This window comes from Panulirus ornatus, chromosome 66 (assembly GCF_036320965.1).
Source record: "Panulirus ornatus isolate Po-2019 chromosome 66, ASM3632096v1, whole genome shotgun sequence".
NCBI classification, from domain to species: Eukaryota; Metazoa; Arthropoda; class Malacostraca; order Decapoda; family Palinuridae; genus Panulirus; species Panulirus ornatus.
Genome location: NC_092289.1, coordinates 7,398,947 through 8,403,946, shown reverse-complemented (window position 1 = coordinate 8,403,946; position 1,005,000 = coordinate 7,398,947). Strand labels below are relative to the sequence as shown.

Sequence of the window (1,005,000 nt, the reverse complement as noted above, 5' to 3'; positions counted from 1 at the left end):
TTAAGTGTCTGCGTTTCTTTAGAATATGTTGATGATTATAATTATGTGATAATTACTTACGGACGGTAACAAACACCATCCAGAGAGCTTTTCTGTGTGTGTGTGTGTGTGTGTGTGTGTGTGTGTGTGGTGTGTGTGTGTGTGTGTGTGTGGTGTGTGTGTGGTGTGTGTGTGTGTGTGTGTGTGTGTGGTGTGTGTGGTGTGTGTGTGTGTGTGTGGTGTGTGTGTGTGTGGTGTGTGTGGTGTGTGTGTGTGTGTGTGGTGTGTGTGGTGTGTGTGTGTGTGTGTGTGGTGTGTGTTGTGTGTGTGTGGTGTGTGTGGTGTGTGTGTGTGTGTGTGGTGTGTGTGGTGTGTGTGTGTGTGTGTGTGTGTGGTGTGTGTGTGTGTGGTGTGTGTGTGTGTGTGTGTGGTGTGTGTGTGTGTGTGTGTGTGGTGTGTGTGTGTGTGTGTGTGTGTGTGTGTGTGTGTGTGTGTGTGTGTGTGTGGTGTGTGTGTGTGTGTGTGTGTGTGTGTGTGTGTGTGTGTGTGTGTGTGTGGTGTGTGTGTGTGTGTGTGTGTGTGTGTGGTGTGTGTGTGTGTGTGTGTGTGTGTGTGTGTGTGTGTGTGTGTGTGTGTGGTGTGTGTGTGTGTGTGTGTGGTGTGTGTGTGGTGTGTGTGTGTGGTGTGTGTGGTGTGTGTGGTGTGTGTGTGTGTGGTGTGTGTGTGGTGTGTGTGTGGTGTGTGTGTGTGTGTGTGGTGTGTGTGGTGTGTGTGTGTGTGTGTGTGGTGTGTGTGTGTGTGGTGTGTGTGGTGTGTGTGTGGTGTGTGTGGTGTGTGTGGTGTGTGTGTGTGTGTGTGGTGTGTGTTGTGTGTGTGTGGTGTGTGTGGTGTGTGTGTGTGTGTGTGGTGTGTGTGGTGTGTGTGTGTGTGGTGTGTGTGGTGTGTGTGGTGTGTGTGTGGTGTGTGTGGTGTGTGTGGTGTGTGTGTGTGTGTGTGGTGTGTGTTGTGTGTGTGTGGTGTGTGTGGTGTGTGTGGTGTGTGTGGTGTGTGTGTGTGATGTGTGTGTGATGTGTGTGTGTGTGTGTGTAATAACAAAACCCCATGTGTAAGAGCTCATTGACAGCCTACTAAATCATACAGTACCCAAATCATCCAGGTGCGGCCCATCCTTCGTGAACATATCAGGTCGTGTGTGTGTACAAGTTTACGCACTTCAGTCCCTCCTCAAACAAAGGTCAACACATTGATTCCCTGATGATGAACGCTTAACCAAAGGTGTTCCATTTGTGATGAAATCAAATTGTTTGTATTGTCTCTGACAATACAAGCTTCTTCGATCGTTCTAAACTATGTTGTTGGTACGTGACATGACAACAACACAAGTGTTACTGTCGGCCACCATCACATTTGTCCCTTACCACGTAAGCTAAATAGTCTTCCCAGAAAAGAACTTAAGAACAAATGGAGATAAGATGATAATAATTAACAATCAGATTCCTTACGGTGTCTTTTGCTGTTTTCAGCAATTTCACGATAAGTTCCCAAGTGCACTTTCGTGTAATAATCACATCATCAGGGGAAATGCGAGAAAGAAATATAACGGTCAGTTGATATATAACGAAGAGATGTGGCTAGGACGCCATTTGGTAAACAAGTGACTACCGGAATGGAGGTCGGGTGCGTTCAAGTATGGCAAGATGCGTATCATGAATCTATTATGTGGACGAGAAGGGGAATTGTTTACGAATTTTATCAATGATAAAGCTATCCATTTTGTTTAGACCTTCACTAATATTGATGTTACAGTTGTTTGTGTATTCAGTGATAGAAGATTCACTGATATTTCTCGTGGTACAGGAGTTAGAGCTAATAACTGAGATGGCATTACTCCAGTCAATACGATGATCATAATTTCTGATATGATTAAACAAGGCATTTGATTCTTCTTGTGTCCTTATGCTACATTTATATTGCTCAAGTCTAACAGAAAAATCCTTACCAGTCTGCCCAACATAAGGCATCACAACTTCTACATGGCACTTTATAGATGCATCTGGGAGAATTTTCTGGTGAGTTCCTGATTAAGATATTCTTTATAGTAATGCTGTTGCTTAAGGTTTTAAGCAACTTGGGAAGTAAAGTAAAATTAGAGTTAAAAGGGAGAACTAGTAGTTGAGATCTTTTTTTTATTCAAGATGTTAAGACTTTTTCTTCTCACTGAGAAAAAATATGACAGAACACAGACCACATGTGATATCCCATATGTAACGTACCCACGTTCGAGCCTCAGTGAAGCTTCGAAGCTTTGGATACTAGGGATTATGCTAGATTGAACAGCACATCCCTTAACTAACGCCACGTATTACATTTATGTAAGGCTCCATATTTCCCTGCCCCGGGGTAGGCTGCCCCAGGACACGTCCCCCTCTGCCCCGGGGTACGTTGCTCCCGTGTAAGTCTCCCTCTGCCCCTGGGTAGGCCGTTCCAGGACACGTTTCCCTCTGCCCCGAGGTAGGCCGTTCCAGGACACGTCTCCCTCCGCCCTGGGGTAGGCCGTTCCAGGACACGTCTCCCTCTGCCCCGGGATAGACCGTTCTAGGACACGTCCCCCTCTGCCCCAGGGTAGGCCGTTCCAGGACACGTCTCCCTCTGCCCCAGGGTAGGCCGTTGCAGGACACGTCTCCCTATGCCCCGGGGTAGGCCGTTCCAGGACACGTCTCCCTCTGCCCCGGGGTAGGCCGTTCCAGGACACGTCTCCCTCTGCCCCGGGGTAGGCCGTTCCAGGACACGTCTCCCTCTGCCCCGGGGTAGGCCGTTCCAGGACACGGTTCCAGGACACGTCTCCCTCTGCCCCAGGGTAGGCCGTTCCAGGACACGTCTCCCTCTGCCCCGAGGTAGGCCGTTCCAGGGGACACGTCTCCCTCTGCCCCGAGGTAGGCCATTCCAGGACACGTCTCCCTCTGCCCCGGGATAGACCGTTCCAGGACATGTCTCCCTCTGCCCCAGGGTAGGCCCTTCCAGGACACGTCTCCCTCTCCCCCGGGGTAGGCCGTCCCAGGACACGTCTCCTGCTTCTTCTCTCTCCACTTCGCCGACCGTGACCGGCCTCGCCAGCCAAGAACTTGTAATTTGGCTCCAGTTTCCCAGAGGAGGCCATGTCCAGGGACATGGCCCTCATTGACAGGCCTAGTGACCCTACCAGGAGGGGTCTCCGCTGGTCATTTCCCATAGGCTCATAACCAGCAGATAGCCTTTTACAGACCTAACTGTACAACACGCAGGTATATATATAAGAACAGAGTGCATTGGCGCGCACTTTCATAGAACATACAAAACTCCAACAGCCAGGTTCGAACCCGGGACCCCTGCGTGGCAGGCGGGAGTGCTGCTCCTATTTAGAGGCGATCATAGCTTAAGAGTAGCACTCCCGCCTACCACGCAGGGGTCCCGGGTTCGAACCTGGCTGTTGGAGGTTTCTATGTTATATGAAAGTGCGTGCCTATGCACTTTGTTCGTATATATATATATATATATATATATATATATATATATATATATATATATATATATATATATATATATATATATATTCCTATGAGTCCACGGGAAAAATGAAACACGATAAGTTCCCAAGTGCACTTTCGTGTAATAATCACATTATCAGGGGAGACACAAGAGAGAAATATAACAGTCAGTTGATATACAACGAAGAGACGAAGCTAGGACGCCATTTGGTAAACATGTGATTGTCCAAGACAATATATATATATATATATATATATATATATATATATATATATATATATATATATATATATTTATTTTTTATTTTTTTTTATTATACTTTGTCGCTGTCTCCCGCGTTTGCGAGGTAGCGCAAGGAAACAGACGAAAGAAATGGCCCAACCCCCCCCATACACATGTATATACATACATCCACACACGCAAATATACATACCTACACAGCTTTCCATGGTTTACCCCAGACGCTTCACATGCCTTGATTCAATCCACTGACAGCACGTCAACCCCGGTATACCACATCGCTCCAATTCACTCTATTCCTTGCCCTCCTTTCACCCTCCTGCGTATTCAGGCCCCGATCACACAAAATCTTTTTCACTCCATCTTTCCACCTCCAATTTGGTCTCCCTCTTCTCCTCGTTCCCTCCACCTCCGACACATATATCCTCTTGGTCAATCTTTCCTCACTCATTCTCTCCATGTGCCCAAACCACTTCAAAACACCCTCTTCTGCTCTCTCAACCACGCTCTTTTTATTTCCACACATCTCTCTTACCCTTACGTTACTCACTCGATCAAACCACCTCACACCACACATTGTCCTCAAACATCTCATTTCCAGCACATCCATCCTCCTGCGCACAACTCTATCCATAGTCCACGCCTCGCAACCATACAACATTGTTGGAACCACTATTCCTTCAAACATACCCATTTTTGCTTTCCGAGATAATGTTCTCGACTTCCACACATTCTTCATATATATATATATATATATATATATATATATATATATATATATATATATATATATATAGATAGGTAGATAGATTGATAGATAGATAGATAGATAGATAGATAGATAGATAGATATTGTGAGGGCATCCTTCGGTCACCGACCGTCACATGGAGATCCATCAGAACGTAACACGACCATTAACCTCCTTAACAAACCTCAGTCGAGCCAAACTTTAAAGTTTGAAGAAGGTGGAGAGACGAGCCGTTGTCTTGCACCAAGGGCACCTCCCTCCCGAGCCGCATTTTTCTGTCTACCTGTTACACCACGGTCTCGACTGCCGGCCAAGAACGGTTGCCGCTGCCGGCAGTCAGCGGGAACCTCTTACGTGAGCCTCGCTGACGTAAAAAAAAAGTCTAGCTCGGAGAGCGGCACGAGCAGCGTCTCTCCTGCTGGAGGCGGTGAAGGAGGTGGTGTTAGCAGATGCTCACATCACTGTACATTGTTCCCTTCCTCTTCCTCTCTGTCTGTGAGAGATTCATGATATGTTCACTGTGTTCAGTGATACATATGTGTATGTATGTGTGTGTGTGTGTGAGTATCAGAGTGGAGGAGTGTGTGTGTAAGATATGAGAGTGTACATGTGCAGTGTAATGGGTATTTGTGGGCAGTGTTAGTTGGGGTTGTGTGCGAGTTGTGGTAAGTACGTCGCCTCCACCAATGTTGGTGGGGGTTGTGTGGGAGATATGGTGTGTGTACGACACCTCCACCAGTGTTGGTGGTGGGTGTGGTGTGTGTACGTCACCTCCACCAGTGTTGGTGGGGGATGTGGTGTGTGTACGTCACCTCCACCAGTGTTGGTGGGAGATGTGGTGTGTACACGTCACCTCCACCAGTGTTGGTGGTGAGTGTGGTGTGTGTACGTCACCTCCACCAGTGTTGAGGTGGGGGATGTGGTATGTGTACGTCACCTCCACCAGTGTTGGGGGGTATGTGGTGTGTGTACGTCACCTCTACCAGTATTGGGGTGGGGGATGTGGTGTGAACGTCAACTCCACCAGTGTTGGGGTGGGGGATGTGGTGTGTGTACGTCACTTCCACCAGTGTTGGTGGGGGATGTGGTGTGTGTACGTCACCTCCACCAGTGTTGGTGGGGGATGTGGTGTGTGTACGTCACCTCCACCAGTGTTGGTGGGGGATGTGGTGTGTGTACGTCACCTCCACCAGTGTTGGTGGGGGATGTGGTGTGTGTACGTCACCTCCACCATTGTTGGTGGGGGATGTGGTATGTGTACGTCACTTCCACCAGTGTTGGTGGGAGATGTGGTGTGTGCACGTCACCTCCACCATTGTTGGTGGGGGATGTGGTATGTGTACGTCACTTCCACCAGTGTTGGTGAGGGATGTGGTATGTGTACGTCACCTCCACTATTGTTGGTGGGGGATGTGGTATGTGTACGTCACTTCCACCAGTGTTGGTGGGGGATGTGGTGTGTGTACGTCACCTCCACCATTGTTGGTGGGGGATGTGGTATGTGTACGTCACTTCCACCAGTGTTGGTGGGAGATGTGGTGTGTGCACGTCACTTCCACCAGTGTTGGTGGGGGATGTGGTATGTGTACGTCACCTCCACCAGTGTTGGTGGTGGGTGTGGTGTGTGTACGTCACCTCCACCAGTGTTGGTGGGGGATGTGGTGTGTGTACGTCACCTCCACCAGTGTTGGTGGGGGATGTGGTGTGTGTACGTCATCTCCACCAGTGTTGGTGGGAGATGTGGTGTGTGCACGTCACCTCCACCATTGTTGGTGGGGTATGTGGTATGTGTACGTCACCTCCACCATTGTTGGTGGGGGATGTGGTGTGTGTACGTCACTTCCACCAGTGTTGGTGTGGGGGATGTGGTGTGTGTACGTCACCTCCACCAGTGTTGGGGGGATGTGGTGTGTGTACGTCACTTCCACCAGTGTTGGGGTGGGGGATGTGGTGTGTGTACGTCACCTCCACCAGTGTTGGGGGGATGTGGTGTGTGTACGTCACCTCCACCAGTGTTGGTGGGGGATGTGGTGTGAACGAGGCACAGTGTTTCAGGAAGGCCTCCTGCTGGTGTGGTATGAGGTCCTTCCTTACGTGTTAACTCCACCAGACTCATTGTTTTCCTAATGGCACGACCTTATATAGACCCTGTTAGTTGGTACTTCTTGATGATATACTTCACACTCATATATATATATATATATATATAATGTGTGTGTGTGTATATGTGTGTGTGTGTGTGTGTGTGTGTGTGTGTGTGTGTGTGTGTGTGTGTGTGTGTGTGTGTGTGTATGTGTGTGTCTAAAGCAAAAGCAAAGATAAACTATTTTCGTGTTACTTGGAATGATGACACAGCTGGTCAGGTGCAGCCTATCCCGGAGCCGTTGTGTGCCTGGCGACCTGCCTGCTGTACCAGGTAATGTGAAGACAATCGAAGTCACTTGACGTGTTTGTATGAAGACCATGTACAGTGTGGCGCCCTGGTGGGCGGCGTGAGTGATGGGTGGGCCAGCCCACGCCCTCACTGGCCCTCTGGGCGGACCAGCAAGCACCCTCCCTCACGGGCCCTCTGGACGGACCAGCACCCTCCCTCACTGGCCCTCTGGACTGACCAGCACCCTCCCTCACTGGCCTTCTGGACGGACCAGCACCCTCCCTCACTGGCCCTCTGGACGGACCAGCACCCTCCCTCACTGGCCCTTCTGGACGGACCAGCACCCTCCCTCACTGGCCCTCTGGACGGACCAGCACCCTCCCTCACTGGCCCTCTGGACGGACCAGCACCCTCCCTCACTGGCCTTCTGGACGGACCAGCACCCTCCCTCACTGGCCCTCTGGACGGACCAGCACCCTCCCTCACTGCCTCTTTGGACGAGCCATCCTGCTCCCTCTACTGCCCTCCTCCCACCGCACGGAGGAGCCCGCTTGCTCCCTCCTCCCCAGACTTTACTATAACCAGACACGTTGTGGTGTTTGCCTCCAGCGACGTGTGATCTTTCGTCAAGTTGTTTTCATGTATTTCTTTGTACCGATTTAGCACAAAGTTGTTATACTTCCAGTAACTGCAGAATGACTTAATAGGTCTTTAATTACTTTACCATGAAGGAGTTTAGGGACTGTCTTCTTGATCATCGTCACTGTGTGAAGCACCTGATGGTGATGCATCATTAAGTTTTTTCTGCTTCGTAACCTTCTCACTTAGCACATGTCCTCGCTTACAACGTACAACAATGCGTTTGATGAACACATTAGCGTCACCACCATATTCTGGTATTCTAACGACCTGTTGGTTTGCATCAAACAATTCATTCAACATCTGAATTTCCTCACATTGCACATCCCTCCCTCAGGGTATAGCATGATAACAACACAGTGTTTTGTTATACACGTATGTGTCTATATGTGGGCAGTGTGTGTGGGTGGGTGTGGACATGATAGCCTTGGAGTTGGGGCCCTTCGAGTGTATGTTTGACTGACACCGCTACCCTCACAGATATCATGTAGTCGAGTTATACCAAATGCTGTTCATGCTTCCGTCATCATCTGGTTTCCTTGGACACTTCATATTGGCTCTTGATCATACGTGGACGGTGAAGGGGGAGTAGTCTGCTGTGTGTGTCCCTCGGTTGGGTGGGACTTGTGTCAGTGGCCAAGGTTTTTCGCAGCCACTAGTGTCCAGGGCTGACCCATCAGTGGGGCTAGGGTAGCCCTATTTCCACTCTGCAGCCACTAGTGTCTAGGGCTGACCCATCAGTGGGGCTAGGGTAGCCCTATCTCCACTCTCACGAAAAAACGAAGTTATGATAAAGAAATAAAGTTATAGATAAGCAAGTATGGCAACATATCAGTTATAGTTATATATATATATATATATATATATATATATATATATATATATATATATATATATATATATATATATATATATATATATATTTTTCTTTCTTTCAAACTATTCGCCATTTCCCGCATTAGCGAGGTAGCGTTAAGAACAGAGAACTGGGCCTTTGAGGGAATATCCTCACCTGGCCCCCTTCTCTGTTCCTTCTTTTGGAAAATTAAAAAAAATAATGAGAGGGGAGGAATTCCAGCCCCCCGCTCCCGTATATATATATATATATATATATATATATATATATATATATATATATATATATATATATATATATATATATGATAGTGGATAAAGAGCAGAACATGGGAAAAGGAAAAAGGTTAGCTATTTGATCAGGACAAAAAACAAGAGGAATTGAAGAGAACACAAAGAACACAAGTGAGGAAATGATTTTAATCCCACAGAAGTGAACTGAGAATAAATGAAGATCGAACTGTACAAAGCAAAGATACGAACCCAAGGTCATCATTCCCGTCCGTAGGGGAATAAACAAGAAATGACACATCAGTCATCAGACACATTGCAGAGATAACCCACAAGGATATATGCAAGTTGCTTAACGAACAATACAAATCAGACATTCAGCTCGAATTGCATAGAGAAATTAGGTCAATTGATTAATCAACGTGATGGGAGTGCTTAATAAAGTGATTAATGAAGTTAGAGGGAAGTCAGCGCCGGGATCAGACGAAATTCCTGCCATCTTTGTAAACAGGACGTAAATACCAATTGCAAGTCCACTGATACTCATACATGAGGCTCAGTGTGACCACAGGCATGATACCAGACGGTCACACTATGCTCATATCACACCACTAGACAAAGGAGGATCGAAGATCATACATACACAACATAGACCAGAGTCAGGTTTGACTTTACGCGTCATATATACGTCTTTGAAAGAGGAATGGAAGGACACACATCAGGGCGTCTGGTCATAAACACCTTGATGGACGAAGGTCAACACAGATCAGGCATCAGGCAGACCTCAGGTGTCTTCATCATAATGATCATCATAATGATAGGATCAGAAGCTCATCTAGAAGAGATGTAGAAAGACGTAATCTACAAATGAATTCGAACGTAATGGATTTCAGTGAGGAGGAAGTCGAACACTTGTGTCATGGAGCAATTGACAATACACTGTTGACAGTTAAAATGGCCCAGCAGGGACTGTGACACAAAAGCGAAATATACATCACAGATCAAGCAGTCATCACAAGATGGGATTGAAAGAACATATTGACAAGATAGTCTTACAAAACCACGAATGGTATGATAAAGAGAACTTTCACAAGAAGAGACAGACACTGATGATGGAAATGTTTAATGTATACATATAAAAGCCAGACTGAATATCGGTGTGTCACCATATCAGACAAATGGAAACGAAGAAGTTCAAGGTAATTCGTAAGCATTTTACGAGACAGATGAAAGAGTAGCTGAGACAGCTGAACTTTGCAGGCTAATAAGAAATTGATACATGATAATGTAAGCTTGCAGACGAACTGGAGGGATGAAGGGAAATGATATGAATTCAAAATCCTCTCAAAAAGGGAGAAACAGAATGAAACCTAAAACAAGACCATAGAATACAGGGGGAAAAAGATATGAAACAAAACCATATGACATCCCCGCACGGAAAATGGGCTATTCTTTGCACTACCAGAGGAAACCAGGAACACGCATGGAACAACTACAGAAACATTTAAAAGAAAACTTGTTATGGTGTTCAAGTCATTCCCGGATGAATCCAGGATTGGCATTGACGAGTGTAGCGGCTGAGAGGGACACTTCCAGCATCATTCATCAGTGACATTAAACGTCTCCTGTGTGTATAACACTGTCATGATACTGTGGCGAAATCACTCTCATGGTCAGCATTCGTCCATTGTTATTATCCCAATAAGCATCTGAGATTCAACTCGTATGGCCCTCTGAGACTTAAGTCATAAGTCAGGTACCGAGCAGGTACAAGTCCCCGACCTGTAAAGAAGGAGGGAGTTCCCTATTATCGCCCAGGTGTCCATGTGTAATAATTAAGCGACCACGCTCACACAATCAACATTATTGACGTGGCTGACCTGACTGGCACTATGTGCCATACATCAGCGTAGTCAGTCAGTCGGTCAGCCAGTCAACTTGCCGTAGACCAAAGGACATGTGTAGTATCGTTCGGGGATGACGCTACATTGCTACCCTTCTCAGCTTTCCTTTGTGAAAGACACCTACACGTCCGGGCGTCCATTGCTGTCGATTGAGGGAGCGGGTGAAGGACAGGTCAGGTCAGGGGTGTCCACGGTGCAGATGGCAGTAATCGAACATCGGCGGAGGTTGCTGCATCATCAGACAAGTTACAACACCCAGCGGGTGAAGTGTTGCCTGTGGAAAACGACAAGAGGTTAGAGAGGCAAGTGTCTGATGCAGGTGGGCGAGGGGGACAGAGGCGTAATGAGGAAGGCTGGATGATGACATCAAAGGCAGGTATGGTCGAGCCGAGGACGGAAGGCTGACAATCAGCAGTGTGTGTGTGAACGCGTCCGATCGCCTCTCTCATTCGCTCCAGGGCCATTACCAGTCTATAGCGGGCGACTCGTGGTGCCAAAGTCTTATTCCAATGGCTGGGGTGTGAGAGATGGGTTTGGATCACTCGTGATGTTTGATACAAACTCGAGGACACACGATGTACTTCGAAGGAGGCGAAGTCTTCTTTCTTGAGCAGGATTGTTCATGAATTTAAATGCTTCACCGACTGGAAGTTGATGGAAGTGGCGTAATGGATTAGCTTACTGACAAGACTTGACAAAGACATCCTTTGCAGGTCCATGGCTGAAGTTATTTGCGCGTATTAAGTTACCATGGCATCAATGATCACATTACTTGTTACTGCATAGAAACGTCACATGCAAAATCTCTTCGACCAACAGATGACTTCACCATTTCAACCTATAATTCCATCTGTGAAATAAATGCAAAGATAAATTCTTGGAGAGTACGTAGGAGTAGAACTCATTGAAAAATCACAGGAGAAAAGGTTTCTGATATTTGAACAGTAGACCTAGAGAGATGGAGAGAAAACAGAATGTGAATACGAATCTCCATCTCCAAGATTTTTCCCATGAATCACAGGAGAGAGAAAAGTTTTAAACCGATCATAGAATTATTACTTTTGGTCGAATCACAGAACTAAAACTTTCAGATGAGTCGAGTCTCTTCACTCCTGCTCTTGTCACACTCGCCTCTGTTTCTGATATCATGCAGCTAATGCAACAGGCCTGGGGAAGACCCACAGCCTTCCTGCTGCTGCTCTTCGTTGTGCTTCGTATTTGTACCGTCAATCACCAGAGACGCTGAGCGGTAGTACACGTCGCGCAGGACGAGCGGTAAAGCGCTACGGGCCAGCCATGCCTTCTGGCAACACTTCGTCGAGGGTACTTGTAAGACTCTCTCTCTCTCTCTCTCTCTCTCTCTCTCTCTCTCTCTCTCTCTCTCTCTCTCTCTCTCTCTCTCTCTCTCTCTCTCTCTCTCTCTCTCTCTCTCTCTCTCTCTCTCTCTCTCTCTCTCTCTCTCTCTCTCTCTCTCTCTCTCTCTCTCTCTCTCTCTCTCATACATCAGCCTAATGCTTCATTCATTTTCAGTCTTATGTAGGTAGATAAACAAGAGTATATGTATATATATATATGTATATATATATATATATATATATATATATATATATATACGAACAAAGTGTTTAGGAACGCGCACCTTCATAGAACATACAAACCTCCAACAGCCAGGATCGAACCCGGGACCCCTGTGTCACAGGCGGGAATGCTAACCGCTAGGCTATGGGCCTGGCTAATAGGAAATAACTATTCGAATACTATGTACTCGAATGCCCTTCGTCTCACGTTGGTGAGCAACGGGGTCTACACCGGTCATTTCCCAACAGGCGCACATAGCCAGCAGATAGCATAGTATTCGGATAGTTATTTCTTATTAGCCAGACCCGTAGCCTAGCGGTAGCATTCCCGCCTGGTGCACAGGGGTCCCGGGTTCGATCCTGGCTGTTGGAGTTTTGTATGTTATATATATATATATATATATATATATATATATATATATATATATATATATATATATATATATATATATATATATGAATCATGACGAGTTCGTGTGAAAGAATGAAACATATACACCAACACACCAACTCGAGACTGCGTCACGCATGCCTCATGCACAGCAACTGTGCAAGGACGACTACGCCATGCATGTCTCATGCACAAGAATAATAGAATTAATGTTTCATTTTTGTTAACTTAGTGTTGATAACAGAGCCATGCTTGTGTTCCGTAACGGCTTGAGTCACTCCATTTCCATGATGGTTCATAACATTCGAAACACTGTTGTTGTCATAGACAGAGGGACGCTCAGTGAACCAGTGTTGCTTCGTCTCTGGGACGCTCAGTGAACAGGTGCTGCTTCGTCTCTGGGACGCTCAGTGAACCGGTACTGCCTAGTTTCTGGGACGCTCAGCGAACCGGTACTGCTTCGTCTCTGGGATGCTCAGTGAACCGGTACTGCCTAGTTTCTGGGAAGCTCACTGAACCGGTACTGCTTCGTTTCTGGGACGCTCAGCGAACCGGTACTGCTTCGTTTCTGGGACGCTCAGCGAACCGGTACTGCTTCGTTTCTGGGACGCTCAGCGAACCGGTGCTGCTTCGTCTCTGGGACGCTCAGTGAACAGGTGCTGCTTCGTCTCTCTGCTTCAGCAGATGACTCGATGAGCAAGTAGATAACAAAGAGGAGGAACAGAGGAAGGTGATGGAGGAGGTGTGAGTTAACCAGTGCTTCGAAGTACCAACTCCAACAGCCAGTAATCAGTAAGTGTTTCGATTTGCCATTTGAACTAGTAAACCAGTGTTTCGACCTCCCACACGAACGACCAGTAAGCCAGTGTTTCGACCTCCCACACGAACAACCAGTAAACCAGTGTTTCGACCTCCCACACGAACGACCAGTAAGCCAGTGTTTCGACCTACCACACGAACAACCAGTAAACCAGTGTTTCGACCTCCCACACGAACGACCAGTAAGCCAGTGTTTCGACCTACCACACGAACAACCAGTAAACCAGTGTTTCGACCTCCCACACGAACGACCAGTAAGCCAGTGTTTCGACCTACCACACGAACAACCAGTAAACCAGTGTTTCGACCTCCCACACGAACCACCAGTAAACCAGTGTTTCGACCTCCCACACGAACAACCAGTAAACCAGTGTTTCTACCTTCCACACGAACAACCAGTAAACCAGTGTTTCGACCTCCCACACGAACCACCAGTAAACCAGTGTTTCGACCTCCCACACGAACGACCAGTAAACCAGTGTTTCGACCTCCCACACGAACCACCAGTAAACCAGTGTTTCGACCTCCCACACGAACAACCAGTAAACCAGTGTTTCGACCTCCCACACGAACGACCAGTAAACCAGTGTTTCGACCTCCCACACGAACCACCAGTAAACCAGTGTTTCGACCTCCCACACGAACAACCAGTAAACCAGTGTTTCTACCTTCCACACGAACAACCAGTAAACCAGTGTTTCGACCTCCCACACGAACCACCAGTAAACCAGTGTTTCGACCTCCCACACAAACCACCAGTAAACCAGTGTTTCGACCCCCCCACACGAACGACCAGTAAACCAGTGTTTCGACCTCCCACACGAACAACCAGTAAACCAGTGTTTCGACCTCCCACACGAACAACCAGTAAACCAATGTTTCGACCTCCCACACGAACCACCAGTAAACCAGTGTTTCGACCTCCCACACGAACAACCAGTAAACCAGTGTTTCTACCTTCCACACGAACAACCAGTAAACCAGTGTTTCGACCTCCCACACGAACGACCAGTAAACCAGTGTTTCGACCTCCCACACGAACGACCAGTAAACCAGTGTTTCGACCTCCCACACGAACCACCAGTAAACCAGTGTTTCGACCTCCCACACAAACCACCAGTAAACCAGTGTTTCGACCCCCCACACGAACGACCAGTAAACCAGTGTTTCGACCTACCACACGAACAACCAGTAAGCCAGTGTTTCGACCTCAAACACAAACCACCAGTAAACCAGTGTTTCGACCTACCACACGAACAACCAGTAAGCCAGTGTTTCGACCTCCCACACGAACGACCAGTAAACCAGTGTTTCGACCTCCCACACGAACGACCAGTAAACCAGTGTTTCGACCTCCCACACGAACGACCAGTAAACCAGTGTTTCGACCTCAAACACAAACCACCAGTAAACCAGTGTTTCGACCTCCCACACGAACGACCAGTAAACCAGTGTTTCGACCTCCCACACGAACGACCAGTAAACCAGTGTTTCGACCTCCCACACGAACGACCAGTAAACCAGTGTTTCGACCTCCCACACGAACGACCAGTAAACCAGTGTTTCGACCTCCCACACAAACCACCAGTAAACCAGTGTTTCTACCTCCCACACAAACCACCAGTAAACCAGTGTTTCGACCTCCCACACAAACAACCAGTAAACCAGTGTTTCGACCTCCCACACAAACCACCAGTAAACCAGTGTTTCGACCCCCCACACAAACCACCAGTAAACCAGTGTTTCTACCTCCCACACGAACGACCAGTAAACCAGTGTTTCGACCTCCCACACAAACCACCAGTAAACCAGTGTTTCGACCTCCCACACGAACCACCAGTAAACCAGTGTTTCGACCTCCCACACGAACCACCAGTAAACCAGTGTTTCGACCTACCACACGAACAACCAGTAAACCAGTGTTTCGACCTACCACACGAACAACCAGTAAACCAGTGTTTCGACCCATCAGTCTCGCGGGAGACTCCCTTGGTCTGCTGCGCCTGCGCAGAACTCACGGTACACACGTCGACTTGCGCGTGTTGTTCAACCTGACGAAAGTCTTCCTCGTTTTCCGAGGTTATGCCTTCAGCAGCAGCGCTGCTATGTTATGCACTCAGTAACAGCACTGCTATGTTGTGCCCTCAATAACAGCACTGCTATGTTGTGCCCTCAATAACAGCACTGCTATGTTGTGCCGTCAGTAACAGCACTGCTATGTTATGCACTCAGTAACAGCACTGCTATGTTGTGCCGTCAGTAACAGCACTGCTATGTTATGCACTCAGTAACAGCACTGCTATGTTATGCACTCAGTAACAGCACTGCTATGTTGTGCCGTCAGTAACAGCACTGCTATGTTATGCACTCAGTAACAGCACTGCTATGTTGTGCCCTCAATAACAGCACTGCTATGTTGTGCCGTCAGTAACAGCACTGCTATGTTATGCACTCAGTAACAGCACTGCTATGTTGTGCCCTCAATAACAGCACTGCTATGTTGTGCCGTCAGTAACAGCACTGCTATGTTATGCACTCAGTAACAGCACTGCTATGTTATGCACTCAATAACAGCACTGCTATGTTGTGCCGTCAGTAACAGCACTGCTATGTTATGCACTCAGCAGCAGCACTGCTATGTTGTGCCCTCAATAACAGCACTGCTATGTTGTGCCGTCAGTAACAGCACTGCTATGTTATGCACTCAGCAGCAGCACTGCTATGTCATGCCCTCAGTAACAGCACTGCTATGTTATGCCCTCAGTAACAGCACTGCTATGTTATGCACTCAGCAGCAGCACTGCTATGTCATGCCCTCAGTGACAGCACTGCTATGTTGTGCCGTCAGTAACAGCACTGCTATGTTATGCACTCAGCAGCAGCACTGCTATGTTATGCCCTCAGTAACAGCACTGCTATGTTGTGCCGTCAGTAACAGCACTGCTATGTTATGCACTCAGCAGCAGCACTGCTATGTCATGCCCTCAGTAACAGCACTGCTATGTTGTGCCGTCAGTAACAGCACTGCTATGTTATGCACTCAGCAGCAGCACTGCTGTGTTATGCACTCAGCAACAGCACTGCTGTGTTATGCACTCAGCAACAGCACTGTTGTTATGCACTCAGCAGTAACACTGCTATGTTATACATTCAGCAGCAGCACTGCTATGTTATGCACTCAGCAGCAGCACTGCTATGTCATGCCCTCAGTAACAGCACTGCTATGTTATGCACTCAGCAGCAGCACTGCTATGCTATGCACTCAGCAACAGGACTTTTATTTCATGTACTCAGCAGCCCTGCTATGTTATGCACTCAGCAACAGGACTGTTATTTCATGCACTAAGCAGGAGCACTGCTATGTTATGCACTCAGCAGCAGCACTGTTATTCCATGCACTCAGCAGCCGCCCTGCTATGTTATGCACTCAGCAACAGGACTGTTATTCCATGCACTCAGCATGGTGGTGTATCGGTCAGCGCTCCTGACCGCGACGCATTCACAGGCAGCCCAGGATCGAGCGCATGGGCTCGAATTCTTTTTGTGACAGTCGGTCCACAGTCAACCCAGCTGTTCATCCACCCATAAGGGGGGTTGGTCGATAAAATGAGTACCAAGCACAGGGTAGGGTATATATATATATATATATATATATATATATATATATATATATATATGTGTGTGTGTGTGGATGTAACCAAGATGTGAAAAAAGGAGAGATAGGTAGTATGTTTGAGGAAAGGAACCTGGATGTTTTGGCTCTGAGTGAAACGAAGCTCAAGGGTAAAGGGGAAGAGTGGTTTGGGAATGTCTTGGGAGTAAAGTCAGGGGTTAGTGAGAGGACAAGAGCAAGGGAAGGAGTAGCAGTACTCCTGAAACAGGAGTTGTGGAAGTATGTGATAGAATGTAAGAAAGTAAATTCTCGATTAATATGGGTAAAACTGAAAGTTGATGGAGAGAGATGGGTGATTATTGGTGCATATGCACCTGGGCATGAGAAGAAAGATCATGAGAGGCAAGTGTTTTGGGAGCAGCTGAATGAGTGTGTTAGTGGTTTTGATGCACGAGACCGGGTTATAGTGTTGGGTGATTTGAATGCAAAGGTGAGTAAGGTGGCAGTTGAGGGAATAATTGGTATACATGGGGTGTTCAGAGTTGTAAATGGAAATGGTGAAGAGCTTGTAGATTTATGTGCTGAAAAAGGACTGATGATTGGGAATACCTGGTTTAAAAAGCGAGATATACATAAGTATACTTATGTAAGTAGGAGAGATGGCCAGAGAGCGTTATTGGATTACGTGTTAATTGACAGGCGCGCGAAAGAGAGACTTTTGGATGTTAATGTGCTGAGAGGTGCAACTGGAGGGATGTCTGATCATTATCTTGTGGAGGCTAAGGTGAAGATTTGTATGGGTTTCCAGAAAAGAAGAGTGAATTTTGGGGTGAAGAGGGTGGTGAGAGTAAGTGAGCTTGGAAAGGAGACTTGTGTGAGGAAGTACCAGGAGAGACTGAGTACAGAATGGAAAAAGGTGAGAACAATGGAAGTAAGGGGAGTGGGGGAAGGAATGGGATGTATTTAGGGAATCAGTGATGGATTGCGCAAAAGATGCTTGTGGCATGAGAAGAGTGGGAGGTGGGTTGATTAGAAAGGGTAGTGAGTGGTGGGATGAAGAAGTAAGAGTATTAGTGAAAGAGAAGAGAGAGGCATTTGGACGATTTTTGCAGGGAAAAAATGAAATTGAGTGGGAGACGTATAAAAGAAAGAGACAGGAGGTCAAGAGAAAGGTGCAAGAGGTGAAAAAAAGGGCAAATGAGAGTTGGGGTGAGAGAGTATCATTAAATTTTAGGGAGAATAAAAAGATGTTCTGGAAGGAGGTAAATAAAGTGCGTAAGACAAGGGAGCAAATGGGAACTTCAGTGAAGGGCGCAAATGGGGAGGTGATAACAAGTAGTGGTGATGTGAGAAGGAGATGGAGTGAGTATTTTGAAGGTTTGTTGAATGTGTTTGATGATAGAGTGGCAGATATAGGGTGTTTTGGTCGAGGTGGTGTGCAAAGTGAGAGGGTTAGGGAAAATGATTTGGTAAACAGAGAAGAGGTAGTAAAAGCTTTGCCGAAGATGGAAGCCGGCAAGGCAGCAGGTTTGGATGGTATTGCAGTGGAAGTTATTAAAAAAGGGGGTGACTGTATTGTTGACTGGTTGGTAAGGTTATTTAATGTATGTATGACTCATGGTGAGGTGCCTGAGGATTGGCGGAATGCGTGCATAGTGCCATTGTACAAAGGCAAAGGGGATAAGAGTGAGTGCTCAAATTACAGAGGTATAAGTTTGTTGAGTATTCCTGACAAATCGTATGGGAGGGTATTGATTGAGAGGGTGAAGGCATGTACAGAGCATCAGATTGGGGAAGAGCAGTGTGATTTCAGAAGTGGTAGAGGATGTGTGGATCAGGTGTTTGCTTTGAAGAATGTATGTGAGAAATACTTAGAAAAGCAAATGGATTTGTATGTAGCATTTATGGATCTGGAGAAGGCATATGATAGAGTTGATAGAGATGCTCTGTGGAAGGTATTAAGAATATATGGTGTGGGAGGCAAGTTGTTAGAAGCAGTGAAAAGTTTTTATCGAGGATGTAAGGCATGTGTACGTCAATTGGGAGGTGAGTTTGAATGGAGAAAAACTGGAGGAAGTGAAGTGTTTTAGATATCTGGGAGTGGATCTGGCAGCGGATGGAAACATGGAAGCGGAAGTGGATCATAGGGTGGGGGAGGGGGCGAAAATTCTGGGGTCCTTGAAGAATGTGTGGAAGTCGAGAACATTATCTCGGAAAGCAAAAATGGGTATGTTTGAAGGAATAGTGGTTCCAACAATGTTGTATGGTTGCGAGGCGTGGACTATGGATAGAGTTGTGCGCAGGAGGATGGATGTGCTGGAAATGAGATGTTTGAGGACAATGTGTGGTGTGAGATGGTTTGATCGAGTAAGTAACGTAAGGGTAAGAGAGATGTGTGGAAATAAAAAGAGCGTGGTTGAGAGAGCAGAAGAGGGTGTTTTGAAATGGTTTGCTCACATGGAGAGAATGAGTGAGGAAAGATTGACCAAGAGGATATATGTGTCGGAGGTGGAGGGAACGAGGAGAAGAGGGACACCAAATTGGAGGTGGAAAGATGGAGTGAAAAAGATTTTGTGTGATCGGGGCCTGAACATGCAGGAGGGTGAAAGGAGGGCAAGGAATAGAGTGAATTGGAGCGATGTGGTATACCGGGGTTGACGTGCTGTCAGTGGATTGAATCAAGGCATGTGAAGCGTCTGGGGTAAACCATGGAAAGCTGTGTAGGTATGTATATTTGCGTGTGTGGACGTATGTATATACATGTGTATGGGGGTGGGTTGGGCCATTTCTTTCGTCTGTTTCCTTGCGCTACCTCGCAAACGCGGGAGACAGCGGCAAAAAAAAAAAAAAAAAAAAAAAATATATATATATATATATATATATATATATATATATATATATATATATATATATATATATATATATATATATATATATATATATATATCTTTTTGTCCAAGGGGAAATGAAACACGATAAGTTCCCAAGTGCAGTTTCGTGTAATAATCACACCATCAGGGTAGATACAAGAAGGAGATATAATAGTCAGTTGATATACAACGAAGAGACGCAGGAAAGACGCCATTTGGTTAACGCATGGCCTTGATCAGGGGCCCGAGCCGTCTCCACTAACATAAAAAAAGGAAAAAAAAAACCATCGAGGAGACGAGGGGCAGAAGGAGCTGACGAGACGTGGCCAGAGAGACGACTGCGCCTTAAACTCTCATTGGTGCTCCTCCTAGAGGGGAAGTGCTCTATCTCTCTCTCTCTCTCTCTCTCTCTCTCTCTCTCTCTCTCTCTCTCTCTCTCTCTCTCTCTCTCTCTCTCTCTCTCTCTCTCTCTCTCCCTCATGACAGTCCCCCCCCCCCTCCTCCTCCTCCTCGTCCCCACAGCAACTTGGGTTCTTAATATTCTGTGTGTGTGTGTGTGTGTGTGTGTGTGTGTGTGTGTGTGTGTGTGATGTCCTATGTTACGTGTTTACATCTATCTTTCCCACTCTATTATCTTTTCAAGAGATTTTTTTATTTTTTCATCTTATATCAAGAATCTTAATACAAAAACACGTGTCCTGCAGGGGTCACGGGTCCTGCAGGGGTCACGGGTCCTGCAGGGGTCACAGGCCCTGCAGAGGTCACGGGTCCTGCAGAGGTCACGGGTCCTGGAGGGGTCACGGGTCCTGCAGGGGTCACGGGTCCTGCAGGGGTCACGGGTCCTGCAGGGGGCACGGGTCCTGTAGGGGTCACGGGTCCTGCAGGGGTCACGGGTCCTGCAGGGGTCACGGGTCCTGCAGGGGTCACGGGTTCTGCAGGGGTCACAGGCCCTGCAGAGGTCACGGGTCCTGGAGGGGTCACGGGTCCTGCAGGGGTCACGGGTCCTGCAGGGGTCACGGGTCCTGCAGGGGGCACGGGTCCTGTAGGGGTCACGGGTCCTGCAGGGGTCACGGGTCCTGCAGGGGTCACGGGTTCTGCAGGGGTCACAGGCCCTGCAGAGGTCACGGGTCCTGCAGGGGGCACGGGTCCTGCAGGGGCCACGGGTCCTGCAGGGGTCACGGGTCCTGCAGGGGTCTCAGGTCCAGCAGAGGTCACGGGTCCTGCAGGGGTCACGGGTCCTGCAGGGGTCACGGGTCCTGCAGGGGTCACGGGTCCTGCAGGAGGTCTCAGGTCCAGCAGAGGTCACGGGTCCTGCAGGGGTCACGGGTCGGTCCTGCAGGGGTCACGGGTCCAGCAGAGGTCACGGGTCCTGCAGGGGTCACGGGTCGGTCCTGCAGGGGTCACGGGTCCAGCAGAGGTCACGGGTCCAGGAGAGGTCACGGGTCCTGCAGGGGTCACGGGTCCTGCAGGGGTCACGGGTCCTGCAGGGGTCACGGGTCCAGCAGGGGTCACGGGTCCTGCAGGGGTCACGGGTCCTGCAGGGGTCACGGGTCCTGCAGGGGTCACGGGTCCTGCAGGGATCTCAGGTCCAGCAGAGGTCACGGGTCCCTGCAGGGGTCACGGGTCCTGCAGGGGGTCACGGGTCCTGCAGGGGTCACGGGTCCTGCAGGGGTCTCAGGTCCAGCAGAGGTCACGGGTCCTGCAGGGGTCACGGGTCCTGCAGGGGTCACGGGTCCTGCAGGGGTCACGGGTCCTGCAGGGGTCTCAGGTCCAGCAGAGGTCACGGGTCCTGCAGGGGTCACGGGTCCTGCAGGGGTCACGGGTCCTGCAGGGGTCTCAGGTCCAGCAGAGGTCACGGGTCCTGCAGGGGTCACGGGTCCTGCAGGGGTCACGGGTCCAGCAGGGGTCACGGGTCCTGCAGGGGTCACGGGTCCTGCCTGCAGGGGGTCACGGGTCCTGCAGGGGTCACGGGTCCTGCAGGGGGCACGAATCCTGCAGGGGTCACGGGTCCTGCAGGGGTCACGGGTCCTGCAGGGGTCACGGGTCCTGCAGGGGTCTCAGGTCCAGCAGAGGTCACGGGTCCTGCAGGGGTCACGGGTCCTGCAGGGGTCACGGGTCCTGCAGGGGTCACGGGTCCTGCAGGGGTCTCAGGTCCAGCAGAGGTCACGGGTCCTGCAGGGGTCACGGGTCCTGCAGGGGTCACGGGTCCAGCAGGGGTCACGGGTCCTGCAGGGGTCACGGGTCCTGCAGGGGTCACGGGTCCTGCAGTACGACAACTTGTCTGTGGTGGCCAGGAACAGCTGGCCTCCCGTGCACCGCTGGCCGAGGTGGCCAGGAACAGCTGGCCTCCCGTGCACCGCTGGCCGAGGTGGCCAGGAACAGCTGGCCTTCCGTGCACCGCTGGCCGAGGTGGCCAGGAACAGCTGGCCTCCCGTGCACCGCTGGCCGAGGTGGCCAGGAACAGCTGGCCTCCCGTGCACCGCTGGCCGAGGTGGCCAGGAACAGCTGGCCTCCCGTGCACCGCTGGCCGAGGTGGCCAGGAACAGCTGGCCTCCCGTGCACCGCTGGCCGAGGTGGCCAGGAACAGCTGGCCTTCCGTGCACCGCTGGCCGAGGTGGCCAGGAACAGCTGGCCTTCCGTGCACCGCTGGCCGAGGTGGCCAGGAACAGCTGGCCTCCCGTGCACCGCTGGCCGAGGTGGCCAGGAACAGGTGGCCTCCCGTGCACCGCTGGCCGAGGTAGCTTTTCTCGAGAATTGATGACGAAATTTTGTTGGGGATACAAAAGGTGACCGCTGGAGTGTTGGAGGCTGGTGGATGATGGTGATGGTGATGATGTCGTGGTGGATGATGATGTCATGGTGGATGATGGTGATGATGTCATGGTGGATGATGGTGATGATGTCATGGTGGATGATGGTGATGGTGTCATGGTGGATGATGGTGATGGTGTCATGGTGGATGATGGTGATGGTGTCATGGTGGATGATGGTGATGATGTCATGGTGGATGATGGTGATGATGTCATGGTGGATGATGGTGATGGTGTCATAGTGGATGATGGTGATGATGTCATGGTGGATGATGGTGATGGTGTCATGGTGGATGATGGTGATGGTGTCATGGTGGATGATGGTGATGGTGTCATGGTGGATGATGGTGATGGTGTCATGGTGGATGATGGTGATGGTGTCATGGTGGATGATGGTGATGGTGTCATGGTGGATGATGGTGATGGTGTCATGGTGGATGATGGTGATGGTGTCATGGTGGATGATGGTGATGATGATGTCATGGTGGATGATGGTGATGGTGTCATGGAGGATGATGGTGGTGATGATGTCATGGTGGATGATGATGATGGTGTCATGGTGGATGATGGTGATGATGATGTCATGGTGGATGATGGTGATGGTGTCATGGTGGATGATGGTGATGATGATGTCATGGTGGATGATGGTGATGGTGTCATGGAGGATGATGGTGGTGATGATGTCATGGTGGATGATGGTGATGGTGTCATGGTGGATGATGGTGGTGATGATGTCATGGTGGATGATGGTGATGGTGTCATGGTGATGATGGTGATGGTGTCATGGTGGATGATGGTGGTGATGATGTCATGGTGGATGATGGTGATGGTGTCATGGTGGATGATGGTGGTGATGATGTCATGGTGGATGATGGTGATGGTGTCATGGTGGATGATGGTGATGATGTCATGGTGGATGATGGTGATGATGTCATGGTGGATGATGGTGATGATGTCATGGTGGATGGTGGTGATGGTGTCATGGTGGATGATGGTGATGGTAAGGATGTCGTGGTGGAAGATGGTGATGGTGTCATGGTGGATGATGGTGATGGTGTCATGGTGGATGATGGTGATGGTGTGATGGTGGATGATGGTGATGGTGTCATGGTGGATGATGGTGATGGTGTCATGGAGGATGATGGTGGTGATGATGTCATGGTGGATGATGGTGATGGTGTCATGGTGGATGATGGTGATGGTGTCATGGTGGATGATGGTGATGATGTCATGGTGGATGATGGTGATGGTGTCATGGTGGATGATGGTGATGGTGTCATGGTGGATGATGGTGATGGTGTCATGGTGACCACACTTGCTCCCCCCACTCCACCGTGGCCTTCCCTCACCTCTCTCTCTCTCTCTCTCTCTCTCTCTCTCTCTCTCTCTCTCTCTCTCTCTCTCTCTCTCTCTCGACCCAAGAGTTAGTAAATAACTTACTGCCGGCAACCTGCGTACCGACCGGTACCGGCATAATAACAGGCGGAGGAGGTCGACCGGTGCCGGCATGATAACAGGCGGAGGAGGTCGACCGGTACCGGCATGATAACAGGCGGAGGAGGTCGACCGGTGCCGGCATGATAACAGGCGGAGGAGGTCGACCGGTGCCGGCATGATAACAGGCGGAGGAGGTCGACCGGTGCCGGCATGATAACAGGCGGAGGAGGTCGACCGGTACCGGCATGATAACAGGCGGGGGTGGTCGACCGGTGCCGGCATGATAACAGGCGGAGGAGGTCGACCGGTGCCGGCATGATAACAGGCGGAGGAGGTCGACCGGTACCGGCATGATAACAGGCGGAGGAGGTCGACCGGTGCCGGCATGATAACAGGCGGAGGAGGTCGACCGGTGCCGGCATGATAACAGGCGGAGGAGGTCGACCGGTACCGGCATGATAACAGGCGGGGGTGGTCGACCGGTGCCGGCATGATAACAGGCGGAGGAGGTCGACCGGTGCCGGCATGATAACAGGCGGAGGAGGTCGACCGGTACCGGCATGATAACAGGCGGAGGAGGTCGACCGGTGCCGGCATGATAACAGGCGGAGGAGGTCGACCGGTGCCGGCATGATAACAGGCGGAGGAGGTCGACCGGTACCGGCATGATAACAGGCGGAGGAGGTCGACCGGTACCGGCATGATAACAGGCGGAGGAGGTCGACCGGTGCCGGCATGATAACAGGCGGAGGAGGTCGACCGGTGCCGGCATGATAACAGGCGGAGGAGGTCGACCGGTACCGGCATGATAACAGGCGGAGGAGGTCGACCGGTCGTCACTGCCCTGATGTGCAGGTCACCGCGACCGGCAGCCGTTAGCTGACACACTTGGTCATGTGGTTGTCACAGGCTGTCACGGTTACCTTAACCTGGTGTCAGGGTTACCTTAACCTGGTGTCAGGGTTACCTTAACCTAGTGTCAGGGTTACCTTAACCTGGTATCAGGATTACCTTAACCTGGTGTCAGGGTTACCTTAACCTGGTGTCAGGTTTACCTTAACCTGGTGTCAGGGGTTGTCACGGTTACCTTAACCTGGTGTCAGGGGTTGTCACGGTTACCTTAACCTGGTGTCAGGGGTTGTCACGGTTACCTTAACCTGGTGTCAGGGGTTGTCACGGTTACCTTAACCTGGTTGTCACAGGTTGTCACGGTTACCTTAACCTGGTGTCAGGGATTGTCACGGTTACCTTAACCTGGTGTCAGGGTTACCTTAACCTGATGTCAGGGTTACCTTAACCTGGTGTCAGGGGTTGTCACGGTTACCTTAACCTGGTGTCAGGGTTACCTTAACCTGGTGTCAGGGGTTGTCACGGTTACCTTAACCTGGTGTCAGGGGTTGTCACGGTTACCTTAACCTGGTTGTCACAGGTTGTCACGGTTACCTTAACCTGATGTCAGGGGTTGTCACGGTTACCTTAACCTGGTGTCGGGTTGTCACGGTTACCTTAACCTGGTGTCGGGTTGTCAGGGTTACCTTAACCTGATGTCAGGATTACCTTAACCTGGTGTCAGGGGTTGTCACAGTTACCTTAACCTGGTGTCAGGGGTTGTCACGGTTACCCTAACCTGGTGTCAGGGGTTGTCTCAGTTACCTTAACCTGGTGTCAGGGGTTGTCAGGGTTACCTTAACCTGGTGTCAGTGGTTGTCAGGGTTACCTTAACCTGGTGTCAGGGGTTGTCACGGTTACCTTAACCTGGTGTCAGGGGTTGTCTCAGTTACCTTAACCTGGTGTCAGGGGTTGTCAGGGTTACCTTAACCTGGTGTCAGTGGTTGTCAGGGTTACCTTAACCTGGTGTCAGTGGTTGTCAGGGTTACCTTAACCTGGTGTCAGGGGTTGTCACGGTTACCTTAACCTGGTGTCAGGGGTCGTCACGGTTACCTTAACATGGTGTTAGGGGTTGTCAGGATTACCTTAACCTGGTGTCAGGGGTTGTCACGGTTACCTTAACCTGGTGTCAGGGGTTGTCACGGTTACCTTAACCTGGTGTCAGGGGTTGTCAGGGTTACCTTAACCTGGTGTCAGGGTTACCTTAACCTGGTGTCAGGATTACCTTAACCTGGTGTCAGGGGTATTATGGATTACCTTCTACTAAGTTAATAGATCACATTAACAGAGGATATAGGTGTGACGCATGGCGCTTGGAAAATGTGACGGGAGTGTACTGTGACGGAAGACATGTCTGGTATGTGACCCAGGTGGGTGTACTGTGACGGAAGACATGTCTGGTATGTGACCCAGGTGGGTGCACTGTGACGCAGGACATGTCTGGTATGTGGCCCAGGTGGATGTACTGTGACGGAAGACATGTCTGGTATGTGACCCAGGTGGGTGCACTGTGACGGAGGGCATGTCTGGTATGTGACCCAGGTGGGTGTACTGTGACGGAAGACATGTCTGGTATGTGACCCAGGTGGATGTACTGTGACGGAAGACATGTCTGGTATGTGACCCAGGTGGGTGTACTGTGACGGAAGATGTGTCTGGTATGTGACCCAGGTGGATGTACTGTGACGGACGACACGTCTGGTATGTGACCCAGGTGGATGTACTGTGACGGAAGACATGTCTGGTATGTGACCCAGGTGGATGTACTGTGACGGAAGACATGTCTGGTATGTGACCCAGGTGGGTGCACTGTTACGGAGGACATGTCTGGTATGTGACCCAGGTGGGTGTACTGTGACGGAAGACATGTCTGGTATGTGACCCAGGTGGATGTACTGTGACGGAAGACGTGTCTGGTATGTGACCCAGGTGGATGTACTGTGACGGAGGACATGTCTGGTATGTGACCCAGGTGGATGTACTGTGACGGAAGACATGTCTGGTATGTGACCCAGGTGGGTGTACTGTGACGAAAGACATGTCTGGTATGTGACCCAGGTGGGTGCACTGTGACGGAAGACATGTCTGGTATGTGACCCAGGTGGATGTACTGTGACGGAAGACATGTCTAGTATGTGACCCAGGTGGGTGCACTGTGACGGAAGACATGTCTGGTATGTGACCCAGGTGGATGTACTGTGACGGAAGACATGTCTGGTATGTGACCTAGGTGGGTGCACTGTGACGGAAGCCATGTCTGGTATGTGACCCAGGTGGGTGCACTGTGACGGAAGACATGTCTGGTATGTGACCCAGGTGGATGTACTGTGACGGAAGACATGTCTGGTATGTGACCCAGGTGGGTGTACTGTGACGGAAGACATGTCTGGTATGTGACCCAGGTGGATGTACTGTGACGGAAGACATGTCTGGTATGTGACCCAGGTGGATGTACTGTGACGGAAGACATGTCTGGTATGTGACCCAGGTGGATGTACTGTGACGGACGACATGTCTGGTATGTGACCCAGGTGGGTGTACTGTGACGGAGGACATGTCTGGTATGTGACCCAGGTGGATGTACTGTGACGGACGACATGTCTGGTATGTGACCCAGGTGGGTGTACTGTGACGGAAGATGTGTCTGGTATGTGACCCAGGTGGGTGCACTGTGACGGAAGACATGTCTGGTATGTGACCCAGGTGGATGTACTGTGACGGAGGACATGTCTGGTATGTGACCCAGGTGGATGTACTGTGACGGAAGACATGTCTGGTATGTGACCCAGGTGGGTGTACTGTGACGGAAGACATGTCTGGTATGTGACCCAGGTGGGTGCACTGTGACGGAAGACATGTCTGGTATGTGACCCAGGTGGGTGTACTGTGACGGAAGACATGTCTGGTATGTGACCCAGGTGGATGTACTGTGACGGAAGACATGTCTGGTATGTGACCCAGGTGGGTGTACTGTGACGGAAGACATGTCTGGTATGTGACCCAGGTGGATGTACTGTGACGGAAGACATGTCTGGTATGTGACCCAGGTGGATGTACTGTGACGGAAGACATGTCTGGTATGTGACCCAGGTGGGTGTACTGTGACGGAAGACATGTCTGGTATGTGACCCAGGTGGGTGTACTGTGACGGAAGACATGTCTGGTATGTGACCCAGGTGGATGCACTGTGACGGAAGACATGTCTGGTATGTGACCCAGGTGGGTGTACTGTGACGGAAGACATGTCTGGTATGTGACCCAGGTGGATGTACTGTGACGGAAGACATGTCTGGTATGTGACCCAGGTGGATGTACTGTGACGGAAGACATGTCTGGTATGTGACCCAGGTGGGTGTACTGTGACGGAAGACATGTCTGGTATGTGACCCAGGTGGGTGTACTGTGACGGAAGACATGTCTGGTATGTGACCCAGGTGGGTGTACTGTGACGGAAGACATGTCTGGTATGTGACCCAGGTGGATGTACTGTGACGGAAGACATGTCTGGTATGTGACCCAGGTGGATGTACTGTGACGGAAGACATGTCTGGTATGTGACCCAGGTGGATGTACTGTGACGGAAGACATGTCTGGTATGTGACCCAGGTGGATGTACTGTGACGGAAGACATGTCTGGTATGTGACCCAGGTGGGTGTACTGTGACGGAAGACATGTCTGGTATGTGACCCAGGTGGGTGTACTGTGACGGAAGACATGTCTGGTATGTGACCCAGGTGGATGTACTGTGACGGAAGACATGTCTGGTATGTGACCCAGGTGGGTGCACTGTGACGGAAGACATGTCTGGTATGTGACCCAGGTGGATGTACTGTGACGGAAGACATGTCTGGTATGTGACCCAGGTGGATGTACTGTGACGGAAGACATGTCTGGTATGTGACCCAGGTGGGTGTACTGTGACGGAAGACATGTCTGGTATGTGACCCAGGTGGATGTACTGTGACGGAAGACATGTCTGGTATGTGACCCAGGTGGGTGTACTGTGACGGAAGACATGTCTGGTATGTGACCCAGGTGGGTGTACTGTGACGGAAGACATGTCTGGTATGTGACCCAGGTGGATGTACTGTGACGGAAGACATGTCTGGTATGTGACCCAGGTGGATGTACTGTGACGGAAGACATGTCTGGTATGTGACCCAGGTGGATGTACTGTGACGGAAGACATGTCTGGTATGTGACCCAGGTGGATGTACTGTGACGGAAGACATGTCTGGTATGTGACCCAGGTGGGTGTACTGTGACGGAAGACATGTCTGGTATGTGACCCAGGTGGGTGCACTGTGACGGAAGACATGTCTGGTATGTGACCCAGGTGGATGCACTGTGACGGAAGACGTGTCTGGTATGTGACCCAGGTGGATGTACTGTGACGGAAGACATGTCTGGTATGTGACCCAGGTGGATGTACTGTGACGGAAGACATGTCTGGTATGTGACCCAGGTGGATGTACTGTGACGGAAGACATGTCTGGTATGTGACCCAGGTGGGTGCACTGTGACGGAAGACGTGTCTGGTATGTGACCCAGGTGGGTGTGTTGCGACGGAAGACATGTCTGGTATGTGACCCAGGTGGGTGTACTGTGACGGACGACACGTCTGGTATGTGACCCAGGTTGATGTACTGTGACGGAAGACGTGACCCAGGTGGATGTACTGTGACGGAAGACATGTCTGGTATGTGACCCAGGTGGATGTACTGTGACGGAGGACATGTCTGGTATGTGACCCAGGTGGATGTACTGTGACGGAAGACATGTCTGGTATGTGACCCAGGTGGGTGTACTGTGACGGAAGACATGTCTGGTATGTGACCCAGGTGGGTGTACTGTAACGGAAGACATGTCTGGTATGTGACCCAGGTGGATGTACTGTGACGGAAGACATGTCTGGTATGTGACCCAGGTGGGTGCACTGTGACGGAAGACATGTCTGGTATGTGACCCAGGTGGATGTACTGTGACGGAAGACATGTCTGGTATGTGACCCAGGTGGGTGTACTGTGACGGAAGACATGTCTGGTATGTGACCCAGGTGGGTGTACTGTGACGGAAGACATGTCTGGTATGTGACCCAGGTGGGTGTACTGTGACGGAAGACATGTCTGGTATGTGACCCAGGTGGGATGTACTGTGACGGAAGACATGTCTGGTATGTGACCCAGGTGGATGTACTGTGACGGAAGACATGTCTGGTATGTGACCCAGGTGGGTGTACTGTGACGGAGGACATGTCTGGTATGTGACCCAGGTGGATGTACTGTGACGGACGACATGTCTGGTATGTGACCCAGGTGGGTGTACTGTGACGGAAGACGTGTCTGGTATGTGACCCAGGTGGGTGCACTGTGACGGAAGACATGTCTGGTATGTGACCCAGGTGGATGTACTGTGACGGAGGACATGTCTGGTATGTGACCCAGGTGGATGTACTGTGACGGAAGACATGTCTGGTATGTGACCCAGGTGGGTGTACTGTGACGGACGGACATGTCTGGTATGTGACCCAGGTGGATGTACTGTGACGGACGACATGTCTGGTATGTGACCCAGGTGGGTGTACTGTGACGGAAGACATGTCTGGTATGTGACCCAGGTGGGTGTACTGTGACGGAAGACATGTCTGGTATGTGACCCAGGTGGATGTACTGTGACGGAAGACATGTCTGGTATGTGACCCAGGTGGATGTACTGTGACGGAGGACATGTCTGGTATGTGACCCAGGTGGATGTACTGTGACGGACGACATGTCTGGTATGTGACCCAGGTGGGTGTACTGTGACGGAAGACATGTCTGGTATGTGACCCAGGTGGGTGTACTGTGACGGAAGACATGTCTGGTATGTGACCCAGGTGGATGCACTGTGACGGAAGACATGTCTGGTATGTGACCCAGGTGGGTGCACTGTGACGGAAGACATGTCTGGTATGTGACCCAGGTGGATGTACTGTGACGGAAGACATGTCTGGTATGTGACCCAGGTGGATGTACTGTGACGGAAGACATGTCTGGTATGTGACCCAGGTGGGTGTACTGTGACGGACGACACGTCTGGTATGTGACCCAGGTGGATGTACTGTGACGGAAGACGTGTCTGGTATGTGACCCAGGTGGGTGTACTTTGACGGAAGACGTGTCTGGTATGTGACCCAGGTGGGTGCACTGTGACGGAAGACATGTCTGGTATGTGACCCAGGTGAGTGTGTTGTGACGGAAGACATGTCTGGTATGTGACCCAGGTGGGTGTACTGTGACGGACGACACGTCTGGTATGTGACCCAGGTGGATGTACTGGGACGGACGACATGTCTGGTATGTGACCCAGGTGGGTGCACTGTGACGGAAGACATGTCTGGTATGTGACCCAGGTGGGTGTACTGTGACGGACGACACGTCTGGTATGTGACCCAGGTGGATGTACTGTGACGGACGACATGTCTGGTATGTGACCCAGGTGGGTGTGTTGTGACGGAAGACATGTCTGGTATGTGACCCATGTGGGATACTGTGACGGAAGACATGTCTGGTATGTGACGGGGATGTACTGTAACAGAACACACGTCTGGTATGTGACGGGGGTATACTGTGACGGAAGATACTGTGACGAACCACACGTTAGACGCTGTTCCATGTGACGCTAAGGTACGTTTTCTGTGACGTAAGACCAGGCAATAGTATTGTAGGCCCGTGGTGTACCGTAAGGTACGTTGGTGCGTTGTGAAGTGTACCGTGTGACGCAGGATCTAGATGTGACGCACGTGTGTGTGTGTGTGTGTGTGTGTGTGTGTGTGTGTGTGTGTGTGTGTGTGTGTGTGTGTGTGTGTGTGTGTGTGTGTGTGTGTGTGTGTGTGTGTGTGTGTGTGTGTGTGTGTGTGTGTGTGTGTGTGTGTGTGTGTGTGTGTGTGTGTGTGTGTGTGTGTGTGTGTGAGTGTGGTGTGTGTGTGTGGTGTGTGTGTGTGGTGTGTGTGTGTGTGTGTGTGTGTGTGTGAGGGTAGAAGGACCGGTCAGACAAGTACACAGTGTGACTGGGTTGTTTTGGCGTGGCGGAGGCTTTGCTGCGTGACGCGGTGATTTCTGTGTGACGCAGGCGTTTGGATGTGACGCGGGCATGGTTACGGAGTCTTAGGGGGGCAGCCCCAGCGAGGCGGCCCTTGAGGTCTGAGGGGCGTGACCCCGGGAGAGGGCTACAGGAGGGAGGTAAGGGAGGGCTGGTGAAGGGTCGCTCATCCTCAAATCCCAGGGCGTCCCATTGCAGGAGGCTGGCATGTCCCAGTCAGAGCCTGCGTCTGTGCCTCCCACACACACACACACACCACACACACACACACACACACACACACACCCAGTGTGAACCGGTGTGGCGCAAGCCGAGGCCGCCCACTGCAGGTCACACTAAGGTTGTCTGTCAGGCGAAGGACTGACTGCTGCCCCGCCAGCAGGAGCAGGATCAGGTGTTGATGGATGTTGCCAGGTCAAGCAGGACGATCAGGTGTTGTTGGTTGTTGCCAGGTCAAGCAAGAAATCAGGAGTTGCTGGATTGTTGACCAGGTCAAAGCAAGAGACATGATTGCTGGTTGTTTGCCAGTGTCAAGCAGAAGATCAGTGTATGTTGGTATGGATTGCCAGGTCAACAAGAATGATCCACAGCAGTTTGCTGGTTGTAGCCATGTCAAGCAAGATGATCAGGTGTTGTTGTTGTTGCCAGGTCAAGCAAGATGATCAGAGTTTGGCTTGGTTGTTGCCAGGTCAAGCCAAGAGGAAAAATCAGGTGTTTTTGGTTGTTGCAGTCAAGCAAGATGATCAGCAGTTCGTGGATGTGTGCCAGGTCCAAGCAAGATGATCAGGAGTTTCTGGTTGTTTGCCAGGTCAAGCAAGAAATCAGGAGTTGCTGGTATGTTGCCAGTCAAGCAAGAGATCAGGTGTTGTTGGTTGTTTGCCATGTCAAGCAAGATGAACAGGCAGTTGCTGGTTCGTTAGCCAGGTCAAGCAAGAGATCAGGTGTTGTAGCTTGTTGCCAGGTCAAGCAAGAGGAACAGGTTTTTGTTGGTTGTTGCGAGGTCAAGCAAGATGATCAGGAGTTGCAGGATGTTGCAGGTCAAGCAAGATGAACATGAGATCGCTGCGTTGTTTGCCAGGTCAAGCAAGAAGATCAGGATTGCAGGTTGTTGCCAGGTCAAGCAAGATGATCAGGATTGCTGTGTTGTTGCCAGGTCAAGCAAGATGATAGATGCTGGTTGTTGCAGGTCAGAAGATGGTGTTGCTGGTTGTTGCCAGGTCAAGCAAGGATCAGAGTGATGGTGTGCAGGTCAGGAGTTGTGTGGTTGTTGCCAGGTCAAGCAGATGATCAGGTGTTGCTGGTTGTTGCCAGGTCAAGCAAGATGATCAGGTTGCTGTTGTTGCCAGTAAGGTATAGGTGTTGTGTTGTTGCCAGGTCAAGCAAGATGATCAGGTGTTGCTGGTTGTTGCGGTAAGCAGATGATCAGGGTTGATGGTTGTTGCCAGGTCAAGCAAGATGATCAGGTGTTGTTGGTTGTTGCCAGGTCAAGCAAGATGATCAGGAGTTGCTGGTTGTTGCCAGGTCAAGCAAGATGATCAGGATTGTGGTTGTTGCAGTGAAGAGGATCGGTGTTGGTTGTGCCAGGTCAAGCAAGATGATCAGGAGTTGCTGGTTGTTGCCAGGTCAAGCAAGATGATCAGGTGTTGTTGGTTGTTGCCAGGTCAAGCAAGGGATCAGTGTTGTGGTTGTGCAGGTCAAGAAGATGATAGGTGTGCCAGGTCAAGCAAGATGATCAGGAGTTGCTGGTTGTTGCCAGGTCAAGCAAGATGATCAGGAGTTGCTGGTTGTTGCCAGGTCAAGCAAGATGATCAGGTGTTGTTGGTTGTTGCCAGGTCAAGCAAGAGGATCAGGTGTTGTTGGTTGTTGCCAGGTCAAGCAAGATGATCAGGAGTTGCTGGTTGTTGCCAGGTCAAGCAAGAGGATCAGGTGTTGTTGGTTGTTGCCAGGTCAAGCAAGATGATCAGGTGTTGTTGGTTGTTGCCAGGTCAAGCAAGAGGATCAGGTGTTGTTGGTTGTTGCCAGGTCAAGCAAGATGATCAGGTGTTGCTGGTTGTTGCCAGGTCAAAGAGAGGGGTCAGTGTTGCTGGTTTTTCCTTGGTAAAGTAGGAAATTCAGGTGTTGCTGGTTCTTGCCAGGTCAAGCAAGAGGATCAGGTGTCGCTAATTGTTGCCAGGTCAAGCAGGAGGATCAGGAGTTAATGGTTTTTGCCAGGTCAAGCTGGAGGATCAGGAGTTGATGGTTTTTGCCAGGTTAAGCAGGAGGATCAGGAGTTGATGGTTTTTGCCAGGTCAAGCAGGAGGATCAGGAGTTGATGGTTTTTGCCAGGTCAAGCAGGAGGATCAGGAGTTGATGGTTTTTACCAGGTCAAGCTGGAGGATCAGGAGTTGATGGTTTTTGCCAGGTCAAGCAGGAGGATCAGAAGTTGATGGTTTTTGCCAGGTCAAGCTGGAGGATCAGGTATCCCTGTCTGTTGCCATCTCAGCAGGAGGATCAGGCTTTGCTGGCGGTTGCCAGGTCAAGCAGGAGGATCAGATGTTGCTGGTTGTTGCCAGGTCATGTAGGAGGGTCAGATGTTGCTGGTTGTTGCCAGGTCAAGCAGGAGGAGCAGGTGTTGCTGGTTGTTGCCAGGTCATGTAGGAGGGTCAGATGTTGCTGGTTGTTGCCAGGTCATGTAGGAGGGTCAGATGTTGCTGGTTGTTGCCAGGTCAAGCAGGAGGAGCAGGTGTTGCTGGTTGTTGCCAGGTCATGTAGGAGGGTCAGATGTTGCTGGTTGTTGCCAGGTCAAACAAGAGCGTCAGATGTTCATTAGTTGTTCCAAGGTCAATAAGATGATTAAGTGTTCCTGGTTGTTGCCAGGTCAACTAGAAGGATCAAATGTTGCAGGCTGTTCCAGGTCAAGCAGGAAGATCAGGTGTTGCTGAGTGTTGCCAGTCAAGCAGGAAGATCAGGTGTTGCTGAGTGTTGCCAGTCAAGCAGGAAGATCAGGTGTTGCTGAGTGTTGCCAGTCAAGCAGGAAGATCAGGTGTTGCTGAGTGTTGTCAATCAAGCAGGAAGATCAGGTGTTGCTGAGTGTTGTCTGTTAAGGAGGAAGATCAGGTGTTGCTGAGTGTTGCCAGGTCAAGCAGGAAGATCAGGTGTTGCTGAGTGTTGCCAGTCAAGCAGGAAGATCAGGTGTTGCTGAGTGTTGCCAGTCAAGCAGGAAGATCAGGTGTTGCTGAGTGTTGCCAGGTCAAGCAGGAAGATCAGGTGTTGATGAGTGTTGCCAGGTCAAGAATGAGCGTCAGGTGTTGTTGGTTTTTGCCGTGCCAAACAAGAGGGTCAGGTGTTATTGGTTGTTGCCAGGTCAGCAGGAGAATCAGGTGTTGCTGAGTGTTGCTAGGTCAGACAAGAGGGTCAGGTGTTAGTGGTTGTTGCCAGGTCAAACACGAGAATCGGGTGTTGCTGGTTGTCGTCAGGTCAATCAGATGGGTCAGGTGTTGCTGGTTATTGCCAGATCAAGCAGTAGGAGCAGGTGTTACTGGTTGTTGCCAGGTCAAGCAGGAGCATTAGGCGTTGCTGGCTGTTGCCAGGTCAAGCAGGAGGGTCAGGTGTTGTTAGTTGTTGCCAGGTCAAGTAGGAGGATCAGGTATTGCTCATTGTTGCCAGTTCAAGCACGGGGATCAGGTGTTGTTAGCTGTTGCCAGGTCATGCAGGTGGTTCAGGCGTCGCTGGTTGTTACCAGGTCAAGAAGGAGGTTCAGGTGTTGCTGGTCGCTGCCAGGTCAAACAAGAGGGTCAGACGTTCATAGTAGTTCCAAGGTCAACAGGAGGATTAATTGTTCCTGTTTGTTGCCAGGTCAACCAGAAGGGTCAGGTATTGCAAGTTGTAGCCAGGTCAGCAGGTGGGTCAGGTGTTGCTGAGTGTTGCTAGGTCAAGCAGGAGGATGAGGTGTTGTTGGTTGTTTCCAGGTCAGATTAGAGGGTCAGGTGTTATTGGTTGTTGCTACGTCAAGGAGGAGGATCAGGTGTTGCTGGTTGTTGCCAGGTCAAGGAGGAGGATCAGGTGTTGCTGGTTGTTGCCAGGTCAAGGAGGAGGATCAGGTGTTGCTGGTTGTTGCCAGGTCAAGGAGGAGGATCAGTTGTTGCTGGTTGTTGCCAGGTCAAGTAGGAGGGTCAGTTGTTGCTGGTTGTTGCCAGGTCAAGCAGGAGGGTCAGGTGTTGCTGGCTGTTGCCAGGTCAAGCAGGAGGATCAGATGTTGCTAGTTGTTGCCAGGTCAGCAGGAGGGTCAGGTAATCCTGGGACAGCATTTAGCTTTAAGTATGAGGAAACATTCAGCCAGCTGCTCACATCTCCTCCACAAGTAATCCAGTGCACTCATACACTGACGACTCAGCACTGCATTCATCCACATCCTTCAACTCTGCCTCCTTCCTCTCTTCTCTCACTCGATCTGTATCTCGTCTTGCCACAGCTTCCTCACTAAACTCAGACTTGGGCTGGATAACTTAGTGCGGTAAACAGAATCTTGTTAAGTTTAATGCCTCCAAAACCCGGTTTCTACCCATCTCTCTATCAAAAACTCCTCAACTCTCGTTTCTCTTTTGACGGTTCTGTAACATCCACTCTTTCTTGGAAACCCTACATTACAGGAATAGCTAAGTCTGCCTCTAAGAAACTGGGTGTCCTGTTTAGATGTCGAAACTTCTCTTCTAAACAGTTGCTCTGTTTATACAAGGGATTGATTCGGCCTTGTATGGAGTACTGCTCTCACATCTGGGGTGGTTTTAGCTCTGCATCCTTACTGGACAAAATCGAAAGCGGTCCGACTTATAAACTCTCCCTGGCTAACTTCCAAACTTGACCCCTTGCCCTACGCCGCAATGGTGGTTCACTTTCTCTCTTCTAAAGGTATTATTTTGGTTTTTGCTCCCGAGAGCTGGTTGCTTGTGTGCCTACACTGCTATCTAGATCACACAATACACGGCAAGCTACTGCATCACATGATGATTGTGTGGCCATGAGCAACTCAAGTGTGGGCCATTTTGATATCTGCTTCTTTCCCTACACGTCGAAGTTTGGAACTCTCTACAATCTCATGTCTTTCCCAGTGATTATGACCTGGCACATTTCAAAAGACAGGTCTTCCACTTTCTCGAAAAATCATATATATTTTCCCTTGTCTTATCTTTCTCTGTTTCATAATTCTCTCTTAATCAGGTTAAGGCCCGGCCTCTATGTCTACTTATGTCCGTGACTGGAGCCTCCAACATAAAACAAAAGATATATTTTTTTTTTTTTTTTTTTTTATACTTTGTCGCTGTCTCCCGCGTTTGCGAGGTAGCGCAAGGAAACAGACGAAAGAAATGGCCCAACCCCCCCCATACACATGTATATACATACGTCCACACACGCAAATATACATACCTACACAGCTTTCCATGGTTTACCCCAGACGCATCACATGCCTTGATTCAATCCACTGACAGCACGTCAACCCCGGTATACCACATCGCTCCAATTCACTCTATTCCTTGCCCTCCTTTCACCCTCCTGCATGTTCAGGCCCCGATCACACAAAATCTTTTTCACTCCATCTTTCCACCTCCAATTTGGTCTCCCTCTTCTCCTCTTTCCCTCCACCTCCGACACATATATCCTCTTGGTCAATCTTTCCTCACTCATCCTCTCCATGTGCCCAAACCACTTCAAAACACCCTCTTCTGCTCTCTCAACCACGCTCTTTTTATTTCCACACATCTCTCTTACCCTTACGTTACTCACTCGATCAAACCACCTCACACCACACATTGTCCTCAAACATCTCATTTCCAGCACATTGATCCTCCTGCGCACAACTCTATCAATAGCCCACGCCTCGCAACCATACAACATTGTTGGAACCACTATTCCTTCAAACATACCCATTTTTGCTTTCCGAGATGATGTTCACGACTTCCACACATTCTTCAAGGCCCCCAGAATTTTCGCCCCCTCCCCCACCCTATGATCCACTTCTGCTTCCATGGTTCCATCCGCTGCCAGATCCACTCCCAGATATCTAAAACACTTCACTTCCTCCAGTTTTTCTCCATTCAAACTCACCTCCCAATTGACTTGACCCTCAACCCTACTGTACCTAATAACCTTGCTCTTATTCACATTTACTCTTAACTTTCTTCTTCCACACACTTTACCAAACTCAGTCACCAGCTTCTGCAGTTTCTCACATGAATCCGCCACCAGCGCTGTATCATCAGCGAACAACAACTGACTCACTTCCCAAGCTCTCTCATCCCCAACAGACTTCATACTTGCCCCTCTTTCCAAAACTCTTGCATTTACCTCCCTAACAACCCCATCCATAAACAAATTAAACAACCATGGAGACATCACACACCCCTGCCGCAAACCTACATTCACTGAGAACCAATCACTTTCCTCTCTTCCTACACGTACACATGCCTTACATCCTCGATAAAAACTTTTCACTGCTTCTAGCAACTTTCCTCCCACACCATATATTCTTAATACCTTCCACAGAGCATCTCTATCAACTCTATCATATGCCTTCTCCAGATCCATAAATGCTACATACAAATCCATTTGCTTTTCTAAGTATTTCTCACATACATTCTTCAAAGCAAACACCTGATCCACACATCCTCTACCACTTCTGAAACCACACTGCTCTTCCCCAATCTGATGCTCTGTACATGCCTTCACCCTCTCAATCAATACCCTCCCATATAATTTACCAGGAATACTCAACAAACTTATACCTCTGTAATTTGAGCACTCACTCTTATCCCCTTTGCCTTTGTACAATGGCACTATGCACGCATTCCGCCAATCCTCAGGCACCTCACCATGAGTCATACATACATTAAATAACCTTACCAACCAGTCAACAATACAGTCACCCCCTTTTTTAATAAATTCCACTGCAATACCATCCAAACCTGCTGCCTTGCCGGCTTTCATCTTCCGCAAAGCTTTCACTACCTCTTCTCTGTTTTTTTTTTTTTTTTTTTTTTTTTTTTTTTTTTTTTATATAAATATATATATATATATTTATTTTTTATTTATATAAATATATATATATATATTTATATATATCCTACATCAGACCAAAACTAGAATATACATCTCAGGTTTGTGTACCGCACCTAAAGAGCAAATAGAGAAGGTACAGAGGAGGGCAAGAAAGACAGCACAAAATTTAAGAAATCTGAGTTACTAGCAGGAGATAAGAGGAAGGGATGACTCAAACACAACATTTAAGTTTCTGAGCCAGCAGTTTGGTGACGTTATCTGTGAACAGTTCTTGTTAAAAAACGCCACCACAGAACAGCCAGAGGCCATGACTTGAAATCATGCAAGAAACTTGTCAAGATGTGATGAAGAAATCTTATCGTATAAAATTGGTGGATAAAAGTGTTGAAAATGTGTTTGCCGACGTCATGCGAGAGTTTAAAACGTTGTATGAATGTTAAGAAAGTTCAAGATATGGGAATGCCCACGAGTGTAGAACTCCTTCCTCATACCATATATGATACGACGGGGTCCCTGCGAGGGTAGAACTCCCTCCTCCATACCATATATGATACGACGGGGTCCCCACGAGTGTAGAACTCCCTCCTCCGTACCATATATGATACGACGACGTCCCCACGAGTGTAGAACTCCCTCCTCCATACCATATATGATACGACGGGGTCCCCACGAGTGTAGAACTCCCTCCTCCGTACCATATATGATACGACGACGTCCCCACGAGTGTAGAACTCCCTCCTCCATACCATATATGATACGACGGGGTCCCCACGAGTGTAGAACTCCCTCCTCCGTACCATATATGATACGACGACGTCCCCACGAGTGTAGAACTCCCTCCTCCATACCATATATGATACGACGGGGTCCCCACGAGTGTAGAACTCCCTCCTCCGTACCGTACTGAGATGCAAATATACATACTGCATGGCCTGGCATGTGAACAGACGCAAACAGGACAGAGAACAACGTCCCGTCATTAAAGTGTGTGTGTGTATGGGGGGAGGGGGGTAGTTTCTGGGGGTCATGGGTGCATATGAGCGGTGGTGGGACGTCTGTGTTCACAGAGTGCAGATGGACGGGAAAAAGATGCTGGTCTGGTTTCCGGCCTTTGTGAGGGTCGCCGGTCATTTGGCGTGGGAGGGCGCTATCCGCTCCTCAAATGTAGACTGAGCTTAGTGCTTGTTGTGTGGCGACCTGAAGGCTGTTGGCGACTGTGAATTGTAGTTGACTGTGGACTGGGTATAGACTGTGTACTGGATAGAGACTGGATTTGGTAGGGACTGTGGAATGGGTAGGGATTGTGGAGTGGGTAGGAGGAGCTGTGGACTGGGTGGGACTGTAGACTGTGTATGGAATATAGACTGGGTAGGAGCTATAGACTGGCTAGATACTATGGACTGGGTTGGCTCTGTGGTCTGGGTGGGGACTGTGGACTGGATATGGACTGAGGACTGTGTAAGAGAACGTGGCATTACCCTGGGGGAAATTATGGTTGTGGAACTACAGGTCTTGCCCTGGGGGACGGGTAGGTTTGAACCCCTTTGTTCGAAACGTCAGAACATAATCATTCGAAACATGGTTCGCTCTTCTTGACTCCCTCTGATTGCCATAACTCTACCACCGTAATATACCAAGACGCATTGAGGAACGAAGCTTCGTGTCTTGGTGATGCTGGGTAAGGGCTTCTCACAGATGGAACGCAAAATTACACTGATTATATCTAATGATGAGAGACATACTCAGGTGCGATGATGAACCTGAATACAACTTATAATCCTGTGAAACAATTTTTCTTTGAAATCATGTTTATGTCTTTGATAAAAGAAATATATTGAGTGTTTGGTACATTCCCTGCGTGTCGTAGAAGGCAACTAAAAGGGGAGGGAGCGGGTGGCTGGGAATCCTCCCCTCTTTTTTTTTTTTTTTAATTTTCCAAAAGAAGGAATAGAGAAGGGGGCCAGGTGAGGATATTCTCTCAAAGGCCCAGTCCTCTTCCTCTGTTCTTAACGCTACCTCGCTAACGCGGGAAATGGCTAATAGTATGAAAGAAAGAAAGAATATATATATATATATATATATATATATATATATATATATATATATATATATATATTATACTTAGTCGCTGTCTCCTGCGTTAGTGAGGTAGCGCAAGGAAATAGACAAAAGAATGGCCCAACCCACCCACATACACATGTGTATACATAAACGCCTACACACGCACATATACATACCTATACATTTCAACCTATACATACATATACATACACAAACATATACATATATACATAGGTACATATCCATACTTGCTGCCTTCATCTATTCCCGTCGCCACACCACTACACATGAAAATGATACCCCTTTACCCCACGCTCGCGCGAGTTAGCGCTAGGAAAAGACAACAAAGGCCACATTCGTTCACATTCAGTCTCTAGCTGTCATGTGTAAAGCACCGAAACCACAGCTTCCTTTCCACATCCAGGCCCCACAAAACTTTCCATGATTTACCCCAGACGCTTCACAATCCATTGACAGCACGTCGACCCCGGTATACCACATCATTCCAATTCACTCTATTCCTTGTATGCCATTCATCCTCCTGTATGTTCAGGCCCCGATCGCTCAAAATATTTTTCACTCAATCCTTCCACCTCCAATTTGGTCTCCCACTTCTCGTTCCCTCCACCTCTGACACATACATCCTCTTTGTCAATCTTTCCTTACTCATTCTCTCCATGTGACCTTACCATTTCAATGCACCTTCTTCTGCTCTCTCAACCACACTCTTTTTGATACCACATATCTCTCTTACCCTTTCATCTCTTACTCGATCAAACTACCTCACACCATATATTGTCCTCAAACATTTCATTTCCAACACATGCACCCTCCTCCGCATAACCCTATCTATAGCCCACGCCTCGCAGCCATATAACATTGTTGGAACCACTATTCCTTCAAACATACCCATTTTTCCTGCCCGAGATAATGTTCTCGCCTTCCACACATTCTTCAACGCTCCTGAACCTTCGCCCCCTCCCCCACCCTGGGACTCACTTCCGCTTCCATGGTTCCAGCCACTGCTAAATCCACTCCCAGATATCTAAAACACTTCACTTCCTCCAGTTTTTCTCCATTCAAAACTTACCTCCTCATTAACCTGCCCCTCAACCTTATGAGCCTAATAACCTTGCTCTTATTCACATTTATTTTCAGCTTTCTTTTTTCACACACTTTACCAAACTCAGTCACCAACTTCTGCAGTTTCTCACCTAAATCAGCCACCAGCGCTGTATCATCAGCGAACAACAACTGACTCACTTCCCAAGTCCTGTCATCTACAACAGACTGCATACTTGCCCTTCTCTCCAAAACTTGCATCCACCTCCCTAACAACCCTATCCATAGAAAAATTAAACAGCCATGGAGACATCACACACCCCTGCCGCAAACCGTCATTCGCTGGGAACCAATCACCTTCCTCTCTTCCTACTCGTACACATGCCTTACATCCTTGATAAAAACTTTTCACTGCTTCTAGCAACTTACCTCCCACACCATATACTCTTAATACCTTCCGCAAAGCATCTCTATCAACTCTATCATATGCCTTCTCCAGATCCATAAATGCTACATACAGATCCATCTGTTTTTCTAAGTACTTCTCATATACATTCTTCAAAGCAAACACCTAACCACACATCCTCCACCACTTCTGAAACCACACTGCTCTTCCCCAATCTGATGCTCTGTACATGCTTTCACCCTTTCAATCAATACCCTCTCATATAATTTCCCAGGAATACTCAACAAACCTATACCTCTGTAATATGAACACACATTTATCCCCTTTACCTTTGTACAATGGCATTATGCATGCATTCCGCCAAATCCTCAGGCACTTCACCATGAACCATACATATATTGAATATCCTTACCAACCAGTCAACAACACAGTCACCCCTTTTTTAATAAATTCCACTGCAGTACCATCCAAAACCCGCTGCCTTGCCGGCTTTCATCTTCTGCAAAGCTTTTACTACCTCTTCTCAGTTTATCAAATCATTCTCCCTAACCCTCTCACTTTGCACACCACCTCGACCAAGACACTCTATATCTGCCACTCTATCATCTATCACATTCAAAAAACCTTCAAAATACTGACTTCATTTCTTCACATCACCTCTCTTTGTTATCACCTCCCCATTAGCACCCTTCACTGACGTTCCCATTTGTTCCCTTGTCTTAAGCACTTTGTTTACCTCCTTCCAAAACATATTTTTATTCTCCCGAAAATTTAATGATCCTCTCTCACCCTAACTCTCATTTGCCCTCTTTTTCACCTCTTGCACCTTTCTCTTGACCTCCTGCCTCTTTCTTTTATACATCTCCCGGTCATTTGCACTGTTTCCCAGCAAACTCGTCCAAATGCCTCTCTCTTCTCTTTCACTAATAATCTTACTTCTTCATCCCACTACTCACTACCCTTTTTAATCTGCTCACCTCCCACGCTTCTCATGCCACAGGCATCTTTTGCACAAGCCATCACTTCTTCCTTAAATACATCCCATTCCTACCCCACTCCCCTTACGTCCTTTGCTCTCATCTTTTTCCATTCTGCACTCAGTTTCTTCTGATACTTCCTCACACAAATCTCCTTCCCAAGCTCACTTACTTTCACCACTCTCTTCACACCAACATTCTCTCTTCTTTTCTGAAAACCTCTACAATTCTTCACCTTCGCCTCCACAAGATAATTATCAGACATCCCTCCAGTTGCATCTTTCAGCACATTAACGTCCAAAAGTCTCTCTTTCGCGCGCCTATCAATTAACACGTAATCCGGTAACGCCATCTCTCCTACTTACATACGTATACTTATGTATATCTCTTTTTTTAAACCAGGTATTCCCAGTCACCAGTCCTTTTTCAGCACACAAATCTACAAGCTCTTCACCATTTCCATTTACAACACTGAACACCCCATGTACACCAATTATTCCCTCAACTGCCACATTACTCACCTTTGCATTCAAATCACCCATCACTATAACCCGGTCTCGTGCATCAAAACTACTAACACACTCACTTAGCTGCTCCCAAAACACTTGCCTCTCGTGATCTTTCTTCTCATGCCCAGGTGCATATGCACCAATAATCACCCATCTCTCTCCATCCACTTTCAGTTTTACCCATATCAATATAGAGTTTACTTTCTTACACTCTATCACATACTCCCACAACTCCTGTTTCAGGAGTAGTGCTACTCGTACTACTGAAATGCGATATATATATCGCATTTCAGTATGAGTTCATACAATTTTACTTAACATCTAATTTTTCCATACATGGGGCACAACATGTTTCATGGAGACAGTCCACCTCATTAGGTGCCAGTACTTAACAAAGTTATCTAAATCCCAACGCCACACTTCATTTTCACCGTCCAACACCAACACCAAGCACTGTCTGCTTTGTCTGGTCGTAACTGTTGTAAGAGAGAGTGATTAAGAGGGGTCAAGTGGCGGTGGTTGACCTGGGTGGCAGGGTGTCTTGAACAATTCTTTATATATATATATATATATATATATATATATATATATATATATATATATATATATATATATATATATATATATATATATATTCGTGTTTTGTCAATTCTCTCATAATTATTTGGTTAATGATAGGATGGGCTTTAAAATCGCCTGGGAACAAATTAAAGTCCATATTATTAGCAAAAAACACAGATTCAATGATGTTGCGTGTGGCATAATCAGCATAGGGGTATAAGATAACGGGTATTTCAAGATCAATGGGGTGATAATTTTCACGACGATGTTTAGCGATCGCATTTTTGTGGTCATCCCTCCTCCGCACAACCCTATCTACAGTATAGCCCACGCCTCGCACTATTCCTTCAAACATACCCATTTTTGCTTTCCGAGATAATGTTCTCGATTTCCACACATTCTTCAACGCTCCCTGAACCTTCGCCCCCTCCCCCACCCTGTGACTCACTTTCGCTTCCATAGTTCCACTCACTGCTAAGCTCACTCCCAGATATCTAAAACACTTCACTTCCTCCAGCTTTTCTCTATTCAAACTTACCTCCAAATCAACTTGTCCCTCAACCCTACTGAACCTAATAATCTTGCTCTTATTAACATTTACTCTCAACTTTCTTCTTTCACACATTTTACCAAACTCAGTCGCCAACTTCTGCAGTTTCTCACCCGAATCAGCCACCAGCGTTGTATCATCAGCGAACAACAATTGACTCACTTCCCAGGCCCTCTCATCCACAACAGACTGCATACTTGCCCCTCTCTCCAAAACTCTTGCATTCACCTTCCTAACAACCCCATCCATAAACAAATTAAACAACTATGGAAACATCACACCCCTGCCGCAAACCTACATTCACTGAGAACCAACCACTTTCCTCTCTTCCTACACGTACACATGCCTTACATCCTCGATAAAAACTTTTCACTGATTCTAACAACTTGCCTCCCACACCATATATTCTTAATACCTTCCACAGAGCATCTCTGTCAATTCTATCATATGCCTTCTCCAGATCCATAAATACTACATACAAATCCATTTGCTTTTCTAAGTATTTCTCACATACATTCTTCAAAGCAAACACCTGATCCACACATCCTCTACCACTTCTGAAACCACACTGCTCTTCCCCAATCTGATGCTCTGTACATGCCTTCACCCTCTCAATCAATACCCTCCCATATGATTTACCAGGAATACTCAACAAACTTATATGTATATATACATAGAGAGAGAGAGAGAGAGAGAGAGAGAGAGAGAGAGAGGTTGGAATAAAAGAGAAAAAGAAAAGAGTACAAGTGATACAACATACTTTATCATTACTAGTAGTACTTACTGTTGTTACGTTATCATTACTAGTAGTACTAACTGTTGTTACGTTATTATTACTAGTGGTACTTACTGTTGTTACGTTATTATTACTAGTGGTACTTACTGTTGTTACGTTATTATTACTAGTAGTACTTACTGTTGTTACGTTATTATTACTAGTGGTACTTACTGTTGTTACGTTATTATTACTAGTGGTACTTACTGTTGTTACGTTATTATTACTAGTAGTACTTACTGTTGTTACGTTATTATTACTAGTGGTACTTACTGTTGTTACGTTATTATTACTAGTAGTACTTACTGTTGTTACGTTATTATTACTAGTGGTACTTACTGTTGTTACGTTATTATTACTAGTAGTACTTACTGTTGTTACGTTATTATTACTAGTGGTACTTACTGTTGTTACGTTATTATTACTAGTGGTACTTACTGTTGTTACGTTATTATTACTAGTGGTACTTACTGTTGTTACGTTATTATTACTAGTGGTACTTACTGTTGTTACGTTATTATTACTAGTGGTACTTACTGTTGTTACGTTATTATTACTAGTAGTACTTACTGTTGTTACGTTATTATTACTAGTGGTACTTACTGTTGTTACGTTATTATTACTAGTGGTACTTACTGTTGTTACGTTATTATTACTAGTAGTACTTACTGTTGTTACGTTATTATTACTAGTGGTACTTACTGTTGTTACGTTATTATTACTAGTAGTACTTACTGTTGTTACGTTATTATTACTAGTAGTACTTACTGTTGTTACGTTATTATTACTAGTAGTACTTACTGTTGTTACGTTATTATTACCAGTAGTACTTACTGGAGATTATTATTTGATGGTTGATAATGCTCAAGTGAGATTACCATGGGGGGGCCATAGCCATGGTTTAAGCAAGACCTCCTGATTAACACGTTAATAACCCAACTAGGCCAATGGACTGCCACGCATACTTTGACTACTCACTTTCCTGTGGGCTAAGGAAAAAGCCAATAACCTTCTTCCATTTAATACTTAAATAGAACAGCATGAGTCTACATAACATGACAATCTCAACATGTCACTGGTTACAACACTGCTAACATGATCCGTCACCATGAATGGCTCCGGACATTATTCCATTAAAACATCTAAGGCTACTCACAGTATCAGAAGTAATGTGGCATCCATCTTAACACAAGTGCACACGGTAACTAAACATACTAATTCACAATAGCAAGGGACGTCTTGTTCTCTGATGCTAACAGTTCCCTTTAGTGGTTCACTCTGCAACACATGTTCTCAGCTGGATTATTTTTTTTTGGAGTCGCTGGACTGCAGCAGCCAGGTCTCTGGGCGTGTGTGTGTCTGTGGCCAAGGGATGGATCCTCCTCCTCCTCCACGTCAGGTCGGTGCGTGGCTCACGTTCCACGCAACGCTGCACCGTACCGTGCCCGCTGGGGCAAGCTCGCCACAAACACGTCTTGAAGACTCTTCCTCCCAACTGGGACCCTGGCTGGTGCCCTACAGATGCTTGACCCAAACGGGTGCTCGGGCTAAACACCTGCTCGGGCCAAACACCTGCTCGGGCCAAACAGATGCTCGGGCCAAACACCTGCTCGGGCCAAACACCTGCTCGGGGCAAACTCCTGTTCGGGCCAAAAAGGTGCCCTGTTGGAACTGAAGTTACAAGTGTCTCTTCTAGATATATTATTGGCTCGTTACGCCTCACAGGGGAACGAGCCTTGCACACTGTATAAAGACACCTTTTGGAACGCATCGAGATGTGGCTCAGCGGGATTTCCTAGTGGATCTTGAATGCTAGCGCCCCCCACCGGGCTGTGTAACTGTCTCCAAGAAGACTGGATACTCACCGACACTATGACTCGTCTGTCTACTGTGTGACCCGGAATCATGTTAGGTTTCCAAGACGATCATTTCAATTTCCCTGATTAATTACTTCACTACGTCACTTTGTCACCTTTCCACACTCGATACATTTTCGTGGTGTCATTATTTCAAACTGTATAACTATGTAGTCTTATCTGAGCGACGTAAATAGTAAACTTTTGCACTTGGCTTAATCCTGTATGAGACCTGCTATGGACGAGGACATGGCCCTTATGAGTTTAACAATTTAATTTCTTATAATTAACCTACAGCTATACTCACGATACATGCCACGGGTTAGTTCACGCAATAATTCCTTACCTTATCCTTACAATATGATAATTTGCTCCTTATTAGCTAAATGATATTACAAGCCCATAACTGGCATAATTCTTCCCTCCCGCAGGAGGGATGTGGCTGCGGGTTTGAGAGGGGAGTGTGTCAGCCTCCCGCATCACCTCACAGTCCCCCATCACTCGTGACCCTGCGAGGTTGCCACAGTTCGTAGCCATCCCTCCATACTGTACCTCTAGTGATATTGTATATCATATACTTACTTGCAAGTTATAACATTACCAATATATATCAAGTCACAACTATACGTCACTATTATTAAACTATCATACAGGTTAGATAAATGTGACAACACTGGAGACCATCTGGTTCCTTGTTCCGTCGGGGTTTGTTCTAACCGACGGAGGCGTGACCGCGCGATGACTTTATGCACACAGTCGGATCTGTCCCTGTCAACCGCGTCTACCCTTTTACTTTATATATATATATATATATATATATATATATATATATATATATATATATATATATATATATATATATATATATATATATTTAATTTTCCAAAAGAAGGAACAGAGAAGGGGGGCCAGGTGAGGATATTCCCTCAAAGGCCCAGTCCTCTGTTCTTAACGCTACCTCGCTATAGCGGGAAATGGCGAATAGTATGAAAAAAAAAAAAAAAAAAAAATATATATATATATATATGTGTGTGTGTGTGTGTGTGTGTGTGTGTGTATGTGTGTGTGTAATTGTACTTCAATTTCTAATAGGGAAAACAGGAGTCATGCGGGGAGTGCTCATACTCCTCGAAGGCTCAGATTGGGGTGTCTGAATCTGTGTGAGTGTAACCAAGATGATAAGAAAGGAGAGATAGGTAGTATGTTTGAGGAAAGAAACCTGGATGTTCTGACCCTGAGTGAAACAAAGCTCAAGGGTAAAGGGGAAGAATGGTTTGGAAAAGTCTTGGAAGTAAAGTCAGGGGTTGGTGAGAGGACTAGAGCTAAGGAAGGAGTAACACTACTCCTGAAGCAAGGGTTGTGGGAGTGTGTGATGGAGTGTAAGAAAGTAAATTCTAGATTGATGTGGGTAAAACTGAAAGTGGATGGCGAGAGATGGGTGATTATTGTGGCCTATTCACCTGGTCATGAGAAGAAAGATCATGAGAGGCAAGTGTTTTGGGGGCAGCTAAATGAGTGTGTCAGCAGCTTTGGTGCACGAGACCGGGTATTAGTGGTGGGTGATTTAAATGCGAAGGTGAGTAATGCGGCAGTTAAGGGTATAATTGGCGTACATGGGTATTCTGTGTTTTCAGTGGAAATGGTGAGGAGCTTGTGGATTTGTGTGCTGAAAAAAAGACTGGTGATTAGAAATACCTGGTTTAAGAAGAGAGATATAGAAAAGTATACATATGTGAGTAGGAGAGATGGGCAAAGGGCGTTATTGAATAACGTGTAAATTGATAGGCGTTTGAAAGAGAAACTTTTGAATGTCAGTGTGCTGAGAGAGGCAGCTGGGGGGATGTCTGATCACTATCTTGAGGCGATGGTGAAGATTTGAAGAGGTTTCAAAAAAAAAAGAGAGAATGTTGGGGAGAAGAGAGTAGTGAGATTATGTGAGCTTGGAAAGGACACTTGAGTGAGGAAGTGTCAGGAGAGCGTGAGTGCAGAATGGCAAAAGGTGAGACCAAATGTCGTGACGGGAGCGGGTGAGGAATGGGATGTATTTAGGGAAGCAGTGATGGCATGTACAAAAGATGCCTGTGGCATGAGAAAGGTGGGAGGTGGGCAGAGTAGAAAGGGTAGTGAGTGGTCGTATGAAGCAGTAAACTTGTTATTGAAAGAGAAAAGAGAGGCATTTGGACAATACTTACAATACACACTTTTCCAAACTCCGCCACCAACTTCTGCCGTTTCTCACTCTAATCAGACACTAAAGCTGTATCATCGACGAACTACAATTGACTCACTTCCCAGGCCTTCTCATCCCCAACAGAGTGCATACTTGCCCCTCTCTCCAAAACTTTGCATTTACCTCCCTAACCACCCCATCCATAAACAAATTAAACAACCATGGGGCCACCACATACACCTGCCGTGGACCGACATTCACTGGGAACGAATCACTCCCCTCTCTTCCTACTCGTACACACGCCTTACATCCTTGGTAATAACTTTCCACTGCTTCTAGCAACTTACCTCCCACACCATACAATCTTAGAACCTTCCTCAAAGCATCCCTATCAAATCTATCATATGTCTTCTCCAGATCCATAAATGCTATATACAAATCCATCTTTTTATCCAAGTATTTCTCACACACATTCTTCAAAGCAAACAGATGATCCACACATCCTCTACCACTTCTGAAACCATATATATATATATATGTGTGTGTGTGTGTGTGTGTGTGTGTGTGTGTAGGAAAATAATAGCTTTTACTAATAATGTTCTATATCAAATGGTCCACGTTGGATTTCGCACTGCCCTCAAGGCCGAGTGCTGCCACATTAAGACGTGTGGTCACCTCTGAGTAGCGAGAGTCCCATGTAGCGACGCTGAGCCTTGAGCAGCGGGGCGGCCTCTTGTTGGCTAGGCTTAGGCTTACCCTTGGGTCCAGAGCCTTTGATCATAAGGGACCTACGTTATAACCTGAGGCGTCTATTTCGAGCCAGTGTGGTTAGATCAGTGTCGTTTATAGGGATGGGCTGGCCATTGGTGGCCTCGGTGTGATTTTCAGGGTTAACGCGCGGACCATAAATTCTTGGACAGATAATGAAGTGCCTCCACAAAATTTTTTGGGGGGGTTTCTTGATGCCATGGTTCGGCCCTGAAAATGTATATACAAGCGAAAAATAATTATATATATATATATATATATATATATATATATATATATATATATATATATATATATATATATATTTATATATATTCTTTCTTTTTTCTTTTAAACTATTCGCCATTTCCCGCGTTAGCGAGGTAGCGTTAAGAACAGAGGACTGGGCCTTTGAGGGAATATCCTCACGTGGCCCCCTTCTCTGTTCCTTCTTTTGGAAAATTGAAAAAAAATAATGAGAGGGGAGGATTTCCAGCCCCCCGCTCCCTCCCTTTTAGTCGCCTTCTACGACACGCAGGGAATACGTGGGAAGTATTCTTTCTCCCCTATCCCCAGGGATAATATATATATATATATATATATATATATATATATATATATATATATATATATATATATATATATATATATATTCCCTTTTTTAATTGAGAAAAAAGAAATCATAGGCCTAAATGGAAGAGGTGATCAGGTATGTGCATAAAACCGACATATTCAAATCTGGTAACGGCCTTTTGTTTTCGCCTTCAAGATAGTGTTACAAGTGATGTCACCCCTATTGTAGAAGTGCAGAGGGGTGAAGGTTCCCCCCTCCTTCTGTCCCGCTCCACTAGGGTGTTTCTCCCTGCAGGAGGTGGCTGGGGGAGCAGGCTGCCTTGGCGCCCCTCTGTCAACAAAGATCAGCTGATGCGGTGGTGTGTGTCGGCCGCCTACGTCACCCGAGGCGCCCCGGGGGCCACGTGTGGCGGCGGGAGTCGACCCTCGCCAGGGTAACACCTCATATTCACATCCATGACGTGGGTCAGCAGTAATGTGGCCAGCCAGGTGTCCACGACAGATGGAATAAACCTCTGAAATGAACAGTTTAAGGTAGAATGAAGTTTATCTGAAATGAATCTTTGAAATATACAGTTTACGTCAGAATAAAGTTATATTTGAAACAAACTTTTGAAATATACAGTTTACGGCAGAATAAAGTTATATTTGAAACAAACTTTTGAAATATACAGTTTACGTCAGAATAAAGTTATCTTTGAAATAAACCTTTGAAATATACAGTTTACGTCAGAATAAAGTTATCTTTGAAATAAACCTTTGAAATATACAGTTTACGTCAGAATGAAGTTTATCTGAAATGAATCTTTGAAATATACAGTTTACGTCAGAATAAAGTTATCTTTGAAATAAACAGTTTACGTGAGAATAAAGTTATCTTTGAAATAAACCTTTGAAATATACAGTTTACGTCAGAATGAAGTTATATTTGAAACAAACTTTTGAAATATACAGTTTACGGCAGAATAAAGTTATCTTTGAAATAAACCTCTGAAACGAACAGTTTAGGGCAGAATAAAGATATCTTTGAAATATACAGTTTACGTCAGAATAAAGTTATCTTTGAAATAAACCTCTGAAACAAACAGTTTACGTCAGAATAAAGTTATCTTTGAAATATACAGTTTACGTCAGAATAAAGTTATCTTTGAAATAAACCTTTGAAATATACAGTTTACGAAAGAATAAAATTATTTTTTTTCAAGAAGGATAAAGGACTTTAGGGATGAGATGAAGAGAAAGAAAAAATGATAATGAGTAAATGTCAATTTACTTTTGTTTAAATTCTTTTAAGGAAAGTTTTTTTTTGTTTGTTATTGTTTATGGAGGAATACGCCTCCAGTACCGTGGGAGTCCTAGAGGCCCTACGCCGGTGCGTGGCTACACCAAGCATCTGCTTGTGTCCAGGACTTGGTTATCCCAAAGACTTGGTCATACCAAAGACTTGGTTATACTAAGGACTTGGTCATGCCAAGGACTTGGTCATACCAAAGACTTGGTTATACTAAGGACTTGGTCATACCAAGGACTTGGTCATACCAAAGACTTGGTTATACTAAGGACTTGGTCATACCAAGGACTTGGTCATACCAAAGTCTTGGTTATATCAAAGACTTGGTCATACCAAGGACTTGGTCATACCAAAGTCTTGGTTATATCAAAGACTTGGTCATACCAAGGACTTGGTCATACCAAAGACTTGGTTTTACCAAGGACTTGGTCATACCAAAGACTTGGTCATACCAAAGACTTGGTCATACCAAAGACTTGGTCATACCAAAGACTTGGTCATACCAAGGACTTGGTCATACCAAAGACTTGGTCATACCAAGGACTTGGTCATACCAGTTATTTGGTTATACCAAGGACTTGGTCATATATTACAAACGTCTAAATCTTGCCTTGAAAGATATAGTTTGTATTGAAAGATAAAGTTTATATTGATAGATATAGATTGTATCAGTATAAGTCAGAAAACTATTTTGAGAAGTATATTGTGACCCCTGCCTCTGTGGTCATGTTCAGGGTCACCGTACTGTGGTGTGAGCCTGAAGCTTCCGGCCCTCAGCCATCCCTCAGCCTTCACTGACAGGCCCTCAGCCCTCACTGACAGGCCCTCAGCCTTCCCTCAGCCCTCACTGACAGACCCTCAGCCTTCCCTCAGCCCTCCCTCAGTCCTTAATGACAGGCCCTCAGCCCTCACTGACAAACCCTCAGCCCTCACTGACAGGCCCTCAGCCCTCCCTCAGCCCTCACTGACAGGCCCTCAGCCTTCCCTCAGCCCTCCCTCAGTCCTTAATGACAGGCCCTCAGCCCTCACTGACAAACCCTCAGCCCTTCCTCGGCCCTCACTGACAGGCCCTCAGCCTTCCCTCAGCCCTCACTGACAGGCCCTCAGCCTTCCCTCAGCCCTCACTGACAGGCCCTCAGCCCTCCCTCAGCCCTCACTGACAGGCCCTCAGCCCTCACTGACAGGCCCTCAGCCCTCCCTCAGCCCTCACTGACAGGCCCTCAGCCCTCACTGACAGGCCCTCAGCCCTCCCTCAGCCCTCACTGACAGGCCCTCAGCCCTCACTGACAGGCCCTCAGCCCTCACTGACGTCCTTTCCCTGACTGTGTACAATTACTGTAAAACCCAAGGCAGTCTTCAACACATGACTGGACGTTGTCCTGGTGGTTCCCACTGGCGTTATGGCTCTCATGACCAGGTGAAGCATCTAACACAGGTGACGGGGAAAGGGTAGGCCTCACCCATCTAACACAGGTGACGGGGGAAGGGTAGGCCTCACCCATCTAACACAGGTGACGGGGAAGGGTAGGGCTCACCCATCTAACACAGGTGACGGGGGAAGGGTAGGCCTCACCCATCTAACACAGGTGACGGGGAAAGGGTAGGCCTCACCCATCTAACACAGGTGACGGGGGAAGGGTAGGCCTCACCCATCTAACACAGGTGACGGGGAAGGGTAGGCCTCACCCATCTAACACAGGTGACGGGGGAAGGGTAGGCCTCACCCATCTAACACAGGTGACGGGGGAAGGGTAGGCCTCACCCATCTAACACAGGTGACGGGGGAAGGGTAGGCCTCACCCATCTAACACAGGTGACGGGGGAAGGGTAGGCCTCACCCATCTAACACAGGTGACGGGGAAGGGTAGGCCTCACCCATCTAACACAGGTGACGGGGGACGGATAGGGCTTACCCATCTAACACAGGTGACGGGGAAAGGGTAGGGCTTACCCATCTAACACAGGTGACGGGGGAAGGGTAGGCCTCACCCATCTAACACAGGTGACGGGGGAAGGGTAGTCCTCACCCATCTAACACAGGTGACGGGGGACGGATAGGCCTCACCCATCTAACACAGGTGACGGGGGAAGGATAGGCCTCACCCATCTAACACAGGTGACGGGGGAAGGGTAGGGCTTACCCATCTAACACAGGTGACCGGGGAAAGGGTAGGGCTTACCCATCTAACACAGGTGACGGGGGAAGGATAGGGCTTACCCATCTAACACAGGTGACGGGGGAAGGGTGGGGCTTACCCATCTAACACAGGTGACGGGGGAAGGGTAGGGCTCACCCATCTAACACAGGTGACGGGCGAAGGGTAGGGCTCACCCATCTAACACAGGTGACGGGGGACGGATAGGGCTCACCCATCTAACACAGGTGACGGGGAAAGGGTAGGCCTCACCCATCTAACACAGGTGACGGGGGAAGGGTAGGCCTCACCCATCTAACACAGGTGACGGGGGAAGGGTAGGGCTCACCCATCTAACACAGGTGACGGGGGAAGGGTAGGGCTTACCCATCTAACACAGGTGACGGGGGAAGGGTAGGGCTCTCCCATCTAACACAGGTGACGGGGGAAGGGTAGGCCTCACCCATCTAACACAGGTGACGGGGGAAGGGTAGGCCTCACCCATCTAACACAGGTGACGGGGGAAGGGTAGGCCTCACCCATCTAACAGAGGTGACGGGGAAAGGGTAGGCCTCACCCATCTAACACAGGTGACGGGGAAAGGGTAGGCCTCACCCATCTAACACAGGTGACGGGGAAAGGGTAGGCCTCACCCATCTAACACAGGTGACGGGGGAAGGGTAGGGCTCACCCATCTAACACAGGTGACGGGGGACGGATAGGGCTAACCCATCTAACACAGGTGACGGGGGAAGGATAGGGTTCACCCATCTAACACAGGTGACGGGGGAAGGGTAGGCCTCACCCATCTAACACAGGTGACGGGGGAAGGGTGGGGTTCACCCATCTAACACAGGTGATGGGGGACGGATTACATAGATAAGGAAGGATTGACTGGCCTCTGATGCTATCTATGCCACAACTCTATCACCACAGAGAGAGTCCTTCTGTGTTCCCCCACAGGTCACCCACACACACACACAGACGTAAAGGCCAATAATACAGTTCTTTATAACCACAAACTCTAGTGCCATATGGGGAAGTAGGACCAGGGGAAGAGGGTGAGAGAAGTGACATAGGTCGACGGTGACATAGGAAATGATTATTCTGGTGAGGTGGGTGACCTCGAGACGTGCGCGTCACGGCTCGTACTTCGTCCTCCTCCCTGACGTGGTCTTCTATCCTCGGTGTCGTCGTTCAACCTTCGAACTCGTAAAAAAAACACATTGACTATCTGACAGTGAGCGACGATAGATGGCTTCCACCTCCTCATAACAAACTCGGTCATGATGAATGGAAATTAGTTCACCGAACAGAATACGTATCCGACCTCAGACCTACGCTATCCTACGCTACTGAAGACGTATACAACCTCAGCTATAGACGCACCGACCAATAACCAAACCTTGTTGTGTGCCAGCTGATAAACACTCCTCTGACCTCCAGTGATGATGAGCAGGTTCCACAATAATGTTGATGGCCAGTAGGTTCCCCCAGCAGTGTTGATGGCCAGGCCACCAGGTTCCCCAGCAGTGTTGATGGCCAGCAGGTTCCCCAGCAGTGTTGATGGCCAGCAGGTTCCCCAGCAGTGTTGATGGCCATCAGGTTCCCCAGCAGAGTTGATGGCCAGCAGGTTCCCCAGCAGTGTTGATGGCCATCAGGTTCCCCAGCAGTGTTGATGGCCAGCAGGTTCCCCAGCAGTGTTGATGGCCAGCAGGTTCCCAAAAGTGTTGATGACCACCAGGTTCCGTAGCAGTGTTGATGGCCAGTAGGTTCCCAAAAGTGTTGATGGCCACCAGGTTCCCCAGCAGTGTTGATGGCCAGTAGGTTCCCCAGCAGTGTTGATGGCCACCAGGTTCCCCAGCAGTGTTGATGGCCAGTAGGTTCCCCAGCAGTGTTGATGGCCAGCAGGTTCCCCAGCAGTGTTGATGGCCAGTAGGTTTCCCCAGCAGTGTTGATGGCCAGTAGGTTCCCAAGCAGTGTTAATGGCCAGCAGGTTCCCCAGCAGTGTTGATGGCCAGTAGGTTCCCCAGCAGTGTGATGGCCATAGGTTCCCCAGCAGTGTTGATGGCCAGCTAGGTTTCCCCAGCAGTGTTGATGGCCCAGCTGGTTCCCCCTAGCAGTGTTGATGGCCAGGCCAGCAGGTTCCCCAGCAGTGTTGATGGCCACCAGGTTCCCCAGCAGTGTTGATGGCCAGCAGGTTCCCCAGCAGTGTTGATGGCCAGGCCAGCAGGTTCCCCAGCAGTGTTGATGGCCAGGCCATCAGGTTCCCCAGCAGTGTTGATGGCCAGGCCAGCAGGTTCCCCAGCAGTGTTGATGGCCAGCAGGTTCCCCAGCAGTGTTGATGGCCATGCCAGCAGGTTCCCCAGCAGTGTTGATGGCCACCAGGTTCCCCAGCAGTGTTGATGGCCAGCAGGTTCCCCAGCAGTGTTGATGGCCAGGCCAGCAGGTTCCCCAGCAGTGTTGATGGCCACCAGGTTCCCCAGCAGTGTTGATGGCCAGCAGGTTCCCCAGCAGTGTTGATGGCCAGGCCAGCAGGTTCCCCAGCAGTGTTGATGGCCAGCAGGTTCCCCAGCAGTGTTGATGGCCAGCAGGTTCCCCAGCAGTGTTGATGGCCACCAGGTTCCCCAGCAGTGTTGATGGCCAGCAGGTTCCCCAGCAGTGTTGATGGCCAGGCCAGCAGGTTCCCCAGCAGTGTTGATGGCCAGCAGGTTCCCCAGCAGTGTTGATGGCCAGCAGGTTCCCCAGCAGTGTTGATGGCCAGCAGGTTCCCCAGCAGTGTTGATGGCCAGGCCACCAGGTTCCCCAGCAGTGTTGATGGCCAGGCCAGCAGGTTCCCCAGCAGTGTTGATGGCCAGTAGGTTCCCCAGCAGTGTTGATGGCCAGCAGGTTCCCCAGCAGTGTTGATGGCCACCAGGTTCCCCAGCAGTGTCGATGGCCACCAGGTTCCCCAGCAGTGTCGATGGCCACCAGGTTCCCCAGCAGTGTTGATGGCCACCAGTTCCCCAGCAGTGTTGATGGCCAGGCCAGCAGGTTCCCCAGCAGTGTTGATGGCCAGCAGGTTCCCCAGCAGTGTTGATGGCCGGGCCAGCAGGTTCCCCAGCAGTGTTGATGGCCACCAGGTTCCCCAGCAGTGTTGATGGCCGGGCCAGCAGGTTCCCAGCAGTGTTGATGGCCAGGCCACCAGGTTCCCCAGCAGTGTTGGTGGCCACCAGGTTCCCCAGCAGTGTTGATGGCCAGGCCACCAGGTTCCCCAGCAGTGTTGATGGCCAGCAGGTTCCCCAGCAGTGTTGATGGCCAGCAGGTTCCCCAGCAGTGTTGATGGCCACCAGTTCCCCAGCAGTGTTGATGGCCAGGCCAGCAGGTTCCCCAGCAGTGTCGATGGCCACCAGGTTCCCCAGCAGTGTTGATGGCCAGCAGGTTCCCCAGGAGTGTTGATGGCCAGGCCACCAGGTTCCCCAGGAGTGTTGATGGCCAGGCCACCAGGTTCCCCAGCAGTGTTGATGGCCAGGCCACCAGGTTCCCCAGCAGTGTTGATGGCCAGCAGGTTCCCCAGCAGTGTTGATGGCCACCAGGTTCCCCAGCAGTGTTGATGGCCAGCAGGTTCCCCAGCAGTGTTGATGGCCAGGCCAGTAGGTTCCCCAGCAGTGATGATGGCCAGCAGGTTCCCCAGCAGTGTTGATGGCCAGGCCAGCAGGTTCCCCAGCAGTGTCGATGGCCACCAGGTTCCCCAGCAGTGTTGATGGCCACCAGGTTCCCCAGCAGTGTTGATGGCCAGGCCAGCAGGTTCCCCAGCAGTGTTGATGGCCACCAGGTTCCCCAGCAGTGTTGATGGCCAGGCCAGCAGGTTCCCCAGCAGTGTTGATGGCCACCAGGTTCCCCAGCAGTGTTGATGGCCAGGCCAGCAGGTTCCCCAGCAGTGTTGATGGCCAGCAGGTTCCCCAGCAGTGTTGATGGCCAGCAGGTTCCCCAGCAGTGTTGATGGCCAGCAGGTTCCCCAGCAGTGTTGATGGCCAGGCCAGCAGGTTCCCCAGCAGTGTTGATGGCCAGGCCAGCAGGTTCCCCAGCAGTGTTGATGGCCACCAGGTTCCCCAGCAGTGTTGATGGCCAGCAGGTTCCCCAGCAGTGTTGATGGCCAGCAGGTTCCCCAGCAGTGTTGATGGCCAGCAGGTTCCCCAGCAGTGTTGATGGCCACAGGTTCCCCAGCAGTGTTGATGGCCAGTAGGTTCCCCAGCAGTGTTGATGGCCAGCAGGTTCCCCAGCAGTGTTGATGGCCAGCAGGTTCCCCAGCAGTGTTGATGGCCAGCAGGTTCCCCAGCAGTGTTGATGGCCAGCAGGTTCCCCAGCAGTGTTGATGGCCAGCAGGTTCCCCAGCAGTGTTGATGGCCAGCAGGTTCCCCAGCAGTGTTGATGGCCAGTAGGTTCCCCAGCAGTGTTGATGGCCAGTAGGTTCCCCAGCAGTGTTGATGGCCAGCAGGTTCCCCAGCAGTGTTGATGGCCAGCAGGTTCCCCAGCAGTGTTGATGGCCAGGCCAGTAGGTTCCCCAGCAGTGTTGATGGCCAGGCCAGGTTCCCCAGCAGTGTTGATGGCCACCAGGTTCCCCAGCAGTGTTGATGGCCAGCAGGTTCCCCAGCAGTGTTGATGGCCAGCAGGTTCCCCAGCAGTGTTGATGGCCAGCAGGTTCCCCAGCAGTGTTGATGGCCAGGCCAGCAGGTTCCCCAGCAGTGTTGATGGCCAGTCCAGCAGGTTCCCCAGCAGTGTTGATGGCCATCAGGTTCCCCAGCAGTGTTGATGGCCAGCAGGTTCCCCAGCAGTGATGATGGCCAGCAGGTTCCCCAGCAGTGTTGATGGCCAGCAGGTTCCCCAGCAGTGTTGATGGCCAGTAGGTTCCCAAGCAGTGTTGATGGCCAGCAGGTTCCCCAGCAGTGTTGATGGCCAGCAGGTTCCCCAGCAGTGATGATGGCCAGCAGGTTCCCCAGCAGTGTTGATGGCCATCAGGTTCCCCAGCAGTGTTGATGGCCAGCAGGTTCCCCAGCAGTGATGATGGCCAGTAGGTTCCCCAGCAGTGTTGATGGCCAGCAGGTTCCCCAGCAGTGTTGATGGCCAGTAGGTTCCCAAGCAGTGTTGATGGCCAGCAGGTTCCCCAGCAGTGTTGATGGCCAGCAGGTTCCCCAGCAGTGATGATGGCCAGCAGGTTCCCCAGCAGTGTTGATGGCCAGCAGGTTCCCCAGCAGTGTTGATGGCCAGCAGGTTCCCCAGCAGTGATGATGGCCAGTAGGTTCCCCAGCAGTGTTGATGGCCATCAGTTTCCCCAGCAGTGTTGATGGCCAGCAGGTTCCCCAGCAGTGTTGATGGCCAGCAGGTTCCCCAGCAGTGTTGATGGCCAGCAGGTTCCCCAGCAGTGTTGATGGCCAGCAGGTTCCCCAGCAGTGTTGATGGCCAGCAGGTTCCCCAGCAGTGATGATGGCCAGTAGGTTCCCCAGCAGTGTTGATGGCCATCAGGTTCCCCAGCAGTGTTGATGGCCATCAGGTTCCCCAGCAGTGTTGATGGCCAGCAGGTTCCCCAGCAGTGATGATGGCCAGTAGGTTCCCCAGCAGTGTTGATGGCCAGCAGGTTCCCCAGCAGTGTTGATGGCCAGCAGGTTCCCCAGCAGTGTTGATGGCCAGCAGGTTCCCCAGCAGTGATGATGGCCAGTAGGTTCCCCAGCAGTGTTGATGGCCAGCAGGTTCCCCAGCAGTGTTGATGGCCAGCAGGTTCCCCAGCAGTGATGATGGCCAGTAGGTTCCCCAGCAGTGTTGATGGCCAGCAGGTTCCCCAGCAGTGTTGATGGCCAGCAGGTTCCCCAGCAGTGTTGATGGCCAGCAGGTTCCCCAGCAGTGTTGATGGCCACCAGGTTCCCCAGCAGTGTTGATGGCCAGCAGGTTCCCCAGCAGTGTTGATGGCCATCAGGTTCCCCAGCAGTGATGATGGCCAGTAGGTTCCCCAGCAGTGATGATGGCCAGTAGGTTCCCCAGCAGTGTTGATGGCCAGCAGGTTCCCCAGCAGTGTTGATGGCCAGTAGGTTCCCCGGGTGACCTTGACTGGGGCCTGTGGCAACCGTGCCTGTTTTGGTAGTCGTGTTCCTGATGAAGGAGCCGCTGTGCCCACGGCTGACGTACGTCTCACAATTAATGTTCAAGGAAGAGACGTTGTCTCCTTCATGCTGGCATACTGGCTCTTTATCTTAGCGGATATATATATATATATATATATATATATATATATATATATATATATATATATATATATATATATATATATATATATATGTATATATTGTCACGAACTCAATACTTATTCAGGCCAGGTCGCCAGTAACATATCTGTTACAAATACTACTGACCCTTGTCTTGCAAGGGCGTTATAGATTTGTTGTTTCTCAACTCAGGATGACACAATGATAAAGTTATGGGATTGAATTAAAGACCAGCATTACATTAAATCTACTTATAATGAAAGAATTCAAGTGTACAAAGATAGGTACATAAATCAAGCATGAAACATTACGTTAACACTGAACATAAGATTTCAAGCCAGGAGATCTCTTTCTTGTGACAGTTACGCTTGACGTGACACAAATAACTTCATCGTTACACTTATCTAAACCTGATGTAACACAGTAAACACTTATAGCACAACAATCGGGTAACGGGCTTATAGCAGTAACGGCTTTATAGCACAGCACTCGGGTAACGGGCTTATAACACAGCAGGGCTTACAGGGTTACAGGGTTACGGGTTTACAGGCTACAGCAGGGGACACCAGCCACCTCGCTGGGCTAGAAGAGAGGAATCAAGTCTCAGCGGGTGTTGTGGGTACAAGAAGACAAGCGATCACCCTTGCTGCTATACAACCTTACATTTCGATTGGCTATAGAAATATAGGAGAAATTCTCATTGGTTAGAGGGTCCCAGAGTCTCGGCTAGTTACACTCTCGTAAAATGCTGGGTGGACAGAAACTCCGAGCCAGCCTCTGGCATCACTCCTCGCCCTGATAAGAAATAGATAACAACACACACGTCTTCTTAACAATATATATATATATATATATATATATATATATATATATATATATATATATATATATATATATATATATATATATATGAGAGAGAGAGAGGGTTGAACAGCTATGTCGTGTTGGCGAGGTGTTCGAGCTGGGGTGAGCGACGGCGACTTGATGATCCGAACCGAAGCGTCTCCTGCCTTCCTCGTGTCCAGCCTTGCCAGCCACTCCTACTCCACCATCCTCCCCGACCCACATCCTGGTCCACCATCCTCCCCGACCGACACCCTGCTCCACCATCCTCCCCGACCCACATCCTGGTCCACCATCCTCCCCGACCGACACCCTGGTCCACCATCCTCCCCGACCGACACCCTGCTCCACCATCCTCCCCGACCGACATCCTGGTCCACCATCCTCCCCGCCTGACACCCTGGTCCACCATCCTCCCCGACCGACACCCTGCTCCACCATCCTCCCCGACCGACACCCTGGTCCACCATCCTCCCCGACCGACATCCTGGTCCACCATCCTTCGCGCCAGTCTCCCCGGTCCATCACCCTCCCTGCTTGCCACTCCAGTCCATCACCTCCCTGCTCGTTAACCCGGTCCATAACCTTCCTGCTCGTTAACCCGGTCCATCACCTCCTTGCTCGTTAACCCGGTCCATAACCTCCCTGCTCGTTAACCCGGTCCATAACCTCCCTGCTCGTTAACCCGGTCCAACATCCTACCCAAGGCATGGGGAGTGAGGGGAGCCACAGGGCACATACAGCCACGCATTATGCTCTGTACTCCATTTGATGGACAGCCGACAGACGAGCTAATTGTCTCATGCAGACTTACGTGATGATAATACAAGTTACAGTGGTATGCTGAGGTGGCCCCATATATTCAGGACGTAGGTATAAGCATAGTATAGGATGAGTAAGCGCTCGTGTACACAGAGTTGAGTAATATATGAATTGGTTTACGATGGTGTGAGTTCAGGGTCCTCCGATGTGTCTCCATTGCCTGTGTCATGAGCCAAGTGTTGGATGATGAAAGGGGATTCACAGCGCTATACATGACCACTGGAATCATAGGCATTGAACAACCCACAGTAACCTAATGTGACCTACTCTCACTTCTCTGGTCAGAGATCAGCAAGTGAACATTTCCGACCATAACGTTAGGCAGAAGGCCTGCCACATCTGCCTTCCCAACAATGAACGAGCATGTATAGATCTCCCGGGGCCATGGCCATTGTATGGGAGCGACTTCGTTAAGACATTACCAAGGGTATAAAGTAACCAGTTCTGGGTTAGCGGACATTTACATAGATGATAAGACGGTGCCTGTAACACAGTGGTTAATGTTGTGACGTTCACGAACTTTGCAGGGCTGGAGATGTTAGCGTTAATGAAGTATTTATAGAACTCACAAATCGTGAGACCTGGAGGCCTAAAATCGATGATAGGAAGGCTCTCTCTCTTATGTATTGCTACAGTGTGTGTGTGTGTGTGTGTGTGTGTGTGTGTGTGTGTGTACGTATGTGATACTCCACAATAACTTACACCGAGTTGTATCTACACTCGGATCACGTTCTGCCTGCCAGATATATTTGTAACCCGACCCTAACCCTGACTGCTACACTGACACTGTGTCTCTAGTTCTGGTCTGGTGCTTACGACAGCAGTGTATCGGGCTACAGTAACTACATGTCATTGTATGTGATGCTTAGAGCTGCCTAGTCTCTCTGAGCATCTCTGAGTACAGAGTACGAAGTTGTCACCAATTGGTGCGACTCTACTTGTATTATTGAGGTGCTGATTTGACTTCGGAGGAGAGGAAAACCAAGGGAACCAAATCTCAAGTTCTCTGTCTCTGAAGAATGCTCAGTAAGATTTGTATGCGGTGGACAGTAACGTTACAAATTGGCTTAAAACGGTATAGAAAGCTGAGAGCTGCTCTGGAATCACAGATGAGGAGGCCATGATACGAGTCGTTGATTAGGTACCCCAGTGCCTTGTGGATCTCCACCAACTCACTTCGTGTTTGTGTTCTCCGCTAGTGGATACAACCACCTCCTCTCTTGCTTGCGACACACTTGCTCCTCTGTCTGAAGACGGAGTCCACTAGCCTCCCTGTCTGGAGACAGAGTCGATAGCCGGCCCTTCCAGTATCATGTAAGAAAACTTTAGCAAACACTAGGTCTCGAGTTAGGGACAAGTCATCTAACAAGGTGTTCATGGTTTCTTAATTCATGCTCGCATGCTATTGAGGATTCAACAGATCCTTTTTGAATACCTGAACTTGGTACATCTAAGTTTTAGTGGTCTTCCTGAGTTCAGTTTGAATGTAGGCAGGATCTGCAGGTGTGAGAAAGCTAGCGCCACCCAAGTTAAGATCCGAGAGGTGTATGGCATGGCAATCGATCACAGATCTGATGTACAGGTTATAGAATGTCATAACAACAGTGGTTATTATAACTCCACAGCCTTTTAAGGTACAAGAGCTTTGAGATATATACGGTAGTGTCGCAGGTGTTATTTCAGGTTATTAACACACATGGGATCTGGCGCCACACCTAAACTGCCTTCAACTGTAACACTTCACCTCCATCATTGTGGCTTTAGAAGAGGTTACATACAGTGTTAATCTTTTCACTGTTTGTGAGCATCTGAGGCTTACACGTCGAGATGACATGTCCTCACCGTAGTGAGGACTCAGCAAACTGTGTGAGGAAGTGTTACAGCAGGTGTGCTTCCAAGAGAGACATCATCTGCATAACTGATAACTGCTTCCTCGTCTGTGGTCGTCGGACATTACGTCAGTTTAAGGATCGTAACGTGAAAGAGAGGGCTGGGTATTCCGCCCTGTGAAGTACTAAGATCAAAGTATCTGGTGTCACACGTTGCTCCCCTAAACAAAGCTCCAGATCGTCTCTTACAGAGGGAGACTTGTATCCAGATGAGGAGCTTCCAAATGGCTCCAAGGGAGGTTAGGTGTTCATGTATGATGTCTCGGTTACCAACACCAGATGCATCTTTAACGACTACGAAGACAGTACAGCTGTGTACAGGGTACTCACTAAACTGCTGGGTTCTTCTGCCTAGGACATAACGACTGAAGTTTGAGAACGAGTAATTTCGAATGTGACACCTAAGTCTTGTAAGATATGACCAAAGCACAAAAGAAATTTGGCTGACATTGAAGATACAGTGCATCCGGTCACACCCATGGAGGTTAAGGTCTTAGCGCGTTATGAGCGTGTGAAAGGGAAGGTCAGTGGCTGTAAGGACATGTTTGAAGGGGCAGTAGTCCCAACAGTGTTCTCTGGTTGCCTCGGGTCTTGAATGCGAAGGAAAGGGAGAGAGTGATTGTAGAAGTAATGACACCTGAGGGCGAGAGGCGGGATGAGGGAGTTGATATTGTCAGAGAGAGGTGTGGTGAGCTATGCCTTACTGAGAGGGTCAACTAAGGTGTGCTGAAATGGTTCTGGCGTTTAGAGAGGATGAGTGAAGAGGGGCCGACGTAGAGGATGAACGTGTCGAAAGCGCAAGAGACGGACACTGAGTTGGAGATGGAGCACTATAGAGAAAGATGACGTGGGGTATCGGGGCCTGAATATTGTGGAAAACAAAAGGCGTGTGCTGATCTGAGGTATCGGGGCTTATATACTGTAGGGAGCGAGAGGCGTGCCTTGACTAAGAACAATTGGAACAAAGTAGCACATGGGAGGGTAGGAGCGGGGAAACTTGCTGTTCATGGCCTGGACCAGTGTGCAGGAAGTGACCAAGGTATACCACAGAGTCGTTTGTGGGCCATGACTGTGGCTGGTATGTACTCGTCACTGTTTATTATACGTGGCAAGTACAGACTGGAGGTGAGGCCGTTGCTCTTTTGTTTCTGACTACTTCGCTGGGTTGGGAAAGGCGATCATATATTAAGAATAAATATTATTATTATTATTATTATTATTGTCGTCCTGTTGTTCCATCGGTCCGCCACCCTCCTCCCACTTTCACCTGCCTATTGTGGCTGACGGAAGCGACTGCACTAAATAGTAAGGCGTGGCGACGTGTGTGCAGGCATACTTTCTTTTCCAAATGGTTTTGAAAACACAAGGTGTTGTGCACCATCCTCCTGGACACATGGTACGGAAACGCTACCAGATTGTGTAAGACACGGATGAACGGTACGTGAAACGGAACAAGTACGTCGAGCTGGTAAACAGGCTTCACACATCCTTACAGATGTAATCCATGGTATCATTCTTATGTATTCATTACTTCAATTCTACTGATGATGTTCTCTGGCTGTAAGTGGACAACAAACCAATTGTTTCTGGCAGGGAGAACGTTACTTTTAGGTCTGGCAGCGCGGCGCTCAGTGTTGGCATCAACAATCTACCCCTGCAAATGTAAACAATGGCTGGGCAGCTGAGTTAAAACAGCTGGAAATGTAAAGTTACACTATATCCACGCTCAGAAATAGTTTGCTTTAATCATCGTTTAAGATTAGGTCACAATGCCACAACTACGCTTTACTTGACTGTCAATGCACAACAAAGTCATGACGTAATGTTTGTTGGAGTCAACGTCGTATTCGTTCTCGGAAGGGCTGGGTCGCCCAGGACTACGGTGACATCTGGTTCACATGTAAATAAGTGGCTTTCAAACTGTCGCTACAGCAGCGGCCAAACGCATGGTGGGTAAGATGGACCAAAGTTTGTTCAACACTACTACTAATGATAATAATTATAATAATAATAATAATAATGATAATAATAATGATAATAACTCCAGGGGTATAAGTTTATTTAGTGTGCGTGAGTAGTTGCTTACGAAAGTGGTGGGTGATTAGGAGGGTTGTGACATGCACGGGGTGATCATCAGACTAGGGGGAGGGAACAATGTGGTGCCAGGAGTGGTAGAGGGTGTGGTGATCACGTGCTTGAAGAATGCGAGTGAAAAATCGTATAGAGAAACAAAAGGATTTGTTTATGGCATTTATGGATCTAGGAATAGCACGCGACGAGATTGACAGAGATGCCTTGTAGAAGGTCTTACAAACATATGGTATGGGTGGAAAGCTACTAAAAGCAGTGAGATATTTTTACCAAGAAGGTAAGGCGTGGTGTGTGCCAGTGGTAAAGGAGTACGCGCGTTAGGAGTGAGAGATGTCCCCATGAGTATTTAGTTTGTTAATGGATGAGGTGAAGAAGGTAAAAGTGAATGTTTGGGGGAGAGAGGAACAGGTCTACAGTCTGTCGGTGTTGGTGTGTGTGTGTGTTTACCACTTGTGTGTTACGGGGAGAGAGTTATGCTATCGTGTTGCCCCGCCATCTGAGCCGTGTATATGTGTACCATGTGTTTTACTCCTGCAGTGGGAATGTGTTTGTCTCCTTGTAACTTCCCTGGACGAAAAACAGAGCATTTCAAGTCAGTAGCGAGGATGTTTCTTCATTGGTCTGAAATAAGGGATAGAAGTCATCTTGGATTTCCCTTAATATGGAAGGTAACTCTGGAACTGTGGTGGTTGTCGCACCACTCGAGAAGGATTTAGTTATTTCTATAATGACGGCAGAATCGCTGGAGGTTGCTTGAGTATCCTGGAGTGGCAACCAAAGGTATTCAATTCCGTACGATCTCCATGGTTCGCCCTCCACCATATCATACGAGATACCGTTACATTCCTTTTGATGATCAAAACAGTTAGTTTTGCTATAGCTTTGTTTCAGTTGATTATGAAGGATTGGTTCTCTTGTGTTAGCAATGAGTAAGATAAAGGATGACCGGTCCTCTGAAAGGTTAGTCGTTCTAGTTAAAGTTATTTTTAGTCTTACTAAACTGTAGCGTCTCTCCAGCGACCAGTTTCTCCTGGAAAGGCCACGACTGTGACGCCCAGGGTCCCCGAATGAGGATCGAACATGCGCTATCGCAATTATAACTCTCTAGCTCTGTCTTCCTCAAAGAGTCGAAATGATAATGATATGAAGCCGTAGAGCATTCTGTGGAGGAATCCACCCCTCGCAGGATTCCAGAGGACTCACCTCGAACTTTGGACAGGAAAGGAAGCTTAGACTGACAAGAGATATCTTGCTGCTGACTCTGCAAGGAAATGGGTCTCAAGCATAAAATAGATCTGAAAGCGCTTGGCTGGGGTACATATTGAGGTATCTGCCAACCCCCACCTGAATGGCGCAAAAGGAGTTGTCGTCAATAGAAAATTACTCCGATGAGACACAAGGGGTAAAACTTGCCAGGAAAACAATAACAGAGGTGCAGCGTATGGCTGGATGCCCTGGTGCCAACACCGCCAGAGAGGTATTTCCTTAATGGGATCATGGCAGTATGGTAGGCGACAGACGGCCATCATGACATACCATCTCCAAAACGCTGCTTCACATGCCAAGAATTTGGACATAAGGAAATTCTGTCACAGGCAGGAAGAGATGTGCATCACTTGTGCTGTAATAAAGACTAAATTTCATGAGTGTTACGAGGTCTAGGCTGCCAACTTTACTGTAAAGACGAGCATTTAGCTTCCGACGAAGAGATTACAATAACACACAGTTGAGGAAGGGAAAGGTAACAACCAAAACCAAAGGAGAGTTTTCTTTCCAAGTGAGAATTGTTCATCTTTCAAGATACGTAAGAAACCCTGAGGGACTAGGCTTCGGAAAAGTTGTTAAAAGAGACGCTGCCACAACAACATAAACAACATTCAAATAATAGTGCAGAGTCCCCACAGATTGCTCAAGACGACCAGAGAAAGAACTAGGAGAAACATTTGGTGGAAAATAAGTTTGTAGACAACAGCCGCCTTAGGAACTGCCACTGACCTATCTGAGGGATGTTGAAGTGATGCCTAGTGTCATGCTAAGTTGCTGACCACTGCAAAAATAGAATGACTCCGCCGCCGTAACTTCTCACGTTGTCAACATGATCTAGTGCGAAATGTCTGAGCATTTGAGAATATATGGTCCCCCCCCCCCCGCCCCTTACATTCTCCTTCCATGCCTGATGACTTAAACTGTAATGATATTTGGCTTAAAACTAAAAGATTAGACAACATGGAAGCATAGAAGAGAGAAGAAGGATTGTTGACAAATGTAATACAAGAGAGTATGGAGGCACTTGCTTCCTGGATGTTTCAAGGTCTCAAAACAAAATTCTTTCTCACAGAAAAATCACCCTGAGAAAACAGTTCAATCTGCTTAAAATGTAATTAATTAAAAAAAAAAAACTGAGATTAGACAACATGGAAACAAAGACGGGATAGGAAACTATATCGTACTGAACATACAATAGTAAGAGTTACTGGCATCTGTTGTGGACCACCACACAGTGTGGCGGCCGACGTCACCCTTCTGCCCTTGCCAAATTATGACATGCTGGGCAGCGCACATCCTTCATGCGCAGCTCGTACGCATGCGTACTTGTTCCGTAGCCATTTATTCTGCATGTCAGGCATTTCTCTTGACAGCGGAACCATCTTACACGTCAGGAATGCAGACCCTATTAGGTTCGGTTTCATATCTTCCCTTATACTCTCTCTCATGTGCTGTCTTCTTTTTCATTTTGATATAGACTTATACAGTCTTTCTTTGACCTACATTTCTCATTCAAGACCTGGCCTCGATAAAAGGCGCCCATGAGAATCACCCGAAGTTATGCTGAGACATCACTACATTTGTTTTGAAAATGGCTGATCAGCATTGGTAGTATAGCATGCTGATCAGCATTGGTAGTAGAGCATGTTGATCAGCATTGGTAGTATAGCATGCTGATCAGCATTGGTAGTATAGCATGCTGATCAGCATTGGTAGTATAGCATGCTGATCAGCATTGGTAGTATAGCATGCTGATCAGCATTGGTAGTAGAGCATGCTGATCAGCATTGGTAGTATAGCACGCTGATCAGCATGAAACGTACGCTCATTCCTGGAGAAGTGAGCCTGGTGGTTGGCAGCAAGACACACGCTGGAACCTGAGCCACAGGAAGACATTCCGTTGAGAGAAATAGAAAAAGAATAAGAAATAAAGAGACAGAAATGTGGTGTAACATATGGCTGACCTGAGGGTGAGGAGGCCTACACCATTGTGGTGGGAGGAGGTGGTGGCAGTTGGGACAGGCACAGTGCCAGTACCTGTGTGGGGGAGGTACTTCAGGTAACCACTGCCAACCACTGCCAACCACTGCCACCACCACCCTCCAGCAGCAGCCAAGGTCGGTCACCCTTCCCTCTCCTGGTAGACCCATCCACCATCACGTCATCAAGACTTGTTTACACATATTATCATTAAAAAGATGCGGTACCCAAGTACCACATGCGCCCAGACCAAGCCATCATTGCCAGCACATTCTGGGTAACAACCACATGCATGGGGTTCACATGGGTGGTGAGGTAACAGCCTGGTGCATGGGGTTCACATGGGTGGTGAGGTAGCAGCCTGGAGCATGGGGTTCACATGGGTGGTGAGGTAGCAGCCTGGTGCATGGGGTTCACATGGGTGGTGAGGTAGCAGCCTGGTGCATGGGGTTCACATGGGTGGTGAGGTAGCAGCCTGGTGCATGGGGTTCACATGGGTGGTGAGGTAGCAGCCTGGAGCATGGGGTTCACATGGGTGGTGAGGTAGCAGCCTGGAGCATGGGGTTCACATGGGTGGTGAGGTAGCAGCCTGGTGCATGGGGTTCACATGGGTGGTGAGGTAGCAGCCTGGAGCATGGGGTTCACATGGGTGGTGAGGTAACACCCTGGTGCATGGGGTTCACATGGGTGGTGGAGTAGCAGCCTGGAGCATGGGGTTCACATGGGTGGTGAGGTAACAGCCCTGGTGCATGGGGTTCACATGGGTGGTGGAGTAGCAGCCTGGAGCATGGGGTTCACATGGGTGGTGAGGTAGCAGCCTGGAGCATGGGGTTCACGTGGGTGGTGAAGTCTATACTATATAAAGTTGCCTGACGCACGATGACTAACCCCTATTAACGCAGCAGTGGCCAATAATAATTCATCCACTTCTTTAGCAAGATAGAAGAAATTCATGGTCGCTGGGGTGATATATTCTCGGGAAAATATGTTGCTGTTGAGCGGGATGGTGTTGCCGGCAACATATTAGGTATGAAGAGGAAAAAAAGTGGTGGGAATGAGTGGTTGTACCACTGAAAAGTACCATTCCACCGTTCTCCACAGGAATGAGCAGACGAGGTCTAAAGAGGTCTGAATCTGCTAGTAATCTTTGACAAGTCAACATAGAATGGTGAAAATGTTTGAGTGAGTGAGTCATCTTCAGCATCTGGTGTAGTAGTAGTAACGTGCACGGTGTGAGGCAAATGGTGAGGAACATCATGTTACAGTCGTCATGTACCATAAGGCAAAAAACCCTCACATGAAAGCAACAAAGATAAGGAGGTTGTGGGATTAAACGTACCAGAGTCGGACTCTTGGAGAAGTTGGACTAGAGCCTCAGCTTTCACGTGCTCCCCCTCTCCCCCATTCTTCGCTTGTCCCCTCCCCTTTCCCCTCCTCTTCCCCCCCTCCTCCCCCTTCGCTTGTCTCTTCCCCTCCCCTCCTCCTCCTCTTCCCCTCCCCACATCTTCCCTGTTTCACCCTGTGTTGTGTACCACAAAGAAACTGGGCCACTGTACGCTTTGTCCTGGTCTTGGGTGTTCATTTATACGAGATCATCACAGCTTTTTAAGTACTTGTCCTAGATTTTCGGTTCCATTCAGTCGAACACCAAACTCTGTGAGCACCAGACCCTCTCAGATGGAGTTTTCTTTTTATCATTAACGTCTCCGGTAGCTTTCCATCTCGCTCAAGACGAGAGTGTGGGGCGCGACGTCTCTAGTTATGCGAGCGAGGCCCCGTCGAGAGAGGCCACCGAGCCTGGCTAGGCTGTACGAACTCGACGGATGAACACCTGAGTCTTGCCTTGCATACCTTCCCTCTGGTCTCCCCCGACGGATGAACACCTGAGTCTTGCCTTGCACACCTTCTCTCCCCCGACGGATGAACACCTGAGTCTTGCCTTGCATACCTTCCCTCTGGTCTCCCTCACCCACAGACGGGATATCTAGCGACCCCAGACAGACTCGTATGAAAAGATGGTAATCATGGAAAAGAATTATTATTATTATGCCCAAGGAAACAATCTATTCTAGTAGTCGAGAAATTATAGTAATGTGTGGGGCCAATATGTGTGTTTAGATAATCTTTAATGTTATAACATTGTCTCTTGAATAAGGGAATGAGGAACACTCTTGTCTTGCCTGAGGGACTGAGGAACAAGGATCGTGTACTGCGCCTCACCCCAGGTGGGTCAGTAGGTGTCACGTGTGTCCGGGACAAGCGATGGATGATGAACACTGCTGAGGGCTCTCGTGTCGGAGGCGGGTGTGGACGACCATGGTACGAGAGAGAGAGAGAGAGAGAGAGAGAGAGAGAGAGAGAGAGAGAGAGAGAGAGAGAGAGAGAGCATGGCCTGCGTCACGCGGGGGAGATGTAACCCTATGGTCACGGACTGATTACGACAGTGTCACACACACAGCACACCTCCCACCATCCCCCGCTTCCCACCTCCCGCCCACCTCACATCTCACACCTTCTCGCTCACCTCACACCTCCCTGCCTGTCTCAAACCTCACACCTGCCGCCCACCTCACCTCTACCGCCCACCTCACACCTACCGCCCACCTCACGCCTGGCCGCCCACCTCACACCTCACACGTTTGTAATCATCATCTCATTTACCTTTGTTAGTATCCTTGGGCACATGAGTGACGGGTTCCACCGAAATATGTCCAGCACGGCAGGGGTGCCGCTTGCATACATCACCGTCCAGCACGGCAGGGGTGCCGCTTGCATACATCACCGACCAGCACGGCAGGGTTGCCGCTTGCATACATCACCGTCCAGCACGGCAGGGGTACCGCTTGCATACATCACCGTCCAGCACGGCAGGGGTGCCGCTTGCATACATCACCGTCCAGCACGGCAGGGTTGCCGCTTGCATACATCACCGTCCAGCACGGCAGGGGTGCCGCTTGCATACATCACCATCCAGCACGGCAGGGGTGCCGCTTGCATACATCACCATCCAGCACGGCAGGGGTACCGCTTGTATACATCACCGACCAGCACGGCAGGGGTGCCGCTTGCCTACATCACCGACCAGCACGGCAGGGGTGCCGCTTGCATACGTCACCGACCAGCACGGCAGGGGTACCGCTTGCATACATCACCGACCAGCACGGCAGGGGTGCCGCTTGCATACATCACCGTCCAGCACGGCAGGGGTACCGCTTGCATACATCACCGACCAGCACGGCAGGGGTGCCGCTTGCATACATCACCGTCCAGCACGGCAGGGGTGCCGCTTGCATACATCACCGACCAGCACGGCAGGGGTGTCAGTTGCCGCTTGGGTCTTTTCTGGATGTCCTAGAGTCTGTGGAGCTAAAGAAACTATGTCCATAGCGCTGAGTAGAACACTACTGAGAACAGTGTTGTGGAAGGAGGAGGAGGAGCAGGAGCAGGAGCGATGTCCGAGGCTGTAGAACACGCTCAGAGCACGAAGACTGAGGCAGAGCAACAGATACGTGGTACATTGTGGCGGCGAGAGGACGAAACAGCCCAGCCAGTACATCACTGTGGACACGAATGCTAAGTGAGGGAAAACAGGAAACTGAAAGTAAATATATACAAATGCAGATGGACCAGTTGTACGTGGTGAAGAGTTTGAATTCAAGGATCGAATTAGGGAAAGTGTGAACACTTATTCTGTCCAGAGGAATACATGACTGCAAGGAGGAATAAAGAAGAGAGAGGAGAGATTCTTAAATGTAAAGCAGTACTGGTAGATGACCCATTCAGTATCTAATCCAAAGAGAAGCTATAGAGCAGAAGTGTATAGCGGTAAGGATGATATAATATCTTCTAAAAGAAATAATTAATGAAACCATAATTATTTGATACTAAAGAAACCATCGAGATGGTTCATGATGCGGTGAAACATGTACTTCTCAGTGATGGTCAAGTGTTTATAGTGGTGGATTCCATTCAAATAATTTCGAGTCTCGTGGTGACGGGGGAGTCAAGGGGACACCAGATCTGAAACTGTATACACGAGATAATCTCTATGCCAGCTTGTCACTGACCACATTGTGATCAGAGGGACGGATATACCATCATCGCTGGGTCTTCTCGTCACACATAGTTATTAAGAATGTCATGTATGATACACCAACTGGGAAAAAAAGTGATCATATCATGCAGCTAGAGTTCGATGATATATGGTAAATGAGGACAAGAGCAGCGGTGAAACACCCTGACCCAAAGTGGAGACACGATTGCGGTAACGAAACCGAACGCGACAACTTCTGTGTCAACACGCACAGGAAATTGAGTTAAGTTGCCAGGAACCACGACATGGTGTTGGATGGCTCAGTGAAACTTACGAGGAAGGAAGAAAAAAAAGATGTGCCTCGGTAAATGACGTCAAAAAGTGAGGATGGACTGTGACAGACGACACCCCAGCTAGTCAACACTTGTAAGGTATAAGGTTGAAGAGAGCGGGAGAGAAATATAAACAGATGAGAAAGGAAGAAACAAAGAAACCTTGAAAAGAGTATTGTGGACAAGACATGAGATAATCCTAAACTTTTTCACGAATTCATCTGGATTAAAGTGTCAGATAAAGAACAGAGAATCGGGTTGTGGGACCTACAGGCAACAGCTGTCAAGGATGGTGTAATGATATGCCAGGAACGACATGATGAGTTTTAAAGTGGATGATAGTAACAGCCCAACGCCTGTGCCATGGAATGGAAGGGAGGTCCTGGTGAACACTGGAACCTCTTGAAAAGACATCAAAGAAAATACTGAAGGATTTTGACCCATACAGAGTTCATGGCCTTGATAAGAGTTCACCCTTTGTGAAACCACTTTGAAATATTGTTCAAGATGTCCTTTGAGAACAGTCAAGATGTCGCAGGAGAACGATAAAATGATTAGGGAATGGGAAAGGGCAAAAGGGCAAAACCCAGACCTATTTTTAAAAAAGGAGACGAGAAGGATGCAGATATATTCAGGTAGGCCATGACCAGGGTCTCTGAAGCTCTGGAAAACATAATAACAAAGTATACAAATGGCTTCTTGCAAAGGAGAAGCTATCCAAGCATGAGACAGTAAGGTTTTAGAGAGAGGAGATCTTTGGTGGCAATCCTCTTTGATTTCTACGAGAGAGTGAGCTCAGATTTAGACAAAAGGGAAAACTGGGTGGCTTATCTTTATCTGAATCGCTAGAAAGCATTTTGTTACCACATCGGAAGTTCATAAAAAAAGCTGGATGCTCAGATAGGAATAAAAGATGATGCTGATTTGATAGAGAGAAGGGAACAAATGACACATGTCAGAGGAGCCTTCTCGAAATACACTGAGGCACTACTGGTGTGCCACTACTTTTCTTCATCTTCAAAAATGACTCGCCAGAGGGGCTGAACTTCTACCTGAATATGTTTGCTGATGATACCAAAGTCATGAGGGAAGCTAAAACCGAAGAGGATTGCAACAGCCTACAAGGGGACCTCGACAAACTCCAAAGTCGATCTGTTACATGGCTGATAAAATTCAGGCCAGAATAGATGCGACGTAATGTGGATGGGATACACCAGAAGAAGGCTTCGATATGAATATTACATAGCAGGAAATAAGCTGCAGAAATCTGCTTTTGAGAGAGACATGGGAGTTGACATTGCTCCTAACCTGTCGCCAGAACCCCACATTAAGAAAACAATACAGGCGACGAACTGAGCCTGGCAAATGTTAGAATAGCATTCAAATATCTGGATAGGGCAATATTCAGCAAGCTATTCTCATCCTACATTAGAGGACAAAACTAGAACATACTCCTTATGTTTGGTCAACGCACTGAAGAACGAACACAGAAGGTCCATGGGAGAGGCAACAAAGATGGCAACAGAATTAAGAGAGTAGAGTTAAAGGTTAGAAGCCATACAGTTGTCTACCATGAAAGGAAGGACAACAGAGGTGACCTGATTACAACCTTGAAGTTTTTACGCCGAATTGATGTCAATAGCAAGTTGTTCTTCGAGAGATGTAAGGATAGAATAGCCAGAGCCAGGTGATATGAAAGTATGCGGGAAATCAGTTAGGAAAGAGGTAGAAAAATGCATTTTCTTGTAAGGGTTATAAACGAATGGACCAACCGAATGATGGCTACGTAAATGTGGACAGCATACATTATGAACATATCATTAAAGTTATGACTGTGATGAATGTGCAGAGCAGCGGCTGTGTTGGGTGTACACACCAGCGGCTGTGTTGGGTGTACACATCAGCGACTGTGTTGGGTGTACACACCAGTGACTGTGTTGGGTGTACACATCAGCGACTGTGTTGGGTGTACACATCAGCGACTGTGTTAGGTGTACACATCAGCGGCTGTGTTGGGTATACACATCAGCGACTGTGTTGGGTGTACACATCAGCGGCTGTGTTGGGTGTACACATCAGCGGCTGTGTTGGGTGTACACACCAGCGGCTGTGTTGGGTGTACACACCAGCGGCTGTGTTGGGTGTACACACCAGTGACTGTGTTGGGTGTACACACCAGCGGCTGTGTTGGGTGTACACACCAGCGACTGTGTTGGGTGTACACAGCAGCGGCTGTGTTGGGTGTACACATCAGCGACTGTGTTGGGTGTACACATCAGCGGCTGTGTTGGGTGTACACACCAGCGGCTGTGTTGGGTGTACACACCAGCGGCTGTGTTGGGTGTACACACCAGCCACTGCAAGAAGCACCAAACGAGACAGCTAGTGGGCAGCCGTGAGCCAAGCCCAGGCCACTCCCACATCACGGTTAAGTGAGACAAACCTCACGTTATGTTTACTTATGTTCCTCTCTCTGGTGTGAGGAGGTGGGTCCTCCAGGGTACTGGACGTCCCTCCTGCTGGAGGAGAGGTCTTCACATCGCCTCTGCCTCCTGTTCCTGCTGCAGGATGGTACGTAATGTTGGCCAGACTAAGACGTTGTTGGTTCATTCGTGTTTATTGAGAAAAATAATTTCGGATTTAATTGCCCCCCCTTTTTTTTTCTAGATGGAGGAGGAGAAGGAGGTATTGTTGTGGTGTGAGGGCTGACACGTGGCGTCAGGAGGCGCCCTGCCCACGCGCCCATGCCACCCGGGGCCGCTCCACCAGCTGACGTCTTCCCCCAGATGTTTATAACCCGCCCAGCATGTCATCTCTGATGTTTCTTCTTCTCGCTCACAATAGCCACACCTCAGGTAAACGTACAGGTTACGAAAATCAACTAATGATTTCCGCAAAAAAAATTATTCATTGAAAAAAAAGGTGACAAGTTACCAAAGAAGAGCACAAAAATGACAGTATCTTCATATACATACACATACATACATACATACATACATACATACATACATACATACATACATACATGCATACATACATACATACATACATACATACATACATACATACATACATACATGCATACATACATACATACATACATACATACATACATGCATGCATACATACATAAATACATACATACATAGAGATGCATTTGCTGGTAACTACGAGGAAAAATGAAGCACAATAAGCCAGGTGCACTTTCGTGTGTGATCACATCGTCAGGGGAGACACCAGAATGAGATCATTCTTGTGTTTCTCCTGACGGTGATTATACATGAAAATGCACCTGACTTGTGCTTCATTTTAACTTGTGGTTGCATCATTGCAACCTTCGAGGAGGAAGAGAGGAGAGTGTAGCAGGGGTGTGTAATGTCCCCATGGTTGTTTGATTTGGTTATGGATGGGTTGGTTAGGGAGGTAGATGCAAGAGTTTTGGAGAGAGGGGCAAGTATGCAGTCTGTTGTGGATGAGAGGGCATGAGAAGTGAGGCAGTTGCTGTTCGCCGATGATAGCGCACTGGTGGCTGATTCGAGTGAGAAACTGCAGAAGTTGGTGACTGAGTTTGGAAAAGTGTGTGAAAGGAGAAAGTTGAGAGAAACTCTGAATAAGAACAAGGTTATTAGGTTCAGCAGGGGTGAGGGACAAGTTAATTGGGAGGTAAGTTTGAATGGAGAAAAATTGGAGGAACTGAAGTGTTTTAGATATCTGGGAGTGGACTTAGCAACGAATGGAACCGTGGAAGTGGAAGTAAGCCATAGGGGTGGGAGAGGCGGCGAAGGTTCTAGGAGCGGTGAAGAATGTATGAAAAGAGAGAAAATGTTATCACCGGAGAACAAAAATGGGTATGTTTGAAGGAATAGTAGTTCCCAATAGCGTCCTAGCTACGTCTTTTCGTTGTATATCAACTGTTATATTTCTTTCTTGTGTCTCCCCTGATGGTGTGATCATTACTCGAAAGTGCACTTGGGAACTTATTGTGTTTTATTTCCCCGTAGACAAAAAAGGAATACATATATATATATATATATATATATATATATATATTATCCCTGGGGATAGGGCAGAAAGAATACTTCTTACGTATTCCCTGCGTGTCGTAGAAGGCGACTAAAAGGGGAGGGAGCGGGGGGCTGGAAATCCTCCCCTCTCATTATTTTTTTTTTTAATTTTCCAAAAGAGGGAACAGAGAAGGGGGCCAGGTGAGGATATTCCCTCAAAGGCCCAGTCCTCTGTTCTTAACGCTACCTCGCTAACGCGGGAAATGGCAAATAGTTTAAAAAAAAAATTTATATATATATATATATATATATATATATATATATATATATATATATATATATATATATATATATATATATGTTTCTATGAGTCCACGGGCAAAATGAAACGCGATAAGTTCCCAAGTGCACTTTCGAGTAACAATCACATCATCAGGGGAGACATGAGAGAAATATAACCGTCAGTTGATATACAACGAAGAGACATAGCTAGGACGCCATTTGGTGTGTGTGTGTGTATATATATATATATATATATATATATATATATATATATATATATATATATATATATATATATATATATATACACACACACTTGTTCGCATTCCCGTTTTAGCTAGGTAGCGCCTAGTAAAGTCGAAAAAGCCACATCCGTCCTCATCCATTGTCTAGCAGTCAAGTATACCGAAACCAAAGCTCCATATACACAGCTAAGACCAATTTCCAGATTATATGTAATATCTCTCATATGATTAATTGTGGTATTGTATTATATTTGTATTAAAATTTGAAGAGGTAAATTGCAAGTATCTTCATGCACTTTGAAATACCATAGCCGCTCCAGTTGTGAACGTTAAGGCAAGTCCAAAAAAAGATTTAAACATTGGTTATGATATACTGATGTATTTACGACAGTAACGCCATCTCATCGTCGCTCTTCCCAACTAAATTGATGCCAAATGTCGCCTTTCAGGACCCCGCAACATGCCTGAGTGTACCTTCCTAGCTAAGATGTTCCTGAGCTGTGACGTAGTCTGTCGAGAGCGATTACATCGCTCTTATTTTTTTACTTCTCCCTCGGTAAGTTAAGATCCTTTATGTCTTTTTCATGGTATTTTTTTTTTTTTTACAATTCTTTCAAGATTTTCTTTTCCATTTAATGAGAAATTGTTTTTTTTTTATGCTTTGACTTACTTCATCACTGTTAAAGATGTACGTACGAGCGGTGTTTGGGAAGGTAAAATATTTGGTTTAGAAACACACACACACACACACACACGTATATATATATATATATATATATATATATATATATATATATATATATATATATATATATATATATGAGGATTCAGTAGCCAGCAACCATGTCGTACGTAGAATGAAGAGAGACTATGAATGAGATGCCATGAAAGTTACAGTATTATGATTTTCTCATATATTTTTGTAATATATAACACTTTACCTTATAAGGCATTTTAAAAAATAGAGAAAACTCTTTAATTCGAAACTTATTTGAGTCGAAGTTTGAGATATTAATTATTCATATTCATAATATTCATTGACATATGGATAATACGTCAAGGAGGATATGCAAATATGTTTGCCCAGTCTCTGAGCAATAACATTGTTTAATTTGTTTTATATATTTATCATTATGTAATTATCCTATTTTGTTATTAGATCTTTTTTTTTAGCAGGTTTGTCAATGAAATTTACTTCCAGCAATGTTACTGCATTTCTGCTTACCTGTTCCTTATCATGTCTGATTACATTAACACATGTGTGTGTTTAAACTTATAATAATTTTGTATTTAATTGTGGTTGGACCAAGATTATATTTTTAACAATGGTTGTGGGAAGTTATAAGATGTTAAAAATGTTGTCGTAGTGCAGTTTAACATAGTTTAAGACCTACTGTTATTTTCTGATATATATATATATATATATATATATATATATATATATATATATATATATATATATATATATATATATATATATTATTATACTTTGTCGCTGTCTCCCGCGTTTGCGAGGTAGCGCAAGGAAACAGACGAAAGAAATGGCCCAACCCACCCCCATACACATGTATATACATACGTCCACACACGCAAATATACATACCTGCACAGCTTTCCATGGTTTACCCCAGACGCTTCACATGCCTTGATTCAATCCACTGACAGCACGTCAACCCCGGTATACCACATCGATCCAATTCACTCTATTCCTTGCCCTCCTTTCACCCTCCTGCATGTTATAGTATTAGTGTCTGAGGTCACACACACACAAAATGCTAACCTAACTCCCACAAAGACCAGTTATTATTAAACTCAAAAACCCTTCTGTGATATGTGAAAGCCCTGACTGGAATTCACTACATTATGTATAACTTTTCTGATCCAGCTTAAAATGAAATTAAATATAACTTAAGCCTAATCTACATACCTTGCTAATAAAGAAACAGCCTATGTATTTCTGGTTGTCTAGATTTTTGTTAGGTTAGGTTTTGCTTAATTAAGTTGGATAAGTTTTCTCCACTTTTTCGTTCAGAAAGAGACTCAAAAATTTTATAACTTTTGCAAAATTATAATTCTTCATAATATAATTAATGAATGAGATTATATAGCAGTACTATGCGCTGCTTCATAATTTTCCCCATTACCAATACAGAAGTAATTTTAAATGTTTCTTTGTACCTATGGTACTTAATATCTTCATAGAGAAGATATTTTACTTTTGATTTACTAGGTTATAGGAATAGCAATAATTCTTTAATTTAAATTACATTTGATAGCACAACAGTAGCAATATAACTGGAGGCAGTGCAGAAAAGTCATGTACTGTAAGAATACCTGTAGTTTTGTCAAATGATTTTAAGAGCATTACTTATATGTGATCCCATAAGTCTGGTAGGCGAATGCAGTTATATATGACATATCTTCAGGCAGTTATGTTATCGTAAGTGGTTTGTGAATGAGGCTAACTGGAAAGCTAGGAAGACATTTTATGCATCTAGTAACAAAAATGTGGAAAATGATGATAGGTTTAGTGTTGCCCTCTTTTCCTAACTTAGCTAATGTAAGACAAGTACTGTAAAGCAGTGCTTTTAATGTTGCATTCCGGTATATTAATGCTATCAGTAAGACTTTATTCAAAAGTAGGCCAAATTATCAGAAAATTGGGAGTGTATACACCATCAAATGTAAGGCATGTAAAGATGTAATATATTGGCCATACCAGTAAAACAATAACTGAGAGATGCTATTGGCACTGTCATTCATTATGCAAAGATAACTGCAAAAATGCAATTACTAAACACTAACATGAAAAGGATCACCTGGTAGACCTTAATCATCCACTCACATTGTACACCTTTTCTGGTTATGCTAACCATAACGTCATTGAATCTGTCTTAATTCCTAATATTAAGAACTTTAATTTGTCCCCAGGTAACTTTAAAGCACATCCTATTATCAAGCAGGTCATTATAAAGAATTATCATGAAACGATAACAGAAGGAAAAGAGTTGAAGACACATCTTGTTACCCAGGCCAACCCCCTGCTCACAACCACCCCTTAACCACAAGGCACCACCCACTTTCCCTTTAATAGTCAGGCCAGTGTGTAGTTGAGAATAGCAGAAGAGAGATGGAATTTTTGTGGTATTTTGGCTTTTAAAAGACTTTATGAATTGTTTGCACCTGATGAAGTGGAATGCCTCCCTGAAACATGGATTGAAAGATTACATGTTTGATAAAATTGTCACCTTACACAACAATCATCTCAGACTAGTTTGATCAACATATCAAGAAAATGTATACATATGTATTATTTATTTTACTTGATTGCCATTGTGTCAGCAAGGTAGCGCCAGGAAACAGACGAAGAACGGCCCATCTACTCATATACACACACACACACACACACACACACATATATATATATATATATATATATATATATATATATATATATATATATATATATATATATATATATATATATATATATATTATCCCTGGGGATAGGGGAGAAAGAATACTTCCCACGTATTCCCTGCGTGTCGTAGAAGGCGACTAAAAGGGGAGGGAGCGGGGGGCTGGAAATCCTCCCCTCTCGTTTTTTTTTTTTTTTTTTTCCAAAAGAAGGAACAGAGAATTGGGCCAGGTGAGGGTATTCCCTCAAAGGCCCAGTCCTCTGTTCTTAACGCTACCTCGCTAATGCGGGAAATGGCGAATAGTTTGAAAGAAAAAGAAAGATATATATATATATATATATATATATATATATATATATATATATATATATATATATATATATACATGAATGCCCATACACATACATATATACATAAATGCCCATACACATACATATATACATAAATGCCCATACACGTACATATATACATAAATGCCCATACATATACAGATACATCTCAACATGTACACATAACATATACATACACATACACAGAGTTATACATATTTAAACATGTACATATTCACACTTGTTTGCCCTCATCCATTCCCACCGCCATCTTGCCCCACAGGAAACAGCGTCACTAACTCCTGCTTCAGTGAGGTAGCACCTAGAAAACAGACAAAGAAAGGCCACATTCATTCACACTTAGTCTTTAGCTGTCGTATGTAGAGCACTGAAACCACAACTCCCTATCCACATCCAGGCCCCACAGACCTTACCATGGTAGACCCCAGACATTTCACATGCCCTGGTTCAGTCCATGTCAACCCTAGTATACCAGATCATTCCAATTCACTCTATTCCTTGCATGACTCTCACCCTCCTGCATGTTCAGGCCCGAGTCGCACAAAATCTTTTTCACTCCATCCTCCCACCTCCAGTTTGGTCTCCTGCTTCTCCTTGTTCCCTCCATCTCTGACACATATATTCTCTTTGTCAACATTTTCTCACTCATTCTCTCCATTTATCCGAACCATTTCAACACACCCTCTTCTGATCTCTCTCAACCACACTCTTTTTATTACCACACCAATCTTGCCCTTTCATTGCTTACTCAATCAAACCACCTCACACCACATACTGTCCTCAAACATTTCATTTCCATCACATCCACCCTCCTTCGTAGAACCCTATCCATAGCCCATGCCTCACAGCCATATAATATTGTTGGAACTACTATTCCTTAAAGCATGCGCATTTTTGCTCTTTGAGATAATATTCTCTCTTTAAACACATTCTTCATTGCTCCCAGATCCTTCACCCTCTCCCCCACCCTGTGACTCACTTCTCCTTCCATGGTTCCATTTGCTGCTAAGTCCACTCCCAGATATCTGAAACAGTTCACTTCCTCTAATTTTCTCCATTCAATTTTGCATCCCAACTAACTTTTTCTCAATCCTACTGAACCTAAAAACCTTGCTGTTATTCATGTTTACTCTCAACTTTCTGCTTTCGCACACTTTTCCAAACTCAGTCACCAGCTTCTGCAGTTTCTCACACAAATCAGCCACTAGAGCTACATCATCAGCGAGCAACAACTGACTCACTTCCCAGGCCCTATCATCCACAATGGACTGCATACTTGCCCCTCTCTCCAAAACTCTTGCATTCACCTCCTTAACAACCCCATCCATACACAAATTAAACAACCATGGAGACATCATGCACCCCTGCCTCAAACCAACATTCACAGGGAACCAGTCACTTTCCTCTCTTCCTACAGGTACACATGCCTTACATCCTTAGTAAAAACTTTTCACTGCTTCTATCAACTTGCCTCCCACACCATATACTCTTAATACCATCCGCAAAGCATCTCTATCAACCCTATCATATGCCTTCTCCAGATCCATAAATGCTACATACAAATCCATCTGTTTTTCTAAGAATTTCTCACTTACATTCTTCAAAGCAAACACCTGATCCACACATCCTCTACCACTTCTGAAACCACACTGCTCTTCCCCAATCTGATGCTCTGTACATGCCTTCACCCTCTCAATCAATACCCTTCCATTAATTTCCCAGGAATACTCAACAAACTTATACCTCTGTAATTTGAACTCTCACCTTTATCCCCTTTGCCTTTGTATAGTGGCACTATGCATGCATTCCGCCAATCATCAGGTACTTCACCATGAACCAGGCACACACTGAATATCCTTACCAACCAATCAACAACACAGTCACCCACTTTTTTAGTAAATTCCACTGCAGTATCATCCAAACCCACCGCCTTGCCGGCTTTCATCTTCAGCAAAGCTTTCACTACCTCTTCTCTGATTACCAAAGCATTCTCCCTGACCCTCTCACTTTGCAGACCAAAAGACCCTATATCTCCCACTCTGTCATCAAACACATTCAACAAACCTTCAAAATACTCACTCCTTCTCACTTCACCACTACTTGTTGTTACCTTCCCATTAGCCCCCTTCACTGATGTTCCCATTTGTTCTCTTGTCTCACGCACTTTATTTACCTCCTTCCAAAACATCTTTTTATTCTCCCTAAAATGTAATGACACTCTCTCACCCCAGCTCTCATTTGCCTTCTTTTTGACCTCTTGCACACTTCTCTTGACCTCCTGCCTCTTTCTTTTATACATCTCCCACTCATTTTCACTACTTCCCTGCAAAAATTGTCCAAACGCCTCTCTCTTCTCTTTCAGTAACAATCATTCTTCTTCATCCCACCACTCACTACCTTTTCTAATCTGTCCACCTCCCACCTTTCTCATGCCACAAGCATCTTTTGCGCAAGCCATCACTGCTTCCCCAAATACATCCCATTCCTCCCCCACTCCCCTTCAGTCATTTGCTCTCACCTTTTGCCATTCTGCTCTCAGTCTCTCCTGGTATTTCCTCACACAAATCTCCTTTCCAAGCTCACTTACTCTCACCACTTTCTTCACACCAACATTCTCTATTCTTTTCTGAAAACTACATATCTTCACCTTCTCCTCTACAAGATAATGATCAGACATCCCACCAGTTGCCCCTCTCAGCACAATGACTTCCAAAAGTCTCTATTTCCTGCACCTGTCAATTAACACATAATTCAATAATGCTCTCTGGCCTTCTCTCCTACTTATATAAATATACTTATGTATATCTCCCCATTTAAACCAGGAATTCCCAGTCACCAGTCCTTTTTCAGCACACAAATCTACAAGCTCTTCACCATTTCCATTTACAACACTGAACACCCCTTGTACACCAATTGTACCCTCAACTGCCACATTACTCACCTTTGCATTCAAATCACCTATCACTTTAGCCCGGTCTCGTGCATCAGAGCTGCTAACACACTCACTCAGCTGCTCCCAAAACACTTGCCTCGTGATCTTTCTTCTCATGACCAGGCGCATAGGCACCAATAATCACCCAACTCTCTCCATCCACTTTCAGTTTTACTCATATCAATCTAGCTAAAGTTTACTGTCTTACTCTCTATCACATACTCTCACAACTCATGCTTCAGGAGTAGTGCTACCCCTTCCTTTGCTAATGTCCTCTCACCAACCCCTGACTATACTCCCAAGACATTCCCAAATCACTCTTCTCCTTTACCCTTGAGCTTTGTTTCACTCAGAGCCAAAACATCCTGGTTCCTTTCCTCAAACATACTACCTATCTATCCTTTTTTCTCTCATCTTGGTTACATCCACACACATTTAGACACCCAGATCTGAGCCTTCGAGGAGGGTGAGCACTCCCCCCATGGCTCCTTCTTCAGTTTCCCCTTTTAGAAAGTTGAATATAAGGAGGGGAGGGTTTTTAGACCCCCAGTTCCTGCCCCCTTTAGTCGCCTTCTACAACACGTGGGGAATATGTGGGAAGGTGGGAAGTATTCTTTCTCCCCTATTCCCAGGGATATATATATATCGGGGGGCTATATATATCCCCAGGGATATATATAACAGGGGGCTAGAAACCCTCCCCTCCTTGTATTTTAACTTTCCAAAAGAGGAAACAGAAGGAGTCATGCAGGGAGTGCTCATCCTCCTCGAAGGCTCAGATTGGGGTGTCTTACATGTGTGTGGATGTAACCAAGATGAGAGAAAAAAGGAAAGATAGGTTGTATGTTTGAGGAAAGAAACCTGGATGTTTTTGCTCTGAGTGAAATAAAGCTCAAGGGTAAAGGAGAAGAGTGGTTTGGGAATGTCTTGGGAGTAAAGTCAGGGGTTGGTGAGAGGACAAGAGCAAAGGAATAAGTAGCACTACTCCTGAAATAGGAGTTGTGGAGTATGTGATAGTGTGTAAGAAAGTAAAGTCTAGATTGATATGTGTAAAACTGAAAGTGGATGGAGAGACATGGATGATTATTTGTGCCTATGCACCTGGTCATGAGAATAAAGATCATGAGAGGCAAGTGTTTTGGGAACAGCTGAGAGAGTGTGTTACCAGTTTTGATACACGAGACTGGGTTATAGTGATGGGTGATTTGAATGCAGAGGTGAGTAATGTGGCAGTTGAGGGAATAATTGGTGTACATGGGGTGTTCAGTGTTGTAAATGGAAATGGTGAAGAGCTTGTAGATTTGTGTGCTGAAAAAGGAATGGTGATTGGGAATACCTGGTATAAAAAGAGAGATATACATAAGTATATGTATGTAAGTAGGAGAGATGGCCAGAGAGCATCATTGGATTACGTGTTAATTGATAGCCACATGAGAGAGAGACTTTGGGATGTTAATGTGCTGAGAGGGGCAACTGAAGGGATGTCTGATCATTATCTTGTGGAGGCGAAGGTGAGGATTTGTAGAGGTTTTCAGAAGAGAAAATGTTGGGGTGAAGAGAGTGGGCTTGGGAAGGAGATTTGTGTGAGGAAGTACCAGGAGAGATTGAGTGCAAAATGGAAAAAGGTGAGAGCAAATGACATAAGGGGATTGGGGGAGGAATGGAATGTATTTAGGGAAGCAGTGATGGTTTGCAAACAAGATGCCTGTGGCATGAGAAAGGTGGAAGATGTGTAGATTAGAAAGGGTAGTGAGTGGTGGGATAAAGAAGTAAGATTGTTAGTGAAAAAGAAGAGAGAGGCATTTCGACGATTTTTTCAGGGAAATAGTGCAAATGACTGGGAAATTTATAAAAGAAAGAGGCAAGAGGTCAAGAGAAAGGTGCAAGAGGTGAGAAAGAGGGAATGAGAGTTGGGGTGAGAGAGTATCATTAAATTTTAGGGAGAATAAAAAGATGTTTTGGAAGGAGGTAAAGGAAGTGCACAAGAGAAGAGAACGAATGGGAACATCAGTGAAGGGGGCAAATGGGGAGGTAATGATAAGTAGTGGTGAAGTGAGAGGGAGATGGAGTATTTTGAAGGTTTGTTGAATGTGTTAAATGATAGAGTGGCAGATATGGGGTGTTTTGGTTGAGGTGGTGTGCAAAGTGAGAGGGTCAGGGAGAACGATTTGGTAAACACAGAAGAAGTAGTGAAAGCTTTCCGGAAGATGAAAGCCGGCAAGGCGGCTGGTTTGGATGGTATTGCAGTTGACTTTATTAAAAAAGGGGGTGACTGTATTGTTGACTGGCTGGTGAGGATATTCAATGTGTGTATGGTTCATGGTGAAGTGCCAGGATTTTCGGAATGCATGCATATTGCCATTGTACAAAGGCAAAGGGGATATAGTTGAGTGCTCAAATTACAGAGGTATAAGTTTCTTAAGTATTCCTGGGAAATTATATGAAAGGGTATTGATTGAGAGGGGGAAGACATGTACAGAGCATCAGATAGGGGAAGAGCAGTGTGGTTTAAGAAGTGGTAGAGGATGTGTGGATCAGGTGTTTGCTTTGAAGAATGTATGTGAGAAATACTTACAAAAACAAATGAATTTGTATAAAGCATTTATGGATCTGGAGAAGGCATATGATAGATATGATAAAGTTGATAGAGATGCTCTGTGGAAGGTATTAAGAGTATATGGTGTAGGACGTAAGTTTCTAGAAGCAGTGAAGAGTTTTTACTGAGGATGTAAGGCATGTCTACGAGTAGGAAGAGAGGAAAGTGATTGGCTCCCAGTGAATGTTGGTTTGAGGCAGGGAGCATGATGTCTCCATGGTTGTTTAATTTGTTTATGGATGGGGTTGTTAGGGAGGTGAATGCAAGAATTTTGGAGAGAGGGGCAAGTATGCAATCTGTTGTAGATGAAAGGGCTTGGGAAGTGAGTCAGTTGTTGTTCGCTGATGATACAGCACTGGTGGCTGATTCGGGTGAGAAACTGCATAATTTGGTGACTGAATTTGGTCAAGTGTGTGAAAGAAAAAAACTGAGAGTAAATGTGAATAAGAGCAAGGTTATTAGGTCCAGTAGGGTTAAGGGACAAGTAAATTGGGAGGTAAGTTTGAATGGAGAAAAATTGGAGGAAGTGAAGTGCTTTAGATATCTGGGAGTGGATTTGGCAGTGGATGGAGCCATGGAAGCGGAAGTGAGTCACAGGGTGGGGGAGGGGGCAAAGGCTCTGGGAGCATTGAAAAATGTGTGGAAGGCAAGAATGTTATCTCGGAAAGCAAAAATGGGTATGTTTGAAGGAATAATGGTTCCGACAATGTTATATGGTTGTGAGGCATGGGCTGTGGACAGGCTTGTGCAGAGGAGGGTGGATGTGTTGGAAATGAGATGTTTGAGGACAATATGTGGTGTGAGGTGGTTTGATTGAGTAATGAAAGGGTAAGAGAGATGTATGGTAGCAAAAAGAGTGTGGTTGAGAGAGCAGAAGAGTGTGTGTTGAAATGATTTGGTCACAAGGAGAGAATGAGTAAGGAAAGACTGACAAAGAGATTATATGTGTCTGGGGTGGAGGGAATGAGGAGAAGTGGGCGACCAAACTGGAGGTGGAAGGATGGAGTGAAAAAGATTTTGAGTGATCGGGGCCTGAACATGCAGGAGGGTGAAAGGCGTGCAAGGAATAGAGTGAATTGGAATGATGTGGTATACCGGGGTTGATGTGCTGTAAATGGATTGAACCAGGGCATGTAAAGCATTTGGGGTAAACCATGAAAAGTCTTGTGGGGCCTAGATGTCGAAAGGGAGCGGTGGTTTCAGTGCATTACACATTACAGTTAGAGAATGAGTGTGAATGAATGTGGCCTTTGTTGTCTTTTCCTAGCGTTACTTCACGTGCACGCGGGGGAGGGTGTGCCATTTCATGTGTGCTGGGGTGGCAGAGGGAATGGATAAAAGCAGCATGTATGAATATGTACATGTGTATGTATGTGAGTCTGTGTATGTATATGTATGTATACGTTGAAATGTATAGGTGAATATATGTGCATGTGTGGACGTTTATTTATATACTTGTATATGTGGGTAGGTTGGGCCATTCTTTCGTCTGTTTCCTTGCACTACCTTGTATTTTAACTTTCTGAAAGGGAAAACAGAAGAAGGAGTCACGCGGGGAGTGCTCATCCTCCTCGAAGGCTTAGATTGGGGTGTCTAAATGTGTGTGGATGTAACCGAGATGAGAAACAGGAGAGATAGGTAGTAAGTTTGAGGAAAGGAACCTGGATGTTTTGGCTCTGAGTGAAATGAAGCTCAAGGGTAAAGGGGAAGAATGGTTGGGAATGTCATGAGAGTAAAGTCAGGGGTTAGTGAGAGGACAAGAGCAAGGGAAGGAGAAGCACTATTCCTGAAACAGGAGTGATGGGAGTATGTGATAGAGTGTAAGAAAGTAAACTCTAGATTGATATGGGTAAAACTGAAAGTGGATGGAGAGAGATGGTGATTATTGATGTATACACACCTGGGCATGAGAAGAAAGATCATGAGAGGCAAGTGTTTTGGGAGCAGCTGAGTGAGTGTGTTAGTAGTTTTGATGCACGAGACCGGGTTATAGGGATGGGTGATTTGAATGCAAAGGTGAGTAATGTGGCAGTTGAGGGAATAATTGGTGTACATGGGGTGTTCAGTGTTGTAAATGGAAATATTGAAGAGCTTGTAGATTTATGTGCTGAAAAAGGACTTGTGATTGGGAATACCTGGTTTAAAAAGAGAGATATACATAAATATACATAAGTAGGAGAGATGGCCAGAGAGCGTTATTGGATCATGTGTTAATTGATAGGCGCGCGAAAGAAAGACTTTTGGATGTTAATGTGCTGAGAGGTGCAACTGGAGGGATGTCTGATCATTTTCTTGTGGAGGCGAAGGTGAAGATTTGTAGAGGTTTTCAGAAAAGAAGAGAGAAGGTTGGGGTGAAGAGAGTGGTGAGAGTAAGTGAGCTTGGGAAGGAGACTTGTGTGAGGAAGTACCAGGAGAGACAGAGTACAGAATGGAAAAAGGTGAGAACAAAGGGCGTAAGAGGAGTGGTGGAGGAATGGGATGTATTTACAGAAGCAGTGACGGCTTGTGCAAAAGATACTTGTGGCATGAGAAGTGTGGGAGGTGGGCAGATTAGAAAGGGTAGTGAGTGGTGGGATGAAGAAGTAAGAAAAGTGAAAGAGAAGAGAGAGGCATTTGGACGATTATTGCAGGGAAATAATGCAAATGACTGGGAGATATATAAAAGAAAGAGGCAGGAGGTCAAGAGAAAGGTGCAAGAGGTGAAAAAGAGGGTAAATGAGAGTTGGGGTGAGAGAGTATGATTGAATTTTAGGGAAAATAAAAAGATGTTTTGGAAGGAGGTAAATACAGTGCAGAAGATAAGGGAACAAATGGGAATATCAGTGAAGGGGGCTAATGGGGAGGTGATAACAAGTAGTGGTGATGTGAGGAGGTGGAGTGAGTATTTTGAAGATTTGTTGAATGTGTTTGATGATATAGAGTGGCAGATATAGGGTGTTTTGGTCGAGATGGCTTGCAATGATAGAGTGGCAGATGTAGGGTGTTTTGGTCGAGGTGGTGTGCAAAGTGAGAGGGTTAGGGAGAATGTTTTGGTAAACAGAGAAGAGGTAGTAAAAGCTTTGCGGAAGATGAAAGCCGGCAATGCAGCTGGTTTGGATGGTATTGCAGTGGAATTTATTAATAAAGGGGGTGACTGTATTGTTGACTGGTTGGTAAGGTTATTCAATGCATGTATGACTCATGGTGAGGTGCTTGAGGATTGGCGGAATGCTTGCATAGTGCCATTGTACAAAGGCAAAGGGGATAAAAGTGAGTGCTCAAATTACAGAGGTATAAGTTTGTTGAGTATTCCTGGTAAATTATATGGGAGGGTATTGACTGAGAGGGTGAAGGCATGTACAGAGCATCAGATTGGGGAAGAGCATTGTGGTTTCAGAAGTGGTAAAGGATGTGTGGATCAGGTGTTTGCTTTGAAGAATGTATGTGAGAAATACCTAGAAAAGCAAATGGATTTGTATGTAGCTTTTATGGATCTGAAGAAGGCATATGATAAGAGTTAATAGAGATGCTCTGTGGAAGGTATTAAGAATATATGGTGTGGGAGGCAAGTTGTTAGAAGCAGTGAAAAGTTTTTATCGAGGATGTGAGGCATGTGTACGTGTAGGAAGAGAGGAAAGTGATTGGTTCTCAGTGAATGGTGGTTTGCAACGGGGGTGCGTGTTGTCTCCATGGTTGTTTAATTTGTTTATGGATGGGGTTGTTAGGGAGGTGAATGCAAGAGTTTTGGAAAGAGAGGCTAGTATGCAGTCTGTTGTGGATGAGAGAGCTTGGGAAGTGAGTCAGTTGTTGTTCGCTGATGATACAGCGCTAGTGGCTGATTCGGGTGAGAAACTGCAGAAGCTGGTGACTGAATTTGGTATAAAGTGTGTGAAAGAAGAAGGCTGGGAGTAAATGTGAATAAGAGCAAGGTTATTAGGTTCAGTAGGGTTGAGGGACAAATCAGTTGGGAGGTAAGTTTGAATGGAGAAAAACTTGAGGAAGTGAAGTGTTTTAGATATCTGGGAGTGGATTTGGCAGCAGATGGAGCCATGGAAGCGGAAGTGAATCATAGGGTGGGGGAGGGAACGAAAGTTCGTGGAGCGTTGAAGAATGTGTGGAAGTCGAGAGCATTATCTTGGAAAGCAAAAATGGGTATGTTTGAAGGAATAGTGGTTCCACCAATGTTATATGGTTGCGTGGCATGGGCTATAAATAGAGTTGTGCAGAGGAGGGTGGATGTGCTGGAAATGAGATGTTTGAGGACATTATGGCATGTGAGGTGGTTTGATCGAGTAAGTAATAATAGGGTAAGAGAGATGTGTGGTAATAAAGAGAGCATGGTTGAGAGAGCAGAAGAGGGTGTTTTGAAATGGTTTGGTCACAAGGAGAGAATGAGTGAGGAAAGATTGACAAAGATGATATATGTGTCAGAGGTGGAGGGAACGAGGAGAAGTGGGAGACCAAATTGAAGGTGGAAACATGGAGTGAAAAAGATTTTGAGTGATCGGGGCCTGAACATGCAGGAGGGTGAAAGGTGTGCAAGGAATAAAGTGAATTAGAACGATGTGGTATATAGGGGTCGACGTGCTGTCATTGGATTGAACCAGGGAATTTGAAGCGTTTGGGATAAACCATGGAAAGTTTTGTGGGGCCTGGCTGTGGAAAGGGAGCTGTGGTTTCGGTGCATTATACGTGACAGCTGAGTGTGAACGAATGTGGCTTTTGTTGTCTTTTCATAGTGCTACCTCGTGCACATGCGGGGGGAGGGGGTTGTTATTTCATGTGTGGCGGGATGGCGATGGGAATGAATAAGGGCAGACTATGAATTATATACATGTGTTTATATGTATATGTCTGTATGTGTCTATATATGTATACGTTGAGATGTATAGGTATGTATATGTGCGTATGTGGGCGTGTATGTATATACATGTGTATGTGGGTGGGTTGGGCCATTCTTTTGTCTGTTTCCTTGCGCTAGTGCAGGAGACAGCGACAAAGTATAATAGATAAATAAATATATAATGGTGAAGAGCTTGTAGATTTATGTGCTGAAAAAGGACTGGTGATTGGGAATACCTGGTTTAAAAAGAGAGTATACATAAGTATACATATGTAAGTAGGAGAGATGGCCAGAGAGTGTTATTGGATTACGTGTTAATTGATAGGTACACGAAAGAGAGACTTTTGGATGTTAATGTGCTGAGAGGTGCAACTGGAGGGATGTCTGATCATTATCTTGTGAGATGGCCAGAGTGTTATTGGATTATGTGTTAATTGATAGGCACACGAAAGAGAGACTTTTGGATGTTAATGTGCTCAGAGGTGCAACTGGAGGGATGTATGATCATCATCTTGTAGAGGCGAAGGTGAAGATTTGTAGAGGTGTTCAGAAAAGAAGAGAGAATGTTGGGGTGAAGAGGGTGGTGAGAGTTAGTGAGCTTGGAAGGAGACTTGTGTGAGGAAGTACCAGGAGAGACTGAATACAGAATAGAAAAATGTGAGAACAAAGGACGTAAGGGAAGTGGGGGAGGAATGAGATGTATTCAGGGAAGCAGTGATGGCTTGTGCAAAAGATGCTTGTGGCATGAGAAACTTGGGAGATGGGCAGATTAGAAAGGGTAGTGAGTGTTGGGATAAAGAAGTAAGATTATCAGTGAAAAAGAAGAGAGAGGCATTTGGATGATTTTTGCAGGGAAATAATGCAAATGAGTGGGAGATGTATAAAAGAAAGAGGCAGGAGGTCAAGAGAAAAGTGCAAGAGGTGAAAAAGAGGGCAAATGAGAGTTGGGGTGAGAGAGTATCATTAAATGTTAGGGAGAATAAAAAGATGTTTTGGAAGGAGGTAAATAAAGTGCGTAAGACAAGGGAACAAATGGGAACATCAGTGAAGGGGCTAATGGGGAGGTGAGAACAAGTAGTGGTGATGTGAGAAGGAGATGGAGTGAGTATTTTGAAGGTTTGTTGAATGTGTTTGATGATAGAGTGGCAGATATAGGGTGTTTTCATTGAGGTGGTGTGCAAAGTGAGAGGGTTAGGGAGAATGATTTGGTAAACAGAGAAGAGGTAGTAAAAGCTTTGCCGAAGATGAAAGCCAGCAAGGCGGCGGGTTTGGGTGGTATTGTAGTGGAATTTATTAAAAAAACGTGGTGACTGTATTGTTGATTGGTTGGTAAGGTTATTCAATGTATGTATGACTCATGGTGAAGTGCCTGATGATTGGTGGAATGCTTGCATAGTGCCACTGTACAAAGGCAAAGGGGATAAAAGTGAGTGCTCAAATTACAGAGGTATAAGTTTGTTGAGTATTCCTGGGAAATTATATGGGAGGGTATTGATTGAGAGGGTGAAAGCATGTACATAGCATCAGATTGGGGAAGAGCAGTATGGTTTCAGAAGTGGTAGAGGATGTGTGGATCAGGTGTTTGCTTTGAAGAATGTATGTGAGAAATACTTAGAAAAGTAAATGGATTTGTATGTAGCATTCATGGATCTGGGATGGCATATGCTAGAGTTGATAGAGATTCTCTGTGGAAGGTATTAAGAATATATGGTGTGGGAGGCAAGTTGTTAGAAGCAGTGAAAAGTTTTTATCGAGGATGTAAGGCATGTGTACGTGTAGGAAGAGAGGAAAGTGATTGGTTTTCAGTGAATGTTGGTTTGCAGCAGGGGTGCGTGATGTCTCCATGGTTGTTTAATTTGTTTATGGATGGGGTTGTTAGGGAGGTGAATGCAAGAGTTTTGGAAAGAGGGGCAAGTATGAAGTCTGTTGTGGATGAAAGAGCTTGGGAAGTGAGTCAGTTGTTGTTCGCTGATGATACAACACTGGTGGCTGATTTGGGTGAGAAACTGCAGAAGCTGGTGACTGAGTTTGGTAAAGTGTGTGAAAGAAGAAAGTTGAGAGTAAATGTGAATAAGAGCAAGGTTATTAGGTACAGTAGGGTTGAGGGACAAGTCAATTGGGAGGTAAGTTTGAATGGAGAAAAACTTGAGGAAGTGAAGTGTTTTAGATATCTGGGAGTGGATTTGGCAGCGGATGGAACCATGGAAGCGGAAGTGAATCATAGGGTGAGTTCTGGGAGCGTTGAAGAATGTATGGAAGTCGAGAACATTATCTTGAAAAGCAAGAATATAGGTATGTTTGAAGGAATAGTAGTTCCGTCAATGGTATATGGTTGCGAGACGTGGGCTATAGATAGAGTTGTGCGGAGGGTGGATGTGTTGGAAATGAGATGTTTGAGGACAACATTTGGTGTGAAGTGGTTTGATCGAGTAAGCAATGAAAGGGTAAAAGAGATGTGTGGTAATATGGTCACATGGAGAAAATGAGTGAGGAAAGACCAACAAAGAGGATATATGTGTCAGAGGTGGAGGGAATAAGGAGAAGTGAGAGACCAAATTGGAGATGGAAAGATGGAGTGAAAAAGATTTTGAGTGATCAGGGCCTGAACATGCAGGAGAGTGAAATGTGTGTAAGGAATAAAGTGAATTGGAACGATGTGGTATACCAGGGTCGACGTGCTGTCAATGGATTGAACCAGGGCACGTGAAGCATTTGGAGTAAACCATGGAAAGTTCTGTGGGGCCTGGATGTGGAAAGGGAGCTGTGGTTTTGGTGCATTATACATGTGTGGCGGGGTGGCGACGGGAATGAATAAGGGCAGACAATATGAATTATGTACATGTGTTTATATGTATATGTCTGTGTGTGTATATATATGCATACGTTGAATTGTATAGGTATGTATATGTGCGTGTGTGGACACGTGTATATACATGTGTATGTGGGTGGGTTGGGCCATTCTTTCTTCTGTTTCCTTGCACTACCTTGCTGACACTGGAGATGGCGACAGAGTATAATATAATAATAATGAATAAATATACATATATATTTATATTTATATATACCTACATATGCATGTATAAACATACTTACATATACATATGCATACACATAAATATATGTACCTACGTACATATTCACACTTGTTTGCCTTCATCCATTCCCGATGACCCCCCACCCCTCAGAAAACAGCGCAAATGCATGAGCGAAAAAAAAAAGGTAACATAAACATTCTCTTTTCTTCACCTACACCCAATCACCACCCTTTGTATGAGCTTAGTAGCGCCAGGAAACAGATAAAGAAAGGCTACATTCACTCACATCCATACACATGCTGTTATGTGTAATGCATTGAAACCACAGCTCCCTATCCACATCCAAGTACGACAGACTTTCCCATGGTTTAACACTGACATTTTACACGCCCTAGTTCAGTCCATGGATGGCTCATTGACCCCATTGTACCACATCATTCCAATTCACTCTATTTTATGTATGCCTTTCACCCTCCTGCATGTTCAGGTCCAGATTGCTCAAAATATTTTTCACTCCATTCTTGCATCTCCAGTTTGGTCTCCCGGTTCTCCTTGTTCCCTCCAGTTCTGACACATATATCTGTTTTGTAAACTTTTCCTCCTTCATTCTCTCCATTTGTCCAAACCAATTCAACATCCCCTCTTCTGCTTTCTCAGCTTCACTGTTTTTATCTTGACACATTTTTCGTACCCTTTCATTACTTACTTGATCAAACCACCTCACACCACATATGGTCCTCAAACATTTCATTTCCAACACATCCACCCTCCTCCTCACAACCCTATCTGTCTATAGCCCATACCTTAAAACCATATAGTATTGTTGGAACTACTATTCCTTCAAACATACCTATTTTTGCCCCCTGAGGTAGCATTTTCTCGTTTCACACATTCTTTAGCATGCCCAGAACCTTCACCCCCTCCCCACCCTATGATTCCCTTCCACTTCTATGATTCCATTTGCTGTCAAGTCCACTTCCAGATAGCTAAAACACTTCACTTCTGCAAATTTTTCGTCCCAACTAACTTGCCCCTTAACCCTGCTGAACCTAATAACCTTGCTTTTATTCACTTCTACTTGCAGCTTTCTCCTTTTACACACTCTTCCACACTCAGTCACCAACTTTTGCAGTTTCTTACTCGAAGCAGCCACCAGGGCTGTATCATCAGCGAACAACAACTGACTCACTTCCTAGGCCCTCTCATCCCCAACAGACTGCATACTCACCCCTCTCTCCAAGTCTCTTTCATTTACTTCCCTAACCACTGGGAACCATTCACTCTCCTCTCTTTCTACTCATACAAACACTTTACATCCATGATAAAAACTTCTCTGTTACTAGCAATGTGACTCCCATACCATATATTCTTAAGACCTTCCACAAAGCATCTCTATCAACCCTACCATATTCCTTCCTCAGATCTGTAAATTCTACATACATATACATTTGTTTTTCTAAGTAGTTCTCACACATTCTTCAAAGCAAACACCTGATCTTCACATTCTCTTCCACTTCTGGAACCACACTGCTTCTCCATAGTCGGATGCTTGGTAAATGCCTTCGCCTTTCCATACAACTTACCAGGTATACTCAACTAACTTATACCTTTGTAGTTTGAATACTTGCCTTTATCCTGTTTGTCTTTATGAAATGGCACTATATATGCAGTCTGCCATTCTTCAGGCACTACAACATGATCCATATGTACAATAAATATCCTTACCAGTCAATCAACAATACAGTCACCCGTTCTCTTGATAAGTTTAACTGCAATACCATCCACTCCAGCCTCCTTGCTGCATTTCATCTTCCACAAGGCTTTCACCAACTCTTTTCTCTTCACTAAAACACTTTCCATGATTCTCTCAATTTGCATACCTCCCCAACCAAAACACCCGACATCTTCCACTCTCATCATCAAACACAATTAACAGTCCTTCAAAATCCTCACTCCATCTCCTCCTTGCTTCATCACTACCTGTTATCACTTCCCTTTTTGTCCCGTTCACCGATATTCCCATTTGCTCACTTGTCTTTCGCATATTATTTACCTCCTTCCAAATATTCTTTTTAGTCTTCCTATAGTTTACAGATACTCTTTAGCCCTAAATCTCCTTTGCCTCTTTTTCAACCCCTACACCTTCCTTTTGGCCATCTACCGCTTTCTCTTATACATCTCCCAATTATTTCCACTCCTTCCCTGTAATTACTGCCTAAACGACTTTCTTTTCTCTTTCACTAGCAACTTCTTCATCACACCAACCACTCCCCTTTTTAATCTGCCCACCTCCCACCTTTTGCATGCCACACGCATCTTTTGCTTATGCCATCATTGCTTCCCTAAATACCTCCACTCCCCTTACTTCATTTGTTCTCACCTTTTGCCACTCTTCTCTCAATTTATCCTAGTATTTCTTCACACAAGTCTCCTTTCCAAGCTCACTAACTCTCACCACTTCCTTCTCCCTGACATTGTTTCTTCTTTTGCAAAAACCTCTACAATTCTTCAACCTCACCTTCAGAAGATAGTGATCAGACATCCCACCAGCTGTCCCTCTCAGTGCAATTACATCCAAAAGTCTCTTTTTACACATCTATCAGTTAATATGATTTAATAATGCCCATTTACCATCTCTCCTACTAACATACATATATTTGTGTATATCTCTCTTTTTAAACCAGGTATTCCCAATCGCCAGTATTTTTCAGCACACAACTCCACAAGCTCTTCACCATTTCCATTCATAACACCAAATACCCCATGTGAACCAATTATACCCTCAACTGCAATACATACCTTTGCATTTAAATCACCCATCACTAATACCTGATCTTGTGCACCAAAACTGATGATGAAATCACTCAGCTGCTCACAAAACACCGCAACTGATGGTCTCTCTTCTCAAGGCCAAGTGCATAAGCATTAATAATCACTCATCTCTTGCTATCCACTTTCAGTTTTACCTTCATCAGTCTAGAATTTACATCCTCACACTTTATCAAACACTCCCATAGCTCCTACTTCAGGAGTAGTGCTACTCCTTCCTTAGCTCTTGTCCTCTCATAAACCCCTGACTTTACTCCTGTGACATTTCCAAACCAAACCATTCTTCCCTTATACCCTTGAGGTTCATTTCACTCAGAGCCAGAACTTCCAGAATCTTTTCTCAAACATACTACCTATCTCTGTTCTCTTTTCATCTTGGTTACATCAACACACATTCAGACACTCCAGTCTGAGCCTTCAAGGAGGATGAACACCACTTGCCTGGCTCCTTCTGCTTCTTTCTTTAGAAATTTAGATACAAGAAGGGATGAGTTTTCAGCTCCCCACTCCTGCCCCCTTTTGTTGCCTTCTATAACATGCAGAGAATATGGACATTATTGCTAATACTATAAACTTTAATTTATCCACAGATAACTTTAAAGCATATCCTGTTATCAACCAAATCATTATGAAAGAATTATCAGGAAATGAAAACATAGAAATAGTTGACCACACATCTTGTTAGTCAGGCCAACCTCCCTAAACCACAAGGCACCCCCAACTTTCCCTCAAACAGTAAGCCTAGTGTGTAGCCAAGAATGGCAGAGGAGAGAGAATTTTTGTGGTGGTGTTAGGACTTAATAAACTTTGAATGGTTCACACCTGAGAGGCAGATTGTCTCCGCAAAACATGTTGTGCTGCATGTATAGAAAAATTATATTCATAGCTATCATCACGAACTAGTGTGATCAACATAACACACACACACAAACTTATGTGGTTGCGAGGCATGGGCTATAGATAGAGTTGTACAGAGGAAGGTGGATGTGTTGGAAATGAAAAGTTTAAGGACAATATGTAGTGTGAGGTGGTTTGATCGAGTAAGAGAGATGTGTGGAAATAAAAAGACTATGGTTGAGAGAGCAGAAGAGGGTGTGTTGAAATGGTTTAGATATAGTGAGAGAATGAGTGAGGAAAGATTAACAAAGAGGATATATGTGTCAAAGGGGGAGGGAACAAGGAGAAGTGGGCGACCAAATTGGAGGTGGATGGATGGACTGCTATCAGTTGACTGAACCAGGGCATGTGAAACATCTGGGGTAAACCATGGAAAGGTCTGTGGCCTGGATGTGGATAGGGAGCTGTGGTTTCGGTGCATTACACATGACTGCTTGAGACTGAGTCTGAATGAATATGGCCTTTTTTGTCTGTTTCCTAGCACTACCTCACAGAAGCAGGGGATAGCGATGCTGTTACCTGTGGGGCGGGGTAGTGCCAGGAATGGATGAAGGCAAGCAAGTATGAATGTGTACATGTGTATATATGTATATGTCTGTGTATGTATATGTGAATGAATATGGTGAGCAGTTTGTGGAGTTGTGTATTGAAAAAGGACTGGTGATTTGAAGTACCTCACTTGAAAAGAGAAACCTTTGGAGGCATACATGATTGAGTTGGAGTAATGGAAGTGGATTACTGGATTATGTACCGTACCATTTGATAGGCATGCTAAGGAGAGATTCTTGGATGACAACGTGCAGTGAGGGGCAGCTAGTGGGATACCTATCATTACTTGAGAGGGACTTGTATAAAAATCTGTAAAACCTTTAGGAAAAGAGAAAATAATATAGGTGGACAGAGGTTGATGCAGGTGAGCTTGGAAAAGGGGTTGTGTTAAGAGATACCATGAGAGACTGAGTGTAGGATGGCAAAAGGTGAGAGTAAATGAAGCTAAGGGAGGGGGTGAGGAATGATAGGTACTTAGAGGTGAACTTGCATATGCAAAAGAAATGTGTCTGTTTCCTGGCACTACCTCACAGAAGCAGGGGATAGCGATGCTGTTTCCTGTGGGGCAGGGTAGTGCCAGGAATGGATAAAGGCAAGCATGAATATGTATTTGTGTATATATGTATATGTGGAACCATGGAAGCGGAAGTGGATCATAGGGTGGGGGAGGGGGCGAAAATTTTGGGAGCCTTGAAAAATGTGTGGAAGTCGAGAACATTATCCCGGAAAGCAAAAATGGGTATGTTTGAAGGAATAGTAGTTCCAACAATGTTGTATGGTTGCGAGGCGTGGGCTATGGATAGAGTTGTGCGTAGGAGGATGGATGTGCTGGAAATGAGATGTTTGAGGACAATGTGTGGTGTGAGGTGTTTTGATCGAGTAAGTAACGTAAGGGTAAGAGAGATGTGTGGAAATAAAAAGAGCGTGGTTGAGAGAGCAGAAGAGGGTGTTTTGAAGTGGTTTGGGCACATGGAGAGAATGAGTGAGGAAAGATTGACCAAGAGGATATATGTGTCGGAGGGTGGAGGGAACGAGGAGAAGAGGGAGACCAAATTGGAGGTGGAAAGATGGAGTGAAAAGGATTTTGTGTGATCGGGGCCTGAACATGCAGGAGGGTGAAAGGAGGGCAAGGATATGTCTGTATATGTATATGTGAATGAATATGGTGAGCAGTTTGTGGAGTTGTGTATTGAAAAAGGACTGGTGATTTGAAGTACCTCACTTGAAAAGAGAAACCTTTGGAGGCATACATGATTGAGTAGGTGTAATGGAAGGTGGATCACTGGATTATGTACTATTTGATAGGCATGCTAAGGAGAGATTCTTGGAGGACAATGTGCAGAGAGTGGCAGCTGGTGGGATACCTATCAATACTTGAGAGGGACGTTTATAAAAATCTGTAAAACCTTTAGGAAAAGAGAAAATGATATAGGTGGACAGAGGTTGGTGCAGGTGAGCTTGGAAAAGGGGTTGTGTTAAGAGATACCATGAGAGATTGAGTGTAGGATGGCAAAAGGTGAAAGTAAAGGAAGCTAAGGGAGGGGGTGAGGAATGATAGGTACTTAGGGGTGAACTTGCATATGCAAAAGAAATGTGTGATATGTGGAAGGTGGGAGGTGAACAGGTGAGGACAAATAGTAAGTGGTGAGATAATGAAGATGAGTTGCTAGTAAAGAGAAAAATTGGGTGTGTGGTGTACTTTTTCCTGGAAAGAGTACAGTTGATTGGGAGATGCATAAGAGAAGGTGTTACAAAGTCAAGAGAAAGGTGCACAGGCTAAAAAATACATCAAATGAGAGTTATGGTGAGCAAGTATTAGCAAAGTTCAGAGGTATAGGAAAATGTTGTAGGAGGTTAATAATGTGAGGAAAAACAAGAGAACAAATGGGAACATCACTGAAGGGAAAAATGGAGAAAAGGTATTAGGCAGACATGAAGTGAAGAGATGGAGTGAGTATTTTGAAGAAATGTTAAATGTGTTTGATGATAGGGTAGCAAATGTGGAATGTTTAGGTCGAGGATGTATGCAAAGTGAGAGAGTCTTGGCAAGTGGTTTGATGAAATGAAAAGTATGAAAGCCTCAAGTTAGATGAAATATACCAAGACAGCTGGTACTATAGTTAGATATCTTTGGAGAGGGGATAACTAGGTCAATGATTGCTTACTTAGTATTTTCAAAATATGTTTGGATCACTGTGAAATGCCAGAGGATTGGTAGAAGGCCTCTTTTGTGCCACTGTATAAAGGCAAGCAGGACTAGGGGAAATGTTCGAAGTACAAAGGAATAAGTTTGTTGACTGTACGTGGTAAGTTGTGGGAGAGTGGTGATTGAGAGGGTGATCGCTTGCACATAGCATCAGATTGTGTGTGTGTGTGTGTGTGTGTGTGTGTGTGTGTGGTGGGGGGGGGGGGGACAAAATTGTTTCACATGTGATAGATTATGTTTGGATCAGCTGTTTGCTCTGAAGAATGTATGAGAGAAATACTTAGAAAAACAGGTTTTGTATGTGGCATTTATGAGTCTCGAGAAAGCATATCATGTGATTGATAGAAATGCCTTGTGGAAGATGTTATGAATAAGTGATATAGAAGGAAAACTATAAGAAGCAGTGGGTAGTTTTTATAAACACAGTAAAGCATGATAACGAGTAGGTAGGAAGGCAGAAGGTGGGTTGTTCCAGGTGAAGGCGAGTCCACAATACGGGACTGTGTATGGTTGGGGTGGTGAGAGAGGTGAATGCATGGATTTTGGGTAGAGGGAAAGGTCTTCACACTGCCAGGAGTTGAGGTTTGGCTTGGAAGCAAAGTCAGTTACTGTTTGCTGATGACACAAAGCTGGTACCAGATTCGAATGAGAAACTAGAAGTTGGTATCTGAGCCAGGAAGACTAGTAAAGGAAAAAATTGAGATAAATGTAAATGAAAATTATGTTGTTACTAGAGCCCAGATCTTAGGCACTAAAAATCCTTTAAAAAGCAGGCAAATAGGCAAGAAAAATAGCCAAAATAGACTCAAATATATGACATAACACTCAAAAAGGGATCAATCAGTTCACTTCAAAAGTTATTTTATTATATATATATTTATTATACATTGTCGCTGTCTCCCGCGTTAGCAAGGTACAGCAAGGAAACAGACGAAAGAATGGCCCAACTTACCCACATACACATGTATATACATACATGTCCACACACAGACATATACATACCTATACATTCCAACATTTTTTTTTTTTTTCATACCATTCGCCATTTCCCGCGTTTGCGAGGTAGCGTTAAGAACAGAGGACTGGGCCTTAGAGGGAAAATCCTCACCTGGCCCCCTTCTCTGTTCCTTCTTTTGGAAAATCAAAAAAAAAACGAGAGGGGAGGATTTCCAGCCACCCGCTCCCTCCCCTTTTAGTCGCCTTCTACGACACGCAGGGAATACGTGGGAAGTATTCTTTCTCCCCTATCCCCAGGGAAATCATATACATATATGATATACATATATCATATACATATAAATACATACACAGACATATACATATATACACATGTACATAATTCATACTTGCTTCCTTTGTCCATTCCCGTCGCTCCCCCACCACACATGAAATGACAACCCTCTTCCACCGTATGTGCATGAGGTAGCGCTAGGAAAAGACAACAAAGGCCACATTTGTTCACACTCAGTCTCTAGCTGTCATGTATAATGCACCAAAACCACAACTCCCTTTCCTCATCCAGGCCCCACAAAACTTTTCATGGTTTACCCCAGACGCTTCACATGCCCTGGCTCAATCCATTGACAGCATGTTGACCCCGGTATACCATATCGTTCCAATTCACTCTATTCCTTGCACACCTTTCACCCTCCTGCATGTTCAGGCCCCGATTGCTCAAAATCTTTTTCACTCTATCTTTCCACCTCCAGTTTGGTCTCCCACTTCTCCTAGTTCCCTCCACCTCTGACAAATATATCTGCTTTGTCAATCTTTCCTCACTCATTCTCTCCATGTGACCAAACCGTTTCAAAATACCCTCTTCTGCTCTCAACCACACTCTTTTTATTACCACACATCTCTCCTACCCTTTCATTACTTACTCGATCAAACCACCTCACACCACATATTGTCCTCAAACATCTCATTTCCAACACATCCACCCTCCTGCGCACAACTCTATCTATAGCCCATGCCTCGCAACCATATAACATTTTTAGAACCACTATTCCTTCAAACATACCCATTTTTGCTTTCCGAAATAATGTTCTCGCCTTCCACACATTTTTCATTGCTCCCACAACTTTTGCCCCCTCCCGATCCTGTAACTCACTTCCACTTCCATCTGCTGCTAAATCCACTCCCAGATATCTAAAACACTTCAATTCCTCCAGTTTTTCTCCATTCAAGCTTCCCTCCCAATTCACTTGTCCCTCAGCCCTACTGTACCTAAAAACCTTACTCTTATTCACATTTACTCTCAGCTTTCTTCTTTCACACACTCTACCAAACTCAGTCACCAGCTTCTGCAGTTTCTCACTCGAATCAGCCTATAGCGCTTATCATCAGCGAACAACAACTGACTCACTTCCCAAGCTCTCTCATCCACAACAGACTGCATACTTGCCCCTATCCAAAACTCTTGCATTCACCTCCCTAACAACCCCATCCGTAAACAAATTAAACAACCATGGAGACATCACACACCCCTGCCGCAAACCGACATTCACTGAGAACTAATCACTTTCCTTTCTTCTTACTCGTTCACATGCCTTACATCCTTGATAAAAAACTTTTCACTGCTTCTAACAACTTGCCTCCCTCACCATATATTCTTAATACCTTCCACAGAGCATCTCTATCAACTCTATCATATGCCTTCTCCAGATCCATAAATGCTACATATAAATCCATTTGCTTTTCTAAGTATTTCTCACATACATTTTTCAAAACAAACACCTGATCCACAGATCCTCTACCACTTTTGAAACCACCCTGCTCTTCCCTGATCTGATGCTCTGTACATGCCTTCACCCTCTCAATCAATACCCTCCCATACAGTTTCCCAGGAATACTCAACAAACTTATACCTCTGTAATTTAAGCACTCACCTTTATCCCCTTTACCTTTGTACAATGGCACTATGCATGCATTCCACCTCACCATGGCACCTCACCATGAATCATTTATATTTATTTATTTATTATACTTTGTCGCAGTCTCCCGCATTAGCGAGGTAGCACAAGGAAACAGACGAAAGAATGGCCCAACTCACCCACATACACATGTATATACATACACGTCCACACCCGCACATATACATACCTATACATCTCAACGTATACATATAAGTACACACACAGACATATACATATATACACACATGTACATAGTTCATAGTCTGCCCTTATTCATTCCCATCTCCACCCTGCCACACATGAAATGAAAACCCCCTCCCCTCCCCCGCATGTGCATGAGGTAGCGCTAGGAAAGACAACAAAGGGCACATTCGTTCACACTCAGTCTCTAGCTGTCATGTATAATGCACCAAAACTACAGCTTCTTTCCACATCCAGGTCCCACAAAACTTTCCATGGTTTACCCCAGACGATTCACATGCCCTGGTTCAATCCATTGACAGCACATCGACCCCGGTATACCTCATCATTCCAATTCACTCTATTCCTTGTACGCCTTTCACCCTCCTGCATGTTTAGGCCCCGATCACTCAAAATCTTATGCACTCCATCTTTCCACCTCCAATTTGGTCTCCCACTTCTCCTCGTTCCCTCCACCTCTGACACATATATCCTCTTTGTCAATCTTTCCGCACTCATTCTCTCCATATGACCAAACCATTTCAAAATACCCTCTTCTGCTCTCTCAACCACACTCTTTTTATTACCACACATCTCTCCTACCCTTTCATTACTTACTCGATCAAACCACCTCACACCACATATTGTCCTCAAACATCTCATTTACAGCACATCCAATCTCCTCCATACAACTCTATCTATAGCCCACGCCTCACAACCATATAACATTGTTGGAACCACTATTCCTTCAAACATACCCATTTGTGCTTTCCAAGATAACATTCTCGAGTTCCACACATTTTTCAATGCTCCCAAAACTTTCGCCCCCTCCCCCACCCTATGATTCACTTCCGCTTCCATGGTTCCATCCACTGCCAAATCCACTCCCAGATATTTAAAACACTTCACTTCCTCCAGTTTTTCTCCATTCAAACTTACCTTGCAATTGACTTGTCCCTCAACCCTACTGTACCTAATAACCTTACTCTTATTCACATTTACTCTCAGCTTTCTTCTTTCACACACTCTACCAAACTCAGTCACCAGCTTCTCCAGTTTCTCACCCAAATCAGCCAGCAGCGCTGTATCATCAGCGAACAACAACTGACTCACTTCCCAAGCTCTCTCATCCACAACAGACTGCATACTTGCCCCTCATTCCAAGACTCTTGCATTCACCTCCCTAACAACCCCATCCATAAACAAATTAAACAACCATGGAGACATCACGCACCCTTGCCGCAAACCAACATTCACTGAGAACCAGTCACTTTCCTCTCTTCCTACACATACACATGCCTTACGTCCTCAATAAAAACTTTTCACTGCTTCTAACAACTTACCTCCCATACCATATATTCTTAATACCTTCCACAGAGCATCTCTATCAACTCTATCATATTCCTTCTCCAGATCCATAAATGCTACATACAAATCCATTTGCTTTTCTAAATATTTCTCACATACATTTTTCAAAGCAAACACCTGATCCACACATCTTCTACCACTTCTGAAACCATACTGCTCTTCCCCAATCTGATGCTTTGTACATGCCTTCACCCTCTCAATCAATACCCTTCCATTAATTTCCCAGGAATACTCGACAAACTTATAAGTCTGTAATTTTAGCACTCACTCTTATCCCCTTTGCCTTTGTACAGTGGCACTATGCAGGCATTCCGCCAGTCCTCAGGCACCTCACCATGAGTCATACATGCATTAAATAACCTTACCAACCAGTCAACAATACAGTCATTTCCCTGTTAGGGGTAGTCATAGCATACTGGTTAGCATTCGCAATGACCATGCAAAGATCCTGGGTTTGGGTCCTGCTGTTGGAGGAATTTATTTGATCTATGAAAGAGCACATTCATATGCACTATATTCATGTTTGATGGTAAGGTTCTGGTAATGTGAACCTGATGAGATTTGACGGTTTAAAGCCCGTTGTTGCTCATAGATGTGAGATGAAGGATATTTAATTGTAATAAAATAGTCAATTCCCTATTGGGGCAATAAGCTGAGAGGTTAGCATTCCCAATTACCATGCAAACGTCCCAGGTTTGAGTCCTTGCTGTTAGAGGTTATCATGTCTTCTTTGAAAGTGCACGTTCATATCCACTCTGGGGATAGGGGAGAAAGAATACTTCCCACGTATCCCCTGCGTGTCGTAGAAGGCGACTAAAAGGGTTGGGAGCGGGGGGCTGGAAATCCTCCCCTCTCATTATTTTTTTTTTTAATTTTCCAAAAGAAGGAACAGAGAAGGGGGCCAGGTGAGGATATTCCCTCAAAGGTCCAGTTCTCTGTTCTTAACGCTACCTCGCTAACGCGGGAAATGGCGAATAGTTTGAAAGAAAAGAAAGAAATACATATATATATATATATATATATATATATATATATATATATATATATATATATATATATATATATATATATATTTTTTGCTTTGTTGCTGTCTCCCGCATTTGCGAGGTAGCGCAAGGAAACAGATGAAAGAAATGGCCCAACCCACCCCCACACACATGTATATACACACGTCCACACACGCAAATATACATACCTACACAGCTTTCCATGGTTTACCCCAGACGCTTCACATGCCCTGATTCAATCCACTGACAGCACGTCAACCCCGGTATACCACATCGATCCAATTCACTCTATTCCTTGCCCTCCTTTCACCCTCCTGCATGTTCAGGCCCCGATCACTCAAAATCTTTTTCACTCGCATCTTTCCATCTCCAATTTGGTCTCCCACTTCTCCTCGTTCCCTCCACCTCCGACACATATATCCTCTTGGTCAATCTTTCCTCACTCATTCTCTCCATGTGCCCAAACCATTTCAAAACACCCTCTTCTGCTCTCTCAACAACGCTCTTTTTATTTCCACACATCTCTCTTACCCTTACGTTACTTACTCGATCAAACCACCTCACACCACACATTGTCCTCAAACATCTCATTTCCAGCACATCCATCCTCCTGCGCACAACGCTATCCATAGCCCACGCCTCGCAACCATACAACATTGTTGGAACCACTATTCCTTCAAACATACCCATTTTTGCTTTCCGAGATAATGTTCTCGACTTCCACACATTCTTCAAGGCCCCCAGGATTTTCGCCCCCTCCCCCACCCTATGATCCACTTCCGCTTCCATGGTTCCATCCGCTGCCAGATCCACTCCCAGATATCTAAAACACTTTACTTCCTCCAGTTTTTCTCCATTCAAACTTACCTCCCAATTGACTTGACCCTCAACCCTACTGTACCTAATAACCTTGCTCTTATTCACATTTACTCTTAACTTTCATCTTTCACACACTTTACCAAACTCAGTCACCAGCTTCTCCAATTTCTCACATGAATCAGCCACCAGCGCTGTATCATCAACGAACAACAACTGACTCACTTCCCAAGCTCTCGCATCCACAACAGACTTCATACTTGCCCCTCTTTCCAAAACTCTTGCATTCACCTCCCTAACAACCCCATCCATAAACAAATTAAACAACCATGGAGACATCACACACCCCTGCCGCAAACCTACATTCACTGAGAACCAATCACTTTCCTCTCTTCCTACACGTACACATGCCTTACATCCTCGATAAAAACTTTTCACTGCTTCTAACAACTTACCTCCCATACAATATATTCTTAATAACTTCCACAGAGCACTCTATCAACTCTATCATATGCCGTCTCAGATCCATAAATGCTACATACTAATCCATTTGCTTTTCTAAATATTTCTCACATACATTTTCAAGCAAACACATGATCCACAACATCTTCTACCACTTCTGAAACCATACCTGCTCTTGTTCCTATACCCCAAGCTCTGAATGCTTTGTACATGCCATCACCCTCTCAATCATACCCATCCATAATTTCCCAGGAATACTCGACATAACCATATAAGTTCTAAAATTTTAGCACTCTCTCTTATCCCCTTTGCTTTGTACAGGCACATGCAGGCATTCCGCCAGTCCTCAGGCACCTCACCATGAGTCATACATGCATTAAATAACCTTACCAACCAGACAACACTACATTTCATTTTCCCCCTGTTAGGGTGTCATAGCATACTGTTTAGCTTCCCGCAATGACCATGCAAATATCCTTGGTTTGTGGTCCTGCGTTGGAGGATTTATTTGATCTATGAAAGAGCACATCATATGCACTATATTCATGTTTGATGGTAATGTTCTGTAATGTGAACCTGAATGAGATTTGACGGTTTAAAAGCCCCATTGTTGCACTCATGAGATGTGAGATGAAGGATATTTAATTGTAAGAAAAATAGTCAATTCCCTATTTGGGCAATAACTGAGAGGTTAGCATTCCCATTACCATGCAAAGGTCCCAGGTTTGAGTCCTTGCTCTGGTTAGTGGTTATCATGTCTTCTTTGTAAGTGCACGTTCATATCCACTCTTGGGGAATAGGGTGAGAAAGTATACTTTCCCAGCTATTCCCCTGCGTGTCGTAGGAAGGCGACTACCTAAAAAGCGGTTGGGAGCGGGGGGGCTGGAAATCCTCCCCTTCATTATTTTTTTTTTTTAATTTTCCAAAAGAAGGAACAAGAAGGGGGCCAGGTGAGGATATTCAAAAAAGGCCCATCCTCGTTCTTAACGCTACCGTCGCTAACTGGGCGGCAAATGGCATATGTTTAAAAGAAAAATATATATAGAATAATATTATAATCATATAGTATAGTATTGGATTACGTGTTAATTTGTATAGGCGCACGAAAGATAGACTTTTCGATGTTAATGTGCTGAAAGGTGCAACTGGAGGATGTCAGACATTATCTTATCGTGGGCGAAAGGTGAAGATTTGGTAGGGTTTTTCGAATAAAGAAAGAGAATGTTGGGGTGAAGAGGGATGGGTGAGAGTAAGTGAGCTTGGAAGGGAGACTTGTGTAAGGATGTACCAGGAGAGCCAGGTACAAATGGAAAAAGGTGAGAACAAAATGGAAGTAAGGGAGTGGGGGCCGGAAATGCGATGTATTTAGGGAAGCAGTGATGGCTTGCGCAAATTACGCCTGTGCATGAGAAGCGTGGGAGGTGGGTTGATTATAAAGGGTAGTGAGTGGTGTGATGAAGATGTAATGATTATTAGTGAAAGGAAGAGGAGAGGCACCCTGGACGAATTTTTGTAAGGAATAAGTGCAAAAGAAGTGGAGATGTATAAAAGAGAAGAGGCCAGGAAGTCAGAGAAAGGTGCAAGAGGTGAAAAAGAGGCAAATGGAGAGTTTGGGGGACAGGGTATCAATAAAATTTTAGAGAGAATAAAAAGATATTTTGGAAGGAGGTAAATAAAGTTTGTAAGACAAGGGAGCAAATGGGAACTTCAGTGAAGGGCTATGGGGAGGTGATAACAAGTAGTGGTGATGTGAGATAGGAGAGAGTAGTATTTGAAAGTTTGTTTTGAATTGTTTTGATGATAGAGTGGCAGATATTGGTGTTTTTTTGGTCGAGTGAGCCAAAGTGAGAGGTTATTAAATGATATTGTAAACAAGAAGAGGTAGTAAAATGTTGCGGAAGATGAAAGTCCGGCAATGCAGCAGGTTTGGATGGTATTGCTGTAAGAATGTATTAAAAAAGGGGTGACCTGTATTGTTGATCTTGTTGGTAAGGTATTTAAATGTATTGTTTATGATTCATGGTGAGGTGCCTGAGAATTGGGCGGAATGCTTGCATAGTGCCATTGTACAAAGCAAAGGGGATAAGAGTGGAGTGCTCAAAAATTACAGAGTATAAGTTTCTTGGAGAATTCCTGGAAATTATATGGGAGGGTATTGATTGAGAGTGTGTAATGGCAGGCACAGAGCATCAGATTGGGAAGAGCAGTGTGGTGTTTCAGAGTGTTAGAAAGAATGTATGTGCGAAAATACTTAAAAAGCAAATGGATTTGTATGTAGCATTTATGGATCTGGATAAGGCATGTGATAGAGTTTGTAGAGATGCTCTGTGGAAGGTATATAAGAATATTTGTGTGGGAGTTAAGGTTTTAGAAGCATGGTGGAAAAGTTTTTATCGCGGATGTAAAGGCGATGTGTGACGTGTAGGAAGAGAGGAAAGTGATGGTTCTCAGTGAATGTAGGTGTTACGCAGGGGTGATGATGTCTCCCATGGGTTGGTATTTTGTTTGTTTATGATGGGGTTGTTTGGGAGGTAAATGCAGAGTTTTGGAAAAGGGCAAGTATGCAGCCTGTTGTTGATGAGAGAGCTTAGGAAGTGAGTCAGTTGTTGTTCGCCGTCATGATACAGTGCTGGTGGCTTATTCATGTGGAGAAACATGAGCAGAAGCTGGCAACTAAGGTTTGGTTAAAGTGTATGAAAAGATGGAAATTTAAGAGTAAATGTGAATAAGAGCAAGGTTAGCTTAGGTACAGTAAGGTTTAGGGTCAATTCGAATTGGGAGGTAGGTTTTGTATGGAGAAAGAACTGGAGGAGTGAAGTGTTTTAGATATCTGGGAGTGGAATCTGGCAGCGGAATGGAACCATGGAAGCCGGAAGTGGAATCATAGGGTTGGGGAGGGGGTGAAAATCCTGGGAGCTTGAAGAAATGTTGGAAGTCAGAACATATCTCGGATACGACAAAAACGGTATGTTTGAAGGAATAGTGGTTCCAACAATGTTTATGGCTGCGAGGCATGGCTATGGATAGAGTTGTGTGTAGGAGGTGTATGTTGCTGGAAATGAGATGTTTGAGGACAATATGGGTGAGGTGGTTGGATGAAAGTTAAGTAATGTAAAGGTAAGAGAGATTGTGGAAATAAAAAGAGTGTGGTTTGAGCCAGCAGAAGAGTGGTTTTGAATGGTTTTGGTCACATGAGAGAAAGAGGTGAGGAAATGGTTGGCCAAGAGGTATATTTGTTGGTCAGAGGTGGAGGGAACATGAGAAGGTGGGAGACCAAATTGGAGATGGAAAGATGCGAGTGAAAAAAAAAAAGATTTTGAGTGATCGGTGGCCTGAACATGCAGGAGGTGAAAGGGCGTGCAAGGAATAGAGGAATTCGAACCGATGTGGTATACCGGGGTCAACGCGCTGTCAATAGGATTGGAACCAGCATGTGAAGCGTCTGGGGTATACCAAGAAAGTTTGTGTAGGGCCTGATGTGGAAAGGGAGCTGTGTTTCGGTGCATGTATGTAAAGGACACGCTAGAGACAGAGTGTGAATGAATGGGGCTTTGTTGTCTTTTCCTAGCGCTACCTCGCACACATGAGGTGGGAGGGGTTGTTATTCCATGTGTGGGCGTGGTGGGATGGATTAAAATAAAGGCTGACAGTATGAATATGTACATGTGGCGGATATATTTATGCTGTGTGTGTATACAAATATACATTGAGATGTATAGGATGTATATTTGTTGTGTGGAAACGTGTATGTATAGTACATGTTAATGTGGGTGGGTTGGGCCATTCTTGCGTCTGTTTCCTGCGCTAATAATAAATGAACCTCGCTACGCGGGAGACGGCGACAAAGCAAAAGAATATAATAATATATAAATATATGGTATATATAATATATATATATAATATATATATAATATAGTAGTATATTATAAGATATATAGTATATTATTATATGGGTAAGTGAGAAGGAATATGGTTCCAACAATGTTGTATGGTTGCGAGGCTGGGCGCTGATGGATAGAGTAGTGCGCAGGAGGATGGTGTGCTGGAAATGGAATGTTTGAGACAATTTGTGGTGTGAGGTGGTTTGATCGAGTAAGTAACTAATGGTAAGAGAGATGTGTGGAAGTAAAAAGAGCGTGGTTTAGAGAGCAGAAGAGGGTGGTTTTGAAATTGGTTTGGGCACATGGAGATAATGAGTGAGGAAAGATTGACCAAGAGATATATGTGCAGGTGGAGGGAACGAGGAGAAGTGGGAGACTCAAATTGGAGTGGAAAGATGAGTGAAAAAGATTTCGTGTGATCGTGGCTTGAACATGCAGGAGGGTGAAAGGAGTGGCAAGGAATAGAGTGAATTGGATCGATGTCATAGCATACCGGGGTTGACGGCTGTCAGTGGGTTGAATCAGGGCATGTGAACGTCTGGGGTAAACAAGGAAAGCAGTGTAGTATGTAATTTGCGTTGTGGACTAGGTATATACAGTTATGGGGGTGGGGTTGGGCCATTTCTTTCGTCTGTTTCCTTGCGCTATTCTCGCAAATGCGGGAACAGTCACAAAGCAAAAAAAAGAGAGAAAAAAAATATATATATATAATATATATAGTATATATATATTATATATATATAGTTTATAAATAAATATAATATATATTATCGCTGGGGAATAGGGGGAAAGAATACTTCCCCCACGTATTCCCTGCGAGCTAGAAGAGACTAAAAGGGGAGGGAGCGGGGGCTTGGGAAATCCTCCCTCAAGTCGTTTTTTTTCAATTTTCCAAAAGAAGGAACAGAGAATTGGGCCAGGTGAGTGATTCCCTCAAGGCCCAGCCTCTGTCTTAACCTAGACGCTGAATGCGGGAGGCGTCGCTAATGCGGAAATGGCGAATAGTTTGAAAGAAAAGTAAGAAATACATATATAAATATATATATATATATATATATATATATAATATATAATATATATATATATATATATAATATATTTTTTGCTTTGTTGCTGTCTCCCGCATTTGCGAGGTAGCGCAAGGAAACAGATGAAAGAAATGGCCCAACCCACCCCCACACACATGTATATACACACGTCCACACACGCAAATATACATACCTACACAGCTTTCCATGGTTTACCCCAGACGCTTCACATGCCCTGATTCAATCCACTGACAGCACGTCAACCCCGGTATACCACATCGATCCAATTCACTCTATTCCTTGCCCTCCTTTCACCCTCCTGCATGTTCAGGCCCCGATCACTCAAAATCTTTTTCACTCGCATCTTTCCATCTCCAATTTGGTCTCCCACTTCTCCTCGTTCCCTCCACCTCCGACACATATATCCTCTTGGTCAATCTTTCCTCACTCATTCTCTCCATGTGCCCAAACCATTTCAAAACACCCTCTTCTGCTCTCTCAACAACGCTCTTTTTATTTCCACACATCTCTCTTACCCTTACGTTACTTACTCGATCAAACCACCTCACACCACACATTGTCCTCAAACATCTCATTTCCAGCACATCCATCCTCCTGCGCACAACGCTATCCATAGCCCACGCCTCGCAACCATACAACATTGTTGGAACCACTATTCCTTCAAACATACCCATTTTTGCTTTCCGAGATAATGTTCTCGACTTCCACACATTCTTCAAGGCCCCCAGGATTTTCGCCCCCTCCCCCACCCTATGATCCACTTCCGCTTCCATGGTTCCATCCGCTGCCAGATCCACTCCCAGATATCTAAAACACTTTACTTCCTCCAGTTTTTCTCCATTCAAACTTACCTCCCAATTGACTTGACCCTCAACCCTACTGTACCTAATAACCTTGCTCTTATTCACATTTACTCTTAACTTTCATCTTTCACACACTTTACCAAACTCAGTCACCAGCTTCTCCAATTTCTCACATGAATCAGCCACCAGCGCTGTATCATCAACGAACAACAACTGACTCACTTCCCAAGCTCTCGCATCCACAACAGACTTCATACTTGCCCCTCTTTCCAAAACTCTTGCATTCACCTCCCTAACAACCCCATCCATAAACAAATTAAACAACCATGGAGACATCACACACCCCTGCCGCAAACCTACATTCACTGAGAACCAATCACTTTCCTCTCTTCCTACACGTACACATGCCTTACATCCTCGATAAAAACTTTTCACTGCTTCTAACAACTTGCCTCCCACACCATATATTCTTAATACCTTCCACAGAGCATCTCTATCAACTCTATCATATGCCTTCTCCAGATCCATAAATGCTACATACAAATCCATTTGCTTTTCTAAGTATTTCTCACATACATTCTTCAAAGCAAACACCTGATCCACACATCCTCTACCACTTCTGAAACCACACTGCTCTTCCCCAATCTGGTGCTCTGTACATGCCTTCACCCTCTCAATCAATACCCTCCCATATAATTTACCAGGAATACTCAACAAACTTATACCTCTGTAATTTGAGCACTCACTCTTATCCCCTTTGCCTTTGTACAATGGCACTATGCACGCATTCTGCCAATCCTCAGGCACCTCACCATGAATCATACATACATTAAATAACCTTACCAACCAGTCAATAATACAGTCACCCCCTTTTTTAATAAATTCCACTGCAATACCATCCAAACCTGCTGCCTTGCCGGCTTTCATCTTCCGCAAAGCTTTCACTACCTCTTCTGTGTTTACCAAATCTTTTTCCCTAACCCTCTCACTTTGCACACCACCTCGACCAAAACACCCTATATCTGCCACTCTATCATCAAACACATTCAACAAACCTTCAAAATACTCACTCCATCTCCTTCTCACATCACCACTACTTGTTATCACCTCCCCATTTGTGCCCTTCACTGAAGTTCCCATTTGCTCCCTTGTCTTACGCACTTTATTTACCTCCTTCCAGAACATCTTTTTATTCTCCCTAAAATTTAATGATACTCTCTCACCCCAACTCTCATTTGCCCTCTTTTTCACCTCTTGCACCTTTCTCTTGACCTCCTGTCTCTTTCTTTTATACATCTCCCACTCAATTGCATTTTTTCCCTGCAAAAATCGTCCAAATGCCTCTCTCTTCTCTTTCACTAATAATCTTACTTCTTCATCCCACCACTCACTACCCTTTCTAATCAACCCACCTCCCACTCTTCTCGTGCCACAAGCATCTTTTGCGCAATCCATCACTGATTCCCTAAATACATCCCATTCCTCCCCCACTCCCCTTACTTCCATTGTTCTCACCTTTTTCCATTCTGTACTCAGTCTCTCCTGGTACTTCCTCACACAAGTCTCCTTCCCAAGCTCACTTACTCTCACCACCCTCTTCACCCCAACATTCACTCCTCTTTTCTGAAAACCCATACAAATCTTCACCTTAGCCTCCACAAGATGATGATCAGACATCCCTCCTGTTGCACCTCTCAGCACATTAACATCCAAAAGTCTCTCTTTCGCGCGCCTGTCAATTAACACGTAATCCAATAATGCTCTCTGGCCATCTCCCCTACTTACATACGTATACTTATGTATATCTCGCTTTTTAAACCAGGTATTCCCAATCACCAGTCCTTTTTCAGCACATAAATCTACAAGCTCTTCACCATTTCCATTTACAACACTGAACACCCCATGTATACCAATTATTCCCTCAACTGCCACATTACTCACCTTTGCATTCAAATCACCCATCACTATAACCCGGTCTCGTGCATCAAAACCACTAACACACTCATTCAGCTGCTCCCAAAACACTTGCCTCTCATGATCTTTCTTCTCATGCCCAGGTGCATATGCACCAATAATCACCCATCTCTCTCCATCAACTTTCGGTTTTACCCATATTAATCGAGAATTTACTTTCTTACATTCTATCACATACTCCCACAACTCCTGTTTCAGGAGTACTGCTACTCCTTCCCTTGCTCTTGTCCTCTCACTAACCCCTGACTTTACTCCCAAGACATTCCCAAACCACTCTTCCCCTTTACCCTTGAGCTTTACCTCAGAGCCAAAACATCCAGGTTCCTTTCCTCAAACATACTACCTATCTCTCCTTTTTTCACATCTTGGTTACATCCACACACATTTAGACACCCCAGTCTGAGCCTTCGAGGAGGATGAGCACTCCCCACGTGACTCCTTCTTCTGTTTCCCATTTTAGAAAGTTAAGAAAATACAAGGAGGGGAGGATTTCTGGCCCCCCGCTCCCGTCCCCTCTAGTCGCCTTCTACGACACGCGAGGAATGCATAGGAAGTGTATATATATATATATATATATATATATATATATATATATATATATATATATATTATCCCTGGGGATAGGGGATTAAGAATACTTCCCACGTATTCCCTGCGCGTTGTAAAAGGCGACTAAAAGGGGAGGGAGTGGGGGGGCTGGAAATCCTCCCCTCTTGTTTTTTTTTTTAATTTTCCAAAAGAAGGAACAGAGGGGGCCAGGTGAGGATATTCCAAAAAAGGCCCAGTCCTCTGTTCTTAACGCTACCTCGCTAACGCGGGAAATGGCAAATAGTTTAAAAGAAAAATATATATATATATATATATATATATTGGATTACGTGTTAATTGATAGGCGCACGAAAGAGAGACTTTTCGATGTTAATGTGCTGAGAGGTGCAACTGGAGGGATGTTTGATCATTATCTTATCGAGGCGAAGGTGAAGATTTGTAGGGGTTTTCAGAAAAGAAGAGAGAATGTTGGGGTGAAGAGAGTGGTGAGAGTAAGTGAGCTTGGGAAGGAGACTTGTGTAAGGAAGTACCAGGAGAGACTGAGTACAGAATGGAAAAAGGTGAGAACAATGGAAGTAAGGGGAGTGGGGGAGGAATGCGATGTATTTAGGGAAGCAGTGATGGCTTGCGCAAAATACGCCTGTGGCATGAGAAGCGTGGGAGGTGGGTTGATTAGAAAGGGTAGTGAGTGGTGGGATGAAGATGTAAGATTATTAGTGAAAGAGAAGAGAGAGGCACCTGGACGATTTTTGTAAGGAAATAATGCAAATGAGTGGGAGATGTATAAAAGAAAGAGGCAGGAAGTCAAGAGAAAGGTGCAAGAGGTGAAAAAGAGGGCAAATGAGAGTTGGGGTGACAGGGTATCATTAAATTTTAGAGAGAATAAAAAGATATTTTGGAAGGAGGTAAATAAAGTGCGTAAGACAAGGGAGCAAATGGGAACTTCAGTGAAGGGGGCTAATGGGGAGGTGATAACAAGTAGTGGTGATGTGAGAAGGAGAGGAGTGAGTATTTTGAAGGTTTGTTGAATGTGTTTGATGATAGAGTGGCAGATATAGGGTGTTTTGGTCGAGGTGGTGTGCAAAGTGAGAGGGTTAGGGAAAATGATTTGGTAAACAGAGAAGAGGTAGTAAAAGTGTTGCGGAAGATGAAAACCGGCAATGCAGCAGGTTTGGATGGTATTGCTGTAGAATGTATTAAAAAAGGGGGTGACTGTATTGTTGACTGGTTGGTAAGGTTATTTAATGTATGTATGATTCATGGTGAGGTGCCTGAGAATTGGCGGAATGCTTGCATAGTGCCATTGTACAAAGGCAAAGGGGATAAGAGTGAGTGCTCAAATTACAGACGTATAAGTTTCTTGAGTATTCCTGGGAAATTATATGGGAGGGTATTGATTGAGAGTGTGAAGGCAGGCACAGAGCATCAGATTGGGGAAGAGCAGTGTGGTTTCAGAAGCGGTAGAAGAATGTATGTGAGAAATACTTAGAAAAGCAAATGGATTTGTATGTAGCATTTATGGATCTGGAGAAGGCATGTGATAGAGTTGGTAGAGATGCTCTGTGGAAGGTATTAAGAATATATGGTGTGGGAGTTAAGTTTTTAGAAGCAGTGAAAAGTTTTTATCGAGGATGTAAGGCATGTGTACGTGTAGGAAGAGAGGAAAGTGATTGGTTCTCAGTGAATGTAGGTTTACGGCAGGGGTGAGTGATGTCTCCATGGTTGTTTGATTTGTTTATGGATGGGGTTGTTAGGGAGGTGAATGCAAGAGTTTTGGAAAGATGGGCAAGTATGCAGCCTGTTGTTGATGAGAGAGCTTAGGAAGTGAGTCAGTTGTTGTTCGCTCATGATACAGTGCTGGTGGCTGATTCATGTGAGAAACTGCAGAAGCTGGCAACTAAGTTTGGTAAAGTGTATGAAAGAAGAAAGTTAAGAGTAAATGTGAATAAGAGCAAGGTTATTAGGTACAGTAGGGTTGAGGGTCAAGTCAATTGGGAGGTAGGTTTGAATGGAGAAAAACTGGAGGAAGTGAAGTGTTTTAGATATCTGGGAGTGGATCTGGCAGCGAATGGAACCATGGAAGCGGAAGTGAATCATAGGGTGGGGGAGGGGGTGAAAATCCTGGGAGCCTTGAAGAATGTTTGGAAGTCGAGAACATTATCTTGGAAAGCAAAAATGGGTATGTTTGAAGGAATAGTGGTTCCAACAATGTTGTATGGCTGCGAGGCATGGGCTATGGATAGAGTTGTGTGTAGGAGGGTGGATGTGCTGGAAATGAGATGTTTGAGGACAATATGTGGTGTGAGGTGGTTTGATGAAGTAAGTAATGTAAGGGTAAGAGAGATGTGTGGAAATAAAAAGAGTGTGGTTGAGACAGCAGAAGAGGGTGTTTTGAAATGGTTTGGTCACATGGAGAGAATGAGTGAGGAAAGGTTGGCCAAGAGGATATATGTGTCAGAGGTGGAGGGAACGAGGAGAAGTGGGAGACCAAATTGGAGATGGAAAGATGCGAGTGAAAAAGATTTTGAGTGATCGGGGCCTGAACATGCAGGAGGGTGAAAGGCGTGCAAGGAATAGAGTGAATTCGAACGATGTGGTATACCGGGGTCAACGCGCTGTCAATGGATTGAACCAGGGCATGTGAAGCGTCTGGGGTAAACCATGGAAAGTTGTGTAGGGCCTGGATGTGGAAAGGGAGCTGTGGTTTCGGTGCATTATTACATGACAGCTAGAGACTGAGTGTGAATGAATGGGGCCTTTGTTGTCTTTTCCTAGCGCTACCTCGCACACATGAGGGGGGAGGGGGTTGTTATTCCATGTGTGGCGAGGTGGGGATGGGAATAAATAAAGGCTGACAGTATGAATTATGTACATGTGCATATATGTATATGTCTGTGTGTGTATACATATATACATTGAGATGTATAGGTATGTATATTTGTGTGTGGACGTGTATGTATATACATGTGTATGTGGGTGGGTTGGGCCATTCTTTCGTCTGTTTCCTCGCGCTACCTCGCTAACGCGGGAGACGGCGACAAAGCAAAATAAAATAATAATATATATATATGTATATATATATATATATATATATATATATATATATATATATATATGGGTATGTTTGAAGGAATAGTGGTTCCAACAATGTTGTATGGTTGCGAGGCGTGGGCTATGGATAGAGTTGTGCGCAGGAGGATGGATGTGCTGGAAATGAGATGTTTGAGGACAATGTGTGGTGTGAGGTGGTTTGATCGAGTAAGTAACGTAATGGTAAGAGAGATGTGTGGAAGTAAAAAGAGCGTGGTTGAGAGAGCAGAAGAGGGTGTTTTGAAATGGTTTGGGCACATGGAGAGAATGAGTGAGGAAAGATTGACCAAGAGGATATATGTGTCGGAGGTGGAGGGAATGAGGAGAAGTGGGAGACCAAATTGGAGGTGGAAAGATGGAGTGAAAAAGATTTCGTGTGATCGGGGCCTGAACATGCAGGAGGGTGAAAGGAGGGCAAGGAATAGAGTGAATTGGATCGATGTCATATACCGGGGTTGACGTGCTGTCAGTGGGTTGAATCAGGGCATGTGAAACGTCTGGGGTAAACCATGGAAAGCTGTGTAGGTATGTATATTTGCGTGTGTGGACGTATGTATATACATGTGTATGGGGGTGGGTTGGGCCATTTCTTTCGTCTGTTTCCTTGCGCTACCTCGCAAATGCGGGAGACAGCGACAAAGCAAAAAAAAGAGAGGAAAAAAAATATATAATATATATATATATATATATATATATATATATATATATATATATATATATATATATATATATATTATCCCTGGGGATAGGGGAGAAAGAATACTTCCCACGTATTCCCTGCGTGTCGTAGAAGGTGACTAAAAGGGGAGGGAGCGGGGGGCTGTAATCCTCCCCTCTCGTTTTTTTTTCAATTTTCCAAAAGAAGGAACAGAGAATTGGGCCAGGTGAGGGTATTCCCTCAAGGCCCAGCCCTCTGTTCTTAACGCTACCTCGCTAATGCGGGAAATGGCGAATAGTTTGAAAGAAAAGAAAAGAAAGATATATATATATATATATATATATATATATATATATATATATATATTTTTTTCTTTTTTTTAAATTATTCGCCATTTCCCGCGTTAGCGAGGTAGCGTTAGGAACAGAGGACTGGGCCTTTTTTGGAATATCCTCACCTGGCCCCCTCTGTTCCTTCTTTTGGAAAATTAGAAAAAAAAAAAAACGAGAGGGGAGGATTTCCAGCCCCCCGCTCCCTCCCCTTTTAATCGCCTTCTACGACACGCAGGGAATACGTGGGAAGTAATCTTAATCCCCTATCCCCAGGGATAATATATATATATATATATATATTAGGTTAGGGAAAATGATTTGGTAAACAGAGAAGAGGTAGTAAAAGCTTTGCGGAAGATGAAAGCCGGCAAGGCAGCAGGTTTGGATGGTATTGCAGTGGAATTTATTAAAAAAGGGGGTGACTGTATTGTTGACTGGTTGGTAAGGTTATTTAATGTATGTATGACTCATGGTGAGGTGCCTGAGGATTGGCGGAATGCTTGCATAGTGCCATTGTACAAAGGCAAAGGGGATAAGAGTGAGTGCTCAAATTACAGAGGTATAAGTTTGTTGAGTATTCCTGGTAAATTATATGGGAGGGTATTGATTGAGAGGGTGAAGGCATGTACAGAGCATCAGATTGGGGAAGAGCAGTGTGGTTTCAGAAGTGGTAGAGGATGTGTGGATCAGGTGTTTGCTTTGAAGAATGTATGTGAGAAATACTTAGAAAAGCAAATGGATTTGTATGTAGCATTTATGGATCTGGAGAAGGCATATGATAGAGTTGATAGAGATGCTCTGTGGAAGGTATTAAGAATATATGGTGTGGGAGGAAAGTTGTTAGAAGCAGTGAAAAGTTTTTATCGAGGATGTAAGGCATGTGTACGTGTAGGAAGAGAGGAAAGTGATTGGTTCTCAGTGAATGTAGGTTTGCGGCAGGGGTGTGTGATGTCTCCATGGTTGTTTAATTTGTTTATGGATGGGGTTGTTAGGGAGGTAAATGCAAGAGTTTTGGAAAGAGGGGCAAGTATGAAGTCTGTTGGGGATGAGAGAGCTTGGGAAGTGAGTCAGTTGTTGTTCGCTGATGATACAGCGCTGGTGGCGGATTCATGTGAGAAACTGCAGAAGCTGGTGACGGAGTTTGGTAAAGTGTGTGGAAGAAGAAAGTTAAGAGTAAATGTCAATAAGAGCAAGGTTATTAGGTACAGTAGGGTTGAGGGTCAAGTCAATTGGGAGGTGAGTTTGAATGGTGAGAGGCTGGAGGAAGTGAAGTGTTTTAGATATCTGGGAGTGGATCTGTCAGCGGATGGAACCATGGAAGCGGAAGTGGATCATAGGGTGGGGGAGGGGGCGAAAATTTTGGGAGCCTTGAAAAATGTGTGGAAGTCGAGAACATTATCCCGGAAAGCAAAAATGGGTATGTTTGAAGGAATAGTAGTTCCAACAATGTTGTATGGTTGCGAGGCGTGGGCTATGGATAGAGTTGTGCGTAGGAGGATGGATGTGCTGGAAATGAGATGTTTGAGGACAATGTGTGGTGTGAGGTGGTTTGATCGAGTAAGTAACGTAAGGGTAAGAGAGATGTGTGGAAATAAAAAGAGCGTGGTTGAGAGAGCAGAAGAGGGTGTTTTGAAGTGGTTTGGGCACATGGAGAGAATGAGTGAGGAAAGATTGACCAAGAGGATATATGTGTCGGAGGTGGAGGGAACGAGGAGAAGAGGGAGACCAAATTGGAGGTGGAAAGATGGAGTGAAAAGGATTTTGTGTGATCGGGGCCTGAACATGCAGGAGGGTGAAAGGAGGGCAAGGAATAGAGTGAATTGGAGCGATGTGGTATACAGGGGTTGACGTGCTGTCAGTGGATTGAATCAAGGCATGTGAAGCGTCTGGGGTAAACCATGGAAAGCTGTGTAGGTATGAATATTTGCGTGTGTGGACGTGTGTATGTACATGTGTATGGGGGGGGGGGGGTTGGGCCATTTCTTTCGTCTGTTTCCTTGCGCTACCTCGCAAACGCGGGAGACAGCGACAAAGTATAAAAAAAAAAAAAAAAAAAAAAAAAAAATATATATATATATATATATATATATATATTCCTGGGAAATTATATGGGAGGGTATTGATTGAGAGGGTGAAGGCATGTACAGAGCATCAGATTAGGGAAGAGCAGTGTGGTTTTAGAAGTGATAGAGGATGTGAGGATCAAGTGTTTGCTTTGAAGAATGTATGTGAGAAATACTTAGAAAAACAAATGGATTTGTATGTAGCATTTATGGATCTGGAGAAGGCATATGATACAGTTGATAGAGATGCTCTGTGGAAGATATTAAGAGTATATGTTGTAGGAGGCAAGTTGCTAGAAGCAGTGAAAAGTTTTTATCGAGGATGAAAGGCATGTGCACGAGTAGGAAGAGAGGGGAGTGATTGGTTCTAAGTGAATGTTGGTTTGGGCAGGGGTGCGTCATGTCTCCATGGTTGTTTGATTTGTTAATGGATGGGGTGGTTAGGGATGTGAATGCAAGAATTTTGGAGATAGGGGCAAGTATGCAGTCTGTAGTGGATGAGAGGGCTTGGGAAGTGAGTCAGTTGTTCGCTGATGATACAGCACTGGTGGCTGATTCAGGCGAGGAACTGCAGAAGCTGGTGACTGAGTTTGGTAAAGTGTGTGAAAGAAGAAATGTGAATAAGAGCAAGGTTATTAGGTACAGTAGGGTTGAGAGACAAGTAAATTGGGAGAAAAGTTTGAATGGAGAAAAACTGGAAGAAGTGAAGTATTTTAGACATCTGGGAGAGGATTTGGCAGTGGATGGAACCATGGAAGCAGAAGTGAGTCACAGGGTGGGCAATGGGGTGAAAGTTCTTGGAGCGTTGAAAAATGTGTGGAAGGTGAGAACATTATCTTGGAAAACAAAAATGGGTATGTTTCAAGGAATAGTGGTTCCAACAATGTTATATGGTTGCGAGGCATGGGCTATAGATAGAATTGTGCTGAGGAGGGTGGATGTGTTGGAAATGAAATTTTAGAGGAGAATATGTGGTGTGAGGTGGTTTGAGTGAGTAAGTAATGAAAGGGTAAGAGAGATGTGTGGTAATAAAAAGTGTGGTTGACAGAGCAGAAGAGGGTGTTTTGAAATGGTTTGGTCACATGGAGAGAATGAGTGAGGAAAGATTGACCAAGAGGATATATGGGTCAGAGGTGGAGGGAACGAGGAGAAGTGGGAGACCAAATTGGAGGTGGAAGGATGGAGTGAAAAAGATTTTGAGTGGTCGGGACCTGAACATGCAGGAGCGTGAAAGGCATGCAAGGACTAGAGTGAATTAGAACAATGTGTTATACCGGGGTCGACATGCTGTCAGTGGATTGAACCAGGGCATGTGAAGCATCTGGGGCAAGCCATGGAAAGTTTTGTGGGGCCTGGATGTGGAAAGCTAGCTGTGGTTTCAGTGCATTGTACATGACAGCTAGAGACAGCGTGTACAAATGTGGCCTTTGCTAGAGATAGTGTGAACGAATGTGGCCTTTGTTGTCTTTTCCTTGCGCTACCTCGCTCGCATGGGGGGGGGGAGGGGGTTGTCATTTCATGTGTGGCGGGGTGGCGACTGGAGTGAATAAAGAGCAGCAAGTATGAATTATGTGAATATATATATATATATATATATATATATATATATATATATATATATATATATCCATGGTTGTTTAATTTGTTTATGGATGGGGTTGTTAGGGAGGTGAATGCAAGAGTTTTGGAAAGAGGGGCAAGTATGAAGTCTGTTGGGGATGAGAGAGCTTGGGAAGTGAGTCAGTTGTTGTTCGCTGATGATACAGTGCTGGTGGCTGATTCATGTGAGAAACTGCAGAAGCTGGTGACTGAGTTTGGTAAAGTGTGTGAAAGAAGAAAGTTAAGAGTAAATGTGAATAAGAGCAAGGTTATTAGGTACAGTAGGGTTGAGGGTCAATTCAATTGGGAGGTGAGTTTGAATGGAGAAAAACTGGAGGAAGTGAAGTGTTTTAGATATCTGGGAGTGGATCTGGCAGCGGATGGAACCATGGAAGCGGAAGTGGATCATAGGGTGGGGGAGGGGGCGAAAATTCTGGGAGCCTTGAAGAATGTGTGGAAGTCGAGAACATTATCTCGGAAAGCAAAAATGGGTATGTTTGAAGGAATAGTGGTTCCAACAATGTTGTATGGTTGCGAGGCGTGGACTATGGATAGAGTTGTGCGCAGGAGGATGGATGTGCTGGAAATGAGATGTTTGAGGACAATGTGTGGTGTGAGATGGTTTGATCGAGTAAGTAACGTAAGGGTAAGAGAGATGTGTGGAAATAAAAAGAGCATGGTTGAAGAGAGCAGAAGAGGATGTTTTGAAATGGTTTGGTCACATGGAGAGAATGAGTGAGGAAAGATTGACCAAGAGGATATATGTGTCGGAGGTGGAGGGAACGAGGAGAAGAGGGAGACCAAATTGGAGGTGGAAAGATGGAGTGAAAAAGATTTTGTGTGATCGGGGCCTGAACATGCAGGAGGGTGAAAGGAGGGCAAAGAATAGAGTGAATTGGAGCGATGTGGTATACCGGGGTTGATGTGCTGTCAGTGGATTGAATCAAGGCATGTGTATGGGGTGGGTTGGGCCATTTCTTTTGTCTGTTTCCTTGCGCTACCTCGCAAACGCGGGAGACAGCGACAAAGCAAAAAAGAAGAAAAAAAAAAAAAAAAAAATATATATATATATATATATATATATATATATATATATATATATATATATATATATATATATATATATATATATGTATGTGGGTGGATTGGGCTATTCGCCCAACCCACCAACATACACATGTATACACATAAATGCCCACACACACACATATACATACCTATACATTTTAGTGTATACATACACAGACATATACATATATACACATGTACATATTCATACAAGCTGCCTTCATCCATTCCCACTGCCACCCCGCCACACATGAAATGGCACCCCCTCCCCCCGCATACACGCGAGGTAGTGCTAGGAAAAGATAACAAAGGCCACATTCGTTCACACTCAGTTTCTAGCTGTCATGTATAATACACCGAAACCACATCTCCCTTTCCACATCCAGGCCCCACAAAACTTTTCATGGTTTAGCCCAGACGCTTCATATGCCCTGGTTCAATCCAATGACAGCATGTCGACCCCGGTATACCACATCATTCCAATTCACTCTGTTCCTTGCATGCCTTTCACCCTTCTGTATGTTCAGGCCCCGATTGCTCAAACTCTTTTTCACTCCATCCTTCTACCTCCAATTTGGTCCTCAATCTTTCCTTACCCATTCTTTCCATGTGACCAAACCAGTTCAATAAACCCTCTTCTGTTCTTGCCACCATACTCTTTTTATTACCAAACGTCTCTCTTACCCTTTCATTACTTACTCAATCAAACCACCTCACTCCACATATTGTCCTCAAACATTTCATTTCCAACACATCCACCCTCCTCCGTACTTAGACATTTCAATGTATACATACATATACATACACAGACATATACATATATACATACGCACACATCCACTTTTGCTACCTTCATCCATGCCAATCGCCACATATGAAATGGCACCCACTCCCCCCACGTGCGCGCGCAAGGTAGTACTAGGAAAAGACAACAAAGGCCACATTCATTCACAATCAGTCTCTAGGTGTCATGTTTAATGCACTGAAACCACAGCTCCCTTTCCACATCCAGGCCCCACAAAACTTTCCATGGTTTACCCCAGAAGCTTCACATGCCCTGCTTCAATCCACTGACAACATGTTAACCCCAGTATAAAACATCGTTCCAATTCACTCTGTTCCTTGCATACCTTTTACCCTCTGTATGTTCAGGCCACGATCACTCAAAATCTTTTTCACTCCATCCTCTCCACTCCAATTTGTCTCCACTTCTCCTCATTCCTCCACCATCTAACACATATACCCTCCTTTGTCAAACTATCCTCACTCATTCTCTCCATGCCGACCAAAACATTTCATAACGCCCTGTTCTGCTCTCACACCACACTCCTTTTTATACCACATATCTCTCTTGCCCTTTCATTACTTACTTGATGAAACGATCATATTAGTCCCTCAAACAATCATTTCCAACACATCTACCCTCCTCCCACAAACGGACTTGGTCTATAGCCAAGCCTTTAACATATAACATTGTTTGAACCACTAATCCTTCAAACAAAAATACCAGTTTTGCTCTTCGAGATAACGTTTCTCAACCTTCACATATTCTTCAATGCTCCCAGAACCTTCGCCCCCTCCCCCCATCACCCCTTCCCCCACCCTGAGAACTCACTTCTGCTTCCAGATTCCATCTGCTGCAATCCACTCCCCAAAATCTAAAACACTTCGAGCTTCCTCCAGTTTTTCTCTATTCAAACTTACCTCCCACTTAACTATCCTCAACTCCTCTGAACCTAATAACCTGCTCTTATTCACATGTACTCTCAAACTTTCTTCTTCACACAACCTTTACCAAACACAGTCACCAACTTTTGCAGTTTCTCACCCGAATCAGCCACCACCTGTGTCATCAGCAAACTACAACTGACTCACTCCAAGCCCTCTCATCCACAACGAGAGTGCATACTTGCCCCTCTCTCCGCAAAACCTCTTGCATTCACCTCCCTAACCACCCCATCCATAAATTAATTAAATCAACCATGGAGACATCACGAATCCTGCTGCAAATCGCAATTCACTGGGAACCAATCACTTTCCTCTCTTCCTACACGTACACATGCCTTACATCCTTGGTAAAAACTTTTCACTGCTTATAACAACTTACCTTCCACACCATATACTTAAAACCTTCCACAAAGCATCTCTATCCACCCTATCATATACCTTCTCCAGACCCATAAATGCTACATACAAATCCATCTGTTTTTCGAGGTATTTCTCACATACATTCTTCAAAGCAAACACCTGATCCACACATCATCTACCACTTCTGAAACCACACTGCTTTTCCCCAATCTAATGCTCTGTACATGCCTTTACCCTCTCAATTAATACCCTCCCATATGATTTCCTAGGGATACTAAACAAACATATGTCTCTGTAATCTAAACACTCACCTTTGTCCACTTTGCCTTTCCACAGTGGCACTATGCATGCATTCTGCCAATCTTCAGACACTTCACCATGATCCATACATACACTGAATATCCTTACCAACCAATCAACACCAGAGTCACCCCCTTTTTTTTTTATAAATTCCACTGCAATACCATCCAAACCCGCCGCCTTGCTGGCTTTCATCTTCCGCAAAGCTTTCACTACCTGTTCTCTGTTTACCAAACCAATCTCCCTGACCCTCTCACTTCGCACACCACCCCGACCAAAACACCCTATATCTGCCACTATCATCAAACCCAATCAACAAACCTTCAAAATATTCACTCCTCACTTCATCACTACTTGTTATTACCTCCCCATATATTTATTTTTTTTATTATACTCTGTTGCTGTCTCTCGCGTTAGTGAGGTAGCGCAATGAAATCAAAGAAACAATGGCCCAACTCGCCGACATACACATGTATATACATCCACGTCCACACACGTACCTATACATACCTATACATCTCAACGTATACATATATATATACACACACAGACATATACATATATACACATGTACATAATCATACTGTCTGCCCTTATTCATTCCCGTCGCCACCCTACCACACTTGAAATGACAACCCCATCCCCCCAAATGTGCACGAGGTAGCGCTAGGAAAAGACAACAAAGGCCACATTCATGCACACTCAGTCTCTAGCTGTTATGTATAATGCACCGAAACCACAGCTCCCTTTCCACATCCAGGCCCCACAAAACTTTCCATGGTTTACCCAGATGCTTCACATGCCCTGGTTCAATCCATTGAAAGCATGTCAACCCTGGTATACCACATCGTTCCAATTCACTCTGTTCCTTGCATACCTTTTACCCTCTGTATGTTCAGGCCACGATCACTCAAAATCTTTTTCACTCCATCCTTCCACCTCCAATTTGGTCTCCCACTTCTCCTCATTCTCTCCACCTCTAACACATATACCCTCTTTGTCAATCTTTCCTCACTCATTCTCTCCATGCGACCAAAACATTTCAATACGCCCTGTTCTGCTCTCACCACCACACTCCTTTTATTACCACATATCTCTCTTGCCCTTTCATTACTTACTTGATGAAACGACATATTGTCCTCAAACAATTCATTTCCAACACATCTACCCTCCTCCCCACAACCTTGTCTATAGCCCATGCCTTTGAAGCATATAACATTGTTGGAACCACTATTCCTTCAAACATACCCAGTTTTGCTCTTCGAGATAACGTTCTCACCTTCCACATATTCTTCAATGCTCCCAGAACCTTTGCCCCCTCCCCCACCCTGTGACTCACTTCTGCTTCCATGGTTCCATCTGCTGCTAAATCCACTCCCAAATATCTAAAACACTTCACTTCCTCCAGTTTTTCTCTATTCAAACTTACCTCCCACTTAACTTATCCCTCAACCCTCCTGAACCTAATAACCTTGCTCTTATTCACATGTACTCTCAACTTTCTTCTTTCACACACTTTACCAAACTCAGTCACCAACTTTTGCAGTTTCTCACCCGAATCAGCCACCAACGCTGTGTCATCAGCAAACTACAACTGACTCACTTCCCAAGCCCTCTCATCCACAACAGAGTGCATACTTGCCCCTCTCTCCAAAACTCTTGCATTCACCTCCCTAACCACCCCATCCATAAATTAATTAAACAACCATGGAGACATCACGAATCCCTGCTGCAAATCGCAATTCACTGGGAACCAATCACTTTCCTCTCTTCCTACACGTACACATGCCTTACATCCTTGGTAAAAACTTTTCACTGCTTATAACAACTTACCTTCCACACCATATACTTAAAACCTTCCACAAAGCATCTCTATCCACCCTATCATATACCTTCTCCAGACCCATAAATGCTACATACAAATCCATCTGTTTTTCGAGGTATTTCTCACATACATTCTTCAAAGCAAACACCTGATCCACACATCATCTACCACTTCTGAAACCACACTGCTTTTCCCCAATCTAATGCTCTGTACATGCCTTTACCCTCTCAATTAATACCCTCCCATATGATTTCCTAGGGATACTAAACAAACATATGTCTCTGTAATCTAAACACTCACCTTTGTCCACTTTGCCTTTCCACAGTGGCACTATGCATGCATTCTGCCAATCTTCAGACACTTCACCATGATCCATACATACACTGAATATCCTTACCAACCAATCAACACCAGAGTCACCCCCTTTTTTTTTTATAAATTCCACTGCAATACCATCCAAACCCGCCGCCTTGCTGGCTTTCATCTTCCGCAAAGCTTTCACTACCTGTTCTCTGTTTACCAAACCAATCTCCCTGACCCTCTCACTTCGCACACCACCCCGACCAAAACACCCTATATCTGCCACTATCATCAAACCCAATCAACAAACCTTCAAAATATTCACTCCTCACTTCATCACTACTTGTTATTACCTCCCCATATATTTATTTTTTTTATTATACTCTGTTGCTGTCTCTCGCGTTAGTGAGGTAGCGCAATGAAATCAAAGAAACAATGGCCCAACTCGCCGACATACACATGTATATACATCCACGTCCACACACGTACCTATACATACCTATACATCTCAACGTATACATATATATATACACACACAGACATATACATATATACACATGTACATAATTCATACTGTCTGCCCTTATTCATTCCCGTCGCCACCCTACCACACTTGAAATGACAACCCCATCCCCCCAAATGTGCACGAGGTAGCGCTAGGAAAAGACAACAAAGGCCACATTCGTGCACACTCAGTCTCTAGCTGTTATGTATAATGCACCGAAACCACAGCTCCCTTTCCACATCCAGGCCCCACAAAACTTTCCATGGTTTACCCCAGATGCTTCACATGCCCTGGTTCAATCCATTGAAAGCATGTCAACCCTGGTATACCACATCGTTCCCATTCACTTTATTCCTTGTACGCCTTTCACCCTCCTGCATGTTCAGGCCTCGATCACTCAAAATCTTTTTCACCCCATCTTTCCACCTCCAATTTGGTCTCCCACTTCTTCTCGTTCCCTCCACCTCTGACACATATATCCCCTTTGTCAATCTTTCCTCACTCATTCTCTCCATGTGACCAAACCATTTCAAAACCCTCTTCTGCTTTCTCAACCACACTCTTTTTATTACCACACATCTCTCTTACCCTTTCATTACTTACTCGATCGAACTACCTCACACCACACATTTTCCTCAAACATTTCATTTCCAGCGCATTCACCCTCCTCCGCACAACTCTATCTATAGCCCACACCTCGCAACCATATAACATTGTTGGAACCACTATTCCTTCAAACATACCCATTTTTGCTTTCCAAGATAACATTCTTGACTTCCACACATTTTTCAACGCTCCCAGAACTTTTACCCCCTCCTCCACCCTATGATTCACTTCCGCTTCCATGGTTCCATCCGCTGCCAAATCCACTGCCAGATATCTAAAACACCTCACTTCCTCCTGTTTTTCTCCATTCAAACTTACCTCCCAAATGACTTGTCTCTCAACCCTACTGTACCTAATAACCTTGCTCTTATTCACATGAATAAAAGCAAGGTTATTAGGTTCAGTAGGGTTGAGGGACAAGTTAAATGGGAGGTAAATTTGAATGGAGAAAAACTGGGAGTGTTGAAGAATGTGTGGAAGGCGAGACCATTATCTCAGAGAGCAAAAATGGATATGTTTGAAGGAATAGTGGGTCCAACTATATTATATGGTTGCAAGGCATGGGCTATAGATATGGTTGTGCCCCAGACATTTCACATGCTCTTGTTCAATCCATTGATTGCACGTCAACCCTGGTATACCACATCGTTCCAATTCACTCTATTCCTTGCACGCCTCTCACCCTCTTGTATGTTCAGGCCATGATTGCTCAAAATCTTTTTCACTCCATCTTTCCACTTCCAATTTGGTCTCCTGCTTCTCCATGTTCCTCCACCTCTGACACTTGTATCCTCTTTGTTAATTTCTCCTTACTCATTCTCTCCAGATGTCAAGCATTTTCAACATACCCTCTTCTGCTCTCTCAACTACACTCTTTTTGTTACCACACATCTCTCTTACCCTTTCATTACTTACTCTATCAAATCATCTCACACCACATACTGTCCTCAAACATTTGATTTCTAACACATCCACCCTCCTCTGTACAACCCTATCTATAGCCCATATCTCACAACCATATATCATTGTTGGAACTACTATTCCATCAAACATACCCATTTTTGCTCTGAGATAATGTTCTCTCCTTCAACACAGTCTTCATTGCTCCCAGAACCTTCGCCCCTTCCCTCACCCTGTGACTCACTTTTGTTTCCATGGTTCCATTCACTGCTAAGTCCACTCCCAGATATCTAAAACACTTTACTTCCTCCAATTTTTCTCTAGTCAATCTTATATCCCAATTAACTTGTCCCTCAACCCTAATGAACCTAATAGCCTTGCTCTTATTCACATTTACTCTCAACTTTCTCTTTTCACACACTTTTCCAAACACAGTCACCAACTTCTGCAGTTTTCATTCGAATCAGCTGCTAGAACTGTATCTTCTGCAAACAACTGACTCACTTCCAAGGCCTTCTCATCCCCAACAAACTGCATACTCACCCCTCTCTTCAAAACTCTTGCATTAACCTCACTAACCACCCCATCCATAAACAAATTACCTTGGGGACATCACACACCACTGCCATAAACTGACATTCACTGAGAACCAATCACTCTCCTCTCTTCCTCCTCGTACACACGCCTTACATCCTTGGTAAAAAGTTTTCACTGCCTCTAGCAGCTTACCTCCCACACCACATACTCTGAAGATTTTCTACAAAGCATCTCTATTAACCCATCATATGCCTTCTCCAGATCCATAAATGCTACATACAAATCCATCTGTTTTTCTAAGTATTTCTAACACACATTCTTCAAAGTAAACACCTGATCCACACAACCTCTACCACTTATGAAACCACACTGGTCTTCCCCAGTCTGATGCTATGTACATGCCTTCACCCTATCAATCAATACCCTCCCATATAATTTCCCAGGAATACTAAAAAAAAATTTACGCCTCTGTAGTTTGAACACTCACCTTTATCCCCTTTGCCTTTGTACAATGGCACTATGCATACATTCCACCAATCCTCTGGCACTTCACCATGATCCATACATAATAAAATGAATATCTTACCAATCAATCAACAACAAAGTAACCCCCTTTCTTAATAAATTCTGCTACAGTACCATCCAAACCTGCCACTCTGTTGGAATTCATCTTCCACAAAGCTTTCACTACCTCTTCTCTCTTAAGTAAATGATTCTCCCTGACCCTTTCTTTGCACACCACCCCAATCAGAACACCCTACATCTGCCACTCTAACATCAAACACATTGCAGACACCTTCATAATACTCACATCTCCTCACTTCATCACCGCCTGTATTTACTTCCCAGCTGGTTCATTATTTCTTGCATTAGCAAGGTTGCACCAGGAAAAGACAAAGACATGGCCTCATCCACTCATATCCACTCTCTGGCTGTCAAGCACCACGCATCAAAATCAGAGCCTACAACCCATAACCAGGCCCCATAGACCTTTCTTTGCTTTTCTGATTGCTTCCTATGTCCTCATTCAGCTAAAGCTCCAATTTAAACTACATCAGTCCAATTCCCTCTGTCCCTTGCATGCCTCGAACCTTCAAGGCATCTTTCACTCCACCCTTCCAGCTCCTTCTTTGGTTTCCCCCCATTTCCTTTTTCCTTCCACTTCTGATATGAAGACCCTCTTACTCATCCACCCCATATGTCCAAACCATTTCAGCACACCTCTTCAGGTTTTTCATGCATATACTCTCATATTTGCACACTACTCTCTTGCCCTATCATTTCTTATTCAATCACTCCTCCTAACACAACATATTGTCCTCAAACACTTAATTTCCAACACATCCAACTTCTGGTAAACATTTTTGCCTAAGGACCACACCTCACATCCATACAGACCCAACTATACTGTCAAATACACCTATCTTTATCCTTAAAGACAGTGAACTCTTTTTCTACATCTTCTCCAGTGCACCACTGTCTTCATTAGAAACACTGTTTCAATGCATTCCAAAGACCTTTATGCTCATGATGCAATTACCATAAAGAAGAAACTGGGTACTTATTACTTAATTACCCTGCACTTATTGCTCAAAGACACACATAATATTACAACCTTTATGACATACGGTCCTGATTCACAGACATGGCTACCTTCCTGGGTGCTGAGGAAGCATCATAGGGATAGAAGGGACTCCTGGGGCAGGGAGGTAAGGTGCACCCACAACCTTTGCTCACTCATCAGCCCTATGAATTAACCTCTGCTCCCATGGTTCCATTCATTACCATATCCACTCCCAGGTATCCATGGTTGCATTCATTACCATATCCACTCCCGGGTATCTAATGTATCTGTACACTGTTTTGGATACCATTTCTCCCAAGTTCTCTCATTTCTAACTTTCATTCCAAATGACGTGTCTCTTTTTTCTAAACTTAATAGCCTTGCTTTTACTTGCATTTATTCTCAACTTGCCCCTTTTATGTATTCTCATGAAATTCAGCTGCAATACAATCCACTCTATCTGCTTTGCAACATGTCACCGTACGTATGGCTTTCACTACCTCTTTCCTTTTCACCAAACCACCTTCCATGACATTGTCACTTTGCATAACTCCACATCTGAAACATCCTTCATCTGCATCCCTATCATTGAACACATTTAAGTCTTCAAAATACTCACTCCATCTGTCCTTTACCACTTTTCCATTTGCTCCTTTCAACGATGTATCCTATCATTATTTTGTTTTTCTATTAACTTACTTCCCACCTCCCAACTTCTGCATGCCACATCCTTCTCTTACTTATGAAAGCACTGTTTCGGTGTTTTCCCTAAACACCTCCCATGCCTCATCCACTCTCCTAGTTTCATTTACTCTCTCCTTTTGCCATTCAACACTCACTCTCTCCTGGTATCTCTTTTCATAAGGCTCTTTTCCAAGCTCACACACTTTCATAACCTTCTACTATACTTCAAACATATTCAAGTTTAACCTTCCAAATAACAACCTTGATGCTCCCAGAACCTTCACCCGTTCACCCACCCACCCTTCCAACCTCAGCCACCATCACATGCTTTCTCCATATCCATAAATGCTATATACAAATCCTCTTCTTTAAGTATTTTTCATACACATTCTTCCAAGCAAACAACTGTTCCACAAATCCTTTACTACTTCTGAAATCATATTGTTCCACCCCACTTTGATGATCTGTACATGCCTTCACCTCTCAGTTATTCCTCTCCCAAGCAACTTACCTGGTACACTCAACAAACATACTTCTAGATTGAACACATCAGCCCTTAAACAAGGGCACTATACATGCATTATACCAATCCTCAGACACCTTACCATGATCCAAGCATAAACAGAAGATTCTGACTAATGAATCAACAACACAGTCACCCTCTTTCATAAATTCCATAGCAGTACCATCAACTCCAGCGCCCTTTCCATATTTCATCTTACACAAGGCTTTAACTACTTCTCTCTTTACCAAACCACTTGCCATGCCTCTCACTTTGCATATCACCCCAGATCAAACATCCTACATCTGCCACCCTATCAGTTACATTTTTTAGTCACTCATTCTCCTCACTTCATCACTACCTTTTACCACTTCCCCATTTGTTCCCTTCACCAATGTTTCCATATGTTTTCTTATTTTTTTTTTTGCACACAGTTAACCTCCTTCCAGAATATTATATTCTCCCTGAAGTTTACTAATACTCACTCCTCTTATTTGCCCTTTTTCAACCTCTGCATCTTCCACTTGACCTATCATTTTCTTTTATACATATCCCATTCATTTGCACACCTTCCTATAAATATGACACAAATACCTCTCTTTTCACTTTCGCTAGCTTCTTCACTTCATCATCTTACCATTCACTACCCTTTCTAACCTACCCAACTCTCCAAAATGGTTTCCTCAGACAGCACTTGATGGGCAGTTAGTTTCATGGAATGATCAGAGCAGAAGAGTAGAAATTGCACCAGTTGTAACTGAGCAAGCACTGGTCGAATAAAGCAGTTGGCTAGAGGAGGCACTCTCTCAGCCTCACTTGCACTTGCCAGCACTGCTTCCCTAAGTACGACTCATCCTCACCTACTGCATTGGCTTTGTTTACTCTCATTTTTTGTCATTCTTGCCTTATTCTTTCCTGGTGTTTTTTCACTCTTACATAATTTCACTATTCTCTTCTCACCCATACCATTATCATTTCCAAATTCTTTACCCTTGCCTCTACAAGGTAATGATCGGACGTCCTGATCACAGCAGGAGCCTCATAAATATAGAAGCGACTCCTGGGATGGGAAGTAATTATGTAACTATCAGTAATTTAGACTAGTCACTAATGAAATAATCTTGTCAGGTTCAGTACCTCCAAAAAACTGATACAAATTTATAATAAAACTTGCTCTACCTTTAATAATCATACTAATTGGTTTCATCAAACAAAACTAACTTTATTATTGCTGTCAATAGTTTTACATCAAATATCATGAAATGAACTTTCATAAAATGCTTCTTTTACTCATAGTAAACTTGCTTCTATACAATAGCCATATTCTTGAGAATTTGACAAATACTAGTGGTTGGATGTAACATCAAAATAACTCAAGAGCACCAAGTTCCAGGGATACGTTGTGTTCATGTATACCACACTTTTTTGAGCTTTTCATCATTGTCTTAATGATTTTGTAAAAATTTTTTCTCCCTTGACCATAGCCAAATCTTGGATAAGCACCTGGCCCATGGGACCAAGATGCTACAACTTCACCCTTGCCTTTTTTAGGCATTTCATTTCCACCACATCCACTTGCTTTCATTTCCTTTGCATTCAAGGCCCATAAACACTGCTGCAATTGTAATACCTTTTACACATACTCATCCATGTTCTTTTAGAAACTTACCTCTCTTCCATATGCTCCATAAAACATCCAGATTCTTAGCCTTTCTCTCTCTCTCTCTTTCTTGCTCTATGACACTTTGGTTACCACTGTTTCATCCATTGCGAGAACCATTCCTCAGTACCTAAAGCTATCCACTTCCTCAAGGTCCTTCCCATTAATATTCATACTCAGATCATCTCTCTGCTACATCCCATTTCCTTAACTTTGCCTGCATTTACTTTCAACAATTTTGTTTTACTTGTTTTCTTAAATATCTCATTCCCAACCTTCCTGAGTGTAGCTTGTCTGAAGAATTTGTGGCCCACACTTTGGCCACCCTCTTGAGGAAGTTCCCGTTGGGGACAGACATCAGAGATGCAGGTGGATAGATAGACAGTTTTTTTAAAATTGCACTAAACCTGCAAAAGTTGAATTTGGAAATAACTACAGTTCATAAGGTTATCAGTTAATGTCCTTTGCTTACTCTGTCTGTTACACCATTAAGGAGCAAAGTAGCCAAATTGACTTTTGGAAGTATCAAGGGAGCAGGAAATATTGGATAATAAAGTGGTTTTTGGGCACAAACAAGTTTTACTGAAGCATAAAGAGAGAGGTCAACAGCCTGATGGCAAAAGGAATGAACAGTTAGGAACTTAGTAAATCATACTTAAGATTTATTTAAAGTGTCAAAAATACTTCTTGGTAAATATATAAAAGCTGTTGCAGAAAATGGTAGTAGAGTACGATACACATAATCAACTTTCACACAAGGGAGCTGTACAACATAATATATACATATATGTTTCAACAGTGTGAAGAGTTACCAATGAAATACAAGTACCATGTGCATGAGCTTACCATTAGAGGGGGGGAAATGATCTTTGGAATGTAGTCTCAATGTGTATTTCTGATGTCTTATATAAAGTTATTGAATGTAAATTTATACATTGTAAATGTTGGCAAAGGTGAAATACACTTTTTGGTACTTTCTACATGAGTGCTATAGAGAAAGCCAGATCAAGTGCCATCACCATACTGAAATTATAACACGACAGGTACTGAATGGTCTTCAGCACGACTCGATATGTGTTGTCTAGAATATTTATGCTGGTAATCATTGGATGCAATATGTGTCAAAAACTTTTATATATTCAGTAGACCCCATTTTGGATCTGGAGGTGTTTATCCTGGGTTTGTAAGCACATGTTATGGTTTGATGAGTGTATCAACCTCAAATATGCATTATCTGGCCAAATCATGTCTTGAGTCTTGAGTTCAGTGGAGTTCCTTCCCTTGCACCAGTACAAGTAACGTGATCCCGCATGCAGAAGTACACATCATGTGATGTTATGCAATGAATGTGTATTTGACGGTGCATATGTAATTTGAATATTATAGATTGAGCATGGAGGAGAGGATGTAAAGATAAATTTTCTACATTGCCAAAATGTGCTAAAATAGCAGTCAAGCATTTGTAAATGTTTACAACAATGAAAAATTGTGATGCTGTTTTTATTCTTAAATTATTTTAACACACATTTGAGTGTGAATAATTGTTTTTCTGCTTTTAATACGCTCACCAAACAGTAAATACCATACTAACATCACTTTTACAAAGTAAGTTTGTTGCTTGCCACTATAAAATGTATATACCAGCAATCTACTAACTCATTTCATGCTGGTGAGGTTGATATAAGATTTACTAATTGCTGTGTGTAATGTTATAGAGCAATCAGTTATGAGCAAACACACAGAAAAACAATGTACAACCAAAAGCAACATAAATCAAAAATTATAAAACATTTACACTCGAGTGGAAGTATGTATCTCAACAAATGATGTAATGTTGGTATAAGACATAAGATTTTTTAATTGTTGTGTGTAATGTTGTAGAGCAATCAGTTATGAGCAAACGCACAGAAAATCAATGTACAACCAAAAGCAACATAAATTGAAAATTATAAAACATTTACACACAAGTGGAAGTATGTGTCTCAACAAATGATGTAATGTTGGTATAAGATTTCCTATTTGGTGTACACAGTATCATAAGGCAATCTTTTACAAACAAATGCTTGTAAAAAGACACAATGCAAGACCAAGACAAGCATTACAAACCTATAATGAGAATCTACACAAGGTTGTCTGTTAGCTGCCCATGTCTCATTTACCTTATTTATGCGGAAAACAAAAAATGCAGAAGAGAGAATCAGGTACATTGACTGAGCAAGTGAATACTTAAGGTGTTCCACCTGAGCTTACTTAGGGAATGACTGCTGATTATGTGTACTGACTTTTTTAAAAAGGTTTGCCATCATTATTGTGTAAGGTGCTTGTTCACACAATATTTAAGTATGAAAAAAAATAAGGGGATATGAAATGCAGAGTACAAGCAGCTATGATGAAGGTACTTTGTTTGATAATCAAAGTGCCCTTTAATCCTTAAATTGCAATATACATTATTTGTCTATACACAATCAACTGCAGCCTACATCACTCGAGATTTCTGCATCTCTATTTTAAACTGACCACTAAATATAGGATTTATAAATGTATGCATAAAGTTCAGCACTCCACCAAGGCATAAGAAAGGAGGATAAAGTGTTTTCTTTAATTATTTTTCATATTTCTATATGCATATCTTTAATTTTATGGAAACAATTTGTTTCTGATCTCTTGTAAGTTGTGTGCAGTGTTCAATTCTTCAAGAATCTACCATAGCAAAATAAAGGCATGTAATGGATCTTTTTTTCTCATATTTCATTTGTCTCCATCCAGATCTTTTAATCAATTTTTTTCACATATAGTGACATCCAGATTTTCCAGAAGCCTAAGTTTAACAGGTAAATAACACAGAATATTGCCTAAATGAGATGGTGTAGCCATGTCATAAGCAAGCTTCTGCACATCCTACAAAAAGATGAATAGGGAACATAATGTGCCTATGCCTCTTCCTATAATCTCTTTTCGGACTATCAGAAAAGCACTCTTTCTTTGGACACAAGCAAGACTTATGGTCCTGATGGCATCCCCCATGTATTGAAAGAATGTGCCTCTCAACTTGCACCTGTGCTTTCTTGTCTGTTTGTTTCTGTTTAAAAACTAAAACTTTTCCTTCTCCTTGGAAACATGCATTGATACACCCCATCCCTATGAAGGATGACCGTTTTGACCCCTCTAACTATCATCCTATTACTTTGACATCTAACATTTCCAAAGTCTTTGAATCCCTCCTGAACTTCCATCCACACCCTTAAGCACCTTGAAAATCACAGTCTTCTCTCTGATCACCAGCATGGCTTCTTTAACTCGAGATCCACAGGTGATATTGTTTCCTATCTTAATAATGTCTGGTCATTATCCCTGAAAGATTTTGGGAGTCATGTGTGGTTGCCCTTGACATAGCTAAGGCTTTTGACAGGATGTGGCATTAACGGTCTCATATCTAAACTCCTTCACTTTGATCCTTCATGTCTAGCTTCCTTTCCAGTCAATCTATCTCTGTGGTTGTTGATGGATCAGCCAACCTTCTTTTCTATATCAACAGCGGTTCCCTCAGGGTTCTGTCCTGTCCCCTACACTTTTTCTCCTTTTTTCAACGATTTTCTCTCCTCCACAAATAATCCAGTGCACTCATACACTGACGACCCAGCACTTCATTCATCCACATCCTTCAATTCTGCTCTCACTCGATTGATCTGCGTCTTGTCTTGACACAACTTCCTCAGTAAACTTAGACTTGGACAGGATATCTCAGTGGGGTAAACTAAATCTTGTGAAGATTAATGCCTCCAAAATCCAATTTCTTCTCATCTGTCTATCAAAAACTCCTCACAACTCTCCTCTTTCCTGTGCCAGTTCTGTAATTTCACCTCTTCACTCAATGAACATACTTGGTATTACTGTAACATCCACGCTTTCTTGGACATCTCACATTACAGGAATAGCTAAGACTGCCTCCAAGAAACAGAACAGGACTTAGAACAGGACTTGTGTATAATTTCCAAAGAATCTGTACTACAAAAATGGTAAATATAAACGTTTTTAGAAAATATGTAAATTATAAAAAAAAGTTTAATTATGCTTTCATGCTGTGGGTGAAAGGTTTTACATCATATAATTAATACACACACATGCATTGGCTGCATAGGAATCTTTATCTGTAATAATTATGGTTATTTTTCAAGGACAAATACTTAGATTCATGTCAATTTTATGATGAAACATTATGACTGACTTTTAAGTATATCTGAAAATGTTATGATTACAATATGTGATAGCATTTTATTTATTTGCAGTAAATTTAGTTGTACTTTTCCAAATAAGTTCATCAAGGAGCTCAAAAAATAGCATCAAGGTATTACTTTGATATAGGATCAGCATCTAATTGCCATTATTTACAATTTCCACTTCAGATTAACCTTTTCTAACTGATGGCAGTCTTCATATACTTACAACACTTACAGCCTCCAACACGAACTGTATAGCTTGTTATTGAAAGGAGTAACTTTGAGTTCAAGGGTTATAAAATGAAATTATGAAAATCTTTGTCCATACTCTGCTCTTTTCAAAATAAAATGTCTTCAAAGATCACTTGTTTTTGTCAAAACTACTTTCCATAATGCATTTACTTTTATACATGACCCACCCCTAAGATATATATATATATATATATATATATATATATATATATGTACAGGGACAGGGGAGAAAAAAATACTTCCCAAGTATTCCCCATGTGTCATAGAAGGCAACTGGGGGGGGGGACTGGAAACCCTCCCCTCCTTGTATTTCAATTTCTAGAAAGGGAAACAGGAGGAGTCAAGCAGGGAGTGCTCATCCTCCTCGAAGGCTCAGATTGGGTGTCTGAATGTGAGTGGACATAACCAAGATAAGAAAGGAGAGACAGGTAGTATGTTTGAGGAAAGAAACCTGGATGTTCTGGCTCTTGAGTGAAACGAAGCTCAAGGGTGAAGGGGAAGAGTGGTTTGGGAAATACTTGGGAGTAAAGTCAGGGGTTGGTGAGAGGACAAGAGCTACAGAAGGAGTAGCACTACTCATGAAGCAGGAGTAGTGGGAATATGTGATAGAAGATGAGAAAGGAAATTCTAGTTTGTTGTGAGTAAAACTGAAAGTGGATGGAGAGAGATGGGTGATTATTGGTGCTTATGCACCTGGTCATGAGAAGAAAGATCATGAGAGGCAAGTGTTTTGGGAGCAGCTCAGTGAGTGTGTCAGCAGCTTTGATGCATAAGACCAGATTATAGAGATAGGTGATTTAAATGCGAAGTTGAGTACTGTGGCTTCTGAGGGTATGATTGGTGTAAAAAGGGTATTCAGTGTTGTGACTGGAAATGGTGTAGAGCTTGTGGATTTGTGCTGAAAAACGACTGGTAATTGGGAATACCTGGTTCAAAACGAGAGATATACGTAAGTATATTTATGTGAGTAGGCGAGATGATCAAAGGGCGTTATTGGATTACATATTGATTGATAGGCATGTAAAAGAGAGACTTTTGGATGTTAATGTGCTGAGGGGCAGCTGGAGGGATGTCTGATCACTATCTTGTGGAGGCAAAAGTGAAGATTTGTAAATGTTTTCAAAAAAGAAGAGTGAATGTTGGGGAGAAGAGAATGGAGAGGGTGAGTGAGTTTGGAAAGGAGACTTGTGTGACGAATTACCTGGAGAGATTGAGTGTAGAACGGCAAAAGGTGAAAGCAAATGACATGAGGGGAATGGGTGAGGAATGGGATGTATTTAGGGAAGCAGTGTTGGCTTGTGCAAAAGATGCATGTGGCATGAGAAAGGTGGGAGGTGGGCAGATTAGAAAGGGTAGTGAGTGGTGGGATGAGGAAGTAAAGTTGTTAGTGAAAGAGAAAAGAGAGGCATTTGGATGATACTTGCAAGGAAGGAGAGCAGATGACTGGCAGATGTATAAAAGAAAGCAGCAGGAGGTCAAGAGAAAGGTGCAAGGGTTGAAAAAGTGGGCAAATGAAAGTTGGGGGTGAGATAGTATCATTGAACTTTAGGGAGAATAAAAAGATGTTTTGGAATGAGGTAAATAACGTGTGTAAGGCAAGAGAACAAATGGAAACATTGGTGAAGGAGGCAAGTGGGGAAGTAACAACAGGTAGTGATGAACTGAGGAGATGGAGTGAGTATTTTGAAAGTTTCTTGGGTGTGCTTGATGACAGAGTGGCAGATGTAGGGTGATTTGGTTGGGGTGGTGTGCGAAGTGAGAGGGTCAGGGAGAATGCTTTAGTTAACAGAGGAGATAGTGAATGCTTTGCGGAAGATGAAATCCGGCAAGGCGGCAGGTTTGGATGGTATTGCAGTCGAGTTTATTAAAAAGGGAGGACTCTGTTGTTGACTGGTTGGTAAGGATATTCACTGCATTATGTATGGATCACAGTGAAGTGCCTGAGGATTGGTAGAATGCTTGCATAGTGCCATTTTACAAAGGCAGAGGGGATAAAGGTGTGTTCAAACTACAGAGGCATAAGTTTTTGAGTATTCCTGGGAAATCATATGGGAGGGTATTGATTGAGAGGGTGAAGACATGTACACAGCATCAGATTGGGTAAGAGCATTCTGGATTCAGAAGTGGTAGAGGAAGTGTGGATCAGTTGTTTTCTTTGAAGAATGTGTGAGAGAAATAATTAGAAAAACAGATGAATTTGTATGTAGCATTTATGGATCTGGAGAAGGCATATGATAGGGTTGATACAGAAACTTTGTGGAAGGCCTAAGAGTATATATTGTGGGAGGTAAGCTGCTAGAAGCAGTGAAAAGCTTTTACAAGAATGTAAGGCATGTGTACACGTAGGAAGAGAGGGGAGTGATTGGTTCCCAATGAATATCGGTCTGCAGCAGGGGTATGTGATATCCCCACACTTGTTTAATTTGTTTATGGATAGGGTGGTTAGGGAGGTAAATGCAAGAATTGTGGAGAGAGGGGAGAGTAAGAAGTCTGTTGGGGATAAGAGGGTCTGGGAAGTGAGTCAGTTGGTTTTTGCTAATGATACAGCTCTAGTGGCTGATTTCAGTGAGAAACTCCATAAGTTGGTGACTGAATTTGGAAAAGTGTGTGAAAGGAGATAATTGAAGATAAATGTGAATAAGAGCACGGTTATTTGGTTCAGTTGGGTTAAGGGATAAGTTAACTGGGATGTAAGTTTGAATGGAGAAAAACTGGAGGAAGTGAAGTGTTTTAGATATCTGGGAGTGGACTTAGCAGCAAATGGAACCATGGAAGTGGAAGTGAGTCACAGGGTAGGGGAGAAGGCAAAAGTTCTGGGAGTGATGAAGAATGTGTGGAAAGAGAGAGTGTTATCTCAGAGCAAAAATAGGTATGTTTGAAGGAACAGTAGTTCCAACAATGCCACATGGTTGCATGGCATGGGCTATAGATAGGGTTGTACGTAGGAGGGTGGATGTGTTGGAAATGAAATGTTTAGGACAATATGTGGTGTGAGGTGGTTTGATCGAGTAAGTAATCAAAGGGTAAGAGAGATATGTGGAACTAGAGAGAGTGTGGTTGAGAGAGTAGAAGAGGGTGTGTTTAAATGGTTTGGACATATGGACAGAATGAGTGAGGAAAGATTGACAAAGAGGATGTATGGATGTATGAATTGGAAGGATGAAGTGAAAAAGATTTTGAGCGTTCAGGGCCTAAACATACAGGAAGGTTAGAGGCATGCAAGGAATAGAGTGAGTTGGAAAGATATGGTATACCGGGGTTGATGTGCTGTCAATGGACTGAACCAGGGCATGTGAAACGTCTGCAGTACACCATGGAAAGATCTGTGGTGCTTGGACGTGGATAGGGAGCAGTGGTTTTAATAAATTACATGACATCTAGAGAATGAGAGTGAATAAATGTGGCTTTTTTTGTCTGTCTTCCTGGCACTACCTAGCTGAAGCTGGGGGTAGCAATGCTGTTTCCTGAGGGGCGGGGTAGCACCAGGAATGGCAGAAGGCAAGCAAGTATGAAAATGTACGTGTGAATATATGTATATGTCTGTGCATGTCAATGTATATGTATGTATTTGTGCATGTATGGGCATTTAAGTATATGTGTATATGAGTGGATAAGCCATTCTTCATCTGTTTCCTGGTGCTACCTCGCTGATATGGGAAACAGCAATTAAGTATAATGAATACATAAATATTTATATTTTTTTCACATATATTCACCATTTCCCACATTAGCGAAGTAGGCTCTTCTTCATCTGTTTCCTGGTGCTACCTTGCTGATATGGGAAACAGCAATTAAGTATAATGAACACATAAATATTTATATTTTTTTCACATATATTCACCATTTCCCACATTAGCGAAGTAGGCACTTCATCTGTTTCCTGGTGCTACCTCACTGACATGGGAAACAGCAATTAAGTATAATGAACACATATTTATATTTTTTTCATATATATTCACCATTTCCCTCATTAGCGAAGTAGCACTAAGAACAGATAATTGAGCCTTGGTGGGAATATCCACTCTTGGCCTTCCAACAGCAAGAACTCGAAACCGGGACCTGTACTTAGTAGTTTGGAAAGCTAACTGCTTGGCTATGATCTAGACCCCACTGCTCATGGATGTGAGATGAGGGGTATTCGATTACTTGTAATCAAAGTCATTTCCCTATTAGGGGTGATCATAGCTGAGCAGTTAGCGTTCCCAACTACCATGCAAAGGGCCCAGGTTTGAGTCCTTACTGTTGGAGGGCATTGTGTATTCAATGAAAGTATGCATTCATATGCATTATATTCGTGTGTATATACATAAGGATAAAATAATACAACTGTATCTTGATCCCATTAAAAAATAATGAAGCGAAGAATTGTTCAATACTAACCTGTACTCAGAACACCAGCACATATCTGATTGTAATTAGGATTTATGCAAGGTGTCTTTTCAATGCTTGATCTCAAAGTAAGTGATGCAGTTCTTTCTGCAAGCACATTTAAAAAATTTTCTTACAACATTCAAAAATAAATAACTAAATAGGAAAATGGTAGACCACAGAAGAGATGGACAGATGCAGTGAGCCTGAGATATTTCATACGAACATACCACATGAGTAAACAGGTGCATTCTTACTGTTTTGTATGTCTAGTTGGTGTGACTGTGGACTAGCCTCATGATTAATTAGTTTGGAATACGAAGTTAAAATGTAGAAAGTGCTCATATTAGTATGAATGTCCTTGTTTAACTTCAGCATGTTGGTCATAGGTTAAGGATCTGCATTGGGAGAACAGGGGCTGTACATACCTTACCAATCTCAACAAGTTGAAATACAGCAGAGAAATGATTGCCAAGTACTATTACTAAATTCAACCTGTCAAAGTACATACATAAAATGCCCCTTACATTTTTTTTATCAGTCTAAGCCAGTGTTCATCTCAGCTGACCTCATTTGTAACTTCCTTAAGGGTTTATCTTGGAACTGAAATATCTGATGTGGTAATATTATTTTTCTTATTTGTCAAATTAATGGCCATTTCTGTCTTAGGATATGGTATAGAATGGAGAACAGGATTCTATGAGGCACTTACAAAACTAGTTCTGAATACACTAGTACCAAATAAGATCAATTAGCCATGTCTTTCAGTATTTTAGAATTGATTACTACTACTACTACTACTACTACTACTACTACTACTACTACTACTACTACTACTAATAATAATAATAATAATAATAATAATAATAATAATGAGTAAATGTTAATAAGAGCAAGGTAATTAGGTACAGTAGGGTTGAGGGTCAAGTCAATTGGGAGGTAAGTTTGAATGGAGAAAAACTGGAGGAAGTGAAGTGTTTTAGATATCTGGGAGTGGATCTGGCAGCGGATGGAACCATGGAAGCGGAAGTAGATCATAGGGTGGGGGAGGGGGTGAAAATCCTGGGAGCCTTGAAGAACGAGTGGAAGTCGAGAACATTATCTCGGAAAGCAAAAATGGGTATGTTTGAAGGAATAGTGGTTCCAACAATGTTGTATGGTTGCGAGGCATGGGCTATGGATAGAGTTGTGCGCAGGAGGATGGATGTGCTGGAAATGAGATGTTTGAGGACAATGTGTGGTGTGAGGTGGTTTGATCGAGTAAGTAACGTAAGGGTAAGAGAGATGTGTGGAAATAAAAAGAGCATGGTTGAGAGAGCAGAAGAGGGTGTTTTGAAATGGTTTGGGCACATGGAGAGAATGAGTGAGGAAAGATTGACCAAGAGGATATATGTGTCAAAGGTGGAGGGAACGAGGAGAGGTGGGAGACCAAATTGGAGGTGGAAAGATGGAGTGAAAAAGATTTTGTGTGATCGGGGCCTGAACATGCAGGAGGGTGAAAGGAGGGCAAGGAATAGAGTGAATTGGATCGATGTGGTATACCGGGGTTGACGTGCTGTCAGTGGATTGAATCAGGGCATGTGAAGCGTCTGGGGTAAACCATGGAAAGCTGTGTAGGTATGTATATTTGCATGGGTGGACGTATGTATATACATGTGTATGGGGGTGGGTTGGGCCATTTCTTTCGTCTGTTTCCTTGCGCTACCTCGCAAACGCGGGAGACAAAAAAAAAAAAAAAAAAAAAATAATAATAATAATAATAATAATAATGACTGATTGAGAGGGTGAAGGCATGTATTGAGGAGGAGCAGTGTGGTTTCATAAGTGAAAGAGGAGGTGTGGATCAGGCATTTGTTTTAAAAGGATGTGTGAGAAATACTTAGAAAAACAGATGGATTTGTATGAGGCATTTATGGATCTGGAGAAGGCATATGATAGAGTTGACAAGAGATGCTTTGTGGAAGGTCTTAAGAATATATGGTGTGGGAGGTAAGCTGCTAGAAACAGAGAAGTTTTTATCTAGAGTGTAAGGCATATGCATGAGTTGGAAGAGATGAGAGTGAAGGTTGGTTTGCGGCAGGTGTGTGTGATGTCACCATGGTCCTTTAATTATTTATGGATGGGATGGTGAGGGAAGTTAATGCAACAATCTTGGAGGCAAAAGGGGCAAGTATGCATTCTGTGGGGGATGAGAGGGCCTAGGAAGTGTCAGTTGTTGTTTCCTGATGATACAGCACTGGTGGCTGATTTGAATGAGAAACTGCATTAGTTGGAATGAAGATTAAATGGGGAAAAATTGGAGGAAGTGAAGCGTTTTAGATATCTGGGAGTGGTCATGTAGCAAATGGAACCATGGAAGTGCAAGGAAAATGGGGGAGGCGACAAAGGTTCTGGGAGTGCAACAGAATGTGGAAAAAGAGAATCTGATCTGGGAGGGCAAAAATGGGTTTATTTGATGAAACAGTAGTCCAGTAATATTACATGGTTGCAAGGCATGGGTTACAGGTAGGGTTGTGCAAAGGATACTGGATGAGTTGCAAATGAAATGTACGAGAAGAATAAGTGGTGTGATCAAATAATGAAAGGGAATGAGAGATGTGTGGTAATAAAAACAGTATGGTTGAGAGAGCAGGTGTGCTGAAATGGTTTGAACATATGGAGAGAATGAGTGAGGAAAGGTTGACAAAGAGGACATACGTATCAGAAGTGGAGGGCACCTGGAGAGTGGAGAAACCAAATCAGAGATGGAAAGATGTTGTGGAAAAGATTTTGAGTGATCAGGGCCTGAATATGCACGAGGGTGAAAAGCAAGCATGTAATAGAGTGAATTGGAACAATGTAGTATATTGGGGCCAATGTGCTGGCAATGGACTAAACCAAGGCATGTGAAACATCCAAGGTAAACCAGAGAAAGGTCTGTGGGGCTTGGATGTGAACAGAGAGCTGTGGTTTTGTTGCATTACACATGACAGCTCAAGTATGTATACAAGTGGATGTGGCCTTTCTTCTGTTTCCCAGGGCTACTTCGCTTATACAGGGGTGAGAAGGGAATGTATATGTGATCATTTTTTTCCTTTACTTGGGGCATTTATGCAGTTAACTGTTTGGCTGGGAGGCATTACAATTGGATGACAACAAACAAGCACATGTATATATACATGTGTATATGCATGTGTGTGTATTTGTATGTGTACATTATATATATAAATATTTATTCTATTCATTATACTTAATTCTTTTGTTGTGTATCTGAATGTGTACATTATATATATAAAAATATTTATTCTATTCATTATACTTAATTCCTTTGTCTGTTTCCTTACGCGTTATTCCTTGCGCTACCTCGCTAACGCGGGAGACAGCGACAAAGTATAATAAATAAAATATATATGTATGTGTGTGGACGTGTACATATATGCATGTGTATGTGGGTGGGTTGGGCCATTCTTTCGTCTGTTTCCTTGCAGTACCTCACTAATGCGGGAGACAGCGACAAAGTATAATAATAATGGAATAAAACTTAATTGCCGTCTCCTGCATTAGCGAGGTAGCACAAGGAAACAGACGAGGAAAGGCCCAACCCATCCACATACACATGTATATACATAAACACCCACACACACAAACATTTCAATGTATACATACATATATATACACAGATATATACATATAAACACATGTACATATTCATACTTGCTGCCTTCATCCATTCCCGTCACCACACCGCCACACATGAAATAGCATCCCCCTCCAGCGAGGGCACCATGAAAAGACAAAAAAGGCCACATTCATTCACACTCAGTCTCTAGCTGTCATGCGTAATGCACCGAAACCACAGCTCCCTTTCCACATCCAGGTGCCACAAAACTTTCCATGCATTACCCCAGATGCTTCACATGCCATGGTTCAATCCACTGACAGCATGTCAACCCCAGTATACCACATCATTCCAATGCACTCTGTTCCTTGCACGCCTTTCACCCTCCTGTACGTTCGGCCCTAATCGCTCAAAATATTTTTCACTCAATCCTTCCACCTCCAATTTGGTCTCCTGCTTCTCCTTCTTCCCTCCACCTCTGACACATATATCCTCTTTGTCAATCTTTCCTCACTCATTCTCTCCATGTGTCCAAACCATATCAACACACCCTCTTCTGCTCTCAACCAAACTCTTTTTATTATCACACATCTCTCTTACCCTTTCATTACTTACTCGATCAAATCACTTCATACCACATACTGTCCTAAAACATTTCATTTCCAACAAATCCACCCTCCTCCATGCAACCCTATCTATAGCCCATGCCTCGCAAACATATAACATTTTTGGAACCACTATTCCTTCAAAAATAACCCATTTTTGCTCTCCGAGATAAGGTTCTCGCCTTCCACACATTCTTCAATGTTCCCAAAACCATCCCCCCTCCCCCACCCTGTGACTCACTTCCACATGGTTCCATCGGCTGCTAAGTCTAGTCCCGGATATTTAAACACTTCACTTCCTCCAGTTTTTCTCCATTCAAACTTACCTCCCAATTTACTTGTACCGCAACCCTACTGAACATAATAACCTTGCTCTTATTCACATTTACTCTAAACTTCCTTCTTTCACACACTTTACCAAACTTAGTCACCAACTTTTGCAGTTTCTCAGCTGAAACATCCACCAATGCTGTATCATCAGCGAACAAAAACTGACTCACTTCCCATGACATCTCATCCAGAACAGACTGCATACTTGCCCCTCTCTCCAAAACTCTTGCATTCAACTCCCTAATCACCCCATCCATAAACAAATTAAACAAGCATATATATATATATATATATATATATATATATATATATATATATATATAGTGAATGTAGGTTTGCGGCAGGGGTGTGTGATGTCTCCATGGTTGTTTAATTTGTTTATGGATGGGGTTGTTAGGGAGGTGAATGCAAGAGTTTTGGAAAGAGGGGCAAGTATGAAGTCTGTTGGGGATGAGAGAGCTTGGGAAGTGAGTCAGTTGTTGTTCGCTGATGATACAGCGCTGGTGGCTGATTCATGTGAGAAACTGCAGAAGCTGGTGACTGAGTTTGGTAAAATGTGTGAAAGAAGAAAGTTAAGAGTAAATGTGAATAAGAGCAAGGTAATTAGGTACAGTAGGGGTGAGGGTCAAGTCAATTGGGAGGTAAGTTTGAATGGAGAAAAACTGGAGGAAGTAAAGTGTTTTAGATATCTGGGAGTGGATCTGGCAGCGGATGGAACCATGGAAGCGGAAGTAAATCATAAGGAGGGGGAGGGGGCGAAAATCCTGGGAGCCTTGAAGAATGTGTGGAAGTCGAGAACATTATCTCGGAAAGCAAAAATGGGTATGTTTGAAGGAATAGTGGTTCCAACAATGTTGTATGGTTGCGAGGCGTGGGCTATGGATAGAGTTGTGCGCAGGAGGATGGATGTGCTGGAAATGAGATGTTTGAGGACAATGTGTGGTGTGAGGTGGTTTGATCGAGTAAGTAACGTAAGGGTAAGAGAGATGTGTGGAAATAAAAAGAGCGTGGTTGAGAGAGCAGAAGAGGGTGTTTTGAAATGGTTTGGGCACATGGAGCGAATGAGTGAGGAAAGATTGACCAAGAGGATATATGCGTCGGAGGTGGAGGGAACGAGGAGAAGTGGGAGACCAAATTGGAGGTGGAAAGATGGAGTGAAAAAGATTTTGTGTGATCGAGGCCTGAACATGCAGGAGGGTGAAAGGAGGGCAAGGAATAGAGTGAATTGGATTGATGTGGTATACTGGGGTTGACGTGCTGTCAGTGGATTGAATCAGGGCATGTGAAGCATCTGCGGTAAACCATGGAAAGCTGTGTATGTATGTATATTTGCGTATGTGGACGTATGTATATACATGTGTATGGGGGTGGGTTTGGCCGTTTCTTTCGTCTGTTTCCTTGCGCTACCTCGCAAACGCGGGAGACAGCGAAAAAAAAAAATATATATATATATACATATATATATATATATATATATATATATATATATATATATATATATATATATATAGGGCTTCACATGCCCTGATTCAATCCACTGACAGCACGTCAACCCCAGTATACCACATCAATCCAATTCACTCTATTCCTTGCCCTCCTTTCACCCTCCTGCATGTTCAGGCCTCGATCACACAAAATCTTTTTCACTCCATCTTTCCACCTCCAATTTGGTCTCCCACTTCTCCTTGTTCCCTCCACCTCCGACACATATATCCTCTTGAACAATCTTTCCTCAATCATTCTCTCCATGTGCCCAAACCATTTCAAAACACCCTCTTCTGCTCTCTCAACCACGCTCTTTTTATTTCCACACATCTCTCTTACCCTTACATTACTTACTCGATCAAACCACCTCACACCACACATTGAAGTCTGTTGGGGATGAGAGAGCTTGGGAAGTGAGTCAGTTGTTGTTCGCTGATGATACAGCGCTGGTGGCTGATTCATGTGAGAAACTGCAGAAGCTGGTGACTGAGTTTGGTAAAGTGTGTGGAAGAAGAAAGTTAAGAGTAAATGTGAATAAGAGCAAAGTTATTAGGTACAGTAGGGTTGAGGGTCAAGTCAATTGGGAGGTGAGTTTGAATGGAGAAAAACTGGAGGAAGTGAAGTGTTTTAGATATCTGGGAGTGGATCTGGCAGCGGATGGAACCATGGAAGCGGAAGTGGATCATAGGGTGGGGGAGGGGGCGAAAATTCTGGGGGCCTTGAAGAATGTGTGGAAGTCGAGAACATTATCTCGGAAAGCAAAAATGGGTATGTTTGAAGGAATAGTGGTTCCAACAATGATGTATGGTTGTGAGGCGTGGGCTATGGATAGAGCTATGCGCAGGAGGATGGATGTGCTGGAAATGAGATGTTTGAGGGCAATGTGTGATGTGAGGTGGTTTGATCGAGTGAGTAACGTAAGGGTGAGAGAGATGTGTGGAAATAAAAAGAGCGTGGTTGAGAGAGCAGAAGAGGGTGTTTTGAAGTGGTTTGGGCACATGGAGAGAATGAGTGAGGAAAGATTGACCAAGAGGATATATGTGTCGGAGGTGGAGGGAACGAGGAGAAGAGGGAGACCAAATTGGAGGTGGAAAGATGGAGTGAAAAAGATTTTGTGTGATCGGGGCCTGAACATGCAGGAGGGTGAAAGGAGGGCAAGGAATAGAGTGAATTGGAGCGATGTGGTATACCGGGGTTGACGTGCTGTCAGTGGATTGAATCAAGGCATGTGAAGCGTCTGGGGTAAACCATGGAAATCTGTGTAGGTATGTATATTTGCGTGTGTGGACGTATGTATATACATGTGTATGGGGGGGGGGTTGGGCCATTTCTTTCGTCTGTTTCCTTGCGCTACCTCACATGAATCAGCCACCAGTGCAGTATCATCAGCGAACAACAACTGACTCTTTTCCCAAGCTCTCTCATCCCCAACAGACTTCATACTTGCCCCTCTTTCCAAAACTCTTGCATTCACCTCCCTAACAACCCTATCCATAAACAAATTAAACAACCATGGAGACATCACACACCCCTGCCACAAACCTACATTCACTGAGAACCAATCACTTTCCTCTCTTCCTACACGTACACATGCCTTACATCCTCGATAAAAACTTTTCACTGCTTCTAACAACTTGCCTCCCACACTATATATTCTTAATACCATATATATATATATATATATATATATATATATATATATATATATATATATATCTTTTCTTTCATACTATTCACCATTTCCCTGGGGATAGGTATCCCTGGGGATAGGGGAGAAAGAATACTTCCCATGTATTCCCTGCGTGTCGTAGAAGGCGACTAAAAGTGGAGGAAGCGTGGGGCTGGAAATCCTCCCCCGTTTGTTTTTTTTCAATTTTCCAAAAGAAGGAACAGAGAAGGGGGTCAGGTGAGGATATTCCCTCAAAGACCCAGTTCTCTGCTCTTAACACTACCTCGCTAACTCAGGAAATGGTGACTAGTTTGAAAGAGAAAGAAAAAAAGATATATATATATATATATATATATATATATATATATATATATATATATATATATATATATATATATATATATCATTTTGCTTTGTCGCTGTCTCCCGCGTTAGCGAGGTAGCACAAGGAAACAGACGAAAGAATGGCCCAACCCACCCACATATACATGTATATACATACACGTCCACACACGCACATATACATGCCTATACATCTCAATGTACACATATATATATATACACACACATACATATATACATATGTACATAATTCGTACTGTCTGCCTTTATTCATTCCCATCGCCAACCCGCCACACATGAAATAATAACCCCCTCCCCCCTCATGTGTGTGAACATTCGTTCACAAGGGGAAACAGAAAAAGGAGTCACGCAGGGCATGCTCATTCTCCTCGAACGCTCAGATTGGGGTGTCTAAATGTATGTGGATGTAACCAAGATGAGAAAAAAGGAGAGATAGGTAGTATGTTTGAGGAAACGAACCTGGACGTTTTAGCTCTAACTGAAACGAAGCTCAAGGGTAAAGGGGAAGAGTGGTTTGGGAATGTTTTGGGAGTAAAGTCAGGGGTTGATAAGAGGTCAAGAGCAAGTGAAGAAGTAGCACTACTCCTGAAACAGGAGTGGTGAGAGTATGTGATAGAGTGTAAGAAAGTAAACTCTAGAGTGATATGGTTAAAAATGAAAGTGGATGGAAAGAGATAGGTCATTATTGGTGCCTATGCACCTGGGCATGAGAAGAAAGATCATGACAGGCAAGTGTTTTGGGAGCATCAGAGCGAGTGTGTTAGTAGTTTTGATGCACAAAATCGGGTTATAGTGATGGGTGACTTGAATGCAAAGGTGAGCAATGTGGCAGTTGAGGAAATGAATGGAGTACATGGGGTGTTCAGTGTTGTACATGGAAATGGTGAAGAGCTTGTAGATTTGTGTGCTGAAAAAGGACTGGTGATTGGGAATACTTGGTTAAAAAAGAAAGATGTGCATAAGTATACGTATGTAAGGAGGAGAGATGGCCAAAGAGTGTTATTGGATTACGTGTTAATTGATAAGCGTGTGAAAGAGAGACTTTTGGATGTTAATGTGCTGAGAGGTGCAACTGGAGGGATGTCTGATCATTATCTTGTGGAGGCGAAGGTGAAGGAAAGCAGTGATGGCTTGCGCAAAACATGCTTGTGCCATGAGAAGCGTGGGAGGTGGGCAGATTAGAAAGGATAGTGAGTGGTGGGATGAAGAAGTAAGATTATTAGTGAAAGAGAAGAGAGATGCATTTCAACGGTTTTTGCAGGGAAATACTACAAAGGATTGGGAGATGTATAAAATAAAGAGTCTGGAGGTCAAGAGAAAGGTGCAAGAGTTGAAAAAGAGGGCAAATGAGAGTTGGGGTGAGAGAGTATCATTAAATTTTAGGGAGAATAAATAAGATGTTTTGGAAGGAGGTAAATAAAGTGCAAAAGACAAGAGAAGAAATGGGAACATCAGTGAAGGGGGCTAATGGGGAGGTGATAACAAGTAGTGGTGATGTGAGAAGGAGATGGAGTGAGTATTTTGAAGGTTTCTTGAATGTGTTAGATGACAGAGTGGCAGATATAGGGTGTTTTGGTCGAGGTGGGGTGTGAAGTGAGAGGGTTTGGGAGAATGATTTGGTAAACAGAGAAGAGGTATCAAAAGCTTTGCAGAAGATGAAAGCTGGCAAGGCAGTGGGTTTGGATGGTATTGCAGTGGAATTGGTAAGGATGTTCAGTGTATATATAACTCATGGTGAGGTGCCTGAGGATTGGCAGAATGCATGCATAGTGCCATTGTACAAAGGCAAAGGGGATAAAGGTGAGTTCTCAAATTACAGAGGTATAAGTTTGTTGAGTATTCCTGGGAAATCATATGGTAGGGTATTGACTGAGAGGATGAAAGCATGTACAGAGCATCAGATTGGGGAAGAGCAGTGTGGTTTCAGAAGTGGTAGAGGATGTGTGGATCAGGTGTTTGCCTTGAGGAGTGTATGTGAGAAATACTAAGAAAAGCAAATGGATTTGTATGTAGCATTTATGGATTTGGAGAAGGCATATGATAAAGTTGATAGAGATGCTCTGTGGAAGGTATTAAGAATATACGGTGTAGGAGGAAAGTTGCTAGAAGCAGTCAAAAGTTTTTATCGAGGATGTAAGGCATGTGTACAAGTAGGAAGAGAGGAGTGATTGGTTCTCAGTGAATGTCAGTTTGCAGCAGGAGTGTATGGTATCTCTATGGTTGTTTAATTCACTTATGGATGGGGTTGTTAGGGAGGTGAATGCAAGAGTTTTGGAGAGAGGGGCAAATATGGAGTCTGTTGTGGATGAGAGGGCTTAGGAAGTGAGTCAGTTGCTGTTCGCTGATGATACAGCGCTGGTGGCTGATTCATGTGAGAAACTGCAGAAGCTGGTGACTGAGTTTGGTAAAGTGTGTGAAAGAGGAAAGCTGAGAGTAAATGTGAATAAGAGCAAGGTTATTAGGTACAGTAGGGTTGAGGGACAAGTCAATTGGGAGGTGAGTTTGAATGGAGAAAAACTGGAGGAAGTGAAGTTTTAGATATCTGGGAGTGGATTTGGCAGTGGATGGAATCATGGAAGCGGAAGCGAGTCACAGGTTGGGGGAAGGGGCGAAAGTACTAAGAGCGTTGAAAAATGTGTGGATGACGAGAACATAATCTTGGAAAGCAAAAATGGGTATGTTTGAAGGTATGGTAGTTCCAACAATGATACATGGTTGCGAAGTGTGGGCTATACATAGAGTTGTCCTGAAGAGGGTGGATGTGTTGGAAATGAGATGTTTGGGGACAATATGTGGAGTGAGGTGGTTTAATCGAGTAAGAAATGAAAAGGTAATAAAGATGTGTGGTAGTAAAAAGAGTGTGGTTGAGAGAGCAGAAGAGGGTGTTTTGAAATGGTTTGGTCACACGGAGAGAATGAGTGAGGAAAGACTGAAAAAGAGGATATATGTGTCGAAGGTGAAGGAAACGAGAAGTGGGAGACCAAATTGGAGGTGGAAGGATGGAGTGAAAAAGATTTTGAGTGATTGAGGCCTGAACATGCAGGAGGGTGAAAGGCATGCAAGGAATAGAGTGAATTGGAATGATGTGGTATACCATGGTCAACGTGCTGTCATTGGATTCAACCAGGGCATGTGAAGCGTCTGGGGTAAACCATGGAAAGAGAGAATGTTGGAGTGAAGAGACTGGTGAGAGTACGTGAGCTTGGGAAGAAGACTTGTGTGAGGAAATACCAGGAGAGACTGAGTACAGAATGGAAAAAGGTGAGAACAAAGGACGTAAGGGGAGTGGGAGAGGAATGGGATATATTTAGGGAAGCAGTGATGGCTTGTGCAAAAGATGCTTGTGGCATGAGAAGCATGGGAGGTGGGTTGATTAGAAAGGGTAGCGAGTGGTGGGATGAAGAAGTAAGATTATTAGTGAAAGAGAAGAGAGAGGCATTTGGACAATTTTTGCAGGGAAATAATGCAAATGACTGGGAGATGTATAAAAGAAAGAGGCAGGAGGTCAAGAGAAAGGTGCAAGAGGTGAAAAAAAGGGCATATGAGAGTTGGGGTGAGAGAGTATCATTAAATTTTAGGGAGACTAAAAAGATGTTTTGGAAGGAGGTAAATAAAGTGTGTAAGACAAGGGAACAAATGGGAACATCAGTGAAGGGGGCTAATGGGGAGGTGATAACAAGTAGTGGTGATGTGAGATGGAGATGGAGTGAGTATTTTGAAGGTTTTTTAAATGTATTTGAGGATACAGTGGCAGATATAGATAGGGTGCTTTGGTCGAGGTGGTGTGCAAAGTGAGAGGGTTAGGGAGAATGATTTGGTAAACAGAGAAGAGGTAGTAAAAGCTTTGCAAAAGATGAAAACTGGCAAGGCTGCGGGTTTGGATGGTATTCCAGTGGAATTTATTAAAAAAGTTGGTGACTGTATTGTTGACTGGTTGGTAAGGTTATCAAATGTATGTATGACTCATGGTGAGGTGCCTGAGGACTGGCGGAATGCTTACATAGTGCCATTGTACAAAAGCAAAGGGGATAACAGTGAGTGCTCAAATTACAGATGTATAGTTTGTTGAGTATTCCTGGGAAATGATATGGGAGGGTATTGATTGAGTGGGAAAGAGCAGTGTGGTTTCAGAAGTGGTAAAGGATGTGCGGACCAGGTGTTTGCTTTCAAGAATGTATGTGAGAAATACTTAGAAAAGCAAATGGATTTGTATGTAGCATTTATGGATCTGGAGAAGGCATATGATAGAGTTGACAGAGATGCTCTGTGGAAGGTATTAAGAATATATGGGGTGGGAGGTAAGTTGTTAGAAGCTATGAAAAGTTTTTATCGAGGATGTAAGCCATGTATACGTGTAGGAAGAGAGGAAAGTGATTAGTTCTCAGTGAATGTTGGTTTGCAGCAGGGGTGCATGATGTCTCCATGGTTGTTTAATTTGTTTATGGATGGGGTTGTTAGGGAGGTGAATGCAAGAGTTTTGGAAAGAGGGGCAAGTATGCAGTCTGTTGTGGATGAGAGAGCTTGAGAAGTGAGACAGTTGTTGTTCACTGATGATACACTGGTGGCTGATTCGTGTGAGAAATTGCAGAAGCTGATGACTGAGTTGGGTAAAGTGTGTGAAAGAAGAAAGCTGAAAGTAAATGTGAATAAGGGCAAGGTTATTAGGTACAGTAGGGTTGAGGGACAAGTCACTTAGGAGGTAAGTTTGAATGGCAAAAAACTGGAGGAAGTGAAGTGTTTTAGATATCTGGGAGTGGATTTGGCAGTGGATGGAACCATGGAAGTGGAAGTGAATCATAGGGTGGGGGAGGGAGCGAAATTTCTCGGAGCGTTGAAAAATGTGTGAAAGTCAAGAACGTTATCTTGGAAAGCAAAAATGGGTATGTTTGAAGGAATAGTGGTTCCAACAATGTTATATGGTTGCGAGGCGTGGGCTATAGACAGAGTTGTGCAGAGGAAGGTGGATGTGCTGGAAATGAGATGTTTGGGACAATATGTGTTGTGAGGTGGTTTGATCGAGTAAGTAATGAAAGGGTAAGAGAGACGTGTGATAATAAAAAGAGTGTGGTTGAGAGAGCAGAAGAGGGTGTTTTGAAATGGTTTGGTCACATGGAGAGAATGAGTGAAGAAAGATTGACAAAGAGGATACATGTGTCAGAGGTGGAGGGAACTAGGAGAAGTGGGAGACCAAATTGGAGGTAGAAACATGGAGTGAAAAAGATTTTGAGTGATCGGGCCCTGAACATGCAGGAGGGTGAAATGCGTGCAAGGAATAGAATGAATTGGAACGATGTGGTATACCGGATTCGACGTGCTGTGGACGGATTGAACCAGGGCATGTGAAGCATCTGGGTTAAACCATGGAAAGTTTTGTGGGGCCTGGATGTGGAAAGGGACCTGTGGTTTCGGTCCATTATACATGACAGCTAGAGCTTGAGTGTGAACGAATGTGGCCTTTGTTGTCTTTTCCTAGCACCGTCTCGTGCACATGCAGCAGGAGGGGGTTTTCATCTCGTGTGGCAGGGTGGCGATGGGAATGAATAAGGGCAGACAGTATAAATTATGTACATGTGTATATATGTATATGTCTGTGTGTGTATATATATGTATACGTTGAGATGTATAGGTATGTATATATGCGTGTGTGGATGTGTATGTATATACATGTGTATATGGGTGGGTTGGGCCATTCTTTTTTCTGCTTCCTTGCGCTACCTTGCTAACGCGGGAGAGAGCAACAAAGTATAATAAATATAAATAAATACATATATATATATAAATATATATATTTATTTGCTTACTCACTGTCTCCCACATTAGCGAGATAGCGCAAGGAAACAGACGAAAGAATGGTCCAACCCAATCAAATACTCTTTTATATACATACATGTCCACACACGCAAATATACATACCTATACAACTCAACATATACATATATATACACACACAGACATATACATATATACACATGTACATAATTCATACTGTCTGCCCTTATTCATTCCCATCGCCACCCCGCCACACATGAAATAACAACCTCCTCCCTCCGCATGTGTACAAGGTAGCGCTAGAAAAAGACACAAGGGCCACATCCGTTCAAACTCAGTCTCTAGCTCTCATGTATAATGCAATGAAACCACAACTCTCTTTCCACATCCTGGCCCCACAGAACTTTCCATGGTTTACCCCAGATGCTTCACACACCCTGGTTCAATCCATTGATGGCACGTCGACCCCGGTATATCACATCGTTCCAATTCACTCTATTCCTTCCAAGCCTTTCACCCTCCTGCATGTTCAGGCCCCGATCACTCAAAATCTTTTTCAATCCATCTTTCCACCTCCATTTGGTCTCCCACTTCTCCTCGTTCCCTCTACCTCTGACACATATATCTTCTTGGTCAATCGTTCCTCACTCATTCTCTCCATGTGACCAAACCATTTCAAAACGCCCTCTTCTGCTCTCTCAACCACACTCTTTTTATTACCACACATCTCTCTTACCATCTTATTACTTACTCGATCAAACCACCTCACACCACATATTGTCCTCAAACATCTCATTTCCAACACATTCACCCTCCTGCGCACAAGTCTATCTATAGCCCATGCCTCGCAACCATATAACATTGATGGAACCACTATTCCTTCAAACATACCCATTTTTGCTTTCCGAGATAATGTTTTCGACTTCCACACATTCTTCACCACTCCCAGAACTTTCGCCCCCTCCCCCACCCTATGATTCACTTTCGCTTCCATGGATCCGTCCACTGCCAAATCCACTCCCAGATATCTAAAACACTTCACTTCCTCCAGTTTTTCTCCACTCAAACATAACTCTCAATTGACTTGTCCCTCAACCCTACTGTACCTAATAACCTTGCTCTTATTTACATTTACTCTCAGCTTTCTTCTTTCACACACTTTACCAAACTCAGTCACCAGCTTCTGCAGTTTCTCACACAAATCACCCACTAGCACTGTATCATCAGTGAACAACAACTGACTCACTTCCCAAGCTCTCTCATCCCCAACAGACTGCATACTTGCCCCTCTTTCCAAAACTCTTGCATTCACCTCCCTAACAACCCCATCCATAAACAAATTAAACAACCATGGAGACATCACACACCCCTGCCGCAAACTAATATTCACTGAGAACCAATCACTTTCCTCGCTTCCTACACGTACACATGCCTTACATCCTCAATAAAAACTTTCCACTGCTTCTAAAAACTTGCCCCCCACACCATATATTCTTAATACCTTCTACAGAGCATCTCTATCAACTCTGTCATATGCCTTCTCCAGATCCATAAATGCTACATACAAATCCATTTGCTTTTCTAAGTATTTTTCACATACATTCTTCAAAGCAAACACCTGATCCACACATCCTCTACCACTTCTGAAACCACACTGCTCTTCCCCAGTCTGATGCTCTGTACATGCCTTCACCCTCTCAATCAATACCCTCCCATATAATTTCCCAAGGAAACTCAACAAACTTATACCTCTGTAATTTGAGCACTCAGTTTTATCCCCTTTGCCTGTGTACAATGGCACTATGCAAGCATTCCGCCAATCCTCAGGCACCTCACCATGAGTCATTGAATAACCTTACCAACCAGTCAACAATACATTCACCCCCTTTTTTAATAAATTCCACTGCAATACCATCCAAACCTGCTGCCTTGCCAGCTTTCATCTTCTGCAAAGCTTTTACTACCTCTTCTCTATTTACCAAATCATTCTCCCTAACCCTCTCACTTAGCACACCACCTCGACCAAAACACCCTATATCTGCCACTATATCATCAAACACATTCAAAAAACCTTCAAAATACTCATTCCATCTCCTTCTCACATCACCACTACTTGTTATCACCTCCCCACTAGCCCCCTTCACTAAAGTTCCCATTTGTTCCCTTGTCTTACGCTCTTTATTTACCTCCTTCCAAAACATCTTTTTACTCTCCCTAAAATTTAATCATACTCTCTCACCCCAACTCTCATTTGTAAGAAAGAGAGCTTGGGAAGTGAGTCATTTGTTGTTCGCTGATGATACAGCGCTGGTGGCTGATTCATGTGAGAAACTGCAGAAGCTGGTGACTGAGTTTGGTAAAGTGTGTGAAAGAAGAAGTTAAGAGTAAATGTGAGTAAGAGCAAGGTTATTAGGTACAGTAGGGTTGAGGGTCAAGTCAATTGGGAGGTAAGTTTGAATGGAGAAAAACTGGAGGAAGTAAAGTGTTTTAGATATCTGGGAGTGGATGGAACCAAGGAAGCGGAAGTGAATCATAGGGTGGGGGAGGGGGCAAAAATCCTGGGAGCCTTGAAGAATGTGTGGAAGTCAAGAACATTATCTCCGAAAGCAAAAATGGCTATGTTTGAAGGAATAGTGGTTCCAACAATGTTGTATGGTTGCGAGGCGTGAGCTATGGATAGAGATGTGCGCAGGAGGGTGGATGTGCCGGAAATGAGATGTTTGAGGACAATATGTGGTGTGAGGTGGTTTGATCGAGTAAGTAATGTAAGGGTAAGAGAGATGTGTGGAAATAAAAAGAGCATGGTTGAGAGAGCAGAAGAGGGTGTTTTGAAATAGTTTGGGCACATGGAGAGAATGAGTGAGGAAAGATTGACAAAGAGGATATATGTGTCGGAGGTGGAGGGAACGAGGAGAAGTGGGACACCAAATTGGAAGTGGAAAGATGGAGTGAAAAAGATTTTGAGTGATTGGGCCCTGAACATGCAGGAGGGTGAAAGGCGGGCAAGGAATAGAGTGAATTGGATCAATGTGGTATATCGGGGTTGACGTGCTGGCAATGGATTGAATCAGGGCATGTGAAGCGTCTGGGGTAAACCATGGAAAGTTCTGTGGGGCCTGGATGTGGAAAGGGAGCTGTGGTTTCGGGCATTATTGCATGACAGCTAGAGACTGAGTGTGAACGAATGGGGCCTTTGTTGTCTTTTCCTAGCGCTACCTCGCACACATGAGGGGGGAAGGGGATGTTATTCCATGTGTGGCGAGGTGGCGGTGGGAATGAATAAAGGCAGACAGTGTGAACTGTGTGCATGTGTATATATGTATGTGTCTGTGTGTGTATATATATGTATACATTGAGATGTATGGATATGTATATTTGCGTGTGTGGACATGTATGTATATACATATGTATGGGGGTGGGTTGGGCCATTTCTTTCGTCTCTTCCCTTGTGCTACCTCACGAACGCGGGAGACAGTGACAAAGAAAAATAAAAAAAAATATATATATATATATTTTTTTTTTTTTTTGCTTTGTCGCTGTCTCCCGCGTTTGCGAGGTAGCACAAGGAAACAGACGAAAGAAATGGCCCAACCCACCCCATACACATGTATATACATACATTTCCACACACGCAAATATACATACCTACACAGCTTTCCATGGTTTACCCCAGACGCTTCACATGCCCTGATTCAATCCACTGACAGCACGTCAACCCCGGTATACCACATCATTCCAATTCACTCTATTCCTTGCCCTCCTTTCACCCTCCTGCATGTTCAGGCCCCGATCACACAAAATCTTTTTCACTCCATCTTTCCACCTCCAATTTGGTGTCCCACTTCTCTTCGTTCCCTCCACCTCCGACACATATATCCTCTTGGTCAATCTTTCCTCACTCATTCTCTCCATGTGCCCAAACCATTTCAAAACACCCTCTTCTGCTCTCTCATCCACGCTCTTTTTATTTCCACACATCTCTCTTACCCTTACGTTACTTACTCGATCAAACCACCTCACACCACACATTGTCCTCAAACATCTCATTTCTAGCACATCCACCCTCCTGCGCACAACTCTATCCATAGCCCACGCCTCGCAACCATACAAAATTGTTGGAACCACTATTCCTTCAAACATACTCATTTTTGCTTTCCGAGATAATGTTCTCGACTTCCACACATTCTTCAAGGCTCCCAGGATTTTCGCCCCCTCCCCCACCCTATGATCCACTTCCGCTTTCATGGTTCCATCCACTGCCAGATCCACTCCCAGATATCTAAAACACTTTACTTCCTCCAGTTTTTCTCCATTCAAACTTACCTCCCAATTGACTTGACCCTCAACCCTACTGTATCTAATAACCTTGCTCTTATTCACATTTACTCTTAACTTTCTTCTTTCACACACTTTACCAAACTCAGTCACCAGTTTCTGCAGTTTCTGACATGAATCAGCCACCAGTGCTGTATCATCAGCGAACAACAACTGACTCACTTCCCAAGCTCTCTCATCCACAACAGACTTCATACTTGCCCCTCTTTCCAAAACTCTTGCATTCACCTCCCTAACAACCCCATCCATAAACAAATTAAACAACCATGGAGACATCACACACCACTGCCGCAAACCTACATTCACTGAGAACCAATCACTTTCCTCTCTTCCTACACGTACACATGCCTTACATCCTCAATAAAAACTTTTCACTGCTTCTAACAACTTGCCTCCCACACCATATATTCTTAATACCTTCCACAGAGCATCTCTATCAACTCTATCATATGCCTTCTCTAGATCCATAAATGCTACATACAAATCCATTTGCTTTTCTAAGTATTTCTCACATACATTCTTCAAAGCAAACACCTGATCCACACATCCTCTACCACTTCTGAAACCACACTGCTCTTCCCCAATCTGATGCTCTGTACATGCCTTCACCCTCTCAATCAATACCCTCCCATATAATTTACCAGGAATACTCAACAAACTTATACCTCTGAAATTTGAGCACTCACTCTTATCCCCTTTGCCTTTGTACAATGGCACTATGCACGCATTCCGCCAATCCTCAGGCACTTCACCATGAGTCATACATACATTAAATAACCTTACAAACCAGTCAATAATACAGTCACCCCCTTTTTTAATAAATTCCACTGCAATACCATCCAAACCTGCTGCCTCGCCGGCTTTCATCTTCCGCAAAGATATATATATATATATCCCTCGGGATAGGGGAGAAAGAATACTTCCCACGTATTCCCCGCGTGTAGTAGAAGGCGACTAAAAGGGGAGGGAGCGGGAGGCTGGAAATCCTCCCCTCTCTTTTTTTTTTTCCAAAAGAAGAAACAGAGAAGGGGGCCAGGTGAGGATATTCCCTCAAAGGCTCAGTCCTCATCCTCTGTTCTTAACGCTACCTCGCTAATGCGGGAAATGGCGATTAGTATAAAAAAGAAAAAAAAAAAAAAAATATATATATATATATATGAATTGGAGTCATGTGGTATACAGGGGTTGACGTGCTGTCAGTGGATTGAAGCAAGGCATGTGAAGCGTCTGGGGTAAACCATGGAAAGCTGTGTAGGTATGTATATTTGCGTGTGTGGACGTGTGTATGTACATGTGTATGGGGGGGGGGGGTTTGGGCCATTTCTTTCGTCTGTTTCCTTGCGCTACCTCGCAAACGCGGGAGACAGCGACAAAGTATAAAAAAAAAAAAAAAAAAAAAAAAAAAAAAAAATATATATATATATATATATATATATATATATATATATAATATATATATATATATATATACATATATATTTTTATTCATTTTATTCATTTATTTATCCCCTTACGTCCTTTGCTTTCACCTTTTTTCCATTCTGCACTCAGTCTCTCCTAGTACTCCTAGTACTTCCTCACACAAGTCTCCTTCCCAAGCTCACTTACTCTCACCACTCTCTTCATCCCAACATTCTCTCTTCTTTTCTGAAAACCTCTACATATCTTCACCTTCACCTCCACAAGATGATAATCAGGCATCCCTCCTGTTGCACTTCTCAGCATATTAACATCCAAAACTCTCTCTTTCACGTGCCTATCAATTAACACGTAATCCAATAATGCTCTCTGGCCATCTCTGCTACTTACATACATATACTTATGTATACTTCGCTTTTTAAACCAGGTATTCCCAACCACCAGTCATTTTTCAGCACAAAAATCTACAACCTCTTCACATTTCCATTTACAACAGTGAACACACCATGTACACCAATTATTCCCTAAACTACCACATTACTCACCTTTGCATTCAAATCACCCATCACTATAACTCGGTCTCGTCCATCAAAACTGCTAACACACTCACTCAGCTGCTCCCAAAACACTTGCCTCATGATCTTTCTACGCATGCCCAGATGCATAGACACCAATAATCACCCATCTCTCTCCATCCACTTTCAGTTTTACCCATATCAATTTAGACTTTACTTTCTTACACTCTATCACATACTCCCACAACTCCCGTTTCAGGAGTAGTGGTACTCCTTCCTTTGCTCTTGTCCTCTCACTAACCCCTGACTTTACTCCCAAAACATTCCCAAACCACTCTTCACCTTTCCCCTTGAGCTTCGTTTTAATCAGAGCCAAGAAATCCAGGTTCCTATCCTCAAACATACTACCTATCTCTCCTTTTTTCTCATCTTGGTTACATCCACACACATTTAGACACCACAATCTAAGACTTCAAGGAGGATGAGCACTCCCCGCATGACTCCTTCTTATGCTTCCCCTTTTAGAAAGTTAAAATACAAGAAGGGGAGGGTTTCTAGCCCTCTGCCCCCATCTCCTGTATAAAAGAAAGAGACAGGAGCTCAAGAAAAAGATTCAAGAGGTGAAAAAGAGGGCTAATGAAAGTTGGGGTGAGAGAGTATTATTAAATTTTAGGGAGAATAAAAAGATATTTTGGAACAAGGTAAATAAAGTGCGTAAGACAAGAGAACAAATGGGAACATTGGTGAAGGGGACTCATGGGGAGGTAATAACAAGTAGTGGTGATGTAAGAGGGAGATGGAGTGAGTATTTTGAAGGTTTGTTGAATTTGTTAGATGATAAGACTGGCAGATATAGGGTGTTTTAGTCGAGGGAGAATGATTTGGTAAACAGAGAAGAGGAAGTGAAAGCTTTGCTTAAGATGAAAGCTGGCAATGTGGCGGATTTGCATGGTATTACAGTGGAATTTATTAAAAAAGGGGGTGACTGTGTTGTTGACTGGTTGGTAAGGATATTTAATGTACGTATGACTCATGGTGAGGTACCTGAAGATTGGCAGAATGCATGCATAGTGCCATTGTACAAAGGCAAAGAGGATATAGGTGAGTGCTCAAATTACAGAGGTACAAGTTTGTTGAGTATTTCTGGGATATTGATGGGAGGGTATTGATTGAGAGGGTGAAAGCATGTACAAAGCATGAGATTGGGGAAGAGCAGCATGGTTTCAGAAGTGGTAGAGGAAAAGTGGTTCAGGTGTTTGCTTCAAAGAATGTACATGAAAAATACTTAGAAAAGCAAATGGATTTGTATGTAGCATTTATGGATCTGGAGAAGGCATATGATAAGAGTTGATAGAGATGCTCTGTGGAAGGTATTAAGAATATATGGTGAGGGAGGCAAGTTGCTAGAAGCAGTGAAATGTTTTTATCAAGGATGTAAGGCATGTGTATGAGTAGGAAGAGAGGAAGGTGATTGGTTCTCAATGAATGTCAGTTTGCATCTGGAGTGTTTGATATCTCCATGTTGATTAATTTATTTATGGATGGGGTTGTTAGGGAGGTGAATGCAAGAGTTTTGGAGAGAGGGGCAAGTATGGAGTCTATTGTGGATGAGAGGGCTTGCGAAAAGAATCAGTTGTTGTTCGCTAATGATACAGCGCTGGTGGCTGATTCGGGTGAGAAACTGCAGAAGTTGGTGACTGAGTTTGGTAAAGTGTGTGAAAGAAGAAAGCTGAGAGTAAATGTGAATAAGAGCAAGGTTATTATGTAAAGTAGGGTTGAGGGACAAGTCAATTGGGAGGTAAGTTTGAGTGGAGAAAAACTGGAGGAAGTGAAGTGTTTTAGATATCTGGGAGTGGATTTCGCAGCGGATGAAACCATGGGAGCAGAAGTGAGTCACAGGGTGGGGGAGAGGGCGAGAGTTCTGGGAGCATTGAAAAATGTGTGGAAGGCAACATTATCTCAGAAAGCAAAAATGGGTAAGTTTGAAGGAATAGTGGTTCCAACAATGATATATGGTTGCGAGGCGTGGGCTATACATAGAGTTATGCGGAGGAGGGTGGATGTGTTGGAAATGAGATGTTTGAGGACATTATGTGGTGTGAAGTGGTTTGATCGAGTAAGTAGTGAAAGGGTAGGAGAGATGTGTGGTAATTGAAACGGTGTGGTTGAGAGAGTAAAAGAGGGTGTTTTGAAATGGTTTGGTCAAATGGAGAGAATGAGTGAGGAAAGATTGACAAAGAGGATATATGTGTCAGAGGTGGGGGGAACGAGGAGAAGTGGGAGACCAAATTGGAGGTGGAAAGATGGAGTGAAAAAGATTTTGAGCGATCGGCGCCTGAACATGCAGGAGGGTGAAAGGCGTGCATGGAAAAGAGTGAATTGGAACGATGTGGTATACCGGGGTCGATGTGCTGTCAATGGATTGAACCAGGGCATGTGAAGCATCTGGGGTTAACCATGGAAATTTTGTGGGGCCTGGATGTGGAAAGGGAGCTGTGGTTTCAGTGTATCATATATGACAGCTAGAGACTGAGTGTGAACGAATGTGGCCTTTGTTGTCTTTTCCTAGCACTACCTCACACGCATGTAGGGGGAGGGGGTTGTCATTTCATGTGTGGCAGGGTGGCAACAGGAATGAATAAGGGCAGCAATTATGAATTATGTACATGCGTATATATGTATATGTCTGTGTATGTATATGTATGTATACAATGCAATGTATAGGTATGTATATGTGCATGTGTGGACGTGTATGTATATACATATGTATGTGGGTGGGTTGGGGCATTCTTTCGTCTGTTTCCTTGCGCTGCCTCACTAACGCAGGAGACAGCAACAAAGTATAATAATAATATATATTATTTATTTATATTTATTTTGCTTTGTCGCTGTCTCCTGCGTTAGCAAGGTACCGCAAGGAAACAGACGAAAGAATGGCCCAAACCACCCACATACACATGTATATACATACACGTCCGCACACGCAAACATACATACCTATACATCTCAACGTATACATATATATATACACACACAGACATATACATATATACACATGTACATAATTCATACTGTCTGCCTTTATTCATTCCCATCGCCACCTCGCCACACATGAAATAACATGTATATTTATTATACACAATCGCTGTTTCCCGCATGAGTGAGGTAGGGCCAGGAAACAGATGAAGAATGGCCCATCCACTTATATACCTACCTATATATGTACATAAATGCCCACATATGCACATATATATATATATATATATATATATATAGGGTTGAGGGACAAGTTAACTGGGAGGTAAGTTTGATTGGAGACAAATTGGAGGAAGTAAAGTGTTTTAGATACCTAGGAGTGAATTTGGCAGTGGGTGGAACCATGGAAGCAGAAGTGAGTCACAGGGTGGGAGAAGGGGTGAAGGTGCAGGGAGTGTTGAAGAATGTGTGGAAGGCGAGAACTTTATCTCAGAAAGCAAAAATGGGTGTGTTTGAAGGTATAGTGGTTCCAACAATGTTATATGGTTGCAAGGAGGAGGGCGGATGTGTTGGAAATTAAATGTTTGAGGACAATATTTGGTGTTAGGTGGTTTGATCGAGTAGATACTGAAAGGGTAAGAGAGATGTGTGGTAATAGAAAGAGTGTGGTGGTGAGAGCAGAAAAGGGTAGGGTATATTGAAATGGTTTGGTCACATGGAGAGAATGAGTGAGGAAAGATTGACAAAGAGGATATATGTGTCAAAGGTGGAGGGAACAAGAAGTATGAGACCACATTGAAGATAGATGGACGAAGTGAAAAAAATTTTGAGCAATCGGGGCCTGAACATACAGGAGGGTGAAAGGCGTGCAAGGAATAGAGTGAGTTGGAAGGATGTGGTATACCGGGGTAGACTTACTGTCAGTGAACTGAACATGGGTATGTGAAGCAACTAGGGTAAACCATGGAAAGTTTTGTGGGGCCTGGATGTGGAAAGGGAGCAGTGGTTTTGGTGCACTACACATGACAGCTACAGACTAAGTGTGAACAAATGTGGCGTTTGTTTTCTTTTCCTAGCACTACCTCGTATGCATGAGGGGGGAAGGGGGTGCAATTTCATGTGACGAGGTGGCAACGGAAATGGATGAAGGCAGGAAGTGTGGATGTGTACATGTATATATGTCTATGTCTGTGTATGTATATGTATGTATATGTTGAAATGTATAAGTACGTATAAGTGCGCGTGTGGGCTTTTATGTATGTAAATGTGTATGTAGGTGGATTGGGCCATTCTTTTGTCTGTTTCCTCTGAGATAATATTCTCCCCTTCCATAAATTCCTCAACGCTCCCAGAACCTTCGCACCCTCCCCCAACCTGTGACTCACTTCTGCTTCCATGGTTCCATCCACTGCTAAGTCCACTCCCAGATATCTAAAACACTTCACTTCCCCCAGTATTTCTCCATTTAAACTTACCTCCCAATTAACTTGTATCTCAACCCTTCTGAACCTAATAACCTTGCTCTTATTCACATTTACTCTCACCTTTCTTGTTTCACACACTTTACCAAACTCAGTGTGTGTGTGTGTGTGTGAGGCATGGAAGGAATAGAGTGAATTGGAATGATGTGTGTATACCAGGGTGAACGTGCTGTCAATGGACTGACCCAGGGTATATGAGATGTCTGGGGGTAAACCATGGAAAGGTCTGTGGGCCCTGGATGTGGAGAGGGAGTTGTGGTTTCGGTACATTACACATGAACTGAAACCACATTACACATGACAGCTGGAGACTGAGTGTGAACAAATGTGGCCTTTTTTCTGTTTTCCTGGCTCTGTCTTACTGATGCAGGGAGTGGCGATGCTGTTTCCTGTGAGGCGCGGTGGTGCAGGGAATGGATAAGGGCAAGCAAGTGTGAATATGTACATGGGTATATATGTGGCTGTGTATGTGTATGCGAGAAACAACAATTAAGTATAAATGAATAAATAATATATATACATTATTATTTTATTAATATACTTGATCACCTTTTCCCACATTAGTGAGGTAGCGCCAGGAAACAGACAGAATGGCCCATCCACTCATATACACATAAACCTACTTAAACGACCATACACACCTATATACATACCTTTTTTTTTTTTTTATACTTATTATACTCCATTACCGTCTCCCATGCAGCAAGGTAGCATAAGGAAACAGACAAAAGAATGGCCCAACACACCCACATACATAGTATATATATATATATATATATATATATATATATATATATATATATATATATATATATATACACGCATATATACATACCTATACGTTTCAACGTATACATACATATACATACACAGACAAATACATATATACACATGTACACATTAATACTTGCTACCTTCATCCATTCCTGTCGCCACCCCGCCACACATGAAATGGCACTCCCCGTGCGCGCACACGAGGTAGCGCAAGGAAAAGACAACAAAGGCCATATTCGTTCACACTCAGTCTCAAGCTGTCATGTTTAATGCACCAAAACCACAGCTCCCTTTCCACATCCAGGCCCCAAAAACTTTCCATGGTTTACCCCAGATGCTTCACATACCATAATTCAATAAACTGACAGCATGTCGACCCTGGTATACCACATCGTTCAAATTCACTCTATTCCTTGCATGCCTTTCACCATCCTGTATGTTCAAGCCCCAATCGCTCAAAATCTTTTTCACGCCATCCTTTCATCTCCAATGTGGTCTCCCACTTCTCTTCACTCCCTCCACCTCTTTGTCAATCTTTCCTCACTCATTCTCTCCATGTGACCAAACCATTTCAATACACCCTCTTCTACTCTCTAAACCACACTCTTTTTATTACCACACATCTCTCTTACCCTTTCATTGCTTACTCGATCAAACCACCTCACACCACATATTGTCCTCAATCATCTCAAATCCAACACATCCACCCTCCTCTACACAACCATATAATATAGTTAGAACCACTATCCCTTCAAACATGCCCATTTTTGCTCTCTTAGATAACCTTCTCGCCTTCCAAACATTCATCAACACTCCCAGAACCTTCGCCATCTCCCCCACCCTGTGACTCATTTTCGCTTCCATGGTTCCATCCGCTGCTAAATCCACTCGCAGATATCTAAAACACTTAACTTCCTCCAGTTTTTTCCAGTCAAACTTACCTCCCAATTGAATTGTTCCTCAACCCTACTGAACCTAAACCTTCCTCTTATTCACATTTACTCTCAGCTTTCATCTTTCAGACACTTTATCAAACTCAGTCACCAGCTTCTGCAGTTTCTCACCCGAATCAGCCACCAGCACTGTATCCTCAGTGAACAACAACTGACTAACTTCCCAAGCCCTCTCATCCACAACAGACTCCATACTTGCCCCTCTCTCCAAAACTCTTGCATTCGTCTCCCTAACAACCCCATCCATAAACAAATTAAACAACCATGGAAACATCACGCACCCCTGCCACAAACCAACTTTCATTGAGAACCAATCACTTTCCTCTCTTCCTACTCATATACATGCCTTACATCCTCAATAAAAACTTTTCACTGATTCTAGCAACTTACCTCCCACACCACATACTCTTAATACCTACCACAAAGCTTCTCTGTCAACTCTATCATATGCCTTCTCCAGATCCATAAATGCTACATACAGAACCATTTGTTTTTCTAATTATTTCTCACAAACATTCTTCAAAGCAAACACATGATCAACACATCCTCTACCACTTCTGAAACCACACTGCTCTTCTCCAATCTGATGCTCTGTACATGCCTTCACCCTATCAATCAATACCCTCCCATGTAATTTCCCCAGGAATACTCAACATACCTATACCCCTGTAATTTGAACACTCACCTTTATCCCCTTTCCCTTTGTACAATGGCACTATGCACGCATTCTGCGAATCCTCAGGCACTTCACCATGAACCATACATTGAATATCCTCACCAACCAGTCAACAACACAGTCACCCCCTTTTATAATAAAATTTCCACGGCAATACCATCTAAACTCAGTGCCCGCCGGCTTTCATCTTCCACAAAGCTTTCACTACCTCTTTTCTGTTTTCCAAATCATTCTGCCTGATGCTCTCTCTTCACACACCAGCTCGACCAAAATATCCTATATCTGCCACTCTATCATCAAACACATTCAACAAACCTTCAAAATACTCACTCCATCTCACTTCACCACTACTTGTTATTACCTACCTTCACTGATGTTCCCATTTATTCTCTTGTCTTTGTGCACTTTATTTACCTCCTTCCAAAACATCTTTTTATTCTCCTTTAAATTTAATGATACACTCTCACCCAAATCTCATTTGCCCTCTTTTCCACCTCTAGTACCTTTCTCTTGACCTCCTGCATCTTTCTTTTATACATCTCCCAGTAATTTGCACTACTTCCCTACAAAAATCATCTAAATGCCTCTTGCTTTTCTTTCTCTAACAACATTCAGTAACAATCTTACTTTTATATATATATGGCAAATAGTTTAAAAGAAAAAGAAAATATATATATATATATATATATATATATATATATATATATATATATATATATATATATATATATATATATAGTGAGTGTGTTACTAGTTTTGATGCACGAGACCAGGTTATAGTGATGGGTGATTTGAATGCAAAGGTGAATAATGTGGCAGTTGAGGGAACAATTGGTGGACATGGGGTGTTCAGTGTTGTAAATGGAAGAGCTTGTAGATTTATGTGCTGAAAAAGGACTGATGATTGGGAATACCTAGTTTAAAAAGAGAGATATACATATGTATACATATGTAAGTAGGAGAGATGGACAGAGAGCATTACTGGATTACATGTTAATTGATAGGCACGTGAAAGAGAGACTTTTGCATGTAAATGTGCTGAGAGGTGCATCTGCAGGGATGTCTGATCATCATCTTGTGGAGGCGAAAGTGAAGATTTGTAGAGGTTTTCAGAAAAGAAGAGAGAATGTTCAGGTGAAAAGAGTGGTGAGAGTAAGTGAGCTTGGGAAGGAGTCTTGTGTGAGGACGTACCAGGAGATACTGAGTACAGAATGGAAAAAGGTGAGAACTAAGGACGTAAGGGAAGTGGGAGAGGAATGGGATGTATTTAGGGAAGCAGTGATGGCTTGCACAAAAGATGCTTGTGGCATGAGAAACGTGGGAGGTGGGTTGATTAGAAAGGGTAGTGAGTGGTGGGATGAAGAAGTAAGATTATTAGTGAAAGAGAAGAGAGAGTCACTTGGACAATTCTTGCAGGGGAATAATGCAAATGACTGGGAGATGTATAAAAGAAAGAGGAAGGAGGTCAAGAGAAAGGTGCAAGTGGTGAAAAAGAGGGCAAATGAGAGTTGGGGTGAAAGCGTATCATTAAATTTTAGGGAGAATAAAAAGATGTTTTGGAAGGAGGTAAATAAAGAGCGTAATACAAGGGAACAAATGGGAGCTTCAGTGAAGAGGGCTAATGGGGAGGTGATAAGTAGTGGTGATGTGAAAAGGAGATAGAGTGAGTATTTTGAAGGTTTGTTGAATGTGTTTGATGATAGAGTGGCAGATATAGGGTGTTTTGGTTGAGGTGGTGTGCAAAGTGAGAGGGTTAGGGAAAATGATTTGGTAAACAGAGAAGAGGTAGTAAAAGCTTTGCGGAAGATGAAATCCGGCAAGGCAGCAGGTTTGGATGGTATTGCAGTGGAAGTTATTAAAAAAGGGGGAGACTGTACTGTTGACTGGTTGGTAAGGTTATGTAATGTATGTATGACTCATGGTGAGGTGCCTGAGGATTGGCGGAATGCTTGCATAGTGCCATTCTACAAAGGCAAAGGGGATAAAAGTGAGTGCTCAAATTACAGAGGTATAAGTTTGTTGAGTATTTCTGGGAAATTATATGGGAGGGTATTGATTCAGAGGGTGAAGGAATGTACAGAGCATCAGATTGGGGAAGAGCAGTGTGGTTTCAGAAGTGGTAGAGGATGTGTGGATCAGGTGTTTGCTTTGAAGAATATATGTGAGAAATACTTAGAAAAGCAAATGGATTTGTATATAGCATTTATGGATCTGGAGAAGGCATATGATAGAGTTGATAGAGATGCTCTGTGGAAGGAATTAAGAATATACAGTGTGGGAGGCAAGTTGTTAGAAGCGGTGAAAAGTTTTTATCAAGGATGTAAGGCATGTGTACGTGTAGGAAGAGAGGAAAGTGATTGGTTCTCAGTGAATGCTGGTTTGCTGGCAGGGGTGTGTGATGTCTTCATGGTTGTTTAATTTGTTTATGGATGGGGTTGTTAGGGAGATGAATGCAAGAGTTTTGGAAAAAAGGGCAAATATGCAATCTGTTGTGGATGAGAGAGCTTGGGAAGTGTGTCAGTTGTTGTTCGCTGATGATACAGCGCTGGTGTCTGATTCAGGTGAGAAACTGCAGAAGCTGGTGACTGAGTTTGGTAAAGTGTGTGAAAGAAGAAAGCTGAGAGTAAATGTGAATAAGAGCAAGGTTATTAGGTACAGTAGGGTTGAGGGACAAGTCAATTGGGAGGTAAGATTGAATGGTGAAAAACTGGAGGAAGTGAGTTTTTGATATCTGGGAGTGGATTTCGCAGCAGATGGAACCATGGAAGCGGAAATGAATCATAGGGTGGGGGAGAGGGAGGGGGCAAAATTTCTGGGAGCGTTGAAGAATGTGTGGAAGTCGAGAACATTATCTCGGAAAGCAAAAAAGGGTATCTTTGAAGGAATAGTGGTTCCAACAATGTTATATGGTTGTGAGGCGTGGGCTATGGATAGAGTTGTGCGGAGGAGGGTGGATGTGCTGGAAATGAGATGCTTGAGGACAATATGTGGTGTGAGATGGTTTGATCGAGTGAGGAATAATAGGGTAAGAGAGATGTGTGGTAATAAAAAGAGTGTGGTTGAGACAGCAGAAGAGGGTGTTTTGAAATGGTTTGTTCACATGGAGAGAATGAGTGAGGAAAGATTGACCAAGAGGATATATGTGTTAGAGGTCGAGGGAATGAGAAGTGGGAGACCCAATTGGAGGTGGAAAGATGGCGTGAAAAAGATTTTGAGTGATCGGGGCCTGAACAAGCAGGAGAGTGAAAGGAGTGCAAGGAATAGAGTGAATTGGAATGATGTGGCATACCGGGGTCGACGTGCTGTCAATGGATTGAACCAGGGCATGTGAAGCATCTTGGGTAAACCATGGAAAGTTCTGTAGGGCCTGGATGTTTAAAGGGAGCTGTGGTTTCGGTGCATTATTACTTGACAGCTAGAGACTGAGTGTGAACGAATGTGGCCTTTGTTGTCTTTTCCTAGCGCTACCTCGTGCACATGAGGGGGGAGGGGGTTGTTATTTCATGTGTGGCAGGGTGGCAATGGGAGTGAATAAAGGCAGACAGTATGAATTATGTACATGTGTATATATGTATATGTCTGTGTGAGTATATGTATGTGTACATTGAGATGTATAGGTATGTATATTTGCGTGTGTGGACGTGTATGTGTATACATGTGTATATGGGTGGGTTGTGCCATTTTCTTTTGTCTGTCTCCTTGCGCTACCTCACTAACGTGGGAGACAGCGACAAAGCAAAATAAATAAATAAAATATATATACACTTTCTTTTCTTTCTATTATACTTTGTCGGTCTCCCACAGTAGCGAACTAGCGCAACAAAATAGATGAAAGAATGGCCCAACCCACCCACATACACGCCTACACACGCACATATACATACCTATACGTTTCAACATTTACATACATACACAGACACAGACATATACATATATACACATGTGGACATTCATACTTGTTGCCTTCATCCACTTCCATCGCCACCCCGCCACACATAAAATGTCACCCAGTTCCCACATGCGTGCACGAAGTAGCAATAGGAAAAGACAACAAAGGCTACAATCGTTTACACTCATGGTTTACCCCACACATTTCACATGTCCTGGTTCACACACACACACACACACACAGCGCTGATGATACAGCGCTGGTGGCTGATTCATGTGAGAAACTGCAGAAGCTGGTGACTGAGTTTGGTAAAGTGTGTGAAAGAAGAAAGTTAAGAGTAAATGTGAATAAGAGCAAGGTAATTAGGTACAGTAGGGTTGAGGGTCAAGTCAATTGGGAGGTAAGTTTGAATGGAGAAAAACTGGAGGAAGTAAAGTGTTTTAGATATCTGGGAGTGGATCTGGCAGCGGATGGAACCATGGAAGCGGAAGTGGATCATAGGGTGGGGGAGGGGGCGAAAATCCTGGGAGCCTTGATGAATGTGTGGAAGTCGAGAACATTATCTCGGAAAGCAAAAATGGGTATGTTTGAAGGAATAGTGGTTCCAACAATGTTGTATGGTTGCGAGGCGTGGGCTATGGATAGAGTGGTGCGCAGGAGGATGGATGTGCTGGAAATGAGATGTTTGAGGACAATGTGTGGTGTGAGGTGGTTTGATCGAGTAAGTAACGTAAGGGTAAGAGAGATGTGTGGAAATAAAAAGAGCGTGGTTGAGAGAGCAGAAGAGGGTGTTTTGAAATGGTTTGGGCACATGGAGAGGATGAGTGAGGAAAGATTGACCAAGAGGATATATGTGTCAGAGGTGGAGGGAACGAGGAGAAGTGAGAGACCAAATTGGAGGTGGAAAGATGGAGTGAAAAAGATTTTGTGTGATCGGGGCCTGAACATGCAGGAGGGTGAAAGGAGGGCAAGGAATAGAGTGAATTGGATCGATGTGGTATACCGGGGTTGACGTGCTGTCAGTGGATTGAAGCAGGGCATGTGAAGCGTCTGGGGTAAACCATGGAAAGCTGTGTAGGTATGTATATTTGCGTGTGTGGACGTATGTATATACATGTGTATGGGGGGGGGGTTGGGCCATTTCTTTCGTCTGTTTCCTTGCGCTACCTCGCAAACGCGGGAGACAGCGACAAAGTATGATAAAAAAAAAATAAATATATATATATATATATATATATATATATATATATATATATATATATATATATATATATATATATATATATTATTTATTAATTTATTTTCCTTTGTCGCTGTCTCCCACGTTAGCAAGACAGTGCAAGGAAACAGACAAAAGAATGGCCCAACCCGCCCACATACACATGTATATACATACATGTCCACACACGCAAATATACATACCTATACATCACAACGTATACAAATATATACACACACAGACACATACATAGATACACATGTACATAATTCATAGTCTGCCTTTACTCATTCCCATCTCCACCTCGCCACACATGAAATAACAACCCCCTCCCCCCTCATGTGTGCGAGGTAGCGCTAGGAAAAGACAACAAAGGCCACATTCGTTCACACTCAGTCTCTAGCTGTCATGTAATAATGCACCGAAACCACAGCTCCCTTTCCACATCCAGGCCCCACAGAACTTTCCATGGTTTACCCCAGACGCTTCACATGCCCTGGTTCAATCCATTGACAGCACGTTGACCCCTGTATACCACATCGTTCCAATTCACTCTATTCCTTGCACGCCTTTCACCCTCCTACATGTTCAGGCCCCAATCACTCAAAATCTTTTTCACTAGATCTTTCCATCTCCAATTTGGTCTCCCACTTCTCCTCGTTCCCTCCACCTCTGACACATACATCCTCTTTGTCAGTCTTTCCTCACTCATTCTCTCCATGTGACCAAACCATTTCAAAACACCCTCTTCTGCTCTCTCAACCACACTCTATTTATTACCACACATCTCTCTTACCCTTACATTACTTACTCGATCAAACCATCTCACACCACATTTTGTCCTCAAACATCTCATTTCCATTACATCCACCCTCCTGCACAAAACTCTATCCATAGCCCACACCTCACAACCATACAACATTGTTGGAACCACTATTCCCTCAAACATACCCATTTTTGCTTTCCAAGATAATGTTCTCGACTTCCACACATTCTTCAATGCTCCCAGAATTTTCACCCCCTCCCACCCTATGATTCACTTCCGCTTCCATGGTTCCATCCGCTGCCAAATCCACTCCCAGATATCTAAAACACTTCACTTCCTCCAGTTTTTCTCCAATCAAACTTACCTCCCAATTGACTTGACCCTCAACCCTACTGTACCTAATAACCTTGCTCTTATTCACAGTTACTCTCAACTTTCTTCTTTCACACACTTTACCAAACTCAGTCACCAGCTTCTGCAGTTTCTCACATGAATCAGCCACCAGCACTGTATCATCAGCGAACAACAACTGAGTCACTTCCCAAGCTCTCTCATCCACAACAGACCGCATACTTGGCCCTCTTACCAAAACTCTTTCATTCACCTCCCTAACAACCCCATCCATAAACAACTTAAACAACCATGGAGACATCACACACCCCTGCCGCAAACCTACATTCACTGAGAACCAATCACTTTCCTCTCTTCCTACACGTACACATGCCTTACATCCTCGATAAAACTTTTCTCTGCTTCTAACAACTTGCCTCCCACACCATATATTCTTAATACCTTCCGCAGAGCATCTCTATCAACTCTATCATATGCCTTCTCCAGATCCATAAATGCTACATACAAATCCATTTGCTGTTCTAAGTATTTCTCACATACATTCTTCAAAGCAAACACCTGATCCACACATCCTCTACCACTTCTGAAACCACACTGCTCTTCCCCAATCTGATGCTCTGTACATGCCTTCACCCTCTGAATCAATACCCTCCCATATAATTTACCAGGAATACTCAACAGACTTATACCTCTGTAATTTGAGCACTCACCTTTGTCCCCTTTGCCTTTGTACAATGGCACTATGCAAGCATTCCGCCAATCCTCAGGCACCTCACCATGAATCATACATACATAACATAACCTTACCAACCAGTCAACATTACAGCCACCCCCTTTTTCAATAAATTCCACTGCAATACCATCCAAACTCGATGCCTTGCTGGCTTTCATCTTCCGCAAAGCTTTTACTACCTCTTCTCTGTTTACCAAATCATTTTCCCTAACCCTCTCACTTTGCACACCACCTCGACCAAAACACCCTATATCTGCCACTCCATCATCAAACACATTCAACAAACCTTCAAAATACTCACTCCATCTCCTTCTCACATCACCACTACTTATTATCACCTCCCCATTAGCCCCCTTCACTGAAGTTCCCATTGTCTTACGCACTTTATTTACCTCCTTCCAAAATATCTTTTTATTCTCCCTAAAATTTAATGATACTCTCTCACCCAAACTCTCATTTGCCCTCTTTTTCACCTTTTGCACCTTTCTCTTGACCTCCTGCTTCTTTCTTTTATACATCTCCCACTAATATGCATTATTTCCCTGCAAAAATCGTCCAAATGCCTCTCTCTTCTCTTTCACTAATAATCTTACTTCTTCATCCCACCACTCACTACCCTTTCTAATTTGCCCACCTCCCACGCTTCTCATGCCACAAGCATCTTTTGTGCAAGCCATCACTGCTTCCCTAAATACATCCCATTCCTCCCCCACTCCCCTTACCTCCTTTGTTCTCACCTTTTTCCATTCTGTACTCAGTCTCTCCTGGTACTTCCTCACAAAAGTCTCCTTCCCAAGCTCACTTACTCTCACCACTCTCTTCACCCAAACATTCTCTCTTCTTTTCAGAAAACCTATACAAATCTTCACCTTCGCCTCCCTAAGATAATGATCAGACATTCCTCCAGTTGCAACTCTCAGCACATTAACATCCAAAAGTCTCTCTTTCGTGCACCTATCAATTGACACGTAATCCAATAACACCCTTATGTCCATCTCTCCTACTTACATACATATACTTATGTATATCTCTCTTTTTAAACCAGGTATTCCCAATCACCAGTCCTTTTTCAGCACATAAATCTACAAGCTCTTCACCATTTCCATTTACAACACTTGAACACCCCATGTATACCAATTATTCCCTCAACTGCCACATTACTCACCTTTGCATTCAAATCACCCATTACTATAACCCGGTCTCGTGTATCAAAACCACTAACACACTCATTCAGCTGCTCCCAAAACACTTGCCTCTCATGATCTTTCTTCTCATGCCCAGGTGCATATGCACCAATAATCACCTATCTCTCTCCATCAACTTTCAGTTTTACCCATATCAATCTAGAGTTTACTTTCTTACACTCTATCACATACTCCCACAACTCCTGTTTCTGGAGTAGTGCTACTCCTTCCCTTGCTCTAGTCCTCTCACTAACCCCTGACTTTACTCCCAAGACATTCCCAAACCACTCTTCCCCTTTACCCTTGAGCTTCATTTCACTCAGAGCCAAAACATCCAGGTTCCTATCCTCAAACATACTATCTCTCCTTTTTTTCTCATCTTGGTTACATCCACACACATTTAGACACCCCAATCTGAGCCTCTGAGGAGGATGAGGGCTCCCCGCGTGACTCCATCTTTTGTTTCCCCTTTTAGAAAGTTAAAATACAAGGAGGGGAGGGTTTCTAGCCCCCCGCTCCCGTCCCCTTCAGTCGCCTTCTACGACACATGAAGAATGCGTGGGAAGTATTCTTTCTCCCCTATCCTCTATATATACCTAGGGATAGGGGATTAAGAATACTTCCCACGTATTCCCTGCGTGTCGTAGAAGGCGACTAAAAGGGGAGGGAGCGGGGGGCTGGAAATCCTCCCCTCTCGTTTTTTTTTTTCTTTTAATTTCCCAAAAGAAGGAACAGAGTGGGGCCAGGTGAGGATATTCCAAAAAAGGCCCAGTCCTCTGTTCTTAACGCTACCTCGCTAACGCGGGAAATGGTGAATAGTTTGAAAGAAAAAAAGAGATATATATATATATATATATATATATATATATATATATATATATATATATATATATATATATATATATATCAAGGATGTAAGGCATGTGTACGTGTAGGAAGAGAGGAAAGTGATTGGTTCTCAGTGAATGTAGGTTTGCAGCAGGGGTGTGTGATGTCTCCATGGTTGTTTAAGTTGTTTATGGATGGGGTTGTTAGGGAGGTAAATGCAAGAGTTTTGGAAAGAGGGGCAAGTATGAAGTCTGTTGGGGATGAGAGAGCTTGGGAAGTGAGTCAGTTGTTGTTCGCTGATGATACAGCACTGGTGGCTGATTCATGTGAGAAACTGCAGAAGCTGGTGACTGAGTTTGGTAAAGTGTGTGGAAGAAGAAAGTTAAGAGTAAATGTGAATAAGAGCAAGGTTATTAGGTACAGTAGGGTTGAGGGTCAAGTCAATTGGGAGGTGAGTTTGAATGGAGAAAAACTGGAGGAAGTGAAGTGTTTTAGATATCTGGGAGTGGATCTGGCAGCGGATGGAACCATGGAAGCGGAAGTGGATCATAGGGTGGGGGAGGGGGCGAAAATTCTGGGGGCCTTGAAGAATGTGTGGAAGTCGAGAACATTATCTCGGAAAGCAAAAATGGGTATGTTTGAAGGAATAGTGGTTCCAACAATGTTGTATGGTTGCGAGGCGTGGGCTATGGATAGAGTTGTGCGCAGGAGGATGGATGTGCTGGAAATGAGATGTTTGAGGACAATGTGTGGTGTGAGGTGGTTTGATCGAGTGAGTAACGTAAGGGTAAGAGAGATGTGTGGAAATAAAAAGAGCGTGGTTGAGAGAGCAGAAGAGGGTGTTTTGAAGTGGTTTGGGCACATGGAGAGAATGAGTGAGGAAAGATTGACCAAGAGGATATATGTGTCGGAGGTGGAGGGAACGAGGAGAAGAGGGAGACCAAATTGGAGGTGGAAAGATGGAGTGAAAAAGATTTTGTGTGATCGGGGCCTGAACATGCAGGAGGGTGAAAGGAGGGCAAGGAATAGAGTGAATTGGAGCGATGTGGTATACCGGGGTTGACGTGCCGTCAGTGGATTGAATCAAGGCATGTGAAGCGTCTGGGGTAAACCATGGAAAGCTGTGTAGGTATGTATATTTGCGTGTGTGGACGTATGTATATACATGTGTATGGGGGGGGGTTGGGCCATTTCTTTCGTCTGTTTCCTTGCGCTACCTCGCAAACGCGGGAGACAGCGACAAAGTATAATAAAAAAAGATAATATATATATATATATATATATATATATATATATATATATATATATATATATATATATATATATATACATATATACATATATATATCTTTTATTTAGTATACTTTGTTGCTGTCTCCCGCGTTAGTGAGGTAGCACAAGAAGACAGACGAAAGAATGGCCCAACCTACCCAATAAACATGTATATACATACACGTTCACACACACACATATACATACCTATACATTTCAACATATACATATATATACATATACAAACATATACATATATACACACTTTCTGCCTTTATTCATTCCTGTCGCCACCCATCCACACATGAAATGACAACCTACCCCCGCATGTGCACGAGGTAGCCCTAGGAAAAGACAACAAAGGTCACATTTGTTCACACTCAATCTTTAGCTGTCATGTATAATGCACTGAAACCACAGCTCCCTTTCCACATCTAGGCCCCATAAAACTTTCCATGGTTTACCTCGGACACTTCACATGCCCTGGTTCAATCCACTGACAGCACATCAACCCTGGTATACCACATTGTTCCAGTTCACTCTAGTCCTTGCACGCTTTTCACCCTACTGCATGTTCAGGCCCTGATCAATCAAAATCTTTTTCACTCCATCCTTCCACCTCCAATTTGGTCTCTCACTTCTCGTTCCCTCCACCTCTGACACATATATCCTCATTGTCAATCTTTCCTCGCTCATTCTCTCCATGTGACCAAACCATTTCAATACACCCTCTTCTGCCCTATCAACCACACTCTTTTTATTACCACACATCTCTCTTACCCTTTCATTATTTACTCGATCAAACCACTCACACCACATATTGTTCTCAAACATCTCATCGCCGACACATCCACCCTCCTCCACACAACTCTATCTATAGCCCACGCCTTGCAACCATATAACATTCTTGGAACCACATTTCCTTCAAACTACCCATTTTGCTTTCTGAGATAATGTTCTCACCTTCCACACATTCTTCAATGCTCCCATAACCTTCGGCCCCTCCGCCACCCTATGACTCACTTCCGCTTCCATGGTTCCATCCGCTGCCAGATCCATTCCAGATATCTAAAACACTTCACTTCCTCCAGTTTTTCTTCATTCAAACTTACATCTCAATTGACTTGTCTCTCAACTCTACTGTACCTAATAACCTTGCTCTTATTCACATTTACTCAGTTTTCTTCTTTCACACACTTTTCCAAACTCAAGTCACCAGCTTCTGCAGTTTCTCACCTGAATCAACCAACAGTGCTGTATCATCAGCGAACAACAAGTGACACTTTCCAAGCCCTCTCATCCACAACAGACTGCATACTTGCTCCTCTACCCAAAACTCTTGCATTCACCTCCTAACAACCCCATCCATAAACAAATTAAACAACCATGGATACATCATGGACCCCTGCTGCAATTCAACATTCACTCATAACCAATTTATTTCCTCTCTTCCTACTTGTACACATGCCTTACATCCTTGATAAAAACTTTTCACTGCTTCTAGCAACTTGCCTCCCATACCATATACTCTTAATACCTTCCATAGTGCATCTCTATCAACTCTATCATATGCCTTCTCCAGATCCATGTGCTACATACAAATCCATTTGTTTTTCCAAGTACTTCTCGCATACATTCTTCAAAGCAAACACTTGATCCACACATTCTCTACCACTTCTGATACAACATTGCTCTTCCCCCAATCTGATGCTCTGTACATGCCTTTACCCTCTCAATCAATACCCTCCCATATAAATTCCCAAGAATACTCAACAAACATATACCTCTGTAATTTGAAAACTCACCTTTACCTTTGTATAATGGCACTATGCATGCATCCCACTAATCCTCAGGCACTTTACCATGAGCTATACATATAATGAATATCCTCACCAGTCAACAACGGAGTCACCCCTTTTTTAATAAATTCCACTGCAATACCATCAAAACCCCTCTGCCTTGCCGGCTTTCATCTTCCGCAAAGCTTTCATTACCTCTTCTCTGTTTACTAAACCATTCTCCCTAACCCTCTCACTTCGCACACCACCTCGACCAAAACACCCTATATCTGCCACTCTATCATCTAACACATTCAACAAACCTTCAAAATGCTCACTTCATCTCCTTCTCACATCACCACAACTTGTTATTACCTTCCCATTAGACCCCTTCACTGATGTTCAGATGTGTTCTCTTGTCTTATGCACTTTATTTACCTCCTTCCAAAACATCTTTGTATTCTCCCTAAAATCTATTGATACTCTCTCACCCCAACTCTCATTCGCCCTCTTTTTCACCTCTTGCACCTTTCTCTTGACCTCTTTCTTTTATACATTTCCCACTCATTTGCACTATTTCCCTGCAAAAATTGTCTAAATGCCTCTCTTCTCTTTGATTAATAATTTTACTTCATCCCACCACTCACTACCTTTTCTAATCTGCCCACCTCCCACACTTCTCAGGCCACAAGCATCTTTTACGCAATCCATCACTGCTTCCCTAAATACATCCCATTCCTCCCCCACTCCCCTTATGTCCTTTTCTCTCACCTTTTTCCATTCTACACTCAGTCTCTCCTGATACTTCCTCACACAAGTCTCCTTCCCAAGCTCACATACTCTCTTCACCCCAATATTTTCTCTTCTTTTCTGAAAACCTCTACAAATCTTCCCCTTCGCCTCTACAAGATAATGATCAGACATCCCTCCAGTTGCACCTCTCAGCACATTAACATCCAAAAGTCTCTCACATGCCTATCAATTAACATAATCCAATAATGCTCTCTGGCCATCTCTCCTACTTACATGCGTATACTTATGTATATCTCTCTTTTTAAACCAGGTATTCCCAATCACCAGTCCTTTTTCAACACACAAATCTACAAGCTCTTCACTAATTCCATTTACAACACTGAATACCCCATGTACACCAATTATTCCCTAAACTGCCACATTACTCTCCTTTGCATTCAAATCACCCATCACTATAATGCGGTCTCGTGCATCAAAACTGCTAACACACTCACTCAGCTGCTCCCAAATCACTTACCTCTCATGATCAGGTGCATAGGCACCAATGATCGCCCATCTTTCTCCATCCACCATCCACTTTCAGTTTTACCAATAACAATCTAGAGTTTACTTTCTTACACTCTATCACATACTCCCACAACTTCTGTTTCAGTAGTGCTACTCCTTCCTTTATATATATTTGGCATCCTAGCTACGTCTCTTCGTTGTATATCAAGTGACTGTTATATTTCTCTCTTGTGTCTCCCCTGATGATGTGATTATTACACGAAAGTGCACTTGGGAACTTTTCGTGTTTCATTTTCCCTGTGGACTCTTGAGATATATATATATATATATATATATATATATATATATATATATATATATATATATATATATATATATATATATATTTTCGCCATTTCCCGCATTAGCAAGGTAGCATCAAAAACAGAGGATTGAGCCTTGGTGGGAACATCCACACTTGGCCTTCCAACAGCAAGGACTCAAACACAGGACCTGTGTGTGGTAGTTGGGAACACTAAACGCTCGGCTATGATCTGGGCCACATTGCTCATGGATTTGAGATGAAGGGTGTTCGATTACTTGTAACTTAAGTCGTTTCCCTATTAGGGGTGATCAAAGCTAATCGTTAGTGTTCCCAACTACCATGGAAAGGTCCTGGGTTCGAGTCTTTGCTGTTGGAGGGCATTATGTATTCTATGAATAATAAATACGTTATGAAATGAATTGTTCAGTACTAACCTGTACTCAGAACACCTGCACATATCTTATTATAACTAGGATTTATGCAAGGTGTCTTTTCAATGCTTGATCTCAAAGTAAAAGATGTAGTTCTTCCTGCAAGCACATTAAAAAAACTTGCTTAAAACATTCAAATATGAATAAGTGAATAGAAAAATGGGAGACCACAGAAGAGATGCAGCAAGCTTGGGATATTTCATATGGACATGCCACAAGTAAACATGTGCATTCTTACTGCTTTGTATGTCTAGTTGATACGACTGGGGACTAATTTCATGATTAATCAATTTGAAGTACAAAGTTAAAATGTAGAAAGTGTTCATGTTAGTATGAATGTCCTTGTTTAACTTCAGCATGTTGGTCATGGGTTAAGAAAAAGCATTGGGAGAACAGGGGCTGTACATACCTTACCAATCCCAACAAGTTGAAATACAACAGAAATTATTGTCAAGTACTGTTGCTAAATTCATTGTGTCAGAGTACATACATAAAATGCCCCTTACTTTTTTTTCAGTAGTAGAAAATATCCTGTTAACACTTAAACCCAATGATCACCTCAGCTGACCTCATTTATAATTTCCTTAAAGGGTTTATCTTGGAACTGAAATATCTGATGTGATAATAGTATCTTTCTCATTTGCCAAATTAATGGTTATTTCTGTCTTAGAGTAAGGTATAGAATGGAGAACAGGATTCTATGAGGCACTTACAAAACTAGTTATGAATACACTCATACCATAGACAAACTGGCCATGTATTTCAACATAATAGATTTTTTTTTTTTTTTTTTTTGCTGTCTCCCGCGTTTGCGAGGTAACGCAAGGAAACAGACGAAAGAAATGGCCCAACCCACCCCCATACACATGTATATACATACGTCCACACACGCAAATATACATACCTACACAGCTTTCCATGGTTTACCCCAGACGCTTCACATGCCTTGATTCAATCCACTGACAGCACGTCAACCCCGGTATACCACATCGCTCCAATTCACTCTATTCCTTGCCCTCCTTTCACCCTCCTGCATGCTCAGGCCCCGATCACACAAAATCTTTTTCACTCCATCTTTCCACCTCCAATTTGGTCTCCCTCTTCTCCTCGTTCCCTCCACCTCCGACACATATATCCTCTTGGTCAATCTTTCCTTACTCATTCTCTCCATGTGCCCGAACCATTTCAAAACACCCTCTTCTGCTCTCTCAACCACGCTCTTTTTATTTCCACACATCTCTCTTACCCTTACGTTACTCACTCGATCAAACCACCTCACACCACACATTGTCCTCAAACATCTCATTTCCAGCACATACATCCTCCTGCGCACAACTCTATCCATAGCCCACGCCTCGCAACCATACAACATTGTTGGAACCACTATTCCTTCAAATATACCCATTTTTGCTTTCCGAGATAATGTTCTCGACTTCCACACATTCTTCAAGGCTCCCAGAATTTTCGCCCCCTCCCCCACCCTATGATCCACTTCCGCTTCCATGGTTCCATCCGCTGCCAGATCCACTCCCAGATATCTAAAACACTTCACTTCCTCCAGTTTTTCTCCATTCAAACTCACCTCCCAATTGACTTGACCCTCAACCCTACTGTACCTAATAACCTTGCTCTTATTCACATTTACTCTTAACTTTCTTCTTTCACACACTTTACCAAACTCAGTCACCAGCTTCTGCAGTTTCTCACATGAATCAGCCACTAGTGCTGTATCATCAGCGAACAACAACTGACTCACTTCCCAAGCTCTCTCATCCCCAACAGACTTCATACTTGCCCCTCTTTCCAAAACTCTTGCATTCACCTCCCTAACAACCCCATCCATAAACAAATTAAACAACCATGGAGACATCACACACCCCTGCCGCAAACCTACATTCACTGAGAACCAATCACTTTCCTCTCTTCCTACACGTACACATGCCTTACATCCTCGATAAAAACTTTTCACTGCTTCTAACAACTTGCCTCCCACACCATATATTCTTACTACCTTCCACAGAGCATCTCTATCAACTCTATCATATGCCTTCTCCAGATCCATAAATGCTACATACAAATCCATTTGCTTTTCTAGGTATTTCTCACATACATTCTTCAAAGCAAACACCTGATCCACACATCCTCTACCACTTCTGAAACCACACTGCTCTTCCCCAATCTGATGCTCTGTACATGCCTTCACCCTCTCAATCAATATCCTCCCATATAATTTACCAGGAATACTCAACAAACTTATACCTCTGTAATTTGAGCACTCACTCTTATCCCCTTTGCCTTTGTACAATGGCACTATGCACGCATTCCGCCAATCCTCAGGCACCTCACCATGAGTCATACATACATTAAATAACCTTACCAACCAGTCAACAATACATTCACCCCCTTTTTTAATAAATTCCACTGCAATACCATCCAAACCTGCTGCCTTGCCGGCTTTCATCTTCAATAATAATATCAATAATAATATCAATAATAATAATAACAGATGGATTTGTACATGGCATTTATGGATATGGAGAAGGCATACGATAGAGTTGACAAGAGATGCATTGTGGAAGGTCTTAAAGAATAAATGGTATGGGAGGTACACTGCTAGAAGCAGCGAGAAGTTTTCATCTAGGGTGTAAGGCATGTGTGCGAGTTGGAAGAGAGGTGAGTGAAGGTTGGTCTGCGGCAGGGGTGTGTTATGACACCATGGTTGTTTATTTGTTTATGAATGGGATGGTGACAGAGGTAAATGCAACAACCTTGGAGAAAGGGGCAAGTATGCATTCTGTGGGAGATGAAAGGGCCTGGGAAGTGGCTGATTTGAATGAGAAACTGCATTAGTTGGTGACTGAGTTTGGAAGTGTGTGTGAAAGTGGAAAGTTGAGAGTGAATGCTAATAAAAGCAAGGTTATTAGGTTCAGAAGGGTTGAGGAACAAGTTAGTTGGAATTAAGTTTGAATGGAGAAAAATTGGAGGAAGTGAGGCATTTCAGATATCTGGAAGTGGACATGTGGTAGCAAATGGTAACATGGAAGTGCAAGCAAAATGGGGGAGGCGACAAAGGCTCTGAGAGTGCAATAGAGCATGTGGAAAAGGATAATGTGATCTGGGAGGGCAAAAATGGGTATGTTTAAAGGAATAGTAATCCATTTATTACATGGTTGCAAGGCATGCACTTACAGGTAGGACTGTGCAAAGGATAGTAGACGAGTTGAAAACAAAATGTTTGAGGACGATAAGTGGTGTGATCAAGTATGTAATGGAGGAAAGAGAGATGTGTGGTAATAAAAAGTGTGTGGTGTAGAGAGCAGAAGGTGTGTTGAAATGGATTGGACATATGGAGAGAATGAGTGAGGAAAGGTTAACAAAGACAATATATGTTTCAGAAGTGAAGGGCACCAGGAGAGTGGAGAAACCAAATCAGAGATGGAAAGATGGAGTGAAAAAGATTTTGAGTGATCAGGGCCTGAACACGCAGGAAGGTGAAAAGCACATGTGGAACATCGGATGTAAACCACAGAAAAGTCTGTGGGGCTCGGATGTGATCAGAGAGCTGTGATATGGGTGCATTATACATGATAGCTCAAGTATGTAAGCGAGTGGATATGGCTTTGCTTCTGTTTCTGAGGGCTTCTTCACTAATGCAGGGGGTGGCAATCAGGAGTGGGTGAGGAGAAGGGAATGTATATGTGATCATTTCTTTTTCTTTTCTTACTGCATTTATGCTGTTAACTGTGGGGTGGGGTGGCATTGGAAATGGATGACAGCAAACAAGTACATGTATATGTACATGTATGCGTTGAAGAATGTGAGGAAGAAGAGAATGTTATCTCGAAGAGCAAAAATGAGTATGTTTGAAGGTATAGTGGTTCCAACAATGTTATATGCTTGCGAGGTATGGGCTATAGATAGGGTTGTGCAAAGGAGGGTGGGTGTTTTGAAAATGAGATGTTTGAGGACAATATGTGGTGTGAGGTGGTTTGATCGAGTAAGTAATGAAAGGGTAAGAGAGATGTGTGGCTATAAAAAGTGTGTGGTTGAGAGAGAGAGAGATGGTGTGTTGAAATGGTTTGGACACATGGAGAGAATGAGTGAGGAAATATTGACAAAGAGGATATATGTATCAGAGGTGGAGGAAAGGAGAAGCAGGAGACCAAAGTGGAGGTGAAAGGATGGAGTGAAAAAGATTTTGAGTGATCGGGGCCTGAACATACAGGAGGGTGAAAGGCGTGCAAGAAATAGAGTGAATTGGAACAATGTAGTATACCGGAATGGACATGCTATCAATGGATTGAAGCAGGGCATGTGAAGCATCTGGGGTAAACAATGGAAACTTTTGTGGGGCCTGGATGTGGATAGGGAGCTGTGGTTTCGGTGCATTACACATGACAGCTAGAGACTGAGTGTGAACGAATGTGGCCTTTTTTGTCTTTTCCTAGCACCACCTCGCTGGAGGGGTGTTTGCTATTCCTGTGTGGCGGGGTGGCAACTGGAAAGGATGAAGGCAGCAAGTATGAATATGTACATGTGTACATATGTATATGTCGAAATGTATAGGTTTGTATATGTGCATGTGGGCGTTTATGTATATGCATGTGTATGTGGGTGGGTTGGGCCATTCCTCATCTGTTTCCTTGTGTTACCTTGCTGATGCGGGAGACAACGGTTAAGTATAATAAAAAAATAATAATGAAATCCATACATATTTACGCTACCTGGGCCAACGCGGGAGATGGCGAATAATATGGAAAAAAATTTATATATATATATATATATATATATATATATATATATATATATATATATATATATATATATATATTTTCTATCCCTGGGGATAGGGGAGAAAGAATACTTCCCACGTATTCCCTGCGTGTCGTAGAAGGCGACTAAAAGGGAAGGGAGCGGGGGGGCTGGAAATCCTCCCCTCTCAATTTTTTTTTTTCTTTTTTATTTTCCAAAAGAATGAACAGAGAAGGGGGCCTGGTGAGGATATTCCCTAAAAGGCCCAGTCCTCTGTTCTTAACGCTACCTCGCTAATGCGGGAAATGGCGAATAGTATGAAAGAAAGAAAAATATATATTTTATCTTATTTTGCTTTGTCGCTGTCTCCCGCGTTTGTGAGGTAGCGCAAGGAAACAGATGAAAGAATGGCCCAACCCACCCACATACACATGTATATGCATACACTTCCACACACACAAATATACATACCTATACATCTCAATGTATATATATATATACACAAAGACACATGTACATGATTCATAGTCTGCCTTTATTCAATCCCATCACCACCTCGCCACACATGGAATAACAACCCCCTCCCCCCCTCATGTGTGCGAGGTAGCGCTAGGGAAATACAACAAAGGCCCCATTCGTTCACACTCAGTCTCTAGCTGTCATGTAAAAATGCACCGAAACCACAGCTCCCTTTCCACATCCAGGCCCCACAGAACTTTCCATGGTTTATTCCAGACGCTTCACATGCCCTGGTTCAATCCACTGACACCACGTCGACCCCGGTATACCACATTGTTCCAATTCACTCTATTCCTTGCACGCCTTTCACCCTCCTGCATGTTCAGGCCCCGACCACTCAAAATCTTTTTCACTCCATCTTTCCACCTCCAATTTGGTCTCCCACTTCTCCTTGTTCCCTCCACCTCCGACACATATATCCTCTTGGTCAATCTTTCCTCACTCATTACCTCCAAGTGACCAAACCATTTCAATACACCCTCTTCTTTCTCAACCACACTCTTTTTATTACCACACATCTCTCTTCCCCTTTCATTACTTACTCGATCAAACCACCTCACACCACATATTGTCCTCAAACATCTCATTTTCAACACGTCCATCCTCCTCCGCACAACCCGTGCCTCACAACCATATAACACTGTTGGAACCACTATTCCTCCAAACATACCCATTTTTGCTCTCTGAGATAATGTTCTTGCCTTCCACACATTCTTCAATGCTCCCAGAACCTTTACCCACTCCCCCACCCTGTGACCCACTTCTGCTTCCATGGTTCCATCCACTGCCAAATCCACTCCCAGATATCTAAAACACTTCACTACCTCCAGTTTTTCTGCATTCAAACTTTCCTCCCAATTTACTTGTCCCTCATCCCTACTGAACCTAATAACCTTGCTCTTATTCACATTTACTCTCAGCTTTCTTCTATCATACACTACCAAACTGAGTCACCATATATATATATATATATATATATATATATATATATATATATATATATATATATATATATATATATATATATTTTTTCTTTTTTATACTTTGTCGCTGTCTCCCGTGTTTGCGAGGTAGCGCAAGGAAACAGACGAAAGAAATGGCCCAACCCCCCCATACACATGTACATACACACGTCCACACACGCAAATATACATACCTACACAGCTTTCCATGGTTTACCCCGGACGCTTCACATGCCTTGATTCAATCCACTGACAGCACGTCAACCCCTGTATACCACATCACTCCAATTCGCTCTATTTCTTGCCCTCCTTTCACCCTCCTGCATGTTCAGGCCCCGATCACACAAAATCCTTTTCACTCCATCTTTCCACCTCCAATTTGGTCTCCCTCTTCTCCTCGTTCCCTCCACCTCCGACACATATATCCTCTTGGTCAATCTTTCCTCACTCATTCTCTCCATGTGCCCAAACCATTTCAAAACACCCTCTTCTGCTCTCTCAACCACGCTCTTTTTATTTCCACACATCTCTCTTACCCTTACGTTACTTACTCGATCAAACCACCTCACACCACACATTGTCCTCAAACATCTCATTTCCAGCACATCCATCCTCCTGCGCACAACTCTATCCATAGCCCACGCCTCGCAACCATACAACATTGTTGGAACCACTATTCCTTCAAACATACCCATTTTTGCTTTCCGGGATAATGTTCTCGACTTCCACACATTTTTCAAGGCTCCCAAAATTTTCGCCCCCTCCCCCACCCTATGATCCACTTCCGCTTCCATGGTTCCATCCGCTGACAGATCCACTCCCAGATATCTAAAACACTACACTTCCTCCAGTTTTTCTCCATTCAAACTCACCTCCCAATTGACTTGACCCTCAACCCTACTGTACCTAATAACCTTGCTCTTATTCACATTTACTCTTAACTTTCTTCTTCCACACACTTTACCAAACTCCGTCACCAGCTTCTGCAGTTTCTCACATGAATCCGCCACCAGCGCTGTATCATCAGCGAACAAAAACTGACTCACTTCCCAAGCTCTCTCATCCCCAACAGACTTCATACTTGCCCCTCTTTCCAAAACTCTTGCATTTACCTCCCTAACAACCCCATCCATAAACAAATTAAACAACCATGGAGACATCACACACCCCTGCCGCAAACCTACATTCACTGAGAACCAATCACTTTCCTCTCTTCCTACACGTACACATGCCTTACATCCTCGATAAAAACTTTTCACTGCTTCTAACAACTTGCCTCCCACACCATATATTCTTAATACCTTCCACAGAGCATCTCTATCAACTCTATCATATGCCTTCTCCAGATCCATAAATGCTACATACAAATCCATTTGCTTTTCTAAGTATTTCTCACATACATTCTTCAAAGCAAACACCTGATCCACACATCCTCTACCACTTCTGAAACCACACTGCTCTTCCCCAATCTGATGCTCTGTACATGCCTTCACCCTCTCAATCAGTACCCTCCCATATAATTTACCAGGAATACTCAACAAACTTATACCTCTGTAATTTGAGCACTCACTCTTATCCCCTTTGCCTTTGTACAATGGCACTATGCACGCATTCCGCCAATCCTCAGGCACCTCACCATGAGTCATACATACATTAAATAACCTTACCAACCAGTCAACAATACAGTCACCCCCTTTTTAAATAAATTCCACTGCAATACCATCCAAACCTGCTGCCTTGCCGGCTTTCATCTTCCGCAAAGCTTTTACTACCTCTTCTCTGTTTACCAAATCATTTTCCCTAACCCTCTCACTTTGCACACCACCTCGACCCAACCACCCTGTATCTGCCTATATCTGGTGAATGGGGGCAGACAGTGTGAATTGTGTGCATGGGTATATATGTATGTGTCTGTGTATGTATATATATGTGTACACTGAGATGTATAGGTATGCATATTTGCGTGTGTGGACGTGTGTGTGTATACATTGTGTATGGGGGTGGGTTGGGCCATTTCTTTCGTCTGTTTCCTTGCGCTACCTCGCAAACGCGGGAGACAGCGACAAAAAAAAAAAAAAAAAATATATATATATATATATATATATATAGGGATAGGGGATTAAGAATACTTCCCATGTATTCCCTGCGTGTCGTAGAAGGCGACTAAAAGGGGAGGGAGCGGGGGGCTGGAAATCCTCCCCTCTCGTTTTTTTTTTTTTAATTTTCCAAAAGAAGGAACAGAGGGGGCCAGGGGAGGATATTCCAAAAAAGGCCCAGTCCTCTGTTCTTAACCCTACCTCGCTAACGCAGGAAATGGCAAATAGTTTAAAAGAAAGAAAGATATATATATATAAATTATTTTTCATAAACATTTGCCATTTTCCGCATTAGCAAGGTAGAGGAGGAAGAGGAATATCCTCACTTGGCCCCTTCTCTGTTCCTTCTTTTGGAAAAATTAAAACTGCTCTCTCCCTTTTTAGTTGCCTTTTACGATACGCAGGGAATACGTGGGAAGTATTCTTTCTCCCCTACCCCAAGGGATAATATATATATATATACATTTTCTTTCTTTCAAACTATTCGCCATTTCCCGCGTTAGCGAGGTAGCGTTAAGAACAGAGGACTGGGCCTTTGAGGGAATATCCTCACCTGGCCCCCTTCTCTGTTCCTTCTTTTGGAAAATTGAAAAAAAAAAAAAAAAAGAGGGGAGGATTTCCATCCCCCCGCTCCCTCCCCTTTTAGTTGCCTTCTACGACATGCAGGGAATACATGGGAAGTATCTTTCTCCCCTATCCCCAGTGATTGGTTCTCAGTGAAAGTAAGTTTGCGGCAGGGGTGTATGACGTCTCCATGGTTGTTTAATTTGTTTATGGATGGGGTTGTTACGGAGGTGAATGCAAGAGTTTTGGAAAGAGGGGCAAGTATGCAGTCTGTTGTGGATGAGAGAGCTTGGGAGGTGAGTAAGTTGTTGTTCGCTGATGATACAGCGCTGGTGGCTGATTCATGTGAGAAACTGCAGAAGCTGGTGACTGAGTTTGGTAAAGTGTGTGAAAGAAGAAAGTTAAGAGTAAATGTGAATAAGAGCAAGGTTATTAGGCACAGTAGGGTTGAGGGTCTAAGTCAATTGGGAGGTAAATTTAAATGGAGAAAAACTGGAGTAAGTGAAGTGTTTTAGATATCTGGGAGTGGATCTGGCAGCGGATGGAACCATGGAAGCGGAAGTGGATCATAGGGTGGGGGAGGGGGCGAAAATCCTGGGAGCCTTGAAGAATGTGTAGAAGTCGAGAACATTATCTCGGAAAGCAAAAACGGGTATGTTTGAAGGAATAGTGGTTCCAACAATGTTGTATGGTTGCAAGGCGTGGGCTATGGATAGAGTTGTGCGCAGGAGGATGGATGTGCTGGAAATTAGATGTTTGAGGACAATGTGTGGTATGAGGTGGTTTGATCGAGTAAGTAACGTAAGGGTAAGAGAGATGTGTGGAAATAAAAAGAGCGTGGTTGAGAAAGCAGAAAAGGGTGTTTTGAAATGGTTTGGGCACATGGAGAGAATGAGTGAGGAAAGATTGACCAAGAGGATATATGTGTCGGAGGTGGAGGGAATGAGGAGAAGTGGGAGACCAAATTGGAGGTGGAAAGATGGAGTGAAAAAGATTTTGTGTGATCGGGGCCTGAACATGCAGGAGGGTGAAAGGAGGGCAAGGAATAATAGAGTGAATTGGATCGATGTGGTATACTGAGGTTGACGTGCTGTCAGTGGATTGAATCAGGGCATGTGAAGCGTCTGGGGTAAACCATGGAAAGCTGTGCAGGTATGTATATTTGTGTGTGTGGACGTATGTATATACATGTGTATGGGGGTGGGTTGGGCCATTTCTTTCGTCTGTTTCCTTGCGCTACCTCGCAAACGTGGGAGACAGCGACAAAAAAAAAAAAAAAAACTCTTACCCTATTACTACTCGATCAAACCACCTCACACCACATAATGTCCTCAAACATCTCATTTCCAGCACATACACCCTCCTCCGCACAACTCTATCTATAGCCCACGCTTCGCAATCATGTAACATTGTTGGAACCACTATTCCTTCAAACATACCCAATTTTGCTTTCCGAGATAACGTTCTTGACATCCACACATTCTTCAACGCTCCCAGAACTTTCGCCCCCTCCACCACCCTATGATTCACTTCCACTTCCATGGTTCCATCCGCTGCCAAATCCACTCCCAGATATCTAAAACACTTCACTTCCTCCAGTTTTTCTCCATTCAAACTTACCTCGCAATTGACTTGTCCCTCAACCCTACTGTACCTAATAAGCTTGCTCTTATTAACATTTACATATATATATATATATATATATATATATATATATATATATTTTTTTTTTCATACTATTAGCTATTTCCCGCGATAGCGAGGTAGCGTTAAGAACAGAGGACCGGGCCTCTGAGGAAACATCCCCACCTGGACCTTTTCTCTGTTCCTTCCTTTGAGGGGAAAAAAAAAAAAAAAAAAAAATCAAGAGGGGAGGATTTTCAGCCCCCCACTCCCTTCCCTTTTAGTCGCCTTCTACGACACGCAGGGAATACGTGGGAAGTATTCTTTCTCCCCTATCCCCAGGGAAATATATATATATATATATATATATATATATATATATATATACATATATATATATATATATATATATATATATTTTTTTTTTTTTTTTTATACTTTGTCGCTGTCTCCCGCGTTTGCGAGGTAGCACAAGGAAACAGACGAAAGAAATGGCCCAACCCCCCCCATACACATGTATATACATACGTCCACACACGCAAATATACATACCTACACAGCTTTCCATGGTTTACCCCAGACGCTTCACATGCCTTGATTCAATCCACTGACAGCACGTCAACCCCGGTATACCACATCGCTCCAATTCACTCTATTCCTTGCCCTCCTTTCACCCTCCTGCATGTTCAGGCCCCGATCACACAAAATCTTTTTCACTCCATCTTTCCACCTCCAATTTGGTCTCCCTCTTCTCCTCGTTCCCTCCACCTCCGACACATATATCCTCTTGGTCAATCTTTCCTCACTCATCCTCTCCATGTGCCCAAACCACTTCAAAACACCCTCTTCTGCTCTCTCAACCACGCTCTTTTTATTTCCACACATCTCTCTTACCCTTACGTTACTCACTCGATCAAACCACCTCACACCACACATTGTCCTCAAACATCTCATTTCCAGCACATCCATCCTCCTGCGCACAACTCTATCCATAGCCCACGCCTCGCAACCATACAACATTGTTGGAACCACTATTCCTTCAAACATACCCATTTTTGCTTTCCGAGATAATGTTCTCGACTTCCACACATTCTTCAAGGCCCCCAGAATTTTTGCCCCCTCCCCCACCCTATGATCCACTTCCGCTTCCATGGTTCCATCCGCTGCCAGATCCACTCCCAGATATCTAAAACACTTCACTTCCTCCAGCTTTTCTCCATTCAAACTCACCTCCCAATTGACTTGACCCTCAACCCTACTGTACCTAATAACCTTGCTCTTATTCACATTTACTCTTAACTTTCTTCTTCCACACACTTTACCAAACTCAGTCACCAGCTTCTGCAGTTTCTCACATGAATCAGCCACCAGCGCTGTATCATCAGCGAACAACAACTGACTCACTTCCCAAGCTCTCTCATCCCCAACAGACTTCACACTTGCCCCTCTTTCCAAAACTCTTGCATTCACCTCCCTAACAACCCCATCCATAAACAAATTAAACAACCATGGAGACATCACACACCCCTGCCGCAAACCTACATTCACTGAGAACCAATCACTTTCCTCTCTTCCTACACGTACACATGCCTTACATCCTCGATAAAAACTTTTCACTGCTTCTAACAACTTTCCTCCCACACCATATATTCTTAATACCTTCCACAGAGCATCTCTATCAACTCTATCATATGCCTTCTCCAGATCCATAAATGCTACATACAAATCCATTTGCTTTTCTAAGTATTTCTCACATACATTCTTCAAAGCAAACACCTGATCCACACATCCTCTACCACTTCTGAAACCACACTGCTCTTCCCCAATCTGATGCTCTGTACATGCCTTCACCCTCTCAATCAGTACCCTCCCATATAATTTACCAGGAATACTCAACAAACTTATACCTCTGTAATTTGAGCACTCACTCTTATCCCCTTTGCCTTTGTACAATGGCACTATGCACGCATTCCGCCAATCCTCAGGCACCTCACCATGAGTCATACATACATTAAATAACCTTACCAACCAGTCAACAATACAGTCACCCCCTTTTTAAATAAATTCCACTGCAATACCATCCAAACCTGCTGCCTTGCCGGCTTTCATCTTCCGCAAAGCTTTTACTACCTCTTCTCTGTTTACCAAATCATTTTCCCTAACCCTCTCACTTTGCACACCACCTCGACCCAACCACCCTGTATCTGCCTATATCTGGTGAATGGGGGCAGACAGTGTGAATTGTGTGCATGGGTATATATGTATGTGTCTGTGTATGTATATATATGTGTACACTGAGATGTATAGGTATGCATATTTGCGTGTGTGGACGTGTGTGTGTATACATTGTGTATGGGGGTGGGTTGGGCCATTTCTTTCGTCTGTTTCCTTGCGCTACCTCGCAAACGCGGGAGACAGCGACAAAAAAAAAAAAAAAAAATATATATATATATATATATATATATAGGGATAGGGGATTAAGAATACTTCCCATGTATTCCCTGCGTGTCGTAGAAGGCGACTAAAAGGGGAGGGAGCGGGGGGCTGGAAATCCTCCCCTCTCGTTTTTTTTTTTTTAATTTTCCAAAAGAAGGAACAGAGGGGGCCAGGGGAGGATATTCCAAAAAAGGCCCAGTCCTCTGTTCTTAACCCTACCTCGCTAACGCAGGAAATGGCAAATAGTTTAAAAGAAAGAAAGATATATATATATAAATTATTTTTCATAAACATTTGCCATTTTCCGCATTAGCAAGGTAGAGGAGGAAGAGGAATATCCTCACTTGGCCCCTTCTCTGTTCCTTCTTTTGGAAAAATTAAAACTGCTCTCTCCCTTTTTAGTTGCCTTTTACGATACGCAGGGAATACGTGGGAAGTATTCTTTCTCCCCTACCCCAAGGGATAATATATATATATATACATTTTCTTTCTTTCAAACTATTCGCCATTTCCCGCGTTAGCGAGGTAGCGTTAAGAACAGAGGACTGGGCCTTTGAGGGAATATCCTCACCTGGCCCCCTTCTCTGTTCCTTCTTTTGGAAAATTGAAAAAAAAAAAAAAAAGAGGGGAGGATTTCCATCCCCCCGCTCCCTCCCCTTTTAGTTGCCTTCTACGACATGCAGGGAATACATGGGAAGTATCTTTCTCCCCTATCCCCAGTGATTGGTTCTCAGTGAAAGTAAGTTTGCGGCAGGGGTGTATGACGTCTCCATGGTTGTTTAATTTGTTTATGGATGGGGTTGTTACGGAGGTGAATGCAAGAGTTTTGGAAAGAGGGGCAAGTATGCAGTCTGTTGTGGATGAGAGAGCTTGGGAGGTGAGTAAGTTGTTGTTCGCTGATGATACAGCGCTGGTGGCTGATTCATGTGAGAAACTGCAGAAGCTGGTGACTGAGTTTGGTAAAGTGTGTGAAAGAAGAAAGTTAAGAGTAAATGTGAATAAGAGCAAGGTTATTAGGCACAGTAGGGTTGAGGGTCTAAGTCAATTGGGAGGTAAATTTAAATGGAGAAAAACTGGAGTAAGTGAAGTGTTTTAGATATCTGGGAGTGGATCTGGCAGCGGATGGAACCATGGAAGCGGAAGTGGATCATAGGGTGGGGGAGGGGGCGAAAATCCTGGGAGCCTTGAAGAATGTGTAGAAGTCGAGAACATTATCTCGGAAAGCAAAAACGGGTATGTTTGAAGGAATAGTGGTTCCAACAATGTTGTATGGTTGCAAGGCGTGGGCTATGGATAGAGTTGTGCGCAGGAGGATGGATGTGCTGGAAATTAGATGTTTGAGGACAATGTGTGGTATGAGGTGGTTTGATCGAGTAAGTAACGTAAGGGTAAGAGAGATGTGTGGAAATAAAAAGAGCGTGGTTGAGAAAGCAGAAAAGGGTGTTTTGAAATGGTTTGGGCACATGGAGAGAATGAGTGAGGAAAGATTGACCAAGAGGATATATGTGTCGGAGGTGGAGGGAATGAGGAGAAGTGGGAGACCAAATTGGAGGTGGAAAGATGGAGTGAAAAAGATTTTGTGTGATCGGGGCCTGAACATGCAGGAGGGTGAAAGGAGGGCAAGGAATAATAGAGTGAATTGGATCGATGTGGTATACTGAGGTTGACGTGCTGTCAGTGGATTGAATCAGGGCATGTGAAGCGTCTGGGGTAAACCATGGAAAGCTGTGCAGGTATGTATATTTGTGTGTGTGGACGTATGTATATACATGTGTATGGGGGTGGGTTGGGCCATTTCTTTCGTCTGTTTCCTTGCGCTACCTCGCAAACGTGGGAGACAGCGACAAAAAAAAAAAAAAAAACTCTTACCCTATTACTACTCGATCAAACCACCTCACACCACATAATGTCCTCAAACATCTCATTTCCAGCACATACACCCTCCTCCGCACAACTCTATCTATAGCCCACGCTTCGCAATCATGTAACATTGTTGGAACCACTATTCCTTCAAACATACCCAATTTTGCTTTCCGAGATAACGTTCTTGACATCCACACATTCTTCAACGCTCCCAGAACTTTCGCCCCCTCCACCACCCTATGATTCACTTCCACTTCCATGGTTCCATCCGCTGCCAAATCCACTCCCAGATATCTAAAACACTTCACTTCCTCCAGTTTTTCTCCATTCAAACTTACCTCGCAATTGACTTGTCCCTCAACCCTACTGTACCTAATAAGCTTGCTCTTATTAACATTTACATATATATATATATATATATATTTTTTTTTTCATACTATTAGCTATTTCCCGCGATAGCGAGGTAGCGTTAAGAACAGAGGACCGGGCCTCTGAGGAAACATCCCCACCTGGACCTTTTCTCTGTTCCTTCCTTTGAGGAAAAAAAAATCAAGAGGGGAGGATTTTCAGCCCCCCACTCCCTTCCCTTTTAGTCGCCTTCTACGACACGCAGGGAATACGTGGGAAGTATTCTTTCTCCCCTATCCCCAGGGAAATATATATATATATATATATATATATATATATATATATATATATATATATATATATATATATATATATATATATATATATATATATTTTTTTTTTTTTTTTTTTATACTTTGTCGCTGTCTCCCGCGTTTGCGAGGTAGCACAAGGAAACAGACGAAAGAAATGGCCCAACCCCCCCCATACACATGTATATACATACGTCCACACACGCAAATATACATACCTACACAGCTTTCCATGGTTTACCCCAGACGCTTCACATGCCTTGATTCAATCCACTGACAGCACGTCAACCCCGGTATACCACATCGCTCCAATTCACTCTATTCCTTGCCCTCCTTTCACCCTCCTGCATGTTCAGGCCCCGATCACACAAAATCTTTTTCACTCCATCTTTCCACCTCCAATTTGGTCTCCCTCTTCTCCTCGTTCCCTCCACCTCCGACACATATATCCTCTTGGTCAATCTTTCCTCACTCATCCTCTCCATGTGCCCAAACCACTTCAAAACACCCTCTTCTGCTCTCTCAACCACGCTCTTTTTATTTCCACACATCTCTCTTACCCTTACGTTACTCACTCGATCAAACCACCTCACACCACACATTGTCCTCAAACATCTCATTTCCAGCACATCCATCCTCCTGCGCACAACTCTATCCATAGCCCACGCCTCGCAACCATACAACATTGTTGGAACCACTATTCCTTCAAACATACCCATTTTTGCTTTCCGAGATAATGTTCTCGACTTCCACACATTCTTCAAGGCCCCCAGAATTTTTGCCCCCTCCCCCACCCTATGATCCACTTCCGCTTCCATGGTTCCATCCGCTGCCAGATCCACTCCCAGATATCTAAAACACTTCACTTCCTCCAGCTTTTCTCCATTCAAACTCACCTCCCAATTGACTTGACCCTCAACCCTACTGTACCTAATAACCTTGCTCTTATTCACATTTACTCTTAACTTTCTTCTTCCACACACTTTACCAAACTCAGTCACCAGCTTCTGCAGTTTCTCACATGAATCAGCCACCAGCGCTGTATCATCAGCGAACAACAACTGACTCACTTCCCAAGCTCTCTCATCCCCAACAGACTTCACACTTGCCCCTCTTTCCAAAACTCTTGCATTCACCTCCCTAACAACCCCATCCATAAACAAATTAAACAACCATGGAGACATCACACACCCCTGCCGCAAACCTACATTCACTGAGAACCAATCACTTTCCTCTCTTCCTACACGTACACATGCCTTACATCCTCGATAAAAACTTTTCACTGCTTCTAACAACTTTCCTCCCACACCATATATTCTTAATACCTTCCACAGAGCATCTCTATCAACTCTATCATATGCCTTCTCCAGATCCATAAATGCTACATACAAATCCATTTGCTTTTCTAAGTATTTCTCACATACATTCTTCAAAGCAAACACCTGATCCACACATCCTCTACCACTTCTGAAACCACACTGCTCTTCCCCAATCTGATGCTCTGTACATGCCTTCACCCTCTCAATCAATACCCTCCCATATAATTTACCAGGAATACTCAACAAGCTTATACCTCTGTAATTTGAGCACTCACTCTTATCCCCTTTGCCTTTGTACAATGGCACTATGCACGCATTCCGCCAATCCTCAGGCACCTCACCATGAGTCATACATACATTAAATAACCTTACCAACCAGTCAACAATACAGTCACCCCCTTTTTTAATAAATTCCACTGCAATACGATCCAAACCTGCTGCCTTGCCGGCTTTCATCTTCTGCAAAGCTTTCACTACCTCTTCTCTGTTTACCAAATCATTTTCCCTAACCCTCTCACTTTGCACACCACCTCGACCAAGACATTATATATATATATATATATATATATATATATATATATATATATATATATATATATATAAACTGGAGGAAGTGAAGTGTTTTAGATATCTGGGAGTGGATCTGGCAGCGGATGGAACCATGGAAGCGGAAGTTGATCATAGGGTGGGGGAGGGGGCGAAAATTCTGGGAGCCTTGAAGAATGTGTGGAAGTCGAGAACATTATCTCGGAAAGCAAAAATGGGTATATTTGAAGGAATAGTGGTTCCAACAATGTTGTATGGTTGCGAGGCGTGGGCTATGGATAGAGTTGTGCGCAGGAGGATGGATGTGCTGGAAATGAGATGTTTGAGGACAATGTGTGGTGTGAGGTGGTTTGATCGAGTAAGTAACGTAAGGGTAAGAGAGATGTGCGGAAATAAAAAGAGCGTGGTTGAGAGAGCAGAAGAGGGTGTTTTGAAATGGTTCGGGCACATGGAGAGAATGAGTGAGGAAAGATTGACCAAGAGGATATATGTGTCGGAGGTGGAGGGAACGAGGAGAAGAGGGAGACCAAATTGGAGGTGGAAAGATGGAGTGAAAAAGATTTTGTGTGATCGGGGCCTGAACATGCAGGAGGGTGAAAGGAGGGCAAGGAATAGAGTGAATTGGAGCGATGTGGTATACCGGGGTTGACGTGCTGTCAGTGGATTGAATCAAGGCATGTGAAGCGTCTGGGGTAAACCATGGAAAGCTGTGTAGGTATGTATATTTGCGTGTGTGGACGTATGTATATACATGTGTATGGGGGTGGGTTGGGCCATTTCTTTCGTCTGTTTCCTTGCGCTACCTCGCAAACGCGGGAGACAGCGACAAAAAAAAAAATATATATATATATATATATATATATATATATATATATATATATATATATATATCTTTTCTTTCAAACTATTTGCCATTTCCCGCGTTAGTGAGGTAGCATTAAGAACAGAGGACTGGGCCTCTGAGGGAATATCCTCACCTGGCCCCCTTCTCTGTTCCTTCTTTTGGAAAATCAAAAAAAAAATAAGAGGGGAGGATTTCCAGCCCCACGCTCCCTCCCCTTTTAGTCGCCTTGTACGACACGCAGGGAATACGTGGGAAGTATTCTTTCATCCCTAACCCCAGGGATAATATATATATATATATATATATATATATATATATATATATATATATATATATATATATATATATATATATATCTTTCTTTCTTTCAAACTATTCGCCATTTCCCGCATTAGCGAGGTAGCGTTAAGAACAGAGGACTGGGCCTTTGAGGGAATACCCTCACCTGGCCGAATTCTCTGTTCCTTCTTTTGGGAAAAAAAAAAAAAAAAAAAAAAAAAAAAAACGAGAGGGGAGGATTTCCAGCCCCCCGCTCCCTCCCCTTTTAGTCGCCTTCTACGACACGCAGGGAATACGTGGGAAGTATTCTTTCTCCCCTATCCCCAGGGATAATATATATATATATATATATATATATATATATATATATATATATATATATATATATATATATGAGCACTTCCCGCATGACTCCTTCTTCTGTTTCCCATTTTAGAAAGTTAAAAAATACAAGGATGGGAGGATTTCTGGCCGGGACGGGAGCGGGGGGCTGGAAATCCTCCCCTCCTCATATTTTTTAACTTTCTAAAATGGGAAACAGAAGAAGGAGTCACGCGGGGAGTGCTCATCCTCCTCGAAGGCTCAGATTGAGGTGTCTAAATGTGTGTGGATGTAACCAAGATGTGAAAAAAGGAGAGATAGGTAGTATGTTTGAGGAAAGGAACCTGGATGTTTTGGCTCTGAGCGAAACGAAGCTCAAGGGTAAAGGGGAAGAGTGGTTTGGGAATGTCTTGGGAGTTAAGTCAGGGGTTAGTGAGAGGACAAGAGCAAGGGAAGGAGTAGCAGTACTCCTGAAACAGGAGTTGTGGGAGTATGTGATAGAATGTAAGAAAGTAAATTCTCGATTAATATGGGTAAAACTGAAAGTTGATGGAGAGAGATGGGTGATTATTGGTGCATATGCACCTGGGTATGAGAAGAAAGATCATGAGAGGCAAGTGTTTTGGGAGCAGCTGAATGAGTGTGTTAGTGGTTTTGATGCACAAGACCGGGTTATAGTGATGGGTGATTTGAATGCAAAGGTGAGTAATGTGGCAGTTGAGGGAATAATTGGTATACATGGAGTGTTCATTGTTGTAACTGGAAATGGTGAAGAGCTTGTAGATTTATGTGCTGAAAAAGGACTGGTGATTGGGAATACCTGGTTTAAAAAGCGAGATATACATAAGTATACGTATGTAAATAGGAGAGATGGCCAGAGAGCGTTATTAGATTATGTGTTAATTGACAGGCGTGCGAAAGAGAGACTTTTGGATGTTAATGTGCTGAGAGGTGCAACTGGAGGGATGTCTGATCATTATCTTGTGGAGGCTAAGGTGAAGATATGTATGGGTTTTCAGAAAAGAAGAGTGAATGTTGGGGTGAAAAGGGTGGTGAGAGTAAGTGAGCTTGGGAAGGAGACTTGTGTGAGGAAGTACTAGGAGAGACTGAGTACAGAATGGAAAAAGGTGAGAACAATGGAAGTAAGGGGAGTCGGGGAGGAATGGGATGTATTTAGGGAATCAGTGATGGATTGCGCAAAAGATGCTTGTGGCATGAGAAGAGTGGGTGGTGGGTTGATTAGAAAGGGTAGTGAGTGGTGGGATGAAGAAGTAAGATTATTAGTGAAAGAGAAGAGAGAGGCATTTGGACGATTTTTGCAGGGAAAAAATGCAATTGAGTGGGTGATGTATAAAAGAAAGAGACAGGAGGTCAAGAGAAAGGTGCAAGAGGTGAAAAAGAGGGCAAATGAGAGTTGGGGTGAGAGAGTATCATTAAATTTTAGGGAGAATAAAAAGATGTTCTGGAAGGAGGTAAATAAAGTGCGTAAGACAAGGGAGCAAATGGGAACTTCAGTGAAGGGCGCACATGGGGAGGTGATAACAAGTAGTGGTGATGTTAGAAGGAGATGGAGTGAGTATTTTGAAGGTTTGTTGAATGTGTTTGATGATAGAGTGGCAGATATAGGGTGTTTTGGTCGAGGTGGTGTGCAAAGTGAGAGGGTTAGGGAAAATAATTTGGTAAACAGAGAAGAGGTAGTAAAAGCTTTGCGGAAGATGAAAGCCAGCAAGGCAGCAGGTTTGGATGGTATTGCAGTGGAATTTATTCAAAAAGGGGGTGACTGTATTGTTGACTGGTTGGTAAGGTTATTTAATGTATGTATGACTCATGGTGAGGTGCCTGAGGATTGGCGGAATGCGTGCATAGTGTCATTGTACAAAGGCAAAGGGGATAAGAGTGAGTGCTCAAATTACAGAGGTATAAGCTTGTTGAGTATTCCTGGTAAATTATATGGGAGGGTATTGATTGAGAGGGTGAAGGCATGTACAGAGCATCAGATTAGGGAAGAGCAGTGTGGTTTCAGAAGTGGTAGAGGATGTGTGGATCAGGTGTTTGCTTTGAAGAATGTATGTGAGAAATACTTAGAAAAACAAATGGATTTGTATGTAACATTTATGGATCTGGAGAAGGCATATGATAGAGTTGATAGAGATGCTCTGTGGAAGGTATTAAGAATATATGTTGTGGGAGGCAAGTTGTTAGAAGCAGTGAAAAGTTTTTATCGAGGATGTAAGGCATGTGTACGTGTAGGAAGAGAGGAAAGTGATTGGTTCTCAGTGAATGTAGGTTTGTGGCAGGGGTGTGTGATGTCTCCATGGTTGTTTAATTTGTTTATGTATGGGGTTGTTAGGGAGGTGAATGCAAGAGTTATGGAAAGAGGGGCAAGTATGAAGTCTGTTGTGGATGAGAGAGCTTGGGAAGTGAGTCAGTTGTTGTTCGCTGATGATACAGCGCTGGTGGCTGATTCATGTGAGAAACTGCAGAAGCTGGTGACTGGTAAAGTGTGTGAAAGAAGAAAGTTAAGAGTAAATGTGAATAAGAGCAAGGTTATTAGGTACAGTAGGGTTGAGGGTCAAGTTAATTGGGAGGTAAGTTTGAATGGAGAAAAACTGGAGGAAGTAAAGTGTTTTAGATATCTGGGAGTGGATCTGGCAGCGGATGGAACCATGGAAGCGGAAGTGGATCATAGGGTGGGGGAGGGGGCGAAAATCCTGGGAGCCTTGAAGAATGTGTGGAAGTCGAGAACATTATCTCGGAAAGCAAAAATGGGTATGTTTGAAGGAATAGTGGTTCCAACAATGTTGTATGGTTGTGAGGCGTGGGCTATGGATAGAGTTGTGCGCAGGAGGGTGGATGTGCTGGAAATGAGATGTTTGAGGACAATGTGTGGTGTGAGGTGGTTTGATCGAGTAAGTAACGTAAGGGTAAGAGAGATGTGTGGAAATAAAAAGAGCGTGGGTGAGAGAGCAGAAGAGGGTGTTTTGAAATGGTTTGGGCACATGGAGAGAATGAGTGAGGAAAGATTGACCAAGAGGATATATGTGTCGGAGGTGGAGGGAACGAGGAGAAGTGGGAGACCAAATTGGAGGTGGAAAGATGGAGTGAAAAAGATTTTGCGTGATCAGGGCCTGAACATGCAGGAGGGTGAAAGGAGGGCAAGGAATAGAGTGAATTGGATCGATGTGGTATACCGGGGTTGACGTGCTGTCAGTGGATTGAATCAGGGCATGTGAAGCATCTGAGGGTAAACTATGGAAAGCTGTGTAGGTATGTATATTTGCGTGTGTGGACGTGTATGTATATACATGTGTATGGGGGTGGGTTTGGCCATTTCTTTCATCTGTTTCCTTGCGCTACCTCGCAAACGCAGGAGACAGCGACAAAGCAAAAAAAAAAAAAAAGTGTATGTATGTATGTATGTATATGTGCGTGTGTGGATGTGTATGTATATACATGTGTATGTGGGTGGGTTGGACCATTCTTTCGTCTGTTTCCTTGTGCTACCTCACTAACACGGGAGATAGCAACAAAGTATAATAAACAAATAAAAATATAAGCAGGAGGGTGAAAGGTGTGAATTGGAACGATGTGGTATACCGGGGTTGATGTGCTATCAATGGATTAAACCAGGGTATGTGAAGCAACTGGGGTAAACCATGGAAAGTTTTGTGGGGCCTGGATGTGAAAAGGGAGCAGTGGTTTTGGTACATTATGCATAACAGCTAGAGACTAAGTGTGAACGAATGTGGCCTTTGTTGTCTTTTCCTAGAGCTACCTCGCGCACATGCGGGGGGAGGGGGATGTCATTTCATGTGTGGCGGGGTGGCGACCGGAATGAATGAGGGCAGACAGTATGAATTATGTACATGTCTATATATGTATGTCTGTGAGTATATATATGTATACGTTGAGATGTATAGGTATGTATGTGTGTGTGTGTGGATGTGTATGTATATACATGTGTATATGGGTGGGTTGGGCCATTCTTTCATCTGTTTCCTTGCACTACCTCGCAAACGCGGGAGACAGCAACAAAGTATAATGAATATATATAAATGTATATATTTCCACACTATTCTCCATTTCCTACGTTAAGAACAGAGGACTGAGCCTTTGAGGGAAATCTTCACTTGGCCCCCTTCCCTGTTCCTTTTTCTGGAAAATTAAAAACAAGAGGGGAGGATTTCCAGCCCCCTACTCCCTCCCCTTTTAGTCGCCTTCTATGATACGCAGGGAATACGTGGTTAGAATTCTTTCTCCCCTATATATATATATATATATATATATATATATATATATATATATTTATATATATATATATATATATTTTTTTTTTCTTTGTCGCTGTCTCCCACGTTTGTGAGGTAGCGCAAGGAAACAGACGAAAGAAATGGCCCAACCCACCCCAATACACATGTATATACATACACGTCCACACACACAAATATACATACCTACACAGCTTTCCATGGTTTACCCCAGACACTTCACATGCCCTGATTCAATCCACTGACAGCATGTCAACCCCGGTATACCACATCGATCCAATTCACTCTATTCCTTGCCCTCCTTTCACCCTCCTGCATGTTCAGGCCCCGATCACACAAAATCTTTTTCACTCCATCTTTCCACCTCCAATTTGGTCTCCCACTTCTCCTCGTTCCCTCCACCTCCGACACATATATCCTCTTGGTCAATCTTTCCTCACTCATTCTCTCCATGTGCCCAAACCATTTCAAAACACCCTCTTCTGCTCTCTCAACCACGCTCTTTTTATTTCCACACATCTCTCTTACCCTTCGTTACTTACTCGATCAAACCACCTCGCACCACACATTGTCTTCAAACATCTCATTTCCAGAACATCCACCCTCCTGCTCACAACTCTATCAATAGTCCACGCCTCGCAACCATACAACATTGTTGGAACCACTATTCCTTCAAACATACCCATTTTTGCTTTCCGAGATAATGTTCTCGACTTCCACACATTTTTCTAGGCTCCCAGGATTTTCGCCCCCTCCCCCACCCTATGATTCACTTCCGCTTCCATGGTTCCATCCACTGCCAGATCCACTCCCAGATATCTAAAACACTTTACTTCCTTCAGATTTTCTCCATTCAAACTTACCTCCCAATTGACTTGACCCTCAACCCTACTGTACCTAATAACCTTGCTCTTATTCACATTTACTCTTAACTTTCTTCTTTCACACACTTTACTAAACTCAGTCACCAGCTTCTGCAGTTTCTCACATGAATCAGCCACCAGCGCTGTATCATCAGCGAACAACAACTGACTCACTTCCCAAGCTCTCTCATCCACAACAGACTTCATACTTGCCCCTCTTTCCAAAACTCTTGCATTCACCTCCCTAACAACCCATCCATAAACAAATTAAACAACCATGGAGACATCACACACCCCTGCCGCAAACCTGAGAACCAATCACTTTCCTCTCTTCCTACACGTACACATGCCTTACATCCTCGATAAAAACTTTTCAATGCTTCTAACAACTTGCCTCCCACACCATATATTCTTAATACCTTCCACAGGGCATCTCTATCAACTCTATCATATGCCTTCTCCAGATCCATAAATGCTACATACAAATCCATTTGCTTTTCTAAGTATTTCTCACATACACTCTCCAAAGCAAACACCTGATCCACACATCCTCTACCACTTCTGAAACCACACTGCTCTTCCCCAATCTGATGCTCTGTACATGCCTTCACCCTCTCAATCAATACCCTCCCATATAATTTACCAGGAATACTCAACAAACTTATACCTCTGAAATTTGAGCACTCACTCTTATCCCCTTTGCCTTTGTACAATGGCACTATGCACGCATTCCGCCAATCCTCAGGCACCTCACCATGAGTCATACATACATTAAATAATATATATATATATATATATGTGTGTGTGTGTGTGTCTGTGTGCGCGCGTGCAAGGAATAAAGTGAATTGGAACAATGTGGTATACTGGGGTCAATGTGCTGTTAGTGGACTGAACTAGATTATACGAGACGTCTGGGGCAAACCAATGGAAAGGTCTGTGGGGTCCGGTTGTGGATAGGGCTTTGTGGTTTCAGTACATTACACATGACAGCTGTAGACTGAGAATGAACAACTGATTTTTTTTTTTTTTTTTCCACTACCTCCCTGACAGGGTGGTGCCAGAAATTGATAAAAGCATGTGAGTACATGTGGCTGTGTATGTTGATATATGTACATGTGTGTATATGAGTGGATAGGTCTTTCTTTGTCTGTTCCCTGGTGCTACTTCGCTGACATGGGTAATGGCGATCAAGTATAAAATAAATATATAAATAAATAACCCTGTGTGTCGTAGAAGGAGATTAAAATGGTGGGAGAGGGGCGCTGGAAATCCTCCCCTCCAGTTTCTACTTTTCCCAAGGACGAAACAGAGAAGGGGGCCAAGTGAGGATTTTTCCTCTCTGGCTCATTCCTCTGTTCTTTTTTTAAAACCAGGTATTCTGTATCATCACTCCTTTTTCTGCACACAACTCCACAATCTGTTCTCCATTCTTATTCAGAAAACCAGGTAAACCATACCTTATTATACCCTTAACTCCCAAATTTAACACTATCACATTCAAAGTGACTCACCACCAGTACTTGATCCCTTAAATCATAACTTCAGGCGCAATCACTCAGCTTTTACCAGAACACTTGCCTCTTTCCTGTAGTCCACTAATTTTTAGGTGCATTAGCACTACAGTAACATTGATTTATTTCTTGTAATCCACTTTCATTTTTACGCACATCAGTTGGGGGACTCACTTCATTACACTCTTCCACACATTCTCACAACATCTTTAGCAGTAGTGATGTCAATCCTCAGCTCTCGCCCTCACCCTAACCCCTGATTTTACCCCCGAGAAATTCCTATTCATTCCTACCTTTTCCCCTTTAGTTCTGTTTAGCTCAGAGCTAGAACATTCAGGTTCTCTCCACAAACATACAATTTATCTCAGCCTGAGCAATCAAGGAAGATGAGCAAAGCTCACTTGACTTCCTTTGTTTCATTTTATAAAAATAAAAAATTCACGAGAGAGGGTTTCACCCCTCCCCCTTTAATTTACTTCTAAGACACACAGAGAATAATCAAGAAGTTTTCTTTCTTATCTCCTGGGATCCTGCTCCCTTTAGTTGCCTTGTACAATACACACACAATATATGAAAAATATTTTTTCTTTCCTATCCCCAGAAACAGCCATGCAGTGATAGGGTTTCTTTCCCATCCTCTGGGTGACACATGCAAAGGGGGTCTCGTGAATGTGTTGAGAGGGGCAGCTGGTGGGATGTCTGATCATTACTTGGCAAAAATGAGGGTCTGTAAAGGTTTAAGAAAAAAGGGCTTGGGAAAAATAGATACCAGGAACGGTTGAGTGTAAAATGGCAAAGGTGAGATTAAATGAAGCAGGAAAGTGGGTGAAGAATAGATGTTTAGGTAGGCACTGCTTGCGTGAGTGAGAGAAGTGTGTGGCATGCAGAGGGTGGGAGGACGATGGATGTGAAAGGGTGGTGAGTGGAGGGATGAGTATGAAAAAGTGATGAGTGGTGGGATGAGGAAACTGCTAGTGAAAGAATTCAAGAATGATAAAAGGATGTAATTTGCAGGGAAAGAGTAAGAAAATGGGTAAATGGGTATAAGGGAAAGTGGTTGGGGCTGAAAAGAGAGCAAATGAGAGCTTGAGTTAGTATCAACAAACCAGAAACAATAACATATTTTGGGAGGTGAACATTGTAAGAAAAACATGAGAACAGATGGGAACAGTGTATGTATGACTCATGCTGAGGTGCCTGATGAATGCCAGTATAGTGCCACTGTGTAATGGCAAAAGTGAATGTTCAGGTGACAGAGGTAAAAGTTTGGTGAGTGTACCTGGTAAGTTCTATAGAGGAGCAGTGATAATGATGGTGGTGGCATGAACAGAGTTTCAGACTGGGGAGGAACACTTTAGCCTCAGCAGTTGTAGACTTTGTATGGATCAGATTTTTTCTGTGAAGAACGTGTGCGAAATAATTAGAGAAAGAAATGCACTTGTATGTGGCATTTACAGATCTGGAGAAAGTGTATGACACAGTTGATAAAGATCATCTGTGGAAGGTATTGTGAATATATGGCAAGGGAGGAAAGCTACTACAAGCATAGTTTTTATTATCATGAGAGTATGTAAAATAATAGGTGAAAGTTTTCCAGTACAGGTGGGTTTGTGGCAGGAGTATGTGATGTCTCTATCTCTGATGCCCATTCCCTTTGGGAACTACCCCGAGGAGGTGGCCATGGCAAAAGAATCTCCGTAACTGTTGGACTCCAGTGCCACTTCTTAGCCTTTTGTGCCTCACTCTTTAACAGGCCACAGAAGGACAATTCTAGTGCAGTTTTCAGAGGCTCCTACTAAATACTACCACTAATGTCCCTGTCAAATGTTCTAACCTATTACTACTACCTAATGTGATGTCATTATGCTGTTTAATTTGATGGATGGAGTAGTGAGGGAGGTGAATACAAGGGTCTAGGAGAGGAAAGTCTAATGGGAGTCAATTATTATTTGCTGATGACATGGCACTATTGGAGTTGTGTCAGAAACTGTAGAAGCTGTTGTCAGAGTTTGAGTGTGTAAAGGAAAATTGAGAATAATCTGAATAAAAGTAAGTTTATTAGGTTAAGCAGTGTAAAGGAGAGATACTGAGGGAGTGAGTATGAAAGGAGAATAACACGGTGATTGTTTAAGATACCTGGGAATGAATATGACAAAGAATGGAAGCACAGGAGCTGAAGGAGATTGGGAGGATGAGGGGGTAAAGCTTCTAAGCACACTGAGAATTGTGTGGAAAGAAAGGACAGTTCTTTAAGGGTAAAGATGGGTATGTTTGATGGTAAAGTAGTCCCATCAATGATGTATGAATCCAAGGCATGGACCTTAGACAAAAATATAAAGAAGAGGGTGGTTGCATTCGAAATGTGGTGTTACATAGGTTGATAAAAAACAAACTGATAGGGAAGAGAAGTATGGTAGTAAGAGGAGTATGTATGAGACAGCTAAAGAGGGTATGCTGAAATATGAAGAGCAAGGTGAAGAGAGGATGGCTAAAAGTATATACATGTCAGAAGTGGAGGGAACCAGGAAAAGGGGGAAATCAAAGAGGTGGATGGATGGAGACAAAGTTGCTTTGAAGGTTCAAAGCCAAAACATGTAGGAAGATGTGAGACAAGACATGCAGGGGATGGGTAACAATGGGCTAAAATAAGGGAAATTAAGATGCTGAGGGTGTGGATAGGGAGCTTTGGTTTCATGACAGACAGAGAATGGATGTAGGTGAGGCCATGTCATCATTTGATCCTGGCACTACCTTACTAATGAGGGATATGGTAAACATATAAAAAAAAATAATAAAAATTCAATAAATAATAATAATTACAATAATAAATGATAATTTGTCAAGGACAGTATCTTTAAAAAGCTTCAGCCATGAAAGCAAAATGCAGGCAGAGAAAATGGCAAGATCAGCTCAACTTAAAAACTTCACAAGTTGTCTGCTAATGGCATATATCAATAAAGAATGAATTGCAAAAATCAACAAAAACTTTGATCATAAACTAGGGTCCAAAAAATAACTAATGTGCAGTGAATATTAACTTACAGTTTATAGAGAAAAATTAGTTAATTTAAGAACTAGAAATCAGTTTGTAAGTGTTGAGAAAATGGTTCCCATAACAAATAAGGGTAAGAGAATTATCCAGTAGGTTGTATGAAACAAAACTTCTGTCAAATACTAACAACAAAGTTATTCCAGGTTGATAATCAACCACTGTTTGTAACTAATGTTGCGGGTAAAAGGTTGAAAACAAAAAACAAAAAACCAATGGAAATCTCCTTTACTTCCATTCAATCACTGGGTACAGTCGAGTCTTGGACTCCCAAGCTCCAGCTTGTGGTACAACCTAACCTTCGGTCCTCTTGGCTAAGGCAACCACCTCTTGAACATACCAACCGTTACAGTGCACAGTACAGGTATACATCACCAGTACCTCCTGATAAACTCTTTAACAATTCTTTGTGGACGTTGTGTGATCGACGGTATGGTAGATAAAATAAAAATGAAAGTGTTCTACCAAATAGTCAAGTATTGTTAAAACTGGCTAAACAAAAATTGCTTGGGCAAATTGTCTTTCTTGTCCAAAAATTAAAACACTACTGCAGATAATGTACTTTCTATAACTACAATGGTCAAAATCAAATCTTGACAATTTGCTGATAACCATTATCAGTTATCATAAAACACTCTGCAAAGCTACTACTGCTTGATGGCAGATGAATATTAAAAGGGTTAATTAAAAATTAATGATGAGTTAAGATCTTCCTTATGACAGAATGCACTTTCAAAATCTGATGATGTCCCAGAATACTACTACAACAATATATCAGAATTTTAACTATATTCTTTAGAATATATCACTATATTATTGAATATTTACTATACTCTTTGGAATATATAATTTTTCTTTTACTATACACTTTAGAAAATATAATTATCATAAAATGAAGCTCAGTGTTGTCCACAGCTACAAGAGTTAGGCAATGGAAACATTTTCCTAATATCTGACAGATCTGACATATCTTTACACTTTTTGCATTACATTTTTAGTTAGCATTACCCACTCACTATGTAGGAAAACACTTAAAACAATGACTAATGCCCAGGTATGAAGAATCCAAAAAAAGCAATGATATGATCATTATAACATGCAATATCCACTCCCCAACTGCTGACAGATATGGTGAGCTACTCCTGCAGGCCACATGGTCACACCATCACTTTATTTTTTTTTTATTTTTTTTATTTTTTTTTTTACCTTGCATGTAGCTGACACCACAACTGGCAAATCCAATTTACATATCTGGCACTGCTAAAAATACATCTAATTTCCACTAAATTCATCTTCAACTCATAAGACATAAGTGAGCCAGTTATATCTCATTCATGTGCCAATTCTCAGTATGTAGTATATTTGGTCTGGTCCAAGGTCATCACAATTCTAGAAACTTGAGGATCCAATTAAATGTACTGCAGCCATAACTTCATTATATCTGTACTTATGCAAATGCAGCCATACAGAATAAATTTAACTGTTTTGCTAGTTAATAAGCCAATTAAATTAGAATATAAAGATCAAGGTAACTGTTTAGGAATACATATTTTTTGCCTATTAGAACTTATATTAATAAATTCGAAAACCTTGTAATAACAGTTTTAAAAGAACATAAGGCCTAAAAAGAAGCCTATCAAAATACATTATTAACTTTTGCACAACTTATACAAGAGTGCAGTCCAATTATCATATAATCTACGAAACTTCAGAAAAAAGGAGTATCTATTAACTACCTCTGGTTTACTTATCACAAGAAATTCTTACAACTATGAATACAACAATTCATTATCAGGAACCACAATCTGTCCCAAAGGACTTGAGAGCCTGGAATACAGAAAATCATTTTCAGATCCCAGACATTCTCAATTTGACAGCCCCTAGATAACACACACGATAAACTCTACATCTCAAATCTTCGCAAATTAGTCACAGCCAGTTGGTCCAATCTCCACCAAAGATAACTGCTTTGTCATCCAAACACACCAAATCTTTCCCTGTGACTGGCAATGTGTGTCTCAAACACTAGTCACCCTTCCACAGATCGCATGAGTAACATTTGCATCCAGATATGTACAATTCCAAACAAATTTAATTTCAAACCAATCAATCTACAACAATCACCTCAAATCAGTCTACATCATTGAATATGGATCGTTCTAATTAGTACATAAGAAAATCCATAGAAATCATGCTTAAATTCACAAATACTGCAATATCTATATGGGTTAAATCTTAAATTATTGGGTTCCATTGAATTGGTTTCTGACAACATTCCAATATGTTCACGAGCATTGAATCAATCTTGCACTGAGCATCTGCTTAATGCCAACTAAGAACTACAAATCAAGTAGCAAGGTTCAAGAGTTATTCAGTGGACACAGCATTTAGGGATACCAAAAGAAAATAGTGTGGTCACTGAAATGTGCATGCAGGACCGCCTTTTGGGGAAAAAAATATGTATAAACAGTGTAATATGGGGCAAACTGGATGGAAGGATCTGATGCTGATGCTGCTATCACTTTGATAAGTTGGCTTATAAATGCTAATAAACAAGAAAATTCCACTGGCAATTTCCCCTTTTATGAATGACCTTGTATCATACTTTATGAAGAACAGGAAGGCAAAATCTTTATTGATGGACACACCTGAATATTAGGAAATGGTACTGCTGTTGTAGCAATGACATTGATTCTAATACAGGAATTTGGGCAGCTATTTTCCACTAACCATTTCCAGTGAATTGATTAGTCTCCAGAACTAGGGGGGCAAACTGCTGGACATATTAGAGGTTTGTAATGGGAACTATTCTTTTAGATTTTATTGAAAGACAAGAAGATTGCATGTGAAACACAAAGTAAGCGGGAATAAAACAGCCTGCTCATTAAAACCACTTGGACTGAAATTTTATGAACACAGTTTGGCTTTTTTTCATCCTAGTGGTTAACAGTGATTAAATTTAGAGCAGCACTCTTGTGAGACTTCCTCCTACTAGATTTAGTTATGTTTTATTACCCAACTGACCTGGTGGGTTTGGGTATGGTGGAGATGTTTTTCAGGTACATGTCTCACTGGTGGGGTGGTCTGCGGCCCCTCATCCCAGCCGAACAAAAGTACGACCAGGAATTGGCAGCCGACCCTTTCCAGGCCCCACTGACGCAGCACTGGTGGGGCGGCCATCATCCATGGGCCCTGTATCTGATGCTGGCACCGATACTTCTCCCATACACTCAAGTGGCAGGAATGTCCTACTGTGCCTGAAAACAGGCTTGCCTGGACAGACCAGCATACTGTACTTGGTGGAGTTGTGCCCCGCCATGCCCCCGCCCCACCCTCTACACCTGGTGCTGGCGGCCCACCCGCTTACACCTCAGCTCCACGACTGTGGATAGCTGTCGTGGTACCATTGCTGGTCCCCGCCTGCCCCGCCGTACTTGCTGCCGTTGGCCCCACTGTATGAGCTCAGCGGCTGCTGTGGGATAGGCTGGTTCCCCCAGCTAGCACCGGTGTTCTGGAACCGTCTCTTTGAGTCCCCCTCGTTCTGGTGCCCGCCATCCAACTTTCTTTTACCTGTAATGGATCAAGCTTCATCTCACTTATCTGACTGATCTCTACAATGGAAGAATTATATGCATCACAGGCTTTCCCCTGGCCTATTTCTCAACTGATGGCACACTTATGGAACATGATCTTTAGTGTTGGTGGTGTAGGCACAAGATACAAGGGAGTGACGGCTCAAGACTCACCTGCTAGATTTGCCCCCCTGGCGGACCCTCTGAACCCCTGCCCCGCGCGCGGCGGCCGAGTCATACGCCCCCCCATGGCCCCCCCTCGGGGCACCATACCCCGCCCCCCACGGGGGGAGGGGACAGCGCCGCGGCCACGGTTCGCCATACCATACCCACGGCCAGCCTGAAAGCACAAGGCAACCCACATCAGTGGTCAACCTCCCTCAACAATGAAGTAGTGTTCAAGATAAAGCTGGGACTTCCATAATGAGGTAAGCATTATGACAGCATGTATGCAGCAAGCTTCAAAAGGCTCTATAGATACTAAAGCAAAGTACGAGTCACCATCCCTGAGCCAGAGGTGTGGTGCATGATGGGGTTCTAGGGATCACTGGGGACAAGTTAGCACCAGGAATGGTACGGCACGGGGCACAGTACCAAGTAGTGATTGTTGCTGGGCTGCTCAGTCTGCAGTGCTATTAAATAATTATCTATTACCATACAATTATTATCATGAGAATCGTTAATCTTCTTCCCGGCCATGTTTTAGCCACCATAGCACCGAGCTGCTGGAATGCTGGCTCAGGCATGGGACCCGATAAAACGTGGCCTCACACTTCCACAGCTCCCAAATGCTTGAACCACCTAATTCCTTTCATTCACTTTATCACCATCACCAATGGATAGTCAAGAGCCATCCACATACACCAGTTGGGGAAGATTTGAGTATGTTTGGATAAAATCATAGAAACTACTTGCATAGTGTAGCCCACTACCTCAAAACAGTAGCAATGTGAATAGTTTTGCTTCTTTGTTTTTCACTTTTGCAATTTAGAAACAAGTACTGCCAAGAAAGGAAATTCATGTGTTTAAGCATGAACCTGTAGTGAAACTTATCACTTTAAAAACATTTCAGTATTATCACTTAATAAGGCAAATTCAAGATAAACATGCTCTTTCAACTTTTCACAAATGAATATGAAATCAATTTTCATGCAGCCAAAAGAAAGGCGATTTTGGAATTTAATTCTGACCCACTAGACAGGCCTCAACATCCAGGCACTGTATGGAGTGTGAGGCCACGCCATTTAATGACAATTCAATACTACAATAACTGAGAATGGACACTGGGACCCACCGGCACTGATTTGGTGCGACCACGCCCCATAGGATACGGGGAGTAATCGTAATAGTAATCTTCATAACGGTAATAGTCGTCGTAATACGGGTCACTGTAGCCACCTTGATAATCGCCATAACCATAATAGTCGTAATCATAATCTAGAAATAATACCAAATGTTGTTGTTGATAGCTAGTAATAGTAAAATTTAATTTCTTATAAACATCAAATATACTGTATATACTAAAGAGGGCATGCCGGGAAGAACTAATCAATAAAAAAATTATTTGTTTAGGTGATTTACAAGACAAGTGTTTGTACACATTATACTTGGAACTAAAGAAGGCAACGAATAAGCCAGAGTATCAAGAGACAACTGCACAAACTGCATCTTCAAAGGACCACTACCAGGTACCTCTGAAAAGCAATTGGGGCCAGGAAGTTTGAAGGGAAGAAGAGCAAGTCAATTCCATGACAACTAGTTTATTCTTATATATTATGATACAGGGAAGTCTTCAAATTTAGTTAACATAACATTTCATACACAACTACTTTTAGCAAGTATTGCCAATATAACGTAAAAAGTACAAACAAAACAAGCCAATCCATGCATGTACAGTTAAATATTTAAGAGCAATATTAAGCTCAATTTGCCTATTTCATTAATACAGGGGCCTGTCCCTGTACCTTAATGTCTAGTCTATCACTTTGTCCAAAAAATAAAGTTCTTAAGTAGAGCTTGTCAACAGTGGCTATAAACAGGAGTAAATGACACTCCCAAAAAGGAGTGAGATCATTAGGCTTGTAATTCAAAATGGCAATATAAACAAGCACAGCATTATCACTGGGACAGTCATATATACAACTCTCAGCACCATTGTTTGAAAATTATAATTACAGTACTTGATGTTCTTGGTCCCATATTGATGAGCAACTCAATAGTACCAACTGTAGTTATTCCAGTAATAGTTGTATCCTGTGTTCTTTTGTGGTCTTGGACCCCAGTAATAGTTGTAATAGTTCCACCACTTACCATAGTCACTGCGACCGCCCCCTCGACCCCCTCCCCGCCCACCACGCAGCATGGCCGGGGGCACAGGCATCCTGCAAAATGTAACAAAACTTAAAAAAAAATTTTATCTATAAAAACCCCTAGCAAAAATGATAAATGAATGAACAGCATTATAAGACTGCTCACTTTTAATTATAATAAATCAACAATGGATTTTTTCATAACACAGGAAGTTAAGTTAAAGTGGGAATACATGGTTACTGTCATGAAAGCTCACATCACTAAACTGTTCACTGGCATAGGGAAATGCAATCAAAATGTTACTTCACATTTTCTGTAATAATTTTCTTTGGTATAAAAATATATATGTTCGAATTTTCATTTGAAACTTTCGTGCCATTTCCCACATAGTAAGGTAGCACCAAGAACAGACAAAGAATGGCCTCATTTGCTTATGTCCACTCTCAAGCTGTCATGTGCAATGCACCAAAACCACTGCCCCTTATCTACTTCATATGCCCTCATTCAGACCATTAACGGCATGTCCATCCCTGCTTACCACATCACTTCAATTTGCTCCATCCCATGCTTGCCTCACACTTTCCAGCATGTTCAGGTCCCAATTACTGGAAGCATCTTTCAATCCATCCCTAAAATTGCCTCATTCTCTTTGTTCCCTCCACTCTGATAAGTACATACTCTTAATCAGCCTCTCCTCTCTCATCCTCTCCAATGTACAAACCATCTCAACACACTGTCTTTAGCTCTCTATGACCTAATCTCCTTACTATCTCACTTCTCTCCTACCCTACCATTTCTTATTCAATCAACCCTCTTCACACCACATACTGCCCTCAAACACTGCATTTCCAACACATCCACCCTCCTCCATACTTTTTCATCTGGGGCAAATGCCTCAGATCCATTCAACACCTTTACGATTACTATCAAATATAACCCACTTTGCCCTCACAGACATACTCTGTACACTTCTCAATGCATTCAGGACCTTAACCCCCTTACCAATCCTATGTCTTACTTCACCTCCCATGATTCCATCCACAGTCACATACACTCCTAAGTATACCAAACATTTCACTTCCTTGAGGTTCTCACCAATGAAACTCACACTCCAACCAACTTGTCTCTCTCCAAAGCTACACCTAATAACCTTGTTTGTATTCATAAACCCCCTCAGTTTCTTTCATACATACTCCCAAATTCAGAAACAAGCTTCTGTAGTTTCTCATTTGAATCTAACAGTAACTGGCTAACCTGCCTGGTATTCCACATTCCCAACAAACTACAAACCTTCCACTTTCTTTAAGACCCTCATATTCACTTCTATCAATACCCCATTCATAAATAACTTAAAGAACCATGGTGATATCACATACCTTTGCTGCAGGTCCACATTCATCTAGAACCACTCACCCTCCTTTCTTCCTTCTTATACAAACCCCTTACTTTCTTGATAAAAACTCTACACTGCTTTAGGTAGTTTCCATTCCACACCATATATTTGTAAACAAAGCATTACTATCGACACATCATATGCTTTATCCTGATCAGTAAATGCCATAAATGCCACACACAAATTCTTCTATTTCTCTATATATTTTTTACATTCATTCTTTACAGTAAACACGTTCCAAACATCCTCTACAATGCCACTCTCTCATAACACTTACCAGGTGCAATCAACAAACTTGTACCTCTGTAAGTCAACATTCACTTTTTTATGCCTTTGAAGTATACAATGGCACTATAATATATAAGCTTTCCCATCAATCCTCAGGCACTTACCTTTAGCCATACATACAATAAAAATCCTGACTAATTAATAAATAATAATGTCATCCCATTTCTTGGGAAATTTGGCTTCAATACCATCAGCTCTTGCCAATTTGGTACTCTTCATCTCACAAAAGGCATACACCACCTTACTCTTCACCAGACCATTTGCTATGACTCTTGCTTCACATACTTTCACATCCTAAATACCTTTTATCTGCTACCATATCATATGAAACATTCAAAAGTTATTCAAAACGTTCATTCCATACCCTCTTCATAAAATTTTCCCACTTCTCATCTGCTCCCTTCACTGATGCTCCCAACTGCAATGAGCTGAAATTATTCACCTCCTTGTAAAACAATTCATTTTCCCTTAAGTTTCCTGACACTCTCACACACCAACTCTCATCTGTCCTTTATAGCCCTAGCATCTTCCTTCTGTACACAAGCTAATCACTTACAATCGTTCTCTGCAAGTAAATCCCCACATACCTCTTTTCTCTTTCACTCGCAACTCGAATTCCTTATCCCATCACTTGCCACCCTTTCTCAAATGCCTGCATCCTACATCCTTCTCTTGCAAAAGTATGCACTGCTTCCCTAATACCTCACACAAGTGTTCCTGGAGTCAAACAGCTTTAAGTTACACAGCAAGGGAAACATCACCATTGGCAAGGTTATATCATTATGAGTGCTGTCTGGTCAAAGACCTGTTCACTCCAAAGCAAAAGCAGAGCCTTGCAATGCAGGAGCCTTTACATTGATCCTGGGTAAGACCAATAGTTTCATTGAAACTGGTCCTTCAGTATTCTTAAATAAAAAGATGAATTACTCATCCACTTCTCTAGTTTCATTTACTCTTGCCCTCTGCCACTCCTTATCCAATCTCTCCTGATATCTCCTCACACAAGCTGCTCCTCCAAGCTCACTCACTTACACCAAACTCTTGCCACCAATACCATTCCCTCTTTTCCTAAAAACCTTAAACATTAACCCATGCTTCCATTATTTTGCCTGAAGCCTTAACAAACATGCCTCCATTACAAAATTGTCATTCCACCATCTGCCCATCTCAGCACATTTACTTAATCCAAAAGTCTCCCTTTAGCACATATATCAGTTTAAACACAATCCAATAATCCCCACTTACCATCAATCTCACTCACCCAAGTATACTTAGGTATACATAGGTCCCTCATCAACTGCAGGGTTATGTACCTGGAAAACCCCATGGTTGGCAAAAACCATGATTGATGAGGTACTAGCCTTACAAAAATAGGGGGTTAGGGGAAGTGACCCTTGAAAGACATACCATCTGTTCTATTATTAGTTGGTACTTTAAAAGTAAAAACTTTTTTTACCCAAGAAACAACAATTTTAATCCACAAAAGCAAAAAGACAAGATGCATAAAACTGAACAGAAATTAAATTAGTATGATGTTTAAAACGATGGCAGTACATCAGCCCTGATGCTCTAAGCTTGACCGTTCTACTCTACATAGCAGGCAGCCAGTTATGCTGCACGAAAGTCCACCTAACTTCTCTTTCTGATTCACACTGTTAACTCACTAACACCAAAATGCCTCCTAAATCAACGATGCAAAATCAATAGGTGTAAGGCAATCAAATAAATTCATATTTTGCTCTAAGGACTCTCATTGGGGTGGAACAACTTGTCACTAGCTTTATAATTAGAGCCATAACCAAAGGTAATTTACAATAATTCCTCAATTAAGTTACATTCATTTAGCAAGATTTCCTTGTCCCCCTTGGTGTTGCAGTTAGAATTTCTGACCGTGATACATTCATGGGCCAAATCCTGGTTGTGGTAGCCAGTCCACAGTCAACCTAGCTGTTCATCCATACTTAGAAGTTTATCAATAAAATGGATATCCAGCTCTGGCTAGGGTGTGTGTGGCGTCCTAGCTATGTCTCTTCGTTGTATGTCAACTTGTGTCTCCCCTGATGATGTGATTATCCCACGAAAGTGCACTTGGGAACTTGTTTCATTTTTCAAGTGGACTCATAGGAATATATAAATACATATATGAGCGTGTGTGGACGTGTATGTGGGTGGCTTGGGCCATTCTTTCGTCTGTTTCCTTGTGCTACCTCGCTAACGCGGGAGACAGCAACAAAGTATAATAAATAAATAAATATGATAAATATAATATATATATATATATATATATATATATATATATATATATATATATATATATATATATATATATATACATATATATATTTTTATTCTATTTTATTTTGCTTTGTCGCTGCACCTAATAACCTTAATCTTATTCACATTTACTCTCAACTTTCTTCTTTCACACACTTTACCAAACTCAGTCACATATATAGATAGATATATGTGTGTGTGAGTGTGTATGAAGGTGAAATCACACTTCAGGAAGAGTTCAGATAATTTTATTTAACATGTAATCATTTTATACATGACGCAGAATATGTTTCATGGAGAAAATCTGCCTCATCAGGTGCAAACAATTCACAAATTTTTTTAAATTCCTGCACCACCACAAAAATACTGTCTTCCTTCTGCCATTTAGAACCAACATAATGGCCTAACCGACAGTGACCATTAGAGAGAGAGAGAGAGAGAGAGAGAGAGAGAGAGAGAGAGAGAGAGAGAGAGAGAGAGAGGAAGGGGGGGGATGTGGTTAAGGGGATGTTTGTCAGATCATTTTTCTTATGTTTTCGTTTCTTGCTAATTCTTTCATAATGATTTGGTTGATAACAGGATGGGCTTTATTGTTGTCTGAGGACGAATTAAAGCTCTCAAGCATTAGCAATTAAGACAGATTCAGTGATGTGTTACGGTTAGCATAGTCAGAAGAGGGGTACAATGTGACGATTGTTAAGGTCTATAAGGTGATCCTTTTCATGGCAGTGTTTAGCAATTGCATTTTTGTAGTCATCCCTCCATAATGAGTGATGGGACCCATAGCATCTCTCGGTTACAGTTTTACCGGTCTGGCCAATGTATACATCCTTACACTTGATGGCATAAACACTCCTAATTGTTGGATGATTTGGCTTACTTTCAATTAAAGTCTTACTGATACTGTTATTGTACTGAAGGCAATGTTAAAAGCACTGTTTTTCAGTACCTGCCTTATGTTACGTAAGTTAGGAGAATAGGGCAACACTAAAAATTTAGACCTATCATCATTTTTCACATTTTTGTTAAAAAAATGCATAAAATATCTTCTTAGCTTTAGAGTAAGCCTTATTCACAAACTACTTAGGATAACATAAATGCCTAAGATATGTCATAAAACTACATTCGTCTACCAAATTTATGGGATCACATATCTGTAGTGCTCTTAAAAACAAAGACATAACTACAGACATTTATACAGAAGAATCATGTACTGAAAAAAAATGAATATAGCTCTCAGAGTTGGTAAGCTTCTTGAAGATCTTAAAGGACAAATGATCACATTCCCTAGTTATCAACACATCAAGAAACAGCAGTCGGCCTTCTTTTCCCATTCGATCTTGAATCTGATGGTGGGGAGGATATTATTTAATTCATTAAAGAAAACACTGCAATCTTGGGAAGATGGCAATAAGGACCATACATCATCAATGTATTTAAACCAGACTTTTGGATGACTACTGATTGAAGTTAGGATTTCTAAAAGTTTTCCATGAATAAGTAACTGAGGATAGGAAGAAGTGCATTTCCCACGGCAAGACCAAATCTCTGTCTATAAAAATTACCCTCAACTTGGAAAACATTATTGGAAACACAAAGCTCTACTAAGTCAATGGAAGTACTTATGGGCAGAGGTAAGGCAAGACTGAGATCAGGCAATTTCCTGCTTAGGTATGTAATGAGTTTATGATCAGGCAAAATTAGTGTTCCTAGCGTTGTTTACAAAATCTAGACTATTCATAACATGCATTGGGGATATTTTTCCTTGATCACTGCTAAGATGTTTTGCTAACCATTTAGATAATTAATAACCAGAGGAATTAACAAAGGAGATAACTGGTCTAAGCGTACCTCCATCTTTGTGAGTTTTAGGGAGACCATATAAAGAAGAAAGGATTAACCATCCCTACTGACTTCAGAAAGTTCTGGTTCTTATTTAACAATTGGTTGAGTCTAAGAGTTGAAGGTCTTTACTTTATTAATAAGGGGATTGGATGTTAATCTCTCATGTTTCACTATCATTAAAAAGATCCTGAAGTTTACATCTAAAGTCCACTGTATTCAAAATCACAAACTGGCCAGTCTTATCTGATTTTATGATGTGAATATCTATATTTTTCTTAAGATTTGCAATAACTCTCTGGAATCAATGTGGCATGTCACAACACTTGGAAATACTTTCACAGGCCAAGGCCATGAAAATTGAGCCAGATAAGAAATCAAATTCTTGGTTGGCATTATTAGTGGATTTCATGATGGACACTAGATATTTCACACTAAAAGTATTAGAGTGATTTGAAAGAAAAAAAGTCCAAATCCCAGAGCAAGTGTTTTGTCTTGGGTTAAAGAATAGGATGAAAGACTGATGATGTTCTTATCTGTATTTGAGGCTTTTGCCCATAAAATGTTGTAAAATATCTTTTCAATTTTCCATTCCAGGATGGTTCTTTCTGATGATCTGGCTTTTTGCTTCTCTTCTTGCTTCACTCATATGGTTGGCAGCAACCATATGAGAGTTCTCTTCTAGCATTTCTGAGGTTGGAGAAAGCCTGGTCGGAGTCAGTTTTTGCATTGTCTATGTGCTGTAGAATAATTTCATGCTCTATTCGGCCAAATGGAGTTTATTTCTTCTTATGGAAGGCATTTGGGGTTAGGGTACATGGTGTTATTTTGTTCCTAAGGCATTCTTGTAGGAATTTATGTAGTAACTTCTTGGTGATGGCAAAGAGATAGGCACAGCGGTACTTACTGAGAAGTCTGGCGGGTGTGGGGAAGTCCTGGGTGTTGTCAGGTGGGAACTCCAATGCGACCCTTAACTGTTGGTATGTTGATCACACTATTCCGTGATGAAAGTTATGAATTCGCAATTCAGTAGGAGTTCGTATTATTTCAATCAAAACGTAATTTTCATAAACATGGCAAAACACGTTTCATGCTGATGATCAGCCTCATCAAGTGCCAATAATTTATAAAGTTTTTTCAGTCCTAGCACCACCATAAAAATGCCATCTTCTTTAACAGTTACTGATGGTCAGGCAAAAACCAAAATAATACCTACAGAAGGAGGAAAGTGAACCAACATAGCAGCATAGGGTAAGGAAGTCAAGTTTGGCAGTTGGTCTGGGACAGTTTATAAGGTGGACCACTCTTAACTCTGTCTAGTAAGGATGCAGAGCTAAAACCAAACCAAACGTGACAGCATTACTCCACACAAGGACAAATCAATCTCATGTATAAATGGAGCATCTATTCAGAAGAGAAGTAGTTTCGACATCTAAACTAGACACCCAGTTTCGTAGAGGCAGATGTACCTATTCCTGTAAAGTGGAGTTTCAAAGAAAGGGTAAATTTTACAGTAATATCAAATATGTTCATTGAGTCAAAAGGTGGAATTACAAAACCTTCAAAGGAGATATGAGAGGTGTGAGGAGTTTTCAATAGAGAGATAGGTAGAAAATGGGTCTTGAAGGCATTAAACTTAACAAGATGCATATCCCAATGAGATATCCCATCCAAGTCTGAGTTAATGACGAGATACAGATCAAGTAAGAGAAGAGAGAGAGCAGAGTTGAAGGATGTGGATGAATGCAGTGTTGAGTCACCAGCTTATGAGTGCACTGGATTATTTGTGGAGAGGAAATTGTTGAAAATAGGAGAAAAAGTGCAAGGGACGGGACAGGACAGAACCTTGAAGAACAACGCTGTTGATGGAGAAGGGGGGGGGGGGGTGATCCAACAACCACAAGAGAGGAAGCTAGATATGAAGGAGCAAAGTGAAGGATGGAAGCCAAAAGAAGGGAGCTTAAAGATGAGACCCCAATACCACACACTGTCAAAAGCATTAGATATGTCAAGGAGAACTACACATGACTCCCCATAATCTTTCAGGAATAATGACCAGCCATTAGTAAGATAGGAAACAATATCACCAATAGATCTCGCCTTACGAAAGCCGTACTGGTGATCAGAGAGAAGAATGTGATTCTCGATGTGTTTAAGGATATAAAAGTTGAAGAGGGATTCAAAGACCTTGGAAATGGTAGATGCTATAACAATAGGATGATAGTTCATGGGGTCAGAATAGTCGCCCTTCTTAGGGATGGGATGTATCAATGCATGCTTCTAAAGACAATAAAGAGTTTTGGTTTTTAAACAGAAATCAAATAGACAAGCAAGCACAGGTGCAAGTTCAGAGGCACGGTAGTACATGAAGATGGATGCCATCAGGACCATAAGCCTTGCTTGTGTCCAGAGAAAGAAGCCCTTTTCAGACATTCCAAAAAGAGATTATGGGAAGGGGCATAGGATTAGTAAGAGGAGCATCAGGGGTGAAGGAATGTTACAGTCATCCAAGGTGGTGTTAGAGGAGAAACAGGAACCAAAGAGAGTTGCTTTGTCTATGGGAGAGAGCTATAGTACTGTCACAGCGGAAAAAGAGAAGGGAAGGTAGAGCGACAGAAGTTGTTAGTAGAGATTAGCTTCACAGTGGAAAAAGAGAAGAGAAGGTAGAGCGACAGAAGTTGTTAGTAGAGATGCCCTTAGCTAAAGACCAGAATGACCTATCAATGGATGAGGAGGAGAGGTTACCGGACTTCCTTTGAATTAAGGAACACTGCACCTCACAGATAACATGCTTGCAGCGATTACAGGCTGTAACAAAAGCTAAATGGGGGAGACTGAGGAAGGAGAGTCTTTCCAAGCCCAATATGCCTGATCCCTTGCCTGAACAATAGATTGGATGAAGAGACTGCCTTGGAGGAAGAGGGAGTAAATGCTTCCATTCCTGCAAGAATGACCTCTACTATGTGTTTATTGGAGACAGAAGCATCAACAAATGAGAAGCAGAAATTTACCCAAGGAAAGTCAGAAAAGAAGTTGCACAACTTATTCCAGTCAGCTTTGTTGAGGTGCCAGTATTAACGCTAAAATAGATGCATCTCCGAGTGTGATCAGACAAACCAATTGGGGGAGAGACAGTGCATTTACAGAGGGATGAACTAGAGGTGAAAAACAAATCCAGAATATTAAATGGTCACAGTGGTCAGGAATATGGGTAGGGTGCAAGATAATTTGCTCTAAATCACTGAGAATGAAGAACATGAGGGGTTCAATCCCTCCACCATCTATATGGGAGGAATTCAACCATTCTTTATGGTGAACATTGTAATCCCCAAGGTAGAGAATCTCAGCTTGCTGGTGAGAGGATGTCAAAGTCTCATGGCAGGAGTTTAAATACTCAAAGAAGGAAAAAAATTCATGCAATTAGGAGAGCAGTGGGTGAAAAAGAGGAAAAGTGTGGAAGTAGGGAGACGGGGCTTCAGACATATAACATCTAAGTGTGGAGACTCAAGGTCCTTGAGGCATGCAACAGAAGTGTTGATGTTGGAACAAGCATAAACACCACCTGTGAGCCGAATTGTGAGTGGAGGTTATAGTTAGATATGAAAAAGTGACTTGTGAGAACATCATTAGACAACTGGTCTCAGACAGATGTAAGATATTAGGAAAGGTACTAGACAGATGGTATTCAACCGAGGAGAGGATACTTGAGAGATCATGAATGTTGGTATAGGGAATAGAAAAAGAGGAAGGTTTAACAGAGAGGGAAAGGTCGTGGGAAGGGGCCAATATTACTACTACCAGAGCCCTTCATCTGTCCAAGTTTATACCTTTAGCTAAGGCTGTCACTGGAGTACAGTCTCATTAAAGAACTCACTCCAAAGGAGTCTACATTTCCCTACTACTGGAAGCAGAACAGCCCTGGGATGCAGGAGACTTTAGAAAGGTCCTTGGTAACACCATGACTTTTACATAAACTAGTCCATGGGTAATAATAAACAAATAAATACAATACACAAAAGAGTGGTGGCAATAAAGCAGGATATGACACGTGCCTAAATTACCTCTTTTTCATTATAACATGAGCTGTTGTGATATAATGCAAATCAGAAAGATGTGGGCTACTGATGTTGTGCATGCCACACTGCCCACCATGTCAGTTTGAAGCATCCAGCAAGGACTCCTACTACAGGTGAGCATGTTCAAGATAATGAATTTCTTTCTTATGTTAGCTGAGATAGTATGGGCAACTGAGGCCCTAATTAAGTCCATCCCATTAATGCTGTGTATGTGTATATATATATATATATATATATATATATATATATATATATATATATATATATATATATTTTTTTTTTTGCTTTGTCGCTGTCTCCCGCGTTTGCGAGGTAGCGCAAGGAAACAGACGAAAGAAATGGCCCAACCCACCCCCATACACATGCCTTGATTCAATCCACTGACAGCACGTCAACCCCGGTATACCACATCGCTCCAATTCACTCAATTCTTTGCCCTCCTTTCACCCTCCTGCATGTTCAGGCCCCGATCACACAAAATCTTTTTCACTCCATCTTTCCACCTCCAATTTGGTCTCCCTCTTCTCCTCGTTCCCTCCACCTCTGACACATATATCCTCTTGGTCAATCTTTCCTCACTCATTCTCTCCATGTGACCAAACCATTTCAAAACACCCTCTTCTGCTCTCTCAACCACGCTCTTTTTATTTCCACACATCTCTCTTACCCTTACATTACTTACTCGATCAAACCACCTCACACCACACATTGTCCTCAAACATCTCATTTCCAGCACATCCATCCTCCTGCGCACAACTCTATCCATAGTCCACGCCTCGCAACCATACAACATTGTTGGAACCACTATTCCTTCAAACATACCCATTTTTGCTTTCCGAGATAATGTTCTCGACTTCCACACATTCTTCAAGGCTCCCAGAATTTTCGCCCCCTCCCCCACCCTATGATCCACTTCCGCTTCCATGGTTCCATCCGCTGCCAGATCCACTCCCAGATATCTAAAACACTTCACTTCCTCCAGTTTTTCTCCATTCAAACTCACCTCCCAATTGAATTGACCCTCAACCCTACTGTACCTAATAACCTTGCTCTTATTCACATTTACTCTTAACTTTCTTTACTACCTCTTCTCTGTTTACCAACTCATTTTCCCTAACCCTTGCACTTTGCACACCACCTCGACCAAAACACCCTATATCTGCCACTCTATCATCAAACACATTCAACAAACCTTCAAAATACTCACTCCATCTCCTTCTCACATCACCACTACTTGTTATCACCTCCCCATTTGCGCCCTTCACTGAAGTTCCCATTTGCTCCCTTGTCTTACGCACTTTATTTACCTCCTTCCAGAACATCTTTTCATTCTCCCTAAAATTTAATGATACTCTCTCACCCCAACTCTCATTTGCCCTTTTTTTCACCTCTTGCACCTTTCTCTTGACCTCCTGTCTCTTTCTTTTATACGTCTCCCACTCAATTTCATTTTTTCCCTGCAAAAATCGTCCAAATGCCTCTCTCTTCTCTTTCACTAATACTCTTACTTCTTCATCCCACCACTCACTACCCTTTCTAATCAACCCACCTCCCACTCTTCTCATGCCACAAGCATCTTTTGCGCAATCCATCACTGATTCCCTAAATACATCCCATTCCTCCCCCACTCCCCTTACTTCCATTGTTCTCACCTTTTTCCATTCTGTACTCAGTCTCTCCTGGTACTTCCTCACACAAGTCTCCTTCCCAAGCTCACTTACTCTCACCACCCTCTTCACCCCAACATTCACTCTTCTTTTCTGAAAACCCATACAAATCTTCACCTTAGCCTCCACAAGATAATGATCAGACATCCCTCCAGTTGCACCTCTCAGCACATTAACATCCAAAAGTCTCTCTTTCACGCGCCTGTCAATTAACACGTAATCCAATAACGCTCTCTGGCCATCTCTCCTACTTACATAAGTATACTTATGTATATCTCGCTTTTTAAACCAGGTATTCCCAATCATCAGTCCTTTTTCAGCACATACATCTACAAGCTCTTCACCATTTCCATTTACAACTCTGAACACCCCATGTATACCAATTATTCCCTCAACTGCCACATTACTCACCTTTGCATTCAAATCACCCAACACTATAACCCGGTCTCGTGCATCAAAACCACTAACACACTCATTCAGCTGCTCCCAAAACACTTGCCTCTCATGATCTTTCTTCTCATGCCCAGGTGCATATGCACCAATAATCACCCATCTCTCTCCATCAACTTTCAGTTTTACCCATATCAATCGAGAATTTACTTTCTTACATTCTATCACATACTTCCACAACTCCTGTTTCAGGAGTACTGCAACTCCTTCCCTTGCTCTTGTCCTCTCACTAACCCCTGACTTTACTCCCAAGACATTCCCAAACCACTCTTCCCCTTTACCCTTGAGCTTCGTTTCACTCAGAGCCAAAACATCCAGGTTCCTTTCCTCAAACATACTACCTATCTCTCCTTTTTTCACATCTTGGTTACATCCACACACATTTAGGCACCCCAATCTGAGCCTTCGAGGAGGATGAGCACTCCCCGCGTGACTCCTTCTTCTGTTTCCCATTTTAGAAAGTTAAAAAATACGAGGGGAGGATTTCTGGCCCCCCCGCTCCCGTCCCCTCTAGTCGCTTTCTACGACACGCGAGGAATGCGTGGGAAGTATATATACATACATACATACATATATATATATATATATATATATATATATATATATATATATATATACACGAATCATAAAAAAGTACAAACCCATTCAAGACCTGGTATGTTCAGAAGTGTTCACTTCAGAAGAAGAAATACTTATGACATTACAAAGATGGTTACAGATATCCTATCTAAGGTTTATATACAAGAATCAATATTGCACTATACAAGTCCTTTAATTATGTCATGAGGTATCATCAGATCAAAACACTAAACAAATCTCAATTTAAATGAATCAAAGTCTATTATTTTTGCAGGTCCACTTTCATCATCATCAGGTACAAAGTCACTTATCTCTTCACTAGGAGGGTACTGTGCACCATAATAGTCACCCATTTGTGAACTGTCATCCAAACTAAACATTGAATCCTCTCCAACCAAGTAACCAGGGTATGACAGAGAATCTGAGGGCAAGCTTAGGTGCGAGTGCCCATGTGTTAATTCTGAGCCCTGCATTGAATTTTGTCCAGCCGATCCAGTGCTAGGTCTCCGTCTCACTTTCACTGAATTATTCTTGCTCTTCTTTTGTTTTGAAGCACTTTTTGATCCTGATTTGGCAGCCTGTATCTGTGCTTTTAATGCTGCAGTCCAGCTGAGATTTACTTTATTCTTCTTGTTAGCTTGCATTGTACATTTGTTTAAAGTCTTTTTAACTTGCTTCACATTCTGAGGAGGTGTTTCATCCGGTGAAACACTCACTTCAGCCGAGGTAACATCTGGTTGAGATATCTTATCACCAGTTTTGTTCTTCATAATTCTTTCTGATTTTTGTTCATATATTTTTCCAGTTTTTCTAACAATTTCCTCAACTACACTTTTTTCAAATGCATTATTCAACCTTGTTCTTTTGTCTGGTTCATGATTTTCAGCATCCAAAACTACGTTACTATCATCAATACTTCTTTTATCAACTGCTTTTTTTTTTTTTTTTTTTTTTGCTGTCTCCCGCGTTTGCGAGGTAGCACAAGGAAACAGACGAAAGAAATGGCCCAACCCACCCCCATACACATGTATATACATACGTCCACACACGCAAATATACATACCTACACAGCTTTCCATGGTTTACCCCAGACGCTTCACATGCCCTGATTCAATCCACTGACAGCACGTCAACCCCGGTATACCACATTGCTCTAATTCACTCTATTCCTTGCCCTCCTTTCACCCTCCTGCATGTTCAGGCCCCGATCACACAAAATCTTTTTCACTCCATCTTTCCACCTCCAATTTGGTCCCCCACTTCTCCTCGTTCCCTCCACCTCCGACACATATATCCTCTTGGTCAGTCTTTCCTCACTCATTCTCTCCATGTGCCCAAACGATTTCAAAACACCCTCTTCTGCTCTCTCAACCACGCTCATTTTATTTCCACACATCTCTCTTACCCTTACATTACTTACTCGATCAAACCACCTCACACCACCTATTGTCCTCAAACATCTCATTTCCAGCACATCCACCCTCCTGCGCACAACTCTATCCATAGCCCATGCCTCGCAACCATACAACATTGTTGGAACCACTAATCCTTCAAACATACCCATTTTTGCTTTCCGAGATAACGTTCTCGACTTCCACACATTCTTCAAGGCTTCCAGGATTTTTGCCCCCTCCCCACCCTATGATTCACTTACGCTTCCATGGTTCCATCCGCTGCCAGATCCACTCCCAGATATCTAAAACACTTTACTTCCTCCAGTTTTTCTACATTCAAACTTACCTCCCAATTGACTTGACCCTCAACCCTACTGTACTATTCTAATAACCTTGCTCTTATTCACATTTACTCTCAACTTTCTTCTTTCACACACTTTACCAAACTCAGTCACCAGCTTCTGCAGTTTCTCACATGAATCAGCTACCAGTGCTGTATCATCAGCGAACAACAACTGACTCACTTCCCAAGCTCTCTCATCCCCAACAGACTTCATACTTGCCCCTCTTTCCAAAACTCTTGCATTCACCTCCCTAACAACCCCATCCATAAACAAATTAAACAACCATGGAGACATCACACACCCCTGCCGCAAACCTACATTCACTGACAACCAATCACTTTCCTCTCTTCCTACACGTACACATGCCTTACATCCTCGATAAAAACTTTTCACTGCTTCTAACAACTTGCCTCCCACACCATATATTCTTAATACCTTCCACAGAGCATCTCTATCAACTCTATCATATGCCTTCTCCAGATCCATAAATGCTACATACAAATCCATTTGCTTTTCTAAGTATTTCTCACATACATTCTTCAAAGCAAACACCTGATCCACACATCCTCTACCACTTCTGAAACCACACTGCTCTTCCCCAATCTGATGCTCTGTACATGCCTTCACCCTCTCAATCAATACCCTCCCATATAATTTGCCAGGAATACTCAACAAACTTATACCTCTGTAATTTGAGCACTCACTCTTATCCCCTTTGCCTTTGTACAATGGCACTATGCATGCATTCCGCCAATCCTCAGGCACCTCACCATGAGTCATACATACATTAAATAACCTTATCAACCAGTCAAAAATACAGTCACCCCCTTTTTTAATAAATTCTACTGCAATACCATCCAAACCTGCTGCCTTGCCGGCTTTCATCTTCCGCAAAGCTTTTACTACCTCCTCTCTGTTTACCAAATCATTCTCCCTAACCCTCTCACTTTGCACACCACCTCGACCAAAATACCCTATATCTGTCACTCTATCTTCAAACGCATTCAACAAACCTTCAAAATACTCACTCCATCTCCTTCTCACATCACCACTACTTGTTATCACCTCCCCATTAGCCCCCTTCACTGATGTTCCCATTTATCCCCTTGTCTTACGCATTTTATATACCTCCTTTCAAAACATCTTTTTATTCTCCCTAAAATTTAATGATATGCCCTGGTTCAACCCATTGACAGCACACTGACCCCACTATACCACATCGTTCCAATTCCCTCTATTCCTTGCACGCCTTTCACCCTCGTGTATGTTCAGGCCCCGATCACTCAAAATCTTTTTCACTCCATCATTCCACTTCTAATTTGGTCTCCCACTTCTACTTGTTCCCTCCATCTCTGACACATATATCCTGTTTGTCAATCTTTCCTCACTCATTCTCTCCATGTGACCAAACCATTTCAATACACCCTCCTCTGCTCTCTCAACTACACTCTTTTAATTACCACACATCTCTCTTACCCTTTCATTACTTACTCGATCAAACCACCTCACACCACATATTGTCCTCAACCCATCGATCCTCCTCTGCACAACACTACCTATAACCCACGCCTCGCAACCATATAACATTGCTGGAACCACTATTACTTCAAACATACCAATTTTTGCTCTCCGAGATAACGATCTCGCCTTCCACACATTCTTCAATGCTCCCAGAACCTTCGCCCCCTACCCCACCCTGTGACTCACTTCTGCTTCCATGGTTCCATCTGCTGCTAAATCCACTCCCAGATATCTTAAACACTTCACTTCATCCAGTTTTTTCTCCATTCAAACATACCTCCCAGTTGACTAGTCCCTCAACCCTACTGAACCTAATAACCTTGCTCTTATTCACATTTACTCTCAGCTTTCATCTTTCACACCCTTTACCAAACGCAGTCACCAGCTTCTGCATTTCTCAGACGAATCAGCCACCAGCGCTGTACCATCAGCAAACAACAACTGACTCACTTCCCAAGCTCTCTCATCCCCAACAGGCTTCATATTTGCCCCTCTTTCCAAAACTCTTGCATTCACCTCCATAACAACCTCATCCATAAACAAATTAAACAACCATGGAGACATCACACACCCCTGCCACATACCGACATTCACTGGGAACCAATCACTTTCCTCTCTTCCTACTCGTACACATACCTTACATCCTTGATAAAAACTTTTCAATGCTTCTAGCAACTTACCTCCCACACCATATACTCTTAATACCTTCCACTCTATCAAATGCCTTCTCCAGATCCATAAATGCTACATACAAATCCATTTGTTTTTCTAAGTATTTCTCACATACATTCTTCAAAGCAAACACCTGATCCACACACCCTCTACCACTTCTGAAACCACACTGCTCTTCCCCAATCTGATGCTCTGTACATGCCTTGACCCTCTTGATCAATACCCTCCCATATAATTTACCAGGAATACTCAACAAACTTTTACCTCTGTAATTTGAACATTCACCTTTATCCCCTTTGCCTTTGTACAATGACACTATGCATGCATTCTGCCAATCCTCAGGCACTTCATCTTGAACCATACATACATTGAATATCTTCACCAATCAGTCAACAAGTCACCCCTTTTTCAATGAATTCCACTGCAATACTATCCAAACCCTCCGCCTTGCTGGCTTTCATCTTCCGCAAAGCTTTCACTACCTCTTCTCTGGTTACCAAACCATTCTTCCTGCCTCTCACTTTGCACACGACCTTGACCAAAACACCCTATATCTGCCACTCTATCATCAAACACATTCAACAAACCTTCAAAATACTCACTCCACTTCCTTCTTACTTCACCACTACTTTGTTATTACCTCCCTATTAGCCCCCTTCACCGATGTTCCCATTTGTTCACTTGTCTTACGCACTTTATTTACCTCCTTCCTAAACATCTTTTTATTCTCACTAAAACTTAACAATACTCTCTCACCCCAACTCTCATTTGCCCACTTTTTCACTTTTCTCTTGACCTCCTGCCTCTTTCTTTTATACATCTCTCATATTGTAATTCATATTGTTACATTTCTTTGTGTATTCAATAATAGAAGATTCAATGATACTTCTCGTGGTAAAGGAATTGCAATTAAGAACTGAATCAGCACAAGTCTAACAAAGATCCTTACCAGTCTGTCCAACATAAAACATATTACAGTTTCTGTAAGGGATTCTGTAAGCACTGCCCACAGAATTTTCTGGCGAGTTTTTGATAAAGATATTCTTTTAGTATTGTTATTGCTGAAGGTTACATTTACATCAAATGAACATGGAAAATAATGTAAAATTATCACTAAAAGGGAGAAAGTATAAAAGATTCTTGGTATCAAGGGGAGGTTTAGGTTTAACTCTATAAAATTATTTCTTTGCCAATTTAAGAGATATATAAATGAAAGATTTAGGTTACTTTAACTTGGATCCAAACGAATATAACTTCTCATACTTATCATCAATGAATTTCTAACAGCATATACAAAGGAACATCGACTAGAATGATGATAGTTTAACTGTCATGTTGTGCTGAGTAATAATGAATATAACAACAGACATTGGTGGGTTTTCTGTATATGCTAAACTTAAACATGTTTCTATCCCTATGAATCATGCAATCTAAAAATGGTAACAGACAATTATTTTCCACTTCCATGGTAAAATTGATAGAAGACACTAAATTTTTAAATAAAGGGAGAAATGTTTGTAAAATTTCATTTGTTGGCCAAACACAAAGAATGTCACCTACATACCTAAACCATACTGCCTTAAAGGGTATGATATCCTTCAGAAATTTTGTATAAAAGTATTTCATGTAAAGATTACCAAATTTCTGAGCATAATATTCTCCATTAAATTGAAATACACAGTCTTTTATACACATGTTGTGAATAAATTAAATTAAATTTACAAGATTTCTCCCTTTGCTGAACAATTTAGTACCTTCTATCAACTTTACTATGGAAGTGGAAAATAATTGTATGTTACCATTTTTTGACTGCATGATCCATTGAGATAGAAACATGTTTAAGTTTACCACATACAGAAAACCTACTAATGTTTTTTTCTTATATTCATTATTACTCAGCACAACATGACAGAGTTAAACTATCATCATTCCAGTCAACGTTCCTAAGAGCATTACATATATGCAGCTTGCAATTTAGTGATGATGAGTTTGAGAAGATATATTTGATTGTATTCAAGTTGAAGTAACCAAGATCTTTCACTGACTAATCCCTCAAGTTGGCAAGAAATCATTTTACAGAATTAAACCCATACCTCCCCTTAGTACTAGGAATCTTTTAGTTCTTCCTTTCAGTGAGCATCTTAATCAAAAACTCACCAGAAAATTCTGCAGGCTGTGTTAACAGAATCCCTTGTAAATACTGTGATTATTAATGTTTAATGCTAGGCAGACTGTTTAGGATTTTTTGTTAGACTTAAGCAACATAAATATAGTGTAAGAACAGGACAAAAATCACATGCTTTGTTTAATTATGTTTAAAATTATGACCATCGTATTGAGTGGAACAACGCTAATTCAGTACTTTACCGTAATTCCTTTACCATGAGAAATGGCACTGAACTTTCTCTTATTAAATACACAAATAATTGTAATTGTAACTTTAATATTAGAAGACCATTAGAAACTGGATAGCTTTGCTGTAAACAGTTCCCTTTCCTGTATACATAATAAAAATTTTATGACAGGCGTGATGCCAAACCCAAACACCACCATCTGGTAATGCTTGTTTACCAATGGCATCTTAACTATGTCTCTTCCTTGCATATCAACTGACTGTTCTATGTCTTCTATCTCATTCTTGTATCTCCCGACGACGTGATCATTACACGAAAGTGCAATAGGGAACTTGTCATGTTTCAATGTCCTTGGGATTATCTATATATATATATATATATCCCCTGGGGATAGGGGAGAAAGAATACTTCCCACGTATTCCCTGCATGTCGTAGAAGGCGACTAAAAGGGGAGGGAGCGGGGGGCTGGAAATCCTCCCCTCTCAATTTTTTTTAATTTTCCAAAAGAAGGAACAGAGAAGGGGGCCAGGTGAGGATATTCCCTCAATGGCCCAGTCCTCTGTTCTTAACGCTACCTCGCTAACGCGGGAAATGGCGAATAGTTTGAAAAAAAATATATAAAAATATATATATATATATATATATACATATATATATATATATATACATATATATATATATATATATATATATATATATATAAGAAAGTTAAGAGTAAATGTGAAAAAGAGCAAGGTTATTAGGTACAGTAGGGTTGAGGATCAAGTCAATTGGGAGGTGAGTTTGAATGGAGAAAAACTGGAGGAAGTGAAGTGTTTTAGATATCTGGGAGTGGATCTGGCAGCGGATGGAAACATGGAAGTGGAAGTGGATCATAGGGTGGGGGAGGGGGCGAAAATTCTGGGGGCCTTGAAAAATGTGTGGAAGTCGAGAACATTATCTCGGAAAGCAAAAATGGGTATGTTTGAAGGAATAGTGGTTCCAACAATGTTGTATGGTTGCGAGGCGTGGGCTATGGATAGAGTTGTGCGCAGGAGGATGGATGTGCTGGAAATGAGATGTTTGAGGACAATGTGTGGTGTGAGGTGGTTTGATCGAGTGAGTAACGTAAGGGTAAGAGAGATGTGTGGAAATAAAAAGAGCGTGGTTGAGAGAGCAGAAGAGGGTGTTTTGAAGTGGTTTGGGCACATGGAGAGAATGAGTGAGGAAAGATTGACCAAGAGGATATATGTGTTGGAGGTGGAGGGAACGAGGAGAAGAGGGAGACCAAATTGGAGGTGGAAAGATGGAGTGAAAAAGATTTTGTGTGATCGGGGCCTGAACATGCAGGAGGGTGAAAGGAGGGCAAGGAATAGAGTAAATTGGAGCGATGTGGTATACCGGGGTTGACGTGCTGTCAGTGGATTGAATCAAGGCATGTGAAGCGTCTGGGGTAAACCATGGAAAGCTATGTAGGTGTGTATATTTGCGTGTGTGGACGTATGTATATACATGTGTATGGGGGGGGTTGGGCCATTTCTTTCGTCTGTTTCCTTGCGCTACCTCGCAAACGCGGGAGACAGCGACAAAGTATAATAAAAGAAATATAAAAAAAATATATATATATATATATATATATATATATATATATATATATATATATATATATATATATATAGATAATCCCCAAGGACAATGAAACATGACAAGTTCCCTGGTGTGGGAGGCAAGTTGTTAGAAGCAGTGAAAAGTTTTTATCGAGGATGTAAGGCATGTGTACATGTAGAAAAAGAGGAAAGTGATTAATTCTCAGTGAATGTAGGTTTGCGACAGGGGTGTGTGATGTCTCCATGGTTGTTTAATTTGTTTATGGATGGGGTTGTTAGGGAGGTGAATGCAAGAGTTTTGGAAAGAGGGGCAAGTATGAAGTCTGTTGTGGATGAGAGAGCTTGGGAAGTGAGTCAGTTGTTGTTCGCTGATGATACAGCGCTGGTGGCTGATTCATGTGAGAAACTGCAGAAGCTGGTGACAGAGTTTGGTAAAGTGTGTGAAAGAAGAAAGTTAAGAGTAAATGTGAATAAGAGCAAGGTTATTAGGTACAGTAGGGTTGAGGGTCAAGTCAATTGGGAGGTGAGTTTGAATGGAGAAAAACTGGAGAAAGTGAAGTGTTATAGATATCTGGGAGTGGATCTAGCAGCGGATGGAACCATGGAAGCGGAAGTGGATCATAGGGTGGGGGAGGGGGCGAAAATTTTGGGAGCCTTGAAGAATGTGTGGAAGTCGAGAACATTATCTCGGAAAGCAAAAATGGGTATGTTTGAAGGAATAGTGGTTCCAACAATGTTGTATGGTTGCGAGGCGTGGGCTATGGATAGAGTGGTGCGCAGGAGGATGGATGTGCTGGAAATGAGATGTTTGAGGACAATGTGTGGTGTGAGGTGGTTTGATCGAGTAAGTAACGTAAGGGTAAGAGAGATGTGTGGAAATAAAAAGAGCGTGGTTGAGAGAGCAGAAGAGGGTATTTTGAAATGGTTTGGGCACATGGAGAGAATGAGTGAGGAAAGATTGACCAAGAGGATATATGTGTCGGAGGTGGAGGGAACGAGGAGAAGAGGGAGACCAAATTGGAGGTGGAAAGATGGAGTGAAAAAGATATTGTGTGATTGGGGCCTGAACATGCAGGAGGGTGAAAGGAGGGCAAGGAATAGAGTGAATTGGAGCGATGTGGTATACCGGGGTTGACATGCTGTCAGTGGATTGAATCAGGGCATGTGAAGCGTCTGGGGTAAACCATGGAAAGCTGTGTAGGTATGTATATTTGCGTGTGTGGACGTATGTATATACATGTGTATGGGGGTGGGTTGGGCCATTTCTTTCGTCTGTCTCCTTGCGCTACCTCGAAAACGCGGGAGACAGCGACAAAGCACAAGAAAAAAAAAAAAAAAATTTTTGCTTTGTCGGTCTCCCGCGTTTGCGAAGTAGCGCAAGGAAACAGACGAAAGAAATGGCCCAACCCACCCCCATACACATGTATATACATACGTCCACACACGCAAATATACATACCTACACAGCTTTCCATGGTTTACCCCACACGCTTCACATGCCCTGATTCAATCCACTGACACCACGTCAACCCCGGTATACCACATCGATCCAATTCACTCTATTCCTTGCCCTCCTTTCACCCTCCTGCATGTTCAGGCCCCGATCACACAAAATCTTTTTCACTCCATCTTTCCACCTCCAATTTGGTCTCCCTCTTCTCCTCGTTCCCTCCACCTCCGACACATATATCCTCTTGGTCAATCTTTCCTCACTCATTCTCTCCATGTGCCTAAACCATTTCAAAACACCCTCTTCTGCTCTCTCAACCACGCCCTTTTTATTTCCACACATCTCTCTTACCCTTACGTTACTTACTCGATCAAACCACCTCACACCACACATTGTCCTCAAACATCTCATTTCCAGCACATCCATCCTCCTGCGCACAACTCTATCCATAGCCCACGCCTCGCAACCATACAACATTGTTGGAACCACTATTCCTTCAAACATACCCATTTTTGCTTTCCGAGATAATGCTCTCGACTTCCACACATTCTTCAAGGCTCCCAGAATTTTCGCCCCCTCCCCCACCCTATGATCCACTTCCGCTTCCATGGTTCCATCCGCTGCCAGATCCACTCCCAGATATCTAAAACACTTTACTTCCTCCAGTTTTTCTACATTCAAACTTACCTCCCAATTGACTTGACCCTCAACCCTACTGTACCTAATAACCTTGCTCTTATTCACATTTACTCTTAACTTTCTTCTTTCACACACTTTACCAAACTCAAGCACCAGCTTCTGCTGTTTCTCACATGAATCAGCCACCAGCGCTGTATCATCAGCAAACAACAACTGACTCACTTCCCAAGCTCTCTCATCCACAACAGACTTCATACTTGCCACTCTTTCCAAAACTCTTGCATTCACCTCCCTAACAACCCCATCCATAAACAAATTAAACAACCATGGAGACATCACACACCCCTGCCACAAACCTACATTCACTGAGAACCAATCACTTTCCTCTCTTCCTACACGTACACATGCCTTACATCCTCGATAAGAACTTTTCACTGCTTCTAAAAACTTGCCTCCCACACCATATATTCTTAATACCTTCCACAGAGCATCTCTATCAACTCTATCATATGCCTTCTCCAGATCCATAAATGCTACATACAAATCCATTTGCTTTTCTAAGTATTTCTCACATACATTCTTCAAAGCAAACACCTGATCCACACATCCTCTACTACTTCTGAAACCACACTGCTCTTCCCCAATCTGGTGCTCTGTACATGCCTTCACCCTCTCAATCAATACCCTCCCATATAATTTACCAGGAATACTCAACAAACTTATACCTCTGTAATTTGAGCACTCACTCTATCCCCTTTGCCTTTGTACAATGGCACTATGAACGCATTCCGCCAATCCTCAGGCACCTCACCATGAGTCATACATACATTAAATAACCTTACCAACCAGTCAATAATACAGTCACCCCCCTTTTTTAATAAATTCCACTGCAATACCATCCAAACCTGCTGCCTTGCTGGCTTTCATCTTCCGCAAAGCTTTTACTACCTCTTCTCTGTTTACCAAATCATTTCCCTAACCCTCTCACTTTTCACACCACCTCGACCAAAACACCCTATATCTGCCACTCTATCATCAAACTCATTCAACAAACCTTCAAAATACTCACTCCATCTCCTTCTCATATCACCACTACTTGTTATCACCTCCCCATTTGCGCCCTTCACTGAAATTCCCATTTGCTCCCTTGTCTTACGCACTTTATTTACCTCCTTCCAGAACATCTTTTTATTCTCCCTAAAATTTAATGAAACTCTCTCACCCCAACTCTCATTTGCCCTCTTTTTCACCTCTTGCACCTTTCTCTTGACCTCCTGTCTCTTTCTTTTATACATCTCCCACTCAATTGCATTTTTTCCCTGCAAAAATCGTCCAAATGCCTCTCTCTTCTCTTTCACTAATAATATTTTTTAACTTTCTAAAATGGGAAACAGAATATATATATATATACATATATATATATCCATCCCTGGGGATAGGGGAGAAAGAATACTTCCCAAGTATTCCCTGCGTGTCGTATAAGGCAACTATAAGGGAAGGGAGTGGGGGGCTGGAAATCCTCCCCTCTCAGTTTTTTTTTTAATTTTCCAAAGGAAGGAAGGAACAGAGCAGGGGGCCAGGTGAGGATGTTCCCTCAAAGGCCCAGTCCTCTGTTCTTGACGCTACCTCGCTAACGCGGGAAATGGCGAATAGTTTGAAAAAAGAAAAAAAAAAAGAATATATATATATATATATATATATATATATATATATATATATATATATATATATATATATATCGCTATCGCGGGAAATGGCGAATAGTATGAAAAAAAAAAAAAAAAAAAAAAAAAAAAAAAAATATATATATATATATCCCTGGGGATAGGGGAGAAAGAATACTTCCCACGTATTCCCTGCGTGTCGTAGAAGGCGACTAAAAGGGGAGGGAGCGGGAGGCTGGAAATCCTCCCCTCTCGTTTTTTTTTTTTTTTCTTTTTTTTAATTTTCCAAAAGAAGGAACAGAGGGGGGCCAGGTGAGGATATTCCACAAAGGCCCAGTCCTCTGTTCTTAACGCTACCTCGCTAATGCGGGAAATGGCGGATAGTTTAAACGAAAGAAAAGAATATATATTTCTTTTTTTTTTTTTGCTTTGTCGCTGTCTCCCGTGTTTGCGAGGTAGCGCAAGGAAACAGACGAAAGAAATGGCCCAACCCACCCCCATACACATGTATATACATACGTCCACACACGCAAATATACATACCTACACAGCTTTCCATGGTTTACCCCACACGCTTCACATGCCCTGATTCAATCCACTGACACCACGTCAACCCCGGTATACCACATCGATCCAATTCACTCTATTCCTTGCCCTCCTTTCACCCTCCTGCATGTTCAGGCCCCGATCACACAAAATCTTTTTCACTCCATCTTTCCACCTCCAATTTGGTCTCCCACTTCTCCTCATTCCCTCCACCTCCAACACATATATCCTCTTGGTCAATCTTTCCTCACTCATTCTCTCCATGTGCCCAAACCATTTCAAAACATCCTCTTCTGCTCTCTCAACCACGCTCTTTTTATTTCCACACATCTCTCTTACCCTTACGTTACTTACTCGATCAAACCACCTCACATCACACATTGTCCTCAAACATCTCATTTCCAGCACATCCATCCTCCTGCGCACCACTCTATCCATAGCCCACACCTCGCAACCATACAACATTGTTGGAACCACTATTCCTTCAAACATACCCATTTTTGCTTTCCGAGATAATGTTCTCGACTTCCACACATTCTTCAAGGCTCCCAGGATTTTCGCCCCCTCCCCCACCCTATGATCCACTTCCGCTTCCATGGTTCCATCCGCTGCCAAATCCACTCCCAGATATCTAAAACACTTTACTCCCTCCAGTTTTTCTCCATTCAAACTTACCTCCCAATTGACTTGACCCTCAACCCTACTGTACCTAATAACCTTGCTCTTATTCACATTTACTCTTAACTTTCTTCTTTCACACACTTTACCAAACTCAGTCACCAGCTTCTGCAGTTTCTCACATGAATCAGCCACCAGCGCTGTATCATCAGCGAACAACAACTGACTTACTTCCCAAGCTCTCTCATCCCCAACAGGCTTCATACTTGCCCCTCTTTCCAAAACTCTTGCATTCACCTCCCTAACAACCTCATCCATAAACAAATTAAACAACCATGGAGACATCACACACCCCTGCCGCAATCCTACATTCACTGAGAACCAATCACTTTCCTCTCTTTCTACACGTACACATGCCTCACAGAGCATCTCTATCAACTCTATCATATGCCTTCTCCAGATCCATAAATGCTACATATATATATATATATATATATATATATATATATATATATATATATATATATATATATATACCCTATCCTGAGCCAGTTACCCATTTCACTGACCAACCCATAAGGGTAGACAAACAGCTGGGGTGACCATTTATTGACTGCAAGAACCACGAACCTATGCATTTGACCCTGGGCAGTCCAAGAATGCATCACAGTCACGAACATTAACTGCTACATCACGGAGGTCCACTAAAACTTCAGTATGGGTCTTGTATTTCAGAAGGTGTTTGCAAATATGTTCTTAATGACTGCAGCAACTACACCTTAAAGGGCAAGCTGAGGGGGCCTTGTTCCTCTGGTATAGGGGGTAGAATTGAAGTCTTGTTCCTCAGGTACTGATGAGGGAGTTGAGGAGCCTTGTTCCTCAGGTACTGGTGGGGGAGGCATTGAGCCTTATTCCACAGGTATTGGTGGGGCAAGGAGTCTTGTTCCTCCGGTATGGGTAGAGGAGACAAAAGCCTTGTTCCTCAAGTACTATAGGGGTTGATGAGGAGCCTTATTCCTCAGGTACTGTTGGAGTTAATGAGGAGCATTGTTCCTCACCTACTGGTTGGGAGGGTGAAGGGCCCTATTCCAAACATACTGGTGGGGGAGGCTAAGAGCCTTGCTCCTAATATAATGGTACAGTAAGAAAGGAACACTGTTCTTCAAATAGTGACTGGGGAGGATAGGAGCCTTGTTTCTCAAAACACTGTTCTTCAAACAGCGATGGGGGAGGAGAGGAGCCTTGTTCCTCAGTTACAAGTGGGGAAGATGTGGAGCCTTGTTCCTCAGGTACTGGTAGGGGAGGCAAGGGGCCATCTTCCTCAGAAACTTGTAAGGGAGCAAGTAAGAAGCACTATTCTATCCTCAGATATTGAAGATGAAGGTGAAGAACACTGTTCCTAAGGTACTGGTGGGAAGGGGATTTAATAGATCTCTGTGATGTCTAGAGCAATGCACAATCTGTTACATGAGGAATCAAGAAATAATTTCACTGAATAAAATAAGTTATTCAAGGTCATTTACAACGTACTGGCTATTAAAAGGAAGATGTTTTCACATCCTGTATGTCATATGATAGTGCATGAAATTCAGGCTAACACTAGTGCTACAGTCATTCTGGATCTGGCCTTCAATTACAAGATGCAGAGATGCTACAAAATGTAGTACATATAAAGAAAAATCATACAAATATATTTCATTTATACTCTACAGGTATTTTTTTTTCTATACATAGTTCTTCGATAGGTTTTTACCCAATACAAGAATGAAAACAGTTATCCATGTATTCTGAAAGCTTATACAGCAAATACCTAGAATTTTCTGTATCAATTGTAAATTTCCATTACATGGATACTGTTTTGAGTGCCATTTGGTACATTACTTCCATTATGTGCATTATGCTTTAAGTGCATTTAATGTGTTTTTGACTCGCTGTACATTTCACAAACTTTTCACCACAAATCCCTGGTTCTTGACTGATGAATCCCATTTCCCAACCTATGTTACCACTGAAATTATTGAAGTTTGTATAGGTTCCAAGATAACATCTCTTCATGTCCCTTTATGTCCTGCCTCACCTCTGCTTTTTTAATATCCCTGTTTACCACACAGTCAAACCTAAGCAACAAAGTCTTCATTTTATCAACAATACACCAAAATAACATCTGCAGTCATTATTCTTACCAATGAAAGCCATTCTATAACAATGTTTAGTGTAAGAATTGACACTGTCAGGAGCACATCTCCATAGGCACCATATTATGACTTCCCATTTTAGCAGATTTTCACTTTTAGTTAATTGGACATTTCTCAAAAATGCATCTTGTTCATTACAAGAGGTTTCTATGTACATAAGATGACAAGACCTTGCAGTGATGGTACTTCAGTCCCTCACATCCATGTGCGCTCGATGACATGATGGTAAATGATATTTACCATCATACCATGATTTACCATGATATTTACCAGCATACACCCTAGAAAACTTGTCTCCATGATTCCCTATCACCATGATAATCCAAATATACCCCAGTCTATTTTCTTATATATGAAATCCCCCTTCATCAACACTTAATCATCTAAAAGAAGTGCGTGTTTCACTGCTTCATGTACCATCTAAAATCTTTTGTCTTCATGATTCCCTATCACCATGAGAATCAAAATTACCCCAGTCTACTTCTTTATTAATGAAATCCCCTATCATCAGCACTTAAACCATCTTACAGAAGTGAGTGTCTCAGAGTTTCATGTAGCATCCTGATTGTTCCTTCACTGTTATCACAGTATATTTGTTCCAGATTGTAGCAATGCTTAGGGGGGTTATATAATAACAACAGTATTCTACTCTTCCCTACAGTAACTCTTTCCATTAAGTGTTGTCTGAATGGGCTATCTTCCACTAGTTTTATAAATTTCAGGTTTTCTTTGATGTACAGTTAATCCTCCCCCTACTTTGCCTTCCTTTCTTACTATTATGCACTGCTCCATGCAGAATTTCAGGAGACACTCACAGTAGAGGGCAGCCCACTGCACCCTTCCTGAATAGCAGATCAGGTATCTCTTGGTATCTCTAATTTTCTCAATATCTCTCTTTTAGCAAGGAGGCACTGCTCCAGTATGCTCTGTACTTTTTGAAAACTTCAATCAGCTAGCCCACAAACTTCCCTGATTACAAGAAGGCACTGCTCCTGTATGCTCTGTACTTTTTGAAAACTTCAATCAGCTAGCCCACAAACTTCCCTGATTACTTCATCACTAAAAGTTCTTCACTCGGTTTCTTGCATACTTCTGACTGTCATCCCAGATCTATGGCCCTCTCCATCACTCTTCATACTCAGCATCTGCTAATCAGCTGCCAGATTTGCTCCTTCTAAACTTCCCTGTTCTCTACTATCAACTCTGTGTATGTTATTTCTTTTCTCCATCTGAACAGATGTCGACACTGGTTCTGTCTATATATTCAACAGATTCTGTGGGTACTTTTCTGAATCTGAATGGCTACCAATATTCTATGGCAATTCCCTGCCCAAATTGTTATTTATAGATTTTGTATGCATTTTAGCCCTTACCTCTAATTGAACAGCCTCTAGTAAACCCAAACAAAACCCATCAAACTTTGCTTGCATTTCAATGGCTTAATCTTTTGTCCTCTACTTTTGTGACTTTGCAACAGCTTCATCTTTTGTCCTCTAGTTATAAATCCCCTCCAAGAAATTGTATTTTTGTTCAAACTCATAAACTATGTATCCCAGACTTCTAAATTCCTCATTAATCTCATGACTTGATATGCTTCCTTAGTTTCTTGAACTCTAGTTGTGTTACCCTCTGATATTGCTCCTCAACAAGTTCCCACAACATCCCTAAGCATTTACTCTAGTGTTTTCATCTCTAGAATCCAATATTTGAGTCCATAATAGCCACTGCTAACTAAGGCAGTGCAGGTGTGTGTGTGATTACCTAATTGTAATTACCTACTTGTACCATAGGTAGTTTTACACTCATGGGGACCAATCTCTTCAGCATCCTCTATCATATAAATTCTTAAATTTACATATGCTGTTTGCATTAACTGCATCAACCAAGTCCTCATTCATATGTTCCATTTATCCATCACTCATATCCTATAAATATATTTCTTTAAATAGCTTTTTACAAGTCTTAGATTACTTTCATGTACTTTCTTCTTGTTTCTGTATCATTACACCTCTTGATGAACTGTTAATGGTCCACATCAGAGATCATAATTAATAAAATAAGATGTGAACAGGTCACCCTTCACTGTTACCTTTTCCAAACTGGGTAAATGTACAACCTTTAGCCTTTCCCTGTAGCTTATCTTGCTAATTCTGGAACCACCTTTACTGGCCTACACTGGGCTTTCTCTACTGTGCTTGTTTGGTGTGAGTGTGTGTGTGTGTATGTAATTACCCATTTGTACAAAACATGGAGGGAATTTTAACTCAAGGAGCCCTGTTTCTTGAACGTTTTCTGTCATCATACATCCTGTTAAATTCATGTTTGGTGTCTGAATTAACCATGCCCTCAGTTATTCTATTTCACTCGTCCTCTTATACAATAAAATCATTTCTTCTTAACAAGTCTCTTACTTAATTTCAATTATGTTCTCCAGTTACTCTATATCTCTCAAAGGACTGATTAACATGCACATCATCAATCCGTTAACTTACTTAAAGGTTGTGATCAGAGGTTGCCCCCTCTTCTCTTTTCCATGGTGTCAAATTTAAAGCTTTTAGCCTTTCCAAATACTGGTACCAGCTTAGCTTTCTGTGCTTCTTTAGGTACACTGACCAAAACCTGAGAAGCATATTCTTGTTTTGGCCTAATGTAGGATATGAACAGCTTGCTAAATATTTCCTTATCCATATACTTGAAAGCTATTCTGATATTTGCCAGCAGCCAACTTGTCTCTTCAGCTAGTCCATGATGTTACTCTGACGACAGGTTGGGAATAATGTCCAATCCCAAATCCTTCTCACAGAGAATCCTACCTAAGGTTTATTTTATGCTGCATAATATTCATATTCAGACCTTCTTTCTCTGTCCCAACCACAATACTTTACATTTGCTTAGGTTGAACTTCATCAACCATGTACCAGACCAACTTTGGACTCTGTTTAGGTCCCCTTGTAAAGTGAAGCATGTTCTTTTACATTGCTGGAGAAAAATTATAACAAAAACAATTTGAAACATTTATCATTTACTGCATATATGGTGTTTAGGCAATCATTCACCTGGTAGCAAAGACACCCTTACTATGCCCTTGTTGACAGACACGAATAGGCTGCAAGCACGTTCATCATGATGTTAGCTGTTTAGGGCTCACAGAAGAATTCTCTCTTGAAAGGTAAGAAAAGAAATTGAATAAGAACACTTTAAATTTTTCATAAACTTTCCATTTTGAGGTTCTAATTCATGTTTTTGTATTATTTAGTAAAGGAGATATTTATGAATGCTTTTCTCATTCTTCATACTTTTTCACTCTGTCTTGTGTTAGCAAGGTAGTGCCAGGAACAGACAAAGAAAAGGGTTCATTCACTCACACTCATTCTCTAAACTGCCATGTGCAATGCACCAAAACCACAGCCCCTATCCACAACCAGGCCAAAAAGACCTTTCCATGGTTTCCTCTGGTTATTTCATGTGCCCCAACTCAGTCCACTGACAGCACATCTCCCCTTGTATTTTACATCACCCCAATTCACTCTGTCCCACTGATCCGAGCAATCAATTTGGTCTCCCTTTTCTTGTACTCTCAACTTCTAACATGTTTAGTATATCCTATTAGTCAACCCCTCCTACTCATTCTCTCCATGTGTCCAAACCATTTCAGCACACCCACTTCAGCTCTCCCAACCATAGTCTTACTAGGTCAATATACAATAACTTACAAATCACGGAACCACTTAAATATGAATTTTTTCTCATTTAATGTTACTTAATATGATGTATTATGAACTATATTCACATCAGAACCTATATACATTATTACATTCAGGTAGAGGCATTTACCCTAATTTTTTTTTTTTTTTTTTTTTTTTTTAATACTTTGTCGCTGTCTCCCGCGTTTGCGAGGTAGCGCAAGGAAACAGACGAAAGAAATGGCCCAACCCCCCCCCCATACACATGTACATACACACGTCCACACACGCAAATATACATACCTACACAGCTTTCCATGGTTTACCCCAGACGCTTCACATGCCTTGATTCAATCCACTGACAGCACGTCAACCCTTGTATACCACATGACTCCAATTCACTCTATTCCTTGCCCTCCTTTCACCCTCCTGCATGTTCAGGCCCCGATCACACAAAATCTTTTTCACTCCATCTTTCCACCTCCAATTTGGTCTCCCTCTTCTCCTCGTTCCCTCCACCTCCGACACATATATCCTCTTGGTCAATCTCTCCTCACTCATTCTCTCCATGTGCCCAAACCATTTCAAAACACCCTCTTCTGCTCTCTCAACCACGCTCTTTTTATTTCCACACATCTCTCTTACCCTTACGTTACTTACTCGATCAAACCACCTCACACCACACATTGTCCTCAAACATCTCATTTCCAGCACATCCATCCTCCTGCGCACATCTCTATCCATAGCCCACGCCTCGCAACCATACAACATTGTTGGAACCACTATTCCCTCAAACATACCCATTTTCGCTTTCCGAGATAATGTTCTCGACTTCCACACATTTTTCAAGGCTCCCAAAATTTTCGCCCCCTCCCCCACCCTATGATCCACTTCCGCTTCCATGGTTCCATCCGCTGACAGATCCACTCCCAGATATCTAAAACACTTCACTTCCTCCAGCTTTTCTCCATTCAAACTCACCTCCCAATTGACTTGACCCTCACCCCTACTGTACCTAATAACCTTGCTCTTATTCACATTTACTCTCAACTTTCTTCTTCCACACACTTTACCAAACTCAGTCACCAGCTTCTGCAGTTTCTCACATGAATCAGCCACCAGCGCTGTATCATCAGCGAACAACAACTGACTCACTTCCCAAGCTCTCTCATCCCCAACAGACTTCATACTTGCCCCTCTTTCCAGGACTCTTGCATTTACCTCCCTAACAACCCCATCCATAAACAAATTAAACAACCATGGAGACATCACACACCCCTGCCGCAAACCTACATTCACTGAGAACCAATCACTTTCCTCTCTTCCTACACGTACACATGCCTTACATCCTCGATAAAAACTTTTCACTGCTTCTAACAACTTGCCTCCCACACCATATATTCTTAATACCTTCCACAGAGCATCTCTATCAACTCTATCATATGCCTTCTCCAGATCCATAAATGCTACATACAAATCCATTTGCTTTTCTAAGTATTTCTCACATACATTCTTCAAAGCAAACACCTGATCCACACATCCTCTACCACTTCTGAAACCGCACTGCTCTTCCCCAATCTGATGCTCTGTACATGCCTTCACCCTCTCGATCAATACCCTCCCATATAATTTACCAGGAATACTCAACAAACTTATACCTCTGTAATTTGAGCACTCACTCTTATCCCCTTTGCCTTTGTACAATGGCACTATGCACGCATTCCGCCAATCCTCAGGCACCTCACCATGGGTCATACATACATTAAATAACCTTACCAACCAGTCAACAATACAGTCACCCCCTTTTTTAATAAATTCCACTGCAATACCATCCAAACCTGCTGCCTTGCCGGCTTTCATCTTCCGCAAAGCTTTTACTACCTCTTCTCTGTTTACCAAATCATTTTCCCTAACCCTCTCACTTTGCACACCACCTCGACCAAAACACCCTATATCTGCCACTCTGTCATCAGACACATTCAACAAACCTTCAAAATACTCATTCCATCTCCTTCTCACATCACCGCTACTTGTTATCACCTCCCCATTTACGCCCTTCACTGAAGTTCCCATTTGCTCCCTTGTCTTACGCACCCTATTTACCTCCTTCCAGAACATCTTTTTATTCTCCCTAAAATTTAATGATACTCTCTCACCCCAACTCTCATTTGCCCTTTTTTTCACCTCTTGCACCTTTCTCTTGACCTCCTGTAATTATCAAAATTTGTTTTCATATGTTAAGGTTTCCTGGTAGTTAGTTTTTCTCTTATAATTCACAGAAACATCATGTATTCAGCACCACAGAGGTCCTGTTGGTGCAGGTTTATGTTTAGTATACTGTAATTTGAAAAATATGCAATTTTCACATTACAGATTTACAAAATAAGCAATGGGCTCTACAACAAATCAGCTTTTACAAGGGTATCCCTGTAAAGGAAATTTTCCTATATAAACTCTAAAAACTTGTCTCCATCACCATAATTTTCAAGATTCCCCAGGGAGTATCTTTATAACTGAAATCCCTCTTTATTAGCACTTTACCACACCTGAGGTTTGCATGTTTTACCGATTCAAGTACCATCCTGATGATTACTTCATTGTTCTCATTGTGTGTTTGTTTTGGAGCACTACATTTTTTGGATTACACAAAATCCACACGAACATGCTACCCACTATTCAGCTAAATCCTTCGATGATGAGTTGTAAACCTCCATGTCTTTGACTTTCTCTAAAATCTCCATTTCAGCTTATAAGCCCTGATTCTATATGCTCTGCACTTCTCTAAATCCTTCATGACTGTGTGTGTGTACCTATCTGCCTGAGGGCACCTATGACAAGGTTTTACCAAGAGACAAGTCGTAGAATCTAGCACACCACATCCCTTAGCCAATTAACATAATGTTTTCTCTACTACCATGCACAGTACACATATATCAATCATGGATTCATCTGTAAGTGATTTTAGCCATGTATCCAGGCATCTTTTAAAGGTTTCAACACTTATTACAAGTCTCTCTCTCTCTCTCTCTCTCTCTCTCTCTCTCTCTCTCTCTCTCTCTCTCTCTCTCTCTCTCTCTGAGTACATAAAACAATCTCCATCTTTTTTATTGAGCTCTCATATAATTCAGCTTCATATTTTCTTGATGTATTCCAGGGGCTTACTGCATACTTGATCAGATTGTCTTTCCTTATTGACACACTTTTAGTTTAAGCACATTTTCTTTACCAACTCTCAACTAGTTGCCATGCATATCTAATGACACACCTTTTTTTTCTACGCTATAATACAAGTGTTGCATGCCTCAAGGACCAAGAGTCTCCAAACTTTGATGCTTTGTCGCTGAGATCCTCTACCTCGGCAATTTCAACGTTCAACATAGGGAATGGCTGAATTCCTCCCATACAGATGGTGGAGGGACTGAAGCCCTCATGTTCGACAATTTCAAAGATTTAGAGAAAATTATCTCCCATCCTATCCATATTCCTAACCAATGTGACCACTCTCCAAATATTCTGGATTTGTTTTACACTTCTAGTCCTGCCTGCTGTAAATACACAGCCTCGCCCCCAGTTGCTTCATCTGGTAACACTCATAATATCTATTCTAATGACAACTCCCCCTCAAGCAGCCCCTTCTAAGTGTAAATGCTGACACTTCAACAAAGCTGACTGGAATAATTTAAGTAACTTCTTTTCTGACTTTCCTTGGGTAAATTATTGTCTCTTCTGTGATGATGCTTGTCTCCACCAAATGCAGAGCAGAGGTTATTCTTGCAGGAATGGAAGCAATGGTCCCCTCTTCCTCCAAGATGACCTCTTCATTCAATACATGTTTCAAACTTTCCTGTTCAGAGGCCATTCAGGCAAGGGATCAGGCATATCAGGCTTGGAAAAACTCTTCCTCCTCTGGCTCCCATTCACCTTTAATCACTGCCCGTACTTGCAGTAAGCATATCATCCATAAGGCAAAGTATTCCTTTATTCAAAGGAACTATGATAACCTCTCCTTCAATTATGTCACTGGTATTAAAAATGATTATCATTCCTTCTTTCTACAGTCTCATTATTATGTCATCAATTACAGTACATTTTACGCACCTATGCCTTAGGTGGGGAATGTAGCTAGCCACATTCTGCCCTGGGAGGCGTTTGGAGTATAGTGCCAAGAACAAAGGAAATAAAATGGCCTCATTCACACACATCCACCCTCTAGCTGTAATGTACAGTGCATGAAAACCAAAGCCCCAATCTACAATCAGGCCCAACAAATCTAGAATTTCTATGGTTTCTACCAACCACTTCAAATGCTCTGGTTCAAGCCCATCACTAGCATATCATCACTCTAGCTCAGTCTCTCGTGCACACAACACACCCTCATACTTGTTCAGACCCTAAGCCCTTACAGAATCTTTTAATCCCTGGGCCTCCTTCAATGAAAAAGTCCTGATGTAACCCAAGCCATCTTTTTAAAGGTTCTTGCAGCCCAAGCCTTCACTATTTCCAGTAGTAGGGAAATGTGAACTCTTTTTGAAGTGAAAAGTTCTTTGATGAGACTGCAGTCCCAATGATTAGACCTCAACAAAGAAGACTTCACTCAGGGTATTACCATGAACAGGTGACAGGTGGAGCCTGGCAACACCTCATTATATACCTCCCTGTATCAATACAGGAATAAATTCTATTTACAGGCTTAACTACCTTTAATTCATCAGCCTATTACAAGTAAACGTGTGTGTATTAGATAACAGAGAGAACAGATATATGAATGGACACAAATACAAAAAACAAAGTAAGCATGGATGAATAACCCAGATGGCAACATGGGGAAATGTTAACTAATGATGCCAACCATGCATCACCAGAAATTTCAATACAAAGTTCCATATGTTGTTACACATGAAATATCTACACAGTTTATAGTCCTATAAATGAACAAAGTACTTTGTAACTAAAAGTGCAGCAATAGGAAACAAACAAACAATACATAGGGTGGTTTCTTGTATGTCAGTTTGAAGTCTGTCCTCAGCCCTTTAGCATTGATCAAGCACACCAAACTTTTACATAATCTCAAGAGGAGGTTTGTAGCTGAATTGTACTCTTACACAATTTTTCTTGATATTGTAATATTGCCTAACTTTGTTTTATGTGAGGCTTTCACTACTTTCTCTTTTCACTAAACCATTCACTAAGACAAAACACTTTGTCCTTAACACATAACAACTATTTGATCACTTAATGTATTCAATAATCTTAAAATTACTCATCATCTCTTTTCCACCTTTAATTTGCCTGTTACAACTTCCCCATCTACTCCTCTTCCTGTTGCTCCTATCAACTCTTTTGCTTTCAATCTATATATCTGCTACCAAAACGTTTTCTAATTTTTCCTGAAGTTTAACAATAATCTCCCAATGCACTACCAACATGCTCTCCTTTTCAGTTCCTGTACTTTTCTCTTTATCTGCCACTGTTTTTTCTAGTCCTTGCATACATGTCTCCTTTCTTTTTCACTGGCAATCTAACTTCCTCATCCCAAAACTCACAACCCTTTCTCACACCCCTACAACCCACCTTCGGCATACAGTGCACTTCACCTGCAAATACAAGTAATGCTTCCCTAAATTCCTTCCACTCACCACCTCTTGTATGTCTATCACTAGCCCTCTTTTCCAAACTTACTCACTTTCTTTACTTCATGAATTGAGAACAGGCAATGGGGCCCCACAGGTGTAAAAGTCCCTCCTCGTACAGCAAAAAGGGGGAATTACAAATAATTACACGATTTCCTCTTTTCCTAACACCACTGCAAACTTTCCTACTTTTCTGTACTATGTACCAGCAAATCCCCTTCTTGACCCATTTACATCCTTTAAACACCTGTCAATACATAATCCAGTAATGCTCAGTGACTACCTACCCCATTGATCCACGTACACCAATGTATACACATTTTTTTTTTTTCAAGTTATCCCAACCACCAATCCTTTATCAGTACATAATTTGCACCCATATTATTCCCTCAACTGACACATCATTCATGCATTTTGATCTACCACCTGGATCTAGTCCCTTATATTAAAATTCCTGAAGCACTCACTTGGCTCCTAAAATGCACCCTTTCTCCTTCACTCCTCGTTTCCCACCTCTCACGGTCTACTTTAAGCCTCATCCACATCAACCCTGACTCAGTTCCTCACACTCTATCGTAGTCCCACAGTTCCCTTGGCTCTTCAACGCACACTAACCTTCATCTTTTAAGATAAAACCTAAATTTATTTCTGGTACAAATGTGTTTATCGTTACTAGTTTGTCTTGTCTGAAGTAAAAATCTAGGTAATTCAAGCTTCCATTAATTTTGTCTAAATCATACCATTCTACTTATGTTATTAGAGAGAAGGTTGTATTCACTTTTGAAATACTATGGCTGATATGCCTGTTTTATTCACTTTAATTTAGTGGTCAAAAAATCCATGTTATTTGCTAAGAATTTATGTGATTAACTATTTATAATGTAAGGGGAAGAAGTTTTAAAATAGTGGGTTCTCAAATCTTGAACATTCTCCGCAACTGTACAACCTTTCAAACTTCAGTATGCTATCTACATTGTTGCATCCTCTTTCAGTTAATTCCCATCATCTATTGGTAAGAATTTATGTGATTAACTATTTATAATGTATGGGGAAGAAGTTTTAAAAAAGTGGGTTCTCAAATCTTGAACATTCTCCGCAACTGTACAACCTTTCAAACTTCAGTATGCTACCTACATTGTTACATCCTCTTTCAGTTAATTCCCATCATCTACCACTCTCATATTGTAAAACACTACTCCATTTAGCCATCACTCAAACTAACTATAAAAGTACTCCTTTATATACTTTTTTTATCAAGTTTCTTGCTTAGTTTTGTGATATGTCCTCTAGTTGTCCTTTCCCATCATTTTTCAAAAAAACTGTTCCTTGCCTATGCCAACAATGTGGTTTTTAAATCTAAAGGTTATGATATAGTCACCCATCATTCTTCTTCCAGGTTGGACGAATCTAAGGTTTCTAGCCTTTCCCTTCCCTGCAACTTGGCTCTTTTATTCTACAACAATCTTTGTAACCCTCCTCTTGACTTTCTTAATTTGTTCTTTATGCTTCTTTAGCTGAGGTGCTAAAATTAAGAACCATATTCTTGTTTTGGTCTTATACAGGATAAAAACAGCTTGCTAAATCTATTTGTCTGCAGACAATTTGCTTCTGGCCAAAGGTTAGGAATAATGTTAACTCCTTAGTTTCTCTTACAGACAGAATCCTGAAACTTAATTCCTGCTAGATAACAATCACATTGATGCCTTTTCTCACTCTGTCCCTCCCTTACTATTTTAAATTTGTTATGTCTGATTTTCATCAACCATGTATCAGACCAACTTCGGAGTCAGTCTAGGTCACCTTGTACGATGAAGGAATCTGGTCCACTTTTAACTTCTCTCATGACCTATGCATCATTTGCAAACATATTTAGGAAGAACACCAAACCTTCTGGCAAGTCATTCATATATATCAAGAAAAGTAACAGTTCCATAACAGAACCCATGGCATTCCACTAGGGACCTCCATCCCTTAGGAGAAGGCACTTCTGACATGTGTTCCTTTGCTCTACTCCACTAAGATGATAATCCATCCTTCAAAGGTACCTCCCATTATTCCTGCCTGATGATCCAGTCCAGTTACAAACAAATCACCCAATCTTCCCTTCTCTTTCTGACAGAGCTCACTCTCTTGTCAAAATCTAAGAGGTTTGTTACACATGATTTCCTTTGCCTAAAATGGTCTTGCCTCTATCTAACTGATTCTCATTTCCAGTGTTTTACTAACAGCTAAGAAATTTGACCTTTTCCACTTTGCCTTTCTCCAGCAACATCATGGTGTAGCAACATCTTGAACAATATTTCACTTTTTTTCCTTAAATGGAGGCTCCAGCCATGGACAAAAGGCACATCAAGGCCAGGTCTTTTTTTAAAATATAAAGAGGTTAATTACATGGGAAAAGAAGAAACAAGGAAAAGTATTTTAAGTTTCAGAGACAAGGAAAAGTATTTTGAATTTTAGAGAAGTAAAAACCTGTCTTTTACAAGTGCTAGGTCACTGTTATTGGGAAAGACATGAGAGGGTAGACAGTTCCAAAGCTTCAAGGGGTAAGGAGAGAAACAGTTATTATCATGGCCAACCCTTGAATTGCCAATGGCCACATAGTGATCATGAGACAAAGTAACTTGAAAGCACTGCATGGTCTAGATCAGTGATTCTTGAGAGAGAGAGAGAGAGAGAGAGAGAGAGAGAGAGAGAGAGAGAGAGAGAGAGAGAGGAGAGAGAGAGAGAGAGAGAGGAGAGAGAGAGAGAGAGAGAGAGAGAGAGAGAGAGAGAGAGAGAGAGAGAGAGAGAGAGAGAGAGAGAGAGAGAGAGAGAGAGAGGGGGGGGGGGGGGGGAGAGGGGAGAGAGAGAGGAGAGAGAGAGAGAGGGGGGGGGGGGGGCAGGTAGAGAGGAAAAAGTTCGGTCGTGATAATGAATTTCATCACTATTATCCTAACATCAGTGACAGGAACCCCTTTTCCATGGAAGTTGAGGATGTTTCTGAAGCTATGCAAGAATAATTTCTTGAACTGAAATTTAATTCTGTAGCAAAGGATGATTTCACATGTCTTGGTCTAAAGAAGTTTTGAGTGAAGAATATCTCAGTTTACCATAAAATAAGCCCATCAATCATAAAAGTCATCATCCCATTTTCACCTAAGTGAAGTAGGTTTTTCAGCGTTCATTAATATAAAAACAAAGCAAAGAAACAAGCTTGATTTAGAGGGTAATCTCCAATATGCCCTTAGCAACCAGACACCAAATATTAATAAACTAGTCAGTTAGAAGAGCCAGCACCATCCATATCTGTGATGAGTACTTCCTAGCCACCAAAGTCAACATATGGATTTACAGTCTAGTTTTAAGAATGTTGATTTAAGCAGTACCGGTGGGAAAGGTGTGTGAAAGTTTGGTTTTATTGTACTTACATTCTTCTGCTGCCCAATGACTTTTCATTTAATTGCATCAGGATTATCAATAATATAAGCAAAATATGCATAAAAATCCTCTTGTACTAATGCACTCAATAACTGTCTTAAAGTAAGAAAATTTTTGGTTTCAGTGTCATGAATAATTTCTGATTTCTATGAATTACTGCTTTGGAAATAAGAGTAATTTTTTTTATTGAAGTGTAGTTACTACTTCCAGTAATATTATAAGTTTCTTTGAAACTAGGTGCATAAATAAAATAAAAATAAAGCAGAAAAACTTCTTTATTCATCTAAAAACTCAAAACTCAAGTAAGCAATAAAGATCCACTGCAGTAATCCCACTTAAGCAATTAGATACTGTATACTGATATAAAAATGGTTGATTATTGTTTGGGTAGAGGGGGGAACAATATCCAGGACTATGATGAGAGAGGGCGTGAGACCAAAAAGTTGAAGAACCACTGGTCTAGGTAGTGGTGGAGGCACACATGCAGCTAGCTCTTGGGAGCAAAAAACCATAGAAATACTAACAGAAGAGGGAAAGTAAACGTATCTTGCAGCATTGGGCAAGTGGGTCAAGTTTTGAAGTTAACCTGGGAGAGTTGATAGGTCGGGCTGCATTCGACTCAGTCAAGTGTAGTTGCAGAGCTAGAACTACCATAGATATGACAGCAGTTACTCCATACAAGGTCAGATCAATCCTTTGTATAAATGGAGCAACTGTTCATAAGAAAAAAAATTTTGAGGTCCAAACAGGACTTCTAATTTTTTAGAGGGAGGCTTCGCTATTTCTGTAATGCAAAGTTTCCATAACAGTGTAGATGTTACAGTAATACTAAGTAAGTTCATTGAGTCAAGAGGTGGAATTAGTATCCATCAAAGAAGAAAGCTGTCAGGAATTTTTGATGGAGATGGGTAGAAACTGGGTCTTAAAGACATTAAACTTAATCAGATTACATTATCCCACTGTGATATCCTATCACGTCGAGTTTCCTGAGGCAGTTGAGTTGAGACAAGATGCAGATCAAGTCAGAGAAGGAGGAGCAGATTTTAAGGATGGGGGGAATTGTAGTGTTGAGTCATCAGAAAATGAATACATTTGGTTGTTTCTAAAAGAAAGGAAATAATTCACAAAAAAAAGAGACAGGAAAGAACCTTGAGGGATATTGCTGTTGATGGAGGAAGGTAGAGAGGCTAATCCATCACAACCACAGAGATAAACTGGCCAGAGAGGATGCTACATACGAGAAAGAAAAGCCATAAGAGGGGAGCTTAGAGATATGACCACAATGTATCTCGTCAAATCTTCAACATGTAGGGTGATATTTCATTAGGACCATGAGCTTTGAATGGGTCAAGACCCTTTAGCATTATGTTAATATCTTTCACAGACATCTCACTGTTTTCTAAAACCCCCACCCCACTCGCATCACACTAGTGCTAAGGCTACAAGTATTCCAATGTAAAAATACTCTGTAACATGTCATTCAATTCCTCCACATATCCTTACATCATACAGTACAATTCTTCCATCTGAATCACTTTATCTTATTAGCCGCTGAATCACTTTATCTTATTAGCTGCTCTTTAACTTACAATTTACTCCCGATGAATCTATGGAAAAGTTTTTTTCTTGCCATGTCCAAAAGATTCTTTTCAAAGTTTCTTGTTTCTCCTTTCTTGTCCTGCTATACTCATTCCTAGTTCTCTTACACTCTGCATAAGCTGGCTGCTTGGAGTGCCACCTACATCTTCGCCATTGATGATCTTAAGAGCACCCTTGCTTTTTGATATCTTTGATTAAACCATTCTTATACTCCTTCACAGTAAATTTCAAAGAAACTTTTGATGTTTATATAGTCTCCTTATTTCTTTTCTTTCAAACTATTCGCCATTTCCCGTGTTCGCAAGGTAGCGTTAAGAACAGAGGACTGGGCCTCTGAGGGAAATCCTCACCTGGCCCTTTTCTCTGTTCCTTCTTTTGGAAAATTAAAAAAAAAAAAAAAAGAGGGGAGGATTTCCAGCCCCCCTGCTCCCTCCCCTTTTAGTTGCCTTCTACGACACCCAGGAATACGTGGGAAGTATTCTTTCTCCCCTATCCCCAAGGATAAATAAAGTCTCCTTATATCTCCTCTTAAAGTCCTGTCTTAACTTTGCTATTTGAAGCCCTTAAAATCAGTAAATTTAGTGTTATGTTCACATCATGACGACAGCAACCATAATTTTATAAGTTGCCTCTCTCCACCCTTACATACAATCAAAGAGGTACTTTCTAGGTATTTCCAGATACCTTGTATCAATGCAACTATATCTCTGCATTAGGAAATAATCCTACTACATCAGATACCTATATAACTCCAAAGGAGAAGGTACAGCCTTGGCCCTGCAAATTAATGTTCATCTCTGGGGCACTAATAATACTTATATTAAGTGGATGGTGAACGTGATTTTGATCATACTAGGAAAGTGACCTCGGTTGTGAATAGTGATACATTGAACATATCATTAGAATGTTCTAGAACATACATATGCAGATGGTCATTGGGCAGTGAACAACAATGCTGTGTATAACACTGTAACTAATGTATGTATCTAAAAATTATGAAAATAAAAAGTAATAAATGTGACACATTTGAAAATTATATAAATGATCCATACATAACACCCCATGGTGCATAGAGAACATTTAATAATCATTACCTATAATTTGTTGGGTATATCATGTTACAAAAAGTGTCCAAAAGTCTGATGTTTTTTTGTTTTTTTTTTTCATACTACTTGCCATTTCCCGCATTAGCGAGGTAGTGTCAAGAACAGAGGACTGGGCCTTAAAAGGAATATCCTCAGTTGGCCCCCTTCTCTGTTCCTTCTTTTGGAAAACAGATGAAAGAATCGCCCAACCCACCCACATACACATGTATATACATGCACATCCACACACAGCACATATACATACCAATACATCTCAATGTATACATATATATACACACACACAGACGTATACATATATACACATGTACATAATTCATACTGTCTGCCCTGATGTATGTTACCATAATAAAATGAAAATAAATAAGAGCAAGGTTATTAGGTACAGTAGGGTTGAGGGTCAAGTCAATTGGGAGGTGAGTTTGAATGGAGAAAAACTGGAGGAAGTGAAGTGTTTTAGATATCTGGGAGTGGATCTGGCAGCGGATGGAACCATGGAAGCGGAAGTGGATCATAGGGTGGGGGAGGGGGCGAAAATTCTGGGAGCCTTGAAGAATGTGTGGAAGTCGAGAACATTATCTCGGAAAGCAAAAATGGGTATGTTTGAAGGAATAGTGGTTCCAACAATGTTGTATGGTTGCGAGGCATGGGCTATGGATAGAGTTGTGCGCAGGAGGATGGATGTGCTGGAAATGAGATGTCTGAGGACAATGTGTGGTGTGAGGTGGTTTGATCGAGTAAGTAACGTAAGGGTAAGAGAGATGTGTGGAAATAAAAAGAGCGTGGTTGAGAGAGCAGAAGAGGGTGTTTTGAAATGGTTTGGGCACATGGAGAGAATGAGTGAGGAAAGATTGACCAAGAGGATATATGTGTGGGAGGTGGAGGGAACGAGTAGAAGAGGGAGACCAAATTGGAGGTGGAAAGATGGAGTGAAAAAGATTTTGTGTGATCAGGGCCTGAACATGCAGGAGGGTGAAAGGAGGGTAAGGAATAGAGTGAATTGGAGCGATGTGGTATACCGGGGTTGACGTGCTGTCAGTGGATTGAATCAAGGCATGTGAAGCGTCTGGGGTAAACCATGGAAAGCTGTGTAGGTATGTATATTTGCGTGTGTTGACGTATGTATATACATGTGTATGGGGGTGGGTTGGGCCATTTCTTTCGTCTGTTTCCTTGTGCTACCTCGCAAACGCGGGAGACAGCGATAAAAAAAAAAAAAATAAATAAATAAAAAAAAAAAAAGTGTTATTCAAACTAAGTATGCTTTTTTTTCTGGAGCTGTGATGATAAATTAATCTCATGTTAACAGTGATAACGAAACCATCACAGAATCACCATGCATACAAAATTCAAATGTCTGTACAGCACTAAATATGATCAACATGCTAAATTTTTAAAATCTCGGCATTTCTTTACATATCCTACTGCTTGATAACATATTTTTCTTTCATATTTGTCCACCATTTTCACATTAGCAGGGAAGCACCAAGAACAGATGAAGGCCTCATTTGTTCACATCCATTCATCAAATGTCATGATTAATGCACTGAAGATGCTCATCCTGCAAAGCAAACCTGATTACCACTCCTGACACCATATTGTTCCTCCCCAATCTGATGCTCTATGCATAAAGCTAGCCTCTCAATCACCACTCTCCCATAAAACTTACCAGGTACACTCAACAAATTTAAACCTCTGTAACTTGAAGGCTCACCTCTGTTCCCCAACCTTTACATGCTGCCACTACATAAGCATTCTACCAGTCCTCAAGCACCTCACTATGATCTATACATACAGGGAAAAGCCAGACTAACCAATCAATAATTCATGTCACATTATTTCACCATGCCACATTTGCTTTTAAAATTTTTCTAAAACATCCCACAAGGGGCATCCCTAAACTTTTGGAGTTCTTTTGTTTAAGGGTTTACTTCCTCATACATGAAATCATAAAACTTAAGCATCATATGGTCCTTTTATCCCACTGGTGTATTGTCTATGGGTTATATATGACATTTCCAATATATGATCTATTATGTGTGAAGATAAAATCTTTAAATGATGATGTACATATCTCTCACATCCTTTCCTGTTCAATGACATGGTGGTATAGTATATTTTCCTGTACACAATCTTAAGAACATGCCTCAATGATTTCCTGTACCCAAGAGAATCTGAATTTGGCTATTCTCTTTACAAACGAAATCTATGATATCAGTACTTTACCCTCTCAGAGAAGCACATTTTACTGTTCCATATACCATCCAAATGCTCTTTCGCTGTTGTCACTGTAAATTTTCTCTGGACTGTTAAATTCTTTGGAGGGTTATACAACATACATACCACTGTGCATGTGGTAATCTTTCAATTATGTACTACTATCTCTTGTTAGGAAAGCAAATCCTCCTCCTCCTTTGTCCTCCCTTTCCCTCCTTACTTCTATGCCCCTCTGGTCAAAAAAGTTAGATTTTATCCCTTCAATAAGCTTTGTTTCTACAACTCCAACAATACTAATTGCATCTTCCCTTTGACAATCCTTACATTGCAGCTCTTTATTACTTACAACAAATCTATTTGCATTTATATATAATACTTTCAGTCTAACATTACCATCACCAAACATTCACATGTCCCTGGTGTCTTCAGCCTTTCAATTGTTCTTTGTTTTTGTTTTTTCCTTTCAACTGTTTAATCACACAGGGTAAGTACTCCCAGTGAATTCCACCTTGTTTTTAAGTTCCTTAGCCTGCTAACGTACCTCTTGAGAGATGATTCCAAATCATGCATAACCATAATTTGTAACCACTTCATAAAGCCTTAAAAATCAATAACTCTTCTTCTTTCCCTAAACACAAAATTTCCATCTGGTAATTTTATTTTTTCCTCCCATAAATCTTTAATGAGTAGTTCTTTCTGTCCACATTCCTCTTTATCTAGTGTGTGTCCTTCATTCAGTCCAAAATTAATAAAAGATTTACACCACCTGAGTTCCTGGTTAATTTAGGTGCCATCCACCTTATAGTTAACTCCATCAGTTTTGATTCTCAACACACTGTGCATCTGTTTTCCTCCATAATCTCCATTTTTAATAAAAAGTATTGATCCTGTATGCTTTGCATATTTCTAAAAGTTTCATTTACTGGACCATAAATTTTCCTGATTGTGCTATACCTTTCTATCTACAACCCCACTCAAAGCCCTGGGCACCTCTGTTTCAGTGTCTCCAGGTGTCCTTATGCATTAGTCTGCATGCTCTGAGTCTGTTAACCAACCCCAGTAAATGCAGCTGTCTGCCCATATTTTCAGTTATTTTCTCTACTTTGAATTATGGGTGTTTCCTCTTTTTCAACAGCTTCTATGACATCTAGAACAGCCTCTTCTGATCCATTCTGGTCTTTAATAATTTTCTCTTCTCTCCTCTGGTTATGTAGTTCATCAACCCCTCAAATGATGCAGAAACCTATTCATGATCATTTATTCCAATTTCTAATTCTATGAGTTCCTCTTAAATCTCATGACACCTCTCGTGATATTTTTATTGATTCTTTAGTTTCATCACTTCCATCTCTTATTGCATAAATTTCTGAAACTGATTTTTAATCATTTCAACCTACTTCTCCAAACTTTTGTTCTCTGGTGATACACATTTTATATCTTCCTATTGCTCTCTCTTTGGGTATCTAGTCATAACTGCCTGGTCCTGAAATTCTCCTTTATCTAGACATTTTTTTTTTTTTTTGTGTGTGTGTGTGTGTGAGTGTGTGTTATGTGTGTGATGATGATGAGTTAACTTTACCCAAGAAGTCTGCTGTCTGGAATAAATTGAACCAATTATCCTGCTTTCTTTTACTGTACTCTTATTGGTTCTGGCAGTGCTAAAAAGGTCTTAAATTGCTCCCCAAGAAATGTAATTTGTCATCATAAATATATGAAAGATCTAAGAATAATTCTGAATAAAAAGCTTTCAGTTTCGCTTATTGGTTGTAAATGATTTACTATCTAATTTGTCCTCACAGTGACAGTCCTTGACATTAATTCTTAGTCAAACTTGCTCACTCGCCCCACCCCAAGTCAGCCACTCACAATGTTTCTTTCCTGGATATCCTATAAATGCACAACACGTCCTCAAAGCAGAAAGGTTTTCATTAAAAGTGTAAGGCATATGTACATGTAAGAAGAGAAGAGAGCGAGTGGTTCCAAGTGAAAGTTTATCTGCAATAGGGGTGTATGATGTCACCATGACTGTTTTAATTGGTTTTGGATGGGGTTGTGAAGGAGGTAAATGTGAGAGTCTTTGAGAGAGGGGCAGGTGTGCAGACAGTAAGGGATGAGAAGGCCTACGAAGTAAGTTGCTGTTTGCTGGTGATCCCTTATTGGTAGCAGATTTGAATGAGAAACTGCAGAAACAGGTGACTGAGACTGGAAGAGTGCATGGGAGGAGGAAGTAATGAATAAATATGAGGAAGAGGAAGGTTATCAGGCTCAGCTGGGTTAAGAGTTTCTTCGAGGCAGATTTAGCTATTCCAGTAATGTGGGGTCTCCAAGAAAGAGTGGATGTTAAAGTAATACCAAATATGTCCACTGAGTCAATAGGTGGATTTACATAATCATCAGAGGAGAGACGAGAGCTGTGAGGGGTTTTCAAGGGAGATGGGTACAAATTGGGTCGTGGAGGCATTAAACTTAAAATGATTTTTGTGTACCCCACTGAGATACCCTATCCAAGCCTGAGTTATTTGAGGAAGCTGTGTCAAGACAAGACGGAGATCGAGTAAGAGAAGAGGGAGCAGAATTGAAGCATGTGTATGAGTGCAGTGTTGAGTCATCATCATACGAGTGCATTGGATTATTTGTGGTGGAGAGGAAATCATTGAAAAAAAGGAGAAAAAGTGCAAGGGACAGGACAGAACCTCAAGGGACGCCACTGTTGATGAAGAAAAGGGGGGGAGGCTAATCTATCAACAATCACAGTGATAGATTGGCTGGGAAGGAAGATAGATATCAAGGAGCAAAATGAAGGAGAGATGCCGAAAGAGGGGAGCTTAGATATGAGACCCTAATGCCACATCTTGACAGAAGCCTTAGATATGTCAAGGGCAACTATATATGACTCCCCAAAATCCTTCATGGATGATGATCAGACATAAATAAGAAAAAAAATGTCACCAGTGGATCTTGCCTTATGGAAGCCAAACTGGCGAAAAGAAAGAAGGCTGTGATTTCTGAGGTGTTTAAAGATATGGGAGTTGATGAAGGACTCAAAGACTTTGGAAATGGGAGATGTCAAAGCAATAGGATGATAGCCAGATGGGTCAGAACAGTTACCCTTCTTTGGGGTAAGATGTATCAACGCTTGCTTCCAAGGAGAAGGAAAAGTTTTGGTTTTTAAACAGAAGCAGAACAGACAAGCAAGCACAAGGGCAAGTTCAGAAGTATACTCTTTCAGTGCATGGGGATGGATGCCATCAGGACCATAAGCCTTGCTTGTGTTCAGAGAAAGAAGCCCTTTTCAGACAGTCCAAAAAGAGATTACAGGAAGGGGCATAGGATTAGTAAGAGGAGTATCAGGGGATAAAGGAATGCTACAGTAATCCAAGGAGAAACCAAGGAGAGTTACTTTATCAACTGGAGAGACAGCTGTAGTACCGTCAGAATGGAAAAGTAAGGGAAAGGTAGAGCAACAGAAGTTGTCTGAGATGCCCTTAGCTAAAGACCTGAAAGACCTATCAGTGGATAACGAGGACAGGCTATCACATTTCATTTGAATAAAGGAACACTTCACCTCATGGATGACATGCTTGCAGTGATTATGGGCAGTGATGAAAGCCAAATGGGAGCTAGAGGAAGGAGAGTTTTTCCAATCCCAATGGATTGGATGAAAATAGTCTTGGAGGAAGAAGGGATAAACACTTCCATTCCCACAAGAATAATCTCTGCCATGCTTAGTAGCATGAGATTAATTTGTATGAAACAACGTCTCCACAAATCTAAGCCATCCCCAAAACTTTCCATGTAAAGAAATTCTCAGTGCTAAACCAGCTGCAAATTGGCAAGGTGTACATTTCAAACAGCATATCTCCTTGGTCCTATAGGTATGTGCCTCTGAGCTCATTCTGATTTTTGCCCACCTATTTCATCTCTGTTTAAAACTAATCCAAACTTTTCATTCTTGAATGCAAGTCGATGTAACTCTCACTAAAGAAAGATCTTTCTAACCCTTCTAACTAATTCCCCAATGCTCTCTATTCTACCATCACCAGTCATCTAAACTTTCAACTCAGCCTTAAAACATTTTGAATCTCATTCCCATTTTTTCAGACTACCCATGTGGATTTTGACAATGCAAGGGCCACTGGTGATTTATCATGGGAATCATCTTTGGTCCTACCCCCACAAGGGTAAGTATTTTGTCTTGGTTCTCAACATTTCCAAAATATCTAACAGGATGAGGCATAAATCTCTTTCTTTACTTCCTTTTTTTTTTTTTTAGCTTCTCTACTTCTTTCTATTCTCTGATTCAGAGCTTCATTTCTGGTCATTCCACTACAACAGTTAATGATGGAGCAACATCTCCCTCTTTTCTTATCAAAACTAGTGTTCTTTGGGTTTCTGTCCTATTACCTACCTTCTTTGTTCTCTCCATAGAACATTCTTCTTTCTCTGGCCCCAAACCTTATTCACTTTTAAACCAACTATTCCACTCATTTACCATCCCTTTCTGACTCCATTACCCTTTCTTTTTTCAAACTATATATATATATATATATATATATATATATTCATTTATTTCATATTCACTATACTTAATCACCATCTCCCACATCAGCGAGATAGTGCAAGAAAACAAACAAGGTGTGGCCCAACCCACCCATGTACACATGTATACACATAAACACCCATACTCTCATATACACATACATATACATTTCAATGTATACATAAATACATATACAGACATATACATATATACACATGTACATATTCATACTTCAAGCCTTCATCTATTCCCATCGCCACCCCGCCAAACATGAAATAACATCCCCCCCACCAACAAGGTAGTGCAGGGAAAAGACAATAAAAAAGGACACATTCGTTTACACTCAGTCTCTGGCTTTCAAGTGTAATGCACTGAAACCACAGCTCCCTTTCCACATTCCAGGCCCCACTGACCTTTCCATGGATTACTACAGATGCTTCACATGCCCTGATTCACTTCATTGACAGCACGTTGACCCTGGTATACCACATCATTACAATTCACTCTATTCCTTCCACGCTTTTCACCCTCCTGTATGTTCAGGCCCTAATTGCTCAAAATCTTTTTCACTCCATCCTTCCACCACAAATATAGTCTCACGCTTCTCCTTCTTCCCTCCACCTCAGAAACATATATCCTCTTTGTCAATCTTTCCTCACTCATTCTCTCCATGTGTCCAAACCATTTCAACGAACCCTCTTCTGCTCTCTCAACCACACTCTTTTTATTACCACACATCTCTCTCACCCTTTCATTACTTACTCGATCAAACCACCTCACACCACATATTGTCCTCAAACATATCATTTCCAACGCAGCCACCCTTCTCTGCACAACCCTATCTATAACCCGTGCCTCACAACCATATAACACTGTTGGAATCACCATTCCTTCAAACATATCCATTTTTGCTCTCCGAGGTAATGTTATCACCTTCCACACATTTTTCAACGCTCCCAGAACCTTTGCCCCCTCCCCACCCTGTGACTCACTTAAGCTTCCATAGTTCCAACCGCTACTAAATCCACTCCCAGATATCTAAAACAATTTACTTCCGCCAGTTTTTCTCCATTCAAACTTACCTCCCAATTAACTTGTCCCTCTACCCTACTGAACCTAATACTAATAACCTTGCTCTTATTCACATTTCCTCTCAACTTTCTTCTTTCCCACACTTTACTAAAGTCAGTCACCAACTTGTACAGTTTCTCACCCAAATCAGCAACCAGCACTGCACCATCAGCGAACAACAATTGACTCACTACCCAAGCTCTCTCATTCCCAACAGACTTCATACTTGCTCCTCTCTCCAAAACTCTTGCATTCACCTCCCTAACACCCCCATCCATAAACAAATTAAACAACTATGGAAACATCACATACCACTGCTGCAAACTGACATTCAATGGCAACCAATCACTTTCCTCTCTTCCCACTCATACACATGCCTTACATCCTAGGTAAAAACCTTTCACTGCTTCTAGCAACTTACCTCCCATGCCATATACTCTCAAAACCTTCCACAAAGCATCTCTATTAACACTATCATATCCCTTCTCCTGATCTATGATCTATAAATGCTACATACAAGTCCATCTGTTTTTCTATGCATTTCTCACATACATTCTTCAAAGCAAACACCTGATCCACACATCCTCTACCACTTCTGAAACCACACTGCTCTTCCTAAATCTGATGCTCTGTATATGCTTTTACCAACTCAATCAATACCCTCCCATCTAATTTACCAGGAATACTCAACAGATTTATACCTCTGTAATTTGAACACTCACCTTTATCCCCTTTGCCTTTGTACAATGGCACTATGCATGAATTCTGCCAATCCTCAAGCACTTCAGCAAGATCCATATATATATATTGAATATCCTTACCAACTAACAACAATACAGTCACCCACTTTTACGATAAATTCAACTGGAATACCATCCAAACCCACTGCCTTGCTGGCTTTCATCTTCTGCAAAGCTTTAAGTACTTGTTCCAAGCTGCTTACCAAATCATTCTCCCTGACCCTCTTCCTTCGTACACCATCCTGACCAAAACACCCAACATCTGCCACTTTATCATCAAACACATTCAGCAAACCTTTAAATACTCAATCTCCTTCCCACTTCATCATCGGTGAAGGGGGCTAGTGGGGAGGTAATAACAAGTAGCGATTTGAGAAGGAGATGGAGTGAGTATTCTGAAGGTTTGTTCAAAATGTTAGATGATCGAGTATCAGATATAGGAAGTTTTGGTTGAGGTGGTGTGCAAAGTGAGAGTGTTAGGGAGAATGATTTGGTAAACAGAGAAGAGGTAGTGAAACCTTTGCGGAAGATGAAAGCCAGTAAGACGGCAGGTTTGGATGGTACTGCAAGGGAATTTATCAAAAAAGGGGGTGACTGTGTTATTGACTGGTTGGTAAGGATATTTAATGTATGTATGGCTCACAGTGAAGTGCCTGAGGATTAGCAGAATGCATGCATAGTGCCATAGTACAAAGGCAAAGGGGATAAAGGCGAGCGTTCAAATTACAGAGGTATAAGTTTGTTGAGTATTCCTGAGAAATCATATGGGAGGGTATTGATTGAGAGGAAGGCATGTACAGAGCATCAAATTGGGGAAGAGCAGTAAGGTATCAGAAGTGGTGGAGGATATGTAGATCAGGTGTTTGCTTTGAAGAATGAGAGATTTACTTTGAAAAACAAATGAATTGGAATGTAGCGTTTATGGATCTGGAGCAGGCATATGATAGAATTGATAGAGATGCTCTGTGAAAGGTATTAAAATATATGGTGAGGGAGGCAAGTTGCCATTAGCAGTGAAAAGTTTTTATCCAGGATGTAATGCATTTGTATGAGTAGGAAGAGAGGAAAGTAATTGGTTCTCAGTGAATCTCAGTTTGCGGCAGGGGTGCATGGTCTCCTTGGCTGTTTAATTTGTTTATGGATGGGGTTGTTAGGGAGGTGAATGCAAGAGTTTTGGAGAGAGGGGCAAGTAAGCAGTCTGTTGTGGAGAGGGCTTGGGAAGTGAGTCAGTTGTTGTTCGCTGATGATACAGCGCTGGTGGCTGATTCGGGTGAGAAACTGCAGAAGCTGGTGACTGAGTTTGGTAGAGTGAGTGAAAGAAGAAAGCCGAGAGTAAACGTGAATATGAGCAAGATTATTAGGTACAGTAGGGGTGAGGGTCAAGTCAATTGGGAGGTAAGTTTGAATGGAGAAAAACTAGAGGATGTGAAGTGTTTTAGATATCTGGGAGTGGATTCTGGCAGTGGATGGAACCATGGAAGCGGAAGAGAGTCACAGGGTGGGGAAGGGGGTGAAACTTCTGGGAGCGTTGAAAAATGTGTGGAAGGCGAGAACATGATCTTGGAAAGCAAAAAATAGGTATGTTTAAAAGAATAGTGGTCCCAAAAATGTTATATGTTTGCGAGGAGTGGGCTAAAGATAGGGTTGTGCGAAGGAGGGTGAATGTGCTGGAAATGAGATGTTTGAGGACAATATGTGGTGTGAGGTGGTTTGACCGAGTAACTAATGAAAGGGTAAGACAGATGTGTGGTAAATAAAAAGAGTGTAGTTGAGAGACCAGAAGAGGGTGTTTTGAAATGGTTTGGTCACAAGGGAGAGAATGAGTGAGGAAAGATTGATAAAGAGGATATGTGTGTCAGAGGTGGAGGGAACGAGGAGAAGTGGGAGAATTGGAGGTGGAAAGATGGAGTGAACAAGATTTTGAGTGATTGGGGCCTGAACATGCAAGAGTGTGAAAGGCATTCAAAGAATAGAGTGAATTGGAACAATGTGGTATACAGGGGTAGACCTGCTGTCAAAGGATTGAACCAGGGCATGTGAAGCGTCTGGGGTAAACCATGGAAAGTTCTGTGGGGCCTGGATGTAGAAAGGGAGCTATGGTTTCAGTGCATTATTACATGACAGCTAGAGACTGAGTGTGAGCGAATGTGGCCTTTGTTGTCTTTTCCTAGCGCTAGCTCGCACACATGAGGGGGAGGGTTTTTTATTTCATGTGTGGCAGGGTGGCGATGGGAATGAATAAAGGCAGCCAATATGAATTATGTACATGTGTATATATGTATATGTCTGTGCGTGTATATATATGTATACATTGAAATGTATAGGTATGTATATTTGCATAAGTGGACATACACATGTATGTATATACATGTGTATGTGGGTGGGTTGGGCCATTCTTTCGTCTGTTTCCTTGCGCTACCTCGCTAACGCGGGAGACAGCGACAAAGCTAAATAAATAACATTTCAACGTATAAATACATAAACATACACAGACATATATACATAATTCATACTTGCTGCCTTTATTCATTCCCGTCGCCACCACGCCACACATGAAATAAAAACCTCCTCCCCCCCTCATGTGTGCGAGGTAGCACTAGGAAAAGACAACAAAGGCCACATTCGCTCACACTCAGTCTCTAGCTGTCATGTAATGATGCACTGAAACCACAGCTCCCTTTCCACATCCAGGCCCCACAGCCAACACACTCACTGACTCACTGACCCAAGCCCTCTCATCCACAACAGACTGCATACTTACCCCTCTCCCCAAAACTCTTGCATTCACCTCCCTAACAACCGCATCCATAAACAAATTAAACAACCATGGAGACATCATGCACCACTGCCACAAACTGACATTCATTGGGAACCAATCACTTTCCTCTCTTCCTACTCGTACACATGCCTTACATCCTTGATCAAAACTTTTCACTGCTTCTAGCAACTTACCTCCCACACCATATACTCTTAATACCTTCCACAGAGCATCTCTATCAACTCTATCATATGCCTTCTCCACATCCATAAATGCTTCCTACAAATCCATCTGTTTTTCAAAGCATTTCTTACATACATTCTTCAAAGCAAACACCTGATCCACACATACTCTACCACTTCTGAAACCACACTGCTCTTCCCCAATCTGATGCTTTGTACATGCCTTCACCCTCTCAATCAATACCCTCCCATATAATTTCCCAGGAATACTCAACAAACTTATACCTATGTAATCTGAACACTCACCTTTATCCCCTATGCCTTTGCACAATGGCACTATGCATGCATTCAGCCTATCCTCAGACACTTCACCATGAACCATACATGCACTGAATATCCTTACCAACCAGTCAACAACACAGTCACCCCCTTCTTTAATAAATTCCACTGCAATACCATCCAAACCTGCTGCCTTGCCAGCTTTCATCTTCCGCAAAGTTTTCACTACCTCTTATCTGTTTACCAAATCATTCTCCCTTGCCCTCTCACTTTGCACACCACCTCAACCAAAACACCCTATATCTCCCACTCTATCATCAAACACATTCAACAAACCTTCAAAATACTCACTTCATTTCCCTCTCACTTCACCAATACTTGTTATTACCTCCCCATTTGGCCCCTTCACCAATGTTCCCATTTGTTCTCGTCTTACGCACTTTATTTACCTCCTTCCAAATCATCTTTTTACTCTCCCCAAAATCTAATGATACTCTCTCATCCCAACTCTACTTTGCCCTCTTTTTCACCTCTTGCACTTTTCTCTTGACCTCTTGCCTCTTTCTTTTATATATCTCCCAATCATGTGCACTATTTCCTTGCAAAAATCATCCAAAATCCTCTCTCTTTTCTTTCACTAACAATCTTATTTCTTCATCCCACCACTCACTACCCTTTCTAATCTACCCATCTCCCACCTTTCTCATGCCACAGGCATCTTTTGTGCAAGCCATCACTGCTTCACTCTCACCACTCTCTTCACCCCAACATTCTTCTTTTCTGAAAACCTCTACATATCTTCACCTTTGCCTCCACAAGATAATGATCAGACATCCCTCCAGTTGCCCCTCTCAGCACATTAACATCCAAAAGTCTCTCTTTTGTGCGCCTATCAATTAACACATAATCCAATAACACTCTCTGGACGTCTCTCCTACTTACATACGTATACTTATGTATATCTCTCTTTTTCAACCAGGTATTCCCAATCACCAGTCGATTTTCAGCACACAAATCTACAAGTTCTTCACCATTTCCATTTAAAAAACTGAACACCTCATGTACACCAATTATACCCTCAACTGCCACATTACTCACCTTTGTATCCAAATCATCCATCACTATAACCCAGTCTCATGCATCAAAGCTGCCAACACACTCTCTCAGCTGCTCCCAAAACACTTGCCTCTCATGATCTTTCTTCTCATGACCAGGTGCATAGGCACCAGTAATCATGTTATGAATATATGGTGTGGGAGGAAAGCTAACAAAAGTATAGGAGTTTATATCAAGAGAGTAAGGCACATCTGTACGTTGGCCTATCCTTTGCAAGCCTCACATCTTCCTGTATTTTTTTCCCCCAAATCTTAAAGTACCTTTCAGTCTATCTTCCCTCCTCCTCCTTGGTTTTCCCTTATTCCTTGTTCCTTCCAATTCAGACATGTACACCCAATGAGCCCCTCTCCTCATTCATTCTCTCCATATATCCAAATAATTTCAGTACACCCTCTTCAGCTCTCATACATAATCCTTGTACTACCATATCTCTCTTTTCTTATTCATTCAACCCTCCTCACAGAAGAAATAGCTCTCAAACATTAAATTTCCAAAAACATTCACTCTCTTCTTTACATTTCAGTTTCAGATACATGCCTTACATCCATACAGCTACAGCACCAATGGAACCACTTTACCACTTGATAACACTTACCTCACACAGCACATTCTTTGAAGCTTACCACTTAACAACACTTAACTCACACAGCTCATTCTTTGTTATTAGATTTTCCTCTGGTGAGCGCTATGTGCTAGCCATGCCTTTTGGCAAAATAGTATATCTATATTATTTATTTTGCTTTGTCGGTCTCCCGCGTTTGCGAGGTAGCGCAAGGAAACAGACGAAAGAAAATGGCCCAACCCATCCCCATACACGTCCACACACGCAAATATACATACCTATACATCTCAATGTACACATATATATACACACACAGACACATACATATATACCCATGCACACAATTCACACTGTCTGCCTTTATTCATTCCCATCGCCACCTCGCCACACATGGAATACCATCCCCCTCCCCCCCTCATGAGTGCAAGGTAGCGCTAGGAAAAGACAACAAAGGCCCCATTCGTTCACACTCGGTCTCTAGCTGACATGCAATAATGCCCGAAACCAAAATAGTAAGCAAAATAGTAGGAGCAATACATAGTAGCACTAGGTAGGAACTTTTAAGTAGGAACATTATGTAGAAAAAGTATGTGGGAACATTATGGAGGAGCATTATGTAGAAGTATTCCGCAGGATCATTTGGTAGGAGCCTGTGCAAATACTGAAGTAGCTTGCCCCATGCCAATGGCCTGTTAGGGTGAGGCACTATATTCTGTTCACTCAGATCTGAAAGCTGGAGCCTAGAAATGTTTGAATTAAGAGTGCTGACTGGTTAATGCAACACTAAGAAGTGTGGTAAATCTACAGCTCTCCTTATTTAAACACACATATATCTATAAGTAAAACTGCTTGCAATATAAGCAGCCAGTTTCAATATGAAAATAGCATAAAAGTTTACCGTTATCAAAGAAAATCATAGTTGATTATAAAGTCTTATAAAATGATGAGTGGCGTTTGAAGTAAATGCTGGCATGTAGGTGTTTTCAATCAGCAAGGTTACGTATTTGTCTCATAAGGCAATGGTGCCACAAACTGTATCGACTTGTACTGTAAATATAGGTAAGCTGCCACTTTTCATTATTCTGTAGATAATCATCATTTGCCAGCTTATGTAATTTTTTTTTTTAATAATTTATGTCTGGCTTAATTTTACTTGACTCAAAGAAAAATAGGCAAATTCAAAATTAGAAGTTCAACTTTAGGGCTTATGTCTGGCACCAGCGCATTACATGCACTTTCAGATTGTGTTTAATATTTTCATATTCATTTCCCAAGATGCGTTTTGCACTGGTCACTATATTTCGGGAGATACAAGATCAATCAAATACTGTTCCTGAAATGTTAAAGCACCTCTTACTTCGCTTTATTTGTGGCTGAGGAAATATATGAAAATGAAGAAATGGCGGGAAACTAATGTGGCTCATGCCAAAGCATGCCGACACTGCAACTTAATCGCATAATTAAAAGATTTTTGGTCGTTTATTTCACACCTTACTGTAATGTGATGATATTCTATTTAACCTTTCACTATAGTATGCTGTAATAGACATGACAGATGTCATGGACAGGTAAGGTATACAAAGCAGGCAGGTGAGCCTGAGAAGTGTTATAACAACCAGCAGTAATTACATCTGATATTCCTAAAATATCAACAACTATTTTTGATATATCCTAATTAATGCAGTTCCTTGATCTATCTAACTATAAGTAAACAACTGATGGCAATAAAAAGTAGGCTAGGCTATTTCAGCACCCTGACTGGTGCCAGAGTGCCACCCTCTGGCCGTAGATGTTCCTGCAGCAGCTAGTCATTGTTGTCTGGTAACCAAAGTGACTCAGTACTCCATGTACACCCTTCACCTGTTTTGTGTCCACCCAATAGCAGCTAAGGTTTGTGTCAACCCAGCTATCAGATCTGAGTGAATAGGGTATAAAGGCTAAGAAGCAGCACTTGAGTTCAATAGTTATGGAGACTATTACCATGGTCACCTCCTTGAGAGAATTCTAGAAGGGAAAATGCATCAGAGATACTGATAGATAGTTAGTACCTTGGTCTTCTGCCTCCTCATACACCTTATATCTCACTTCAGTTCCTATGGTTCTGTTTGCAGCTATATCCTCCAACAAGTATCTACAACACCCCACTTCCCCCACGTTCTGTCCATTCAAGCTTATCCTTCAGTTAATGTCTCCCTTCACTGCTAAACCTATTAATCTTGTTTTGATCCACATTTACACAACTTTCTCCTTTCACAAAAACTCCCAAACTCAGACACCAACTACTGCAATTTCTCACTCATATCTACACTACCACTGTCATATCTTTTTTTTTTCAATACACCCCAGTTCTGGGAACCCCCTAAATTTACAAATATTCATCCTATATGGAATAACTTTCTTTTGCACTTTCATTTTCTTTTCTTGTTGGGACCTAATACAAAACAAAGGATTAAAAAGAAATACTGGGTTCCTTCAAGCCTGTTTGTGACAGAAGAGATATAAAACTCAGTGTGGTAAGAACAGAAATATACATATTCAAATTCAAAAAATATAAACTTTTAATGTAACTATAGAGGCATAAAGAATGTCAGTTGGGGATCTGAAGCAAAATATCTATCGTCATTCTTAAATTCTAATTGATAAATCATTCCGTATGTTAAAACTCCTTTTGGAGAAAAAGTAATTTAACTCATTCAAGTGAAAACGTTTGCCCATGATTTTGTAACCATTATCATATGTGAAATCAGATTAACCTATCCCAATGGAATTTGTTAGGTTGTATCAGATCATTTATAGCTTTTCGAAACTAAATAGATTCAAGTCATTTAGTCAGCTCTCATAGGATTTGTTTCCCAGTTCATGAATCATCTTGGTGACTCATCTCTGTACTCTGTCCATTCTGCCTATTTCTTTCCTCAGGTTGTATGATCAACACTAAACAATATTCAAGATGGGGATGCAGAAGTTACTTGTAAAATGCAAGGTTAATTTCCTTGGACTTAAGTTCGACATCTCTACATAAAAATCCAAAAATTTTGTTCACCTTTTTAGCTGCTTCTGTGCACTTTTGATTGGCTTTATATCACCATATACTGTTTCACCTTAAATCTGATATTCCTACATGAAAATTGAAAAATTTTATTCACCTTTTTAGTTGCTGCTGTGCACTAATTAATTATTACACTCAAGTCTTTTTCCTCACTTACCTTTTGCAGTTCAACAGAATTGATACCATAGCCTGCCTTTTCATTTATGCAACCAATATGTAAAGCTTTGCACTTATCAATACTAAAAGTTATTTGCTGCCTGTAACCCCTGTACATCAGACTGTCTATGTCCATTTGGAGCTGAAGACATTTCATTTCTGTTGTAGGTTTATTTCCCAACCCAAGAATTGTCTGCAATTTTCAATATCTTCCAATCCACCCAATTCTCATTAATATACACGAGAAAGAGAACTGGTTCTTAAACTGATCCTATTGGAACACCACCTATAACAATTCTGAGGGTTGACCATTACTCACAACTCTTTATTTATGGCTAGTTAAAAAATTTCCTAACCACCTTAGTATAACCCTAAGCTATACCATGTGGCTTAACTTCATTTAATAACATCTGACATGGAACATTATCAAATGCCTTTTTGAAAATCTAAGCAGATAACATTAACTGCTTTACTTTCATAATAATGTTGATGATACCTTTCATAATAATGTTGATGATACCAATGAAGAAATAATGAAGATCTGACAAACATGAACAATTTTGTCGAAAATTACGCCGAGTCATATATTACATGGTGGTACTCTAAACAGTTTACAATTCTATCCCAAATGATGGTTTCCATAAGTTTACAAACTACAGAAGTTAAGCTGATCAGACAATAATTTCTGGGCAGCAACTTACTACGTTTTTTGAAAACGGGTGTTACATTAGCAAGTCTCCATTTCTCTGGAACTTTCCCTGTAACAGGTGACTTACTAAAGGGAGCAGTCCAGGGTTTAGCTATCTCATTTTTCACCACTTTCATTGTCCTTGGATAAAATTTATTTGAGCCAACTGTTTTATCCATTTTCATTCTATTCAGCACTGATATAATATCTTCAGCTTTCATGATCATACACTGCAAAATGTTTTCCTGTCTTAGCACTGGAACTCAACTCAGAACTTGAGCTGTATCTTAAATTGTAAAGGCAGATGTAAAAAAATTATTCAAAATCTTTGCCATGTCTTCATTGTTGTGAACCAAATCATGATTTTCAGTTATTAAAGGACCAATTGACTGAGTAATGATTCACTTGCTTTTAACATATCCATAAAAATAATCTTTTTTTCTTTCCGCAACACATTCTTCTAAATGATGTTTACTTTGGCATATTTGACTCTTTATAAATTTCTCTATGCAAAATTACATAATTTGCTCCATCATGCTGGTTACTGGTCTTGAGATTCTTATGTACTGCTTTCTTAGACTGAAAATATCTATTTATGGCAGCATTCCCCCCACTTTGGCTTCACACTGGAAAAAGACCATCTACTACGCACTGGCACAAATGTTCCCTCAAATGCTTTGAGCATTCTACTGAAAATCTCCCAAGCTACATCCATAATGCTTTCATTTACAACATCATCCCAAGTTTGCCTGTCCAGAGTAATGCAAAGATCTTTAAAACTTTGTAGACTAAAGCTTTTTTTATCAACTCTCATGTTCCCAGGCATTACAAGTAATGTTGAAATTCAATTCAAAAGTAATTCGACAGTGATAACTTGTACAAACTTTGACTTCAACATTGTTAACAAAGTCCTCATTTAGAACTATCTCTAACAAATCAGCTAGAACTAAGTCTACTAGTTCATTAACTAATATTAGAGCATTATCAAGCAGATTTAGGTAAATCCCAACCCTTGAGCTACTTGAAAGGGAATCTCCCCATTTAGATATTGGTACATTTTCATTACAAATTTCTGAAATTTGACCATAAAGTCTGTTATCTACCTCTGGTATCTAAGCTGGGGGCCTATAAGCTATTCCTACCATTATTTTCTTATGAAATTTATCTTTGCTTTCTACTAAAATGAAATCAATTTCATCAACAGCAACAACATTTTCAGCGGAGGATTCATATAAACTTTAACAAAGAGCAAGACACCACCACCTACTTTATTTCTCCTCTATCAGTTAAATACAGCATACCAAGGAGCATATCTGGTGAGGAAATCTCTATTTCTAATATCTAACCAAGATTCTGAAATACCAATTACATCTCACTTTCCTTCCAACACAGTTGTCTCAGACTCTGAAAATTTTTTGTATGCTCCATTCATTAATATAGAATATTCTAAGACATGACTGAAACTTTTTTTCTTGGTATGTATATGAGCAGCAGTGGCAATGGGGAGCCCACCTATTTGAACCTAGTCTGTAACCTCGACTTGAACTGTCCTATCCTGCTCGCAATCTGCTTTGTTCCCTGCTTCCACCTGCGAAATGATCTCATGCTGCTCTATTCTGCATTTTCCCAGACTCTCCTCATTCCTAAATGATGTTGCAAGCTAACCCATCCCATCATGTAACCCTACTGCAAACAGTAACCTGTGAAATGACCTCAACTATCTGAGAATGGTGTTCTATTCCAGAGTGGGTGGTTCTCCTTTATCTTCCTATTACATTTACATCTTGCTTTTTTTTTTCTGTCATCCAATACACTAATCACTTTGTTTACTGTCAACTGCAAAACATCATACACTACTTTCTTTTACCTCCTTGTCTAGGTTTGATATCCTTAAATGAAACAGTATATACAAAGTCATGCAATAGTCTTGATGAAATATCCTCCTCATCCAATTGCTGTAAATATTGCATATCAAAAGTTTTTGGCAACTAGGAGTAGATTAGATGTAAATCTGCACATCAGAGGTACTGCTAATTTGAAAATGTCAAGTAACGTTAATTAAGGTAATTATGTGTGAAAGTATGTTAAAGTATGTGAAAGTATTCTATTCTGTTTATAAACTAGCATCACCAAGTGAATTTTTGGCATTGCTGGAACAAAAAAGACCTGTACTACTTCTCTGCCCAGACAATGGGCAGCTCCACCACTTTCTCATCTGCACTAATGTGTGATTCCCTTAGTTTATTTGCTGATAGGTTTGCCAGGTTGAGAGCCACAGATTTAAGGTATAATACCCTATGACACCACAGCTGATTCCAGCTGAGTTCAGCACAAAAGAACCAGTCCAGCTCCAGTGAAATGATGGGCACCAATTTGAAGAAACAATTAAGAACTGCCACATGCCTACAGTAGATTTCTAATACTCAAGTGTGTTGGAGCAACATAACCAAGAAATGATTAACTGCTATGAAGCTACCACTGTACACCCAAGAAGAGGATCAAGTGAAACTAGTGGCCAAGGTAACCATCTTACTTCTCCACAAAGTTACCACCATCTTGAATAAAGGGCAACCTACCATAAGTTATCTTCCTCCATTAGAGTTGTACCACAATGACTTACTAGTAATCAATCAATTTAGGGAGTGACAACAACTGTACTGGAATACATCATTAACTCAGGAGGTGGAATACATCATTAACTCAGGAGGTCATGCTACATATAAGGAGAAGCAACAGAGTTATAACACACTAAAACAAGGGTGACACACCTATGTTCCCACAGTAGAGGTCTTGGTGAAGCCTAAGACCCAATGGTCAGTGGCAATTAAGAACAGTTACCAGCTGCCACCAACATATGACTTCAGCATGTAAACAGAGAAACACCATCTAGCTTACAACTGACAATGTTGCCCAACTGATCAACATACACAGGCTTATACAGCTATGTTACACTGAGATATGGCCACACTGCAATATTTGTAAATACAGTGGTCACTCCAGCTCCTCTGTCACCATTGTGAGAATTTTTGCAATGTAATTACAGAAACAATCAATTACAGCAACTGTTTATAGTGCTAGATGAATCAGATATTGTGCCATATAAGGACCATGGTAACTAAGTGATACAAGGACCATACTCTAAGCCGAGCATTCAGAAGAGAGCAGAATCAATGATGCCATCCCAGAATTTAAATTATTTTTCTTAATGTGTTATAATGTTACCTGCCTCATGTGTCAAATGAGTGAATACACTACCAGCAAATTGTATGACAGTAATACAATACACGATGAATAAACTGGCTTTGATTAAGACTGACTCAAACTCATAATTATTCATGTTTCTGTCCTGAGATGAACTCATCTAAATTCTTGGCAAGCAAGTTTACTTGAACTTGATGAAGTGTTTAACTACATAATACTTTTCTCATAAATGTTCACAATTTCCCCTATCACCGAGGGAGTTCTATGGAACACATGAAGAATGGCCTCATTTACTTGCAACCACTCCCATGCTGCCAAGTAAATGCACTGAAACCAATGCCTCTTATCAACATTCAGCTCCCTCATACATTTTGTTCTTACTACCACTCCACTCTCTTACCTTAACATTTCCAGTGTGTCCTCTTACCACACACTGTCCTCAAACATTTCATTTCAACTTTCCTCACTTATTTACCCTATGACTCACTGCAGCTCTAATGGTTCCAAATGCCATCATATCCACTCCCAGGAATCTAAAACACTCCACTGCCTCCAAGTTCTCTCCATTCAAGCTCATGCTCCAAATAACTTGGCTGTCTTCGCTGCTATATGTTTCTTTTATTCAAATCTAGTCTCAACTTTCTCCTTTCATGCCCTCTCCCAAACCCAAACACCAATTTCTGCAGCATGTCATTTGAAACTACCACCAGTGCCGTATCATTATCAAACAACTGATTCACCTCCCAGGCCCTCCCATCCCTAACAGACTGCATAACTGTCCTCTCTCTCCAAGATTTTTGCATTTACCTCCCTCACCACCCCATCCTTAAACAGATTTAACAGCCATGGTGACATCACACACACCTTCCACTGATCAACCTTCATCTGGAACCACTCGCCCTTCTTGATACCTACTCGCACACATCCCTTACTCTCTTTAATAAAAGCTCATCATGCTTCTAACTGCTTACCTCCCAAATATATATTTGTCGCCCCTTCCACAAGGAATCTTTATCCAACCAATGTTGACTCAAGATCCATATATGCCACATACTAACCTATCTGTTACTGTATGTATTTCTCACACAAATTCTTCCAAGCAAACACTTGATCCACACATCCTTGAAAACACATAATTCTTCCCTAGTCTTATGCTCTGTGCATGCCACCACCCTCCTAATCACCATTCTTTCATACATCATACCTGGGACATACAACAAACTTACACCTCTGTAATTCCAACACTCATCTTTGTCCCCTTACTGTTAAGTGGCACTATACATGCATTCTGCCAATTCTTAGGCACATCACCATTGTCCATACACAAACTGCAAGTCTTCAACTAGCCAATCAACAAGACAATTACCTTCTTCCTTAAGAAATGCAACTGAAATACCATCCACTCCAGCCACCTTCCTACAATTCATCTTACACAAGAATTTCAGCAAACCACTTGCCATGACACTCTCACGGTGCATTCCTCCCCAACCCAAACACCTTACATCTAGTACCCTGTCATCAAACACGTTTAACAATCCTTCAAAGCATTCACTGCATCTTCACTTCATATTATCTCTGCCTGCTTACAGAAGTTCCCACTTGTTCTAATTTCTCACACTATTAACCTCTTTCCAAAATAAAATCTTATATTCCCTAAGTTTGTTGACAGTTACTAAATATAACTCTCATTTGCCCTCTTTTTCAGCTACTGCACCTTCCAACTGACCTCCTGACACTTTCTCTTGTACAGTCTCCAAAAAAAGTATCGGCCCCCGGGCTGAAGTTTCTAATAATCTACAAAAGGCCAAACGAGATTAAAACTTGACTATGCTGCCACCCTGATGCAGCTGTAAACTGCATCTTAGTAGGCCAGTTGTGGATTACTAGAAACATGAAGCACAGGGGCCGATGCTTTTTTGGGAGAGTGTACATATACTGATTCACGTTCCTTCCCTCTCAGTAATGCCCATACTATATCTATCTTTTTCTTCATTCTTTCATACTTTTCCAGTGTTTTCTACCAACATACAAACATACCCCTTTTCTTTATAAGTTCAACTTCACAACCATCCCATCCAGCTGCAACACCATATTTCATCTTACACAAGGCTTTCACCACCTCTTCTCTTTTTATCAACCCACTTGCCAGTCAATGTCTCTTGCACTTCACATTCCACTCTGACCCACACTCAATATATCTGTCACCCTGTCATCAAACAAAATCAACAGTCCTTCAAAGTACTCACTCCAACTCTTCACTTCATCATTGCCTGTTACCACTTCCCCATCAGCACCTTTCACCATTGCTCCCATATGTTTGCTTGTTTTTCTTACACTATTAACCTCCTAATAAAACTTGTTCTCCCTTAAGTTTGCTGACACTCACTCTCCCAACACTCATTTTCCCTCTTTATTCAGCCCCTGCACCTTCCTCCTGACCTCCAGCTGCTTTCTCTTGTATATCTCCCTATCACTCAAACTCCTTCCTTGAAAGTACAACCCATACACTTTCTCTTTTTTCATTCACTAACAACTTTACTCTGTCATCCCAGCACTCACCACCCATTCTCTCCCACCACTCACCACCCTTTCTCAACTGCTTTCCACATGCCAAACACTTCTCTAGCACATGCCAGCCCTGCTTCCCTAAATATCTTACATTCCTCATCCACCCATACAGCTTCATTAACATTTACCTCTTGCCATTCTGCACTCAATCTCCCTTGTTGTTACTTATCACAAGTCCTTCTAAGCTTACTTTCACCACCCTCTTCTCACTCATATCATTTATCCTTTTTCAAAGCCTCTACAAACCTTCACCCTTGCCTCCAACAGGTAATCAGACATCCAACCAGCTAGCGTGGCCCTCTCGGCACATTCATATCAAACTCTCTCTCTTTTGTATGCCCATCAATTAGTATAAAATCCAATAATGCCCACTTAAAATCTTTCCTGCTCACCCTCATATACTTGTGTATGTCCCTCTTATTGAACACGGTATTCCCAATAAAACTGTCCTTTTTCAAAAGTGCAAAATTTCACAAGCTGTTCACTACTTCCATTCACTTTACTGAAAACCACATGCCTCTATATCATATCCTTAACTTTCACATTACTCCTTTGTGCATTTAAAGCACCCATCAGTTATACCTGGTCGCCTGCATCCAAACTGCTGACACACTCACTCAGCTACACCCAAAACATTTGCCTCTCATCAACTTTCTTCTTGTGGCCAGGTGCATAAGCACTAATATTCATCCAACTCTCATAACAACTTTCATTCTTTCCCACATCAGTCTGGAGCCCACTTCCTTACACTCTTTCACATATTCCCACAACTCCTTCAACAGCAGTGCTACTCCTTCCTTAGCTCTCACCCTCTCACAAACCCCTGATTATATTCACAGACTTTCCCAAACCATTCTCCCTCCCTTACCCTTAAGTTTTGTTTTACTTATAGGTAGAACATCCAGGTTCCTTTCCTCATACTATCCAATCCCTCCTTTCTTAATATCTTGGTTATATCCATGTATGTTAAGACACCCCATCCTAAACCTTCAAAGTAGAGGAGTACCCCTTGTTTGGCTCCTGTTCCATCCTTTAGAAACTGAAACACAACAGAGGGGTTTTGAGGCACTTGCTCCCACCCCTCTTATTCATTCAAATGTGTAGGGCATACACAGGTAAAATCTTTTCCCTATTCCCAGGAATATACTGTATATACATACACACACACACCTAAGCTCATGTACACCTCCCATCCTGGTCCTCCTCACTAACAGTTATACAGACAGACTGGCTAGAAAGAGTGCAGAAATGTCCTGGGCCCTTCTTACACTATCAGCCAAGAGACTCTCATCTTGCTGAACTTCTACATCCTCTCCAACGAACACAAGAAACTCCCTTGGCAGTTTGGCAATAAACTGCTAACACACCACTATCACAGTACCTCCAAAACCCAACACCCCCTCCATCGTGGACTGCCATTCATCAGCAAAATTGACTTTTTCCATACAGAGTTTGTACATAGAGAACTTCATAAACAATCTATGAACAAGTGTATAGCTATGCAAGTGACCTCAATTTTTAGTTAGGTTATGTGGTAAATAAACTACTGCATAAAATGCTATTTTCATCACTTAATGTTCAATCAAGTCCATAATGTATAAAACATACTATTTACTCTGTAAACATTCCTGAATATCTGCTCCCGTGGCTATTTACATGTACCTCACACATTTCCTTATACAAAGTGTGGAAATATCCAGCTCGCCCTAATCTTAAGCTTTTGCATGATTAACGAGTAACTATTATGAGCTTTCAGTTATCTAATATTTGTAATACTTCTACTCTATCCTTTCAGCCAATTGGCTGCCTGAATCCAATGAAACATCATTCATTTATTCATCTATTCATTCATTTACACACACATTTTTTCCCATACTTGACTGCAGTTTAGCATGTTAATGAGGTAGTGCCAGAAACAGATGATGAAGGGCCGCATTCACTCACATCCATTCTCTACCTGCCATGTGTAATGCACTGAAACCATTGCTCCCTCACCAAAACCAAGCCCAACAGACCTCATTATGGTTTACCCAAGCAGCTTCACAAGCCCTGGTTCAGTTCATAGACAGCATGCCAGCACCAATTTACTCAATCTTCTTCTGTTTGTTCAGAGCCCAATCATCCAAAAATCTTTTTTCACTCCAACCATCCATCCTTAATTTGGTCTACCCCTTCTTGTTCCCTCCACTTATGATACATATATCCTCTCTGTCAACCTTTCCTCACTTATTCTCTCCATATGACCATATAATTTCAGCACAGACTCTTCAGCTCTCTCAATTACATTCTTGTATTTACCTAACCCCTCTTTTACCCTTCTATTACTTACTCGATCAAACTCCCTCACATCACATATTCTCTCTATCTATATCTCTGATGCCTGTTCCCTTTGGGAACTCCTCATGGGGGTGGCCACAGCAAAATTCTCCCTAAATGCTGAACTCCAAGTGCAGCTTCTTAGCCTTTGTTGCCTCACCCTTAACAGGCCACTGTCAGAGGGCAACTCCAGCACAGCATTTTCAGAGGCTCTTACCAAATATTCCCATCAATTACTTCTACCTAAGGTATCTATCTAATATTCCAGCCTAATGTTACAACCTATTTCTACCTAATGCTCCCTGAAAATGCTCTTACCTACTACTTCTACCAGATGTTTCTACCTAAAGCTCCTATTTAATGTTCCTACCTACTACTTCTATTGCTCCAACCATTTTGCCAAAAGGCAGGGCTAGCACAAAGCAGTCACCACAATAAAATCTAGAGTTGCAAAGAATATGAGTTTAGTGTTGTGTTGTCAATTGTTGTTTGTCATAAGGAGAGATTGTGTGTTTGTGGAGAGAAAACCAGCAGTCCACCTGTGGGCAAGACAAAAAGAAAAGACAGCTACCTAAATCATAGGAGTGCACCTTGAAAGCAAATGAAGAGCTGGCTCACTGCACAGCCATCACGATACCCAGGTGAGTAGTATCGATAATATATCTCCCTGGTTATTGGCTCCCTACCACCTACCACATAGTTCTCAAAAATTCAATTTCCAACACTTCCACCGTCATTCACACATCCCTATCTATATATGGCCCATGCTTCACATCAATATAACATAGTTGGAACTACTACACCTTCAAGCATACCATTTTTGCCCTCACAGATGTCTCTTTCCACACATTTTTCAGTGCTCCCAAACCTTGGCCCTTTTTAAGACTCAATTCCACTTCCATGGTTCCATTTAACACCATGACCAATCTCAGATATCTATATCACTTCTTTTCCTCCAATTTTTCTTCATTCTAACACACTCCAACTAACCTAACCCTCATCACAGATAAACTTAATGACCTTGCATTTATTTATATTTACTCCCAACTTCCTCCTTTTGCATGCTCTACCAAACTCACGTACCAACTTCTGCAGTTTCAAACTTGTATCTACCACCAGTGATGTTAAATCAGAAGACAACTGATTTGCTTTTCAAACACCCTCATCCCCTACAGATTGCATGCTTGCCCCTCTTTTCAACTCTTGCATTTACCTGCATAAATATTTGCCCCTTTTTCATCCTCTGTACCTTCCTCTTCATCTCATGCCACTTTTTCTCATACATCTTGCTTTCATTTGGACTCCTTCCTTCAAGAGGAAGGTACAGAGATTGAAAATGTGGGCAAATATTATCATTTTTAAAAATAATTTTCATATTTTTTTTATTTTGCTTTGTCGCTGTCTCCCGTGTTAGCGCGGTAGCGCAAGGAAACAGATAAAAGAATGGCCCAACCAACCCACATACACATGTATATACATACACGTCCACACACGCATATATACATACCTATACATCTCAATGTATACATATATATACACACACAGACATATACATATATACACATGTACATAATTCATACTGTCTGCTTTCATTCATTCCCATCGCCACCTTGCCACACATGGAATAACAACCCCCTCCCCCCTCATGTGTGCGAGGTAGCGCTAGGAAAAGACAACAAAGGCCCCATTCGTTCACACTCAGTCTCTAGCTGTCATGTAATAATGCACCGAAACCACAGCTCCCTTTCCACATCCAGGCCCCACAGAATTTTCCATGGTTTACCCAAGACGCTTCACATGCCCTGGTTCAATCCATTAACAGCACGTCTACCCCGGTATATCACATCGTTCCAATTCACTCTATTCGTTGCACGCCTTTCACCCTCCTACATGTTCAGGCCCCGATTACTCAAAATCTTTTTCACTCCATCTTTCCACTCCAATTTGGTCTCCCACTTCTCCCCGTTCCCTCCACCTCTGACACATATATCCTCTTGGTCAATATTTCCTCACTCATTCTCTCCATGTGACCAAACCATTTCAAAACACCCCCTTCTGCTCTCTCAACCACACTCTTTTTATTACCACACATCTCTCTTACCCTCTCATTAATTCGATCAAACCACATCACACCAAATATTGTCCTCAAATATCTCATTTCCAGCACATCCACCATCCACCCCCCTCCGCACAACTCTATCCATAGCCCATGCCTCACAACCAAATAACATTGTTGGAACCACTATTCCTTCAAACATACCCATTTTTGCTTTCCGAGATAATGTTCTCGATTTCCACACATTCTTCAATGCTCCCAGAATTTTCGCCCCCTTCCCCACCCTATGATTTACTTCTGCTTCCATGGTTCCATCCGCTGCCAAATCCACTCCCAGATATCTAAAACACTTCACTTTCTCCAGTTTTTCTCCAAACTTACCTCCCAATTGACTTGTCCCTCAACCCTACTGTACCTTATAATAAACCTTGCTCTTATTCACATTTACTCTCAGATTTCTTCTTTCACACACTTTACCAAACTCAGTCACCAGCTTCTACAGTTTCTCATCCGAATCAGCCACCAGCGTTGTACCATCAGCGAACAACAACTGACTCACTTCCCAAGCTCTCTCATCCACAACAGACTGCATAATTGCCCCTCTTTCCAAAACTCTTGTATTCACCTCCCTAACAACCCCATCCATAAACAAATTAAACAACCATGGAGACATCACACACCCCTGCCGCAAACCAATCACTTTCCTCTCTTCTTACACATACACATGCCTTACATCCTCGATAAAAACTTGTCACTGCTTCTAACAACTTGCCCCCACACCATATATTCTTAATACCTTCCACAGAGCATCTCTTATCAACTTTATCATATGCCTTCTCCAGATCCATAAATGCTACATACAAATCCATTTGCTTTTATAAGTATTTCTCATATTCTTCACAGCAAACACCTGATCCACACATCCTCTACCACTTCTGAAACCACACTGCTCTTCCCCAATCTGATGCTCTGTACATGCCTTCACCCTCTCAATCAATACCCTCCCATATAATTTACCAGGAATACTCAACAAACTTATATCTCTGTAATTTGAGCACTCATTTTTATCCCCTTTCCCTTTGTACAATGGCACTATGCAAGCATTCCGCCAATCCTCAGACACCTCACCATGAGTCATACATCAAACAACCTCACCAACCAGTCAACAATACAGTCTCCCATTTCTTTAATAAATTCCACTGCAATACCATCCAAACCTGCTGCCTTGCTGGCTTTCATCTTCAGCAAAGCTTTTACTACCTCTTCTTTGTTTACCAAATCATTCTCCCTAACCCTCTCACTTTGCATACCACCTCGACCAAAACACCCTATATCTGCCACTCTATCATCAAACACATTCAACAAACCTTCAAAATACTCACTCCATCTCCTCACATCACCACTACTTGTTATCACCTCCTCATTAGCCCCCTTCACTGAAGTTCCCATTTGTTCCCTTGTCTCACGCATTTTATTCACCTCCTTCCAAAACAATCTTTTTATTCTCCCTAAAATTCAATGATACTCTCTCACCCCAACTCTCATTTGCCCTCTTTTTCACCTCTTGTACCTTTCTCTTGACCTCCTGCCTCTTTCTTTTATACATCACCCACTCATTTGCATTATTTCCCTGCAAAAATTGTCCAAATGCCTCTCTTTTCTCTTTCACTAATAATCCTACTTCTTCATCCCACCACTCATTACCATTTCTAATCTGCCCACCTCCCACACTTATGCCACAAGCATCTTTTGCCTAAGCCATCACTGCTTCCCTAAATACATCCCATTCCTCCCCCACTCCCCTTATGTCCTTTGTTCTCACCTTTTTCAATTCTGTACTCAGTCTCTCCTGGTACTTCCTCACACAAGTCTCGTTCCCAAGCTCACTTGCTCTCACCACTCTCTTCACCTCAACATTCTCTCTTCTTTTCTGAAAACCTCTACAAATTTTCACCTTCGCCTCCACAAGATAATTATCAGACATCCCTCCAGTTGCACCTCTCAGCACATTAAAATCCAAAAGTCTCTCTTTCGCGAGCCTATCAATTAACACGTAATTCAATAACACTCTCTGGCCATCTCTCCTACTTACATACATATACTTTGTATACCTCGCTTTTTAAACCAGGTATTCCCAATCACCAGTACTTTTTCAGCACATAAATCTACAAGCTCTTCACCATTTGCATTTACAACACTGAACACCCCATGTACACCAATTATTCCCTCAACTGCCACATTACTCACCTTTGCATTCAAATCACCCATCACTATAACCCAGTCTCATGCATCAAAACTACTAACACACTTACACTCAGCTGCTCCCAAAACAATTGCCTCTCATGATCTTTCTTCTCATGCCCAGGGGCATATGCACCAATAATCACCCATCTCTCTCCATCCACTTTCAGTTTTACCCATATCAATCTAGTTTACTTTCTTACACTCTATCACATACTCCCACCACTCCTCTTTCAGGAGTAATGCTACTCCTTCCCTTGCTCCTGTCCTCTCATCAACCCCTGACTTTACTCCCAAGACATTCCCAAACCACTCTTCCCCTTTCCCCTTTACCCTTGAGCTTCGTTTCACTCAGAGCCAAAACATCCAGGTTCCTATCCTCAAACATACTACCTATCTCTCCTTTTTTCTCATCTTGGTTACATCCACACACATTTAGACACCCCAATCTGAGCCTTTGAGGAGGAAGAGCACTCCCCGCATGACTCCTTCTTCTGTTTCCCCTTTTGGAAAGTTAAAATACAAGCAGGGGAGGGTTTCCAACCCCCCGCTCCTGTCCCCTTTAGTCGCCTTATGCGACACGTGAGGAATGTGTGGGAATTATTCCTTCTCACCTATCCCTATGTAATGTATGTAATGTTGATAAGGATATCTAATGTACGTATGGATCATGGTGAAGTACATATGTGATGATGATAAGGATATCTAATGTATGTAAGGATCATGGTGAAGTACCTGAAGATTGGCAAAATGCATGCATAGTGCCATTATACAAAAGGCAAAGGGGATAAAGGTGAGTGTTCACTTACAGAGGTATAAGTTTGTTGAGTATTCCTGGGAAACCATATGGGAGGGCATTGATTGTGAGGGTAAAAGTATGTGTACAGAGCATCAGATTGGGGAAGAGCAGTGTGGTTTCAGAAGTGGTAGAGGATGTGTGGATCACATGTTTGCTTTGAAGAATTTATGTGAGAAATACTTAGGAAAACAGATAGATTTGTAAGTAGCATATATGGATCTGGAGAAGGCATATGATAGGGTTGATAGAGATGCTTTATGGAAGGTTTTATTAGTATATGGTGTGGGAGGTAAGTTGCTAGAAGCAGTGGAAAGTTTTTACCAAGTATGTAAGGTATGTGTATGAGTAGGAAGAGAGGAAAGTGATCAATTCCTAGTTAATGTCGGTTTGCGGCACAGGTGCGTGATGTATCCATGGTTGCTTAATTTGTTTATGGATGGGGTGGTTAGGGAGGTGAATGCAAGAGTTTTGGAAAGAGGAGCGAGTATGGAGTCTGTTGTTGATGAGAGGGCTTGGGAAGTGGGTCAGTTGTTGTTTGCTGATGATACAGAGATGGTGGCTGATTAGGGTGAGAAACTGCAGAAGTTGGTGACTGAGTATGGTAAAGCGTGTGAAGCAAGAAAGTTGAGATGAAATGTGAATAAGAGCAAAATTATCATGTTCAGCAGGGTGGAGGGACAAGTCAATTGGGAGGTAAGTTTGAATGGAGAAAAACTGGAGGAATTAAAGTGTTTTAGATATATGGGAGTGAACTTAGCAACTTATGGAACCATGGAAGCAGAAGTGAATCACAGGGTGGGTGAGGGGGCAAAGGTTCTGGGAGCATTGAAGAAAGTAAGGAAGGTGAGAACATCATCTTGGAGAGCAAAAATAGGTATGTTTGTAAAAATAGTGGTTCAAACAAAGTCATATGGTTGCGAGGCATGGGCTATAGACAGGGCTGTGCGGAGGATGGATGTGTTGAAAATGAAATGTTTGAGGACAATGCAGAAGAAGAGGGTGTGTTGAAATGGTTTGGACACATGGAGAGAATGAGTGAGGAAAGATCTACAAAGAGGATATATGTGTCAGAGGTGGAGGGAAGAAAGAGAAGTGGGAGACCAAATTGGAGGTGGATGGAAGGAGCGAAAAAGTTTTTGCGTGATTGAGGCCTTAACATACATGAGGGCGAAAGGCATGAAAGGAATAGCATGAATTAGATTGATGTGGTATACAGGGGTCAATGTGCTGTCAATGGATTGAACCAGGGCATGTGAAGCATCTGGGGTAAACCATGGAAATGTCTTTGGGGCCTCCACCTCTGACACATATATCCTCTTTGTCAATCTTTCCTCACTCATTTTCTCCATATGTCCATATGAAAAAAAAAAAAAAAAGGAAAAGGAAAAGGAAACATGATAAGTTCCCAAGTGCACTTTTGAATAATGATCACATCACCAGGGGAGATACAAGAATGAAACAGATGACGAAGAACACTCAGTTGATATACAAGGAAGAGACATAGTTATGATGCCATTGGTAAACAATCATTACCAGATAGTGGTGTTAGGGTTTAGTATCATGGCTGTTATCCAATTTGTACAAACCTTCACTAATATTAATGTTACAACTCTTTGTGTATTTAATAATGGATGATTCAATGACAATTCTCATGGTAAATGAGTTAGTTAATCAATGAATTGCCATTACTCCAGTCAATACAATGGTCAATCTTTAGTATGATTAAACAAAGCATTTGATTCTTGTCCTGTTCTTATACTGTATCTATGTTGATTAAGTCTAACATAAAGATCTTTACCAGTCCACCCAACAGAAAACATAATGCAATTTTTACAAGGTACTCTGTAAAAACAGCATACAGAATTTTCTGATGAGTTTTTGATTAAGATGTTCTTTATAGTATTGTTATTGCTAAATGCGACATTTACATTAAAGAACTTAAGCAACCTGGGAGGTAATGCAAAATTATCACTCAACTTTTTTAGAAATTCAAATACTATACCAGCCATCCTGCCAGATTTTACCAATCACAATGCTTTCACTACCTCTTCTCTCCTCACCAATCCACTTAGGAATTATAGGTCATGAAGCCAAAGATGTTTTCAAAACATCAAGACCAAGAACACGGGGTGAGAAACCAGCAGCATGAATCCTTGAAAGAAGAAACCCAAAGGCAATAGGAAAAGAAGGAACAACAAAAGCAGAAATTAATGCAGTTGCAGACTTAAAATGAGAATGCAGCTCATCAATAAGCCACCATGCAGGCTGAACTAAACTCAACCCTCCTTCTGCCAACACCAGCCTAGGAGTGATTCCAATGTTTCCCAATACATTTAAAGAAAATAAAAAGAATGAGGTCTTCGAATATAGATTCAAAGGATCAAGGACAGGGTACACAACTCAACAACATGGTCAAGATGTGGCGTTTCCAGACCCTGTTCAAAGGCATAAGCTGAAATACTCAGCCACCTCAACAAATCATACATGTCATTTATTTATTTATTTTATATTATACTTTGTCGCTGTCTCCCATGTTTGCGAGGTAGCGCAAGGAAACAGACGAAAGAAATGGCCCAACCCCCCCCCCCCCATACACATGTATATACATACATCCACACACGCAAATATACATACCTACACAGCTTTCCATGGTTTACCCCAGACGCTTCACATGCCTTGATTCAATCCACTGACAGCACGTCAACCCCGGTATACCACATCGCTCCAATTCACTCTATTCCTTGCCCTCCTTTCACCCTCCTGCATATTCAGGCCCCGATCACACAAAATCTTTTTCACTCCATCTTTCCACCTCCAATTTGGTCTCCCTCTTCTCCTCGTTCCCTCCACCTCCGACACATATATCCTCTTGGTCAATCTTTCCTCACTCATTCTCTCCATGTGCCCAAACCACTTCAAAACACCCTCTTCTGCTCTCTCAACCACGCTCTTTTTATTTCCACACATCTCTCTTACCCTTACGTTACTCACTCGATCAAACCACCTCACACCACACATTGTCCTCAAACATCTCATTTCCAGCACATCCATCCTCCTGCGCACAACTCTATCCATAGCCCACGCCTCGCAACCATACAACATTGTTGGAACCACTATTCCTTCAAACATACCCATTTTTGCTTTCAGAGATAATGTTCTCGACTTCCACACATTCTTCAAGGCCCCCAGAATTTTCGCCCCCTCCCCCACCCTATGATCCACTTCCGCTTCCATGGTTCCATCCGCTGCCAGATCCACTCCCAGATATCTAAAACACTTCACTTCCTCCAGTTTTTCTCCATTCAAACTCACCTCCCAATTGACTTGACCCTCAACCCTACTGTACCTAATAACCTTGCTCTTATTCACATTTACTCTTAACTTTCTTCTTCCACACACTTTACCAAACTCAGTCACCAGCTTCTGCAGTTTCTCACATGAATCAGCCACCAGCGCTGTATCATCAGCGAACAACAACTGACTCACTTCCCAAGCTCTCTCATCCCCAACAGACTTCATACTTGCCCCTCTTTCCAAAACTCTTGCATTTACCTCCCTAACAACCCCGTCCATAAACAAATTAAACAACCATGGAGACATCACACACCCCTGCCGCAAACCTACATTCACTGAGAACCAATCACTTTCCTCTCTTCCTACACGTACACATGCCTTACATCCTCGATAAAAACTTTTCACTGCTTCTAACAACTTTCCTCCCAAACCATATATTCTTAATACCTTCCACAGAGCATCTCTATCAACTCTATCATATGCCTTCTCCAGATCCATAAATGCTACATACAAATCCATTTGCTTTTCTAAGTATTTCTCACATACATTCTTCAAAGCAAACACCTGATCCACACATCCTCTACCACTTCTGAAACCACACTGCTCTTCCCCAATCTGAAGCTCTGTACATGCCTTCACCCTCTCAATCAACACCCTCCCATATAATTTACCAGGAATACTCAACAAACTTATACCTCTGTAATTTGAGCACTCACTCTTATCCCCTTTGCCTTTGTACAATGGCACTATGCACGCATTCCGCCAATCCTCAGGCACCTCACCATGAGTCATACATACATTAAATAACCTTACCAACCACTCAACAATACAGTCACCCCCTTTTTTAATAAATTCCACTGCAATACCATCCAAACCTGCTGCCTTGCCGGCTTTCATCTTCCGCAAAGCTTTCACTACCTCTTCTCTGTTTACCAAATCATTTTCCCTATCCCTCTCACTTTGCACACCACCTCGACCAAAACACCCTATATCTGCCACTCTATCATCAAACACATTCAACAAACCTTCAAAATACTCACTCCATCTCCTTCTCACATCACCACTACTTGTTATCACCTCCCCATTTGCGCCCTTCACTGAAGTTCCCATTTGCTCCCTTGTCTTACGCACTTTATTTACCTCCTTCCAGAACATCTTTTTATTCTCCCTGCAGTCATATGATTTGATAAAGGAAGCTTTGTTCAAAGCTTAAGGTATAAAAGCACTGCAAGTAAGAGAACTATACTTCACTTCAAGCCTCCAAGAGATGACAGGAAATCAGTTTATTGCTTGTCTTCACAGCTTGCATCTCCAATGGTTCAAGAAATCATGGGCTACATATACCTGAACAGGGGTGCATGACGAGATCCTCAGACATCAATTGAGGAAGTCTTGCTCTGATGCTTTAATAACTCACTTTAAAAAAAAGTTGCAAAAGGTTATAACCTCCCAAGAATACTCAAAACAGTTACTCCATGAGGAAGTGCTCTAACTTCCAAATATCATACACCATTCCAGAAGAACCATACACCTCAGCCATGGGCCACAGCTACCAATCAGCCTTGCTCAAAGGTGTGGAAAGATGCTGCAGAATCTGTGGAAAAGACAGCCACACACCAACAAGTGTTGGTATTAAATGGTGAAACTTACTAGCAATGCAATCCTGATAGTGGTCAAGAGTGAGGACAACTAACTGTCAGCTGCAGGTGACATCAAAGACAATGACTCAGATGACAATTTCCAAAAGTCCAACCAGACATCAGTCTCATATTAGTGCAAGGATGCCCTAAGTCCAAGGACAGGCAAAAGAAGTGACACACAATGGGGGTCCTTCATACTGTACAAATGCCATGAGACTTATTAACTGATGCCTAATCAATTAATCCATGAGACTCATTAAGTGATGCCCAATCAATTAATCATCATTACATCCTGCAGTGATTTGAGCACCCACGAGCTAAAGTCTCCTGCTACACACCATTTCTTCTGGGATAGGTTCATGCCAAAGTGTGCAACAATACACCCCTAAACTATGGTCTTATGATGGGGAACATGCAACAATCAGATAAAGATCAAAGGTTGCTGCAAAAAGCTTCACCAGTTACCACACCCTGCATCCACAAAGGAACTTCTCCCTCTCCCTGCAAAAACACCAAGAAACCTCATCGAAGGGACCAACATCTGCAAAAACTAATGAGAGGATGACACACTTTCCAATGTTTACCAGTACATCAGTTGAATGCAAATCTTCCAGAAAGCAGAACAAATGACTCACTACATATGTGGAGATTTTTTTTTTTTTTTTTTTTATACTTTGTCGCTGTCTCCCGCGTTTGCGAGGTAGCGCAAGGAAACAGACGAAAGAAATGGCCCAACCCCCCCCCATACACATGTATATACATACGTCCACACACGCAAATATACATACCTACACAGCTTTCCATGGTTTACCCCAGACGCTTCACATGCCTTGATTCAATCCACTGACAGCACGTCAACCCCGGTATACCACATCGCTCCAATTCACTCTATTCCTTGCCCTCCTTTCACCCTCCTGCATGTTCAGGCCCCGATCACACAAAATCTTTTTCACTCCATCTTTCCACCTCCAATTTGGTCTCCCTCTTCTCCTCGTTCCCTCCACCTCCGACACATATATCCTCTTGGTCAATCTTTCCTCACTCATTCTCTCCATGTGCCCAAACCACTTCAAAACACCCTCTTCTGCTCTCTCAACCGCGCTCTTTTTATTTCCACACATCTCTCTTACCCTTACATTACTCACTCGATCAAACCACCTCACACCACACATTGTCCTCAAACATCTCATTTCCAGCACATCCATCCTCCTGCGCACAACTCTATCCATAGCCCACGCCTCGCAACCATACAATATTGTTGGAACCACTATTCCTTCAAACATACCCATTTTTTGCTTTCCGAGATAATGTTCTCGACTTCCACACATTCTTCAAGGCCCCCAGAATTTTCGCCCCCTCCCCCACCCTATGATCCACTTCCGCTTCCATGGTTCCATCCGCTGCCAGATCCACTCCCAGATATCTAAAACACTTCACTTCCTCCAGTTTTTCTCCATTCAAACTCACCTCCCAATTGACTTGACCCTCAACCCTACTGTACCTAATAACCTTGCTCTTATTCACATTTACTCTTAACTTTCTTCTTCCACACACTTTACCCAAAAAAAAAAAAAAAAAAAAACCCCCAAAAAAAAAACCCAAAAATAAAAACCCAAAAAAAAAACCCCAAAAAAAACCCCCCCCCCCCAAAAAAACCCTTTTTCCCCAAAAAACCCCCAAAATAAAAAAAAAAAAGGGGGAAAAAAAAAAAACCCCCCAAAATTAAAAAAAAAAAAATTTTCCCCCCAAAAAAAAACCCCAAAAAAAAAAAAAACCCCCAAAAAAAAACCCCCAAAACCATTTTTTAAAAAAAAAAAAAAAATTAAAAAAAACCCCCAAAAAAAAAAACCCAAAAAAACCCCCAAAAAAAAAAAAAAACCAAAACCAAAAACCCCCCCAAAACCCCGAAACCCCCCCCCCTTCCCCCCCCCCCCCAAAAAAAAAAACCCCCCAAAAAACCCCCCAAAACCAAACAAAAAAAATCAAAAAAACCAAAACATCTCATTTCCAGCACATCCATCCTCCTGCGCACAACTCTATCCATAGCCACGCCTCGCAACCATACAACATTGTTGGAACCACTATTCCTTCAAACATACCCATTTTTGCTTTCCGAGATAATGTTCTCGACTTCCACACATTCTTCAAGGCCCCCAGAATTTTCGCCCCCTCCCCCACCCTATGATCCACTTCCGCTTCCATGGTTCCATCCGCTGCCAGATCCACTCCCAGATATCTAAAACACTTCACTTCCTCCAGTTTTTCTCCATTCAAACTCACCTCCCAATTGACTTGACCCTCAACCCTACTGTACCTAATAACCTTGCTCTTATTCACATTTACTCTTAACTTTCTTCTTCCACACACTTTACCAAACTCAGTCACCAGCTTCTGCAGTTTCTCACATGAATCAGCCACCAGCGCTGTATCATCAGCGAACAACAACTGACTCACTTCCCAAGCTCTCTCATCCCCAACAGACTTCATACTTGCCCCTCTTTCCAAAATTCTTGCATTTACCTCCCTAACAACCCCGTCCATAAACAAATTAAACAACCATGGAGACATCACACACCCCTGCCGCAAACCTACATTCACTGAGAACCAATCACTTTCCTCTCTTCCTACACGTACACATGCCTTACATCCTCGATAAAAACTTTTCACTGCTTCTAACAACTTTCCTCCCAAACCATATATTCTTAATACCTTCCACAGAGCATCTCTATCAACTCTATCATATGCCTTCTCCAGATCCATAAATGCTACATACAAATCCATTTGCTTTTCTAAGTATTTCTCACATACATTCTTCAAAGCAAACACCTGATCCACACATCCTCTACCACTTCTGAAACCACACTGCTCTTCCCCAATCTGAAGCTCTGTACATGCCTTCACCCTCTCAATCAACACCCTCCCATATAATTTACCAGGAATACTCAACAAACTTATACCTCTGTAATTTGAGCACTCACTCTTATCCCCTTTGCCTTTGTACAATGGCACTATGCACGCATTCCGCCAATCCTCAGGCACCTCACCATGAGTCATACATACATTAAATAACCTTACCAACCACTCAACAATACAGTCACCCCCTTTTTTAATAAATTCCACTGCAATACCATCCAAACCTGCTGCCTTGCCGGCTTTCATCTTCCGCAAAGCTTTCACTACCTCTTCTCTGTTTACCAAATCATTTTCCCTATCCCTCTCACTTTGCACACCACCTCGACCAAAACACCCTATATCTGCCACTCTATCATCAAACACATTCAACAAACCTTCAAAATACTCACTCCATCTCCTTCTCACATCACCACTACTTGTTATCACCTCCCCATTTGCGCCCTTCACTGAAGTTCCCATTTGCTCCCTTGTCTTACGCACTTTATTTACCTCCTTCCAGAACATCTTTTTATTCTCCCTGCAGTCATATGATTTGATAAAGGAAGCTTTGTTCAAAGCTTAAGGTATAAAAGCACTGCAAGTAAGAGAACTATACTTCACTTCAAGCCTCCAAGAGATGACAGGAAATCAGTTTATTGCTTGTCTTCACAGCTTGCATCTCCAATGGTTCAAGAAATCATGGGCTACATATACCTGAACAGGGGTGCATGACGAGATCCTCAGACATCAATTGAGGAAGTCTTGCTCTGATGCTTTAATAACTCACTTTAAAAAAAAGTTGCAAAAGGTTATAACCTCCCAAGAATACTCAAAACAGTTACTCCATGAGGAAGTGCTCTAACTTCCAAATATCATACACCATTCCAGAAGAACCATACACCTCAGCCATGGGCCACAGCTACCAATCAGCCTTGCTCAAAGGTGTGGAAAGATGCTGCAGAATCTGTGGAAAAGACAGCCACACACCAACAAGTGTTGGTATTAAATGGTGAAAGCTTACTAGCAATGCAATCCTGATAGTGGTCAAGAGTGAGGACAACTAACTGTCAGCTGCAGGTGACATCAAAGACAATGACTCAGATGACAATTTCCAAAAGTCCAACCAGACATCAGTCTCATATTAGTGCAAGGATGCCCTAAGTCCAAGGACAGGCAAAAGAAGTGACACACAATGGGGGTCCTTCATACTGTACAAATGCCATGAGACTTATTAACTGATGCCTAATCAATTAATCCATGAGACTCATTAAGTGATGCCCAATCAATTAATCATCATTACATCCTGCAGTGATTTGAGCACCCACGAGCTAAAGTCTCCTGCTACACACCATTTCTTCTGGGATAGGTTCATGCCAAAGTGTGCAACAATACACCCCTAAACTATGGTCTTATGATGGGGAACATGCAACAATCAGATAAAGATCAAAGGTTGCTGCAAAAAGCTTCACCAGTTACCACACCCTGCATCCACAAAGGAACTTCTCCCTCTCCCTGCAAAAACACCAAGAAACCTCATCGAAGGGACCAACATCTGCAAAAACTAATGAGAGGATGACACACTTTCCAATGTTTACCAGTACATCAGTTGAATGCAAATCTTCCAGAAAGCAGAACAAATGACTCACTACATATGTGGAGATTTTTTTTTTTTTTTTTTTTATACTTTGTCGCTGTCTCCCGCGTTTGCGAGGTAGTGCAAGGAAACAGACGAAAGAAATGGCCCAACCCCCCCCATACACATGTATATACATACGTCCACACACGCAAATATACATACCTACACAGCTTTCCATGGTTTACCCCAGACGCTTCACATGCCTTGATTCAATCCACTGACAGCACGTCAACCCCGGTATACCACATCGCTCCAATTCACTCTATTCCTTGCCCTCCTTTCACCCTCCTGCATGTTCAGGCCCCGATCACACAAAATCTTTTTCACTCCATCTTTCCACCTCCAATTTGGTCTCCCTCTTCTCCTCGTTCCCTCCACCTCCGACACATATATCCTCTTGGTCAATCTTTCCTCACTCATTCTCTCCATGTGCCCAAACCACTTCAAAACACCCTCTTCTGCTCTCTCAACCGCGCTCTTTTTATTTCCACACATCTCTCTTACCCTTACATTACTCACTCGATCAAACCACCTCACACCACACATTGTCCTCAAACATCTCATTTCCAGCACATCCATCCTCCTGCGCACAACTCTATCCATAGCCCACGCCTCGCAACCATACAATATTGTTGGAACCACTATTCCTTCAAACATACCCATTTTTTGCTTTCCGAGATAATGTTCTCGACTTCCACACATTCTTCAAGGCCCCCAGAATTTTCGCCCCCTCCCCCACCCTATGATCCACTTCCGCTTCCATGGTTCCATCCGCTGCCAGATCCACTCCCAGATATCTAAAACACTTCACTTCCTCCAGTTTTTCTCCATTCAAACTCACCTCCCAATTGACTTGACCCTCAACCCTACTGTACCTAATAACCTTGCTCTTATTCACATTTACTCTTAACTTTCTTCTTCCACACACTTTACCATCCTCCCCTCCTTGTATTAACTTTCTAAAATGGGAAATATGTGGAGATGTGAGCAATAATTCACTGCAAGTCACTTTTAAGTCAGATGATAATAACAGCAAAACATCATACCACTGTCTTCAGGATGGGACATGGATTTGCTTTGAGTGGACACATGGGATACCAAAAGACCAGACCATGAGAAGGCATCATTCTTTAGGCCTGACATGGGTCAGGATATCATGAAAATATGCCACCTGTGTATTGTCTGTTGGCAGAAGGGTTTAACAGGCAATGTTTCAACCCTTACTCATTATCTGAGAACCTTCTGAGTGGGTAGCATATGATCTAGAGGGACCCATTAACCCATGAGTTACTGATAACTCTATATTTACTAATGCTAGTAGACTTAACCACAAGGTGGCTGTAAGCAAGTCTCTCAATTCTACTGACACAAGTGCGTTCTGACAGGTTTACAATTAACCCGATATGATGGACAAGGTGCACAGACTCCTTTCAATCAAGGGCTTGAAGACAACATCCTATCACCCCATGACATATGGTCCCAATACTAACTGCATCTTCTCACCACATCACTATCTGTTTTCACTTTCCTATTTCTCTCTTTTGCTGATATTCCCATTTGTTCTGCTTTTTCTCAGGAGATTAACCTCCTTCCAAAATATTTTCTTAATTCTTCCTGAAATTGCTAAACCCAACTACTGTTTGCCCTATTTTTCAACTCCAGCACCTTCCTCCTTCCATGCCACTTTCTCTTGTAGATTTCCCAATCAACTGCATTCCTTCTCTGTAAGTCTTTTCTTTTTTCTTTTAAACTATTCGCCATTTCCCGCGTTAGCAAGGTAGCGTTAAGAACAGAGGACTGGGCCTTTTTTGGAATATCCTCACTTGGCCCCCTCTGTTCCTTCTTTTGGAAAAAAAAAAAGTAAGTACTGTACATAAACCTCCCTTTTCTCTTTCACTAGCAACTCTACTTTGTCATCCCACCACTCACTATCCTTTCTCACCTGCCCAACTCCCACCTTCAGCATGTCACAGTTCTTCTGACATGCTAGCACTGCTTCCCTAAATATCTCCCACTCCACCTGCTTATCATACTCTCAACTTATGGCATCCAACACCGAATCTCGCCTAGTATTTCTTTCCAACCTTCTCTTTTCTTTATTTCATTTATCATATATTATACTTTGTCGCTGTCTCCTGCGTTAGCGAGGTAGCGCAAGGAAACAAATGAAAGAATGGCCCAACCCACCCACATACAAATGTATAAACAAAAATGCCCACATACGCACATATACACACCTATACATTTCAAAGTATACATACATATACATACACATATATACACATGTACATATTCATACATGCTGCCTCCACCCATTCCCACTGCCACCCCACCACACATGAAATGGCACACCCCTCCCCCCACATGCGCGTGAAGTAGCGCTAGGAACAGACAACAAAGGCAACATTCATTCACACTCAATCTCTAGCTGTCATGTGTAATGCACCAAAAACACAGCTCCCTTTCCACATCCAGGCTCTACAAAACTTTCCACGGTTTACCCCAGACCATTTACATGCCCTGGTTCAATCCATTGACAGCACGTCGACCCTGGTACACCACATCATTCCAATTCACTCTATTTCCCACACACCCCTTACCCTCCCGTGCATTCAGGCCCTGATCACTCAAAATCCCCTTCACTCCATCCAGACACCTCAAATTTGGTTTCCCACCTTGCCTCCTTCCCCCAACCTCTGACACACACATCTTCCCTGCCAATCTCTCCCCATTCATTCTCTCCATGTAACCAAACCACTTCAATAAACCCTCCTCTGCTCTCTCAGTCACACTATTTTTATTACCACACATCTATCTTACCCTTTCATTACTTACTTGATCAAACCACCTCACATCACATATTGTCCTCAAACATCTCATTTTCAACATATCCACCCTCCTCCGCACAAACCCATCTATAGCCCATGCCTCACAACCATATAACATTGCTGGAATCACTATTCCTTCAAACACCCCCATTTTTGCTCTCCGAGACAACGTTCTTGCCCTCCACACACTCTTCAATGCTCCCAGAACCTTCACCCCCTCCCCCACCCTGTGATTCACCTCCACTTCCATGGTTCCATCCGCTGCCAAATGCACTCCCAGATACCTAAAATACCCTACCTCCTCCAGCCCTTCTCCATTCAAACTCACCTCCCAATTCACTTGCCCCCAAACCCAACTGAACCCAACAACTTTGCTCCCATTCACATCCACTCCCAGCTCTCTTCTCACACACTTCACCAAACTCGGTCACCAACCTCTGCAGCTTCTCACCCGAATCAGCCACCAGCACTGTGTCATCAGCAAACAAAAACCGACTCACCTCACAAGCCCTCTCAACCACAACAGACTGCATACTTGTCCCCCTCTCCAAAACTCTTGCATTCACCTCCCCAACAACACCATCCACAAACAAACCAAATAACCATGGAGACATCATGCACCCCCACTGCAAACCGACATTCACTGGGAACCAATCAAAAGTGATTGGTTCCCCGTGAATGTCTTCCCACCCGCACACATGCCCCACATCCCTGACAAAAACCTTTCACTGCTTCCAGCAACTCACCTCCCACAACACACACTCCTGACACCTTCCACAAAGCATCTTCATCAATTCCATCAAATGCCCTCTCCAGATCCATAAATGCTACATACAAATCCATTTGTTTTTCTAAGTATTTCTCACATACATTCTTCAAAGCAAACATTTGATCCACACATCCTTTACCACTTCTGAAACCACACTGCTCTTCCCTAATCTGATGCGCTGTTCATGCCTTCAACCTCTCAATCAATACCCTCCTATATAATTTCCCAGGAATACTCAACAAACATACCTCTGTAATTTGAACACTCACCTTTATTTCCTATGCCTTTGTACAATGGCACTATGCATTCATTCTGCCAATCCTCTGGCACTCCACCATGAATCACACACACATTGAATATCCTCACCAACCAGTCAACAACACAGTCACCACCTTTTTTAATAAATTCCACAGCAATACCATCCAAATCAGCCACCTTGCTGGACCCCAACCCCAGCAAAGCTTTCAATATCTCTACTCTGTTTACCAAATCATTCTCCCTGACCCTCTCACTTCGCACACCAACTCAGCCAAAACACCCCACATATGCCACTCTATCATCAAACACTTTCATTAAAATCTCAAAACATTCACTCCATCTCCCTCTCACCCCACCACTACCCATTATTACCTCCCCATTTGCCCCCTTCACTGATGTTCCCGTTTGTTCTCTTGTCTTATGCACTTTATTAACCTCCTCCCAAAACATACTTTTACTCTCCCTAAAATCTAATGATACTCTCTCACCCCAACTCTCATTTGCTCTCTTTTTCACCTCTTGCACCTTTCTCTTGAGCTTTTGCCTCTTTCTTTTATACATCTCCCAGTCATTTGCACTATTTCCCTGCAAAAATCGTCCACATGTCTCTTCTCTTCTTTATCACTAAAAATCTTACTTCATCCCACCACTCACTACCTTTCCTACTCTGCCTATCTCCCATCTTTCTCATGCCACAGGCATCTTTTGCGCAAGCCATCACTGCTTCCCTAAATACATCCCATTCCTCCCCCACTCCCCTTACATCATTTACTCTCACCTTTTCTAAGCTCACATATGTTCACCACACTCTCTTCTCACTCATATCATTTCCTCTGTTCCAAAAACCCCTACAAATCTTCACTTTTGCCTCAACCAGGTTATGATCAAACATCCCACCATCTCCCTCTCAATACATTCACACCCAAGAGCCTCTCTCCTGGATGCCTATTGATAAATATGAAATCAAATAATGCCTTCTCATCATCTCTCCTACTCACCCATGTATACTTATGTATCAATCTCTCTTTAAATCAGGTATTTCTAATCATCAGTCCTTTTTCAGCATACAACTCCACAAAATGTTCATCATTCCTGTTAACCTCACTGAACAACTCTTGCATTCGAATTGCCTATCGCAAATACCCAGATTTGATAACACACACATATTCTATACATACACACCTTGACATTGCATTATGCACGAGAGATCTGATGAATAATACTATGACTGATTCCGACTCACTATCCCTTGCAGCCAGAGCGCTGAAATTTCTCTGGTTATCTAGCATCAACAAACAACAAGAAGGGCAGAGCTACGAGCATGACCAGGGAAACAACTACAAGTTGTCTTTTATCATTATTTTATCATTAGTAGGAAGTTGATATATGTTGGTGCTCTACTAGAGTTTGTCCCCTTCCAATACCCTACTTTTGAAGAGCAAATAGCTTCAATTATTTGTCTATACAAGGGAAAGAGGCCAGTAAGAGAGATATCAAGATTGTTGGTGCTAGTGTCCGATCAATTCAGGTAAATGACATAAAAATTTCGCAACAGCAGAGGTAAGGCAACACCTGCAAACAAGGAAAGAACTGGGAAGGCTTGGAAGACTTTCCCACTTACAATAACCATCCTGAAACATCAGCTAGAAGCTAATCCACGTTTGTCAGCATGGGAATTAAAAGAAAACACCCAAGACTTATTGAAGTGTCAGTACGGACAATTTATCAAAGCATCCATGACAACCTGCACTTCAGCTGCCATCGCGCCTAAAAGAAGCTCCTTCTCACCTTTATGCATAGGCAACCTAGGGTCACATTTGCCAAGACATACCTTCAGTGGAATAAGACAAAGTGGAAGTACAGACTATGGAGTGACAAAGCCATGTTTTCTGTGACTGGGAAATGAGTTGGCATGTTTATCAGCACATCTCTCGATGCCAAGTACATTTTCAGTAGAGTTAAACACCCTGATTCTCTCATGGTTTGGGGTTGTACCTTGTCATACTACCTGGAAATCAAACCATGAATCATCAAAATTACCTAAAGCGAGTGATGGACTATTTACCAGACAGTAATCAGAAGTGCCATGCGGAGGTATTCAAGCAGGATGGTACTCCTTGCCATCAGCAAAATCTGTGAAGCAGTGGCCTTCTGACTGTGGAATCAACTTCATCAATGACTGGCCCAGAAACAGCTCAGATATTATTTCGACAGAGGACATGTAGAGCATCATTAAGCACCAACTTTAAGAGGAGGATATCAGCAATGTCCCCAAGCTTGAGGCGGCCATTCATGAAGTGGCAAAATCTAGACTCACAGCTTCTCAAGAACTAGGCAAAATCGGTGCCTTCACACTTTCAAGAATGTATGAAGAGGAAAGGGAAGACAATCACTTATCAAAACTGTATATAAATAAAACTAGAGAATTGTTTATATTCATCCACTAGCTCCCAGTGCATAATGCAATGTCAAGGTGTGTGTATGTATATGAAGGTGAGTGTTCAAATCACAAAGGTATGAGTTTGTTGAGAATTCCTGGAAAATTATATGGGAGTGTATTGATTGAGAGGGTAAAGGCATGTACAGAACTTCAGATTGGGGAAGGGCAGTGTGTTTTCAGAAGTGGTAGAGGATGTGTGGATCAGGTATTTGCTATGAAGAATATATGTGAGAAATACTTAGAAAAACAAATGGATTTGTATGTAGCATTTATGGATATGGAGAAGGCATATGAGAGTTTATAGAGATGCTCTGTGGAAGGTATTAAGAGTATATGGTGTGGGAGGTAAGTTGCTAGAAGCAGTGAAAAGTTTTTATCAAGGAGGTATGGCATGTGTACGAGTAGGATGAGGAAAGTAATTGGTTCCCAGTGAATGTCGGTTTGTGGTAGGGGTGCGTGATGCCTCCATGATTTTTTAATTTGTTTATGGATGGGGTTGTTAGGGAGGTGAATGCAAGAGTTTTGGAGAGAGGGGCAAGTATGCAGTCTGCTGTGGATGAGAGGGCTTGGGAAGCGAGTCAGTTTTTGTTTGCTGATGATACAATGCTTGTGGCTGATTCGGGTGAGAAACAGCAGAAGTTGGTGACTGAGTTTGGTAAAGTGAGTGAAAGAAGAAAGCTGAGAGTAAATGTGAATAAGAGCAAGGTTATTAGGTTCAGTAGGGTTGAGCGACAAGTAAATTGGGACTTAAGTTTGAATAGAGAAAAACTAGAGGAAGTGAAGTGTTTTAGGTAACTGGGAGTGGATTTAGCTGCAGATGGAACCATGGAAGCAGAATTGAGTCACAGGGTGGGGGAGGGGATGAAGGTTTTGGGAGCATTAAAGAATGTGTGTAAGGTGAAAAAGTTATCTGAGAGAGCAAAAATGGGTATGTCTGAAGGAACAGTGGTTCCAACAATGTTACATGGTTGTGAGGCATGGGCTATACAGATAAGGTTGTGTGGAGGAGGGTGGATCTGTTGGAAATGAAATGTTTGAGGACAATATATGGTGTGAGGTGGTTTGATCAAGTAAGTAATGAAAGGGTAAGAGAGACGTGTTGTAATAAAAAGAGTGTGATTGAGAGAGCAGAAGAGGGTGTACTGAAACAGTTTGGTTACAAGGAGAGAATGAGTGAGGAAAGATTGACAGAAAGGATATGTGTCAGATGTGGAGGGAATGAGAAGTGGTAGACCAAATTGGATATGGAAGGATGGAGTGAAAAAGATTTTGAGCGATCGGGGCCTGAACATACTGGAGGGCGAAAGGCGTGCAAGGAATAGAGCAAACTGGAATGATGTGGTAAACCGGGATTGACGTGCTGTCAATAGATTGAACCAGGGTGTGTGAAGTGTCTGGGGTAGACCATGGAAAGTTTTGTGGGGCCTGTATGTGGAAAGGGAGCTAAGGTTTCGATGCATTACACATGACAGCTAGACACTAGACCATGGAAAGTTTTGTGGGACCTGTATGTGGAATGGGAGCTAAGGTTTCAATGCATTACACATGACAGCTAGACACAGTGTGAATGAATGTGGCCTTTGTTGTCTTTTCCTAGCGCTACCTCAAGCGCACGTGGGGAGAGGGGTGCTATTTTGTGTGTGGTGGGGTGGTAACGGGAATGGATGAAGGCATTAAGTATGAATATGTACATGTGTATACATGTATATGTCTGTGTATGTATATGTATGTGTATGTTGAAATGTATAGGCATGTATACATGACTGTAGGGGTGTTTATGTATATGCATGTGTATGCGGGTGGGTTGGGCCAATCTTTCATGTTTCCTTGCGCTACCTCACTAACACGGGAGACAGCGACTTACTATAAAAAAAAATTTTTTTTTCTTTTTTTTTTTACTATACTTAATCTATGTCTCCCGTGTTAGCAAAGTAGAGCAAGGAAAAGGTGAAAGAATGACCCAACCCACCCACATACACATGTATATAGGTAAACACTCCCACACTCTCAAACCTATACAAACATACACATATATACATGTAAATATTCATACTTGCTGCCTTCATCCATTCCCGTCGCCACCCCACCACATATGAAACAGCACACGCACACACACACCCACCCACCCACCCACCCTGCGAGGTAGCACTAGGAAAAGACAAAAAAAGGCCACATTCGTTCACACTCACTCTCTAGCTGTCATGTGTTATGCACCAAAACCACAGCTCCCCTTCCACATCCATGCCCTACAAAACTTTCCATGGTTTGCCTCAGACGCTTCAAATGCCCTGGTTCAATCACTGACAGTACGTTGACCCTGATATACCACACCGTTCCAATTCGCTCTATTCCTTGCACACGTTTCACCCTCTTGCATGTTCAGGCCCCAATCGCTCAAAATCTTTTTCACTCTATTCTTCCAACTCCAATGAGGTCTCCCACTTCTCACTGTTCCCTTCACCTCTAACACAAATATCCTCTTTGTCAATCGTTTCTCACTCATTCTCTCCATATGCCTGAATCACTTCAACACACCCTATTCTGCTCTCTCAACCACACTCTTTTTATTACCACACATCTCTCTTACACTTTCATTACTTAATCAAAACACCTCACACCACATATTGTCCTCAAACACTTCATTTTCCAACACAGCCACCCTCCTACATACAACCCTATATATAGCCCATGCCTTGCAACCATATAACATTGTTGGAACTACTATTCCTTCAAACATACCCACTTCTGCCCTCCAAGATAATGTTCTCTCCCTCCACACATTCTTCACTGCTCCCAGAACCTTCGCCCCCTCCCCCACCCTATGACCAACATCCGCTTCCATGGTTCCAACTGCTGCTAAGTCCACTCCCAGATATCTAAAGCTCTTCACTTCCTTCAGTTTTTCTCATTCAAACTTACCTCCCAATTAACTTGTCCCTCAACCCTACTGAAACTAATAACCTTGCTTTTATTCACATTTACTCTAAACGTTCTCCTTTCACACACTTTAACAAACTCAGTCACCAACCTCTACAGTTTCTCACACGAATCAGCCACTACAGATGTATATTCAGCGAACAACAACTGACTCACTTCCCAGGCCCTCTCATCCCCAACACACTACTTCCTCACCCCTCTCTCCAAAACTCTTACATTTACCTTCCCAACCACCCCATCCATAAACAAATTAAACAACCAATGGGATCATCAAACACCCCTGCTGCAAACCAACATTTACTGGGAACCCATCAATATCTCTCTTCCTACTTGTACACATGCCTTATACCCTTGGTAAAAACTTTGCACTGCTTCTAGCAGCTTAACTCCCACACTATTTACTCTTAAAATCTTCCAGAAAGCATCTATATCAACTCTATCATATGCCTCTCCACATCCATAAATGCTACATACAAATCCATCTGTTTTTCAAATTATTTCTCACATACATTCTTCAAAGCAAACGCCTGATCCACACATCCTCTACCACTTCAGAAACTAGACTGTTCTTCCCCAGTCTGATGCTCTGTACATGCCTTCACTCTCTCAATCAATACCCTCCCATACAATTTCCCAGGAATACTTGACAAACTTATGCCTCTGTAATTTAAGCACTCACCTTCATCCCATTTGCCTTCATACAATGACACTATGCATGCATTCCACCATGATCCATACATACATTAAATATCCTTACCAACCAATCAACAACACTGTCACCCCTTTTTTAAATAAATTCCACTGCAATACCATCCAAACCTGCCACCTAGCCAGCTTTCACCTTCTGCAAAGCTTTCACTACCTCTCCTCTCTTTACCAAACCATTCTCCCTGACCCTCTCACTTCACACATCAACCCGACCAAAACACCCTATATTTGCCACTCTATCGAACATATTCAACAAACCTACAAAATACTCACTCCATCTTCTCACTTCATCATTACTTGCTATTACCTTCCCACTTGCACACTTCACCGTTGTTCCCATTCGCTCTCGTCTTATGCGAGTTATTTACCCCCTTCCAAAACATCTTTTTTATTCATTTATTTCATTTTACTTTATCGCTGTCTCCCGCGTTAGCGAGGTAGCGCAAGGAAACAGATAAAAGAATGGCCCAACACACCCACATACACATGTATATACATACACGTCCACACACACAAATATACATACCTATACATCTCAACATATACATATATATACACACACAGACATATACATACATACACATGTACATACTTCATACTGTCTGCCTTTATTCATTCCCATGGCCACCCCGCCACACATGAAATAGCACCCCCCCCCCGCATGTGTGCGAGGTAGCGCTAGGAAAGACAACAATGGCTACATTCGTTCACACTCAGTCTCTAGCTGTCATGTAATAATGCACCAAAACCACAGCTCCCTTTCCACATCCAGGCCCCACACAACTTTCCATGGTTTACCCCAGATGCTTCACATGTCCTGGTTCAATCCATTGACAGCACGTCGACCACGGTATACCACATCATTCCAATTTGCTCTATTCTGTGCACGCCTTTCATCCTCCTGCATGTTCAGGCCTCAATCACTAAAAATCTTTTTCACTCCATCTTTCCACCTAAAATTTGGTCTCCCACTTCTCCTCGTTCCCTCCACCTCCGACACATATATCCTCTTGGTCAATCTTTCCTCACTCATTCTCTCCATGTGACCAAACCATTTCAAAACACCCTCTTCTGCTCTCTCAACCACACTCTTTTTATTACCACACGTCTCTCTTACCCTATTATTACTTACTCGATCAAACCACCTCACACCACATACTATCCTCAAACATCTCATTTCCAGCACATCCACCCTCCTCCACACAACTCTATCTACAGCCCATGCCTCGCAACCATAAAACATTGTTGGAACCACTATTCCTTTAAACATACCCATTTTTGCTTTCTGAGATAATGTTCTTAACTTCCAAACATTCTTCAACGCTCCCAGAACTTTTGCCCCCTCCCCCATCCTATGATTCATTTCTGCTTCCAAGGTTCCATCCGCTGCCAAATCCACTCCCAGACATCTAAAACACTTTACTTCCTCCAGTTTTTCTCCATTCAAACTTACCTCCCAATTGATTTGACCCTCAACCCTACTGTACCTAATTACCTTGCTCTTATTCACATTTACTCTTAACTTTCTTCTTTCACACACTTTACCAAACTCAGTCACCAGCTTCTGCAGTTTCTCACATGAATCAGCCAACAGCGCTGTATCATCAGCGAACAACAACTGACTCACTTCCCAAGCTCTCTCATCCACAACAGACTTCATACTTGCCCCTCTTTCCAAAACTCTTGCATTTACCTCCCTAACAACTCCATCCATAAACAAATTAAACAACCATGGAGACATCACACACCCCTGCCGCAAACCAACATTCACTGAGAACCAGTCACTTTCCTCTCTTCCTACACGTATACATGCCTTACATCCTCGATAAAAACTTTTCACTGCTTCTAACAACTTGCCTCCCACACCATATATTCTTAATACCTTCCACAGAGCATCTCTATCAACTCCATCATATGACTTCTGCAGATCCATAAATGCTACATACAAATCCATTTGCTTTTCTAAGTATTTCTCACATACATTCTTCAAAGCAAACACCTGATCCACACATCCTCTACCACTTCTGAAACAACAATACTCTTCCATAATCTGATGCTCTGTACATGCCTTCACCCTCTCATGAATACCCTCTCATATAATTTCCCAGGAATACTCAACAAACTTATACCTCTGTAATTTGAGAACTCACTTATCACCTTTACCTTTGTACAATGGCAGCATGCAAACATTCAGCCAATCCTCAGGCACCTCACCATGAGTCTCTTTTTTTTTTTTTTTTTTTTTTGTCTCCCGCGTTTGCAAGGTAGCGCAAGGAAATAGACGAAAGAAATGGCCCAACCCACCCCCCCTACACATGTATATACATACGTCCACACACGCAAATATACATACCTACACAGCTTTCCATGGTTTACCCCAGACGCTTCACATGCCCTGATTCAATCCACTGACAGCACGTCAACCCCGGTATACCACATCGATCCAATTCACTCTATTCCTTGCCCGCCTCTCATCCTCCTGCATGTTCAGGCCCTGATCACACAAAATCTTTTTCACTCCATCTTTCCACCTAAAATTTGGTCTCCCACTTCTCCTCGTTCCCTCCACCTCCAACACATATATCCTCTTGGTCAATCTTTCCTCACTCATTCTCTCCATGTGACCAAACCATTTCAAAACACCCTCTTCTGCTCTCTCAACCACACACTTTTTATTTCCACACATCTTTCTTACCCTTACGTAACTTACTCGATCAAACCACCTCACACCACACATTGTCCTCAAACATCTCATTTCCAGCACATCCATCCTCCTGCGCACAACTCTATCCATAGCCCATGCCTCCAACCATACAACATTGTTGGAACCACTATTCCTTCAAACATACCCATTTTTGCTTTCCGAGATAATGTTCTCGACTTCCACACATTCTTCAACGCTCCCAGGATTTTCGCCTCCTCCCCCATCCTATGATTCACTTCTGCTTCCATGGTTCCATCCGCTGCCAGATCCACTCCCAGATATCTAAAACACTTTACTTCCTCCAGTTTTTCTCCATTTAAACTTACCTCCCAAATGACTTGACCCTCAACCCTACTGTACCTAATTACCTTGCTCTTCTTCACATTTACTCTTAAATTTCTTCTTTCACACACTTTACCAAACTCAGTCACCAGCTTCTGCAGTTTCTCACATGAATCAGCCACCAGCGCTGTATCATCAGCGAACAACAACTGACTCACTTCCCAAGCTCTCTCATCCCCAACAGACTTCATACTTGCCCCTCTTTCCAAAACTCTTGCATTTACCTCCCTAACAACCCCATCCATAAACAAATTAAACAACCATGGAGACATCACACACCCCTGCCGCAAACCTACATTCACTGAGAACCAATCACTTTCCTCTCTTCCTACACGTATACATGCCTTACATCCTCGATAAAAACTTTTCACTGCTTCTAACAACTTGCCTCCCACACCATATATTCTTAATACCTTCCACAGAGCATCTCTATCAACTCTATCATATGCCTTCTCCAGATCCATAAATGCTACATACAAATCCATTTGCTTTTCTAAGTATTTCTCACATACATCCTTCAAAGCAAACACCTGATCCACACATCCTCTACCACTTCTGAAACCACACTGCTCTTCCCCATGAGTCATACACACATTAAATAACCTTACCAACCAGTCAACAATACAGTCATCCCCTTTTAAAATAAATTACACTGCAATACCATCTAAACCAGCTGCCTTGCCGGCTTTTTATTCTCCCTAAAATTCAATGATACTCTCTCACTCTAACTCTCATTTGCCCTCTTTTCAACTCTTGCACCTTTCTCTTGACCTGCTGCCACTTTCTTTTATACATCTCCCAGTCATCTGTACTATTTCCCTGCAAGTATCACCCATACACCTTTCTCTCTTCTCTTTCACTAACAACCTTACTTCTACATCCCATCACTCACTACCCTTTCTTATCTGCCCATTTCCCACCTTTCTCATGTCACATGCATCTTTTGTGCAAGCCATTATTGCTTCCATAAATACATCCCATTCCTCACCCACTCTTCTCACGTCATTTGCTCTCACCTTTTGCCATTCTACACTCAATCTCTCCTGGTACTTCCTCACACAAATGTCTTTTCCAGGATCACTTACTGTCACAACTCTCTTCAACCAAACATTCTCTCTTCTTTTCCGGAAACCTCTACAAATCTCCACCTTCACCTCCACCTCTGGTTTACCACATCGTTCCAATCTCTGTATTCCTTGCATGCCTTTCACCCTCCTGCATGTTCATGCCCCGATCACTAAAAATCTTTTTCACTCCACCCTTCCACCTCCAGTTTGGTCTCCCGCTTCTCCTTGTTCCCTCCACCTCTGACACATATATCCTCTTTGTCAATCTTTCCTCACTCATTCTCTCCATGTGTCCAAACCATTTCAACACATCATCTTCTGCTCTCTCAACCACACTCTTTTTATTATTTTACAAACTTATTCACAATTTCCTGTATTTGTGAGGTAGCATCAAGAGTAGATGACTCAGCCTCATAAGGAAAAATCCTCACTTGGCCCATATCTCTGTTCTTTCTTTAGGAAAAGTAGAACAGGAGGGGAGAATTTCCAGCACCCTACTCCCACGTACACATACATATATATATCTTTTCTTTCTTTCATACTATTCGCTATTTCCTGCGATAGCGAGGTAGCGTTAAGAGTAGAGGACTGGGCCTTTGAGGGAATATCCTCACCTGGCCCCCTTTTCTGTTCCTTCTTTTGGAAAATGAAAAAAAAAAACGAGAGGGGAGGATTTCCAGCCACCCACTCCCTTCCCTCTTAGTCGCCTTCTACAAAACGCAGGGAATACGTGGGAAGTATTCTTTCTCCCCTATCCCCAGGGATACATATATATACATCAACATCTATACATACATATGTATATAGACATATAAATATTCATACTTGCTTGCCTTCATCCATTCTTGGCACCACCATACCCCACAGGAAACAGCATCGCTACCCCCTGCATCAGTGAAGTAGCGCTAGGAAAACAGGCAAAAAAGGCCACATTCGCTCACACTCAGTGTCTAACTGTCATGTGTAATGCACTGAAACCACAGCTCCCTATCTACGTCCAGGCCCCACAGACCTTTCCATGGTTTATCCCAGACGTTTCGCATGCCCTGGGACAGTCCACTGACAGCATGTTGTCTCAAGTATACCACATCACTCCAATTCACTCATTCCTTGCATGCCTCTCATTCTCCTGCATGTTCAGGCCTTGATCACTTAAAACCATTTTCAATCCATCCTTCCACCTCCAATTTGGTCTTCCTCCTCCTCCTACTTGTTCCCTCCATCTCTGACACATATATCTTCTTTGTCAACCTTTCCTCACTCATCCTCTTTATGTGACCAAACCATTTTAACACACTCTTTACTGCTCTCTCAAATACACTCTTTTTATTACCACACATCTCTCTCACCCTTTCATTACTTACTCGATCAAGCTACCTCACACCACACATTGTCCTCAAACTTTCACTTCCAACACCCACCCTCCTCCACACAACCCTATAGCCATTGCCTTGCAACTATATAATACTATTGGAACATCTGTCCTTCAAATATACCCATTTTTCTCTCCAAGATAATGTTTTCTCTTTCCACACATTCTTCATCGCTCCCAGAACCTTCGCCCCATACCCCACCCGAAGACTCCTTCCACTTCTTTGGTTCCAACTGCTGCTAAGTCCACACCCAGATATCTAAAACACTTCAGTTACTCCAAATTTTCTCCTTCAAGCCCACGTCCCAACTAACTTATCCCTCAACCAGCTAAACCTTATAAGCTTGCTATTATTCACATTTACTCTTAACTTTCTCCTCTCTCACACTTTTCCAAACTCAGTCACCAACTTATACAGTTTCTCACTTGAATCAGCAACAAGTGCTGTATCATTGGCAAACAACAACTGACTCACTTCCCAGTCCCTTGTATCCAAACAGACTGTATAGTCCTCCCTCTCTCCAAAACTCTTGCATTTTCCTCCCTAACCATCCCATCCATAAACAAATCAAACAACCATGGGGGCATCAAACACCCCTGCCACAGACCGACCTTCACAGGGAACTAATTACTCTCCTCTCTTCCTACTCGTACACATGCCTTACACCCTTGATAAAAACTCTTCACTGCTTCTAGCAGCTTACCTCTCACACTATATGCTCTTAAGACCTTCCACAAAACATCTCTTTCAACCCTATCATATACCTTCTCCAGGTGTATAAATGCCACATACAAATCCATCTGTTTTTTAAGTATTTCTTATATACATTCTTCTACACAAACACCTGATCCACACATCCTCTACCACATCTGAAACCACACTGCTCCTCCCCAATCTGATGCTCTGTACATACCTTCACCCCCTTCAAACAATACCCTCCCATACAATTTTCCAGGAATATTCAACAAACTTATGCCTTTGTAATTCAAACACACACCTTTATCCAATAATATCATATGGTAGCTAGGTATGGGATTGAGATAGGAATGTACATAGGGGTGGAGGGAACAGGTGTCAGGGGTGGAGGGAACAAGGAGAAGCAAGAAACCAAACTGGAAGTGGAAGGATGGAGTTAAAAAGATTTTAAGTGATCTGGTCCTAAACATGCAGGAGGGTGAGAGGCTTGTAAGGAACAGAGCAAGTCGGAACAATGTGGTATAATGGGGTCAAGATGCTGTAAATGAACTAAACCAAGGTATGCGAAACGCCTGCGGTAAACCACGGAGAGGTCTGTGGTGCCTGGATGTGGATAGGGAGCTGTGGTTTTGGTGCATTACACATGACAGCTAGAGACTGAGTGTGAATGAATGTGGCCATTTTTTGTCTGTTTTCCTAGCACTACCTCGCTGACGCAGGAGGTGGCAATGCTATTTCCTGGGGGGTTAAGTGGGGCCGGGAATGGATGAAGGCAAGCAAGTATGAATATGTACATGAATATATATGTATGCATATGTTTATATTTCTATTTCGCCCTGTTGCTGTCTCCCGCGTTAGCAAGGTAGCGCAAGGAAACAGACGAAAGAATGGCCCAACCTACCCACATACACATGTATATACATACACGTCCACACATGCAAATATACATCCTATACATCTCAACGTATACATATATATACACACACAGACATATACATATATACACATGTACTTAATTCATACTGTCTGCCTTTATTCATTCCCATCGCCACCTCGCCACACATGAAATAACAACTCCCTCCCCCCTCATGTGTGCGAGGTAGCGCTAGGAAAAGACAAGAAAGGCCACATTCATTCACACTCAGTCTCTAGCTGTCATGTAATAATGCACTGAAACCACAGCTCCCTTCCCACACCCAGGCCCCACAAAACTTTCCATGGTTTTCCTCAGATGCTTCACATGCCCTGGTTCAATCCATTGAAAGCATGTCGAACCCGGAATACCACATCGTTCCAATTCACTCTATTCCTTGTACGTCTTTCACCCTCCTGCATGTTCAGGCCCCGATCACTCAGAATCTTTTTCACTCCATCTTTCCACCTCCAATTTGGTCTCCCACTTCTCCTCGTTCCCTCCACCTCTGATACGTATATCCTCTTGGTCAATCTTTCCTCACTCATTCTCTCCATGTGACCAAACCATTTCAAAACACCCTCTTCTGCTCTCTCAACCACACTCTTTCTATTACCACACCTCTCTCTTACCCTATTATTACTTACTCGATCAAGCCACCTCACACCACATAACTGTCCTCAAACATCTCATTTCCAACACATCCATCCTCCTGCGCACAACTCTATCCATAGCCCACACCTCGCAACCATATAACATTGTTGGAACTACTATTCCTTCAAACATACCCATTTTTGCTTTCCGAAATAATGTTCTTGACTTCCCCCCTCCCCCACCCTATGATTCACTTCCGCTTCCATGGTTCCATCCGCTGCCAAATCCACTCCCAGATATCTAAAACACTTCACTTCCTCCAGTTTTTCTCCATTTAAACTTACCTCCCAACTGACTTGACCCTCAACCCTACTGTACCTAATAACCTTGCTCTTATACTGTACCTAATAACCTTGCTCTTATTCACATTTACTCTCAGCTTTCTTCTTTCACACACTTTACCAAACTCAGTCACCAGCTTCTGCAGTTTCTCACATGAATCAGCCACCAGCGCTGTATCATCAGCGAACAACAACTGACTCACTTCCCAAGCTCTCTCATCCCCAACAGACTTCATACTTGCCCCTCTTTCCAAAACTCTTGCATTTACCTCCCTAACAACCCCATCCATAAACAAATTAAACAACCATGGAGACATCACACACCCCTGCCGCAAACCTACACACATGTATATGTTGAAATATATATGTATGTGTATATTTTTATTTATTTATCATACTTTGTCACTGTCTCCCGCGTTAGCGAGGTAGCACAAGGAAACAGGCGAAAGAATGGCCCAACCCACCTACATATACATGCATACACATACACACCTACACATGCACATATACAAACCTATACATTTCAACATATACATACATATACATACAAAGATATATATATATATACACATGTACATATTCATACTTGCTGCCTTCATCCATTCCCATCGCCACCCAGCCACACATGAAATGGCAACCCCCTCCCCTGTGTGCATGTGAGGTAGCACCAGAAAAGACAACAAAGGCCACATTGTCACATTCAGTCTCTAGCTGTCATGTGTAATGCACCGAAACCACAGCTACCTTTCCACATACAGGCCCCACAAAACTTTCCATGTTTTATTCAAGATGCTTCACATGCCCTGGTTCAATCCACTGACAGCACGTCGAGCCTGGTATGCCACATTGTTCCAATTCACTCTATTCCTTGCATGCCTTTCACCCTCCTGTATATTCAGGCCCTGATTGCTCGAAATTTTTTTCACTCCATCTTTCCACATCCAATTTGGTCTCCCACTTCTCCTCATTCCTTCTACCTCTGACTCATATATCCTCTTTGTCAATCTTTCTTCACTCATTCTCTTCTCCTCGTTCCCTCTACCTCTGGCTCATATATCCTCTTTGTCAATCTTTCCTCACTCATTCTCTCCATGTGATCAAACAGTTTCAAAACACCCTCTTCTGCTCACTCAACCACACTCTTTTTATTACCACACATCTCTCTTACCCTTTCAGTGCTTACTCGATCAACCACCTCACACCAAATACTGTCCTCAAACATCTCATTTCCAACACATCTACCCTCCTCCTCACAATCCTATATATAGCCCATGACTCGCAACAATATAACATTGCTGGAACCACTATTCCTTCAAACAAACCCATTATTGCTCTCCGAGAAACATTCACCTTCCACACATTCTTCAACGCTCCCAGAACCTTCGCCCCCTCCCCCACCCTGTGACTCACTTCCATTTCCATGGTTCCATCCGCTGCCAAATCCACTCCCACATATCTATAACACTTCACTTCCTCCAGTTTTTCTCCACTCAAACTTACCTCCCAATTTACTTGCCCCTCAACTCTACTGAACCTAATAACCTTGCTCTTATCACATTTACTCTCAGCTTTCTTTTCTCACACACTTTACCAAACTCAGTCACCAACTTCTTCAGTTTCTCACCCGAAACAGCCACCAGTGCTGTATCATCAGCAATCAACAACTGACTCACTTCCTAAGCCCTCTCATCCATAACAGATTGCATACTTGCCCCCTCTCCAAAACTCTTGCTTTCACCTCCCTAACCACCCTATCCATAAACAAATTAACCAAATATATATGCTCTTTTGCAAATATTCACACTGTTTTATGCATGCTAAGGTCAGTGATATCTGACACACATAAATATGCTAAATTCTTATAACTGAAACACATTCATACAATAGGATGGATTAGTTAATATTCACTCATATCTACATGCCACCGACAGAGTTCCATTTACTACTACATCAGCTTGGTGTTTGCTAAGAACTCTCTGATTTACATGTCTGGTTTACCCCATGATCTTTTGTACCACTTTTATCGAGCAGAAAGCAGTAATTTAATTTTCAAAATGTCTTTGTAAAGGACAGCATCCACTCTTTTTCCTTGCATTATCAATTCACATAAGGATAGAGTTGGAAGGGACGAGACAGGATAGTCGGAAAAAAATGATAACATTTATCAACCCTTTCCAAGAAAACTTTTATGAGTGGTCAAGACGATACCCATTGATAAATCACAAGAACAAAGTGATCAACGCATCGGTGAACTGCAATTTTTCTCAAGTTGAAAGCAAGTCCCATATTTTACCGTGATACTTTAATGCATAGGTCTACATGATAATATAATCAATATCATTCACAGCACTAAAAATAAATTATGGCCGCTTCTTTCTAAGATTCTATAATACAACATTTTGTGAAAGAACAATTAAATTTCTCTTTCAGAAAGACACTAATAAAATGTATCAGAGTGCATCTTGGTACTATGATAGGCATCATCATACTGAAAATACAGGCATAAAGGCAGCTCTTGTCAACATGCAGATTACAAGTAACAGTCATTACAAATCTTGTACTTACCCTCTCTGTGCGAGCATCTGCATTAGTCGCTTCTCTCTATTTCGAAGAACTTCTTCCTTCTTCTTTTTGTCAGATGGAGGTTTAGCTAAAGAAATCTCCATATTGGCACCACCTAGTTCTTTCCCTTGCAATGCTTCCATTGCCTGAAAAACAAAACAGTTACATTAAAAAAAAAAATTACTGACTGGGACAAGAGCAATACATTGCCACTTTGCTCTACCTACATGAAAATAGTTAAAAATATATGTCAAAGGAAGAACCACAGACTCTATACTAGTAATGTTAAAAAAGTAAACCCTAGCACCAAGCATGCTGATGAATAAGACGAAGAGGAGTTTTAAACATCAAATGGGAAAAAGGTTACATCCTTGGGGACTAGGGAGAAGGAATATTGCTCGCATACATTCTGCATTTCATTGAAGGCAAACAAGATTGGCAAAGACAGGGAGCAAGAAACTGCTCCCCTCCTTATCACTTTCCAAAAGAAGAAACAGAAAGGAGCCAAGCAAGGATTTTTCCTCTATAGCTTATTCACCAATTCTGGTAACCACTTTACTCATAAAGGCAATGGCAAAAACACATGAAAGAAAAAATCGATAAGCATTTGTAACCACTGATTAGAAAATCAAATAATAAGCAACTGTAACCTCTGATCAGAAATTTAGTTCTAAAGCATGAAACAGAGTGACTGGTAGTAATGGGAGAATACTCTAATGCTAATCAATATAAAACAGTATTTGAAATTTGAAATTACATGACTGTACATTACAGAGATTAAGAACTGCACTGGGAAAGTGGTAGTGGATGAGGTGATGGTAAAGGTAGTAGCAAAGGGGATATCTGAGTTGATGGCAGTCTAGCTGGAGTGGTAAAGGTGGTGTGCTGCTATAAATGAGTGGATGACTACAGTGGTAGTAGCAGTTGAAAACTGGGGTAGTGAGGATGGTGGAAGAGATGATGGCAGAGGCATTGGCACAGATAATTGAAGTGATCATGGTAATGGTGGTATCATATAAGATGGTACAGGTAGCTGAAAATGTAGGTGTGGCAAAAGGAAAGTTAGAGGTAACTGCAGGGTGATGGCAAGAGCAGGGGTGTGGCTCAAGAGGAGATAACAGGGGTAGTGGCATTGCACAGGTAGTTGTAATGATGGCACTACCTGGGATGGCATAGAGGATAGTAATGTTGGAGGTTAGGAATACCAAAAGTGGCAGCACAGCTGGTTGTAAACATGGTAACAAATGATGTGGGGGTGGAAATAAATGGTAGGAGCTGGTGGCAAGGGTAGTACTATAGGTGGTAGAGGAGATGGAAGTTAACAGAAGAGGTGGTGGTAATAATGGTGGCAAAGGGGTGCAAAAGGTTATGGGTATGGTAAAAAGAAGAGTACTGTCAAAAGTGAAAACAAGGGGTGTTGAAATGGTTTGGATGTATGGTAATAAGAAGTTTGGTAAAGAGGTGAAGAGGGTGTGATGAAATGGTTAGGACATATGGGGAGAAAGAATGGGTTAAAAAGTATCCGGATGCGTGTGTCAGAAGTGGAGACCTCAAGGAGATGGGGGATTGACTGATTTTGACTGATTTAGAGATGCAAAAATAGGATGGATGAGATTTTGAGCAATCAGGGCCAGAACATGCTGGAATGTGAAAGATATGCACAGGAGGGGCTGAATGAGTGATACGCTAAACAAATGGGATGACAAGATATTAGTGGGTAGAAATGGAGTATGAAGCAGCCAAAGGAAACGATGGTAAGGTCTGTGGGGGACTGGTTATGTACAGTCTGTGCTTCCTGAACATTACTTATGAGTGGATGAAGCCTTTTCTTTTCTGTTTCTGGCACCAATGCATGACAGAACCTTTGACCCCGACCCCATCTTGTGACACTTCTGCTTCTATGGTTCCACTTCCTGTTAAGTCCACTCTCAGATACTTAAAACACTTCACTTCCTCCAATTCATCTCCATTCAAACATACATACCAACCAACTTGTCCCTCAACCCTACTAAACCTAATAACCTTGCTCTTATTCACATTTACTCTCAACTTTATCCTCTCACACACTTTTCCAAACTCAGTCACCAGCTTCTGCAGTTTCTCACCTGAATCAGCCACCAGCGCTGTACCATCAGCGAACAACAACTGACTCACATCCCAAGCCCTTTCATCCACAACAGACTGCATACTTACCCCTCTCCAAAACTCTTGCATTCACCTCCTTAACAACACCATTCATAAACAAATCAAACAACCATGGACACATCAGGCACACTCTCTTCCTACTCGTACACATGCCTTACAGCCTCAATAAAAACTTTTCACTACTTCTACCAGCTTACAACCCACATCATATACTCTTAATACCTTCAACGAAGCATCGCTATCAACTCACTCATATGCCTTCTCTAGATCCATAATTGCTACATACAAATCCATTTGCTTTTCTAAGTACTTCCCACATACATTCTTCAAAGCAAACACCTGATCCACACATCCTCTACCACTTCTGAAACAACACTGTTCTTACCCAATCTGATGCTCTGTACATGACTTCACCCTCTCAATCAAAACCCTCCCATATAATTTCCCAGGAATACTCAACAAAGTTATACCTCTGTAATTTGAGCACTCACTTTTATCCCCTTTACCTTTGTACAATGGCAGTATGCAAGTGGTGGAAGTATGTGATAGAGTGCAAAAAAGTCAACTCTAGATTGATATGGGTAAAACTGAAAATGGATGGAGAGAGATAGGTGATTATTGGTGCATATGCCCCTGGGCATGAGAAGAAAGACCAGGAGAAGCAAGTGTTTTGTGAGAAGCTGAATCGGTGTGTTAGTAGTTTTGATGCATGAGACTGGGTTATAGTGATGGGTGATTTGAATGCAAAGGTGAGTAATGTGCCAGTTGAGGGAATAATTGTAAATGGAAATGGTGAAGAGCATCTAGATTTATGTGCTGAAAAAGGACTGATGACTGGGAATACCTGGTTTAAAAAGAGAGATATACATAAGTATACGGATGTAAGTAGAAGAGATGGCCATAGAGCGTTATTGGATTACGTGAGAAGTGTGAGAGGTGGGCAGATTAGAAAGGGTAGTGAGTGGTGGGATAAAGAATTAAGATTGTTAGTGAAAGAGAAGTGAGAGGCATTTGGATGATTTTTGCAGGGAAATAATGCAAATGAGTGGGAGATGTATAAAAGAAAGAGGCAGGAGTTCAAGAGAAAGGTGCAAGAGGTGAAAAAGAGGGGAAATGAGAGTTGGGGTGAGAGAGTTTCATTGAATTTTAGGGAGAATAAAAAGATGTTTTGGAAGGAGGTAAATAAAGTGCGTAAGACAAGGGAATCAATGGGGACTTCAGTGAAGGGGGATAATGGGGTGGTGATAACAAGTAGTGGTGATGTGAAGAGATGGAGTGAGTAATTTGAAGGTTTGTTGAATGTGTTTGACGATAGAGTGGCAGATATAGGGTGTTTTGGTCGAGGTGGTGTGCAAAGTGAGAGGGTTAGGGAAAATGATTTGGTAAACAGAGAAGAGGTAGCAAAAGCTTTGCAGAAGATGAAAGCTGGCAAGGCAGCAGGTTTGGATGGAATTGCAGTGGAATTTATTAAAAAAGGGGGCAACTGTAATGTTGACTGGTTGGTAAGGTTATTCAATGTATGTATGACTCATGGTGAGGTGCCTGAGGATTGGCGGAATGCTTGCATAGTGCCATTGTACAAAGGCAAAGGGGATAAAAGTGAGTGCTCAAATTACAGAGGTATAACTTTGTTGAGTATTCCTGGGAAATTATAGGGGAGTGTATTGATTGAGAGGGCGAATGCAAGTACAGAGCATAAGATTGGGGAAGAGCAGTATGGTTTCAAAAGTGAAAGAGGATGTGTGGATCAGGTGTTTGCCTTGAAGAAAGTATGTGACAAATACTTACAAAAGCAAATGTATTTGTATGTAGCTTTTATGGATCTGGAGAAGGTATATGATAGAGATGCTCTGTGGAAGGTATTGAGAATATATGGTATGGGAGGCAAGTTGTTAGAAGCAGTGAAAAGTTTTTATCGAGGGTGTAAGGCATGTGTACATGTAGAAAGAGAGGAAAGCGATTGGTTCTCAGTGAATTTTAGTTTGCGGCAGGGGTGTGTGATGTCTCCATGGTTGTTTAATTTGTTTATGGATGGGGATGTTAGGGAGGTGAATGCAAGAGTTTTGGAAAGAGGGGCAAGTATGCAGTCTGTTGTGGATGCACCGAAACCACAGCTCCCTTTCCACATCCAGACCCCACAAAACTTTCCATGGTTTACCCCAGACACTTCATATGTCTTAGTTCAACCCACTAACAGCACCTCGACCCCAGTATACCATATCCTTCCAATTCACTCTATTCCTTGCACACCTTTCACCCTCCTGCATGTTCAGGTCCCGATCACTCAAAACCTTTTTCACTTCATCTTTCCACCTCCAATTTGGTCTCCCACTTCTTGTTCCCTCCACCTCTGACGCATATATTCTCTTGGTCAATCTTTCCTCACTCATTCTCTCCATGTGACCAAACCATTTCAAAACACCCTCTTCTGCTCTCTCAACCACCTCTTTTTATTACCACACATCTATCTTACCCTTTCATTATTTGCTCGATCAAACCACCTCACAACACATATTGTCCTCAAACATCTCATTTCCAGCACATCCACCCTCCTCCGCACAATTCTATCTATAGCCCACACCTTATAACTATATAACTTTATTGGAACCATTATTCCTTCAAGCATACCCATTTTTGCTTTCCAAGATAACATTCACGTCCTCCACACATTTTACAACGCTCCCAGAAATATTGCCCACTCCTTCACCCTATGATTCACTTACGCATCCAAGGTTCCATCCGCTGCCAAAACCACTCCCAGATATCTAAAACACTTCACTTCCTCCAGTTTTTCTCTATTCAAACTTACCTCCCAATTGAATTGTCCCTCAACCCTATTGTACCTAATAACCTTGTTCTTATTCTCATTTACTCTCAGCTTTCTTCTTTCACACACTTTACCACACTTTACCAAACTCAGTTACCAGCTTCTGCAGTTTCTCATGAATCAGCCACCAGCACTGTATCATCAGTGAACAACAACTGACTCACTCCCCAAGCTCTCTCATCCACAACAGACTACAAACTTGCCCCTCTTTCCAAAACTCTTGCATCCACCTCCCTAACAACCCCATCCATAAACAAGTTAAACAACCATAGAGACATTACACACCCCTACTGCAAACCTACATTCACTGAGAACCAATCACTTTCCTCTCTTCCTACACGTACATATGCCTTACATCCTCGATAAAAACTTTTCACTGCTTCTCACAACTTGCCTCCCACACCATATATTCTTAATACCTTCCACAGAGCATCTCTATCAATTCTATCATATGCCTTCTCCAGATCAATAAATGCTACATACAAATCCATTTGTTTTTCTAAGTATTTCTCACATACATTCTTCAAAGCAAACACCTGATCCACACATCCTCTACCACTAATGAAACCACACTGATCTTCCCCAATCTGATGCTCTGTACATGCCTTCACCCTCTCAATCAATACCCTCCCATATAATTTCCCAGGAATACTCAACAAACTTATACCTCTGTAATTTGAGCACTCACTTTTATCCCCTTTGCCTTTGTACAATGGCACTATGCAAGCATTCTGCCAATTCTCAGGCACTTCACCATGAGTCATACATACATAAAATAACCTTACCAACCAGTCAAGAACACAAGTCACACCCTTTTTTAATAAATTCCACTGCAATACCATCCAAACCTGCTGCCTTGCTGGGTTTTATCTTTCGCAAAGCTTTTACTCCCTCTTCTCTGTTTACGAAATAATTTTCCCTAACCCTCTCACTTTGCACACCACCTCGACCAAAACACCCTATACCTGCTACTCTATCATCAAACACATTCAACAAACCTTCAAAATACTCACTCCATCTCCTTCTCACATCACCACTACTTGTTATCACCTACCCATTAGCCCCCTTCACTGATATTCCCATTTGTTCCCTTGTCTTACGCACTTTATTTACCTCCTTCCAAAACAATCTTTTTATTCTCCCTAAAATTCAATGATACTCTCTCACCCTAACTCTCATCTGCCCTCTTTTTCACCTCTTGTACCTTTCTCTTGACCTCCTGCCTCTTTCTTTTATACATCTCCTACTCATTTGCATTATTTCCCTGCAAAAATCGTCCAACGCCTCTTTCTTCACTTTCACTAATAATCTTACTTCTTCATCCCACCACTCACTATCCTTTCTAATCTGCCTACCTTCCACGCTTCTCATGCCACAAGCATCCCTTGCGCAAGCCATCACCGCTTCCCTAAATACATCCCATTCCTCCCCCACTCCCCTTACCTCCTTTGTTCTCACCTTTTTCAATTCTGTACTCAGTCTCTCCTGATACTTCCTCACACAAGTCTCCTTCCCAAGCTCACTTACACTCACCACTCTCTTCACCCAAACATTTTCTCTTCTTCTTTTCTGAAAACCTCTACAAATCCTCACCTCACCTCCACAAGTTAATGATCAGACATCCCTCCAGTTGCACCTCTCAGTACATTAACATCCAAAAGTCTCTCTTTGGTGCGCCTATCAATTAACACGTAATCCAATAAAGCTCTCTGTCCGTCTCTCCTACTTACAAACGTATACTTATGTATATTTCGCTTTTTAAACCAGGTATTCCCAATCACCAGTCCTTTTTCAGTGCACAAATCTACAAGCTCTTCACCATTTCCATTTACAACACTGAACACCCCATGTGCACCAATTATTCCCTCACCTGCCACATTACTCACCTTTGCATTCAAATCACCCAATACTATAACCCAGTCTTGTGCATCAAATCTACTAACACCCTCACTCAGCTGCTCCCAAAACACTTGCCTCTCATGATCTTTCTTCTCATGCCCAGGTGCATATGCACCAATAATCACCCATCTCTCTCCATCAACTTTCAGTTTTACCCATATCAATCTAGAGTTTACTTTCTTACACTCTATCACATACTCCCACCACTCCTGTTTCAGGAGTAGTGCTACTCCTTCCCTTGCTCTTGTCCTCTCACCACCCCCTGACTTTACTCCCAAAACATTCCCAAACCACTCTTCCCCTTTACCCTTGAGCTTTGTTTCACTCAGAGCCAAAACATCCAGGTTCCTTTCCTCAAACATACTACCTATCTCTCCTTCTTTCTCATCTTGGTTACATCAACACACATTTAGACACTCCAATCTGAGCCTTCAAGGTGGATGAGCACTCCCCGCGTGACTCCTTCTCCTGTTTCCCCTTTTAGAAAGTCAAAATACAAGGAAGGGAGGGTTTCTAGCCCCCGCTCCCGTCCCCTTTAGTCGCCTTCAATGAGGAATGGGATGTACCTAGGGAAGCAGTGATGACTTGTGCAAAAGATGCTCGTGGCATAAGAAGCAAGGGAGGTGGGCTGATTAGAAAGGGTAGTGAGTGGTGAGATGAAGAAATAAGATTACAAGTGAAAGAGAAGAGAGAGGCATTTGGACGAGTTTTGCAAGGAAATAATGCAAATGGCTGGGAGATGTATAAACAAAAAAGGCAAGAGGTCAAGAGAAAGGTGCAAGAGTTGAAAAAGAGGGCAAATGAGAGTTGGAGTCAAAGAGTATCATTAAATTATAGGGAGAATAAAAAGATATTTTGGAAGGAGGTAAATAAAGTGCATAAGACGAGAACAAATGGGAATATCGGTGAAGGGGGCTAATGAGGAGGTGATAACAAAAAGTGGTGATGTGAGAAGGAGTGAGTATTTTGAAGGTTTGTTGAATGTGTCTGATGATAAGAGTGGCAGATATAGGGTGTTTTGGTCGAGGTGGTGTGCAAAGTGAGAGGGTTAGGGAGAATGATTTGGTAAACAGAGAAGAGGTAGTAAAAGCTTTGCGGAAGATGAAAGCCACCAAGGCAGCGGGGTTGGATGGTATTGCAGTGGAATTTATTAAAAAAGGGGGTGACTCTGTTGTTGACTGGTTGGTAAGGATATCTAATATATGTATGACTCAAGGTGAGATGCCTGAGAATTGGCAGAATGCATGCATAGTGCCATTGTACAAAGGCAAAGGGGATAAAGGTGCGTGCTCAAATTTCAGAGATATAAGTTTGTTGAGTATTCCTGGGAAATTATATGAGAGGGTATTGATTGAGAGGGTGAAGGCATGTACAGAGCATCAGATTGGGGAAGAGCAGTGCATTTTCAGAAGTGGAGGAGGATGTGTGGATCAGGTGTTTGCTTTGAAGAATGTATGTGAGAAATACTTAGAAAAGCAATTGGATTTGTATGTAGCATTTATGGATCTGGAGTAGGCATATGATAGAGTTGATGGAGATGCTCTGTGGAAGGTATTAAGAATATATGGTGTGGGAGAAAAGTTGCTAGAAGCAGTGAAAAGTTTTTATCGAGGACGTAAGGCAGGTGTATGCGTAGAAAGATAGGAAAGTGATTGGTTGACAGTGAATGTCGGTTTGCAGCAGGGGTGCGTGATGTCTCCATGGTTGTTTAATTTGTTTATGGATGGGATTATTCAGGAGGTGAATGCAAGAGTTTTGGAGAGAGGGGTAAGTATGCACTCTGTTGTGGATGAGAGAGCTTGGGAATCAGTTATTGTTTGCTGATGATACAGCGCTGGTGGCTGATTCGGGTGAGAAACTGCAAAAACTGGTGACTGAGTTAGGTAAAATGTATGAAAGAGAAAGCTGAGAGTAAATGTGAATAAGAGCAAGGTTATTAGGTAAAGTAGGGTTGAGGGACAAGTCAATTGGGAGTAAGTTTGAATGGAGAAAAACTGGAGGAGGTGAAGTGTTTTAGATATCTGGGAGTGGATTTGGCAGCGGAGGGAACCATGGAAGCTGAAGTGAGTCACAGGGTGGGGGAGGGGCGAAAGTTCTGGGAGCGTTGAAAAATGTGTGGAAGTTGAGAACATTATCGTGGAAAGCAAAAATGGGTATGTTGGAAGGAATAGTGGTTCCAACAATGTTATATAGTTGTGAGGCATGGGATACAGATAGAGTTGTGCGGAGGAGGGAGGGTGTGTTGGAAATGAGATGTATGAGGATGTGGTGTGAGGTGGTTTGATCGAGTAAGTAATGAATGGGTAAGAGAGATGTGTGGTAATAAAAAGAGTGTGGTTGAGAGAGCAGAAGAGGGTGTTTTGAAATGGTCTGGTCACAGGGAGAGAATGAGTGAGGAAAGACTGACAAAGAGAATATACGTTTCAGAGGTGGAGGGAACGAAGAGAAGTGGGAGACCAAATTGGAGGTGGAAAGATGGAGTGAAAAAGATTCTGAGCAATTAGGATCTGAACATGCAGGAGTGTGAAAGGCATGCAAGAAATAGAGTGAACTGGAACAATGTGGTATAGTGGGGTTAACGTGCTCTCAATGGATTGAATAAGGGCATGTGAAGCGTCTGGGATAAATCATGGAAAGTTTTGTGGGGCCTGGATATGGAAAGGAAGCTGTGGTTTCAGTGCATTATACATGACAGGTAGAGACTGAGTGTGAGCGAATGTGGCCTTTGTTGTCTTTTCCTAGCACTACCTTGCGTGCATGCAGGGTCAGGGGTGTTCATTTCATGTCTAGTGGGGTGGCAACAGGAATGAATAAAGGCAGCAAGTATAAATTATGCACATGTGTATATATGCATATGTCTGTGCATGTATATATATGTATGCGCTTAAATGTGCGTGTGTGGATGTGTATGTATATACATATGTATGTGTGTGGGGTGGGGCATTCTTTCTTCTGTTTCCTTGCACTACCTCGCTAACGCAGGAGACAGCATCAAAATATCGAGGATGTAAGGCATGTGTACGAGTAAGAAGAGAGGAAAGCGATTGGTTCTCATTGAATGTCTGTTTGCAGCAGGGGTGCATGATGTCTCCATGGTTGTTTAATTTTTCTATGGATTGGGTTGTTAGAGAGGTAAATGCAAGTTTTGGAGAGAGAGGCAAGTATGCAGTCTGTTGTGGATGAGAGAACTTGGGAAGGGAGTCAGTTGTTGTTCACTGATGATACAGCGCTGGTGGCTAATTCGAGTGAGAAACTGAAGAAGCTGGTGACTGAGTTTGGTAAAGTGTGTGAAAGAAGAAAGTTAAGAGTAAATGTGAATAAGAGCAAGGTTATTATTAGGTACAGTAGGGTTGAGGGTCAAGTCAATTGGGAGGTAAGTTTGACTGGAGAAAAACTGGAGGAAATAAAGTGTTTTAGATATCTGGGAGTGGATATGGCAGCAGATGGAACCATGGAAGTGGAAGTAAATCATAGGGTGAGGGAGTGGGTGAAAATCCTGGGAGTCTTGAAAAAAATGGCTATGTTTGAAGGAATAGTGGCTCCAACAATGTTGTATGGTTGCGAGGCGTGGGCTATGGAGAGAGTTCTGCACAGGAGGGTGGATGTGCTGGAAATGAGATGTTTGAGGACAATATGTGTTAGGTGGTTTGATCGAGTAAGTAATGTAAGGGGTAAGAGAGATGTGTGGAAATAAGAAGAGAGTGGTTGAGAGAGCAGAAGAGGGGGTTTTGAAATGGTTTGGGCACATGGAGAGAATGATTGAGGAAAGATTGACCAAGAGGATATATGTGTCAGAGGTGGAGGGAACGAGAAGTTGGAGACCAAATTGGAGGTGGAAAGATGGAGTGAAAAAGATTTTGAGTGATCAGGGCCTGAACATGCAGGAGGGTGAAAGGCGGGCAAGGAATAGTGTGAATTGGATCGATGTGGTATACCGGGGTCGACGTGCTGTCAATGGATTTAATCAGGGCATGTGAAGCGTCTGGGGTAAACCATAGAAAGTTCTGTGGGGCCTGGATGTGGAAAGGAAGCTATGGTTTCAGGCATTATTGCATGACAGCTGGAGTGTGAGCGAATGGGGCCTTTGTTGTCTTTTCCTGGCGCTGCCTCGTGCACATGAGGGGGGAGGGGGATGTTATTCTGTGTGTGGCGGGGTGGCGATGGGGGGTGAGTAGGGGCAGACAGTGTGAACTGTGTGCATGTGTGTATATGTGTGTGTCTGTGTGTGTATATATGTGTGTACGTTGGGATGTGTGGGTGAGTATGTTTGCATGTGTGGACGTGTGTTTGGGGGTGGGTTGGGCCATTTCTTTCGTCTGTTTCCTTGCGCTACCTCGCAGGCGCGGGAGACAGCGACAAAGCAAAATAAATATAAATATATATATAGGTAGCGCAAGGAAACAGACGAAAGAATGGCCCAACCCACCCACATACACATGCACATACATACACATCCACACACGCAAATATACATAACTATACATCTCAACATATACATATATATACACACACAGACAGTGTGGGCGCAAATGGGGAGGTGATAACAAGTAGCGGTGATGTGAGAAGGAGATGGAATGAGTATTTTGAAGGTTTGTTGAATGTGTCTGATGACAGAGTGGCAGATATAGGGTGTTTTGGTCGAGGTGGTGTGCAAAGTGAGAGGGTTAGGGAAAATGATTTGGTAAACAGAGAAGAGGTAGTAAAAGCTTTGCGGAAGATGAAAGCCGGCAAGGCAGCAGGTTTGGATGGTATTGCAGTGGAATTTATTAAAAAAGGGGGTGACTGTATTGTTGACTGGTTGGTAAGGTTATTTAATGTATGTATGACTCATGGTGAGGTGCCTGAGGATTGGCGGAATGCGTGCATAGTGCCATTGTACAAAGGCAAAGGGGATAAGAGTGAGTGCTCAAATTACAGAGGTATAAGTTTGTTGAGTATTCCTGGTAAATTATATGGGAGGGTATTGATCGAGAGGGTGAAGGCATGTACAGAGCATCAGATTGGGGAAGAGCAGTGCGGTTTCAGAAGTGGTAGAGGATGTGTGGATCAGGTGTTTGCTTTGAAGAATGTATGTGAGAAATACTTAGAAAAGCAAATGGATTTGTATGTAGCATTTATGGATCTGGAGAAGGCATATGATAGAGTTGATAGAGATGCTCTGTGGAAGGTATTAAGAATATATGGTGTGGGAGGCAAGTTGTTAGAAGCAGTGAAAAGTTTTTATCGAGGATGTAAGGCATGTGTACGTGTAAGAAGAGAGGAAAGTGATTGGTTCTCAGTGAATGTAGGTTTGCGGCAGGGGTGTGTGATGTCTCCATGGTTGTTTAATTTGTTTATGGATGGGGTTGTAAGGGAGGTAAATGCAAGAGTCCTGGAAAGAGGGGCAAGTATGAAGTCTGTTGGGGATGAGAGAGCTTGGGAAGTGAGTCAGTTGTTGTTCGCTGATGATACAGCGCTGGTGGCTGATTCATGTGAGAAACTGCAGAAGCTGGTGACTGTGTTTGGTAAAGTGTGTGGAAGAAGAAAGTTGAGAGTAAATGTGAATAAGAGCAAGGTTATTAGGTACAGTAGGGGTGAGGGTCAAGTCAATTGGGAGGTGAGTTTGAATGGAGAAAAACTGGAGGAAGTGAAGTGTTTTAGATATCTGGGAGTGGATCTGTCAGCGGATGGAACCATGGAAGCGGAAGTGGATCATAGGGTGGGGGAGGGGGCGAAAATTTTGGGAGCCTTGAAAAATGTGTGGAAGTCGAGAGCATTATCTCGGAAAGCGAAAATGGGTATGTTTGAGGGAATAGTGGTTCCAACAATGTTGTATGGTTGCGAGGCGTGGGCTATGGATAGAGATGTGCGCAGGAGGATAGATGTGCTGGAAATGAGATGTTTGAGGACAATGTGTGGTGTGAGGTGGTTTGATCGAGTAAGTAACGTAAGGGTAAGAGAGATGTGTGGAAATAAAAAGAGCGTGGTTGAGAGAGCAGAAGAGGGTGTTTTGAAATGGTTTGGGCACATGGAGAGAATGAGTGAGGAGAGATTGACCAAGAGGATATATGTGTCGGAGGTGGAGGGAACGAGGAGAAGAGGGAGACCAAATTGGAGGTGGAAAGATGGAGTGAAAAAGATTTTGTGTGATCGGGGCCTGAACATGCAGGAGGGTGAAAGGAGGGCAAGGAATAGAGTGAATTGGAGTCATGTGGTATACAGGGGTTGACGTGCTGTCAGTGGATTGAATCAAGGCATGTGAAGCGTCTGGGGTAAACCATGGAAAGCTGTGTAGGTATGTATATTTGCGTGTGTGGACGTGTGTATGTACATGTGTATGGGGGGGGGGGGTTGGGCCATTTCTTTCGTCTGTTTCCTTGCGCTACCTCGCAAACGCGGGAGACGGCGACAAAGTATAAAAAAAAAAAAAAAAAAAAAAAAAACAGACATATACATATATACACAAGTACATAATTCATACTGTCTGCCTTTATTCATTCCCATCGCCACCCTGCCACACATGAAGTAACAACCTCCTCCCCCCTCATGTGCGCGAGGTAGCTCTAGGAAGACAACAAAGGCCCCATTCGTTCACACTCAGTCTCTAGCTGTCATGTAATAATGCACCGAAACCACAGCTCCCTTTCCACATCCAGGCCCTACAGAACTTTCCATGGTTTATCCCAGACGTTTCACATGCCCTGGTTCAATCCACTGACAGCACATCCACCCCGGTATACCACACCGTTCCAATTCACTCTATTCCTTGCACGCCTTTCACCCTCCTGCATGTTTCAGGACTTGAGTGCTCAAAATCTTTTGCACTCCATCCTTACACCTCCAATTTGGTCTCCCACTTCTCTTCATTCCCTCCAGCTCTGACACACATGTCCATCTTTCCTCACTCATTTCCTCCATATGAGCAAACCATTTCAATACACCCTCCTCTGCTCTCTCAACCACACTCTTTTAATTACCACACATCTCTCTTACTCTTTCATTAATTACTCGATCAGACCACCTCACACCACATATTGTCCTCAAACATCTCATTTCGAACACATTTCCTCCTCCTCACAACCCTATCTATAGCCCACGCCTCGCACCCATATAACATTGTTGGAACCACTATTCCTTCAAAAATACCCATTTTTGCTCTCTGAGATAACATTCTCACTTTCTACACATTCTTCAACACTCCTAGAACCTTAGCCCCCTCCCCCACTACTACTACTACTACTACTTCTACTATCAATAACAATAATAATAATAACTAATAAATATAAGAAAAAAAATAATAATATCAATAAAGCAAAATACTTAATACAAAAATACAACATAAATTATTCACTCATACCTTAACTGCTTCCTCTCTTTCTTCAAAGTGAACAAAAGCATAATCTTTTATCTTTTTAACACGTTCCACTTTCCCAAATTCATCGAACTTTTCCTTAAGCATTTCCTCTGTCGTCATCTGGGTGAGGTTTCTTACATATAAAACTTTAACCTGAAAAGAGATATTTAACTCATAAAAATCACAATTCTATGAAAATCTTCAGATTTCATTTTAATAACATATCTACAATTCTTAAAATACCTATATATAAAATGAAAAGAATGCTTCACTGACATAGTTCATGCCAAACAGTATAAGCTAGAACATTTTTCAACTTAAACCTTTACTCAATAAAGCAGGGCAACATTTCAGATCAGCAGTGCAATGATCTGAATATCAGTATGCAGAATGAATACCAGAGAAGTACTAAAATACTACACAACTAATATAAATAATCCGACATAAAAAAATATACATTATATCAAATTCATTATACCTGATTGCCATTTCCCACATCAGTGAGGTAGTGCCAGGAAACACAAAGAAAGACCCATCCACTCATATATACATACACACCCATACATATACATATATCTTTATATTATTTTTATACTTATTCACTGTTTCCTACGTCAGCAAGGTAGCGCAAGGAAACAGACGAAGAATCCCCAACCACTCACAAAAACACATATATATACATAAATGCCCATCTACATACATGTACATTTCAACGTATACATGCATATACATACACAGACATATATGTACATATTCATACTTGCTGCCTTTATCCATTTCCATCGCCACCCCACCACACAGGAAACAGCAACCCCCACCCAGAGGTAGCGCCAGGAAAACAGACAAAAAGGCCACATTTGTTCACACTCAGTCCCTAGGTGTCATGTATAATGCACCGAAACCACAGCTCCCTTTCCACATCCAGGCCCCACACACCTTTCCATGCTTTACCTCCGACGCTTACCATACCTTGGTTCACTTCACTGACAGGACATAGACCCCCAGTATACCACATCGTTCCAATTCACTCTATTCCTTGCATACCTCTCAACCTCTTGTATGTTCTGGCCCCGATCGCTCAAAATCTTTTTTCACTCAATCCTTCCACCTCCAATTTGGTCTCCTGCTTCTCCTTCTTCCCTCCACCTCTGACACATACCTTCTTTGTCAATCTTTCCTCAATCATTCTCTCCATATGTCCAAACCATTTCAACACACCCTCTTCTGCTCTCCCAACCACACCATTTTTATTTCCACACATCTCTCTTATCCTTACATTACTTAATCGATCAAACCCCCTCAAACCATTTACTGTCCAAACATTCCATTTCCAATACATCCACCCTCATTCATACATCCCTATCTAAGGCCCATGCCTCGTAACCATATAACATTGTTAGAACTACTATTCCTTCAAACACACCCATTTTTGCTCCCAGAGATAATGTTCTGTCCTTCCACACATTCTTCAATGCTCCTAGAACCTTCGCCCCCTCCCCCACCCTGACTCACTTCCGCTTCCATGGTTCCATCCGCTGCAAAGTCCACTCCTATATATGTAAAATGCTTCACTTCCTCCAAATCTTCCCCATTCAAACTTACATCCTAATCAGCCTTTTCCTCAACCCAACTTAACCTAATAACCTTGCTTTTATTCACATGTACTCTCAACTTTCTCCTTTTAGACACTTTACCAAACTCAATCACCAACCTCTGCAGTTTATCAGCGAACAACAACTGACTTGCTTCCCAAGCCCTCACATTCACAACAGACTACATACTTGCCCCTCTCTCCAAAACTCTTGCATTCACCTCCCTAACAACCCCATCCATAAACAAATCAAACAACAATGGGGACATCACACAATCCTGCCACAGACCAACATTCAATGGGAACCAATCAGTCTCCTCTCTTCCTATTCATACACATGCCTTACATCCTTAATAAAAACTTTTCACTGCTTCTAGCAACAATAGGGACATCACACAATCCTGCCACAGACCAACATTCAATGGGAACCAATCAGTCTCCTCTCTTCCTACTCATACACATGCCTTACATCCTTGATAAAAACTTTTCAGTTCTAGCAACTTACCTCCCACATCATATACTATTAAAACTTTCCACAGTGCATCTCTATCAACCCTATCATAACCTTCTCCAAATCCATAAATGCTACACACAAATCAATTTGTTTCTCTTAGTATTTCTCACATACAACCTTCAAAGCAAACACCTGCTCCAAACATCCTCTACCACTTCAGAAACTAAACTACTCTTCCCTAGTCTGATGCTCTGTACACACCTTCACCTTCTTAATCAATAACCTCCCATACAATTTCCCAGGAATACTCAACAAACTTATGCCTCTGTAGTTTGAACACTGGCACTATGCATGCATTTTGCCAATCCTCGAGCACTTCACTATGGTCCATATATATATATCAATGAATATCCTTACCAACAAATCAACAACATAGTCACCTCCCTTTTAATAAATTCCACTGCAATACCATCCAAACCCGCCGCCTTTTGCAAAGCTTTCACTACCTCTTCTCTCTTCACCAAATCATTCTTCTTGACCCTCTCACTTCATGCACCACCCCGACCAAAACACCACTCTATCATCAAACACATTCAACAAATCTTCAAAATACTCCTTCTCACTCCATCACTACCTATTATCACTACCCCACTTGCTCCCTTCACTCATGTTCCCATTTCTTGTCTTGTCTTATGCACATTGTTTCCCTCCTTCCAAAACATCTTTTTTTTTTTTTTTGCCGCTGTCTCCCGCGTTTGCGAGGTAGCGCAAGGAAACAGATGAAAGAAACGGCCCAACCCACCCACATACAACATGCATATACATACGTCCACACACGCAAATATACATACCTACACAGCTTTCCATGGTTTACCCCAGACGCTTCACATGCCCTGATTCAATCCACTGACACCACGTCAAACCCGGTATACCACATCGATCCAATTCACTCTATTCCTTGCCCTCCTTTCACCCTCCTGCATGTTCAGGCCCCGATCACACAAAATCTTTTTCACTCCATCTTTCTACCTTCAATTTGGTCTCCCACTTCTCATTCCCTCCACCTCCGACACATATATCCTCTTGGTCAATCTTTCCTCACTCACTCTCTCCATGTGCCCAAACCATTTCAAAACACCCTCTTCTACTTTCTCAACCACACTCTTTTTATTTCCACACATCTCTCTTACCCTTACGTTACTTACTCGATCAAACCACCTCACACCACACATTGTCCTCAAACATCTCATTTCCAGCACATCCATCCTCCTGCGCACAACTCTATCCATAGCCCACGCCTCGCGACCATACAACATTGTTGGAACCACTATTCCTTCAAACATACCCATTTTTGCTTTCCGAGATATTCTCGACTTCCACACATTCTTCAAGGCTCCCAGGATTTTCGCCCCCTCCCCCACCCTATGACCCACTTCCGCTTCCATGGTTCCATCCGCTGCCAGATCCACTCCCAGATATCTAAAACACTTTACTTCCTCCAGTTTTTCTCCATTCAAACTTACCTCCCAATTGACTTGACCCTCAACCCTACTGTACCTAATTACCTTGCTCTTATTCACATTTACTCTTAACTTTCTTCTTTCACACACTTTACCAAACTCAGTCACCAGCTTCTGCAGTTTCTCACATGAATCAGCCACCAGCGCTGTATCATCAGCGAACAACAACTGACTCACTTCCCAAGCTCTCTCATCCACAACAGACTTCATACTTGCCCCTCTTTCCAAAACTCTTGCATTCACCTCCCTAACAACCCCATCCATAAACAAATTAAACAACCATGGAGACATCACACACCCCTGCCGCAAACCTACATTCACTGAGAACCAATCACTTTCCTCTCTTCCTACACGTACACATGCCTTACATCCTCGATAAAAACTTTTCACTGCTTCTAACAACTTGCCTCCCACACCATATATTCTTAATACCTTCCACAGAGCATCTATATCATATGCCTTCTCCAGACCCATAAATCCTACATAAATCCTCCATTTGCTTTTCTAAGTATTTCTCACATACATTCTTCAAAGCAAACATCTGATCCACACATCCTCTACCACTTCTGAAACCACACTGCTCTTCCCCAATCTGATGCTCTGTACATGCCTTCACCCTCTCAGTCAATACCCTCCCATACAATTTACCAGGAATACTCAACAAACTTATACCTCTGTAATTTGAGCACTCACTCTTATCCCCTTTGCCTTTGTACAATGGCACTATGCACGCATTCCGCCAATCCTCAGGCACCTCAGGCATCTTTTTATTCTCCCTAAAATTTAATGATACTCTCTCACCCCAATCCTCATTTGCCCTCTTTTTCAGCTCTTGCACCTTTTTCTTGACCTCTTGCTGCTTTCTTTCACTAATAATCTTACTTCATCCCATCACTCACTACCCTTTCAACAAGGTAGTGATCAGACATCCCTCCAGCTGCCCCTCTCAGCACATTAACATCTAAAAGTCTCTCTTTTACATGCCTATCAATAGCATGTAATGTAGTCCAATAATGCCCTTTGACCATGTCTCCTACTAACATACGTATATCTCACACATGTATATCTCTCTTTTCAAACCAGGTATTTGCAATCATGTCTTTTTTCCAAACACAAATCCACAAGCTCTACACCATTTCCATTTACAACACTGAATACTTCATGTACAATAATTATACCCACCTCATGTACAACAATTATACCCTCAACTGCCACACTACTCACCTTCGCATTTAAATCACCCATCACTATTACCGGTATCGTGCAACAAAGCTGCTAACACACTCACTCACCTGCTCCCAAAACGCGTCTCATGATCTTTCTTCTCATCACCAGGTACATAGTCACCAATAATGACCCATCTCTCTCCATCCACTTTCAGTTTTACCCACATCAATATAGAATTTATTTTCTTACACTTTATCACATACTCCCACAACTCCTGCTTAAGGGGTAGTGCTAATCCTTCCTTAGTTCCTGTCCTCTCACCAATCTCTGACTTTAGTCCCAAGACTTTCCTAAACTGCTCTTCCCCTGTACCCTTGAGCTTCATTTCACTCAGAGCCAGAATATCCAGGTTTCTTTCAACAAACATACTACCTATCTCTCCCTTCTTCTCATCTTGGTTACATCCACAACCATTCTGAGCATTTGAGCAGGATGAGCATTCCCCGCCTGGCTCCTTCTTTTGTTTCCCTTTCTATAAGTTTAAATACAAGGAGGGGGATTTCCAGGCCCCTGCTCCTGCCACCTTTAGTCACCTTCTATGGCACTCAAGGAATACATGTGAAATATTCTTTCTCCCCTATGTATATGTGAGTGTGTGTCTGTGTGACTACTATCTGTGATTTAATACATTAACATTATCCACTAATGTTGTCCTACACACCCCAACCTAAACCAGGTACCCACTCTCAATCAAACCCAAGGGCAGGATGAACAGATGGGGCTGACTCCCGCACATATATGTATGTGTATGTGTGTGTGTGTGTGTGTGTGTGTGTGTGTAAGTAAACATTTTTTTTCTTTAATCTACTTTACCTTAGACATTGTATCTTCATCGGGTTCTTCTTGAGGGTCTGCCCAATCAACAATAATTTCGCATCCCCACACCTTGAACCGCCCAGAACTTAGTCGCCGCTTGGCTAAGGATGCAGCCTGTTTCAGAAAAAAATAAGAATGATAACTAATTCATCCATAAACTTCAGTTCAGAACACATATGAAAAATTCATCAGAACAAAATAGTACATCTTTCATCTGCTTTTAAATAAATTTTCTCTTTTTTTTTTTTTTTTTTTTTTTTTTTTTTGCTTTGTCGCTGTCTCCCGCATTTGCGAGGTAGCGCAAGGAAACAGACGAAAGAAATGGCCCAACCCACCCCCCTACACATGTATATACATACGTCCACACACGCAAATATACATACCTACACAGCTTTCCATGGTTTACCTCAGACGCTTCACATGCCCTGATTCAATCCACTGACAGCACGTCAACCCCGGTATACCACATCGATCCAATTCACTCTATTCCTTGCCCTCCTTACACCCTCCTGCATGTTCAGGCCTTGATCACACAAAATCTTTTTCACTTCATCTTTCCACCTAAAATTTGGTCTCCCACTTCTCCTCGTTCCCTCCACCTCCGACACATATATCCTCTTGGTCAATCTTTCCTCACTCACTCTCTCCATGTGCCCAAACCATTTCAAAACACCCTCTTCTGCTCTCTCAACCACACTATTTTTATTTCCACACATCTCTCTTACCCTTACGTTACTTACTCAATCAAACCACCTCACACCACACATTGTCCTCAAACATCTCATTTCCAGCACATCCATCCTCCTGCGCACAACTCTATCCATAGCCCACGCCTCGCAACCATACAACATTGTTGGAACCACTATTCCTTCAAACATACCCATTTTTGATTTCCGAGATAATGTTCTCGACTTCCACACATTCTTCAAGGCTCTCAGGATTTTCGCCCCCTCCCCCACCCTATGATCCACTTCCGCTTCCATGGTTCCATCCGCTGCCAGATCCACTACCAGATATCTAAAACACTTCACTTCCTCCAGTTTTTCTCCATTCAAACTTACCTCCCAATTGACTTGACCCTCAACCCTACTGTACCTAATTACCTTGCTCTTATTCACATTTACTCTTAACTTTCTTCTTTCACACACTTTACCAAACTCAGTCACCAGCTTCTGCAGTTTCTCACATGAATTAGCCACCAGCGCTGTATCATCAGCGAACAACAACTGACTCACATCCCAAGCTCTCTCATCCACAACAGACTTCATACTTGCCTCTCTTTCCAAAACTCTTGGATTCACCTCCCTAACAACCCCATCCATAATCAAATTAAACGACCATGGAGACATCACACACCCCTGCCGCAAACCTACATTCACTAAGAACCAATCACTCTCCTCTCTTCCTACACGTACACATGCCTTACATCCTCGATAAAAACTTTTCACTGCTTCTAACAACTTGCCTCCCACACCATATATTCTTAATACCTTCCACAGAGCATCTCTATCAACTCTATCCTATGCCTTCTCCAGATACATAAATGCTACATACAAATCCATTTGCTTTTCTAAGTATTTCTCACATACATTCTTCAAAGCAAACACCTGATCCACACATCCTCTACCACTTCTGAAACCACACTGCTCTTCCCCAATCTGATGCTCTGTACATGCCTTCACCCTCTCAATCAATACCCTCCCATATAATTTACCAGGAATACTCAACAAACTTATACCTCTGTAATTTGAGCACTTACTCTTATCCCCTTTGCCTTTGTACAATGGCACTATGCACGCATTTCGCCAATCCTCAGGCACCTCACCATGAGTTATACATACATTAAATAACCTTACCAACCAGTCAATCATACAGTCACACCCTTTTTTAATAAATTCCACTGCAATACCATCCAAACCTGTTGCCTTGCCAGCTTTCATCTTCGGCAAAGCTTTTACTACCTCTCTGTTTACCAAATCATTTTCCCTAACCCTCTCACTTTGCACACCACCTCGACCAAAACACCCTATATCTGCCACTCTATCATCAAACACATTCAACAAACCTTCAAAATACTCACTCCATCTCCTTCTCACATCACCACTACTTGTTATCACCTCCCCATTTGCGCCCTTCACTGAAGTTCCCATTTGCTCCCTTGTCTTACGCACTTTATTTACCTCCTTCCAGAACATCTTTTTATTCTCCCTAAAATTTAATGATACTCTCTCACCCCAACTCTCATTTGCCCTCTTTTTCACCTCTTGCACCTTTCTCTTGACCTCCTGTCTCTTTCTTTTATACACCTCCCACTCAATTGCATTCTTTCCCTGCAAAAATCGTCCAAATGCCTCTCTCTTCTCTTTCACTAATAATCTTACTTCTTCATCCCACCACTCACTACCCTTTCTAATCAACCCACCTCCCACTCTTCTCATGCCACAAGCATCTTTTGCGCAATCCATCACTGATTCCCTAAATACATCCCATTCCTCCCCCACTCCCCTTACTTCCATTGTTCTCACCTTTTTCCATTCTGTACTCAGTCTCTCCTGGTACTTCCTCACACAAGTCTCCTTCCCAAGCTCACTTACTCTCACCACCCTCTTCACCCCAACATTCACTCTTCTTTTCTGAAAACCATACAAATCTTCACCTTAGCCTCCACAAGATAATGATCAGACATCCCTCCAGTTGCACCTCTCAGCACATTAACATCCAAAAGTCTCTCTTTCGCGCGCCTGTCAATTAACATGTAATCCAATAACGCTCTCTGGCCATCTCTCCTACTTACATACATAAACTTATGTATATCTCGCTTTTTAAACCAGGTATTCCCAACCACCAGTCCTTTTTCAGCACATAAATCTACAAGCTCTTCACCATTTCCATTTACAACACTGAACACCCCATGTATACCAATTATTCCCTCAACTGCCACATTACTCTCATTTGCATTCAAATCACCCATCACTGTAATCCAGTCTTGTGCATCAAAACCACTAAGACACTCATTCAACTGCTCCCAAAACACTTGCCTCTCATGATCTTTCTTCTCATGCCCAGGTGCATATGCACCAATAATCACACATCTCTCTCCATCAACTTTCACTTTTACCCATATTAATCAAGAATTTACTTTCTTACATTCTATAACTTTCACTTTTTTGACCATATTAATCAAGAATTTACTTTCTTACATTCTATCACATACTCCCACAACTCCTGTTTCAGGAGTACTGCTACTCCTTCCTTTGCTCTTGTCCTCTCACTAACCCCTGACTTTACTCCCAAGACATTCCCAAACCACTCTTCCCCTTTACCCTTGAGCTTCGTTTCACTCAGAGCCAAAACATCCAGGTTCCTTTCCTCAAACATACTACCTATCTCTCCTTTTTTCACATCTTGGTTACATCCACACACATTTAGACACCCCAGTCTGAGCCTTCGAGGAGGATGAGCACTCCCCATGTGACTCCTTCTTCTGTTTCCCATTTTAGAAAGTTAAATAAAATACATATCATAAAAATTAATGATATGAACAGTGCACAGGAAGGAATAACAATATCTATTGCAATAAAGTAGTAAGGCTTTAAAATGCTTTTCCCATACCACTACTCCATAACACCTTCCAGAACCTGGTTTTACTTTAAACAAAAACTCGTTGAACTAAAATACAAGTGAAACTCCTACCCTGGAAACCCTTTCCTTATGTAACCTTTAAGACTTTTTGTTACCTAACACACTCTTTAATACACTGTTTTATCTCATTTCCTTCATTCATTGTTCTAATAATTATCATTTCAACACATCAACTATATGGGAAATCTCTCTCACAGTTCCCACTATCATATTCTTCTTAAAACAAATTCAAAATTCTTATTCTATTTTACTTTACATCATGCCTTAAAACAAACATAAATTGGTTCATCTATGTTTTTATCCATTCACTGCTGTCAATTTTGACTCTGTCAACCTGCCTCCCTTTTTAAACTTTATTAGTACACCAAAACCTATTCACCATCCTTACTGACTGTTAAGAGCTACTATCCAATGTCAGCCATGATAATGAAAGATAATGTGCACACTCAAAATGGATATCATGATTTAAAGGAATGAATACACTGAAAATAAATGGTGAAAAAACGTTTACTAGTTAAAAAATCATGGAGTTCTAAAGTGGCATGGGAATAAGAGAATAAAAGAGTTTCTAAAAAGATGACAAGTAGGGAGTATATGAGTAATGTGAATGATAGGTAAAGAAACTAACAACGAGGAGGAATAATGGGAGAAGATGAGCATGATTAAAGTCATCATAAAGGGGGTACTATGTCAAAAGTTGCATGGGTGGATATGTCAGTTTATTTAGACTACAGCTACAAACATTTAATTAAATTGGAGATTACCTGCCATACTCTCACAAACATGTTTCCTATGCTAAAAACAAAATGTTAATTGGCTTGAACATTTGAGCACATTATCAGTAAGGTCATCCTATTTCCCACAAGTTTCCCCTATGTGTTGAAGGCGTGATGTCACTCTCTATTTTACAATCAATTAAGATGAATGCTGATATGATGAAAGCTCTGTGAATTAACTGATGTTCACTCTCAACCATGACTATATCTAGAGAGAGAACTCTATTGAAACATAAAAAAAAGTTAGATACACTACTATTGCAATATTTTGCATAATTTCTTTTCTTTTTCAAACTATTCGCCATTTCCCGCATTAACGAGGTAGCATTACAAACAGAGAACTGGACCTTTGAAGGAATACCCACACCTGGCCCCCTTCTCTGTTCCTTCTTTTGGAAAATTAAAAAAAAATAAGAGTGGAGGATTATATAATAAGGACTGATAAATGATGCAGATCTTAGCTGCACAAACTTCAGTTCAATCTTTTAGAAATAAATATAATTAGGGACTGAAAGGCCCACTAACAAGCCAAATACTCAACATTTCCCTGACCACTTTGGGAATAAAATCATCATCATCATATGTGAACACAGTCAAGAAAAAATAAAAATTACTCTATAACCTTTGTTATATATAATTCAAGACAACAAAATGATCATAGTATGTTTTTTCATTTCTGGTTGGCAACCCTTGATTATCTAAACAAAAACTTGAAAAATCAATAGAGATATGTAAAAATATATCAAATCACATGCACACTGAGCTGCAGCAATTATTGCACTCAACCTCTCCCATTTTGTGGTACTGGTAATTGTTTACCATCTCCCATGTGCTTTCTTGTGCAGTGTAATGTGCTGGTTTTGTGCACATCTGTATATTTGGGCACTCTGTATTACAATTGTGGACAATGGTCCCCTTCAAGCATCATTAACAATTGCCTGACAACTACTTGAAGCTGTCTAAGGTCTCACACAAAGCACAAGAGGTTTGTTTTAGGCAGCACTTATGAAGGGCATCAATGTCATTCACTTATATAAATATATATATATTCACAGCGCTGGTGGCTGATTCATGTGAGAAACTGCAGAAGCTGGTGACTGAGTTTGGTAAAGTGTGTGGAAGAAGAAAGTTAAGAGTAAATGTGAATAAGAGCAAGGTTATTAGGTACAGTAGGGTTGAGGGTCAAGTCAATTGGGAGGTGAGTTTGAATGGAGAAAAACTGGAGGAAGTGAAGTGTTTTAGATATCTGGGAGTGGATCTGTCAGCGGATGGAACCATGGAAGCGGAAGTGGATCATAGGGTGGGGGAGGGGGCGAAAATTTTGGGAGCCTTGAAAAATGTGTGAAAGTCGAGAACATTATCTCGGAAAGCAAAAATGGGTATGTTTGAAGGAATAGTGGTTCCAACAATGTTGTATGGTTGCGAGGCGTGGGCTATGGATAGAGTTGTGCGCAGGAGGATGGATGTGCTGGAAATGAGATGTTTGAGGACAATGTGTGGTGTGAGGTGGTTTGATCGAGTAAGTAACGTAAGGGTAAGAGAGATGTGTGGAAATAAAAAGAGCGTGGTTGAGAGAGCAGAAGAGGGTGTTTTGAAATGGTTTGGGCACATGGAGAGAATGAGTGAGGAAAGATTGACCAAGAGGATATATGTGTCGGAGGTGGAGGGAACGAGGAGAAGAGGGAGGCCAAATTGGAGGTGGAAAGATGGAGTGAAAAAGATTTTGTGTGATCGGGGCCTGAACATGCAGGAGGGTGAAAGGAGGGCAAGAAATAGAGTGAATTGGAGCGATGTGGTATACAGGGGTTGACGTGCTGTCAGTGGATTGAATCAAGGCATGTGAAGCGTCTGGGGTAAACCATGGAAAGCTGTGTAGGTATGTATATTTGCGTGTGTGGACGTGTGTATGTACGTGTGTATGGGGGTTGGGCCATTTCTTTCGTCTGTTTCCTTGCGCTACCTCGCAAACGCGGGAGACAGCGACAAAGTATAAAAAAAAAAAAAAAAAAAAAAAAAAAAAAAAAAAAAATATTCACATTTCCTCTATGTAACATATTTATACGAGTAAAATATTTCAAAATCTTAAAATTCCTGAAATACTTACTGAAAATCCTCTATGTAACATATTTACACGAGTAAAATATTTCAAAATCTTAAAATTCCTGAATTACTTACTGAAAAAATTAACAAAAAATTTAGTCTGAAATGGTCGATTCCCTGGGCATTTCAGATAACAAAATATTTACATATTCAAAACATTCAAGTTTTACTGATGATTGCAAGAGGTCACAGTGGTGCGCATGATCTAGTATATGAACAGCACTCTCATGTAATGATCACATCGTCACGGGAGATACAAGAATGAGACTGAAGCAGAAAAGTCAGTTGATATACAAGGAAGAGACGTAGCATACACGCCATTGATAAACAAGCTATCAGATGGTGGTGTGCAAGTTGGTGTATTTGGGCCTGGCACCATGCCTGTCACAAAAATATTATGTGGACAAGAAAAGGAACTATTAACAATATTACTATATTACAATTCTTTGTGTATCTAACAATAGAAGATTCAATAATGTTTCTCATTGTAAAGGAATTACAGTTACTACCTGAACTGGCATTACTCCAGTCAATAAAATGGTCGTAATTTTTGACATGATTCTCGTCCTGTTCTTATACTATATCTATGTTGCTTAAGTCTAACATAAGGATCCATACCAGTCTGCCTAACATTTTTTTTTTTTTTTTTTTTTTTTTTTATACTTTGTCGCTGTCTCCCGCGCTTGCGAGGTAGCGCAAGGAAACAGACGAAAGAAATGGGCCAATCCCCCCAATACACATGTATATACATACGTCCACACACACAAATATACATACCTACACAGCTTTCCATAGCTTACCCCAGACGCTTCACATGCCTTGATTTAATCCACTGACAGCACGTCAACCCCGGTATACCACATCGCTCCAATTCACTCTATTCCTTGCCCTCCTTTCACCCTCCTGCATGTTCAGGCCCTGATCACACAAAATCTTTTTCACTCCATCTTTCCACCTCCAATTTGGTCTCCCTCTTCTCCTTGCTCCCTCCACCTCCGACACATATATCCTCTTGGTCAATCTTTCCTCACTCATCCTCTCCATGTGCCCAAACCACTTCAAAACACCCTCTTCTGCTCTCTCAACCACGCTCTTTTTATTTCCACACATCTCTCTTACCCTTACGTTACTCACTCGATCAAACCACCTCACACCACACATTGTCCTCAAACATCTCATTTCCAGCACATCCATCCTCCTGCGCACAACTCTATCCATAGCCCACGCCTCGCAACCATACAACATTGTTGGAACCACTATTCCTTCAAACATACCCATTTTTGCTTTCCGAGATAATGTTCTCGACTTCCACACATTCTTCAAGGCCCCCAGAATTTTTGCCCACTCCCCCACCCTATGATCCACTTCCGCTTCCATGGTTCCATCCGCTGCCAGATCCACTCCCAGATATCTAAAACACTTCACTTCCTCCAGTTTTTCTCCATTCAAACTCACCTCCCAATTGACTTGACCCTCAACCCTACTGTACCTAATAACCTTGCTCTTATTCACATTTACTCTTAACTTTCTTCTTCCACACACTTTACCAAACTCAGTCACCAGCTTCTGCAGTTTCTCACATGAATCAGCAACCAGCGCTGTATCATCAGCGAACAACAAGTGACTCACTTCCCAAGCTCTCTCATCCCCAACAGACTTCATACTTGCCCCTCTTTCCAAAACTCTTGCATTTACCTCCCTAACAACCCCATCCATAAACAAATTAAACAACCATGGAGACATCACACACCCCTGCCGCAAACCTACATTCACTAAGAACCAATCACTTTCCTCTCTTCCTACACGTACACATGCCTTACATCCTCGATAAAAACTTTTCACTGCTTCTAACAACTTTCCTCCCACACCATATATTCTTAATACCTTCCACAGAGCATCTCTATCAACTCTATCATATGCCTTCTCCAGATCCATAAATGCTACATACAAATCCATTTGCTTTTCTAAGTATTTCTCACATACATTCTTCAAAGCAAACACCTGATCCACACATCCTCTACCACTTCTGAATCAGAAACCACACTGCTCTTCCCCAATCTGATGCTCTGTACATGCCTTCACCCTCTCAATCAATACCCTCCCATATAATTTACCAGGAATACTCAACAAACTTATACCTCTGTAATTTGAGCACTCACTCTTATCCCCTTTGCCTTTGTACAATGGCACTATGCACGCATTCCGCCAATCCTCAGGCACCTCACCATGAGTCATACATACATTAAATAACCTTACCAACCAGTCAACAATACAGTCACCCCCTTTTTTAATAAATTCCACTGCAATACCATCCAAACCTGCTGCCTTGCCGGCTTTCATCTTCCGCAAAGCTTTCACTACCTCTTCTCTGTTTACCAAATCATTTTCCCTAACCCTCTCACTTTGCACACCACCTCGACCAAAACACCCTATATCAGCCACTCTATCATCAAACACATTCAACAAACCTTCAAAATACTCACTCCATCTCCTTCTCACATCACCACTACTTGTTATCACCTCCCCATTTGCGCCCTTCACTGAAGTTCCCATTTGCTCCCTTGTCTTACGCACTTTATTTACCTCCTTCCAGAACATCTTTTTATTCTCCCTAAAATTTAATGATACTCTCTCACCCCAACTCTCATTTGCCCTTTTTTTCACCTCTTGCACCTTTCTCTTGACCTCCTGTCTCTTTCTTTTATACATCTCCCACTCAATTGCATTTTTTCCCTGCAAAAATCGTCCAAATGCCTCTCTCTTCTCTTTCACTAATACTCTTACTTCTTCATCCCACCACTCACAACCCTTTCTAATCAACCCACCTCCCACTCTTCTCATGCCACAAGCATCTTTTGCGCAATCCATCACTGATTCCCTAAATACATCCCATTCCTCCCCCACTCCCCTTACTTCCATTGTTCTAACCCTTTTCCATTCTGTACTCAGTCTCTCCTGGTACTTCCTCACACAGGTCTCCTTCTCAAGCTCACTTACTCTCACCACCCTCTTCACCCCAACATTCACTCTTCTTTTCTGAAAACCCATACAAATCTTCACCTTAGCCTCCACAAGATAATGATCAGACATCCCTCCAGTTGCACCTCTCAGCACATTAACATCCAAAAGTCTCTCTTTCGCACGCCTGTCAATTAACACGTAATCCAATAACGCTCTCTGGCCATCTCTCCTACTTACATAAGTATACTTATGTATATCTCGCTTTTTAAACCAGGTATTCCCAATCATCAGTCCTTTTTCAGCACATAAATCTACAAGCTCTTCACCATTTCCATTTACAACACTGAACACCCCATGTATACCAATTATTCCCTCAACTGCCACATTACTCACCTTTGCATTCAAATCACCCATCACTATAACCCGGTCTCGTGCATCAAAACCACTAACACACTTATTCAGCTGCTCCCAAAACACTTGCCTCTCTTGATCTTTCTTCTCATGCCCAGGTGCATATGCACCAATAATCACACATCTCTCTCCATCAACTTTCACTTTTACCCATAATAATCGAGAATTTACTTTCTTACACTCTATCACATACTCCCACAACTCCTGTTTCAGGAGTATTGCTACTCCTTCCCTTGCTCTTGTCCTCTCACTAACCCCTGACTTTACTCCCCAGACATTCCCAAACCACTCTTCCCCTTTACCCTTGAGCTTCGTTTCACTCAGAGCCAAAACATCCAGGTTCCTTTCCTCAAACATACTACCTATCTCTCCTTTTTTCACATCTTGATTACATCCACACACATTTAGGCACCCCACTCTGAGCCTTCGAGGAGGATGAGCACTCCCCGCGTGACTCCTTCTTCTGTTTCCCATTTTAGAAAGCTAATACAAGGAGGGGAGGATTTCTGGCCCCCCGCTCCCGTCCCCTCTAGTCGCTTTCTACGACACGCGAGGAATACGTGGGAAGTATTCTTTCACCCCTATCCCCAGGGATAATATACATATATATATACATATACACATACACACACATACACATACATACGCACATACACACACACACACACATACATATATATACCTATGAAAAATGTAAGAAACAATTTAGAAAACTGAAACTTCTAGCTTGAAATGAATGAAAAAAATGAATGTCACATAATGGTTCAACCTCTGGCTATGGAAAAAAGGAAATGTATAATTTATTCACACAAACGTCAATAGCAGTTCTCATCAATTCAACCACTGTATCAATAAGCTTGAATGTCTAAGCTACATTTTTCTCCAATTTCACTATTTTCCTTCACATTTTCAATTGTGTCTGAACATAAATATATCTATTTATTTTTTATTATACTTTGTCGCTGTCTCCCGCGTTTGCGAGGTAGCGCAAGGAAACAGACGAAAGAAATGGCCCAACCCCCCCCCATACACATGTATATACATACGTCCACACACGCAAATATACATACCTACACAGCTTTCCATGGTTTACCCCAGACGCTTCACATGCCTTGATTCAATCCACTGACAGCACGTCAACCCTGGTATACCACATCGCTCCAATTCACTCTATTCCTTGCCCTCCTTTCACCCTCCTGCATGTTCAGGCCCCGATCACACAAAATCTTTTTCACTCCATCTTTCCACCTCCAATTTGGTCTCCCTCTTCTCCTCGTTCCCTCCACCTCCGACACATATATCCTCTTGGTCAATCTTTCCTCACTCATTCTCTCCATGTGCCCAAACCACTTCAAAACACCCTCTTCTGCTCTCTCAACCACGCTCTTTTTATTTTCACACATCTCTCTTACCCTTACGTTACTCACTCGATCAAACCACCTCACACCACATATTGTCCTCAAACATCTCATTTCCAGCACATCCATCCTCCTGCGCACAACTCTATCCATAGCCCACGCCTCGCAACCATACAACATTGTTGGAACCACTATTCCTTCAAACATACCCATTTTTGCTTTCCGAGATAATGTTCTCGACTTCCACGCATTCTTCAAGGCCCCCAGAATTTTCGCCCCCTCCCCCACCCTATGATCCACTTCCGCTTCCATGGTTCCATCCACTGCCAGATCCACTCCCAGATATCTAAAACACTTCACTTCCTCCAGTTTTTCTCCATTCAAACTCACCTCCCAATTGACTTGACCCTCAACCCTACTGTACCTAATAACCTTGCTCTTATTCACATTTACTCTTAACTTTCTTCTTCCACACACTTTACTGAACTCAGTCACCAGCTTCTGCAGTTTCTCACATGAATCAGCCACCAGCGCTGTATCATCAGCGAACAGCAACTGACTCACTTCCCAAGCTCTCTCATCCCCAACAGACTTCATACTTGCCCCTCTTTCCAAAACTCTTGCATTTACCTCCCTAACAACCCCATCTATAAACAAATTAAACAACCATGGAGACATCACACACCCCTGCCGCAAACCTACATTCACTGAGAACCAATCACTTTCCTCTCTTCCTACACGTACACATGCCTTACATCCTCGATAAAAACTTTTTACTGCTTCTAACAACTTTCCTCCCACACCATATATTCTTAATACCTTCCACAGAGCATCTCTATCAACTCTATCATATGCCTTCTCCAGATCCATAAATGCTACATACAAATCCATATTACAATTTTTACAAGGTATTGTGGAAGCACAGCCTGCTGAATTTTCTGGGAAGTTTTTGATTAAGATATTCTTTATAGTAATGTTATTGCTGAAGCCTACATTTACATTAAAGGATTTAAGCAACCTGGGAAGTAACGTAAAATTATCACAAAAACGAAAAACTAATATGTTCTTGGTGTCAAGGGAAGGTTTGGCTTTAACTCTAAAAAATGATTTCTTTGCAAACTTAAGGGATTTATCAATGAAGACCTAGGATATTTTAACTTGGATCCAACATCATATATCTTCTCAAACTCATCATTAATAAATTCCAGACTGCACATATGTAAAGCCCTAAGGAATATCAACTGGAATGATGATATAGTTAACTCTGTCATGCTGAGCTATGTAATAATGAATATGTGAACAAACACTGATGGGTCTTCTGTATATGCCAAACTTAAACATGTTTCTATGCCTATGGCTCATGCAATCTAAAACTGGTAACATAAACTTATTTTCCACTTCTACATTAGTGATGATAGAAGGTACTAAATTGTTAAGTAAAGGGAGAAATGTTTGTAATTTTTTGTTTGATGGCCAAACACAAAGAACATTATCTACATACCTAAACCAAATTGCCTTAGAGGGTAAGACATCCCTTAGTAATTCTGTATCAAAGTCTTATGTGTTTTGATAAGTCCATACATATATGGCAAAGAAGGGGACAATGAAAAAATCTTTGACGAGAGAATCATTACCTTTCAACTAATTTAGTTCTTTATTACAGTAAGAATTAACTGCTTCTATTGGACTTCTACTGAGTATGTTGTATCAGCACATAAAAGATAACTCATTTTTTGATAAATAATTAACTTTGTCCATAATCACAAGTGTTAGCCTGATCTTCTTTTTCAAATAGTTAATAGTACTGATGAACCTTTTTGGACAACTTGGAACCAATGATTTTTACGAACTGGCATACACTAAACTATTACAAATGTTAACTTCATCATTAGATAATTTACAGTACTTTTCCAAATTATATAATCATTTTGCAATATCAACACAGTTAACTTCTTTGGCAGAGCAAACAAAACTTAATCCATAGCATAGGACACAGAGAAAACCATGGAAAGGTCTATGGGGCCTGGATGTGGATGAGGAGCTGTGGTTTCAGTGCATTTACACATGACAGCTGGAAACTGAGTGTTAACGAATGTGGTCTTTTTCTCTTTTCCTGGTGCTACCTCGCTGAAGGGGGGAGGGGATGCTAATTCCTGTGTGACAGGGTAGCGACAGGAATGGATGAAGGGAAGCAAGTATGAATGTTTTTTTTTTTTTTTTCATACTATTCGCTATTTCCTGCGATAGCGAGGTAGCGTTAAGAACAGAGGACTGGGCCTTTGAGGGAATATCCTCACCTGGCCCTCTTCTCTGTTCCTTCTTTTGGGAAAAAAAAAAAAAAAAAAAAAACGAGAGGGGAGGATTTCCAGCCCCCCGCTCCCTTCCCTTTTAGTCGCCTTCTACGACACGCAGGGAATACGTGGGAAGTATTCTTTCTCCCCTATCCCCAGGGAATAAATATGTACATGTACATGTGTATATACACATATGTCTGTGTATGTATATGTATATTCTTTTATTTATTATAATTTGTCGCTGTCTCCCGCGTTTGCGAGGTAGCGCAAGGAAACAGACGAAAGAAATGGCCCAATCCCCCCCCCCATACACATGCATATACATACGTCCACACACACAAATATACATACCTACACAGCTTTCCATGGTTTACCCCAGACGCTTCACATGCCTTGATTCAATCCACTGACAGCACGTCAACCCCAGTATACCACATCGCTCCAATTCACTCTATTCCTTGCCCTCCTTTCACCCTCCTGCATGTTCAGGCCCCGATCACACAAAATCTTTTTCACTCCATCTTTCCACCTCCAATTTGGTCTCCCTCTTCTCCTCGTTCCCTCCACCTCCGACACATATATCCTCTTGGTCAATTTTTCCTCACTCATTCTCTCCATGTGCCCAAACCACTTCAAAACACCCTCTTCTGCTCTCTCAACCACGCTCTTTTTATTTCCACACATCTCTCTTACCCTTACGTTACTCACTCGATCAAACCACCTCACACCACACATTGTCCTCAACCATCTCATTTCCAGCACATCCATCCTCCTGCGCACAACTCTATCCATAGCCCACGCCTCGCAACCATACAACATTGTTGGAACCACTATTCCTTCAAACATACCCATTTTTGCTTTCAGAGATAATGTTCTCGACTTCCACACATTCTTCAAGGCCCCCAGAATTTTCGCCCCCTCCCCCACCCTATGATCCACTTCCGCTTCCATGGTTCCATCCGCTGCCAGATCCACTCCCAGATATCTAAAACACTTCACTTCCTCCACTTTTTCTCCATTCAAACTCACCTCCCAATTGACTTGACCCTCAACCCTACTATACCTAATAACCTTGCTCTTATTCACATTTACTCTTAACTTTCTTCTTCCACACACTTTACCAAACTCAGTCACCAGCTTCTGCAGTTTCTCACATGAATCAGCCACCAGCGCTGTATCATCAGCGAACAACAACTGACTCACTTCCCAAGCTCTCTCATCCCCAACAGACTTCATACTTGCCCCTCTTTCCAAAACTCTTGCATTTACCTCCCTAACAACCCCATCCATAAACAAATTAAACAACCATGGAGACATCACACACCCCTGCCGCAAACCTACATTCACTGAGAACCAATCACTTTCCTCTCTTCCTACACGTACACATGCCTTACATCCTCGATAAAAACTTTTCACTGCTTCTAACAACTTTCCTCCCACACCATATATTCTTAATACCTTCCACAGAGCATCTCTATCAACTCTATCATATGCCTTCTCCAGATCCATAAATGCTACATACAAATCCATTTGCTTTTCTAAGTATTTCTCACATACATTCTTCAAAGCAAACACCTGATCCACACATCCTCTACCACTTCTGAAACCACACTGCTCTTCCCCAATCTGATGCTCTGTACATGCCTTCACCCTCTCAATCAATACCCTCCCATATAATTTACCAGGAATACTCAACAAACTTATACCTCTGTAATTTGAGCACTCACTCTTATCCCCTTTGCCTTTGTACAATGGCACTATGCAAGCATTCCGCCAATCCTCAGGCACCTCACCATGAGTTATACATACATTAAATAACCTTACCAACCAGTCAACAATACAGTCACCCCCTTTTTTAACAAATTCCACTGCAATACCATCCAAACCTGCTGCCTTGCCGGCTTTCATCTTCCGCAAAGCTTTCACTACCTCTTCTCTGTTTACCAAATCATTTTCCCTAACCTATGTATATGTATGTAGTTTAATTTGTTCATGGATGAGGTGGTTAGGGAGGTAAATGCAGGAGTTTTGGAGGGGAGGAGAGGGGGCAAGTATGCAGTCTGTTCTGGATGAGAGGGCTTGGGAAGTGAGTCAGATGTTGTTCGCTGATGATATAGTACTGGGGGCTAATTCAGGTGAGAAACAGCAGAAGTTGATGACTGAGTTTGGTAAAGTGTGTGAAACAAGAAAACCTAGAGTAAATGTGAATAAGAGCAAGGTTATTAGGTTCAGTAGGGTTGAGGGGGCAAGTTAATTGGGAGGCAAGTTTGAATGGAGAAAAACTGGAGAAAATGAAGTGTTTTTGATATCTGGGAGTGGATTTAGCAGCAGATGGAACTATGGAAGTGGAAGAGTTGGGGTTGGGGTTGGGGAAGGGGTAAAGGTTCTGGGAGTGTTGAAGAATTTGTGGAAGGAGAGAACGTTATCTGAGCAAAAAAGGGGTATATTTGAAGGAAGAGTGGTTCCTACAATGTTATATGGTTGCGAGGCAAAGGCTATAGATAGGGTTGTGCGGAGGAAGGTGGATGTGTTGGAAATGAAATGTATGAGGACAATATGTGGCATAAGGTGGTTTGATCAAGTAAGTAATGAAAGGGTAAGAGAGATGTGTGGTAATAAAAAGTGTGGTTGAGAAAGCAGAGGAGGGTGTGTTGAAATGGTTTGGTCACATGGAGAGAATGAGTGAGGCAAGATTGACAAAGAGGACATATTTGTTATATGTGGAGGGGACGAGGAGAAGCAGGAGACCAAAATGGAGGTGGAAGGATAGAGTGAAAAAGATTTTGAGCAATCGGGCTTGAAACATACAGGAGGGTGAAAGGCATGCAAGGAGTAGAGTGAATTGGAATGATGCAGTATACCGGGGTCGATGTGTTGTCAGTGGACTGAACCATGGAATGTGAAAAGTCTGGGGTAAACCATTATACTCCACTTTCCTAGTTTCCCTGAGGAGGCAAGCCAGTTGCTGTTTGCCAATGACAGACATAGTGCTGATGGTAGATTCAAGTGAGAAACTGCAGGAGCTGGTTTCTGAGTTTGGAAGAATGGTGAAAGGAGAAAGTTGAGGGTAATGATACATATAAGCAAAATTACTAGGTTTAGCACTGGAGAAAGCCAGGCTAGTGAGAATGCAAGTTCAATGAAGAGAACCTGGAAGTGGAGTTTTAGCTACCTAGGAGTGGATATTGCAGTAAATAAGGGGAAAAGAAATCCCAAAATGCACTTACATCGCACATTAATGAAATCTTCTAGAGTCCCAAGAAGCAAACTGACTGAATTTATGGAAATGAACAATCAGGTAAACATGGTTTCAGGGCAGGAAGATCTTACCTCTCTCAACTGCTTGACCATAATGATAAAACTGTTGAAGCTCTAGAAAACAAAAATGATAACATGATTTACAAATACTTCACAAAAGCATTTGATTAATGTGACCATAGTGTCATGACACATAAAATGCATAAGTTGAGAATAACCAGAACAACTGGGAGATAGATATACTACTTTTTAACTATCTGAACAGAAAACTTAAACGATGCCATCTCCAGTGCTCCATGGTAAAAAGATGAAGTCCCCCCAAAGGAACTGTGCCTGCACCCCTCCTGTTCCTCATTGTCATATCTGACATAGATGCAAGTATGTGCCACAGTTTCAAATCATTCTTTGCAGATGATACAAGTATGAAAATCATGCCAATAAAGGATGCCCATAGGCTATCAAGAGATACAAATAAAGTCTTCCATGGGTCATTAAGAACATTCTTTTCAATGGAGGAAAGTTTCAACTCCTACAGTACAGAAAAAATTAAGGAATCAAAAACAATACAGAATACCAGACAGGCAGACATTAACATAAACTACATGAAACATGTGAAAGGATCCGGACAATAATGTAAAATAATCTTAAGCAAACACAACAAAAAAGCAGTTGCCTCCACTGGTGGGATTGTGGGTTGGGTCCAGCAGATGTTCAAGACAAGAGTAGAAAAACCAATGATAATAATATTCAAGGAACTAATTCCTTAATGAATTGAGTGATACTGGTCTTATATCATTAACCTACATGGCAGCCAAACTTCCAGTTAGAAAGTGTTCAGAGTTCTCTTTTGGCCCATTTTAACATGGTAAAGGAACTAATTTACTTGAAACGACTTAAGTCACTAAGGCTAAACTCCTTGGAATGCAGTTGGGAGAGGTATATAATCATCCATACCTAGAAAATCCTAGAAGGCATGGTCCCCAACCTACACATGGATATAACATCCTATTGGCACAACAGGCAAGGACAACTATACGGAAAATACTACCTCTGAAACACAAAGACGTGATATGCAGAGAGAGAGAGAACACTCAAGACTCTTCATCACCATGCCTGCAATCATCAGAAACACCAAGGGGTGCACTACAGTGAATTTCAATATTGTCCTTGATGAGTAATTACAAAATGTACTAGATCTGACTAGCCAGGCTGTGGGGGTTACATGAGCCTGTAGGTTATGCCTCCCAACAACCTGGATATCAAATGACCCAACCTAACAGTCTTGGCACAGCCCAGGATAAGGTCTTGGGTGCACTGAGTGTGTAAAAAAAGAAGTAACTTTCTGTAAGGGCAAAGACAGGTATTTCTGATGATAATGCATGGATGGAAAGCATGGGCTAAGCCAAGATAACAAAAGTATGGAAGAGGGTGAATGATTTTAAAATGAGATGCTGAAGGTTGATTTGTGATGAGAGTTGAATGAATAAGAAATGACAGAATAAGAGATATGTTTGGGAGTAAGAGAAGTATGTATGAGACAGCTGCAAAAGTGTGCTGAAATGATATCGACATGTGGAGAGGTTGGGTGAGTTGAAGATGACTATGAGGGCATGCGCGTCAGAAGTGAAGGAAAACCAAAGGGGAGGTGGAAAGATGGAGAGAAAAAACTCTTCAGTGTTTGGGGCATGAATATACAAGAGGGTGTGACGCATAAATGGGATAGAGCAAACTGGAAGAATGTGGTATACAAGAGGGCTACACGTTGCTAATAAGCTGAACCCAGGTATATGAAGGAGTAAGAAGAAGCCACGGAGAGGTGTGTGGGTTCTGGTCATGGATTCGGGGGTTGTGGTTTCTTGCATCATACATGACACCTAGAGACTGGCTACAAGTGAATGAGGCCATTTTTTCATGTTTCATTTCAAGTGCTATCTCACTAACATAACACAGGCCATTTTTTCATCTGTTTCATTTCAAGTGCTATCTCACTAACATAACAAACAGGAAACAAATATGAAAAAATGATGGTTTTGCCACTTTCCCTAAAAACGCTCCATGATTTTACATCAAATGATTTTGTAAAATCCAGCAAAACAGCATTTATAAGTGTCACATAAATCATTGTAAAGAACCTGCAGTTCTGTCTGTTTATTTTTATTAGGCACAAATCTATGATGGATTCATTTTTGAGATTATTTCTAAAAAGGTGTTCCATAATGCGCTTCTTTATCCTACATCTTAACTACATGTGATGTCAGGCTGACTGGTCTATGTTGTTTTGGTATTACCTGGATGTACCTGTATTTACCAGTGCTATTTATGGAAACATGGAAGCGGAAGTGGATCATAGGGTGGGGGAGGGGGCGAAAATTCTGGGGGCCTTGAAGAATGTGTGGAAGTCAAGAACATTATCTCTGAAAGCAAAAATGGGTATGTTTGAAGGAATAGTGGTTCCAACAATGTTGTATGGTTGCGAGGCATGGGCTATGGATAGAGTTGTGCGCAGGAGGATGGATGTGCTGGAAATGAGATGTTTGAGGACAATGTGTGGTGTGAGGTGGTTTGATCGAGTGAGTAACGTAAGGGTAAGAGAGATGTGTGGAAATAAAAAGAGCGTGGTTGAGAGAGCAGAAGAGGGTGTTTTGAAGTGGTTTGGGCACATGGAGAGAATGAGTGAGGAAAGATTGACCAAGAGGATATATGTGTCGGAGGTGGAGGGAACGAGGAGAAGAGGGAGACCAAATTGGAGGTGGAAAGATGGAGTGAAAAAGATTTTGTGTGATCGGGGCCTGAACATGCAGGAGGGTGAAAGGAGGGCAAGGAATAGAGTGAATTGGAGCGATGTGGTATACCGGGGTTGACGTGCTGTCAGTGGATTGAATCAAGGCATGTGAAGCGTCTGGGGTAAACCATGGAAAGCTGTGTAGGTATGTATATTTGCGTGTGTGGACGTGTGTATATACATGTGTATGGGTGGGGGGGTTGGGCCATTTCTTTCATCTGTTTCCTTGCGCTACCTCGCAAACGCGGGAGACAGCGACAAAGTATAATAAAAAAATAAAATAATATATTTATGCCACTGTGTGTGTCTGCCATACTGGACTGGTTTATTCTCTGCCTCAATAACATCATGTTTTGATACTATGATCTTTGTCTTTTTTTTGGAATGTACCTGGGAGTCCATTACTGAGCTCTCCTTAAGCTGATCATCTCTTCAATAATGTCCTTTTCTGTTGGGATACCTTAATGGACAAGCTCATCAAAGTGGTTATACAGTGATTACTTTTATTTCCTTTCTTTTCTTGTGCCAAAAACTGATTTATATTGGATGACTGGCATTTTGCAAATTCTTTCAAGGTCAATTTCATAATAACCTCACACTTTACTCAAAGTGCATAAGCAAACAGGAATTTTGGATTTTCTTTTAAACTATGAATTGCTTTTCCTCATCAATCTCTCTTCACTTCTCCATGACTAATATTTTCCCATCATTTCTTTTTTTCAAGATAATCCATACCACCTCAGCTTACTGTATAACTTAGCTTTTTCTTCTGTTCACCCAGTGCCTTGTAGATCTTGGTTATCATATTATTATATTTGCTTTGTCGGTGTCTCCCGCATTTGCGAGGTAGCGTAAGGAAACAGACAAAAGAAATGGCCCAACCCACCCCCATACACATGTATATACATACACGTCCACACACGCAAATATACATACCCATACATCTCAATGTACAGATATATATACACACACAGACACATACATATATACACATGCACACAATTCACACTGTCTGCCTATATTCATTCCCATCGCCACCTCGCCACACATGGAATAACATCCCCCTACCTCCTCATGTGTGCGAGGTAGCACCAGGAAAAGACAACAAAGGCCACATTCGTTCACACTCAGTCTCTAGTTGTCATGCAATAGTGTCCGAAACCACAGCTCCCTTTCCACAACCAGGCCCCACAGAACTTTCCATGGTTAGGTTAGGTGCTTCACATGCCCTGATTCAATCCATTGACAGCACGTCGACCCTGGTATACCACATCGATCCAATTCACTCTATTCCTTGCCCACCTTTCACCCTCCTTCATGTTCAGGCCCTGATCACTCAAAATCTTTTTCACTCCATCTTTCCACCTCCAATTTGGTCTCCCACTTCTCCTCGTTCCCTCCACCTCCGACACATATATCCTCTTGGTCAATCTTTCCTCACTCATTCTCTCCATGTGACCAAACCATTTCAAAACACCCTCTTCTGCTCTCTCAACCATGCTCTTTTTATTTCCACACATCTCTCTTACCCTTACATTGCTTACTCGATCAAACCACCTCACACCACATATTGTCCTCAAACATCTCATTTCCAGCACATCCACCCTCATGCGCACAACTCTATCCATGGCCCACGCCTCGCAACCATACAACATTGTTGGAACCACTATTCCTTCAAACATACCCATTTTTGCTTTCTGAGATAATGTTCTCGACTTCCACACATTCTTCAAGGCTCCCAGGATTTTCGCCCCCTCCCCCACCCTATGATTCACTTCCGCTTCCATGGTTCCATCCGCTGCCAGATCCACTACCAGATATCTAAAACACTTTACTTCCTCCAGTTTTTCTCCATTCAAACTTACCTCCCAATTGACTTGACCCTCAACCCTACTGTACCTAATAACCTTGCTCTTATTCACATTTACTCTTAACTTTCTTCTTTCACACACTTTACCAAACTCAGTCACCAGCTTCTGCAGTTTCTCACATGAATCAGCCACCAGCGCTGTATCATCAGCGAACAACAACTGACTCACTTCCCAAGCTCTCTCATCCCCAACAGCTCTTGGTATCTTTCTCTAATGTTACCACATTTTCCATTTATGTGGTATTAATCCTACAATTACTTGTCCTATGGTCAATTTTTTTTTTTTTCATTTTTGCATCAGTTATTGAGAACTTGCCTCCACTTGACATTTCCTTACAAATTATTGGTCTCTCAATTATTATGTCTTCCCTTGTAGCATTATGTCTGTCTTCATGAATTTCTACCCCATAATTGGTAGCCACTTAAGTGATATGATCTGTGCCAATCTCTTTTAACCTTACTGTCAAATGTAAAGAGCAAATCAATGATGATGATGTTTCTTGTTAATGCAAGGGTAGAACAAGGAGGTGTTGATGGGATGGAGCAAAGAAATGTTTTGAGGAAATGGAGCCTGAACATTCTGGAGGATGAAAGACATACAGGGGATAAAATAGATTGGATCAATACTAGGCTAAGCAAACATTATGTGAGTTTTTTACACACTCTATACTTAATTCATTCTCTTACAGTCTGGTGTGCCTTCCATTCACCAAAGATTTTTGTATATTATTCTGTTTTCAACTCACTACTATCGAAACTAAATCTCAATCCTAGTAAATGCTTAAACCTATCACAAGTTCCCATTTTTAAAATGCAAACACCAGAAAATCATTATCAAATAATCCACTATTCTCATTATTTTCTACATTATCTATCAACAAAACCTGGTATCAATGCTTTCATCCTTGCCAAAATGCAATCCTTCTTCACAAACTAAAGATACAATTATCCTTCTGAGATGATCAATCATGAAACAAACACTACTAGCTATGTTAAGAGCTTTCATGAGAGTCTTTTTTGTGCTCAATTATTAATGTCTTTTCCTTACTTGATTTTCATCAATTTCAATAATCATGGTGTCAATCTAACGGATAATAACATATATGCAATCAATAGTCTAGCATTTGGTTTGAGTGTTGGGCATTTGAAGTGCAAAAATGCATACTAAATGGTCTGTTAGGAAGGATGAGTTTCCCAGAAGTCTGCAAGCACTACAACTTTTCAATCCAACAGTCTGATAGTTTTTCATCTTCTCTTTACATGAAATATGCAAAAAATGGAACTATCAGAGAAAAGGCTTTAAAAAAGAAAAAAAAATCTTCTCTCTTTAGATTAATCATCTTTGAACAACAAATCACCAGAGAAACTCATCCGTAGGGTCTTAAAATCTTCAGCTACTGATACAAACCTTATGTGATTCATACTCCAAAAAGCAGAAACCTCTATTCTTCTTCTTATCATCTGGAGAGCTGTAAATTATGACTTCAACCAGACCAGCTGTTAAGTAAACAGAAGAGAAATAATGAGTTCAAGTATCTTCATAACATATTAACTATCATCAAGCAATATTTCTCATATGTTCCTCACATTACATTCTTGAATTTTATATTCATTATTACAAGTATTTTAGCAATATTTTAAATAATACTATTTAGCTTTCTATTCATCATTAACTAAATATATCTAATACATCTGGCACCTATAACAGGAAAAATAACAAAAATGGGGTGGACTGAGGAAAACCAAAGTGGCAAAACCACTGTAAAAATAAACAAATAAATGAATAAACAATAGGAACAAAATAATAATAAGGCTGTATGGAGTCATGTTAGTGTATGATTTACAGGACCAAATTAGCCATAACTGCTATAAAATTCATGCAAGCAACACCACTAGCAACTCAAGTATAAAAAGGGCAATGCCTTACCATATGACAATCCCAAAGATATAAATATCAAAAAGACATGTTAATAAATCTTAAATTTGTTAAAATCTTAGCAAGTACCTCAAATTTCTGCCATATGGCAAGACATTGCAAGATGGAGTCAGGGCAAATGACATGGATTCTGCAAAAAGGGGAGAGAGAAAAAAGTGGCCGTTGTGTCACCAGGCAACTGCAGGAAAAAAAAATGCCACAAAAAACCTATAATTGAAACCCTTTCAGCTGCTGCAGGTAAGGATGCCATAGCTTCAGCATAGCATCAAACAGTGCTATTACTAAATTAATTCATGGGAAATAAATTTAAGGATGTGTGGGTGTGTGGATTGGGATTTCATAAGGGGAGCAGTGAGTATGATGCACCATCAAGCAACCATGTTTAGAGCCAGTTATATTGTGGAAATGTCTAGTTTTACAAATCTAAAATGTAGAGGGGACCACTTAAACACATTCTTAGATTAAAAAGCTGCCAAGTCAATGGTGACAGAACGCACAGCTAGGATTGACATACCCACAAGCCACTGACTACCTGTGACACAAAGGTCAACTTACGTGCGTGCTTTGCAAACTCCTCATATAATTCATGTCGCTCCCTGTTCTTGGGGATATTTCCTACGAACAATCGATGATTGTTGTATGAAATAGTGACCCCTAATTTTTTGCCGCGCTGAATTTCATATTCATTCAGCTGCAAAAGACATGACGATTCCTGTTTATGGGCATTAATTAAGATTTGCATGTGAATCTACTTGGAACCCTGTAATAAACTCCATAGCCCTCAAGACAAGTAGATTCATGTAATGAAAATTATGAGGTATTCCTCTGAGGAAAGATGTAAACCAACGAAAATCTGGTCAGAAGAATACCTCATGATAATGAAGATGTACAAACAAACATTTGAGCGCTCTCACTTTACCTGTGCGTTTTGAAAATTCTTCCATAATTTCTTCTTTTGACTTTGATTTTGGGATGTTCCCCACAAACAGCCGCAGATTAGGAATGCTAATATTAACTTTCAGGGCAGCATTTTCCCTGACATTGTAATTATCAAGCTGTGAAAAAGAAAAAAATACCTCCTTGGCATCAGCGAAAACTGATTTGGGCCTTAATGTTTACTTGCAAATACTACAGCAAACTACATCTACTGTGTTGCATTCTCAAGGAACACTTCTCACAAAGAGAAGTGTTTAGGACAGTTCAGGTAGAGTGAGCACAGTTCCACGCCAATGAACTTCAGTAAACTGATGCATTCATGTAAAATAGAAAAATATTAAAATACTTTTTTTTTATAATTTTAGTATGAAACTTCCTGGGCCAGGGTTAGATATATATTACTGATATTTTAAGCTAGTAAGTGCAGCTCAATTGTTTATTGCACTATTACAATTCAACCTGTTATGCCAACTAAAAAGAAAGACATCCAACACCATGATAATTCATTCTTCAGCAATCCCATAATGTTAACAGGCACTTACCCTTTCTTCAATGACATACTCATCTGAAGCTGAATATCCTGGTTGTTGCCAAAATTACTTTTTAATATTAATCACACAAAAAATGAGGAGGCAAAGTGTAAAGTAATTCAAAATACAACAAAACTGCTGTACTTTAAATACACTTTCACAAAACATAGAAAAAAATAAATACTCATTTTCATTTGTTACATTTGATCACTGTTTCTTGCATTAGCGAGGTAGCGCCAGGAAACAGATGAAGAAAGACCCATCCATGCACATATGCATACATAACATATACATGTAAACATACATATATATTTATTCATTTATTATACTTTGTCATTGTCTCCTGTGTTAGCGAGGTAGCGCAAGGAAACAGACGAAAGTATAGCCCAACCCACCCACATACACAAGTATATACATACATGCCAACACACGCACATATACATACCATACATTTCAACATATACATACATAAACATACACAGACATTTACATATATACACATGCACATATTCATACTTGCTACCTTCATCCATTCCCACTGCCATCCCGCCACACATGAAATGGTTCACCCCTCCCCCTGCGTGCACACGAGGTAGCGCTTGGAAAAGACAACAAAGGACAATTCATTCACACTCAGTCTCTAGCAGTCATGTGTAATGCACTGAAACCACATTTCCCTTTCCACATCCAGGCCCCAACAAAACTTTCCATGGTTTACCCCAGACACTTCATATGCCCTAGTTCAATCCATTGACAGCATGTCGACCCAGGTATACCACATCGTTCCAATTCACTCCATTCCTTGCACACCTTTTACTCTCCTGTATGTTCAGGCCACAACTGCTCAAAATCTTTTTCACTCCATCCTTCCACCTCCAATTTGGTCTCCCACATCTCCTTGTTCCCTCCACCTCCGACACATATATCCTCTTTGTCAATCTTTCCTCACTCATTATCTCCATGTGACCAAACCATTTCAATACACCCTCTTCTGCCCTCTCAACCACACTCTTTTTATTACCACATACATATACATACACATATATACAAGTGTACATATTCATACTTGCTTGACCTCATCATTCCAGGCAACACCCTAACCCAAAAGAAACAGCATTGCCACCACCTGCATCAGCAAGGTAGTGCCAGGAAGCAGATGATACAAAAATCTAAATACACAAAGCTTATATAACAGACACAAAAACTGAAGTAATATTTATTTTTCACTTTCCCAGATGATAAATAAATCTAAATATACAAAGCTTCTATAATAGACACAAAAACTGAAGTAATATTTATTTTTCACTTCTTTCCCATTTAAACTGAATGGATCAAGTGCATATATACACTTTTAGGATAAATCAATTTCTAAATGGTTCCACTATCACATGGTAGTAAAAGAGCAGGGATACAAGATTCTTTCTTTCCTATTTAAACAGGATGAATCAAGTGTATATGTACACTTTTAGGATGAATTACTTTCTACATGGTTCCACTATCACATGCTAATAAAAGAGCAGAGATATAAGATTCTTCAGGAGGACTCAAGTTCTTGCTATTCCACGATCAAACTGCATACTCACCCCTCTCTCCATGACTCGCTTTTAATTCTCAAACCACCCCAACCATTAACAAATCAAACAACTATGGTGACATCACACACCCCTGCTGCAAACTGACCTTTACTGGGAACAATTCTCTCTCCCCTCTTCCTACTCATACACATGCCTTACACCACTGATAAAAACTCGTCTGCTTCCAACAGCTTACCTCCCACAACATATATCCTTAAAACCTTCCAAAAAGCACCTCTATCTACCCTATCATATGCCTTTTCCAGATCCATAAATGTTCCATACAAATCCATGTGCTTTCTTAAGTATTTCTAACACACATTCTTTAAAGCAAACACCTAATCAAAACATCCTCTACCACACTGCACCAATCTCATGATTTGTATGTGCCTTCACCCTCTCAATCAGTATCCTCCCATACAACTTACCAAGTATACTAAACAAACTCATACCTATGACGTTTGAACACTCACGTTTATACAATAAAACTAATAATTTCATGTATCTAAAATAACAACAAAAAATAATAGCAGAGATCAATGACACAAATAATTGTGATGGACTTTGGTTGAAAACATTCAACCTATAACTCATAAATGAAACAAATTTCATTTTTCATATATTTTTTCAACACAATTCTCTAAAGAACTTTCTTAAATAATGCTTGAACTACTAAACAATAAATTCAGAAAAATTTAGGAGAATATAATGTGAAATACACGGAAGTCTCATCGCAACGGTCGCAATCATTTTTGATTCAAAACATTCAACAAACAACTGACAAAATAACGAGGACATTGAATTTTTCATATATGTTCTCTAACAGTTCTCTCCACAGAGTTCCTACCTGGTGCAACAGTATACAATAATTATTCATCAACATAATCTTAAAAATATTAGAGACACTAACTAAATGAAACACAATCCTTACCAAGTTTCTCCTGCCTTCATTTCATAACATTCATCTTATTCATGAAATGATAAGGTAAACTGTACTTTTAAATATTTTCTGCGCAAAAATCTCTTCAAAAGATTATTACCTTATGTATGAATCATTAATCACCTATATACTTAGAAAAATTATCCCTGGGGATAGGGGAGAAAGAATACTTCCCACGTATTCCCTGCGTGTCATAGAAGGCGACTAAAAGGGTAGGGAGCAGGGGGCTGGAAATCCTCCCCTCTCATTTTTTTTTCATTTTCCAAAAGAAGGAACAGAGAAGGGGGCCAGGTGAGGATAATCCCTCAAAGGCCCAGTCCTCTGTTCTTAACACTACCTCGCTAATGCGGGAAATGGCGAATAGTTTGAAAGAAAAAGAAAGACTTAGAAAAATGTAGGAGAAAACAGCTAAAGGAGAAAGGATGTGATTACTTTCCAAAATATACCAACATTAACCTAATATATCATTTCTTACATTTTTCATATGTATATATATGTATGTGTGTGTGTGTGTATATGTGCGTATGTATGTGTATGTGTGTGTATGTGTATATGTATATATATATGTACATTATCCCTGGGGATAGGGGTGAAAGAATACTTCCCACGTATTCCTCGCGTGTCGTAGAAAGCGACTAGAGGGGACGGGAGCAGGGGGCCAGAAATCCTCCCCTCCTTGTATTAACTTTCTAAAATGGGAAACAGAAGAAGGAGTCACGCGGGGAGTGCTCATCCTCCTCGAAGGCTCAGAGTGGGGTGCCTAAATGTGTGTGGATGTAACCAAGATGTGAAAAAAGGAGAGATAGGTAGTATGTTTGAGGAAAGGAACCTGGATGTTTTGGCTCTGAGTGAAACGAAGCTCAAGGGTAAAGGGGAAGAGTGGTTTGGGAATGTCTGGGGAGTAAAGTCAGGGGTTAGTGAGAGGACAAGAGCAAGGGAAGGAGTAGCAATACTCCTGAAACAGGAGTTCTGGGAGTATGTGATAGAGTGTAAGAAAGTAAATTCTCGATTAATATGGGTAAAACTGAAAGTTGATGGAGAGAGGTGGGTGATTATTGGTGCATATGCACCTGGGCATGAGAAGAAAGATCAAGAGAGGCAAGTGTTTTGGGAGCAGCTGAATGAGTGTGTTAGTGGTTTTGATGCACGAGACCGGGTTATAGTGATGGGTGATTTGAATGCAAAGGTGAGTAATGTGGCAGTTGAGGGAATAATTGGTATACATGGGGTGTTCAGTGTTGTAAATGGAAATGGTGAAGAGCTTGTAGATTTATGTGCTGAAAAAGGACTGATGATTGGGAATACCTGGTTTAAAAAGCGAGATATACATAAGTATACTTATGTAAGTAGGAGAGATGGCCATAGAGCGTTATTGGATTACGTGTTAATTGACAGGCGTGCGAAAGAGAGACTTTTAGATGTTAATGTGCTGAGAGGTGCAACTGGAGGGATGTCTGATCATTATCTTGTGGAGGCTATGGTGAAGATTTGTATGGGTTTTCAGAAAAGAAGAGTGAATGTTGGGGTGAAGAGGGTGGTGAGAGTAAGTGAGCTTGAGAAGGAGACCTGTGTGAGGAAGTACCAGGAGAGACTGAGTACAGAATGGGAAAAGGTGAGAACAATGGAAGTAAGGGGAGTGGGGGAGGAATGGGATGTATTTAGGGAATCAGTGATGGATTGCGCAAAAGATGCTTGTGGCATGAGAAGAGTGGGAGGTGGGTTGATTAGAAAGGGTAGTGAGTGGTGGGATGAAGAAGTAAGAGTACTAGTGAAAGAGGAGAGAGAGGCATTTGGACGATTTTTGCAGGGAAAAAATGCAATTGAGTGGGAGATGTATAAAAGAAAGAGACAGGAGGTCAAGAGAAAGGTGCAAGAGGTGAAAAAAAGGGCAAATGAGAGTTGGGGTGAGAGAGTATCATTAAATTTTAGGGAGAATAAAAAGATGTTCTGGAAGGAGGTAAATAAAGTGCGTAAGACAAGGGAGCAAATGGGAACTTCAGTGAAGGGCGCAAATGGGGAGGTGATAACAAGTAGTGGTGATGTGAGAAGGAGATGGAGTGAGTATTTTGAAGGTTTGTTGAATGTGTTTGATGATAGAGTGGCTGATATAGGGTGTTTTGGTCGAGGTGGTGTGCAAAGTGAGAGGGTTAGGGAAAATGATTTGGTAAACAGAGAAGAGGTAGTGAAAGCTTTGCGGAAGATGAAAGCCAGCAAGGCAGCAGGTTTGGATGGTATTGCAGTGGAATTTATTAAAAAAGGGGGTGACTGTATTGTTGACTGGTTGGTAAGGTTATTTAATGTATGTATGACTCATGGTGAGGTGCCTGAGGATTGGCGGAATGCGTGCATAGTGCCACTGTACAAAGGCAAAGGGGATAAGAGTGAGTGCTCAAATTACAGAGGTATAAGTTTGTTGAGTATTCCTGGTAAATTATATGGGAGGGTATTGATTGAGAGGGTGAAGGCATGTACAGAGCATCAGATTGGGGAAGAGCAGTGTGGTTTCAGAAGTGGTAGAGGATGTGTGGATCAGGTGTTTGCTTTGAAGAATGTATGTGAGAAATACTTAGAAAAGCAAATGGATTTGTATGTAGCATTTATGGATCTGGAGAAGGCATATGATAGAGTTGATTGAGATGCTCTGTGGAAGGTATTAAGAATATATGGTGTGGGAGGAAAGTTGTTAGAAGCAGTGAAAAGTTTTTATCGAGGATGTAAGGCATGTGTACGTGTAGGAAGAGAGGAAAGTGATTGGTTCTCAGTGAATGTAGGTTTGCGGCAGGGGTGTGTGATGTCTCCATGGTTGTTTAATTTGTTTATGGATGGGGTTGTTAGGGAGGTAAATGCAAGAGTTTTGGAAAGAGGGGCAAGTATGAAGTCTGTTGGGGATGAGAGAGCTTGGGAAGTGAGTCAGTTGTTGTTCGCTGATGATACAGCGCTGGTGGCTGATTCATGTGAGAAACTGCAGAAGCTGGTGACTGAGTTTGGTAAAGTGTGTGGAAGAAGAAAGTTAAGAGTAAATGTGAATAAGAGCAAGGTTATTAGGTACAGTAGGGTTGAGGGTCAAGTCAATTGGGAGGTGAGTTTGAATGGAGAAAAACTGGAGGAAGTGAAGTGTTTTAGATATCTGGGAGTGGATCTGGCAGCGGATGGAACCATGGAAGCGGAAGTGGATCATAGGGTGGGGGAGGGGGCGAAAATTCTGGGGGCCTTGAAGAATGTGTGGAAGTCGAGAACATTATCTCGGAAAGCAAAAATGGGTATGTTTGAAGGAATAGTGGTTCCAACAATGTTGTATGGTTGCGAGGCGAGGGCTATGGATAGAGTTGTGCGCAGGAGGATGGATGTGCTGGAAATGAGATGTTTGAGGACAATGTGTGGTGTGAGGTGGTTTGATCGAGTGAGTAACGTTAGGGTAAGAGAGATGTGTGAAAATAAAAAGAGCGTGGTTGAGAGATCAGAAGAGGGTGTTTTGAAGTGGTATGGGCACATGGAGAGGATGAGTGAGGAAAGATTGACCAAGAGGATATATGTGTCGGAGGTGGAGGGAACAAGGAGAAGAGGGAGACCAAATTGGAGGTGGAAAGATGGAGTGAAAAAGATTTTGTGTGATCGGGGCCTGAACATGCAGGAGGGTGAAAGGAGGGCAAGGAATAGAGTGAATTGGAGCGATGTGGTATACCGGGGTTGACGTGCTGTCAGTGGATTGAATCAAGGCATGTGAAGCGTCTGGGGTAAGCCATGGAAAGCTGTGTAGGTATGTATATTTGCGTGTGTGGACGTATGTATATACATGTGTATGAGGGGGGGTTGGGCCATTTCTTTCGTCTGTTTCCTTGCGCTACCTCGCAAACGTGGGAGACAGCAACAAGGTATAATAAAAAAAATAAAAAAAAAAAATACTTAAAAAAATGTAGGCGAAAACAGCTAAAGGAGAGAGGATGTGATTAAACTCCAAAATATACCAACATTAACCTAATACACCATAATAACACTGAGTATCCTCTTGGTCAATCTTTCCTCACTCATTCTCTCCATGTGCCCAAACCATTTCAAAACACCCTCTTCTGCTCTCTCAACCACGCTCTTTTTATTTCCACACATCTCTCTTACCCTTACATTACTTACTCGATCAAACCACCTCACACCACACATTGTCCTCAAACATCTCATTTCCAGCACATCCACCCTCCTGCGCACAACTCTATCCATAGCCCACGCCTCGCAACCATACAACATTGTTGGAACCACTATTTCTTCAAACATACACATTTTTGCTTTCCGAGATAATGTTCTCGACTTCCACACATTCTTCAAGGCTCCCAGGATTTTTGCCCCCTCCCCCACCCTATGATTCACTTCCGCTTCCATGGTTCCATTCGCTGCCAGATCCACTCCCAGATATCTAAAACACTTTACTTCATCTCCAGTTTTTCTCCAAGATTGACCAAGAGGATATATGTGTCGGAGGTGGAGGGAACGAGGAGAAGTGGGAGACCAAATTGGAGGTGGAAAGATAGAGTGAAAAAGATTTTGTGTGATCGGGGCCTGAACATGCAGGAGGGTGAAAGGCGGGCAAGGAATAGAGTGAATTGGATCGATGTGGTATACCGGGGTTGACGTGCTGTCAGTGGATTGAATCAGGGCATGTGAAGCGTCTGGGGTAAACCATGGAAAGTTGTGTGGGGCCTGGATGTGGAAAGGGAGCTGTGGTTTCGGGCATTATTGCATGACAGCTAGAGACTGAGTGTGAACGAATGGGGCCTTTGTTGTCTTTTCCTAGTGCTACCTCGCACACATGAGGGGGGAGGGGGATGGTATTCCATGTGTGGCGAGGTGGCGATGGGAATGAATAAAGGCAGACAGTGTGAATTGTGTGCATGGGTATATATGTATGTGTCTGTGTGTATATATATATGTGTACATTGAGATGTATAGGCATGTATATTTGCGTGTGTGGACGTGTATGTATATACATTGTGTATGGGGGTGGGTTGGGCCATTTCTTTCATCTGTTTCCTTGCGCTACCTCGCAAACGCGGGAGACCAAAAAAAACAAAAAAAACACTGAGTATGCTATCCACACTAAGTTGCGTTCACATGAGCTAATAGAACTATCATTAATATAGCATAAGAAAAGATTCAAAATGAATCAAAGAAAAGTTTTAATAACTCTGCTCAAGTGTTCTCACCAGACCGAAAGACCAAACAATGAAAAAGACCTCAAAAATACAAAAGTAATTGTGAAAAACTATTTCCCCTCCAAAGAAAAAAAGATCATCATATAAGAAGGATAAACAACCAAGAAACATGTGACAATGTCATCAACTTAACCTGGGAGAAATAAAAAGATTACGGTAGCAGTGTATTGGCAAAATATCTTACCAACATACTCTCGCAACAATTTCTTATTTCTCTAAGGGTATGTTGAGGGCAATATCACTTGCTTCTTAATTGTATCATCATTCTTATACATGTTCTTTCATTTCATAAACGAGAAAAAGTCTTTCACTAAACTTTACATTTTCTGTATCTAAGATGCACTTAGGTGTCTAGGAAACTAATCAGGCATGAGCACTATGGCAAAATAATTATAATTTTACTTTGACCACATACAAATGATTTCTTACTTTAAATCAACCTTTATTCTAATAGCTAATTTGAACAAAATCTATATAATCTGGATGGAATGCACTGTACTATTCAATTGAGTACATTTCCTTCATTTTGAGGTTTTTACTATAACGAGGATATGAACTCTTTGCCTACCTCCTGCCCACCTTCATTTCAAATTTATAATCAATAGAATGATATAAACACTATTTTCATATATTTGTTCTATACAATTCTGTTAAGTATGCTCTTGCCTAATACATAAATTAATATTCATCCCCATATTCAGAAAAATATGGTTCAAAGGATGAAGTATATATAAGTAAATTATATTTTTCCATACTTTTTCTACACAGTTCTCTTCATTAGGTTCTTATCTGTTATTACCCTCCCACTTGCCCCCTTCACCAATGTTCCATATTGTTCTTTTGTCTTCTGCAGTTTATTTACCTCCTTCCAAAACATCTTTTTATTCTCCCTAAAATTTAATGATACTCCCTTACCCCTACTGTAATTTGCCCTCTTTTTCAACCTTTGCACCTTTCCCTTGACCTCCTGCCACTTTCTTTTATATATCTCACCTTTCTCTTGACCTCCTGCTGCATCCTTTTTTAAATCTCCCAGTCATTTGCACTACTTCCCTGCAAGTATTGTCCAAACACCTCTCTTTTCTCTTTCATTAACAACCTTACTTCTTCATCCCACCACTCAGTGCCCTTTCAAATCTGCCCACCTCCCACCTTTCTCATGCCACATGCATCTTTTACGCAAGCCATCTCTACTTCTCTAAATACTTCCCATTCATCACCCTGAGCCAAGTCCCCATTTTACTGACCAACCCCTCGGGGTGGATAAACAGCTGGGTTGACTGTGGACCAACTGCTGCAATAAGGATTTAAGCCTATCAGCTCAACCCTGGGCAGCCAGTGAATGCATCATGGTCAGCAACACTAACTGCTACACCTCTTGCCTCTCATGATCTCTCTTCTAATAGCCTGGAGCATAAGCACTAATAATGACCCATCTCTTGCCATCCACTCTCACTTTTACCCACATTAATCTATATTATACTTCCTTACACTCTACCACACACATGGTTCCATAACTCCTGCATCAGGAGCAGTGCTATTCCTTCCTTAGTTCTTGTCATCTCACCAATTCCTAACTTTCCTTCCAAGACATTTCCATACCATTCCTTCCCTTTACCATTAAGCTTTGTTTCACTCAGAGCCATATCATCCAGGTTTCTTTCCTCAAACATACCATCTCTCCTCTCTTCTAATCTTAGGTACATCCACTGACATCTCGACACCCCAGCCTTAGCCTCGAGAAAGATGATTACTTCCAGCTTAAGCCATTCTTCTGTTGCCTCTTTTAGAAATTGAAATACAAGGGGGCTACCCCCACTCCCATCCCCTTTAGTCGCCTTTTATGACATGCAGGAAAGTATCATACCTTTCATCATCATCTTTTTCATTATCATTGTCTTTCTCTTTCTAATACTTGTTCACCATTTCCTGCATTAGTGAGGCAGTGCCAGGAACAAACAAAAAAAAAAATTGCATTCACTCGCATCCATTCAATAGCTATCATGTTCAATGCACCAAAACCACTACCTCTATCCTCAACCAAGTCCCCCAGAACTTTCAATGATTTCTGTCAGCTGCTTCACATGACCTACTTCAGGCTACTGACAGAAAGTCACCCACTGTACAACAAATCATCTTAATCAAATTGAAAACATGCAAGTTACTCTCTTTGAATTATCCGTATATCTCATAACATTTTACAAACTGATCTGCAAGTTTCTGATATCTTCCACAATCACAAACTGCCCTGAAAGGACCCATTGGTTTGTTGCTGTTTGTTTCTGTTTGAATTCCTTCAGATTCTTTACATCCCCATAAATATTGCTATCATTATCACCATTATCACTATCATTTTTATTTTCATCTTTATCATTTTCATTATAATATCTACTTTTCTATACTTGTTCGCTGTTTCCCACATCAGCAAGGTAGTGCCAAGGGCAGACAAAGAAAAGCTGCATTCTCTAGTCCATTCTCTTACTATCATGTGTAATGCACCAAATCCACAGCCCCCTATCCAACTCCAGGCCCCTCAGACCTGTCAGTGGTTTCAATCAGCTGCTTCACATGATGCACTTCAGTCAACCTCTATACCACATCATTCCAACTCACTCTATCCCGCACACATCTTTCATCCTCCTACATATTCTCATCCTCCTCCATGTTCAGGTTCTGATCAGTGAACACCTATCTTTTTCACTCCATCCTTCCATCTTTAATTTTTGTCTCCTTCTCCTTGTCTCATCCACTCCTGAAAGATATATCCTCTTTGTCAACCTCTCCTCACTCATTCTTTCCTATGTCCAAACCATTTAAGTGCACCTTCTTTACCTCCTTCACCCATGCTCTTTTTATTACCACAACACTCTCTTACAATCTTATTACTTACTCTATCAAAATATCTCAACATTCTGTCCTCAAATGCTTCACGTCCATCCAACACATCCACCCTCTTTCACACATCCTCATGCTTCAATCTCCCAAAACCTTCACCCCTTCAAATCACCTTCCAACTTACTTCAGCTTCCAAAGATCTATTCAATGCCTTGTACACTTCCAGGTATCTAAAAGCACTTCACCTCTTCCAGACTTCATCTATTCAAACTCACGCCCTAACTAACCTGTCACTCTGCCCTGCTAAACCTAAGAACAGTGCTTTAATTCATATTCACTCACAACTTCCTTAATATTATTATCATTATCATTATCATTATTATCATTATTAGTATAATGTTGCCCTCCCTAAAACATGAATTCCATTTGCACTTTTTTTTTTTTTAATAATTCAGTACTAAAACACACCAGTCTGGAAGAGAGACAAGGAAAAGCACAAAGACAAAACAGTTTTTTCTTTTGCTACAAAACATTTTCATATTTTATAGCATTCTTTGTTTTGAAATATAATCTAAGTACATCTGAGGCATACTGAATAGTATACACTGTAATTCTAGTTTATATTTCAGCTAATGCTAAATGCTGATCACCCTTCTTTCACCATGTTCATAAGATACCTTCCCAGTACACTCCCACTATAAGTTTCTTACAATTCTCCCTTGGTACGTTGAGGGTAATAATGCTTATTTCTTGGTCCTCTTATCAACGCTACCTCGCTATCGCGGGAAATAGCGAATAGTATGAAAAAAAAAAAAATCTAAAGAGAATAAATTTTTTCAGTGTACCTGAGCATTTTGTTATTCACAATGTATTTCAGTGGTCAGAAAAATGATCTTGTGAGAACAGTTGGGCAAAACAATAAAGTCTTTTCTTTGACTAGATGTGAATCTTCACATACTTTATATCATTGTTCCATCAGTTCACCTAAACACATATCTGATAATCATTATGGCATACATTGTGCACTTCTGGGATATGTTTCATCACCTTAAGCAGTGAAGACAGACTAACTTTTCTCTTCAGCAACTTAGAGTCATCTACTAGAACTGTTTTTCCTTTTCAAACATATTCACCTGTATACTGCATTAGTGTGGTAGCGCCAGGAAAAGATATGAAAGGTCACACTCACTCACATACATTCTCAAGCTCTCATCCGCATCTACTGAAACCACAGCCCCCTATTGACAACTAGGCCCTACAAACTCTTTGACTAATTCCCCAGCCATTTTATGTGCCTTAGTTCAATCCAGTGACAGCATGTCAACCATGTACATAACATCATTCTCTTTCACCCTATTCCATACATTTCTTTCATCCTCCTGCATGTTTGGGCCCACATCACTAAAAACATTTTTGCTCCATACTTCCATCTACTCCATCTTCTCACTTCATCACTACTTGTCATTACCTCACCATTTGCACCTTTCACCAATATGTTCCCATTCATTCTCTTTTCCTATGCATGTTATTAACCTTCCAAAACATATTTCTATTCTCCCTAAAATTTAATGATACTCTCACACCCCAACTCTCATTTGCCCTCTTTTTCACCTCTTGCACCTTTCTCTTGACCTCCTGCCGCTTTCTTTTAAACATCTCCCAGTCATTTTTCACTACTTCCCTCATGCCACATGCATCTTTTGCGCAAGCTATCAATACTTCACAAAATACACCCCATTCCTCCCCCACTCCCCTTATGTCATTTGCTCTCACCTTTTGCCATTCTTCACTCAATCTCTCCTGGTACTTTCTCACATAAGTCTCCTTTCTAAGCTCACTTACTCTCACCACTCTCTTCTCCCCAACCTTCTCTCTTTTTTTCTGAAAACCTCTACAAATCTTCACCTTTGCCTCCACAAGATAATAATCAAACATCCCTCCAGCTGCCCCTCTTAGAACACTTACATACAAAAGTCTCTCTTTTACACCCCTATCAATTAACACACAATCCAATCACACCCTTTGACTATCTCTCCTACTTACATATGTATACTTATGTATATCCCTCTTTTTAAACCAGGTATTTCAGCACACAAATCCACAAGCTCTTCACCAGTGCTTTTTCAGCATACAAATCCACAAGCTCTTCACCATTTCCATTTACAACACTGAACACCCTATGTACACCACTTATACCCTCAACTCGCACATTACTCACCTTCGCATTCAAATCACCCATCGCTATAATCTGGCCTCATGCAGCAAAGCTGCTAAGACACTCGCTCAGCTGCTCCCAAAACACTTGCCTCTCATGATCTTTCTTCTCATGACAAGGTGAGTATTTTGAAGGTTTGTTGAATGTGTTTGGAGATAAAGTGGCAGATATAGTGGGTTTTGGTTGGGAAGGTATGCAAAGTGAGAGGGTCAGGGAGAATGGTTAAGTAAACAGAGAAGAGGTGGCGAAAGATTTGCGGAAGATGAAAGCCAGCAAGGCAGCGGGTTTGGATGGTATTGCAGTGGAATTTACAAAAAAATGGGGTGACGGTGTTGTTGATTGGTTGGTAAGGATATTCAATGTATGTATGGATCATAGTGAACTGCCTGAGGATTGGCGGAATGCATGCATAGTGCCATTATACAAAGGCAAAGGGGATAAAGGTGGGTGTTCAAATTACAGAGGCTTAAGTTTGTTGAGTATTCCTGAGAAATTATATGGGAGGGCATTGATTGTGAGGGTAAAGGCATGTACAGAGCATCAGACTGGGGAAAAGCAGTGTGATGTCAGAAGTGGTAGAGGATGTGTGGATCAGGTGTTTGCTTAGAATTTTTTTTTTTTTTTCCGCTGTCTCCCGCGTTTGTGAGGTAGCGCAAGGAAACAGACGAAAGAAATGGCCCAACCCACCCCCATACACATGTATATACATACACGTCCACACACGCAAATGTACATACCTACACAGCTTTCCATGGTTTACCCCAGATGCTTCACATGCCCTGTTGCTGTTTCCTGTGTGGCAGGATGGTGATGGGAATGGATGAAAGAAGCAAGTATGAATATGTGCATGTGTATATATGTATGTATATATTGAAATGTATATGTATGAATATAAGCATGTATAGGCGTTTATGTGTATATATATGTGTATAAGAAGGTTTGGGCCATTCTTTGTCTGTTTCCTTGCGCTGCTTCGCTGACAAGGGAAACAGTGATTAGGCATAATAATAATAATAATAATAATAATAATAATAATAATAATAATAATAATAATAATATTATAACTTCCATCTACTGTTTGGTCATTCCCTTCTCCTTGTACCCCTCAATTCACTAACACATATCCTCTTCGTCAAGCTCTTCTCAATCATCTCTCCATGTATCTAAACCATTTCAGCATAGCCTCCCCAACCACACTCTTTTTATTACTACACCTCTCTTACCCTCTAACTATTTACTAGATTACTACACCTCTCTTACCCTCTAACTATTTACTAGATAAAACACTTCACACCATATACTGTCCTCACACATTTTGTTTCCAACACATCCACCCTACTCTGCACTTCCTCATCTACAGTCCATGCCAAACATCCATATAACTGGGACTACTATACCTTCAAACATACCCATTTTAGCCCTTCTAGATAACAACCTCTCTTTCTACACATTCTTCAATGCTCCCAGAAACTTTGCCCCATCACCAATCCTATGACGTACTTTCACTTCCATGGTTCCATTTGCTGCCATATCCACTCCCAGGTATCTATAACACTCCACTTTCTCCAAATTTTCTCAGTTCAAAAGCACATTCCACCTAACCAATCCCTCTATCCTCCTACACCTAATAACTTTGCTTTTATTCACAATTTCTATCAACAACCTCCTTTCACATACACTTCCAAACTCACTTACCAACTGCAGTAGTTCATAAAAATCTGCCACCAGTGCTGTGTCATCACCAAACAACAACTGACACTTCCCAGGCCCCCTCATCCTCTACAGACTGCATCCTTATCCCTTTCTTCAAGACTTGCTTTTATATTCCTCACTACCCCATCCATAAACAAATTCAAAAAGCTCTGATGAAATCACATTCCCTGCCGCAAAACAACCTCCAACTGGAACCACTCATTCTCCTCCCTTCCTACTCGAACACACACCTTACACCCTCAATAAAAACTTCAATGCTTCTTACCCATACCATATATCTATAAGACCTTCCACAAGGAACCTCTACCAACCTTATCAGGTGCTTTCTCCAGATCTGTAAATGCCACATAAAAATCCTTCTCTATCTCAAGTATTTCTAACATACATTCGTTAAAGCAAACACCTGATACACACATCCTCTACCATATTGTTCCTCCCCAAGTCTGATGCTATGCACAAGCCTTCACCATCTCAATTACTACTCTCCCATAAAACTTATCTTGTGGATACCTCACAGAGTCTTCAGGGTTCTTCAACTCCACAGCCTAGGATGGGCCCAGGCTGTTGACCAAGCTCTTGGAAGCCACAGCCCTCAGGCCCACATGGCCTCCACAGCCTGGCTGGTTTAGTACACTTTGTAAGTTCATGTCTGGTGCACTCTTAAACTTCTCTACCAAGCATCCCATGCTGATTCAGATGGCAGAGGGCAAGGGGATGAAGAGTGTAGTCCCAAGATGTTTCAGGTGTTCTCTATTTTTGTGCATCTGGCACCTTTGGATTTCAGAGGTCCTACTTTACAAAGCTTTCCATGATTGTTGTGCCTGTAGGATGTTATTTCCAGGAACACTCAACAAACTTATAATTATGTAGTTTGAACACTCATCTTTGTTCTTTTTGCCTTTATACAATAGCACTATACATGCATTCTGCCAATCCTCTGACACCTCACCATGATCCACACAAACAATGGAAGTCTTAACTAACCAAATCACCAACAAAGTTAACCCTTTTCTGAAGAAATTCAATCGCAATACCATCTACTCAAGCCGCCTTACCATACTTCATTTTACAAAAGGCTTTCACCAACTCTACTCTTTTGACCAAACTACTTTTCAAAACTCTCTCACTTTGCATACCACACCAAAGCAATTACCCTACATCTACATCCCTGTCATCAAACACATTCAACTGTTCTTCAAAGTATGGACTCCTTCATCTCATCACTACTGTTGCTTCTTCTCCATTTGCCCCCTTCATTGACTTTCCCATTTATTCTCATTTTTCTCAAGCTATTAACCTGCTTCCAAAAATCTTATTCTTCCTGAAGCATATTGGTATTTACTCACCCAAATTCTCATATGCCTTCTTTATCAACCCCTGCACATTCTGGTATTCACTCACCCAAATTCTCATATGCCTTCTTTATCAACCCCTGCACATTCTTCTTGACCTCCTATTGCCTTCCCTCATAAATCTTCCAATCACTTGCATCTTTCCCTTTTAAGTACTGCCCAACTGCATCTCTTTTCTCTTTCAGAAACAACTTAATTTCATCCCATTACCCACTACCATTTCTCACCAATCCACCAACCCTTGTGTGCATCTTAGATACCCACTTGAATCTTAGTGAAATCCTTTGAATCTTAGTGAAATCCTATATGATGGCTCCTGCTTCTCGAGTTGCCTGCCCTAGATGCCATCAGGAATTCACCAGGGATTTTCTCCTTAGAGAAGGTGAGTACACTTCTTGTTTGTTCTGCACATATTTGATAGGCTTTCTGTAAGTGTTAGAAAAAACAGCCTTGGAATAACTAAATGTTAGGATGAAAGGGTGGGAAGCACAAGCTGGGTTTTCGGCGGCGAAAGAGGTTATGATACAGGAAACAGACACAGGTGTATCACGCAGGGTAGATTGCTTTGATAGTACGATAGCAACTGTTGAGATGAAGTTGGAGGATACTTCCACCATCTAACCAACGAGGAAAACTTGTCGCCACATTACTGAACAACCTACTAGCAATGAACTCTCCACTCACAATAGGTTTAGCATATTAGATGATGAAGTACAGGATGATCATAGCATCATCCTGGTTGGGGACTCTATAGTCAGACATCAGAACCAGGAGTTCTGTGCAAAGGGGCAGAAATAGGAAGAACTGTTGTTATCCAGGTGCGAGGATATATGTCCTATAAGTCTGACGACATAGTCTCAAATAATCTCGAGGATTATGTCCTAGAAAAGTTTGATGACATAGTCTCAACAATCTCGAGGTTGTCATCTTTATCATTCAGGTGGGGATGAACAATGCAATTAATAGGAGATCGGAAGAAATATTAGCAAAGTATATTATTAGCAAGTTCAAAGGAACCTTATGATATCAGGATTGCTGCCAAGGTATGACATCAATTCCAATACTCTCAGTAGCATGCTGGGGATAAACAGAGGAGCGAAGCTCTCTGTTGGGAGGAGGATAGTGTGTTTAGTATAGACCTGTAGAACTCATCAGAGTTCATCGATGATGAGTTTGAGAAGATATATTCTATTGGGTCTAAGTTAAAGTACCCTAGATCTTTCATTGATAAATCCCTTAAGTTAACAAAAAAAAAATTTTATACAGTTGAGCCCAAACCTCCCATTGACACCAAGAATCTTTTAGTTCTCCCTTTTAATAATAATTTCACTTTACTTCCCATGCTGCTTAAATCCTTTAATGTAAATGTTGCCTTTAGCAACAATAATACTATAATGAATATCTTAATCACGAATTCACCAGAAAATTCTCTTGGATGCATCTATAAAGTGCCATGTGGAAATTGTGATAAATTTTATGTTGGTCAGACTGGTAAGGATCTTTCTGTCAGACTTAAGCAATATAAATATAGTACAAGAACAGGACAAGAATCAAATGCCTTGTTTAAACACATTAAAAACTATGATCATTGTATTGACTGGAGTAATGCCATCTCAGTTATTATTAACTCAATAACCAAGAGAAATATCATTGAATATTCTATCATTAAATACACAAAGAATTATAATCTTAATATCAGTGATGGTCTGTACAAATTAGATAACTTTTTTGTTGATAAAATTTGTAAAATGATAAGTTTATGAATGCTCGTTGTATGTTTTGGACAATCACATGTTTACCAAATGGCGTCCTAGCTTTGTCTCTTCGATGTATATCAACTGACTTATATTTCTCTCTTGTTTCTCCCCTGATGATGTGATTATTACACGAAAGTGCACTTGGGAAAATATCGTGTTTCATTTTCCCCGTGGACTCACAGGAATATCTTGATCACGCGCAAAACTATGATCCTTTCCAACAGGTATGTATATATGCATGTGAGGGCGTTTATGAATATGCATGTGTATGTGGGTGGGCTGGGCCATTCTCTTATCTGTTTCCTTATGCTACCTCGCTAACGCAGGAGACATCCACTAAGTGTAATAAAAAAAAAATAACACAAACATGTATACCAACAGTAAAAAGGGCAAATTTGGTCCAGAAATTAACTCCAAGGAAAATGAGTTTCAAATAAACAAATGCCCGGAGCATCATTACAAAATGCGATAAACATACATCCTATGCAATTACTGAAAAACTGACCATTATTGCAATCTCAGAAATGTGGGTAAACTCTGAGAATAAACAATTAATTGCTGAGTTAGCATCAAAATCTACACACCTCGACATTGCATTATGCACGAGAGGGCCAAAGTATAATCCTATGACCAATTCCGGCTCACTATCCCTCCCACCCAAAGCAGTGAAGTTTTTAGGGTTATCAAGCATCAGACAGTGATGAGAGGGGCAGAGCTATAATCATGGCCAGGGAAACAACCACAAGTTGTCTTTTATCATTAGTAGGAAGTTGATAAATGTTGATGGTCTACCCGAGTTTGTTCCCTTCTGATACCCTACTGCAGAATGTTTTCATGCTCTGTAGCCACAATTGGGAAGCGAAAGGATTTAACAAAAGAGCAAATAACTTCAATCATTAGTCTGTAGAAGGCATAGACGCCAATAAGGTAAGCATCGAAAATTGTCAGTGCTAGTGTCTGATCAATTCAAGTATGGACATTAAGATTTCACTACAGCAGAGGTAAGGCAACACCAGCAGAAAAGGGAAGACTTCACCATGCACACTAACCATCCTGAAATGTCAGCAAGAAGCTAATCCATGTTTGTCAGCATGAATATCAAAAGAAATAACCCAAGATTGAGTGATGAAGTGTCAGTAAGGAACGTTCATCAGTGCATCTACAACGAACTGCACTTCAGCTGCCATCAAGCCCAAAAGAAGCACCTCCTCACCCTTATGCAGAGGCATCCCAAGATCGCGTTTGCCAAGACATACCTTCAGTGGGATAAGACCAAATGGAAGCACGCGCTACGGAGCAACGAATCCATGCGTTCTGTGAGTGGGAACCGAGTTGTCATGTTTATCGTCGTGTAGGGAGTGACCCTCTCCATCCCAAGTACACTTTCAGTAGTGTTAAACACCCTGATTCTTTCATGATTTGGGGTTGTTTTTCTTATTATGGAACAGTTGACCTTGTCATACTGCCCTGTCATCAAACCATGAATCAGCACAACTACCTCCAGCTACTAATGCACTATTTACCAGACTGTTTTCAGAAGTGCCTCGTGAATGTGTTCATGCAGGATGGCACTCTTTGCCATACAGCAAAATCTGTGAAGCAGTGTCTTACTGTCTGTGGAATCCACTTCATCAATGATTGGCCAGGAAACAGCCCATATATCAATCCGATAGAGAACTTGTGGAGCATCATTAAGCAATGAATTTCAGGGAAGGATACTAGCAGTGTCCCCAAGCTTGAGACGACCATTTGTGAAGAGTGGCATAATCTCGACCCAAAGATTCTCAAGAACTTGACAGAATTGGTGTCTTCAGGCCTTCAAGAATGTATAAAGAGGAAATGGAAACAAATTACTTATCAAAACTGTATATAAATAAAACTAATGAATAGTTTATCTTTATTTTCATCCATTGGCTCCCCCGCACATAATGCACTGTCGAGGTGTGTAAGTGCTATTAAGATTAGCAAAGTAGACACACACACCCATGACTCTCTTTATATTGACATTACTGACAAGTTCAAAAGTAAACTATGTCTTGGTCTTGGCATTACTTACAGACCTCCTAAGCAAAAAGATGACAACGATAAGATGCTATTCAATAAAATCAAAACTATAGTAAACAGTAAAGAGGTTATAACAGTAGGAGACTTCAACAGTCTAAACATAAACTGGAAAACATTTAAAAGCAACCAAGACTAATAGAACTGATTGAAGATGTTTTTCTAGAACTTTTTTTTTTTTTTTTTGTCGCTGTCTCCCGCGTTTGCGAGGTAGCGCAAGGAAACAGACGAAAGAAATGGCCCAACCCACCCACATACACATGTATATACATACGTCCACACACGCAAATATACATACCTACACAGCTTTCCATGGTTTAACCCAGACGCTTCACATGCCCTGATTCAATCCACTGACATCACGTCAACCCCAGTATACCACATCGCTCCAATTCACTCTATTCCTTGCCCTCCTTTCACCCTCCTGCATGTTCAGGCCCCGATCACACAAAATCTTTTTCACTCTATCTTTCCACCTCCAATTTGGTCTACCACTTCTCCTCGTTCCCTCCACCTCCGACACATATATCCTCTTGGTCAATCTTTCCTCACTCATTCTCTCCATGTGAACAAACCATTTCAAAACACCCTCTTCTGCTCTCTCAACCACGCTCTTTTTATTTCCACACATCTCTCTTACCCTTACGTTACTCACTCGATCAAACCACCTCACACCACATATTGTCCTCAAACATCTCGTTTCCAGCACATCCACCCTCCTGCACACAACTCTATCCATAGCCCACGCCTCGCAACCATACAACATTGTTGGGACCACTATTCCTTCAAACATACCCATTTTTGCTTTCCGAGATAATGTTCTCGTCTTCCACACATTCTTCTAGGCTCCCAGGATTTTCGCCCCCTCCCCCACCCTATGATTCACTACCGCTTCCATGGTTCCATCCGCTGCCAGATCCACTCCCAGATATCTAAAACACTTCACTTCCTCCAGTTTTTCTCCATTCAAACTTACCTCCCAATTGACTTGACCCTCAACCCTACTGTACCTAATTACCTTGCTCTTATTCACATTTACTCTTAACTTTCTTCTTTCACACACTTTACCAAACTCAGTCACCAGCTTCTGCAGTTTCTCACATGAATCAGCCACCAGCGCTGTATCATCAGCGAACAACAACTGACTCACTTCCCAAGCTCTCTCATCCCCAACAGACTTCATACTTGCCCCTCTTTCCAAAACTCTTGCATTCACCTCCCTAACAACCCCATCCATAAACAAATTAAACAACCATGGAGACATCACACACCCCTGCTGCAAACCTACATTCACTGACAACCAATCACTTTCCTCTCTTCCTACATGTACACATGCCTTACATCCTCAATAAAAACTTTTCACTGCTTCTAACAACTTGCCTCCCACACCATATATTCTTAATATCTTCCACAGAGCATCTCTATCAACTCTATCCTATGCCTTCTCCAGATCCATAAATGCTACATACAAATCCATTTGCTTTTCTAAGTATTTCTCACATACATTCTTCAAAGCAAACACCTGATCCACACATCCTCTACCACTTCTGAAACCACACTGCTCTTCCCCAACCTGATGCTCTGTACATGCCTTCACCCTCTCAATCAATACCCTCCCATATAATTTACCAGGAATACTCAACAAACTTTTTTTTTTTTTTTTCAAACTATTCGCCATTTCCCGCGTTAGCGAGGTAGCATTAAGAACAGAGAACTGGGCCACTGAGGGAATATCCTCACCTGGCCCCCTTCTCTGTTCCCTCTTTTGGAAAATTAAAAAAAATTGAGAGGGGAGGATTTCCAGCCCCCCGCTCCCTCCCCTTTTAGTCGCCTTCTACGACACGCAGGGAATACGTGGGAAGTATTCTTTCTCCCCTATCCCCAGGGATAACTCAACAAACTTATACCTCTGTAATTTGAGCATCCAATCATATATACATATATGATGGGGTTGTTAGGGAGGTAAATGCAAGAGTCCTGGAAAGAGGGGCAAGTATGAAGTCTGTTGGGGATGAGAGAGCTTGGGAAGTGAGTCAGTTGTTGTTCGCTGATGATACAGCGCTGGTGGCTCATTCATGTGAGAAACTGCAGAAGCTGGTGACTGAGTTTGGTAAAGTGTGTGGAAGAAGAAAGTTAAGAGTAAATGTGAATAAGAGCAAGGTTATTAGGTACAGTAGGGTTGAGGGTCAAGTCAATTGGGAGGTGAGTTTGAATGGAGAAAAACTGGAGGAAGTGAAGTGTTTTAGATATCTGGGAGTGGATCTGTCAGCGGATGGAACCATGGAAGCGGAAGTGGATCATAGGGTGGGGGAGGGGGCGAAAATTTTGGGAGCCTTGAAAAATGTGTGGAAGTCGAGAACATTATCTCGGAAAGCAAAAATGGGTATGTTTGAAGGAATAGTGGTTCCAACAATGTTGTATGGTTGCGAGGCGTGGGCTATGGATAGAGTTGTGCGCAGGAGGATGGATGTGCTGGAAATGAGATGTTTGAGGACAATGTGTGGTGTGAGGTGGTTTGATCGAGTAAGTAACGTAAGGGTAAGAGAGATGTGTGGAAATAAAAAGAGCGTGGTTGAGAGAGCAGAAGAGGGTGTTTTGAAATGGTTTGGGCACATGGAGAGAATGAGTGAGGAAAGATTGACCAAGAGGATATATGTGTCGGAGGTGGAGGGAACGAGGAGAAGAGGGAGACCAAATTGGAGGTGGAAAGATGGAGTGAAAAAGATTTTGTGTGATCGGGGCCTGAACATGCAGGAGGGTGCAAGGAGGGCAAGGAATAGAGTGAATTGGAGCGATGTGGTATACAGGGGTTGACGTGCTGTCAGTGGAGTGAATCAAGGCATGTGAAGCGTCTGGGGTAAACCATGGAAAGCTGTGTAGGTATGTATATTTGCGTGTGTGGACGTGTGTATGTACATGTGTATGGGGGGGGGGGGGGTTGGGCCATTTCTTTCGTCTGTTTCCTTGCGCTACCTCGCAAACGCGGGAGAGAGCGACAAAGTATAAAAAAAAAAAAAAAAAAAAAAAAAAAAAAAAAAAAATATACATAAACTAGTGTACATCCCTCTTTTTAAACCAGGTATACCAAGCACCAGCCCTTTTTCAGCACATAACTCCACAAGCTATTCACCATTTCCATTCACATTCCTAAATATCCCATGCCCCCTTAATCATACCCTCAACTGCCAAAATTCTCACCTTCACATTTAAATCACCCATCACTAACATTCCTTCTCTTGCCTAAAAACTGCAAACAAACTCAGTCAGCCTACCCCAAAACACTAGCCTTTCATAATCTTTCTTTTCATGGCCAGGTGCAAAAGTACTAATAATCAACCATCTCACAATCTACTTTCATTTTTATCCACACCACTCTGGAGCTCACTTCCTTACACAACTTCTGCTTCATTAGTTTTGCTACCCTTTCCTATGTTTTTGCCCACACATTAGCCCCGACTTTACTCTAGGGCAATTCCCAAACCATTCTTCCTCTATCTTGAGCTTTGTTTCACTCACAGTGGAACATCCAGGTTCCTTTCCTCTAACATACTTCCTCTCTCTCCCCTTTCTTCTCTCTTGGTCATGTCCACACACATACAGACACCCCAGCTTGAGTCTTCCAGGGGGATGAGCCCTCCCTGCTTAGCTTCTTCTTCTCTTCCATCTTCTTGAGATTGAAATACAAGAACTGGAGGGGTCAAAACTTCATAGTTGCCTTCTGCAACACAGGGAATGCAGCCATAGAATTCCTGTTTCCCTGCTCCTTGTATCTAATAAATAATAATATGATAAAAATATGGTATAAAACATTTCAAGTGGGATAAAGAAAGGTGTTTGGATGTGGTTTACAGCCTATACCTGGGTTTATAAGACAGACAGTTGCTTGACTACTCATAAACACACATACACACAGACACACACACATACACACACAAAGTACTTGGAGAAAACAAAAATCAAACCTGCACACCATGGTTGGTAAGATGATATCCATTATCTTGAACATGGATGCTCAAAATCAAGGTTGATGATATCAAAGAAGGCAAAAGAACTCTGTACTTGATTATCATGATTGCTATTAAGCCCAACTGCCTATGAAACCCCCAAATCATTTCGGCCAATTACCCTTTAACAACAGTCACTTGATGTTTGGCACTTAAACATTTTGTCAACTAGCAATTTCATTTCTTTTAAAAGAACAAGGTACATACATTTCAAGGAATTCTTAGGTATTGAAACTGGCCAGTAATCATACATACAAACAATCATCTGCCCAATGAGTTGTACTGCAAAAAGCAATGAAAAGCCACTGTCAATTTCTTTCACGCATTTGTAATTTTCATACTAGTCACACATATCCTCCTTTTAATGGATTCTTTTCTGAATGTCAATATCTTATTCTTTGACCTTTTTCTTACTGAGATATCAATATTTTCTATGCTTCATATTTCACTGCAGATTACTATCAAAATACACAAAAATAATTCAAAATACCAAATAATTTCCTTTAAAATGTCTTGAGTGTTGCAATCAGTTCTACATTACTAACAAAAAGTTCTACAATAACTTCTCTATTTATATGCGAGACATGGCCACGAAGATCTTAAAACAAAGGTAAAAACGGACATAAGGTACAATACATTACTCATGGGTACAGGTAGGTGTTCTACCTCTAGGGCAAAGTCAAACTTAATCCTTAGATGCAGTCCTAGATCCAAGAGAACTGGCATAATTTTTTTCACTGCTTAAGTGTTGTCATAGATGCACTCTTTGCTTTGACCTCCCAGCTAATCTTCTAGTTTGATTATAACGATTTTTGTTTAATCAATTTCAAATCATATATATTGGTAAGGTGAAACTGATACTTCCCATCACCTGCATCCAGCAAATCTTACCCACTTTCCTTTTTCTAATCTATAAGTCATCATTTTCTTTACATTGTTTTAAGACAATTTACCAAATTGCAACCTAATTAGTCAAGGACATTGCAAATAAAACACAAAAATCTGTAGAAATATGATTTACAATGCTTTGTACATCTTTCTTCAAGTACATAAACTCCTGCTAAGAGACTGTGACACCCACTCACCTACAAGCCAAAATCCTCAACCTCAAGGATTTCAACATTTACCAAAGGAAATGGTTGAACTGCTCCCATATGGATGATGGAGACAGTGATGCCCTAACTTTCTCCATTCTTAATGATTCAGAATAAATCATCTCCCACCCTACCCATAATCCTGACTGCTGTTACCACTCTTCTAATGTTCTGGATCTGTTTTTCACCTCTAATCCATCCCACTGTAAGTACACAATCCTGCCCCCCAATTGGTTCATCTGATCAACGTCTCATAAATGTATCTCTTCTAACAGTATCTTCCCCCCTAAGCAACCCCTTCTGAGCATAAATATTGGCAATTCAATGTTGACTGGAATAACACGTTACTTCTTTTCTGACCTTTCTTAAGTATATTTCTCTCTCTTATGTGGTGAAGTTTTGTCTCCAAAAAATGCATAGCAGAGGTTACTCTTACAGGAATGGAAGCACTTAACCCCTCTTCCTCCAAGATAACCTTCATCCAATCCATGATTCATCCGTTCCTGTTATGAGCCATTCAGGAAAGAGATCAGGCATACTGGTCTAGGAAAAACTCTCCTTCCTCTGCTTCCCATTCAGCTTTCATCGTTGCCTGTAATCACTGCAAGCACATTATCTGTGAGGCAAAGCATTCCTTTATTCAAAGGATGTGTGATGAACTCCCCTCACATCCAATGATACGTCTTTCTGGTCTTTCACTAAGGGCATCTCTAACAACTTTTGTCGCTCTACCTTCACTTTTTCATTCTGATGGTAGTATAGTCGTCTCTGCCACAGACAAAGCAACTCTCTTTGGTTTCCATTTCTCTTCTAACTCCATCTTGGATAACTCCAACTTTCATTCACCCCAAAGGTCATCTTACTAAATCCTATGCCCTTTCCCATAATCTCTTTTTGGACTGTCCAAAAAGTACTACTCTCTCTGGACACAAGCAAGGTTTATGTTTATAGTCCTGATGATATCCATCCCTGTATACCAAGAGTGTGCCTCTAAACTTGCACCAGTGCTTGCTCATCTGCTCTACTTCTGTTTAAAAACCAAAAAATTTTCCTTCTTGGAAGCATCCCAAAGAAGAGTGATTGTTCTGACCCCTCTAAGTAACTTCAAATTGTTTTGACATCCACCATTTCTAAAGCCTTTAAATCCCTCATAACTGCAACATCCTTATACACCACAAAAATGAAACACTTCTCTCTGATCACCATTATGGCTTCTGTAAGGCAAGATCCACCAGTGATATTCTCTCCCATCCTTCTAATATCTGTAGTTGCCTTTAATGTTTCCAAAGCATTTGAAAGGATGTGGCATTGGGGTCTCATCTTCTTCATATCTACCTTCCTCTTCGGTCAACCTATCACTGTGGTTGTTGATGGATCAGCCTCCCACTTTTCTCCATCAACTGTCATGTGCTTAAGGTTCTGTCCTGCCCACTACACATTTTCTTTTTTTTCAATGATTTCTTCCCCCACAAATAATCATGCACTCATATGCTGATGATTCAACATTGTATTCAACCACATCCTTCAATTCTGTTCCTCCTTCTCTCACTCAATCTGCATCTCATATTGACACAGCTTCCTCAATGAACTCGGAAGACTTGGACAGGTTATCTGAGTGGGGCAGATGAAATCTAGTTACGTTTAATGCCTCCAAGACCCAGTTTCTACCCATCCCTCTATCGAAAACTTCTCAACTCTCATCTTTCCTTTGACACTTCTGTAATTCCATCTCTTAACTAAACGAACATACTTGATATTACTGTAACAACCACTCTTTCTTGGAAACCACATTACAGGAATAGCTAGGTCTGCCCCTAAGAAACTGGGTGTCCTGTTTAGATGTCGAACCTCTTTTCTTCTGAACTGTTGCTCCATCTATACAGAGGATTAATTTGTCTTTGTACGGAATACTGCTCTCATATCTGGGGTGATTCTAGCTCTGCATCCTTACTAGACATCGTTGAATAGAAAGTGATCCAACTTATACACTGTCTCTTCACTCCATCCTTCCACCTCCAATTTGGTCTCCCACTTCTCCTCGTTCACTCCACCTCTGACACACATATCCTCTTTGTCAATCTTTCCTCACTCATTCTCTCCACGTGACCAAACCATTTCAATACACCCTCTCCTGCTCTCTCAACCACACTCTTTTTATTACCACACATCTCTCTTACCCTTTCATTAATTACTCCATCAAACCACCTCGCACCACATATTGTCCTCAAATGTCTCATTTCCAACACATTCACCCTCCTCCGCACAACCCTATCTATAGCCCATGCCTCACAACCATATAAAATTGTTGGAACCACCACTCCCTCAAACACACCCATTCCCGCTCTCCGAGATAAAGCTCTCGCCCTCCACACACCCTTCAACGCTCAGAACCCCCACTCACTCCCCCACCCTGCGACCCACTTCTGCCTCCATGGTTCCATCTGCTGCCACATCCACTCCCAGATATCTAAAACACCCCACCTCCTCCAGTTTTTCTCTATTCAAACTCACTTGTCCCTAAAACCCACTATACCCAATAACCCTGGCCCCATCCACACCCACTCCCAGCTTTCCCCCATCACACACCTTACCAAACTCAGCCACCAACCTCTACAGTTTCTCACCTGAATCAGCCACCAGTGCTGCATCACCAGTGAACAACAACTGACCCACTTCCCTAGCCCATTCATCGACAACAGACCGCACACACAACCCCCCCCCCCCCCACAAAAAAAAAAACCCGCATGCACCACCCCAACAAACCCATCCACAAACAAACTAAACAACCATGGAGACATCACGCACTCCCCCCATCCCCCACCCACAAACCAACATTCACTGGGAACCAATCACTTTCTTCTCTTTCTACTCGCACACATGCCTCACATCCCCAATAAAAATCCTTCACCAGCCCCAGCAACCTACCTCCCACACCACACACTGCCAACACCCTCCACACAGTACCTCCATCAACTACACCACATGCCCTCTCAATATCAACAAATGCTACACACAAATCCATCCGTGTCTTTAAGCACTTCTCATACACTCCCCAAAGCAAACACCTGATCTAAACATCCTCCATCACCTCCAAAAGCCGGCAAGGTGGCAGGTTTGGATAGTATTGCAGTAGAATTTACTATAAAAGGGGGTGACTGTGATGTTGACTGGTTGGTAAGGATATTCAATGTATGTATGGTTCATGGTGAAATGCCTGAGGATTGGCGGAATACATGCATAGTGCCATTGTGCAAAGGCAAAGGGGATAAAGGTGAGTGTTCAAATTAAAGAGGTATAAGTTTGTTGAGTATTCCTGGGAAATTATATGGGAGGGTAATGACTGAGAGGGTAAAGACATGTACGGAGTATCAGATTGGGGAAGAGAAGTGTGGTTTCAGAACTGGTAGAGGATATGTTGATCAGGTGTTTGCTTTGAAGAATGTATGTGATAAATACTTAGAAAAACAGATGGATTAATAAGTAGCATTTATGGATGTGGAGAAGGCATATGATAAAGTTGACAGAGATGCTTTGTGGAAGGTATTAGGAGTATGTGGTATGGGAGGTAAGTTGCTCGAAGCAGTGAAAAGTTTTTATCAAGGATGTAAGGCATGTGTACGAGTAGGAAGAGAGAAACTGATTGGTTCCCATTGAATGCCAGTTTGCGGCAGGGGTGCATGATCTCTCCATGGTTGTATAATATGTTTATGGAGGGGTTGTTAGGGAGGTGAATGCAAGAGTTTTGGAGAGAGGGATAAGTATGCAGTCTGTTCTGGATGAGAGGGCTTGGGAAGTGAGTTAGTTGTTGATAACTGATGATACATTGCTGGTGGCTGATTTGGGTGAGAAACTGCATTAGTTGGTGACTGAGTTTGGAAAAGTGTGTGAAAGAAGAAAGCTGAGAGTAAATGTGAATAAGGGCAAGTTTATTAGGTACAGTAGGGTTGAGGGACAAGTAAATTGGGAGGTAAGTCTGAATGGAGAAAAACTAGAGGAAGTGAAGTGTTTTAAATATCTGGGAGTGGATTTAGCAGCAGATGGAACCATGGAAGCAGAAGTGAGTCACAGGGTGGGGAAGGGGCGAAGGTTCTGGGAGCATTAAAGAATGTGTGGAAGGAGAGAACATTATCTCAAGAGCAAAAATGGGTATATTTGAAGGAATAATGGTTCCAACAATGTTATATGGTTGCGAGGAATGGGCTACAGATAGGGTTGTGCGGAGGAGGGTGGAAATAAAATGTTTGACTAAAATATGTTGTGTGAGGTGGTTCGATCAAGTAAGTAATGAAAGGGCAAGAGATGTGTGGTAATAAAAAGACTGTGGTTAAGAGAGCAGAAGTGGGTGTATTGAAATGGTTTGGTCACATGGAGAGAATGAATGAGGAAAGATTGACCGAGAGAATATATGTGTCAGAGGTGGAGGGAACGAGGAGAAGCGGGAGACCAAATTGAAGGTGGAAGGATGGAGTGAAAAAATTTTTAAGCGACTGGGGCCTGAACATGCAGGAGGGTGAAAGGCATGCAAAGAATAGAGTGAACTGGAATGTGGGGCCTGGATGTGGAAAGGGAGCTGGGGTTTCAGTGCATTATACATGACAGCTAGAGACTGAGTGTGAACAAATGTGGATTTGTTATCTTTTCCTAGCGCTACCTTGCTTGCATACGGGGGGAGGGGGGTTATCATTTCACGTGTGGCAGGGTGGCGACGGGAATGAATAAAGGCAGCAAGTATGAATTATGTACATGTGTATGTATGTATATGTCCGTGTATGTATATGGATGTATACATTGAATTGTCCAGGTATGTATATGTGCCTGTGTGGACATGTATGTATATACATGTATAAGTGGGTGGGTTGGGCCATTCTTTTGTCTGTTTCCTTGCACTACCTCGCTAACACGGGAGACAGCGACAAAGCATAATAAAATAAACACAAATATATACACATACATATATGCAAATGTACATATCAGTGCTTGCCTTCATCCATTCCTGTCGCTATCCCGCCCCAAAGAAAACAGCATCGCTGCCCCCCGCTTCAACAAGGTAGCGCTAAGAAATAGACAAAAAGGTCATATTTCTTTACACTTAGTCTCTAGATGTTATGTGTAATGCACCGAAACCACAGCTCCTTATCCATATTCAGGCCCAAAACATCTTTCCATGCTTTACCCCAGACACTTCACATGTCTTGGTTCAGTGCACTGACAGCACATCAACCCTGGTATACCACATCGTTCAAATTCACTCTATTCCTTGCATGCCTCTCACCCTGTTGTATGTTCAGGCCCCGATCGCTCAAATTCTTTTTCACTCCATCCTTCCATCTCCAATTTGGTCTTCTGCTTCTCCATGTTCCCTCCACCTCTGACACATATATCCTCTTTATCAATCTTTCCTTACTCAATTCTCTCCAAATGTCCAAACCATACCAACACATCCTCTTCTGCTCTCTCAACCACACTTTTTTACTACCACATATCTCTCTTACCCTTTCATTACTTATTTGATCAAACCACCTCAAACAACATACAGTCCTCAAACATTTCATTTCCAACACATCTACCCTCCTCCATACAACCCTATCTATAGGCCATGTTTTGGAACCATTTACCATTGTTAGAACTACTATTCCTTCAAACCTACCCATCTCTGCTCTCCGAAATAACGTTCTCTCCTTCCATACATTCTTCCAATGCTCTCAGAACCTTCGCCCCCTCCCACACCCTATGATTCACTTCTGCTTCCATGGTTCCATCTGCTTCTAAATCCACTCCCAGATATCTAAAACTCTTCACTTCCTCCAGTTTTTCTCCATTCAAACTTACATCCCAATTAATCTGTCCCTTAACCCTACTGAACCTAATAACCTTGCTCTTATTCACATTTACTCTCAGCTTTCTTCTTTCACACACTACCAAACTCAGTCACCAACTGCAGTTTCTCACCCGAATCAGCCATCAGCACTGTATCATCAGTGAACAACAACTGACTCACTTCCCAAGCCCTCTCATCCACAACAAACTGCATACTTGCCAATCTCTCCAAAACTTTTGTATTCACCTCCCTAACAACCCCATCCATTAACAAATCAAAAACCATGGAGACATCATGCACCCCTGCCACAAAACAACATTCACTGGGAACCAATCACTTTCCTCTCTTCCTACTCATACACATGCCTTACATCCTCAATAAAAGCTTTTTACTGCTTTGAGCAACTTACCTCCCAGACCATATTCTCCAAATACCTTCCAGAAAGCATCTCTATCAACCCTATTATATGCCTTTCCACATCCACAAATGCTACATACAAATCCATCTGCTTTTCTAAGTATTTCTCACATACATTCTTCAAAGCAAACACCTGATCCACACATCCTCTACCACTTCTGAAACCACACTGCTCTTCTCCAATCTGATGCTCCGTACATGCCGTAACTCTCTCAATCAATACCTTCCCATATAATTTCCCAGGAATACTCAACAAACATATACCTCTGTAATTTGAATATTCACCTTTATCCCCTTTGCCTTTGTGCAATGGCAATATGCATGCATTCTGCCAATCCTCAGGCACTTCACCATGAACCAGACATACACTGAATATCCTTACCTACCAACCAACACAGTCTCCCCTCTCCCTTTTTCTTTTTTTATGAATTCCTGTACAATACCATCCAAACCCGCCACCTTGCTGGCTTTCATCTTCCGCAAAGCTTTCATTACCTCTTCTCTGTTTACCAAACCATTCTCTCTGACCCTCTCACTTCGCACACCACCTCGACTAAAACACCCTATATATGCCACTCTATCATCAAACACATTCAAAAAACCTTCGAAATACTCACTCATCTCCTTCTCACTTAACCACTACTTGTCAATACCTCCCATTAGCCCCTTTCACCGATGTTCCCATTTGTTGTCTTACGCACTTTATTTACCTCCTTCCAAAACAACATTTTACTCTCCCTAAAATTTAACGATACTCTCTCACCCCATATATAATATATATATATATATATATATATATATATATATATATATATATATATATATATATATATATATATATATATATATTTTTTTTTTTTTTATACTTTGTCGCTGTCTCCCGCGTTTGCGAGGTATATATATATATATATATATATATATATATATATATATATATATATATATATATATATATATATATATATATATATATATATATCCCTGGGGATACGGGATTAAGAATACTTCCCACGTATTCCCTGCGTGTCGTAGAAGGCAACTAAAAGGGGAGGGAGCGGGGGGCTGGAAATCCTCCCCTCTCGTTTTTTTTCTTTTTTTTTTCTTTCAATTTTCCAAAAGAAGGAACAGAGAATTGGGCCAGGTGAGGGTATTCCCTCAAAGGCCCAGCCCTCTGTTCTTAACGCTACCTCGCTAATGCGGGAAATGGCGAATAGTTTGAAAGAAAAGAAAATATATATATATATATATTAACTTTCTAAAATGGGAAACAGAAGAAGGAGTCACGCGGGGAGTGATCATCCTCCTCGAAGGCTCAGAGTGGGGTGCCTAAATGTGTGTGGATGTAACCAAGATGTGAAAAAAGGAGAGATAGGTAGTATGTTTGAGGAAAGGAACCTGGATGTTTTGGCTCTGAGTGAAACGAAGCTCAAGGGTAAAGGGGAAGAGTGGTTTGGAAATGTCTGGGGAGTGAAGTCAGGGGTTAGTGAGAGGACAAGAGCAAGGGAAGGAGTAGCAATACTCCTGAAACAGGAGTTGTGGGAGTATGTGATAGAATGTAAGAAAGTAAATTCTCGATTAATATGGGTAAAATTGAAAGTTGATGGAGAGAGGTGGGTGATTATTGGTGCATATGCACCTGGGCATGAGAAGAAAGATCATGAGAGGCAAGTGTTTTGGGAGCAGCTAAATGAGTGTGTTAGTGGTTTTGATGCACGAGACCGGGTTATAGTGATGGGTGATTTGAATGCAAAGGTGAGTAATGTGGCAGTTGAGGGAATAATTGGTATGCATGGGGTGTTCAGTGTTGTAAATGGAAATGGTGAAGAGCTTGTAGATTTATGTGCTGAAAAAGGACTGATGATTGGGAATACCTGGTTTAAAAAGCGAGATATACATAAGTATACTTATGTAAGTAGGAGAGATGGCCAGAGAGCGTTATTGGATTACGTGTTAATTGACAGGCGTGCGAAAGAGAGACTTTTGGATGTTAATGTGCTGAGAGGTGCAACTGGAGGGATGTCTGATCATTATCTTGTGGAGGCTAAGGTGAAGATTAGTATGGGTTTTCAGAAAAGAGGAGTGAATGTTGGGGTGAAGAAGGTGGTGAGAGTAAGTGAGCTTGGGAAGGAGACCTGTGTGGGGAAGTACCAGGAGAGACTGTGTACAGAATGGAAAAAGGTGAGAACAATGGAAGTAAGGGGAGTGGGGGAGGAATGGGATGTATTTAGGGAATCAGTGATGGATTGCGCAAAGGATGCTTGTGGCATGAGAAGAGTGGGAGGTGGGCTGTTTAGAAAGGGTAGTGAGTGGTGGGATGAAGAAGTAAGAGTATTAGTGAAAGAGAAGAGAGAGGCATTTGGACGATTTTTGCAGGGAAAAAATGCAATTGAGTGGGAGAAGTATAAAAGAAAGAGACAGGAGGTCAAGAGAAAGGTGCAAGAGGTGAAGAAAAGGGCAAATGAGAGTTGGGGTGAGAGACTATCAGTAAATTTTAGGGAGAATAAGAAGATGTTCTGGAAGGAGGTAAATAGGGTGCGTAAGACAAGGGAGCAAATGGGAACTTCAGTGAGGGGCGTAAATGGGGAGGTGATAACAAGTAGTGGTGATGTGAGAAGGAGATGGAATGAGTATTTTGAAGGTTTGTTGAATGTGTCTGATGACAGAGTGGCAGATATAGGGTGTTTTGGACGAGGTGGTGTGCAAAGTGAGAGGGTTAGGGAAAATGATTTGGTAAACAGAGAAGAGGTAGTAAAAGCTTTGCGGAAGATGAAAGCCGGCAAGGCAGCAGGTTTGGATGGTATTGCAGTGGAATTTATTAAAAAAGGGGGTGACTGTATTGTTGAATGGTTGGTAAGGTTATTTAATGTATGTGTGACTCATGGTGAGGTGCCTGAGGATTGGCGGAATGCGTGCATAGTGCCATTGTACAAAGGCAAAGGGGATAAGAGTGAGTGCTCAAATTATAGAGGTATAAGTTTGTTGAGTATTCCTGGTAAATTATATGGGAGGGTATTGATTGAGAGGGTGAAGGCATGTACAGAGCATCAGATTGGGGAAGAGCAGTGCGGTTTCAGAAGTGGTAGAGGATGTGTGGATCAGGTGTTTGCCTTGAAGAATGTATGTGAGAAATACTTAGAAAAGCAAATGGATTTGTATGTAGCATTTATGGATCTGGAGAAGGCATATGATAGAGTTGATAGAGATGCTCTGTGGAAGGTATTAAGAATATATGGTGTGGGAGGCAAGTTGTTAGAAGCAGTGAAAAGTTTTTATCGAGGATGTAAGGCATGTGTGCGTGTAGGAAGAGAGGAAAGTGATTGGTTCTCAGTGAATGTAGGTTTGCGGCAGGGGTGTGTGATGTCTCCATGGTTGTTTAATTTGTTTATGGATGGGGTTGTTAGGGAGGTAAATGCAAGAGTCCTGGAAAGAGGGGCAAGTATGAAGTCTGTTGGGGATGAGAGAGCTTGGGAAGTGAGTCAGTTGTTGTTCGCTGATGATACAGCGCTGGTGGCTGATTCATGTGAGAAACTGCAGAAGCTGGTGACGGAGTTTGGTAAAGTGTGTGGAAGAAGAAAGTTAAGAGTAAATGTGAATAAGAGCAAGGTTATTAGGTACAGTAGGGTTGAGGGTCAAGTCAATTGGGAGGTGAGTTTGAATGGAGAAAAACTGGAGGAAGTGAAGTGTTTTAGATATCTGGGAGTGGATCTGTCAGCGGATGGAACCATGGAAGCGGAAGTGGATCATAGGGTGGGGGAGGGGGCGAAAATTTTGGGAGCCTTGAAAAATGTGTGGAAGTCGAGAACATTATCTCGGAAAGCAAAAATGGGTATGTTTGAAGGAATAGTGGTTCCAACAATGTTGTATGGTTGCGAGGCGTGGGCTATGGATAGAGTTGTGCGCAGGAGGATGGATGTGCTGGAAATGAGATGTTTGAGGACAATGTGTGGTGTGAGGTGGTTTGATCGAGTAAGTAACGTAAGGGTAAGAGAGATGTGTGGAAATAAAAAGAGCGTGGTTGAGAGAGCAGAAGAGGGTGTTTTGAAATGGTTTGGGCACATGGAGAGAATGAGTGAGGAAAGATTGACCAAGAGGATATATGTGTCGGAGGTGGAGGGAACGAGGAGAAGAGGGAGACCAAATTGGAGGTGGAAAGATGGAGTGAAAAGGATTTTGTGTGATCGGGGCCTGAACATGCAGGAGGGTGAAAGGAGGGCAAGGAATAGAGTGAATTGGAGCGATGTGGTATACAGGGGTTGACGTGCTGTCAGTGGATTGAATCAAGGCATGTGAAGCGTCTGGGGTAAACCATGGAAAGCTGTGTAGGTATGTATATTTGCGTGTGTGGACGTGTGTATGTACATGTGTATGGGGGGGGGGTTGGGCCATTTCTTTCGTCTGTTTCCTTGCGCTACCTCGCAAACGCGGGAGACAGCGACAAAGTATAAAAAAAAAAAAAAAAATATATATATATATATATATATATATATATATATATATATATATATATATATATCTTTTTCTTTCTTTCAAACTATTCGCCATTTCCCGCATTAGCGAGGTAGCGTTAAGAACAGAGAGCTGGGCCTTAGAGGGAATATCCTCACCTGGCCCCCTTCTCTGTTCCTTCTTTTGGGAAAAAAAAAAAAAAAAAAAAAAAAAAAAATTATAAATATATATTTTTTTTGCTTTGTCGCTGTCTCCCATGTTTGCGAGGTAGCGCAAGGAAACAGACGAAAGAAATGGTCCAACCCACCCCCATACACATGTATATACATACGTCCACACACGCAAATATACATACCTACACAGCTTTCCATGGTTTACCCCAGACGCTTCACATGCCCTGATTCAATCCACCGACAGCACGTCAACCCCGGTATACCACATCGCTCCAATTCACTCTATTCCTTGCCCTCCTTTCACCCTCCTGCATGTTCAGGCCCCGATCACACAAAATCTTCTTCACTCCATCTTTCCACCTCCAATTTGGTCTCCCTCTTCTCCTCGTTCCCTCCACCTCCGACACATATATCCTCTTGGTCAATCTTTCCTCACTCATTCTCTCCATGTGAACAAACCATTTCAAAACACCCTCTTCTGCTCTCTCAACCACGCTCTTTTTATTTCCACACATCTCTCTTACCCTTACGTTACTTACTCGATCAAACCACCTCACACCACACATTGTCCTCAAACATCTCATTTCCAGCACATCCATCCTCCTGCGCACCACTCTATCCATAGCCCACGCCTCGCAACCATACAACATTGTTGGAACCACTATTCCTTCAAACATACCCATTTTTGCTTTCCGAGATAATGTTCTCGACTTCCACACATTCTTCAAGGCTCCCAGGATTTTCGCCCCCTCCCCCACCCTATGATCCACTTCCGCTTCCATCGTTCCATCCGCTGCCAGATCCACTCCCAGATATCTAAAACACTTCACTTCCTCCAGTTTTTCTCCATTCAAACTCACCTCCCAATTGACTTGACCCTCAACCCTACTGTACCTAATACCCTTGCTCTTATTCACATTTACTATTAACTTTCTTCTTTCACACACTTTACCAAACTCAGTCACCAGCTTCTGCAGTTTCTCACATGAATCAGCCACCAGCGCTGTATCATCAGCGAACAACAACTGACTCACTTCCCAAGCTCTCTCATCCCCAACAGACTTCATACTTGCCCCTCTTTCCAAAACTCTTGCATTCACCTCCCTAACAACCCCATCCATAAACAAATTAAACAACCATGGAGACATCAAACACCCCTGCCGCAAACCTACATTTACTGAGAACCAATCACTTTCCTCTCTTCCTACATGTACACATGCCTTACATCCTCGATAAAAACTTTTCACTGCTTCTAACAACTTGCCTCCCACACCATATATTCTTAATACCTTCCACAGAGCATCTCTATCAACGCTATCATATGCCTTCTCCAGATCCATAAATGGTACATACAAATCCATTTGCTTTTCTAAGTATTTCTCACATACATTCTTCAAAGCAAACACATACATATATATTTTTTTTTTTTTTTTTTCATAGTATTCGCCATTTCCCGCATTAGCGAGGTAGCGTTAAGAACAGAGGACTGGGCCTTTGAGGGAATATCCTCATATGGCCCCCTTCTCTGTTCCTTCTTTTGGAAAATTTAAAAAAAAAATGAGAGGGGAGGATTTCCAGCCCCCCGCTCCCTTCCCTTTTAGTCGCCTTCTACGACATGCAGGGAATACGTGGGAAGTATTCTTTCTCCCCTATATATATTTATCTATTTATTCACTTTGCCCCGTCGCCGTCCCCCGCACCAGCGAGGCAGCGCAAGGAAACAGACGAAAGAATGGCCCAACCCACCCACATACACATGTATACACACACACGTCCACACACACCACATATACACACCTATACATCTCAACGTACACATACATACACACACACAGACACACACATATATACCCATGTACACAATTCACACTGTCTGCCTTCATTCATTCATATATACATATGAAAAATGTAAGAAACAATTTAGAAAACTGAAACTTCTAGCTTGAAATGAAATGAAAAATGAATGTCACATACTGGTTCAACCTCTGGCTATGTAAAAAGGAAATGTATAATTTATTTACACAAACGTCAATAGTAGTTCTCATCAATTTAACCACTGTATCAATAAGCTTCAATGTCTAAGCTACATTTTTTCCAATTTCACTATTTTCATATATTTTTCTTTTTTCTTTTCTTTTAAACTATTCGCCATTTCCCGCATTAGCGAGGTAGCGCTAAGAACAGAGGACTGGGCCTTTTTTGGAATATCCTCACCTGGCCCCCTCTGTTCCTTCTTTTGGAAAGTTAAAAAAAAAAAAAAAAAAAAAAAAAAAAAAAAAAAAAAAATCTTTTCTTTTTTCTTTCAAACTATTCGCCATTTCCCGCATTAGCGAGGTAGCGTTAAGAAGAGAGGACTGGGCCTTTGAGGGAATACCCTCACCTGGCCCAATTCTCTGTTCCTTCTTTTGAAAAAAAAAAACGAGAGGGGAGGATTTCCAGCCCCCCGCTCCCTCCCCTTTTAGTCGCCTTCTACGACGCGCAGGGAATACGTGGGAAGTATTTTTAATCCCCTATCCCCAGGGATAATATATATATATATTTATTTATTTATTTATTTATTATACTTTGTCGCTGTCTCCCGCGTTTGCGAGGTAGCGCAAGGAAACAGACGAAAGAAATGGCCCAACCCCCCCCATACACATGTATATACATACGTCCACACACGCAAATATACATACCTACACAGCTTTCCATGGTTTACCCCAGACGCTTCACATGCCTTGATTCAATCCACTGACAGCACGTCAACCCCGGTATACCACATCGCTCCAATTCACTCTATTCCTTGCCCTCCTTTCACCCTCCTGCATGTTCAGGCCCCGATCACACAAAATCTTTTTCACTCCATCTTTCCACCTCCAATTTGGTCTCCCTCTTCTCCTCGTTCCCTCCACCTCCGACACATATATCCTCTTGGTCAATCTTTCCTCACTCATTCTCTCCATGTGCCCAAACCACTTCAAAACACCCTCTTCTGCTCTCTCAACCACGCTCTTTTTATTTCCACACATCTCTCTTACCCTTACGTTACTCACTTGACCAAACCACCTCACACCACACATTGTCCTCAAACATCTCATTTCCAGCACATCCATCCTCCTGCGCACAACTCTATCCATAGCCCACGCCTCACAACCATACAACATTGTTGGAACCACTATTCCTTCAAACATACCCATTTTTGCTTTCCGAGATAATGTTCTCGACTTCCACACATTCTTCAAGGCTCCCAGCATTTTCGCCCCCTCCCCCACCCTATGATCCACTTCCGCTTCCATGGAAAATTAAAAAAAAAAAAAAAACGAGAGGGGAGGATTTCCAGCCCCCCGCTCCCTTCCCTTTTAGTCGCCTTCTACGACACGCAGGGAATACGTGGGAAGTATTCTTTCTCCCCTATCCCCAGGGAATATATATATATATATTATTTTTTTTTTATTATACTTTGTCGCTGTCTCCCGCGTTTGCGAGGTAGCGCAAGGAAACGGACTAAAGAAATGGCCCAACCCCCCCCCCATACACATGTATATACATACGTCCACACACGCAAATATACATACCTACACAGCTTTCCATGGTTTACCCCAGACGCTTCACATGCCTTGATTCAATCCACTGACAGCACGTCAACCCCGGTATACCACATCGCTCCAATTCACTCTATTCCTTGCCCTCCTTTCACCCTCCTGCATGTTCAGGCCCCGATCACACAAAATCTTTTTCACTCCATCTTTCCACCTCCAATTTGGTCTCCCTCTTCTCCTCGTTCCCTCCACCTCCAACACATATATCCTCTTGGTCAATCTTTCCTCACTCATTCTCTCCATGTGCCCAAACCACTTCAAAACACCCTCTTCTGCTCTCTCAACCACGCTCTTTTTATTTCCACACATCTCTCTTACCCTTACGATACTCACTCGATCAAACCACCTCACACCACACATTGTCTTCAAACATCTCATTACCAGCACATCCATCCTCCTGCGCACAACTCTATCCATAGCCCATGCCTCGCAACCATACAACATTGTTGGAACCACTATTCCTTCAAACATACCCATTTTTGCTTTCCGAGATAATGTTCTCGACTTCCACACATTCTTCAAGGCCCCCAGAATTTTCGCCCCCTCCCCCACCCTATGATCCACTTCCGCTTCCATGGTTCCATCCGCTGCCAGATCCACTCCCAGATATCTAAAACACTTCACTTCCTCCACTTTTTCTCCATTCAAACTCACCTCCCAATTGACTTGACCCTCAACCCTACTGTACCTAATAACCTTGCTCTTATTCACATTTACTCTTAACTTTCTTCTTCCACACACTTTACCAAACTCAGTCACCAGCTTCTGCAGTTTCTCACATGAATCAGCCACCAGCGCTGTATCATCAGCGAACAACAACTGACTCACTTCCCAAGCTCCCTCATCCCCAACAGACTTCATACTTGCCCCTCTTTCCAAAACTCTTGCATTTACCTCCCTAACAACCCCATCCATAAACAAATTAAACAACCATGGAGACATCACACACCCCTGCCGCAAACCTACATTTACTGAGAACCAATCACTTTCCTCTCTTCCTACACGTACACATGCCTTACATCCTCGATAAAAACTTTTCACTGCTTCTAACAACTTTCCTCCCACACCATATATTCTTAATACCTTCCACAGAGCATCTCTATCAACTCTATCATATGCCTTCTCCAGATCCATAAATGCTACATACAAATCCATTTGCTTTTCTAAGTATTTCTCACATACATTCTTCAAAGCAAACACCTGATCCATGCATCCTCTACCACTTCTGAAACCACACTGCTCTTCCCCAATCTGATGCTCTGTACATGCCTTCACCCTCTCAATCAATACCCTCCCATATAATTTACCAGGAATACTCAACAAACTTATACCTCTGTAATTTGAGCACTCACTCTTATCCCCTTTGCCTTTGTACAATGGCACTATGCACACATTCCGCCAATCCTCAGGCACCTCACCATGAGTCATACATACATTAAATAACCTTACCAGCCAGTCAACAATACAGTCACCCCCTTTTTTAATAAATTCCACTGCAAAATGGCAAATGGTGAGAGCAAATGACAAGAGGGGAGTGGGTGAGGAACAGGATGTATTTAAGGAAGCAGTGATGGCATGTGCAAAAGATGAATGTGGCATGATAAAGTTGGGAGGCAAGCAGATCAGAAAGGGTAGTGAGTGGTGGGGTTAAGAAGTAAAGTTGTTAGTGAAATAGAAAAGAGAGGCCTTTGGATGACACTTGCAAGGAAGGAGTGCAGATGACTGGGAGATGTATAAAAGAAAGTGGCAGGAGGTCACGGGAAAGATACAAGGGTAGAAAAAAGGGCAAATGGGAGTTAGGGTGACAGCGTATCAATAAATTTGAGGAAGAATGACATTTGGCAAGGAGGTAATTAACATGTGTAAGACGTGGGAACAAATGGGAACATCGGTGAAGAGGGCAAGGGGGAAGTAATAACGGGAAGTTATGAAGTGAGTAGGAGATAGGGTGAGTATTTTCAAGGTTTGTTGAATGTGTTTAATGATAGGAGTGACAGATATAGGGTGTCTTGGTCAGGGTGGTCTGCAAAACAAGAGGATCAGAGAGAATGGTTTAGTTAAGAGAGAAGAGATAGTGAAAGCTTTGTGGAAAATGTAATCTGGCAGAGCAGCTGGTTTGGATGGTACTGCAGTAAAATTTATTAAAAATGGGGTCAGTAAAATTTATTAAAAATGGGGTCAGTAAAATTTATTAAAAATGGGGTAACTGTGTTGTTTATTGGTTTGTAAGGATATTCAATGTATTATGAATCATGGCGAAGTGCCTGAGGATTGGCAGAATGCATGCATAGTGCCATTGTACAAAGCAAAGGGGATAAAGGTGAATGTTCAAACTACAGGGGCATAAGTTTCTTGAGTATTCTTGGGAAATTATATGGGAGGGTTTTGATTGAGAGGGTGAGAGCATGTAGAGAGCATCAGATTGGGGAAGAGCAGTGTGGTTTCAGAAGTGTCAGAGGATGTGTGGATCAGGTATTTGCTTTGAAGAATGTATGCGAGAAATACTTAGAAAAACATATGGATTTGCTTGTAGCACTTACAGATCTGGAGAAGGCATATGACAGGGTTGATAGAGATGCTCTGTGAAAGGTCTTAAAAGTATATGGTGTGGAAGGTAAATTGCTAGAAGCAGTGAAAAGTTTTTAACCAAGGATGTACAGCATGTGTACAAGTAGGAAGACAGGAGAGTGACTGGTTCCCAGTGAATGTCGCTTTGCGGCAGGGGTGTGTGATGTCCCCACGGTGGTTAAATTTGTTTGTGGATGAAGTGGTCAGGGAGGTAAATGCAAGAGTTTTGGAGAGAGGAGCGAGTATGCAGTCTGCTGGAGATGAGATGGCCCGAGAAGTGAGTCAGTTGTTCACTGATGATACAGTTCTGGTGGCTGATTTAGGTGTGAAACTGAAGAAGTTGGTGACTGAGTTTGGAAAAGTATGTGAAAGGAGAAAGTTGAGAGTAATTGTGAATAAGAGCAAGGTTATTAGGTTCAGTAAGGTTGAGGGACAAGTTGATTGGGGATGTAAATTTGAATGGAGAAACATTGGTGGAAGTAAAGTGTTTTAGATATCTGAGGGTGGACTTGGGAGCAAATGGAACAATGTATGTGGAAGTGAGTCAAAGGGGAGTGAGGGGCAAAGGTTCTGAAAGTGATGAAGAATGTGTGGAAGTAGAGAACTTTATCATAGAGAGCAAAAATGGATATGTTTGAAGGAATAGTAGCCCTAACAATGTTATTTAGTGGAGAGGCACTGCCTATAGATAGGGTTGTTTGAGGGAGGGTGGATGTGTTGGAAATGAAATGTTTGAGGACATTATGTGGTGTGAGGTGGTTTGATCAAGTAAGTATTGAAAGGGTACAAGAAATGTGTGGAAATATAAATAGTGTGGTTGAGATAGCAGAAGAGGATGTTTTGAAATGGTTTGGTCACATGGAAAGAGTGAGTGAGGAAAGATTGACAAAGGGGATATACGTGTGAGACGTGGAGGGAACGAGGAGAAGTGGGAGACCAAATTGAAGGTGAAAAGATGGAGTGAAAAAGATTTTGAGCGATCAGGGCCTGAACATACAGAAGGGTGAAAGGCGTGCAAGGAATAGTGAATTGGAACAATGTGGTATATCGGGATTGATGTGCTGTCAATGGATTGAACCAGGGAATGTGAAGCATCTGAGATAAACCATGGAAAGTTTTGTGGGGCCTGGATGTGGAAAGGGAGCTGTGGTTTCAGTGTATTATACATGACAGCTAGAGACTGAGTGTGAACAAATGTGGCCTTTGTTGTCTTTTCCTAGCGCTACCTCACACGCATGCGGGGGGAATAGGTTGTCATCTTATGTGTGGCCGGGTGGCAACGGGAATGAATAAAGGCAGTAAGTATGAATCATGTACATGTGAATATGAGTATATGTCTGTGTATGTATATATATGTATACGTTGAAATGCATAGGTATGTAAATGTGCGTGTGTGACGTGTATGTATATACATGTGTATGTGGGTGGGTTGGGCCATTCTTTCGTCTGTTTCCATCCGCTACCTCGCTGACGCAGGAGATCAACAAAGTATAATAAATAGATAAATATATTATTCATTTATTCACTTATACATTCTTATTCATCATACTTAATCGCCATTTCCCACATTAGTGAGATAGTGCAAGGAAACAGACAAGGAATGGCCCAACCCAACCACATAAACATGTATAAACATAAACGCCCACACACGCACATATACATACATATACATTTCAACGCATATATACACATACATATATGTTGGAAAGGATCACAATTTCGCACATGATCAAGATATTCCTATGAGTCCACGGGGAAAATGAAATACGATAAGTTCTCAAGTGCACTTTCGTGTCATAATCACATCAGGGGAGACACAAGAGAGAAATATAAGTCAGTTGACATACATCGAAGAGACAAAGCTAGGATGCCATTTGGTAAACATGTGATTGTCCAAAACATACGTATGCTTAATGCCATTGTACAAAGGCAAAGGGGATAAAGGTGAGTGTTCAAACTATGTCCAAAACATACGTATGTTTTGGACAATCACATGTTTACTAAATGGCGTCCTAGCTTCATCTCTTCGATGTATATCAACTGACTTATATTTCTCTCTTGTATCTCCCCTGATGATGTGATTATGACATGAAAGTGCACTTGGGAACTTATCGTGTTTCATTTTCCCCGTGGACTCATAGGAATATACACATATACATATATACATACATATATAAACATGTACATATTCATGCTTGCTGCCTTCATCCATTCCCATCGCCACCCTGCTACATGTGAAGTAGCATTCCTTCCCCCAGTGTGGCAGTGCCAGGAAAAGACAAAATACACCACACTCGTTCACACTCAAGTCTCTCGCTGTCATGCATAATACACTGAAACCACAGCTCCCTTTCCACATCCAGGCCACACACACCTTTCCATGGTTTACCCCAGACGCTTCACATGCCCTAGTTCAATCCACTGACAGCACATCAACCCCGGTATACCACACTGTTCCAATTCTCTCTATTCCTTGCATGCCTTTCACCCTCCAGTATGTTCAGACTCCGATCGCTCAAAATCTTTTTCTCTCCATCCTTCCATCTCCAATTTGGTCCCATGCTTCTCCTTCCCTCCACTTCTGACACATATATCCTTTGTTAATCTTTCATCATTCATTCTTTCCATGTGACCAAACCAATTCAACACCCCTGCTCTCTCAACCACACTCTTTCTATTACCACACATCTCTCTTACCCTTTCATTACTTTATCAAACAACCTCACACAACATATTATCCTCAAACACTCAATTTCCAACATATCCAACCTCCTCCACACAACCTTATCTATAGCCCTTGTCTCACAACCATATAACATTGCTGGAACCACTATTCCTTCAAACATACCCATTTTTGCTTTCCGATATAACGTTCTTGCCTTCCACACACTCTTCAATGCTCCCAGAACCTTTGCCCCCTTCCCCACCCTGTGACTCACTTCCGCCTCCATCCGTTGCTAAGTCCACTCCCAGATATCTAAAACACTTCACTTCAATTTTTCTCCATGTAAACTTACCTCCCAATTAACTTGTCCCTCAACCCTACTGAACCTAATAACCTTGCTCTTATTCACATTTACTCAAAACTTTCTTCTTTCACACACTTTGCCAAACTCAGTCACCAACTTCTGCAGTTTCTCACCCAAATCAGCCACCAGCACTGTATCATCAGCGAACAACAATTGACTCACTTCCCAGGCCCTCTCATCCACAACAGACTGCATAATGCCCCTCTCTCCAAAACTCTTGTATTTACCTCCCTAACCACCCCATCCATAATCAAATTAAACAACCAAGAGGATATCACACATCCCTGATGCAGACTGACATTCTCTGGGAACCAATCACTCTCCTCTCTTCCTACTCATACACATGTCTTACATCCTTGGTAAATCCTTTCACTGCTTCTAGCTACTTACCTCCCACACCATATACTTTTAAGACCTTCCACAAAGCATTTCTATCAACCCTATCATATGCCTTCTCCACATCCATAAATGCTACAAACAAATCCATCTGTTTTTCTAAGTATTTCTCACATCCTTCAAAGCAAACACCTAATCCACACATCCTCTACCACTTCTGCAACCACACTGCTCTTCTCCAATATGATGCTCTGTACATGCCTTCACCCTCTCAACCAATACCCTTCCATTTAATTTCCCAGGAATACTCAATAGACTCATGCCTACATAGTTTGAACACTCACCTTTATCCCCTTTGCCTTTGTACAATGGCACTAAGCATGCATTCTGCCAATCCTCAGCCATTTCACCATGATCAGTACATAGACTGAATGTTATACCTGATCACCATTTTCCGTGTCAGCAAGGTAGTGCCAGGAAACAAAAGAAGATGCCCCATCCACTGATACTCGCATACATATACAAATATATATACAAATACACAAACATATACACATATATACACATGTACACATTCATGGCGGGGTGGCGATGTGAATGAATAAAGGCCAGACAGTATGAATTATGTTTTTTTTTTTTTGCGCTGTCTCCCGCGTTTGCGAGGTAGCGCAAGGAAACAGACGAAAGAAATGGCCCAACCCACTCCCATACACAAAGTATATACATACACGTCCACACATGCAAATATACATACCTATACATCTCAATGTACACATATATATACACACACAGACACATACATATATACCCATGCACACAATTCACACTGTCTGCCTTTATTCATTCCCATCGCCACCTCGCCACACATGGAATACCATCCCCCTCCCCCCCATGTGTGCGAGGTAGCACTAGGAAAAGACAACAAAGGCCCCTCTCGTTCACACTCAGTCTCTAGCTGTCATGCAATAATGCCCGAAACCACAGCTCCCTTTCCACATCCAGGCCCCACATAACTTTCCATGGTTTACCCCACATGCTTCACATGACCTGATTTAATCCACTGACAGCACGTCAACCCCGGTATACCACATCGATCAAATTCACTCTATTCCTTGCCCGCCTTTCACCCTCCTGCATGTTCAGGCCCCGATCACACAAAATCTTTTTCACTCCATCTTTCCACCTCCAATTCGGTCTCCCACTTCTCCTCGTTCCCTCCACCTCCAACACATATATCCTCTTGGTCAATCTTTCCTCACTCATTCTCTCGATGTGCCCAAACCATTTCAAAACACCCTCTTCTGCTCTCTCAACCATGCTCTTTTTATTTCAACACATCTCTCTTACCCTTACATTACTTACTCGATCAAACCACCTCACACCACACATTGTCCTCAAACATCTCATTTCCAGCACATCCACCCTCCTGCGCACAACTCCATCCATAGCCCACGCCTCGCAACCATACAACATTGTTGGAAATGCAATGCAAATGCAATTGAGTGGAAGATGTATAAAAGAAAGAGACAGGAGGTCAAGAGAAAGGTGCAAGAGGTGAAAAAGAGGGCAAATGAGAGTTGGGGTGAGAGAGTATCATTAAATTTTAGGGAGAATAAAAAGATGTTCTGGAAGGAGGTAAATAAAGTGCGTAAGACAAGGGAGCAAATGGGAACTTCAGTGAAGGGCGCTAATGGGGAGGTGATAACAAGTAGTGGTGATGTGAGAAGGAGATGGAGTGAGTATTTTGAAGGTTTGTTGAATGTGTTTGATGATAGAGTGGCAGATATAGGGTGTTTTGGTCGAGGTGGTGTGCAAAGTGAGAGGGTTAGGGAAAATGATTTGGTAAACAGAGAAGAGGTAGTAAAAGCTTTGCGGAAGATGAAAGCCAGCAAGGCAACAGTTTGGATGGTACTGCAGTGGAATTTATTAAAAAAAAGGGGGTGACTGTATTGTTGACTGGTTGGTAAGGTTATTTAATGTATGTATGATTCATGGTGAGGTGCCTGAGGATTGGCGGAATGCGTGCATAGTGCCATTGTACAAAGGCAAAGGGGATAAGAGTGAGTGCTCAAATTACAGAGGTATAAGTTTGTTGAGTATTCCTGGTAAATTATATGGGAGGGTATTGATTGAGAGGGTGAAGGCATGTACAGAGCATCAATTTGGGGAAGAGCAGTGTGGTTTCAGAAGTGGTAGAGGATGTGTGGATCAGGTGTTTGCTTTGAAGAATGTATGTGAGAAATACTTAGAAAAGCAAATGGATTTGTATGTAGCATTTATGGATCTGGAGAAGGCATATGATAAAGTTGATAGAGATGCTCTGTGGAATGTATTAAGAATATATGATGTGGGAGGAAAGTTGTCAGAAGCAGTGAAAAGTTTTTATCGAGGATGTAAGGCATGTGTACGTGTAGGAAGAGAGGAAAGTGATTGGTTCTTAGTGAATGTAGGTTTGTGGCAGGGGTGTGTGATGTCTCCATGGTAGTTTAATTTGTTTATGAATGGGGTTGTTAGGGAGGTGAATGCAAGAGTTTTGGAAAGAGGGGCAAGTATGAAGTCTGTTGTGGATGAGAGAGCTTGGGAAGTGAGTCAGTTGTTCGCTGATGACACAGCGCTGGTGGCTGATTCATGTGAGAAACTGCAGAAGCTGGTGACTGAGTTTGGTAAAGTGTGTGAAAGAAGAAAGTTAAGAGTAAATGTGAATAAGAGCAAGGTTATTAGGTACAGTATGGTTGAGGGTCAAGTCAATTGGGAGGTAAGTTTGAATGGAGAAAAACTGGAGGAAGTAAAGTGTTTTAGATATCTGGGAGTGGATCTGGCAGCGGATGGAACCATGGAAGCGGAAGTGAATCATAGGGTGGGGGAGGGGGCGAAAATCCTGGGAGCCTTGAAGAATGTGTGGAAGTCGAGAACATTATCTCGGAAAGCAAAAATGGGTATGTTTCAAGGAATAGTGGTTCCAACAATGAATTATGTACATGTGTATATATATGTATATGTCTGTGTGAGTATATATATGCATACGCTGAGATGTATAGGTATTTGCGTATATGGACGTGTATGTATATACATGTGTATATGGGTGGGCTGGGCCATTCTTTCGTCTGTTTTCCTGCGCTACCTCGCTAACACGGGAGACAGCGACAAAGTAAAATAATTATAAAAAAACATTCATACTTGCTTGCCTTCATCCAATCCTGCCACCATCCTGCCACACAGGATATAGCATTGCTACTCCCTGCTTCAGCAAGGTAGCTCCAGGAAAACAGAAAAAATAACACACAAAGAATAGCTACATCCGCTCACATCCATACAAGCAATGTCATGTGTAATGCATTGAAACAACAGCCACCCATCCACAATGAAGCCCACATACCTTTCCATGGTTTAACAAGTTTTTTTCATATGCCCTGATTCAGTCCACTGATGGCACGTCAACCCCAGTAAACCACATCATTCCAATTCTCTCTATTCTATGTACACCTTTCACCCTCTTGCATGTTAATGCCCTGAATGCTTAAAATCTTTTTTCACACCATCCTTCAATCTCCGACTTGGTGTCCTGGATTTCCCTGTTCCCTCTACTTCTGACATGTATATCCTCTGTCAACCTTTCCTCACTCATTCTCTCAATATGTCCAAACCATATCAGCACAGCCACTTCTGCTCTCTCAATACTCATTTTTTACCTCATCTCTCTTACCCTTTCATTACTTATATGATCAAACCACCTCACACCACTAATAGGTAATTTTTTCATACTTGATCACCATTCCCTGCATTAGTGTGATAGTGCCAGGAATAAAGAAAGGCCACATCTGCTCAAATCCATTCTCAAGCTTAATGTGTAATGCACCAAAACCACAGCTCACATTCCACATCCAAGCCCAACAAAACTTTCATTGGTTTACCCTGGATGCTTTACATGCCCAGGTTCAGTCCACTGACAGCATTTCAACCCAGGCATACCAAATTGTTCCAATTCACTCTATGCCATGCATGCCTTTCATCCCCCACCAAGTTCAGGGCCCGATTACTCAAAATCTCTTTCACTTCAGCCTTCCATCTCCAATGTGGTCTCCTCATTCTTCTTGTTCCTCCATTTTTGAACCATACTTCCTCTTTGCCAATCTTTCCTCACTCATTCTCTCAATACATCCAAACCATTTCAGCACACTCATTTAATTACAAGAATCCCCTCTTTCCATTCATTACTTACTCTATCAAACCAACTCACACCACATATTGTCCTCAAACATTTCAATTCCAACACATCCACCCTCCTCCGCAGAGCATTATTTGGAGGCCAAGTCTTGGATCCACGTAATATTGTTGGGGCTACTATATAAAAATTGTTACCCTCCCAGATAAGGTTCTCTCTTTCAACACACTCTTCACTGCTCCAAGAACCTTTGCCCCCTCCCTCACCCTATGAATCACTTCTGCTTCCACCTTCTGTCTGCTGCCATGTCCAATCCCAGATATCTAACACATTTCATTTCCTCCAAACAAACTCACACCAAACTAACCTATCCCTCAACCCTACTGAAACTAATACCCTTGTTTTCATTCACATTCACTCTAAAAGTTTTCCTTTCAAACATTCTTCCAAACTCACTCACCAACTTCTGTAGTCTCCCACTCAAATCTGCCACCACCAGTGCTGTACCATTAGCAAACAACAAATGCCTCACTTCCCAGGCCCTCTCATGAGATCCCCACAGACTGCATACTCGCTCCTCTCTCCAAGAATCTCGCATTATCCTCCCTCAACAACCAGTCTATAAACAAACTGAACAACCATGGTGACATCACACATCCCTGCTGCAGACCAACCTTCACCTGGAACCATTCACTTTCCTCCCTTCTTATCCATACACATGCCTTACACCCTTGATAAAAACTCATCACTGCTTCCAGCAGCTTTCTTCCAATACCTTACATTCTTAACTCCTGACACAAAACATCTCTATAAACCCTAGCATAGGCCTTCTCAAGATCCATAAATGCCATGTACAAATTCATATGTTTTTCTAGATATTCCTCACACATTCTTTAAAGCAAACACCTGATCCACACATACTCTACCACTTCTAAAACCACAATGCTCCACCTCAATCTGATGCTCTGTACATGCCTTTACCATATCACCATCAATACTCTCTCATACAACTTCCCAGGTATACCCAACAAACTTATACCTATATTTTGAAAACTCACCTTTATCCCCCTTGCCTTTATACAGTGGCACTATGCACGCATTTCACCAATCCCCAGGCACCTCACCATGATCCATACATAAACTGAAAATCCTTAACAACTCCTCAACAACAAAGTCACCCCTTTCTTAATAAATTCAACTGCAATACCATCCACTACAGCCATCTTGCTGCATTTCATGTTATGCAACATTTTCAGCACCTCTTCTCTTTTCCCCAAACCACTCTCCATGGTAAGAGCCCTCTATACCCGACCTTTGTAATAAAGTTTCCAGGGTTGCATCTAGGGGTTAAGGATAAAGGATAAGACTACAGTGAAGTGAGGGTAATAAAAGTCCTAGAAATATACAGTACTGAAAAGTATAAAGGATTTTAGAGCAAAATGGGTCAAATTAAATCTGAAAAAAAATGCTGCGCAGATTTGCTGAAAATTAGGAGCTTAAAGAACATCTATGGTTCTCGAGTTTTCACAAACTACTTAGAAAGAAACAACCCAAAATCAATCATTCAGCACTATTTGCAATTCTGTTGTTCTCCCAGTTTTCTAAAATGAAAAGTTTAAATACTATTCTGCTGGAACATACATCAATCCTACCTTATAACTTTACAACACTTTGAATAATTTTTCTTAGGTTCACACATCCAACATTAATCTGATAGGAAAATTATATCAATTCCCAATACCTCTAATTATACAACAGTAAAACATACCTGCTTGACCGCCTCATTTGCAGCCGAGCGAGTGGTAAAAGTAATGAAGGCATAACCTCGGTTTTGACCAGTCATGGGGTCCATCATAAGGCGCAAGTCCCAAATCTCCCCACATTTTTCAAACAGAGGTATCAACTCATCCTCGTAGAGTTCCTTGGGGATTTTACCACAAAAAACCTATAAAAAGAAAAACAAGTATAGATATGGGTCTTGGGACTCAAAAGCAAAAGATGATGTTGATAAGCAGGAAATCACATAACTCAGGATGATATACAGAATAAGAAGACTGATTATGTATGAAATGATGGTCAAAGAAAGATGCTATAGTGAGCATACTCTTATCACAGGTTAAGGATAAGATGTGTTAAAATGGTTGAGATAATATACAAGAATGCATGTAGTAAGACTAACTAAGGGTACCTCTGAGATTCCATGGTGTAATGGTTATTGTTGCTGACAAGGGATCTAGCACAAACCTGACAAGGTTCAAATCATGAATGGCGCAATCAACTCACAATCAACCTAGTTCTCCATCCTCCACTCATGAGTGATGGAGATGTTGTAAATAATATATACACATAAAATACATATACTAAATCCATTTTTTCATACTCATTTGCTGTTTCCATAATAGCAAGGTACAGCCAGGAACAGATGAAGAAAAACACTATTAGCTAATATCCACTTCCCATAGCCCCTTCCCCATCAACAACTAAGCCCCACAGACCTTTCTGTGGTTTCCCATGACTGCTTCACATGCCCTTGTTCAGCCCACAAGCAGCATGTTACCCCCTGTATATAAAAGTGCTCCAATTTGCTCTATCCCATGTATGCCTCTCTCTCTCTCCTGCATGCTCAAGCCCTGACATCAGAAAATATGTCACGCAATCCTTCCATATCCTCCAAAGGTTTTCCTCTTCCTATTCCCTCCAATTCCATCATGAATACCTTCTTAACCTTTCCTCACTCATTCCTTCTTTATGTCTAAACCTTTTCGTACACCCTCTTCATATCTATCATGCATACTCTTCTTGTGACTAAACCTCTAATCTACCCTAGCACTTTTAACCTGATCAGCCATTACACCCCATATCATGCTCAACATTTCATTTCCAACATGCCCGCCCTCTTCTTAACGTTTTAAGGGCCTTTCCTCACATACACTTTACCCCCTCATTCATCCTATGGTTTACATCACCACTCACAGCTCCATTTGCTACCATGCCCACTTCCAGGTATCAAAAAGACTCCAATGTCTCAAGGTATTTTCAAATCAAACTCACACTGCATCCAACCTGTCCATCTACACTGCTTAATAGCCTTACTTCTATCCACAGACATGCTTAATAACCCTATCTTTATAAAAAATTACTCTAAGATTTCTTCTTTCCCAAACCTCAGAAACAAGTTTTTGCATTCTCACTCGAAGCAACCACCAAAGTTGCATCTCCCAAGCTCCTCCCACCCCAACAGACTGTAGACCTGCCCTTTATCAAAGACCCTCACAATTACCTCCCTCAACAACCTATCCAAAAAAGGTTAACAGCCATATTGATAAAACACTCCCCTTCACCTAAACTATCAAAACTCCCCTATTCTTATACACACACAAACCTTTCTCTCTTTATAAAAACTCCATTCTGCTTCTTATCACTTTCCTCTTGCATCATATTCATACCGCATTCCACTAAGAATCTCTATCAATATTACCATATGCTTACTCCAGATATTTAAATGCCACACATAAATTTATATATTTCTTGAAGTATTTTTTTTTTTATTATACTTTGTCGCTGTCTCCCGCGTTTGCGAGGTAGCGCAAGGAAACAGACGAAAGAAGTGGCCCAACCCCCCCCCCCCCATACACATGTATATACATACGTCCACACACGCAAATATACATACCTACACAGCTTTCCATGGTTTACCCCAGACGCTTCACATGCCTTGGTTCAATCCACTGACAGCACGTCAACCCCGGTATACCACATCTCTCCAATTCACTCTATTCCTTGCCCTCCTTTCACCCTCCTGCATGTTCAGGCCCCGATCACACAAAATCTTTTTCACTCCATCTTTCCACCTCCAATTTGGTCTCCCTCTTCTCCTCGTTCCCTCCACCTCCGACACATATATCCTCTTGGTCAATCTTTCCTCACTCATTCTCTCGATGTGCCCAAACCACTTCAAAACACCCTCTTCTGCTCTCTCAACCACACTCTTTTTATTTCCACACATCTCTCTTACCCTTACGTTACTCACTCGATCAAACCACCTCACACCACACATTGTCCTCAAACATCTCATTTCCAGCACATCCATCCTCCTGCGCACAACTCTATCCATAGCCCACGCCTCGCAACCATACAACATTGTTGGAACCACTATTCCTTCAAACATACCCATTTTTGCTTTCCGAGATAATGTTCTCGACTTCCACACATTCTTCAAGGCCCCCAGAATTTTCGCCCCCTCCCCCACCCTATGATCCACTTCCACTTCCATGGTTCCATCTGCTGCCAGATCCACTCCCAGATATCTAAAACACTTCACTTCCTCCAGTTTTTCTCCATTTAAACTCACCTCCCAATTGACTTGACCCTCAACCCTACTGTACCTAATAACCTTGCTCTTATTCACATTTACTCTTAACTTTCTTCTTCCACACACTTTACCAAACTCAGTCACCAGCTTCTGCAGTTTCTCACATGAATCAGCCACCAGCGCTGTATCATCAGCGAACAACAACTGACTCACTTCCCAAGCTCTCTCATCCCCAACAGACTTCATACTTGCCCCTCTTTCCAAAACTCTTGCATTTACCTCCCTAACAACCCCATCCATAAACAAATTAAACAACCATGGAGACATCACACACCCCTGCCACAAACCTACATTCACTGAGAACCAATCACTTTCCTCTCTTCCTACACGTACACATGCCTTACATCCTCGATAAAAACTTTTCACTGCTTCTAACAACTTTCCTCCCACACCATATATTCTTAATACTTCCACAGAGCATCTCTATCAACTCTATCATATTAACAACTTTCCTCCCACACCATATATTCTTAATACCTTCCACAGAGCATCTCTATCAACTCTATCATATGCCTTCTCCAGATCCATAAATGCTACATACAAATCCATTTGCTTTTCTAAGTATTTCTCACATACATTCTTCAAAGCAAACACCTGATCCACACATCCTCTACCACTTCTGAAACCACACTGCTCTTCCCCAATCTGATGCTCTGTACATGCCTTCACCCTCTCAATCAATACCCTCCCATATAATTTACCAGGAATACTCAACAAACTTATACCTCTGTAATTTGAGCACTCACTCTTATCCCCTTTGCCTTTGTACAATGGCACTATGCACGCATTCCGCCAATCCTCAGGCACCTCACCATGAGTCATACATACATTAAATAACCTTACCAACCAGTCAACAATACAGTCACCCCCTTTTTTAATAAATTCCACTGCAATACCATCCAAACCTGCTGCCTTGCCGGCTTTCATCTTCCGCAAAGCTTTCACTACCTCTTCTCTGTTTACCAAATCATTTTCCCTAACCCTCTCACTTTGCACACCACCTCAACCAAAACACTCTATATCTGCCACTCTATCATCAAACACATTCAACAAACCTTCAAAATACTCACTCCATCTTCTCACATCACCACTACTTGTTATCACCTCCCCATTTGCGCCCTTCACTGAAGTTCCCATTTGCTCCCTTGTCTTATGCACTTTATTTACCTCCTTCCAGAACATCTTTTTATTCTCCCTAAAATTTAATGATACTCTCTCACCCCAACTCTCATTTGCCCTTTTTTTCACCTCTTGCACCTTTCTCTTGACCTCCTGTCTCTTTCTTTTATACATCTCCCACTCAATTGCATTTTTTCCCTGCAAAAATCGTCCAAATGCCTCTCTCTTCTCTTTCACTAATACTCTTACTTCTTCATCCCACCACTCACTACCCTTTCTAATCAACCCACCTCCCACTCTTCTCATGCCACAAGCATCTTTTGCGCAATCCATCACTGATTCCCTAAATACATCCCATTCCTCCCCCACTCCCCTTACTTCCATTGTTCTCACCTTTTTCCATTCTGTACTCAGTCTCTCCTGGTACTTCCTCACACAGGTCTCCTTCCCAAGCTCACTTACTCTCACCACCCTCTTCACCCCAACATTCACTCTTCTTTTCTGAAAACCCATACAAATCTTCACCTTAGCCTCCACAAGATAATGATCAGACATCCCTCCAGTTGCACCTCTCAGCACATTAACATCCAAAAGTCTCTCTTTCGCACGCCTGTCAATTAACACGTAATCCAATAACGCTCTCTGGCCATCTCTCCTACTTACATAAGTATACTTATGTATATCTCGCTTTTTAAACCAGGTATTCCCAATCATCAGTCCTTTTTCAGCACATAAATCTACAAGCTCTTCACCATTTCCATTTACAACACTGAACACCCCATGTATACCAATTATTCCCTCAACTGCCACATTACTCACCTTTGCATTCAAATCACCCATCACTATAACCCGGTCTCGTGCATCAAAACCACTAACACACTCATTCAGCTGCTCCCAAAACACTTGCCTCTCATGATCTTTCTTCTCATGCCCGGGTGCATATGCACAATAATCACCCACCTCTCTCCATCAACTTTCAGTTTTACCCATATTAATCGAGAATTTACTTTCTTACATTCTATCACATACTCCCACAACTCCTGTTTCAGGAGTATTGCTACTCCTTCCCTTGCTCTTGTCCTCTCACTAACCCCTGACTTTACTCCCCAGACATTCCAAAACCACTCTTCCCCTTTACCCTTGAGCTTCGTTTCGCTCAGAGCCAAAACATCCAGGTTCCTTGAAGTTTCTTGAAGTATTTCTCTCATATATTCTTTAAAGCAAACACTTAATTCCACACCTCCTCTACCATTCCTGAAGCTACGCTATTCATCCCCAACCTGATGTTCTTTACTTGTCAACACCCTCTGAATCACCAATCTCCCATATCAGTTATGAAGTACACTAAACAAATTCATACCTCATGATTCAACCACTAACTCAAGTTCCCCTTGCCATCCACACGTTCTGCTTAACCCCAGACACTTCAATTTGAGCAACTTATGCTTTGAAGATCTTAATTAACCAAAAAAAGACAGTGCCACCCTTTTTCTTGAGATGGTCAACAATAAGGCCATCCAATCCAGCTGCTTTGCCACACTTCCTCTTAGGCAAGACAGCCTCTTTTCCACACTCCATCTTCAACAAGACATTCAACACCTCTTCTCTTTTTACCAAACCATTTTGTCATGGCTCTCATTTTACATACATACCCTCACATCACATTCCCAACACTCCATATCTGCTATCCTATCATCTAAAATATTCAAGTCCTTCAATATACTCACTCATCCCTTTGGCCTCTCTTTTTGCCTATTACCACTTCCCCATCTACTTCCTTCACTGATGCTTTCACTTCCTCTCTCAATCTCCTCACACTATTCACCTCCTTCCAAAACGTTTTGTTTACCAATACTCTCACACCAACTCTCATTTGCCCTATTATTCAGCCCTTACACCTTCCTCACGTACATCTCCCAAACATAAAACAGGCTGGCCTCATTGCATTAAAGCATTTACATACATCTTTAACCACTCCTGGCTAAACAACAAAATCTTGTAGATCTGAAAACCTGCTACAGTGATACCAATCCTAAAGCCCTCCAAACAACCCAACTCCTCCAACTGTCATACTTCTTTTCTGCCATCAGTACCCAATCTATGAGAAAAACTGACCCATAAATAAAGATGAAAGCAAACCATTAAACTCACACCAACATATTATGATTTTAGACACATCACCTACATTACCAGTATACACACTGACCTCATACACGTTGCAGGAGGCTTTAATAAACCACAAGCCCCATTGCACACTCCACAACAACAAGAACAACAAAACGTGGTTGGCCAATTTCATAGCTACCTATCTACTAGATTCACTCACAATGGCTTTACCTCTAGAACCCTAAAAGAAGATCCACACTTACTGCACCAATCCCCCCCCCCCAAAAAAAATAAGCACTCCTAGCCAAATTGAATACCATCCCACCTCCCTGATCTCACACGCACATACCCATGAGATACTAAAAATATGCTACACACCAACCACACCCTGTTACCTGTGTTAACAAGATAGTGCCAGAAACAAAATATGAAAATGGCCTCACTCACCCTATAATGCTATGAAACCAAAACCTACTATACACAACCAGACCTAACAAACCTTTCTATGGTTCCCCGGACCACTTCATAAGGCCAAGTTTAGCCTACACTAACAGTATGTCGTCTGCTTTACACTACAATGTTCCAATTCACTCTATCTCTTTCATGTCTCACACCCTCTTACATATTCAGGTCCCAAACAATGAAAGTTTCATTTACTCCATTCTTCCACCTCCACTTTGGTTTGCCCCTTTCCCTTGTTCCCTCCAACTTCTTTCACTTCAGCTCTATTTCCCTTGTTCCCTCCACTTCTTTCACTTCAGTTCTTATCACACACACTCCTTCTACTACAACACTCCTCTATTTACCTTATCATTTGTTATTCAATCAACCCTCCCTAGAGCACACAGTGTTGTAAAAATTTCACTTTCAAAACATCTACCCTTTTCTCTACAGCACGATCAAAAATACCCACCTTAGCCCTTTAAAAGAAAGTGACCTTTCTCTCCACATATTCTTCAAAGCACCTACATGGAACCTTTGCCCTGTCAGCCATCCAATGGTTCACTTAAGCTCCTATTATTCCATCAACTTATATCCACTCCCAAGTATCTAAAACTTTCCACTTCCTCGCAAGTTCTCTCTATTCAAACTCACATTCCAAATAACCTGTCTCTCTCTTCACTGATAAACCTGATAAACTTGCTTTCATTCACATTTACTCTCAACAATCTCTTTTCACAAATTCTCCTAAACACAGGCACCAGCTTATGTAGTTTCTCATTTGAATCTGCCACGAGCAAAGTGTCAAACAACAAACATCTTACCTTCAAGGTTCCTCAACCCCTAACAAACAGCATACCTGTTTTTTCTCTCCAAGACCCTTGGATTTATCTTCCTCACCATCCCATTTCTAAACATGCTAAATATCCTCACACCTACCTCCACCTGGAAATACTCACCCTCCTCTCTTCCTACTCACACACATGCCTTACTCACTTCAGAAAAACTCTTTACTGCTTCTAACAGCTTTCCTCCCACACCATATATTGAAACACCTTCTACAGGGTATCTCTATCTTCTAACAGCTTTCCTCCCACACCATATATTGAAACACCTTCAACAGGGTATCTATATCACCCTTATCAAACACTTCCTCTAAACCCATAAACACTACATACAAAGCCTTTTGCTTCTCTTGAGTATTTCTCAAACACATTCTTCACAGCACAAACCTGATGAATACAACCTAAATCACTCCTACAGCAACCTGAAGCTCTATGTATGCCACCATCCTCTTGATCACCACTCTCCTAAACAACTTAGCAGCTACAATGAACAACCTTATACCTTTGTAATCTGAAAATTCACTTTTGTTTCCTTTGCCTTCATACTAATGCAAAATAAAGGCATTCTGCCAATCCTCAGGCATCACACCATGAACAATATATACAACAAAAATCCTAAATTAACCAATCAGCAACACAATCACCCCCCTTTCTTAAGAAACTGAAATGCAATCCCATTCACTCCAGCTACTTTGCTGCACTTAATCACAAGCAAGGCCTTCAACACCTTTTCTCTCTTCATCAAATCACTTTCCATGATTCCCTCACCTTGCACATCTTCACAACCAAAGCATACCAAATCTGACTTCCCATTACTGAACACATTTTACAACCCTCCAAAGTACTCATTCCATCTACTCTTTACCCTAATTCTGCCTGTTACTGCTTTACCACTTGCCCCCTTCAACAATAGTCCCATCTGTTCTCATTGTTCTTGCACTATTAACCACCTTCGAAAACACATTACAGGACTCAGCCTACTTGAATTTCCAACAAGAGTGAAAAGTTACCTTTTGAAAGACTGGATCCCTTGGAGTACAATCTTATCAAAGAACATCTCATCAAAGTCAACATCTCCCTGCAACTTTCTGAGTGATTTCAGAAGTGGTAGAGGATGTGTGGATCAGGTGTTTGCTTTGAAGAATGTATGTGAGAAATACTTAGAAAAACAGATGGATTTGTAGGTAGCATTTATGGATCTGGGGAAGACATATGATACAGTTGATAAAGATGCTCTTTAGAAGGTATTAAGAGTATATGGCGAGGGAGGCAAGTTGCTAGAAGCAGTGAAAATTTCTTATCGAGGATGTAATGCATCTGCACGAGTAGGAAGAGAGGAAAGTGGTTGGTTCCCAGGGAATGTCGTTTTGCGGCAGGGGTGTGTGATGTCTCCACGGTTATTTACTTTGTTTATGGATGGGGTTGATAGGGAGGTGAATGCAAGAGTATTGGAGAGAGGAGCAAGTGTGCAGTCTGTTTTGGATGAGAGGGCTTGGAAAATGAGTCAGTTGTTGTTCGCTGATGATACAGCGCTGGTGGCTGATTCAGGTGAAAACTGCAGAAGCTGGTGACTGAGTCTGTCAAAGTGTGTGAAAGAGGAGAGCTGAGAATAAATGTGAATAAGAGCAAGGTTATTAGATACAGTAGGGTTGAGGGACAAGTCAACTGGGAGGTAAGTTTGAATGGAGAAAAACTGGAGGAAGTTAAGCATTTTAGATATCTGGGAGTGGATTTAACAGCGGATGGAACCATGGAAGCGGAAGTGAGTCAAAGGGTGGGGGAGGGAGCAAAGGTTCTGGGAGCATTGAAGAATGTGTGGAAGTCGAAAACATTATCTCGGAAAGCAAAAATGGATATGTTTAAAGGAATAGTGGTTCAAACAATGTTATATGGTTGTGAGGCGTGGGCTATAGATAGGGTTGTGTGGAGGAGGGTGGATGTGTTGGAAAGGAGATGTTTGAGGACAATATGTGGTGTGAACTGGGTTGATTAAGTAATGAAAGGGTAAGAGAGATATGTGGTAATAAAAAAAGAGTGTGGGTGAGAGAGCAGAAGAGGGTGTATTGAAATGGTTTGGTAACATGAAGAGAATGAGTGAAGAAAGATTGACAGAGGATATATGAGTCAAAGGTGGAGGGAACAAGGAGAAGCAGGAGATCAAATTGGAGGTGGAAGGATGGAGTGAGAAAGATTTTGAGCAATCAGTGCCTGAACATGAGGGTGAGAGGCATGCAAGGAATAGAGTGAATTGGAACAATGTGGTATATACACTGGGGTCAATGTACTGAAAATGGATTGAACCAAAGCATGTGAAGCGTCTGGCATAAACCATGGAAAGTTTTGTGGGGCCTGGATGTGTAAAGGGAGCTGTGGTTTTGGTGCATTACACATGACAGTTAGAGACTGAGTTTGAAAGAAAGTGGCCTTAGTTGTCTTTTCCTAGCACTAACTCGCACGCATGTGTGGGGAGGGGGATGCCATTTCATGTGTGGCATGGTGGCGGCAGGAATGGCTGAGGGCAGCAAGTATGAATATGTACGTATGAATATGCACAAAGGTATGTATGTATTTGTCTGTGTACGTACATGTATGTATACATCAAAATGTATAAGTATGTTTATGTGCATGTGTGGGTATGTATGTATATATATGTGTATGTGCGTGGGTTGGGCCATTCTTTTGTTTGTTTCCTTGCACCACCTCGCTAACACGGGAGACAGCGACAAAGTATAATATAAAAATAAATAAATAAATGTATATGTAAGTAAATGTTCATGTATATATATATATATATATGTTATATATATGTGTATATGAGTGGGTGTGTTATTCTTCATCTGTTTCCTGGGGCCCCCTTGCTGATGCGGGAGACAGCAATTACGTATAATAATAATTATAATAATAATAATAATAAGAAGAAGAAAGTTAAGAGTAAATGTGAATAAGAGCAAGGTTATTAGGTACAGTAGGGGTGAGGGTCAAGTCAATTGGGAGGTGAGTTTGAATGGAGAAAAACTGGAGGAAGTGAAGTGTTTTAGATATCTGGGAGTGGATCTGTCAGCGGATGGAACCATGGAAGCGGAAGTGGATCATAGGGTGGGGGAGGGGGCGAAAATTTTGGGAGCCTTGAAGAATGTGTGGAAGTCGAGAACATTATCTCGGAAAGCAAAAATGGGTATGTTTGAAGGAATAGTGGTTCCAACAATGTTGTATGGTTGCGAGGCGTGGGCTATGGATAGAGATGTGCGCAGGAGGATGGATGTGCTGGAAATGAGATGTTTGAGGAAAATGTGTGGTGTGAGGTGGTTTGATCGAGTAAGTAACGTAAGGGTAAGAGAGATGTGTGGAAATAAAAAGAGCATGGTTGAGAGAGCAGAAGAGGGTGTTTTGAAATGGTTTGGGCACATCGAGAGAATGAGTGAGGAAAGATTGACCAAGAGGATATATGTGTCGGAGGTGGAGGGAACGAGGAGAAGAGGGAGACCAAATTGGAGGTGGAAAGATGGAGTGAAAAAGATTTTGTGTGATCGGGGCCTGAACATGCAGGAGGGTGAAAGGAGGGCAAGGAATAGAGTGAATTGGAGCGATGTGGTATACAGGGGTTGACGTGCTGTCAGTGGATTGAATCAAGGCATGTGAAGCGTCTGGGGTAAACCATGGAAAGCTGTGTAGGTATGTATATTTGCATGTGTGGACGTGTGTATGTACATGTGTATGGGGGGAGGGGGGGTTGGGCCATTTCTTTCGTCTGTTTCCTTGCGCTACCCCGCAAACGCGGGAGACAGCGACAAAGTATAAAAAAAAAAAATAATAATAATAATAATAATAATAATAATAATAATAACAATAACAATAATTTATTCATTCATTATACTTTGTCGGTTTCCCACGTTAGCGAGGTAGCACAAGGAAACAGACGAAAGAATGGCCCAACCCACCCACATACACATGTATATACATACACGCTCACACACACACATATACATACCTATACATTTCAATGTATACTTACATATACATACACAGACATATACAATATACACATGTACATATTCATACATGCTACCTCCATCCATTCCCGCCGCCATCCTGCCACATATGAAATGGCATCCCCCTTCCCCCGCTCGCGTGCGAGGTAGCGCTAGGAAAAGGCAACAAAGGCCACATTCGTTCACACTCAGTCTCAAGCTGTTATGTGTAATGCACCAAAACCACAGCTCCCTTTCCACATCCAGGCCCCACAAAATTTTCCATGGTTTACCCCAGACGCTTCACATGCCTTGTTTTAGTCCATTTACAGTACATCGACCCCGGTATACAACATCGTTCCAATTCCCTCTATTCCTTGCATGCCTCTCACCCTTCTTATGTTCAGGCCCCAATTGCTCAAAATCCTTTTCACTCCATCTTTCCACCTCTAATTTGGTCTCCCACTTATCCTTGTTCCCTCCACATTCGTTCAAACTCAGTCTCTGCTGTCATGTGTAATGCCCCAAAACCACAGCTCCCTTTCCACATCCAGGCCCTACAAAACTTTCCATGGTTTACTCCAGACGCTTCACATGCCTTGGTTCAGTCCACTGACAGTACATCGACCCCGGTATACCACATCGTTCCAATTCACTCTATTCCTTGCACGCCTCTCATCCTCCTCATGTTCAGGCCCTGATTGCTCAAAGTCTTTTTCACTCCATCCTTCCACCTCCAATTTGGTCTCCCACTTATCCTTGTTGCCTCCACCTCTGACACATACATCTTCTTTGTCAATCTTTCCTCATTCTCTCCATATGTCCAAACCATTTCAACTCACCCTCTTCTGCTCTCTCAACCACACTCTTTTTCTTTCCATACATCTCTCTTACCCTTACATGATCTACTTGATCAAACCACCTCTCGCCACATACTGTTCTGATAAATTTCATTTCCAATAAATCCACCCTCCCCCATAAACCCCATCTATGGCCCATGCCTCACAACCATATAACATTGTTGAAACTACTATTCCTTAAAACATACCCATTTTTGCTCTCTGAGATAACGTTTTCTCTTTCCACACATTCTTTACTGCTCCTAGAACCTTCGCCCCCTCCCCAACCCTATGACTCACTTCCGCTTCCATGGTTCCATCCACTGCTAAGTCCACTCCCAGATATCTTAAATACTTAACTTCCAATTTTTCTCCATTAACTTGACCCTAAACCCTACTGAACCTAATAACCTTGCTCTTATTCACATTTGCTCTAAACTTTCTCCTTTCACACACTTTTCCAAACTCAGTCACCAACCTCTGCAGTTTCTCACATGAATCAGCCACTAGAGCTGTATCATCGGCGAACAACAACTGACTCAGCAAAAGAGGGTGTGTTGAAATGGTTTGGACATATGGAGAGAATGAGTGACGAAAGGTTAACAAAGGATATATGGGTCTGAAGTGGAGGGAAAAAGCAGAAAGGGGAGACAAAACTGAAAATGGAAGGATGAAATTAAAAAGATTCTGAGCGATCGGGGTCCTGAACATGTAGGAGGGTGAAAGGTGTGCATGGGACAGAGTGAACTGGAATGATGTGGTATAACGGGTCAACTGAACCAGGGTAGGTGATGTGGCTGGGGTAAACTGTGGAAAGCTCTGTGGAGCCTGGTTGAGGATGGGAAGCCATGGTTTTTATGCTTAGCACATGAAATGTTGAGAATGGATGTGACTGAATGTGGCCTATATTCATAAGTTCCTGGCACTACCTCACTAATGCAGAAAAAAGGCAATCAAGTATGGAAGAAAATATGTATACCATTCAAGCAAACAGCCCATATTCATTATGGTTACCCAAAAGACAAATTCTCAAAACAGGCAATCAAGCCTGGTAATGAAGACAGATTGCTTCTGCCCAATCTCCAAAATGGATAAAAAAATCAACTGGTAAGAAAGCATAGGATGAACAAGATGTTAGGAGACAAGTTCTATTCTCTCACTGAAATCAATCACCTATTCACATTTTTTTATGATTGCCTATTAACCCTATAATGTCTCCAAGATGGATATCAATGCAAACTGGTTGACACTTCTAGATGGATATCAATGTATAAATTACTGCATCTCCATTTCAAGGTCACATGCCAAGCCTGGATAGTACCCGAGTTGGCAGAGTGCAATAATTTCTCCCCTCAGTGAGTCAACCTCTAGCCATACCAATTAGAACACTTTCTTTTGAGTTTTTTCTTTGTAGGAAAGTGTACAACTTCAAGCAGATTTTGAGGGCAAAAGCAAAGAAAATGATACGGAATCATCAGAAAATGATGAACAGTCCTTAGATTGTAGACAGTGATTTTATGGACAATGACTCTTCCAGCACTGAAAGATAACCAATATGAGGAGGCAGATCTATGAAATGGTAATGTTGCCAGCAACAGTCAGACCATCTCACGACACTGCATCAGAATGGAGCAATCAGTAATTTTGCATACTTTTAGTTTTGCAGTCATGAAAAAATTATAAATGAATCCCATTAATTATAACACGAAAAAAAATTACTGTATATAGTAAACCATAACAATATAATAAGTAATCAGTTTTTCAGTGCAGATAAAATAAATAATATAACATGCATGTTGGGAACTCACTTGAAGCTCAGGCCTCACTCCCACTCTTTTTAGCATGTTGTGCTGAAACAACTACAAAACTTTTATACATTATTAAAAGTGAAACATATATGTGTCGGAGGTGGAGGGAACGAGGAGAAGTTGGAGACTAAATTGGAGGTGGAAAGATGGAGTGAAAAAGATTTTGAGTGATCGGGGCCTGAACATGCAGGAGGGTGAAAGGCGTGCAAGGAATAGAGTGAATTGGAATGATGTGGTATACCGGGGCTGACGTGCTGTCAGTGGATTGAATCAGGGCATGTGAAGCGTCTGGGGTAAACCATGGAAAGTTGTGTGGGGTCTGGATGTGGAAAGGGGGCTGTGGTTTCGGGCATTATTGCATGAGAGCTAGAGACTGAGTGTGAACGAATGGGGCCTTTGTTGTCTTTTCCTAGCGCTACCTCGCACACATGAGGGGGGAGGGGGATGGTATTCCATGTGTGGTGAGGTGGCGATGGGAATGAATAAAGGCAGACAGTGTGAATTGTGTGCATGGGTATATATGTATGTGTCTGTGTGTGTATATATATATGTGTACATTGAGATGTATAGGTATGTATTAGGTATGTATATTTGCGTGTGTGGACGTGCATGTATATACATGTGTATGGGGGTGGGTTGGGCCATTTCTTTCGTCTGTTTCCTTGCGCTACCTCGCAAACGCGGGAGACTGTGACAAAGCAAAATAAATAAAATAAAAAGTGAAACAAGTGGGCAAAACATACTTCTGACATCCATTTTTTTATATGTAAATGTCTTTGAAACTAAGATCAAATATGCATTCTAACCAACATAAAGTGAATTATGAAAGAGGGATAGCAAAAATTAATGAGACGTTAAAGGGTTAATACCCAGAACTATTGCAAATGATATTCAACAGTTCATCACATAAAACACCGCTACACTACTGTTAATTCAAGAACTCACTAAACACATGCCTTTTTCAAGTAACAAGTTCAAATGAGCAGGAATTAGTTTCAAACCTGAAAAGGATAAAGTTGATCTGGGAATGGAAAGCTGTATAGAAGCAACATTCAAAAGGGCTGGGGGAGTAGGTTTGAGGGTTGCGTAGAATAGACACAGGTAAGGGTTGGAATATTCAGGGTGAATTTCAGCAACCGGAAAGTCAAACTTACTTCACATCCTGGACCTGGCGGTGGACCTTCCCAATTAGGTGGTGGGCCACCATACTTCCTCTGCCCAGTTGTTACATCTAAAGTATAGCCTGAACGTTCAAGGATAGCTTTCAAATTCTCTTCATCTGGTCCTTTCCCCGGGTTGACAGCCATGCTGTCTGCTGTAATAGCAGCAGAGTCTGTTAGTAATAAAAACATCTTCCTTTATAAATTACTTAAAGTAACTAAGAACATAGACAATCCAACCAAAAATTATCTTTTAACATCTAAATCTATTCCCTTTGTCATGTGAATCAATTCAATGGCATGTAACTTTTATGGAGATTTTAAGAAACTGAGCTTCCTAAACATAATCCCACATACTGATAATGGGGAAGGAGGAATGCTCAATTATCCAAGGAATTATCAACAACCAAGAAGAAAAATGGTCTCATTTCATTCACATCCACTCTCTTGCTGTTTTGTACAATGCACTGAAACCAGATCCTCTTATCCAAAACCAGCAACCACAAACCTTTCTGTAGTTTCCCTAATGGCTCTATATGCCTTGGATCAGTGTACTGACAGCAAGTCATCCCCTAGAAAAGTTATCACTAAAATTCACTCTATCTCTTGCATACCTTGCATCCCCTTCAATGAGTCTTTCACTCTAGCATTTCACCTCCTTGGTTTCCCGACTCCACTTTCCCTTTCTGCCATGTAAACCATTAGTTATCCTTCCCTTATTCATCCTCACCATATGTTCAAACCATTTCAGTACACCATCTTCATCTCTTACTACCACACCTTTCTCTTACCTATCATTTTTTATTCAATAAACTCACCTGACACTACATACTGTTAACATACAATTAATTTCCAACACATTCATCCTATTCTATACATTTTTGTTTAAGGCCCATGCTTCACAAACAGGACTACTATAAAATCAAACATTTCCATCTGTGCCTTTATATTAAAGACATATAATCTTCAATGCACTTAAGACATATGCCCCTCATCCACCCTATGGTTGACATCAGCTCTGTTTTGCTGCCATATCCACCACTGTTTTCCTAAAACATTCTTCCTTCAAGTTACCTCTATTTGAACTCACACTCAAAATACCATGTCTATTTCTATACTAAACTTGATACCCTTGCTTTTATTCACATTCACTCTCAACTTTCTTCTTTCACACACTCCCATACTTAGACACACACCTCTGCAGTTTCTAACTCAAATCTGCCGTTAGCACTATATCATCATCAAAACACAACAGACTTCCCAGGCTCCCCATCCCAAATGACTGCATACCTCCTCCTCTCTCCAAAACCCTTGCATTCACCACCCTCATCATTCCATACATAAACAAACTAAACAGACCTGATGCATACACCCCTGCTACAGTCCCATCTTCACCTAGAACCACTCACCTTTCCTTCTTACTACTTGCAAACATACCTTACTCTCTTGAAAAACTCCCAACTACTTCTAACAGCTTTCCTCCCACACTACATATATGTAAAACCTTCCACAGAGCACCTCTATCAAGCCAATCATATGTTTTCTCCACGTATATAAATATATTTATTTATTTATCTATTTTGCTTTGTCACTGTCTCCCGCGTTAGCGAGGTAGCGCAAGGAAACAGACAGAAGAATGGCCCAACCCACCCACATACATATGTATATACATACACGTCCACACACGCAAATATACATACCTATACATCTCAACGTATATATATACATACACACACAGACATATACATATATACAAATGTACATAATTCATACTGTCTGCCTTTATTCATTCCCATCGGTATATAAATGCCACATACAAATCTTATCCCTTGGGACAAATGAGAAAGAACACTTTCCATGAATTCCCTGCCTGTTGTAGATGGTAACTAAGAGGGGTGGGAGGAGGTTGGCCACTCTCCCCTTCTTGTACTTCAATATCTAAAAACTGGAACAAAAGGAGCCACCAAGCATCCTTCTTGAAGGCTTAAGCTGGGGTATCTATGAATGCATTTGGGTGTAACCAAATGAGAAAGAGATTGAGGTAGTATGTCTGAGGAAAGGAACCTGGATGTTCTAGCTCTATCTGAAACAAAAGCTCAACTTTAAGGGGCAAAAGGATGATTTGGGAATGTCTTACAGGTTATAGTCAGGGGTTAAAGACAGGAGAGAGATTAAAGAAGAGGTGACACTTCTGCTTAAGAAGTGGTGGCAATGTGTAAAACAAAAAAAAATTATCCCCAGACTGATACGAGTATGAAGACAACTGAAATAAGAGAGATGGGTGATTATCAATGCTTATGCACCTGGCCATGAGAAGAATGAAGACAGGCAAATGTTTTGGGAGCAGGTGAAAGAGTGTTAGCAGTTTTGATGCAAATCAGGTATCAACAATGGGTGACTTTAATGCAAAAGTGAGTAGTATGGCACCTGAGGGTAATATTTGAGGGCATGTTATATTCTGTAAAGTGAACAGAAATAGGGATCAGCTGTTATATTCTGTAAAGTGAACAGAAATAGGGATCAGCTTTTGGAGTTATGTGTTGATGAGGGAATGGTGATTAGTAATACTCGGTTTCAAGAGGGACTTACTACTTACTTCCTGCCCCTATGAAGCTCCTGTAGCACTTAGGAAGTAGCCACTACTAGCAGTCAGGAACACAAGTCTTAAAAGTGTTGCAATGTGTTAAGTGTGTGTCTATGTACATAGCGTATAGGGCAACAGAGTATTAAGTGCTAAGTGTCTTCTTTACAGTAGTCTTCTCATGGGCATGAAGGGTCTTGGGATGATGTCCAGAGAGTAAGCAGGAGAGAGTAACTCATTCTGTCTGAAGTGTATGATTTCTGACTTGTGTTTGTTGGGTGACCTGGAGTTTAAACCTGGAGTTTAAACCTGAGATACTTGTTATTGCTTGTTGGGTTATATCATTGTGCATGTGTTTTGTCAGTGTTCTATTTGTTGAGGTTGGTAGGATATATGTGAGGCAGAAACTGGTTTTTAAACTGTATATAGGGATTGATGATTAGTTATATGGTGGTTTGAGTGGGAGGACATGTTGAGGCAGGTCTGTATTGAGAGGATCTGTATTTCACTGTGAAGGTGTTGTTGAGTATTTCTTGTTGCTAAGCAACAAGTCAATGCTCCGAGAGCACTTCTTTGTAAGGTATGCAGATATGATACATTTGCTTCTGAGAGGGACATGCATAAATATCCATGGGTGAGTGGGCATTACTGGATTATGTACTAACTGACAGGCATGCAAAAGGGAGACTCTCAGATGTTAATATGCCAAGACAAGTGGCTGGTATGATGTCTGATCATTTTGTGGTGGAGATGAAGATTTGTAGAGGTTTTCAGAAAAGAGGAAGCGATAAGAGTGAGAAGAGGGAGGTGAAAATATTTATTTAGAGGATGGAAAGAGACTTGTGTTACGAAATACCAGCACCTGATTGAATGTAGAAAGGCAAATGGTGAGATTAAACAAAGCTTAAGTAAAGGATGGTTTCTAGAAAAGCAATGCTGGCATTTGTAAGAGGAGTGTCTGGCATGCATTACATGAGAATTAGGCAGGTGAAATGAGGTAGTGAGAGGTGGGATGACAAAGTAAAGTTGCTGGTGAAAGAAAATAGAGGTGTATGGGCTGTACTTACAGGGAAGGAGTGCGAGTGTATGGGAGATGTACAAGAGAGAGCAGCAGGTCAAGAAGATGCAGGGACTGAAAAAGAGGGAAAATGAGAGTTGGGACAAGCAAGTATCAGCAAACTTCAGAAGAATGAGAAAATGTTTTGGAAGGAGGTTAATAATGTGAGACAAACAAGTACATGTGGGAATATCGTTTAAGGGGGGGTTAGGGGGCAAACAGGAGAGAGTTAACAGGCAGTTAAAAAGTGAAGAGGAGATGGAATGAGTACTCACTCTGTAAGATTGTTAAATGTGTCCATGACAGGGTAAAAGGTGTTGGTGTTTGCGTCTGGAAGGTAAGCAAAATACAAGAGTAATGGCAAGTGGTTTGGTGATAAGAGAAGAGGTGTTGAAAGCATTGCATAAGATGAAATGTGCTAAGGTGGCTAAAGTGGATGGTATTGCAGTCAATTTTCTTGCAAGAAGGGTGGCATTGTTGCTGACTGGTTATATAGGATATTCATTACATGTATGGATTACGGTGAGGTGCCCAAGGATTGGCTGCATACATGTATAGTGCCTATATAAAGGCAAGGGGTACAAAGGTGAGTTTTTGAATTACAGAGGTAAAAGTTTGTTGACTGCACCATACCTGACAAGTTATATGGAGAGTGGAGGCATGCACAGCATAACAGACTGAGCAGGAACAATAAAGCTTCAGAAGTGGGAGAAGAATCGCAAATCAGGTGTTTGCTTTGACAAATGTGAGAAATACTTAGAGAAGAAAAAGGATATGTTTGCAGTTCTCATGGATCTGGAGGGAGCATATGACTGGGTCATTACATATGCTTTGTGAAAACCATCAGGAACACATTGTGTGGTTGGAAAACTATTAAAAGGATTGAGAAGCTTTTATAGAGAAGCTTTTATAAAGTGTATTGCATGTGTGTGGTGGACAAGGAGGGTGAGTGGTTCCAGGACAAATGGGGTCTGCAACAGGGTTATGTCACCATGGCTGTTAATTTGTTTATGGATGGGCAAGTGAGGGAGATAAATGCAAGGAACACAGACAGAGGAGCAGGAATGCAGTTTGTTGAGGCTGAAGGGGCCTTGGAGGTGAATCAATTAATGTTTGCTGATAACATGGCAGTGGTGGTAAATCTAAGTAAGGAACAGCAGAAGTAAGTGTTTGAGTTTGGTAGAGTGTGTGACAAGAGAATGCTGAGAGTAAATATGAATAAAAATAAGGTTATCAGGTTAGCAGTGCAAAGAGACAGGTAGTTGGAGAATTCAAATGGAATAAACTTGGAAGTGAAGTGAAGTGTTTAGATGCCTGAGAATGGACATGGCAACATATGAAACCATGGAAAATGATGTGTCACAGGATGGGTGAGGTGTTGAAGGTTCTGGGAGCATTGAGGAATATGTGGAAAGAGTGGTCACTATATGGGTGGGCAAAAATGGGTATGCTTGAAAGTACAGTCGTCCTAACAATGTTGTATGGATGCAAGGCATGGGCCATAATGAGAATGTATGCAAGAGGGTGAATGTGTTTGACAGAAAATATTTGAGGACAATATGTGGAGTGAGGAGACTTGATTGAGCAAGTAATGATAGGGTAAAAAGAATGATGTGGTATTAAGAAAGCAATGAACAGGGTGTGCTGAAATGGTTCAGGCATATGGAGTGAATGAGTGTGAAGAGACTGACATAGAGGATATATAAGAAATATAGGGTACAAGGAGAAAATCTAACAGGAGATCAGAGGAATGAATCGATAAGATTTTCTGAGCTTGAGAATTGAACATGCAGGAAGTTGAAAGGTATGTACAGGATAGAGTGAACTGAAGCAATGTGGTATAAAGAGGATGACAAGCTGTCAATGGGTTGCAACAGGGCATATAAAAGAGTTGGGGAAAACCACAAAAAAAGTATGTAGAAGCCTGACTGTAAAAAGGGAGCTCTGGTTTCAGTGCATTATACAAAAGAGGAAGTGGATGTTTGTTGGTACTTCTAACATACATTCTTTAAAGCAAACACCTGATCTACACATTCATTATCAATCCTAAAACAACACTGTTCTTCCCAAATCTGATACCCTGTGCAAGTGGCAATTCTCATAAAAACTACTCTCCCATAAAACTTAGCAGGTACAATCAACAAACATTTTACCTTCATATTGTAAAAACTCATCTTTGTCCCCTTTGCCTATATAAAATACAATTTTACAGGCATTCCCCTAACCCTCAGGCACTCACCACAATCCATACAACCACTGAAAATCCAGCTAACCAATCAACAACAGTTAACCCCTTTTGGAAAAAAAAATTCAATTGCAATACCTTTCAATGTAACCACCACACAAGAGACTGAGTGTGAACGAATGCGGCCCTTTTTTTTTTTTTCTTCTTTTTTTTCTGTCTGTTTTCCTGGCGCTACCTCACTGAAGCAGGGGGTAGTGATGCTGTTTCCTGTGGGGCGGCGTAGCACCAGTATTGAACAAAGGCAAGGAAGTATGAATATGTACATATGTATGTATGATTATGTCTGTGTATGTATATGAATGTGTATGTGCATTTATGTATATATGAGTGGATGGTCCATTCTTTGTTTCCTGGTGCTACCTCGCTGATGCGGGAAACAGCGGTCAAGTGTAACAAAGACACAATACAAAAAATAAGTGTATATGGGTGGATGGGTCATTCTTTGTCTGTTTCCTGGTGCTACCTTGCTGATGCGGGAAACTGTGATCAACTTTAATCAACACATATGCAGAAAACCACTAGAAAAATTCAACAAGTTCCCAAGTGCACTTTCATGTAATGATCACTTCATCGGGAGATACAAGAACGAAATAGAAGATGTAGAACAGACAGGTGATATACAAGGAAGAGAAGTAGCTAAGACAACACTGGTAAACAAGCTTTATCGGATGGTGGTGTTCTGGTCTGGCATCACGCCTATCATAAAATTTCTATTGTGTCCAAGAAAGGGAACTGTCAACAAATTTTGCATTTGACAGAGCTATCTAGTTTGTATAGGTCTTCACTAATATTAATGTTACAATTCTTTGCACATATAACAAAAGATTCAATTTCTCATGATAAAGGAATTAAAAGTTAATAGCTGAATTAGCATTACTCCAGTCAATACAATGGTCATAATTTATAATTAAAAAAAGCATTTGATTCTTGTCCTGTTCTTAAACTATATCTATATTGCTTTCCTGTTCTTATACTATATTTAGGTTGCTTAAGTGTTAAGTGTAAGATCCTTACCAGTCTGCCCAACCTAAAACATATTACAATTGTTACAAGGTATTCTGCAAACACAGACTATATAATTTTCTGGCAAGTTTTTGATTTTATAGATATTATATTTATCCCTGGGGATAGGGGAGAAAGAATACTTCCCACGTATTCCCTGCGTGTCGTAGAAGGCGACTAAAAGGGGAGGGAGCGGGTGGCTGGAAATCCTCCCCTCTCGTTTTTTTTTTTAATTTTCCAAAATAAGGAACAGAGAAGGGGGCCAGGTGAGGATATTCCCTCTAAGGCCCAGTCCTCTGTTCTTAACGCTACCTCGCTAATGCGGGAAATGGCGAATAGTATGAAAGAGAAAAGGAGAAAAGATATTATAGATATTATTTATAGATATTGGATGGTATTGCAGAGGAATTTATTAAAAAAGGGGGTGACTGTATTACTGACTGGTTGGTAAGGTTATTTAATGTATGTATGACTCATGGTGAGGTGCCTGAGGATTGGCGGAATGCGTGCATAGTGCCTTTGTACAAAGGCAAAGGGGATAAGAGTGAGTGCTCAAATTACAGAGGTATAAGTTTGTTGAGTATTCCTGGTAAATCATATGGGAGGGTATTGATTGAGAGGGTGAAGGCATGTACAGAGCATCAGATTGGGGAAGAGCAGTGTGGTTTCAGAAGTGGTAGAGGATGTGTGGATCAGGTGTTTGCTTTGAAGAATGTATGTGAGAAATACTTAGAAAAGCAAATGGATTTGTATGTAGCATTTATGGATCTGGAGAAGGCATATGATAGAGTTGATAGAGATGCTCTGGGGAAGGTATTAAGAATATATGGTGTGGGAGGCAAGTTGTTAGAAGCAGTGAAAAGTTTTTATCGAGGATGTAAGGCATGTGTACGTGTAGGAAGAGAGGAAAGTGATTGGTTCTCAGTGAATGTAGGTTTGCGGCAGGGGTGTGTGATGTCTCCATGGTTGTTTAATTTGTTTATGGATGGGGTTGTTAGGGAGGTGAATGCAAAAGTTTTGGAAAGAGGGGCAAGTACGAAGTCTGTTGTGGATGAGAGAGCTTGGGAAGTGAGTCAGTTGTTGTTTGCTGATGATACAGCACTGGTGGCTGATTCATGTGAGAAACTGCAGAAGCTGGTGACTGACTTTGGTAAAGTGTGTGAAAGAAGAAAGTTAAGAGTAAATGTGAATAAGAGCAAGGTAATTAGGTACAGTAGGGTTGAGGGTCAAGTCAATTAGGAGGTAAGTTTGAATGGAGAAAAACTGGAGGAAGTAAAGTGTTTTAGATATCTGGGAGTGGATCTGGCAGCAGATGGAACCATGGAAGCGGAAGTGGATCATAGGGTGGGGGAGGGGGCGAAAATCCTGGGAGCCTTGAAGAATGTGTGGAAGTCGAGAACATTATCTCGGAAAGCAAAAATGGGTATGTTTGAAGGAATAGTGGTTCCAACAATTTTGTATGGTTGCGAGGCGTGGGCTATGGATAGAGTTGTGCGCAGGAGGGTGGATGTGCTGGAAATGAGATGTTCGAGGACAATGTGTGGTGTGAGGTGGTTTGATCGAGTAAGTAGTGTAAGGGTTAAGAGAGATGTGTGGAAATAAAAAGAGCGTGGTTGAGAGAGCAGAAGAGGGTGTTTTGAAATGGTTTGGGCACATGGAGAGAATGAGTGAGGAAAGATTGACCAAGAGGATATATGTGTCGGAGGTGGAGGGAACGAAAAGTGGGAGACCAAATTGGAGGTGGAAAGATGGAGTGAAAAAGATTTTGTGTGATCAGGGCCTGAACATACAGGAGGGTGAAAGGAGGGCAAGGAATAGAGTGAACTGGATCGATGTGGTATACCGGGGTTGACGTGCTGTCAGTGGATTGAATCAGGGCATGTGAAGCGTCTGGGGTAAACCATGGAAAGCTGTGTAGGTATGTATATTTGCGTGTGTGGACGTGTATGTATATACATGTGTATGGGGGTAGGTTGGGCCATTTCTTTCGTCTGTTTCCTTGCGCTACCTCGCAAACGCGGGAGAAAAAAAAAAATAAGATATTCTTTACAGTGCTGGTCATTGCACAAGGCTATATTTACAGTAAAGGATTTAAGCAACCTGAGAAGTAATGCAAAAATATCACTAAAAGGAAGAAATAAAAGATTCTTGGTATCAAGGAGAGGTGTGGGTTTAACTCTACAAAACGATTTCTTACCTAACTTATGGGATTTATCAATGGAAGATCTAGGATACTTAACTTTTTTTTTTTTTTTTATACTTTGTCGCTGTCTCCCGCGTTTGCGAGGTAGCGCAAGGAAACAGACGAAAGAAATGGCCCAACCCACCCCCATACACATGTATATACATACGTCCACACACGCAAATATACATACCTACACAGCTTTCCATGGTTTACCCCAGACGCTTCACATGCCTTGATTCAATCCACTGACAGCACGTCAACCCCGGTATACCACATCGCTCCAATTCACTCTATTCCTTGCCCTCCTTTCACCCTCCTGCATGTTCAGGCCCCGATCACACAAAATCTTTTTCACTCCATCTTTCCACCTCCAATTTGGTCTCCCTCTTCTCCTTGCTCCCTCCACCTCCGACACATATATCCTCTTGGTCAATCTTTCCTCACTCATCCTCTCCATGTGCCCAAACCACTTCAAAACACCCTCTTCTGCTCTCTCAACCACGCTCTTTTTATTTCCACACATCTCTCTTAACCCTTACACTACTTACTCGATCAAACCACCTCACACCACACATTGTCCTCGAACATCTCATTTCCAGCACATCCACCCTCCTGCGCACAACTCTATCCATAGCCCACGCCTCGCAACCATACAACATTGTTGGAACCACTATTCCTTCAAACATACCCATTTTTGCTTTCCGAGATAATGTTCTCGACTTCCACACATTCTTCAAGGCTCCCAGGATTTTCGCCCCCTCCCCCACCCTATGATCCACTTCCGCTTCCATGGTTCCATCCGCTGCCAGATCCACTCCCAGATATCTAAAACACTTCACTTCCTCCAGTTTTTCTCCATTCAAACTCACCTCCCAATTGACTTGACCCTCAACCCTACTGTACCAAATAACCTTGCTCTTATTCACATTTACTCTTAACTTTCTTCTTCCACACACTTTACCAAACTCAGTCACCAGCTTCTGCAGTTCCTCACATGAATCAGCCACCAGCGCTGTATCATCAGCGAACAACAACTGACTCACTTCCCAAGCTCTCTCATCCCCAACAGACTTCATACTTGCCCCTCTTTCCAAAACTCTTGCATTTACCTCCCTAACTTAACTTGGATCCAATAAAATATATCTTCTCAAACTTATCATCAATAAATTCCAGACTGCATATACGTAATGCTAAGGAACATCGACTGGAATTATGATAACTTAATTCCATCATGATAAAATGAGATAAAATGAGTAATAATGAATATATGAACATACTTTGGTGGGTTTTCTGAATGTGCTAAACTTAAACATGTTTCTATCCCTGTGGATCACACAATCTAAAAATGGTAACATACAGTTATTTTCCAATTCCAAAGTAAAGCTGACAGAAGGTACCAAATGGGTATGTTTGAAGGAATAAAAGTTCCAATAATGTTATATGGTTGCAAGGCAAGGGATATAGATAGGGTTGTAAGAAGGGTGGATGTGTTGGAAATGAAATGTTTGAGGACAATATATGGTGTGAGGTGGTTTGATCGAGTATGGAATGAAAGGTTAAGAGAGATGTGGAGAAAAAAAAAAAAAAGTGTGGTTGAGAGAGCAGAGGAGGGTGTGTTGAAATGGTTTGGACATATGGAGAGAATGAGAGAGGAAAGATTGATAAAGAGGTTATATGTGTCAGAGGTGGAAAGAACAGGGAGAAGCAGGAGACCAAGTTGAAGGTGGAGGGATGAAGTGAAAAAGATTTTGAGCGATCGGGGCCTGAACATACAGAAGGGTGAAAGGTGTGCAAAGAATAGAGTGAAATGGAACAATGTGGTATACCGGGGTCAATGTGCTGTCAATGGATTGAACCAAGGCAAGTGAAGCGTTTAGGGTAAACCATGGAAAGTTTTGTGGGGCCTGGATGTGGAAAGGGAGCTGTCATTTCGGTGCATTATACATAACAGCTACAAACCGAGTGTGAACATGTGTACCTCTGTATATCTGTGTATGTTTATGTATGTATACGTTAAAATGTATAAGTATGTAAATGTGTGTGTGTGGGCATTTATGTATATGCATGTGTATGTGGGTGGGTTGGGCTATTCTTTCATCTGTTTCTTTGCGCTACCTCGCTGATGTGGGAGACAGCAATTAAGTATAATAACAAATATAAATAATATCAATCTTTTCATTTTAAGTGGATGGGTCATTCTTCGCCCGTTTCCTTGATCACATAAAACCACAAGGAAAATGAAACACATTAAGTTCCTAAGTGCACTTTTGTGTGATGATCACATCGTCAGAGGGCATAAAAGAATGAGATAGAAGACACAGAACAGTCTGTTAATATACAGGGAAGAGATGTAGCTAAGACACCACTAGCAAACAAGCATTACAGGATGGTGGTGTTTGGGTTGGTGTTGTTCGGGTCTGGCATCACGCATCATAAAATTTTCATCATGTGGACAGGAAATGGAAAAATTTGGCCTGCAACAAAACTATCAAGTTTGTACAAACCTTCACTAATGTTAATGTTGCAATTACCTGTGTACCTAATAACAGAAGATTTTGTGATATTTTTCATGGTGAAAGAGTTACAGATAATAACTGAATTGGCTGGTGATCTAGTATATGCATGTCCCAACGAGGACAATGAAACACTAAAAATTCCCAAGTGCACTTTCAGGTAATGATCACATCGTCTGGGGAGGTACAAGAATGAGATAGAACTAGAACAGTCAGTTGATATACAAGTCAGAGACGTAGCTAATATGCCATTGGTAAAGAAGCATTACCAGATGGTCGTGTTACCATCCAATGATGCTTGCTTACTAATGGCGTCTTAGCTATGTCTCTTCCTTGTATATCGAGTGACAGTTCTTCTATCTCCTTCTTGTACCTCTCTTGTCGCTATCCCGCCACACAGGAAAATAGCATCGCTTACCCTTGCTTTAGCGAGGTAGCACCAGGGAAACACACAACAAAGGCCACATTCGTTCACACTCGGTCTCTAGCTGTCGTGTGTAATGCACCGAAACCACAGTTCACTATCTGCATCCAGGCACCATAGACCTTTCAATGGTTTACCCCAGATGCTTCACATGCCCTGGTTCAGTCCATTGACAGCATGTAGATCCCAACATACCACGTCAATCCAATTCACTCTTTTCCTTGCAAGGCTCTCACCCTCCTAAATGTTCAGGCCCCAATCGCTCAAAATCTTTTTCACTCCATCCTTCCGCCTCAAATTTGGTCTCCCACTTCTCTCTATACTTCAAAATTTCAGCCATAATCACATCCATTTCAGGTGCCTTTCCTTCCTTCAACCTGATTATTGCCCTTTTTACCTCCCTTCTTTATAAGACCCTACAATTGTACCCTTTAACTTCCATCCTCCATACACAGGAATACAGCAACTGCTCCCTAATTTTCTTGAGCAAAAATTGGAAAATTCAATCATATACTTCCATAATGAGGATCAATGACACCATCCAATGTCTATCCCATCCCCTTCCAAACCAACAGAGAGGAAATACAATAATATATGATGTAGAAATACTTTGTAATGGAAAAGTTCATCCTCTCAATGGGGGAATATCATTTTCAAATGAAAGTTCACTCAGGGAGTGTCATTTCAGATTAAGGGCTCGATAAAATTGTTAATCAGGAGGATGATCAGGAGAAAGCAGTAAAGACAATCAAAACCAAAAACAGCATGGTTTTAGGGAAAGGAGATCAGGAGTAACAAATCTCTTAAATTTCTACAAGAAAGCAAGCTCTGTCTTAGGACAATGGAGAAGACTTGGTGTAACATCATTATCGAATTCCAAAAAGCATATGACACTGTGATTCATGGGCTGCAGATAAAGAAGCTGAGTCACCAAGAAGGAACATGCGAGAAACTCCTTTGATGGGCAAATGATTATGTAAGGAAACAAAGAATGCATATCAGATGAACCTTCTCAAAATGGGTTGCAGTCAAAAGTGGCATGCCCCAGGGTTCTGTTCTGGGATCATTACTCTTCTTGATGCATACAACTTGCCGGAAAGAATATCTCAATATGATCAACATCTTGTAAACAAGTGGCAGGAATCTGTGAGAGAAAGACTTGAGAGTAACAATATCCCTAATCTGATGCCAGTCTCTCACTTTTGGAGAATAGTTAGGCAGACCAGATAGCTACTAGCAAATATCTTTTTTTCTTTTTTTATATCAGCTGAGACAGCATGGGTAAATGAGACCCTAATGCATGCCATCCCATTAACAATACATACATTAAACACTCAATTTAATGGACTAATTGGGGGAAAGAGTGTCTGTTAATGCTGAAAGTTCCTTACATCGAATGCAACCTGTTTTTGTATCACATTTATGTTCACACACTTTCTTTACCTCCTCTATCACTGTAGGGTTTACTACATGGTACGATAGTTGGGTGGTGGACACTTGGCAGCGTGGGAATGCTTGCCAGGCAGTTAGAGGCAGGAGTCAGACTATTAAGATTGAGGTGATGCAATCCCTCTCCTGTGAAAGGATACTTCTATATAATAATGAAAAAACAGACTACCTGCTTTCATTGCATCTCATACATGGCACAGAGTAGGATTCGAACCTACGCAGGAAAATCCCAATTCATCGCAAGGCTGCTCACCTTCAACAGGAGATATGGAAAACACAAAGAAATCACCTTGGAAATTTTAAGCCCAGATTTGTGTTCAGCATGAAAAATACGGGGAAACTAATCTAGACAGCAAGGAGTAGTAAGCTTCCTACAAAAAATGAGGAATCATGGCCTACATCTCCTCAGTCTACTTCCCTCAGCCCAACTGATGTGCCGAAGCAGCAGTAAAGGCAGCCAAATGGGTGTTGGAGGTACCCTCCACAACAGCAAAGCGACTCAGGCTATGCACACCACCCCAACCAAAATGCCCTATATCTGCCACTCTATCATCAAACACATTCAACAAACCTTCAAAATACTCCATCTCCTTATCTGCCACTCGATCATCAAACGCACTCAACAAACCTTCAAAATACTCCATCTCCTTCTCACTTCACTACCTGTTATCACTTACCTCCCCTTACCCCCTTCACCAATGTTCCCATTTCTTCTCTTGTCTTTCACGCATCATTCACCTCCTTCCAAAGCATCTTTTCATCCTCCCTAAATTTTAGGGAGAATAAAAAGATGTTCTGGAAGGAGGTAAATAAAGTGCGTAAGACAAGGGAGCAAATGGGAACTTCAGTGAAGGGGGCTAATGGGGAGGTGATAACTAGTAGTGGTGATGTGAGAAGGTGATGGAGTGAGTATTTTGAAGGTTTGTTGAATGTGTTTGATGATAGAGTGGCAGATATGGGGTGTTTTGGTCGAGGTGGTGTGCAAAGTGAGAGGATTAGGGAAAATGATTTGGTAAACAGATGAGGTAGTAAAAGCTTTGCGGAAGATGAAAACCGGCAAGGCAGCAAGTTTGGATGGTATTGCAGTGGAATTTATTAAAAAAGGGGGTGACTGTATTGTTGACTGGTTGGTAAGGTTATTTAATGTATGTATGATTCATGGTGAGGTGCCTGAGGATTGGCGGAATGCGTGCCTAGTGCCATTGTACAAAGGCAAAGGGGATAAAAGTGAGTGCTCAAATTACAGAGGTATAAGTTTGTTGAGTATTCCTGGTAAATTATATGGGAGGGTATTGATTGAGAGGGTGAAGGCATGTACAGAGCATCACATTGGGGAAGAGCAGTGTGGTTTCAGAAGTGGTAGAGGATGTGTGGATCAGGTGTTTGCTTTGACGAATGTATGTAAGAAATACTTAGAAAAGCAAATGGATTTGTATGTAGCATTTATGGATCTGGAGGAGGCATATGATAAGAGCTGATAGAGATGCTCTCTGGAAGGTACTAAGAATATGTGGTGTGGGAGGCAAGTTGTTAGAAGCAGTGAAAAGTTTTTATCGAGGATGTAAGGCAAGTGTACGTGTAGGAAGAGAGGAAAGTGATTGGTTCTCAGTGAATGTAGGTTTGCGGCAGGGGTGTGTAATGTCTTCATGGTTGTTAAGTTCGTTTATGGATGGGGTTGTTAGGGAGGTGAATGCAAGAGTTTTGGAAAGAGGGGTAAGTATGAAGTCTGTTGGGGATGAGGGAGCTTGGGAAGCGAGTCAGTTGTTGTTCGCTGATGATACAGCGCTGGTGGCTGATTCATGCGAGAAACTGCAGAAGCTGCTGACTGAGTTTGGTAAAGTGTGTGAAAGAAGAAAGTTAAGAGTAAATGTGAATAAGAGCAAGGTTATTAGGTACAGTAGGGTGGTGGGTCAAGTCAATTGGGAGGTAAGTTTGAATGGAGAAAAACTGGAGGAAGAGAAGTGTTTTAGATATCTGGGAGTGGATCTGGCAGCGGATGGAACCATGGAAGCGGAAGTGAATCATAGGGTGGGGGAGGGGGCGAAAATCCTTGGAGCCTTGAAAAATGTGTGGAAGTCAAGAACATTATCTCGGAAAGCAAAAATGGGTATGTTTGAAGGAATAGTGGTTCCAACAATGTTGTATGGTTGCGAGGCGTGGGCTATGGATAGAGTTGTGCGCAGGAGGGTGGATGTGCTGGAAATGAGAAGTTTGAGGACAATATGTGGTGTGAGATGGTTTGATCGAGTAAGTAATGTAAGGGTAAGAGAGATGTGTGGAAATAAAAAGAGTATGGCTGAGAGAGCCTTCAGAAGAGGGTGTTTTGAAATGGTTTGGGCACATGGAGAGAATGAGTGAGGAAAGATTGACCAAGAGGATATACGTGTCGGAGGTGGAGGGAACGAGGAGAAGTGGGAGACCAAATTGGAGGTGGAAAGATGGAGTGAAAAAGATTTTGAGTGATCGGGGCCTGAACATGTAGGAGGGTGAAAGGCAGGCAAGGAATAGAGCGAATTGGATCGATGTGTTATACCAGGGTCGACGTGCTGTCAATGGATTGAATCAGGGTATGTGAAGCGTCTGGGGTAAACCATGGAAAGTTCTGTGGGGCCTGGATGTGGAAAGGGAGCTGTGGTTTTGGGCATTATTGCATGACAGCTAGAGACTGAGTGTGAACAAATGGGGCCTTTGTTGTCTTTTCCTAGCACTACCTCGCACACGAGGGGGGGAGGGGGATGTTATTCCATGTGTGGCGAAGTGGAGATGGGAATGAATAAAGGCAGACAGTGTGAATTGTGTGCCTGTGTATATATGTATGTGTCTGTGTGTGTATATATATGTGTACATTGAGATGTATGGGTATGTATATTTGCGTGTGTGGACGTGTATGTATATACATGTGTATGGGGGTGGGTTGGGCCATTTCTTTTGTCTGTTTCCTTGCGCTACCTCGCAAACGCGGGAGACAGCAACAAAGCAAAATAAATAAATAAATAAATATAAAGTTCAATGATATTCTCTCACCCTAACTCTCATTTGCCCTCGTTTTCAACTCTTGCACCTTCTTCTTGACCTCCTGCCACTTTCTTTTATACATCTCCTAGTCTTCTGCACTCCTTCCTTGTAAGTATTGTCCAAACGCCTCTCTTTTCTCTTTCACTAACAACTTTACTTCCTCTATCCACCGTTCACTACCCTTTCTAATCTGCATGCCTCCAACCTTTTTCATGCCACATGCATCATTTGCACATGCCATCACTAATTCCCCAATTACATCCCATTCCTCAGTCACTCCCCTCATGTCATTTGCTCTTACCTTGTGCCATTCTACACTCAATCTATCCTGGTACTTCCTCACACAAATCTGCTTTCCAAACTCACTCACTCTCACCACTCTCTTCTTCTCAACATTCACTCCTCTTTTTGACAACCTCTACAAATCTTCACCTTCACAAGATAGTGATCAGACATCCCTCCACCTGCCCCTCTCAACACATTAACATTCAATAGTCTCTTTAACAGGTCTATTAATTAACAAGTAATTCAATAATGCCCTATGACCATCTCTCCTACTCACATACGTACAATTATGTATATTCCTTTTTTAAACCAAGTACTCCCAATTACCAGTCTTTTTTCAGCACAAAAACCCAAAGCTCTTTAACATTTCCAATCACAACACTGAAAACCCTATGTACACCAATTATACCCTTAACTGCCACATTACTCACCTTTGCATTCAAATCACCCATCACTATAACCCGGTCTTGAGCACTAAAGCTGCTGACACACTCACTCAGCTGTTCCCAAAACACTTGCCTCTCATGATCTTTCTTCTCATGACCAGGTGCATAAGCATCAATGATCACCCATCTCTCTCCATCCACTTTCAGTTTTATCAACATCAATCTACAATTTGTTTTCTTACACTACCCCCCTTCTTAGCTCTTGTCCTCTCACCAACCCGACTTTACTCCCAAGGCTTTTCAAAAACACTCTTCCCCTTTACCCTCGAGCGTCGTTTCACTCTGAGCCAGAACATCCAGGTCTCTTTCCTTAAACATGCTACCTATCTCTCCTTTCTCCTCATCCTGGTTACATGCACACACATTCAGACACCCCAATCTGAGCCTTCGAGGAGGATGAGAACTCTCTGCATGACTACTTCCTCTGTTTCCCCTTTTAGAAATTGTAATACAAGGAGGGGAGGGTTTCTGGCTCCCCATTCCCGCTCCCTTTAGTCGCCTTCTACGACACATGCGGAATACATGGGAAGTATTTTTTTCTACCCAATACTTAGGGATATATATCGGTAATGCTGGTGATGGAGATGATGTTTCCTGTGGGGCAGGATAGCACTGGGATTGGATGAAAAACAAGTATGAAAATGTATGCATGTACATATGTACTTGTATTTTTATACATGTATGATATGTTGATCCCACCAGTCCGTGATGATGGTTATGAAGGTGAAATCGTAATTTTTCGATACATGCTTTACTACATGTTTCATGGCAACAATCCACCTCATCAGGTGCAAACAAAGTTTTCAATCACAACACCAGAACAAAAATTCAGTGTCTCCTGTGCCATTCTCAACTACACAGTGTGCCAAGTGTTACATGTGACAGAGAGATTGTATGTTTGTGGACAGAATGCCAATAGTCCACATGTGAGAAGCTTTTTTCTTTTTACTTCACTCACATGTGGACTATTGGCATTCTGTCCACAAACATACAATCTCTCTTTGCCACATGTAACACTTGGCAACACTGTGTAGTTGAGAATGGTACAGGAGACACCGAATTTTTGTTCTAGTGTTGGGATTGAAAACTTTGTTTGCACCTGATGAGGTGCTAGCTCACTAAGCATATGCCACTAACCCTCCCTATACCCAAGCAGGTAGTACTGGTAATATACCTTCCTTGTCATTGGCTGCCTAACAACTACTACTCTTCGTCTGTTTCTGGCACTACCACACTAACATGGGAAATGGAGATCAGGAAATAATAATATCATCCTTTCTTCATTTGATAGGCATGTGAAAGGGAGATTTTTCGATAATAATGTGCTTGCCCCCCCTGGAGGGGCATCTGATCATTATCTTGAGGAGGCGAAGGTGAAGATTTGTATAGACTTTCAGAAAAGAAGAGAGAATGTTGGGGAGAAGAGAGTGGTGAGAGTAACTGGGCCTGAAAAGGAGACTTGTGTGAAGAAGTACCAAAAGAGATTGAGTGGAGAATGGCAAAAGGTGAGAGCAAATGACATATAGGGAGTAGGGGAGGAATGGGATGTATCAAAGGAAGCAGTGATGGCTTGCACAAAAGATGCATGTGGGATGAGAAAGGTTAGAAGTGGGCAGATTAGAAAGGGTTGTGAGTGGTGGGATGAAGTAAGACTTAGTGAAAGAAAAGAAAGAGGCATTCGGACAATTTTGCAGGGAAGTGGTGCAAATGACTGGAAGATGTATAAAAGTAAGGGGCAGTAGGTCAAGAGATAAATTCAAGAGGTGAAAAAGAGGGCAAATAAGATTTGGGGTGAGAGAGTGTTTTGGAAGGAGGTAAAAAAAGTGTCAGACAAGAGAACAAATGGGAATATCAGTGAAGGGGGCAAATGGGGAGGTGGCAATAAGTAGTGAGTACTTTGAAGGTTTGTTGAATGTGTTTGATGATGGAGTGGTAGATATAGGGTGTTTTGGTCCAGGTGGTGTGCGAAGTGAGAGGGTCAAGGAGAACAGTCTGGTAAAGAGAGAAGAGGTAGTGAAAGCTTAGCAGATGAAATCTGGCAAGGTGGCAGGTTTGGATGGTATTGCAGTGGAACTTATCATAAAAGGGGTGAGACTGTGTTGTTGACTGGTAGGCAAGGATATTCAATGTATGTATGGTTCATGGTGAAGTGCCTGAGCATTGGCAGAATACATGCATAGTGCCGTTGTACAAAAGCAAATGGGATAAAGGTGAATGTTCAAATTACAGGGGTATAAGTTTGTTGAGTATTCCTGGTAAATTATATGGAAGGGTATTGATTGAGAGGGTGAAGGCATGTACAGAGTATCAGATTGGGGAAGAGCAGTGTGGTTTCAGAAGAGGTAGAGGATGTACTTTGAAGAATGTATGTGATAAATATGAAGAAAAACAGATGGATTTGTATGCAGCATTTATGGATCTGGAGAAGGCATATGATAGGGTTGATATAGATGCTTTGTGGAAGGTATTAAGAGTATATGGTGTGGGAGGTAAGTTGCTAGAAGCGGTGAAATGTTTTTACCAAGAACATAAGGCATGTGTACAAGTAAAAGAGAGGAAAGTGATTGGTTCTCAGTGAATGTTGGTTTGTGGCAGGGGTGCATGATGTCTCCATAGTTGTTTAATACGTTTATCGATGGGGTTGTTAGGGAGATGAATGCAAGAGTTTTGGAGAGAGGGGCAAGTATGCAGTCTGTTGTGGATGAGAGGGCTTGGGAAGTGAGTCAGTTGTTGTTCGCTGATGATACAGCGCTGGTGGCTGATTCAGGTGAGAAACTGCAGAAGCTGGTGACTGAGTTTGGTAAGGTGTATGAAAGAAGAAAGCTGAGAGTAAATGTGAATAAGAGCAAGGTTTATTAGGTTCAGTAAGGCTGAAGGACAAGTGAATTGGGAGGCAAGTTTAAATGGAGAAAAATTAGAGGAAGTGAAGTGATTTAGATATCTGAGAGTGCATTTAGCAGCGGATGGAACCATGGAAGCAGAAGTGAGTCACAGGGTGGAGGAGGGTGCGAAGGTTCTGGAGGCACTGTACAATGTGTGGAAGGCAATAACATTATCTCAGAGCAAAAATGGGGATGTTTGAAGGAATAGTGGTTCCAACAATGTTCCACATTGGTTGCGAGGCATGGGCTATAGATAGGGTTGTGCGCAGGAGGGAGGGTGTGTTGGAAATGAGATGTTTGAGGACAATATGTGGTGTGAGGTGGTTTGATCGGGTGGGAAATGAAAGGAAAAGAGAGATGTGTGGTAATAAAAAGAGCGTGGTTGAGAGAGCAGTAGAGGGTGTGTTGAAATGGTTTGGTCATATGGAGAGAATGTGTAAGGAAAGATTGACAAAGAGGATATATGTGTCAGAGGTAGAGGGAACGAGGAGAAGTGGGAGACCAAATTGGAGGAGGAAAGATGGAGTGCAAAGGATTTTGAGTGATCGGGGCCTGAACATACAGGAGAGTGAAAGGCGTGCAAGGAATAGAGTGAATTGGAACGATGTGGTATACCGGGGTGGACGTGCTGTCAATGGATTGAACCAGGGCATGTGAAGCGTCTGGGGTAAACCATGGAAAGTTTTGTGGGGACTGGATGTGGAAAGAGAGCTGTGGTTTCTGTGCATTACACATGACAGTTAGAGACTGAGTATGAACAGGTGGTTCATGTGTGGCAGGGTGGTGACGGGAATGGATGAAGGCAGCAAGTATGAATATGTACAGGTGTACCTATGTATATGTATGTATACTTTGAAGTGTGTAGACATGTAAATGTGCGTGAGTGGGTGTTTATCTATATACATGCGTATGTGGGTGGGTTGAGCCATTCTTTCTTCTGTTTCCTTGCACTACCTCACTAATGCAGGAGACGGCGCAAGGAAGCGCGAGGAAAAAGACGAAAGAATGGCCTAACCCACCCACATACACATGTATATACATAAACACACATACACACATATATACATACATATACATTTCAATGCATACATACAAAGACATATAAATAAATGCACACGTACATATTCATAATTGCTGCCTTCATCCATCCTGCTGCCACCCCACCACACAAGAAATAGCATCCACCCCACCACACAAGAAATAGCATCCACCCCACCACCAGCGAGGTAGCAACAGAAAAAGAAAAAAAAAGGCCACATTTGTTCATACCCAGTGTCTAGCTGTCATGTATAATGCACCAAAACCACAGCTCCCTTTCCACATCCAGGCCCCACAGACCTTTCCATGGTTTACCCTACACGCTTCACATGCCCTAGGTTAATCCAAGTGACAGCTCGTCAACCCAGTTATACCATATCTTTATCTTTTTATACTTGATCACCATTTCCAGGGTAAACCATGGAAAGTTCTGTGGGTTCTGCATGTGGATAGGGTGCTTTGGTTTCGATGCATGACAGTTAGTTAGTAATTTATTGACATACAGATACAAGCTTTAATACAGGGATTTCATAGTAAAAACTATAGACTTTTTTGTCCATATCAAATAATGAATACATTACAAAGGAGAGAGATAACAATTATTTCTATACCCAGTAAGTCTCTCCATATGCAAGACCTTATAAACATATTTACACAACATATCACAGTGAACTCTCTCACTTAAAAAACTGTCCATAGATGAAACATTTGACAATGCAAATTTCTCCAACAGTCATTAGATGAGGGACACTCTAGCAGAACATGAGTCTCATCTTGAACTTTACCTTGATCACAAACACAAAGCCTTAACTCCACTGGTGTTCAGTTCCATCTACCAGATTATTAGGCATCAAATGCCATCCTGCAAATGCTATACAGGCATGGTCTAGTATATAATCTTTACAACAGTAAACATCATGCACTTAGAGACTGGGTTTCGTACTGAAAGATGCTCATTTCTTATTAAATTCGTAATTAATTCTACAGGGTCAGAAGTGATATCAAAATCCATCTCCTTCTGAATAAATTTATTCCCTAACGTGTTATGCTATGCCTTCTACACAGGTCATATACATAAACAAATGGTTCATCCATATCGTGTAACTGTAAATTTTCTTTAAAGAATAAGGGTCTCTTTTTACACATAAATAAGGTTCTCTTTTTCCATCTAAGGAATTGAAAAGATGGTATTCCAAACTCAACTAAACACAAATCAGTACAAGTATTTTTCCTTACCCCTGGAAGGCATTTCACTAATTGATCATAATGACTAGACTAAATACTCGCTTAGGATTCAAATAAAGCAGATCTCTGAACTATACGACAATGATGACAACACTGCAGCGTTAAACATTTTAGTCTGTACATAAATGGCGTGTCATAACTCACATAACAGAAAATGGCGAATCTATTCACTAAGGCCGTCATTTCCACATCTAGAAGTGATAATACAGAGCTTATTTTCCTGTCATCCATGAACCATGCACCAAGATAAAAGTACTTGAACCATGCACCAAGGTATAAGTACTTAGTACAATACTTTATTTTGACAGTGTCACTGTAAAAGGATAACTTATCATAATCGTCCCCATTTATAATGAAAAATTTCAATTTCTCCTCATTCGAAATCATACCATACTTACTACAATACTCAAGTAGAATATCAAGTTCCCTTCTACATATATCTCTTGGGGTCACAAGTATGACAGTGTCATCCATTAATATCAAACAATGTAAAGTGCCTAAAATATTATCATCAGGAATTGCTTGTTCTATATTCTTTACCATTTCTTTTTACCTCTTTTTATTATTATACAAAGTCACTTGTTTCCCACATCAGAGAGGTAGTGTCAGGAAACAGATGAAGAATGACCCATCCACTCATATATGCACATATACAATGACCCATCCACTCACATATATACATAATTACATACACATTCACAGACATATACATATATACACATGTAGATATTCATATTTGTTTGCCTTTATCCATTCCTGTCGCTGCCTCGCCCCACAGAAAAAAGCATTACTACCCCGTTTCATCGAGGTAGCACCAGGAAAACACAAAAAGGCCACATTCATTCACACAGTCTCTAGCTGTCATGTGTAATGCACCAAACCCACAGCTCCCTATCCACATCCAGGCCCTACAGACCCCTCCATGGTTTACCCCAAACACTTCACATGCCCTGTTCAACCTACTGACAGCAAATCGATCCTGGTATACATCATCATTCCAATTCACTCTATTCCTTGCAAACCTCTCACCCTCACCATCTTATCAATATAAATAATAAACAACAGACAGCTGGTTGGTGCACCTTGTCTCACTCTAATAGATGAAGATATCACAACTAATTTTTGGATATTTCATGTATATCTATACATAGTTCTAATTGCCATGAGCATAACCTTACCACATCCCAAAGATTTTTAGATAACTGATTAGCTTATGCCATTGGACTCTGTCATAAGCTTTGCTAAAATCAACAAAAAGAACATACAGCTTTTCCTTTTTCCCTATAACATAATCAATCAGTAATCTCAGGGACATTATTTGCTCTAAACACCCTTGGCCTTCTTGTGTGCCAGCTTGGCTTTAAATGATAAAGCACCATAGTTGTAATCTACTCAATATTAAGAGGTCATACACTTTAGCAAAGGTGTCCATGATACCTATACCTCAATAATTGCTGCAGCGTAATCTGTCTCCTGATTTAAACATAGAAATCAACTTGCCTTGACACCATACAATGAGGTAAAACATACCTGAAAACACCATATTGAATACATTTAACAATAACATAAACCATGTCAGGGGCAATCTAGTTACTAACCCAGGAAATATTCTGTTAAAACTCTTATTTGTATTTAACTCTTTCACAGCAACTTCCACTCTTCTGGGGTAAATGCATCATCCAACACTGGAATATATGGAGCAGTTTCCAAATCAACGTCATCATTTACTTGTGCACTCTGGTTATTAAGATTTAATCATTTTTCAAAGTGTGGCAAACTCAATATCATTAGGCTGATCAGCACTGTGATTGGAAACCTCTCCTTTCCAAATAACTTTGGTATCATTTGTATTAAAAAATCTATTCTCCTAGGACTGGTAATGTCCCATTCATTATCATGTTCATTACTCTGTTTCATACAGTCTCTACACAGCTGATCAATAGCACAACATCCTTCATTTAACACATCACACAGATTTCAACTTAGTAGTAGAAATCAGGCAGTTGATGACCCTCCTTAACAGTGCTAAAACTATGAACATCCACCAATCTGTGCAAAATACTTTTCTTTTGCAAGTGAGTGACCAATGGCCTGCAATATGTCTGGCCTAAGTTACATGTTCTTTCTAATAGCAGTAATTTGGAAACAAGTTGGTGATGACTAAGGTCAAGCTGTACACAACATGGTGCATGATCTGATCCCTTGATGCACTAGTTCACCTCCAACTTCTTAAGTACACTAAGATTTTCATGCTCAATAAGACACAAATATACATAGGACAGTTAGCGAATGAGTGTGAGCAGATGTGGCCTTTTTTCGTCTGTTTCCTGGCACTACCTCACTCATGCTGGGGATGGCGATGCTGTTTCTTGAGGGGAGGGCTGGCAGTGGGAATGAATGAAGGCGAGCAAGTATGAATATGTACATGTGTTTATATGTATATGATGCAAGACATCACAGTGGTGCATGTGATTTAGTATATGCAAAAATCACAGGTAAATGAAACATTATAAGTTCCCAAGTGCACTCTCAAGTAATGATCACATTGTCAGGGGAGAAACAAGAATGAGACAGAAGACTAGAACAATCAGTTGATATACAAGGAACAGACTGTTCTATGTCTTCTATTCCGTTCTTGTATCTCCCCTGCCAATGTGATCATTACACAAAAGTGCACTTAGTAACTTCTCTTGTGGTTTTATGCACATGTATATGTATGTGTATATATGTATATGTTGATATGTATATGTAAGGATATGTACGTGTATGTAGAGTGAATGCACCTTTCTTTGTCCATTTCCTTGAGTTACCTCGCTGATGCATGAAACGGCTATCGAGTACAATAATACGAAAAATTAAAAAAATAATAACCAGAGAAAGCAGGAGGATCGGATGGTATTGTAGTTGATTTTATTAAGAAAGGGGGTGACTGAGTTGTTCATTGGTTGGTAAGGATATTCAATGTATGTATTGATCATGGTGAAGTGGTTGACGATTAGCAGAAATCCTGTATAGTGTCACTATACAAAGGCAAAGGAGATAAAGGTGAGTGTTCAAACTACAAAGGCATAAGTTTGTTGAGTAACACCAGAAAATTGTATGGGAGGCTATTGACTGAGAGGGTGAAGGTATGTACAGAGCATCAGGTTGGTTAGGAGCAGAGTGGTTTCTGAAGCGGTCGAGGATTTGTGGATCAGGTGTCTGCTTTGAAGAACCTATGTGAGAAATACTTAGAAAATCAAATGGATTTGTACGTAGCATTTATGGTTCTGGAGAAGGCATATGATATGGTTGATAGAGATGCTTTATGGAAGGTCTTACAAATATATGGTGTGGGAGGTAAGCTGCTAGAGGCGGATAAGTTTTTATCAAGGGTGTAAGGCATGTGTATGTGTAGGAAGAGAGGAAAGTGACTGGTTCCCAGTGAAGGTTGGGCTGTAGTAGGGGTGTCTGATGTCACCAGAGTTGTTTAGTTTGTTTATGGACAGGCTGGTTAGGGAGGTAAATGCAAGAGTTTTGGGGAGAAGAGTGAGTATGCAGTCTGTTGGGATGAGAGGGCCTGGGAAAAGAGTCAATTGCTGTTCGCCGATGATACAGCACTGGTGGCTGATTTGAATGAGAAACTGCACAAGTTGGTGACAGAGTTAGAAAAGGTGTGAAAGGAGAAAGTTGAGAGGAAAGGTAAATAATAACAAGGTTATTAGGTTCAGCAGGGTTGAGGGACAAGTTAGTGGAGATGTAAGTAAGAATGAGGAAAAACTGGAGGAAGTAAAGTGTTTTAGACATCTGGGAGTGGTCTTGGCAGTGAATGGAACCATGGAAGTGGAAGAGTTATAGGGTGCAGGAAGAGGCAAAGGTTCTGGGAATGATGAAGAATGTGTGGCGAGCAATGTGTGAAGAGCAAAAATGAAAATATTCGAAGGAATAATAGTTCCAACAATATCATATGGTTGCAAAGCAAGGTTAAAGATAGGGTTTCACAGAGGATGGTGGGAGCGTTGGAAATGAAATGTTTGAGGACAGTATGTGGTGTGAGGTGGTTTGATTGAGAAAGTAATGAAAGGGTAAGAGATGTGTGGAAATAAAGAATGTGGATGAGAGAGCAGAAGAGGGTATGCTGAAATAGTTTGATCAAATGGAGAGAATAAGTGAGGAAAGACTGACACAGAGGATATATGTGTAAGAAGTGTAGGGAACAAGGAGAACAGAGACCAAACTGGAGAAGGAAGGATGGAATGAAAAAGATTTTGAGCAATTAGGGCCTGAACATGCTGGAGAGTGGAATACATGCACAGAATAGAGTGAATTGGAAAGATGCTGTCACTGAACTGAAAGGTCTGTGGGGTCTGGATGTGGATAGGGAGCTTTGGTTTCAGTGCATTACAAATGACAGCTTGTGTATGGAAGTGAGCAGATGTGGCCTTCATTCATCTGTTTCCTGGCACTTCCTCGCTGATGCAGGGGAGGGGTGATCGGGTGTGGGAGAGGAGAAAATAATGTATGTGTCATTTTTTTCTTTCCCTTTAAGTACTTGGGCTGTTTCCTGTGAGGTGGGGTGGCTTCAAGAATGGATGAAGGCAAACAAGTGTGAATATGGGTATGAATGTATCAGGCGGGGTGGCTTCAAGAATGGATAAAGGCAAACAAGTGTGAATATGGGTATGTATGTATCTTTTTCTTATTATCATTATCGTACATGATCACTCTTTCCCACATCAGCAAGGTAGTACCAGGAAAAGGAAGATTGGCCCATCCACTCATATAAACATAAATGCCCATACATACACATATACATATCTTTTTTTTTTTTTTTGCTTTGTCGCTGTCTCCCGCGTTTGCGAGGTAGCGCAAGGAAACAGACGAAAGAAATGGCCCAACCCACCCCCATACACATGTGTATACATACGTCCACACACGCAAATATACATACCTACACAGCTTTCCATGGTTTACCCCAGACGCTTCACATGTCCTGATTCAATCCACTGATAGCACGTCAACCCGTTATACCACATCAATCCAATTCACTCTATTCCTTGCCCTCCTTTCACCCTCCTGCATGTTCAGGCCCTGATCACACAAAATCTTTTTCACTCCATCTTTCCACCTCCAATTTGGTCTCCCACTTCTCCTCGTTCCCTCCACCTCCAACACATATATCCTCTTGGTCAATCTTTCCTCACTCATTCTCTCCATGTGCCCAAACCATTTCAAAACACCCTCTTCTGCTCTCTCAACCACGCTCTTTTTATTTCCACACATCTCTCTCACCCTTATGTTACTTACTCGATCAAACCACCTCACACCACACATTGTCCTCAAACATCTCATTTCAAGCACATCCATCCTCCTGCGCACAACTCTATCCATAGCCCACGCCTCGCAACCATACAACATTGTTGGAACCACTATTCCTTCAAACATACCCATTTTTGCTTTCCGAGATAATGTTCTTGACTTCCACACATTCTTCAAGGCTCCCAGGATTTTCGCCCCCTCCCCCACCCTATGATCCACTTCCGCTTCCATGGTTCCATCCGCTGCCAGATCCACTCCCAGATATCTAAAACACTTTACTTCCTCCAGTTTTTCTCCATTCAAACTTACCTCCCAATTGACTTGACCCTCAACCCTACTGTACCTAATTACCTTGCTCTTATTCACATTTACTCTTAACTTTCTTCTTTCACACACTTTACCAAACTCAGTCACCAGCTTCTGCAGTTTCTCACATGAATCAGCCACCAGCGCTCTATCATCAGCAAACAACAACTGACTTACTTCCCAAGCTCTCTCATCCACAACAGACTGCATACTTCCCTCTCTTTCCAAAACTCTTACATTCACCTCCCCAACAACCCCATCCATAAACAAATTAAACAACCATGGAGACATCACACACCCCTGCCGCAAACCTACATTCACTGACAACCAATCACTTTCCTCTCTTCCTACACGTACACATGCCTTACATCCTAAATAAAAAATTTTCACTGCTTCTAACAACTTGCCTCCCACACTATATATTCTTAATACCTTCCACAAAGCATCTCTATCAACTCTATCATATGCCTTCTCCAGATCCATATATGCTACATACAAATCCATTTGCTTTTCTAAGTATTTCTCACATACATTCTTCAAAGCAAACACCTGATCCACACATCCTCTACCACTTCTGAAACCACACTGCTCTTCCCCAATCTGATGCTCTGTACATGCCTTCACCCTCTCAATCAATACCCTCCCATATAATTTTCCAAGAATACTCAACAAACTTATACCTCTGTAATTTGAGCACTCACTTTTATCCCCTTTGCCTTTGTACAATAGCACTATGCAAGCATTCCGCCAATCCTCAGGCACCTCACCATGAGTCATACATACATTAAATAACCTTACCAACCAGTCAACAATAAAGTCACCCCCTTTTTTAATCAATTCCACTGCAATACCATCCACACCTGCTGCCTTGCCGGCTTTCATTTTCAGCAAACCTTTTACTAACTCTTCTCTCTTTACCAAATCATTTTCCCTAACCCTCTCACTCTGCACACCACCTCGACCAAAACACCCTATCATCAAACACATTCAATAAACCCTCAAAATACTCACTCCATCTCCTTCTCATATCACCACTACTTGTTATCACCTCCCCATTAGCCCCCTTCACTGAAGTTCCCATTTGTTCCCTTGTCTTACACACTTTATTTACCTCCTTCCAAAACATCTTTTTATTCTCCCTAAAATTTAATGATACTCTCTCACCCCAACTCTCATTTGCCCTCTTTTTCACCTCTTGCACCTTTCTCTTGACCTCCTGTCTCTTTCTTTTATACATCTCCCACTCATTTGCATTATTTCCCTGCAAAAATCATTCAAATGCCTCTCTCTTCTCTTTCACTAATAATCTTACTTCTTCATCCCACCACTCACTACCCTTTCTAATCTGCCCACCTCCCACGCTTCTCATGTCACAAGCATCTTTTGCGCAAGCCATCACTGCTTCCCTAAATACATCCCATTCCTCCCCCACTCTCCTTACATCTCTTTGTTCTCACCTTTTTCCATTCTGTACTCAGTCTCTCCAGGTACATCCTCACACAAGCCTCCTTCCCAAGCTCACTTACTCTCAGCACTCTCTTCACCCCAACATTCTCTCTTCTTTTCTGAAAACCCCCACAAATCTTCACCTTCGCCTCCACAAGATAATGATCAGACATCCCTCCAGTTGCACCTCTCAGCACATTAACATCCAAAAGTCTCTCTTTCGTGCGCCTATCAATTAACACATAATCCAATACCGCTCTCTGGCCATCTCTCCTACTTACATATGTATACTTATATATATATTTCTTTTTAAACCAGCTATTCCCAATCATCAGTCCTTTTTCAGCACATAAATCTACAAGCTCTTCACCATTTCCATTTACAACACTGAACACCCCATGTACATCAATTCTTCCCTCAACTACCACATTACTCACCTTTGCATTCAAATCACCCATCACTATAACCCAGTCTCGTGCATCAAAACTACTAACAAACTCATTCTGCTGCTCCCAAAACACTTGCCTCTCATGATCTTTCTTCTCAAGCCCAGGTGCATATGCACTAATAATCACCTCTCTCTCTCCATTAACTTTCAATTTCACCCATATCAATCTAGAGTTTACTTTCTTACACTCTATCACATACTCCCACAACTCCTGTTTCAGGAGTAGTGCTACTCCTCCCCTTGCTCTTAACCTCTCACTAACAACTGACTTTACTCCCAAGATATTTCCAAACCACTCTTCCCCTTTACCCTTGAGCTTCGTTTCACTCAGAATCATAACATCCAGGTTCCTTTCCTCAAACATACTACCTATCTCTCCTTTTTTTCTCATCTTGATTACATCCACACACATTTAGACACCCCAATCTGAGCTTTTAAGATGAGCACTCCCCATGTGACTCCTTCTTCTGTTTCCCATTTTAGAAAGTTAAAATACAAGGAGGGGAGGGTTTCCAGCCCCCCCCGCTCCCATCCCCTTTAGTCGCCTTCTATGACACGTGAGGAATGGATGGGAAGTATTCTCTCTCCGCATCCTTCTTATATATATAATATTGTATGCAAAATATTTTCATCATTAAGCATCTGTTTTTTGTTGTAAATGTTCTCATTATCATTTCACTAATCATTTTGCTTTAAAGCACTGCCTTTTCTGCATGTTCCTTGAATTCAAGTTTTCCAATGATAATTACACTCCTTTTTCTGAGGTCTGCTTTACTCTATATTTCCTTTTCCCACAGAGCCTCTGTACATAGACACTGCAATAGCATTAGCTGTCCTTGGAATGTTATGTACAAATTCCTCTTGATTAAATTCCTTAATGTACTCATCTTCTCATTTACAGTCATAATCCATGTCTCTATGTTTTCTTTGTCTTCCTTATTCTAAATTGCTTAACTTACTCTCATGTTATTTGCATGCTCTAAGTGAAGGTGGGTCTGCAGCAGAGATGTGTAATGTCATCTTGGCTGATCAATCTGTTTATGGATTGGGTGGTTAAGAAGGCATATGCAATGATCTTGGAGAGGCATGCAATTAAACAGTCTGTTGGGGGTGCAAGGAGCCTAGGGAGAGTCAGTTGTTTGCTGATGGCATAGCACAGGTGGCAAATTCAAGTGAAAAACTCCAGTTGGAGTCTGAGTAAAGGAGAATACATGAAAGGAGAAAGCTGAGAATAAACTTGAACGAAAAAGTTATTAGGTTTAGCAGTGCGGAGAGAGAGATTATCTAGGTTCAGAGCTTGAACAAAGAATAAATGGAGGAAAGATGTTTTAGATATCTGGAAGTGGACATGGTAGCTTATGGAACCATGGAGGTGAGTCATAGGGTGGGAGAAGGACAGAAGGCTCTGAAGCATTGGGGAGTGTGTGGAAAGAGAGTTACTATCTGGAAAGGCAAAAATGGGTATGTCAGAAGGTATAGCAGTCCCAACAATGTTGTAAGGATGCAAGACAATGGTTATACATAAGAAAGTATGGAAGAGGGTGGTTGAAATGTTTGAGGAAAGTATGTGGTGTGAGAAGGGCTGATCTTGTAAGAAATGATAAGGAAAGAGAGCGGTGTGGTAACGAGAAGGGTATAGTTGAGACATCTGAAGAGGGTGTGCTGAAACTGTTTGGACACATGGAGAGAATGAGTAAAAGAGAGGTTGACTAAGAGGATATATGTGTCAGAAGTGGAGGGGGCAAGGGGAAATGGGAGACCTAATTGGAGATGAAAAAATGGAGTTAAACAGATCTTGAGTGATCAGGGCCTGAACAAGCAGGAGGGTGATGGCATGCAAGGAAAAGAGTTAACTGCAACAACAAGGTATACTTGGGTTGACATGCAATGAATGGACTGAACCAGGGCAGCAGGGGGAAACTATGGAAAGGTCTAAGGGGCCTAGTTGTGGATGGGGGCTATGGGTGTGGTGCATTGCACATGACAGATTGGGAGTGGATACGAGTGAATGAGGTCTTCTTCATCTGTTTCTAGTGCTATCTTACTTATACGGGAAACAGCAAACAAGTATGAAAGAAAAAATAAAATCAGAAAAACTCATATAGAGCTTCTGTTGAAATATGTGGTGAGATATGCAAGAAGTAGATGAGAGGGGGCACAGGACCCAGACAGCAGATAGTCAAATTAACTTATGTGGGGGCTGCTCAAGTTCCCTGTAAATACAGAATCAACTACAGCAGGAGTGCAGAGAAATACTACACAAGGTTTTGTGAAATCTATAATGAGCAGACCACACCATGGGAATCCTAGAAGCCAGAAGATATGGAGGAATGAAACAAAAAACATGGTTCAAAAGGATATGACATCCAATGAAAGCTCAAGGATATACTAAAGAGGAAACAAGTGATACAGTAGACAACCAACATATGAAAGATACAAGAGAGCAAGGACAGTACTGCAAGGCAAGGAGGGAAGATACTAAGAAAAGAGCATAGTGGGCAATGCCAAAGACAAGGTTACATTACAGTAAATAAAGTTAAAAGACTTGGTGGAAAGAATTCTTGGGATGATATGGAAATATGTGAAGAGTTGAATGACAAATTTAAGTCCACTTATAAGGAAAACAAAATTGCACCAGCTATACCAAAGTGGAAGGGGAATGAAGTTTTGGAAGGCATAGAAATTGATAAAAACAGTATAATTAGGCTATCAAAACAGCTTGACCCGCATAAGGCCCATTATCCTTGTTAGGTTTCCCATAAATATTCAATGCATGAGTGGAGACTACTGCAGGCCTCTCAAAATATTATGGAGATGGTCACAAGAGAAAGGGAAGTTCTAAAGATGTGGAGGAGAGCAAATGTTCAGCCTATATAAAAGAAAGGTACTTGGGAAATCAGAGTGAACTACAAACCAGTCTGACTAACTAACTTAGTTTGTAAATCACAGGAAAAGTATTCACAATGCAAATGAACAAATGCTTGCAAAGTAGAAACTATCTAACTGCAAGGCAACACAGCTTCCAGAAAAGAAGATCATGCCTTACCAATTTTCTGGAATTCCTTAACAGGATGAGCTTCAACTTAGATTAAAGGGATGAATAGGAAAACTGATTGGTCCTGGACTGCTAAAATACCTTAAGACACTGTACCCCAATGCAGGATGACAAAGAAGCTAAAGCTGCAGGCAGAAATATGGCACAAACTGCTCCACTAGACAGATTGACTTTGTGAAAGAGAGCAAAGGACACATGTAAGAGGTGTATCCCCACAGTGGGACCACAAGTAGTATGAAACAGGGATCAGGCTTGGGCCCACTGCTATCCCTGGTGTATGAAAATGATTTCCGTGATAGTCTGACCTCTAACCTAAACATATTTCCAGATGATGCCATAGTCATGTGAAGCAATGAATGACGAAAATAACACCAGATAGGACGAAGAGAAAGGAGGTCATGTTGCAATGATTACCAAGTGAGAAATGAATCAATGATATGCATGCAAGAGACAAACCTAGGTGTCAACACTGTACCTAACATGTTGCCACAACAGAATGTAAAAGAGAGTCATAAAGGAGGAAAATTATATAACGGCAAGAATAAGAATTGCATTAATCTACATGGATATGTTCAGTAACTTATTCATAACAAATATCAGATCAAAACTGGATTATGCCTCACAAGTCTGGTCACCTCACCAAAGAAACACAAAGCTCTGACTGAGAGAGTCCAAAGAAGAACAACTAAGAACTTGAACTAAAATGGAACCCTGATGGCTATTAAGCTGTCCAACATGGAGGAGAATGAGAGTAAACAGGTCTTCACAAGGTGCTGTACTAGAGTAACCAAAGACCATGACAAAGAGCTGAAAAAAAGCACTAGATAGGATGTAACAAAATAAGGGGGGTAGAAGGCTGGAATAACTAAACAATCAGACAGTGAAAGCTAGCAAGTTTGCAAAGGTTTAAAAGCCTATTCAATGGCACTGAAAGTCCAGGAGGAAAGCCCCTTAAGTGCAGAACTCTCCCCCTTAATGTAGAAATAGGTAATTACACATGCAAAGTAAAATTGTGTATGAAAAGTTATCAGTGCAGTGTCTGGAAATTCTAGGAGAGGAATACTGTTTCTAAAGTGAATCTATCTTATATATTGTAACTGACATATATACCTTTCCATGTTAACAGAATATATAAATTGTACAAACACTAGTTGTGGCCAGTCAAGAACATATATCCACACTAGCTTAAAACTTGCCTACCACAGAACCACATTTCTTATGCAAATGGCTCACCTTTATTAACAAATCCCACTTTTTTTTCTTTTTCAAAATTTACCACAAACAGGGATGCAGTGTCTTATAGATAACTCAAATTACAATGAATTGAAAATCTGAACTCTTCAGTCATAAAATATGGCTGCTTTTGACACATTTATTAAAGGTCTACTTACTGTTATATTGTTTCCTTTGCCTATACGTCTTCATTACACCACAGAGATAAGCTGATTTATTAGATACATGTTCTAAGTTTGATTCCAAAAACTGTTTGAGGACTGTAACTGCACCCTCAACTGGAAATTCTTTTAACGCATCTAATGCCCGTTCATCCAAATCCTGCAATGGAATAAGAGCATCAGTATTTGAATTACTGAAAATATTTTGATGTAAAAATTTTGGAAAATCCCATAATCTTTAGAGATAATAATTCTATACAACCAGTTTTCAAAAACTTAAAATTTCAATATGAAAAATTTATGGTCAAAAGAGCTGACAAATCCAAGTTTTATTCCATTTGTTGGCCATCCGTTTATCTGTTGTAACCCAAGAAAAAATCATTCCATTATATCGCACAGAAATCTAGTTTCACCCTACAAAATCTATTCTAACCTATGAAAATAACCTTATAAATACACTTTCATGTCACAATCAACTGGTCCTTTGTCCATCATAAAACAATGAAAGTGTAAGCTTAGCTTACAAAGATAGTTTCATATATCTGAGGATTAAATGTCTGTTGTTTCTCTGGTTAAGACTGGAAATAAGAAAAATCATTCTGTACCATAATAAAGATAGACTGACAAAAGAGAAATGCATTCAAAGGATTTCTTTTATTCATTTTTTGCAAAGCTTTTGTAAAGAACTTAATGGTGAGAATTTTATATTTCTAGATACTGGATTATGTATAGGTTACACTACAACTGAGACTGTTATGTTTCTGAAAAACAAAGTAGTCGGAAAAATAGCATCCCACTGAAATTCCAAGATACATTGTCACTGGACATCAGTGTTCATTCAAGAAAAATAAGTTGTGATAAAAAACTATATTAGGGCAGTGCCTTCATTTATAATGTCACCATATATACCAATTAATGAAGGGATATACATATAAACTGGAATATCCATGCACATCAATTACAAAGTGAGTTGCTTTGGCTCTGTATCTATCACACACCGGTTTATCATTCCTTGACAGACTACTGATGTAAATTTACATATTTCCTAAGGAGGGGCTCAAGCATAAACTACTTTTCAAGTTTCCCACCTCTAGCATATATAACAAACAGCTGTAGCTATCATGTACATCCCTGAAAGAGAAATCTTTAACTAACAACTCAATACAAGTTCAACTCCATACAAGAATCACTATAATTCCTCCATCTGACTGTAGCTGGCTATCTTTGCCATTTTGAGGAATCTCATCTGCCTAAGGTGAATTCCTTTAATTCCCTGGATTCAACACCCTAAGAAATAACAATCAAGTATGTCTGTATGACCTTGATCAAAATCGTTATTACTGTAGTTATTTTCCATTATCTTTTATTTCATGGTATGTCTGTATGACCTTGATCAAAATCATTATTACTGTAGTTATTTTTCATTTCTCTTATTTCATGGATTACTTTTGTTGATGTTCACAAACTCAACCAGTGATAAGACTCAAACAGATAATACAGCCACTGACTATCATTTTTTCCCCCATGCCATGCTAATATGCTCTTACACCTGAGTCTAACCTTTCTGATTTACAAGCTCAATATCCTTCTTTGAGTCATCAAATATTTCAAAGATAAATAGTGCAAATGCTCCTCGGCTTACAATAGGGTAAAGTTCAACTAAACCCATCGAAAGTTGGAAATATATTTAGTAAAGTACATCTAACCTACCGAATATCATAGCTTAGCCACAGCATCATGAGAGAGTATCGTACCGCATATCTCTAGCCCAGGAAAAGATCAAAATTCAAAATCTGAAGCAAGGTTTCTACTGAATGCGTATCGCTATCACAACACTGTAAAGTCAAACCATCATAAATTGGGGAGCATCTGTATATATAATGACTACCATTAATATTTTACAACAGACCAAGTGGTATTAAAAGATGGTATATCCCCTAAATCTAAGCAATGTCAACATAACATGAATGACCTTTATCTGATATCTTAAAAACATCCACACACAATCAATGCTTTTCAAGTTTGGTCAGGGCACTTACAAACCCCAAAACAGAACTAGTTCAGAAGATTCAGAGGACATCAACAAAAAAGATACCTAAATTAACCAAAAACAGTGAGTTATCATATGATGACTTACACAGTAGACTGTGGAAATGACTTTATGCACACTATGTTTTGCAGATCTGTTACAAATTCCCTACCAATATTTTTTATACATGTATGACTGCTGTCACTTTGGTCACAGTTAGTGTTTTCTTCACTCTCTGGAAACAGTTGTTAGGTTTAAAAATACAAATGTAAATATTTATAAATACACAGTTAAACAGTAATCCTACACAGTAAGAAGCATCACTTTATAAACCTGAATAATAAGACTCAACCCCCCCTTTCCCATCCTCCCTTGACCATCATCTATGTCCACTGGGGTATTCATGAATTACTTTAACACTATACTATATCCACATTATAAGCTACATTAGCTCACTTCTTTTTTTTTTCCATATCCGTTACTTCTACGTGTATTTCTTTCGTAAAGTAATGCGTCATTACTGAATATATGTCTTACAGCTCACCCTCCGCTGTACCTCCCGACTTCTCCATTCCACCACCTTCCCTTCAATGCCTCTGCCAGGTAATTTACATATCAACTTTAGCACTATTTCATGGTCAAAGAAATTAAGTCATTTCTCCTTACTGTACAAATCATTTTCTTTTATATAATTTTTTTTTTTTTTGCCGCTGTCTCCCGCGTTTGTGAGGTAGCGCAAGGAAACAGACGAAAGAAATGGCCCAACCCACCCCCATACACATGTATATACATACATCCACACACGCAAATATACATACCTACACAGCTTTCCATGGTTTACCCCAGACGCTTCACATGCCCTGATTCAATCCACTGACAGCACGTCAACCCCGGTATACCACATCGATCCAATTCACTCTATTCCTTGCCCTCCTTTCACCCTCCTGCATGTTCAGGCCCCGATCACACAAAATCTTTTTCACTCCATCTTTCCACCTCCAATTTGGTCTCCCTCTTCTCCTCGTTCCCTCCACCTCCGACACATATATCCTCTTGGTCAATCTTTTTTTAAAGGGGAAGTAAATGTTTACAGTTGTGTTACTGGAGTAATAGTTTTCATACATGGTGTTTTGACAAGAAAATAGTGAAATTGGAAAAAATGTAGCTTAGACATTGAAGCTTATTGGTACAGTGGTTAAATTGATGAGAACTACTATTGACGTTTGTGTAAATAAATTATACATTTCCTTTTTCCATAGCCAGAGGTTGAACCAGTATGTGACATTCATTTTTTCATTTCATTTCAAGCTAGAAGTTTCAGTTTTCTAAATTGTTTCTTACATTTTTCATATGTATATATATGTATGTATGTGTGTGTGTGTGTGTATGTATGTGTATGTATATATATATATATATATATATATATATATATATATATATATATATATATATATATATATATATATATATATATATATATATATATATCTTCTTTCTTTCAAACTATTCGCCATTTCCCGCATTAGCAAGGTAGCGTTAAGAACAGAGGACTGGGCCTTTGAGGGAATATCCTCACCTGGCCCCCTCCTCTGTTCCTTCTTTTGGAAAATTAAAAAAAAAAAAAAAAAAACAAGAGGGGAGGATTTCCAGCCCCCCGCTCCCTCCCTGGGGATAGGGGAGAAAGAATACTTCCCACGTATTCCCTGCGTGTCGTAGAAGGCGACTAAAAGGGGAGGGAGCGGGGGGCTGGAAATCCTCCCCTCTCGTTTTTTTTTATATATATATATATATACATATATATATATATATATATATATATATATATATATATATATATATATATATATATATATATATATATATTTCTTTTTATTCTATGATGGAAAACAAATATTCAACGACCCTTCTTTGCCCACATCATGATTTGCAAGTTTAAAAAATTCATATATGATCAGGAAGATTGGGTCCAGTAAGTGCAAAACTCCTTCCCTTTATGTGTTAGACAATAGGTGATTTAAAAAGAAAGTGTAATCACACACACAGGCCTTAATATAAATATCATATAGTAGGAAACAAGCAGCAAGAATCTGTGCATGAGAGAAATACCTGGGAGTCAACATCATTCCTAATGTGTCATGAGAGTCCCACCTTAGAAGGGCAGTCAAGGAGACCAACTGTCTGGCAGCAAGCCTAAAAATAACATTCACGTTCAAAGATAAGGATTAACCAGCAAGCTGTTCAGATCGTAAGTACATATGGCCAAAGCTACAATGAACCATAATGACCAAATAAAGAAGGTACAGAGAATAACAATAATAATCAACCACAATTAAGAAAGCCGAGTTAATCAGGAGGGACAATGGGCTTAAATCTGCCTATCTTGGAAGAAAGAAGAGTGAGGGATGACTTGATCACAATCTATATTTCTTAAAATTGACTGACGGTGTAGAGAGTGAAGAGTTCTTCATGAGCTGCAGGATTACAATTATCAGAGAACATAACATGAAATCAGCAAGAAACTTGTAAAAAAGAAAATTACGAAATACTTTTACATTTCAAAAGGGGTAGATGAACAGAATATAAAGAATGAAGACAAGGTTGTGCAGATAGCAAAAAAATTTTTTTTAGAAGCTGTAAGAAAGAGAATGTTCATGAGATGGGGCCCTATGGGTGCAAGAGATGGGGCCCCATGTGTGCAAAACAGAAGAAATAAGTAATTACAATTACACACACACATAAGGCCAAAAGTAAAATATGCTTCTCAAGTTTGGTCACTACATCTAAAGAAACAAAAAGAGCTAATTGAAAAAGTACTGAGAGAAGCAATGATGCTAACAAATTTAAGACAGCTGAGTTTCAGGGAGAGGCTAGAAACATTACCTTTGTCAAACATGGAAGAGAGAAGAGTGAGGGGCAACCTGATCACACACAACCTTTAGGTTTTGAAACCAAATTGCAGATATCCAGAGACCAAATCATGGAATTAAGTAAGAAACTTGATAAAAAAAAGAGGAGGAGGTAAAGAAGTACATTTACTCTATAAGACCAGAGGATGAATCACATGAAATGACAAAAGATGTCTGTGATGCAGACAGCACATACAAATATAGTAGTAGTAGTATTAGTATGACAGTTCAGAAAGTTTGAAATGAGGCCCTTAAATGTACAACTCCCACCCTGTGCAGTACAAATAGGAAATCATTACACAACACACACAAGACTGGATGAAAAGCATAAACCAGACAGAAAGGAAAGGAGAAAGAGAAAACGTCCATTGACAAATTACTTGAAGCATTAGAATTACCAAATGCAATTTTGGTGATAAATAATTGTTAGTAACTATAATCAAGGGATGCCCAATTATGGTTACATTTACTAAGGGGTCATCCAGCCAGTTGGTACTTAAGTACAAAAAGAAATTTAAAAACAAGGAGGACTTCAATGAGGTATTCATCAAGTCTGAGAGACTGAGGAAAAAGACTAAGACACACACAGAATATAAGCCAATGGTAAAAAACATGACTCACCAAATGAGGCAAGAGGGCAGACCACCCCTGCCAGCACTGCAGAAGTGAAGGGAATAGATAACAATAATGTAAGAAATATTAATGAATAAAAATGCTGTTGGATTAGTAGCAAACAGTAAAGAGATGGAATCTAATGATAACATAAAACACACCAGACACTGTTGGAGTTGTGATAATTACACTTACTAAATAGATATGATCTCACCTTTTCTGTCCAGAGGGGTACATGATAGTAAGGATGGAAAGAGGAGACAAATAGGGATATAACCTTAAGCTTCAGAACAGAGCAGTGGACAGTCCATTCACACAACACAAAATGGGGAGGGTAACTGTAGAAAAGCAATGCATGTTGATATAAACTTCTCCAAAGAATTTCAATGATCCATGTAAAACATGTAATGATAAAATCAAAGGATAGTCATCACACATGATATACTATGGGAAGATAGGGAGACAAGCAAGGAATAAAGTCAAAACACGAGACACCAAATGAGGCAAGAGGACTGATAAACAAAACCAAAGCCGAGAGAGAGAGAGAGAGACACACACACACTCCAAATAAGCAGCAGCTAAAGTTTCATGAGGTCCATTTCAAACAATGCATAATGGGAATAGTGAGTAAATGAAAGAAATGCTTAATGGTGTTAATACAAAATCCTCTAAGGAAACTTGATGAAAGACACAAAATGTTCAATCAGGAAAACTTGCATCGCTACCTCTCAGTTTAATGGAATTCAAAATAAGCAATTGTTTTTTTTTTTTTTTTGAGGGCTCCAGTCATGGACAAGAGTCTACATCAAGGCCTGGCCTAAGTTGAAATTAAGAGGGAATTATAAAGTGGAAACAGAAAACATGATGAGGAAAGTTTTTACAAATCACATAAAATTCCTTGTCATAATCTTTGACCTAATTTTTGAAATAATATTAACATAATTTGTTTATTGAACCTGGACAGACAACTGTAATTACAATTTGCTGATTTGCACCTTACAAAAACATGGGAACCGGTAGATAAGAATTTACTAATCATTTTTCTGGACATAATCATTTTGGTTATCAAGTAATCATCAAATAATACAAGCTAATTTTTCTTTAATTATGAGGCTTTGAAGCACGAATGACCATGGCATTTCCATGGATATGGATCTTGATTTGCAATACGTAATGTATATCAGAATAATATTCAAAATTGTAAATGGTTCTTACAGCCTTTCCATTCTTCAAAGAACTATCAAAGAAAACAGAACGTAGAAATAGAGAGAATTGATGAGAAATGTGACTGAAATATGACAATTTAGGCGAGATACGACAGTTTTTTCTGAATATAAGTTTTACAACTCTGTAGATAGGAGTTTTTAAAAACAGTCCTTCATTGTTGAAAATCTCATTTTAATCTAATTATACATTTTTCTATCATTCAGATTTCAAATAGTCAAGTACATTTTACTAATAAACAGGAACAAGTTTTAAATGTAACAGATAGTGGACAAAAGGAATATGGGAAAAACATAATGATCAGGCAATCCCATCCAGGAAAGTTCCTTCACCCCATCAATTTTACCCACACTTTTCCATCTTGGTACAATCATTGCCAAATAAGGACAGTAAGCATGCCAGTACATAAAAACTCCCAAGAGAATATATCAAATCTCTTCATGCTGCATTTCCAACTGTAAGGTATAACAAAGTGTTGCAATAATTGTCAACTATACAACGAAAACACTGAGGTAACAATCAGGATGGTATACTAAGCAAAAACACATGCACTCTTTAGAAATAGTTTAGTATTTACAACATAGAATTTCAATTTAAAGATACAAACAGGGTTATTAGGATTATCATGGAGAAAGAGGATAATGAAGAGAAGTTCCTTCAAAATATGCAAGAAAATTTCCTATTGAAGCATATAACTGAGCACACTAGAATCAATGGGAATAATATGCCACTGTTACAAAAACTTAATCTTCTTGCATAGCAGCCTACATACTGAATATATCATCTATGATACACCAAATGGAAAAAATTGAGACCTGACTCAAAAAAAGATATACAATTGTGGAAATTATACTAAAGTCGATAATGCTCATGGTAACACAAATTACTTAATGGAGTTCATTAGTTAAGAACCAGCTACTGTGATATTAGATACTGTGAAACTCCGAGCATGGATTGGAACCTTAATAAAGAGTAAATGTTAAAAAAGGAGTGGTTCAATATCTAGATCCCACAATGAAAGTACTGTGAACATACAAGCAGCATTACAGGGGAACAAATAATAAGGTGGAAACAGCAGGACAAAACCCAAAAAATTTCCATAAATTCATCATCATAAATTGTTGGTTAAAGAGAAGCTAATAAGACGTAGGATTCAGGGAGAAAAGCTGAGGAGAATGATGCAAAGATATTTAAAGAAGTGAATGGTAAGTTTCTTAGGAATCCAGTGAAAGATGCTGCAGCCCTATCACCAATGATGAGGAATGAGGAGGGGGAGGAGGTCTTAAGAAATTTAAATATCGAGATAACATAAAACAAGACCATCAAATTAGTACCTTGACCCATACAATGATCATAGTCCTGATGAAATTTCTCAACATGTGCTTAAGATGCATGCAGATACACTTAAAAAACCACCTGATATGTTGTTTGGAATGCCACTGGAGAAAGGGAAAGTGATATGCGAGTGGAAGAGGGTAAACATTAAACTTATCTGCAAGAGAAGAGACCAGGAGGATGTGTTGAACTACAGACCCATCTCCCTGATGGCTTGGTCTATGAAGTACAGTTAAATATAATCAGAGAGCGAATGGATGACTTCTTGCAAAAGAACTACCGCAGTGACAGCCAGCACTACTTTGGTGAGAGGAGACTGTGTGTAGCTTATGTCTAATTTCTATACAAGTGTGAACGGCATTTAAGACAAAAGAGAAAGCTTGGTGAATTGCCTGTATTTGGACTGCCAGAATACATTTGGCACTGTACTAAAAAAGGTTGGCAATTTGTAATAAAACTGGATCTTCAGGCAGTAATAAGACTAGTCTCATGGCCAGAAGATTATTTTCATTGATGGGCATCTGTTCCCTTATCAAGGGAGCCTTCTCAAAAGGGATGAGGTCACCAGTGGGGCACACAGCAGTTATTTCTGGGACCAATGCTCTTTTTGATCAACATAAGATACTTGCAAAAATTACTGAACTTTTACAAGAATGTTTGAGGATGATGTGAAAGTTATGACAGGTAAAACGCAAGCAGGAGTGCATCAGCTTAACAGGAACCTCGACAAGCTCCAAAGTTTGTCTGAAACATAGCTAATGAAATCAAATCGAGTAAAAGCAAGTAATGAAAATGGGATGAAATATAAAAAACAAAACAAAAAAAAAAAAGAGGTTCAATATGAATATTATCTAGCTGGAAATGAGCTGCAGGATTATACATATGAGAGGGACTTTGGAGCTGACATCCCTAACATGTCGCTAGTGTCCCACACTAGGGGAACAGTAAAGGAGACAAATTGTCTACTGCTAAATATCACAACAGATAGATAACATATATGGATAAAGAAAAACTTAGCAAACTGTTCATATCCTACATCAAAATGTGTTTCTCAAGTTTGGTCAATGCACTTACAGGCATAAAAAACTAAGAGATGATAATCCAATACAAGGACAGTGAAGACATTACAACATTAAAGACAGAGGAGTTACAAAGAATGGTTAAAGGTGCTGATTTTATCCACAATGGAAGATCCCATCCCTAAAGTCCATGAACAAGTTTGAAGGTGAAAACAGTGAACAGTACTGTTCTTCTAAGGATGCAAAGATAGAACAACCAAAGGCCTACAATGAAATTAAGCAAGAACCTTATAAAAAAAAGTGTAAAGAAATACTTAATTAGTATGATGGACGACAAACTGAATACACTGAATGAGGAATCTGTAAATGTGGATGGCATAGATATGCTAAACAAGTTGTAAAATAGAGGAGAAAGTTCAGGAATCTTAAGCATAACACTCCCTCCTCTACTGTATACTTGATAAGCTGCACAAACATGATGGAAAACATGCTTGATTTAGTTGGACTTGAGGAAAAAAGCTTACAAAAGAAATAAGATCTCTGCTTTTCAGTCCAGAAGGATAAATGATAGTGTGGGTAAAGCAGGATAATTGAAAGTGTAGGTAAAGAAGGATAAAGAAGGATAAATGAAAGTGTAGGTAAAGCAGGAGGAAGAAAGGCTCTACTAATACAAGATAACCTTAAGTTTCAGGAAATAGTAGTAGACTTCTCATTCACAAAACAAATACTGGTAAGAGCAACTATATGAACTAAGTGCATTAGTGTTGATACTATGAAGCTCTCTGAAGATTTTTAATGAACAAAGAACAAAAAATAATGATGACCTATCTCATATCCATCAACAAGAGAGGGGACTAGGAAGAGGAACTGAACTACAGACTAATCTCCCTGACAATTTATAGACTGCAAGGTACTGGCAAAGCTTATCAAAAAGCAAATGGATGATTTTACACTTAGGAGATATTGCCTACGTGAGAGACAAAACAGTTAGAGGGTCAGGAAGTCATGTATCACAATCCTCTTAAACTTCTGAGTGATCCATCCAAAATGAAAGGGAAGCTGTATTTCATGCCTGGTCTGCTTGTCTCCTTAAATTCACTTGATCTTTAAGTGATCTCCTTTGATATTGCTATAGATCCAAGACACTTACTGTGATAAGCATGTTCTTGAGGTATACTGAAATTAACTGTGCATATCAATATGTTTTAAGCATGTATATTGGGAAATTGCACCTGTTTTTCAAGTCCTGAAAACTAAGCATTCAAAAGCAATAAATGTCACTTGTTCTGCCATGATTGAAAGAAGGGTAAAAGAAGGCGGAGATGGGGGACGTTTGGCCTTCTTAGTAAAATACAGCCATAAGCTTATGGAAATAGAAGTTGGTCCACTTAACAATACAAAATAGGAAGGGTAAACTGTAGGAAAGGAGTGCACAGTGGTGTTGGTATTACATAATTCTCCAAAGAATCTTAATGCTCTAGAACAAATATATAATTATAACAATGGAGGTACAATCAGTATGATAAAGGAAGTAGTAAAACAAGTACTTCTCGCAAAGGATAAAGTACTACTAGAGGGAACTTCAATTACAAAGAGATGAAATGCAAGATTCTGGACATGGTGTCAGAGAGTCATGGAGACAAGTATTTTGAGAGAAAAATTTCCTTTATCAACATGGGACAAACATGGATGAGAGGGACCGATACACCATACTGCTAGATCTTTATCTTCACACATAGATGCACGGATACTGAGAATAACATATTTGACACCCTAACCGTAAAGTGTAATGATGCAATGGTAAATAAGGATGTTAAAAGAGCAAAAGAAAGACAAGAACTCAAGAGAAGACACAACTGTGGAAACAATACAAACCTCAACAATTTCTATGGTAATAGAGACTGGAACCTGTTTAGTAACCAGGGACTGAGGCACTGAGGCAAGTGTTTCCCTGAAATTTACAAAGAAGGAATAACAATGTGGGTATCTCTTGCCTCAGTACTAAGCAGCAGTTGAGAGAGAGATGATTTAATCAGATATCAAAAAGCAAGAAGCTAAGATAAGGATGGTGGCAAAGACATAACCATCACTCCTGCCAGACAGCACTTGCAAGTCATAAGAGAACAAAGAATGAGCACAGCAAGATAAGAAACGAGGAACAAAAATACTTTGAAAAAAATATTGCAGACATGGTAGAAAATCTAAAACTTTTTCATAAATTCAATCAGAATAAATTATTAGGTAAAGAGATGATAATAAGGCTAAGGGATTCAGTGAACAGAACTATAGAGTACAATACTGTTTAAGGATGTGTGAGGAAATGATAAAAAAAAAAATTCAAAGTTTTTACAAAAGATAACTGTAGCCCCAACACCAGTGAAAGGGATTGGGAATAAGTTTTATAAAACACTGAGACATCTAGAAACAACACTAAGATAATACTAATAAGTTCTGGCCCATATGGAGGTCCTTTGCCAATTCCTGGAAAATGCCATGGAAGGCAGGGACTGGAGGAGTGACTCTTGAAATATTTACCTAAGACCTGTTGTGAGAACTTCAAAAACAAAAAATTGCATTTCATACCTCAGAAAAATGTATTCTGTAAAAGTACAGAGAAATGATATGTTACACTGTACAGCAAAGGAGTATAGATATAATAATACAGTACAGAGTGACTGCAACATATCACCCCAGATGCTCAGCACTTGACCTCTGTACTCCCACACAGCAACCAGCCAGCTATGTCACAAAACTGGCAGCCTCAATATTCTTCATGATACACACAGTTTGACTTACATGGAGCCTCAATATTCTTCATGATACACACAGTTTGACTTACAAACACTAATATGCCAAACAGACACTAAACAACTAAACAAACATCTTGTGCATGGCAATCCACTAAACAATAACTTGCACCTCTAGCCTTGTTCTTAAAACCATATCAAAGGGCACAGAGTACAAACAAAAATTTGTCAAAAGTGTGAAGCATTGAGGTCATTTACAAAGTTCCTCAACTGGAGAGAGTAAGATAAATCAATAAAATAATGCAGCTAGAATGCAAGTGATAATGCTTGGGTGATGTGGTTATCTCATTTCTGTATTGTTTTGCACTCCTTCATGCCATTGCTGTGCTGGATCCCACAAGGCTTGGCTCAAAGTAAGTCTTGACTGCAACAACACTCGACTAATGGGCAGAAAAAATACTGCTGATACTAAAACACCCATGCTAGTGTTGGTAAAACTGTATCCTTTATCTAAAACATATTTACTCATACGTGCAGTTAAAAACAAGGCAGTAAGGAAGGGAACACTGTACAAGGGTCAAGGTCCTGATGTAATTTCACCATATGTGCCAAAGCTGTGTGCAAATACATTTCACAAACCTCCTGAAACAGTTTACATTTCACAAACCACTTGAAACACTGTTTACATTTCACAAACCTCTTGAAACACTGTTTAAGAATTCAATGGAAAGAGGTAGAGTGCCAAGGGAGTTGAAATAGGTGAATGTCATACCTATCTATAAGACGAGAAAGAGGCATTGAAATATATAACAGTTTCAGCAACAAACGTATTCTGAGGTTCTGAAATAGATTTTCATAAAGCAAAAGGATGACATTTTACAGAGAAGGAAATACTCAAGTGAGAGACCACATTTTTCTTTTGGAAACAATGTCATTTGTAATAAACCTCTTAGATATGTAGATTGGAAGAAAGCATGGGATTAAGAAGCTGGATCACGAAGCATAAATAAAGAGAACTTCCATGGACAAATCATTATCTTAGTAAAGGGAACAAAGGACGCATATCAGAGGAGCCTTCTCAAAATGGGTTGAGGTTATTAAAGGTTTTTCCTACAGGTGCTACAGGTTTCTGTTCAGGGTCCATTACTCTTCTCAATCTAAGTATAATAATTTGTCAAAAGGTATGGCCTTGTTCCTGAATATGCTTGCAGGTGATAAAAAGGACATGAAGGAAGTGAAAATCATGGAAGACTGCACCAACAAATTGGGGCACCTTAACAGACTACAAAGCTGGCCTCCAACAAGGATGATGTTCAACCAGGGGTCGAACCACAAGGGGTTAGAATCCTGGTCACAACATCTGGTCCACAATCAACTATGCTGTTCATCCAACCCTTAGGGTAGGTAAACTGTGTGTTTTGAGGGGGGGGCCTTGATAGCAAGATAAGTGTTTAACTATTTTTCTTAGATTATCATTCCTTGATAACTCTTTCATAATGATTTGGATGATAACAGGATATTGATAATATGATGATCACCCAAGCCCATGATAATTCTATGAAGGCCTTAGTTACAGCACTTCAGAACAGCAAATGTTTTAGTTAAGTGAAATTTGACAAACGAGAAATTTTCCGAAAGAAATCCACCTCATTAGGTGTAAACAATTCAAAACGTTTCAACTATTAACACAAACTCATAGACCTGTACACCCTCTTACCTCTACAACATAGCATAATTATTTGGCTGATGATAGGATGAGCTTTAAAGTTACCTGGGGATAAGTTTAAGGTTTTAATATCAGCAATTAAGACATTCAATGGTATCACAGGTAGCATAATCTGATGTGAGGTAAAATGTAAATGCCAATGCTTAGCAACAGTATTACCTCTGCATACTGAGTGACTGTCCCTATAGCATCTCTCAGTTTCTGTTCTACATGTCTATCCAATGTATACATCTTTACATGCCTTACATTTAATGGTGTAAACACTCCCAATTTTCTGATAATTTAGCTTAATCTTAAGGTTTTACTGATATTTTTTTTTTTGGAAAGCAACATCAAAGCACTATTTATTTAACTAAGTCTTACATTAACTATTGTAAGGGAATTTGGTGAAGAAAATCTATCTAGTAATGATAAGTATGGTTTGGTAACGATGATGAGCTATAAGGACTTAAAGAAAAAAAAAGTCTGATAAATTCTCTTCTGAAACATATGATCATACACCACAAGGGAAAGGAGGACTACACTACCAATGATTCCGCCAACAGATTCATTACATGCGAGTCATATCAGATGAGATAACCTATCATTCTTTTATCTTTACTATGTTTGTTTACTGTATCTGTTGATGTAACATATATAATGTTTTGAGTTTATTAAAGCAGTTTTGAAAAAGTTTAGGCATATTTTTGGGCCTATAGGACTCAACTGATTCCACTCAAATCAAATTAAAATTTACAAATTAGAATTCATGGAGGCTTGCTGTACTTAACCCTTGAATTATGGCAACTCCTGTGTATCAGAGAAAACCTTAAATGAAGGAGAAAAAATCATACTTCATGCAGCTGTATTTTAAATTTGAGCCAAACTTCACATGCAATGAACATGTTATGGCTATCTGAAGAAATTTCTATTTCAAATAACAACAACTAGTTTTGACCGTGGTATGTGTAACTGGTCGAGGTTTTTAAGAGACCCCCAAACACCATTCCTGCAAAGTTGGGTTCAAACTGGCTCAATAAATCTAGAGTGGAGAATTCTTACATATATGTCTTGGTAAAATGGGCCTAAACTGCATAAGGAGTGAACCTAAAAATTTCAGAAAAAAAAAACAGCATAATTCCAAATTATATTTTTTTCTTTTCTTTCTTTTGCACTTGTTCACTGTTTTGTGCATCAGCAAGCTAGCCCCAAGAACAAAGAAATGAGTCTCATTTGCCGATATTCATTCTCAAGCTCTCATGTCTGGGCACCAAAAACACAGCCAAAACCACTTCCTATGGACCTTTCCATGCTTTAACCAACTGTTCCATATAACCTGGATCAGTCAACTAAAAGCATGTCATCCCATACCACTCCAAATTACTCTATCCCATGCATGCCTTTCACCTTCCTTGCATGTTCAGGCCCCAAGCACCAAAAACCTTGTTCACTCCAACCCTCTATCTCTACTACAGTCTCCCCTTTCTCCTTGTCCCCTCCACTTTCAACATCCTGTCAGTATCTCACTCATTCCCTTCATATGTCCAAACCATTTCAGAACACACTCCTCAGCTCTCTCAATCATACTCTTTTTATTACACCTCTTACTTTATCCTTACTTAATCAACCCTCCTCAGACCATATACTGTCCTCAAACATTTCATTTCTGACAAATCCACTCTCTTCCCAAAAATCTCATCAATAGCCCATGCCTCCCACCCACAGAACATCATGGGACCACTATACTTTCAAACATATCCCCCCTTAAATGTGACCTCTCTCTTTCCACACATTCCTCAAAGGTCTTATAAACTTTGCCCCCTCACCCACCCAATGACTCTTTTTCACACTACTGACATACTGACTTATCTGTTCCTAAAACACTTGCATCTCTTCATCATTCTTCTTGTGGCCATGTGGATGAGTGATAATCGCTCATCTCTTGTAACCCATTTATAATCATGTAACTATGATAAACATCTGATCCAATTCTACTTTAAAATGATGCTATGGCCATTTGATGAAATACATATTTTCAATTACAGTACTAGTCTTTGTTGGTGGTTGAGGTAGCTGAAAACAGCTTTGATAAGGGACTATTTAAAGGCCATCTCTGCCTTGTTGGATCTAAATCAGCCCAGTAATCTCTGAGAAAATTTTCAAGAGATGCTTTGAGAACATAGGCTTAATTTCCAAAATCAGCAAAAACATAAACTTCACATTAGATCCTAACAACATTATATCAAGTAGCTACAAATATGATTTTCATTAATTCTGCCCAAGAACAAAGATATGGTAATATGAAGATATCTATATTCTTAATAACAACTGTCATCTTGTATGGTTGTCAAAGTCACCAGACAATTTTGAAAGGGACCATTCAGAGAAAATCTTTGTTATATATGGCTCAAACTGGCCCAGTAGTTTCGGAGGAGATTCTTATGTGAGGTTTGGCAAAATAGGCTTAAATTGCAAATTCAGAAAACTTTATTTCACGTTAAAAAGAGTTCATGTCTGAGTTACTTCTCCCCAAAACATAGAATCTATGACTATTTAAGAAATCTCTTTTATCAGTATCAGTAAACAATCTTGGTTGGTGGTCATCATGAGTAAATCTCAATTCCAGAAAGGGCCAACCAAAAAACCATTGTTACCAAGTTCATATTGGCCCTGAAGTTTCATGGTTTTCTGATAAAACTGGCCTATTTTGACAAATCAGTATAACTTTAAATTTCACATAAAAAAATGATAAAATCATGCAGCTACAATTCAAATCTGAGCAAGTTGTGCATCAAAATGAAAACGTTATGGTTATTTGAAGTATTTTCTATATTTGTGACAGCAGCCACCATGGATGGTTATCAAGATAACAAGAAACAATTCTGAAAAAAGGACCATCCAAAAACCACTCTTGAAAAGCATGGCTAAAAGTGAACCAGTAGTTTCTGTGAAAAAATTAGATGTTTCAAGTTCGTTTACGTCGAAAAAATTAAATGTTTCATGTTACTGGACAAACAAATGCGAAATGATGACAAAAGGGCACATGGCCTTTGGCCAGGTGAACTAAAAAGCAAAATGAGAGTGGAAAAGGTTCAAGAGATGGGATCCTATGAGTGCAGTTCTCCCTCCACAGAGAGGACCTTAAAATTAAAAAGCACAATACTGCATGCTAATATCTAATCTAGATAATCAATGTCAGTAAAATATAACAGGAAATGAGAAAGCATTTGGATGAATACCAGTTAAAGGATTAACAATAAGAACAAAACAGCATATATTCTGAAGGAAGAGGTCTTATTGTAATGAAGATTCTATACACCTAAGACAGGTCATAGCATAGGTCAAGAAAAAAGATGGGTAGGTGTTCTACAACTACCATTGCGTATATTACACTGATCCCCAAGGGAGGGTATTCCAGGGTGTCATATATGGAGGCCTCCTTTAGCAGATTCAAAATTACCTTAGCAGAAAGAAGCATGTAAAAAGTGTTTCTTTGAACAACTGGTGTTTTGCAGTCTTAAATGCTGAAACCACTGCTATTCCCAACCTAAAGAAATGACTTGCTAAGAAGACATGAATCACACTGACTATGCCAATTATCTTGAAATTATGAGAAATAAAAAGAATAGGGACAACCAAAACAATCTAAGAAACTTGGAGAGGTTTCAGCTGCAGCAGCATAAATGGTTAATGAAATCCAACCATTTCTGTAAGAAATACAACCCAACTATTTCCAAAGGGAAAAAGATAGAACAAAGCAAGATGAGACAATTTCATGACTTACAACTTAAACAAAAAAATATAACACAGGAAAATATTCAACAAAGGCACCTGAGAGTAGAAACTATCCTGCCATCACAAGATCACTACAGAACAGAATGTAAGGAAGGAAAATTGTACAATACCCAAATCAAGTTATTTACACAATCCATCAAACACTACAGTGGTGGCAGATTTGACTGAGGAACTGCAAAAGTTGGTGAATGGGTTTGGAAGAGTGTGAAATAAGGAAGTTGAGAATAAAAACAAAGGTTATTATATTTTGTAAGGTAGAGAGACAGGTTAGGTGGGGTGTGGGTTTGAATGGAGAGAAATTATAGGAAGTGAAGAGCTTTAGATATCTGGGAGTGGATATGGTGGGAAATGGAACCATGAAAGCAGAAATGAATCATAGGGTAGGTGTTAGGGAAAAGGTTCTGAAGGTAGTTATGAATATATGAAATGAAAGGTCATTATCTGGAAGGGTGAAAACGGGTATCTTTGAAGAGATAGTCGCTCCGAAAATATTATATGGTTGAGAGGCACAGGCGACAGATAAGTATGTGCAGAGAAGGGTGGGTGTATCATAAATACAATGTAGGATAACAATGTGGTGTGAGGTGGTTTGATCAAGTAATAAATGGGCAAAAAACAGGTGTAGTAACTAAAAAAAGAGTGTGATAGAGTGTGCTAAAGTGGGTGTAATGAAATGGTTTGGTCATATGAAGAGAATAAGTGAGAAGAGGTTGACAAAGAAAATACATGCATTAAAGAGGAGGGAACAAGGAGAAGGGGGGGAGACCAAAGCTGAGATGGATGGATGGAGTGAAAAACATATCTGAATGATTAGGGCCTGACCATGCACAAGGGTGAAAGGCATGCATTGGATAGAATGAATTAAAATAATGTGGTATACAGGAGTCGACGTGCCATCAATGGATGTGATGCAGCTGGCAGAAACCATGGAGAAGTCTGTGGGGCCTGCATTTAATGACAGATAGGGTATGGAAGTGTGCAAGCAAGGTATTTCTTCATCTGCTCCTGAGGTTACCTCATATACAGGGAAAACAGTGATCAATTATGAAAAAATAAAAATCAACCCAAAATGTAAGATACAAATCACCAGTTTGGTCATTAAACTTCAAGATCTAATTTCTACTGCAAGTACAATAGCAGACAATAAGTTGTGTACCTAAAGTAAAACTGATAAACTACTCGAAGAAAACTACTGCCACAGAACTTCCACCAACTGGGAGGGGAGCTGAAAAGAGTTGAGGGGATGCACATTTCAAGTTTCCAAATCAATATATAAATGTCAACATTAAAAAGTTCTTTGAAGGTGGGAGAACAGATCAATTAAAGGACATAGGAGACCTGTGGGCTGTAAGAATATGTAGAGAATGAAGAGTATCACAAAAACATAAAAGTGTAACTCAAATGCGTTATCAAATGGGGTCTATAAGTGTAAATCACCTTCCTTGTAAATACAAATAGGTACTAACAAAGAGACAACAAAGAAGCAAACACAAAAAATTACCTTATCAAGTAACCTAAACATACTAAAAAAGTAAGTGAGCAATAACTAGTGTGCGAAGTAAAATCAAACACGTATCTATTACCTCACCTCCTAGACATACAACCTTCAAGCACACTAACTTATGTCTATTAACATGAACAGTTATTCAAGTAATATAGTGCTTCTTAATCATTTACTTTCCATATAAAGCTTAGTCAGTGCATATGGCTAATATCTTCACTCATACTTCAACATAAAACTCCCCCACTGCATATAATCAATGATCATTCTCCAAATATCTTTATTGCAAGTATGACTTGCTATCATCAACTGAATCTTTCCTTATCTTTAAGGTCTACCTCTTTCTGTACCTTCTAAAATATGGCACCATTACACGTCTTGCATCCATACCCAACAAGTTTTTGTTCATGCAACTGTTAATGATCTCTTCACAACAATCTTTCTCACCTCCTCATTCTCAGACGCAACATTTCTTTAAATTCCTCCTCAACTCCAAAGATTACCCACATCTACTCTTTTTTTTTTTTTACCTATCTGTACCGAGAGTCTGGGATGTACATACCGATGAAATTGGAGATGCCAGTTTTAGCTCCTTCAGACTTGAGCTGAGGACAAAAGAAATTAGTAACCTCACCAAGTTTGATCAAAATCGAACAAGATATAGCAAAGCTAGTAATCACTGACTAAAGTTTACAATAAAACATGATATGGTAAAGTTTGTGATTAGTAGTTTACAAGGGAGGGTATCCAGATGAAGATTCTTCTTACTGCACAACTTAGTTCAATCTTCAAGCCAGAGATATAGGCCGATAAAAGTAAGCAATCTCTTTAAAGTCTTATGCAGTTTGAAAAGGTTACACTAAATTTCATTACAACAAACGAAGTTTAGTATAATGGAAAACACAGAAAGCTCCTCTTTACATCCAGAGCTCAGTCTGAGACCAAGCTGCCCCCCCACTGCACCCATATATAATCATGCTATCTGAAGCCATGGCCCACAAGCCTCCATTACCTGCCTTATCAAATAAGCTTAGTAGTTCCACTTTCTAAAATTTGGGATTGTTGAAACTGGTGTTTAAGCAGCTCAATGTCCTTGTAAGCAAAATTCAAAGTTGCCATGATCCACGTTCTCTTTACCACATCATAATCAACCATGTTATTTGGAAGTATCATGCCTATATATCTTTCACCCCCAATAAAATATGGCCCAAGAGAGACTTACTCAAGCACTTTCTTAAATGTAATGGGAGTAATGCTTAATCATATTTCATATATTTGATGAAATAAAAAAAAAAATATTGGGCCATGATATTTACTTTTCAAAGGGTTCATCTGGCAGTTTATAAGGTATATCATACAAAGCAGGATGTAATTGCATGTGTCAAGTTTGGAGTTCATTTCTTAGAAAATTCAAAACAAGTTACAATTCACATATTATGCCAGTGCTCTGTAATATATCTGAAAAAAACTCATCCAATTCAATCACAGCAGTAATGAATTGGGTACACTATTTCTTAAGTCAGCTCTTTTGTCATCTCTCTAAAATGTTATAAATGCACAACAATATTCTATCTGAGATGCTGCAAGCACTTTAATATGTCAATTTCTGCCTTTACACTATACTGAAAAACTGCTACATCTAAAAGCCAATCTATTTACTAATGCAATTAATATTTTCTTGCATCTACAGAAGGAAGGATCATTACATAATCAAATCAAGACCATTTATCCACCTCTCGCATTCAATTTCAGACATATGTGTAACAGCACATTTTACAATGCATCATATCTTAACCTGATGGTGAAAATCTTATAAGATACATGCATCAATCAATAGGTTTCATAACTCACTGAAAAGTAAAAATCCATCTAAAAAGTACCTTAGAATTCCACATAGTGTTTTATAATCAGCTTAAGTATATCCCTTACATTGTTTTGCCTTGGGTATGTATCATACTAATTTTGGGTCTTATGTGTATGTATATACATGTGTATGTGGGTGGGTTGGGCCATTCTTTTGTCTGTTTCCTTGCGCTACCTCGCTGATGCGGGAGACAGCTACAAGGTATAATAAATAAATATAAATAAACATTTTTCCCTTACAGCTCATCATATTACCCACACTCCTTGATGGTCTAGTGTACAGCAAATCATCTTTATTTTGGAATGTTTGGGACCAAACAAATACCAAAGTAAAGATTTTTCTAAAGAATAAACACTGAACATTTCCAAGGATTCTGATGGTTTAGCAAAGCACAAAGTCTGGATAGGCAAGTTAAATATACATTAACAGTAAAGGTGCATTCATATACATTAATAGTAAAGGTGCATTTATCTAATTTGCAGCACTCTTATAGTACCAAAATACATAAGTTTTACTCACCAGGGATGTGGATGAGTGATGTGTGAGGTGGTAGTGGCAGTAAGGAAGTTTATCTTTGAAAGCTTACTGATATTTTTGACAGAATTTTTTTTGAAATATTGCTTATATGAGTTAATAACAGAGAAATATATTTCGGGAAAACAACAGTCCCATAGCCATGGAAAATATAGCACTCCTTTGGAGAAAACAGTGTTCCTTGGCAGATAGCAAAATCAGTACACACTGCTCTGCAGACAGCAAGTGTGTGATGACTGATGCGTGAGTTAATATGTCCCGTAATGTAAATATAATGTTCTGAGTTCAGTGGTTACAGTGCTTTTGACAAAACATTGCTTTAGTATATCTTTGAAAGCTTACTAATATTTCTACAATAATGTTATTGAAACATTCTTTATATTATTAATGGTGAACTGGTTGTTGAACTGGCACCAGCAGAACCACATAAAATCCAGATGCACAGACACAAGAATGCTATGCAAATGCTTCAACATTTGCACTCTCCATCATTCAAAACAATGAACACTTCATTAAATGTTTACATTATGAAGTTATTGTGTGTAAATATCTTAACTTTTCATTTATGGGAAAGCATGTCATGAACGTTAGCATTAATTAAGATAGTCTCGTAGATTTACTGAAATAAATCTAGCAACAATGTTCAAAGGGCACAGTGGCATAATGAATCAAAGTGCCTGTGTGAATTAACATAATTCCAACAATTTTCAAGCTTTGTAACAGTATAATCTTAGTGCATTTATTAGTGAGAAAAATGAGCTGGGGAAGAGTATAGATGTATCCCAATTACGAATGTGTTAAAACATGTCTAGAGGGAAATATAAGGAACAACAACATGTTGGGGTCACCTTAACCAAAAATACATACAAAATCCAAACAAGAAATGTCATAATGAAGCTATGCACACATCCTCAGAAGTAATGGTGACATATGGAACAAAAGTTTTCATAAATGAGGCCTCAGTAAACATTGAGGCTTGAGATACTATAAAAGGTCCTTGTGCCACTAACCATGACTGCTACACACCAGACAGTGCAACACTAACTGCAATCAGTGCGTTAAGCTTTCACGGCAAGTCTGTTACTTATCCCTGGTAAATACATAGAGAGACATATGCATATATATAGACGTACATACTCATACTTGCTTGCCTTCAACAATTCCTGTCGCTACTGGGCCTCACAGAAAACAGCATCCCCCGCCCCCCCTTTCAGCGAGGTAGCACCCGGAAAAGACAAAAAAAAAAAAAAAAAGGCTACATTTGTTCACACTTAGTCTCTAGCTGTCATGTTTAATGCGCCAAAACCACAGCTCCCTATCCACATACAGACCCTACAGACCTTTCCATGGTTTACACCAGATGCTCCACATGCCCTGGTTCAGTCCAGTGACAGCACATCAACCCAGGTTGATGTGCTGTTCCTTGCATGCCTCAACCTCCTGTATGTTCAGGCCCTAATCACTTAAAATTTTTTTCGCTCCACCCTTCCACCTCCAATTTGGTCTCCCGCTTCTCCTTGTTCCCTCCACCTCTGACACATATATCCTCCTATCCAATCTTTCCTCACTCATTCTCTCCATATGTCCAAACCATTTCAACACATCCTCTTCTGCTCTCTCAATCACAAACTTTTTATTGCACACATCTCCCTTACCCTTTCATTACTTACTTGATCAAACCACTTCACACCACATGTTGTCCTAAAACATTTCATTTTCAACACATCCACCCTCCTCCATACAACTCTATCTATAGCCATGCCTCGCAACCATATAACATTGTTGGGACTACTATTCCTTCTAACATACCCATTTTTGCTCTCCAAGATAGTTTTCTCCTTCCACAATTTATTCATCGCTTCCAGAACCTTCGTCCCCTCCCCCACCCTCTGACTCACTTCCACTTCCATGGTTCCATCTGTTGCAAAGTCCACTCCCAGATATCTAAAACACTTCACTTCATCCAATTTTTCTCCATTCAAACTTACCTCCCAATTAACTTGTCCCTCAACTCTACAGAACCTTGCTCTTATTCACATTTACTCTCAACTTTCTCCTTTCACACACTTTTCCAAACTCAGCCACCAATTTCTGCAGTTTCTCACACAAATCAGCCACTAGAGCTGTACCATTGGCGAACAGCAACTGACTCACTTCCCAAGCCCTTTCATCCCCAACTAACTGCATACTTGCCCATCTCTCCAAAATTCTTGCATTTACCTTTCTAACCAGCCCATTCATAAACAAATTAAACAACCATGGGGACATCACACACACCTGACGCAGACCAGCATTCACAAGGAACCAATCACTCTCCTCTCTTCCTACTGTTGTACACATGCCTTAAATCCTTGGTAAAAACTTTTCAGTGCTTCCAGCAGCTTACCTACCCCACTATATGCTCTTAAAACCTTCCACAGAGCATCTATATCAATCGTATCATTCATCTCCAGATCCATAAATGCTACACACAAATCCATCTGTTTTTCTAAGTAATTCTCACACATTCTTTCTAAACCTTCTAAGTTACCTGCTCAAACCACCTCACAACACATATCTTCAAAAATTGCATTTCCAACACATCCACATTCTTCTGCACGATCTCATCTGTGGTCCATACCTTGCATCCATAAAGCATTGTTGAGACTCAACTATCTTAAGACATCCATTTTTGCCCTTCTGGACAATAAACATTCTTCTCACACATTCTTTAATATCCTAAAACTTTTGGCAGCTCATCCATCCTATGTCTTACTTCCACTTCCAAGGTTCCATTTGCTGCCACGTCTACTCCCAGGTATCTAAAACACTTCACTTCTTTCAAATTTTCTCCATTCAGACACATCTTGGAGATCTCAATGTTTTCTAAAACCTCCTCCCCATTTCATGTCAATGGTGTTGGGGCTGAAGTGCCTTCCACTTTGAAAACACTTCTGAATTTGTGATTAAGTTCCTCACATACCCTTACATCACCCCCTAAAATTCTTCCCTCTGAATCAATTAACTTCATTAGCTACTCTCTTATTGACAATCTATTCCTGATGAATTTTGGGAAAAATTTTGAAATTTTGGATTAACTTCTACCTTGTCCACAACACTAATTTCAAAGCTTTTGTGCCTCCTTCCTTACCCTGCTATACCTGCTCCTTGCTCTCTTATACACAGCAAATGATTGCTGACTGAAGTGCTGTCTATATCTTCACCACAGGAAATCTTGAGCTCCTTTACTTTTTGACAGCTTTTATAAAACCATTCTTTTCCCTGCAACCAAGGGCAGAAGTACCCATATTCCTACACCTTCATTGTAAATGTCACAGAACCTCTAAACAGAGAGCCTTGGTTCCTGGCCATTGGACTTCATTTCCCAATCCATGTTACTATAGAAATAAATAAAGTTCGTGCAATTTCCTACATGTCTTGTCTTGCCTCTGCTCTTTTTAAATTCTCATTTACCACAAAATCAAACTTGAGCATTACATGATGTCTTTTCAAACAATGATTGGTCACCTCCTTGCATCCTAATTATAACCAGTTCTTCTCCTTTCTTTTATTACCATAATTGCACATGGAAATTCTATAGCCATCAGTAACCATTTAATACACATTTCTTCTTTCTATAGCCTACAGTAATCATTCAATAAGAATTTCTTCTTTCTTTCCTCCTTTCTTCTTTACCTGGAGAAAAAATAATCAAAAGTTTAGATCAACTGACCTCTAGCTTTCCTAATCTTTCAATTTTTTGTGCCACCCAACTTTCAATATCATCTTTCATTGCTGAACTGTCAAACTCTGTGCTTCTAACTCTAAACATTTCTTTTAGCTAAGGATTATTGGTCCTGCATGCTCTATACTTTTCTGTAACTTTCATTAATTGGGCCATAGACTTCCTTGATTTCTACATCACTAACACTGCATACTGTTCTATCCACAGCTTCACTTAAATTCCTGCGTATCATTGTCTATATGACCCTGGATGTATGTTCTGCTACATCAATACATCTGCTACATCAATCTTCATGCTCTGTGTCTGTTGGTCTGCTGCCACTTCTGTCGAGAGATTCTGAATGTTTCAGTCCTTTCCTTTAATTGAACAGCTACCAAAACGACTCCTTCTGCACCTCCCTGCCCACTATCTTCAACAGATTCTGTATGTATTCTAGTCCTTTCCTGAAAACAAACATCCTCTAACACACTTAGAAAAGACCCTAGAGGCCAAGTCTGGAGTTTGTCAAGGTACTCCTTTCTGCTGATGCAACAGTTTTCATTTCTTATTTCTCTCATGACCCTGGTATCATCTACAGGCAAAGTTATTTGCAAATAAGAATGGCAGAGGGCCTAAGACCAAGGCCTATGATAATCCACTTGTAATTTCAGCCCATTTTTAAGAATGTTCTTCTTACCTGCATCCTTTGTTCCCTACCACAAAGGTAATCCTCAACCCAGTGTAGGATATAAACCCTTATTCCTGCCTGTAGCTCTAGCTCCTTGATTAACCTCTGATGGGGTGTTAAAGGCTTTCTGGCAGTCTAGGAATGAACCCACAGTCCACCCATCCATCTCTCTGGTCTAAGACTAACCCGACACTACTGAAGAAATCTAACATGTTTGTGACATACAACCTTTCTCTGAAGCAAGCCATGTCATCTCCCAAATATGAAGTTTCTCCCTTGTTAATAATCATTCAATTGTTTTCAGTGTTTTCCACACAATACTCACTAACAAAGCAGGCATGTACATAATCGCAATTTCTCAGAGGTCTTTCTTAAAAACATACACAACATTTGCCTTCTTCCACATCTCTGGAACTACATATTCCTCTAATAATGTCCAACTGAGCAGTATTTTGTGAGGCCTTGCAAGTGCTGCAGCACATTCTTTCAGAACAAATGGAAAGACTTCATCAGGTTTGTGTGCCTTGTATGGGTAACACTGTTTTAATATCCTGATTGTTCTGTTATTGCTACTCTTAATACTTTCTACGACTCCTTCCCCCTCCAATTTTGTAGTAGTAATATACTCCAAGGTGAAAACACATAAGAATCAGTCATTCAGCTCTGCACATATCTACCTGTCTTCCTATACAGTTCTTCCCTCTAAGTCCCTTAGCCCACTTAGATGTTCCTTAAATTATAAGTAACTTCTGAAATCCCTACGGAGAAGCTCTAAGTTGCCTTTTGGCTTGTCCACAATGCTCTTTTCAAAACTTCTTTGTTCCTCCCTCCCAATTTGCAGTACTCATTTCTTTCTGTCCTGTATCCTTTCAGTGCTAGCGCGAAACAGTGATGTTTCTACCCCTTCGACGGTACACCCCTGAGTTCTTTCACTTATAGGAATTTCATGTTGAACTATGCCTCTTTCCATTTCAAATTTCCTCCTCTTTTAGTGACCTAGAGCACCCATGTCCTGACTTCAGTGGATATTTCACAGAACCTCACATAATACTGGTCTACACTCACTGTAGAACATATTTTCCCAATTTAAATTCTAAAAAGGAACTTGAACAGCTCTGCAAAGTTACCTCAACAGTATTTTCACTATGATCTCCTCACTTTACGCTATGTGAAAACCTTGCAGAAAGAGAAATCACATTCTGCTAATCAATAAATGTACAGAGAACAATAGAATATGTGCACCAGCTTTATGTACACCACAGGTGGACTCTCCCATTACCTTCCCACTGTGTTGCTCCTGACATCAAATAAATTCACCAAACCCTCCTTTACTAGCTTGAAATGGGTCTGGCTCAGCTACATTGTCTTCTTTATAAAAGTTCATAAATCTTCAGAGATTTAGACCTGAGCTGAAGGTTACTAAGGCTGCTTTTCTTCTTCTTCATCTCATGCTCTATGTACAACAGGAGCATTTTCTCCATAAGCGGATTTCTAACCCTTTTAGTTACCTTGGCAGATAATGAAGAAGAATGGACCATAGCACTTCAAAATTCTTTCTGCAATATTTTTTATGTTGTGGACTGTAGATTCACTCAGGTTGTGAGTACTAACACTCCTTCAACAGCATCAGTGCATTATAAGATTTTTAGCTTCATTTCTTAGGCCAAAGAGGTTCTCTTCCACTTAACTGCTGGTTCTGGGGTAGAAGAAAATGTTGCTGGATGCTTGGAAGCCATATTAACAAAAATAAACACAGTGGGTCGCATGATACCATATTAGCAAGTATACATATATTGCACAAACAGCAGAGATCCACACACATCATTAGGTGCAAGACTGACCCACTGGTGGGAACCTGGAATGCTCCACTTATGACCCACTCTTTACCTACCAAACCTCAATGAAGTTTTGGCACACTTTCTATCAAGTTGATGCTTCCCCACCAGCATCACCATATGATTTCTAGCTTCGTTTCTAAAGTCACAGAGGTTCTCTTCTGCTTGACTACCAATACTGAGGCAGATGAAACTGGATGTTTGGATGTCATATTAATACACAAAAAACACAGCAGGTTGCAGGAAAATCACAATAACAGGTATACACAAATCACTCAAGTAGCAAAGATCCACACACAATGATGGTAAATGAGAGATTGGCTCACTCTTAGCTACATGTAATCTTAGGCTGACTGGTCTAAAATGTTTCAACAATAATCTGAATTCCCATCATGTCTTGGTATTACATATACCAATTCGTGCATATCCATGCTTTGTCTCGGTAGTGCTCTGAGAGCTTCAGCTTTTGTTTCTTATCCTTTGTCTCAGGAGCATTGTAAGATGTTTAGCATTAGCTTCTAAGTCTTTTTAAAAATATTCCTGGGATTCCATCCACCCCCTAATGCAAAGACTTCTGTTGGTTAATCAACTGCCTTAAATATACCTCCTGATATGTTATATCCATAAAAACATGTTTGTGTAACTGAACTCTTCCTGCTAGAGGTTATACTACAAGTGTAACATTGCCTTTGGCAAAGCTGTATCACTGCAAGTATAATCTCATCAAACAACTTGCTCTAAAGGAGTCATGTCTCCCTGTTACTGAAGGTACAGATATGGAAACAGGTCTTGGGTAACATCAGTACTCTTTCCTAGAAACTGTTTCAGGAGTTATCATAAATAAAAAATTGCATGTTTTTCACAATTAATGAATATGTTTAATTTCTTCAGTCTTACTTGTTCTAAATGACAACTCATACTAGTTTATTAACATTAAGCATATATTTTTGAGATCATCTATGGAACAGTTACCTTCTTTAAATAATCTAATCTCAGATTTTTTTTCTTACTTGTTCATGTACGCAAACAGTACTTTAGGACTTATGTCCATGTTTTGAATAAACTTTTCATTTATATATTTCCTCTTTCTCAGCATTTCTGAACTTATCTTTGAATCGTTCCACTCTTTCTCTTCTTGTTCCATATAAAAAACTTTTCTTCCACTCCCTTTTTCTTCCACTAGATATCATATTTTCTTTGAGGTGCACCAGTTTCATAATCTGATAAGATACAACTACATTATTTTTGCAATGCTGCCATTGAGAAACCCATTCCAATTTGTTTGTGTTCTCTATTCCCTTATAAATAGATAAATATACAAATAATGGTTTACTGAATTCAGACAGCTAATTGGTTGAAAACACGGCTAAGGTATTGTAGATATTACAGATCTATGAAGTCACAATAGTAAAGAGTTAACTAATCATAACAGGGCTCAAGGTAAGCTGAATATTTCCATGCTTTGTAAAAGCACATGAATGAGGTACATTTACACAGATTAGGTGGCAGATATACAGAAGTGTTTGTGGAGTAAATACTAGTGTTTGGACATTATGCATTTAGTTGAACATGAATAAATACAGATGACATACCACACATCCTACCTACAAGAAAATTGAGCAGTTTCACTCTCTGAACTTTACCTTTTTTTTTTCTATTCATATTGTGATCTTTGTGGCAATGAGCATATATTGTAATGGTGGAGTAATGATAAGATGTAGTCTTTTCTGGGCCCATGCTGTGAAGTTGTTTCAGAGACATCAGCTGTTGTGTTGCTTACCAAATGCATTTGCTGCATCAGCCAATGCTATTTTGTTAAAGTATAAATTGAAGTTGTTTCTAATATTTTCATCCTATTTCATTTTGAGTTTTTGTCTACTTCTTAACTCCAAACTTATGATAATTCTAAGATGTTATGACCCAAGGTACATATGTTGGTGACTTCAATATCCGCAATTAATGCTATAGCATTTGTATATAATATTTCAATTGTGTGATCTCTTGTGGTCTAAGTATAACTTAAATGTCTTACATATGAACAGTAAATTGTTTAACTGCTGTTCTTCATCAACAAACATCTTGTTATCTTAGTAGTATTGCAAATTCATCCAAATTCGAAAGCATATTTTTCCCATCCTACAAAATACAAATTAAAAGTCACTAGCCCAAATTTCTGTTGCTTCAGGTTTGTCTACAATTTCATTACTTCTTAAATTTTCATTAATACTTCTTGAAATTCTGCCTTTTCTTTTAAGTGGTCTGTAACTTACAACGTTAGTTGTGTTTAGGGTTAAAATGTTCATTACGAGTAATTCACATCTCTAAAGAGGTAATTTCATTATGTGATTTTTTCTTTAACTTCCTGCTGACATAAATTGTCACAACACTTTTCCTAATTTTGTCTCTAGCAATCTTAAAGTCCTAAATCCTTCAAAGTCAAATCTTTTGATTTTTTCACTCATACATGTTTCATTTAGATCAATAGATGTATTATATTACTGACCCTTGTACTCATTAAAATACATAATATTAAGTCCGGAATTGTCTCTGATAAAACTTTGTACATTCATTTATATCTTCCATGGAATATTTCTCTTAATCTCAATAATTTTCTGTTTATTTCTTTATGATATGCATTGCTCTTCTGTCAATCTTGTTTTATACAATCTGGTTTTAATGGTTTTCTTGTTGGCTCCATCTGCATCTCTGCTTAAAATTGGTTTGTAATTACTCTTCCCTTTTTGATCCTATCTTATCCCTCTCTTATCCATTCATTTTCTGTTTCTCTCTGACTATCTCTGTTACTCCATTAATTTCCCTGATTCCATGTCCCACTGCAATCATTTCTTCCTTCTCCTCTCCAATTCCTGTTCTATGTATCTTCCTGATTATCTATATTTATATATTATGTATTATATATTTTACTTTGTCGCTGTCTCATGCGGTAGCGAGGTAGCGCAAGGAAACAGACGAAAGAATGGCCCAACCCACCCACATACACATGTATACATACATACACGTCCACACGCAAATATACATACCTATACATCTCAACGTATACATATATATATTTGTACATAATTCATACTGTGTGCCTTTATTCATTCCCATCGCTACCCACCACATGAAATAACAACCCCCTTCCCTTGCATGTGCGCAATGTAGCACTAGGAAAAGACAACAAAGGCCACATTCGTTCACTCTCTAGCTGTCATGTAATAATGCACCGAAACCACAGCTCCCTTTCCACATCCAGGCCCCACACAACTTTCCATGGTTTACCCCAGACGCTTCACATGCCCGAGTTCAATCCATTGACAGCACATCCACCCTGGTATACCACATCATTCCAATTCACTCTATTCCTTGCATGCCTTTCACCCTCCTGCATGTTCAGTCCCCGATCACTCAAAATCTTTTTCACTCCATCTTTCCACATCCAATTTGGTCTCCCACTTCTCCTCATTCCCTCCACCTCTGACACACATATCCTCTTGGTCAATCTTTCCTCACTCATTCTCTCCATGTGACCATGCCATTTCAAAACACCCTCTTCTGCTCTCTCAACCACACTCTTTTTATTACCACACATCTCTCTTACCCTTACATTACTTACTCGATCAAACCACATCACACCACATATTGTCCTCAAACATCTCATTTCCAGCACATCCACCCTCCTCTGCACAACTCTATCTATAGCCCATGCATCGCAACCATATAACATTGTTGGAACCACGATTCCTTCAAACATTCCCATTTTTGCTTTCCGAGATAATGTTCTCGACTTCCACACATTCTTCAACACTCCCAGAACTTTTGCCCCCTCCCCCATCCTATGATTCACTTCTGCTTCCATGGTTCCATCCGCTGCCAGATCCACTCCCAGATATCTAAAACACTTCACTTCCTCCAGTTTTTCTCCATTCAGACTTACCTCCCAACTGACTTGTCCCTCAACCCTACTGTACCTGACAACCTTGCTCTTATTCACATTAACTCTTAACTTTCTTCTTTCACACACTTTACCAAAGTCAGTCACCAGCTTCTGCAGTTTCTCACATGAATCAGCCACCAGCGCTGTATCATCAGCAAACAACTGACTCACTTCCCAAGCTCTCTCATCCACAACAGACTGCATACTTGCCCCTCTTTCCAAAACTCTTGCATTCACCTCCCTAGCAACCCCATCCATAAACAAATTAAACAACTATGGAGACATCACACACCCCTGCCGCAAACCAACATTCACAAAGAACCAATCACTTTCCTCTCTTCCTACACATACACATGCCTTACATCCTCGATAAAAACTTTTCACTGCTTCTAACAACTTGCCTCCCCCCACATATATTCTTAATACCTTCCACAGAGCATCTCTATTAACTCTATTATATGCCTTCTCCAGATCCATTAATGCTACATCCAAATCCATTTGCTTTTCTAAGTATTATTATTATCATTATACTTTGTCGCTGTCTCCCGCGTTTGCGAGGTAGCGCAAGGAAACAGACGAAAGAAATGGCCCAACCCCCCCCCATACACATGTATATACATACGTCCACACACGCAAATATACATACCTACACAGCTTTCCGTGGTTTACCCCAGACGCTTCACATGCCTTGCTTCAATCCACTGACAGCACGTCAATCCCGGAATACCACATCGCTCCAATTCACTCTATTCCTTGCCCTCCTTTCACCCTCCTGCATGTTCAGGCCCCGATCACACAAAATCTTTTTCACTCCATCTTTCCACCTCCAATTTGGTCTCCCTCTTCTCCTTGTTCCCTCCACCTCCGACACATATATCCTCTTGGTCAATCTTTCCTCACTCATCCTCTCCATGTGCCCAAACCACTTCAAAACACCCTCTTCTGCTCTCTCAACCACGCTCTTTTTATTTCCACACATCTCTCTTACCCTTACGTTACTCACTCGATCAAACCACCTCACACCACACATTGTCCTCAAACATCTCATTTCCAGCACATCCATCCTCCTGCGCACAACTCTATCCATAGCCCACGCCTTGCAACCATACAACATTCTTGGAACCACTATTCCTTCAAGCATACCCAGTTTTGCTTTCCGAGATAATGTTCTCGACTTCCACACATTCTTCAAGGCCCCCAGGATTTTCGCCCCCTCCCCCACCCTATGATCCACTTCCGCTTCCATGGTTCCATCCGCTGCCAGATCCACTCCCAGATATCTAAAACACTTCACTTCCTCCAGTTTTTCTCCATTCAAACTCACCTCCCAATTGACTTGACCCTCAACCCTACTGTACCTAATAACCTTGCTCTTATTCACATTTACTCTTAACTTTCTTCTTCCACACACTTTACCAAACTCAGTCACCAGCTTCTGCAGTTTCTCACATGAATCAGCCACCAGCGCTGTATCATCAGCGAACAACAACTGACTCACTTCCCAAGCTCTCTCATCCCCAACAGACTTCATACTTGCCCCTCTTTCCAGACTCTTGCATTTACCTCCCTAACAACCCCATCCATAAACAAATTAAACAACCATGGAGACATCACACACCCCTGCCGCAAACCTACATTCACTGAGAACCAATCACTTTCCTCTCCTCCTACACGCACACATGCCTTACATCCTCGATAAAAACTTTTCACTGCTTCTAACAACTTTCCTCCCACACCATATATTCTTAATACCTTCCACAGAGCATCTCTATCAACTCTTATCATATGCCTTCTCCAGATCCATAAATGCTACATACAAATCCATTTGCTTTTCTAAGTATTTCTCACATACATTCTTCAAAGCAAACATCTGATCCACACATCCTCTACCACTTCTGAAACCACACTGCTCTTCCCCAATCTGATGCTCTGTACATGCCTTCACCCTCTCAATCAATACCCTCCCATATAATTTACCAGGAATACTCAACAAACTTATACCTCTGTAATTTGAGCACTCACTCTTATCCCCTTTGCCTAAGTACTTGTCTATATTCATTCTCTTTATTACAAATAATTTCTTTCACTTTTGACAGTACATTCTATAATGAAAATATACCTCCTCTAGCTCAATTAGTCTTACAGGGTGCAGAAACATACAACTCCCACCGCATTTACATTCTCTAAACTTATCATAATTGATGCATAACTTAGGATGCATGAACTCTTAGTATCATTCATATATCCCTTTGCAAGAAAAGTTCCACAGTGCATTATTTTCTAACAGAGCTTTTTGGATATTTATTTCTGCATTTATCACTGAATTAGCATTATCTCCATGTAGTCTTTACAAGACTCATCTACATCATTATTTTCATCTGCCTTCTCTTTATATGTCTGATCCTTACTCCACTAACACTAGGCCCGGTAGAATGTCGGTGAAAACTGTGAAGCACTACTTATAAATGCAATCATGGCAACAAATATCACACAGTAAACAGGTAAGTGAAATGTGAAAACCACAATCAAATTCTTAAAATGCAAGAATGCAATGCATGACTGTCTACAGACTGAAAGATATGATAATAAGCCAGAACTGATTTTCTTATGGGGGCAGTGCAAAACATAGGAGGTGAAAACCATAAATTGAACCAAATCAGAGAGAGAATGAAGAAGGAGGAGGAAATTGACAAGATAATGATAAAAGTGAAATATAGCACAAAGCCAAATACAAACATTAAGGACATAAAATCTGAAGACAATCAACTTAACACCTCTAAGGTAAGAAGAAATGAGGGAATGGGAGATAACGTGCCAACTGCCCCTTCCAGTATCCAAAAAACAAGTCTCATTGCCTCCCCCAATGAGAAGCTGAGGAACAAGGCTTCTCATTTTCCCCATAAATACTTGGGGGAAATGGCTCCATCTCCATCAACACCTGAGGAACATGGAAGAGGTTGGTTCCAATGTTTGTTTGTCCACACATATTCAGTCCTGGCTACAGAGCTTTTCGTTATAAGCAGTGGTTGCCTGTTTTGCACCGATCCAGAGGCCTTTCACTGAACTTCACTTGACAACAACTGCTTTCTTTAGCACAGTTATACACTTTCTGTGCAAGGAAATCTGTTAATGATTGTGTGCCAAGACTTGGGCAAAATTCAGTACAGTTTTTCCTTATCAAGCTGAAAATTCCCTCATCTTCAGCAGTGCCGTGAGCAACTGACTGGATAGCAAACTCAATTCTGGGAAGATGTAAATTTTTTTCCCTTCTAATAAGACTTGTCTCCTAGTTGTGAAATGACCAACCACAACTCATCAGCTCTTTGTTCAAGATATACACCTTCAAGCTGATCTATCCAGTGGTGTGCAAATTCAAGTTCAAGCTCATCTATCTGCTCTTCTATGAAGTGGAATTTCTTCACAAAAAAGAGCAATGATGCAAACTTTGTATCCATTATCTTCCTTGGGTCAGCAACACCTGCATTGTGAATCAGCACATTCTTCAGGGGGAAGTTCTTGAGCACATAATCATGCACACAAACAAAGTATTTCCTGACTGACATGAAGAATTCTTTCCCCGTTTTGATTAGAATGCTTTTGTTGTGAGGCAGTTCGTAACATCATTCCCCAAGATGAGATCCTCATCTGGTCATTGACTGCACTTTTCCTTATAAATGCACTCTCCAGGTGATGGAGAACTTGCATTCACTAAGCCCATAAACTGATGTGATGCTGTAACACAATTGCTCAGGATTTGATTTTTCTAGCAAAATTCCCATTGTTACTCTTCCTCTATTAATAGAAAATCTTAGTAAGTTAAATTTTACTACTTTGAAGAGGTGGAAAGATGGAGTGAAAAGGATTTTGAAAGATCAGGGCCTCTGTGGTGGAACGAGTAATTTCTAATCCAATTCTATAATACTGTGTATTTTCATTATACTTGATTGTTGTTACCCATGTTAGTGAAGTAGCACCAGGAAACAGATGAAGAAAAACTCATCCACTAATATACACACATATAGTAATAGCTTGTGCAAAACATACTTCTGGCATGAGAAGCATGGGAGGTGGGCAGATTAGAAAGATTAGTGAGTGGTGGGATGAAGAAGTAATATTATTAGTGAGAGAGAAAAGAGAGGCATTTGGACGATTTTTGCAAAGAAATAATGCAAATGACTGGGAAATGTATAAAAGATAGAGGCAGGAGGTCAAAAGAAATGTGCAAGAGGCGAAAAAGAGGGCCAATGAGAGTTGGGGTTAGAGAGTATCATTAATTTTTAGGGAGAATAAAAATATGTTTTGGAAGGAGGTAAATAAAGTGCGTAAGACAAGGGAACAAATGGGAACTTCAGAAGGGGGCTAATGGGGAGGTGATAACGTGGTGATGTGTGCAAAGTGAGAGGGTTAAGGAGAACGATTTGGTAAACAGAGAAGAGGTAGTAAAAGCTTCGAGAAAGATGAAAGCCGGCAAGGCAGTGGGTTTGGATGGTATTGCAGTGGAATTTATTAAAAAAGGGGGTGACTGTATTGTTGACTGGTTGGTAAGGTTATTTAATGTATGCATGACTCATGATGAGGTGCCTGAGGATTGGCAAAATGCTTGCATAATGCCATTGTACAAAGGCAAAGGGGATAAAAGTGAGTGCTCAACTTACAGAGGTATAAGTTTGTTGAGTATTCCAGGGGAATGATATGGGAGGGTATTGATTGAGAGGGTGAAGGCATGTAAAGAGCATCAGATTGGGGAAGAGCAGTGTGGTTTCAGAAGTGGTAGAGGATGTGTGGATCAGGTGTTCGCTTTGAAAAATCTATGTGAGAAATACTTAGAAAAGCAAATGGATTTGTATGTAGCATCTATGGATCCGGAGAAGGCATATGATTGAGTTGAAAGAGATGCTCTGTGGGAGGTAAGTTATCAGAAGCAGTGAAAAGTTTTTATTAAGGATGTAAGGCATGTGTACGTGTAGGAAGAGAGGAAAGTGATTGGTTTCCAGTGAATGTAGGTTTGCGGCAGGGGTGTGTGATGTCTCCATGGTTGTTTAATTTGTTTATGGATGGGGTTGTTAGGGAGGTGAATGCAAGAGTTTTGGAAAGAGGGGCAAGTATGAAGTCTGTTGGGGATGAGAGAGCTTGGGAGGTGAGTCAGTTGTTGTTCACTGATGATACAGCACTGGTGGCTGATTCATGTGAGAAACTGCAGAAGCTGGTGACTGACTTTGGTAAAGTGTGTGGAAGAAGAAAGTTAAGAGTAAATGTGAATAAGAGCAAGGTAATTATTGGGTACAGTAGGGTTGAGGGTCAAGTCAATTGGGAGGTAAGTTTGAATGGAGAAAAACTGGAGGAAGTCAAGTGTTTTAGATATCTGGGAGTGGATCTAGCAGCATGGAAGCGGAAGTGATTCATAGGGTGGGGGAGGGGGCAAAAATCCTGAGAGCCTTGAAGAATGTGTGGAAGTCGAGAACATTATCTCTGAAAGCAAAAATGGCTATGTTTGAAGGAATAGTGGTTCCAACAATGTTTTATGGTTGCGAGGCGTGGGCTATGGATAGAGTTGTGCGCAGGAGGGTGGATGTGCTGGAAATGAGATGTTTCAGGACAATGTGTGGTGTGAGGTGGTTTGATCGAGTAAGTAACGTAAGGGTAAGAGAGATGGTGTGGAAATAAAAAGAGCGTGGTTGAGAGAGCAGAAGAGGGTGTTTTGAAATGGTTTGGACACATGGAGAGAATGTGTGAGGAAAGATTGACCAAGAGGATATATGTGTCGGAGGTGGAGGGAACGAAGAGAAGTGGGAGACCAAATTGGAGGTGGAAAGATGGAGTGAAAAAGATTTTGAGTGATCGGGGCCTGAACATGCAGGAGGGTGAAAGGCGGGCAAGGAATAGAGTGAATTGGATCGATGTGGTATACCAGGGTGGATGTGCTGTCAATGGATTGAACTCGGGCATGTGAACCGTCTGGGGTAAACCATGGAAAGTTGTGTGGGGCCTGGATGTGGAAAGGGAGCTGTGGTTTCGGGCATTATTGCATGACAGCTAGAGACTGAGTGTGAACGAATGGGGCCTTTGTTGTCTTTTCCTAGCGCTACCTTGCACACATGAGGGGGGAGGGGGATGGTATTCCATGTGTGGCGAGGTGGCGATGGGAATGAATAAAGGCAGACAGTGTGAATTGTGTGCATGGGTATATATGTATGTGTCTGTGTGTGTATATATATGTGTACATTGAGATGTATAGGTAGGTATATTTGCGTGTGTGGACGTGTATGTATATACATGTGTATGGGGGTGGGTTGGGCCATTTTCTTTCGTCTGTTTCCTTGTGCTACCTCGCAAACGCGGGAGACAGTGACAAAGCAAAATAAATAAATAAAAATATATATATATATATATATATATATATATATATATATATATATATATATCTTTTTTCTTTCATACTGTTCGCCATTTCCCGCATCAGCGAGGTAGCGTTAAGAACAGAGGACTGGGCCTCTGAGGAAACATCCTCAACCAACCCCCTTCTCTGTTCCTTCCTTCAGAGAGAGAGAAAAAAAAAAGAGGGGAGGATTTCCAGCCCCCCGCTCCCTTCCCTTTTAGTCGCCTTCTACGACATGCAGGGAATACGTGGGAAGTATTCTTTCTCCCCTATCCCTAAGGAAATATATATATCAACATATACACATACATAAGTATACAAACACATAAACAGACATATACATATATACACACGTACATATTCATACCCACATGCCTTCGTCCATTCCCAGCGCCCCACCAACCCTCAGGATACAGCACCGCCACTCTATGCATCAGCAAGGTAGTGCCAGGAAAACAGACAACAAAGGCCACATTCAGTCTCTAGCTGTCGTGTGTAATGCATCGAAACCACAAATCCCTATCCACATCCACACACCACAGATCTTTCCATGGATTACCACAGATGCTTCACATGCCCTGGTTCAGTTCACTGACAGCAGTCAACCCCAGTATACTACATCATTCCAATTCACTTTATTCCTTGCATGCCTTTCACCCTCCTGTATGTTCAGGCCCCAATTGCTCAAAATCTTTTTCACTCCATCCTTCCACCTCCAATTTAGTCTCCTAGTTCCCCTTGTTCCCTTCACCTCTGACACATATATCCTCTATGTCAACCTTCCCTCACTCAATCTCCATTTGTCCAAACCATTTCAACATACCCTCTCCAGCTCACTCAACCACACTCTTTTTATTACCACACTTCTCTCTTACACTTTCATTACTTAGTTAAGCAAACCACCTCACGCTCTCCTCAAACATTTCATTTCCAACACATACTCCCTCCTCCATACAATCTTGTCTACAGCCCATTCCTTGCAACCATATAATGTTGTCGGAACTATTATGACTTCAAACATACCCATTTTTGCTCTACGAGATAACTTTCTCTCTTTCCACACATTCTTCACCACTCCCAGAACCATCATCCCATTCCCCCACCCTATGACTCACTTCCATTTCCATAGTTCCTTTCACAGATAGGTCCACTCCCAGACATCTAAAACACTTCAATTCCTCCAACTTTTCTCCCTCTAAACTCACATACCAACTAACTTGTCCTTCAACCCTGATGAACCTAATAACCTCACTCTTATTCACATTTACTCTAAACTCTCTCCTTTCCTACACTTTTCCAAACTCGTCACCAACTTCTGCAGTTTTTCCCTCAAACAAGACATCAGTGCTGTATCATCAGCGAACAACAACTGACTCGCTTCCCAGGCTCTCTCATCCCAAACTGACCGCATACTGCCCCTCTCTCCAAAATTCTTGCATTTACCTCCCTAACCACCCCATCCATAAACAAATTAAAAACCATAAGGACATCACACATTCCTGCTGCAGGCCAACCTTCACTGGGAACCAATCACTCTCTTCTCTTCCTATTCATACACATGCCTTACGTCCTTCATAAAAGCTTCTCTGCTTCTAGCAGCTTACCTCCTATACCATAAACTCTTCAGACCTTCCATAAAGCACCTCTATATAGCCACTCTGTCATATGCCTTCTCGAGATCCATAAAAGCTACATACAAATTCATCTGTTTCTCTAAGTATTTCTCACACACCTTCTTCTTAGCAAACGCCTGATCTCCACATCCCCTATCACTTCTGAAACCACATTGCTCTTCCCTAATCTGATGCTCTGTACATGCCTTCACCTTCTCATTCAGTACCCTTACATAAAATTTTCCAGGAATACTCTACAAACTTGACTCTGTGGTTTGAACACTCACCTTTATCCCCTTTGCACCGATCCTAAGGCATTTCACCATGATCCATATATACACTGAATATCCTTACCAACCAATCAACAACAGTCACCTCCCTTCCAAAAATGTTCAACTACAATACCATCCAAACCCACTGCCTCGCCGGATTTCGTCTTCCACAAGGGTTTCATCACCACTTCTCTCTTCTCCAAACCACTCTCCCTGACCCTCTCATTTTGCTCACCCTTCCAACCAATACACCCTACATCTGCCACTGTATCATCAAACACATTTAACAAACCTTCAAAACACTCATTTCATCTCCTCCTCACTTCATCACATCACTACCTATTATCACTTTCCCACTTCATTGATGTTCCCATTTGTTCTCTTGTCTTATGAATGTTATTTACCTCATTCCAAAACATCATTTTATTCTCCCTAAACTTTAATGATACTCTCTCACCCCAACTCTCATCTGCCCTCTTTTTCAACATGTGCACCTTCCTCTTGACCTCCTGCCACTTTCTTTTATACATCTCCAAGTCATTTGCACTCTTTCCTTGAAGGTATCATCCAAATGCCTCTCTATTCTCTTTCACCAAAAACTTTCCTTCTTCATCCCGCCACTCACTGCCCTTTCCAACATGCCCACCTCCCACTTTTCTCATGCCATACGAATCTCTTGCACATGCCATCACTGCTTCCCAAAATACAACCAATTACTCATCCACTCCCCTAATGTCATTTGCTCTCACCTTTAGCCATTCCTCATCCATTTTTATACATGATAATTTTGTGCAACTTTCTGAAGCTTCAGGGGGGCCTGGTCTAGGATTAGGACAAGCCTAGTTACACAAGCTTAAGATATGATCGGATGGTAAGACCAAACATGCAACAATTTGCAGTCATTTCCATGAAATGGTTGGAAATTCACCGGTGTCCATATGTTAATTTGTACACTGCATTAGTACCTGCATGAGCAATGAGAATGTACACTATATATTGAAAAGAGCACCCCTGTGAACTTCCCATATATTACATACACACATGTACAATAGGTGAACATATGACCAGAATAAAAAAAAATTATTTTACTAAGAAAAATTGTACTGCTGTATATTCAAAAAAAAAAAAATAAATAAATAAATAAATAAATAAATAAAATAATAAATACAGCAAAAGAGTAACGGTTGGCAGCTCTGCCTTCTATTTTCCTTTTGATTATGAACTCCCCTTCCTTCCCACATTAACATTTCCACTCTTACATCCAACCCTCTCATTTTTTGCCTACTTCTCATACAATTTCTTACTTTTCCTAAATCTTTTATTCAACTTTCTTCCAAAATCTTCATGTCCTCTTTCTTTGCTTGCCTCTACCAGCTTCTTAACATTCCACTTACATATCTTGCATTCTTCCCTCTCCCATGCTTAACTTAAACAGGTATATTCCTTTTAAGCCATCTACCTTATACCTTTTTCTTCTCTTTCAATGCATTTCTAATCGCATCCGTCTACCATGCATTTCCCCTTTTTCATTGCACAACCTTGCATCCAACTACTAATTCTACAAACTTAAGTCTTTCTCAAAACATTCTAAACAAGTCATTCACATATGACTGAATCCCTACATTTACTGCACTTTCATCTAAACTTTCATCACTCTTCTTTCACGTTCCTCCTTGCATTCTTTCTAATTCTTCTCACTTTCCATCACTTTTACTTTTCCATTCTTCCTTACATTGCACCTCCACTTTCCCCTAATTCTCAACTTCACAAAACTGCAAAATCATCTGAATCTCTAATGGATCCTCTCAACTCTAGCATCCAGCACAATCTTGCTCAACCTCTCATCCACTACCAAAGACAATCAAACCCTTTTGTTCTCCTCTACCATCACATTTCATCCATGTATTACTGTGGATCTTGTGCTGAAAAAGCTGTTTGCAAGGAACAAACCCCTCTCAGCACAGACATCCATGAGATAACTTCCATTCTCATTTAACCAAGGCACTTGGAATTTAATGACTATCCCATCAATTTCATCACATCCCATCTTCCAATTTCATATCAACCATATGAAACCATCTTTCTCAGAACCCATTAATACAGTCATTCAGATTTCCCTAAAAATGTTTCATTTCATACTTACACAGTCCTCATACTAACAAGTGCATATACATGTACCCATGCAAACTTCAAAGTTCCAAGCTCTGTACCACCCTCCCTTACTCTCAGATACAGCTTAACTGCACAACAACATTGTGCACTCATGCTAAATAATGAGTGAAGTGATACTAAGAAAATATAAGGAATAAGATAACAGAAAACTGATTAAAACATTCAATGTGTACATGTATAGATAAGAAGCAAAACATAAATATTACTGTGTTGTATGGTTACTAGTAGACAAGGTGAACCAAACATAGAAGGGAAAATGCAAAAGCATTTCACAATGAAAATAAAAAGACAGTATAATATGAACTAAAAAAGAAAAAAAATAGAACTTTACAGCCTCAAACACTGATGGGATAGATATATGATAATACATGCCTGGCAACAAATATAAGGATTAAGAAACAATTTTAACCCGAGAGCAACCACACAAAAAAATCCAGGATCAACAAGCCAAGAGTAATTCCAGAAAACATACTAAAGGGCAAGAATAGAAAAGTGCCCAGCAAGGAAACTGATACAATCAAATAATGCAATACCTGGTGATCTAAGAAACCTAAAAGTAGTGACTTCACAAACATTCACAAGATTAGACTTGTGAATCTAATAACACCTGATCAACTAAGAAAAGACAACTAAGCAAGTGGAATCACTGCTGAAAAATAGCATTATACAAGCAAGAAAAGTGATGGGATGAAGAGAGGCAGCTGCGAGAAATGTCATTCCTCACATACAAGTCCAATGGGGCATGTTGTGTGACAGCCTTGTCATCATACCAAAGTCTCTTGTAGATGCATATAAGCTGGTTATCTCTTGTATAACCCTATCTTTCAATGACAGTGTTTCTTTGTCACTATTCTTCTAATTTTGACTCATCTTTGAAACACTTAGCACCTGGCTATCCTGCAATTCCATGCTTTTCATTCTATTGGCAACAAAACTTGACTGAATTTTAACTTATTGAATTCTTCCATTTGACTTACCTCATCATCTTCAACATCTCCCACAGTGTCTGTCTCTCTCTCTCATAAACAGTTTTCATCTCCTATGCAACTAGGTTTCCTTTGCATGATTCACAAAAACACTAATATTGCTTCTACATCATATTTGTCAACTCTTAAACAATCATGAATGCCTGTGTTACACTTTATACATCTGAACTTTTGCTGTGATAACCTGTTCACAAAGTACCATTTCAAAAATGTTCACAATTATTGGTTAAAAGAGATTCAAAGTTTCTTTCATTTATTTTACACAACTGCCCCTCGTTATTTACAATTCTTTTCTTTCTGAATGCATGCCTTGGTGTTTAGGTAATTTATGATTTTCTCATCCATACTACTTTCTTGTAACTATTTATTTCTAACATTCTTTTTACTGTGCACTAAACTGTCTTTTCTCTAACTGGGATGTAGCATTAAGTTATTCTGCTTACTTCTCTGTCAAATGTAGGTTTACACAGTGATTCTACAATTTCTCTGTGCACTTCTTTCTAATGATCATTTGCACACTTACAAAAATAATTCATTACAGATTATAAACTGATACTTACAGTGATTTTAGTTCTGATGTTTTCCATCATTCCCATGTTAAATTACATCCACCCATGATTATTTTCAAAATGATTGTGGGTCAAATGTATGTCTTGGATTCAGAACTTTAATCTGTATTCTTTAGGATCATTAGCCATCCAGAGAGATATCTTTCATTAACATTCACTGACACAATTTCAAGTCACTTTATTAAAACTAAACAAGCAAAATATCACTCCTATCAGTCTTGCTTTTATTAATACGGATGCTTCCAACACTTGATGCCAGTTCATTCACCATTTTTTCAATATATACATTAACTTTCACTGCTGAGTCTCAAACCAATAGTATGTGGAATCTGTTGTCATTAACCCTCTACCTCAACCCTAAAACTTCAACTACAAATATGCAAATATGGAAATTTAGAGTGGAGCTTCCACACAGGTTACATTTAAGAAACAGCCGTCAGGAATGACCTGGTCACAACCTTTTAAGTTTTCAAACCAGTTTCATTATTCAGACAGTACTTTTCTTTGACAGAAGCAGGGATAGATCAACCTAAGAACAAAACATGAAATTAAGCAGAAATCAGCTAAAAAAAGATGTAAAGAAATACATCTATAGTACAAGAACAATGAACTAATGGAATAAACTAGAGGAGGAGAGAGTACAGGAAGACAGCACCCATAGCTTTAAAGGATTGCATTACAATAATGTTAACAAAGAGGCAACAAACAAAACTATATGCTCTCAGAACCTTATGGTACAAAATTCGAACATGAAAATGTTAGCATCATTCTATACACAATCCATCTGCTCCACCCTAAAGTACACCTCATCTGCCTGGTCCTCCAACCTGTTAAAAACACAATAAAGTAACAACCTACAGAAAGCAAAGCAAGTAAAACAATTATTAAATGCACAGGCATCATAAGCACTCAGCAACAACACAAACAAACTAATACTCCCCTAATACAACCATAGCTCTATATGTTCAGCATATATTTCTTTGCAATGGCACTAGACCATACTTATAATCTCAATAACTCATCACATATAACTCATACTCAATAACTCATCAAAACACTAACACTAAAAAATGGATATGTACATGTTTTTATACACACAGATGCTCCTTGACTCAAGATGGGGTTATGTTGAGAAACCAAACATAAGTCAAAAATACATTAAATAATGTACATCAAACCTACCAAATATCATAGCTAAGCCTAGCCTACAGTTGGACAAAATCATCTTACACAAGCCCTATTTTTAATAAAGTGTTGAACATCTCAGCCTCTTAAAGTCTGAAAATCGTAAGTCAAACAATCGTAAGTCAGGGGTCACCTGTATATGTATGCATGTATATACATGTATTGAGGTGAAATTGCAATTCAGCTGGAGTTCAGATAATTCTATTTAACGTACTTTTTCTATGTATGTATGTGTATATGTATATATGCTTGTATGTGAGTGGATGGGTCTTTCTTCATCTATTTCCTGGCACTACCTCATTAACACAGGAAACTGCAATCGAATATAAAATTGGTAAAGAGTGTGAAAGAAGAAAGCTGAAAGTAAATGTGAATAAGGGCAAGGTAATTAGGTGCACTAGGGTTGAGGGACAAGTTAATTGGGAGGTATGTTTGAATGGAGAAAAACTTCAGGAAGTGAAGTGTTTTAGATATCTGGGAGTAGACTTAGCAGAAGAAGGAACCATGGAAGAGGAAGTGGAGGGTAGGGGAGGGGGTGAAGGTTCTGGCATTGTTGAAGAATATGTGGAAAGCGAGAATGTTATCTCTTGAGAGCAAAAATAGGTATGTTTGAAGGAATAGTGGTTCCAACAATGTTATATAGTTGCGGGACATGGGCTATAAATAATAGGGTTGTGCAGAGGAGGGTGGATGTGTTGGAAATGAGATGTATGAGGACAAAATGTGGTGTGATGTTGCTTAATCGAGTAAGTAAAGAAAGGGCAAGGAAAATGTATGGTAATAAAAAGAGTGTGGTTGAGAAAGCAGAAGAGGGTGTATTGAAATGGTATGGTCACATGGAGAGAATGAGTGAGGAAAGATTGACAAAGAGGATATATGTGTCAGAGGTGGAGGGAACTTGAAGTGGGAGATCAAATTGGAGGTGGAAAGATGGAGTGAAAAAGATTTTGAGCGATCGGGGCCTGAACATACAGGAGGGTGAAAGGTATGCAAGGAATAGAGTGAATTGGAATGATGTGGTATACCAGGGTCGACATACTATCAATGGATTGAACCAGAGCATGTGAAGCGTCTGGGGTAAACCAGGTAAAGTTTTGTGGGGACTCAATGTGGAGCGGGAGCTGTGGTTTCTGTGCATTATACATGACAGCTAGAGACTGAGTGAGAACGAATGTGGCCTTTGTTGTCTTTTCCTAGTGCTACCTTACAACCGTGCATGCGTTGGGTGGTACTGCTTTTCATTTGTGGTGGGGTGGCAACGGGAATGGATAAAGGCAGCAAGTTGAATAAGTACATGTGTATATATGTATGTCTGTGTATGTATATGCACGTATACATTGAAATGTATAGGTAGGTATGTGTATGTGCATGTGTGGGTGTTTGTGTATATACATGTGTATTTGGGTGGGTAGGGTCATTCTTTCGTCTGCTTCCTTGTGCTACCTCGCTAACGCAGGAGACAGAGACTAAGTATAATAAATATAAATGATATATATTTCTTATTACTTCTTTTATTATACTTAACCACTGTCTCCCGCGTTAGCAAGATAGCGCAAGGGAACAGACAAGGAATGGCCCAACCCACCTACACACACATGTATATACATAAACACCCTCACATGCACATAGACATACATATACATTTCAACGTTTACATACATATACAAACAAAGACATATACATATATATACATGTACATATCCATAATTACTGCCTTCATCTATTCCCGTCGCCACCCCGCCAACACGAAATAGCATTCCCTCAAGCGAGTCGGCAACAGGAACATACAAAAAAGGCCACATTTGTTCACACTCAGTCTCTAGCTGTCATATGTAATGCACCGAAAACACAGATCCCTGTCCACATCCATACCTAACAGACCTTTCTACGGTTTACCCCAGATGCTTCACATGCCCTGATTCAATCCACTGACAACATGTCGACCCCAGTATACAACATCGTTCCAATTAACTCTATTCCTTGCACGCCTTTCACCCTCCTGTATGTTCAGGCCCCTATCGCTCAAAATCTTTTTCTCTCCATACATTGAATATATATATATTCAATGTACGTATGGATCATGGTGAAGTGCCTAAGGATTGGCGGAATGCATGCATAGTGCCACTGTACAAAGGCAAAGGGGATAAACGTGTGTGTTCAAATTACAAAGGCATAAGATTGTTGAATATTCCTGTGAAATCATATTGGAGGGTATTGATTGAGAGGGTAAAGGAATGTACAGAGCATCAGATTGGGGAAGAGCAGTGTGGTTTCAGAAGTTGCATAGGATGAGTTGATCAGGTGTTTGCTTTGAAGAATGTATGTGTGAAATACTTAGAAAAACAAATAGATCTGTAAGTAGCATTTATGGATCTGGAGAAGGCATAGGATAGGGCAGATAGAGATGCTTTGCAGGTTGTAAGAGTATATGGTGTGGGAAGTAAGTTGCCAGAAGTAGTGAAAAGTTTTTACCACGGATGTAAGGCATGTGTACGTGTAGGAAGAGGAAAGTGAAGAGGAAAGTGATCAGTTCCCAGTGAACGTCAGCTTGCAGCAGGGGTGTGTGATGTCTCTCCATGGTTGTTCAATTTGTTTATGGATGGGGTGGTAAAGGAAGTGAATGCAAGGGTTTTGGAGAGAGGGGCAAGCATGCAGTATGTTCTGGATGAGAGGGCTTGGGAAGTGAGTCAGTAGTTGTTCGGTGATGAAACAGGGCTGGTGGCTGATTGGTGAGAAACTGCAGAAGTTGGTGACTGAGTTTGGTAAAGTGTGCGAAAGAAGAAAGTTGAGAGCAAATGTGAATAAGAGCAAGGTGACTAGGTTCAGTAGGGTGGAGGAACAAGTTGACTGGGAGGTAAGTTTGAATGAAGAAAAACTGGAGAAAGAAGTGTTTTAGATATCTGGGAGTGGACTTAGCAAAGGATGGAACCATGGAAGTGGAAGTGAGTCACAGGGTGGGGGAGGGGGTAAAGGTTCTGGGAGCATTGAAGAATATGTGGAAGGCGAGAAAGTTATCTTGGAGAGCAAAAATGGGTAGGTTTGAAGGAATAGTGGCTCCAACAATGTTACATAGTTGCAAGGAATAAGCTATAGATAGGGTTGTGCAGTGGAGGGTGGATGTGTTGGAAATGAGATGTTTGAGGACAATGTGTGGTGTGAGGTGGTTTGATCGAGTAAGTAATAAAAAGAGTGTGGTTGAGAGAGCAGAAGAGGATGTATTAAAATGGTTTGGGCACATGGAGAGAATGAGTGAGGAAAGATTGACAAAGAAGATATATGTGTCAGAGGTGCAGGGAATGAGGAGAAGTGGGAGATCAAATTGGAGGGGAAGGATGGAGTAAAAAAGTTTTTTAAGCAACGGGTTTGCCTAAAACAAACAGGAGGGTAAAAAGGGGGAAAGGGAAATAGAGTAAATTTTGGGAACGATGTGGTATCCCGGGGGTCGACTTGCTATCAAGGATTGAACAAGGGCATATGAAGCCTCGGGGGTTTATACCAAGAAATTTTTTGGGGGGCCGGTTTGGAAAGGGAGCTTTTGGTTTAGGTGCATTACACGTACAGCTAGAGACTGAGTGTGAAAGAATGGGGCCCCCTTGTTTCCCTTTTCCTAGCACTACCTCATGCATACGCAGGGAGGGGGGGGGCCATTTCATATGTGGCAGGGCTTTCAGTGGGAATGGAAAAATGCAGCCATTTTGAATTATGTACATGTGTATATTTGTATGTCTGGTATGTAAAAATGTATGTATACCCTTGAAATGTTTTAGGTATGTTATGTGCTGTGGGGGTTTTGGGATATACATGTGTATTTGGGTGGGTAGGGTCATTCTTTCGTCTGCTTCCTTGTGCTACCTCGCTAACGCAGGAGACAGAGACTAAGTATAATAAATATAAATGATATATATTTCTTATTACTTCTTTTATTATACTTAACCACTGTCTCCCGCGTTAGCAAGATAGCGCAAGGAAACAGACAAGGAATGGCCCAACCCACCTACACACACATGTATATACATAAACACCCTCACATGCACATAGACATACATATACATTTCAACGTTTACATACATATACAAACAAAGACATATACATATATATACATGTACATATCCATAATTACTGCCTTCATCTATTCCCGTCGCCACCCCGCCAACACGAAATAGCATTCCCTCAAGCGAGTCGGCAACAGGAACATACAAAAAAGGCCACATTTGTTCACACTCAGTCTCTAGCTGTCATATGTAATGCACCGAAAACACAGATCCCTGTCCACATCCATACCTAACAGACCTTTCTACGGTTTACCCCAGATGCTTCACATGCCCTGATTCAATCCACTGACAACATGTCGACCCCAGTATACCACATCGTTCCAATTAACTCTATTCCTTGCACGCCTTTCACCCTCCTGTATGTTCAGGCCCCTATCGCTCAAAATCTTTTTCTCTCCATACATTGAATATATATATATTCAATGTACGTATGGATCATGGTGAAGTGCCTAAGGATTGGCGGAATGCATGCATAGTGCCACTGTACAAAGGCAAAGGGGATAAACGTGTGTGTTCAAATTACAAAGGCATAAGATTGTTGAATATTCCTGTGAAATCATATTGGAGGGTATTGATTGAGAGGGTAAAGGAATGTACAGAGCATCAGATTGGGGAAGAGCAGTGTGGTTTCAGAAGTTGCATAGGATGAGTTGATCAGGTGTTTGCTTTGAAGAATGTATGTGTGAAATACTTAGAAAAACAAATAGATCTGTAAGTAGCATTTATGGATCTGGAGAAGGCATAGGATAGGGCAGATAGAGATGCTTTGCAGGTTGTAAGAGTATATGGTGTGGGAAGTAAGTTGCCAGAAGTAGTGAAAAGTTTTTACCACGGATGTAAGGCATGTGTACGTGTAGGAAGAGGAAAGTGAAGAGGAAAGTGATCAGTTCCCAGTGAACGTCAGCTTGCAGCAGGGGTGTGTGATGTCTCTCCATGGTTGTTCAATTTGTTTATGGATGGGGTGGTAAAGGAAGTGAATGCAAGGGTTTTGGAGAGAGGGGCAAGCATGCAGTATGTTCTGGATGAGAGGGCTTGGGAAGTGAGTCAGTAGTTGTTCGGTGATGAAACAGGGCTGGTGGCTGATTGGTGAGAAACTGCAGAAGTTGGTGACTGAGTTTGGTAAAGTGTGCGAAAGAAGAAAGTTGAGAGCAAATGTGAATAAGAGCAAGGTGACTAGGTTCAGTAGGGTGGAGGAACAAGTTGACTGGGAGGTAAGTTTGAATGAAGAAAAACTGGAGAAAGAAGTGTTTTAGATATCTGGGAGTGGACTTAGCAAAGGATGGAACCATGGAAGTGGAAGTGAGTCACAGGGTGGGGGAGGGGGTAAAGGTTCTGGGAGCATTGAAGAATATGTGGAAGGCGAGAAAGTTATCTTGGAGAGCAAAAATGGGTAGGTTTGAAGGAATAGTGGCTCCAACAATGTTACATAGTTGCAAGGAATAAGCTATAGATAGGGTTGTGCAGTGGAGGGTGGATGTGTTGGAAATGAGATGTTTGAGGACAATGTGTGGTGTGAGGTGGTTTGATCGAGTAAGTAATAAAAAGAGTGTGGTTGAGAGAGCAGAAGAGGATGTATTAAAATGGTTTGGGCACATGGAGAGAATGAGTGAGGAAAGATTGACAAAGAAGATATATGTGTCAGAGGTGCAGGGAATGAGGAGAAGTGGGAGATCAAATTGGAGGTGGAAGGATGGAGTGAAAAAGATTTTAAGCAACTGGTGCCTGAACAAACAGGAGGGTGAAAGGCATGCAAGAAATAGAGTGAATTGGAACGATGTGGTATACCGGGGTCGACTTGCTATCAATGGATTGAACAAGGGCATATGAAGCCTCTGGGGTATACCAAGAAAGTTTTGTGGGGCCTGGTTGTGGAAAGGGAGCTGTGGTTTAGGTGCATTACACGTGACAGCTAGAGACTGAGTGTGAAAGAATGTGGCCCTTGTTGTCTTTTCCTAGCACTACCTCATGCATACGCAGGGGAGGGGGGTGCCATTTCATATGTGGCAGGCTGGCAGTGGGAATGGAAGAATGCAGCACATATGAATTATGTACATGTGTATATATGTATATGTCTGTGTATGTATATGTATGTATACGTTGAAATGTATAGGTATGTATATGTGCGTGTATGGGCGTTTAAGTATATACATGTGTATGTGGGTGGGTTGGGCCATTCATTCGTCTGTTTCCTTGCCCTACCTCGCTGGAGCGGGAGACAGCGACAAAGAATACAAAAATTAAAAAATAATACATATATATATATATATATATATATATATATATATATATATATATGCCCATACACACACATATACATACAGAGACATAAGCATATGTAAACATGCACATATTCATATTTGCTTGCCTTCATCATTTCTTTCACTACCCCACAACACAAGAAACTGCATGGCTACTCCCCACTTCAGCGAGGTAGCACCAGGAAAACAGACAAAAAAGGGCCACATTCGTTCACATTCAGTCACTATCATGTGTAATGCACCAAAACCACAGCTCCCTATCAACATCCAGACCTCACAGACCCTCCCACAGTTTACCCTAGACGTTTCACATGCCCTGGTTCAGTCCACTGACAGCACATCAGCCCCGGTATATCACATAGTTCTAATTCATTCTATTCTTTGCATGCTCTGACCCTCCTGTATGTTCAGGCCCCGATCACTCAAAATCTTTTTCACTCCATCCTTTCACCTCAAATGTGGTCTCGCCGCCCCATATGAAAACAGCATCGCTATCTACTGCTTCAGCGAGGCAGTGCCAGGAATACAGACAAAAGGGCCATATTCGTTTACACTCAATCTCTAGCTGTCATGTGTAGTGGACCAAAATCACAAATCCCTATCCACATTTTTCATTATACTTGATCAGTTTCCCGTCAGTGAGGTGGCATTCAGGAAACAGATGAAGAACAACCCATACACCCATATAAACACACACACACACACAAACATATATATATACATATGAATGTGGAAAGAGGGGCAAGTATGAAGTCTGTTGTGGATGAGAGAGCTTGGGAAGTGACTCAGTTGTTGTTCGCTGATGATACAGCGCTGGTGGCTGATTCATGTGAGAAACTGCAGAAGCTGCTGACTGAGTTTGGTAAAGTGTGCGAAAGAAGAAAGTTAAGAGTAAATGTGAATAAGAACAAGGTTATTAGGTACAGTAGGGTTGAGGGTCAAGTCAATTGGGAGGTAAGTTTGAATGGAAAAAAACTGAAGGAAGTAAAGTGTTTTAGATATCTGGGAGTGGATCTGGCAGCGGATGGAACCATGGAAGCGGAAGTGAATCATAGGGTGGGGTTGGGGGCGAAAATTCTGGGAGCCTTGAAGAATGTGTGGAAGTCGAGAACATTATCTCGGAAAGCAAAAATGAGTATGTTTGAAGGAATAGTGGTTCCAACAATGTTGTATGGCTGCGAGGCGTGGGCTATGGATAGAGTTGTGCGCAGGAGGATGGATGTGCTGGAAATGAGATGTTTGAGGACAATGTGTGGTGTGAGGTGGTTTGATCGAGTAAGTAACGTAAGGGTAAGAGAGATGTGTGGAAATAAAAAGAGCGTGGTTGAGAGAGCAGAAGATGGTGTTTTGAAATGGTTTGGGCACATGGAGAGAATGAGTGAGGAAAGATTGACCAAGAGGATATATGTGTCGGAGGTGGAGGGAACGAGAAGAGGGAGACCAAATTGGAGGTGGAAAGATGGAGTGAAAAAGATTTTGTGTGATCGGGGCCTGAACATGCAGGAGGGTGAAAGGAGGGCAAGGAATAGAGTAAATTGGAGCGATGTGGTATACCGGGGTTGACGTGCTGTCAGTGGATTGAATCAAGGCATGTGAAGCGTCTGGGGTAAACCATGGAAAGCTGTGTAGGTATGTATATTTGCGTGTGTGGACGTATGTATATACATGCGTATGGGGGTGGGTTGGGCCTTTTCTTTCGTCTGTTTCCTTGCGCTACCTCGCAAACGCGGGAGACAGTGGCAAAAAAAAAATATATATATATATATATATATATATATATATATATATATATATATATATATATATATATATATATATTTTTTTTTTTTTTTTCATACTATTCGCCATTTCCCACGTTAGCGAGGTAGCGTTAAGAACAGAGGACTGAGCCTTTGAGGGAATATCCTCACTTGGCCCCCTTCTCTGTTCCTTCTTTTGGAAAATTAAAAACGAGAGGGGAGGATTTCCAGCCCCCCGCTCCCTTCCCTTTTAGTCGCCTTCTACGACACGAAGGGAATACGTGAGAAGTATTCTTTCTCCCCTATCCCCTATATATATATATATATATATATATATATATATATATATATATATATATATATATATATATATATATATATATATATATTTTCTTTCTTTTCTTTCAAACTATTCGCCATTTCCCGCATTAGCGAGGTAGCGTTAAGAACAGAGGACTGGGCCTTGAGGGAATACCCTCACCTGGCCCAATTCTCTGTTCCTTCTTTTGGAAAATTAAAAAAAAACGAGAGGGGAGGATTTCCAGCCCCCCGCTCCCTCCCCTTTTAGTCGCCTTCTACGACACGCAGGGAATACGTGGGAAGTATTCTTTCTCCCCTATCCCCAGGGATAATATATATATATATATATATATATATATATATATTTTTCATACTATTCGCCATTTCCCGTGTTAGCGAGGTAGCGTTAAGAACAGAGGACTGGCCTCTGAGGGAATATCCTCACCTAGACCCCTTCACTGTTCCTTCTTTTGGAAAATTGAAAAAAAAAAAAAAAACGTCTAGGGTAAACCCTTACATTACTTACTCGATCAAACTACCTCACACCACATATTGTCCTCAAACATCTCATTTCCAGCACATCCACCCTACTGCGCACAACTCTATCCATAGCCCACGCCTCGCAACCATACAACATTGTTGGAACCACTATTCCTTCAATCATACCCATTTTTGCTTTCCGAGATAATGTTCTCGACTTCCACACATTCTTCAAGGCTTCCAGAATTCTCGCCCCTCCCCCACCCTATGATTCACTTCTGCTTCCATGGTTCCATCCGCTGCCAGATCCACTCCCAGATATCTAAAACACTTTACTTCCTCCAGTTTTCCTCCATTCAAACTTAACTCCCAATTGACTTGACCCTCAACCCTACTGTACCTAATAACCTTGCTCTTTTTCACATTTACTCTTAACTTTCTTCTTTCACACACTTTACCAAACTCAGTCACCAGCTTCTGCAGTTTCTTACATGAATCAGCCACCAGCGCTCTATCATCAGCAAACAACAACTGACTCACTTCCCAAGCTCTCTCATCCACAACAGACTGCATACTTGCCCCTCTTTCCAAAACTCTTGCATTCACCTCCCTAACAACCCCATCCATAAACAAATTAAACAACCATGGAGACATCACACACCCCTGCCAAAAACCTACACTCACTGACAACCAATCACTTTCCTCTCTTCCTACACGTACACATGCCTTACATCCTCGATAAAAACTTTTCACTGCTTCTAACAACTTGACTCCCACACCATATATTCTTAAAACCTTCCACAGAGCATCTCTATCAGCTCTATCATATGCCTTCTCCAGATCAATAAATAGTACATACAAATCCATTTGTTTTTCTAAGTATTTCTCACATACATTCTTCAAAGCAAACACCTGATCCACACATCCTCTACCACTTCTGAAACCACACTGCTCTTCCCCAATCTGATGCTCTGTACATCCCTTCACCCTCTCAATCAATACTCTCCTATATAATTTACCATGAATACTCAACAAACTTATACCTCTGTAATTTGAGCACTCACTCTTATCCCCTTTGCCTTTGTACAATGGCACTATGCAAGCATTTTGCCAATCCTCAGGCACCTCACCATGAGTCATACATACATCAAATAACCTTACCAACCAGTCAACAATACAGTCACCCCCTTTTTTAATAAATTCCACTGCAATACCATCCAAACCTGCTGCCTTGCCGGCTTTCATCTTCTGTAAAGCTTTTACTACCTCTTCTCTATTTACCAAATCATTTTCCCTAACCCTCTCACTTTACACACCACCTCAACCAAAATACCCTATATCTGCCACTCTATCATCAAACACATTCAACAAACCTTCAAAATACTCACTCCATCTCCTTCTCACATCACCACTACTTGTTATCATCTCCCCATTTGCCCCCTTCACTGAAGTTCCCATTTGCTCCCTTGTCTTACGCACTTTATCTACCTCCTTCCAAAACATCTTTTTATTCTCCCTGAAATTTAATGATACTCTCTCACCCAAACTCTCATTTGCCCTCTTTTTCACCTCTTGCACCTTTATCTTGACCTCCTGCCTCTTTCTTTTATACCTCTCCCACTCATTTGCATATTTTCCCTGCAAAAATTGTCCAAATGCCTCTCTCTTCTCTTTCACTAATAATCTTACGTCTTCATCCCACCACTCACTACCTTTTCTAATCAACCCACCTCCCACGCATCTCATGCCACAAGCATCTTCTGCGCAAGCCATCAATGCTTCCCTAAATACATCCCATTCCTCCCCCACTCCCCTTACTTCCATTTTTCTCACCTTTTCCATTCTGTACTCAGTCTCTCCTGGTACTTCCTCACACAAGTCTTCTTCCCAAGCTCACTTACTCTCACCAACTCTCTTCACCCCAACACTCTCTCTTCTTTTCTGAAAACACCCACAAATCTTCACCTTCACCTCCACAAGATAATGATCAGACATCCCTCCAGCTGCACCTCTCAGCACATCAACATCCTAAAGTCTCTCTTTCGTGACTCTATCAATTTACACAATCCAATAACGCTCTCTGGCCATCTCTCCTACTTAAATACGTATACTTATGTATATCTCGCTTTTTAAACCAGGTATTCCCAATCACCAGTCCTTTTTCAGCACATAAATCTACAAGCTCTTCACCATTTCCATTTACAACACTGAACACTCCATGTATACCAATTATTCCCTCAACTGCCACATTACTCACCTTTGCATTCAAATCACCCATCAAGATAACCCGGTCTTGTGCATCAAAACCACTAACACACTCATTCAGCTGCTCCCAAACACTTGCCTCTCATGATCTTTCTTCTCATGCCCAGGTGCATATGCACCAATAATCACCCATCTCTCTCCATCAACTTTCACTTTTACCCATATCAATCTAGAATTTACTTTCTTACACTCTATCACATACTCCCACAACTCCTGATTCAGGAGTAGTGCTACTCCTTCCCTTGCTCTTGTCCTCTCACTAGCCCCTGACTTTACTCCCAAGATATTCCCAAACCACTCTTCCCCTTTACCCTTGACCTTCCTTTCACTCAGAGCCAAAACATCCAGGTTCCTTTCCTCAAACATACTACCTATCTCTCCTTTTTTCTCATCTTGGATACATTCACACACATTTAGACACCCCAATCTGAGCCTTTGAGGATGATGAGCACTCCTCGCATGACACCTTCTTTTGTTTCCCCTTTTAGCAAGTTAAAATACAAGGAGGGGAGGGTTTCTGGCCCCCCGCTCCCATCCCCTTTAGTCACCTTCTACGACACGTGAGGAAAATATATATATTGCATAGGAATATAGATATATTACATAGCGCCATTGTACAAAGGCAAAGGGGATAAGAGTGAGTGCTCAAATTAAAGAGGTATAAGTTTGTTGAGTATTCCTGGGAAATTATATGGGAGGGTATTGATTGAAAGGGTGAAGGCATGTACAGAGCATCATATTGGGGAAGAGCTGTGTGGTTTCAGAAGTGGTAGAGGATGTGTGGATCAGGTGTTTGCTTTGGAGAATGTATGTGAGAAATACTTAGAAAAGCAAATGGATTTGTATGTAGCATTTATGGATCTGGAGAAGGCATATGATAAGAGTTGATAGAGATGCTCTGTGGAAGGTATTAAGAATATATGGTGTGGGAGGGTAGTTGTTAGAAGCAGTGGAAAGTTTTTATCAAGGTTGTAAGGCATGTGTACGAGTAGGAGGAGAGGAAAGTGATTGGTTCTCAGTGAATGTAGGTTTGCGGCAGGGATGTGTGATGTCTCCATGGGCGTTTAATTTGTTTATGGATGGGGTTGTTAGGGAGGTGAATGCAAGAGTTTTGGAAAGAGGGGCAAGTACGAAGTCTGTTGTGGATGAGAGAGCTTGAGAAGTGAGTCAGTTGTTGTTCGCTGATGATACAGCACTGGTGGCTGATTCATGTGAGAAACTGCAGAAGCTGCTGACTGAGTTTGGTAAAGTGTGCGAAAGAAGAAAGTTAAGAGTAAATGTGAATAAGAAAAAGGTTATTAGGTACAGTAGGGTTGAGGGTCAAGTCAATTGGGAGGTAAGTTTGAATGGAAAAAAACTGGAGGAAGTAAAGTGTTTTAGATATCTGGGAGTGGATCTGGCAGAGGATGGAACCATGGAAGCAGAAGTGAATCATAGGGTGGGGGAGGGGGCGAAAGCCCCCTTTCCACATCCAGGCCCCACACAACTTTCCATGGTTTACCCCAGATGCTTCACATGCCTTGGTTCAATTCATTGACAGCAAGTCCACCCCTGTATACCACATCGTTACAATTCACTCTACTGCTTGCCCGCCTTTCACCCTCCTGCATGTTCAGGCCATGATCGCTCAAAATCTTTCTCACTCCATCTTTCCACCTCCAATTGGTCTCCCACTTCTCATTCCCTCCACCTCTGACACATATATCCTCTTGGTCAATCTTTCCTCACTCATTCTCTCCATGTGGTCAAACCATATCAAAACATCCTCTTCTGCTCTCTCAACCACACTCTTTTAATTACCACACATCTCTCTTACCTTTCATTACTTACTCGATCAAACCAACTCACACCACATACTGTCCTCAAACATCTCATTTCCAACACATCCACCCTCCTCCGCACAACTTTATCTATAGCCCACGCCTCGCAACCATATAACATTGTTGGAACCACTATTCCTTCAAACATACCAATTTTTGCTTTCCGAGATAATGTTCTCAACTTCCACACATTCTTCAACGCTCCCAGAACTTTCACCCCCTCCCCCACCCTATGATTCACTTCTGCTTCCATGGTTCCATCCATTGCCAAATCCACTCCCAGATATCTAAAACACTTCACTTCCTCCAGTTTTTCTCCATTCAAACTCACCTCCCAATTCACTTGACCCTCAACCCTACTGTACCTAATAACCTTGCTCTTATTCACATTTACTCTTAACTTTCTTCTTCCACACACTTTTCCAAACTCAGTCACCAGCTTCTGCAGTTTCTCACATGAATCAGCCACCAGCGCTGTATCATCAGCGAACAACAACTGACTCACTTCCCAAGCTCTCTCATCCCCAACAGACTTCATACTTGCCCCTCTTTCCAAAACTCTTGCATTTACCTCCCTAACAACCCCATCCATAAACAAATTAAACAACCATGGAGACATCACACACCCCTGCCGCAAACCTACATTCACTGAGAACCAATCACTTTCCTCTCTTCCTACACGTACACATGCCTTACATCCTCGATAAAAACTTTTCACTGCTTCTAACAACTTTCCTCCCACACCATATATTCTTAATACCTTCCACAGAGCATCTCTATCAACTCTATCATATGCCTTCTCCAGATCCATAAATGCTACATACAAATCCATTTGCTTTTCTAAGTATTTCTCACATACATTCTTCAAAGCAAACACCTGATCCACACATCCTCTACCACTTCTGAAACCACACTGCTCTTCCCCAATCTGTTGCTCTGTACATGCCTTCACTCTCTCAATCAATACCCTCCCATATAATTTACCAGGAATACTCAACAAACTTATACCTCTGTAATTTGAGCACTCACTCTTATCCCCTTTGCCTTTGTACAATGGCACTATGCACGCATTCCGCCAATCCTCAGGCACCTCACCATGAGTCATACATACATTAAATAACCTTACCAACCAGTCAATAATACAGTCACCCCCTTTTTTAATGAATTCCACTGCAATACCATCCAAACCTGCTGCCTTGCCGGCTTTCATCTTCCGCAAAGCTTTTACTATCTCTTCTCTGTTTACCAAATCATTTTCCCTAACCCTCTCACTTTGCACACCACCTCGACCAAAACACCCTATATCTGCCACTCTATCTATCATCAAACACATTCAACAAACCTTCAAAATACTCACTCCATCTCCTTCTCACATCACCACTACTTGTTATCACCTCCCCATTTGCCCCCTTCACTGAAGTTCCCATTTGCTCACTTGTCTTACACACTTTATTTACCTCCTTCCAAAACATCTTTTTATTCTACCTAAAATTTAATGATACTCTCTCACCCCAACTCTCGTTTGCCCTCTTTTTCACCTCTTGCACCTTTCTCTTGACCTCCTGTCTCTTTCTTTTATACATCTCCCACTCAATTGGAATTTTGCCCTGCAAAAATCGTCCAAATGCCTCTCTCTTCTCTTTCACTAATAATCTTACTTCTTCATCCCACCACTCACTACCCTTTCTAATCAACCCACCTCCCACTCTTCTCATGCCACAAGCATCTTTTGTGCAATCCATCACTAATTCCCTAAATACATTCCATTCCTCCCCCACTCCCCTTACTTCCATTGTTCTCACCTTTTCCATTCTGTACTCGGTCTCTCCTGGTACTTCCTCACACAAGTCTCCTTCCCAAGCTCACTTACTCTCACCGCCCTCTTCACCCCAACATTCACTCTTCTTTTCTGAAAACCCATACAAATCTTCACCTTAGCCTCCACAAGATAATGATCAGACATCCCTCCAGTTGCACCTCTCAGCACATTAACATCCAAAAGTCTCTCTTTTGCACGCCTGTCAATTAACACGTAATCCAATAATGTTCTCTGGCCATCTCTCCTACTAACTATATATATAATTTATATAATTCATTAAAAAAGGGGGTGACTGTATTGTTGACTGGTTGGTAAGGTTATTTAATGTATGTATGACTCATGGTGAGGTGCCTGAGGATTGGCGGAATGCGTGCATAGTGCCATTGTACAAAGGCAAAGGGGATAAGAGTGAGTGCTCAAATTACAGAGGTATAAGTTTGTTGAGTATTCCTGGTAAATTATATGGGAGGGTATTGATTGAGAGGGTGAAGGCATGTACAGAGCATCAGATTGGGGAAGAGCAGTGTGGTTTCAGAAGTGGTAGAGGATGTGTGGATCAGGTGTTTGCTTTGAAGAATGTATGTGAGAAATACTTAGAAAAGCAAATGGATTTGTATGTAGCATTTATGGATCTGGAGAAGGCATATGATAGAGTTGATAGAGATGCTCTGTGGAAGGTATTAAGAATATATGGTGTGGGAGGAAAGTTGTTAGAAGCAGTGAAAAGTTTTTATCGAGGATGTAAGGCATGTGTACGTGTAGGAAGAGAGGAAAGTGATTGGTTCTCAGTGAATGTAGGTTTGCGGCAGGGGTGTGTGATGTCTCCATGGTTGTTTAATTTGCTTATGGATGGGGTTGTTAGGGAGGTAAATGCAAGAGTTTTGGAAAGAGGGGCAAGTATGAAGTCTGTTGGGGATGAGAGAGCTTGGGAAGTGAGTCAGTTGTTGTTCGCTGATGATACAGCGCTGGTGGCTGATTCATGTGAGAAACTGCAGAAGCTGGTGACTGAGTTTGGAAAAGTGTGTGGAAGAAGAAAGTTAAGAGTAAATGTGAATAAGAGCAAGGTTATTAGGTACAGTAGGGTTGAGGGTCAAGTCAATTGGGACGTGAGTTTGAATGGAGAAAAACTGGAGGAAGTGAAGTGTTTTAGATATCTGGGAGTGGATCTGGCAGCGGATGGAACCATGGAAGCGGAGGTGGATCATAGGGTGGGGGAGGGGGCGAAAATCCTGGGGGCCTTGAAGAATGTGTGGAAGTCGAGAACATTATCTCGGAAAGCAAAAATGGGTATGTTTGAAGGAATAGTGGTTCCAACAATGTTGTATGGTTGCGAGGCGTGGGCTATGGATAGAGTTGTGCGCAGGAGGATGGATGTGCTGGAAATGAGATGTTTGAGGACAATGTGTGGTGTGAGGTGGTTTGATCGAGTGAGCAACGTAAGGGTAAGAGAGATGTGTGGAAATAAAAAGAGCGTGGTTGAGAGAGCAGAAGAGGGTGTTTTGAAGTGGTTTGGGCATATGGAGAGGATGAGTGAGGAAAGATTGACCAAGAGGATATATGTGTCGGAGGTGGAGGGAACGAGGAGAAGAGGGAGACCAAATTGGAGGTGGAAAGATGGAGTGAAAAAGATTTTGTGTGATCGGGGCCTGAACATGCAGGAGGGTGAAAGGAGGGCAAGGAATAGAGTGAATTGGAGCGATGTGGTATACAGGGGTTGACGTGCTGTCAGTGGATTGAATCAAGGCATGTGAAGCGTCTGGGGTAAACCATGGAAAGCTGTGTAGGTATGTATATTTGCGTGTGTGGGCGTATGTATATACATGTGTATGGGGGGGGGGGTTGGGCCATTTCTTTCATCTGTTTCCTTGCGCTACCTCGCAAACGCGGGAGACAGCGACAAAGTATAAAAAAAAAAAAAAAAATATATATATATATATATATATATATATATATATATATATATACACACATATATATATATATATATATATATATATATATATATTTTTTTTCATACTATTCGCTATTTCCCGCGATAGCGAGGTAGCGTTAAGAACAGAGGACTGGGCCTTTGAGGGAATATCCTCACCTGGACCTCTTCTCTGTTCCTTCTTTTGGAAAAAAAATATATATATATATATATATATATATATATATATATATATATATATATATATATATATATATATATATATATATATATATATATTTTATTCATTTTACTGTCACTATCTCCCACGTCAGCGAGGTAGCACAAAGAAACAGACAAAAGAATGGACCAACCCATACACATACACATGCATATACATATACACCCACACATGCACATATACATTTCAATGTATACATACATATACAGACATATACATATATACACGTACATATTCATACTTGCTGCCTTCATCCATTCCCACCATCAACTCCCCCACACATGAACTGGCAACCCCCTACCCCTGTGCATATTAGGTATCGCAAGGAAAGACAACAAAGGCCACATTCGTTCACACTCAGTCTCTAGTTGTCATCTGTAATGCACCGAAACCACAGATCCCTTTCCACATCCAGGCCCCACAACACTTCCCATGGTTTACCCTAGACGTTTCACATGCCCTGGTTCAATTCACGAACAGCACGTAGACCCCGGTATACAACATCGTTCCAATTCACTCTATTCCTTGCACGCCTTTCACCCTCCTGTATGTTCAGGCCCCAATCGCTCAAAATCTTTCTCATCCCCATCCTTCCACCTCCAATTTGGTCTCCTGCTTCTTGTTCACTCCGCCTCTAACATATATCCTCTTTGTCAATCTTTCCTCACTCATTCTCTCCATTTGACCAAGCCATTTCAATACACCTTCTGCTCTCTCAACCACACTCTTTTTATTACCACACATCTCTTACCCTTACATTCCTTACTCAATCAAACCACATATTATACTAAAACATTTCATTTCCAAAACATCCACCCTCCTCCATAAATCCCTATCTAGAGCCCATGCCTCGCAACCATATAACACTGCTAGAAATACTATTCCTTTAAATCTACCCAATTTTGCTCTCCGATATAGCGTCCTCTCCAATATTCTTCATCACTCCCAAAAACTTCATCCCCTTCCCCTCCCCTACCCTGTGACTCACTTCTGCTTCCATGGTTCCATTTACTGCTAAGTCCACTCCCAGAATATAAAATGTGTAAGCAGAATGTTGAGAAGCTGATAGATGAAGATTATTGATGAAAGTTTAAGTGAATTGTTTAAGGAAAACAAGAAATTGTACTGAAAAGAGGTGAAAAGAATGAGGTGGATGTAAGAGTGGAAATATTAGTGTGAAAAGTAAGGAAGGAAAGTTCCTAAATCAAAAGGAAGAAGTGAAAAGAAGATGGAATAAGTATTTTGAAGAACTGGTGAATGAGGGAGAAGGAGAGGTAACAGTTGTTATATGAATGAGTATGGAAGGTGAAAGAACTAGGATGCACATGTAAACGCTTACAGCACGTGTAAACACTTACAGCAAAAAGGGAGTTAAGAAGGGCAATAATAAGGCTGAAGGTAGGAAAAGCAAAGGAGTGAATGGGATTACATCTGAAATGATGAAGTATGTTAGAGAAAATGTGGTAGATGGATGTATCTTCTATGTAATTTAGCATGGAAACAGAATGTTGTGCCTGAGAAATTGGGTGAAAGCTATTACTGCTCTTTTATTCAAAGGAAAAGGTACTAAGGATGTTTGGAGCAATTATAGGGGAATAAGTTTAAGCATACCAGGAGAAGTGTCTGCAAGAAAGGTGGTTGATAAAGTGATTGAAGTTAAGTATACCAAGAGAAGTGTAAGCAAGAAAGATGACTGATACAGTGATCGAAGATGACTCTAAAAAAGTAATTTCTGAAAGATAAGAAGTTGTGAGCAGCTTTTATGGATTTGGAGAAGGTGTATGACAGACTTAGGTGGAATACTTAATGGGGCCAATTGTTGGATAGTGTGGAAGCCTTTTATAAAGTAGCAGATGTCTCTGTAAGAGTAGATGTGGAGTTGAGTGAGTTTTTGTATACATGCTGATGTGACACAGGGGCAGGGGGGGATGTTATTTCATGTGTGGTGGGGTAGCAACAGGAACGGATGAAGGCAGCAAGTATTAATATGTAAATGTGTATAAATGTATACGTCTGTGTGTGTAAATGTATGCATATGTGCAGGTGTGGGCGTTTATGTATATACATGTGAACGTGGGTGGGTTGAGCCATTCCTCATCTGTTTCCATACACTACCTTGCTAACACAGGAGACGGCAGTCAAGTATAATAGATATACATAGATAGATAGATAGGGGATAACCCCCCTCGTATTCAAATTTCTAAAAAGGGAAACAGGAGTCAAGCAGGGAGTGCTCATACTCCTCAAAACCTCAGACTTGGGTGTCTGAATGTGTGTGGATGTAACCAACATGAAAAGAAAGTAGAGATAGGTAGTATGTGTGAGGAGAGAAACCTGGATTTTCTGCCTCTGAGTGAAACAAAGTTCAAGGGTAAAGGGAAAGAGTGGTTTGGGAAAGTCTTGGGAGTAAAGTCAAGGATTGGTGAGAGGATAAGAGATAAGGAAGGAGTAGCAATACTCCTGACGCAGTTGTAGAAGTATGTGATGTACAAGAAAGTAATTTCTAGATTGATGTGGGTAAAACAGAAAGTGGATGGAGAGAGATGGGTGATTATTGGTGCCTATGCACCTGGTCATGAGAAGAAAGATCATGAGAGGCAAGTGTTATGGGAGCAGCTGAGTGTGTGTTAGCAACTTTGATACACAAGACCAGGTAATAGTGACGGGTGATTTGAGTGAGAAGGTGGATAATGTGGCAGATGAGGGTATAATTGGTGTATATGGGGTGTTCAGTGTTGTAAAGGAAAATGGTGAAGGGCTTGTGGATTTGTGTGATGAAAAAAGACTGGTGAGTAGGAGCATTACTGGATTATGTGTTAACTGACAGGCATGTAAAAGAGAGACTTTTCAAAGTTAATGTGCTGAGAGGGGCAGCTGGAGGGATGTCTGATCACTATCTTGTGGAGGCGAAGGTGAAGATTTGTAGAGGTTTCCAAAAAAGAAGAGAGAATGTTGAGGAGAAGATAGTGGTGAAAGTAAGTGAGCTTGGAAAGGAGACTTGTGTGAGGAAGTACCAGGAGAGATTGAATGAAGACTGGCAAAAGATGTGAGCAAATGACGTGGGGGAGTGGGTGGGAAATGGGGTGTATTGTGCAAATGTGCAATGGGATGGCTTGTGCAAAAGATGCATGTTACAAGAGAAAGGTGGGAGGTGGGCAGATTATACAAGTGTAGTGAGTGGTGGGATGAAGAAGTAAGGTAGTAAGTGAAAGACAAGAGAGAGAGGCGTTTGGACGATTTTTGCAGGAAAATAGTGCAAATGACTGGGAGATGTATAAAAGAAAGTAGCAGGAGGTCAAGAGAAAGGTGCAAGGTTGACAAAGAGGGCAAATGAGAGTGAGGGTGAGAGATTATCATCAAATCTTAGGGAAAATGAAAAGATGTTTTGGAAGGAGATAAATAACGTGTGTAAGACAAGAAAATAAATGGGAACATCAGAAGGGAGCAAGAACTAACAGGTAGTGAAAAAGTGAAAAGGAAATGGAATGAGTGTTTTGAAGGTTTGTTGAATGTGTTTGAGAAGTGGGAAATATAGGGTGTTTTGATCAGGGTGGTGTATAAAGTGAGAGGGACAGGGAGAATGGCTTGGTAAAGAATAGGGTGTTTTGGTCAGGGTGGTGTACAAAGTGAATGGGTCAGGGAGAACGGTCTGGTAAAGAGAGAAAAGCTAGTGAAAGCTTTGTGGAAGATGAAAACTGGCAAGGTGGAGGGTTTGGATGGTACTGCAGTGGAATTTACTAAAAAAGGGAGAGACTGTGTTGTCGATTGGTAGGTAAGGATATTCAGTTTATGTATGCACCATGGTGAAATGCCTGAGGATTAACAGAAGGGGATAAAGGTGAGTGTTCAAACTACAGAGGCATAACTTTGTGTATTTCTGGGAAATCATAAGGAAGGGCACTGATTGAGAGGGTGAAGGTATGTACAGAGCATCATATTGGAGATTAGTAAGTTTGGTTTCAGAAGTGGCATAGGTTGTGTGGATCAGGTGTTTGCTTTGAAGAACGTATGCAATAAATACTTATAAAAAACAGATGGATTTCTAGGTAGCATTTATGGATCTGGAGAAGGCAAATGACAAGGTTGATAGAGATGCTTTGCAGAAGGTCTTAAGAGTAAATGGTAAGTTGCTAGAAGCAGTGAAAAGTTTTCCTATGGATGTAAGGCATTAGCATATGCAAGAAGGGAGAAGAGTGATTGGTTCCCAGTGAATATCGGTTTACGGCAAGGATGTGTGATGTCCCAATGGTTGTTTAATTTGTTTATGGATGGGGTGGTTAGTGAGGTAAATGCAAGAGTTAAAGAGGGGTGAGCAATGCAGTCTGTTGGGGATGAGAGGGTTTGGGAAGTGTCAATTGTTATTCTCTGATGATACAGCTCTGGTAGCTGATTCGGGCAAGAAACTGCAGAAGATGGTGACTTCGCTTGGAAAAGTGTGTAAAAGTAAAAAGTTGAGAGTAAATGTGAATAAGTGCAAGGTTATTAGGTTCAAGAGGGTTTAGGGACAAGTTAGTTGGGATGTAAGTTAGAATGGAGAAAAATTGGAAGAAGTGAAGTGTTTTAGATATCTAAGAATGGACTTAACGGTGGATGGAACCACGGAAGTGGAAGTGAGTCATAAGGTGGTGGAGGGGGCGAAGGTTTTGGGAGCAATGAACAATGTGTGGAAGATGAGAAAGTTATCTTAGAGAGCAAAAATGGGTGTTTTTGAAGGAATAGTAGTTCCAACAATATTATGTGGGTGCAAGGCATGGGCTAATAGATAGGGTTGTACGGAGAAGAGTGGATGTGTTGGAAATGAAATGTTTGAGGACAATATGTGGTGTGAGGTGGTTCGATCGAGTAAGTTATAAAAGAGTAAGAGACGCATGGAAATAAAGAGAGTGTGGTTGAGAGAGCAGAAGAGGGTGTGTTGAAATGATCTGGACATATGGAGAGAATGAATGAGGAAAGACTGACAAAGAGGATATAAGTCTCAGAGGATATATGTGTCAAGAGGTGGAGGGAACAGGGAGAAGCAGGAGACCAAATTGGAGACAGAAGGATGGAGTGAAAAAATTTTGAGCAATCGGGACCTTAACATGCAGGGGAGTGAGGCATGAAGGGAATTAAGTCAATTGGAGCAATGTGGTATACCGGAGTCGATGTGCTGTCAATGGACTGAACCAGGGCATGTGAAGCGCCAGGGGTAAACCATGGAAAGGCCTGTGGGGCCTTGATGTGGATAGGAAGCTGAGGTTTTGGTGCATTACACATGACAGCTAAAGACTGTGTGAACGAATGTGGCCTTTTTGTGTTTTCCTGACGTTAATTCAATGAAGCTGTTTCCTATGGGGCAGGGAGGCAACAGGGATTGATGAAGGGAGGCAAGTATGAAAATGTACGTGTATATACGTATATACAAGTATAAGGGTATATGCTGATATGTATATGTATGTATACTGGCATGTATGGGCTGATGCGGGAAACAGCAATTAAGAATAATAATAATAGATATAATAATAATAATAATGTGGAAAGGGAGCTGTGGTTTCGGGATTATTGCATGACAGCTAGAGACTGAGTGTGAACGAATGGGGCCTTTGTTGTCTTTTCCTAGCGCTATCTCACACACATGAGGGGGGAGGGGGATGGTATTCCATGTGTGGCGAGGTGGCGATGGGAATGAATAAAGGCAGACAGTGTGAATTGTGTGCATGGGTATATATGTATGTGTACATTGAGATGTATAGGTATGTATATTTGCATGTGTGGACCTGTATGTATATACATGTGTATGGGGGTGGGTTGGGCCATTTCTTTCGTCTGTTTCCTTGCGCTACCTCGCAAACGCGGGAGACAGCAACAAAGCAAAATAATATATAAAAATATAATAATAATGATAATAATAATAAGGCAAGTGTACGAGTGGGAAGAGAGGAAAGTGATTGGTTCTCAGTGAATGTCGGTATGCATCAGGGGTACGTGATGTCTCCATGGTTGCTAATTTGTTTATAGATGGGGTGGTTAGGGATGTGAATGGCATAAGTTTTGGAGAGAGGAGCAAGTATGCAGTCTGTTTTGGATGAGAGGGCTTGAGAAGTGAGTCAGTTGTTGTTCGCTAATGATACAGGACTGGTGGCTGATTCGGGTGAGAAACTGCAGAAGCTAGTGACTGAGTTTGGTAAAGTGTGTGAAAGAAGAAAGTTGAGAGTAAATATGAATAAGAGCAGGGTTATTAGGTTCAGGAGGGTTGAGGGACAAGTTAATTGGGAGCTAAGTTTGAATGGAGAAAAACTGGAGGAAGTGAAGTGTTTTAGATATGAGAGTTTATTTAGCAGCAGATGGAACCATGGAAGTGGAAGTGAGTCTGAGGGGTGGGGGAGGGAGTGAAGGTTCTGGGAGCATTGAAGAATGTATGGGAGCATTGAAAAATGTCTGGAAGGTGAGAATGTTATCTCAGAGAGCAAAAATGGGTATGTTTGAAGGAATAGTGGTTCCAACAATGTTATATGGTTGTGAGGCACGGATTATAGATAGGGTTGTGCAGAGGACGGTGGATGTTTTAGAAATGAAATGTATGAGGACAATATGTGGTATGAGGTGGTTTGACCGAGTAAGAAATGAAAATATAAGAGATATGTGGTAATAAAAAGAGTGTGGTTGAGAGAGCAGAAGAGGATGTGTTGAAATGGTTTGGTCACATGAAAAGAATGAGTGAGGAAAGATTGATAAAGAAGATATATGTGTCACAGGTAGGGGGAACGAGGAGAAGTGGGAGGCCAAATTGGAGGTGGAAGGATGGAGTGAAAAAAGATTTTGAGTGATTGGGGCCTGAACATACAGGAGGGTGAAAGATGTTCATGGAATAGAGTGAATTGGAACGATGGACATGTCAATGCATTGAACCAGGGCATGTGAAGCGTCTGGGGTAAACCGTGGAAAGTTTTGTGGGACGTGAATGAGGAAAGGAAGCTGTGGTTTCGGTGCATTGCACAAGACAGTTAGAGACCACAGCTCCACTTCCACATCCAGGCCCAACAAAACTTTCATGGTTTACCCCAGAGGCTTCACATGCCCTGGTTCAATCCACTGACAGCACGTCAACCTCGGTATACCACATCGTTCCAATTCACTCTATTCCTTGCACGCCTTTCACGCTCCTGCATGTTCAGGCCCCGATCGCTCAAAATATTTTTTCACTTCATCCTTCCACCTCCAATTTGGTCTCCCACTTCTCATTCCCTTCACCTCTGACACATATATCCTCTTTGTCAATCTTTCCTCTCATTCTCTCCATGTGATCATACCATTTCAATACACCCTCTTCTGCTCTCTCTACCACGCTCTTTTTATTAACACACACATCTCTTTTACCCTTTCATTACTTACTCGATCAAACCACCTCACACCACATATTGTCCTCAAACATCTCCCTTATCCCTAGGGATAAGGGAGAAAATGTGTCATAGAAGGCCACTAAAGAGGGTTGGAAACAGGAGGAGTCAAGCGAGGAGTGTTCATCCTCCTCAAAGGCTCAGATTGGAGAGTCTGAATGTGTGTGGATATAACCAAGATGAGACGAAAGGAGAGAGAAGCAGTATGTTTGGGGAATGGAACCTGGTTGTTTTGGCTCTGAGTGAAACGAAGCTCAAGGGTAAAGGAGAAGAGTGGTTGGGGAATGTCTTGGGAGTAAAGTAATATGTTGGTGAGAGGACAAGAGCAAAGGAAGGAGTAGCAATACTCCTGAAGCAGGAGTTGTGGGAGTACATGATAGTGTAAAAAAGTAATTTCTAGATTAATGTGGGAAAACTAAAAGTGGATGGAGTGAGATGGGTGATTATTGGTGCATATGCACCTGGTCATGAGAAAAGAGATCATGTGAGGCAAGTGTTTTGGGAGCAGCTGAGTGAGTGTCAGCAGCTTTGATGCGAGATACCAGGTTTTAATGATGGGTGATTTGTATGTGAAGGTGAGTAATGTTGCAGTTGAGGGTATAATTGGTGTGCATGGGGTGTTCACTGTTGTTAATGGAAATGGTGAAGAGCTTGAAGATTTGTGTGCTGAAAAAGGACTGGTGATTGGAAATACCTGGCTTTATAAAGAGAGATATACATAACTTTACATATGTGAGTAGGAAAGATGGTCAAAGGGGGTTATTGGATTATGTGTTAAGTGGTGGGCGTGTAAAAGAGAGACCTTTGGATGTTAAATGTGCTGAGAGGGGCAGCTGGAGAGATGTCAGATCGCTATCTTCTGGAGTCGAAGGTGAAGATTTTGTAGAAGTTTTCAGAGAAAATGTTGGGAGAAGAGAGTGGTGAGAGTAAGTGAGCTTGGAAAGGAGACTTGTGTGAGGAAGTACCATGAGAGATTGAGTGTAGAATGGCAAAAAGTGACAGCATATGACATGCGAGGAGTGGGGGAGGAATGGGATGTATTTAGGGAAGCAGTGATGGCCTGCACAAAAGATGCATGTGGCATGAGAAAGGTGGGAGGTGGGCACATTACAAAGGTTTGTGAGTGGTGGGATGAAAAAGTACAGTTGTTAGTGAAAGAGACACGAGAGGCGTTTAGGGCAATTTTTGAAGGGAAGTCATGCAAACGACTGGGAGATGTATAATAGAAAGTGGCAGGAGGTCAAGAGAAAGGTGCTAGAGGTGAAAATGAGGGCAAATGAGAGTTGGGGTGAGAGTATCATTAAATTTTAGGGAGAATAAAAAGATGTTTTGGAAGGAGATAAATAATGTGCATAAAACAAAAGAACAAATGGGAACATTGGTGTAGGGGGCAAACAGGGAGGTAATAACAAATAGTGACGAAGTGAGAAGGAGATGGAATGAGTATTTTGAAGGCTTTTTGAATGTGTTTGATGATAACAGTTGCAGACATAGGGTGTTTTCTTTGGGGTGGTGTGCAAAGTGAGAGGGTCAGGAAGAACAGTTTGGTAAACAGAGAAGAGGTAGTGAAAGCTTTGCAGAAGATGAAAGCCGGCAAGGCAGTGGGTCTGGATGGTACTGCAGTGGAATTTATCAAAAAAGGAGGTGACTGTGCTATTGATTGGTAGGTAAGGATATTCAATGTATGTTTGGATCACGGTGAAGTGCCTGAGGATTGGAAGAATGCATGCATAGTGCCACTGTACAAAGGCAAAGGGGAAAAAGAGGAGTGTTCAAATTACAAAAAAGAGGAGTGTTCAAATTACAGAGGCATAGGTTTGCTGAGTATTCCTGGGAAATCATATGGGAGGGTATTGATTGAGAGGGTAAAGGCATGTACAGAGCCAAAGACTGGGGATGAGCAGTGTGGTTTCAGAAGCAGTAGAGGATGTGTGAATCAGGTGTTTGCTTTGAAGAATGTATGTGAGAAATACTTAGAAAAACAAATGGATTTGTTTGTAGCATTTATGGATCTGGAGAAGGCATATGATAGGGTTGATAAAGGTACTTTGGGGAAGGTTTTAAGAGTATATGGCATGGGAGTTAAGTTGCTAGAAGCAGAGAAAAGTTTTTACCAAGGAAGTATGGCATGTGTACGAACAGGAAGAAAGGAAAGTGATTGGTTCCCAGTGAATGTTGGTTTGTGGCAGGGGTGCTTGATGTCTCCATGGCTGTTTGATTTATTTATGGACGGGGTGGTTAGGGAGGTGAATGCAAGAGTTTTGGAAATAGGGGCAAGTTTGCAGTCTGTTGTGGATGATAGGGCTTGGGAAGTGAGTTAGTTGTTGTTTGCTGAAGATACGGTGCTGGTGGCTGATTCAGGTGAGAAACTGCAGAAGTTGGTGACTGAGTTTGGAAAAGTGTGTGAAAGGTGAAAGTTGAGAGTTAATGTGAATAAGAGCACGGTTATTAGGTACAGTAGGGTGGAGGGACAAGTTAAGTGGGAGGTCAGTTTGAATGGAGAAAAATTGGAGGAATTGAACCATTTTAGATATATGGGAGTGGACTTAGCAGTTGAAAGAAACATGGAAGTGGAAGCGAGTCATAAGGTGGGGGAGGGGTGAAGGTTCCGGTAGTGCTGAAAAATGTGTTGAGGGCGAGATCATTATCTCGGAAAGCAAATATGGGTATGTTTGAAGGAATAGTGGTTTCAACAATGTTGTGAGGCATGGGTTATAGATAGGGTGGGTGCTGAGGAGGGTGGATGTGTTGGAAATGAAATGTACGAGGACAACATGTGGTGTGAGGTGGTTTGATCGAGAACATTTTTCATTGATAATTAGAAATTAGCATCCCCCTTCAGAATTGTCATTTTTCATTGATAATTAGAAATTAGCATCCCCCTTCAGAATTGTCATTTTTCATTGATAATTAGAAATTAGCATCCCCCTTCAGAATTGTCATTTTTCATTGATAATTAGAAATTAGCATCCCCCTTCAGAATTGTCATTTTTCATTGATAATTAGAAATTAGCATCCCCCTTCAGAATTGTCATTTTTCATTGATAATTAGAAATTAGCATCCCCCTTCAGAATTGTCATTTTTCATTGATAATTAGAAATTAGCATCCCCCTTCAGAATTGTCATTTTTCATTGATAATTAGAAATTAGCATCCCCCTTCAGAATTGTCATTTTTCATTGATAATTAGAAATTAGCATCCCCCTTCAGAATTGTCATTTTTCATTGATAATTAGAAATTAGCATCCCCCTTCAGAATTGTCATTTTTCATTGATAATTAGAAATTAGCATCCCCCTTCAGAATTGTCATTTTTCATTGATAATTAGAAATTAGCATCCCCCTTCAGAATTGTCATTTTTCATTGATAATTAGAAATTAGCATCCCCCTTCAGAATTGTCATTTTTCATTGATAATTAGAAATTAGCATCCCCCTTCAGAATTGTCATTTTTCATTGATAATTAGAAATTAGCATCCCCCTTCAGAATTGTCATTTTTCATTGATAATTAGAAATTAGCATCCCCCTTCAGAATTGTCATTTTTCATTGATAATTAGAAATTAGCATCCCCCTTCAGAATTGTCATTTTTCATTGATAATTAGAAATTAGCATCCCCCTTCAGAATTGTCATTTTTCATTGATAATTAGAAATTAGCATCCCCCTTCAGAATTGTCATTTTTCATTGATAATTAGAAATTAGCATCCCCCTTCAGAATTGTCATTTTTCATTGATAATTAGAAATTAGCATCCCCCTTCAGAATTGTCATTTTTCATTGATAATTAGAAATTAGCATCCCCCTTCAGAATTGTCATTTTTCATTGATAATTAGAAATTAGCATCCCCCTTCAGAATTGTCATTTTTCATTGATAATTAGAAATTAGCATCCCCCTTCAGAATTGTCATTTTTCATTGATAATTAGAAATTAGCATCCCCCTTCAGAATTGTCATTTTTCATTGATAATTAGAAATTAGCATCCCCCTTCAGAATTGTCATTTTTCATTGATAATTAGAAATTAGCATCCCCCTTCAGAATTGTCATTTTTCATTGATAATTAGAAATTAGCATCCCCCTTCAGAATTGTCATTTTTCATTGATAATTAGAAATTAGCATCCCCCTTCAGAATTGTCATTTTTCATTGATAATTAGAAATTAGCATCCCCCTTCAGAATTGTCATTTTTCATTGATAATTAGAAATTAGCATCCCCCTTCAGAATTGTCATTTTTCATTGATAATTAGAAATTAGCATCCCCCTTCAGAATTGTCATTTTTCATTGATAATTAGAAATTAGCATCCCCCTTCAGAATTGTCATTTTTCATTGATAATTAGAAATTAGCATCCCCCTTCAGAATTGTCATTTTTCATTGATAATTAGAAATTAGCATCCCCCTTCAGAATTGTCATTTTTCATTGATAATTAGAAATTAGCATCCCCCTTCAGAATTGTCATTTTTCATTGATAATTAGAAATTAGCATCCCCCTTCAGAATTGTCATTTTTCATTGATAATTAGAAATTAGCATCCCCCTTCAGAATTGTCATTTTTCATTGATAATTAGAAATTAGCATCCCCCTTCAGAATTGTCATTTTTCATTGATAATTAGAAATTAGCATCCCCCTTCAGAATTGTCATTTTTCATTGATAATTAGAAATTAGCATCCCCCTTCAGAATTGTCATTTTTCATTGATAATTAGAAATTAGCATCCCCCTTCAGAATTGTCATTTTTCATTGATAATTAGAAATTAGCATCCCCCTTCAGAATTGTCATTTTTCATTGATAATTAGAAATTAGCATCCCCCTTCAGAATTGTCATTTTTCATTGATAATTAGAAATTAGCATCCCCCTTCAGAATTGTCATTTTTCATTGATAATTAGAAATTAGCATCCCCCTTCAGAATTGTCATTTTTCATTGATAATTAGAAATTAGCATCCCCCTTCAGAATTGTCATTTTTCATTGATAATTAGAAATTAGCATCCCCCTTCAGAATTGTCATTTTTCATTGATAATTAGAAATTAGCATCCCCCTTCAGAATTGTCATTTTTCATTGATAATTAGAAATTAGCATCCCCCTTCAGAATTGTCATTTTTCATTGATAATTAGAAATTAGCATCCCCCTTCAGAATTGTCATTTTTCATTGATAATTAGAAATTAGCATCCCCCTTCAGAATTGTCATTTTTCATTGATAATTAGAAATTAGCATCCCCCTTCAGAATTGTCATTTTTCATTGATAATTAGAAATTAGCATCCCCCTTCAGAATTGTCATTTTTCATTGATAATTAGAAATTAGCATCCCCCTTCAGAATTGTCATTTTTCATTGATAATTAGAAATTAGCATCCCCCTTCAGAATTGTCATTTTTCATTGATAATTAGAAATTAGCATCCCCCTTCAGAATTGTCATTTTTCATTGATAATTAGAAATTAGCATCCCCCTTCAGAATTGTCATTTTTCATTGATAATTAGAAATTAGCATCCCCCTTCAGAATTGTCATTTTTCATTGATAATTAGAAATTAGCATCCCCCTTCAGAATTGTCATTTTTCATTGATAATTAGAAATTAGCATCCCCCTTCAGAATTGTCATTTTTCATTGATAATTAGAAATTAGCATCCCCCTTCAGAATTGTCATTTTTCATTGATAATTAGAAATTAGCATCCCCCTTCAGAATTGTCATTTTTCATTGATAATTAGAAATTAGCATCCCCCTTCAGAATTGTCATTTTTCATTGATAATTAGAAATTAGCATCCCCCTTCAGAATTGTCATTTTTCATTGATAATTAGAAATTAGCATCCCCCTTCAGAATTGTCATTTTTCATTGATAATTAGAAATTAGCATCCCCCTTCAGAATTGTCATTTTTCATTGATAATTAGAAATTAGCATCCCCCTTCAGAATTGTCATTTTTCATTGATAATTAGAAATTAGCATCCCCCTTCAGAATTGTCATTTTTCATTGATAATTAGAAATTAGCATCCCCCTTCAGAATTGTCATTTTTCATTGATAATTAGAAATTAGCATCCCCCTTCAGAATTGTCATTTTTCATTGATAATTAGAAATTAGCATCCCCCTTCAGAATTGTCATTTTTCATTGATAATTAGAAATTAGCATCCCCCTTCAGAATTGTCATTTTTCATTGATAATTAGAAATTAGCATCCCCCTTCAGAATTGTCATTTTTCATTGATAATTAGAAATTAGCATCCCCCTTCAGAATTGTCATTTTTCATTGATAATTAGAAATTAGCATCCCCCTTCAGAATTGTCATTTTTCATTGATAATTATCCTTCAACCAATCTATAAAAGAAACCTGGTGTTTAATCATGTTCTCTTTCTACAGGCTTCTGCAGCCCAAGGGATGCTACATTCAGCATCCTGGAAAGTGGACTCCATTAAAGTAAGAAGTTCTTTGAATTGACTATGCTACTCCATGACATATCCTCACTGAAGGGGACTTATATTCACCGTGTAGCCTCATGCAGGCAGTCCATTGTGTGTGTGTGTGTGTTGCAAAAGGTCCTGTGGAGCGGGGTGGCACTAGAAATGGATGAAGGCAAGCAAGTATGAACATGTACATGTGTTTATAAATGGATGGGTCTTTCTTCATTTGTTTCCTGGCGCTATCTCTCCGACATGGGAAACGGCGATCAAGTATAATAATGATGATAATGATAATAATAATAACAATAACAATGTGTAGGTACGTATATTTGCATGTGTGGGCGTGTATGTATATACATGTGTATGGGGGTGGGTTGAGCCATTTTCTTTCGTCTGTTTCCTTGCGCTACCTCGCAAAAGCGGGACACAGCGACAAAAAAAAAAAATTATTATTATTATTATTATTATTATTATTATCATGTGTACGTGTAGGAAAAGAGGAAAGTGATTGGTTCTCAGTGAATGTAGGTTTGCGGCAGGGGTGTGTGATGTCTCCATGGTTGTTTAATTTGTTTATGGATGGGGTTGTTAGGGAGGTGAATGCAAGAGTTTTGGAAAGAGGGGCAAGTATGAGGTCTGTTGGGGATGAGAGAGCTTGGGAAGTGAGTCAGTTGTTGTTCGCTGATGATACAGCGCTGGTGGCGGATTCATGTGAGAAACTGAAGAAGCTGCTGACTGAGTTTGGTAAAGTGTGTGAAAGAAGAAAGTTAAGAGTAAATGTGAATAAGAGCATGGTAATTAGGTACAGTAGGGTTGAGGGTCAAGTCAACTGGGAGGTAAGATTGAATGGAGAAAAACTGGAGGAAGTAAAGTGTTTTAGATATCTGGGAGTGGATCTGGCAGCGGATGGAACCATGGAAGTGGAAGTGGTTCATAGGGTGGGGGAGGGGGCGAAAATCCTGGGAGCCTTGAAGAATGTGTGGAAGTCGAGAACATTATCTCGGAAAGCAAAAATGGGTATGTTTGAAGGAATAGTGGTTCCAAGAATGTTGTATGGTTGCGAGGCGTGGGCTATGGATAGAGTTGTGCGCAGGAGGATGGATGTGCTGGAAATGAGATGTTTGAGGACAATGTGTGGTGTGAGGTGGTTTGATCGAGTAAGTAACGTAAGGGTAAGAGAGATGTGCGGAAATAAAAAGAGTGTGGTTGAGAGAGCAGAAGAGGGTGTTTTGAAATGGTTTGGGCACATGGAGAGAATGAGTGAGGAAAGATTGACCAAGAGGATATATGTGTCGGAGGTGGAGGGAACGAGGAGAAGTGGGAGACCAAATTGGAGGTGGAAAGATGGAGTGAAAAAGATTTTGAGTGATCGGGGCCTGAACATGCAGGAGGGTGAAAGGAGGGCAAGGAATAGAGTGAATTGGAGCGATGTGGTATACCGGGGTTGACGTGCTGTCAGTGGATTGAATCGGGGCATGTGAAGCGTCTGGGGTAAACCATGGAAAGCTGTGTAGGTATGTACATTTGTGTGTGTGGACGTATGTATATACATGTGTATGGGGGTGGGTTGGGCCATTTCTTTCGTCTGTTTCCTTGCGCTACCTCGCAAACGCGGGAGACAGCGACAAAGCAAATATATATATATATATATATATATATATATTTTTTATATACTTTGTCGCTGTCTCCCGCGTTTACGAGGTAGCGCAAGGAAACAGACGAAAGAAATGGCCCCCCCCCATACACATGTATATACATACGTCCACACACGCAAATATACATACCTACACAGCTTTCCATGGTTTACCCCAGACGCTTCACATGCCTTGATTCAATCCACTGACAGCACGTCAACCCCGGTATACCACATCGGTCCAATTCACTCTATTCCTTGCCCTCCTTTCACCCTCCTGCATGTTCAGGCCCCGATCACACAAAATCTTTTTCACTCCATCTTTCCACCTCCAATTTGGTCTCCCTCTTCTCCTAGTTCCCTCCACCTCCGACACATATATCCTCTTGGTCAATCTTTCCTCACTCATTCTCTCCATGTGAACAAACCACTTCAAAACACCCTCTTCTGCTCTCTCAACCACGCTCTTTTTATTTCCACACATCTCTCTTACCCTTACGTTACTTACTCGATCAAACCACCTCACACCACACAATGTCCTCAAACATCTCATTTCCAGCACATCCATCCTCCTGCGCACAACTCTATCCATAGCCCACGCCTCGCAACCATACAACATTCTTGGAACAACTATTCCTTCAAACATACCCATTTTTGCTTTCAGAGATAATGTTCTCGACTTCCACACATTCTTCAAGGCCCCCAGAATTTTCGCCCCCTCCCCCACCCTATGATCCACTTCCGCTTCCATGGTTCCATCCGCTGCCAGATCCACTCCCAGATATCTAAAACACTTCACTTCCTCCAGTTTTTCTCCATTCAAACTCACCTCCCAATTGACTTGACCCTCAACCCTACTGTGCCTAATAACCTTGCTCTTATTCACATTTACTCTTAACTTTCTTCTTCCACACACTTTACCAAACTCAGTCATCAGCTTCTGCAGTTTCTCACATGAATCAGCCACCAGCGCTGTATCATCAGCGAACAACAACTGACTCACTTCCCAAGCTCTCTCATCCCCAACAGACTTCATACTTGCCCCTCTTTCCAAAACTCTTGCATTTACCTCCTTAACAACCCCATCCATAAACAAATTAAACAACCATGGAGACATCACACACCCCTGCCGCAAACCTACATTCACTGAGAACCAATCACTTTCCTCTCTTCCTACACGTACACATGCCTTACATCCTCGATAAAAACTTTTCACTGCTTCTAACAACTTTCCTCCCACACCATATATTCTTAATACCTTCCACAGAACATCTCTATCAACTCTATCATATGCCTTCTCCAGATCCATAAATGCTACATACAAATCTATTTGCTTTTCTAAGTATTTCTCACATACATTCTTCAAAGCAAACACCTGATCCACACATCCTCTACCACTTCTGAAACCACACTGCTCTTCCCCAATCTGATGCTCTGTACATGCCTTCACCCTCTCAATCAATACCCTCCCATATAATTTACCAGGAATACTCAACAAACTTATACCTCTGTAATTTGAGCACTCACTCTTATCCCCTTTGCCTTTGTACAATGGCACTATGCACGCATTCCGCCAATCCTCAGGCACCTCACCATGAGTCATACATACATTAAATAACCTTACCAACCAGTCAACAATACAGTCACCCCCTTTTTTAAAAAATTCCACTGCAATACCATCCAAACCTGCTGCCTTGCCGGCTTTCATCTTCCGCAAAGCTTTCACTACCTCTTCTCTGTTTACCAAATCATTTTCCCTAACCCTCTCACTTTGCACACCACCTCGACCAAAACACCCTATATCTGCCACTCTATCATCAAACACATTCAACAAACCTTCAAAATACTCACTCCATCTCCTTCTCACATCACCACTACTTGTTATCACCTCCCCATTTGCGCCCTTCACTGAAGTTCCCATTTGCTCCCTTGTCTTACGCACCCTATTTACCTCCTTCCAGAACATCTTTTTATTCTCCCTAAAATTTAATGATACTCTCTCACCCCAACTCTCATTTGCCCTTTTTTTCACCTCTTGCACCTTTCTCTTGACCTCCTGTCTCTTTCTTTTATACATCTCCCACTCAACTGCATTTTTTCCCTGCAAAAATCGTCCAAATGCCTCTCTCTTCTCTTTCACTAATACTCTTACTTCTTCATCCCACCACTCACTACCCTTTCTAATCAACCCACCTCCCACTCTTCTCATGCCACAAGCATCTTTTGCGCAATCCATCACTGATTCCCTAAACACATCCCATTCCTCCCCCACTCCCCTTACTTCCATTGTTCTCACCTTTTTCCATTCTGTACTCAGTCTCTCCTGGTACTTCCTCACACAGGTCTCCTTCTCAAGCTCACTTACTCTCACCACCCTCTTCACCCCAACATTCACTCTTCTTTTCTGAAAACCCATACAAATCTTCACCTTAGCCTCCACAAGATAATGATCAGACATCCCTCCAGTTGCACCTCTCAGCACATTAACATCCAAAAGTCTCTCTTTCGCACGCCTGTCAATTAACACGTAATCCAATAACGCTCTCTGGCCATCTCTCCTACTTACATAAGTATACTTATGTATATCTCGCTTTTTAAACCAGGTATTCCCAATCATCAGTCCTTTTTCAGCACATAAATCTACAAGCTCTTCACCATTTCCATTTACAACACTGAACACCCCATGTATACCAATTATTCCCTCAACTGCCACATTACTCACCTTTGCATTCAAATCACCCATCACTATAACCCGGTCTCGTGCATCAAAACCACTAACACACTCATTCTGCTGCTCCCAAAACACTATATATATATATATATATATATATATATATATATATATATATATATATATATATATATATATATATATATATATCATTTAGTTATTTATTTTGCTTTGTCGCTGTCTCCCGCGTTAGCGAGGTAGTGCAAGGAAACAGACGAAAGAATGGCCCAACCCACCCACATACACATGTATATACATAAAAGTCCACACACGCAAATATACATACCTATACATCTCAACGTATGCATATATACACACACACAGACATATACATATATACACATGTACATAATTCATAGTCTGCCTTTATTCATTCCCATTACCAACCCGCCACACATGAAATAACAACCCCCTCCCCCCTCATGTGCACGAGGTAGCACTAGGAAAAGACAACAAAGGCCCCATTCGTTCACACTCAGTCTCTAGCTGTCATGTAATAATGCACCGAAATCACAGCTCCCTTTCCACATCCAGGCCCCACACAACTTTCCATTGTTTACCCCAGACGCTTCACATGCCCTGGTTCAATCCAATGACAGCACGTTGACCCCGGTATACCACATCATTCCAATTCACTCTATTCCTTGCACACCTTTCACCCTCCTGCATGTTCAGGCCCCGATCACACAAAATCTTTTTCACTCCATCTTTCCACCTCCAATTTGGTCTCCCTCTTCTCCTCGTTCCCTCCACCTCCGACACATATATCCTCTTGGTCAATCTCTCCTCACTCATTCTCTCCATGTGCCCAAACCATTTCAAAACACCCTCTTCTGCTCTCTCAACCACGCTCTTTTCATTTCCACACATCTCTCTCACCCTTACGTTACTTACTCGATCAAACCACCTCACACCACACATTGTCCTCAAACATCTCATTTCCAGCACATCCATCCTCCTGCGCACATCTCTATCCATAGCCCACGCCTCGCAACCATACAACATTGTTGGAACCACTATTCCCTCAAACATACCCATTTTTGCTTTCCGAGATAATGTTCTCGACTTCCACACATTTTTCAAGGCTCCCAAAATTTTCGCCCCCTCCCCCACCCTATGATCCACTTCCGCTTCCATGGTTCCATCCGCTGACAGATCCACTCCCAAATATCTAAAACACTTCACTTCCTCCAGTTTTTCACCATTCAAACTCACCTCCCTATTGACTTGACCCTCACCCCTACTGTACCTAATAACCTTGCTCTTATTCACATTTACTCTCAACTTTCTTCTTCCACACACTTTACCAAACTCAGTCACCAGCTTCTGCAGTTTCTCACCCGAATCAGCCACCAGCGCTGTATCATCAGCAAACAACAACTGACTCACTTCCCAAGCCCTCTCATCCACAACAGACAACATACTTGTCCCTCTCTCCAAAACTCTTGCATTCACCTCCCTAACAACCATATCCATAAACAAATTAAACAACCATGGAGACATCACGCACCCCTGCCACAAACCGACATTCACTGAGAACCAATCACTTTCCTCCCTTCCTACTCGTATATATATGTGAAGCGTCTGGGGTAAACCATGGAAAGTTTCGTGGGGCCTGGATGAGGAAAGAGAGCTGTGGTTTTCGGTGCATTATCCATGACAGCTAGAAACCGAGTGTGAATGAATGTTAACTTTGTTGTCTTTTCCAAGAGCTACCTCAAGCGCATGCAGGGGAGTGTCATTTCATGTGTGGCAGGGTGGCGACGGGAATGAATAAAGACAGCAAGAATGAGTCATGTACGTGTGTATATGCCTGTGCATGTATATCTATGTATACATTGAAATGTATAGGTATGTATATGTGCGTGTGTGGATGTGTGTGTATATACAAGTGTATGTGGGTGGGTTGGTCCATTCTGTCATCTGTTTCCTTGCACTACCTCGCTAATGCGGGAGACAGCAACAAAGTATAATAAACATAAATGTATATATCATACTTAATCACAGTTTCCCGTGTCAGCAAGGTAGCGCCAGGAAACAGACGAAGAATGGCAAATCCACTCATATACACATATATATATATACATAAATGCCCATATGTGCACATGTACATACATATACATACACAGACATATACATACATACACATGAACATATTCATACTTGCTTGCCTTCATCCATTCCTGTCACTACCCCGCCACACAGGAAATTAGCATCCCCCTTCAGAATTGTCATTTTTCATTGATAATTAGAAATTAGCATCCCCCTTCAGAATTGTCATTTTTCATTGATAATTATCCTTCAACCAATCTATAAAAGAAACCTGGTGTTAATCATGTTCTCTTTCTACAGGCTTCTGCAGCCCAAGGGATGCTACATTCAGCATCCTGGAAAGTGGACTCCTTTAAAGTAAGAAGTTCTTTGAATTGACTATGCTACTCCCATGACATATCCTCACTGAAGGGGACTTATATTCACCGTGTAGCCTCATGCAGGCAGAGTCCATTGTGTGTGTGTGTGTGTGTGTGTGTGTGTGTGTGTGTGTGTGTGTTGCAAAAGGTCACAGCAGTGCACATGAACTAGTATATGCAAAAAAAAAAAAGGGGGGGGGGGGGAGGAAATAAAGCAAAATAAGTTCCCAAGAACATTTTCTTGTAGCAATCACATAATCAGGGAAAATACAAGAATGAGATAGAAGACACAGAACAGTCAGTTGATATACGAGGAAAAGACATAGCTAAGACACCATTAGTAAAAAGAATTACCATATGATGGTGTTCAGATTTGTGTATTTGGGTCTGGCATCATGCTTGTTACAAAATTCTCATTATGTGGACAAAAAGAGATCTTTTACAAGTTTTGCATACAACAAAGCTATCCAATATGTACAGACCTTCACTGATATTACTGTTCCAATTCTATGTGTATTCAATAAAATAAGATTCAATGATATTTCTCATGTTAAAGAAGTTACAGTTAATAACTAAACTGGCATTACTCCAATGAATACAATAGTCATAATTTTCAACATGATTAAGCAAAGCATTTGATGCTTGTCCTGTTCTTATACAAGATATCAATACTTGTTTGTGTTAAAGATTATGACCATGGTATTGACTGTAGTAATGCCAATTCAGTTATCAAACGTAACTCTACCTTGAGAAATATCATTAAAGTTTCTATTATTAAATACAGAAAGCACTGTATTGTAACAATATTTGTGAAGCTCTAAACAAATTGTATAGCTTGTTGTAGGAAAATTTGTAAACATTTCTCTTTCTTGTCCACATAATAAAAATTCTATGACGGGCATGATGCCAGACCTAAACACCACCATCCAGTAACACTTTATTTACAAATGGCGTTAGGTTAGGTTGACAAAGAGGGTATGTGTGTCAGAGGTGGAAGGAACAAGGAGAAGCAGGAGACCAAATTGGAGGTGGAAAGATGGAGTGAAAAAGGTTCTGAGTGACTGGGGCCTGAACATACAGGAGGGAGAGAGGCGTGCAAGGAATAGAGTGAACTGGAACGATGTGGTATACCAGGGTCGACGTGCTGTCAATGGACTGAACCTGGTTATGCGAAACACCTGGGGTAAACCATGGAAAGGTCTGTGGGACCTGGAAATGGACAGGGAGCTATGAACGAATGTGTTGGCACTACACTGCTGAAGCAATGGGTAGCGATGCTGTGTCCTGTAGGGTGGGATGGCACTGGGAATAGATTGAAAGCAAGCAAGTATGAATATTTACATGTGTATACATGTACACACCTCAACATTGCATTATGCATGGGGAGCCAATGGATGAAAATATAGATAAGCTATTCACTAGTTCTATTTATATATTCTTGTATTAGAAGATTGGCTTCCCTTTCCTCTTTATACATTCTTGAAGGCTCAAAGGCACCAATTTTGCTATGTTCTTGAGAAGATGTAGGTCCAACTTTTGCCACTTTTCACAAATGGCTACATCAAGCTTGAGGACACTGCTAGTATCCTTCCCAGAAAGTTTGCACTTAATGATACTCCACAAGTTCTCTATCGGGCAAATATTTGGGCTGTTTCCAGGCCAATCGCTGATGAAGTCGATTCCATAATCAGAAAGCCACTGCTTCACATATTTTTCCTTACGGCTAGGGTTCTGGGAGCAAGGTGTCAGTGGGTTTCAATGGTTCTCCAGTGGATTTTATTAGAAAAGATTGTGACTGTGTTGTTGACTGGTTGGTAAGAATATTCAATGGTGAAGTGCCAGAGGATTGGTGAAATGCATGCATAGTGCTATTGTACAAAGGCAAAGGGGATAAAGGTGAGTGTTCAAATTACAGCAGCATTAGTTTATTTTGAATATTCCTGGAAAAGTATATGGGAAGACATTGATTGAGAGGGTGAAGGCATGAACACAATGTATAAGAGCAAGGTTATTAGGTTCAGTAGGGTTGAGGGTCAAGTAAATTGGGATATAAGTTTGAATGGAGAAAAACTGGAGGAACCGAAGTATTTTAGATATCTGAAAGTGGACTTAGCAGCGAATGGAGCCATGTAGCGGAAGTGAGTCACAGGATGTGGGAGGGGGTGAGAGTTCTGGGAGCGATGAAGAATGTGTGGAAGGAAAGAAAATGGGTATGTTTCAAGGAATAGTAGTTCCAACAATGTTGCATGGTTGTGCAGTATGGGATATAGATACGTTTGTACGGAGGAGGATGTATGTTTTGGAAATGAAATGTTTGAAGACAGTATGTGGTGTGAGGAGGTTTGATCGTGTAAGTAATGAAATGGTAAGAGAAATGTGTGGTAATATAAAGTGTGTGGATGAGAGAGCAGAAGAGGGTGTATTTAAATGGTTTGGACACGTGGAGAGAATGAGTGAGGAAAGATTGACAAAGAGGATATATGTGTCAGAGGTGGAGGGAAGAAGGAGAAGCAGGAGACAAAACTGGATGTGGAAGGATGGAGGGAAAAAATTCTGAGTGATCGGGGCCTGAACATACAGGAAGGTGAAAGGCATGCAAGAAATAGAGTGAAATGGAACGATGTGGTGTACCGGGTTTGACGCGCTGTAAGTGGATTGAACAGGGCATGAAGCGTTTGGGGTAAACCATGCAAAGGTTTGTGGAGTCTGGATGTGAAAGGGAGCTGTGGTTTTGGTGCATTATACATGACAGACACTGAGTGTGAACAAATGTGGAATTTGTCATCTTTTCCTAGTGCTATCTAGCGCACATGGAGGGGCATGGGGGTGGCATTTTCATGTGTGGCGGGGTGGCGGCAGGAAAGGATGAACGCAGCATGTATGAATATGTACATGTGTATATATCTGTGTATGTATATGTATGTATACGTTGAAATGTATAGGTATGTATATGTTTGTGTGTAGACGTTTATCAATATATACATCTGTATGTGGGTGCGTTAGGCCATTCTTTTCTCTGTTGCCTTCCACTACCTTGCTAACATGGAAGACAGCAACAAAGTATAATAACAACATATACACACACACACACACATATATATATATATATATATATATATATATATATATATATATATATATATATATATATATATATTATTTATTTATTTATTTTGCTTTGTCGGTCTCCCGCGTTTGCGAGGTAGCGCAAGGAAACAGACGAAAGAAATGGCCCAACCCACCCCCATACACATGTATATACACACACGTCCACACACGCAAATATACATAATTATACATCTCAATGTACACATATATATACACAGAGACACACACATATATACCCATGCACACAATTCACACTGTCTGCCTTTATTCATTCCCATCGCCACCTCGCCACACATGGAATACCATCCTCCTCCCCCCTCATGTGTGCGTGGTAGCGCTAGGAAAAGACAACAAAGGCCTCATTCGTTCACACTCAGTCTCTAGCTGTCATGCGATAATGCCCAAAACCACAGCTCCCTTTCCACATCCAGGCCCCACACAGCTTTCAATGGTTTACCCTAGACGCTTCACATGCCCTGATTCAATCCACTGACAGCACGTCAACCCCGGTATACCACATCGATCCAATTCACTCTATTCCTTGCCCTCCTTTCACCCTCCTGCATGTTCAGTCACCAATCACTCAAAATCTTTTCCACTCCATCTTTCAACCTAAAATTTGGACTCCCACTTCTCCTAGTTCCCTCCACCTCCAACAGATATATCCTCTTGGTCAATCTCTCCTCACTCATTCTCTCCATGTGACCAAACCATTTCAAAACACCCTCTTCTGCTCTCTCAAGAACGCTCTTTTCATTTCCACACATCTCTCTTACCCTTACATTACTTACTCGATCAAAGCACCTCACACCACACATTGTCCTCAAACATCTCATTTCCAGCACATCCATCCTCCTGCGCACAACTCTATCCATAGCCCACGCCTCGCAACCATACAACATTGTTGGAACCACTATTCCTTCAAATATACCCATTTTTGCTTTCAGATATAATGTTCTCGACTTCCACACATTCTTCAAGGCTCCCAGGATTTTCGCCCCCTCCCCCACCCTATGATTCATTTCCGCTTCCATGGTTCCATCCGCTGCCAGATCCACTCCCAGATATCTAAAACACTTTACTTCCTCCAGTTTTTCTCCATTCAAACTTACCTCCCAATTGACTTGACCCTCAACCCTACTGTACCTAATAACCTTGCTCTTATTCAAATTTACTCTTAACTTTCTTCTTTCACATACTTTACCAAACTCAGTCACCAGCTTCTGCAGTTTCTCATGTGAATCAGCCACCAGCGCTGTATCATCAGCGAACAACAACTGACTCACTTCCCAAGCTCTCTTATCTACAACAGACTTCATTTTTGCACCTCTTTCCAAAACTCTGGCATTCACCTCCCTAACAACCCCATCCATAAACAAATTAAACAACTATGGAGACATCACACACCCCTGCCACAAACCTATATTCACTGAGAACCAATCAATTTCCTCTCCTCCTACACGTACACATGCCTTACATCCTCGATAAAAACTTTTCACTGCTTCTAACAACTTGCCATCCATGCCATATATCATTAATACCTTCCACAGAACATCTCTATCAACTCTATCATATGCCTTCTCCAGATCCATAAATGCTACATACAAATCCATTTGCTTTTCTAAGTATTTCTCACATACATTCTTCAAAGAAAACACCTGATCCACACATCCTCTACCACTTCTGAAACCACACTGCTCTTCCCCAATATGATGCTCTGTACATGCCTTCACCCTCTCAATCAATACCCTCCCATATAATTTACCAGGAATACTCAACAAACTTATACCTCTGTAATTTGAGCACTCACTCTTATCCCCTTTGCCTTTGTACAATGGTACTATGCACGCATTCCGCCAATCCTCAGGCACCTCACCATGAGTCATACATACATTAAATAACCTTACCAACCAGTCATCAATACAGTCACCCCCTTTTTTAATAAATTCCACTGCAATACCATCCAAACCTGCTGCCTTGCCGGCTTTCATGTTCCGTAAAGCTTTTACTACCTCTTCTATATTTACCAAATCATTTTCCCTAGCCCTCTCACTTTGCACACCACCTCAACCAAAACACCCTATATCTGCCACTCTTTCATCAAACACATTCAACAAACCTTTAAAATACTCACTCCATCTGCTTCTCACATCACCACTACTTCTTATCACCTCCCCATTAGCCCCCTTCACTGAAGTTCCCATTTGCTCCCTTGTCTTACGCACTTTATTTACTTAGAAAAACAAATGGATTTGTATGTAGCATTTATGGATCTGGAGAAGGCATATGACAGAGTTGATAGAGATTCTCTATGGAAGGTTTTAAGAATATATGGTGTGGGAGGCAAGTTGTTAGAAGCAGTGAAAAGATTTTATCGAGAATGTAAGGCCTGTCTATGTGTAGGAAGAGAGGAAAGTGATTGGTTCTCAGTGAATGTAGGTTTGCGGCAGGGGTGTGTGATGTCTCCATGGTTGTTTAATTTGTTTATGGATGGGGTTGTTAGGGAGGTGAATGCAAGAGTTTTGGAAAGAGGGGCAAGTATGAAGTCTGTTGTGGATGAGAGAGCTTGGGAAGTGAGTCAGTTGTTGTTCGCTGATGATACAGCGCTGGTGGTTGATTCATGTGAGAAACTGCAGAAGCTGGTGACTGAGTTTGGTAAAGTGTATGAAAGAAGAAAGTTAAGAGTAATTGTGAATAAGAGCAAGGTTATTAGGTATAGTAGGGTTGAGGGTTGAGTCAATCGGGAGGTAAGTTTGAATGGAGAAAAACTGGAGGAAGAAAAGTGTTTTAGATATCTGGGAGTGGATATGGCAGCTGATGGAACCATGGAAGCGGAAGTGGATCATAGGGTGGGGGAGGGGGCGAAAATCCTGGGAGCCTTGAAGAATGTGTGGAAGTCGAGAACATTATCTCGGAAAGCAAAAATGGCTATGTTTGAAGGAATAGTGGTTCCAACAATGTTGTATGGTTGCGAGGCGTGGGCTATGGATAGAGTTGTGTGCAGGAGGATGGATGTGCTGGAAATGAGATGTTTGAGGACAATGTGTGGTGTGAGGTGGTTTGATCGAGTGAGTAACGTAAGGGTAAGAGAGATGTGTGGAAATAGAAAGAGCATGGTTGAGAGAGCAGAAGAGGGTGTTTTGAAGTGGTTTGGGCACATGGAGAGGATGAGTGAGGAAAGATTGACCAAGAGGATATATGTGTCGGAGGTGGAGGGAACAAGGAGAAGAGGGAGACCAAATTGGAGGTGGAAAGATGGAGTGAAAAAGATTTTGTGTGATCGGGGCCTGAACATGCAGGAGGGTGAAAGGAGGGCAAGGAATAGAGTGAATTGGAGCGATGTGGTATACCGGGGTTGACGTGCTGTCAGTGGATTGAAGCAGGGCATGTGAAGCGTCTGGGGTAAGCCATGGAAAGCTGTGTAGGTATGTATATTTGCGTGTGTGGAAGTATGTATATACATGTGTATGGGGGGGGGGGCATTTCTTTCGTTTGTTTCCTTTCCTTGGGATGTATTTAGGGAATCAGTGATGGATTGCGCAAAAGATGCTTGTGGCATGAGAAGAGTGGGAGGTGGGTTGATTAGAAAGGGTAGTGAGTGGTGGGATGAAGAAGTAAGAGTATTAGTGAAAGAGAAGAGAGAGGCATTTGGACGATTTTTGCAGGGAAAAAATGCAATTGAGTGGGAGATGTATAAAAGAAAGAGACAGGAGGTCAAGAGAAAGGTGCAAGAGGTGAAAAAGAGGGCAAATGAGAGTTGGGGTGAGAGAGTATCATATATATATATATATATATATATATATATATATATATATATATATATATATATATATATATATATATATATGGTATACTGGGGTCAACCTGCTGTCAATGGATTGAACCAGGGCATGTGAAGCAACTGGGGTAAACCAAGGAAAGTTTTGTGGGGCTAGGATGTGGAAAGGGAGCTATAGTTTCGGTGCATTATACATGACAGATAGAGACTTGTGTGTGAATGAATGTGGCATTTGTTATCTTTTCATAGCGCTACCTCGCGCACATGCGGGGGGAGGGGGTTTTCATTTCATGTGTGGAGGGGTGGCAAGGGAAATGAATAAAGGCAGAAAGTATGAATTATGTATATGTGTATATATGTATATGTCTATGTGTGTACATATATGTATACGTTGACATGTATAGGTATGTATATGTGCATGTGGACGTGTATGTATATACATGAATATGTGGGTGGGTTGGGCCATTCTATATATATATATATATATATATATATATATATATATATATATATATATATATATATATATATATATTTATTTATTTATTTTGCTTTGTCGCTGTCTCCCGCGGCGGCAGGGGTGTGTGATGTCTCCATGGTTGTTTAATTTGTTTATGGATGGGGTTGTTAGGGAGGTGAATGCAAGAGTTTTGGAAAGAGGGGCAAGTATCTGTTGTGGATGAGAGCTTGGGAAGTGAGTCAGTTGTTGTTCGCTGATGATACAGTGCTGGTGGCTGATTTATGTGAGAAACTGCAGAAGCTGGTGACTGAGTTTGGTAAAGTGTGCGAAAGAAGAAAGCTGAGAGTAAATGTAAATACGGGTAAGGTTACTAGGTACAGTAGGGCTGAGGGACAAGTTAATTGGGAGGTAAGTTTGAGTGGAGAAAAACTGGAGGAAGTGAGGTGTTTCAGATATCTGGGAGTGGATTTGGCAGCGGATGGAACCGTGGAAGTGGAAGTGAATCATAGGGTGGGGGAGGGGGTGAAAGTTCTGGAAGCGTTGAAGAATGCGCGGAAGTCGAGAGCCTTATCTCCGAAAGCAAAAATGGCTATGTTTGAATGAATAGTGGTTCCAACAATGTTATATGGTTGCGAGGCATGGGCTATACGTAGAGTTGTGCGCAGGAGGGTAGATGTGCTGGAAATAAGATGTTTGAGGATAATATGTGGTGTGAGGTGGTTTGAGCGAGTAAGTAATAATAGGGTAAGAGAGATGTGTGGAAATAAAAAGAGCGTGGTTGAGAGAGCAGAAGAGGGTATTTTGAAATGGTTTGGGCACATGGAGAGAATGAGTGAGGAAAGATTGACCAAGAGGATATATGTGTCGGAGGTGGAGGGAACGAGGAGAAGAGGGAGACCAAATTGGAGGTGGAAAGATGGAGTGAAAAAGATTTTGTGTGATCGGGGCCTGAACATGCAGGAGGGTGAAAGGAGGGCAAGGAATAGAGTAAATTGGAGCGATGTGGTATACCGGGGTTGACGTGCTGTCAGTGGATTGAATCAAGGCATGTGAAGCGTCTGGGGTAAACCATGGAAAGCTGTGTAGGTGTGTATATTTGCGTGTGTGGACGTATGTATATACATGTGTATGGGGGGGGGGGGCATTTCTTTCATCTGTTTCCTTGCGCTACCTCGCAAACGCGGGAGACAGCGACAAAGTATAATAAAAAAATAAATAAAAAATAATGTCCACACGCAAATATACACACCTATAAATCTCAACATTTACATATATATACACACACAGATATATACATTTATATACATGTACATAATTCATGCTGTCTGCATTTATCAATTCCCATTGCCACCCCACAACACATGAAATAACAACCCACTGCCCACTCATGTGCGCAAGGTAGTGCTAGGAAAAGACAACAAAGGCCACATTTGTTCACACTCAGTCTCTACCTGTCATGTAATAATGCAATGAAACCATAGCTCCCTTTCCACATCCAGGCAACACACAACTTTCCATAGTTTACCACAGAAGCTTCGCATGCCCTGGTTCAATCCATTGAAAGCACGTTGACCCCAGTATACCACATTGTCCCAATTCACTCTATTCCTTGCACACCTTTCACCCTCCTGCATGTTCAGGCCCTGATCACTCAAAATCTTTTTCACTCCATCTTTCCACCTACAATTTGGTCTCCCACTTCTCCTCGTTCCCTCCACCTCTAACACATATATCCTCTAGGTCAATCTTTCCTCACTCATTCTCTCCATGTCACCAAACCATTTCAAAACACCCTCTTCTGCTCTCTCAATCACACTCTTTTTATTACCACACATCTCTCTTACCCTTACATTACTTACTCGATCAAACCACCTCACACCACACATTGTCCTCAAACATCGCATTTCCAGCACATCCACCCTCCTCCGCACAACTCTATCTATAGCCCATGCCTCGCAACCATATAACATTTTTGGAACCACTATTCCTTCAAACATACCCATTTTTGCTTTCCAAGATAATGTTCTCGACTTCCACACATTCTTCAACGCTCCCAGAATTTTTGCCACCTCCCCCACCCTATGATTCACTTCCACTTCCATGGTTCCATCCGCTGCCAAATCCACTCCCAGATATCTAAAACACATCACTTTCTCCAGTTTTTCTCCATTTAAACATACATCCCAGTTGACTTGTCCCTCAACCCTACTGTACCTAATAACCTTGCTCTTATTCACATTTACTCTCACCTTGCTTCTTTCACACACTTTACCAAACTCAGTCACCAGCTTCTGCAGTTTCTCACATGAATCAACCACCAGTGCTGTATCATCAGCAAATAACAACTGACTCACTTCCCAAGCTCTCTCATCCACAACAGACTGCATACTTGCCCCTCTTTCCAAAACTCTTGCATTCACCTCAATAACAACCCCATCCATAAACAAATTAAATAACCATGGAGACATCACACACCCCTGCCGCAAACCTACATTCACTGACAACCAATCACTTTCCTCTCTTCCTACACCTACACATGCCTTACATCCTCGATAAAAACTTTCCACTGCTTCTAACAACTTGCCTCCCACACCATATATTCTTAATACCTTCCACAGAACATCTCTATCAACTCTATCATGTGCCTTCTCCAGATCCATAATTGCTACATACAAATCCATTTGCTTTTCTAAGTATTTCTCAAACACATTCTTCAAAGCAAACACCTGATCCACACATCCTCTACCACTTCTGTAACCACACTGCTCTTCCCCAATCTGATGCTCTGTACATGCCTTCACCCTCTCAATCAATACCCTCCCATATAATTTACCAGGAATACTCAACAAACTTATACCTCTGTAATTTGAGCACTCAACTTTTATCCCCTTTGCCTTTGTACAATGGCACTATGCAAGCATTTTGCCAATCCTCAGGCACCTCACCATGAGTCATACATACATTAAATAACCTTACCAACCAGTCACTACAGTCACCCCCTTTTTCTAATAAATTCCACTGCAATACCATCCAAACCCGCTGCCTTTCCGGCTTTCATCTTCTGCAAAGCTTTTACTACCTCTTCTCTGTTTACCAAATCATTTTCCTTAACTCTCTCACTTTGCACACCACCTCGACCAAAACACCCTATATCTGCCACTCTATCATCAAACGCATTCAACAAACCTTCAAAATACTCACTCCATCTCCTTCTCACATCACCACTACTTGTTATCACTTCCTCACAACCATATAACATTGTTAGAAGCAGTATTCCTTCAAACATACCCATTTTTGCTTTTCAAGATATTCTTGCATTCCACATATTTTTCAACACTCCCAGAACTTTCACCTCCTCCCCCACCCTGTGACTCACTTCTGATTCCATCATTCCATCTGCTGCAAAATTCACTCCCAGACACCTAAAACACTTCACTTCCTCCAGTTTTTCTACTTTCAAGCTAACCTCCCAATTAACTTGTTCCTCAACCCTTCTGAACCTAATAACCTTCACTCTTAGCTTTCTTCTTTCACACACTTTACCAAACTTAAGACACCAACTTCTGCAGTTTCTCACTCAAATCAGCCACCAGCGCTGTATCATCAGCGAACAATAACCGACACACTTCACAAGCCCTCTCATCCACAACAGACTGCATACTTGCCCCTGCTCCAAAACTCTTGCATTCACCTCCCTAACAACCCCATCCATAAACAAATTAAACAACCATGGAGACATCACACACCCCTGCCGCAAACCTACATTCCCTCAGAACCAATCACTTTCCTATCTTCCTACCCTTACACATGCCTTACATCCTCGATAAAAACTTTCACTGCTTCTAGCAACTTACCTACCACACCATATACTCTTAATACCTTTCAAAAAGCATCTCTATCAACTCTATCTTATGCCTTCTCCAGTTCCATAAATGCCACATACAAATCCTTGTTTTTCTAAGTATTTCTTACATACACTCTTCAAAGCAAACACCTGATCCACACATCCTCTACCACTTCTGAAACCACTCTGCTCTTCCCCAATATAATGCTGTGTACATGCCTTTACCCTCTCAATTAATATCCTCTCATATCATTTCCCAGGAATACTCAACAAACTTATACCTCTGTAATTTGAACACTCACCTTTATCCCCTTTGCCTCTGTACAATGGCAATATGCATGCATTCCGCCAATCCTCAGGCACTTCACCATGAACAATACATACAGTTTAAATCATCTAAATCCAGTTTCATGTCAAGAGTTGTCGAGTAGAAGAGTGCAGGAGGTCCAAAGTGCCATACTGTTATTTTCATCATCCAAGATGCTTGGTCAGATGACCGCTACGTGAATGCCACAATGTTTGTCACTTGTAATTAATGAAGTTGAATTTTCATGTACTTTGACAAGAATACAGCCTGTTCATTAATTTCTGAATTTCATGACTCATGAAAAGGCGTGCAGTTTACAATGATATTAACATAAAATATTGCATGATGTTAGGAAAATGTGTCAATGGTTGTATGAAAATTTTAGAATTACAGTATGATAATTTAAAATATAAAAGACGACAATGAACAATGCTCATGAGACACTGTGGATAAAATAAATGAAAACAATCTCTGGGTGTACTACCATAATTTCAACAGTTCTGAAGTGATTCGCTTAATAACAATGTATTTGTAATGCATCTAAATACAAAGTCTTTTTGTGATTCAGGTATCAATAATGTTTTGTAATATATATTTATCTATTCATTTTGCTTTGTCACTGTCTCCCGCGTTTGCGAGGTAGCGCAAGGAAACAGACGAAAGAATGGCCCAACTCACCCACATACACATGTATATACATACAAGTCCACACACGCAAATATACATACCTATATATCTCAATGTATACATATATATACACACACAGACATATACACATATACACATGTACATAATTCATACTGTCTGCCTTTATCTATTCCCATCGCCACCTCGCCACACATGGAATAACAACCCCCTTCCCCCTCATGTGTGCGAGGTAGCGCTAGGAAAAGACAACAAAGGCAACATTCGTTCGCACTCAGTCTCTACCTGTCATGTAATAATGCACCGAAACCACAGCTCCCTTTCCACATCTAGGCCCCACACAACTTTCCATGGTTTACCCGACGCTTCACATGCCCTGGTTCAATCCACTGACAGCACGTTGACCCTGGTATACCACATCGTTCCAATTCACTATATTCCTTGCCCGCCTTTCACCCTCATTCATGTTCAGGCCCCGATCACTAAAAGTCTTTTTCACTCCATCTTTCCACCTACAATTTGGTCTCCCACTTCTCCTTGTTCCCTCCACCTCTGACACATATATCCTCTTGGTCAATCTTTCCTCACTCATTCTCTCCATGTGACCAAACCATTTCAAAACACCCTCTTCTGCTCTCTCAACCATACTCTTTTTATTTCCACACATCTCTCTTACCCTTACATTACTTACTCGATCAAACCACCTCACACCACATATTGTCCTCAAACATCTCATTTCCAGCACATCCACCCTCCTGCCCACAACTCTATCTATAACACACGCCTCGCAACCATACAACATTGTTGGAACCACTATTCCTTCAAACATACCCATTTTTGCTTTCAGAGATAATGCTCTCGACTTCCACACATTCTTCAACGCTCCCAGAATTTTCGCCCCCTCCCCTACCCTATGATTCACTTCTGCTTCCATGGTTCCATCCACTGCCAAATCCACTCCCAGATATCTAAAACACTTTACTTCCTCCAGTTTTTCTCCATTCAAACTTACCTCCCAATTGACTTGACCCTCAACCCTACTGTACCTAATAACCTTGCACTCATTCACATTTACTCTTAACTTTCTTCTTTCACACACTTTACCAAACTCAGTCACCAGCTTCTGCAGTTTCTCGCATGAATCGGCCACCAGTGCTGTATCATCAGCGAACAACAACTGACTCACTTCCCAAGCTCTCTCATCCAGAACAGACTGCATACTTGCCCCTCTTTCCAAAACTCTTGCATTCACCTCCCTAACAACCCCATCCATAAACAAATTAAACAACCATGGAGACATCACACATCCCTGCTGCAAACCTACATTCACTGAGAACCAATCACTTTCCTCTCTTCCTACAAGTACACATGCCTTACATCCTCAATAAAAACTTTTCACTGCTTCTAACAACTTGCCTCCCACAACATATATTCTTAATACCTTCTACAGAGCATCTCTATCAACTCTTTGATATGTATTTTTTTTTTTTTTGTTGCTGTCTCCCGCTCCTGCGAGGTAGCACAAGGAAACAGACGAAAGAAATGGACCAACCCACCCCCACACACATGCACACACACACACACACACACGTCCACACACGCTAACATACACACCCACACATCCCAACGTACACACATATATGCACACACACACACACACACATATACATACATGCACACAATTCACACTGCCCCTACTCACCCCCATCGCCACCCCACCACACACGGAATAACATCCCCCTCCCCCCTCATGTGCGCAAGGCAGCGCCAGGAAAAGACAACAAAGGCCCCATTCACTCACTCAGTCTCCAGCTGTCATGCAATAATGCCCGAAACCACAGCTCCCTTTCCACATCCAGGCCCAACACAACTTTCCATGGTTTACCCCAAACGCTTCACATGCCCTGATTCAATCCACTGATAGCACGTCGACCCCGGTATACCACATCGATCCAATTCACTCTATTCCTTGCCTGCCTTTCACCCTCATGCATGTTCAGGCCCTGATCACTCAAAATCTTTTTCACTCCATCTTTCCACCTAAAATTTGGTCTCCCACTTCTCCTCGTTCCCTCCACCTCCGACACATATATCCTCTTGGTCAATCTTTCCTCACTCATTCTCTCCATGTGAACAAACCATTTCAAAACACCCTCTTCTGCTCTCTCAACCATGCTCTTTTTATTTCCACACATCTCTCTTACCCTTATATTACTTACTCGATCAAACCACCTCACACCACATATTGTCCTCAAACATCTCATTTCCAGCACACCCATCCTCCTGTGCACAACTCTATCTATAGCCCATGCCACGCAACCATACAACATTGTTGGAACCACTATTCCTTCAAACATACCCATTTTTGCTTTCCGAGATAATGTTCTCGACTTCCACACATTCTTCAAGGCTACCAGGATTTTCGCCCCCTCCCCCACCCTATGATTCACTTCCGCTTCCATGGTTCCATCTGCTGCCAGATCCACTCCCAGATATCTAAAACACTTTACTTCAAGTTTTTCTCCATTCAAACTTACCTCCCAATTGACTTGACCTTCAACCCTATTGTACCTAATAACCTTGCTCTTATTCACATTTACTCTTAACTTTCTTCTTTCACACACTTTACCAAACTCAGTCACCAGCTTCTGCAGTTTCTCACATGAATCAGCCACCAGCACTGTATTATCAGCGAACAACTGACTCACTTCCCAAGCTCTCTCATCCCCAACAGACTGCATACTTGCCCCTCTTTCCAAAACTCTTGCATTCACCTCCCAAACAACCCATCCATAAACATATTAAACAACCATGGAGACATCACACACCCCTGCCGCAAACCTACATTCACTGAGAACCAATCACTTTCCTCTCTTCCTACATGTACACATGCCTTACATCCTCGATTAAAACTTTTCACAGCTTCTAACAACTTGCCTCCCACACCATATGTAATATATCTATCCTAAAAAAAAAGTTGGGGCAGAATATCTGTGAGTATACCTCAATTAGTACTGAGTTACAACAGGTCTAGGAGAGAAAAAATATCATCCTATTGCTATCCTGTAATGGGATTTTGCAGTAAGAATTAGTTCATTATTCATTCATTATATCAATACTACGATTTATGTAAAATTATCCATCCACTGTACAGATCACTGTAGGGAAAGAAGTGAACAGTGTTAATGTTATGGGTTTTTATATATCTGGGGTTGAAAGGTGCTGTCTGTTTCGGAATTTTTATCAACGTGGGGATAACTATATGGTACCATTATTTTCAAGTAAAGTGGGTCACGGATAAACAGGAGTTTCCTACAAACATTTCCATGGTTTCTCCAAACCATTTCACATGCTTTGGTTCAGTAATCAAACAGCAAGTCACCTCCTGTACACGACTTACCTCCAATCTGCTCAATCCCATGCATGTCTCACACCGTCCTACATGTTCAGGCCCCAGTCACTTCAGGCTTCTTTGACTTACACCCTTTTAGTCAGCTTCACCTATGTCCTATCCATTTCAGGGCACCCTCTTCAATTCCCTCAAACATACTCTTCTTCCTACCACACCTCTTCCTTGCCCTATCATTTCATATTCTTGCATAAAGGATACTACACCATTAAACATACCAATCTTTGCCTCAACAGACACAGAAGTCTCTTTCCTCACTCATTTCAATGTGACAAGGACCCTATCCCACACTATGGCTAACCTCACATCGCATGGTTCTAACCACTGTAATATCCACTACCAGATACCCAAAACACTACAGTTCCTCTAGGTTCTCTCCTTTCAGACTCACACTCCAAGTAACCTGTCTCTCTCCAATGCTAAACTCACTGATCTTAATTCAATTCACATGAATTCTTGACTTTCTCCTATAACTTAATCCCCAAAACTCAAAAACCAGCTTCTGCAGTTCCTCACACGAGTTTAAAAGCAGAGCAATGTCATTAGTATACGGCAAATGACTCGCCTCCCAGGCCCCCACCCCAACCCTAACAGAGTGCATTCACCCCTAACAGGATGCATCAAGAAAAAACATGTTAGGATGTTCCAGCCGTGTCAAATTAACAAACTTTCAATATAAGGAGGATTACATTTTTTAAAATACCAATAAATAGAATACAAACAAAACGTACTCACCATAAAGACGACATCGAGGGGAAGTTTTACAGTGGTTGAGTGTGGTTTTGAAGAGGTGCATTGGTCATTACTTAAGTACCTTAATTACACTACTAGAAATGTACACAGTACATGTGGACACTACACATATTTACACTTTTGGGGGGTGCTCTATAAACGTATTTGGTCCTGTTACTTAAAGTCTTAAGGGCAACACAATGTGCTTTTGCTTCAAAAAACAGAAGCCAACTGATCACTAGTATCTTTAAGTGCATCGCAACACTCCGCAACACAAGCATAATTTTCAATTGTGTTATCATTCAGCATCAATGCCATATGAAAAAGAATTTTCAGCATCTCTCCACCTAGCAAACATAAATCATGAATTACAGAGGTTTGTGTATGTATACCTGAAGTACACCTTATGCTGGTCTCATATGTTTTCTACCACCACAACCTAATCTTAAAGCAAGCTACCATTTCCCTCCTCTGCTCAGTCAAACTGATGAAAGCTGTGGCCTACTGACCTTTGTAACCATTGCGTTGCTTTATATATTTCTCAAGAACTTTCTCAAATTCCTGAACTGAAGATGTTAAATAACCTTGAGCCTTTTACTTCCCTCCAATAATTGACTGATATGGGAAAAAAAAACAGGCCCCAGTCAAGGTAATCTTAGGAGAAAAGGTAAATAAAGCCCCTGGATGTAAAATAAATGCTCACAAGAAAAGTATTTATCTACCTCTATAGCATGCTCTGCTTTCAGGAGAAAACATTATGATGTTGATTACACAGAGTTTCTAAGATACAGATGGGGGATACAGTACAGCCCAACCAGATTATGTTATTACAGTCCTCAACTTTAATGTTTTGAAACTAAACACAAATAAATGACAATTAATAAGAGATACAGTGAGAAATCATATCTTGGCACAAACAACTTAACCTGGTTACTTTTACCCCATTCCAAGAAGCTGCACAAGTCGCTGAAAGTAGAGATATGCTCAGTGAAAAAAAGAAAATTAGTAGTAGAATGAAGAGGGGATGGAAAGTGAGTTATAATGGGGTAAGTGGAAACAACAGCATAAGAGTAAATAGGGTTTAAAGTTCATAAGATATTTTGTTTTTTCTTTCACCTGAGATGGCACAAGGAAGTGAACACTCTCCTCTAGTCCAATTCATTAACATTTTTTATGCAAGGGTTGAAAAAGAGGGCGAATGAGAGAGGGGGTGAGAAGGCATCATTAAACTTTATGGAGCACACAAAGATGTTTTGGAAGGAGGTAAATAGTGTAAGACAAGAGAACATATTGGTGAAAGGGGTGGGGGGGCTGGAGAAAGCATATGATAGGGTTGATAAATATGCTTTGTAGGGGGTTGATAAATATTTTGGGGGGTTTGGGGGGGAAATCCTTAAAAATAAAAGGGGGGGGAAAGGGGGGGAAAAATTTGGGGGGATTTTTGAAGAAATTTTTTAAAAAGGGTTATTAAAGAAAAATGGGTAGGGTTTGGAAAGGGAAAAGTGTTGGCCAAAAGGGTTTGTGGTTGGGGCGGGGTTGGAAAAAAGTTTGGAGGAAGGGTTTTGGAGGTGGGGGAAAAAGGGAGATTTTTGGGGGGCCCAAATTGGTGGGGGGGGAAAGTTGGAATGTGGGGAAAAAGATTTTGGAATTAAAGGGGGTTTGAAAGGGGGAAAAAGGGTTTTTTTTTGGAAATTTTTGGTACAGGGGTTGTTGGGGTGGGTGGTTTGGAACCAGGGCATGTAAAGCTTTGGGGGGTAAACCATGGAAAAGTTGTGGGGCCGGGATGTGGGAAAGGGAGCTGTGGTTTCGGTTGCATTACTATATGTCAGCTAGAGACTGAGTGTGAACGAATGGGGCCTGTAGTGTCTTTTTCGAGCGCTACCTCGCACACATTGAGGGGGGGGAGGGGGTTGTGTTTCAATTGTATGGCGTAGATGGCGATGGGATACAAATAAAGGCAGACAGTATGATTATGTACATGTTATATTATGTATATGTCTGTGTGTGTATATATATGTGTACATTGAGATGTATAGGTATGTATATTGTGCGTGTGTGGACATGTATGTATATACATGTGTATATGGGCGGGTTGGGCCATTCTTTCGTCTGTTTCCTTGTGCCACCTCGCTAACGCAGGAGACAGCGACAAAGCAAAATAAAATATAAATAGTTTTTCTTTCATACTATTCGCCATTTCCCGCATTAGCGAGGTAGCGTTAAGAACAGAGGACTGGGCCTTACAGGGAATATCCTCACCTGGCCCCCTTCTCTGTTCCTTCTTTTGGGGAAAAAAAAAAAAAAATATAAATATATATATATATATATATATATATATATATCACCTCCCCATTTACGCCCTTCACTGAAGTTCCCATTTGCTCCCTTGTCTTACGCACCCTATTTACCTCCTTCCAGAACATCTTTTTATTCTCCCTAAAATTTACTGATAGTCTCTCACCCCAACTCTCATTTGCCCTTTTTTTCACCTCTTGCACCTTTCTCTTGACCTCCTGTCTCTTTCTTTTATACTTCTCCCACTCAATTGCATTTTTTCCCTGCAAAAATCGTCCAAATGCCTCTCTCTTCTCTTTCACTAATACTCTTACTTCTTCATCCCACCACTCACTACCCTTTCTAAACAGCCCACCTCCCACTCTTCTCATGCCACAAGCATCTTTTGCGCAATCCATCACTGATTCCCTAAATACATCCCATTCCTCCCCCACTCCCCTTACTTCCATTGTTCTCACCTTTTTCCATTCTGTACACAGTCTCTCCTGGTACTTCCCCACACAGGTCTCCTTCCCAAGCTCACTCACTCTCACCACCTTCTTCACCCCAACATTCCACCTCCAATTTGGTCTCCCACTTCTCCTCGTTCCCTCCACCTCAGACACATATATCCTCTTGGTCAGTCTTTCCTCACTCATTCTTTCCATGTACCCAAACCATTTCAAAACACCCTCTTCTGCTCTCTCAACTACGCTCTTCTTATTTCCACACATCTCTCTTACCCTTACGTTACTTACTCGATCGAACCACCTCACACCACACATTGTCCTCAAACATCTCATTTCCAGCATATCCATCCTCCTGTGCACAACTCTATCCATAGCCCATACCTCGCAATCATACAACATTGTTGGAACCACAATTCCTTCAAACATACCCATTTTTGCTTTCAGAGATAATGTTCTCGACTTCCACACATTCTTCAAGGCTCCCAGGATTTTCGCCCCCTCCCCCACCCTATGATCCACTTCCGCTTCCATGGTTCCATCCGCTGCCAGATCCACTCCCACATATCTAAAACACTTTACTTCCTCCAGTTTATCTCCATTTAAACTTACCTCCCAATTGACTTGACCCTCAACCCTACTGTACCTAATTACCTTGCTCTTATTCACATTTACTCTTAACTTTCTTCTTTCACACACTTTACCAAACTCAGTCACCAGCTTCTGTAGTTTCTCACATGAATCAGCCACCAGCGCTGTATCATCAGCGAACAACAACTGACTCACTTCCCAAGCTCTCTCATCCCCAACAGACTTCATACTTGCCCCTCTTTCCAAAACTCTTGCATTCACCTCCCTAACAACCCCATCCATAAACAAATTAAACAACCATGGAGACATCACACACCCCTGCCGCAAACCTACATTCACTGAGAACCAATCACTTTCCTCTCTTCCTACACGTACACATGCCTTACATCCTCGATAAAAACTTTTCACTGCTTCTAACAACTTGCCTCCCACACCATATATTCTTAATACCTTCCACAGAGCATCTCTATCAACTCTATCATATGCCTTCTCCAGATCCATAAATGCTACATACAAATCCATTTGCTTTTCTAAGTATTTCTCACATACATTCTTCAAAGCAAACACCTGATCCACACATCCTCTACCACTTCTGAAACCACACTGCTCTTCCCCAATCTGATGCTCTGTACATGCCTTCACCCTCTCAATCAATACCCTCCCATATAATTTGCCAGGAATACTCAACAAACTTATACCTCTGTAATTTGAGCACTCACTCTTATCCCCTTTGCCCTTGTACAATGGCACTATGCACACATTCCACCAATCCTCAGGCACCTCACCATGAGTCATACATACATTAAATAACCTTACCAACCAGTCAACAATACAGTCACCCCCTTTTTTAATAAATTCCACTGCAATACCATCCAAACCTGCTGGCTTGCCGGCTTTCATCTTCCGCAAAGCTTTTACTACCTCTTCTCTGTTTACCAAATCATATATATATATATATATATATATATTTAACAAAGCAAAAAAAAATATATATATATATATATATATATATATATATATATATATATATATATATATATGTACAGAGCATCAGATCGGGGAAGAGAAGTGTGGTTTCAGAAGTGGTAGAGGATGTGTGGATCAGGTGTTTGCTTTGAAGAATGTATGTGAGAAATACTTAGAAAAGCAAATGGATTTGTATGTAGCATTTATGGATCTGGAGAAGGCATATGATAGAGTTGATAGAGATGCTCTGTGGAAGGTATTAAGAATATATGGTGTGGGAGGCAAGTTGTTAGAAGCAGTGAAAGGTTTTTATCGAGGATGTAAGGCATGTGTACGTGTAGGAAGAGAGGAAAGTGATTGGTTCTCAGTGAATGTAGGTTTGCGGCAGGGGTGTGTGATGTCTCCATGGTTGTTTAATTTGTTTATGGATGGGGTTGTTAGGGAGGTAAATGCAAGAGTTTTGGAAAGAGGGGCAAGTATGAAGTCTGTTGGGGATGAGAGAGCTTGGGAAGTGAGTCAGTTGTTGTTCGCTGATGATACAGCGCTGGTGGCTGATTCATGTGAGAAACTGCAGAAGCTGGTGACTGAGTTTGGTAAAGTGTGTGGAAGAAGAAAGTTAAGAGTAAATGTGAATAAGAGCAAGGTTATTAGGTACAGTAGGGTTGAGGGTCAAGTCAATTGGGAGGTGAGTTTGAATGGAGAAAAACTGGAGGAAGTGAAGTGTTTTAGATATCTGGGAGTGGATCTAGCAGCGGATGGAACCATGGAAGCGGAAGTGGATCATAGGGTGGGGGAGGGGGGCGAAAATTCTGGGGGCCTTGAAGAATGTGTGGAAGTCGAGAACATTATCTCGGAAAGCAAAAATGGGTATGTTTGAAGGAATAGTGGTTCCAACAATGTTGTATGTTTGCGAGGCGTGGGCTATGGACAGAGTTGTGCGCAGGAGGATGGATGTGCTGGAAATGAGATGTTTGAGGACAATGTGTGGTGTGAGGTGGTTTGATCGAGTGAGTAACGTAAGGGTAAGAGAGATGTGTGGAAATAAAAAGAGCGTGGTTGAGAGAGCAGAAGAGGGTGTTTTGAAGTGGTTTGGGCACATGGAGAGAATGAGTGAGGAAAGATTGACCAAGAGGATATATGTGTCAGAGGTGGAGGGAACGAGGAGAAGAGGGAGACCAAATTGGAGGTGGAAAGATGGAGTGAAAAAGATTTTGTGTAATCGGGGCCTGAACATGCAGGAGGGTGAAAGGAGGGCAAGGAATAGAGTGAATTGTAGCGATGTGGTATACCGGGGTTGATGTGCTGTCAGTGGATTGAATCAAGGCATGTGAAGCGTCTGGGGTAAACCATGGAAAGCTGTGTAGGTATGTATATTTGCGTGTGTGGACGTGTGCATATACATGTGTATGGGGGTGGGTTGGGCCATTTCTTTCATCTGTTTCCTTGCGCTACCTCGCAAACGCGGGAGACAGCGACAAAGTATAATAAATATAAAAAATAAAAATATATATATATATTTAATATTTTGCTTTGTTGCTGTCTCCCGCGTTTGTGAGGTAGCGCAAGGAAACAGACGAAAAAAATGGCCCAACCCACCCCCATACACATGTATATACATAAACGTCCACACACACAAATATACATACCTATACATCTCAATGTACTAACATATATACACACACAGACACATACATATATACCCATGCACACAATTCGCACTGTCTGCCTTTATTCATTCCCATCGCCACCTCGCCACACATGGAATACCATCCCCCTCCCCCCCTCATGTGTGCGAGGTAGCTCTAGGAAAAGACAACAAAGGCCCCATTCGTTCACACTCAGTCTCTAGCTGTCATGCAATAATGCCCGAAACCACAGCTCCCTTCCCAAATCCAGGCCCCACACAACTTTCCATGGTTTACCCCACACGCTTCACATGCCCTGATTCAATCCACTGACAGCACGTCAACTCCGGTATACCACATCAATCCAATTCACTCTATTCCTTGCCCGCCTTTCACCCTCCTGCATGTTCAGGCCCTGATCACTCAAATTCTTTTTCACTCCATCTTCCCACCTCCAATTTGGTCTCCCACTTTCCTCATTAACTCACTCGACACATATATCTCTTGGTCAAAACTTTCCTCATCATTCTCTCCAAGTGCCCAAAACCATTTCAAATCACCTCCTCTGCTCTTCTCAACCGACGTCTTTTTAGTTCCACAAATCTTCTTACCTTACATTCTTACTCGTCCAAACCACCTCACACCACTATACCATCCCCTACATCCCTAATATGTGCGTGGGTAGCGATAGGGAAAAGACAACAAAAGGGCCCCATTCGTTCACATCAGTCTCTAGCTGTCATTGCAATAATGCACAAACCATACAGCTCCTTTCAAAATCCAGGCCGTCCACCACAACTTTCCATGGTTTAACCAGACGCTTAACGGCCCGGATTCAATCCTCTGACAGCTAGTCAATCTCCGGTATTACCACATGATCAATTACTCTATTCCCTTGCCGCCTTTTCAACATCCTGCAAGTTCAGGCCACGATCATCAAATTCTTTTTCAATCCATCTTTCCACCTAAAATTTGGTCTCAACTTCTCCACGTTCATCTCCTCCGACAAATATATCCTTCTTTGGTAAATCTTTCCTCACTCATTCTCTCACATGCTCAAAAACATTTTCAAAATCCCTCTTCTGCTCTTTCCAAACCACGCTCTTTTTATTTCCACACATCTCTCTTACCCTTACATTACGTACTCGATCAAACCCCACTCACACACTATTGTCCTCAAAACTTCTCATTTCCAGCACATCCACATCTGTGCACAACTTATCCATAGCCCACGCCCGCATCCTTAAAAAATTGTTGGAACCACTATTCCTTCAAACATACCCTTTTTTTGTTTTCCCAAGAGAATTTTCCGAATTCCCTTCTTCAACCCCCAGGATTTTCGCCCCTCCCCCACCCTTGTTCCTTCTTCCTTTCCAACGCGAGACCCCCCCAGATAAAAATTATTTTATTTTTATTTAATTACTAATTTTCCCCCTAACCTATTACCTAATAATTTTATATTAATTTATTTAAATTTTTTTAAAAATTTCCCAAATAAAAAATTTGCCATTTTTAAAAGAAAAGGGTGATCTGGGAACCCCGATACCCCCAAAGTTTTCCCCCCAAAGATTAACCCCCCTTTTTTAAAAATCTTGTTTAATTTCCCTAAAACCCCCATTCAATTAAAAAAGAATTCAAAAAACCAATTATAGTACCAAAATTTTTCCCAAGACAAGAAAAATTTGAAAAAATTTTTATTTTCTTAGCTAAACCTTTTTTTAAATCTTCACACGACCATCCCCCCCAATTTGTTCTGGGTTTTAAGTAAAAAATCTTGCCTAAGTTTTTTCAAAATTTTCAAAGCAAAATGTTTAATTTAATTTGTCCACCTGTTTAATTGTTGCCGAAGCTTCCCTTAATAAATTTTAGGGGGATGGATGTGTGGAAATGAGAGGGTTTTGGGGACAATGTGTGGTGTGGGGTTTTGTTTGATCGAGTGTAAAACTTTAAGGGGTTAAGAGAGATTGTGGGGAAAATAAAAAGACAGGGTTGGAGGCGAAAAAGGGGGTTTTTGTGGGTTTGGAACAGGGAGGGAAGATAAAATTCCAAGGGGGTATATGTGGGGAAAGGTGGGGGGGAAAACGAGGAGAAGGGGGAGGCCAAATTGGAGGGGGAAAAGAAAAAGTGAAAAAAGTTTTTTTTGGTGATCGGGGCCTGAACAGGGAAAGAGGGTGAAAGGAGGGAAAGGAATAGAGTAAATTTGGGAAACGATGTGGTATACGGGGTACGTGCTTTGGTCGTGGATTGAACAAGGGATGTGAAGCGTCTGGGGGAAAATGGAAAGCTGTGTAGGGATGTATATTTCCCTTGTGGACGTTGTATTACATGTGTATGGGGGGGGGTTGGGCCCTTTCTTTGTCTTTTTCCCTTGCGCTACCTCGCAAACGGGGGGGACCCCACAAAAAAAAAAAAAAAAAAAAAAAAAAATATTATATATATAGTATATATTAAAATTATTTATTATTTTTATATTTATATAAATTTTTTGGGGGATGGGGAGAAGCATATTCCCCAAGTTTTCCCCTCTGTCTGGGCGACTAAAGGGAAAGGGGGGGGGGGAAATTTTTCAATTTTTTTTAATTTTCAAAAGAAGGAACAAAGGGGGAGGGAGGCCCCCAATGGACTCTTTTTTAAGCCCTTAAGGGGGGGAAAATGGGTGTTTGAAAAAAAAAAATATATTAATTATATTTATATATATATTATATATTAGGGTGTTTTGGTCGAGGTGGTGTGCAAAGTGAGAGGGTTAGGGAAAATGATTTGGTAAACAGAGAAGAGGTAGTAAAAGCTTTGCGGAAGATGAAAGCCGGCAAGGCAGCAGGTTTGGAGGGTTTATTGCAGGGGAGAATTTTTTAAAAAAAAGGGGGTTGACTGTATTGTTGACTGGTTGGTAAGGTTATTTAATGTATGTATGACTCATGGGAGGTGCCTCGAGGATTTGGCGGAATGCGTGCATAGTGCCATTGTACAAAGGCAAAGGGGATAAGAGTGAGTGCTCAAATTACAGAGGTATAAGTTTGTTGAGTATTCCTGGTAAATTATATGGGAGGGTATTGATTGAGAGGGTGAAGGCATGTACAGGCATCAGATTGGGGGAAGAGCAGTGCGGTTTCAGAAGTGGTAGAGGATGTGTGGTTCAGGTGTTTGCTTTGAAGAATGTATGTGAGAAATACTTAGAAAGCAAATGGATTTGTATGTAGCATTTTTGGATCTGGAGAAGGCATATGATGAGTTGATAGAGATGCTCTGTGGAAGGTATTAAGAATATATGGTGTGGGAGGCAAGTTGTTAGAAGCAGTGAAAAGTTTTTATCGAGGATTGTAAGGCATGTGTACGTGTAGGAAGAGAGGAAAGTGTTGGTTCTCAGGGGAATGTAGGTTTGCGGCAGGGGTGTGTGATGTCTTCATGGTTGTTTAATTTTTTTGGGGAGGGGGTTGTTTTGGGGAGGTAAAATCCCAAGAGTTTTGGAAAAAGAGGGGCAAGTATGAAGTCTTTTGGGGGATGAGAGGCTTGGGAAGTAAAGTCGGGTTGGGTTGTTGCTGAGATAAGCGTTGGTGGCGGTTCATGGGGGAGAAACTGAAAGGAGCTGTGTTTTGATTTTGGGTTTAAAGGGGTGTGAAAGAAAAAAAATTAAAAATTTAAATGTGAATAAGGAAAGGTTATTAATTTACAATGGGGTTGGGGTAAAGTAACTGGGCGGTAGTTTGAATGGAAAAAAACGGGGGGGAAGTAAAGTGTTTTAGATATCGGGGGAAGGGTTTTCTGGCAGCGGGGGGAACCTTTGGAAAGGGGAAAGGGTGGATCTAGGGTGGGGGGGGGGGAAAATTCGGGGAGCCGGGGGAAAAAGGGCCCTTGGAAAGTCGAGAACCCTTACTCAAAAAGCAAAAGGGGGTATTTTTAAAAGGAATAGGGGTTTTCCAACAATGTTTTTGGGTTTTGCGAGGGGGGTGAGTTTGGGGATAAAAATTGTGCCCCGGAGGGTGGATGGGGCTGGAAATGTTTTTGTTTAAAGGGAAAATATGGGGTTGTGATGGTGGGTTTTGATAAAAGTAATTAATGAAAGGGGTTTAAAAGAAGTTGTGTGGAAATAAGAGTGGGGTTTGAGAGGCAGAAGAGGGGGGTTTTAAAAGGGGTTAGGGACAGGGAGAGAATGATTTTGGGGGGAAAGAGTGGATTAAACCAAGGGCAGGGTGAAGCGTTCGGGGGAAACCAGGGAAAAAGTGTGGGGGGCCCGGTTTGGGGAAAAGGGCTGTTTTTGGGGTGCTTACTTTTGCGTTTAGAGATAAGTGTGAAAAAAAAGGGGGCCTTTGTGTTTTTTCCTAGCGCCCCTCGCACACATGGGGGGGGGGGGGGTTGTTTTTCCCATGTATGGCGAGGAGGCGTGGGAAAAAATAAAGCAGAACGGGTTATGAATTATGTAATGTGTTATATTTTTTAAAAGGGGTCTGTTGTGTATATTTTGTGACATTGAGATTTTTATAGGTATGTTTTTAATTGTGCTTTTGTGTGGGGGAACCATGTATGTTATAAAATGTGTTTTTATGGGGGGGTTTGGGGCCTTCTTTCGTCGTTTCCTTGTCCCACCTCGAACGCAGGAGACAGCGACAAAGCAAAAAAAATTTTAAATAGTTTTTCTTTCAAAACTATTCCCTTTTCCCGGCATTAGCAAAATGGTAGCTTTAAAGAAAAGAGGGACTGGGCCTTCCCGGGGATTATCCTAAACCTGGCCCCCTTCTATTTTTTTTTTTTGGGGAAAAAGAAAAAAAAAAAAATAAGAATATATAAAAATTATTTATATAATATATATATATCCTATTGGACTAGTCTTTCCTCACTCATTCTTTCCATGTACCCAAACCATTTCAAAACACCCTCTTATTGCTCTCTCAACTGCGCTTTCTCTATTTCCAACACATCTCTCTTACCTTACGTTACCTTACCTCGATCTCGAACCACCTTCACACCACACATTGTCCTCAAAAATCTCATTTCCAGCATATCCTCCTCCTTGTGCTCAACTCTATCCATAGCCCATACTCGCAAACCATACAACATTGTTGGAACCACTATTCCTTCAAACATACCCATTTTTGCTTTCAGAGTTAATGTTCTAGACTTCCACACATTCTTCAGGTCCCAGGATTTTCGCCCCCTCCCCCACCATATGATCCACTTCCGCTTCCATGGTTCCATCGCTGCCAGATCACTCCCAGATATCTAAAACACTTTACTTCCTCCAGTTTATCACCATTTAAAACTTACCTCCCAATTGACTTGACCTCAAACCCTACTTGTACCTAATTACCTTGCTCTTATTCAAATTTACATCTTAACTTTTTCTTTCACACACTTTACCAAACTCGTCACAGCTTCTGTAGTTTTCTCACATGAATCATGCACCAGCGCTGTTCATAAGCGAACAACAATGGCTCACTACCCAAGCTCTTCTCATCCCAACAGACTTTCATACTTGGCCCCTCTTTTCAAACTCTTGCATTCACCTCCATAACAACCCCCTCCATAAAACAAATTACACAACCATGGAGACATCACACACCCCTGCCCGCAAACTACATTCACTGAGAACCAATCACTTTCCTCTCTTCCTACACGTACACATGCCTTACATCCTCGATAAAAACTTTTCACTGCTTCTAACAACTTGCCTCCACACGCATATATTCTTAATTCCTTTCCACGAGCATCTTTATCAAACTCTATCATATGCCTTCTCCGATCCATAATGCTACATACAAATCCATTTTCTTTTCTAAGTATTTCTCACATACATTCTTCAAAGCAAACACCTGATCCAAAATCCGCTCACACTTCTGAACCCAAACTGCTCTTCCCAATTGATGCTATTGTACATCCTTCAACCCTCTCAATCAACTACCTCCCATATAATTTGCAGGAATACTCAACAAATCTTTTACCTCTGTCATTTGAAGCACTCACTCTTATCCCCTTAGCATTTGTTACATTGCACTATGCACACATTCCACCTAATCCTCAGGCACCTCAACATGAGTCATTATTTTTTTTTTTTTTTTTTTTTTTTTTTTTTTTTTTTTTTTTTTTTACTTTGCGGCTGTCTCCCGCGTTTGCGAGGTAAGCGCAAGGAAACAGACGAAAGAAATGCCCAACCCCCCCCCCATACCACATGTACATATACACGTCCACACCGCCAAAAATATACATACCTACACAGCTTTCCATGGTTTACCCCAGGACGCTTTCACATGCCTTGCTTCAATCCACTGACTCCATTCACTTATTTCTTGCCCTCCTTTCACCCTCCTTGCATGTTCAGGCCCCGATCACACAAATCTTTTTCATCCATCTTTCCACTCCAATTTGTCTCCTCTTCTCTCGTTTCCCTCACCTCCGACACATATATCCTCTTGGTCTATCCTCTCCTACTCTGTCTCTCCATGTCCCAAACCATTTCAAAACACCCTCTTATGCTCTCTCAAACCAGCTTTTTTATTTCCACACATCTCTCTTACCCTTACGTACTTACTCGATCAAACCACCTCACACCACACCATTGTCCTAAAACATATTCATTTCAGCACATCCATCTCCTGCGCACAACTCTATCCATAGCCCTCGCCTCGCAACCATACAACATTGTTGGAACCAATATTCCTCAACATAAACATTTTGCTTTCCGAGATAATGTTCTCGACTTCACACATTTTTCAAGGCTCCCAAAATTTTCGCCCCACTCCCCCACCCGATGATCCACTTCCCGCTCTTGGTTCCATCCGCTGACAGATCACTCCCAGCTATCTAAAACACTTCCTCCCTCCTCAGTTTTTCTCCATTCAAACTCCCTCAAATTGACTTGACCCCTCAAACCCTACTGTACCTATAAACCTTGCTCTTATTCACATTTACTCTTAACTTTCTTCTTCCACACACTTACCAAACTCACGTCACCAGCTTCTGCAGTTTCTAAATGATCAGCCACCAGCGCTGTATCATCAGCGAACAAAACCTGACCTCACTTTCCCAAGGCTCTCTCATCCCCAACAAAGATTCACCCCCCCCCCCCCCCCCCCCCCCCCCCCCCCCCCCCCCCCCCCTTACTTGCCCTTTTCAGGACTCTTGCATTTACCTCCCTTAACAACCCCATCATAAACAAATTAAAACATCCATGCGAGACTTCACACTCCCCTGCCGCAAAACTACTCACGGAGCAAACCATCACTTTCCTCTCTCCTACACGTACACATGCTTACATCCTCGATAAAACTTATTCACTGCTTCTAACCACTTGCCTCCACCCATATATTCTTAATACCTTCCACCAGAGCATTCTATCAACTCTCTCATATGCCTTCTCCAGTCTCCATAAATGCTACAGACAAATCCATTTGCTTTTCTAAGTTTTTTCTCACATACATTCTTCAAAGCAAACACCTGATCCACACATCCTCTACCACTTTGAGACCGCACTGCTCTTCCCAATCTGATGCTCTGTACTGCCTTCATCCCTCTCAATCAATACCCTCCATATAGTTTACCAGGACTACTCAGCAAAACTTTACCTCTGGTAATTTGAGCACTCACTCTTATCCCTTTGCCTTCTGTACAATGGCACTATTGCTCCGCCATTCCGCCTTATCCTCAGGCACCTCACCATGAGCATACTACATTAATAACCTTTCCACACTAGTCAACAATACCAGGTGCATCAGATCGGGGAAGTAGCAGGTGGTTTCAGAAGTGGTAGGGATGTGAGGAATCAGGTGTTTGCTTTGAAGGAATGTATGTGAGAAATACTTAGAAAAGCAAAAAGGATTTTGAATGTAGCATTTATGGATCTGGAGACAGGATTTGATAGAGTTGATAGAGATGCTCTGTGGAGTTTTAAGAATATAAGGTGTTAGGAGGAAAGTTGTTAGAGCAGTGAAAAGTTCTTATCGAGGATGTAAGGATGTGTACGTGTAGGAAGAGAGGAAAGTGATTGGTTCTCAGTGAATGTAGGTTTGCGGCAGGGGTGTGTGATGTCTCCATGGTTGTTTAATTTGTTTATGGATGGGGTTGTTAGGGAGGTAAATGCAAGAGTCTTGGAAAGAGGGGCAAGTATGAAGTCTGTTGGGGATGAGAGAGCTTGGGAAGTGAGTCAGTTGTTGTTCGCTGATGATACAGCGCTGGTGGCTGATTCATGTGAGAAACTGCAGAAGCTGGTGACTGAGTTTGGTAAAGTGTGTGGAAGAAGAAAGTTAAGAGTAAATGTGAATAAGAGCAAGGTTATTAGGTACAGTAGGGTTGAGGGTCAAGTCAATTGGGAGGTGAGTTTGAATGGAGAAAAACTGGAGGAAGTGAAGTGTTTTAGATATCTGGGAGTGGATCTGTCAGCGGATGGAACCATGGAAGCGGAAGTGGATCATAGGGTGGGGGAGGGGGCGAAAATTTTGGGAGCCTTGAAAAATGTGTGGAAGTCGAGAACATTATCTCGGAAAGCAAAAATGGGTATGTTTGAAGGAATAGTGGTTCCAACAATGTTGTATGGTTGCGAGGCGTGGGCTATGGATAGAGTTGTGCGCAGGAGGATGGATGTGCTGGAAATGAGATGTTTGAGGACAATGTGTGGTGTGAGGTGGTTTGATCGAGTAAGTAACGTAAGGGTAAGAGAGATGTGTGGAAATAAAAAGAGCGTGGTTGAGAGAGCAGAAGAGGGTGTTTTGAAATGGTTTGGGCACATGGAGAGAATGAGTGAGGAAAGATTGACCAAGAGGATATATGTGTCGGAGGTGGAGGGAACGAGGAGAAGAGGGAGACCAAATTGGAGGTGGAAAGATGGAGTGAAAAAGATTTTGTGTGATCGGGGCCTGAACATGCAGGAGGGTGAAAGGAGGGCAAGGAATAGAGTGAATTGGAGCGATGTGGTATACAGGGGTTGACGTGCTGTCAGTGGAGTGATATCAAAGGGCATGTGAAGCGTTGGGTAAACCATGGAAAGCTGGTGGTATGTATATTTGGTGGTGGACGTGTGTATGTACATGTGTATGCGTGCCCCCCTTTGATTTTTTGGGGGGGGGGGGGGGGGGGGCCCCATTTCTTTCGTCTGTTTCCTTGCGCTACCTCGCAAACGCGAGATGACAGGACCAAAGTATAAAAAAAAAAAATATATATATATATATAGTAGATCACAGGGTGGGGAGGGGGCGAAAAATCTGGGAGCCTTGAAGAATGTGTGGAAGGCTGAGATCATTATCTGGAAGCAAAAATGGGTATGTTTGAAGGAATAGTGGTTCAAACAATGTTGTATGTTTCGTGGCGGTGGGTATGGACACAGAGTTGTGGGAGGGAGGATGGATGTGCTGGAAATGAGGAAGTTTGAGGACAATGTGTGGTGTGAGGTGGTTTGTTTCGATGACTCAGTAACGTAAGGGTTAAGAGAGATGTATGGGAAATAAAAGAGCGTGGTTGAGAGAGAGGAAGAGGGTGTTTTGAAGTGGTTTGGGCACATGGGAGAGACATGAGTGAGGAAAGATTGTCCAAGAGGTTCTTTGTGTCAGAGGTGGAGGGAACGAGGAGGAAGAGGGAGACACAAATTGGAGTGGAAAGGATGGAGTGAAAAAGTTTTGTGTAATCTGGGGCCTGAACATTGCAGGAGGGTTGAACGGAGGGCAATGGAATAGAGTGAATTGTAGCGTGTGGTATACCGGGGTTGATGTGCTGTGTGGATTGGTATAAAGGATGTTGAAGGGCTGGGGTCAAACCATGGAAAGCTGAGTAGGTATGTATATTTGCGGTGTGTGGACGTGAGCTTTATACATGTGTATGGGGGTGGGTTGGGCCATTTCTTTCTTCTGTTTCCTTGCGCTACCTCGCAAACGCGGGACGGACAGCGACCAAAGTATAATAATATAAAAAATAAAAATATATATTTATATTTATATTTTGCTTTGTTGCTGTCTCCCGCGTTTGTGAGGAGTTAGAGCAAGGAAACAGACGAAAAAAATGGCCCAACCCACCCCATACACAAGTATATTACATAAACGTCCACACACACAAACTTTTTACATACTATACAATCTCAATGTACTAAAATATTTACTCACACAATGACACATACATATATTCCCATGCACTCATCGACGGTCGGCCTTTATTCATTCCCATCGCAACCTCGCCTCAATGATACCATCCCCCTACCCGCGTCCCTCAGGCGTGTGCGAGGTTTAGCTCTAGGAAAAGACAACAAAGGCCCCATTCGGTTCACACTCAGTCTCTAGCTGTCATGCAAGTTAGGCCGAAACCACTGCTCCATTCCCAAATCCATGGCCCCACAAACTTTCCTGGTTTACCCCACACGCTTTCACAAGCCCTGGATTCATATCCACTTGAAGCACGTTCAACTCCGGTATACCACATCAATCCCAACTTCACTCTATTTCTTGCCCGCCTTCACTCTGCTTGTTCAGGCCTGATCACTAAATTCTTTTTCACTCCATCTGCCCACTCCAATTTGGTCTCCCACTTTCCTCATTAACTCACTCGACACATATATCTCTTGGTCAATCTTTCCTCATCATTCTCTCCAAGTGCCCAAAACCATTTCAAATCACCTCCTCTGCTCTTCTCAACCGACGTCTTTTTAGTTCCACAAATCTTCTTACCTTACATTCTTACTCGTCCAAACCACCTCACACCACTATACCATCCCCTACATCCCTAATATGTGCGTGGGTAGCGATAGGGAAAAGACAACAAAAGGGCCCCATTCGTTCACATCAGTCTCTAGCTGTCATTGCAATAATGCACAAACCATACAGCTCCTTTCAAAATCCAGGCCGTCCACCACAACTTTCCATGGTTTAACCAGACGCTTAACGGCCCGGATTCAATCCTCTGACAGCTAGTCAATCTCCGGTATTACCACATGATCAATTACTCTATTCCCTTGCCGCCTTTTCAACATCCTGCAAGTTCAGGCCACGATCATCAAATTCTTTTTAAATCCATCTTTCCACCTAAATTTTGGTTCCCTTCTCCCTTTCCCCTCCCTCCGCCCAAATATATCCTTTTTGGTAAATTTTTCCCTCACTCATTCCTAAATTCCCCAAAAAACCTTTTTAAAAAACCCTCTTCTGCTTTTTCCAAACCCGCTCTTTTTTTTTCCACACATCTTTTTCCCCTTACTTACTTACTCGATCAAACCCCCTCACCCCACAATTGTCCTAAAAACTTCTCTTTTCCACAAATCCACTCTGGCACAACTTATCCTTAGCCCACCCCCGGGAAACCCTTTAAAAATTTTTTGGAAAACCACTTTTTCCTTCAAACTTACCTTTTTTTGTTTTCCAAGAAATGTTCTCAAACTTCCCATTTTTCAAGGTCCCAAAATTTTCGCCCCCCCCCCACCCTATGTTTCCACTTGTTTCCCAATGGTTCCATCCGCTGCCAGACCCAACTCCCAGATACTAAAACTTATTTTTCCCCCATTTTTCTCCTTTTAAAAATTACCCCCCTTTTGATTACCCTAAACCCTACTGTACCTAATAACCTTCCCCTTTTTAAAATTTTCTTAACTTTCTTTTTTTCCCCAAAACTTTACCAAACTCGTAACAGCTTCTCCCAGTTTCTCACATGAACCCGCCACCAGCGCTGTATCATCAGCGAACAACAACTGACTCACTCCCAAGCTTTCTTCATCCCAACAGACTTATACTTGCCCATCTTTCCAGGCATCTTGCATTTACCTCCCTACAACCCCATCCATAAAACAAATTAAACATACCATGGCGAATTCACCACACCCTGCCGCAAACCTACGTCAATGAGAACCAATCAACTGTCCTCTCTTCCTACACTGTTACACATGCCTTACATCCTCGAAAAAAACTTTTCATGCTTCTTAATAACTTGCTCCAAACCATACTATTCTTAATACCTTCACAGAGCTCTCTATCAACTCTTCATATGCTCTCCAGATCCATAAATGCTAATACAAATCCATTTGCTTTTATAAGTATTTCTCACATACATTCTTCCAAAGAAACACCTGATCCACACTTCCTCTACACTTCTGAAAAACCGCACTGCTCTTCCCCAATCGATTGCTCTGTACATCGCCTTCACCCTCTCAATCATTACCCTCCCATATAGTTTACCAGGAATACTCAACAAAACTATACCTCTGTAATTTGAGCACTCACTCTTATCCCTTTGCCTCTTTGTACAATTGCTGCTATGCACGCTTTCCGCAATTCCTCAGGACTCACCATGAGTCTTTCATACAATAAATACCTACCAACCAAGTCAACATACAGCGATCAGATCGGGGAGAGCAGTGTGGTTTCAGAAGTGGTTTAGAGATGTGTGGATCAGGTGTTTGCTTTGAAGACATGTATGTGGAAATACTTAGAAAAGCAAATGGATTTGTATGTAGATTTATGTTTCTGGAGAAGGCATATGATAGAGTTGATAGAGATGCTCTGTGGAAGGTATTAAGAATATATGGTGTGGGAGGCAAGTTGTTAGAAGCAGTGAAAAGTTTTTATCGAGGATGTAAGGCATGTGTACGTGTAGGAAGAGAGGAAAGTGATTGGTTCTCAGTGAATGTAGGTTTGCGGCAGGGGTGTGTGATGTCTCCATGGTTGTTTAATTTGTTTATGGATGGGGTTGTTAGGGATGGTAAATGCAAGAGTTTTGGAAAGAGGGGCAAGTATGAAGTCTGTTGGGGATGAGAGAGCTTGGGAAGTGAGTCAGTTGTTGTTCGCTGATGATACAGCGCTGGTGGCTGATTCATGTGAGAAACTGCAGAAGCTGGTGACTGAGTTTGGTAAAGTGTGTGGAAGAAGAAAGTTAAGAGTAAATGTGAATAAGAGCAAGGTTATTAGGTACAGTAGGGTTGAGGGTCAAGTCAATTGGGAGGTGAGTTTGAATGGAGAAAAACTGGAGGAAGTGAAGTGTTTTAGATATCTGGGAGTGGATCTGTCAGCGGATGGAACCATGGAAGCGGAAGTGGATCATAGGGTGGGGGAGGGGGCGAAAATTCTGGGAGCCTTGAAAATGTGTGGAAGTCGAGAACATTATCTCGGAAAGCAAAAATGGGTATGTTTGAAGGAATAGTGGTTCCAACAATGTTGTATGGTTGCGAGGCGTGGGCTATGGATAGAGTTGTGCGCAGGAGGATGGATGTGCTGGAAATGAGATGTTTGAGGACAATGTGTGGTGTGAGGTGGTTTGATCGAGTAAGTAACGTAAGGGTAAGAGAGATGTGTGGAAATAAAAAGAGCGTGGTTGAGAGAGCAGAAGAGGGTGTTTTGAAATGGTTTGGGCACATGGAGAGAATGAGTGAGGAAAGATTGACCAAGAGGATATATGTGTCGGAGGTGGAGGGAACGAGGAGAAGAGGGAGACCAAATTGGAGGTGGAAAGATGGAGTGAATAAGATTTTGTTCTGTGTAATCGGGGCGTCTGACATGCAGGAAGGTGAAAGGAGGGCAAGGGGAAAAGAGTGAATTGTAGCGACTTGTGGTTATACCGGGGTTGACGTTGCTGTCAGTGGATTGAATCAAGGCATGTGAAGCGTTGGTGGTAACCATGGAAGGATAAGTGTGTATGTTTGTATATATTGCGTGTTGTGGGTCGTGGTGTATATACATGTGTATGGGGGTGGGTTGGGGGCCCTTTCTTTATCTGTTTCCTTGCGCTCCTCGCAAACGCGGTGAGACAGCGACAATGTATAATAAATATAAAAAAATAAAATATAATATATATATTTAATATTTTGCTTTGTTGCTGTCTCCCGCGTTTTGTGAGGTAGCGCAAGGAAACTAGACGGAAAATGGCCCAACCCACCCCCATAATGTATATATAAACGTCCACCAAACACAAATAGACATACCCTATAATCTAATGTACTAAACATATATACCACACACACGACACATACATATAGACCTTGACCACACTTCGCCTCCTGTCTGCTTTATTCTTTTACCATCGCCAACCTCGCCCACACATGGAAACCATTACCCCCTCCCCCCCTCATATCATAGCGCTGAAAAACAAAAAAGGCCCATTTTCCCCCAAACCATCTCTAGCTTCAGAAAAATTTTCCCAAAAACCACGCCCCCTTTCCTCCCCCCCAACAACTTTCCAGGGTTTCCCCAGCTTTTCACTCCCTGATTCAACCACTACCAATCAACTCCCGGTTCCCACATCATCCAATTCATTTTTATTCCTTCCCGCCTTTCACCCTCTGAAAGTTCAGGCCCCGGTCACTCAAAATCTTTTTCCCCCTCCTTTTTCCCCTAAAAATTTGGTTTCCCCCTTCTCCTCTTCCCTCCACCCCCGCAATTTATCTTTTGGCCAATCTTTCCCCTTCTTCACATGCTAAACCTTTAAAACCCCCTTTTCCTTTCAACCAACCCTTTTTTTTCCAACATTTTTTCCCTTATAACCTTCGGTTTATTTTAAAATGCAGAAGCTTACTTTTGTTTTGGAAAAAATTAAAGAAATTTAATAACAATTTTAGGTCAATAGGGGGTTTAGGGTCAATCAATTATATTTGAGGTGAAAAAGGGGAATGAATGTTTTAATTTGGGGATTTTTTACGGAGGAACCGGAGGGAAGGGGCAAGGGGGGGGGACAAAAAAGGGGTTTAAAAAGGGGGTTTGGAAATTTTTCCCAGGAAAAAAAATGGGAGTTTTAAAGGGAAGATTCCAAAAGGTAAAGTTCGGGGTGGGGCGGAAGAGGTGGCCCAAATGGGGGGTGGAAAGAGGGAGGAAAATTTGGTTTTGAGGGGTTTTTACAGTGAATTGGGGGGGGGGGGGGGGGGGGGGGAGGGTGGGGGTTTCCCAAAGGAAAAGGGGGGCAAGGGGGAAAAATTGGAGGGGGGGGAAAAAATTTTTTGGGGGAAAGCGGGGGGTTGGGGGGGGGGTATTACAGGGGGGTTACGTGCTTTTCAGTGGTTGAATCAAGCATGTGAAGCCCTTTCCGGGGGAAACCATGGGGAAAAATGTGTAGGTATGTATATTTCCGTGTGTGGACGTGGGTTGTACATGTGTTTTGGGGGGGTTTGGGCATTTCTTCGTCTGTTTCTTGCGCTACCTCGCAATGGGGGAGACAGCGGGCAAAGTAAAAAAAAAAAAAAAATTATATCTATTATATTATATATAATTATATATATTTTATATTATATATATATAAAATTTTATTTTATATAATTATATTTTTGATATGTACGTATTTGTATACATGCATATATAAGTGGATGGGTCTTTTTCTTCTCTTCCCTGGTTTCTTCCTCCCCTAACACGAGAATTTGGGGGAAACAAGTATAATAACATTTAAAAATTTTTATAACATATTCTAATTCTTATCATCATACTTGAGAGCAGAGTCTTACATGAGCAACATAGTGCCAGGAAACAGATGAAGAAAGACCCATCCACTCCTACACATATCAACATATACATACTTGCTTGCCTTCATTCATACCCAGTGCCACCCTACCTCATGGAAACAGTATCAATCCTGCCTGCCTGCATACATACATACACACACGAGAGAGAGAGAGAGAGAGAGAGAGAGAGAGAGAGTGTCATGTGTAATGTAACAAAAGCAAAGCTCCTTATCCACATTCATGCTCCACAGAACTTTCCATGGTTTACCCAAGACATATTATATGCCCTGGTTCACTCCACTGACACCACATCAACCAAAGTATACCACAAATCAATCTATTCCTTGCAAGCCTCTTACCCTCCTGTATGTTCAGGCCCCAATCACTAAAAATATTTTTCACTCCATCCTTCCACCTCCAATTTCGTCTCCCACATCATCTTCCCTCCACCTCTGACACATATATCCACTTTGTCAACCTTCCCTCACTCATTCGTTCTATAAGTCCAAACCATTTCAACAAATCCTCTTCTGTTCTCTCAACAGCACTCTCTTCATTACCACACATCTCCCTTACTTTTTCATTACATACAAGATCAAACCATCTCAAACCACATATTGTTCTGAAACATTTCATTTAACAAATGCACCCTGCTCTGTACAAGACTATCTACAGTCCATACATAGCAACCATTTAATAATAGGGTAAGAAATATTCTTCAAACATGCCCATTTTTGCTCTCCAAGATTATGTTCTCTCTTTCCACACATTTTTCACAACTCCTAGAACCTTTGCCCACTCCCCCACCCTATGATTAATTCTGGCTTCCAAGGTACTATTTGCTACCAAGTCCACTTCAAGATATCTTAAACATTTCACTTCCTCCAATTTTTCTCCATTCAAACTTACATCACAAATAAAATGTCACTCAACCGTGCTAAATCTAATAACCTTGCTCTTATTCACATTTACTCTCAACTTTCTCCTTTCACATATTTTCAAAACTCAATTCACCAACTTCTGCAGTTTCACAATCGAATCAGCAACCAAAGCTGTATCATCAGCAAACAACAACTGACTCACTTTCCAGGCACTCTCATCCCAACAGACTGCATACTAGTCCCTATTTCCAAAACTCTTGCATTTACCTCCCTATCTACACCATCCATGAACAAATTAAACACCATGGGAACATTCACTGAGAACCAATCATTCTCCTCTGTTCATACTTGTACACATGCCTTACACCCTTCATAAAAACTTCTCACTGCTTCTAGCAGCTTACCTCCCACACCATATACTCTTATGACCTTCTACAAAGCTTCTCTATCAACCTTATCATATGCCTTCTCCAGATCCAAAAATGCTACATACAAATCAGCTTGTTTTTCTAAGTATTTCTCATATATATTCTTCAGAGTAAACACATTTGATCTACACATCCTCTACCACTTCTAAAACCACACTACTCCTCCACAATCTGATGCTCTGTAAATGTCTTAACCCTCTCAATCAATACCATCCCAAACAATTTTCCAGGAATACTCAACAAACTTATGCTTCTGTAGTTTCAAAATGCAAATTTCTCCCTTTTACCTCTGCACAATGGCACTATACATGCATTCTGCCAATCCTCAGGCACTTTACCATGATCCATACATAAAATGAATATCATTGCCAATCAATCAACAACAGTCACCCACTTTCCTAAAAAAAAAATTCAAATGCAATACCACCTAAATGGACCACCTGACCAGATCTTATCTTCCGCAAGGCTTTCACCACTCCTCTCCTCACCAAACCAATCTCCCTGACCCTCTCACTTCGCACACCACCACGACTAAAACACACTAGATCTGCCACTCTCATCAAACACATTCAACAAACCTTCAAAATACTAACTCCATCTCCCTCTCACTTCAACACTACCTCTTATCACTTCCCCTTTGCCCCTTCACCAATGTTCCCATTTGTTCTGTTGTCTTACACGTTATTTGCCTCCTTCCAAAACATCTTTATATTATCCCTGAAGTTTAATGATACTCTCCCCCCAACTCTCATTTCTCCTACTTTTCCACTGCTGCACCTTTCTCTTGACCTCCTGCTACTTAATTTTATACATGTCCCAGTCATTTGCACTACTTCCCTTCAAAAATCACCCAAACGCCTCTCTTTTCTCTTGAACTAACAACCTTACTTCTTCATCCCAACACTCACTAAACTTTCTAATCTGCCCACCTCCCACCTTTCTCATGCCATATACATTATTGTGCAAGCCATCACTGCTTCCATAAATGCATCCCATTCCTCACCCACTTCCCTCACATCATTTGCTCTCACTTTTTGCCATTCTAAACTCAATCTCTCCAGGTAATTCCTCACACAAATCTCCTTTCCAAGCTCACTTACTCTCACCACTCTCTTCTCCTCAACATTCTCTCTTCCTTTTTTGAAAACCTCTACAAATCTTCACCTTTGCCTCAATGAGGTAGTCATCAGACATCCCTCCATCTGCCCCTCTCAACACATTAACATCCAAAAATCTCTCTTTTACACGCCTATTAATTAACACGCAATCAAATAATGCCCTTTGACCATCTCTTTTTAAACCAGGTATTCCCAATCACCAGTTGTTTTCCAGCACACAATTCCACAAGCTCTTCAACAGTTCCATTTACAAAGCTGAACACCCAATGTACACCAATTATACCCTCACCTGCCACATCACACACCTTTGGCTTCAAAGCCCCCACCACTAAAACCTAGTCTCATGCATCAAAGCTGCTGACACATTCACTCACCTGCTCCCAAAACACTTGCCTCTCATGCTCTTTCTTCTCATGACCAGGTGCATAGGCACTAATAATCACTGATCTCTCTCCATCCACTTTCAGTTTTACCCATTTCAATACAGAATCAATTTTCTTACACTTCATCACATACCCCCACAACTCATGCTTCAGGTGTAGTGCTACTCCTTCCTTAGCTCTTGTCCTCTCACCAAACCCTGACTTTACTGCTAACACTTTCCCAAACAACTCTTCCCCTTTACCTTTGAGCTTCGTTTCATTCAGAGCCAGAAAATCTAGGTTTCTTTCCTTAAACATATGACCTATCTCTCCTTTCTTCTCATCCAGGTTACATTCACAGTCATTCAGACACCCCAATCTGAGCCTTTGAGGAGGATGAGCACTACCTGCCTGACTCCTTCGTTTCCTTTTTCAGAAATTTAAACAAAAGGAGAGGGGGTTCCAGCCCCCTACATCCATCCCCTCTAGCTACCTTCTACAATACACGAGGAATACATGAGAAGTATTCTTTCAGAAGTGGTTGAGAATGTGAGGATCAGGCGTTTGCTTTCAAGAATGCAAGTGAGAAATACTTAGAAAGACATAGATTTGTGTGTACCATATATGAATCTGTAGAGAGCATATGATAGGGTTGATAGAGGTGCTGTGTGGAAGGTTTTAAGAGTACATGGTGTAAGAGGTAAGTTGTCAGAAGCAGTGAAAAGTTTATATCAAGGATGCAAGGCATGTGTACGAGTAGGAAGAGAGGATAGTGACTGGTTCCCAGTGAATGTTGGTCTGCGACAGAGGTGCGTAATGTCCCCATGGTTGCTAAATTTGTTTACGGATGGGGTGATTAGGGAGGTAGGTGCAAGAGCTTTGGAGAAGGGCAAATGTGCAGTATGCTGTGGATGAGGGGGGCCTGGAAAGTGAGTGAGTTGTTGTTTGCCAATGATACAACTATAGTGGATGATTCTTTTGAGAAACTGCAGAAGTTGGTGACTGAGCTTGGAAAAGTGTGTGACTGGAGAAAGGTGAGAGTAAATGTGAATAAGAACAAGGTTATTAGGTTCAGTGGGGTTGAGGGACAAGTTAACTGAGATGGAAGTTTGAATGGAGAAAAACTGGAGGAAGTGGTGTTTTGGATATGTGGGAGTGTAGTTAGCAGCAGATGGAACCATGGAAGCAGAAGTGAGTCACAGGGTAGGGGACGGGGAGAAGGTTCTGGGAACGATGAAGAATGTGTGGAACGAGAGAATGTTATCTCAGAAAGCAAAAATGGGTACGTTTGAAGGAATAGTAGTTCCAACAATGTTACATGGTTGAGAAGCATGTGGTATAGATAGGGTTGCATGGATGAGGGGGTATGTGTTGGAAATGAAATGTTTGAGGACAATATGTTGTGTAAGGTGGTTTGATCGGGTAAGTAATGAAAAGGGAAGAGAGATGTGTGAAAATAAATAGTGTGGTTGATTGAGCAGAAGAGGGTGTGTTGAAATGGTTTGGACATATAGAATGAGGGAGGAAAGATAGACAAGAGGATATATGTGTCAATGGTGGAAAGAACAAGGAGAAGCAGTAGACCAAATTGGAGGTGGGAGCATGGAGTGAAAAAGATTTTGAATGATTGGGACCTGAACACACAGAAGGGTGAGAGGCAAGCAAGGAATAGAGTGAATTGGAATGATGTGGTATACCAGGTTGACGTGCTGTCAATGAACTGAACCAGGGCATGTGAAGTGTCTAGGGTAAACCATGGAAAGGTCAGTGGGGTCTGGATGTGGATAGGGAGCTGTGGTTTTGGTGCATTATACATGCAGCTAGACACTGTGGGAACAAATGTGGCCTTTTTTGATTGTTTTCCAGGTGCTACCTTGCTAAAGCAGGGGTTAGCGATGCTGTTTCCAGTAGGGCAGGGTGGCGACAGGATTGCATAAGGGCAAGAAAGTAGGAATATGTACATGTGAAAAAAATGTATATGAATGTATATGTGCATAAATGGGCATTTATGTGTAAATATGTGTGTATAAGTGGGTGGGCCATTCTTTGTCTGTATCCTAGCGCTACCTCTGACGCAGGAAACAGCAATTAAGTAAAATAAAATTATCATTACTATTATTACTATTATCATTATACTCAATTGCTATTTCCCGTGTCAGCGAGGTAGTGCCAGGAAACATACGAAGAATGGCCCATCCACTCACACACAAACATTATATATATATATATATATATATATATATATATATATATTTTTTTTTTTTGCTTTGTCGCTGTCTCCCGCGTTTGCGAGGTAGCGCAAGGAAACACGAAAGAAATGGCCCAACCCACCCCCATACACATGCCTTGATTCAATCCACTGACAGCACGTCAACCCCGGTATACCACATCGCTCCAATTCACTCTATTCTTTGCCCTCCTTTCACCCTCCTGCATGTTCAGGCCCCGATCACACAAAATCTTTTTCACTCCATCTTTCCACCTCCAATTTGGTCTCCCTCTTCTCCTCGTTCCCTCCACCTCCGACACATATATCCTCTTGGTCAATCTTTCCTCACTCATTCTCTCCATGTGACCAAACCATTTCAAAACACACTCTTCTGCTCTCTCAACCACGCTCTTTTTATTTCCACACATCTCTCTTACCCTTACGTTACTTACTCGATCAAACCACCTCACACCACACATTGTCCTCAAACATCTCATTTCCAGCACATCCATCCTCCTGCGCACAACTCTATCCATAGCCGACGCCTCGCAACCATACAACATTGTTGGAACCACTATTCCTTCAAACATACCCATTTTTGCTTTCCGAGATAATGTTCTCGACTTCCACACATTCTTCAAGGCTCCCAGAATTTTCGCCCCCTTCCCCACCCTATGATCCACTTCCACTTCCATCCGCTGCCAGATCCACTACCAGATATCTAAAACACTTCACTTCCTCCAGTTTTTCTCCATTCAAACTCACCTCCCAATTGAATTGACCCTCAACCCTACTGTACCTAATAACCTTGCTCTTATTCACATTTACTCTTAACTTTCTTCTTTCACACACTTTACCAAACTCAGTCACCAGCTTCTGCAGTTTCTCACATGAATCAGCCACCAGCGCTGGTTTGATCGAGTAAGTAACGTAAGGGTAAGAGAGATGTGTGGAAATAAAAAGAGCGTGGTTGAGAGAGCAAAAGAGGGTGTTTTGAAATGGTTTGGGCACATGGAGAGAATGAGTGAGGAAAGATTGACCAAGAGGATATATGTGTCGGAGGTGGAGGGAACGAGGAGAAGAGGGAGACCAAATTGGAGGTGGAAAGATGGAGTGAAAAAGATTTTGTGTGATCGGGGCCTGAACATGCAGGAGGGATAGGGGAGAAAGAATACTTCCCACGTATTCCCTGCGTGTCGTAGAAGGCGACTAAAAGGAGAGGGAGCGGGAGGCTGGAAATCCTTCCCTCTCACTTTTTTTTTTAATTTTCCAAAAGAGGGAACAGAGAAGGGGCCCAGGTGAGGATATTCCCTCAAGGGCCCAGTCCTCTGTTCTCAACGCTACCTCGCTAATGCGGGAAATGGCGAATAGTGATGGGTGATTTGAATGCAAAGGTGAGTAATGTGGCAGTTGAGGGAATAATTGGTATGCATGGGGTGTTCAGTGTTGTAAATGGAAATGGTGAAGAGCTTGTAGATTTATGTGCTGAAAAAGGACTGATGATTGGGAATACCTGGTTTAAAAAGCGAGATATACATAAGTATACTTATGTAAGTAGGAGAGATGGCCAGAGAGCGTTATTGGATTACGTGTTAATTGACAGGCGTGCGAAAGAGAGACTTTTGGATGTTAATGTGCTGAGAGGTGCAACTGGAGGGATGTCTGATCATTATCTTGTGGAGGCTAAGGTGAAGATTAGTATGGGTTTTCAGAAAAGAGGAGTGAATGTTGGGGTGAAGAAGGTGGTGAGAGTAAGTGAGCTTGGGAAGGAGACCTGTGTGGGGAAGTACCAGGAGAAACTGTGTACAGAATGGAAAAAGGTGAGAACAATGGAAGTAAGGGGAGTGGGGGAGGAATGGGATGTATTTAGGGAATCAGTGATGGATTGCGCAAAAGATGCTTGTGGCATGAGAAGAGTGGGAGGTGGGCTGTTTAGAAAGGGTAGTGAGTGGTGGGATGAAGAAGTAAGAGTATTAGTGAAAGAGAAGAGAGAGGCATTTGGACGATTTTTGCAGGGAAAAAATGCAACTGAGTGGGAGAAGTATAAAAGAAAGAGACAGGAGGTCAAGAGAAAGGTGCAAGAGGTGAAAAAAAGGGCAAATGAGAGTTGGGGTGAGAGACTATCAGTAAATTTTAGGGAGAATAAAAAGATGTTCTGGAAGGAGGTAAATAGGGTGCGTAAGACAAGGGAGCAAATGGGAACTTCAGTGAAGGGCGTAAATGGGGAGGTGATAACAAGTAGCGGTGATGTGAGAAGGAGATGGAATGAGTATTTTGAAGGTTTGTTGAATGTGTCTGATGACAGAGTGGCAGATATAGGGTGTTTTGGTCGAGGTGGTGTGCAAAGTGAGAGGGTTAGGGAAAATGATTTGGTAAACAGAGAAGAGGTAGTAAAAGCTTTGCGGAAGATGAAAGCCGGCAAGGCAGCAGGTTTGGATGGTATTGCAGTGGAATTTATTAAAAAAGGGGGTGACTGTATTGTTGACTGGTTGGTAAGGTTATTTAATGTATGTATGACTCATGGTGAGGTGCCTGAGGATTGGCGGAATGCGTGCATAGTGCCATTGTACAAAGGCAAAGGGGATAAGAGTGAGTGCTCAAATTACAGAGGTATAAGTTTGTTGAGTATTCCTGGTAAATTATATGGGAGGGTATTGATTGAGAGGGTGAAGGCATGTACAGAGCATCAGATTGGGGAAGAGCAGTGCGGTTTCAGAAGTGGTAGAGGATGTGTGGATCAGGTGTTTGCTTTGAAGAATGTATGTGAGAAATACTTAGAAAAGCAAATGGATTTGTATGTAGCATTTATGGATCTGGAGAAGGCTTATGATAGAGTTGATAGAGATGCTCTGTGGAAGGTATTAAGAATATATGGTGTGGGAGGCAAGTTGTTAGAAGCAGTGAAAAGTTTTTATCGAGGATGTAAGGCATGTGTACGTGTAGGAAGAGAGGAAAGTGATTGGTTCTCAGTGAATGTAGGCTTGCGGCAGGGGTGTGTGATGTCTCCATGGTTGTTTAATTTGTTTATGGATGGGGTTGTTAGGGAGGTAAATGCAAGAGTCCTGGAAAGAGGGGCAAGTATGAAGTCTGTTGGGGATGAGAGAGCTTGGGAAGCGAGTCAGTTGTTGTTCGCTGATGATACAGCGCTGGTGGCTGATTCATGTGAGAAACTGCAGAAGCTGGTGACTGAGTTTGGTAAAGTGTGTGGAAGAAGAAAGTTAAGAGTAAATGTGAATAAGAGCAAGGTTATTAGGTACAGTAGGGGTGAGGGTCAAGTCAATTGGGAGGTGAGTTTGAATGGGGAAAAACTGGAGGAAGTGAAGTGTTTTAGATATCAGGGAGTGGATCTGTCAGCGGATGGAACCATGGAAGCGGAAGTGGATCATAGGGTGGGGGAGGGGGCGAAAATTTTGGGAGCCTTGAAAAATGTGTGGAAGTCGAGAACATTATCTCGGAAAGCAAAAATGGGTATGTTTGAAGGAATAGTGGTTCCAACAATGTTGTATGGTTGCGAGGCGTGGGCTATGGATAGAGATGTGCGCAGGAGGATGGATGTGCTGGAAATGAGATGTTTGAGGACAATGTGTGGTGTGAGGTGGTTTGATCGAGTAAGTAACGTAAGGGTAAGAGAGATGTGTGGAAATAAAAAAAGCGTGGTTGGGAGAGCAGAAGAGGGTGTTTTGAAGTGGTTTGGGCACATGGAGAGAATGAGTGAGGAAAGATTGACCAAGAGGATATATGTGTCGGAGGTGGAGGGAACGAGGAGAAGGGGGAGACCAAATTGGAGGTGGAAAGATGGAGTGAAAAAGATTTTGTGTGATCGGGGCCTGAACATGCAGGAGGGTGAAAGGAGGGCAAGGAATAGAGTGAATTGGAGCGATGTGGTATACAGGGGTTGACGTGCTGTCGGTGGATTGAATCAGGGCATGTGAAGCGTCTGGTGTAAACCATGGAAAGCTGTGTAGGTATGTATATTTGCGTGTGTGGACGTGTGTATGTACATGTGTATGGGGGGGGGGGGGTTGGGCCATTTCTTTCGTCTGTTTCCCTGCGCTACCTCGCAAACGCGGGAGACAGCGACAAAGTATAAAAAAAAAAAAAAAAAAAAAATATATATAATATATATATATATATATATATATATATATATATATATATATATATATATATATATATATATATATATACACATTGATTAAGAGGGTGAAGGCAAGTACAGAGCATCAGATTGGGGAAGAGCAGTGTGGTTTCAGAAGTGGTAGAGGATGTGTGGATCATGTGTTTGCTTTCAAGAATGTATGCGAGAAATACTTAGGAAAGCAAATGGATTTGTATGTAGCATTTATGGATCTGGAGAAGGCATATGATAGAGTTGATATAGATGCTATGTGGAAGGTATTAAGAATATATGGTGTGGGAGGCAAGTTGTTAGAAGCAGTGAAAAGTTTTTATCGAGGATGTAAGGCATGTGTACCTGAGGAAGAGAGGAAAGTGATTGGTTCTCAGTGAATGTAGGTTTGCGGCAGGGGTGTGTGATGTCTCCATGGTTGTTTAATTTGTTTACGGATGGGGTAGTTAGGGAGGTGAAAGCAAGAGTTTTGGAAAGAGGGGCAAGTATGCAGTCTGTTGGGGATGAGAGCTTGGGAAGTGAGTCAGTTGTTGTTCACTGATGATACAGCACTGGTGGCTGATTCATGTGAGAAACTGCAGAAGCTGCTGACTGAGTTTGGTAAAGTGTGTGAAAGAAGAAAGTTAAGAGTAAATATGAATGAGCAAGGTTATTAGGTACAGTAGGGTTGAGGGTCAAGTCAATTGGGAGGTAAGTTTAAATGGAGAAAAACTGGAGGAAGTAAAGTGTTTTAGATATCTGGGAGTGGATCTGGCAGCAGATGGAACCATGGAAGTGGAAGTGAATCATAGGGTGGGGAAGGAAGCTAAAATCCTGGGAGCTTTGAAGAATGTGTGAAAGTCGAGAACATTATCTCAGAAAGCAAAAATGGGTATGTTTGAAGGAATAATGGTTCAACAATGTTGTATGGTTGTGAGGCGTGGGCTATGGATAGAGTTGTGCGCAGGAGGGTGGATGTGCTGGAAATGAAATGTTTGAGGACAATGTGTGGTGTGAGGTGGTTTGATCGAGTAAGTAACGTAAGGGTAAGAGAGATGTGTGGAAATAAAAAGAGCGTGGTTGAGAAAGCAGAAGAGGGTGTTTTGAAATGGTTTGGGCACATGGAGAGAATGAGTGAGGAAAGATTGACCAAGAGGATATATGTGTCGGAGGTGGAGGGAATGAGGAGAAGAGGGAGACCAAATTGGAGATGGAAAGATGGAGTGAAAAAGATTTTGTGTGATCGGGGCCTGAACATGCAGGAGGGTGAAAGGAGGGCAAGGAATAGAGTGAATTGGAGCGATGTGGTATACCAGGGTTGACGTGCTGTCAGTGGATTGAATCAGGGCATGTGAAGCGTCTGGGGTAAACCATGGAAAGCTGTGTAGGTATGTATATTTGCGTGTGTGGACGTATGTATATACATGTGTATGGGGGTGGGTTGGGCCATTTCTTTCGTCTGTTTCCTTGCGCTACCTCGCAAACGCGGGAGACAGCGAAAAAAAAAAGAAAAGAAAAAGAAAATCTTTCAAACTATTCACCATTTCCCGCATTAGCGAGGTAGCGTTAAGAACAGAGGACTGGGCCTTTGAGGGAATAATCCTCACCTGGCCCTCTTCTCTGTTCCTTCTTTTGGGGAAAAAAAACAAAAAAAAACCGAGAGGGGAGGATTTCCAGCCCCCCGCTCCCTCCCCTTTTAGTCGCCTTCTATGACATGCAGGGAATACGTGGGAAGTATTCTTTCTCCCCTATCCCCATATATATATATATATATATATATATATATATATATATATATATATATATATATATATATATATGTTTTTTTTTTTTGCTTTGTCGCTGTCTCCCGCATTTGCGAGGTAGCGCAAGGAAACAGACGGAAGAAATGGCCCAACCCACCCCCATACACATGTATATACATACGTCCACACACACAAATATACATACCTACACAGTTTTCCATGGTTTACCCCAGACGCTCCACATGCCCTGATTCAATCCACTGACAGCACGTCAATCCCGGTATACCACATCGATCCAATTCACTCTATTCCTTGCACGCCTTTCACCCTCCTGCATGTTCAGGCCCTGATCACACAAAATCTTTTTCACTCCATCTTTCCACCTCCAATTTGGTCTCCCACTTCTCCTCGTTCCCTCCACCTCCGACACATATATCCTCTTGGTCAATCTTTCCTCACTCATTCTCTCCATGTGCCCAAACCATTTCAAAACACCCTCTTCTGCTCTCTCAACCACACTCTTTTTATTTCCACACATCTCTCTTACCCTTACGTTACTTACTCGATCAAACCACCTCACACCACACATTGTCCTCAAACATCTCATTTCCAGCACATCCATCCTCCTGCGCACAACTCTATCCATAGCCCACGCCTCGCAACCATACAACATTGTTGGAACAACTATTCCTTCAAACATACCCATTTTTGCTTTCCGAGATAATGTTCTCGACTTTCACACATTCTTCAAGGCTCCCAGGATTTTCGCCCTCTCCCCCACCCTATGATCCACTTCCGCTTCCAGGGTTCCATCCGCTGCCAGATCCACTCCCAGATATCTAAAACACTTTACTTCCTCCACTATTTCTCCATTCAAACTTACCTCCCAATTGACTTCACCCTCAACCCTACTGTACCCAATTACCTTGCTCTTATTCACATTTACTCTTAACTTTCTTCTTTCACACACTTTACCAAACTCAGTCACCAGCTTCTGCAGTTTCTCACATGAATCAGCCACCAGCGCTGTATCATCAGCGAACAACAACTGACTCACTTCCCAAGCTCTCTCATCCCCAACAGACTTCATACTTGGCCGTCTTTCCAAAACTCTTGCATTCACCTCCCTAACAACCCCATCCATAAACAAATTAAACAACCATGGAGACATCACACACCCCTGCCGCAAACCTACATTCACTGAGAACCAATCACTTTCCTCTCTTCCTACACGTACACATGCCTTACATCCTCGATAAAAACTTTTCACTGCTTCTAACAACTTGCCTCCCACACCATATATTCTTAATATCTTCCACAGAGCATCTCTATCAACTCTATCATAAGCCTTCTCCAGATCCATAAATGCTACATACAAATCCATTTGCTTTTCTAAGTATTTCTCACATACATTCTTCAAAGCAAACACCTGATCCACACATCCTCTACCACTTCTGAAACCACACTGCTCTTCCCCAATCTGATGCTATGTACATGCCTTCACCCTCTCAATCAATACCCTCCCATATAATTTACCAGGAATACTCAACAAACTTATACCTCTGTAATTTGAGCACTCACTCTTATCCCCTTTGCCTTTGTATAATGGCACTATGCACGCATTCCGCCAATCCTCAGGCACCTCACCATGAGTCATACATACATTAAATAACCTTACCAACCAGTCAATTATACAGTCACCCCCTTTTTTAATAAATTCCACTGCAATACCATCCAAACCTGCTGCCTTGCCGGCTTTCATCTTCCGCAAAGCTTTTACTACCTCTTCTCTGTTTACCAAATCATTTTCCCTAACCCTCTCACTTTGCACACCACCTCGAACAAAACACCCTATATCTGCCACTCTATCATCAAACACACACATACACACACACACACACACACACACACATATATATATATATATATATATATATATATATATATATATATATATATATATATATATTTTATCGAGGATGTAAGGCATGTGTACGTGTAGGAGGAGAGGAAAGTGATTGGTTCTCAGTGAATGTAGGTTTGCGGTAGGGGTGTGTGATGTCTCCATGGTTGTTTAATTTGTTTATGGATGGGGTTGTTAGGGAGGTAAATGCAAGAGTTTTGGAAAGAGGGGCAAGTATGAAGTCTGTTGGGGATGAGAGAGCTTGGGAAGTGAGTCAGTTGTTGTTCGCTGATGATACAGCGCTGGTGGCTGATTCATGTGAGAAACTGCAGAAGCTGGTGACTGAATTTGGTAAAGTGTGTGGAAGAAGAAAGTTAAGAGTAAATGTGAATAAGAGCAAGGTTATTAGGTACAGTAGGGTTGAGGGTCAAGTCAATTGGGAGGTGAGTTTGAATGGAGAAAAACTGGAGGAAGTGAAGTGTTTAAGATATCTGGGAGTGGATCTGGCAGCGGATGGAACCATGGAAGCGGAAGTGGATCATAGGGTGGGGGAGGGGGCGAAAATTCTGGGGGCCTTGCAGAATGTGTGGAAGTCGAGAACATTATCTCGGAAAGCAAAAATGGGTATGTTTGAAGAAATAGTGGTTCCAACAATGTTGTATGGTTGCGAGGCGTGGGCTATGGATAGAGTTGTGCGCAGGAGGATGGATGTGCTGGAAATGAGATGTTTGAGGACAATGTGTGGTGTGAGGTGGTTTGATCGAGTGAGTAACGTAAGGGTAAGAGAGATGTGTGGAAATAAAAAGAGCGTGGTTGAGAGAGCAGAAGAGGGTGTTTTGAAGTGGTTTGGGCACATGGAGAGAATGAGTGAGGAAAGATTGACCAAGAGGATATATGTGTCAGAGGTGGAGGGAACGAGGAGAAGTGGGAGACCAAATTGGAGGTGGAAAGATGGAGTGAAAAAGATTTTGAGTGATCGGTGCCTGAACATGTAGGAGGGTGAAAGGCATGCGAGGAATAGAGTGAATTGCAATGATGTGGTATACCGGGGTCAACGTGCTGTTAATGGATTGAACTAGGGCATGTGAAGCATCTGGGGTAAACCATGGAAAGTTCTGTGGGGCCTGGATGTGGAAAGGGAGCTGTTGTTTCGGTGCATTATTCCATGACAGCTAGAGACTGAGTGTGAACGAATGAAGCCTTTGTTGTCTTCCTGGCGCTACCTCGCACACATGAGGGGGGGAGGGGGTTGTTATTTCATGTGTGGCAGGGTGGCGATGGGAATGAATAAAGGCAGACAGTATGAATTATGTACATGTGCATATATGTATATGTCTGTGTGTGTATATATATGTTTACGTTGAGATGTATAGGTATGTGTATTTGCGTGTGTGGACGTGTATGCATATACATATGTATGTGGGTGGGTTGGGCCATTCTTTTGTCCGTTTCCTTGCGCTACCCCGCTAACGCAGGAGACAGCGACAAAGCGAAATAAATATAAGAGAGAGAGAGAGAGAGAGAGAGAGAGAGAGAGAGAGAGAGAGAGAGAGAGAGAGAGAGAAAGAGAAAGAGAGAAAGAGAGAAAGAGAGAGAGAGAGAGAGAGAGAGAGAGAGAGAGAGAGAAACAGAGAGAGAGAGAGAGAGAGACCAAATGGGAACTTCATTAAGGGAGCAAATGGGGAAGTAGTATGTGGCTCTGATAGGTGATGATGAGATGGAATGAGTCTCTTAAGAACTGTTTAATGTATATGACAACAGGGTGGCAGATGCAGGATGTATGGTTCAGGGAGGTATGCAAAGTGAAACAGTTACAGGAAGCAGTAAGGTGAAGAGAGAAAAGGTAGTGAATACCTTCCAAAAGATGAAATGTGGCATGGCAGCTGGAGAGGATGCTACTGTAGTTGTATTTCTTAAGAATGGGTGTCACTGTGTTGATGACTGCTTAGTTAGGCTTTTCCATATATGTGTGGATCATAGTGAAGTGTCTGACGAATGGCAAAATTCATGCAAAAAGGCCTAATGGAAAAATACGAGTGTTCAAATTACAAGCCCTGAGTAAGCTGTATGGAAAAGTGGTGAATGAGATGTTGTTGGCATGCAAAGAACATCTGTGGAGGAACAATGTGGTTTCAGAGGTGGTAGAGGATGTGTGGATCAAGAGCATGCATTGAAGAATTTGTGACAAACAATTATGAAAAATAGGATTTTGTATGTGGAGAATGCAAACAAGAGGGTTGTTAGAGACGCTACAAGGAAGGTGTTAAAGATATAGTGTGTGGAAGGAAAGTTATTAGAAGCGGTGAGTTGTTTCTATCGAGAGAATAAGGTGTGTGTGTGTGTGTGTGTGTGTGTGTGTGTGTGTGTGTGTGTGTGTGTGTGTGTGAGTGTGTGCGAATTACTTATTCATTCCATACTCTTGTCTAATTCATTCTACATTTTTACTCTGTGATATTCTTTAATATTTTCATCTACAATACCCATTAAAAACAATATCATGCTTTTATTACACTCAATTGGCTTTCTGTTGGTATCTTTCTAATCATTCTAAGCTCAACATTCCAATAATCCAAACAATTCCAGTTTTGTCAAATCTTATATCCTGTCTTTCTTGTTCCACTGACATCCCTTTGATATTCTCAATCTTCCACTCTTGTACCCACCTAAGTCCACTGTGCTTTCTATGTTCATTTAGGTTTAAGTTGTTCCATACTTTATCCTTTGCCAATCTTTTAGCATTTGTGAATCTCTCAAATGGCAATCCCTTGGAAGTTGTAATATAATCATTATAATTATAACAATTACTATCATTACTATCCCTTCTCCATGAGCTCCTGAAGCTTCAAGGATACACTAAAGTCAGTACAAAAACAAGGATGGAAAATTTTTTTGACAAGATTGTAGTTAGTTGTGTCAATAGATGATGACACAGTCTTGCTAAAGGTGACCCTCCACTCTTTGCATAAATTCAAGCAGGAGCAGTCCAGTAACACCTGTAACCTCTACCAGGCTGAGTCTGATAAACCTGCATCTGTTTGCCCATTAACCATCACCTAATCTACCAAAGAGGAAAAATAATGTAGGGTGTCTCAAGTTATGATTCCTCTTACTACATTTCTTTCAATAACAGCTTTAATAAGAGAATATTCCATTGCAAAGAAGTGGCTGTTCATACCTGTATTCATCACTAAAGTAACAACTGCCTTCAGTACCATGTACATCATTTCTACTTCTAATTCAGCCATACTAGTACCTTAATCATCAACTCTTTTGTACACTCCACTAAGCGGTAGTAATTGGTAGATAGCTGCTGACCTGGGAAGTATATTACCGGTATCAAATGCCTGGGTACTAGGCAGGTTAGGGACTGCTGTTGAATGAGCCATCACTTCATTGGCTGCCAAACTGCACTCCTCTGACCAAGGCATCTGCCTCTTCTTTCTGCCTCACCCACACACAGACTGCTGATACCATACAATCTCTCCTTGTCAATACTAAACTCACACAAATCATTCGTCATTACTCAAGATCTTTTTGCGGTTAGCACTATGTATTAGCCCTACCTTCTAGAAAAATGGTAGGAGCAACAGACAGTAGTAGTTGGTAAGAACATTAGACAGGAGTGTTATGCAGAAACATTTTAGTAGTAGGATGAAATATCAAATATGAGGATTAAGTAATAGTAGTGCATTGGAACATTAGTTAGGTACTTCTGAAAAGGCTGCACTAAAGTTGCCAGTTGCCTGTTAAGGGTAAGGACTAAAGGCCATGAAGCAGCACTGGAGTTCACTTATGGAGACTTTTGCCATGGCCAACCCCTTGAGGGAGTTCCTGAAGGGAACGTGCATCAGTGACAAAGATATATTGGTAGACAGATACCCTCCACTGCTTTCCCATGATACTTCTAGTGTTATCAATATCTTCCTAATCATCTGATCTACTAATCTCTCTTAGAATGTTTCTCAAGCTCTCTTCAATAGCACTAGTGTTGATTCCTATACTGTCTCCAAGCACAGATCTTATCATTTCTTTTACTTCCATCTTCAGCAAAAACTGCAATGAATAATCACTATTTCTTACTACACTGCTCTCCAAAACAATTACTGTAAAATACAAACCTAAAAATACCTAATCACTGAAAAATACCTACTAAAGAATACCTAATCACTTGTAACTATCTAACTAAGAGTACCCAGGTTGAACTTTTGCTTGCCAAATTGGCAGGGTTGTGTAGTGCTCATCACAATTATTGCTTGATGAAAAACAATGTTCCCACGTACTGCCATCAACATCACATAATCATATATCTTGAGTTTATTTAAGAGCACTTTAAATCACATCAAGTTTTCTTCTGAAGGTTGCATTAGTTGTTCCATGCAAATTTCTTATTTTTCCAAGAACACTACACAGTTTTTATCGAGGATGTAAGGCATGTGTACGTGTAGGAAGAGAGGAAAGTGATTGGTTCTCAGTGAATGTAGGTTTGCGGCAGGGGTGTGTGATGTCTCCATGGTTGTTTAATTTGTTTATGGATGGGGTTGTAAAGGAGGTAAATGCAAGAGTCCTGGAAAGAGGGGCAAGTATGAAGTCTGTTGGGGATGAGAGAGCTTGGGAAGTGAGTCAATTGTTGTTCGCTGATGATACAGCGCTGGTGGCTGATTCATGTGAGAAACTGCAGAAGCTGGTGACTGAGTTTGGTAAAGTGTGTGGAAGAAGAAAGTTGAGAGTAAATGTGAATAAGAGCAAGGTTATTAGGTACAGTAGGGGTGAGGGTCAAGTCAATTGGGAGGTGAGTTTGAATGGAGAAAAACTGGAGGAAGTGAAGTGTTTTAGATATCTGGGAGTGGATCTGTCAGCGGATGGAACCATGGAAGCGGAAGTGGATCATAGGGTGGGGGAGGGGGCGAAAATTTTGGGAGCCTTGAAAAATGTGTGGAAGTCGAGAACATTATCTCGGAAAGCAAAAATGGGTATGTTTGAGGGAATAGTGGTTCCAACAATGCTGTATGGTTGCGAGGCGTGGGCTATGGATAGAGATGTGCGCAGGAGGATGGATGTGCTGGAAATGAGATGTTTGAGGACAATGTGTGGTGTGAGGTGGTTTGAGCGAGTAAGTAACGTAAGGGTAAGAGAGATGTGTGGAAATAAAAAGAGCGTGGTTGAGAGAGCAGAAGAGGGTGTTTTGAAATGGTTTGGGCACATGGAGAGAATGAGTGAGGAGAGATTGACCAAGAGGATATATGTGTCGGAGGTGGAGGGAACGAGGAGAAGAGGGAGACCAAATTGGAGGTGGAAAGATGGAGTGAAAAAGATTTTGTGTGATCGGGGCCTGAACATGCAGGAGGGTGAAAGGAGGGCAAGAAATAGAGTGAATTGGAGTCATGTGGTATACAGGGGTTGACGTGCTGTCAGTGGATTGAAGCAAGGCATGTGAAGCGTCTGGGGTAAACCGTGGAAAGCTGTGTAGGTATGTATATTTGCGAGTGTGGACGTGTGTATGTACATGTGTATGGGGGGGGGGGGGGGGGTTGGGCCATTTCTTTCGTCTGTTTCCTTGCGCTACCTCGCAAACGCGGGAGACAGCGACAAAGTATAAAAAAAAAAAAAAAAAAAAAAACTACACAGCCATTACAGCTTCTTGGCAGGGCTATCATATGTTTTTACATGATTTATTTCTGGTATTTTCCAAGATATTTTCCTTGTTAAGAGGCTTTCAGGTTCACTATATTCACCTTTATACCTTCAACTTCTTGCCATACGTTATCATTAATTCAAATCTCACTAATTTCATTGGTCTGACTAGAATATTTCTTTTTTCTATGTGTATGTTGTGTGTGTGTGTGTGTGTGTGTGTGTGCGTGTATGTGTGTGTATTTCTTTATTATTATACTTGATCAACATTTCTTGCATCAGCGATGAAGCTCCAGGAAACAGAAGAAAGACCCATCAACTCCCACATACATATATAACCATACACGCACACACACATATTATTATTTCTTTTTTTAGCATACTTAATCGCGGTATCCCATATCAGTGATATAGTGCCAGGTAACAGACGACAAATGGCCCATCCACTCATATACACACATATATACGCAAAAGCTCATATACGCACATATACATACATTTATTTCACTTATTCACCGTTTCCCACATTAGCAAGGTAGCGTTAAGAACATAGGACTGAGACTTAAAGAGAAAATCCTCACTTGGCCCCCTTTTCTGTCTCCTCTTTTCGAAAAGTAAAAACTGGAGGGAAGGAATTCCAGCCCCCACTCCCTTCCCTTTTAGTCGCCTTCTATGACATGCAAGGAATACATGGGAAGTATTCTTTCTCCCCAGGGATAACATACATATATATCTATTTACTTATCTATCTGTTTTACTTTGTCACTGTCTCCGGCGTAAGCGAGGTAGCGCAAAGAAACAGACGAAAGAATGGCCCAACCCATCCACATACACAAGTATATACATGCACGTCCACACATGCAAATATACATACCTATACATATCAACGTGTACATATCTATATACACACAAAGACATATACATATATACACATGTACACAATTCACACTGTCTGCCCTTATTCATTCTCGTCGCTACCCCACCACACGAAATAAAAAAACCCTCATCCCACGTGTGCAAGGTAGCGTTAGGAAAAGACAACAAAGGCCACATTCGTTCACACTCAGTCTCTAGCTGTCATGTATAATGCACCATAACCACAGCTCCCTTTCCACATCCAGGCCCCACAACACTTTCCATGGTTTACTCCAGATGCTTCACGTGCCCTGGTTCAATCCACTGATAGCACATCGACCCCCGGTATACCACATTGTTCCAATTCACTCTATTCCTTGCACGCCTTTCACCCTCTTGTATGTTCAGGCCCCGGTCACTCAAAATCATTTTCACTCCATCTTTCCACCTCCAATTTGGTCTTCCACTTCTCGTCTACCTCTGACACACGTATCCTCTTTGTCAATCTTTCCACACTCATTCTCTCCATGAGACCAAACCATTTCAACATACCCTCTTCTGCTCTCTCAACCACACTCTTTTTATTACCACACATCTCTCTTAGCCTTTCATTACTTACTCGATTAAAACACCTCAAACCATATACTGTCATCAAATATCTCATTTCCAACATATCCACCCTCCTCCACACAACCCAATCTATAGCCATGCCTCGCAACCATATAACATTGTCAGAACCACGATTTCCTTCAAACATACCCATTTTTGCTTTCCAAAATAACGTTCTCGCTTTCCACACATTTTTCAACACTCCCAGAACGTTCGCCCCCTCCCCACCCTACGATTCACTTCCACTTCCATGGTTCCATCCGCTGCCAAATCCACTCCCAGATATCTAAAACACTTCACTTCCTTAAGTTTTTCTCCATTCAAACGTACCTCCCAATTGACTTGTCCCTTAACAATACTGTACCTAATAGCCTTGCTATTATTCACATTTACTCTCAACTTTCTTCTTTCACACACTTTACCAAACTCAGTCACCAGTTTCTGCAGTTTCTCACCTGAATCAGCTAAGAGTGCTGCATCATCAGCAAACAACTGACTCACTTCCCAAGCTCTCTCATCCATAACAGACTGCATACTTGCCCCTCTCTCAAACACTCATGCATTCACCTCCCTAACAACCCCAACCATAAACAAAGTAAACAACCATGGAGACATCACGCACCCGTCACAAACCGAAATTTACCGAGAACCATTCACTTTCCTCTCTTCCTTCTCATACACATGCCTTACATCCTTGATAAAAACTCTTCATTGCTTCTAACAACTTGCCTCCAACACCATATATTCTTAATACCTTCCACAGAGCATCTCTATCAACTCTTATCATATGCAGTCTCCAGATCCACAAATGCTATATAAAAATCCATTTGCTTTTCTAAGTATTTCTCACATACATTCTTCAAAGCAAACACCTGATCCACACATCCTCTACCACTTCTGAAACCACACTGCTCTTCCCCAATCTGATGCCCTATACATGCCTTCACCCTCTCAATCAGTACCCTCCCATATAATTTCAAAGGAATACTCATCAACAAACTTATACCTCTGTAATTTGAGCACTCACCTTTATCCAGTTTGCCTTTGTACAATGGCATTATGCATGCATTCCCCCAATCCATAGGCACCTCACCAAGAGTCATACATACATTAAATAACTTTACCAACAGTCAACAATCCAGTCACCCCCTTTTTAAATAAATTCCACTGCAAGACCATCCAAACCCGCTGCCTTGCCGGCTTTCATCTTCCGCAAAGCTTTTACTACCCCTTCTCTGTTTACCAAATCATTCTCCCTAACCCACTCACTTTGTACACCACCTCGACCAAAACACCCTATATCTGCCACGCTATCATCAAACACATTCAACAAACCTTCAAAATACTCACTCCATCTCCTTCTCACATCAGCACTACTTGTTATCACCTCCCCATTAGCCCCTTCACTGAAGTTCCCATTTGCTCCCTTGTCTTACACACTTTATTTAACTCCTTCCAAAACACTGGAGGAATGCATCCATAGTGCCATTGTACAAAGGCAAAGGGGACAAAAGGGAGTGCTCAAATTACAGAGGTATAAGTTTTGATGAGTATTCCTGGGATATTATGGGATGGTATTGATTGAGAGGGTGAAGGCATGTACAGAGCGTCAGAATGGGGAAGAGCAGTGTGGTTTGTGAAGTCGTAGAGGATGTGTGGTTCAGGTGTTTGCTATAAAGAATGTATGTGAGAAATGCTTAGAAAAGCAAATAGATTTGTATGTAGCATTTATGGATCTGGAGAAAGCATATGATAGAGTTGATAAAGATGCTCTGTGGAAGGTTTTAAGAATATATGGTGTGGGAGGCAAGTTGTCAGAAGCAGTGAATTGTTTATATCGAGGATGTAAGGCTTGTGTACGTGTGGGAAAACAGGAAAATGATTGGTTCTCAGTGAACGTTGGTTTGCAGCAGGGGTGTGTGATGTCTTAACAGTTGTTTAATTTGTTTATGGATAGGGTTGTTAGGGAGGTCTATGCAAGAGTTTTGGAAAGAGGGGTAAGTATACAGTCTGTTGTGGATTAGAGAGCTTGGGAAGTGAGTCAGTTGTTGTTCGCTGATGATACAGCGCTGGTGGTTGATTCGTGTGAGAAACTGCAGAAGCAAAAATGTGTATGTTTGAAGGAATGGTGGTTCCAACAATGATATATGGTTGCGAGGAAGGGCTATAGATAGAATTGTGCGGAGAAGGGTGGATGTGCTGGAAATGAGATGTTTGAGGACCATATGTGGTGTGAGGTGGTTTGATTGATTAAGTAATAATAGGGTAAGAGAGATGTGAGGTAATAAAAAGACAGTGGTTGAGAGAGCAGAAGAGGGTGTTTTGAAATGGTTTGGTCACATGGAGAGAATGAGTGAGGAAAAATTGACCATAAGGATATATGTGTCAGAGGAGGAGGGCACAAGGAGAAGTGGGAGACCAAATTGGAGGTGGAAAGATGGAGTGAAAAAGATTTTGAGTGATCAGGGCCTAAACATGAAGGAGGGTGAAAGGCGTGCAAGGAATAGAGTGAATGGGATCAATGTGGTATACCGGGGTCGACATGCTGTCAATGGATTGAACCAGGGCATGTGAAGCGTCTGGGGGTAAACCATGGAAAGTTCTGTGGGGCCTGGATGTGGAAAGGGAGCTGTGATTTCAGTGCATTATTACCTGACAGCTAGAGACTGAGTGTGAACAAATGTGGCCCTTTGTTGTCTTTTCCTAGCGCTACCTCGCGCACATGAGGTGGGGAGGGGGTTTTTATTTCATGTGTGGCAGGGTGGCGATGGGAATAAAGGCAGCCAGTATGAATTATGTACATGTGTATATGTGTATATGTCAGTGTGTATATATATGTATATGTTGAGATGTATAGGTATGTATTTTGTGTGTGTGGATGTGTATGTATATACAGGTGCATGTGGGTGGGTTGGGCCATTCTTTCATCTGTTTCCTTTACGCTACCTCGCTAATGCAGGAGACAGCGACAAAGCAAAATAAATAAAAATAAATAATTTTATTTATTTTACTCATTTTGCTTTGTTGCTTGTCTCCGCGTTAGCGAGGTAGCGCAAGGAAACGATGAAAAATGGCCCAACCACCCACATACACATGTATATACATAAACGTCCAACATGCAATATAACATACCTATACATATCAATGTTACATATTATAAATCACAAAGACATATACATATATACACATGTACACAATTCACACTGTCTGCCCTTATTCATTCTCGTCGCTACCCCACCACACGAAATAAAAAAACCCTCATCCCACGTGTGCAAGGTAGCGTTAGGAAAAGACAACAAAGGCCACATTCGTTCACACTCAGTCTCTAGCTGTCATGTATAATGCACCATAACCACAGCTCCCTTTCCACATCCAGGCCCCACAACACTTTCCATGGTTTACTCCAGATGCTTCACGTGCCCTGGTTCAATCCACTGATAGCACATCGACCCCCGGTATACCACATTGTTCCAATTCACTCTATTCCTTGCACGCCTTTCACCCTCTTGTATGTTCAGGCCCCGGTCACTCAAAATCATTTTCACTCCATCTTTCCACCTCCAATTTGGTCTTCCACTTCTCGTCTACCTCTGACACACGTATCCTCTTTGTCAATCTTTCCACACTCATTCTCTCCATGAGACCAAACCATTTCAACATACCCTCTTCTGCTCTCTCAACCACACTCTTTTTATTACCACACATCTCTCTTAGCCTTTCATTACTTACTCGATTAAAACACCTCAAACCATATACTGTCATCAAATATCTCATTTCCAACATATCCACCCTCCTCCACACAACCCAATCTATAGCCCATGCCTCGCAACCATATAACATTGTCAGAACCACGATTTCCTTCAAACATACCCATTTTTGCTTTCCAAAATAACGTTCTCGCTTTCCACACATTTTTCAACACTCCCAGAACGTTCGCCCCCTCCCCACCCTACGATTCACTTCCACTTCCATGGTTCCATCCGCTGCCAAATCCACTCCCAGATATCTAAAACACTTCACTTCCTTAAGTTTTTCTCCATTCAAACGTACCTCCCAATTGACTTGTCCCTTAACAATACTGTACCTAATAGCCTTGCTATTATTCACATTTACTCTCAACTTTCTTCTTTCACACACTTTACCAAACTCAGTCACCAGTTTCTGCAGTTTCTCACCTGAATCAGCTAAGAGTGCTGCATCATCAGCAAACAACTGACTCACTTCCCAAGCTCTCTCATCCATAACAGACTGCATACTTGCCCCTCTCTCAAACACTCATGCATTCACCTCCCTAACAACCCCAACCATAAACAAAGTAAACAACCATGGAGACATCACGCACCCGTCACAAACCGAAATTTACCGAGAACCATTCACTTTCCTCTCTTCCTTCTCATACACATGCCTTACATCCTTGATAAAAACTCTTCATTGCTTCTAACAACTTGCCTCCAACACCATATATTCTTAATACCTTCCACAGAGCATCTCTATCAACTCTTATCATATGCAGTCTCCAGATCCACAAATGCTATATAAAAATCCATTTGCTTTTCTAAGTATTTCTCACATACATTCTTCAAAGCAAACACCTGATCCACACATCCTCTACCACTTCTGAAACCACACTGCTCTTCCCCAATCTGATGCCCTATACATGCCTTCACCCTCTCAATCAGTACCCTCCCATATAATTTCAAAGGAATACTCATCAACAAACTTATACCTCTGTAATTTGAGCACTCACCTTTATCCAGTTTGCCTTTGTACAATGGCATTATGCATGCATTCCCCCAATCCATAGGCACCTCACCAAGAGTCATACATACATTAAATAACTTTACCAACCAGTCAACAATCCAGTCACCCCCTTTTTAAATAAATTCCACTGCAAGACCATCCAAACCCGCTGCCTTGCCGGCTTTCATCTTCCGCAAAGCTTTTACTACCCCTTCTCTGTTTACCAAATCATTCTCCCTAACCCACTCACTTTGTACACCACCTCGACCAAAACACCCTATATCTGCCACGCTATCATCAAACACATTCAACAAACCTTCAAAATACTCACTCCATCTCCTTCTCACATCAGCACTACTTGTTATCACCTCCCCATTAGCCCCCTTCACTGAAGTTCCCATTTGCTCCCTTGTCTTACACACTTTATTTAACTCCTTCCAAAACACTGGAGGAATGCATCCATAGTGCCATTGTACAAAGGCAAAGGGGACAAAAGGGAGTGCTCAAATTACAGAGGTATAAGTTTGATGAGTATTCCTGGGATATTATGGGATGGTATTGATTGAGAGGGTGAAGGCATGTACAGAGCGTCAGAATGGGGAAGAGCAGTGTGGTTTGTGAAGTCGTAGAGGATGTGTGGTTCAGGTGTTTGCTATAAAGAATGTATGTGAGAAATGCTTAGAAAAGCAAATAGATTTGTATGTAGCATTTATGGATCTGGAGAAAGCATATGATAGAGTTGATAAAGATGCTCTGTGGAAGGTTTTAAGAATATATGGTGTGGGAGGCAAGTTGTCAGAAGCAGTGAATTGTTTATATCGAGGATGTAAGGCTTGTGTACGTGTGGGAAAACAGGAAAATGATTGGTTCTCAGTGAACGTTGGTTTGCAGCAGGGGTGTGTGATGTCTTAACAGTTGTTTAATTTGTTTATGGATAGGGTTGTTAGGGAGGTCTATGCAAGAGTTTTGGAAAGAGGGGTAAGTATACAGTCTGTTGTGGATTAGAGAGCTTGGGAAGTGAGTCAGTTGTTGTTCGCTGATGATACAGCGCTGGTGGTTGATTCGTGTGAGAAACTGCAGAAGCAAAAATGTGTATGTTTGAAGGAATGGTGGTTCCAACAATGATATATGGTTGCGAGGAAGGGCTATAGATAGAATTGTGCGGAGAAGGGTGGATGTGCTGGAAATGAGATGTTTGAGGACCATATGTGGTGTGAGGTGGTTTGATTGATTAAGTAATAATAGGGTAAGAGAGATGTGAGGTAATAAAAAGACAGTGGTTGAGAGAGCAGAAGAGGGTGTTTTGAAATGGTTTGGTCACATGGAGAGAATGAGTGAGGAAAAATTGACCATAAGGATATATGTGTCAGAGGAGGAGGGCACAAGGAGAAGTGGGAGACCAAATTGGAGGTGGAAAGATGGAGTGAAAAAGATTTTGAGTGATCAGGGCCTAAACATGAAGGAGGGTGAAAGGCGTGCAAGGAATAGAGTGAATGGGATCAATGTGGTATACCGGGGTCGACATGCTGTCAATGGATTGAACCAGGGCATGTGAAGCGTCTGGGGTAAACCATGGAAAGTTCTGTGGGGCCTGGATGTGGAAAGGGAGCTGTGATTTCAGTGCATTATTACCTGACAGCTAGAGACTGAGTGTGAACAAATGTGGCCCTTTGTTGTCTTTTCCTAGCGCTACCTCGCGCACATGAGGTGGGGAGGGGGTTTTTATTTCATGTGTGGCAGGGTGGCGATGGGAATAAAGGCAGCCAGTATGAATTATGTACATGTGTATATGTGTATATGTCAGTGTGTATATATATGTATATGTTGAGATGTATAGGTATGTATTTTGTGTGTGTGGATGTGTATGTATATACAGGTGCATGTGGGTGGGTTGGGCCATTCTTTCATCTGTTTCCTTACGCTACCTCGCTAATGCAGGAGACAGCGACAAAGCAAAATAAATAAAAATAAAATAATTTTATTTATTTTACTCATTTTGCTTTGTTGCTGTCTCCCGCGTTAGCGAGGTAGCGCAAGGAAACGGATGAAAAAATGGCCCAACCCACCCACATACACATGTATATACATAAACGTCCACAAGCACATATAAATATCTATACATCTCAATGTATACATATATATAAATACACAGGCATATACATATATACACATGAACATAATTCATACTGTCTGCCTTTACTTATTCCCATCGCCACCCCGCCACACATGAAATGACAACCCCCTCGCCCGCATGTGCGTGAGGTAGCGCTAGGAAAAGACAACAAAGGCCACATTCGTTCACACTCAGTCTCTACCTGTCATGTAATAATGCACCAAAACCACAGCTTCCTTTTCACATCCAGGCCCCACAGAACTTTCCATGGTTTACCCCAGATGCTTCACATGCCCTGGTTCAATCCATTGACAGCACGTCGACCCCGGTATACCACATGGTTTCAATTCACTCTATTCCTTGCACGCCTTTCACCCTCCTGCATGTTCAGGCCCCGATCACTCAAAATCTTTTTCTCTCCATCTTTCCACCTCCAATTTGGTCTCCCACTTCTCATTCCTTCCACCTCTGACACACATATTCTCTTGGTCAATCTTTCCTCACTCATTCTCTCCATGTGACCAAACAATTTCAAAACACCCTCTTCTGCTCTCTCAACCACACACTTTTTATTACCACACATCTCTCTTACCCTATCATTACTTACTCAATCAAACCACCTCACACCACATATTGTCCTCAAACATCTCATTTCCAGCACATCCACCCTCCTACGCACAACTCTATCCATAGCCCATGCCTTGCAACCATATAACATTGTTGGAACCACTATTCCTTCAAACATACCCATTTTTGCTCTCCGAGATAATGTTCTCGACTTCCACACATTTTTCAAGTCTCCCAAAATTTTCGTCCCCACCCCATCCTATGATTCACTTCCGCTTCCATGGTTCCATTCACTGCCAAATCCACTCCCAGATATCTAAAACACTTCACTTCCTCCAGTTTTGCTCCATTCAAACTTAGCTCCCAGTTGACTTGTCCCTCAACCTTGCTCTTATTCACATTTACTCTCAACTTTCTTCTTTCACACACTTTACCAAACTCAGTCACCAGATTCTGCAGTTTCTCACATGAATCAGCCACCAGTGCTGTATCATCAGCGAACAACAACTGACTCATTTCCCAAGCTCTTTCATCCACAATAGACTGCATACTTTTCCCTCTTTCCAAAACTCTTGCATTCTCCTCCCTAACAACCCCATCCATAAACAAATTAAACAACCATGGAGATATCACACACCTCTGCCACAAACCTACATTCACTGACAACCAATCACTTTCCTCTCTTCCTACACGTACACATGCCTTACATCCTAGATAAAAACTTTTCACTGCTTCCAACAACTTTCCTTCCACAGCATATATTCTTAATACCTTCCACAGAGCATCTCTATCAACTCTATCATATTCCTTCTCCAGATCCATAAATGCTGCATACAAATCCATTTGCTTTTCGAAGTATTTCTCACATACATTCTTCAAAGCAAACACCTGATCCACACATCCTCTACCACTTCTGAAACCACACTGCTCTTCCCCAATCTGATGCTCTGTACATGCCTTTACCCTCTCAATCAATACCCTCTCATATAATTTAACAGGAATACTCAACAAACTTGTACCTCTGTAATTTGAGCACTTACTCTTATCCCCTTTGCCTTTGTACAATGGCACTATGCAAGCATTCCGCCAATCCTCTGGCACCTCACCATGAGTCACACATACATTAAATAACCTTACCAACCAGTCACCAATATAGTCATCCCCTTTTTTAATAAATTCCACTGCAATACCATCCAAACCCACTGCCTTGCTGGCTTTCATCTTCCGCAAAGCTTTTACTACCTCTTCTCTGTTTACCATATCATTCTCCCTGACCCTCTCACTTTACACACCATCTCGACCAAAACACCGTATATCTGCCACTCTATCATCAAACACATTCAACAAACCTTCAAAATACTCACTCAGTCTCCTTCTCACATCACTACTACTTGCTATCACCTCCCCATTAGCTCCCTTCACTGATGTCCCCATTTGTTCCCTTGTCTTACGCACTTTATTTACCTCCTTCCATAACATCTTTTTTATTCTCCCTATAATTTAATGATACTCTCTCACCCCAACTCTCATTTGCCCTCTTTTTCACCTCTTGCACCTTTCTCTTGACCTCCTGCCTCTTTCTTTTATACATCTCCCACTCATTTGCATTAATTCCCTGCAAAAATCATCCAAATGCCTCTCTCTTCTCTTTCACTAATAATCTTACTTCTTCATCCTACCACTCACTACCCTTTCTAATCTGCCCACCTCCCACGCTTCTCATGCCACAAGCATCTTTTGCACAAGCCATCACTGCTTCCCTAAATACATCCCATTCCTCCCCTACTCCCCTTACCTCCTTTGTTCTCTCCTTTTTCCATTCTGTACTCAGTCTCTCCTGGTACTTCCTCACACAAGTCTCCTTCCCTAGCTCACTTACTCTCATCACTCTCTTCACCCCACCATTCTCTCTTCTTTTCTGAAAACCTCTACAAATCTTCACCTTCACAAGATAATGATCAGACATCCCTCCAGTTGCACCTCTCAGCACATTAACATCCAAAAGTCTCTCTTTCATGCGCCTTTCATGTAACATGTAATGCAATAATGCTCTCTGGCCATCTCTCCTACTTACTTACGTATACTTATGTATATCTTGCTTTTTAAACCAGGCATCCCCAATCACCAGTCCTTTTTCAGAACATAAATCTACAAGCTCTTCACCATTTCCATTTACAACACTGAACACCCCATGTACACCAATTATTCCCTCAACTGCCACATTAATCAACTTTGCATTCAAATCACCCATCACTATAACCCGGTCTCGTGCATCAAAACTACTAACACACTCACTCAGCTGCTCTCAAAACACTTGCCTCTCATGATCTTTCTTCTCATGCCCAGGTGCATATGCACCAATAATCACCCATCTCTCTCCATCAACTTTCAGTTTTACCCATATCAATCTAGAATTTACTTTCTTACACTATCACATACTCCCACAACTCCTGTTTCAGGAGTAGTGCTACTCCTTCCCTGGCTCTTGTCCTCTCACTAACCCCTGACTTTACTCCCAAGACATTCCCAAACCACTCTTCCCCTTTACCCTTGAGCTTCGTTTCACTCAGAGCCCAAACATCCAGGTTCCTTTCCTTAAACATACTACCTATCTCTCCTTTTTTCTCATCTTGGTTACATCCACACACATTTAGACACCCCAGTCTGAGCCTTCAAGGAGGATGAGCACTCCCCGCGTGACTCCTTCTTCTGTTTCCCCTTTTAGAAAGTTAAGATACAAGGAGGGGAGGATTTCTGGCCCCCCGCTCCCATCCCCTTTAGTCGCCTTCTACGACACGTGAGGAATGCGTGAGAAGTATTCTTTCTCCCCTATATATATATATATATATATATTTTCCCCAGGGGATAGGGGAGAAAGAATACTTCCCACACATTCCTCACGTGTCGTATAAGGCGATAAAAGGGGACGGGTGCGGGGGGCCAGAAACCCTCCCCTCCTTGTATTTTAACTTTCTAAAAGGTGAAACAGAAGAAGGAGTCATGCGGGAAGTGCTCATCCTTCTCGAAGGCTCAGACTGGGGTGTCTAAATGTGTGTGGATGTATCCAAGATGAGAAAAAAGGAGAGATAGGTAGTATGTTTGAGGAAAGGAACCTGGATGTTTGGGCTGTGAGTGAAACAAAGCTCAAGGGTAAAGGGGAAGAGTGGTATGGGAATGTCTTGGGAGTAAAGTCATGGGTTAGTGAGAGGACAAGAGCCAGGGAAGGAGTAGCACTACTTGTGAAACAGGAGTGTTGGGAGTATGTGACAGAGTGTAGAAAGTAAATGCTAGATTGATATGGGTAAAACTGAAAGTTGATGGAGAGAGATGGGTGATTATTGGTGCATATGCACCTGGGCATGAGAAGAAAGATCATGAGAAGCAAATGTTTTGGGAGCAGCTGAATGAGTGTGTTAATGGTTTTGATGCACAAGACCGGGTTATAGTGATGGGTGATTTGAATGCAAAGGTGAGTAATGTGACAGTTGAGGGAATCATTAGTATACATGGGGTGTTCAGTGTTGTAAATGGAAATGGTGAAGAGCTTGTAGATTTATGTTCTGAAAAAGGACTGGTGATTGGGAATACCTGGTTTAAAAAGAGAGATATACATAAGTACATGTATGTAAGTAGAAGAGATGGCCAGAGAGCTTTATTGGATTACGTGTTAATTGATAGGCATGCAAAAGAGAGACTTTTGAATGTTAATGTGCTGAGAGGTGCAACTGGAGGGATGTCTGATCATTATCTTGTGGAGGCGAAGGTGAAGATTTGTAGGGGTTTTCAGAAAAGAAGAGAGAATGTTGGGGTGAAGAGAGTGGTGAGAGTAAGTGAGCTTGGGAAGGAGACTTGTGTGAGGGAGTACCAGGAGAGACTGAGTACAGAAGGGAAAAAGATGAGAACAAAGGATGTAAGGGGAGTGGGGGGGTTGGAATGGGATGTATTTAGGGAAGCAGTGATGGCTTGCGCAAAAGATGCTTGTGGCATGAGAAGCGTGGGAGGTGGGTTAATTAGAAAGGGCAGTGAGTGGTGGGATGAAGAAGTAAGATTATTAGTGAAAGAGAAGAGAGAGGCATTTGGACAATTTTTGCTGGGAAAAATGCAAATGAGTGGGAGATGTATAAAAGAAAGAGGCAGGAGGTCAAGACAAAGGTGCAAGCAAGAGGTGAAAAAGAGGGCAAATGAGTTGGGGTGAGAGAGTATCATGAAATTTTAGGGAGAATAAAAAGATGTTTTGGAAGGAGGTAAATAAAGTGTGTAAGACAAAGGAGCAAATGGGAACTTCAGTGAAGGGGGCTAATGGGGAGGTGATAACAAGTAGTGGTGATGTGAAGAGATGGAGTGAGTATTTTGAAGGTTTGTTGAATGTCTTTGATGATAGAGTGGCAGATATAGGGTGTTTTGGTTGAGGTGGTGTGAAAAGTGAGAGGGTTAGGGAAAATGATATGGTAAACAGAGAAGAGGCAGTAAAAGCTTTGTGGAAGATGAAAGCCGGCAAGGCAGCAGGTTTGGATGGTATTGCAGTGGAATTTATTAAAAAAGGGGGTGACTGTATTGTTGACTGGTTGGTAGGGATATTTAATGTATGTATGATTCATGGTGAGGTGGCTGAGGATTGGTGGAATGCTTGCATAGTGCCATTGTACAAAGGGGATAAGAGTGAGTGCTCAAATTACAGAGGTATAAGTTTGTTGAGTATTCCTGGTAAATTATATGGGAGGGTATTGATTGAGGGTGAAGGCATGTACAGAGCATCAGATTGGGGAAGAGCAGTGTGGTTTCAGAAGTGGTAGAGGATGTGTGGATCAGGTGTTTGTTTCGAAGAATGTATGAGAAATACTTAGAAAAGCAAATGGATTTGTATGTAGCATTTATGGATCTGGAGAAGGTATATGATAGAGTTGATAGAGATGCTCTGTGGAAGGTATTAAGAATATATGGTGTGGGAGGCAAGTTGTTAGAAGCAGTGAAAAGTTTTTGTCAAGGATGTAAGGCACGTGTACATGTAAAAAGAAAGGAAAGTGATTGGTTCTCAGTGAATGTAGGTTTGCGGCAGGGGTGTGTGATGTCTCCATGGTTGTTTAATTTGTTTATGGATGGGGATATTAGGGAGGTGAATGCAAGAGTTTTGGAAAGAGGGGCAAGTATGCAGTCTGTTGTGGATGAGAGAGCTTGGGAAGTGAGTCAGTTGTTGTTCACTGATGATACAGTGCTGGTGGCTGACTCATGTGAGAAACTGCAGAAGCTGGTGACTGAGTTTGGTAAAGTGTGTGAAAGAAGAAAGTTGAGAGTAAATGTGAATAAGAGCAAGGTTATTAGGTACAGTAGGGTTGAGGGTCAAGTCAATTGGGAGGTAAGTTTGAATGGAGAAAAACTGGAGGAAGTAAAGTGTTTTAGATATCTGGGAGTGGATCTGGCAGCGGATGAAACCATGGAAGCGGAAGTGAATCATAGGGTGGGGGAGGGGGCAAAGTTCTGGGAGCATTGAAGAATGTGTGGAAGTCGAGAACATTACCTCGGAAAGCAAAAATTGGTATGTTTGAAGGAATAGTGGTTCCAACAATGTTGTATGGTTGCGAGGCGTGGTCTATGGACAGAGTTGTGCGCAGGAGGGTGGATGTGCTGGAAATGAGATGTTTGAGGACAATATGTGGCGTGAGGTGGTTTCATTGAGTAAGTAATGTAAGGGTAAGAGAGATGTGTGGAAATAAAAAGTGTGGTTAAGCGAGCAGAAGAGGGTGTTTTGAAATGGTTTGGTCACATGGAGAGAATGAGTGAGGAAAGATTGACAAAGAGGATATATGTCTCAGAGGTGGAGGGAACGAGGAGAAGTGGGAGACCAAATTGGAGGTGGAAAGATGGAGTGAAAAAGATTTTGAGTGATTGGGGCCTGAACATGCAGGAGGGTGAAAGGTGTGCAAGGAATAGAGTGAATTGGAACGATGTGGTATACCAGGGTCAATGTGCTATCAATGGATTGAACCAGGGCATGCGAAGCATCTGGGGTAAACCATGGAAAGGTCTGTGGGGCCTGGATGTGGAAAGGGAGCTGTGGTTTCAGTGCACTACACATGACAGTTAGAGACTGAGTGTGAATGAATGTGGCCTTCTGTCTTTTCCTGGCACTACCTCACTGAAGGAGGAGGAGGAACAGGGGAGGAGACTGTTTCCTCTGGGGCAGAGTGGCGAAGAGAATGGATGAAGGCGAGGTAGCGCCAGGAAAAGACAAAAAAGGCCACATTCGTTCACACTCAGTCTCTAGCTGTCATACGTAATGCACCCAAAACCAAGGTTCCCTTTCCACATCCAGGCCCCAAAAAACCTTTCCATGGTTTACCACAGATGCTTCACATGCCATGGTTCAATCCATTGACATCACGTCAATCCTGGTATACTATCCCACATCATACCAATTCACTCTGCCTTCCATGCCTTTCACTCTCTGTATGTTCAGGCCCTGATCACTCAAAATCTTTTTCACTCCATCCTTCCCCAATCTGGGGCTCTGTACATGCCTTTACCCTGTCAATCAATTCCCTCCCATATAATTTCCCAGTATCCCTGGGAAATTATATGGGAGGGTATTGATTGACAGGGTAAAGGCATGTACAGAGCATCAGACTGGGGAAGAGCATTATGGTTTCAGAAGTGGTAGAGGATGTGTGGATCAGGTGTTTGCTTTAAAGATCATGTGTGAGAAATACTAGAAAAACAAATGGATTTGTATGTACCATTCATGGATCTGGAGAAGGCATATGATACGAGTTGATAAGAGATGCTTTGTGGAAGGCATCAAGAGTATATGGTGTGGGAGGTAAGTTGACAGAAGCAGTGAAAAGTTTTTATCAAGGATGTAAGGCATGTGTACGAGTAGGAAGAGAGGAAAGTGATTGGTTCCCAATGAATGTCGGTCTGGGGCAGGGGTGCTTGATGTCTCCATGGATGTTTAATTTGTTTATGGATGGGGTTGTTTGGGAGGTGAATGCAGGGTCAAGTATGCAGTATGTTGTAGATGAGAGGGCTTGAGAAGTGAGTCAGTTGTTGTTCGCTGATGATACAGTGCTGGTGGCTGATTCAGGTGAGAAACTTCAGAAGCTGGTGACTGAGTCTGGTAAAGTGTGTGAAAGAAGAAAGTTGAGAGTAAATGTGAATAAGAGCAAGGCTATTAAGTTCAGTTGAGTAAAGGGACAAGTTAATTGGGAAGTAAGTTTGAATTAGGTTAAGTTGGGTAGAGGGACAAGTTAATTGGGAGGTAAGTTTGAATGGAGAAAAACTGGAGGAAGTGAAGAGTTTTAGATATCTGTGAGTGGATTTAACTGCAGATGGAACCAAGGAAGCAGAAATTAGTCAAAGGGTGGGGGAGGGGGCAAATGTCCTGGGAGCGTTGAAGAATGACTGGAAGGTGAGAACGTTATCTCAGAGAGCAAAAATGGGTATGTTTGAAGGAATAGTGGTTCCAACAATGTTATATGGTTGTGAGGCATGGGCTATAGATTGGATTGTGTGGAGGAGGGTGGATGTATTGGAAATGAGATGTTTAAGGACAATATGTGCTATGAGGTAGTCTGAAAGAGTAAGTAATGAAAGGGTTAGAGAGATGTGTGGTAATAGAAAGTGTGTGGTTGAGAGAGCAGAAGAGGGTGTATTGAAATGGTTTGGTCACATGGAGAGAATGCGTGAGGAAAGATTGACAAAGAGGATATAGGTGTCTGAGGTGGAGGGAACAAGGAGAAGTGGGAGACCAAATTGGAGGTGGAAGGATGGAATGAAGAGATTTTGAGCAATTGGGGCCTGAACATATAGGAGGGTGAAAGGTATGGAAGGAATAGAGTGAATTGGAACAATGTGGTATACTGTGGTCGATGTGCTGTCAATGGATTGAACCAGGGCATGTGAAGCATCTGGAGTAAACCATGGAAAGTTTTGTGGGGTCTGGATGTGGAAAGCGAACTGTGGTTTCCATGCATTAAACATGACAGCTAGAGACTGTGAATGAATGTGGCCTTTATTGTCTTTTCCTAGCGCTACCTTGCATGCATGCAGGGGGAGGGGGTGCCATTTCATGTGTGGTGGAGTGGCGATGGGAATGGATGAAGGCAGCATGTATGAATATGTACATGTGTATAAGTGTATATATCTGTGTATGTATATAAATGTATACGTTGAAATGTATAGGTATGTATATGTGCGTGTGTGGGCGTTTATGTATAATCATGTGTACGTGGGTAGGTTGGGCCATTCTTTCGTCTGTTTCCTTGCGCTGCCTTGCTAACATGGTAGACAGCGACAAAATATTATAAATAAATGTATATGTCTATGTGAGTGGATGGGCCATTCTTTGTCTGTCTTCTTGCGCTAACTCGCTGACATGGAAAAAAGTGATTATGTATAATAAATACATAAGGATAAAAGGGAAGAGTGGTTTAGGAAATTCTTGGAAGTAAAGTCAGGGGGTTGGTGAGAGGACAAGAGCTAAGGAAAGAGTAGCACTACTCCTGAAGCAGGTGTTGCTGAGGTATGTGACAGAATATAAGAAAGTGAATTCTAGATTTATGTGGGTAAAACTGAAAGTGGATGGAGAGAAATAGGTGATTAATGGTGCCCATGTACCTGGTCATGAGAAGAAAGATCATGAGAGGCAAGTGTTTTGGGAGCAGCTGAGTCAGTATGTTAGAAGCTTTTATGCACAAGACCAGGTTATATAGATGGGTGATCTAAATGTAAAGGTGAGTTATGTGGCAGCTGAGAGTATAATTGGTGTACATGGGATGTTCAGTGTTGTAAATGGGAATAGTGAAAATCCTTGTTTCTGTCCTGAAAAAAGACTGGGGATTGGGAATACCCATTTTAAAAAGATATACATAAGTATATGAATGTGAGTAGGAGAGATGAACAATGGGCATCATTGGATTAAGTGTTAATTGACAGGCATGTAAAAGAGAGACATTTCAATGTTAATGAGCTGAGAAGGGCAGCTGGAGGGATGTCTGATCATTATCTTGTGGAGGCGAAGGTGAAGATTTGTAGACATTTTCAAAAAAAGAAGAGAGACTGTTGGGGAGGAAGAGAGCGGTGAGAGTAAGAGAGCCTGGAAGGGAGATTTGTGTGAAGAAGTACCAGGAGAGATTGAGTATAGAATGGCAAAAGATGAGAGCAAACGATGTAAGGGGAGTGGGTGAGGAAAGGGATGCATTAAGGGAAGCAGCGATGGCTTGCACAAAAGATACATGTAGCATGAGAAAGGTAGGAAGTGGGCAGATTATAAAGGGTAGTGAGTGGTGGGATGAAGAAGTAAGTTTGTTAGTGAAAGAAAAAAAAGAGGCATTTGGACAATACTTGCAGGGAAGCAGTGCAAATGACTGGGACATGTACAAAAGCAGCAGCAGATCAAGAGAAAATTGCAAGAGTTGGAAAGAAGGAAATGAGAGTTGGGGTGAGGGATATCATTAAACTTTAGGGAGAATAAAAAGATATTTTGGAAGGAGGTAAATAACGTGAGAAAGACAAGACAACAAATGGGAACATCAGTGAAGGGGGCAAGTGGGGAGATAATAAAAGGTAGTGGTGAAGTGAGAAGGAGATGGAGTGAGTATTTTGAAGGTTTGTTGAACATCTCATGATAGAGGAGCATACATATGTAGGGTGTTTGCATCAGGGTGGTGTACGAAGTGAAAGGGTCAGGGAGAATGATTTGGTAAACAGAGAAGAGGTAGTGAAAGCTTTGTGGCAGGTGAAATCCAGCAAGGCGGAAGGTTTGGATGGTATTGCAGTGGCATTTATTAAAAAAGGGGGTGACTGTGTTACTGATTGGTTAATAAGGATATTCAGTGCATGTATGGACCATGGTGAAGTGTCTGAGGATTGAAAGAATAGAGGCATAGTGCCACTGTACAAAGGCAATGGGGATAAAGGAGAATGTTCAAACTACAAACGCATAAGTTTGTTGAGTTTTCTAGGAAATTATATGGAAGGGTATTGATTGAGGGTGAAGGCATGTACAGAGCATCAGATCAGAGAAGAGCAGTGCAGTTTCAAAAGTGGTAGAGGATGTGTGGATCAGAGGGCCTGGGAATTGAGTCAGTTGTTGTTCGCCGATGATACAGCTCTAGTGGCTGAATCGTGTGAGAAACAGCAGAAGTTGGTGACCGAGTTTGGAAAAGTGAGTGAAAGGAGAAAGATGAGAGTAAATGCGAATAAGAGCAAGGTTATTAGGTTCAGTAAGATTGAGGGTCAAGTTGATTGGGATGTAAGTTTGAATGGAGAAAAATTGGAGGATATCAGGGAGTTGACATAACAGCGGATGAAACCATGGAAGCAGAAGTGAGTCATAGGGTGGGGGAGGCGGCAAAGGTTCTGGGAGCAATGAAGAATGTGTGGAAGGAGAGAATGTTATCTCGGAGAGCAGAAATCAGAATGTTTGAAGGAATAGGTGTTCTAACAAAGTTATATGGTTGTGGAGCATGAGCTTGTACGGTTATATGGAGGAGGGTGGATACATTGGAAATGAAATGCTTGAGGACAATATGTGGTGTGAGGTGGTTTGATCAATTAAGTAATGTTAGGGTAAGATAGGTGTGGTAATAAAAAGAGTATGGTTGAGAGAGCAGAAGAGGGGGTGTTGACATGGTTTGGATATATGGAGAGAATGACAGAGGAAAGATTGACAAAGAGGATATATGTGTCAGAGGTGGAGGGAACAAGGAGAAGCGGGAGACTAAATTGGAGATGGAAGGATGGAGTGAAAAAGATGTTCAGCGATAGGGGCCTGAACATACAAGAGGGTGAGAGGTGTGTAAAGAATAGAGTGAAGTGGAACAATGTGGTATACTAGGGTCGATGTGCTATCAATGGATTAAACCAGGGCATGTGAAGCGTCTGGGGTAAACCACGGAAAGGTGTGTGTGACCTTGATATGGGTAGGGAGCTGTGGTTTCGGTGCATTACACATGACTGCTGGAGAATGAATGAGAACAAATGGGGCCTTTTGTTTGTAATCATGGCACTGCCTTGCTGAAGCTGGGGATAACAATGCTGTTTTCCTGTGTGGCGGGGTACTGCCAGGAAAGAGTAATGCGACCCCCCATTTCAGCAATGTAGCACCAGGAAACAAACAAAATAGGCCACATTTGTTCACACTCAGTCTCTAGCTGTCATGTGTATTGCAACAAAACCATCCTCCATACAACCCGATCTATAGCCCGATTGAGAAAAAAGTAGAGATAGGCAGTAAGTTTGAGTAAAGATTCTTGGATGTTTTGGTTCTGAGTGAAACAAAGCTCAAAGGTAAAGGGGAAGAATGGTTCAGAAAAGTCTTGGGATTAAAGCCAGGAATTGGTGAGAGGGCAAGACCTATGGAAGGAGTAGCACTACTCCTGAAGCAATGGTTGTGGGAGTGTGTCACAGAGTAGGTAAAACTGAAAGTGGACGGAGAGAGAAGGGTGATTATTGATGCTTATGCACCTGGTCACGAGAAGAAAGATCTTGAGAGGTGAGCATTTGGGAGCAGCAGAGTGAGTATGTCCAATGTTTTGGTGCATAAGATTGGATATTTAAGATCAGTGATTTATATGTGAAGATGATTAATGTGGCAGTTGAGGGTATAATTGGTGTACATGGGGTATTCAGTGTTGTGAATGGAAATGGTGAAGAGCATGTGGATGTGTGTGCTGAAAAAAGACTGGTGACTGGGGATAACAGGTTTATAAAGAGAGATATACACAAGAATATGTATGTGAGTAAGAAAGGTGGTCAAAGGGCATTATTAGATATGTGTTAATTGACAGGTGCAAAAGAGAGACTTTTGGATGTTCATGTGCTGAGAGGAACAGCTGGTGGGATGTCTGATCACTTTCTTGTGGAGACATAAGTGAAGATTTGTAAAGGTTTTCAAACAAGAAGGGAGAATAGCAGAGAGAAGAAAGCTGTCAGAGTAAGTGAGCTTGGAAAGGAGACTTCAGTGAGGAAGTACCAGAAGACATTAAGTGTAAAATGGTAAGGTGAGAGCAAATGACATGAGAGGAGTGCGCGAGGAATAGGGTGTAATTGGGGAAGCAGTGATGGCATGTACAAGAGCTACACATGGCATGAGAATGGTGGTAGGTGGGCAGATAAGAAAGGGTAGTGAGTGGTGGGATGAAGTAAAGAATGGTGGGAGATGGGCAGATTATAAAGGGTAGCGAGTGGAAGGATGAAGAGGTAAAGTTGTTAGTGAAAGACAAAAAAAGAAGTGTTTGGACGATACTTGCAAGGAAGGAATGTAAATGACCAGAAAATGTGTATGAGAAAGTGGCAGGAGATCAAGAGGAAGGTGCAAGGGTTGAATAAAAGAACAAATGACAGTTGGGGTGAGAGAGTATCATTAAACTTTAAGGAAAATAAAAAAAAAATCTTTAGATAGAGGTAAATAGCATGTGTACGATAACTGAACAAATGGGAATATCAGTGAGGAGGGAAGGGGAGAATGTGATAACAGACAGTGATAAAGTGAGGAGATCAACTGAGTATTTTCAAGGTTTGCTAAAAGTGTCTGATGATAGACTGGCAGGTATAAGGTGTTGTAGTGAGAGTGGTGTGCAAAGTGAGAGGGTAAGGGAGTATGGTTTGGTGAAGAGAGTAAAGGTGGTGAAAGCCTTGCAGCAGATGAAATCCAGCTAAGCAGCAGGTTTGAAGAGTATTGCAGTACAATTTCTTAAGAAAGCATGTGAATGTGTTTTCCAGAGGTTGGCAAGGATATCAAATGAAAGTGGATGGAGAGAGATGGGTGATAATCAAAGTCTATGCAACTGGTCGTGAGAGGAAAGATCATGAGGCAAGTGTTTTGGGTTCAGCTGAGTGAGTAAGTTAGCAGCTTTGATGCACGAGACCGGGTTATTGTGATGGGTGATTTGAATGCAAAGGGTGAATAATGTGGCAGTTGAGGGCATAATTGGTGTACATGGGGTGTTCAGTGTTGATGGAAATGGTGGAGAGCTTGTAGATTTGTGTGCTGAAAAAGGACTGGTGATTGGGAATACCTGGTTTAAAAAGAGATACACATAAGTATACGTAAGTAAGTAGATCAGAGGGCGTTACTGGATTATGTGTTAATTGATGGGCGTGTAAAAGAGAGGCTTTTGGTTGTTAATGTGCTGCGAGGGGCAGCTGGAGGGATGTCTGATCACTATCTTGTGGAGACGAAGGTGAAGATTTGTAGAGGTTTTCAGAAAAGAAGAGAGAATGTTGGGGAGAAGAGAGTGGTGAGAGTAAGTGAGCTTGGAAAGGAGACTTGTGCGAGGAAGTATTGAGTGCAGAATGGAAAAAGGTGAGAGCAAATGACGAAAGGGGAGTGGGGGAGGAATGGGATGTATTCAGGGAAGCAGTGATGGCTTGTGCAAATGATGCATGTGGCATGAGAAAGGTGGGAGGTGGGCAGGTTAGAAAGGGTGAGATGAACTGAGATGAACTAAGATTATTAGTTAAAGAGAAGAGAGAGGCATTTGGACGATTTTTGGAGGGAAGTAGTGCAAATGACTGGGAGATGTATAAAAGAAAGAGGGAAGAGGTCAAGAGAAGGGTGCAAGAGGTGAAAAAGAAGGCAAATGAGAGTTGGGGAGAGGGTATCATAAATTCTAGGGAGAATAAAAAGATATTTTGGAAGGAGGTAAATAAAGTGGATAAGATAAGAGAACAAAGGGGAACATCGGTGAAGGGGGCAAATGGAGAGGTAATAACAAATAGTGATGAAGTGTGAAGGAAATGAAAAGAATATTTTGAAGGTTTGTTGAATGTGTCTGATGATAGAATTGCAGATATAGGGTGCTTTGGTCGAGGTGCAATTGTCCAAGGTCTTGTACAATCACATGTTTAGCAAATGGCGTCCTAGCTACATCTCTTAGTTGTATATCAACTGACTGTTATATTTCTCTCTAGTGTCTCCCCTGATGATGTGATTATTACACGAAAGTACACTTGGGAACTTATTGTATTTCATTTTCCCCGTGGACTCATAGGAATATCTTTATCACACGCAAAATTGTGATCCTTTCCAACATGTATATGTATGTATACGTTGTAATGTATATGCATGTATATGTGCGTGCGTGGACGTTCATGTATATGCATGTGTATGTGGGTGGGTTGGGCCATTCCTTGTCTGTTTCCTTGCGCTATCTCGCAAACGCAGGAGATGGCGGTTAAGTATAAAAATCTATATATAACAATATGTATATATGTGGATGGAACATTCTTCATCTGTTTCCTAGCGCTACCTCGCTGAAGCAGGAAACAGCGATTAAGTATAATAACAATAATAATAATAATGAGGAGGGAACGAGAAGAAGTGGGAGACCAAATTGGAGGTGGAAAGATGGAGTGAAAAAGATTTTGTGTGATCAGGGCCTGAACATGCAGGAGGGTGAAAGGAGGGCAAGGAATAGAGTGAATTGGATCGATGTGGTATACCGGGGTTGACGTGCTGTCAGTGGATTGAATCTGGGCATGTGAAGCGTCTGGGGTAAACCATGGAAAGCTGTGTAGGTATGTATATTTGCGTGTGTGGACGTATGTATATACATGTGTATGGGGGTGGGTTGGGCCATTTCTTTCATCTGTTTCCTTGCGCTACCTCGCAAACGCGGGAGACAGCAGCAGAAAAAAAAAAAAAAAAAAAAAAAAAAAAAAAAAAAAATGGTTTACCCCAGACTCTTCACATGTCCTGGTTCAATCCATCAACAGCACGTCGATCCTGGTATATCACATCATTCCAATTCACTCTATTCTTTGCACGCCTTTCACCCTATTGTATGTTTAGGCCCTGATCGCTCAAAATCTTTTTCACTCCATCCTTCCACCTCTAATTTGGTCTCCCACTTCTCATTCCCTCCACCTCTGACACATATATCCTCTCGGTCAATCTTTCCTCACTCATTCTCTCCATGTGACCAAACCATTTCAATACACCCTCTTTTGCTCTCTCAACCACACTCTTTTTATCACCACACATCTCTCTTACCCTTTCAATACTTACTTGATCAAACCACCTCACACCACATATTGTCCTCAAACATTTCATTTCCAACACATCCATCCTCCTCTGCACAACCCTATCTATAGCCCATGCCTCACAACAATATAACATTGTTGGAACCATTATCCCAGCAAACATACCCGTTTTTGCTCTCCAAGATAACATTCTTGCCTTCCACACATTCTTCAACGCTCATAGAACTTTCGCCCCCTCCCCCACCCTGTGACTCATTTCTGATTCCAGGGTTCCATCTGCTGTTAAATCCATTCACAGGTATCTAAAACACTTCACTTCCACCAGTCTTTCTCCATTCATACTTACATCTCAATAGACTTGTCCCTCAACCCTACTCAACCTAATAAACTTACTCTTATTTACCTTTACTCTCAGCTTTCTATTTTGACACACTTCACCAAACTCAGTCACCAACTTCTGAAGTTTCTCACCCGAATCAGCCACCGGCGCTTTATCATCAGCAAACAACAACTGACTTCCCAATCCCTCTCATCCACAACAGACTGCATACTTGCCCCTTTCCAAAACTCTTGCATTCACCTCCCTAACAACCCATCCTTAAACAAATCAAACAACTACGGAGACATCAAGCACCCCTGCCACAAACCTACATTCACTGGGAACCAATCACTTTCCTCTCTTCCTACTCGTACACATGCCTTACATCCTCGATAAAAACTTTTCACTGCTTCTAACAACTTACCTACCACACCATATACTCTTAATATCTTCCACAGAGCATCTCTATCAACTCACATCATATGCCTTCTCCAGGTCCATAAATGCTAGAAACAAATCCATTGTTTTTCTAAGTATTTCTCACATACATTCTTCAAAGCAAACACCTGATCCACACATCCTCTACCACTTCTGAAATCACACTGCTCTTCCCCAGTCTGATGCTCTGTACATGCCTTCACCCTCTCAATCAATACCCTCCCATATAATTTCCCAGGAATACTCAACAATCTTATACCTCTGTAATTTGAACACTCACCTTTATCCCCTTTACCTTTGTATGATGGCACTATGCATGCGTTCCGCCAATCCTCAGGCACCTCACCAGGAACCATACATACACTGAATATCCTCACCTACCAGCCAACAACACAGTCACCCCCCTTTTTTAATAAATTCCACTGCAATACCATCTGCCCACCTCCCACCTTTCTCATGCCACCTGCATCTTTTCAGCAAGCCATCACTGCATCCTTAAATACATCCCATTCCTCCTCTATTCCCTTTATGTCATTTGCTCTCACCTTTTTCCATTCTGCACTCTATCTCTCCTGGTACTTCCATACACAAGTCTCCTTTCCAAGTTCACTTACTCTCACCACTCTCTTCACCCAAATTCTCTCTTCTTCTATGAAAACCTCTACATATCTTCACATTCGCCTTCACAAGATAATCAGATATCCCTCCAGTTGCCCCTCTTAGCACATTAACATTCAAAAGAGTCTCTTTCACGCGCCTATCAATCAACAAGTAATCCAATAACGCTCTCTGGCCATCTCTCCTACTTACATACATATACTTATGTTTATCTCTCTTTATAAACCAGGTATTCCCAATAACCAGTCCTTTTTCAACACACAAATCTACAAGCTCTTCACCATTTCCATTTACAACAATGAACACCCCACGTACACTAATTCTACCCTCAACTTCCAAATTACTCACCTTTGCATTCAAATCACCCATCACTATAACCCCGGTTTCGAGCATCAAAGCTGCTAACACACTCGCTTAGCTCGTTTCATTTTCCCTGTGGACTCATAGGGAAATATGTCTATATATTTCTTAAAACATATCCATTTTAGCTCTTCAAGATACTGTTTCTCCTTCCGCACATTCTTCAGCACTCCCAGGATCTTCGACCCCTCCCTCACCCTATGACTCACTTCGGCTTACATGTTTCCATTCGCTGCAAAGTCCACTCCCAGATATTTAAAACACTTCACTTCCTCCAACCTTTCTCCATGCAAACTTACATCCTAATCAATTTGTCCCTTAACCCTACTGGACCTAATAACCTTGCTCTTATTCACATTTACTCTTACCTTTCTCCTGTCACAAACTTTTCCAAACTCAGTCACCAACTTCTGTAGTTTCCCATTTGAGTCAGTCACCAGTGCTGTATGATTAGCGAACAGCAACTGACTCACTTCCTAGGCCCTCTCAACCCCAACAGACTGCATACTCACCCATCTCTCGAAAACTTACATTTACCTCCCTAACCTGACACAAGCCATAAACAAATTAAACGACCATGAAGACATTACCCTATCCACCTGCAGCAGACTGAACTTTCCTGGAAACCAGTCACTCTCCTCTCTCCCTACTTGTGCACATGCCTTACGTCCTTGGGAGAAGCTTTTCAATGCTTCTAACAGCTTACCTCCCACACCATATGCTCTAAAAGCCTTCCACAAAGTATCTCTATCAACCCTGTCATATGCCTTGTCCAGATCCATAAATGCTACATACACATCCATCTGTTTTTCTAATTGTTTCTCACACATTCTTCAAACCAAACACCTGATCCACACATCCTTTACCACTGAAACCACACTGCTCTTCCCCAGTCTGATGTACATGCCTTCACCCTTTCAATCAATACCTTCCAATACAATTTCCAGGAATACTCAAGAAACTTATGCCTCTATAGATTGAACACTCACTTTTATCCCTTTTGCCTTTGTTAAATGGCACTATACATGCATTCTGCCTTTCCTCAGGCACTTCACTTTGATCCACAAATACACTGAACATCCTTATGAACTAATCAATAACACATTCACCCCTTTTCTTAACAAATTCAACTGCAATAATAACCAAACCCACTGCCATGCTAGATTTCTTTTTCCTTAAAGCTTTCACCACCTCTTCTCTCTTAACCAAAGCATTCTCCCTGATGTTCTCACTTCGTACACCACCCCGACCAAAACCTTATATCTGCCACTCTATCATCAAACATATTCAACAAACCTTCAAAATAATCACTCCATCTCCTTTTCACTTCATCACTTGTTGTTATCACTTCCCCCTTGCCCACTTCACAATGTTCCCAGTTGTTGTCTTTCACATGTTAATCACCTCCTTCCAAAACATCTTTTTAATGATACGCTCTCACCCTAACTCATTTGCCCTTTTATTCAACCGCTGCACCTTACTCTTGACCTCCTGTCACTTTCTTTAATACATCTCCCAGTTATTTGGACTCCTTCCTTCTAAGTATCATCCAAACACCTCTCTTTTCTCTTTCACTAAAAACTTTACTTTCTCATTCCACCACATTCTAATCTGTTCTCCTCCCACCTTTCTCATGCCATATGAATGTTTTGCACATGTATCACTGCTTCCCTAAATACATCCCATTCCTCAATCACTCCCCTCATGTCATTTCCTCTCACCTTTTATCATTCTACACTCAATCTCTCCTGGTACTTCCTCACACACGTCTCCTTTCCAAGCTCACTTACTCTCACCACTGCCTTTTCCCCAACAATCTCTCTTCATTTTTAAAACCTATACAAATTTTCACCTTCACCTCAACAAGATAGTGATCAACATCCCTCCAGCTGCCCCTCTCAGCACATTAACATCCACAAGTCTCTTTTACATGCCTATCAATTAACACGTAATCTAATAATGCCCTTTGACCATCTCTCCTACTCATATACGTATGTGCAGAAAAAAGATTGGTGATTACCAGTCCTTTTTCTGCACAAATCCACAAGCTCTTCACCATTTCCATTCACAACACTGAATATGGTGTGTACACCAATTATACCCTCAACTGCCACATTACTCACCTTCACATTTAAATCACCCATCACGAATACCTTGTCTTGTGTGACAAAGCTGCTGAAACACTCACTCAGTTGTTCCCAAAACACTTATCTCTCATGATCTTTCTTCTCATGACCAGGTGCATAAGTGTAAATAATCACCCATCTCTCTCCAGTCACTTTCAGTTTTATGCACATCAATCTAGAATTGACTTTCTTACATTCTATCACATACTCCCACAACTGCTCCAGTAGTGCTACTCCTTCCTTAGCTCTTGTCTTCTCACCAACCTACCTTTCCTCCCAAGATGTTTCCAAACCATTCTTTGCCTTTGCCCTTGAGCCTCATTTCACTCAGAGCCAGAACATCCAGGTTTCTCTCCTCAAACATACTACCTGTCTCTCCTTTCTTCTCACATTGGTAACATCCACATACATTCAGACACCTCAATCTGAGCCTTTGAGGAGGCTGAGCATTCCCCACTTGACTCCTTGTTTCCCCTTTAAGAAACTGAAATACAAAGAGGGGTGGGCTATCAGCCCTTCACTCCCAGCCCCTTCAATTGCCTTCTATAACATGCATGAAATATGTGGGAAATACTCTTTCTCCATACTTGATTGCTATTCTCACATTAGCAAGTCATCACCATGAAGAAAGGCCAAATCCACTATCATCCATTCTCTATCTGTCATGTGTAATGCATTGAAACAATAGTTCTCTATCCACAAGGCCCCACAGAACTTTCCATGGTTTACCCCAACCCACTTTACATGACTTGGTTCTGTCCAATGACAGCAAGTTGATTCCAGAATACCTCATCATTCCAATTCGCTCTGATGCAGGTTATGGCCCTAGATACTCAAAATCTATTTCATCCCAGCCTTCCAACTTGGTCTCCCCCTTCTTCTTCCTTTCACTTCTGACACCTGTATTCTCTTTGTTAACCTCCCCTAACTCATTCTGTCCACATATCCAAACCATTTCAGCACACCCTCTCCAGCTCTGTATTGACAACTGAAAAATCATTTCAAATACTGCAACCAATGAAAATGTTTCAGCAGAGACTGAAGAAGAGGAGTTGAAGGTTATAGAAATAAAAAGCTCTGAAGTACTTTAATACCTGGACCAATTAAATCCTAACAAAACCAATGGCCCAGATAACTTGGCTCCAAGATTTTTAGAGGTCAGGAGACAACCAATATACCCAAAACAAAAACATTCAACAAATCTCTCAGTTGGTAAGGTGCCACCTGACTGGAAACTAGCAAATGTTTGTTACTCCTATATATATAAAAGAAGGAAAAAAAGTGGGCCTTGAACTACCACCCAATTAGCCATATACTAGTCTTTGGTAAAATGATGGGAAAATAATACAAGTGAAAACTGTCACATTTCTAGATCAAAAATTATATCAGACAACCAACATAGTTTCCACAATAGAAGACCCTATCAAATTTGTTGGAATTTTTTCTTTTTTACTTACCGGAACTGGGTTGAAAAAGTACCCTTTGATGAAGTATATTTAGATTTCCAAAAGGCTTTCAATAAAGTTCCTCACAAGAGACTTTTACATAAACTCAAAGCACGCAGAATCGTTGAAGAACTCTGTACATCGATCAGAGACTGGCTTACCGGAAGAAAGCAGCATGCAGTATCAAACAGCGAAGCCTCAGATTGGTTAAACGTAATGAGTGGTGTGCCACAGGGGTTGGTCCTAGGCCCAATTCTTTTCATAATAAACATTAATGACCTAGAACTTGGTAAGACAAGGGAGCAAATGGGAACTTCAGTGAAGGGTGCAAATGGGGAGGTGATAACAAGTAGTGGTGATGTGAGAAGGAGATGGAGTGAGTATTTTGAAGGTTTGTTGAATGTGTTTGATGACAGAGTGGCAGATATAGGGTGTTTGGGTTGAGGTGGTGTGCAAAGTGAGAGGGTTAGGGAAAATGATTTGGTAAACAGAGAAGAGGTAGTAAAAGCCTTGCGGAAGATGAAAGCCGGCAAGGCAGCAGGTTTGGATGGTATTGCAGTGGAATTTATTAAAAAAAGGGGGTGACTGTATTGTTGACTGGTTGGTAAGGTTATTTAATGTATGTATGACTCATGGTGAGGTGCATGAGGATTGGCGGAATGCGTGCGTAGTGCCATTGTACAAAGGCAAAGGGGATAAGAGTGAGTGCTCAAATTACAGAGGTATAAGTTTGTTGAGTATTCCTGGTAAATTATATGGGAGGGTATTGATTGAGAGGGTGAAGGCATGTACAGAGCATCAGACTGGGGAAGAGCAGTGTGGTTTCAGAAGTGGTAGAGGATGTGTGGATCAGGTGTTTGCTTTGAAGAATGTATGTGAGAAATACTTAGAAAAGCAAATGGATTTGTATGTAGCATTTATGGATCTGGAGAAGGCATATGATAGAGTTGATAGAGATGCTCTGTGGAAGGTATTAAGAATATATGGTGAGGGAGGCAAGTTGTTAGAAGCAGTGAAAAGTTTTTATCGAGGATGTAAGGCATGTGTACGTGTAGGAAGAGAGGAAAGTGATTGGTTCTCAGTGAATGTAGGTTTGCGGCAGGGGTGTGTGATGTCTCCATGGTTGTTTAATTTGTTTATGGATGGGGTTGTTAGGGAGGTGAATGCAAGAGTTTTGGAAAGAGGGGCAAGTATGAAGTCTGTTGTGGATGAGAGAGCTTGGGAAGTGAGTCAGTTGTTGTTCGCTGATGATACAGCGCTGGTGGCTGATTCATGTGAGAAACTGCAGAAGCTGGTGACTGAGTTTGGTAAAGTGTGTGAAAGAAGAGAGTTAAGAGTAAATGTGAATAAGAGCAAGGTTATTAGGTACAGTAGGGTTGAGGGTCAAGTCAATTGGGAGGTAAGTTTGAATGGAGAAAAACTGGAGGAAGTGAAGTGTTTTAGATATCTGGGAGTGGATCTGGCAACAGATGGAACCATGGAAGCGGAAGTGAATCATAGGGTGGGGGAAGGGGCGAAAATCCTGGGAGCCTTGAAGAATGTGTGGAAGTCGAGAACATTATCTCGGAAAGCAAAAATGGGTATGTTTGAAGGAATTGTGGTTCCAACAATGTTGTATGGTTGCGAGGCGTGGGCTATGGATAGAGTTGTGCGCAGGAGGGTGGATGTGCTGGAAATGAGATGTTTGAGGACAATGTGTGGTGTGAGGTGGTTTGATCGAGTAAGTAATGTAAGGGTAAGAGAGATGTGTGGAAATAAAAAGAGCGTGGTTGAGAGAGCAGGAAGGTGTTTTGAAATGGTTTGGGCACATGGAGAGAATGAGTGAGGAAAGATTGACAAAGAGGATATATGTGTCGGAGGTGGAGGGAACGAGGAGAAGTGGGAGACCAAATTGGAGGTGGAAAGATGGAGTGAAAAAGATTTTGTGTGATCGGGGCCTGAACATGCAGGAGGGTGAAAGGAGGGCAAGGAATAGAGTGAATTGGATCGATGTGGTATAACGGGGTTGACGTGCTGTCAGTGGATTGAATCAGGGCATGTGAAGCATGTGGGGTAAACCATGGAAAGTTGTGTGGGGCCTGGATGTGGAAAGGGAGCTGTGGTTTCAGGCATTATTGCATGGCAGCTAGAGACTGAGTGTGAACGAATGGGGCCTTTGTTGCCTTTTCAATGTGCTACCTCGCACACATGAGAGGGGAGGGGGAAGGTATTCCATGTGTGGCGAGGTGGCGATGGGAGTGATTGGGGACAGACAGTGTGAATTGTGTGCATGGGTATATATGTATGTGTCTGTATATATATGTGTACATTGAGATGTATAGGTATGTATATTTGCATGTGTGGACGTGTGTGTGTATACATTGTGCATGGGGGTGGGTTGGGCCATTTCTTTCGTCTGTTTCCTTGCGCTACCTCGCAAACGCGGGAGACAGCGACAAAGCAAAATAAATAAAATATAAATAAATAACTTGGTCTCAAATCTTTTGATCTCCAAATCTGCTTACTATGCTAAACTAAGAAGTGAGACAGATAGCAAATGAAGTTTGATAGAGAATTATGCACTATGGAGACAAGAATATATGTTACAACTACAAACTCTTCAGAAACTCTCTAACTAAGGTAAATGAAAAAAAGGATCTTGGAGTTGTCATAAGCAACAATTTGAAGTACACTAAACAATGTCAAGCAGCATGAAAAAAGGCAACCAAACGTTAGATTTCGTAGCCAGGAACACAGATTACAAGACACCAGAAACAATTCTCACATTTTATAATTCTCTAGTAAGACCACACACCTTGAATATGCAGTCCAGTTTTGGTCCCCAAATTATATAAAAAGACAATAAAAAATTGCAGGAAGTACAAGGACACGCAATGCAAATGATCCCACCCCCTAGAAATGTGGCATACAAAGAGAGGCTTAAAATGATTGGATCTCTTCTTCCTTAAAAACATAGACATCCTGGTGACTTAATCCAAGTGTTCAAAACTCTAAACAAGTTCAATAATGTAAATCATGAACATCTTTACAAAATACAAAAAGTATGGTTAAAAGGACAAATGAAATAAAACTCAAAGCTAAAAGATGTAGTATGGACGTAGGAAAAAACTTCTTTACCTATAGGTGTGTTGAGCAGTGGAATACGTTACCATCAAACGTAGTGAATGCTATGACTATAAATACCTTCAAAAGTCAATTAGACAGATATCTTATGAATTCACGCATACTCAGAAAAATGACAGAAATAAACTGTATAAACAATAGCAGTAATAAGGACAGTAAAAGGCTAATGTGAAGCAGCAGAGAGCTAGTGATAGCTTAAAAAACTGCTGAGAAGAATTACATTTTTTTTCAAGTTACACTCTTCTTATTCTTTTTAGACAACCCAGTTGTTGGCCAATCAGGCCTCCTGTTGTCTGTCATTCTCAAGTAAACTTATGTAAATGACACACTTTTTGATAATGCACCTCTCTCTTACTCAACCACATTCTTTTTATTAATGCACCTCTCTTATACTTGTATCATTTACTCAATGTATGTCATACCACATACTGTCCTCAAACATTTCATTTTCAACAAATGCATCCTTCTCATCCTCATCTATAACTCATGTCTCACATCCATATAACATTGTTGGAATTACTATACCTTCAAACATACCCTTCTTCACCTCCTAAATAACAGCCTCTCATTCCACACATTCTTCAATGATCCAAGAACCTTTTAAAACCCTCTTACCTACCCTATGACCCACTTCTGCTTCCATGGCTCCAATTGCCATCAAGTCCACTCCCTATCTATCTATCTACATCTCTGACACCTGTTCCATCTGGCAACACCCATCATGGGGTGGCCATGGCAAAAGGGTCTCCACTCCCTGATACCTAAAACACTTCTCCAGTTTCTCTCCATTCAAACTCATACCCCTCCTAACCTGTCTCTCTACCTTGCTAAACCTAATAGCCTTACATCTATTTATATTCAATCTCATCTACCTAATAGCCTTACATCTATTTATATTCAATCTCATCTACCTCCTCTGACACACACTTCCAAACACAGTTCCCACTTCAGCAGTTTATCACTCGAATCTGCCAATAGCACTTTGTCATCACCAAACAAAAATGGACTCACTTCCCAGGCACCCCCCTCATCCCCTACAGCATACTTTCCCCTCCCTCCCACACTCTTGCATTTGCCTCCCTCAGTCACATCCATAAACAAATTACACAGCCATTATGGCAGGCATCACACACCACTGCCTTAGAACAACCTTCACCTGCAACCTACTCATACACATGCTTTACACCCTTGATAAAAACTACTCCCTGCTTCAGGCAGCTTTCCACCCACACCATATATTCTTAAAAACCTTCTACAAGGCATCTCTATCAACTCTTATCACATGCTTTCTCCAAATCCATAAATGCCATCAGCAAATCCTTCTGTTTCTCTAAGTATTTTTCACACACATTCCTTGAAGCAAATACCTGATCCACATAATTTCTACCACTTATGAAAAAATACTGTTCCTCCCAAGTCTGATACTTTGTACATGCCTTCACCCTCTCAATCACTACACTACCATACAATTTGTTAGGTAAACTCAACAAACTTAAACCTCTGTAGTCTGAACCCTCATCTTTATTTTCCTTGTCTTTGTACAAAAGCACGGTCCATGTATTCCACCAACCTCAGGCATTTCACCATGATCTATGCATACAATAAAAATCCTAACAAACCAATCAGCAACACAGTGAACATCTTCCTAAAGAAATGTGTCTCCAATAACATCCACTCCAGTTACCCTGCCATGTTTCATCTTGCTTAAGGCTTTCACCACCTCTTCTTTCTTCAGCAAACTACTCTTCTTAACTCAATCACTTCACATACAACCCAACCCAAATATCCTATAGCTGCCAACCTGTCATCAAACATGTTTAACAGTATTTCAAAATACTCACCTCATCTTTATTTTATCAATACCTGTTACCACTTCCCAATATGCCCCCTTTACTTGTTGGGATGTGTATCTGAATGGAGAAAAATTGATGGAAGAAGTGTTTTAGATAACTGGGAGTGGACTTGGCAGTGAATGGAACAATGAAAGCAGAAATGAGTCAAAGGGTGGGTGGAGGAGTAAAGGTTCTGGGAACACCGAAGAATGTGTGGAAAAAGAGAACATTATCTGAGAGGGCAAAAATGGATATGAATAGCAGTTCCAAAAACATTATATGGATGTAAGGCATGGATTACAGATAAACCTGCGCAAAACAGGGTGAATGTGTTGGAAATGAAATGTTTGAGGACAATATGTGGTATGAGGTAAATTTGACTAAGTAATGAAAGGGAAAGAGATAGGTATAGTAATAAAAAGTATGGTTGAGAGAGCTGAAAATGGTGTGCCGAAATGGTTTGGACATATGGAGAGAATGAGTGAGGAAAGGCTGACAAAGAGGATGTGTCATAAGTGGAGGGAAAAGGAGAGCATGGACACGAAACTGGAGATGGTGGGATGGAGTGAAAAAGATTTTTAGCTAGTAGAACTGACCTTACAGGATGGTGAAAGGCATACAAGGGATAGAAAATTGGAACAATGTGTTCTACTGTGTTGTCAATTGATGGAGCTAGGGCCTGTGAAAATTCTAGGGTAAACAAGGAAAGGTGTGAGGGGCCTGGATGTGAATAGCGAGCAGTGCTTTCAGTTCATTACACAGGACAGATAAAGAATCTATGTGAGCAGATAAAGCCATTCTTCTATTCCTAGCACTACATCACTGATTCAGATATGGTAATAAACATGTGGGAGGAGAAAACTTTATCTCAGAAAGCAAAATTGGGTATGTTTAAAAGGACTAGTGGTTCCACCAATGTTATATGGTTCTGAGGCATGGGCTATAGATAGGGTTATACAGGGGGTGGATGCGTTGGAAATGAGATGTTTGATGGCAATATGTGGTGTAAGTGTCGCTGTCTCCCGCGTTAGCGAGGTAGCACAAGGAAACAGACGAAAGAATGGCCAAACCCCCCCACATACACATGTATATACATACACGTCCATACACGCACATATACATACCTATACATCTCAACCTATACATATACATATACACACACACATACATATATACACCTGTACATATTTCATAGTCTGCCCTTATTCATTCCCGTTGCCACCTCGCCACACATGAAATGACAACCCACTCCCCCCCACATGTGCGCGAGGTAGTGCTAGGAAAAGACAACAAAGGCCACATTCGTTCACACTCAGTCTCTAGCTGTCATGTATAATGCATCGAAATCACATCTCCCTTTCCACATCCAGGCCCCACACAACTTTCCATGATAAACCTCAGACGCTTCACATGCCCTGGTTCAATCAATTGACAGCACATCCACCCCGTTATACCATATTGTTCCAATTCACTCTATTCCTTGCACGCCTATCACCCTCCTGCATGTTCAGGCCCCAATCACTAGAAATCTTGTTCACTCCATCTTTCTACCTCCAATTTGGTCTTCCACTTCTCCTTGTGCCCTCCACCTCTGACACATATATCCTCTAGGTCAATCTTTCCTCACTCATTCTCTCCATGTGACCAAACCATTTCAAAACACCCTCTTCTGCTCTCTCAACCACACTTTTTATTACCACACTTCTCTCTTACCCTTTCATTACTTGATCAAACCACCTCACACCACAATTTGTCCTCAAACATCTCATGTCCAGCACATCCACCCTCCTCCGCACAACGCTATCTATAGCCCACGCCTCGCAACCATATAACATTGCTGGAACCACTATTCCTTCAAATATACCAAGTTTTGCTTTCCAAGATAACGTTCTCGACTTCCACACATTTATCAATGCTCCCTTGGGAGCTGTCTTGGGAGTAAAGTCAGGGGTTAGTGACAGGACAAGAGCAAGGGAAGGAAGAGCACTACCCCTGAAACAGGAGTGGTGGGAGTACGTGATAGAGTGCAAGAAAGTAAACTCTAGATTAATATGGGTAAAACTAAAAATGGATGGATAGCAATGGGTGATTATTGGTGCACATGCACCTGGGCATGAGAAGAAAGATCAAAAGAGGCAAGTGTTTTGGGAGCAGCTGAGTGGGTGTGTTAGTAGTATTGATGCACGAGACCGGGTTATAGCGACGAGTGACTTGAATGCAAAGGTGAGTAATGGTAAGTAATGTGACAGTTGAGGGAATAATTGGTGTACATGGGGTGTTCAGTGTTGTAAATGGAAATGGTGAAGAGATAGTAGATCTCTGTGCTGAAAAAGGACTGGTGATTAGGAATACCTAGTTTAAAAAGAGAGATATACATGGAAGCGGAAGTGAATCATAGGGTGGGGGAGGGGGCTAAAATCCTGGGAGCCTTGAAGAATGTGTGGAAGTTGAGAACATTATCTCAGAAAGCAAAAATGGCTATGTTTGAAGGAATAGAGGTTCCAACAATGTTGTATGGTTGTGAGGCGTGGGCTATGGATAGAGTTGTGCGCAGGAGGGTGGATGTGCTGGAAATGAGATGTTTGAGGACAATGTGTGGTGTGAGGTGGTTTGATCGAGTAAGTAATGTAAGGGTAAGAGAGATGTGTGGAAATAAAAAGAGTGTGGTTGAGAGAGCAGAGGAGGGTGTTTTGAAATGGTCTGGGCACATGGAGAGAATGAGTGGGAAAGATTGACCAAGAGGATATATGTGTCGGAGGTGGAGGGAACGAGGAGAAGTGGGAGACCAAATTGGAGGTGGAAAGATGGAGTGAAAAAGATTTTGAGCGATCGGGGCCTGAACATGCAGGAGGGTGAAAGGCGGGCAAGGAATAGAATGAATTGGATCAATGTGGTATACCGGGGTCGACGTGCTGTCAATGGATTGAATCAGGGTATAAGAAGCGTCTGGGGTAAACCATGGAAAGTTGTGTGGGGCCTGGATGTGGAAAGGGAGCTGTGGTTGCGGGCATTATTGCATGACAGCTAGAGACTGAGTGTGAATGAATCGGGCCTTTGTTGTCTTTTCCTTGCGCTACCTTGCACACATGAGGGGAGAAGGGGGATGTTATTCCATGTGTGGCGAGGTGGCGATGGGAATGAATAAAGGCAGACTGTGTGAATTGTGTGCATGGGTATATATGTATGTGTCTGTGAGTTAATATATATATATATGTACATTGAGATGTATGGGTATGTATATTTGCGTGTGTGGACGTGTATGTATATACATGTGTAGGGGGGTGGGTTGGGCCATTTCTTTCGTCTGTTTCCTTGCGCTACCTCGCAAACACAGGAGACAGCGACAAAACAAAACAAAAATAAAAATATAATACATAAGTATACGTATGTAAGTAGGAAAGATGGCCAGAGAGTGTTATTGGATTACGTGTTAATTGATAGGCGCGCGAAAGAGACTTTTGGATGTTAATGTGCTGAGAGGTGCAACTGGAGGGATGTCTGATCATTATCTTGTGGAGTCAAAGGTGAAGATTTGTAAAGGTTTTGAGAAAAGAAGAGAGAATGTTGGGGTGAAGAGAGGGGTGAGAGTAAGTGAGCTTGGGAAGGAGACTTGTATGAGGAAATACCAGGAGAGACTGTGTACAGAATGGAAAAAGGTGAGAACAAAGGACGTAAAGGGAGTGGAGGAGGAATGGGATGTATTTAGGGAAGCAGTGATGGCTTGCGCAAAAGATGCTTGTGGCATGAGAAGCCTGGGAGGTGGGCAGATTAGAGAGGGTAGTGAGTGGTGGGATGAAGAAGTAAGATTATTAGTGAAAGAGAAGAGAGAGGCATTTGGATGATTTTTGCAGGGAAATAATGCAAATGAGTGGGAGATGTATAAAAGAAAGCAGCAGGAGGTCAAGAGAAAGTTGCAAGAGGTGAAAAAGAGGGCAAATGAGAGTTGGGGTGAGAGAGTATCATTAAATTTTAGAGAGAATAGAAAGATGTTTTGGAAGGAGGTAAATAAAGTGCGTAAGACAAGGGAACAAATGGGAACTTCAGTGAAGGGGGCTCATGGGGAGGTGATAACAAGTAGTGGTGATGTGAGGAGGAGATGGAGTGAGTATTTTGAAGGTTTGGTGAATGTGTTTGATGATAGAGTGGCAGATAGAGGGTGTTTTGGTCGAGGTGGTGTGCGCAGTGAGAGAGTTGGTAAACAGAGAAGAGGTAGTAAAAGCTTTGTGGAAGATGAAAGCCAGCAAGGCAGCAGGTTTGGATGGTATTGCAGTGGAATTTATTAAAAAGGGGGTGACTGTATTGTTGACAAGTTGGTAAGGCTATTTAATGTATGTATGACTCATGGTGAGGTGCCTGAGGATTGGAGGAATGCTTGCATAGTGCCATTGTACAAAGGCAAAGGGGATAAGTGTGAGTGCTCAAATTAAAGAGGTATAAGTTTGTTGAGTATTCCTGGGAAATTATATGGGAGGGTACTGATTGAGAGGGTGAAGGCATATATAGAGCATCAGATTGGGGAAGAGTAGTGTGGTTTCAGAAGTGGTAGAGGATGTGTGGATCTGGTGTTTCTTCTGAAAAATGTATGTGAGAATACTTAGAAAAGCAAATGGATTTGTATGTAGCATTTATGGATCTGGAGAAGGCTTATGATAGAGATGCTCTGTAGAAGGTATTAAGAATATATGGTGTGGGAGGTAAGTTGTTAGAAGCAGTAAAAAGTTTTCATTGAGGATATGTGTATGTGTAGGAAGAGAGGAAAATTATTGGTTCTCGGTGAATGTTGGTTTGCGGCAGGGGTGTGTGATGTCTCCATGGTTGTTTAATTTGTTTATGGATGGGGTTGTTAGGGAGGTGAATGCAAGATTTGGAAAGTGGGGCAAGTATGCAGTCTGATGTGGATGAGAGTGTTTGGGAGGTGAATCAGTTGTTGTTCGCTGATGATACAGCGCTGGTGGCTGATTCGGGTGAGAAACTGCAGAAGCTGTTGACTGAGTTTGGTAAAGTGTGTGAAAGAAGAAAGCTGAGAGTAAATGTGAATAAGGGCAAGGTTATTAGGTACAGTAGGGTTGAGGGACAAGTCAATTGGGAGGTAAGTCTGGATGGAAAAAAAACTGGAGGAAGTGAAGTGTTTTAGATAACTGGGAGTGGATTTGGCAGCGGATGGAACCATGGAAGCAGAAGTGAATCAAAGGGTGGGGGAGGGGGCAAAAGTTCTGGGAGCGTTGAAAAATGTGTGGAAGTCGAGAACGTTGTCTTGGAAAGCAAAAATGGGTATGTTTGAAGGAATAGTGGTTCCAACAGTCTTATATGGTTGTGAGGTGTGGACTATAGATAAAGTTGCGCGGAGGAGGGTGGATCTGCTGGAAACAAGATGTCTGAGGACAATATGTGGTGTGAGGTGGTTTGATTGATTAAGTAATAATAGGGTAAGAGAGATGCGTGGTAATAAAAAGAATGTGGTTGAGAGAGCAGAAGAGGGTGTTTTGAAATGGTTTGGTCATATGGAGAGAATGAGTGAGGAAAGATTGACAAAAAGGATATATGTGTCAGAGGTGGAGGGAACGAGGAGAAGTGGGAGACCAAATTGGAGGTGGAAAGATGGAGTGGAAAAGGTTTTGAGTGATCGGGGCCTGAACATGCAGGAGGGTGAAAGGCTTGCAAGGAATAGAGTGAATTGGAACTATGTGGTATACCAGGGTTGACATGCTGTCAATGGATTGAAGCAGGGCATGTGAAGCATCTGGGGTAAACCATGGAAAGTTTTGTGGGGCCTTGATGTGGAAAGAGAGCTGTGGTTTCGGTGCATTATACATGACAGCTAGAGACTGAGTGTGAACAAATGGGGCCTTTGTTGTCTTTTCCTAGTGCTACCTCGCACACATGAGGAGGGAGGGGGGTTGATATTTCATGTGTGGCGAGGTGGCGATGGGAATGAATAAAGGCAGACAGTATGAATTATGTACATGTGTATATATGTATATGTCTGTGTGTGTATATATATTTACACGTTGAGATGTATAGGTATGTATATTTGCGTGTGGATGTGTAGGCATATACATGTGTATGTGGGTGGGTTGGGCCATTCTTTCGTCTGTTTCCTTGTGCTACCTCGCTAACGCGGGAGACAGCGACAAAGCAAAATAAATAATAACTAAATAATATATATATATATATATATATATATATATATATATATATATATATATACACATGCTTGCATGCCTTCATCCATTCCCAGCACCACTCTGCCTCACAGGAAACAACATCGCCATCCCCTGCATCAGCGAGGTAGTACCATGAAAACAGACAAAAAAGGCCACATTCATTCAGACTCAGTCTCTAACTATCATATGTAATGCATCAAAACCACACCTCCCTATCCACATCCAGGCCCCACAGACCTTTCTATGGTTTATCCCAGATGTTTCACATGCCCTGGTTCAGTCTACTGAGAGCACCTCAACCCCAGTATACCACATTATTCCAATTCACTCCATTCCTTGCATGACTTTTTTTTTGCACTTGTTCACTCTTTCCCACATTAGTGAGATAGCACCCATAACAGAAAAATAAAAGCTCCTTTTGCTCACATCCTTCTCTATTGTCATACAGTGTCGGCGGAAAGAAATGACACATCCCATTGAAACACAATGGAAAATATGTCTGAAAAAATACCGCCACAAACCACCTTATGTTAGCGGTGGCTCTCTCTGGTGACATCTGGCATGTTTTCACGCCTTGAGCACAGCCCAGGGCGACTGACTGCCCCAGTTGCCTGAAAACTCTACGGTGTGTGGACATACCATTTAAGCACTCCTGCCTGTGCTACCTCCCAGATACCGCCCAAGACCATTTCGTTTCCCCACAGTGCCTCACATCAGTAAATATGGGTCAAACCATGACGTCAGAGGAGGAGAGGTCCCATATCCTCACTTTGAGGGAGGAAAACGTCCCCATTAAAGATATTTGTCCCCAAGTTAGACATTCTCGGTCGACCGTCTTGAGGCCTCTCGCTGCCGGCAGGGTGCTTGCCCCCAACCAGGTTCCGGCCCCTAAACCACGCTCTGGGAGGCCGAGAAAAACCTCTCAGAAGACAAGACAATATCCTATGGCATGAAGTGTTGAAAAACCCGTTCATTACATCCTCAGAACTCAAGAAAGTGTACCCTGAGCTGCTAGGAAACAATGCTACCCGCACCATTCGCAAACGCTTGCAGCATCACCTCCACCTCCCATCATGACACGCAACAGTGAAGCCACTTGTAACAACTGGCATGAAGTGCCGCAGACTTCAGTTTGCATGAAAATACCAAGACTGGACCCAAGAGAAATGGATGCAGACCCGTTTCTCCGATGAATCGACCTTCAAGACAGTACGTGTTTGTGTTAAGCACTGCCGCCAAAGCCCAAACTACAACCGCTACCATCCTAGATACAACGCAAAAGTCGTGAAACACTCCTTAAGTGATGGTTTGGGGAACTTTCTGTGGCGCCAATGGAGCTGGGGATTTATTTTTTCTCCCTAAAAATGAGACAATGCATGCTGCAAATTATTTGGATGTGCTGAAGGATCACATGAACCATTTCTATGGCATTCATCGGCCTGAAGGCGTGTTTATGCATGATGGGGCCCCTTGTCATGGCTCAGACCTCGTCAAAAAGTGGCTGGAAGACACAAACATCGAAGTGCTTGAGTGGCCAGGAAATTCCCCAGATCTCAAACCGATTGAGAATGCCTGGGCACACATCCAGCATGATTTATCCCTTATCCAGACGACTTCCATCCCACGCCTTAAAGAGGCGATAACCAAGTTGTGGAAAAATATTGACAAAGAATACTTCAGATCCTTGGCCAGGAACATGCCAGACCATCTTGAAGAAGTTAAGAAGCTCAGAGGAGACATCACAAAGTATTAGGATGAATAAAAATACTATTTGATAAATTATTTTCCCTATTTCCCATATTTAGTGTTCATTTTCATTGTAGGTGTCATTTCTTTCTGCCGACACTGTATGTACAATGCATTGACACAACATACTCCTATCCACAACCAGGTCCCATATGTTTCATGACATACACTACATTTACTCTCCAAGCCTTAAACATCATCATATTGGCCATATACAAGCTAAACAACCACAGACTGCTTACTGGCACCATTTTCACACAAGAAAAAGAGTCCCTCGGGGCCCAATAGAAACACTTCATCCACTTAACCCTGCAAAAGTTAGTATAATGATACTGAAATCCACAAAATAATAAAGCCCTCATAGCAATCACTAGCAGCCTAATAACCATACACACTCAACTATCACAACAAAAGAAATATTTCTCCTATTCAATCTCACTTCAATACACTTTACACCTAGTTTTTGCAATGAAACTAAATCCCTTCTACTTACACCCCACCATAACCAACCAGCAAACCATCAACTAAACAAAAGCATATCCCGTCTTCAAATTTAGCTATCTATACTCAGACATCCGCCTTTCCCCACTCAACATGGCACCGACTAAACACATATACAGAGGAACGAGTTGACAAGCATTAAACAACTGACCTCCCAAACCAGTCCTAATTCTACCCAACTACATATACACCCCTCTAAAACTACACTCCCCAGGCATGTAAAGGTGACACTTTCTCATCTGCATTCATGACAAAACTCATCTCTTCAAATACAACTGATACCAATTCAAAGCATTGTAAGACTGGTCATGTCCAAGATTTAGTTTCCATCTTAAGACACTGAACATTTACTCCTTACCTCTTACACATCAACATACAGCACCACACTTCTTGACCCATGGTCCTGCCTGGTGGACATGGCCAGCTTACAGTGTGCTGCAGAATCTCCATAAAAGGAGTTCCTGGAGCAGGAATGTAGGTATTCAATTATAACTACCACAAACATTCAAACTTTACTCATCTAGGAAACCAATGGTACCACCTGAGCAAATACACGACCTCTTTCTATGTGTGAATATTCAAGTTTGTAGTTTCCTTTTTATTAATCAATTTCAAGAAATGGCTAAAACTTTTTTAAGGAAGTTAGTTTAAATATATGTATGTATATACATATATGTATATATATATATATCTTTCCAATCTGGAATTTTGAGTCCAAATCCCAGGATATTCCAGACATGAGTAAACAAATTGTTATGATGTTAAGCAGGAGTTATAAGAGTAAATATTGAGGCTGAATGGTAACTCACTTCATGTCTCAGTTTTCCCTGTTTGTAGATTTCATCTAGTTTTGCTGCAACTTTCTCATTTAGTCCATAATTAATCAATTTCTGGTAATCTTCTGTTCGCTCGCCATCTACCTGTGACCCCGGGTCACCACCGCCATTACCTTCTGCCATCACTCCCCTGTAAGAAATAGATACATATGTAGTAAACACATACAGCTTCATGATAACCTGTAAACCTCTTTCTAAAATTCTGCTCTAAAAATACAAATCTTAAAATCAGCAGTATCCTGCTATTCATTCTCAACTAACCATACCACCTATCCTGTTCCTGATACAAAACAAAAAGTGAGAGGGAAAAAAACAGGAAATTACCATCTTTGCATAAATCCATTTCATTGCATGAAGATACAGAAATCTGGTAAAGGATGAAACTTTCTTCTGCAAATGCTCCTCCAACTGCTAGTTCATTCTTTTAATTTTCTTGAACCTCTTTGTCATGACACTTATGTTCTGTACAATCTACCTTGTCTTCCTGCTTCTCTTAATTATTTCTATCTTAAGATACCATCCTTGTTTTTTCTTCAAAACATCATTTCTAAATTAAAAAAAAAAAAAAAATGGTGTGAATCAGGCTGCATTCACCTTTAGGGAAGCACTTCTTACATGTGCAAGAGAAGTGTATAGTATGAAGAAGGTGAGAAGTGGACAGGTGAGACAAGGTAATGAGTGGTAGGATGAAGAAGTTAAGTTGCTGGTGAAAGAGAAATGTGAGGTGTATGGGTGTTATTTAAAGAGAGGAAATGCATTTGTTCGGGAGTATGAAGGAGAATGTTGCAGGAGTTCAGGAAGGTAATAAAACTGAAAAAGAAGGCAACTAAGCTAGAGAGTGAGTGGGGATTAGCAAACTTTAGGAAGAATCAAGAAAATGTTCTGGAATGTTACATGAAAAACTTGAGAACAAAGAAGAACACTGGTGACGGGGGGAAAATGGGAAGTGGTAACATCCAGATAAGAGGCAGAAGAGATGGAGTAAGTATTCTGAAAAGTTGTTAAATGTGTTTGGTGATGGGGTGGAAGATGTAGGATATTTTGGACATGGACGAATGTAAAATGAGTCCTGGAAAGTGCTTAGGTGAAAAGAGGTAAGGAAAGCCTCTCAAATGATGAAATTATCAAAGCAGTTGGAGTGCATGTGACTGCTGAGAAATTCTTAAAAAAGATGATGAGTGTGTTTTCACTCATTAGTTAAGATTTTCAGTCTATGTATTGATCATGGTAAGGTACCTGAGGACTGTCATTCATATTTTGGACATGTATGCATGTGAAATGAGTCATGGAAAGTGGTTTGGTGAAGAGATGTAATGAAAGCCTTGTGTAAGAAGTGTGACAAAACAGCAAAAGTGGATGGGATTACACTTGAATTTCTGAAGACATGGGAGGCCATGTTGTTTACAGGTTACTCAGGATTTTCATTGTATGTTTTGCTCATGTTGAGGTGTCTAGAGTACTGGCAGAATGTCTGTATCATGCCATTGTATAATGGGAAAGGGTACGATAGTGAAGCTTCGCATTAAAGCTGTATAATTTTGTTAAGTGTACTAAGTTTTGTGGAAGACTAGGGACAGAGATGGTGACATGAAGAGTATCAGGTTAAGGAAGAAAACTTTGGCCTCTCAAGTGGGAAAAGATGTGAGGATCAGGTGCTTGCTTTGAAGAATGTGTTCAAAAAATATTCAAAGAAACAGATGGACTTATAAGTGGCATTCATGGCTCTGGAAAAAGTGTACGAAAAGAGAGCTAGACATGCCCTGTGAAAGGTGTTGCAAATATATTGTGTTGTAGGAAAGCTACAAGTAGTAAAAAGTGTGTGTGACTAGTTGGAGAATGTGAATGTTTCCAGATGAAGGTGGGTATATGATGGGAGAATTGTCACCTTGGTTATATGTTTACATATATATGTGTACATGAGTGGAAGGGCCATTCTTTGTTTCATTGACATGGGAAATAGTGATTACATATAATATTAATAAATATATGTAATCACCTATTTGTTCTGAACAGCAAGTTTTACACTTTGGGGGCCCTAACTACATTCTCTACTAAAATACAAATTCACAAATTTATGTATGCGGTTTACATTACCCAATTCCTCAGTAATTTCCTTTTTCCATTCAACCACCAATCTTATGCTACAGAAGTACTTTAAACTAATCTTTAAAGTTTCTTGCTTTGTTTGATGTTAAATTCCGTGGATGCTCTGTCCTTACATCTCACAAAAACTTTCCACTATCCATGTTATTGACCTATTTCTATATAAAAAATCTGTGAGCATGTCAACCCTAACTTTTCTCACTTCCAAGATGGGCAATCCAAATCCCACAGCCTTTTCCTGTAACTTATCTCTCTCAATTCTGGTACCACCTTTGTTGCCTGCCTACCTTCTCTAACTGCTCATTATGCTTCTTTTGGTGCAGTGACCATACCCAAGAAGCATACTCTAGTTTTGGCCTTACATAGAATATGAACAGTTTGCGAAAGATTTCCACATCCATAAACTTGAAAACTATTTTCATACTAGCCAGAAGACAATTTGTCTCCTCAACTATTCTCCTACTATGGAACTCAAGTGAAAGGCTGGGGACAATCTTGAATCCCAAGACTACCCAAGACAGAACCCTGTGGCACTCCACTGGTCACCTCGACTTATAAAGAGTAGGCTCCTCTGTCATGCATCATTTGTTCTCACCCACTGCCACAATCTATCCACTGAAGGAGTTTATCCCTCTAATTCCATCGGGTGCTCCAGCTTCTTAATCAACCTCCCATGCAGTACAGCATCAAATGCTTCCTGGCAGTCTAGTTACAAACAATCCATCCAGCCTTACATTTGTCTCAAACAGCTCACTCTCTTGAAAAAATCCACTTCTATTACTCGCTCTCGTAAAAACCCACGTTCTATTACACATCCTCCTTTCCCTAAAGCAGTGCTGTTTCTTAGGTAATTTGTGCAGTGTAGAAAGTTTCAACTCGCTTTCTAATAATCTATTCCAGAAGCTTATACAACAAACTCATCAATAAGACCAGTCTGCAGTTTAGCAACTGTTCCAAGTCTCCTTTCTTAAAGAGAGGTATAATGTTTTCCCTTTTCCATTACCATGGCACTTTGCCTCTCTCCAATGACATTTTAAACATTATTTCATATGGTTTTTCTAAAACATGTGCAAACATCTTCAGCTCATGCGGGGAATTTCATCAACACCAAGAGCCTTGTACAGGCTAAGTCCTTTTTGTGCTCTTTTATATTTTCATACTTGATTGTCTTTTCCCATGTTAGTAAGGAAGCACAAGGAACAGATGAAGAAAGGCTGCAACCACATGATCCATTCTCTAGCTCTCATGTGTAAAGCACTGAAACCAAAGCTCCCATTCCACAACCAGGCCTCACAGACCTGTCCATGGTTTACCCCTGATGTCTCACATGCCACAATTCAATCCAGTGACATCAAGTCATCACTGTTTACCACATCAATCCAATTCACTCTATCCTATGCAGACTTTCACCCTCATGCATGTTCAGGCCCCAGTCACTCAAATCTTTATCAATCCATTCTTCCATCTCCAATTTTGTCTCCCAATTCTCCTTGTCCCCTTCATTTCTGATTTTTTTTTTTTTTTTTTTTTTTTTGCTTTGTCGCTGTCTCCCGCGTTTGCGAGGTAGCGCAAGGAAACAGACGAAAGAAATGGCCCAACCCACCCCATACACATGTATATACATACGTCCACACACGCAAATATACATACCTACACAGCTTTCCATGGTTTACCCCAGACACTTCACATGCCCCGATTCAATCCACTGACAGCACGTCAACCCCGGTATACCACATCGCTCCAATTCACTCTATTCCTTGCCCTCCTTTCACCCTCCTGCATGTTCAGGCCCCGATCACACAAAATCTTTTCCACTCCATCTTTCCACCTCCAATTTGGTCTCCCTCCCTCCCTGCACCACATCCCCTTTAACTCTCTCAACCACACTCCTTTTAATACCTCTTTCCTTTCCACCAAATCACTCTCCATATCTCTTTCACTTTGAATATCAACACTCCCATAAAAACTACATCTGCCACCCTATCATCAAACACATTCAAAAGTCTTCAAGTTACTCACTCCATCTCCTCATTTCATCACTAATTGTTACCACTTCCCCTTCTGCCCTCTCCACTAATGTTCCTAATTGCACATGCTTTTTTGCATATTATCAATCTTCTTCCAAAAATCTTATTCTCCCAAAAGTTTACTAATACTTGCTCAACCTAACTCTCACTGGCCTCTTGTTCAATCCTTGCTCTTTTTTGACCTGCTGCCACTTATAAAAATCCCTTAAATCATTTGAACTCCTTCCCAGTAAATATCTCCCAAATGCCTCTTTTCTCTTTTACTGGCTACTTTACTTCATCCCAACATGTGCATGTGTGTATGCAAGGAGCATGCACTTTCATCAAACACATAATGCCCTCTGACAGCAGGATTCAAATTTCAACCGTTTGTGTGGGAGCCAGGAATGCTAACAACTAGGCTCCACATGCAAACTGATCGTGTTCCAAACTTCCACACAAATGGTAGTGATTCCAATCCTGACGTCCAGGGGTATTATGGATATGTTGGTAATGGGATGTTTCAGGATAATATGTAATGTAAGGTGGTTGAACAAATAAGTAAGGAAAGGGTAAGAGAGATATGTGGAAATAAAGAGTGCAGTTGAGAGAGCAGAAGAGGGTGTGTTGAAATGGTTTGAACATATGGAGAGAACGAGTGAGAAAATATTGACAAAGACGATACATGTGTCAAAGGTGGAGGGAATGAAGAGAAACAAGAGGGAGTGAAAAAGATTTTGAGTAATCAAGGAATAAACATAAACGAGGTTGAGAGGTGTGCAAGGAATAGAGTGAATTGGAACGATGTGGTATACCAAGGCCGATGTGCTGTCAATGGAATGAACAAGGCATGTGAAATGTCTGGGGTAAACCATGGAAATGTTTGTGGGGTCTGAATGTTGATAAGGGGCTGTGGTTTCACTGCACTACACATGACAGCTAGAGACTGAGTGTGAATAAATGTGGGCTTTTTGTCTGTTTTCCTAGTGCTGCCATGCTAAAGCAGGAGGTAGGAATGCTGTTTCCTTTGGGGCAGGGTGGAAATGGGAATGGATAAAGGCAAGCAAGTATGAACATATGCAAGTGTATATATGTCTGTGTATTTGTATATTTAAGTTGATATGTATATGTACTTGTATGGGCGTTTATGTATACATGTGTATAAGAGTGTCATTAAAGTTTAAAAAAAAAGATGTTATGGAAGGAGGTAAATAAAGTGCGTAAGACAAGGGAGCAAATGGGAACTTCAGTGAAGGGCGCAAATGGGGAGGTGATAACAAGTAGTGGTGATGTGAGAAGGAGATGGAGTGAGTATTTTGAAGGTTTGTTGAATGTGTTTGATGATAGAGTGGCAGATATAGGGTGTTTTGGTCGAGGTGGTGTGCAAAGTGAGAGGGTTAGGGAAAATGATTTGGTAAACAGAGAAGAGGTAGTAAAAGCTTTGCGGAAGATGAAAGCCGGCAAGGTAGCAGGTTTGGATGGTATTGCAGTGGAATTTATTAAAAAAGGGGGTGACTGTATTGCTGACTGGTTGGTAAGGTTATTTAATGTATGTATGACTCACGGTGAGGTGCCTGAGGATTGGTGGAATGCGTGCATAGTGCCATTGTACAAAGGCAAAGGGGATAAGAGTGAGTGCTCAAATTACAGAGGTATAAGTTTGTTGAGTATTCCTGGCAAATTATATGGGAGGGTATTGATTGAGAGGGTGAAGGCATGTACAGAGCATCAGATTGGGGAAGAGCAGTGTGGTTTCAGAAGTGGTAGAGGATGTGTGGATCAGGTGTTTGCTTTGAAGAATGTATGTGAGAAATACTTAGAAAAGCAAATGGATTTGTATGTAGCATTTATGGATCTGGAGAAGGCATATGATAGAGTTGAAAGAGATGCTCTGTGGAAGGTATTAAGAATATATGGTGTGGGAGGCAAGTTGTTAGAAGCAGTGAAAAGTTTTTATCGAGGATGTAAGGCATGTGTACAAGTAGGAAGAGAGGAAAGTGATTGGTTCTCAGTGAATGTAGGTTTGCGGCAGGGGTGTGTGATGTTTCCATGATTGTTTAATTTGTTTATGGATGGGGTTGTTAGGGAGGTGAATGCAAGAGTTTTGGAAAGAGGGGCAAGTATGAAGTCTGTTGGGGATGAGAGAGCTTGGGAAGCGAGTCAGTTGTTGTTTGCTGATGATACAGCGCTGGTGGCTGATTCATGTGAGAAACTGCAGAAGCTGGTGACTGAGTTTGGTAAAGTGTGTGAAAGAAGAAAGTTAAGAGTAAATGTGAATAAGAGCAAGGTTATTAGGTACAGTAGGGTTGAGGGTCAATTCAATTGGGAGGTGAGTTTGAATGGAGAAAAACTGGAGGAAGTGAAGTGTTTTAGATATCTGGGAGTGGATCTGGCAGCGGATGGAACCATGGAAGCGGAAGTGGATCATAGGGTGGGGGAGGGGGCGAAAATTCTGGGAGCCTTGAAGAATGTGTGGAAGTCGAGAACATTATCTCGGAAAGCAAAAATGGGTATGTTTGAAGGAATAGTGGTTCCAACAATGTTGTATGGTTGCGAGGCGTGGACTATGGATAGAGTTGTGCGCAGGAGGATGGATGTGCTGGAAATGAGATGTTTGAGGACAATGTGTGGTGTGAGGTGGTTTGATCGAGTAAGTAACGTAAGGGTAAGAGAGATGTGTGGAAATAAAAAGAGCGTGGTTGAGAGAGCAGAAGAGGGTGTTTTGAAATGGTTTGGTCACATGGAGAGAATGAGTGAGGAAAGAATGACCAAGAGGATATATGTGTCGGAGGTGGAGGGAACGAGGAGAAGAGGGAGACCAAATTAGAGGTGGAAAGATGGAGTGTAAAAGATTTTGTGTGATCGGGGCCTGAACATGCAGGAGGGTGAAAGGAGGGCATACATACATTAAATAACCTTACCAACCAGTCAACAATATATATATATATGGAGAAGGCATATGATAGAGTTGATAGAGATGCTCTGTGGAAGGTATTAAGAATATATGGTGTGGGAGGCAAGTTGTTAGAAGCAGTGAAAAGTTTTTATCGAGGATGTAAGGTATGTGTACGTGTAGGAAGAGAGGAAAGTGATTGGTTCTCAGTGAATGTAGGTTTGCGGCAGGGGTGTGTGATGTCTCCATGGTTGTTTAATTTGTTTATGGATGGGGTTGTTAGGGAGGTGAATGCAAGAGTTTTGGAAAGAGGGGCACGTATGCAGTCTGTTCTGGATGAGAGAGCTTGGGAAGTGAGTCAGTTGTTGTTCGCTGATGATACAGCACTGGTGGCTGATTCATGTGAGAAACTGCAGAAGCTGGTGACTGAGTTTCGTAAAGTTTTTGAAAGAAGAAAGTTAAGAGTAAATGTGAATAAGAGCAAGGTTATTAGGTACAGTAGGGTTGAGGGTCAAGTCAATTGGGAGGTAAGTTTGAACGGAGAAAAACTGGAGGAAGTAAAGTGTTTTAGATATCTGGGAGTGGATCTGGCAGCGGATGGAACCATGGAAGCAGAAGTGAATCAGGGTGGGGGAGGGGGCGAAAATTCTGGGAGCCTTGAAGAATGTTTGGAAGTCGAGAACATTATCTCGGAAATTAAAAATGGGTATGTTTGAAGGAATGGTGGTTCCAACAATGTCTGCCTTTATTCATTCCCATTGCTGCCCCACACACATGAAATAACAACCCCCTCCCCCTCATGTGCGCGAGGTAGTGCTAGGAAAAGACAACAAAGGCCACATTCGTTCATACTCAGTCTCTAGCTGTCATGTAATAATGCACCGAAACCACAGCTCCCTTTCCATATCCAGGCCCCACAGAACGTTCCATGGTTCACCCCAGAGGCTCCACATGCCCTGGTTCAATCCATTGACAGCACGTCGACCCTAGTATACCACATCGTTCCAATTCACTCTATTCCCTCCACGCCTTTCACCTTCCTGCATGTTCAGGCCCTGATCACTTCAGCCCCCCGATCACTCAAAATCTTTTTCACTCCAACTTTCCACCTCCAATTTGGTCTTCCACTTCTCCTCGTTCCTTCCACCTCCGACACATATATCCTCTTTGTCAATCTTTCCTCACTCATTCTCTCCATGTGACCAAACCATTTCAAAACACCCTCTTCTGCTCTCTCAACCACACTCTTTTTATTACCACACATCTCTCTTACCCTATTATTACTTACTCTATCAAACCACCTCACACCACATACTGTCCTCAAACATCTCATTTCCAGCACATCCACCCTCCTCCACACAACTCTATCCATAGCCCACACCTCACAACCATATAACATTGTTGGAACCACTGTTCCTTCAAACATACCCATTTTTGCTTTCCGAGATAATGTTCTCGACTTCCAAACATTCTTCAATGCTCCCAGAACTTTCGCCCCTTCCCCCACCCTATGATTCACTTCTGCTTCCATGGTTTCCATCCGCTGCCAAATCCTCTACCAGATATCTAAAACACTTCACTTCCACCAATTTTTCTCCATTCAAACTTACCTCCCAATTGACTTGTCCCTCAACCCTACTGCACCTAATAACCTTGCTCTTATTCACATTTACTCTCAGCTTTCTTCTTTCACACACTTTACCAAACTCAGTCACCAGCTGCAGCAGTATCTCACATGAATCAGCCACCAGCGCTGTATCATCAGCAAACAACAACGGACTCACTTCCCAAGCTCTCTCATCCACAACTGACTGCATACTTGCCCCTCTTTTCAAAACTCTTGCATTCAAGGAAATAATGCAAATGACTGGAAGATGTATAAAAGAAACAGGCAGGAGGTCAAGAGAAAGGTGCAAGTGGTTAAAAAGAAGGCAAATGAGAGTTAGGGTGAGAGAGTATCATTAAATTTTATGGAGAATAAAAAGATGTTTTGGAAGGAGGTAAATAAAAAGCGTAAGACAAGGAAACAAATGGGAACTTCAGTGAAGGGGGCTAATGGGGAGGTGATAACAAGTAGTGGTGATGTGCGAAGTAGATGGAGTGAGTATTCTGAACGTTTGTTGAATGTGTTTGACGATAAAGTGGCAGATATACAGTGTTTTGACCGAGGTGGTGTGCAAAGTGAGAGGGTTAGGGAAAATAATTTGGTAAACTGACAAGAGGTAGTAAAACCTTTGCGGAAGATGAAAGCCAGCAAGGCAGCGGATTTGGATGGTATTGCAGTGGAATTTATTAAAAAAGGGGGTGACTGTATTGTTGTCTGGGTGGTAAAGTTATTTAATGTATGTATGACTCATGGTGAGGTACCTGAGGATTGGCAGAATGCTTGCACAGTGCCATTGTACAAAGGCAAAGGGGATACAAGTGAGTGCTCAAATTACAGAGGTATAAGTTTGTTGAGTATTACTGGGAAATTATATGGGAGGGTATTGATTGAGAGGGTGAAGGCATGTACAGAGCATCAGACTGGGGAAGAGCAGTGTGGTTTCGAAAGTGGTAGAGGATGTGTGGATCAGGTGTTTGCTTGGAAGAATGTACGTGTGAAATACTTAGAAAAGCAAATGGATTTGTATGTAGCATTTATGGATCTGGAGAAGGGATATGATAGAGTTGACAGAGATGCTCTGTGGAAGGTATTGATAATATATGGTGAGGGAGGTAAGTTGTTAGAAGCAGTGAAAAGTTTTTATCGAGGATGTAAGGCATGTGTACCAGTAGGAAGAGAGGAAGTGATTGGTTCTCAGTGAGTTGGCTTGCGGCAGGGGTGCGTGATGTCTCCATGGTTGTTTAATTTGTTTATGGATGGGATTGTTAGGGAGGTGAATGCAAGAGTTTTGGGGAGAGGGCCAAGTATGTAGTCTGTTGTGGATGCGAGAGCTTGGGAAGTGAGTCAGTTGTTGTTCGCTGATGATAAAGCGCTGGTGGCTGATTCGGGTGAGAAACTGCAGAAACTGGTGACTGAGTTTGGTAAAGTGTGTGAAAGAAGAAAGCTGAGAGTAAACGTGAATAAGAGCAAGGTTATTAGGTACAGTAGGGTTGGGGGACAAGTCAACTGGGAGGTACGACTGAATGGAGAAAAACTGGAGGAAGTGAAGTGTTTTAGATATCTGGGAGTGGATTTGGCAGCGGATGGAACCACAGAAGCAGAAATGAGTCCTAGGGTGGGGGAGGGGGCAAAAGTTCTGGGAGCACTGGAAAATGTGTGGAAGGCGAGAACATTATCTCGGAAAGCAAAAATGGGTATGATTGAAGGAATAGTGGGTCCAACAATGTTATATGGTTGTGAGGCGTGGGCTATTGATAGAGTTCTGTGGAGGAGGGTGGATGTGTTGGAAATGAGATGTTTGAGGACAATGTGTGGTGAGAGGTGGTTTGAATGAGTGAGTAATGAAAGGGTAAGAGGGATGGGTGGTAATAAAAAAGAGTGTGGTTGAGAGAGCAGAAGAGGGTGTTTTGAAATGGTTTGATCACATGGAGAGAATGTGTGAGGAAAGACTGACAAAAAGGATGACAAAGAGGATATATGTCAGAGGTGGAGGGAACGAGGAGAAGTGGGAGACCAAACTGGAGGCGAAAAGATGGAGTGAAAAAGATTTTGAGTGATCGGGGCCTGAACATGTAGGAGGGTGAAAGGCGTGCAAGGAATAGAGTGAACTGGAACGATGTGGTATACCGGGGTCAACGTGCTGTCAATAGATTGTGTGAAGTGTCTGGGGTAAACCATGGAAAGTTCTGTGGGGCCTAAATGTGGAAAGGGAGCTGTGGTTTCGATGCATTATACATGACAGCTAGAGACTGAATGTGAACAAATGTGGCCTTTGTTGTCTTTTCCTCGCTGTATCTCCCACACGCAGGGGGTGGGTGATGCCATTTCATGTGGCGGGGTGGCGACAGAAATGGATGAAGACAGCAAGTATGAGTATGTACATGTACATGTGAGGATATTCCCTCAAAGGCCCAGTCCTCTGTTCTTAACGCTACCTCGCAAATGCGGGAAATGGCAAATAGTATGAAAGAAAAGTATATTTATGTTTATCATACTTTGTCGCTGTCTCCCAGGTTGGCAAGGTAGCTCAAGGAAACAGACAAAAGAATGGCCTAACTCACCCACATACACATGTATATACATACACACCCACATACACATTTCAACGCATACATACATATACATACACAGACATATACATATATACACATGTACATATTCATACTTGCTACCCTCATCCATTCCCATCGCCACCCCGCCACACATGAAATGGCAACCCCACTTCACTCATTCTCTCCATGTGACCAAACCATTTCAATACCCCCTCTCCTGCTCTCTCAACCACATACTTTTTATTACCACACCTTTCTCTTACCCTTTCATTACTTACTTGATCAAAACACCTCACACCACATATTGTCCTAAAACATCTCATTTCCAATACATCCATCCTCCTCCGCACAACCCTATCTATAGATAGCCTATGCCTCACAACCATATAACATTGTTGGAACCACTATTCTTTCAAACATATCCATTTTTGTTCTCTGAGTTAACGTTCTCGCCTTCCACACATCCTTCAATGCTCCCAGAACCTTCGCCCCCTCCCCCTCCCTGTAACTCGGTTATGCTTCCATGATTCCATCCGCAGCCAATTCCACTCCCAGATATCTAAAACACTTCACTTCCTCCAGTTTTTCTCCATACACGCACATATACATACATATCAACATACACACAAATATATATACATAAACAGCCATATAAGCATATACATATTCATACTTGCTTGCCTTCATCCATTCCTGGCACTACCCACACTTCAGTAGTTCATATAATTTCATTCAATATGTAATTTGTCTATAGATATCTGCAGTGCTCTTAAAAACATAAGATATAACTACATTTTTACAGAAGAATCACATACTGAGAAATAATGAATACAGTTCTCTGAGTTGGTAGGCTTCCTGCCAATCTTAAAGGACAAATGATCAGATTCTCGACTTACCAACACATCAAAAAACGGCACTTTGCCTTCTTTTTCTCATTCAATCTTGAATTTGGTGGTTGAGTAGCAATGAATATAAGAACAAACATTGGTGGGTTTTCTGTGTACTCCAAACTTAATCATGATTCTAGCCCTATGGCTCATGCATTCTAAAATGGTAAGAGACCATTATTTTCCACTTCCACAATAAATCTGATAGAAGGTACTAAATTGTTAAGTAAAGGGATAAATATTTGTAAACTTTTGTTTGTTGGTCAAACACATAGAACATCACCTACATACATACAACATATTGCCTTAAAGGGTAAGATATCTTTCTTTTAAAGAATTCCATGTAAAGATTACTTAATACTGGTGAAAGAGGGTTACCCACTGCCATACCAAATTTCTGAGCATAATATTTTCATCAAATTGAAATATTTTATACACAATTCCATTAATTCAATTAACACAAAATCTAAAACAGTTAAATCAAGATTATCCAAGACATCAACCAAATATTCTAGATCATCTATGGGACTTTTGTAAACACGGATGAAACATCAAAAGTTACCAACTGAAATTAGAATCAGCATAGATATCATTAAGCTTGTTAATCAAATCTACATTGTCCTTATTAGAATTTGCTATCTTATCAACTTCTGAATGATCACACTAGTTTGCAATGATAAATAAGTTTTTTTTACTATTTTGCTTTGTCGCTGTCTCCCACATTAGCGAGGTAGCGCAAGGAAACACACAAAAGAATGGCCCAACCCATCCACCTACACATGTATATACATACACGTCCACATACGCAAATATACATACCTATACATCTCAACGTATACATATATATACACATGCACATAATTCATAGTCTGCCTTTATTCATTCCCATCGCCAACCCGCCACACATGAAATTACAACACCCTCCCCCCAGATGTGTGTGAGGTAGTACTAGGAAAAGACAACAAAGGCCCCATTCGTTCACACTCAGTCTCCAGCTGTCACGTATAATGCACTGAAACCACAGCTCCCTTTCCACATCCAGGCCCCACACAACTTTCCATGGTTTACCCCAGACACTTCACATGCCCTGGGTCAATCCACTGACAGCACGTTGACCCCGGTATACCACATTGTTCCAATTCACTCTATTCCTTGCACGCCTTTCACCCTCCTGCATGTTCAGGCCCCGATCACTCAAAATCTTTTTCACTCCATCTTTCCACCTCCAATTTTGTCTCCCACTTCTCCTCGTTCTCTCCACCTCTGACACATATATCCTCTTGGTCAATCTTTCCTCACTCATTCTCTCCATGTGACCAAACCATTTCAAAACACCCTCTTCTCCTCTCTCAACCACGCTCTTTTTATTAACACATATCTCTCTCACCCTATTATTAGTTACTCGATCAAACCACTTCACACCATATATTGCCCTCAAACATCTCATTTCCAGCACATCTACCTTCCTCCGCACAACTCTATCTATAGCCTACGCCTCGCAACCATATAACATTCTTGGAACCACCATTCCTTCAAACATACCCATTTTTGCTTTCCGAGATAATGTTCTCGACTTCCACACATTCTTCAACGTTCCCAGAACTTTCGCCCCTCCCCCACCCTATGCTTCACTTCCACTTCCATGCTTCCATCCGATGCCAAATCCACTTCCAGATATCTAAAACAATTTACTTCCTCCAGTTTTCTCCATTCAAACTTACCTCCCAATTGACTTGACCCTCAACCCTACGGTACCTAATAACCTTGCTCTTATTCACATTTACTCTTAACTTTCTTCTTTCACACACTTTACCAAACTCAGTCACCAGCTTCTGCAGTTTCTCACAAGAATCAGCCACCAGCACTGTATCATCAGCGAACAACAACTGACTCACTTCCCAAGCTCTCTCATCCACAACAGACTGCATACTTGCTCCTCTTTCCAAAACTCTTGCATTCATCTCCCTAACAACCCCATCCATAAACAAATTAAACAACCATGGAGACATCACACACCACTGCCGCAAACCTACATTCAATGAGAACCAATCACTTTCCTCTCTTCCTACACGTACACATGACTTACATCCTCGATAAAAACTTTTCACTGCTTTTAACAATTTGCCTCCCACACCATATATTCTTAATACCTTCCACAGAGCATCTCTATCAACTCTATCATATGCCTTCTCTAGATCCATAAATGCTACATACAAATCCATTTGCTTTTCTAAGTATTTCACACATACATTCTTCAAAGCAAACACCTGATCCACACATCCTCTACCAATTCTGAAACCACACTGCTCTTCCCCAATCTGATGCTCTGTACATGCCTTCACCCTCTCAATCAATACCCTCCCATATAATTTAACAGGAATACTCAACAAACTTATACCTCTGTAATTTGAGCACTCACTTTTATCCCCTTTGCCTTTGTACAATGGCACTATGCAAGCATTCCTCCAATCCTCAGGCACCTCACCATGAGTCATACATACATTAAATAACCTTACCAACCAGTCAACAATACAGTCACCCCCTTTTTAATAAATCCCACTGCAATACCATCCAAACCTGCTGCCTTGCCGGCTTTCATCTTCCACAAAGCTTTCACTACCTCTTCTCTGTTTACCAAATCATTCTCCCTAACCCTCTCACTTTGTACACCATCTCGACCAAAACACCCTATATCTGCCACTCTATCATCAAACACATTCAACAAACCTTCAAAATACTCACTCCATCTCCTCCTCATATCACCACTACTTGTTATCACCTCCCCATTAGCCCCTTCACTAAAGTTCCCATATGTTTCCTTGTCTTATGCACTTTATTTACCTCCTTCCAAAACATCTTTTTATTCTCCCTAAAATTTAATGATACTCTCTCACCCCAACTCTCATTTGCCCTCTTTTTCACCTCTTGCACCTTTCTCTTGACCTCTTGCCTCTTTTTTTTACACATCTCCAAGTCATTTGCATTATTTCCCTGCAAAAATCGTCCAAATGCCTCTCTCTTCTCTTTCACTAATAATCTTACTTCTTCATCCCACCACTCACTACCCTTTCTAATCTGCCCACCTCCCACGCTTCTCATGCCACAAGCATCTTTTGCGCACTCCATCACTGCTTCCCTAAATACATCCCATTTCTCCCCCACTCCCCTTACATCCTTTGTTCTCACCTTTTTCCATTCTGTACTCAGTCTCACCTGGTATTTCCTCACAAAAGTCTCATTCCCAAGCTCACTTACTCTCACCACTCTCTTCACCCCAACTTTCTCTCCTTTTCTGAAAACCTCTACAAATCTTCACCTTCGCCTCCACAAGATAATGATCAGACATCTCTCCAGTTGTACCTCTCAGCACATTAACATCCAAAAGTCTCTCTTTCACGCACCTATCAATAACACGTAATCCAATAATGCTCTCTGGCCATCTCTACAGTAAAGTTCAGATAATCTTACTTAACATGTATTTTTTCAATACATGATGCACTACATGTTTTACGGAGACATTCCACCTCATTAGGTGCAAATAATTCATAAAGTCTTTAAATCCTATAACCAACAGACAGACTCTGTACTGCCACCGCCATGCCCAGGTAAACAAAAGTCCTGACCATCAAAGGGAAATTGGGGGTTGCCTTGTGGTTAAGGGGTTTGTTTTCAGGAAGCTGGCCCAGGCAAGGAGATGTGTTCAATTACTTTTCTTATGTTATCGTTAACTGATAATTTTTTCAAAATGATTTGGATGATAACAGGATATACTTTAAAGTTATCCATAAACAAATAATCATCTAAAACACTTTTGTAGACAAATTATACACAATATGTATGTTAAATGCTCTTAACTCACAAAAACCATGTCTAGTCTTCTGGTAAGCCTACCCTAACAAGAGCCTGAAATGCTGTAACAGCCCCCCCCCCCCCTTTTTTTTAACATGTTACTGACTTTGTCTTAATACACCTGCTTGAATTGTTTTCTTGATTTTTTTTCATTCTACTGTAAGATAAAATCCCTAACAGTAAACCCTAAGTGCTCTGGAAATACTATTTGGCTGTCCTTAGAAAAGAAAATATCCTGATCCTTTCAAAAAAACAGATTACTTGATGTTAAAATCAACATTTCCTAAAGCACTGTTCTCATCAGCACTGGAAGTGCTTGTATGATGGATACAACATGTTACTATTTCCCAGTATGGCACTCCATCCCACACAGCCTGGACTTATTTTCCAAACACCACTGCACACATCTCACTTACAGTACCAAAAGCTAGTTGAAATGTGAACAAACTTGTCAACAAAGTACATGACTTTTCACTTCATATATGACAGATTCCAGTTATCAAGCTATGGTTTTTGAGGGACCTGCATAGGACATTTACTAATTCCAACATTCCCCTTTGGAAATTGGAAAATAAGTCTAAAAATGTACCAAGTGGCTCAATGGAAAAAAATTGTAGGTGCTTGTTATGATGCTATTAAAGAAAATAAAGGAAAAAGTCAAAAACAATTACTTGGATTTCCACACACAAAACAGATGCTGCAGGAAGGTATGTTGCCAATGTGATTATTGGAACCAAAGAGGCAAATCAGTCCTCTAAAGCAACTGCAAAAGCCAATAGCACAAACATCATTCAGAATTTTGTAAGTGCACCTACTCTACTTTGGGCACATGGAATCAAACATGAAAATGTTCTCTTGTTCCTGACAGTTGCTGCTACTTAAAATTTAGTTCCTGACAGTTGCTGCTCCCCAAACAGAAAAAGCTGCAAGAACCCTACAAATTCTCTTCCAAATAATGATTCACTTAACTAACTTCACAAATCACAGAGATGCAGTGACTTAGTAGTTTGTCTCATGATGCTGATGTACCGACTTAAAATGCACAGAAAACTTAAAGATCTTAAAGCTTCATCATGCACTCAAAGTGTTGAAAGAAGTTGCTTTGGACCTAGGCTACATACAAAGCCAACCCTAACAATGTGGGGGTGAGGTGTGTAAGTGTGTTGTCACAGCTCACGCAGCACTTTATCATGCAAGACATTTTTAGTTACAGAAATAATAAATAGATTTGAAGATGATGCTTCAATATGAAACATGAATTTTTTTTCCCAAGAACACAATCCACAATAATCTGGCATTCAGTGCAACCAGTTGTTATTACTTCACATGAAAATAAAATTCAGGCTTTACACATTCTTTACAAGCGGCAAATTAATGATACTCTGGAGGAAATCACTAGTGCTACAGGCGCAAAAGGCTATGTAGTATGCAAAAAGTATGAAAACATCGTCTCTGCCAACCAAGACGTAAGCAAGTTATAAAAAACAATGCAAAGGTTCCTGAGGGAAATACAGCTCAACCCTGCCATAGATGAATATGCCAAACATACTCCAGTCACCTCTACAAAAGTAAAGTGATCCTTTTCTTTTCTGAAGTATCTACTATCCTGAGGCATAGTTTCCATCTTGATAATTTAAAAGTAAAAAAAAAAAAAGTCAGTTTGCAAACAATAACTGATTACCCCTTTTTTTCACTCCGGGAGGAGATAAAGAATAAGAGAACACAAAATTATATATATATATATATATATATATATATATATATATTTATATATTTTTATTTTATTTTTCTATTATACTTTGTCGCTGTCTCCCGCGTTTGCGAGGTAGCGCAAGGAAACAGACGAAAGAAATGGCCCAACCCCCCCCCATACACATGTATATACATACGTCCACACACGCAAATATACATACCTACACAGCTTTCCATGGTTTACCCCAGACGCTTCACATGCCTTGCTTCAATCCACTGACAGCAAGTCAACCCCGGTATACCACATCGCTCCAATTCACTCTATTCCTTGCCCTCCTTTCACCCTCCTGCATGTTCAGGCCCCGATCACACAAAATCTTTTCCACTCCATCTTTCCACCTCCAATTTGGTCTCCCTCTTCTCCTTGTTCCCTCCACCTCCGACATATATATCCTCTTGGTCAATCTTTCCTCACTCATCCTCTCCATGTGCCCAAACCACTTCAAGACACCCTCTTCTGCTCTCTCAACCACGCTCTTTTTATTTCCACACATCTCTCTTACCCTTACGTTACTCACTCGATCAAACCACCTCACACCACACATTGTCCTCAAACATCTCATTTCCAGCACATCCATCCTCCTGCGCACAACTCTATCCATAGCCCACGCCTCGCAACCATACAACATTGTTGGAACCACTATTCCTTCAAACATACCCATTTTTGCTTTCCAAGATAATGTTCTCGACTTCCACACATTCTTCAAGGCCCCCAGGATTTTCGCCCCCTCCCCCACCCTATGATCCACTTCCGCTTACATGGTTCCATCCGCTGCCAGATCCACTCCCAGATATCTAAAACACTTTACTTCCTCTACTTTTTCTCCATTCAAACTTACCTCCCAATTGATTTGACCCTCAACCCTACTGCACCTAATAACCTTGCTCTTATTCACATTTACTCTTAACTTTCTTCTTTCACACACTTTACCAAACTCAGTCACCAGCGCTGTATCATCAGCGAACAACAACTGACTCACTTCCCAAGCTCTCTCATCTCCAACAGACTTCATACTTGCCCCTCTTTCCAAAACTCTTGCATTCACCTCCCTAACAACTCCATCCATAAACAAATTAAACAACCATGGAGACATCACACACCACTGCCGCAAAACTACATTCAATGAGAACCAATCACTTTCCTCTCTTCCTAAACGTACACATGCCTTAAATCCTCAATAACAACTTTTCACTGCTTCTAACAACTTGCCTTCCACACCATATATTCTTAATACCTTCCACAGAGCATCTCTATCAACTCTATCATATGCCTTCTCCAGATCCATAAATGCTACATACAAATCCAATTCCTTTTCTAAGTATTTCTCACATACATTCTTCAAAGCAAACACCTGATCCACACATCCTAAACCACTTCTGAAACCACACTGCTCTTCTCCAATCTGATGCTCTGTACATGCCTTCACCCTCTCAATCATTACCCTCCCATCTAATTTACCAGGAATACTCAACAAACTTATAACTCTGTAATTTGAGCATTCACTTTTATCCCCTTTGCCTTTGTACAATGGCACTATGCACGCATTCCGCCAATCCTCAGGCACCTCACCATGAGTCATACATATATTAAATAACCTTACCAACCAGTCAATAATACAGTCACCCCCTTTTTTAATAAATTCCACTGCAATACCATCCAAACCTGCTGCCTTGCCGGCTTTCATCTTCCAAAAAGCTTTTACTACCTCTTCTCTGTTTACCAAATCATTTTCCCTAACCCTATATTTTTTTTTTTTTTGCTATGTCGCTGTCTCCCGCGTTTGCGAGGTAGCGCAAGGAAACAGACGAAAGAAATGGCAGAGCCCACCCCCATACACATGTATATACATACGTCCACACACGCAAATATACATACCTACACAACTTTCCATGGTTTACCCCAGACGCTTCACATGCCTTGATTCAATCCACTGACAGCACGTCAACCTCGGTATACCACATCGCTCCAATTCACTCTATTCACTGCCCTCCTTTCACCCTCCTGCATGTTCAGGCCCCGATCACACAAAATCTTTTTCACTCCATCCTTCCACCTCCAATTTGGTCTCCCTCTTCTCCTCGTTCCCTCCACCTCCGACACATATATCCTCTTGGTCAATCTTTCCTCACTCATTCTCTCCATATATATATAGGTAGTAAAAGCTTTGCGGAAGATGAAAGCCGGCAAGGCAGCAGGTTTGGATGGTATTGCAGTGGAATTTATTAAAAAAGGGGGTGACTGTATTGTTGACTGGTTGGTAAGGTTATTTAATGTATGTATGAATCATGGTGAGGTGCCTGAGGATTGGCGGAATGCGGGCATAGTGCCATTGTACAAAGGCAAAGGGGATAAGAGTGAGTGCTCAAATTACAGAGGTATAAGTTTGTTGAGTATTACTAGTAAATTATATGGGAGGGTATTGATTGAGAGGGTGAAGGCATGTACAGAGCATCAGATTGGGGAAGAGCAGTGTGGTTTCAGAAGTGGTAGAGGATGTGTGGATCAGGTGTTTGCTTTGAAGAATGTATGTGAGAAATACTTAGAAAAGCAAATGGATTTGTATGTAGCATTTATGGATCTGGAGAAGGCATATGATAGAGTTGATAGAGATGCTCTGTGGAAGGTATTAAGAATTTATGGTGTGGGAGGCAAATTGTTAGAAGCAGTGAAAAGTTTTTATCGAGGATGTAAGGCATGTGTACGTGTACGAAGAGAGGAAAGTGATTGGTTCTCAGTGAATGTAGGTTTGCGGCAGGGGTGTGATGATGTCTCCATGGTTGTTTAATTTGTTTATGGATGGGGTTGTTAGGAAGGTAAATGCAAGAGTTTTGGAAAGAGGGGCAAGTATGAAGTCTGTTGGGGATGAGAGAGCTTGGGAAGTGAGTCAGTTGTTGTTCGCTGATGATACAGCGCTGGTGGCTGATCAATGTGGGAAACTACAGAAGCTGGAGACTGAGTTTGGTAAAGTGTGTGAAAGAAGAAAGTTAAGAGTAAATTTGAATAAGAGCAAGGTTATTAGGTACAGTAGGGTTGACGGTCAAGTCAATTGGGAGGTAAGTTTGAATGGAGAAAAACTGGAGGAAGTAAAGTGTTTTTGATATCTGGGAGTGGATCTGGCAGCGGATGGAAACATGGAAGCGGAAGTGGATCATAGGGTGGGGGAGGGGGCGAAAATTCTGGGAGCCTTGAAGAATGTGTGGAAGTCGAGAACATTATTTCGGAAAGCAAAAATGGGTATGTTTGAAGGGATAGTGGTTCCAACAATGTTGTATGGTTGCGAGGCATGGACTATGGATAGAGTTGTGCGCAGGAGGATGGATGTGCTGGAAATGAGATGTTTGAGGACAATGTGTTGTGTGAGGTGGTTTGATCGAGTAAGTAACGTAAGGGTAAGAGAGATGTATGGAAATAAAAAGAGCTTGGTTGAGAGAGCAGAAGAGGGTGTTTTGAAATGGTTTGGGCACATGGAGAGAATGAGTGAGGAAAGATTGACCAAGAGGATATATGTGTCGGAGGTGGAGGGAACGAGGAGAAGTGGGAGACCAAATTGGAGGTGGAAAGATGGAGTGAAAAAGATTTTGTGTGATCGGGGCCCTGAACATGCAGGAGGGTGAAAGGAGTACAAGGAATAGAGTGAATTGGATCGATGTGGTATGCTGGGGTTGACGTGCTGTCAGTGGATTGAATCAGGGCATGTGAAGCGTCTGGGGTAAACCATGGAACGCTGTGTAGGTATGTATATTTGCGTGTGTGGACGTATGTATATACATGTGTATGGGGGTGGGTTGGGCCATTTCTTTCGTCTGTTTCCTTGCGCTACCTCGCAAACGCGGGAGACAGCGACAAAGCAAAAAAAAGAATATATATATATATATATATATATATAAACGCGGGAGACAGCGACAAAGTATAAAAAAAAATATATATATATATATATATATATATATATATATATATATATATATATATATATATATATATAGGGTGTTTTGGTCGAGGTGGTGTGCAAAGTGAGAGGGTTAGGGAAAATGATTTGGTAAACAGAGAAGAGGTAGTAAAAGCTTTTTGGAAGATGAAAGCCGGCAAGGCAGCAGGTTTGGATGGTATTGCAGTGGAATTTATTAAAAAAGGGGGTGACTGTATTGTTGACTGGTTGGTAAGGTTATTTAATGTATGTATGACTCATGGTGAGGTGCCTGAGGATTGGCGGAATGCGTGCATAGTGCCATTGTACAAAGGCAAAGGGGATAAGTGTGAGTGCTCAAATTACAGAGGTATAAATTTGTTGAGTATTCCTGGTAAATTATATGGGAGGGTATTGATTGAGAGAGTGAAGGCATGTACAGAACATCAGATTGGGGAAGAGCAGTGTGGTTTCAGAAGTGGTAGAGGATGTGTGGATCAGGTGTTTGCTTTGAAGAATGTATGTGAGAAATACTTAGAAAAGCAAATGGATTTGTAAGTAGCATTTATGGATCTGGAGAAGGCATATGATAGAGCTGATAGAGATGCTCTGTGGAAGGTATTAAGAATATATGGTGTGGGAGGCAAGTTGTTAGAAGCAGTGAAAAGTTTTTATCGAGGATGTAAGGCATGTGTACGTGTAGGAAGAGAGGAAAGTGATTGGTTCTCAGTGAATGTAGGTTTGCGGCAGGGGTGTGTGATGTCTCCATGGCTGTTTAATTTGTTTATGGATGGGGTTGTTAGGGAGGTGAATGCAAGAGTTTTGGAAAGAGGGGCAAGTATGAAGTCTGTTGGGGATGAGAGAGCTTGGGAAGTGAGTCAGTTGTTGTTCGCTGATGATACAGCGCTGGTGGCTGATTCATGTGAGAAACTGCAGAAGCTGGTGACTGAGTTTGGTAAAGTGTGTGAAAGAAGAAAGTTAAGAGTAAATGTGAATAAGAGCAAGGTTATTAGGTACAGTAGGGTTGAGGGTCAATTCAATTGGGAGGTGAGTTTGAATGGAGAAAAACTGGAGGAAGTGAAGTGTTTTAGATATCTGGGAGTGGATCTGGCAGCAGATGGAACCATGGAAGCGGAAGTGGATCATAGGGTGGGGGAGGGGGCGAAAATTCTGGGAGCCTTGAAGAATGTGTGGAAGTCGAGAACATTATCTCGGAAAGCAAAAATGGGTATGTTTGAAGGAATAGTGGTTCCAACAATGTTGTATGGTTGCGAGGCGTGGGCTATGGATAGAGTGGTGCGCAGGAGGATGGATGTGCTGGAAATGAGATGTTTGAGGACAATGTGTGGTGTGAGGTGGTTTGATCGAGTAAGTAACGTAAGGGTAAGAGAGATGTGTGGAAATAAAAAGAGCGTGGTTGAGAGAGCAGAAGAGGGTGTTTTGAAATGGTTTGGGCACATGGAGTGAATGAGTGAGAAAAGATTGACCAAGAGGATATATGTGTCGGAGGTGGAGGGAACGAGGAGAAGAGGGAGACCAAATTGGAGGTGGAAAGATGGAGTGAAAAAGATTTTGTGTGATCGGGGCCTGAACATGAAGGAGGGTGAAAGGAGGGCAAGGAATAGAGTGAATTGGAGCGATGTGGTATACCGGGGTTGACGTGCTGTCAGTGGGTTGAATCAGGGCATGTGAAGCGTCTGGGGTAAACCATGGAAAGCTGTGTAGGTATGTATATTTGCGTGTGTGGATGTATGTATATACATGTGTATGGGGGTGGGTTGGGCCATTTCTTTCGTCTGTTTCCTTGCGCTACCTCGCAAACGCGGGAGACAGAGACAAAGCAAAAAAAAAAAAAAAATATATATATATTATTTTGTTTTGTCGCTGTCTCCTGTGTTTGCGAGGTAGTGCAAGGAAACAGACGAACGAAATGGCCCAACCCACCCCCATACACATGTATATACATACACGTCCACACACGCAAATATACATACCTATACATCTCAATGTACACATATATATACACACACAGACACATACATATATACCCATGCACACAATTCACACTGTCTGCCTTTATTCATTCCCATCGCCACCGCCACACATGGAATAAAATCCCCCTCCCCCCTCGTGTGTGCGAGGTAGCACTAGGAAAAGACAACAAAGGCCCCATTCGTTCACACTCAGTCTCTAGCTGTCATGCAATAATGCCCGAAACCACAGCTCCCTTTCCACATCCAGGCCCCACACAACTTTCCATGGTTTACCACAGACGCTTCACATGCCCTGATTCAATCCACTGACAGCACGTCAACCCCGGTATACCACATCGATCCAATTTACTCTATTCCTTGCCCTCCCTCCTTTCACCCTCCTGCATGTTCAGGCCCTGATGACTCAAAATCTTTTTCTCTCCATCTTTCCACCTCTAATTTGGTCTCCCATTTCTCCTCGTTCCCTCCACCTCCCTCCACCTTTCCTCACTCATTCTCTCCATGTGCCCAAACCATTTCAAAACACCCTCTTCTGCTCTCTCAACCACGCTCTTTTTATTTCCACACATCTCTCTTACCCTTACATTACTTACTCGATCAAACCACCTCACACCACACATTGTCCTCAAACATCTCATTTCTAGCACATCCACCCTCCTGCGCACAACTCTATCCATAGCCCATGCCTCGCAACCATACAACATTGTTGGAACCACTATTCCTTCAAACATACCCATTTTTGCTTTCCAAAATAATGTTCTCGACTTCCACACATTCTAATATATATATATATATATATATATATATATATATATATATATATATATATATGTGTACGTGTAGGAAGAGAGGAAAGTGATTGGTTCTCAGTGAATGTAGGTTTGCGGCAGGGGTGTGTGATGTCTCCATGGTTGTTTAATTTGTTTATGGATGGGGTTGTAAGGGAGGTAAATGCAAGAGTCCTGGAAAGAGGGGCAAGTATGAAGTCTGTTGGGGATGAGAGAGCTTGGGAAGTGAGTCAGTTGTTGTTCGCTGATGATACAGCGCTGGTGGCTGATTCATGTGAGAAACTGCAGAAGCTGGTGACTGAGTTTGGTAAAGTGTGTGGAAGAAGAAAGTTGAGAGTAAATGTGAATAAGAGCAAGGTTATTAGGTACAGTAGGGGTGAGGGTCAAGTCAATAGGGAGGTGAGTTTGAATGGAGAAAAACTGGAGGAAGTGAAGTGTTTTAGATATCTGGGAGTGGATCTGTCAGCGGATGGAACCATGGAAGCGGAAGTGGATCATAGGGTGGGGGAGGGGGCGAAAATTTTGGGAGCCTTGAAAAATGTGTGGAAGTCGAGAACATTATCTCGGAAAGCAAAAATGGGTATGTTTGAGGGAATAGTGGTTCCAACAATGTTGTATGGTTGCGAGGCGTGGGCTATGGATAGAGATGTGCGCAGGAGGATGGATGTGCTGGAAATGAGATGTTTGAGGACAATGTGTGGTGTGAGGTGGTTTGATCGAGTAAGTAACGTAAGGGTAAGAGAGATGTGTGGAAATAAAAAGAGCGTGGTTGAGAGAGCAGAAGAGGGTGTTTTGAAATGGTTTGGGCACATGGAGAGAATGAGTGAGGAGAGATTGACCAAGAGGATATATGTGTCGGAGGTGGAGGGAACGAGGAGAAGAGGGAGACCAAATTGGAGGTGGAAAGATGGAGTGAAAAAGATTTTGTGTGATCGGGGCCTGAACATGCAGGAGGGTGAAAGGAGGGCAAGAAATAGAGTGAATTGGAGTCATGTGGTATACAGGGGTTGACGTGCTGTCAGTGGATTGAAGCAAGGCATGTGAAGCGTCTGGGGTAAACCATGGAAAGCTGTGTAGGTATGTATATTTGCGTGTGTGGACGTGTGTATGTACATGTGTATGGGGGGGGGGGTTGGGCCATTTCTTTCGTCTGTTTCCTTGCGCTACCTCGCAAACGCGGGAGACAGCGACAAAGTATAAAAAAAAAAAAAATATATATATATATATATATATATATATATATATATATATATATATATATATATATATATTTATCCCTGGGGATAGGGGATTAAGAATACTTCCCACGTATTCCCTGCGTGTCGTAGAAGGCGACTAAAAGGGGAGGGAGCGGGGGGCTGGAAATCCTCCCCTCTTTTTTTTTTTTTTTTTTTTTTTTTTCCCCCCAAAAGAAGGAACAGAGAGGGGCCAGGTGAGGATATTCCAAAAAAGGCCCAGTCCTCTGTTCTTAACGCTACCTCGCTAACGCGGGAAATGGCAAATAGTTTAAAAGAAAAAAGAAAGATATATATATATATATATATATATATATATATATATATATATATATATATATATTTATCATTCATTTTGCTTTGTCGCTGTGTCCCACGCTTGCAAGGTAGCGCAAGGAAACAGACGAAAGAAATGGCCAAACCCACCCCCATACACAATGTATACACACACACGTCCACACACACAAATATACATACCTATACATCTCAATATACACATATATATATACATACACAGACACATACATATATACCCATGCACACAATTCACACTGTCTGCCCCCATTCACTCCCATCACCACCTCGCCACACATGGAATACCTTCCCCCTCCCCCCTCATGTGTGCGAGGTAGCTCTAGGAAAAAACAACAAAGGCCCCATTCGTTCACACTCAGTCTCTAGCTGCCACGCAATAATGCCCGAAACCACAGCTCCCTTTCCACATCCAGGCCCCACACAACTTTCCATGGTTTACCACAGACACTTCACATGCCCTGATTCAATCCACTGACACCACGTCAACCCCAGTATACCACATCGATCCAATTCACTCTATTCCTTGCCCTCCTTTCACCCTCCTGCATGTTCAGGCCCTGATCACATAAAATCTTTTTCACTCCATCTTTCCACCTCCAATTTGGTCTCCCACTTCTCCTCGTTCCCTCCACCTCCGACACATATATCCTCTTGGTCAATCTTTCCTCACTCATTCTCTCCATGTGCCCAAACCATTTCAAAACACCCTCTTCTGCTCTCTCAACCATGCTCTTTTTATTTCCACACACACATATATATATATGTATACATTGTTGTTTGTTTTCAACACCAATGGTGTGTCTATTCCATATGTTTATTTGAATAGAATGCTAACAATAGTCTTTATTCTTCAGCAACGTCTTGTATGTGACAAAAACTAAACTTACTATTTATCATATCAACAAAATGTGCGAAAGAGAGACTTTTGGATGTCAATGTGCTGAGAGGTGCAACTGGAGGGATGTCTGATCATTATCTTGTGGAGGCTAAGGTGAAGATTAGTATGGGTTTTCAGAAAAGAAGAGTGAATGTTGGGGTGAAGAAGGTGGTGAGAGTAAGTGAGCTTGGGAAGGAGACCTGTGTGAGGAAGTATCAGGAGAGACTGAGAACAGAATGGAAAAAGGTGAGAACAATGGAAGTAAGGGGAGTGGGGGAGGAATGGGATGTATTTAGGGAATCAGTGATGGATTGCGCGAAAGATGCTTGTGGCATGAGAAGAGTGGGAGGTGGGCTGTTTAGAAAGGGTAGTGAGTGGTGGGATGAAGAAGTAAGAGTATTAGTGAAAGAGAGGAGAGAGGCATTTGGACGATTTTTGCAGGGAAAAAATGCAATTGAGTGGGAGAAGTATAAAAGAAAGAGACAGGAGGTCAAGAGAAAGGTACAAGAGGTGAAAAAAAGGGCAAATGAGAGTTGGGGTGAGAGACTATCAGTAAATTTTAGGGAGAATAAAAAGATGTTCTGGAAGGAGGTAAATAGGGTGCGTAAGACAAGGGAGCAAATGGGAACTTCAGTGAAGAGCGTAAATGGGGAGGTGATAACAAGTAGTGGTGATGTGAGAAGGAGATGGAATGAGTATTTTGAAGGTTTGTTGAATGTGTCTGATGACAGAGTGGCAGATATAGGGTGTTTGGGTCGAGGTGGTGTGCAAAGTGAGAGGGTTAGGGAAAATGATTTGGTAAACAGAGAAGAGGTAGTAAAAGCTTTGCGGAAGATGAAAGCCGGCAAGGCAGCAGGTTTGGATGGTATTGCAGTGGAATTTATTAAAAAAGGGGGTGACTGTATTGTTGACTGGTTGGTAAGGTTATTTAATGTATGTATGACTCATGGTGAGGTGCCTGAGGATTGGCGGAATGCGTGCATAGTGCCATTGTACAAAGGCTAAGGGGATAAGAGTGAGTGCTCAAATTACAGAGGTATAAGTTTGTTGAGTATTCCTGGTAAATTATATGGGAGGGTATTGACTGAGAGGGTGAAGGCAGGTACAGAGCATCAGATTGGGGAAGAGCAGTGTGGTTTCAGAAGTGGTAGAGGATGTGTGGATCAGGTGTTTGCTTTGAAGAATGTATGTGAGAAATACTTAGAAAAGCAAATGGATTTGTATGTAGCATTTATGGATCTGGAGAAGGCATATGATAGAGTTGATAGAGATGCTCTGTGGAAGGTATTAAGAATATATGGTGTGGGAGGCAAGTTGTTAGAAGCAGTGAAAAGTTTTTATCGAGGATGTAAGGCATGTGTACGTGTAGGAAGACAGGAAAGTGATTGGTTCTCAGTGAATGTAGGTTTGCGGCAGGGGTGTGTGATGTCTCCATGGTTGTTTAATTTGTTTATGGATGGGGTTGTTAGGGAGGTAAATGCAAGAGTCTTGGAAAGAGGGGCAAGTATGAAGTCTGTTGGGGATGAGAGAGCTTGGGAAGTGAGTCAGTTGTTGTTCGCTGATGATACAGCGCTGGTGGCTGATTCATGTGAGAAACTGCAGAAGCTGGTGACGGAGTTTGGTAAAGTGTGTGGAAGAAGAAAGTTAAGAGTAAATGTGAATAAGAGCAAGGTTATTAGGTACAGTAGGGTTGAGGGTCAAGTCAATTGGGAGGTGAGTTTGAATGGAGAAAAACTGGAGGTAGTGAAGTGTTTTAGATATCTGGGAGTGGATCTGTCAGCGGATGGAACCATGGAAGCGGAAGTGGATCATAGGGTGGGGGAGGGGGCGAAAATTTTGGGAGCCTTGAAAAATGTGTGGAAGTCAAGAACATTATCTCGGAAAGCAAAAATGGGTATGTTTGAAGGAATAGTGGTTCCAACAATGTTGTATGGTTGCGAGGCGTGGGCTATGGATAGAGTTGTGCGCAGGAGGATGGAGGTGCTGGAAATGAGATGTTTGAGGACAATGTGTGGTGTGAGGTGGTTTGATCGAGTAAGTAACGTAAGGGTAAGAGAGATGTGTGGAAATAAAAAGAGCGTGGTTGAGAGAGCAGAAGAGGGTGTTTTGAAATGGTTTGGGCACATGGAGAGAATGAGTGAGGAAAGATTGACCAAGAGGATATATGTGTCGGAGGTGGAGGGAACGAGGAGAAGAGGGAGACCAAATTGGAGGTGGAAAGATGGAGTGAAAAGGATTTTGTGTGATCGGGGCCTGAACATGCAGGAGGGTGAAAGGAGGGCAAGGAATAGAGTGAATTGGAGCGATGTGGTATACCGGGGTCCACGTCAGTGGATTGAATCAAGGCATGTGAAGCGTCTGGGGTAAACCATGGAAAGCTGTGTAGGTATGTATATTTGCGTGTGTGGACGTAAGTATATACATGTGTATGGGGGTGGGTTGGGCCATTTCTTTCGTCTGTTTCCTTGCGCTACCTCGCAACCGCGGGAGACAGCGACGAGGTATAAAAAAAAAAAAAAAATGTATCTTTCTCAGAAATAAAAATCAAAAATTTTTGAAGTACTGAACTTTTAAATTACTTTCCAAATTTTAAAGTGTTTTATAAATGATAAGCACCCATAAAGCACTGAATTAAACACAAAGAAAGCACGTACTTTTAGATTTGTTATATAAAACATTGTGATGCCTCAACCTATGATATCTTACAAAAAAAAATATCAATGCACATTTTACTATCAATAACAGATTTCCTTAATGTGCTTTACATATGTCTAAATGTTCTGTTTCTGCTATTTCAGTGATCTCTCAGATTCCCTGTCCTGTTCTCATATTTACTTATTCTCCAAGATATACCGTCATGTCTTCCTTTTAAACCTCCTGTGTACCTATTCTTGTGCTCAGTGTCATCCACTCACTTTCATTTACTAAAGGTTTTCAAAGATAATTCATTCCTCCCTGTGTACAGTTCTTACCAGACTTTTGATATCTCAGGTTAATGCAAGAATCAGCAACTGCTAGCCAACTTACACTCATCAAAGTTTAACAAAATGTCTGCATACTATAGGATGCATGAACTCTCACTCATTTTTCATGCAGTCTTTTTCATTTAAACTTCCAAAGTAATAGCGTACTTGGGTTATGATTAAATTTGCACTTTCCCCTAGGTAATGTTTACACACATCATTGAAATCATCATCAATTGTACCTACCTCTCCTTTATCAGGACTTTTCCTTAATCCACTTTCTTCTCCCAATTGCCTCTATTTCATCCTTGGCTTTTGTTGTTACTAGTACTTTGTTATTCTCTACTTTTGCTTTGCTAGGCTGTCTTGAAATTTTGGCTAGGCTTCTTGACTGGGTGCCTTGATATCCAGCTAAGCTATCTTCAAATCCTGGCCAAGCTTCTTGCTAGGAAGCCTTGATATTCTGCTAGGATTCCTTGAATTTGCTAGTTTCTTGCTAGGTTGCCTTGAAATTCAATGTCATTGTATGCTTAAGGTTCCTGTCTTTCGTTTATATATTATCACTGTTTAGACTTAAATCAATTTCTTCATCCACCTCATCTAGTTTCGTCTTATCTGCAAATAAGTTACACATACGATTCACATTCATGAAGTCTACAAATAACCTTAAATCATGATTATCAATGCACATAGTCTGGCACTGCTACGCTTCACTTTATATATTTCATGTGACGTGCTAATCTTTTAAATACATTCCAATTTTCATATTTAATAATTACGATACCACTATTTTAACCAGCATCACATAATTATGATCTTTTTTACCTTCTCTGTATGTTGCCTTATCTACGAACTTCATTGCATTTTCTGCCAAAATTGCTTTATACAGTTATTTATTCCATCATTTTCTCTACTGGTCAATTAACAGCCTTGGATTACAGCATATAATTTAAAAACTCCGCCCTCCCCCCAGTAACTCAATTACTTCGTTATATATTTCTTTTTGATGTTCACTACAAATATTTCCATAAATTTTCATGACTAGAACGAAACGCGTGATTTTCCTCTCTCCATTCTCACTCAGCTTATTTACCCAGCTGATAAAGACATACAAATGGTATTGATTCCACTGGCTGCTTAATTTTGAAATATTATGCTCCTTTTAAAAAAAAAAAAAGAAAATTACATAGAATGCTTTCTTACATTACCTTTAAAAATAATCATATATCTATCTATCTATCTATCTATCTATCTATAATATATAGATCCACTCCCAGATACCTAAAACACTTTACTTCCTCCAGTTTTTCTCCATTCAAACTTACCTCCCAATTGACTTGACCCTCAACCCTACTGTACCTAATAACCTTTCTCGTATTCACATTTACTCTTAACTTTCTTCTTTCACACACTTTACCAAACTCAGTCACCAGCTTCTGCAGTTTCTCACATGAATCAGCCAACAGCACTGTATCATCAGCGAACAACAACTAACTCACTTCCAAAGCTCTCTCATCCCCAACAGACTGCATACTTGCCCCTCTTTCCAAAACTCTTGCATTCACCTCCCTAACAACCCCATCCATAAACAAATTAAACAACCATGGAGACATCACACACCCCTGCTGCAAACCTACATTCACTGTGGGACTTGAAGAATGTGTGGAAGTCGAAAACATTATCTCCAAAAGCAAAAATGGCTATGTTTGAAGGAATAGTGGTTCCAATAATGTTGTATGGTTGCAAGGCGTGGGATATGGATAGAGTTGTGCGCAGGAGGGTGGATGTGCTAGAAATGAGATGTTTGAGGACAATATGTGGTGTGAGGTGGTTTGATCGAGTAAGTAATATAAGGGTAAGAGAGATGTGTGGAAATAAAAAGAGCGTGGTTGAGAGAGCAGAAGAGGGTGTTTTGAAATGGTTTGGGCACATAGAGAGAATGAGTGAGGAAAGATTGACCAAGAGGATATATGTGTCGGAGGTGGAGGGAACGAGGAGAAGAGGGAGACCAAATTGGAGGTGGAAAGATGGAGTGAAAAAGATTTTGTGTGATCGGGGCCTGAACATGCAGGAGGGTGAAAGGAGGGCAAGGAATAGAGTGAATTGGAGCGATGTGGTATACAGGGGTTGACGTGCTGTCAGTGGATTGAATCAAGGCATGTGAAGCGTCTGGGGTAAACCATGGAAAGCTGTGTAGGTATGTATATTTGCGTGTGTGGACGTGTGTATGTACATGTGTATGGGGGGGGGGGGTTGGGCCATTTCTTTCGTCTGTTTCCTTGCGCTACCTCGCAAACGCGGGAGACAGCGACAAAGTATAAAAAAAAAAAAAAAAAAAAAAAAAAAATGTCTGTGTTTGTATATATATGTGTACATGGAGATGTATAGGTATGTATATTTGTGTGAGTGGACATGTATGTATGTACATGTGTATGGGGGTGGGTTGGGCCATTTCTTTCGTCTGTTTCCTTGCGCTACCTCGCAAACACAGGGGACAGCGACAAAGCAAAATAAATTAATAAATAAATATAATATAAGTATGAAGTCAGTTGGGGATGAGGGAGCTTGGGAAGTGAGTCAGTTGTTGTTCGCTGATGATACAGCGCTGGTGGCTGATTCATGTGAGAAACTGCAGAAGCTGGTGACTGAGTTTGGTAAAGTGTGTGGAAGAAGAAAGTTAAGAGTAAATGTGAATAAGAGCAAGGTTATTAGGTACAATAGGGTTGAGGGTCAAGTCAATTGGGAGGTGAGTTTGAATGGAGAAAAACTGGAGGAAGTGAAGTGTTCTAGATATCTGGGAGTGTATCTGGCAGCGGATGGAACCATGGAAGCAGAAGTGGATCATAGGGTGGGGGAGGGGGCGAAAATTCTGGGGGCCTTGAAGAATGTGTGGAAGTCGAGAACATTATCTCGGAAAGCAAAAATGGGTATGTTTGAAGGAATAGTGATTCCAACAATGTTGTATGGTTGCGAGGCGTGGGCTATGGATAGAGTTGTGCGCAGGAGGATGGATGTGCTGGAAATGAGATGTTGAGAGCGTGGTTGAAAGAGCAGAAGAGGGTGTTTTGAAGTGGTTTGGGCACATGGAGAGAATGAGTGAGGAAAGATTGACCAAGAGGATATATGTGTCGGAGGTGGAGGGAACGAGGAGAAGAGGGAGACCAAATTAGAGGTGGAAAGATGGAGTGAAAAAGATTTTGTGTGATCGGGGCCTGAACATGCAGGAGGGTGAAAGGAGGGCAAGGAATAGAGTGAATTGGAGCGATGTGGTATACTGGGGTTGACGTGCTGTCAGTGGATTCAATCAAGGCATGTGAAGCGTCTGGGGTAAACCATGGAAAGCTGTGTAGGTATGTATATTTGCGTGTGTGGACGTATGTATATACATGTGTATGGGGGGGGGTTGGGCCATTTCTTTCGTCTTTTTCCTTGCGCTACCTCGCAAACGCGGGAGACAGCGACAAAGTATAATAAAAAAAATAATAATAATAAATATATATATATATATATATATATATATATATATATATATATATATATTTTTTTTTTTTCATACTATTCGTCATTTCCCGCATTAGCGAGGTAGCGCTAAGAACAGAGGACTGGGCCTTTGAGGGAATATCCTCACCTGGCCCCCTTCTCTGTTCCTTCTTTTGCAGGAAAAAAAAAAAAAGAGAGGGGAGGATTTCCAGCCCCCCGCTCCCTTCCCTTTTAGTCGCCTTCTACGACACGCAGGGAATACGTGGGAAGTATTCTTTCTCCCCTATCCCCAGGGATAATATATATATATATATATATATATATATATATATATATATATATATTTATATATATTTTTTTTTTTTTTTTTTTTTTTTTTTTTATACTTTGTCGCTGTCTCCCGCGTTTGCAAGGTAGCGCAAGGAAACAGACGAAAGAAATGGCCCAACCCACCCCCATACACATGTATATACATACGTCCACACACGCAAAATATACATACCTACACAGCTTTCCACGGTTTACCCCAGACGCTTCACATGCCTTGATTCAATCCACTGACAGCACGTCAACCCCGGTATACCACATCGCTCCAATTCACTCTATTCCTTGCCCTCCTTTCACCCTCCTGCATGTTCAGGCCCTGATCACACAAAATCTTTTTCACTCCATCTTTAAACCTAAAATTTGGTCTCCCTCTTCTCCTCGTTCCCTCCACCTCCAACACATATATCCTCTTGGTCAATCTTTCCTCACTCATTCTCTCCATGTGCCCAAACCATTTCAAAACACCCTCTTCTGCTCTCTCAACAACGCTCTTTTTATTTCCACACATCTCTCTTACCCTTACGTTACTTACTAGATCAAACCACCTCACACCACACATTGTCCTCAAACATCTCATTTCCAGCACAACCATCCTCCTGCGCACAACTCTATCCATAGCCCACGCCTCGCAACCATACAACATTGTTGGAACCACTATTCCTTCAAACATACCCATTTTTGCTTTCCGAGATAATGTTCTCGACTTCCACACATTCTTCAAGGCTCCCAGAATTTTCGCCCCCTCCCCCACCCTATGATCCACTTCCGCTTCCATGGTTCCATCCGCTGCCAGATCCACTCCCAGATATCTAGAACACTTCACTTCCTCCAGTTTTTCTCCATTCAAACTCACCTCCCAATTGACTTGACCCTCAACCCTACTGTACCTAATAACCTTGCTCTTATTCACATTTACTCTTAACTTTCTTCTTTCACACACTTTACCAAACTCAGTCACCACCTTCTGCAGTTTCTCACAAGAATCAGCCACCAGCGCTGTATCATCAGCGAACAACAACTGACTCACTTCCCAAGCTCTCTCATCCCCAACAGACTTCATACTTGCCCCTCTTTCCAAAACTCTTGCATTCACCTCCCTAACAACCCCATCCATAAACAAATTAAACAACCATGGAGACATCACACACCCCTGCCGCAAACCTACATTCATTGAGAACCAATCACTTTCCTCTCTTCCTACACGTACACATGCCTTACATCCTCGATAAAAACTTTTCACTGCTTCTAACAACTTGCCTCCCACACCATATATTCTTAATACCTTCCACAGAGCATCTCTATCAACTCTATCATATGCCTTCTCCAGATCCATAAATGCTACATACAACAAACTTATACCTCTGTAATTTGAGCACTCACTCTTATCCCCTTTGCCTTTGTACAATGGCACTATGCACGCATTCTGCCAATCCTCAGGCACCTCACCATGAGTCATACATACATTAAATAACCTTACCAACCAGTCAATAATACAGTCACCCCCTTTTTAAATAGATTCCACTGCAATACCATCCAAACCTGCTGCCTTGCTGGCTTTCATCTTCCGCAAAGCTTTTACTACCTCTTCTCTGTTTACCAAATCATTTTCCCTAACCCTCTCACTTTGCACACCACCTTGACCAAAACACCCTATATCTGCCACTCTATCATCAAACACACTCATCAAACCTTCAAAATACTCACTACATGTCCTTCTCACATCACCACTACTTGTTATCACCTCCCCATTAGCACCCTTCACAGAAGTTCTCATCTGCTCCCTTGTCTTACGCACTTTATTTACCTCCTTCCAGAACATCTTTTTATTCTCCCTAAAATTTAATGATACTCTCTCACCCCAACTCTCATTTGCCCTCTTTTTCACCTCTTGCACCTTTCTCTTCACCTTCTGTCTCTTTCTCTTATACACCTCACACTCAATTGCATTTTATCCCTGCAAAAATCGTCCAAATGCCTCTCTCTTCTCTTTCACTAATAATCTTACTTCTTCATCCCACCACTCACTACCCTTTCTAATCAACCCACCTCCCACTCTTCTCATGCCACAAGCATCTTTTGCGCAATCCATCACTGATTCCCTAAATACATCCCATTCCTCCCCCACTCCACTTACTTCCATTGTTCTCACATTTTTCCATTCTGTACTCAGTCTCTCCTGGTACTTCCTCACACAATTCTCCTTCCCAAGCTCACTTACTCTCACCACCCTCTTCACCCCAACATTCACTCTTCTTTTCTGAAAACCCATACAAATCTTCACCTTAGCCTCCAAAAGATAATGATCAGACATCCCTCCAGTTGCACCTCTCAGCACTTAACATCCAAAAGCCCTCTTTTCGAGCGCCTGTCAATTAACACGTAATCCAATAACGCTCTCTGGCCACTCTCCTACTTATATATATATATATAATGTGCCCTGATGACAGAGTGGCAAAATATAGGGTGTTTTGGTCGAGGTGGTGTGCAAAGTGAGAGGGTTTAGGGAAAATGTTTTGTAAACAGAGAAGAGGTAGTAAAAGCTTTGCGGAAAAATAAAAAGCCGGCAAGGCAGCAGGTTTGGATGGTATTGCAGTGGAATTTATTAAAAGGGGTGACTGTATTGTTGACTGGTTGTAAGGTTATTTAATGTATGTATGACCATGGTAAAGGTCCCTAAAGGATTGGGGGAATGCGTGCATAGTCCCATTGTACAAAGGCAAAGGGGATAAGAGTGAGTGCTCAAATTACAGAGGATAAATTTTTGTTGAGTATTCCTGGTAAATTATATGGGAGGGTATTGATTGAGAGGGTGAAGGCATGTACAGAGCATCAGATTGGGGAAGAGCAGTGCGGTTTCAGAAGTGGTAGAGGATGTGTGGATCAGGTGTTTGCTTTGAAGAATGTATGTGAGAAATACTTAGAAAAGCAAATGGATTTGTATGTAGCATTTATGGATCTGGAGAAGGCATATGATAGAGTTGATAGAGATGCTCTGTGGAAGGTATTAAGAATATATGGTGTGGGAGGCAAGTTGTTAGAAGCAGTGAAAAGTTTTTATCGAGGATGTAAGGCATGTGTACGTGTAGGAAGAGAGGAAAGTGATTGGTTCTCAGTGAATGTAGGTTTGCGGCAGGGGTGTGTGATGTCTCCATGGTTGTTTAATTTGTTTATGGATGGGGTTGTTAGGGAGGTAAATGCAAGAGTCCTGGAAAGAGGGGCAAGTATGAAGTCTGTTGGGGATGAGAGAGCTTGGGAAGTGAGTCAGTTGTTGTTCGCTGATGATACAGCGCTGGTGGCTGATTCATGTGAGAAACTGCAGAAGCTGGTGACTGAGTTTGGTAAAGTGTGTGGAAGAAGAAAGTTGAGAGTAAATGTGAATAAGAGCAAGGTTATTAGGTACAGTAGGGTTGAGGGTCAAGTCAATTGGGAGGTGAGTTTGAATGGAGAAAAACTGGAGGAAGTGAAGTGTTTTAGATATCTGGGAGTGGATCTGTCAGCGGATGGAACCATGGAAGCGGAAGTGGATCATAGGGTGGGGGAGGGGGCGAAAATTTTGGGAGCCTTGAAAAATGTGTGGAAGTCGAGAACATTATCTCGGAAAGCAAAAATGGGTATGTTTGAGGGAATAGTGGTTCCAACAATGTTGTATGGTTGCGAGGCGTGGGCTATGGATAGAGATGTGCGCAGGAGGATGGATGTGCTGGAAATGAGATGTTTGAGGACAATGTGTGGTGTGAGGTGGTTTGATCGAGTAAGTAACGTAAGGGTAAGAGAGATGTGTGGAAATAAAAAGAGCGTGGGAAAGAGCAGAAGAGGGTGTTTTGAAGTGGTTTGGGCACATGGAGAGAATGAGTGAGGAAAGATTGACCAAGAGGATATATGTGTCGGAGGTGGAGGGAACGAGGAGAAGAGGGAGACCAAATTAGAGGTGGAAAGATGGAGTGAAAAAGATTTTGTGTGATCGGGGCCTGAACATGCAGGAGGGTGAAAGGAGGGCAAGGAATAGAGTGAATTGGAGCGATGTGGTATACTGGGGTTGACGTGCTGTCAGTGGATTCAATCAAGGCATGTGAAGCGTCTGGGGTAAACCATGGAAAGCTGTGTAGGTATGTATATTTGCGTGTGTGGACGTATGTATATACATGTGTATGGGGGGGGGGGGTTGGGCCATTTCTTTCGTCTTTTTCCTTGCGCTACCTCGCAAACGCGGGAGACAGCGACAAAGTATAATAAAAAAAATAATAATAATAAATATATATATTTTCTTTCTTCTTTCGTACTATTCGCCATTTCCCACGTCAGCGAGGTAGCGTTAAGAACAGAGGAATGGGCCTTTGAGGGAACATCCTCACCTGGCCCCCTTCTCTGTTCCTTCTTTTGGAAAATTGAAAAAAACGAGAGGGGAGGATTTCCAGCCACCCGCTCCCTCCCCTTTTAGTCGCCTTCTACGACACGCAGGGAATACGTGGGAAGTATTCTTTCTCCCCTATCCCCAGGGATAATATATATATATATATATATATATATATATATATATATATATATATATATATATATATATATATTTTTTTTTTTTTTTTTTTTTTTATACTTTGTCGCTGTCTCCCGCGTTTGCAAGGTAGCGCAAGGAAACAGACGAAAGAAATGGCCCAACCCACCCCCATACACATGTATATACATACGTCCACACACGCAAAATATACATACCTACACAGCTTTCCACGGTTTACCCCAGACGCTTCACATGCCTTGATTCAATCCACTGACAGCACGTCAACCCCGGTATACCACATCGCTCCAATTCACTCTATTCCTTGCCCTCCTTTCACCCTCCTGCATGTTCAGGCCCTGATCACACAAAATCTTTTTCACTCCATCTTTAAACCTAAAATTTGGTCTCCCTCTTCTCCTCGTTCCCTCCACCTCCAACACATATATCCTCTTGGTCAATCTTTCCTCACTCATTCTCTCCATGTGCCCAAACCATTTCAAAACACCCTCTTCTGCTCTCTCAACAACGCTCTTTTTATTTCCACACATTGTCCTCAAACATCTCATTTCCAGCACAACCATCCTCCTGCGCACAACTCTATCCATAGCCCACGCCTCGCAACCATACAACATTGTTGGAACCACTATTCCTTCAAACATACCCATTTTTGCTTTCCGAGATAATGTTCTCGACTTCCACACATTCTTCAAGGCTCCCAGAATTTTCGCCCCCTCCCCCACCCTATGATCCACTTCCGCTTCCATGGTTCCATCCGCTGCCAGATCCACTCCCAGATATCTAGAACACTTCACTTCTCCAGTTTTTCTCCATTCAAACTCACCTCCCAATTGACTTGACCCTCAACCCTACTGTACCTAATAACCTTGCTCTTATTCACATTTACTCTTAACTTTCTTCTTTCACACACTTTACCAAACTCAGTCACCACCTTCTGCAGTTTCTCAAAAGAATCAGCCACCAGCGCTGTATCATCAGCGAACAACAACTGACTCACTTCCCAAGCTCTCTCATCCCCAACAGACTTCATACTTGCCCCTCTTTCCAAAACTCTTGCATTCACCTCCCTAACAACCCCATCCATAAACAAATTAAACAACCATGGAGACATCACACACCCCTGCCGCAAACCTACATTCATTGAGAACCAATCACTTTCCTCTCTTCCTACACGTACACATGCCTTACATCCTCGATAAAAACTTTTCACTGCTTCTAACAACTTGCCTCCCACACCATATATTCTTAATACCTTCCACAGAGCATCTCTATCACCTCTATCATATGCCTTCTCCAGATCCATAAATGCTACATACAACAAACTTATACCTCTGTAATTTGAGCACTCACTCTTATCCCCTTTGCCTTTGTACAATGGCACTATGCACGCATTCTGCCAATCCTCAGGCACCTCACCATGAGTCATACATACATTAAATAACCTTACCAACCAGTCAATAATACAGTCACCCCCTTTTTAAATAGATTCCACTGCAATACCATCCAAACCTGCTGCCTTGCTGGCTTTCATCTTCCGCAAAGCTTTTACTACCTCTTCTCTGTTTACCAAATCATTTTCCCTAACCCTCTCACTTTGCACACCACCTCGACCAAAACACCCTATATCTGCCACTCTATCATCAAACACACTCATCAAACCTTCAAAATACTCACTACATGTCCTTCTCACATCACCACTACTTGTTATCACCTCCCCATTAGCACCCTTCACAGAAGTTCTCATCTGCTCCCTTGTCTTACGCACTTTATTTACCTCCTTCCAGAACATCTTTTTATTCTCCCTAAAATTTAATGATACTCTCTCACCCCAACTCTCATTTGCCCTCTTTTTCACCTCTTGCACCTTTCTCTTCACCTTCTGTCTCTTTCTCTTATACACCTCACACTCAATTGCATTTTTTCCCTGCAAAAATCGTCCAAATGCCTCTCTCTTCTCTTTCACTAATAATCTTACTTCTTCATCCCACCACTCACTACCCTTTCTAATCAACCCACCTCCCACTCTTCTCATGCCACAAGCATCTTTTGCGCAATCCATCACTGATTCCCTAAATACATCCCATTCCTCCCCCACTCCCCTTACTTCCATTGTTCTCACATTTTTCCATTCTGTACTCAGTCTCTCCTGGTACTTCCTCACACAATTCTCCTTCCCAAGCTCACTTACTCTCACCACCCTCTTCACCCCAACATTCACTCTTCTTTTCTGAAAACCCATACAAATCTTCACCTTAGCCTCCAAAAGATAATGATCAGACATCCCTCCAGTTGCACCTCTCAGCACATTAACATCCAAAAGTCTCTCTTTCGAGCGCCTGTCAATTAACACGTAATCCAATAACGCTCTCTGGCCATCTCTCCTACTTATATATATATATATATATATGTGTCTGATGACAGAGTGGCAGATATAGGGTGTTTTGGTCGAGGTGGTGTGCAAAGTGAGAGGGTTAGGGAAAATGATTTGGTAAACAGAGAAGAGGTAGTAAAAGCTTTGCGGAAGATGAAAGCCGGCAAGGCAGCAGGTTTGGATGGTATTGCAGTGGAATTTATTAAGAAAGGGGGTGACTGTATTGTTGACTGGTTGGTAAGGTTATTTAATGTATGTATGACTCATGGTGAGGTGCCTGAGGATTGGCGGAATGCGTGCATAGTGCCATTGTACAAAGGCAAAGGGGATAAGAGTGAGTGCTCAAATTACAGAGGTATAAGTTTGTTGAGTATTCCTGGTAAATTATATGGTAGGGTATTGATTGAGAGGGTGAAGGCATGTACAGAGCATCAGATTGGGGAAGAGCAGTGCGGTTTCAGAAGTGGTAGAGGATGTGTGGATCAGGTGTTTGCTTTGAAGAATGTATGTGAGAAATACTTAGAAAAGCAAATGGATTTGTATGTAGCATTTATGGATCTGGAGAAGGCATATGATAGAGTTGATAGAGATGCTCTGTGGAAGGTATTAAGAATATATGGTGTGGGAGGCAAGTTGTTAGAAGCAGTGAAAAGTTTTTATCGAGGATGTAAGGCATGTGTACGTGTAGGAAGAGAGGAAAGTGATTGGTTCTCAGTGAATGTAGGTTTGCGGCAGGGGTGTGTGATGTCTCCATGGTTGTTTAATTTGTTTATGGATGGGGTTGTAAGGGAGGTAAATGCAAGAGTCCTGGAAAGAGGGGCAAGTATGAAGTCTGTTGGGGATGAGAGAGCTTGGGAAGTGAGTCAGTTGTTGTTCGCTGATGATACAGCGCTGGTGGCTGATTCATGTGAGAAACTGCAGAAGCTGGTGACTGAGTTTGGTAAAGTGTGTGGAAGAAGAAAGTTGAGAGTAAATGTGAATAAGAGCAAGGTTATTAGGTACAGTAGGGGTGAGGGTCAAGTCAATTGGGAGGTGAGTTTGAATGGAGAAAAACTGGAGGAAGTGAAGTGTTTTAGATATCTGGGAGTGGATCTGTCAGCGGATGGAACCATGGAAGCGGAAGTGGATCATAGGGTGGGGGAGGGGGCGAAAATTTTGGGAGCCTTGAAAAATGTGTGGAAGTCGAGAACACTATCTCGGAAAGCAAAAATGGGTATGTTTGAGGGAATAGTGGTTCCAACAATGTTGTATGGTTGCGAGGCGTGGGCTATGGATAGAGATGTGCGCAGGAGGATGGATGTGCTGGAAATGAGATGTTTGAGGACAATGTGTGGTGTGAGGTGGTTTGATCGAGTAAGTAACGTAAGGGTGAGAGAGATGTGTGGAAATAAAAAGAGCGTGGTTGAGAGAGCAGAAGAGGGTGTTTTGAAATGGTTTGGGCACATGGAGAGAATGAGTGAGGAGAGATTGACCAAGAGGATATATGTGTCGGAGGTGGAGGGAACGAGGAGAAGAGGGAGACCAAATTGGAGGTGGAAAGATGGAGTGAAAAAGATTTTGTGTGATCGGGGCCTGAACATGCAGGAGGGTGAAAGGAGGGCAAGAAATAGAGTGAAGTGGAGTCATGTGGTATACAGGGGTTGACGTGCTGTCAGTGGATTGAAGCAAGGCATGTGAAGCGTCTGGGGTAAACCATGGAAAGCTGTGTAGGTATGTATATTTGCGTGTGTGGACGTGTGTATGTACATGTGTATGGGGGGGGGGGGGCATTTCTTTCGTCTGTTTCCTTGCGCTACCTCGCAAACGCGGGAGACAGCGACAAAGTATAAAAAAAAAAAAAAAAAAAAAAATATATATATATATATATATATATATATATATATATATGTATATATATATAATTTTTTTTTTGCCGCTGTCTCCCGCGTTTGCGAGGTAGCGCAAGGAAACAGACAAAAGAATTGGCCCAACCCACCCCCATACACATGTATATACATACGTCCACACATGCAAATATACATACCTACACAACTTTCCATGGTTTACCCCAGACGCTTCACATGCCCTGTTTTAATCCACTGACAGCACGTCAACCCCGGTATACCACATCAATCCAATTCACTCTATTCCTTGCCCTCCCTCCTTTCACCCTCCTGCATGTTCAGGCCCCGATCACACAAAATCTTTTTCACTCCATCTTTCCACCTAAAATTTGGTCTCCCACTTCTCCTCGTTCCCTCCACCTCCAACACATATATCCTCTTGGTCAATCTTTCCTCACTCATTCTCTCCATGTGAACAAACCATTTCAAAACACCCTCTTCTGCTCTCTCAACCACGCTCTTTTTATTTCCACACATCTCTCTTACCCTTACGTTACTTACTCGATCAAACCACCTCACACCACATATTGTCCTCAAACATCTCATTTCCAGCACATCTATCCTCCTGCGCACAACTCTATCCATAGCCCACGCCTCGCAACCATACAACATTGTTGGAACCACTATTCCTTCAAACATACCCATTTTTGCTTTCAGAGATAATGTTCTCGACTTCCACACATTCTCCAAGGCTCCCAGGATTTTTGCCCCCTCCCCCACCCTATGATCCACTTCCACTTCCATGGTTCCATCCGCTGCCAGATCCACTCCCAGATATCTATAACACTTTACTTCCTCCAGTTTTTCTCCATTCAAACTTACCTCCCAATTGACTTGACCCTCAACCCTACTGTACCTAATAACCTTGCTCTTATTCAAATTTACTCTTAACTTTCTTCTTTCACACACTTTACCAAACTCAGTCACCACCTTCTGCAGTTTCTCACATGAATCAGCCACCAGTGCTGTATCATCAGCGAACAACAACTGACTCACTTCCCAAGCTCTCTCATCCACAACAGACTTCATACTTGCCCCTCTTTCCAAAACTCTTGCATTCACCTCCCTAACAACCCCATCCATAAACAAATTAAACAACCATGGAGACATCACACACCCCTGCCGCAAACCTACATTCACTGAGAACCAATCACTTTCCTCTCTTCCTACACGTACACACGCCTTACATCCTCGATAAAAACTTCACTGCTTCTAACAACTTGCCTCCCAAACCATATATTCTTAATACCTTCCACAGAGCATCTCTATCAACTCTATCATATGCCTTCTCCAGATCCATAAATGCTACATACAAATCCATTTGCTTTTCTAAGTATTTCTCATACATTCTTCGAAGCAAACACCTGATCCACACATCCTCTACCACTTCTGAAACCACACTGCTCTTCCCCAATCTGATGCTCTGTACATGCCTTCACCCTCTCAAACAATACCCTCCCATATAATTTACCAGGAATACTCAACAAACTTATACCTCTGTAATTTGAGCACTCACTCTTATCCCCTTTGCCTTTGTACAATGGCACTATGCACGCATTCTGCCAATCCTCAGGCACCTCACCATGAGTCATACATACATTAAATAATCTTACCAACCGGTCAATAATACAGTCACCCCCTTTTTTTAACAAATTCCACTGCAATACCATCCAAACCTGCTGCCTTGCCGGCTTTCATCTTCCACAACATATTTTTTTTTTTTTTTTTTTCATACTATTCGCCATTTCCCGCGATAGCGAGGTAGCGTTAAGAACAGAGGACTGGGCCTTTGAGGGAATACCCTCACCTGGCCCCCTTCTCTGTTCCTTCTTTTGGAAAATTAAAATAAAAAAATGAGAGAGGAGGATTTCCAGCCCCCCGCTCCCTTCCCTTTTAGTCGCCTTCTACGACACGCAGGGAATACGTGGGAAGTATTCTTTCTCCCCTATCCCCGCAACATATATATATATATATATATATATATATATATATATATATATATATATATATATATATATATATATATATTTTTTTTTTTTTTTTTTATATACTTTGTCGCTGTCTCCCGCGTTTGCGAGGTAGCGCAAGGAAACAGACGAAAGAAATGGCCCAACCCCCCCCCCCCATACACATGTACGTGTACGTGTACGTGTAGGAAGAGAGGAAAGTGATTGGTTCTCAGTGAATGTAGGTTTGCGGCAGGGGTGTGTGATGTCTCCATGGTTGTTTAATTTGTTTATGGATGGGGTTGTTAGGGAGGTAAATGCAAGAGTCCTGGAAAGAGGGGCAAGTATGAAGTCTGTTGGGGATGAGAGAGCTTGGGAAGTGAGTCAGTTGTTGTTCGCTGATGATACAGCGCTGGTGGCTGATTCATGTGAGAAACTGCAGAAGCTGGTGACTGAGTTTGGTAAAGTGTGTGGAAGAAGAAAGTTAAGAGTAAATGTGAATAAGAGCAAGGTTATTAGGTACAGTAGGGTTGAGGGTCAAGTCAATTGGGAGGTGAGTTTGAATGGAGAAAAACTGGAGGAAGTGAAGTGTTTTAGATATCTGGGAGTGGATCTGTCAGCGGATGGAACCATGGAAGTGGAAGTGGATCATAGGGTGGGGGAGGGGGCGAAAATTTTGGGAGCCTTGAAAAATGTGTGGAAGTCGAGAACATTATCTCGGAAAGCAAAAATGGGTATGTTTGAAGGAATAGTGGTTCCAACAATGTTGTATGGTTGCGAGGCGTGGGCTATGGATAGAGTTGTGCGCAGGAGGATGGATGTGCTGGAAATGAGATGTTTGAGGACAATGTGTGGTGTGAGGTGGTTTGATCGAGTAAGTAACGTAAGGGTAAGAGAGATGTGTGGAAATAAAAAGAGCGTGGTTGAGAGAGCAGAAGAGGGTGTTTTGAAATGGTTTGGGCACATGGAGAGAATGAGTGAGGAAAGATTGACCAAGAGGATATATGTGTCGGAGGTGGAGGGAACGAGGAGAAGAGGGAGACCAAATTGGAGGTGGAAAGATGGAGTGAAAAAGATTTTGTGTGATCGGGGCCTGAACATGCAGGAGGGTGAAAGGAGGGCAAGGAATAGAGTGAATTGGAGCGATGTGGTATACAGGGTTTGACGTGCTGTCAGTGGATTGAATCAAGGCATGTGAAGCGTCTGGGGTAAACCATGGAAAGCTGTGTAGGTATGTATATTTGCGTGTGTGGACGTGTGTATGTACATGTGTATATATATATATATATATATATATATATATATATATATATATATATATGTATATGTGTATATATATGTATATATATATATATATGTATATATATATATATGTATATATATATATGTGTATATATATATATATATATATATATATATATATATATATATATATATATATACATATATTTTTCTTTTTTTTTTTGCTTTGTCGCTGTCTCCTGCGTTTGCGAGGTAACGCAAGGAAACAGACTAAAGAAATGGCCCAACCCACCCCCATACACATGTATATACATACGTCCACACACGCAAATATACATACCTACACAGCTATCCACGGTTTACCCCAGACGCTTCACATGCCCCGATTCAATCCACTGACAGCATGTCAACCCAGGTATACCACATCGATCCAATTCACTCTATTCCTTGCCCTCCTTTCACCCTCCTGCATGTTCAGGCCCCGATCACACAAAATCTTTTTCACTCCATCTTTCCACCTAAAATTTGGTCTCCCTCTTCTCCTCGTTCCCTCCACCTCCGACACATATATCCTCATGGTCAATCTTTCCTCACTCATTCTCTCCACGTGAACAAACCATTTCAAAACACCCTCTTCTGCTCTCTCAACCACGCTCTTTTTATTTCCACACATCTCTCTTACCCTTACGTTACTTACTCGATCAAACCACCTCACACCACACATTGTCCTCAAACATCTCATTTCCAGCACATCCATCCTCCTGCGCACAACTCTATCCATAGCCCACGCCTCACAACCATACAACATTGTTGGAACCACTATTCCTTCAAACATACCCATTTTTGCTTTCAGAAATAATGTTCTCGACTTCCACACATTCTTCAAGGCTCCCAGAATTTTCGCCGCCTCCTCCACCCTATGATTCACTTCCGCTTCCATGGTTCCATCCGCTGCCAGATCCACTCCCTGATATCTAAAACACTTTACTTCCTCCAGTTTTTCTCCATTCAAACTTATCTCCCAATTGACTTGACCCTCAACCCTACTGTACCTAATAACCTTGCTCGTATTCACATTTACTCTTAACTTTCCTCTTTCACACACTACCAAACTCAGTCACCAGCTTCTGCAGTTTCTCACATGAATCAGCCACCAGTGCTGTATCATCAGCGAACAACAACTGACTCACTTCCCATGCTCTCTCATCCCCAACAGACTTCATACTTGCCCCTCTTTCATTCACCTCCCTAACAACCCCACCCATAAACAAATTAAACAACCATGGAGACATCACACACCCCTGCCGCAAACCTACATTCACTGAGAACCAATCACTTTCCTCTCTTCCTACACGTACACATGCCTTACATCCTCGATAAAAACTTTTCACTGCTTCTAACAACTTACCTCCCACACCATATATTCTTAATACCTTCCACAGAGCATCTCTATCAACTCTATCATATGCCTTCTCCAGATCCATAAATGCTATATACAAATCCATATATATATATATATATTTTCTTTTTCAAACTATTCGCCATTTCCCGCATTAGCGAGGTAGCGTTAAGAATAGAAGACTGGGCCTTTGAGGGAATACCCTCACCTGGCCCAATTCTCTGTTCCTTCTTTTGGAAAATTAAAAAAAAAAAAAAAAACGAGAGGGGAGGATTTCCAGCCCCCCGCTCCCTCCCCTTTTAGTCGCCTTCTACAACACGCAGGGAATACGTGGGAAGTATTCTTTCTCCCATGTCCCCAGGGATATATATATATATATATATATATATATATATATATATATATATATACATATATATACATATATATATATATATATATATATATATATATATATATATATATATTTTTTTTTTACTTTGTCGCTGTCTCCCGCGTTTGCGAGGTAGCGCAAGGAAACAGACGAAAGAAATGGCCCAACCCCCCCCCATACACATGTATATACATACGTCCACACACGCAAATATACATACCTACACAGCTTTCCATGGTTTACCCCAGACGCTTCATATGCCCTGCTTCAATCCACTTACAGCACGTCAACCCCGGTATACCACATCACTCCAATTCACTCTATTCCTTGCCCTCCTTTCACCCTCCTGCATGTTCAGGCCCCGATCACACAAAATCTTTTTCACTCCATCTTTCCACCTCCAATTTGGTCTCCCTCTTCTTGTTCCCTCCACCTCTGACACATATATCCTCTTGGTCAATCTTTCCTCACTCATCCTCTCCATATATATATATATATATATATATATATATATTTTTTTTTTTTTTTTATACTTTGTCGCCGTCTCCCGCGTTTGCGAGGTAGCGCAAGGAAACAGACGAAAGAAATGGCCCAACCCCCCCCCCCCCCATACACATGTACATACACACGTCCACACACGCAAATATACATACCTACACAGCTTTCCATGGTTTACCCCAGACGCTTCACATGCCTTGCTTCAATCCACTGACAGCACGTCAACCCCTGTATACCACATGACTCCAATTCACTCTATTTCTTGCCCTCCTTTCACCCTCCTGCATGTTCAGGCCCCGATCACACAAAATCTTTTTCACTCCATCTTTCCACCTCCAATTTGGTCTCCCTCTTCTCCTCGTTCCCTCCACCTCCGACACATATATCCTCTTGGTCAATCTCTCCTCACTCATTCTCTCCATGTGCCCAAACCATTTCAAAACACCCTCTTCTGCTCTCTCAACCACGCTCTTTTTATTTCCACACATCTCTCTTACCCTTACGTTACTTACTCGATCAAACCACCTCACACCACACATTGTCCTCAAACATCTCATTTCCAGCACATCCATCCTCCTGCGCACATCTCTATCCATAGCCCACGCCTCGCAACCATACAACATTGTTAGAACCACTATTCCCTCAAACATACCCATTTTTGCTTTCCGAGATAGTGTTCTCGACTTCCACACATTTTTCAAGGCTCCCAAAATTTTCGCCCCCTCCCCCACCCTATGATCCACTTCCGCTTCCATGGTTCCATCCGCTGACAGATCCACTCCCAGATATCTAAAACACTTCACTTCCTCCAGTTTTTCTCCATTCAAACTCACCTCCCAATTGACTTGACCCTCACCCCTACTGTACCTAATAACCTTGCTCTTATTCACATTTACTCTCAACTTTCTTCTTCCACACACTTTACCAAACTCAGTCACCAGCTTCTGCAGTTTCTCACATGAATCAGCCACCAGCGCTGTATCATCAGCGAACAACAACTGACTCACTTCCCAAGCTCTTTCTTTCAAACTATTCGCCATTTCCCGCGTTAGCGAGGTAGCTTCAAGAACAGAGGACTGGGCCTCTGAGGGAGTATACTCACCTGGCCCCCTTCTCTGTTCCTTCTTTTGGAAAATTTAAAAAAAAAAAAAAAAAAAAAAAAAAAAAAAATTAAGAGGGGAGGATTTCCAGCCCCCCGCTCCTTCCCCTTTTAGTCACCTTCTACGACACGCAGGGAACACGTGGGAAGTATTCTTTCTCCCCTATCCCCAGGGATAGGGGAGAAAGAATGCAATTGAGTGGGAGATGTATAAAAGAAAGAGACAGGAGGTCAAGAGAAAGGTGCAAGAGGTGAAAAAAAGGGCAAATGAGAGTTGGGGTGAGAGAGTATCATTAAATTTTAGGGAGAATAAAAAGATGTTCTGAAAGGAGGTAAATAAAGTGCGTAAGACAAGGGAGCAAATGGGAACTTCAGTGAAGGGCGCAAATGGGGAGGTGATAACAAGTAGTGGTGATGTGAGAAGGAGATGGAGTGAGTATTTTGAAGGTTTGTTGAATGTGTTTGATGATAGAGTGGCAGATATAGGGTGTTTTGGTCGAGGTGGTGTGCAAAGTGAGAGGGTTAGGGAAAATGATTTGGTAAACAGAGAAGAGGTAGTGAAAGCTTTGCGGAAGATGAAAGCCGGCAAGGCAGCAGGTTTGGATGGTATTGCAGTGGAATTTTTTAAAAAAGGGGGTGACTGTATTGTTGACTGGTTGGTAAGGTTATCTAATGTATGTATGACTCATGGTGAGGTGCCTGAGGATTGGCGGAATGCGTGCATAGTGCCATTGTACAAAGGCAAAGGGGATAAGAGTGAGTGCTCAAATTACAGAGGTATAAGTTTGTTGAGTATTCCTGGTAAATCATATGGGAGGGTATTGATTGAGAGGGTGAAGGCATGTACAGAGCATCAGATTGGGGAAGAGCAGTGTGGTTTCAGAAGTGGTAGAGGATGTGTGGATCAGGTGTTTGCTTTGAAGAATGTATGTGAGAAATACTTAGAAAAGCAAATGGATTTGTATGTAGCATTTATGGATCTGGAGAAGGCATATGATAGAGTTGATAGAGATGCTCTGTGGAAGGTATTAAGAATATATGGTGTGGGAGGTAAGTTGTTAGAAGCAGTGAAAAGTTTTTATCGAGGATGTAAGGCATGTGTACGTGTAGGAAGAGAGGAAAGTGATTGGTTCTCAGTGAATGTAGGTTTGCGGCAGGGGTGTGTGATGTCTCCATGGTTGTTTAATTTGTTTATGGATGGGGTTGTTAGGGAGGTAAATGCAAGAGTTTTGGAAAGAGGGGCAAGTATGAAGTCTGTTGGGGATGAGAGAGCTTGGGAAGTGAGTCAGTTGTTGTTCGCTGATGATACAGCGCTGGTGGCTGATTCATGTGAGAAACTGCAGAAGCTGGTGACTGAGTTTGGTAAAGTGTGTGGAAGAAGAAAGTTAAGAGTAAATGTGAATAAGAGCAAGGTTATTAGGTACAGTAGGGTTGAGGGTCAAGTCAATTGGGAGGTGAGTTTGAATGGAGAAAAACTGGAGGAAGTGAAGTGTTTTAGATATCTGGGAGTGGATCTGGCAGCGGATGGAACCATGGAAGCGGAAGTGGATCATAGGGTGGGGGAGGGGGCGAAAATTCTGGGGGCCTTGAAGAATGTGTGGAAGTCGAGAACATTATCTCGGAAAGCAAAAATGGGTATGTTTGAAGGAATAGTGGTTCCAACAATGTTGTATGGTTGCGAGGCGTGGGCTATGGATAGAGTTGTGCCCAGGAGGATGGATGTGCTGGAAATGAGATGTTTGAGGACAATGTGTGGTGTGAGGTGGTTTGATCGAGTGAGTAACGTAAGGGTAAGAGAGATGTGTGGAAATAAAAAGAGCGTGGTTGAGAGAGCAGAAGAGGGTGTTTTGAAGTGGTTTGGGCACATGGAGAGGATGAGTGAGGAAAGATTGACAAAGAGGATATATGTGTCGGAGGTGGAGGGAACAAGGAGAAGAGGGAGACCAAATTGGAGGTGGAAAGATGGAGTGAAAAAGATTTTGTGTGATCGGGGCCTGAACATGCAGGAGGGTGAAAGGAGGGCAAGGAATAGAGTGAATTGGAGCGATGTGGTATACCGGGGTTGACGTGCTGTCAGTGGATTGAATCAAGGCATGTGAAGCGTTTGGGGTAAGCTATGGAAAGCTGTGTAGGTATGTATATTTGCGTGTGTGGACGTATGTATATACATGTGTATGGGGGGGGTTGGGCCATTTCTTTCGTCTGTTTCCCTGCGCTACCTCGCAAACGCGGGAGACAGCAACAAAGTATAATAAAAATATAATAATATAATATATATATATATAATTTTCCAAAAGAAGGAACAGAGGGGGCCAGGTGAGGATATTCCAAAAAAGGCCCAGTCCTCTGTTCCTAACGCTACCTCGCTAACGCGGGAAATGGCGAATAGTTTGAAAGAAAGAAAATATATATATAGGTTTGCGGCAGGGGTGTGTGATGTCTCCATGGTTGTTTAATTTGTTTATGGATGGGGTGGTTAGGGAGGTGAATGCAAGAGTTTTGGAAAGAGGGGCAAGTATGAAGTCTGTTGGGGATGAAAGAGCTTGGGAAGTGAGTCAGTTGTTGTTCGCTGATGATACTGCGCTGGTGGCTGATTCATGTGAGAAACTGCAGAAGCTGGTGACTGAGTTTGGTAAAGTGTGTGAAAGAAGAAAGTTAAGAGTAAATGTGAATAAGAGCAAGGTTATTAGGTACAGTAGGGTTGAGGGTCAAGTCAATTGGGAGGTGAGTTTGAATGGAGAAAAACTGGAGGAAGTGAAGTGTTTTAGATATCTGGGAGTGGATCTGGCAGCGGATAGAACCATGGAAGTGGAAGTGGATCATAGGGTAGGGGAGGGGGCGAAAATTCTGGGAGCCTTGAAGAATGTGTGGAAGTCGAGAACATTATCTCGGAAAGCAAAAATGGGTATGTTTGAAGGAATAGTGGTTCCAACAATGTTGTATGGTTGCGAGGTGTGGACTATGGATAGAGTTGTGCGCAGGAGGATGGATGTGCTGGAAATGAGATGTTTGAGGACAATGTGTGGTGTGAGGTGGTTTGATCGAGTACGTAACGTAAGGGTAAGAGAGATGTGTGGAAATAAAAAGAGCGTGGTTGAGAGAGCAGAAGAGGGTGTTTTGAAATGGTTCGGGCACATGGAGAGAATGAGTGAGGAAAGATTGACCAAGAGGATATATGTGTCGGAGGTGGAGGGAACGAGGAGAAGAGGGAGACCAAATTGGAGGTGGAAAGATGGAGTGAAAAAGATTTTGTGTGATCGGGGCCTGAACATGCAGGAGGGTGAAAGGAGGGCAAGGAATAGAGTGAATTGGAGCGATGTGGTATACCGGGGTCCACGTCAGTGGATTGAATCAAGGCATGTGAAGCGTCTGGGGTAAACCATGGAAAGCTGTGTAGGTATGTATATTTGCGTGTGTGGACGTAAGTATATACATGTGTATGGGGGTGGGTTGGGCCATTTCTTTCGTCTGTTTCCTTGCGCTACCTCGCAAACGCGGGAGACAGCGACAAAGCAAAAATATATATATATATATATATATATATATATATATATATATATATATATATATATTGTGTGAGTGTATCTGTGTGGATCTGTCTTCATCTGTTTCCTGGCACTATCTCACTAACGCAGGGACGGGCAATCAAGTATGATAAAATTAAAAATGGGTTTGTGTAGTGAGAGACTGAGTACTTAATTACTTGTACTTCATAAGATGAGATTTTTCCAAAATGCTGGGCAAGCATGACTCACCACAAGAATATTTTGAGTTGCAAAGAATGAGTCATGAATCAAGTGTTGTCAGGATCATATTTGTATAAAAGACTAATTGCTAGCAGTCTATGTTTGGATGAAGTGTAAAGTAAGGACAGCAGCCTGAGCCAAAAAGGTAAAACTTGGCCACTTAAGCACTGACTCACTACATCACTAGACCTTCTAGTATCCAAGCAGGGAAAAGAGAAATATTTCTCATATGCAAATTTAGAACAAAAGTACCATCTACACAATAAGAATATTTAAGATGGTGCATACATACATGATACTATGACAAACAATCAAACAACAAACTTCTCAATGTTCAGTAAGCAAAAAATTACTCAAAAGCATAAATGAGCTGATTCAACAACAGTGCTCTACCAAGTTCACCATTAGAAAACAATGGATGTCACTGCATTTCCATGCATATTTTCCTGAAGATCTATCAGACTGTTTGGACTATCATTATCATTATAATCTTTTATATAAACCCAGGACGCCTCTTTCTGAAGGAGTTCCTGTAGTTTCAAGACTGTGCTGCTCAGTAGTAAGGAAATGATGGACTTCTTAGGAGTAAGAAGTAATTTAATGAAAATGCTTTTCATCGACAGAGAATGATACTGCCATGCTGAGGGTAACTCTTCACTTGTTAGTGACCACAGGCAAGCAGAGTCCAGGTAATGCTTGGGACTATGTAAAGGAATAATCAGTTCTATTAACCACAAAACTACTCCCTGCTCTAGTCGTCATATGAATTAAAGCTTTTCATATGTTTAAAATCCCAGTTAATGTTTGCTTCCACTTATGTAACAAGCAACATATTACCAGTGGGAAAAATACCATACATCTCAGTCATCCACAAGACATCAAAGGGAGTGCACACAGTTTGCTTCATGTGAGTGGGAAGCCTGATGCTGGTGCTAACAACTGCAGTTAGTTTTGGAATAAAAGAAACAATTTCCTAGGTATGAGTATTAATATTTTTGGTACACAAAGTTCTATTCATTTATTCATGCAAATGAAATCCTACGTCTGTAAATAACATATAATTGCACAAAAATGGGAAAAAACGTGAAATCATGCCTTGGAAAAAAAAAAAGTTAAGGCAATCCCTGCAAAAATTTAATTATCAGAGTAACATTTTGCATTGCAATACAGACTTCCAAGAATTTGGGTAAAAATTTGTGGAATAACACTTAAATTTTCAGAATAATTACATATTTGAAGAAAATTCCTTTTTTTTACATTCTTTTCAATCAATAATACAAAATCTTTGAATAAAGTAAAGTTTTCAGGTATCGATCCTGTTATCAGGATATCAAAGCAAATTAACAACAGATTCTACTAGTATTCAAGTCATTGATGGTTATCTGTTTACGAATACCAAGTTTTCATATCTTAATATGCCATAAAAGTGTGATCTAACTAACTTTAAAACAGGTAATATATTACATGCCAAATGCATCAAGGAAAAAAAAAGATAATTATTATACTAATATGTATAAAGTTTGCTTCGGAAAGCTTCACAATCTGTTCACTCTACCTCCATCCCACTCCATCAACATGCACCTCAATCCCTCATATCATTCACTCTACCTCTATCCCACTTCATCTACACATACCTCAATCCTTTATTACCAATATTCTCAGTGAGAATCATTAAATATTGTATGATTTACCAGGGATATGGCATCAGTGGCTGAATCAGACTCTAAGTATATCATCCTTTATTACCAATATTCTCAGTGAGAATCATTAAATATTGTATGATTTACCAGGGATATGGCATCAGTGGCTGAATCAGACTCTAAGTATATCATGAGAGAGTGCAGTATATTGATGGTTAGCCGTTTCATTACCAACTCGTCCATCCTCCTCCACACATCATCTATAGCCCATGCTATGCATCCATATGTTGTGGGGAACAATATACCATACTTTTAAATATACCCCTTTTTGCCCTCCCAGATAAACAATCTCTTTCTGCACACACTTCAATGCTCCCTAAACCTTTGCCCCCTTACCTATGCTATGCTTCACTTCCATGGTTCCATTCCCTGCCATGTCCACTCCTAGGTATCTAAAACACTTCATTTCCTCCAATTTTTCGTCATTCAAACTCACAGCCCAGCTCATCTGTCCCTAAACCCTGCTGACTCTAATAGCCTTGCTTTTATTTGCATTTACTCTCAACTTCCTCTTTTCACAAACACTTCCAAACCGAGTCAACAGCTTCAGCAGTTTCTCACTCCAAGCTGCCGTTAATACTGTATTATCGGCAAACTGACTCGCTTCCCAGGCCCCTCTCATCCCTTACAGACTGCATACTCGCTCCTCTCCCTAAGACTCTTGCATTTACCTCCCCAATAACTTACAATCAAACAGCCTTGGTGACATCACACACCCCTGTTGTAGAACAAACTTAACTTGGAACCATTCACTCCTCTCTTCCTACGCACACAAATGTCTTTCACACTTGATAAAACTTCTCACTGCTTCTAACATCTTACCTCCCACAACATAAGAACATTCTTAAGATATTCCACAATGTATCTCTTTCAAACATATCATATGCCTTCTCCAGATGCACAAAAGCCACATAAACAAATCCATTTGTTTTTCTAAAAATGCCACATAAAAATCCATCTGTTTTTCTAAGTATTTCTCACACAGTCTTTAAAGCAAACACCTGATACATACATCTCAACCACTTCTGAAACCACTGTTTCTCTCTAATCTAATGCTCTGTACCTGACTTCACCTTCTCAATCAATACTCTTCTATAGAACATCAACAAGCACACTCAACAAAATTACACCTCTGTAGTTTGAACACACCTTTATCTCCATTGCCCTTCCACAGTGGCAATATACATGCATTCTGCCAATCCTCAAGCACCTCACTATGATCTATGCAAACAATGAAAAACCTAATTAACCAAAAAACACAATCGCCCCCTTCCTTAATAAATTCAATTACAATACCATCCACTCTAGCCACTTTGCCACATTTCATCTTACATAAGGCTTTCACCACCTCTTCTCTTCACCAAACCATTCTCTAAGACTTACTCATTTTGCATACAAATCTGACCCAAACACCCTACATCTGCCACTCTATCATCAAACACATTCAGCAGTCTTTCAAAATACTCATTCCAACTCCTCATTTCATCACTACCTATTACCACTTGCCTTTCATTATTGTTCCCATTTTTTCTCTTGCTTTTCACACATCGTCAACCACCTTTAAAAACATTCTTCCTAAAACTTGCTCAAGCCAACTCTCAATCACCTTTTTCAACCAATGCACCTTCCTCTTAAACTTTTACAACTCCAAATCATCAGCACCCTATCCCTGTAAGTGCTGCTCACACATCTCTTTTCTTCTTCACTCGCAACTTTACTTCATTCCATCACTTCATACCCTTTCTAATCTGCCCACCTCCCACCTTTCTCATACCACATATATCAATCACACATACTAGCACCACTTCCCTGAATACCCATTTTTTCTCGTTTTTCACACATCAACAACAACAACCTTTAAAAATATTCTCCCTAAAACTTGCTCAAGCCAACTCTTGATCACCTTTTTCATCCAATGCACCTTCCTCTTTCACTTTTACAACTCCAAATCATCAGCACTCCATCCCTTTAAGTACTGCTCACACATCTCTTTTCTTCTTCACTCGCAACTTTACTTCCTTCATTCCACCACTATATACCCTTTCTAATCTGCCCACCTCCCATCTTTATCATACCACATATATCAATCACACATACTAGCACCACTTCCCTGAATACCTCTCATTCCTTAACCACACTCCTAGCTTCAGGTACTCTCATCTTTTGCCATTCTACTCTCAATCTCTCTTGGTATTTCTTCACACAAGTCTCTTTTCAAAGCTCATGTACTCTCACCACAATCCTTCCTCTCTTCTACAAACCTCTACACATCTTCCACCTCGCTTCCACATTTAATTTCTTTTTAAAGGCTTAAGTCACGAACAAAAGTCCACATCACTGCTGAGCCCTTAACTGAATTACAGAGATGATTATGAAAATGAAAAAGAAGACAAATAAAAATATTTAAAAATTTTGGAAAAAGTGAAAAAACCTGTCTTAAACTGTGCTAGTCAGTTATTGGGAGACATAAGAAGGAAGAGAGTTCCAAAATTTCTAAGTGTAGAGAAAGAAACGGTCATCAAAACAGCCTACCCTTGGGTTGCCAGGGGTCACACAGTAATCATGTGGTCATTAGCTTGCCGAGCATCGTGTGGTCAGCCTAGTGGTGATGGCAGCCACCTTTTGGAAGCAAAAACCACAGTAATACCTATAGTGGAGCGAAAGTGAACCAAAATCACAGCATAGGGCAAGCAGGTCAAGTTTTGAAGTTTGCCTGGGAGAGTATATAAGTCAGACCGCTTTCAACTCAACTCTGTCAAAAAAGAATGCTGACCTAAAGCCACCCAAGATGTGAGAATAATTCCATACAAGGGCAAATCAATCCTTTGTATAAACAGAGCAACCGTTTTGAAGAAAAGAAAATTCAACATCTAAAAAAGACCATTTCTTTGAGGCAAACTTATCCATTTCTGTAATGGGGGATTTCCAGGAAAGAGTGGATGTTAAAGTAATACCAAATATAATCACTGATTCAAGAGGTGGAATTATAGAATCGTAAGAGACGAGAGTTGTGAAGCATTTTCAATAAAAATATGGGTAGAAACTAGGTCTTGGAGATACTAAACTTCAGTAGATTTTGTATACCCAAACAAGATATCCTCAACAAGTGAGTTTACCGAGGAAGTTGTGCTGAGACAAGATGCAGATCAAGTGAGAGGAGCAGAATTGAAGGATGTGGATGGATGCAGTGTTGGGTCATCAGCGTATGAGTACACTTGGTTATTTGTGGAAGAGAGGAAATTATTGATAAGGAGAAAAAGCATTGGGAACAGGACAGAATACTGAGGGACACCATTGTTAACAGAGAAAAGAGAGGAGGCTGATCTAATCAAGACCACTCAAAAGCATATGTAATATATCATATGTGGTATTAGATTTACTTATTGGGGATAGTATCAGATGGTCAGTTAAGGACCAGGAAAGTAAATTACCAGTACTACCCCACCTGGGTATCAGAAGGGTTGTTGACAGCTGCTTAGTGAGCTACCATTTCAGTGGCAGTCTAGTTGTGCTCCTCAGACCAAGGTAGCTGTCTTTTTCTTTCTGCCTCAACCAGAACTGGACTACTGGCATTCTGTCCACAAACATACAATCTCTCCTTGCCATACATTGTCCACAAACATACAATCTCTCTGTCATACATTCTGTCCACAAACATACAATCTCTCTTTGTTATACATATCACTTGACAGTATTTAACTTGTGGATGCATAACAGGGTCATATTGACCCCAGCAGTGCCAAAATGTTTAATATTCTTTATTTGGGTGCTTGAAACATTTGCACCTTGTGACTTTTCATAATTCACTGTTCTCTCAGTGAATGTCCATGCAAATCTTAACTATTTTGATTAAGAATGTTATGGACCAATTCACCATCAATGCATGATGGGGTCTAACTGACCCCAAATTGACCCCAAGTTATTCATTTGAAATACATGAGCAGTATCTTCTAAATATGAGCAGTACAAAATATATAATTTTTGTAATAATGCAAGACTGTACTATTTTATTAGAAATGCTCTAATAAAAAACACTTATGTACACAATAAATAAATCTGTTTTATTCCAGAATATTACATATATTGAATATCTAGAATAAGCATAATGAACACGTTCGATAAGAAAGAGCTGAGGTTTCACTGCAAGGGTTGCATCAGTACCTAAGTAACTTTTAGCAGTTTCACGGCACGTTGCTCTACTTCTAACATGCCTAATCAGAAAAATTTGAATGATGAACAAAATAAGGATCTATCAGCAACTAAGAACATACAAGAACAATTGGATGGTGTATGTGATGACGAATTTATATCTCGTCATGGCAACACTTCAGTTGACAGTACTGCTAGAGATGACAGTATTACTATTGACTATTGTCAAACAGATGGGACTACTCTGATCTCACGTGCTCCCAGAAGAGATGCCAAGTTTATGTGTGCACCGTTAGGAGATGAATGGTGTTTGATACCTTCATCCACATGTCATACAGCTTCATCAAATGTTTTGACACACGCTCTGGAATTACTTCATATGCTGAAAGTAGAATAACTCAAGACCCACCTTCCACTTTTGACCTTATCTTCGACAACAGTGTGATGACTACTACTATAAATGAAACAAAAAGGCAAGGAAAACCGATGAACAATGACTAGAAACTTATGACACTTGAGGAACTTCATGCTTATGTATCCTAAGAGGAGTCTACAAAAGCATAAATCAAGCAGAGGAAGTTCTGGAATCCCTCATTTGGCCCTCCTATATTTTCCAAAACCATGGCAGTCAACAAATTTGAGGAGATTCACAGAGAATTACATTTTGATAACCCAGCTACATGAAGTGGTAAACTGTCTAGGGATAAACTCGCTGCTGTTCGTTTGCTAGATGGATTTGGAAAAAATTCTCAATGATGCTACCAACATAGTGAGTGTGTTACCGGTGGGTTAAGAGCAATTGTATCCATATAGGGGACATCGTGGGTACTGAATAGCGAGTGTGTTACTGGTGATGAGCAACTGCATCCATACAGGGGACATTGTAGGTACATTCAGTACATGCCATAAATACCTGCGAAATATGGCATAAAATTCTTGGTCCTGGCAGATGCTGACACATATTACAATCAAATATTGAAATGTATATAGATAAAGATGAAGAAAGAACTCATGAATCAGGAAAGCATGTTGTACTAAAGCTCACGAGTCATTTGCATGGAAAAGGAAAAAGTCACGACCATTTTTTTTCACCATCTTGAAATTAGCTAGAGCACTTGCATCACAAAAAAATGTCTTTAATAGGAACTATTAGTGGTAACAGAAGGGAAGTGCTGAAGGAACTGCAGGAGGTAAAGCAGAAGAAATTGTTTGAAAGTGTTTTTGTCTGTAGTGAAGAAGGGGTACAAACAGCAATGCATAAGGCAAAGAAAAGTAAAAACATGTTTTTACTATCAAGCCAGCACAAAGATAAGAAACCGAGTGATTGTAACAAAAAGAAACCAAAAGTGATACATTAACATTCAACTAAAGGAAGTGCTGACTGTGTAGATGAGAGAGTTGGTAGGTACAGTGTTGAATACACGAGTAAGAGATGGCATGTTCCCGTTTGGCGTAACTTGGTTGACCTGGCATGATATAATGCATTTGTTAGCTACACATGCACATTTCCAGATTATCACAAGAGGAAGAGCCACAGGAGACTTTCTCTTCCTGAACTGGGTATGGCATTGAATCACAAGAACAGGGAAACCAGGAATGCTGGTGCTGCTTCATGCAGTTCTGGACAGGACTTTGTTACTGCATCTGTTTCTTCAAAGAAACGGTCAAGATGTTCAGTATGCCCAAAGAATAGACACAAAATCTAGTGCAAAATGCAAGCTGTGTTGTGAATTTGTATGCCCTGAACATTATTTTGTAACATATCACTCATGTGGAGAAACAGACCTCACAACAGCATTTCATGTTGATTTAAAGGAGACTCATTTATGAGTTATGTTTTTTGTTAAATTTTTACTACTTTCCTTCAAAATGATATTAGTTTTTGCATCAATTATCAGATTATTTATTTATTTTTCATTTTGCTTTGTCGCTGTCTCCCGCGTTAGCGAGGTAGCGCAAGGAAACAGACGAAAGAATGGCCAAACCCATCCACATACACGTATATATACATACACGTCCACACACGCAAATATACATACCTATACATCTCAATGTACACATCCATATATACACACAGACATATACATATATACACATGTACATAATTCATACTGTCTGCCTTTATTTATTCCCATCGCCACCTCGCCACACATGGAATAACAACGCCCTTCCCCCTCGTGTGTGAGGTAGCGCTAGGAAAAGACAAAAAAGGCCCCATTCTTTCACACTCAGTCTCTAGCTGTCATATAATAATGCACCGAAACCACAGCTCCCTTTCCACATCCAGGCCCCACACAACTTTCCATGGTTTACCCCAGACGCTTCACATGCCCTGGTTCAATCCATTGACAGCACGTCGACCCTGGTATACCACATCGTTCCAATTCACTCTATTCCTTGCACGCCTTTCACCCTCATGCATGTTCAGGCCCCGATCACTCAAAATCTTTTTCAATCCATCTTTCCACCTCCAATTTGGTCTCCCACTTCTTGTTCCCTCCACCTCTGACACATATATCCTCTTGGTCAATCTTTCCTCACTCATTCTCTCCATGTGACCAAACCATTTCAAAACACCCTCTTCTGCTCTCTCAACCACGCTCTTTTCATTTCCACACATCTCTCTTACCCTTACATTACTTACTCGATCAAACCACCTCACACCACCTATTGTCCTCAAACATCTCATATCCGGCACATCCACCCTCCTGCGCACAACTCTATCCAAAGCACACGCTTTCAAAACACCCTCTTCTGCTCTCTCAACCACGCTCTTTTCATTTCCACACATCTCTCTTACCCTTACATTACTTACTCGATCAAACCACCTCACACCACCTATTGTCCTCAAACATCTCATATCCGGCACATCCACCCTCCTGCGCACAACTCTATCCAAAGCACACGCCTCGCAACCATACAACATTGTTGGAACCACTATTCCTTCAAACATACCCATTTTTGCTTTCCGAGATAATGTTCTCGACTTCCACACATTCTTCAAGGCTCCCAGGATTTTCGCCCCCTCCCCCACCCTATTATTATCATTATTATTGTCATACTTAATTGCTGTTTCCCGCATCAGCTATGTAGCTCCAGGAAACAAATGAAGAATGATCTATCCACTCATATACACGTACATATTTTTTCTTTTTTTTTTTGCTTTGTCGGTCTCCCGCGTTTGCGAGGTAGCGCAAGGAAACAGACGAAAGAAATGGCCCAACCCACCCCCATACACATGTATATACATACGTCCACACACGCAAATATACATACCTACACAGCTTTCCATGGTTTACCCCAGACGCTTCACATGCCCTGATTCAATCCACTGACAGCACGTCAACCCTGGTATACCACATCGCTCCAATTCACTCTATTCCTTGCCCTCCTTTCACCCTCCTGCATGTTCAGGCCCCGATCACACAAAATCTTTTTCACTCCATCTTTCCATCTCTAATTTGGTCTCCCTCTTCTCCTCGTTCCCTCCACCTCCGACACATATATCCTCTTGGTCAATCTTTCCTCACTCATTCTCTCCATGTGACCAAACCATTTCAAAACACCCTCTTCTGCTCTCTCAACCACGCTCTTTTTATTTCCACACATCTCTCTTACCCTTACGTTACTTACTAGATCAAACCACCTCACACCACACATTGTCCTCAAACATCTCATTTCCAGCACATCCATCCTCCTGCGCACAACTCTATCCATAGCCCACGCCTCGCAACCATACAACATTGTTGGAACCACTATTCCTTCAAACATACCCATTTTTGCTTTCCGAGATAATGTTCTCGACTTCCACACATTCTTCGAGGCTCCCAGAATTTTCGCCCCCTCCCCCACCCTATGATCCACTTCCGCTTCCATGGTTCCATCCGCTGCCAGATCCACTCCCAGATATCTAAAACACTTCACTTCCTCCAGTTTTTCTCCATTCAAATTCACCTCCCAACTGACTTGACCCTCAACCCTACTGTACCTAATAACCTTGCTCTTATTCACATTTACTCTTAACTTTCTTCTTTCACACACTTTACCAAACTCAATCCATATGTATATATATATTTTTTTTTTTTTGCTTTGTCGCTGTCTCCCGCGTTTGCGAGGTAGCGCAAGGAAACAGACAAAAGAAATGGCCCAACCCACCCCCATACACATGTATATACATACGTCCACACACGCAAATATACATACCTACACAGCTTTCCATGGTTTACCCCAGACGCTTCACATGCCCTAATTCAATCCACTGATACCACGTCAACCCCGGTATACCACATCGATCCAATCCACTCTATTCCTTGCCCTCCTTTCACCCTCCTGCATGTTCAGGCCCCGATCACTCAAAATCTTTTTCAATCCATCTTTCCACCTCCAATTTGGTCTCCCACTTCTCCTCGTTCCCTCCTCCTCCGACACATATATCCTCTTGGTCAATCTTTCCTCACTCATTCTCTCCATGTGAACAAACCATTTCAAAACACCCTCTTCTGCTCTCTCAACCACGCTCTTTTTATTTCCACACATCTCTCTTACCCTTACGTTACGTACTCGATCAAACCACCTCACACCACACATTGTCCTCAAACATCTCATTTCCAGCACATCCATCCTCCTGCGCACAACTCTATCCATAGCCCACACCTCACAACCATACAACATTGTTGGAACCACTATTCCTTCAAACATACCCATTTTTGCTTTCCGAGATAATGTTCTCGACTTCCACACATTCTTCAAGGCTCCCAGGATTTTCGCCCCCTCCCCCACCCTATGATCCACTTCCGCTTCCATGGTTCCATCCGCTGCCAGATCCACTCCCAGATATCTAAAACACTTCACTTCCTCCACTTTTTCTCCATTCAAACTTACCTCCCAATTGACTTGACCCTCAACCCTACTGTACCTAATTACCTTGCTCTTATTCACATTTACTCTTAACTTTCTTCTTTCACACACTTTACCAAACTCAGTCACTAGCTTCTGCAGTTTCTCACATGAATCAGCCACCAGCGCTGTATCATCAGCGAACAACAACTGACTCACTTCCCAAGCTCTCTCATCCCCAACAGACTTCATACTTGCCCCTCTTTCCAAAACTCTTGCATTCACCTCCCTGACAACCCCATCCATAAACAAATTAAACAACCATGGAGACATCACACACCCCTGCCGCAAACCTACATTCACTGAGAACCAATCACTTTCCTCTCTTCCTACACGTACACATGCCTTACATCCTCGATAAAAACTTTTCACTGCTTCTAACAACTTGCCTCCCACACCATATATTCTTAATCCCTTCCACAGAGCATCTCTATCAACTCTTATATATATGTGAGGTGGTTTGATCGAGTGAGTAACGTAAGGGTAAGAGAGATGTGTGGAAATAAAAAGAGCGTGGTTGAGAGAGCAGAAGAGGGTGTTTTGAAATGGTTTGTTCACATGGAGAGAATGAGTGAGGAAAGATTGACCAAGAGGATATATGTGTCGGAGGAGGAGGGAACGAGGAGAAGTGGGAGACCAAATTGGAGGTGGAAAGATGGATTGAAAAAGATTTTGAGTGATCGGGGCCTGAACATGCAGGAGGGTGAAAGGAGGGCAAGGAATAGAGTGAATTGGAGCGATGTGGTATACCGGGGTTGACGTGCTGTCAGTGGATTGAATCAAGGCATGTGAAGCGTCTGGGGTAAACCATGGAAAGCTGTGTAGGTATGTATATTTGCGTGGGTGGACGTATGTATATACATGTGTATGGGGGGGTTGGGCCATTTCTTTCGTCTGTTTCCTTGCGCTACCTCGCAAACGCGGGAGACAGCGACAAAGTATAATAAAAAAAAAATATAAAAATACTATATATATATATATATATATATATATATATATATATATATATATATATATATATATATATATATATATATTATCCCTGGGGATAGGGGAGAAAGAATACTTCCCACGTATTCCCTGCATGTTGTAGAAGGTGACTAAAAGGGGAGGGAGCGGGTGGCTGGAAATCCTCCCCTCTCGTTTTTTTCAATTTTCCAAAAGAAGGAACAGAGAAGGGGACCAGGTGAAGATATTCCCTCAAAGGCCCAGTCCTCTGTTCTTAACGCTACCTCGCTATCGCGGGAAATGGCGAATAGTACGAAAGAAAGATATATATATATATATACATAAAACCACTCATACATGCACATATACATACATATACATATCAACATATACACAGACATATATACACATGTACATATTCATACTTGCTTGCCTTCATCCATTCCTGTCATTACCCCACCGCAAAGGAAGCAGCATCGCTACCCCCCATTCCAGCAAGGTAGCATCAGGAAAAGACAAAAAAGGCCACATTTGCTCACACTCAGTCTCTAGTTATCATGTGTAATGCAATGAAACCACAGCTCCCTATCCACATCCAGACTCCACAGACCTTTCCATGGTTTACCCCAAACACTTACATGCTCTGTTTCAGCCCATTGACAGCATGTCAACCCCAGTATACTACATCGTTCCGATTCACTCTATTCCTTGCACATCAATCACCCTCCCATATGTTCATGCCCCAGTCGCTCAAAATCCTTTTCACTCCATCCTTCCACCTCCAATTTGGTCTGCTTCTCCTTGTTCCCTCCACCTATGACACATATATCCTCTTTGTCAATCTTTCTTTACTCATTCTCTCCATATGTCCAAAACATTTCAACATCCTCTTTTGCTTTCACAGATATCATGTACAATATAGCTGCATCCAATTGACTTAGTTTATATTATTCCTTCAGACATTTTTTTTTTATTTATCATACTTTGTCGCTGTCTCCCGCGTTTGCGAGGTAGCGCAAGGAAACAGACGAAAGAAATGGCCCAACCCCCCCCCATACACATGTATATACATACGTCCACACACGCAAATATACATACTTACACAGCTTTCCATGGTTTACCCCAGACGCTTCACATGCCTTGCTTCAATCCACTGACAGCACGTCAACCCCGGTATACCACATCGCTCCAATTCACTCTATTCCTTGCCCTCCTTTCACCCTCCTGCATGTTCAGGCCCCGATCACACAAAATCTTTTTCACTCCATCTTTCCACCTCCAATTTGGTCTCCCTCTTCTCCTTGTTCCCTCCACCTCCGACACATATATCCTCTTGGTCAATCTTTCCTCACTCAACCTCTCCATGTGCCCAAACCACTTCAAAACACCCTCTTCTGCTCTCTCAACCACGCTCTTTTTATTTCCACACATCTCTCTTACCCTTACGTTACTCACTCGATCAAACCACCTCACACCACACATTGTCCTCAAACATCTCATTTCCAGCACATCCATCCTCCTGCGCACAACCCACGCCTCGCAACCATACAACATTGTTGGAACCACTATTCCTTCAAACATACCCATTTTTGCTTTCCGAGATAATGTTCTCGACTTCCACACATTCTTCAAGGCCCCCAGGATTTTCGCCCCCTCCCCCACCCTATGATCCACTTCCGCTTCCATGGTTCCATCCGCTGCCAGATCCACTCCCAGATATCTAAAACACTTCACTTCCTCCAGTTTTTCTCCATTCAAACTCACCTCCCAATTGACTTGACCCTCAACCCTACTGTACCTAATAACCTTGCTCTTATTCACATTTACTCCTAACTTTCTTCTTCCACACACTTTTCCAAACTCAGTCACCAGCTTCTGCAGTTTCTCACATGAATCAGCCACCAGCGCTGTATCATCAGCGAACAACAAGTGACTCACTTCCCAAGCTCTCTCATCCCCAACAGACTTCATACTTGCCCCTCTTTCCAAAACTCTTGCATTTACCTCTCTAACAACCCCATCCATAAACATTATATTGAAAAATATTGGATGGAGTAAAATTGACCCTAGTCATGCAGTGATGTAGAGCGGAATGTCATACATCCAAAGGTTAACTAACACAGCTAGATTTTCCTGCGATGAGCACTGTGCACTGGGTCTTTTGGCAAGATGGTAAGAGCAGTAGATAGAAGTTGATTTAACATTTTGGCAGAAGCATTAGGTATTTGTAGTCAGTAGGAACAGTAGGTAGGAGCTTCTGTAAAGACTGCGCTAAAGTTGTCCTTTGTCAGTGGCCAGTTAAGGGTGAGGCATTAAAGGTTAAGCAGCAGCATTGGAGCTCACTAGTTATGGAGACTTTACTGCCATAGCCACCCCTTGAGGAAGTTACAATTGGGACAGAATTATCATCATTATTCAGGGCAAGAGTTCATGAAAGGACCAACAAGATTAATAATAGTTTTAAAGCAATGACTGGGTTAGTAATGGTTCATGAGGGTTACAAGAGATAATGGGATTTGAGGAGGTAACAGTAATGACAAGAATAGTGAGGGGTTGTGTGGAACAGTGATGGGGACAACAAAGAAAACACACACAACTTTGGCAAAAACTTCCTATCAAGACTGCCTAAGTTGGGATTAGTAGTCAGGACAATAGTTAATGAGTAGCACTGAAAAAACTGAGTAACATATACAGAGAATATAACTACCGAAGTTGGGATTAGCAGTCAGGACAATAGTTAATGAGTAGCACTGAAAAAACTGAGTAACATATACAGAGAATATAACTAAAAGTACCACTGCTGCAGTCTTTTTGGCCATATCTTGATTTTTATTAATAAATCACTTAAGCAACACATTCATATATGAAATATCATTTCGTATTTAGTCTGTAAAAGTAAATGCCCATCCGATATTAACAGCATTTAATGTTCTCTAAATGTTAAATAAAAAATATTCATCCTGGAAATTAGTATTAAATCTTATGCTTCTCCAGATGCTTAGGTTTAAGCTTCAGATGTCACCAAAATACATTTCTGAGCATTGCATTTCCAAATATATTCCTGGGCTAGGATAGGGACACCAACTCCTGCACCCTCCCATTTTCAATCCCTTCCCTGTCCATAGCTTCAACATCTCAGCTACACACTTGAAGGTTGGACCATCCCTGGAGCTCAGAAGACAAGTAGGGATCAAGATGGACTGGAAGTTTATCATAAATAAAGAGAAAAAGGGTAATAAGTGTTTTCTAATTCATAATGTCTACAAAGTATAGAAAATGACTATCATTCTCTTAAAACTTTCCTATGTGATCAGGAATTTTCCTGAACATCTCAGACAGATTCAGTGCTGCTATAGAACTTTCTAGAAGTTTCCAGTATTATAATTAGTAGTCAGAGGGGCAGGACAACATTGTAGATCCATATTACAATTTCAGAGTTGCACCTGAAGAGAGAAACACATGCTACCCCGATCAAAAGGACCTTACTGACTTGATCAGGCATTTTGGTCACACACAGTCCAATGCTGAGTTTTTGACATCTAGGCTCAAGCAGTGGAACCTGTTGGATGAGTGTGTGCAAATTGCAGATCAATGTGTCACGTACATTTTTCCAGCTTCACCTGTCAAGATGGGCTCTGCTTCTACCACAATGTAGCCAGTATGTTGGAGGCAATAGGAATCGCCTGTAACTCAAACGAGCGGTGCCTCTTCACTGACAGCTCATCCAGGAGCCTCAGCACCATGCTAGTCCATAATGGGGACAAGTTCCCGTCTCTTCCCCTGGCTCACTCAGTGCACCTTAAAGAAGAATACAAAAAAGTCAAGACCTTGCTAGATCCCTTGAAGTATGATAAGTACAGCTGGGAGGTCATCAGAGACTTCAAAACGGCAGCATTCCTGATGGGTCTCCAAGGCAGTTTTACCAAGTTTCCCTGCTATCTCTGCCTTTGGGACAGCAGCGACACCACAGTGCATTACCAAAAGCGGGACTGGCCACAGCAGACCAAATTCGCTGTGGGAATGAACATCATCTAGTGGAAAACAATGATGGACCTCCAGAAGGTGTTGACGCAACCACTGCGCATAAAATTAGGCCTCATCAAAAATTTATCACAGCTCTATATAAGGAGTCTGCAACCTTCATGTACCTTCAAGACTTCTTCCCAAAGCTATCTGAAGTAATGGTCAAAGCCAGTGTCTTCATCTAACCACAGATAAAGAGATCCTGGAGTGTAAGGAATTCCCCAAGAAGCTCACTAGGAAGGAGAAAGCAGCTTGGAACAGCTTTGTCACAATGGTTCAGGGCTTCCCGGGCTATCACAAGGCTGAAAACTATGTGGAGACTGTGGTGAAGAACTACAGTAAAATGGGCTGCAGGATGTCCCTCAAAGTCTATATCCTTGACACTCATCTTGATAAATTCAAGAACATGGGAGCATATTTCGAGGATCAAGGGGAGCATTCTCACCAGTATATATTAGACTTTGAATGCCACTACCATGGAACATATAATGAGAACATGGGAAATCATATCTGGGGTCTGATTCAAGAAAGTGATTTATATAACAATCGTACATCTCGAAAAAATACTCGCTTCTAAATCTTTCGTGATCACTTCTGTTTAACACCAGTGTAAATACATGTACATCTTGATTCATCATTGTTGTTTTTCTGACTTTATGTGAATAAAAATATGCAAATTCACCCATAGTCCAATTGCAAATGGTAAATTTAAAAATATACTGTCCTGGTCACAATAGCAGTCTGAAGGGAATAACAGCCTTTTTCTCTACTTTTTACACAAAAGCAATTAGGAAATTACACTTACTACCCAGGAACAAAAATTGTTGCACAGCATTATTCAAGCAATTACAGCTTGGTGAGCATTTGTTCCTATTAAATGGATCATCAAAGTTTCTTACTTCTCATTCTTAGCAAGCTCTCACAAAGCACATTGATGCTGCATTGGCCAACCTCACTGTAACAACTGGCCCAAACATTTCCCATGATCTATTGTGAAGATCTTTTCAAAGTTTCTTACTTCTCATTCTTAGCAAGCTCTCACAAAGCACATTGATGCTGCATTGGCCAACCTCACTGTAACAACTGGCCCAAACATTTCCCATGATCTATTGTGAAGATCTTTTCACTGATAAGCTAAGTAGTTGACAAACACTACTTATGCATATATTAATGAAAAACTTACAAATTGTCTTAATTTCTGGCATTAACCCTTGCAAGGCTTGGCTTACTATTAACCCAGACCATCCTATCACCCCCCCCCCCCCCCCCCAACCACCACCATCCCATTACCCTGCTTCTACTCTGAAGTGTGGTGTAGTCATAGCAGCAACAAGAACAATCTTCACAGTTGTGCTCAAAGCCTTGAGCCTTCATGTGACATTGAAACAAGTAACCAGCTAAGTATTTCTTGTTAACTATGGAAATATATATTAGGCAGCCTTGAAATTTAGTTCAGAATTCCACCTCAAACATACATTAAGTTGCGTTTCCATCTTTGACTGACTCAAACAGCATTCTAAATTTTGAGTTAAAGTCTACAGTCTGGGTGGCCCCATTGCTGCTTTTTAATGCAACAAATCCCTTCAAGATACAATAAAATACATAAGATCTTATGATTAAACTGTTATTCAATCTATATGACATACTGATGTATTTGAAATGAAATGATTGAAGACAGTATGTGGTGTAAGGGGGTTTGATCAAGTGTATACTAAAAGGGTAAATGAAATGTGTTCTAATAAAAAGTGCACTTGAGATAGCAGAAGAGGGTTTAAATAGTTTGGACATATGGAGAAAGTCAGTGAGGAAAGTCTGACCAGAAGAGGAGGGAACAAGGAGACCAAATTGGAGATTGAAGCATGCAGAAAAAAATTTTGAGTGACTGGGGCATGAACGTACGTACAGTATTACCCACGTGGGTATCAGGAGGGTTAGTGATATCTGCTTCATGAGCCAGCACCTTTGTGGCTGTCAAGTTGCACTCCTCTGACCTAGGTAGCTGTCTTTTCTTTCTGCCTCACTAACCTATGAATTACTGGCATTCTGTCCACAAACATAAAATTTCTCCTTGTCATATGTAAAACTTGACAACATTTAGCTCAAGCAGCTCATTCTTCATAACTCTACATTTTCCCATGGTGAGCACTATGCGCAAGCACTGCCTTGTGGCAAAATGGTAGGTGCAGTAGATAAGTTGTAGGTAGAAACATTTAGGCAGGACCATTAGGTAGAAACATCAGGCAGAAGTCGTAGGTAGGAGCATTAGATACAAGTAGCCATTCAGAACATTAGGTAGAAGCCTCTGCAAACACTGCACTAGACTCACTCTCTGCCAGTGGCCTGTTAAGGGTGAGGCAACAAAGGATAAGAAGTGGCACTGGAGTTCTTTTGTTATGGAGAAACTGTTCTCATGGCCACCCATTTGAGGGAGTTACAGCTGGAACAAGCATCAGAGAGATAGATAGATATACAGACCATGCAGGAGGGTGAAAGGCATGCATGTAATAGAGTGAATTGGAACTATGTGGTATAATGGGGTCAACACACAGTCAATGGACTGAACCAGGGGAGATGAAATGTCTAGGGTAAATCATGAAAAGGTTTGTGGGACCTGAATGTGGATTGGGACATCACACGTGTTTTCTGTGCATCATATGAAATCTCATGTATGGATGCAAGTAGATGTTCCCTTTCTTCATCTGTTTCCTGGCACTACCTTGCTGATGCATGGGGGTAGTGATCAGGGGTAGAGGTAAAAAAAGATTGTACACATCATCTTTTTTTCTTTTTTTCCTTCATGCATTTATGCTATTTCCTGTGGGGTGGGTTGGCATTGGGAATGGATAATGGAGACAAATATGAATATGTATGTGCATGCACTCATATGTTTGGAAGGATGGAGTGAAAAAGTTTTGTGTGATCGGGGCCTCAACATACAGGAGGATGAGAGGCGGGCAAGGAATACAGTAACATGGAACGATGTGGCATACCAGGGTCAATGTGCTGTCAATGGACTGAACTAGAGCATGTGAAACATCTGGGGTAAACCATGGAAAGGTCTGTGGGGCCTAGGTGTAGATAGGGAGCTGTGGTTTCAGTGAAAACATATGAAAGTTAGAGACTGAGTGTGAACGAGTGTGGCTTTTTCTTTGTTTGTTTGTTTTCCTGGCAGTATCAAGCAGAAGCAGAGGGTAACAATACTGTTTCCTGTGGGGCAGGAAAGTGCCAGGAATGGATGAAGGCAAGCAAGTATGAATACGTACATGTGTATGTCTGTGTATGTATATGTATATGTGTATATGTTGATTATCTATTCTATCATAGTTGATCACCCTTTCCCATGTCAGCAAGGTAGCGAAAGGAAACAGACAAAAAACAGCCCATTCGATCATATACACATAAATACATACACACATATACAAACATATACACATCAACATATATACACACAAACACATGCACAGGCATATACATATATCCACATGTTCATATTTATACTTGCTTGCCTTCATCCATTCCTGGCACTACCCTGCTCAACAGGAAACAACATCGCTATCCCCTACGTCAGCGAGGTGGCATCAGGAAAACTGACAAAAAAGGCCACATTCATTCACAATCAGTCTCTAGCTCTTACATGCAATGCCCCAAAACCAGAGCTCCCTATCCATATCCAGGCCAACAGACCTTTCCATGGTTTACCCAAGTTGTTTCACATGCCTTGGTTCACTCCACTGACAGCACGTCGACTCCAGTATACCACATTGTTCCAATTCACTTTATCCCTTGCACGACTCTCACCCTCCTGTATGTTCAGGCCCTGATCGCTCAATTGATAGGCATATAAAAGAGAGACTTTTGGATGTTAATGTGCTGAGAGGGGCAGCTGGAGGGATGTCAGATCACTATCTTGTGGAGGTGGAGGTGAAGGCGAAGAATTGTAGATGTTTTCAAAAGAGAAGAGAGACTGTTGGGGAGAAGAGAGTGGTGAGAGTAAGTGAGCCTGGAAAGGAGACTTGTGTGAGGAAGTACTTGGAGAGATTGAATGTAGAATGGCAAAAAGTGAGAGCAAATGATGTGAGGGGAGTGGGTGAGGAATGGGATGTATTTAGGGAGGCAGTGATGGCTTGCACGAAAGATGCATGTGGTATGAGAAAGGTGGGAAGTGAGCAGATTAGAAAGGTTAGCGAGTGGTGGGATGAAGAAGTAAGGTTGTTGGTGAACAAGAAGAGAGAGGCTTTTGTACGATCTTTGCAGGGAAGTAATGCAAATGCCTGGGAGATGCATAAAAGATAGAGGCAGGAGGTCAAGAGAAAGGTGCAAGAGGTGAAAAAGAGGGCAAATGAGAGTTGGGGTGAGAGAGTATCTTCAAATTTTAAGGAGGATAAAAAGATGTTTTGGAAGGAGGTAAATAACATGCATAAGGGAAGAGAACAAATGAAAACATCGGTGAAGTGGGCAAATGGGGAGGTAATAACAAGTAGTGATGAAGTGAGCATTTTGAAGGTTTGTTGAATGAGTTTGATAAAGAGTGGCAGATATTGGGTGTTTTGGTCAGGGTAGTGTGCAAAGTGATAATGTAAGGGAGAATGGTTTGGTAAACGCAGAAGAGGTAGTGAAAACTTTGCGGAAGATAAAAGGTTGCAGGCCGGCGGGTTTGGATGGTATTACAGAGGAATCTATTAAAAAAGGGGGTGATTGTGTTGTTGATTGGTTGGTAAGGATATTCAATGTATGTATGGTGAAGTGCCTGAGGATTGGTGGAATGCATGCATAGTGCCAATGTACAAAGGCAAAGGGGATAAAGGTGAGTGTTTGAATTACAGAGGCATAAGTGTGTTGAGTATTCCTGGGAAATTATATGGGAGGGTATTGATTAAGAGGGTAAAGGCATGTATAGAGCATCAGATTGGGGAAGAGCAGGGTTGTTTCAGAAGTGGTAGAGGATGTGTGGATCAGGTGTTTGCTTTGAAGAATGTATGTGAGAAATACTTAGAAAAACAAATCCATAGAAAAACAGATGGATTTGTATGTAGCTTTTAGGGATCTGGAGAAGGAATATGGTAGGGTTGATAGAGATGCTCCGTGGAAGGTTTTGATATATGGTGTGAGAGGCAAGTTGCTAGAAGCAGTGAAAAGTTTTTACCCGTAAGGTATGTGTACAAGTAGGAAGAGAGGAAAGTGATTGGTTCTCAGTGAATGCTGGTTTGCAGCAGGGGGGGATGTCTCCATGGTTGTTTAATTTGTTTATGGATGGGGTGGTCAGGAAGGTAAATGCATGAATTTTGGAAAAAAAAGGGCACTTGCACAGTCTGCTGTGGATGAGAGGGCTTGGGAAGTGAGTCAGTTGTTATTCACTGATGATACAGCGCTGATGGCTGATTCAGGTGAGAAACTACAGAGGTTGGTGACAGAGTTTGGTAAAGTGTGTGAAAGGAGAAAGTTGAGAGTAAATGTGAATAAGAGCAAGGTTATTAGGATTAGTAGGGATGAGGGACAAGTTTACTGGGAGGCATGCTTGAATGTATGTATATGTGCATGTGTGGACATGTATGTATATACATGTGTATGTTTCCTTGCGCTACCTCACTGACGTGGGAGACAGCAATAAAGTTTTTTTTTTTTTGTCGCTGTCTCCCACGTTTGCGAGGTAGCGCAAGGAAACAGACGAAAGAAATGGCCCAACCCACCCCCATACACATGTATATACATACGTCCACACACGCAAATATACATACCTACACAGCTTTCCATGGTTTACCCCAGACGCTTCACATGCCCCGATTCAATCCACTGACAGCACGTCAACCCCGGTATACCACATCGATCCAATTCACTCTATTCCTTGCCCTCCTTTCACCCTCCTGCATGTTCAGGCCCCGATCACGCAAAATCTTTTCCACTCCATCTTTCCACCTCCAATTTGGTCTCCCTCTTCTCCTCGTTCCCTCCACCTCCAACACATATATCCTCTTGGTCAATCTTTCCTCACTCATTCTCTCCATGTGCCCAAACCATTTCAGAACACCCTCTTCTGCTCTCTCAACCACGCTATTTTTATTTCCACACATCTCTCTTACCCTTACGTTACTTACTCGATCAAACCACCTCACACCACACATTGTCCTCAAACATCTTATTTCCAGCACATCCATCCTCCTGCGCACAACTCTATCCATAGCCCACGCCTCGCAACCATACAACATTGTTGGAACCACTATTCCTTCAAACATACCCATTTTTGCTTTCCGAGATAATGTTCTCGACTTCCACACATTCTTCAAGGCTCCCAGAATTTTCGCCCCCTCCCCCACCCTATGATCCACTTCCGCTTCCATGGTTCCATCCGCTGCCAGATCCACTCCCAGATATCTAAAACACTTCACTTCCTCCAGTTTTTCTCCATTCAAACTCACCTCCCAATTGACTTGACCCTCAACCCTACTGTACCTAATAACCTTGCTCTTATTCACATTTACTCTTAACTTTCTTCTTTCACACACTTTACCAAACTCAGTCACCAGCTTCTGCAGTTTCTCACATGAATCAGCCACCAGCGCTGTATCATCAGCGAACAACAACTGACTCACTTCCCAAGCTCTCTCATCCACAACAGACTTCATACTTGCCCCTCTTTCCAAAACTCTTGCATTCACCTCCCTAACAACCCCATCCATAAACAAATTAAACAACCATGGAGACATCACACACCCCTGCCGCAAACCTACATTCACTGAGAACCAATCACTTTCCTCTCTTCCTACACGTACACATGCCTTACATCCTCGATAAAAACTTTTCACTGCTTCTAACAACTTGCCTCCCACACCATATATTCTTAATACCTTCCACAGAGCATCTCTATCAACTCTATCATATGCCTTCTCCAGATCCATAAATGCTACATACAAATCCATTTGCTTTTCTAAGTATTTCTCACATACATTCTTCAAAGCAAACACCTGATCCACACATCCTCTACCACTTCTGAAACCACACTGCTCTTCCCCAATCTGATGCTCTGTACATGCCTTCACCCTCTCAATCAATACCCTCCCATATAATTTACCAGGAATACTCAACAAACTTATACCTCTGTAATTTGAGCACTCACTCTTATCCCCTTTGCCTTTGTACAATGGCACTATGCACGCATTCCGCCAATCCTCAGGCACCTCACCGTGAGTCATACATACATTAAATAACCTTACCAACCAGTCAACAATACAGTCACCCCCTTTTTTAATAAATTCCACTGCAATACCATCCAAACCTGCTGCCTTGCCGGCTTTCATCTTCCGCAAAGCTTTTACTACCTCTTCTCTGTTTACCAAATCATTTTCCCTAACCCTCTCACTTTGCACACCACCTCGACCAAAACACCCTATATCTGCCACTCTATCATCAAACCTTCAAAATACTCACTCCATCTCCTTCTCACATCACCACTACTTGTTATCAATAAAGTATAATAATAAAAAAAAAAAATTGTTTGAATGGAGAAAACTGGAGGGAGTGAAGTGTTTTAAATATCCGGGAGTGGACTTAGCAGCAGATGAAATCATGGAAGCGGAGGCGAGTCACAGGTGTGGGGAAGGGGGGCAAAGGTTCTGGGAGCATTGACGAAGGCGTGGAAGGCAAGAACGTTATCTCGGAGAGTAAAAATGGGTATGTTAATGTCAATGTTAACTACACCAAATAGGAAATAGCCTACACAGACTCTGGATCAATGCTTACTTAACATTATAGTATGGCAATGGCACTGGATCACCCTCGCCCCCTCCCGTTGCCCTGGAAGGGAAATCCTTAACCCCACCACCACCCCTGGTTTCCTTACATCACACCATCTTGCACCCACCATCACTGTCTAGCAGATAGCACATTAAAGCTAATAACCTTGTATTTCACAATCTTGATGTAAACTTTAAAACAAGAAATATTAGTATTCGTACAAGCAGGAAAATTTGCCTACAAACATGGTATGGTGATGGGACAACCTTTCCTAACTTGCGAACAATATCCCCACAACTCATTCCTGCCATAGGGAACCCCATCCAACCCCTTTCCCAAAACCTGTGATCTTGTGCCACACCAGCTTGGAAACACTGCCACAGTCCAGCAAATAGTAAATAAGAGGAAATAACATTATTCCTTATAATCTTATTGAAAACTATAACCAAACAGGAAAATATCAGCATTTGAAATGGAGGGCCGTTTACTTTTAACGTTTCAGTCTGGCCATTCAGTTCCATATGGTACTTTGTATACAAACAAATTGTTGCCAAATCTTAAAAAAGGTGCCAAGACAGTGCCAATTTCCTGCCAATGGGCCTGTCTCACAGTTACCACCATCATGTGCAGATCTGTGCTACCTGTGCAACATAATAGCTTTAGAAACCTGCTGTATTTGTACTTGCTAAAACAGCATCTAAATGTAGAGAAAAATTTCCTACTCCAGAAACAGCAGTTACATAAAAGAAAACCTCTCTGACCCTTAAAAACAAAACTAGAAATCATACGACACGTGCTGGTGAAAGAGCATCAGCAATTGGATGGGCTCACAACTCAAGTGAATCAAAAACATGTAACTTTTCTATTAATCTGTGTCATTCCTAACATATTCATAGGATGAAAATCTACTTAAATTACATTTGGGCAAAATATTTCAAACTGCTGCAGACACACCCCATTTCTCTCTATGCTTAATGATTTGCTATATGCAAATTCTTGTTGTGCGAGGTTTTCACAAACATGACCCCCACAGAGCGACAGATTGGTGTGTACCTAAAGCATCATAGCTTACCATTAACTTACTACAATCTATCATGGTGCAATTTAAAAGTGATTTAGCAATACTGCAATTTCAGTTGTAAATTAGATGATGTTTAACAATTCTTAATGAGAAAGCTAAAGATTCAGGATTGAGGTAGGTGGTGGCAATGGCAAGGCCTGGTGATGATGAGAACAGTTTATAAGCCTTCCAAAGTAAATTTATCTATTTCAGTATGTGGTATTTACATCTTTAAGGTACTTGGCAATTACATAGCCTATTCTAACATATTTAAGTTAGGTAGATATCACTGTAGTGGCTAGAATGCAATAATAATCTTGATTAATTTTGTTTCAGAACCATTACTGAACACAGTAATGGATGGAACCATGGAAGCGGAAGTGGATCATAGGGTGAGGGAGGGGGCGAAAATCCTGGGAGCCTTGAAGAATGTGTGGAAGTCGAGAACATTATCTCGGAAAGCAAAAATGGGTATGTTTGAAGGAATAGTGGTTCCAACAATGTTGTATGGCTGCGAGGCGTGGGCTATGGATAGAGTTGTGCGCAGGAGGATGGATGTGCTGGAAATGAGATGTTTGAGGACAATGTGTAGTGTAAGGTGGTTTGATCGAGTAAGTAACGTAAGGGTAAGAGAGATGTGTGGAAATAAAAAGAGCGTGGTTGAGAGAGCAGAAGAGGGTGTTTTGAAATGGTTTGGGCACATGGAGAGAATGAGTGAGGAAAGATTGACCAAGTGGATATATATGTCGGAGGCGGAGGGAACGAGAAGTGGGAGACCAAATTGGAGGTGGAAAGATGGAGTGAAAAAGATTTTGTGTGATCGGGGTCTGAACATGCAGGAGGGTGAAAGGAGGGCAAGGAATAGAGTGAATTGGATCGATGTGGTATACCGGGGTTGACGTGCTGTCAGTGGATTGAATCAGGGCATGTGAAGCGTCTGGGGTAAACCATGGAAAGCTGTGTAGGTATGTATATTTGCGTGTGTGGACGAATGTATATACATGGGTATGGGGGTGGGTTGGGCCATTTCTTTCGTCTGTTTCCTTGCGCTACCTCGCAAACGCGGGAGACAGCGACAAAGCAGAAAAAAAAACATTACAAAAGGCATTATAATTGAAAAATCTTAGTTTATCTCAATACTTTAATATCAATTGAAAATAACAAAAAGGAATTCTTTTTTAATGTCGCTATCGCAAAAAAATTGTCATCATCCTACTATTTCGAACTTTATTTCCACATGCTGCACCCTGTCAATTCTATAGGAATCGCTAATAAAATAAATTGTGGGTGTACAAGTTTGCACTTCCAGGTAAGCAGCTCAGAACAGCATCCATTAAATGTAACTATCGGAGACCAGTAACCCAGCTCAGAGTATAGTGATGGTGAAAATGGATGGACTGATAAGCATCCTCATACGTATGAAGCCATAAAATTCAAGGAAATAAAGCATTTATACCTCCATGGTTGTTTAATTTGTTTATGGATGGGGTTGTTAGGGAGGTGAATGCAAGAGTTTTGGAAAGAGGGGCAAGTATGAAGTCTGTTGGGGATGAGAGAGCTTGGGAAGTGAGTCAGTTGTTGTTCGCTGATGATACAGCGCTGGTGGCTGATTCATGTGAGAAACTGCAGAAGCTGGTGACTGAGTTTGGTAAAGTGTGCGAAAGAAGAAAGTTAAGAGTAAATGTGAATAAGAGCAAGGTTATTAGGTACAGTAGGGTTGAGGGTCAAGTCAATTGGGAGGTAAGTTTGATTGGAGAAAAACTGGAGGAAGTAAAGTGTTTTAGATATCTGGTAGTGGATCTGGCAGCAGATGGAACCATGGAAGCGGAAGTGGATCATAGGGTGGGGGAGGGGGCGAAAATCCTTGGAGCCTTGAAGAATGTGTGGAAGCCAAGAACATTATCTCGGAAAGCAAAAATGGGTATGTTTGAAGGAATAGTGGTTCCAACAATGTTGTATGGTTGCGAGGCGTGGGCTATGGATAGAGTTGTGCGCAGGAGGATGGATGTGCTGGAAATGAGATGTTTGAGGACAATGTGTGGTGTGAGGTGGTTTGATCGAGTAAGTAACGTAAGGGTAAGAGAGATGTGTGGAAATAAAAAGAGCGTGGTTGAGAGAGCAGAAGAGGGTGTTTTGAAATGGTTTGGGCACATGGAGAGAATGAGTGAGGAAAGATTGACCAAGAGGATATATGTGTCGGAGGTGGAGGGAACGAGGAGAAGTGGGAGACTAAATTGGAGGTGGAAAGATGGAGTGAAAAAGATTTTGTGTGATTGGGGCCTGAACATGCAGGAGGGTGAAAGGAGGGCAAGGAATAGAGTGAATTGGATCGATGTGGTATACCGGGGTTGACGTGCTGTCAGTGGATTGAATCAGGGCATGTGAAGCGTCTGGGGTAAACCATGGAAAGCTGTGTAGGTATGTATATTTGCGTGTGTGGACGAATGTATATACATGTGTATGGGGGTGGGTTGGGCCATTTCTTTCGTCTGTTTCCTTGCGCTACCTCGCAAACGCGGGAGACAGCGAAAAAAAAAAAAATTAAGAAAAATGAACTTGGGCTTATCCACATTTTCCTAACTTCCTTTTGATTCAATTAACTCTTAAGTGCTGAATGTTTGAGTTACAGATGATTCTAAAGCATTGAATCATATGTTGAAAGTAATATGATACTGCTCCAAACAAGTGTGACACAGACTACCCATGTCTTCACCACAGTAGGCCAAGCCTGCTACAACCATGCATGAAATGTAATGCTTTACATATATCACAATGATCATGTTTCAAACGAAGAAACAAGATGAATGAATACCAGTTCCCAGATGAAAGTGTTAGAAAAACTCATGCAGCCAGATTGCTTTTTGTTATTACAGTATTACAAACTCTAATTTTTTCTGATAATAATCAGCTTACTCCAGGTGATAAAACAACATAGAGCACAACCTGTGCTTGATTTATGCTGAAAATTTAAGCAAAAATTTGCCCCTTTTCAAGACTTCTGCACTGACATTAATCTCTGTTTGTGAAAGGGAAAGCTACATTTCAAAAAGCGAATACAAAATGCAATCAATTTGGGAACCTGAATATGGATAGGAGTGAAATAGGGCTTTTCTTCATCTATTCTTGGCACTGCCTTGCTAATGCAAGAAATGGTGAACAAGTATGAGAGAAACATATCTGTGCTCTGTGATCTGAGAGTAACTTTATCAAAAAACTCCAAAGTACATACCAGCAGTAAGACTGAAACAGAATATGATGAACTTGGCATTTCTGGATCAACAGTGGAAACATTCCTGTTGTCTATTATAAGACCCCCACAGTGGAAACATTTCAATTGTCTTGTCTATTATACAACACCAAAAAAGGGGCTATGCTTTAAGACGAGGGACCACCTCCCCCAAAATAAAATAAAAAAAAAATCTGCAGCTCCACACCTGAGCGTGTTTCAGTAGCAAAGACAAAATGGACTATTCTCCAAAAGGTTCTTTGACAGGACTGTACTCTCAACAACATATGATGATACAACCATGGTAAAAGTAAGTACATATTCACTAATGATGTAACTTTGAGCAGGCATCTTTTCAAGAGACATCTCCATATGAGAATGTATTGAGAAGATAACATCAGGTCTCAAGAAGAGAAGTATGAAACAAACTTTCACTGCAAGGGAGAAACCTGTTGATGAGAATTTTAATGTATACATAAGAGGCAAAACTGAATACTGCAATGTTGTATGCTCTCCAATGAAACAAAGTGAAACAAAATTAGGAAAATTCAGAAGCACTTCAAGAATAAATTTGAAGGGCTAAAACACGATGTACCACGAAAAGCTGAATGAGCTTGAGCTGTGAAGCCTGGTACGTCAAAATCTACACACAGCAACAATCTGAAGGTATAAGAAAAAATGTGCTAAACTTGAAAGCCTTTCAATTAGGATGATACACAGTGCTGAAAAATCTTCCAAGTATACTGGGGAATATTCTGAAAGTAAATTACACAAAAATATACAACAATCCAACCTAGAAACTAAATTGGCTCCTCATTACACTGCCTCAGGGTGGGGAACAAGTACAGAAACATGTGAAAAGAATATCTGACATGTGGTTGAAGTAAGTTCCAGATGAACCAAGAATAAATAAATATGTAACAGATGGTAGATGTGAAGTCAAATTCATCAAGCAAGGCATGTGGTTGAACGCTTTGTGCAAGTCCTACAACCACTGCCAAATCACATCACGTTGGTAAGAAAGTAGGTACTTTCTCACTCTTTCTCTCTGTTCCTTGTGCATCACCACATCTTTAACCCTTATTGGCTCAAAAATTTCCCTTCCATGTTGAAATATTTTTCATGTTTTTTGAAAATGTTTTCATCCCTTCAGTATAAAAGATATTCATGCTACAACAAGGAAAATCAATAATGAAAGGTAATCAAAGCAATTACAATCCATGTACAAATGTATGTTAGTCAAGTTTCAACAACTCTAATTACAGTAAAGACCAACAAAAGATTAATAGTGGTGGCTCACACGACCCGAGTTGCCTTTATGCATTTTTAGCTATTCTATAATTTTCAACACCAGTAGAATTATGAAGCGACTTTTTTTTCTTTATAAAAATAACATGATTCAGCCATGAAACATGATACATGCATATTTTATCCATGTTCCTGAAAAAGTAGTGGTGTAAATACTTATTTGCAACCTCCTCCCCTCACTCAATGACATTCTAAAAGACTGCCTTAATGCATTATCAGCTATTCTATATTTTTCAACACTAGTAGAATTATGAAGCGACTTTTTTTTTCTTTGTAAGAATAACATGATTCAGCCATCATACATGATACATGCATATTTTATCCATGTTTCTGAAAAAGTAGTGGTGTAAATACTTATTTGCAACCTCCTTCCTTCACTCAATGACATTTTAAAAGACTGATGAATAAAAGGCAACAACATAAAGAAGCAAAAAATATTTATTCTATACAGAATAAAGATACTACAAGATACTGTGTAAAAGGATATTTGTTTTCCAATAAGGTTATTCACTCATCTAAATTTTTTCAATAATAATGGTAGTACTTATAAACAACAGCAATACAGTGGGAAACTATAAGTAATGAAAGAAAGCCTGCAGTTTAGAACATGAAACAACCATATGGCATATAATCCCACATCTGAAGTAAATCTTCCCAGATCCAGGTAGCAGTTGCTTGCATCTGAACAATTTATTAGGTCAGGTTACCACCTAGTAATTCCAAGCCATATGTTCTTTTCCTAGATCCAAATAACAAATTTATGCAACTGACCAACATTATCATGTCAAACTTGCCTGTAAATATAATCACAACCTGAATCTGGGATTAGTTCACTGTAAGGTTGGGATTACCTGTTCTGTGTTCTAATGGCTTCTTGCTTCTCTACTATGCTATAACAATAAAGCTAAAAAATACGAATACATGAGAATAATTATTTCCTACTATTCCAACTCATTTGAGATTCTTTTCAATAATAGATGCTAAGTCTGAGGCAATAATCTTGAGTACAATAGTAATGATATATTATATATATAATGATGATGACACAGCGCTGGTGGCTGATTCATGTGTGAAACTGCAGAAGCTGGTGACTGAGTTTGGTAAAGTGTGTGGAAGAAGAAAGTTAAGAGTAAATGTGAATAAGAGCAAGGTTATTAGGTACAGTAGGGTTGAGGGTCAAGTCAATTGGGAGGTGAGTTTGAATGGAGAAAAACTGGAGGAAGTGAAGTGTTTTAGATATCTGGGAGTGGATCTGGCAGCGGATGGAACCATGGAAGCGGAAGTGGATCATAGGGTGGGGGAGGGGGCGAAAATTCTGGGGGCCTTGAAGAATGTGTGGAAGTCGAGAACATTATCTCGGAAAGCAAAAATGGGTATGTTTGAAGGAATAGTGGTTCCAACAATGTTGTATGGTTGCGAGGCGTGGGCTATGGATAGAGTTGTGCGCAGGAGGATGGATGTGCTGGAAATGAGATGTTTGAGGACAATGTGTGGTGTGAGGTGGTTTGATCGAGTAACGTAAGAGTAAGAGAGATGTGTGGAGATAAAAAGAGCGTGGTTGAGAGAGCAGAAGAGGGTGTTTTGAAGTGGTTTGGGCACATGGAGAGGATGAGTGAGGAAAGATTGACCAAGAGGATATATGTGTCGGAGGTGGAGGGAACAAGGAGAAGAGGGAGACCAAATTGGAGGTGGAAAGATGGAGTGAAAAAGATTTTGTATGATCGGGGCCTGAACATGCAGGAGGGTGAACGGAGGGCAAGGAATAGAGTGAATTGGAGCGATGTGGTATACCGGGGCTGACGTGCTGTCAGTGGATTGAATCAAGGCATGTGAAGCGTCTGGGGTAAACCATGGAAAGCTGTGTAGGTATGTATATTTGCGTGTGTGGACGTATGTATATACATGTGTATGGGGGGGGGGGCCATTTCTTTCGTCTGTTTCCTTGCGCTACCTCGCAAACGCAGGAGACAGCGACAAAGTATAAAAAAATAAAAAAAAAAAAAAATAATATATCATACTTTGTTGCTGTCTCCCGCGTTAGCGAGGTAGCGCAAGGAAACAGACGAAAGAATGGCCAAACCCACCCACATACACGTCCACACACACACATATACATACCTATATGTCTCAACGTATACATATATATACACACACAGACATATATATACATGCACATAATTCATACTTGCTGCCTTTATTCATTCCAGTCACCACCCCACCACACATGAAATGAAACCCCCTTCCCCGCATGTGCGCGAGGTAACGCTAGGAAAAGACAACAAAGGCCCCATTTGTTCACATTCAGTCGCTAGCTGTTATGTATAATGCACCGAAACCAAAGCTCCCTTTCCACATCCAGGCCCAACAGAACTTTCTATGGTTTACCCCAGACACTTCACATGCCCTGGTTCAATCTACTGACAGCCCGTCGACCCCAGCATACCACATCGTTCCAATTCACTCTATTCCTTGCACGCCTTTCACCCTCCTGCATGTTCAGGCCCTGATAACTCAAAATCTTTTTCACTCTATGACAGAAAAAACTGAAAAATCCGTCAAAAAAGGAAATGAAAAATTCTTCCGTAGGAGAAAGCTGCCATTCTAAGGTCTTGACAAGTCCACATTCTAAATGTCTTGACAAATGAAAATGGAAACAGGATGTTTTTGTACCAGTGGTGCAACATTTAGACCACACAGACTTCAAGTATAGTGGTGGTCTTCTACAATGGTTCCAGCAGTGCCAAGGAACTATGAACGAGGCCATCACTGGAAACCTTTCAGTGCTGACAATGAGGTTATTGCAATTCACAGCAGCAAGATGATCATTCCTTCAAATGACCAGCATGTATTCAGCTCTACGACACAGATGAGACTGGGTTGTTCTGGACATCTCTGCTCTATAACACCCACTGCATAGTGGCATTAAATCTTGATGGGTCACACCAAATGAAGTCAGCGATGGTGTGGAAGTCTAGGAAGCTTCGTGCTCAACAGAGCAGAATGCTTCTCAAATCAGTGTGTTTACTCAAAAAATATTTCTAAACAGACTTGATGAAGGACATGTGCCTGAAATGCATGGGTACCATATACCTCAGCCCCTAAAAGGAAATGCCACTCCTATGTACGTAAGAATGAAGTATTGATACCTCTGCTGTCTCTTGCCTCCCATCACAGTTGCATCAGATATGTCATCCATTTGAGAGCCAATTACAGCCTCCTTTTGTACTCTTGACAGTGAATAGTATACAATACCTCGTTAACATGCATTCATTAGTAGACAATGAGTGCAATGTAAGGCTGTATGTAAGCAATTTGTAAATATTGCACAGACAATAGTGTAGGTGAAATCTTCAGCTGCAGTACAGTACCTCCAACACCACCATCCCCATGAACACCTCCATCATTTCTATTAATAAAAGTGTTACAGTACTGTACTGTACTATTGTCCTAGTGTGCCATTAACATCTGCTCTGGTAAGAATATTACAGGTTCTGGTCACAAAAACCTTCAGAGAGTACTGTATTACAACACTACATTGTTACATTACTACAAACCTTCAGAGAGTACTGTATTAAACACTACATTGTTAAATCACTACAAACCTTCAAAGAGTACTGTATTACAACACTACATATACATTTACAGGTACACAGTATATACATGTCGTAAGAAGTCAAAGATTTGCCCTTAACACCCCAAGAAGCAGTTAATAGATATACAGGTACACAGTATATACATGTAGTATGAAGTCTCAAAATTGTCCTTAACACCCCAAGAAGCAGTTAATTGATATTTCAAGTGGTATATGTAGCTTGAAAATGACGGCCTTATCAACCCCAACAAACCAGTACAAACAGCACTATTTGTCGAGTGTCATCACACAGCCACTTTGAATTATCATTAGACTTACGAGACCATGAGTCCAATATACCTGATGAGAGCCTGGTAAAACAAACCAACTGGATATGTTGGAAAGCTTTATCAGAAGAGTCTCCCCTCCATTAGTACATTATGGCAAGGGTTCACCGTGCATACTTAAGATAAGCACTAATTTCAGCTGTATTTTGTTTGATTTACATTTCCTTTTAATATGACTATTGTATAAATATTTTTCTATAATACTATGTACATTTAACAGTAAAACTTCACTAAAATCAGTGAATTTTTTGAGATGCATACTACTGCATGTGTGTAAATCTTAATAAATATAGATTAATGACGATTTTAGTTTACCTTATTTTCCACAAAATCTGTGATTACTCTAGAACATATATATACCAAATAATAAAACAAACTATCAAAACGTTTGAATTTTTTTAGTATTGTAATACCACATAGGATTACCTGAAGACCCTCCTAACCCCTTCTAGGCCTACCTAAGTCAGGTCACGTTTGCACCCTAACCAATTCTAACATAGGCTAGACAGGGGAGCAATCTCTAGGTGATCCCATAAATGTTTGATAAAAATGTGTAAGTATTGGCATGCAGTAGTGTGAGAAAGGTAGTATACAACTCAAAACCTTAAATATACCTCATCCAAAATTAGATTTCCATCTATATTTCTAATGCTCATTCCCTACAAGAATCCCCATCAAAGGAGTGGCCACGGCAACAGCGTCTCTACTTATCCCTATCCTTATATGGCTTCCTTTGTTTACACCATTCTACAAATTCTTCCATCTTCATATACTTATTACATCTACAGTTTAATGGCACAAGTTTTTAGAAGATGCACACTTAAACATCTGTACAAGAATGCTAATTCTGTAATTTCATTTCATACTTGCTCAGTATTTTTCCTGTGCCACGGTAGCACCAAAAACAAGAATGACTTTATTTGGTCATATCTACTCTAACCATTCAAGTATAATATTTGTAATCAGTAAATAAATGCACAACTCATATAATTCATCCCCCGAAATACAGAAAACTTAATTCATTCAGAAAAGATCCATTCTTTGCTCTATAAAAGAAGACAATAAAATAAGAGGGCTTTTGAAGAACATCAACATATGTCTGGGATCCAAGAATGACCAGGTGGGTCAGTACTAACAGCCAATCAGAGAATGATGCCATTGCCATGGAGGCTGCTGATTGGTCAGTTGGCGGAACCCTGGCTAAACCAGATGGCTACTAGCACCAAACAGGTGGTTAACATGGCATGAGAGATATTCTAACCCCACTTAATCCTAGAGAGACTCAGGGTTTCTGGGATGATCTGACCCTCAAAAAAAGTGCACTAACAGATGAAGTGTTAAACTAGTAATAAAGCACCATAAGTGACCCCCCCCCCCCCCTCCCGCTTTATGAGCTCCTGCAGCTTCAAGACTACACTCCAAGTGGAGCAGGGAATGGTGAGCTTGTTGGAAAGAAAATTCCTCAACGACCCTGCCTTCCTTTCTGTCCACTCTCAGAGAAATATTATCACAGAGTAACTTTCTAGTAACAATACCACCTACAAGCAGAGCTTGGTAACATTAATAAAAGTACAGTAAACCCTCAATGTAACAGACACAAACATAGAGGATTTCAGATTTAATGGACATTTTTTTTTTTTTTTGCTTTGTCGCTGTCTCCCGCGTTTGCGAGGTAGCGCAAGGAAACAGACGAAAGAAATGGCCCAACCCACCCCCATACACATGTATATACATACGTCCACACACGCAAATATACATACCTACACAGCTTTCCATGGTTTACCCCAGACGCTTCACATGCCCTGATTCAATCCACTGACAGCACGTCAACCCCGGTATACCACATCGATCCAATTCACTCTATTCCTTGCCCTCCTTTCACCCTCCTGCATGTTCAGGCCCCGATCACACAAAATCTTTTTCACTCCATCTTTCCACCTCCAATTTGGTCTCCCTCTTCTCCTCGTTCCCTCCACCTCCGACACATATATCCTCTTGGTCAATCTTTCCTCACTCATTCTCTCCATGTGCCCAAACCATTTCAAAACACCCTCTTCTGCTCTCTCAACCATGCTCTTTTTATTTCCACACATCTCTCTTACCCTTACGTTACTTACTCGATCAAATCACCTCACACCACACATTGTCCTCAAACATCTCATTTCCAGCACATCCATCCTCCTGCGCACAACTCTATCCATAGCCCATGCCTCGCAACCATACAACATTGTTGGAACCACTATTCCTTCAAACATACCCATTTTTGCTTTCCGAGATAATGTTCTCGACTTCCACACATTCTTCAAGGCTCCCAGAATTTTCGCCCCCTCCCCCACCCTATGATCCACTTCCGCTTCCATGGTTCCATCCGCTGCCAGATCCACTCCCAGATATCTAAAACACTTCACTTCCTCCAGTTTTTCTCCATTCAAACCTACCTCCCAATTGACTTGACCCTCAACCCTACTGTAACTAATAACCTTGCTCTTATTCACATTTACTCTTAACTTTCTTCTTTCACACACTTTACCAAACTCAGTCACCAGCTTCTGCAGTTTCTCACATGAATCAGCCACCAGCGCTGTATCATCAGCGAACAACAACTGACTCACTTCCCAAGCTCTCTCATCCCCAACAGACTTCATACTTGCCCCTCTTTCCAAAACTCTTGCATTCACCTCCCTAACAACCCCATCCATAAACAAATTAAACAACCATGGAGACATCACACACCCCTGCCGCAAACCTACATTCACTGAGAACCAATCACTTTCCTCTCTTCCTACGCGTACACATGCCTTACATCCTCGATAAAAACTTTTCACTGCTTCTAACAACTTGCCTCCCACACCATATATTCTTAATACCTTCCACAGAGCATCTCTATCAACTCTATCATATAATTAATAATTTAAAAAAAATAAACACCGCACTTGTTTTTGGTAGCGTGGGGTAGACTCACTTTGTTTCGGACTCAGTCTGCCTCAAGCTATTGTGTGGTCAGGTTGTATATGGCGTTTCTGTTATTTCAGAATTGTGGCTATCAAATAATTTTGCAATCCTTACAATTCAAAATGGATTCAAGTGACTGTAAGAGGTGCAATGAAAGCAGGTAGTCCATCCTCACTTTATTATACAGTATCATTTCACAGGAGAGGGGTGGCATCACCTCTATCTGTCTGACTCCTGTCTCCAACTACCCAGTGAATGTTCCCATGCTGCTGGGTACCCGCAGCTCAACTATTGTACTATACTCTAAACCCTACACATGTTTTGGAGAAAAAAAAAAAAAGCACAAGGCAAATATACATACAAATTACTGCTCAGCAACAACACACTACCTTTGCATGCAAGAACAAACATGACAAATTAGTGTGTTTCCTCTTCACAGAAGCTACCACAAACATGATCTTGCAAGCTTGTGGGGCAGTGTCTCACATGATGAGGGCGCCACTCCCTCAGGCTGGGTGTCGCCACAACTGGGGGTGAAGGTGTTAACTGGTGGGTACTCCCTTAACCAACATGTGTCGTGGGGATCGACAAAACCCAGGGGTGTAGGCAACATTGGTTTCACAAAGGCAAGCGGCTACTGCCATCCAGATTCATCAAGGTTCAGTAACATCAATAAAGGTATGGTACACCCTAGATTTAACAGACCAATAGGGGTAGCGGGTGTCCGTAAATGCCATAAGTCCATTAAATTGAATGTAACCTACTTGTGTGCCACATCTAAGTTCACTCATTTTGTTTTAATTCCTCTATCACTGTAAGGTTAGGTGTGTGGTATGATAGGTGCGTGGCAGGCACCTGGCAGCATGGGAACACTCACTGGGCAGTTGGAGGCAGGAGTAAGATTGAGCTAAAGGTGATGCCACCCATCTCCTGTGAAAGGAGACTTCTTTATAATAAAGGACGGACAAACTACCTCCTTTCATTGCACCTCTAGCAAGGTGCAGAGTAAAATATGAACCTACACAAGAAAACACCACTTTATCACATGGCTGCTCGCCTTCTTCGGGAGATGGGGAGCACCCAAGGAAATTGCCTCAGATGGGGGAACCAATATAGACAGAGAGGAGATAGAAGCTTTCTGCAAAAAATTGGGGAATCATGGACTGCATCTCCTCAGCACACTTCCTAAGTACAATGGACATGCTAAAGAAGCAGTAAAGGTAGCCAAGTATATATTGAGGGGCAACACAGGTGTTGGAGATAGATAGCCTCCACAACAGCAAAGCAACTCAGGCTATGCTCCAATACTTCAACACTTCCCCTAAGAGAGGGGGTTACAACACCCGCAAAACTGGCAGCAAGAAGACAGTTGCAAGACAGAAGCAGTGTCCCAGCACACCAGCATCATCATCTGATAAACCAGCGATGGAGGATTGCTCTGCAAAACAGGGAGTGGGACATAGCAAAGAGCCAGGGTCTCATGCAGAGCAGCCCCAGCTGTATGTGGGCACACCTGTGCGTGTAGGATGTCACTTCAAAGGTGTAGGACTGGTTGAAGTGGTAGTGGAGGTGAAGCCGTATAGACAGTACCCAGTGAAGCTGGATGGCAGTGGCTGCCTGTCTTTGCAAAACCGACATCACCTATGACCCTGGGAATCACTGATCCCCTTGACCCACAGAGGGGAGTACCCACCAACAGCAGCTTCGCCCACGGTTGTGGTGACACCCAGCCTCCGTCGGCACGCTAACCGTATGAGACACTCCCTCGCACACTTGCAAGGTTTTTTGTGGTGGCTCCTGTGAGGGGTGAGCACACTAATTTATGTAATTTTTTTCAGCTCACATGTAAAGGAAATGTATTGTTGCTGAGCAGTGATGTGTGTATATGTTTGCATTATGCCTTGTCGAATTTTAAAGTTCATTCTTTTTCTCTGTTTCTTGCTTTTTGTTTTGTTTTTGTCATAAAATGTCATATTTAGTTACCAAAATGTCATAAGAGGATTAAGGGTTCAGCATGCAGGACGAGAGTGGGTGGCTGCCACCCGGCAGCAATGGAATGCTCAGTGGGCAGTTGGAGGCAGGAGTCAGACTGAGATAAGGTGATGCCACTCCTAAAATGTGAAAGGATACTTCTTTACAATAAAGTGAGGATGGACTACCTGCTTTCATTGCACCTCTTACGATCACTTGATGCCATTTTGAATTGTAAGGAGAGCAAAATCATTACATAAACAAAGTCAGAATTCTGAAATAACAGAAGCACTCTGGATACAACCTGACCGCACAATAGCGTGAGGCAGACTGAGACCAAAACAAAGCAAGTCCACTCAAAGCTACCGAAAGCAAAAGTGAAATGAAATGCACATGTTGCGGCTTTTGAGACTCTTTCTTAATTATCATCAATCAAAGTATTGTACAATTATCTGTCTGTTAGGTAAATCTGTTCTATAAGGGTCTATTAAGCTGAGGCTTTGCAGTACTGAATAAAAACACCCACTATTACAGTGACTTCTATTTCAAGACTGTGCTGACACAGGAAACAGATTTTATCGAGGATGTAAGGCATGTGTACGTGTAGGAAGAGAGGAAAGTGATGGGTTCTTAGTGAATGTAGGTTTGCAGCAGGGGTGTGTGATGTCTCCATGGTTGTTTAATTTGTTTATGGATGGGGTTGTTAGGGAGGTGAATGCAAGAGTTGCCCTCCTTTCACCCTCCTGCATGTTCAGGCCCCGATCACACAAAATCTTTTTCACTCCATCTTTCCACCTCCAATTTGGTCTCCCACTTCTCGTTCCCTCCACCTCCGACACATATATCCTCTTGGTCAATCTTTCCTCACTCATTCTCTCCATGTGAGCAAACCATTTCAAAACACCCTCTTCTGCTCTCTCAACCACGCTCTTTTTATTTCCACACATCTCTCTTACCCTTACGTTACTTACTCGATCAAACCACCTCACACCACACATTGTCCTCAAACATCTCATTTCCAGCACATCCACCCTCCTGCACACAACTCTATCCATAGCCCATGCCTCGCAACCATACAACATTGTTGGAACCACTATTCCTTCAAACATACCCATTTTTGCTTTCCGAGATAACGTTCTCGACTTCCACACATTCTTCAACGCTCCCAGGATTTTCGCCCCCTCCCCCACCCTATGATTCACTTACGCTTCCATGGTTCCATCCGCTGCCAGATCCACTCCCAGATATCTAAAACACTTTACTTCCTCCAGTTTTTCTCCATTCAAACCTACCTCCCAATTGACTTGACCCTCAACCCTACTGTAACTAATAACCTTGCTCTTATTCACATTTACTCTAAACTTTCTTCTTTCACACTCTTTACCAAACTCAGTCACCAGCTTCTGCAGTTTCTCACATGAATCAGCCACCAGCGCTGTATCATCAGCGAACAACAACTGACTCACTTCCCAAGCTCTCTAATCCACAACAGACTGCATGCTTGCCCCTCTTTCCAAAACTCTTGCATTCACCTCCCTAACAACCCCATCCATAAACAAATTAAACAACCATGGAGACATCACACACCCCTGCCGCAAACCTACATTCACTGAGAACCAATCACTTTCCTCTCTTCCTACACGTACACATGCCTTACATCCTCGATAAAAACTTTTCACTGCTTCTAACAACTTGCCTCCCACACCATATATTCTTAATACCTTCCACAGAGCATCTCTATCAACTTTATCATATGCCTTCTCCAGATCCATAAATGCTACATACAAATCCATTTCCTTTTCTAAGTATTTCTCACATACATTCTTCAAAGCAAACACCTGATCCACACATTCTCTACCACTTCTGAAACCACACTGCTCTTCCCCAATCTGATGCTCTGTACATGCCTTCACCCTCTCAATCAATACCCTCCCATATAATTTACCAGGAATACTCAACAAACTTATACCTCTGAAATTTGAGCACTCACTCTTATCCCCTTTGCCTTTGTACAATGGCACTATGCACGCATTCCACCAATCCTCAGGCACCTCACCATGAGTCATACATACATTAAATAACCTTACCAACCAGTCAATAATACAGTCACCCCCTTTTTTAATAAATTCCACTGCAATACCATCCAAACCTGCTGCCTTGCCGGCTTTCATCTTCCGCAAAGCTTTTACTACCGCTTCTCTATTTACCAAATCATTTTCCCTAAATAAGTAAATATATATTCATGCTTGCCTTCACCCATTCCTGGCCCTACAGGAACCAGCATTGCTATCCCCTGCTTCAACAAGGTAAGGCTAGGATGACAGACAAAAAAAGGCCATATTTCTTCACACCCAGTCTCTCACTGTCATGTGTAATGCACCGAAACCACAGGTGTTCAGTGTTGTAAATGGAAATGGTGAAGAGCTTGTGGATTTATGTGCTGAAAAAGGACTGGTGATTGGGAATACCTAGTTTAAAAAGAAAGATATACATAGGTAAACATATGTGAGAAGGAGAGATGACCTGAGGGCATTATTGGATTACGTGTAAATTGATAGGCATGTGAAAGAGAGACTTTTAGATGTTAATGTGCTGAGAGGGGCAAATAGAGGGATGTCTGATCATTATCTTGTGGAAGCGAAGGTGCAGCTTTGTAGAGGTTTTCAGAAAAGAGGAGAGAATGTTGGGGTGAAGAGAATGGTGACACTAAGCGAGCTTGGAAAGGAGACTTGTGTGAGGAAGTACCAAGAGAGATTGAGTGCAGAATGGAAAACGGTGAGAGCAAATGACGTAAGGTGAGTTGGGGGAGGAATGGGATGTGCAAAAGATGCTTGTAGCATGAGAAAGGTGGAAGGTGGGCAGATTAGAAAGGGTAGCGAGTGGTGGGATGAAGAAGATTGTCAGCGAAAGAGAAGAGAGAGGCGTTTGAACAATTTTTGCAGAGAAGCAGTGCAAATGACTGGGAGATGTATAAAAGAAAGTGGCAGGTCAAGAGAAAGGTGCAAGATGTGAAAAATAAGGCAAATGAGAGTTGGGGTGAGAGTATCATTAAATTTTAGGGAGAATAAAAAGATGTTTTGGAAGGAGGTAAATAAAGTGCATAAGACAAGAGAACAAATGGGAACATCAGTGAAGGTGGCAAATGGGGAGGTAATAACAAGTAGTGATGAAGTGAGAAGGAGATAGGGTGAATATCTTGAAGGTTGTTGAATGTGTTTGATGATAAGAGTGGCAGCTATAGGGTGTTTTCTTTGAGGTGGTGTGCAAAGTGAAAGGGTCAGGGAGAATGGTTTGGTAAGATATAGGGTGTTTTGTTCGAGGTGGTGTGCGAAGTGAAAGGATCAGGGAGAATGGTTTGGGGAACAGAGAAGAGGTAGCGAAAGCTTTGTGAAAGATGAAAGCCAGTAAGGGGGTGGGTTTGGATGATATTGCAGTGGAATTCATTGAAAACAGAGTGACTATGTTGTTGCCTGGTTGGCAAGGATATTCAATGTATGTATGGTTCACAGTGAAATGCCTGAGGATTGGCGGAATGCATGAATTGTACAAAGGCAAAGAGGATGAGATAAAGGTGAGTGTTCAAATTACAGAGTACATGTTTGTTCACTATTCCTGGGAAATTATATGGGAGGGTACTGATTGCGAGGGTAAAGGCATGTACAGAGTATCAGACTGAGGAAGAGCAGTGTGGTTTCAGAAGTGGTGGAGGATGTGTGGATCAGGTGATTGCTTTGAAGAATGTATGTGAGAAATACTTAGAAAAACAGATGGATTTGTATGTAGCATTTATGGATCTAAAGAAGGCATATGATAAGGTTGATAGAGATGCTTTGCGGAAGGTATTAAGAGTATATGGTGTGGGAGGAGTTGCTAGAAACAGTGAAAAGTTTTTATCAAGGATGTAAGGTATGTGTACGAGTTGGAAGAGAGTAAAGTGATTGGTTCCCAGTGAATGTCAGTTTGCAGCAAGGGGGTATGATGTCTCCATGGTTGATTAATTTGTTTATGGATGGGGTTGTTAGGGAGGTGAACGCAAGAGTTTTGCAGAAAGGGGCAAGTATGCAGTCTGTTGTGGATGATAGGGCTTGGGAAGTGAGTCAGTTGTTGTTCACTGAAGATACAGCGCTGGTGGCTGATTCGGGTCAGAAAATGCAGAAGTTGGTGACTGAGTTTGGTTAAGTGTGAGAAGAAAGCTGAGAGTAAATGTGAATAAGAGCAAGCTTATTAGGTTCAGTAAGGTTGAGGGATTGAATAAGAGCAAGCTTATTAGGTTCAGTAAGGTTGAGGGCCAAGTTAATTGACAGGTAAGTTTGAATGGAGAAAAACAGGAGGAAATGAAGTGTTTTATATATCTGGGAGTGGATTTAGCAACGAAGGAAACCTGGAAGCGGAAGTGAGTCACAGGGTGGGGGAGGGGGCAAAGGCTCTGGGAGAGTTGAAGAATGTGTAGGTGAGAAAGTCATCTTGAAGACCTAAAATGGATATGTTTGAAGGAATAGTGGTTCCAGCAATGTTACATGGTAGTGAGGCATGGGCTATAGATAGGATTGCGCAGAGGAGGGTGAGTGTGATGGAAATGAAATGTTTGAAGACAATATGTGGTGTGAGATGGTTTGATTAAGTAATGAATGGGTAAGAGAGATGTGTAGTAATAAAAAGTGTGTGTTTGAGAGAGCACAAGAGTGTGTGTTGAAATGGTATGATCACTTGGAGAGAATGAGTGAGGAAAAATTGGCAAAGAGAATATATGTGTCAAGAGGTAAAGGGAACGAGAAGAAGCGGGAGACTAAATTGGAGGTGGAAGGATGAAGTGAAAAAGATTTTGAGTGATTGGGGCCTGAACAGGAGGGTGAAAGGTGTGCAGGGAATAGAGAAAATTGAAACGATGTGGTATATTGAGTCGACATGCTGTCAATGGACTGAACCTCGGTATGTGAAGTGTCTAGGGCAAACCATGGAAAGGTCTGTGGGGCCTGGATGTGGATAGGGAGCTGTGGTTTCAGTGCATCACACATGACAGCTAGAGACTGCTGCAGTTTCAGTGCATTACACATGACAGCAAGAGACTGAGTGTGAACGAATGTGGCCTTTTTGTCTTTTCCTAGTGCTACCTCGTGTGTGTGTGTGTTTGGGGTTGGGTGATGCTATTTCATGTGTGGCAGGGTGGCAATGGGGATGGATGAAGGCAGCAAGTATGACTATGTACATGTGTATACCTCGCAAATAAGGGAGACAGCGACAAAGCAAAATAATATAAATAAATAAATAAATATATAAATATATATATATTTTTTTTTTTTTTTTTTATACTTTGTCGCTGTCTCCCGCGTTTGCGAGGTAGCGCAAGGAAACAGACGAAAGAAATGGCCCAACCCACCCCCATACACATGTATATACATACGTCCACACACGCAAATATACATACCTACACAGCTTTCCATGGTTTACCCCAGACGCTTCACATGCCTTGATTCAATCCACTGACAGCACGTCAACCCCGGTATACCACATCGCTCCAATTCACTCTATTCCTTGCCCTCCTTTCACCCTCCTGCATGTTCAGGCCCCGATCACACAAAATCTTTTTCACTCCATCTTTCCACCTCCAATTTGGTCTCCCTCTTCTCCTCGTTCCCTCCACCTCCGACACATATATCCTCTTGGTCAATCTTTCCTCCCTCATTCTCTCCATGTGCCCAAACCATTTCAAAACACCCTCTTCCGCTCTCTCAACCACATACATATATATGCATGTATATATTCATACTTGATTACCTTCATCCACTCCAGGTGCTACCCCGCCCTACAGGAAACAGCATCACCACCCCCTGCATCAGCTGCCTATCCACATCCAGGCCCTACAAACCTTTCCATGGTATATCCCAGATGTTTCACACATCCTGGTTCAGTCCACTGACAGCATGTCAACCCCAGTGTTCCATACAGTTTCAATTAACTCTATTCCGGGCATGCCTTTCAAAATCCTGCACGTTCCAACCCAATCACTCAAATCTTTTTCACTTCATTCTTTCGTCTCCAATTTGGTCTCCTGATTCTGCTCATTCCCTCCTTAAACTTCAACCCACCTAACATAAATCCATCAAAAGCCAAATTCCCCAAAAAACATGAACCAAACTTTCCCGTCTACCCTCCAGACATCGTCAATCCCTATAACCATCATTTCAACCTATCATAAGACCCTTCATGCACACAATGCAAGTACAATAATGCACACACCAAGCACTTACTGCTCAACTACAGTGCTCTCTCTTCATAGAGAATCTCACACAAATCAGTGCATTTTGTGACCTATGGTCCCTAACAATGAGTATGGCCGGCTTCCTCAGTGCTGCGGGAGCCTCATAAAGATAGAGGGGACAAAAAATAATTTCATACACATATGGTGTTTCCCGAGCTGTTGAGGTAACACCTGGAGTAGATGAAGAAAAGAACTTATTTGCTCACATCCACCCTTAGCTTTTGTGCATAATACATCAAAACCAGAGCCCCTTATTTACAACCAAGTACTATATACCTCTCAGGTTTGCCTGACCCCTATTCCCTGGGTCAGCCCACTGACAGACCATCATCCCCAGTATATTACATTCCTCCAATCTACTTTATCCAATGCACATTTCATACTTTCCAGCACATTCAGGCCTTGAGTCTTCATAGTACCTTTCATTCCATCCTTCCTCATCCTCCTTGGTTCCCCCTTTCCTTTTCTCCACTCCTGACATGCATGTTCTCTTATTCTCCTCTCTCAGTAAATACTCTTCTTATTACCACACCTCTCCATTATCCATCATCCCTCGTCACACAACAGTCTTTAAATATTTCCAAAACATACACCTTTCCACTTTTGTCTAATGCTCATTCCATACAAGACTAATGGGATTAATTCAACATTCAACATACCCATCTCTGCCATTGAAGACAGTGGCCTCCCTTTCCACACAGTCCTTAAATGCACCTAAAACCAATGCCTCCTCACCCTACCTGTGGCTCACTTCAGCTCACATGGTTCCATTTGCATATATATCCACACCGAAGTACATGCTATATAATTCAAGTTCTCTCCATCCAAACTCATAATCCAAGTTACCAATCTATCATCTATGCTAAATCTAATACCTTTGACTTTATTCAGAATGACTCACTATCTTTCTCATTTCAAACACTCCCAAACTCAAACACTGGCTTCAGTTTCACATTCGAATATGGCACCAGTGCTATGTCATCAACATACAACAACGAACTAACCTCTCATACCCACTCCCCACACAATGCATACCAACTCCTCTCGCCAATACCCTTGGATTCACCTCCCCTCACCATTCCATCCAAAAAGAAATTAACATAAACTGCTACGTTGAAATCATACATCCCAGCTGCAGATCCACCTTAACCATGAATGACTCACCTGCCTCTCTTCCTACCTGCACATATTTCTTACTTGATTGACAAAAACCCTAAACTACTTCTAACAGCTTTCCTTCCACACCATATACTCACAACACCTTCCACTGAGTATCTTTACTAATCCTATCAACTGCTTCTCCAGATCCTTAAATGCCACACACATGTACTATTCTCTCAACATTTCTCACATGCATTCATCACTGAAAATACCTAATCTTCATATATTCTACCACTCCAAGGCCCACTCCACACCAATACAGACTGCATACCTACTCCTCTCTCCAATACACTTGAATTCACTCTTCCCTCACAGCGGAATAAAAAAAGAAACAACTAAAAAGCTATAGTGATATACTTCCCAACCACAGATTCATCTACACCTGGAAACACTCACCTGCCTCTTTCTTCTCACACGCACCTATGTCTTTCAATTAAAAGCCTACACTGCTTCTAACAACTTTTCTCCCATAAAATAAAACCAAGACACCTTCCATACAGCATCTCTAATAATTCTATCATCTGCCTCTCCAAACCCTCCATATATACCACAGACAAGTCCGTCTGCTCTCCAGCATTTCTCACATACATTCATCAAAGCAAACATATAATCCAAACATACTCTCCCATTTCTGATGCCACACTGTCTCCCCCCCCCCCAATCTGAGGCTCTGTACAATCCCCCATCCTCTCATTCACCACTTTCCCATACAGCTTAAAAGGTACAATCAACAATATATCTCTGTAGTTTGAATATTCACTTTCTGACCCTTTGCCCTTATACAATTGTACAAGCATTTTGTCAATCCTTAGGAACCTTACCATAAGCCATACATGCAATAAAAATCCTATTTAACAAATCACTTTGCTTCACTCCATCTTATGCAAGGCTTTCACCATGTTTTCTCTTTCCACCATACCACTTTCCATGACTCTCTCACTTTGCATACACCCACGTCCAAAGCATCCTACATCAGCCACCCTAACATCGAACAAATTACACTTCCCCATTGGCCAACTTTACCAATATTCACTTTTGTTCTTTGTTTGCTGATGTTTGTCAATCCCAAGGTCTCACTTGCCATTTTTTTCAGTCCTCAAATATATAAACGCCAAAAATTCTCCAGTTTCTCACAAGATCCTGCAACATCAGCATCAAGTAAAGTTTCCACTCAAGCTTTCTTACCAACGTCAAACCTACAGCATAGGTTAGCACCAATGTTCCCCATGCCACTGTGATTTATAAGAATTTTCACAGCTGAATACTGAAAACCAAGTGTCTAGGTTTCTTTAAACTGCTTTCTAATGAACTTGATGACATATACAGCTTTTGACACACTGTGTGCAACTGATTCTTAATGCCATCCCTAGGGCACAAACAATAGTATTGTATTGTATTATATTGTATTATACTTTGTCGCTGTCTCCCGCGTTAGCAAGGTAGCGCAAGGAAACAGACAAAAGAATGGCCAAACCCACCCACATACACATGTATATACATACACATCCACACACGCACATATACATACCTAAACATGTATATACATACACATCCACACACGCACATATACATACCTAAACATCTCAATGTATGCATATATATACACAGACATACATACATACACATGAACATAATTCATACTGTCTGCCCTTATTCGTTCCCGTCGCCACCTCGCCACACATGAAATGAAAAACCCCCTCCCCCCTCATGTGAGCGAGGTAGCGCTAGAAAAGACAAAAAAAAGCCACATTTTTTCACACTCAGTCTCTAGCTGTCATGTATAATGCACCGAAACCACAGCTCCCTTTCCACATTCAGGCCCCACACAGCGTTCCATGGTTTACCCCAGACGCTTCACATGCCCTGATTCAATCCACTGACAGCACGTCAACCCCAGCATACCACATCGATCCAATTCACTCTATTCCTTGCACTCCTTTCACCCTCCTGCATGTTCAGGGCCCCGATCACACAAAATCTTTTTCACTCCATCTTTCCACCTCCAATTTGGTCTCCCACTTCTCCTCGTTCCCTCCACCTCCGACACATATATCCTCTTGGTCAATCTTTCCTCACTCATTCTCTCCATGTGCCCAAACCATTTCAAAACACCCTCTTCTGCTCTCTCAACCACACTCTTTTTATTACCACACACCTCTCTTACCCTTTCATTACTTACTCGATCAAACCACCTCACACGACATATTGTCCTCAAACATCTCATTTCCAGCACATCCACCCTCCTCCGCACAAATCTATCTATAGCCCATGTCTCGCAACCATTTAACATTGTTGGAACCACTATTCCTTCAAACATATCCATTTTTGCTTTCCGAGATAACGTTCTCGGCTTCCACACATTTTTCAACGCTCCCAGAACTTTCGCCCCCACCCGATGATTTACTTCCGCTTCCATGGTTCCATCCGCTGCCAGATCCACTCCCAGATATCTAAAACACTTCACTTCCTCCAGTTTTTCTCCATTCAAACTTACCTCCCAACTGACTTGTCCCTCAACCCTACTGTACCTAATAACCTTGCTCATATTCACATTTACTCTGAGCTTTCTTCTTTCATGCACTTTACCAAACTCAGTCACCACTTTACCAACTCAGGCACCAGCTTCTGCAGTTTCTCACCCGAATCAGCCATCAGCGCTGTATCATCAGCAAACAACAACTGACTCACTTCCCAAGCTCTCTCATCCACAACAGACTGCATACTTGCCCCTCTTTCCAAAACTCTTGCATTCACCTCACCTCCCTAACAACCCCATCCATAAACAAATTAAATAACCATGGAGACATCACACACCCCTGCCGCAAACCTACATTCACTGAGAGCCAATCACTTTCCTCTCCTCCTACACGTACACATGCCTTACATCCACAATAAAAACTTTTCACTGCTTCTAACAACTTACCTCCAACACCATATATTCTTAATACCTTCTACAGAGCATCTCTATCAACTCTATCATATGCCTTCTCCAGATCCATAAATGCTACATACAAATCCATTTGCTTTTCTAAGTATTTCTCACATACATTCTTCAAAGCAAACACCTGATCCACACATTCTCTACCACTTCTGAAACCACACTGCTCTTCCCCAATCTGATGCTCTGTACATGCCTTCACCCTCTCAATCAATATCCTCCCATATAATTTCCCAGGAATACTCAACAAACTTATACCTCTGTAATTTGAGCACTCACTCTTATCCCCTTTGCCTTTGTACAATGGCACTATGCAAGCATTCTGCCAGTCCTCAGGTACCTCACCATGAGTCATACATACATTAAATATCCTTACCAACCAGTCAACAATACAGTCACCCCCTTTTTTTAATAAACTCCACTGCAATACCATCCAAACCCGCAGCCTTGCCGGCTCTCATCATCACTGGCAAACAGGTTCTCAAAAAAATATCCACATTATTGTTTCTTTGGTTTATGAGCTAACAATTTTTAGCTTTAGAAAAACATTATTTACCAGCTGATACATCCAAAGGGAAAAACATATTAGGTGCAGAAGAAATGTCAAAACCATTATTCAATTCATATAAATTCAGAGCTAAGTATTTACTCGATAAGCCAATGTGAAGTAGGCTTTTCAGTGTGCAACTGATTTCTGAGCCTTCCCTAATGCATTTAAAGAGAAATCACTTTATAATACCTATAAAAGGGTAGACAATGCATATCAAAATCACTTTCTTATGAATCAAGAATTTACAAAAAAAAAAAGGGGAGGGGAAAGGCATGTGATGCAACTGTGGTAAAACCATGGAAAGGCCTGTCAGGATTGGTTGTGGATAAAGGGGCTGTGGTTTCAATGCATTACACATAACAGTTAGTTATAGGATAGACATGAATGAGTGAGGCCTTTTCTTCATCTTTTCCTGGCACTACCTACAGTGCACAGAAATTATCAAATCCATTACATTTTTCTTATGAATCAAGAGTTAGGCAGTTCAGCATTCTTTAAAAAAAAATTAAGTATCAAATAAATTGGCCAATCCTGTCATTAGAATGTTTCTAAATGCTTTCTCTCATTTGAGCAAATACAACAAGGAATAATTCACCAATGCCTTCCTACCACAGAAACCTATTCAACTGGAGCTCCCACAGAGTTCAAAAAAATAGCCTGAATGAGCCCATACGCTGAATGTGGTCATGCTGTGCGAGGCAAGTACTGGACAATTTACGATCAAGTGTTCTGAGTATTTCAGTATGGAAGCTGCATTCTGGGCTTATAGGCACAGGAGGCTCAGTGAGATATTGAATCAGCATTTGTAATGTTGCAAAGATGGGATGGGAAGGTGCAATTCTCACATGTTTGGGAAGTATGGTTTCAGATGATTGTATGTCTGATGGGGTGGTGTTTAAAAAGTGCAACTAACATATGTCTGGGAAGTGTGGTTTCAGATGATTTAACCTATTCTAATGGCACCTTCCCCTATAGCAGCCCTTTTAAGCACAAATACTGGTACCTCAACAAAGCTGACTGGAATAAATTATGTGACTTCTTTTCTGACTTTCCTTGGGTAAATTACTCTCTCATGTGGTAATACTTCTGTCCCCACAAAATGTAAAGCAGAGGTTATTCTTGCTGAAAGGAAAATTCATACCCATCTTCTTCCTTGATGACCTTTTCATCCAATCCATGGTTCAATGGTTCCTGTTCTAACACCATTCAGAGAAGGGATCAGGAATATCCGGCTTGGAAAACTCTCCTTCCTCTGGCTCCTATTCAGCTTTAATCACTGCAAGCATGTTATCTGTGAGATAAAGTTCCTTTATCCAAAGGAAGTGTGAAAACTCGCCTCATCATCCACTGACAGGTCTTTCTGGTCTTTAGCTAAGGGCACCTCTAACAACTTCTGTTGCTCTACCTTTCCTTCACTCTTCCGTTCTAACGGTACTGTAGCTGTCTCTCCCACAGACAAAGCAACTCTCTTTAGTTCCTGTTTCTCCTCTAACTCCACCTTGGATAACTTTAATATTCCTTCACCACCTGATGCTCCATCTTATGAATCCTGTGCCTCCTCCCATAATATCTTTTTAAACTGTCCAAAAAGTGCTTCTTTCATTAGACACAAGCAAGGTCTATGGTCCTAAAGGCATCCATAACCACGTACTGAAAGAATGTGTCACTGAACTTGCACCTGCATTGCTCATCTGTTCCATTTCTGATCAAAAACCAAAACCTTTCCTTCTTAGAAACATGTAATGATACATCCCATCCCTGAGAAAGGTGACCACTGTGACTCCTCTAAACATCATTATATTGCTTTGACGACTACCATTTCCAAAGTCTTTAAATCCCTCCTTAACTCTCGTATTTTCAAACACTTCAAAAATCAGTCTTCTCTCTGATTACCATTATGGATTCCATTAGGTGAGATCCACTGATGATATCCTTTCCCATCTTACTAATGTCTGGTCATCATTCCTAAAAGATTTTGGTGAATCATATGTCATAGCCATTGACATATGTTAGGCTTTTGACAGAGTGTGGCATCAGGGTCTCACCTTTCAGCTCCCCTTTTGGTTTCCCTCCCTCACTTGCTCCTTCATATCTAGCTTCCTCTCTGGCTGATCTATCTTTGTGGTTCATGATGGATCACCCTCCCCCTTTTCTCCATCAACAGCAGTGTCCCTCAAGGTTCTGTCATGTCCTCTACAATTTTCCTCCCTTTTTTCAACAATTTACTCCCCAAAAATTAATCCAATGCACTAATATGCTGACGACTCACCGTTGCATTCATCCACATCCTTCATTTCTGCTCCCTCTTCTCTCATCTGCTCCATTTATACAAGGGACTGATTCATCCTTGTATGGGAGTACTGCTCTCACATTTAGGGTGGTTCTAACTCTGTATGCTTACTTGACAGAGTTGAGTCGAAAGCAATCCAAATTATAAACTGTACCACGCTAACTCCCAAAGCTGACATCCTTTCCCTATGCCACGCTATTGGTTCACTTTCCCTCTTCTATAGGTCTTGCTTTGGGTTTTGTTCCAAACAGCTGGCTGCTTGTGTGCCCCCACCACATGGTTACTGTGTGGCCATCAGCAACTCAAGGGTGGGCTGTTTTGATACCTATTTATAGAAGCTTTGGGAATCTCTGCCTTCCCATGCTCTTCCACAATAACTATGACCTGGCACATTTCCAAAGACAGGTCATTCACTTCCTCCAAAATTTGTATATACATTCCCTTCTTTTTCCTCCAAAATTTGTATATACATTCCCTTCTTTCTGTTTCATAATTCTCTATTTCAATTTAGGCCCAGCCTTGATGTGGACTTTTGTCTGTGACTGAAGCACTTAAAAAAATAAAGGGGGTGGTGGGAGTCTGGTATTTAAGACTATATTGATAAAAGCAGTTGTTCAGCACTTGTCAAGTCATTTTGTTGTGTATAAATACATACATACAAAGGCAATGACTAGGTACCTTTGTTGTTGGGAAGTAATCTACCAAAGAACATAAGAAACACCTTGTAAAAATTAAGAAAATACGAGAGAATACTTAAACAAGCTGCTGATAGGAAAGGAACTTCAGTTTCAAAATTGGGAAACACATTTCAGTAATTCTGAGCAATTAAGCAAATACAATCATCCTTACAATCCAAGTAACATTACAAGCCCACAAAGCCTCAAGAATCTTTTAGGCCAGCACTTTAATGCAAAATATGCAAAAAATGAGGAAAATCAGAAGTAAAACTGAACAGATTGAAACAATCTTGCAACCAGCTTCATAGCTGGGAAAACTGTTTTTGATGTAAAATTTGAAGGAAAAAAATCATCCCTGCTTTCAGCCACTCAGAGAGAACACTAACGCCATTAATCTAGACAAAATAAGCTTGAAAAAAAAAAAAAGAAGGCAACAAGGGGAAATTGGTATGACTGGAGAGTTAACATTTCTTAGGAACTGGACACAAATAAACTTAACATCTGGGGAGTTACATTTATCAAGTTGGATTTTTCAAAAGCCACTCAGCTGAACCAGCTGACATTTAATAGATCCAGTCCACTAGTATTACATAGCCACAACAAATTTAATTTTGGTAAAAAACAAAGTAGGAAAGGGAAGGAAGAAAATGGGAAGTAAAGCAAGGAAAATGAAAATGATAAAGGGGTTATCAGAGAGTAAGGCACTGGAAGAAGTGACAACTGAAAGCCCTCACAAAGAGGTAAACGGTGATATATTATCTACAGAATATGCCATCTGTAGGAAAAGGTGAAGACACTGGTGGATACAGCTTGGAAACATAAAACTGTGAACACAATAAAGGTAAAAGAACTGTAAAACAGTCATGGGAATTAAAAAAAAAATTGTATACTAAGAAATGTTACCATGAGGGAGGACAATCTATATAAGGATGACATACAAAAATCTAACAGCTAATTCTAATACTGATGAAAACAACAAAGCTGAGAAACTGAAACCTAGGAATGATGACTGATATCCAGATAAGGGTAGAGTCTACCACTGAGGAAAACCAAACAGCTTAAATCACCCATGGGGAACCTTAGTGTAAAGATACTGAGTATTCTGGAACACCTAAGCAGAGTATAGCACAGGATAGGATTTGCCAGAGAGGCTGTAAGTACACTTGGAGATAGGATGCTACATAAAAACCGCAAAACTAAAAAAATGGGAGAAATAAGATGTAAGGGTTCCAAAGCATGTAAGGAGTGTAGAGAAATAGAGAGGATTGCTGAGAAAGCTGCGTATAGCCAGAGACAAAACACAAACTGACATACGGGTTTACAATGAGAGCATATGAAAGTACGCATACATTGGTGTGACAAGAAGACCACCTGTGACATGGGGGAATAGAGTGGAAAAGTACTCGGAGAGAAATGGGGGAAGAATATGTGGAATGGTGTATACGAGGAAGTCATGTAAGGACAGGGATAAATGGAGACTCTTATGCCATGGCCACCCCCTGGATGGGAATTCCAAGAGGAAACAGGCATCTGAAATATTAATTGCTACAGTGAAATGCAACGAGAGGGAAACTTAAATGGAGTACAGGTAGTTTAAGACCTGCATTGAAATGACAAAAAAGCAGATACTAAATTGTATCAGTTAAAGGGGCAAGGAAGAGGAAATAGCATGACTGCCAGACACATCATAACAATATGCCACAATAAAAATGAGGGGAACGTGCATGGGAAGTCTATTAAAACACAGGTCTGTGATGATCTTTGAGATCAAAAACCACCTTTCAAACAATGAAGTGAGAAAATCTAAGAAGTGTGAATAACTTGAAAATTTACTGGAAGCAATGGAAATGATATATACCAATCAAAAAGTAAAGGAAGTCAGGAAAATGGGATTATACTGAAAATGATATATTCCAATCAAAAAGTAAAGGAAGTCAGGAAAATGGGATTATACTAAAAATGATATATTCCAATCAAAAAGTAAAGGAAGTCAGGAAAATGGGATTATACTGAAGAGACAAAGAAAACACCATACAGATAATGTTCGACATGGGAATGTGCAGCCATCAGGTACTGAGAGTAACACAAGATTTGCTAAAAGGGAGATCAAAGGGGTATACATCATGAGTTGACAAGACTGGGTGTGGATTTTTTTTTTTTTTTTTTTTTTTTTTTTTTACTTTGTCGCTGTCTCCCGCGTTTGCGAGGTAGCGCAAGGAAACAGACGAAAGAAATGGCCCAACCCCCCCCATACACATGTACATACACACGTCCACACACGCAAATATACATACCTACACAGCTTTCCATGGTTTACCCCAGACGCTTCACATGCCTTGATTCAATCCACTGACAGCACGTCAACCCCTGTATACCACATCGCTCCAATTCACTCTATTCCTTGCCCTCCTTTCACCCTCCTGCATGTTCAGGCCCCGATCACACAAAATCCTTTTCACTCCATCTTTCCACCTCCAATTTGGTCTCCCTCTTCTCCTCGTTCCCTCCACCTCCGACACATATATCCTCTTGGTCAATCTTTCCTCACTCATTCTCTCCATGTGCCCAAACCACTTCAAAACACCCTCTTCTGCTCTCTCAACCACGCTCTTTTTATTTCCACACATCTCTCTTACCCTTACGTTACTTACTCGATCAAACCACCTCACACCACACATTGTCCTCAAACATCTCATTTCCAGCACATCCATCCTCCTACGCACAACTCTATCCATAGCCCACGCCTCGCAACCATACAACATTGTTGGAACTACTATTCCTTCAAACATACCCATTTTTGCTTTCCGGGATAATGTTCTCGACTTCCACACATTTTTCAAGGCTCCCAAAATTTTCGCCCCCTCCCCCACCCTATGATCCACTTCCGCTTCCATGGTTCCATCCGCTGACAGATCCACTCCCAGATATCTAAAACACTTCACTTCCTCCAGCCTCTCACCATTCAAACTCACCTCCCAATTGACTTGACCCTCAACCCTACTGTACCTAATAACCTTGCTCTTATTGACATTTACTCTTAACTTTCTTCTTCCACACACTTTACCAAACTCCGTCACCAGCTTCTGCAGTTTCTCACATGAATCCGCCACCAGCGCTGTATCATCAGCGAACAACAACTGACTCACTTCCCAAGCTCTCTCATCCCCAACAGACTTCATACTTGCCCCTCTTTCCAAAACTCTTGCATTTACCTCCCTAACAACCCCATCCATAAACAAATCAAACAACCATGGAGACATCACACACCCCTGCCGCAAACCTACATTCACTGAGAACCAATCACTTTCCTCTCTTCCTACACGTACACATGCCTTACATCCTCGATAAAAACTTTTCACTGCTTCTAACAACTTTCCACTGGGTGTGGATACGGGGATATATTTTCAGTGATTTCACGTAACAGTTAGAGAATGGATGTGAGTAAAGAAGGCCATTTCTATGTCTGTTCCAGGCAAAACCTTGCTAAAAATGGAAATAGCAACCATGGAAAAAGCAAAATAAGTATGGAAATAAGTATGGAAGAAATAGGTGTTTTGCTCTTTTTCTGCATATTATTCAAAGGGGGGATTGCACACGACATGGGTTACAATAATCAATACCTATTCTACAATATAAAAGTATTAATATTAAAAACAGTCAATGCCAAAGTCTTTATAAATGAATATCCTTGTTTTGCATAATCAATATCTGACTGTTGTATATATGCACACACAATATCGACAATACAAACAGATCAACTCAAAACCATTAGAATCAGTTTGTTTGTTTTTTACAAAGAAAGACAGTGATAGAGAAATATGGACACTGAGTCCCTAATCATCTACAAAATAATGTGCCAAAGCCCCAATCCTAACACTGTACTTGCAGTTAAACGATTGAAAACGTGTTCTGATGAAAAATCAATACAATATCAGGTTTAGTAATTACAAAGATTAAAGTTATCACTGAAATTAAGTTACCAAGTTTTAGAGATTTCAATATTACTTGAATAACTAGAGAACATGGAGGCTCTGGAGTTAAGAATTGATGATAATTACTCCTCAGGGAGCGTGCAAAAAAAAAAAAAAAGTGGAAGAGGTCTAGGTTTACTATGGAATGACAATCCTAGCTACTTAACCAGCCAAATTACAGTGAAAGAGATCTCAATGCATTTAAATCAAGTAGTGAATAATCTTTATGCAATTTTTCACGGAACATTAGAATTTTGCCCAGAGACGACAAGAAACTTGGAATTGTTACCTAGACATTACCAACACCCTATAACATCATTCACAATATCATTAATATCAATATCCTGCCCTTGTTTAAACAACACCTGCAAGATATGTTTTATGCTAAAACTGTCTCAAGAATTTCCAAGCTCTTTCCACATTTTATTAACTCCCCTATACTGAATGCAAGCAGTATCTACTATTATTAAATCAAACTAATTTAAATCTGACTGCTTACATAAATTACATGCATTTTACAAGGCATGAACCCCCTAAAAACTTCTTCGCTATAAACACAGAAAAATACATACTACAAAACTGAGCCATAAAGCATGCTATACTACACTACAATTCCTTTTCAATGAGCCAGAAAAAAAATATATAAAACACTGTGGTTCTAGTTACACTGGAGAGGAAAATGTACCATAGATGGTTACTTTTTAGTTTTAGTTTTGTATTACAGCAACATAAAATGGAATGCAAATCATGACCAATGCGATACATTAAAGGACTCATGTTAGGTCACTTAATTCAAATTCAGTTAGTTTTTCATACTTCACCACATCCTATTTTCCACATGAAATATCATAAATTGTACAAAAAATATTATTCAAATAAGCCAAGTATCTAGAACCACAGAATTTTCATTCTATGCCTCATCAACATATGGAATTCCTTACCTCATGATGTCATTACCAGCCCAGCCATAAATCATTTCAAACCAAGTCTAGAATGACTGTGGAGGAATCATCCTGTCAGATATGATCCAGAGGAACTTGAGCACTTCACAACAATTACAGCCAGCCCAGCATTCATGAGGGGCACATAAGCCTCAGCTAGGAAGACTGTGGAATAATCATCCAGTCAGAGATGATAATGTGGCACTCATGCACCTCATAGCAAATACAGCCAGCTCAGCATTCTTGAGGGACGCATAAGCTTCTACTGCAATGCCCTAACTACAGTGTGACAATAGTAGTTATATACAGATTGATGGAGTGCACACAAAGGTCTGGAAACTGAAGGAATTAAGCATTTTACTGTAATCATTCCACACAATTTATAGAACCTTTGCCTAAGTACACATTCATATCAATGGAAGACAGTGAAGAGATTCTAGTTCTAAAAACTGGTTTAGGATTTTTTTAAGCAAGATACCTTGCAGAATCGAACTTCAAACATGCATGTCAAAAGCAGGGGAAAAATTCTTATTATCTACAAGCAACTGATCTCTAGATCCTTCAAGAAAAAAGTTCATTTGACTTCGTCAAAAAAAGGACACCTTACCTAGAACTGGTTAAGTTTCGGTTACATGGGTTCACACCCAATATCATCATACAAATTAGAGCAGGTCAAGTTTGGCAAGATTTGTGTGTTAACCAACAACAGCAATACTATTCTGTATGTTCCTATCCCACCTTATGATTAGGTCATAAGGACTCCAGAGAAAGGTTTATGTGTGAAACATCTGATTAAATCTAACTTGTTCTATTATTACATTTTCCCATTTCATTTGGCTTAAAATCCCCATCCACCGGGAGTGAATTGAAGGGTTTTTGTGTGAAACATCTGATTAAATCTAACTTGTTCTAATATTACATTTACCCATTTCATTTGGCTTAAAATCCCCATCCACCAGGAGTGAATTAAAACAAATTTTGAAATTAGCAATTATCATACTCGTGCTGTGTATACTGTCACGATAGAATCTTTGTAATATATCAAACAGCTCTGAGAAAATAAAAGATTCTCCATTCATGTTTAGTTTAAATAAAAATATAAAACAGGAATATATTTAGATTCACAACTTTTCATAAACTGGAATATAATTAGATTCACAACTTTTCATAAACGCGGGAGACAGCGACAAAGTATAATAAATAAAAATAAAAAATTAAAATTACAACTTTACTATCAAAGTTCCAATACTAGAGTATTGTATCATAAGTATAACTCATCTTCTATGAAAAAATCTGACAATGGCTTACAGCAAGAATTCAACTTCTGTACACAAATTCATACAACTAATACTCAAGCACTGCACTGCCCCACTGTAATGACAAACCTATCATGCAAGTAAATCCAATATAGCAAATATCCTAACTACAAAAAATCATGAGTAAGCAGAACAAAATAGTGATCAGGATTTCGGTAAAAATTCTACTGTCACAAATTATTAAGCCAAACTCTTTACCCACAAAATTCAAGTTTGCCTCAATTCTCTACTCCAAACCTAAGCTTTATATAACATCTTTAATCCCAAACATACATGATAAAGGATGAACTACCATGATTCAACTTTGCCAGTAATAGAACACATGACAAAGCAGATACAAAATCCCCTTTTCTAACTTGCAAAGTGTTGCCTAAATTCTAGTTCATTAACCATTCCTGACTTGCAGCCACCTATCTGATATTTAGTTTTATTTAGGTTTGGACATAAGTTTCCTTGAAAGTCCTAAGACGGCTGGATGAGATCTCCACGACAACAAAAATTCAGTGATGTACCGACAATAAATTATACAAGAAAATTCAACCCAAAGTCCTCAAATTTCATATTATTTTATGACGCAGTGACATGCACAGTATTACCAAATTTCCTAAGTCATCTGGAACACTTATCTCACCAGGGAAAATTCCTTAATGTGATCTACTGTACATGCCTTAACTCATGATTTACAGTTAAAGTCTACATTTAGCAATCAGTTCTAGACCTTGGTGGCACTAGGTTCCCATAATCAAAGTAAAAGGGGAAATGAAAAATTTTAACAAAAAAAAAAAAAAAATCAATTTGTAAACTGTGGAAATACAAAACATAAAACTGAATCAATTTTCCCTACAACATACATGGAAGAAAACAATTTCACTACTGTATTTCATCAAATCACCTTTTCTACTAAAATAAAAAATATATATATAATCATAAAGGTTATTACTACATGTAAGAAGTCATAAATGGATTCAAATACTTATAAATATTACCTTCCACCCACCAGCAACATGATCACCTGCAGCCACGTTAAATGCATTAACTTCTTTAACTTGTAAATATAATAAATAAAAAAATTCAATCTATGATGTCATTCAGCTGAAAATACACAGCTGAGGTATTACATGTATTACCAACTGAACTGCACCACTGTATTTGTACTGTATGTAGTACTTTGCAGGTGCTCCACTTCTTCACAAAACGTGGTTTAATACTGTCATCCTTCCGTGAAATATCCTATTTCATGTAATGGTGAGATTCAATCACCTTGCAGCCCACTTCAGTCAAGTATCCCTGAGAAACAAATGACTGCCCACTATTTGGAGCATGCATTGAACCCCATTGGCCTGTCAGTGGTTTTCTTTGCTATCATTTGTAGAAATCATGATCATGCTGACAGCCTAGAGCTGTGACTGGCAAATAATATAAACATTACAAAGATATCTTGGATGCATATTGAATGATTACTGGCCAAAAGGTCAAGGAGGTAAGGCCATTTGACAGTACTAAGTGCATGCTTGCACATAAGAGGTGAGGCATGGTGCATAGCGATAAAAGTTATCTGAAAAATGCATTAGCATATAACTAAATCAATACATAAATGACTTGAAAAATGCATCAGCAGATAATCATATCAATACATTAAGTAATATATGAAATAATATTCAGAAAAATACAAGTGTGGGTGGTAAGAAATGACAAATTTTGGTTATACATGTACTCACAAAGTGACAGCCCATGCAAGTTATCTAATCATATTTCTCAAAAAAAATTGTGTACAAGAAATCCTTTTATAAGCATCTTGTAAATAATATGATTCTAAAAATATTAATCTTTTAATGTACTCTGAAAAAAGACTATTTCTACATGCGCTGGAGAAAAAATCAGCTTTGGTTAAACTCTTACTATGTAAAACCCAATACAGTATCGAGATATGTGAAAAGAGGATTTTATTACCACTGCAATACTGTCTGGGAATTTTCACGGAATGAATATCAAATAAATCATGGGAAAGATTGCAAAGATCTGAGAAGATATGGAGTTAAATAATGTAAAAAATATGAAACATGTTAAACAACATAACCTTAGGACAGATAACATAATTGCTAATACGGTGCTTGGAAATGATCATCTCCAACCCATGTTAAGCTGCTTTAAGTTACTGTCCTTCAATGGGTATTGCTTTGAATCCAGTGGGTGTCACCATTAATAACAATAACAGCAAAGAAATGGCATAATTTTTTTATGCCAACCGAGCGCAAGGGCAACTGAATGCGCCAAAAGTTAAGGTGCAAAAGGGCCATTGAAAATTGTTTCATGTCTGTTAAGCATGTTATGGTGTGCATCGACTGCGCTAATAATATGCTTGACAATAATGTGATAATGCGTCACAACCATCAATTTGTGCCTAGCAACCTCATATGGGGCTCTTATCTGTTCTGTCTTTCTCCACATGTTGGGCATTTTTCTCATTTGCCTGCAATTGCCATCCCATTATACTAGGGAGAGTTACAATGGATCATAATTTGAAACATATCACTGAGCAGAAAGGTGTCTGCCAGCAGTGTCCAATGATTGATCAAGTGGTTTAAGGAATGGGGGGGGGGGGGTTCGTTTTACCAGCTCCTCTTCTCAAGATTAACATATCCCAAGACCCATAAATGCTTGCATGACAAGTTAAGGCCTACCCATCCCTGACGGCGCAAGAAAACAAGCGGAACCCTAATTGCCCTCTCATTCAAACATGAATCACAAAAAAAGTGTTAAAAAGTTATTTCATAATGACTAAGGATTTTGTAGTTTTCATGGCCAAGGTAAACCTCAACTGACAGCAACCAAGAAACATAAATAAGTGAAATTTTGCATGAAATACAGTGTTTAGGACCAGGAAACACCAAGGACCATATCATGGAGTGACAAATCAAAATATACAATGGCTGGAAACACCAGTGGGAGGGCATATAGACTACCCCACGCAGACAAGCACCTGCCACAGCACACAGAAAACCGTATAACACCCTCCCTTTCTTATGGTCTGGAGCTGTGTACTAACTGACCATTTACCTGATTCAATGCAAATGCAAATATACTCATGCAGGATGGGGCTCCCTACTACAGTGCTAAGTCTGTTATATTGAAGAGACTCCCTACCACACTGCTTAGTCTGTTATACAGTGGCTAAATGACAGGTGAATTATTAATGGACTAGCCAAGAAACAGCCCTAACCTAAACCCAAGTGCAAACTAGTGGTTCACTGCAAAGTAATGACCAAAGTCTTACACACACATCTGTACAAGAGATTGAGGCAGCAATAAAGCTGCTATGGAGTAGTTTTTCCCTAGTACTACAAGATTCTTGCTGTATGTATGTACATACATATACATGAACATATAGTTCATATGTATTCAACATACTTGATTGCCATTTCCCATGTCAGAGAGGTAGCGCCAGGAAACAGACGAATAATGGCCCATCCACTAATACACACACACACACACACACATATATATATATATATATATATATATATATATATATATATATACATACCTAAACCATGGAAAGCTGTGTAGGTATGTATATTTGCGTGTGTGGACGTATGTATATACATGTGTATGGGGGGGGTTGGGCCATTTCTTTCGTCTGTTTCCTTGCGCTACCTCGCAAACGCGGGAGACAGCGACAAAGTATAATATAAAAATAAATAATAATAATAATATATATATATATATATATATATATATATATATATATATATATATATATATATATATATACACGACATATATATACATGTACATATTCATACTTGCTTAACTTCATCCATTCCTGTCGCTTCCCCGCCCCACAGGAAACATCATCGATACCCCCTCCTTCAGCGAGGTAGAGCCAGGACAACAAACAAAAAGGCCACATTTGTTCACACTCAGTCTCTAGCTGTCACGCATAATGTACCGAAAAAACAGCTCCCTAACCACATCCAGGCCCCACAGTCCTTTCCATGGTTTACCCCAGATGTTTCACATGCCCTGGTTCAGTTCACTGACAGCACGTCAACCCCGGTATACAACATCATTACAATTCACTCAAGTCCTTGCACACCTCTCACCCCCCGTTATGCTCAGGCCCCAACTGCTAAAAACCCTTTTCACTCCATACTTCCATTTCCAATATGGTCTCCCACTTCTCACTGTCCCTCCACCTCTGACAAACATAACCTCTTTGTCAACCTTTCCTCACTCATTCTCTCCATGTGTCCAAACCATTTCAACACACCCTCTTCTGCTCTCTCAACCACACACTTTTTCCTTTCCACACATCTCTCTTACCCTTCCATTACTTGCTCGATCAAACCATCTCATCACATATTGTCCTCAAACATTTCATTTCCTACACATACACCTACCTCCACACAACCCTATCATGGCACAGCCCATGCCTCGCAACCATATAATATTGCTGGAACTACTATTCCTTCAAACATACCCATTTCTACTCTTTGAGATCACGTTCTCTCCTTCTAAACATTCTTCATCATTCCCAAAACCTTTAGCCCCCTTCTCACACATGCAAGGAATACATACAGGGTCGACATGCTGTCAATGGACTGAACCAGGGCATGTGAAAATTCTGATGTAAACCATGGAAAGGTCTGTGGTTTCAGTGCATTACACATGACTGCTAGAGACTGAGCACGAATGAATGTGGCCTTTTATATGTCTTCTTAGCGCTACCACACTGAAGTAGGGGGTAGTGATGCAGTTTCCTGTGGGACTCCTGTATGTCAATATATAAAAGATGAAACAGAAGGAATCAAGTTGGGAGTGCTTATCCTCCTCAAAGGCTTAGACTGGGGTGTCTGAATGTGTGTGGATGTAACCAAGATGAAAAGAGAGATAGAGTGTGTGTTTAAGGAAAGAAACCTGGATGTCCTCCCTATGAGTAAAACAAAGCTCAAAGGTAAAGGGGAAGAATGGTTTAGAAAAGTCTTGGGAATAAAGTCAGGGGTTGGTGATGAGACAAGAGCTAAGGAAGGAGTAGCACTATTCCTAATGCAGGAGTTGTGGAAGTGTGTGATAAAAAGTAAGGAAATAAATTCTACAATGATCTGGGTAAAACTGAAAATGGATGGAGAGATGGGTGGTTAGTGGTGCTTATGTACCTGGTCATGAGAAGAAAGATCTTGTGAGGCAAGTATTTTGGGAGCAGATGGGTGAGTAAGTAAGAGGCTTTGGTGCATGATACCAGGTATTAGTGTTGGGTGATTTTAATGTGCAGATGAGTAATGTGGCAGGTGAGGGTGTAACTGGTGTATATTCAGTGTTGTGAATGGAAATGATGAAGAGCGTGAAGATTTGAGTTGAAAAAAGACTGGTGATTAGGAATACGTGGTTTAAAAAGATATACATAAGTATATGTATGTATCAGAGCTGGTCAAAGGGCATTATTAGATTACATGTTAATTGATAGGCATGTAAACGAGAGACTTTTGGATGTTAATGTGATGAGAGGGGAGCAGTTGGTGGGATGTTTGATCACTATCTTGTGGAGGCAAAGGTACCATGAGAGATTTAATGAAGAATGGGAAAAGATGAGAGCAAATGACATGAGAAGAGAGTGAAGAATGGGGTGTGTTTAGGCAGTGATGGCATGTGCAAGAGATGCATGTAGCACTAGAAAGGTGGGGATGGGAAGGTTAGAAAGGGCAGCAAAAGGTGGGATGAAGAAGTAAAGTTATCAGTGAAAGAGAAAAGAGAGGTGGTATTTGGACAATACTTGCAAGGAAGAAGTGCAAATGACCGTGAGATGTATAGAAAAGAGTGGCAGGTCAAGAGGAAGGTGAGAGATGAAAAAGAGGGCGAACGAGAGTTGGGGTGAGAATATCGTTAAACTTTAGGGATAATAAAAAGATGTTTGGAAAGAGGTAAATAACATGCAGAAGATAAGAATAAATGGAAACATCAGTGAAGGGAGAAAGGAGGGAAGTGATACAGGTAATGGTGAAGTGAGGTGTAGCTGGAGTGAATATTTTGAAGGTTTCTTGAATGTGTTTGATTAGAGTAGATGTAGGGTGTTTTAGTTAGCGTGGTGTGCGAAGTGAAAGAGTTAGGGAGATTGTGGAAGATGAAATCCAGCAAAGTGGTGGGTTTGGATGGTATTGCAGACGAATTTATTAAGAACAGGGGTGACTGTTGTTGACTGATTGGTAAGGATATTCAATGTATGTACAGATCTTAGTGAATGGTGGAATGCATGTATAGTGCCACTGTACAGAGGCAAAGGGGGTGACTGTGTTGTTGATTGATGGGTAAGGATATTCAATGTATGTACGGATCTTAGTGAATGGCAGAATGCATGTATAGTGCCACTGTACAGAAACAAAGGGGATAAAGGTAAGTGTTCAAACTAAAGAGGAATAAGTTTGTTGAACATTCCTAGAAAATTGCATGTGAGGGTACTGAATAAGAAAATGAAGGCATGTACAGAGCATCAGATTGGGGAGGAGCAGTGTGGTTTCAGAAGTGGATGAGGATGTTTGGATCAGGCATTTGCTTTAAAAGAATGTGTGAGAAATACTCAAGAGAAACAGAGGGATCTGTAAGTGGCATTTATGAATCTTGAGAAGGCATTTGACTGGGTGGATAGAGATGCTTTGTGGAAGGTCATAAGAGTGTATGGTGTGGGAGGTAAGCTGCTACAAGCAGAGAGTTTTAATCAAGGGTGTAAGGCATGTGTATGAGTAGGAAGAGAGGAAAGCGAGTGGTTCCCAGTGAAGGTAGGTCTGCAGCAGGGGAGTCTAAGTCCCCATAGTGGTTTAAGTTAAGGATGGAGTGCTTAGGGAGTAAAATGCAAGACTTTTGGAGACAGCAGTGAGTATGCAGTCTGTTGGGGATGAGAGGGCCTAGATAGTACTTCTTGTTCACTGATGGCTAATTTGAGTGAGAAATTGCAGAAGTTGGTGACTGAGTTTGGAAAAGTGTGTGAAAGGTGAAAGTTGAGAGTAAATGTGAATAAGAGCAAGGTTATTAGATTCAGCAGGGTTGAGGGACAACTTAGCTGAGATGCAAGTTTGAATGGAGAAAAACTGGAAGTAAAGTGTTTTAGATATAAGGGAGTGGACTTGGAATCAAATGGAACCATGGAAGTGAAAATGAGTCATAGGATGAGGGTGGGGGCAAAGGTTCTGGGAGCAATGAAGAATGTGTGGAGAGAACGTCATCTCAGAGTGCAAAAATGGGTATGTCAGAAGGAATAGTAGTTCCAAAAATATTATATGGTTGTGAGGCACGAGCTAAAGATAGAGTTGGACGGAGGAGGACGGATGTACTGGAAATGAAATGTATGAGGACAATATGTGGTGTAAGGTGGTTTGATCAAGTAATGAAAGGTAAGAGAAATGTGTGGTAATAAAAAGTGTGTGGTCAAGAGCAGAAGAGGGTGTGTTTAATGGTTTGGACATTGAGAGAGATTAAGTGAGGAATGGTTGACAGAGGATATATGTATCAGAGGTGGAGGGAACAAGAAGCAGGAAACTAAACTGGAGGAAGGATAGAGTGAAAAAGATTTTGAGAGACCATGGCCTGAACATGCAGAAGGGTAAGAGGCATGCAAGGAATGGAGTGAATTAGGACAAGATTTTGAGAGATCACGGCCTGAACATGCAGAAGGGTAAGAGGCATGTAAGGAATGGAGCGAATTAGAGCAATGTGGTGTATCAAGGTCTACATGCTGTCAATGGGCTGAACCAGGGCATGTGAAATATCTGAGGTAAACCATGGAAAGGTTTATGGGGCCTGGATGTCTGTAGGGATTCATGGTTTTGGTGCATTCAACATGACAGCTTAAGACTGGGTGTCTTTTTTGTGTGTTTTCCTGGCTCTACCTCACTGACATAAGGGGTGGCGATACTGTTTCCTGTGGGGTGGGGTAGCACCAGGAATGGATGAAGGCAAGCGAGTATGAATATTTACAAGTGTACGTCTATGTGTTTGTTGACATGTACGTGTATGAGCAGGTACGTATATATGACTTACGACCATCCGCACATACGACCAGAAAAAATCCAAATTAAAAAATATACATGAATGTAAAACAAAACACTTGACTGAATATCCGCCAGTGCTAACAGCTGCACGAGTGCAATAGTGAATGTCAGACAATCACGGCAATATGAAAAACCCATAAAATGTTGATAGATCTGGCAACAAGCCAAAGAAAACACTTGATTGTTGATTTTGAATGGAAAATGAAAGTAATCACCCAACATGATGGAGGAAAAAGTTAATGTGATTCCACATGGTCTATAGTTGTGCCATTCAATGATCTCCATACTTTTAAAGGACAAAGAAAAAATACGTGAAGCAGTAAAAAGTCTGGCAAGTATGACGTCTAGGACAAAAACATAACAAGGGCCCACCCAAGGAATGGAAAAGTTGTCAATGCTGTGGATGGAAGATCAAGTTCAAAAACATGTACCACTAAACTTACTAACAATTCAGGTGAAGGCTAAAAGTCTTTTTGAGACTGAAGGAGAGAGGAGAGGATTACATCACAGTAAGTCATGGTTGGTTGAACAGATTTAAAAGATATAGCTTGCACAATGTTTGAGTCATAGGTGAAGCAGCAAGTGGTGATGAAGTAGCAGTTGAAAAATTTATTGACAGTTTGTAGTTCCAATAACATTATATGGATGCACAGCAAGGGCTACTAATAAGCCTACATGGAAAAGAACACGTGTTGGAAATAAAATGCATGAGCACAATATGTGTATGTATGTTGTGTGTTGTCTGCGTGTGTGTGTGTGTGTGGGGGGGGAGGGGGGATGTTTAAGGTGGTTTGATTAAGTAATAAATGTGTAAGAAAGAGGTGTGGTAATAAAATGAATGGTTAAATGCTGAAGATGGTGAGCCAAAATGGTGTGGACATATGGACTGTGAGTGAAGGAAGGTCGACAAAGAGAATATACAAGTGTGTCAAAGTGGCGGGGGGAAGGAGAATGGGGAGACCAAATTAAAAGTGGAAGGATGGTGTGAAAAAGATTCAGAGTAATCAAAGCTTGAACAAGTAGGAGAGTGAAAGGCATGCAAATTTTTTTTTTTTGCTACGGCACCTGATCTCTATTTGGATATGACTACTTTGTAAGACAATATCCATGATGTTTCAGGATGACATTTGGCAATGATATTCTCACAGTTAAGCTGGTTTCAATATCACATATGTACGTGGTTTTCAGGTGCCAGTATTGGTGTCACTTTCATTATAATGCAAGACGATAATTCCACTAATTTCTATGTAGGGTAAATGCATCATACTTAACTACCTAAAAGTAACTGCTTTCACAAGCCCTATCAATTCTTTACATCTGAATGCTAAATTAGGTTTGCTTTTCTTACAATGGCAATGCAATCTAGACTGTGTTAGATTAGGTTTTCTTTTTTATATATTTCTCTCCCACACTTCTCTGCCCCTCTGCCACTTCGAGTCTTACTCTGCTGTCACTGAATAATATCATTTATGATATACCCCTTTGTTTCGATATACAAACTTCAAAACTATGATTTCTATTGAATTTTCAATTGAAAAGGAGGCACAACTTCAGCAAATAATTATCAAAATCAATTCTTATTTCTATACAAAAGGTGCCTGATTATTACTGTTCATCACTAATGCAACTTTTAACTACACCATAAACTATGTAGTTATAAACAATAGTTCACTATTACTGCAGCTTTTATCATAACTACACCATAAAATACCTTGCAGTCCCACTCACAGGACTTGTCTGAATATTACTCATATTTTTTTGAAAAAGCTATTCACCTTCAAAAACAATTAATTCAAGCACTTCCACACTCATATCTGCAATGTATGTCACAACTTGCATTCATGTACAAGAACACAGCTCAATGAAGTAAGACATTATGCTTATATGCTCCTATCAAATGCAATAAATTAACTCACTTCTTGTCCAGTTGTAACATCAATAATCACCACTACCCATTACTTTGGGGAGAGAGTATTGAAAACTATCCTAGCAAGCACTGCAATCTTTCTTGGATAAATGCTATAATCCCATCCTACCTGCGTAATTAACTCAATCTCTGGCAAAACATATAAATAACAATCCCAGGAAAAACTGTTCATTAGTAAGAATCCCAACACTAATCACTAACAGGACTAACACTCCAAAGGCTACCTTCTGACTGCACTAAAAATAAGAAGTCTATCTGCAGGATATAATGACTAATTGCCAATATCACTAACAATCCCACTAATAATAGGCAATCTAATCAAACCCAAGCCCACCAACTGAAATCGTATAACACATTAATCTTCTCTGCTATCAATCATTCCAAATATACCTGCTCCTCAAAAAAAAAAAAAAAAAAAAAAAAAAAAAAAAAAAAAAGCCAACCTTCATATATCAATCACAAAAAAGCCCAAACCTGCTAATAACTAACAATTAAAAAATCAATCTAAGCTCACAGCTCTTTCTTCATGTAACTAGACACAACTAGTATAACTTTTCATGTGATGATTATTTTAAGCTTGTTTTATCTTCTGATAAAAAAAAAATGGCAATGAGAAAGACTACAAACAATTACAACACAGGGTTTATAGACAATAAGAGACACTTCTACAAATCAAAGAGAACCTACAAAAACATCACCTACTTTCCATTAACTGTCAAGAACTGATGCTAATGCTGCAGTACACCAAAATTTGTGGCTTTCCAGTGGAGTCTATAAGAAGTGACTATATGTTGCCAGGCTGGATGGAAGTGCCACCAATAGCCTGGCATTTCTGTATCTTCATCTCTTTGCTAATTGGCAAGAACTCCCACCATGGGTGTGTCAAATACTGTCTATATCAACCATGACACATAATAACAATTTTCAAATGTAAACGAGTTAGGCGAGGCTTTCAAAGGTCTTGTTGATTTCTTCAAGAGCACAACTACAAATCTTCCAATGATAATATTCTTACTGTAAGATACAAAAAAAAACTGTCACTGAAATCAAGAATGTGTAGACATCACTTTCATAAAGCACTTTCATCCAGTTTCATAAAGACAACCCACCGATATGAAAAAAAAATCATGCCTGATAAACCACTGTCACTATGCTGTATGTGTGGTTCATTTAAACATAATTTGTTACCAAACTGTACATACATCTTATGTGTTTTATAAAAAGTTTGAAATCAGCCGAGAAGAAAATTCTACAATTTTCACACAAAAAATTATAGCATCCAGTGGAAGTACAGCAACCACAATGAACTTCATCGAGTGATGCTTGTTTAAAAGCAAACCAACACAAACTTAGCTAATCACCATCCAAGAATCTCCCCCAGGTGTAACTTTTATGTATTTACCTATTTGTAATGGGTAACTACAAAGATTCGAACAATAATTTGAAAACAGCCAACTTTCAACACAAGCACAGCACTTTAACATTTCAGTGAAAACTCATAATTTTCATTCCCTTCCATTTCATGGATGTTATAGGATATTTCTACCAAATCTTATACAATGTACACTGAAATCACAAATAAACTGGCATATCTAAGGTAAATATCTTGCTTGCTAAGCCCCAACCTGGCAGAGATAAAGATATCAGAAATATCTAACAGCTTAGAAAAAGTATTCCTCCAATATATTCGACGTACCCATGTGTTATGTGGTTCCCAGTGCCCAAACAGGAACTAAAAAGCCAGGAAGATAACGATTATGTAATATTTTACAGGGTCAGTATCAACTCATTCTCTTACAACTGCTTCATTTTTCCCCAAAAAAGATTTCTACTTGCTGAAAAGTGTGAACTATTCAATCCAATAAATATGCTGAACCTGTAATGCACATTATATATCCCACAAAACTATTTGACAATTTGATGGTATAATACTCCCATGTACCACCAAGGGGTACACATGTAAGTCTGGTAATTTTTAATAGAGTATCTTGCTGTATTTTTCATTTGTGTGTGCAAGGTTAAGATTCTTAACACAGATCATAATAATTTCATAACTACCAAGAATGGATATGAGAAAATAACATACACACTGCTCTAAGTTGGATAAAAGCAAGCAATCCTATATAAATAATAAAATATCCGTAAGGAAACTGTTAATAATAAGCCTTGTACTACCATTACCCAAAATCAGATATGAAGGCTATAAACACAAAAATTTGGAAATCACTAAACTGAAATTCTCAAGCAAAACTATCATTATTGCTGCAAATTGTAAAATAAAACAAAACTATCAGGCAATTATGAAATGTTTTTGTGTTGCTGTTCAACATGAAGTCAACAAAGTTCAATAAACCATGTTTCAACAATTGACCATAGTTCATATATATATATATATATATATATATATATATATATATATATATATATATATATATATATATATATTTGATATGTAAGGAAGTCAAAGACACCATGAATACACTGTTACATCACAAACGCCCTCAGTTAGACTTTAAGGATTTCATTTGCATCACGATAGACGACTCTCAGTAACCTGCAATATGGTTGACTAGTCAGAGAAGCCTAATAAAACTCTATGGCACATCACTTTAAATAATCTTCAAAATTTAATCCACAGGTGACAAATAATTCTCATATCTCGGATGATATATTTTGCTGGTTCCAAAGCTTTTTTTTTCTTATCGTCAGCTGTCACTCTCACAAATATATAGTGGTAGATAGTGTCCTGCAAGTAACTACATTACATGCAACGACCAATACCAATGAACACCGAGGCAATTTGAATGATTCCACGCCGATGTCACTTGAAGACTTCACTCTCAAACTGGGTCAACAACTGGGGCCTTCATGGATATCTGACCACTTCCAACCCCCTTTCGGCAAGGAGTGACACTTGTGGCGGTTAATTCCCCTGATGTCATGAACTAGTGGTGTGGGGCTAGAGGTGTGTACGAGGTAGGTCACAGTGGTGTGACACAGCAGGAACAACAACACATGCTCCAGCAGCTGTCTCACGGGTCGCTCTCCCGCCAAAACACTGCCAGCGACAACGCCTACCTCCGTACCTCTCCACATTTCTCACTTAAAAATCGACTGACACTTCCAAAATCTTACTTATATCCGCGTCAACACGTGAGCCGATCGCAATGCAGCCAGCAACACATCCACTGCAGACTGTAACGGTCTCAACGGACGACTGCAGCAGCCTCTCGTAACCCAGACGGTATTTCACCCTGGTATTACTTGTCAGCCCTTGTGGGAAGGCTTAATTTTCCGTTGAAATCGACCTACATGCATAATACTACGAAACTGCTGAACTGTCAACTTACTAACTTTTGCCGATGATTTATAATTTACTCCGTACGTATATTTACAACACATACACAACGGCCGGTTACTGCAAATGGCGAAAGAGCAACGTGATTACTTTTGCACGGGGACCACTCAACGACGCGCACGGTGCACCCTGTTGCCACGTGTGGCGCCCTAACCCCCTCCCCGACGCCCGCCCTACTCTCAAGCCCTTCCTTCCACGCTACCCAACTACTCTCCCTTCAGGAGAAGTCAATTTTATTGGCTACAGGACGTGAGGCACGTCCTGTACATTGTCAATGTCAGCGTCCAGCCTACCCACTTGGCACCAATGCTCTGTGTCTTGTTCCCAAATTGTGGCGGGAACACGAGGGTGCGTCACAAATGTACCTTGTTTCTGGGTAGTATTTTCTGCATCAGTGAGCGAAGGACATGTCTATAGTGCACCACCACGTAATTCAGCTACTACACATGTTTTCATTCAAAGCATGGTACCTAAAATGTTATTTCGAAAGAAGGCAGGAAATGAAAGGAATGTGTAGCAGTTGCCTGCCACACGAAGGCTGTTGCCGCGCGCCCACCTGGCGACGGTGCTGCCGCCTGCGGACCACACTGAAAATATCTCAATTGTTGATGTCAGGAAGAATGGGATTTAATTCAACTTCAAAATGTTACAGGCCTGCGGAAAGACCTAATACTGGTGTTTTATTCAATCAGAAAAAGTGCATCACCGTATCTTGCATATTCAGTGGCTCATAACTTCTCACTTTGGAAATGAATACAGTTGACTTTTCATTTTTTATAGTGTTTTGTTCTTGGGTATTAAAAAGCTTCCGTAATATACAGTTTGTTTAATGCGATTAATATTCTTTAACTTTGTTATTAACTTTTTAATTATTTCCTCATTCTTTCTTCTTACACCAAATGTGTAGGCCTATGCTTTATATTCATGTTCCTTTAATTCAGCAATGACATTGAACTTGGTGCGGTTACACTTTTTTTTCTTTTTTTTTTACAAAATTTCAGTGGCTCGATCTTTAAGAAGCAAGAGTAGTAGTCTGTATGTGCAATATGCAGATAATTAGATTTTATATAGACACGGGTTCTAAGAAGGATTGACTATATTTAATTTTCCAATTGAAATTGTCATTAAACTCGAGCAATGATTAAGTATGATAAGACAGATAACAGAGATGCCCGAGTGTCTGTATCAAATTTTATCAATGAAGACGCCGTGCTTATCACAATCGGTTCTACCTCTTTAATCTTTTATTTTTCTTCTGATTTTATAGACGTCATATAAATATCTTACTGATTCATACCATTCTTGTGCTAAGATGCGAAGGTAACATTGTCTGATATCAAGAAAATCATCCATCTAATTATTATTGTATATACTCCTCTGTGGTATGTAATAATATAATAATTACGTTTATTAATTACAGAACACACCTATAGACAGTAGGGCCTATTCATGAATGGATGAACTGATTCTATCCTGAGGAGTCTCAAAATACGTTGTAGCTAAATATAGATTAATGAGTCATCCATGTTTCTCTCCATGCTAAAAGCCTAAACATAAATTTAGAGACTTCATTATTAATGGAAGTTGAAAATGATACGTTATGTAAGTTTATTTAAGCTTAATAGAACTTTATGTAGTCAAAATAAAATACGTCATTTTCTTCTCGAGGACTTATCATTATACCACATATCTTTAACATAATATTCACGTAACGGCTCTTTTGAAGTAAGGAAATTATATCTTTTTCATTTTGATTCATTTTTTATGACCACTTGGTTTTCACTGGATTCATTAGCATGGTTGTCAGTCAGTCTATCGTCCGTCAACACATTACGCAGAAGTTCTTCTCCAGAGAGTGAAACAGCATCTCTTTCCTGTTGTTAGTGAAATCATTATATTATTACCGTTTCGGTGAACGTGGATCGTGAGTCATTATTGTTTAGTGATTTTTGAAACCATTTTTTGTAAGGGAGGACTTATATAGGTCTTTCCTGGTGGACAGTACATTAGCTCGGTTCTACTTATCAAAATGGGACACCTGAATTTCAGAAGACAATAGAGAGCCATTGGCATAAAAAATTATAATTTTACTGCATTCCGAAGATAGATTAACCTTAATCTTTCCTTAAGATGGAACAAAATTACATGATAGACTTCTTATTCCAGTAGTTACTGTTCGGTTGACATACTGGTCGACTTCTGGAAGAAAAAGCACTTGAAAGGCTATCGGCCTTAACGGAAGCCCCAGCCACCTACCGCTGTTGCTAAAGGGAAGCTGAGGTACTATACGGTACGAGGCAATGGCTCCTCAAACAATATAATTTGGCTGTCTTCCGCTGAATGGGAATCTTTATGGAAATTTAATGTGAATATTTGAAGTGTTTTCATTGTCTTTATTGAAAATGAATGTTGTATGTTCAGAAAACAAATATTCGCTGAGTGATTTGTGGGCATGGGTTGGCATTTTTATCAGCTTGAGGTACTTTTATCGTACGTCTGCCAGCGCAATGATAGGGAGGGCTGCAGCTCTACCTCTATGCACCAACCGCCGCTGCCTGCATTACCCTCGTTGACAAAGACGTAACGTAAATCCTATAACCAAGACCCCAAGCAAGGTATCCAGGTGCCTTTACAGGAACCTCGCGTAATTCTATGTGGGCCAGGGTAACAACCAAAGTCAAAAGACAATTACCGGAGTAGGGGATATGGTTTTGATCTTCACAAAGGGAGTTCCACCTTCGTTGAGACCCCTAACAACCAACGTCCCTTCTCAATATCCAAGGCAACGCACCGCCACTGGCTCACTTGGCAGCCACGCCCATACAAATAACGCTTTCGGCGTGGTTGACCCGCGTGACTGCGTCGGTATATCAAATTCATTCAACATACTGGACTTCCGTCTTGACACTGTTGGCGTTGTTGACTGATTCATGCTAGATCCCGGGGTCGAGTGCAAGGGTTTTAATTTAGTTGATTGGTTGGTCTACACTTAACCCTAGCTGTTCAACCTTCCTTACGGGATGGTCGCTGAATGATGAACCGGACGTTATATATATATATATATATATATATATTTTTTTTTTTTATACTTTGTCGCTGTCTCCCGCGTTTGCGAGGTAGCGCAAGGAAACAGACGAAAGAAATGGCCCAACCCCCACCCCCATACACATGTATATACATACGTCCACACACGCAAATATACATACCTACACAGCTTTCCATGGTTTACCCCAGACGCTTCACATGCCTTGATTCAATCCACTGACAGCACGTCAACCCCGGTATACCACATCGCTCCAATTCACTATTCTTTGCCCTCCTTTCACCCTCCTGCATGTTCAGGCCCCGATCACACAAAATCTTTTTAACTCCATCTTTCCACCTCCAATTTGGTCTCCCTCTTCTCTCGTGCCCTCCACCTCCAACACATATATCCTCTTGGTCAATCTTTCCTCACTCATTCTCTCCATGTGACCAAACCATTTCAAAACACCCTCTTCTGCTCTCTCAACCACGCTCTTTTTATTTCCACACATCTCTCTTACCCTTACGTTACTTACTCGATCAAACCACCTCACACCACACATTGTCCTCAAACATCTCATTTCCAGCACATCCATCCTCCTGCGCACAACTCTATCCATAGTCCACGCCTCGCAACCATACAACATTGTTGGAACCACTATTCCTTCAAACATACCCATTTTTGCTTTCCGAGATAATGTTCTCGACTTCCACACATTCTTCAAGGCTCCCAGAATTTTCGCCCCCTCCCCCACCCTATGATCCACTTCCGCTTCCATGGTTCCATCCGCTGCCAGATCCACTCCCAGATATCTAAAACACTTCACTTCCTCCAGTTTTTCTCCATTCAAACTCACCTCCCAATTGAATTGACCCTCAACCCTACTGTACCTAATAACCTTGCTCTTATTCACATTTACTCTTAACTTTCTTCTTTCACACACTTTACCAAACTCAGTCACCAGCTTCTGCAGTTTCTCACCCGAATCAGCCACCAGCGCTGTATCATCAGCGAACAACAACTGACTCACTTCCCAAGCTCTCTCATCCCCAACAGACTTCATACTTGCCCCTCCTTTTCAAACCCCACTACCCTGGGGAGCAGACTATCCTTCCCTTACCAACCACACACTGGGGAGCAGACTATCCTTCCCTTACCAACCACACACTGGGGAGCAGACTATCCTTCCCTTACCAACCACACACTGGGGAGCAGACTATCCTTCCCTTACCAACCACACACTGGGGAGCAGACTATCCTTCCCTTACCAACATCTTCCCTGGGTAGCAGACTATCCATATTCCTTCCCTTACCAACATCTTCCCTGGGTAGCAGACTATCCATATTCCTTCCCTTACCAACATCTTCCCTGGGTAGCAGACTATCCATATTCCTTCCCTTACCAACATCTGCCTCGGGGAGCAGACTATCCTTCCCTTACCAACCACACACTGGGGAGCAGACTATCCTTCCCTTACCAACCACACACTGGGGAGCAGACTATCCTTCCCTTACCAACCACACACTGGGGAGCAGACTATCCTTCCCTTACCAACCACACACTGGGGAGCAGACTATCCTTCCCTTACCAACCACACACTGGGGAGCAGACTATCCTTCCCTTACCAACATCTGCCTCGGGGAGCAGACTATCCTTCCCTTACCAACCACACACTGGGGAGCAGACTATCCTTCCCTTACCAACATCTTCCCTGGGTAGCAGACTATCCATATTCCTTCCCTTACCAACATCTGCCTCGGGGAGCAGACTATCCTTCCCTTACCAACCACACACTGGGGAGCAGACTATCCTTCCCTTACCAACCACACACTGGGGAGCAGACTATCCTTCCCTTACCAACCACACACTGGGGAGCAGACTATCCTTCCCTTACCAACCACACACTGGGGAGCAGACTATCCTTCCCTTACCAACATCTGCCTCGGGGAGCAGACTATCCTTCCCTTACCAACATCTGCCTCGGGGAGCAGACTATCCTTCCCTTACCAACATCTGCCTCGGGGAGCAGACTATCCTTCCCTTACCAACATCTGCCTCGGGGAGCAGACTATCCTTCCCTTACCAACATCTTCCCTGGGTAGCAGACTATCCATATTCCTTCCCTTACCAACATCTGCCTCGGGGAGCAGACTATCCTTCCCTTACCAACCACACACTGGGGAGCAGACTATCCTTCCCTTACCAACCACACACTGGGGAGCAGACTATCCTTCCCTTACCAACCACACACTGGGGAGCAGACTATCCTTCCCTTACCAACCACACACTGGGGAGCAGACTATCCTTCCCTTACCAACATCTGCCTCGGGGAGCAGACTATCCTTCCCTTACCAACCACACACTGGGGAGCAGACTATCCTTCCCTTACCAACATCTGCCTCGGGGAGCAGACTATCCTTCCCTTACCAACATCTTCCCTGGGTAGCAGACTATCCATATTCCTTCCCTTACCAACCACACACTGGGGAGCAGACTATCCTTCCCTCACCACCCACTTCCTGGGGAATGTAATATCCTTCCGTTACCATCCACTTCCCTAGGGAGCAGACTATCCTTCCCTTACCAACATCTGCCTCGGGGAGCAGACTATCCTTCCTTACCATCCATTGCCCTGTGCAGTAGGCTGTCCCTTCCCTTGCCAACCAATGCCCTGGGAGCATACTATCCTTCTCTTACCACCCACTACCCTGGGGAGCAAACTATCCTTCCCTTACCAACATCTGCCTCGGGGAGCAGACTATCCTTCCCTTACCAACCACACACTGGGGAGCAGACTATCCTTCCCTTACCAACCACACACTGGGGAGCAGACTATCCTTCCCTTACCAACCACACACTGGGGAGCAGACTATCCTTCCCTTACCAACATCTGCCTCGGGGAGCAGACTATCCTTCCCTTACCAACATCTGCCTCGGGGAGCAGACTATCCTTCCCTTACCAACCACACACTGGGGAGCAGACTATCCTTCCCTTACCAACCACACACTGGGGAGCAGACTATCCTTCCCTTACCAACATCTGCCTCGGGGAGCAGACTATCCTTCCCTTACCAACATCTTCCCTGGGTAGCAGACTATCCATATTCCTTCCCTTACCAACCACACACTGGGGAGCAGACTATCCTTCCCTTACCAACCACACACTGGGGAGCAGACTATCCTTCCCTTACCAACCACACACTGGGGAGCAGACTATCCTTCCCTTACCAACATCTGCCTCGGGGAGCAGACTATCCTTCCCTTACCAACCACACACTGGGGAGCAGACTATCCTTCCCTTACCAACCACACACTGGGGAGCAGACTATCCTTCCCTTACCAACCACACACTGGGGAGCAGACTATCCTTCCCTTACCAACCACACACTGGGGAGCAGACTATCCTTCCCTTACCAACCACACACTGGGGAGCAGACTATCCTTCCCTTACCAACATCTGCCTCGGGGAGCAGACTATCCTTCCCTTACCAACCACACACTGGGGAGCAGACTATCCTTCCCTTACCAACCACACACTGGGGAGCAGACTATCCTTCCTTACCAACCACACACTGGGGAGCAGACTATCCTTCCCTTACCAACATCTGCCTCGGGGAGCAGACTATCCTTCCCTTACCAACCACACACTGGGGAGCAGACTATCCTTCCCTCACCACCCACTTCCTGGGGAATGTAATATCCTTCCGTTACCATCCACTTCCCTAGGGAGCAGACTATCCTTCCCTTACCAACCACACACTGGGGAGCAGACTATCCTTCCCTTACCAACATCTTCCCTGGGTAGCAGACTATCCATATTCCTTCCCTTACCAACATCTGCCTCGGGGAGCAGACTATCCTTCCCTTACCAACCACACACTGGGGAGCAGACTATCCTTCCCTTACCAACATCTGCCTCGGGGAGCAGACTATCCTTCCCTTACCAACATCTTCCCTGGGTAGCAGACTATCCATATTCCTTCCCTTACCAACATCTTCCCTGGGTAGCAGACTATCCATATTCCTTCCCTTACCAACATCTGCCTCGGGGAGCAGACTATCCTTCCCTTACCAACATCTGCCTCGGGGAGCAGACTATCCTTCCCTTACCAACATCTTCCCTGGGTAGCAGACTATCCATATTCCTTCCCTTACCAACATCTTCCCTGGGTAGCAGACTATCCATATTCCTTCCCTTACCAACCACACACTGGGGAGCAGACTATCCTTCCCTTACCAACCACACACTGGGGAGCAGACTATCCTTCCCTTACCAACATCTTCCCTGGGTAGCAGACTATCCATATTCCTTCCCTTACCAACCACACACTGGGGAGCAGACTATCCTTCCCTTACCAACCACACACTGGGGAGCAGACTATCCTTCCCTTACCAACCACACACTGGGGAGCAGACTATCCTTCCCTTACCAACATCTGCCTCGGGGAGCAGACTATCCTTCCCTTACCAACCACACACTGGGGAGCAGACTATCCTTCCCTTACCAACATCTGCCTCGGGGAGCAGACTATCCTTCCCTTACCAACATCTGCCTCGGGGAGCAGACTATCCTTCCCTTACCAACCACACACTGGGGAGCAGACTATCCTTCCCTTACCAACCACACACTGGGGAGCAGACTATCCTTCCCTTACCAACCACACACTGGGGAGCAGACTATCCTTCCCTTACCAACATCTGCCTCGGGGAGCAGACTATCCTTCCCTTACCAACCACACACTGGGGAGCAGACTATCCTTCCCTCACCACCCACTTCCTGGGGAATGTAATATCCTTCCGTTACCATCCACTTCCCTAGGGAGCAGACTATCCTTCCCTTACCAACATCTTCCCTGGGTAGCAGACTATCCATATTCCTTCCCTTACCAACCACACACTGGGGAGCAGACTATCCTTCCCTTACCAACATCTGCCTCGGGGAGCAGACTATCCTTCCCTTACCAACATCTTCCCTGGGTAGCAGACTATCCATATTCCTTCCCTTACCAACATCTGCCTCGGGGAGCAGACTATCCTTCCCTTACCAACCACACACTGGGGAGCAGACTATCCTTCCCTTACCAACATCTGCCTCGGGGAGCAGACTATCCTTCCCTTACCAACCACACACTGGGGAGCAGACTATCCTTCCCTTACCAACCACACACTGGGGAGCAGACTATCCTTCCCTTACCAACCACACACTGGGGAGCAGACTATCCTTCCTTACCAACCACACACTGGGGAGCAGACTATCCTTCCCTTACCAACCACACACTGGGGAGCAGACTATCCTTCCCTTACCAACCACACACTGGGGAGCAGACTATCCTTCCCTTACCAACATCTTCCCTGGGTAGCAGACTATCCATATTCCTTCCCTTACCAACATCTGCCTCGGGGAGCAGACTATCCTTCCCTTACCAACATCTTCCCTGGGTAGCAGACTATCCATATTCCTTCCCTTACCAACATCTGCCTCGGGGAGCAGACTATCCTTCCCTTACCAACATCTGCCTCGGGGAGCAGACTATCCTTCCCTTACCAACCACACACTGGGGAGCAGACTATCCTTCCCTCACCACCCACTTCCTGGGGAATGTAATATCCTTCCGTTACCATCCACTTCCCTAGGGAGCAGACTATCCTTCCCTTACCAACATCTGCCTCGGGGAGCAGACTATCCTTCCCTTACCAACATCTGCCTCGGGGAGCAGACTATCCTTCCCTTACCAACATCTGCCTCGGGGAGCAGACTATCCTTCCCTTACCAACCACACACTGGGGAGCAGACTATCCTTCCCTCACCACCCACTTCCTGGGGAATGTAATATCCTTCCGTTACCATCCACTTCCCTAGGGAGCAGACTATCCTTCCCTTACCAACCACACACTGGGGAGCAGACTATCCTTCCCTTACCAACATCTGCCTCGGGGAGCAGACTATCCTTCCCTTACCAACATCTGCCTCGGGGAGCAGACTATCCTTCCCTTACCAACATCTGCCTCGGGGAGCAGACTATCCTTCCCTTACCAACATCTGCCTCGGGGAGCAGACTATCCTTCCCTTACCAACATCTGCCTCGGGGAGCAGACTATCCTTCCCTTACCAACATCTGCCTCGGGGAGCAGACTATCCTTCCCTTACCAACATCTGCCTCGGGGAGCAGACTATCCTTCCCTTACCAACATCTTCCCTGGGTAGCAGACTATCCATATTCCTTCCCTTACCAACCACACACTGGGGAGCAGACTATCCTTCCCTTACCAACATCTGCCTCGGGGAGCAGACTATCCTTCCTTACCAACCACACACTGGGGAGCAGACTATCCTTCCCTTACCAACATCTGCCTCGGGGAGCAGACTATCCTTCCCTTACCAACATCTTCCCTGGGTAGCAGACTATCCATATTCCTTCCCTTACTAACCACTGCCCTGGGGAGCAGACTCTTCTTCCCTTACCATCCCACACCCTGGGGAGCAGACTCTTCTTCCCTTACCAACCATTACCCTGGGGAGCAAACTAGCCTTCCCTTACCACCCACTAACCTGGGAGCAGACTATCCTTCCCTTACCAACCACTGCTCTAGGGAGCTGACTGTCCCCTCCTTTACAACCCACTACCCTGGGGAGCAGACTATCCTTTCCTTACCATCCATTGCCCTGTGCAGTAGGCTGTCCCTTCCCTTGCCAACCAATGCCCTAGGGAGCAGACTATCCCTCAGCTTACAGCCGCTGCCCTGTGGAGCAGATTATCCCTCCCTTACTAACCATTACTCTGGGGAGCAGACTGTCCTTTCCTTACCATCCACTGCCCTGTGGAGTAGGCTGTCCCTTCCCTCGCCAACCAGTGCCCTGGGGAGCATACTATCCTTCTCTTACCACCCACTACCCTGGGGAGCAAACTATCCTTCCCATACCACCCAATGCCTTGGGGAGCAGACTATTCTTCCCTTACCAACCACACACTGGGGAGCAGACTATCCTTCCCTCACCACCCACTTCCTGGGGAATGTAATATCCTTCCGTTACCATCCACTTCCCTAGGGAGCAGACTATCCTTCCCTTACCAACATCTTCCCTGGGTAGCAGACTATCCATATTCCTTCCCTTACCAACATCTGCCTCGGGGAGCAGACTATCCTTCCCTTACCGTCAAAGAACCAGAATAGAAAATACGATTAATCTGGAAATCACAGATCACTCAACCTTTCTTGAAGGACAATGAATGAATGATAGACATTTGCACTTAAAAATAGTTTTTTTTTTTTTAGATATCTGTGTAATAGATTGTGAAACATTTTCTTACTATTCGTTGGACTTCAGATGGTGAATATGTATATGTTTGAGATATCATAGAAAATGATGCAAAGACTCCAAGACGGTGTGTTTATATTCGGTATCGGAGTGACGTCACACTGCTTGCGCAATAATGCAACATTAATTTTCTTGTACTTAAATCTGTTATATTGATTTGCCTGCTATAAATGATAACTTTCTTACATTTGTGTACATGATCGTTAAATGAGCACGTTCTTGAATCACCGAGAGTCGAACGAGTGGATTGAAACTTCGTTCGTTGAACCCTACTTCATCATAAGACAAGTAAATGATCACCAAACGCCACTAGGTTCTACACCGTAGCTGGTGGCCATCACGGGCTGCTCAGGAACCTGGGGTAGGGCGGGTGGGGTCACGGGGGAGAGAGAGAGGCGGACTCGTGCAGCCGGCAGACAGAACTGCTTCAGTGGTCAGTCTGCTTCGCTTCGTTGCACCACAGCCGATGATGGATACATAACCTGACATGACTGAGGCCACATGAACTGACGTGTCGGCCGAGGCCACATGAACTGACGTGTCAGCCGAGGCCACATGAACTGACGTGTCAGCCGAGGCCACACAACACTGCTGGGTGGCCACTCAACCCTTCCCGTCCGGAAGTTGAGGCCACACACCCGGACAGATGATGCTGGCAGGGGAAGGCTTCACTTCCTCCTCCTGACAAAGGACCAATTTGGGTTTTGCTCGATCTTAACAACTGTGGTGATGATACGAACGTATTGGAAGATGTCAGGGCCTTCAATGTAAAACCTTTATAATGTTAAGTCAAAAACCTACAAAAGACTTTCCTAGAAAGAAAAGAAAAATGAAATGCATGCTCGTATCCTAGCGATGATGGGAGATGAGTTATGGCGGGCTTTGGTCTGATACCTAAGGTCATGATTATAGATATCATATCACACTTTATCTCCTGAGGCAGCGTTCACCTCACACTGACGCACATTAATAGCATCACATTGAACTGTTTTCAAGACATACTGTAAAGAGTTTAAGTCCATGAGGGCAATGCATGTCAAGGTGGGTGTGATCTTAAGTAATGCATGACCAGCTGACACTTGCACACCCCATGTTGGGGCCCACGTGCATCGTGAGAGTGTATGTGGTCAGCCTCAGCGTGTCTGGCCTTCCCCATCTCTGTTCCCGGGGGAGGTACTCCCATAGCTTGAGGCATCTCCCTGGGCCGTAGTTCCCACACGTCTGCAAGTTTTTGTCACCTGCCGTTGGACCAGTGCTGCCATGACGTGGAAATGATGCAGAAGATGGCTTGCAAGTTCCACCTGGAATCCTCTCACTCCACCTGTCAAAAGCTGGTCAACATGACATGGTTCCTCCCAACAACACCTGGACCTGGATGATTTGGGTAGTAGCTACTGCAACATCCCACCCAGCCACCGTCACCTCCTCCCTCTAGAACATCCCTCGTCCACCGTTACAACGTACTACTGTATTAAGCCCAACTGAATACGGATGAACCACTACTTGAACAGGTCCCTCCCAGCCACTATGAACACTACCATCACTCATTAGACTATAAATCAAATCTCCAACGCTGTAAAGGCTGCTCCAAAATCGTTTCCGTCCCACCACCCACGAATAACCAGTGGCTGCACTGTCGCCCCACTGTTTGGATTAAGATGGTCTGAAGAGCCCACTCCACCCTTCCTGATGCCCTAGTGACATTTCTTATTGTCTCTATGTTCACAGGCATTGGGCTCCAGGTAATGCAATAAATCTTATCATTATCTATATTATCATTTTTATTATCATTATTATTATTATTATGAATATTAATGGTGTTGTATCTCTTGCTGCCTTTCTAGTTTTGGGAAGGCGTCATCCGGAACAAACACAGGTTTTGGTTGCAAACATCCAATCTGTAGCTGTTACGTAAATTGTACCAAACACCAAAGGTTCTAACTACCCATCTACAGCCAAGCCACTCCGTGGTTCACCTTAACCACTTCATATTTCCTTGGTTGAACCAAGCTGGCAGTACATCGCCCCACATAACAATATCATTCCAATTCATTCTACTCAATGCACGCTTCTCACCCTCCGGAATGTTCACCTCCACATACTCGAAAGCTCTTTTCACTCTAACCCACCACCTCTTTTTTTTTTGGTCTCCCCTTCCCCCTTGGTCCCATTATTTCATCCACAATGAACCTTTTGTCACTCTGTCTTCACTCATCCTCTCCATACGCTTCATTTCAGAACACCTTCGTCGGCCATTCATATTCAGGTTGTGCTTGCTGGCGGAGGAGGACCTTCCTCCTCACCCTGCCACTCCCTCCCCACAGCCACCGACCGGCCGGCGTGCCATGGCAATACTCCTCCTCCTGCCGCGGTATTTCCGGTATCAGGGAAAAATGGGGCATAACTGTGTCTCACTATCATCATCAAGCTAGTGCTCTGATCTAAATAATTAAACTACCTGATTTTTACCGTGAAATTTCCTATTTTGATGATGACATTGTATTGGGCGTCTACTGAATAACAATGATATTCATGCGTTCGTTCACTCGAAAACACTACTTATGACTTTCCTCTTTCTCCTTGACCGTGAAATTAAGACATTACGAAAATTGAAAAGGTGTATTGTGAAATGTGTTAGTTGGTAAGTTTGGGGAGAGCGTATATGGATACTATTTGAACGGTTTGGGGTCAATGACAGTCTAGTTTATTTTTGGATAGAACTTATGAATGTTATTGACAGTTGTTTAGCCGAACGAATAACACAAGCTTATAGATAAAAGAAATAACTAGAAATACAAATAGATGAAATTGATTAATTGCCATGGAATGTTTGTAATGAAGGATAACTATAAGAATTAGTAAAGTTAATGTAAAGTGGCAATGCCATACTCCGCTTCGATTCCAGAGAGGCATTATATTATTCTGGTTCTACCTAACTCTACCCCAAAGTAATCGAACTATATTAGTTAGATCCCGTCTTCTTTCGTTATATTGTCATATCTTTGTTTAGGATCATAAATGTTTTTGGCACACACGGACAATCTTTTAGCAACGAATTCCACCTTCCATATATTGTTTGGGAAACTGAATTTCCTCGTGTTCTTGCTTCCTCCCGCTTTGTGTAATTTATTGCTTTAACCCCTTGCCCTCCTCTGTGCTGGTATTGTATAATGCTCTTTATCTCTTTCATTAGTCCTTTCATACATTTAAGCAGTGTAATTAAATCAGCTCTCATTCTTAGATCTTCTTGGAAGGTCCAGTCTTGAAGTCTAGCGTCTCACAGGGGACGAGCCACCCCAGATGTGTGACCAGCAAGCATTCCATGCTTAGCCGAAGCAAACTCCTGTGGTAATGATATAGCTGTTCACAAGAACAATGATGGCGACTCCTGTACAAGATTCCCAGCTTATGGAAGGCAGACTTGTAATGGAATTTCCAGGAGAGTGGAAGATATGGTTGTGTTCAACATGATGTTATTACATTGTTGAAATGTAGTGTTCTGAAACTGAACAGAGGGAAACGAATGAATCTTAGGCAGAGATTCTCGGGGAAATTGTTTTCGCACTATCAAATTCATGCTTTTGCTTTCCTACTCCGAGATGATGCACATGTTCTGATTAAGAGAAAATATGATCAGTACGGAAAAGAGAACAAGTATTAAAAGAGAGAGGGAAAAAGTGAGTTAAGGTTGGCATATTTTGAACGTCAGTTATCTTTTTAACTTCCTCCAAAATTCATTACTTTCTTGTCTTTTTTTCCTTCCCTTTCTTAAACCTCTATATTTCACTTTAGTCCCGACCTTGATATCAAATTCTGACTGTGACTGGAGCCTTCAACATGGAAAATAAAAAGAATGTATTGTGGAATCAACAGCATAAGAAAAGATAGGGTTGAAAGTAGAAGACAGATCATATATTGAGAGACGAAAGAGGGTGGGCGATAGGACAGAACCTTGAGGAACATCATTGATGATAGGATAAAACAGGAATTCGTCGTCCATCGACAACTGCAATGGTATGGCCGCCATGAGTGAGAGGAAGTAGCGGTGAAATCAAAGCAATGGAGTTCAGGAAGAAAAGACTTATGCTACACCCTGTCCAACGCTTCGGAGACGTCGAGGGCTACGACAAAAGTGTCTCCAAAACTCCTCCTAGGGGGTAGGAGGGACAGGGTGTCACATAAAAGAGATCAACAATAGACCCAGCACTACGAAATTCATATCGTTGTCGCTGGCACTTGATGCTTATTTCTCGCTCATTATGATATAGTAGTTCTCGAGATCCTGGAAGATTCGCATGACAGCCTTGAATGATGACCAGTATCATGTTTTGTCCATCGGTGCAAGCTTGTGTTTTGCAGTGTGCACTAATCTAATTCTTCCTCACAACCAATCCTTCATGAGCAGTCACTCAAGCAAGTACAAGTCTCATGCAACAAGTAAATCCTCAGAACAATTGTACAACACCTCCATCATCAAATTGAATCACTCAAACTCCATTTAGGGATATATTAATGAGATTTTCATCACTCGCACCATATTTTTGAATTTTTTTGAAGAACTCCTTTGACTGGACGATATTTCGGGGCCTTAGCTAATAACTGGAACCTTTGCACAACTGATAATGAATGTGATTACATCCATCTGGTCAGTTCCCGATCCATCATCAACTATGCCATGCATCATGATCCCATATTCCTTCATGCAATCCTTCTTGAAAGGCCTCACGAATTTTCTTCGGATCAACTGCGTCAGAAATCAGAATTGTTGGCAGTAGTTTTGCTGATGAGAATGACGAAACTACTTGCATTTCTCTTGGCTTTCGGATTTTTCGACAGAGTGTTCACGGGAAATTGTAATTATGAACAGTAATAAGAAGAAAGATATCTGCCAGCACAACATGATACTGCAGTGAAGAAAATGGTAGACACACACACACACACACACGTCCATGTATTCTTAACTAAGTTACAAAACATTGATATTACATCTATCAGGAAGGACATTGCATATTAAACAATCAATAGTTAATGTAATCATTTATGCCACTTGCTTGAATGGGATCTGCAGATATACAACGATGTGACGCGTAGGAAAAAGTCATCAGACGAAACTAAAATCACGACGCACACCGTCGACATTTGGCAGTCATAGTTCTGGGGAAGGGCATTCTCTCTCTCTCTCTCTCTCTCTCTCTCTCTCTCTCTCTCTCTCTCTCTCTCTCTCTCTCTCTCTCTCTCTCTCTCTCTCTCGTAGGAAAAAAAAATATGCCACTGCGACCATTCATGTATTTTTGTTCTTCAAACAAATGATATAACTCCGACAGAAATTAGCTTTGAATAAATTGGCAAATCTGACTACATGCATCAACGGAAAGAGACATCCACTTTAATTCTTCTTCAGTAAATTCTCTTTCCTCACAGTATTGCTCAGAGGTTTAACCGGTGGAAATATCCATCGTCAGAGAATATACGGGAAAATCAAGGAGGAATATTTTATACGATTGGAAATATAACTTTTTGTATATAATAGATATAAAATACAAACCCTCAGTCATAATACTAGTTTGGTCTCATTGTCACATGCTGAGCCAGAATACATGTTCTATCTAATGCCAGTATGGGACAAACATAGAGATGCTACTTTTGAGAAGCATTAGGAATCATGATATTGTTTTAGTGTCTCGTCTTAAAAAAAAAAGTCAAATAACTACCTTCCGTTAAAAAAAAGTCAAATAACTACCTTTCGTTTAAAAAAAGAGTCAAATAACTACCTTTCGTTCTAGCTATGTGATGCGTGGAGACCTGATACCCTGTCCTCTATTAAAGTTGCGCCTCCTCCTTCCCTTACAACTGCTGCAGTGGTACTGAGGCTAGTGATTCATAATTCACGAGTTATGAAAAAGCGGATGACACGATTGACAGAGACTAATAATAGAACTGTAGAACTGCTGGTCATTCAAAGATTTGACTTTAGAACACTTCAAACATCCCTTGAATACTTCCATGATATGAACACAATTAGGAATATAAGTATGTGAGTCATAAACTGGGCTACATATTGATAGATCGGTTCCTTTTTGACAGGGGCATACTGAGGGTCTATGTTCCATGGTATGATATCATGACAGGTCCGAGTTGTGTACTAGGCATGTGTGTAGGTGTTCTGTGTTAGCTGAGACGGCACGAGGTAGCGTTAAGACCACAGGACTGAGCCATAGAGGAAGTATCCTCACTTGGTTCCCTTCTCTGTTCCTTCTTTTGGAAAATTCAAAATAAGAGGAGAGGATTTCCAGCCCTACGTTCCCTCCCCTTTTAGTCGCCTTCTACGACACGCAAGGAATACGTGGGAGGTATTTTTTAACCACTATCCCTAGGCGACTAAAGGGGACGGGAGTGGGGGGCTAGAAACCCTCCCCTCCTAGTATTTTAACTTTCTAAAAGGGGAAACAGAAGAAGGAGTCATGCGGGGAGTGCTCATCCTCCTCGAAGGCTCAGATTGGGGTGTCTAAATGTGGGTGGATGTAACCAAGATGAGAAAAATGGAGAGATAGGTAATATGTTTGAGGAAAGGAACCTGGATGTTTTGGCTCGTTGAGTGGAACGAAGTTCAACGGTAAAGGGGAAGAGTGGTTTGGGAATGTCTTGGGAGTAAAGTCAGGGGTTAGTGAGAGGACAAGAGCAAAGGAAAGAGTAGCACTACTCCTGAAGCAGGAGCTGTGGGAGTATGTAATAGAGTATAAGAAAGTAAACCTTATATTGATATGGGCAAAACTGAAAGTTGATGGAGAGAGATGGGTGATTATTGGTGCATATGCACCTGGGCATGAGAAGAAAGATCATGAGAGACAAGTGTTTCGGGAGCAGCTGAGTGAGTGTGTTAGCAGCTTTAATGCACGAGACCGGGTTATGGTGTTGGATGATTTGAATGGAAAGGTGAGTAATGTGGCAGTTGAGGGTATAATTGGTGCAAATGGGGTGTTCAGTGTTGTAAATGGAAATGGTGAAGAGCTTGTAGATTTGTGTGCTGAAAAAGGACTGGTGATTGGGAGTACTGGTTTAAAAAGATATGCATAAGTATGCGTATGTAAGTAGGAGAGATGGCCAGAGAGCGTTATTGGATTACGTGTTAAATGATAGGCTCGTGAAAGAGACTTTTGGATGTTAATGTGCTGAGAGGTGCAACTGGAGGGATGTCTGATCATTATCTTGTGGAGGCGAAGGTGAAGATTTGTATGGGTTTTCAGAAAAGAAGAGAGAATGTCGGGGTGAAGAGAGTTTGAGAGTAAGTGAGCTTGGAAAGGAGACTTGTGCGAGGAAGTACCAGGAGAAATTGAGTGCAAAATGGAAAAAGTCGAGAGCAAATGACGTAAGGGGAATGGTGGAGGAGGAATGGGATGTATTTAGGAAAGCAATGATGGCTTGCGCAAAAGGTGCTTGTGGCATGAGAAAGGTGGGAGGTGGGCAGATTGGAAAGGGTAGTGAGTGGTGGGATGAAAAAGTAAGATTGTTAGTAAAAGAGAAGAGGGGCATTTGGACGATTTTAGCAGGGAAATGGTGTAAATGACTGGGATATGTATAAAAGAAAGAGACAGGAGGTCGAGAAGGGTGCAAGAGGGCAAATAAGACTTGGGGTGAGAAAATATCATTACATTTTAGGGAGGATTAAAAGATGTTCTGGAAGGAGGTAAATAAAGTGTGTAAGACAAGAGAACAAATGGAAACATCGGTAAAGAGGGCTAATGGGGAAGTAATAAGTAGTGGTGAAGTGAGAAGGAGATGGAGTGAGTATTTTGAATGTTTTTGATGATAGAGTAGGAGATATAGGGTGTTTTGGTGGAGGTGGTGTGCGAAGTGAGAGAGTCAGAGTGAATGGTTTGGTAAGCAGAGAAGAGGTAGTGAAAGTTTGCGGAAGATGAAAGCTGGCAAGCGGCGGGTTTGGATGGTATTGCATTGGAATTTATTAAAAAAAAGGGGGTGAGTGTGTTGTTGACTGGTTGGTGGGGATATTCAGTGTATGTACGGTTCATGGTAAAGTGCCTGAGGATTAGCGGAATGCATGCATAGTGCCAGCGTACAAAGGCAAAGGGGTTAAGAGTGAGTGTTCAAATTACAGAGGTATAAGTTTGTTGAGTATTCCTGGGAAATTATATGGGAGGGTATTGATTGAGAGGGTGAAGGCATGTACAGAGCATCAGATTGGGGAAGAGCAGTGTGGTTTCAGAAGTGGTAGGGGACGTGTGGATCAGGTGTTTGCTTTGAAGAATGTATGTGAGAAATACTTAGAAAAACAAATGGATTTGTATGTGACATTTATGGATCTGGAGAAGGCATATGAGAGTTGATAGAGATGCTCTGTGGAAGGTATCAAGAGTATGTAGTGTGGTAGGTTAGTTGCTAGAAGCAGTAAAAAATTCTAATCGAAGATGTAAGGCATGTGTATGAGTAGGAAGAGAGGAAAGTGATAGGTTCCCAGTGAATGTCGGTTTGCGGCAGGGGTGCGTGATTTCTCCATGCTTGTTTAATTTGTTTATGGATGGGGTTGTTAGGGAGGTGAATGCAAGAGTTTTGCAGAGAGGGGCAAGTATGCAGTCTGTTGTGGATGAGAGGGCTTGGTAAGTGAGTCAATTGTTGTTCGCTGATGAAATAGCGCTGGTGGCTGATTCGGTTGTGAAACTGCAGAAGCTGGAGATTAAGTTTGGTAAAGTGTGTGAAAAAAGAAACCTGAGAGTAAATGTGAATAAGGGAAAGGTTATTAGTTTCAGTAGGGGTGAGGGTCAAGTCAATTGGGAGGCAAGTTTGAATGGAGAAAAAATGGAGGAAGTGAAGTGTTTTAGATATCTGGGAGTGGATTTAGCAGCGGATGGAACCATGGAAGCGGAAGTGAGTCACAGGGTGGGGGAGGGGGCGAAAGTTCTGGGAGTGCTGAAGAATGTGTGGAAGGCGAGAACGCTATCTTAGAGAGCAAAAATGGGTATGTTTGAAGGAATAGTGGTACCAACAACGTTATATGCTAAATGTGTTGGAAATGAGATATTTGAGGACAATATGTGGTGTGAGATGGTTTGATCGAGTAGGTAATGAAAGGGTAAGAGTAGATATGTAGTAATAAAAAGAGTGTGGTTGAGAGAGCAGAAGAGGGTGTTTTGAAATGGTTTGGTCACCTGGAGAGAATGAGTGAGAAAAGATGACAACTAGGATATATGTTTCAGAAGTGGAGGGAACGAGAAGTGGGACACCATACTGGAGGTGGACGGTTGGAGTGAAAAAGGTTTTGAGCGATCGGGGCCTGAACATGCAGGAGGGTGAAAGGCGTGCAAGTAATAGAGTGAATTGGAATGATGTGGTATACCAGGGTAGACGAGCTGTCAATGGATTGAATAAGGGCATGTGAAGCGTCTGTGGTAAACCATGGAAAGTTCTGTGGAGCCTGGATGTGGAAAGGGAGATGTGGTTTCGGTGCATTATACATGACAGCTAGAGACTGGGTGTGAACGAATGTGGCCTTTGTTTTTTGTTGGCGCTACCTCGCGCGCGCGCGGGGTAGGGGGGGGGGTACTATTTCATGTGTAGCGGGGTGGCGACGAGAATGGATGAAGGCAGCAAGTATGAATATGTACATGTGTATATATGTATATGTCTGTGTATGTATATGTATGTATGCGTTGAAATGTATAGGTATGTATATGTGCGTGTGTGGGCGTGTATGCGTACACTTGCGTATGTGGGTGGGTTGGGCTATTCTTTCGTGTTTCCTTGCGCTACCTCGCTAAACGCGGGAGACAGCGACGAAGTATAATAATGATAAATAAATGAATATATATATATATATATATATATATATATATATATATATATATATATATATATATATATATATATATATTTTTTTTTTTTTTTTTTTTTTTTTTTTTTTTTATACTTTGTCGCTGTCTCCCGCGTTTGCGAGGTAGCGCAAGGAAACAGACGAAAGAAATGGCCCAACCCCCCCCCATACACATGTACATACACACGTCCACACACGCAAATATACATACCTACACAGCTTTCCATGGTTTACCCCAGACGCTTCACATGCCTTGATTCAATCCACTGACAGCACGTCAACCCCGGTATACCACATCGCTCCAATTCACTCTATTCCTTGCCCTCCTTTCACCCTCCTGTATGTTCAGGCCCCGATCACACAAAATCTTTTTCACTCCATCTTTCCACCTCCAATTTGGTCTCCCTCTTCTCCTTGTTCCCTCCACCTCCGACACATATATCCTCTTGGTCAATCTTTCCTCACTCATCCTCTCCATATGCCCAAACCACTTCAAAACACCCTCTTCTGCTCTCTCAACCACGCTCTTTTTATTTCCACACATCTCTCTTACCCTTACGTTGCTCACTCGATCAAACCACCTCACACCACACATTGTCCTCAAACATCTCATTTCCAGCACATCCATCCTCCTGCGCACAACTCTATCCATAGCCCACGCCTCGCAACCATACAACATTGTTGGAACCACTATTCCTTCAAACATACCCATTTTTGCTTTCCGAGATAATGTTCTCGACTTCCACACATTCTTCAAGGCCCCCAGGATTTTCGCCCCCTCCCCCACCCTATGATCCACCTCCGCTTCCATGGTTCCATCCGCTGCCAGATCCACTCCCAGATATCTAAATATATATATATATATATATATATATATATATATATATATATATATATATATATATATATATATATATATAGATATATATATATATAGGAAGAGAGGAAAGTGATTGGTTCTCAGTGAATGTAGGTTTGCGGCAGGGGTGTGTGATGCCTCCATGGTTGTTTAATTTGTTTATAGATGGGGTTGTTAGGTAGGTAAATGCAAGAGTTTTGGAAAGAGGGGCAAGTGTGAAGTCTGTTGGGGATGAGAGAGCTTGGGAAGTGAGTCAGTCGTTGTTCGCTGATGATACAACGCTGGTGGCTGATTCATGTGAGAAACTGCAGAAGCTGGTGACTGAGTTTGGTAAAGTGTGTGAAAGAAGAAAGTTAAGAGTAAATGTGAATAAGAGCAAGGTTATTAGGTACAGTAGGGTTGAGGGTCAAGTCAATTGGGAGGTAAGTTTGAATGGAGAAAAACTGGAGGAAGTAAAGTGTTTTAGATATCTGGGAGTGGATCTGGCAGCGGATGGAACCATGGAAGCGGAAGTGGATCATAGGGTGGGGGAGGGGGCGAAAATTCTGGGAGCCTTGAAGAATGTGTGGAAGTCGAGAACATTATCTCGGAAAGCAAAAATGGGTATGTTTGAAGGAATAGTGGTTCCAACAATGTTGTATGGTTGTGAGGCGTGGGCTATGGATAGAGTTGTGCGCAGGAGGATGGATGTGCTGGAAATGAGATGTTTGAGGACAATGTGTGGTGTGAGGTGGTTTGATCGAGTAAGTAACGTAAGGGTAAGAGAGATGTGTGGAAATAAAAAGATCGTGGTTGAGAGAGCAGAAGAGGGTGTTTTGAAATGGTTTGGGCACATGGAGAGAATGAGTGAGGAAAGATTGACCAAGAGGATGTATGTGTCGGAGGTGGAGGGAACGAGGAGAAGTGGGAGACCAAATTGGAGGTGGAAAGATGGAGTGAAAAAGATTTTGTGTGATCGGGGCCTGAACATGCAGGAGGGTGAAAGGAGGGCAAGGAATAGAGTGAATTGGATCGATGTGGTATACCGGGGTTGACGTGCTGTCAGTGGGTTGAATCAGGGCATGTGAAGCGTCTGGGGTAAACCATGGAAAGCTGTGTAGGTATGTATATTTGCGTGTGTGGACGTATGTATATACATGTGTATGGGGGTGGGTTGGGCCATTTCTTTCGTCTTTTTCCTTGCGCTACCTCGCAAACGCGGGAGACAGCGGAAAAAAAAAAATATATATATATATATATATATATATATATATATATATATATATATATATATTTATATAGAGTTTTGGAAAGAGGGGCAAGTATGAAGTCTGTTGGGGATGAGAGAGCTTGGGAAGTGAGTCAGTTGTTGTTCGCTGATGATACAGCGCTGGTGGCTGATTCATGTGAGAAACTGCAGAAGCTGGTGACTGAGTTTGGTAAAGTGTGTGAAAGAAGAAAGTTAAGAGTAAATGTGAATAAGAGCAAGGTTATTAGGTACAGTATGTATGTATATACATGTGTATGGGGGTGGGTTGGGCCATTTCTTTCGTCTGTTTCCTTGCGCTACCTCGCAAACGCGGGAGACAGCGGCAAAATAAATAAATATATATATATATATATATATATATATATATATATATATATATATATATATATATATATATATATATATATATATATATATATATATCCTAGCCAAGACTATTCATTTCGAGGAAAGATACACAATCTATTCTTCATCCATTTAATATACATAGTGCATACAAATACCAGTCATATACATGTCGGTTCTTGAATGAATGTTTCCGAGAATATTTCTCAAGATGGCAATACTGATCAGAGAAAATGCACTGTGATAGCTTTTCGTGAAATAACCGACCTGCCAAACTGACTTTTAACCTGAAGTAATGTAACAATGATCAATTCCCCTGCGAGAAAATATATTAACAGAATTATGTAGGAACCATACAAGGCCCGGGGTCCTGATGAAAGTCCACCATACGTGCTAAATATGTGTGTGTTGACACGCCAGATGAACCTCATGAAATACTGTTCTGCTGACACGCCAGACGAAACCTTATGAAATACTGTTCAAGATGTTCCTAGAGAGGGATAGTGCCAGATAGAATGGATGAGGGCAAACCTCATGCCACGTTCATAAGAAAAAAGATCGGGAACAAGTGGTCTCGCTGTAGTGTGTGGTGTGTAGGGACGTGGAAAAGATCATTAGCAAGCAAGTGACTGAGTCTCTACAGAGGAGACGGTACGTAAAGAAGCACAAAGAACTAACGGAGAGGATCCAGAGGAGCGCACTAAAGATGGTATCAGAATCAAGAGAGGTAAGGTACAAGGAAAAGCTAGGAACTTTATATATGCTCACTTTGGAAGAGAGGAGAGTTAAGGGTGACCTGATCACAACTTTTTAGTTTTCAACTGTCGACTACATGAACAGTTAATAATTCTTCGAGAGATGTAGGGATTAAGTAACCAGAGAACATAACATGAAATTAAGAAACTGGTGAAAAAGATGTAAAGAAATACCTTTATAGTATAAGAATAACCAAGGACATGCTTAATGCAGACACTATACATAGATTTACAAAGTTATGTATTAGCAAAAAGTGTGTAAGAGATGGGCGCGCGGGAGTGTAAAACTCCCTCCCTGTAATGTACGAACAGGTAGTTACAGAAGGATAGACGCTGCTTGTTATACTCCCTCTGGCTCAAATTGTTTCTCCTATATGTTGCACGTAAACATGGATTGCTGGCACTCAGTCCCCACACACTATCCCCGTGTATACTATGTGAATTTTGACATCACGTGACTCATACGACTCTATTCTCAACCACAAATTACCTGGCGTGAGTCATATAAAACACCCGAGCACAGTCAGACGCTGTGGCTCGCTCCTGCACTGAGTCATGACAGCACCGCTGGTCAAGGAGGCCGCATTGTACCTAGGCCTCAGCTAGGGAGAACCCAGCTGTCCTCTGCTGACACTGCTTGTATACCTCTCTCTCTCTCTCTCTCTCTCTCTCTCTCTCTCTCTCTCTCTCTCTCTCTCTCTCTCTCTCTCTCTCTCTCTCTCTCTCTCTCTCTCCATTTCTGCAGCATTTGTGGTCTCAGATCTAACCTCCCCTCTGTTGAAGATTGTCCTTCTACTTCCTCACCTAATCTCCTCTCTCTCTCTCTCTCTCTCTCTCTCTCTCTCTCTCTCTCTCTCTCTCTCTCTCTCTCTCTCTCTCTCTCTCTCTCTCTCTCTCTCTCTCTCTCTCTCTCTCTCTCTCAAACTCACCTGACCACGGCTGCTTCTTTCTTCACCATAAGATCTCGAACTACAATAACAGGCACAAAATCATTTTTACCCTCCATAACTTTCACCCCCCACCCCCACTTCCCTATTCCTCCAGATATACACAACGCTTCAGCTGTTTGACCACCTACCCAGAAGTATTGTCCTCTTCACATCCCAGCCATGAAACTATCTATTCAGGAATTTTCAACACACGCTACTAAGGTTGGTTTGGCTTTACTGGTGTGATTCTGGTGTGGCCGAGGCTATTTCTTCCCACTTTAACAACCTGGATCAACTGATCAAACACCCGACATGATTTACTGATTACCACCGCCGCTCCTCTGACTCGCATTAAGACCTCCCTCTCTTCGTTTTGATTCGTAAACCTTCGTATGCAGATGCACCAGTAATGTTTCCTTGGGGTCTTTTTATGAGTTTTATCTCTGCCACTTCCGCTTGCGAACGCCCTCTTCCTTTCTTCTACTCGAAATGCATCTTTAGCACTTTGGAGGATTTAGTGGTCTTTCTTATGCCACTTTTCTACCGACTTCCCTTGGAACCAGTACTGCTTTGCTGGCCGAGTTACCTCCACTGTGCTGACTGTATAACGGAGGTCATCTTGGCTGGGATTGAATCCTACATTCATTCTGAATTTGAGATCCAGCCCAAATCATGCTCTGATGGCTCCTGTTTTGATACTAGTTCCATCAGAGGCAGACCAAACACGGCCACGAAACTCTTCTTCTCTCTTAGATCTCATTCCACCTTTATTTCTATACTGCTTAGAATCATTACACAGTTACTTTTCATAAAGTTAAACACGTCTTCATAAACAGAATGAGTGATGACTTCTTCAATGGATAACTTTTTATGGTCTTGAATCAGATGCCTCAAGAATATATCTGCTTTCCTCTTTTCTGAATTGACCAATCTATTGTTGTTAACTCTCTGACTAATAAAGTCACTCTTGTAAACATTATACTTTCCTCAAATTCTACTTTAGATTATTTTTATCTAGACCTCTCTCCCTACCACCTCCCACAGAGCCTATGGCCTCTCTCATATCTTCCACGCGTGGGATCTTTCAAGTACTTGTCTATCAATGAATGGGTCCAGATGACATACCCCCTTACATCCTAAGGCAGTGTGCCTCTGGGATAGTACTAATTCTAGCTTGCCCATTTGGTCCTCACCTTTAAACTCAAACTTTCCTTTTATTCTTTGTAGCATGTCTATGTGCAGTGCAGCCCTACGAGAGGAAGCCTACCTAATCATTGCCTCAGCCATCTCACCTCTTTTCACTCTAGCCCCTGAAGCTCTTTTATCTCGCTTTCATAAACACTTTGGATCTCACTCCGCTCACACCACCAACACGGCCTTCGTGGTGCAGGATCTCCTGATGGCCTTCTTTCCCTGTGTAACTCATCTTTGATCATCCACCCAACGATTCTGGTGGTCCATATCATCTCTAAAAGTTTTGACAGGGTGTGGCATGTCTTTACTTTCAAACGTGTTAAATCCTTTTAATACTTGGCTTCCTTTTTGTCGTTCTGTTGCGGAAGCCACTGATGGTGTGGCTTCTCCCTTCAGTGGAGTCTCTCAGAGAGATCTCTTAAGATCACCTCTTTTTCCTCTTTCCGTAAATGATATTCATTCATCCTCAACCCCACTCGCATTTATGTTAATGATCCCACTCTACTTGTTCACCTCTGGTTCCGCTCCTGGCTCAAGCATTCATTCTTTTTCTTAAACATATTTCCTATCTCACTTTGGACCTGTGCAGTATAGTGGAATAAGAAGGCGGTAACTTGATTAAGTTCATCAATATCAAAAACAACTCTATATGTATTTCTATATACATATGCATGGATGATTGACTGATAGAGTTTATTCGTTAAGATGCGCAATGTATTTCACCAAGGGTAGCATAAAGTATAATTACTTGTGCTTTTTTTGGGACACTACTGCTCTTGAATATATTCCGTTACCACCAACAATCAGACAGTTACTCTGGAGACCCACATTAAATCCGGTCAGAATTTTTACCGGACTTAAAGCGCAGGCGCATTTCGATTAGATGAAAAGATATCCAGAATCAGCTAGTGGTGGCCTCCTCCGAATTCTAGATATACCTCTTTCATGTGTTGTTTTATGCTGAATATGACAGGCAAACTAAAAAAAATGATATTCACGTCCTTAAGCAAAAGAAGAGACGCAAAATATAGGGAACGTTAAGGTAGTAAGAGCTGGCATATCAGTCAACCAATCAAGTGATCATATTCATAATCCAGTAAGCCAATCAAGTTTAGGTATTCACCGGGCGAGTCCTATTTCCACGAAAAGTAGAGCAAATGGTCGACGGTGTGCCACTTAAAATCAAATACGGTGCCACCGGCGTCGGCTACAGACATGTTCTACAGACAGTATGTTAACAGAATTGATCGTACCCCATACATTCGTAATAAAATACGAAGAAACTCCATTTTTGCAATTAATCTTACTTGTTATCTAGAAAAATAGTTATACGAAATAATTCACCACAAAATCAAAGATGATATATGAAAAATGTAATTCGTAATTATAATTTGATCTGACCAGAAAGTATATGCATACATCATAAGGATTTTGCTCTACATTGGACTGGGATATACGCCAGCGACTATATTCGCTGGTACCAATGGTTCATGACTATGGTCGTCATGGCCAAGGTGTTAACACGGTCGCGGTAATGATTCAAGGATTCGTTTTGTTTTGTTGTGGCTGTCAGTGTATAGTAAGTATTAGTACGTTAATTACTGTCAGTGTATAGTGAGTCTTGTTACGTTAGTTACTGTCAGTGTATAGTGAATCTTGTTACGTTAGTCACTGTCAATGTATAGTGAGTCTTATTACGTTAGTGTCAATGTATAGTAAGTCTTGTTACGTTAGTTACTGTCAATGTATAGTGAGTCTTGTTACGTTAGTTACTGTCAATGTATAGTGAGTCTTGTTACGTTTACTGTCAGTGTATAGTAAGTCTTGTTACGTTAGTTACTGTCAGTGTATAGTGAGTCTTGTTACGTTAGTTACTGTCAATGTATAGTAAGTCTTGTTACGTTAGTTACTGTCAGTGTATAGTAAGTCTTGTTACGTTAGTTACTGTCAGTGTATAGTGAGTCTTGTTACGGTAGTTACTGTCAGTGTATAGTAAGTGTTGATACATAGTTACTGTCAGTGTATAGTAAGTGTTGGTACGTTAGTTACTGTCAATGTATAGTGAGTCTTGTTACGTTAGTTACTGTCAGTGTATAGTGAGTCTTGTTACGTTAGTTACTGTCAGTGTATAGTGAGTCTTGTTACGTTAGTTACTGTCAGTGTATAGTAAGTCTTGTTACGTTAGTTACTGTCAGTGTATAGTAAGTCTTGTTACGTTAGTTACTGTCAGTGTATAGTAAGTCTTGTTACGTTAGTTACTGTCAGTGTATAGTGAGTCTTGTTACGGTAGTTACTGTCAGTGTATAGTAAGTGTTGATACATAGTTACTGTCAGTGTATAGTAAGTGTTGGTACGTTAGTTACTGTCAATGTATAGTGAGTCTTGTTACGTTAGTTACTGTCAGTGTATAGTGAGTCTTGTTACGTTAGTTACTGTCAGTGTATAGTGAGTCTTGTTACGTTAGTTACTGTCAGTGTATAGTGAGTCTTGTTACGTTAGTTACTGTCAGTGTATAGTGAGTCTTGTTACGTTAGTTACTGTCAGTGTATAGTGAGTCTTGTTACGTTAGTTACAGTCAGTGTATAGTGAGTCTTGGTACGTTAGTTACTGTTAGTGTATAGTGAGTCTTGTTACGTTAGTTACTGTCAGTGTATAGTGAGTCTTGTTACGTTAGTTACTGTCAGTGTATAGTGAGTCTTGTTACGTTAGTTACAGTCAGTGTATAGTGAGTCTTGGTACGTTAGTTACTGTTAGTGTATAGTAAGTGTTGATACGTTAGTTACTGTCAGTGTATAGCAAGTGTTGGTACGTTAGTTACTGTCAGTGTATAGTAAGTGTTGGTATGTTAGTTACTGTCAGTGTATAGTAAGTGTTGATACGTTAGTTACTGTCAGGGTATAGTAAGTGTTGATACGTTAGTTCCTTCATTATATATTGAGTGTTAGTGCGTTAGTTAGTCAGTGTATAGTAAGTGTTGGTATTTTAGTTATCACTTTACTATTCACCGTGTTCCTAGGCTAGTGGCTAGCAGTAGACTGCAGGTACAGGTCATCTAATAGTTATCAGAATCACTAAGGTTGGGTATGTTAGTTGTAATTGTACTGGTTGCCTTGTTATGTAGTGGCTGTCAAGTTGACAGTATATGTTGGTGCATTAGTTAATATGGTACTAGTTACCCAGTCACCTGGTGGCTGTTGGTAGACAAAATGTGTTGGTAGATTGGTTATCCTAGTTTTGGCCATCTTGTCACTTAGTGGTTGCCAGTAGATGGAAAGTGTTGGTACATTGGTTAGACAGATGCTGTTTACCCTGTTGCCTCGTACATGTCAATAGACAGAAAGTATAGGTACAGTCACCCTGTCATGTAGTGGACATTGGTTGACAGTAGGTGTTAGCATGTTAGATAGCACACTACTGGTTGCCCTGTCATTTTTATTTGATGGCTGTTATTAGACAGTAAATGTTATGTTAGTTATGACTACATTTTGCCCTTGCACCTTGTGGCTGTCAGTGGAGAGTAGTTGTTAGGAGTAAGCTTAACACTTTATCTCCATATTGATGTTAGCCTCACTCATTAAGTGATTTTGTTCTGTGTGCTAGTGTTGTGTGTAGAGAATGCAATAGGAGTTATGGAACGTGATTGGAACTTTATAGTATATTCTGTAATATTAGATGTGGTGATATGGTAATTGGGTTAATTACCTATTTTGCTCCACATTAAAACTATCATTGGGAAATGATTACTATATTTTAAGTGTTTGATGTAGTTTGTTGTCATATAGAAAATAACTGCAGTACATGATTTTTTTGCATTATATCTTATCGAACAATGTTATAGAAGGCAATAAGGGTTATGTATATCAGAAAATGAACAGTGTTATAGAGGGCAATAAGGGTTGTGTATATCAGGGAAAATATAACATTGATTAATGTTAAAGTAGGTAATACACTTGTTAAATGTCAGCATAACTTATGAAAACTTGTATCCCAAAACAGTGAAATCCATTAAAATTTGTGTTACACTAGGGTCAGTAAAATACACTTTAAGTACTGTAGGAGAAAATACACTTGTAGTACTTTAAGAGACTTAGTTGACTGAAGTGCGTGTCCATATTTGCAATTTTACTGTAGCTTGAACAGAATATGGGAAGTTTGTTAGGTTAGGTTTGGTTATGTATCTTCTACCATTTCATTGTAGGGAGTATGACATCATATCACTGGGATGGAAGTTGCAGAACAAGATGAGAAATGCTTAGAGCAAGGTAATAGACTGCTAATGTAAACAAATTTCATGTCTCGTGAATCTCCCATGATATTAGTTGTATTTCACTGACTACACTGCAGTCCTCTTGGCTTTGATTGTTCTGGAGAGCCTAATGAAGCCTCACCTTGCAGTATGGTAGAAATATACTATTTGATTTGTCTTTTGTTGGTGGTCTTGCTGTCATGTGTTTGTTTACTTCTAACACTTTGTTGATGTATTTTCATGAGTATGACATATTTTGAATAGATTATGAAAATTGTGATAGATAAGATGTGATTGCTAGGGAAGTTAGGTAACTTTTTTTGTGGTTCTAGCTTTTCATAAATGTATTAGCTACCAACTCTTATCATATTTTCCTGAATACACTAAGGTTTCCTCATCTGACATCATTCAGTAATATAATGATTCAGATCATGCGCCTGTGAATATGAAGAGCATGCGAGGTAAGGATGAAATGAAGCATTTTAGGAGAAATTTGAGCAACTGCATGAATGGTTTTGAGAATGAGAGAAACATGATTGTAATGGTTGATATGAGTGCGAGAGTTAGATGTGATGAAATTGGTGAGATAATTGATAAATGGTGAATGTCGAGATTAAATGAGAATGGAAGTTATATTGTGCATGTCTGTTGTGGGGGAGGGGGGGGTGTTTGTTCCTTGCAAACACCTGTTTTGAGCACAAGATGATTGATCCACAAGTATACAAGTAGGTTTGACTGTGTGTCACTGGATGAAAGATTGAGAAAGGCTTTGCTAGATGCTAGAGCTGGAAACACCATTTCACAGTTCTGGTGGAGATAAGGATCAGGAAGAAATGGAGGTATGGTGTAAGGAAAAATGGAGGTGTAAAAGTTTTGGCATGCAAGAAGATGACTCAGAAAAAATGCTGGGAGGAGTATGAAAGGAAGATTACAGAAAGTTTAGATGAAAGTGCTGTGATTGTAGGGATGCAGTTATGTGTGAATGTGGTGTTTGAAGTGTTTAGAGAAAGAGTATTAATTATAGATTTAGTAATTGGATGCAAGGTTATGAGATGTAGAAATAAAAAGGGAAATGTATGGTGGACACAAGAGATTAGAAACATTGTGGAAGAGAAGAAAGTAGTATATGTTAGATTGCTTGAAAGGTACCTGCAGAAGTTCAGTAAAGGAGGAGGGAAGAATATAAGGTGTGTAAGCAGAATGTTAAGAAGATGCTAGAGGAAAGCAAAGAAAGACTAGGCGAAAATTTTGGAAGAATGTACAGTGAAGAGTATAGGGAAAATAGGAAATTGTAGTGGAAGGAAGTGGAAAAGGAAAGAGGGGGATGTAAGAGTGGAATCGTTAATGTGAGGCATCAGGAAAGGGAGTTGCTGAATCAAAAGGAGAAAGTGAGAGGAATATGGAAATAGTCACATGAAGTTTAGATGAACATGGGAGGAGGTGAGGCAGCAGTGGTTACATGCATGGGTATCAAGGGTGGAAGGAAGACGATACAAATGCAAGGGCCTATGGCAGAAAGGGAGATAAAAAGGGAAATAATGAGGCTGAGGGTAGGAAAAGCACCTGGAGTAGATGGGATTATTGCTGCAATGCTGAAGTATGAAGGAGAAAGTGTGATACAGTGGTAACATCTGATGTGTAATTTAGCACTGAAACAAGAGGTTGTACTTGAGGATTGAGTGAAAGCTGTTATTGTTCCTTTATTCAAAGGAAAAGATGCTAAAGATTTATGTAGCAATTATAGGCAAATAGATCTTTTAAGTGTACCAGAAAAAGTGTATGCAAGAATGTTGATTGTTAGAGTGATGGAAGTAACTGAATGCAGAATAAGTGAGGAGCGAAGGGGTTTTAGGAAAGATAGGGGATGTGTGGGTCAGAGTTTTGTGGTGAAGATGACTGTGGAAAAATATTTACTGAAAGATGAGAACCTGTATGCAACTTTTATGCACTTTGAGAAAGTGTACGACAGAGTCAAATGGATTGCTTTATGGGATGTGTAGGATATGTAGGGAAGGGGGACAACTGTTGGTTGATGTGAAAGCTTCCTGTTTAGGATCAAATACATGCATAAGAGTGCATGAAAGTTGAGCGAAAGTTCAGTATACATATAGGTGTGAGGCAGGGCTGTGTGATATACCTTTGGCTTTTTGATATATTAATGTGAATAATATTATAGTATTTATTATACTTTGTTGCTGTCTCTCACATTAGCGAGGTAGCGCAAGGAAACAGACGAAAGAATGGCCCAATCCACCCACATACACATGTATATGCATAAATGCCCACGCACGCACACATCTTTCTTTTCCTTTCACACTATTCGCGATTTCCCGCATTAGCGAGGTAGCATTAAGAACAGAGGACTGGGCCTTTGAGGGAATATCCTCACCTGGCCCCCTTCTCTGTTCCTTTTTTTGGAAAATTAGAAAAAAAAAAAAAAGAGAGAGAGGGGAGGATTTCCAGCCACCCACTCCCTCCCCTTTTAGTCACCTTCTACGACACACAGGGAATACGTGGGAAGTATTCTTTCTCCCCTATCCCCAGGGATAAACACGCACACATACATACCTATATATTTCAACGTATACATACATATACACAGACATATACATATATACACAAGTACATATTCATACTTGCTGCCTTCATACCTTCCCGTCACCACCCTGCCACACATGAAATGGCACCCCATCCCCCTGCACTGCAAGGTAGCACTAGGAAAAGACAACAAAGGCCACATTTGTTCACATCCAATCTCTAGTTGGCTTGTGTAATGCACCGAAACCACAGCTCCCTTTCCACATCCAAGCCCCTCAAGACTTTCCATGGTTTACCCCAGACACTTCACATGCTGTAGTTCAATCCATTGACAGCATGTCGACCCCGGTATACCACATCGTTCCAGTTCACTCTATTCCTTGCATGCCTTTCACCCTCCTGTATGTTCAGGCCTCAATCACTCAAAATCTTTTTCACGCCATCCTTCCACCTCCAATTTGGTCTCCCACTTCTCCTTGTTCCCTCCACCTCTGACACATATATCCTCTTTGTCAGTCTTTCCTCTCTTATTTTCTTCATGTGACCAAAATATTTCAATACACCCTCTTCTGCTCTCTCAACCACACTCTTTTTTATTACCACACATCTCTCTTACCCTTTCTTTACTTAATCGATCAACCACCTCACACCACATTTTGTTCTCAAACATCTCATTTCCAACACTTCCACCCTCCTCCGCTCAACCCTATCTATAGCCCATGCCTCGCAACCATATGACATTGTTGGAACCACTTTTCCTTCAAACATACCCGTTTTTGCTCTCCGAGATAAAGTTCTCGCCTTCTACACATTCTTCAACGCTCCCAGAACCTTCACCCCCTCCCCCACCCTGTGATTCTCTTCCACTTCCATGGTTCCATCCCATGCCAAATCCACTCCCAGATAACTAAAACACTTCACTTCCTCCTGCTTTTCTCCATTCAAACCTACCTCCCAGTTGACTTGTCCCTCAACCCTACTGAACCTAAAAACCTTGCTCTTATTCACATTTACTCTCAGCTTTCCTCTTTCACACACTTTACCAAACTCAGTCACCAGCTTCTGCAGTTTCTCACCCAAGTTAGCCACCAGCTTTGTATCATCAGCGAACAACAGCTGACTTGCTTCCCAAACCCTCTCATCCACAACAGACTGCATACTTGCCCCTCTCTCCAAAACTCTTGCATTCATCTCCCTAACAATCCCATCCATAAACAAATCAAACAGACATAGAGACATCACGCAACCCTGCCGCAAACCGACATTCGCTGGGAACTAATCACTTTACTCTCTTTCTACTCATACACTTGCCTTACATCCTTGATGAAAACTTTTCATTGCTTCTAGGAACTTACCTCCCACACCATGTAGTCTTAATACCTTCCACAGAGCATCTCTATCAACTATCATATACCCTCTCCTGATCCATAACTGCTACATACAAATCCATCTGTTTTTCTAAGTATTTCTTACATACATTCTTCAAAGCAAACACCTGATCCACACATCCTCTACCACTTCTGAAACCACACTGCTCCTCCCCAATCTGATGCTCTGTACATGCCTTCACCCTCTCAATCAATACCCTCCCGTATAATTTCCCAGGAATACTTAACAAACTCTATACCTCTGTAATTTGAACATTCACCTTTATCCCCTTTGTCTTTATGCAATGGCACTATACATGCATTCCGCCAATCCTCAGGCACCTCACCGTGAGTCATACATACATTAAATAAACTCACCAACCAGTCAACAATACAGTCACCGCCTTTTTTAACAAATTCTATTCCAATAACATCCAAACCCGCTGCCTTGCTGGCTTTCATCTTCCGCAAAGCTTTTACTACATCTCTGTTTATCAAACCATTCTCCCTGATCCTCCCACTTAGCACATCACCATGGCCAAAACGCCCTATATCTGCCACTCTAGCATCACACACATTCAACAAACCTTCAAAATACTTAGTCCATCTCCTTCTCATTTCACCACTACTTGTTATTCCCTTCCCATTAGCCCCCTTCATCGATGTTCCCATTTGTTCTCTTGTCTTATGCACTTTATTTACCTCCTTCCAAAAGATCTTTTTATTCTCCCTAAAATTTAACGATAGTCTCTCACCATAATACTCATTTGCCCCCTTTTTCACCTCTTGCACCTTTTTCTGTACCTCCTTCCTCTTTCTTTTATACATCTCCCAGTCATTTGCACTGTTTCCCTGCAAAAATCGTCCAAATGCTTCTCTTCTCTTTCACTAACAGTCTTACTTCTTCGTCCCACCACTCACCACCCTTTCTAATTTGCCTACCTCCCACCTTTCTCATGGCATAGGCATCTTTTACGCAAGCCTTCACTACTCCTCTAAATACATCCCATTCCTCCTCCACTCCCCTTACATCATTTGCTCTCACCTTTTTCCATTCTGTACTTAATCTTTCCAGATACTTCCTCACTTAAGTCTCCTTTCCAAGCTCACGTACTCTCACCACTCTCTTCACCCTTTTCTGAAAATCCCTACATATCTTCACCTTCGCCTCCACAAGATAATGATCAGATATCCCTCCAGTTGCCCCGAGGACAATATGTGGTGTGAGATGGTTTGATCAAGTAAGTAATGAAAGGGTAAGAGAGATGTGTAGAAATAAAAAGAGTTTTGCTGGGAGAGCAGAAGAGGGTGTGTTGAAATGGTGTGGTAACATGGAGAGAATGAGTGAGGAAAGATTGACAGAGAGGATATATGTGTCAGAGGTAGAGGGAACAAGGAGATGCAGGAGACCAAATTGGAGCTGGAAGGATGGAGTGAAAAAGATTTTGAGCGATCGGGGCCTGAACATACAGGAGGGTGAAAGATGTGCAAGGAATAGAGTGAATTGCCTTTATCCCTTTACATATATATATATATATATATATATATATATATATATATATATATATATATATATATATATATATATATATATATATGTATCTATATATATATATATATATATATATATATATATATATATATATATATATATATGTGTGTGTGTGTGTGTGTGTGTGTGTGTGTACGTGTAGGAAGAGAGGAAAGTGATTGGTTCCCAGTGAATGTAGGTTTGCGGCAGGGGTGTGTGATGTCTCCATGGTTGTTTAATTTGTTTATGGATGGGCTTGTTAGGGAGGTGAATGCAAGAGTTTTGGAAAGAGGGGCAAGTATGAAGTCTGCTGGGGATGAGAGAGCTTGGGAAGTGAGTCAGTTGTTGTTCGCTGATGATACAGCGCTGGTGGCTGATTCATGTGAGAAACTGCAGAAGCTGGTGACTGAGTTTGGTAAAGTGTGTGAAAGAAGAAAGTTAAGAGTAAATGTGAATAAGAGCAAGGTTTTTAGGTACAGTAGGGTTGAGGGTCAAGTCAATTGGGAGGTAAGTTTGAATGGAGAAAAACTGGAGGAAGTAAAGTGTTTTAGATATCTGGGAGTGGATCTGGCAGCGGATGGAACCATGGAAGCGGAAGTGGATCATAGGGTGGGGGAGGGGGCGAAAATTCTGGGAGCCTTGAAGAATGTGTGGAAGTCGAGAACATTATCTCGGAAAGCAAAAATGGGTATGTTTGAAGGAATAGTGGTTCCAACAATGTTGTATGGTTGTGAGGCGTGGGCTATGGATAGAGTTGTGCGCAGGAGGATAGATGTGCTGGAAATGAGATGTTTGAGGACAATGTGTGGTGTGAGGTGGTTTGATCGAGTAAGTAACGTAAGGGTAAGAGAGATGTGTGGAAATAAAAAGAGCGTGGTTGAGAGAGCAGAAGAGGGTGTTTTGAAATGGTTTGGGCACATGGAGAGAATGAGTGAGGAAAGATTGACCAAGAGGATATATGTGTTGGAGGTGGAGGGAACGAGGAGAAGAGGGAGACCAAATTTTAGGTGGAAAGATGGAGTGAAAAAGATTTTGTGTAATCGGGGCCTGAACATGCAGGAGGGTGAAAGGAGGGCAAGGAATAGAGTGAATTGGATCGATGTGGTATACCGGGGTTGACGTGCTGTCAGGGATTGAATCGGGGCATGTGAAGCGTCTGGGGTAAACCATGGAAAGCTGTGTAGGTATGTATATTTGCGTGTGTGGACGTATGTATATACATGTGTATGGGGGTGGGTTGGGCCATTTCTTTCATCTGTTTCCTTGCGCTACCTCGCAAACGTGGGAGACCGGCAAAAAAAAAAAATATATATATATTAATTTGTTTATGGATGGGGTTGTTAGGGAGGTGAATGCAAGAGTTTTGGAAAGATGGGCAAGTATGAAGTCTGTTGGGGATGAGAGAGCTTGGGAAGTGAGTCAGTTGTTGTTCGCTGATGATACAGCGCTGGTGGCTGATTCATGTGAGAAACTGCAGAAGCTGGTGACTGAGTTTGGTAAAGTGTGTGAAAGAAGAAAGTTAAGAGTAAATGTGAATAAGAGCAAGGTTATTAGGTACAGTAGGGTTGAGGGTCAATTCAATTGGGAGGTGAGTTTGAATGGAGAAAAACTGGAGGAAGTGAAGTGTTTTAGATATCTGGGAGTGGATCTGGCAGCGGATGGAACCATGGAAGCGGAAGTGGATCATAGGGTGGGGGACAGGGCGAAAATTCTGGGAGCCTTGAAGAATGTGTGGAAGTCGAGAACATTATCTCGGAAAGCAAAAATGGGTATGTTTGAAGGAATAGTGGTTCCAACAATGTTGTATGGTTGCGAGGCGTGGACTATGGATAGAGTTGTGCGCAGGAGGATGGATGTGCTGGAAATGAGATGTTTGAGGACAATGTGTGGTGTGAGGTGGTTTGATCGAGTAAGTAACGTAAGGGTAAGAGAGATGTGTGGAAATAAAAAGAGCGTGGTTGAGAGAGCAGAAGAGGGTGTTTTGAAATGGTTTGGGCACATGGAGAGAATGAGTGAGGAAAGATTGACCAAGAGGATATATGTGTCGGAGGTGGAGGGAACGAGGAGAAGAGGGAGACCAAATTGGAGGTGGAAAGATGGAGTGAAAAAGATTTTGTGTGATCGAGGCCTGAACATGCAGGAGGGTGAAAGGAGGGCAAAGAATAGAGTGAATTGGAGCGATGTGGTGTACCGGGGTCGACGTGCTGTCAATGGATTGAATCAGGGCATGTGAAGTGTCTGGGGTGAAACATGGAAGGTTCTGTGGGGCCTGGATGTGAAAGGGAGCTGTGGTTTCGGGCATTATAGCATGACAGCTAGAGACTGAGTGTGAACGAATGGGGCCTTTGTTGTCTTTTCCTAGCGCTATCTTGCACACATGAGGGGGGAGGGGGATGTTATTCCATGTGTTGCGAGGTGGCGTTGGGAATGAATAAAGGCAGACAGTGTGAATTGTGTGCATGTGTATATATGTATGTGTCTGTGTGTGTATATATATGTGTACATTGAGATGTATGGGCATGTATATTTGCGTGTGTGGCCGTGTATGTATATACATGTGTATGGGGGTGGGTTGAGCCACTTCTTTCGTCTGTTCCCTTGCACTACCTCGCAAACGCGGGAGACAGCGACAAAGCAAAATAAGAAATAATAAACAATGTGTGTGTGTGCGTGTGTGTGTGTGTGAGAGAGAGTGGATGGGCCATTCTTCGTCTGTTTCCTGACATATTGAGCCAGGACTTCGGTGATTGTCACGTTACACTCCTCTGACCCAAGTAGATAGTAGGTAGGAACATTTTGGTAGGAGAATTAGGTAGAAACATTAGATAGAAGCAGTACATTGGAATGTTAGATAAACACGAGAGAATAGTCATTAGCAGTAATAGGTAGAAGCCTTTGCAGACACTAAGCTAGATTTACCCTCTGCCGGTGGCCTGTAAAGGGTGAGGAACTAAAGGCTAAGTTGCAGCATTGGAATCCATAGTTATGGAGACTCTATTGCCTTGGCCACCCACTTGAAGGAGTTTTAGGAGGAAACAGGCATCAGAGATATAGACAAATAGAAAGTGTAGAAGTTAGATACAGAGTTCTACACACATATCATGTAATAATGCTACAGGAGGATCTGTAAAGTCTAAATAAGGCAGTTGGTAAACTGGTACCAATAGTTGGATATAGGGAGAGAGTGAGTCGGAGAGGAAATGGACATGGTTTCGCAGAAATCAGAAGGCTTAAGGAAGTTTGTGGTATGAAATGGAGATGTAGACAGCAAGCATTTGTGAAGCATTTGTAACGTACAAGGGAGCAAGAAATGAGTACAGTAGAGTAAGTAAAAAAGAACAGAAACATTATTAAAAAGAAATAAGTATACACTTCAAAGATAAAGAAAATTCTGGTAAACTCTCCATTGATTTTTTAAGAGAAGTTTGTCAGGTAAGGATAGAAAGTCAGACAGGAACTCAGAGGGACGGGTTGGTGGGGAATAGAAATGAACATATACACTTAGATTTCTGTACAGTAGACTTAAAGGCTAAGCTAGACCTACAAGGTGATGGAGATAAGAAAATGTATATCCCGTAATCTTATATACATATGTTATTTTTCCTTCAGGTTAAGAAAATATGATTGCCCAGACAGTTACCTCCCTTCATGGTAGTTCAAACAGGAGAGAGAGGGATGTGGTTACACCACACAGCATATCAATACTACTGTTTATTGAAAAATATGCAAGACTTAGACCAAAGTACTGGGACACCAGGCCCTCAGGTAAATAACTTTTCATTTAAAAAGGAATCAATTTATATATGTGAACTTTTCATGTTATCATAAGAAATGAATTATTCATATATAAGTTTATCAGTTTTTAATATTATGATTAGGATTCATTAAAGTTAACTTTGTTGTTAATGTTAAATTCTGTAAAAACATCATTTACATTTGCACTTTTACATATGTCTCACTGCCTCACCCATACGAGGACTATTGGCATTCTGACCACAAACATACAATCTCTCCTTGTCACACATAGCACTTGACAACACTTAACTCATATAGCCCATTCTTTGTAACTCTAGATTTTCCTGCAGAGAGCACTATGTACTATCCCAGCCTTGTGGCAAGATGGTAGTAGCAATAGATAGAAGGAGTAACTAAGAATATTTAGGCAGGAGCATTAGGTAGTAGTGGTCAGTTGGAAAATTAGGTAGGAGCCTCTACAGACACTGCGCTAGAGGTTCTCTCTGTCAGTGATCTGTTAAGGGTGAGGCACTAAAGGCTAAGTAGTGGCACTGGAGTGTACTAGTTGTGGAGACTGATGCCTGTTCCCCCCTGGAACTCCATATCTGGAGCAAATCATTTTGCCACAGAACAGGCCTAATTATTAGCCTATCGTTTTTGGATTTTAGGGTCCTTTTCATGTGTGCCTGCCTACAGCTGAAGATAACATTGAGCTTACCCAGATTCTCTCTTCATTTTGGAACCTTCAGATATGATAGAGGATTTTTGCATATGGATTGCAAACATTTGTGTTTTTTCTTTCTCTCTCTTGGGAGCTTTAGCTGCATAGCTTAGCTGGAGAGATAAAGAGATAAACAAAGGGAGATCCTAATAACTTCATGTGTTCCTGTCAGTCTCTGATTTCCATTTCTGTAAAGGAAAATTTGCATATTATTCAGATCAATTGTTTTGTGACGATCCCTCATGTTCTTCTGGTGCACTGAGTAATTCTTGACTGTCTTCCATGAAGTTTGCTTCTTCACTTTTGGGTTGTATAACACTCCTTTTGAGATAGGATGTTTTCACAGTAAATGCTCGGTTCATCTTGGAAAAAATCTTATAAGCTTATGTAGGTTAAAGGATACAGAATCGTGCGGCTTAAGATTTAGATGCACTATCAAGTTTCTGTAGAGTTTCAGAATGTCAAATAACTGTTATTGCAATATATGATTTTTTTTGCCTTTTCTGTTAAGTTTTTAGTAGAAAGCACTTCATACTATCAGAGAACAAAATGTCCTTATCATTTCCTTGAAATTGATTGTAAGATCTGACATACATTTTATTTTGTAAGAGTATTTGATAGGAATAGTCCTTTGAAACTTGTCTTTTTTCTGTAAAAGTACTTCTTTTAAGACATAATGCCTGTCTTTTCCAACCTCTTATCATTATAGCTAGAAGGCTCTTGCTCAGAACATTCTTTGTTTTGTATGCCATCTGGCAGGAGACCGTTAAGTAAGCTTCATTAATTTACATACTGAAGAGATGCAGCTGTTAGCCCCCCTTTCCCATTTTAGAGTAATTAGTGCATTAAGGACAACTTATGATTAGTGTATTTTTGATGGCAAGTGGCTAGAAACTGTCCATCCTATTATGTAGTTTATCATTTAATTTTACAGGGTCTCTAATGGATTTTGTTTGACTGGTTTTTAAGCAGAGATCTCTACCCTTTGCAGGTTGTTCAGGTATAAAACAGAGTCAGTACAACCAATATTTTTTTTTCATTTTGAAAAGCTGTATGTAATATCTGTATGCTTCTTGTGAAACACTGTGAATGAGTGCTTTTTCTCTGAGAAACGGTATAAAAACTGAAAAATTATGTTAATCACATGGTATACCAAAAAGGAAATCTAATTTGAAATACTTTTGAATTTCATAGATTCCAGTACATCACACCCAGACATCACACCACAGGAACGTAAAGCAACATGCCTCATGACTGTGAGGCTAGTTCAGGTTAGTTTCTGTTGTAGTGTACTGAATGTACATGTGCTATGTATTAGATTTATCATGTATGCTTTGAACAAGACTAAGCATAGGAAAGAAAAGAATGTATGCACTCTAGTTACTTTGTTTATGAATAGAATCACACTTTTCAAGAGTGAAACTGAGAAGTATTAGTCTTTTGAGGGTAGGGAAATAAAGTATACGGATGTGTGGAGGTGTAAACATTTCTGAGATTTCAAATGATAAACTTATTTGATTTGATGTTTAATTCTGCTTTGTATTAATGTTATAGGTTAAGCTATCCCCCTCTTACCTGAGAAGATTACTACACATTAAAAGATTCGAAAGATATTAGTCTTTAAATCTAAAGGAGCAATAAAGTTTTGCTCAGTGATCATTGGATGAAGAGGAAAGGTCTTTGGTCTTCCGTTGAATAAAGGAATGCTTTGCCTCATGTATAAGGTACTTGCATTGATTGCGGCAGTGGAAAATGTTGAATAGGAGTTAGAGAGAAGGTTTTTCCCTGTCCGATTTGCCTAATTGCTTAACTTAATGGCCTCAAGACAGGAACAATTGAACTATAGCTTATAGGAAGTGATTGTCTTGGCAGAGGCAGAACATCACATAAAAGACAGTAATTTACCTAAGGGAAGTCAGAAAATAAGTTTTGTATGTTACTCCTGTCAGTTTTGATGTGGTGCCAACATTTATGAATATGAGGGGCTGCTGGAAGGGGAGATGCCAAGATACATGTGTGAGAGTGTGTTCAAATGAATCAGTTGTGGGCAAAATTACGTAGCTACAGCATGAAGGATTCAAGGAAAAACAGATCCAAAATATTAGAACAGTGGTCAGGAATATGGGTGGAATGGGTGGTAATTTGCTCTAGATCATTGAGAATGGAGAAAGTGAGGGTTTCAATTCCTCCATCAGATGAATGGGAAGAGTTCAGCTATTCCCTGTGGTGAATTTTGAAATTCCCCAAGTAGATGATCTCAGCTTGATGGTGAGAGAATATCACTGCCTCATGGCAGGAGTTTCGATGGTCAAAAAAAGTTATAAGATTTGTAGAATTAGAGGAGCAGTAGGCAAAACAAAGGAAAACAGTGGTAGTTGAGAGACAGACATTGAGCCAGATAACATCAAAGTATGGATCCTCAAGGTATGTCCCACTTACAAGTGTATTGATGTTGGAATGAGCACAGACACCACCTTTGAACCAGATGCATGAGTGAAGATTATAGTTGAATATGAGAAAGGGGCTAGTGAGAACATCGTCATATGGTTGGGTCTCAGAGACAAGTAAGGCATCAAGAGAGTTACTCAACAGATGTGACAGAAGAGAGGTTACTAGAAAGACCACAAATGTTGGTTATATTGAATAGAAAATGAGACAGGCTGGTACTACAACTGTCTGAGTCCTCCCACTCATTAGCAGTAGAGTCAGGTAGGAACCCAGAGATTTTTAGCACCCTGTTATGCTGCCGACTAGAGGCCATAACCTTGTTGGACTTTATTAGGGTTACGCTTTAAAATGATTGATGGCAAACTTTTATCTAAAGCACTAACACATCTTGGAAAGTAAAAAGAACATTATAGGAAACATTTTGGATATTTTTTCTACTTGTGCTGTTTCCCTCCTGAGCAAGGTAGCACAAGGAAAAGACCCAAAAAAGGTTGCATTTGCTTACATCCATTCTCTAGTTGTCGTGTGTTGTGTACTAAAATCACAGTCCTTATCCACAGTATGGTCTGACAGGCCTTCCCAGGGTTTTCCATAGCCCTGAATGAGTCCATTGACAGAACATTGTTCCTGTATATGACATCATTTCAGTCCACTCTGTACTGTGCACACCTCCTGCATGTTCAGGCTTTGATCAGTCAAAATCTTTTTCACTCCATCTTTCCATCTCCAATTTGGTCTCCACCTTCTCCTTATCCCATACACTTTGGACATATATATCCTCATTGTTAACCTCTCCTCACTCATTTTATCTATGTGTCCAAACCACTTGAGCACACCCACTTCATCTCATTTAACCACATTCTTCTTATTACCACACCTCTCTCATGCTCTTTTAGTACTTACTCAGTCAAACAACCGGCACTGTATATTGACCTTAAACGTTTTATTTCTAACCCATCCATTCTTCTCTGCCCATCGACATCAATAGACGCTGCCCCCATTCATAAAGCATTGTTGGGACTACAGTCCCCTCAGATATCCACATTTTTGCCCTGCCAGTGAACAACCTCTCTTTACATATGTTCCTCACTGCTCCCAGAACCTTTTCCTCTTCACCCACCATATGACACACTTCTGCCTTCATGGATCCATTTGCTTCCATATCCACTCCCAGATATCTATTATTTTTTTTCTTTTATTATACTTTGTCGCTGTCTCCCATGTTAGCGAGGTAGCGCAAGGAAACAGACGAAAGAATGGCCCAACCCACCCACATACACGTCCACACACACACACACACATATACATACCTATACATCTCAACGTATACATATATATATATACACACACAGACATATACATATATACACATGTACATGATTCATACTGTCTGCCCTTATTCATTCCTGTTGCCACCCCGCCACACATGAAATATCACACACACACACACACACACACACACACACACACACACACACACACACCTGCATGTGCGCGAGGTAGCGCTAGAAAAAGACAACAAAGGCCAAATTCGTTCACACTCAGTCTCTAGCTGTCATGTATAATGCACCAAAACCACAGCTCCCTTTCCACATCCAGGCCCCACAGTACTTTCCATGGTTTACCCCAGATGCTTCACATGCCCTGGTTCATTCCATTGACAGCACGTCAACCCTGGTATACCACATTCTTCCAGTTCACTCTATTCCTTGCACGCCTTTCACCCTCCTGCATGTTCAGGCCCCGATCACTCAAAATCTTTTTCACTCCATCTTTCCACCTCCAATTTGGTCTCCCACTTCTCATTGTTCCCTCCACCTCTGACACATATATCCTCTTGGTCAATCTTTCCTCACTCATTCTCTCCATGTGACCAAACCATTTCAAAACACCCTCTTCTGCTCTTTCAACCACACTCTTTTTATTCCCACACATCTCTCTTAACCTTTCATTACTTACTCGGTCAAATCACCTAACAACACATATTGTCCTCAAACATCTCATTTCCAGCACACCCACCCTCGTCTGCACAACTCTATCTATAGCCCACGCCTCACACCATATATCATTGTTGGAACCACTATTCCTTCAAACATACCCATTTTTGCTTTCCAAGATAACGTTCTCGACTTCCACACATTCTTCAACGCTCCCAGAACTTTCGCCCCCTCTCCCACCCTATGGTTCGCTTCTGCTCTCATGGTTCCATCCACTGCCAAATCCACTCCCAGATATCTAAAACACTTCACTTCCACCAGTTTTTCTCCATTCAAACTTACCTCCCAATTGACTTGTCCCTCAACCCTACTGTACCTAATAACCTTGCTCTTATTCACATTTACTCTCAGCTTTCTTCTTTCACACACTTTACCAAACTCAGTCACCAGCTTCTGCAGTTTCTCACCCGAATCAGCCACCAGCGCTGTATCATCAGTGAACAACAACTGACTCACTTCCCCAGCTCTCTCATCCACCACAGATTGCCTGCTTGCCCCTCTTTCCAAAACTCTTGCACTCACCTCCCTAACAACCCCATCCATAAACAAATTAAACAACCATGGAGACATCACGCACCCCTGCTGCAAACCAACATTTACTGAGAACTAATCACTTTCCTCTCTTCCTACACGTACACATGCCTTACATCCTCGATAAAAAACTCTTCACTGCTTCTAACAACTTGCCTCCCACACCATATATTCTTAATGCCTTCCACAGAACATCTCTATCTTATGCCTTCTCCAGATCCATAAATGCTACATACAAATCCATTTGCTTTTCTAAGTATTTCTCACATACATTCTTCAAAGCAAACACCTGATCCACACATCCACTACCAGTTCTGAAACCACACTGTTCTTCCCCAATCTGATGCTCTGTACATACCTTCACCCTCTCAATCAGTACCCTCCCATATTATTTCCCAGAAATACTCAACAAACTTATACCTCTGTAATTTGAGCACTCACTTTTATCCCCTTTGCCTTTGTACAGTGGCACTATGCAAGCATTCCAGATATCTAAAACGCTTATTTTCCTCCAAATTTTCTCTATTCAAGCTCACATCCCAGCTAACCTGTTTCTGTGTCTGCTAAGCCTAATGTCCTTGTTTTTATTGATATTTACTCTCATCTTCCTCCTATCACACATTCTTCCTAACTAAATCACAAACTTTTGTGTGGTATGTATATCTATGTAACTGAAATCTGCCATTACTGCCGTGTCATCAGCACTGTAGCGGTTAGCTTCCCTGACAATGATGCATTCATGGGCTGCCCAGGGTCAAGTGCATAGGTTTGAATCCTGGTTGTGGCAGTCAGTCAACCCACCTGTTCATCCACCCCAAGGGGTTGGTTAATAGAATGGGTAACTAGATTATCCTTCGTTGAGGGACAAGTTAGTTGGGATGTGAATTTGAATGAAGAAAATTTGGAGGAAGTGAAGTGTTTTAGATATCTGGGAGTTGACTTAGCTCTGAATAGAACCATGTAAGTGGAAGTGAGTCATAGGATGGGGGAGGGGGTGAAAGTTCTGGGAGCGATGAAGAATGTGTGGAATGAGAGAACGTTATCTGGGAGAGCAAAAATGATTGTGTTTGAAGGAATAGTAGTTCCAACAATATTGTATAGATGCGAGGCATGGGCTATAGATAGGGTTTGTATGGAGGAGGGTGGATGTGTTGGAAATGAAATGTTTAAGAAAAATATGTGGTGTGAGGTGGTTTGATCTAGTAAGTAAGGAAAAGGTAAGAGAGATGTGTGGTGGTAAAAAGAGTGTGGTTGAGAGAGCAGAAGAGGGTGTTTTGAAATGGTTTAGTCACATGGAGAGAATGAGTGAGGAAAGATTGACAAAGAGGATATATGTGTCAGAGGTGGAGGGAACGAGGAGAAGTGGGAGACCAAATTGGAGGTTGGAAAGATGGGGTGTAAAAGATTTTGAGTGATCGGGGCCTGAACATGCAGGAGGGTTAAAGGCGTGCATGGAATAGAGTGAATTGGAATGATGTGGTATACCAGGGTGGACATGCTGTCAATGGAATGAACCAGGGCATGTGAAGCATCTGGGGTAAACCATGGAAAGTTTTGTGGAGCCTGGATGTGGAAAGGGAGCTGTGGTTTCGGTGCATTGTACATGACAGCTAGAGACTGAGTGTGAACGAAAGTGGCCTTTGTTGTCTTTTCCTAGTGCTACCTCACGCACATGCGGGGGGAGGGGGTTGTCATTTCATGTGTGGCAGGTTGGCGACGGGAATGAATAAGCGCAGACAGTGTGAATTATGGACGTGTATATATGTATATGTCTGCGTGTGTATATATATGTATACGTTGAGATGTATAGGTATGTATAAGTGCGTGTGTGGGCATGTATGTATATACATGTGTATGTGGGTGGTTTGGGCCCTTCTTTCGTCTGTTTCCTTGCGCTACCATTTTGACACAGGAGACAGCGACAAAGTATAATAAATAAATAAATTATATTTATTTATTTATTTTGCTTTGTCGTTGTCTCCCGTGTTCCCGAGATAGCGCAAGGAAACAGATGAAAGAATGGCCCAACCCACCCACATACACATGTATATACATACATGTCCACACATGCAAATTTACATATACCTATACATCTCAACGTATACATATATATATACACACACAGACATATACATATATACATATGTACATAATTCATACTGTCTGCCTTTATCCACCCCACCACACATGGAATAACAATGCCCCCCCCCCATGTGCGTGAGGTAGTGCTAGGAAAAGACAACAAAGGCCACATTCGTTCACACTCAGTCTCTAGCTGTCATGTAATAATGCACCAAAACCACAGCTCCCTTTCCACATCCAGGCCCCATAGAACTTTTCATGATTTACCCCAGATGTTTCACATGCCCTGGGGGCTAGAAACCATCCCCTCCTTGTATTTTGATTTTCTAAAAGGGGAAACAGAGAGGAGTCACACGGGGAGTGCTCATCCTCCTCGGAGGCTCAGATTGGGGTGTCTAAATGTGTGTGGATGTAACCAAGATGAGGAAAAAGGAGAGGTAGGTAGTATGTTTGAGGAAAGGAACTTGGATGTTTTGGCTCTGAGTGAAATGAAGCTCAAGGGTAAAGGGGAAGAGTGGTTTGGGAATGTCTTGGGAGTAAAGTCAGGGGTTAGTGGGAGGACAAGAGCAAGGGAAAGAGTAACACTACTCCTGAAACAGGAGTGGTGGGAGTATGTGATAGAGTGTAAGAAAGTAAACTCTAGATTGATATGGGTAAAACTGAAAGTGGATGGAGAGAGATGGGTGATTATTGGTGCATATGCACCTGGTCATGAGAAGAAAGATCGTGAGAGGCAAGTGTTTTGGGAGCAGCTAAGTGAGTGTGTTATTGGTTTTGATGCATGAGACCGGGTTATAGTGATGGGTGATTTGAATGTAAAGGTTAGTAATGTGGCAGTTGAGGGAATAATTGGTGTACATGTGGTGTTCAGTGTTGTAAATGGAAATGGTGAAGAGCTTGTAGATTTATATGCTGAAAAAGGACTGGTGATTAGGAATACCTGGTTTAAAAAGAGACATACACATAAGTATACATATGTAAGTAGGAGAGATGGCTAGAGAGCGTTATTGGATTATATTTTAATTGATGGGCACATGAAAGAGAGACTTTTGGATGTTAATGTGCTGAGAGGTGCAATTGGAGGGATGTCTGATCATCATCTTTTGGAAGTGAAGATTTGTAGAGGTTTTCAGAAAAGAGGAGAGAATGTTGGGGTGAAAAGAGTGGTGAGAGTAAGTGAGCTTGGGAGGGAGACTTGTGTGAGGAAGTACCAGGAGAGACTGAGAACAGAATGGAAAAAGGTGAGAACAAAGGAGGTAAGGGGAGTGGGGGACGAATGGGATGTATTTAGGGAAGCAGTGATGGCTTGCGCAAAAGATGCTTGTGGCATGAGAAGTGTGGGAGGTGGGCAGATTAGAAAGGGTAGTGAGTGATGGGGTGAAGAAGTAACATTATTAGTGAAAGAGAAGAGAGAGGCATTTGGACTATTTTTGCAGGGAAATAATGCAAATGAGTGGGAGATGTATAAAAGAAAGAGGCAGAAGATCAAGAGAAAGGTGCAAGAGGTGAAAAAGAGGGCAAATGAGAGATGGGGTGAGAGAGTATCATTAAATTTTAGGGAGATTAAAAAGATGTTTTGGAAGGAGGTAAATAAAGTGCTTAAGACAAGGGAACAAATGGGAACATCAGTGAAGGGGGCTAATGGAGAGGTGATAGCAAGTAGTGGTGATGTGAGAAGGAGATAGAGTGAGTATTTTGAAGGTTTGTTGAATGTGTTTGATGATAGAGTGGCAGATATAGGGTGTTTTGGTCGAGGTGGTGTGCAAAGTGAGAGGGTTAGGGAAAATGATTTGGCAAACAGGGAAGAGGTAGTAAAAGCTTTGCAGAAGATGAAAGCCGGCAAGGCAGCGGGTTTGGATGGTATTACAGTGGAATTTATTACAAAAAGGGGGGGTGACTGGTATTATTGACTGGTTGGTAAGGTTATTTAATGTATGTATGACTCATGGTTAGGTGCCTGAGGATTGGCGAAATGCTTGCATAGTGCCATTGAACAAAGGCAAAGGGGATAAAAGTGAGTGCTCATATTACAGAGGTATAAGTTTTTTGAGTATTCCTGGGAAATTATATGGAGGGGTATTGATTGAGAGGGTGAAGGCATATACAGAGCATCAGATTGGGGAAGAGCAGTGTGGTTTCAGAAGTGGTAGAGGATGTGTAGATCAGGTGTTTGCTTTGAAGAATGTATGTGAGAGATTATTAGAAAAGGAAATGGATTTGTATGTAGCATTTATGGATCTGGAGAAGGCATATGATAAGAGTTGATAGAGATGCTCTGTGGAAGGTATTAAGAATATATGGTGTGGGAGGCAAGTTGTTAGAAGCAGTGAAAAGTTTTTATTTAGGATGTAAGGCATGTGTACGTGTAGGAAGAGAGGAAAGTGACTGGTTCTCAGTGAATGTAGGTTTGTGGCAGGGGTGTGTGATGTCTCCATGGTTGTTTAATTTATTTATGGGTGGTGTTGTTAGGGAGGTGAATGCAAGAGTTTTGGAAAAGGGGGCAGGTATGCAGTCTATTGTGGATGAGAGAGCTTGGGAAGTGAGTCAGTTGTTGTTTGCTGATGATACAGCGCCGGTGGCTGATTCGGGTGAGAAACTGCATAAGCTGGTGACTGAGTTTGGTAAAGTGTGTGAAAGAAGAAAGCTGAGAGTGAATATGAATACGAGCAGGTAAAGCTACAGGGCCTGACGGGATGCCTGCCAGGGTACTTAAACGCTGTGCTAAACAACTGACACCTGAACTGACCACATTATTTCAGGACTCAATAGATCAGGGAGTGGTGCCTTATAAATGGAAAGAATCGGAAGTGAAACATATTGCAAAAATTAACTGTCCGAAAGATCCCAAAGATTTTAGACCTGTAGTATTGACATCTAACATTATGAAATGTTTAGAAAGTATATTGAAAAACTACATCTGTGAAAGAACAAATAATTTAAAAGACCCTATGCAGTTTGCTTATTGCTATGATAGGAGTGTACAGGATGCAACACTTACATTATTAAATGATGTTAACGAGCACTTAGATAAGACTAAACCACAAATTAGAGCACTGTTCATCGATTTTAGTTCAGCATTTAACACAATGCAACCTCATATTTTGCTTAATGAAATGTTACAAATGAGTGTAAATAGAAACATCTTAAAATGGATTTTTAGCTTTTTAACACTGAAACCTCAATATACCAATGTAAATAATGTCAATATATGGTGTGGGAGGCAAGTTGTTAGAAGCAGTGAAAAGTTTTTATCGAGGAGGTAAGGCATGTGTACGTGTAGGAAGAGAGGAAAGTGATTGGTTCTCAGTGAATATAGGTTTGTGGCAGGGGTGTGTGATGTCTCCATGGTTGTTTAATTTGTTTATGGATGGGGTTGTTAGGGAGGTGAATGCAAGAGTTTTGGAAAGAGGGGCAAGTATGAAGTCTGTTGGGGATGAGAGAGCTTGGGAAGTGAGTCAGTTGTTGTTCGCTGATGATACAGCGCTGGTGGCTGATTCATGTGAGAAACTGCAGAAGCTGGTGACTGAGTTTGGTAAAGTGTGTGAAAGAAGAAAGTTAAGAGTAAATGTGAATAAGAGCAAGGTTATTAGGTACGGTAGGGTTGAGGGTCAAGTCAATTGGGAGGTGAGTTTGAATGGAGAAAAACTGGAGGAAGTAAAGTGTTTTAGATATCTGGGAGTGGATCTGGCAGCGGATGGAACCATGGAAGCGGAAGTGGATCATAGGATGGGGGAGGGGGCGAAAATTCTGGGAGCCTTGAAGAATGTGTGGAAGTCGAGAACATTATCTCGGAAAGCAAAAATGGGTATGTTTGAAGGAATAGTGGTTCCAACAATGTTGTATGGTTGCGAGGCGTGGGCTATGGATAGAGTGGTGCGCAGGAGGATGGATGTGCTGGAAATGAGATGTTTGAGGACAATGTGTGGTGTGAGGTGGTTTGATCGAGTAAGTAACGTAAGGGTAAGAGAGATGTGTGGAAATAAAAAGAGCGTGGTTGAGAGAGCAGAAGAGGGTGTTTTGAAGTGGTTTGGGCACATGGAGAGAATGAGTGAGGAAAGATTGACCAAGAGGATATATGTGTCGGAGGTGGAGGGAACGAGGAGAAGAGGGAGAGACCAAATTGGAGGTGGAAAGATGGAGTGAAAAAGATTTTGTGTGATCGGGGCCTGAACATGCAGGAGGGTGAAAGGAGGGCAAGGAATAGAGTGAATTGGAGCGATGTGGTATACCGGGGTTGACGTGCTGTCAGTGGATTGAATCAGGGCATGTGAAGCGTCTGGGGTAAACCATGGAAAGCTGTGTAGGTATGTATATTTGCGTGTGTGGACGTATGTATATACATGTGTATGGGGGTGGGTTGGGCCATTTCTTTCGTCTGTTTCCTTGCGCTACCTCGCAAACGCGGGAGACAGCGACAAAGCAAAAAAAAAAAAAAAAAAAAGTAATGTCGTCTAATGTGGTAGTTACCAACACAGGAGCCCCCCAAGGTTGTGTATTGTCCCCTGTTCTCTTTACCTTGTTCACAGATGATTGTAGGAGTGGAACTGATGACTGTACTATTATAAAATATGCCGACGATACAGTTATCCTAGGAAAAGTTGTCAACGATAATTATGAACCCTATTTAACTCAAGTCAAAAAATTTGTTGACTGGAGTAAACAAAATTTTTTGGAGCTTAATGTTAAGAAAACTAAGGAGATGATATTCAATTTCGGAACTAAAAATGAACATGTACCTGACTTATTAACAATTAAGGAAGAACATGTTCAAAGAGTAAACCAGTACAAGTATTTGGGACTTATGATTGATGACCAGTTGAAAGGCAGTGTTAATGCGGATATGGTGTCAAGGAAATGTAACCAAAGACTACACTTTGTACATATATTGCGCAACCTAAATGTAGATAAAGTGATCATTAACTTATGTTACAAATCAATATTAGAATCAGTTCTAAATTTTTCAGTGACTGCCTGGTATGGGAAACTTACTTGTAAAGATAAAAATAAGTTGGGAAGAATTATTAAAAAGGCAGGAAAATTAGGTGCGGCGACCACATCACTAGATAAGCTTTATCAGACAGGCGTAATGAAACAAGTAGATAGGATTATGAAAGATGTAACCCATCTGCTATACAATTGTTACACATATTTAAGATCAGGAAGGAGGTTAGCTTTGCCCATGCAGCGTACTGATAGATTCAGAAAGTCTTTTGTACCTAAAAGCATCCTCCTTTTCAATCATTTGTCATCACAATAGGAAAGTGAAATATTAAAGTGTTTCCTTTAATATTTTATTGCTTTATTGATTTTATTATTCCTTTAATGTAGAAACACAAGGGAGCTCTCAAAGCCAAGAAGAATTTCATTTTGTAATATATCTTGTATTACAATTTGACTAATAAAAACTTACTTATTAGGTACAGTAGGGTTGAGGGACAAGTCAATTGGGAGGTAAGTTTGAATGGAGGAAAAACTGGAGGAAGTGAAGTGTTTTAGATATCTGGGAGTGGATTTGGCAGTGGATTTCCATCCACTGCCATGGAAGCGGAAGTTAATCATAGGGTGGGGGAGGGGGTGAAAATTCTGGGAGCCGTGAAGAATGTTTGGAAGTCGAAAAAATTATCTCAAAAAGCAAAAATGGGTATGTTTGAAGGAATAGTGGTTCCAACAATGTTGTATGGTTTCGAGGTGTGGGCTATAGATAGAGTTTTGCGGAGGAGGGTGGATGTGCTGGAAATGAGGTGTTTGAGGACAATATGTGGTGTGAGGTGGTTTGATCGAGTAAGTAATGATAGGGTGAGAGAGATGTGTGGTTATAAAAAGTGTGGTTGAGAGAGCAGAAGAGGGTGTTTTGAAATGGTTTGGTCACATGGAGAGAATGAGTGAGGAAAGATTGACCAAGAGGATATATGTGTCAGAGGTGGAGGGAAGGAGAAGTGGGAGACTAAATTGGAGGTGGAAGGATGGAGTGAAAAAGATTTTGAGTGATTGGGGCCTGAACATGTAGGAGGGTGAAAGGCGTGCAAGGAATAGAGTGAATTGGAACGATGGGGTATACCGGGGCCGACGTGCTGTCAATGGATTGAACCAGGGCATGTGAAGCGTCTGGGGTAAACCATGGAAAGTTGTGTGGGGCCTGGATGTGGAAAGGGAGCTGTAGTTTCGGTGCATTATTACATGACAGCTAGAGACTGAGTGTGAACGAAAGTGGCCTTTGTTGTCTTTTCCTAGTGCTACCTCACGCTCATTTGGGGGGAGGGTTTTGTTATTTCATGTGTGGCGAGGTGGCAATGGGAGTGAATAAAGGCAGACTATGAATTATGTACATGTGTATATATGTATATGTCTGTGTTTGTATATATATGTATACATTGAGATGTATAGGTATGTATATTTGCCTGTGTGGATGTGTATGTATATACATGTGTATGTGGGTGGGTTGGGCCATTCTTTCATCTCCCAGGGAACGAGGAGAAGTATGAGACCAAATTGGAGGTAGAAGGATGGAGTGAAAAAGATTTTGAGTGATCGGGGCCTGAACACACAGGAGGGTAAAAGGCGTGCAAGGAATAGAGTGAATTGGAACGATGTGGTATACCGGGGCTGACATGCTGTCAATGGATTGAACCAGGGCATGTGAAGCGTCTGGGGTAAACCATGGAAAGTTCTGTGGAGCATGGATGTGGAAAGGGAGCTGTGCTTTCACTGCATTATTACATGGCAGCTAGAGACTGAGTGTGAGCAAAAGTGGCCTTTGTTGTCTTTTCCTAGTGCTACCTCGCGCACATTTGGGGGGAGGGGGTTGTTATTTCATGTGTGGCGGGGTGGTGATGGGAATGAATAAAGGCAGACAGTATGAATTATGTACATGTGTATATATGTATTTATCTGTGTGTGTATATATATGTATATGTTGAGATGTATAGGTATGTATATTTGCATGTGTGGACGTGTATGTATATACATGTGTATGTGGGTGGGGTAGGCCATTGTTTCGTCTGTTTCCTTGTGTGTCGTAGAAGGCGACTAAAAGGGAAGGGAGCGGGGGGCTGGAAATCCTCCCCTCTCAGTTTTTTTTAATTTTCCAAAAGAAGGAACAGAGATGGGGGCCAGGTGAGGATATTCCCTCAAAGGTCCAGTCCTCTGTTCTTAACGCTACCTTGCTAACGCGGGAAATGGTGAATAGTGTGAAAGAAAAAAGAAAGATATATATATGCCCATATATGCACATATACATACACATACACAGACATATACATATATTCACATGTACATATTCATACTTTCTTGCCTTCATCCATTTCTGTTGCTACCCCACCACACAGGAAATAGCATCGCTACCCTCTGCTTGAGTGAGTTAGTGCCTAGCAAACAGACAAAAAGGCCATGTTTTTTTAACACTCAGTCTCTAGCTGTCATGTGTTATGCACCGAAACCATAGTTTCCTATCCACATCCAGGCCCCATAGACCTCTCCATGGTTTACCCCAGATGCCTCTCAAGCATATACATATTCACCATTTCTCGCATTAGCGAGGTAGCCTTAAGATTTTTCTGTTATTATGACTGTCATCTTATTTATTCTTACTCATTCTGTTCCAGGGTGGAGACATGGTGTTGTCTGAATTGTTACAAGTCTTAGAATCTGCACCTCTCCTTCCGCACCACATCACCTCTTTCATGAAAGCATTACATCAGGTACATAACTTTTCTTAAGAATCTTTGGTTAATGCTTTTGCTAATAGTTATGTAAACAAAATTCCTTCTGTTTTCATACTCGATATCCTTTCCCAACTCTGTGAGGTAGCATCAGGAATAAATGAACTGTAGCTTCATTTTTACTTGCCCACTCTCAAAATGTTATGTACCTGTACAGTATAGCTTAACTTACCTTCCTGCTTCAGGAGCCCTGACTGTTGGGCTGTCACTTTTATCAGGAAGCCAACCATGTTCACTGGATGGGATTACAGGTCAAGGAATGTGGTGATGTTTTTGTATATTTTTGTAGAGTGAGCATGGGACAGCTGGGTAGTAAGTGTTCAGTATTTTCATTTTGGAAGTTGTATCTTGGATGTGAGGGATGTTGTGATATGTTGAATCACTGTCTGGAGTGCAGACAAGGAAGAGTAAACAAATTGAATATGAATGTTATGTCAGTATTTCAGAGCAGTTAAACCAGTTATAAGAAAGAAAGGCTTAGAATTATAATACAGTTGCATAGTCAAATATGTGTGTATTGTGGAGTTAGGATGACATACTTCATATAGCTGATTGTTACAGATGAATATTTAATCCTTTGAGAAGTGCACCTCGCACTCTGGTTAAGTTTTGCTATAATTATATTACTGTCTCAGAAAAAATGACTTACAAATGGTATGACAAAAGGGTAATATGCTTTTCATTTTTTTTTTTTTAGAAAGTTTCACGCTAAGACCATGCTCTTTGTCTGGAGTAGCTGCAGTCACTGGGTTGAAGGGTAATTAGTATTGCATGTATTTTTCCTTGTTGTTAGAGGAAAGATATTCAAATAATTATCCTTTATTTCAGATGTATTGCAGTGGTATTGACAGCTTGCTTGATCTGTTTGATTCTGTGGAAAAATTTGCATTTCAAGACCAAATTCGTGCTGAAACATTTCCCTGTCTTTGGACTAGTGTTGTGGGTGAGTTAAATATGTGTCAGTTGTCTGTTGTATTTCAATTTCTAAAAGGGGAAGCAGAAGAAGGAGTCAAGTGAGGAGTGCTCACCCTCCTTGAAGGCTCAGATTGGGGTGTCTGAATGTGTGTGGATGTAACCAAGATGAGAAGAAAGGAGAGATAGGTAGTATGTTTGAAGAAAGAAACCTGGATGTTCTAGCTCTGAGTAAAATGAAGTTCAAGGGTAAAGGGGAAGAATGGTTTGGAAAATTCTTAGGAGTAAAGTCAGGGGTTGGTGAGAGGACAAGAGCTAAGGAAGGAGTAGCACTATTCCAGAACAAGAGTTGTGGGAGTGTGTGATAGAGTGCAAGGAAATAAATTCTAGATTGATGTGGATAAAACTGAAAGTGGATGGAGAGAGATGGGTGATTATTGGTGCTTATGCAACTGGTGATGAGAAAAAAGATCATGAGAGGCAAGTGTTTTGGGAGCAGCTGAGTGAGTGTGTTAGCAGATTTGATGTATGAGATCGGGTATTAGTGATGGGTTTTTTAACTGCGAAGGTGAGTAATGTGGCAGTTGAGGGTATAATTGGTGCACATGGGGTAATCAGTTTTGTGAATGGAAATAGTAAAGACTTTTTGGATTTGTTTGCTGAAAAAATGACTGGTGAGTGAGACTACCTGGTTTAAAAAGAGATACATATAAGTATACATATGTGAGTTGGAGAGATGGTCAAAAGGCATTATTAGATTATGTGTTAATTGATAGGCGTGTAAAAGAGAGTGTTTTGGATGTTAATGTGGTGAGAGGGGCAACTGGAAGGATGTCTGATCACTAATTTGTGGAGTGAATGGGAAAATTTGTAGAGGTTTTCAAAAAAGAGAGAATGTCAGCGAAGAGAGAGTGGTGAGGAGAGTAAGTGAGCTTGGAAAGGAGACTTGTGTGAGGAAGTACCAGGAGGGGTTGATTGTAGAGTGGCAAAAGGTGAGAACAAATGACCTGAGGGGATAGGGTAAGGAATGGGATGTATTTAGGGAAGCAGTGATGGCATGTGCAAAAGATGCATGTGGCATGAGAAAGGTGGGAGGTGGGCAGATTAGAAAGGGTAGTGAGTGGTGGGATGAAGAAGTATAGTTGTTAGTACAAGAGAAAAGAGAAGCATTTGATGATACAGTGAATGAGTGCAAATGACTGGGAGATGTATAAGAGACAGTGCAGAAGGTCAAGAGGAAGGTGCATGAGTTGAAATAGAGGGAAAATGAGTTGGAGTGAGAGAGTATCCTTAAACTTTAGGGAGAATAAAAAGATGTTTTGGAAAGAGGTAAATAATGTGCATAAGACAAAAGAGCAAATGGAAACATCTGTGAAGGGGTCAAATTGGGATATGGTAAGAGTTAATGATGAAGTGAGGAGATGAAGTGAGTATTTTCAAGGTTTGTTGAATGTGTTTGATGATAGAGTGGCAGATGTAGGGTGTTTTGGTCTGGGTGGTGTGCGAAGTGAGAAGATTAGGGAGAATGGTTTGGTCAAGAAAGAAGGGCTGGTGTAAGCCTTGCAGAAGATGAGATCTGGCAAGATGGTGGGTTTGGATAGTATTGCAGTTGAATATATTAAGAAAGGGGGTGATTGTGTTGATTGGTTGGTTGGTAAGGATATTCAGTGGATGTATGGATGATGAAATGCCTGAGGATTGGCAGAATGCGTGTATAGTGCCGTTGTACAAAGGCAAAGGGGATAAAGGTGAGTGTTCAAACTACTGAGGCATAAGTTTGTTGAGCATTCCTGGAAAATTGTATTGGAGGGTATTGATTGAGAGCATGAAGGCATGTATAGAGCATCAGATTGGGGAGGAGCAGTGTGGTTTTAGAAGTGTTAGAGGATGTATGGATCCGGTGTTTGCTTTGATGTGTGTCTGTGAGAAATACTTAGAAAATCAGATGGTTTTGTATGTGGCACTTATGGATCTGGAGAAGGCATATGTTGGGGTTGATGGAGATTTTTTTGCTTTGTGGAAGGTCTTAAGTGTATATGGAGTGGGAGGTAAGTTGCTAGAAGTGGTGAGAAGTTTTTATCAAGGGTGTAAGGCATGTGTATGAGTAGAAAGAAAGGAGAGTGATTGGTTCCCAGTGAAGGTCAGTCTGTGGCAGGGGTGTTTGATGCCCCCTTGGTTGATCAATTTGTTTATGGATAGGGTGGTCAGGGAGGTGATTGCAAGAGTTTTGGAGAGAGGTGCGAGTATGCAGTCTTTTGGGGATCAGAGAGCCTGGGAAGTGAGTCAGTTGTTGTTCGCTGATGATACAGTACTGGTAGCTGAGTTGAATAAGAAACTGCAGAGGTTGGTGACTGAGTTTGGAAAAGTGCGTGAATGGAGAAGTTGAGAGCAAATGTGAATAAGAGCAAGGTTATTAGGTTCAGCAGGGTTGAGGGACAAGTTAGGTGGGATATAAGTATGAATGGAGAAAAATTGGAGGAAGTGAAGTCCTTTAGGTATCTGGGTGTGGACTTAGCAGTGAATGGAACCATGGAAGTGGAAGTGAGCCATAAGGTAGTGAGGGGGTGAAGGTTCTGGGAGTGATGAAGAATGTGTAGAAAGAGAGAACATCAAGTTGGATAGTAGAAATGGGTATGTCTGAAGTAATAATGGTCCCAACAATATTACATAGTTGCAAGGCATGGGCTATAGATAAGGTAGTATGGAGGAGGGTGGATGTATTAGAAATGAAATGTTTGAGGACAGTATGTGGTGTGAGGTGGTTTGATCGAGTAAGTAATGAAAGGGTAAGAGATATGTTTAGTAATAAGATGCGTGTTGCTGAGAGAGCAGAAGTTGTGTTGAAATGGTTTGGACATATGGAGAGAATGAGTGAGGATATATGTGTCAGAGGTTGAGGGAACAAAGAGAACCAGGAGAGCAAATTGGAGGTGGAAGGTTGGAGTGAAAAAGATTTTGAGCAATAGGAGCCTGAACATTCAGGAGGGTGAGATGCGTGCAAGGAATAGTGTGAATTGGAACGATGTGGTATACATGTACATAAATGTATATATGAGTGAATGGGTCATTCTTTGTCTGTTTCCTGGCGCTACCTTGCTGACGTGGGAACGGCAATCAAGTATAATATATAAAAAGATAATGGTAAGGGCAAATGAGAGTTCGGGAGAGAGAGTATTATTTAGATTTGGGTAGAATAAAAAGATGTGAGGTGAGAAGGAGATGGAGTGAGTATTTTGAAGGTTTGTTGAGTGTGTTTGATGATAGAGTGACATGTAAAGGGTGTTTTGGTCAAGGTGGTGTGCAAAGTGAGAGGGTCAGGGAGTACGGTTTGGTAAACAGAGAAGAGCTAGTGAAAACTTTGCGGAAGATGAAAACTGGCAAGGCAGCGGGTTTGGATGGTATTGCTGTGGAATATATTAAGAAAGGAGGTGACTGTGTTGTTGACTGGTTGGGGAGAATATTCAATGTATGTATGGTTCACGGTGAAGTGCCTGAGGATTGGCGGAATGCATGCATAGTGCCATTGTATAAAGGCAAAGGGGATAAAAGTGAGTGTTCAAATTACAGAGGTATAAGTTTGTTGAGTATTCCTGGGAAATTATATGGGAAGGTATTGATTGAGAGGGTGAAGGTATATACAGAGCATCAGATTGGGAAAGAGCAGTGTGATCTCAGAAGTGGTTAGAGGATGTGTGGATCAGGTGTTTGCTTTGAAAAATGTATGTGAGAAATACTTGGGAAAACAGATGGATTTGTATGTAGCATTTATGGATCTGGAGAAGGCATATGATAGAGTTGATAGAGATGCTCTGTGGAAGATATTAAGAGTATATGTTGTGGGAGGTAAGTTGCAAGAAGCAGTGAAAAGTTTTTATTGAGGACTTAAGGCATGTGTACAAGTAGGAAGAGAGGAAAATGATTGGTTCCCAGTGAATGTTGGTTTGCTGCAGGGGTGCATGATGCCTCCATGGTTGTTTAATTTGTTTATGGATGGGGTTGTTAGGGAGGTGAATGCAAGAGTTTTGGAGAGAGGGGCAAGTAGGCAGCCTGTTTTGGATGAGAGTGCTTGGGAAGTGAGTCAGTTGTTGTTCGCTGATGATACAGCATTGGTTGCTGATCCGGGTGAGAAACTGCAGAAGCTGGTGACTGAGTTTAGTAAAGTGTGTGAAAGAAGAAAGCTGAGAGTAAATGTGAATAAGAGCAAGGTTATTAGGTACAGTAGGGTTGAGGGACAAGTCAGTTGGGAGGTATTCCCCATCACCAGTTCTTTTTCAGCACAGCTCTACAAACTGCTCACCATTTTTGATTGCCCTGCTGTGAAAACCCCAACTGCCACATCACCCATTCTTGTATTCAAGGCACCCATCACTTATTACTGAATTTCTCATATCAAAATTGCTGATGCACTACTTTCCTTCTCCCTAAATACTCACCTCCTTTTCTCATTCCTCATATTGCCAGGTGCTTAAGCCATAACAATCACCACCTCTTCTAATCCACTTTCATTTTCACCTACATTGGTTTTAGATATGTGTGGTGTCACCAGGATTATTTAATGTGTTTATGGATGGGATTTTGAGGGAGGTTAAAGTGAGAGTCTAGGAGAGAGTGGTGAGTATGCAGTTTATAAGGGACAAGAGGGTGTGGGAAGTATGTTGTTATTTGCTGATGATGCAGCACTGATGGCAGATTCGAGTGTGAAATTGCAGAAGGTGGTGACTGAGTTTGGTAGGATGTGTGAAAGGAAGTCATGAATAAATGCATGGTTATTGGGTTTAGCAGAGTTAAGGGACGGGTTAGTTAGGATGTGAGCTTGAATGGAGCAAAATTGGAGGAAGTTGAGTGTTATTGAAACCTGGGAATGGACATGGCAGCAAATGGAACCATAGAAGCAGATGTGAATCTTAGGTAGGGTGAAGGGGCCATTGAAGAATGTGAGGAAGGAGAGATTGTTATCTGAGGGCAAAATTGAACATGTTTGAAAGTATAGTAATCCCAACATTATCATATAGATGTGAGGCATGGGCTGTAGATACGACTGTGTGGAGGAGGATGTTGTATTGGAAATGAAAGAATTGAGGACAATTTATGGTATGAGGTGGTTTGATTAAGAAAGAAAATGTAAGAGAGAGAGAGAGAGAGGTGGTAATAAAAAGTGTGGTTGAGAGAGCTGATGAGGATGAGCTGAAAATGAGAGAGAAAAGGTTGACAAAGAGGATATACGTGTCAGAAATGGAGGGAATGAGAACAAGAAGACAAATTGGAGATAGAAGGATGGAGTGAAAAAGATTTTGAGTGATTAGGACCCAAACATCCAGGAGAGTGAAAGATGTGCACAGAATAGATTGAATTGGAACAATGTGGTGTACTGGGGTCAACAAAGTGTCAGTGGAGTAAACTAGGGCACGTGAAACATTTTGGGTAAACTATGGAAAGGTCTGTGGGACAGTCCTGATTGTGGATAGGGGGCTGTCGTTTTGGTGCAGTACACATGATAGCTTGAGAAGGGATGAGAGTGGATGTGACCTTATTTGTCTGTTCCTGGCACTACCTCTTTATTGCAGGAAACAATGATCAGGTAGGAAAAAAGTTTCAAATGGATTTCAAAGCATTGACTTCCCCTATCAGACTTTCACGAAATTTGTCTTGTACAGATTATGTCTCTCTGAGAAGCATTATATAAAAGCAGATAAGTCTTCAAGTAAGATGAATAGTTGTAAGGAAAGTAAAGGGATAGCTTAAAGATAAACAAGAACTTAAAGCCTTAATTTTTGCAGGTTTGTACTTACGACGCCTCAACTTGTCTTTCCGACGCCTGAGTTTTTCCCAAGTAACTTCTCTGTACCAAAGGTTTAGGCACTACTATGAAGAATGTTATGCATCCCACAGTAGTCACCTACAGCAACATGCAGATATTCAAGTGAGATAGTGAACTATCATGTTCTATTTATTATATTGTTAGCTGAGGGAACTACAGTATAGATGACTTGTTAAGCCTCATTCACAGGTATGACCTGTGTTGTTGCTCCAGAAGTATGTAAAGTGGTGGCCCTGAAAGCTGTAATAAATGAGCAATTTTTTTTATTTCTTTTATACATGTTTATTGTTTCCCTCATAAGTGAGGTAGCATCATGAAAAGGTGAGTGAGCATTAGAGGGAAAAGATCCTCACTTAGCTTTCTTCTGTGTTCCTCATTTGGAAAGTAGTACAGAAGGGGAGGATTTCAAGCCATCTGCTCCCATGCCTCCTAGTCACCTTGTATGACACACAGGAGATACATGGGTAGTCTTCTTTCTGCCCAATTCCCAGGAATTTATGCTTATATTTTTTTCATACTTGATTGCCGTTTCCTGCGTTTGCAAGGTAGTAACAGGATCAGAAAAAGAAAACCCACATTCACTCACATCCATTTTCTAGCTGTCATGTGTGATGCACTGAAACTGCAGCTCCTTATCCACAACCTGGCCCCACAAACAAGTGCACAGCTGAACATGCAAATAGCTTTAGTTTTCTCATAGTTATGTGTATGTCAATTACTGTAGTACTATAATGCAACCAATGTGAAAATATTCACCACTTAATGTTCACCATTAAGTACATATATATATATATATATATATATATATATATTTTTTTTTTTTATACTTTGTCGCTGTCTCCCGCGTTTGCGAGGTAGCGCAAGGAAACAGACGAAAGAAATGGCCCAACCCCCCCCCCATATACCATGTACATACACACGTCCACACACGCAAATATACATACCTACACAGCTTTCCATGGTTTACCCCAGACGCTTCACCTGCCTTGCTTCAATCCACTGACAGCACGTCAGCCCCGGTATACCACATCGCTCCAATTCACTCTATTCCTTGCCCTCCTTTCACCCTCCTGCATGTTCAGGCCCCGATCACACAAAATCTTTTTCACTCCATCTTTCCACCTCCAATTTGGTCTCCCTCTTCTCCTTGTTCCCTCCACCTCCGACACATATATCCTCTTGGTCAGTCTTTCCTCACTCATCCTCTCCATGTGCCCAAACCACTTCAAAACACCCTCTTCTGCTCTCTCAACCACGCTCTTTTTATTTCCACACATCTCTCTTACCCTTACGTTACTCACTCGATCAAACCACCTCACACCACACATTGTCCTCAAACATCTCATTTCCAGCACATCCATCCTCCTGCGCACAACTCTATCCATAGCCCACGCCTCGCAACCATACAACATTGTTGGAACCACTATTCCTTCAAACATACCCATTTTTGCTTTCCGAGATAATATATATATATATATATATATATATATATATATATTTTGGAAAAATATATATATATATATATATATATATATATATATATATATATATATATATATATATATATATATATATTTTTTTTTTTTTTTTTTTTTTTTTTTTTCCCAAAAGAAGGAACAGAGAATTGGGCCAGGTTAGGGTATTCCCTCAAAGGCCCAGTCCTCTGTTCTTAACGCTACCTCGCTAATGCGGGAAATGGCGAATAGTTTGAAAGAAAAAAAGATATATATATATATATCAACACTGTATTACTGAAATTCAACATGTAACTTTACATTACTTGATATTCACCATTAAATACATAATGTATGCTAACACAGTACTCTTGTAATTCAGTCAGTTTGTAACTTTATATCACATAATGTTCAACTAATTACTACTAAATGTGTAATATATTAATTGTAAAATGTTAATTTTTTATTTTTTTAGTTTTGATGTGTCTGTTGATGAGATAAACTATGTAAAACTACTTTATGTAGATAAACTTCACACATGTTTTTATCCAAAGCATAGAAGTATCCAGCCACCACCTTGATCTGAAGCTCTTTTGTTATTAGATGACTAATTAGTAATATGTACCCCCAATTATGTAATTCTTCAACTGTATATTTTCTGTCAAATGACTTCTGGAATTCGATAAGCCATTCTTTATTTCATTTTTTTTTTTTTTTTCATACTATTTGCCATTTCCCGCATTAGCGAGGTAGCGTTAAGAACAGAGAACTGGGCCTTAGAGGGAATATCCTCACCTGACCCCCTTCTCTGTTGCTTCTTTTGGAAAATTAAAAAAAAACAAGAAAGGGGAGGATTTCCAGCCACCCGCTCCCTCCCCTTTTAGTCGCCTTCTACGACACGCAGGGAATACGTGGGAAGTATTCTTTCTCCCCTATCCCCAGGGATCTTTATTTCATATATTCATTTATTTATATTATCCTTAGGAATCGAGGAGAAAGAATATTGCCCACAATTCCCTGTGTGTTGTAGAAGGTGACTAAAAGAGGTGGGAGCTGGGGTCTGGAAATTTTCCCCTCCTGTTTTACTTTCAAAAATAAGGAACAGAGAAGGGGACCAAGTGATAATTTTTCCTTCTAAGGCCCAGTCATTTGTTGTTGATGCTACCTCACTAATGCAAGAAATGGCAAGTATGTATGAAAAAACATTATATATATCCAGGTGACTTATGCATGTGATATTTTTCCAGGTATGGCAGGAGAATGCTTGTAACATTTGTGGATGAGGAATGGAATAAAAGAGTTGTGGGGATTTTAGATGAAGGCAGAAATTTTTAAATCAGTAATTGGTGATATTAGCATTGAACTATGCATGGTTAAGTGACCATTTTTGCGGTAAAGGAGTTAAAATCACTTAAAGAATTTACAGTTGCCTCCACCAAGAAATGATTAGATGTTTAAAGCTTTTACAGTTGCCTCCAAGAAATGATTAGACATCCCAACTGCTGCCTCTTCCGGCATGATCACATTGAACAATCTCTGTTTCAAGTGGCTGTCAGTTTGCACATAATCGAGTAATGTCCATTAACTCTTAGCCTCGTTGACCTGGAATTCTTGATTAGGTAGATTTTTTGAAACCTAATATTACCAATCACCAGTCCTTTTACAGCACACATCTTGGTAGGCTCTTCCCATACTCATTTCACTGGGAACCAAATACCCCCCTCCAGTTACACCTTGAATTCCCCCTCTTGCATTCAAATCTCCAAGCACCTAGATTCAATCCCCTGCATTACAGCTGCCAAAGGACTCACTTAACCTTTCACAAAAATCCCTCCTTTTTTCTGTTGTATAGAAATATAAAGTGGGGGCATTGATGGCTTTTGAAGTTGTCTAGATTGTACAATTTAAGAGAAAATATACAATTTGTACGTGGTATGTGTGTATGATGAAATACGAGGGTATAAGAACTAGGTGGGAGGATGGGAATATGGAGATAAGCTATTATTATCTTGGCCAGAGGATATTCAGCTTTTGGCACCTGGCTTGGTGACTGGTAAGGAACCCTTGATCATAGTGTTCTTTAATCATATTGTATGTTTTTCTTTGATTGGTCTCGGTCAGTAATCTTGTTCTATATTTGAAATTTACCAGATGAATGCAGAAGAATCCAATGTTGCTGAGGACACAGACTCTGATGCCAAAATGGAGGATATGATGGAAGAGACCAGGGAAGATGATAGTGGAGCCGATCTCACTTTGTGCAGCGCTGAAGTTATGGCCATCAGTTCATCAGATGCTGGGGAGCCTAGTATTCAGCCTCCCTTGATGTTAGCTCATACCCATCCAAGGTAAGTGGGAGCATCATTACTTAAACATATTCAACATAACTAACTTGCTTTGAAAGTCTGTATCATTTTTCATCTGAATCGAATATAACTAACTGGCTTTAAAGATTATTTTTCTTGAGTTTGAAGATGAGATGATGACAAAAAGTACACTGGATTGAGTGATAGATTTATTGATATAACTTATTGAAAGGACATTGGTATTAATGCTTGTACCTATGAAACTCTTTCCTGGTGCTACCTTGCTTTTGCGAGAAATGGCGATTAAGTATACTGAATAAAATATATATAACCTATAAAACTAATATAGGTCATACTACTCTCATTACAAGCTGGTAAGCAGGAACTTATAATGTGAACAACATGATATTAATGTTGCATCCTTCTGTTATTAGTGCTGCCCAACCTTGTACCCAACACAGCCTTCTGGTAATCAGATTTTGGGGTTGTTGTGAATTATGTTCATTAGTTTTTCTGGATCTTTTTACCATTCGCTTCATATTAACAATTTGTTCATTCCCTTGCTGAATGCTTTTATGTTCTCTTAACTTGGAAATGTTGATGTTCAGAGAAATTGCTCTTGTTTTTGTACAAATGGAATTACAACCCACAGCTATGTACTGTAAATTGATGAGATTTTATGGGGATTCAAATGATGATGACATACAGTTATCTTATTTGGATATTTCAGAACATCCTGAAGTGATTTTTAAGGCAATAGTAGAGGAAGACTTTATTTCCAGCAACAATGGGGTTAAGTTGGGGGAAGGATGACATGTTGAAGTTGGTACATTTAAATGGTTGTGCGCATCAAGATTCAAATACCTTTGCATTGTGCCAAGATTTAAATGTTTATGATGCTTTAGGTTTAACTGACAGTGGTCGTTAAGTCCTTTCACTTTCCAACAAATTATTAGGCTAATTCCTGGATTGTATTAATAGTCTATCAAGAAATAGAAGTGTCTAATTGACCATTTGTGTTTTTCAGTATTAACTGTAGTTTTAATTTGTATATCTGGTGCTGATATTTTGTAATAACTATATATAGACAGTGAGAACAATAAATGAAATAAAGAATTTGCTGATCCCTGGGGTTAGGGGGGAAAGAATACTTCCCACGTATTTCTTGCGTGTTGTAAAAGGCGAAATCCTCCCCTCCAATGTTTACTTTTTCGAAGAGAAGGAACAGAGAAGGGGGCTAAGTGAGGCTTTTCCCCTCATAGGCTCAGTCCTCTGTTCTTAACGTTACCTTGCTAGTGTGGGAAATGGGGAATATGCATAGAAAAGAAATTGCTATAAGGAAAAGATAGTGTCAACTCTTCCCTCAAAAAATAAAAGTATCCAAATGACCTTTTGATATTAAATTTGCCAAATTAGGTTGATTTACTCCTGAGCTTTAATTTCACAGCAACCACTATTTTTTTTTTTTTTTTTTTTTTTATACTTTGTCGCTGTCTCCCGCGTTTGCGAGGTAGCGCAAGGAAACAGACGAAAGAAATGGCCCCCCCCCCATACACATGTACATACACACGTCCACACACGCAAATATACATACCTACACAGCTTTCCATGGTTCACCCCAGACGCTTCACATGCCTTGCTTCAATCCACTGACAGCACGTCAACCCCTGTATACCACATGACTCCAATTCACTCTATTTCTTGCCCTCCCCTCACCCTCCTGCATGTTCAGGCCCCGATCACACAAAATCCTTTTCACTCCATCTTTCCACCTCCAATTTGGTCTCCCTCTTCTCCTCGTTCCCTCCACCTCCGACACATATATCCTCTTGGTCAATCTCTCCTCACTCATTCTCTCCATGTGCCCAAACCATTTCAAAACACCCTCTTCTGCTCTCTCAACCACGCTCTTTTTATTTCCACACATCTCTCTTACCCTTACGTTACTTACTCGATCAAACCACCTCACACCACACATTGTCCTCAAACATCTCATTTCCAGCACATCCATCCTCCTGCGCACATCTCTATCCATAGCCCACGCCTCGCAACCATACAACATTGTTGGAACCACTATTCCCTCAAACATACCCATTTTTGCTTTCCGAGATAATGTTCTCGACTTCCACACATTTTTCAAGGCTCCCAAAATTTTCGCCCCCTCCCCCACCCTATGATCCACTTCCGCTTCCATGGTTCCATCCGCTGACAGATCCACTCCCAGATATCTAAAACACTTCACTTCCTCCAGTTTTTCTCCATTCAAACTCACCTCCCAATTGACTTGACCCTCACCCCTACTGTACCTAATAACCTTGCTCTTATTCACATTTACTCTCAACTTTCTTCTTCCACACACTTTACCAAACTCAGTCACCAGCTTCTGCAGTTTCTCACATGAATCAGCCACCAGCGCTGTATCATCAGCGAACAACAACTGACTCACTTCCCAAGCTCTCTCATCCCCAACAGACTTCATACTTGCCCCTCTTTCCAGGACTCTTGCATTTACCTCCCTTACAACCCCATCCATAAACAAATTAAACAACCATGGAGACATCACACACCCCTGCCGCAAACCTACATTCACTGAGAACCAATCACTTTCCTCTCTTCCTACACGTACACATGCCTTACATCCTCGATAAAAACTTTTCACTGCTTCTAACAACTTGCCTCCCACACCATATATTCTTAATACCTTCCACAGAGCATCTCTATCAACTCTATCATATGCCTTCTCCAGATCCATAAATGCTACATACAAATCCATTTGCTTTTCTAAGTATTTCTCACATACATTCTTCAAAGCAAACACCTGATCCACACATCCTCTACCACTTCTGAAACCACACTGCTCTTCCCCAATCTGATGCTCTGTACATGCCTTCACCCTCTCAATCAATACCCTCCCATATAATTTACCAGGAATACTCAACAAACTTATACCTCTGTAATTTGAGCACTCACTCTTATCCCCTTTGCCTTTGTACAATGGCACTATGCACGCATTCCGCCAATCCTCAGGCACCTCACCATGAGTCATACATACATTAAATAACCTTACCAACCAGTCAACAATACAGTCACCCCCTTTCTTAATAAATTCCACTGCAATACCATCCAAACCTGCTGCCTTGCCGGCTTTCATCTTCCGCAAAGCTTTTACTACCTCTTCTCTGTTTACCAAATCATTTTCCCTAACCCTCTCACTTTGCACACCACCTCGACCAAAACACCCTATATCTGCCACTCTGTCATCAGACACATTCAACAAACCTTCAAAATACTCATTCCATCTCCTTCTCACTATTATACTATTATTATACTTAATCACTGTTTCCTGCATCAGCAAGGTAGTTAAAGGAAACAGACAAAAAATGGCTTAACCCCTCATATACTCTGTGGAAAGTATTAAGAATATATGGTGTGGGAGGTAAGTTGTTAGAAGCAGTGAAAAGTTTTTATTGAGGATGTAAGATATGTGTATGTGTAGGAAGAGAGCAAAGTGATTGGTTCTCAGTGAATGTTGGTTTGCAGCAGGGGTGCATGATGTCTCCATGGTTGTTTAATTTGTTTGTGGATGGGGTTGTTAGGGAGGTGAATGCAAGAGTTTTGGAAAGAGGGGCAAGTATGCAGTCTGTTGTGGATGAGAGAGCTTGGGAAGTGAGTCAGTTGTTGTTCGCTGATGATACAGCACTGGTGGCTGATTCGGGTAAGAAACTGCAGAAGCTGGTGACTGAATTTGGTAAGGTGTGTGAAAGAAGAAAGCTGAGAGTTAATGTGAATAAGAGCAAAGTTATTAGGTTCAGTAAGGTTGAAGGACAAGTCAATTGGGAGGTAAGTTTGAATGGAGAAAAACTGGAGGAAGTGAAGTGTTTTAGATATCTGGGAGTGGATTTGACAGTGGATGGAACCATGGAAGCGGAAGTGAATCATAGGGTGTGGGAGGGGGCAAAAGTTCTGGGAGTGTTGAAAAATGTGTGGAAGTTGAGAACGTTATCTTGGAAAGCAAAAATGGGTATGTTTGAAGGAATAGTGGTTCCAAGAATGTTATATGGTTGTGAGGCGTGGGCTATAGATAGAGTTGTGCGCAGGAGGGTGGATGTGCTGGAAATGAGATGTTTAAGGACAATATGTGGTGTGAGGTAGTTTGATCGAGTAAGTAATGAAAGGGTAAGAGAGATGTGTGGTAAAAAAAAGTGTGTGGTTGAGAGAGCAGAAGAGGGTGTTTTGAAATGGTTTGGTCACATGGAGAGAATGAGTGAGGAAAGATTGACCAAGAGGATATATGTGTCAGAGGTGAAGGGAACAAGGGGAAGTGGGAGACCAAATTGGAAGTGGAAAGATGGAGTGAAAAAGATTTTGAGTGATCGGGGCCTGAACATGCAGGAGGATGAAAGGCGTGCAAGGAATAGAGTGAATTGGAATGATGTGGTAAACCGGTGTCGACGTACTAGTACGTTGATGGATTGAACCAGGGCATGTGAAGCGTCTGGGGTAAACCATGGAAAGTTGTGTGGGGCCTGGATGTGGAAAGGGAGCTGTGGTTTCAGTGCATTATACATGACAGCTAGAGACTGAGTGTGAATGAATGTGCCTTTGTTGTCTTTTCCTAGCGCTACCTCATGCACATGAAGGGGAAGGGGGTTGTCATTTCATGTGTGGCAGGGTGGCAGCGAGAATGAATAAGGGTAGACAGTATGAATTATGTAAGGCATATGTAAGGCATATGTATGAGCAGGAAGAGAGGAAAGTGATTGGTTCCCAGTGAATGTTAGTTTGCGGCAGGGGTTGGTGTGTTGTTAATGGCCTGAGTCAGGGCATGTGAAGCTTTTGGGGTAAACCATGGAAAGGTCTGTGGGGCCCAGATGTGGAAAGGGAGCTGTGGTTTCGGTGCACTACACATGACAGCTAGCGACTTAGTGTGGCCTTTTTTGCCTGTTTTCCTGGCGCTACCTTGCTGTGTGTGTATATATATGTATAAGTTGAGATGTATAGGTATGTATATGTGCTGTATGTGGACATGTATGTATATACATGTGTATGTGGGTGGGTTGGGCATTTTCTTTTTTGTCTGTTTCCTTGCGCTACCTCTCTAACACGGGAGACAGCGACAAAGTATGATAAAATGTAAAACATAAACTCCCATTGTACAAAGGCAATGGGGATAAAGGTGAGTGTTCAAATTACAGAGGTATAAGTTTGTTGAGTATTCCTGGGAAATTATATGAGAGGGTATTGATTGAGAGGGTGAAGGCATGTGCAGAGCATCAGATTGGGGAAGAGCAGTGTGGTTTCAGAAGTGGTAGAGGATGTGTGGATCAGGTGTTTGCTTTGAAGAATGTATGTGAGAAATAGAAAAACAGATGGATTTTTTTTTTTTTTTTTTTTTTTTTTTTTTTTTTTTTTTTTTATACTTTGTCGCTGTCTCCCGCGTTTGCGAGGTAGCGCAAGGAAACAGACGAAAGAAATGGCCCAACCCCCCCCCCCCATACACATGTACATACACACGTCCACACACGCAAATATACATACCTACACAGCTTTCCATGGTTTACCCCAGACGCTTCACATGCCTTGATTCAATCCACTGACAGCACGTCAACCCCTGTATACCACATCGCTCCAATTCACTCTATTCCTTGCCCTCCTTTCACCCTCCTGCATGTTCAGGCCCCGATCACACAAAATCCTTTTCACTCCATCTTTCCACCTCCAATTTGGTCTCCCTCTTCTCCTCGTTCCCTCCACCTCCGACACATATATCCTCTTGGTCAATCTTTCCTCACTCATTCTCTCCATGTGACCAAACCATTTCAAAACACCCTCTTCTGCTCTCTCAACCACACTCTTTTTATTTCCACACATCTCTCTTACCCTTACGTTACTTACTCGATCAAACCACCTCACACCACACATTGTCCTCAAACATCTCATTTCCAGCACATCCATCCTCCTGCGCACAACTCTATCCATAGCCCACGCCTCGCAACCATACAACATTGTTGGAACTACTATTCCTTCAAACATACCCATTTTTGCTTTCCGGGATAATGTTCTCGACTTCCACACATTTTTCAAGGCTCCCAAAATTTTCGCCCCCTCCCCCACCCTATGATCCACTTCCGCTTCCATGGTTCCATCCGCTGACAGATCCACTCCCAGATATCTAAAACACTTCACTTCCTCCAGTTTTTCTCCATTCAAACTCACCTCCCAATTGACTTGACCCTCAACCCTACTGTACCTAATAACCTTGCTCTTATTCACATTTACTCTTAACTTTCTTCTTCCACACACTTTACCAAACTCCGTCACCAGCTTCTGCAGTTTCTCACATGAATCCGCCACCAGCGCTGTATCATCAGCGAACAACAACTGACTCACTTCCCAAGCTCTCTCATCCCCAACAGACTTCATACTTGCCCCTCTTTCCAAGACTCTTGCATTTACCTCCCTAACAACCCCATCCATAAACAAATTAAACAACCATGGAGACATCACACACCCCTGCCGCAAACCTACATTCACTGAGAACCAATCACTTTCCTCTCTTCCTACACGTACACATGCCTTACATCCTCGATAAAAACTTTTCACTGCTTCTAACAACTTGCCTCCCACACCATATATTCTCAATACCTTCCACAGAGCATCTCTATCAACTCTATCATATGCCTTCTCCAGATCCATAAATGCTACATACAAATCCATTTGCTTTTCTAAGTATTTCTCACATACATTCTTCAAAGCAAACACCTGATCCACACATCCTCTACCACTTCTGAAACCACACTGCTCTTCCCCAATCTGATGCTCTGTACATGCCTTCACCCTCTCAATCAATACCCTCCCATATAATTTACCAGGAATACTCAACAAACTTATACCTCTGTAATTTGAGCACTCACTCTTATCCCCTTTGCCTTTGTACAATGGCACTATGCACGCATTCCGCCAATCCTCAGGCACCTCACCATGAGTCATACATACATTAAATAACCTTACCAACCAGTCAACAATACAGTCACCCCCTTTTTTAATAAATTCCACTGCAATACCATCCAAACCTGCTGCCTTGCCGGCTTTCATCTTCCGCAAAGCTTTTACTACCTCTTCTCTGTTTACCAAATCATTTTCCCTAACCCTCTCACTTTGCACACCACCTCGACCCAAACTATTCGCCATTTCCCGCATTAGCGAGGTAGCGTTAAGAACAGAGGACTGGGCCTTTGAGGGAATACCCTCACCTGGCCCAATTCTCTGTTCCTTCTTTTGGGGAAAAAAAAAAAAAAAAAAAAAAAAAAACCACCAACGAGAGGGGAGGATTTCCAGCCCCCCGCTCCCTCCCCTTTTAGTCGCCTTCTACGACACGCAGGGAATACGTGGGAAGTATTCTTAATCCCCTATCCCCAGGGATAATATATATATATATATATATATATTTTTTTTTTTTTTTTTTTTTTTTTTTTTTTTTTTTTATACTTTGTCGCTGTCTCCCGCGTTTGCGAGGTAGCGCAAGGAAACAGACGAAAGAAATGGCCCAACCCCCCCCCATACACATGTACATACACACGTCCACACACGCAAATATACATACCTACACAGCTTTCCATGGTTTACCCCAGACGCTTCACATGCCTTGATTCAATCCACTGACAGCACGTCAACCCCTGTATACCACATGACTCCAATTCACTCTATTCCTTGCCCTCCTTTCACCCTCCTGCATGTTCAGGCCCCGATCACACAAAATCTTTTTCACTCCATCTTTCCACCTCCAATTTGGTCTCCCTCTTCTCCTCGTTCCCTCCACCTCCGACACATATATCCTCTTGGTCAATCTCTCCTCACTCATTCTCTCCATGTGCCCAAACCATTTCAAAACACCCTCTTCTGCTCTCTCAACCACGCTCTTTTTATTTCCACACATCTCTCTTACCCTTACGTTACTTACTCGATCAAACCACCTCACACCACACATTGTCCTCAAACATCTCATTTCCAGCACATCCATCCTCCTGCGCACATCTCTATCCATAGCCCACGCCTCACAACCATACAACATTGTTGGAACCACTATTCCCTCAAACATACCCATTTTCGCTTTCCGAGATAATGTTCTCGACTTCCACACATTTTTCAAGGCTCCCAAAATTTTCGCCCCCTCCTCCACCCTATGATCCACTTCCGCTTCCATGGTTCCATCCGCTGACAGATCCACTCCCAGATATCTAAAACACTTCACTTCCTCCAGTTTTTCTCCATTCAAACTCACCTCCCAATTGACTTGACCCTCACCCCTACTGTACCTAATAACCTTGCTCTTATTCACATTTACTCTCAACTTTCTTCTTCCACACACTTTACCAAACTCAGTCACCAGCTTCTGCAGTTTCTCACATGAATCAGCCACCAGCGCTGTATCATCAGCGAACAACAACTGACTCACTTCCCAAGCTCTCTCATCCCCAACAGACTTCATACTTGCCCCTCTTTCCAGGACTCTTGCATTTACCTCCCTTACAACCCCATCCATAAACAAATTAAACAACCATGGAGACATCACACACCCCTGCCGCAAACCTACATTCACTGAGAACCAATCACTTTCCTCTCTTCCTACACGTACACATGCCTTACATCCTCGATAAAAACTTTTCACTGCTTCTAACAACTTGCCTCCCACACCATATATTCTTAATACCTTCCACAGAGCATCTCTATCAACTCTATCATATGCCTTCTCCAGATCCATAAATGCTACATACAAATCCATTTGCTTTTCTAAGTATTTCTCACATACATGTGTGTGTATATGAGTGGATGGGCCATTCTTTGTCTGTTTTCTGATGCTTACTCGCTGACATTGGAGACAGCAATCAAGTATGATATTAGAATGAAATAAAAGAATTCTACCTCCGTATCCCTTGCATGTTGTAAAAGGCGACTAAAGGGGGTGGGAGCAGTGGGTGAGAAACCATTCCCTTCTTATATGTTTCTATTTCTGTAAAAGGAAACAGAAGAAGGAGCCTGATGAGGAGTGCTCAATCTCCTTGAAGGCTTAGATGTGATGTCTGAATGTGTATGGATGTACCCAAGATGAGAAGAGAGGAGAGTTAGGTAGTATGTTTGAGGAAAGAAACCTAGCTTTACTGGCTCTCAGTGAAACAAATCTCAAGCTTCAAGGGGAAGAATGATTTGGAGGTGTCTTAGGAGTAAAATTGGGGTTTGGAGAAAGGACAAGAACTATGGAAGGTGATTTGGAGGTGTCATAGGAATAAAATCGGGGTTAGAGAAAGGACAAGAGCTAAGGAAGGAGTAGCACTGCTGAAAAATAATTGGTGTTTGAGAATACCTGGTTTAAAAAGAGTGATATGCACATGTATACATATGTAAGTGGGAGAAATGGTCAATGGGCATTAATTTTGGATGTAACTGTCTTAAGAGGGGTAGCTGGTGGGATGTCTAATCTCTATCCTGTGTAGGTGAGGGTGAAGATTTGTATAGGTTTTCAGAAAAGAGGAAACAATATTGGGGAGAAGAGAGTGGTGAGAGTAAGTGAGCTTGGAAGGGAGACTTGTTTGAAGAAATAACAGGAGAGATTGAGTGTTGAATGGCTGAATGTGAAAGTAAATGGAGCTTGGGGAGTGGGTGAGGAATGGGATGTCTTTAGGGAAGCAGTGATGGCATGTGCAAGGGATGCGTGTGGCATGTGAAAGATGGAGGTGGGCAGATTAGAAAGGGCAGTTAGTGGTGGGATGAAGAAATAAAGGTGCAAGTGAAAGAGAAAAGAGAGGCATTTGGGTGGTACTTATAGGGAAGGAGTGCAGTTGATTGTGAGGTTTATAAAAGAATGCAGCTGGGGGTCAAGAGTAAGGTGCAAGGATTAAAAAAGTGGGCAAATGAGAATTAGTGAGAGAGTATTGTTAAAGTTTAGAGAGAATGAAAAGATGTTTTGTAAGAAGGTAAATGATATGCAAAAAACAAGAGAACAAATGGGAACATTGGTGAAATGGGAAAAAGGGGAAGTAATAACAGGTAGTGATGAAGTGATGAGGTGAGTATTTTTAAGGAATTTTGAATGTGTTTGGTGATATGGTGCCATATTTAGGGTGTTTTTGTTCTGAGTGGTATGCGAAGTAAAAGAGAAATGGAGAGTGGTTTGGTAAAGAGAGAAAAGGTAGTGAAAGCCTTGTTGAAAATTGAATGCCGGAATGCGCTGGGAGTTGATGGTATTGCAATTGAATTTATTAAGAAAGGGAGTGATTGTGTTATTGATTGATTGGTAGGAACATTCAGTATATGTGTGGATCATAGTGAAGTGCTAGAGTAATGGTGGAATGCATGTATATTGCTACTGTATAAAAGCAGAGGATAAAGTGAGTGTTCAAACTACAGATGCATAAGTATGTTGAGTATGCATGGTAAGTTTTATGAGAGGGTATTGATTGAGATGGTAAAGGCATGCACAGAGCATCAGATTGGTGAAGTGCAGTGTAGTTTCAGAAGTGGTTGAAGATGTGTGGATCAGGTGTTTGCTTTGAAGAATGTGTGTGAAAAATACTTGGAAAACAGATGGATTTGCATGTTGCATTTATGGATCTGGAGAAGGCAAGTGATAGGGTTGATAAAGATTCTTCATGGAAGGTCTTAATATATGATGTGGGAGGTAATTTACTAGAAGCAGTGAGCAGTTTTTATCAAATGTGTAAGGCGTGTGTATGAGTAGGAAGAGAGGAGAGTGATTGGTTTCCAGTGAAGGTCTGTCTGCAGCAAGGGTGTGTGATGTCACCATAATTGTTTAATTTGTTTATGGTTGGGGTGGTTAGGGAGATAATTGCAAGAGTTTTGGAGAGAGGGGCAAGTATGTAGTCTGTTAGGGATGAGAGGCCCTAGGAAGTGAGTCAATTATTGTTCACTGATTAAACAGCACTGGTGGCTGATAAGAGTGAGAAACTTCAAAAGTTGGTGACTGAGTTTAGAAAAGTGTGTGAAAGGAGAAAGTTGAGAGTAAATTTGAATAAAATCAAGGTTATTAGATTCAGCAGGGTTGAGGGACAAGTGAATTGGGATGTAAGTTTGAATGGAGAAAGGTTGGATAAGGTGAAGTGTTTGGATATCTAGGAGTGGACTTGGTAGCGAATGGAACTGTGCAAGTAGAAGTGAGTCATAGGTTTGGGGAGAGAGTGAAGATTCTGGGAACAATGAAGAATGTGTGGAAAGAAAGAACATTATCACAGAGAGAAAAAATGGGTATGTTTGAAGGAATAGTAGGTCCAGGAATATTATATGGTGGCTAGGCTTGGTGTAGATAGGGTTTTACAGAGGAGGGTGGATGTGTTGGAAATGAAATGTTTGAGGACAATATGTGGTGTGAGGTGGTTTGATTGAGTAAATAAGGAAATGGTAAGAAAGATGTGTGCTAATCAAAAGAGTGTGGTTGAGAGAGCAGAAAAGGGTGTGTTGAAATGTTTTGGACATAGGGAGAGAGTGAGTAAGGAAAGGTTGACACATATTCTTCAGAGCAAACACCTGATCCACACATCCTCTTCCACCTCTGAAACCATATTGCTGCTTCCTATTCTTATGCTCTGTACATGCCTTCAACCACTCAATCTATATTCTTCCATACAACTTACCAGGTATACTCAACAGACTTATACCTTTGTGGTTTGAACGCACCTTTATCCCCTTTACCTTTAAACAATGGCACCGTACATGCATTCCTCCAATCCTCAGGCACTGTATAATGATGTTAGTTGTAATTCACAGCCAAGGGGTTAAGCTGATTTAGCACTGGCAAAATATGCCTCAGTTAAGCATATTATCTGAAAAGGTTTACAAGCTACTTAAAGGGAAAATACAACAGCAATTGATTTCAGGTATGTATGTGTTTCTATACCTGACTTAGGAAAGAAGAGAGTTATAGGAAGAAGGGAAATGTAAAGTGAAGAGCACTCTGCAGCTTTTCTCTAAAAGGAAAGAATGAGTTATCACAGTAGATGATGCTTGTATTGCTGGTATCCATACAAAAGTATGGGAAGAGACAACCAGTTGTGTGCTTCAAGTCCAGGTCTTAGGGGCTTAGACATTGCCAACAGCTCACAAGAGCACTGGCCAAAATGATACTTACAGAACAGAGGCATGTCTCATTTGACATATCAAGATAATGAATAGAATAGAAAATGAGAAGCACTTTTGTGAATACAGATATCCACATATTTCTTATATAAACAGAGCATGAGTTAAGCATGATATGGGTGATTTTGTGGAGAATGTATGCCCCTGATCCACTCCATTGAACTGGGATGGATTGATGATGTTGCTGTGGAAAAGAGGGAGGAAAGCAGTATCACAATGAATGGAAAGGAATGGTTGAAGAAAGATGAGAGTGGGAGAGTAAATAGGCTAGAAGGTTTTTGACTCAAGTGGGCTAAAAGGCAGTTGGAAGAAGGATCCCAAATACACAAGCATAACTTCATACCATGCCAAATCAGACCCCTGTGGATAAGGAATAGCTGCTTGTAAGAAAAATGATGTGGCACCTATACAGTACCCTCAGTGTTTGAGAAAGCTGATTTTTGTGATCTTTATCATGTGGAGCTTTGAAAATAGGGTTGAGGATATGATTATACCTAACTTGTTTATGTAATTGCAGGGATAAAGTGTATTGTTTTAAGATTTGATAACAGGGAGTGAGTGAAACTCAGAGAGGTGATTATTTTAAACAGCACATGGAGTAAGTAGTTTTATTTTGTGTTATCAGGCTGAATGTGTAAAGTTATTTGGCAGGTGGTTTGAGTATTGGTGTGAGATCCTCAGACATAGGTTTAGTATTGGTAATGAAAAATTTTTGGAAATATTTTCGATGTGCACCCATAAGTGAATGTAGAAAAGAACTGATTTGCATTTGACTGATATAGGTATTTGATAGTTGAATAAGAAATAGCACCATTTCTTTTTTCATGAATTTTGTATTTGTCAACATTGCAGGGGTATGGAGCCTGCTAGTTCACAAACAGGTCACAGCACCCGCCAACAGGCAGAACTTTTCATCAGTCAGCAGACCTCTTTGCTGCAGTTCAGTGAAACAGCAGCACTGTCACCACCAGATTTGCAAGAAAAGATTAGACAGTTAGTTAGACAAAATCCAGATCTTGCTGAGGCTGTAAGTTCTGTTTATTGTTTCTGTTTTGTTATTTTGAATTGTACATCACACATATCTGTTTTATTATTATTACACAACACCAGGACTCTTGGAAGTGGACTTAGCAGCAAATGAAACCATGGAAGCGGAAGTGAGTCACGGGGTGGGGGAGGGGGTGAAGGTTCTGGGAGCGACGAAGAATGTGTATGTATATGTATACATATATATACATACACATACATATATGTATATCAACATATACACATAAACATACATATATGTATATCAACATATACACATAAACATACATATACATTCACATGCAAAAACATATACTTAAATATACACATGTACATATTCGTAATTGCTTGCCTTCAATCCATTCCCAACACCACCCCACCCCACAGGAAACTGCCTCGCAAACGCGGGAGACAGCGACAAAGCAAAATAAATAAGAATATAAATATGTACGTGTATGGGAGTTTATGTAAATATTAGTATATGAGTGGATGGGTTGTTCTTCGTTTGTTTCCTGTCACCACCTCGCTGATGCAGGAAATGGCGAGCAAGTATGATAGAAAAGAAAAGTAAACTCCAGGACTCCTTTTATGGGGCCTCTGCAGCTTCAAAGCTGCACTTCTTATAGATGCATGGAAATGATGGGCTCCTTTAGAGTGGGTAGGTCCTCAAGGAGACAGAACTTCTTTTCATCCACTCACTGATACAGTCTTGCCAAAGGTGACTTTTTTCTCATACAAGTAGAATGCAGTGAAATCTTTGTAGTTTATTTATACCTATGCAGTATATCAAATTGTATGTATATTGTTTTTTGATACACATTTGTTTCTCTTGGCTTTGCAAGAAAATGCCAGGAACAAATGAACAAAGGCCTCTTGTGCACACAACCATTCACAAGATTTCAAGTATAGTACACCAGAAACAGAGACCACCATACTACAACCTACAACCAAACTCCTTGGACTCTTTCAAAGTATACCATGACTGCCTCATACATACTGGTTCAACCTAGTGATAGCCCCTCTTGCACCACATCAATCTGGTTTATTCTAGCCCTTGGTCTTCTCACCTTCCTTCATGGATGTTCAGGTAAAAATACCTCAGAGCCTCTTTCACTCCTTCCTTCCACTTCCATCTCAATTTCCCCTTCTTTCTCCCAGCACTGGTTACATAAATTGTTTTAGTTGCATGCTTTCTGTATCTTTCCATATATCCAAACCATTTCAGCTTACTTTTGTTTTCTCAATCAGATTGAGCTTGCCAACACACCTGCTTTTATACTGTTATTCCATACATGATCAAATCAACTCAAACCACATATTGTCTGTAGGTACTTAATTTCCATCATGTCCAATGTCTTCCATTCTTTTGAATTTATGGCTTGAGGTTTACATCCAAACAGTACTGTTGGGACTACTTTACTTTAGATAAACTCATCTTTGTCGTAACTCTCCTTCCACACACTCCTCAATCTAACCAATTTTTCAGCCTCGTATCCCACCCTATGACTCACTTTAGCTCCCAGGTATTTAAGGCACTCTGCATCCTATAGGTCTTCCCCACTTAGACTCCCATTCAGACCATCCTGTCTTGTCCTCCTGCTGCATTTCATTAAGGTACTTATGTTCACATTTACTGTCAGTTTCTCCTCTCACACTCTACCATTCTCAGACAGCAGCATTTGGACTTTCTCCCATTCATTTAGCTACCAAAGCTGTGATCAATTGCTGACAGCATCTGATCACTTCCCAGGCTACCCAAATCCTGAGCATACTTTAGACCTGCCCCTTTCTCCAAGACCCATGCATTTACCTTTTCAACCACCCTGTGCACAAACATTAAACAACTGTGGTGACTTCATACACCTTTGTTGCAGACCCACCTTCACCTGGAGCCACTCATACTCCGTTCTTCTAACTTGCATACATGCTGTACTGTTTTGAGAAAACTTCTAACTGCATTATAGTTTCTTGGACATTCTGAGAGCCCCACTGTCTTTGGAAAACACTGTATTAGAATTCCCTTCTACCAGTGGCCTGTCAAGAGTAAGGCCAAGTGAGGATATTCTTTCAAAGGCTCAGTCCTCTGTTCTTGATGCTACCTCGCAAATGCGGAAAATGGCAAATATGTATGAAAAAAAAGTGTAAAACTGTCAACCTGTACAGTACAAATAGGTAATTATGGAATATGACAACCAGTGGTCATCCCCTTTGGACTTCTTGAGAGTTGCTGTGATATAGTCTATAGAAGAGGCTCCTAGGGCATGAAGATAAGGTAGAGTATGGTATCATTGGTCTGTATTATTGAGAAGGAAGGTAAGGACTACCTTTCTTACAAAATTAACATTAAAGATTTCCTAAATAAACAAAATTCTTCTCAAAATTGGTTAAATGTTTTTTAATGTTTAGTCAAAAACAACCCACACTATCATTCAAGGCATATGCACAAGTTGGGAGAGAGGAAGGTGAATGTTTATAGGTGAAGATGAATCTCCCGTAAGTAAGTGTGATGTTACCATGGCTATTAATCTTTTTGTAGATGATGTGATGAGGAAGGTGAATGCAGGGGTTTTGGAGAGTGGGGCAGGTTTACAGGTTGTCAGGATGGAACCTGGAAGGTGAGTCATTTGTTATTTGCAGATGACATTGTGCTGGTGGCACATTCAAGTGAGAACTTGCTAGAGTTGGGTGAGTTTGGGAAAGAGTGTGAATGGAAAAAAAATGAGTGAATGTGACTAAAAGTAAGGTCATTAGCTTTAGCAGCAGACAGAGATAATTTATTTGAAGTGTGAGTTTGAATGGAGAGTAGTTATAGGAAGTGGAGTGTTTTAGTTATTTGGGAGTGGACATGATGACAGATGGAATCATGGGTGAAGAAGTGAGGCATATGATGGATGAGGGGGTGAGGGTTCTGGGCACAGTGAGGAATGTGTGGAATGAGAGGTCACTGTCTTCGACGATAAAGATGTGTATGTTTGATGGTATGTAGTAGTTCTGTTGGTGTTGTATGGATGCAAGGCTTGAGGCTTAGATGACAAAGTACAGAAGAGGTTGAATGTGTTGGAAATGAAATGTTTGAGGACAGTATATGGTGTGAGGAGGGTTGATTAGATATAAAATGAGAGGGTAGGAAAGAGATGAGAGGTGTGCAGTAGGTAGTAGTTGATAGGCAGCCAATGACCAAGGAAGTATATTGCCAGTACTACCTGCCAGGGTATCAGGAGGGTTTGTGATTCAGTGGTTGTCAGGTTGTACTCTTCTGACCCAAGTAGCTGTCTTTTGTTTCTACCTTGCCCAAATGTGGACTACTGGCATTCTGTCCACAAACAAACAATCTCTTTTTGTCACACATAACACTTGACAACACTTAACTCACACAGCACATTCTTTGTAACTCTAAATGTTCCTGTGGTGAGCACTATGCCCTAGCTGTGCCTTTTGGCAAAACGTTAGGAGTAATAGATGGAAGTAGTAGATAGGAACATTTAGGCAGGAACTTAAGGTAGAAACAGTAGGTAGAGGTAGTAGATAGGAACATTAGGTAGGAGCAATAAGTAGAAGTAGTCAATAGGAACGTAAGGTAGGAGCCTCTTCAGACACTGCACTTAAGTTGTCTTCTGCCATTGGCCTGTTGAGGGCGCACTAAAGGCTAAGAAATGGCACTGGAGCTCATTAGTTATGGAGACTCTTTTGCCATGACCACCCCTTTGAGGGAGTTCCAGTTGGGAACAGGCATCAAAGATATAGGTAAATAGATAGAGAGATTTGTGCTAGTAAGAGGAGCTTAAATGATAGAGCTGAAGATGGTGTGCTGAAATGATGTGGATATATGGAGAGGATGTCTGAGATCAATTAATTGTATTTTTGATATAATGTGGCCAAATGAAAATGAGTCGCTTAAAACTTTGAGCATGCAACTTTTGTAAGTCCTTCATTTAAGCATGAAATCGAATCATCCTCTTTACTAACTCTCTATCAACAAAAAAGTGTCCAGAAAATATTCTACCCAGTACTAAAGATACATTTGAAGACTGTGCATATGTTTAGTCTTAAAATACCCTTTTAAGAATGACTCAAACTATTTTGATAACTATCAATTTTCAGCACTACCTCAGTTATTTGAACTGTGTTCGTGTAAAGGAATTTTCCGGAGCTGTACATAGCTTGCTGCGCACCTACGATGGTCACTTGATGCAGCGAGATTCCAGCAGAATGGAAGACCAAGGCAGAGGCTTTAGATATGCTGCTTTGAATCTTGCTGCTCTTCATGCACAGTTTGGCCACAGGTATGGAAGATTCTTTGATTTTTGTGTCACCTTCATAACATAGTATATGCTCAGGGCTCACTTTGTTGTTTGTCCATCTGTCATCTGTCATCAGGAGTCACCTTAAGTATCAGCATATCTTTGATCACAACTTGAAAACTTAAAATCAGATTTTCTTGAAATTTATAGTTCTTTACCTGCATCTGAAGAATTGGATGGTGCAATATCCATAACTTTAGTCTGTGTTTTGCCTGAGTTATCAGCAGCTAAGAATTGAATCATAAGGCCCAAAACATATGCTTAAGTTTTAGTTCAGTCCCTATTTTGGGGAAGTAGTGCTTAGAACAATGGAAAGAGTGGCTGCATTTGCTCACGTCCACCCTTTAATAATCGTGTATAATGCAATGACATTGTATCACACCATCCACAGCCAAGCCTTATGAACCAACTTCATAGTTTAACCTGACCATTTATTTGCCCCAGTTTGGCCCATAAACATCATGTCAATCCCATATACCACATCATTTTAATTTGCTGTAACCCATGAGATACTTAATGAACTTACAAAATTCTCTAAATGTTTTAATGTATGGTTAGAAAATGCTGTCATTGAGAGTGGTGTGGACTTTCTCTCAATTCAAGAATTGGCTTTTGCTTGGTTCCTTGTATGGAAGGTTCCTGAGAGAAAAATGTACAGGGACTACATGAAAACAACCAGTTACTTCACAATATTACTTGTGTAGTAAAACATGAATTCCTTCAGCATGATGTTATTATTGCAAACAGAATAAAGATATGTATTGATGGCTTGAAATGTGATGAAAGTTTAGGCTTTACTGTAGTTATTCATATTTACTGGAGAAGTGTATGGTGTTCATGCTGCACTTAAGTAAATTGAACAATCTCCTACTTTGGTTCCCAGAGTACACTCCATTCTTTATCATGCCATGTTTCATTGTGCCCCATTGATTGGATTAGAAGATCCTACTCAAAACATAAGAGTGTAGAATTTTGTTTGTGTCCTTGGATTTGCTAGTATCACTGATAATGAAACTGCAGATGCTGAGGCTAAAGCAGCTATATGAAAGTTATATTTCACAGTGATTTTTTGAGCAAAATTAATAAGATTGCTTAGTGTAAATTTCAAGGTAGGTAGAACTTGGAAACTCTGAAGAATTATGAAGTACAGAGGATAGGTAAAGGTGTTGATTATGGCAGTCATACTTTAACAGGAATCTTCATTTTAATACATGTCTCTGTCCTTTGATATCTTTTAAAAGAAGCTAAAATATATCATTCTATGTTATTAGGTTTAAAGTCCTTGCATATTTTTTCATGCTATGAAATTAAATCAAATGAAATCTATCCCATGCTTGCCTTTCATTCTTCTGAATTTTCAGGCCAGACACCTCAAATGCTCTTTCACTTTATCCTACCCTCCCCCTCTTGGTCTTTTCCTCTCTCTTACTTTCTTTACTTCTGCCACTTAGGTCCTCTTTGTCAGTCTTTTATTACTCTTTCTCTTCATATGTCCAAATCACTGTAGCACCCTGATCATCTCTTGTCAGACTAAACGTACTACCATTGCATGCTCTTACTGTAAGACTGAGCTTACTACCACTCCATGCTCTTACACTGTCATTCCTTACACAGTCAACCTTCCTCAGGCCACAGTTTGTCCTCATGTTGTTCGTATCCAACACTTTCACCCTCTTCCTTTCTCTTTCATATAGGGGCCAAGTCTCACATCCATACAGTAACCTGGGGACAACCACTGTACCATCAAACATAATCATTTTTGCCTGAACAAACTTTGACCTCTCCTTTCACACACTCATCAGACTTCCAGACTTGAGCACCAGCTTCTGGAGTTTCTGTCTCTAGTCCACCAGAGCTTTGTCATTTGCAAACAGCATCCATCTCATCTCTCAAAAAACCCCACCCTCAGCTTTCTGTTGACCACCCCTTTCTCCAAGACTTGAATTTGACCCTCGTCACCTCCTTGTTCATGAACAGTTTAAACAGTTACAGTAATATCTCACATCTTGATATTAAACAGACCCAATATCACTTGGGACCACTCACCCTCTTCCTGTGTGCTCACACATGCATCTTACTATCGTAACAAAAACTCCACTGCATTTAATAGCTTCTCCCCACACTATCTGTTCAGAGTCCATAAAGGCATCTCAGTCAACTCTATCAATTGCATTTTCCAAGTTTATAATTTCTGTTTACATAATAATGTATGATTAATACATATCTGCTCATGCTATATTTCTTTCATATAATACAAGTTTAATTGTATAAAGATCTTATTCTTTAGGAAAGCTGGTTTGGCAGTTCTCAAAGAAGCTATCCGTCTGGCTCAAGAAAGTAGTGATCATGTTTGTTTGCAACACGCTTTAGCCTGGCTGTATACCCTGTCTCCTACTCATAAGGTAAATCTGTTTATAATATCTCATTTTCTGTACTCAAAAGAAATAAAGAAAATGATGCATATGTCAGGAAATGCATGTTGAGGTATTTGGACCATAACTTGAAAATTTGACAATCCAACTAAAGTGCATGCCATCTATAGATAGCTTCATATCTTGAGACAATTAGTCACAATCTGCAGAACATGAAAATGAGTCATGACATATCTTCCAGCCATTGAAAGTCATGCAAAACTTATAACCTCACAACAAAGATGCAAAAACCAAGTCATTTCAGATTCATAAACCTTGAAGCTAAAGTGTAATCAACTTGTTCATGTCACTAGCAAGAAGCAAACCATATGGATTAGGCTGAACTGCACTGATTTTGCATAGAATTATTTATGTGTAATTTTATTGTATATTAGATTTTCAAACAACATGAACACAGTTTTAATGGTAAAATGCTTTTAGTCACATTGATCTGAATTTCATAAAATCTTGAGATACCTGGGAGTGGACAAGACAGCAAATAGAATGTGGAAGCTGAAGTGAATCACTGGGTGGGCGAAAGGGTGAAGGTTCTGGGAGGATTGAGGAATGTGAGGAAAAAGAGATCGTTATCTGGAAGGACAAAAATGGGTGTGTTTGAAGGTATAGTAGTCCCAGCGATATTGTATGATGTGAGACTTGGGCAGTAGGTGAGGATATGTGAAGGAGAGTAGATGCATTGGAAATGTTTGAGGGCAATATCTGGTGAGAGGTGGTTTGGTTAAGTAAGTAATAAAAGGGTATGAGAGACATGTAGTAATAAGAAGCGTGTGGTTGAGAGAGCTAAAGATGGTGTGCTAAAATAGTGTAGGACATATGGAGAGATTGACAAAGAGGATATATGTGTCAAAAGTGGAGGGAGGATATATGTGTCAGAAGTGGAGGGAGGATATATGTGTCAGAAGTGGAGGAGACAAGGAGAAAGATGAGACCAAATTGGAGATGGAAGGATCGAGAGAAGAATACTTTGAGAGGCCAGGGCCTGAACATGCAAGAAGGTGAAAGACATACAAAGGGTAGAATAGATTGGAGCAGTGTGGTGTACAGGGTTTGATATGTTGTCATTGGACTGAATTTGGGAATATGAAGCCACTGAGGAGTCCACAGAAAGTTCTGTGACACCTGGTTGTGGATAGGGGCTGTATTTTGGGGATAGGGGAGAAAGAATACTTCCCACGTATTCCCTGCGTGTCGTAGAAGGAGACTAAAAGGGAAGGGAGTGTGGGGGCTGGAAATCCTCCCCTCTCGTTTTTTTTTTTAATTTTCCAAAAGAAGGAACAGAGAAGGGGGCCAGGTGAGGATATTCCCTCAAAGGTCCAGTCCTCTTTTCTTAACGCTACCTTGCTAACGTGGGAAATGGCAAATAGTATGAAAGAAAGAAAGAAGTTAAAGAATGGATATGAGTGAATGTGGCCTTTTTTCGTCACTGGAAAACAGTAAATAAGTATGAATAACAACAAGCACTGTTATTTTGTTTGGTGACTTTAATGCACATAGACCAATAGAGGATAGAGAATGCAGTGACAGGTGTGATAGGGAGATTAATTGAAGACTTATTATCAACCATTAGTGATTAATGATGGTAGCTGTACTTAACATGATTTAATCCGTTGATAACCTTTCTAGTTTTAGCCTTTCATTTTGTTCTTGTGACATTTTTTCAAATTTTAACCTGTCAGATGTTTGATACCTTCATGGTAATGATTAGTTTCCAATCCTGCTGAGTAAATCAGAAAATTCTATACCAAGTATTTCACCAAGATGGAAGCTTGAGATGGGAAGATATGAAACTGGAGCTTTAACTACTTGAAGAGTGTTTGGCTTTTTTGTTGAAGAGGTGTATCATTATTTTGCAGATGTTTAGATGCAGCTAGGAATATCATTCATGAAATCAAGAACAAAGTGCTGTGGCCATCAGTCCCATGGTAGGACCAATCTTGAGATAAGCAATGCACGATTGTGAGATCTGCTTACAAAAGATTAAGGGATAATGATTGTTTGATTAATAGAGTAATTTATCAAAGAATATAAGCTTCTTTCCCTTCATGTCAAAGCTTTGGAACTCTCTTCCTTCTCATGTCTTTCCCAATAACTGTAACTTGGCACATTTCAAAAGACATGTTTTTCACTTTCTCCAGAATTCATAAGTACTTTCCCTTGTCTTTTCTTTTTCAGTTTCATAATTCTCTCTATATTTCATTGAAGACCCAACCTTAATGTGGACTTTTGTTTCCATTATCAGGGAAGCCAAGAAACCATCTTGTATGAAATATATAGAGGATATCAAATCCAGTACTATACCTGAAAAATTTTGGAAGAGAATAAAGAACTTGATGAGAAGACATTTGGTGATGATGACAATGTGGGTTGATAGCTGGTATGATGATGATGATATTGATGGGTAACTAGTTGATAATGATAGGGATATTGGTGGGGAGCCACTCAGTGATGATTGTGGTGTTGGTAGATAGCCAATTGGTCGTAAAGAAGTTTGTGAGAGGACAGCTTATCATTCTCATGTAATTTAGAGTCATCTTCTGCCTGATCTTTTGATCAAGCTAAAGGTCACCTAATTTTCTAATTAGAAAACTCAGAAGAATATGCTGTCATTGTTCTGGCTGGAAGATGACTGATGGTGGGGAAAATATATTGCTCATTGCCATCTTGGCTACCACCTAGGCTCAGCTGGCAGCCTTAAGATAGTGGTGCTAAACTCATTACATAGTTTTACATTTAGATTAGTTTATGGCTTGAGTATATATCCATGTAGAGGAGTAAAGAAGTGGATAGTGTTTGAAGAGTCTATATGCACTTATTCTTTTGAATGAAAAGTTTATCTCAAGCTGGGCTAGTTAACCCCTCCTTTGCCTACTCATTCTTTCCTTGCTGGTATTGATTCTTTAGGGACATCTAATTGTTATTCAGAACCTACTTCAAATTGTGTGAAAGCTGGCCCTGCCCCTTTACAGGCCTACAGTGGTCCTCTTTATGTTAGCACTCCTCAGTCTTAAGAAAATGAGGCCCTTTCAAATCTTCCACCATTGAGAATCATCTGTTGGATTCAGTACACATTAAGAATCGTAGATCTCACTAGCATCCCATCTTAAAGCTGCAAGGCTTTGCCTATGTTCCTCAGTTTCCTTATCTTTCTTCACTGGAAAGTTTTGGGCTTCCTCCTTTGGATCAAAAGCTCCTGTAAGGTACAGTGACTCAGAGCTTTTGTAGAGTCTGTTTTAGAGACCATCTTCTTGGAAAACAGTTAAACAGATCCTCATTTTCCCTAATTTTCAAAGATAATTCCTGGCTTCTTGCTGCTGGAAAGTTCTTATTAGTTGGAAATCAGCTCACAGGGATCATTGCTTTGGTTATTCTTGCATTTCTCACTATTGCAGCCTTCTTGAATGAAAACCTGTTTGATGCTAAACGAACCCTCACAGAGATTAGTCAACTAGTGTTTGTATTCTTTGAGGATGTTTTAGAATTTCCCAGTGTCATCAGAATTGCCAAAGGCTTTCATTTGGCTTTCCTGACCCCTTTTTTCCTTTGGAGGATTTTCTAGCTCATTCTGATATGATATAAAGTCTTGCAAGCATAGAATCTCTCCTCAAATATAGAAAAGCATACTGTACGTTTACCTTATATACAGCCCTGTAAGTAAGAAGGCTTGATGCCTTATACTTTAGCATCTTTACAGCCCTTTTTGTGAATAAGAGTGCTTGATCTGTCTTGGACATCCTTCATTGGTATTCTTTAGATCAAGGAAGGTTGGAGTCTCCTATTTTAGACAACTGCATCTCCCTAGGCCTTTCCATGTAAAAGAGGTTTGGTTATGTTTTAGCCTACCATTTGTTTAATTCATTCGCCTTTCCTCATAATTCATTCGCCTTTCCTCATGTCCTGGAAAGTCTTATCATATCCTATGCAGGAATCTCTTCCCTTTGTGATCCTGACCTCTCTAACAGAGCATTCACTTAACCAGAGCTCACTGGGAGATTCTTAGGGGATGTAAAACAGCTGTCATTTCATTCAGAGACTTTTATGCTGTTTGGTATCTCAGCATCAGTGCAGACAACAGGCTGTGGCTTCTTTTCATAAAGAAGATCTGGGAGAATGATCAGAGTCTTCTCTCATTTGTGATCCCCATTTTCCTCATGAAGTTGTAGAGAAGGTTCTCAGAGTTAGATAATTTAGAACAGTTGTTAGTCATGTTTCTTCAGAGAAAGTGCAGGGAGGAGACAGTGAGTTGGGAAATCTATTACTCCAAATCATAAAACAAATAGGCCAAGAGGGTTTCAGTGTTCCTTTCCCACTCTGAGAAGGAAGACGTGTATTGTATATAATTGCATATCTGCTGGAGGTAGAGATACCTTTTCAAGGCAGCCCTTTTGAGGTCATTGAGTTAGGTCATCAGGCATGTTTTCCTTGAAATAGCTTCTTGTTTCTCAGTGTTACACTCAAAAACTTATGAGAATGCTAGATATATTACACATGAGTGTATCTAATGTTAAAAAGAGGTCTGGTGTGGAGTTGGAAATCTGCCCCACCCATGTCAAGAAAAGTTTAGGATAGCCCCTAACTTGGCTATTATGGGAATACACCGTAGACATGATAGGGAAGGGTTTCATAGAGGCTGCAATGAGATCAGTATTTATCAGCACCTTTTTTAGGTCAAAAAAAGGGAGGATAATTTTTAGATCTGTCTCCTTTAAACACCCACATACTGAAACACAGGTTTAAGATGATTACTGGATTTCTGTGAGAACTTATAGTTAAGCAGCTGGACAATCACCGCAGACTTGAAGGATGTGTTCTGCTTCTTTCCAGTATGTCACAGAAGAAAGTTTTTAACTTACAGAATTGGTGCACAAACCTGGCATTTGATGGGGATGCCTTTGGTTTATGCATAACAGCGCAATTTTTTATGAAGTAGTTTTGGCGTCGCTCCTAAAACTAACATCCACTGAAGTAGTATCTCTTGAGTATCTGTAACTTTCTGGTGATTTCATCTTGAAAGGGGAAGTCTGCCAGATGAGGGCTTTGAATCATACTTACCTTGCAAAAAGTGGGTTTAATCATAAACCTGGTGATCTATCTATCTGTATCTGTGATGCTTGCTCCTTTCAGAAACTCCCTTAAGAGGGTAGCCCTGTCAATAAAGTCTCCATAACTTGTGAACTTTAATGCCACTTCTATGCTGAATCATTTAGTGCCTTGCCCATAACAGGTTAACAGGCACTGGCATAGGGCAAGTCTGATGCATTGTTTGCAGAGGCTCCTACTTAATGTTCCTGCTGACTTCTTATACATAATGCTCCTGTCTAATGCTCCTACCTACTACTTCTACCTAGTGTTCCCATCTAATGCACCTACCTAAATGTTCCTCCCTACTACTTCTGTCTCCTGCTCCTACCATTTTGCCAAAAGGCAGAGCCAGCACATTACGCTCATTGCAGAATAATCTAGAGTTACAAAGAATGAGCTGTGTGAGTTAAGTGTTGTCAAGTGTTATATGTGACAAGGAGAGATTGTTTGTTTGAGAATAGAATACCAGTAGTCCACTTGTAGGTGAGGCAGAGAGAAAAGATGGGTAGACCTGGAGAAATCCTGCTTATTTTCCAACCAGAGCTTTACACTAAGAATAAATTGGGACAGTCAGACTGGTACTCTGTCATGGTAGGCACAAAGCTCAGGGCTATGGTAATACTGTGATTGCCTTATAGTCCCAGACCTTGGTGTTTGGACATTAATTACACCACCTTTTGGGAACTCCCGTTTTTACAATCCTGTGCATTAACTTGCTGAGGTTTCAGGCCAAAAAGGTTAATTTCTGGATAAACAAATTCTTTCCTGCAGAAAGTAGAGATCCTCCAAGTGTACTTCATTGGGAACTCATATCTTTAGTATGGTGGACTGGTATTGAGAACCTCCAAAATCCCATTCCTTGGTGATCTCAAGTGACTTTTCAGGTGGTTTGAATGGGTGCAGCAAATCAAAGGTGGATCTGCTTTTTGAAGGGCTATGTAGGTGCAGGCCCATGGATGAAAGTGCAAAGTTTTTTCATATCATCATAAAGGCGCTGTTCATCCTATGGTTTGCCATCTTCCAGAATGTCCTGAGTCTTGGGTACAGAATATTATTTCTCTTGGATAGTACTGTTTTCTTCAGCTGCTTGATGATCAAAGGCACTTGCAAATTTGTGCATCTCTTGGATTCACTGGTAAAGATTTTCTCCCTGGCTGTGTCCATGGGCTTTTTCTCCAAGTATCTCATATTATGGAATATACAGTATCTGGACAGATGCCCTATCCAGATCAGGTGCAATGTTGATAGAGAAGAAGGCTTTCAATTTGATGCTTTTTATAGGAGTGACATCTCTTTTCCACCAGAACCATTGTGTTACTTCCAACACTTGTTTCTCCAATTTTAGACTTGGGGGCATTTGCAAGAGATACTCTGCCCATGGATTGGAAGTATTATTGCCAGATTTATTTTTTTCCTCCAATTCATCTTCTGGGAAAATTTATTCTCAAACGAGCTGGTTTTGGTGGGTTTACCCTCTTATGGGACAAATGAACTTGATACTAGTGGCTCCTTCAGCTATGCCATAATCCTTATTTAAGACCTCAGGTTCTTCCAGATCATGTTAACTTTGCTGCAAAGTACTTAATCATGGAATATACGTGGTATGGTTTTTCTCAAACACTTGCACAGGCAGAGGCTTTGCAAATGCTGAAACGATGGACCTCCATCATCCTCCATGGTGTAGCAGTTAGCTTCACTAACTATGACATATTCAGAGGCCACTCAGGGTCAAGCACAAAGTATCAAATCCTGGCTGTGGCAGTCAGTCCACAGTCAACTCATCTGTCCATGCTCCCTTAGAGGTTGATTGATAAATTGAGTACCTTGCTCAGGAATAGAGGGAATTAGAGCGATGTAGTATACTGGGGTCGATGTGCTGTCAGTAGACTGAACCAGGCATGTGAAGTGTTTGGGGTAAACCATTGAAAGGTCCGTGGGGCCTGGATGTGGGTAGGGGGCTGTGGTTTCGGTGCATTACACATGACAACTAGAGACTGCGTGTGAACAAATGTGGCCTTTTTGTCTGTATTCCTGGCACTACTTCGTTGAAGTAGGGGATAATGATGCTGTTTTCCTGTGGGGAGGGGTAGCAACAGGAATGGATGAAGGCAAGCAACTATGAATATGTACATATGTGTGTATGTAATGTCTGCTTATGTGTATGTATATATATGTATATGTTATGTATATGTATGTGTATGTGGGTGTTTATGAATATGTGTATATGAGTGGATGGGCTATTCTTTGTCTGTTTCATGGCGCTACCTTGCTGACGCAGGAAACAGCGATTATGTATAATATTTATTATCTATTTATATTTGCCATCTTCCAGAATGTCCTGAGTCTTGGGTACAGAATATTATTTCTCTTGGATAGTACTGTTTTCTTCTGCTGCTTGATGAACAAAGGCACTTGCAAATTTGTGCATCTCTTGGATTTAATGGAAAAGATTTTCTCCCTGGCTGTGTCCATGGGCTTTTTCTCCAAGTATCTCATATTATGGAATATACAGTATCCAGGCCTCACAAAACTTTCCATGGTTTACCCCAGACGCTTCACATGCCCTGGTTCAATCCATTGACAGCACGTCGACCCCAGTATACCATATCGTTCCAATTCACTCTATTCCTTGAACCCCTTTTACTCTCCTGCATGTTCAGGCCCCTATTGCTCAAAATCTTTTTCACTCCATTTTTCCACCTCCAGTTTGGTTTCCCACTTCTCCTCGTTCCCTCCACCTCTGACACATATATCCTCATTGTCAATCTTTCCTCACTCATTCTCTCCATGTGATCAGATCATTTCAAAACACCCTCTTCTGCTCTCACAACCGCACTCTTTTCGTTACCACACATCTCTCTTACCCTTTCATTACTTACTCGATCAAACCACCTCACACCACATATTTTTCTCAAAATTCTCATTTCCAACACATCCATCCTTCTCTGCACAGCTCTGTCTATAGCCCATGCCTTGCAGCCATATAACATTGTTGGAACCACTATTCCTTCAAACATACCCATTTTTGCTTTCCGAGATAATGTTCTCGCCTTCCACACATTTTTCAATGCTCCCAGAACTTTCGCCCCCTCCCCCACCCTGTGACTCGCTTCCGCTCTTTTGGTTCCATCCACTGCCAAATCCACTCCCAGATATCTAAAATACTTCACTTCCTCCAGTTTTTCTCCATTCAAACTTACCTCCCAATTGACTTGTCCCTCAACCCTAGTGTACCTAATAACCTTGCTCTTATTCACATTTACTCCCAGCTTTCTTCTTTCACACACTTTACCAAACTCAGTCACCAGCTTCTGCAGTTTCTTACCCAAATCAGCCACCAGTGCTGTATCATCAGCGAACAACAATTTACTCACTTCCCAAGCCCTCTCATCCCCAACAGACTGCATACTTGCCCCTCTTTCCAAACTCTTGCATTCACCCCCCTAACAACCCCATCCATAAACAAATTAAACAACCATAGAGACATCACGCACCCCTACCGCAAACCAACATTCACTGAGAACCAATCACTTTCCTTTCTTCCTACTTGTACACATACCTTACATCCTCGATAAAAACTTTTCACTGCTTCTCGCAACTTGCCTCCCACACCATATATTCTTAATACCTTCCACAGAGTATCTCTATCAACTCTATCATATGCCTTCTCGAGATCCATAAATGCAACATACAGATCCATTTGTTTTTCTAAGTATTTCTCGCATACATTCTTCAAAGCAAACGCCTGATCCACACATCCTCTACCACTTCTGAAACCACTGCTCTTCCCCAATCTGATGCTCTGTACATGCCTTCACCCTCTCAATCAATACCCTCCCATATAATTTCTCAGGAATACTTAACAAACTTATACCTCTATAATTTGAGCACTCACCTTCATCCCCTTTGCCTCTATACAATGGCATTATACATACGTTCCGCCTCACCATGAGTCATACATACATTAAATATCCTTTCCAACCAGTCAGCAACACAGTCACCTCCTTTTTAGTAAATTCCACTGCAGTAGCATCCAAAACCGCTGCCTTGCCGGCTTTCATCTTCCACAAAGCTTTTACTACCTCTTCTCTGTTTACCAAATCATTCTCCCAAACCTTCTCACTTCGCACACCACCTCGACCAAAACACCCTATATCTGCCACTCTATCATCTAGCACATTCAACAGACCTTCAAAATACTCACTCCATCTCCTTCTCACATCACTTGTACCTGTTATTACCTCCCCATTAGCCCCCTTCACCAGTGTTCCCATTTGTTCTCTTGTCTTATGCACTTTATTTACCTCCTTCCAAAACATCTTTTTTTATTTATTATTTATTTTGCTGTGTCGCTGTTAGCAAGGTAGCGCAAGGAAACAGATGAAAGAATGGCCCAACCCACCCACATACACATATATATACATACACGTCCACACACGCAAATATACATACCTATACATCTCAACGTATACATATGTATACACACACAGACATATACATATATACACATGTATATAATTCATACTGTCTGCCTTTATTCATTCCCATCGCCACCCCACCACACATGAAATAACAACCCCCTCACCCCCCGCATGTGCGCGAGGTAGTGCTAGGAAAAGACAACAAAGGCCACATTCGTTCACACTCAGTCTCTAGCTGTCATGTATAATGCACTGAAACCACAGCTCCCTTTCCATATCCAGGCCCCACAGAACTTTCTATGGTTTACCCCAGATGCTTCCCACGCCCTGGTTCAATCCAGTGACAGCACGTCGACCCCGTTATACCACATCGTTCCAATTCACTCTATTCCTTTTTATTCTCCCTAAAATTTAATGATATTCTCTCACCCCAACTCTCATTTGCCCTCTTTTTCAACGCTTGCACCTTTCTCTTGACCTCCTGCCTCTTTCTTTTATACATCTCCGGGTCATTTGCACAATTTCCCTGCAAAACTTGTCCAAATGCCTCTCTCTTCTCTTTCACTAATAATCTTACTTCTTCATCCCACCACGCACTGCCCTTTCTTATCTGCCCACCTCCCATGCCTCTCATGCCACAAGAATCTTTTGCGCAAACCATCGCTGCTTCCCTAAATACATCCCATTCCTCCCCCACTTCCCTTACATCCTCTGCTCTCACGTTTTTCCATTCTGCACTCAGTTCTCTCCTGGTACTTCCTCACACAAGTCTCCTTCCCAAGCTCATTATTCTCACCACTCTCTTCACCACAACATTCTCTCCTCTTTTCTGAAAACCTCTACAAATCTTCACCTTCGCTTCCACAAGATAATGATCAGACATCCCTCCAGTTACACCTCTCAGCACATTAACATCCAAAAGTCTCTCTTTTGTGTGCCTATCAATTAATTTAAGTATAATATAGTATAATAGACATTTCAAATTCCCTGGTTCAGTCCATTGACAGCATGTCGACCCGGTATACCTCATCGTTCCAATTCACTCATATTTCTTGCATGCCTCTCAGCCTCCTGCATGTTCAGGCCCATATCACTCAGAATATTTTTCACTCCATCCTTCCACCTCCAGTTTGGTCTCCCGCTTCTTGTTCCCTCCACCTGACACATATATCCTCTTTGTCAACCTTTCTGTACTCATTTTCTCCAAATGGCCTGGCCATTTCAGCACACCCTCTTCTGCTCTCTCAACCACACTCTTTTTATTACCTCAAAGCTCTTACCCTTTCATTACTTAATCAAACCACTTCACACCACTTATTGTCCTTAAACATTTCATTTCCAACACATCCATCCTCCTCTGTACAACCTTATCTGTAGTCCATGCCTTGCAACCATATGATATTGTAATTACTCCTTCAAACATACTCGTTTTGCTCTCCACTTATTCTTCATCACTTCCGGACCCTTCGCCCTCTCCCCCACCCTATGACTCACTTTCACTTCCATGGTTCCATTTTCTGCTAAGTCCACTTCCAGATATCTAAGAACATTTCACTTCCTCCAATTTTTCTCCATTCAAACTCACATCCCAACTGAGTTGTCCCTCAACCCTGCTGAACCTAATAACCTTGCTCTTATTCACAATTTACTCTCAACATTGTCCTTTCACAAACTTTTCCAAACTCAGTCATCAACTTCTGCAGTTTCTCACTTGAATCAGCTGCCACTGCTGTATCAGGTAACATAAGAAAATTTGTTTTAACATAACAGTTTCCCTTTTACTCATGGAAGGTATCATTGGTTTGAAGTATCTGATTTAATAGATATGACTGAAGCTTTATGTTTAAAGTTTCTTCCATAACCTCTTGTGAGAGTGCCTTTTAGGAAATCATATCTCAGGTTTTTGGTATTAATCTGATAGGCCCTGTTTACAGATAAACTTTTTGAGTCTTCTTTTCTGAGGAGATCAGTTGCCTCTCCAGCACAACTTAAGTGGGAGCTTTCAAATTTGTAGACATTTTAGAATTTGATAGTTTTTCTTGCTGTTTAGCTCCTTACTGTCTTTTGAAAACTCCATTTCCTTATAGCCTTGGGCTCTGGATGAAGAGTTAATGAATTACTGTGTCCTTACACAAGAATCATCTTGTTTTTGATGACTCTTCAATCTATGTTAAGATAACTCCAGACCCTAGATTTTTGGCTAAGAATGAAACTGTTAAAGTTAGATACAGCCCTACTGTCATCCACTCTTGGAAGCATCATCAAGAGAACATCAAGCCTTATGTTGAGATCAGAAGTTCATTTTATTGGTTCACCCTAAGCTTTATGTTTGAGCAAATGATTTGAGAAAGGTGGTCTCTACCTTATCCTTCCTCTGTAATCTTTTATTGGAGGAAATCAAGATCAGGGATATTTGGCAATTGTCTTCCACCCTCCTCAGATGACACCAAAGATTAAATGTTTTGGATCTGTTCTTTGTGACTTTGAGGATTCCTGCTTCAGGAGAGTCAGATTCTAATGAGCTTCTGAATCGCCACTGAAGGTAGTTATTTTTAGTTTTGGATTTAGTCATATTGAAAGTTTTCTCTAACATTCCTACTTCATGTGGACATTCTTAATGCTTGTGAGACAAACTGCAGAATGAGAAGTGTTGGATTTTAAAACTGAAAACCTTTTCTTTGCAAGATGGCATCCCATGAGCCATTTTTCTGGTTTCCTTATGTTCCTCTTCTCTTTACGTACTGAGACTGCTTTTGTGTTGGCACCCATACTCTGTGAATTGTGAGCTCTATTAGGCTAGAAGTGAGTTGGTTGATTATGTCATTCCAGTGGCTTTTGCTGGTTGGAGATAGGGACAGACAGGACTACCTTTTTTAATTTGGATAGCAAATGAGAAATGGTATTTTTAAGTTTGAGTAATGATTTGTCACAGACATAATGATGTAGGAAAATCAAAACTTGATATCTTTCTCATACCTAAAGCATTTGGATTGTAGTAACTGAAAAGCAATAAAGTCTTTCTTATCCCTTAATCTTTAGGGAACTCTAATTGTACTTGTGCAGTCGATGGTGTTAGGAATCAAGCTTTACTTGTATAGGGTGCTTCTTCCCACCATCATTTGAATTGGAAGGCATATATTATCAGTATGTAGAGATACTTCATGGTACAAGCAATATTAACACAGAAAAATTTTGGAGTGTCACTTACCCATATAACAAATTGGAATGGTAAAGCTGATGGTGTGAGATTCTAGCCGTACTTGTAGGGGTTGTCTCTTTCCACCATCATTTCAACTGGAATGTGTGCTTTAATGGTATGTAGAGATGCCTTGGTCACAGGCAACTGTATTAGCACCTGATAAGAACTTAAGTATCAGTTACTCATATCTCATGATGGGAAAAGGTACATCCTTAGCATGTGCAATAATAATTTCCCATGCATATTAGTGATGGTGGTAAGGCTCCAATGATAATGAAGATGATTAAGTGAATATTAAGTTGCTATCAAAGGTAAAATTTGTGTATCAGCTGTTCATTTGTAGTAGCAGAGAAGGGACAAAGATGGAAGTTCTTGTCAACAAATTTCATATCATTGATAAGTCAGATATGAGCGGCACACCAAATTTGTGTGTCTGCAGAAATAGACAGGTTTGATTTACTTGTTTTTTTCATTTCTTGATACTTCCAGTTGATTGATAAAACAAATATTTTATATATTCTTTTTTTATTATACTTTGTCACTGTCTCCCGTGTTAGCAAGGTAGCGCAAGAAAACAGATGAAAGAATGGCCCAACCCACCCACATACACATGTATATACAACACGTCCACACACACACATATACATACCTATACATCTCAATGTATACATATATATACACGCACAGACATATACATATATGCACATGTACATAATTCATACTGTCTGCCCTTGTTCATTCCCATCGCTGCCCCGGCACACATGAAATGACAACCCCCTCCCCCCCGCATGTGCGCGAGGTAGCGCTAGGAAAAGACAACAAAGGCCACATTCGTTCACACTCAGTCTCTAGCTGTCATGTATAATGCACCGAAACCAGAGCTCCCTTTCCACATTCAGGCCCCACAAAACTTTCCATGGTTTACCCCAGATGCTTCACATGACCTGGCTCAATCCATTGACAGCACATCCACCCCGGTATACCACATTGTTCCAATTCACTCTATTCCTTGCATGCCTTTCACCCTCCTGCATGTTCAGGCCCTGATCACTCAAAATCTTTTTCACTCCATTTTTCCACCTCCAATTTGGTCTCCTACTTCACCTCGTTCCCTCCACCACTGACACATATATCATTATTTTCAATAATGCTCCATCCAGGAAACATAACTAAATTTTCTTGGCTTCATCTTCAAGTTAAGGGTTAATTGCATGTGACTGTTTACATACAACTTAATCTTGTGAAAACAAAGGCTTGTTACCTGTATCAGCAGCAGAGTAGTAGTTTTGTAAGCTACATTTGTTTATATAAAAGTAAAAATGGGTATGTTTGAAGGAATAGTGGTTCCAACAATGTTGTATGGTTGCGAGGCGTGGGCTATGGATAGAGTTGTGCGCAGGAGGGTGGATGTGCTGGAAATGAGATGTTTGAGGACAATGTGTGGTGTTAGGTGGTTTGATTGAGTAAGTAATGTAAGGGTAAGAGAGATGTGTGGAAATAAAAAGAGCGTGGTTGAGAGAGCAGAAGAGGGTGTTTTGAAATGGTTTGGGCACATGGAGAGAATGAGTGAGGAAAGACTGACCAAGAGGATATATGTGTCGGAGGTGGAGGGAACGAGGAGAAGTGGGAGACCAAATTGGAGGTGGAAAGATGGAGTGAAAAAGATTTTGTGTGATCGGGTCCTGAACATGCAGGAGGGTGAAAGGAGGGCAAGGAATAGAGTGAATTGGATCGATGTGGTATACCGGGGTTGCCGTGCTGTCAGTGGATTGAATCAGGGCATGTGAAGCGTCTGGGGTAAACCATGGAAAGTTGTGTGGGGCCTGGATGTGGCAAGGGAGCTGTGGTTTCGGGCATTATTGCATGACAGCTAGGGACTGAGTGTGAACGAATGGGGCCTTTGTTGTCTTTTCCTAGTGCTACCTCGCACACATGAGGGGGGAGGGGGATGGTATTCCATGTGTGGCGAGGTGGCGATGGGAATGAATAAAGGCAGACAGTGTGAATTGTGTGCATGGGTATATATGTACGTGTCTGTGTGTGTATATATATGTGTACATTGAGATGTATAGGTATGTATATTTGCGTGTGTGGACATGTATGTATATACATGTGTATGGGGGTGGGTTGGGCCATTTCTTTCGTCTGTTTCCTTGCGCTACCTCGCAAACGCGGGAGACAGTGACAAAGCAAAATGATAATAAAAAAAAGGTAAGTCCTTTTTTTAGTAATATATAAGTAAATGCTATGTCACTTGTTTAATCTAGGAAAAATGAGTTTTACCTGTGTATTCCCTGCGTGTCGTAGAAAGCAACTAAAGGGGATGGGAGAGGTGGGCTGGAAACCCTCCCCCTTTTCAATTTCTAAAAGAGGAAATAAAAGAAGGACTTAAGTGGAGAGTGCTTATACTCCTTGAAGGCTCAGATTGGGATGACTGAATGTGTGTGGATGTAACCAAGATGAGAAGAATGGAGGAATAGGTGGTAAGTTTGAGGAAAGAAACGTGGATGTTGTGGCTCTGAGTGAAATAAAGCTCAAGGTTAAAGAGGAAGACTGGTATGGAAACATGTTTGAAGTAAAGTCAGGGGTTGGTGAGAGGACAAGAGCTAAGGAAGGAGTAGCACTACTCCTGAAGCAGGAGTTCTGGGAGTGTGTGATTGAGTGTAAGGAGGTAAATTCTAGATTGATAAGGGTAAAACTGAAAGTGGATAGCAAAAGATGGATGGTTATTGGTGTTTATGCACCTAATCATTAGAAGAAAGATCATGAGAGGCAAGTGTTTTGGGAGTAGCTGAGTGTGTGTCAGCAGTTTTGGTGCATGAGACCAGGTATCGGAGATGGGTGATTTGAATGTGAAGGTAAGCAAAGTGGCAGTTGAGGTTATAATTGGTGTTCATTAGGTATTCATTGTTGTGAATGAAAATTGTTAAGAGCTTGTGGATTTGTGTGCTAAAAAAAGATGGTGATTGGGAATACCTGGTTTCATAAGAGAAATATACATAAGTTTACATACGTGAGTAGGAGAGATGATTAAAGGGCATTATTGATTTACATATTAATTGATAGGCATATAAAAGAGAGACTTCTGGATGTAAATGTGCTGAGAGGGGCAGCTAGTGGGATGTCTGATCACTATCTTGTGGAGGTGAAGATTTATAGAAGTTTTTAAGAAAGAGGAGAGAATGTTGGGGAGAAGAGAGTGGTGAGGGTAAGTGAGCTTGGGAAGGAGGATAGGGTGAAAAAATACCAGGAGAGATTGAGTGTAGAGTGGCAGAAGGTGAGAGCAAATGAAGTGAGAGGAGTGGGTTAGGAATGGGAGGTATTTCAGGAAGCAGTGATGGCATGTGTAAGAGATGCATGTTGGATGAGAAAAGTGGGATATGGGCAGATTAGAAGAGGTAGTGAATAGTGGGTTGAAGGAGTAAAGTTTTTAGTGAAAGAGAAGAGAGAGGTATTTGGATGGTATTTACAAGAGAGGAGTGTAAGTGACTGGGAGATGTATAAGAGAAAGCAGCAGGTCAAGTGGAAGGTGTAAGGGTTGAAAAAGAGGAGAAATGGTAGGTGGGATGAGAGAGCATCATTAAAGTTTAGGGAGAAAAAACAATGATGATTTAGAAGGAGGTAAATAATGTGCAAAAGACAAGAGGACAAATGGTAATATCTTTGAAGAGGGGAAGTGATAACAGGTAGTGATGGAGTGAGGGGAAGATGGACTTAGTGTTTTGAGGGATTGTTGAATGTGTTTGATGATAGAGTGGTGGATATATGGTGTTTTGGTTGGGATGGTGTGAGAAGTGAGAAGAGTCAGGGAGAGTGGTTTGGTGAAGAGAGAGGAGGTGGTGAAAGTTTTGTGAAAGGTGAAATCCAGCTAGGTGGTGAGTTTGGATGGTATTGCAGTGGAATTTATTGAGAAGGCGGGTGACTGTGTTGTTGATTGGTTGTTAAGGATATTCATTGTATGTATGGATCACAGTGAAGTGCCTTAGGATTGGCAGAATGCATGTGTAATGCCATTCTACAAAGGCAAAGAGGAAAGGTGAGTGTTCAAATTACAGAGGCATAAGTTTGTTTAGTGTACCAGGAAAATTGTATGGGAGGGTATTGATTAAAAGGATGAGGGCATGCACAGAGTATCAGATTGCAGAAGAGCAGTGTGGTTTGAGATGTGTTTGCTTTTAAGAATGTGTTTGAGAAATACGTAGAGAAACAGATGGATTTGTACGTGGCATTTATGGATTTGGATAAGGCATATGATAGCGTTGATAGAGATGCTTTGGCGAAGGTCTTAAGAATATATGGTGTGGGAGGTAAGCTGCTAGAAGCAGTGAGAAGTTTCTATCAGGGGTGTAAGGCATGTGTATGAGTAGGAAGAGAGGAGAGTGATTGGTTCCCACTGAAGGTCGTTCTGTGGCAGGGGTGTGTGATGTCACTGTGGTTGTATAATTTGTTTATGGATGGGGTGGTTAGGGAGGTAAATTCAAGACTTTTGGAGAGAGGGGCAAATATGCAGTTTGGAAAAGTGTGTGAAAGGAGAAAGTTGAGAGTAAATGCAAATAAGAGCAAGGTTATTAGGTTCAGCAGGGTTGAGAGAATTTATTGGGGAGGTAAGTTTGAATGGAGAAAAATTTGAGGAAGTGATGTGTTTTAGATATCTGGGAATGGATTTGGCAGGGAATGGAATCATGGAAGTGGAAGTGAGTCATAGGGTGGGGGAGGGGGCAAAGGTTTTGGGAGCGATGAACATGTGAAAAGAGTGTACGTTATCTCGGACAGTGAAAATGGGTATGTTTGAAGGAATAGTAGTTCCAACAATATTTTATGGTTGTGAGGCATGGTTTGTAGATTGGGTTGTGCAGAGGAGGGTGGGTGTGTTGGAAATAAAATGTTTAAGGACGATATGTGGTAGAGGTAGTTTGATCAAGTAAGTAATGAAAGGGTAAGAGAGATGTGTGGTAATAAAACGAGTGTGGTTGAAAGAGCAGAAAAGAGTGTGTTGAAATGGATTGGACATATGGACAGAATTAGTGAAGAAAGGTTAGCAAAGAGGATATATGTGTCAGAGGTGGGGGAATAAGAGGCGGGAGACCAAATAGGAGGTGGAAGGATGGAGTGAAAAAGATTTGAGGAATTGGTGCCTTGACATGCAGGAGGGTGAAAGGCATGTTTTGAATAGAGTGAATTGTAATGATGTGGTATACTGGGGTCAATGTGCTGTCAGTGGACCGAACCAGGGCTTGTGAAACAACCAGGGTAAACCATGGAAAGGTCTGTGGGACTTGGATGTTGATAGGTAGCTGTGGTGTAGGTGCATTGCATATGACAGCTAGAGAATGAGTGCAAGTGGATGTGGCTCTTCTTCTTCTGTTTCCTGGCATGACCTCACTGATGCAGGGTGGGGGAGGGATACTGTTACCTTTTGGGCGGGGTGGTGCTGATATGGATGAAGGCAAGTTTGAATATGTACATTTGTATATATGTATGTGTATGTACATGTATGTATATGTATGTATGTGTATGTGCATGTGAAGTGTACATATGTATATATGTATGTGTATGTATATGTATGTATGTGTATGTGCATTTGAAGGGTCTGGGTAAACCATGGAAAGGTCTATGGGGCCTGGTTGTGGACAGGGAGCTGTGGTTTCGGTGCATTACACATGACAGCTAGAGACTGAGTGTGAATGAATGTAGCCTTTTTTGTCTGCTTTCCTGGCGCTACCTCACTGAAGCTGGGGGTGGCGATGCTGTTTCCTGTGAGATGGGGTAGTGACAGGAATGGATGAAAGTAAGCAAGTATGAATATGTACATGTGTATATATGTAAATGCCTGTGTATGTGTATGTTGACATTTATATGTATGTATATGTGTTTATATGGGCATTTATGTGTATATGAATGGTTGGGCCATTCTTCGTGTGTTTCCTTGCGCTACCTCACTGATGCGGGAAACAGCGGTTAAGTATGATAAATATAAATAGTATGAGTGGATGGGCCTTTCTTCATCTGTTTCCTAGCGCTACCTTGCTTACGCAAGAAATGGCTATCTAGTATAATGATCATAGATATGTTATTTGTTTAGAATTATTTCAAGGAATAGTATTTTGATTTTAGAATGTTTGACGTATATTTACTAATACCTCAACCAATGTTAAGAAGGTTGCATATATTGTATGAATTAAACCATTAGCTAGCTAAGCATTTTTAGGATTGGCTATGGTTGCACAAAAAAAAAAACTGAAAAAGATGAAATAATTCAGACCAGTGCTTGTAGGATGAGTTTTAATGCAACCAGGTGGACAAATTGTCATAATTTAATGAAAGAAGCTGGAATTTAGAAATTAGGGAATATAGGTAGGCAGAGGAATGTATTAGTAAGATGTAAAGTCTTTAGAAACAAGACATGATTTTTTTCATTGATTTATTTCAGGCCCAGTTGATGAGACGATCCATGGTGAAAAGTTGTGAACTTTCCTTAAGCTACCTTAGTTCATTAGGTTGCCTCAACCATGCAGCACAGCTGGCTCACACGCGAGCAACACCTGCACATCTTCTACAGGTTAGACATGAATTGTAACTTTATGAAGATTGACATATCCTATGAAGGGATTTACTTTAATTGAACATCATAAGTCTTTGAAAGTTTTTGATGCCGCATTGCTTTTACTCCTTTTGCCTGACAATGTCATAAACAAACAGACAAGAACCCAATTTTCACACATCCAGTTGAATGGTGTGCATGTGTTTGATGATTTTATTCTCTCTATCTATTTTTCTATCTATCTATCTATCTCAGGAGCCTAACAAGGATAGAAGGGACTTCTGGGTCAGAGGGTAAGATAAGATATATATGTATTATTTTCCCTTACCATTTCCACGATAGTAACAGTGTCAGGAGGATGATTGAGCCTTTGAGGAAAAATTCTGTTTTGAATCCTTTTTCTGTTTCTGCCAGTAGCAAGTATTAATTCTGTTGTGAAAGTTTGGGTGGAAAGGTTTCCAGTCCCCTATTACTGCCTTTCTTGGTCATGTACAACACTTGGGAGATGTGTTGGTAGTATTAGACCTCATGTACCCCAAAGGATTATAATGTGTATTGAAACTTCTAATGTGAATGCAGAACTAATGTATTAGTTTTCTTACAGAGCATAGTAAGAGCAGAGGCCTTGAACTGTCAGCACAGCTTAGTATCATTACAACATGGAGCTTGGGCACTACGGGCAGCTCTGTGGGCTACCTGGGGCGTTTCTACTATGACTGCTCTAGCTTCACAGTTACTACTTCACCTCAACACTCACCATCCTACAAATCCAACAACATTCTACTCTTCTCAGCCTACTTGTGCCTCCATATGCAACATTGCCGTTGGACTTGCGAATTTAGTAAGATCATTTTTTTTAGTTTTAGTATGAAGTGTTTACTTGTTAATGAGAAAATAGTTTCTGAAAAGAGGCCACACAAAAAATGTTTTGTGACCAAAAGGGTTTATCCTTCCCTCCCATTTTTTACTTTTCCAAAAAAAAAAAAAAAAGGAACAGAGAAGGGGGGCATGTGAGGATATTCCCTCTTAAGGTTCAGTCCTCTATTCTTAATGCTACCTTGCTGATGCAGGAAATGGCGAATACGGATGAAAATGAAATGTATATTTTATTATTAATATTATTATACTTGATTGCCATTTCCTGCATCAGCAAGGTAGTGCCAGGAAACAGACGAAGAAAGACCCATCCACTCATATACACACACATATACATACACATACGTGTACATACGTATAGGTACATATATTTGCTTGCCTTCATCCATTCCTGGCGCCATCCCGCCCCAGAGGAAACAGCATTGCTACCCCCAGCTTCAGCAAGATAGTGCCAGGAAAACAGACAAAAAAAGGCCACATTCACTCAAACTCAATAGCTAGCTGTCATGTGTAATGCATTGAAACCACAGCTCCCTTTCCACATCCAGGCCCCACAGACCTTTCCGTGCTTTACCTCAGACACTTCACATGCCCTGGTTCAGTCCATTGACAGCACATCGAACCCGGTATACCACATCGTTCCAATTCACTCCATTCCTTGCATGCCTTTCACCCTCCTGAATGTTCAGGCCCCAATCACTCAAAATCGTTTTCACTCTATCCCTCCATTTCTGATTTGATCTCCCGCTTCTCCTTCTTCCCTCCACCTCTGACATATATTCCCTTTGTCACTCTTTCCTAACTCATTCTCTCCATGTGTCCAAACCATTTCAACACACCCCCTTCTGCTCTCAACCACACTCTTTTTATTACCACACATCTCTCTTACCCTTTCATTACTTACTTGATCAAACCACTTCACACCACATATTGTCCTCAATGATTTAATTTCCAACACATCCACCCTCTTCCGTACAACCCTATCTATAACCTGTGCCTCACAACCATATAACATTGTTGGAACCAGTATTCCTTTGAACATACCCATTTTTGCTCTCTGAGCTAATGTGCTTGCCATCCACACATTCTTCAATGCTCCCAGAACCTTTGCCCCCTCCCCAACCCTATGACTCGCTTCCATGGTTCCATCTGCTGCTAAGTCCACTTCCAGATATCTAAAACACTTCACTTCCTCTAGTTTTTCTCCATTCAAACTTACATCCCAATGAACTTGTCCCACAACCCTACTGAATCTAATAACCTTGCTCTTATTCACATTTACTCACAACTTTCTCCTTTCACACCCTTTACTAGACTCAGTCACCATCCTCTGTAGTTTCTAACCCAAATCAACCACCAGTGCTGTATTATGAGCAAACAACAACTGACTCACTTCCCAGGCCTTCTCATACACAACAGACTGCATACTTGCCCCTCTTTCCAAAAGTCTTGCATTCACCTCCCTAACCACCCCATCCATGAACAAATTAAACAACCATGGGGACATCATGCACCTCTGCTGCAAACCAATATTTACTGAGAACCAATCACTCTCTTTTCTTCCTTCTTGTACGCATGCCTTACATCCTTGGTAAAAACTTTTCACTGCTTCTAGCAACTTACCTCACACACCATATACTCTTAAAACCTTCCACAAAGCATCTCTATCAACCCTATCATATGGATTGGCCTCTCTTCATCTGTTTCCTGGTGGTACCTCACTGACGTGAGAAACAGCAAGTATAATGATAGTAGTAATAATATTTATGATAATGATAATAAATATTATTTATAAATATAAATATTATTATTTTTTTTTTTTTTTTTTCCAAAAAGAAGGAACAGAGAAGCGGGCCAGGTGAGGATATTCCCTCAGAGGCCCAGTCCTCTGTTCTTAACGCTACCTTGCTAACGCGGGAAATGGCGAATAGTTTGAAAGAAAAAAAAAGAAAATAATAATGATAATAATGATAGTGTATTATTTTATTATACTTTGTTGCTGTCTCCCACGTTAGCAAGGTAGCGCAAGGAAACAGATGAAAGAATAGCCCAACCCACCCACATACTCATGTATATATATATACTCGCCCTCACATGCACATATACATAGCAATACATTTCAATGTATTCATACATATACAAACACAGACAAATACATATATACACATGTACATATTCATACTTGCTGCCCTAAACCATTCCCGTCGCCACCCTGCCGCACATGAAATGGCACCCCCTTCCCCCCGCACGCATGCGAGGTATTGCTAAGAAAAGACAACAAAGGCCACATTCGTTCACACTCAGTCTCTAGCTGTCATGTGTAATGCACCGAAACCACAGCTCCCTTTCCACATCTAGGCACCACAAAACTTTCCATGGCTTACCCCAGACACTTCATATGCTCTGGTTCAATCCATTGACAGCACATCGACCCCTGTATACCACATCATTCCAGTTCACTCTATTTCTTGCACACCTTTCACCCTCCTGCATGTTCAGGCCCTGATTGCTCAAAATCTTTTTCACTCCATCCTTCCACCTCCAGTTTGGTCTCCCACTTTTCCTAGTTCCCTGTTGGTAACTCAGTTATACAAGGTTTCAATAACATTACCATAAAATTATTGGTAAGCTTTGGAAGATAAACGTATAATGTATTTTGTCAACACTACCATAACCACTTTATTCACCACATTACAGTACATCTTCATAACTCACTGTGTCCTGGACTAGATTTATTGGAGTTCAGGCTGGGCAACATGTTCCTTGGGTGCAACCTTGTTCCCCAGGTGTGTCAGGCTAAGTGTCCTGATCTTTTGAGATTTGTTCATACATCTTCAAATAATATTCTTTGGCTTGTTCCCACAAAGAGGTCTTAGAAAATTGAAGAAGACTTGAGAAAATTTTCTTTAATTTTTCATGTGAATTATGAAGATTTTGGTACCATTGTGAATCAACATTATGAAGGTAAATGTTAACGCATGCATCAGTCATCACTTACACTCTCTGTGTACAAAGCAATGCTTTTCACCTTCTCTTCCCGCCAAGGAGTACGGCTTCCCTGAAGGAATGAAACTCCCTAAACCACATGAGTCACATTATTTGATTTATGCATTTTTATTTTTCATGACCATTCTAGAACGTAATTATTATGTAAGTTAATAGGTCCCTGTATTGTGCCAATGTATAAAAGCAAAGGGGACAAAGATTAGTGTTGAGACTACAGAGGTTTGTTGAGTGCACCAGGTAACTTTTATGGGAGAGTAGTGATTTAGAGGGTGAAGGCATATACAGTGCATCAACCTGGGGAGGAACAGTGTGGTTTCAGAAGTGGCAGAGGATGTGTGGATCAGACGTATGTTCCAAAGAATACTTAGAGAAACAGAAAGGTTTGTATGTGGCAATTATGGATCTGGAGAAAGCATATGATAGGGCTGATAGAGATCCTTTGTGGAAAGTCTTACAAATAGATATATGGAATTGGAGGAAAGCTACTAGAAGCAGTGAGAAGTTTTTATCAAGAGTGTAAGGTGTGTGTGCAAGCAGAGAGAGAGAGAGAGAGAGAGAGAGAGAGAGAGAGAGAGAGAGAGAGAGAGAGAGAGAGAGAGAGAGAGGGGGGGGGGGATGAGTGGTTTTGGTAAAAGTGGGACTGCAGCAGTGGTATATGATGGTGTGGTGAGGGAGGTAAATGTTGGGGTCGTGGAGAGAGGAGTATGTATGCAGTATGTAGGTGAAAGCAGGCTTGGGAAGTGAGTCAGTTTTTGTTTACTGATGGCACAGCACTAGTGACATATTTAAGTGAGAAGCAGCAGAAGTTGAAGTCTGAGTTTTGGAGAGTATGTTATAGGAGGAATTTGAGAGTAAATGTGAGCACTTATTGATAGTTATGCAGAGTAAACTAAGAATAGGCTAATCAGCCTTCGCATCCCTTTGTATGCTGGTCCAGAAAAAATGGTTTGGTGGGAAGTTACATGGTGCATATCACATGGTGTCATCTGTTGGTGGACACTCTCAATTTAATTCTTCTTGAAGTGGGTGTAAGGATGATGTGTAGTTCTAAAGGTGGTGAAGACTTATCTTGTGTTTTGGACAATATGATTAATTATATGTGATATAATGGAAAAATTTCTTTTGTAATGAAACATACAGAGAGACTTATAGCTGACTACAAGTGTTATCTTGCATGATGTAGGTTCAGAAAAGTTTCTTACTTTAAAACTCATATTATTCAAATTGCAGGGAGAATACCATTTGGCAGGTGATGTGTTGCAACATGCTCAGGAGAGATTCCCTGCTCATGGACAACATTCTCATACCTGGATGTTTGCTCAGGCCCACATCACTCTTAATGATCTTCTATACCAGGGGCGATGGACAGAGGCACAAACTGTTATTACTAATATGGCTACATCTCATCCCACAGAAGCTAAGTTAAGGTACATTACCTATTATGCAAATCAGCTGCATGGTTTTGTTTTTCAATTAGAAGTTAGAAGTGAAAGCAGGTAGGAGGGTGAAAAATATTTTGTGATTAAATTTTATAAGCAGAATCTGCATGTACACATGGATATATGTATGCTGTTTCATGTAATTATAGTTGGATTGTGCATGCACTGATCATCGCTTATTTTTATTAAGAACTAGGAATACATGGAAAGAATGGGGGACACTGATTGAGCACAGTAATGCCTCCCAAAAACAATGATAAGCATGCAAAGGTGTTTGGTCAGGGGAAGAAGATCATGCACTGTTTTGCATGTACTTTTTGCTTGTGGTGGGTTGATTTACTAACAGATTTTCTACAAAAGCTTCCTTTATCCATGTAGTATTATGTTTTGACCTTCAGATTATCAATTTACCTGTGTAGTATTTTATTTAGACCCTATAGATAATCATCTTACAACACATCCACCCTCCTCCGTACAACCCTATCTATAGCCCATGCCTCGCAACCATAAAACATTGTTGGAACTACTATTCCTTCAAACATAGCCATTTTTGCTCTCCGAGATAATGTTCTTGCCTTCCACAGATTGTTCATCACTCCCAGAACCTTCACACTTCCTCCCTCACCCTGTGACTCACTTCTGCTTCTATGGCTCCATCTGCTGTTAAGTCCACTCCCAGATATCTAAAACACTTCACTTCCTCCAGTTTTTCTCCATTCAAACTTACATCTCAATTAACTTATCCCTCAACCATACTGAACCTAATAACCTTGCTCTTATTCACATTTACTCTCAACTTTCTCCTTTCACACACTTTTCCAAACTCGGTCACCAGCCTCTGCAGTTTCTCACATGAATCAGCAAACAACTGACTCTCTTCCCAGGCCCTCTCATCCACAACAGAGTGCACACTCGCCCCTCTCTCCAAAGCTCTTACATTCATTTCCCTAACCACTCCATCCATATATAAATTAAACGACCATGGGGACATGACACACCTCTGCCACAGACCGACATTCACTGGAAACCAGTCACTCACCTCTCTTCCCACTCTTACGCATGCCTTACATCATTATTAAAAACTTTTCACTGCTTCTAGCAACTTACCTCCCACACCATATACTCCTAGAACCTTCCTTAAGCTTTTCATCTCTATCAACCCTATCATATGCCTTTTCCAGATCCATAAAAGGTACATACAAATCCATTTTTTCTAGATATTTCTCACATACATTCTTCAAAGCAAACACCTGATCCACACATCTTCCACTTTGGAAACCACACTGCGTTTTCCTAGTCTAATGCTCTGTACATGCCTTCACCCTCTGGATCAATACCCTCCCATATAACATCTCAGGAATACTCAACGAACTTATGCCTCCGTAGTTTGAAAACTCACAATATGTGGTGTGAGTTGGTTTGATCGAGTAAGTAATATAAGGGTAAGAGAGATGTGTGAAAATAAAGAGTATGGTTGAGAGAGCAGAAGAGAATGTGTTGAAATGGTTTGGACATATGGAGACAATGAGTGAGGAAAGATTGACAAAGAGGATATATGTGTCAAAGGTGGAGGGAACAAGAAGTAGGAGACCAAATTAGAGATGGAAGGATGGAGTGAAAAAGATTTTGAGCAATTAGGACCTGAACACACAGGAGGGTGAGAGGCATGCAAGGAATAGAGTGGATCAGAATGATGTGGTATACTGAACCAGGGCATGTGAAGTGTCTGGGGTTAACCATGGAAAGGTCTGTGGTTTCGGTGTAATTACACATGACAGCTAGAGACTGAGTGTGAACGAATGTGGTCTTTTTGTCTGTTTTCCTGGTGCTACCTTGCTCAAGCAGGGGATAAGTGATGCTGTTTTCCTATGGGGTGGGGTAGCGACAAGAATGGATGAAGGCTAGCAAGTATGAATATGTTCATGTGTATGTATGTAATGTCTGCATATGTGTATGTAAAAGTGTATATGTTGATATGTATATGTTTATATATGTGCATATGTGGGCATTTATGTGTATATATGTGAATGTGAGTGGATGGGCCATTCTTCATCTGTTTTCTGGCGCTACCTCACTGACACAGGAAACAGCGATTATGTATAATAAATGAATAAATGAATGAATTAGATAATCATCTTAGGTGTTACATGTTGCCTCTATTTTGCAGTAGTAGTAGTAGTAGTAGTAGTAGTGGGTTGCATTCAAGAGCTTAGGTACTTCTGCTTGGAATTAGGGAGGGATATTGGTGGTGGTTGAGTGAACCAACATTGCACATTTCATTACAAACCCCTTTTCAGACCTAGATTGCTGCCTTTTTCTTTCTTGCCTCATCCACATGTGGGTTTCTGGTATTCAACCCCATTCCCACATATCTCATACACAGCACTTGACAGCACATAACTCACACTCTTTATCTATCTATATCTCAGATGCCTGTTCACTCCAGGAACTCCCATCATAAGGTTAGTCATGACAAAAGAGTCTCCACTTATCCCAGCCATTACATGCCTCCCTTGCACACATTATTTCATGCATTCATCCACCATTTCTCTCCCTTTGGTATTCTTCCACTCTATTTCCCTTTCTCACAGGTGGCCTTCCTCTCATAATAATCCCTTTCATTATACTTTCATACACTCTCCTTGCAAACTCCCAGTCTTACATTCTTTAAATATACTCAAGCCACTGTAAAGTATTGTTTCACCCACTCTACCAGTCCACAATTCCTTCCCTCCTTCCTTAGCTCATGTCCTCTCACCAACCCCTGATCTTACTTTCAAGACTTTTCCAAACCATTCTTCCCCTTTACCCTTGAGCTTTGCTTCACTCAGAGCCAGAACATCCAGGTTTCTTTCCTCAAACATACTGCCTATCTCTCCCCTTTCTTCTCATTTTGGTTACATCCACACACATTCAGACACCTCAATCTGAGCCTTCAAGAAGGATGAACACTCCATGCTTGACTCCTTCATCTGCTTCCTCTTTCAGAAATTGAAATACAAGAAGGGGAGGGTTTGAAGCCTCCGGCTTCTGCCCCCTTTAGTTGCCTTCTACGACATGAGAGGAATACAGTGACATCGCACAGCCCTACATCACAACTACATGTATACTGAAATTTTCATTCAACTTTCCATCCACTCTTACCAATGCATGTGCTCTTCTGTCAAAGGCTTTCACACTATGCAGCAACTGTCCCCCTTGCCCAATATATCCATAACACATTCCATAATGCATTCCACTCTACTGTGTCATATACTTTTTCAGATCCATAAATGCTGCTTACAACTTCTTATCTTTTGTCATATACTTTTCCAGATCCATAACTGCTGCTTACGACTTCTTATCTTTTGCTAAATACTTCCACGGTCATCTTCACCACAAATATCTGATTCACTTATCCCTTACCTTTCCTAAATCCTCCTTGCTCTTCACTTGCAATGCCGTCAGTCTCTTTCATCACTATCGATCAACATTCTTGCATAAACTTTTCCTGTTATACTTAACAAATGCATTTCCTTATAATTGCTACATACATCTTTAGCAAGTTTTCCTTTGAATAAAGGAACAATAATAGCTTTCACCCAGTCGTCAGGGTATAAATCTATGCATATCTCAGATGCTCATTCCTACTGGAAGCCTCTGAAAGGGGTGGTGGCCTTGGCAATATAGTCTCCATAACTAAAGAAATCCAGTGCTGCTTCTTAACCTTTAGTGCCTCACCCTTAACAGGCCACTGGCAGAGGGCAAGTCTAGCACAGTGTTTGTAGAGGCTCTGCCTAATGTTCCTAATGACTACCGCTATCTAATGATTCTGCCATTTTGCTGAAAGGCAGGGCTAGCGCATAGTGCTCACCACAGGAAAACCTAGAGTTATGAAGAATGAGCTGCATGACTTCAGTGTTGTCAAGTGTTATATGACAAGGAGAGATTGTATGTTTGTGGACAGAATATTCTATGCCAATATTCTACGTTAGAGGCAGAAAGTGAAGATGCTATCTAGGTCAGAGGAGTGCAACTTGACAACCTCTAAAGTACTGGCTTACTAAACAGATGTAGTACTGATGATGTACCACCCTGGTTGTTGGTTGCCTACCAACTACTGCCTTCAGGCACAACACCTATCTGTTTTCTTTTTCTATGTTTTCTAACCACTTGTTGATTCTCTGGCACCAATTCAGAGTAGTGCCGTTTGTTGAGAGGGGTTGGGTGGGTGTCAGGGTCTCCTTGACTTTTGTCATGGGACTGGGCTCCAGTCCCACTTCCATAGCTGTAGCTCCTAGACATGGCTATTTTTTTATCCACTTCTGCAACCTTCCCTCTATTGAACACAAACTGATACCTCCAGCCTGAAAGTTTTACTTCTTTCTGGAACCCAACTGTCTAAGGCTGCTTCTTGTGTGCATTATCAGATCTCTGACTACAGAAGTCCTTTGTCAAGTGGTAGGATTATGTTCCTGGAAGATCCTGTGGTTGGTAAAACCATGATATACAACATATTGTGCTTATGAGTAATTGGGGGTTACAGGAAGCGACCTTCAAGATGAATACCATGATATAATGAAAATTTTAGGGTTAAAAAATAAAAGGATTTTTTCAAAAACAACATGATTATTCTATGAAAATACAAAGAAATGACATACAAAACTGTATGTCACTACTGAATTCATGCCTTTGAATAAAGGAACAATAATGGCTTTCACCCAATCCTCAGGCACAACACTCATATGTGTTTCCTTTTTCTGTTTTTGCTTACCTTATGATTTTTCAAAATCTGTGGTAGTAAAACCACTTATTGACCCTGGCACCAGTTCAAAGCAATGCCACTTGTTGAGAAGGATTTGGTGGGTCTCAGGGTCCACTTGACTGCTGTTATGGGACTAGGGTCCAACCCATCCCCATAGCTGCAGCTCCTAGACCTGGCTTTTTTTTTTTTTTTCTTGTATCCACTTCTGCAACCTTCCCTCTGTTGAACACAAACTGTTACCTCCATCCAAAAAGTTTTACTTGGCTAACACCAATCCTTGTTCACTCATTTCTTCTCTCCAAAAATTCAGTCTTTTTCTTCTGCTTGCAAATTATATGGATTTTTTTCTTTTACCGTACTTTCTCTGCTCTTTCAGAAAACTATTCTGGTAAAAGACAGTAACTGCTGTTGAGCGATGACATCCATGTTTTGAGAATTATTCGGCATTCAGTTGGATGATGAAGGCATCTTTGATTGAAAGATGCTGGTTGGCATAAGGGCAAACCCAGATTGAGATTTGGTCCTCTACCACTTGATAAGTGGTTAGTTAGTGGTGAGAGGTATGAACCTCTCCAGAAGGCAGGGGTTTAGAGGCATCTAACACCAGGAATCTTAAGAGATTCTCAGGAAAAGTGTTCTCTTTTTTCAAAATTTACATTTTTGTTTCAACTTTAACCTTATCCTGGTGCACTGTAAGGTATTTTATCTTTTTCTATCACTTGTTTGTTCTGGCTACTTTTCATTTTGTTTCTAATGAATGGTGACCCTTCAAGAGTTTTAATTAGTCACAGTTACCTCTGAAATTTCACTTGTCAGAAAACTCTCACAGCTTGGTGTATTCTGGGTTTGTTTGTGGAATAGAAAACTTTAACCCTCAATCCACATTCTTAGGAGTGCATGTGACTCTAGGCTTATAATTTGTGACATACTTTTGAACATAAAGTGTCATGTCCATGTCTTTGCTGTCATCATAGATTTCAGTATCAGGTTTTTATTTCCAGATCATTGACCAATCTGTGTTACTCACGATTATAGTAATATTTAAAAAAAAAGAATAAGGCAAAGGTTTGATATAGCACATTGTCATTGATGACTTGATCACATTGATAGCATTACAGTCAAAGAAAAAGTTATGATTTTCTGCTAATTTTGCTGTGCATCTTGTTTGCAGAAATTGTGAGCTGTTGATGTCGAAGGGTGAACTCACAGAGGCATGGGAACTTCTAGGTGAATTACGAAAGGACCCAGAAGTTGTTGGAGAGTTGCGTGTGAGACTTCTATTAGTAGAAAGTTGTGCAGCTGTTGCAGGTGGAGGCCATGCTGTTGCTGTACCTTTGTTGGTGGAGGCTCTGACTACTGCTCATGATCACCATCTAACCTACCTAGCAGCTCTTACACACTTACACACCGCCAATGTTCAGGTAATGAGATATTTCTTCTTATATCTTTGGTAAACCAAGGAAAGGTCTGTGGAGCTTGTTTGTGGATAGGGAGCATTCATTTTGGTGCATTACACAAGACAGCTAGCGAATGAGTGTGAGTGGATGCTGCCTTTCTTCATCTGTGCCTGGCATTACCTTTCTAACATGGGACATGGCAATAAAGTATGAAGAAAAAAATCTTTATAAATAAAAAGCATGGTTGAGAGTAGGTAAGAAGGTGTGCTGAGATGTTTGGATGTGGAAAAAATGAGTTAGGAGAGGTCGACAAAGAGGATATATGTAACAGAAGTGAAGGGAACAAGAAAAAAGGAGACCAAATTGGAGATTCAAGGATGGAATGAAAAATATTTTGAGTGATTGGGACCTGAACATGCGAGAGGGTGAAAGGCATGCAGTGGATAGAGTGACTTGGAATATGTGCACAGACAGCCGGAGAATGGATGTGAGCAAATATGGAGTTTCTTCGTGTGTTCCTGAGGCTACCTTGCTAGTATAAAAAGAAATCTTTAGCATTAATTGATTAATTTCTGAGTTCATGTCAAAAATGAAACAAGACTGGTTAGATGATATAAGGTGAAGATAGAATGCATTCAGGAATGTTGAGATAAAAAGGCCGTATTACGCATACATATTGAGAGAAATTAAAAAGAAGAAATTTACTTGTAAAAATGGATTTTGGTGTAGACAGATATCTGAAAGTCTCAGCTTTGTTTTACAGGGAAGGTTGAGGGGCCTTTAATGGTTTTGGTGATGCAGGTAAAGAGAAGATATCTGATACAAAGAGAAGTTACAGAACTAGGGGATTACAAGAAGTCAAAAAGTTTATGCGAATAAAAAGTAAGAGACAGGAGTCACATGAACCTCTGTAAGTGAAAACATTTTCCTGATGGATACACATGCCTTATATGGAAGGCCTTTAACCCTTTCATTACACCATATCAGATCTCTTGCAGGGTGTAGTACAGTACTAGAGTGCCAAGACAGATTTTTGCCTTTAGATGTTCAGTCCTTTCTTTTAAGTTCCAGCAGATACTTAACTTCACATTTTATTCATAGGCATCACAGTCAGCCACATAACATAACTGAAATAGATATTGCATATCATAGTGACCCATATATTGTCATGCTGAAACTAAGTAATTTTTTGGAAAAACAGTTTCTTTCACATTTTGCCTTCCATACTTCAAACCCATGCATGTAACAACTGCTGCCTCTCTTTTTTTTTTTTTTTTTTTACATATATCAGTTCTTACACTTCTTTCCTTTTGATTCAGCAACTCCCTTTCCTTACTTCTCACATTAACATTTCCACTCTTACATCCACCTCTTTCCTTTTTCACCTCCTTCCAGTACATTTCTTATTTTCCCGAAATTATCATACAACTTTCTTCCAAAATCTTTATCTACTTGTTCTTGGCTTTCCTCTATCAGCTTCTAAACAGTTTGCTAATGTATCTTGTATTCTTCCCTTTTCCTTTGCTGAACTTCTTCTGGTACATGCCTTTCGAGCAATCTACCATATGCCTTTTTCTTCTCTTCAACAGCATTTCTAATCTCTTCAGTCCTCCATGCATTGCCCTTTTTATTCCTATATCTATAAACCATGGAAAGCTGTGTAGGTATGTATATTTGCGTGTGTGGACGTGTATGTATATACATGTGTATGGGGGTGGGTTGGGCCATTTCTTTCGTCTGTTTCCTTGCGCTACCTCACAAACGCAGGAGACAGCGGCAAAAAAGAAAAAAAAAGAAAAAAAATCTGACTTGTATGTAACTACTAATTCTACAACCTTTGATTTTTTTTTCATACATATTCGCTGTTTCCCGCATTAGCAAGGTAGCATTAAGAACTGAGGACTGAGCCTTAGAGGGAATATCCTCACTTGGCCCCCTTCTCTGTTCTTTCTTTTGGAAAATTAAAAAGATGGGAGGAGAGAATTTCCAGCCCCCTCCCTCCCTCCCTTCCTCCCTCTTAGTTGCCTTCTGTGACACAGGGAATGTGTGGGATAGTCTTTCTACCCTATCCCCAGGGCTGACAACCTTTGATAGTCTTTCTAAAATATTTTAAAAACGTCAGTCACACATGACTGCATCCCTGCAGTCACTGTATTTCCATCTAAACTTTTAGTCACTCCCCTTCCATGCTCCTCCCTGTATTTTTTTCCAATTCCCCTTCTCACATGCCAATGCTTTTACCTCTCCATTCTTCCTTACACCATACTTCCATTTCTCCCTGATCCTCATCTCCACAAGAACTGAGATTGGTAAGTCTCCAAAGAATCCTGTCACAGCTGTAGCACCTAGCACGGCCATTTTCATCTTTCATTCACTGCCACGTAGTCAGTCAAACCATTTTGCTCTTCTCTACCAACATTTCTCATCCATGTATACCTGTGGGTCATCTTGTGCTGAAAAATGTGTTTACTAGGAATAAACTTCTCTTAGCACAGTCATCCACAAGATAACTTCCATTCTCATTTACTCTGAGGACTCCCCATTTATCAACTATCTTGCCAATTTCATCACACCCCACTTTTGCATTCACATCACCCATTACAAACACATGTATCTCTTTCTCAGAACTGTTTATAGTCATTCATATTTCTCCAGAATGTTTCATTTCATCCTTACCTTGCACAGTCTTCATATTCATAGATGCATATTCACATACCCATGCATACCACAATTTCAGTCTTTCCATCCATTCCATACTTGCTCTGTAACAACCTCCCATGCTCTCGGTGATAAAAAAATTGTCCATCCTTATTTCCCTCTTCTCTAGTAATTTTCATTCATTCCACTCATTACCAGCCCTCCTTCCATGCCCTTCCATAACTGGCATTCATCATTTCTATTTTCACCCCATATACCATGCCTAAGGATATGGGTTTTCCCAATCCCCAGCACATCCAAACTATAACTTCTTAACTTCTCCACCTTTTTAACTTCTCCACAAGCTCTCAGCTTTAACTCTCATCAGTCATCTCATTCACATTCATCCCATCACCCTCGATTGCTTGTTCCTTTTAATCCTCGGCATAACTAGTAGACACCAGTGCCACTTCTTAGCCTTTTGTGCCTCATTTTTGACAGGCCACTAACAGAGGGCTGCTTTAGTGCAGTGTTGATCAGAGGCAGCAAGGCTCCCAAATTGTCCAGAAAACTAAAAGCTCTAGCACACCTCAAGTGTTTTTCTGTATTTAAAGATGAAACTATTACTACTACTGTCATTGTCAGTGGATGAAAAGGTGTATGGTCTCACTGAGGAACTTCATGCTCCAAAGGACTTCATCTTTTCTCTGCTCTTGGCTCCTGTTTGGAGTGCAGCCTTGGAGCCATAGGAGCTCAGAAGGAGTCTTGGGATTGTAAGATTACAAATCAGTTATTAGAATTGCATTTAATTACTTAGATAAGAATATGTTGCATATATTATTTATAATTACCACAAGATCAATGTCTATGAAAGAATCCTGTGTTGGCTAATACCTTTCTAAAGGCTCCTGCAGCCCATAGCTGTGCTACTTCATGCAGCAGGGAAATGTAGACTCTTTTAGAGTGAAAAGTTCTTTGATGAGACTACACTCCCAGTGATCCTGCCTCACCAAAGGTGACCTTTTACTCACACTGAAACCTCTTGCTGGTGGAGTCTGGTAACATGGAAGTGAATTTCTTACAGCTTATGTTTGACATTTAACTTAGATTATTCATCTAAAGTTCAGTCAGATCACATAAAGGAACGAGAAGAACTAAAACTATAGGTAACTGGATAGCAACAAAGATGGTACAGGACCAGAACTAAGTGAGCTGAGTTACAAGTTAACTAATTCTCAAGTGTCTAAACCAGTGTGATGGTGTTGGTAGTGAACATTTCTCTGAAAGATGCATAGAGTAACCAGAGGTCATATCAGGAAATTGAGAAACTTGTTGAAAATGGTATAAGAAAGTACATTATAGTATGAGATTGGGGACGAGTGGAATAAGCTAAGTGATGATATAATGCATGAAACTGTTTACAAAAGTTTAAAATGCTGTACGTTAGTAATACAAGTTCAAGAGATGGGACCCCATGAGTACAGAATTTCATCCCTCTACCTCACAAATTAGGAATTAAAAAACAGGTGGTTACACTCACATTTCAGAATGAAATTACCAATACTGAGCAGTTCTGTGAAATTTGCAAAGAAGCAAAAAAGAGGCAACTTTAAGAAATATGTTAGAAAACATACAAAGGAGTATTTCTGTAGTATTATAGTGCTGGGTGAATGGAATAAGTTAAGCTATGAGACTAAATGCTGAGCATATACAAAAATTTAAGAATGTACATAATTGAAAAAACTAAGAAATGGTGCCCCAAAATTGTGATTTCCTTCTCATACTGGAGAAACTAGTACAATTATACCCACCCACACCCACCTTATTTCCATTTCTGTATTGCTCCCAGTTGCCTTCTATGTGCATTTTGAAAATATGTGTACTTTTTGTTAAAAAAGTTATCCCTGAATGGTTAGCTTTGGTTAGGTTAAAGGACTTAGAAAATATCTCAAATTGTGTGCAAAGTATTGTGTAAAGTTTGTATGTTTGATTTCTTTTTTAGTTCATGAAGCAACATCATTTTTACAGTTTTATATTAATTTAGAGAAATCTGAATCTTAATAGTCTTAATCTCTATGTCTGTAATTTGTTTCAGCTCCAGTTAGGCCTTCATAATGAGGCTGAGGTGAGTGTGGTAGCAGGTATGGGTGTTATCTTGGCTGGAGGTTCAGTTTATGACCAAGCTCGAGCCAGATTGGTAGCAGCTAAACTTCAGGTTAGTTTCAGCATTTTAGATTATCAAGAATTGTTAGTTAAGCATCCTTCACTTAATCCTTCCGCCACCACCTTAGTTTTTCCCTTATCCTTGTTCCCACCACTTCTGACACGTATATCTCTGTAATCTTCCCTTCCTCACTCATTCTCTCCATATTTCCAAGCCATTTCAGCACACCCTCTTCAGCTCTTTCATACTTACATATATTCTTTCTTTTTCTTTCATACTATTCGCCATTTCCCGCATTAGCGAGGTAGCGTTGAGAACAGAGGACTGGGCCCTTGAGGGAATATCCTCACCTGGGCCCCTTCTCTGTTCCCCTTCTCTTTTGGAAAATTAAAAAAAAAGTGAGAGGGGAGGATTTCCAGCCCCCCACTCCCTCCCCTTTTAGTCGCCTTCTACGACACGCAGGGAATACGTGGGAAGTATTCTTTCTCCCCTATCCCCAGGGATAATATACATATATATATATATATATATATATATATATATATATATATATATATATATACATACATATATATGGAGGGATGTCTGATCATTATCTTGTGGAGGCTAAGGTGAAGATTAGTATGGGTTTTCAGAAAAGAAGAGTGAATGTTGGGGTGAAGAAGGTGGTGAGAGTAAGTGAGCTTGGGAAGGAGACCTGTGTGAGGAAGTATCAGGAGAGACTGTGTACAGAATGGAAAAAGGTGAGATCAATGGAAGTAAGGGGAGTGGGGGAGGAATGGGATGTATTTAGGGAATCAGTGATGGATTGCGCAAAAGATGCTTGTGGCATGAGAAGAGTGGGAGGTGGGCTGTTTAGAAAGGGTAGTGAGTGGTGGGATGAAGAAGTAAGAGTATTAGTGAAAGAGAAGAGAGAGGCATTTGGACGATTTTTGCAGGGAAAAAATGCAATTGAGTGGGAGAAGTATAAAAGAAAGAGACAAGAGGTCAAGAGAAAGGTGCAAGAGGTGAAAAAAAGGGCAAATGAGAGTTGGGGTGAGAGACTATCAGTAAATTTTAGGGAGAATAAAAAGATGTTCTGGAAGGAGGTAAATAGGGTGCGTAAGACAAGGGAGCAAATGGGAACTTCAGTGAAGGGCGTAAATGGGGAGGTGATAACAAGTAGTGGTGATGTGAGAAGGAGATGGAATGAGTATTTTGAAGGTTTGTTGAATGTGTCTGATGACAGAGTGGCAGATATAGGGTGTTTGGGTCGAGGTGGTGTGCAAAGTGAGAGGGTTAGGGAAAATGATTTGGTAAACAGAGAAGAGGTAGTAAAAGCTTTGCGGAAGATGAATGCCGGCAAGGCAGCAGGTTTGGATGGTATTGCAGTGGAATTTATAAAAAAAGGGGGTGACTGTATTGTTGACTGGTTGGTAAGGTTATTTAATGTATGTATGACTCATGGTGAGGTGCCTGAGGATTGGCGGAATGCGTGCATAGTGCCATTGTACAAAGGCAAAGGGGATAAGAGTGAGTGCTCAAATTACAGAGGTATAAGTTTGTTGAGTATTCCTGTTAAATTATATGGGAGGGTATTGATTGAGAGGGTGAAGGCATGTACAGAGCATCAGATTGGGGAAGAGCAGTGTGGTTTCAGAAGTGGTAGAGGATGTGTGGATCAGGTGTTTGCTTTGAAGAATGTATGTGAGAAATACTTAGAAAAGCAAATGGATTTGTATGTAGCATTTATGGATCTGGAGAAGGCATATGATAGAGTTGATAGAGATGCTCTGTGGAAGGTATTAAGAATATATGGTGTGGGAGGCAAGTTGTTAGAAGCAGTGAAAAGTTTTTATCGAGGATGTAAGGCATGTGTACGTGTAGGAAGAGAGGAAAGTGATTGGTTCTCAGTGAATGTAGGTTTGCGGCAGGGGTGTGTGATGTCTCCATGGTTGTTTAATTTGTTTATGGATGGGGTTGTTAGGGAGGTAAATGCAAGAGTTTTGGAAAGAGGGGCAAGTATGAAGTCTGTTGGGGATGAGAGAGCTTGGGAAGTGAGTCAGTTGTTGTTCGCTGATGATACAGCGCTGGTGGCGGATTCATGTGAGAAACTGCAGAAGCTGGTGACGGAGTTTGGTAAAGTGTGTGGAAGAAGAAAGTTAAGAGTAAATGTGAATAAGAGCAAGGTTATTAGGTACAGTAGGGTTGAGGGTCAAGTCAATTGGGAGGTGAGTTTGAATGGAGAAAAACTGGAGGAAGTGAAGTGTTTTAGATATCTGGGAGTGGATCTGTCAGCGGATGGAACCATGGAAGCGGAAGTGGATCATAGGGTGGGGGAGGGGGCGAAAATTTTGGGAGCCTTGAAAAATGTGTGGAAGTCGAGAACATTATCCCGGAAAGCAAAAATGGGTATGTTTGAAGGAATAGTGGTTCCAACAATGTTGTATGGTTGCGAGGCATGGGCTATGGATAGAGTTGTGCGCAGGAGGATGGATGTGCTGGAAATGAGATGTTTGAGGACAATGTGTGGTGTGAGGTGGTTTGATCGAGTAAGTAACGTAAGGGTAAGAGAGATGTGTGGAAATAAAAAGAGCGTGGTTGAGAGAGCAGAAGAGGGTGTTTTGAAGTGGTTTGGGCACATGGAGAGAATGAGTGAGGAAAGATTGACCAAGAGGATATATGTGTCAGAGGTGGAGGGAACGAGGAGAAGAGGGAGACCAAATTGGAGGTGGAAAGATGGAGTGAAAAGGATTTTGTGTGATCGGGGCCTGAACATGCAGGAGGGTGAAAGGAGGGCAAGGAATAGAGTGAATTGGAGCGATGTGGTATACAGGGGTTGACGTGCTGTCAGTGGATTGAATCAAGGCATGTGAAGCGTCCGGGGTAAACCATGGAAAGCTGTGTAGGTATGTATATTTGCGTGTGTGGACGTATGTATGTACATGTGTATGGGGGGGGGTTGGGCCATTTCTTTCGTCTGTTTCCTTGCGCTACCTCGCAAACGCAGGAGACAGCGACGAGGTATAAAAAAAAAAAAAAAAAAAAAAATATATATATATATATGAATTGAGCCCACAAATAAGGTTGAAGAACTTACACAAAATACCCATGTAAGGGAGATGATCCATGTATAAATCTGCATATTTGTAGCATGGATTCATGATATATGAAAGGGTATTTGCATTCAACATCCTACTGTGTTGAGGCAAAGAATCCGTAACACGCTCAATTTTTTTTTTTCCATTAAAAAAATAATAACTACACATTAATTTGCTAATCAAGTATCACAAAGCTCATACATTATTTTGAAGTACATCAGGAATATTACCTAGGAAAGAACTATCATTATTACCACACCTCTCTTTTGCTCTCTCATTCTTTATCCATCCAACCCCTCTCATACCACATGTTGTCTTCATACGTTTGATTTCCAGTACATACAACCTCTTTATATTTTACTCTGAGGCCTACACCTTCCATCCTTTCGGTATTTATGGGATTACTGTATTATCAGACATGACTGTCTGTACCCCAAATAGACAAAGAGCTCTTGCCACTAATTGTACCCAAGACAGTTGCATTGCCTGCTTACACACCCTGTTGCTAACTTCAGCTCTGATGATTCCATTTGTTGCCATATCCCCAGTGAGGTATCTCCACTTCCTCCAAATTCTTACCATTTAAACTCACACTCCAGATAACGTGCATCTTTTTCATTTCACATAATTCCCTTATATCATAATATACTGTTATGGAAAACTTTAATTCCTTTTAAAGTAGATTTTAGATATTTTGTGAAGATAATTATCCATTCCAGTCATAGCATATGAGTAAAGAATTTTGCTGGTATCTTGGACATGGTGGTATCAGCTTGCTACATTAGCAAATGTTGAGGCTAAAACAGCTATATTTAACAATCTATTTATGAGAGTTATACGGGCAGAAAGAATGATTGTGTTCAATATAAGGGGCAAGCTAGATGGGACTTGAAAGCACAAAATAGTAATGAATAACAGAAGATAAAGTTGTGGAAATATCACCTTCCTGTTTTATTAGGAATCCCTAATTGATGTGATTTTGTTTTGTTGAATGTTTAAAGCACTAGAGCCTAATGGTTATTCAGCATTCTATAGCATGAAAAACCTATCTCAAAACTACATAAAAATGTTCATGTAGAGTTATACTTTTTGGCTCCCTTTAAAAATTTATTGAAGTATTTATATTATCATTATTGTCTAGAATTTCTCTGATAATTTTATTTCTACCATTATTATTTTGTGAAGGAGATTTGACTCTGACATTCTTATATTTATGGAGTTCCATGAATACCTGTTCTGTGGTAATACTGGTATTGCAGATGTCACATATGGGAGCAGGCCTCCTCCTCAGTAAGTGATTTTGGGTCAACATAACCTAACCAGTCCTCTTTGTTGACTGGGGATTGTTTATCCTGTAGACCCATGGTTACTTAATGAAGAGGAGAATTGCTCTGATATGTGAAGTCTACAGTTACAGTATGGCCATGGAACTGGTAATAATGGAGTGCTGCAAATAAAGAAGTCTCAGATTCAAAGCTGATATGTATATTTACATTGGAAAAATAAAGGCATTTGAAAAAAACTTTGACAGTAATGCTGATGTTAATAGTTTGATGATCTTTCATGGAAGCCAAAGTATATATTTCAATATAAACAGTTTTAAGCTTTTAGGTATCTTTTTCACATTAAAAAGCATACCGTAATCATTAGGTTCTGATGCTTTACAAAATCGACAAAATGGAATAAGATCAACTATCTGCTACATGAGATCTTGACTTTCTTGTTGAACTCCTTTTCACTCTGATGCCTTGCAGTTTTATCCACCTTTATGAATGCAAAGTATTATGAATACGGTGCCTTGTTTCTTTATTGTGACTTCATAAGCCTTGAACAATGTTCCGGGCATTAATTGTTCTGAGGTTGCGGATTTTGTTAAGTTCATCACATGGCATCTGTTTAATGATATTTTTTCATTTGATATCCCATTAATGAACTAGTTCATCTTTCTGTACATCTTGATGTTATGTTCATCACTTGATGTCCCCCTAATGAATAGTTCATTTTTCAGCATCATGTGTTGTCCTAATTCATTGCTTTAAGAGTGTATTTCACAAATTTAATAGCACTTTTCAGTATCAGCATTATTCAGCATGTTATGAAAGATCTAGTGTCTGTTTAAACCCTGCACAATACATCATTTCCATGAAAGACTGACACAAATACAATTTTGATTTTCAGGTTAGTAAAGCTAAGGGAAAGGATCGAATAGGGAAACTCTTGGAAACGGCAGTGTCACTAGAGCTTGTACGGAAACTTTTTATGAAAGTTAGAGCCTACCACAAAGTAAGGGAGACACTGTATTTCAGGGTAAGTTCTTTTACTTCCTTTTTTACTTATATATTATATTTATTTATTTATATAATTTATATAAATATATATATATATATATATATATATATATATATATATATATATATATATATATATATATATATATATATTTTTTTTTTTTCCAAAAGAAGGAACAGAGAATTGGGCCGGGTGAGGGTATTCCCTCAAAGGCCCAGTCCTCTGTTCTTAACGCTACCTCGCTAATGCGGGAAATGGCGAATAGTTTGAAAGAAAGATATATATGTATATATATGTTATCACAATAGTCCATGATGAAAGTTATGAAGGTGAAATTGCACTTCATTGGGTCATATGATTTTATCTAAAGTATTTTATCTATACATGTAGCATAACATGATTCAAGGAGACGATCCACCTCATCAGATGCCAGATCTTATGAAGATTATTGAAATGTCAACATCATACCAGAGGAACATGTCCAGCGTCTACAAACATAGACAACACACTGTTGTTATGCCACATGTATAGATAATTTACTTGTTAGATAAAGTTATATGTACTACTTCTAAAGTGATGAACTTTTTAAGTCTTCTGTTTGCATCATATCTTCCAGTCTTGCCCTCCACATAATCACTTCTAATTTAGCAACTGGCACAATGCCTGGAAGGTTGTGGTAACGCATGTACACTTACCATTACGTTCTGAGCAAAATCAGAAGGTTTGAATAATTCAACTTTAGAGGAAGCTACAGAAACTTTATCAATATATCTCCCTCCTCTGGTTTGGAAGCAGCAATGCCATCCAGGAAATTGAAAGCCTGCAATTCAGTGGAATGCTTGTGATGCTGAAGTAGGAGGTTCTGCTGTTCTGGTGTTATTGGAACAGTGGAGGGCAGAGATGAGGCTAGGTCCTCCAGCTCCATGGCTGATGTGCATCCCAAGACCTGCAGCCATGCATCTACCTCCATAGCTCATATCCTAATTTCATTCCTAAGGTCCTCCTTCTATCCCATTAGGTTTCTTATTTGCTGTATCATATGAACATCATCCATCTGGACAATGGTGTTATCAGACAGGTGTCTTGACAACTCTGCCATAAGGTTTTCCCTCCATCTTGTTCACTGCAGGACAACTGCTTATTGCTGATGGACAGACCTTTCACCCAGTTTTAGCACTATCAAGAAGATGCTGCTGCATCAAACACTGCAGAAGTTCATTCAGTTCCAAATATTATTTCTTTCCTTTTTCGTGTTTGCATGAGAAGAAAAGTGTCCGTCCAGAGGAGGCAAATCCTGCCAATGTTAAACAAACTTGAATATATTTTTATTATTATTATTATTATTCCATTGACCGCACGTCGACACCGGTATACCACATCATTCCAATTCACTCTATTCCTTGCACGCCTTTCACCCTCCTGCATGTTCAGGCCCCGATCACTCAAAATCTTTTTCACTCCATCTTTCCACCTCCAATTTGGTCTCCCGCTTCTCCTCGTTCCCTCCACCTCTGACACATATATCCTCTTTGTCAATCTTTCCTCACTCATTCTCTCCATGTGACCAAACCATTTCAAAACACCCTCTTCTGCTCTCTCAACCACACTCTTTTTATTACCACACATCTCTCTTAATGGATTTGTATGTAGCATTTATGGATCTGGAGAAGGCATATGATAGAGTTGATAGAGTTGCTCTGTGGAAGGTATTAAGAATATATGGTGTGGGAGGCAAGTTGTTAGAAGCAGTGAAAAGTTTTTATCGAGGATGTAAGGCATGTGTACGTGTAGGAAGAGAGGAAAGTGATTGGTTCTCAGTGAATGTAGGTTTGCGGCAGGGGTGTGTGATGTCTCCATGGTTGTTTAATTTGTTTATGGATGGGGTTGTTAGGGAGGTGAATGCAAGAGTTTTGGAAAGAGGGGCAAGTATGAAGTCTGTTGGGGATGAGAGAGCTTGGGAAGTGAGTCAGTTGTTGTTCGCTGAAGATACAGCGCTGGTGGCTGATTCATGTGAGAAACTGCAGAAGCTGGTGACTGAGTTTGGTAAAGTGTGTGAAAGAAGAAAGTTAAGAGTAAATGTGAATAAGAGCAAGGTTATTAGGTACAGTAGGGTTGAGGGTCAAGTCATTTGGGAGGTGAGTTTGAATGGAGAAAAACTGGAGGAAGTGAAGTGTTTTAGATATCTGGGAGTGGATCTGGCAGCTGATGGAACCATGGAAGCGGAAGTGGATCATAGGGTGGGGGAGGGGGCGAAAATTCTGGGAGCCTTGAAGAATGTGTGGAAGTCGAGAACATTATCTCGGAAAGCAAAAATGGGTATGTTTGAAGGAATAGTGGTTCCAACAATGTTGTATGGTTGCGAGGCGTGGGCTTCTCTTTATTACCACACATCTCTCTTACCCTTTCATTACTTACTCGGTCAAACCAGCTCACACCACATATTGTCCTCAAACATCTCATTTCCAACACATCCACCCTCCTCCACACAACCCCATCTATAGCCCATGCCTCGCAACCATATAACATTGTTGGAACAACTATTCCTTCAAACATACCCATTTTTGCTTTCTGAGATAATGTTCTCACCTTCCACACATTTTTCAATGCTCCCAGAACTTTTGCCCCCTCCCCCACCCTGTGACTCACTTCCGCTTCCATGGTTCCATCTGCTGCCAAATCCACTTCCAGATATCTAAAACACTTTACTTCCTCCAGTTTTTCTCCATTCAAACTTACCTCCCAATTGACTTGTCCCTCAACCCTACTGTACCTAATAACCTTGCTCTTATTCACATTTGCTCTCAGCTTTCTTTTTATACTTTACCAAGCTCAGTCACCAGCTTCAGCAGTTTCTCACCTGAATTGGCCACCAATGCTGTATCATCAGCGAACAACAACTGACTCACTTCCCAAGCCCTCTCATCCACAACAGACAACATACTTGCCCCTCTCTGCAAAATTTTGGCATTCACCTCCCTAACCACCCCATCCATAAACAAATTAAACATCCATGTAGACATCACACACCCCTGCCGCAAACCAACATTCACTGAGAACCAATCACTTTCCTCTCTTCCTACTCATACACATGCCTTATTTTTTTTTTTTTTTTTTTTTTGCTTTGTCGCTGTCTCCCGCGTTTGCGAGGTAGCGCAAGGAAACAGATGAAAGAAATGGCCCAACCCACCCCCATACACATGTATATACATACGTCCACACGCAAATATACATACCTACACAGCTTTCCATGGTTTACCCCAGACGCTTCACATGCCCTGATTCAATCCACTGACAGCACGTCAACCCCGGTATACCACATCGCTCCAATTCACTCTATTCCTTGCCCTCCTTTCACCCTCCTGCATGTTCAGGCCCCGATCACACAAAATCATTTTCACTCCATCTTTCCACCTCCAATTTGGTCTCCCTCTTCTCCTCGTTCCCTCCACCTCCGACACATATATCCTCTTGGTCAACCTTTCCTCACTCATTCTCTCCATGTGCCCAAACCATTTCAAAACACCCTCTTCTGCTCTCTCAACCACACTCTTTTTATTTCCACACATCTCTCTTACCCTTACGTCACTTACTCGATCAAACCACCTCACGCCACACATTGTCCTCAAACATCTCATTTCCAGCACATCCATCCTCCTGCGCACCACTCTATCCATAGCCCACGCTTCGCAACCATACAACATTGTTGGAACCACTATTCCTTCAAACATACCCATTTTTGCTTTCCGAGATAATGTTCTTGACTTCCACACATTCTTCAAGGCTCCCAGAATTTTCGCCCCCTCCCCCACCCTATGATCCACTTCCGCTTCCATGGTTCCATCCGCTGCCAGATCCACTCCCAGATATCTAAAACACTTTACTTCCTCCAGTTTTTCTCCATTCAAACTCACCTCCCAATTGACTTGACCCTCAACCCTACTGTACCTAATAACCTTGCTCTTATTCACATTTACTCTTAACATGCCTTATATCCTTGATAAAAACTTTTCACTGCTTCTAGCAACATATGTACATATTCATAATTGTTTGCCTTCATCCATACTGGGCACTACCCCACCCCACAGGAAACAGCTTTGGTACCCCCTGCTTCAGTGAGGTAGCTCCAGGCAAACAGTTAAAAAAGGCCACATTCATTTACATTCAGTTTCTGGCTGTCATGTGTAATGCACTGAAACCACAACTCCCTATCCACATCCAGGCCCCACAGACCTTTCCATGGTTTACCCCAGAAGTTTCACTTGCCCTGGTTGACAGCACATTGACCCTGTTATACCACATCCCTCCAGTTATTCTATTCCTTGCATGCCTCTCACCCTCCTGTATGTTCAGGCCCTGATCACTCAAAATCTTTTTCACTCCATCCTTCCACCTCCAGTTTGGTCTCCCTCTTCTCCTTCTTCCTTCCAACTCTGAAACATATATCATCTTTGTCAACCTTTCCTCACTCATTCTCTCTGGATGTCCAAGCCTATTCAGCAAACCCTCGTCAGGTTTCTCAACTACACTTTTTTATTACCACACATATCTCTTACCCTCTCATTACTTACTCGATCAAATCAACTCACACCACCTGTTGCCTTCAAACATTTCATTTCCAGTACATCCACCCTCCTCTGTACAACCCTATCTATAGCCCATGCCTCACAACTATACAATATTGTTGGAACTTACTATTCCTTCAAACATACTCATTTTTGCTCCCTGAGATAGATTCACCCCCTCCCCCACCCTTTGACTTACTTCTGCTTCCATGGCTTCATTTGCTGCTAAGTCCACCCCCAGATATCTAAAACACTTAACTTCCTCCATTTTTTTTTCCATTCAAACTTACATCCCAACTAACTTGCCCCTCATCCCTGCTGAACCTAATAACTTTGGTCTTATTCACATTTGCTCTTAACTTTCTCCTTTCACACACTTTTCCAAACTTAGTCACCAGCTTCTGCAATTTCTCACTTGAATCAGCCACCAGTGCTATATCATTGGTGAACAACAACTGACTCACTTCCCAGGCCCTCCTATCCCCAACAGACTGCATACTCATCCCTCTCTCCAGAACTCTCACACTTACCTTCCTAACCACCCCATCCATAAACAAATTAAACAACCATAGGGATATCACATATCCCTGCCACAGACAAACCATCACTGGGAACTAGTCACTTTCCTCTCATCATACTGGCACACATGCCTTATATTCTTGATAAAAACTTTTCACTGCTTGTAGCAGCTTACTTCCCACACCAAATACTTTTAAGACCTTCCTCAAAGTATCCCTGTCAACCCTGTCATATGCCTTCTCCAGAACCATAACTGCTATATACAAATCCATTTGTTTTTCTAAATATTTCTCACACACAAAATATATGCTGATGTGCTGTCAATGGACTGAACCAGGGCATGTGAAGTGTCTTTGGTAAACCATGGAAAGGTCTGTGGGGCCTGGATGTGGATAGGGAGCTGTGGTTTCGGTGCATTACACATGACAACTAGAGACTGAATGTGAACAAATGGGGCCTTTTTGTTTGTATTCCTGGCACTACATCACTGAAGCAGGGGATAGTGATGCTGTTTTCTGATGGAGTGGGATAGCGACAGGAATGGATGAAGGCAAGCAAGGATGAATATATACATGTGCATGTATGTAATGTCTGCATATGTGTATATATATGTATGTATGTGTTGATATGTATGTGTATGTATTTGTGCGTATGTGGGTGTTTATGTACATATATGTGTATATGAGTGGATGGGCCATTCTTCGTCTGTTTCCTGGCGCTACCTCGCTGACACGGGAAGCAGCATTTATGTATAGTAAATAGATATATAATATACATGTATTCATTTAATCATACTTAATCGCTGTTTCCGGCATCAGCGTGGTAGTGCCATGAAACAAACGAAGAATGGTCCATCCACTCAGATACATATATATCCAGGCCCCACAAAACTTTCCATGGTTTACCCCAGACACTTCACATGCCCTGGTTCAATCCATTGACAGCACGTTGACCTCAGTATACCACATCGTTCCAATTCACTCTCTTCCTTGCATGCCTATCACCCTCCTGTATGCACAGGCCCGGATCGTTCAAAATCTTTTTCACTCCATCCTTCCACCTCCAATTTGGTCTCCCACTTCTCGTTCCCTCCACTTCTGACACATATCCTCTTTGTCAATCTTTCATCATTCATTCTCTCCATGTGACCAAACTATTTCAATACACCCTCTTCTGCTCTCTCAGCCACACTCTTTTTATTACCACACATCTCTCTTACCCTTTAATTACTTACTCAATCAAACCACCTCACACCATGTATTGTCCTCAAACATTTCATTTCCAACACATCCACCCTCCTCTGCACAACCCTTTCCATAGCCCATGCCTCACAACCATATAACATTGTTGGAACCTTCCAACTATTCCTTCAAACATACCAACCTGTGACTCACTTCTGCTTCCATGGTTCCATCCTCTGCTGAATCCACACCCAGATATCTAAAACACTTCACTTCCTCTAGTTTTTCTCCATTCAAACTTACCTCCCAATTGACTTGTCCCTCAACCCTGCTGAACCTAATAACCTTGCTCTTATTCACATTAACTCTCAACTTTCTTCTTTCACACACTTTACCAAAACCAGTCACCAACTTATGCAGTTTCTCACCCAAATCAGCCACCAGCACTGTATCATCAGCGAACAACTGACTCACTTCCCAAACCCTCTCATCCACAACAGACTGCACCCTTGCCCCTCTTTCCAAAACTCTCGCATTCACCTCCCTAACAACCCTTTCCATAAACAAATTTAACAGCCGTGCAACCCTGCTGCAAACCGACATTCACTGGGAACCAATCACTTTTCTCTCTTCCTACTCATACACATGCCTTGCATCCTTGATAAAAACTTCTCACTGCTTCTAACAACTTACCTCCCACATCATACACTCTTTAATACTTTCCACGAAGCATCTCTATCAACTCTATCATATGCCTTCTCCAGATCCATAAATGCTACATACAAATCTAAGTATTTTTCACATACATTCTTCAAAGCAAACACCTGATCCACACATCCTCTACCACTTCTGAAACCTCACTGCTCTTCCCCAATCAGATGCTGTGTACATGCCTTTACCCTCTCAATTAGTACCCTTCCATATAATTTTCCAGGAATACTCAACAAACTTATACCTCTGTAATTTGAACACTCACCTTTATCCCCTTTGCATTTATACAGTGGCACTACATGCATTTCGCCAATCCTCAGGCACTTCACCATGAACTATGGCATACTTACATTGAATATCCTTACCAACCAGTCAGCAACAGAGTCACCCCCTTTCTTAGTGAATTCCACTGCAGTACCATCCAAACCCACTGCCTTGCCGGCTTTCATCTTCTGCAGAGCTTTCACTACCTCTTCTCTGTTTACTAAACCATTCTCCCTGACACTCTTACTTCGCACACCTTCTCAACCAAAACACTCAATATCTGCCACTCTGTCATCAAACACATTCAACAAACCTTCAAAATACTCACTCCATCTCCTTCTCACCTCACCACTACTTGTTATTACCTCCCCATTAGCCCCCTTCACTGATGTTCCCATTTGTTCTTTTGTCTTAAGCACTTTATTTACCTCCTTCCAAAACATCTTTTTATTCTCCCTAAAATTTAATGATACTCTCTCACCCCAACTCTCATTTGTCCTTTTTTTCACCTCTTGCACCTTTCTCTTGATCTTCTGCCTCTTTCTTTTATACATCTCCCAGTCATTCACACTACTTCCCTGCAAAAATTGTCTAAATGCTTCTCTCTCCTCTTTCACAAACAATCTTACTTCTTCATCCCACCACTCACTACACTTTCTAATCTGCCCACCTCCCACCTTTCTCATGCCACAAGCATCTTCTGCACAAGCCATCACTGCTTCCCTAAATACATACCGTTCCTCCCCCACTCCCCTTACGTCATTTACTCAACTTTTTCCTTTCTGGACGTATATATACATATATGCCCATACATACATATAGATGCATATATATATCAACATATATGCATATAGTGAAATATATGCAAATAGTGAAATTGGAGAAAAAATGTAGCTTAGACATTGAAGCTTATTGATACAGTGGTTAAATTGATGAGAACTGCTATTGACGTTTGTGTAAATAAATTATACATTTCCTTTTTTCCATAGCCAGAGGTTGAACCATTATGTGACATTCATTTTTTTCATTCATTTCAAGCTAGAAGTTTCAGTTTTCTAAATTGATATATGTGTCGGAGGTGGAGGGAACGAGAAGAGGGAGACCAAATTGGAGGTGGAAAGATGGAGTGAAAAAGATTTTGTGTGATCGGGGCCTGAACATGCAGGAGGGTGAAAGGAGGGCAAGGAATAGAGTGAATTGGAGCGATGTGGTATACCGGGGTTGACGTGCTGTCAGTGGATTGAATCAAGGCATGTGAAGCGTCTGGGGTAAACCATGGAAAGCTGTGTAGGTATGTATATTTGCTTGTGTGGATGTATGTATATACATGTGTATGGGGGGGGTTGGGCCATTTCTTTCGTCTGTTTCCTTGCGCTACCTCGCAAACGCGGGAGACAGCGACAAAGTATAAAAAAAAGAAAAAAAAAAAAAATATATGTATGTGTGTGTGTGTGTATATGTGCGTATGTATGTGTATGTGTGTGTATGTGTATATGTATATATATATGTATATTATCCCTGGGGATAGGGGTGAAAGAGTGCTTCCCACGTGTTCCTCACGTGTCGTGGAAAGCGACTGGAGGGGACGGGAGCGGGGGGCCAGAAATCCTCCCCTCCTTGTATTAACTTTCTAAAATGGGAAACAGAAGAAGGAGTCACGCGGGGAGTGCTCATCCTCCTCGAAGGCTCAGATTGGGGTGCCTAAATGTGTGTGGATGTAACCAAGATGTGAAAAAAGGAGAGATAGGTAGTATGTTTGAGGAAAGGAACCTGGATGTTTTGGCTCTGAGTGAAACGAAGCTCAAGGGTAAAGGGGAAGAGTGGTTTGGGAATGTCTGGGGAGTAAAGTCAGGGGTTAGTGAGAGGACAAGAGCAAGGGAAGGAGTAGCAATACTCCTGAAACGGGAGTTGTGGGAGTATGTGATAGAGTGTAAGAAAGTAAATTCTCGATTGATATGGGTAAAACTGAAAGTTGATGGAGAGAGGTGGGTGATTATTGGTGCATATGCACCTGGGCATGAGAAGAAAGATCAAGAGAGGCAAGTGTTTTGGGAGCAGCTGAATGAGTGTGTTAGTGGTTTTGATGCACGAGACTGGGTTATAGTGATGGGTGATTTGAATGCAAAGGTGAGTAATGTGGCAGTTGAGGGAATAATTGGTATACATGGGGTGTTCAGTGTTGTAAATGGAAATGGTGAAGAGCTTGTAGATTTATGTGCTGAAAAAGGACTGATGATTGGGAATACCTGGTTTAAAAAGCGAGATATACATAAGTATACTTATGTAAGTAGGAGAGATGGCCAGAGAGTGTTATTGGATTACGTGTTAATTGACAGGCGTGCGAAAGAGAGACTTTTGGATGTTAATGTGCTGAGAGGTGCAACTGGAGGGATGTCTGATCATTATCTTGTGGAGGCTAAGGTGAAGATTTGTATGGGTTTTCAGAAAAGAAGAGTGAATGTTGGGGTGAAGAGGGTGGTGAGAGGAAGTGAGCTTGAGAAGGAGACCTGTGTGAGGAAGTACCAGGAGAGACTGAGTACAGAATGGAAAAAGGTGAGAACAATGGAAGCAAGGGGAGTGGGGGAGGAATGGGATGTATTTAGGGAATCAGTGATGGATTGCGCAAAAGATGCTTGTGGCATGAGAAGAGTGGGAGGTGGGTTGATTAGAAAGGGTAGTGAGTGGTGGGATGAAGAAGTAAGAGTATTAGTGAAAGAGAAGAGAGAGGCATTTGGACGATTTTTGCAGGGAAAAAATGCAATTGAGTGGGAGATGTATAAAAGAAAGAGACAGGTCAAGAGAAAGGTGCAAGAGGTGAAAAAAAGGGCAAATGAGAGTTGGGGTGAGAGAGTATCATTAAATTTTAGGGAGAATAAAAAGATGTTCTGGAAGGAGGTAAATAAAGTGCGTAAGACAAGGGAGCAAATGGGAACTTCAGTGAAGGGCGCAAATGGGGAGGTGATAACAAGTAGTGGTGATGTGAGAAGGAGATGGAGTGAGTATTTTGAAGGTTTGTTGAATGTGTTTGATGATAGAGTGGCACATATAGGGTGTTTTGGTCGAGGTGGTGTGCAAAGTGAGAGGGTTAGGGAAAATGATTTGGTAAACAGAGAAGAGGTAGTGAAAGCTTTGCGGAAGATGAAAGCCGGCAAGGCAGCAGGTTTGGATGGTATTGGAGTGGAATTTATTAAAAAAGGGGGTGACTGTATTGTTGACTGGTTGGTAAGGTTATTTAATGTATGTATGACTCATGGTGAGGTGCCTCAGGATTGGCGGAATGCATGCATAGTGCCATTGTACAAAGGCAAAGGGGATAAGAGTGAGTGCTCAAATTACAGAGGTATAAGTTTGTTGAGTATTCCTGGTAAATTATATGGGAGGGTATTGATTGAGAGGGTGAGGGCATGTACAGAGCATCAGATTGGGGAAGAGCAGTGTGGTTTCAGAAGTGGTAGAGGATGTGTGGATCAGGTGTTTGCTTTGAAGAATGTATGTTAGAAATACTTAGAAAAGCAGATGGATTTGTATGTAGCATTTATGGATCTGGAGAAGGCATATGATAGAGTTGATAGAGATTCTCTGTGGAAGGTATTAAGAATATACGGTGTGGGAGGAAAGTTGTTAGAAGCAGTGAAAAGTTTTTATCGAGGATGTAAGGCATGTGTACGTGTAGGAAGAGAGGAAAGTGATTGGCTCTCAGTGAATGTAGGTTTGTGGCAGGGGTGTGTGATGTCTCCATGGTTGTTTAATTTGTTTATGGATGGGGTTGTTAGGGAGGTAAATGCAAGAGTTTTGGAAAGAGGGGCAAGTATGAAGTCTGTTGGGGATGAGAGAGCTTGGGAAGTGAGTCAGTTGTTGTTCGCTGATGATACAGCGCTGGTGGCTGATTCATGTGAGAAACTGCAGAAGCTGGTGACTGAGTTTGGTAGAGTGTGTGGAAGAAGAAAGTTAAGAGTAAATGTGAATAAGAGCAAGGTTATTAGGTACAGTAGGGTTGAGGGTCAAGTCAATTGGGAGGTGAGTTTGAATGGAGAAAAACTGGAGGAAGTGAAGTGTTTTAGATATCTGGGAGTGGATCTGGCAGCGGATGGAACCATGGAAGCGGAAGTGGATCATAGGGTGGGGGAGGGGGCGAAAATTCTGGGGGCCTTGAAGAATGTGTGGAAGTCGAGAACATTATCTCGGAAAGCAAAAATGGGTATGTTTGAAGGAATAGTGGTTCCAACAATGTTGTATGGTTGCGAGGCGTGGGCTATGGATAGAGTTGTGCGCAGGAGGATGGATGTGCTGGAAATGAGATGTTTGAGGACAATGTGTGGTGTGAGGTGGTTTGATCGAGTGAGTAACGTAAGGGTAAGAGAGATGTGTGGAAATAAAAAGAGCGTGGTTGAGAGAGCAGAAGAGGGTGTTTTGAAGTGGTTTGGGCACATGGAGAGAATGAGTGAGGAAAGATTGACCAAGAGGATATATGTGTCGGAGGTGGAGGGAACGAGGAGAAGAGGGAGACCAAATATTAGGTGGAAAGATGGAGTGAAAAAGATTTTGTGTGATCGGGGCCTGAACATGCAGGAGGGTGAAAGGAGGGCAAGGAATAGAGTGAATTGGAGCGATGTGGTATACCGGGGTTGACATGCTGTCAGTGGATTGAATCAAGGCATGTGAAGCGTCTGGGGTAAACCATGGAAAGCTGTGTAGGTATGTATATTTGCGTGTGTGGACGTATGTATATACATGTGTATGGGGGGGGTTGGGCCATTTCTTTCGTCTGTTTCCTTGCGCTACCTCGCAAACGCGGGAGACAGCGACAAAGTATAAAAAAAAAAAAAAAAAATATGCATATGCATACGCATAAACTTATACATGTATACATGTACATATTCATACTTGCTTGCCTTCATCCACTCCTAGCGCTAACCCGCCCCAGAGGATACAGCATTGCTACCCCCTGCTTCGGTGAGGTAGTGCTAGGAAAGCAGACAAAAAAGGCCACATTCGTTCACACTCAGTCTCTAGCTGTCATGTGTAATGCACTGAAACCACATATGATTTTTATGCCTGCTCAGTTTCCTACCTTGTTGAGGTTGCAATTGGAACATTATGTTAAAATTTCTAGAGGAAAATTCCCTGTTAGCTCAGTCCTTTCTTCGTACTTTTGGAAAGTAATAATACAAGAAGGGAAGTATTTATTATATTATTTTGCTTTGTCGCTGTCTCCCGCGTTTGTGAGGTAGCGCAACGAGACAGATGAAAGAAATGGCCCAACCCACCCCCATACACAATGTATATACATACACGTCCACACACGCAAATATACATACCTATACATCTCAGTGTACACATATATATACACACACAGACACATACATATATACCCATGCACACAATTCACACTGTCTGCCTTTATTCATTCCCATCGCCACCTCGCCACGCATGGAATACCATCCCCCTCCCCCCCATGTGTGCGAGGTAGCACTCGGAAAAGACAACAAAGGCCCCATTCGTTCACACTCAGTCTCTAGCTGTCATGCAATAATGCCCGAAACCACAGCTCCCTTTTCACATCCAGGCCCCACACAACTTTCCATGGTTTACCCCAGATGCTTCACATGCCCTGATTCAATCCACTGACAGCACGTCAACCCTGGTATACCACATCGATCCAATTCACTCTATTCCTTGCCCTCCTTTCACCCTCCTGCATGTTCAGGCCGCGATCACACAAAATCTTTTTCACTCCATCTTTCCACCTCCAATTTGGTCTCCCACTTCTCCTCGTTCCCTCCACCTCCGACACATATATCCTCTTCGTCAATCTTTCCTCACTCATTCTCTCCATGTGCCCAAACCATTTCAAAACACCCTCTTCTGCTCTCTCAACCATGCTCTTTTTATTTCCACACATCTCTCTTACCCTTACATCACTTACTCGATCAAACCACCTCACACCACACATTGTCCTCAAACATCTCATTTCCAGCACATCCACCCTCCTGCGCACAACTCTATCCGTAGCCCACGCCTCACAACCATACAACATTGTTGGAACCACTATTCCTTCAAACATACCCATTTTTGCTTTCCGAGATAATGTTCTCGACTTCCACACATTCTTCAAGGCTCTCAAGATTTTCGCCTCCTCCCCCACCCTATGATTCACTTCCGCTTCCATGGTTCCATCCGCTGCCAGATCCACTCCCAGATATCTAAAACACTTTACTTCCTCTAGTTTTTCTCCATTCAAACTTACCTCCCAATTAACTTGACCCTCAACCCTACTGTACCTAATAACCTTGCTCTTATTCACATTTACTCTTAACTTTCTTTCACACACTTTACCAAACTCAGTCACCAGCTTCTGCAGTTTCTCACATGAATCAGCCACCAGCGTTGTATCATCAGCGAACAACAACTGACTCACTTCCCAAGCTCTCTCATCCACAACAGACTACATACTTGCCTCTCTTTCCAAAACTCTTGCATTCACCTCCCTAACAACCCCATCCATAAACAAATTAAACAACCATGGAGACATCACACACCCCTGCCGCAAACCTACATTCACTGAGAACCAATCACTTTCCTCTCTTCCTACACGTACACATGCCTTACATCCTCGATAAAAACTTTTCACTGCTTCTAACAACCTGCCTCCCACACCATATATTCTTAATACCTTCCACAGAGCATCTCTATCAACTCTATCATATGCCTTCTTCAGATCCATAAATGCTACATACAAATCCATTTGCTTTTCTAAGTATTTCTCACATACATTCTTCGAAGCAAACACCTGATCCACACATCCTCTACCACTTCTGAAACCACACTGCTCTTCCCCAATCTGATGCTCTGTACATTCCCTCACCCTCTCAATCAATACCCTCCCATATAATTTACTAGGAATACTCAACAAACTTATACCTCTGTAATTTGAGCACTCACTCCTATCCCCTATGCCTTTGTACATGGCACTATGCACGCATTCTGCCAATCCCCAGGCACCTCACCATGAGTCATACATACATTAGATAACCTTACCAACCAGTCAACAATACAGTCACCCCCTTTTTTAATGAATTCCACTGCAATACCATCCAAACTTGCTGCCTTGCCGGCTTTCATCTTCTGCAAAGCTTTTACTACACACTAAAAAGTCATGATTTTACAATAAGCAAGATATGAGTGGAGGAGTGGCAGTTGAAGGAAACAACATCTGACAAGCAAATTGTTGGTGGGTGCTACATGTAAGCCCTGCCATCATGGCTAAATCTCATTGTAGGTAGGTACTTCCACCTATCATAGCTTTTTCTGCAAGTGCTTGAGATACTTAGGATCTATTTATTTTACTCCCATGTACAATCCCCAGTGATATATGTATATAAGTGTAAATTACATGTGTATGCATCTGTATATGTCTGTACTTTCAGGCACGATTATATCATGAGGTGGGATACATAGAAGAACGCAATAAATGTGCACTTGAATTTCGTCAGTTTGAACTACAACACCCCTGCCAATCATACCAGCTCTCTATCAATTCATTTTGAATTGTTTTATGAATGTAACAAAGTTCTCATTAAGTTATTGTACTTTTTATAAATACACTTTCTTGTACATAATACAGATTTTTATTATCAGTAATCTAATATAATTGTCTTTAATTGATGTACTTCATGTTAATAGTTTCAGGGTGAGTCATTAGACTTCATGAAAGAACACATTTTGTAAGGTAAGTACTTTTATACTCCATAAGTACACTCTGAATATTCATGTTTGGAGAAAATCCAGTGGTGAGAGTCATACATTCTGAACATCCATGGTAAATATCATTGACATGAGGATTTTTTCATACTTGATCGCCATTTCCTGTGTTAGCGAGGTAGCACTAGGAAACAAAGAAAGACACATGTACTCACATACACATGTATATATACATTTGCGGATACACATATTTACATATATATTATTTATTTATATTTATTATACTTGTCACTGTCTCCTGCATTAGCGAGTTAGCGCAAGGAAACAGACGAAAGAATGGCCCAACCTACCCACATACAAATGTATATACATAAACACCCACACATGTGTATGTGAGAAATACATAGAAAAACAAATGGATTTGTATGTTGCATTTATGGATCTGGAGAAGGCATATGATAAGAGTTGATAGAGATGCTCTGTGGAAGGTATTGAGAATATATGGTATGGGAGGCAAGTTGTTAGAAGCTGTGAAAAGTTTTTATCGAGGATGTAAGGCATGTGTACAAGTAGGAAGAGAGGAAAGTGATTGGTTCTCAGTGAATATCGGTTTGCGGCAGGGATGCGTGATGTCTCCATGGTTGTTTAATTTGTTTATGGATGGGGTTGTTAGGGAGGTGAATGCAAGAGTTATGGATAGAGAGGCAAGTATGCAGTCTCTTGTGGATGAAAGGGCTTGGGAGTGAGTCAGTTGTTTTTCGCTGATGATACAGCGCTGGTGGCTGACTCGAGTGAGAAACTGCAGAAGCTGGTGACTCAGTTTGGTAAAGAGGTGTGAAAGAAGAAAGCTGAGAGTAAATGTGAAGAAGAGCAAGAGCCATTTCCACCCCACAGGAAATAGCACAGATGCATGAAGGAGAGGCTGCACCAGGAAACAAAGAAACGTTACAGCCATTCACTTTTATTCTCTAGCTATCATGTTTAATACACTAAAACCACAACTTTGTCCACATCCAGGCCCCACAGACCTTTCCATGGTTTACCCCAGACATTTCACATACGCTGGTTCAATCCATTGATAGCACGTCAACCTCTGTATACCACATTGTTCCAATTCACTCCATTCCCTGCATACCTTTCACCCCTCTGCATGTTTAGGCCTCGATTGGTCAAAATCTTTTTCACTCCATCCTTCCTCCTCCAATTTGGTCTCCTGGTTCTCCTTGTTCCCTCCACTTTTGGCACTTATATCCTCTTTGTCAACTTTTCCACACTCATTCTCTCCATATGTCCAAACCATTTCAGCACACCCTCTTCTGCTTTCTCAACCACACTCTTTATTTCCACACCTCTCTCTTACCCTTTCATTACTTGCTCCATCAAATCACCTCATGCCACATATTGTCTACAAACATTTAATTTCCAACACATCCTCCCTCCTCTGCATACCCCTATCTATAGCCCATGCCTCGCAGCCATATAATATTGTTGGAACTATTATTCCTTCAAATGTATCCATTTTTGCACTCTGGGATAACGTCAATTCTTTCTTTCTACACATTCTTCATTACTCTAGACCTTTGCTCCCTCCCCCACCCTATGACTCACTTCCACTTCTTTGGTTCCACTCTCTGCCAAGTCCACTCCCAGATATCTAAAACACTTCTTCCTCCAGTTTTTCTCCATTGAAACATACCTCCCTACTGAATCTAATAACCATGCTTTTATTCATATTTACTCACAAGTTTCTCTTTTCACACACTCTTCCAGACTCAGTCACCAACTTCTGCAGTTTCACCCTTGAATCAGTCAACAGTGCTGAATCATCAGCGAACTACAACTTACTCACTTACAAGGCCCTTTCATCCCCAACAGAGTGCATATTCACCCCTCTCTCTAAGAGTCTTGCATTTACCTTCCTCAGCACCCCATACGTAAACAAATTAAACAACCATGGTGACATCACACACACCTGCTGAAGACTGACCTTCACTGGGAACCATTCGCTTTCCTCTCTTCCTATTTGTACATAAGCCTCACGCCCTTGATAAACTTGTACCTCTGCAGTTTGGACACTCACCTTTTTCCCCTTTGCTTTTATATGGCACTATACATGCATCTGCCAATCCTCAGGCACTTTGCCATTATCCATACATAAAATTGATATCCTTACCAACCAATCAATAACAGTCACCCTGCTTTCTTGATAAATTCACCTGCAATACCATCCTCTCCTGCCACATTGCCACATTTCATCCTTCACAAAGCTTTTGCTATCTCCTCTTTCTTCATCAAACTACTCTCCATGACTCTCTCACGTCACATACCACCCTTACCAAAACACCTTACATCTGCCACTTTATCATCAAACACATTTAACAGTCCTTCAAAACACTCACTCCACTTCCTCCTCACTTCATCACTACCTGTTATCACTTACCCTTTTGTTCCCTCCACCAAATTTCTCATTTTTTCTCTTGTCTTTCACACATTATTTACCTCCTCCCAAAACATTCTTTTATCCTCCCTAAAGTTTAATGATACTCTCATCCCAACTCTCATTTGTACTCTTTCTCAACCCTGCACCTTCCTCTTAACCTGCCACTTTCTCTTATACATCTTTCAATCAATTGCAATCCTTCCCTATAAGTACTGCCCAGACACCTCTTTTACCTTTTTCCGTAGTATCTTTACTTCTTCCTCCCACCTCTCACTACCCTTTCTTATCTGTCTACTTCCACCTTTTGCATGCCACATGCATCTCTTGCACACACCATCACTGCTTCCCTAAATACCTCCCATTCCTCATCCACTCCTTTCACTTCATTTGCTCTCAGCTTTTGCTATTCTTCTCTCTATCTCTGCTGGTATTTCTTCTCTCAAATCTCCTTTTCAGTCTCACTTATTGTCACCACTCTCTTCTCTCCAACATAGTTCCCTTTTTTTCAAAAGCTTCTACAGATCTTAACCTCCTCCTCCACAAGATAGTGATCAAACATCCCACCAGCTGCCTCTTTCAGCACATTCACATCCTAGTCTCTCTTTTATACGCATATCAATTAATATGTAATCTAATAAAACTCATTGACCATGTCTCCTACTCACATATGTATTCTTTTGTGTATCTCTTTTAAACCAGGTATTCTCAGTCACCAGTCTTTTTTTCAGCACACATCTCAAGCTTTTCACCATTTCCATTCATAACACTGAATACCCATGTGAACCAATTATACCCTCTACTGCCACATTACTTACCTTTGCATTTAATTCACCCATCATTGATAACTGGTCTCGTGCACCAAAACTGCTTACACAATCACTCAACTGCTCCCAAAGCGCTTGCTTCATGATCTTTCTTCTGTCCAGGTGCATAAGCACCAGTAATCACCCATCTCTTTTCATCCACATTCAGTTTTATCTACATCGATATAGAATTTACTTCTTTACACTGTATCACACACTCCCACAACTCCTGCTTCTGTAGTGTATAGTGCTACTCCTTCCTTAGATCTTGTCTCCCACCAGCCTTTGATTTTACTCCTAAGACATTTCCAAACCATTGTTTTCCTTTACCTTTGAACCTTATTTCACGTGAGCCAGAATATCCAGGTTTATTTAATTAAACAAACTAACTATCTCTCCTCTCTCCTCATATTGGTTACATCCACACACATTCAGACACCCCTATCTGAGCCTTCTGGAAGGATGAGCACTCTTTGCCTGGCTCCTTCCTCTTTTAGAAATTGAAATACAATAGAGGGAGGGTTTTCAGTCCCCTTTAGTTGTCTTCTAATGACCTCAGTGGATACACATTCATACACAGTCTTTTATTATCAAAGCTAGTGAACTGCTTGTTCCCCTTGTGTGCATCAACTGCTGTGCAGAGGTGGGTAAGTTTATTGGATGATTTTAACATGTCATATTTATATTTTATATGCTATGATTATTTTTTCTTCTCATAGAATTCACTGGAAAATGGTTAACTTCTTTTGGGCAACTGTGCCCAGCCTTCTGCTCCCTCTCTCTTTCTCTAGGGAGTACATGGAAAGACCATGTAATATGGCCCTGATGGTTCCTAACAAGGTTATCAGTTAAAGTTATCCAAAATAGCGGTAGAAACAGGATAGTGAAGCAGAATGCTTTCCCCCATTGCTTCTTTGACTGCTTCTCCCTAGAAATTGTGGTCCTAGCTGGACCAAGAGTAGCTCATGGCCACACATACACACAATGCATGGATAAAATTTTGTTGGTTCTTTGAAAAACCATGGATACTCAAAACTTGATCCACAAGTATACAGAGATCCCTTGTTTATCAGTTTTATCATCTTTTGAGGAAAAATGCTCAGAGTAATGGACACTATTTTATCAACTACAGCATTAAGTTTTGAGTCTCTACAGATTCCACCTCTTCATCAAAATTTCATCCAAGCATTGGGTGAGTGTCACATGACCATGGGTTGCTTGGAGCCCAGGCTAGTGGACCACAATTTCCAGTGAAAGACAAGTAGTGTCATAATAAGGCAGTGTTGCTAGGAGTGAGAATCAAGTTTGCCTTTTGTGTGGCATATCTGGTTGGCTGCTTTGTGGGTGTATGGATATGCACTATCAATAGTGACATACACCAATATTAGAAAGACTAGTAAAGCAGGATTTTGGGAGACATACATCACTGATTATTCTTAACTTGGAAATAGATCATGTATCAAGTAAGAAAGAAGGATGGGGGGGATGCTTATTAAAGATTGCTGGAGGTTATGGGACTGCCAGATGCAATTTCCATGATAGAAGAGAGGAGAATTGGTGGTTATTGCTAAGACCTAAAGGGTGACCAGTTATGGTTGCTTTTGACTTTGAGTCATCAAGCCAGGAAATACTTAGGAAAGCTAAGAATCTTAAATGCTTTGTGGTATTTGGTAGGATGTTCATCAGGTGGCACAAATCAAAGGAAGAGTAGAAGAAAAGCAAAGAGCACAGTCAGAAGACAAAAAGCTGGTGAAGCCATGTGGCAAGAGATTGGAGCAGCTCTGTTAGCACTGCAGAGACAAAGTAATGTATTCACAAGTTGATGGATTAATAGATAGTAGTAAAGAGCTGATATTCAAAGATCGTGTAAGGGCAAATGTACCTGATATCACTGAAGACATGGTTACTAAGCTTACCAAAGGGATAAGTTCTTGCCTGTTGTGTCCAGAGGGGTACATGATAGAAGAAAGGAAAGAAGGCAAAGAAGGGGAAAGACGCCCTCTTAATAGAATATAGCCTGGAGTTTCAAGAAAGAGTGGAAAGTGCCCATTCAGACAACACATGATGGGAACAGTAACTATAGGAAAGAAGAGCATAGTGGTGTAATGTTATATAATCCCCCAAAGAATTGCAATGATCTAGAACAAATATAAAACGATAATGAAAGAAAAATCATGATGGTACATGAAGCTGTTAAACACTCACTTCTCAAGATGTTAAAGTATTGATAATGGGAGATTTCACTTATAAAGACATAGACCTGGGGGGAATTTTGATTCTGATGGTGACGGAATCATGGAGACATATTATTAGTGTATACAGGTTGTACTTCTTTAATCCGGCAACCTTGGGATCCGGCCATTGCCAGACCACAGAAAATGCCTGAAGACAAAAATTGACCCCTAATTCATACTCAGTTGATGATCCCATCTCATAGTACTTACACAAAGTCATTACAGAAGTTCCTTTATCAAATTCTTTTCTGTAATTCCACCTTTTTAAGCATAGATAATGACTTATGTTTATGCTTATTAGCGCTATCCCCATCTGCACCTCTTGGTCTCTTGGATGACATCCTGAATGGCTGAAATACAGCTGAACATAAGATATTAACAGGACTGTTGATTAGCTTGGCTACAGTGTAAACATATTTTGGCACCTTAGTGTTGCTAAGAGTGCTGCCCTGGTGGTAGATCCATGAACTAATAACTATTGGCAGAAGATTCAAGACGTGCTGGACCATGGGAGGTGCTGGACCACAGAGTGCTGGATTAGAGATACAACCTGTACAAGAAATACTAGCATGGATGCTGAGAACATTATACTATATGACATGGTAGTTGTAAGAGGTGATCATGTAGTGCTTAACTCTGACCGTGTAGTAAATGAGGACATTAAAAGAGCAGAGGTAAGACAGAACATAAAGAGGAGACATAATGATGGAAACTAAACATACCTTGGTAATATCAGTGGTAACAAGGATTGGGAAATGGAGACCGGTAGCTAGGAACCAAGGCACTGTGGTGGGAGGTTCTGTAAAATTTAGTGTAGTAGAGACATGGGTACCTAAAGCTGCTAATACAGATGGTACAGGAAGAAAGAGGATGTCACAAAGCAAGGGAGTTTTGATATGTGCAGTGAAGATACAGATGATGAACCAGCCAGCCAGCATTTGTAAGGTATAAGAGAGTATGGGATGAAGGTAACTGGAGAAGAAAGAAGGAACAAAGAAACTTTTAAAAAAATATTGTTGACAAGGCAGGTGAAAATCCAAAACTTCTCCATTAATTCCATGGGAGTCTGTTCTAATTGAATTGGGTGGAGGGATTCTGTGGAAAAAATTGATGAAGATCATGTATGGATATGAGAGGAGCTAAACAATAAATTGAAAATTGTTTTCACGATGGAAGACACCATTGACTCAACACCAGTGACATGGAAAGGGGTTTTGGAAATCATAGAGATATCTTTTTTAACATAATATCTGACATTTGACAACACTTAACTCACACAGCTCATTCTTTGGAACTCTAGATTTTCCTGTGGTGAGTGCTATTTGCCAGTCTTGCCATTTGGAAAAAATGTTAGGAGAAATACATAGAAGTAGTCGTTAGGAACATTTTGGCAGGAGCATTAGGTAGAAGTAGTAGGTAGGAACATTAGGCAGGAGCATTAGGTAGTAGTAGTCAGAAAGAACATTAGGTAGGAACCTCTGCAAACAGTTCAGTAGAATTGCCCTCTGTCAATGGCTTGTTAAGGGTGAGGCACTAAAGGCTAAGAAGCAGCACTGGAGTTCACTAGTTATGGAGACTCTTTTGCCATGCATACACCCCTTGAGGGAGTTCTAGAATGTAACAGGCATCAGTGATACAGATAGATAGATAGATAGATGGACAAATGTAAAGTAATGAGTATGGGACAAAGCCAAAGACAGCCTTAGTATGATTATTATTTAGCAAGAAATAATCTCAAGGATTTTGTGTGTGAGAAGCACTTAGGAGTTGCCAGAGTTCCATATTAGAAGAGTTAGGGAGACAGTCTGTCTGCAGGCAAATACCAGGATAGCTTTCAGGTATACGAATGACATTTTTAGCAAGCTATCCATATTCTATATAAGGCCAGAGAGAGAATATGCTTCTCAGGTTTGGTTTCCAAAACGAAAAATGCACAAAGAGCTCAGATAAGATCCACAGGAGGGCAACTAAGATGTTACTTACTAGAATTATGAGTGCTAAGTTACAGGGAAAGGCTAGAGGCTCCATATCTAATAATTTTGGAAGCAAGGAGAGTAACTCAGATGACCTGATCAAAACCATCATTGAATTTTGGACTGTGAACAGTTCTTGAGAGATAAAGGAATAGAGAAACCAGACATGAAATTATCCAAGAAACTTGTTACATAGACTGTAAGGAAAGGTCCAGGGGATGGCAACGAAGATGCTGCATACCAGAATTAAGGGTGCTAAGTTATAGGAAAAGGTTTTAAATTTATTATACCTTGGAAGAGAAAAGAGTGAGGGGTGACCTTCTCACAACCTCCGTGTTTCTAAATGAGATCGATGATGTGGACAGTGAACAATTCATTGAATGATATAGGAATAGAGCTACTAGAGGCCATGAAATTAGTGTCCACATAAAACCTTGTCTGCCTGCCCATACATTTTCATAGATGAATGATACATTTTAGTACTTTGTCATTTTTCCTGTGGCCTTGATTACCCATCTGCAGATGTCTAGACATGGATTGACAAGGTAACTGAAGTAATCTAGGTCCGTAGGGTCTTGATCTGTATGAGGCAAAGCACTTATGAGGTGTTTCAGGAAGCAGCTGCCTAATCGTGCATTCTGAGTGCCGATTCCCCCTTGAAATCTCGTGTATCATATTTTTTTGCTTCCAGGCGAGAGTTTGGGCTTTCTCCTCCTGCAAGCACATGGGGTAGAAATATATCACCCAGAAGTGAAATTCCTAAAATGAAGTGGCAGCCAGGAAGAGTAAAGAAAAAACATCCTTCCCTTAAGGTAGCCTGAGACATAGAGGTACATTGCTGGTGCTCACACCATTAGAAACACTAGTCTCAGTAACCAAATATATGATGATTTCACTGTAAGAGTGTCTTATGCTCATAACCACAATAAACCTTAGTTGTGGTTTGCTTTAGAAAATATATGGGGGAGGGACAGTGTTTTTATGCAAACACTATAAGTAAGAAACTTATTTAGAAAGGATGTAAGGAAATACTTTTATAGTATAAAAATGGGGGTTATTGGAACAGGTTGACTGAAGACATGGTTAATGCAGACAGCATCCATAACTTTAAGAGGTTATATGATAATAATGTTCAAAAGATTGGGCTCCAAGGATGTAAAACTCCTTGCCATACAGTACAGGTATGTAATTACTGCAATCATAGTATTACCTTGTAGTGTTGTTCATAATTTCTTTATAGTATTATAGGATAAACAGTTTTCTTTAAGTATAACATGCTTATTTTTGAACTCTGAAGTGTTCATTATAGGACTTGAAGTATGGATCTCAAGGGTGACTCTCCTAACCCCTGCTATTTCCCATAGGCCTTATACTTTGCCAACCACATTTATGCCAACAACAGGGTCTTGAAATGTAAGCTCAGTGGGTGGCAAGGGACTTCTATAAATGAAATTCTAACGTTAATTGGTTTCATGAAAAAAAATCCCGAGAGACATTGTAACCTAGAGTATACAAATAAGTTAATATTTAAACAGTTCTCAGAAACAGTACTACACTGCCTTAAAGAAATTTCAAAGAACAGCATAGAACATAAAGTACACCAAGAACCAAGATATTGCTAAAAATTTTTGGAAAGCAAAAAACGACACAAAAGTATTAACATACAGTGCTGCTGGAGCCTAATACTTATCCCACTATGACCATATAATTTACTTTTATAATCCATTAAGTTCCTGTTATCAGACCTTAAATGCCAGGAGTCTTTACATCCTGACTTGTGTGGTATGTGCCGGGAGTCGTCACATGAAGTAGTATGTTCATAGGCTTATTTTGAACCCTTCTAATATTTTGACACATATATGGCTGCTAAATGTAACCTTGGTCACTATAGGTGCTTATATCACAAAGTACCACTCTGGATGCAGCATAATTTTATGTTCAGATAAATGTAAATATATGTATGTGAAAACAGTAACTATAAATGATAATGTCATTTAGTGAAGTTGCATCACAAAGCTTATCTACCCACTGTGCCTTCAACTCCTTGACTCAACCATCCCACCACTACCTCTACTGGCTGATTTATGCGTGAACTTCACTGCTTTTACACACCCATGTAAGGTATGCTAGCTCATTTGTTTGTACATATCCTGTAATTTCTTATATATTTCTTCATAATGTATATATGTGTATATGTGTGTGTATGTATATATATATATATATATATATATTATCCCTGGGGATAGGGGTGAAAGAATACTTCCCACGCATTCCTCGTGTGTCGTAGAAGACGACTAGAGGGAATGGGAGCGGGGGGCCAGAAATCCTCCCCTCGTATTTTTAACTTTCTAAAAAATTGGAAACAGAAGGAGTCGCGCGGGGAGTGCTCATCCTCCTCGTAGACTCAGGTTGGGGTGTCTAAATGTGTATGGATGTAACCAAGATGTGAAAAAAGGAGAGATAGGTAGTATGTTTGAGGAAAGGAACCTGGATGTTTTGGCTCTGAGTGAAACGAAGCTCAAGGGTAAAGGGGAAGAGTGGTATGGGAATATCTTGGGAGTAAAGTCAGGGGTTAGTGAGAGGACAAGAGCAAGGGAAGGAGTAGCAGTACTCCTGAAACAGGAGTTGTGGGAGTATGTGATAGAATGTAAGAAAGTAAATTCTCGATTAATATGGGTAAAACTGAAAGTTGATGGAGAGAGATGGGTGATTATTGGTGCATATGCACCTGGGCATGAGAAGAAAGATCATGAGAGGCAAGTGTTTTGGGAGCAGCTGAATGAGTGTGTTAGTGGTTTTGATGCATGCGACCGGGTTATAGTGATGGGTGATTTGAATGCAAAGGTGAGTAATGTGGCAGTTGAGGGAATAATTGGTATACATGGGGTGTTCAGTGTTGTAAATGGAAATGGTGAAGAGCTTGTAGATTTATGTGCTGAAAAAGGACTGGTGATTGGGAATACCTGGTTTAAAAAGCGAGATATACATAAGTATACGTATGTAAGTAGGAGAGATGGCCAGAGAGCGTTATTGGATTACGTGTTAATTGACAGGCGCGCGAAAGAGACTTTTAGATGTAAATGTGCTGAGAGGTGGAACTGGAGGGATGTCTGATCATTATCTTGTGGAGGCTAAGGTGAAGATTTGTATGGGTTTTCAGAAAAGAAGAGTGAATGTTGGGGTGAAGAGGGTGGTGAGAGTAAGTAAGCTTGGGAAGGAGACTTGTGTGAGGAAGTCCCAGGTGAGACTGAGTACAGAATGGAAAAAGGTGAGAACAATGGAAGTAAGGGGAGTGGGGGAGGAATGGGATGTATTTAGGGAATCAGTGATGGAGTGCGGAAAAGATGCTTGTGGCATGAGAAGCGTGGGAGGTGGGTTGATTAGAAAGGGTAGTGAGTGGTGGGATGAAGAAGTAAGATTATTAGTGAAAGAGAAGTGAGGCATGTGGACGATTTTTGCAGGGAAAAAATGCAATTGAGTGGGAGATGTATAAAAGAAAGAGACAGGAGGTCAAGAGAAAGGTGCAAGAGGTGAAAAAGAGGGCAAATGAGAGTTGGGGTGAGAGAGTATCATTAAATTTTAGGGAGAATAAAAAGATGTTCTGGAAGGAGGTAAATAAAGTGCGTAAGACAAGGGAGCAAATGGGAACTTCAGTGAAGGGCGCTAATGGGGAGGTGATAACAAGTAGTGGTGATGTGAGAAGGAGATGGAGTGAGTATTTTGAAGGTTTGTTGAATGTGTTTGACGATAGAGTGGCAGATATAGGGTGTCTTGGTCGAGGTGGTGTGCAAAGTGAGAGGGTTGGGGAAAATGATTTGGTAAACAGAGAAGAGGTTGTAAAAGCTTTGCGGAAGATGAAAGCCGGCAAGGCAGCAGGTTTGGATGGTATTGGAGTGGAATTTATTAAAAAAGGGGGTGACTGTATTGTTGACTGGTTGGTAAGGTTATTTAATATGTATGCATGACTCATGGTGAGGTGCCTGAGGATTGGCGAAATGCTTGCATAGTGCCATTCTACAAAGGCAAAGGGGATAAGAGTGAGTGCTCAAATTACAGAGGTATAAGTTTGTTGAGTATTCCTGGTAAATTATATGGGAGGGTATTGATTGAGAGGGTGAAGGCATGTACAGAGCATCAGATTGGGGAAGAGCAGTGTGGTTTCAGAAGTGGTAGAGGATGTGTGGATCAGGTGTTTGCTTTGAAGAATGTATGTGAGAGATACTTAGAAAAGCAAATGGATTTGTATGTAGCATTTATGGATCTGGAGAAGGCATATGATAGAGTTGATAGAGATGCTCTGTGGAAGGTATTAAGAATATATGGTGTGGGTGGCAAGTTGTTAGAAGCAGTGAAAAGTTTTTATCGAGGATGTAAGGCATGTGTACGTGTAGGAAGAGAGGAAAGTGATTGGTTCTCAGTGAATGTAGGTTTGCGGCAGGGGTGTATGATGTCTCCATGGTTGTTTAATTTGTTTATGGATGGGGTTGTTAGGGAGGTGAATGCAAGAGTTTTGGAAAGAGGGGCAAGTATGAAGTCTGTTGTGGATGAGAGAGCTTGGGAAGTGAGTCAGTTGTTGTTCGCTGATGATACAGCGCTGGTGGCTGATTCATGTGAGAAACTGCAGAAGGTGGTGACTGAGTTTGGTAAAGTGTGTGAAAGAAGAAAGTTAAGAGTAAATGTGAATAAGAGCAAGGTTATTAGGTACAGTAGGGTTGAGGGGCAAGTCAATTGGGAAGTAAGTTTGAATGGAGAAAAACTGAAGGAAGTAAAGTGTTTTAGATATCTGGGAGTGGATCTGGCAGCGGATGGAACCATGGAAGCGGAAGTGAATCATAGGGTGGGGGAGGGGGCAAAAATCCTGGGAGCCTTGAAGAATGTGTGGAAGTCGAGAACATTATCTCGGAAAGCAAAAATGGGTATGTTTGAAGGAATAGTGGTTCCAACAATGTTGTATGGTTGCGAGGCATGGGCTATGGATAGAGTTGTGCGCAGGAGGGTGGATGTGCTGGAAATGAGATGTTTGAGGACAATGTGTGGTGTGAGGTGATTTGATCGAGTAAGTAATGTAAGGGTAAGAGAGATGTGTGGAAATAAAAAGAGCGTGGTTGAGAGAGCAGAAGAGGGTGTTTTGAAATGGTTTGGGCACATGGAGAGAATGAGTGAGGAAAGATTGACCAAGAGGATATATGTGTCGGAGGTGGAGGGAACGAGGAGAAGTGGGAGACCAAATTGGAGGTGGAAAGATGGAGTGAAAAGAATTTTGAGTGATCGGGGCCTGAACATGCAGGAGGGTGAAAGGCGGGCAAGGAATAGAGTGAATTGGATCGATGTGGTATACCGGGGTTGACATGATGTCAGTGGATTTAATCAGGGCATGTGAAGCGTCTGGGGTAAACCATGGAAAGTTGTGTGGGGCCTGGATGTGGAAAGGGAGCTGTGGTTTCGGGCATTATTGCATGATAGCTAGAGACTGAGTGTGAACGAATGAGGCCTTTGTTGTCTTTTCCTAGCGCTACTCCGCACACATGAGGGGGGAGGGGGATGGTATTCCATGTGTGTCGGGGTGGCGATGGGAATGAATAAAGGCAGACAGTGTGAATTGTGTGCATGGGTATATATGTATGTGTCTGTGTGTGTGTATATATGTGTACATTGAGATGTATAGGTATGTATATTTGCGTGTGTGGACGTGTGTGTATATACATGTGTATGGGGGTGGGTTGGGCCATTTTCTTTCGTCTGTTTCCTTGCGCTACCTCGCAAACGTGGGAGACAGCAACAAAGCAAAATGATAAAAAAAAAAAAAAATTTCTTCATAAATGGTGATGTGTTACAGCGTAGTCAAGATAATTCCTAAAATTTCTTATTCACCTTTATAGATTCATAGGTACCGCTATTATATCCTTTTCTTTTTATTTTGGGATCAGATTTTCGTAGTTCATGGTAGAGTGGTAGTGGCTGCAGCATATGAATCTTTAGGTCACCATACTTGGTGGGCATAAATGATTCTTGGTAGAACACAACCATGCAATGCTGCAGATGCTACAGAGAGCGATATATTGAATTGCTTCCCCCATCAATACTGGAGAAAAAAGACTTCTTGCCTCACCCACTGCCACTTGGGGAACAAGGCTCCTTGCCTCCACCACCAGGACCTGAGGAATAAGGCTCCTTGCCTTTCCCTTTATGGTTTGGTAATGATAATTGCTATAAAAACATAGACATTACGGACGAAATGTTTTTGTATATTCTACCATCCATGCTACCATGGTGGGGGCAAGGGAAGGTGGAGGATTAAACTGTAGAGGACTAGTGTCAACAGATTCACGGCATGTCAATCTTATCTTGTAAATTGAACAATCTCTTGCTTTTTCCTATATTGTGTTTGTTTATCGTATTTGGTGATGTATTATGTATGATTAATGTAGGTTAATTTTGTGAAAAACAGAACAAATAAAAACAATGGTGAATGGTGGGATGAAGTGAGAAGTAAATGGAGTGAGTATCTTGAACTGTTGAATGTGTTTGATCATACAGTGTTTAGGTCAGTATAGTATGCAAAGGTAAAGTGGTTTGGTGAAGAGAGATGAGGTGGTGAAAGCATTACATAAGATGAAATGTGGCAAGACTGCTGGAGAGGATGATATTGCAGTTGAATTTCATAAGAAAGGGGGTGACTGCATTTATGATTGGTTAGTTAGGGTTTTCAGTGTACACATGGATCACAGTGAGGTGCCTGAGGATTCTCAGGGTGAATGTATAGTTTCATTGTATAAAAAACAAGGGGGATAAAGGTAAGTATGCAAACTACAGAAGTAAAAGTTTATTGAGCATACCTGATGAGTTGCATGGGAGAGTGGTGATTGAGAAGTGTAAAGCATGTACAGAGCATCAAATGGGGAGGAGCAGTGTTGTTTCAGAAGTGATAGAGGATGTGTTGATCAGGTGTTTGCTTACAAAAAATGTGTGAGAAATACTTACAGAAACCACTGAATTTATATGTGTTATTTATGGATCTGGAGAAAGCATATGGTGTTGATTGAGATGCCTTTTGGAAGCTCCTAAGAATATAAAGAATATATGGTATGGGAGGAAAGCTGCTAGAATCAGTAAGAAGATTTTATCTGGGGTGTAAGGCATGTGTGCAAGTTGGTAGAGAGGAGAGTGAGTGGTTCCAAGTGAAGGCTGGTCTGTGGCAGGGGTGTATGATATCACCATGGCTATTTAATTTGTTTATGGATAGGTGACAGGGGAGGTAAATGCGTCTTGGAGAAAGGGTGAGTATTGCAGTCTTTATGGGATGAGGAGGCTTGGGAAGTGAGTCAGTTGTTTGTTGATGACACAGCACTGGTGGCAGATTTAAGTGAGAAATTGCTGAAGTTGGTGATTAAGTTCAGAAGAGAGTGTGCAAAAGGAGGAAGTTGAGAGTAAGTCTGAATAAAAGCAAGGTTATTAGGTTTAACAGGGTTATGGTACAGGTAGTTGGGATGAGTTTGAATGAAGAAAAATTAGAGGAAGTGAAGTGTTGTAGATACCTGGGAGTGAACACAGTGGTGATGGAACTATGGAAGCAGGAGTGAATCATAGGTTAAGTCAGGGTGTGAGGGTTTTTGGAGTATTTAAGAATGCCTGGAAAGTGAAGTAGTTAATCAGGAGGACAAAAATGGGTGTTTGAAGATATATTAGTCCCAACACTATTATGTGGTGAGAGGCATGGGCTATAGATAAGGCAGTGCAGAGGGTGAATGTGTTGGAAATTAAATGTTTGAGAACAGTATGTGGTGTGAGGTGGTTTGTTTGAGCAGGGAGTATAAGAGTAAGGAATAGTTTGGTAATAAAAAGAGTGAGGTATAAGAGAGCTGAAGAGGGTGTTCTGAAATGGTTTGGACACATGGAGGGAATGAGTAATGAAAAGGGTGACAAAGGGGATATATATGTCAGAAGTGGAGGGAAGAGGAAGGGGTAGACCAAATAAGAGATAGAAGGATGTTGTGAAAAGGACATTGATTGATCAAGTTCTGAACGTGGAGGAGAGTGAAAGGCATGCAGGAGATAGAGTGAACTGGAACGATGTGGTATACAGGGGTCGATTCATTGTCAATGGACAAACCAGGGCATGTGAAGCAGCCAGGTTAAATCATGGAAAGGTCTGTGAGGCTTGTTTTGGATAGGGTATGGTTTTTGTGCATTACACATGACAGGTAGAGAATAGATGTGAGCAAATGCGGCCTTTATTCGTCTGTTCATGTTGCAACCTTGCTAACATGGGAAATTGCTATCAAGTATAAAAAAACTAAGATTATTGTTTATAAAAGTAGTTTGAAATTTTTTTTTTTTTTTTCATACTATCCGCCATTTTCCGCGACAGCGAGGTAGCGTTAAGAACAGAGGACTGGGCCTTTGAGGAAATATCCTCACCTGGCCCTCTTCTCTGTTCCTTCTTTTGGAAAATTAAAAAAAAGAAAAAAAAACGAGAGGGGAGGATTTCCAGCCCCCCGCTCCCTTCCCTTTTAGTCGCCTTCTACGACACGCAGAGAATACGTGGGAAGTATTCTTTCTCCCCTATCCCCAGGGAAAATTTGAAATAGTTTTGAAATAGTTCATGTATATTTTTTGGCCTCCCAAACCTAATTACTTCACTTTAAATCAGTTAAACTATAATCATTTGCAATTTGATAATTTGAGAAGACTTCTGGTACCTAACCTGTGAATTATGGCAACTTATCTGTGTCATTTAACTCACTCATGAGGCTCACCGACCTGTTCTGCTTTCATCACTGCTATGTTGGAAGAATTATCTGGCCATGTAAGTTATGTTTGGTTACTGTTTTGTTCATATGGTTTGCTTTTATATGTACTTTTCATTTTGTAATTGAAACTCTCTTTACACCCGAGTGAATAGAGAGATGAAGACACTTAATCTTACTGGTTTCCTGAAGGACATCAGTATTGTATCCAAGATATTTGAATAATTTTCTAAATACAGGTACACCACCAAATTTCCGGCTACTGATGGTTCGACTCCTCCTTTAGTTTGGACAAAATTACATGAGGGAACTTGAAGTTACCACGGCCACCAGACTAGTTTACTGGGAAGCCACAGATAGCATTGTGTGTATAGCGCGCTCATTTACATTCTTTACACTGCACTTGTTGGTGGTGATACTGCAATTTTGTGAAATTCTTAGCTTATTTTGCTTAAATTTAGCCCTAGCTATGGCTTCTAAGACATATGAGAGTGTCAGTCATGGTGTCAAACGTAAACACCAGTCCATATTGATCCAAGATAAAGTAGAGCTGTTGAATAAAATGGACCGTGGTGTTTCAGTGCATAAGCTGTGTGACATCTACAGTATTGGTTCATCAACTGTTTATGATATAAAGAGGCAAAGGGAGAAAATATTGAAATTCTATGCAGACAATAATTCCAAGAAACAAATGATGATTTGAAAAACTATGGAAGATGGTAAGAGTACTGAGCACGATCAAGTGATGATGGAATGGTTTTGACAGCGTCAGAGTGATGCAGTGGACTTGTCAGGTAGCATGATAATGGACCAGGCTAAGTTGTTCCGTAAAGAACTTGAATTACAACATGAGCGTGACTATAGTGAAGGATGGTTTCAAAGATTCAAGAAGCATCATGGAATTTCCATGAATAAAGTTGTGCAGGGAAAAGCTGTCTGCAAACCATGAAGGAGCTGCCGAGTATGTGTACAAATTTGCAAAACTTGTAGCTAACGAACACCTCAGTCCTAAGCAGGTGTATAATGCATATGAAACTGCATTATTCTGGTGATGCACACCTAGGAAAACACAAACAACAGAAGATGAAGACCCCACAGGATTCAAACTGGGGCGTATCTAGGGGAAATAGCGCCTATAGTAAGCACTGAAATTGCACCCCTGTCCAAACTTATGACACCAATTTTCTTTATTTTAATTACCTCCGCCAAGGAGATCATGTTTGTACCAGCGTTTGTTTGTTTGTGTGTGAGCAACTTGCAACAATGGTTATGAACAAATTTTTATGAAATTTTCAGGGAAAATCAGAAATGACACAAGGATCAATTAATTAGATTTTGGGAGTGATCCAAATAATTGTGTGGATCCAGGATACCATTACGGAAATATCAATTTTTGTGAATAACTATTGAACTAATAATGATATCAATGTGATCCTAAATGCCAAAAATATGTTTTCATGGGCAAGAAATCAAAATCTTTAAGATCCGAATCATTGTCTGGATCCAGGACACCATTACGCCACTGGCATCCCCCTTTAGTGGCGCTCAGGGCACCTCCCCTACCTACCGTACCCTAGAAATGCCACTGGATTCAAACAATCTAAGGACAGACTTACCATCTTAGGGTGCTCAAACATTTAATATTTGTTTAATTCAAATTTCTAACAGTCCATGGTACACTTTAGACATATGGGAGATGTATAATTAGTGGGTTAGAGGTGTGTTGGTCCTGCAAAATGGTTAATCTGACAAGGCTTTAGAACCAAGAGTGCTGGAAAATTGGTGGTGTACTTGTATCAGAATTTCATTATTTTAACTTTGCATAATCCATTAAAGTATTTCGTAATATTTTTACTTCTTACAATTATAGATGTGCATATGTGGGCATTTATGTATATGCATGTGTATGTTTCCATGCGTTACCTCGCTAACACAGGAGATAGTGACAAAGTATAAAAATATAATAGACAATTGTAGATATTGTCTTTAAGAAAAGGAAATTCACTACTACAGGTTCAGTATCCCTTATCTGAAGTGCCTGGGACCAGAGGTGCTTTGGATTTTGGATTTTTTTGGATTTTGGAATATTTGCACATACATAGAGATATCTTGGGGATGGGACCCAAGTCTTAACAAAATTCATTTATGTTTTATATACTCCTTATACACATAGCCTGAAGGTCATTCATACAATATTTTTAAATAATTTTGTGCATGAAACAAAGCTTGTGCAACACTAAACCATCAGAAAGCTTAGGTGGCACAACTTCATCCGCCCATGTGGACAATCGTTGGTTGTTTGGCATCACCTCCATTCCTGACTTTGACTATATATGCTATTGATAAGCAATAATTTTCTTACACGTATTCGCACATAAGTACTTAACAATAAAAAAAATTTCTTAATGCTACCTCGCTAATGCAGGAAATGGCAAATATGTATGAAGACGATGAGAAAATAATGTTTAAGGTAACTAAGCAGCCCAGTAACATCAGCAGAATACCTGTATCAGCTGTTAAACAATAACAACAAACAGTGCAGGTTTCCAATTTCCTCCTACACTGCTGTAATTTGATGAAAAGGTTACAGTACATTTTATTTTATTTTTGTGGGTTTTATTTGAGATATAAAAACAAATGGGCATTTATAATAAATACAGGTAACTGTAAATGTAATGAAAACTGGAAAAATTTCAGTGCAATAATGTTGCTGGTTATATTACACTGATAAGTACAGCACAGCCCAGCTATGATTGTAAGTTGTAACCTGCGGTGTGTGTGTGTAACCCTTAACTTGCACAGTGGTGTTTAAACTAGCTTAACTACCCCCCTCGCTCCCTGCATATGCCCCGGCAGTGCCATAGGACTTTGAACAAAGAGAGTTGGGGGCAAGAAGTGTCGGCCATGTTGTGTTTATCTTGATATTGTATCAGGCACAAGAATCTGGAGTGCATTACTGTAATGCCTCATATGCTTTAGAAGGACCAGTATTGGTGATTGCTAATTACAGAGTTTAGGAGAGGCTGTGGTCAGGGGTCGAAAATGGTCCGAGTTAGTATGGCAGATGGGCCAAGTTGGTAATCCTAAATGGTCCAAGTTGGCAATGGGCCGAGTTAGACCTACATTGCTCAAACATAGCATTTTAGGTGATGAAATTCAGATTTCACTTGAAAATAATATTTTGCACTTACCAAGGAAAGCTTCATCTCTTTGCTTACAATAGAAGATAAATGTAGCAATGATTACATTTGACCTGAAAAACTTGAGAGGGAGGGTACATCACTTTTGACATCATCGTGACAAGAAACATCATAAATTGATGGATCAGGAAGTGGGTTATTTAGGGATGAGGAAGCATTCTGCTGGATGGCCTTTTTAAATGTTCCTTCCAAAGTCATCTGCCTCATTACACAATAGTTTTTGTCTTAGAAGTCTCTCTTTGATTTTATATACTGATGTGATTTTTTATTCTGTTTGAATGTATGCTCCTCATGTCCTTCGTTAAGTCCATCACACATTTTCACTTCTGCAGTGTTAACAAAGTCATCATCATGTCTTTATTATTATGATCACCTTGACTCATTACCATTTCAGCTATTTCTTTGTAGGTCAGTGAATAAAAATCTGGAGCCTCATTATTGGTTAAAAACTTCAGTATCTGCTACTTCCAGACTTTTTGACATTTTCAACAATATCTTTGTACCTTTGAGCAGAAAATAAGCGAAAAACAGAGTAGTGCACATAGGTCTGGCTGTGACAATGATTTGTAATAAACTGGTGCCAACTGAGTGTCAGAGCCCAGCATAGTCTAATGAGGTCAGGTGTGGAATTTGTCACCAATCAAAAAGTTTCGGATTTTCGGATTAGGGATATTCACTATGTAATTCGTCACCAATCAAAAAGTTTCGGATTTTCGGATTAGGGATATTCACTCTGTAATGACTGTTGTTGATGCAGCAGATACTACCAGATAATCACTTAATCATAATGGAAATGTGAGAATTTGAAGACTTGTTTTTGGCCTATTCATGAATGAAAAATGGACAGTCACCAAAGTATATGGGTTATGAGTTATTTCACATAGAATTCAATGACATAAGTCATTAAACTACACAGCTGCGGGTTAAGCATATGCGTTTACATGCCTTTTAGAATGTTTATTTTCCTTCAACCACAAAACTTATAAACAGGTCAATCACACTTATGAACAAGGTCAACTCAGAACAGATGGAATACAGCCACAGAAATTAAAATTATTAGCTTTGCCGGTATAGAGTGACATACCAAAAGGCTTACTTGAAATCAGAGATCAAAAGACATCTTACAAAACCTTCAATGACATCATATACATTTTTTCTGGGTCCCATCAACCTAAATTTTTATCTTTAAATTTTGTCATTCAACAGAGTACAATTATGAAATAATAAAGTGGGATCCCTGAGAGCATAATATAAGGCACCTTTTTACCTACAATGCAAAAATATATTGACAAGGTAAACAAACTTACAATACAAAAACCCACTACTACAGTAAAACCGCAATAACTTCAAATATGAAATGGGAATGATAGCCATTAGAAAACATATGAAGCACACTATCAAATTCATCCAATGTATCAGTTGTTTTCACTAGTTACCGTTTTCACCATCAAACTTCTTAACACTGAAAAAAAGTACTTTCAAAACTGCAAGATCAATAACAAAAATTTAATTTCTCAAGACAGTCCTTCAATTATTCTCTTACATTCTTTTCGATAATACTGATTGAGCTTCATTGCCAAACCTTTTCTAGCTTCTTCCAAAACATGTGACTATTCTCATGGAAGAAATAAAGATAAGCCAATACTTCCAGCATGAATAAGTGTACCTAAATACAAAATGACACATACGGTGCATGTCCAAAGGGAAACATTTATGAATTTGAAATATGCATGGCTATAGCTTCTCGATGTTGCAAGAAACATATCTCTGGCCATATTTCATCTAATGACTTCTACTGTGCCATATACAGCCTGGGATGCCTCGGGCAATTGTGACTGTGCTGTATAAGGTTTGAGGACACAGGCACTATAAACAGTATATTAGTGAGTCAGGATGTTACTGCTGGGAACCATTAGTTTTCCCATCCTTTGCCTATATTTTTTTTAAATCAGTCAGTAACCAACAAAATACCATAAGGGATAGAAATTATTTTCTTTTTATCAACAGAAAATGAATATAGATTAATATAATCTTTCATACTTGTCCACTCTTTCCCCATGTATATCATATTGCTCCAATTATAACATGATTGCAAGGTGAGATGTGTATATATTATTCTGTTGGGGATATCGTATGACTGGCAAGGTTGCAGCCGAAAAATTTACCTATTAAATAATCTCATCACACATGCGATTAATGCGTTACTTTACAATTCTTTTTCTTGTAATTGATCACCAACTCTTGCGTTAACAAATTAGCACCAGGAACAGATGAGGAAAGGCCATATATATATAGCAATACAGGAAAAAAATTCTTTTAGGTGGAAAAAAATGCAGAGGTACACTAAATATAAAGAGAAGCGAGTCAGTGTGTTAATCTTTATCATAACTTTTTATACCATATACTACTCATTTTCTCTACATATTCTTGTTCTCAAATCATATTGACTTTCCTCTTGTCTGGTTAAATTATCAGACCTTAAGGTTTTGGCAAAGAAGCTTTACAGGCTACTTGTTATTCCTACCAATCTATTATGAAGACAGCCGAGCACTCTCCTGCACCTACTTAAAGTCCCTTAGGTCAAAAGTTATGATTACCTCCAGCTTTGATGATATTGTTTTAAATGTCCCTTAAGTTAAACTGTGTTGGTTCTGGAGGATTATCTACCTCTATACCTCAAATCTTGTACCAAACTGAATAGTTTCTCTTGAATGTTCAGTCAAGACACCTGAGGTACAATGCATAGGCCTGCTTACCTTTCACAACTAGACTGGTCAGGTACACTGTAGATATACCACCATTTTATATTCCAAGTTCTCAACCCAGTGGTCCAAAATGCTTCAATACTGGCTGACAGTGAGTTGAACAATTTAAGCCTGCAGATGTTTGCACTGTTTTCTCATACTGTATTTATGGCTCCTCTCAAATTTACTGGTGATCACTTAAAGGTTTCCTTGCTTGTTATGCCAATAAGGAATGATTTTAGAGTGCACACTGACTACCCACACCTTTCAGACTTTTGGTGTAAATTATCATTTCTACTCCTTTCCGTCAAAGCAGGTTTTGAATGGTCTGTGCTACACTTAACACCAATTTTGCTCACTTTGTTAGATGTTAGCACACAATATTCTGCTCTCAGCTTTACCTCTCTTATTTAAAAAGGTTCAGAAAATCCAGATAACATTTTTTTAAAGTAAGGTCATCAGACATGATCACTCCCTGATCTTTTACATTTTCTAGTGATATGGAGATGTTTAACTATGTTTGGTATTCCGAGGGATTTATTTTCAATTCCCCATAACAAAACAGTAGAGACTTCTCAACTGTAAAATGGCATTTTACTTCTTATCACAATGGAAGACTTGACTAATGTCTGTAGTTTCTACATGTCTCCTACAGATCTTACTTTCATATGAAATCCATTCTTTCCTCTCATATTTTCATGGTCTTTCTACAAACCTTCCTGGTGTCGAACTCAATTTGGCTAGCGCCTAACTTCTTCAAAGACTTAACTGTTAACAGATGTTTTTAGTAGCCCTTTTTACATCTCTAACAATAAACTTCATTCCTGATTAAATTTTAAAGGAATCTGTCCTCATTCCAACATGAACATGCCCATTGCATGCCTTATAGATTTTAAATTTCCACACCCGGATGCCATCCAACTAAAGATTTCTCTCCCAGCAACCATAGTTTTCATTTTACCTGTTGCTCTCCTAACCTGGGAACTTTTATAGTTTTCTTCAACTATTCAAATTCCATCCACAAGGCTGTGACATCTTTCATCTTCAAACTAAGGTTCTTCAATTAAATTGCAATGTATACTATAAGGAATGGTTGAAATCCTACCACATAGGGGCCAAAGTTCACGATTTCTAATTTCTCATGATCTGGAACAAATTATCAACCATGCTTCCCATATTCCAAATTGTCATGAACACTCTTCTGTCAATCTGGATTAATTTTTCACACCTAGATCTTTTGAACAAAAGCTCCTCCCCACCTCCAAATGTTAAAACAGTACTGACACTTCAGTGGCACTAATGGACTGACTTCAGAAAATTCATTTTTTTAATTTTCCACAAGTTTGTTACTCACTCTCCTTAAGTGATGCTTATGTTTCCGCTATAGCCGAGGTTAATGTAGCAGAATTGGAAGCATATATCATATATTCATAATTCAACCATTCCTGTTCCGAGTCCATTCAGGCAAGGGTCATAGCATACAAGGGTCATAGCCTTACTCTTGGCTTTCATGTCTGCCTGAAATCAGTACAAAAATGTTAAATGTGAATGAAGCACTCATTTATCCAAACAGAATATGACAACCTCTCTTCTTTTACCAGATATATCTTTCTAATATCTAATATATTTTCTAATATCTAATTTACTTTGGTAGTCCTGCCTCAAGGAAACTGGAAGTCTTGTTCAGGTGACAAAAACTTTTTCTCTTCTGAACAGTTGTTCCAATCACACCGCTTTCACATCTGGGGAGTTACAGTTTTACATGCATGAGCATATCAAAAAGTAAAGCCTTTTTCTTTTTTCTCTCTCTAGGCCAGGTTCATGCAAATAAATGAACTGAAGTGGTTCTTCCTGCCATTGCTGGGTTTCTTAGCTCTGCCACCAAAACTACATCACTCAACAGGGCATATAATGACAACACAGTGTCAGTGCATTTAAAACAGCATGCAACTATTGAGTTTCTTACCGCAGAAAACATTCCACTCATCACAATCACCAATAAATAACAGTTAAGTAGGAAGCAGTCAACTTGTTAGCTCTTCCAATCTGACCTTAAAACTTTGACCCACTTTCCATGTGTTGCACTCTTCATTTTCTTTCCCTTTCCTACAGAAACCATATTTGCATGATTTCTTTCCCTGTGAACTCTCTTCTATCTGTGCCCTAGCCACTGCATTACATGAATACTGTGTGGCATTTGGCAACTAAAGGGCGATCTGCTGTGATGTTTTTTTCTTGCATAACAATACTAAGCTTTGAAAATCAATACTTTCTCGTCTCTTGTAACACCTACAATTTGCCCCTTAAACCAAAATATTTCCTCTTCTTTCCTTACGCTTATATCTTTTAAGTCCTTTTTCAGGTGAAGAGGACTTTTGTCTGTTTTCAAGCCTTAAAAATATGCTATGCCTTGTGTATATATTCATGTCAGATGTAAATACAAAAAGTAGAGGGGCACAAACAGTTCCCTTGAGAAAGTTATTTTTCGAGGCAAAACCAAAAACTGCCTGGTTTACATGTTATCTAATTATGGGTAACTGTAAATTCATCTACCCATTTTACTGGTTATTTCTATTTTATGCATTAGAGTTAGGTTTCACTGGTTACATTCATAAGAGACTTCTGTAATCCATTTAAATTTTTTTGTTTTGTTTTGTTTTTGTTTTTCACAGCCTCTTCATGCAGTAATCCTCCTGCCCCACAGCCAAATTGCCCTGAACTATGTAGACTGCTCACTTCTGTGAGGTCATTCAGTCTATATTCTATATTAAAACTTTTTCAACATTTTTAACAATACATGACAATGCTACTGATCTACAGTTTCTAGAATCAGTTTTACTCATTCCATGAAGGTAAAGGGATTAGAAAGTTTTTGCTTTTCTAGGGTTACACTAGAACCCAAGCTTTCTTTTTCTGAGGATGTTCAATAAATGCTTTTGGCATTTTGCATTTAGTTCAAAAGGCATGGGCATAATCTGTGTGGCCTTAAAATCCATGTGCAAGATGGTAAATCTAACCATATGCAACAGGTCAATGTCAATGTTCGATATCATTTGGCTTTTTAAACATCAAATTGATTTTGGGCTCATTGTAAAATGATTCATACTGCTGCTTTATCATATATGTTAAATGTCAGTAAAGTGTTTAGAGAGGATCTTAAATGATCCTGCAGATTATGAAGCAGGAATTTGCTCAGCCTCAAAGGAAAGATATACATATCTGTACTACAGTTAAGTACGGCAGAGGTTATGCAAGTACAAGCAACCCTTTTTTTTTTTTATCTTTCCCCTATCAATTAAATATCCTGAGGATTAAATAGAATACTTAGGGAGATGAAGAGATAGTCAATGTCCACTACAGTAAACAATCATTTGCACTTTTGGCAGTGACAAGGTCAATTTAAAACCATAAATGATACACCTTCAATACTTTCACCTGAACTAGGACCTAAGCCTATATTTGTACACTGGTTCTGCATTCTATGTGCAGCACATACAAGTAAACTTTGAAAGTGGAGTATCCAATAAATGCTCTTACATTTCGAGGCAGCACATAATTCATTCAGTTTTGTAGCTTGTACTCACAAAATGTGGAGAGCCTCGAAAGGGAGCCAATTATTTAATTATATCTTGTAAACACTACCAAGCCTGTTCTTTTCTTACAGGAAAACAAGTAGAATTAATTGTGACCCATCAATGTTCCATACATAATTGTCCTTAAATAATTATCAATAAAAAACCATGGAAAATTTTATTACTGCAAAGCTACTGTTAACTAGACTATAATTCCATTTTGATCCCTAGGGAAAATTATGTGGATAAACCCAAAACAAGATAGAACTGTCACACACTCCAACCTAATACCTTTGCCAAGATAGGGATTTATACACTAAGGTGTAATTCTTTTTGGGTCCCTTGGGAACATAGAGGTCTTTCGGATATTATCCAAGCCAAGATATAACATGGTAACCCGCTCCAAACCAATGCCTCCACCAGCATGAGGAGGACAACCATACTTGAAGGAATCTATATATGACTGGATAGTGTCAATTGGAATTCCATGAGCTTTTGCTCTCTCTACCAAGAAATCAGCATCATGAATTCGCTGAGCTCCTGATAAAATCTCCTCCCCACGCATAAACATATCATAAGAGTTACTCCATTTAGGGTCACTGGGATCAGGCATAGTATAGAATGGCCTTACAGCCAATGGGTACTTGTCAAGAATATAGAAATCAGTGTCATATTTGGCCTTCACTAATCGACCCAAAAGTTTCTCATTAGGAGTACTTAGGTCTTCAGTCTCTTCCATCTCTATGCCTGCCTCCCTTAACATAGCAACACCTTCTCGAAACTCAAGGCATAAAGGTGGATCTAAAAACTTGAAAGGTAGCTGGATATGATGGCAAATGGAACCAAGGGAGCTGGATATGATGGCAAATGGAACCAAGGGAGCTGGATATGATGGCAAATGGAACCAAGGGAGCTGGATATGATGGCAAATGGAACCAAGGGAGCTGGATATGATGGCAAATGGAACCAAGGGAGCTGGATATGATGGCAAATGGAACCAAGGGAGCTGGATATGATGGCAAATGGAACCAAGGGAGCTGGATATGATGGCAAATGGAACCAAGGGAGCTGGATATGATGGCAAATGGAACCAAGGGAGCTGGATATGATGGCAAATGGAACCAAGGGAGCTGGATATGATGGCAAATGGAACCAAGGGAGCTGGATATGATGGCAAATGGAACCAAGGGAGCTGGATATGATGGCAAATGGAACCAAGGGAGCTGGATATGATGGCAAATGGAACCAAGGGAGCTGGATATGATGGCAAATGGAACCAAGGGAGCTGGATATGATGGCAAATGGAACCAAGGGAGCTGGATATGATGGCAAATGGAACCAAGGGAGCTGGATATGATGGCAAATGGAACCAAGGGAGCTGGATATGATGGCAAATGGAACCAAGGGAGCTGGATATGATGGCAAATGGAACCAAGGGAGCTGGATATGATGGCAAATGGAACCAAGGGAGCTGGATATGATGGCAAATGGAACCAAGGGAGCTGGATATGATGGCAAATGGAACCAAGGGAGCTGGATATGATGGCAAATGGAACCAAGGGAGCTGGATATGATGGCAAATGGAACCAAGGGAGCTGGATATGATGGCAAATGGAACCAAGGGAGCTGGATATGATGGCAAATGGAACCAAGGGAGCTGGATATGATGGCAAATGGAACCAAGGGAGCTGGATATGATGGCAAATGGAACCAAGGGAGCTGGATATGATGGCAAATGGAACCAAGGGAGCTGGATATGATGGCAAATGGAACCAAGGGAGCTGGATATGATGGCAAATGGAACCAAGGGAGCTGGATATGATGGCAAATGGAACCAAGGGAGCTGGATATGATGGCAAATGGAACCAAGGGAGCTGGATATGATGGCAAATGGAACCAAGGGAGCTGGATATGATGGCAAATGGAACCAAGGGAGCTGGATATGATGGCAAATGGAACCAAGGGAGCTGGATATGATGGCAAATGGAACCAAGGGAGCTGGATATGATGGCAAATGGAACCAAGGGAGCTGGATATGATGGCAAATGGAACCAAGGGAGCTGGATATGATGGCAAATGGAACCAAGGGAGCTGGATATGATGGCAAATGGAACCAAGGGAGCTGGATATGATGGCAAATGGAACCAAGGGAGCTGGATATGATGGCAAATGGAACCAAGGGAGCTGGATATGATGGCAAATGGAACCAAGGGAGCTGGATATGATGGCAAATGGAACCAAGGGAGCTGGATATGATGGCAAATGGAACCAAGGGAGCTGGATATGATGGCAAATGGAACCAAGGGAGCTGGATATGATGGCAAATGGAACCAAGGGAGCTGGATATGATGGCAAATGGAACCAAGGGAGCTGGATATGATGGCAAATGGAACCAAGGGAGCTGGATATGATGGCAAATGGAACCAAGGGAGCTGGATATGATGGCAAATGGAACCAAGGGAGCTGGATATGATGGCAAATGGAACCAAGGGAGCTGGATATGATGGCAAATGGAACCAAGGGAGCTGGATATGATGGCAAATGGAACCAAGGGAGCTGGATATGATGGCAAATGGAACCAAGGGAGCTGGATATGATGGCAAATGGAACCAAGGGAGCTGGATATGATGGCAAATGGAACCAAGGGAGCTGGATATGATGGCAAATGGAACCAAGGGAGCTGGATATGATGGCAAATGGAACCAAGGGAGCTGGATATGATGGCAAATGGAACCAAGGGAGCTGGATATGATGGCAAATGGAACCAAGGGAGCTGGATATGATGGCAAATGGAACCAAGGGAGCTGGATATGATGGCAAATGGAACCAAGGGAGCTGGATATGATGGCAAATGGAACCAAGGGAGCTGGATATGATGGCAAATGGAACCAAGGGAGCTGGATATGATGGCAAATGGAACCAAGGGAGCTGGATATGATGGCAAATGGAACCAAGGGAGCTGGATATGATGGCAAATGGAACCAAGGGAGCTGGATATGATGGCAAATGGAACCAAGGGAGCTGGATATGATGGCAAATGGAACCAAGGGAGCTGGATATGATGGCAAATGGAACCAAGGGAGCTGGATATGATGGCAAATGGAACCAAGGGAGCTGGATATGATGGCAAATGGAACCAAGGGAGCTGGATATGATGGCAAATGGAACCAAGGGAGCTGGATATGATGGCAAATGGAACCAAGGGAGCTGGATATGATGGCAAATGGAACCAAGGGAGCTGGATATGATGGCAAATGGAACCAAGGGAGCTGGATATGATGGCAAATGGAACCAAGGGAGCTGGATATGATGGCAAATGGAACCAAGGGAGCTGGATATGATGGCAAATGGAACCAAGGGAGCTGGATATGATGGCAAATGGAACCAAGGGAGCTGGATATGATGGCAAATGGAACCAAGGGAGCTGGATATGATGGCAAATGGAACCAAGGGAGCTGGATATGATGGCAAATGGAACCAAGGGAGCTGGATATAATGGCAAATGAAACCATGGGAACTGGATATGATGGCAAATGGAACCAAGGGAGCTGGATATGATGGCAAATGGAACCAAGGGAGCTGGATACGATGGCAAATGGAACCAAGGGAGCTGGATATGATGGCAAATGGAACCAAGGAAGCTGGAGTGAGAAACAGGATGGGCGAAGGGCCAAAGGCCTTTGGTGCATTGAGTGATGTGCAGAAAGAAAGGTTACTTTCTGAGCAAAGATGGGTATGTTTGATGTTACAGTAGTCTCAGTGGTGCTGTATGGATGCAAGGCATAGAAGGATGTATTGGAAATGTCGTTTAGGACAACATATGGTGAGAGGAAGGTTGACAAAATTGGAAACAATGAGATGGGAGAGAGGAGCGATATTAAGATGAGTATGTCAGCGGATGGAACCATGGAAGCGGAAGTGGATCATAGGGTGGGGGAGGGGGCGAAAATTTTGGGAGCCTTGAAAAATGTGTGGAAGTCGAGAACATTATCTCGGAAAGCAAAAATGGGTATGTTTGAAGGAATAGTGGTTCCAACAATGTTGTATGGTTGCGAGGCGTGGGCTATGGATAGAGTTGTGCGCAGGAGGATGGATGTGCTGGAAATGAGATGTTTGAGGACAATGTGTGGTGTGAGGTGGTTTGATCGAGTAAGTAACGTAAGGGTAAGAGAGATGTGTGGAAATAAAAAGAGCGTGGTTGAGAGAGCAGAAGAGGGTGTTTTGAAATGGTTTGGGCACATGGAGAGAATGAGTGAGGAAAGATTGACCAAGAGGATATATGTGTCGGAGGTGGAGGGAACGAGGAGAAGAGGGAGACCAAATTGGAGGTGGAAAGATGGAGTGAAAAAGATTTTGTGTGATCGGGGCCTGAACATGCAGGAGGGTGAAAGGAGGGCAAGGAATAGAGTGAATTGGAGCGATGTGGTATACAGGGGTTGACGTGCTGTCAGTGGATTGAATCAAGGCATGTGAAGCGTCTGGGGTAAACCATGGAAAGCTGTGTAGGTATGTATATTTGCGTGTGTGGACGTGTGTATGTACGTGTGTATGGGGGTTGGGCCATTTCTTTCGTCTGTTTCCTCGCGCTACCTCGCAAACGCGGGAGACAGCGACAAAGTATAAAAAAAAAAAAAAAAAAAAAAATGTCTGGGAGAAATGAAAAGGTTTCCTGAAATGGTTTGGACATCAGGATAGGATGAGTGAGGAAAGGATGACTAAGGGAGTTTACGAAATGAAAGCAAAAGGAGCCAAAAAAGGGGAAACCAGCCAGGAGGTGGAGGGATAGAATGAAAAATGCTTTCAGCGTCTGAGGCCTGAACATACAGGAAGGAGAAAGGCACGCAAAAGATAGAGCAAATTGGAGTGATGTAGTTTACATGGGACATGCTGTCAATGGGTTGAATAAGCATAAGAAGCAGTTGGGGAACCATGGAAAGGTCTGGGTGGCCTGACTGTGGATGGGGGATTTCGTTTCAGTGAATTAAACGTGAAAGCAAGAGCAGATGAAAACAAATGTGGTCCACTTATTCGTCGTTCCTGGTGCTACCTCATAAACATGGGAAATGGCAAACCTGTATAAGATCAAATATTTATCACTGGGGATAGGGGAGAAAGAATACTTTAAACACATTCTCTATGTGTCATAGAAGGCAACTAAAGGGGACAGGAGCAGGGGGCTAGAAACCCTCCCCTCCTTGTATTTTAACTTTTAAAAGGGGAAAAGAAGAAGAGAGAATTCTGGGGTGAAGAGAGTGGTGAGAGTAAGTGAGCTTGGAAAGGAGATGTGTGAGGAAGTACCAGGAGAGATTGAGTACAGAATGGAAAAAGGTGAGAGCAAATGACGTAAAGGGAGTGGGGGAGGAATGGGATGTACTTAGGGAAGCAGTGATGGCTTGCACAAATGATGCCTGTGACATGAGAAAGGTGGGAGATGGGCAGATTAGAGAGGGTAGTGAGTGGTGGGATGAAGAAGTAAGATTGTTAGTGAAAGAGAGAGAGGCATTTGGACGATTTTTGCAAGGAAACAGTGCAAATGACTGGGAGATGTATAAAAGAATGAGGCAAGAGGTCAAGAGAAAGGTGCAAGAGGTGAAAAAGAGGGCAGATGAGAGTTGGCTGTGAGAGAGTATCATTAAATTTTAGGGAGAATAAAAAGATGTTTTGGAAGGAGGTAAATAAAGTGCGTAAGACAAGAGAACAAATAGGAACATCGGTGAAGGGGGCTAATGGGGAGGTAATTACAAGTAGTGGTGAAGTGAGGGGGAGACGGAGTGAGTATTTTGAAGGTATGTTGAATGTGTTTGATGATAGAGTGGCAGATATACGGTGTTTTGGTCGAGGTGGTGTGTGAAGTGATAGGGTCAGGGAGAATGATTTGGGAAACACAGAAGAGGTAAAGAAAGCTTTGCAGAAGATGAAAGCCAGCAAGGCAGTGGGCTTGGATGGTATTGCTGTGGAATTTATTCAAAAAGGGGGTGACTTTGTTATCTTGTTGGTGAGGATGTTCGATGCATGTATGGTTCATGGTAAAGTGCCTGAGGATTGGCAGAATGCATGCATTGTGCCACTGTACAAAGGGGATAAAGGTGAGTGTTCAAATTACAGAGGTATAAGTTTATTGAGTATTCCTGGGAAATTATATGGGAGGGTATTGATCAAGAGGGTCAAGGCATGTACAGAGCATTGGACTGGGGAAGAGCAGTGTGGTTTCAGAAGTGGCAGAGGATGTGTGGACCAGGTGTTTGCTTTGAAGAATGTATGTGAGAAATATTTAGAAAAACAGATGGATTTGTATGTAGCGTTTGTGGATCTGGAGAAGGCATCTGATAAAAGTTTATAGAGATGCTCTGTGGAAGGTATTAAAAGTATATGGTGTGGGAGGAAGTTACTCAAACACACTCTTTTTATTACCACACATCTCTCTGACCCTTTCATTACTTACTTGATCAAACCACCTCACACCACATATTGTCCTCAAACATCTCATCTCCAGCACATCCACCTTCCTCCGCACAACTCTATCTATAGCCCATGCCTTGCAACCATATAACATTGTTAGAACCACTATTCCTTCAAACATACCCATTTTTGCTTTCCAAGATAACGTTCTCGACTTCCATACATTTTTCAATGCTCCCAGAACTTTTACCCCCTCCCCCACCCTATGATTCACTTCCGCTTCCATGGTTCCATCCGCTGCCAAATCCACTCCCAGATATCTAAAACACTTCACTTTCTCCAGTTTTTCTCCATTCAAACTTACCTCCCAATTAATTGACTTGTCCCTCAACCCTACTGTACCTAATAACCTTGCTCTTATTCACATTTACTCTCAGCTTTCTTCTTTCACACACTTTACCAAACTCAGTCACCAGCTTCTGCAGTTTCTCACTCGAATCAGCCACCAGCGCTGTATCATCAGCGAACAACAACTGACTCACTTCCCATCACTCTCATCCACAACAGACTGCATACTTGCCTCTCTTTCCAATACTCTTGCATTCACCTCCCTGACAACCCCAAACCATTTCAACACACCCTCTTCTGCTCTCTTAACCATACTCCTTTTATTTCCACACCTCTCTCTTACCCTTCCATTACTCACTCGATCAAACCACTTCACACCACATACTGTCCTCAAACATTTCATTTCCAACACATCCACCCTCTTCACATCCCTATCTATAGCCCATGCCGCACAACCATATAACATAGTTGGAACTACTATTCCTTCAAACATACCCATTTTTGCTCTCCAAGATAATGTTCTCTCCTTCCATGTATTCTTCATCACTCCCAGAACCTTCACCCCCTCCCCCACCCTGTGACTCGCTTTGCTTCCATGGTTCCATTCACTGCTAACTCCACTCGCAGATATCTGAAACATCTCACTTCCTCCAATTTTTCTCCATTCAAACTTACATCCCAATTAACTCGTCCCTCAACCCTACTAAACCTAATAACCTTGCTCTTATTCACATTTTCTCTCAACTTTCTCCTTTCACACACTTTTCCAAACTCAGTCATCAACTTCTGCAGTTTCTCACTCAAATCAGCAACTAGTGCTGTTTCATCTGCGAACACAATTGACTCACTGCCCAGGCCCTCTCATCCCCAGCAGCCTGCATACTTACCCCTCTCTCCCAAACTCTACTACCCCTGTCCTAAAAACCCTATCTCTGAAGCTTCAGCAGTGCAAAATAAGCTGGCCATGTTAACTAGGCAGGACCATCAGTCACGAAACGTGGGGGTGGCGGTGTATGTATGTGTGAGGTTAGTGCAGGACAGGTAAAAAGTATGTGTTCAGTGTCTTTCGTAAGAAAGGTACATCTTGGGCATGAAATGTCCTGTGACACGTTGAATCAGCATTTGTGGTGTTGTAGAGATAGTTGGTGTACACAATATACATGACAGTGTCACTTGTATATACCTGGGGAATGAAGAAAATCATATGCACAATATATTTAAAATTCAATATTTCATGGTTCCTAGTTCTTTGGTGACTTTCACATCATGCACACCAATGGCATATAATCACATGTAATTAGTTGAAATTACCCATTTCTTTATTGAATGAGTAACGATGCATTCAATAATACATCATTAAGAAAGATGTAAAAGCTCATATTAACCTCTTAGATTTTTCATTACAGAAGTCAATATGAAATTTTCCTGGACCTATACACACCCTTCATCTTTTTACTTTTCCCTTGTGTATTGAGCCTGAAGCAACCTTAAATCATTTATAAATTATCTTTCTGAACAATCCAATGGTTTCTAATAAATTATTTGATAGAACTACATGTAGAATTTTACAAGACATATCCTGGGTAGTACTGAATAGCATTCCATGCTTAAAAGACATCATGGTCACCAGTGAAATATGTGAAGAACATTTTGCATGCACTATCTCCCTTAAACTTATGGTACAACACAGTTGCCAACACTCACCTTTCCTTCAATATCAACAATGCTTTCCTTGGTTATATTGCACACAAATTTGATCATCTGCTTGGACACTTTTTCACCAACTGCTACAACACACTGAACCGTGTGCTCTCGGCTTCGCAGGACAAAGAAAGCTTGCTTCCCTAAAATAAATTTGAACAGTTATGAATTCTACAGTTCAGTTGTTATGATCATGTATGAAAACTGGTTCTAATCCCATCTACACAGATATAATTATACTGGTTACATTTATATATTGGTGTCATAACTTATGATACTATTCTTGTAAGCCCAATAGTTTCATATCAATCACTCATGCCAACATATAATATCTCACAAGCAATGCTTCCATTGTAGATGCTTTGAAGAGCATTCAATCTTCCATGCACATCAGACTCAGAATTCCTTAAAGTCTCTCTCCTCACTCAACCTTCCACTATTTTATCCAATAATGCAACATGTAATATCCTGTTTCTCCTTAAAGAGTTTTCTTTAGTACCAACTGAAGTTAAACATTTATGAGACAGATTCCTTCCTCTTTTCTTCTATCATACTATCCTTGTAGGTAGTAGGTGACAGGCAGCCCCTGACCAAGAAAGTACAGTATTACTAGTAAAGTACTACCTGCCTAGGTATTAGGAACACTTTGTGAAGGATGTTCAGTGAGCCAGCACTCTGGTAAGTGTCATGTCTCGTTCCTTTGAAACAAGTTGCTCTCTTTCCTTTCTGCCTCACCCACATATAGCCTATTGGCATTCAGTTCACAAAAATACAATCTCTCTATCTCACACATAAAGCTTGACATGAAACTTGTACAACTTGATCTTCATAGCTCTAAGTTCTCCTGTGGTAAATTCTACATGCTAGCCCACCCCTTGTCAAAATCTCATCAAAAATACAACTTAGTTGTCATTCACCAAGAGATGTCATTCACGCTGCTTATTTATTTATTTATTTATTTTGCTTTGTCACTGTCTCCCGCGTTAGCGAGGTAGCGCAAAGAAACAGACGTAAGAATGGCCCAACCCACCCACATACACATGTATATACATACACGTCCACACATGCAAATATACATACCTATACATCTCAACGTATACATACACACACAGACATATATACACATGTACATAATTCATACTGTCTGCCCTTATTCATTCCCATCACCACCCCATCACACATGAAATAACAACCCCCTCCCCCCAGCATGCTGTGGTTTCGGTGCATTATACATGACAGCTAGAGACTGAGTGTGAAAGAATGTGGCCTTTGTTGTCTTTTCCTAGCGTTACTTCGCGCACATGCAGGGGGAGGGGGTTGTTACTTCATGTGTGGCGGGGAATGAATAAGGGCAGACAGTATGAATTATGTACATGTATATATATGTCTGTGTGTTTATATATATGTATACGTTGAGATGTATAGGTATGTATATTTGTGTGTGTGGACGTGTATGTATATACATGTGTATGTGGGTGGGTTGGGCTGTGGTTTCGGTGCATTACTACATGACAGCTAGAGACTGAATGTGAACGAATGGGGCCTTTGGTGTCTTTTCCTAGCGCTACCTCGCACACATGAGGGGGGAGGGGATTGTTATTCCATGTGTGGCGAGGTGGCGATGGGAACAAATAAAGGCAGACTATGAATTATGTACATGTGTATATATGTATATGTCTGTGTGTGTATATATATGTGTACATTGAGATGTATAGGTATGTATATTTGCGTGTGTGGACGTGTATGTATATACATGTGTATGTGGGTGGGTTGGGCCATTCTTTCGTCTGTTTCCTTGCGCTACCTCGCTAACGCGGGAGACAGCGACAAAGCAAAATAAATAAATAACTTCCAAAAGAAGTAACAGAAAAGGGGGTCAGGTGAGGATATTCCCTCTAAGGCCCAGTCCTCTGTTCTTAACGCTACCTCGCTAATGCGGGAAATGGCGAATAGTATGAAAGAAAAGATATATATATATATGGCTCATGGAGAAGTGCCTGAGGATTGACGGAATGCATGCATAGTGCCATTGTTCAAAGGCAAAGGGGATAAAGGTGAGTGTTCAAATCACAAAGGTATAAGTTTGTTGAATATTCCTGGGAAATTATATGGGAGGGTAGTGATTGAGAGGTTGACGGCATGTACAGAACATCAGATTGGGGAAGGGCAGTGTGGTTTCAGAAAAGGTAGAGGATGTGTGGATCAGATGTTTGCTTCGAAGAATGTATGTGAGAAATACTAAGAAAAACAAATGGATTTGTATGTAGCATTTATGGATCTGGAGAAGGCATATGATAAGAGTTGATAGAGATGCTCTGTGGAAGGTATTAAGAGTATATGGTGTGGGAGGCAAGTTGCTGGAAGCAGTGAAAAGTTTTTATCGAGGATGTAAGGCATGTGTACGAGTAGGAAGAGAGGAAAAAGATTGGTTCTCAGTGAATGTCGGGCTGCAGTAGGAGTGCGTGATGTCTCTGTGGTTGTTTAATTTGTTTATATATAGGATTGTTAGGGAAGTGAATGCACAAGTTTTGGAGAGAGGGGCAAGTATGCAGTCTGTTGTGGATGAGAGGGCTTGGGAAGTGAGTCAGTTGTTGTTCACTGATGATACAGTGCTAGAGGCTGATTCGGGTGAGAAATTGCAGAAGCTGGTGACTGAGTTTGGTAAAGTGTGTGAAAGAAGAAAGCTGAGAGTAAGTGTGAATAAGAGCAAGGTTATTAGGTACAGTAGGGTTGACAGACAAGTTGATTGGGAGGTAAGTTTGAATGGAGAAAGACTGGAAGTGAAGTGTTTTGGATATCTGTGAGTAGATTTGGCAGCGGATGGAACCATGGAAGCAGAAGTGAGTCAGGGTGGGGGAAGGGGCGAAAGTTCTGGGAGTACTGAAGAACATGTGGAAGGCGAGAACATTATCTCGGAAAGCAAAAATGGGTATGTTTGAAGGAATGGTGGTGCTAACAATGTTATATGGTTGCGAGGCATGGGATAAAGATAGGCTTGTGCGGAGGAGAGTGGATGTGTTGGAAATGAGATGTTTGAGGACAATATGTGGTATGAGGTGGTTTGATCGAGTAAGTAATGAAAGGGTAAGAGAGAAGTGTGGTAATAAAAGAGTGTGTTGAGAAAGCAGAAGAGGGTGTATTGAAATGGTTTGCTCACATGGAGAGAATGAGTGAAGAAAGATTGCAAAGAGGATATATGTGTCAAAGGTAGAGGGAATGAGAAGTGGGTGACCAAACTGGAGGTGGAAGGATGGATTGAAAAAGATTTTGAGCGATCAGGGCCTCAACATGCAGGAGGGTGAAAGGTGTGCAAGGAATAGAGTGAATTGGAGCGATGTGGTATACCAGAGTCGACATGCTGTCAACGGATTGAACCATGGCATGTGACGCGTCTGGGGTAAACCATGAAAAGTTTTGTGGGGCCTGGATGTGGAAAGGGAGCTGTGGTTTTGGTGCATTATACATGACAGCTAGAGACTGAGTGTGAACAAATGTAGCCTTTGTTGTCTTTTCTTAGCGCTACCTCGCGCACATGCGAGGGATGTCATTTCATGTGTGGCGGGGTGGCGACGGGAATGAATAAGGGCAGCAAGTATAAATTATGTGCATGTATATGTCTGTGTATGTATATATATGTATACGTTGAAATGTATAGGTATGTGCATGTGTGGACGTGTATGTATATACAAGTGTATGTGGGTGGGTTGGGCCATTGTTTCGTCTGTTTCCTTTACTTTCAGATAAATCATTACGACCCCACTTTTCATAAAAGGCGACTAAAGGAGGCGGGAGCTGGTGGCTAGGAACCCTCCCCTTTTTGAATTTAATTTTCTAAACAAGGAAACAGGAGTCAAGTGGAGTGCTCATCATCCTTGAAGGCTGCCACTCTATCATCAAGTACATTCAACAAACCTTCAAAATACTCATTCCATCTCCTTCTTACTTCATCACGACTTGTTATTACCTCCATATTTGCCCCCTTCACTGATGTTCCCATTTGTTCTATTGTCTTACGCACTTTACTTACCTCCTTCCAAAACATCTTTTAATTCTTCCTTAAAATTTAATAATACTCTCTCACCCCAACTCTCATTTGCCCTATTTTTCACCTCTTACACCTTTCCCTTGACATCCTGCTGCTTTCTTTTATATATCTCCCAGTCATCTGCACTACTTCCCTGCAAAAATTGTCAAAATGCCTCTCTCTTCTTTTTCATTAACAATCTTACTTCTTCATCCTCCACTCACTACCCTTTCTAATCTGCCCACCTCCCACCTTTCTCATGCCACATGCATCTTTTGCGCAAGCCATCACAGCATCCCTAAATACATCCGATTCCTCCCCCACTCCCCTAACCTCACTTGCTCTCATCTTTTGTGATTAAGCACTCAATCTCTCTTAATACTTCCTCACACAAGTCTCCTTTCCAAGCTCACTTACTCTCACCACTCTCTTTTCCCCAACATTCTCTCTTCTTTTCTGAAAACCTCTACACCTGTAATCTTCACCTTCGCCTCCATAAGATAGTGCCCCTCTCAGCACATTAAGATCCAAGAGTCTCTTTCACATGCCTATAACTTAACACGTAATCCAAGATACATATATATAGATGATCTGACCCTTTCTATAAGCGTCGCTCTTATGGACTTAACCTGAAGTCTATCAGCATGGAGAAGGTCAGAAGCTTGCAACACTATTCCCTTTGGGAATAGCTACACCTGACACACCTGATGTTACCGCCTTTACTTAAACAGCTGGGTATCACAGCAGCAAACCAGCCAGGCAGTTGACTCAACACTAAACAACATGTGTACAATTCCGGTACCTGAAGTCTTGGCAGTGTAACTCCAGACTCAAGCCACCCTTTGGTGCCTCCACCAGTGGATGTCCCTACGTGACTCCTTATGTTTTTATCTTTCTGGCAGCTTTCATTGTGGTGCCTCATCTCCAACATCCACCTTCAACAGGTCTTTTTGGGACTTCCACACCTCCTACAGGTGTTCCATGTCGACTCAGCATCCTTGCACTTCTCCCACATGGTCCTGCTTCATTTGATGCCTACCATCACCAGCATCACAAGCCCCCTTCCAAGTCAGTCTCATATTTCTCAACCTACCTTACTTTACCTCTTCCTCACTATAATCCTGCACCTCCAGTAGCTCACTGCCCTCTATAACCTTGCCTTGTATATCCTATCCACTAAAGCATTGTTGTTGTTATTTAACAAGTTTCCGTGCCCTCTCTCAGTTTTACAAGTCCAACAAATCCTACTAGGAACGCTGCTAAAAGATGAAACAGACAAGCAAGGCTCAGAACTAGCACAAAGGTACTCCCTTACATCAGGAGGTATGTCATTAGGGACCATGCATGAGAAAATTAAAGGAAATGGCATAGGTTCATCCATGAGAAAAATAAAGAGATGGCATAGGTTCAAGAGGGAGATAACAGTGGAGGATTTGATGCAGAATCATCTAAAGTTGTTCTGAGGAAGATACAGTGCAAACAAGAGCAGCTTTATCAGTTGGAGAGTTAACTATAATCAAGGCAAAAAAAAGAGGGGAAAAGTTAAATTACAGAGTGTATGAGATCAAGATCAGTCAAAAGGAGTCAAATCAGCACATTTTCTTTTTATGAAGGTGTGCTTGAATCTATGAAGAACAACTTTGTAATGATTCCAAGCACAGTGGGATTCAGAAGAATGAATGAGTTTCATGGCCTGATATGCTCTGTCCCTGATGCAAAAGGGATCAGAGCAGGAGTGATCAAGCCATGATTGAGGGGATAATGATTTAAAAGATGGAATGCAGGACTCCTTCGCAGCCATGATAACCTGCAGAGCACAACTTAAGGGATTCTATTCTAGCCTGCAAAGCAGGGCTCATCCCAAGAAAAGTCTGTGAAGAAGCTGTGCAGAGATGACTGTTGACCTCTTCCATAATGCAAAAGTTGGCATTTTGAGGAAAGGAATTGAGGGTAAGCTTACCTAATTAGAAAGAAATGAGTGTTATAAAGGGACCCTACACGGCTAAAATCATTTATATATAATGGAAGGTTTAGAAATATAAAACAAAGTCAAGGGTGTTGGAAGAGTGGTCATAACAGTCACAGACTCAAGCTACATGTTTGATTATCTGTTCAAGATCATTACGGAGGCTCTGCCAGGACTGTCCTGGGTAGAGCATTGTGATGAAAACTGAAATCCTCTGCACAGGGAATTTCAGCACGGATATGCAAGAAGAATTGTACACAGCTGCAGGAAATGAGGGTGGTATATGAAACATATAAGCAATCAAAGTTAGGATTTTCAAGATCCATGAGGCGAGTGGTAGGAACAACCACAACCCTTTGGAGCATAAATAAAGAAAGAGAGATTAAAATCAGAGATCTGATAGTATACAGGAGTAGCAAAAAGAAAAAAGACATTTGGGTTTCACAGAATTGATCAAGGGAGAAGGTGTTCTACAGGGCTTAAGGTTAGATTTGAGACTGCTAATGTTGTAGATATAAACAGAGAGAGAACTATATCTGAGAGCTGCATCCAAAGGAACATGATAGGCTACAGTTGTCTGATGTCAGTCAACTGGGCCTTGGGGAACTACACTATATGGTACTACAGTTTAATACTGTTCTTCAGTTTTATGACTGAGAAATGCCTATACAAGATGGTCTTTAAGTATTGCATATCCACAGCATGTAGTTCATACTAATTAGAATAAAGTCAATCAGTAACTTCAATCACTTTTACACTGTACCTTTCCCTCGACTTGTGTGAAGACGGGCCCGTAATGTAACACATTGATTGGTTAATTTTTTACTAAGATCCTTTATATCTGTGTGTGTGACTGGTAATTTTTCTTGGCTCCTGTTCATAGGTAAGTTTCCATACAGGCCAACAGAACAATCTTCTGCTCCGTCTTGGATGGCATCCTGCAAAATGATAAATTACAATTACTGTACTAATTAACATGGAAATTTCATGCATGTTTAAGCTTCTACAGCTTAAAGAATCTAATCTGCTCATGTTCATTGATATAAACCTTTCAAACCATAATAATAAGGCATTACACAATTCTGTAATACTGTATAATGTGATACAACCTATTCCCTTCATTATTTACATCTTTGTAAACTGATGTGAAAAGTAGAGGGAAAAGGCAGCTGTTTATGAAGTTATGCTTTGGTATTAACTCCTTAACCCTACTTGTAGATCTAAGTAGCCTGGTAAGGAGAACCTCATGCAGATCTATGATTCATGATTTTACGTCAACAATCAAATTTCAGCAGATCTATGGCGGTGGCAAGATCTACTGAAGGCGTACTTACACAATAATTACGAAAAAGTTCTTCAGTTACTCTTCAACCAAGGAATCAAGAGAACACTGTTGTTGACCACTTCCTGCACATGAAATCAAGTAGTATTTTCTAGAGAGCAACTGAGTCTAGCGATCCAGATTATTTAATTGATAACAGTATTTTTTTCTTATGCTAGCTTAGACAGCATGGGGAACTGAAACCCTACATGAGGCCATCTCATTAACACTATAAATATATCCCTAGCCTGAGCCAGGTACCCATGTAACTGACCAACCCTGAGGAGTGGATGAACAAATGGGATGACTTTGTTTCAACTCTTGCAACCAAGATTCGAACCGATGCACTACACTCTTGGTGGCCTGTGAATGTATCAAGGTTAGGAACACTAACCACTACACAGTAGAGGTACGTAGGTTTAATACTTAAGAACTGGATATAAGGGTCAAAACATGAACTGAATTTAGTAAATAAGATCACATTTCTAAATTTTTTCATAATTTCCTGCAATAGAGAGTTAACATCGGGACAAACGACTGAGCCTTCACGGAAAAATCTTCACAAGTTTAGATATAGAGACAGAAGTGATAAAGGGCAGTGATAGAGGGTAGTTGGGTGGGTAATCTGGAGGGCTTTAGGCTTAGTATCATGTTAGCAACTTTCCAAACATTAGGGACTCTGCTGTGCAGCAAGGTGCAGTTGAAGAAGTTTGGAAGTTTTTGGACTCCGGTTGAAGATATTTGGAAGTGTTTGGACTGCTATTAGGCCATCGCATTTTTTTGTGAAAGTCTAATATATTGTCAGGGCCTGTTGTAGGGTAAAACACAAAAGGTTTTATTTGCATTCCTTGTATCAGTGAGAGTGAAGGTTGGGCAGGCATTTGTTTCTGCATGGATTTTATGTACGTTTTTCATGACTTTCCTATTTATGGGTAAGGTTTGTTTATGGTTGATTTCTGAACAGTGTCTCATTGAGGATGTGTTCTTTATGAAAATGGTTGTCACTGGAAAGGGTGAGAACAGCTTTATGAGTAGGGTCTAGATTAGTGCAAGAAGAGGAATGTTCTTTAATGCATACCAGTTGCTGTCTTGTAGTTCACTGTGCTAAGCCAGAGGGGCCTATCTGGAGTTTGCCTTTCAATGATTAGACTAGTAATGATGTTAATTAGAGTTTGGATTTGTTCTCCAATTTTTAATGAAGGTGAATGATTTTGTCCAGGCTGGCTTCTTTGTTGTGAGACATGCAACTTGTGGGGAGTTGTTCATTCTTTCTATGTCCTTTTGATACGCGCTCTTTGCTGACTTGATTGGACACGTTGATGGAGTGTAAGATAACACGATTTAAAGAGGAGAAATCACCTTTTACTGAAGTTTTACAACTTTGTTTCCATGTACTGTGAAAAGGGTAGCTAGTCTGCTTTTGTGTTGTTTAAAAATAGCTGTGTGGAACATGGCTGTGCAGAATGGGTGGGCCATATGGAGTGTTATTGGATGGGAAGGTGGTCAGAGGACAGTTCATGTGGCATGCTCCAGATGATCTAAGAGTGTAGTGCTGGTGAACAGAAGGTGATTTCTGGCAAGGTCGGTTGCTGGAAGTGGTGGGCTAAGAGTCTGGTTGGTTGGTTGGTTGCACTGATTTAGATTACAGAGATATTGTGTTTGCTTTATGAACAATTCACCTCGGATCTTAGATGTGAGTGAGTATTTTGAAGGTTTGTTGAATGTGTTGATGATAGAGTGGCAGATATAGGGTGTTTTGGTCGAGGTGGTGCGCGAAGTGAGAGGGTCAGGGAGAATGGTTTGGTGAATAGAGAAGAGGTAGTGAAAGCTTTGCTGAAGATGAAAGCCAGCAAGGCGGTGGGTTTGGATGGTATAGCACTGGAATTTATTAAAAAAGGGGGTGACTGTGGTACTGACTGGTTGGTGAGGATATTCAACGTATGTATGGTTCATGGTGAAGTGCCTGAGGATTGGCTGAATGCATGCATAGTGCCATTGTACGAAGGCAAAGGGGATAAAAGTGAGTGTTGAAATTACAGAAGTATAAATTTGTTGAGTATTCCTGGGAAATTATATGGGAGGGTATTGATTGAGAGGGTGAAGGCATGTACAGAGCATCAGATTAGGGAAGAGCAGAGTGGTTACAGAAGAGGTAAAGGACGTGTGGATTAGGTGTTTGCTTTGTATGTGGCATTTATGGATCTGGAGAAGGCATATGATAGAGCTGATAGAGATACTCTGTGGAGGGTATTATGAGTATATGGTGTGGGAGGTAAGTTGCTAGAAGCAGTGAAAAGTGTTTATCGAGGATGTAAGGCATGTGTACGAGTAGGAAGAGAGGAAAGTGACTGGTTGCCAGTGAATGTTGGTTTGCTGTAGGAGTGTGTGATGTCTCCATGGTCGTTTAATTTGTGAATGGAAAAAGGAGAGAGCAAATGGTGTGGGGGAGGAATGGGATGTATTTCGGGAAGCAGTGATGGCTTGCGCAAAAGATGCCTGTGGCATGAGGAAGGTGGGAGGTGGGCAGATTAGAAGGGTAGTGAGTGGTGGGATGAAGAAGTAAGATTGTTAGTGAAAGAGAAGAGAAGCATTTGGACGATTTTTGCAGGGAAATAGTGCAAATGACTGAAAGATGTATAAATGAAAGAGGCAGGAGGTCAAGAGAAAGGTGCAAGAAGCAAAAAAGAGGGCAAATGAGAGTAGGTGAGAGAGTATCCTTAAATTTTAGGGAAAATAAAAAAGATGCTTCGGAAGGAGGTAAATAAAGTGCATAAGACAAGAGAACAAATGGGAACATTGGTGAAGGGGGCTAATGGGGAGGTAATAACAAGTAGTGGTGAAGTGAGGAGAGGGAAAGAGTATTATGAAGGTTTGTTGAATGTGTTTGATGATAGAATGGCACATATAGGGTGTTTTGGTCGAGTTGGTGTGCAAAGTGGGAGGGTCAGGGAGAATAGTTTGGTAAACAAAGAAGAGATAGTGAAAGCTTTGCGGAAGATGAAAGCCGGCAAGGCAGCAGGTTTGGATAGTATCACAGTGGAATTTATTGAAAAAGGGGGTGACTGTGTCGTTGTTGGCTGGTTGGTGAGAATATTCAATGTATGTATGGTTCATGAAGAAGTGCCTAAGTTTTAGCGGAATGCATGCATAGTGCCATTGTATAAAGGCAAAGGGGGTAAAGGTGAGTGCTCAAATTATAGAGGTATAAGTTTGTTGAGTATTCCTGGTAAATTATATGGGAGGGTATTGACTGAGAGGGTGAAGGCATGTACAGAGCATCGGATTGAGGAAGAGCACTGTGGTTTCAGAAGTGGTAGAGGATGTGTGGATCAGGTGTTTACTTTGAAGAATATATGAGAAATACTTCGAAAAACAGATGGATTTGTATGTATCATTTATGGATCTGGAGAGGGCATATGACAGAGTTGATAGAGATGCCTGTGGAAGGTATTAAAAGTATATGGTGTGGGAGTTAAGTTGCCAGAAGCAGTGAAAAGTTTTATTGCGGATGTAAGGCATGCGTATGAGTAAAAAGAGAGGAAAGTGATTGGTTCCCGGTGAATGTTAGTTTGTGGCTGGGGTGCGTGATGCTCCATGGTTGTTTAATTTGTTTATGGATGGGGTTGTTAGAGAGGTAAATGCAAGAGTTTTGGAGAGAGGGGCAAGTATGCAGTCTGTTGTGGATAAGAGGGCTTGGGAAGCAAGTCAGTTGTTGTTCACTGATGATACAGTGCTGGTGGCTGATTCTGGTGAGAAACTGCAGAAGCTGGTGACTGAGTTTGCTTAAGTGTGTGAATGAAGAAAGCTGAGAGTAAATGTGAATAAGAGCAAGGTTATTAGGTACAGTAAGGTTGAGGGATAAGTCAATTAATTGGGAGGTAAGTTTGAATGGAGAAAAACTGGAGGAAGTGAAGTGTTTTAGATATCTGGGAGTGGTTTAACAGTGGATGGAACCATGGAAGCAGAAGTGAATCACAGGGTGGGGAGGGAGCGAAGGTTCTGGGGGCATTGAAGAATGTGTGGAAGGCAAGATCATTATCTCAAAAAGCAAAAATAGGTATGTTTGAAGGAATAGTGGTTCCAACAATGTTATATGGCTGCGAGGCATGGGCTATTGATAGGGTTGTGCGGAGGAGGGTGAATGTGTTGGAAATGAGATGTTTGAGGACAATATGTGGTGTGAGGTGGTTTGACCGAGTAAATAATGAAATGATAAGAGAGATGTGTGGTAATAAAAAGAGTATGGTTGAGAGAGCAGAAGAGGGTGTACTGAAATGGTTTGGTCACATGGAAAGAATGAGTGAGGAAAGAGATTGGCAAAGAGGATGTATGTGTCTGAGGTGGAGGGAATGAGAAGTAGGAGACCAAACGGGAGGAGGAAGGATGGAAAGAAAAAGATTTTGAGCGATCGGGGCCTGAATATACGGGAGGGTGAAAGGCGTGTAAGGAATAGAGTGAACTGGAACAATGTGGTATACCAGGGTCGACATGCTGTCAATGGATTGAACCAGGGCATGTGAAGCGTCTGGGGTAAACCAAGGAAAGTTTTGTGGGGCCTGGATGTGGAAAGGGAGCAGTGGTTTAGGTGCATTACACACAACAACTAGAGACTCACTGTGATCGAATGTGGCCTTTGTTGTCTTTTCCTAGCACTACCTTGCACGCACGTTAGGGGTGCCATTTCATGTGTGGTGGGTTGGCGACGGGATTGGATGAAGGCAGCAAGTATGTACATGTGTATATATGTCTGTGTATGTATTGTTATGAACACGTGTGTGTGCCCACATGTTCGTATATTTGAGTATGGTGTAGCTCTGTGTTGGAGTGCCTTGGTGTAGGGAGTGGTTGCTATCGGCTAGGATCTCACTTCCCTGACCGTGTTAATTGTCCTAGCAATTATGTTTTTAAAGCAGATGTTGACCAGCCCTCTAGCACCCAATACCTTGTCAACGGCGTCAGGTCAAGGTGTGGGACCAGCTGCGGGGTATGTCATCCCGTACGTTCACTGCTGTCGTGGACAAAGGAACAAAGGAATTTGAATCTACGCCATATGTGGGCCGGACCTTAGGCCTCCTCAGCCAATCACATCAAGATGAGGGCGTGACAATCAGTCTTTTGACCTATCAAGGGCAACTGTGTCATTCTGACCTATCGTAGCCATAGGTGGCAGGTCGAGGCATGGCTAGCTATTCCTGCCTTGCTGGTCCTTCAGATAAAAGGCTCAGACGATCGTCTGGGAGTCTATTCCTCAGCAGTCCAGAGCCCAGCAAGGTAATGTGGGCTTTCCCTGTCTCAAACCCCGTAGCCACCGCTGCCCTAGTTTGTAAAATGTTACTGTGTCACGTCAAGTTTAATTAAGTGTAACGATGATGTTTACTGTGTTACGTCACGTTTAGCTAAGTGTAACGATGATGTTTACTGTGTCATGTCAGGTCTAACTAAGTGTAATCTATCGAACAAAGAGTCATAAAGGAAAGAGATCTCCTGGTTTGAAATCTTATCTGGAATGTTAACTCATGTTCAGTGTTAACGTAAATGATTCGTGCCTGATTTATGTGTTTACCTTGTACATTTGAATTCTTTCATTATAAGTTAGTGTAACCCTGGTGTTTGTTTTAACCCCATAACGTTAAGATAGCGTTATCCTGAGTTGTGCAATATAGCAAATCTAACGTCCTTGCACAGACAAGGATCAATATAGTATTTGTAACATATATATGTTACTAGCGACCTTGCTCGAATACGCACTGAGTTCGTAACATATAAATTGGCGACCCTGCCAGGATATTTCTTGCCTTAATGGAATCTCTTTCCTTGATTCATTAATCATGCCGCTGACCAGCGACGCTGACGTTGACCAGTTCTGTCGATCTGACCCCTCTCCCAAGGACATTAAATCTTTAAGAAGCATGAGTTGAAGCTTACTGCAATTAGGTTAAAACTGATTTATGTCAGGAGAACTAGTAAAGAGGAGTTGGAGAGATCTTAGTAATAATGAATCTCGAATTCGACGCGGAGACATTCAAAGGGCTTTGACGGCAGAGGGAGAACCAATGGTTATCCAATGGTTATGTAATCCCACCTGAATCTGCTACCTTGCCGGTAACTCATAAAAGTCAGGGGAAATACTCCCAGGAAGTAAAGTTTTGCCCTCACTGTGGCAAGGCTGGGCACCAGGTGAGGGATTGCTGGGCTCGAGCAAAGGAATCCAGAGACTTCACCCAAAGTAGGCTGGTAAGTCTCTTCTCAACTTTAGGTCCACTTAGTAAAGTAGGTAAGGCTACCCCTGCTCTTAGGAAAGTGAGGGGTTGCGAGAGTGTTAATCAATCTGTACTTAAGGATCCGTTCTGTGGGAACTATAATGCGATCCTATCTGAGGGCTATGTTAGTAGATGTGGTGTACAACGAAAAGTGACCGTATTACGGAATTCTGGTGCACTGCAGTCCCTGATGTTGGATGGCTTGGTGCCGCAAGAAGAGTTTGGAGATCGAGTCTTGCTAGATGGACTGTCGGGTCCCAAGGAAGCTCCACTAGTCAATGTGAGGGTAGAGGCAGATCTCTTCACGGGCCATGCTCTCATAGGGGTTGTCAATAGATTGCCTGTCTCAGGTGTGGACTTTGTGTTAGGCAATGACCTAGCAGGGTGGGAGGATGAACCCAGTGCTGGTGTCGCTTACGGGCCCGGTGGAGTCCACGAAGGCAGTGCAGCTTGATGAAGAGGTACCAGAGATAGTCCCCAACCACGAAGATGCCAGGTCCATGACAGCTGGCATGGCTGGCCGTGTGCCTGAGGACATAGCCGATGAAACGGAGGAAGTGAAGACCAGTGAGAGGAGGCTGTGTGATACCCTCTCCCCTGGTATAGACTCCGTTGAAACCCAGGAAGTTAAGACTCTCCCCCTGACTGAGACCAGCAAGAAGAAGCTGTGTGATACCCTCTCCCCTGGTGTAGCCTCCGTTGAGACAGTGTATTTAAAGACTCTTCATGAGAGTGAGGCCAGCGAGAGGAAGCTGTGTGATACCCTCTTCCCTGGTGTAGCCTCCGTTGAGACAGAGGATTTGAAGACTCTCCCTGAGAGTGAGGCCAGCGAGAGGAGGCTGTATGATACCCTCTCCCCTGGTATAGACTCCGTTAAAACGGAGGAAGTGAAGTCTCTCCCTACAAGTGAGTCTAGTGAGAGGGAGCTGTGTGATACCCTCTCCCCTGGTGTAGACTCTGTTGAGACTGAGGATTTGTCTCATGCCCATTCAAGAGAGAAGATTCTCCCTGGGGATGAAATCAGTGAAGAGAAGCCATGTGACACCTCCTGAGCTGGTTCTGAGTCTGTACCAGAGTCAGTGGGTGAGACTGAGGATTTGTCTCGCACCCATTCAAGAGAGACTCAGGATTGGAGGACAATATGGCCTGACAAACGATCTCGTTTGAGAAGGTTTGAGGCGGGCGACGAGGTGTTGCTTCAACTACCGCAGCCAGGTCAACCCTTGGCTGTCCGTTTTCACGGCCCCTACACCATTATCTGGAGTGTAGGAGACTCAAATTACCTTGTCTCTACCCCCGACAGGCATAGAGGTCAGAGATTATGCCACGTCAACATGCCTAAGCCATATTTCAGTCGTGATTCTCCCCCCTTGAAACCGACGGTGCCAGTCTGCATCATCTTACGTCCAGCGGTAGCCGTGTGTGACGAAGTCGACGACGTAGCTGCCAGTGCCTCGGAGACCTGGGACCCGGGCGGAGGCGTGAGAGAACTGAAGTGTTACTTGGATATGCTTGGGTACTATAGGATGCTCATTGTAAATTTTGCAACACTCGCAACCCGTCTGACAGATTTATTGAAGAATGATATCAGATGTTTGGAATGAGCAGTGTGAGACAGTCTCTCTCATCAGTTAGGAACCCTACTTTATAAAACTGTTACATTTTGCAGGCTCCAACCAGATAAGCTGTGAATGCCAGCGATGCTGAAGCTGGTGAGGTCCTCATGCAGGAGGACAGAGAGAAGGTTGAGCCCAAACAGATAGCCCCACCATTGAGAAGGAACTTTTGTCTTTCATATTAGCATTGCATCACTCATGTTTATTTGTGTCCTTCAGGCAATGTCATCAGGGTGTATACTGATCATCACCCATTGAAATAAGTTCCGAGATAAGAATCAGAGGCTAACTAGGTGGGCCTTGTTCCTTCAAGAGTATAATTTAGACATTCACCATATTGCTGGCGCACATAATGTGTTAGCTGATTGTTTATCCCGCTCTTAACGTGAGAAAAATCCTCTTCTTAGAATTTTCTCCTTTAAGGAGGGGGGGTGTTACGAACACGTGTGTGCCCACATGTTCGTATATTTGAGCATGGTGCTCTGTGTATGGTGTGCCTTGGTGTAGGGAGTGGTTGCTATCGGCTCGGATCTCACTTCCCTGACCGTGTTAATTGTCCTAGCCATTATGTTTCTGAAGCAGATGTTGACCAGTCCTCTAGCACCCAAACCCTTGTCAACGGCGTCAGGTCAAGGTGTGGGGCCAGCTGCGGGGTATGTCATCCCGTGCGTCCGCTGCTGTCGTGGACAAAGGAACAAAGGAATTTGAATGCACGCCACATATGTGGGCCGGACCTTAGGCCTCCTTCAGCCAATCACGTCAAGATGAGGGCGTGACAATCAGTCTTTTGACCTATCAAGGGCAATTGTCATTCTGACGTATGGTAGCCATAATGGCGGGTCGAGGTGTCGCTAGCTGTTCCTGCCTTACTGGTCCTTCAGATAACAAGCTCAGACGATCGTCTGGGAGTCGATTCCTCCAGCAGTCCCGAGCCCAGCAAGGTAATGTAGGCTTTCCCTGTCTCGAACCCCGTAGCCACCGCTGCCCTAGATTGTAAGATGTTTACTGTGTCACGTCAGGTTTAGCAAAGTGTAACGATGATGTTTACTGTGTCATGTCAGTAACGATGATGATTACTGTCACGTCAGGTCTAAGTGTAACGATGATGTTTACTGTGTAACGATGATGTTTACTGTGTCATGTCAGGTCTAAGTGTAATGTTATCGAACAAAGGGTCATAAAGGAAAGAGATCTCCTAGTTTGAAATCTTATCTGGAAAGTTAACTCATGTTCAATGTTAAACTCATGTTCAGTGTTAACGTAAATGATTCGTGCCTGATTTATGTGTTCACCTTGTACATTTGAATTATTTCATTATAAGTAAATCTAACGTCCTTGCAAAGACAAGGATCAGTGTAGTATTTGTAACATATATATGTTACTGGCGACCGTGCTCGAATAAGCACCGAGTTCGTAACAGTATGTATGTATACGTTGAAATGTATAGGTATGTATATGAGCGTGTGTGGGCGTTTATGTAAATGTATAGGTATGTATATGTATGTATACGTTGATATGTATAGGAATGTATATATGCGTGTGTGGGCGTTTATGTAAATACATGTGTAATTGGGTGGGTTGGGCTATTCTTTCGTCTGTACCCTTGCGCTACCTCGCTAATGCGGGAAACAGTGACAAAGTACAATAAATAAATAATTACTTACATTTTGTGTTGCATTTTGTGCTTTATATTCAGCTTTCTTTGCAGCCTTCTCAGCTGCCTTCTGTGCTTTCTTTACAGCCTTCTTACTCAGTCCCTCCCCAGTGCTGAAAGTAAAAGATCATTTCATGATCAGTAATGGATTTTCAAGAGTCAAGTATTTAGTTACATGGTAGAAAAAAGAAAAATTATTAGTACTTGTAAACTTCTGGAGTTGTCACAATGATAACTAATATTGGCAGCAGAAAACATCACACTCTCCCTACCTATAGAAAACAAAGCTATCAACTTTGCGTACATTTATATTACTCAAACTTTGATAGGTCTGGTCATCCTGTTTTCTTTCTCGCATCTTTCCTTCAACATTCATAAGTCAAATTTGTAATTTTGTCAATCTTCTACACAGAGATAGTAATACTTAAAATTCTAATTTTCTTCGAAAATAACAATAATCCATCCAAATCCAAGGTTGACAATGCCTATTTTTCTAATTATAGCCCTGCATATTTCCCTTACAAGTCCAGCACTCTTTATTTCTTTTTTTTTTTTTTTTTTTTTTTTTTTTACTTTTAACGGTTACTGGAATTTTACTAAAAATCCACACAGGTTTATAACACTGCTTGCTCATCATTGAGGATGAGTATGCATGCAAATCTAAGAAATGTCTCGACACAATCCATCATTCACTTACTGTAATTATGTTCCATAAATAACCCTTCTTATCAAGACAGAAGGGTTTACTGCAAACTCCAGTAACAGTTTAAAAAAGTGGAGGGGACAAGGAGAAGGGGAGACCAAATTGGAGATGGAAGGATGGATGACTTTGAATGCTTAAGGCCTGAGCATGCAGTAGGATGAAAGGCATACACCAGATAAGAGTGAATTGGAGTGATGTGGTATACTGAGGAAGCGTGGTGTCAACGGACTGAGGTAAGGGATATGCAGCAGCCACAGAAATCCATGGAAACATCTGTGGGGCCTGACTGCGGATAGGGGGCTATGGTTCAGGTACAATACACATGATATCTAGAGAATGGATGCAAGTGAAAGAGGCATTTTCTTCATTTGTTCCTGGCACTACCTCACTAACTTGGAAAAAGGCAAACAAGTATGAAAAAAAGATAACCCTTAACATCTGCAGGCATACATTTTGCATACATCTATAGGTATATAGTATGTCTTGAGTTCTGAAAAATCCTGTTATAATTTCAAGCTATATCTAGAGTAGCGGTAAGGAAGAAGGCAAGTGTGAGTGCCAAATGCCCTACATAGCAATCATACTGATGGGAGGGAAATGCAAAATTTTTATTGATGTTGGTGTGTTTGCCAGTATCTTCTGAAACATACACAGTACTATATGAATACTATTAAAAAACACTAATAAGGTTTTTGTACTTGTTTACCGTTTCCCAAATTAACATGGTAATGCCAAGACCAGATGAAGAATGGCCTCAACTGCTCACAATCACTCACTAACAGTCATGTATCATACACAGAAGTCAAAACCACCACCCCACAATCAAACCTTCCAGACCTTAAAGTGGTTTTTACTAACTGCTTCATATTCATTGGTTCAGCCTGCTGGCAGTGCGTTGCCCCTTGTATAATTCTATGCTCCAATTCATTCTATTTTATGTATGCCTCACACTCTGCTGCATGTTCAGGCACCAGTAACCCAATGCAAGTTAATTCCATCCCTCCATTTCCATTCAGGTCTCCCTCTCCTCCTTGTTTCCTCCTTTTCTGACACAAATATCCTCACTCATCCTCTCTGTATGTCGAAATCATAACCTAACCTAACCTAACCCTCTACAGCTCCCTTAACCATACTCTTCTTAACATCTTTTTCTCACATTTTCACTTCTTGCTTGATGAACCCTTCTTACACCTCATGTTGTCCTCAAGAATTTCATTTTCAACATATCTGCCCCATTCCATACGTGTTTATCTGGAGATCACACCATACATACAGTGAGACACTGTTCCATCAAACATACCCAAATTTACCCTCACAGACAAGACTGCTTCCCCCACAATCAGATCCCATAGTTCCATCTGTTGCTTTTTCCATTTCTTAGTCTAAGAAACCCACTTCCTCCAGGTTCACTCCATTAAATCTCAAGTTCCTCACTGCAAAGCCTCATTATCTTACTTTTACTCATCAAATCTCATGTCCTCCTTAAACACATTCTCCCAAACTCAGACACTAGTTTCTGCAGTTTATCACATGAATTCATTACCAGAGCTGTGTCACCTACATACAGCAAAATTTCTCACCTCCTAAGCCAATCTTCCCCTAATGACAGACATGACCATCTCACCCCAGAGCCCTTGCAATTACCTCCCTCACTGCCCTATCTATAAACTGGTTAAACATCCTTGGTGACACCGTGCACCCTTGATATAGACCTGCATTCGCGTGGAACCACTCGCCCTCCTCTCTTACTACCTCTGCACACATGTTACTTGATTAAAAACTCCTTACTGCTTCTAGTAGATTTTCCCCCACACATACATTTATCACAAGATCACAGTAAGTTTAAGTATTTTCTTCGTAAAGGAACAAAAACAAAATGATTACTCCATAAATATGCAAGTTGGAAAAAATATCATTAAGTATTAAGACATACCTAAAAGCAACACAGTCCTCTCTATCTCTGATAGTAGTGAAGCAATGGCCACACAGTGGTTATTACAAGGCTAAATTCATTCTTTTTTTCTTTTCTTTTAAAAAATTCGCCATTTCCCGCGTTAGCGAGGTAGCGTTAAGAACAGAGGACTGGGCCTTTTTTGGAATATCCTCACCTGGCCCCCTCTGTTCCTTCTTTTGGAAAATTAAAAAAAAAACAAGAGGGGAGGATTTCCAGCCCCCCGCTCCCTCCCCTTTTAGTCGCCTTCTACGACACGCAGGGAATACGTGGGAAGCATTCTTAATCCCCTATCCCCAGGGAAAAAATTCATTCTTATGATGTTTAATTCTCTGAGGATGAAAGCATTTATAAGGGCACAAAAATCTCATGTTTAGGAATGGAAAAACAGTGTGAGGATGTTAAGGGGTTAATAGGATTGCATATTTCTTATGCTACGCTGAATCAGATGAGGTTTCATAGATCTGTATGCACCTTCGTGTAGTGTATCTCACCTTCTTGATAATGAAGAAATGCTGATATAAACCTCTGTGTTAAATTTTTGCTTAAAACTATAATAGAGTGGTGCCCCTACATTTCACTTTAACCATTACACCTAAAACCAAACTTACTCTGGGGTTACACTTCTGGACAATCTATTGTAAGTCCAAACTTCATAATTCAAGTAACTGAAACTTATGGTATATGGGAGTTATGTTTCTATACAAAAATTTTCCCAATCTAGCTATTATGGATGGATTAAACCTGAAACTACTGAGTTTTATATAAATTTCACTCTCATAATGTAATCTAAATATTTAATGAAAGCTTATAGGAAAAAATTACAAAAAAAGGTAATGACATAGGCTTAAGGTGCAGTTGGAGTGAGATAGGGTGGTGTGAGGATTACAGGTATGCCACCAATTTTCCAGCACTCTTGGTTCTAAAACCTTGCCAGATTCACCATTTTGCTGGACCAACCGCAGTCACGTAATAATAATTCATCAGCACACACCTAACTCACAAATCATACATCTCCCATGTGTCTAAAGTATACCATAGACTGCTAGAAATTTAAATTAAACAAATATTAAATGTTTGAGTACCCTAAGATGGTAAGTCTGTCTTTAGAGTGTTTGAATCCTGTGGGGTCTTATTCGTCTTCTGTTGTTAGTGTTTTTCTAGGTGTGCATTGCAAGAATAATGCAGTTTCATCTGCATTATACTCCTGCTCAGGACTGAGGTGGTCGTCAGCTATGAGTTTTGCAAATTCATCCACATACTCGGCAGCTCCTTCGTGGTTTGCAGACCACTTTTCTCTGCACACTTTATTCATGGAAATTCCATGAATGCTTCTTGAATCTTTGAAGCCATCCTTCAGTATAGTCACATTCATGTTGTAATTTAAGGTCTTTATGGAACAACTTAGCCTGGCCCATTATCATGCTAACTGACAAGTCCACTCCATCATCACTCGATCGGCTCAGTACTGTTACCGTCTTTCATAGTTTTTCTAATCATCATTTGCTGCTTGGAATCGCTGTCTGCATATATTTTCAATATTTTCTCCTTTTGCTTGTTTATATCATAAACAGTTGATGAACCAGTACTGTAGATATCACACATTTTACGGACCAAAACATTACAGTCCATATTTTTCAAGTTATACTTTATCTTGGATCAACATGGACTGGTGTTTACGTTTGACACCACGAAAGACACTCTTATATGTCTTAGAAGCCAGAGCAAGGGTTAAATCTAAGCAAAATAAGCTAAGAATCTCACAGAATTGCGGTATCACTACCGAGTGCAGTGTAAAGAATGTAAAATAGTGCGCCCTACACACAATGCCATCTGTGGCCGCCCATTAAACTAGTCCGGTGGCCACGGTAATTTCAAGTTCCCTCATGTAATTTTGTCCGGACTAACGAAGGTGCCGAACCATCAGTTGCTGGAAATTCGGTAGTGTACCTGTACTAGGGAGTGGAAGGAGGGGCTCTAGTTTTGTTTCTATCACCTTCTGTTGTCATGTCACAGATAATGCAGATATCTAATGAAGTTGACAAAAATGTGATGATAAAGTGAATCTGAGCTATGGGAAGGATAAGAAAGATATTTGACCTCTCTAAATCACCACCTGAATCATCTAATTCAGCAGTGGTTTCAAATGAAGGTGGAGAAGTTTTCATAGGCCTTTTGAAAAAAAAAATCTAGTGTTAACTGTGCAGTATGCCACTTTCTTTCTTGAAAAACCTCTTTGGAGCAACATGAAAGATCTTCAAGCCCTTAGAACAACAGGGTATGTTTGGTTGGGATCCATATTATTAGTGAAATACTTCTGTTAACATCTCAGTTGATTACTAGCAAGTTACAATAGTTGTTTCTTCTTTTCTTTCCTGTAACAGGAGTTGTTCTACCCCAAATTTCATGAGTTCATCATTGGTAAAGTCTTCAGAATGTGATTCCAACAACTCTTCCACCTCTTTCAGAATCTCTTCAAAGCCAACATTGCTACTAACAATTGTCAGCTGGATCTGGAGTATTGTTTCTTCCTGCCTAAAACATAATAACCCATGCACTCATACAGCCATATCTTATCCCAAATACCATTCATTGTCATGGGTTTCATTCCCTCCCAGGATGTAGTGATGCTGTCAACAGTATTCACAATGTTAAACTTCTTCCACTGCTACCTGGCCAAAGGCTTACCCTTTACATATGTATCTTTGAAAAGTTGGAAAATGTCCTCCTCTGGTAATATGCCATAAAGGTGGAAATGACCCATGGATTAAAGCAAAGAAGCTGTGATTTTTGGGAGAAACACTACCCTATCATTTGGTTTCATCTCAGTCAGATGCTCAGAATAGCCTGGTTCATTGCCAAGAACAAGCAATGCTTTCTTGGCTAAATCTCTGCTGGCACAGATGCAATCTACAAACAGCAAGAAAGTGCCAGTACACTTATTTTCTTTTTTTTAAGGGTAGCCCAAGCCTCAATGTCAGTATGTTAGATCACAGGTAATGCTAACTTACACAGCCCTTTATTGACTGTTGGATTTCCAAATTGAAACAGCAAGATAATAATGTTAAAACTTCTCTCAGCATCAAGCAATCTTTGGCTGCCTTGAACACTACAACACCATAACTTGCACCTTTTGTAAATTAGCCGTTTCATCAATGTTTACGACTCCCTGAAGTGTGTAAACTCCTTCATCAATATTTTTTTTGAGATGCCCCAGGTATCAATGAGCCTCTTCATTATCAACAATGGCTGCGTCTCCATACATAAGGATGTCATGGAAACCACGATGCTTTATAAACCACTGAAATGACCCCATATTTGCAGCTAAAGCTTTCCCTTGACTTGTCTTGCCTGCTCCACTCTTTGTCATTATAAAAATGACTTCAATTTATGCATAATCAGAATAGCCATGGCATACTTCCTTAAGTTCTGAAATTTTAAGTCTTTGAGCTACCTCCCATTCCTTGCTTCTTTACTTTACCTGTCTAAAAAAAAAGACTACATTTCTCAAGGATGTATACTCTGGTGCAGTCCATCCCTAAAAAACAAGATCACTCCAACCTATTTATCCTATTGCTCCACTCAAACTCCCTTCTTTTTGATCAAAAATACAAATTTGACAGTGCTAGGCCCACTTGTTATCTCTTGTGATTCATCTCTGGTCCTCCCCTCTCAAGGATTCTAATGAAAGTTTTGTTGTAGATGTCTATATCTCCAAAGCAACTGACAAAGTGTGGGATACTGGCATATATCTTGCTTTATAAATGACCCCAGTTTTTTCTTCTCTAAATATGTAAGAGTCAAGTGTTGGAAGAAGAGAACACAATACTTTACCTTTCTTAAGCTTTCAGAATTTTAACCACAGTAGGAAGCTCCAACTCTCCAAACATAGGAGATTATAACTTCAGAAATTACTTTGATCCTATTCCTTAGAGTGTACATAGGAGATTTCTATCTATCTACCTATATCTCTGATGCTCATTCCTTCTGAGAACACCCATTATAGGGGTGGCCACAGCAAGAGTCCCCACTCATCCCTCTCCTTACATGCTTCCTTTGCAAACACCATTCCATGCATTCTTCCACCATTTCTCTCCTTCCAGTACTCTATCCCTCTATTTCCCTGTGTTACAGGAGGTCTTCCTCTCATAGCAATCCCTTCAATTGTCCTATCATAAGCTCTCCTCCTAAGCTCCCACTCTTACATTTAATCCACGTCCAACCCTAAAGGTATTACTTTTCACCCACTCTGCCACTCTACAACTCATTCCCTTTGTATTCCATGCCATATCACATCTCTCATTCAACCCCTGATCACTTCCTTCATTCCATCTAGTCATGCCACATGCTCCTCTCAAATAACTCACTTCCACAATTTGGATTCTTGACCACTGTAATTCATTCCATATCCATGTTTTAGCTGCATAGGTCAGGGTCAGGAGGACTATGCTGTCCCTTCATCCTTTCTTCACTTCCATTCTATTTCTTTAATGGTAGCCGAGATGGCACAGGCAGCCACCCCATTAACATCCGTAACAGGGGGGGGGGGGGGGGGGGGGGGGGGGGGGGGGGGATGTGATAACAGGTAGTGATGAAGTGAGTATTTTGAAGGTTTCTTGAATGTGTTTGATGATAGAGTGGCAGATGTAGGGTGTTTTGGTCTGGGTGGTGTGCAAAGTGAGAGGGGCAGGGAGAACAGTTTGGTTAAGAGAAAAGAGGTGGTGAAAGCTTTGCAGAAGATGAAATCCAGCAAGGCAGTGGGTTTGGATGGTATTGCAGTTAAATTTATTAAGAAAGGGGGTGACTGTGTTGTTGATTAGTTGATAAGGATATTCAAGGTGAGGTGCCCCAGGATTAGTGGAATGCATACATAGTGCCGATGTACAAAGGCTTAGGGGATAAAGGTGAGTGTTCAAACTACAGAGGCATAAGTTTGTTGAGTATTCCTGGAAAACTGTATGGGAGTGCATTGATTGAGAGGGTGAAGGCAAGTACAGAGCATCAGACTGGAGAGGAGCAGTGTGGTTTCAGAAGTGGTAGAGGATGTGTGGATCAGGTGTTTGCTTTAAAAAGAAAGTGTGAGACATTCTTAGAAAAACAGATGGATTTGTATTTAGCATTTATGGATGTGGAAGGTCTCAAGAGTATATGGGGTGGGAGGTAAGTTGCTAGAAGTAGTGAAAAGTTTATACCAAAGAAGTAAGGCATGTGTATAAGTAGGAAGAGAGAAGAATGTTTGGTTCCCAGTGAAGGATGGTCTGTGGCAGGGGTGTGTGATGTCCCCATGGTTGTTTAATTTGTTTATGGATGGGATGGTTAGGGAGGTAAGTGCAAGAGTTTTGGAGAGAGGGGTGAGTATGCAGTCTGTTGGGAATGAGAGGGCCTAGGTAGTTAGTCAGCTGTTGTTCACTGATGATACAGCTCTAGTGGCTGATTCAAGTTAGAAACTGCAGAAGTTGGTTACTGAGTTAGGAAAAGTATGTGAAAGGAGAAAGCTGAGTGTAAATGTGTATAAGAGCAAGGTTATTAGCTTCAGTAGGGTTGAGGGACCTGTGAATTGGGATGTAAGTTTGAATAGAGAAAAATTGGAGGAATTGGAGCATTTTAGATATCTGGGAGTGGACTTAGCAGCAAGTGGAACCATGGAAGCAGAAGTGAGTCACAGGGTGAGGGAGGGGTCGAAGGTTCTGGGAGCAATGAAGAATATGTGGAAGGAGAGAATTTTATCTCAGAGAGCAAAAATGGGTATGTTTGAAGGAATGGTAGCTCCAACAATATTATATGGGTGTGAGGCTCAGGCTATAGATAAGGTTGTATGAAGGACAATGGATGTGCTGGAAATGAAACGTTTGAGGACAATATATGGTGTGAAATGGCTTGATCGTGTAAGTAATGAAAGGGTAAGTCTTACAGAGATGTGTGGATATAAAAAGAGTATGGTTGAGAGAACAGAAGAGGGTGTGTTGAAATGGTTTGGACATATGGAAAGAATGAGTGAGGAAAGGTTGACAAAGAGGATATATGTGTCAGAGGTGAAGGGAATGATGAGAAGTGGGAGACCAAACTGTAGGTGGAAGGATGGAGTGAAAAAAATTTTGAGCAATCTGGGCCTGAACATACAGGAGGGTGAGAGGCATGCAAGGAATAGAGTGAAGTGGAATGATGTGGTATACTGGGGGGTCAACGTGCTGTCAGTGGACTGAACCAGGGTATGTGAAAAATCTGAGGTAAACTATAGAAAGGTCTGTGGGGCCTGGATGTGGATAGGGAGTTATGGTTTCAATGCATTACACATGACAGCTAGAGACTGAGTGCGAACAAATGTGGCCTTATTTGTCTGCTTTCCTGTTGATACCTCACTGAAGCAGGGGGTAGCGATGATGTTTCCTGTGAGGCAGGGTAGCACCAGGAATAGATGAAAGCTTTATTATACTTCATACTTGCTGAACCTTTCACTGCAACACATTTTTTTTGTCCTTTAAAGTTATGGAGACCTTCGATTATCACATGCATTCCTCCTTCATATTGGGTGATTACATTCATTTTCAATTCCAAATCAAGTGTCTTCCTTGGCTTCTTGCCAGATCTATCAACATGAGATGGGTTTTGCCTTTTGAGGTGTAATACAAAAAAGGTTTAATCCAGCATGAAATTTTTTTAGATTCACTTGAATAACACGCCCTTACTGAATGGTAACTGAGATCATGAGCTGAGAGAGATGCTGTGATGTACACAACGCTGGATATTGTCTGACAGTCACCATCGCACACACACAGCCATTGACACTATACACAATGCTGGATATTGTCTGACAGTCACCATCATACACACACAGCCATTGACACTAGCAGAGGTACGACCAAGCTTAATTTTCATATTTACATTAATATTTCATTTTATATTTCAATGTTGGGGTGAAGAGAGTGGTGAGAGTAAGTGAGCTTGGAAAGAAGACTTGTGTGAGGAAGTACCAGGAGAGACAGAGTGCAGAATGGAAAAAGGTGAGAGCAAATGATGTAAGGGGAGTGGGGGAGGAATGGGATGTATTTAGGGAAGCAGTGATGGGTTAGGCAAAAGATACCTGTGGTATGAGGAAGGTGGGAGGTGGGCAGATTGGAAAGGGTAGAGAGTGGTGGGATGAAGTAAGAATGTTAGTGAAAGAGAGAGAGGCATTAGGACGATTTTTTTAGGCAAATAGTGCAAATGGCTGGAAGATGTATAAAAGAAAGAGGCAAGAGGTCAAGAGAAAGGTGCAAGAGGTGAAAAAAAGGGCAACAGAGTTGGGGTGAGAGAATATCATGCAATTTTAGGGAAAATAAAAAGATGTTTTGGAAGGAGGTAAATACAGAGCGTATCACGAGAACAAATGGAAACATTAGTGAAGGGGGCAAATGAGGAGGTAATAACAAGTAGTAGCGAAGTGAGAGGGAGATGGAGTGAGTATTTCGAAAGTCTGGTGAATGTGTTTGACGATAAAGTGGCAAATATAGGATGTTTTGGTCGAGGTGGTGTGCGAAGTGAAAGGGTGAAGGAGAATGACTTGATAAACAGAGAGGAAGTAGTGAAAGCTCTGTGGAAGATGAAAGCCAGCAAGGTGGCTGGGTTTGGAAGGTATTGCTGTGGAATTTATTAAAAAAAGGGGGTGATTGTGTTGTTGACTGGTTGGTGAGGATATTCAATGTATGTATGGTTCATGGTGAAATGCCTGAGGATTGGCAGAATGTGGGAGTTAAGTTGCTGGAAGCAGTGAAAAGTTTTTATCGAGGATGTAAGGCATGTGTACAAGTAGGTAGAGAGGAAAGTGATTGGTTCTCAGTGAGCGTTGGTTTGCGGCAGGGGTGCATGATGTCTCCATGGTTGTTTAATTTGTTTATGGATGGGGTTGTTAGGGAGGTGAATGCAAGAGTTTTGGAGAGGGGTAAGTATGCAGTCTGTTCTGGATGAGAGGGCTTGGGAAGTGAGTCAGTTGTTGTTCACTGATGATACAGCGCTGGTGGCTGATTCAGGTGAGAAACTGCTGAAGCTTGTGACTGAGTGGTAAAGTGTGTGAAAGAAGAAAGCTGAGAGTAAATGTGAATAAGAGCAAGGTTATTAAGGACAGTAGGGTTGAGGGACAAGTCAATTGGGAGGTAAGTTTGAATGGAGAAAAACTGGAGGAAGTTAAGTGTTTTAGATGGAACCATGGAAGTGGAAGTGAGTCACAGGATGGGGGAGGGGGCGAAAGTTCTGTGAACGTTGAAAAATGCGTGGAATGCAAGAACATTATCTCAGAAAGCAAAAATGGGTATGATTGAAGGAATAGTGGTTCCAACAATGTTATGTAGTTGCGAGGCATGGGCTATACATAAGGTTGTGTGGAGGAGGGTGGATGTTTTTTGGAAAAAAGATGTTTGAGGACAATATGTGGTGTGAGGTGGTTTGTTCAAGTAAGTAATGAAAGGGTAAGAGAGATGTGTGGTAATAAAAAGAGTGTGGTTGAGAGAGCAGAAGAGGATGTATTGAAATGGTTTGGTCACATGGAGAGAATGAGTGAGGAAAGATTGACAAAGATGATATATGCGTCAGAGGTGGAGTAACAAGGAGAAGCGGGAGACCAAATTGGAGGTGGAGGGATGGAGTGAAAAAAATTTTGAGTGATTGGGACCTGAACATGCAGGAGGGTGAAAGGCGTGCAAGGAATAGAGTGAATTGGAACAATGTGGTATACCGGAGTCGACATGCTGTCAATGGATTGAACCAGGGCATGTGAAGTGTTTGGGGTAAACCGTGGAAAGTTTTGTGGGGCCTGGATGTGGAAAGGGAGATGTGGTTTCAGTGCATTATACATGACTGCTAGGACTGAGTGTGAACGAAAGTGGCCTTTGTTGTCTTTTCCTAGCGCTACCTTGTGAGCATGCAGGGGGAGGGCGTTGTCATTTCATGTGTTTCGAGGAGGCGACAGGAATGAATAAAGGCAGCAAGTATGAATTATGTACATGTGTATATATGTATATGTCTGTGTATGTATATATATGTATACGTTGAAATGTAAAGGTATGTATTTGTGTGTGTGTGGACGTGTATGTATATACATGTGTATGTGGGTGGATTGGGCCATTCTTTCGTCTGTTTCCTTGCACTACCTCGCTAACGCAGGAGACAGCGACAAAGTATAATAAACAAATAATAAATACATATACATATACACATATATACATATTCATGCTTGCCTTCATCCATTCCCAGCGCTACCCCACCCCACAGGAAACAGCATCACTATCCCCCACTTCAGTGAGGTAGTGCCACGAAAACACACAAAAATGCCACATTTGTTTACATTGTCTCTAGCTGTCAAGTATAATGCACCAAAACCATAGCTCCCTATCTACATCCAACTCCTTAGACCTTTCCATGGTTTACTCCATACAATTCACATGCCATGGTTCAGTCCACTGACAGCACATTGACCCCAGTATACCACATCATTACAATTCACTCTATTCCTTGCATGCCACTCGCCCTCTTGATGTTCAGGCACCGATTGCTCAAAATCTTTTTCAATCCATCCCTCCACCTCCAATTTGGTCTCTCAATTCTCCTTGCTCCCTCCACCTCTGATACATATATCCTCTTCGTCAATCTTTCCTCACATTCTCTCCATGTGTCCAAACCATTTCAACACACCCTCTTCTGCTCTCTCAACCAAACTCTCTTTATATCCACACATTTCTCTTACCCGTTCATTACTTACTTGATTAAACCACCTCATACCACATATTATACTTAAACATTTCATTTCAAACACATCCACCCTCCTCTGTATAACCCTATTTATAGTCCATGCCCCACAACCATATAACATTTTTAGAACTACTATTCCTTCAAACATACCCATTTTTTGCTCTCTTGAGATAACGCTCTCTCCTTCCTAACATTTTTCATTGCTCCCAGAATCTTCACCCCCTCCTCCACCCTGTGACTCGCTTTCACTTCCATGGTTCCATTCAGATATCTATAACACTTCACTTCCTCCAATCTTTCTCCATTCAAACTTACATCCCAATCAACTTGCCTTTCAACCCTAATAAACTTAATAACCTTGCTCTTATTCACATTTACTCTCAACTTCCTCCTTTCATACCTTTTTCCAAACTCATTCAACAACTTCAGCAGTTTCTAACTTGAATCAGCCACTAGAGCTATATCATCGGTGAACAACAACTGACTCACTTCCCAGGAATCAGCCACTAGAGCTGTATCATCGGTGAACAACACCTGACTCACTTACCAGACCCTCTCATCCCCAATTGACTGCATACTTGCCCCTTTCTAAAACTCTTGCATTTACCTCCCTAACCACCCCATCCATAAACAAATTAAACAACCATGGGGGCATCACACACCCTTGTGGCACACTACCCTTCACTGGGAACCAATCACTCTCCTCTCTTCCTACTTGTACAGATGCCTTACATCCTTGGTAAAAACTTTTCACTGCCCCTGGCAACTTACCTCCCACACCATATACCATTAAGACCTTCCACAAAGCATCTCTGTCAACCCTATCATATGCTTTCTCCACATCCATAAATGCTACATACAAATCCATCGGTTTTTATAAGTACTTTTCAAACACATTTTTCAAAGTAAACACCTGATCCACACATCCTCTATCACTTATGAAACCACACTGCTCTTACCCAGTCTGATGCTTTGAACGTGCCTTCACCCTCTCATTCAATACCCTCCCATTTAATTTCCTAGGAATACTCAACAAACTTATGCCTCTGTAGTTTGAACACTCACCTTTATCCCTTTTTTCTTTGTACAACGGCACTATGCATGCATTCCGCTAATCCTCAGGCACTTCATCATGGTTCAAACATACAATGAATATCCTTACCAACCAATGAACAACACAGTCACCCCCTTTCTTGATAAATTCCACTGCAATACCATCCAAACATGCCGCCTTGGCAAAGCTTTCACCTCTTCCCTCTCAACCAAACCATTCTCACTTTGCACACCACCTCAACCAAAATGCCCTCTATCTGCCACTTTATCATCAAACACATTCAACAAATCTTCAAAATATCAACTCCATCTCCTCACTGAATCACTAACTGTTACTACTTCCACACTTGCCCCCTTCACTGATGTACCCATGTGTTCTCGTCTTACTTTATTTACCTCCTTCCAAAACATCTTTTTATTCTCCCTAAAATTTAATGATGCTCTCTCACCCCAACTCACATTTGTCCTCTTTTTCATCCCTTGCACCTTTCTCTTGACCTCCTGCTGCTTTCTTTTATAAATCTTTCAGTTAAAGGGTTATCCTGACATTTTCACTAATACTGTATATTCAGCCTTTATCACCTTATTCAGTGCTGTTCAACAAATCATAACGGTTCAAATCATGCTCTGCAACAGTTATAGTATTCTCTAAGAAACTATACTTGCACTGCAGAACACAATTACGCAATATTCAAAACTATGTTGAGCTATTCTAGACAATTACCAAAACCTCATCTGTTATCTGAAATGACCTAAGAAATGTATTAACATTAACTTCGTCTGCTACTGGGATCATGTACCTACTCATCATCATCTATTTGCTGACATCCAGTGCTTAATCAGTAGTGTAACTAGTTAGTATATTTTGATTAGAATATTGAACATTAAGATAAATCTTGACTATGAAGATGAGCTCTTCACACCTTCTGTTGATATTCTACATCAACCAACTCTACATTTTCCTGATATACTATTACTGACTTATTAATAATATTTCATAAAACATAATGCTTAAGACCATGTCATGCACGTTTTATTGTTTTCTCTAAATTCTAAACTAATGTAAAAGAGTAAAATCACTCAGTATCCAAAACTAATAGCAATGCAGAGCCAAACTGTCATATTACCAATCTTTTAAGATTAGGTGTGGTTGTAAGTGTTCTGGTAAAAAATTTTATTAACCTCACATCTTCCCTAACATATACAACCCTCAGTAATTCATCAGAAAATGTACGTGTACATTCTAGTTGACAGATTTTGATGAAAGGGTTAACAATGACTCCCTTACACCCAAGAGAGGTGATGGAGAATAGGGGTTTTTAACTATAGCACCTATTCCCACAAAACCTACAGCAAGTCCAAACAGAATGGGCAGGCCTTTAAACTTGAGGCAAATGGATAAAAGCACTCTGTACTAATTGTTTAGAGTGTAATTAACTGCTGGTATTACTTTCATCAAAATCTATCAACTGCAACAGGCAAAACACCTACGGTATTCCATTGTAATTTGTAAATGTCCAAAGCAAGAAGACATTTACAAATCACCGTCATGCAGATGGGTAGAGACATATTTCACTTAGTGCTTGTTTGGATTCTATGGAGCTTTATCAGTTTTGTAAATCGATGTACAAACTAATCATACCTTACCTTACTCTTGGTTATAATACATGTAACACGTTTTTAAGCCCCACCATTGCTTTATCTGTTGCCTCAGCATCGCTGTACGTGTCTTAAAACATACAAAAAGTAGGGTTTTCCCATTTAAATTCAACTCGGCACTACAAAGTGGGCAGTAACGTCTTATTAATTATATGATATGCTAAAAGGAAGGAAACTGTTGTGTCCAGGTCTTGAATTACATGCAACTGTTCATATCATGTGCAGTCAGAAGCTTTTTCAATGATGAAACACTGGAAGAAACATGTCAGATCTTTTGATATCAGATGTACGGGAAACCATCAATACTCATTACTGACAAGTAATTGTTTTCCTTTTTGTTCATGATGCATGATGATTAAACATTCTGATCATTTAAAGATTTAAGTTATTCCATATTTTTATAAAATCAAAATGCAAAAAATATGAATTTCATGTTCTGTCCAAAAGGTACACAAATGCAATCCTACAGATGTCAACTTTTTAAAACACAAGGTACCATTTCTAGTATTATGGTTTTAACACCTAATATAGATACCATCAAACACTAGCAAAGAATATACTTATGTGTGTACTCCAAAATGAGGGAATATAACTATTATTAGGCTGCACATATCTCACAGGCTCTAGTTTTTATGTTACTTTTGGATATTATTATACTTTACAAGATTATCAATCATTAATCATTATTTAACCCCATATTTTCCCTCTCCCTCATAATCCTCTACCTTATAAGGCTGCTTAATACCGAGTATAAATGAAAAACCCACACTTTTACATTATTTTTCACAGTGGAAACAGGGAATCCATGCAAATAAAAAGACGATTTCAAACCTACAAAACAAGCATCCTCTTTCTCACGAGTTACTACCCCTCACTACTCTTGCCTTAAAGGTAATTAATGTCTTGCTTCAAGTCGAAAAGGCTACTTATATTAAAGGAGCTTTAAACACCATTGCAATTACAGAAATACCTGAAGAACATATTACATGGAAGGTTACTAATGAAGGCAACAGTGGTATATCTTACAGAAAAAGGAGGTAATTGAGGTAATCTATTTGTAAAACACATCAAATCCTATGAAAATTTCACCTAACCTCCCTAGCAGTAGATTAACACATTCCTAGCAGTAGATTAACATATTCCTAGCAGTAGGTTAACATATTCCTAGCAGTAGATTAACATAATTCTATAATCACAGAGAAATATGTTGCACTCGTGAATCTGCTCCACCATAGTTCAGGAGGTGCACATAGAGACGATACAGTGTGTTCCCCAGCAGGAGACTACTGTAATGCAGGTACATTTCTTTCACTTGGGTTACTAGGTGGTTTTAATGAGTTCTGATGAAACTTTAGGAGTACATTGCATAATATTACTTTAACTATCTTATTTTTCCGATATATAAACAGCTCAACACCTTATTGGACATCGTTCCATCATCTATTCTCTAGATCATACTCCACAACCATGATTGTATTCTGTAAACATTATAGAAACTTTGCAACAAGTCACTCAATGTACAAAGATAAGGATGAGAAGCTGGAGATAAACTGATATATATATATATATATATATATATATATATATATATATATATATATATATATATATATATACATATATATATATGTGTGTGTGTGTGTGTGTATGCGTGTGGGTGTGGGTGTGTGTGCATAAGTTCACAGTAAATTATAATCTCACATTATCATCATCATGTTTCTATGTTGTAGGACTTATCAAAGGCAATGATACGAGAGACATTCTATCAAAAATGGCTACAACTTCCACAGTACTCACTACCCTCAGGTTTTCTCCTCTCTCTATAAAATCAACCACACTTACTCTTCTTTCTCGTCAACTGTCATGGTGAATGAAGGGCCAATACAGAGAGGCAGCTGGTACCAGGTGGTGTGCACGACTGCAGCCGCTGTCACAGTGCCAGGCTGGGCGAGTGACCCACGTTAGGTACCCAACCCAACCCAGAGTTACCTACTGTTTACATTATCAATATTATACTCTGTCCTGTCAATTTCAGTATAGTATTTGAACAGAAATTTCAAATTTAATTTCAAAATTATTTTTGAGAGGTATCATGTTCATATGAGTGAGTTTCTATATGAATGTAGAATGATTTATTTTATACACAACCCTGATTTATTAGAGCAGAACACGATCTCCCGGTGGCTGGTCCAGCCTGGGAACGGCACATACGTTCACAAATGATGAAATATAACTTGTACATGACGTTAGGCTGGCACTCATTGCGTCTTATATTTTTCATTTCATAACTAGTTGTTTGACAAAAAAAAAGAATAACTACTAATGAATGTTTCTTGTGATGTTCATATGTTCATCAATAATTGAAATCACACCAGAAATTTAGATTACTATTAAATGTAGTTTCTGTTTGGTTTCATACCATGCCACTTCATTTTCAACAAAAAGAAAATCTTGTCTATTTAGCAGTGGTCTTGTGCCAGGCTTTTTCATTTGATAACATGCTTTAGAAGGTAAATGAATAATCATTTCCATTAAGTTACACAGTGAGCGTATAACTCTCACCCGGTACTGTAGAGATGGGGAGAGTAAGTGAGCTTGGGAAGGAGACTTGTGTGAGGAAGTATCAGGAGAGACTGAGTACAGAATGGAAAAAGGTGAGAACAAAGGAGGTAAGGGGAGTGGGAGAGGAATGGGATGTATTTAGGGAAGCAGTGATGGCTTGCGCAAAAGATGCTTGTGGCATGAGAAGCGTGGGAGGTGGGTTGATTAGAAAGGGTAGTGAGTGGTGGGATGAAGAAGTAAGATTATTAGTGAAAGAGAAGAGAGAGGCATTTGGACAATTTTTGCAGGGAAATAATGTAAATGAGTGGGAGATGTATAAAAGAAAGAGACAGGAGGTCAAGAGAAAGGTGCAAGAGGTGAAAGGGAGGGCAAATGAGAGTTGGGGTGAGAGAGTATCATTAAATTTTAGGGAGAATAAAAAGATGTTTTGGAAGGAGGTAAATAAGGTGCGTAAGACAAGGGAGCAAATGGGAACTTCAGTGAAGGGCGCAAATGGGGAGGTGATAACAAGTAGTAGTGATGTGAGAAGGATGATGGAGTGAGTATTTTGAAGGTTTGTTGAATGTGTTTGATGATAGAGTGGCAGATATAGGGTGTCTTGGTCGAGGTGGTGTGCAAAGTGAGAGGGTTTGGTAGGATGATTTGGTAAACAGAGAAGAGGTAGTAAAAGCTTTGCGGAAGATGAAAGCCGGCAAGGCAGCTGGTTTGGATGGTATTGCAGTGGAATTTATTAAAAAAGGTGGTGACTGTATTGTTGACTGATTGGTAAGGTTATTTAATGTATGTATGACTCATGGTGAGGTGCCTGATGATTGGCGGAATGCTTGCATAGTGCCATTGTACAAAGGCAAAGGGGATAAGAGTGAGTGCTCAAATTACAGAGGTATAAGATTGTTGAGTATTCCTGGATAATTATATGGGAGGGTATTGATTGAGAGGGTGAAGGCATGTACAGAGCATCAGATTGGGGAAGAGCAGTGTGGTTTCAGAAGTGGTAGAGGATGTGTGGATCAGGTGTTTGCTTTGAAGATTGTATGTGAGAAATACTTAGAAAAGCAAATGGATTTGTATGTAGCATTTATGGATCTGGAGAAGGCATATGATAGAGTTGATAGAGATGCTCTGTGGAAGGTACTAAGAATATATGGTGTGGGAGGCAAGTTGTTAGAAGCAGTGAAAAGTTTTTATCGAGGATGTAAGGCATGTGTACGTGTAGGAAGAGAGGAAAGTGATTGGTTCTCAGTGAATGTAGGTTTGCGGCAGGGGTGCGTGATGTCTCCATGGTTGTTTAATTTGTTTATGGATGGGGTTGTTAGGGAGGTGAATGCAAGAGTTTTGGAAAGAGGGGCAAGTATGCAGTCTGTTGTGGATGAGAGAGCTTGGGAAGTGAGTCAGGTTGTTGTTCGCTGATGATACAGCGCTGGTGGACTGATTCATGTGAGAAACTGCAGAAGCTGGTGACTGAGTTTGGTAAAGTGTGAGAAAGAAGAAGGTTAAGAGTAAATGTGAATAAGAGCAAGGTTATTAGGTACAGTAGGGTTGAGGGGCAAGTCAATTGTGAGGTAAGTTTGGATGGAGAAAAACTGGAGGAAGTCAAGTGTTTTAGATATCTGGGAGTGGATCTGGCAGCGGATGGAACCATGGAAGCGGAAGTGAATCATAGGGTGGGGGAGGGGGCGAAAATTCTGGGAGCCTTGAAGAATGTGTGGAAGTCGAGAACATTGTCTCGGAAAGCAAAAATGGGTATGTTTGAAGGAATAGTGGTTCCAACAATGTTGTACGGTTGCGAGGCGTGGGCTATGGATAGACTTGTGCGCAGGAGGGTGGATGTGCTAGAAATGAGATGTTTGAGGACAATGTGTGGTGTGAGGTGGTTTGATCGAGTGAGTAATGTAAGGGTAAGAGAGATGTGTGGAAATAAAAAGAGTGTGGTTGAGAGAGCAGAAGAGGGCGTTTTGAAATGGATTGGTCACATGGAGAGAATGAGTGAGGAAAGATTGACCAAGAGGATATATGTCAGAGGTGGAGGGAACGAGGAGAAGAGGGAGACCAAATTGGAGGTGGAAAGATGGAGTGAAAAAGATTTTGAGTGATCGGGGCCTGAACATGCAGGAGGGTGAAAGGCGTGCAAGGAATAGAGTGAATTGGAACGATGTGGTATACCGGGGTCGACGTGCTGTCAGTGGATTGAACCAGGGCATGTGAAGCGTCTGGGGTAAACCATAGAAAGTTGTGTGGGGCCTGGATGTGGAAAGGGAGCTGTGGTTTCGGTGCATTGACTACATGACAGCTAGAGACTGAGTGTGAACGAATGTGGCCTTTGTTGTCTTTTCCTAGCGCTACCTCGCACACATGAGGGGGGAGGGGGTTGTTATTCCATGTGTGGCGAGGTGGCGATGGGAAAAAATAAAGGCAGACAGTATGAATTATGTTCATGTGTATATATGTATATGTCTGTGTATATATATATATATATATATATATATATATATATATATATATATATATATATATATATATGTGTGTGTACATTGAGATGTATAGGTATGTATATTTGCGTGTGTGGACGTGTATGTATATACATGTGTATGTGGGTGGGTTGGGCCATTCTTTCGTCTGTTTCCTTGCGCTACCTCGCTAACGCGGGAGACAGCGACAAAGCAAAATAAATAAGTAAATAATATATATATATATATATATATATATATATATATATATATATATATATATATATATATATATATACATATATTCTTTCATATTTGCTCGACCCCTGTATACCACATCGTTCCAATTCACTGTATTACGTGCACGCCTTTCACCCTCCTGCATATTCATGCACTGATCGTTCAAAATCTTTTACACTTCATCCTTCCACCTTCAATTTGGTTTCCATTTCTACTTGTTTCCCTTTACACGTATATCCTCTTTGTGAATCCCTCCTCACTCACTCACTCACTACATATGTGCAAACCATTTCAACAGACCAGCTAAAGTCTCCTCTCTTCCTACTCGTAAAAATGTTTCTGCTTCCAGTAGCTTTCCCTCACACCATATTATCTTAATACCTTCCACAGAGCATCTCTATCAACTCTATCACATGCCTTTTCCAGATCCACAAATGCCACTTACAAATCCATCTTTTTTTTTTTAAGTATTTCTTGCATACATTCTTCAAAGCAAACACCTGATCCACACATCCTCTACCACTTCTGAAACCACACTGCTCTTCCCCAATCTGGTGCTCTGTACATGCCTTCGCTTTCCTATACAACTTACCAGGAATACTCAACAAACTTATGCCTCTGTAGTTTGAACACTCACCTTTATTCCCCCTGCCTTTATACAGTGGCACCTTACATGCACTCCCCTAATCCTCATGCACCTCTCCTTACTCCATGCATACATACATACATACATACATACATGTATATACATGCATGCATACATACATACACGGAAAATCCTGATTAACCCGTCAGCAACACAGTTACCCCTCATTCTTTATAGATTCAACTGCAATACCATCCAGGGCGGGAGTAATTGTAATAGAAATGTAATTGATTACACACATGTTGTAATTGTAATTGCAAATAGAATTGAAGTAAATGATTGTGTAATGAATTGATAGTAATTTAATTGTAATTGTGAAAGGAGAGGAGAGTGGTGAATACAAAGGTGGGCAAGTGGTACATTTAAAGTCCCGGCGGTAGCGGTACTAGTCTGAAAATATATTAGCGGTAGCGGTACTGGTCTGAAAATATATTAGCGGTAGCGGTACTGGTCTGAAAATATATTAGCGGTGGCGGTACTGGTCTGAAAATATATTAGCGGTGGCGGTACTGGTCTGAAAATACATTAGCGGTAGCGGTACTAGTCTGAAAATATATTAGCGGTGGCGGTACTGGTCTGAGAATATATTAGCGGTAGCGGTACTGGTCTGAAAATACATTAGCGGTAGCGGTATAGGTAACGGTACTTGCTAGAGGTACTTTCTTACCATCAACCCTTTGAGTCCACCGTATTGTTCCCTTGACCCTACAGACCCAAACCAAAACATCAGTTCGAGAACAACGAAAACAAAATATCATACGACCTCGAGAACCCTTGCAGAGGTGAATGATGCAATGGATCTTGTGTTCCAGAGAGAGAGAGAGAGAGAGAGAGAGAGAGAGAGAGAGAGAGAGACTCATACCAGTGAAGATTTCTGCCTCTAAGGAGCTTGTGTTTCTCCTCGAACCATTCCACGAGGCTATGGAAGTTGTGGAGGTGACCATACCTGCTATGGCACCAGTGATTCAGGGACTTAAGTCCTCATTGGAGAATCTGGTTCATAATCATAACACCCAATAACACTATTGTGAACAACTGGCTAAAGTCGTACTGGGTTCTTGTGAAGAAAGAGTTGGATCCATCCATGGAAGCGAGAGATGTTCAAGTGGTTTGGACCCTAGGGTTCAAACTGGATTTCAATTGACATTCTTTGCAAGTTGAATCAGTGGTCGATATGATGTGCTTCCTCATTTTCGTCTTCACAAAAGAAACGTTCCTGTGCAAGAGACAAAGAAGTATAGATTTATTAACTCTCTCACAAAGATGATATTGACACAACCACAGACCCAAAGGACAACAGAAAACATTACAGCACAAAGAATGCCAAAAACGCTTTCTGCATATTGTCTTTGAGTTTCATTCATCATCATCTCATTCTTACTTCAAGCGTTTCAAAACATGATTGATGTTCAAGTGGTTTGGACCCTAGAGTTCAAACTTCGACATTAACAATGGATGAATAGAAAGTAACAAGGATGAACCAGCAGAAGGATTACCTTAAACAAAGAGACCCCAGACTTTTCTCCATCATACCAAAATGTTCAACAAAAATATCCCAAAATCAACTGAGTCTTGTGTTGAAGCAATATGATATAGAGGAAGGAACTCTTGTTACATTCAAGGTAATCTAATGCTATTATACTGTAAAGAAATAAGTGTCTCAAACTTTGCATCCAACAAAAGACCCTTGCAAGAAACCAGGTGATTCACTGCACTGCTCCATCACAGCCAGTTGTTAGCAGTGATGGAGATTATATATATATTTTTTTCACTGCTAAAAGGATCAACTTGGTGTAACTTCTTTATGTTCAGTGTTCATGGTAAAGTACAACAGTGAAATGTTTAAATAACTAACCATCTTTTCACTTACCATCTGCTGTGACTTGGACTGACATGGTAAACTTTAGTTTGGTTTACAAAATGGTTTTGTGACACTTGTTTGTAAATAAAGAATAAACTTACAATACAATTTTTTTTTTTACGAAAATCATTTCCCAATTTGGGAAATTGTTATTATAATTGATTATTTTTTTGGTAATTGTAATGTAATTGGTATTCCCAAATGTATTTGTAATTATGATTGTAATCTGAAAATGGGAAGTATTTGTAATTATAAATGTAATTTAGAAAATGGAAAGTATTTGTAATTATAAATGTAATTTAGAAAATGGAAAGTATTTCTAATAACAATTGTAATTAAAAAAATGGGAAGTATCTTTTATTATAATTGTAATTTGAAAAATGGAAAGTATCTGTAATTGTGATTTTAAAAAAGGAAAGTACTTGTAATTTAAAGAATGAAAAATATTTGTAATTGTGAATTAGAAAATGGAAAGTATTTGTAAATGTAATTAAAAAGTATAGAATAATTGTAATTTTAAAAATGGAAAGTATTTATATTTGTAATTTAAAAAATGGAAAATAGTTGTAAATATTATTGTAATTAAAAAATGGAAAGTATTTGTAATCATATTTTTAATGTGAAAATGGGAAATCTTTCTAATTATAATTGTAGTTTTAAAAATGGAAAATATTGTAATTATAATTGTAATTTCAAAAATGGAAAATATTGTGATTATAATTGTAATTTGAAAAATGGAAAATACTTCTAATTCTTATTTGGAAAACGGAAAGTATTTGTAATCATAATTGTCATTTAAGAAATGGAATGTATTTGTAATTATAAATGTAATTGAAAAGTGGAAAATACTTGTAATCATGATTGTAATTTAGAAAATAAAAAATATTTGTAATCATAATGGTGATTGAAAGAAATGGAAATTATTTGTCATTGTAATATAGAAAATGAAAAACATTTGTAACTGATTTAGAAAATGAAAAATATTTATAATTGTAATTAAAAAAATGGAAAATATTTGTAATTGTAATTCAAAAATGGAAAATATTTGTAATTGAAGTTCAAAAATGGAAAATATTTGTAATTGTAATTCAAAAATGGAAAATATTTGTAATTGTAATCAAAAATGGAAAATATCTGTAATTGTAATAAGAAATGGAAAATATTTGTAATTGTAATTCAAAAATGGAAAATATTTGTAATTGTAATCAAAAATGGAAAATATTTGTAATTGTAATAAGAAATGGAAAATATTTGTAATTGTAATTCAAAAATGGAAAATATTTGTAATTGTAATTCAAAAATGGAAAATATTTGTAATTGTAATCAAAAATGGAAAATATCTGTAATTGCAATTCAAAAATGGAAAATATTTGTAATTGTAATAAGAAATGGAAAATATTTGTAATTGTAATTCAAAAATGGAAAATATTTGTAATTACAATTTAAAAACATTGAAAATATTTGTAATTGTAATTCAAAAAATGGAGAATATTTGTAAGTGTAATTTGAAAATTGAAAAATATTTGTAATTGTTATTCAAGAAATGGAAAACAATTCCAAGTGTGGCCACCTGACCCCAAGTGTCAGTCGCGATGAGGCTTGACCTCAGGAAGTCTCAAGTGACCCGCCCATCACAACGAGAGATCAAATGATTCATGACACCAACGACCAGAGTCTGAGCTTCGAATGAGGAGGATCAACGTCATAGAGTTTGTGAGGAGGAACCTGGTGTCATGACAGCTGGAGGAGCCTGGTGTCATGACAGCTGGAGGAGCCTGGTGTCATGACAGCTGGAGGAGCCTGGTGTCATGACAGCTGGAGGAGCCTGGTGTCATGACAGCAGGAGGAGCCTGGTGTCATGACAGCAGGAGGAACCTGGTGTCATGACAGCTGGAGGAACCTGGTGTCATGACAGCTGGAGGAACCTGGTGTCATGACAGCAGGAGAAACCTGGTGTCATGACAGCAGGAAGAACCTGGTGTCATGACAGCAGGAGGAACCTGGTGTCATGACAGCAGGAAGAACCTGGTGTCATGACAGCAGGAGGAACCTGGTGTCATGGCAGCAGGAAGAACCTGGTGTCATGACAGCAGGAGGAACCTGGTGTCATGACAGCAGGAGGAACCTGGTGTCATGACAGCAGGAGGAACCTGGTGTCATGACAGCAGGAAGAACCTGGTGTCATGACAGCAGGAGGAACCTGGTGTCATGACAGCTGGAGGAGCCTGGTGTCATGACAGCTGGAGGAACCTGGTGTCATGACAGCAGGAGGAACCTAGTGTCATGACAGCAGGAGGAGCCTGGTGTCATGACAGCTGGAGGAACCTAGTGTCATGACAGCTGGAGGAGCCTGGTGTCATGACAGCAGGAGGAACCTAGTGTCATGACAGCAGGAGGAGCCTGGTGTCATGACAGCAGGAGGAACCTAGTGTCATGACAGCAGGAGGAACCTGGTGTCATGACAGCAGGAGGAACCTAGTGTCATGACAGCAGGAGGAACCTAGTGTCATGACAGCAGGAGGAGCCTGGTGTCATGACAGCTGGAGGAACCTAGTGTCATGACAGCTGGAGGAGCCTGGTGTCATGACAGCAGGAGGAACCTAGTGTCATGACAGCAGGAGGAGCCTGGTGTCATGACAGCAGGAGGAACCTAGTGTCATGACAGCAGGAGGAACCTGGTGTCATGACAGCAGGAGGAACCTAGTGTCATGACAGCAGGAGGAACCTGGTGTCATGACAGCTGGAGGAACCTAGTGTCATGACAGCAGGAGGAGCCTGGTGTCATGACAGCTGGAGGAACCTGGTGTCATGACAGCTGGAGGAACCTGGTGTCATGACAGCAGGAGGAACCTGGTGTCATGACAGCAGGAGGAACCTGGTGTCATGACAGCAGGAGGAACCTGGTGTCATGACAGCAGGAGGAACCTGGTGTCATGACAGCAGGAAGAACCTGGTGTCATGACAGCAGGAAGAACCTGGTGTCATGACAGCTGGAGGAGCCTGGTGTCATGACAGCTGGAGGAGCCTGGTGTCATGACAGCTGGAGGAGCCTGGTGTCATGACAGCTGGAGGAACCTGGTGTCATGACAGCAGGAAGAACCTGGTGTCATGACAGCAGGAGGAACCTGGTGTCATGACAGCAGGAGAAACCTGGTATCATGACAGCTGGAGGAACCTGGTGTCATGACAGCAGGAGGAACCTGGTGTCATGACAGCTGGAGGAACCTGGTGTCATGACAGCTGGAGGAACCTGGTGTCATGACAGCTGGAGGAACCTGGTGTCATGACAGCTGGAGGAACCTGGTGTCATGACAGCAGGAGGAGCCTGGTGTCATGACAGCAGGAAGAACCTGGTGTCATGACAGCTGGAGGAACCTGGTGTCATGACAGCTGGAGGAACCTGGTGTCATGACAGCTGGAGGAACCTGGTGTCATGACAGCAGGAGGAGCCTGGTGTCATGACAGCAGGAGGAACCTGGTGTCATGACAGCTGGAGGAACCTGGTGTCATGACAGCAGGAGGAGCCTGGTGTCATGACAGCAGGAGGAACCTGGTGTCATGACAGCAGGAGGAGCCTGGTGTCATGACAGCTGGAGGAGCCTGGTGTCATGACAGCTGGAGGAACCTGGTGTCATGACAGCAGGAGGAGCCTGGTGTCATGACAGCTGGAGGAACCTGGTGTCATGACAGCAGGAGGAGCCTGGTGTCATGACAGCTGGAGGAACCTGGTGTCATGACAGCAGGAGGAGCCTGGTGTCATGACAGCTGGAGGAACCTGGTGTCATGACAGCAGGAGGAACCTGGTGTCATGACAGCTGGAGGAACCTGGTGTCATGACAGCTGGAGGAACCTGGTGTCATGACAGCAGGTGGAACTTGGTGTCATGACATCAGCAGGAACGTGCATGACTGACGCGGGTCGTATGAGCAGGAGGGTCACCAGTGGGTTGGACGTTCGCAGTCCACATGGACGACATGAGGCACATGGCAGTGCCATGTGTAAAGGAAAATATATTAGATATAAGATAGCTACATAGAATGTATGTTGACGACCGTATCTCGTCTTACACTGTACCGGTCAATAAGGAAGTGTAGATTGGACATTGAACTGGTGATTGAGAAGTTAAGAATAATTGTTAGATTTATCTATGAATCCGTTAAATGATGTTATAAAAAGGCCTCTTATCTCTTTGATCATAGAGTTCAACACTGGTAACATTAATTGGGTTTTCTAATAAGCGAGCATGAAGGGAACAGATGAATCTGTTGAAACGAAGATTGGACTTTGAAATATAATGATACTAGATGGATTACAAGTCTTTGAAATGAAGACTTGGATACAAGTGGCTGTAATGCCAACCAGTTCAAATGTTCAACTCAGTCTTGGCGTTATGGTAAACATGATAACAAGTCGTACTTGTAGTAGAGTAACTTTGACAAGTAGTTAACAGGTGTAATACAAGCAGGAATAATTGAGCATTATTTGGGCAGAGATGTGGAACAACTCACGAATTAAAGAAAGGTCTCCTTGTGAGCTTAAACCATTGCTAACAAGAAGCTAACAAGAATTGTAGTTAGAAAGATATGATCCATCTGCATGACGTAAGAAGTTAATGATATCATGGTAGAATAATTGTCGTCAGTAACGGGGGCTCTGAGGGAGAAGAGTCGCCAGCGAGCACTTAAAGGCGTGACCCCATTACCTAGAACCAATTTCACTTTTGACCCATTTCCTCAACTTGTAATTGAAATTGTCTTATACGACATGGGTCATGTAGACGATACAGAACGATGGATGCAATTAAAGTGGCCTTCATGCTGCGTGTGGGTGACCCTGGTGACTGGAAACTTAGCTGTGATGGTAGTATGGAGGATCATGACGTACATACAACATGACAAGAGATGTCAGGAGGGGAAATTTACTCGGGGAAAATATATCTATTTTTCACTATGTGGGGGAAAAACACCTGGGAATTATCTGAATCTATAAGGAAAATGTCTCATTATACATCGTTCCGTTATCAGTTGCTTGTTTTCACTTGTCTGTTATCACCTGTCTGTTATCACCTGTGACCTGGTGGGTCGGTCTAGTCCCTGAGTCCACAGATGTGACCTGGTGGATCAGGGTGGTTCGTGAGTCTACAGCTGTGACCTGGTGGGTCAGGGTGGTCCCTGAGTCCACAGCTGTGACCTGGTGGATCAGGGTGGTCAATGAGTCCACAGATGTGACCTGATGGGTCAGGCTGGTCCCTGAGTCCACAGATGTGACCTGGTGGATCAGGCTGGTCCGTGAGTCCACAGATGTGACCTGGTGGATCATTCTGGTCCGTGAGTCCACAGATGTGACCTGGTGGGTCAGGCTGGTCCGTGAGTCCACAGATGTGACCTGGTGGGTCGGGCTGGTCCCTGAGTCCACAGCTGTGACCTGGTGGGTCAGGCTGGTCCGTGAGTCCACAGATGTGACCTGGTGGGTCAGGCTGGTCCCTGAGTCCACAGATGTGACCTGGTGGATCAGGCTGGTCCGTGAATCCACAGATGTGACCTGGTGGATCAGGCTGGTCCGTGAGTCCACAGCTGTGACCTGGTGGATCAGGCTGGTCCGTGAGTCCATAGATGTGACCTGGTGGGTCAGGCTGGTCCCTGAGTCCACAGATGTGACCTGATGGGTCAGGCTGGTCCCTGAGTCCACAGATGTGACCTGGTGGGTCAGGCTGGTCCCTGAGTCCACAGATGTGACCTGGTGGGTCAGGCTGGTCCGTGAGTCCACAGATGTGACCTGGTGGGTCAGGCTGGTCCGTGAGTCCACAGATGTGGCCTGGTGGGTCAGGCTGGTCCGTGAGTCCACAGATGTGACCTGGTGGATCAGGGTGGTCCGTGAGTCCACAGATGTGACCTGGTGGGTCAGGGTGGTCCGTGAGTCCACAGATGTGACCTGGTGGCTCAGGGTGGTCCATGAGTCCACAGATGTGACCTGGTGGATCAGGGTGGTCTCTGAGTCCACAGATGTGACCTGGTGGGTCATCCTGGCTTCCACCTTAGGGGTGAGGCCAGAGGAGAAGGAGGAGGAGGAGGAGGGACCACGTCTTGTGTCAGCTCCTGACGGAGGAGCCGTGCTGACCACCCCCCGCCCTTGGAGCCACATCCGACACTGTTCCGACTTGGTGGTCAGGTTTTGGAAGATGGTTTGTGACGTCAACCATCCAGGTGGGATATATTAGAAAACGTCAGACCTAAACTCGGGAGGGGGAAATGAATGAAAACGGTGTGTTGGTGTGGCAAACGAGTTTGTTTTTTCTATTTCTTTTTTTTTTTGTTAGAGAATATAATTAAAAACTGAGGAATGTGAGCAATGTGACATATCTCTGGTGGTGCAACGGCACATACTTGCTGACACTCATCATATTACAGCTGTCCTGCCTCACGAGACCCCACGAGGCCTCACCAGGCCCCACGAGGCCTCACGAGGCCCCACGAGGCCTCACGAGGCTTCACCAGGCCCCCACGAGACCTCACCAGGCCCCACGAGGCCTCACGAGGCTTCACCAGGCCCCCACGAGACCTCACCAGGCCTCACGAGGCTTCACCAGGCCCCCACGAGACCTCACCAGGCCACACGAGACCTAACCAAGGCCCCCACGAGACCTCACCAGGACCCACGAGACCTCACCAGGACCCACGAGGCCTCACGAGACCTCACCAGGCCCCACGAGACCTCACCAGGCCCCACGAGGCCTTACGAGACCCGACGAGGCCTCACCAGGCCCCACGAGGCCTCACGAGACCCCACGAGGCCTCACCAGGCCCCACGAGACCCCACGAGGCCCCACGAGGACTCACCAGGCCACACCAGCCCCCTACGAGACCCGACGAGGCCTCACCAGGCCCCACGAGACCTCACCAAGGCCCCCACGAGACCTCACCAGGCCACACGAGACCTCACCAAGGTGCCCACGAGACCCATCAGGCCCCACGAGGCCTCAACAGACCCCCCACGAGACTTCACCAAGGCTCCCACGAGGCCTCACCAGGCCCCACCACGCCCCACAAGGCCTTAAGAGGCCTCACCAGGCCCCACCAGGACCCGCCAGGTCCCACAAGACCTCACCAGGCCCCACGAGGCCTTACGAGTCCCCACGAAGCCTCACCAGGCCCCACCACGCCACACAAGGCCTTAAGTGGCCTCACCAGGCCCCACGAGGCCTCACCAGGCCCCACGAGGCCTCACCAGGCCCCACGAGGCCTTACGAGATTCGACGAGGCCTCACAAGGCATCACCAGGCCCCACGAGGCCTCACCAGGCTTCACCAAGCCCCCACGAGACCTCACGAGACCCCGAGGCCTCACCAGGCCCCACGAGGCCTCACTAAGCTTCACCAGGCCCCACGAGACCCCGAGGCCTCACCAGGCCCCACGAGGCCTCACTAAGCTTCACCAGGCCCCACGAGGCCTTACGAGACCTCACGAGACCCCGAGGCCTCGCCAGGCCCCACGAGGCCTCACGAGATTCGATTTTATGTTTTTTCTTATGTCGAGTCAATTGGGGGGGGGGGGGATATGTGGTCTGGTGAAGGTCAGCTGGCGACGCCTCTGGTCAGCTGACGTGCTACCTGGTCATCAGGTAACCCAGTGGTCAGCTGACCTGCCCCCTGGTCAGGAGGTGTTCATGGTCAACGAAGGTTGTCCCCAAATTCAGCAGGTGTTCACTGGTCAGCTGACTTGTCCCTTGATTTGAAGGTGTCTCCTGGTCAGCAGGTGTGGTGTGTGTGTGTGTGTGTGTGTGTGTGTGTGTGTGTGTGTGGTGTGTGTGTGTGTGGTGTGTGTGTGTGTGTGTGGTGTGTGTGTGTGTGTGTGGTGTGTGTGTGTGTGTGGTGTGTGTGTGTGTGTGTGTGGTGTGTGTGTGTGTGTGTGTGTGTGTGTGTGTGTGTGTGTGTGTGTGGTGTGTGTGTGTGTGTGTGGTGTGTGTGTGTGTGTGGTGTGTGTGTGTGTGTGGTGTGTGGTGTGTGTGTGTGTGTGGTGTGTGTGTGTGTGTGGTGTGTGTGTGTGTGTGTGTTTGTCTATTGTTTATCAGAAAGTCAGTAAGGTAACTCCAGTTTGTTGTTCTCTTGTATCTAGAAAGATCGTCCGTGGATCAATAATTTGCGTCTATATTATAATATCTGTGATGGAACCATACATTTATAATACATATAATTGAATAATGCATTTATCTTATCTATGATGGTAATTCGTTCTAAAAAAAAAAAAGCCAACACGTTAAAACGTTCGTGATTTCGTAGGGAAATTAACAGATTTCTATATAGGAAAAATTATACACGTCATTGTGCTTTTATTTCATGAGGGAAAACTCCATGGAGGTAATCACCACAACAAAAACAGTAAACAACTATTACGATTTTCCTTCGGCCATTCCAAACATAGGAAAAAGAAAATTCTAATGATAATCCTATTCGAATTAGGGACTATACATAAGAAATACACATTACTTTCAAATATTATCAGAACTTTTCTCTTTTAGAAATAACCTTCAGGTAATAAAAAGGGAGAGAAATGGGGGGCTGGAAGTTGGTGCGCGCGGGGAGGCGGCGCGAGGCACTTGTCATGGCGGCAGAGCCATCTGTTGGGAGCTTTGGCAAACTGCGGAAGAGAGCTAGCAGCCCGCGGTGTAAACAGTCAAGTGTCAAGTGGTGCATGGGTCAGGCGCATGCCAACACCTCCGTGGCTTGGTTAATGAAATGAGTGGAGAGTGTTAGTGCTGGTGGGGTTCTGTGATCGCGATGGAGGAGACCATAGTTGAGGAGTGGCTCAAGTCCCTCCACATGGAGCAGTACGCTGATTCTTTCATCGACAACGGCTACGATGACCTAGAGATATGCAAACAGATCGGTGCTCCTGACCTGGACGCCATCGGTGTGGTGAACCCAGGTCACCGAACTACCCTGCTCAACGCTATCATGTTGCTGAGGGAGGAAGGGGCTGCCTCAGTGTACTTCACGGTGGAGGAGGCGCAGCTGGCAGCGCGCGACCACACTACCCTCCGTAACTCCAGTGGGTCGCGGGGGCGCTCGTCTCGTTCCTCCCGCGGATCCCGGGGGTCAGGCTCCACGGCTTCTACCCCTGGCGAGCCCCCGCCCTCCATGACACAACCCATGGCCTCCACCACCACGCCGGCACGCTATTTGGATGCCTACGAGGCCGGGAGAGCCGAGCTGGTGAGGCTGCCTCACACCCAGTTGAGCGGCCTGCTGAAGGAGAGGCTGGTGCAGGATGCTGTCGACCTAGCTACACACCCCTACACTACACAGGTAATGTACACTTATTCTACACTACACAGGTACTGTACACTTCCTCTACACACTACACAGGTACCCTCACTCGGGCTCCTGTGTAATGGCCTAAGTATTCCTCCATTGGCAAGTCTAAACTTGAGGTTGAGTTGGATCAACACATTTAGGATCAAAGTTTAACAGTATATTTAAAGCTATGGCCACCTGAAGCTTATTTTCTATTCATTACCTTGTGGTGATTTAATGATTTAAGGTACTGTCATGTTGAGCGTCTGTGGTGTGTCTGACATCTGCTTAAAACAGGGTCTAAAAGAGGCTCACAATTATTTTTGAAATAGTAGATATTTGCAGTAGGCCTGAAGTACTTAGATTATACACTTGAAGTTGAAATATATTAAAATATTACATTTGTCTTACATTCTTGTCGACCATTTTAACACCAGAGCTGTTTATGAATACATGTTTTTTGATTTTTCTGGCTATATGAACTGAGAATGATTGAAAACCTGTTGAAAATTAATAGCTTTAAGAAAAGAACAAGTTTTCCATAAGAGCTCATAAGGATATTGTTGACTTCCTTATTGACACTGGTTTTGTCACCAACTTTCATGATTTGTTTGCTTGTTGAGGGAAGCAAGTGTGGCTTAAGGGTACATGGGTGCCACTGCCCCTTGCCACCTTGCAAGGTGAGGTGGAGGTGTGGCTTAAGGGTACATAGGTGCCACTGCCCTTTGCCACCTTGCAAGGTGGGTAGGTGTGGCTTAAGGGTACATGGGTGCCACTGCCCCTTGCCACCTTCCAAGGTGGGGTGGAGGTGTGGCTTAAGGGTACATGGGTGCCACTGCCCTTTGCCACCTTGCAAGGTGGGGTGGAGGTGTGGCTTAAGGGTACATGGGTGCCACTGCCCCTTGCCACCTTCCAAGGTGAGGTGGAGGGTCCCATTTTGCCAAATTTGTTGGCCCAAAAGGGGAAAGACTGTATGTGGACACGATCCACCCCATTGTAGTGGAGTTAATGACTATATGTACATAATCCACCCCATGGCAGTGGAGTTAATGACCATATACTTAATCCACCCCATGGCAGACGAGTTAATGACTGTATCTACATGATCTATCCCATGACAGTGGAGTTAATGACAATATATACATGATTCACACCGTGGCAGTGGAGTTAATAACCATATACTTAATCCACCCCATGGCAGATGAGTTAATGACTGTATCTACATGATCTATCCCGTGACAGTGGAGTTAATGGCAATATATACATGATTCACACCTTGGCACATGATCCACACTATAACATTGGAGTTAATGACTTTATGCACATGATCCACATCATGACAGTAGAGTTAATGACTTTATGCACATGATCCACATCGTGACAGTGGAGCTAATGACTATATGCATATGATCTACATCATGACAGTGGAGTTAATGACTTTATGCACATGATCCACATCATGACAGTGGACCTAATGACTATATGCATATGATCTACATCATGATAGTGGAGTTAATGACTTCATGCACATGATCCACATCATGACAGTGGAGTTAATGACTTTATGCACATGATCCACATCATGACAGTGGAGTTAATGACTATATGCACATGATCCACACCTTGGCAGTGGAGTTAATGACTATATGCACATGATCCACACCTTGGCAGTGGAGTTAATGACTATATGCACATGATCCACATCATGACAGTGGAGTTAATGACTTTATACACACGATCCACACCATGACAGTTGATTTAATGACCATGTACATATGATTCGCACCATGGCAGTGGAGTTGATGCGTGTACATACATATGATCCATCCTGTAGCAGTAAAACAAATGACTGTGCTCGTTATCCATAACATAGGAGTGGAGTTAGTGACACGCTTTTTATCCATAACATAGGAGTGGAGTTAGTGACAGTATATGCACATGATCCATATCATGGTGGAGTTAATGACAGTGCATTCACATGGTTAATCCCGTGGGAGTGGAGTTAATGACAGTACATTCACTTGATTAATCCCGTGGGAGTGAAGTTAATGACAGTGCATGCTTAAGATCCACCTTATGGGAGTGGAGTTAATGTCTGTATAATGCTTAAGATCCACCTCATGGGAGTGGAGTTAATGAGGACAGGTATTTATTTGATCCTAAAGTCGCGAGACATCACAAGTGTGATTAATTAACAGGTAAGTTTATAGTGATGAAGAAAGCAAGGACACCAGTTGACGTTGTTCAGGCATATGTAGTTAATGTATCGTACCTGCCAGCCCACACTGACCCAGGCAGCCCATATATATATATATATATATATATATATATATATATATATATATATATATATGTCCTTGGGGATAGGGGAGAAAGAATGCTTCCCACGCATTCCTTACGTGTCGGAGAAGGCGACTAAAGGGGACGGGAGCGGGGGGCTAGAAACCCTCCCCTCCTTGTATTTTAACTTTCTAAAAGGGGAAACAGAAGAAGGAGTCACGCGGGGAGTGCTCATCCTCCTCGAAGGCTCAGATTGGGGTGTCTAAATGTGTGTGGATGTAACCAAGATGAGAAAAAAGGACAGATAGGTAGTATGTTTGAGGAAAGGAACCTGGATGTTTTGGCTCTGAGTGAAACGAAGCTCAAGGGTAAAGGGGAAGAGTGGTTTGGGAATGTATTGGGAGTAAAGTCAGGGGTTGGTGAGAGGACAAGAGCAAGGTAAGGAGTAGCACTATTCCTGGAACAGGAGTGGTGGGAGTATGTGATAGAGTGTAAGAAAGTAAACTCTAGATTGATATGGGTAAAACTGAAAGTGGATGGAGAGAGATGGGTGATTATTGGTGCATATGCACCTGGTCATGAGAAGAAAGATCATGAGAGGAAAGCTTTTTGGGAGCAGCTGAGTGAGTGTGTTAGGGGTTTTGATGCACAAGACCAGGTTATAGTGATGGGTGATTTGAATGCAAAGGTGAGTAATGTTGCAGTTGAGGGAATAATTGGTGTACATGGGGTGTTCAGTGTTGTAAATGGAAATAGTGAAGAGCTTGTAGATTTGTGTGCTGAAAAAGGACTGGTTATTGGGAATACCTGGTTTAAAAAGAGAGATATACATAAGTATACGTATGTAAGTAGGAGAGATGGCTAGAGAGCGTTATTTAGATTATGTGTTAATTGATAGGCGCGCGTAAGAGAGACTTTTGGATGTTAATGTGCTGAGAGGTGCAACTGGAGGGATGTCTGATCATTATCTTGTGGAGGCGAAAGTGAAGATTTGTAAAGGTTTTCAGAAAAGAAGAGAGAATGTTAGGGTGAAGAGAGTGGTAAGAGTAAGTGAGCTTGGGAAGGAGACTTATGTGAGGAAGTACCAGGAGAGACTGAGTGCAGAATGGAAAAAGGTGAGAACAAAGGACGTAAGAGGAGTGGGGAAGGAATGGGATGTATTTAGGGAAGCAGTGATGGCTTGCGCAAAAGATGCTTGTAGCATGAGAAGCGTGGGAGGTGGGCAGATTTGAAAGGGTAGTGAGTGGTAGGATGAAGAAGTAAGATTATTTGTGAAAGAGAAGAGAGAGGCATTTGGACGAGTTTTGCTCAGGGAAATAGTGCAAATGACTGGGAGATGTATAAAAGAAGGAGGCAGGAGATCAAGAGAAAGATGCAAGAGATGAAAAAGAGGGCAAATGAGGGTTGGGGTGAGGGAGTATCATTAAATTTTAGGGAGAATAAAAAAAAATTTTTGAAGGAGGTAAATAAAATGCGTAAGACAAGAGAACAAATGGGAACATCGGTGAAGGGGGCTAGTGGGGAGGTGATAAGTAGTGGTGATGTGAGAAGGATCCTTGATGAAGTGAGTATTTCGAAGGTTTGTTGAATGTGTTAGATGATAGAGTAGCAGGTATAGGGTGTTTTGGTCGAGGTGGTGTGCGAAGTGAGAGGGTTAGGGAGAATGATTTGGTAAACAAAGGAGAGGAAGTAAAAGCTTTGCGGAAGATGGAAGCCGGCAAGGCAGCGGGTTTGGATGGTATTGCAGTGGAATTTATTAAAAAAAGGGGTGACTGTTGTTGACTGGTTGGTAAGGATATTTAATGAATGTATGTATGACTCATGGTGAGGTGCCTAAGGATTGGTGGAATGCATGCATAGTTCCATTGTACAAAGGCAAAGGGGATAAAGGTGAGTGCTCAAATTACAGAGGTATAAGTTTGTTGAGTATTCCTGGGAAATTATATGGGAGAGTATTGATTGAGAGGGTGAAGGCATGCACAGAGCATGAGATTGGAGAAGAGCAGTGTGGTTTCAGAAGTGGTAGAGGATGTATGGATCAGGTGTTTGCTTTGAAGAATGTATGTGAGAAATACTTAGAAAAGCAAATGGATTTGTATGTATCATTTATGGACCTATAGTAGGCATATGATAGAGTTGATAGAGATGCTTTGTGGAAGGTATTAAGGATATATGGTGTGGGAGGCAAGTTGTTAGAAGCAGTGAAAAGTTTTTTATCGAGGATGTAAGGCATGTGTGCGAGTGGGAAGAGAGGAAAGTGATTGGTTCTCAGTGAATGTCGGTTTGCGACAGGGGTGCGTGATGTCTCCATGGTTGATGAATTTGTTTATGGATGGTGTTGTTAGGGAGGTGAATGCAAAAGTTTTGGAAAGAGGGGCAAGTATGCAGTCTGTTGTAGATGAGAGTGCTTGGGAAGTGAGTCAGTTGTTTTTTTGCTGATGATACATCGCTGGTGGCTGATTCATGTGAGAAGCTGCAGAAGCTGGTGACTGAGTTTGGTAAAGTGTGTGAAAGTAGAAAGCTGAGAGTAAATGCGAATAAGAGCAAGGTTATTAGGTACAGTAGGGCTGAGGGACAGTTCAGTTGGGAGGTAAGTTTGAATGGAGAAAAACTGGAGGAAGTGAAGTGTTTTAGATATCTGGGAGTAGATTTGGCAGCGGTTGGAACCATGGAAGCGGAAGTGAGTCACAGGGTGGGGGAGGGGGCGAAAGTTCTGGGAGCGTTGAAAAATGTGTGGAAGGCGAGAACATTTTCTCGGAAAGCAAAAATGAGTATGCTTGAAGGAATAGTGGTTCCAACAATGTTATATGGTTGCAAGTCGTGGGCTATAGACAGAGTTGTGCGGAGAAGGGTGGATGTGTTGGAAATAAGATGTTTGAAGACTATATGTGGTGTGACGGTTTGATTAAGTAACGAAAGGGTAAGAGAGATGTGTGGTAATAAAAGGGTGTTTTGAAATGGTTTGGTCGCATGGAGAGAACGAGTGAGGAAAGATTGACAAAGAGGATATATGCGTCAGAGGTGGAGGGAAAGAGGGGAAGTGGAAAGCCACATTGGAGGTGGAAAGATGGAGTGAAAAAGATTTTGAGCGATCGGGGCCTGAACATGCAGGAGGGTGAAAGGCGTGCAAGGAATAGAGTGAATTGGAACGATGTGGTATACCGGAGTCGACGTGCTGTCAATGGATCGAACTAGGGCATGTGAAGTGTATGGGGTAAACCATGGAAAGTTTTGTGGGGCCTGGATGTGGAAAGGGAGCTGTGGTTTCGGTGCATTATTACATGACAGCTAGGACTGAGTGTGAACGAATGTGGCCTTTGTTGTTGTCTTTTCCTAGCGCTACCTCGCACACATGAGGTGGGAGTTTTTTTTTTATTTTATGTGTGGCGGGGTGGCGACGGGAATGAATAAAGGCAGCAACTATGAATTATGTACATGTGTATATATGTATATG

The 1,005,000-nt window shown here is 41.7% G+C and overlaps 3 protein-coding genes and 1 long non-coding RNA gene across 27 annotated transcripts; 2 read left to right on the top strand and 2 right to left on the bottom strand.

Annotated features, from left to right (window-relative positions):
• The first annotated feature begins 63,760 nt into the window (after positions 1 to 63,760).
• Positions 63,761 to 140,909, top strand: LOC139746754 (uncharacterized). The gene is made up of 4 exons (XR_011712220.1): positions 63,761 to 63,902; positions 76,847 to 77,034; positions 79,160 to 79,266; positions 134,864 to 140,909. It is a non-coding gene; the product is annotated as an uncharacterized lncRNA (long non-coding RNA).
• A 75,208-nt stretch (positions 140,910 to 216,117) lies between these two features.
• Positions 216,118 to 775,898, bottom strand: LOC139746769 (heterogeneous nuclear ribonucleoprotein R-like). 22 transcript variants are annotated; one of them, XM_071658299.1, is made up of 17 exons: positions 775,508 to 775,652; positions 760,876 to 761,040; positions 651,584 to 651,740; positions 568,562 to 568,905; positions 489,656 to 489,698; positions 470,218 to 470,380; positions 435,901 to 436,079; positions 421,017 to 421,193; positions 369,062 to 369,197; positions 367,979 to 368,067; positions 345,116 to 345,232; positions 339,514 to 339,663; positions 325,310 to 325,452; positions 221,787 to 221,857; positions 220,771 to 220,913; positions 219,651 to 219,816; positions 216,118 to 219,474 (listed from the first exon to the last, which is right to left on the bottom strand). In XM_071658299.1, exons 4-17 carry the CDS (start codon positions 568,573 to 568,575, stop codon positions 219,275 to 219,277), a joined length of 1,791 nt encoding a protein of 596 aa, XP_071514400.1. In that variant the 5' UTR covers positions 568,576 to 568,905; positions 651,584 to 651,740; positions 760,876 to 761,040; positions 775,508 to 775,652; the 3' UTR covers positions 216,118 to 219,274. The 22 variants fall into 22 exon arrangements, with proteins under 22 accessions (XP_071514400.1, XP_071514387.1, XP_071514402.1 ...); XM_071658286.1 differs by lacking the exons at positions 489,656 to 489,698; positions 568,562 to 568,905 and adding an exon at positions 681,582 to 681,950; XM_071658301.1 differs by lacking the exon at positions 489,656 to 489,698.
• A 26,537-nt stretch (positions 775,899 to 802,435) lies between these two features.
• ida (anaphase promoting complex subunit 5 ida) lies at positions 802,436 to 916,051 on the top strand. 3 transcript variants are annotated; one of them, XM_071658198.1, is made up of 17 exons: positions 802,436 to 802,544; positions 814,305 to 814,460; positions 816,346 to 816,422; positions 829,811 to 829,906; positions 830,756 to 830,870; positions 836,617 to 836,759; positions 840,263 to 840,459; positions 853,417 to 853,591; positions 857,692 to 857,873; positions 860,179 to 860,293; positions 879,453 to 879,581; positions 880,168 to 880,404; positions 884,676 to 884,872; positions 890,800 to 891,049; positions 895,758 to 895,877; positions 901,085 to 901,213; positions 915,860 to 916,051. In XM_071658198.1, the coding sequence occupies exons 2-17, from the start codon at positions 814,316 to 814,318 to the stop codon at positions 915,977 to 915,979; spliced, it is 2,427 nt and encodes an 808-aa protein (XP_071514299.1). In that variant the 5' UTR covers positions 802,436 to 802,544; positions 814,305 to 814,315; the 3' UTR covers positions 915,980 to 916,051. The 3 variants fall into 3 exon arrangements, with proteins under 3 accessions (XP_071514299.1, XP_071514298.1, XP_071514300.1); XM_071658197.1 differs by having other exon boundaries at positions 802,456 to 802,592; XM_071658199.1 differs by lacking the exon at positions 802,436 to 802,544 and adding an exon at positions 803,970 to 803,980.
• A 20,421-nt stretch (positions 916,052 to 936,472) lies between these two features.
• Positions 936,473 to 984,200, bottom strand: AspRS (aspartyl-tRNA synthetase). The gene is made up of 6 exons (XM_071658260.1): positions 984,064 to 984,200; positions 967,146 to 967,248; positions 957,048 to 957,222; positions 950,277 to 950,437; positions 949,675 to 949,776; positions 936,473 to 942,666 (listed from the first exon to the last, which is right to left on the bottom strand). The coding sequence occupies exons 1-6, from the start codon at positions 984,084 to 984,086 to the stop codon at positions 942,163 to 942,165; spliced, it is 1,068 nt and encodes a 355-aa protein (XP_071514361.1). The 5' UTR covers positions 984,087 to 984,200; the 3' UTR covers positions 936,473 to 942,162.
• Positions 984,201 to 1,005,000: the final 20,800 nt, after the last annotated feature.

Bases quoted from the DNA above. Each gene is read 5' to 3' on its own strand.
- LOC139746769 (XM_071658282.1), bottom strand. From the start codon at position 760,910: ATGATTTATGGCTGGGCTGGTAATGACATCATGAG. The intron at 339,664-345,115 runs GTAAAGTAGATT...ATCTCTTTTCAG, and splicing joins ATGAAGATACAATGTCTAAG to GTTAAAGTTTTATATGTAAG. The intron at 220,914-221,786 runs GTAAGTGGTGGA...TATTATTTCTAG, and splicing joins GGGCGGTCGCAGTGACTATG to ATTATGATTACGACTATTAT.
- ida (XM_071658198.1), top strand. From the start codon at position 814,316: ATGATTGCCCAGACAGTTACCTCCCTTCATGGTAGTTCAAACAGGAGA. The intron at 816,423-829,810 runs GTTAGTTTCTGT...ATTCTGTTCCAG, and splicing joins TGACTGTGAGGCTAGTTCAG to GGTGGAGACATGGTGTTGTC. The intron at 830,871-836,616 runs GTGAGTTAAATA...TAATTTTTGCAG, and splicing joins TCTTTGGACTAGTGTTGTGG to GTTTGTACTTACGACGCCTC.
- AspRS (XM_071658260.1), bottom strand. From the start codon at position 984,086: ATGACAGTTGACGAGAAAGAAGA. The intron at 950,438-957,047 runs GTACAGTGTAAA...AATTTATTTTAG, and splicing joins TCACACAAGTCGAGGGAAAG to GGAAGCAAGCTTTCTTTGTC. The intron at 942,667-949,674 runs GTACCTTTCTTA...CATCATATCCAG, and splicing joins GGACATTTCATGCCCAAGAT to CTACCTTTCAAGTTTTTAGA.